The sequence below is a fragment of the Anthonomus grandis genome, chromosome 12 (assembly GCF_022605725.1).
Source record: "Anthonomus grandis grandis chromosome 12, icAntGran1.3, whole genome shotgun sequence".
Classification (NCBI taxonomy): domain Eukaryota; kingdom Metazoa; phylum Arthropoda; class Insecta; order Coleoptera; family Curculionidae; genus Anthonomus; species Anthonomus grandis.
This window is the reverse complement of record NC_065557.1, coordinates 9,686,689-10,754,602: the sequence shown is the minus strand read 5'-3', so window position 1 is coordinate 10,754,602 and position 1,067,914 is coordinate 9,686,689. Positions and strand designations below refer to the sequence as shown.

The window sequence follows — 1,067,914 nt, the reverse complement described above, 5'->3', positions numbered from 1 at the left end:
GCCTCATAACATTTTTTGTTTGATCCTTAAAGGACTTGGCTTAAAGCAGCTAAAAATTAATTTACAGTAAATTTTCTTTTTTTAGAATTAAAGTTAAATTAGAATAAAAGTCAAATAAAATTCAAGTGATTAAAATTGTAAGCTTTGAAATGAAAGATATTACTTGAGACACATAATATTAGAAAAAATAAATAGCAGTTTATTATGGAAAAGTTTAATATGTAAAAATAAACATACTTTGAATAAGAGAGTTTAATTTTAATAACTTAAATGTCTTTTTTTCTTTAGTACTATCATATGCTTATACCATTGCAAGTTCACCTGCAATTATTTCGGACATGCATCTTTTAATGAATTCATACTCGTCTCCTGTTTTCTTTATGAATGCTACCTACAAATCATGGTTATTTAGTAAAAAGACAACAGCACCCTATAAACATTTGATGCAGTAAGTAAAAAATCGCCACTTTCGTATTAATAGTTGGTTCTAGAACTTGAATATTGATATTAAAATCACTCATGATTGATACTTTCTGGTTTTCTATACAGTCAAGAGTAGAGATCTATTCGACTTCTTATTGCCAGCGATTTTATTTTACTTACTTTTCATTAAACTTCCAGATGAGCTTAACGAACTAAAGAATAATGAAAAGAAATAAGAGGAAAATCAAGTATTTTCTGCTAAAAAACCTACTTACTTTCTACATACGATTTACCTGATCTCACTGACGTTTCAGATATTTTTTATTTAAGAGGAAAAATCTAAAAAAAAAGAAAAAAAATTAAAGTAAAATATAAATTTTGCATACAGATTGTTCTTGTATGTTGTGTTTTTGTCTACGTACTCCTGCATTTTCACCAAACGGGAGGATTGGTATTCTTCCTATAATCCTTTTTTATAATTTTTTTTTGTTGAGCGGTTTTATAATTTTTTTATATAAATCCAGTTTGCGGCATCGAATTAAATTTGCGCTATATAATTGTAAATACATATTTGCGTTATATAATTGTATATAACGAATTTCACACATTACGATATTAAGCCTTAAAAGAGTCTTTGGATATTTAGACAGTGCCTTTTCTTTAAGCTGTGAAATTGCGACTATAATTTAAACTGACTTATTAAATTAGGTTATGTATATTAAAAAGGTATAATATTTAGGTATATATTATATTTAAAATATGTCCACAGTTTATAAGAATTATATACAGTGTGGTGACTTTTACTGGAATAAATTGAGTTAAAACTAATGAAAATTTATCTCGCAAAATTCCTGAGACTTTCCTGAGATTCCTGTTTATTTTTTTTTCACATTTCAAGATAGTTTTTGTATTTTTTCACCTACAGGGGGGGGCCAAATTAACCCCAACTTTTTTTTTTCAAATGGAAAGCCACTTTTTTTAAACTTTCATTGAAAAGAGCCCCTTTTCTTGATTATATTGCCCTATTTACTTTTGTGATTATCTAAAGGAGAAATACGAAAGAAAAATAAAAACCATTAAATTATTAAAAGTTGCGTTTAATGTATAAGATGCTCAAAATGAGCACTATTTACTTGTTGGCAAAGCCCAAGACGATAATAAAATTCGTTTCTGACATTTTCTAACATTTCTGGAGATATTTGTCGGATTTCTTGCCTAATACGTTCTTTGAGTTCGTCTAGGTTTCCTGGCTCATATAAATTTGACTTTTCAAATGTCCCCACAGAAAAAAATCAAGTGGGGTGAGATCGGGAGAACGTGCCGGCCACTCGATTGCACCCCTTCTACCAATCCATCTGTTTGGAAAATTGTCATCTAAATACTGGCGTACATTACAGGCATAATGTGGGGGAGCACCATCTTGTTGCATCCAGATTCTTTCATCATACAAATCTGGATCGAACTGACTCGGATATAAGGCACGTAAGACTGGAACTAGTTCATGTTCAAGAAATTCTAGATATCTTTCCCCAGTTAAAGTATCATTGAAGAATATGGGCCCTATAACTTGCCTGCCAATTATGCCAGCCCAAACATTAGTTTTCTGGGGATATTGTGTATTAGTTTCCCTTACCCAGTGTGGGTTCTTGTCAGACCAGTAGCGACAGTTCTGCCTATTAACATGGCAATATAGGGTGAATGTAGCCTCATCAGAAAAAAGGATCCACTCCGAAGATATGCGATTTTCGTCAATGGCGTTCATCATTAATTCACAGAACTGAACTCTGCGATCTGAATCGTCTTCCAATAACTTTTGAACGGGTTGCATTTTATAAGGTTGTTTGTTTGCACTTTTTAAAATTTTTAGCACAGATTTATGATGAATAGAGTTTTCGCGAGCTACTCTTCTGGCTGCAGTTACCGGATTTTCTTCCATCACTAACAATACATTTAATTGGGTGTTTTCATCGATTTTAGAAGACCTTTGTCTTGAAACATCCCTCACGTGCCCAACTTCTCGAAATCTGCTTTCGATTTTACTAACCGTAGCTTGGTTAATAGGTGGCAAATCTGGATATTTCTGCCTGAATATCCAGATTTGTGGATGATGATTTTATGGACAACATCTAGCTGAGTACGACTTCTGTCCCCATAACCAATTATCATTAAGATTTCAATCTTGTGGGATTCGGATAAATAAGGCATTTTTTCTGGTTGAAATTCACTTTAACAGTGACACTACAACAATGTCAGGAAATGTCTCGATACCAATAAAATAAACAAACACGCCAAAAATTTACCAACACAAAATATTTCGAGACTTTTAATAATTTAATGGTTTTTATTTTTTTTTTCGTATTTCTCCTTTAGATAATCACAAAAGTAAATAGGGCAATTTAATCAGGAAAAAGGGCTCTTTTCAATGAGAGTTTAAAAAAAGTAGCTTTCCGTTTGAAAAAAAAAAGTTTGGGTTAATTTTGACTCCCCCTGTAGGTGAAAAAATACAAAAACTATCATGAAATGTGAAAAAAAATAAACAAAAATCGGGGGACTCAGGAATTATGCGAGATAAAATTTGATTAGTTTTAACTGAATTTATTCCAGTTAAAGTCATCACACTGTATAGGTATAGTCCCTGGATTTCTTAAAATTATTTATTCTGTATTTAAACTAGTTAATAAATAAATAAATTGAAAATTTAAAAAAAATCAAGAATCTGTAATCTTTCATTGCAGAACTACATGGTACATAAATAACAAATGTAAAAATAAATTTAGAGCCTACACTAATCTGGCAGCAAACAACATCCACCCTCCGGAATCTGATTCTCCAGATCCATTAGATTAACTTTGGTTGAATATTTTAAGGTTAAGTCTCCAAATTTCTATGCTTTCAACATACAGTATATTCATTGGAGAACATTTTTCAGTCGTAGATACCATACCATCCCGCAACCAAGCTTCAGATATAACAACAACATCATACTCGCCCTCATTGAAAGATTGTCAGATTGAATGGTGTCTGTACGGGATTTTAAATTGAATATTCTTGAAAAAAAAAATAGAACGCCTCCTTTAGTTTGAAGCAGATTTGATTCTCTGCCCTTCGATGCCAGGTTTTCCAGTCAAAAATAAAAAACATGTATGTTCTGGAAGGAAATTCTTCAATTTCTTCAGAGAAAGATAAGGCAACCTCAGCTCTTTACACCTAGTCAAAGATGTGATCAAGATAACTTATTAATTTTTCCAAGTTCTTTGGCCTCTGATAACTCTGGTAGAGGCTCTAAAAATCCATCAGAATCCTTATGTGAACTTCTGATTCCTGTCAGTGCGTCCAATTGACAGAATTCATTCAACGATCAGTCTAACCACATATAACTTAAGTTGGATACTTATAAAGATTATTTGCACATTAAAAATTAATCGACAAAATATAGTATACAATTATCCAACTTGGTAGTATCCTTCTTAAATTTTATTATATTATTCTTTTGTCTAAGAGCAAAAGGTAATCTAGTATAGGTTTTAACAGGGGCAAAAGCTGAAGCCCTTTGAAAGAACGCAGAGAGATGAGTTGGGACCCTTAGTTCAGCTCTCCTCCTAGTAATGATAGGCATACCTTTAGCATAATAGTCAGTATTAAAAAGGTGCAGGTGTTTTTTTTTGCAAAAATAGCTAGCATAAGAATACACAGAGCTGGAACCATGAGGCCCAGTAAAATAAGGCCTACAAGAAGTTGGAGGTGTAATTTTAAGCATGCATCTCTTGATGCGTTTTTATGCAACAAAGACTGACATGGGGTTTGTTGAAGATCCCCAAAACATCACACAATTAGTGATCAGAGATTGGGCAGATGCATAGTAAATTTGTTTTAGGGTATTCAAGGAAAGCTGAGTAAACTGTTAAATTTTAGTGCAAGAGTGTCTATATGTAGGATCCTCGTTAGACAAGAGTAAATATGTACACCAAGCTACTTCTTAAAGACTTTTTGCCACATCTCACAAGCAGGGAACTTTAACAGAGCATGATTATTACACTACTCTTGCATCCTCCTCATCGCTTGAGAACCGCAGACAGAAAGCCTCCTGCTACAGATGCTCCGCCAAAATTATACAAGTGTCATCAGCTTATTAGTTGACAAAACATACTGGAAAACTCTTACGGAGACAATTTACAATAATATAAATAGTACGGGGCCTAGGATTGAACCTTGAGCCACTACTTGTTCTACCAAAGATGATGCTGAGAAAACGCCTGCCTGGCACATTTCACCCTCAGTCCTCAGTTCCCAAGTAATGGCAGCAGCGGGTCATGGTTTATCGTGTCGAATGCTTCCGACAGATCAAAAAAGAGTCTGGCAACTCTTTCATTTCTGTCAACGTTCTCAATCAGAAAGGATTTAAGCATGAAAATCACTAACTGAGTCGAATGAGTGAGTCTTTTTAATAACCAAACTGGTTATTAAAAAAAAAAATTTGCATTTTTAAAAAGTTCACAATGCTGGTATACATGATCTTCGCAAAGATTTCTGCATGGAAATTTTTCATTTCATTAAGAGAAGGATGATGTAAGCTAACATTTTTGCACCTAATCAAAGAGACTAATTGAAATTGCCAAGTTCTTTGATTTCTGATCAAACTCTTGGTGAGGCTCCAGAAATACATCAAGATTCTTAAGTGAACCTCCTACTCGGTCAGTAGTTCGATTTGGCTGAATCCGTTCATTAATCAGTGGTTTTCTAGACTGCCCTTTAGGATCTTATCCCTGCCCACGAATACCAGCTCCAGCTAGAATTTTGTTTAAAAAGTTTAAATATTCTGTCAGAAATTTCTTCATTTGATGCAGGGGATGACACAAGATCTTTAGATCTAGCTCACGGCATAAAACCAAGATGTCTTATTGCCATTTATAAGCCTCTGATAACTCTAGGTGAAGTTCCAGAAAGTCATCAGGATCCTTATGAACATTTCTGAGTTATGACAGTACCTCAAAATCTTTTTACCTTAACGACATGAAATCCAGAGGATAGTAGAACTTCATTGGCTTTTCCTTTTGATCTCTGGGAACTATCAGTAAAATTCCAGTGATCTATAAGTCTTATGTAAGATGTTCCACAGTCCTTAGAGACCTAACCTTTAAATTTCTTTTGCTTACATTTAGCCCTTTGAATAGAAGATTCAAACTTATCTAAGATATCCAGAATTTTCAGAATTCAGCTGGTTTCAGTAAAATTATATTAATAATGATTCAGCTGTTTTTGCTTTGGTGCACTCTTCCAATAGATGGAATTTATCAATGAATCAATCGTTTTTGATAGTGAATTATGAGTTCCTATCTCAGGATCATGGATACTATGCATTTCACCTCTGGTAATATTTTTCTTCATGTAGTGCGAATTTTTTGCAAAAAAACTCTTTATTTCCATGTAAACTGACTTAGAACCTGCAGGATATGGTTTTTTTTTACTCATAAACCTTGCATCGTACGAAAAAAAGGCAAAGAATCAAATTTGCTCCAAACTGAAAGAGTTTTGAGAAATAATTTTTGTTTCTAGAAAAAGCAGTTGAGTACCATTTTTGTACAGGAACATTGAATAAAAAATCAGGTACGGACACCGCCTTATAAAAAAATTTTGTTAGAAGAGAATTAATGTTTATTTTGAATACAGAATGCGATCTTTATGCTTAGACACTGTAATTTGGGATACACTGTATATATTTTTACAATTTTTTTATTTTCATATATTCGTTAAAGAATAATAGTTTATTGAACAGAAAATAATACTAAATAAAAACTTTTTGTCTTTGTGAGTCTGCAACAAAATGTCAAGTCTTTATAATTTCAGAAAGTTTGAAACAAAATGACGCGTTTTATTACATTGTAAACGAAATTTTAACGATTCAAAAAACTTAGTATTTTAGAGCTCTGCTTTTTTTTAGGGTCATTAGGTCAATGCTTGAATTCACCTCCATACGAACTCATATATGTTTCAACTTTAAAACTAATTAAAAAAAAATACCACGGAACAGAAAAAAGAAACTGATATTGCATCCAGAGAAGGAAATTTAATCTTGCTATTAGTCTATCGCTTTAAGACCTTCGAGTAGACCAGCGCGTTCTCGGGACCTCCTTCGAATGTTCCCGGTCCTTAAGAGTCCCAATCTTTTTATTGTGGCTGTTTGCGTATCGGCTTTGAAATCTTTAAGGTAAACCGGGGGGGTCGGAATGAAAAGGGTCTATTTAAAGAGGCAAAGGTATGTTGGCTTAATTTATTATAGGCTCAGGAAGATAGAAAGGGGGGCTTAGACGGTCTTGTTTAAGGTCTAGGTTAGTTACAAGTGGAGCATAAGAAAGAATAACAGTGTTTACTTAGAGTTTGTTATACAAATATTTTTCCATATAAGTTTTTTTAATTGCCAACAAATTATATAGGTGCTCAACAATAATCTATTTTCTTTAATCTGCACAGTCTGATTAGTCCGGGCGCAGACATTTTTATGCCCTGTACACTTAACATGTATACACATACCAATATTTTTTATGCTCCTATGCTTAGAACCACATGCACTAACCAAAACTCTTTTTAATCCCGACGTGTTTCTCTAACGTGTTCAAAAAACCGAAAAATTCAATGAAGGGTTGGTCCTTCATGCTTATTAGGAATGGTTTTTTGATTTTTGAATATAGCTAAGCTTTTGTATGCATTTAATTTTCGATTATTATTAACTAGTTTAAATAATTTTAAGTTTTCAATTCCTACAAGAATGATAAGCATTTGATGTCTAATTATCGGGCAATAGCACTTTTATCATATTTTATTTTGGGATCTTTTTTACACAAAGAATATTAGTTCAATAAATATTAATTTGGATTCAGGACGGGTGGCAGCACTCAGGATGCAGTTTTACCTTATATTGCATAAGAAAATGAGCAAAGAAAATTAAGTTGTTACGTACTTATATTATCGGCGAGCATCTTAGTTGGTCTTAACATGTAGATATAGTCTTGAAGAAACTATCAATTTATACATATGTATGCTATCTGGCAATTATGTAATAAAGTTGATACTGCTCTAATACTTATTTACTATTATGGTTATGTTCAGTTGTCTTTATCATATGTTAGGGGTAACTATTCTAGGAGGAATGAGATTTTTAGAGCTCAGAAAAAAAAGGTTTACTTTCTTGTAGAATACTGTTTTGAGATTTGCAGTATGCATTTTATTAATTTTTAAGTCAATTAGGTATGCAAGATCTAACTTGTCGCATTATTCCGTGTCTTGAGAACCACTCAGTCCTCGCTAAGAGTTAGTCTAAAGTTCGACTTAACATAAACTAACCAAAGTTACAAACAGCCCATTAGTTTTACCAACTATATTATATAATAAACTTCTTATCGAACTAACTGAAAAGAATTGGAAGGGTCAATAATTTTAGATCTTTATTTAAGAAAACTGAAATACGAAATTCCTTTTACACTATACCAGAACAAACAATCGAGTCTCATCTCTACTTCCTAAATTGGATACCTATTTATAAACATTTAATAGTATTATCGCCATTTATTATTTTGCCTTTATTTTCTTTTTATTTTTAGAGGCTGCTGATTTGTGGTATTGCAGCATTTATTTAGTATTATTTGACATTATCTGATACTCGTAAATTCGTGGAAAGTATTGAAATGTATTATATGAAGAGCTCTGGTAAAAAGGGAGACAGCCAATTACCCATGGCTGTACGGTCAAGTTGTTCATAATACGAATTGTTTTATTAAAAAATATTTTGTGATATGCTAAGTCTTGTTAATTTAACTTCTTCTCGTAAATTATCGAAACTATTTCTTTCCAAAAGTTCAATCAGATATTCCAAACTTTCTGGTATTATATACTTGGGAACAAAGAAGATATATCAAAAGAAATAATAATTTCATCTTCACTTGAAATAAAATTATAACAGTTGAAATAAACTGTTGACTGTTGTTTACTTATTGATGATATAAAATACAAGGTGTTCCGTTTAAATTAAGCATCTTATTGCCTTGTAAAAATTGTAATAGTTTAAATCTAATTTTTAAACGTCCTGTATAAACTAGACCTTTTTTAGAAATGAAATGTAAAATTTTATAATTTATTGCTTCTTAGTGCAAATATGGTAAAAGAAGAGAAAACACCTTTTTCATTGAAATTGTCTCAGAATTTAAAAAAAATATATTTCGAAAACTTTAATGTTTAGGCTGAGTAAACCTTAATAAAACCTACCTTTATTCACGATGTAAAATCCAAAAATAAAATAATATTCTGGGTGTTCCGGATAAAAAAAACATAACTTTGTTATATTTCTGCACTTTGAAATACCCTACATAAAAATAATTCTAAAAGATACTTCTGGAATGCCTCTGATATTCCCAATTGTTTTTATTTTTTTACCCTGTAGTTTAGCCAAAATATACCGTGTCGTATGTCGTGAATAACCCTGTATATGCAAGATTTTCAAACGAGCATTTCTAAAAATAAAATAAGTTTGGAGCCATTAACTCATCCCCATGCTATGCGAAATAGCTTGTAGCTTTCAAAATTCATTTTTTAATCCCGTCCATCGAAATTCCAAATAGCATCGATACATCGTGTATATACATCCATATTTACCTTATTCTTATAAATATTTGTGTTACAAGTACAAGATCTATTGAAGGCGGTTTGGTTCTTCATAATCTAAAAAAATAAGTTGGTAAGTAGTATGAATACCTAACCTCATTTGACGTCATGAAAAAGTCTTTTATCCGAAAAATAAAAAATATACCAAGAATAATTGTTGCTATTAGATGATGATACTCTCTTACGTAGTGATGATAGATTTTTTCTAGGGACAATTACCCAAGATGCCCAAGTTTATTGCCATTTGCGCATAAAAGTCCTCAATCGATTTTCAATTTTCTTATTATTTTTACTCTATTTTCATAATTGTCCTGGAGATAAAAATTACAAATATGTATTAGGGTGGATATTTACTATGTTCAGTTGCCAAGCAAACGTCAAAAGATGCTAATGGATTTGCAAAAGATTTAATTGATTGTATACACTAAGAATAACATCAAGTCTTAAACATGTATCGCTAATAAAGATACACATGTTTTGCGCGTACTAGAGTACAATCTTGAGGCCTTAGATCTAAACTTGAAATAAAAATGAAAAAAGTCAAAAAAGCAAAAAAAAATTGGATAAAAATATTCTATATTCATTGGTTTTTAAGGTGTTTCATATCATCTCCAAAATGTAAATATAAAAAAAACAATTCGTAAATTAAAACTACAAGAAAGGATTGAACAGTAAAATTAATTAAAAAAAAACAGGTTTATTAATAAAATCAAACTTAGATTGAAATACACTTAACTCAACCTCTATGAACCTAACTGTTACTTTTTCCCGAATTTTGACGTTATTATTATTATTGTGTTTGTAATTTAAATTTTTGTTATTTGTAGAATAATACCTGATCATAAAGATATTATACAAAATGTCAAAATGTCATTTACAATTAGTTAGCTTTAGTGTAGTACAGTACAATATAGGAAAAAAAAGAAACATCACTAACAAGTTGCCAATAATAACTTCTGTGATTTTTCTCGTTTATTTGTAGGTAGTTATTTATGATGAAGTTTAAATGTTGGGAAATAAACGTATTATTATTATATCCAGTTTCCACATAGATATTTGATCTATGGTTGATTTAAAGCACCACTGAGCGAACACCGCGTACTTGGGGGTAATAATTCTTTTTCCTCCAGTGATATAGTACCTTCCACACTATGTGGGCAGTGCTCAGCACAACTAACTTCTATAAGGCCAACAAATTATGCTTTTCTTTTTTTATGTTTTTTTTCCTATGTTATGCGGGACAGTTAAAAAGTGTGACCAGGAATTTTATTGGTCCATGTTAATATTTTTGGAATTTTTTGTCATTTCTCGTTGGACAAATATCGAGTCTTGTTACGTTTTTTCTTGTGGAAGTTTTATTAGTTTTCTCACATAATAGGCATTAAGTTGCCAAACAGTTAATGAATCTTTTTTCTTTGAAAAAAAAAATGAGAACGGCAGACTGGAAAATTCAATATATATTTCTGTGATTCTAAGATATGCATGGTCATTTTGGACTCATGGCAGATTGTATTATTTCCAAACTTTGTGGGCCTCTTAAATCCCACGCAGTTGTTCTATTTGGGCGACTGCGGACCCCCAGAGCCTTATCAGACCACCCGGGGCGCGGGGCTGAGCCGGTAAGGGCGGCGGCCCACAGTAGTATTCTCGCCCCGTATGATCCCATATATTCTGCTCTAAGACCTTTGCGTTCTTTATTACCATCAGCCTTTTGCCGATAAGGCCGTTACGTAGTGCTCGGCGAATCTCTCCTATATTATTCGGGCAGGTTATTTTTTTTGTCAAAATGCCCTAGAAAAGTAGAAAACGAGAGATGTCGGGGCGGAACGGTTTTAAAAATGACCGGGAATTTTATCGGTCAATGTTCGGTAATATTTTTGGAATTTTTGGGTAATTTTTCGTTGGGCGAATATTGAGTCTCGTTACGTCTTTTCTGGTGGAAGTTTCATACATCTTCGCACATAATAAGCGTTAACATTGTTAATAATTTTTTTATAGTTGTTATCTTTATAGTTAATTAATCTTTTTTTTTTGGAAATGCTAAGAACAACTGCAAAATTTTATAATATTTTTTTTAATTGCAGATTGTGATAAAATGGTGCGGTTACGTAGAGCCAAACTTTACTTAATTACAGTTTTATGATGAAGTGGAAAGTCACAGAGATCAAATATTTATCTCTACCAAAAAGATCACATTTTTTTGAATATTTTCCGATTTTTCGACATGATAACTAATTTCAGAATAAAGGATATATAAATAAATAAATAAACCTTTTATTTCACAAGACTATGGCATGCTTAATGACATGGAAAACGTCAGAACATAAAAAAGAAAGAATTTTAAAACTTTTAGATAGGCAATACGATGAAAATTAGAAAAAAATTTATAAAATGTTTTTAATGCGAATATTAAAGACAAGTGATCAGAGCCAGGATCCATTATTAAGAATTCCTCTTAGTTATATGGTACGAAACCCAGAGGTGAGCCACTATTTCAATTTATATAATTTTATAATGGCAAAAAACTTAGACATTGTAAACAAAGATAATAACCCCACTTTTGTAACAAGACAAAGAATTCAGGTTGTAAACTTAACTGTTTGTACGAATTACATAAATAATTTTATTAAAAACTGGCATGAATCCACGGACTCATTGTTCGGACCATAGATACTTTAGTTTTCAAATGACGGATGTGGACCAGGAAATAACAACTTATCGAAATCCGAAAAGAACCGATTGGGGTAATTTTAAAGTAGAACTTGATCGTGAGCTAGTGGGGGTTGGTGTAAAGATAAGTGACACAACCAAACTAAATGAATACATGAAGAGATTGACACAATTTATTAAGTGCTATGAAAATAACAGTCTGGAAATCAAAAGAGTTACAATCAGAAAAAACGTGTGGTGGAGCAAATTCCTTGAAAAGGTGAGAAGGACTGTTAGAAAAGAATTTAACAATGCCAAATACAGTGGAAGATGGGAAAATGTATAGGACAGCTCTAACTGACTACAATAAGCAGCTAAGGCAGGCAAAAAGGGACTCTTGGAGGAAATACTGTGACGAACTGGACAGTATAGAATGACGTCTATATAAAGCACGTCGAGAGGACTGCCAAAAAAGTAGTGACATATGAGAAAATTAAATGGGCCATTAACTCATTTGAGCCCTACAAATCTGCTGTGATGCAAGAAGGACCAGATGTATTAATAAGCTGACTGAGATATTAAGCGCCAATAAAGATTGTAGATATATCAAGCCCGGAAAAACTGACAATTCTCAAGCCAAATTTCTCAGACCGATAAATCTTATGCCATTTCTTCTGAAGAGACTAGAAAAACTGCTCGATACTCGCATTAGGGACAGAGAATTGGTTGAAATTCGCTGCTGCAAGACCAATGCGCTTACACCGCAGGCAAGCATGGCGCTGCGTAGGCTTGTAACTATAGTAGGGAAGATTCTGAAAGTTAAAGAGCTGTTACTAGCTGCTTTCCTGGATGTCGAAGGAGCTTTTGACAACATACCATTCGAGTCTGTTAAAAGGACCGCAGGAGAACTTGGAATACACGCGAGATCGTGCAAGTAGAAAAATTGCATGTTCAGAAGCACGACAGTAAGATGCGAACTGCTAAATGAAATTGTGGACGCCTCTGTAACTCAGGGTGGTCCAGAGGGAGGTGAATACAAACTTTTCTTAACATCGTGAAAAACTGGACAGAGAAGGAAGATCGTAAGATTAATCCCCTTAAATCCGCAATTCTACGATTTACTAAAAGACGAGAGACTGAGGACCTTGGACCACTATTCTTCCATGGTAAAGAAATTCATATGTTGGTAGAGAAAAAATAAAATATCTCGGAATTATCGTGGACTCTACATGGTCCAGTCTCTATGCGGGAACCAACGTATCGACAAAATAACCAAGCGATCGGAATCACTTTTATTGAGAACCAAACGCATGCATGGTCAAATCTGGGGATTACAGCCCAAAATCGCACACTAGGTCTGTACCAGAGTAGTAGTGCCCACTATAACTTATGCTGCACTAACGTGGTGACGAAAAACCCTGCAAGTAGGAGTAAGGCCAAGGAGTAGTTAAGCAAAATATAAAGGCTCGCGTGTCTAGGCATAATATAAGCCTTAAAATCTACCGCATCCATAGAAGCTCTTCTTAACCTCCCACCATTACACCTGGTGATTCAAGGAGAAGCAAAGCTGGAGCTGAAGTGAATGGGAAATAACAGTCGAGCTAACTTGACAGAACACCAAAGTATATCGAGAGTCTGTGAGGCAATCAAATCAGAAATGATTTCGGATCATATTATTTCAAAGTAGTGCTTGCGCACACCATTTAAAGTTGAATATCCAATAAGAACAAAATGGAATGACCGCAACTGCAGACCAGAGAAAGATTTTTTTGATACACAGATGGACACAAGACCGATGCGCTATAGAAGGGGGATATTTGAATATTGGGAATGCGCTATAGAAGTGAAAATCTTAGGAGACCGCAACTCAGTTAGGCCTATATGGGTTCCGGGACATAGAAGTATTCCAGGAAATGAAAAAGCTGATGAACTTTCAAGAAAAGACTGTACTGCACCTTACATCGGACCGGAATTTGCACTAAGAGTACCAAGAAGCACACTCCGCAGTTAAATCATGGACTGGTTGAAAAAAAAACGTCAAGCTCACTGGACAGAAATGAGGCAGCTGAAGAGAGAAAACACGTTAATGAACTTTAAAATAGACGAAAAAATAACTAGAGACCTCCATACATTTAAAAGGAATAAACTCAGAATACTTATATGTATCAAAACGGGACACATGACCGTTAAAGAACACCTGAACAGAATTGGAGAGTATAATGCAGACCTTAATAACGGGATTTGAAGGAAAGCGCAAATCAATGTTAATAAGCAATCTCAGATTTTTGCAATTATCAATAGCTTTTGAAAAGGTTCCATTAATAAAAATTTGAAAACTTGGATTATTTAATACGACGCATCTACTATCTTCAAAGACTACAAGCTGTGTTTTGGCCTCGAATAAGATTATGATTTTCGGGCATTTTACTTAGAATTTGGAGATCTTGATTTATTAAGGACACCGTATTATCTGCGTTAATAGGGAATGACATACTTACACATCATCAGAAAACTGATGGCAGTTTAAATATCTTACATGCTAGGTATATAGTAAAAAAATTAGCGGTCCTAGGACATTGCCTTGAGGTACATCCCTAGTTACCTCGGCTTACGAGGAATTTAATTTTAAAAGTATCATATCGTGGTCTAAGATATCGAAGGCCTTGATACAATTCTAGCAATATAATGCTGCGTTTGTACTGTGGTTTTTACAAAAGCCTGATTGAGTGGATAGAATAATCACAATATTGCAATAAGTCGTTAACTGTTTTTCAACTATTCTTTGGAGTATATTTAAAAACAAGGCAGAATGATAATAAGGCAAAAGCCCTTCATCGGCTTTGGATTGGAAATTTTCGTCAATGGAATTACTTGTACCAGTTATTAGAAAAATATCCTGTTATTGGAATGTATATGGAATGACATATTAAAACTTTGTAAATTAACCCATCATAACCTGTAGCATTGCAGTTTAATCCAGAAAAGGTTGTTTCTATGACTGTACTTGAAATGGGTTTGCTTTGTGTCATATAAATTTTGCTTAACAAGTACACAAGCTCTTAAATACAGTTTTTCCAAATAGGAAATTCGTATAAAAGGATCCATAGAATGACTGGCAATGTGTACCATATATGCTCACCGCCACTGTATTTTTCACAATGATCACTCTAAGCTTGAAACACTCTGTACATGAAAAAGTCAATTTTCTCCTTCTTTCTGATAATGTAGATCAATGGTAGTAAAATCTGTAAAAAGGCACGAATCTGTTGACTGTAATCTATATCGTTTACCAATAAAACCCTTCGAATTCGGGAACAGAACAAAACTAAAACGGCTCCCATAAAACTTTCAAAACCAACTGTTAACCCGCAAAATAAACATCGAGAAGTCATAACTCAGCCGATGAACAGGGAAACAATTGAAAATATCCCGGTAAAAAAACGGTACCGTGTTTATCATCGGGTAGCGCGAGCGTGCGAATAATAAACTCATCTAAATGAGAGTAAAAACCTGCATGTTGCAGGGGTCCTAATTCGGACAATATATCTTGAATACCTATAAAGTTCCCGGGGTTGCATTGTCTCTGTTCTCCTACCGGGACCGAAACTGGGAAGCGTGGCGATGGCCTACGATATGTAATTTGACCGCATAAAATGGGAAAAAACTAGATGTAGAATAGTCTCAATGGCGTCTCGTACTCCTGTACTGTTGTTTCGTATGGTTCGATTAGGGATTTTGTCAGAAAGTTTCATTCTTAGATTATTTCTTCTTTCATTTTTGTTGCATCACCTGTATTTTGTGAGCATTCTTCCTCGATAATATTGGAGTCGCCATATGTCAGTAAGGAAACGCTATATAAACAGGTAGTCGGACCTGTCTTTGACCTTGTCATTGTCTTTGTTTTCGTACAACACGACGTTTCGGTCGGTAAGTATCTCCGACAGTTACCAAGTATAAACAGTTTACACTATGTTTAACAGTTTACACGAGATACCGACCGAAACGTCGTGTTGTATGAAAACAAAGACAATGTCAGTTCGACTACCTATTTCTACATTACCATTGTCTACCACTTTAAAAAAAAAAAAGAAACGCTATATGTCAGGGATCACACACTGGTTGAAGTTTTCTCTTGAGACATATTCGCAGCTTGGACTTGAACATAAGTTGGAATCTCGTGTGTTTGGTGGTCTTGGCCAATGTTAGTTTCATGTCCTAAATATTTATATGTGTATGTCTAAACTTTCGTTTTTAATTGTGGTGTGATTATTAATTATGATCCTTTGATCTAAAGCCGCAATAAACCGGACAAGTTTGATTATTTAATGTAATATTTGAAGGAGAATTCAAATGCCAACATTTTCTATTAAACACGGTCGACGCACATTTATAAAACCAATTGCCAAAAGGCAAATATTTACTTTTCTGTAAAAAAAATAGATTTTTTTTAATGAAAATTGTATAAATATTACATAATTGATACTCCGCAAATAAATAATAAGCAAATCGACCGCATTTGTTGTTTTTTTTGCATAAATATTTTGACAGTTTCTATAACACACATAAAGTTTAAGTATACTCATTTTTTTATCTCTCTTGTAAGCACACGATTTGATACCTTTTTCATAAATTAAAGCGTTAAGCAATGTTCTGGGGGAGGGGAGGTATATTCAGGGAGAATTTTTAATGGGGGTACTGAGGAATTTTGATCTATTTAAATTTCGAATATAATTCTTTTTGTATATATGACATGTCGTAGAATAAAAATGTTAAATTAGAACTTTTTGTAAATTTTTTAATATAGATCTTTCACCTCTTCTCTCTAACACATTCCTGTTTTTTACCAGTGGAAAAAAAAGTAAATTAGTAAAGAATAGTACATTTTTAGAATAAAAGTTTAGATAATAAAGTTAAGAAATTTTATAGTTTTAATATACAATTTCATATTTAATAGAAATCTTAAGACGAAATAAACATATACATTAAAAATTGACATCACAGATTTTTAATTCCAGACGGACCTAAATATCTCAAATAAATGTCAAAAGTCTAAGTATTAGTCTGGTAAGGATTTTTACAAGTAGAATATTATATTTATTGAATCGTTGTAAAAAGTGCTATTTTTTAAAGAAGAGATAAATGGGATATAGATAACTATAAAAGATACAGTTTTGTTAATTGAAAGAGAGTTGAATTTTTTCAAAGATATCCAAAAAAACTTAAATTTTTTATGTATTTGAGGTATTTATTTAAAGCAATTTATTATTTTATCCCAAAAATTTCAAGTAATTTCTTGTTGCATCCCAAGCGTCGAAGTTTTCTCTTTTCAGTCAATAGAAACCATCCTACATATACTTCAGTCATTTGACATATTTTAAATTTTTTTCCCAACATTTTAACCTATTTTTTTCTATTTTGCAGAAATTTAAAATCATTGTTCATATCTTCCAGGCTTTCGAGTTATGTTTTATGTCTTTCAAGTATTTCAAGTCATTTTAAGCCCCTTTCTACAATTTCTGGTTCTATAAAGGATATTCACCTAATGATCTAAGAGAGGAGCCGCCACTACGTAACCAACCAAACCAAAGTTGACCTAACGTTGATTATAACTATACAAGTTTAAGCTGCATATGCCAACGTTTGGACCAACTAATATAATGAGAGTAACCTGACAACGTTTTTATTGCTACGATGACATGAAATTACTACTATTAATTACTATTTTTAACTTTAATGTCGGCTGATCAGTGTAATACAACGTTGGCTTGGCACCCTGGAATCTAACGTCAATTTCTTGTTGTATTACAGACATCGAAATTTTCTATTTTCAGGCAATAGAAATAATTTTATATATTTTTCAGTGATTTGACATAATTTAATATATAAATATTTTCATATTTGTTGATTAGTATGGAAGAGAACCAAATATGTAAGTTTATATTTGGGATTCATGTAATCGCTGTTAAAACCTTTGAAAGCTTTTGACACCCTACTAGAATCATTTCCTTATTATCTACCAATATGAGCAACTATATATATATATATATATATATATATATATATAGATCAACCGAAAGTTGTACCAATCCCTACGGAATTAAATTTTGTTCTACCGCAAATCCATCAATTTTCAATCAATTTTAAATACTGACCATTTTGTAGAAATAGATAAGTTAAAATTACTTAAACCAGTTCATAACAATCGAAAATTAGATGCATACGAACGTTTAACAATATTCAAAAATCAAAAAACCATTTTTAATAGGGTTTTGTGTAGTTTAGTTAATGTTTAAACTTTGTTCAACCATGCTTCATTGTATTTTTTGTTATTAGTTACATTTTTAGTAAATAAGGCCACTTTTAAATAATTTTAAATTAGTTTTCATCTTTCCTCAAGATGTTATTATTGTTAGCGAAACACGTATTGAAAATATAATGTATTGTGGTAAAACTGTTTGGTGATTTCATTGTTACACCAGAGGTTTTAACAAAGAAAAAAAGGAACAAAACTTATATTTTAGGGTCAGTACTAAAATTAGAATAATTAATGCATGTGTTTGATTTCTGAAATCTTGCAAATGCCTTTCAGTCTTTCCATTGATGTATCTTTTAGAAGTAAATCTCATTTTGTCAAAAAGATTGAAGTTTTTCCTAAGCAAAAATGGCTAGACTTAAAGATCAAACATTTCTATAGTAAATATAGCATTTTAGAGTTAAAGGCATACACACTTTTTAGAGAACTCACTTTTTGACCAACTGATTTAGAGTATCAAGCATCGATTGATTTTCAAAGAAACATGTTTAAGGTTATTAACCACAAATATCTTCGAAATATATTCGCAAGTTTTCTTCACTAAATAAAAAACTATAAAAGTTGGTAAGTTTGAAGAACAAACCAAAAAAGAAACAATTAATATTCATAAATTATTTTTTTTCTCTGATTTTCAATGTAAATCAGAGAAAAAATTAATTCTCTAGTTACGTAAGTCTCTTTAAAATGGACGAGTTCTTTCAGATTGAAAATCAGTCCTCTCAGTCTTTTAATGAGAAAGAACTTGATGCTTTTAGTAAGGGTCATTACACCAGCTTCAAACTGCAAAAATAACTTAGAGGAGATTATCGTAGGTATTGAATAATTATTTCAATACTTCCCAGAATCTTCCAAAGGATTTGCTAGACAAACAATTCGCAGCCAAATCTCAAGAAATCTTACCAAATCGAAAAGCACATCAGGTTCTAATATTATTAGATAACTGTCTTGTTTCTTTCAATGAATCTTCTTTATTCGCCAGCATTCCTAGACCAGAAGCTTCAGAATATCGGCATGTTTCCATAATATCCGAGAAATTACATTAACAAAACTTAGCATGTATCAAAATATTTTTGAATACAACAACTCGTGTTATGAACAACTTGAGGTTACAGCCATGGGTAATTGCCTCCCTCTCTTTCTTGCAGAGCTCTCTCCAATACTTTCCACGAGTTTGGTTAAAATAGCCGTGTTTAACAAAACCAAATGCAATATTGATAATTTTGTAGAACAACTCAATAACTGTTTTCCATCCATTAAATTTACCTTCGAACAAGAAACAAATAACCAACTTCCATTCTTAGATACTCTTATCATTAAAAATAATAATCAGTTAGAAGTTGATCTTTATAGAAAAGAAATAAATACTTTCAGCTACATAACTAGTGACTCTAATCATTATTGTATTTAACACATAAAATAGCTAGCATACATTTCTGGGTGCATTGTTTAGTCTCATTTCCTCTAGGTAGAAACAGATTTAATAAAGAAAAAGAAAGAATTAAAATTGCTAGGGTCAACAGTTATGACGACAGCATTATTAATAAGTTGATTAAAAAACATAAGTTTAAAGTTATTCTTAAAAACTCTACCAGATTTCAAAAAGATGAAAATGAGCAATGCCATAAGACCCCATATTGACAAAAGGCTTTGATAGGGTTTTTAAAGACTTAAGTCTTAGAATGGTCTATCGAAAATTCGCCAAGTTAACAAAACTTTTAGGAAACTCAATAGATGAAATAATGACCAATGAAAAGTCGGGGATCTGTGATATTAATTGTAATGACTATGATACGAAGTACATAGGGCAAACGAGAAGATATAGCTCAAGTAAAATATGGAAGAGTTGAAAAGTTAAATTTGACTGAATATGTTTTAAATACTGGCCACTTTGTAGGAATACACAACTTGAAATGACTTGAATGAAACCAATTATTAACAACCAAAAATTAGATGCATACGAAAGTTTAGCAATATTCAAAAATCAAAAAACCATTGTTATTACGGATGAAAAATCTATTTTCCTTTATATTCCTAATCACCGTTTGGTTCTCTTAATAGTGTTTGGATCATCTCAAAATTGTGTTTTTCTCCTATAATTTATCCAATTATACAAGGAAAAAATCACTTTGTTCTCATACTCCTCTTATTATTAAACTCAGGCAAGAAGACTATATAAATGAGAATTCAACTTTTTCCCCTATTCCTATATCACCGTTTGGTTTTCTTAATAGTGTTTAGATCATCTGGAAATAATGTTTTCGTCAGTGGTAAAACTGTTTTGCGATTTGAGTGTTACACCAAAGGTTATCACGATGTCAAACCAATACGAATGTGAACGTTAGTCGAATGTCATACGTTAACGTTGCCTTGACGTTGGGCATCAATACGTTTGATTACTAAATCCAACTCCTATATAACGTTATATTATGTAAATTGCTAAATATATAGTGGTTTAACATATGCTATTGTTAATATCCTACCCTAAATCCTATGTTTACGGCCTGTATAAAACCATAAAAGGTCCGTTCCAATGTCGACCAAACTTGGGGCAAACTCGGTTCAGGACAGAAAGGGTGTAATTTATATTCTGGGGTGCAGTTCCCCCGAACGCCACCATCAATCATTGTAGCGCTGCGCCCCACCGGAGGGATAAAGGCGCCCGAGGGCCCCAGGCGGGACGAGGGTGCTGCAAGTGCAATATACGACACATAAGGGGGGTCGTCTGTGTGTCGGCGGAGGGCTCCTCATCGCGGTCCATGGGGGATTAAATTATTTTGGAAATCTCAGGTGTTGTCAGGTGGTAAGGGATTATTTGGCGCCAGTTTGGTGGGTTACGTAAGGGCCTATTATCTTAGGCATCTTAGTACAGTTTAGTTTTTTTATTATTTGGGATTTCAAATTCAAGAGTGGTTATTTTGGAATAATTTTCCGGTAACGGCTTAATTTTGCGGGAACTGCATCGAAGGCTTATAAATAGGAATGTATTGAAAATTAGCCAAAGTGCAGATACATTAGGGCACACACGGGAAGTAGAGACCGAATAGCCTAAAATTCAAAAGTAGCTTTATTCCCTTAAATAGATTTTAAACAAGTCAGTAAAATTTAAAAGTTGTAGATATCAGAAACCAAAATACAATTACTATTTTTTTTTCCAAATCACACATACTCGTACATATTTGGTAATAAGGACAAAACATCACCTAAAGTATAATATGAGGCGTTAAGAATGATAGTGGCCTAACCCCAAAATAAAAGAAATCAGTAATTTAAGTATAGAAATTAGTACTTTTTTTAATGGCGGTTTTTGTAAAAAGAGTTTTTATTGAAAGTGTTTTGATTTAAGTTTGTTATTAAAAATGTACAATACATTTCTAATGAAGTCATCAAAAAAGACCTTTTTTTATGACTTATTAGACAATTAGATTATATTATATTTAAGTATTATATTTTAAGTATTAATTATATTATAAGTAGGTATATTTTCATAATATAAGTGATATTTCTATACATAAGGAGCACACAAACGAAATAATTAACTTTATTCAAGGTTTCCTTTATCAAATCCTTGTCATTTTCTAGTTTTTCGTCCTCCAGCTCGTCAGGGCTATAGCAGAGGTCTTTAAATTATTGTAAAAACCATGAAAAATAGATGGAATGTATGGAAAAAGTTTAATAAGATCTGCTTTCTTCTTTTTTTTACTAGGCGTCCTAATGGATAAACCAGATCCAAATTTTCAACTGGTGTACAAGAATTACGTGTTAAATGGGACAATCTTTGAGTTTAAACGTTGATTGAATACTACTATTCAATCAACGGCTTAAAAACTTAGCCAGTCAAGTCAAATTGGTGTTTTGAGTGTCATTCGAAAATTTAATCCATGGCATTTTCATTAGTTCTACCTTAAAAGTTATCCTACAGTTTTTTGGTGAAAAAAAATCATTTTTTAATTTCAACTACTTAAAATGGCTTTCATTTCCGTGCAGAGTTAATTAAAGTCATTACTCCGGTATAAATATATCTTTATCAAACTTCTTTTTTTTCTACAATACCGAAATCCTGATCATAGGAAACATATGACTGGCTTGACACTATAAACTTATGATTTATTTATATCAGAAGTTTATAATTAGTTTATAGAGAATTGCGTTTAACTTGTCATAAAGCCATCTTAATGTTTGGCCGCCACATTGATGCATGATAAGTTTTCTTTCTGACACAAAATTTTTGTAATAGTGAATAAGGCAAGAGCTATATTTAAAGAGGTAGCCACATATTTTCTTTGGCTACTCTTCCCTTCTGCTTTCTCTACTAGCTTTGAAAAAACGTACTTCAAAAACAGCAATTTTTCTGTAAATTCTTTTACTTCTTGAACTACTCTTTGGATCAGGCATTTTCCTAGCACAGGAATGTCTTGAACTCAACTGTCTTGTCTCATTGAACTATTGAAGAAAGAGAAATTCCCTCTGACTTTTAAAGCAGAACCCTTTAAAATCTGCAATCCGAAATTTGCAAAACTTGATTAAAAAACTCTTTGCAGACTTTCACAACATTTGGTAATTTATAACCTCTCGTCAAATTACTTCATCTGATCTATTTATTTTCTGTGTATATCCTAATTTTGAATCCATTTGTCCAAATATATATGACGACTGCCATATAAGTCAAAACTTGCCAAAGAATTCTCAAAAAGTTACTTATGTTGCTCAATTTTTTCACAGCACTTATTAATGCATTTACAAAGAACATTTTGCCCCCTTACATTAATATAATCTTTTCCTGATGCTCTTCTAAATTTCAATTTTTACAATTTTTTATTATTACATTTTTTCCTAGCAAATCTAGATCCATCCTGTCATCTTCAACTTCACTTTGCAGGTCAGAATCTGAATGACTACTTGATGAAGACTGATAACTAGACTCTTCATCTGTAGCATAAGAGTCAGAAATATCCGATAAAGTATCTAAAATTAACAAATATACTTACTATTGTGAATAAGTAAGTATTAAAAACATACAGGGCTCAAGTAAAATATCCTAAACTTTTGCCGTTTCGGTAGTTATTTACCCTATTACCTAAACGTAACCTAACATAAATTGTTACTTTAAGCAGATGGGCATTTAAAAAAATAATAATGTACTTACTGACTTTGCATACTTAAGACACTTATTTTTTGACAGAGAAATACTAGTTTTAATCTCATGATAACAAGCACGTTTTAACCTAAACGAACGTACATAAATGATAATCTTAGCATAACAGGGGCCTAATCCACGAGAGATGTACTTTCCTGCTTATGCTTTTTGAAGACCATAGTTATTGTTTCAAGCATATATAGGCAACAAAGGGTCAAAATTCTATTTTGCACAAAAAGATGCCCATAAGATTCAAGACTCATCACTTCACAAAGGGCTCTTTTTTGCAGAACAAATACTGTATTAAAGAGATAATGGGTACACGAGCCTCAAAAGCAAATCCCAAAGCGAAGATGTGACTCCATAAGGGAATTTTTTGTCACGTAAAAGTCGAAGTTTTTAAATTGCTCTAACGGCATAGCAACCTGATGACACCCTACTGCACACTTTAATTATGTGTTCTCGTAATTTGAATCTGCAATCAATTGTTAACCCTAAAAACTAGTTGATATTGAGTTGAAATCGGCTCTTTATTGATAGTGACAGAATTCATTGAAGATTTGAAAATTAACATAGTTGTTTTCGACGTATTACAAAAAAGTTGATTTGCATTGCACCATTCCTTAATCATAAACAAGTAAGCATCCGGAAATATTTTCGGTTGGTGAATGTGTTCTCCATGCCAAATTATGGTGGTGTCATCTGCAAACATAGTAACCCTATCCTTTATGGGGGGCAAAGGAAGGTCATTAACATAAAGAAGAAACAATAACAGCCCCAGGACAGAACCTTGGGGAACCGCTGTAGTAGTATGTAGTTCTTCAGAGTAATGACTACTAAAATTAACCCTTTGGACACGACCCTATAGCAGATTAAGGCAAATATGATACACATCTCAGGAAACCATATAATAAAAAAAAACTAAAATAATATATAAGGTCAATTTCAAAACTACCCACCAATAATATCTTTCTTGAACTATAAATTAATAATTTTTTTTTCAAATTCAAAATTCATTTATTTACTGAATAAAACTTATGTTAACCATGCATAATATTTCTAGTTCTAGTAATTTTAATAGTTTCTGCAACTTTGAAACGCGATTATTTGGAAACCTCTGGAGAAAAAGCAACAAAGTAAGATACATTGAAAAGAATATTGAACGCCATTTATAAGAAAGATGTGCTACTTGACCCTCATTCACATTTAAGGTTCTAAGCATGACGTCTATTTCTTCTAGGGGGTTAAAACAAGAAGGCTTCAAATATTAATTTAAAGTATCCCCCCTTACAGACAAAATTGACGTGTGTTTCCGATTTTTCATATTTTTAACTCCAAGGAAAGTTTTCAATTTGACACCCGTGTATACATGTCCGGCAAGTTTCTTTAAATTTCTGCACCCAAGATCTTCTTTAGCCGAACCGGTATATATAAATATTTTACCACACGAACATTCTATACGTACATATATTATTACAGATTTAGATATTACGTGAAAATTTAAACACAGTTTATGTATAATGTTAGTTGCCTAAGTCAAATGATTTTTAGGGCATTTCAAATTTTATTTAATAAACGTTTGCCGATGGTTCATTATTTTTTCCTATACGGAGGTTTTTATTAATAGATTTGCGTGTGATTTCTCATAGGAGACAATGGATGCAGTATTATTTCCATATTATTAGACATTGTTTTTTTTTAAAGTGAACCCCACTATTTTTATAATTTCGTACTAAAAATAAATATAATATATGTATTTCAAAAATTCATAGTTTTCGAAATATTGCTACAAATTATTGCTTGCTGAAGTTACAACCTACTCATAATATTTAGAAAGTTCTACTTAATGAATTACGATTCATACCCATATTATTTAGTGAAGACCTACCCTAAAAAGACAGGTATGGATACTTTCACAACAACATAACATTCCACCCTCTAGCCGTTTATTTTTCCTGACCTCAATGGCATAAAATTAGTTTCTATAGACCTCTAACAGCAAACAGGTCAGCCCTTTGTACCCTTTGTACTTGGCCATATACATACACATACACACACATACGTACAACTAATTTATGCGTGTGTGTGCCCTGCTGTTCTCTCCCGCCCTTTACTATGTATTTGTAGGGTTATGGGGGTACATGCTTTAATCGTAAAATGTATGCGGAGCGGAATTAAAATAAATACGTCTCCAGGAGGGAAATGGGGGGGTTGGGGCTGATACATGCGCTACATATATTAATTAAATACGTACGGAAAAAAAAGTATTTACAGGTGCACATAAGGTTTATCCTGCAAAAAACTGCGATATATAAATGGGTAAACAAACTCGTTCTGAACGTATTGGCTTCAAAGCAGGACCCACAAAGGCAGGCTTAAGTACCAAAGCAATATTGTATTGCGGAAACATGAAAGGGACAACAGAGAATAGATAATTGCAATTTCAGACGGCTTTTTACCTGTAAACTTATATTATGTTTACTTTTTCGTTGAGACTTTCAAAATTAAAGTTTCAGAGCCATAACCATACTTTTTCAGACAAAAATTACTTTTATCGTGACCTCTATTAGGAGTTTTTCTTGAGTTTCTTTAACATTAATCACTTTCTTCCCTTTATGTTGCCATTAACGATAATCAATTTTCTTCGATTTAATGCCTCAATAGTACGAGCGCATATGATGATTAATGTAATAAATAATATACAGTGTATCGATATGTGTGACAGTTCAGTAACTGATTTAACATAATGTTTGTCATAAAAAAAGATTATAATTTTATGCGTATAACAAAACTTGGAAAAAAACTTCGTGGGCCAATTAATAACCCATTCCCTAGTTGGCTCCGTGCGATAGACTTTTTATTGGTCGCATTTAGACATTTTACTATAGGATTTGGCACCCATCTTTATCCAAGTACCGTGCCGAATTGTATAGCGGAATGTTTAGGTGCTGCTAAAATCAAGAGTGGAATGTAATAAGGTAGATATTCTCGTTGCACAAAATTGTTATTGTTGAGGTTAGGATGGTTTGTTGTTTTTAATCATCTTATTTTTCACCATTTCGCCTATTTTTATATTCTTTTGTGATTTAAGTGAGTCATTTCATTTATCACGCGCCATTTAAGAACGAAGAAGAAGTTGTTAAATAAGTAAACATTTATGAAAAATACATTTTTTATGAAAAGATTTTTGTAGTAATAGTACATATTCTTACATAGTACAGGGTGTTTTTTTGAAATTTGACTACCTATGCCACCAAAAGAGAAGAATTATTAAGGGTAGTAGAAGAATTCTCTACAGAATAATACAAGAGTCGGCATAATCTTGATAAGCATCAAACAGCAAACTTAAATACCTCTCGAAAAAGAGTAATTAACCAAGGATTAGAAGAAATGGCAGATATAATAACAGGTAAAATAAAAAAACGTAGTAAATAAAATAAAAAGAAATAAAGCTCCGAGTAGAGATGATATAGAAGCTGTAAAGATTGGTGGGGATAGACTTTTAGAGAAAAAAGGAATTGTTCAACTTATATTTGCACCAAGGTGAATCACTTGCAAATTGGCAAAATGCGCTAACTGTTTTAATATATAAAAAGGGCGATCCAACAGGTCTTAAAAACTAACGACCCATAAGTCTACCTTAAACCACCTCTGCAAGACATTCAAAAAAATAGAAGAATAATAGCAAATTAATTACAAAGAAAATTGGACTTTTATCAACCTAGGAAACAAGCAGGTTTTTCGACAAACTTTGGCACTAACGATCATCTCCACTATATAAAAGGCCTTATAGAAAGATCCATCGAATACAACCAAACCCTGGTCTTGGCTTTCCTCGATTTACACAAAACATTCGATACGACCGAAATACATAATGTAATGAAAGCGTTGGGAAAAGCCGCATAGACTATCTTGACACCTTTTTTGTTTCATTTTAAAGAAAAAAAATGTTTAATGTAAACGAGGTTGTAGAGGGTGTTGTTTTTTTAAGTAAATATTTTTTATACAGTATGATTCATAATGCCGCTACGAACAAGTGTATGTATTTTTTTTCTTATAGATCACCCTGTATATAGTTTAATTTTAAGATTTTATTTTTTTAAATTACAAAAAAAAATTTAGTAGCGTATGTTCTTTTTACAAGGCGAAAGAAAAAAAATAGTGAATAGCCAAATTATAAAGAAACACCTTGTTCATATTTGACCTATAGTTATACGAATTGTGTAAAGAGAGTTACAACCTATCATGGGGGAGATGTTGGATCTGACCGTAACCGGCTGGTTACCGACACTAAAGTCAAACTTACTTTAGTATCAAAGTGGCAATAAGCAAAAGGGAAATATTCGCGTAAGACCTAAACAATTGCATAAAGAAAATAAAAACTGACGACACCATAGATTCAATTGGGAAATCATTAAAGGAACTAACAAATACGCTAATAACTGAACATACAGTAAGAAAAGTTGTAAGAAAATAAAAGACCTGAAGAATAAACATGATACTTTCAACATGTATAAAACTAGTAATACGCTAGTAGATACTGAAGGCAAGCATATATTGGATGAAAAAGAAATCCTTGAAGTATGGTACAAGTAGATAGATGACCTTTTTTATGATAATAGACCGAATAAATCAAACTTGACTATGCTGATATAGATGAAGGACCAGAAATTCTCAAGAGCGGGGTTCTATTTGCATTAAAATTTGCAAAAACCAAAAAAGCCACCGCACTTGAAGACATCCCAATTTGATCATTTGCAGCTGCTACAAATGATCAAAAAGGAAAACATTGGAATCTTGATCAAACTGCTTAGTGCGATGTACACGACCAGAGACATATCGGAAGATGGCTGGCTGAAATCTGTATTCATTCCAATTCCAAAGAAAACGAGGAAATGATGCAGTAAGTTTAGACTAATAAGCCTTATAAGCCACACCTTGAAGGCTTTTTTCAAAATTATTTAGAGAAGGATAAGACCCAAATGTGAGGCAGATTTGGATGAAACCAAATTTGGGATTAAAAACTCTTTGGGAACTAGAGAGGCATGGTTTGCTCTGAACATACAACTACAAAAATGTTAGGACCAGCGCATAAAGGCCTTCGACAGAGTACAACATCAGTACAATCAGGCACATCAACAGACAGTCTTACAGCTATCTGTATTTGTTTTATATTACCACATTTGCTCCATGACGTGCAATATTTTGGATGTTATCGGATACATCGAATGTATCTTTTCTTACCGTATGTTCAGTTATTAACGTATTTGTTAGTGCCTTGAATGATTTCTAAATTGCATCCATGGTATCGTCGGTTTTTATTTCCTTTATGCAATTGTTTAGATCTTACGCAAATATATTTTCTTTTTGCTTTGCTGCAGAGAATTATCAAACGTTTATACTGGAGATAGTATGACTGAATGGAAAGTTTCAGAAGAAAGTCAAATTCTATGAGAGCTGCATACTTTCATCATTTTTTTTTAACATATCTTTAGACAAAATCTTTAAACGGGCTACTTAAGTACAAGAAATGAAAATGCAAATCAATAGAGATATATAAATATGATACGATAGGCCGACGACACTGTTATCATAAGTGACAAACTAGAAGACCTGCAACATCTACTAAACTATGTTATCGCAGAAGAACAAGAAATGGGGCTCAACATAAATATTAAGAAGACAAAATGTATAGTATTCAGTCGACAACCACATCTTGATGCTGCACGACAGATTGATAGATAAAATATAAAGGTGTAGAATAGTCTGAATCTAAGATTATGACAGAGAATCTTAAAATCCTCCATATGGTCAGTGTTGGTGTAGAGATCAGGACAATTAAAGCCGCTACAGTTAATCAGCCTTCGAGATGTGGTTACAGCAGCGAATACTGAAAATACCGTGGACAGCTATGCATACTAACGAAATGGTAGTAAACAGGCCACAGAGCCGACGCAACACTCATGGTACTAAATACAGTTAAGTTCAGAAAAATCTCATACCTGGGACATGTCTTTAGAGGAGAGCGATACAGAATCCTTTAACTCATTATAATGGAAAAGTGGAAGGATGTAAAGAAGTGGATGTAGAGACTGGTATACGCAGTAGAGGTGGGTCGAATTCGTTCGATATCGCTTATTAGTCTTACCAACTGTATTTTGATTGAATCGACCATCGGAATTCGTATAAATTATATTTCGTATTGACGTATTTGACGAAACTTTTCAATTATGAACATTCATTTATGTTATGTAGTGATTTATAATGATTTAAAAATATTAATTAGATGTCCATATAGTTATTTTATGGTTACATTAGAAATACTCTGGAGAAGTTCTCACTTTGTGAACAATCTTTGGGGAGTATCTGTAATCTTCAAATATGGTATATATATTCACCAAATAGTCCTATATGTAAAGTCAATAAGCAACTCGCACCCAACATCTGAATTGACGCCCACTCGTATATGATTCTTTAAATTTTTCTTAGAATGAACTGTGGTTCAAATCAACGGTTTTTGATGTTACAGAGTGGCATATCAGAAACTATTTAGCAAATATATAATTATTAAAAAATCAACCAAGGTTCGCCAACAAATTTGATAAGAATTCCTCTTACTCGTCTAAGGATATTCTTTGATTATGATCTCTAATGGACCACATTAAGTATCCGGGCACACCTATAACCAATAACTACTATACATGGTGGCCTATTATCAAAAATAGCCCAGCAAGCTTTACGGCTTGGAGTGTAAAAAATAAAAAAAAAACTTTAGCTCTGTATAATTTTCTTTTGGAGAACATATTTACACATAAATGCCATTCTATATTTACACTTATTTAGGTGAGGGAGGGGTCATAGTACATAAACAAACAGATAATCTATAATTAACAAAAAATCAACCAAAGTCTGCCAAGCAATTTGATGACAAATTATTTCTTGTAATCGTCTCAGGACATTCTTGTCTGAGTGTGATCTCCCCTAGACTAAATATATACGTCAAATACCTGGACACATCTATAAGGAGCAACTACGCACTACTACACTACAAAAAACGATTAGTGAGGACTAGGATCAGGATTATACCAAGCCTACTCAAGACGTGAGTTGAGCAGATCGGTATATGATTTCTTAAAATTTGCTTGGAATATAATGCTGTTCAAATCAACGTTGTCTTATGTACACAGAATGGCCTATGGAGAGGTTTACAGATTTGCATGTCGAAATTAAAAAAACCTTCTTTTAGTTTCTCGAGACCTTATGTATACATAAATTTTGTTTCATGTTTACACTAAGGAGGGGTAAGAGGTGGAAGAGGTTATAGAAAATCTTGAAAATATTATAAATTTCTTCTAAAAACAAATTTGATCGATGACATAGTGATCATAGGCACATCTATGAGTTATATTTAGTTAGTAATAACACGAATCACTAAGTTATAGTACGATAATTCAATAATAATTCGAAATGCCTCACTCTCATACACAACGCAAAGGAAATATTCCGATTGACGTTGAATCGAGAAAGACTTACATACAGACTTACTTACGTTACAGTAAAACTTGTTACTTGACTTAAATTCCTGCATTAAATAATTGCTGGTAAATTTTGAATAAAATTACTTTATCATAATCATTTTTATTAAGAAAATTCGAAATTTCAAAACTATATTTAAAAAAAAAATTGAGAAAAAATATTCTGGATATTCCTGGAATATTCTATAGAAGTCAATGGTTAAGACATATTTCCTGCTCAATATTCTTTGCCTAAACCTTTAATCCTCTTCGAAGAACATTAAAATTCCAATATTCAAGAAATTTTGAACTTGAATTCTGCCTCAAATCTAAAACTTACCCTAAATTTATAATAAAAAGTAGCGCAAAGTACTAAAGTAAACTTCATAAGTATTTTTCCAATTACACGTAATCCAAATTGAGTATTTTTAAGTATGCATGAAAAATATTTAATTTACCTATAATAAAGTAGCCTAATAAATTACCATATTCGTATTAGACTTACTATTATTAGAAGAACCAATTATTATTGTCATAATATTAAATGCAATGAGTGTATTTATTACCGTCCCCTATGCGCTTCTAATTATTCATTCTACGCCCATGTTCCAACCCACATAATATTTACGTTGATTATGGGGTGGGTTTACAATAACATAGACATGCACCTATATATTATAATATTTCATACCGTACCCTGTCTATGCCTGCATTATAAATGGGTGACATAATTTAAAACTAGCTTTTAAAATATATTTGAATATGTATATGATGCTGGCATATTTGCATATACCGGGTGTTTGTCATTATTTCATATAAACTATTAAATGAACCTATTTACTTAACCACAAAAAATATTAAAAATAAATGATATTTTATATTTTTATAACAACAGTAATATTAAAAAATATAGTTTTTTGTATTGATTCGACTCTTTAATATTCCTTTTTCAATAAAATTTCTAATTAGAAAAATGTCTTAAAATCCTCGAAAAGAAAGAAACTCGTAGCTTTATTACTTCGGGGAAAAATAAACAGAACTATAATAAAAAAAAAGAACGAAAAGCACTTTAAAAACTGATGTTTTTGTCGTTCGGGAGAGAAAGAAACTAAAGTAAATAAAACGGCCTTTTAAAAGTTTTGGAGTAAATTAACATTTTTAAAATTAATGCCGCGCAAATGAGAAAACTTGAAAATAACTCTTGATGAATTTTTGCCCGGGTACAAATAGGAGAGAAAACGAGCGGGTGGAGACTTACGTTTTTTTTATTGGAATCTTAAGATTTCCGAAGTTTTTAATTTCGAAATGAACATTTAATATAAAATTAACGATGTTCTACGATTTTTTAGAGTAATGAAAATTTACATGACATATGAAATCTAAAAATTATTAAATTCGTTGACAGGATTAAAAATATAAATATAAATATAAATATTTTTCCAGACAGTAACATACACTGATTTCATTTCAAAACGAACCACATTAATACCTTCTTAAAAAAAAAAACACGTCAATCTAGATATACAGAGGGAGGTTTAATTTTCTATTTGACAATATCTGTAAATCAACTTCTCAGCTCTAGCTAACTGAATCCCCATCGTGTGACACATCACTGTAAGCAGCATTAAGATGTCTATTCAGCAATGTCAAAAAAAAATTATCATTGACATACGAGCAAATAGTGAGCTAAAACGTGTGTTAATAATAAATATTTTATCGACGTGATATTTTGGTACGTCAAGAAGTGCTCAAAATATGCTCTGTTATTCGCGAGATCATAATATAGTCTGTTTTGAAATTCCTCACAAATATTGGCAAGTGTTTGTCCGCTAATATCTCTACATTCGCGAGTAATTCGATCCTTTAAATCATTAATATTTTCAGGTAGGGTTTTTTAAACTTTGGTTTTTAAATACCCCCCAAAGGAAAAAATCTAGTGGTGTTAAGTCTGGCGACCGTGCACGCCTACAAATCTATATTTCTGGAAACTGCTCATTAAGCCACTTTCGAACTGTCTAAGCGTAGTGCGGGGAAGCTCCATCTTGTTGGAACTACAAATCAACATTCAATCATTTTCATCTACTTGGTTTTCCAAAGATTGGACGATTGAAGGATTTATTGTATTTTCAAGGAGGATTTTTTGGATTATTTGGACTCAATAAACTATTTATTATGATTGTTTGTCATTTAAAATAATGTATGACACTATGATGCAATTATTAGACCCACCAAAGTTTAAGTTAAGCCGATTTTTAGCGTGCGAATGGTTCTTAGTTGGTATTTTCCAATGCGTTTCTGCGATTCTGGTTTTAACCAAAAGAGGCGAAAACGTAACTTCACGGATCAGCTGTTTGGTATTTACCAAGTATTACCTGGTTTTGGACTTGGGTTACTCTTTCCGTTATACAGTCCAGAAGAAGGCCATGTTTAGATTGTAAAAAATTAATTGAGGATTGCGATATGGTGTGCGCCCTTTATAAATTAAGAAGATTAAATAGCAATAAGCTTTAAATTATCAAGGGGAATAAGTAGTAGTTAAAGTTGAGGACTTGAAAACGACAAGAAATTTGTTTGATGGTATCTATTTTAGAAATTTTATATTATGTTATATTTGTTATATAAAAGAAAAAAAAATTAAAAAACTTGAAACTTAATCCCGCCAATAAGGTGTTTATGATTTGATCCATGCAAATTTACATGACCATTATCAAGGAGAAATAGTAGTAAAGGTTGAGCACCTGGAAACGGCAAGCAATTTGCCTGATGGTACCTATATGTTAGAAATTTTATATTATGTTGTATTTGTTACGCATAGATATTTGATATTATTTTCAATTATTGCATAGTAAATGTACTTTAATCGTTTTGCAATAAATGATTTTTTTTCTTAAAATCATGTCAAAATTTTTAAAAAAACTTACATATCCAAAATTAATATTAAAATATTTTAAAATTAATTTTTTCTTCTGTCCAAAAAAATTTAAACCTTTAAACAAATTTGTAACAAAGTGAATATTAATTACTTGGACTTATATTAATATTTAACCGAAAACATTTTCATAGAATATCAGCAAAGTACAATATTCAAACCTGTCTAGACATTATCGGTATATTCCAGAATGTACATTGATACAAGATTTATTATGAACTCCATATGCCCGGTCGGTAATGCAGATGTAATTAATTTTGTTCCTTTACGTAAACATTTTTAATTAAAAAAAAAATGAGAATTCTTATTCCGTCCCAAATAAACTCCGAAAAAAAAACCGTTGGTACTTTGTTATATTAGCAGGCGATCCAAACTGTGATATTTTCTTTCATATTTTTCGCAATTTACTGTACAAACATAGACTTTCCTTCGTGCATCCCCCTTTCGGTATACATTATAAATCTAACTTTGCCCGTTTCGCTGTACTTTAACGAGTATTTTGTCTTTTTTTATTACGTGTCTCAGACGATGTGCCCGTCTTTCTCGCTTTTCAACCCTATATACGAACTTTAGTACGAGATCTTACCAGACCAAAATATCGTTTTATATGTTTTAAGTTTTGGAATTCCGAATAACGTTGGTACAACGTTTCGATTTAACTTAAATTAGTTGATGTCGTTAACAATGTAACGTTAACGCTAATATAATGATATTTTTGGTTCATCGTCATAGTAAAGCTTATATTCAACTGGTCAAAAATGCTAGAGTAGATACAGGAACCACAGAAAAATACAAAGTTTGAAATAGGACACCGATGCGATGGTCGGAAGTGCGTGGGTTCGAAAATACAGAGTGTTGAAATTATTCAAAAAAAATATCATTTTTCCCTCTGTATTAAAAACGCTTTTAGCAATTAATTAGGACTTGCAGCACATGTGTGTTCTATTTTTTGAAAAAAAAGGGTACGCCACTATTTTTTTTGAAAAAAATATTTTTTTTCCACAATATTTTACTAATTTTTAGCAAAGAAGAACCCTTGAATTTTTGCGCTTCGATGCGACGGTTTCGCGTAAAAAAAATTAAATCCTTCAAAAACTTCTTTAGTTATAGGCGATTTCATTGAAGGTACAAAAGCTACCAAATTTGAAAATTTTATAACCAAATTTGTAATTTTATGATTTTTCTTTTTTAACGGACATTTTTGCTCATAACTTGAGAATGATTAGAAATATTTTCAAAATTTTTTCACGACAAAAAACTCGAATTCCTGAGGATAAATTTGAGTGTAAAAATAAGTAATAAATCGTATTTAATATTGAGATATACGGCTTATATTACTTATTTATTTCTCAGTAAAAGTTTCAGTTTTTTACACTTTTTCTTTTAGTTTTGTAATGACACAATGGTTTCTCAACTTTGGTGATAAACACTAATGGCACTATGCAGAGTTTTGACATTTCTTAGTCCTCATTAATGAATTTCTTAATCAGTTCTTATTCCGTAAATCATATCGATGGCAGTCTCTAATAAGTTTTCTTCTGTATATAATTGTTTTATAAACCTGCTGACTTGGTGTATTAAATTTCAGTAACTATAATAATAATTTTTATTATAATAATTAATATACTATACTATAATAATTTTTATAGATACATGTCACTGCTTTGTTTTGCAATATTTAAATTTTATTCAGTAAATATTTTGGAGCATTTAGCCAACACATTATAAGATATCTCAAATGAGGTTCAATGAAACTGTTATACAATTTTTTTTTACAGTCTCATTGAACCTTAGTCTTGTTGTTTAACATATGAGAAAGTCTTTTTAGTACCCTCCCAAACATAGGAGATTTATTTATTTTATTACTAATTTTGTGTACATGATTATTCCAACTCAGTTATATATACATTGTTAATGTTTAAACCAAGGTATTTATAGTCTGTCACTTCTTTAAGTTTATTTTTGTTTATTATCACATTAATATCACATTTTGACTCATTTTTATTGCTTATGACTATATATACAGTTTAAGTGGTGCTTATATTAAGCTTATTATAATAAAGCCACTTATAGTAAAGTTCTAAATCACAGTTAAGATTTTTTTTTGGTTGAAAATACTAGTACTGTGTCATCTGCAAACATAAAGTATCTGGCTTTTATCCAAAAACACTACATACATATTTTTGTTTGTCTATTTCATTTAGTACATATTCCAGAGGGTTTGAGACAGCTCCTAAGGTGTTACTCTTTTTTTTAGGGAGCTATTTTAAATAAACTTGATCAATCGTGTTTTAATTATCCTTTCTACCAATTTAGAGCATGTACTCAGAAGCAAGATAGGCCTATAATTATTAAGCTCCTCATATTTACCACTTTTGTATAATGGGATAATAATTTTTTTTTTGATCCACTGGTAAAATGCCTGTTTCCAATATATTGTTAATCATTTTGCCGTCTATAACATTGATAACTTTATTTACTTGGTGGTAATTTTGTCCACACCTGGTGAGTTGTTTTGCTTCAACTCTGCAATTGTGCTTATGAGTAATGAGTTCTTTCCTATTCGTCGGTTCCAAGAAAATACTTCTTATTGTTTCCTCCTCTCTAAACTTAATAGGATTTTTCTGTTGATTAAAATGGTGAACATTGCGTTTTCGAAAAAATGTGAAAAATGTACTTTTTTAGAATCGAATCTCCTATATATTTTTACATAAATAAAAAAATTATAATTTTCCTAATACAAAAGTTTATTTACACTATCCTAAGCCTAAAAATAACAAATTATAGCGATATTAATAATTTAAGCAATTTGGCTTTGAGATATAAGAATAACATCAAGTAAACCTACTTAACTTACAATAAATGAGCAAAAATATCGTCATCTTGTTCACTATATTTCTGAGTACACTTAAGCACGCGTCTTGTAGGTTTAAAAATTGATCTTCCATCTATTGATCCAATTGTTTGCCTAATATATTTTTGAACGTTTATCAACGGTTCGGTATGTAACTCTAAAAATTAAAGTCGAGGGGGGTTAGGTCTGGTGACCTAGGTGGCCTATGAATTGGGCCACGTATCTGAATAATCAGGTAATCTTCCAGCACGATTACTGATCCTAGTCTTCTAGAATCAGTAACGAAAAGATTTTCTTGGGACCGATAGTGTACATTTTTACGGTTAAACATACTTTTGTTTGGAAAAGTAGCTTCGTAGCTCCAAAGTTTAAAGTATGCATTACATAACCAGTTGCAAAAAGCAAGTCTTCATTCGTTATCGCTAAGCAATAATTTTTGTACCTTTTTTTTCTTCTTATGCCCTATCCGTTGCGAATGTCAATCATCATAGCTATTCGAACTTTATTGACAGCACATCTAAACAGCTCAGTGGAGGTAGCACTATACCATTTGCGTAGATTTGCCAACCAGGAAATTCTTCTTCTACCCGGACCTCTCTTTCTTCTACTTTGCCCTGTATGATGTTCTGTAGGAGACGATATTTATTTTAATTTTTTAATAGGTGTCCTAAGTATTCAAGTTTTCGTGTTTTAATTATGAGAAAAAATTTGCAATTGGCACTTCATTCTTTAAGATTCTTCTGTGAACCCACATTTCGAAGGCCTCAATTCGTTTCTCCATAGCCTCAGAAACTGTTCAACTCTCCACTCAGAATAGGAGTACCAGGTAGATATAGCAATTTACTATTCGTTTTTTAAACTCAAAACTGAGATCTTCGTTGGTGAGCATGGTTCTCATTCTAATGAAAATACTTCGTGCTTTTTCTATGTGACATTTGATCTCCACAGAATGATCCCAAGTTTCAGATAGGGTGACTTCTAAATAATTGAATTTGTCAACCCAAACCCCGAAAACCTCATTATTGATTATCAGTTCTATATATGGTGTTGGAGTTTTGCTAATTACCATGCACTTTGTCTTTTTTGGCATTGAGTTCTAGACCATATTGTCTGCTGGTAATATTATGAGAACTTACTAAGTCTCGCAGGTTTACCAAGTTATCGGCTATTAAGAGTGTGTCGCCGGCGTATCGAATGTTGTTTATATTTTCTCCATTGACTTTTATTCCACTATGAACTCCATCCAATTCAACCCCTCCTCCATCCAGTAGATCCAGTAGGATAAGAAATGGCAAGATAGATTCCTGTCGTGGTGTAAGCACGACGAATTTCAACAGGTTCAGAGTTTCCTTCATCCAACCGCACGATTGCCTTTTGTCCCCAATAAAAGTTGCTGATTATATGCTGATCCTTGACGCCGATTTTTACTCGCTCCAATGATTCTATTATTTTATCGTGTTGACATCTATCGAATGCTTTAGTGTAGTCCACGAAACATACGTATACGTTGCAATTAACATCCCTGCATCGCAGTGCAGCAACGTGTTTCAAGGCCATTACGAAAACCGAATTGAGTCTCAGTGATGTTCGACTCACTTTTGCTGTAGATACGTGAATTCAGCACGTGAAACACTTTCAGCACGTGACTCATTAAACGAATTGTTCTAAAATCTTCACATGATTGTGCATTGAGCTTTTTAGATAGACCGACAAAAGTAGACATTAACTATTCATCTGGAATACTTCCAGTGTTGTATATTTTATTAAAAAACTGTGTTAGTGTTCTGAGACAATCTTCTGGCATGACTTTGAGTGTTTTCACAATGTTTATACTATTATATGGCACAAATTTGCGTTTCTTTAAGACCCACCATATTGTTACCAAGCTCACACAGTAAGTTCTTGCTAAATCTTTAGTTGAGTTTTCCATATGAGCTTCAAAATATGCCAAAATAGACATTTCAACATCCTCGCTTACTTAGTATAAATTGGTTCTTTCTTCTAGTTCTTTTAAAAACGTTTTCGTCACTTCTAAATCTTTCTTCTGTAGAGAATTAAAAAGTATCTTCGGTTTGGCAAGTTACGAGTTTGGAATCTCTGGCATAAAAGAATAGGTCTAAAGGCATAAAGATAAGGTCTATACAAGAATTTATAATAGGTAAAACATATCTATCTATAAACGCAGACAAATATTATTTAAGGGTTTGGCTTTAGGGGAATGTAAAAAGCTGTATATCAAACGAGTACACAGAACCCCTGACTAAATTAAAACGCCGTCTCTCTTTAACCCGTTATTTTCGCGAATCAATGCCTCTCTATCCCGCACGTTATTAAAGGGGATGGCGCGAAACCGAATTCCCGTATGGATCCCCCTTTGCGAGTCCGGATCGGCACATCCCCTTGCCTTGTCGGGATATTTTTTCGTTAGAAGATATAAGTGGTGTTTGTTATTCAGGTTTATTTTCATTTTTTCACAGATAGACTTTTTTATTTTGCGTTTTCGGCGAAGCCGGAGCGCCGGAAAGTTTGCCATTTCGAGGAAAAAAAACTTTCGCCCGGAAAGTATGCAAAAAGTGTTTTTATTCGCGGGTTTTTCAGTTTTTAGGGATCGTTTGGGGACTTTTTTATTGCTCGGGTTTTTTCTTCTTTGTAGGTGAACAGGTGAAATGACAGATGGTGGGAAAAAGGGGTCAGGGTATAGCTTTTATACCTGTTGATTTAAATGAAGAGTTTGGGGGTTTGGGTTTCAAGAGATCCACCTTTCGACACTTTGTTACTATTGTTACAGATAGAACAATACAATTTCATAAAAAAATTAATATAGTTTATTCTAATAGACTTGTCAGCAAAACCTTCACTTGGGTTGCTAGAGAATTTCAATAAATGTAAGTATTTTGGTACGGTCAGCGAATAGTCCAGAGACATGCTCACCAGATGAATAAATGCTTCTATTGAAAATTAAACGGATTTAATAAGAAAGTCATGATGACAATATATTACTTCAGATCCTTAATAGAATAGCAATCACACAAGGGTTTCTTTAAATAAATTATTAGGTATTATAGAAATAAATAACTCTAAACCACATTATATTTGACTATGTAAGAAATTTTGGTAAAATGAGTTTTCATTTCAAAATTCTCAAAGACTTGCATGCATTTTTTACGCTTTATTAAAATGTAAAAATTTTTACATTTTAATAAAGCTTTATTAAATGTAATTTTAATAAAATTATTTTTTTAAAGCAAACGTATTATTCCGAGAAATACAATATACAGAAATACGAAATACAATAAGGGTGTCTACGGAAGGTTAAAAAGTCGCGAAACTGAAGATACTACAGACCAAAATACGTGAATTGACCCAAACATACCTTAGTCCAAAAGTTGATAGTTTGCGAGATACAGGGTGTCAACGTTACAATTTTATTTCCTATTGTTTGTCACCGATTGAGAAGTAATTTAAATTTTGGCATAAAATTTGGTATAGGAAGGTTTTCTAGTATGAGAAAAAAGAGTCCGATATTTTTTATGGCGTAACTTCTAGAGGGCACCACTTACAGCACTATTTTGGTAAATCATTTATTATAACTTTGTTATGCTACCCTGTATACAACAACTGCTCGAAAAATCTTATTTTCTCGTATTTCTGCAATAAAAAAGGTCCATTTCTTAGAACTGTCTAAAGTTAATAGTTTCAGAGAAATTTGTTTTTAAAATTTCCTATGCATGATGTGTACCATGATGGTAAAATATTTTTATAATATAATAATTAACTTGCTTTGGATAAAATCTGAGTACTGTTGCTATGGTTTCTAATGTGTGTCATAATTTAGAATAATAATAATATCATAGGTAGTAATATTAACATCATGGAGTATACGTTTGTTGACTATTCTGCTTTAAAAGCACGAATATTGTACGATGACAGATTTCCGAATAGAGACTCCTGATTATAGACATCAATTCAAAGACTTATCCAACATATCGACCAGCTTTTACGAGAAACTGGTAAGAAATGAATATAATCTTATATTGAGTCAAATTTTGTTCTGAATAGTAAAAACGATTAGGATTTTGGGTAGGTTTGCTCCAAATGGGCCGACATAGTGGAGCCCCCAAAACTGTACGTACAGCTGAAGTTGAAGAAAATTATTTAGATGCTGTCGTTGAAAACCCTACAGTGGGGGGTTAGGAATATAGCTCAAGAATTGCAACTTTTTTTTTTCAAGAGCAACTGGTCAATGCACATCACCTACAAAAAGTACATGTGCTCCAAATGCTTTGGAGAGTGCAGCAAGGGTTAATTCATCGAGCTCGAGAGTGTAATAGGTATTAGTTAGTATTTCCTTCTATTAGTTTTGTTGCTATTCTTATTTGTCATTGTTAGAAACCATAGCAACACTACTCAGATATTATTCAAAGCAAGTTGATTATTATGTTATACATAATTATGTTTTATCATCATGGTACAAATAATGCAATGGTACTTTTAAAAACAAATATAACAAACTATAAAAGTTATGATAAATTATGTGCCGAAATAGTGCTGTAAGTGGCGCCCTGTAGAAGTTTGGCTATAAAAAGCAACAGAGCTTTGTTTCTTATACTAGAAAACCTTCCTACACCGAGTTTTAGAAAAAAAAATTGTAACTTTGACACCCTGTATCTCACAAACTACCAACCTTTGGACTGAGGTATGTTTGAGTCATTTCGCATATTTTGGTCTGTAGTACCTCCAGTTTCGAAATTTTCTAACCTTCCCAGACACCCTGTATATAAAATTTAAGAAACAAAAATATTTTGGAAATATTGCTGTAAAATGACTATATTTTATTTTCAGGACTGGATTTGTATAAGATAAACGTTATGGTACTGGCATTTTATTCCTGTATGTTCTTGACTCTTATTAAAATCAGAAAAGCGGCTCTCATGAATACAAACATTTTTACTAACATGACATTGTGCGATTAATAAGATAGTAACGACCCAATCAACTTCCTTTAATAGAATTATCTTTTACGGTTTTTTAGCACTTTACTTTTAATAGGATTCGTAACAGAGATAGTGGTATTTGTTGCAAAAAACTTATAATTTTGCTTACCTGCATCAAAACAATTAAGCTAAAATATTGTAACTCTACTCCACAATATTTTAAGCAGCATACCAATATCAAAAAATATTCCAAAAAAAAAACGACAAAAAATTACAAAAAACGATACAATTCCAAGGTGACGTATTATCAAAAATAACTTCAGGCCACATGTAATAATAGCGGTGAATAATTCATTAATATAGACCTGAATTATCTATTAAATTAAGGGATTTTTACTAATTAGTTTTTAATATATTTTGGGTAAGTTTGGCGCCCATTATGTGAGCAAAGTTTTCCCCTAGACCATCCTGTTGGATTTAATATTAGAAATAAGACTAATACATTTTCAACTAGGTTTCGCTTTAAACCCTTTGAAGGATCGAGTTATAAGTATAATTAAGCATATAAATAAAAAAAAAAACAACGATCAAAAGAAATTCGTATTAAACGTTTACAGATACTGTTAAAACAGGAAAGAACAGTTTGTCAGTCCCATTACTCTCTACTATTTGTGTAGTGAAGAGTATAAATTGATAACAACCACTCTTACACGTTTTTCTTACAATTAAAAAAATGTACTCTATCACTTATGATCTAGTTTGATTCTTAAATTGCAGTTTGTTTCACTAGATGCTAAATTTATTTGAGTTTCTTTAAACGATCTTAAAATCAACTTTTATGAGTTGAAGAGCTCCCTAAACTATCTATAACACCACGGTGTCTGATGAAAACAGTCTATTTTTATTAAATACAATTTGGAGAGATTTTAATTTTATTAGTCAACGAATTTAATATTTTAAGTACATCTTAATAGTTAACAGTAATCTTAATAATTATAATAATAAGATCAAAAGAATGAGGGGACTAAATTTTTTTTGGAGAATTCAACATTTCATTCTTACATCAGGAAAACATGTTTTTGTTCATGTTTCAAACTGTGTTTCTATCTCTCTGAAGTACTGAACTGATCTCAAGAGGAGGCAATCCGCCAGATAATCTTCAAATCATCAGCGAACAATAGGAACTCAGATTCCAATAGATTGTCAAGGCGATTGATAAAGAAGCTGAATAAAATTGTTTCTAAATGGGAACCCTGAGGGACTTCTGAATATGTCGAAAATGGCTTTGACAAAACACTACAAATCTTAACCCGCTGGTCTTTATCGGTCAGATAAGACTTAATCCAAAATAAAAGGACCCGCTGATGACAAGATCTGAAGTATCTTCGTCTTGCAGTGGGGCAATTCTTGCTTTATTAGCGGCTGTGCGGAACAGTCTAGTCGTGGTCATTTTGAACCATTTTCTTAGGTTTTGAAGCCAGGAGATTCGTCTTCGTCTTGGTGGTCTCTTGCCGTACCCTTTTCCTCGTAGAACTAATTGGAGGAGGCCATGTATTTTGTTTGTTCTTCATAATATGGCCTAGGTATTCCAATTTACGTTTTTTAATTGTATTAATAACCTGACATTTCTTTTCTGTTCTGCGTATGACTTCACTATTTGTGAAAGTCATACATAATACTATATAATACTATATACCTAATACTATATCTCGAACGCTTCCAGTTTTTTCGTAGCTGTTTCCGAGAGCGTCCAAGCATCGGCTTCGTATAGCAAAACTGCAAAATTAGAGCACTGAAGTACGAAGATTTTGGTTGTCGACAGATAACGGCTTTTGAAGATGGCGCTCATTTTTAAAATCATGCTTTGGCTTTTGCTATACTTTTTACATACGTGCCAAGAAATGTGTAGCTTTCAACTTTTTCAATTGGCTGTCAGTTGATTGTCAGCTGTGTATCCAAGACTGGACGTTTGCTAATCACCACATATCTTGTCTTCTTTGTGTTTGGGTCTATTCCGTACTATTGGCTAATTTCAGTTATATATGTCATTAGTGTTTGTAAGCGTTCTAGACTGTCTGCGAATATTGCTGTTAATTCGTATGCCTTTATCACATTCCTTCAAGACGTATTTGAAGATATGTTCGGAGTAAACATGAGACAACATGGGGGATAATATTCACCCTTTCTCACTCCACCCTTGAAGTTGCTTCCATCAACTGGTTGTTTATTTTTATGTTAGCATTTTTGTTACAGTAAATATTTTTTATAATCCTTAGATTTTTATCATCTCTGCCAATTGAACGCCTTCTGGTAGTCCACAAAGCATACTTCACATACATCTAAAATATAAGAGATAAGAATATTATGGTGACCTTATCGACCTTACTATTCAAAAGTTTGGAACAAAAAAATACTTTCAAAACCATCAACAGTTTATCAAATGCCTGCAAGAAAATTACTCACTAAACCCTAAAAATCGCAGAAAATTAATTTAAATTCCTAGAAGAATCTATAAGCCTGAAACAACGATTTCCGAAAACCCAAAAAAGAATTACAAATTAGGTTTTCAAGTCTACGAGAAATGACTTGAAGAAAGGGAGAAGAACGAGAATATTCATGAAAAATTAAAAAAATTACTTCAATATGCCTCAAAGATATAACAATATTAATTTTATATTGACATATATGATAATATTGACAAATGTTAACTACATATATAGTTTACCGAAAACAGAAATGTATGTGCATTTTAAGGAAAATCTTATTTTTAATAATTTGGAAAATGTAATAAGAGTAAACGACTTAGAATAAGACAAAAAATATCTGGTATGCATCTAATAATTAAGTACCTTCTAATGACTTTTTTGACACCTATTAAACAAACAACGAGAAGAATCTCAGGCATACATTGTAAAAAAATCAGCCCCAATCTTGCGAAATTTACAATTTCTTTGAATAGCACAATTGTATAACGACCTTCAAATCGGTTTTTATTTTAAACCGAACAATGTTTAGTCCCAAAATTAAAAGTTGCTACATCATATACGCGGGCCTGGACACGCAGCGGTCTGTACACAGGTCACGTAAAGCAACATTTTTTTTGTGCCCCGCAGGCCCCCTGAATAATTCAGCCCGGAATAACATCGATGACGGTTTTGTTATTTTTTTTATAACAATTTTTCATTAATATTAAAAAATAAGAGCCCCAGTCGGTGCAGTCGGCAGTAGTAACGAGAAATACATCGACATGCATGCAGGTGCGTTGCGTGTCTTCGACTTCTTTCTATCCGGCAGTACGTAATAACCCTATGGCCGGAGGTAGTGTTTTTGCGTTGAAATATTTTAACGTTACGACAAATATATAATGCACGGTACTTTCTTGCTTATTAATTTGTCAGTAAAACGTTCTTTTACAATAACACTATTCAAAGAGTTCGATATCAAGCGGCATTTGTAGCGTATATCTTCTTCTTCTAGTAACATGACCATTTAACCATCGTTGTCTATCATGTTGATGGCTGCTCAGAAAATTTGGACAGATTTCCCGTACCATTCTCTCAAAGTCTTTAACCACGATGTTCCCCTTCTTCCTGGACTTTCTTTTTAAAAATTTTCCCTCTATAATAAGATGCAAATCCTAAAGTAAAATTAGATGACTCTTTATCTAAATATATAGAAATACAGCGTCGTAGTCGGCAAAGGTGAATTTTGCCTCTTCTTCTTTTCAAAGTTTCTGGTGAAACAATCTTTGAGGAAGCTCTTGCAGAAGGAGATGAAGGAATAAAAATAAACGGTCAACAATTTAACAGTAGTAACAACAGACTGGTCTGTAAACTCAGCTGCAAATAATACCTGATTCTTGCAGACGATATAGACTCAATATGAATTTAAAGAAAAGAAAGTATATGATTATGATCAAACAATTGATGACATCCAATTGAAAAAGTCCAAAATTACAAATATTTCGGCACAATAATAAACGAAACTACCGAAACAGTTCGTTAGTTAAGTTTTTTGGCAGTAAAGATATAAACTTATAATTAAGGTCGCCGAAGTATGAACACTTAAAACAGCTGAAATAAACAAATTGGTATCATTTGAAAAATAGTGCTATCAAAGACAGAGTGACGTCGAAGTGCTGCATTTATCAAACGCTAAAGAAAATGAAACTAGAAAATTTTGCACGCAATATTAAAGGCTCAAAATATCAATTTCTGCAAAGTATCATTGAGGAAAAAATTCAGGGAAGGCGTTATCTGGATAGAACTTCATCATAGCTAAGAAACCTTAGAGAATGGTTCTCAATGATGTCTAATGAACTGTTCCGCTAGGTCATGGTATAGGAAGAAGAAGAATAAGATGTAAGATCTCATATTTCTCCAGGTGTCTGATATTATACGACCACAATATTCTAATTTGCATCGTCTGATTAGTTTTTATTAGTCGTCTGTTGAGTTTTAAATATTTCTAAATCTTTGACAATGTCATTGAGAATTATGTTTTTACTAGAGAACTTTTACACATCTCCAATGATTCTAGACGTTTGACCATTATTTTGGTAAGTGTCCTTGCTTCCGTGCTGTACAAGATAATTGGAAAGACATAGCAGCGTACCATTTTAATTTGCAACTTCAGCGTCAAGTCGTTACTGGTTAACAATCTTTTCATTTTCAAAAAGGCGGCTCGAACTTTCTTGTTTTGATCTCCACAGTTGGGTTCCACTGAATAATCATTGACCATGGATACCAACATTCCCAATATTAGGTTCTTTGCTAATAATCACATATTTTGTTTTTCTGTTATAGAGTCTTAAGCCAAACCATGTGTAAGTATTGGTTATCTTATTCATTAGGTTTTCGATATCATTAATAATAAGTGTATCATCGGCGTATCTGATATTATTTACGTTGACTCCGTTAATACCAATGCCTTCAGGGCTATCAGTAAGAGCCTCTTTTAAAGTGCCAACAGGGTTCAGAAAAAGGCAAGTAGATTCAACCTAATTTAAAGAACTAAGTAAAGAGTTAACCCTTAAAGAGCAGCCTTTAGCTGAACTATAATGTACTTTAAATGAATCTATATCTTTCCCGAATTTAAAAGCTATTATAGATACATTATTTTATTTTCTTTAATCTATAGAGAACCTCTTTGAACTTAAAGCAAAGTTATCTAATAGTGTCGAGCCTCAATTCGAATTTAATACAACGCAAACTCAAGCTGGAATAAGTTTGGAATAGAGTCCACGAGATGTTCAGATTCAGACAGCTTTGAGTAAAGAATTGGCACAAAAAGAAGCGATTTTCGTCAAAAAAAAATTTGCTGAAGGTGAAGATATCGTCGAAATACAAACAAAAATGGCGGAGCCTATTGTTGAAGAACCCGACTATAATGATTTATTGGTGAAATCCATTTATTCTCATTAAATATCATCAAGCGTAATCAACCACTTGAAACGATATTAGTAGGAGCTGATGACACTTTTATACAGGTTATCGTTGAATATATCTTCCTTAATAGATCTTAAAACTAAAGGGTAGCAGAATGTACTTTTGTCGAATAGTTGCTGTTCCACCCGCACTGTAGCTGTCTGCTTCAAATTAGTAATTACATGAAAATCTATTGCTTGTTCTACTTCGTTTCTAGTAATTGATAGTCCTGATGCAGCATCAATTATATTACATCCAAATCTATCAAAAAGTTCCTCAATAAATTTTCTCCATCTTTCAAGTTGTTGCGCTTTACTAGATAATGGGTTGGAGTCAGTCGGACTTTAATTTTTGCAAATTAAAGTCGTCTTTTGCGTGTAGTTTTCAATATCTTCACATTCCTTAGTCTGCCACTTTGCTTTTGCTCGTCTTACTCTGCGTCTCACTTTACAGTGTATCTTCTTGTATTCCTTCTCCTCTTTAATCTTACATGCCGGTCATCTGTCACCCAGCTTTGTTTTCCTCCTTTTATTTCCTTTATCAGTTCACTCTCCTGTACTCTTTCAATATGTCTCTAGACCTGCTTCAGATTTCCTCCATATCACCTTCTTCAACGGGATTTATTCTGTCATGTATATTTTTCTAAATGTTTACTTTATGGAAATATTGTCATCATCAAAAAAGGAAATCATAATGTACCAGAAAATGAAAGACCAATCTATCTTTTCCCAATAATTTAAAAAATTGTAGAAAAATGTATGGCAAAACCAATATTTCAGTATTTTGAAATTAGTAATTTCTTTAATGAAACGCAATTTGTATGTCGAAAAAATAAAAATACTGTTTCGGGTATCCTTGACTTAATCCTTGACTTAAACCTCCAATAGAACAAATTTATTTAATCACTACAAGTGTAACTTTGTCTTGTTTTGCGACCTTAGCAAGGCTTTTGGTTATGTGGATCATGGAGTTCTGCTAAAAAAACCAAATGCGTATAAATTTGGCCCTAAAAATGATGGAATAATAAAATCATATTTAGAAAATAGATCAATTTCAATGTAGGGGTATGTCGTCGTACCTCAGAGCCCTGTTCTAGGCCCAATATTATTCTTAATATATAAATGACTTGCCAACAGCTGATCCTAATGCTGACTTTACTATTTTTGCCGGTGGCAGTACAATATTTTCAGTGCCGACTCTTTGAGCAACAGAAACCAAAAGGGTAGGTTTTCCAACCAGAGTACTGGAAAATTAAAACCAACTCATTTTTCGATGAAACCATATTTCCAGGAGTTCTTGTTGACCTCTGTCTCTAATGGGATGCTCTCATAAATCTTCCAAACTATCATAGAATTTCTGTTTGCTTTATACTCTAAAGGACAATGTCTCATTTGGTATTCCAAGAGCGGCTTACTTTGCTGTTTTTCAGGCACCATCATGGGGACATGCCTCGGGTATGAAGTGACTGTTTGGTATTCAGCGGAGAGCTGTCAGAATGATGAGTAGTTTGAGATATAGGGAAGCTTATAGGGATGTATTTCCAGAACTGCAAATGTTGACTGCTCCCTCTTTGTTTATATTGGAAAATTTACAATATATAAAGAGAGAAACCTCTAAATTCGTAACACATGAAGAAGTTCACCGGTACCATACACGAAATAGGGGGAATCTTGTTCCAATCTGCTGGCATCTAAAGAGGTGTCAACCTGGTCTAGGCTATTGGGCTATAAAATTTTTTAACTCAGTACCACAGGAACTTAAAGAGATAAATTAGTGCAGTTTTTAAAATAAAATAAAAGACATTTTAATTGTAAATACATTTTATTCGTTTGATGAGTTTTTATAATACTCTAGTTCTTAGTTTGTAATCTTATTGTATTTTTGGAAGTAAAACTTTTTTACGCACGCTTAAGTTAAGGAGTAAGCTGACAAATGCGTTACGAACAGTGTGATCGGGCGAGGCGAACGGTAGTTGAGAAGATATGAGTTAGTGAAGATAGAAAGAGAAAGAGTTATGGTTCGTACATTACTGTAGGAGAGAGCAGTGCGCGCGCACATTTTTCTTTCTCTCTTACTCTCATAGTCAGTGTATGAGATAAAGAAGTTTTACTTCAGTCGTGTGGTCTAAAGCGCGCTAATTTTTTTTATTGACTTGTGTAAGCATTTCAAATGTATAGAGCATTAATAAACAATTTGAGTACAGCTTGGACAGATTTTCACGTTTTGATCGGTTTTCAGTTTGAATTCCATGAAACTATATATTTACCAAGTTCAGAACCTAAACAATATTTTTAAAGAATGCTTTTCCAAACATTATGCTTTTTGTTTGAAACACTTTTACTAGCTTCTGAGATTCTTGACTTCGAAGCGAGTAATATCCTTGAACGTCAAATATGATGCTTAGACTTTATTAGTCAAAAAGTTTTATATCCCCACAAGTACTGTACACCAGAGTTGGTTCCTATAGACAACACTTATAATTTAAATCTAAAAGGAATAGTCATAACGTTAAAGCAAATGTTTAAAATAAACCAAATAGGGCGTTACTAAAACTCACTTATGTCTTTCAGGCGATGCATGTGCCGCCTCCGTGCGGGAATCAACTTGATTGACAGAGTAAAAGGAAGGCCGATACTGGGGCAAAACGTGAACGTCACTCACTCACAAAAAATTTTCGGTGTTAGGTGCCATCGTGGCACTGTTCCAAGAATTTTTACGAGAGACGTCGACGTCAAGGCCTCTGTCGGCTTAATAATTTATTCGCCAAGGATGTGCGGTGGAAATGATGAAAAAAACCTTTCTTATGTGACTTTTTACAGAACTTTATGTTGATTAAACATCTGAGAATGGTCCATTGACATTCGAGAATTAATATTTTCGTGTGACTTAACCCTTAACTGGTGTCCGTCAGATTCCCAGCTCAAAAAAGCTGTTTAAAAAACAATTTCAATATAATGTTCTTATTTAAAAAAATTAGTTATAAAGGTTGAAATACATACATACAAAAAAAATTTTGGTATTCCGAGAGCGGCATGAATTCTATAACAAAAAATAATCTTTAGGTAATTTAAAATAACACTTCGTGAAGTTAAAACTGAAGATATCTTATATAAAAAGTATTAAAAAAACATCAAAATGTAAATTCTATAGTAAATCTGCAAATAACAAAATAATGGTAAAAATAGTTAATCTCGTTCTTTCTTAGTGCAATTTATACATAATTTTCGGGAACTAGTATATAAATATGAAGTCTCTTCTTAATTTTAATGGATATATCATGCATATTTTCATATTTTGTGTATTTCTTCACGGTCAACAATTGTTTCTACGGGTAGATCAAGAATGCTTCCTATTAATTCCTTAATTTGCTTTTGTGCCGTTAGCATTTGAACTCTTCCATGCAAATGTTAATAAAAACCAATTCATCTGCTAAATTTTCCATAAACTGAAATCGGATCCAATTATTTTCCGGTAAAGAAGTAAAATTCTGAAATTTTTAGACAAAAAATACTTTCTTCAACATTTTTCTTTCTTCTTACTCTATATATTTTATGGAAAACGCTGCAACAGATATCCAGTCAAATTAATCCAGTAATATGTGTACCAATTTTTAGGATTTTATTTTGGCTAATTTTTGAATTATGGGCATTTTGTGTGATTTTTCGAAAAAAACATTACTCTCCTCAAAATTTATTTATTTTTTCTCATTACTCTATATATTTTTCGAAAAACACTGGTATCCAGTTAAATTATTCTATATGTACCAATTTTCAAAGTTTTGTTTCGCTAATTTTTGAGTTATAGGAATTTTGTGAAACTTACAGGAAAAAATACCTTTCTTAGGAATATTTTTTTTCTTAACATCCTGTACATTCTTTGAAAAATGCTGAAATAGGTGTCCAATGAAATAAATCTGTATACAAATTTTCAAAATTAAATTCTAACTAGAATTTGAGTTACGAGGATTTTGTTCAATTTTTTAGAAAAAAATAACATTCTTCCAAAATAATTTTTTTGACATCTACAGATTTCGAAAAACGCTAAAACAAGTGTTCATTAATGTATATACAAATTTTTAAATATTCACTTTAACTTTTGGTTTAAGTAATAAGCTTTTTTGAAATTTTTCCAAAAAAAAATCACCTATAATCATAAAAAATAAAACTCATAAAAAACCGGTTAAGTAAACTGTCATACATAAAAATGCGTTAAAGATGATATTGACCATTAAGCAACTAAAAAATAAAAAAACTTCAGAAGTTTTAAAAACTCCAACTAGGAAAAAAGTCAAAGTCAAACAACTTCCTAGAAAAAAGTCAAAAAGCTAGCTTCAACTATCTGGAATTAATACAAAAATGTCTTGGAATTAATAGAAAACGGCTGCAGTTACCTGAAAAATATTAAAACTTACAGCAAGATTTCCTGATTAATATTTTACTTAAAATAATACACTTTTATTAATTAACATATAAAAATAGAAATAAATGTAAAAGGATTTTTTAAAAGATAGAGTAAGCACGTTCTGTCAGACGCATGGTCTCCAGTTAAGGGTTTTAACTGGAGGGAAGGGTTAAGGTTAACAGTTAAGGGTTCATCAAATATTTAAATGCGATATAGAACATGATACAAACTAAAAATTAAGACCTAGTTGCAAAATGCTATTATGAAATAACTGAAATTTTCGTCAGATAGATTTTAGTCAAGAATTTTGCCTTTTTCGTTCTACATCATGCCATTTTACCTAGTTTGTTTATGTCATTGATTTTGGTTCAGGTTTACTTTAAATAGATTTGTACAAATGTTTTTTTGGGTATATTTATTTTCTCTTTTTACGGCTTTGTCAACAAATTTACTTTTTATGACAATAAAGCATAATATGCTTTGAAAAATCAATCAACCAGTATATTATATTCAAAATTTAGAAATAAATTTTTAAGAAATCCAGTATGACGATAGACCGATGGAACAATCAAAAGAACCCACACTTTCAACTAATCCATTCATTACACAAATTGTGTTTGTACATATTAATTATTAAAATTAAGAAAAATGCAAGTCAGACAAAGATTTTACAAAGTCAATCCATTCTAAAATTGTGCTCTTTTGGAAATGGAAGTGAATATATGAATTATCGTCATTAATAACTCTATATTTGATGAAAATAATAAACATAATTCGTCTATAGTCCTATAGACCTGGCAAAAGTTGTCCCTTCTTAGTATTCGACGTTCTTTTACAGATTTCCTCTTTGATTTTATCACGAACGAAGGATCTGTTTAATATGGAAGGGGTTATATCAGTTGATATAATTATTGCCCCAACAAAGACAGAATTGCAAGAGCATGAAACGAGTCTTTCAAGAATTTCCAGGTTTTTAGTGGGTTAATCGTTAGTGTTCTAGGCTCTGCTATTTATGTTGAGAAATTGTCCAAAATTAAGCGACTTCCTTTGATAACAATGATCAATTGCAACTCGTATGTTATCTGTCTAGCTAGCGCTGTCGCACTTTTTTAATATTTCTCTTTTATAGAACTGTTTGGTTAGCAAGACATCATGATGCGAAATACGTTTCTTATTAGTTGATTTCTCTAGCAAATTTCTTCTTCTTTAACTTCTTAGGGAAGGAAGGATTTGTTTAATCTGGAAAGCGGCATCATGATAAATTGTTACCTCAAGAGAGATATTCCAAGGAACGAGACTTCCAGGGTCCTAGTCATTATAGTTTAATTCTCCAGGCAGTCTCGCTGCATGCTCCATAATTATTAATCAGACGAAATAGTTATTGGGTGGAATTTACCCACATAAAATTTCGTGCTTTGACCAATTGCACTCGTTTAGAATTTGCGCGTCGCTGCGAGCGGTTTTTCAATTTGTCTCTTCTATAGCGAAATTCTTCATCAAACTGGCTGGCAGAAAAAAAACTGGCAACGAGAAAAACAACTAGAGCCACTGTAGTGTAAAACAAGCATCGGAAACTACAAGGAAAGATTAAACAATCGGGCGGAAATCCGTTGGCGGCGCTGCGTATATAGCTACGGCGGGCGGCAGCAGTATCGCCATATATATGTATAGCAGGGATATACGGAGCGAGCTATCGCTTTAACTCAGCCATCGTCGACGCTATCCCCTTTAGGATATACAGAACACAAAAAGTTGTCCGCCGGGGCCGGAGGGTGGGGAATAGTTGCCGCCGCCGAGGGGTGGAAACGGGGATAGGCTCTGTTTTTGGGGACGGGGAGGCGCACTTGTCACTGGGCCGCCTGCCGCCAACCATTGGACCAAATAGAGTAAAAAAAAGGGTTTTCTTTTGATGATCTTGACTTTGTGGAATTTTTTGGAAATTGTTTGGTTTCTGTGGGTATTATGGTACATTTGAAGCTAAAGACGAAAGAAGCCATAGTGACAGTGTGGGGGAATCGATTTAGAGTATTACGTCTTGTACGACGTTGTCTTGAAAACTGATGTTCTGGTTATACACACTAAAAAAATGAGTAAAATTTCACCCAGATTTCACTTAGGTATTATTTCTCAATTTCGGTCCTCACCCGACTGAGTGAAACCACTCTACAGTGATGAGTGAATCGTCAATTGTAAGACTGAAAAGATGAGTCCTAAAATGAGTGTTTTAACTCCAATTAGACAAGAGCAAAACGTGCTTATCACTCCTGATTTACTTATTGCAGTAAGCTTTAAATAACATATTGGGTAAAATTCACTTAATAATGAGTGATCTTACTCAGCATTGAGTTATTATTTTCATTTAACTACGATAATTTCTACTCATACTGGAGTAATTTGACTTAAAATTTAGTAGCTTTTAACTCAAATTTAATAAATATATATACTCATATCTGAGTTATTTGAATTAATATTAAGGGATTATAGACGGCATCTTTTTATCGGAGCCCGTAGCAGTTTCTATGTAAAAATTCTTGGTGTAACCATCTTAAATTTCTTGGTGTTAACCACTACGAACTAAATAAAATAAGCCCACAATTTGGTAGGTAGGTACTAGTTCTAAATTAGTCCTCCCGGTGTAAACTAAGCTATTGTTAATCAAAATGATCAAATAAATGGTGCATGAACGCCATAAAATGATATAACTAAAAACTATGTATGTTATGTTTTTTTTTTAATTATTTATTTAAAATTTATATAATATAAATATTTATATAAATTATAAATTATATCGCGACGTAACGAATACCATAGTCCTTAGAGGAAAGCTTTCCAGAACATGGACAATAACCTCCTGCAATGTTCATATTTTCAGGCTATAAATTTAAGGCATTTTAAAATTAAGGCACCTTCGTTAATTTTTGAATTATGATTTTTATATAATATATAATATGATTTCATTATTTATCAGTGAAGATCACGACAATACACAAGTTCATGACAGATCACATGTCAAACGTCAGCGTCGTCAACTCTATTACCTTTTATTTAGTACATATTTTTGTTGGTAACACTTAACACTGAAAATGTTCATAGCGACCAACATCAAAAGAAGAAAACCACTATAAAAATAACGGCCACCAGGCAGCAGTTATTTTTGGTCATATTATAGTGGCCATTTCCATTAGCAATGCAGGTATATTCATTAAGTTCCTGAGGTAGGTACTTACCGACTTTAAATAAGTCCTCCTTATTTTCTAAATTTGCTACTTCACATCACTTCACGATGTATTTAAATTTTAATTTAAATATCATCTTTCATTTACTTGTCTTATATTGGCTTCCCTATATTGATAGATAACTACTGATTGGGAATTTAATAAAAAAATATATGTCGACGTTCATGATGAATGGCGATTGACAAATGGCTTATGCGGGATTAAAGGACAAAAACCGCGGGCGTGTTCTCTCCAATGGAATATTCTACTAAGAATGTGGTTGCATTTTACTCACATAAGATTTTAATTGAACTTTTTTTATTGTATAGCTCCAATATAAGGTTCATACTTCTAATAAGGGACAATTTTCCTGTTATGCATTAAATAGGTGTCAGATTTGAGTAAAATAATAAAACTACTTTATTATAGATACAAAAATGATTTCATTCAAAATATGAACTCACTTCACGTGTTTAATCAGGCTGATTTTTTACAGTATATTATTTATTTCCCTGCCTTAACTTTAAACCTTGGGCTAGTAGTCACAGAGGGTTCCTTAAATGTTCGTAGATCCTCCAGAACAGTCAAAGAATGTTTGTTAAGTTCTACATAACATTCGGCTGGATTAATTGATTAAATCTGGATTATCCCTCCTAACGAAATTTCATCCCACTGGTTTGTGACTCTACGCTCAGCTCTAGAAACTGGATGGCGTGATTCTATATCGCTCCGTCCGCCAAAGCGGACGGGACAAGGAGGATTGTCGTACTCCGCACTCGTATCGTCCTTGCCAGGCACGTAGATGGAGGATGGGTCGCCTGAGGATACTGGTACGATTTCCTTGTGGAATTGGAACGACTTATTTTCCTCCAAGAAATTTCGGATAAGAGAAATATACGATGAGGGATTTTATTAAGATTTTGAGGTAATATCAACTGAATACTGTCCATGAGTAATAGATGCTGTTTTATTAAGCTATGAAATGTTGAGCACTTCTCGAGACGAAATATGTCGACTGAAGTGTTAGGCATAAAGGTCTGAAATGTGACAGAATAACTCTAAAGAATTGCTTGTGAGCTTTCTTATTGTAATTGTTATGGATACTTTTTGGGTTTAAAAGATACGAGATTCAAATCTTCTTAATGCGCTTACATTACATTTTTTTCTTAGTTAAGTGAGAAGAAACGCTCATTTTATATCTTGCTTATTTGAGTCCCCTGTCTCAACAGAAGTAAAGGGTGTCCAGATTTTGATTATAAGAACAACGCGTCCTTATAATCAAAAATTATTATCAAAATGGTGAAATTGTCGAATTTGCGCTCGAAATAAGATTCCTAATTTATCTACTGTGAAAAGAATAATCAAAAAATTCGAAAATTTTGGTGTGGTTATCAGTGATGTGAAATATACGCATAGATAAATACTATTTAGATAGGAAATTCCCATAAGAGCCAATAAAATACGTCGATGAATCTCGCGCCCTCTGAATTTCGAGGATTTATTTTCGTTTTCTGTTAGTACTACTAACAGAAAACGAAAATAAATTTCTGATATCATAATGACGATGAAAAAATTTGATTATGCCGCCAAATTTGAATTTCACTTTATTAGACCGTGTACTTAAAATTAGTGGGAAATGTGTGGTTCTTTCGGAAACTATAATAGGCAGATTGATAAAGTGTCAAATTGGGACTTTTCTTTATCTCCATATTAAACAAACTCCTCCCTTTATCACTTTTTCTATCTGCGTGCTATAATTTCTGAAAGACCTTCTAGGTGTGGGTTTCAGCATTAAAAATATCTAGCAGATGTATTACTATATCATAAAAACAGATTATAGTAATCAATTCACAAGTTATGCAAAAATTATATGAGAATAAAATAAAAAAAACTGCTAAACATTAAATAAAATAAAAAATTCGCCCAAATTTCACAATGTATAAATTCCCAACATAGTTAGGAACTTTGATGTATGAAGAACAAAGTCTATATAGTATAACTTATACAGAGTGTTACAAAAACTTGTGGTAAATGTATAAAGGCCATTAAAAATTTAATGAATTCATCAAGGAATTACTCCCTAATCAATTCAGAAGTAATTCCTATGGTAAATATTATAAAATAAATAACTGTCGATAAATTACAGCACCAGAAAAAAGAGAGCAAAGTGTATGAAGTAGAATTTATAAAGGGCTACAAAGAGTTATGGTAAATGTATAAAGATCAATAATAATGTAATAAATGTACCAAGGAATTACTTCCTACAACAAAAAGTAAATATGTTAAGATTAAAATTTACAGGAGTCACCATTTTGCCTTGAAAATTTCAGACTCCAAGATTTGTATAGGTTGGCTCTCAGGTTTAGCGTCACATTTTGAGTATGCTTTGACACTGAGGACGTCAAAAAGTTTATACCGGAACAAGATAAATTCTGCCCTGTATTGAGCTTCACTGGGAAATTAATTTTGGAATCCAATATCTAGAAATAGAAAGTATTTTTTGAAGCTTTAATTTTAAAAATAATAAAAAAAAATTAAATCTTAATTCATTTTGCCATATTTTCCATGTCCTGGGTGCAGTTTTTAGCTTTCAATCCATCAGCATATATCTGTTGTCGGCTGCTGCTCTATGTGACTAAAAGTGATTAGTTCTTTATATTACTGATCTGAAAAAGGAAATTTTTAAATGGAATGTCCTATCCATCTTGGACTCAAAGAAAGAAAAAGATATTATTTTATTTATTTTTTAAATATACGTATCATACAAAACATCATTCGACCACACAACAGTGGTGTCAGTCTAAAAGAAACATTACTAAGTATAAAATTTTTTAAGGCCTTTCAATGTTTTAAGAGAATAGATCAATTTTGTTAAGATTTTTCGGAAAATTTGATTAATGAAAGTTTTTCGGCAGAAGTAAAAAGAAAGCCTGTGCAGGCTAAAGAACTATGAAAAATGGCCTCATTTTATGACATAATTTAATGCTTGACAGTCCGCACGGACCCTCCATAAAAGCGGTAACTTAAGTAGTTTTGCATTCTTAGCCCCATCTAAATTTCGGCAACGTAAACTGTTGTAACTACCTCGACAGTTTGACGTACCTAAATGGTAAAAAGATGTGGCTAAATTAAGGCGGGAAAATTCAAATTTCATTTAATAAGAAATCTCATAATTTATTATTTAATCGTAATATCTAGAGCAAACGCCTAATCAAAAAAAATTACTGATAGAGAATAGAACCTTTTTGATTAGGTGTTAGCTTCAGATATTGATCGGGATAAAATAAAACTTTACCTTTATTTTACATATCTAAATGAGTTATTGTACTGCATAGTGTAATATATATCACCAATTTCAAATAAAGAAATAAAACAACGTTTTTCTTTAATATATTTCTTATTCAATTTTCCTGAAAAATAATAATTAAATTTATATACTTAATGTACAATATTTGATTATAACAAACATTATTATTAATCTAAACATTATATAATCTAAAAAAGATCATTTTATGGCCATAAGCATCTTGACATAATCTGCAAAAATCAGAAATTATGTGGCACAAATGACAAAAGCTAGTTTTTTATTTTAACTGCTTGTGCTCGACTCTTAAAAAAGCCACCAAACCACCCAAACAGATCATCAACAATTCCCAATGTTAAAAGTTTCCTGACAAGCATATTATACTGAGCAAATAAAATAAAAAAGTTTAAACATGACTTATAAACAAATAAACCAATGTTACACTCTATAGTTAACAATTGGAAGACGTTCTATCGTTTATTTTTTAAATCAAAATAGAAAAAAGTAATTTGTATCTATTTTTAGCCGTTTGAGTTTTATAGCACACAGTCAAAAAAGCAACTTAATCAATTCTCTATGGTCTAAAATTAATAATTCAAGACCGTTTTCTTAAGAATCCTTCCTACACAATCAACCTACTAATAATTTTCATATAATCCGGCAATATTTGTTCCTTATTTGGCCTATATTAACTTCTCTAGCTGGACTAGACTAATAATCCTGCAATTGCATTAAAAAATACATGTAACATAAATACATAAGTACAACCGCTGTAATGTTCAGTTATTCGGACAGTTATATTTGTCTATAAAAAATTTATTGTAATTCTTGGAATGACAGTCAAAACATTTTTGAATAGTCAATCCTGTCTTACGAAACAACAACGTCAAAATACTTCAGGACACCCTTAGATCAAAAAAAAATTATTGGTAATCAGTAAATGAAATTATTATGCGAACAAAATAGAACTTTCAAGATGGACACTAGAATAAAATTAGTCAATTTCAAAAACAACTGGAGGAACTGAACTCTATAAATCGAGAAACTGTCCAATCTATTAGAACCCTGGAGGGAAAAAAGAGTAAAGAAGATTTATGGATTAATAGTAAACTCAATTAAAACAATAACTGAGACAATAACAAAAACATAATAAATATACTCGAAAAATACCTAAAAAAGGATGGATACTGTGATTTTCCAAACAAATCTAAAATCGACACCATTTTTCTCTAAAAAAATAAAATATTTATTCGGTAATACAATGTAAAAAATTTTAATTTTTTTGTTTGCAAAAATTAACAATTTTACCAAAAATTTTTCTTAAACACTCAAAATAATCAGTTTTGAACTTATTACTTTTCTAAAAAGTGCATTTAAAAAATTTACCTTTTTTTGCACAATCCGTGTCATGTCAAAAATTACCCAGATACTTCCATACCAAGAGATACCCAAAAGAACATCTGAAGAAAAAATAAATTAAATTTCCCATTTAATTTCATTTTAATTATTAATAATAAAAAACACAAATTACACAATGATTTCTCCTTTAATATTTATCGATAACGATAGTGTCTTTCCAGATTACCATATTTGACTAAATTCTTGTATATAGTATTTCCTTTTAACGATTCAATAATTTTACAGGCAACGTGGTTGATTTGTCAGGTTTAGGGAATAATAGGTAAACCCTGATGTAAAATTTAAATTTGCGCAAGTTTCGCCAAATATATTCAGGTCACACTTTTTACTATTTAGGGTAAAAAATAAGGGTAATAAATTTGGCATGTGTGATTATTGCTATTTCCGAAACTATAGAGATATGAGGGCAGTTAAATTAGAAAAAAGTTGCCAATTTTGATGCTTATTCTAAATCCTTTTTGGTTGTTATTTAAAAATATTTATAAACGCTAAAATAATATAAAAATGGTAATATTGATAATAATTCCATTTTAGACACAAAATGACTTGGTTTTTTAAATAGCCTTTAGTGTACAATTTGTTTAGCTGTCATCAATTTATTTATTCAATAATCATCCGCTGAATAACATTTTTGCTACTAAATGTTTAACATCAATATCAAAAGGAGATATTTAAAAAAATAAAATATTACAACAATGATCTAACTTTATAATAAATTTATTTTTAATAAAGAATATAATAATGAACAAAAATAAGTCCAGAACTTATTTAAAATAAATAAAGGCTATCAAATAATATGTACATAATTATGAAATAAATTGTGATGTTAATTCTAAATATTCGAACACCATTATTTTGTAAGCATTTTCGCGCATTGGTTACAATTTTCCCTAATTAGTCCCTAACATTTGCGGAGAAATTTTATTGCATGCTTCTCTTATTTTTAAACTTAGGTCCTCTAAATTTTGAGGCGTGGTTTAATAAATCTGGTCCTTAATAACACCCTATATCGAAAAATCCATGGCTGTTATATCAGGCGATCTTGCGGACCAATTTATAGGACCGTTATTACCAATCCAACGATGTAGTTTAAAATTTTAAAACTGGTTTAATAAATTTAAGCTTTTAACTAATTAAATTTTAAATCATGAAGAAAAGAATAAATATTTAAAAGAATTTAATATTTGTAGCAATTAAAAGTCAGATCCGCACTAAAGAAAAATTTTTGATGATAGTTATTAATATGTTGGGAAACATATGAATGCAATACATCATTTTAAAGTGAATAAAAAGTGCCTTTAAAACAAGTTATAAAAAATGCAGGATAAAACTTTGTAATTAAAAGGAAGTTTCTGAAAACAATATTTTTCGAAAAAATAATTAAAATTAAATTTGGCGTTTTTTATAAATCACCTTGTAATTGACGAACTAATAAACATTTTGTAACGAAAGGATTTAGAATAAGCATTAAAATTGCAGACTTTTTTCTAAATAGCAATAGTCACACATAGCAAATAGGACACCTTGTATATTCTAATCAGACTGTACTTTAATGCCAAGTTAATTACATCTGGATTTTTATTTACTGATCCCTAAACGCGACGAATCAACCCCTAAAGCCTAACAGGTAAAGCTATATATACTTAAAAACTTATAGTTATATACCCACAAATTAAAGTAGCCCATCTAATGACACACCAACATAGAAAATTTAAAAAAAAAATGCTTTTTACCCTCATTAAAACTTAAAATTCTGATGCCAGTCTAGTAACAACCACACGGTGCACATCGAACGTTCGTGTGGTAAATCCTTTAATTATATTACAGTTATGCCCCGCTTAATGCCCCGATAATCCACATGATCCGATTTAAACGGGAAAATTACATTTTCTACCTCTACACTGTGCTGGTGGCCTTTCTGCTTTTTTCTCTCCCGTTTTGAATAAAAATTCTGAAACAGTTCTAATTAGCGATAAATAAAACGACAAGGATGGTCATTAAAACTTTAATAAACAATGAACTGAACAATAAAAAAAACAAAATTACTTACAATAAAATAATAAATCAAGTGGAAAATTATAATACAATGGTAACACCTTAAGGAAAAGTGGAGAAAATGTTTCATAAATACTGAAAATTGAATTTTCAAACTATATAATACCCAGACATTTAGGAGCTCTACATTTATATAAAAGACATTAAGGTACTAGATAGAGAACATTAAAACTAATTAAATCTACAGACCTTAAGAACAGTATCACTACAAAATAAATAACTTTATACAATACACACACAAATACACAATTTATTAATTGTCACTTAAACTTATGTTTGAATTTGAATGGGGCAGTGGTTCTATGGAGAGAACTTATTATGGCAGTAATATACGACGAGTACAATCAATTCATAGTAAAAAAACACCAATTTTACTGAGATTTGCTTGTAATGAAATAATCTTAACTAGAACCTTGATTTTTTTACAGAAAAAAAAGCACCAATAATTTTGCCTAGGACATACAAAGTTTACATAAGGGGCCTCTTACTAAGAAAATGCATGGGACGGCCTATAAAAATTAGGTTGATGCTTTATTCAGACTGTCTGAAAGTCAGAATACTTTCCAACCTGAAACAAATTTTAGTTTAAATTTGTGAAATTAATTTTCATTACTTAAATTATGGTTAGTACAAGAATAAGCTATTTAATATTAGGCTACTTTTAATACTACCCTAAGCCAATTGTATATATTTATAAATTAGATTTGGTCAACACAAGATATCTAAGAAAATTAGCTGATATAAAAATAAATTTGTGAAATTTGGATTGTAAATGTATATCTCAATATGCATGTCTACTTGTAAGAGACCCCTTACCAAAATACAGACAATGGTTTTAGATTCTAACCTAAACCCTGAAATGAGAACCTAAATAAGTAAAGCTCAAATAGATTAGGGTGATCACTGGGACATGTTGCTTGAAATCTCATGAGAAAAACAATCTTTTGACATGACTTATTCTAAACACACGCTAAGTCATCTCTTAACTAGATAAGTAAAGGCTTTTAACATTAATATTCATAAATTAAATCTATGGTTTCATTACCATTCATGTTAAAACTATGAAGTGAGGGTAACTGTTTGTTTAAGTGAGAAAATCAATAATTTTTTACTGAGATTACAATGACCTGCACTTGTTGGAGCACTGGAAAGATGATTATTCATTGAGAGAAATATCAAAGCCAATAAAATAGTCAATTTCAGGACTGCTAATAGTCCCGAAAATACTTCTATAAACATTTCAATATTTTTATAAATTAATAAAAAAGTTAAGTTTAGACATAGATATATCCTGGGTAGATAATATAAACTAAGGGATTTTATTGAACAAAAATAATTATTTCTCATCATTTCAAAATCAAGTTCTGCTACCACCTTAAGAGCAAAACAACTTGCTGATATTTTTCTACACAACTGTGTGATATGATTTTCAAATTTAGGTTTATTGTTAATGAATAAACCTAAGAATTTATTTTCATCCAAGTTGTTCAGAGTTTGAATTTCCAAAAAAATCATCATCTAAATTGCATTTAAAATTAATAACACTAGTTTTTGAAATATTTAAACACAGTTTGTTAGAATCACACCATTTCATGATTTCAAAAATATTTCTGTTAACTGTTGTAGGTATTTAGAGTTCGTCATCTATGTCAAGATAGTTATGATGAAATTTTATACAGGATGGTTATAATGGTATGTTGTAACTGGAAGGGGGCATTTTTGAACTGACTGTAACTCAAAAAGTTCATATAAATGTGGGTCCAAACTAAAATCATGACACATTAAAAAAAGAGGAATTTTTTAATGTATAAATTTTATAAGAAAAATTAAATAAAATTATAAATCACTAGAAGTGAAATTAAATACAATATCAAGTATGTAAACTTTTGACTATTTGTGTTACTGCAATATTTGAATGGCTCCGCCGAACAACGTTGTAAGCGACATTAATTGCGATATTGAGATTTTCAGAAAATAACGTTGTAAACGACATTTTCTACCGCATGGCAGTTTTTGGTATCAGTTTTATATGAATGTGGTTTAGATGGCAGCACGTTAAATGACTTCGAAAACAGGTTGACGCGCTCGGAACAACGTTGCAACCGACAAAATGTCCGGCGCGGAGAGTGTTGTTTTTTCGCCTGGTGATCAAAAGCGCTTAAATAATGGTAAAAAGAGGAAAATTAAAGTTAGTGAGTGGAAAGATAAGTGTCGTAAGCGTTCAAGAGATTCTGAAAATCCATACATATCCAAAAGAAAGCGGCCAGTGCCTGGAAAATTACCACCTGAAGAGGTAAGTCACAACATTTTCGATGTGCGTTACAGTTTTACAAGTTAGTTATTTTGCTGTTTTATGGTAGAATATGCAAGTGTCTATACAAGTGTGGATTGGTTGCCCATGAAGAAATGCTAAAATTATTTAGGGACTTCTACAGTATGGACTATAATCAACAAACAAGGTTTTTTGCTTCTTGCATCAAGGTAGGGGATATAAATCGCCGTCGAGTGAATGAAAACATCTCTACTAGACATTGTTCAGTTCAATATTATGTCGCAAAGAAAGATGCTACCCTTCGCGTATGCCAAAAGACACTTTGCCACATAATGAAGGTGACACCTCGACGCCTACAGATTCTCGTTGACAAAATAAAGTTCACCACGCCCTTGACCGATGGCAGAGGCGCGCATGGAAATCATACTAGGATCCCTGATGAAACAAAAGAACAGATCAAAGAGCATATTTCTTCTTCTCCTCGTCAAGAAAACCACTACTCCAGAAATATGAGCAAAAAGGAATGTTTGAATCCTGACCTGAGTATCAAGAAAATGTGGCAGCTTTCCTGCATTAAATACACCGACAGTACTGCAAAACTTCACATGTACCGTGATGTTTTTCAAAGTGAGTTCAACCTAGCTGCCTAGGTCCGATACCTGTACTTCTCAGAGTTTTACTTTGGAGTCTACATTAAAACTGCTTTTCTGTTGCTTTGTGAGATCAAAACTGGAGTTTGGCTGCATTATATGGAACCCGCTCTATCAGAATCATGTTGGTCTCCTTGAATCTGTTCAGCGTAGATTTGCTAAGTTTTTGGCCTTCAGGCAGGATGGCATATATCCGGTAAGAGAGTTTGATCATCGGCAACTATTGGAACGCTTCAATCTACATCCATTACATCTCAGAAGAATAATCTTCTCTGTAAAATTCCTGCATGGGTTACTGAATGGATTCATTGATAGTCCTGTACTTTTTTCTGGTGTACGTTTCATGGTGCCTAGGCTTAATGCTAGACATCCCCTAACATTCTTTCTGCCAAGGCCTCATACTAACATCCTGTTGAAATCGCCACTATATACAATATGCGCTATATTTAATCGGATCTGTCACATGTGCGATATAAATTTCTCTCCGGTTCATGTGATTATCGATATCTTGGTGGATCATTACTCTTGGGATTAGGGCCCATGTGTTTAAGTTATAGTTAGTAGGTATATTGCAGTTAATTTAATTTAATTTTGTTGAATATGTGATTATCTTATGTTAAACTTTTATAATTGGGTTTTTATATCATATTAATAGTTATCTCACTTTAATTATGCAGACATAGTTTATGGCCCGTGCCTCAGACATTGTGACAAGTTTCGAATACAAAAAATCCAAAATATGTGTTGCCGTTTAATATTCAATATTGGAAAATATGATAGCATATCTTATAAAATTAATGAAACTAAATGGTTAAATATGACAAATCGAAGGCTATTACATCTTGGAATCTTTTTTCATGAACTTATAAATAAACGTAAATATATTTCAACGTGCTTCATAGAAAAAATCAAGACCAATGACAGTGTACACTCTAGAAATACTAGAAATAAAACAAAGTTCGTGATTCCTAAACATAAAACAGCCTTTTTTCAAAAAAGTTCTTTGTATACCTCTGTTCATCTTTATAATTCTTTGCCCGATTATATGAAAGTATTTACAACAAAAAAATTTAAATCTGTGTTAAAGTCTATAATAATGAGTAAGCAAGTACAGGACTATGATTTGACCCACCACTAGTCTGTTGCCTGCTGCCCGAAGCGTAAAAGATTTTCTCAGCAAAGTGACTATTTCTTTTTGATGTTTTTGTTTATTTATTTATTTTTTGTTGGGTGTATTACGGAAACATTTTCAGGTTCCTTTATATTTGCTTTTTAGAGCATTTTTTTTTCTTTAATTACTGATAACTATAAGTTAAGATTACATTATTTAAAGTGCGTTTCAAGTGCATAATTATTTGGCACGTGTGTTATTTAGCATTTTTTGAAATCTGTTAGAGGGTTGAGTTTGAATAGCCCTAGGCTAGACTTCGCCAACTGATAGGTTAAGAAACATATTATACAAATATTATGTAATGAATTTTTGCAAATAAAAGTCGTTTATTATTATTATTATTATTTGTTCTAATTTTTTGGATAACTTTTGAGAATGTGACTTTACTTTACTCTTTTTCTTTTGTTTTCATTCTTTTAGGTTTGTTTGTGTGTGTGTTTTTTTTTTAACTATATTTTTCATTGTTTTGCAACTGTTTCCTGTTATTGGGCAAGTTGCCTGTTGGAAATAAAGGCTTATTATTATTATTATTATTATATTATTGTGATCAGCTGCACATTCAACTCATTGCAGCTGCCACTGAAGAGAGAAAAAAAATTATTGAAAATCAAAGCAAACTTCATCATATGAGGGCTGACTCTGCTTACAAGGCTCTTGCTAAAGATAAAGAGAGTGCCATATTAAGCTCTGAAAACATTGTGCTTTGTATATAGACCTACAACAAATTTTAATTTGCCCAAACCTCACGCATAGTAATGTATTTTACTAGAGGCAACTATAGTGCTACAATTTGGCTATACATGACCAGGGGAGAAACATGGCTTATATGTTTTTCTGGGATGAGAAAACTGCCAAGCAAGGTGCTGCAAGTGAGAATTCTTAAACTTTGGTCTGACAGATGCGTAGGTCAGAACAACAACTGGCAGATTATAGCTGTTTTGCAGCACCTGCTCTTGAATGAATATTTCACTACTGTTGAGCAAGAGTTTATGATGATGGGTCATAGTTTTCTACCCTGTGACACGGACTTTGCTCTAATTGAAGGAGCAAAAAAGGGTAAAAAAGTATATGTTCCTCACCAATGGGTGGAAGTCATAGCTAATGCCAAGGAACCACCCAATCGTTTTACTGTCTGTGTTATGGATACAGCAGACTTCAAAAACACCGAAATTTTGTTAGATTCACTGGAAAAAAATAAATTCAGTGTAACTAACCATGTATGGTACCAAATTACAAAGGATGGTCCTATAACATTGCATGGAAGGAAATCACACAACGTCCTTCAAACATGGACTTTGCACTCATTAGCAAAAAAAGTAAAGGGGCCAGGGAAGACAAGTATGCCCCCAGTAAAAGTGCCTCGGTTCCCACCTTTATACAAGGATAGACTACCTGATCAAAGCGGCAAAGAAAAAGGACTTGTTGGATATGTGCAAATACATCCCGCCAGAATGTGTGACTTTTTATGAAAATATTAAGGTTGAACAATAAGAAAACTTAAGTTTTTTGTATTCATTATTATTAAAGATCAGATTTGAAAACTACCTACTTACATTATTGAATCAGCCCCATTTAATTCAGTATTATAGGTCTTGTTCAAAGAACAACGTTGCAAGCGCTGTCGCTTACAACGTTGTACCCGAAAAAATACTTTTAAAATGTCAATATCTCAGTAAGATATGATAGTATAATAATATTTTCTCATATAGGTGATTTTACTCAATAACAAAGCCTCGTTTATAATAAGAAATTGTAAATTAGAAATTAATTTCATTGAAACATTGAGTTTTTGTCACTTGCAACGTTGTTCGGCAGAGCCATTCATTTGTTACATAGTCCCTTGAATGATTTGCTTTAATAGTTTTTGGACCTAAAGTCAATCATCATTTTGTGAGCGTAAATTTAAATAATTATATTAACAGGAAGTCTACTGTTGTAAACTCTGCAAAAAATTTGGGTATTATTTTAGATTCTGATCTAGGGTTTAAAGAACATGTTAAGTTGTTGACACAAAAATCATACTCATCCTTAAAGATATTATACAGCAGTCTTCATTTTTTAAGTTTACCATTGCATAAACTTCTTAGTGAGTCACTTGTGTTGTCTAACCTAAACTACTGTGATTTTATTTTAGTCCATGTTTAGATGTTTCTAATAAATATCGCATTAAAAAAATACAAATTACTTGTTCCCACTTTATTAAGAATCTCAGAAAATATGACCATATATCTCATACATTTAATAACTTGAATTAGTTAACGATTGAGAATTGTAGATTGTTCATCTAGAAACTTTCATTATAAAAATAGTTACTAACCCATCCTTGATGGCTAAAATTAAAAATAAATTTGTTTTTCGAAAATAGCATTTATTCGGAAAATATTCAACAAAATATGATAACAATGTCTTAGAATTGAACTATTATGGTTCAGAGAAATTTTATGTATAACAACATAAAATTGTTCAACTCTTTATCGTTAAATCTAAAAATTTTATGTGAATAACAATTTAAAAACCAATATAAGAAGACCCTAATAAACAAACAAGTGTGAATAATTTTGTATTTATTTTTTATATTTACATGATTTATATGTTTTATATATTTCATGTATCATATATATATGTCATATATTTCATGTCATGATTTATATATTTACATGTTTTAAAAAAGTACATACCTAGGTTTAGTTTCTTTGTTTTTGCATTTAATTTAGTACATAATTTTGTATGTATATTTCTTGTTTTTACTTGACATTTGGATTTATTTGTAATTTGTATTTTAAACATTATTGTAGATTTAAATACTTAAGTAGATTTTGTAAGATTGTATGTTGGTTTTCAGTAAAGTAGCCCTAGGCTAGACTGCACTGTATTACCATGTAACTTTTTTTTGCTAATAAAAAGACCTTCTTCTTAGGTCAAACTCAAATATTTTAAGATAAATGAATATTTTAGCAATCTTAACTTGTATGAAACTTTCATAAGCCCCTAAGAGAATATAATATTAAGATCTGTTGAAACCTGTATCTGCCCTTTTTTTAAACTGTTTTATCCTAACTTTATCAATATTTCATTATATGTAATTGCAAATTGAATCACAGGTAACAGGTAGGTATCCCAAGATGATCACCCTAACTCAAGACCTATACCTATATGCAAATAAAAAAAAACAATTCATTGCAAATCTAATTTTAGAAAACACTATACACTATATCTGGGGCTAAATGCATAAATTAGGGCCTGTCCGGTCCTGGTATCACAGTCATCGTCCACCAAGTCGTTGACATGACGGCTTTTTCACCCCATCATACAAATGGAAAAATTTACCTTGCATCCATGCTGGACTCTGATTGGGATCCGTGGTCAGATGAACTACTACTAGACACAGTTTCTGAGGACTTTATTTTGGGTTTATATTCAGTTATAACTACCGTTACACTATTTACAGTCACCTCTCTCGTCTGGGCAGTGCTCCGGTCTACATTCTTTAACCGGGGCGGATGTCGTCGTTTTTTCAGGGCTTTTTTGTCTTTTCTCTCCTTTTTAATGGTGCTGGCACTGCTGGTCGCGGGCAAAAACTGACTGGCCACCTGCTGGGCCACCAATTGGGGATTTATCCGCGGTTTCCTCGTCGAGGTGCCCTTTCGAACATCACACATCAAACATTTGAACGCTTCCGCGGTGTTTCTGAACGTACACACACTGCAATCCCAGAAATTGTCCTCGATCACTTTGGGGCCGCGTTTCGCGCGTCTAATGGGGCTTTTTTTATTGTCCATTTTGCGAAAAAACGCAGAAAAACTTAAAATATTGTCGCGGAGCAACAGAAACAGGGGGCTCGCGAAGCCATGTTTTTTACGTCACGTACGAGGTTCGGTTATTGGCCGGGAAACGTCAGTGGGGCGCCACCGGCGTAGGGGATTTCGACCGGCGGGATTCCTTGCGACGTTGTCGGCTTGTCGACGATTTATTTAATTAACATGAATTAAATTTCCGAAGAATGTATAATTTAAAAAAAAATACAACAGTTTTAATTTACTTGTTTAATTTTATTATTTATTTATTACTCATATAAACCCCTGAATAGTAATTAAATGTAGGAGTAGGAGAAAACTGCATCAATACAATTAAACTTAGGAAACTAAATAAAAAGATATATAGGATATGTATACAGTGCCTTCATTTCAAAACGAATCACCCTTAATAACTTTCTTAAAAAAAAAAAAAAAAAAAAAAAAAAACACGTCAAATTAGATATACAGGGGGACGTTTAATTATGCATTTACTGAAGTTCTGTCAATCACCTCCTCACCTCCAGCTAACCTCACTTTAATATGTCAAATGGGAACCCCCATCGTGTGATACATCATAGTAAGGAGCGTAAAATTCTCTATTCAACGGTACCAAAAAAAATGAAATCGGTAAATGTGTAAGCAAATAGTTATTAAGGGTGGATCGTTTTGAAATGAAAGCACTGTATATAAAGTCCAGTGCAACGATATATTAGAATGGTCACCCGTCAAAACACCAGCATTTTACTTCTCAAACAATGTAAATAGAAGGTGGATGGCATTGTTTGGCGAAACGGAATCGCACTTCAAATTGAGAATGTGATAGAGCGAGCCGCAGATGCAACAAAATTGAGCACAACAACGATCGCAAATATAAAAAAGAATGGGATAAAATCAGATCAGGATTACGCTGCTCATATATTTTCCAAGCAAAAGACCGCAAAAACCAAATCTACAACATATTTGAAAAGTAGAATTCGGCACGAGCAGTAGACGTAACAAAACCGAGCTTACAAAAATCGTGAATAATGGTATAAAATTATTTTAACTCACTGGGAAAAATTTAAATACTGACAATTTAATTTACTTGTTCATGAAAAAAATGCTACTTGAAGGAATATGTTAACACATTAAAATGAAAAATTCCAAAAAATAAAACATACAAACTCAAAAAAAACACGCCATATTGTATTACCAAGTTAATGAAATTGCAAAGATATGGTTGAATACTTAAACGACGATCATAAAATAAATTTGCTTGAACAAAAAAAGCTTAATCAATCTCGTCAGTATTGTCAGAGTCAGAACTGAAATCAGAGATATTGTCTTCGTCAGTCATAATCACAAGTGGCAGAATGTCATAGGCATCTAAGGCATCACACACTTGTATTGCCTCCCAAGCCTTCTTAATTACCTTTTCTGTATGAAAAACAAATTTTTGCCAATGATCTATAGAAATTTCGTTTATTACCCTTTCCCATGTAGTCAGAACTTAAAAAAATCCTTAAAAAATTGATTCTTTTATGAACAATATTTGGCAAGTCCATAAAATATTTTCTGTTATTTGATTTTTTCCACTTGAAGCCTATACTATTGATCCATCTTCTTAAGGAGTCAATGGAAAACTCAAAATATTCAATTTCTTCCCTGAACTTTTTCTTATTGTTGCCAATATTACATATTCTTTTCTGGCGTACATAGAATAAATTGTGTCCCGAATTCTATGTTTCAAATATGTTGTAATTTTGGTTTTTGCTGCCTTTTGCTTGGAAGATATACGGGCTGCGTAATCCTGATCTGATTTTTTCTATTTTTTCTTCTTTATATTTCTGATCGTTGTTGTGCTTAATTTTGTTGCATCTTCGGCTCGCTGAATTACATTCTCAATTTGAAGTGCAATTCCGTTTCGGACTTGTTCCTTTTCCAGTTGAAAAAAAGTCAATATATTTAAAATCATCAGCTCCGATTGTTCATTATACCTAATATATCTTTTTTTAGGCATTATCTAACACTTTTCGAAATAACTTTCAAGAACAAGTTGACAAACCAATATTTTTGATTGACAGTGGCGGATATTTCTCATAACCTAGTGTATAAAAGATGAATAATCATCAGACACCAATTTTTTTCAAAAGTTTGTTGTCGCCGCTGTTTGGAATATGCTAAACAAAGATAAACAAAAATGACGTCATTACAAATGGGTATAATTTCGACTTTATCTTAATTCGCATTTCGCTAATGCGCATTAACATTTGTGTGTAAACATGGAATATGTCACTGAATTTTGACACTTATAACCCATTATAAAGATGTTTACATTATTTGCAACATTATTGATTGCTATATATAATAACTGTCACGTGACAGCTAAAAAAAATAACAGCATGACCAGTTCATCACAACAGTTTCCAAATATTTATTTATTCATTAAGTCCTTAGAATACAGATCCAAAAATAGTATGCCGATACTACAATAATAATTTAAACTTACCATAAACTAAGCAATAACGATCTTTAAGTAATATAGAACTAAATACTTACTCAAACTTAATTTTAGATAACATTGGGTTACAGTATCGCAAAATATTTACCTATGACTTATCTAGGTCTAGGAATTTAAGTTTCAGTCTATTGTTAATTATAATAAATTTGTCGCAAAGAAATTCAGGTTAAAATCATTACAATGCAGATTAACAGCTTATTTTACGATTCTTAGCAAAGGGGAGTTCTGATAACAATTTGTTCTACAGTATGGAATACAGATCATGAAGCATGAAGTCTAGGTGCAGGTACATTCAACATTATTTTAAAAAGAATATTTGGAAAGTTTGACAAGTTGTTAATAATCCTAAATAATGTTAAAATGAGATCGGGCTAATGTACAGTGGTGGTCCACTATTTGGAAACGAGTTTTCTAACATAAAAACCTTAAAAATATATTCTGGACTTTCTCAAGTGTGTTAATATTGCATTTGTATCTAGGGTTAAAATAAACTAAATATAGTAAGTAAAGTCACTTGTCGAAAATGTCATTTGACATTGTTGTCTCTTCTGATTGTCATGTATAAGATGTCTTATATCTTATATCAATCCATTATTGACAAGAATTTAAAAGAAAATCATACACTAACTGTCGCAAGTCAGTAGTGTATAGACATTTTAGGATCACGAAATACAACTGTCAAAGACACAAAATGATTGTAGAAATTTCTCCGCCGCTGAATGTTGACAGGTATTTAATTTTGTAGACAATGTTTCTTAACAGTAAAAAAATTAGTTATCAAAGCTGTCATTTGATGAAATTTTCATGATGATTGAAATTTTAACACTTGCAAAATATATATACACACAGTGTCAAAAGTCAGTAGTGTGGAAGGTTTAATATCAATAGCTCTTAATTGCTTGCTAAAAATTACTTTAAAAACTTCCATGCCATTGACTTTTGACAAATATCAAATCATGGAATTTTGTATATGTTTCCAAATTAGAGTAAATAATTTTAATTGCCAAAAATATCATTTGGCATTATTGTCACTTGTCATTGTTACAGTTTTACACTTCTGTTTCATAGGAATCCATTGTTGACAAGACTTAAAAAAAATGATACACTAACTGTCAAAAATCAGTGGCGTAGACATTGTGGGACATTTTGGCAAAATAAACTGCATATACCTACCACGAGGCCGACGTGCTTTGCGATCATATTCTACTAACAGCTAGTGTAAAAATTTCTCTGTCAAATGGCATAAAAACGAAGCCCAAATAGCTGCTTACTTTGAAAAGACTCCAAGATATAAACATTAAGCTCATGATTTCTGATCAAATAAATACGAAAATAGAAACAATAACCCCAAGAATAGAAAGCGACAATGTAACTCAATCATAGGATAATATAGTGAATATAATAAAAAACACGGCACGGAATACTTTAGGTTTCGAATCAAAGAGCAAAAAACAGAAATGGATAACTGATGAAATCCTATTGCATATGAGTTAATGCCGAAAATACAAAAGTGATAAAAACAAATATAATGAGTAGTAAAGAACGATAAGGTCAAATATAAGATTTGCTAAAAATGAATGGCTTGAAAACGAGTGTGATGAGCTAAGGAAGTTTAATAGAAGACACCATGATCTTGCACTTCATAAAAAACTAAAGGAGACAGCGGGTATATACAGGAGACGGATTCCTGATATACTGACCGGTTCGATCGGAAAATAGCGACAAAATGAAGATGTGGGAAAGATACATAACAAAACAAACAAGAGATGGTCTATTAGCGGAGCCTTCTATCACCAGAGAGGAAATAGAATACACGATATCTAAGGCAGTGGGCCCAGATAAAATCGCTTCCGAACTGCTTGAACTTATGGAGAAACGAGGTATTGACGCGTTGCATGGACTATTCAATAAGATTTACGGTACTGACACGTATCCTGAATAATGGATGTCTGCAGTTTTCACACTATTACCAATAAATTGAATAAGAACATGTGAAGATAGCATAGGTTTAGATCGAAGTAATAGAAGAAGCATAGGCTTAGAACTCTTATTTCGGAAGATAATCCATTTAGAGAAATCCAACCGAGTCGGTTTCAGGCAAGGACTGCGTACAAGAGCGGCGATAGTTGCAATACAAGTCTGATCCAAAATTGCTATGACTAGCCTAAAGATATATACCCGTGTTTATAGAATATAAAAAATCATTATGGAACGTTCAACATCATAAACTAATAGCACAACTTAGAAAACTGGATCTGAATAGAATAGATAACAGATGCATCAAAAATCTATACAAGCATGAAAATGCAAAAATAGATGTCGGCAATGAAGGAATACAAGCGTTTTAAATTAAAAAATAAGTGAGATAAAATTTTAATAATGCGTTCAAATTTTAGTAATGCGTTCTATTCTTGCTTTTATTTAACTTTTACTCGAAGGCTATTTTTCATGAAGCACTCGAGATTGGGATCAGAGTTAAAGGTGCGCGGATTACTGATATTAGGTATGCTGGTAACACACTTTTTAATTAAAAACTGCGTATAAATGACAACTCCTTAGCATAGTGGGCCAACATAGTAAAGCCGTAGGTTTAAATATAAAGCAAAAAAAACTAAGTTCGTGGTAGTAGCAAGGGATGAAAATGCTTCTACTTACTCTGAGGTGACTTTTGATGGAAAATCATTAGAACGTGTGGAATGTTTTAAATATCTTGGGACATGGCTATCTAAAAACTGGACATCAGACAAGAGAAAAAATTCCGTATAGAATAGGCTCGCGCAGCATTTAAAAAAATTAAAAGGATATTCTTTTTTTCTCTAAGGAAAATTTGATTTAGAAAAAACGTAAGATTTTTGATTTTTTGCCTATTATTAATATGAGTTTTTGAGGCTGTAATTTAGTATATATATATTTTTCCATATACTAAGCTAATCAAATAATCCATAAGCAAATGTCCAATCCGTCAACTATTCCGAATAAAATGTTGACATACTGTAACGTACTGTACATACTAGTAGTATAACAAGTAATAGTTGCCTATTTAAAAAAATACTTGCCAGTGTATATAGCTGTTCAATTCTGATAGTTAAAAAAACACATAGTAATCATTGTTGGACATACTTTTCAAACACAAAACCATTAGCCGCCATTTTGCTTTGAATTCTGTTTACTTTTTTTTCCAAGATAGCGTAGATTCGCCATTTTAAAAGCTAGAATAGTCCTTTCCATATCTGATATAACTTATTTTTCCTTTTATAAATCAAAAAATTAAAATTTTAACTGAGTATAATGATTTGCAAATGGCAACTTATGAATCTACAATTACAACCGACGCATTTCGCTTAAAATTTATAATTTTAATTTTGATCATTCACTGGCACAAATGCTAAAATTTCCATCTGAAATTCCCCAATAAACCTTCGCCTTTATTATCAAAACGTCTTAATCTGCTTAACGCCCCTTCCCTAATATTTTAGCCCTCAATAAAGATAAAGAACGAACCCTCGGTGCCGTCCTGTAGCGCCCCGATAAGACCCCCGTTACGTTTCTCACCCGTAACTTATCAAATTTCATAAGATAAAAAGACGACACTTGTTCACATGTGAACGAACGTCCCCGTTACGTTTTATAGAGAGGACCAAACAACTGCACCGTATATACGTAAATCACCATTTTTGACATTTTTAGGCTCGAAGTCAAGTTAAAATTCGAAAAAACCGCCCCCTCTGAAAACTCGGTGTGCATGGGAGTCATGTTTCGAAATTCTCCGAATTTGGTTCTGTAATTTGATGTCGGACTTGGGACGTGTAGTATTAATGGTTTCCTAGAAAAGTGCCTTTTTAATACCGTCGGTCTGATGATGCTGACTTTAGTTCGGAGAACTAACAGGTTTCAGCGTTCCCCAGGCGATCGATGACCGGCCCAATTCGATCTTTTGGGAATTTTATGTTTTATAATATTATGACTCAGTTTAAAAAATATTAAATGTAAGAGAAGGGAGGTAATAATAACAAATCTTCTATTTCGGATGCAATTAAAATTTTAAAAGAAGATATCCTTAGAGATCTGTAATTCTTTAATAACTAGTAATATCTAGAGATTTAACAATGCTTTACTCATTGGCCGTTAATGTCCAAAGTATTCAAGCTTGTTGAAGGAAATTAAAGGAGTTTAATCCCTCACTTGATCACTGTTTCTTTGGCATTGTTTTTATAACAGAATCCTGGTCAAATGTTACCATATTGGACCAAGAATTTATAGACACACGAAGGTCCTCAATTTTTTGACGAGATCGAATATCCACATGTTCAGAAAAGTGTGATGGTGAAATATATTTCATCGTTGAAATATATAGACTTTGGTATTGGTTTCTTTATAGTAGTCAAAAATAAATTTGATCCAGTCGCTCTTAGCAGTTTTAAGAGTGATGCAGAGGATGCGTGGCTTCTCTAAACTATCTGCAAACTTAAACTACATTTGTGTTTTATTTATTTATTTATCTATCGCATAACAAGGATGTTAACGATATATACTTATTTCTTAACGAAACTAACCTCAAGTCTACAAAAAGTTAGACTGTCTAGTACCAACTGCTCAACAGTCAGTTGGTTTGGCCTTATGCAATTTAATAACTTATGATTAATGCAAATTCCAAGTTGGTGTTGTCTAACAATTTTTTTTATTAATAGATTGTTTTATTGCGATAGCCTGTTACCAATTATATACCAAAAAAGAAACGTATATCAAGATATGCAGAGGGACTTTTATTTGACAAAGTTCTGTCAATCAATTCTGTCAATCTCCTCACCTCTAGCTAACCTCACGAATAGTGAGATTTTAGCTAGAGTCTGGTAATTTTAAAGGGCACACAATATAGTAGCCATCAATTTATAAAAAAAGTTTACAGAATTATACACAGTAAGAGTGTGAAAAGGGTGGTAGTATTCGATCCTTTAAATTATTAATAAAAAAACCCTCAAAGGAAAAAAATTAAAAAGATCTTAGACTTAAAAAGATCTATAGCCGGATATAGAGATTTATTTGTTACAGGACTCACTTTCTCGTTGAAAATTATAATGATTTTGAGATGCGTTCAAATTTTAAAATCTTATAATTGGAAAAGAGACGTACTATTTGAGGTATTTTGACTTTGTACTAGATTGTAGATAATCTCTCTAAACACTCCAGGTCTACTCAGTAAGATCTGTTTTAGTGTACTTATCTGTTCGTCAATTTAGAAACTATAAGTTGTTCTATATTCCTTATTGCAAAACTAATTATTATCAGAATACTCGCTTGAATTGTATTGCCTTGCATTGTATACTTCATAATTTATACTTTTTTGCAAAGATGTTGCAGTTTTTAAAAAATAATCTTAAATAAAGAATTTCTAGGATTGGTTTGAGGTTGTGTTGTTGTCATATTTAATATTTAAATTAGTTTGTATATTAAAGTTAAAGTTGTAATATCAGGATACTATTTTAGAAATTTGTAAGTCTGTTGGCATCTCAAAATCTGAAATAAATAAATTATTTAATATCGACTCATAGCATACACATAATATGTTTAGAATAAACAATGAGTGAGTTTAGTGAGTCATTAACATCGGAAAGATGCATACATTTTTACCACATTGAGGTCAAGAGTTCTATGCCTAAAACATAACTTGCGTTTAATGGCCTTCATATTGGAACATAACGGACCTCATTTTGCTACTTTAGCAGAAAACGCAAACATACGAGTAAGAAACTGACATGTAGATAAAACACACTTTTCATTTACGTATTATCCAAGATGCAGATTTTCTTCACTATTTACTAAGTGAATAATGAAGAGGAATATAGTAATATGTAAGAATATGTAAGAATAGGTGGTGTTCCTACTTTTAATGCATCGACTGGATAATTCTTCCGCAGTATCACCGTGTCACGTGTAAATTTGCTTTTCAGATTCAATGCATATTGCATGCACAGAAATTTATGTTTTAATGTCATAGAGGTAGATTCCTTCTTAAGAGATCCACAACTCCACATTCCAAAGAAAAGTCCAACAAATTTGAATATGCTGGTCTTTTTTTATGTTATTTTGTTATATAACAATATAAAGTATGTAAATAAAAGAAAACAGGTAAAAGGAGAGGGGAAGGGAAATACAACTGCTTACACAATTGATTTTTTTTTGAACTAGGATGATCTAATCTTTTTTTAATGGATAGACTTATCTCTGTTACTAATAAACATATTTTCACAAAATACATGAATACGAAATCTCTTTATACAGGGTGTCTACTATAAAAACCGCCAAACTTTAAGAGGTGATTATACAAGTCATTTGCAACAAAAAAGTCATATAACATTTTTTCGAAAAGTTGTTAGTTCTTGTGGTATTTAACATTTTTTGATTTTATCAAGTTTCTTTGTCTTTTTTCATATAAACAAGAATATCTCCGTTATTCTTACCAGCACATAAAATTTAGATATACCATCTGAAAGAGAATTAAATTTTTTATAAGATGAGTATATTTAAGTTTTTGAGTAATTTTTTATACCGAGTGTTATCAGAAGTTAAATGTAACATTTGGAAAATGTGCAAAATTACTGGTATCTTCTTCGTTGTCGTTTTTCTAAAATTTGGTAAATAGGGACTTGTTTTTTTTTCAGCAAAAACTACTGCATTTAATATGCTTTCCAATGATATACTTACTTTTGTGATAGCTATTTATTTTCACAGTAATATCATGGGCAAAAGAAAGAAAACCACAAAAATTGAAAATTTTCAAATTTTATATTTCTTGTTTGAACAAATTAAAAAATCAAAATTTTATTAAACAAACCTAAAATTATAACAATTGTTCAAAATGTCTTCCCTCTTGTTCAATACATTTGATGCATCTTCTTCTGAGACTATCAACAACCCGTTCAAGTTCAACGCGTTTTTGCCGCATTTCATTGCAACACACACTAATTCGATTAATTAGTTCGTCTCGAGTACTAATTTTAATATGCCCTAGACATAAAAGTCAAGGGGCGTAAGGTCAGGGCTTCTGGGCGGCCATCTTACCAGACCGTATCTTCCGATTTATTTCTCCCCAAAGCATTGATTCAAGGAATTTTGCACAATTCTGCCAAGTTGGAAAAAAAATGAAGGAAATCCGTCTCGGCCAGGTCCCTTTTTAGGATCCATAGATATAAGTGCGGATTTAATGTCATTTATATCAATATTGTTACTACAAAACATTCTTGACATTGAGTGGGCTTAATTAAAGTTGGTGTATGAGAAGGTTCAAATACTCCACTAAACTTGTTAATAAACACAACAAGTTTTTTTAATATTTATTATCTATATAATTTGATTCCTAGATTTAGATTAAGAAATTTGAGATAAACATAAATTTTTTTTTAAATATGCAATAAATAACAGAACAAGTTAGCTAGTTAGCACACAATATCAATATTGTTAACATTTTTAGGAATTGCAGAAAGGCTCAAACAAACCAATTATACAAGAATCTGAGAATTCTTAAGACAAGTAACAACGACGAAATTGTTACTTGTTTTGAATTGAGTTGTTACTTGTGATGAATTGCAACGATCAAATGATGCCAGTTCTTTCGGCGATCAATTTACTCCTATTCCTACTATTAAAAGGGCTAGGAAAAGAAGGTCTTCAAGAAATATGCAATTAATACATGGAACAATGGAGAAGCTAAAAAAAATATCCGATGTTAATAAAATTCCAAAGTCAGAAGTGCATGACTTTGATGTATTTTGAAACAGTCTGGCCATTTAATTAAAGATGATGCCTCTTTAGGAAGGCTTACGATGCCAAAAAAAACACAACTCATTACAACAACGTTTATCTTTTACTTGTATTAATTTTACAAATAATGCTTCATTAATCCGAGCAAACCACATATGCCTATTCGGCTGAACAGCGCTCAAATTTGTACAGTAACTTTTCTGCAGGCAAACATAACGGAGATTTTGCTATTTTAGCCAACGCAATAGCATTTAAGGTAAAGCAACTTCGTTTTTCAATACAAAATAAATATATTTTTGCTTTATATGTCCTTTATCTACTTGCCTGAATAAATTCTGCTAGAACTTTATAGATTGCTTTGTAAACTTCTGTGTGTCATAAGTGATATAGTACAAGACGATATTTCATATAAACCATTTTAAAACAACTTCTAATAACAAGTTAATAAAGTGAATAACTTGAAATTTTAGTTTTGCAAACAGTGCTGCTTTTAAGCATTTGACATTTCTCTGAATAAAAATTAAATTGAGCCTAACTCACTTTTAAATGATTTCCATAGCTTTCTTCTGCAATTTTCTGTTTATAATTCATGGCCTTACCCACAACCCACGACGACGTTTCTGATATTTTCTAATTAATTAATTTCGATATTCTTCCAGTAAGGCTATACTTATTCAACGTCGTTAACTCCACGCCGATACTCACAATCATATTTGCCTTTTTAATCTCAATCTTCACTATGTATGTGTCATCTCCAATGCTCATCTAAAGTGAATAATCTGATTTCGCCTTTGGGCAGACGTTATATATTTAAGGTCCGTACAACGTTGCTTAACATCATAAAACTTCTGCATACTCCTCAAAAAAAGAATAGAGAATATTTTAGCAACATTATCCAGAGCAGAGAACCTGAACGAATTCTGCGTTTTACAAGAATTTATTAATAATAATCACTTTTTACTGACATATGAGCCATTAGATACGAGTATTCAAAAGGTCGGGCGGATGACTGAACGGTGGAACACTTTTCGCAAGTTACGCAAACTAAGGGAAGTAACTGAGCTATTTTTGAGTTAAAGTGTTTGGAAATGATATATTTTTTTATTATTTTAAACTACAATTCCCATACGATTCCTTTACTGTTACACAATCGTTTGAGGAAACTCATTATTAAAACATCCGACATTTCCAAAAACTTCCCCAAAAAAAAGTCTCACATTATTCACCTGACGGGTCCACTTATTAAAAAAGAAAAAGAAAGGATATTCGTCCTTTTTCAAAAATTCTTTTCATAACAAAAGCGTGATTGACATCTGAACGCACCGAGGTACTGAATATACTTTAAGACGCTCTACGCGTAGGGTCGAATGTAAATCTTTTAAGCTCATACGAATTTGACCCTTATAAATATCAAACCGAAAATCGAAGATACCGAATCTGGCCCCCAGAAGGCATTCATTTTCGGCTTTTTGTATTTCAGACAAAGCATCACGGCCCAGGTAGGAATACCGGGCGGCGGCGAGCTCCAATCCACCAAAAGTCCCTTTATAATTTCTTTTGAAAATTTATTTCTAAGAATCGGCCGGACAGGTTTTATTTTGAAAAAGAACCGTGAAAAGGAAGGACCAGATATACGCACGTGAAATAAGTAAGGGGTCCTATACGGTTTTATCCACTACCCTTTATAAATTATATCCATTATATTTGTTAGGAAAGTGAGTCTAATTTATACAAATTGGGTATTATGAGATAAATTTTGTTATCAGAACGAATACCATATGCATAAAATAACAACAACACAAATCTTTGTCAAAAATTCCACTTATTTAGTATTTATCCCTCTAATATAGGTGTTTAAAACGCTCATCAACTACAATCGAACCTCCAAATTAACAACATCCGGAAACTTCATACACGGCAACAGGTTCAACAAAAACTTCTTGTTACCCGTTGGATCATCAGAAATGGCTGCTGTGACCTCTAAGTGAGACGCCAGAAACGAATGTAGTCTGTGATGTTGGTTTAGGTAGTATATGATTTGAGTTGAAGAGCGATTTCAGCTTCTTTGGAAGGACTTATTTCGATTAAGCTTGGTTTGGTAACTTCGGATCAGTCCAATTATCCAAAAGTCCTATATAATTTCATCCGAGCATGTACTTCTAAAAATCAGCTGGCTAGATTTTATTTTGAGCAAGAACCGTGAAAAGGAAGGACCAGATATACATACATTAAATTTGTAAAGGGTCCTATATGGTTTTGTCCACTAACAATTATAAAGTTTGTAGCAAAGATAATCCGCAAAAGAGACCATCTTAGGCAGCCCGTAGAGAAGGGAATTTCTAGAGTTCATAGGGTTCGAAAAATTTCAATCCAGGTTCGGACGAAACGCATATATAAATTATTTTTTCTCAATCGTGTCAACTTAGTCGATTAGGAAATAGACATTTTCTTGACCAATTTTCTAAAAATTTCACACCCAGATGACTAGTTAGAGTTAAATAGAGAAACTTCAGCTTGTAATTAATAGTATTAAAGTTTTCATAATGACTTTTTGTTTCTTGTTTGATCCAGCTATTCTGAGCTTTGCTTACCGCTGTAGTAGAAGCTCTGGTATGTGTTTTGCACTTAAAGTTTATAAACCTTTGAACTAGCTAAACTAGTTTAATGTTTCACTACAGACCCTAGCTCTTTACCCTATGATCCTTAGAACTCCCCTTCTCTACGGGATGCCTAAGGTTTATCAGTCCTTGTTGCGAATTTTCTTCTTGGCCTTCTTGTTTTTCTGTAGCTAGATCATTTCTTCCATATAGCCAGTGGCTTGTCGTACACAGAAGTAGCTGTTGCAAACTTCAAATGGGAGGACGTAAAAGGATAATTGTAATCTATGGCACCAGAAACTTAAAAAAACACTTAAAAAAACGGGGTTATGTAGTTACGTATATAGGGATTCATTGGATTTGACTTTTAGGAATGTTTTAGCTGGTATTTCGATTACGCCTGGTTTGGTGGCTTCTGATTCGTACAATTTCATTCCAAAATTTATTTCTAAAAATCGGGAGGTCAGGTTTAAACCAGCCATGAAGAAAAAAAAGTCAAAAAAAGGTAAAAAGGGAAAAAAAATATAGTAGAATGAAATTTATTGGAAAAGGAAAAGAATATAATAAGAATCAAAGCAACGTTGTAGGTAATGAGAAGATCTACAACTTTTGTATTTACGCTTTTTTTAGATAACTTTAAAATTTATGTAAAAAATTGAAATAACCAAGTTTTTGGTTTTTTATTTTTCAAAACCTTGTTTTTTACTAAACTTGGCGAAAACTTACCTTTTTATGTACCAAACATACCGTAATTTTTTGGCATGGAATTTTGTTTAACCATATTTTAATTATCGAAAGAGCACCTTAATTTTAATAAGTTACTAATATTTGTATTTGATGAGACATCTATAATATCATAAGAAAGTTGAAAATTTTTCTTTTAAATTAAATCTGGACATTTTTGCAGGAAAAATTCTTATCTAACGAGAAAAACAAAGACAAAATTATGAAAATGTTGATGGAAACATTACGCTCACAAGGATTTTCTTAAACAAGCAGAAGCAGATGCTGATGCTGATATAATTCAGACCTTGATAGAAGTTGTCAGAGATATATATAAAACTGTCATTATTGGGCATCAAGATATTGATCTTTTGGTTCTTTTCAATCAATTTAAATTCAATTAATCATGACATTTATTTTCTTAAGGTAAATTCTGGAGCTGTGAAAGATCAATTTTTCACGTCTAAAAGTTTTAAATTCGAATCTTTGAAAAATATCATAGCATTTTTGCATTCTTTTTCAGGTTACGATACAACATCTGGATTTTCCGGAAAAGGAAAAAAAGTATCGTAAATTCATTATTAGACGCTGAAAATTTGTCAAATGTTAAATTTGGCCGATATAATTTATAAAAAAGATGCAAACAACCAAGATATCGGAAAAATGGATTAAAGTTAATCAAATCTATTTATAAGTATAAAAATGATAATCTAACGCTGAATCAATTAACATTTCGAAAATATCAATTAACAAATATTAAATCATCTTTCACATTGGCAAATTCTTCATCCACAGAAGGTGCAGAAGAACATTGTTACAGGGATCAGCTTCAAACTTGGCTGGATAAGGAACTGACAGCAACAGATTGGGGCTGGAAACAACATATGCCTAAATTTACAGAAAAGCAAATGATTCCGGAAATATTGCTCAAACTATTTTTGCTGCAGCTATGAAACTGGATGTAACAGTTTAAAATACGGTTGCTGAAAACATGGTTTAAAATGCACAAATTTATGGTCAAATTCTCACAGTCCGGAAAAATGCTCTAATGTGGAGAAAAAAGCCTACGAAGAAGATAATTATAATGATTCTGATTAAATTGTGGATGAGGAAGTAATCTAAACTGGAAATAATATTGGAGACGAAGACGGTGACGGTTTTGAAGATTCCAAAGATCTGCTACAATCGGAAATGAACGAAGGAATGCCATTAAAGAGACAGAAATAAATGTATTAAAAATTTTATGATGAATATACAGGGTGGCGCATCGAAAACGAATCAGAGGCATTTACTGGCAGTTTAGTTGTTTATTTGAAAAAACGCTCAGACCTCTCGAAGGGCGACATGAGTTTGGTGAAAAGTCACGTGGGAGTGGGTGACACTACCCCTTAAATCTTAAATAGAAAGGGGGGTTGAGTAATACCTTATTTTAAAGGTCTTTCAATTCTCTTTATAATGATGTAGAATTAATCTAATTTAATTTAGTAGTTTTGGAGATTTATATATTTAAAACTTAAATAAAACTAATACATCAGCATTAGCAGAGATCAATACTTTTGGTAAGAAAGTAGCTTAAAGATGAAGAATAAACTGACCCGTCAGGCAAGTAAATGTTAGAAATGACCACCATGACTCTCCGTGCAGTAATAAAGATTGCTGATAACGTTGCCGCACATTTTGCAATATTTGAGAAGTAATTTTAAGGCTCATTCACAATTCTTTTTCGCAAATCTTCTAACGATGTTGGCTGAGTAGCATTGATTTTGTTTTTTAAGTGACCCTACAAATAGAAATCCAAAGGTGATAAATCTGGCGATCTTGGGGGCCATTCATTGGCACCTCTTCTACCAATCCATCGGTCTAAAAATGTCTGATCTAAATATTGTCGAACATGTAATGCGTAATGTGGTGGGGCACCTGATGGAACATCAACCTATTCGGAAGAATGTACCACCGATTATTCTGCTTTTCAATTATGGCAGTTAATGCAGGATCTATGACGTCTTCCAGTAATTCCAAATAAATTTCACCGGTCAAATTTCCAGGTAAGAAAAAGAGACCAGCTAAATAATTGTCAAAACTACCAACCCAAACATTTAATTTTTGTGGCTGCTGTATGTGTACCTCACGATAAATTCTGGTATTAGAATTGGACCAATATCGGCAGTTATGACGATTTACTAGACCATTTAATGAAAAGGAACATTCGTCGGAAAAGCAAGTGTTGAATAGAAAATGTTCATCGTTTATAATTCGTTCACTCATATATTCACAAAATTGTAATCGTCGATCAAAATCATCTTCATTAAGTTCTTGTACATTTTGAATTTTTAACGAATGAAAAATATATATGAACTTGCCTTAAGACCTCTTATATTGCTTCATTTCTTATGGGCTTTTCAATGCTACGTTTTTTATTGGCGACTGACTAATCCAGTTTCCCAAAATTTAATTTTTTAAACGCTTTACTATTCTCATGTCGTTCATTAAATATTTGTGCTATTCTATTAGCGCACTGGTTATTTCCGAAAAATATTTCGATAATTTCAACCCTTTCTGCCGTGCAATATGCCAGGGTTAATTTAGGTATAAAGCGTTAAAAGGTATTTTAGAAACGAAGTTTTGTCAAATCAATCGGAAACTATTTACTTAATTCCTATTTAAAATAAGTACATGACATTTCCTTCTTATCTTTCTTCAATAAACAACTTCTTTTACTATAAAAAATGCTCCAATCGCAGTTTTAATAAGAAAATGATAAACAAACCATGGGCGTAGTGAAGAAAAGCATTTACTCATTAAGTAAATTCTTTTACTAAACTTTTTTCTGAAGTTAGGACAAACTAATCTGAGGTACCTATTAAAATATACTTTAAGACTTAACTCAATAAATCTCCAAAACTGCTGAATTGAATAACATGAATTTACATGCTTATAAAGGGAATTGAGAGACTTTAAAATAAAGTATTAATGGAATCAGATATCACTCGATCAAAAAGCTACACGTGTTAACGTGATTTTCCACCAAACTGTTCCGTTCGAAAACAAAATCGACGGGTCTGAGCGTTTTTCCAAAATGAAGAAAAATCTGAACTTCCAGTAAATCCCTCTGTATTAAGAGATTTTCTATGACAAAAATGTAATTAACAAAGTCACATTTTGTAGATAAAATTCCCGTTAACTCCTATCTTGAGTATTTTGAACAACTATTTTTGCATCTTAATGTTTTATGGATTTGTCATTTTTTTACTTATTGTTAATGTTTATAATAGTTACTTTGCACTAAACTTACAAACCGGAAATGCCACTTATAGCCTGTAATGTTTTATACTTACCTTGTTGCATCGCGTTTATAATTGACATGACTTAATTTAATTTGTTCTTTTTTCTGCTGAACGCCAAGAAGGGAAGGTTGTTGGAAGGACTTTGTTAGTTATTTAATTTTAAAATAAATAGGAGGTATGTAATATTGGATAAGGTTGATTATGTATTGATATGCCTTAAGTATTTTTGTTTGTATAAATCCCTATTCTAGGTACCTCTTGGCTCATTGTTACAACTTAACATAATAGAAAGTTAAGATAGTAACAGGCTGTATAAGGTTGCTTCAATAAACATCATCAGGAGATGTGTTTGTGCGTATTATTCCTGAATTCAAGCCCTTAGAATTGCATTTTACGTAACCTCAACACTTATCAATGCAACATGGAATCTTACACTACATGAGTAAATACAGTGTTAATTTTAATAAATAATTTTCTGGACAAAATTATCGCACCACTTGATTTTTAGAGATTTTTTTTTAATAAAGATAAAAAAATAAGCAAACTTATAAGCATTGTTAACTATGCATTATTAATAAACAAAAACAATTATGTTCTATTTAACAAAACGAGATTTAAGTAACTAAATTCAATACAAGGAAAAGCATCGATTTTCACTAACTTCAATTTTGATACAAAAATAAAACAATAGACCCATAATGAATTCTTAATAACGTGTATTGCCACCTCTAGCTGCAATGACCGCTTGAAGTCTTCGCAGCATTCCTCGTATCAAATTATGAAAACTTTCCTGCGGATGTATTCTCACTCCTTACGAGCAGCATGTTCCATGATAAAGCATAAACATAGTTTTTGTCCAGTTCTGCTTTTTATACGAGAAAAGATATTATAACTGTTTTAACTGATATTTATTTTTATTTAAATTTTTTTGACAAAATAATTAGTGGTGCGATAATTTTGTCCAGGAGTTTAGCTTAAAATTGTACACAATGTTTAAAAAATAATTTTTCGAGTCGAGTGTTTTGAGTTTTCCATAGTAACGTATTTTTTTTACACTATCAGAAAGTACAGATTTCAACAGACAAAGAACCTCCCGACTTTTTTAAAAAAGCTGATATTTTGACGCGTAAATTTACGATTGATATACACTTCCCTTTCCAATAGCTTTCATTCTACTATCAACTTTTTGGTTTCAAAAATTAGCGGCCCTAGTCTAGTTTGATTTTGAGCAAGAACTGTGAAACGGAAGAATCAGATATACACACATGAAATTTATAGACTCCTATATGGTTTAGTTAGATTTATAGACTCCTATATGGTTGTTAGGAAGATGAATTATTTATACACATTGGGAGGTATGAGGTAAGTTTTATTATCAGAACGAATAACATATGCCTAAAATAACAACAACACAAATCTTTGTCAATAATAGAACTTATTTAGTGTTCATCCCTCTAATATAAGTCTCCAAGACGCTCACCAACTGCAATCGAACCTCCAAATTAACATCATCCGGCAACTTCTTCATAAACGGCAACAGGCTCAACAAAAACTTCTTGTTTCCCGTCGGATCATCAGCCGTCTCGTCTTTCTGTAGCTGGATCATTTCTTCCATACAAGCAGCCACCCTTTTCAGTGGCTGGTCGTCCTGAGAATTGGCTGCTGTGAACTTTAAATGGGAGGCCGTAATAGAATTGTAATCTATAGCGCCAGAAACGAATGCAGTCTGCGGAGTTGGTTTAGGTAGTATAGGGATTAATTGGATTTGAGGTTGAGGAGTGGTTTCAGTTGGTTTAATGGGACTCATTTCCATTACGTCAAGTTCGTCGTCATGTGAGGATACGTCTGGTTTGATGTCTTCTGAGCAGTATACGCTTGAGTCGTTGGTGTCTGTTATGCTTGCCTCCTCTTCTGATGTGTTGTTAGTGTACATATACTTGTCCCTGAAATTTTTTTATCAATTAATGAAGTTTTCATCAGAAGAGAGAATTTTGTAATGGTTTACTTCAGTTTTTGTTTTTCTCAAATAATTCTTTTAAATGAATAATTCTGGACTTCTCCTCCTTACCTTTTAGAGACGTAGGGCAAAAGAAACGACAAAGAATCCATAAAAACATATTTCTTTGGTGCCTGGGACTTAACTCCTGCCTTCACCGCTTCTTGGATCCTTAACTGCCTGGTGAAATTGTCCCTTAGCGACCTCCATTTGATTTGCAGCTCTCTAACTGTAAAGAAAAGCCAATTACGTATGACGCTTTGGAGCCAAAATTCATATTTTCCATAAATTAAAATCCCAACACTTTAACTATGGCTTATTGGTGCCTTATGGGGCAGTTCTTCTTCTTGATTTAAGTAGAAAAAGATGACTATCTATTTTCACTAGCCTATCGACGACCGAAGGAAAGAGTCTAGTGGCAACCTAATAGCTGACGCGAAGGAAAGCAATTCCTTCTACAGATGTTGGAGAAATGCTTACACTTGATTCGCTCATTAGTGGGAGGTATTTTATTTATTGGTGATCATAGTAGATCGTAGATCATACAGTAGGTAAAAAAATTTAAAATGGTATCCACAATATAAACTAATACTACAATAAATTAAAATAAACATATACAGGGTGTCTTATTTCTATTTATACGCGATTTTTTTTTCGCTATGATATGAAAAAAAGTTAAGATACAAAGTGTTTGTTTGGAAATACTAATTGACAGTATTGGTAAATGTACAGAGTGTCTCAAAAAGAAAGCTTTCATTGTCAAGTAAGTTTTTTTTTAATGGAACGCCTTGGAACACCAAAATTTTTACTCTTTATCTCTCTCTATTATCTGCACCCTAAAATTCCAATTTTTTTTATCGGCAAAAATAGAGTAGAAACTTATGAATTGATTAGTTTTAATGCTTGTTAAAAAAACTTTATTACTCTTAAGATTTTTTTTTTAAATATAGCGGGTATTTTTTATTACAAATTAAAATTAACCTATTAATAGTTTTTCTTTACAAAGGTCTTGGAAATCTCTTTAATAACAAGTATTTTTACCTCTAGCATTTATGCAAGTCTGGAGGCGCCTGTCCATGCTGCTTATGAGATTGGAGATATCCTGTTGAGGAACATTGTATCCAATATCCAGTTTACGAAACTTTCATAGTAGGCGGAAGTCTACAGTTTCAAGATGTTTGAAAGGAAATGAAATTAAACCGGTTAATCCAAGAAACCAAGATTTTTACACACGTGACAACCAGGTGATGATCAGAGAAGAATGAAGTACTATTTAACCATGCAGGTGGCTAAATTTTACGAAGACCACAGTCTACTTTGCAAAATATGATCTACTGATGACAGAAAATTTTTTACCAACGGGACAGTATCATCTCAGAATATTAGATATTGGAGTAATGACAATCCTCACGGGGTAATTATTGGACCGTCTTTTTCAATTCGACTTTAAACTGTGCGAGATTTTTGGTTTTCTTGCTTAATGAATTCTGGGATGCTGTTCATGGTTTGTTGTTAACTTATAGAGAGAATTTGTATATTAAGTTAGATGGCTCTCCGATCTGTAAATGGCTCAAAGGAAATTTTCAAGATAAATGAATTGGTCACAATAGTCTTTTCATGATGCTCCTACGATGCTTTAAAAATAAAGTTTATGAAATCCGTCCATGCACATTAGAAAAATTGAATAACTCGAATAAGACCAGCATGGGAACAAACTGCTAGACTACGAAGAATTACGAAATTACCCTTAAGAAATGGAAAACATTTTGGAAAATTCATTGGCGTCGTAAGTATGTACCGTGAAACGGGGTTAAATTGATCATTTCGTTTGTAAATTTGCTTGTAACTCTTTTGATAACTGCGTATCGATATTAAAATTAATCATAAATGATTGTGTATGGATGCCGTAAAAGGATTTTGCAATCGTATCTGCTCTAAATTTAAAGTTGTTTAAAAAAATTCCAAAATAAGGTGTGATCAATTTCATACCAAAAGGGGGGGTGACTTTGATCAGTGCCATATAATTGTATTCTTCTTGCAATGCCTTAAAATGCATTATGAACAATTTAACCCCCGCTTAAGTTCATCAATCTGTTTAAAAGTTATAAATAATTCTAGGTTTTGGGGTAAAATTGATCAGTCATAAAATTCCACTAACTGGTTATTTTTTTAGGTAAAATAAAAAAGAAACATTGCAGTTTTTTAATACTTTATTAAAAACACTTGTTTAAAAATACAAAAACTTATAAAAGACATTCAAAAAGTAAAGAAACAAATCTTCAATTAATAGATAGACGCAGTAATGCGTATAGTAAGGATTTACAACTCCTTAATATCTACTGCTTTTTTGAATTGATAAATGATTTGACCTTTGACGCATTCAGCGGCAGGTTCTGGCAAAATAGCAATTATATCTGCCAACTCTATGGAAAACTCATCGCCTTGTGGTTTAAAAATAGTTTTTCTTCCATCGACAGATTTTAGTCCCAGAACTTCGAATTCGTTTTCATTGAAATTTTGAACTGTAGCTATGTAACGATAGCTAACACTTTTTTGCATGCCCCCCAATACTTTAACCAATAAAAATGTCCCAATTTTGATCTCACTTTGACTCACTTCCAAATATTCAATTTCTTCGTTTTCCTGCAACTGGATAAATAGATCGTCGGCGGTCATGTCATCGTCAGAATTATCATCTGTTATAGGCTCTTCAACGTCGCTGTCTGAACTGTTGGAATCATTTTGGGCTGTCACACTTTTCCCTGGCTGAACATCAAGTTTTGTTCTCTTCTTATTTCGTCTTGTTGGAGCATTTGAAAATCTCTGTTCTTGTAAGTAATTTACCAACACGTTATGCGCTTGATCTTGATTAAAATCTTCTCTAGGCAGCTTGTCTTGCTTTGGATTTAAAGGGACTATGCCACTTGCTTCAAAAGAAGAAATAAGATTTCGTTTAACCGCATGAGGTATTTTATCATTAGATAGTTTACTATCCATTGTCACCAAGGTTTTTTGCAACAAATGTGGGAAATCCTTTTTGTCAATTGATTAATGTGTCGGATACGTATTTTTCCATTCTAGCAAGACTTCTCTCCAGGCCGTTTTAAATGGCCTGAAAAGCCCTACGTCCAACGGCTGACATAAATGTGTCGCGTTCTTTGGCAGGCATACAAATCCAATATTGTGTTCTTCACCACAGTCTAATAACTTCTTCTGTGAAATGTGAGACTAAGTTATCGCCTATTAGAATTTTTCGCCCTTGCTGTCTTTTGGCATGTGGAAGTAACGCAGACTTAAACCAGTCATTAAAAGTTTCGGCGTCCATCCACCCATGTGACGTTCGGTTGTATCGTGATCCAGATGCACAGCATCTATCTATGCAACAGGGTTCTAATCTTGGTCCTTGTTCAGTCCACTGCGCCCACATTTTTTCTGCTCGATAAATTACATATGGTGGCAAAAGAACTCCTGCTGCAGAACCACACATCACCACTCATCAACATTTCATCCACAGTTACATATTCCCCACATGAATAGTTTGTATTACAATTATTCACGAAGCGATAAAATATATCGGAAATATGGGCTAGCTTGTCTCCGGCTTCAATGCGCTGACTTCTGGTGTCTGGATCATCAAATCTCAAAGCTGTGAGGAGAAAATTAAATCTTTTTGCAGTCATTACGGAACGAAATATATCACGACCCGTGCCATCAGTTGCGAAAAGGGAATTAATAACTTCGTGGTTCGACTTGAATACGCCTGCCAAGAAGAGGAGACTAAAAAATGCCAACATTTCGGTTTCGTCAACATGATTTAAAAATTGGCAGGATAAGGCATTGTGCTTGCAAGCTCGTTATTTTTTCATTGGTCTTCTCGATAATTTGCTTGATTATTGTATCGTCAACTAACAGCCTAAAAGCTTCTGTGGCTGAATTTGGTTTGTTAAGTCGTGCTGGTCCAGAAAGTCCTGGTAGATGCAAAACAATATTGCTTGCACGAGCACGGCTTGTGGCAGGAGCTGTTGTTGACCATTTTTTTCTATTTTTCCCATAATAGTAGCTTCTTACGCCAATTTCACTCTCATCATCACTACTATCTTCCAAAATATCTGGTTCAATATCCAAATTTATTTCATCTGGCAAATTACCAACACCCGGTTCAGAATCACTATCGCTTGCAGAAATATGTTCACTAACGATAGTCTCGGCATCAGAAATGTCGCTGTCATTATCAAAAAAAGTGTTAGCAAGCTGTTCTAAAAGCCTCGTGTCCACATGCAATTAACTTGCGATAGTTCTTTACCAAGTAACTTGCTGGAGTGTCTACACTTTATTTCAATTATTTTCAAATTTATTTGGGCAAGTTACTCAGCAAGCTTTACTTGCTGTATTTCTTTAAGTGAAACGTGTACACTAGTTTTGTAAATATGTCATCTCGGCAAATAGCTGCTGCGGTTGTGATATATTTAATAAAAAAACGAAAAGAGAAAAAGGAAAAAAATAAAAGAAAAATTTGGGTAAGAAAATGGATTCAGCGTAGAGCTACTCTAGGATTACATGAGAAGTTACTTAATGAGTTAAGAATGGAAGACCCACAACAGTTGAAAAACTTTCTACGAATGTCTGCAAAAGACTTCGATTTTTTGCTTGGTTTGGTGAAGGAAAAGATATATAAGAAAGATACAAAAATGCGACAGGCCATTAGACCAGAAGAACGCCTGTCTTTGACACTTCGCTTTTTAGCCACAGGTAATTACTTAGAAAGCTAAATATATATACTAAAATAAATATTATATTTTACAACAAAATATTTTTATTTTCATGAAAAGTAATTATAATCACAAAGAAAAAAGTACAATTTTAATTATTGCAGGTGATTCCTACCATTCTCTTATGTATTTGTATCGAATCCCTGTATGTACGATCGCAAGGATTGTTCTGAGTGCTGTGCTGCAATTGTGGAAGGTCTAAAAAAGGAATATTTAAAGGTATGTATTTAAATGTCTTTAATTTTAATTGCTGTTGTACCTGTGTAAATTGTCTTGTCAGTATAGGGCTGCACAGTATATTGAGTTGACGATGAGACACTTAAATCATATGTAGGGGATAAAAGAGGGACAGAGGCCGGTGTTGAATGTCCAGAATCATAGTTATCAGCTAATTCTGAAATTGTAAGAATATCTCTTTGTATCATTCTTTTCAACCTTAATTGGAGCTGCTCTGAACGTAGGGATCTAAGCTCGGATGCTACATAATCTCCAAATATTTGCCAGTTATCTGAGGGTCGATTCATCACCTTTACTGCATTTGCCAACATCGCATCTTCTTCAGTCACTTTAATTTTTTTAGGTTTTTTGGACGGTGTACTTTTTGTTTCTGTTTCAATCTTTTGTCCCTCATCTATTGTGGAATTTTGTGTCAGTGTATCCTCATCTTTTTGAGTCTGAAAAAAATATTTTAATTTTAGGTTCCAAATACCCAAGAAGAATGGATTAGGATTGCAAAAGATTTTGAAAATATCTGGAATTTCCCAAACTGCCTAGGAGCTCTGGATGGAAAACATGTCGTTATGCAAGCCCCACCTTGCAGTGGAAGTTATTATTTTAACTACAAAGGCACGCACAGCATAGTTTTAATGGCATTGGCTGATGCAAATTATAAATTTATTTATGTGGATGTTGGTTGTAATGGAAGAATTTCGGATGGTGGCGTGTATAACATGTGTTCTCTGTCTACCGCTTTGGAAAATAATACTGTAAATTTGCTTCCTCCACAACAGCTGCCGGGAATGAAAAACTTTTCACCGTTTGTTTTTGTAGCAGATGACGCATTTGCAATGAAACCAAACTTGCTTAAACCATATCCATTTAAAAATCAGCCAGGGCCAAACCGCGTATTTAATTACCGACTCTCACGTGCAAGAAGAATAATTGAAAATGTATTTGGTATTATAGCAAATCGTTTTCGGGTATTAAGGAAACCTATACAACTTTGCCCTGAAAAAGTAAAAAAAATTGTTTTGTCAATATGCGTTCTTCATAACTTAATTTTTAATAACCAGAAATTCGTCGAAAGCAAATTATGCACCGACAGGAATTTTCGATACAGAAAGCGATGGAGGTATTATAAATGGTCAGTGGCACCAGGAAGGTATGCCAAAACAAAACTTATTGCCACTTAATACCATAAATCTCCATAATTGTTCCCAAAATGCTAAAATGGTTCGAGAAGATTTCAAAAACTACTTTATTTCCCCTCAAGGTGAGGTTCCATGGCAGTACAAATACATCTAAAATGATATATAGGTTAAGGTTTTGACTACTGATTACTTTAAACACCTAATATAAAATACTTTAAATAAAATAAAATTAATTTTCGACTTTTACTTACCAGATTATCTTCTGTACAGCTTTGAACATTTGCAGCTAACATGAATTTTAAAGAATCAAAGAATTCCCATGTGCTCTTATACACTTCATTTGCTCCTTGTCCACTTGTTTTCTTTTAAACTTTTTTCCACTCCTGATTCAGTTGTGTTCTTAAGTTGTGTAACTTGCGTTGAATTTCGTTTTCAGACGTTTCAAATAGTTCTGCTAATTTTTGAAAAGCACCCTGTTTTTTTACTCTGTTTTTAAAGTCTTTGCAATGTACATTCCATAATTCTGGGTATAGTTCAACATTTTCAATCAATAAATTAGTGTCGTCCCTACTCCAAACACGCCGGTCCACCATTTTTTTTAAATACACGTAAATATTTCACTACTTGCTGCAAATATTTCGGAACAGTTTCGATATTGATAATTGCAAATTAACTTGCTGAAACACGCGGTGTACACTACAAGCTCTAGCAAGTCAGCAAGTACTTGCCCGGCAAGTAAACTATCTGCAATATTACTCTACGGTGGCTGTTTACACGCGCTGCAAGTGACTTGTGAGAGTAACTCTAGCAAGTTTATTTGCTAGTGGACACGAGCCATAACTCGTGCTCTGTTAGTGGTGAACATACAGTTATGGTCATATAAATAGCACACTTTTCTAAATTGCGATAAAAAATATTAAATACCATTTTCTATTTTTTTTATAATATATTTAGCTTAGATGTTCTACAAAGAGTTGTATTTAATTAAAATTAAAAGAGTATTTTAAATATATAAGAAACATAACAAAAAAACTAAAGAAATGCTGGCCATTTAAATAGCACACTTAAAAAATATTTACTTTCACCAAAACCAATTTAATATTTTGTTGGGTATCCTTTATTTTTTATAACTTCACTTAATCGCTTGGGTATTGACTCCACCAATTTTGCACACACGCTTGCCGGAATACTGTTCCAAGCCTCTTGGAAGTTTTGCCATAGTTCATCCAGATTTGAAGGATTTAATACCTTAATTTTGGTTTTAACGTGATCCCACAAATTTTCCAGAGGGTTCAGGTCTGGGCTTTGTGGCGGCCATTCCAAAACATCTACCACATTTTTAGTAAACCATCGTTTTATTGATTTTGCAGAATGTTTTGGATCATTATCGTGCATGAACTTACATGTAATTGGCATAAAATGCTCCATGTATGGTTCCATAACATTCTGCAAAATCTCCCTATACTTGTATTGGTCCATTATTCCCTCTATACGATGAATAGGTCCAACACCATGCCATGACATTGCTCCCCATATCATAATTGACCCTCCTCCATGATTAACAGTTTTAATTGTGTACCTAGGGTTTAAGGCACGATTGGGAGGACGTCTAACATAGCATTTTCCATCATTTCCAAATCTACTAATCTTGGTTTCATCGCTCCATAATATGGTTTTCCAAAAATTAATGTCCTTATTTATATGTTGTTTAGCAAATGCCAATCTTTTTTTAATATTTCTTTTTGAAACAAGTGGTTTTTTCCTAGCTACACAACCTTTGAGATCTTTTTCACATAATCTTCTTCTTATTGTTCTTGCAGAAATATTGACGCCATATTGGTCTGCTATTTCACGTTTTATTTGGGCGGAACTTAAAAATGGATTACCCTTGCTTATTCTAATAATAATTTTATCCATGTTATACGTGGTTTTTCGAGGCCCTGTTAATCTTTTCTTGTTCATTGTGCTTTGAGTGGTCTCATAGAGAGCCAGAGCATTATAAACCATTTTCCTAGAGCAATTTAAATCTTTTGCTATAGCAGAAATAGAAAAGCCTTGATTTTTCTTTTCTATAATAAGAGCTCTCCTCTCTGGTCCACAATGTTTCTTTCTACCCACTAAAAACAAAACTACTCTTGACAATATTCAAAAATTTAAAAGTTAAAATAATACTTACTAATTAACACTCGATATATTTAATAAGAATGAAAGGTGTGCTATTTATGTGTCCAGCCTTAAAACGTTAATATTGGAATGAAATTCTCTAACTAAATAAACGAAAACTCAAACGCGACTGCCACGCAGAAATAATATTCTACTCAGTACGGCTGAGGAATACATGGAAGGCAGTGTTGCCACTTGCAATAGTTTTTCTTTAATAAAATTTTTTATTTTGGATGGGGTCAAAATTGACCCACCATACCAGTTAAGGGTTAAGAATAATTGTTTCGAAAATTCGAAAATAGGTTTAATATGAATTAGAATGGAAATATATAAAAAAAACCCAGAACAATCTATAACAATGGCTAAATTGTATTTAAAAATTGCCAGCTAATTTACAGTGGCCCAGAAAAGTCATGGTACAATAGAGAATTACAATACAAATTTTATTTATAATTTTTTTATACAATAAAAATCAATTTTTACTTTTATGTATTTATTTTTTCTAATGCCCTACATCATAACATAAACCTATTTCCATAATATATCTAACATACAATAAATAAAAAAATAAAATAAAATTTCTTACAAAAATTTAATCCACAAAAGTCAAGGTACATTTCAGACTATGGGCTAATAAAGTTCTGTCAATAACGCGTGGGAAAACCCTTCAGTTTAATAACCTCTTTTAAGCGATTTGGCATTGAATGAACTAGTTTTTTCGTCACATCGTTGGATATTTTTGGCCACTCTTCTAAAATTACCTGTTTTAAGTCTGATTTATTATGAATCACATGTTGCCGAATTTTTCTCCCCAAAACATCCCATAAATGTTCTATAGGATTAAGATCGGGACTTTGGGGAGGAGTTTCCAGCAGATGGGGAGTATTAAAAACCAACCACTGACGTACTGTATAAGCTTTGTGCTTAGGGTCGTTATCCTGTTGAAAGTAATAGTTCTCATGCAACCCTAATTTTTCAGCACTGGCACGTAAATTTTCTTTTAAAATATTTAAGTATACTTTTTGATCCATTGTTTCGTCGATAAAAACAATATTTCCTACACCTGAAGTTGCCATGCAACCCCAAACCATTACTCCACCTCCTCCATGTTTCACTGTTTTGATTGTATTTTTCGGATTAAGAGCTTCACCGGGTTTCCTCCACACCTTGACACGACCATCGGACCCAAAAATGTTAAATTTACTTTCATCTGACCAGATAACTTTATCTCAGAAATCAAGTTCAATAGACTTGTACTTTTCAGCGAATTCCAGTCTCTTTTTTCTATTAATATCGCTAACATGGGGCTTCTTACGTGCACTACAGGATTTGTATCCACCCTGGTTAAGTTTCCGGCGAACAGTTTCTTCATGAACAGATACTCCAAACATTTCTCTTAACTCTGATGATATTTGTATGGCACTTTTCTTTGGGTCCTTCTTAATTTCATTTAATATGTACCGGGATTCGCGCTCTGACAGCTTCCGAGGACGTCCTGTTCGCGTTTTATTTTCAATTCTGTTTTCATTTTGAAAACGATTTACTACTTTTTGTATAGTGGACCTGCTTCTTTTAATCACTTCTGCAATTTTGGTGTATGATTTTCCCTCTCTATGCAAATTAATAATAATTTTCCGCTCACTGACACTTAATTCGGTTCTTCCCATGATTATCACTGTATTTACCAGTCAAAGTTAAGAAGAAATATTCTAGTGAATACTGAAAACGAATGCCAGAATAGTATTAGAGGAATGTTCTTATTAGCAAATAACAAAATAACAATAAATTTAAAAGATACTTGCATATTTTGATTTACACAAATTAAGAGTACCTTGACTTTAGTGGATTTAATTTTTATAGAAAATTTTATTTTATTTTTTTGTTTATTGTGTGTTAGATATATTATGCAAATAGGTTTATGTTATGATGTTGGGCATTGGAAAAAATAAGTACATAAAAGTAAAAATTGATTTTTATTTCATATAAAAATTATAAATAAAATTTATATATAAATTGTCTATTGTACCATCACTTTTGTGGTCCACTGTATAAGCACAATTTTAAAACAATTCAAAAGAAAATCAGAATTATAACCTCATTTACAGTCGCCATATTGACAAGATCTTCAAAACGCCATCTACCGGACGTTTTCTTATCCAGAAACATGACGATAAAGCCAAACGAACGCATTTGAAATCCAAGATTAATCAATAGAAATCTATATATAACCTCAAAACGTGTTTAATTTAATACGCATAAACTTATAAACGTAATACGTCAATCGACTTACCGTACTTATCTTTCTCGGCAATAGAGGTCTTATCCCATCCGCTAGTAAACATGGCCGCCCCGATTTCGCCCCACGCTGCGTTCTTTAACTCGTGGTTTTCGTTTCCGCGACCGGCTTTCAGGCTGTAGATGCACGGCCGCTTTTTCACCTCCTCTATCAACCTTTCGGAATCGATACGTGGCCGCGTTACCATAATCATCCTTCTACGGGACATTTTTACTGGTTTTCAGGCGAATTTCCGTTCAAGTACAATCGTACAGAAAACAGAAATAAACGCGCGTAAGTTGCAGCGAAAACGTCGACGACAAACTAGCGTTGCGCCACGATAGCGCTGACGTTCGGCGTTTTACGACAATCAAGCGGTCGTTGGGAAATACGGATCGAGTTGTCGCATGCGTTATTTACGCTGACCGAATGGTTGACGCAGGGCGGTGTTGCCGGGTCGTAATAGCAAGACGGATTTTATTTATCAACCGCACGTAAAATCAGCATTTTTGGAAAAATTATAAGTTTTAAGTATTTGAGGAAACGTTCGGCTTTTTACAAGAATCAAGCGGTCGTTAGGGAAACAAGGCTACGTTTGATATTCTACGATAAGCAAATGGTAGTTTACAGGTGACGTCATGATAGGTCGGCTATACTGGTTTAGTCTGCATTGGTTCGAATCAAAAATTGAAGATGTAAATACTGGCAAGTTGTACAGGATGTCCCATTTTGGGTACTTTTGCGGGTTATCTCCGTTATTTTTAGAGATAGAGAGTTGCTGTTTTCGCGACACTGCTTTTTCGTAAAACTAAAGATGCTGTAAACAAAATTTTCATAGCCCTTTTATTTTTAAAGATACAGGGCATTTTTGAAATTTTTGAATTTTTGGGACCCTTCTCGTATCTCTGTTACTTTTAAAGTGTTTGTAAAAGTAAGAAGTCATTCTTATAGATTTTTTTCCGTAGAATCTAGTGGTGTAGATATATATTTTTTTTGATTAATAGTTTTTGAGTTATAATTCAAACTTATGTTTTTTTTTAAACGGAACACCCTATATATTTATAATTCATAAAATTGGCCTTTTTTACTTTTTCAAAAATATTTAACAGTATGGACTTATTTTCAAAAATACGCAAATAAATAACAATTTTCTAAATTAAATGCATAATTTAATTGTAGGTCATGAATAACACTAATAGACAAATAAAAAGTTACAAATTAATAACGACGAATAGGGAATTGCATTATTCTTATTTTTTTTGTAATAAAAGAAAAAAAAACAAATATACAGTAGTGGCCAAAATTATAGCAACAAATCTGAATTTTACTAATATTTAATAATAACTATTATATGTATGTTTTAATCGTAAAAGTACGCCACTGGTTTAGATGGCCTCTTAATATTTAAACAAAATTTCTCATTCAAATAAAAAAAAGCCTACCTGTTTTTTTGCTGACAATAAATATTTGTAATTGCAAATATTTCACCTGGTCATAATTATAGCAACATTTGAAATTTAGTGCTCTTTCAATCTGTTGAAGTGCAATATTGAAACAATTTATATTGCGATTTTTTGGTAGTTATTAACTTATTTAAATAATAGTATGAGTCGTGGTAAAACCGTGTCTGTTGAAGTGAGGCAACTTATAATTAATCAGTATAAGTCAGGCATCAAACAGTCATCCATTGCAAAAAATTTTGCTCTTCACAGATCAGTTGTATCACGTATAGTGAAAAGATACAATAACACAGGGCTGGTAATACCCAAAAAAAATTCGGGACGTCCCTGGAAAACTTCAAAAAAAAGTGACAAAATGATTGTTCGGATTTCCAGGCAAAACCCATTTTTGTCCTCTTCAAAAATTAAAGGGCTTTTGGATGGCAGTGGGTGTTCCGATCTTAGTGAACGATCCATAAGGCGGCGTCTATTTGAAAATAAGTTGTTTGGACGCAGACCAGCAAAAAAGCCTCTTCTTTCCAAGAAGAACGTGAAGGCCCGACTTGAATTTGCTCGAGAACACCAGGGCTGGACTATTGATCAGTGGCGCAGAGTTATTTTTAGCGATGAATCAAAATTCAATTTATTTAAAAGTGATGGTGCTGCATACGTTCGACGTCCTGTAGGCAAAAGATTTAATCCTCGGTACACTTCTCCTACAGTTAAGCATGGTGGTGGTTCAGTTTTAGTGTGGGGCTGTTTTTCGGGGTATGGTATGGGACCTCTTCACAGAATAGAAGGGATTATGGATCGATTTATGTACAAGGATATATTAAAGAATGTTATGTTACCCTATTCTGAAGAAAATATGCCGCTGTTATATCAATTTCAACATGACAATGATCCAAAACATTCTTCAAGGCTAATAAAAGAGTTTCTCCATGATGAAAAAATTAATGTTATGAAGTGGCCCTCCCAATCTCCGGATTTAAATCCAATAGAAAATCTTTGGGAAATTGTGGATAATAGTTGTAGAACCAGGAATTTCAAAAATGCTGGAGAACTTTTCGAAGCTTTTCAGGATACTTGGTTGTCAATCGATCATGATGTTATAAACAAACTTATTTTATCCATGCCAAAAAGATGCATTGCTGTTATAAGGGCTAAAGGGTACTATACTAAATACTGAAGAATATTATTGTATTGTTTTCTTATTTTGACTTTGGAGAATAAATAAATTGATTTTTCTAAAATGTGTTGCTATAATTTCGTCCAACCCGTTTCCTAAACAAAATTCCCATTTTTTATTTCTTTTATAAAGTAACAAAAAAATAAACATAAATAAAAAGCTTTGTAAAAAATACATCATAATATAGACCAGTTTTTTTTCTAATCTACCACATCATATAATTTGTAGGAAAAATGTACTTGTTGCTATAATTATGGCCACTACTGTATAAATTTAATAAACACCATAAGAAAACAACCATATAACAAAACAACATTTTTACAAGAGATGTTCAAAATGACCACCATCATCTCTGATACAAAATTGGCACATCTTTGTAACCCTTTGAATAGCATTCACAATAATAATTTGTCTCCTTCTTAGCTTTTTGAAATGGTAAATGAATTGCGTCTTGAAGTTCTATTAGATTATTGCATTTTCTTTTATACACTTGATCTTGTATAAACACCCATAAAAAAAATCTAAAATCGAGAGATCGGGGGAACAGGTCCGTTGGTACCTATCCATCTTTGAGCAAAGTTATTTTCAAGAAATGCCCTTACTAGCCCAGAGTTATGACTTGGGGCACCATCCGGTTGTAGGTAGACAATCTTAAATTGGGCTAGAGAAATATTTTCCAGAAGTTCCGGATTAACTTCCTCAAGTATGTCTAGGTACCTACGTGCTATAAGACCCCCTTCAAAAATTAGGTATACTATTTGTTTTTCCAAAATAAAACAAGACACTCCAACCCCAAAGAGTCCTTGTTGTGCCCTTTCAAATATTAAATGCTTATTTTCTGCATGGCAGTTTCGAGTATTATGTCGGTTAAAAATGCCAGCACTTGAAAAAAAGCATTTGTATGGATAATACTTATATTTTTTTAAGAACCGTTGTGCGTCAGGTTTGGCACTCCAATTTCTTTTTCGATTTTTCTGCATGAGCTCGAGGGTGTCGCTTCTATATAACCTAAAACATCTATTTCTTTTTCTTCCCTATTTTCTTTATTGTATACTTTAGGACACGGCTGAACAAAAAAACCGTGCTCAAGTAAATTGTCCTTTAAAGACAAGCCTTCTCTTTGGATATCTAACAAGCATAAAAGTACAACATTAGAAATTGATAGGTAGTCATATAAAGGCTTCTAACTTACATATGGAAATATAGTTCCGAAGCTTCTTCAGCATTTTCATTGCTTTGTATAAAACACAAAAGCATATCATATTTTTATTTATTTATTTGTAATTTTTTTGTTTCTTGTTATAAATAGCCATGGCCTCCCATTAAATTATGAATTTGATCATTTAAATTTCAAAAAATTGTTGTTTATTTACAAATTTTTGAAAATAAGTTCATACTATTATATATTTTTAAAAAGGTAAAAAAGACCAATATTATGAACTATAAATATACAGGGTGTTCCATTTAAAAAAAACATAAGTTTGGGTTATACCTCAAAAACTATTAATCAAAAAAATATATATCTACACCATTAGATTCTACGGAAAAAAATCTATAAGAATGAGTTTTTACTTTTACAAGAACTTTACAGATAACGGAGATACGATGGAGGTCCCAAAATGCAAAATTTTCAAAAATGCCCTGCATCTTAATAACTAAAAGGGCTATAAAAATTTTGTTGACGTCATGTTTAGTTTTACGGAAAAGTACCATTGTATCGCGAAAACCGCAACTCTCTATCTCTAAAAATAACGGAGATATACCGCAAAAGTACCCAAAATAGGACACTTTGTACATGAAATAATAGAAGATGAAACAGTAAAAGACCCTATACATAGGAATATGCAGTGTTCGACTAGTCGTTTAACAAAATTATATTTTATAATAATAGATTTCCCATTAACAACAAAGTGATCTGGAGTTGGCTTGTCGTCAGTGTACTCAATACTTAACTCTTTTATAGTGACGATATTAGTATTACTTTGATCACAAATAGTTGCACATACCTTCTTCATCTCAATTGACTGCAATTCTTTAATGCTGTTAATGATTAGGTTGCTTAAAACCTCTGTCTTAACTGTATGTAAAAAAAAGAACCCTGGTATTTTATAAGTTTTTTAAAATACAAGAGCATGGTTTGCTTGGTTGGAGTTTTTACCAGAGAACCTAAATTTTAAATTTAAGATTTTTCATAAAAAAGTCCAGAGCTTAGAGATATTGCATCAAACATCAAGGCACAACAACGATCTAGATGGCTTGAGGAGCACAAATTTGCATACATTTTAAGAGTTAAAAACAAAAAATCTTGTATAATATACAACCATATTATAATGGAATCTTTTTTTTGTTTTAAATTTTTTTAAATGAGCATACAGGGTGACAGAAAATTCTTCTGTGTTTATCAAGGAAAATAATAAATGAAAACACGTTTTTAAATTTCCTTATTATTTTTTATTTCATTTAGCCTTAAGGACAGCTCAACGTTTTAACGAAAGAGATCCAGTTCAAAATGTAAGCCCCAAGTATATTCGCCAACTAGTAGCCAAATTTGAAAAAACTAGTTCCGTCAAGAATAAAAAGAGAAATCAACCAATTAGTCGACGAAACAGCGCAAATTGCAATTATTTTAGGTCTGCTTGCCATGGATTCAACTGTATCAACTCATCAAATAGCTATAGCAACTGGATTATCTCGTGAATCAATTATTAGAAAGGTACTTACATTTCATAAGTTTTATCCCTACAAACTGTAAATACTGCAAAAACTTGGTGACGACAACCTGGGCAGAAGAATCCAGTTTTGGAAATAATGACAGATAGAATAACCGCAAAATCTCGACTAATTAAAAATATTTGCTTCAGTTATGAGTGTACCTTTTATTATATGAGCATGTTATTACTGGAGTCACGAGAACCCACACTTATTTAGAAAAGAGCACACCCGGTACCCCCAGGAAATTAAATTTTTGGGCTGGTATATTGGGAGATGGTATTATCAGCTCAATATTTAAATCGCGACATGTATGTGGAAATGCTACAGAGAACCGCTAATAATGCAAGAATTAGAAAATTTGAGGAGTTTCTAATTTAAATTTAAATTTGTCCCTGTATTTAATTGAAAATATTATTCCGTTTTTAATTGTTATGTTATTTTCTCTATTATTCACGTTTACCTGCCGGTAATTTTTCTTTAACTTTGAGCCCATATCAATCATTACTGGAAAATGATCCGTTACATAACTATCTAAAACAAAGGCTTTTATCTCCAAATGTGAAATATTTCTAGGTATCAGGCCTAGTGGTCGTATTTATACAGGACGGATAACCCAATTGAGACAATATCGTTAATTGCAATCTGTTGACTATTAATTTTAAATAAGAATTCCTCTAAATCCTAAATAAAAAGTTCTATTTACGCTAACCGAATGGATGGAGGGTTAACGTAATTCGGTGTTGCATTGGCGTAATATTAAATTACGTTTTAGTATATAAATTGTTGCGTTTACACAGGTGTGAAAAATTTTTTTTCTAAAATTATAGAAAGCTTTAAGTTTCTAAGAACATGTTGGAGTTGAGAAAATGGTTCGTGTTGCGTATACATCATTAATGGGGACGCAACGTTTAACCTATGACGGAACGTTTTAATGTATGAACTAAATTTATGCAAGGTGAAAAATTCTTTTTTATATGCTAAGTTTGAAATTTCTCAGAATATGTTCGACGTTCTACGACAATCAAAGATTCGATGGGAAAATTATTTGTGTGTCGCATTTTTTATTTACGCTAACGAAATGGATGGAGGGTTGATGTAATGCGGTGTTGCATTGTCATAATAGCAAGACGGATTATGTTCTAGTATACATATAAATTGCTAAATTTAAACAGCTGTATAAAAAATACACTTTTTCAAAAAATATAGAAAGTTTTAAATTTCTAAGAACATGCCTTCTGAAAATAGTTGGTAGTTAACAAGAATCATTTACGCTGACGCAATTGATGGAACGCTGATATAATGCGCTGTTGCCGTGTCATTATAAAAATACGTTTTAATGTATAAACTAAATTTATACAACGTGTAAGACGCGTATTTTTGGCAGGATATACATAGATTAAAGTCTCTTAGGATAGCTGCGACGTTTTACGGGAATATGGTTTATATTATGACAGGTGTTATTTACACAATCAAAATGGCTTTTATATATTTATTTTAGAATATTTACTTTTGGAAAAATATACACATTCTACGACAATCAGGCAGTCAGCACTAACGGATTGAATGTAAGGTGTAAAGTATGGCAATAGCAAGACGGATTAGGTTTTTTTTTTGACGGAATACAAATAAAACGGCAAACCCAGAAGTATTTTGAGAGCTCTTGGTGTAGTTCTCATCATCTACTTCTACTTGTTTTATCCTATTTATAAGTCATTATTTTGAATGTTGTGTGACTTATATTATTGTATATAGTTTAGTTATAATATACAAGTAGTTCTGTTTGCCAAGATTTCAGCCATCGAATGTTTAATTTTTGTTTATGTTTATTGTCATTTTTTTTTGTTTAATGTAAGTGGTAGTTACTATTACAACTATTAATTTTTAATTATAAATGTTTTAGCCTTTTTTTATGAAGATTTTGTGGTTTTATTTCCTTATTACAAAATACCGTTTACCGTTCAAGCAATAATTACTCCCATTCCAAGAAATGATTCATTAGACTCTAAAACTGTCAGTAGTTAAAAGCAAAAAAAAAAAGAATAAGAAAAATTCTATGTCCGAGCGACTAGAGCAAGTAAATCAGATATATTCTTATCTCGAATCTCAACTGGTGGGTAGTAGTAGCCAGCTCGGTAGCATGTATAGGAGTAAAATATATTATACGGAAAACAGGTTCCGTCGATATATTTTACGTTATATCTACTTTCAAAAACTTTTTGCGTTGGAAATAACAGGTGCCGTAACAACGACGCGGAGAATACCACTTGGTACTGCCTACCAATCGCCATCGGTTGGTGACGACTATAAGACATGGTATGTGTTATTGTCGATGTCGATCGCCGTATGTGTGTATTTGGTACATGTGTTGTGCCATGTCTTTTGCATTTTAAACTGCCATACGTCCGTATCATGGGAATTCTTCGTGAGTTAGGTGACAGCTGGTGCACTGACGGCGGAAGGTTTCGAAATGAAACTCGATATAGTGAGATCGAGTCCAAAATAGATAAGAATCTGATATAGAATTTGAGATCTAAGTAGGGCAAATAATAGAAATTAACCGTCGTAGGTCGAGTCCAGAACTTTTAGTGATATTTATTTTATTTTTTACCGTTGAATTACAAAAGTCCTATTAGGTGATACGTATTGTGCAAAATGTCATACAAATTATACAGAACATACACAAAGATAAATACACATATGTTTGTGCATGTAAAAAATTAAAATTTACAATTTGGCACGCATCATTAGCATCCTAAATGCTACTTTTTGAAAAATTTTTTGATACTGATTTTGAAAAACTTCAAAAATGCGGCGGGCGCCATTTTCAAAAATTAAATTAAATAGAGAGGTGGGATACACGATACGATACAATTGCTTCTAGCGATAGCAAAATCGCAGCCTTTCAAAATCTTATTTTTTGCCTAGTTATTTATTTTTATTTTCTTTACTACACCTGTTCAGGTTTAATTTCTTTGTAGGTGTCTTGTTGTTTGTAGAGTTTGTATTTTCTGTCAATGTCAATCTCACATTATTATCATAAAAGTTAGTTCCATACAAAGCATATTTGGTTTACCAATCTTTTTTAAAGCGAATAATACCGAAAGGAGAAAATATTTTTACTATTTCGTTCAGTGCAATTTTATTGATACTGAGAATGCCTGATCCATTAGCCCTTGCTGAAAAAATTGAAATTATTTTCATTTACGGTACAAATCGTCATGAATGTCCAAAGTATATTCGCGAGCTAATTCAGAAATTTACCGCGACGGGTAGTGTTGCCAACAGGAAGAATCTAGGACGTCCCAGCTATCCAGGGGAAAAACAGGTGGATATTATACCAGCTACGGTAACAGGTTCACAACAGTCTACTTCCATAGTTGGTGAAACGTTTGATGTATCTTCTGCTACTATGAAAATTTCACAGGGGACCTTTACTTAAACATGTGGAAAAATGTAGTAGAATCACTGATACTTAAGATTATTGAAGAGAATCCTCATGAATTTGAGTTGGAAACAGTGAGAATATTTGACTAATACTTACCCTAATCGGTGGATTGGTCTCGACGACCTCCTGGCCACTCGAGCTTACCGAGTGGCCAGCCAGGTCGCCCGATCTTACACCTCTGGATTTTTTTCATTATTTTGAAGACGATAATATTAGAGTAGACGAATAAATAAATGAACGAAATATGTCGAATAAATGACGAATACATGAAAATTTCCATTATTTTCTAACGCACCTCCTATGTAGAAACTATTTCATTCTTAGAGGTGTGCCTTAAAGACATTGAAGATATGATATGATGAGAGAATACCTAAAGTTATCCATGATTTAAATTTTTTATTTGTGTTATTTATTAACTATTTTTATTTCTTTAGCGTTTTTTATAACGTCTAAAATAGTGTAAAAGTTTTTTGTCGCGATTTCTATATTATGAATAGTTATGACATCTTTATTCCAATCTTGAATACTTAATAAATAATTAACTTTATCGATGTTAAACCTCTTGCAGTATATTAAATTATATGTTAAATATCTCCATAAATACTAAGTACAATAGGGAATTGGTATGTAATATCAAAATGCAAAATGTTAGATGTATGTATACATTTATTGTCCTTTTTTCTTTTTATAAAAATATGGTCAATCAACTTTAATCAATCTACTATAATTAATTTTAAATGGAAACCAACATGGCTTTTATCAAGTTGACTCTACTTACACTGATCTATCAAATACTTCGATAAAGTAGGAACTCCTTAAAAAGGTCGAAAAGTAAAGCATGTTTCTATTTATCAGATATCTATGAAACCATTGGAAAGTATAGAAATAATAAAATGTTATTGTATAATAAAATAAAATATGTATTTAATTTAAGTGTCTTTTGTATGCCAACGAGTTAAAAATTTTTGTTTGAATTATTATAAATTTGGAGGACAAATCCTATGCTACAACCTAAATGGAGTAAAATTACATATATTATAACATGTTAATATTTTTTGAATATCAAATAACTGAGTAATAAATACATTTTGACATACAAATGGAATCAAACATTTTATATCGAAATAATTTAAAAATCTTTAAGACATTTTTCGGAAACACAAATATAGATTATCATATTTTGGATTTGTACAGTTTTGGAGGACAAATGTATGGTTTAAATACGGTAAAATTTGGATTTCTGTTTATAATGCAAAAAAAAAGTATTTTATATAAAATACATTTATTTTACATATTTTTGCTTCCTGGAGTTTTGTCGTCCAAAGAACAGGTAAGAAAAAAATGTATTACCAAAATATGTTTAAAAATCCCCGTAAATATAATCATTTCCCTTAGAAGGAATAAAAACAATTTTACTACTTCCTAAAAAAAAATTAAATATGTAATAGGAATGAATATTTTCATTGAAACATTTTATTAAAAAAAAAAATATTGTATTTTTAGAGAAAAAGTACTGGCCTATGTTTAAATGAACTATTTAAAATGTTATAAAAAGTTATTCCCCTGACTCATCGTGCATATTCAAAATTGATTGTTTACATTACTACACAATATATTCAAACAGCATATTATATGGTCAATATAATATTTTATACGCAATCCTAATTAAAATGTTAAGTAACTAGGCTAAATATCAATTAATTAGGGCCACTTTTATTCCGTCAATGGATATTAAGTTAATAAGGCTTGTAATTAAAATCGCTATTCTGGTGACCATCATTGTATGTATATTTCAAATTAGTTAGTTGAATTATTTTTTCTACAACAAGAAATTCAATGATAAAAATTGGACTTTAACTTATACTAATCAGTAAAAGTACTTAGTATTTAGCTCAATTAAGTAGTTTTTTTTTTTAATTTCTAGTAATTTATAGTGAGTCGAATTATTCATAATATTTAGGTAACGTATTAATATAAGGCTTTAATGGAGTATGCAGTTGCTATTTAAATATCATCAGAAAACTTTCATAAATGGCACCTAAAAACGTAAAAATACCGTAATAAGTTTTTGAACCGTTTAGTCCTCCCTCCGTCCATTAAAATGTAAAAGTTCTCTTTGATTATCTTAAGGCATTACGAACTTTTCATTACAAAGTTTCCATACATTCAAGTTAAAATAAACGTTAATTTTTGAATTTTTCAAAACACTAACCATAGGCGTACATAACTAAAAAAATGTAATAGTGGTAAGATATTAAATTTATTTTCTGATTTATTTTTGGATGTTAATAAATTTAGAAATAGAAAAGATAGCGCAATGTTATGATCAGGAAAGAACCAGAAACTTCTATGGAAAAAATAAGGTAAACACGGAGAGGTTTTCAAGCCAGAATAGGTTTAGCAGAAGAGCTGAAAAATCTTGGGTGTTATTTTGATAGTAGCTCGATTTTTAATTTTTATATCCTAAATTTTTCCCTTTTTTTTTCAAGTCAACCAGTCTTCATCTTATGGGTATACCTTCTTCTATGTTATCAGAAAAGTCCTATTGCCCCTGCGAACGATAGAATATCCCGGGAATTGAGAGTGAAAAATAATATGCAATATTAACCAAACCGAATCGATGTAATACCTTATTTTGCATCCCTTATTTTATCCACATACTAATATTCAAATTAAATCTTATGAAAATAACTATACCATTGTTTTATAAATATAGTATAACTATAAATATATTTCGCTCAAAATAATAATGTCACGTGATAAAAAAATTATAAGTTTATAGAAAAACTAACAGTTGGTCTACATTTTTCATTAAACTGCGAATGTTAAAATAAATTATGTTTTAAATATTTATGCCTACATTAAAGTCTTTAGACACAAATTCATACTACGCACTTTGTTTATTTGAAATGTCTAAGATATCCAGATCCTGTAGCAGATCAGCTTCTTGCAATTTATCCCCCATAATAGATTTTACTTATTAACATGTCGATTTGGTATCCAAATGAGGAATATGATTCAAAGCTTTATAAGACTGAAGATAACCAAATTATTTTTTCACTTTTTCTTGATATTTCTGCATTAATTTCAATTAAGAGCATTATTCAATTAGGATAATCTTTTTTAATTGCATATTAGATGGGTAGATATATTAACATTATGTTGTTAAATTTAAAATCCGATATTTAAAATGCTTTATTTTCACAACTTCTTAAATTACGACACTGGAATTTAGTAACATGGGTCAGTCATTAAAAAAAATTGTTTCTCCAAAAAAACCTTAATTAAAATATTAATCTAATTATATGGGTCGTACCCATCTTTCTCTGACCCATAAATTTGTGCATAAATTTATGGTAAAAAAATAATTTAAGCTTTTTAAGTTTAAATTAAAACCCTGTATGTTATCCATAACAGTTTATAGTTTTCCCAAATAACTTTCAACTATGTGACACTCATTCAAGTATTATCTCTGGCTATTAAGGATGTTAATATTATATCATCCAACTAAACTCCTTTACCTCTAACCTTTAATTACATCTTTCATCACTAGTTGAAAATTTATTACCGTTCAAATAATAACAAAACTCCCTCAAAAATAACGAGGTTTCTGATCGATTTCTCGCACCACTCGTAAGGGTCTCGTCTATAAGGTCTATTCGTGCGAATAATGGCCCTTTTGTGAAAAAATTATGTAAATCTAGCCCCATTTATGACGTCCCTTTTCTCTGTTTTTTGCGCTTCAGGTGTCTCGTATTGTGCTTAAATCGATGCCTTTGGTGTTCGTCCGGTGAGGTTCACTAGCTTACGTCAGACAACAAAAAAAAGTGACCCACCCTTACCTTCTTTATAATGCGATCTAAAAGTTGAAAAAGGTACGGACAAGCAACAGGCCATAGGCGGGGAGAAAAAAATTGATTTGACTCTTGACTGAATAAAATACATTGGAAAAAAAAATTTCATACCGTATTTGTACAGAAGACTGATTTCAATAAAATGGTCTGAAAGTTTGATAATTCTTTTTTATTGTATTTTAGCGCCTATAAAAAGATTTATTATTTTATTAAAAAAGTTAATCCTCGCTCTAATATTTTTTTCTGCAAAATGACCATAACATTTTCAAAATTTCAGCTGAAAAAAATTTATAAGATTAATTTTTCTAGTGATCTCAATAAAACTTCAAGGAATTTTATTAAAGTTTTCCTAATATATATAAATAGAAATAATAATTTTTATTAATTTTTTAATAGACTAAATAAAGTTTTTATATTCCGTTTTACTCATACTATTTCAATTTTCCTAAAGTCTGGTCCCAGTATAATTTTATAAATTGTCTCCAAAGAAGCTTAGAAATGTCATGATAAAATAAAATCTTAGTCTTAGAAGATTAATTTCACTAGAATTTCGTGAAATTTCAATAAACCGTTCCCATTTAAGCATGATATGACAATATTTGAAAATAATTCCATATAAGTATTTCTAGGCCTATAGTACATTTCAATAAAATTCCTTAAAAATTTAATAAAGCGTTCTCATTTTTATTAATATCTCCAATAACTTTAAGCATTCCAAATTCCATAAAATCTCTTATAGTCTCCATACTATGTTAATTATGTCTCCATACCATTCTTAGAAAATGTTATAAGAATTCAATGAAATTAACCATTTTATTTCCTGGCGGGAATATTTCAATGAATTTTTAAAAGATCCTACGCACACCGAAACTTCTTCCATTAAAATTTCTCAAAATTCCAGACTTCATTCCGTACTACAATTTCAGAAAATAACACATTTAATTTTTTTGGAATATCATTCTCCCATAAAGTTCCAGTATAGGTTTTAATAATATGTTTTAAAGTATCCTTGAAGTTTTTAAATTTTATTTCTTTTATAAAAGTTTTTTAGTCCCACAAAATTGATTAAAATATATGCAATAAATTTAAAACAAATAATAAAACTTAAATTAAAACTGAATAAAATTCCCATGTAAAAACATTTATTGGAATTCCTAGAAGGTTTTTTCAACTTGCTCTCAATGATTAATTCAATTATAAAAACTCATAAGATCCTGTATCTAGGAAAATGGATTCCAATAAATATTGTACAAAAATTATATTGGGAATCTTACTTAAAGATTTACAAACATTTCAAAAAAATTATATAAAATCCTCATATAAACTGATAATAATAAATGCCTTTCATTTTAAATCCATATACAAAATTACAAAATTACTTAATAGTTGAATTTTTTCTTTTTGAAAGTTTCATAGCAGATTTCAATAAAATTGCTAAAATTATAAATTCTAATTAAATTTCCTTAAAATTATACTGAAGCCTCTTCATGTTAATCCCATATCAAAATCTAATAATTCACTAATTAAAAGAAATCCTATGTAGTCTTACCTCCCAGTTAATTCCAATAGATTTTCTCCAATGAGGCAACTCTTTATAAATTCTAAAATTCCAGTGTATATTCCAATAAAATTTCAAGAAATTCAAAAAAAGTTTTGTTAATATATCTAATTTCTTTTATATATTCTACAATAGAATAAAGTAACATAAGTCCATTAAATTCATATTGTTTTAAATTCAAATTTTAATGTTTTATATTTATCATTCCTAAAATTCTGATTCCAGTATATTCCTATAAATTGTAGCCAAAAAAGCTTAAAAAATTTAAGAAAAAAAAACAAAATAACAGAATAAAGTAACATAAGTCCATTACATTCATATTCTTCTAAATTCAAATTTTAATTTTAATGTTTTATAATTTTAATTCCTAAAAGTCTGATTCCAGTATATTCCTATAAATTGTAGCCAAAAAAGCATAAAAATTTCAAGAAAAAAAAAACAAAATCTTGTAGTCTCAGTCTAATATTTGAAAAAAATTTCATAAAATTTCCCTCTAGTCTTCTTCTTCTTTCAGCAACCCTTCACAGTCCACTCCTGGACATAGGTCTCCCCTATATTCTTTCATTTTTTTTTGTTCTGTGCCAGTTGGTGCCATCTGTTGCCCACTTTGTTTTTGACATCATCGAGCCAGCGTAACTGTGGTCTGCCAACGCTGCATTTATGTATGCGAGGTCTCCATTGAACGATGTGTCTTGACCATCTCAAGTCGTCCCGTCGGGCGACGTGTCCTACCCAGCTCCATTTCAGGTGGGCTATGCGTGTTATGACGTCTTCAACTTTAGTTCTTTGTCTAATACTCTCTTTTGTGATATGGTCTATCAGGCTTATTCCTAGCATCATCCGCTCTATGGCTCTTTGGGTGGTCCCAAGCTTGTTAGCTGATTTAACAATGAGTGTCATGGTTTCCATTCCGTAAGTCATCACGGGCAGTAAGCAGACACGAACACGTCTGTTTATTTCGGCAGTTTGATTTTCTTTGCCCAATTTGATGCAATGTCCCAAATATACATATTCTTCGACGTTGTCAATAATTCGGTCTTCTATATGTACTTGAATATTGTCAGGTGACATAACTTTTGTTTTATTTAAATTCATGGTTAAACCTATACTTTTCGATTCTCTTCTGTGAAGTTCTGCCAACATCTCCTGTAATTCTATTATATTGTGGATAAAGAGTACTATATCATCCGCAAAGCGTAAATGGCTCAGATGTTTGCCGTCGATTTTGATGCCTCTCTCGTTCCAGTCCAGAGTTTTAAACACGTCTTCCAGTGCCAGTGTAAACAGCTTTGGGGAGATGGTGTACCCTTGTCTCACTCCTCTTTTTATTTTAATTTTGTTTGTTTCTATCTCTTCCGAGATTTTAACGGTGATTGTCGCATTTTCGTATATGTGTTTGAGAAGCTGCTCCCTCTAGTGCATTCTAATAAAATTTAATAAAGCTTTCCCATTTTCATTAATATCTCCAATAACTTACTGGCATTCCAAATTCCATGAAATCCAGTCTCCATACATTCTAAATAATCAGTGAAATCAAGTTCATACGCACCCAGAAAATTTCTCCAAATTCCAGACTTCATTACATACTAAAATTTGGAGCATATTAATTTTTTTTGGAATATCGGTTACCCATAAGCATCCTAAAGTTTTCCAATTTTTTATGAAAATCTTGTAGTCCCAGAAAATCGATTTTATTAATAAATATAATAAAAATCATAAAAAAAAAATTAAGGAAATTAAACAGAATTAGCATGTAAATTCTCATACATTTTTTTTGACATTCGAATAAGGCTTTTTCAACTTGATCTCGTTGGAAACTTCGATCATAAGAAGTCATAAAATCCTGTCATAATATCTTAGAGGAATGATTCCAATTAAATTTTGAAAAAATTGTATTGGAATTAAACATGAAGCACATTATTTTTTTTATGAAAAATCCATGAAATCTCCGTGAAGTTTCTGAAATTTCAATTAGTTTCAATAAAAACATCACGTTATTCCATTAAAGTCTCTCTTATTTTTTAATGTCTTAGGTAATAATTTGTTAGAATTTCCATACATTTCATAAAATTCTTATACAAACTGATATTGATAAATATCTCTCTATTTTAAATCTCAATAAATTACTGATTAGTTCTTTAAAATTACAATAAAGTTTCTTTAATTTTAATTATTTTTAATTTTTTTTTTATAAAAGGTAGCTATTTTAATAGATTGCAATGATATTTATCGGATTACAATGTAGTTTTTCCAATTATATCGTGTAACCCTAACTCTTTTTTTTTAGATATTTTAAAGAAATAAGATCAATTTACAAAAATTTTATATTGACTTAATACCATCTCATGAAATTTTTCTAGTTTCATTACTCTTACTACATTAGTGTTACACTACATTAGTAAAATACCTAACCAAATTTAATAAAATACCTATCTAAATTCCAATTAAAGTTACATTAAAACCTCTTAATATTGATTGGATCACAAAACCTAATAATACACAATTAAAAAAGAAATATTTAGTCTTAGTAGAATGTAATAAAAATTGATAGGAATGAAATTTGCCTATACTCCTAATAGATTGATTTTATTGAATCCAATAATACTTTACAAAAATTCTAACATCATTCTTTTCCAATATTTATTTTTACTCCTGTAGATAGTCTCATAAAATCTTCCTGTAATCCTAGAAAATTCTTTAAACTATTAATAAAATTAGCACAGAGAATTTCAATAAAATTTCACCTATTTTCAACATATTTCTTGATAATGTGAGTGAAATTAGCAATAAAATTCGCTCACAATTCCTGAACATATACATAGAACGTAATAAAAGGAGATTTTATTCTTAAGAATGGTTATATTAGACTTATCAATTATAGACAATTGAAAAATAAATAGAATAAATCATTCAATTAAAGAACATTAAAATCGACGTATTTAATTCTCCGCCACTGTTTTCTCTTTTACAAAATTCCCCATTCCAAACAGACCCCAAATATCCCAAAAATAAAACCAACCGTCGAGCCAAACAGAACCCAACCAAACAATAGACGAACGCGGATTCTACCTGCGCGAGGAACCTTGTATAGTACGGCATCGCATTTTTTCCTATGGTTACCTCGAAGACCGAGTTGAAGAAGCGCGGTAGACTTTAATTTTCGAAACGCAACCTGTAATTTTGAATTTAGATGCCTGAAATAATGACGCTTTATTACGACCTTTTAATATGTCTGATACTGTAAAATGAACAGCGAGATTTAATTAATGGGCAAGTCGATACCCGATACCCACGATTTAGACAGACGGCGGCTTAGAAGGATTAGATGGAGAACGCGGTCGAACGCGATAGTTTCGATATTATAGCTCCGAGCTAAATTGCTGGGGAATTTTTTTTTTAATTTGGTACAACGTCTTCTAGGTTAACGGATATTTAAGACTTATCATCTTCGATCATGTTGCTTTTATGTAAAACTGCTAGATTTTCCTGTTTGATACCAGAATGAAGCATCAGAATGCATTATTCTATTGTAACACGCAACTGAACTGTGATAGAAATTATATCATATTCAGTTGATATAGTTCACAGAAAACTACACACGCCTAATGCACCAAGTAGGGTTTATCAAATAACCCATAAAAAACAGAGTATGTAGTGGTGGTACGTGATGGAAGATATTTAGAACTAAGAAACACAGAACAATACACCAATCGAAAATATGGACAGCTATAAATATCTCAGTCTAATGATTAGAAATGATGGTCGGAAAATAAAGAAAATAGCAACTAGAATTGAAGAAGTTTATTTAGCAATACGTCAACTAAATATTATACTCTGAAATAACCACATAGGTATTCGCTCGGTACATAAAAATTAGAATATACAAAAGTATCATAGAAAGTATTTCTACATATGGTTCAGAGTAATAATAAAAATAATGGAAATGAACTGCTGGTGTAGAGGTAACCAAAAAAAGACAAAATAAGGAATATTGAAGTCAAAGAGGGTATTGGCATAGATATCAATAATCTAAAAACTATAGAATGCAAAAGGCTAAAATGATATAGCCATATCAAAAGGATGAAGGATCTACAATGGCCAAAGCGAATGCTACACTGTCTACACCAACAGCAGGAAGGCCAGAGGTAGGTAGACCAAGAAGATCGTGGTGAGAAGAAGTAAACTATGCATTGAATAAGTTGGACCGTTGAAAAACCTTATGGAAATATTCAGGCTTCTCTCTTTGAGATAATAATAATGATAAAAATTACATCTCTTATTATTTCTTCCAGACGATGATAAATTAAGCTTTTCATGAAACATCTCCTCTCTTTTTTGTCTCTTTGGTGAAATATTTTCTTATATATGCTACTGAACTGTACATCGTGCTCTGTAGAAATTATATTACTGATCAACTTACCGTTTGATTACTTCTAAATGAAAAGGAACAGGAGTCAGGAATTTTGATCTTTCTTATAATACTATTGCTTACCTTCTTCATATGCCTACGAACTAATATTCACGCAGTGCAAACATCGGAGTGCATTATTCTATTATAATATACCAATGTATTAAAGTAGAAAATACATGATAGTTTATAGAACACAAATGGTTCAAAATATGACTGACTGTAACTTTTGATGAGAGTAAATCAAGACGTAGGTCATAATGTATTGAGTTATTGAATGAGTTACCGACCTAAAAAAGTCTGGGTACAACCAAGTCAGCATCTATTGCAAATCTGCCAAAGATGCCAATTACATGCTAGTGAATAGGAACCTAAGAATCAAAAGATTAAGAGCATTTATCGCCCTAAAGTACTGTCAAGTAAAGGGATATGTAGGTTTTCTCATCACTGAGGACTTTATCCGTGAAGCCGAAGGTCAGTTATAGTCAGCTAATGTTATCGACGTTAGAAGAATGTCAAGAAGACTAAAAACCTAGAAAGGAGAAGTTAAATGCAGGGATACTTACACAATGTGCTTTATATTCAGTAGCAGGATAGTCCGAAAGAAGCAAGACTCTTTAGCTTAAATGTCCTTCAGAGCTATAAGCGACTGAAATTCGGGCACACTAACAAGGACTGTAAGAATAGAATTTCTAGAGGTGCTAAATATGAGGAAACCTTCCCGAGGCAACGAACGAATGTATTGCACCGGTTAAATACTGATCTGAACAAACAGAACCACTATAACCAACAATTCATATTTTTCATTTAGTCTAATGCGATCTCTGGGGGAGTAAACAGGAGAAATTGCCTAAGAAATATAACATCTGCTCAGCCAAAGTATGGGCTGTTAACAGGGTTATGAAGTTAATAGAAAATTCGACTTTCGACTTTCGACTCAAAGTGCATTACAGAAAATGGCAAAAAGAGAGATTTCCGCAAAAAGCGAGGACATGGCCAGAAGCAGGATCTTAAAGGAGCCTCACACAAAATTTATCTGAATTCCAGGGCATGCAGGATCTATAGAAATCTAAAAGCCGATAAGCTAGCAAATAAAGCCAAGAAATCAACTAATGCCTCAGGAGAAACACAGAATAGAGTTATGTCATGGGCAGCTTGAAGTTATGGAAAAGATATGGAAGGCATGGATCATACAATTAAAACTAGAGTGCCGAACTAAACGGGTAGAATAGCACAAAGCCCTGGATGGTCTACTCAAGGAGTCATGAATCAAATATGCAATACTAAACTGGCAAATAACCACTATGAATCGACTCAGATCTAATCCTAACAAATAATCTAATCTCTTAAGAAGAGAAAACTGAGAAAGGCCAACAGAAGAACCCAAAACCCCTCCCTAGAACAAGGAGATGAAAACGTCTTATTTTCTCTTTTAAATGAGGATAAACAGAACCAGTTACATGAAAGTATGGCATCTATTCTTCTTTTTTCCAGATGATGATGCAATGGATCATTGAGAAATTTAACAATCACGTGGTTCTCTTTTTTTCTTTTCTTTCTCCTTTATCTATTATTTTCTTTTCTATACCACTAAAGTTCTGTTGAGTGTCTAAAGGTCAATTTATCCCAATGGGAATCTATCAGATTCTGGCTCCTAGACAGTAGTGGAGAGTTAACTGAAAATGAATTAACTCTAATTAAACAGATTTATAACATATTCGGATACCATTATACGGAGCAAGATCCCTTCATTTAATTTTTTAAGCTAATTATATTATAAGCATATCCTATGAATACCTCCAAGAATTTTAAACTTTCTTTAGTAATATTTCTTGCGCCTATAAAAAAAACTTTCTTAACGTATCAAAAGATGAACCATGCTACAGCGAAATCTTCCTGTCTGCTACCAAGATGAAGCATCAGAATGCATTCAATTGTAATATGCAACCGCACTAAAAATATGATACAATTCAACTTCTACAATATATCTTAAAAATTATGATAAGCTTATCCCATTTAGCATTTAAATAAAGTAAAGAGATTTAATATTATCGCATATTTGCATAATATTACCGTGTCACCTAATAATCTAAGCACATTCATTGTTCATTTCCTTTATATGCCACGAGATAATATTCCGATTCTTAACATCTCAAAAGGCGAATCATTCTATAGGCAGATCTTTCTGTTTGGTACCAAGATAAAGCATCAGAATGTATTATTCTATTGTATGCAACTGAATTAAGTAAAAAATAAGTCATAGTTTATAAAATAAAAATAGTTGTAAATGTGAATAGAGCTTTTTTTGAAAATAAGCCATGAAATAGGCCATAATCCATCAAACTATTGAATGTTCATGAAAACACGGCATCATTTTTTTTTTCTTTTAAATTATAAAAAGCAGAATCATTAAAAAGTTACATGGAAATGTGGCATTTATTCTTCTATCTTCTATATGATGATTTACTGGTTCATTGAGAAATTTTACAACATGGCATCTCTTCTCATTTCTTTTTTTTTTCTCTAGAGCACTAAAGCTCTGTAAATTTCCTTAAAATCAATGTACTCCAATGGAAATCTGAGAACGTTCTTCTAGTAATATTTCCAATTACACATTCATCGCTCATCTCCCTCATATGCCTATGAGATAATATTCACGTTTTAACACCTAAAAAGACGAATAATTCCATAGGCATATATTTCAATAAAATCAATGCTCCAGTACTACAAGATTCTATTTTTTTTTTAATTCTAGCTTAGGGATTACATTGAAAAAGTTAAATTTAATTCCAAAGCATTTTACTGGAGAAAATTTTTGGCAACTTTAAGCATGTTTTTAAATTTTATTGAATTATTAAGAATATTGGGAATTCATCAAAATAAAGGGGTTTCAATGACATAGAGAAGAACATTTGATAATTTGAAGACATGGTTGATTAACATCCATCTCGAGAGGCAATCACACTGATGCTCTCGCTCATTACTAAGACTTTATGCAAGTTATATAATTAAGAAACAAAGAGTTCATTTATCAGTAGATTATAAAATAAATAATGGCATCAAAAGCCTTAAATAGATCATTTTAAATCGAATCAACTTGACTTATCTGCTTCACTGCGTAAACTATAAAATTCAAGAGGGTAAATTTAACAGAATCCAGGATGAAGAGCATTTAGGATTGAATCAAATAATATACGGATCAATGATTGCGGATAACTTGGGCATCATGTTAAGTGTGTGTTTTCAGTTAAAGATAGATATAAGATGAGAAGAGCTCCATATATTAGGAAACTATTAAAATAAGATTTTGTGAACTATAGATTGCTGCATGCCTCTATTGTGCCATCAGGTCTATGCGCCTTGAAACTATCAAGCATTTCACTTTTATGTGAAATCAGCTTGGACTTCATACACTCCTAATTACGAACTTAAAATCTAATATTTCAGCTTTAATTGAACATTGTGAACTATTAAGTTATTAAATACTTGTCATGATTTCTACATAATTTTTACTATTATAATATTTTTATCACAAGAGTGATTTAAGGCAATATTGTGATAAGTAAATTTTTAAATATTAGCATGGATTCTGTAATATAGTTATCTCAACAGCGATTTTATGTTTGTCAAGCCAATAAAAAATACAAGTTTTCCTCGGAGGTCTTACGTTATATGAATTAAAGCGAGGTTTCCAATTCTAAAGTTAAAAAAAAAACAAAAATATATTAGTTCTTATATAAAGTTACCGCATATTTATTAACCCCATTTTGGTATCTTAAGTACTTATAAAATCTTAAAAGATCGTATTCAGACCTGACAATTTATGAAACTATCTCTAAGAAATTGTCGGTAGATGACTATCTGAAAGAATTGCTAGTCTTTTTTTGTAAACTATTTCCATTAGATAAGGTCGCTGGTTACGTTCCCAACATGCAATGGCCAAGAATGTCTAAAAACTGGCTTTCGTGAATGCCGACTTTAGATTAATTATAGTAAAATTTTTGACACAAATTTCTTGCAAGGCCTGGTTATTTAAATATAAAATTAACAAAAAAACTATAATGTATAAATTGCAGCATAATAAAATAAGTAGAAGATTCTTCAGACTGTTAATTATTAGTTGAATATTACAGGTAGAAAAAGAGAATCGTAAATTAGTCCAGGCAACATCAGGTCATTTAAGTAAAAACTCCCAAACAAAATATGACTTTTAAAGTTGGAAAGTTATAAGGTTGTACAATATCAACTTTTGTAAACTGTATAAAAACACCTTTGCAGATGTTTTATTTGCCAAAATGCTGACAGTTTGTACCCCTTTCTCTCCTTGAATTCCCTCAGGAAGACGATTACGGTATATTAGACAATTTAAATCAGCTTTTGTGCCCTCCTAACACGACAAGACATAACATCAAAATAGTTAATATTAATAAACATTTTTATTGTTCTCCGTAATCGTTTCGTTATAGCCTTGAAACATACAATAATGATTGTTATGCACATTTTTCCTAGACGTGGTAATGGCGATAACGATTATTGTCTGACGAGTATAAACTATGAAAATTGCAGCTCTCTGCAGTCTTGTTTGATTGGAAGATTATTTTAGAAGGCCAACTATTGTTTATTCACTGTAATAATTTAAATTTAGAAATTATTAAATCATTGATTTATTATTTCTTGAAGAAGGTTGAAGATGGTTGATGGAATTTTTGGCAGGATTTACACAAAGTTGGAAGAAAAACGATTGAATCTTTCGTTTTTACCATGTGAATAGTCTAAGGTGCAATAATATGGTAAAAAAGAACACCTCTATTAAATCTGAACAATCCTTGGTCCACGTTTGTTGGGTTTCTCTATTTGCTTCTTTCTGTCGTACCTTCGACCTAATACCAACTAAGAATTTTCAAATTAAAGTGTTATCGTTTCAATGTTTTTAAGCACTTCTCTATCCTATTGTGACGTTATAATATTATACATGTGGAAGCGACTGTGCTAGTGATCTACTGACCCTTTAAGATAAGAACCGGATTTTAAAGCTGTTGACTTTTTAATCAAGAAATTTGGAACATAAATTCTTGTTTTCAAGAAATAAGTTACTTGACTGTTAGTACATTTTTTCTAAAGAATGGCTAAATATAATATATTATGGACTCTTGCAGTTTTTCATACAGGCCAAAGAACTTGGAAATGTTAATGAGTCACCTTTGCTTCACGTTGGACTAGGTATAAAGAGCTTGGACTTTTCCCATCCCATCCTTCTCTGATGGCAATAGCAATAAGTCATCTTGTTTTACATTATAAAAGAGCTTGAGCTAAGAAATTCTAACTAGAGCTGATATTCGTGAGCATGAATGATATCCTGAAGGGGAATCTAGAAAACTCAGAGTTCACTCTCGAAAACGACTGATTAATAAATGAATTTTGTCTACTGAAGGTACTTACAGGAATCAGAAAATCGCATAAATTTTTGATGAATTTCTAGAGCGTCACTCAGAATTATCGTAAGCCAAATACTAGGTGTGAAGTGCTTAAGCCTTTCTTATACGTACCTGTATTATAGGAAGAATTTCCTTGCAGAATATCCGAACTACTCAAAGTAAATTTTAACTCGAGCTTATATTCATAGGCATGGATGACATTCTGAGAAACAATCTTGGAAACTCAGAGTTTGCTTTTAAAAAAACAACTGATCAATGAATGAATTATATCCATTGAAGAAACTGACATCAACCAGAAGTTTACGTATGATTGATTATTGCTGCCTCACCAAAAGTTATCAGAGTCTAAAGAACTTCGAAGTACTAATGAGTTATCTTAATTTTACACTAGGTGTAAAGAGCAGATCATTAACTTGCTTCTCTGAAGAAAATGAAAAATTTCCTTGTAGAACACATATGATTTTTATTTATTTGCTCTAAAACCTCGTATCGTTCGAAGAAGAGGCAAATAATTAAATTTGCTCCAACTGAGGATTATAGAAATAATTTTTGTTTTTGGAAAGAGCAGTGGTATACTTACCACTTCTTCTTTAAAAATATTCGATTAAAAATCTCATAGGTGCCCGTATGAGAATAGACTGAGGAAAAATTTAAAAAAACCTTTCAGATTAAAAAGTACCTTTTGTTGCTCTAAAGCCGTGCAGGAAATTTCATAAACATATTTTAAGTATTATAACAGTTATGGTAAAAAATATTTTATTACTTAACTTTGCGTTTCTCGATATATGTTTATAAAGAAAATTAAGGCTTATTCTAGACATAGAATACCCTGGTAAAGTCTGGACACTGCAATTTGGGATAACCTATATATAACTGGTTAAGTACATTTTTTTCACTTCTTTAATATTGCATCTTTGTGTAGTATGAATAAAGGCCTTGATTTATGATCTTAAATTTTAAAAGCACATTTTTAAAACAAACGTGGAAAAATATTCCAACGAAGCAAAATCACAACGGAAATTTTCAGAATATATTAAATATAAGCTGTTGCAAGAACAAATTACTGACCGATTTTTTTTTCATCTTTTGTTTATTGTTCTATTGAATTAATTAAACATTGCTTAATTAAAAAAAAAACGTAAAGCGAAATATAGTGCGTCATAGTATTTGTATTAGTTTTATGCTTTAGTTTTTATGCTTGGAAGGGAAATTTATGTACTGGATCATTAGATTATACTTCTTTTAATTAATTATTATATTTAATTAAATTTATTATTAAAATTAACAATTTTATTAATAATAATAATAGCTTATACTAATTGTGATGAATACAAATGTATTTAAATTTGAATTTTTAACTTACTCTTTCTTTAAAGACTTCATCGGATTTTTTCAAATTATGTCTACTGAGTTTTCTTTTATATAATTCTTAACTCTATATTATTCTTTTGATTGTTTTTATAAAAAAAATATATACATAAATACATTTTACTAAAAAAACAAATTTAACGACCATACGCCCGCTGATAAACATACATTTCTATATTGTTCATTTGCATATTATTATAGTTCAGTAATTAGATCCACATTCAAACAATATTTTAAATAATAATTTATGTTATACACATGTTATATTAAACCTAATTTAGACCAAAATTTATATGAAATTTTGTTTATTTATTCCCCGGCCAGATACGTTGATTAAATAGAATTTTTGGGTGATGAGCAAAAAACCCGGTGGAGTCCCCGAGTCCAAAATAATTATATTTTAACATATTTGGTATTATGATGTATTAGGGTATAGATACTGTATTAATGTGACAGGAAAATATTTACCTAAAAATCATGTTCATAATGAAAAAAACAAGTCGGTCACGCAAAAATTCACTAATCAAAACGGTACTTTATGATTCCGTTCCAAATTTGCCGGTCTCGCAAATCGTTTTATTTGTTATCGCTCCCTTTTGGATTGAAATTCATATATACACGCACACAATGCAAAAACTGGTCGGCCCGGAGGCTGTTTTTTTAACTTTACCAAATGCAAAACTTAAAAAATGTACCCGACAACAAATCGAGAATTCGGTATAAATATGTGTTTGTCATGCTCTATTTGGTTATGCACTAGAAAAAGTCCTAAAACCAAGAAATAACTTTAAAGCAAAAAAAAGATAGAGGAAAAAATCAGCAGGCGGACTTTAAAGTGCAAAATATTTAATAGATACAAATGGTACCAGCAAATCAACCTCAATTAATTTTGTTAACATATTTGCGTGTGTTTGTTTACTTTACAAGCTCAGAATTATTCCAAGTTTTTCTAATTTTTTCCTGCAAAATTAAAATAAATGTCGTCATAAACATATCCAGAAATCATTCATTCACTATCCAGAAGAAGAAAAAGGTGAAATAATTCTAGGAATGCTGAAATATTAAAAAAAAAATTACCGTGTCTAATATATGCAAAACATGCAATAGGACACTAATTCTTTAGGAACTAACCAAGAACAATGAGATATTTGGACTTAAGAATATCTTACATGACTTAACCACAAGTATCCCTGTTCTAATTCATGTATCAGATTTCAGATCAATCAGATCTAATTCCATGATTAGATCTCTAGCTTCCAACAAGGTGAATTTAATCTATCTAGAAAAAATCTGCCACAATCCTCTTCAGATGTTGAATTGCTTGCCGAACTGCATGATCGATAGAACAGAGCCAACAATCTTTTGCTCTCAATATGCAATTCTGCTCTCTTCAGAATGTTATGGGTACTGTCCCAACAATAACTAGGCTCTCATGCTTTAGAAAACTCAACAGTTGGAATGCTTGCCCTGTCAGAATAATGATGAGCTCTCCATATGAAGTTGAAAAAACATTGTTATTTAACATGTGATTTAACCAAACAAACAGAGATAGAAAAATCTAAGCTGAAGAATATAAAGAAACCCAAGCATGGTGGGGAAAGTTACATCATGATAAAGTAGGTCAGGGGACTACCTCCGATTGTGCGAAAAATCGACCGAATGGATCAAGCTCCTTCAGAGCATCACTAGCAATATCAAAATCATAATTGGATATATATTATCAGAATGTTCGTGGTCTCGGGACTAAGCTGATTTCTCTACTAGCCTTAATGATAGTTTCCATGATGGTAAGCTGGGCTCCCATTATTTCAATGTATATCGCTGTGACAGCTACCACAAGTAATGCTTATCGTTTTAGAAGCGTCTTAATAGCAGTTCACACATCAATAGCAAGCTGTCTGATTTCATCTTAGGACTACATTGAATAAATAAGCAAAAATAGCAGCAGAAGAGCATTAGATAATCTTAGGCTGTATATTATCTATCACCATTAGAAAAATATGAAAGTTTCAGTCATAACCTAGATGAGATTACTCAGCTATTTCTTAATCTAGAGATGAGTAATTCTGGGTGACTTCAATCTTCTCAAATCTCTCTTTCTAGACCTTTATACTTTATATATCATGAGTCACTAAAAACAGGTCACTTTTTTAGAAAAATCATATTTTTGGAAAATAAGTTATATGGTTTAAATCCATAAGTCTGTCATAAGTGATACCTCAGACGTGAAAAATTATATATTTTAAACTCCATCCTTAAAGTTTTTAAAAACTACGTTACAAAGTTCATTATTTCTTCTTTGGGCTCTAAAATGATTTAGGAACAATTTGTTTTTAAACAGAATTCATCAGCAGAATTAAGCTCACGTATGTTGACGTACCGGTAGGTATCTTGGAGAGCGGTAAGGAGATTCATTTCATTTACACCGATTTCTCCAAGGCATTTAACAGGGCGAATCATCAGATCTAACTCAGACGGCCTTAAGTTGCTTAGGGGAGTCGCAGGCCCTGATGACGGCTTTTCATGATAATCCCAATAATCTGGCACTTTGGTGCCTCGCCAATGGCATGGGTCTCAACATCTCCAAATGCAAAGTCATCAAATTTGTTAAGGTAAGATAATCATGTAACTTTATTTATCGAATAACTAATACTCCTTTAGAGTATGCGCATTAAATAAGAGATTTGAGAGTAATACTGGATTTCAACCTAAACTTCACTGCACATATGAATCATTATTAATATATCTCTAATGTACAGACCATAGTACCAGACATTTTAATCACAGAGGTACTTAAATTACAACACTGTACTTTGCCTATATGAGAACTCACTTGGACTATGTCTCCTCTATCTGGAGCCAAAACTATACAATTTATAGTCACTGATTTAAGCGTAAATTTTAAAGGTACATTCACTAGAGGTTTTACAATGATTAAGAATTTCATTATAAGATGCTCTGCTCAACACTTGATCTTGAAACCTTATCAGCTAGAAGAAAGCAGAAAGGCTTAAAAATCCTCTATAGGTTAGGTCATTTATCTATAGATTATGCATATCTCACAAATTATTTTACATGTACTATCTCGCAATACACGTTCCATCCAAACTTTCTATGTGTCTTTTTATTGGACAAACTATGCCAAAAATTCATTCATTACTCGAAAATTAAAACTAAGCAGTGAGCTACATAGCCTTGATTTTTTTTAACCATTGACGCCTTTTCTGGGAACTTTATTTGGCGTTCATTTATAAACAAAATTAAATGTGAATGAATATTAATTTTATACGTTCCCTAAGTAAAAAAAAAACTTGAACATACTCTTGATGGTATTGCTCATGTATTTCCAAAGTCGTTCCAATCAGTTTTGTTTATATTCTGATGAATTTAGGACAGCCTCTGATGAATCCTACGATTTTAAAACTGTAATAGGTCAAAGTACCAGTCCTAATCAATGCAATAGCAAACAGATTTTTGATTTTAGGGTGACAAAATAATCTCATGTTTATAAATCTTTACCGTCAACCTCTACGCGGGGGTGACAGCTACCCTTAAAATTTTAAATGAGAATAGGGGTCGAGTGACACCTCATTTTGAAGGTCATTTTATTCTGATTATAATACCCAATTTTGAAGTTGCTACTATCATCTTCTTTAATATGATAGCATGTCAAAATCTTTAAAAAGCTACTGTAAACTTAAGAAAACATTAACACATTTTTCTGATTAAAATGCTTATTATTTAATTCTGTTATCTGTACTGGTGTTACGTAGTGAAGTAAAGCCTGATTTTCTTATAAAGAAGCCCTTTTAAAGCTCTTCTGAGTTTTTATAAGAAATATAATTGTTGGTATCGGTTAAATTTATTGTATAAGAATTTTAAGTTTTGCCTTTGTTTTGCCAAATATTTAATTTAAAATGACTTATATATACGTTTCAAGAGAAAGTTGAAATTATTTAAATTTTCTTTAGAAATAACGATTGTGCTAGAGCAAATGCATTGTCCTATAATGAATTAGATCCAAATGCACACTTATCGTGAAAGCGAGTAAAATATCAGGTGTTTCACGTAGAAGTGTCCAAAGGATTTAAAAAAAACATAGGTTTCATCCCTACAAAATTAAATTAGTACAGGAACTTAACGAGGATTATAATGACCGCCGTTTACAGTTTTGCGAAACTATGAGTGAATGAATGATTGGCAACCCAGAATTTATTTTTAATGCTTGTTTTTCTGATAAATGCAGCTTTTTCCTTAATGGTATTGTGAACAGACATAATTGTAGATATTGGTCAGATTTCAACCCTAGATTATTTAGGGAAGTACATACCCAATATCCCAGAAAATTAAATATATGGGCTGGAATTTTTGGCAACCGCATTATAGGACCATATTTTTTACATGGAAATTTAACAGGGGATTACGTTGAGTTACTGGAAACTACTATTGAGTTAGCTTTAGTTACTACAAGAGGTAGATAAGCGCCATCGGCCAGAAAATTTAGTTTTTTGGCAAGATGGAGCACCTCCGCATTATACGTTTCTTGTAAGGCAATTATTGGATGAAAATGTTCATGGAAGGTGGACAAAAAGGTCCAACCGGACGGCCTGCCAGATCTCCTGGTTTGTCACCCTTTGACATTTTTTTGTGGGGTCATTTAAAATCCAAAATTTATGCTTTACAGCCCGATTCTTTAGAAGGTTTGCAACAACGAATAGTATACGAGTGCCAACAAATTACACCTTAAATGTTACATGATGTGCGCAAGAAGGACGGCATTTTCAACATTTAATTAATTAGAAATAAATTAAAAATAAATATTAAAACATATATTTTTATTGATAATTTAATTTTTTTATCCGATACTCTTTTAATTTCGTCATTCCTGAAAGAAGATTAAATACTATACAATTTTTTTTCCTTATTCTGTATGTTATTATTTAGTAATGAAAGTGATAATATGAAATCACTATATTTAAACTCATAAAATAAAATCAGGATTAAAAGATATTTAAATTTTTTATCATTTAATCATTTTAAAAAAGTTCAGTTTTCTATCGAGAACTTTCTTAAGTATTCAAAAGTATTCAATTGTTTAATAAAATAAAAATCCTTTTTTAAACATTTTGGCCAGCTGTGATACCATAGAGTTTGAAAACAGCAAGTTAAAACTTTGCCATTATTAATCAGATGGACCTTTAAAATAAGGTATCACCCGAACCCAGTTCTCATTCAAAATTTGAAAGGGTACCCCCGCGTAGAGGTTGAGGGTAAAGGTTTTTAAATGCGAGATTACTTTGTCCCCCTAAAATCAAAAATCGACGGGTGCGAGCGTTTTTCAATTGTTTACAAAATCTCGGAAGAAATTCGACGTGGACAAGTTTTCGGTGCACCACCCTGTAAGTACAAACAATGTACCAACTTATTGTGTGCCCTAGAGCCACAATTTCCTAAATAATTGAAATGATGACAAAATATTGTTTTCTTTTATATAACCCACCAGTTGATCATTAATGAATCTTTTCTTCCGGAGAACGGAGACTGCAGAGCTGGCATAACTTTCCTCTATGATATAAATCTTGAGTCATTTCATTAACCATCAGTCTTGATGACGAGTTAGATGATCGCGGCATTTGATCTGGTAAATTTATAAAAAAAAATATAAATTCCATCAAAAGCTCTAACAGCATAATAAGAGTCAATCAAGTACCGGCACCACATGTGTGCAGTACATTGCCCTTGAACGGCAATAAGTGTAAATATTTCATTAAAAATAGTAGTGGGGAGCTCTCGCGGTATTAAATTTTTTTTAAAGCAAATAAAATAAGGAATTATATGCTCTAACAGGCGGCCTCCATCATACGCAATATGGCTAGTTACATTGTGTTATATGGGCTTTTTATTGACAATTAACCAGTCCGCAACTGGCGTCTTTCCTACGCTTTTAATTTACGATTATGTGAATTCCGTCGAAATTGCGTGCGTGTACATAAAGTATTATCGGCCTAAAGAGTTGAAAAGTAACATTGACATTAAAAACGAACTTTTTGTTTTACTATTTACGATAAAATTTCAAATTAAAAAAAGTACTTTGGACCAACTCAAATATTTTTTCGCAAGTTGAAAAGCAATTTATAAAGTTCGTTAACTGGAAAGTTTCATTTCAAGTTTCGGGAAAATAAGTTCTTTAATATAAAGGACCGAACTTCGTACTTTGCATGCTATTTATATAAATGAACTTCAACTTTTAAATGGCTATCTATAGGGGGGTGGGGTTTCGGGGTACTAAACCTTTAATGGTTATAATAGTAGTATAAATTATATGTTATTTAGAATCAAATAAATTTACAAAATAAATTAGATTTTTAATAAATTATATAATACAATACAAATCTTAATCTTTTGTGAAACCGCTGAGGCTAGAAGACTATCATCGGCTGCTAGTATGAACTGCTAACTAGTCTCTTAGTTACAAGCATGGAATTCAATTCGAGCATACAATAATATTTACTTAGATCATTAGAATGGGCTTCATCTATTCAATTTTACGAAGATTCTTTGGTGATCAAGCAATCTTAGACATCTTAATGTTTCGCGAATTTCTTAATTTTAAGCGAAGCATCATTCATTTAGATTATCAGTCTAATTAATCCTCCATTCATGTTGTTGCAGAGAAACTTTTTGATAGAGCTAGAATAGTAATATATTCCACGTAGATTTAATTGTAATAGGTGCTAAGCGTACAAGGCAAGTTAGAATTCGAAGATTTTCTAAATGATTTTGACTTTTAATTTCAACTATAAAATTTGCATACTTCGTAAATCCGCCTAATCAACTCAGATCACTATCATACACTTGGACATTCCATGATTTTAAGAGCAATATGAAATGAGCAAAATTGATCCTCTATTTAAGTATTAAGCATCATTATTAAAGATTACAAGTAAGAGCTCCTAACCATTCATCCATTTTACTAGCACCTAGATTGATAATCTGTTACATAGTAATTAGTAAGTCCTCATAAAGCATATGCTCTCAATTTCTCCATTTTACAAGTAGAGATGAATCATTAAATTATGAAGCTTTGGAAAAAAATTCAAAATGCTTCATCTAGCAATACTTGTGCCCAGAAACTCCTCTTTCGTCTGCAAACCGAGTCCATTCAGTCATCATAAGCTCATGTTACTATTAGCTGTAGTTCTTTATACAGAATACTAATTAATATATCAAATTTTCCACTAGATTAGAAGCATGGATTCAAGTATTAGGGCATCATTCATATAGATCACGAGTAAGAGCTTCTAAATATTCCTCCATTTAGTAGTATAGTTAGTAGTAAGTATTTAGTATACGCTACAGGATTATTCATTCATTGAGCTTTAAAGAAAATGTCTAAATGCTTCATCCAGTAGTACCTACTTATACCTAGAAACTATTCTTTGGTTTACGGAACATATTGGTTTGGTCGTCATAAGCTCATGTCCCTTGTTTTTTATAAAGAACCTAGATCGCCAATATGTTTTCATCTCTTGTCATCGAGACTATCATATATTTAGATCCCTAGAAATCACTAAATCCTTCATAAAGCATTTAGTATATGCTTCCAATTTCAGTTTTCTAACCATGTTGGTTCAGTCGTCAAAAGCTTATGTTACTATCGATTCTAGTTCTTTATACAGACATACTAATTGTGAAATCAAATTATCCACTGAATTAGGAGCATAGATGCTCTATTCAAGTATTAAGCATTATTCATATAGATGATGGGTAAGAACGTCTAACATTTGCTCTATTTTATTAAACACCTAGATCACTTATATCTTTACGTCACTTGTCGATTAAAAATTCTCAAATTCTTCTTTCAACAGTACTTGTGCCAATAAACTCTTCTTTGGTTTGCAAACCATGTTGGTTCAGTTTTTCATATAGAAATACTAATTGATGTATCAAATTGTTTACTGGATTAGGAACATTGATCTTCGTTTCAAGTATTAAGCATCATTTATGTATATCGTGTGTAAGAGCATTGACAATGCATTTCTCCGTTTTGACTAGCACCTTAATCATTAATATGGTTTTATCTCTTATGAATCTGTTACATTTAAATAACTCTCAAATATTTAGATTACGAGAAATTGCTAAATCGTTCATAAAGCATTTAGTATATGCTCCTAATTTCTCCATTTTACAAGCCAGGATCATAAGCGTAGAAGCTCCAGCAGTACCTATGCTCAGAAACTCTTCTTTGATTTGCAAGCTGTGTTGGTTCAGTTATCATAAGTTTATGTTGCTATCAGTTCTTTATACAGAAATGCTAGTTGATGTAATAAATTGTGCACTGAATCATCTTGGTTTATATTATTATTTTCTAACCTTAAGAGAACTAAATGAACTTTGTTATATGATGGTTGAAGCTTATGATATTTAGTTTGTTTTTGTATTTGAAAAAGGTGGGGATGATCTATTTTAAAATTATATATATTTCATGTCGTTAATAATATATAATATAATTTAAGTTTAGTTTCTATGAAAATGATTTGATAACCCTCCATTGCTTTCTAAATCTTTTACTGATACTTTAATCTTCGATCAGGATCGCAGTATCTTAAGGCAAGAATCCAGATCGATTAACTCATCAAAAATGAGTATTTTTCATTATCCTATCTTTTCTTCAATCTCTGTTATTTACTGTTGCTTTTATGTGTGATCTTAATCAGTTTTCATCATTTTGGTATTTTTATCTTTCAATGTTTGTTTCTAATAATCTTCTTGTCATTCTTTTTCTAACAAGATATTCAAGTTAGATAAGTTTCTCTTGGAATTCATTCGTAATGTTGATATATAACATGATATAATAAAGGAGTTCTCTCATGGCATATATGTTTTATTTATGTAATTTTTTTCCTCAGACGCTATGTGTACTTAGTAAAAAGATAGGGAGGGCGAACATATGTTGGTTTCTGTTTATTGATTCTAGAATTCTTTCCCGTAAACTTATTAATATTCTCATTTTCTCGAGAACATAAATTGCTTATGTAATTAGTTCCAGCCATCTGGGATTTGAAAATTCAATTTTACTATTTTCAATTTTACTGATTTCTATTTGGATGCGGTATCTATACTTTTCCCTTTGCTAAATATTTGCGAAATAGGTATTTAGGTGCAGCTAATTCTATTGATTTTGTTGACATATTAACAAATATTTTTATTGAATTAAGCCTAATAGAGGATTATCATTTAAGAGGACCTTGTGACGTCCAAGATATCGTAAGATAGGCCAGACAGAGATGCGGAGAATGGAGAGAATACATTGCCCAAATGAATAAAAGATTTACAAGAAGCAGAAGAACAAGAAAAAGAAAAAGAGTTTTTATACTTTGTAAACGATTTTAAATTAACCGACCGTATATCCCTTATAAATTTTAAATTTGGGCTACCTTGTATTTCGTTTGCTGTTCGTTTTGCAAGTTATATTAAATTTTTTATTTATATTATACTAATTTCGCCCAAAAAAGTCATATTACTAACTTCAAAAGTAAATATTCCATTAAAACCTTCATTTTAAATATTAATATTATTTCAAATCAAACTCAACCAAAATATCGAAATGTTATTGCCGACTGGATAATCCCAGTCAGTTCCAGTTTTAGGATATATAGAGAGTATTTGGAAATTTTATTTTGTGATTGTTATTCCATCGAGCCTATGTGCCATCATATGGTATTTTTTTTAGTATGCCGAATACTTAACAGTGCATGTATGCATCGGCTTTTCAAATGCAGCAGGAAGTAAATATTTATGTATTCTCTCTGCCTCGGTGGGTTCACAAATGCAACGCACATACTTATACCATCAGACGGGATTTGCCTATAGAGCTTTCCGACAATGCTTTAAGGTCGGCCGGGTAAAGAGAATTCAAATTCTATTGTTATTAAACGGGGTTTATTTGATCTACAGGGGGACCCAATCAGATGTTAATCTTCATAACGGTAGAGATGCGAAGGTTGGTTAATTTTACACGATTTTATCGAATAAAATGATGACATAAAATATTCCAGGTGATTCTGGAAATAGCCAATTTTTTCTGCACTTAAAGATTAATTTCACTAACAAAAAAAATGTAATAACAAGAATAATTAAAGTGAAGTGAATATCAAGAAATTAAGAAAACGCATTAAGAATCCTAATATTTTTTATATAAATGTATTAATAAACATAAAGATAATTTTCGTAAGATGAAATTTTGTACGTTTTAATGTTTTTTCTTCAATTCAATAATTTTCAAATATCTTTAACCTAAAAAAACTGCAAAGAAAAGGCAAATAAAGTGCAGAAACAATAAAGAAAGCAAAGAAATGCATGGAGAAATTTAACAGTTTTAGATGAATGCTTTAATAAAATTCATGATAAATCTTGAATTAAAGCGACACTTTTTATGATTATCGTTTGTTCATATGTACTTTAAAAAGTCTTGTTTAAAAAATAAATGATTTAAATTAATCTTCCATTAAAAAAATACTGCAAGAAAAAAGTAACTAAAGTGTCCAATGAACTCCAAAGTACTCCTCGAAAGATGCCGATATCTTTCTTAATAATTCAATACCATTTCAGGTACCTTCCAATACTATATTTAAGATATTTTAAAATATCAACATCTTAGAAATATCATGTAAAAGTATAAGACCCTCCTGAGTTTTTTCAGGAAAATAAATATCTCAGCTATTAACGGATAATTATAGTTATTTCAAGAGATCGGTATCTATTTAAAAATTAAAAATTTCCAAAAAGTACAAGAGTTCACTTAGTTAAATTTTTGGCAAATTGAGGAACCAGGACCTTCCAAGGAACGCAATATTTCATCTGAGGAGATACAGTGTGAGAAGATATTTGAGGTAGTAACAGTTAGGTTGGATGGTAGATTTATTGTAGTAATACCATTTAAATCAAAAAGGTCGCCTTCAATAGATTCTTATCCCTAGAGAGAAGACTTCTTAGAAATGATATTTCAGCATTCATCAAAAATTCGTGGTATATTTCAGGAATATACTTTCTCGTGTACATACAAGGTTAAACAAATTATTTAGCGAGAAATACTTAATATTTACAAAAAAAATCAGTAATTTTCCAATAGTCTTTGAGCTGAACATTAAATAAAAACTCTATTAAGAAAAAACTGAAGAAACAAATAAATTAAAGAAACGAAGTGCAAGAACTAATATCTTTAAAGGCATGCATTAATAAACTTTAATAAACTAATCTCAATAATCTTTAACATAAAGAAAGTACTGCAAAAAAGCAATTAAAATGAAGAAATAATAAAAAAATTAAAGAAACGCATGCAGAAACCTAACACCTTTAGATGAATGTTTCAATAGAATTGAAAATAATGCTCCACATAAAGCAACCCTTTTTGTTAAAAATTTTTGTCTAAAAAACAATATTTTCCAATAGCCTTTACAGTGAAAATTAAAGAAAAACTGTATAAAAACAAAAAACTTAAAAAACAATAAATAAATTAAAAAAACTATTTGCAGAAACTAATATCTTTAAAGACATGCTTTAAAAAACTTAAAGTTAATTCTCGTAAGGCGACTAAATTAATAATAATAATATAATTTGTTTATTTGGCAAATTTTTTACATATGAATTACTGTGTATTAATAAAATATCAATATAATGGATACAAGATACTTAATATTACGTAAAAAGACAAGAGGAACTACAAACTCAAAATTAACAATGTAAAACCTAAAACTAGTGTGTTAAAAAGTGTAAAAATAAAAGAACTCTTTTAATTATAATTGTCTTTGTTAAACATTTAATAGTTTTTAATAATTTTTTATCCTAATAAAAGACTTTCAGATAAACAGAAAAAGGAGGAAACTTAACAGCATTTTTATTAAGGTAACAATTTTTATGTTTGTTAATACTTTGTATGTAATTTTAATGTCTTTTTTTAATTCAATAGATTGTATTAATATTTAACATAAAGAAAAAACCACAAAAAAGAAGCAAATAAGGTGAAGAAATAATAAAAAAAATAAAGAAACGCTTGGAGAAACCTAACAGCTTTTGATAAATGTTTCAATAAAACTGAAGACATTTTCTACATAAGGTGACGCTTTATATGTACTTTTCTGTGTAAATTTAAAAAATCTTTAATCTAAAAAACTGTCAGCAAAAAGCAAATAAAGCAAAGAAATCATAAGTATTCATTTATTTAATAGCCGCCCAACCTGTAAAGCTCTAGGACATTCTTGGTTTTTTCAAGCAAAATAAGTATCCCAACCAAAAATTAAAATAAATTTTATTTATTTTAAGGGATCGGTGTATATTTAAAAATTAAACATTTTCAGAAAGTACCATGAATTAGTTAGATAAATGTTGGCAAATTTAAGAGCCAGGACTTTCCAAGAACTTTCCAGGCTGCATTTCACCTCAGGAGATACAGAAGATATTTGAGACAGCAACAGTTAGAGTAATAGATGATAGCTTTATTATAGGAATACCACTAACAGAATCAGTGAAAATTGGTGGATTCCAAATTAGAGAGGAGACTAATCAGTAATAAAAAATATATTTCTGGTATAGCAGGGATGTATTTTTTTTTACCGGATATGTATAAGATAAACAAATTTTTGTCATAAGAATAATCGTTTGCTAAAAACTGAATGATTTTTCAATAGTATTTACACTAAAAACTAAAGAAAAAGGACTTTATAAGGACAAAGAAATGAAAGAATAAGTAAGTTAAAGAAACGAATTCTGGTAACTAACATTTTTAAAGCCATCCTTTAATGAACTTGAAAATTATTACTGTAAGACAATTTTTTGAGGCGTATTTTTAGTTTAAATGTACGTTTGAATCTTTTTCTCAAAAAATTTCATAATTTTCAATAATCTTATTAAAAATTACTTATATAAATTATATATAACTTATTAATCTTAAGAAAAATTCGCAAGGAAAAAGCAAATAAAGTGATAAAACAATAAAAAAATTAAAGAAACGCATGAAGAGAAACTTTAAAAGAGTGCTTCAATAAAATTAAAGATAAATTTCGTAAAGCGTTACTTTTTATTTTAAAACTGTAAAAAATAATTAATAAATAAACATTTACTAAAAATGTGATAGTATTCAATAGTAAACTAAAAAAAAAGTAAGTTAATTAAAGAAACGCATTATGATATTCAACAGTTTTATAGCAAAGCTTCAATAAACTTAAAGATAATATTCGAAAAAGCTGCACTGCTCGATGCATACAAGCTGCACTGCAAAGGTAGCACACAATGTTTGATTAAGCCACATTACAAATAGGATCCAACCTTCATTTTCAGGCAATTATACTTCCAAAAATTTGCTCCGATTACCCTAAAATGTTCTTTTCTCGTTAGACTTGCGTTCATATTAAAAACCTATTTTTACCAGACAAGAGATTCCTAACCCTGAAACTAATAGTTTCGGTCGCTCCGGCGACAGTATTTGAATGGATACTGTAGGATCAAATTAAACGTCGTCAATTCACTATTTCTCAATCAGACCTAACACTTCAAAAGTTAGATCGAGTATTTAAATCCAAAATTAATTTTTCTCCCAATGAATAAAAATTTACAAATAGAAACCAAAACTTTAGAATTCAAAACTTTTTTATTTGTCCTTAAAATACAGAAATATAGTTACAACATAATAATAATAGAAATAATATGACAAGTAAGAGTCACCTCGCGATTTAAAACTAATCCACAAGACTCGTTTGAATACAAGCTTGTGTGAACTAGCCCTACTCTCTATAATATAGAAGAAAAAAAACGTATACATCCTAAAGCTAAGACACGCCAAGTGGAGCAAAAAATACAGCAAAAAGTGTGCAAAAGGGGAAAAACGAACACTGAGAACCAAGTTAAAACAAAGTAATGAAATTTAAGTTTCAATTGTTAAACAGCACTGAATATATGCATAAGGCGAACATTAACAACAACCAATAATTTAAATTATAAGGAGCTTTTTTAAACCAATAAGGTATATGCAATACAAATGCATTAAGATGTTTAAAATAAATTATATTAGCTTGCTATGTGGAAGGCTTTTTTACATTTGTATTGAAAAATCACTAAAAGATTTTTGGAAATTGGTTATGTAATCGAATAGCAAAATCATCTTTATTTCTGGTAAAGTGACTGTGGTCACAAGCATTAAGAAGTGCTCTTAGACATGATGGATCTCACTCACTTTTTATTAACAAAGTGGGGTAATGTGATTTATGAAAGCTATATTAAATGTACAACGCATGGATGTATTTTGTAATTTTTGAATAGATTTAGAGATACCTAATGTAAGAGCATTGCCTAGATAATATTTAGTTTTTGATAGCAAATATTTTCTTAAGTAGTTTTTTTTTAACGTATGTATGCTATATCAAGTTTTTCTTTAATGTTATGTTAGTTTAATGAGTTTGAAATGAGAGGGCATTATCAAAAAACATTCGTAAATTTTTCGCTTTAGTAACTACTGGCAAAGAGGTGTTATTTATTTGAATAATAATAGTGTCATATAATTGTGTAGTTTGATTTTTATTTTTACCAAAAAGTATAATTGATGATTTACTTGCATTAAGTTTTAACTTATGATTTTGTGCATACTGATTAATTACATTAATTTCCCTATTAAATGTTTGTTGAAATATGGGAAAATCACTCGGAAAAAAAGAGGCTTGTGTAAGAACACTGTGCATATACACACATACTACTGTGATACTCCTGCATTCATAGGTAAGAAGTTGGATTTAATGCTGTTGCCAAATTCTGTTTTTAAACAAACATATTGCGCTCGGTTTTTAAGATTCTAATATCATTTACAAATTTTACTGAAATTTTTTAGAAAACCAGACTGACAATGACGAATTATGATTATTGATTTAAAAAAAATGGTTAATTAATTATATATGGGTTTTTCTACCATTTTTTATATCAGACAAATTCCATCGAGTTCTCTCTTAGAATCTAAAAAGTTTGAATTATGTAAATAGACCAGTAATAATCCTACGATTCTTCCTGCTGTGTGTAATTTTTATAATAATCAATTTTTAAATACTTTTCTGTTCCCATCATTAAAAAACTGGATCTCCGCGACCCACGCTTCCCCAAAAAAATCGAAATTACTCCCAAAACGCTTACTTTTTAATCTAACCTAGAACAACTGGCAATAATTCAAGTCTCCCCCATGTTTTACAACCCCCCTAAAACCCCATAATGACGTACTTCCATCACAGGCAAGGAGGACCGGCGGCAACAAGAAGAAAACACGAAGGAAGAAAATTATTTTACTTTTAGGGCCCTGACGATTTTAGATGGGGCGGCCGAAACCGATCGTAGTCGTCAGTCGGTAAATTATAAAATTCCAAGCCGGGGTCTTCGCCTTTGCTGGGATTCGTTTGATAAACGGTACACTGGGGATCGTAGTCCTGAGAGTGAGGCCTGTCAAGTGTCAGAGAAATAACGAAAAACAGACGCACACATACAAAACACAGAGCCACGGAGAGAAGGAGAGCAGCGTCAAATTAGATTTAAGTCGAGAGGAATTATTTAAATTATGGTGTTGGTGGTTTTGGGTCAAAATCTATGAACTCATAAAAAGGGCCCTCACGTTCGAACTTCGGGGCGAGAAAAGTTCGGTGTGTGGTAATGAGTTTATTAGTAAAACTGGTATCGAAAAAAATATATAAAATATACAAACTACAAAATACATATGGCTGCAAGGAGAAGAAAATACAAAAACCTTGAGAAGCCCGAAAAACTAAACATTAAAAAGTGATTCCAAAATTAAAATTAAAATTAATTGCTTATATAAAATGGTAAAGATAAAATTGTGAGCTTAGAATGAAAGTTAAAATTTTACATATACAAAATATTACAACAAAACTGACGAAGACAAGAATAAAATAAATTTCACAATATTTTAACATTTATTCAAAACAAATCCTCTCAGGTGCCGCTTGAACTGGTTCAAATTATCACAACTTTTGATGTTATTGAGGAGCTTATTAAACTCAATTAAGCCCCTGAATAAAACAGTATTGAGCATTTGACTGGTTCGACATGTTTCTACCAGAATAAAATCTGTACGATTTCTTGTACTGTATTCATGTACATCTGCGAATACTCTTAATTTTTGACAAATATATTCGGGTAGTAGACGTTTCTTTATTTTAAAGATAAACAAGTACACATTAAACATAATTCTTTGTTTTACAGATAACATATTTAGGACATTTAACATAGATGCAACAGGAGTATAACAATTACATTTCAATACTAATCTCATAGCTTTGTTTTTCATCGAAATATTATTAACCTTATTAATGTTTTGTTACAACCTATTTATAACTTAATAATATTTGCAAAGCACAAATTATAAAAAAAAAACCTCATGAAAAATAATACTATAGAGAGAACCATTAACCAAATTAAAGAAGATAAAACTTTATAAAGGATATTTATTTGACTACTCCATTATCCAAAGAAAATGTCGTTAAAGAAATATCAATAAAAATAAAGAAACAGTAAGAAAATTTAAAAAAACGCATCAAGAACTTTTTACACAAATGCTTTTATAAATCTTCTTAGAATAATTCTCGTAAGATGACATTTTTATGTATATTATTAGTTTGAATGTACGTTTCAATGATTTTTTTTAAATTCAATAAATTTCAATATCATGTGAGTAAATAAAAAAATTAAATAAATGCACGGAGAAGTCTAGCAACTTTAGATAAATAATTCAATAAAATTGAAGATAATTCTCGACATAAAGTGACACTTCTTATATCTATTATTTGTTTATATGTACTTTTAAATATCTTTCTTAAAAAATAAATATTATTGAACAATCTTTAATTTTAAAAATTATAAGAAAAAAAGAAAAAGAAACATTAAGTACAGTCGCCCAATTAACTTCAAAAGACGAAATGATGAAAAATCTATATGAAAAGATTTTTGGACTATTTTTTATTTCTTCCATCCATTAAAAATATTTTTTTTACTTTTAGGCGTTGCAAGTGTTTTCTGATTCTATACTTCAGGCATTTGAGAAAATTATTTATATCTGCCGAGCGATTCTCAATATTATTTGTCTCAGAATCATTTTGTATGTGTTTCAGGATTCTTTTACAAAATATAATTGAATAATATTATTAATATAGTGAGAATCACAAATTAAAACAAAAAGTGTTTTTTCATATTCTTTAATAATTGTTTTTTAAATTTTTTTCATGTTTTTTTGTTTTTTGGACTATATTTCAGATAGGTACTTATATCTTTCCAGAACTTCTCCATGGTCACTTTTCCCACCCTAAATAATTGTGATTTAAAATTAATAATGCAGATTTAAATATTTTTTTAAATTATAAATATTTCTGATACTTTTTAGAAGATCTACATGAAAAGGGAAGAGATAGGTAGGTACTTTTAAATAAATTTAAATTAATATTTACTATCAAAATGTTTTTAATATGCATTTTTGAATTTTCCAAAATCTGTGTGTGTGGCAAAATATTAAACATTTATTTTACTAACCCTTTACCTCAAAAAAAAAATTGTAAAAATAAAAACAACTACAGTGAAGAAACAGTAAGGAAATTAAAAAAACGCATCATGAAACCTAACACTCTTTATACAAGTGCTTTAATAAACCTCAAAGTAATTTTCGTAAGACAACACTTTTATGTTTATTATAATAAATATACGTTTCAATGTTTCTTTTTTTAAATTCAATAATTTTTAATTATATTCTACTAAAAAACCAAAAATGAAAAGCAAATAAATTAAACAAACAATAAAAATATTAAATAAATGCTTTTTAAAGCAGCTTTGTATGAATGATTCAATAAGATTTCAGGTAACTATCGACATAAAGTGAAACAATGATCTGACCAATACATTTGTCAACGATATTAGTAATAGTAATAGTACCACTTTAGACAGTAGGTGCCCAAGGATTAAGATGATTTAAAAATAGAAAAACATTAATAATGGATAATCTACGAAATTTGAGAGTAAATGCATGGAAGGGATCGGTTATACAAAAGAGCTGTCAAGGAATTGGAATCAATATAAGGAATACTATCTATAGGAATACTATATAAGGAATACTAGGAAAGATTAGAGAGTGGAAAAAATTAAATAATGAAATAGTTCTTGAGACAGGGACAATCACACGGGAGGCTGATATTGTACATGGATTTAGTAATTATTTCGTTGGCAGCATAGACAATATTCTAGAAAATATACCAAAACAAACAATTAGGTTAACACCTTATATGAAGATTTCTAAACCTGTCAGTATATTTTCAGCATTTTATAAAATATCTATGGCAGAAATGATAGGAATACCTAGGATCTAAAAAAAAATTTACAACAGATTCTTTGTAATTAAGAGCTCGTCGAAATGTGTATCAAAAAACCGCCTCTTGCTTACTGCAATAAAAATAAAATATTGCTATTTATATCATAACTTAATATTATGGAAGGAGTAAGCCGGAAATTTAGTGTCGTCTTGTTTGCGGACGACACTATGGTTTATATACAATACATACAACAAATGCCAATGTATTTAGATACTGCTATGCAGCTTGTTTAACTGGCTCTATAAGAACAAGCTAAGTGTAAATACTATTAAGTCAAAATGTTGTATTTTTGAGAAAAAATTCCTACAGACGTCGATGGTATGAGGATAGCTGTGAATGGGGCGAGGTTTCCTTATAAGACCGAAAAAAAATACTTCAATACACAATTTTCGGCGCCCACCTAAATTTTAGTTCCCATGCTGATTATGAGATAAGTAAGTAAGTATTTCCAAAGGATGTTGGTGTTTTAACAAGAGTGGGAAAAACGCTTTTAATACATACTAATCTAATACTTTATAATGCGATTGCTTTTTTCCATTTGCAGTATTGTTCCAATTTATTATTTAACCTGCCACAATATAGGATTAATGGACTAGAGCGCAAAATAAAGAAATGCAAAAAATAATTATCGTTATTCTGTAGTTATGTCGATCTTAGGTGTAGTAGGTATGTTTTCTGTCTGTCAAAAGATTATGTTTAAAGTCCATTTATTTATTTTTAAATTAAAACATAAAATGCTTCCTGACTATATCTAAAGTAGCTTGATGGTTTTTGGATATGTACAGGGTGTCCCAAATTCAAGGGTGACCATTGGAATCTCGGAAACCGTAAGAGTTACAGGATCGGTTAAATGGAGGCAAAGTTGTGCAATTTGAAGCTTAATAAAATGACGTATAAAAAATTATAAAATTCCAGATACTTCCGAAAAAAAACGAAATTTGTCAAAATCGTTTTTACCTTCTACCGACTTTATTTAAAGAGATATCAGAAAATTAAAAAATATTTTTTAATTTTCTGATGTTTTTTATGCTCTATAAGATGACGCAAGGATACATTTCCTTTGAATTGGTTTAAAAAAAAACTATATCAAATACAGATTATTTTATAGCTTTAGTTTACATAAAATTAATTTATTTGGAAATCTTATTGATATATCTTTCTCTCTTGCACTCATCGAGTTCTTATGCGAAGTAGTAGAAGGAGTAATCGGATATGCAAGTGCGAAGGCAATTAAAATACTTTTTAAAAATGAGAATATCCAATATAGTGTCCTTAAGAAAAAATAGTTGATGATGGTCGAAAAAAAACGAAACGTCGGATTGTTTTTTTTTGCGTCATGTTGTAATACATAAAAAGTGGCAATGAAAAACTGTTTTAGGTTTTCCGATATCTCTTTAAATAAAGTCAGTAGAAGGTAAAAACTATTTTGACAAATTTCGGTTTTTTTCGGATAACTTCGGTAACCGGCATTTTAAAAATTTTTAAACGTCATTTTATTAAGCTCCAAGTCGTGCAACTTTGCCTCCATTTAACCGACCCTGTAACTTTTACGGTTTTCGAGATTCCAATGGTCACCCTCGAATTTGAAATACCCTGTACATACATAAGGCACTAGAAACCGCAATCATTTCATCTTAACAAATAGATACTATACGTCCCAATTGATAATTTCGATTCTTTATAGAGGCTTATCGGAGTTTAAAAATCTTACAGCTAACATTAAAAACTGTGATAATTCTAATCATGTCAAAAGGCTTCGGATAAAGTTTGTTTTAAGAAAATAGCGAATTTGTCTATTATATTTTCGTGAATTTTATTATTACTATTTTAAAAATATTTTTTTATATTTCAGTTTTATTTTTATATTTTAGACCTAGTTTATATCTTATGCTTGTGATATTTTTTATATTAGTTTTTATTTTTTATGTTCATGTCTATTATGTATTATATTTGGAGCACACTTATTTCTTTCTTCTTGAACAGCATGGTTTCGAGACTTATTTGTCATAATCTTAATGTTTAATTTTTTTTTCAAACTATCTGAAGCGCTTACAGAAGAATACATTTTTAAAGAGTATGTTCAAAATTTGATTTTAAGTATGCAAAAATTGCAGGTCAGGTACAAGATCAAAAGATGGCAATGTTGCATATTTAATTTTAAACACAGAATCTTAGAAAACTAAGAGCCTTAAGCAGCTTGAATTGTACTCGTTACAACTTAAAATTTTATCTTTAATCCAACCGTCTAAATCACACTCTTAATAAAATTAAATCCTATTCTTATCTGAATGTCAACCTGTCATATACGTCCAACCTGTTATCTTTAAAACAGCAATATTCAGATGCAAAATACGATAATTTTTTATGAAAAAAACAGCACCAACGACTAGCCATTCGACCGGTGGGCGGTTGAATTGCATCATCGCCATAAATTTCGTTTCTGTGTCGCCCTGGTCCTACTCGGCTTCTTGATCAAAAGATTTCCAACTTGATCCCTGGCAATGGTACTATCGTAAAATCTAGAATTTATTATTATTTCTTGCATTAATGCGGTAGAAATTACATAAGTCTGACCTCCCAAGTATTTCTTCGTTGCCGGTTTGGTGCGTGTGATATTTTCTACCTGCGGCCTTCAGTCAGCGACTTACCTGAATCTACCGTCTGATAAAAAACGAGTTTTTTTAAGTTAGACGTTTTATTTAAAATATACATTTTTATTAAAAATCTCATAAATGTTATTTTTTAGGCTTATATTTTCTTAATTAATAATGAATAACTGAACATAGAGTTGAGATCCGTAGACCACCAGCAGTCCGACGCACCAGTTCACCATCCGGCAGGTGGCCCTTATACTGAAGACAGACCCTCTTCTATAGTTACGGGTACACCAACCCCATTTTTTCGACAACGACCACGTTACTGGGGAGAAAAATATGCAGGTGCTACTTTGTGTGGGTTTTGTAAAAAAACTACTACTTTTAGTTTTTATGTTCAGGATGTTTGATTTTTTAAGTCTTAGGGATTTTATTGGGCACCTGTCTCGGGATATATAATGAAGAAATTTGGGTGGGTTCCAATGTGTAACACGCTGTGTATATTTTGTATTTTTACAATATGTTGTAGGGACTCTATTTTGGTACATCATTGAACTGCTTGTTTTTTTTATTTACCCTGTTACTAGCATCATGAAAACCTTTTTAAAACTTTATTATAAAGGTGAAAATTATTTTATTTCAAGTTAAGAAAAGGAGATTCTTTTGAGGTTCCCAAATACCACTTTTCCGACGTTACTTTCAAAATCCTAACAATTTTATTAAACTATATCAGGAATCTACCAGTCGGCATCAGCAGGTATTAACTGAAGTCCTAAAATAAATAGAATATTTGAATTTAACTATTTTCACAATTTAATAAAATTGAGAATTAATCGTTATATCCGTTTAAGTTATGCACTAAGTAACTAATAACTATAATAACTTTGAATGTTATTTTACTTCATGTCAAGAGGTGGCGATTTTATGGAAGTACTCAAAATATTACTTTTCGAACTTTTTCTCATACTCCTCTCATATTTTAGTTAAAATATATCAGGAATCTAAAAGTTAATTAAAAAAACGTACACTAGGCATCAGCAGAAGATAAGTATAAACAGAAACACTAATATTATCAGCATGTGTGAATTCAATTGCTTTAATGAGAAATGCTCATCCTATTCGGTTTAACTATGCATCCCGGTGCTTTTTTAGATTTTTTTCTTCATTCCATCTTTAAATTTTGTTAAAAATATCTAAAAATACTCTTTAAAATTTCAGTTCTTAGTAGTAAGTATCAACTTAAGGAGTGTGAAAATTTTGCAGATAAAATATACGTAAACTTAATACCATGCTACAAAACTTTAGTTTTTGATGATTTCCTGGTAAGATTAATTCGTTTACAAACTCTTTTTCAGTTTGATGATTTGCGGCAAACTTAAATGACTCAAAAATTTTATAATAAAATTCGAAAATATAACATTTTTGCAGATTTAACGAGATAATTTAACAATGTGAAGTTGAAAGCCAATATCTCGAGAAGTATTATTCTTAGCGGTTTGGGTAACAAAACTCTTTTTTTGTATAGAAAATTATTTCCTACAACTTAGTCAGTTTCATTTTTACTATGTCTTGTTATTTAGATATTGGCCACGAATTATTTGAAACAAATTAGCTTATTGATACATGGTACCCCGCTGATCTAATGTTACAATTACATCGCAAAAAGTCTTACTTTGGGTAAGATAATACCATAAAATGTCTTTAACTTATTAAACAAAAAAATCAAAGCTTTTGTATCTGTTAAATGGAAATTCTTCCTACAATTTGGGTAAGTTCTTAATATTATTTTTAAGGGCTGAAATACTGAGGGAAGTTTTTTTAGATTTATTGCAAGACTTATTTAAAAATAGTCCCAAAAAAGGTACCCTATTGGGCATTGACGTAATTTAATTGAGATCAAAATTGTTATCTAAGTTATCCCACTAGACTTGTCAGTATAAAGTAGGTAGTGAAATAAACAACGGGTGGGGAATGGGGGAATGGGGGTTAAGTAAAGTTAAAATATGTTTCAAAGCAAAAAAAAGCAACAAAAAATACCTAGTAAATTAAAATTGTTATATAAAGAAAAAAATCCTATATATTTTAAAATTCACTATGTATAAAATAAAATCCATTGCAGATGATATATGATAACCCTATACCTAAATACAAAGATTCCGGAAATAAAATCAAATCTCTGTAAAATTCAAAATATCACTTAATGGAATTATTTATTAAAGGAGTCTAAAATATCATGATTCAAAATGACGTTATGAATATTATATTCTTCATCGACAGTGTGACCAAATAATAGCAAAAACATGCATAAGGTTCAATGAAATATTTTCCGATTGATAACAAACCATTGAGGGAGAGAAAGCTAGTATAATAAATATTTAATAAAAAAGACTGCTGGTAGTAAAAATGGGAGCCAACAAGTACATAAAATAAATGCTTATAAAATTATTTTCTTAAATTTTTTTGGTATGCTGTCGATAAATTTTTCTATTACTAATTTATTACCTAATGCCTCGTCTTAAAAATTATTATTATAATTCTATAAACTTTAGAAACTTCATAAATACCACAGTCAACCATCAAATTTCTAAAATTTGTCTAGCCATATTTAGTTTGACATTTTAATTACTAATTAAATATGATTTTGATAGCTACCAGAAATATTTTCCCAAAACGTGTTGTCTAAATGCAAATCTAATTATTAAGTTAACGAAATAAGGTAAAATGAAAATACTTGAATCATTCTTACTTAAGTAGCTTCAGCTTAATTTTATTTACGTATTATTGCAGAAATGTAATAAATAAAGAAATAAAAATCATGGCCACTTAAGTTATGCATTTGCATATATTGGTATATTTATATGCTAACTAATTATTTATAAAATTAATGCCAAAAGATGCTATTTAAATACAAATTTCATGTAATTCTAGGGTAATATACAGATAGAGTATTTGTTTAATGGATTAGATAAACCTTAATATATTTCGTAGGGGGATAATGTAAATGCTCGTTAGCATTTAGAGGACATTAATTAATTACAACGCTACATATTGTCATTTGCCAACAAGGAAGGCTCAGAATTTATTTTGCAATAGGCCCCATACTCTTAAACAAAAAATCTTATTAAATTAGACAATAAATAACGATAAAATCCTATTATGCCATCTGAATCTAAGTAGTTTATTTAGCCATAGCGAAATCGAAAATAAACCGGACCAACGGAGCCGGTGTTAATCTATGCAAAAAAAATTATAGTTTAAGCATATGCAAGAGCCTTGAGAATATAATATTGTATATAAAATATAAAAGCTGCTTGCTGGCCGATTTCAAAAATGTTTTCCCAACATTGTTGCGTTGTTGCACATTTCTCGTGATTGCGCCAATCTCGATCCACTTTTCTATACAGTTCATGGCCGTGGTTTGTATAGAGAAAATCGTATGTACATACATACGTACATAGGGTTTCGCGTGTCTCGAACAATAAATTAACATAAATTTATGTATAATTTTTTATGAGAGATTAATAATCTTCATTTTATTAAAGTATATATTTTTATATAAGAAAATACTTCATAAAGCTTTTTTCTAAAAAATTTAAAATTCAGATATAGATAATGTTAGGTTTGTTTAGAAATTACTGAGTAAAAATTGAATCCATTCATATATTTTAAATTCGCACTGAAATAAACGTGTATTGAATACAAAAATTGAACGTATATAATAATAATAATAGTAATACTAAATATATAATAATAAATAATAATAATAAAAATAATATAATAATAATCTCAGCAAAGTAGTACCTTGCGATATGAAAAGATTGGTAAGTACATGAATCTAGAACTCCAAATGAGAGTAATGCGGACAATCCCAATTATTGTGTCAACAACAGAAGTAATACCAAAGAGCCTGATCGAAAACATAAAATTGTTTAACCTAATCTATAAGCTAATGCAGAAGTCGACGCTATTATCCACTCGATCCATCTCGAATTGTCAGAAAGTTCGTTGGAAACGCAGATAAAGTCAACTAGTATAAGAAAAATATCATGTTCTTTTCGACAAAGTGTATTATTTGTAAATAGAGGTAAAAAACAGAGTCCAATAACATGGAAGGGACTCCATCAGAGCTTCATCCTTCTGATATCTGAGATAAGTGAATGATCCCTCCAGCCCCAGAGGGGAGATAGATCCTTAAACTCTAGGTTTAAGATATTGATGTCGGATCTATATTTTCTGTTTGGTAAAAATATGGAGGTCTTTCGTTCATAATTAAAGCATGTATCAAGACAACTAAGTGAAGTGTGTTAAGCTATTTTTAAAGTTTTAATTTGCGAATAACTAGCTCGAATATTCTTATACCATATACAAACTTCAAACAAGGTTCTTAATTTTCTGTACTCTATCTTTATCTTGTTTGTTCCAGCAAGGACCATAAACCGCGTTATAATAATTAAAATGGCTCAATAGGGCTGTTAAAGTTACTTTTAGTTTTTGATCTAATGCATGCCCTATGCGGATACCGTAGTTTTAGATTTGCTTATGCCTTTGTACACATGAAGAAATATGGTCGGTGAATCTTAATTCAGTATCTAATATAACTCTTAAGTTACTGGCTTTTTTAACCCAGCTTTATTATTTAATTTTAGTTTTAGTTTTCTTTATCGGTTTTATATTTCCCAAATATTAGGAATTAATTTTTTCCAGGATAAAGCCTTAAATGATATTGTTCTGAGACTTTGACTAGGAGTTCTAAGTCTTCGGTAATGTATAACTGTGCTTGTGCTATATTATTTTGTGTATGTATGTACAATGTTTGCATGTGTGATGTAACAAGTACAGATGCAAAAAAAAACGCTAAAAACCCAGAGCATTAGGGAGCACCACAGTAGAGAGAACCCTTATAATATATCTATAACTATATTCATTCCTATATTACTGCAACATGAGTTTTTTCCTATTTTATTTCGGAAATCATTATAGAGAGCGGTCAGCTGTATGTTAGCTCTAAATACTACCTTGTTAAACAGAAAGAGTGGGCATTAATTCTTAAGTATCTTGTAGCAAAAAACGATGTAATGTTAATCTCTTTACAATGACATATTACGTCATTGCAAAGAAATCTAACACAAAAAAATAAATCTAATACACGCGTTTTGCAATTTTTGTATGTGATTTCTAACCGCGTTATCTAGGCAGGGACCATAAACCGTATCACAGAAATCAAAATGCGATAAAACAAGAGAGTAGTTATCCAAGCAGCCTTTATCGGTTTCCACAAATTAAACTCTATCAAATAAATAACTTTTAATTAGATTAAGAGTATCTTAAGAAAATCCATTATAAAGTAATATTGTAAGTAATTTATGATTTACCTTATCAAAAACCCTTGTAATCTAATGGTATTAGAACACAAGAATTTCCAGCATTTAGACTCGACGTGATTGAATTGAATGCATTTAAGTGTTCTATTAGTCTGACAGCTAAAATTTTTTCGCATATTTTTGAACATGAGGATTGTTATAGGGGGTAATTTATTATAGTCTGTCGGTTTATTTTTAGTTTTTGTTAGTGGAAAAACCTTTTGGAGTTTTGAAAAAGTAATTTTCCAAAACTCTGGAAACGGAAATATAGGTATGCAACAATTATATTAACCAAAAACATTAAGATTAAAGAACATTTTACTATTTAAGGCGTCCAGTTTTTCATTTTAATCTCGTACTGCATTATCGGTGTATATTATACCAAGAAATCAAGTTTGTATGTGATTCTGCTAGCTGTTCGTTTCGTTAGGAGTATTAATGTTACTTGGAATGTTCCATTTACATTTTTTATCCAATATATCCAGTTTTCTAAGCGAATTTCATGAAAGTCTACCGTTTGGTTTATTGTTATTTAGAGTGTGTTCTAAAAAAACTGTCACAGCAGAAACAAGTTGTCTTTTTTCTGTTACCGATCAATTGTAGTTTTAATTTGATCGTAAAAAGTCCAATTTTCATATGTCATATTTCGCTTAAATGCTTAAGCTTGGCCCTATCTAAATAAATAAAAAATTTAGTATTTGCCTGGATTCAATATTATGCCACCTTAAAACAGAGAAACCTTAACCAACATTGCCGAATTTTTCTAGCCTGTACGTACTTAATACATCGAGACAAAAAGCATCCATAAAACTACAATCAGATAATACAACTTTTAGATTATTATTTTCTTAATTGACCGTTTAAAATATGCTCGTTCCCTTTTCCCTTGCCAGTTTCTAAGAGAAAAGTTTTAACTAATTTAAGTATTTGACCTTTAAATCTCAGGCTTAAATAGAACGAAATTCCCAAATTTCTGTATTCAAAAACCAATTAGATTTTTTCATTATTTGGTCACAAATTAATGTTGTTTTTAGCCCAATTCCTGGGATTAAGCTTAAGAACGCCAGAGTAGCTATATATACAGGGTTATGATTTAATAATGGATATATAAAATAACAGAGAGGCATTTTTTTAAATCCTCGGGACACGTCGATTTTATTTTTGGATCGTGCATATTTTAACATTAAAAGTAAATACATAATGTGTCGAAAAAAACATGACAGAATTTTTTTTTCTTAAGTAGAACCTTCAACATGTTTATGTATTTTTGGATTCTTAAAAAAATTTGGACATGTTTCATGTCTAACGTCCTATCTTCAACTGTTCATAAGATAATTACGTTCGAATAATAATTATATCAATTCTATCCTATTAATAATATATTTTATTATTATTAGATGTTCTCTTATTATAAAAGGATAAATTCCATTCCACATTATTAAGAATTTTTTTTTATTAAAGCTGGAAGTGACCACCATCAGGCATGCGTAGCTTAGCTTTGTACACTTCATTTTAAACGTAACCCAAAAGAAAGTAGTCCAATGCAGTAAGGTCGAGTGATCTAGGTGGCCACTTTATTAATCAACGTCTGCGTAACCATCAGTTTGGGAAAACATTATCTAGAAATCTGGGTTATTTTCATCAGGAATCATTACCGCCAGTACTGGTTCAATCAAAATCAAGTCGTTTACTAAAAAAGTGATGATAACGCTTTCCCGTCAAAGTTCCTTTAAAGAACTATGGTTCTTTTATTGTGGTATTAATAATTCCTGCCCAACCATTTATATTTCTATAGTTCTAAGAATGATTCGCCTCCAGTATGGATTTTCAGGTACCCAGTACCTAAAATTTATCTAGGGATATTATAAATTCTTTCGGTCATGCACTTGACAAAACTCATTTCTGCGATCTGGATCATCTTCTAGTAGTTCTTAAAGTAATTTAATTTTATTATTTTTCCTTTCTTAATAATTTTGTCGCTTTTCAAAGCGTGTGTTGATTATTTACTACCAAATTAAAGTTATTACAAGAGTACCACCTATAGATTCCATTTATCAATTCAAATACCCTGGAACCCACCCTTGTTAGAAAAATTGCGTGTCGTCTACATATTGATAAATTTCAGAATTTTATATAGAACTTGGCATGTCCATGATAAATATTAAAAATAAAAGTGATCTCAGGAAGAAGTAAGTCTACCCTCCAAATAAACTGCTCAACAATCGAACTGAATATTTTATAAATTACCGAAATTTGCCTAAAAAAATTAAATTCAAGTTGCCTTTTATGCTATGAATAAATCCTATTGATAGCAAATATTTTTTGTCATTTTTTCCTTTTTTTCATACATTCTTATCTCTTTTAAAGAATTCGGTTTCAAAATCCTAACAATTTAGTCACATATAAGTGCTTGTAGAGACTTTATTATTCTCATTGTTATCAATAAATCTCTTTACTTTCTTAAAAATAATGATTCTACGACGGTTAGAAACAGTACAACTCGAGCAATTAGTACGTTGGCTACAGGAGGGCCTAACTCAAGAAGAAGTTGCTAACCGGCTAAATGTGTCCCAAAGTGTCATGAGTTGTGCATGGAATCGATATGTAGAGACTGGGTCTGCAGCTTACAGGCATGGTGGAGGCCGAGAACGTGCTACAACTCATGCTCAAGACCGCTATATAACAGTAATCGCAAGAAGAAACCGAACATTTACGGCTTCGAGAATTAACAGCTACTTAAGGCCTGCTACTGGGAGGGTAATTTCTAATCAGACTGTTAGAAGAAGATTACATGCGTCCAATTTAAGAGCCAGACGACGTGCCACACATCCACGGTTGACGGGGGAACATCGTGCATGCAGAAATCGGTGGGCAATAGAACACAGTAATTGGAAGTTTCAAAACTGGAGGTTTTGTATGTTTACGGATGAGTCCAGATTTCGGCTACATATGGTAGAATTTTGGTGGAGTGTGAAGGGAAAGGGGACAGCGATACCATGAAAATTTGATGGCGCCCACTACCCTTTTTGGTGGCGGTTCAGTTTGCGTTTGGGGAGGCATATCTTTCGATGGCCGCACCGATTTAGTGGTGTTAAGAAATGAAACAATGAACGCTATATGATATAGAGACATTATTATAGAGAACATAATTGTACCATTTTTTGGTGCAAAAGGTAAAATGAATTCCCGCACCGTGCGAGAATTGTCAATGATCGCATTGAATTTCATGGAATTACCAAAATGGACTGGCCACCACATTCACCCGACATGAATTGCATTGAAAATGTATGGGCCGAAATGTCCTTAACCTTAGAACAACTAGCCAATCAATTACCGGAAATATGGCAAAACATTCCTCAATACTACATTAACAACTTAATAAGAACTATGCCAAACAGGGTGACAGCACTAAGACGAGCCAGGGGTGGACCTACGAGGTATTAATTTTCATAACAGGAGTTTGGGGCACGCTTTACAGGGTGTAATTTTATTTTAACTTTTTTCTTTTGTGTGTTAAAAATTTAAATTTTTTAGGAGATATCTGTTTATTTAATTTTTTTTGGGGCTATTGTGAGTGAACCTAATAGAGATTTATTTAATACATTTAATTTTGTTTTATTGTAAATCATTGGCAAACTAAAATCGCAGATTTTTATAATATCCACTTCGATTGTTGAGCAGTGTATTAACTAAGAAAGTTTATTTTTTGGAAAATTTTTAATATTGGCAATAATTGGTTTAATAGTGGCAATAATTGGGCATAAATATGAAATATCGTTAGGGCTAGAAGTTACGATAGAAATATTTCAGTATGATCATCATTCTATACCAACATTGATTATTATATCATAAGAACACCACATTTTACATCTAGTATTGAGAATCTAAAGGAATACTTTCTATTAGCTAAAACTTGATTAGGCAGCTTAAAGATGGGCCATAAGTACTGTTATGTCACGGTTTATATTTTAGTATTGGTCCCTCATAATAAGATGGAAGGCTTTAAATAGGTCACAAAAAAAAATATTTTATATCAGTATAGTGAAGTTTTTTAAGACTTTTGTTTTTTATCTATAAAATTCTTTTTTTTGTATTAATTTTTCAGAAAATTAAATTTTTCCTGAGTTTTCCTAGTTTTCTAATAACAACGAATAAAACCATTAATTTATTGCTAGTATTTATTAAACTTCAGACTGAGATGGGGATATAAGAACAAAAATTGACATTTCCATTTTTTTTATGTTGCTGTCTAGATCTTCTGGAAATTGTGCTTGTCTTATGTAGTTTATCTAATTGGAATGAAAAAATTGTGTTTATTACTATTCTTTATAATACTTCAGACTGAGATGGGAATTTGGGAATAAAAATTGCTTTTTTCTAAAGGTTTACTATATTTCCATTTCATTTCCATATCACTGTCTAAATTTTCTGGATATTATGTTTTTCTTGCACAGTTTATCCAATTATAAAAAATATATCCTGACTATTTTCTCTTACCCTTATCGATTTCTTGGTAAAAATTTACAAAATATCTTCCAGCCGTTTTTGGCCAAAAACCAAAAAATACTAAATAACTTTTCTCATTAATTTTTCAAAAAAAATTGTAAAAAAACTGTTCGTGTTGTATGTAAAAAAATTATCATTGTTGATATCGATCAATAAAAAAAATTAAATTTACATACATGTCCAATACATACAATTTTTTTTGATCACAGTTTTTTCCGGATTTTCTTGTACAGTTCACATTATTCTAAACAAGTTTTATGTAAATCATATTTTTTTGCTACTCATACATATTTATTTATGAAGAATAATAATGTGATTTTTCTGGAAAAATTAATGGCTTCCAACCTAGAATCCGGCAAATCAAAATGGCGAATAAACGCCATACGATTCCAGCTTTGAACCGTTTGACTCCTAGAACCAACAACAAAATGGCGACTGTTATTCATGAACAGTATTTCCTCAAATAAACACCGGAGGCCGAGTGTCGCCTGTTATCCCATTGTGTAATTACCGCATTAAAAGCCTTTGTCAGATGAATAAAGATATAATCTAAATACGCGCGGTATCTCCGCATCGAGATAATTGATATTTGAAATTGATAGCGTAATTGGGTTTACTTTAGGGCGATCGCCCTTATTGTTATCCGATTGTAATGAACCTTCGTCGGCTATTGTCTAAGCATTAATGAACGAAAAGCTAAAAATAAAACCATAGTTTGCATTTATGTTTGTTTTTAACCAACAGGTTTTTTGTCTCGTTCTAAGTTTCAAGAGGTCTTTTTTTAAAGATGTATCTATTATGTTCAGCTTCAATCTGTTTAGCATTAATTAAAAGGCATTCTTGAGGGTCGATTTAAGGGTAAAAACGTGTTTTTAGGTGAGGAGTTTCTGACATTTGCTAATTCTCTTTGCTAATTTCACTATTCTTAAAAGGGTTTTAGTCAAAGAAAGAGTATTTATTACTCAATCAATTTTTAAATATTCCTGGCATGATCACATCTATATTAGAATATTCGTAGAAAGTCCGTAAGTGATACATGAACATTCGGTAAATGACATTGCACTCTTGTACCAAACCATCTATCAGGGCTTACCACAGAAGAGATAAAATACTTAAAATCCCTTTGCAATGAAGAGTCATTTCTATTGTTTTTTCTTTAGACAATCAAAAATTAGTTAATCCCCTAAGCCAATAAATAAAGCAATTTTACATACACCTGGTAATAAAATTCAATTTAACAATTTAATGTGGTCCACTTAAGGTAGCGAAAGCAGCAATTTATAAAAGAACCGTTTAAGTATACAGTTAAACTGTCCAATAAAAGGCCCATAGAAGTTAACAATAGCCAAGAAATTAGGAAATTATATTTTTTACCACCGTGAAAACAAAATATTGCATTGTATGGAAAAGATGGGAATTTAAAAGAGAAACGTATTTCTCGCAAAAAGTATGGTTAATAGGATACTACTTTCATATATTAAACCATATTTTTGAAGAGTTTTTAATATATTTTTTTAAAAATTAAATTAAATTTGATCAAATTTCTAAGACATTTTTTTATACTATAGACAAGTGCCACTAATGTTTCTAAATAATATTGAGCATATAGAACATGCTGAGATAAAATAGGCACCATCTTCAGTACATGCTGATGATTCTAGCAATGTAAATGATGAGAGGTTCTAGCAATGTAAAAAAATATAAAATTGGAAGATTTAGACCAAAAAACTAAATTTAGACAATTCTATATGTAATTAAGAAGAACGCATGATTTAAAACTTAAGAAAATACAACCAAAATGCTTATTTATAGTAGTAAAAAAAAAATGCTGTTTTTTGCTGTAAAAATTGATAGAAATCAGGAAATGCAAAAAGTATATAAAATACATAATTTTTTTTACATAAGTTTTTTCCAAATATTTCAAAAAATTATTGTGCACTCGGTTGTTCCAATGAAGAACAACACGATACTTAAAAACTATATAAAAAAGAAAATAATAATAATAATAATAATTGAAAGTTTTTTCATCATTTTTATATTTTCTAATTAGGTCTCGTGAGGTTTGTCCTATGTAGGATTTATCACATTCGTCACGCACAAGTCAAACATAATGCGATAAATTATATTTGATTTTAATGAGTTCTGTTTCTGCTTTTAACTATAAGAAATAATTTGTTTTCAAGGTGTTGCAACATTTTTAAGATACTGTTATTTATTTGTTATTAAAAGTTGTCTATTTTTCTATAATCGTTTTTAATTGTTCTGTCAGTCCTTCAAACCTGATTTTTATAATAATAATAAATTCCTTTTGATTAACAAAGAAACACAATAATTATCAATAAAGTTTGCATATACATAATATACCCGATACATACATACAATGTAATTCAAATAATTCTTTCTTGAAGTCAATTTTAGACCTTTAAAGTGATATGTTAAGAATACTTGCTGGCAATTTGTTAATTAGCTTTAAGATATGGTACTATGAATTAGGATTGTTATCATATTTATATATTCTTACTTATATCTTCATAATTTTCGAAATGTTTTTATAGTTTTTAATTTATTATACTAAGAAACAAGGCAGAAAAATAGACAAAGTATTTACAATTCTTCGGCGACTAACTGGAGAAGGGGAAGCTATGATTTATTTTCTATAACTCCCATAGAAGCGCTTATACAAGTTTTAGAAAATTGACCAAAATCTACTTTATACAATTTAATTTCTTTATTTTAAGAAGATTGTAAATTCAGAATTTAAATATACCTAAAATGTTAAAATATAAATCTTGTTTAGTACAGGCATCAAGTGCAGAATTGATGTCAAACTCCTGGAGCTTTTTTATTCAACGTGCAACTTAACTTCACGTTTTTTAATCTGGAGTTCAAAAGTTTCTTTTTCTATATAAAAAACTGCTGTTTTTTTGTTTTAAAAATTGATAAAAATGAAGAATTCCAAAAAGAATAAAAAATACATAATTTGTTTGACAAGCTTTCTCAAAATATTTCAGAAAGAAATAATCGCAGATTATTAAATATAATATAAAATTTATATTAATTATTAAATATGTTTTGATTGCTATTTTTTTTTCATACTTCCTCCTAGGACAACTATTTTATTTCAAGAAGAAGGTAGGCAGTTTTTGGGCAGGTAAATAATTTATGATGTACCTATCAAGAAATCCTATAAACATTCACACAAAGAATATTCAAAATTTGAATATGCTTGAAAGATTCTGTTTAAAAAATAATGGGGTAAAGGGACAATACTCAGAATATAAAGCATCACTTTTTTGGGGCTCTTATAGATGGACATTCTTGAGTTTAACAGGTCAGTGAATAAAGCAAAAAATAAATTTATTGTGTAATTTTTTTTGTTAATTATTTAAATAAAAATCTTCTCATTGGTTGAATGAACAGCAAATTAAGCTTTTTCAAAAGTCAATTTATTTACGCTATTATCTGTGAAACCTATTTCAAAACCAGGTTGAGTAACCGACTTGGCAACTTCTATACATATCTTGTTGACAAATTAAATATCCCTAAGGTTTCAAAACGTTGATTTATCGATTGTCGCTAGTTTTGTCCTCCACATGCATATACATGTATTTTATTATTCATTTATGTGCAAATATCAGAATTATTGCAGTTTCAAACCAGAACACAACATAATAACGATTTTTTGATGTAATTACATTATTATAATGCGTGATAGGATAATTTATGGGTGGAACGGGATCAATTTTATTTTAATGTTGCTCATGCAAATTATTGCAATTTTGATCAGTAATTTTCGTCAGCAGATTTTAAATGCGCACATTTTTTGATGGTAATATGAATTTTTTTTAGCTCGGAAATAACTTATTAGGGTAGTATTTCTAAGATTTTTTGCAATACTCTTATTTAAACTTTTTTTGCTAAAAAGGGCTAAAAAATTGAAAAATTATGGACCAATAAACAAAATTCAAAAACAGTCCTTAAATTTCAAGTAATTTAGTACAAAGATTACTATTTTACTGTAGTAGCTGTGTAATGGCTAATATTTTATATTGTTATAATGCAAAATAAGTTTTTAAAATTAGCCATAAAATAATTTTTCAAGTATTAAATAACTAAAATATAATTTCGCTATATGTTTTAAAACAGTCTCAATATTTGTTATAAAGTAGCAAATTTGGCTTAAAATTTTACCATATTTATTACTTATTGCATTTCAAATGCAATTTGAATGTCATTTTTTTCTAATTATTATTATTGGATTTTTTGAACCAACTTGGCCTTATGAAATAACCTTTTTATGTACAAAAATACGAATATAACAAAGCAGTAAAAAAATCAACAACAGATGGTAGGGCTCTTAAGTTTAAAATTCCTTACACCGATTTTATAAGAGTTATCAAAGAAAAAATATCATTTGACTGGCAATTATTATAGGACCAAACAAATAATTAAATAAAATTTAAAAAAAATTCCAGCAATTAAGAAAATCTGTTTTTTTTAAAGATATAATAAAAAATTCCTTAGTACCATCACTCGTCTTAGGTCTTTCTATTCTTTATATCTGGCTGATATAAACAAAATAGGAATTAAAAATAATGTGGGGAAATAGGACATCTCCAACACCTTTTCTTAAAATGTGTGTTTAATCAGATGTTCAATTTCCAATAAGTTTTAGTAACTTTATACCGCTCAATGATATTGCCATCACTAAAGCTATCATATATAAAAATCTCATCCATTCTTCTTAAAGAGACCAACATACAAAATTGACGAAAACAAAGAAAATACAAAGTCACGGTCTCAAAACATATAATAGCAGGCTGCCACACGTGTTTCGCTCTAGCTAGAGCATCATCAAGCTATCATTTAGATAAATGTCGTCAAACTAGCTTTTTTAGAGGAAATAAAAAGTTCAACACTTTTTACTCAATGCAAAGAGTAACTTTGAAATATGTCTCCAGAATCAAGGATGTAGGTGCCATTTTAGAAGAAAACTTATCTTTTGTTGAATATATTAATACAGTTACAATGATATCATCGAATATTCTAGGCTTTGTAGTTAGAAGCTGCAAGTTTAGGTAGTGCATCGGCAATCTGGGTCTCCGAATCATGCAATACGTATCATATTAGCAAAAACTAACATAATTTCTTGCGACTTTGCTGGATGCGAAACTTGACTTGATCATAGTGGACCACAACTGTAGAGAAATAGAAAATCAACTCAGTTTGCCACCTGGAAGATCGCAGGGCGCAGCTGGATTTAAATTTCTGTATATCTTAGTTAGTCGTAAAATAGAGTGCCGATAGTTACTTAACTTTTTATACATTGTATTTAGTTTTATTTTAATAGGATTGCATTTCGTTTTTTCCACATTTCCACAAAGCCAGCTATGGTTACGATTCTCCTTTAGATAGATATGCCGGATATGCGAGAAAACTATCTGGAAAATTTTGGTATTATATAAGTCAATTAAATAAGAGTACATTTCGGTTATAATATAATATGAGTCTGATGTGAACCACTTTACTTTATTATTACAGACATTTGTAAGCCAACATTATAATAATCCTTGGATAGGGCATCAATGTGTTTTTTAAATGACAACCACCATTTTTTAATGCAGAATGAGAAAGAACGTTTTTTTTTACAAAGGATATGGTACAAATGAATACTGGTTACATAAGCAATTTTGAATGAAAAATGACGATAAAATGTAAAATTAAAGAAATACTTATCTAAATTAAATGTTCGAATTGAGCACCGTTAACAACCTGACAATAACCAAGGCGATTTAAAAATTCTTTTTGAATGTTGTCAATGACATCTGGAGTCATATTTTTAATTTCCTGGCGTATTTGTTCTTTTAAATCTTCTAAACTCGCTGGTTCAGTGACATACACTTCACTTTTTAAGTATACCCATAAAAAATAATCGAGATGAGATAAATCTGGCGATCTGGGTGGCCAATCAATGAACCCTCGTCTACCTATCCAATGATTTGGAAAACCTTCTAGATCATTGCTAACGGGTAAAGCATAGTGTGGCGGGAAATCTTGCTGAAAAAAAAGATCACCTTGGTGCATGTCAGGTTTTTCCAAATCCAGTTATCAGAGTTATCAGAGCGGTGATAAAATTATTTTGAAAAAAGTCCAAATACCTCTCACCAGTGAGAGTATCATCAAAAAAGTAAGGTCCTAAAACTCTTCCTTCCACTATAACGCACCACACATTGACTTTTTGAGGGTGTTGTGTATGACATTCTGTGAACCAATGAGGGTTTTCGATCGCCCAGTATCGACTGTTCTGTCTGTTCACATGGCCGTTTAGAGTTAACGTTGCTTGGTCAGAAAATATTATCCGTTATACAAAATTATTGTTATCATTACATAATTACTGCATTTGCTCATAAAATTCATTTCGGCGATCAAAATCCTCTTCCGATAGCTCTTGAAGTAAGAATATCTTATAAGGGTGGAACTTTGCTTTTTCCAAAATTTTATGCACAGTAGATCGCGACAAGTTAACATTAGATTCCGTGCCTGTGATTGTGGCTTTGGGATTATCTTGGACCGTTAAGCTCATCTTCTTCAGTTATTGAACCCCGACCCGCTTTTTGAGTATCCCGAACATGCACGAATTCACGAAACTTTGCTTCAACTCTGCTTGCCATTCTTTGGCTAATAGGCGACCGATCAAGATGAGTTGCATTGAACAACTGAACCACCTTCTTTTAAGTATGCGACATATCTCCGAAACCAATCATATACAAGATTTCGATTCTTTCACGTTCGGTTAATTTTCTCATATTTCATACAATAACAGTAGGTAATAAAGTGTAGTTACTAATAAAACGCAGGATCACACTGCTTCCGCCTCTCACAAAGAATAAACACCACTTGCAAATGTAAAAATCCTTCAAATAGTTGCACCAAAATACATTCATTTTTTGACACTGACAACAGCAACGACAACAATAACTAAAAAACCAAAATACCAATATTTAATTTAGATAGGTATTTCTTTAATTTTACATTTTATCATCATTTTTCGTTCAAAATTGCTTATGTAACCACTATTCATTTGTTCATTCTTTCTGATTCTGTCATATCTTTTTGTGAGCCGCCCTGTATATTTAATATTCACGTGGCAAAACCCTAAACCCAATATTAAAATCGACGGGTTCGTGCATTTTTTTTCAGAATCGGGTCATTTCATATTTATTGAATTTATCCTCTACTCCACGGAGGCACTGTATAAAATAATTTTGTTTCGTAGTAGAATTTATGCGCTGCGTGGGACTACATCTTATATTATTTTTATCATTTTTTTTGTAATATAGGGTTAAGTCCGGTGATAACTAAATAATTTAAGAGATTTAGTCCGTCCATGTACTAGCCTTAGTTCTAATCTGCGATACTATCAGTGGTTCGGCATCATTTATTGCATAAAAAATCTTTTTAATTCGGTTTCCTGATAGATAATTCACGCGCATAAATTACAAAACGTGGAGAAATCCCCTGCAGTTTACTCCATACGTATGTATTCTGTTGCGACCGGAGAGCGTGCAAACCGTTCTCTCCATTATTCTTCTTCGTCCATGGCACGCAACGCACCGGCTCATGAAAATTTCATGGGTTAATTCCTCGCGGCGGAAAAAATATTGTTGTATATATGCATCACACACGGTGTATTGTTTTTAAGTGAGTCAGGCCGGTTAAAAAGTGAATAATTAAACAGGCCAGTGCGAGGCGTGTTATTGTGGGTTTGGCAACGAAAATGTTTCGTTTTTTTTTCTTTTATCGTTTTACTGAAATCTGTCAAATGTGGCAGTTTATGCGTGGATCTGATGAGACTCCATGAGAGAGAACGTCGTGATTGTTGGCAGCTGTTACTGGGAACGAAGAATTTCATATTTCTGTCTTGTTAAGGCGGTGCCTTTTACTCCTACCTAAATGTAATTTTCTATTTAACAGTGATTATTAAAATTATAAACCGGTGATTTATACCATGAATCGGAAGTCAAAATGATAACTACGGGGACGCCATTTGATATCATGACGATCTTAAAGTAATGGACTAATGTTAAGCAATTAAAAGTTTAAAACATTCGATTGATTTCAAATTACTAGACACTTTTTCCATAATATCCACATCTATGCCCTACAGCCCCATCTCCATCTGCATCTCCATATACCATCCTCAAAATCAGAATACTTTTAACACAAGTAACCACTTTATGTCATAATGTATTTAGCGATTTATTAAGAATGAAAGAATTTTGTTCCAGAACTTTTAGTTTTTTGGAACAAGGATTATCTTGCGGGCCTCTGTAGTCAATAATTTTTTATGCTTCTTCCTTCAGTTCTTTTACTTTATTTTTATTTTTATCGAGTTTTTTTCTAGGCATTGTAAATAATTGCAATATCTTAGTCAATATTTATGTGCATTCCATGTATTGAAAAGTTTGTTATAGTCTAGTGTAATTTTTTAACAATTTTTCATTTTATTCCATATATTTAAAACTATTTTTCACCTATTCCACGCATTTCAATTTATTCCAGTCTTTTAGAGCCATTTTCTTAGTTCCTCGTGTATTGAAAATAATTTTTCATGATTTGCAAGCATTTACATTTTTTATTTTATTCCCGATTCTTAACGTAATTATCCATGCATTTAATTTATTCAAAAAGCAATCACGTTTCAATTTATTCAAGTCCCAATAGTCCACATCTTTAACGTAATTTGGTATGACTCCCTCGGATTTCAAATAACGTTTGATTTTTTTCAAGTTCTTACAGGAATTAAAAATCATTTTCCAGGCATTTAAAATAATTCTAAATTTCATTCCACATCTTTTTTTGTAACATAATTGAAGACGTGATTAGTGTAATTTTTTACGTCTTCCATGCATATGAAATAAGGTCTCAATTAACGTTTCAATATTTTACAGTCTAAAGAAATAATTTTATAGTTTTAAGTTGTCTCTTTTAACCTATTCCATTATTCCTAATTTATAATTGTTGCCTTTGAAATAACCCTTTATTTTATTTAAGTTTTTCCAGAAATGTAATATTATTTTTCATGATTTTTAAAAATATTTCTAAGATACGTAAAATAACGTTTTAATTTATTCCGCTTCATTAGCTGAAATTTTTTCAGTTTAACAGGTATTGGAAATAATTTTTTTAGGGCAATTGAAGTACCTTTTCTGTTTAGTCCAGATACTTGACATCAATATTTACGATTTTTCGAATAATTTTTAAATTTATTCCAGCCTTACTGACCCACTTTTATGGATTTTCAGGTACTGAAAATAAGCACTTGAATTTTTCGTTTTATTCCATGATCAGATTTAATTTATTCTTGTCCTTTGAAGTACATTTTTTCACTTTCTCAGGCATTACAAATAGTTTTTTATAGCATTTATATATATTAAATTTTATTTAATATAATTTTTATTTATTTTTTTAAACATATTTGTCATTTAGGCATTTACGATAATATTTTAATATTTTACTGTCTATTTATAATCCCATTTTTTTACACATTTAACGTAATTATTTACGACGAAAATTATTAAGACCTCCAGGTATTTAAAATAATTTTTAATTTTATTCCAGATCCTTTTTTTACGTCTCTCGGGCATTTCAAATAACGTCATAATTAATGTTTCAATGTTTGATAGTCTAATAGAATATTTTTTTAGTCCTCTAGATATTGGAATCGAACCTTCACTTATTTCAAATATTTGCGGTAATTTTTTACAACTCTCACGCTTTAGGAATTGTCAATTATTTTAATTCTTCTAGAAATTAAGTACACTTTTCCATGATTTGTAGCCTGCTTTACCTTTTCAGTGTATTTAAAATTACGTTTTAATTTATTCTGGTTCTTTTTATGACATTTTTTCAGTTTTCCAGGCATTGGAAATGATTTCCATGCCATTTCATAGAAGGAAGTCATTTTCTATTTAATTCTAAAGATTTTATACCATTTTTATGACTTCCAGGTATTTAAAATCACCTCTCAATTTATCATAGTTCTTTAGAGTCTAATTTGTCACTTAAAGGTATTCGAATATATTTTTTATAGCATTCCAGTCCAGGCATTTGCAATAACATTTTAATGTTTAACAGTCTGTTCTTTATTATTCCACATAATTTAAGATAACTTTTTACTTTGACGATTTGCATATATTTGAAATAAAGCTTTATTTTGTTTAAGCTTTTCCAAAAATTTAATATAGTTTCTAATAATTTCTAGGTCTTTTTTGCGTGTTTATCAAGATGAAATGTTTTCAGTTTTCCAGGCACTGGAATAAAGTTGTATAGCACTCAATGTCATTTATAATTTTTGTAAATATTTGACGTCCAGGCATTTACAATAACCTTTCAATGTTTTATAGTTTGTTCACTATTCCATTATTCCACACATCTGACTGAATTTTTAACCACTTCTATGAATTACAAATATTGTTTAGTTTTTTCAAGTTCTTCCAGGAATTGAAAATCGGTATGATTTCCAGGTATTTAAACTAATTTTTAATTTTATTCCAGATCCTTTTCTTACGTCTTCCAGGTATTTGAAATAACATTATGATTAAGGTTTAAATGTTTTATAGTCTAATGGAATAATTTTTCAAGTTGTCCTGATGTTGGAATAGAATTTTATGAATTATTTCAATCTTTATTATTAAATATTTAACGTAATTTTTATTATTTCCACGCTTTTGAATTAATGCATAATTTTATTTAAATTCTTCTAGAAATTAAATATATATTTCTATAACTTCTACATCATTTTGCGATGTTAGGGTATTTAAAATTACGCTTATTTACTTTAATTAAAAATTACGCTAATAACGAGTTATTCCATAAATCTAATTTTCATTATTCCATACATTTAACTTAATTTTTTACAACTTTCTCGAATTTCAAATAACGTTTAATTTTTTCAAGTGATTTTTAAATTTATTCCAGATTCTTTTCTTAACATAATTGGTAACGTAATTATTTATATCTTCCAGGCATTTAAAATAATATTTTAATGAAAGTTTTAATGCTTTAGTCTAATAGAATATTTTTTTAAATTGTACAAATATTGGAATAGAATTTTCGGTTATTCCATTATTCTAAATATTTTACGTCTTTTTATGACTTTCACGAGGCTTTACAATAATGTTTCAATGTTTTACAGTCTGTTCATTATTCCATTATTTAAATAGTTGACGTAATTTTTTACTTTTTTTATTACTCTGGATATTTAAGGTCACTTTGTACGATTTCCACGCATTTGAAACAACGCTTTATTTTATTCATTTCTTCCAGAAATGTAATATCACTTACGAAGACTTTTTTACCTTTCCAGAATATCTAAAATAACGTTTTAATTTATTCCGCTTCTTAATATAATTTTTTTTTAGTTGTTCAGAAGTAATTTTCAATTTTAGCCCATATACTTGACTCCCAGGCTTGTCAAATAATTTTTAATTTTATTGCAGCAACTCAAATCAATTTTATATCATTTTATGAAAATAATTTTTTAGTACTTCTAGGCATTTAAATTTTTTTATATATTTCAGATATTTTACGTTATTCTTTATGTTTTTCAGGCATCTAAATTAATGTTTTAATTTATTGCAGTCTTTTAGAGTAATATTTTTACTTTTCCAGCATTTACAATAAGGTGTCCGTGCTTTACAGTATGTTCGTTATTCCATTATTCCACATATTTAACATAATTTTTAAGACTTCCTCGGATTTCAAATAACGTTTGATTTTTTCAAGTTCTTTTAGGAATTTAAAATCATTTTCCATGACATCCAGCTATTTAAAGTCTAAAGTCATTAAGTCAACAAGTTGTATTTTTTTTGCAGATGCTTTTTTTAACGTAATTTTTTATGTTTCCTAATAATAATGTTTCAAATAACGTTTTAGGGTTTTATAGTCTAATTGAATATTTTTTTTAGTCCTCCAGATATTGGAATGGAATTTTTAGTTATTCCATTATTCTAGAAATTTGGCTTCTTTTTTACGACTTCTATAGGGTATTTTGAAATAACGCATTATTTTATTCAAATTCTTCTAGAAAATTAATATAATCTTTCTTGGAATTTTCTTTTATTATAATTTTTCTTTACATTTTTAAAATTTATTTTTTGTCCATTATTTCAAATGTCTTAAAGCCCTAAGTTCTTAAATCTACAATTAAGCAGTTCCAAAATATTGCACCATAGATTCGAGAATTAACGCTTTTGCTGGCAATAACTGACATTGATAAAATGGCAGAACTCGTTAGGGATCCATCACTAACCTCCAAGCTCAATCAATATTTAAATATTCTGAATTTTAAAGTAATGGTCTTAGAATATTTATTCAGTACTATTCGGGAATATTTAAAATTTTCGAGTTTATATTTTATGCATATTCACAAGACCTAACGGAGTCAGGCAAGCATGGACCTTATGGAATTAAGCGCAGCCATTGGGAATTTCTGTTTTAATTTTTTCTAATAACTCATTAGAATGTTCTTAAATTGTTTTTGCCATCAACGTTTTGAAAACCGTTTCTTATTTAATAATTTCATAGGAGCTCATTTCCAGTCCAACAGCAAGATTTTTAGGAGTTTTTCCTGAGGATAGATGTGGGAATAGAAACGTGTTTTGGCTTAAGGTAAGAATTTTATGCTCGGACATAAATTACATAGACATTTCATGAAATAATGGGAATATATTTATGATGTTTTAGCTTTAAATTGTGATATTCTTGCTTTCTATTTTGAACTGCGAAGGACAAATATGAATATTCAAGTAGTTGATACACATCATTCCCTAAATGGTTCTGAAATACTTTAACTTGAAAAAAATCTTGAATTAATACTTCAAAAACTGATACAAAAACTTTATTTGTTGTAAAACTGGATGAACCATGTGTTAGATAGCAAACTTGACCTTGCAATAACATTAAATAATAATGTATGCAATTTTATTTCTAACTTTAGAATGTGTTTTCTATGCGAGGTGAGTCACAGGAAATTACATGGTCGCCATGATAACCGCAATATAACATCCTGTGTGGGTTTATTGATAAAATCTGTATTATATGAGTAGTACTCGAGTTGGGTTAAAAGATACATAAGATGAAAATTTTATATGGTATACTGCGACGATCTTTAAATATACAGGGCGTACAATTGAACAGCAACTCTTGTTTATTATAAGAAAAAATTTTTAAACCCAATTTAAAATAAGAAGTTGGTCTTACTTTATATGGCCGCGATTAAAATATCCAATTGTTTTGGGTCTGGTAATTTAATATTCAAGTTAAGTTCCTGAAGAATTTACATTTTGAAAGCACAAAGCTAAGCGGGAAAGGCTTGAATGCATAAAAAAGACGGGACTGTTCGTACATTTAAAGTAGGAAGGTTGTTAAATAAGATTCGTTTTGGATTTTAGTATTCTATGATTGTAAGAAGTTAAAATTGTAACTTATAATTATTTTTAAGATATGCGCTGATGCTCTTTCTTATATATTAAAGAAACATTTGCCCAAATTAAAAATATCATGTTAGCAATTTCGTTTTTTTTTAATGGTAAGTATAAAACATATACACATCATCTTACTAGCCATTAGAAGTAGTAACTGGGCGTCAAAGTTACTTTTTCTCACGAGTAGTTAAGGTTATATACAATATAAAAGAAGATATACAGGGTGGTCCAGTTTAAACGTCATAAATTTTAATATGTGATAGAGAATTTAAAAATAAATAGACTTCATCATTATAAAATTTTTCCCAGAAATTTCTAATAACAAAGATACAGGGTGTTAAAGCTAAGAATAATTATTTGTTTATTTATCATAACTTTTAAACTGCCAGCTCAATTTTAACTAAGTTTCGCATGCAGGTTATTATAGTGAATTGGCAATTACTAATAAAGCCAATTTTTAAAAAGATTGCCAATGGCATAACATACGGAGCGACTTGGTTCTTTTTTGATTCAAATCTGCGTGTTGCAAAATTATGATTTGAGGTACTGTTTTTAAAATATCTTAGTTTAATTGTACAGAAACGCCAGTAAAAATGCCGCAAAAACTTAAAAAAAAAAGAAAATTAGGCTTGAATTTTAAATTAAACCTGTCAAATAAAATAATGACTTAAGATAATTTTTGATTATCTTTTATATTCAACTTTTTACAAATCCAAGCCCGATTTCCTTTCTTTTATAAATTTTTGCATCATTTTAGCAACATTTAAGCAGGTATTTCTCCACACTCAAATAAAGATATTTTAAAAATAGTACCTCAAATCAAAATTTTGCAGGAGTAACTTTTTTTTCCAAATTAAATGGAGAATCTAACAGTTGACTTCTTATAAAAAAATATTTTATCACCTCGCAGATTTGAAAAAAAAGGACCAAGTCCCTCCGTATGTTACGCCACTGGCAATTTTTTTTAAAAATTGGCTACATCACTATTTGACAATTTACTACAATAACCTGCATACGAAATTTTATTAAAATTGAGCTGTTAGGTTAAAAGTTGTGATAAATAAGCAAATAATTATTCTTAACTTTAACACCCTGTATCTTTGTTATTAAACATTTCTGAGAACAATTTTATGATGAAAGTCTATTTCTTTTTAAATTCTCTATTACTTACTAAAATTAATGAGGTTAAAACTGGACCACCCTGTATAAGGTGCTTTTCAACATAATCAAAAGGTGACTTCAAACTTAAGTAAAGCATAAAATGAGTCAAACCTGAAAAAAAATAAACTTTTTTTTTATTCACATTAATGTGGTCAATATTAGTCGGTATCAGTTATTGTGAACATAAGCACCATAAGCATTAATGTGCAATATTTTCAAGCTACTAAATTCTAGAATACGGGTTATCATTACAAAAGTCTTAAACAGCAACGATGATTATGTGTAATGGTATTACATAATACATAACGAAAAAAGGAAACCACCAACCATGATATAATCCAACATGATCCAATATGATTAATACGTAAAATCATCTGCATATAACATGCTAGTTAATAAAAAAAAAGCGAGGATCAAGTTATAGTGTTCAGAGGTCCAGAAGACAAACTTCAGAAGTGGGAACAAACCTTTCTAAAAGAGCTCTTCTCACTCTTACTAAGCCTTTTATTTATACTCCTCAGAGAAGCCACCTGCCATCAACCTGCTTAGAACTAAATTAACCAACCTTATCAATTAGTGTATTTATAAATAATATTTAAATTTCAAATTTTATTTAGTATTATTACTGGTTTTCCAGCTCCATCATCAATATTCAAAGAATCAATATTTTCTAGTACCTGGTGTCGAAAATTTGCTAATAACCATAGGTTCCAAATTATTTAAATTTTATCGCCACTTTTATCACTACTAATAATATCTTTACTTTGTATAGGTTCTAGTAGTCTTTTTATATATTTATAATTTTGTATTAGGCTTTAAAAATTTTAATCCAAGTGACTTTATAGCTTTGAAAAACCTTAGTTTGATTAAGGAGTAATGAAATTCATCTGTTAAAAGTTAATTTTAACAATTTATTTTATTTTATGATTTTATGGAATCGAAGTTTATGGTTGTCAAACGAATAATACCTTTTTTCTCAAGTAAATAATTTTTGCCTGAACTTTCTCCCAAATCCCAACATGTGTTTTTACCTACTTTTTAAGAAATGCCTTTGTTACCAGTTTAGCTTAAGTGCACTTAAAAATCCATTTTTCTCCTCAAGTTCACTTAAGTGTTGGCCCCATGACACACGTGCATCCCACATTTTTACCCAACATTTCACCCCGAGTCCCACGAGAAAAAATCAGTATTCACTCCGTCGCCGCAAAAAGAAGTACCTACTCTCGCGCCCCCGAAACACAAGGTTTCTTTCACCAGTGAAGTAATTCACAAAGCTTAAAGTACCGAGAAAATAAGTTAGTCAAGAGCAAGTTGGCGCAAGCAATTCCTCTCTCTCTCACTCTCTTCCGTTTAAGTATTTGTCTAAAGTTCATATATGTATACCTAATTGTTACGATAAAGTAGTTTAAGTTATGTAAAAAGGTCTATAGTGAATAAGTGTGCGTAAAGGTGGAAAATTGAACTGAAAGTGAGTGCAACGTTGTGAGTGCAACAGTGGTTGTCAATAGCTGCACAAACCAAGGTGACGTTAGTGCTAATGCCGTTCCTGGTTCCTGCTAAGTTCCTGCTATTGGTCTTGTGATTCTGGAAGGCTGGTAACGTCAACTAATATTGTAAACCCTGTTAAATAACTAACTTCAACATTGTAAATCGTTCATTAGTCTATACCTGTAAATTATTACTAACCAAAAGGTACAATAAACCCTTATGTAATCGTAAATCACAACTGTGTAATTTATTGAACTGGACCTATGTCATTGAAGGGCTCGTCAATGCAGTAGCCGTTGCTCGAGCAGGTATAGGTAGGTTTTTTAAGAAACCCTAATCTATATTCATGGTCCTTCGAGCCGGATCTTCCCAAGTTGTGATTTTACGATTCATCTAAGCAAAAACAAAACATACTTCTTGTGTAAAAAGTATATAATTGGTTCCGACATATGTGTCGGTGGTCCTTCGAGTAAACAGTATTTTAGTTAATTACTTACTAACAAACCTTTTAGTTATTTGTCCCTTGTTATTTTGTTATTTTCACTTGTTACTTGTTATAATTGTTATTTGGAAATAAGTAGCAACTCACTTTTTACTTTTTCTTTTAAATTGTTTATTGGTAATTAGTTTATTTTCTCTTAACAATTATTGTTTAAATTTAAAGAAAATCTATTCCCAAAAAATAAGCATCTGGTTGTCTCGTAATTTTTTGTGTTTATTCTGTAAGCCTAAAACTAAAAAATAAAATGGCTGAAGAAATAGAAATATCAGTAGAAGCGTTGGTTAAAAATCGCGGATATTTAAAGGCTAAAGTAACACGAATTGTTAATTGGTTTTTAGAAAATAATGATAGTATACATGACTTTTTAGAAATTCAGGTACGTGAAAGTATGTTAACCCACGCTTTTAAAGATTTTGAAGAGGTAGAAAAACAAATTGTAGTTTTAGATATAAGTAAAGTAGACAAGGATGATGTAGAAGACAAATACTTAACGTGTGTTGCTAAAATGCAACGTAAAATTTTAGAACTTTCCCCGCAAGCGCCAACTCAAGTAAGACATATAGTTCCCCAACACTCTCATTCCCCAAATGTTAGTTTGCCCCAAATTAGCATACCTCCATTTAACGGAGACATCACTAAATGGAATGCCTTTTTTCAACTTTTCTCTACCCTTATTCTAGATAATCAATCTCTCTCTGATATTCAAAGATTAATTTATTTAAAATCTTATTTAAGAGATGAACCCCTAAATTTGGTCGATAATTTACAATTGACCACTGACAACCTCCAAATTGCCCTAAATACCCTTAGACAAAGATATGATAATCAATTATCAATTATTTTTGCCCATATTAAAAATTTAGTTGACATTCCTATCCTAAATAAGGTATCCTCACACACTTAGGGAATTTATAGTTTGCATAAAACAGAACTTTGATTCACTGAAAAATCAAAACATTCCAGTAGACCACTGGGATTTAATTTTAATTTATATTTTTTCTCAAAAATTAGACTTTGGCACAAGAAAGGCATATATATCCGAGAGAGGTTCTCAAATGCGCTCTTCCTCACATGTGGTCCCTAAGCTTGAAGAATTTCTAAGCTTTTTAGAAAAGCGTTGTTCGGTGTTAGAAGATCTCTCTGAAAGCCCTTCAACTAAAAATTATTCCCATGGACGTTCTTCTCAACACAACACTCCCTTTGTTAAAAAAATTTCACACTATGCTCATGGTGGGCAACGCCAAGGCAACCAAGTCATACCTCAAAACTCTCCTCAAAACTCTTGCTCACATTTTGTTGCAGGACAAAGGTGTCCCTTTTGTGAGCACCCTGATCACAAAATTTATACTTGTTTTAAATTTAAAGATCTTAGTTTAAAACAGAAACAGGATTTTGTTATTCATAATAATCTATGTTTTAATTGTCTCGGTTCAAGGCATCAAGTAAAAAACTGTACATCTCAGAGGTGCCAGATTTGTCATATGAAACACCATTCTCTTTTGCATCCAATGGATGATGCAGCACAGCCCTTGCAAAGCAGAAATTCACATTGGAGGCCAAATCCTCAAACCCAAAATGAACGATCTCAAAATTTTAACAGAAATTCGCTTCTCATAAATAGCTCCCATTCTCGGAATCAAGGTTCAAGCCAAAGCTCCTCTCAGACTCAAGAACCACAAATCCCAAGCACAAGCAATGAAATTAACTCGAATCGCCCTCACGCTAATAAACCTGTGACTTTGTCAGTTTTCGCCACTGAAGATAATGAAATTTTATTAGGTACTTCATTGATTCAAATACCCGACAAGAATGGTCATTTTATTATTGCAAAGGCAATATTAGATCCCGGGAGTACTATATCAATAGTAACCCAATCGCTGGTTCAAAGACTTGATCTCTCTCCTAAGACGCAGCCAATACAAATCTCTGGTATTGGCGGCAAAATTAAGCACTCTAATCACGCAATTTCCCTGAGAATTCATTCCTGTCACAATCACGATTACTTCCTGAATGTTAACTGCTGTGTATTAGACAAAATCACAGAAAAATCCCCTCACTTTAAAGTCAACAAATTTATGTTGAACCTTCCCAATAATACACCGCTTGCAGACCCCTACTTTGATACGCCTTCTACAATAGATTTATTGTTGGGAGCAGATGTATACTACCACATTCTTTCAGGCGAATACACCAAGGTTAACAACGACTCTTTAACGTTGGTAGGTACCTACTTTGGCCACATTCTTTCAGGATTAATCCCCTCCCAAGCTCTCGTTCACAAAACCCCTTTGGCAAATTCTAAGAATTGCTTTTTAGTGCAATCATTAAATTCAGATTGCTCACTGGACTCATTAATTGAGAAATTTTGGTTACTAGAAGATGTCTCGCCCACTCACGAAAAACCCCTATCCCCTGAAGATTCTATGGTTGAACAGAATTTTCAAAATACCACGGTATTTAAAGATGGTCATTTTCAAGTCGACTTACCCCTTAAAAGGCCCCAAGAGTCACATCCGCTAGGAGAGTCATATTCATTAGCCAAGAAAAGGTTTCACCACTTAGAAAAGCGTTTTCAAAAATCTCCTGACCTTTTTCTTGAATACAAAAAATTTATCGGTGAATATATCTCACTCAATCATGCACGAATTATTCCCCTTTCCCTTAAAACTGAAAATCACAACAATCGATACTTTCTGCCTCACCACTGTGTAATTCGTGAGGACAGTACAAGCACTAAACTTCGTGTAGTGTTTGACGGATCTATGAAAACGTCTTCTGGGCTATCACTCAATGACGTAATGCATAAAGGATATACAGTTCAACCTGAACTGTTTGATATTTTACTTAGGTTTCGAAGTTTTAAATTCGCTCTCACTTCTGATATCGAAAAAATGTATAGACAGGTGCGCGTTAACCCAAATCAAACTTACCTGCAAAATATTTTATGGCGCGACCATCCCTCTCAGCCAATGCAATGCATTGAATTACTCACCGTCACTTATGGCACGAACTGTGCCCCCTATTTGGCTACACGCACCCTGAATGAACTTGCCATTATTCATAAAGACGATTATCCTCTTGCGTCTCAAGCTATTTTATCTCAATGTTACGTGGACGATGTTCTCTGTGGGCAAGATACATATGAAAATTTGGTAGAATTACATAGGCAGCTGTTGGAACTTTGCAAGATTGGAAATTTTCACTTACATAAATGGTGTTCAAATAGCAATTTATTTTTGTCCAAAACTTGTGATAATGGGTCCCAAGAAAGTTTCACCATAGAAACCGAGGGAATTTCAAATAAAGTCCTTGGTGTAGGCTGGAATCCCGACTCAGATGAGTTTTTTATCTCTTTACCTGATACTAGGTCCGAAAGCATAATTACTAAACGTATAGTTTTATCTAAAATTGCGCAAATGTACGACCCCTTAGGATTCATAGCTCCCATTGTTGTAAATGCTAAATTAATTATGCAAAACATTTGGAAAGAAAAAATTAATTGGGATGAACCCCTGAAAGAACCCATTTTAACCCAATGGACCACCTTTATTAAAGAGCTTCCCCAACTAATGTGTTTAAAAATTCCACGTTTTTTCCTAGCTAATAATAATCCCAGTTCACTTCAAATCCATGGATTTTCAGATGCCAGCAGGAAGGCATATGGTGCGTGTGTGTATATAAGAGCCCTTTATCCTAACAAAAATGTCTCTTGTCAACTTATTACTGCCAAAAGTAGAGTAGCCCCGATAAGAGAAATTACAATTCCCCGCATGGAACTCTGTGGAGCACTTTTACTTTCCAATTTAGTCACTCGTGTGTGTTCCATATTAAAAGAAAGATTTTCAGTTGACAACATTAATCTTTGGACTGACTCTGAGATTGTACTTGCTTGGTTAAATGCCCACCCTTCTCGTTTCAATGTGTTTGTAGCAAACCGCATTTCTCAAATTCAGGTTTTATCTCAAGACTGCAAATGGCGTCATATTCCAACTGCGGATAATCCAGCTGATCATCTTTCTCGCGGATTTACCGCAGACCAGATTCTCACCTCTACGCTTTGGTGGAACGGCCCAAAGTTCTTACTGGACCCGAATTTAAATTTAAAAATGTATGAAAAGGGACCTTGCTCCACTGAAGAAGAAGCAAGAAAAGCAAAAACGGTCTTGCTTGTTAACTCCGAAGATTTCTGGATAACACTTTTTAATCGGTTTTCTAACTTCTCGCGATTGCAACGAACTATTGCATTTATACATAGATTTGTAAATAATTGTAAAGGTAATGGTAAAAAATTTTATGGTGCTTTAGCTGTAACTGAATTAAAGGCTGCAGAAATTTTTATAGTAAAGCAAGTTCAACACCAAACGTTTTCAAAGGAAATCAGTGAACTAAAGTCAGAAGAAAGAAAAATTTCAAACAAGCAAGTCCTTAGGTTAAACCCCTTTATCGATACCTCCAATCTCATAAGGGTTGGAGGCAGATTATCCCAAGCACCCATATCATTTGATCAAAAATTTCCAATTTTATTGCCCTCAAAAAACCATGTTGTTGGACTCTTGCTGAAAAAAGAACACATTAGGTTAGGACATGCTGGTCCTCAAACGATATTGTCAAATATTCGTCTTAAATACTGGCCGCTAAATGGATTAAGAGAAATAAAAAAGATCTCTATAAACTGTTTACAATGCTATAAATTTAAGCTTAAAACAGGAGAACAAATTATGGCAGATCTCCCTAAATCCAGAGTTGTCCCTTCTAGACCGTTTTTAACAACAGGTGTCGATTTTGGAGGACCATTTATTATTAAATCGTCATCTCTTCGACGCGCCAAAATTGAAAAGGCGTATATCGCTTTATTTGTATGCATGGTCACTAAAGCTGTTCATTTGGAGCTAGTATCAAGTCTCTCTTCACAAGCATTTTTAGCATGCTTTAAACGTTTTATTTCAAGACGTGGATGCCCGGCAACAATTTTTAGTGACAATGGTACAAATTTCTCTGGTGCCAGCAATCAAATTAAAGAAGTTTATGACACGCTTAAGTCACAACAGACACAAGAGCAATTGACTGCATTTTTCTCATGCCATGAAATACAGTGGCAATTTATACCTCCTTTCTCTCCTCACTGGGGTGGTCTTTGGGAGGCAGCTATAAAAAGTACTAAACATCACTTACGAAGATTAATTGGAAACCAGAATTTAACCTTTGAAGATTTTTCCACTATTTTAGCACAAATTGAGGCTATTTTAAACTCCAGGCCACTTCTTCCCCTATCAGCTGATCCACTGGACTTAACTTGTCTTACCCCTGGACATTTTTTAGTTGGAAGTCCTCTCGTTTCGTACCCTGAGCCCAATGTCTCGTCAATTCCTGAAAACCGCTTAGATCGTTGGCAAAGGTTAAGTCAGATTCAACAATTCTTTTGGACTAGATGGACCAAAGAGTATCTCAACAATCTTCAGAATAGGCCTAAATGGATGTCCCCAGTCCCCAATATTGAAACAAATGACCTTGTTCTTCTTAAAGATGAGAACACCAAACCTCTTGATTGGCCGTTGGCCAGAGTAGTAGACACTTTACCTAATAAAGATGGTAAAATACGCTTGGTAAAAATTAGGACTAAAAATGGAATATTTACTAGAAATATAACCAAATTATGCCCGTTGCCCAAATCTGATAGTAACTTAGTTTAACCATAGTATTTCTTGATAAGTTTTGTCTATAAGTTATAATGTATAATGTTTGTTGAAGGCAAAGCCTTCAAAAGGGGGGAGTATGTTAAAAGTTAATTTTAACAATTTATTTTATTTTATGATTTTATGGAATCGAAGTTTATGGTTGTCAAACGAATAATACCTTTTTTCTCAAGTAAATAATTTTTGCCTGAACTTTCTCCCAAATCCCAACATGTGTTTTTACCTACTTTTTAAGAAATGCCTTTGTTACCAGTTTAGCTTAAGTGCACTTAAAAATCCATTTTTCTCCTCAAGTTCACTTAAGTGTTGGCCCCATGACACACGTGCATCCCACATTTTTACCCAACATTTCACCCCGAGTCCCACGAGAAAAAATCAGTATTCACTCCGTCGCCGCAAAAAGAAGTACCTACTCTCGCGCCCCCGAAACACAAGGTTTCTTTCACCAGTGAAGTAATTCACAAAGCTTAAAGTACCGAGAAAATAAGTTAGTCAAGAGCAAGTTGGCGCAAGCAATTCCTCTCTCTCTCACTCTCTTCCGTTTAAGTATTTGTCTAAAGTTCATATATGTATACCTAATTGTTACGATAAAGTAGTTTAAGTTATGTAAAAAGGTCTATAGTGAATAAGTGTGCGTAAAGGTGGAAAATTGAACTGAAAGTGAGTGCAACGTTGTGAGTGCAACAGTGGTTGTCAATAGCTGCACAAACCAAGGTGACGTTAGTGCTAATGCCGTTCCTGGTTCCTGCTAAGTTCCTGCTATTGGTCTTGTGATTCTGGAAGGCTGGTAACGTCAACTAATATTGTAAACCCTGTTAAATAACTAACTTCAACATTGTAAATCGTTCATTAGTCTATACCTGTAAATTATTACTAACCAAAAGGTACAATAAACCCTTATGTAATCGTAAATCACAACTGTGTAATTTATTGAACTGGACCTATGTCATTGAAGGGCTCGTCAATGCAGTAGCCGTTGCTCGAGCAGGTATAGGTAGGTTTTTTAAGAAACCCTAATCTATATTCATCATCTGTTCAAACTTGATAATATTGCCATAAAAAAAGGTAATTCAAGAAATTGTTATTAGAAAGTTTATCTGATCAATAACCTTTAGTTTTAGAGTCTTGGAGTTAATTGCTTGATGGTAGAAATTATTATTTTTATCAATAGAAACCTACATTTGCTTTTCCCACATTATTTGATCATGCGTTTAAGAAAAAAAAGTTTAAATTCTACTTGGTTAATCGTCGTCAAAAGGTTTCTATTAGTTCATCTCTGTAATTTTGGAATTTGGAAAGACACGTTATAAAAATACTTTCTCAGGCCATTTTTAAACAGATTTTAAAAATAATTTCTTTTCTTAAATTTGACGTTTTGGTTCTACATCAACTTAATTGTTTCTTATAGCCACCCTATTGAATTTTTACATATTTTAATTGTAATACTACTGCACTTTATGTGTTTCAATTATAACACTTGCATATTGAATGAACCGTTTGGGTATTAAATATTCCCGAACTCCAAAAGAGGGAGAGAGAAGGTAAAGAAATTTATCAGGACAAAATGACATATATGTCTGATATGCAAGTGTGACAAATCATTGAAAAGTAATTTAAAAAAAACCTAATTAACATTAAGTTGATGACCCTGGAAAACCAAAAAGTCGAATTTGAAAAATAAAATTTTCATTTTAAAGTCTGTTTAAAAGTGTAAGTAGTTTTATTGTTTCTATAAAAAATACTATCAAAATAAACGAAAATGATAAAAATTCGAAAAATTCGGTTCGAGGGTTTGAGAAAGACTGAAGCTATATATAACTAATAACGGTGTAAAAGTCGCAAATAGTGCTTCAAAATTGTGCAAAATTGATAAAAAAAGTGACTTAACAAAAGACTGATTTTTTTGTGGCGGGGGAAGCTATCATAAAGTAACCCTCCCCCGCCATGAAAATTCGTCATAACTTTTTACCTATACTGGTGCAAATTTTGAAAATAATAGAGCAAAGTCGTACAAAATCACAAAATAGTGCAAACGTAAAAAATCGCAGTCTAGTTTTCATATAGTCTTAAATTGATACTGGAGAGGGGACTTATCTTAACTTTTTGTTTAATACGTGTTTCTTTGTGTGTGTTTGCTCTTTTTTCTTAAATCTTAATTCTTATTTAAATGATTAATCATCATAACTGCCAATTTTATTTCGATATTAATACCAGAGTATATAGTGAGGATATTAATTACCCAAAAAAATTAAATGTTATCTTTCGCGATAATTTAATTGGTTCATTTTCCTACCTGGAAATCTGACAGGTGAAATGTACTTAAGAGCTACGTCAAGAGATCATTTATCCGACATTTACAGCTATAATTGAAAATCTGTAGGTTGAGGTTTCAGCAGGATGGGTACCTCACCACATTATGCATTATTCGTTCGTTGATATTTAGATCAGACGTTTCCAAGATGATGGATTCGAAAAAGAGGTGCTATTCTAACTTCAAAAAGCATCCTAAGTGTGGTGCAGTTTCTGATAGTAAGTGTGAGGCTATTTACAATGTACTTAGTTATTTTCAGATAAATAGTAATGAGGATTCCGCAACCCTTTTGTCTGATATCTCAAAAGCTTTTGACTAAGTTAGCCATAAGATCTTGCTACGGAATTATGGCATAAGAAGAGTGGTGTTTTCATGATTCTGCCCTTATTTTAAATTGTTGACAGCAGATGTTTATAGGCTCTAACTTGGGGAGAGGGGTCCATCATGTGTCCGTTCTTGGTGTTAATATAAAGAAATAGATTTGGCAAAGCTGCGTTTATATATTTAACTCCGGTAATTTGTACTACCTTTAAGTTAAGTTCCTTTGTCATGTGTCTTTGTCTTTTCAATGCCATATTAGCAGTTAGTGCAGTAGTTTTTGATCTCTCTTTTTTAAAATGATGTCCGTTAATTAAGTTTTGCTTTCTTTAAGTAAATTCAATAAAACTTTTCCTTTAATTTTGTTTTCTTATGCAACCCTTGGGCCTACAGTATTTCGCCTTTATATCAATGACCTGTCAAATTTGGACATCCGGGGAAAATTTACCATGTTTGGCCATGACACAACGATTCTCTGGCATCGTCTTGATACTGACTCAATTCTTACTACTGTCAATACAGACCTTTTGCAGATTAAATCAGTGATTAAAAGAATCAATCTTTGTTCGACTCAAACCTTGTTTCTCTCAATGCGCAAAAGACTAAAAAAAAAGTCTTGTACTTTCGGGGAATACTGGAGGATGTCACTCTTATGGGTTCACAATCACATCACACTACAGGAAGGTTTGTTGGGATCATCATTGACAGCAACCTAAAGTTTGATACTGATATTACGGAGCTCGCAGGGAAGCTCTCATCTAGATGTTATGCAGTTAATGATATGTTGGAAAATCTGTCAAAATTTGACATTTCTAAAAGAAAAAAAAATTGATATCGTATTCAAAAATTTCAAGTAAAATCCGAAAAATTTTGTAATTTTGTTTTCACCTAACCCCTGTATAGGGAGGCTCAATAATTGGGGAAAGACCCTGTACACAGGACACACGTATTGGAGTTCCATTTTTATTATTGTTTTATTGAATGGTTTTATCTGTCTGTTATTTTATTAAATCTAATTTATTTTTGACAATGTATATTTACCTACCTTTATTATTAGCAGTTAAGAATTTAATTACTTATTTTGCCACTTCTAAATGCTTTCGGATATATTATTGTTTTCTGTGTAGTACTTTATTTCTCGTTGCTTTATTAAAAACATTTTATGTGCTGTAAAGAAATAATTTTAACTTTGACTATTAAAAGGCCTCCACAATTGCCAGATTTATCACCCCTTGATTTTTTTTCTTTGCATCCACTTAAAAAGCGAAATCTATGAATTTGAATACACTTTATTAGCAGATGTACAGAACAGATATTTAAATGGGTGCATTCAAACCGCCCCTGAAATATTGCATGTATTTGGTGGAGAATGAAGGTGGCTATTTCCAGCATTTATTAAGGTGACACGTAAGCATTGAAGATTTTAGAGCTGCTGCAACCCCCTCTTAGAGTTTTTAACTGTTATCCTCGTAAATAAATTTGACGAGTCCGAGCATTTTTTAAAAAAGCTAATTGACTGTTCATAATTGCCTTTGTTTCGTTTTTGATGCTTCACCCTGTATAGAAAGTATGGATATTCTTGATGAAGATTCTCGGTAATATATCAATTTTTTTAAGAAAAATAATTACTAATTGCAAATAATCGATTTATTTTCCTTTTACTCTTCTACTGTAACCGACGGTTGTTCCACCACTGCACAGTTCCACTGTTTGCTCAGGTATGGCAACGAAAAACAGAACGAACCAGATGCACATACATATTACAAATACACTGTCAGAATTCCTGAGAGTTAAACTAAACAAGACGCCATGTTGGCCTCCCATGTATATGCCTAGATAACAAATTCAAATATATACATACACAACGCGTTTAGAACGCGCGCGCCAGCAAACCGAATTTGTTTGAAAATGCAATAAACAGTTTGCGGCATTCGAAAATTTGTTTTGGCCGATTCCGGTTTATATACTTGGATTTGTAGAAAATTATTGGCATATATTTAGGCAGAACGAATGTATATAAAACTTACTTCGAAATTGATAGGAATTGTAAACGGTAGATGTGGATAAAGCCGGTGTTGAGTTAATTCTAGTCAGGTTTACAAGTCTCTAAAAAAAGTAGAGTCTAAAGATATAAAAATCGCAGAACTTTTAAACAGAATTGAGCAGTTCTTGTAAGAAAAGTTCTTTCATGTTTTGTATCTTGGTTACACCAGAAAGAAGCTGCAAGGCCAATACAGTTGCTGCAGACTTAGTAAGATAAACATGGAATACCGATTAAAATCAAATAATTTATTACAATTAAAATGTCTTGCAAAAAATTTAATTTTCTTCATTAAAAAAGATGCAGAAGAACCTTAAATTTCCCAAAATCAAATTTATATCTTCTTCTAAAGATGATGCAGATCAGGGAGCTACTCAAGGTAAAATAATCAGAAAACTTCGATAGGCACATTGAGAAAAAAAAGTTGAAAAGAACTTATTGATACAACCTTAGTTAATATTGTTAAATGTCGTGCATATATTTAGCATTTTATCTAAATAATAGTTTATATAACGGGTACACTATATGCCTTTAGGGTAGATAAGGAGCAGGGAACACTAGCAGCTTTAATGCAAAGTATGTCAAATATAGATAAGTAAAATATAACATCATAGTATGTTAGCTATATGTTATAAAATGGAGATAAGAGTTTGAAAAAAGATGAAAAATCTAGTTTTTTTATAATTTTTGCTTTTAAAGGTAGTTTTCTTCTATAAATCACTGAGAAAATAGATGTTAGGATAGTGAAAATGTCGTGCCTAAGAAGGCTTAACTTCAAACCGACAGATCCATTTTTTTACTAAAGCATCGATGACAGTAGAGGCTTTCTGGTTTAGTAGAGGTGAGGTATACACATCGTAGTATTCTTCTAGCCCTACTATATGACTATGAAATTGATTTCTTAAAAATTATCTCACTCTGCAATAGATTTCCTTAGTAGTTTTCTCAACACAGTCAGAATCTGAACCTACTTGGCAAAGAAAACAACAGCAGGTGTATATATGAGTTATAATAACCTTCTCTACCTTAACTTATTCAGATTTACAGTTCTGTTTTAATATTTTTCTAAAAATTTCGTTAATTTGTCTGTGAAATGCTATTTCTACCATCTTAAGCAATTTTTTAGCCAAAGAATTGTTTTTTAATTTTAACTGCCTTTGAGTTCCAATCCTTTAGTCAATATTTTCATGTCTACTTCAATTCTTAATATTTCCTAGTTACTTCAAAATTTCCTAATTAAGTCACCATCAATATGAATTACTGCATTCATTACTCGTAATGTTTGTATCCTTGGAGCGAGTTATTGAACAATTAAATACTGGTCAAACTGTAATAGCGGTGTTCTGTAACTTATCGAAGACTTTCGACTTTGTTAGTCGAAATATTAGATTTTCGGTGGATCGTTCTTCATTTATTGAAATATGTTGGTCTATAATGGTCGTATCTGAGGAATAAGTCTTAGAACTCTTTTTAACGCTGTTTTTAACTTACATCAATGATCTTGCTGCTTAAATATTCAGGGAGAACTTTTGCTGATAACACACTTATTGGCTGAATATTAAAAAAAGTCGTCCATTTCCTTAAAAACACCTAGATTCTAAAATCTAAAGAGGGCCAAACAAAGTCTCAAACAATCTGAATATTGCTAGTATAGCAGGAGTTTTATGAGATCCAGTTGTGGTTTGACTCAAATCACATGTCTCTGAATATTTGTAAGACTATGCTTTGGGTAAGAGAATAAAGAATCTTAAATATCTCATTTACTAGATTCTTGGGACTATAGATTAGGCTTGTAAATGTCTTTTCCATACCCTAGGAATTACCCAGAGACACTCTTTGGCAGTATGATAAAGCTTGAATGGCGGAAATTGGTATCATATGTCAACCATCTTGCTTTGCAAAATTGACAGGGAGCTGACATATGTGACATTGTTAACGTTGATCGAATATCATAGGTAATATATTTATTGATTGACTTTCCGGTAATCTAGCTCGCGGTAAGAAAATAGGTGGAATGCATAAAAAGTAGTAGATGCTAATGCTTCGCTAAAAAGTATTTACTTTGTAGCATTTGCTTTTACATAAAAGTATCTACTTCACCTATGAAGTAAATACTACACTGTATGGCCCAACAGAAGTACCTACACAAAAAAAATTTTTGAAAAAGTTTAATAACATGAAAACAAAAGTTAAGAAAATAGTTGACTTGAAAAAAACTGGAAATAAAAGAATTGTACTGCCGGAATGGCAAAAAAAAATTCTACGACTTATGGAATGTAGGAGAAAACCCAGTTCTACACAGAGGACCAGGTGCATGTCAGGCCGGTGTAAGCAATGAGATTGATGTTTTCTTCCAAAACAGTGAAGATGACTTCCTCAGTTCTAAATCTGGCTCCAAACAAGTTAAAGTCATGACACCAAAGATTCTAAAGCAGCTAATAAGGAGGAGACACTTATTCAACTACAAAAGACCTGTCTACGAAAACAAATTGAAGCATCCAAAGCCCAAATTTCTGCTTCTCGAGCTCTACAGTCTTCAGCCGAAGCTCAGGAACGGGCCGCGATTGCATTGGTAAATTTTGACAAAGCTGGTGGGCAGTTAGTTGACCATTTAATTATGCGGGACATGTTGGATTATTTGGACAACAGGAATATAAAATCTACATATGAACCCATAACTTAAATATAATATGAGGTGTAGTATCCATTTATTTCTTTTATAGTTTGATATTTTGTCACGAACTTAAAATTGAAATAATTAGTTTATTTAGTTGTTACTTTTTTATACTTAGTTTATTATTGAACATTTCATAAGTTACCTATTTAGTATATAATTATCATAATAATAATAATAATAACTTAAATTATTAGGTATGCTAGTTATCATTACGAAATAAAAACTCAGCAACTTCATTTCTGCGCTGTGTACCTTGATTTCGAATTTGTGCTTGATTACCCTCTGGCATTAGCTCATTGGGATGCTGAACTTCGATCTCAATTCGATCAAAATCATGGTATGGATCTTGTAGACATTTAGCTATATTGTGAAGTACAAATGCACTCACAATATGTTCCGGAATGTTTTCAGCTTTTAGGCGAAAAGTATAGTGGAGCATTGGAAAACGCCGTTTTAACTGACCAAAGCAGCGCTCTATGACACATCGTTCCTTTGCATGGATTAAATTATAATTTTCTTACATTGGTGTAGTTGGATTTTTATATGGTGTCAATAATCACGGGGCAACACCATATCCTTCATCACCTAATAAAGCTGCTTCGTGCACATTATTATACATAATTCCATGCACTATGGAGTTTCGCCAAATTCGACTATCGTGAACCTGGCCAAGATGCATCCACACTTGTAAACATTTCTCGGGCATTACAAGTAGCTTGGACATTTATTGAGCATACCCCTTTTCTGTTCACTTATTCATCTCCGTGAATAGATGATTTTGTTATTTTTACATGGGTACAGTCAATAACACCTATAACCCTGGGGAATTCGCTCACCACGTGCTCCCTCATTAATAGCAACTCTAAGCAATTCGTTAGTGCTGGAGAACTTTATCCAATTGTTTCTTTTTGAATAAATTGCTTTAGATACCGTGGCTAAGGTTCTGGAAACAGTGCTTTGATTGACGTCTAGATCAACACCAACTCCTTGCTGAAATCCAGGATCCCCTGTAAGAAAAGTTATTTACGTTTTTCAAATTACAAAGTTAATTTACTAGAAACACCTAAACTTCTCAAAAAAACCTCCATTTTTCGCACCTCTAGCACCTATAGCACCTCTTCTATGTATCGCGTACATAGTAGTATATGCTACAGAGAGTAATAAATGCTTCATTAGTGTAGTATAAACTTTAGAAATGTAGTACATACTTGAAGCATTAGCATATTAATATTCCGTTTTTTTTTCTATAAACCATCCTCCATAGTAAATGTCTAAGAGTCTGTAAGTTTTTAATTTATCTTAATGCTTAAGCCTTATGTAGAAATACCATCATTGTATTATTTAATCGCAATATTTGTAGAAACCCATGAAGATTTCTGGTAAAATTTATTAAATAATACAATTATCGGTTTTTTAAGTAGGTTTTGCTATCAGAATCAGAGAAAAATATCCAGCATTATTTTACATATACATACATATGTATATTAAATTAAACTTTATTTTACTGCCGAAATTTGGCTACGCCCCTCTTGGTGAGAATGGTTTCTGATTGGCCAAACCTAAATGTCAAACTGTCAAATTAGTGTCAGTTAGCTTAGGATAATTTGATATTATTATAATATTTATTTGTCACTTTTTTTTTCTTTTATTTGTGCCTGGCTTTACCATCAAAAGTTAATAAAGCATATTTAAAAAAAAACTTATAATGTATAGGGTGTACCTATAAAAAATATACTTTGTGTTAACAAATTGTTCTTTTATAATGACTTCTTAAAATGATAGAATTTTCATTTGTATAATGTATTTTTAAATTAGTCACAGGGCTCCTAAATTTAGAAAGTTCTTAGTTCACCATACCTTTAAATACAAAAAAAAAGACATATCCCTAGTTTGACTTGGGTGATCTCTCTAGGTAGGTATTATAGCAGCAACTTTTCGCCATTTAATAAATCCTTTTATTAGATAAAATTTTAAATATTTATAGCCCTTAATTTAGGGGACTTACTGAAAGATTAGTACCTTCGATTTATTTTATATATATGAAAATAAGATGCTGTTCACTATAGCCATAAGGTCATAAAAATTTTCTTAAGGTACATAGTTTTTATGACTTATTAGGGATTAGCACCATTATAAATCAAATCAGGGTTTATAGTAAATTTTCCTAGTAAAATCAACTTCAAGGAATTATCAGCGTTAATGGAGTTAGCAAGGGGGTTATAATACTTTAAGCAAACAGGTCAATGAATTTGAGATTATTTGCATTTATCACCACATTTTGGTTACCCGTAGATGTTGATATGGAATTAAAAGGTAATATCTTTTTATTAGAGTATATATATTTATTCAGAAATGTATGGGTTTTTAATAATAATTGTAGATCACCTGATCAGTCCTGAGGATGGTTGATATAAACACCGAAAGAACAACCAAATAAAAATGATAATAATCAATAACCCATTTATTTTTAACCCAAACTGAACAGACACAAAGAAATCACCTAAACCAAAATTATAACAATATTAAATAACTAATATTAAATTCAAATCGTGACGCATTGTATAATAATTTAATTTTATATATGTATAATTTTGTGCGTTTTTGGATTTATGTTATCTCCCATTGCAGCATTTATCTGCTTAATGTTATCTTAGCTCTTAATGAAAGTATACAACTGTCGCATTTATTTAAATATTCATAAGTAGAACTATCAGATTATGTTTCTTTTGATACATTTTTATTTTAATATCCATGCTATATATTTTCATTTACGATAAAGTCTTCGTTTGTATAGTATATTTCTAAATAAGTCTTAGGACTCCTAAATTTTAAAAGTATTTAGGTTACCATACCTTAAAAAAACACGCTCAGAGTTTATATATTTATTTAGAAACATATACATTTTTAGTAATATTTGTAGATCGGCCAATGAGTCCTTAGAATGGTGTGATATAAATAAAGAAACGTCGAAAACCAAACAAAAATGATAATAATCAAAAACTCAGCCTCTTTTTTTAACCTAAATTGAATGACCACAGTCACAGTCAAAAACAACACTCAATCATATATTATAACAAAATTTATCAACTAATATTAAAATAAATGTTTTAAATTTAAATCGTGACTTCTTATATTCGTATAATTCTGTGCGTTTTGGATTTATGTTATCTCCCATTGCAGTATTTATCTGCTTAATGTTATCTCTTAGCTTTCAATAAAAATATACAAATGTCGCCTTTATTATAATATTCGCAAGTGGAACTATCAGTTTATGTAAATTTTGATAAATTTTTATTTTAATATATTTTTTTTTAAACAGGAAACACTTTTTTTGTTGGATAACGAAGAGAGGTTAGAAAATCTTAAATAAAAACGTTAATAATTTTCATTAAACTTGAAGCGCAATAAGAAAAAAATTGATAATTTTCGGTTACAAAATTGATAATGGAGCACAAATTGATTATTTGTTGTTTTTTTAGAAAAAGAAAAGTTTTCTTGGATAAATGGCTTTTTTTGGATAGTTTCCAAAAAACCCAGGCATCGAATTAAGGTTCATATTTTCAAAAAAACAAATATCCATATTCAAATTTTAAATATTATGGAAGAAAAATTAATAAGGTCCTATATAAAAATTTATAATTTGTTGCTTTGTTGTTATATTAAAAAAAATACAGAGAATCGTTTTCTAAATAACTAAGAAAAGACAAGACTGGGAGAGAGTTGACGTACCATGTCCCACTGCTATTGCATACTACAATGAAATCATGGGTGGTGTGGATCTGGCTGATCAGATAAGTGGTGTGTATGACTTCGGCAGAAAATCATGCAAATGGTAGAAAAAAGTATTTTATCGACTCTTGATGATTGCTGTTAATAATAGTTGGGTAATATATAATGACTTACGTCGTACCCAAAAAAAGATATCCTTACTGGAATTTTTATTTACCTTATCAGAGGACCTAATCGAAGGAGGACAACAGCAAGCTTTAGTCAAACTTCGAAGAAACAGTTGTGGAAGGCCATCAAAGAGATCAAAAGTAATGAAAAATGTGGGTGATCACCTTCCAATAGAAACATCGAAACGGCGAAGATGTGCTCGTTGCGCTCTTCAGAAAAAAGAACGTAGAACCACTAATATTTGTGCAATTTGCGATGTAGGGTTGTGCAAGCATTGTTTTGCGCTTTATCATTCGTCCTAAAATACTTACCTTTACGGGTTGTCTTTTTGTGAATAAAAAAAATTAAAATTTTGAAGTACAAAAATGTGATTTTTTTTGGCCGCTAGGGATATTTATAACCCACTTAAGAATCCCGCTGGGATATATTTGTCCCACAATTTTTTGCTCTTCCTGTATATATTTTTTAAAATTTTAACTAGTATATATTGTCAAATGGTCTTTTAAAATACCATAACTCGCAAAAACATCCTTAAAATCATTAAAAATAAAATTGGGTCCCAAAGGGTTAATAATAATTGTAGACCAGCTTATCAGTCCTGTGGATGTTTCGATATAACCACAGAAAGGTCGGCTAAATGAAAATGATAAAAATAAAAAAACATGTTTATTTTTAACCTAAACTAAACAACCACAGTCACAAAAAAAATACTGAAATCAACATTATAACAGTATTTAAATACTGATATTAAACGAATTGATTTTAAATTCAAGTCGTGAGGCATTGTATAAAAATTTAATTCTTTGTGTATATAATTTTGTGCATGTTTTAGATGTACGTTATCTGCCAATGCAATATTTATCTGCTTAATATAATCTCAGTTCTCAATAAAAGTATACAATTTTCGCATTTATTATAATATTCACAAGTAGAACTATCAGTTTATGTTTCTTTATATAAATTTTGATTTCAATTTTTGTTTGTAAAAACAGAAGTTTCTTTTTCTTGTATAACATAGAGAGCTTAGGAAAATTGCACATTTTCAAATAAAAACAACATTCATTCATTGATTCATCAAACTAGACATGCAATATGAACAACTTGAATATTTTCTGTTTAAAATTTGGTAATGGATCATTACATTTTGATTTACGATAAAAACTTCGTTTGTAAAATACATATTTAAATTAAAGCCTTAGGGCTCCTAAATTGTAAAAATTCTTAGGTTTTACCATTTCCTTATAAAAAAAAACACCCAGTTTGACCTGGGTCATTTCTCTAGGTACAAATTTTTCGAAATTTAACAAATATTTTTAATAGATAAAATTTCAAATATTTATGGTCCTCAATCTCTGACTTAGTGAGAGATTAGTACCATCGAATTACTTTATTTATGTTAAAATAAGATGCTTTGCACTACAACCACAATCTTGTACTAAAAACTATGAACCTTAAAAAAATAAATTTTTCTTAAGGTACATAGTTTCTGTCAGGGCTTTTCTAGTAATACCAACTTCAAGAAATTATCAGCTTTAATAGTGTTAGCAAGCAGGTTGAAATACTTTAAGCAAATAGGTCAATGCATTTGAAATTATTTGCATTTATCACCAGGTTTTAGTTACCTGTAGATGTTAATATGAAATTAAAAGATAATATCTTTTTATTATTAGAGTTTATATATTTATTCAGATATATATACATTTTCAATAATAATTGTAGATTAGCCGATCAGTCCTGAGGATGATCTGATACAAACACTGAAACGTCATAAGCCTATTTATTTTTAACCCATTTTTTACCAATGATGTGAAAACGCAACAGTCATATTAATTTTTTTTTATAATATAAACAAAATAAAAAATTAAATATCTAACGTTACTATAGTATTTACTAAGGTTGAATTAAAAAGATTTTTAAAACACTCAATAAATAAGTGTTTTGATTTTTAAATTTTTATTCCAATTCTAGCAAAATTTTAATGTCTAAACATACTTTCGAATATTATTGTTTATTATTGGTTAGCATAATACAGGCGAGATGTGTTTAGCTAAATCCTATTGCTAACACATGTGTGTATTTACCTTTTTTTACTGACAACAAAAAAATTTTACAAATTCCAAAATACTTGATTCCAAATTGTAAATGTTGCGAAAACGCATCACTGGGAAAATACGTTATCTGTAGTTTGGTCGAAATAGCGCTTAAGTTGCCAACGGTATCAGCTAAAGATATTGCGGTTTAGGCTTGTGTGTGTGTGTTTGTGTGTAAGAATGTTGTTAGTAATATTGAATTTTAATCGGTGCCAAGTGTATGTGTATTTTCGAAAAACATGCCTAAATTTCTTACGCAAAAAGAGCTAGAGAGTGCTTTATATGAAGTAGTAGATGAATTGGAAGCAGAACATTCCGTATGGGTGGGCAAGTTGTTGTTGATTTATTGTCTATAGTGAATGACCCAATGAAGCATCAGGTATTTTTTGATAATTATTTTTCTTCGTTTCAATTATTTTCATATCTTCCCGATAAAGGTTATTTTGCGAGCGGAACTATAAGGGAAAACAGAACCCTCCGCTGTCCTTTAGAAGGGACCAAAAGTGTTTCTAAACAAAAATGCGGCTACTACATTTCGGCACATAACACTGTCAATGGGGTCTCATTAGTTAGATGGAACGATAGTTCAGTGGTCACAGTAATAAGTAACCATTACAATGACGAACCATTATACAGAGCTAAAAGGTATGACAGTAAAGCAAAAAAAGACAATCCTATTCAGCAACTTAATGTTATCAAGATGTACAAATTCATTTACAAATTCATGGGGGTAGTAGATCTCCACAATAACGGGATAGCCAATTATAGAGTAGGGATATCTGGAAAAAAGTGGTGGTGGCCTTTGTTCGTTAACTATAGATAGCACTTTAGTCAATTGTTGGAAGGTTTATAACATTATCAGTGACAAAAATATTAGTCAACTAGACTTTAAATCATACATTGCTTTTCGCCTGATAAAAACTGAATCTTCCATTCGTACATCTATTACTACCCCTAGGGCAGTTCTTGAGAAAAGATATGATAATATCGGTCATATTATCACTAAATCGCTCCACTCCAGACGTAGATGCAAAATATGTAGTAGTCAAACGGTATTTTTATGTAAAAAATGCAACGTGCCTCTCTATACCGATTATTTTGAGCGTTACCATAAAAAGTAAAATTACGTTTTTTTTGTTCATATATTTAGCCAATGATGCGAAAACGCAACATGCCCTTTTTTGAATGTAACTTTTTTTTGTGTCATAATCTTCTATTCTAACCTATTTTAATACATAATAAATATTGCTATTCGAAAAATTGTTGTTTTTTTCATGCCCTGGTAAAATATGGGTTAATCTAAATGGAATTATCACAGTTAAAAAAAATCACCTAGACCAACAATATAACTGTATTTAATAACTTATATTAAACTAATTGTTTTAAATTAAAATCGTGACTTCGTATATTTGTATAATTTGTACGTGTTTTGAACTAAAGTTATCTCCCATTGCAGTATTTATCTGCTTACTGTTATCTTAGTTCTGAATAAAAGTATACAAATGTCGCATTTATTACAATATTCACAAGTAGAACAGTTTATGTTTATCTTTTGATAAATTTTTATTTAAATATTTTTTTTGTAAACAGAAAAACTTTTTTTGTTTAACGTAGAAATATTCAAAGAGCTTACGAATCTAGCACATTTTCATGACATAAACGCAATGAAAAATTGATACAAAATTAAAATTTCTGTTATAAAATTGATAAGGGAGCAATAGAGTTCAGATATTTGTTTTTTTTTATAGAAAAAGAAAAGTTTTCTTGAATAATCGTTTTTTTTGAAGTTCTCAAAAAGCTTTAGAAAACCCAGGCATCGACTAAAATTCATATTTTCAAAAAAAAATTATATATAACAAAATAAAAGAAAAGTTAGTAAAGGTCCTTTTCCAAAATCAGTAATTTAATGCTTTATTGTTTGTTAAATATAAAAAAGAGAAATATGCAGAAAAATTAAGAATCTAAAAAAAAAACAACATATTTAAAGTAAAAAAATTGTGGAAAATATTTTTTTTTTCATTGCGTTTTAAAATTATAAACATAATAAAAAAAATTTTTTGCATAATATAATTGATAAACTTTTGCATTTATGCTTTTTAAAAACCAAAACTTATTGGTTTAGAAAGCTTAAAAATCCACAAAGGAACAATTGGGAAATTGATACTGAATGTTTTTGTTAAATAAAATTAAACCACAAAGAAACTTTTTTTAGTTAACTTATTTGATTGATAAAGCGTAGAAATATATTATTTTTTACATTTTTAGCAAAAAACACAGTTCTCTTAGAAATAATACTTCTTCTTAGAAAATTATTTCTTTCCTTCAATGTTTTTCTTTTTTAAAATCGATCAAAAAAGAAACGTAATTTGTTGGGACTAATAAATAAACTCGCTTGGCCAAGAAATCTTTAGATTATTCATAAACTTAATAAAGATCACGTGTCTATTAAATCATGCTTATTTATTAAAAATTTAAGCATGAAAAAGAAAATTTACCATTTTATGATCAAAACATGCTGATTTTTTTTCTCATTTTGACAATTTTTTTTTCTTTCAGAAATTCTACATATTTTAATCATAAACCACATAAGCAATTCATAATTTTCTATTTAAAAAAAAGATAGACTTTTATTGGATTGAAACTCGCTTAGTTAGAAAGCTTAAAAAAGGGTATTCTTAGTAAAAGTATTAAAGGTAAATGTCGGGAAGACAGAAAACGTATTATTTTTTAGGTATTTTTTTCAGCAAGATTTTTCTTGAAATCTCACTTGATTTTACCAAATTTTTAGAAAAAAATATTCAAATTTATAACATAAAAAAAAATTTCCTGTCTAAAAATAATTTTTTTAAAATTTTATTGGCCTTTTTCCCGGAATAAAAAAGGGCATAAAAAAAGAAAAAAAACTGATAATTTAAAAGACTAAAATTAAAATTTCATAAATTATATATGTATGGATAATTTTCTATTCAAAAGTTGATTTTTATTATTTCTTTTAAATTTGATTTGAAACTCATTTTGATTTAGTTCAAAAAATTACACACTTAAGAATCTATAACGAAACAAATATTAAAAAAAAAAATAATTATGAAAAGATATGTCCAACATATTTTAAAATTATTGTCAAAATTAAAATAAGTTGAAAAAACAGATTTATATAAAAAATAATAAACTGTTGCTTTTGTATTTTTTTAACATTGAAATAAATCACAATAACCTTTATGGGGGTTTGAAAGTAAAAAAATCGATATAAAACTACGTTCTTAACAGAAAAACGTACTAAATGATCGAACTATGATAAACAATAGAAGAAAATTTATAATTTGTTACTTAAAAATAGGTAATTATTTTCTTGAAATGATTTTTAAAAAAAGAACTATATTGCGAATACGTAAGTTATTAGCTATGAAATTTAAACGTTAAAAATAAAATTTATCATTTCCTTAATGAAAATATAACTCACTTAAATAACAATTTTTTAGAAAGCTTGGAAAGTTAGAGAAAATTACTTAATGAAAAAAAGCACTAAAAAGCTTAGGAAAAAATTGTAGTTAATTGTCAAAACTGAAAATTTTTGAAATTTTAATCAAAACTTGTTAGTTTCTATTACATTTGCTTCAATGTTTAATTCTTGTAAATAACCTTAAATTAAATAATTCATTAATAATATTTTTTTTATAAATTTTGTGCTTTTTTTGTCTGCAAGTTTTTTCTTGATAGTATTTTTGAAAAATTGTGAATTTATGGTTTCTGTTAGAACCAGAGAACTTCTCGCTTAAAAAGCTTAGGAAAAAATTTTAATTAATTTTCAAAACTTAATCACATTAAAATATTTGAAATTTCAATCGAAAATTGATATTTTTCAAAAACATTTTTTACTTGTAAATAAAAAAGTCTCACGGAATCTTTAATTAAATGGTTCATTAATGATATTTTGTTTCAAAAGTTACTTTTTTTGTGTTTATTTTCCTTGAAAATAACTATAAGTATATAATGAAAAAAAACCGATAATTTTCGATTAAGAAATTGACAATTTTTTGGTCAGTCTCTTTTTTCTAGATGGTTTTTTGTATATATCACTTGGCATAGCTTCAGACATTTCAAGGATCTAAAATTTTCTGAAAAAGAATCATCTATTAATTTATTAAAAACAGTTACTATTCTCTTGATAAACTAATAATTTTTTGTTTCGATGTTTTTCTTAACAAGACCTATAAAAGATTTCCTTTAATAATTGTGTTCTCAGGAATTAGTTAAAAATCGCATTTTTGTAGAAACATTCCCAATAATTCTAAAGGCCTTAGTTAATGATAAAAATTAATAATTTTTTGTTTTAAAATTGATCCTTGGAATTAAAAAAAATATATATATAAATTTTCACACTTAGGTCACAGATCTTGGGAAAGCTGAGAAAAATAAGTGAAGACCAGAAAAAAATTAAAATTTTTTTATTAATTTAATTCGAAATTTTGTAGAGGTAGAGAAAAAATTATAGAACTTTTTTTGGATAACTCAACTTAGTTCAAAAAGCTCAGCAATGTTACATTTTCACAAGTTTTAGAAAAAATACTGAAAGAAATTAATAATTTGTTAATGGAAAATTGATATTTTTTTGCCTCAATATTTTTACTAAATATAGAAAATATATATTTTTTTATTTAAATATACAAAAGCAGAGAAAAATTATTGAGGTATTTTTTTGTACCAAAAGCTAAGGAATCTTAATACATAATAGATTGTCAGAATAGATTGAAAAAAAATATAATTTATTTCTTGAAAACTAACAATTTTTGCTTCAATATTTTTAAAAAAGAAAGTTGATAATTTTTCATTAATATCTGTCTTTGAAAAAAATACAGGAATATAATTAAAACTAACAAAACAAAATTATCATAAAAACTTTAATTAATTTGTTAATTTTCTGTTTTTTTTTTAATTTTCGATTTTTTTTTCTTGGAGCTTCCACCAGAAAGCTCAGGAATCTAAAAATAATACGACAAAGTTCAAATAAAACATCATTTATTATCGTCAAACTTTAAACATAATAAAAAAAATCGTTGGAAACATGGAAACATAATACGATTTAACAAAACAGTAATATCAATGGTCCCAAGACTTTTTTTTAACATAAAAAAACCTCTCTGCATATGACATTTTTTGTTCGAAAAGACAATGAGGAAGATGATCGATACATGTTTTAAAATAGAAACGGTGCTGAAGCCTGAGCGTCAGTACGAAAATGAAAAGAAAAAAATTAAATCTGATATGTAACAAAATAAAAAATTCCTAAGCGTTAGCACCGTCTCCAAAATAAACAAAAAAACAATTAATAATTTGTTTAATATTTTACCCTATTCGTATAATTTTTTTATACTAGTTTAAACAGGTTACGTCATTCGTTTTAAACTATCACAGCTCTCGCGTATATAATTAATGTATACACTTGCTTCAGGATGGGATCACATTGAACGTTCACAAACTATATTAGAAATATATGCACAATATATACGGTAACAAGAAATTCTCACTTTTAAGAGCTTAGCATGTAAACGCCCTATGTCAACTCACCCCTGTTATGGACGTCCGAAAGGTTTCTTGAAGGGTGGGTTTATGCTAGGGAGCATTATATAAGGAATTTTTAAAAAGTTCTTAGCATGAAAACTCCACTTAAAATATGATTTTAAGTTGCATATTTATTTAAAAAATACACATAACCGTTTTCTTGAATGATCTCTGATCAACTTGAAACAATAATTAGACGCTTTAGGCATTTACTTGCGATTACTTAGTATACACAGTATAAAAACCCTTTATTTGATTGCTTAATGTATTTTTATCGCTATGTATTTACAGCCCTAATACTTTGTTAGTGCAGTAAGCGCAAAAAATCCACTAATATTACTGGTCTTATTTTTATTAGTTAAAAAATGTTAAATGGATTGTGTTTGGATGGTGTGTGAATACATGTTTGGATTAGACAAGGTATAAATCTTGTAAAAATACACCTAGTCTGTTTTTTTTAGTACATTAGTCAAGTTCTTTTAGCAAATTTCAGAAATATAATATTGTTTATTTTTTTGAGGGAGGATAATAAAGAATCCTGAAAACTCTTGATATTATAAATCAACTGATTGCCTTAGCATATTTTTCTTAAAAATCTTATATAGAAATTTATTTTACGAGACCATTATATTTCTGAGGTCTATTAGAAATATTCCATCAAAAATTACAAGTACACCAAGTCTTTTAAAGTACAAATAAAACAACACAAATGACTGCATGCTCTTGTCAAATCCCTCAAAACATATATGAAGAAAATTAAATCCTATGCATAAGAACAACAAGAAATTATTATCAATAATAAATGACCAGTTGCATGCTTCTAAAAACAACAAACTTTCCTCGATAATAATAACTCAAAAATATCTTTATGATCAACTCTTGAGAGTCCTTAAGTTTTTCAATTAGCATCATTGTTACGTGAATTCTGTCGCTTTCTTAATAATTATTGCATACGTAATTTGCCATATGTTCTTTAAATATTGTTCTCATAATAGTTAAGTTCATGATATAAAACACTCATATCTCTAACTAAGAATCACCCACCTTTCATTCTGTTAAAGAACCAGTCAAAGTTTCTGCATTCCTTATAAAAAATCTTGAAAGAGAAGTGTTATGAAGGAGAACAATAAAAAAATTAATATAAATAATTAATTTCATGATTCTAAAAGTAATATTCCTTCCTTAATAGTAATGGCATTCAAAACAACTCCTATTCTCGAATTTATTATAGTTATCGGAATTCTTCTTTTTCTAATCTTATATATTTCAGAAAAATTTATCCTTTACCCAAACCACAATTGATGAATTTTCAATAAGCATAAAGATGATATTGATAAATATTTCAGTGTAATAAATTTTACGGAATAAAATTCAGGTAAAAACCTATTTATCCTCAGCCATGAAGACGGACAATCATAGAATTAGTTTCAATGATGGAGATTGTAGTAAAAGATGAATATCAATGAAATTCTAAAAACGTTAAAATTAAATATGGAATTTTGCAGTTAGTACTAAACCAAGCATCGGAAGAACGACTTGCGATGACTCTATTTAAAAAAATCCAAGAATTCCTAAGAACAGAAGAAGAGACTCGAATATAAATTTGATAGTTTAGTTTATGGTCTTTGCCATGTATGTAAGGAGACTCAAAATGCGTTTAATAGTGTAGAACTTTGCCGTTTTTCACAATAAAAAAAATAATAAAAAGTAAAATTAAAAAATAATTAAAAGAAATATTAAAAAATTCGTATTTTATGAAAGACAATAATCAAATTATTTTTAAAACTACACCTGCGTAATCCTCGTCTCCGAAAAACTACTTCTTTTTAAATTTTTTTACTTCTTTACAATCAAAACACACTTTTTCTATTATATTCACAATTAAGGAGGCTATTTAAAAAATAAAAAAAATTGCAGGTAGTTTCTTAGGAGTTTAATAACATAAGGTCCCAAAATGCGTTTAACAGTGTATCACTTTCTTGCATTGCAAAATAAAAAAAATTATAAAATTCAGTTTCCATGAGAGGCGATACTCAAATTATTTTTAAAACTATTCCTGCTTAATTCACTCCCGAGAAACTATCCCTTTTAATTTTTTAAATTTTTTTTACAATTAAAAAACACTTTTCTTTTTACATTAATTGAAGAGGGTATTAAAAATTGAGGGTAGATTCTTGGAGTGAATTAATCGGGATCAGTTTCGAAAATAACGTCAAAAAACGCTTTTTGATTTTTTCTACCAAGTTCTGTGTTGTTAAAAGCATTAAGAGATACGCTGTATAATATTCTTCAATGATTGATTATTATTTTCATATTTTTTCCAGTGGATAAAATATTCTTGGGTCTAAAGTAATTTACCATTTTTTATCGAATTTCTCTAAGAACTAAGAGATAACTGTTATAAAAACAGAATAATGGAATAAAATAGAAAAAAAAACATTAAAATTAGTTAAAAAAATATAACACATCCTGGACAGTTATCTCTTTTTATCCAGGAAATTCAAGTATTGATTTTACTTCTCTAGATTTTTTTTACCAAGCCGTTTTTTTCCAGACACTTGATGTTTTGGGCCAATGTGACAATATTTTTTCTAGGGAATTAAAATATTGATTTAATTTTTTTAGGCAGTTAATACCTGGTTTATTAGATTTGGGCAGCTGACCCCTTTTCTCAGGTACTTAAAGGCAAATAAATTTCAGCTATTAAGAAACTTTCTTAGTATAAAAAAATAACTAATTTAAGTTATGTTAAATAAAGAACCAAAACATGTCCGAAAGAAGAGTTTCGAGAAAATGCGCCACTACCTAGAATAAAATTGTAATAAACCTTTCATTTTACTAAACGTAAAGCAAATGATAACTATACTTTAAATGTCTAGAAATAATAAAAAAAATAATCAAGATTTTAAGTGTCTTATTTTAATTAATTTCTAAAATAAGACAAACCTTGATTACTTCAATATTTTTCCAAATTTCTTATATTTGCAAATAGGCCGACCAGGAATTAAAATACACTAGATTTTGTTTATCCATTTACTCGATTTTTCTATTATTTCAAAAATTGGAAAATCGCTTTGGGATTAAAATCACGGTTTATATGTTTCTTTTTTTATTGAAATGGCATTTAATTGTCATAAAATTAAAAAAAACATTAAATGGTTTATTTTATGAGCAAATATTAAATAACTGATAAATTAATTACTGCGTGCTTTGGGTTGTTTTGTTGACAGTAGGAAATTGCTTTCAATGAACACGCGTAAATTTGTATTTTTTCTTGCAGTAAATCAAAGTAGAAATTGACACGGGTGGCATTTTCCAATTTACAAACTTTTAAGGCAAATAGAAACATAGATAATTAGTTATTTTTTCCAGGCTATTGAGGTATATAATTTTGCTTAAGAAGTGAAAGTTTAAAGTTTTTTTTATTAAGAAAAAAATTCCTATGTGTTCCATACATCTGGAATTAACTTTTGGTGTTCCTGGACTTTGACGTCACTTCTCAGTCTATTCGAGAAATTTTTTGTCTTCCAGGCTTTCGAAGTAATTTTTTAATTTATTCCAGGCATTTAAAGGCATATTTTACGTCTTTCAGGCCTTGGGAATTAATTTCTCTCATATTCCAGGCCTTTAGAGTCACGTTTCATTCTAGTCCAGGCCCTTGGAGACATTTTTAGGCTATTCCACGCTTGGGTTAATTTTTTAGGCACTCCAGGTATTTTTATTAATACTCCTTATGTTTCAGACTTCTAGAGTAATTTTTTATTTTATTCCAGGCATTTGTGGGCAGTTTCATGTATTCAAGATTGTTTTTTTTTGTATGCCAAGCATTTTAAAGTAACTTTTCTGTGTTCCTGCTCTTTAATAAGCATACATAGTCCATAAGTAAGCTTATAAACCTACAAAAATTACTTTTTATTGATAAAAAATTTATATGCAAAAAATGCCATAATTCTTGACTTTTTAAACAGCTAGAAATTTAATACGAAAATTTAAAGAATCTAAAAAAAAAATTAAATCAAGCCGAATTCGTAAGAATGATTTGGCAAATCGCTCATAAGTTGGCAAGTTAGTTGGTCATTCTTGCTTTGAACCTAAAAAAATCGTTCAGAGGACACACAATAAAGTTTAAACCTCAATTTAAAAAAAATTAATTCAAGTCAGAGAAATAAAAAATATTTGGTAGTTGTTTAAAGGAAACTTTTACGAATTTATTGGTAAATCACTTATAGGTTTGCAAGTTAATTGATTATTTTTGTTTTGAACCTGAAAAACTCGTCTAGAGGACACTTTAAGCCTTATTAAAAAAAATAAATTAAGTCGGATTTAAATAAAAAAAATTGACCTATATCTGGCAAATAGAAAATACCCTAAGATAATTGGTAATTTTTCAGAGAAAATGAAATTTAAGTTGAATGTTTAACCACTTATTAAGAAATAACTTAAGTATGCAAGTCAATTGATCATTCTTGGTATCATTTAGTAAAGTTAAAACCTTATTAAAAAAAGGATCAAGTCGAATCAATTTAAATCGAAAATGCCTTAAGACAATTAGTAATTTTCTAGAAAAAACTTAATGAACAAACGTTACAGAATGAAAAAATGCGCATGTTTTTGGGCGAAACTTCCATTATGATTAGAGTCCAGGGAAAATCCAAAAGTGGAAAAACAGAATGCTTATTAATAGCACAGAATTGTCCTAAATTGTTTTATCGAAATACTGTTAAAGTTGACTAAATTGGACTTGAGAAATGTTCGAGAAATATTCACTAAAAGTCAAATTTTGACCATTGAATTTAATGAGCAAGTATACATAACTTCTATATTATACTGAATTAATTGTATTCGCCATTGTGGACTAAGTAGAATTATTAAAAATTTCGTGTTTTCTTACGAAATGTCTTATAAGTTCGCAAGTTAATTGGTCATAATTGTCACCAAGCATTTCATTCTTTGCCTTGAAATATAAATTTTTCTCAAAAACTAGAAAATTAAAAACAAAAATGTTAAATCAAGTTGAATTTAGGCAAAAGAAAATTTCAAAGGAAAACTCCTGAAAGGGTTATAGAACTGCGCATGTTTCAGGGCAAGACCTCTTGCACCATCATCAGTATCAGTCTACATCATTAAAAACAGTTAAGAAAACTGGTTTTACTATGGTAAAACCCATTTTTAAGGTTTTTCAAAGGATCAAAAATATTATTTAAAAAGAATGTTGGAATTCAGTTTTAATCCATTCAACAGTAATCGTAAGAAAAATATTTACTTTGTAACGTTATAATCTTATCGCCATAAGCTTAATAAAATAATAACGTTATTAATTAACACACATCTTTAACATTACTGAGCCAATTAACTTAAAGAATTGCTCCCACAGCATAAAAAACCATCTAGGAATGTTATTAAACCTATAACGTGACATTTTTGGTATCTGGCTAACAACTAGATATACTTAAGCTTAAGACCTTGAGCATTTACGAAATAAGAAACCTTGCGGGCGTCCTTAATAACCGGTTATAAAATATATAATATAAATCCTAGCTAAACAATTATTAGTTTCACCTAACATGCCACAAACCTAAGTTCAGGATACTCAAGTTCGGTAGTTTCATCACATTTCCTAGTCCCACAGTGGTAATCCGCGTACATCCGTATAAGTCTATATATCGTAACCGCGTCAGCGATTTCGCTAACGTAGTTATCCCGTTATCGGTTATCTTGGAACACTGTCCGATATTAAGGGTCTCTAGTTCATGTAGGGTGGACGAAATCTTACCCAGTCCCTCGTCCGATATTTGACACGCACTCAAAGATAAACTTTTTAGATTGTACAATCCTTGGGAAATATGCACCAGAGCTTGATCGCCGATTTTGTCACAAAATGACACGTCCAGGGACGTTATACGGGTACCTCCTTCAGCCAAATACGCCATCCCGATATCCGAAATATTATCACATGATCGAAGGTTTAACTCCCGTAAGTTTGGCATCTTGGCGATATGCTTAAGCCCACTATCGGTAATGCTTATGCAAAAACTCAAGTTTAACGACTTAAGTGACGTTAAACCTGTGGCATGCTTTAAAGCTTCGTCCGAAAGCCTTTGACAATCTTGAAGCCCCAAGTGCTCCAAAGACTGATTGCCCACGGCTAAATGTCCGATCCCTTGGTCACTCACGTGCCAGCAAGATCTTAAGTTTAACCTCTTAAGGTTCTTTAGCCCCCACGCTATTAGCACTAAACCAGTGTTGGTGATATTGCTACAACCTCCCAGCTCTAAAATCTCCAAGTTCTTCAAATACTGCGCTATCCTGCTTAATGAGTTATCCGTGAGCTGTTTGCATAGGGACAAGTTGAGCTCAGTAAGTGAGTTTACTTCACTCACAAGAGCATGCGATATACCTACATCAGCAACGTTATAGCATCCGCTTAAGTTAAGAGATTCTAGGTTCGGAATGCCCTGTATGACGTCACGGAGCGACCTCTTAAGCGAAAGAACTTGAACCCGTTTGATGCCTCGCTTGACCAAGGAAGCGAACAAGGACGGGTTCGCTCGTCTTAAATGTAATTTCGCCTCGACTCCTTGCCAAACTGATTTACGGTAGGCGGCATCTCTCCAAGTGGTACAAACCTGTGCCACCCTACCTTTATCCCTAACATCTAAATAACTAAATATAATAGTTAGGATTTCTGGGTAGAGACAGGAAATGTGTGGTTGGCTCTGGTCTATTGCACTTACTTCCTCTTCTGGTTCCTGAGTGAGTCGCTCTAAACCTCTATGGTGTAACGACAAGTAATCGTGATGGTGCGACCGGATGTTCGGTGCGAAGAATTGCGGCTGGTGCAAACGGTGGTACGGTTGGAACCTCGATTGGTGACTACGTAATAACGCGGTCGTAGAAAGCATCGAGAGCGGAAGCTCCGTGTACACTAACTGAGTGGGATCTTCCATCATGATTCCACTTTTTTTTTTTAATTTATTCAACACTTTTCAAACTTCACAAATCATGGTGTTACGTGCGTAATTGGCGGATAGCGTCGCGGTGACCACTCGGTAAAAGCTAAACGCGAACTGAACCTAAGCGAAGTGAGTGAGCGACTCGCGATGTCGAGTTCTATCGGTCTTCTGCTGTGATTGGTCGATGGGTGGCCCACGTGACCCTCTAGCCTCGTATCGATTCGACGGCCCACGGCGGCATTTTTAAGTTTCACGAGGCTACGGGTGCCCCTTCCAGAGTGAGGGCGGTTGCGGTGCCAACCCCGCATTTTTCACAAATTTTTGGGTCTTGTTTCCCGAACGCGGGTTGCGATGGGTTCAATGTGTTGGAAACATTTTTGGGTTGGCATGTTTTAACAGAAAAAAAATTATTATGGATTTCGTTATTAGAATTTTTGATGGTCACACAACATAAAGAGAAAAAATGAAACAAAAATAACACCGAACGTCCTATTTTTTTTTACTTTCTTTTAATACATACATTTTGGCGCCCAACGGAATTTTTTTGTCCTTTAAATTTATAATATTTATGTTACTTAATTATTAAAATAATTATACTTATACTTTTATTAATCCCTCAAACATTAAATTAATTATTTTTTTACTTAAACGAATAAGGGTGGTGGCAGTCGTGCCACCTCATATTTTTCACAGATTTTTGGGTTTGCATGTTTTAACAGAAAAAAATTATTATGGATTTGGTTATTGAAATTTTTGATGGTAACACAACATAAAGAGAAAAAATGAAACAAAAATAACACTCAACGTCCTATTTTTTTACTTTCTTTTAAAACATGTATTCTGGCGCCCAACGGAATTTTTTTTACCTTTAAATTTATAATATTTATATTATTTAATTATTATAATAATTATACTTATTCCCTCAAATATTAAATTAATTATTTTTTTACTTAAACGAATAAGGGTGGTGGCAGTCGTGCCACCTCATATTTTTCACAGATTTTTGGGTTGGCATGTTTTAACAGAAAAAAAAATTATTATGGATTTGGTTATTGAAAATTTTGATGGTAACACAATATAAAGAGAAAAAATTAAACAAAAATAACACCCAGCATCCTATTTTTTTTTACTTTCTTTTAAAACATACAACTCGGCGCCCAACAGGATTTTTTTTACCTTTAAATTTGTAATAATTATTATAATATTTATATTATTTAATTATTGTAATAATTATACTTATAATATCATTATTCCCTCAAACATTAAATTAATTATTTTTTTACTTAAACGAATAAGGGTGGTTCCGGTCGTGCCACCTCATATTTTTCACAGATTTTTGAGTCTTGTTTTCCGAACGCGGGTTGTGATGGGTATAATGTGTTGGAAACATTTCTGGGTTGGCCTGTTTTAACAGAAAAAAATTAATATATATTTCGTTATTGGAATTTTTGATGGTAACACAACATAAACAGAAAAAAAAAACCAAAAATAACACCCAACGTCCTATTTTTTTTACTTTCTTTTAAAACATACATCTTGGCGCCCAACAGTTTTTATTAATATCAATAAAAAATCTGAAATTCTTATTAATCAGTTATTAAATATAAGGAATAGCAAGCAGAAGCGAACAAGGGATTTGTGTAACCTTTGGTTTTTAAGGAAAAACATTTAGTACTATAGAAACTTTTGCGAACTATTTTTTGAAAATTCAGCACCTTGTTGCGTTAACAAAATTTTCTGTGCCTTATGTGATCTACCTACTTAAGCTTCTTCTATGTCAATTAAATTTTGACTTAGGGAGTTTTTTGAAGGAGTTAGGTGAATTTTTAATTAGGGAAGTAAATTAACGTTTACTAAGTTATGATATACCCTGTTTGTGAAAAAGAGAACTAAAAGAATTATAATACATATAACATCTTAGAGAGATTTAAAAGCCAGATAATTAGTTCGTGCATTTGCAAATTTATTTTATTTTGACAAATTATATTTTATTAATTTTTTTTCATTAAATTTCTCTGTAAGCTGACGTTATTTTTTACTTGTATAGTATTTTAAGTTTAAAATATTGCCAATGCTTTAATGTTTGTTCGAACATTTTTGAACGTTCAGTGAAACTACTAGTGATTATTTAGAATATTAATTGGAAAAAATCTTTTTCCGGTTTGAAGGTTTTATAATTAACTCAGAGTGAAATAAATAATTTCCTAATGCTTCGAGTATGATTTTCGAACTTTTTGCTTATTAAATCAACCTGTGAACCTTGTCAATTTTTTTATTATTAAGATAAATACTAGAATTATTAGAAAAATATTGGTTTGAAGAACAAAAGAAGCAGATATTCTCAAATTAACTTTTAGTGTAATTTCTATACATTTGATTAATAATAAAATGTGATTATTTAAAAGTTTAGAAAAAAAACTTTTTCTAATTCAAGCCATCATAATTGGCTTAGTGTGAAATAAACAAATTTATTAGAATTTTTTAATATTTTATTAAAATTTAGTTTTGATGTCCCTCGTACATTTCTTAAACTGAAAAATTTACCAACTCAGATTCTTCTAGTAATTTTGAAATTAAATAGAAAACGTGTTCTTTACTTCGAAAACTTAAGATAGCAGAACTTTTAGAATGAGCTCAATATGATATTTTTCTATTGAATAATATCATATTGAGCTTCAAATCATATTTCTTTCAAATATTGCAATGTTGCTAATTAAAAAGTTTCAATATTTAAAATATTAATAATCTGCATATGATTTTGGAAAGAAGTCCTACGCTATTTTATATACCCTTATCTAAATCATATTCTTTGGCGCCCAACAACAATTTTTTTTATTTTATTGTTTTTTATTTTCTCCGAAGTATTAAAGAAATAGATAATCTCAAATTAGCTTTTACTGTTATTTTCGTATGTTTATTTAAATAATAGATAAAAATAGTTTAGCAAAGAGATTCCTGTAACATTATCAAAATTAAATAAAATAGGTTTTGCGCTAAAAACTCATGTATTTGAATTAACCTGGTGTGAAATAATTATCTTCATGATTTTAGTGCTTATTTAAATAATTATGGTTTTTTGCGCCCAACATGATCTTCGTTTAAAGCTTCAAAATGCGACTATTTAAAGGTTCAATGCATAGAAAAGAAATGTTTTTCGATTCGAAGAGCCAATAAAGAAATGTTTGATAATTGGCTCAGTGTGAAATAAACTTTAATGGTTTTAGTACGATTTTTAAAAATTTAATTTAAATTCTATTTTTAGCGTTTCTCATCCTATTTTAATACTGCGAAAATTGCCAATTGAGAAAATAAAATATAATACTTCTTTTTCTGTTTATTATTCAAATATGTTCAACGTTAATAAAACGAAACACTAACATTATATAAAACCCCAATTAAAATGAAAATTAGGTTTTTCAAAACTCCTTTCAAATTTTGCAATACTGCTAATTACAGAATTTAAAATATTCTAAATATTAATAATCTGCACATGCTTTTCGAAAGAAGTAAAAATTATAAAAAAATAAGATATTCTCAAATGAACTTTAACAATAATTGATTTCTATAATAATATTTTAACTAAAAAAAAAAAAATCGGTTTTTCGGTTTATAGAGCCCACTCTGTTAGAACTACCTGGTATAAAATCATTAGCTCTATACTCGATATGTCGAATACTTTTTTAAAAGGAAATCTTTAAGCATAATTTATTTTATATGATATATTTATTTTTTATAATATATTTATATTGTTGATTGTTTGTAATCAGCGAAACTATGGATGGAGTCCGATGATGATGAGTTATCTAATCGAAATGCATCACTCTTGAAATAATATTGGAATTTTATTTTGTGAAGTTCTTTCTAAATTTTCTTCATTATAAAGAAAGTATCTTCATTATTAATTATTCACAACACTTTTAAAATGGGCTTTTACAACAAAATAAAATTAACTTTATCACTGTCGTGATCTTTTGCTTATTTGATAAAATGATTAGGCTCTTTGGCGCCCAACGTGATCATCGCTTAAGCGTTCAAAATGTTACTATTTAAAATGTCAATCGAAAAACAACCTTTTTCTATAAAGAATTCTTAATAATTCCCTCAGCATGAAAAAACTAATGTTTTTGAATACTCTTGTAAGAATTATTAAGGTTTATTTATATTTTATTTTTTGTCTTGCAATTTTTTTTAAATCTGTAAAATTCGCCAATCCAGATTTCTATAATTATTTTTAAATTAAAAAACATGTTTTCAATGAACAATTTTTTCAGCAGAACTTTTAGAATTAGCTCAATAATCGATGATGATTAATATCCAACTTAATACTCAATTAAATTATGTTTTTCTTTCTGTTAATTGCTTACATATGTTTGTTTAACCTAAAAAAATTATTAAAATAAGAACTTTTTTCCAAAATTCCTTGCAACACTGCTAACTATTAAGTTTTAGGTTTTGAAAAGAAGACAGTCATTTCTTATTTCTTACGTGATTTTTCATACTTTCGTTAAAATCAGACTTTTCGGTGCCAACATAATTTTTCTTTACTACAAGAGACCAAAAATGCATAGAAACAAGTTAAATTATGTGCTTATTCATTTCTTATGTAAGACATTTATTCAGTTTAATTCTGCTTAACTGAGAAAAAAAAATTAAAATCATATTTTTTAATTGGTAGCTGTGTTTTATAGGATTTTATGTGTAACTTACCATACTTTTCTAAAATTATTTCAAATATAATATTTGGAAGAACTAAAAGGATAAGTTAAAATATTTCTTTCTCAACAATTTTAATATTAACCGATTCGACGGATCAATAAAAAGAGTCTTTAGACTTAACCTGAAATCAAACATTCGTTATTCTAATAAAATTTCTTCAATACCGATTAAGATATATGATTTAAATACCAAACTCTAAATTAGGAATTAATATTATAAAAATGACTGTAAAAGCTGATTTTGCGGATCAAAAATGGTCAATTATAATAAACTAATTTAATTATTTATAACTTGTGAACTATATTAATAAAGTTTTACGTTTATATAGGCGCCCAATATGTAGATAATTAAACCTGTAACAAATGAGTTATTATAATAAATTTTAACTGACTTATATTTTTCTACGTAACAAAAAATGAAAAAAAATCAGTTATTGTCTAATAAATCCATACTATTTAAATTAATAAGAGAAAAAGTGTTCAAAAATTCAACTCAAAGGTAAAAATTCTCAATTACCGTTATAATAAGCGCTTAAGAAAACTATGGAAAATTGTAAGGTAAAAATCAGAATTAAGTATATTATGTCTTCCTGGTTTCACAAATACAAGTTTCTCAAGATAAGGATAATTTTGTATTACTGATGGCCTTTTTAATTTTTATGTCTATATTGCAATTTTTAATGAGCATATCTTAGAAAATACGAAAAATACGACTTTTTAATAGTACTAATATATTCCGTACGATTTATATATTATAGAAACTTTAATAAAGTTTCTAAAATAACTTGTTTTTCAGTATACAAATGTGTCTGTTCTGAATATTTGCATTTATTTATAGAAATTATTCAGAAAGGCGTGGCTCATTGTAAATGTCTTAAAACCCACCCTAACTCTAAAATTGCCTAGAATGTAATAAAGCCTTCATACATCTCATGCCAATAATAAAAATGGAACTTTTTATATAAAAATGGAGTAAACCAAAAAAAAACATCCAAAAAATACAAAAAAAAAATACATCCGAGGAAAGGTTTCTTTCAAAGGTTTTATTTTTCCAACTCTCCGAAGACGGCCTGTCGGAGGAAAGATATTATTTTTTAGTTTATTTTTCGTATACAACTTTTTACAAAGCAAACGGAACGAAAGGCAGAGACGGAGAACCAGCCTCGCCTTTGGCGAAAGAGAGACGAGAAACGGCATGAGACGCGATAGACCGGTCCGCTTTAATGTTAAAGGGGATAGATCCGACGAGAGTTTCGCTCTGTTTAAGCCCATTCTCTGAAGCATGGTGAAACTCGAAAAACTTAAATTATCTTTTAGTTTAATTTTGCACAAATTTTACAAAAGCATTTTGTTACTAACTCTATTTCTTTGCAAAATTCAATTGAAAACTGAATTTTTATTGCAATTCGAAGGACCAAAGAAGCACATTCCTGAGAATAAGCTCAGTGTACGATCTAAGAAACTTAAATTTTTATTTTTTAAACTTACAAATTTTTGGCGCCCAACAACTTTTTTAAATACTTTAATATTCTTTGAGTGTTTGTGTTTTTTGAGTATGAACATATTTTCGAAAATATTAAATAATTTTAAAGTTTAATTTGAAAAGTCTTTAACAAAAGAATTTTTAAATTTGTGTTTAATTGAGGAAATTCTAGTAATAGTTTGGCGCCCAAAAATGTACCTTAAATAAAATTTTATAAAAATATAACACTTTCATTATCCTTAATATTGTCGCCTTTACAACAATAATTCACGATCCTCAAACTATTTTTCATCTAGAATAAAAAAGATATGCTCTTCTGCCTAAGTGGTTCATACAGATCCATTTCGTATTCATTTTATTTGCTATGTTCCTTTATTATTTTTCATTATCCTCATTATTTGATATTTTCTTCTTCCATTTATATTTTCGTCTTCCTGCATGTCCATTTAACCGTTTATTCAATCAGTCGTTCATTATTAAAAATTCAGACAACATTTTGCCTTTCATCTCTAGTCAATTTTATCAAAATTATTATCTTTGAGAATAGTTCTATATTTTGTCTTCCTTTTCTCTATAAAAATGTTGATTGCTGTATTTTTTTATAATGCAATTTAATATATTAAAAAAATAGTTATTTAATATTAGTGAGGTAATTTAATTTTACTGGTAATAGAGTAATTACCATAAACTCTATTTCTTCGAACAATGTCTTATTTTCTTTATGGTCTGTATACCTTTTGATAGTAAAGCTCTTCCTTCATTTATTTCTTTTTAACATTAAAGGGTGTCTCGTAATATTTTTCTTATTTTATATTCTTTCTAAAAATTGTTCAAATGTGTCAATCGTACTCTAGCTGCATTAAATCTCAAATGCATATGATTCTTGATGTCCCAATATAAGGTCAATTTAAAATACTATTTATAAAATTGACCAGATATATAAAAATTTATTAGTAGGTACACTATGCGATAAGCCAATAAAATGCAAAAGAATATGACACGCGAATAACAAATACTTACATTGTCTTACCTTAAAGAGGTAAGAAAAATCATTAATCATTTACAGTTAATCATGCAGGAATCAAGACTATTGAGACTGAGAACAACTTACTAGATCTATTGTAAGTGGATTTTTTGGTCTATTTTTAGTTGAAAACTCTACATGATCTATAACCTAAATACCTTCTCTTCAAAGACTTTGAAATAATTCTGAGGAGAGACTGAAAATTTGCTGCAAGGCATTGAAGAAAACCGACAAGACCGAATTTTTTGCATTAAAATCAGCATTAAAGGTCTCTACGGAATCCTGCTCTTAAATGACGTATTTTGAGAGTAATCCAGCACAAGTGGGTTTTCGCGCCAATTCAATGCCTGGAAAATATAAACAATTACTGTGGAAATCTGGAATTAAATAAAGAATTAGTTAAAGCTTATCTTCAAATGTCTAAAAGATATTGACAAAATATCTTAAAAGTCTGGAAGATATGAAAAGTTATTTGAAATTCCTAGAAAACTTTGAAAATAGCTGGAATAAAGTCAAAATTACCTTCAATGACGGAAAGTGACAAAATGCTTGGAATTATTTGAAGAATAATTTTAAATATCTGCCATAAAGTAAAATATTTTAATAACCTTTAAATCCTATATAATTATTATTGTCAGTTAATGATTTTAAGGCTGTAAGATACATTTTTTTTTGTATAAAATGAACTGTCCCATCTATTTAGATTATGCATAACTATTTCAATATTAAATTATTTCCTGTTCTTAAATTTGAGAATTTATGGAATTGTGCTGCTTTTAATTAAACAAATATAAAAGAAGAACATGGAAAAATGAGATAAAATATTTAAAATAAAATGAAAATTAGTTGAAATCTCTTTAAAACATTATTACTATAAAATAGCATAGTTGCTTTATGGCCTAGAATAAATTAAAAAAAAATTAAAATGCTTAGAAAGTAAAAACTTGGAAAAAATTTAAACAACTATTTAAAATGTTCTTTTTTACCTCAACTCACTAAGGTATTATGTCTTGAGAATGAGTGACTTCATTCTTTAACTCAATAGTTACTTAGATCAGTTTTCTCGTAAATTCACAACTTTGCAATATATTTGCTTTCACAGTTAGAGCCAGATCTGCAAATATTTAAACATTCTAACAGATCATGTCTTAAGATTGTCCAAATCTTAGTTTTTTCTCTAGTTAATCCAATTTCTGTAATTAAGAGCTTCTTCTGAGGACCTCCATGAAAATACTATCAGCTGTGATTCCAGACATCAAATTTTATGCCTTGGATACCATCTTAGTTTTTTTATGATGATAGTCTTTCTAAGGCTTTTATCTCTCCTACTACATATATTAATGGTTTTTTCATCTGTCGAACTATGTTCGTTATGCCTCTATAGAATCCCACGTTGGGCACCACTATACCATTGTTTGGCATTATTTCACATATAAAATTCAGCTCGTTTATCGAAGAATGTCCCAACTCTATACGATATGCAGGCTATGCCTGCAAGAATAAATTTCTATTTCAAAAGTGTAAAATATATTTTTAATAAAATGACAACGGCAGTACAAAAAACTAAGAGGATTAAAATTAGAATTTTTGTGGAAAACTAGGCGGACAACCTGTCAACTTTGGTAAAGATACATATTTAATTATATTTTCTAGGAATTCTGAAAAACCGACATTTTCGTGGTGTTGTTTTGGTTTTGGCGGTTCACGTGGGTGATTAATTAGTTGTAGATATAGGTTATGAAAAAAATTTATTTTAAATGAAAAGTAGAATTTTGAGTATATAGCCAATATTCAGTAAAAATATTAATAGTCTATAGTAATAATAGTATGTAGGTAGCGTATGTAGCCAAATTTTCTTGTAGAGAGGGAAGTATATAACAGTGACTTGTGTTTTATTTTTGTCTCATTTGAATTCATTAAATCAAAATTTAATCTAAGACTGTTATAATGTAAATATTATATTTATTTCACTGTGATCAAATTCCACTTCAGATACTGTATTCTATTCCAGGGTCTTTGCACTTAAGACCTTTTTAAGCTCTATTTATCTCATAAAATAAATGCTTTTATTTAGCGTCTTATTTATAAACATGTTTCTGACGTTTTAAATCAAACACTCTAGAATTATTTTCTGTGTTTATTTATTCCTTAATTTATTTATATAAATTCATTACTATGACATAATATATAATATACTATATAATAAAAATATACTTCGCTTCCCCACATACATAGATCTACAGTTCAGCCAAGGCAATTGCTATACATGTATGTATGTACTTACTATCGATTTTATTGAGTTAAAAATATTATTTTCGCAAGAATTGTTAAAAAATTATATAAATAAAAATAATTATAACTTTATAGCAGCAAAACAAAGCTTCTATAAAAAGCTTTAATTTTCTTTATATTCTTCAATTTATTGTTAGATCTTTAGATTGCCTCCATTATAAAGAATGCAATATGTGGCCTTATTTTTATTTCGATACTTAATGCACTCTCAATTTACCATATATTTCTATTTCAGTTTAGTTTTTTTTCTATTTATATTTACATAAATAAATAAAACTAATTCTATAATGCACAAATCTACTGACAGTCCATTAAACAATAAATAGCAGCTTAATAGTTTCTTTGATGCATTTTAAGGCATTTTATTATAATAGAACCCAAATTCTGAAAACTAAGTATTGTCAAGGGATGAAGTTTGGTTATCAATTAGTTTAGGTAGAAAAATCATAATTTAATTTTTCGATTACTGCCGGAATCATCTTGAAATAATTTTTTCCTAAGCTTCTTCAAAAATAGAAAACATTAAATATTTTCTATATATCAGGTTTTTCTTTTATGTTCTAGATTTTCATAATAATAATAATAATAATAATAATAATAATAATAATAATAATAATAATAATAATAATAATAATAATAATAATAATAATAATAATAATATAATATATTACTGCCTGTACTACGCCATTAGTTAGTATCTTACTACTAAACAGCAATAAAATACTTTTTCACTACATTCATGACTTGGAATTGTCAATACTTCAGGTACATATTCAAGACCCAAAAATAAACATAAAACTCTATATACTCGTAAATATGGGTGTGCAAGACCTTCATTTCCGAAATACAGGGTGTTAAAATTTTTATTTCATTTTTGTATTTTTTAAATTAAATCTATAATAACGTAAATATTGGAGTATTGATATCCGAGGGTTTCTTGGTATGGCAAATTCACATCTTATCTAAGTATGGCTCTTACTTGTGTTATCACCACACGTCTTTTTACTATTTTAAACGATCATAGTTTTTTGTACCGCTCTATGGTATCTTTAGATAAATTGAATAATAATATTGTAATTTTTACGTTAAAAAGGTATACCTGGTAAAAAATTGATATAAAGAACCATTTTAGAGATATTGGGATTTAAAAAAATTACGACACTGATTTTTTATAGCAAAATTAAAAAAAAATAAAATATATAACTAAACAATATATATTTTAATTTTCAATACAATTATTGTTCTTAAATTATGTTCAACAAAACATAAGCTAGGTTTTATAATTTTTAAGAATTCCACCATTTACTTCTAAGTGGACATTTCAGTTCTGTAGTGAATAGCTCGAGTTGCTCTATGGATAGATTCGGCGGTATTTCTTAGAGTTTGTGTTGCGTTTTTTCTCCACTGCTTCTCTTTTATTTACTTCAGTCAAATATACCAGTGATTTGAACCACCCCCAAAGGCAATAATTCAAAGGATAAAGGTCTGGCGATCTAGGTGGCCAATTATTCAGACTACCTCGATAAATTAAGAGGTTTGAAGAGTTTTGGTTTAAAACATCTTTTACACGTAAACTGTAGTGGGCAGGCGCTCTATCATAATGTAAATAAATGTTTCACTTTACATTAGGGCGATTTTCTAACAGATTTTCCAAGTAATCTTCAAGAAAATCTGAATATTTTTTATTTTACTATTGTGGCTAAATTTTAAGTAAAATCTTTACCGTGGTGCTAATTTTAAAAAAGCAATAAACGTATATTGATATTTGAACTAGGTGAATAGAAGATACAAAAAAAGGAATTTTTCATTAACACGATGAGAAAATAATTTTGCATCTTGTTCTAGACATAGATTTCTTATATATTCGAAATATTTAAAATATTTGTTGTTTTCCAAGCACTTGGAGTTAGTTTTGGAGTCCTACAGGCATTAAAATGATTTCTTATTTTATTTCAGGCATTTATTGTAGATTTTATAACTTAATGTAATTTTCCATTATAGGAATCTTTTAAACTTTAAGGATAATTTTTGTGCCTTCCAAGCATCTGACATAATTTTATTTATTTTGTCCAGATATTTAATGTCTGCCAGACATTAATTGTAATAATTTTTTTGTCTTTTCTAGATATGTTAAATATTTTTTTATTTTATTACAAATATATAATATATGTTTTATGTCTTCTAGGCAAATTCTGTATGTTAATCTCATGTTATCATTCGATTTATTTATTACATGTTTTTATTTCGCTTTTATAGTAGTTTTTACGCCTTCTAAACATTTAAGATTTCTTATTTTATTTCAGGTACTTACTCTATGTTTTACATCTTTCACGCATTGGTAGTAATTTTTCTTATTTTTCAGGCATTTAAAATATTTTTTTTTCCAGATTGTTAATGTCTTCCAGATATTGCATTTAATCTTTTCTCGTTTTTAAATATTTTAAATTGTATTCCAGGCATATAATATACGTTTTATGGCTTTCAAGCCAATTTGTTTTTATGTTAATGTTATGTGATTTTTTATCTTATTTATTTTATGATTTTTGATTTACGTTTTTTAAAGACGATATTGGGAAAACTTAATTGAATTACTCTTTCAATTTTATTTCTTAATAAAATGCTTGGCAGACTTAGCAGACTGGGCCTAAAAATTGACTTTATTTTTAAAAAATATATCGAAATTATATTACCTAAGTTAAAAAAAAATACCGTGAAGTTTTCATACTTTAATATAGTATAGATATAATAGATTCTTAAATGGAATTTAATGCTCTATAAAAAGGTCTCCTAAAGTTTTTACATAAAATCATTCTTTCAATTTCTTTCGTTAAGACACTTTTTTTCTAGATCATTAAATTCCCTTTAAAAATTGTTCATATATACAGGGTGGTCCATTTAATTTGAGTCATTGCAATATCTCGAAAACTATACATGTATCCAGAAAATGTTTCATGTAAAGTTTGAACAGTTTCTAGGGGGCCATAAAATCACGTCATTGGTTTGACCTTGAGTGGACGTCTTCAAGGTCGAATGAAGGTCAACTTCACTTTTTTGCATAGAAACCTCAATTTTTTTGATAGTATCTGATTTAGCGTTAAAAAATAAGTAACTTTTATCTGACGCTTTTTTACATGCGTCCTCTCCTTTTCAAGATATTTATAAACAAGATATTTTACGAATTTTCCTTGACAATGACATTTGCCCTTGTAGGTACTATCTGATAATCTATCAAAAGGAGTGAAAGTATCTTATGATAGAATTTTATTATCAACAGAATCGAAAACTTGAAAATAAAACGTACAAAGTTGAAATAAAAGAAATTGAAATAAAAAAAGTCAGAAAGTTATTTCAATCAATGTTCAAAGTGTTGACCTTCCGCTTCTATACATTTTTCGACTCGCTTTCTAAACGATCGATAAACAGAGTGCAGCATCTGTGGAGTTATCTGCCCGCAAACCTCCGTGATTCGTAACTTCATATTTTCGGGAGTCGTTGGTGGATCGCGATATACGATCTCCTTTAAATAACCCCATAGAAAAAAATCTAAGGGCGTCAAATCAGGTGACCGTGGCGGCCAGTGGACTGCTCCACCGCGACCTATCCAACGTTCATTGAAGTCACGATCCAACACTTGGCGCGCAACGCGTGAATTATGTGCAGGACAACCATCATGCTGGTACCACATATTTAGTCTCACTTCATAACATAAATCTTCCAAAAAAAACTGGTAAAAAATCACGGTATTTTTGGCCTGTAAGGACGCAATAAAATAAGGTCCTATGACTTTATTATTGATGATGCCACACCAGACATTCACAGACCATGGCCGCTGATGTTCTATCGCTCTAAACCACCTGGGATAATTTAACTGCCCAATAATGCATGTTATAAGGATTAACTACACTATAGTTTGTAAATGAAGCTTCATCGGTGAATAAGACGCGCAGAAAGAAATTGTTATTTTCATGCAACTGATTTTGGGCCCATTCACAAAACAACATTCGATTTTGGAAATCATTCCCGTGAAGCTATTGATGTAACGACAAGTGATATGAATGAAACTTGTCGCGTTTCAAAATTCTCAGGACATTTGTTTTGGAGATTCCAGAAGCAGAAGAAATTGATCGTGAGCTGACTCCAGAATTATGGGCAACTGCAGCTAAGACAGCAATTTTATTATTTTGACTGGCAATGCTTCTCTTTCGTGATCGATTTATCGTTCTCACACTTCCATTTTCTATAAAGTGGTTCACTAGACGATAAAATGATGCTCGCGATGGAAGTCGCCTTGAAGATGTATGATGCATGGTATACAGTTCAATGGCTCTATTAATATTCCGTTCAGATTCACCATAGATAAGGACCATTTCAACTTTTTCATTTATTGTTAGGCATTCCATAGTCACTCGTTAAATCAGATAGTATTAAAAAAAAATAGAGGTTTTTATGTAAAAAAGTGAAGTTGACCTTCATTTGACCTTGAAGACGTCCACTCAAGGACAAACCAATGACGTCATTTTGTGGCCCCCTGGAAACCATTCAAACTTCCCATGAAACATTTTCTGGATACATGCTTAGTTTTCGAGATATTGCGATGTCTCAAGTTAAATGGACCACCCTGTATATTTATTTGTTCATTAGTTACACGATTCCAAAATAAAAAAGTAAGAAAATTGGAAAGGTTTTTTTATAGATAATTTAATTTGTCACAAATGTATGAACAGATAATTTTTTTACCTTGATAGTATGCCAGCTTCGATGCAAAAATAAAAACATAAATGAAAAATTGAAATTTAAGGAGCCCTTAATTATTAATATTAAGGGCTCAGATATATTTTCAGTAACGTTAATTTTTAAAGATCAAATACATTTATGTTATGCATACAATTTTGGTTAGAGTCTTGATATCTATTTTGTGTTTCTAAATATTTGATTTTATTTTTATTCGTTTTCTTATTTGCGTTGTCTTTCTTTTAATTTAATTTCATTATAAAACAATTGATTGTAGTAATTTTAGGTTTTTAGTTTTTCTAATTTTTTCTGTTAAACTTGATAATAGAAAAAAAAACTTTTGTTAATTATATTTAATTCATTATAGTTCTTATTAAGTTTAATGATTTTTTTCAGAACAGCCTATGTTTCTTTACTAATTTTAATATTACTAACTGATTATTTCTAATCTATTTTCTGCTTATTATTTTTTTTATTAATTATTCAATTTCTAAGAAATGTGTCTTACTTTTTAATATGAATCTTTATTATTAAATTATATTATTATCTAAATAAAACCTTTTACCACCAGTACTTCACATTTAAAAAAAAATAAGTCTCAACATCTAATCCATTGTTTTCATATTTAATCACGCAATCCCACTTGAATCCCTAATAAAGCTTCAAAAGATGACCCAAAACCCTCAAACATTTCCCTATCATATTTTGTGTATATTTTCCCGAAATATCCTCGCATGCTGGTAGAATTATGAAAGATTACAGGGAACTACGGGAACAAATGCCACTTGAGGACGTTAAAGAGGGTATTAACATTTCCAAGCTCGACACACACACACACAGTCTGTGTGATTGATACTTCAAACCGACGACGGTGCACGCGAATAATATTTGCTTGAGAGAGATTTTTTGGATAGAAAAGGGGTAAATGATTATTTATACCATAAGGACTTGGGAGGATAAAATGGATCGTCTGAGGGTGTTTCACTTTGAGTGGGATTATCCTGATTAAGCTCGGCGTAATGATGGGATTCATTAGTTATTGTGGTTGGCTGTTTTTATGAAGAGAGGCTTGTATTTAAAGGATTTTTGTGATTTAGGTTCTTTGGCAATTTTTGACAAGGGTTTGTTCTATTGCGAAACAAGTATGGAATAAAAAAAAGATTTGCTTCATAGTTTAAGTAGCTTTCAGATTTTGTTTGACAGGTGATGTAAAATTTTACACTGTCAGCTCTAAGCTATATAAAATTCACTTGAAATAACTAGCAACCCCAACCAATAGGGCAACAATGTTTGGTAAGAAAGAAATCGGACGGTCTCGGCATTCCTCGTTACTAAGCGCTCTTGCTTTATTGCATAATGCGAAAAGTTTTGTAAACTGAAATTTCTTGCACAATAAGATACAGAATATACATTTTTAAAAATTATTAAAAACTCAGTTTCTTGATTTAATTTATTCACTTCATTAAATGAATAGCGCAATATTTATGATCTTTGGGATGACACATAGCAACACAGATTTTAAAATGTAAGAGGCTCTTCCAATTTATTAAAAAATTACTAAGCAACATCCTTGATATCGCTTTATACACGAAAAACTCAAAATTAATTTACATACCTAAAAATTATTAGCATTCATTAAAATTTTAATAAACTACCTAAATATTATAACTTTTTTCTGTATGGCAACATAGTTTTCGAGCGATGTGTGATTTGCAATGTCAACGATTGCGAATAAGAATATAGAGTATACCACGAACTTATAAATATACCTGGACTGCCAATTCAATGAAAAGTAAATGACCACTACTAGGGGGCCGCCATTTTGCGTGATTGTGTCCTTTCGATGTTGGTCACTCTGACAAATTTTAGTTGTGCCAACTGTAGGGAAACAAAACAATTAAAGTTTTTGAGAGGTTATGTTTACAAAAATACAAAATAGAAAGTTACATATAGGTAAGAATTTAAGATAGTTGCGTTAGATATGTGATTTTTCTGGTACTTCTTTAAGAATGTCGTTAAGATTTATGAAAGAAAGTAATCCTCACCTAAAATGAGACAAAGTATCAATCAACTTGGAATAGATGCATGCACATTAATACCATAAAAATCATGATATTCATTTAAATTTTTGCTTGTATTTACTTAACAAATTCAGTTAAAAACACTTATTTTCTTTCTATTTTTACTATTACGAGTTTTACTTTCCTTCCATGTACAGTGTTTCCACATTAATAGGTACAACCATCTATAAGAATCAAAATATAGATGATTTTATGAGGGTTTGTAATTATAAAGGGTTTATAAAATATAGTAAAAATATATTATTCTGTCAACAACTCAATATATTATTCTATTATAAACAACACAGACGGACAATTCACAATAATTCGGTTTTGAGAAACTGAACCAAATACCTTTAAATAAAGATGGTGATACATTAATCACGTATTAAATAAGGAGAAAGATACATCGCCTGTTCCAGACGATATACCCAAGCGTCGTTTACAAATTGCCAAAAACTAGGCAATCCGATATACTTACACGTCAAACATCAGCGTCGTCAACTTCATTACCGTTATTTAGTATATTTTTTGTTGGCAACACTAAAATTTTTCAGAGTGACCAACATCAAAAGGACACAACCGCTATAAAAATGGCGGTCACCATGCAGTGGTCATTTTTGGGTATCGTGGCCATATGCATTAGCAGTCCAGGTATATTTATAAGTTCGTGAGAGTATACAGAATATGCTAGACCCGAAACGATTCATACTTAACCGTTCTAGCGATGATGCCACACTATGCAAAAAGTAGTATCGATTTTGAAATTTCTTTGTATTTAATGTCATCCAGACATTGCAATTAATTTTTTTTTTTTTAAAGATATTTTATTTTTTTTTATATATAATGTAGATTCTATGGCTTCCAGGCTATTTTTTTAAGTTAATACTATGCAAGTTTTCATTTTATTTATTTGATAATTGTATGTTAGCTTTTAGAGTAATTTTTATGCCTTCTAAGTATTTGAAATAATTTTTCATTTTATTCCATATTTAAAAAATGTCATTTAGACACCTCGTCTTAATATTAATCTGTATTTTTTACGTCTTTTAAGCATTGGAACAAATTTTTCAGGCATTCCAAATAATTTAAATTATTTTTACAAATATTTAATTTCTTCTCTCTTTGTGCTTTTCACTTTATTACAGGTATTTACTGTATGTTTTACGTCAGGCATTGGTACTAATTTTTTTTCTTTTTCAGATATTTAAAATATTTTCTTTTTCATTTCCAGGCATGTCCGTTTTATGGCTCCTAGGCAAATTTTTTAGGTTTATCTTGAGTCATTTTTCATTTTTATTATTTTATGATTTTTTTTTTAATTTTGGGGTAACATTTATGTTCTCCAAGCATTTGGAATAATTTTTAATTTTGTTCCAGACACTTACTGTATGTTTTACCTTTTCCAGGCATTGGTACTAATTTTTATTATTTTTCAGGCATTTGAAATAATATAAATTTTCTTCCAGACATTACAATAAATTTTTTCTCTTTTTTAGATACTTCAAATATTTTTTCATTTTATTCCAGGCATTTATTATAAGTTTTATGTTTTGTAAGGAATGAAACTAATTTTTTTATATCTTTTAGATAATTGAAAAAAATCAAAATTTTATGTATTTCAATTGCTTTTCAAGCCTCTGGAGTAATTTTTATATTTTCCAGGTATTTAACGTCTTTTTATTTTATCTCTTTAAGGGATTTGAAATATTATATAGGTTTTCCAGGCTTTTTTACCTGAATTGAAAATAATTTGTCAGATATTTTAAGTTTATATTTTTATTTTAAGTTTCTTTCTACAGTTTTTAGTTCTATAACATTCTTCTTTATAAAACGAATTCTAAACTTTAATAATTCTTTTAGGGAATCATTGACTTTCCCGAATGATGAGTTTTGGCATTATTGACAATTAATGGAAGTACAAATAAGCTGCTAATTTCCCTAATTTTCGAATAATTTTTTTTCTCTTATTTTTCAATATTTTTCTTTTTTTTTCGTTATTTTCTGCTTCTTTTTGTTGTGTTAATTTTAATAAACTACCTAATTATTACAACATTTTTCTGTATGGCAACAAAGCATTCGAGCAATGTGGATTTGCAATGTCAACGATTGCTAATAAGCATATTGGGTAAACATACAGAATATGCTGCATTCGAAACAATTCATACTTAACGGTTCTAGCGTTGTTGCCACACAATGCAAAAAGTAGTATCGCATTTAAAATTTCTTTGAATTTTCGTTTAATATTTGAATAACTTTCCTGAAAATGAAGACTGCGTTATAAATATTTTAATTTCTTTATATGGCAGCACTCGGCATGGCTCATATCTGTCGATTCTAGCATCGTTACCACATAATGCAAAAAGTATTGACCTCTGTCAAATTCTTGTGATCTACTTAAAATATATATTTTTAAATTTATACCCAGTTCATCGCATCAATTTTCATTCAAAGAAAATAAATGAAAATAATGCTCTCATAAATAAAACAAGCTTATATAGGATTACAGAAAAATTAAATAAAATTCCCTAATAAATAACCAACACCCTTACATTTTCCTATTCTCAAATGGGCGTTTACAGCAACCTACCAAAAGGGTTACATAATTCGTTACGTTTCGGTCATATCAACATCGCTTTATAGGGAGGTTTACAAAATGCCTCAAGGAAGGACCGATATACAGGTTGAGGAATTGAAGATTACCCTTTATCCAAACATTCGCAACACCGCTTCTAAGGAAAGAAAGGGTCCAGGAGCAAGATGGATGACTAAAAGAAATGGTTTGTAGTGCCCTAGAAGTTAGATTCAACACGATAAAGTAGAAGTGTTGGAAAGAAACTGGCTATGGTTCATAAAACTGTTACGAATACTTGTAACAAACATGGTTTCAAATGTTTCAAATATTTTAAACCTCAGGAGTCAACGACCAGTGGCGAAGAATGGAATTTTATGAAACCATGATGGAAAAACCAAATCAAAATGATTTTTTTTACAATATATTCTATTTTTAAATTATTCTTCTTTTCAGTTACATGAGAAACACAATCCTTCCATGATTCTGATATTGGTCTCTTGATACTGAACTGATACAGAACTGCTGAATTGATACAGAACTTTTCAATTCCGTATTCAGTGCCAAAAATCAAATGTTTGGTTGGGCTGATAGTTGAACCAACAATATTATAAGGCAATTTTTTCAATGGTATCTTAAAGTTTTTTAAAATAATGGGATAATAATAATAATAGGACTTTAAAACCCCAAAAATACCTTGAGTTGCTGCAAAACCAAGCAAAAACAAACTGCTGCAAAAACAAAGTTCTTCCAGCCATTCAAATCTTCCCTGACTTAGATCTGGGATCGGTATATTTTCAACAAGATAACTGTGCTCGGCCGTATTAAGTGACCTCCTAGATCTCCCGATTTGTCTCTAAATTACTTTAATTTTTGGAGTTATGTTGTTGGCTTTTATGATCAGAGTTTTTATTTTTATTAAAATAACGGTTTAATTTTTATTATGCAAGTAGCAGACCGCATGCAATACATTCGTTTGCGTTGCCATATTTCGTCTTTAAGCCTTTTTCTATGCTTAATGATCCCCAACGTGTATATGTACACTAGAGAAACTCTATATAAACGTCCCATAAAAAGTATGAGCATCTGAAAGCAAGAAAGAGAGAAAGCAACATCAAACATAATGTAAATTTGGCATTGTATTTTACAGTAGAAAACTCCCTAATGTGCATGAGTGATATGGTGATACCTTATTGACTCATCTTATCGATTTTTCAAGCTTTGACTATTTATCCATAAGAACTTTTTACGCATGCGCAGATCGCTCAATTCGACTGTGAGACTTAATTAGACAAGTTAACTTATTATTAAGCCAAAGAAGGAGATTTGTTTGAGCCTCTTATTTAAAGAATTATTTTTTGGTAGTTTTATTTTTATGAGTTTTAAATTTATTTTTGTATAGTGTTTACATTTCTTTACATAGAGTTATATTCCATTTTGATTTCGGTTTAATTTTCATTATGCAGGCAGCAGAGTGCACAGAAGTGTATACGCGCATCTTTCAATCAATACCTAATGATCGTTCGAATAAATTGAATAATTGTTGATGAAATGAAAATTTCTGGTACTACATTAAATGAATCCCAGCAACTTTAGAGATTTATTAACAACGTGATTTATATGTCCATTGAAGTCTAGTTAGCAATCAAGTAGCAATCCTAAGTCTTTTCTGTTGCACACACTTTGAAGGAGTATTGTTTATATGATAAATAAAGTTACACGATTGTTTTGTCTTATAAAATTTGATGAATTTGCATTTGGAGATGTTGAGATCCTGGCGTAACACCAAAGTGCTAGATTATTGAGGTCACCCTCAAGTGTAAGGAAGTCATCATAAAATTAGTTCATCATATTAGAAAATCTTTAAATATTTGCCTGTAAGTGTCAAAAATTGCAAAAAAAAAATCCCAAATACCAACTCTTTTTTGAAAAATTAAAAAAATTTCGGTATATTTTTAGATTTTATGTCGCAGTCAAATTGGTAATATTGCCTTCATTTAATTCTCAGAGGTTTTCCGAAAAAAATGAGGATCTCTTTAGCTCTAGTTTCAATATGGAACGCACTTCATAAATAAATTTATAAATTTATTTTAGAAACGAAAGCCTTCCCCTAAAGAAGCCAGTAGGCAGAAACACGTGTGGGCAAGTACTACCCTTATTTTTTTTTGCGTCTTTACATGCGCATTGTTCTAACGTACGTATCCTCGTTATATAATGCTATGTATAAAAAACTATTTACAATAAAACGAAAATATGTAGCAACTAAATATTTAATCAAAAATTTAATGATTAAGTTTTTTTAGTCCTTTGAACACCAAGCAATCCGTTTTCCCCATTCCCACAATTTCTCTTCTGTTCAATTCTGTATGGAGAATCGGTTCGATACACTTTGATGAGCCAAATCATTTTTAACTATATTCACTGGCGCTTTTTATATGAGCTGCACCTATTATGTAAATTAAAATTGCATAATTCGGGAAATAATGCAAAAATAGGCAAATGAGGTATCGGCTTTATGGGGAAAATATACGTGCGAGAACACGTATATTTTTGCGTTGCGTATTGACAAATTTAAAATTAAAATTTAATTGAAAAAGCAATTTGATGTGATTAGGATAAATATGGATTTATTCCGAACTCCTTTAAATGCTTAACCATTTAATACTAAATATATAATTTCCAAAAATTTTTTTTCAGTCTTTACCATAACTCATAACATTTTTTTGTTGTTTTTTAATATGCTTGACATAAAATTGAAACAATTTCATTAGAATACATTCGGTCTAGTATCACATTACAAATTTTCCCAAAGTAATCAGTGGTGTCATATAAATTGGATTTATTAAAATATACAAATAATAAATGTGCCATCTAGGTCCTTTATTATTATTCATAGATTCATTCTTCTATGATATAATCGTCCGAACATTAAAAAAAAACTTGAAAAAAAATGGGACATCTCCGGTATTTTTAGAGTTCTATGATTTCTTTGATTTTTCTCTCTCTCTTTCTCATTAAGATTCGTTCAGAAATGTCGGCTTGAAAGCCAAAAAATAAATTGGTTTAATATCCAAATTTAAATTCTACGCCATTATATCATATTAAGTAGCGACATCTATTAGACATTAGAAATAAACGTTAAAATATTGAATACAGAAATCAATTTACAGAGCATTTCAGAAGATGACAATGGCATTTTCTGCATGATATGGCGAATGGAACAAAATATTTCAATATCCTCAATTTTTTTTGACAAAATGGTGAAACGAACCTTTCACTAAATCAATCCAATATAAAGTATATACGGTTTACGTAAAACAGAGTGTTTTCAAAAAATAGACAGCAAATACTGGGTACTCTATTTAACATTATCTATATATTGCCAGGTTTATAGAAAACCGACCACATTGTATAATTATTAACAACGCTAGTAAGTATATATACAATGCTAAATTATTGCCATTCTCCATTAATGTAGGACGTCCGTAAAAAAAAATCGTAGGTTTTGATTCACCCTGTATACTGTATATATTCCCTCCCAGTATATTAAGCCATTGATGCCAGGCCACGTAAATATTTTTTTTGGCTTACCTATGGCTGCTTGGTACATCATTGACTATCATCATCTACCATCAGTCAAAATGATAAAAATAATTTATAATCTGCGGCATTACGGGTAATCCTTACGTAAAAATGGATAGATTCGGTGTTTGTTTAATGGAATTATTTTTAGTAAATGTTTTCTGTTTGTGATAGTATGTACATATTTTAGACTAAAGGTATGTATTTGATATGGTTTCATAGATGTTCTGACTGGGTTCTATCAGCTTTTGAATTTATGGAAGGTTATTGGAATATTCTGGACATGTTTTAAGATATCTAGTTTCATTTATGTTCTTAAATTTTAAACATTTTGATATTTTTTTAAAAATATTTCTAGAAATTTTAGGTACACCTGTAATGTCCGTAAATTTGTGCTAGTTCTTTCAAGGATGTATACATATTCAGTTTTCATCCCTTGAATTTTCCTGTAGTAATATCTTTGTGTCATTAGGAAATGACTTCAGATGGTTTTTACAATTATTTAATTCTTGCATAATTTGTCAGAATTATTTATTATAACCTAAATTTTGTAAATTTTTCATGAACTAAAATAATGTTTTAATTAATTTTTATAACAATATTAATAGTAAAATCAGAAAATTTTCAATAGACACAATATTACCGCGAAGTGATTGCAACGTAATGGAGACATATACTGAAAAATGTTCTTTATTAATAAATCGATTATAACAATCGGTGCCATAATAAGTCGCATAAGCAGTCGCAGTAAATTCATGAATTCTGTAAAAAAAATTGAGCCGTTTTGCACATCGGAGAATCTTGACAAAAATGTCGCCGAAACTGTCTCCTGTATTAGAGTCGCCTGATCTAGAAGAGAATTGTAATAGAGGAAATAAAAAATAACACACACCACGTCAAACACGTGTAATACAGGAAACAGTATTGAAAATATTAACATAAAAAATTTCCTCAAGATTTTCTGCCATGGAAAATAGCTCTAAGGTGGTGTTAAGTTTAGTTGATAATCCTTTACACGGAAACCGTGAGTCGAAAGCACTAAAAACATACGGCGCATGTTTGACAATTGGTCCGATAAACTACAGTAGCGAACATAAACACTTACGCAATTATCGCTCTCAATGCTTATAACCAACCTTATGCAATTGACTGAATTGAACATTTAACTGCAGCATTTCAAACGAAAAATCTGTTGAAAGTTGGAAAAATTGAAGTTGAATAGCCACTATAGAAAGAATCTTACATTTAAATTTAGTCTGTTAATTGCAATTTGCAGTGTATGTTTTAAAATGTGTTTAGTATTTAGTAAGATTTCAGTATTTGTTTTGTATTACTTTTTTACCTTTAAATACTCTAAAAACATGTTTTTAAGTTTTTTGTATTTCTTATCATATTGTTACTTAAAACGTAGCTACAGGTGCTTACACTGTTAGCACAAAGTACAATTCAAGTATAATTTACAAAACTATCAATTAGTTTTATTTCTCATAATTGCTTTCTCTCAGGTATTGTTTTTTTTTTTTTATTTCATGGCTTTCATGTAGCTTTTGTAAGAATGTTTGCAAATATCTACATTTGAATTATTTAAATCAGTAATTCTTTTTGAATATTTAAAACACATATCGCCCCAGACGTCAAACAAATTAATTTACGAGAATATATTTATTATAAAATTGCTTTTTAACCTGTTGGGATTATTATTATTAGGTAAAGATATATAATGGCTTATTAAGTTCCATCAACTACAGATGTCGACTATGGGTATCGTTTGTAAAGTCATATATAAGCTATTACTAAAAACATATTCCATTTCAGTCTCCCTTTTCGATTCAAATGCTAATGATAAAAATTAAAAGAATACTTATTGTAGTTGTCATAACCATCCGAATTCTGGAAATGATAACGATTTTAATCGCAATACTTACGAGTATATACAATTTTTGGGTTTGATAAAGGTCTTCTGCAACAAAATAAAAATCTAATTTTGTTATTTGTAAATATTTGTAAATAAAAAGTTACAAAATGGCGAAACACTTACCAGAGATTGGTTAGTTTGGAGTGTAATGAAACGAGCTTTTCTCTGTATCCCATGTCGTTTATTCAGTAGCAATAAGTCAAGATCTTCTCAGCAATCGGTGTCGGTGCTTTCGGTAATCACAACTGTGGCTTGAAGACCATCTATAGAGCATAAGAAACTCTACGAAAGAATTTCTTTTCATAAAAGTAGCAATATTCTTAAGGCAAATTATGTTAAATAGCGCCAATTAGAAAATAATCTTGGTGCATATCCTTCCATTAATAACTTGTTGGTTAAACAAATAAAGGATCAGAAACAAACTTGGAAAGATTTACTTTCATGTTTTTTAGATGTATCGCTATTTCTGGCAGAACGGGAACTTGCCTTTAGAGGGGACAGTCTTGACATCGGCATGCTAAGAAACGGAAATTTTTTCCGAATATTGGAATTATAAGTAGCAACTATGATCCTCTTCTTGTCGTTAATTAAGAAAAAATAAAATACACACAACAAAAAGCTGTAGATTACAAGTTCATTAATTATTAGCGGATATATAAAAAAAAATTATATCTAGCTGTGTTGAACACGTTCGGAACTACATTTTGAAAAAAAAAGATTGTTAATGATACTTTAGATACAAAGCATAAAAGTGGCTAATAACTGCATCTAACTTAAATCCGAAACAATCCACTTTTACTATTTCTTGTGGCTTTCGCAATCCAAGAAGACCCTAAATGCAGTTACCGGTTATTCCCGTATATAACAGTGACGTTTTCAATGTGGGCCGCAATTTTGATGCTAGTGACGACCTTGTGTGCTCCAATTCTCTCATACAGAGTAAACTTTACCTCGATATTAATAAAAAATAATACGTTTCTGTAAAAGAATAGTGGCATGCAGATTTCCATAACGGATCCATCCATGTAAAAAACTCAATTTTGCCAAAAATGTCACTTAACCACTTTTAATGTTTGGACGAAGGAGATTGTTCTGATGCTGAAAAAACATCTTCTATTTAACAATATGAGTTTTGAAATTTGCAAACTACAATCAAAAGACTGAAGATGTCATAGCCAAGTTAATTCTGGATATTCTGCAGAAACACTCTATTCCTGTCGCAGATTGACAACAGCAGTAATATGAGCCTTTCAGCGGAAAAGTGGTGTAACTCCCTTAAAGTAGAAATTTAGAAAATTGATATTTTGCATCTGGATGAATTAAAAAATCACAGTAACATATTCTTTACTTTTTTGTACATATTTATAATAACCCTGTACTAAAATTTCATATGGTAAACATTTTTACTGATTGCGCCCAATAATTACATTTTCGCCGCTAAATGTCATTCTTCCAGTAAGTTTTTTTCAAAAACATAGCGGAAAAGTGGTATAACTTGGAGAGTTATATCACTTTTCCTCGTAAAAGTTAACCAAATTTCACAAAACTGATGAACCAAAGAAAAATATTAACTGTAGTATGTTTACTATGATATCTATTACTGATAAAAGTGTTCAAAAAATATAGAGCTTGAAGAGCAAAACATTACTACTACTTATCTTACATACGAAACTTACAGTAAGGAGAGCAAGAACAAGTTATTAAACAAATTAATCTTCATCAGAATCGGATAATGGACCACTGTCAACAGCATCTTCTTTTGTCAGTAAGTCCAGGAAGAACTGATGCTGAATCGGGGGAATCCACTGAAGAAGTTCTATCATATCTTTTTTCTTAGCTACAGTAACTGATCTACACACTACGTTCCATAACACTAAAAAAACGTGACTAAACATGAAAAAGCGAGTTTAATAGGACCTGGCGCGACATCGGAACAGCGTGGTGCCTTGACTTATACCACTATTCCAGCGAACGAATCCATTATGTTGAGAGGAATAACGTTAGGAACCTCTTATCTTAGCTAGGTTAAAATTTTGACTTATACCATTTTTCGACTGAATATATTAGACCAGTAGAAACATAATTAATGGTATAACTCAAAAATTAGAAGATACTGACATATACCACTTTTCCTCTGAGCGGCTCATATATCGAATGCCTATAAGAGAGCTCAGGCAACCCTTTCGCAATGTTTTCCCCTTGTGCATGTAATTCCCTGAATTTACGCGAGGTACCTGAGGTTATGTCTCTATATATAATATTTTCTCCGCCAATCCTCAAATATGGGGAATTCAAAAAACATATTAGAGGGTCTCTTCATTCTCTATCTACAACTCGCTGGTCTGCTAGAATAGAAAGCGTGATGCATTAAAAGCCATAGAGTATTTGAATTTAATTGTAGAAATCCAGTCTGATCTTAACGGCCTTTATACTTGGGATCATTTGAATTTTTGGTTCTAGCATCTGTATGGAAAAGGGTTTTGACTGCCATAAACACAGGAGCGTTCTTTTACAGAGGCTAAATATGACAATTGCCTTAGAAGAAATAAATCTAGTTTATTAGATGATATTTTGATGAATTAACGACAAACGACTCTTTTACAAAGTTGACCTTAGCAGACATTTTTAAATGCAAAATTTTTAACGCACTGTTGGATAATATTATTGTTGGATAATTACCCGATGTATGGCTATTATACAGAAGATCAACAATTTATTTACTATTCTCTGGATCTCTCGCGTTTCTATAGTAAAAATTATTCAGGAAAAATTTGTTATTTAGTTCGATAAATTTTACTTGTTTACTTTAAAATTTTATATACTTAACCTACATCAACCAATTTTATACATACAACCTAATATGCGTTCTTTTAAGTTTTTATTATTAAGTTTAATCTCGAATAGTTATTGCAAAGGGTCCAAAAGGTTAAACAGATTTGGTACTAGTAAAATGATGATAAAAGTCAACTGGGGCATAGTAATGGATTCTTAGTTTTTAGCTGTCAGACATCTGATAAGAATATTTTAAGATTTTACTAATAATATTCACTGGAAAACTTAAAATAGCACTTGTAACGTAAATGGAATATTCTCCTCATTTAAAAAAGACTAAAATTATAAAATACAATTTGGTTTTTGGGATATTAATAGGACATTCGTAAAAAATATTTAATGTTTAACCTGCAAACATAGAAAAAGTTACCTTCAAACATTCTATTAAAATAATGATTATAAATTATGAATTTATTAAATGATTATTTTATAGACAATTTGGTATGAGAACGTTTAAAAACCCTAATTTTAATTAAATAATATTAAGAAAATAATTGAAAAACCTATTTTCAATTTTAGTATCAATATGCGACCCCTGATACTGATGCTTGTTTACCTATCAGGAGTTTACTCAGCTAATATACTCATAGCTTACGAGACTGCCCGAAGAAGTCATCAGATATGGATTGGTGAACTAGCTGAAGCTCTAGCTAAAAAAGGACACAATATAACCTTAGGAGGTTCTTTCGCAAAGGCTATTGAAGAAAGTGAATTTTATCATCCTATAACATTTGAAGGTACGGACATGTGAGTGATACATGTAAAAAGTCCCTGCTACTGTCAAAGAAACTAAACCGTTATTATTCATACGTTACCCAAAACGTATATTTAAATTTGAAATCTGAATGCTTCTTCTGATTATGACCAGAAAATTACTACTTAAATATTTTATAAGATTTTTTTAGGTATTTTTAGAACTCACTTGCAAACAAATAGATCTGAACACTTGACCTCTTCGCCATTAAGAAAGTTGTATCTGAACTACGAGTATAACTACGCTATTTGCAACAAAACTTACCACTCAAAAGGATTCAATTCTCTCTGGAATTATCCAGACAATTTCAAATTTGATCTGATTCTAATAGATTTAACTTTCGGACCGTGTCTCTATCCATTGATCCAGAAGTTTGGCTTTCCGCCCACTATCGGATTCACCCCGTCAGCTTTGACGCCTTACTTATCCGAGATGTTTGGAAATGCCGGATACTCTTCGGATTTTGTTTCGCCTTTATTGAAGTAATTCATTGTTTCTGTAATTTGTTGCATTTAATTAAATAATTTTTTTAGACAACCGTTGGATACGAGTTTCTTAGGCCGGACAGAAAGTTTTATTTTCACACAGCTAGAGATCATGTTTAAGAAGACGTGGGAGAGTAAAGCTTTGAAACGTTTGGCAGAAAGGATGCTGAATGATACATTTGATTTTGAAGATATAAAGAGGAAAATATCGTTGCTTTTTGTTAATGAGTTTCCCTTTTTGAATGAAGCAAAGCCTTTAACACCTAATATTATACCTGTCGGTGGGATGCATATTAAGAAAGTAGAAGAATTGCCAGGGGTAGGTACTAAGTAAGATTTATAAGAAGTAGGTTTTATAAAAGTAGGGATCAAAAAGAATGATTTTCATCCAGTCAGGACAACTATGAATCAGATCCTCTTGGAGCTATTACTCCCAGATGTTATTCAAATTATATGGATTAACGTTTTTTTACAACCCTTACAGCAATTTTCAATAAAATCCTCCAATCTTCTCATCCAACTCTTTAATTTATTCAACCAACTCACCTTTTTTCACAAATCTCATCTGTTTTTTCTGTAACACTTTTATCAACCTCAAGCTAACCTTGAAGTGCAATCCTTCAAATTATAACAAGTAACAAGTTACTATTTAATTAAAACATTTTATTAACACGTGCTTCGTTTGTTATGCTAGCATCTTCAAGAACTCTGTGGTTAGTAGTTAATCAAGTAGAATCTCTCAGAGGTCTTTAAAGAGTTAATTCGTCTTAAGAAGTTTTTTACTTTTTCAGGTACAAGAAACCCTTAGAGATGTCTAGAGGGAGATATTGCCTTTTATTTCTCGATAAGAAATAAATGTCTGTTGTTTAAGTTTATATAAGCTTAGAATCCATTTTATGTTCTTCATAATATATACACTCATAGTTTATCTATGGCATTTACAACTACTCTTGGAAATACTGTATTATTTTCGCGCCTTAAATGCTTATCTTAGTTTGCTATATAGAGCTTTATTTGCGATTGTGTAATTCTCCTAATACTTCCTCTATGCAGTTTTCCCATATGTCATTAACGCTTTTAGATCCAGACTGACAATGTAATGAGCTTAATGATTCGATCTCCACGACAATTCCTCTTTTATTATTAAAATTATTATCACTTCCAGGCGTTTGGCCATTTGGTATTCTTCCTGTTTTATTTCTTAATCAATAGAAAGTAATGGATTATTCTTTTATTATCAAAAACGCAATATGTTCTAGATATATCCTCGTGCCCTATCAATGACATACTACATTACTGCAATTATATGTTTTTGGAAAATGGTACTAAGATAGCAGATCCTAAAAATTTTGCCGATAGTTTTAATACTTTTTTATTGATGCAGGCTCTAAAATAGCAGATACAGTAGCAAAGCCCTCAGTCCAATTTAAACTAAAAAATGCATGTCAAACATCTATGTATTTACCACCTGTGACAAAAAGTGATGTAATTAAACATATAAGCTCCCTAAAAAATAACTGCACCCCAGGTAAGGATGGAATAACATCAAAAGTAATAAAGTGTCTTCATTCATACTTATTAGAACCTCTAGTACATATTATAAATCTAATATTTCAGACTGGAAAAGTACCATACTAGTTTAAAGTATTCACCGTAAGTCCCATCTTTAAATCAGGTAAAAAACAACACATGGAAAACTACAGACCTATAAGTACCATTTCTAAATTTGCCAAAATCTCTGAGAAATCCCCTAAGAAAGATTGACGTCTTATCTTAATCATAACAATATTCTATCGAAAAACCAATTTGGGTTTACCTTTGGTATAAACACAGTGGATGCCATGTATGAACTTGTGGGTACCATAACTGAGCATCTAGACAAAAATGTAATTCCTGGACTTATCAAAGGTATTTGATACAGTCTGCCATTCAATCTTATTGGAAGTTCTGGAAAAATATGGTATACGAGGAAACGTTTTGTTACTCTTAAAGAACTACCTATCAAATAGGGTAAAATACACCAAAATTCAAGATACTATTAGCGAGCCAAAGATTGTAAGTACTGGGGTGCCACAGGGCACTGTGCTGGGACCCATACTATTAAATATCTACATGAATGGTATAAATGAGGTAGATTTACGTGGGAAGATAGTTTCCTACGCAGATGATACTTCTGTTGTTTTCTATGAGGACACATGGGAAGATGTTAAATCAAAATTTCAACATGGTCTGGCCTTAATAAAAAAATTTTTAGACACCTTTAAAATCACTCTAAATAGCAAAAAATCAAATTTCATTACATTTTCTATAAAGGACACCGGTAGACCAGATTTCCAAAATAGTAAAGTCAACAATATAGAAAATTCTATTGAACAGGTTGATTCAATTAAATAATTGGGTGTATACATAGATAAAAACTTAAAATGGGATCATTAGGGTTAAAAAATTAAAAAAATTAAAAAAAAATTGGAGCACTAATCCATAATTTTTATATTCTTAGAGAAATTCTTTCAAGAAAAATACTGATTTTGATATACAAGGCTTTAATTGAACCATTACTAAGATATGGAATATTGCTCTGGGGCACAGCTTACGAAAACAGTATTGGTGCACTTAAAATTGTACAGAATTCAATCATAAAATACAAATTCAATCATAAACATCATTCTAAACAAACAACTACCAATCATCACCATCAAACCAGGTGCAATTTAAATAAAAATATACTCCTACCTAAAGTAAACCGAACATTAAGTCAGCAAACAATATTTTTCTTGGGCCCCAAACTTTATAACCTATTGCCAAATGAAATTAAGCAAAATTTTTAAAAAAATTTAATGTCTTAGTTACTAATTATATTAAAATAAAAAAAACAAAATTTGTGAGCTAGCATATACTTTATTTGATATTAATTTTTTCCAGTTAATTTCTTGGTTTTTGTAGGATAGATATAATGATTTACATATAATAAATATTATCTAAAATGTGATCAAGGGCCAATTTCTAGAGCTCATTATATATGCATTATACATTATTAACTTAGTTTTGTGTGATATACCTATACATTCTAAATTCAGTATTATATTATGTAATTATTAGATACCTAAACTAACTAATCCAGCTTTGGTAAAATCAATTTTTATTGTATTTCTTCGTAGAGAGAACATTTTATATACATATATTTACACACAAATACCTCTGCATTTAGGTGTCATTTATGTCTATTGTATTTATATACTGTGCATTATTACCTAATAAATTGAATTGACTTGAATTCTTTGCTGATTTCTTACCTGGACTTAATATATTTACTAAGCTGAAAGGTAAATGAGTAAGCATCCGTCACGTCATATTAGGCTCGAAATTTGCAACTTGATCGCAGTGTTCATTCTTCCTGCTTTTATTGGAGAATGTTAGACGTAATAATTCAACTTTTTCCAAGATATTTCTAATGCTTGGAGGAATTTGAACGAAACAGGACCTCTATCAGTCAGTTTTCGATCTTGTTCTTGATTCAGGGCGATATTCTGTAACCACGATCTTAATGTCCATCTTCTTGTTAAGTAAACTTGTTCAGCAGGCAGCTTCTGCATTGTTCTTTTATTGATAACACATTTGACCTGTTTATCGTACGATCGATATCGATTGTCTCATGAAATGTCTAATTGTGATCTCTTTTCAGATTTTGAGTTTGATTATAGGCAACGCAAACCAAGGAATAGTTTTCTTCACTACCGGAACGGATATTTCTCAAAATATCTTTGATAAAAACGTCAAAATGAATTTTGCACATGCTTTTTTGAGATTGCAGCAAAAAACTGTGGTTTGGAGAGATAGACTTGAGGGAGACGAACACCCTTTTAACGATAGACCTTCGAATATTGTAATCCATAAGTGGTTGCCACAAAACGATTTACTGGGTAAGGTTTATTGATCAGTACAGTGCTAACTTGTTATTTAATTTCTTATCTGAATTTAGGTCATCTGCATACTAAGCTCCTGATAACCACCGGAGGAACCATGACTATTCAAGAAGCTCTATACCATGGTGTACCTGTTATTGGTATCCCAATTTATGATGAACATCATAGAAATATTAAATTTATAACAGATAATAAATTAGGATTAGAGTTGGACTATCATAATTTGACTGAAGATGCTATTTATGAAGCTGCTTATACTTTATTGACTAATCCTGTGTAAGTATTGTAAATTTTCAATGAGCTCTTTTCCTTATAAGTTCTTCATAGATATCTTCACAATATGGAGGAATTTGCAATAAAAATAAGGGATCAACCATATGACCAACTGAAAAAAGCAGTTTATTGGGTAGAGTATGTTATGAGACATAACTCCTCGAACGGAGCAGACTTTCTTATTCCAAAGTCCAGAGATACTTGCCATCTTGTAGCATATAATGTGGATGTTTATATATTTGTATTTGTATTTATTGTGATTTTTATAGTATTTTGTTTATTTGTTATTTTGAAGTTTCTAAAACTGTTTTTGAAAAATTTAAGAGGCAAGCGAAAAGACCAACTTAAGAAGCGAAAACAGCTTTAAAAGTTGGCGAAGGCGCTAGTAAAATGCAGATTGAGGTAAAGAAGACGCGGCACGTAAACTATATATACACTAATATACAGGGTTTTTTGAAATATACTTGGGAATATTTTCCATTTTTTTGTTGCTTATAGTGGGTACGTAGCCGATGAAATAATCAGTTTTTTATGCTGATAATGCTGAAAAACAACAAACAAAAAATTTCCAAAAATAAAATCTAATTTAAAAAAAATTGTTTTAAAATAAAATATTTATTTTTGGACTTAAAATTAATTTTTTTTTATTAGCATATATAATGCTTTTCAATTGTAAAAATGTTTAATAACTATTTTGTAATAATAATTTTGTTAAAATTGGTAAAACGTCGTAATTATTATATGAATAAATTTAAAAAAAGGTTTGGATAATTTTTTATTAAATTTAATTATAACGAATCCCTTACTCTGCCACTAATTTCTATAAGATTTGTTTGATTACCTCAATTTTGCAATTACAAAGTAGCTCTTTACGAATTAATTGACTAAGAACAATTTTGAAAACGATATTTTTTAAAATATTAAAATCCTTCCCAATTATTTACAGATTGGTAAAGGTGCCAACAAATATGATGTTTGTAATTCCACTTTAAAATTTTTTCTTAAAAAAGATGTTTAAAAATGTTAATATCTAAAGAAAACAACACAAATACGTCATCGATTTCATTCTTTCGAAAAGTACCCCATTTGTTTTCTTATTTAAGTATTTGTAACGACATAAATATTGGTGCAAGTGCCAGGAACATAGTTTTTGCCGTAAGTTTCCACTAAGTAAATGTAAGTGACTTTTGAAAAAAAAAATTCATAAATTTTCATATTTTTTCCTCTTTCTTTTTTAATATTAGATTTTTTTGTATTAATAGTACATTTTTATCAAAAATAAAAATATCAAATGACATTAATCGTGTTTCTTTGAAAAATAACTTCGAAATTTCAGTCAAGTTAGCTAAAGTTTGGTGGAGGTGCAAGGAAACATCACTTTTCTAGTTTTTGTGGATTAAAAATTAAAATTGTATATTAAACGACCAATAATAGCCTGTCTCTCAAGGTACACCTAGGTTATGAAATAGAACACCCTATATATTTTTGCACATTTTTTACTTATCTAGTTTTAAAAATATTATGCATTTAATCTTTATTGTTCCAAAAATAGTTTTCTGTCTAGTGGACACTCTCTCTCTATATAAATTATAATAATAAGCACACTAACTTAATAAGCTAATAAATATTAAAATCTATAATATGAAAAATATTATATAACACACATGAATTAAACAAGATAGGCAGAGCCTCTGCTATTCATTAATTGAAGAATAAAGAATAAGATGTAAGGCTTGCTAATATATACGAAAATCATCCGTTAATATACGATCATATAAATCAATGACACCGTTTAAATGAAATCATCAAATCAATTTTGATTTATGATATGTGAGAGGGTCGCCCAAAAAAATATTGGCAAAAACTATCAGTTTAACCAGATGTGTCGGCAGAAGTTCTTATATACACGGCAAAACATTTGAAGTGATTGTAAAAGTCAAAAGAGACAAGAATTGATTTAAACAATTATTATAGAGAAATTAAAATTTTGATATTATTGTCTAGTTTTATCGAATTGAGGTCACAAAAGTCTTGCGGGATAGCACCTATGGTCTAAATATTAATTGGGACTGTTTGAACTTTTTCCATCTTCCACTGCCTCTCTATTTCCAAATATCTGTACTTGACTATCTTATCATTACGTCTCCGAGATTTTTTTGCCTAGTATGTGATATTATTGATATATATATCATCACACGCTGGTCTGTGAGAACACTGCAATTCCAGTAAAACTCATAGTTGTCGCTTTCCAGAACAGACTTAGGGATGTAGTTGTAGTAGGGGAGATTGTCTTCCTGTATGAGTTTTAAGCCCTTTGTCAGCTCTTGATGCAGTATCTTTCCCATTGAATCGTACCTCTCTTTAGATTCTGCCACAGCAAATGCCTGGCAGCCTCTTCGGGATGTCACTCGTTCAGAGGGCTTCCTTTCCAAAGGCGCATCTTTTCTCGATTGGTCTTATGAGGTAGCCCTACTTCCTGTTCACTCAATCGCAGAAATGCTGCATGGTCTACCTCCCACATTGCACGATATAACAAACTGGTCTATGCCTGTTTCTGAAAGTATGATTGCAGACTGTTATTTGACGATGCAGTTATCTGCTGATATTCATAAGTAATCTTCCTCCAAGATACCGAGGTAGCGTTGTTCGCTCCACTTCACAGCGAGGATAATGTTTGTGTGCTTTTGTCAGAAGGGTCCTGATCTTCTGTTGTAAGTTCTCGATATCGATTTTACTCCAGTCGATTATACCGGATTATACCGAGTGCGGAGCAAGCATATATGTTCAATGCTTTGATTATATTTTTGCTGTTAAGATGGATTCATTATAACTGTCTCACTCTTTTAATAAACCTAATGTTTAGCTCTTTCTTCCACTTTTCGCGTCTGCTTCACACCTAGATAATTGTTAAGTTTGTCAGTACTCATTGGCTCAATGTTTTGTTCATTCTCCATATCGTATTTATTCTCTTATTATATTAAGGACACGGCATTTGTGTAGACTATTTAATTAAATGTTCAAAATGCCTTCCTTGTTTCGAATTATTTCTTGTGAATTTGGCCAGCTTGATTTGTTATGCGTTGTTTTAAATCCTCTATATTTTCAGGTCTAGTGACAAATATTCTATTTCTCAAATGGCCCCAAAAAAAGTAATCTAAAGGGGAGAGGTCTGGGGCCGCAGCTGGCCATTCTATGGTATCCTCCCTGCCTATCCATCTATTTGGAAAAGTAAAATGTATAACAGAAGATTGCAAAGTTTTAGTCATCAGGAATCCAATCACCGTTATGATTTAAATACCTCATTAAAATTTGCATAATAATCATCATAATGATTATAATTTACGAATTGAAATATTAAAACGATGAAACATTCCTCTTGGTGATAATTATAAGGGATTACAAAGAAGTCTGTGTTAATAAAATAAATTAATAATCAATGATAATAAAAATTATCAACCGGGAATCAATAAAATTTATTCTGGTTCAAATAAGCATTTATTGTAATAATAAAATATTCATCATAGTGCAGATTATAATACCGAAATAATAAATGAAGAATAATAATGTGGAATATAGATAATTAATATTGCATTGATAAAATAATCATCTTAGTGATAATTACAAATATTTAACAATCGCGAATCGTTATGCTTATGACTAAGTCCTTGTGATTAAAATAAATTAATAATCATAGTAATGATAATAAAAATGATCAACCTGGAACCAGTAAAAATTAATCTGTTGAGTTCTAATAAAAACGCGAGCATCTGGAATTCTTCTATTAGGGTAGCATTTACGATACACTAAGTGTACGACACACTGACAGTAATAATCGTTTGTTTCATGGCCTACTCCAAAATTTGAAAGAAAATTTGGGTCCAATGGTCTAATGAATTGAATTTATTTTAACAAACTACATATTAAATAAAAAACAATTGTAATTTTTGGATGTAAACCAAGCGAGAATTCCCATAATAATTTGTATTTAAAATAAAATTAGAATTAGAAGATGCCTCCGCACTCACGGCACTGGTGGATGTAAAATATTAATTTTTGCGTAAAACGATGTATTTTTATTATTCGCCAAATTTCATTATACAGGGTGTGCCAATAAGGTGTACGGCTAAGATAGCGCCTTAACTATACGAGGTAGAGCAAAATGTTCTACAGCAAAGTTGTAGGGTTGACAAAAACCTACGAACTAAAAATATTTTTATGTATACTGGGTGTGTCACAAAAAAGTTACTATAAAATATGTTTTTTTTTAATGGTACGCCCTGTATATTATGGTACTAAAATGTGAGGCAAAAAGAATACTTTACTTTGGTATAAAGTTTTTAAAATTTCCGTGCGGCGTTGCAACGCAATTAATTTTTTTATGTTATTTTTTGCCTTTTAAAGGGTTCGTTTAGAAAATCATAATTAACTTAAAATTTATTCTGCGCCTATGAAACTTGTATCACAGTAAGTCTAGGATACCTCCTCTAGGCTGACTATGATAATTCGTAATTTTTTAATACAGGGTGTTTTTAAAGAACTTTTAAACTTGCTCAAATTAAATACGCAATATCTCAAATTTCTCAAATGGAAAACCCTCTATATTTTTATCTAATTAAGTTTGTCCCTCAAATACCTTCATTTTTTATTTAATATGTCCTATAGCTAAACCAAGTACTTTTTGAGATATTTTAACTTTTCTGTAAGATACTATGCATAAAACGGGTATTCTTAGTGTTGATCAAGATTGCTTAGAAAAAATTATTGAAGAATTAGAATTATTATTTTTCCTATAATTTTTATTATTATTACATACTTGAAAAATTAACCAACACAATTATTCACCTAAACTGTAAAAAAAAAACAGCAAAATTAAATTACATACTAGGTAGGTACTTACTTACCTTTTTTTTGCATAAATGTACATCGTTACACTAATTTTAAAAATCAATTACAATTATTATAAATTGTGTTCAATATGACCTCCTAAATTTTGTATGCAAGCGTTTATTTTTTTTGAGAATGAGTTATTAACCTTTTTCAACATAATTGGCGTGGCGTGACTGTTTGAAAAATCTCCCGAATTTTATTTTTCATATTTTCACTTGTGGTAAGAGTTGTTTGATAGACTTTTTCCTTCACATATCCCCACAAGAAAAAATCCAGTTTGGTCAAATCTGGGGACCTTGCGGGCCAAGGGACCGGCCCACCTCTCCCTATACACAGGTCATCAAAATGCTCATTTAAAAAATTTCTAACAGCATAGCTATAATGAGCCGGAGCGCCGTCATGCTAAAATCAAATCCTATCTCGAACATGGTCAGGCAACGTTTGTAGAAGGACATTAAAATCGTTTTGTAAAAAGTTTAAATACATTTCACCTGTAAGATGTCCATTAAAAAAGTGCGGTCCAATAACGTAATGTCCTATTATTCCTTCCAAACATTAAGCGACCATCTATGTTAACGATGAATTTCTCGGGTGAAGAATGGATTGCTGGTGTCGTAATAATGAAAATTATGTTTATTAACACTGCCATTATTATGGAATGTAGCTTCATCCGAAAAAAGCACAAAATTAAGAAATTGAGGCTGACGAATCTTATTTTGCGCCCACTGACAGAAAGCCATTTTTCTTTCATAATCCTGCGGAAGTAATTCCTGCAACAATTGAATATGGTAAGGATGGAATTTTTCGCTTCGAAGCATGCGAGATATTGATGTTGCACTAAAGGGTAATTCTTTAGCAAGCTGCCTAACGCTTTTTTGAGGATCTTCAACGACACTTAAAACTACTCTCATTTGTAACTGGCTTCACCCGTTCATGTTTTTCATAAATTAAACTTCCTGTTCTCTTAAATCTTTCTTTTAGTTTTTGAAACACTTGTGCTTGGGGATGTTTCCTTTCAGGATAAAGTTGCGCTTAAATTCTAGATGCCAAAAGGTTATTTCTTTCAGCTGTTCCAAGGGCATATATCATATCAACAAATTCCTCACGAGGAAAATTCATATTGATTACAAAATGAACAATAAAAATTAAAAATTGATGAATGGTTTTTCAAAGAAAAAACATTGATCTTGTCTACTGCTGTCATAAACTAATAATCTAACAATTATTATTTGACGTTTAAGCCAATGTTTCTAAGCAATCTTGATCAAAACTTAAGGAATACCCGTTTTATGCATAGTATTTTACAGAAATGTTAAAATATCTGAAAAAGTACTTAGTTTGAAATAAAGGTATTTGAAAGACAAACTTAATTAGATAGAAATATACAGGGTGTTCCATTTGAAAAATTTGAGATATTGCGTATTTAATTTCAGCAAGTTTGAAAATTCTTTAAAAATACCCTGTATTAAAAAACTACAAATTATCATAGTCAGCCTAGAGGAGGTACCCTAGACTAACTGTGGTACAAGTTTCATAGGCACAGAATAAATTTTAAGTTAATTATGATTTTTTAAACGAACCCTCTAAAAAACAAAAAATAACATAAAAAAAATAATTACGTTGCAACGCCGCACGGAAACTTTAAAAGTGTTATACCAAAGTAAAGTACTCTTTTTGCCTCACATTTTAGTACCATCATATACAGAGGGTACCATTTAAAAAAAAATCATTTTTTATAGTAACTTTTTTGTGACACACCCAGTATACATAAAAATCTTTTTAGTTCGTAGGTTTTTGTCAACCCTACAACTTTGCTATAGAACTTTTTGCTCTACCTCGTATAGTTAAGGCGCTATTTTAGCCGTACACCTTGTTGGCACAGCCTGTAATATCTCTCTCATTGAAGTAGTAAAAACATAATCAAATGTAAATATTTTAATTAAAACTTTGACACCCTGTATCTTTATAATGAAGCATTTTTCGTTTATAGTTTACATTACAAACTTATATTATTTTGAAGTTTCTTATCTGCCATTTATGTTTCCGCTTTCGAAACTGGACCACTCTGTATAATCACCATAGTGATTATAATATACAAATGATAAATAAGGAATATTAATGTGGAGTATAAATAATTAATATTGCATTGATAAAATAATCATCTTAGTGATAATTATTTCTAACGATCACAAATCATTATGGTTATGAATACATTCTTGTAATTAAAGGAAATTAATAATCATAATAATGATAATAAAAATGATCAACCTAGAATTTATAAAAAATTATTCTGGTTCCATTCTGTATTTATTGGATTAATCTCAGCGATAATTGCCAATGTTATTAGCATTTATCAACAATTGCCTAAGTTATTATGTTCATATTCTATAATTCTAGAAATATCGACGATTTTGTCTTACTTAAGGAAGATGTTTAATTTTTCAAAGTCAAAAATATGAAAAACTGGGAAAATGCTAATGAAACAAAAAGTACCGTACCCAGAAAATTTAAAAAAGTCAAACTTTTAATATTATGTTAAACCTATTACCTATAATGCCGGAAATATTGACGTTTTCGTAGAGTATTAAATAAGAAAGATGGTAAATTTTGTAAAGTAACTACCCACTTTAAAGTTCAAAATCTGAAAAACAAATAGGAATATTTCCATGAACCAAAATTCTTTTTCAATAATATTCTTTATAAAATAATGGTTTCAAAGCAAGCTGGATCCAAACCAGTAAAACCTTTAGTTTCGAAGATCTTTTACCACTTATACTTCGAAGTGAAAAATATTTAAGAGTACTGGAAACACTTTTATGAAACAAAATTCCATTCATACATTATAATTAACATTGTGATTACAAAAGAGCCAACAATTGATTTAAATAATATTATTATCAAGTTGCATCTTGAATTTAGGATAAACTTTTATCGGCCAGCAGTAGAATAAAATAAATTAATAATTATTGTAAAGATAACAGAGATGATCAACCTGGAATTAATAAAAAAATTATTCTGGTTCAAATAATTTTTTATTGTATTGATAAAATAATCATCTCAGTGATGATTCCAAAGGTGTAGTAGCTATCAGAAAACAAATCCCTGTTATGATTTAGATATGTCCTTTATATATAAATAGATATTTCCTATTTAGATATCATTCGTATAATATAAATATTATAGTGATTATAAAAGGACCGAAAAGTATTTTAAATATAGTTTTTATCTAGTCTTCTTGAATTTAAGATAAACTTTTGTCGGCCAACAGTAAATTTAATTAATGAAGTTTAACCTAGAATGAATAAAAAAAATCATTTTGGTTTAAAAAAGCTTTTATTGTATTGATATAATAATCATCTCAGTGATGGTTGCAAAGGTTTGGCGATCAGGAATCAAATCTCTGTCATGGTTTTTACGTCTTTATTATTAGTATGTTATTATAATCATTGTGATTGTAAAGAGCTATTACTAGAATTAGTTGATTTAAAAAATATTCAGCATTATGATTAAAATTATTGTTTAAAAAAGCAAATGACATCAAGACATTTATTTGATTATTATTTCTAATAATCATCATATTGATAATAAAGATATTTGTAATGATTTACATATAATTATTTTTCCGAATTAATTCTATAATAATAATCATCCTAATACACTAGTCTGACCATAAATCTGCCCTTGTTTGACTTATTGTTTTATGAAAACTCATAATATAAAAATGTAAATTATATAATATCCAGCTCCGGTTTGTAGAGATTTTAAATTTTCTTAATATTGCAAAAAGCAGTTTCTTTAAAACAATGCGTTAAAAAAGATATTGTTATGGTATTATACAGTGTATTTTAGAGAGAGAGGTAATTAAGTATAATTATTTTGATGAAACCAAAAACAATTAAACCTCATAATCAACATTCAGGTACGTATTCTCAAAAAAATTTCAATGCAGATATAAAACCGAAACGTGGTCTTTAATATTTAACTTTAATATTTAAACGTTAACTTTTAATTGACAAAAACAAAGAAAAGTGACGGTCTCATAACAGAATATATAGCTACACGTGTTTCGCTCCGGCTAGAGCATCATCAACTATTTAATTTGTAAGTTTTTAATCGCTTTGATTCCATATCCTTAGCTGATTATAAAAAAAATAAATAACTGTTAATCATAATAAATTTGCCTATTTTTACGGAAATTCTTATGCTAATGCTCAAAAATGAGACATCAAGTATTAAAAAAGAATAAAAAATAGCTGTCTATTATATCATACTTACTTCAAACTTCCAACAGTGTAAATATAATTATTAATTTATTACATTATGTATAATGTATAAAGTTACAAACTTCCGTCGTATATATCTCTATACGTTCCTCTCTCTTGCGCAAGCATAATTCGGCTCATCTTACCATATCTGCGTCCCACTTCTTTAGGATTTTTATTTTGAATATTTACCAACCAGTAATTAATAAATGAATTATTAATTTTAATTCATGCCCGTAAATCACGCTTTCCCGTTGTCAATTTACTTTATTTAGGATGGCTATGATTCACATAATATCAGCCTAAACCCGACTTTTTAGCTAGCACATATTGAAGTTTTGCAAACAAATATTTAAATTAATCAAACCCAAATAAATTTCCTTTTAAATAATGCGGCAGATATTGAATTTAAAAGGGAACCAAACTGTTTCATCTACTCACCCTTAGGGCTTTATTACGTCACCTACCCTTCAACCCTTTTTTGCATAATGAACGTGTACTTTACAATAGATAATTAGCTAAAAGGTCAGTCTGTCTTTGAAAAGACTGAGTAACTATAAAAAAGGGGGTTGATTTTAATACCCCTGAGGGTTGTAAGAATAATATTTTCTTTTGTATGGGCTATTTTATAATCGATATTTAAGGAAGTTTATTTATGTATGATTTTAAAACAATAAGTTAGGACTTGGTTTGTTGGTTTATATTAGAAACAGGATGTTAAAAGCTTAAAAAAAATAAGGAATTTGGTTTTTATTTCCCAAAACTGAAACATGATTCTTTTATTCCAATTTTATTTTAGTTAGTTATGTATGAATAATTTCCAGGCAATTAAAACATAACGTTTCTTATTCCAGGCAGTTGAGCCATATATTTTTTTATTTGAATTTTACATAATTAAGGCCTTGATCAAATGAAGTATAATATGGATTATCTGGAAACTGCAACGTGTTTTTTTTTTAATTTCAGGCAGTTGAGTTATAATAAATTTTTTATTTGAATTTCAGACATTTAAAACTTTAGTTTTATTTTACTTAGTTATAGATTATTGACTTTCTGGCAACTAAAATATTTTTTTTATTAATTTTAGGCAGATGAGCACTAGATTTTTTAAATTCAATTTTACACAATTTTACTATTTTATTTCAGTATTTTATGGATTATTGACTTCCAGGCAATAAAACATGATTTTTCTTATTCCGGGCAGTTGAGCCCTACATTTTAGTAAATTTTACATAACTAAGGCCTTGATTTACTTTAGTTTTATACGGACTACCTGGAAACTAAAACATAACGTTTTGTTAAATTTATAGGCATTCTTTTTTATTTGGATTTTAAACAATTATGGCCTAGACCTAGTTTAGTTTAATACGGATTATTGAGGTCCAGGCAGCTAATAAATAATTTAGCAATTGAAGCAAAGGAGCATTACATTTTTTTAATCAATTTTACGCAATTGGAACATGATTTTTCTTATTCTAGGCAGTTAAGCCATCGCATTTTTCATTTATATTTTAAACAATTAACACCTAGACTTATTTTAGTTTCAATTTTACATAGTTAAGGCCTTGATTTATTTACTTTACTATTTTATGAATTATTGACTTATAGACAATTGAAACATGATCTTTCTTATTCCAGGCAGTTGGGCCATACATTTTTTTATTGGAATTTTACCAAATTAGGGCCTTAATTTATTTTCCTTTAATTTTAATATGGATTACTCAGTTTCAGGCAGCTGATAAATGATATATTTTAAATTTTAAGCAGATGAGCACTAGATTTTTTATTTCAATTATACACAATTAGGGCCTTGATTTATTTCAGTTTTATATAGACTACCTTGAAACTGAAACATGATTTTTTAAAATTATAGGCGGCTTTTTTTATTTGGATTTTAAACAATTAAGGCCTAGACTTATTTTAATTTATACGGTTATATGGATTATTAAGGTCCAGGCACTAAAGTTTTTAATTCAATTATTCACATTTAAGGTCCTGATTTACTTCAGTTTTGTATAGATCATTATTGACTTCCAGGCAATTGAAAAGTGATTTTTCTTATTCCAGGCAGTTGGGTCATACATTTTTCTATTTGAATTTTACAAAATTAAGGCCTTGTTTTATTATTGTTTTATATGGACTACCTTGAAAGTGAAACATGATTTTTTTAAATTATAGGCAGCTTTTATATGGATTTTAAAGAATTAAGGTCTAGACTTATTTTAGTTTAATATGGATTATTGAGGTCCAGGCAGCTGATAAATGATTTATTTTATACTTCAAGCAAATGAGCATTAGATTTTTTTAATCAATTTCACGCAATTGAAACGTGGTTTTTCTTATTCTAGGCAGTTAGGCCATACCTTTTTTTATTTATATTTTAAACAATTAACACCTAGACTTATTATCAGTATAGTTTAATATCAATTATTGACTTCCACGCAACTGATAAATCACAAATAAATTTCAAGCAGATCAGCACTAGATTTTTTATTTCAATTTTACACAATTAAGGTCTTGATTTATTTACTTCACTATTTTATGGATAATTGACTTACAGAAAATTAAAACATGATCTTTTTTATTCCAGGCAGTTGAGTTATACATTTTTTTATTTGAATTTTACCAAATTATGGCCTTTATTTATTTTCCATTAATTTTAATATGGATTACTGAGTTTCAGGCAGCTGATAAATGATCTATTTTAAATTTTAAGCACATGAGCACTAGATTTTTTATTTTAATTTCACACAATTAAGGCCTTGATTTACTTCAGTATTTTATGGATTACTATTGATTTCCAGGCAATTGAAAGGTGATTTTTTTTATTCCAGGCAGTTGGGTCATTCATTTGTATACTTGAATTTTACAAAATTAAGGCCTCAATTTATTTCAGTTTTATATGGACTACCTTGAAACTAAAACATGATTTTTTTAAAATTATAAGTCAGCTTTTTTTATATAAATTTGAAACAATTAAGGTCTAGACTTATTTTAGTTTAATATAGAATATTGAGGTCCAGACAGCTGATAAATGATTTATTTTAAATTTCATGCAGATCAGCACTAGAGTTTTTATTTTAATTTTACACATTTTAAGCATTTATTTACTTCAGTATGGTATGAATTATTATTGACTTCCAGGCAATTGAAACATGATTTTTTTATTCCACGCAGTTAGGTCATACATTTTTATATTTGAATTTTACAAAATTTAGGCCTTGTTTTATTATAGTTTTATATGGACTACCTGGAAACTAAAATATGATTTTTCCTATTACAGGCAGTTGGGCAATACATTTTTTTATGTAAATTTTATAAGGCCTTGATTTAGTTTAGTCCTATATGCACTACTTTGAAACTAAAACGTGACTTTTTTTAACTATTGGCAGTTTTTTTTTTGAGTTAGATTTCAAGCAATTAGGGCCTAGACTTATTTCTTCTAAATTATTGACTTTCAGGGAGCTGATAAATGATTTTTTTAAATTTTAAGCAGATGAGCACTATATGTTTTTATTTCAATTTTACACTATAAAGGTCTTGATTTATTTCAGTCTTTAATGGATTATTCACTTTCTAGGCAACTTAAACAGGATTTTTCTCATTCCAGGCAGTTGAGCCATAAATTTTTTTTAGTGAATTTTACATAATTAAGGCCTTGATCTATTTAAGATCGATTATTGACTTTAATTCAGCTGATAAATTACTTATTTTAAATTTCCAGCACATCAGCCCTAGATTTTTTTATTTCAATTTTACACAATTAACGCTTTGAATTATTTCAGTTTATTATGAACTTGTTGGAAACTAAAACGTAATTTTCTTTAAAATTGAAACTTTTGAGCTATAGACTTTTATTTTAATTTCACACAAAAGGCCTTGATTTATTTAAGCTACTTGAATTCACTATTAGGGAATTGAACCATATTTTTTTTAATTCCAAGTAGCTGTGTCATATATTTTTTACACTTAAATTTTACATAATTAAGACCTGGACTTATTTCAGTTTAACATGAATTATTAACCTCTAGGCAACTAAAACTTGATTTTTTTTATTTGGGCAATTAGACCATATTTATATTATTGTATGTAAATTTCACTTAATTAAGGCCTTGACTTATTTAAATTTATTATCGATTATTGATTCTCAAGCAATTAAAAGATAATGTCTTCTATTTCAAGCAGGTTAGCTGTAGATTCTTTTTTAACATTTAAAGCCTAGATGTATTTTGCTAAGGTATGAATTTTTGACAACCAGACAACTGCACAATTATTTGTTTTATTTTACTTAGTTATCATAACGTTTAATTCCAGGCAGTTGACTCATACATTCATTTGAATTTTATACAATTAAGGCCTACATTCAATTCAGTTTAATATGGATTATTAACATCCAGGCAACTAAAACATTTTTTTTATATTCCAGGCCGTTGAGCTATATTTTTTTATGTGTATTTCTTACAATTAAGGCCTAATTTTATTTTAGTGAGTTATGGACTATTGACTTCCAGACCAATGAAACATGATTTTTTTTAATTCCAGGCAGTTGGACTATAGAATTTTAATTTGAATTTCAAACAATTAATTTTTTATGGTACACATTTAAGTTTGTATACAGATAAAGAAAGTAGAAAAGAAAAATTACTAAATATCAAATTCTTTTTCGAATTTTTAATTGATGTTTGACACTCAAAAAAAAATATTATTAAGTCCCTAACACCTTGAAAATTTAGGAATTTAGGATATGCGTTTATATAAACTTAAAACCTATTTAAATATTAACATTCAAATATAATATACTTGGTATATTTTTGTCAACTTTTAATGGTTAATTAATAGTTTATTCATTCAATTTAATAGTTTATAAGTTCGGATCAGGAAGCAACGCTATGTAAAAGAAAAAGTAGCGTTTCTCATAATGCCGACAGCAAAAGTACCCGAAAGATCATCAATATTTTAAGAAGTCAAAACAAGCAAGAAACGAAAAGTGACGATAAATCAAAATAGTCATTAGGGACACTTTGATGTTAAGTCCGCGGCCGCCGCGCCGGGTACTATTATGACACTTTGGCGTTCCGGGGCTCTATTTGCAGCCCGTTTATTTTACTTAAGTTTAATTCGGTAGCATGGTAAAGTTGGCATGCGATGGAATTTGTTATCTTCTTATACTAATATGCGGCTATGAAATGGATATTTTAATTTAATTTGTTATATATATATATATATATATATAGAATATATGTTAGACTATATGTCAGAAAAATAAATGTAGAGACACTCATATAATGTCAGCTATATACAGTACACATGAAATGAATCAGCTGCCTGAAATTAATAAAATGAATTGTTTATTTACTTAGCACTTGGCTAGTTACACAAAAAATATACACATAGTAATAACTTAAACTATATGGTACACAGTACTTATTATTTATTAGTTTTTAAAAATATGTTCAACTTAGTACTAAAATCTTTATATTTGGAACGTTACTCTTCCGCAATACAGTTTCTGCTACCCTGTCGATATTAAAATGGTGATTTGATCTTACATTATACAATATATGAAAATGTAATATTCCCTCCAAGTAGCTTTCTATATAGATAGCTTGGCTGTAAGTTGTGATCTATATTTTAAATTAAAACTAAACTTCCTTTTTTAATAAGCTTCTCCACACTTAACCAATATCGTATAAGCAATTTAAGATAATTCGTATAATTTTATTTTACTGTATTTGTAGTCTTTGTATATCTGTTTTATTACAACCACTTAACAGAGAGCATGCATATGATAAAAGAAGAAATATTATTGTTTGATGAAGTAAATGTTTTGCCCATTGCATTGGTACAAATAATAGAAAGGGCGCCGGAAAAAACCCACCTTTTTACCGACATGTTTTTACACAGAAAATCAACATGATTTGTGAAACACAGCTGAAAATATAAAATGACACCTTATCAATTATTTAATTTTCGATACAAAATTAATAACTGCTCCATTAATATCACCAGTTAAGAAAGAGCTAAGGCTTCTACTACAATTTTATTTAGAGCCAATAATCATACCTTTGGTTTTTGATGCACTAAGTTTCAATTTATTTTTACAAAACCATTTATGTAACATTGCTAATTTACTATTTAAAATCATGGTAACTAACTAAAAAATTGAATTCGAAATCGATATTAGAGTGTGATCAGAAAATAAATTTATAAAAAAAATCGCAATTTTAAGTACGAGTAATATAAAATATGATAAAGTATAACAGAGCTAATTGAGTGTCCTGAGGTACCCACATTTTTTTTTTGTTTATTTGACGTAACGTTAGTAATTGTAGTTTGATAAAATCCATCTGTTAAAAAATCCCTTAATAAATTCAATGCATCTTCTTTGACTCCATATAAAAGTAACTTTCTAAGTAAAGTATTCCTAGCAAGGATATAGGATATAGGAAAGAGGACCGATAAGAAATTTCCATATTATTTTTTAATTTTCTACCTGAATCCGAGAGATTTTTCATATTTTATGGGACACCCTGTATACAGGGTTGTTCACGATATACGACACGAAATATGTTGGCTAAATTACAGGGTAAAAAAAATAAAAAAATTGGGAATATCAGAGACATTCCAGAAGTATCTCTTGAAATTATTTTTATGACATACATGGTGTGTTAAAGTGCAGAAACATATTAAAGTTATGTTTTTTTTTAAATAGAACATCCTGTCTAATATTCGACTTTTGGATTCTACATCGTAAATAATAGTAGGTTTTAATTAAGGTTTACCCAGCCCAAATACTAAAGGTTGTGAAATATTTTGTGTTATGTGAAAATACTGAGACAATTTCAATGATAAATTTCTTAATATGTGTTTTTAGCATATTTGCACTGACGGGTACTAAATTAATTAATTTTCCATTTAATTTGTAAAAGAGCTACTATTTTATACAGAATATTCAGAAACTAGGTGTAAATTATTACAGTTTTTACAAGTTCTAGTTTAATAATTAAAGCTTAAACAGTTTTTTCTGTTTAAATTTCTTTATTGAAAATGAAAATTTACCCTAGAGAAGAGCGAATTGACATGGTATTTATTCTTATATCGCATCTACGCTGAAAGGTTTCCCAATAGAAATCATCCAAATAAGGCCGCTCTTGAAAGACTGTTGGCTCAATTTACAGAAACTGGAAGTATAAGACGGATCCTAAAAGAAACCCCATAACGGAAAATAAAGATATTGAGTTGGTCGTTATTGCTGAAGGTGTCGAAGATCCTCATATCAGGCAAAAACAAATTGTAGAAAATCATAACATTAGTCAAGCAAGTGTTTCTAGGGTACTAATTCGATGTCACTTTCGACTTCATGAACTTTCGAAATGATTTTAATAGAAAAGTAGAATTTTTTATATAGGTCTTGAATAAGGCTGCAGATAATATACGATTTTTTAAATAATATTCTATTTACCGATAAATGCACTTTTCACAATAATGGCTCTTTTAATAAACATAATTTTCATCATTATTACGATTCCAATCCGCGTGCGTCTAGCGTAGTCCATAATCAACATAAATGGTCTTTATGGGGAGGAATAATGGGTAACTTTGTAATTGGTCCGCATTTTGTTAATGCAAATTTAAATGTAACAAAATTTTTGAAGTCCCTAAATAATGATTTTCCAGTATTATTAAAGAATATTTTTCATACGCCTTCAAAGAACTATGTAGCTTCAAATGGTTGGAGCACCGCCACAATTCCACCATGTGCTTAGACAATTTTTAAATAATCATTTTTAACGATGGATAGGAAGAGGGATAGTCCAATCGATAGGCCTCCAAGATCCCCGGATTTGACGCCGAATTTTTTCTTTTGAGGAAGGTTTTGTTTTTTGGATATGCGAAAAATCAGATAAGAGAAGCTTTTCAAGGTATTACTGCACAGATGATGTCAAAAGTCACTGTAAATTTTAAAAAGATGGTGCACCAATGTTTGCAATTAGATGGTTTTCATTTTGAGCATATTTTGTAATTGTTATTTTTTATTTTTCTTAAGTATAATGTCTTATAATGGTCACGTACATTGTTAATACCGTCTTAAATTTTACCTATCACTAATCTATTGTGATAATAATAATAATAATAATAGTAACTAAAAAGGTTACCCTTGTTCGTGGAAGATTTAGCATAATCTAAAAAATCAATAAAACAAAACAACGAGAAATAACAAAATCAATAAAGGAGACAATAAAAAAAAGAAAGTATATATGTATTTATAAAAACTAATCATAATACATTTAAATATATTGAAACTAGTTACAATTATAAAAATATAGCACGACAAAAATTGACAGATTGATTACTTGCGTTTTATTTTTCTTTCGCTTTAATTTAATCTGCAGTTAATTTAATTTAAAGCTCTATTTAGATGTTTTACATGTATATAGTCTAAATTGGGTTTCATAAGAATATTACGTTAAGTCAGAATATGGGTTTTAAGTGTCATATTTAGATTTTTGGAGTAAAATCCGGGGTTCTCATTCTCTGATCGAAATATTAATTATTCAAGTTTTTATATCTATAATATAATATTATCTATTCAATTTCGAAAATGTCTAAATATTCATTTTTTAAGTTGAGCCTTTAATAAATAAATTGAATTTATTATTAGGAACTCTGGGGGAAGTGAAGCATGAACTTTTGGGCTTATGTACATATAATAACGTGGAACGTTGTCCTAATGTAGTTTTAATTTTTGGTAAGCAGCCAGTCAACTTTTTAATTCGTGTTGCATGTGTATGCGCTATGGTATTTAATGTATCATGTTTTTTAAACTGCCTCACTATTAGGTTTTGAAAATATATTTGCCTTAAATCCAAAACTTTACATTCTTTAAAAAAAAAATCAGAAGCATAATAGCGATCTCTACCTAAAATTATTTCTAATACCCACTTTTGCATAATTTCAATGGTCTAATATGAGTTCTTACAGTTCCTTCCTAAACGAGAATGCCATATGTTATATGTGGAACGGAACATCAAAATACTTTTTCAATTCTTTAAATTTACCAACGTAAATGATCGTAATTTGTTTATTACATGCTGAATATGATTATCTCATTTTAGATGTGAATCGAGTATTACACTTAAATATTTGATTTTAGACGATGATTGAATACATATATTTGACTGGTAAGGTGATGGTTAATTCAGTAAAATGTGGTAATAAGTCAGCATAACATTCGAATAGCATAAAAAAATGTGTCACAGTTAATAGTAAGCTTTTGATTATTAAACCATTTAAATAGATTACATAAGTCATTTTCAACTTTTAGTTTTAAAGCCTGCCAAGACTTGTCTTTATAGAAAACCACGGAATCATCAGCAAAACAAATGATATCTCCTGAGGAATGGATGTGAAAAATACTATTTATATATAAATTAAACAAAATCTCCCAGATGATTCCGTACTAAAAATATCACCAATTTTTACACTTTGTAGTCTTTCAGATAAATAACTTTCCAAAGGTTTTAAGGTTTAAAGGTATTCCTCTAATACCATATCGTCCCAAAGATGTAAATAGAATTCTATAGCCAATTCCATAAACACACACAATACCTTTTCACCACCATCCACAGAAGAGTAAAGTGTTTGCTTCAAATCTGCCAATGCGTCTTCCGTCGAACCTTTAAAACCATATTACCAATGTGATAAAACTCCCAACCTGTTTGTACTATGCCTAGTTGAATTTCTGTTTAGAAATTCAACTAGGCGACTTTTGATTATTTTTTCAAAGATTTTGCCTATTGTCTTTAGAATTGAAATTGGTCTATAATTTGATATTTCTGTTTCCTTTCCTGCCCTATGTAGTGGTCTGACTACTTCAACCTTCAAAATCTTAGAAAAACAACCCTCTACAAAATTCATCTATTCAGCAAATATACCAAAGGTTAGTTAAACCTTTGTAGTACGTACCTAGAAAAAATCTTGAATATTTCTGGTTTCAAACCATCTTGGCCCGGTGCCTTGAGATTTGTTAAGGTATGTATGATTTTAGCAACTTCCGATTCATCAGTCGGTTGGAGAAATAGCGTATTTTTAATTTGTGGTGTGTACAAATTTATATTTTCCTATAGAACTATATTTTTAGCCATTTCTCCTTTAGCATGGCTAAAACCAGTAGCCAAAACATTTGCAATTTCTTTTTTATTGGTAAAAGTATTTAACCCAGTTTCTATTTTTGTTATGTCGTGCTTCGTTTTGGTTTTAGTTAGTACTTTTTTCCATTTTTTCAGAGTTCGCTAGACTTATTCATATTTACTTCCATCTTAGATTTCTGGTAGTCAATGTACGTCTGATCTAGGGTCTTATTTAAAGTATTTCGGTATTTTTTAAAATGCAAAGCCTAATTTTGATTTTCAGGATACTTAATCATTTTTTTATAAAGACAATGTTTCGTATTGATACAATTTAAGAGCGATGGTGTAATCCATGGGCTTTTACTTGTTTCTTTAAGTTTAATTTTTCTTACGGGAGTGCACAAGGCAGGATATCAAGTTAGTTGTCGCAAGTTCAAGGTCGGTAATACATACAAAAACATAATAAAACAATAAAATAATAGACATATGAATCGCCTGTAATAATTTAAACCTAATTCTTAAATGTCCTGTATAAAATAGTCACTTTTTTACAAATGTAAAATGTAATAGTTAAGTGCTCTTCAGTGTGTACATGCTAAAAAAAGAGAAAACACATGTTAAGGATTTTTTTATTGAAATTGTCTCAGTATTTTTACAAGATACAAAATATTTTGAAAATCTTAATGTTTAGGCTGGGTAAACCTCCTTACCCAAAAATCAAATTATTTGCAGGGTGTTTCATTAAAAAAAAACATAACTTTAATGCACTTTGAACTACCCTGTGTGTCATGAAAATAATTTTAAAAGATACTGAATGGCTGATAATCCATTTTTTTTACCATAAATATAGCTAAGCAACAATATTCCGTGTCGTATGTCGTTAATAACCCTAGCAAAATCAAGCCAACCAACCCATCTGACATAAAATCATTTAAACAAACCCCAACACCAAATCTCATCCAATATAAATCTGACAAGGGAAAATCTCGGCATTGGAATCGAGCCTATCGTATCGTTGGGAGTATACATCGTATAATCATCGTAGGTATGACTGGCTGGCTTCATTCAGTCTTCGGCGGCTGGTCTCATGATAAAGGCCCCCAGTTCGTGTGCGGTTCCTTTGATCTTTTTCCGATCCCGACTTGCTGCTGCTGTTGCTGCTCATTTTTTTTTTGTGAAACCTTTCTTTTGAAGGACCATGTCGGCCGATCGTTCTTCATTTCTCTTATTTGATGGTCCCTTTGGGGATTAAAACCATGTCGAACACTACGTTTAATGTGTTTTTTATTGTGTAATTAACTTTGGATTGTCGTTAGATTGAGGTGTCGTGTGGGGTGATTTTTCTGTGTGGTTTTTATCTATGGATTAAGTATTTAAATTTGGAAAAGTAAGTAATTTTTTTGTTACCAAAAGAATGAAGTAAGGGCGCACGGAATATTTTTTAAGCATAATTTAATAAGACCTAAAGAGCACTTTTGGTGCATTTTAATTAGACATATCATTTTAAATTTCATAGTAAATGTATTATTAATTTATATGAATACATTTCATATCTGATTATATACAAATATTTTTTAATAATATTTATTATTTACCCACAAGCCCATAAAACCTAATATTATTTAGAAGTCTTGGTGCATAACTTAAAATGGGACGAATTACCGATAGTTGTTTTATTGTGGATTTGACAATTTTGAATTTATAATTTAGCAAAAACTTAAATATCATTTCAAATTCAATTCATAACATAAGTGAATGAATCATGAAAACAAAATTGCTCTAATATGATTTTTAAATTACTTTCTAGTAATTTGGTTTATTTTAGCATATTTTTTTTATATCTGAAAAAAAGTCACTGTAAAATTAATTACTAGTTATAAGAAAATATAATAAAAGAATCATATTGAACAAATCATTTTTTAATTAAGGCAAATAATTCTTATTTACTCACAAAACCCGTAAAAATTAATATTATGTAGAAATCTTGATGCATAACTTAATATGATATGAATAACCGTTATTAATTTTATTGTGACCACAACAATTTTAATTTGTTTAATAATAAAAGTGAGGTGGTTTTTACTTACGGATTAAATATAAAATTTGGGAAAAGTAAGTTTTTTTTTGAGTTTTTAGCTTTAAATGTTAGAAAACTATTGAAATTAGTGCAAACTGTTCTAAAGCGCAAAAGAAATGTGCATAATCGAACTGAATAGCATTTTTAACTTACTACCTATTTGTTATAAAATATCCATGCAAAAAAATGCAAATTTTGCAAAAGATTTTGTTGTACATTTTAGAAATTAATGAGGTATGTTAATAATGTCATTCTTGACTATATTATTTTTTTTTTATTTTATGAAAGTTTTTTTTAACGAAGCTTTAACACTTAGAAATTTTATTTGTAAATGAGATGCCTTAGCAAAAAATTTATTATCCTATCAACTCTTGAAAATTAATACCATACAGTGGACCACAAAAGTGATGGTACAATAGACAATTTATATATAAATTTTATATGAAATAAAAATCAATTTTTACTTTTATGTATTTATTTTTTCCAATGCCCAACATAACATAAACCTATTTGCATAATATATCTAACACACAATAAACAAAAAAATAAAATAAAATTTTCTATAAAAATTTAATCCACAAAAGTCAAGGTACTCTTAATTTGTGTAAATCAAAATATGCAAGTATCTTTTAAATTTATTGTTATTTTGTTATTTGCTAATAAGAACATTCCTCTAATACTATTCTGGCATTCGTTTTCAGTATTCACTAGAATATTTCTTCTTAACTTTGACTGGTAAATACAGTGATAATCATGGGAAGAACCGAATTAAGTGTCAGTGAGCGGAAAATTATTATTAATTTAGAGAGGGAAAATCATACACCAAAATTGCAGAAGTGATTAAAAGAAGCAGGTCCACTATACAAAAAGTAGTAAATCGTTTTCAAAATGAAAACAGAATTGAAAATAAAACGCGAACAGGACGTCCTCGGAAGCTGTCAGAGCGCGAATCCCGGTACATATTAAATGAAATTAAGAAGGACCCAAAGAAAAGTGCCATACAAATATCATCAGAGTTAAGAGAAATGTTTGGAGTATCTGTTCATGAAGAAACTGTTCGCCGGAAACTTAACCAGGGTGGATACAAATCCTGTAGTGCACGTAAGAAGCCCCATGTTAGCGATATTAATAGAAAAAAGAGACTGGAATTCGCTGAAAAGTACAAGTCTATTGAACTTGATTTCTGGGATAAAGTTATCTGGTCAGATGAAAGTAAATTTAACATTTTGGGTCCGATGGTCGTGTCAAGGTGTGGAGGAAACCCGGTGAAGCTCTTAATCCGAAAAATACAATCAACAGTGAAACATGGAGGAGGTGGAGTAATGGTTTGGGGTTGCATGGCAACTTCAGGTGTAGGAAATATTGTTTTTATCGACGAAACAATGGATCAAAAAGTATACTTAAATATTTTTAAAAAAAATTTACGTGCCAGTGCTGAAAAATTAGGGTTGCATGAGAACTATTACTTTCAACAGGATAACGACCCTAAGCACAAAGCTTATACAGTACGTCAGTGGTTGGTTTTTAATACTCCCCATCTGCTGGAAACTCCTCCCCAAAGTCCCGATCTTAATCCTATAGAACATTTATGGGATGTTTTGGGGAGAAAAATTCGGCAACATGTGATTCATAATAAATCAGACTTAAAACAGGTAATTTTAGAAGAGTGGCCAAAAATATCCAACGATGTGACGAAAAAACTAGTTCATTCAATGCCAAATCGCTTAAAAGAGGTTATTAAACTGAAGGGTTTTCCCACGCGTTATTGACAGAACTTTATTAGCCCATAGTCTGAAATGTACCTTGACTTTTGTGGATTATTTTTGTAAGAAATTTTATTTTATTTTTTTATTTATTGTATGTTAGATATATTATGGAAATAGGTTTATGTTATGATGTAGGGCATTAGAAAAAATAAATACATAAAAGTAAAAATTGATTTTTATTTCATAAAAAAATTATAAATAAAATTTGTATTGTAATTCTCTATTGTACCATGACTTTTCTGGGCCACTGTATATAATTCATAATATAAATATTTATACAATTAACAAAAATCCAAAACATTTTTAAATTAAAATAAGTAAATCATATTTACTCACAAAGATCATAAAACCTAATAATATCTTGAAATCTTGGTGCACAACTTTAATGTGATATGAATAGCCACTATTAATTTAATTGTAATTGCAAAAATATTATTTTATTTAATAATTAATTTAAATAATAATACTTTTTACCTATAAATTAAATATTAAATTTTACAAAAATAACTTTTTTTGGGAGTTTTTAGCTTTAAATGCTATAAAGATATTGAAACTTAAGTCTAAACTGTAATAAGGCATAAAATAAATGTAAGTGCATAATCGAATGTGACCTAAATAGCACTTTTAACTAATTAACTATTAGTAATAAAGAATCTTTGCAAAACATTTCAAATATTGAAAATTAATGAGGCGTGTAATTAATGACATAAATATTCAAAAAAAATACAAATAAATTGGTTAAATGTTCTATTGGCAGTCAGCAAACTTTAATGCTAATTTCAATAAGAAATTACAATATGTTCCTTTTTTTTTTAATTTTTCGATAGTTTTGTTCATGTTAATTTATTTTTTTCATATTTTATATTTTTTATTGGTCTCTTAAATAAAAGTCGTTGAAGTTATTAATAATTTATAAAAATAAATTTAGTATAAGAAGTGATAGGCAACGATGATAAAACTTAGATTTTATTAAAATATGGATAAATTAATATTATATGATAAATTGTTATTTTTTATTGTAACCTCAAGCATTTCATTTTTTTTTAAATAAATATACAGTGCATTCACGATAAAAAAACAAATTCATTTAAAATTCAGGTGTTTTTTTTTCTTTTATTTTTCGAACAGGTCAATTAACATTGTCATTGTGTGCGTTTTTTTTTTGCAATAAAAATTTTCAATATGGTACCTCAAGTAGAAGCTATAGCGTCAACATTATTTTATTTAAATAGAACACCCTGTATTTCATGACATTTTACAATTTTACGATAATTTCTGAATACTTTTTGTATAGCATACCATATGCCTAAAGCGGTTTGTCAAATTTAACGTAATAGACTTATGAAATATAGGACATTAAAAAATTAAAATTTATACAATATTTATTGGAACTGATGTTTAATTTGTTATCCATTTACTTCAATGCATTTTTGAAGTATGTGAGTAACTTCCAGTTGCACATTTTCAATCACTTGCGGATCGATTAGTCTAATTTCAATTGCATGATTAACACAGCCAGCGATATCAAAAAAAGACACGGGTATCCTAGGGTGTTCTCAAAGCCGTGTTTGTAAGGGAGTATTGTAGAATCATTTTAAAAAAAACACCGAGACATCTAAGGGTTCCAGCTTGTTGGAAGTATGCGGTGGTCAGGTCAAAATGATCACCCCATTTTCCTTTACTAGATTTATTTCTTCTATCGTCAGATAACTGTCGTGATTGTAGAAAATGAAGGAAAGGGTTTAATTTTGTACTGGACTTATGTATGTTTAATGAAGTGCCGGAATCGGAAACCGATCTCAAAGTATCATACAGTACTCCATAAGTCATTCGAGGATTAAACTTTTTTCATGGAAAAACCTTGACTGATGGCATTGTATTCTTGGATGCTGATATAACACAAGGCACTTTATTCAATCCGTCTTCAAAGTCGGGAGTATTTCTTTCTGGAAGAATTCGTATATTTCGCCGATATTTAAGTCTGGTAATACTAGTGATGTAAGTAATTATCGGGGATTTTGTATACAGTCAACCTTGCCTAAGCTTTTGGATGCACTTGTAACCAAGTCATGGTAATGTAAAAGCCTTATTATTAATAATTCACTTGGTTTTCAAAAAGGTCGTTCCAATGTTACAGACTTAATATGTTTTGAAGATTATCTATTTAATGCTTTTGGTAAGAGTTCACAAGTTGATGCTGTTTATACGCATTTTTCGAAGGCGTTCGACAGAGTTTATCATGCGCTTCTACTGGCAAAACTCCAAGCTTTAGCAACAAGCCAAGTATTTGTTGGCTAAGGGACTATCTAGTTGGTAGATCGTAATGTATACGGCTTAAAAACTTCTTATCTAGCAGCTTTTCTGTGCCATCTGGCGTTCCTCAGGGGTCGCATGTGGGTCCGTTGCTTTTTACAATCTTTGTTAATGATAAAGGATCATTTGTAAGAAATTATGAATATCTATTATTTTCTGATGATTTAAAATGGTTTTGTCTATTGATTCAATTGTTCAATGTCAATTAATACATTGGTTTAGATTTAAATGTTCCGAAATGTTATTCAATAACTTTTAGAAGTATTCGCAATCTTACATTGTTTGATTTGACTATAGGTTTCACTATTTTAAAAAGGGTAGCGGAAATTAGGGATCTTGAAGTAATTTTCAATTTTAAGTTGACATTTATGTCTTATACTAAAAAGTCAGTTCAGAAAGCGTATAGAAATTTAAGATTTATAACTAGATGCAGTCAAGACTTCTCATGCTCCTTCTATAAAGTTCTGTACTGTTCGTTAGTCAGTTCTAGTTTGGGGTATGCTACTTCTGTATGGTCTCCATTTTATAAATGGCATATTAAAAATATTGAGAAAGTCCAAAATAAATTCTTAGGAAATTATTCTTTTAAACTTAAATTTCCATTAGCTAATGGTCATACTGATTACAAATCGGTCATGTCAGTTCTCTCTTTGGACCCACTTGAGTTAATCTCTGGCATGACTGATTGTGATTATCTTTTAAACAGGCTGAATTTTCAGGCGCTAAAATTCGCTTAAAAATTTTTTCTATGTAGATTTTGATAATAGTACTTATGGACAGCACAATCCTATAACTAGAATGCAACGTTGTTTCGCTAGGTATAGTCTTGACTTACACGTTTCGTTTAGCAGTTTTAGGAATTCACTCAAATTCATTAGTGACTCGTGACTTTAACATGTTTCTTTAAATTATTTTGTAACATTGATTTATGTCTTGCTATTATCTAGCTGAAGTTGTATTAATATTAATATTAATATATTTTGTATTATTTTATTTTTGTAAAAGTGGTGAATACCGTTAATAAATAAATAAAATAAGTAGTGAGCAGTAAACCTCGTTCGGCACACGTGCTTTTAAAATAAGAATCATTTGAGCAGCAAAACTGGATTTCTGGCCCAAGTTACCTAGAACTCTCTCCCCTCGGACGTGCCTTCCAAAAACTCGAATAAAAAAGCATCTAACGCATGGATTTTCATGATTCTTTCACTGAAAGCTTCAGTTTGGCCTTTTTCTGGGCAACAACCTTTTTCCTCTAGATTATAAATTCCTGTACCGCTACAAAAATTTTCATACTCCCCACTATTTCTAAATTGTTGAAAAAAGTCCAACATTGTCCTTGTTGAATGCTGTCACTCTGGAGAGGTTACATCCTTCTGGCAGACGAAGACTTAATTCTGCATGTCCAAGAAACCATTTACGTCCAGCTTCCTTGTTTGTTTGCCAATTTTCTGAAATTTTACAATTATTAATGATTGCCCATTCATGCATAGCTTAAAGCTATTTTGATCTCCTTGGTAGCATTCTGTTTTTGCCTTTTTACATGTTCATAAACGGTCTGAAATTTTAAATTGTATCTTTCAGCTGCTATTCTTAAAGATATCTTGTTTTCTGTGACTGTTCTCAGCAGCAGCTCTCATGGATTGTTTATCAAATTGGTGTTTAGTGCTTTTTCGCTGAGCCCTATCTTCTGAAACATAATTTAAACTTATATATGAACATACACTTTTTTCAATTTTGATATGAATTCAATTAGACAGCGTCTGGTTGTGAAACACGCATACTGTTTGAAGGTAGAACCTTAGTCGCAATACAAACTGTTGAATTAAATTGAACTGTAAACTTTATACATAGCCTACAAAAGTAAAATCGTCATAAAATGTGAATAAAATAGCCCAAAATCTGATCAACAGATGTACTTTGTACGACTAGTGTTATAAACTTAAACTCTAAACAATGTTATGTTTTAACTACATTTACGTCATGAGGCGATAGTCCTGTATTCTGAAAATCACTGCTAGGTTGTGTCAGCTATCATACAGATGACAGGTCGTGCATAACCTTAGAAAGATCAGCATGGAGGAAACATAAAAAAGGACAGCAGACATGTTTACCGCCGTTTTGTAATTTAAAATTATAATATACAGTTGCAAACAAAGTGAATTGATAGTTTAATTTAATATCGTGTGCTCCCACAGGTATAACAACTAGTTCCAAAAGAAAAATTAAGGCTTATTATACCAAATCAAGGATAGAAAAACTTTCCTGGGAAAACGATTTTTTTGTTGAAAAATACATAAATCCAAAGAAATAGCGTTTCAACTTTGTTTACCAAAACTGCATGTGTAACCCTACTATACAATCGAAAAACATGAACTCGCGGCTGAAATTTCAAAATTACATGATTTAACATTTAATAGTAAATTTATTAAAACTATCGAAAAAAATAAAATAAAATTTTTAGAAAATTAATTAAAAGTCTTATAGCATACTCACCTCGGCAATTACCCTTATTTAGTAAAATTCCTAAGCAATTCTCAATAATTATTTATTTCCCTATCTCGATAAGGTTTGACACACACATTCAACATTCCCGGAGCCATTCATATGACTTTATAAATTAAATGCCTCTGCCTGCATTAAGTCAGTTACATAAATAACCATTAGTGCCACGGTTATACGAAATTATTAATTAAATTTGATCTTATTTACTTTCCAACGTGCAATCACATTTATACGCGGTAATAGCTTCCCACATTACTCGTCCCTTACCGGCGATAAACCAAATTAAAGGAAAGGTTACGGTCAAAAACGAGTATTAAATTATGGCCCCTAAAAAGTTGAAATTGCCGCTAAGGCCTTTTATTACCTCCGTGTGTAATTACATACGCAGTTTTTTGCTCATCATCATTTTAAAGTCTTTTTCTTCTTGTTTCTTTTAAGCTCGAGGGACTACCGCATGTGCTTTCGCATTATTAGCGGTCTTATTGGTTTTAAGTTTCTTATAAGTTGTAAATCATCATCACTGGAGCTCCTAGAATCTATCAAGAATTCTACATGGTGTCTTAAGAATTAAATCTAATAGTGAGCATAGGCATTCATAATAGTCAAATAACGGTCTGGTGTTCATATGACAGCTTGATTTCATAAAAAACTTATTTATAGTTAGTGAAATTATGAACTGGTAAAATAATGGACTGGATTAGTGATGGTCTTATCAAGTCAAAGTCATAATATGCTTTATTATCTGAATAATTCAAAATTCTTGTAGACAAAACTTTTATATAGTGTAATATCTACTACACATAATAAAGAAAATACAATTATAATTAAATATTACCTAATAAATATCATCCACGCTATAATAGAGTCCTTTAAGTAATATTTTTTAACTTCCCTTTTAAATTGTTTAAAATTAAAAATCCTTCTAACGAATATAAGAAGATTTTATTTTTATTTATTTACTTCATATATCCATGTACATAAATATAATGCATAACATAGACATACAAAATTTCTGAATTATGCACCTAGATACTTGTGAAACCGAATATTTGCATGTGCTCCTAATTTTCAAAAAAAATCATTTACATAACTTTTTAAATGTTTTAAACCTATAAACACTAAATTAAAAATTTTTGGGGCAAGATAACTAAAAGATCTCTTGTTCAAATTTGTTTTAATTTTTTAAGTAACTAAGTGTTTGTTTACGCAATTTCTAGTATCATAAGAATGCATAGAATATATGAAGTAATTCCAGTTTTTAAAAAAGGCGATCATTGGGCTTTTGATAACTACAAGCCAATATCAATTCTCAACATAATTTTCAAGATTATGGAAAAAAGTGCTCTACAACAGACTTGTGAGACTTCTTAATAAGTATAGCCTCCTCTGCCGACAGCCAACATGGATTCCGGGCGTCTACCAAATTGGCAGCGGTTGAGCTTGTAAACTTTATAAGGGAAGAACTAGATACTAGATAAATTATTGCTGGAATATTTTTTGACATTTTTAAGACATTTGATGCCCTAAACTGGATATTTATTGAAGCCAAACTACATCACTTGGGAATTAGAGGAAATTGTCTTTAAATATTAATGTCCTTTTTAATTAAAAGGAAAATGCTGGTAAACCCAAATGGAGTTAAATCTGATTTTTACTATGTCAACATAGGTGCTCCACAAGAATCCATACTAGCACCATTATTATTTCTTTTATTCATTAATAACTTAGCATTATCTGGTATCATTATAAAGTTTGCTGATGATACTTCAGTGGGAATAGCTGCTAGTGATAAACAGTATAGTTATAGTCAGAAGAATTCTATTCTGAAGTTTTTAAGCGGTATACTGACGTTAACTTCTATATATATATTTACAAGTGCTCGCTCTGAGTATTTAAAAACCCAGCTAAATTTACTAAGACAAATGAGCTGCACAATTACAGTACCTTTGTTATTTCAAGACATGAAACTTCAAACTATGAAAAGTCTCCCCATTATGCCTGTATGAAAATATACAATCAACTATGATCAGAGAACTTAAACTTTAACCAGTTTAACAGCAAACTTAAAATGTTCCTAACTAAAAATAATTTTATAATCATAAGGAATACTTTGGTAAAATAATATAATGAGTCTCCTTTCTCTTAGTTGTAAGGCCTATCCATGTTTTTATCTATTTCATTCTAAAAATGGTATTATTTATGTTTCAGCATTTAACTTCTTATGTGATTTATGTCAATATTAATAAAAAACGTCTGTTTTAAAATAATTAACGACTACAATGTCCTGATATAGTATTGTAAAAAAAACTTAAATAATTTATCCACATCTTTCTTATTGGTGAACAATTCTTCGATACTAATTTCCACTTTTATAACTGGTCTATTTTGTATACAGGAAGTGGACAAAGAAACATCTACAGAATAAAACAATTAGTACCGTTTAATGATTTTATAATTACAGTATTTTGGTCACCTAAGTACCAACGAATAAGTATAATTTTTATTTTCAAGCCGTAACGACAGACCGCAAAAAAACAATTTCAAGGCGATTAGTGGTTCTGTACCCGATTCGTAACGTGGTACCTACGTTCCGCCGTGTTGTTATGCTTTTTGGACTCGTTTCCCAGGTCACATTTAAAGCCATAAAAATTGAAATTATTAAAATCGTCCCGTTAAATGGTGGAAAGTATTATTTTTAAGGCCTTACCAAGAAATGTCGGAACTCTATTGAATTTATCATATTTTTTTAAAATTTTTAATGCCAAACTGATTACGGATTAAATAACCACGGTTTCACTGTTTATCATGAAAACATGATCAACTATCTGAGAATATGAAATTTAGTAAAAGACTTTTTGAAAAAAAAACGAATCCGTAGCCTAAGATTTAAATAAATTGATCTATGACTTAACAGCAAAAAAGAATAAAAAAGAATATATATAAGTCTAACATCTGGAATAACACACTAAATTACTTGGATAAATAAAACTCCCCGACTGCCTGATATTCAAAGTCTAACTATGATTATGAGAGATATAAACTTACAAATCAAATATCTAAAATAATAAAGCCATTCAATTATTTAATAATAAAACCAAAACTTCTTGAGTCAACTGCATGAAATTTAAAAATAAACTGACGGAGATGACGATAATAGATGTGGAATAAAAAATTACAAGTTCTCAACTGCCTCGAATAAACAGAAACTGATATATATACTAATGTTGCTGAACTGCGCCATAATAAAAACAAAAAATCAAGCAATTTAAAGAAATTGACAGTGAAGAGGATAAAAATGAAACGAATCGTAGAGAGATAAATAAAACTGATGACTCAAATGAAGTTGCGAATAGTCAAATTACTTAAAATTTTAAAATAATATTAACCAACAAATCAAGCGTTAAAGATTTAAAAAAATATTATTCAGTTGTTTGATATTAAAAACAGAAATTCTTCTTAGTGAGTTACGTCTAAAAAACTCATGATGATGCTGATAGAAAATATTGTAAATCAGATTAAAGGTAAGTAAGAGTTATAGATCAACTGCCTAGAATAATAAATTAATAATACGTCTCATATCTGGTAATACATAGTCGAGAATAGAATTCCTTCGGTGCCTGTTAATAAAAATAAAAGCTACTGAGTTGTAGCTGACTAAATTAGAGAAAACTGATAATAAAAATGAGGATGTTTGATATGAAAAAAATAAGTAAAACTTGGTCAATGGAAACACTGCATGAAATAATAATTTAAGAAATTATTACTTCATGCAGTGAAATTTCATAGTGAAAACAGGAACTTTCAATCAACTGCATAAAAATAAAAGAAATTGACGAAGAAGATAATAAATATGAACGAACGGTAAAGAGATAAATAAAACTGATGACTCAATTTCCTCGAATAGTCAAACTACTTAAAATATTAAAATACTTATAGCAAACAAATCATCTGCCTTAGATATAAAAGAAATTATGACTTAGTTGTCCGATATTGAAAACAGAAATTTCTCAGTCATCTGCGTTACGTTTAAAAAACCAATGATGATGATGATAAGGATAAAAATAATGAAGATCAAATTAAAGGTAAAGAAATAATAAATTAAGAATACTTCACAATTACCTGCAAATGTAGAGCCGATGCTAGAATCATTCAACTATCACATAATAAAAATTAGATTTGCTGAGTTGCAACCTAAATTACCAAAAACTGATAAATAAAGTATGTTTAATATAAAATGAAAAATGGAGAAAGAGACAAATCTAGCTCAACTGCCTGGAATATAAAAATAATAAAACAAGTTAATTTTCTGGAAAAATAGAGCGGAGAATAGATCCTCTTAAATGTCTGATAGTGAACTCTAAGTCAGCAACATAAAATTCAAAAGAAATATAGAGAAAAAGAAGATTATGGATATAAGATAATAGGTAAAGAGTTAAATAAAACTTAAAGCTCTACTGCCTACAATAAATAATTAATAATACTATTCAATTTCCTATAAAATGATTAAATATCTGATGTATGCTGCACTCGTAAAAAAGTGATAATGAATAAAATATGAAAGAAAGGAGAAAACATAAATAAAAAAATAATAAATAACAAACTTTGATGTTGTGAGAATAGGGACATTCTTCTCATTTTTTCTTTCCAAAACTAGTTATACCATAAAATTTAAATTGCGACATGTATGCTAAAATGTTACAGAGGTCTACCAAATCACTAATACTGAATTAGAAAATCAGAGGCACATACACGGAAATTTATCTTTAGGAAATTCCAACAGGATGGAGTACCTCCTTATTATGTAGTTCCTGTTAGGCAATGATGATTATCTTAACTAGTGGATTGGAAGAAGAGATCCTATTGAATGGCCACCTAGATCCCCGGACCTAAAACCTCTTGGCTTTTTTTTTGGAGGGGACCTAAAATCTGTGGTTTTTAAAAGCCAACCTGAATCACTAGAGCAACTTCATCATAGAATAAATAGTTCAGAAATGCCGTGCTATATTCAGAGAAACATTTGTCAATGTACCTGAAGAATTTGAAAGTAGGCTTCATTATTGTCTTTAAATTAAGAGAAATAATTTCATTTAATTAAATAGTAACAAAATTTTCAAAATAGTGTTTTTATTTATTGTTCTCATTGATAAACAGAGAAAAGTTTTCTGAAATGTGGCTTTCTATGGTATCATTGAAAAGCATTTTTCAAGAGCTTCAAGATGATGTATCACTTGACCGTCCTTTCTATTAAAGATTTTAGGGGTGTATCTCGCCCTGTTCAAGGGGTTGTAAGTAAGGGTGACATAATATGCTTGTTTTGGTTTCTTCTTCGTTTTATAGAAACTGTTTTCAGCGTTTTTTTACCCAGTTTTTCGTTCCTAATATATGGCCATTTCAAGTTTTCAAATTTTCACCCTGTATAGTCGAGAATAAAATCTCTCAGCTGTCTGTTAATAAAAACAAAAAGCATAAAATAAATGGTGGAAAGATACATATAACTTATTTACAAAATTTAACTATTAGATGCTCAAATGTCTGATAACAAATCACAAAGTCCTAAGTCAGCTGCACTTATAAAAATAGTGATAATGGATTAATTATGAAAAGACAGGAGAAAAAATAAATAAAACTCTTTTTTAGAAGAAGTTTTTCTTTCCAAAACAATGGTCTGCCTGCTATCCTGACCTGTTCCCATTAGCACTCATTATTTCTAACAGTTTCCTAAAAGTTTTTAGATTAAAACGAGTATCACGAAGTGAACCGGCGGCGTATGCTTACTCCACCGTGCAGATTGAACCAGAAAAATTGAACTAACGTTTCTCTGTAAGCTCTTATTGTTTGCAAATGAACTACATGGTTTTTTTTTTCGCGAAATTCATTTACGACTACCGGTTAACCTGGAGCAGAATCATTAGTCACTGGCCATAATATATGTATAAGTTGTTTTGCAATTAAAATTTTAGGTGTCATTGTCTTTAATGTTGCGAGGATGGTTGTTATGGGAATAAAGTAAAGAGGACATCAATGAATTAGCACATGAATATTAAAAATTTGGTGCTAGGCGATATAAATATAGGGGAGTTAGTTGAATATAATCAGTCCAGAGGTTCAACAGAACTTTCTTGAATATTGCTGAAGTAACCCCTGAAGAAGAATGGATCTGACAAATCTGTGGGATTGCTCTATTTGGGGTTGGATAATTTTGCAATATACTGTATTACTGTTAATTCTCTATATATCTGTTGTCAATTCTGAAAATTTACTGTCTTACGGTTTAGTGCTTTTGGTTTTATGGTACGAATGGTTCAAACAGGCGTATAAGAATTGATAATTCCGGTTAGCTACGTCTAAGTTCACATAAAATTATTCTTTACAGTTACTGAAATATATTAATTTAGGTGGTATCTTTGAGACGTTGATGTTGAGGTCAAAAAAAACTAACCGATGATATCCTGTTGATATATACTCTCTCATATAACAGTTTTTTTGATCAGACAGTCTAATAATATGAAGAAGTCTAGCTCTCACTGCTAAATGTTTTTTGAAATTTGTTAAGGACTGACTATTGATTCAAAAAAATAGCTCTGGGCATAGTGAGGGCTAGTTAACCTAATAAAAGTGTATTTATAATTAATTCTAGATGAACAAAATTATTTTTGTCACGCCCTCCATCCAAGTTATACTACTTTCAAAAGTCATGAGTAATAAAGTCAAATTTATACTAATAACAGCTTGATGTCAATGTCAACGTCACATTCTTCATTGAGTTTTTAAATCCAATGACCTGGTTACGATCCATATATGGTAATGACCCATCTATAGATTAACATTTTAAATGAAAAAAATCCGTTTGTGTTTTAGTTTCGAGTAAATTAAATTATTTATATTTTCAATAAGCCTTGGTGAACATGTTATTATGTAGCGGTAAAAAATCTAGCAGCTGTCACTCAATACGAGGAATATGAAGTATGCCAAACGTCAAACCTAAATTAAATCTGTCGTTTACCTTTTGACAGTTTCAAGCATCCACTATGCGAAATTTAGAACTATCAAAATATCAAAAGTGATAAACTGAAACGTTATTCGTGCCAAATAAATCTGTCATAATTGTCAAATAATGTTGACATGTGACAGCCTTCTTGAAAACTGGTTTCTTAATGCAATAATGAGTCTTAAAACCACAATTAGAAAAATACGTCTGATCAGAGAAAAAATATATTACAAGCAGAAAATACTTTCTAATTTTGTAATCAATTATAATCTACTTCTTGACAGATGGAAAAACATGGATTATGATTTACGCGTAAACTGTCTGCAAGGAAATAATGGTAAAATTCTCTATGTATCAATTAGTTTCTATTGCTAGTTCTTATTTTAAGATTTAATTTTTAGCCATTATAGGCATTGATTATTGTTCCTGCAACTGATTTATTGTTTCCACTGGGTCAGCATCACTTGGCATACGACTGTAAATTAAAGAATACTAGTCATATAAAATATTAAAGTAGACCAGAAACTTAAAAGTTGAATATTTTTATGATTTTCGGAATGAAAATTTTATGATTTTCAACTATCTTCTGCACCTACTTAACTGTTAAAGAGGAAATAGGGAATTATTGGAACAGTGAAATAGTGCTAGCAGTACTGAAGAAAAAAACCGTATTTTATTACTGCTAAACCTAAACGTGTATATGGGAAAAGAGTTATTGGTGCATTAGGTTAGTGCCATTGACGTTATTCTCAACCTCAAATTCTAACTACTATTTATTTGCAGCTGTTTATTTTGTTGTTTGCTTTTTTGGTGTTGCTACTTATTGTTTATATCTTCTCAGACACCCACTTTTCTAGCAAATAAAATAACCTCATTGCCTTATTCCTCATTTTGTCAGGTCATGTGTATGATTATTTTTTCAAATTCAAATCTGTCAAAATAAGGAAGCAAAAATACTGGACCATTGTGGCGTAATTAAAGCCTAGCAGTATCGTTAATAAAATTTCCCTTACGTAAAACTACTTCTGCGCTTGCGTAAAGGTCAAAATACAGCTGAATTTATTACTGCTATACCTTATATGAGTTCCAATAATTCCCTGTTATCGGTATTCTATGACATTTTGTATCAGTAAGCGTCCTTGTTGATACCCGTAAAACGCTATAAGAGCACTAATTTTACGAAATACTTTAGTGCCGAACTAAGAAATCTCATTATTGAGAGAAAAGTCACTTATGGATCTTTTGCGTAATATAGATCTCAGGAAGATTCAAAGATTTCTCTAGCTTGCGTGCTATTTGAAAGACTCAGACTAATTGTGGTTATAGGTTATATTTGAATAACATAAAGCAAAATGTTTTTGAAAACCCTCGTAGTGTCTGGAGATTTGTTAATCCATGTCTTATTATAGTAGGCACTTTTTATACTTAGGGTTGTTAAATATATGTTATAAGAATATTACAGGCTGTTGTTTTCTCCTATCTAGTGACCATCATAAGTTAAAACCATCCAGGCTACTTCTATAGGAAATCATGTACGGATATATGTTATTTTTAGCCATATAGAGATAGCGTAGAAAGCTTTTTTGAACTTTTTTCAGGTGGTTAATGTATACAGTCTCGAGAAGTATCTATATCTACCAAGCATATTCTAGATGTGGCCTTACCAAAGCATTATAGAGTCTCACAATAGTTTTGAAGCAGATTGCAATCATTTTGAGTCATGATGAGCCTGTAGAGCTCGAAGTCATCAGCAAAGAGAAGCTCGGTGAGACCGGTACAGTGGTAAGGGGTTAATAAAACAAAGGAAAAGCAAAGGGCCCAAATTAGATCCTTATGGTACACCTGAAATTACCGCAAATGACTCAGAAATTAGCGCAAATAACAACATCTTACTGATGTTTTCCTGAGATAGTTTCAGCAGCATGCTCTGAAATAATTGACAAACTAATTAGTAGTGTTAGATGCATTAGTTTGTTATCATTTTATTTGGTTATGCAAGAGAATTATTGTTAATGACAAAAGTTGCGTTGTCAAATATACGTAGATCTGTCCACGAACCTAGTGGTTTATGAGATCCCTCTGTTGAGCATCTTGAAAAGTGGATATCAGGTTGACGCTATCTACACGGATTTCCCCAAGGCGTTTGATAGAGTAAATCCCCGACTTCTTTTAGTTAAGAAAAAAAGCCATGGGTTCTAGTGAATTGTCTTGGAAATAGTTGAGTAGCATGCTGATGGGTCGTAAACAAAGGATTAACATCAGAGATTTTGTATCGACCATGATCAATGCTTCATATGGTGTCCTCCAAGGTGGACACTGTGGGCCTCTTCTTTTCAGTTTGTTGATTAACTATATCGAGCAGTGGATTACATCTTAAGTATTTGAACTTTACAGGTGACATGAAAATATACAAGGTTATTACTTCTGAATCTGATGCAGTTGTTTTGCAGCAGACCTTGGATAATTTTATATTGGTGTAGTATAAACCTCCCTTTCTTAATGTCAGTAAACTTTATTAGAAAGTTTTTGTTAGAAATCAACGCAGGTTTAACACAGTCTATTCTTTAAATGGCGAGAACTTCAAAATAATTACTCTGGTAAAGATAGAGTTGTTTGAGAACAAAATTACTTTTCAGTATCATTATAATACAATAGTATCAAATGCAACGAAAATTCTGGATCTTATTCTAAGGTTAACGCGTAATTTTTCACATTTATTTTTAATAATTTTATACTGATCTTTGGAAAGATCTTAATTAGAGTATGCATCTGTGGTTTGGTCTCCATTCTATGCTGTACACATTAATAAGTTAGAATAAGTTCCGAGGGAACTCATAAACTTTTGCAATTTCAACTTTGGTAATCAACATCTATATCTTAATATGTTACGGTTTTTATCTCAGAGAAGAAAAGTTAATAATTTCTGTTTTGTATATACAATTATTAATGGTGGTTTAATTGACTGCCCAGCTTTGCTGGAGCTCTTAGTATGCAAGTTTCTATATTAAGAAGAAGTGAAACATTTGAAGTTGGGTACCGTGGAACAAATTACGGAATGCACAGTGTATTGGGTCGATCATTAAGTCTTCTGCATCGACATTTATCTCTTGGAGGCTCACTCAGCAAATTTAAAAGCAATGTTATGCATGTGTTGAAGGAGGATATAGGTTAGATTATAATATTTGTTGTTATATAAATTTTGTATTTTATATTTATTTATTTTATAAATTTTGTATTTTTATTTAACGTATTTGCCATTCTACAAGTATTTAAATTGTTTATATAAAATTTTCAATGAGGTTGTGCTAATTGCATAATTTCACTTTCATCAGAAACCACCACCTTTCATCACTTAAAGTGGTTTAATTTAATTAATTTAGGTCAATTTTATTAGATCACTTTAAGAACTCAATAACAAATATTGCAGCAAGGTTTAATCATGCATGCACTCTTCAAACATACTTGACCATTCTAAACAGTTAAACGATTTACACATACACATCTGATATTTACATTGTTACTTCTCAAATAAATCTTACCTGCTTGTTTATATTTAAAAATTAGTATTGTTTGCTTTTTCTATCATGGCTTAAAGTTGAGTTGACAGGACACTTTTTTTTATTTTTAAGAAGAAATTAGGTGCACGAACATACGCTGGTAATGTCTTTATTATTAAACCAAAGAAAAGTGGTAGCTGCTGAACCTTCATTCCTCTCTCATCGAATAAAATGAACATTCGGGGCACCGAAATTTGAAACGGCCAATTATTTTAATGAAAGAAACCGTGATCTTATCGTGTTTCTTATGTTAATGGTGCTTAAGTGGTCTAATTTTACCTGTCCGTTCGGTTCCTTGGGATGTTTCCGGTGCCGAATAAGGCGTATCCCACCCTCGGGGTATGTTATTTTTTCTTTTAAAAGGTGTTTATTCACTAATTTAAATTAGGATTACAGATGTTCATTTTGCCAAATTTTTATCATGATTTTTTTAGTTAGTCGGGGAGAGTGGGAAGTTTTGAAGCACGCTTTGTTTTGGGGTCAAAACTACTTGAAAAGAAATTTTTTCTCACTTTTTTAAATTGGGTCTCTAGAACAATTCAAGATACACTTCCTAGTTGATCGATTTATATAAAATCCAAAATCATTAACGATTTATGAATGTTTTCCCAAAAAGCTCGGTTTTGCAAATTCGAAAAAATCGGGGAGAGTGGTAAAGCACGAATAAAAATCGCAGACAATTGTATTTTTTGATGATTTTTTTTACTGGAATCGGAAAAAACTACAAATCATTATTTATTAGTTTTTAGTTATTATGGTTATTATTATACCTAGATGATACTAAAATTATTATAATAGTATTAAAGCAAAAGCTAATAAAACGTAAAAAATTACAAGTTGCTCAATTATTCCGATTCGCAATGAACACAAGGATAACCGCCGGCCAATACATAACCACACAGTTCATTTGGACTTAGAATCATTTCTACATTGAATTTCGTTATTTTTGATCAGTTTTTTTGGCATGGGAGCTTTGCAGATGATGTCTAATTCTTCTTCTTTCGAGTCAGATCTTGATTTCACTGGTGCCAATAATGTGCGACGACTACGCTTCGCCACTGATGATTTGACTGCTTTGTCTATCTTTTTCTTTTCCTTTTTAGAAATCTTTGGTTCGCTTTTCTGCTTTTTCTCGTATGACGGCCACATTTTTTAGCGATGTTCAATATGGTGCTTTTCATTAGCTTGCGACCTCGACTAAAATTTTTACCCGAGTAACACGCTTTATCATATGTGCATTGATGATGCACCTGATATGCATCAACTATTATAATTCATTGATCTTCATCTTCAATTGCCTCTTTTTCGACACTCAGTTAGGCAATAACAAAATCTTCGGCAGTGAAAACGTCAGGAATATATTCACAATTTCCTGTGACTTTAAATCCATACTTATTTTTTTGTATCGCACAAGCATCGAGACGTTGTTCAGCAGTGGGGACAATATCATAAAACTCCACAAACAAAAAGTGCGAGTTCATCCAATTTTGACACTGACGGGCAAACATCGCTTTGAAAGAGCTATATATGATTACATCAATTGGCTGCATAATAAATAATGCATAATACGAATATAAAATACAATTGTAAGTTTACATCTGTCATATTTGTTGTGCTTCAAAACTTCCCACACAGTAACATACAGATCTTTTTGCATAAATCCTTTTAAATATCGAAAGCCTAAACATTAATATTCATTTTGTATGTACTCACGTTTTTTGATGTGAAAATGCTGGAACACGAATACTCTAAAAAACTTTTCGAGCAAAATGTCGAAACATACTGTCTGGCGAGATACGTAGAAGCGTGCTGTTGAGACGAGTACTACTACAAAATATGAGAAAATAACAAGATGAAATATTGACAGTAGAAAGAGCTATCAAAATTACCACATAGTGCCATCTATTTTCAAGACTCCCCACTTTTCCCAACAATTTTCAAATTTTGTAAATAAGTGAATTTGAAAGAGAATAGAAAGGTAATAAAAAATGGGATATATGTCTTGTAAGTTTATTTAATCTTAAAGATATATAAAATAATCTTAAGAAAAGGAAGAAGAAAAAGAAAAATACATTTATAAAGATCAGTATGACTAGAGCACAGGTGATAAACCACTACCAATATCAAAAATACAGCTAAGCCGTGTTTTTGAAAGTGGTATACACTTCACTACTTTACCAGTGGTATTGGTAAAGTAGTGAAGTCTAATTTTCGAACTTCGTTTGTCTTTATTTTAAATTTAGCACGACATTTTAATTATCTCTAACCAATAACTATTTTACGCTCATATACTAGAGATGTGTGACGTCTGATCATGCGTGAGGCAGTGTCTTAACAATAGAGGTCTCCAGTTGTCGGGAATATCAATACTGGCCTGACTGAAGATTCCTTGATTTTGCGTAATTTAACTTGCTTCAGGAACCCTCCTTCCTTTCAATATTGCTCCTTGCAAAAAAAATTGCTTATGTCCTGGACTGATTATGAACACAGCTGGTCATTGGACTAAGCGTATTCTGCTATTCCTGATCTAAAAAGCTTCTATTCAGGTCCACTTTCGATGTTCTTTTGTCCTGACTTCCAGTGGTCGCTTTGTCTCAACTATGTATGGCTCTCCACATTCAGAGGGGATTTGGTATAGACAGTTCTTGGTGTCTAGTAAGTATTCTGGCTTGTTCTTTGATACTCAACTTTATATGGTTGTCTTCGAAGTAAAGGCAGTATTGATATTGAATTTTCTGGCAACTGTCAAAAACTTGTAGGATTCTGTAGTTGCTGTGGTTCTTTCCTTGTCATCTCTGCTGTTTTCCTAATAGTTGTCTTTATTAGTTTGTTTAGATGCCCATTCTGCTGTAAGTCTCTGATGTTTTCTATTCCCCTTCTAAAGTCAATATTGTTATTGCATATTATGGCTGCCCTCCTATACAGGTTTTTAGCCATTTCTACGTTTGCTGAACCAGGATGATTGTAGAATAGGGAATTATTTAGTGTGTGTGTAGGTTTGCGATAGATTGATGTCCTTAGACGTTACAAGAATATCTAAAACGAGCACTACTGCTTCTTAATTTCCAACTCTGTTGCTTCGCCCAGTGTTATTATTTTGTTCCAGAAAGTTTGTCAGCTCTATATTGCTTTTGTTCTAAGAAGTCATACCTTGGGTTTGGCTTAAGCTGTCCTTATAGCGTAAAAAAAATTAGGTTTCTTTAATAAGTAGGAATATAATCTTTGCCGTTTTCTTTTTTGTGCTTATATTCACACCTGGTGATTGGCTGCATCATGGAAAAAGTAGTTAAGGCCTCACTCTACTAAACAGAAGTGAGTAGATTAGAATTCGGAAAAGGTACTCCCCGCTCCATACATACATATAGCAAAGACGAGGGTACAGAGAGGAGACATGAATGTAGATAAAGTGGCCAATTGGAAAAAAAATTCAATGAATATACATTTCCTTTAAATGAATATTAAATGAAAACATTTATAATATAATTAAATGAATATATGTTGAAGGTGGAATTTTGTATTGTGGGAGAACAACCACAATATGCAACAACAATGTTGACCTCAATAGGGAAGTAGAATACATCACCAAAGACTTACAGCAGAATGGGTATCCAAGGAAACTGATAAAGATAACTATGAGGAAAGCAGCAGAAATAACAAGGAAAGAGCGACAGCAACAGGAGAATCCTACAGGAATATTAACGATCAAAAATTGCCTTCACTTCGAAAGCAACCATACGAGTTTTAGTATCAAAGACCAATCCAGAATGCCCACTGGACACCAAGAACTGGGTATACTAAATTCCTTGTGAATGTAGAGAGTCATATATAGGCAAGTCAAGCAACTTTTGGGAGTTAGGACAAGAGAACATTAAAAATAGACCTGAACAGGAGAGGCTTACAGATCAGTAATAGCAGAATACACTTGGTCACATACAATGACCACAACATACATTGGACAGAAGCAAAGATTTTATACGAGGAGTAATAAGAAAGAACAGAAAAGAAGATTGGTGGAAGAAATTTATATTACGCAAAACTAAGGAATATTCAGCCAGCCTAGTGTTGATATTCCCAACATCTGGAGAGCTGTACTGTTAGGACATTGCAAAATCTAATGCACTTCATACATGACCGGACGTCAGACACCTCTAGTTTACATATAGGCCTGTAGAACACTTGTTGTTACTTTACACTTGATAATAATGGTTGAAATTGACAATACAGACGTATCAAACAATTATATCACACAAACGATCTTAAAAGCAGCTCACATAATGATGAGACCCATTACTAGGAGACAAGATACATTATCAATTTAGAGACAAAACAAGTATTGGAGTAAAGAGAAGAACTAATTAAAATAAACACAATAGAATACGTCCAAGCAAATAAAACAATAAGGAAAATGATAAAACAAAATATTAACAACTACCAAACAAAACAGGTCCAATAATTTATCGAAAAAAACAAAGATATCAATAACTTTCAGAAAAACAACTTCTCAAAAAAAAAGAATGATACAGTTGCTAAACAAAAAAAAAAATCACCACCGGCAGAAAAGAAATACTGCAAATCACTAAACAATTCTATGCAGATGTGTATAAAAGCGAAAGTCCTAACTAAACAATGATGCTGAAAAACCAAAACACCAAGAAAGCCATCATAAATGTAAACTGCGAATAACTACTTGACATAACTCTAGAAAAATAGATGAAGATAAGATAAAAAAGCAAGACTACGTTTTTCCAGAAATGCTTATTAAAGACTGTGACATAAAAACTAAAAAAAAACTATTTGACAAAACTCTAGAAGAAATAGATGTTGCACTTAATCAGATAAAATATAGGAAAGCAGCAGGGAAAGACCATATTCTGCTAGATATGCTTAAAGAATGTGACCTAAAGCCTAAACAAGAACTACAGGAGCTTTTTAAGAGATGTCTATTAAATGCAGTTATATCAAAAGATGCCTATTTGTCCTCTCTCGAAAATATATAAATCATTCGTAAGAATTCTGACAAACAGACTTGAACTAAAATTTGAATTATATCTAACTAAAGAGGAAGCACGGTTAAGAAAAACTTTTGGCACAATTAAACATCTGTATACATTTATTTTCTTAATAGAAAAAACATACGAGTACAACTTACCCCTCGTCGGCATTTATAGACTTCAGAAAAGCGTTCGGTGCTATAGAATACCGGAGCATCATCAGATTGTTGAGAAGAGCACGAATCTATCAAAGATATATAAATATGATACAACATCCAATACACAGCTACTTTATAAGTCAAATTTTGCGTTACAATTGATAAAATAAATATCAACAGAGAAGTATGTATGACTCTCTATTCTCGCAAGGAGATATCATCTCCTTTTATTTAGTGCTTTATCATAGTGCTTGATGATTAGTGTATTCAGCAATCCTAGCTTATGTGACAAAGGAATTACCATAGAAGGAGAGGGGCTGAATAATTTAAAATTTGCAGATGATATTTTATTATTTGCTCAAAACGAGACAGAACTACAAGAAATTATAAAAGATTTAAAGCTAGAAGCAGAAAAAGTTTACTTAAAAGTAGATACAACTAAAACAAAATGCATGACCAACGAAAGTACGGACCATAACACAGTAACTATCCAGAGACCATCAATAGAATAGAGTCATACATATTCCTCTGAGAATCGAAAAGGTCTAACAAAACAAAAACAGGACGTAGAAATAGAGAGGCAGATTAGAATGGCGGAATAAGAAAAATTAAAACACGTCCTAGGCCAAAATTAACTAAAATAAAAAAACTACAATAAATATATTCTTCCTGTGGTTACCTAAAGTGCAGAAACTTGAGTGAGTAACAAGAAAACTATTTGTAAATTGCATCAAAAGAATCAAGAAAATTACTGAAATTAAGCCTGAAAGATAAAAAAATAAACAAATGGATCAGAGACACGACCCATGTATAAGATATCACCCAAAGAATAATTACCCTTGGAGATGGAGTGGTAAAATAACAATATGGCGACCATGGGGAAAAAAAAGCGCAGGAAGGCCCAAACAGAGATGGTATGATGACCTGAAAAATACGGTAGACTTGAACTGGTACCAGGTATAGCCCAGAATAAAGAAGCATGGCATCCTATCAGACAGACCTATTTACTTAAAGAGTGGAAAATGGCTAAAAGAGAGAGACAGAGAGAGAGAGAATGGTTGGAGATACTTCCCAACCAAAACTTCATGTTTCATCTCAAACATGCTCAAGTTTTTAAATAAAGACTATGGAAGTTCTTTTATGCTCTTCTCTTATCTTCTCTTTTCTACTCTTCTCTTCTCTTCTCTTCTCCTTTCCTTCTACTTAAGTAGTCAATAAATCCAATTAAATCAAATTCTCCTTTCTAACAAATGCATTATTAAAGATCTTTTCTCGGGACACATAACTCAGTAGGCAGGAGACTTTCTGCAAATTAATAACGTACAAAGCACACACCCATTAAAATAAATTATGTTCGTACGGAGCTACGTATTATTGTGCTCGGAACCGTTAATTATTTGTAATGTTTCCGCTGCTCTGATGATGTACCGACGAAAATTAAGGAATCACTTTGTATGTTTTTTTTTTAATAATTTAATTAGCCTGGTATGCCATCATGAAAATTGTAATAGAATAAATTTGGACAGACTAATTAATTTCAAGTTTTATTAATTGGAAAAAAGAAACTTACTTAAACATTGATTTCCTTTTAATCTTATGTAGGTTTTTTTTCACTAAGGTGTTATAATCAACATAGGTTGTTCCCTCCATATAAAATGACCGACAGCACTCTAAATATGGCTTTGTCTAAATTACTACCGAAGAGGATTTTTAAAAGCGAATAAAAATAATTAAAGAGAAACGTTATCAGGCTTCCGATCGTTATAGTTTAAAATGGAATCATCAACTACTCCGAATTTCCTTGTACGTTGCAAAACAGAAAAAATACGGCGATGGTGAGGTTTGGTGTATTACTTTAAATAATTATAAAGATGGTACTAAGAAAGGTGGAAAAACAGTTACTTTTCCTATACTAGGTGCCCTAGCTGGACATCATCAGCAAATAGCAAAACGAACGAACTATGAGATCAAGTAAAATGATATTTAAAGGCTGTATTCAGTGGAATGAATAAAATACATTACACAAGTTTAGACTACCCCAAGTTATATGGAGCATTTTAAGAGTAATTTAGAAAAATCTTAGTACCTAGAAAAAGTTGATTAATAGATTTTGAGAAAAATGGCTTTTTATTCTAGTTGATCGTTAAAGTTTCCTTTATCAAAAGAGTGCCCTGGTCCGAATCATATTATCACCAGTACATTCTATTTAGATAAAAAACATAATTTGCCATAACATAAAATTATTTTACTAAAAACTACCCTGAATTTAACTTATATAATCAAGAAGCTTTAACATGTAATACAAAACAACAACAAACGCAGACAAAAACCTCGTTCGTGATGAACATCTCCGCAGCTCATAGCATTAAAGGCCTCTAGTCATTTGTTTTTTCTACTCCCATATGTTTTACATCATTTTTTTTAAGCTGTCCACGAAACAATTAACTCTACATTTACGGTGTGTATCTTCTGGTTTTCTATTGCCGTTTATGTTCACAGTTATCGTGATAGAGATATAAGAGCTTTATACAAGGCGGATGAATTAAGTCAAGAGAAAAATATAACAAAAACAGAACAACGATATAAGACTGTTAATTAGCTATAAAACTATTGAGCGAGTAGGAGGCTAACTTGCTTCATAGGGAGTTGATACTTTAAAAAGTCAAATTTTTTTTTTAAGAACATAAAATATTTGAATTTTTTTTATTCAAAGTTTTTGAAAAAAAAAGAACAAAGAAAAAAGTCAAGAGTTCAAAAAAGTAAAAGGTTTTCGATATATTTTGATATAGAGTAACACTTAAAAAATACTGCATTTAAATGCCACTTCATAAGTTCTGAATGAAAAAATTTATTAAGGTAATATCATAAAATTTTACTTGCAATATTCTTCTTGTTCTACTTCTTCTTTCTCTTCTTCTTTTTCTTCTTCTTATGTTACGACTCAATCCTGCGTTTTTGCTTTTATTGCCTACTTCTGAAATACTAAAGTCAAGCTTTCGTACCATCGGTGGTCTTCTGGGGAGTCTAGAACTGTTGAGTTTTGGTCTCTCCAAGCTCTTCGTCTTGCTCTAGCCCATCTTGCAACATCCGGGACCCTATAGATATTTCTAATTTTCTTGGTTCTTTTCCTATTTTAAAGTGTGTATCCCTTTATGGATCTTCGCATTTCTGTTCTTAGTATACGTTTGGTTATTGTGTTTTTTGCTCTTGTGTCCACTGCATACATCATCGCTAGCCTTACACATATTTTATAGATTCTAATTTTACTTTCTATGCTCATGTGTCTATTTCTAGAGATAATGTCTCATAGGTTGATGTTTCATGTTTGAGGTCTTACTTCTTTCTTTATATTCCTATTGCTAGTTATGTTTGCTTCAAGATATTTGAAGGTTATCACCTGTTTCACAAATTTTTCCACACCAGTTTGCATCTTCAAGGCTCTCTGGATATTGTGGATGATGTTTTCTAGGTAGACATTTTTATTTTTAGTTTATTGGTGATTTTTTTAAATGTTTATAGGAGCCTGTGTAGATTTTCTTCACCTTCGGAGACTATAACCGCATCATCAACGCAGCACAGTATTTTTATTTCTGCATTTTATTTCCCATTTGATATCCTCTGCCATTTATTTTCTTTCTTGTGTCTCTTTATCGTTTTATTTTCTACCTTTACGAAGGTGTGTTTATCAATATTTAGCCCTTTGATGATAGGAACAATATTTAAGTGAATTTTCTTTTTTTGTAGAAGTTTTATAATGTCTCAGTTTGTCAGTCTCACTTTGTTAAAACCTTGGGTTAGATCTATGATGCACATAAACGCCGGCTCGTTAAATTGAATAGCTTTGTCAATCTACAGTCGATTTATTGGGTCTAAATTCCTGTTGTTCCTTACATTTTCCAGTGCTATTTACTTCTTCTGCCAATATTTTTGTGAACAGCTTTAACACTGAACTTGAGAGACTGATGCCTGTAGTTTATGGGTGTGCTTTATCTCCTTGTTTAAAGATTAGGATTGTTATACTGTCCCTTATTTGAAGCGTACTTTTTGTAGGAATAATACTTTATTGTAAAGATACTTTTGTTCGCCGATGAGTGCATTTCCTTCATACTTGATCTTCTTCTGGCACCTCATCTATGCCAGATGATTTTCTGTTTTTTAGAGCTTGCTGATTGTTTGACTTCCTCTATCCTATCGGTATCTGCCAAGTTGGTAGTGTTTCTTCATTTGTGGGTATTTCCGTGGTCTTCGTGTTTTCCTTTTCATTCCTGTAAAATTGTTTGAACTGTTTTTACCAGTCCTCAGTAGTGGTCTTTGATATCTAAATGTATTCGTTAATTGGACTTTTCTTGTTTCTCAGTTTATTCCAGATACTTTCCTATCCTACATACAGGTCATGTTCGTATCGACCGAGAATTTTTTTCAATACCATCTTTTAACTGACTGGATCTTTGCATTAACCCGGTTTCTGGTCCTAAAGAGCTCGTACGTAATTGTGTTAGATCGGTATTGTAGGTACGATTTTCATTTTTCAGCTATTAAGTCCTTTATATCTGGTTCAAACCACGGTTTAGTATTTCGTTTTCCGATTCTGGTTGTATTTTTCTTCCTATGCTGCACAGATTTATTCGATATTTATTCCATGTCGTCATCATCATTAATCCTGTTATCGGAAATCTTCTGTTTCAGCTTTTGTTAGTATAGATGTTTTGTAGAGTAATTAGATGATGCCCCTTTATTAAGTTTGCTGGTCGGTTCATTCTGCTTTTTCTTTATTTGATAAGTCATGACTCTAGTTTTTCCAATTCCGATATTGCAATTGGTAATAGCATTTGCTGAACTCAGAATTCTTACATCCAGTATTTAAGGGGGGTGAATTAATCTTTTATGGATTTTGGTCCCCATGTGTTGTTAAATGTAAATGTATGTTGCGGATTATGTTGAAAGAATCTGTTGTTAAGTCCTGTTGTAATGTCCGTCGTAATATCCGCATAAACATCTCCCGAGAATTCTCTGCACATTTTGGTAAAACGTGTCAATCTCTACCAGAGGTTTGTTCATGGTGGGCACGTATTGCAGGAATCTGTTGCTGACGTAGTTTATGCCGCTTATATTGTATTCCCACTCTTTATTTATCAATATACCTATTCTCGACGTTGCCCTTTTCTTCTTTCTCGCTGTATACAAGAATGTTGTTATTATATGTCAAGTGTTACGTACCAAAATGTTGCGCAATGAAGATGCCAAATGTCATAATTGTCACATATTCCCTTTCTTCATTAATTACGTCAAACCACTTATCATTGGACAAACCAGCATCCTCTATGTAATTTATCCTTCTCAAAAACGTCATAAGTCATAAACTCGTCATCACTTCTTATTTTTATTACATGATTTGACAGCATTCATTTATTGTTTAACAACTCAATAATTATTTTTTAATGGGCGCCATCTATGAATCAATTTTAATTTGAAAACAATTACTCTATATCACCTATATAAGAACTACTATAACGGTTGGTATAAAGACTTTATTATGACAGATGTCAACTGTCATAATTTTCAAATTACATGATCCGTCACCGCCACCCCTTCAATGTGAAATTTATCAAGAGTCATAAGTGACAAACATGTTTATTATCAAATATATACTAAGTGTCATATGTCAACATCAATCCATTACGTCATATAATTGGTTGAATCTTTTCCAATCCAGTAAGGTGGTATCTGTCAAATTTCACAATTGTCAAGTACTGTTATTAGATGAACAACAGTTCTGTCATCTATGGATTAGAAAAATATTATGCAAATTATTGTAAGGCAACACCACGGAAACCATAAGGTTTACAACAGCAATACTCATATCAAAATCATATTCGGAAAACTGCATTGCCATCATTAAGACTTTAATACGTCTTTTCCTTTAGTGTTTGGCTCTTGATTTATTTCGTGCAAAATACACCTTTGGGTTTTTTTTGATACTTGCTTTAAGTGATAATAAATAAAGATTAAAGCGGTTTAAAAATCCAAAAGACAATATACGTATTATTACGAGACTTTAGAAGCACCGCCCATCGACATGATTTACATTATTTTCCGACGAATTCATTATCCTATTGTCGATAACTCAGCCCTGGTATGAACAGAAATCACCCATAAATCATAATATTCATTAAGTTAAACATAGAAAACTGCACACGGGAGTAATTCATTCCGAAGTGTAGTCTTTGTTTCTCTTTACAATGTTAATTATCGAAATGGGACATAGAAACGAAACTGTAAAATTGGTTTTGAAAGGAGTCACTTTGAATGATTTCCCCTTTTGTTGTATTATTAGTTTTTTTTGTTCTAAGAAATTAATTTTTCAAGGTTAATAATATGAATATTTTAAAGTGTTTTCATTTTAAGAGCCACTATACTGTGCCGTAACAACAAGTTGTCTGAATATTGGACTAGTAGGAGATACAGCACATATGGTTCAAGGACCATATCACCAAAAATGTTTAGAAGATTGAAAGAATGTTCCTTAAATTTTGTTACAGCATGCATAAAAAACATAAAACAGCAAATAATGGTAAACCCTGTAACGAACGAAATTCAGTGAATATTCCAATAAGCTCTTAATTTTAATTTGATCTTTCAATCGAAGTCAAATGTTACATTTGTGAACAAATGTCATTACTGTTAAATTCATATTAATATTCATATTTTCAAAAGATCATGGGGATATAAAAGATGCTCTTACGTAATGAAAGAAATCTGTTAGCTGTCAGATGTAAAGGGTCGCTGTTAAAATTAGGCAACTATGCATTACTTAAATGTATACTTGCATGGTGTTATCTCTATTATTTCAAGTTTAAAATGAGTTGGTTATGTTCTTTTGGGAAGAGAAACACGTGAATGTGTACACGTTTATTTTCGCTATTTTTATTATTTATTAAATATATTTAATATGACCCTGATGTGTTGTGTTATGTGAGCAAATTTTCCAAACCCTAAAAAATTATTGTAACAATATTTTCATATGCCAAAACGTCGAGTTTGATAGATGCCAAATTTCACAATTGTCAGATACTGCCAACCTTTAATGATAGAAGGTACAGCACACATCGTTTAGGGACAATATCACTAAAAATGTTTAGAACATTGAAGGAATATTTAAATATGAAATTTTGTTGAAGCATAGATATGTACAGGAAATATTGGTGAAGCATATAACGAACGAGTGACTATTCGAATAAGTCCTCAATTGAAATAAATTTGAAAACATTTTCCAATCGAAGTCAAATGTCATATTTGCCAACAAACGTCATTACTGTCAAATACATATTAATAACTGTCCTATATCAATGACGAGCTTTTACGTCATTTCAAACTTCTGCATCTAGTGACGTGGCGACCAACTGCTACGCCATCTACAGATTAATATTTTACATTAAAAAAACCATATTTATTTTAATTTCTATTAAAATATTTATATTTTTAGAAGACCAGGGAGATGAAAAATATGCTCTTATGTGTTGAAAGAAATCTGTTAGCTGTCATATGTCAAGAGTCTCATGCCAAAACATCGAGTATGATAGATGCCAAATGTCGTAGTTGTCCGATACTGCCAACCTTTATTAATTGCGTCAAATGTGTCATTTGCTATTTAGTAATTCAACACTCTTGATGTGAAGTCATCAAAACGTTATAAGTGATAAACACAATAGGAATTTAGGAAAAAAATTGAATTTAGGTGAGAAAATGACCAAATGTTGAGGCTTTTCTCACTTTACCATTGATAAGTCCCTTGCTAACTAATTTTCTTTAGAACGAAGATCTGTGATTACCTTCATAACCCTCGAAGCCCTGAATCATGTGGCCTGACATAATGTTGACCCCAAGATCACAAATCTTAGATTTTACATTGAGGTTTATGGTCAATTCTGATATAAATTAAAAGTACCTTTCTGCTTTGTAAATGTGATCTTATGACTCTTCAAGGTCATTCTACACAGTCCTAATTTCCAAAAAATTACATCATTTGCAAAATGCAGGATTTACTGTGTCTCAGTCTTAAAATTAAATCTAACCACAATCAGAGCCCTGGAGCACCCCAAACAAGACTTTAATAGCTTCAAATATAAAACCAATAATTTTCACTCGTTGCGATTTTTCAGTAACAGACTTATGTAACCATGAAAGAAAATAATCCATATTACCAAAGTATCACGTTAATTGACCTTGTCAAAAGCTTTAGGAAAATTCATATAAACCGAGTCAACCTGAAAACCCCTTTCGACGCAATCAAGAATAAAATTTACTTACCAAGCAAAGTTTGACTCAGTCTACTTATTCAAACCATTCAGGGGTGATTATTTATATAATAAGAAATAAAAAAAAATCATTTATGCATACATTACATGAGGCTGATCACGTATACCTTCGACATTCTTAAAATAACTATATATTAAACTAATAATGTCTAGACCAATAAAAATCTATATTATTTGATAAAATTTTCTTGCTGAAATCAACACGTTCTAAATAGGATTGTGCTAAGTATTAAATGCCCCAGTAGGTACCTCATAACTGCTTTTAATATATCTGTATATTTGACAACCAATTTTTCATGTCATTTTAAGGTTTTACAGTGAATTAACAAAACTATTATATAGCTCGTAGTGCCATTTATATAAAATCTGATAAACTAGGCTAACGTTTGAAATTAATAGTTAACGATCATAATCATAATAATTACGATTCATTAAGCGGGACAAAGGTATAATTTATGATATTGTACACATGGCAATTTGTAAATAGCTTATTATTATTATTATAAAATCTATTAAGGATGTGGAAAAGAAAAAGTAAATACCGGTCCATCCTATAAAAAAAATCGATTGCATAAATCCAATAATTTTATATGGCCAATAAATTTCAATTTAATACCTGCCGCCGTGGAATCTCGCTCGCAACGATATTTCGCAAAAACGACATTCAAGAAAAATCGTGAGTAAAATATCAAGTACGATAACCACCTGTAAAATTAAAATTACCATTATATCCAAAAAGGCAATTATTGTTATAAGCGTGCAAAATTCTTGTTTGGTAAATGATTAAACCCGAATATCTCGCGGTAAGGTATCAGAGAAAGAGAGAGCACCTGGTAGCCGACCAATATTATCGAGAAATCTGCTCAATTTATTGAATTGATATGCTAATGCATTTACACGCTCGTGTTTTTTAAAACATGCTGATTTATGCATGAATGAGAGTTTTTATGGTTTATTTACGGTTACATACTAATAATTTGAAATCAATTACTAAGAGAAAAATTAACAATCCTAAAATCTTTTTACGTGTCTTAAAAATTAGATAATATTTCAGTAAAATTTTTAAATCAAATTATTAAAACGTCAATATTAAAAATAATAATAATAATAATGGTAGTTACAGTAAAACCATTAACTTGCAACTAAGTTTAGACTAATAATTAAGGACCTATAGAAAGTTTAAAGCATTAATTATCTTAGTTGTGACCTTCTAAGTCTCATCAGGTTTAAGTCTACTGTTAAATTTACTTATTTCGTGCACATAACAAACTCGTGTGTAGGTGTGACTTTGTGGGTCATCTTTAATGCTGGATCAAATAACGTCGGCTACATATCAGCAATGCTAACACTAAATCCAAACAATCCAACAAAGATACAAAACACCATCGACATAACGAGGAAGACGAGCAGATACCTAGATGCGTTCATTATATCATTTAAATGATAATAATATAATTAGGTCACAGGAGGTTAGCACAGTTAGACCGAAGTGACTCCTCAAATGAGTAAGAGGGTTTTTTAATTAGGTGCTACTTAATATTGGCCTTGAATACAGAAAAGGGCGGATTCTTAATAGAGACACTTTAAAAAATTGTACTCCATAGTAGATCTTATCTTGATACCGCAGTACCAAGAAGCTATTGCTAGTGGTATAGTGTGATAATCATATGTCATAAGTTTTTCAGGATTCTCCCTAACGAATAGGAGACATACATGGAGATAGGAGACATGGATCATCAGAAAAATGTAAACTAGAGTATTCTCTATAATCTAGTTGAGCAATCACTTTTTGTTGTAAGGCAAATATTTTAGACATAAGAGCAAACTAAATCCCATTTAACAAACAGTACGTCATTATAAAGTTGAAGTATCCAAAAAATGCAACCCTGAGCGAGCAAGCCGATACTGAGAAAGACAAATTTCGTATTAGGAATATACATCTTGATAACCTAGATGAGAGTTCGCCAATCTGGAATCGTCTGGTCAATCCCGAATCGAGAGTGACTCCAAATAAAGTTACAACTTCATCCAGAATCTGTAGACCATGACTACAATCTTTAAGGGTAAAAATACTTTTTGGTTTTGTTCTGTTCTAATCTTAATCGATTTGATTTGACCGCTTACTCCCGCAGGTCACTGCTCAGGCATGACTGATCAGCTATAATATCCAGACTGGATATGTTAATATCTGTAATAAGGAATGTTATGTCATCAGATTAAAAATAAAATATATATTCAGAATGACCGCTGGGAAGATCATTGACATGTATCAGAAAGAGAATAAGCCCAAGAAGAGAGCCCTGCGGTAGCCCATGTGTCATCAGTAAACTATGGGAGGTCCCAGAGTTTAGAGTGGTAGGTACAACTTTCAAAATGAACATATTGACTCGTGCCTGTTAAGTAGGAGTGAGCAAGTTAATACTTGAATTGTCAAGTCTATAAACGACGAAGAATACTATAATGAACACAATCAAAAGCTTTTGATAAAACGTAAAATGTTGCCTGAGGGCTGCATTTAGCACCCTCCAAAATCTTATTACACAGCTCTCTAAAAGCTATATCCGTTGTGTTAATCTCTACTATCTAAAACCATGTTGCCTAACATAAAACAATGGTAATTAAAGTAAAATTAAATTAAATTAAAAATAAAATATACTTATCTTTCAAATTTTCAGCTATGTAGGATCATCTAAATTTCTTCCTAATTCGAAAATACTTTATATACTTTTTTTATATGATTTGAAGTTTATTAATAGTTTGACAAACTATTTTTAGTTTGTCAAATGAATGTCAATATTTTTATTTTTTTTTATTACAAAAATAGTTTGTCATAAAACAATGGGTATTGCTCAAAGTAATCTTCTATTTGACTCTTCAGTAAGGTCTCAAAGATTTCACCAAAAATTGGAACTGAAGAAATTGGCCAATAATTCTCAGGGTCTATCTTAGATCCTTTGTTATGTATTGGTGTGACTTTTGAAACTTTAAGACAATCGGAACAAATGCCCTTTATGGGTTTATCAATAACTAATTAAGCTTTTTATTGTTTTAATAAGCCGTGTATTGCAATCAAATGGATCCCTAATTGGACTATTGTTCATAGAATCAATTACTTTACGCATCTGAATATAAACACTGCAAAAACAGCAAAGTTATGCTCACAATTACCAGTCAAATACGTCATAGCATTAACAAATATCTTATTAAAATTACAAGAATTTATTTAGCTCGGTGACTTTTACACATGGTATGTTTCACATTATTATTCAAAGCTTTAATGACTTTCCACATAGCTTGAGACGAATTACTAGCTTCATTTATAATATATCATTTGCCTCTATTTCTTTCCAATACATTTTTCTAGGATACTAATTGCGGTTGTTCTGCACAGTAAAATATTATGTAGAGATATTTCTTGCATATCTGCCTTAAAAAGCAAAATTTACTCCTTGTTTCTCTTAAAGAATCATCGAGCCACTTTAATGCTCTTCTAGCTTTATTAAGTGATTTGCATTTAAACTAAAATGAGCGAAGGTAGACATCCACAAAGAATGTGAAGGGGACATTACTATATCTCCTATATACAATCTGATCCCAATTTATTGTCTCTAATGGTCTGTAGAAATGAAGTAAACCCAAAACTGTTATAGGACAACGTGTAACTGATACGTGCAGCATCACTTATCTCGAAAGGCTGAACCAAATAATGTTCAATATAAACGAAGAAAATAAACAGAAAATAGAAGTAGTCATTAGTACTGTATAGTAGTGGAGGAATGGATGGAAACTTTTACTATTGTTCGTATTACTTATAAATAAGAAAAATTTCCTTGGCCTTTAAACCAGGAGCTGAAACTACTGATGCACTTTCAGAGGAATTTGTGATGGAAATAGTTATGGAAAATATTAATATTTTGAGTTCTAGACGATTTTTTCGGTCTTTATTAGCTTAAACTCTGCTAAACTTCTTTTGGAAGTTTTAGATTACTTAACAACCGACAACTGTTTGAACTGAACATTTACATGAAAAGTTTACAATCTGGCAGGATTCTGTGTGAATTTTAATATTCTGCGATGAAGGTGTCAATAAAGTAAAAAATGCTATTAGCATAGTTTTATGCTAATAGCATTTTATAACTGGATGAATATATTCTACCTATATCGTTAACATCCACTAAAAGTATTACAGGTCCCAAGACTGTTCCTTAAAATATACCCATAGTTATACAGGGTGTTTCAGAACTATGAGATCAAACTTCTAGGGGTAATTCACTGCAACAGTAGAAAACACTTGAGTATACCCATGTCTGGAAAAGTGTCACTACGGCACTACGACCCTAACATGAGCTAAAATTTAGAAAAACATTTATGAATTTCATAGAATTTAAAGAACTTAATTTTGGTTTTTTGTACATGATATCATCACAATAATTGTTCAAAATGTCTTTCTTCAACCTAAATATACCGATTTAAACGTCGCACATGGTTTTGGCAGACTTGACTAAAAATGTGATACTCCGTTTTGAACGATTTCAAATGCTGCTATAATTCGTCCAATTAAGTCTTGTTCTGTTTCTATTGGAGTTTCGTAGGCCAAAGACTTTACATGTCCCCACAGAAAAAAATCTAGTGACTTTAAATCGGGTGACCTAGGAGGCTAAGAAATTGCTCCACTTCTGGCAATCCAACAGTGCCCAAACTGCTGAGTCAAATCCTCATGTACTTGTACAGCAAAGTGAGCCGGCGATCCATCATGCTAAAACCACATTTGCTGTAGAACTTTTATTGGAACATTTTCAAGAAGTTCTGAAAGACCTTCCTCCAAGAAACGCCGGTAAATAGGTCCCATTAACCGTTCTGGTAGAAAGTATGGCTTAAATAAATAATCATCAACAATGCCTGCCCATACGTTGACAAACCAACGTTTCTGATAGTACTATAGAGATTTGATGAAGCCATTGACGAAATTGAACTCCAAGATGATAATCACCAGTAGTCAATCTTTGAACTTTCTGGAAGTGGAGAAACTTTACTCGTATCCTTAGCAATGTGACGTGTGCTACTTGATGATTCGTCGGCAACTCGCTCAAGGACCTCATCTTCAAATTTGACCGTTCTTACAATTTGAGCAACACCAGTATACATGCATGACACTGATGTTTTGTGGAAAGGAATATTGGAAATACTGTGGTAATATAAAATTTGGTGGAAAAGATTAAAGTTAATCTGCCTCAAAAGTTCTGGACAATGAATCCATTATTACTCTATAAGTAAAAACAGCTAAAGTCAGTCAATAGGGATAGTTGATGTTTAATAGCAGAATAATCATGATTTTCTATAGTAGTGCAAGTATGGAATACATAATACTTTAGAAACCTATTTTTGGAAATGGGGTGACCATGCAACTGAACAGTATTCCGAAACCTTTCTAACCAAACAACAATAAACCTTGTGGAATGTATTGAAAAATATTTACAATTCTCTGTAACAAAACCACGAAGGTTGGATGCCTTTATTAAAATAATGTTTATATAGTTACCAAAAGTGAGTTTCTAATCTAAAATGACGCCCAAGTTCAGAATAAAAGTTCTTGGTCTTCTACGCTATCTATAGGTCTCAAAAATTTAAGTCGTCGCTAGCAAGCAGCTTAAAATGTTAATCTTACTTAAACATTTGCTATTTAGCTATTTAGGTAACGTGAAGTGATATCATTCACAAAAATGCTGAAAAGAAGTGGAGAAATATGGCCACTCTGAGGTACTTCAGATAACGCTCTGATACTGTTAGATAATTGTAAACTTGTAAATCAATTTTGACTACGTTCAGATGAAGAGTTTTTAATCAATACAACAAATCTGGCATGAAAACCTACAACATATCCATAAGTAACTGGTGATCGACTCAATCAAAAGCTTTGTAAAAGTCTGTGTATACCGTCTTTACAATCTGCCATTTGATTTAATATGTTCAACTGATAGCAAAGCAAGTTTGTTGCCGTGAATCTTTTGCTATGAAAATCATCTTGTGTTTCAGATTTTACGGCTTTGCAGAGCCAAAACTTGTCTATTTGACCATTTTGAATATGGGGACAATATAACTCTTTTTCCATGCAGAAGGAACATTTTATTATCAGGAAATTTCTAGAGATATTAAACAAAATTAATAACGGATTTACAGTAATACAGACACACTCTTTCAATAGAAAATTAGAAGGAACACTATTGGGGCCAGAGGTAGATTTAAAAATTTATAATATGTAAGATATGCTTTACGATTTTCCAAAAACTTTATTTTATTTTTCATAATCTAAGGGCTTGAAATATTTTTTTTAAAAAGAGTTTAAGCCATAAGTAAAGGTTCTTTCGTTAATGAAAAGTGTTATTAAGATTTTCAAAATTCGATCAAAAATAATCTTTGCTTAGCTATCAAACAAAATCTACTGGTGATAATTTGCAAAAAAAGATCTCGACGCTATACTGGGTAAATTATAAAAATTACTTATTCTCGGTCGAACTATCTCAAACCCAATTAAATAGAAAACCCTTAACAACTTAAATCTAAAGGCACATCAAAGAGAGCCCAGTATTTCTCGACATTATCTCGACAAAGGATCTGAATGGCTGAATGAAATAGATAAGTTTCTTCAGCGGTATGCAACGCCAATCATGCGTGCCGTATAAAAACGCTATAAAATAAATAACAGTGCAAACCCGAGTGAAAAAAGTTTGTCAACTTGACTGTCATTTACTGGAGCGTAGCCGAGAATTCTCAGTTCGCCTCGGATGCAGTGGGAATAAAATATCGATTTATTGTTTCTTTCCAACGATGATTTATTAGTTTTTATTATAAAGCCATCATTCAAGCATGATTAGTTTAAATATAAAATTGATAAGGTCGAGTGATGAACGTTTTTTCGTTTTTCACACAGACGAACATTGATATTGAAGCAAGGTTGAGCAGTTGATCCATGTATAGTTGAGTGTTAAAAAGGGTCATGGTATTGAGCAAAGCAAGATTAAGATTAATATCCAGAAGCTCAATCAAGACCATTAGAGAGGCCAGAAGGTTAAGCTTGATCAGCTCAGCCACCCAATTGAGAGAGCCTCTTGTATTGTCTAAGAATAATGGCAAAGGAGTAGGTTAATCGGGATACTCTGTGACACAAATAATCACAATTCCAAAGGGGTTTTTCGAGTTGTTAACAAGAACGGGAAGTGAGGCTCGGGTAATCCCAACCCAAGCAATCAAGGAAAATCTCTTGGACTATGGTCCAATATTAAGTAATCATCAAAAATAACCCAAGAATAAGCTTGACCAGATGAGTGTTAAGAGAGACTGTTAAAGAGACTCTTTCAAGACATCTTAAAAAGAATTTAGATAACACAGGCAATTAAGCCTTGAGAAATGTCTTCTTTTTCTTCAAGAAATCTTTCTCATCAACAGAATGAAAGTTGTGTTCTAGAAGAGTATCTCTAATGAGTACTTTGGATTTTTTAGGAGATAGCTGGCGAGTAGAACATTGTAATTTATTGTAATTTGTTGACTAAGGGACAGTGAATTGATCTTTCATTTTTGTAGTTTTAAATAAGGGGGACGTATTTGCTGTGCACCTCTTGTGTTATAGGAGTGAAAATCTAATTTTTTTTTATAACTATTTCAACAAGACAGTTGACCTTGAATGTATATACAAGGAAAGGTTAAAATTTTTAATTCTATGAAAAATAGTCTACAGTGCTCAGTAAAGCTACAGTAAAGATTTAAAATTGTCCTCAAAGCTCTCTTCCGGAGTTGAAACACTCTTATTGAGTAAGAAGAGTTACCCCATAAAATTACACTATATGAAATGTGTGAATAAAAAAATGCACTTAAAAGACCACCTATATCCATAAAGCCTCTAAGCTGTCTCAGAAGAATATATAAGGAATATATAATCAAGAACAAGATCAACATTAAAAAACTATTTTATCAGTAGTAACGGAATGATAAGCTTTAGCAGATGAGCCAGTTAGTTGAGTGTTGTGCGTGCCTCTTCTTTTATATCAGAAAGAAAACTCAAGAACGGTGCTATTTAAGAGACTCTTTTTAGTTTTTTAGATCAATACCAGAATCAAGGTCAATATCAAAAAACTCTTTCATGACTATCAACAAAAAAAAGAGGTAAGCATGAGTTGGGAAGTTGAGTGTCCAGAGAACCCTCCAGAGAGCTTCTTAGATCAAAACCAGGATCATGGTTAATGCCAAAAATATATATTTTTATAATATATATATTATATATATATATATATATATATATATTATAGTATATTTATTTTTTAGCTCCTCAATTATTATATTCTTGTTCATAGTTTCAGACAGCTGTACCATGGAAAAGGCTTTAAAAAGGGCAGTTTCTTGATCAAGATTTAAATATAGATAAATAATTAATTTTGCAGTTTCAGTGAAGTATAAGATATCAAGAAACATCAACACATTTAACAAAAACAAGCTTATCTACTTATATTAATTCTTATAACAAGCTTTCTATTCTTAATTATCATAAGCCAATTAACCGCAACAATTATTATGCATCATGATAAAATACATCCAGTGCATGTTCAAGTTTTCTTTAGACATCATCAAGATGCCTTCAACCAATTATTATAAACGCATTTCTCAAATAAAATAATCAGTACAGTTTCCCATCAGGTCAAAATGGTAATAATGATTTTACACGGTGATGACGGGCATTTCTACGTTAACGATTCCGAGAGCGCCATTATGGATAATGTGTGGTTTGTTTTTGTTTATATTAACAATTGCCGAAGAGTTATAATTTAATTAAGCGCCGAGTGCTTCTTGACATGCGAGTCGATGCACCCGCAGAGATAAATCATGGTGGTTTCAGCGAATCGCCACGTCGTAAATTCTCTTCCAGCATGTTATTTTTAATTAAATTGTTAAGTCGGGGTGAACATTTTATTAATATAAGATATAGAGTGTATCATATTGACACTTGTCAATATTTAAGAAATTATTTGAAATAAAGAATGGTAGGATATTTAACGAAAATCTACATAAGCCCTTCTGCATCTACCTAATTTAGAGCATAAGTTGCATAACTTTGTATCTCCTCTAGAAGGCTCAAGCAACGAATCATCTTAATTTCTGGTGGTACAATTTTGGTCTAAAATTTTAAAATCTACAGCCCTCATATTATTTCCTGGAGTGACTATAATAATAATAATAATAATAATAATAGTTTATTCAAAATAATAATTAACAATATTACAAAATGTCTATAATAACGATCAAGAGAATAGTGAATAAACAATGATCACAGAAGTAGCGAGATTACTACTTGTACGTGAATATGAATTTAAAAGTTTTACAGAGTTAATCTTATCTAAAATTTAATGACTACGATATAATGTTCAAAACATAGATCAAGATCGAGTATGTCCAATTCGGTAATTTTTAAGGTCTATATCGAGGTAGTATGTCATGTCCAGGTTTGTGTGATTTTATTTGCTTTCTTTTCAATTTTACATGGATTTGCTAAAGATTATGTTTAAAAGAAAAGCATATTTATATATCATAGTATGTTACATATTATGATTTAATATATTATTAAACGTTTCTCTGTCCGTCCGCTGTATCCAGTCTTTCACATAAAATTTAAAAATTTTTTAATTTATTTTATCTTTTATATGCCTCGGAACCAAATTATAAATCTTAGAGATATAGAATCTAAAATATCGCTGACCAATAGTTTTTTCATTTCGTGGAACTACAGCGCTTTGATTTTGAGCTCGAGTAGCATATGAATGATTCACATGTTCAACTGTGATTTTCCTTTTATGAAGATTTAAAAGTAACTTTTGAACATATAATTGTTTTAAGTCAAATATACCAGCAAGATTGTATAGCTGATCAGATGGAAACAGTTTGTCTTTATCATAGATTATTTTTAAAATCCATTTTTGAACAACTTCAATGGAGGACATATGGCAATTTCTTAATCCACCCCATCCGCTGAGTCCATAATTTAAATGTGATTGTACCAGAGCAAAGTACAATGTTTTTAAGTGTTTAATATCCATAAAATCCTTAAGTCGTTTAAACTTAGATATCAAGCCTCTTCATTTGTTTGTAAGTTCACCTGCATGTATATCCCATTTTAAGTGCCGGTCTAATGTTATACCTAAATACTTTATGGAATTTGCTTCTGGTATCTCAAAATGGGAGTTTATATTAAGAGGACCCATCAGAGGCAAGTTATTAGTGTAAGATGTAAATGTCAAATACTTTGTTTTAGAGGCGTTTAAAGACAGTCTGTTTGATTGAAACCAAGAGGAAATTTTTCTAAAATCAGCTTCAGCGTTCTGTTTTAAAGAATTCCATGAATTTCCTAAATAACATATGGCAGTGTCATCAGCGTAGCTTACTATTTTCCCCAAAATATCAATCTTAAGTAAGTCATTTACATATAATATAAATAATAATGGGCCAAGTACAGTGCCTTGGGGTACCCCACAGGTTATGTCTGCGAAGGAGCTTTGTACTTCATCGATCTTGACAAGTTGTTTTCTATTTTTTAAATAACTTTCAACTAGTTTATGAACTATTCCTCTAATGCCGTAACAATTTAGTTTATCTAACAAGATTTTGTGATTAACAGTATCGAAGGCTTTAGAGAGGTCAACAAAGATACAGAGTGATGGTTTAGATTTATCTAAGTTTTCATATAAATAATTTATTAAATGTATAATTGCATCTTCTGTTGACATTTTTTCTCGAAAACCAAACTGTTTGTTTGAAAGAGTGGAGTTCTTTGTTAGAAATGACACTAACCGATTTTTAAAAATTTTTTCATAAATTTTAGCTATACTGGAAATTAGAGAGATTGGTCTGTAGTTGTTAAGGTCTTCTTCCAGGCCAGTTTTGTGTAGAGGTGTGATCATACCAATTTTTAAAATTTCGGGAAAGATACCTGTATTGAAGGACATATTTATTAAATATGCTAGCACATGTGCTATTTCAATTTTTATTTCTTTTAGGGTTTCGGCCTTAATGCCATCAACACCTGGCGATTTGCCTTTTTTTAACCTGTCAATGATCTCTATGACCTCAGTGGGCGTCGTTTCCCTTAAAAACATCGATTGATGAATATGATGGTTTTCGTTAGACTTATAAACCAGTTTAATAATTATTTCACTAAAATATTTATTAAACTGGTTTGCTATCTTTTGTTTGTCTTCCAGTATTTCACCATTTGTAAGCTTAATTTTACTAATATTTCCCTTGTTCTTATTTTTATTACTACATATGGCATTAACGCAATTCCAGAGGGCTTTAGTTTTATTTTTGTTGTCTCTAATTGTATTTTGTACAAAGTCCCTTTTTGCTCCCTTAATAAGTTTTTTTATCTCATTATTGAATGTTTTATATCTTTCCTTTAGTTCTTCATTATTTGGTTCTCTTTTACACTGTAGATATAAACTATTTTTTTCATTTATTTTTCTTAGTAAACCTTTCGTAATCCATTTACTTTTTCCGTTTTTCCTGTTACTTATTTTAATTAATTCTGTATGTTTTTCAATTTTCCCAACTAAAATATCCATAAACATCCTTGTTGCCACTTCCGTGTCTCTTGTACCATATATCAATTGCCAGTCTTCCATTTCTAAGTCATTTCTTAATGCCTCATAGTTAATATATTTCTTTGTTTTCACTAAATGACTATTATTATTTGTATCCTCATCCTTTAAGCTTAAATTCAAAATAATTGGAAAATGATCTGTAAGATCATATTTCAAAATAAAAGACGTAGGAATTTTTGAAATATCCTCATTACACATTTTAACCAAAAATGATCTAGACAGGTTTTTGACTCCGGTCTCCTTGCAGAATTCTTTCTCCCTCCAACAGTCTTAAAAGTGCAACAAGTTACGAACGTAAAGCCTACACAGATCTTAAAACCAAAAAAATTTGAAGTAAACAAATAATAAAATTTAAAGTTCAAAACCCATATACAAATTACAGTTTCAAAACTAATTTTTTTTATCAAAATCCCTATTTTGAGCACGAGTTTTCCTCTTGGTAGGATTCTCCTTCTCCTGGATTCCAGTGCGGGATGGAGAAGCTCTACGTTTATTTGAGCCTAATGGTGTCTCTTTGTTGCCTTTAGTACCCTCTTGGAAAAGCCCAGCTGTTTCTTTACTTTGTAATTCTTTTACTGAATATGTTTTACCCTCAATAACTAATGTCTTGTTTTTAATTTTTGCAGCTTGTTGATTTTGTCGAGCCTTTTTTAGGTGTTCTCTTAAAATTTTTATATCTTTGTATTCGTCTTGGGTGTATTCAGGAGAAATATAGATTTTTGTACCTTATTTTTAACTTGTAAGCGTTAGTTAATATGTATTTACGTAAAAAGTAACTGTTGCTTTCAACTGAGATAGGACGCACCATTTCGCCTCCCGGCTTTCCCACTCGGTAGACGTTGCGAAAGTCGGAAAATGTACACTTCGACCTTAAATGTTCGTTGAACAGCTGTAAACACACTTCCACGTCGTTTTTCGATTCTTGCTCTTCAAGACCGTAAATCATAAATTTATATTTCTTATGTTCCTGTTCTTGTTTTTCCAATTTTACCTTTAGGGTGCTTATTTCTGTTCTCAACGTTTCGTTTTCTCCTTTTAACTTATTGATTTCGCCTCGAAACTCTTCCTTCAGGTCACGTATTTCGTCAGATAGGGCTTCTTTACTTAGCCTAATTTCTTCTTTAACCTCCTGGTTTGAAGCAATCAAAGATTTTAAAAGACTTCTTATATCTTCATCGGCCATTTCATTTCATTCGACGAAAGATATGAATTAATATATTATTTCTATTTCCGTAAAGTATTTAAGGTGTATGGTACGCTAAAACTATGTTGAAAAATATTTCGCCGAACGTAGATTTATATACAATGCCGGACAGTTAAGAAATTCCTTGTGCACAAACTATTTGTTTATATTCTAGATTGCAGTACTTGTACCGGGATTTTAATACAGATTTATAATATGTTCAATTAAAAATTATGGTAAGAGGTACATACGGTTATAAACTCTTCTGGTATAAAGTTTCAATTTTTAATTTGCACTCTTTCCCACTAATTTTACTAATTTTGTCAGGACACTTAATTCGGGTATTTAACTTTTTAAAGGTGATCACACACTATAGTTATAAACTTCATTCTGGATTATTGTGGTTTCCGTTTGGCGTAAAAATATCAGTCTAGACTCAAATTCAGATCATTTCTATGCCTTTAAGAAGTGGCATGTCATGCCAACTGAGTCTTTTAAAACCGGTTTTAACTAAATTGCAGAGAGTTCAATTTTGTCAGTTTTGTCAATTTTTTCAGTTTGAAGATCTCAGTTTTTCCGTTCCAACTTCCTAGAGTTGTGAGGAATGTGGATATTCAAAATCAAATATTTAATAGTAAAAAATATGCGAAGCATTTGTACAAGTCAAAAGTCATATTAAAAGAAAGCTTAAAAATTATAATTATTTTTTTAACGAACATATAAAACATAATAACCAAGACAGACATACGATGTTACGTGGTGATATTATTAGTACTAATTGTAAAAATTATTAAAGGGTTTAATTTTTTTTTAAAAGAGTTTAATTCTTTCTTTGAAACTGGTGTGGTTCCACACTTAGAGGAAGAGCGTTAAACAATTTTGTCCGATAGTAGTTGGTCCCATTCATAGCACGGAGTGTTATGGGTTGAGTATTAATGCATGGATAAAAAAAAGATTAGGGTCCATCCTTACGTAGAATAGAGTAAACACTCTAGTATTAAAGACAAGGTAATTTCAGCAATCCCAGCTAAACAAAAACAATTCCTCTGTAAGCCAGAGATTTTGTGGGCATGGGCAGAATGTCCCTATTTCAAAATGGCATAGTCATGTCATTTTCAAGGCGAAAAAGCTATGATAGTATAAAAGTAGGGACTTCAAAGAGACGCAAAATGACAAATTCGGAATAACGTAAATTGATTTTAACATTTTTTTACTTACCTCTAAGACGTATTGTCTTACGTATTGTATTGCTTACAACTTGTATTTATGTGTGTGTTTCTGTTAAATGAACCATTCGTGTGATGAGCAGTTAACGAAATTCATCCGACTAACTATGTCACTTCTAACTATTCCTGACAAATAATAATATCTAAGGTCAAGCATCTTAAACCAGAGTGAAGAACACAATTTTATTTATCAATTTTTTTTATTCTCATATCACTAATAAATGTTTTTCCTTACTTTCCCATTATCAAAAACCAAAATGGGAAATAAGTATCCAGTGTGTTGTAACCAATTATTTGCAATAAATCAGAAAACACTTAATATCTCCGAAACAGTTGAAAATTGGTATAGGACATTGTACATAAAATATGTCGAAAAGATTCTGGAAAATCCAAAAATTGAATAATATATAGGGTATCTCATTTAAAATAAGAAAGTTGATATGGGCCACTGCTACATGACTTTTTTTTTATTGAAAAAATAGGCAAGTAAAAATACCTATGGTCGTGTCTGGGAGTTTTTTCGTAAATACCCATATTTATTTATTATGGAATTTATAATACAAAATATTTTAAAAAGCAAACATTTACATAACTCAAAAAAAACGCAAAACTCAATAATTTATTCAAATGCTGAATTTAATGGATGCTAATATCTACTAATTCTTTTTCCAGATGCGTTTTACGGACAAGCTCCGCAAAACAGCATGCGCACTGCTCCAGTTCGTAGTAATAAGCTTTTTCCTCTACATCCATCAGTCACAAGGAGCAAGAAGGCCACTGGTCAATGGAACTTGGATGTAAGTACCAACAATTCAATTATTCACGTATCGAAATTTTCCCAGCTACATTGACATTTAAAACCTTTCATAGCATTATAACCGCAATTAACATAACTATATATAATCTACTTTCACACGTCCTTAAGTGTTACATCCGAACTTCACGAATTGCAACTTTATCTCGATTCGTTAATAAAATATAACCTGATTTCCGAGAAGCAACAGGAAGAAACGGTACCCAGGTAGGTACTTCAATCTGTCTAACGTCGCATTCGTGCTTCTAATTAAAGATTGATTTAAACAAACTGTTCTAAGACTCGCTGGAATAGAAATCGATATACTTGTGTTTACATTCATGAGTGAAAAAAATTCAATGAAGAGTCAATAAATTGTACTTTCTCTATGTGTGATATTATAGGTTTCTGTCATAATAAATCTGAAAAAATCTTTTTTTTTAAGTAAATATTTAACTTTAAGGTAGTTGCGTGGTTATTATCTCGCTAACACAACAATTAAAAATGTATGCAAGAGCTAATGACACAGTTAATAAGCGAACTCATGTGATGATTAGCATTTGAAAGAAAAAATGTAAACAAAACTTGTGTTGGTTTGGGGTAAATATTTTGTATGGCGTAAGATTTAAAAGCTTTTTTGTTTGAAAGGTACACACCGGAGTTCTATCAGAGGGGTTTACATCCTTCCTGGTTTAAATATAGGAAACGATTAAGTTTTTGGAGCACCTTTACGACAGTAAGATATTTAGGATACAAAAATTAATTAATATCATTAAGTGTAGGTGCACATACCTATGGTAACGATAGTAAATACTAATAGTAATAATACACCTGATTGAGTTAAATAAAGAATAATTCTTAATTTTCCGAGTGGTCTGGATATTTATTACTGGATACTGGATCTTGAATGTCATTTTTTGAAAGAAATTTTAAAGAAAATAAATTAATATTTTAATATACAATACACATCTTTGAATGAAAGTCTCGGTTTCATATATACCCACTTGATGGTTTCCATTTTATGACTTCTTGGTTGTCTACGGCTTTTAAAGTGAGAATCTCATCGCCAATCTTTATAACAATTTTGTCAGATGTCTTACATCAATAGGTCTACCAAAGAACATTACAAAGGATTTACTAGAGTTCAAGTGGATGGCATGGTCTTCAAATTGTATACAGTGTGTTTGGATCTTCATTAACAGAATGACACCTATGAGCCAGTAGGGAGAGCAGAAAAAAGTAATAAATTTGAGTTGGGATAAATTGTAATCATCTGCATACGTTTGTATTTAGTAGTATTTTAAAAATGTAGAAAATTTGGAAATATATAGAATTGAAAGAATTTGTCCTAAAATTGACCCTTGACAGACACCTATTTTAACGATAAGATAATATGGTTTAATGCCATTCAAAAATACCTGTTGTGGCGATTCATATGATAATTCTGAATTAATCTGATTGAATTCTGATGAAAACCAAAATATTCCAAGACTACAATAACGTTTTGGAACTGCAAACATGATCTATGATAATGGAATGCAATAGAATGGAATACTTGGAATACCCCAGTAGAACCAGAATAGTATAATTACGCTTACTTTTAGATTCAGAAACAAATACAAAATTTGCTATACCGACACAATGAAAAACATAAATCTTTTAAATTTTGCACCAATACCTTTAACTTTTTTCAGGTTTTTTATTGTATCTATATTTCTTCTGCAGAAATATTCCTTTATTATATGTTATTTATGAAAAAAATTATTAATTAATGTCATTAGGATCACATACCGAAACAAATAAACTACCTTTTTTTGCTTTGAAAAAGTATATTTTTTTAAAGCAAATATATTGTTTTAAGAAGATTTTTTTTCTCCGCGTATAAGCTTGGTATATTTTTTTTTCTTTTATTAATTTAATTTAGTTGCTAAGTTTTTATATTTATTGTAAAATTCTACTGTCTTATTATTTTTAATTGAAATTTTACCTTGTCTCGAAGTTTTATCATGAATTTTATATTCTGCGTTATCCATGAAAAATTTTTCTTTATTAATTTTTTGCTCATTATGAACGCAAACATGCTCATAAGAAAATTAATATTATCATTAAAAAGTAAATATCATTAAAGAATAATATTTTGTATTACGTCCACGTGCAATTTTTATTTTATTATACAAAGATTAAGAAGAGAAGTATGTATTTAGGTAGGTATATTTAGATTTTATATTTTTATATGTGTTCTGTATTGTCTTTTTTGTTTATTTTTTATGGTTTTTCTAATTCCAAAATTTATTAAACCATGTACGAAAAACATAAATTATAAAGTATTTAATGATCAATAGGAAACTGAAATATACTATAGACTATAGAGATAAACAAAATAATTTGAAATTGAAACCAGTTAAAATAAATAAAAGAAAAATATATAAACAAGCTTTAAATATATTATTTTTCCTTCTCCTTTAAATGATTTAAATGTATAACTTAGGAACTAGTCTACCTTATCACGGGCGTCGCTAACTTTTAGAATTTATAAGTATTATGTCAAAAGAAGTTATATAAAAGTTGCATAAGAGAGTTCCTTTATATTATTTAAAAATATTTTTGAAAAGCTTTATAAAGTTAAATGATTACCGTTTTTACAAAAATTATTCAAAATTATCTCCATTTGTTCGATTAACACACAATCTTGCACTGCGACTCTTTACAAGCTTCGAAAATAAAATCCTGGTGTCCACGAATTAAATCACAAGAGTTTTCCATGCCCTGTTGAAGTTTTTCCGGAGTATTTACTGCTGCATCATAATACAGCAACTCTTTCAAATAGCATCACAGAAAAAAAATCGAAAGGCGTTAAATCTGGGGAACGAGGGGGCCAAGAAATGGGTCCATTGCGCCCTATCGAGCTATTCGGAAGCTCATTATTTAGATATTAATGAACTTCTCGTTTTGAAATGTGGTGGAGCCCAATCTTGTGGGAACTACATATTCTGTTTCATATTTAGAGAAATATCTTCTAATAATTGCAGCAAAGAAATTTTTTTTATCAGATTGTGTCAAAGAAAATCTAAATTAATTTCACTGGTCAATCGAGGTGTAAAAAAGTAGGGTCCAATAAGCATGACATTTACCACGCGAGCCTGAACATTTAATTTAAAGTCTATGTTGAAAATTAGATCGTTTTACACCATGCGGATTTTTTACTGCCCAAACATGATTGTTGTGGAAATATTGCACTCTATCTCGTGTAAATGTGGCCTCGTCTGTACACAAAGCTTAATAATCGTAAAATATTCATTTCTGCCAAACTATTCTAAAAGCCATTGGCAACTTTCCTAGGATGATCTTCTTCAGGTTGTAACGCATTTATTCATTGGTAATGATAATATAGGATAACACTGTTCTTGTCATATTGTCTTCCATACTTTACTATGAGTAAACTCAACTTGAGCTGCTATGGCTCTAGTACTCATTGTTAGGCCGTCTTCGACCATTTCTAAAATATCTTCCCCAATTTGTAATATTTCAAGTTAAGCAGCTTTTCCAACATGGCCTCCTCGTTGTTTTTTTAAATATCTTATATCACGAAGTCTAATAATTTGATAACTTAATAGGATGATTTCTTAAAGATAACCTTTCCGCATACAACCTGCATTCTGCGGCTGCATTTTGTTGGCACTCTCCATAGGTGAGTATTATGTCCACTAGGTCATTGTTTTCGTAAACATGGGCCACTTTGCCGCACAAAATAATCAGACCAATGAAATACTGACTATTCAAAAACTGATACAACTTATCGAACCAAAGATACAAAAGTTGACGAAAAGAAAATTGTTTTAAAACCTGGAATAAAAAATAATTTGAATATAATTATTTTTATTCTATATTCTTATTTATTATAACCACGAAATTAGTTTCGTGGTTATTAAATTTCTGTAAGACAGAAAAGAATCAAAACGCGAATAAGTCTTTATTTGGTCCAAAAGTAGGGAATATTGTATATGAAATTAAATTTCTTTAAAACCGCGCAAGTTTAAAGTATAAGTTAAAATTATTTATAAATGCCTCGAAAATCATCAAATATAAAATCAGCTGAATGCTAAATCTCTAGTACACACTCGAGTTAAAAACAGCAATTAGTATATTTTAAGGATTATCAAATAATAAAAAGAAAATACATCTTTATACATATAATAATTAAAACTGTTTCTAAAAACTTTTTTCCTCCCTATCAAAAAAACCATGAGTTTCTTTTACATTGTCCTTTTCTATCCCACTGGCTGGCAGTGAATGCTCTGTATTTGGTTAAAGTATTTCTGCACATCAACTTTATATTCATTACTAACCATTAAATTTTTTATAAAAACCTTTTAAAATTGACAAGGAAAAGTTACTGATAATGCTCACATTATGGCAATATGAGTATCACAAACCAGCAAATTTTTATTTACTGCAAGAGGTGAAGCAACATTTACAGTGAAACATTTTACAGATTAAAGAGAACCTGGGAGAATATAGAAACAATATGCAAGAACTAGAACATAATTAGCATGCTAAAAGATACTTTTAAACATATGTTTATTGTTTAATCAATCATTAATATAAGAATTATAAACTAACGCCATTTAAAATAAACAAAATACACTTATCTCGCATGCATTTCGTAATATTCGATATGAAAAAAAAATGTACTCCATGGTCGATTCATTTCTCGAGCCAGTCCGTGGCTCGGATGTTATAATGGATGTCCCACTGTTAATTTTACATATAAATAAACCCGATTGTGACATGTTATTTAATATTTAAAAGGCCGTGTCTGAAATTGACAAATTAAAAAATATGGTTAATGCACAGGTGGGAATAAGTATCGTTTTAATGGTTTTCATTTGTTATTTATAGTTGGGACTGATTGCTTGATAGAAAGCTTTTTTATTGCGAGTATATATAGCTTGCTGTCCTGAGAAATGTATATTATGAATAATTACTAGGCATTAAAAGGTAAGCATAACTTAGTTATAAAATTGAGCATTTTCCGAAGGAAGACCAAATTCTTTATTACTTTTATTTAAGGCTTAATGTCGTGAGAACTTTGCTAGTATATTTTTTGTTATGTAATATTTTCTTAAATTTCTAGGGCGTAACTTATATACATACTGCTACTGAGAATCCTAGGAAATTGTCCTACTTTAAGCCCCTTCTGTCCGGCATATTTCAACAAATATCATTAAATTCTTAAGGTATAAATAGACTTGTAGATACAAGGAAACGATTAAAATTATAATGACGAGCAACACCAGAGCGGCAAGAAGAGGTGTGTGTGTGTGTGTATGTGTATGTGCACGAAAGAAGACTCTAAAATTAAATTCTGCACGCACGCACTGACTTTTTGATGGCGGACTAATGATGGCACGGAAAATGTCTTAATGAGCATGCTGGAATTGTAATTTAATCATTTTTAAAGTCATAAAAATAAATATGAATTTATGCGAGCTGGTATGCTTCATTAAGTGTTATTTTGATGTTAAATCTTGATGGTTTTAGTTTGAGATGTGAAAACTAGGACAAGTTTATGTATCATCTTCATTCAAGGCCTTAGCTATTACTTTTACCTCTCGAATTATTATAATAGTATGAAATTAAATGAAATGATATATTACTAATATATATTTTTTGGTACAAGTTGGAAGGAAAAACACTTCTATAGTACTGATATAATACTGAATTTATTTATAATACTGAATAAGATTAAAAAGTATGAAATGCCGTAAGAAATAATAAATGACTGTTGAAGAATTGAAGAATTGTGGTTTAAAGACTTGGGCCTAAAATAAGTCAGAAATAATATGTATATTCTATTCCTTCTAAATAAAAGAACATAGATTCGTATTAAAATGTAAAAAGATATGACTTCTAAGCAAAAGGTCTCATTTAAAAATTTGGTAATAAGTTGTATTCAATTATTTCAAGTTTTTTTACTAGTTTCTATTAAATAACTCTAAAATTGTAAGAAAATAAAATTTATAAAAAAAGAAAATGAAAAAAATTGGTTTTTGCATCATTTATATATGTACAATTGGAGCTGAGATATCATTACCTCTAAACTGTTTGAACATAACTTCTTTCTTACAGGTTAACAAACGTGAAGCATTTGCCATTTAATATGAAATAAATGTTCACATTTTTAAGAAAACTACCTGATACACTTTTTGAAGAACTTTCACAATGAGCATTAAAATCAACGAAATTCTGTTGAACTTTTATTACATTAAAATGCATATTTTCACAAAAAAAAAACGATTTAATTTGTGTTCGTATTAAAAAATAAATCGAAAAAAAACTCGAAAAAAAAAAGAAGATGGAAAATTTTAGCCGTGAATGAAAATCTAAAAAATAAATCTTCTCTCTCTTCACGAAGGCTAGTGACCCATATGATTGACATTGTTCTGCTTACAGCAGCTCTAAAAATCAACTCAGTCAAAGTGCACCTAAACCGCCTTCTAATGCTTTTCAATCAGGAATTCTAACGTCTTCCAACAGGTCTTTGATCTCTGAATCTTTTCTTTAATTATCAGCCTCAGTAATTCGTATTTTCCGCCTCCCATGATATGGCCTATGTATCTTGTTCTTCTTTTTTTAATGATGTTTAATAACTCTTTTGCCTTTGTCAACAAACAAAACGTGATGTGTACAAACATGCGATAATATACATACATCTCAACAACCTTGATTTTCCCTTAGTTATCGGATCGAGTGTCAGCCTGCACAACCGTACAGTAATACACTAAGGATATAGCACTTGACGATGCGCATTCTGAGCTTCACGCTCAAATCAAGACTAGTGCTACATTCTTCTGAAAAATTTTCCTGGCTTGCTCTATTCTAGAACGTATCTCCCCCTTTGGATCACAGCAAGTTGATTATGGAGCAAGATATACCTGTTCGATATTTCTGCCATTGATCAAAACTTTTTCGGTAATATGTACCTTGCAGAAAACGATGTGTTGTTGTCTGTGTATCTTATGTTAGTGATGAGAATTCCATTTACTTTAATACCTCTCATATCTTTCAAAAGAGCCTTTCTGCAAATGGCTTCCCAATGTTAAACAGGAGCGGAGACAAAATGAACCTCTGCTGTACTCCCTTCTTTATTGACACCGTATCCAAAGTCCCTCTGTCTACTCTTATCTCCTTAGTTTGGTTCCAGGAGAGCTATGCTGTGATGGTAATGTCTCTGTTCTTAATCCTATTAATATATTTAGCATCTTCTGACCCTTGACTTAATCAAATGCCTTACTATAGTCAATAAGATAAGCATATGTTAATGTCCCTACATATGTGTATTAGCACGTTGAAGAAAAGGAAAGAGAGCTTCTTGAATGGCGACTCCACTTTGAATTCCGAATTAAGTGTTTTAATTCTAATTTTTTTTTGCAATTCCTGTAAATTTGTCTATGAATTATTCTTAGGAATACTTTAAGGATGTGCAACATTAGATAAATTGTGCGGTAGTCATAAAACTAAGAAGCGTTTGGCTTTGTTGGTACCGCCACGAAGATAGACTTAAGCCATTCGAAAGAGATTTTTTCTGCATTGTAATTGGTGTTGAATAATTCAGCTCTAGGCCTTTGCCTTCTTGGTTTGCGATAATTTTGAGCACCTAAGCGTGTACGTTATATAATTTTGTGACTTTTCTATTTTTCTGAATTTTTGTTGCATTGATGACTTTGCTCTTCGTAATAGTAGTTCTCTCTTCTCTGTCATCATCCACCGGTCGGTAATTATCGAACGTTTTCTCTACGTAGTTCTTTCAACTAGTTAATTTTTTTTGATCCCATTTATGATCTTAAACCATTTATGAGTTTTAAGATTTAAAGTATTAAAAAAAATTAATTGCATAATTTTTTTATAAAAAAAAGTTCATACTTACACAAAAAATTGTATAGTCAATTTGTTTACTAGGGGTAGTTGTAAATGGTTGAACCTGCGGGAAATAGCAGTTGTACTGACAATGTTAACCTAAATCATAGTATCATATTAATTTTATTTTTTTAGATGGGATTAATTTGCAAAAACGTATGTGGTAATTGTTACGTCAATTATAACCAGCAGTATAAAGGCATATTTATTTTGCGCTTTACATGTAACTTAGTCGATGAATTTTATAGTGTGACGTTCAGGGCCTTATGTTTAGTGAAAACTCCCCCTTGCAAAACAAAGAAAGCTGTAAGTTCCTTGTTATTACCATTGATGGTCGCCTTCGCTTCGAAGATGATGTCCTAAATCTTGCATCAAAATTATCCTCTGGATGCTTTGCAGTAAGAATGGCGGGGCATGAGCTGGGAGGGGTAGTTGCACGTTCAGTGTACTTTTCTCTTATTGAGTCCCATCTTCGTTATGGCTTGCCTTTTTGGGTATTGCCTTCTTGACTTTTTAAGCAGCAAGGGATTATTAAACACAATTTTTGTGATTCACAAAAAGGCAGTTAGATACCTATGTTCCGCTGAGTTAAGAGATTCTTGTAAACCTCTCTTTATATCTCAAAAAATCCTAACTCTTTTCTCTCTTTTTATCTTAGAAACAGCTACTCTTATTCATAAATGTCCTAAACCTCCCTCTAACACTGGTCATATGACTCGCCAGGTTAACGATTTTCCATTACCAATCCCTACATCCTCCCTCACCAAGAACTCACTTATATACCTTAGAAAAAAAATTTACAACCATGTTCCTCTATGTATCAGACAAATTTTAGAAGTTAAGAAATGCAAAAAGAAATTAAAATCACTTTTATTATCCAGCGCATATTATAGCCTTAACGATTTTTTTAATGATACCATTTGACCTATGCTCTGACATCATTTTAGTGTTTTAGTTTGTTTCCTATTAAATATTTTAATTTACTTCCTCTAAATTCTGTTTTATTTACTTATTTTTTAATCAAATTTATCAAAAAGATGTTTTTTTTTTATTTTTTTCAATTTGTTTTGTTATAATTAATTTTGGTAATGTGTGTAAATTTTATGGTAAAATGATTTAGATGTTATGTTTGTTTGAAATTTAAAGTGAATTTGGAATGTTTTAGTTTTTAGGATGCTTGTAAACAAGATTTTGTTTTGTCTTACGTAATATAGCACATTTTCTTTCTTTCTTTCTTTCTAGTTGTGTGATTATTTGCCTTGGGACTAGATTTCACCTCCAAAATTCGAATTGATGAGTCTTTTTTAAAACGCAATTAAAAAAATATTAAGCAACTTTGTTTTGCCCAATTTATTATAAAACAAAATTAAAGGCCTGTGCGATAGAATTAAAAAGACTTATCCTTAAACTAAATTTATATCCAATACAAAAGTTTTTTCCCAAGTGCTCTAGTTATTGCAAAAGTTAATCTAGAAATAATTTTTTTTGTCTCCACTAATCACCAATAAATAGTCCTAAAGGAAACTTCAAGAACCTTCAACTGAGCCAAAATTTAATTTGCAGAGAACCGCAGATTATTCTGATCTTGAATACTTCTTTAAAAGTTGACAACCTTAAACGAAAATGTTATTTACTTAAAAAATAAGCTGCTGATTTCTTTGGTGATCGGAAATACACTGCTTAACAAATATTAATATGACTTATTATGACTAAGTATAGAATTTTAAAACGGACTAATGGCAAAGTCTTTCTAATGTTGTCCAATAATGTATATCTTTGATCTGTAGGGTGAAGTGGACTTGATTCTAAATTTTTAAAATGACTATAAACATCTGTTCAGATTCATCGAATTCTCGTCATTTAATAATCTTATACCTAACTTGCAGGTCTAGTTATGTGAAATCAAAATTAAAAAGTAAAGAGTGGTGTACAATGTACTCTACAAAATCGTTACTCTTTTACATACTTTAGTTTTTTTAAGAAAGAGCTGCTAGTCGAAAGTTTCCTGCAAAATTTAGAATGAAAGAATCATTAGTTTATCATTAATCAATAGTCAGGGGTTAGAAGAAACTACTCTTTTTTAGGTCAAACCAATATTTATCTTTTGCCTATAAAGCAAATATTCCACCAGTTAGGGACACGAGGCTTAAATCTGAAGAGATTAAACTCGTGTCATCTGCATAAAGCATATATAAAATTTGGCCAATAATAGTAAATGGCTAACCGAAAAAAGAAAAAAAAGTAACTTATTTATTAAGTGGATAGTAACTATGTTTTTGCTCTACCGAGAAATAAACGAGTTTTTTGCGTTGCGAAAGAAATGCTTAACCTTCTTTCAGTAAGTTCTTACAGATTTTTTTATCCCAAAATTTATAATATTAAAAATCAAGCAATAAAATTAAAATTTAATGAAAATAAATAATACAAATTGTTTTTTTTAATTAAATTTAAAATTGCTTTTTTAAGGGTTTTTTATAGTCTATTATAAAAATGTCCATGTAATTTTCATGCGATTTCAATTTCTGCTGAATATTTCTGTAAGGCAACATTTCATTTTCTTTTAAAAACGCTTTTTGCATATACTATAAATTCATCATAAAATCAATAAATTTAATTCTGTAAGGCGATTCTGTTAAACAAATAATTTTTAGAATTAACACCTCTTGCTGCCCTATTTATGCTAAATATTTCAAGAATGAAATGGTACTTTATTCTATATAGAAAAATGATGCTACTGTTGTATTGCATAACTGTAAAGTATATTTCCACTATAAGAAGTAACTTCTTGCATATGTACTTCAAATGTATGTACTTGTGCCGTGCTTTTTTCCCACAGAGCAAACACCATTTTTGTTTCTGCATTAAATTGTGTAAAGATAAAATGTAGCATTTAAAAATAACTTATTTAAACCAAAAACTTATTTAATCTAAAAAAATCTTAGGCAGCTACTGGGCACTAATTAAAAACGTTTTATTTTCTTACAGGCAATTACGATTTTTTATAAGCTCACAGAGGGTTTCAAGCTCTAATTCCAGTGACAAGAAAAAGTGTTCTTTTTTGCCAGACAATTAGCTGCTTTCTGTTAGCCTACAAACAACATCAGTCACCAAATTTAATTTTCGGGGGTAATTGCACGTGATGCACGAGTGTAATTTATTTGAATATTTCCTATGCTGATTAAGAACTTGAATCAAGTAGGTATACAATGAAATTAAAATGGTTAAAAACTACAACAGCTACAGTGAAACGTACAATTTTTGTTATTAATTTATGGAATAAATCTTAAATAATTGAAAAGTCAGTCCTCACCAACCAAAAAGTCAAATTGACGAATTATAGCTTACGAGCAACTGCCTCACCAAAAGTGGCAAAGAATGGTATTGGAGAACAACAGTGGTTCAAACTAAGGTGACACTCAAATACCAAGTCACTGACGCCTTATATACAAATGAATCTACCATTTGAATTTGATTGGAAAAATGCGGAACAATGACCAACAGTCAAGCTCAAGAGAGTTCTCGCTCTTTAACTGCATCAACCACCATATCTACGACCAAAGAGAAATATTGTTAATTACAATTTCGTTGTATACAAAAAAAAATCTATATTGCCACAGGTTAGAGATAGTAATTCCCAATTCTTGAAAGGTAAGGGACTTAAATTAAAAAAAATTGAAAAAATGCTCCTAGTGCCGTGACTACTTTGTTAATTTTGTTACCACTTTGAAGTTTCGGCAACAATATAAATTTGTGATAAAATTTTCGATTTTTGTAGTGCAATTACCGCTAATTTATGTTAATTGCACTCCTCTTATGGGACTTTTTCATATATAAGAAAAATATTCTGAAAAACATTTTCTTCCAGCTAATTTAAACTTTCCATTTGCACTTTTATATTTCCAACATCATCAAATTATAGAAAAATCCTTATCTAGCAAACCTGTATAACTGTAAACCGTAAGAAATAACTTCTTTGCTGATGTACTACAAAATGTACTTTCGTTTTTTTTCTCTCAAAGCAAACACCATCACGTTTGCTTCTCCATTTAATTGTAAAGATAAAGTGCAGTAATCGAAAATAACTTGTATAAACGAAGGTACCCCGTTGGGCCGCTTAAAACACTTTAAAAGTACATAAAAATAGATAAAACATTTTGTTGGGTAAAAGTGTAAATTAATAAGTCGATAGTGGATGCTTATATTCTACCAGTTTTAGATGATAATTCGATTTTATCACGCAATTACGAGTTGAGTTTATGGAGTTTTTAACTTTGCTTTAAAAGGTACGTTATCTGTTATTTTTATGTTCTTTGGTGCCAGTGTAAATGTTGAATTTGTTAAAATTTTACCGTAAGGTGAAACTAATTGTAACCTAAATGGAATGATTATTAACACAATAAAATGTAATTGAAATCTAATAAAAGATAGGAAGTACCTCATTAAGAATATTATTAGAAAAAGATATTTTATTTTAATCATTAGCCTCCATTAAAAAACGTTGCATTCTATTTTAAATTGGAAAGTCTAATAAAATAGTATTGAATAAGCCAAATGTAAAATTTATCGATAATTACAAGCTCAATGACTAATCAGTTTAATTTGCGACGAGAAGTGGAAAATTAATTGGAAACAGGATTAATCTTAGACGCAAATTATGTATCAAGTCAAATGAATTTTACGCTCTATAAAATAAAAAAAAGAATTTTGTAGAAAGTTAAGGCAAGAAAATATACTGTGTGACAATAATAAATTATTAGATTTTCCTTAGAAAAGTTGTATGTTTCTTAGCCATTTAACTTTTAAGTGATCTAAGAAATCCAGAGTTTTAATTTATTTTTTGAAAAATTTTCTTTTGACTTGAACTGTTTTAAAAGAACAAGATTACTGAATTTCGAGCCATTAATACTTTTCCTAATTTAAAAAAAAAATGATTATTTTGTTGTTGCAGTATTCTGTAAGTCTAAACGACGAAGCTTATAATACTCATTCAACCTCAATTCAATTAATTCTTAACTTTAAAATAAGCCGTGCATTAGATGCTTTTTTATCCACTTCATTTTTGAGTATCATGTCAAGAAATCGAGTAACAGCTTAAGCCATTACTTGATTCTAATATTAAGATTGCTGTAAATGGTTTTTCGACATCTTTTTTAGCTATTGTTAAAGCAACGGCAAAAAAGAATTTTTAGGTTTCAACCGCATTTTATGTTTCAGTTATACCCTTGATCAACTTGAAAAGTGATTTTTCTTATGTAGTCAGTATAAGAGAATTAAGTCATACTCCAGTTCTAATATTCAGATTGCTTTGATTTTTGCTTTAAATGTTTCTTCAACATCTTCATGTATTGTCAAAAAAACAAGGAAAATATATGGATTAATTGTTTAGAGGTTTCTTTACTCTGTTAATAGCATTTTATGTCTCGATTATCCCCTGAATCATCTTGAAAAATGATTTTTCTTATATAAACAAAATATGAAAATTATTATTTCATCGTAATCGTAAAGGATTATTGAGTCTGAAATTAAGAACAGGATCAAAAGGTGGGTAGAATTACCTTTTTTTTGAGTTTTTACCGCGTTTCATATATCAGCTAGGGATTTAACCATTTAGAAAAGTGATTAAATATGTAATTGAATCACCTACAAGTAAGAATATTAATTTCATATTGATTTTACCTTTTTTTGAGTTTCTACAGCATCTCAGGTATGATTGGAATCATTTTAAAAATTAATTTTTCCTATATAACTAAATCATTTACAGAGGAGGATAAATAGGTCCAAAAATATAAATTTTGTCCACTTTTTGAATTTCTACGTCATTTTTATTATTTTAATTGGAATTATGTCAAAATATGGATTAAATATCGATATTTTGAGTTTCTCACGCCTTTCTTTTATTTTTCAGTTACAACTACAAATCACAAAAAGTATAATGTAATTTATTTTATTAAATCGCCTACAGATCTAAAAAAGTTGGGCTAAATTATAGAAAACTACCAAAAAGTTATAAAATAACTACGAAAATAAATACATTAAAAGCTTTGTCTAAGAAGAAAAGCACTTTCAGAAAATTTAAGCCATATATTTCAAGTAATCAGATCGGCTTTAGATTTCATTAAAAAATGCATGTATTAGAAGCTTTTTCATCAAGACAAAAGATAATTTCAGGTAAATGTTGTCATAATTTTATTTTTAGCTCACATATTAATTTGAGTTTTATTCTAAAAATTTTTATTCATTGTTTCATTCATTTACATTTTGATAGAATTCAAACAAGAGTTACAATTTATGTCTTAATATTCCTTGGCAATCCAACACTGACAGTCTAGTTCGACATTTTTTCATCATATTCAGCAGTAAGATGCCACCAACTTCAATAATACTTCACTATTGCGTTTTTGCAACTTAAGCAACTGTACTATTGGCTGTTAATTGGATAAACCTAGTTGGATAGCTAGAGTTTCTGATTTTCATGCTAGTAAAGTCATTGTAAAGCTTAACTAAAAATCTACGTTTCTTCCAAAAGTATGCGTTTCCTTGACACCATCAGAAAGCAAACTGACTGCCTAGAATTTTATCTTACCTACTTCAATTCCTACCTTTGATTATATTGGCGTCTAATCAGGCTTGATAAACAATCTCACTATTTTAATTGACTGAATGTGAATTCAATGGAGTGCTGGAAAATGGTAAATGATATCCATAGAAAAGGCAACTGAACTACCTGCTGCAATCTTAGAAATTAATATGAATGACCTCAATACTTTTTTCTATACGGTGGCTCAAAATCATCAACAAAATCTTAATCCATCAACTCAGCCTCTTAGCTATTTTACAAATACAACAGTTCAAGATTCGTTCTTCTTTTTAGCTGTTGTCTTGGCTTTGGTAGACTTAAAAGGCCTTTAAACGACGAAAAACAAAAACTTTTCAGATGAAGATTTATCACGGCCAAGATCTAATGTCTTTTACAGATACGATCAATGTCTCATATACAGTGGGCACTTTTTCGGGTTGTTTAAAGTCAACCAAATCTATTAAAATTTATAAGGATGACCATCTTGGTGATCCTTCAACATTTCGGTTCATATATCTTAAAAACTGGTAAAATGTTGCATGGTGTCTTACCTCCAATCAAATAACATTTTTAGTAACTTTTAAGAGATGATGCCCAAATAAATGACGGTGATATTTCCGTAGCAGTTTTTTGTGACCTATCAAAGGCATTTGATTATTCATTCATAGAAGTCATGACATTCTCATTCGGTAAAAACATATGAATGGAATACATATCAAGAATATCAGATATGCAGGTAATGCTGTTATAATCGCGGATAATGCAAAAGATCTTCAATAATTTATATTGAATAACATAAATGAAACAAGCAAAAGATTAGCCTGAAAATTAATATGAAAAAACGAAGCATATCGTCTTGAGTAAGAACGATATTCTACAAATCAGAATTCAGGTAAATGAGAAGAATATTGACCTTAGATATTGACGTAATTTAAGTATCTGCAATGTAGGTTGAACTAAAATTAAGACCCAGAACAAAAGATTAGCACAAAACAAAAGTAACCTTCCATAAACTCAAAAAATTTGTCACAAATAAAAATCTAAACTTTAAACTAAGGTAGAGAACTCTAAAAATTTAACGTTGGGCCAGTTCTTTTGTACGGTGTATGGGCCTGGACCTTATAAGCAAGTTCCATGAATAAATTGGAAGTATTTGAGATATGGTGTCTAAAAAGACTGCTGAGAATATCATGAGTAGACTACATAAGAAATGAAGAAGTTCTTCGAAGAGCACAAATACTTCCAAAATGCTGCAATTCACAGAAGCATATAACAGACACTTACGCAAAAATTTAGCACTCGAAGAAGAAGAAAATAACCTGAAGAGTACCACAGGGATCACTTTTGGATCCCATTCTTTTTCTCCTGTATATTAATGATCTTACAAATCTAGAAATTCAGAGGAAATTTACCTTATTTGTCGATGATACCACCATTTTTTGGCATGGTCTAAATAGTAAGTCCTTGATCCTGACTCTGTTAATAGACCTCCAGAGTATCCAGGACTGGTTTGATTGCAACCGTTAGTTATTGAATGGACGTAGTCAAGTTCTTGAAAGCTCTAGCAGCAGATTTCTTGGTGTTATCCTTGATAATAACCTTTCAATTGTAGACCATGACACTGCCAGTAAAATATCACTTGGTTGCTTTGGTGTTAAAATTGCAACTGAGCAACTTGGTCCAGAGGTTGATAGAAGTGTGTATTTTGCCATTGTTCAATCTCGTCTTCTTTACCGCATCTGTTTTTGGGAAAATGCTAGCAATAATTGTCTTATATAATTACTTTTTATATTGCAAAAAAGGACCCTCAAGTAAATATGCAATGCAACAAGTTACGAGCATCATATTTAAAAATCAACATAAATTTATGACAGAAAACTGAACTAGGTTTGTGACACGACAATAAAACAATCTACAACTGACCATTGCCACTTCACCTGTCATGCAACATTAAAGAGGTAGCCACACTTAAATACTTTGAACATAGACTTAAAAAGTATTTGATAGTGAAAGCCTACTATTAGCTTGTTGATTTTATACTTAATATTTTCAGCTACACGGTATGTTTTTGTACGTATACTCTTTTGTTCTTGGCTTTGTGACTGAGTGAAATCTAGGTGCAAATGTGTGAACGATTTTCATATATTATTACTTTGAGTTTGACTTTGTCTTTAGATCATAAATTATTGTGGGGTAATGGAGCATAATATTTAAATTTCCTAAATGGGATACTATAAGAGTCCTTACCTGCACAATGATTGGTGGGTAGTCGTTTTTGTTACTTATAAAGTTGTTCTATATATTGCTCTATACAATTCTGAAATGTTGTGTAAGAGCCCTAATCAATGTGATTATAGTATCCGTTTTCTTCATGCAACAAATCTCCCTTTATTCTACAAATTCTGTTGTTTACAAATCTCAAAAGATGAATTAATCATAATGCGAAAGTATTCAGTTTGGTTCATATTACCATTGCTTGTCAATTAAATTTTTTCAAAGGCAATTCACTGGGTATCCACTTAAATACTGCGCATTATGTTTTGTATATGTATATTATTCTGGTTGTATTAAATGATATATTTTACATCCGCTAGTAAAACGAAAAAATTAAGAATGTTTTTGTTTTCGTCTGCAGTTATTCGCATTAATTTTAAGAGTTAAGCATTTGCCATAAAACTTTTTTTTATCTCAAAGTCCGACAGGCGGGCAAATAACAAACAAATAATAAAAGCTTTTTAAGAAGGCCGCTTTGAAGATGCCGCGACGACGAATACAGATGTGATAACAGTATTAATATCAATCTTATTTGCACACTCAATTGTATTTGTGCCTAAGTGCGCGCAATTTCATTCTTAATGGGTTTTTGCGTTGGCTTGTCTTGCAAAATTCCTTTTTTCGGTCTGGAGGCTTGATTACACGTGGGAGAAAAATTCAAATATTATCAGATTGTGGATGAAAGGTTATATCTACAGTTCTGAAGTATAATGATTTTAGTGTCAGTCAGGGTATATCAGGTTTCCTTTTAAGCACTAAGTAATTCAGTTACTAGATTTAATAAATTGGAAAAATAAGAAATTACTTTATTAAATTTTTAACTGACTAAGAAATTTAAAAAAAAACAAAAATTGCCTCAGGTGCGTTGACGAAATGGAAAATAACTTTAACTGCTTTAAAGTAGTAAAAAATTACTGTCAAAAAGAAACTAAATTTCTCCATGTACCCACCTGGAAATGTGCTGCAACGCAGACTAACTGAAATAAATGATTTTTGTTATTTGAATTAGAATCAATGCTGCAGCTTGTTTTGCAAGAATAAATAAAAATATTTACTTCTGCAGTTTTTCATATTGATACATAAAGTCATATTAAAGGGTAACAATTACATAATTAATAAAACATTTGATGGCAATTCACGCAATTGAGAAATAAAATGCAAAAGAAATAATCAAAATAAAAAGATAAAGAATCCTAATAAGTACCTTTAATACGCTTCAAGTAGTAAAGGAGAAATAAAATATAGTGAAAAACCAAAAAATGGCTGAAAAAATGAAACTCTATGAAAATACAGGCATAAAATGTAACTAATAAGTGATTACACTAAGTTCTATACTAAAAAAATAGATTAAATTTTTAAGTTTAATATATTAATATTAATGTCAAAAAATTAATTTATTTATAATGTTCGCCATTTATTCCCTTCCAAAAATTTCCACAAAGATCAACATTTTCCTTAAAAACTCTTTGTTCTCATATTTTTTCCTGTAGCCTCTTTCAAGACCTCAGAATCTTTGGCAGTCATCAGCAGATCGGCCATTAAACCCCCAAGGTATGATTTAAAAGATGTGATAACACTTTTTAAAATTGACCACACAAATCAACAATCAATTCCAACGGCTAATCAATTTTCTTTGACAGACAGCTATGACTCAAATCTCCTGATTAAAAATCATTTAAATCAGTGTCACGAATATCATTTCTAAGGTTTGTTTCTCTGTTAGATACTTTGCTGAGAGGTCTTATGTTACCTGTACAGGGTGTCCCAAATTCGAGGGTGGCCATTGGGATCTCGGAAACTGTAAGAGTTACGGGGTCGGTTAAAAAGAGGCAAAGTTGCGCAATTTGGAGCTTAATAAAATGACGTTTAAAAAAATTTAAAATTCCGGATTCTTCGGGAGATCCAAAAAAAATGAAATTCGTGTTTACTACCGACTTTATTTAAAGAGATATCGGAAATCTAAAAACAGTTTTTATGCTCTACAACGAAAAAAAAAATAATCCAACGTTTCGTTTCTTTTCGATCATCATCGACTTTATTTTTTCTTATGGGCTCCATATTGGCTTTTCTCGTTTTTAAAAAGTGATTTTAATTGCCTTTAAAATGAAGTATCGCACTTGCATGTCCATTTACTCCTTCTAGTACTTCCCATAAGAACTCAATGGGATTATATCAATGGGATTTGTTAACAAGTTTATCTGGGAAATTATCATCAACTCTGTTTTATATATGAACCAAAGTTATGAACTACCCTGTATTTAATTGATACATTTTCACTGAATTGGTTTCAAAAAAACTATATCAAATACAGAATATTTTATAGCTTCAGTTTATATAAAATCAATTTATTCGGAAATCCCATTGATATATCTTCCTCTCTTGCATTCATGGAGTTCTTATGGGAAGTACTGGAAGGAGTAATAGTACATGCATGTGCGATGTCTTATTTTAAAGATAATTAAAAATACTTTTTAAAAATGAGAAAATCCAGTATGACGCCCATAAGAAAAAATAAAGTTGATGATGATCGAAAAAAAACGAAACGTCGGATTATTATTAATTTTTTTTGCCTCATGTTGTAGGCCATAAAAAATGTCAATGAATAACTGTTTTTAGTTTTCCTATGTCTCTTTAAATAAAGTCGGTAGAAGGTAAAAACGATTTTGACAATTTTCGATTTTTTTCGGATAACTCCGGAAGTATCCCGAATTTTAAAATTTTTTAAACGTTATTTTATTAAGATCCAAATTGCGCAACTTTGCCTTCATTTAACCGACCCTGTAACTCCTACGGTTTCCGAGATTTCAATGGTCACCCTCGAATTTGGGACACCCTGTACATGCTGAGTGCTTTATATATAAAATATATATATTTTTTTTATTTGAATATTTATGGCAAAATACTATTATTAATGAATAATTTGTTGGAAAACTGGTAATTATTCTGACTGATAAAAGTTTTCCAGTAATGCAAGTGCATATTTTTTCCTTCTTTTGAATTTTTTTAGAGGCTTGGAAAGCATTTCCTTTGTCTACATGAAGATTTTTTTAATGTATTTTTTTGTATTCACAATTACTTTATTTATTTATTTAGATGGTGATTTTAGTTAATCTATAGTTGCTAGCAATGAACATATGGACCAATCTTGCCTATTTATTAAATAAATTAGTCAAGATACTCTTTGATACTCTATTATTAGTCCCACTGGAACCTCTATAAAAATTGGATTTATGATAAAAATCGAAAAGGTATTTTCATTTACTCATGGTTTCTATTCCTTTTCATTTTCTGTAACTATGTAAATTATTTTTAAATCAGCAGTCCATGATTCTTGGATTTTTTATTTCTTTTTTATGTTCTTAAATTTTTTTATAACTAACCCTTCTATAGACAAGAAACATAATTTCATTAGACTCGTCCATGATTTTTGGGCTTAAAATGGCTTTTAGGTAAAAAAATCGGTAAAAAGGAGTTTTCTTGGACTTCCACTCCATTTCTTTTTGCCACTACGTCCTGGCCTTCCTTGAAACGTTATTTTCCCTATTCAATTAACTGCTCTATAGATAAGAAACATAATTTCATTACTATCCTTCACAACTCTTGCGTGTAAAATGGGTTTTAGATCTAAAAATCAGGCACGCCCACTGAGTTTCTTTGTCTTTTGTTAATTTTGTTATTCAGTCATTTGAAGATAGTAGTCAGTTACAGTATATATACTGACATGTCAAAAGCGTTTGGCTATGTAAATCGTGAAACTTTGTTAAAAAAATTAAATTATGGCGTCTATGGTTCATTGTATAATTTTACAGGTCGCAGACAGGTTGTGTAATTTTCAATCTAATAAAATACCACTTTTATTTAATATCTTTATTGACGATATTGGTACTTGCTTTTTACACAGTGACTATTTTTATTTGCGGACATTCCTTCAGAAAATCTAATCCAAAAGTTTTATTGTAGGATTACAAATGAGGCTGATTGTGTCAACCTTCAACTGGATCTAGATATAATACAAACATAAATATTAAAAAATGCCACTCCATGATATTAAACCGTGCTACAAATCATATAAATTATATCTATTCTACTAATGGCAATTTTCTTGAGGTTGTGCCTGGTGTGAAGGACCTGGGAATTATGTTCAATTTGAAACTCAGTAATTCTTCTCATATTATGGTTACTATTTTACAGTCCCTACAAATGCTGGATTTCATCAGAAGAAGCGAAAGTTTATATGGTGACCTTACTATAACAACGATATTCAACTAATTGAGCAAGTGTCCAACGTATATTGCTTTTAACATATTTTTTCTATAATTTACCATGAATTTGAGTTACCATGAATCTGAAACTACTTTAGAAACTCGTAAGTAAATTTGCAAACCAGTAGTTAGCTCAGTTAGACTGCTTTACTGATCGAAATAAATATTATTTTAGAGTTTTAAGAAATAACATGCTATAGAGTTCTGTGTAACTTCTCAAATGATTTCATACTGAAGAGGTGATAAAACTTTATATAACTTTATTACTCTATTAAATTTTGCAATGATAAATGAATTGTGATAATAAAAAAATATTTTTTTATTTTTTTCTGCCTAATCTGAAATGCTTATTAGAATTCATATTTCTCAAATTTTATCCATAGTTATAATTAAGAAATTATTCACCCTCTCAGAGAAAATTCGTAGATTTATTGATGGTTCTTGGAAGTCCATTTGTGTGTGTACGAGAATCCATTGATAAGACCTATTATGAGTTATATTGGGTTAAACGTCGCTAAGATGTAAATTTCTTAATAATAATTAAAAGCTTGCCATAATAGCATTCTCTTCACAGGTTTTAGATACCATCGAACTTCTAAATATTGACAAACAAAAAATCTGGATATTTTAATTTGTCCAATATTTAAAGCAAAAGAAAGTATAGGCCCTTGCTTATAATTTTTATGCATGCATCTATCTTTTGGTACTTTTATGGTATAATTATAATCGTATCCTATTAAATTATGCATATGAAAAAATAAATTGTGCCAGCAATAAAATAAAATAATGATTAAAGTATTACAGATCTTAAACTTAAAATGTTTATTTATTTGCTGAAAAACTGTACCTACCTAGTATTCCCATCAGACAAATATTTTAAACACAAAGCTAATACACCTTATATTATCGATTGTATTCTGGTTTAACAATCAGCTTAGGATGATGCGTGATTTACTTTAACTTTATAGACAATGGGCAGAAACTAAAATCTCTGAGAGCTACAAATTATTACTAAAAAATCAAATTCAAAAAATATTTATTTGCCAAATAAAAAAACAAAATGCTACTTACTAAATTACAATGCTAGTTTTCTAGTAAATAGACTTTAACATAAATTACACAAAACACTTGCAAGATAAACCTAAAAAAGTAGTCTGGGGTTTCAATGAAAGTTTTCCAACTTAAGGAATAAAACTCAGCCAATAATGGTGGTTTAAAATCAAATAGTACAAATTATTTCGTTGTAAAAATTTAAGGAAAACTGGTTGAGGGTTTACCTAAAAGTGGATCAATATTTGACTATTTTACAAAGTTATACGTGACTGTTAATTTACCTGTGTGTTAAAAATTTAGTGAATAGCTTTAAAAATAAAAACAGTCGGGGTTATTTTGGTTTAAATAGCAAAACTGTAAGAAGTGTTAAAAGTAGTATAGATTTCGTCTTTTAAAATTGTAAACTTATGTGAGATTCGGTGCTTGCATCTATAGTAAATGTCACCAGGAGAGTTCCTATTTATAAAAAGAAACCTATCAAAACAACCAAAACAAACTATAAGAGAATAAGCTACCCAATTTTGCTTTTATGCCAGCAAAAAAATTATTATATTTCTCATACTTTTCTGCCCAATCGGAAATATTTACCAGAATTCTGATCATCAGATTTCATTAACAGTGATAATTATGGAATTATTCATCCTCTCGTAGGAAATTCGTACACTTCTTAATGGTTCTTGAAAGTCCATTTGGGAGTGTCTGAGAATCCATTGATAAAAAATTACTCACCAAAATATTGTTCTCTTCGCAGGCTTTAGACACCATCGAATATCTGTATATTATAAAACAAAAAATCTAAATATTTAAATTTGTCTGATACTTAAAACAAAAGAAAATATATGCCTTTGCTTAAAATTTTTATACATGAATCTATTTTTGGTACTTTTATGATATAATTACAATTGTATCCTATTAAATTATGCATATGAAAAAATAAACTGTGCCGGCAATAAAATAATGATTAAATTATTACAGATGTTAAACTTAAAATGTTTATTTATTTGTTGAAAAACTATGTTCATTTGGCATTCTTATCAGAAAAATAAATAAGTCTAATAAACCGATTGCATTTTGGTTTAATAATCACCTTAGAATAAAGCGTGATTTACTTTATAGGTAATAGGCAGAAACGAATAACTAACAGAATACAAATTATTGCTAGAAAATCAAATTCAAAAAACATTTATTTATCAAATAAACCAAAATGCTACTTACTAAATTACAATATTAGCAAATAGGTATGCATCTCGACTTTAACAGAAATTACACTAAAAACTTGAAAGATAAATTATGAACTTAAGAGATTATATTGTTTTGTTCCTTCTACTGTAGGTTAGGTTAATTTAATTTATATAAATATTATACATTATTTTGTATTGTATTTTCATTATATATTGGGTTTAATGCCCGTTAGAAAATAAATAAATTAAAATTCGTTAAAAGAGGATTTTTTAATTCCCCACCTCATCTACTACCTTTATTTCTACCGCATCTCGTTACTACCTAGTAAGTCCTAGAATGCCCTGAAATATCATTTTTCTTAGGTAATAATGTTCCATGCATACAAAAAACTTAAGTAAATTACAATTCATAAATGCATAAAAATGGGAAAAATTCATTCTGCAAAACTATTCATTCAACTCTACTTCAGTCAATTTTTCTGCTACTATCTAAATAATCATCTTGAAATTGTATTTTTATTATGCAATTTGGGTCAGTACAGATGATAAAGATCATTTTATTACGATCATTTGTTAAATTTTAATCAAGATGTTTCAGTATCATGCATGGAAATAAGAACAATTTAGTTTTTTAAATATTTTAATTTTTTATATACTTTTATATTTCCATCATTCTGTTATTGTCAAATCATCTACTTCTTACGTAAATCGACTGATCACATCTGACAAGCTTCAATTAATTACATTTTTCAATGATATTCGGATCTAAAATAGATGAGAAATTATTCTATTATGAAGAAAAGGAAATTGTATTTTAATATAGCATAGATTTCTCACCTAATTTTAATCAACAGATACGAGAGGAATCATTTCATAAATAATTTCTTATATAAGAATATTAAGGTTTAAAAAAATAATTCTTATGTTTACCGCAATTCATTACAATATTACTGCCTGAATTACCTTAAAAAAGTTGGCTTATCACATACGACAAGAATGATTTCACCATAATTGTCTACGATGATTCTTGGTAACTTTTGACATAAATAATATATGAGCATTATAAAAAATTTGGTATAATTAACAAATTACTACCAAAGCATTTAACCACGTGATTTAGGAAAAACTCTTATCATACGATAATTACCCTTATCTCATACAACGATTTTTAAAACTCGATAAGTTAATAAATAAAATTCCATAAATATAAACAAACAGACCTTTTAATGACAATTAAATTTTCAAATGTTTTACCAACTACATAATTAATACACAAGTTCCCCCACGGTCTTTGAGTTCTTTTACAGTTCGAGTTCTTTAGCTCGCACATAAGCCCACAAGCATATGCTAAATTACGCCAAATTAAGAAAGAAAACTAATTTTGCAGGCAGTTAAGAAAACTGTTAACTCTTGTTGGTAATTAACCAAAATCGTGCCGGTGGGTATTTGTGCAATCAATAGCGAAAATATACAGACTTGTTCTTCAATTAAAGGAAAAATTTATGTTTTCCGTTGTTATCTTAGAGTTTGTGCGCCTTATTGGCTTGAAGAGATTTGCTCTCGCGATACACAAACTGTTCTGCGGTCAATGGAAAACCATACACCATCAGATCGTAAACTATTGGTTTTTATTAGTTCGTGTATGTCATTGAGAATTCGCATACTTAATTAATTGAATTCTAAGTTCAGATCTTCCTATTAATAAATAGCACTATTGTATCTGATATTGATCTCCAATCTCTCAATCTTTCTCTTGGTAATTAATTGCTTTTACTCTTTTAGACTAAACTTCTATTAGACTTTTATTACCAATTTATCGCGGTATACCCCTTTATGCGTTTCACTTAAATAAGCAATTAAATAATGTCTTTACTATACCAAAATGTACAAAGGCGAAATCTAGCCTAGGGCTAATCAACTTAACCTCTAATTACATGAACAAAAAATATATACCAAATTATATAGATAGCAGTTATAAAAAGAAGATAATAGAAAACCCGTGAAATCCATGAAGTCTATTTTGAGTTGGAAAATAAGCAATGACATAAAACTAAAAAAGAAAAATAAAATGTACACATTTTCCCTTTAAATTATAAGGAGATCATCTGTAACGTGAGAAAATGCCACCTTGATTTTACTTTAAAACCAGCAATGGACATGCACTTAAGTGAATTTGGAAGGTCACTATACACCGAAACAGCATTAAAAAGAAAGCATCTATGAAATAAGGCAGAATGAAAACGAGGAACCGATAATTTACTTATACATCTTAGATTGACGTCGTGCACATCTCTGAAAACTGATTTTTTTACGAAGGTAAGCAGGGGAGGATGTACCAAGCAATCGATGCACAAAAACGACCAACTGATGAAGATAAAGATTCTCTACACGCAACCATTCAAGTGTACATATTTTTTCTGAAACTTTGTCATATTTTCTTAAGTTAAAAATAAATCCACAGCACTAATTTTGAAGCTTCTGCAAACGATACAGGGTAACTTTATCTAAACAAGGAACATAAACAATGTTACAGTAGTTGATAATAGGAAGTACTAAGGACTCAACAATGGTTTGAGCGCAAAATAGGATTTTTTAATTACGTCAGAAACGTGCATTTTGAATCTCAAGTCCTCCTCGAAAATCACACCAAGTTCTTAATGCTTTTGAATTATTGGTCGACGAGAAAGTTGAAATACATGACAAATCTTCATTTATTCTACTACAAACCCCCAATACGTCATCAGCCTTAAAAGATACAATTACTGGTACAAACAACCTACGTCGCTCTATAGTACTTGTATCTGACTGACACAAGCTTTTGTATTAATGTTTATGTATTGGTTGGTCTTGATTAATAATTAAACCCCAGCCTATTTATCAGTTTTCCAAGAGTAAAGAAAATTTGTCTGATAATGTGATTTTATAAATTATATTCCAGTGTATGATTACCTAAAAAGGTTCTAACAGGTATGTAGTTTGCCACCTAGGGGGTTTTATATACGTGGTCTCCTATTAAAGCTACCTGAAGAAAGAGCCACCTAGAAAAAAAGCTTAAATTCATTATTGTTTAAACCTTCGAATCCTTGTATGCTAAGAGCATTATTTTCGAGCTCTAATAATTTTACAGCATAAAAGTCAATAAATTTAATAATAAGGTCGATACCGCACGACTTTTAAGCAAGCTTTTAAGCCTATACCGGCATAAGTTGCTTAAAATTCTGAGATTTATATCTTTATTATCCTTGGAACGATAAAAATAGTTATTAATGTTTTTATTACCGGCAATTAAAGGCATATCGTATTGGTAGCATTATGACATTTATTATCCTGCATTTATATGTGTTTGTAATCGGAGATAATATGTAAAAAAAATTAATGTTGGTTTTTGATTTAAATAATAATCAATTTATTTTGTTATAGTTTATGGGCAATAAATAAAATATTACAAATATAAATGTACCTATACCCTATTTCAGAAGTGTGTAGAGCAATAAAACCTCATTAGGTATGCAAAAGTGGTACCTGGTGATCCACCAATATTTTATGCCACTACCTTAGTTGGGTATTAGTTTCAATGTAAAATTCTTTCTTTTCGTTGATTGCAGGTAGTGCCACCCGGTTTTGGGTCAATTTATGAGTTTTGCCCATTGTTACCCACTGATAAACATTGAAAACGGTTCGCCAAAGGCGTGCAACTGGGACTTGTTTTTTACCTTATAACTAATGTACTTAAATGCTATTTTATTTTAGAAAGTTACTTTTGTTTAAATGGAATAATATATTTTTTTCACAAATTTATTGAACATAATATGTAGAGTAAAACAGTTGAAAATGTCACTTTTGGATCTGGCACTTTTTGAACAGTGTATAACAATTTTAAATTATAATAGATTGTAGTCTTCTTCGTCATCTGACGAACTGTCATCACCTCTTGACATTATAATTAAAGGATCGACTGTCTGATCGATGAGGTTGTCAAGATCCCACATTTTGTCCTCTTGCTTAATTACATGCTGGACTGCTTTTCGCCAATTCTCTGGTGTCGCTTCAGTAATGGCTTGATCAAACAGTAGCTTAACATCTTTCATTTTAAAAGTCGTGTTTTGTCTTGCTACAAATCCTTTTACCTGCGCCCATATCAGTTCTATAGGATTTAGTTCGCAATGATATGGCGGTAAGCGCAGTACAGTTATATTATATTTTTCGGCTATATCTTCCACGGCGTATTTCATGAAACGAGTTTTGTGTAAGTTTGCTATTGCCAGCAGTTCTTTTTTTATCAAATTTGCCTTTTGTATTCCAATACCTTTTGCAGTCAGCCAATCGATAATTTCTTGCTTTCTCCAACTTGAAGTTGGCGTCTTCTCTATTCGCCGTGAATGATAGCTTGCGTTATCCATAACCACCACCGAATTAGCCGGAAGAAATTTTATCATTTCACCAAAATAGTCCTCGAAAACGTCTGAGTTCATGTCTTCATGGTAATCTCCTGTGCGAGTCGACTCAAAGGTTAGCAGACCTTCTTTTAAAAATCCCTCTTCGCTTCCAATATGTGTGATTATAAGTCTTTTTCCTTTTCCCGAAGGTACTTTAATACCCGTAAACAGGCCTTCTATGAAAGCTTGGCGAGCACTGGTTATATTTTTGTCTTGTCACATTTTTTGGACTATATAACCTTCGTTAATCCACGTCTCATCAAGATAAAAAACTTTCTTTTGCTCCCTGCGGTACTGCTTGATACTTCTCAAGTATTGTCGTCTCCAACAAACAATTTCGTCGCTCTCCAGTAAAAGTGCTTTGCGGTTATGCTTTTCCCAGGCAAAATCCATATTTTTTAAAGTTTTCCATAAAAGTTTTCTACTTATCAACGGAATACTGTCATCTCGGCCAAGCTCCATTAAAATTTTGTCTAGGGTGGGTATTTCCTTTTTAAAATAAAAAGAGTGAACTTTTCTTCGAACTATACATTTAGCATTTTCATCAAGGACTTTTGTAGGTCGTCCTGGCTTTTGCTTGGGAGATTCCACTTGACCTGCTACTTTTCTTTCCCGCAACAATTTGAAAACGGTGGACTTTCCAATTCCACTCATTCGAGAACATTTTTCAACAATTTCTTGCACAGTAAAACTAGGGTAATCGTGTTTTATGCAATTATGTACATTTAAAATAATAACTTTTTCACTCAGCGATAGTGGAGAATTTTTAGTACATCTTTTCGTTGGACTGAATACCTCCATTTTTTAAATATTGTGATAATAATATTGTGATTACACTACAGCGTAGCAGTGACTACTAACGTTTAAAATATGATTTAAAAGTATTTATAGTCTGTATATATTACCTGACCCCATTTTTGCATGTTACAAAGCGTTAAAAGATAGGTACCTATACAAAAGGATTAAAAGTATTTATTTAGTATTTAATCTCTTTCAAAATAAAGGCATTTAATCCGTGAAAATTAAATTCATAAATATTATAAGTACCTGCGCCTATGAACTACCACGAAATGTAGCCAAACAGAACGGAATTCCCCAGTTTATTGCTCTATACACTTCTGAAATAGAGTATAGAGCTGCAAAAGATCTGCTATACAGCAGGCCGGACATCCAAATTAGGCTATGGATTGAGAATACTATTTGGCACATTCGAAAATTGCATTTTTCCGGTGTAGTTTACACTGCTACATTATACTCAACCTGAGAAGAAGATATAGGATAGAAAATTAAATTTGTTTACATTTCTAGATCTATTTCTCGTTTCTTTAATACTATCTAAGTTATCTGGAAATCGTATTTTTTCCGGTATAGTTTACCGATTACATACTAAAAAATATCATTTTTGTTCACCTTATTTCTTATTAATTACAATCATCGTCATCATCAATAGCCGTTTTGAGTGCACTGCTTAACATAGGCCTCCCGTAAATCATTTCATTGCTTCCTGATGTTGTCCGACCATCTCCCTGGAGAATATCGGGGATTTCTCCTGTTTAATTGCGGTCTAGTTGTCTCTTCCCAATTTAATCTCTAGCCCAAGCATCTATATTCATACACTTACTCTATTAGCATGCGCATACGTAGAAATTTTTAAGCCAACTCGTACACAGGATCCCTGAAGACCCTGAAGAAGTGGACATGCATGATTTACCCCAGTTGCAATAAGAATTACGTTATTTGCAAACCTCAAGTTATTCAGGTACTCGCTATCTTGAAATATTGAAAGGCTAGAATTAGTAAACAACAGCTTTTATGAGTTGAATATGTGTACAGGGGCAAGGGGGGTGTTTTGTTTATAAACATATTCATTGATTCTCTGTTGTCAAGTTTTCACGCATTTTCAAAACAGGACATTTTCAGTTATATATCAACACATATAAAAATGTTAATTTAACTTATTGATGTTAGATTTTGAACTAAAAGTAAAAAGTATAGAAATAGATATATGTTATTCTAAGCGCAAAAATAACATATTTAGAGCAAAAAAAATTATTAACATTCTTATTTTTAAAACCGCTTTTAAAAAATTTGAAATGACAACACCCTAAACAAAAGCTGATGTCATCGTGACAAACGGCATTGTGTTTACATTCGGCATATATGAACTTCTGTGTTGTTTTTTTAGTTTTTGGTTGAAAAAGGAAAAAGGACGCATTTGAGTATTTTTGTGAACTGTTACGATATTAAAAACTTGTGCCTTGATATTGTCATAACATCATATCAAGGGACAACCGTCGTCTTAAACGTAGAATAATAAAAACCTATTAAGAAATCTGTAATATTTATAAAATATTTAATTTCCATAAAAATGCTTTTTATTAGATAAATACCTTTACTCTAATGAAGTACGTTAAAAAAACGCATAAAGAGTTCATAAACGGTAATATTGTTTATAATTTAAAGCATAATGTATTAATAATAAGTATTTATTATGTAAATATTTTTTGACGACGTCACTGGTTTCGGTGGAATTAACAAAGCGATCGACGGCGTTGCAATGTTGTTGCCTTTTTCTCTAATATAGGGGCGTTATCCACATTCATTTAGCTTTGAATGTTGACTTCTTTATTGAGTATCTTATTATATTTTATGAAAAAAAATGCTTTATATTTTATTAAAGAGGAATATTATTATTTTGTGCCTGTCAATATAAGTGATAAATTTTTATGATATTATAAAGTGTGTTTTTTTTGCCATTTCTACATAAGCATTGGGCATCATTGCGTCAGAGATGTTGCAAGCAAACAAACGGCCCATACTTCCACGGCAATGATAATTCTAGCCAATGTTCTAAGCTTCCTATTTATCTTGACTCAAATATTTTCCTAATTGTTGTTCTTCATGGCGCTCTGCAGCAGGGCGGTGAATAGTGTTGGCGAGATAGTGTGTCCTTATGGAATATCTCCAATATACTCCAAAATGATTTTTTTTGTCGACATAATAGATTCTGACTAAAGCTGTTGGGTCATCATATATATTCTGAAAAAGGGTCGTGTATCTATGATCAATACTGCACTCTGTAGACGCTCTCAATATGGAGTATGTTGGACTAAGTCAAATATCTTCGCGATATCCGTTTTATTATCAGTATCAATCGATTGTTGTATTCTATATTCTATAACTTTCACTATCAGGAAGTTTATTACTTATAGGTAATAATTCGTTCGAAAATCTAGCTTAGTAATTATTCTCATGAAGAGCTTATATAAATGAGATAACAAGCTGATCGGAGGTCGGTAGTTTTTAATCTATGTTATACATATATTATTTTTAATATATATTATATTTATATAACACCTAGAGATTCAGATGCTCACGAAATATAAAAAACACCATCTTAATTCTTGTAAGGAAAGAATTACAATAAACAGAAAATATAAAAGAAGAAACGGCGCGATAAATATCGAAGCTCCATAAATGATCCATCTACTTCAGAAAATTTTCCATGGTAAACAAACATTCCTTCACCCGGCAGCCTGCAAAGCTGACAAAAATTACATACCTCTTGATCAATCTTCAGCCAGTGATCCATCAGTATACCCCAACACAAAATATAGAGGAAAGACTTATTACATGGGCAACAAAGCAACTAGATCGATAACATAAGTACATCATACAGCACGACCACATATCAAAAAAATTCAATATCCATCTTGGACAACTTAAGGTCTCACTAAACGCATCCATAAAAACATCTGTTATCCCATATTAAACGTGTAATATAGTACGATTATTCTTCGATTCTGAGACGACTTCACAGCCCGTGATCTCAGAAAAGAAATACCAAATTTCACTTGATAAAAACATGGAAGGAACGGGCGTAGTTATCATAAAAGATCTTTGTCAACATCAAATAGAGAATATGCTGAAATACTGTTACTTAAAGGAAAATCTACTCTCCATGGTACAATCATACGGGCAGACGATAAACTAACTTAACCTTAAACTAAAAAATAAAACTGAAGCACCCTATGCTTCAAATAGACAGGAATCTCTAAACAACTGGAGATTTTGTAGAAGTCTTGCATCTACTAATAAGCAAGCTTTATCTAAATGGGTGACGTAGAGGTGTCTAAGTCAAAAAACTAAAGGAGTACTAATTGCCATACGAACCCAAGTTGTCAAAACAAAAAACTATAGCAAGTGCATAATTAAAGGTAAGGTACAAAATGACAGATGTAGAAAATATAGTGATAAGCCCGAAACCATAGATCATATAACATCAGGGTATAGTAGACTGGCAGAAACAAAATCCATTGAAAGACATGATCAAGTAGCAATCGTACTCTTAGAGTTAGCATTTGGGTTGGACCTAAAAACTTGAAAGATGAACTCTACAATAAAAATACCTCGGAAAAATTACGTGCAAATGCAAGAGGCAATAATCCTCCAGACAACGCGAGTATTGTAAGTTTCTTTTTCCGTGGTAGCTCCAGAAGTTCAATCGTGACTCATCTAGAAAAAAATAGAGAAGAGGATTGATTAACTTGGTACCTATCAAAAACACGTACTTCCACCGAAAATATGATCCGCTACACACTACCCTCTGCACTATTAACGTCAACCTGTCTGTGCTGAAGTTGGCTTCCGACGATACACCTAGAACAGAAAAAACCCTAAAAAGTGAATGGAAAGATGAAGCTTTGCATGGTAAATTTTAGCATATAAAGAAGTCGACCAAAAACTATCAACTACTTAACACAAGAACTAGTGATGTCTAAATCAGAATATTTTTTATAAGCTCTACAAGATCAGGTAATTAAAATTAAAAGCTATATAAAAGATATTTTTATACAGCAACTTACCGACGATCGCGCAGACTTTGTAATAACTCTACCAAAACCTACCACATTTGGCAGTGGCATTTAGTTACCTGGTTCCAAATGATTACTTAAAGAGACATCATTTAAAAAAAACCTAACGAGATCAATTCGCATTTTGTTAGCACAACAAATTCAAACTCTGCTCCTTTAAAGACCTTTTAGAATTTTACAAGAATAATAAAAAAGTCAATCAGGAATTCTGTTTCACTTAGGTAACAGAGGATACAATTTCCAATATTGTGCTTGGGATGAAATCTAAGGCTTCTGGAAGCGATGATATTAACAGTACTATTTTAATATTATGCTGCCCCTTTATCATTCCTTATCTTAAACATTTAATTAATTATTGTTTACGATCATCAATATTTCCGAGTGCTTGGAAGTCGGCCATTGCTATTCCTTTTCCAAAAGTAAGTCAGCCCAATGACTATGGACAGCTAAGATCTATTTTTATCCTACCAGCTATGTCCAAAATTTTAGAGAAAGTTATGGCAATGCAAATTTCTGTCTTTATTTCAAGTAATAATATTTTGCCAGAAAAGCAGTCAGGATTTCGACGTGGATATAGTTGTACAACTGCGTTGGCTGAGATTACAGACCGTATTAAGGGGGAATTGGATAACAGCAAAGCGAGCGTTCTGGTACTTCTAGACTATTCACGAGCTTTTGACTTGTTAAATCATGATGTTTTGTTGAGTATTTTGGTTTATATTGGTTTTCGGTTTAATGCCCAATCTATGATTCAATCTTTTCTAAGGAACAGGACGCAGAGGGTATTAGTTGATGGGAAGTACTCTGAGGTAATGATTTTACACTCAGGGGTCCCACAGGAAAGTGTCTTGGGCCCCCTTCTTTTTACAATTTACACGTCTAATTTTATTAATTCTATTCGCCATTGTGATTATCATTTATATGCCGACGACACTCAACTTTTATACTCTTTTAAGCCAGAAAATGCGACAGAGGTTAACCTTAGAATAAATACGGATCTTCGGGCGCTTTGTGAGGTGTCCGCGGGTCATATGCTGAGGTTGAACCCCTTGAAATCGATGGCTTTATTATTTTGTAATGATAAACTACGTGAAAATATCTTGAGTCAGTTGGATCTAAGTATCGGAAACGCTAATATTTCTTTTAAAAATTCCACTAAAAACCTGGGTTTAATTTGTGACACTAAACTTATATTTACCGAACACATAACAACTTGTGTTAAAAAATCCTACTGCGCCCTTAAATCTCTTTTTCCTCATAGGCATTACTTAGAAAAGAAAACCAAAATTGAACTATGTGACGCACTTGTACTATCATAGTTTAACTTCACGGATAGTGCTTATGGTCCTTTTCTGGATACCATACAGGTTCGGAGAGTGCAAAAGGTTCAAAACTCATGCATACGTTTTATATGTGGCATAAGACGTGGACAACACGTATCACATAAGCTTAAAGAACTCAGCTGGTTGTCAATGTTCAATAGGCGTGTACTGCACTTGGCTTGTCTGTTTTATAACATCATTAAATTTCAGTCTCCTATCCATCTCAGTAGGAAAATTGTTTACAGAACTGATGTTTATATATAAATATACGTAGAAGGCACATCCTTACGATCCCCAAGCACAATAAGGAACCTTTTAAAAGAGGATCGTCTTATAACATAGCATCAACCGTAAATAAATTTCAAGTTTCATTTTAACACATCTTTATCCTGTTTCAAAGGTTCAGACAGCAGCTTCTCAGTGAATGAGTTTTTATGGGCGTTTATATGGATTTCAGAGAAAATAATATATTATATACATACAATTTTTTTTTCTGACCAGAGCTTAATACTTTTACCATGTACTATCTCTGTACCGCTTAACATAATGGACTGAGTCATATAGCTTTTCATTAATGTATTGGGTTTTATTTGTATGTATTAAGTTAGGTAACTAAATGTAAGTACGGCTAAGAATTTTGCTACGGCTTTAACAGCCTCTCCTTTTGGAAAGAAGCAGACTATAAAGGCCATTTGTTTCATTTATATATTTGTTTTGTATTTGCAAAATTGTTATAATTAATTGGAACAATAAAATGATTTATTATTATTATTATTATTATTATTATAACATCGCAGCCATTTTACAGCAGAAGATCTGCTCAAATCATGAAGTGCATAAAAGAATACCCTGCAAAAAAGCTCAAACATCATCAGATATCACTATAAATAACAACCACTTGCTAAAAAGAATACATCAGCTGAAAAAAGTGTCACTCCCATTGTAATAATCACCAACAGACTTGTAAACAAACAAATGGAGAAAAATTTACATAATTTGGGAATTCAGCAGGTCAAATCTGTTATGCCATAATTTCAAAAAGTAATAATGATATTGGTGTGCTCGGAGTCAACCAACACCATGTTGTTAAGGAATAATGAAAAAAATAATAATAGTCACTTACGCAAATTTATAATAAAACAACGCTTACCCAAATAGATAATCGTTAAGTCGTGACATTTCTTTGCCACTATACTCACCTTGCACTGTCCAATCTAAGGTCAATTTTGCATTAAGGATATTAGTAAAAACTTTGACATTTCAGGCAAATAATATATTGTTGAATTTCATTATAAACTTTATAAACAATCTAAAGTTAAACCTTTTAAATGCATATCCTTTTAAGCCTGTAGCGTTTAAAAACCAAACTCAAGATTAGCATATCGATAAGTCAACATATTGAATGGGTCATGTGTAATGCCAAGAACACCGTATCAGTTTCAAGTAATAATCTGTTCAATGTTCAACGTTTCTAGACACGCTTTTTTTAAAGACAAGATTTCGTTACTCGATAATAGTTTCTCGTGAACTTCCTGTATCCTATGTTGTATCTATGTCAGATCAGGTTTATGAAATAAGGCCTTTAGTATCAAATTACCGAGAATCATTTTAGGCAAATTGCACTTGAGAGAGCCTCAATTTATGAACATTTAGGTTAGAAAGGCGATGCGTGAAATAAAAATAAATTGTTAACGGGGCAAGTGTTAAGCGTAACAAAAGTAAATAAGCGCAATAATTGCAGATAATAGCACACAAGAATCAAGAATGCTCAAGAAAAACGATCACCATATTCCAACATGCTCTTATTACAAGAATTCCATCGTAAGATTATTTCCTTACACGGAAATGGCTATTACGATATCTCACATTGTTACGTTTCTTGTAAAGTTCGACCCAAAGAGGTTTAAAAAAGAATTCATTAAACTTTTAATCTAAAATAGGATTTATGGTCTCGGTCAATAAGATCAATCGCTAGATATGCAGTGACGCCTTCGCAAGTAATATTTAATCCTTTAAGGTGATCTGACAATGCGTTGGGTTTAAAAAGAGAATTGGCTTAACGGGATATTGATAAAAATTTAGTTTTTAGTCGGTCTTTTTAAAGGAATAAAACAACATATGGTAACTTGAAAAAATGAAAATGTAAATTTTTATGAATAAAAGCCTAATTTAGTATGTTTCATACACATTATAGTACTTTTTCGTAATAGACTCTGTAGAAAGCTAGATTGTCCATTACTGTTTTAAATTATGGAATATTATTTAACTATATTTTGTAAATTTAAATGTAAGTGTTTAATTGTTAATTCAGATAAGTGGTCAATAAAGAAATTGCCAATTTTTGGCAAGTTCAAAGGGAAGTCAGTAGGAAGTAATGGTATAAAACTCAACATCCTAGACTCGCTATATAATGCTGTGCTCAGATCAGAGAATCACTCGACAACAAACAGATGCTCAATAACTGGCTAAAGTACAAACTGCTCTGTCTGGCATACTAGACGATGTTTTAAAGTATATAGGTTTAAGTGAGTTTAAATTCGCTCAAATATCTTAATTTTTATCAGACAGGAAGCAACGTGTCTATTTTGAAAGCTATTAATCCAATATAATAGTTTGCAATTTGGCCGCATGGCAGTATACTTGGTCCGCCCCGTATATACTCTTTTCATCGTGATAGCCCTAAAAAACTGCCAACACCCAATATGCATCTCATTGTCAAATGTGACTGATTGCATCAATAGTGACTTCTATTTAAATCGGAAAAAATGGACCGTAGATTTCCTGTGCCATTTACACCCATATCTCGACGATGATGATTCTAGACGTTTGAGTATTATTTCGGTGAGTTTCCATACTGGACTGGAAAGACAGCAGCGTTTTATTTTAATTGGCAACTTTAGCAACAAGCCGTGACTCGTTGACACTCTTTTTACCTTCACAAAGGCGACTCCAGTTATCTTTATTATCGTCGTTTTGATTTCTACAGTTGGGTCTCACTGATCATTGATGTTACTACCGAAATACACTAACCTATGAACTCTCTTTATTTTATTTATACAGGTAACTTAAATAAGCTTGCGTCATTTAAAAACAAAATAAATAAAAAAAATAAATTTCAGGTGTGTGAACATTCTCATTTGAAGTTTTAAAAAAATCCATAGATAAAAACGCTCATTCATTGTGGTCAGTAAATTTTTTTTGCTGTGTTTGCCAATTGTTAAATTGAAAAAACATTGGTATATTGGTAAATTAAGTTGATACCATAGGAAGCTAAGAAGTTTTTGTAAGAATTGTTGTGAATGTCATAAATTATTTTATGATAATTAGGTATTTTGGTGGATAAAAATAAATAGCTTTAATTTTTTATAGCTTAAATTTAACTTTTTTTTTTTAAATAATAATAATTACCTTTCGAATTCCGCAAATCTTGCAATTCTGGAGCTGCTAATGGAGGCCTCTTTTATGTAAATACCATATGCTATGAAAGGCTTTCGACTGTGTGTCCTACTAGATCCTGCTTGAGAAGCTGAAAGCTTAAAGAATTAATAAGGCAGGTGCGCAGTTGCTAAGCAGTTACTTAAGTGACCTTAAGCAGTTAACTACCCTTAACAATACTACCTTCGATGAGGCAGAGTTTACGATTGGAGTCCTTCAGAGATCAAAATTAGGTCCCTTGCTCCCGACAGTTACACCTTTTACCTTCAGAGGTAGTATTCAAGAAAATCTTAAGAGTCTAGGTTGTACGAATATCTTAGAAAGTGCATTAAAGTTTGAAAAAAATATTTTAAAATGTATTTGCTGTATGGTCAAATTTTGTTTTCAGCGGTTCGTCTTTTACATCTAAAATTTGCTCATTATGAACACTTTTGCTTAAAAAATACTTTATTAAATGTACTTTTGAAACTTTTACAATTTATCTTTATGTTTTTAGTAGTTTCAAAATTTTAAGCAATATGATTTAATAATAATTTGTGAACCACTTTACGAAATAATTTTAATCAGGGTAAAAAAGCATAAAGCTCTCTTAATTCACTCAAGGTACTAGTAAAGAAGGTCTATCATTCGGTTCAAAAAATATTAAAAAAATAATTGTTTTACTGAAAAATAATAATAATATGTAAATTCCTTAATCTATAGAATTATGAAAATTATTGATTTAAAAAATATTAAAAACAGAAATTTACGAATCCTACTCAACGAAAAATAAATAAATCTAATTGGGCTTAAAATATGTTTCTAAATTAATAGTTGTAATAAAGATTATCTAATCTGGCTTTCGAAGGACCATAAAATTTTTTTCGAAAAATAATACAAATGCTAGCTTTGACCCAGAAAAGACTAATGTAGAATTTTTGAATCCAAATATAAACCATAAATCCAATAATAAACATGATAAATTGATATAAAGAAAATCCTACTCATATTTTTAATTAATAACATACATAAATGATCGCTTAACTGGCTCAAACAGCCATAACCGACTTAAACTAATAACTCAAGTTATTTACAAATTTTTATTATCAGTACTCGTCCATTTTTTTTAAATTTTAATACAAAAGATCCTTCGAGCCGATAATTTGTCCTGCTATAAATTTTATCAAAATGAATTATTGAATAATACCAGAGGATTCTACTTAATGTCAAATACTTATTATTTTCCGGTCATAAATTTCGAATAACCTACCTTAACGGTTCGATCGCATGCACCGGTGCTTTAAGAAGAGTTGCAAATGAGTTAAAAAGTCATCAAGCAAAATCAGTGCGAAAAAACATGAACAGTTGGATTCTGTGTAGTCGCATTTTTTTCCAATTGGACCTTATCTCCGGTCTGCCGATAAATTTCCTTACGAATTTATGGCCTGTCCGGCGTGTGTTTTCGACATTTTTTCTTTAAAATAAGAAATCTACTATCGGACAATGATTTGTTATTTTACAGGTCTACTGTAAATCTTATCGCCGGGGAGCCTATTAATTAACTGTTTATCTGCTCTGAATGAAGTTATGCTATTTTTCTTTTATTAGTACCGATAAGTTACTTGTAAATTCCGCGTTTTTTATTTTACTAAAGTTTTTAAATTTTTGAAGGACTAACTCCGATCTTTAGAAAAGTATCGTTGAAGAATTACATTGATAACCCTCAAAAAGAACAAGATTTTAAGTTTATCAGACATAGACTGACAAATAAAATAAATCATCAGAAAAAAAGATACGCTAACCAAATAGAAAATGATGCTAAGGACACTAAATCTCTATGTAATACAGTTAACAATCTCCGTATAGTGACATATACGGAGATAGAGAACTATCTATAATTAAAATGGATGATGAGGAAGAAATAACGAACGAATTTCAAATTGCAAATATTTTTAACGATTATGACTCCACCGTTTGATCCAAATTGGTTTAAAAGATAGTAAAACCTAAACCTAACGTCAATATAAAAGAGAAACATGTGTGAAATACATACGTTTTTCAAGAAATACAGTGCATTCACAATGAAAGGAATAGATTGATTTATAATTCAGGTGTTTTTTCTTCTTCTATTTTTCAGACACGTCAATTAGCACTTGCGCGTTTTTTGCAATAGAAATTTTCTATACAGTAAAGTAGAAAAAGACGAGACGTCAACATTAATTTTTTTAAATGGAACATCCTGTATATCCTGGCGTTTTACAATTCTACGATATATTCTGACTACTTTTTGTATAGCAAGTCAGCTGTTTATCACATTTGACTTAATAGGCTAATAAAACATACGACATTAAAAAATAAAAAAAATACAATATTTATTGCAATGGATGTTCAATTTGTTGCCATTTACTCCAATGCTTTTTTGAAGTTGGTAAATAACTTCTAATTGCACATTTTAATTTATTATTAAAATGTGCAACATTAGTCTAATTTCTTGTCGAATTCTTTGCTTTAAATCATCAACATTATTTGTCCTATTTACATATACTGTAGATTTAAAATAGCCCCATAAGAAAAAATCTAATGGAGGTCCTCTTCGTCCAATCCATTTCTGTTGCATCAAGAAATTGTCGAATTGTCGAATCTCTAGCTACTAATAAAACGACTAAAAGAGGGAAAAGTTTTTTGGCTATCTGGACGTGAAGCAGGATTAAGGCATTTTTCCGGGAGTTTTTATGAACTTGGATTCCTAAACTAAACGAAGGTGAATAGATTTTTCATTTTCCTTCAACTAGCTGAAGACTGTCATAATTTTGTTTTTCTTCCACATAGTTGAGAATATTGGGAAGAATGGTTTTCACTATCTAAAAGAAGAAACAAAGTTTTGGAGACAGTTCAGTTCTGTTCAGTTTGCAACTGAAAAAAATTATTTCTAAGACTAAAAATAATTTTAAAAAATGCTTATACCTTGAAACAGCATTTCTTTATCTATTAATGAAGTAGGACTTCATTTCGCTGTTCTAATATTGTGGTGTTACCCTTTAATAAATATCCAAAATTGAATTAAAGTAAATTAAAATATTAATTTTTTTGCAGACGTATGGGTATGATAATCGACGAAATGATGCAAAGCGACCAAGGCCCTCCATCTTGTAAAGCTCTGCCAGGCTTAAGCCCTGGCCAAAGCCGGCTTTGCCAGCTTTACATCGACCATATGAACGCTGTAGCTTTGGGAGCAAAACAGTCTCTAACCGAATGCAAACACCAATTCCATAATAGACGGTGGAACTGCTCCGTTTTAGATGACGTTAATGTCTTCGGACCCATGTATACTATAGGTAAGACTTTTTATGCAATTTATAAAACATATTAAAAGAGTTACGTAACTATATACCATTAACTGCGCCCACTCTCATCTGTGAAATCAAGATGCACGCAAGATTTAAATAATAATCCATAAAGCGGCCCATAATAAACGCACGGGACAGTTGAAAACGGTAAATGATCAATTCTATGGAGAAAAATAAACACTCGCAGCGATAGTCCAACAAACAGAGCCTGCCTACCAATCTGAAGAAATATATAATAACACTCTGAAGAGTTGCTTGCCTTTTACTTCTTCTTTTTCTTCGTTTAGCCGTCGGTGATCGAAGATCGTTTGAACTCGCATGTCACAGTAATTGCGAGAAAATCGGATAAGGCACGCAGCCTCCGGTCAGGTTGGTAAGATGCACGGTGATGGTGAATACTGAAATGTGCATCTGCTTTCTATTTTTTAATAGGGGCTTAAGGAAATTGCATAATATGAACTTGGACATCGATTTTGCTTGTGCGTCAACGTTTCTTGTATTCTATTTGAATATTTTCACCATATAACCAAAAATCGGATTATCACAAATATTAGATGAATATACAGGTGGTCCTCTAAATAATGGTAAATAATTTAATTCCAGGTGTCTTTAAAAAAATGGAGTTAAGTTAATTTTTTTTAGTTCGGAAGTCAAAGACAATCAAGATACAGAGTTATAAACTTAGTGTAATTTTTTGAACTTTTGCCATAAATTTAACATTTATTTGTCGTTAACAAAATTTGGAATATGGTTTTTTTAATATGGCAATTCTTTAAAAAAACATTTATTATATTATGTCATAGAGGGCGCCACCAGCAACATTTTGATATTTTTTTTAAATTTCGTAACTTTTTTAGACTTATAGGCATAATTTAATTCTTTATTTAAGATGTGCACGGTGCAAACAGTTTTGCTTAAAGAAGGTATATACTTCAAAAATCTTGTTACGATTTACTATACGATACTTACATATAAAGTTTTCAATGTACTGAAAAATAAAATCGTATTCTATAAACTATTTAAATTATCTTCTGACTCTTCGAATGAATGATAAAATTAAAAAAAAAAATTTAAAATAAAAATTACCAATATTTGCCAGTAAATGTTCGACATCTCCTCCATTTGTCTCAATACATTTTAAGTATTCTTATGTATTCTTGTTTTACTGAAAGACAGCCGAATCTTAAAAAAGAATTGCGCATTTCAAAATAACTCTGCAGCAGTTTGAATCTTTATCATTAATAGCTCTCTTGTGTTTATTGTATTTTCATAAACAATTTATTTTATGTATCCCCATATGCAAAAATCTAATGGGTTACAATCTGGACTTTGTGCGGGCCAAGCTCTTCCACGTCCTATACAGTTGAAATTTCTCCGTTTAGATTTGGAGGTAACTCGTATGGCTCAATTACACTATTACACCACACCAAATTTTATTTAATTTTAAATTCGTCTTGAAAGTATCTTTCAGCAATGAGGTTCGGATTTGGTCTCGGAGAGGTCTCGCATTTCTGAATTACAAAATTGATGCCTGGGCATTTTGAACTAAACTAATAGATAAACAATAGTACAACAGAAGCCTAGATGGTTCAACGATTTTAATTTTTAAAAAAATGTCTATTTGTATTGAACCCCTGAGTAATTTAAAAGTAATTTCATCGAATTCTATTGAGCAGTTTTCAAGATAAAGTGGGAGTAGTTTCATTTTTCGTTAAAAATTCTTAATTTTCCGATAAAAATAATTTTGTATAGATTAAACTATTCACCTGGGAAAAAAATTGTATAAGGTTTTTTTTATGAGCTTTTCCAATATCCGTAAAGAAAATATTGAATATTTGGAAAAATTTTAAAAAATGGACAAATTATACAGTGACACTAAAAGTAACACTAACACAATAACTAACAAAACTAACAATAAGAATGCAATAAAAGGTAAAAAATACGTTGCTAAACTTTTGTAACCACTTATTAAAGTAACTGACAAGAACATAAATCCCGATACTTATATTAATTCCTCAGGCACAGCCTGCTTAAGAAAATCGAAATGTTTCTGGTGGTTTAAAAAAATAGTTTTAAGATTTATCATATAAAAAAACCATATTCCAAATTTTGTTAAAAACGAAGAGAATAAATGTTTAATTTATCGCCAAAATTTAAAAAAAATACCTTAAGCTTATCACTTTGTATCTTGGTTGTCTTTGACTTTCGAACTAGGAAAATTTAACATATGATGTTAAATTATTTACCATTATTTATGGGACACCCTGCATATTTCATATTTTTAATTGTTTATTACTATCTGGATATTCAGAAAAGTGTGCCTTTCTTTCATACTTTTTCCAGTTACAATGGAAAAACATTATTTCATTATAATTTCTCTGCCACTATCAGCGTTAAAATTAAGAGAACATGAAAGCTTAGCAGCAAATATTCCAAAAATCAGGAGATGTTTTTCTATAGGATTTAATAATGAGCAGGCAGTGGTTTGAAGATATTCTAGATATAGTGTGGTGACTTTAACTGGAATAAATTCAGTTAAAACTAATCAAATTTTATCTCGCAAAATTCCTGAGACCCGTCGATTTTTGTTTATTTTTTTTCACATTTCAAGATAGTTTTTGTATTTTTTCACCTACAGGGGGAGTCCAAATTAACCCAAACTTTTTTTTTTCAAATGGAAAGCCACTTTTTTTAAACTCTCATTGAAAAGAGCCCTTTTTCCTGATTAAATTGCCCTATTTACTTTTCTGATTATCTAAAGGAGAAATACGAAAAAAAATAAAAACCATTAAATTATTAAAAGTCTCGAAATATTTTGTATTGGTAAATTTTTGGTGTGTTTGTTTATTTTATTGGTATCGAGACATTTCCTGACATTGTTGTAGTGTCAATGTGAATTTCAACCAGTTGTTAAATAAGTTAACTTATATTGAAAAAATGCCTTATTTATCCGAATCCCACAAGATTGAAATCTTAATGATGATTGGTTATGGGGACAGAAGTCGTACTCAGCTAGAGGTTGTCCACTTATTCAGGCAGAAATATCCAGATTTGCCACCTATTAACCAAGGTAGGGTTAGTAAAATCGAAAGCAGATTTCGAGAAGTTGGGCACGTGAGGGATGTTTCAAGACAAAGGTCTTCGATGAAAACACCCAATTAAATGTATTGTTAGCAATGGAAGAAAATTCGGTAACTGGAGCCAGAAGAGTAGCTCGCGAAAACTCTATTCATCATAAATCTGTGCTAAAAATTTTAAAAAGTGCAAACAAACGACTTTATAAAATGCAACCCGTTCAAGAGTTATTGGAAGACGATCCAGATCGCAGAGTTCATATCTGTGAATTAATGATGAACGCCATTGACGAAAATCGCATATCTTCGGAATGGATTCTTTTTTCTGATGAGGCTACATTCACCCTAAATGGCATGTTAATCAGCAGAACTGTCGCTACTGGTCTGACGAGAACCCACACTGGGTAAGGGAAACTAATACACAATATCCCCAGAAAACTAATGTTTGGGCTGGCATAATTGGCAGGCAAGTTATAGGGCCCATATTCTTCAATGATACTTCAACTGGGGAAAGATATCTAAAATGTCTTGAACATGAACTAGTTTCAGTCTTACGTGCCTTATATCCGAGTCAGTTCGATCCAGATTTGTATGATGAAAGAATCTGGATGCAACAAGATGGTGCTCCCCCACATTGTGCCCGTAATTTACGCCAGTATTTAGATGACAATTTTCCAAACAGATGGATTGGTAGAAGGGGTGCAATCGAGTGGCCGGCACGTTCTCCCGATCTCACCCCACTTGATTTTTTTCTGTGGGGACATTTGAAAAGTCAAATTTATATGAGCAAACCAGGAAACCTAGACGAACTCAAAGAACGTATTAGGCAAGAAATCCGACAAATATCTCCAGAAGTGTTAGAAAATGTCAGAAACGAATTTTATTATCGTCTTGGGCTTTGCCAACAAGTAAATGGTGCTCATTTTGAGCATCTTATACATTAAACGCAACTTTTAATAATTTAATGGTTTTTATTTTTTTTTCGTATTTCTCCTTTAGATAATCACAAAAGTAAATAGGGCAATTTAATCAAGAAAAAGGGCTCTTTTCAATGAGAGTTTAAATAAGTGGCTTTCCATTTGAAAAAAAAAAGTTAAGGTTAATTTGGACCCCCCCTGTAGGTGAAAAAATACAAAAACTATCTTGAAATGTGAAAAAAAAATAAACAAAAATCGACGGGTCTCAGGAATTTTGCGAGATAAATTTTGATTAGTTTTAACTGAATTTATTCCAGTTAAAGTCATCACACTGTATATCATTAACATCTTGGTTCTTGCGAGCTTCCGCTAAATGAGCGTTCTGATATGAAAAACTGTAATAAAGCTTAAAATCTGCTTAAGCTGCATGTTTCAAATAGCCAGAAAAATCAAATGACAGTTTGGTTATTGTTATTCCTCACTCTTTTAATTTTTGTCAAAGGTAATTTTGTCTCACCAACTAAAAAGAAAAAAAAATACTGAATTTCTTGTTTTTTCTTTAATCATCTTTAAACTAATATACAGTGTGTTACGTTGATCATGTTACACTTCTAGGGTATATAGAAAACATAAAAAAAAAGAAAAGTTCAAATGAATATGGGTCCGGAAATACTTTTTCAGGGACCTAGAGCGCTTTGAAGATAACCTTTAAACACTGGTTTTCGTTTTATAGCTTCGGAACTACTCTAGCTACTGTAAACAATTTTGGGATATAAATTATTGTTAGTACGTTTATTCTTTTGAACCTAATAAACAAAAATAATTTTAACCAGAGGCGTGGACACCAGGGGGATATTTGGTAAATTTAACCCCACTTCTCTAAGACTTCAATCTCTGCCCATTTGGGTATCAGATATGTCTGATACCCAACTCCTATGCCTTTTGCATAGCATTGCAAAAGGTGCTTTCAACAAAAATCGTTAAATAACACCGTTTTTGTAAAAATTGACTAAAAGTAAATTAAGATACAGAAGTACCAGAATTAATTATTTAAATAATAATGCTAACGATTTTTACTGAGAGCACCTTTTTTATGCAAAATGCATAAGAACATCATAATCTGATGCCCAAACGGGCAGAAACTGAATGCTTAAAGAAATTTAGCAATAGGATTTACTTTATCCAATACCCTTCCTTGGTTCCTTGGTTCGCAAGTCCCTGGTTAAAATAATTTTTGTTTATTAGGTTAAAAAGGATAAACGTACTAACAATAATTTATCAAAACTGGTTGTGGTAGCTAGAGTAGTTCCGAAGCTATAAAATGAAAACTATAGTTTTTAAAGCTTATCTTATAAGAGAGCATTTCCGGACCCATGTTCATGTGAACTTTTTTTTATACGTTTTCTATCTACCCTAGAAGTTTGTAACATGATCAACGGAACACCCTGTATAATTAACTTTGCTTTATTTAAATTTAACTTTCCCAATCATTTAGGTACGATTTTTAATGGTACCTCGGTGTAAGATGGATTACCAGATTTAGTAATAAGAAAAATATTAAATTTTATCAACTTTCTTTACCTATTTTACTCCATTTGGTTGATCTATTTTCATACAACAGATCTTAAAGGTAAATTTTTAATATATTTTTGCTTTTTTAATTATTTTTTATATCACAAATATGATTAATGTACGTAGATGCTCGTTGATAGTTAAGTGTGAGATGGTTTATCACATCTGATTTTCTTACTTTTCCTCATATCTTCGGCATTTTTCTTACGACTAGACTGCCTAAACATATTCAATTTCTTAGGGGAGTTTTTGGTCTCTACTATATATTTTACTCACTGATACTCCGTTAATATATTAATAAATTGATATTGATAGTCTGCAATAATTGATATTAAAATAACAACAACAAATGCAAAACTATTTACAACATTTGTTCCTTCATTTCCATTTTCTCTTACATTATCTCGGATTTCAACCACATAAAGTAAAAAACGTCGCATTCATCATAACCATATTAAGGCCGCACTGTCATCCTCATAGTCCCGTATAAATGGGAATTTCACAGATTTGCATAACGTCATTCGGTATATACGGACAAAAATAAAACCCCATGTATGGGAGAAGGCAGGACAAGCCCTCCATGGCTGATGCGATTATGCCGCGTCGCTTCTACCGTCCTTTGATGTTCACTTGTTACGTTTTTTGCGCCCATTGCACTCACTGTCTTGCACAACGGTCGGCCAAGATTATGTTGCAGTTTCGCCCTTTTCATTTTTTTTTTTTAATTTTATTTTGTTATTTTTCATTTGCGTTAACCAGTGGCGTGCAAATAGTTGCATCAAGTGATTTGGAGATTTTTCGCTGCAAGAGAGAAGTTAAATTGAATTGTAAGGTTTTGTAGCAAACATGGAAAATATAGACGTAAATTAAAGAAAATGGCCATCCCCTGTCATTATGCAATCATGTTTATATTTTGAATTAACGCATATGAATTAATGATTTATAATCATGAATTAACGACGTGCTAGTAAACTAAACACATTACTCTTCTAACATTTAGGAGTAGTGCCTCAAGAAGTCCTGGAAGTACGTCTTGGAGACAACGAGTGTATGTTTCCCCATTCAATCTCTGTGGTACAAAATATGGGTCAATAAGTTAGTCTTCAATGATTTCAACCCATACGTTTAAAGAAAATTGTTGATGGTGTTGAGCTTCAATTATGGATGTCATGGGGATTCATCTGACCAAATGTGGTTATTATGGTAGTTGATGATTGCCTCTCTGGAAAAATTAGCTTCGTCGGTAAACAGAATCTGCGGTTTTGCTGTTGATGAATGACTTCTAATATCCAACGAGAAAATTCAAGATCCCTAGGAAAATCTTGTGGTAATGGAGCCTGGACTCGTACGTGATTTGGATATTATAACTGATCCTTTAAAATAGACAATACCGTTATATGATTGACATGTAGCTGCAGACCAATTTTTCTAGTACTGGTGTCAGGTTGTTGTGTCATCAATTAAATTAAGTACTGCTTCTTCCAATTCCGGTGTTCTAATATCTCGTTGACAACGATTAATAGGTTAATACATTATTTGAAAGGTTAAGTAAACAGTGGTGTGCCATATTTTTCATCAAAAATCTTTACTTTAAATCTTGCACGAACGAATAAAAAAATTTAGTAAACCTCAGAAAATGCATTTTGATGCTTAGAAAATGCATACCAAATATTACTTAAATATCTACAGGAGTTTCATAGCTATCGTAAAAAATCATATATTTTTCTTCAATCTTTACCACCCGATATCTCAAAAGTTAGGACTTTTAGGACATACGTTCATATAAAGTTTTTTTCTTAAAATTTACCAAAGAATCAGCCCCTGATTTTTTTTGCATCTATTTATTTACACCCTGTATAATGAACGGCAAAAATATGGAACAAAATTAATAAAAAATAAATGAGGGCGTATTCGAAAAAACGCTCGCACACGTCGATTAATATTTTTGGTTGCGCATTTTTGTCAACAAAAAAATTTGCATACATGGTGTCTCATGTAGCCGTGGTCAATACCAACTTTCTTATTTTAAATGGAACACCCTGTATGTGATTACATTTTTGGATTCTACAAAAACATTTTGATGTATCATACTTTTATTCAACTGTTTCTAAGATACGCGGTTTTGAAAATTGCTGTTTTTTATAAATTTAAAAGCCTCTAAGACTTATTTTACTAAAAATAGAAAAAAAAAACAATTTCATTTTTCTATTCTTACTTTTTAATTCCTTTTTTCTGAAAACACAAAAAATATGATACATGTCAAAAAAAACATGTACGTAAAATTATAAATAAAACTCAACAAATTAAATATTTTAATTATCATATTAAATGTTCAACATGCCCACCGATTATCCGTGTCTGAACCCATATATGAACCAGTCTATTTTTGATTTTAGGAATACATTTTTTTTAATACTTTCAACCCCTTGGCGGGGGTTGCAACCACCCTCAAAATCTAAAATAGGAGCGGGGGTCAAGTGATTTTCATTCTAGTTACAACTGCCGAGTTTGAATTTGCTAACTTGAGTTGTCGCAGTATGACAGCTTGTCAAAGATTTTTAAACAATATCATTGTTTAATACTTTCAGCGCTAGTTTTTAGAGGTTGTTGATTTACAAAACAAAAACGCTCGCACTCGTCGATTTTTGATTTTGGAAAAACGATTTTTTGTTTAAATTTTTAACCCCACAACTTCAACCCCTTACCGGTGGGACATTCACCCTTATTTTTTTAAATGGGAAGGGATGTGTTGTGATACATCTTTTGAAAGGGCTTTCAATTTTCTTTATAATAGCGCTTTGTTTTTTAAATTTGAGCTGCGGGTTCCAGAGAAATCTAATTTAATTTTATTGATTAGTACTTACGCATTATCTTACTAAACGTTGAAAATCTTAGCCGTTTACCTCCATACAATAGTGCAGTAACTATTCAAAGTGTTCCCGGACATTGTGAAGAATATCGGGTGTTATTTGTTGGCATTCATGAATAATGCGGCTCCGTAAATCTTTTAACGATTTAGGTTGGGTGGCATACATTTTCGATTTCAGATGTCTCCACAAAAAAAAATCAAGAGGAGATAAATCGGGTGATCTTGTGGGCCTTTGCATAGCACCTCTTCCCCCAATCCATCTACTAGGAAATGTTTCACCTAGAAACTGCCATACTGGTAATACATAATGGGAAGGAATGTTGAAATATCGCATTTTCTTTATGGTCGTTTTCCATAATATCAATCAATTGCCTGGCAATGCGTAGCTCAAATTTAAAAAACAATGCGCTAAAAGTAAAAGAAATTGAATGCCCTTTCACAAGTTTTGTCACAACACACCCCTTCCCATTTAAAAAATAAGGGTGTGTGTGTCGCCCCCTCTAAGGCGTTAAAGGTGTGCGGTTAAAAATTTAAATAAAAAATCGTTTTTCTAAAATCAAAAATCGATGGATGCAAGGTTTTTTGTTTTCATTAGTTGACCTTCACTCCTATTTAAGATTTTAAGGGTGGTTGCAACCCTCGCCAAGGGGGTGATGTTAAGGAGTTGAAAGTATTAAAAAAAAATTGTCCCCTTAAAATCAAAAATCGACGGGTCCAAGCATTTTTTAATTTTTTTTTAAACATAGCACCAAACCTTGCTGGACTGTTTTTAATGGGCCACCTTGTATATTAATATGTTAAATGTATAAATATATTAGGGGTCTATTGCGCAAACTTGCTTCTTTTGAGGTCCTCTACAACCCCTCCAAGTTTGTCAAACTAATTATGAAACACCTTGTATATATTTTAAATAGCAAAGGGGAGACAAAGCAACCTTGCTGTGACCTTTTTGTTATCAAGAATTCTTCTGAGAAATTCTTTCCCACTTTTACTTTTGATTTTGTCTACTTGTACAGTTGTTTTACTGCAGCTATTATCGTGTTATTAACTGGGGATCTTTCGAGAATTTGCCATAGTTTTTTTATTGAGACTGAGCTTTTGTAAGGTCAACAAATAAAAGGTGGATTTCTTGATTCCTTGCGAATATAAAAATATAGATATTTCGGTAACAAGTGGGAAAATTCTTAAAATCATAACAGAAGGAGGACATGAACACCATGAAATAGAAGGACAAGCAGGCTTTCGTGCTGAAAGATCACGTGTCGACGACATTTTTACGCTCACACAACTCAATAAATTGATAATAAGATATAAAGTTTTCATTATTCCTAAAACAAAAACAAAAACGGTTTTCCTTATCCCCTAGAGACACAAAACCCACGCTATAAGTTTAAACCATAAAATTCGTGGTTAACGGTTCCAAGTACTAGAAAATATCTGCGCGATGGGAAAAGCATGCCGCGGCAAAAATTATGGTTCCGACGTTAAAATCAGAGATTAGCGAAAGAACCCTGAGCCAGATAGATATAGATATTCCTTTTGGACGGTAATTTAAGAATTATATCTGCATGATGGCTCCGGGTAGTGTTATGAAGGCTAATTATGGTCCTCCGTGCCGCCTTGCCCCGACTTAATACGGCGTGTAATAAAAGAAGCAGCAGTTTAGAGCTCCAATGGTCTTTAATACCCGATTGTTTATTGCTGAATTTAAAAGCCCATAATACCGAATAATAAATTTACGAATAGGTAGGCTTATACTGTGGTTATGCGATGACTAATCAAGGCTCATTGGCTCAGGCTATGGTGCTGGTACTTGTAAGGTTTTATCTTTTTGTGGCTCGGACTCGATTACAAGAGCTGTATAAAACTGAAGGTAAGCAACCCAAAATATTCCATATTAAAAAAAATAAAAGTAGAACATACATATTAAATGCAAGATTTCTTATTCTCTCAGTGTTTTTGGTATTATACTATAAAAATAACTAACTTGGCTATTAGAAAAGAAAAGCCTTGAGCTTCTTATCCTTGTCCTACTTTTAGCAAACTGCTGAAATTATGATTCTAGTTTGTCTGGATATTTTAAAATATTATTTATTATTAGCCTTTAAATTTTTTTGGCCTTTCTATAGCAGAGAGTAAAATTCTTAATTGTTTCTAAAATTTTGATTGTCATGGCGAGAAAGTCATTGATTTCGGTGTTAATTATAATTTTGTTACTATTTTTTGTCTCTCTCCTAGTTTCTCTATTATTAATACTTTACTTTTATAAGTAAATATAATAAATATATGTTTATATAACAAAAAGTAAGTTTTTTAAGACGTAAAAACAAGAATAAAGTCTTGAGTAAATGGTGAAATATCAAGTTTTTTCAAAATTTTTTTTTTCAAATTTTCCTAAAGCTGCCAATCATTTAAATTTTCTTAATTAAAATCGAAAAATCAAAGGTCTATTACAACTATAACCCTTCTCTCTACAATAAGCTCCGATCTAAAAGAAAATAAAATAGCTGTTTTTAAAGTAGAGTATAAAAAAACATTTTATTTATAACATTAATTTACTAGTAAATACATAACAATTTAAAATACAATAATAGTGTAAATACATATTGTAACGATAAGCCGCGATTATACCATGGATTAATACTTCTTAGATAGAAAACCTCCAAAACGTCAATAAACCCCTGAACCGTCAACTGAATATTGCGCCCTCTGAATGTCGAGGAGTAATACTAACCGGAAGCAAAAACGGACTTATGACGTCATAAAAGCGGGCAATTTAACATTTGGTTATGGCGCCAAGTTTGAATTCCTCTTTATTATACTATGCGTTTAACATTAATGGGAAATGTGTGGTTCTTTCGAAAACTACAGACGGCAGATTGAAAAGGTGTTAAATTCGGACTTTTTTTTGTCTCTATATTAAAGAAAGTCCTCCGTTTATCACTTTTTCTATTTGCTTACTATTATTCCTGAAAGACCCATACATTTCCTATTAGATACATAGGTCTAGGTTTCAGAAATATTCACAAAATGTATTATCATATTATAAAGATTCTCAAGTTATAGAATCAAAATTAACAGTTATACACACTTATTAAAACATTAAATAAAATATAAAAATTCGTTCAAATACCACAATAATTAGGAACTTTGTTGTATGAAAAACAAAGTTTGTAAAGTTACAAAAGGTTATAGTAAATGTATATAAAGTTTAATAAAATCACCAACGAATTACCTACTATTCAATTCACCAGTAATGTTCCTTAGTAAATTTTATAAAATAAATAACTGTCAATAAATTAGCAATGAAAGAGACATTAGGTAAAAATATTAAAAGCAAAATTATAGGTGTAACCATTTTTTTATTCGCCTTTGAAAATTTCATGACTCCAAGATTTGTATAGAATCTCTTTAAAATCGCTTATGCATTAAAACTGCCCTTCTCTTAGGTTTGGTGTCAGCTTTAAAGTAAGTTTTGATATTAAGTCTATCAGAAAGTCTATCCAGAAATAAAATGAGTTCTGCTGTGTATTAAACTTCACTGGATATACACAGTAGTTGCAATAAAATGCGATCTAAAAAAATAGCTGTTTTTAAAGTGATAATATAAAATATATCATAAAATAATAATATAAAAATAGAAATATTATATACGTTTTTTAAAAACTTTATTTATAAGCATAAAATGAAGGTAGAAATTTAATCAGTAATAAAAAGAAGCGAGACTTCCCCAAAAATCTAAACTTTAACTTAACTAACTAAAATTTAACTTACTGGTAAATAAGACATAAAAATTTAAAATACGCGATTATACCATGGATTAATACTTCTTAGATAGGAAACCTCCATAAGCGCCAATAAAGCACTGAATCGTCGACTGAATATTGCGCCCTCTGAATGTCGAGGAGTAATACTAACCGGAAGCGAAGACGGGCTTTTGACGTCATAAAAGCGGGAAGTTTTAAATTTCATTATGCCGCCAAGTTTGAATTTTACTCTACTTACTTCTGTTTTTCTTTTGGAACCTACAGTAGACAAATTGAAAAAGTGTTAAATTGTGAATTTTTTTTAGCTCCATAATAAACAAAGTCCTTCGTTTTTCAGTTTTTCTATTTGCGTACTATAATTTCTGAACAACCTATACATTTCCTATTAGATACATAGGTCTGAGTTTCAAAAATTAAACAAAAAATATTCACAAAATGTATTAACATATTATAAAAATTCCCAAGTTATAGAATAAAAATTAACAGTTATACACGCTTGTTAAAACATTAAATAAAATATAAAAATTCGTTTAAATTCTACAATGTATAAACTTACCACTTAATTTGATTAGGAACTTTATTGTATGAAAAAACAAACAGTTTCTAAAGTATAATTTATAGAGGCTGCTACAAAAAATTATAATAAATGTATCTCAAATGTATGTCAAAAAGTCTATCCAAAAATGAGATGGGTTCTGCTGTGTATTGATAAACCACTGGGTAATTTATTTTGGTATCCGATGTCTCGAAATAGAAAATCATTTTAAGAAGCTTTAGTTTTTAAAATAGATTAAAAAAATAAAATATTACCCCATTTTGCCATATTGCCTATGTAGGACCCTACTGTATTACTAAAAACCTAGGTGCATCTTTTGACCTACATTTTATTTATTTCTAAAGGTATTATGGCAATCCATCAGTTTGTTGCTCAATATGTTGTCGGGTGCTGCTCTATGTGATCAAAAGTGGTTAGTTCTTGATAATTTTGATCTAAAAAAAAAGATATATTAAATATCCTCTACAGCTTTGACTCAAATAAAAAGACATAATTTGTTTGATTTCCAATATACCATATAAGACTTCACTTGGCCACAGATGATTAAGGTAAATTATTCATTAAAGAGCTTAGTTTAACCCAAGTAGTTTATCATTAATAATTAAGCCTAAAGCTTACCACCTCTGGTGAGGCCACTTGTTACGAAGACCATTCTAACTTACCTTGTATTAAGTTTGGGATGTTAACTGAAGGTATGGCATATGGTTTAAGGCCCCTCCTTAAATTGGATATGAATAAATCAGAAGTAAAATGATTTTCACAGAATTTCACAGTTCTATTTAAAACTTACACAGAATTTTAAATAGAACTGTTTAGTACTAAGATTTTCATGGTTTTAGGGCTTAAGAATTTAAACCCAAGTATTAAACCTATTGAGCCTGTTAATAAAACCAGAAAATCTGTGTCTTTTACTATTGGCTGATTTGACACAGCTTCTTCTTTTAAGAATCTATTTCTCACTTTTGTCGTTTAAATTTGCACAAGCTATGTTGTCAACAAAAGTTTATTGCAATACTTAGGCAAATCGAGTGCCGCCAATGTGTATATTCGATATAATGTTTTTACTATTTATTTCTCAGTTCTTATACAATATTTACAAACTAATTCAATGCTTTGTTAAAAAAATTTATATACCCTACATGTTAGCATGCATACCTAAAATAAAAAAAGAAACCACAGAACACGATACTGAACTAATAAACAACTGGAAAAATTTGGTGCAAAATATGAAAACAATTTAATTTTGTTAAGATTTTTTCGTGGAATTGGAATATTCAAAGTTAGTTTGGGTCTAAAAAAACCCAAATTCGGCAGAAGTAAAACAAAGCGTCTGCAAAACTCTGGAAGCTAAAAGGCTAAAAAAAATGGCCGCATTATATGACATATCAGATGCTTGACAGTCCATGCGGTCTCGAGACCATAGTTTCGCTTGCTTACCGCCATCTATATGTCGAGGTGTAGAAGTTTTTTCGGTGTTCTCTCGAATGCCCAAGCTTTCAAGGCCTTGAAATATCTAGCCGGAAACAGGCATTCAGGAATCTTTACTTCGTCTAGACCCGAAGATGTGACAAGGAAGGAGTGACCGGTGGGCACACTTCAAGACAACTCGGAACGCACGTAGAAAGTTGGTAAAACAGCGTTCTACCTGGTATATAAAGAAATGAATATTGGCGCGACTTTTAAATCGAAATAAATAAATGAGTGTAAATAAATGTAGTAGTCTTAATGTGTGTATAATAAATTAATTGAATATTTCAATTCACAACTAAATGAACAGTAAAAAACGATACAATATTCATGGCCTATGTAGGCAATAAATATATTGCATATATTAACGCATTTTTTATTTAGATCTGTCTAATAAATAAACGTAGAATCTAAATAATTTATTAAATTAAAATTATCTTCAAACCTTGAACATGAAAGGAATAAAAGAAAAATATGATTTTTGAAATTTCATTATTTTGTTTAACGTTGTAATCAATTGAAAGAAAATTATAAGAACAGAAATGTTGAATAATTAGTCCATTTTTATATTAAAGCTGTTTATATATATTTACGCCTTCATTTTTTAGGACTAATAAATAACCGTAAAAATAAAATAAAAAATTAAATTAAAATCTTCTTCGAGATTGAATATCAAAAGAAAAAACGGAGAATATGATTTTAGAAATTTCATTATTTTGTTCAAAGTTAAAATCAATTAGATTAGCATCAAAAGAAATAATAAAAATATATTTAAATAAAAGTAAGAAAGAACTAAGAAATTTATAAAAATATATCATTTTCTCATAGGATTTATATAGTCACAAATTAAAGTAATAATGTCAAAGAATTAGTTCATACTTACAATGAAGTTGTACGATATAGGAAATTAAGAATATACGGTTACTTTTTTAGATATACTCACTGGCGTATTTAAAAATGCCCTGATGCTTACGAACTTAAATATATGCATTCTCAGGGGCTCTGAATTAGATGATGTTGATCAACTATACTTATATATTTTTTAAATTTAAATTGTAGTTCTCAGCCTTAAAATGCCATTGAAAGTTAATGACAAATTATAGGGTGAAAAAAAAGAAGTATTGAATTTTAAAAAAAGTTACTTAGAGAGTTGAAAACACCTTTTTTTAATTTTTCCTCATTATTACTAAATTCGAACAATTTGAATTTTGTAATTTTTTTTACTAATTTTTAAATTTTTATAATTCTAACTTTCTGGCCTAAAATTTCAAAAAACGATGTTTATTGTAAGGGCGAAACAAACCCAACCAAAAAGTATCTTTTTTTTTTAAACCTTAAGATCATTTTTCTAGATCCTAGTTATGTAGCAATATCTCTCTAACTTTAATAACAACAAATTTATTAATATATTATTGTGTGGAGGACTTAATTTTTCTCACAAAATAAAATATAAAAATTTATTAAGGTGTTAAGATTGTAATGTACATCTAAACAAAAATCGAAATAAAAATGATAAAAGATTTAAAAATTAAAGAAATATGAAAGTCTCTAGAAAATAACTGAAAAAGTAAAACATGAAAATACATACAAATATTATTTAATGTTTTATGTAAATAATACACACATACAATAAGACACTTTTTTTCCTTAATAATATTACGTACGTATACCCCTTCTGGCCACAGTAATAAAATGCAAGGGCACACAAATCCCTAGTTTGCACAAGGGCTTAGTGAAAATAAAGCTCTGCATGATATATGACCATAATACCAGCTTAAGCCCTCAATGTTTGGAATTTTGAGGATTAAAATGAAATGCCATTTTAAACTATACATTATGACACACCAAATTGCATAAGATCTGAGTAAAGTTATGGTTACATCTGCAAAAAGGGATTTAGGGTTTATTTCGGAGGAATTATATGCTGAAATAGTCGAGACAAAAAAAACATGGACCACTGTAATTTTCCGATTTTATTTTTAAACTTTGACCCTAATTAAAACCCAAGATATAAATAAAACCCCCTGCCTAATCGATAAATGCTATTAGACACGGTCGCTGAGTCAATCTGAACTTTTATGAAATGGAACAAAGATTTTCATAATATTGGCTTAAATTCTGTCTACCCGGTTGATGGATGAGACAAATTATCTTTGATTGATTATAATAACATAATTAAACTATTCGATTTGCTTAAGATTGAGATGTATTATATAATCTTTTAATTACGTGTGGGAACGATGAAAAAACTGTTAGAATATAAAATTTAATATCATTTTTTTTTTGTTTTAGCTAGTAGAGAAATCGCTTTCGCGCATGCACTAGCGGCTGCTGGTGTCTCACATTCAATATCACGAGCCTGTAAAGATGGTCAATTGTCGTCTTGCGGATGTTCCAGGATGGAACGACCAAAAGACTTGAAGAAGGAATGGGTATGGGGTGGATGTGGTGATAATTTGGAATATGGATATAAGTAAGTAGATGTAAAAGGATCTACCGTAGTTCCTAAAGAATTTTATCCTGATAACGGAAGACATTTCTTGATATCTGGATAATATATACATTATTGATGTTCTTCAGTTTAATTTCTTTACATTTATAAAAGATTTATTCTTTAATGTTTGCAGAATCTTGAAGAGCATAAAGACATTCAAAAATTGACTTAAAAAAAGCATTTATTTTATTAATTTATAAAGAAGTATTTCATTAAAATTTAAGAATATTTGAAAATGGATTTTTATAAATATTTCAATCTACTATACTTACTTAAGTTCTTAATGATTTTTGATACAAATTTTTCCAAAAAATATTAAGGAGAATTATAAAAAAAAATTTCGTAAATATAAGTGAAGTAAAATATAAAAATAATTGATATATCACTAATAACACCATAACCTTATAGTGGGCCCATAAATTTTTTCTCCAAAGTTTTTAAAAGTTTTTCATTCTAATCAGTTGAATTTATAACTAAAAGCAATAGTTTCATTTTTAGTACAGTTTCTCCAAATAATATTACACCAATTTATACAGTTTCTTTAACTTGTTCAAAATGTGCTTTTGAGTGCATTTTCTGGAATATCACAAAATGCAAAGTAACTATGGATCTTTTTGGAGAACCTTGTGATGCATGAAGATCCTATGTAGAAATTGCTCTAGAGAAGATTCTTGCAAAATAAATAAAAATTTTAAATAAAATTAAAGTACATATCTGAGTTTAATTTTTTTTTAATTTCACATGTCATGTGATTTTTCACAGATTTAATAAAAAATAATTTAATAAAAACAATTTTTTTAAAAAATAACCGAATATAACATTATTTGAATTTTTTTTTTTCAAATTTCACTTGTTGGGTGATTTTTGATAAAGATATTAAAAATAAATACTTTAAAACATGTTTTTTTTTTATAATTTTAATTGAACCGAAAATAAAGATCTTTAAAAAGAGACCAATTTATAAAAAGGTAAAGAAAATGTCAGAAAGTGATGAAAATATTAATTAGTTATTATGAATATTTTTTAATTTAATTCTCTTTTGAATTTGAAATTTTTAACGAGAATTTATACTTATTACTTATATTTCAGGAATTTTTTTTAAAATAACTAAAAGATTTAAGTACTGAAAATTAATTAATTCAAAGTTGAAGAAAATTTGATAATAAAATGATTGTATTGTATGATGATTGTATGATAATGTATTGATAAATGAACGAAGGGGACATTCAAAATAGACCATTTAAAAAAAATAGTCAAATTAAACAGTTAGACTTTCTACATTAAGAAATTATTAATTGAAAACTATTTTTTTTCAATTAACAATATTTTTCGCAAAATAAATAAAAGCAACAATAGAACATTTAAATCAAGAAAAAATAATTAAAATTTAAAAAATATAAATTATTTATTTAGTTTTTTTTTAATTTCCAATTTTTAGAGATTTTTGCGAAGATCATAATAAAAAAATTTGAATGCTTTTATTGGGTTTACAGTTTTTTAGATAAAATATTTGAATTTAGGTCCGTCTTTAAGTTATTTCATATTATATACCCTAAACTGTGCATTTAAATTTAGGTTTTCAAATTTTAAATAAAAAAATTTAGTACTTCAAAGTATAAAAGTATTTTAAACCTAATTACAAGAACGTTAGATCGTTGATTGAATATTTGGGCAACCAAATATGCACCCAAATATTGAATCAACGGTTAGATGTGAAATATTCTAATTATCCTTACATTATATTAAAAATATCAATCAAGTACATTACTGTAATACTCCTAGAATTTACTATTTACACATTTTTCAGAGAATTATCTAAAATGAACAAAGTTGTTAGGGTAATATATAGGAATATTTAGGTCTCTTTTTTAAAAAAAAATTGTTTTCTCCTCTGAAATATTGGTTTTTTTACTTACAATTAGATTTTACTTTAACTTATTTCTATTTGTGATCCTCTTAATGTAAGATGTTCCTGTAAAGGTTTGAAGTAAATTAAGTTATAGGCATATAACAAACTCCCATATATTTTACTAAGAACTTCTACTTATTTTAGATCCCACTTTTACATCGAAAAAATATTTTAGAAACCGTAACTTATTTTAATGCCAATCCTAAATTTTTCTTCTCAAAATTAGTATTCATTTACAATGTCGAACGATGAAAGGTCAATTTAATTCATGTAAGAATCTCTACTTGGTTTTTTTATTTTTTTTTATACACTTAGTACAAATTAGTAATTTTCCCAGTAATTTTCCTTAGTAATTATCCTAGGAACACCTAAAATGTATCGTATTAAAAATATATATATCTGTAGAAACCCCTAATGTGTTCCTTCATACACTTTAAATTATAGTCAATGTACGACCTACTAGTGATTTTTTTAGAACCCACTAGTATTTTTTTCAGAAACCTCTAAACATTTTGAATTATGTTGAATTTATAACGACCCACTAATATTTTTTTAGAAACCCCTAGTTTATTTTATGATAAACTGTTTACATTTTAACTAAAAAGAATGTATAGAAGATGAATATTATTTCTAGTCTCAGTGCTGTTTCCATTGTTTCCATTAGCTCACACTTTAGCACCAAGATCAATAAAAATTCTTATCCGCTACTTGGAATTGATGGATATCCCATTCTGCTTTAAAGTCACTTTATGGAGGTATTGTATGAAAAAGACTAATATTAAGCCAAGCGACAACTCTTTGTCTTGATTTTTGTTACTACCAGCGTCAAATATGCTTAAAGTGTTTTAAATGTGCCCCTTCATAATAAATCCTGTCTCGAAGGTTTTAAGCCTACAAAACTGACATGTCATTAAGTACTATTTGCTTTGATCATTCAATATCCTTACCTATCATTGTCACGTACAGCTAATATTAAAGAAAATTTGGTTTTGTAAATTATTTCTAAATTATAAACAAATTTGTAATACTTGAACTAATAAGATTTTCCGTAAAATTACACAGCAATGTAACCACAATAAGACCAAGTAATATGGTGGGTGACCTTTACTTTTACTTATTATTATTGCTTATAAAATTATAGGGTTCATAGCTGATCGTTCTTTTCTCTTTTTCGAATTCATTTTACGCAATGACCTTTCAACGACTATAATATACAGTTGGAACTTACGGCCTACTATCGAAATAAATCATGCATTTAATATGACGATTTAAGGCAGATTTCGAAGTAATAAATAAATCGGTCATTTTATTGCTTTTATCGTTTATATTTTATTGCTGATTGATGATTTCTCCGATTTTACTTTTAGATCAAGTGGAAAAAGTTAAGGAAGTAATAAATGCCACGTTATTACGCTTCTTTTATTTGTTTCCTTGCTTTCGTATTTGTCGTATTGAGTTAATTAAAGGCAATTTTAATTTTTTATTTATTGATAAGAAGATTTGTTTTATTTCAGTAATAATAATTTCTACTTAGAATATTTATTATTATCTTTGGTAATTTAATTTAATTGACCATATTTTATTCTTATTTTATCTTTTAGATTCAATTACAATACAAAAATCTCATCATAAAATGAATAACTGAGACTTTTTCAAGTATTTTTATTGTTCTCTTGTTTATAATCCTATAAAGACCATAATAATATCCATCACTTATTCGAAAATACAATAGCACAAGGACTATCATCAAATTTACAAGGATCAATCATTCATCACCAAGGAATGAACCTTTAATATGTATAGTGTAGAAACAGGAAGTACTCAAAGAAAAATGAGATTTTTTTGATTTCTTGATTAGTAATAGGTCAAAATTGAAATTTTTCTAATTTACGAGTAAATCACTAGTTGGTGATATCTAATGTGTGTTCAAATCATGAAGTGCCTTGACAAATTCTAATAAAATCTATAAGCATGGTCTCTTGAGATGATTGTATTGAGATAAAATATTTCTCTTAAAGGACGAACAGTAGAAAATTGATTTATACGAAATAATATATTAAAAAGAGAAATCTTTAAAGGAATTTGATCAACCGCTCTTTCTGAATCACGCTGAATTTCTGATCTAATCTAACTTTAGATTTTTTCGCCAGTACAGGCTTAGTCTTATATCCTTAGAATCACAATTTTTTTCCTTTGTAATATTTGCATTAATTTTTCATGTTAAACTCTGTCAACCTCTTTCTCAAAGTCTACAGAACAAATGTATATATCTTGATTCACGTCCAGACATAAGAACGCTTAATCCAAACAGTGCTTTCCTTGTACCTTTGTTATTCCTATATCTAATTTTGCATAGTTTCTATTGTGAATGATACGCAATAGAATTTAAAGAGATCCACAATGATGTCGTAGAAGTCACTATCAAATAAGTTGAGCAGTTCGATGGGATTTTTTTTGGTACTATTTGCTTTTCTACTTATGGTCTGAATGATCGGTCAGATTTGGTCTTTTGGCTTTGAATGATATGATTCACTTTTTCCTCAAGGTTTTCTGATTCTGTGTTCAAAATCAATCTAACAATAATTTCGGTCTAGTATCGTAAAAAACGGTTTGGAGGTAACCGGTTTATTCTCAAAGTTGTTCGTTGACATCTATTAAAAGCTTCTCTTCTTTATTTTTCAGTACAGACGATAATTTATCCTTTTTTATACCTGGTGTTTTTTAATTTTCTTATGCATGTTGACTATCATACATTTATTATCTATCATACATTTATTCATATTCCGTTAATTTTTTCTCCAGTGTCTTTTTAATCACTCTTCTTTTGCATGTTTGATTTGGGACTGTATAGTTTAACATATTCATTATGGTTCTTCTTGTTTTGTCTTTCTTCATCCATTCTTCATCCATAATTGTTTTGCTTTGCGCTTGTTTGGTAGGGGTGAACATGCCAAGCAAACTGTTTTATTTTTTTTGAATTTAAGCTTAATTTTTGCAATTTTTTGAGGGCTATGATTAGAGTTGATATCTATCTATTCACGAATAAGTTTTTACTGATTAAACAGAGTTCTTATATCGTCCTTTCATCAGAATAAAATCGATTTGATTTCTTACGATACCGCCTGCTGAGGACTTCGTCATGTAGAGTCTTCGATTTTCGACAAAATTCTACTAACCGATCTCTTCATAGTTTACGTTGTGCAAGTCTAGATTTTCCTTTGTAGTTTTTAATTTCGCTCTTTCCCACCTTGGTATTAAAGTCAGCTAGTGATAACTGTGAGGTCATTTTTTTTTGTTCAAAGTGCTAATCTAAATTCTTCGTAAAACGTTTAAATTTCTTTATCACTCTTGTCATCAGCTTCAGTAGACACATGTTAACGCTGTTGGACTTGGAGTTTTAGCATCAGAATTCTATCAAGAAGAAGTGTGAAACCGATTACTGATCTGTCTGTCATTGTGTGAACAATTATTGCTACGCCATATCTGTAATTTGTGTACGTGGTCCCAGAAGTACCCGACCCAAGAAAGAAAACACAAAAATTTTGGAAAAAAAATTATTTATTTTTCAACATAATCTCCTTTCAGCTCTATACACTTTTCCCAGCGATGTTTTATAAGTTTGATACCCTTTTTATAATAAGAACTGTCTTGCGCCTCGAAATAGCCATTAACTGCAGACATCACTTCTTCATCGTTGGAAAATATTTGACCACTGAGCCAGTTTTTTAAGTTTGAAAACAGAAAATAATCTGAGGGGGTTAAATCTGGCAAATAGGGTGCATGAGGTATCAATTCAAACTTTAATTCGTTAAATTTGGCCATTGCAATAACGGATTTGTGAGCTGGTGCATTGTCTTGATGAAACAACACTTTCTTCTTAACCAAATGCGGCCGTTTTTGCTTGATTTCTTCGTTCAAACGTTGCAATAAGTTCGCATAATACTCGCCGTTGATAGTTTTTCCTTTTTTAAGGTAGTCAATAAAAATTATCCCTCGCGCATCCCAAAAAACCGACGCCATGACCTTGCCTGCAGATGAAACGGTTTTCGTCTTCTTTGGAGCCGGTTCTCCCTTTTGAGTCCATTGTTTTGATTGTTCTTTTGTCTCAAGGGTTAAGTGATGGACCCATGTTTCATCCATGGTTATGAAACGATGCAAAAATTCTACTTCGTTGCTATTAAATTTCGCTAAACACTCAATTGAAACATCTTCACGACACTGTTTTTGCTCGAGTGTGAGCAAACGCGGCACCCATCTTGCACACAGCTTTCTCATGTCAAAATTTTCAGTTAATATGCGATGTACCGCACTTTTTGAAATGCCTACTATGGCCGCTAGCTCGCGCACTTTCAGTCGACGATCATCCAGTACCACTTTGTGAATTTTCTTTAAAATTTCTGGAGTCGTCAGCTCATTTGGTCGACCACTGCGATGCTCGTCTTGGCAGCTCGTACGGCCTCGTTTAAACTCTGCTACCCAATATTTTACTGTTGTTATTGAAGGAGCAGACTCACCCAGAGTAGAATTCAGTTCAACTTTTATATTGGTTAGGCTGAGGCCTTTCAAATGAAAGTATTCTATCACATAACGATGGCCAATTTTCTCCATTTTCACAAATTCACTGAAAACGTTCACTATTGATGGCTGCCAAACAAATACTAAAAAACGTGGCGTCTTCAAACTTGAAACATATGCTTTATAGTTTGTATACTTTCAAATACACTGATATTTTTTAAACTACTACCGACATCTCTAGGTCAGGCCGGGTACTTGTGGGACCACCCTCGTATTTTACTACCGTGTTTTATTCTATATCTGAAACAACCCCAACAAATTAACATCTTATAGCCATTTAAAATTATAAAAATAAGAAGTCAGATAATGACTAGAAGGAACAGAACAGCCACTTCTAGACTACAGCATTACTAATAGAAAACGCTTTGAAACTTTCAGGAAAACACTTCAAGAAATGTCTAGTTAGTTCAGAGAGATGAGGATAACTTACTTAGTTGTATTTTCTTAGAACAGAATAAGATATCTAAAACTTTTATTAAGACTAAGTAAATCATATGTATGAATTCTAGCCAGAACTGTGAACAAATATTAAGAAACATTCCTAAATCCTTTCATTAGCATCAGTTGATGTAACCAGTAACATATTTACGACAATGTAAACAGTTATTCTTGTAATACCTTGTAGAATGCTAATTTAACCAAAAATGCTAAACCAAGATGCATGTAGCTTTATTTAAATAACCATAATAAATCGTTTAATGTGCCGTCGCGTGCCCTAGAGCAACTTTTACAGTTAAACCGAGAAAAATCCCGAAAAAAAATGTATTAGCTTAATACAATAGGCGTATAAATCTTACAGTTCTACTTTAGATCGTTCGAGTTTAGTAAACCCGACGTTGCGGCGAAATATTCAAACATAATTAGATTTTAGAACGGTGTCAAATTTATTTATTGCCCATTGTTCGATGGTTTTTCTTGTCGAAGGAAATAAGCTATTTAGGTTGTGATTAAACAATTATCTGTACCGATAGGGTTTTTGTGGAGATCCAAAGCAGTAGCTGCTATAAATTAAATTACGTGTGGTGTGAAGCTGGATTTATATATGATGTTTAGTATGCCGAGTTTCGTCTTGCAGAATACCCCATAAAGTCACCATCATCATCATCGATATTAATTTTTAATTATGTGTCATTGATTTCTTCCACAAGATTCCACTCCATATAGAAGTACTGACCAGGCATAGCATTTTGCATATATTGGGAACACTTCATAAGAACAGAGAATTGTTAAAAGTGTTAAGCAAAGAAAAACAGCTTATCTTGGTCACATCTTCAGACACGACAGAGATCAGTTGTTACAACTGATTCTGGAGCGAAATATAGAGGAAAGAAGGGGAATTGGGAGAAAACAGTTCTCTTGAGCAATGAACATCAGACAGTGGACCGGACTAAGGACGATAGAAAAACTTGTCAGCATGGTAAGAGACAGAAATCAATTCCATCATGTAGTCGCCAACATCTATTGAAGCAAAGGCAAGGAACTAGAAAGACTAGGAAGCGAAGACTAGGATTGGTGGGTCTTTATCGCTAAAAAAATCATACCTGATTTATAAATAAATATAAAGGAAAACCAAAGCAGTAGCTGCTATAAATTAAATTACGTGTAGTTTTCCGTATGAGGTTGGGTTTATATACGGCGTCTAATATACTGAGTTTTGTAGAGCAGCGTTAGCTATAAAATCACTACTATCATCATCTAATGACACAATTTTAATTCTGTTGCTATTGATTTCTTCACTTGTCTCGTCATATGTCAATAAGTTGACGACGAGTGGAGAATAGAGCTCGATTTTCTTCACTGTTTAGAATTAAAGAAAACCCTTGGAATGTATCAATGAACATAAATCGTTAAGTGGTGTTCTTTCACCGGCGCGGCATATACTTTAGTATAACCAGGAACATTAAGCCACAATTATTACGCATGAGGTCAAAATTTAAAGAAAACAAACCAAAAGGCTCTAGCAATATCTCAGCCAAATCACTTAAATATGATTATGATGGTTTGATAAATCTTTTGTGGATTCATCATATTCACTTTTAACCTAAGAAACCTGGAAGATTGTAACGTATATATCAAGGGTACTTATAATGAAAGAAAAATAGAATGTTATAACTTCTAAGGATCCGCTGGCGGAACATTCCTCAAACTCTTCATGGTTACTGAAAAACTCTTCTTTACTGGAACATTTTTTGATAATATACTTTTTGCATGGATAAAATCAGAACCTTGAGCTGGAACTTCATGGTTAATGTATTCTTCTATCAATACCAATTTTATTCGTAATACTCCTATTTTCTTCTTAACTCTTGATTCAACTGCCGCAATACTTATGTTAATATTTCGTAACTAGTTTTGCGTCAAGATTATTGACTTGAAATTGTCAATATTCTTAAATAAAATTAATTACAGTAAAATTACAACGAAATTATTGAAAAATAAGCTGAATGAATTACTAGTACGCAGAAAACCAATCCGACCATTTCTTAAGCTCTAAAGCAAAGACAAGGAACTAGGAAAGAGTAGAAAACAAAGATTAGGATTGGTTGCTCTTTGTCGCTAGATCACACCTAATTTATAAATAAAGTCACCGAATTCATCGTATAAACTACGTAATTTTTTCATTTGAGCTTAGTTGTTCATTATCATTTTTCTGTAAATGATTGAATTGGACAGAAATTTTTTCCAGAAATAGATGGCTTTGCAAAAATTGATTATCTACAAGCCAAGAAATCTTTAAGTAATAATTTCTCGTTTAACTTAAAATGTGACTATTAAAGACACATTTTCTTGTTACTGCTCCTACTGTCTTAGTTTTCTTGTTCTTTTCTCTTCTATAGTTTTCTTCAAATAGCAAAACCTAACTAAGAGAACCTCAGCCAAATCATTCAAATATGGTTGTGATGCTGTAGTCAATCAGTTGAATTACCTTGTGAATACAGAAGGTTCGGCGTCAATTTATTAGAACATAATTTATACATTAATAACCTATATTAAAAGAAGAAGAGAGCTGATGATATCAAAGACTGATAATCAATATCTCTTATCTTTAGACTCATTGGCAGAATATTCTTCAAACTCACTATGGCTATTGGAAAAAATATTTTTTTCAGTAGGTGAAATCAAAATCTTTGTAGTGATCCTTTCACCATATCTTACATTAGGTATAGTCTTTGAATTTTAGATGGTAGACGAGATCCTCTTTAATTCTTATGATTTTAGTTCGCTTAGGATTTGAGCTAGAGCTTCATGGTTAATGTGATCTTCTAGTGGTACCAATTTCTATTTTTCTCATTAAATCCTGATGTAACTTCAGCAGCAGTTATTTCAATATTTTGTAACTAGTTTTTCATCTTAGTTTCTTTCATTATTATATCATGCTTAAGTCAATCTTTGACGTCTTCCAGCAACTTGCAACCTAATTAATTAACGAAGCTAGTGAAACCTAAATACTTAATATATTCTTAGATGCAGTTTTGCTGACTTAACCGGTAAGAGAAACGTCGGAAGAACTGTTTATGTAAAAACATAATATTATACTTTGGTTAATGTAAAGTACATTTAATGCAATGAATGAATATACTGCAACAAAACCAGACACAAAGCGAAGATTTCTGATTTAATTCGTTGTTAGACTGACAAATAGGCTAAAGAGTCGTTCAACATAATGTGTATATTAATAGTGCCTATATTAAAAGAAGAAGAGAACAGAACATATCAGAGACTGAGAATTAATATCTCTTATCTTAAAACTCGTTGGCCGAATATTTCTTCAATTTTTTATGGCTAAGAAGACCCTTGTTTGCTGAAAGAATTTCTTGATCAATTGCATGGATGAAATTAGAACCTTGTAGTGATCTTTTTACCATATCTTAGAATAGCTAGCACCTTTGAATCTACATGAGATCCTCCTCAAGTCTTATTTTAATAATCTTGAGTTAGGATATGAATTAAATAGAGCTTCATGGGTAAAGTGATCTTCTGCTGGTTCCAACTTAATTTTTAATACTTCTATGTTCTCCTTAGATTCTGATTCATCTTCAGCAAAAGTTAGTTTAATATTTGGAACTAGTTTTTTTTTATTTCTTCCTTTCAGTAATCAATACTGCAGTCAGTTTTTTATATTATTCAGCAAGTTACACCTCATTCATGAATGAAATTAACGATATTAGTGTAACGTCAAGACAATATTATAATATTAGAAGATATTTTGGTCACTTCGGTAAGAGAAACGTGCATAAGATCCGGTGGTATTTACTTTGGTTAATGTTAAACTTCATTTAATGCAGTGGAAAGAATATACTACAACAAAGCCAGACACAATGCAAGGATCTCTGATTTGATTCGCTGTCAGAATGACAGATAGGCTGGGGAGTCGTTTAACTTTATTACCGAGGGAGCCGGATGCGTAACAAATTTCTTCGAAATCACGACATTCTGCGTGACGGATTTGAACCGATTAAAAGAGGAAACCGAATAAGCTCTTTATGTGTTTTTAACGTTTTATTATCAACGTTTAGATGGGAAGAAGAAAACATTGCTGAGATTATATTTGAAGAATAACATCGGGTTGTAAAATGTAGGTGATTGATGCAATACGAAACTATCCTTAATTTTTGTTTTAGTGGGGTAAGATGTCGGTCAATATATCCTAAATACATTTCTTAAAATTGTATCTTAATTTATCAAAGAAGTGAAATTAGTTGATTTTCTGATTTTTTCTAGAGACACAACTATGATAATCTGGATACCTAAAGTTTTGGCATTATGGAATTTTATTTTTATTAAAATATATGTCAATATTAATTATCTCTAACTCGTGCAATTTTAGTGCTATCATCTGTATCCATTTTACGACCAATTTGTTATTAAGAAGAAATTTATGTCAAACAACATTTATTTTTAATTTATGTGCACGTTTATAGTCTCTTTCATTACCGTTTCTAGATGGAACAGAGCAAAGATACGCAATCGTAAATGTTTGTGCATATGCCTAATTATATTTACTGCATTGCACGTTTTATGAGACACATTTTTGATAAATATTTTAAAATTTCAAGTTATCCTAACAAGTTAATGCAAATACGATGTAATAACTCAAAAGTCGCTTTAAAACTTCCTGTTTTATTTGGTGAAATAAAGAATGCAATTCCAATATAGAAATTCTTGGAAGCACTATTTTTCGTTACAATATTATTATTTTTACTTTCATTAACGTTTACAACTTTCAATTTCAGAAGGTGTTGTATATACACTAGTATCACTTAAAACTTTAAGACTAACTTAAGATTAACCTAATTGCAGATTTTTTTAAGGAATTTAATGAACAATAGAAGAAATGAAGCTTTTCTGCGTGCTTGTTGATTGCTGTAGAAATTTTGTTGACTGGATTTCGTAGACAGAAAAGGTACATAGAAAAGTAAATGATTTCTAAGTTAAGTAAGGTGGAACATTGATTGAGAAGAGAGCAAGGCAGAACGTCTTTTCATTCCATTGAGAACCTTTGAAGCAAAACATAATTCATAGTAGTCCCTTATTTATAGCGGACTTAGTGATAGATATGACATGGTCTAATCAGTAGAAAGAATTGTATCTGATCTTGAAAGGATAAATCTCATTAGCTTGACAAATTTGTGATGAATGTTTGCAATCATATTGATATTTATTTGATAGTTTAGAGACCATATTACATTAGCAATCTCAAAATTAGATCTGACCTAACAGATACAAAGTTTCAATTTTAGAAATACTACCGAAATCCCTACATGATCTCCTTACAAAGCCCAACAGTCTGTTTGTTTTAGATATTACATAATCAAAGTGACATCTTAGGGTTCAAGTAGAAACCAAGATCCTTTACTAAATCATCACGCTTTAAAGTTCCGTTATTAATTGAGTATTCTACAGGGTACAGACTGCTCTTTCTACTGAATCTCTGAATAAGTAAATGAAGCAACATTCATTAATGTTAAAAAACATTTTTAGAGAAGAGCAGACTTGCCTATATAATTTCAGATCGTCAGCAAATAGGAGACATTTTGACTTCAGGAGAAGAACAAGATCGTTTATAAATATAAGAATAAATAAGAGAGGACTGAGATGCAGATCTTGCGGAACTTCTAAAGAAGCCTTAAAGCATCCAGAGAAGCTACCACTAATTTCAAGTTGCTGCTCAAGATTGCTTAAATATGATTTAGTCCAAGATAAGAAGGTGACAGTGATGCCAAACTTTGATAGTTGATAAATCAAAATGGAATAGTTAGGCTTGTCAAAGGCTTTACTAAAATCGGTATAAATGGCATAACCTACTTGGAATGAACTAAGAATAAAGTTAGTAAATATAAAAAGGTTGGAATCGACTGAACGTTAACTAATCCGTATTATTATCGACCAAAATCCCTTGAAAGACGTTGAACAGCTTTCAGTTTTCAGGAAACAAGCTCTGATTTAATAATTACTAAATATTTTGTGCAAAGAGAGATAAAGAGAATGGCAGTATTATTTCAACTTGAATTTGACCAGAATCTGCACCCTTACTTGCATCAAAGTGCAATATTAAAATCAGTAGAGTTATTACAACCTCAGACACTAAATAAACTTATAATTGATACCATTAGCGGAATCAAATGAGGTATTTTGGCTGCTAGTATTATATAATATAGAAAAGGAATGCTTTGCAGAGAGCTCATCAATAGGAAAACCAGAATCAAGCTTACTACTTACCAAGGAGCATTAAACTAGGAATATTTGAACCACCATTAAAGTGATATGGTGAAAGATGGTTTACATTATCTGATCTAAGTTATTATATTAGGAAAAAATATACTACTAAATTGGACAATTTTTCATGCATTTAGAATAAGAAAGAATTTTTGAAATTACTTGGATTTTATGCATCCAAGACATCCACAGAGTCATTTATTAAAAGATAAATATGGTCTGTGGCATTGTTGTAACATGATACCTATGAAAATGTATTTAGAGATGTCGGAATGAAATGATTCCATTTAGTGCCAAGAAGATTTACACCGTTAAAGTTATATTGCAAAAACTTTTACCTTATAAGGTTCATATATTAGATTAGATGTAACTCAGTTTTTTAGATAAGTTTTCTTTAATTTCAAACTGTCTTTTTTAGGAAAATAACACGTAAGACAGTTTCTTGTTATTAAGGTGCATACTGTAAACTCTTACTCTAAAAAAAAACACTTAAGTATGGTCGTTCTGAAGTATTTTAAGCTTTACACAAGCACAAGATCTGATGAGAGTTTACAAAAAGAGCTTCTCAGTTTTCTCCTTCTTTTCTTCAAAAAACTTCTGTTACTGAAGTGCGAACTGTAGACTCTGTATCCGATAAAATTACCAAATCATTAGTTTAGTCACAGATTTAATGAGAGAATTTTTGGTGGTTTAATATATCAGGGGTAAGATGTACTTAGTATTAAATAGAATATACTATCAAAAAGATGGAACATTGAGCTAATAATGGAGCATTGAAGTTGAAATGAATAGCCTGAAGGATGGAAATGTGCTAAGAAGGTAACTTTGGTACAACTACTAAAGCAAAAGTATGATAATTTTAAACCTATCTAAATTTCTTTCCATAAGATTCTACATCTAATGAGACATAAAAGGTTCGTTAGAAATTTCCTAGTAGCAGAGTTTTTCAGTTTTCTCTTGTTGTAATTTGTTTCACTGAGGTCCAAACTATAGCCTCTGGATATAGAGCCTATAGTCAAACGTGGAATTAAGGCAGCATTATCTTTAGTAACATAGAGCGAGGCAAAATAAAATTAATGGAGTTGTACTTTTTACACATTGATGATAATGGAATTTCAATATTAAATTGATGATTAGCTTTACCAGAAACGAACTATGATTGATGATTACTGGAATTAACATTTTTACTGGAAACCTATAATGTATTCATCAGTGAAGGTTATCACCAATGAATACTGATATCCTCATATAAGTTTAAATGTCCATAACAGGTCTAAGTACCAGGGTGGTCTTCAAATGACGTCCAAATCACCATTCCGCAAACATCACTTTAATAGGCGATTACTTAACACACAATCGCACTAATTAAACTTTAAAATAAAGTAAAAACAACCCATATAGACCCAGGACAGGTTCTGATATAAAATGATCGTAGGCTATTTACGTCTTCGGTTGGTCTGTACACGATGACAAGTCGTTTACACAAGTAATACTTTACAGCAGGAGTAAATTCCAGTTGAGCATTACCGCTACCCACGGTGACTTATTCAATTAAGGTGAAAATTAATTATAGCCACCAGTTTTTAATTGGCCTATAAATAAGTACTTTACAATTGGAATTATTGGACACCTTAGTTGTATGGTGTTAAATATGGGGTGGTTATGAGGTTGAGTTATGGGAGAATATTTATTTTATTGACTACCTTTATTAAATAAATTATTTTACTTTATTATTTTCTTAGTTGTGTTACAGTCTCTTTTATACCATAAGCCTTTTATTATCGTCGATAATTTTAAATTATTGATCCCATAAGAGATTTCCTAGTAGCAAAAACTAAATCAATTTCAATAAAATTACACCTTGGCGCACGATTATATCTTTCAAGTGTGAAGGCTCACACCTGACCAACTTGGTAAGTGGTAAGCGTATCCTGTCTCTAATTAGTTTTGCAACATTTTTCCCCGATATCGAAACCAATTTAAATTGTATCTTTCTTCGATTAATTGGTTTTTCGTATCTAGGGAAATACTTGTCTTGGTTGAAGGTGTTGAACCTCATTATTTTCTTTTTTATTTATTTTTAATTAATTTGTTTTAGATTCACGCAGAATTTTGTCGATGTTCGGGAAAAGGAAAGGAAATATAAAAGAGGAACGCGAGAGCAGGGCAGGGCTTTGATGAATTTGCATAATAATGAGGCTGGAAGAAGGGTAAGTTGTTGTAATCCAATTTAGTAAGTCATAATTAAATATAAATTTATGGTTTAAAAAGAGGCATAGGAAAATTAATTAAAATTTCACATAAAGATGAATTCTAAATGTTCTCTAACTGTGGACAGAATATTTGGATTACATTGAACATCTTGTGAATAATTTTAAAGATATTGGCAATACTTTTTAAAATATGAATTTTCCAGGCATAGCTTTTACACCAGGCATATTTTTTTTGAACATTTACAACTCTAAAAAGAACATCTACTTATCAAAAATTAACGGGATATTTCGGTAATTCTATGAATATTCTAGGAATTCTTTGAAATTAATATATTATCGTGATATATTATATTACTTTCAAAGAAGGATATAAAAAAATTTTTTGAATATTGGTAGAATTTACATTACAAGAATTATAGAATAACCCTGAAAATATTTTTTTTAATATGAATATTTCGAGAATGCCTTATAAATTATTTTTTTGAGGACTAGTCGTTGGTTTTGACATACATGCTTCATGTTTTTCAAAGATTTTAAAAGAACCTTTGAGTATCACCTAAACATCATAAGAATATTCTAATATGGAACATTTTATGACATTGTTTAAAGAATATTCATAACGTTACAAAATATGGATTATTTTTTAGTATTTTTTTTATTACATCGTTTTTCTTATTCCAATTTAATCATTATCACTTTTATTATATATTTTTTAGAATTATCATAAAATATTCTTATTATTTCCAGAATATTTTAGGATTTCCAGATATTCCAGATTTAAAAAAAAAACATATTTTTAAAAAGACTGTTTCTAAGAATATTCCTATCAGTATGTGTTTTAAGCGGCCCTCACACGATCAGTAATACTGACAGTACTTGATATTGTCAGTATTTCATCAATATTTTAAAATTCACCTCACACTATCAATATTTCTATCAGTAACCTATACAATATTTAGTTTTGTTGTGATCGTTCTTTCTCCTATTCCTCTTCTTCAAAAAAATAGGCAATAAACAAAAGCTTGTGTTGCCATTATATTGTACTGTACAAGTTTTAAACGCAAGAAGCAAAAGAGACGTTGTATGAAACAATGGATAGGTCAGCGTCAAAAATACACTCATTTATATTTGTTAAATTTTATAAATAACACGGATCCACATGATTATCGAAACTATTTCCGAATGAGTAGTGATGTGTACAGTGAACTCCTTAATCTCCTAACGCCTTCTATTACCAAACAGGACACAAACATGAGGCAAGCAATGTCAGCAAACGAAAGGCTAGCGTTGACGCTACGATTTTTAGCTACTGGGAGATCGTTTGAGTATCATAAGTGAAATTGTGATGGAGGTTTGCAACGCCATAATTGAATTATTGGCAGACTATATCAAAGTAAGTAAACATTATTTTTACATAAAACAAATATGTTTTTTTATTATTTTATTTTACATTAGAAGCTATTACAATTTATTTAAATGAACTTAAATATGTCTGTATAGTAGGAAGGTCTGTTAGTGATTGTGGTGTGTGTTCTGTTTGAAGGGCTTGTTGATGATTTTGGGATACATTTTGAAGCTCTAAATATTGTTTTGACTAACGTTGTGTGCTTCATCCAATGGCATTGGTGGAGAGAACATGGGCGTTGAAGTGTAACTATAGTTGCAACTTGCGGATGATAAACTTTGAACTGATGGTGCTCTTGAATATACATCAACAAAATTTGCTTCGTCACAATTTGTTTTGACGGAGCTTTTGGTTAAGATGCCCTGTTCCGCCTCGAAAAGAATATCATTTATGTATTTCTCCGCCAACCTTCGTTGTTGTGGGTCAATAAGACTTTTCAACTTTGCTTCCAAAATTTTTACAATGGGATATTCATCGTCTTTAGTTAGATATTCACGCGCCATGGCTAATAGCTGCTGACGATCTTGGTTTCTTTTTGTTGCTTTCTCAGTTCTATCAGTGCCTTCTTTTTGTTGCATGTCTTCAGAACGCTGAAACAATAGGAAACAGATCAATGAATTAAATGCTTTGTTTTTTTAGATACCATTAACCGGAGACGAATGGGAGAAACTAGCAAAGGACTTTGGGACAAAGTGGCAATTTTGGAACTGCCTTGGGGCAATAGACGGAAAACACGTTCACATTATTAAACCAGCGAATTCCGGATCAAGGTACTATAATTACAAGGGCACCCACAGCATCGTTTTGATGGCGATTGTAGATGCTAATTATAATTTTATAATGGTTGATGTTGGCACTAACGGACGGGTATCGGATGGAGGAGTTTTTTACAATACCGATTTTTGGGAAATGTTCCAAAATAATCGGTTGAATATTCCTGATGCCTCAAAACTGCCAAATACCGACGAAAAATTTCCTTACTATTATAGGGGATGATTCCTTTGCGCTGAGCAAACATTTATTGAAGCCATTTAGCCAAGAGGATTTATCAGTGACAAACCGGATTTTTAATTACCGATTGTCACGGGCTCGCCGAGTAGTTAGCGTTTAGCATTTGGCATACTTGTTACTCGATTTGGTGTATTTCAAAAAGCTATAAATTTATCACCTGAAAATGCCACCGTTGTTGTTTTAGCCTGCTGTTATCTACACAATTTTTTAATGAAAACAGCAAATACTTTATTATAATACCATATTAAATGTAGAAAACAAGGAAACAGGGGACGTCGTTATTGGCACAGACAGACCCGAACATACGTTGAATGGGCTTCGTTTAGGATCATATCGAAATGCATCAAAAAACGCTAAGCAAGTTAGGGAACGCTTTAGGAACTACTTAAGTAAAGAGGGGCAAGTGGATTGGCAAAGAAAAATATTAAATTTAACTTAATCGAAATAGGTATTTTGGTTTGTTTAAAAATGTAAAATGTAACTTTCCTGTTCCAATAAAACACTATTTACTTACCTCATTTTGTTTTATTGAGCTTCTTCCTTTCTCCGGAATTTCAACATCTGCTAAAAACTGAAGTTCATAAAATATCCACGAACTGGGTTCATACACACTTTCAGCACTACTATCAGTGCGCTTAGAGTCTTTTATTTTCTTCAATTCCTTCCTGTAATTACTACGTAGTGTATTAATTTGCTTTTTCACATCTTCAATAGTGGCTTGTGCCTTTAAACGTACATACATTTGAAGCAAAGCTTCGTATCCGCGTCTTTTTTGTCTCGATCGGAATACTTTCTCAATGTGATATTCCACAACTCGGGCGTTGACTTATAAGCTGCAATAAGCCTCTTTAATATTGATTTTCTTGTTTCTTCTTCTTCAGAAGAAATGCTGGATGAAGGTGACCCTACTGGAGACTGCATCGATTCCATGATGCATCGATGACTTCACTTAAACGTGAAATACTGAATTACTTTACTTTACTGCGCTCGGACGATCAATATTTTCATCAGTATTTTGGCTCCGCCTAAATACTCTCAGAACCCGAAAGTATTATCAGTATACTGAAAGTCCATCAGTATTTGCCCTCACACGATCAGTACTATTGTCAGTATTTCGAAATACTGTCAGTAATACTGATCGTGTGAGGGCCACTTTATACTTTTAGAATTAAAATTACATTTTAATAGTTTATACATACAGGGTGTTCATTTGAACACTTCCCACCACGGATTTATCGAAAACCACTGTTTAAAAAAAAAACTCCGAAATACGTCAAAAGGTTTGTCAAGGGGGACAACTTTCTAACCTAAAATTACTTCACCCTCTGCCCCCCAGGGTCATCCCCTTAAAAAAACCCGTCGGACGATGAATATTTCAGACGACGAGTTTCCAGATAAATGGATAGGGCGAAGGGGGCCTATAAAATGGCCTGCTACATCTCCTGATATAACGCCGTTAGACTTTTTTCTATGGGGTCATTTGAAATCTATGATATCCCGCAACATGTTTTTGAAAATGTCCGTCAGGAATTTGAACATCGCCTACATCATTGTTTGACCAAAAACGGGCAACATTTTGAACACTTATTGAAATAAAATTTGATATTTTCATGTTTTTGTTTTCTATCTGAACAAATTAAGATAAACAAAGATTTTTCTAATTTTCTCGAAAACGAATCGACCGATTTAAAAAAATCGAACGTCAAAATAAAAGACTTCGAAAAACCTTTAAAACAAGCTATTACTCGAGACCCCTTGCCATTTAAAATTTTTAAGGGAATGACCCTGGGGGGCAGAGGGTGAAAGAGGGTGAAGTAATTTTAGGTTAGAAAGTTGTCCCCTTGAAAAACTTTTGACATATTTCGGCTTTTTTTTTAACAGTGGTTTTCGATAAATTCGTGGTGGGAAGTTTTCAAATGAACACCCTGTATATTTCTTGTTTCTTGGAATTATTGCTATTTTAGAAAAATTGTGGATAATCCAACTTATTTCCATATCATTGCTTAGGAACGTGAAATCGAAAGCTAAATTATATTAGCTTTAGTAGGTGCCAAAGTTTCAGGAAAATCAACCTGAATACTATGAATAAAAAGCTAAAAAATCAGATATATGGACTTCAGATAAAGCAACTGTTATTTATAATAAGCATAAAAAGAAAAAATGTATATTGAACTGGAATAGCAATAACTTAGTTAACTATCATTGATTCAGCAGTATTATTACAAATATCATAAAAAACTAACGTCATTCAGTCTCACTAAAATCATTGAACTTATTTTCATGGACCACAACCTACTGCATTAATAATCAGTCTAAAGAGATATGTTATATAGTGTTAAAAGCAGACTGATGTATGCATTTTCTTCATTCATCATCAAAGAGATAGCTTTTTGAAGCAGCTAAAAATGTCTTTCCACTAACCCCTGAAACCTTGTCGCTATGACTAACTCTCTGACTCTGACCTGAGGAGTATATAATCCTATAAAGGAAAACAAGGTTTATCTGAAGAAATATAACTACTCAGTTGGAGGTAAGACCGAAGGGTGGAAGAGACGACACATCTTTTACGAACTCGTCCACTCGTCCGTTACCCTCCACAAATTGACTCCCTCTCGTTTGTTCTTCCATTATATCCTGTTCCAGACCAATTTTTAACTCCTTTTCTTGTAGGCGCCTCTAGAATGGCAAACGCCTTCACCTGAACGATTGTTCAGGTTCTTTTGGAGCCGTCTTTATACCTTATTTGTAAATCCTTTCCATTTATTCCAATTTGCTATGTCTATACTATAGGAACCACCTAGCCATGCCATGTTCTCTGGCGTAGTGTTTAGGGATAGTAAAATATACAGGTCCTTTAGTACTTCGCTAACTTCTATGACGATTATCAATATATATCAATCTGGAATTCCCTAGAATCTTTAGAATTTGTTTCTCTTACCCCTTTGTCATAATTTGTATGGTTCTGGTGTGATCTTTGCCTATTCTCAGTGATTCTTTTATCTGCTTTGTTGGTTCGAACACGGTTTTAAGGTGCGTCTACCCAGAAATGTTGTTTTACTTTATAGATAGAAGACACGCGATTTTAATTGGTCTCTAAAAGCTTTGATGCGAATAATTTCTTCTTAGGTTTCCCTTGATACGCTATCAGTCTACTATAAGATATTGCCGTTCAAGGAGAATTAAGAGTTCTTCAATTTTTTAATTTCGCCATAGTCAAAATTTCCCTTAATAAAAAATATCAAAATATTCTCAGAAAAAGTTAATAAAAGGATCATTTCGTATAATTTAAACAAAAAATATAACGTGGTTTACAGCGTGTCAAATTTCTATTTTATGTAATTTTTTAACCATTTAATCGAGATCAAATCTTAGATAGTTGGCAGTTTAAGCATGATTTTTCACCTTAAATTACAAATTCTTAGATCAAGACAACATAAATTTATTTATAAAGAATAGGTATTTTTTTCCAACTTAGAGAATCAATAATGAAATAAATATTTTATCATTGTCAAGCCAATAGAGAAATAAATAAAATGATTTATTTTTCTTTGTTTTAGATGAGATTTGAGGTAAATATTTTTGATCATATTTTAGCTGGCGAATTCGCGATGGAGTTTTCATAGTGACTTTGCATACGTAATAAACAAAATAATTGTTTTACTGATTGATGATTAAAAAACTATAAAATATTTTTTATGCAGCAATAAATACAACGTACAGTAATAAATATTACCTACAGTTATTGATGTACGATAGATTTTAAGACGATAAAAGAAAAATTATTACGAAAAATGCTTTGCCATTTCACGCTGACATGGAAACAAACGGTTTTTTAATTAGTGTTAAAGTATTAATCTCAACAAAGATTTTATAGATTTATCAACTCATTACTAATATAAAATCAATTTTGACAAAATTTTTGCCTTGGAAAGTGTTGGTTAATGTTTTACGCAATAAAATTACTTTACAACGTTATAAAACAGTATAAAAAGTGGTTTTAAAGATTGTTGCTTTACAATTAGACAAATCCATAAAATCACTGCCGATAGCCATATTTTATCATTCCATGATGATAAGATAAATATTTTTTATCATAGCAGTGATATTAAAAGTATCTTAATTTGTTAGAGAATTTTACAGCATATTAAGTTTAGCTTAAGCATTACTGGCATGTTTCCAATTTTTAAAACAATATTTAAATTACAAATAAATGTTTACGTTATCTATATTTTATTAACAGTGTATATTTACCTTAACAGTGATTTTTAAGCTCTTCTGCCCAGAAACAGTGAAAAAATTGGGATTTACTAAATAAATATCCTAATTTAATATCCGTGCAACACCAGTGATTTTAATGTTTAGGGACCTGGAAGAAATTTATTTTTATTTTTTGTTTTTACTAATTTGGATATGATCAAATAATTTATCTCAACAGTGATTTTAAAGACTCGTCTATTAAAAACTCGAAAATAATTTAATTGCCGATATATAAATAATGTATCATAGCAGTGATTTGAATGAATCGAATTGAAATTAGTAAATAGTTTATTTCAGTTGAATATCGTAGTCTGATATCACTGACTAATTATCTATTAATCTGACTAGTGATTTTAAAGGCTTGTAGACCTGGATTTAATGTGTGTATCTGTATATTATATTTTAAAGCTTCAGCAGTGATTTTAAGGCTTTATTCACCAAGATGTCTTAGGAATATAATTCTATCTCAACTAAATTAGATAATCTCTATCTTTGATAAATATTTATCTCGGCAGTGATTTTAAAGGTTTATTTACTTCTGGAATCAGTAAAAAGTATTTTTTTCCATATGTATCGGAGAATAAATTATAGAATACTTTATCACGTCAGAAATCTTGAAGCTTCGTCATTCGGAACATTTTTAACTAAATATATATCTTTTATTTATTGGCTTAGAAATAGTAAATAATTTAGCTGATTGATAATGGTAAAAAATCAATTTACTTTCAAATCGAACTGAAAATTCTCATATAATTAATCTCAATTAAGCATAGTACCCTTCATAAGTATGGCTTTATTTAAGCAGTGACTGCATGTTATTCCGAAATAAGTAACAAGTGAAATGGCTTTTTTGTATTATCGAATGTAATAAAACAATTTATCTCAGAAGTGATTTTAAAGATTTGTCAAGTCTTACAAATGATATAACAGTTTGCCGGTCAAACTGACATTCACAAGTCTTTAATAAATTCACGCTTAATATTCGAAGGTACTTGACGTAATTCGCGAAATAAAAATCAGGTCTTATCGGTATAGAAATCTAAGCTGGATTGGCCAATTCCAATCAAATTAATAAACTGGGCGTTAAAGAAAGCGTTAAAAAAACCACCATCGAACCAGAATCTTAAACTAAATGTCATTTCACGATCTTATCTAAAATTTAATTCTGCAAAGCTCAAAAGGTCTACAATAAATATTTTTCGTCAAACATCGCCAGTACTTGGCACGAACATTAGTCGTGCAACAAAAATGGTCCAGTTCACACCTTCCATCGCTTATACCCACAAAAGTTTACCGGTTGTTCGTTTTTTTTTTTGTCCATAAATACCAAACCAAATATTGACTTAACAAATAGGTGATTTATTGTTATTTAAATAAACAAGCGACTTAAATAACCCAATATTTGTATTTGCCATGAGAAAAAGAGAAAGCTTATGTACGCACAAATTCTGCGGCTCGTAAGTCAGTATGTTTTATTATGTAATCGGCCGTTATAGCTTTAAACATACAACCGTGATAATTCTTTAATTATGTTTTGCTTCTATAACAGGTGAAAACGTGGAATGGGTATTGAAAATTTTAGATCATTTGCCGCGCCCTCAATTACAGCCATTGAAAGGCACCAAATCCAATTATACATGTTCTAAATTGTTAATTGCAGTATGGAAAAACGAAAACATTTCGGCACTATCTGTTTCAAAGAATATTACACATAGCCTTTCAATTTTCATATTGATTAGCTTTTTCGGTTTCAGCAACTCAAGATCAGTCTTTAAAATCATAGGCAATTCAAATGATTCAGATGCATAGCAGGCTTGAATTAACTCTCGCTTTGATCTTCCTGTTTATGGATTGGAAATTGGATCTTTTTATGGGACCTCTTTATCGACAAATCGTTATAAGTAATATCCTATCGATCTTGACTTGCTAGTCGCCAAGTTAAAGTTTTGTGGTTGAAATGAATGTTCTTTCTTTTTTTAAGTCCTATCTCTGGAATCGTACTCAACGAGTACGTGTCAATAACAATTACTCCGATTCGAAACACATAATTTCTGGAGTTCCTCAAAGATCGATTCTAGGACCTCTTTTATTCTTGCTATAAACTTCGGATCTTCCTTTAGTCGTAAAGAGCTCTGAGGTGTACCAGTACGCTGACGATACTCAGTTAATTCATTATTTCGATCCAGATGATATAGAACGGCCTTCTGAAAGTATAAATAGAGACCTAAGCTTAATCTTGCGCTACTCGAAAGAACAAAATCTTAATGTTAATGCCAATAAGACTAACGTTTTACTTTTTGCCAATAAAAATCGTCGTGCTAACGTTGAAAAAAATATATACATTCAATATGATGATAACCTCTTGGCTTTTGCTAAGAGCGTCAAGATTCTAGGTTTAACTTTTGATTCTTCTTTAAGCTTCCAAGGACATATTAGCGCTGTCTTGCAGAGGTGCTATTTGCGTATGCGTTTGCTCTATGCTAACAAACATATTTTAAATTTTAAGACAAGAAAAAACTCTCAGTATTGTTAGTGTTATCCATTTTAATTACTGTTTTATCGTTTACTATTCTTGTATTGATAAAATAATCCAGCAGAAACTGCAACATGTACAAAGTACGTGTTGTCGATTTGTGTGTAATTTAAGAAAATTTCATCATGTGTCCATATACATCTATCGATTGCAGTGGCTAAAAATGTCATTTCTTTTCAAGTTTCACTTTCTTACATTTATGTATCGCCTCTATAAAAACCAAAAGCCAAAATATCTGTTAGAGAAATTAATTCCAAGAAATGCGATTCATGATAGAGATATAAGACATAAGACTCTGACATTTCCATACCATAGCACAGCTCTTTTCTCACGTAGTTATACTTACATTGCCGTAACAATTTATAATCAATTTAGACCTAATTTTTCAATTCCAATATCTCGCTTTAAAAATTATTGTAAAACTTTGTTCTTGGAGGAACAATTGCACAATTAATTTTGTTCTCTGCGGATTTACAAATGTATTTAATGAATTTTTTTTCTTAATTTGTTCTTTGGTTAATTTTTATATTACTATTACTGCTTGTTTGTCAAAACATTCGTAATTATTATTATTAGGGTTAAGAGATAAAAGTAGCTTTAGCTAATCTTCGCCTTTTTGGGCAAATGTAATGTAATGTGCATTTGATACCAAATAAAAACATATTTATTTATTTATTTATTATTATCTGCCCAGTTACACTTGCTGATTAACTTGCACTTGTTTTTAGCTTTGAGAATCACTCCTGTTTGTCCAATACTTCTTCCGTATATGAAGAGATGGAGAGATTTGTAAGGTTCCTGCTCCTAAAAGAAGTCTTTTAATTTTTTGACCTATCAACTGTTTGAAAGTCAGTTGTAATTTCTATTAACAAATCTGAAAACAAAAAGGATATATATGCTTAAGCTACAGATCGGTATGCAATCTTAGCACTATTCCTAAGTTATTTGAAAAAAAATTATATTTTCCAACCATCTCTCATTAACACTGTTTACACATAATTGACTCTTCATCGAAAATATTCATTTGACCTTTTTTCACAAATGGCCAATTACTAGACCTGGTCAACCAGCTTTTGCCCATTTGTCTCCTCCAAGGGATTTCAAATGCCTTGATGCAGGTAAAACATTTTTTTTTGTTTTAATGCACTTTCTTAGAAACCAGCAGGGATTCAAGCTAATACAGATTTTTCCATGAGACAGAACTTGCGATCATTCTTGGTTTTAATGTGTTAAGCCCATTTAATGAACACCATCCACCATTAATCCTTGAGATCATATTTTAAATATTTGAGGCGCCATCTAAAGGCATCTTCAGAATGTGAAGTACGGTCACTGGTTCTGAAAAAGAGTACCATTTAAATGTCTGTCTTGTTTTCACGTTATATCGTGGCACCATCTAGCTTCATTCTTCAAGTTATCTGGAGCAGAAAGCTAGACTACTCAAACAAATGAAAAAAAATGAAACGAAACTAAATTGAAAGTATTAAAAAAGCTTGGAATTCACGCTTACTATGGTATATGCTTTTTTCCCACTGCTTTAAGTCTTATTCTCAAAGTCATAGTCTTAAACAAGTTAAGACTATGACTGTTCAGTCTTACTCTGAGATGCTGAATAACCAAAGCATCCAGTAAATATGTAAGTTTGTGATATCCAAAGATATGAAAGTGAAGTTTCTATTGGTTATATTTTATAGCAACAATCAAGGTAAATTAAGCCCTGATCTTACTAACCTTTCCTGTCTTGAAAGATTTAAGAATTTCACGTCCGCCTTTAACAGAAGTGAGTGTACTGCACTTAAATTCAGCTTTTCATTGTTCTTTGTCCTACAGAATATGAAATTCTCATTTTTCGATTCCTGCTTCTAAAAATTTTCTTTGGCAGAATTGTAGTTTTTTTAAACAGCTTATTCTTCAATGAATCATAATGAAACCAAACAGCAATTCTGGAAATTTGTGAAATCAAAATGCTTTAGACCTCATATCTTCCTGGCCTTTTGGGTTAAGAGTTTCAAATCTATCACCGTCAAATAAGCTAGTATATGTAGTTATTGAACTACTTTGCCTCTACCATGTAGAGAAAACATGAATTTCTTAGTTCTTCTCTATAAGAAAATTGGAAAGAAGCTGGACCTAATATATTTCTTCCTATTACAATGGCGCAGTTTTATATGAGTGAACTTGTGACTAGGACAATAAAGATGTCATAGTTATCAAATATTTGTTAATAGTGTTTAATAGTTCGTAGACCTTGACAGAGTTATCATATAAATTATTCGTAGAATCAGGAACTACTGGAATCTAAGGTATTAAATTAATTAAGAAAGTGGCTCAACCCCAGTTATTTAAGGAGTCCATCAAAGATATCATTCCTTAACGAAACATTTAGTAGGTAGTTCCGGAAACTCGTAGTTTCAGACACTCATTTCCTTCAACTTTGAATCTTCCTTCAATTTTCAACCTTCTCTTCTCTACTTTTCATTGATTTATTTGACTAACAAACAAGATGGTTATATAACTTTTGGTTTCAGAAGGTGTACCTCATAAATCTTCTTCCATAGGATAAAGATGTTGCAATTATTGATCTTAATAACCTTCATCTTCTTCTTGTCAGTTCATTTTAATGACTGTTATGGTCAACATTATGCTTGCTAATCATTATTAGGATCATCATTACTTTACTGTAGAGGTTAGAGTTGCTGGATTTAAGGAAACAATACTGAATCCAGAGTTTCATCTAATTTCCTCTGCCCTCAGCAATTGTTTTCTATTTCAGATTTCCTGATTTTACTAATGATCTTAAATATCATTTGTCTCTGTCATCTGCAAATGTTATGTGTCGCTTCCCTTTAACTTGAATGAGATATTCTGTTATTCCCTATTCTGTTTCAGATTTATCTATTTTGCTGATGATTCTAAGTATTATAAATCTCTATTATCAGCATAATAAAAATACGTTCGAGTTGAAAAAATGACACATTTAACGCATAACGCATTAAAGAGATCTCATATCTTCCTGACGCTTTGACTTAAGCATTTCAAATATATCTCCATCAAATAAGCAAGCAACTATACAGTATCTATTGAATTTTGTTTCTACCATGTAGAGAAGAAAACATGAGTTTCACACTATTTCTCTATAAGAAAAACGAAAAATTTTGGTTATAACTGAGTTCTTTCTATTCTTCAATGGTGCAGTTTTTTTAGTTTGAAATATATATGAGTGAACTTATTAGTGGGTCAACAGAAATGTTATAGTTAAAAATCTGATAAGGGTATTTGAGACTATAGGTGAGGTTTATATAGACCTATCTAATACGTTTGATAGAATCATTATGCATTTTATCTGCAAAAGCTAGATTTGTTGGAATTAAGAGTATATAAAGATAGATCCAAAATTATTTAAAATCCCAAGAAAGTGGCTCTGCCTACAAGAATCCCTCAAGGACTTTTTTAACATCCAATAGTTCTAGAAGTCTGTGAGCTCCATAAATATTGGATATTAATTTTCCTGGTCTTGACTATAGTGTAGCTACTGAACCTTCTCGTTACCATACTTTTCTTAAAAAATATACAGTTATCCATGATCTCTTTTCTGATACTGTACCTAATAAATCTTCATTATCAGAATAAAGATGTTCGAACTGTTAGTTTTAATAATATTCACTTTTTCATTTAGTTAAATTTTAACTTCTTTTACCACTTTTTCAGTTTTTAATAATAAACCTTTTTTCATCTGACTGTGCTCCACATATCATATAAATTCAGTGTTTTGGAGAAGTCACTTATGTAACACTTTTTTTTATAAATCAGATTTGACTCAGAACCATTTTTAGGAAAAAGTGCAGTGACTCAAAAAAAATATGTATGTACACACACTATGATTGTTAATGTCATCACATACCATCTACTGTAGAAGTTAAAGATACTGGATTTAAGGAAGTAATATTAAATCCAGAGGTTTATCTAATTTGCTCTACCCTCAGGGGCATATCATATCGGTACCTTTTTTCTATAATGTAGATGATTTTCTATTCCACGTTTTCTTTTTTGACTGATGGTCTTAAATATTATTTGCCTCTATAATATACAGATATTATGTGTCACTTGCCTTTAACTTAAATAAGGCATCCAGTTGTTATATGTTATTTATCATATTATATATCTCCGTTATCCGCAGACTTAAAAATATTTTTCCTTATTAACAATGCTGGTTGTTAATTCCTCATTATGCTGCTATAGGGTTATTTGTCCCAACAAGATCATAGATTTTGTATTTTCTCATTTAAAACGGCTCACACTTCGAGTAGAAAAAATGACCCATTTGACGCATAACTAATTGATCATAAAAGTCAACCGAAGCACATCAGATAAATCTTAAAACTCGTCAAAGAGAAGTCAGCAAGATGATAAACGGCATAACTCGGTGCATCTGAATGCGTGCAACTATAAATAATGACTTTATTAGTGGGCATTTCCGAAAAGGGAACCAGAATCAAAACCAGACACACGATGATCATGTTGGGACGGGTTTTTGCGGGAAAGTCCGCTTTTTAACGAACGCAGGTTTGCCTTAAACGTCGATCTAAAATCACCTATAGAAAAGCCAGCCGAGCCTTCGTCAAGTTGTAGGAGTGAAGACGCGATATGTATGTACGTGGATTGAATGCGTAATAATTGCAGTTTACATGCATTTCGCAAATTTAGGATGTTAAGGTGTTAGGCAGCTGTTTGGTAACGTATAGGCAGGAAACGATTAATCAGTGAGCACTGACAGTTGACCTACTGGATTTTACGGAGGAAAGTAATGAGCTTGAATACTTAATTTGAATTAATTAGTTAGCTTTACGTATTTAGAAAAGTAATAAAATGAAAATGTGTTTTTTTCTATAAGTAGTATTATTTAGCCCCTTTTTTATGTACACGCTATCCCAAATTTGAAGGTGTCTATTGGTATATCGGGAACCGTAACAGATACAAATAAAAATAAAAAGTTGCGTAGTTTGGAGCGTTTTAAAATCCCGCTAAAAATTCCAAATATTGCCAGAGAAATTCGAAAGAGAAAAAATTTTAGAAAATTCATTATATGATTTTCTCCTAACATTATTTCAAACCGTACAAAGATAACTGTTGACATTATGGTAATTTAAAATTGGTAATATGACATTTCGTTTTTTCGTCCAGCATTAATTTTCTTTCTCTTAAAAGCGTCATATACCATACTGAAATGGTCCATTTATTCACCATTTAAACAATTTTATTTTATTAAATGAATACCTTAATACCGTATATATGTTTATAGAAAAAAGAGAGGTTATTTTCGACCAATAAAGGTTGATGTTTCGTTCACTAATTTTGGAACACCACGTATAGACCGCTCGACTTCGGTAACCATCAATAAATAAATCGTCTTAAATGCCATTAATTTAGGTTATGATCGTAGAATAATTTAAAAAAAAAATTTGCAAAATGATTTTTGAATTTTTGGATATTTCCAGGGAACCTGAAACTTCTATTTATATTGTCATATTTCTTTTTTAGGCGGTAATCAAGAAATCCAAAGTCACATGTAAATGCCACGGTGTGTCTGGATCGTGCTCTCTGATCACGTGCTGGCAACAACTTGCCAGTTTTCGGGAAATAGGTGAGTACCATAAATTTTATTCGAAGCATTTAAGGTCCATTTTAAGCTAAAGTACTTACAAAATATGTACGAAAAAATATGGGTGGACCATGCCCATAAATTTCGATATGATTTAAAGGCAAATACAATCCCCGGCGGTAATTGCCGGTTTACTTGGCAGCCATGAATCAGCTTTCACGTAATTTATGTAAAACGTTCAGAATTATATACGATGATTTAATTAATAGTCGTTAATTATTAAAATTACCCTGCTATTTGTGAATGTTTTTATGTAACGCGCTTATCTTTGAGGATAATTCATAAGTGCAGGCCGTAATGTTTGTTTTTTTCAGCCTTTAATTGGCATCAGACTTGTATTTTTTTTTTAATTTTTGAGATTTGGGAATAAAACTTTTTTTGATGTTCGAATGGTTATAAGATTGTGCTTTATGGAGTAACATCTAACACAAAACAAAATAAAAATGTACTACTAATAGTTCTCGAGTTATTGAAAATGTTAAAGTAAACTTGGGTTTAAAAAATTCTGAAGGAAAAAAATTCTCCTTAAAAGTAATCGAAATAAAGATTTTTTGCAAACAAACCGGAAAAAATTAAAAATCTCCAATTGTGGAACCACCAAAGCCTTAATCCTTAAAATTACAACGATTTTTCCTTATGGTTTGCCCTCTGAATCCAATGAGGTCCAAGGAACTAGGTTGGCGTAAAGTGTTTATTTGGCGGTAAAACTTCAAAGGATTTCAAACATGTCACCTGATGTTAACTGTTAGTGCCTGATGGGCTTTGTTTTAATATTTGAAGAGCTTTATGGGCCTTAAACACGTACTGTTTGGGTTTTTTATTTTCTTTAGTTAAACGGGCGTTTGTGTTAGCAATCTGTTAGGGAAATATCAATTCTTTACATTACAAGGTCTTGGACTGTGAAGAGTTTAAGATAACAATATCGTAGATCCACATGACTTAGGTTAAGTATAAAGGCTATTATTCGGTTTTATAGCATTTATTTAACAAAAGTAGGGTTGAACGGAAACCAAAATATTAGCTTAAAATATGGCCATATTGCTGATGGAATAGCATCTGAGATATCAATTTTTGATTGCCCTTCTTACTATGCCTTGATGTCAGATTTAATTTTTCCAAAAATTGTTAAGTCAATATTTAAATTTTTTGAAAATTAGAAAACATGTTCTTTTGTGGTGTTTTGACAAAGCTCATACATTTGAAATGCCAGGCTATTCCAAGAATATTCGTAAAAAAACCAGACCGGGAATATATCTTACTTAATCTCTCCTAGATCTCCTTTAATAGAATGTGGAATATTCCCAGGATATTTGAGCCGTATTGAGGAAACAATCAGAGGTTAAATCAGTCAGTCTTTTTTATTTTTCTTTTAGACGGTTTTGCAAAGAAACGAGAATATAAAGACAATATTCTCAATATATTTTTTTATAGGAAAAACTTGTTACTCAAGCTATGTAATCAGTTTAAACGAGTGTCTTTATATAACCAGATAGATATTCTTTAATGGTTCTATTTGAAATACTTCCAGGTTTTCGGAGTGAATGGGAAAATTAATGAAATATTCCCCGAATATTTTTTTATTCAGATATTTTAAGAATCTCTTATGTGATTGTGAAATAGAATAAATCAGTTGGATTATAACATAGATCGCAGATAAATAACCTTTAATGGTTCAATTTAAAGCACTTCCAGATTTTCGGGGAGGACGTGATATTTGTATTGATTGTGTATTTCGGATATAATTTATTTAGCAAAGTGGCTTCTATTATAAAGTTCTTCTGTTAAAAACAGGCAGCTAGGTCAAGATTAATCCGTGAAATTGGATTGGAGATAAGAAAGATATCCATATAATATTATTACAATCTTAACAGCCGCGAATATACCAGCTATTCTCCGGATTCGGGAATCGAAGTGCGACAAGGATGGAGCGAGCGGTGGGCGCACCTTGCGACATTTCGGGACATAAGTAGCAAGGTGGCGAACATTTTGGAACATTAGGCTACCTAATAGATAAGGAGCTCTCATCATTAGAAGACTAGTTTCTTCTTCTTGTGATGCCTATTCGTTCCGAATGTTGGCGACTAATATGGCAATTCATACATTTATAATGGATGTGCGGAACAGTCCAGGCGTGGTTATTTTGAACCATTTTCTTAGGTTTTGAAGCCAGGAGATTCATTTTCGTTCTGGTCCTGTCTTGCCCTACACTTTTTCTAGTAGAATTAATTGAAGGAAGTCATATCGTCGGTCCCAAGGCAAAACCATGAATGTGCAAAATTGGCAATTTTTACCTATCTACATTTTCAAGCACCTCTAAACCAGTTCTTGACAATGCCAAACCAACGAATCTGCAAGCATCATAATTTTGCTGGGGAGTAGCTGTAGTGCCTTTGACGTATCTTAGTTTGTATTCGACTGTCGCAACGCGCGTATCGTGAATGTGACACTTTCGTGGTTTTGGCCTTGCATTAAAAGTTTCAAGTCAGTGAATGTGGTACATTCGTTGTTTTGACATTGTAAGTGTATGGTATACTTTGTAACATTCGTGTATAGATTTTGAGTAGTAAAAAATAAATTATAAAATGATAAACGTAACATCTAGAACACAAAAAATAATGGATAGCGTTAGGTCTAAACATGAAAGAGATAAGCAATGTATGGACCAAAATGGAACTAAGGTATAACGTGGGTTTTTTTAAGCCAAAGAAGGACCAGTGCAAGATATGTTTGGCACAGAAAAATAAGACTGGAGAAGAAAAAGAAGCGCAAGAACAAACGTTCCAGCAACACTTGAGAAGAAAGGAATTGGCACGCAAGGCTCGCAGTGCTGATAAACTGGAAGCAATAAACAATTCTACTATATCAGCATTCAATTTTGACCTTGAAGCTGTACTTACAACTCCAAAAGGATCTGCAGGACAGATATTTTCCTTGCGCAAGTTAGCTGTTTATAACTTGACAGTTTATAATATTGGAAATCAAGATGGCATTTGCTATCTATGAGATGAAACCCAGGGTAAAAGGGGTTCAAATGAAATCGCTTCTTATATCTATGAATACGTATTATCTAATCCAGAAGTAACAGAAGTTAGAATGATGTCAGATGGCTGTGGTGGCCAGCAAAAGAATTCAAATTTTGCTGCTATGTATATGCAGCTCATTTTTGGTCATCCTAGCTTGAAAATCATAGATCATAAATTTTTCGAAAGCGGACACACTAAAACGGAATGCGATTCCATACATTCCAAAATTGAGCAGAAAGCTAAGCATGTTCCTGTATACATTCCTGAAGGTTGGGCGCAAGTAATACGAGATGCTCGTATAAAACCACGCCCATTTGAAGTGAGGAGCAGAAGCTTTGATGATGTTTATGATTTTAAAGAATTTGCAGCGCAAAAATTTGAGATGAACAAAATACCATGGCGGAAGGTTTGCTGGATTCGTTATCTTAAATCGGACATGATGAAGGTGTTTTACAAAATGGATTTTGAATAAGAATTTCATGACATAAACTGCATGAAAAAATTTCGAGGTCGACCAAAAACAGCGGAGTTAAAAAACTCATATGAATGTGAGTTACCCATTGCGAAGCCAAAATATCAGGATTTACAAAAAATGTGTTCTGATTTAACAATCCCAAAAGTTCATCACAGTTTTTACAAGTCGCTAAAAATTAATAATAATATTAGGGATAGATTACCAGAACCAGATGACAGTAAAAATACTAACTCAGATGAAAATTAAACCATTTCACTTTTTACTCAAGCTCATTTAAGCATATAAATTTAGTTCCTTTTGTATTTTCAGTATTTTTTGAGAAAACCTTTTTCGTTTTTATAGTTTATTTTGCCAATGATTTAGAAGTTTAAGTAGTTTTGTTTTCTTAGATTTATAGATCCCGAGTTTATCCTAGTTTCCCAATGAAAATACACATGTTTATTGATATTTCAAATCAATAAAAATATTGAAAATTATTGTGTCTTTAGGTTTTCTTATTGTACTGTAAGTGATTTGAAAGAAAATTTTGCAATGCCAAATTCACGAATGTGACGTTTTGGAAGGTGGGGGCTAATAAACAGAAAAAATAATAAGCAAGTCATAAACTGTCAAAGTAGATCCTATGTCTCTCAAGAAATGAAATTATTCCGACAAAAATCTGAATTTTCACAGAGTATCAAAACCTTCAAACCCAAATATCTCCAAATCACGATTTTTCACATTCATGGTTTTGGCATTGGGCCGACGATATCGTTTTTCGTTTTGTATCGTTACCAGGGGATTCTTAGGATTCGCCTGAAATACGACATCTCAAACGCTTCTAGTTTTTTGGTAGCTGCTTCCGAGAGCGTCTAAGCCTCACTGTAGTATGAAGATTTTGGTTTTCAGCGGCAGGTAACAGTTTTTGAAGACGGTGCTTATTTGTATAAATGCTGCCCTGGCTTTTGCTATATTTCTTTGTCTTATTTCCAACGAATGTTTGCATTCATGCTATGTATAGCTTTCAACTTTTTCAATTGGCTGTTGGTTGATAGTCAGATGTGTATCTAAGACTGGACGTTTGTTAATGACCATATGGTACTACACGAAGTCAAAGGGTACTTACTTAAAAGGAGAAGAGAAGAAAGTCAGTGAAGAAACCCCAAAACACCTAGTAACTGAATACGGAACCGTTGCCGAAAATTGTGCCATACATCTTGGACCTGTGAAGTTTTAGAACGAATCATCGGATCACTAAAGCAGTTATAATTACTAGAATGTATCAAAGCAAATAGGATGGTAAGAAGTAATTTGAATTGAGACTAACATCAACCGCAGTTAATTATAAATAGGCACACAATGAATCTTATAGGTCACAGTATAACTTCACCCTTATTTTAATCTAATCTAATAACCATAATATTATATTTTGTGTTAAGGTCTAATCCTAGTCTAATTTCAGTTATACGTGTCATCAGTGTTTGTAAGCCTTCTAGACTGTCGTATGTTACTGCATCGTCTGCGTATCTGATGTTGTTCAAACGTTGTTCGTTAATTAGTATGCCTTCATCACATTTCTCCAAGGCTTGTTTGAAGATATGTTCGGAATAAACATTTAACAAGTGTACCTCATCTTTACTTCTCTCCAGGAGGCCAGTTCAAGTCTAAAATTTGACGCAGCTTTTAAATCGAACCAAATACTAGAAAATAAATCTAGGCTATAACTAAATGTTTCCGTTAATCTTATATCATTGTATTTAGTTTATATAATATAAACCTTAATGCATTTTATTTGGACCGTATATGAAAATATGGCGAATAAAAAATTAATAATACATATAAAATGTATGACTGTATAACTGGTTATTTAATAATTTTAATATCTCCTTTGACTGGTTTTCGCCGGGATGTACCATGTATAATTAAAATTACTGTAACTGCCAAACACTGAAAATTTACCGCCCTAAAAAGTACCAAATGAAAAAAATAAATAAATTCGATGATTGTCGTTCTTTATCCGAAGCAGCGCTCAACGATATGTCGTGATTAACAAAGTCACAATAGCGGACCAGACAAATCATAGACCCTGTGCCGTAATGAATAAGCGCCCGTCGGTTTCGGTTGGTTGACTCTATTGATAAACTGTCGTTGTCATCTCTTGTACGGCCCCACACGATGGCTTTTGCTTTTCGCATGTTCGACTCACAATACCCACACTCGAATCGATGATTTATCGAATTTCGGCCCTTCACGGATTTTTTGTCGTTCTTGTATGTCTGACGAGGATTTTTTTGTAAAACATTCAAGTTGAGGTGTTCTACAACTTCGATTACAACTAAAGCCTTAGACCTAAATTTTAATTATGAGACATCTTAAGAAAGTTAATGAGATCAAGTATCTTATTCCAACGCACCACCTTAGATTAATACTTCTTAAATAGGAAACCTACAATGGAGCGCTTAACCGTCGACTGAATGTGCTCTGAATGCGAGAAGTAGTACTAATCGGAAGCGAAAATGGTTTTGCGATTTCATAATAGGGGGAGATTTAAGAGCCAAATTTGAATTTCGCTCAACTATACCGTGGACTTAAAATTGTGGTTTTCTCGAAAACTAGAGTAGGTAGATTCATAATGTGTTAAATTGGGATTTTTTGTCTCCCTATTAAAGTCCTCCGTTTATCACTTATTATATTTGCTATAATTTCTGAAATATTTCCTGTCTATACTGTCTCAATTTCAAAAATTAGCCAGAAAAATATTCGCAGATGTATTACTATATTATAAAAAGATATTATAGTAAAAAATAAAGTTTCGACATTGAGGCTAGTGAAAAGTCTCTGAAGAAATAAGATTAATCAGAACATTCCTAGAATAATCCATAAAACTATTTGATATTCTGAACGACACATACCCAATTACCATTGAAACCCGAACACAATCAAAGAACAAAAAGTAAAAGTAAAAATTATAAATTTCGAGCAGTGCCAGTGCGTTATTGTTCCTTACGGTCCCATTCAATGATAATCTTATAGGAGGTTGTAGGTGCCCGTATAGTCACAAAATTATAGGGTGTGAATATTTATGGATCTGTCCACGTACGATCGTTTAAAAAAATCACCGTTTCTGCAATCGCCCGGTATAATTATGTCATTATTATTAAACCGTGCGGTCGATGGGAGGATCCGTGTATGTAAACACGTGGGTACGGGCATGTGATATGAATATCTTAAGGCGGGATGTATAAACCAACTTGCCAATTTTTTAAATCAATGTACAGTTTACGGAAAGAGTAAATCAGAACATCCAGTATAAAGAGTAAATTAATTATTGTATTGGCTCTAATTTTCTTGAATTGATTTTGTTATCCAAAAATTTTGATTCCATCTGAAGGCTTTGGGCAGGCATAATTCTTCCTGGATTTATGTGAATGATGATTCATTATTTTAAGGAACATTTATAAACTAATTATTTAATATATATTTAAAGATATTAGACATGAAACTAACAAATAGAATATAAAAAACGATTTGTGAAAATTAAGCATGCCACTTCCTGTATGTAGAGATAGATGACAGTATGAATTTTTTACAAACAGTGGACGACAGAAGTCCCCTGGGTTAGCCCTACAGATATAACGTACAGCTTTTGCTGAAGAACAAACAGAATTTAAGATATATATGAGATGTTTTGGTACCTCCACCTCATTCAGGATGATCCATAGGCGTCCCAATTGTATGGTGTCAAAAGCTTTGATGGAGTCAAGGGAACAAAACTTAACTAGTACGTTATACTCGTACGCTTTTTCTATAATTTGTCGTAGGTTCAAAAGTTTATCTGGCTTTCCACGATCTGGCATAACCCTGTTTGTTCTGGGGGAATCTGGCGTAGAAGGTAGTTCTTTAATGGTTCTGTAATTCCTACATTCATCTCTACATACTTTTCCCATATTTTTGAGCAGATCTGTGCACTTATTGCTGCTGCTCTTCAGCATTTCAGCGATGATGTTATGACCAATAGATATGATATGATGACAAAAATAGTATCAGCGACTAGCAAATATTGATTGAAAAAATCAATATTTGTAGTTTTTCCATATATGATAACTGATCTAAGAATGGAATCATAATGGAATGATGCTAAAGCAAAAGAAAAGTAATTTTAAATATTTCCATTATCTGACGTAATAGTTCATCTGAAACCTAATTATCGCAAAGTTGACTCAGGCAATTATAAAAGATGATAATGATTATGACATAACGACATGCTCGTTTCCAGATATGTTAACGCATAAAGATATATATGACTGCAACCCTTAAAAGCCACATGGTAAATGTAAGAAACATTTTTATTGGTTTTCTTATTGGTCCCATATTAAATAAAGAAGCCCACGTGATAATTCCAAGAAACTTTTTTTTTAAAAAGGCATCTTAAAGACATAACTTCGTACACAGGGTCATTCAACCGTTTAATTGTTTGTAGAGTCACACTTCCGACTTATCACCGTAAAATAAAACCATTCGCAGTTCTGTGTGTCTAAGAATTTATAGTTTGTGTCAATTATTTATGGTTAATGGTAGCGTAGGCGTTACCTACAAGTGCAAATGTTTTTAATCGACCCATTGTTTCCTGATACTGATCTTTTAAATTATGATAATGATATCTTGATTGACTAACTTGGTGTAACAATAATATTAATAATAACAATAACTAGTTAGTAGTAGTTAGTTATAGTAACTGATTTAATAAGATACTCAAAACGGTAGGTACGTCAGAAGTGTGGGTATGTAATTGGAAATTTTAGTATATTTTGAATAAATTATTTAGGAATTCTAAAAAAATTTGATCAAGGGAGCTATTAAATGGAAGAGTTAAATAACTAAGAATATTTAACTAATCATAATTATAATGACGAATTCCTACACTGAAAAGAATCAAGGTATCTAATCTGGTAATGAACCGTTTTTGAAATTTTGGAAGAAAATAATTGACTACGTGGAAAGTAATAAGTACTACGTGAGATTCTTACCACGTCGATCAATAAGAAAATGTTGATTTAAAGAAGTAGGGGTAGTGAAGCAAACGATCTTCTGATTTCCTGTCTACGCTTCATCACTATTCTCTGTAATATTTTAATTTAACTACAGATTTTCAGGTCGGATTTGGTGCCATTAATGGTATAAATCCTGCAGGTGTATTAATATATAAGAGTTGATGTTTTAATTTTGCAACAAAATTCAGAGAAGTATTCTTTAAAATCAAGCAGAAGTCTTCCTATGAACATATATCTTAAACGTCTAAGATTTTGAGGTACGGAGTCGTATGCTTGCAAGAAAAAAAACTTTTATTATTTATATTATAATTGTTCTAAGTTTGTCCCTTTTGAATATTGAAACGTCTCTGGCAGATCGCTGGTCTTTCGTTTATGGAAAATTTCAAAATTGGAAATTCTGTTTAAGTTTTTTACAAAAATTCCAGCTTTGACACCTTCATCAGTCTGTATACCAAATCAGATCCCGGCGAGTCATACGATTACTGCCGTTAGCTCTTCACTAATTAGATACGTAAATTCGAATGATTGATCAGAGTTATATCTGGAAATCATGTGATCTGTCAAGTGTTTTATCTTCAATACAAATACTATTATAAATTGGCTGGATTCTTTGAAGTTGTCAGGTCTATAGTCCTGGCATTAATTGACTATTATCGTATTGTAACAGTATAATTATAAATTTGTTTGATAGACATGCTCCAAAAATCTGTATTTTCCAAATCAGCTTCACCCTGGCTAATATAAAATGCATGATTTGAAAAAAAGAAAAAGATCATAAGAAACTAAAAAAATTGAGTCATATGCAGCAAATACTCCGAGTTAAAGAATATGGTGGATACAGTGATTAAACGTGAAAAAACTGCATATTACAACTTGTGGGGTATAAAAAATAAAACTCAGAAGAAACCACTTTTTCTTTAATAGCTCAAAATGTAGTTAAAAAGCACCTCTTAGAATCATCTAACTTTTCTAGCTATCAAAAGTAACGCAGAAGAAATAGGCGGAATATCACTTAACATACTTAAATTAACTTTGTCTTATCTTAAAAAAAAAATAGTTTCCAACATATAAAAAATTGCTGAAAAGTGAAATATGACTTGTTCGAGAGATGAACCAGCGACCATCGGGTTCGTAGGCAAGCGCTAAACTTACGTGCTATCCAGGTCGTGATGAATATTGTTAAAAATTAAATGCGGTTCAAAGGTAAAAACATCATTCACACAAGACAGTACAGGACTCCTTTTTGCCCTTGTGATCTCCATTTTCTCTAATAAGTCAAACTTCTTTCCCTTGGGGCACTCATGAAGGATTTTTACATTTTCCGGGATGGAAGGAAAGTGTTTTGAGGGCAATAAATTACTTGCAAAAGCCGATTTAGTCTCGGTGATTTTGGTATCTTTGTGTTTATTATATTCTCTTAAGTGTTCCCGCACTCTCGTTTTTATTTTCCTTCCAGACTGACCAATGTAAACGGCATTATAGTCCTCGCAGTTAAGTGAGTAAACTACATACATCGACTAAGATCTGTCAAGAGTAACTGAGTGGACAAGACCTAATTTATCAGTAGTAAATCTCCTCAAAACTAAAGCAATTAAAAAAAAATATAATGTTAAAAATGTTGGTCATGCACAAGTCTTAAGTCAGGATACACACTGGGAGGATGAGATTAGAGATTTGGAATTCTTGCTTGATCTACTCTAACTTTTAATGGTCATATAAACTCAATTTGTCAACAAAACAAACTTTTCTCTTAACCAGCAGTAACTACAGGTTTAAGGATCTTTTCAAAAATTTAGAGAGATTCAAGAGACTTTAATAATATGTAACAAGTCCGAAAATAAACCCAAAGTCAAAGTCTCGCAAACTTAGCCCCTATTAGATAGGTTACCCGTTTCGCACAGAATCATTAGAATTCAGAATCTTACACAGATCCCTGTGGACCCTCTGAGATATCCCCTAAGGATATGACTCCTTATGAGTTTTGTTTCTAATTTTACTTCTTGATTCGTATTATAATCATCAATAAAAGAATTTCTGAATAACTAAAATATGTATCTTCTACAAAATACTAAGCATTTACCTTCAGTTAAAGTAATCAATTCAAAACTCTTCCTCTTCAAAGCAGACAAAAAGTTATTTTTAAATCTTCCTTACTGAATAATAGTTAAATGAACAAACGCTGCAAATGAAATCCCATAAAACCGCAGCTAGTAGTCAAAACTTTCCATAGAGTAGCCACCAGCCAGCTATAAAATCCTGAAAAGGCGAACCTTCTTAGAATAAAATGCCCATAGAATAAAACCGCGAAACGATATCAACAATCGATCAAGACGGCAACAAGTTTTAACTATTTCTTAATGGCCGTTTTATAACGCCATTAGGCGGCCGTTCTGTGACTTTACAACATTTTTATTGAAGGAAGATATTTATCGTCGATTTTTATAGTGAGTTACCGGCCAATAAAGTTCACCATGTGATAAATGTACGTTTGTTTTCAGTTTTCACCTGATGCGGTGTCGTGTTTAGTATTTTGTCTTTTAGCTTGATAAAAGTTGTGTGGATAAGAATGTTCGGTATGGTGCTAAAAATTGACTTTTGTATCGGTGTAACTGTTTCCCAAGATGTTTTATGCACGTCATTTATTTAATTTATGTTATGACCAATTTTCTCTTTAATATAACTATTTTTCATAATACAGATATGATGATAGTTAGTTAGTGTAAAAATGGCTACGAACGTAGCTCCTGTTATAGCGCTGTAATTGAAAAAGCAAAAAATATACAAAATTCAAAAATGTGTACAAAGACTCTAATTAATTTTATTATACATATATATTAGGATTTCTAAATTAATGTATAGAATATTGAGAAAGACATTTTTTTCCAAAAATCATCACCAATCACTCAAAAACGGAAGAAGATTCAAAAAGTTGTTCGCAGATTTCTTAATTAATTTAAGTGCATGCACAGATTCCTTAACAAAATTAATTAAAATTATTTTAGGATTTCTCAATTAACATAAAACGTATTGCAAAAAGTAAAAAAAAATTGGTATTCTTCCAAAAATTAGCTGATGATGATTGCCTATAACTGAAAAACCTAAAAAAATGCAAATTTGAAAATTTGTTTACAGATTCATTTAATTTTTAATTCATTTCATTGGATCCCTTACTTCAAGATTTGAAATGGAAAAAATGGAAAAAAAACGCATATTTTGGAAAGATGTTCAAAATTTCATATAATAATAACGGTATGAGGATATGCCTAGCATTATATCCATTAAGCAATATATAAAGCCGGTGCCTAAGGATACATACTCGAAAACCCTCATCAGCCATCTAGCGGACATGGACGACCTAAAACTTTATGAAACTAACGAAGACCAACTCAAAAATCTATTAGAACTTGTATCTACATTCACTTCGGATATTAAAATGACGATTTGGAGCTGAAAAATGTGCCTTTGTGACCATAAAATCGGGTAAAATTGTAAAAAATCGGGCAAAAAAAGCAGTTTTAAAACCCCACAGTGGTTCTATACTGCAATCGACTCATAACGACAAATAGGACAGTTGACTACACTAGACCCGATATCGTCATTATTGACAAAAACGGTTCTTATTATCGACGTAGCAGTACTATTGACTCACAACCTCAGCAAAACTGAAACGAAAATATTCACAAAATATGAAGCAAATCTGATAGTTCAACAAAGTTTTAACTAAGAGGAGATAATATCGACAAAGCTCTTTAAAAACATTCTGGACATGGAATTATCGCTGCACATCATAACACATATGCAGAAGACAGTAATACTCCAAACCGTTCATATAGTCTGAAAATCCCTGAATGGTGCCTGAGTGAGAGGAACTGAAACTATTTTTCACCAGGATACAAGAAAATCACCGGCGGAAGCTGAGTAGTCGCAAAAAAAATAGTTATAGTAATAATATGAATATTAATCTTAGAAATCGAAATATAACTTACATGCTACATTAAACGGAACGTTTTATGGTGGTATAAAACGAGGCATTTAGCTCGCAGGTACGGTTTAATTTGCAATAATAAAACTATAAAATGGATGATAAAAATGAGGGGCCAGTTGAACTGACTATGGCGCGCTTAAAGGAAAATTAAGGCCCCAAACCATAAACAATTCTTTAAAGGAGAAATAGGTATAACTGTAAAGTTTGCTACGAAAATAACGATCTTTATCGTATCTATAGTAGCCCGAAGCCAGTTGGGCCGTTTTCATTGGACAACCAGAACAAAACGCCGGCGAGATGCAACAGTAACGAAAGGTAGAATTATAAGCTTGAAAATGCAAAAAATTAATGGAACAATCTGGGAGAAGTAGGCAATAATTCAATTGAAGTCAACTAACAAATTTATGATTTACTTCCAGATTAAGTCTAATTGTTAATTAACGATTGAACCATAGAAAATCACATTTTTCCTTTGACTTTCTGGTATCTTCTTCTGGGTGTTCTTATAGACTCATTCAATAACACGGGAATTCTCCTAGTTGTCATCAGAAAATGCTTTCACATCATTGTTTCATAGTTAAACTTCCCATGCCTATGGTGCTAGTTTAATTAGCAAATCTATGCTGTTAAAGGCTTTAAATCAGTCCAAGGATACTTCAAATATTTTATTTTTCTATCTTATTAAATATGCCTTTTATAAAGTTAACATTGCTGCATTTATTTATATTAGGAAGCTATGTTGAGATGCCAATGCAGGTGGGTTGGCATCTCAACATACTTTTGTATATATACTTAACGTACTTTTCTGCAGGATTTTATTTGAAGTTTCTTGGTTTCTCGGAGACTTATAGCTACTGCCTTAATTTAGGATATAATGATTTCAGGTATGGTGTTAATTATATTGTCATAATTCGATTTCAGAATATTGAAGGAAATTATATAAATCATCTAATACCTGCACTGGCCTTTATTGAATATGATGACAAATAAAAATTGTACTGACACAACAATTTGCCTCGATGTTCCATTATTTCTAGACTAAATCTTGGTCTTCCTTCTGGTGCTCTGTCCCATATTAAGCAGACCATTCTATCCTCTGGCTGTCTTCATACGTATTCTGCTCATTTCAACCTTTGTGCTTTTATGAGTTTAATCAGTTCTGGCTGATTGTATACTTGTTTTAGATCAGTATTTATTTTAATTCGGTAGCTCCGCATATACTCGACCCGGTCGGTCCGAAAATTTTCCTCTAAACTTTTCTCTCAAATATTCGAAGCAGTTCCTCCTTACGCACTCGTCTTAACATGGTCTGGTACGTTTTTATTTTTGTTCTCCTGGTTACGTATTTGGACTCTATTATATCCTTTAGGGCGTACAAGCACCTGTTGGCTGATTGTGAACCCTAAGTATTTAAATTGTTTTACATTTTCAAAGTTGCATGTGTCCATGGTCACATTTTGTTCGTATCCTAGCTCTGCCTAGTCTTGAGACATGCATATATTTTGTTTTGGCCTCGTTGACTTTAAACCCCAAGTATGTCGCTTCTTTTTCTATTTTGTAAAATAGTTCTTTTACTTTTATGTTTATGACGCCTATGCTTACAGCCTCTATATCGTCAACTTTTGCTAGCTAGCATTTGATTTACTGGCCTCAAATGAATAGGTAATTCGATTTTGGCTTTTCTTACTACTTTCTCCAATGCCATATTAAAAACGTGGGTGATAGTGCGTCTTTCTGTTTTAGATTGAGTTTATTGATTTTGAGATTTTAGATGAGAAGATTGAGAGTGCTCACCTGAAACACATCTGAGAGGTCATAACGAATCTTTACACTGCACCTAGATCCTTCCACACAAGCTTTTGTTACTCTGATCAGCTTAGGGATGCTAGACTCAGCCATTATATTTTGACCCTTTTCATCCTTTTGTTATAGACCTACTAGAAATCTATAAATATCTGGCGGAGGTCTTGATTGAATTTCCAACTCTTCTCTAGCAACTGCCTAATGGTAAACAGCTAGTTTGTTATTGATATGTTTGCTCTGAAACCGCACTGGTACTCTCCCAATATTTTTTTTGCAAAAGAGGCTCGTCTTAAAAGAATTACGTTTGATAGGGTTTTATAGACTACATTGATTAGTGCTATCTCTTGGTAGTTTTTACAGACCTTTCTATCAGCATTTTTGTGAATCAGTATCATAATACTCTCCTTGCAAAGCCTCTATGGCCATCAGTTCAGTTGTGATTAGGTCTTATTCAGAGGCTTTATTATTTTTCAGTTTCTTTATATTTTTTTTACAATTTCCTCTTTAAAAGGGGTCTTATTGAGTTGTTCCGTGGCCAGCAGATCTTGTGCTTCCTTCTCTTCACAAGTTTCTCATCAAGCAGTTGATGAAAGTGGTTTTTCAATGTCTGCAATTTTTCCAGTTTGTTAGTTATTAGATCGCCACTTTCCTTTAAGGTATTGTCGCTACTGTGTCTGAAGTCTACACTTGTAGAGTGGAATTTTTGGTAGAATGTTTTTGTATTGTTCTTTCCCTCCTTTTCTAGCGCAGTTAATTCTTTATCGTGCCTTAACAGTTTCTTTACTAGGATTCTTAGTATCCCTGACTCTTTCCTTGCTCTCGTCTATGGGACTTTTTAGCATTTTTCTCCTCTACCACTTTTCTAGCTGTCTCTATAATTGTTCCAAATATAAACTTCCAATGCGCATCTATATCAGTATTGTATGTGGTGTTAGTAATTTCTCGATACTTTGCTCTAGTCCTTCTTGATACAGTGTTCTTATCTCGCGCTGCTGAAGTTTTTCTGTATTCCACTGAGGAGAAAGACGATTGGTTTACTTGTGTTTTGCTCTAGTCATTCTAACTCTGATTTGGACTTTGACTAGAGAATTATCTAAATTGGCATTTCTCCCTTTCCCCGTCTAGTACATTACGGTCATGCCTTGCATTAATTGTAACGTGTCATTTTGTGTATACCTTTATGTTCAGGCATAGTGGACTTCACTAACATATTATTTGATGCTGTAAAATCTGCCTCTCGTATGTACTCAACGTAGACGGTGTCATTGGAAGCATTTTGCAGGCTCTTGATGAGTGTCTCGTTTAGTGTCTTGTCTCTGCAAAGAGTTGTAAAACAGATCTTTTATACCCTTATCTTTATCTTCCATTGGTGCATGCACCGATAGAAATAAGCAGTTGTAGAAAGTGCCTTTTATCTTAATATAGCACGTGCTCTCGCCAAGTGGTTCAAAGCTGAGTTCAGCAAAGGTTTCTTGCTGTACAAAACCTGTTTCGAAAGTGTGGGCGTTTTGATCTTTGCCACTACAGAAAAATACTGCATTCCTAACGTCAGTATGAACCACTCCAGGCTACCGTATTTCTTGCAGAGCGATGATATCCATATTCATTCCTTCCATTTTTTTATCGCTTTTATTGCTGCACCTGACGGATGTAGGCTGAGCACATATTCCAATATTCATGTCCTTTCCTAATTCGGCTTGGGACCGTCTACGGTAGAGTTATATGAGGCATTACAAGATCTATAATCAGTGAAATCTAAATGATAATTCAAAATTGGATACAATAGAAGGTAATTCTCATAGTGTATCCTCTGAAGCAGCTTTAAATAATCGCTTCATAAAAAATTGCTCAACAACTCATTTGAATTGGTTCTGAGAGCATTTTTTAAATTTAGTTAATTTCTGGTACATTTCATTTCTCTATCACCTAAAAAAAATAACTTATCTCGTATTTGTATGTTCTTCTGCTCTGGTTATTTCCTTTAATCACACAATCATCTTCATTTTAATATGATTGTCACTGATACTTGGATTGATACTTAATTTTTCTCTTGCTCCTTAAATTTACATTTTTCTTGCTTTATTCATTCTAGCATAAATAATGAATCATTTTAATTAATTTTAGCTTGGCAGATATTTGGATTTATTTTGGAAAAGGAGTTTCAATATTCTTTATCGCTTTCTGTCTCTATTGCTTCTTAAATAATCCCTAAATAGTATTTTCCAGGATACTCTTAGATTATAGATGTTCTAAAGGATACTAGGATCAATTAATCAAGACTCTTGATGATGGTCTTCCTAAAACATTTAATTTTTGTTAGTTTTCATATATCCTTATTATTTTCCTTACGGAGAAGGTATTTTAAATATTAAAGAAGTTGACTGTAAAAAAAAAGAAGATCCTGTATTTTTAATTACTGTACAGAGGAAATGCTGATAAAAATGTATAGGATGTAATTGTACAATATGTGACTTAGCCGTATTCCAGGACTTTGTTCTTTAGAGCTATACAAGATGGCTTGCAATTGGATGTGGTGTGTAATGATCTCTTTAAGGCTTTTGATAATGTATCTTAGGAGTCCTTGAGGAACTAGAGAGAACTGGTATTATTGGGGACTGATGGAGAGAACTTCAATATGTAAACTTTTATAGTTTCATTATTATCTATATCATTGAGAATTAAACATGTTCTCATCTCATTTCAATAATAAGCTTAGAATTTTTAACAGCCGTTATGCTAACTCCAATTAAATCCAAAAATTCTTCACTTGATTCACTTAACGACTCAAACTGACAATCAGCACCACTTCTGACTTCCTTTCTCAATCTTTTATGAATAAACCAGTACAGTCCTGACTTTTTTAACTCCTTGGTCATCTCTCAGCATTTCAAATTGGCGTGGGCAGGCTAATAAATATACGGCGTGTTCCTTTGAGCCTAATAAATCTCATAATAGGAGGTACGCATTGTGTGTAAACAACTATTACCACTCGTACGAAATTATAAATTTATGCGAGCTTTTTGAACAAATGTTGGCACTTGAAAAACGATTCGTCGTGCCGCCTTCTTTGTGGACACTCCACGGGGGGTTGGTACTTCTGTAAAGGGTTATTTATCTGAAGAGTTTTCGTTTGCATGATGGGGAGATTAGCTGGGTCATTTGCATTTTGTCCTATAAGTAGAGTACATTTATTCATGTTATGGCCACTTGACTATGCATTAGAGCCATAAACGTATTTTGCAATCAATTATTATAAAAGTATAATTATTTCAGATATATATTTCAAGACTCTAATTAATATTGTGAGTACTGAGCAAAATTCTAAAAATTGGGATTTCTTTTTACGATTTCTCAATAAAGGGATAATGAGAAAAAAAAACGAGTATTTACAAAAATTAGCATCTATTAATAATAATATTTACATAACTCAGCATAGTAATTTCTTGTTGAACAATGTGCCCTATAAAACTAGCTATTTAGTTACTTTTACACAAGAATACTGAATACTGTTTAAGCCCTAACTTAAAAAAAAATATTTTTTTACTTAATGAATCTTTGTTTAATTGTTTCGCCAGTACTAAATAATTTGAGCAAGTTATAGAAGAATGATATTTTCAAGAGTTCTTTGAGATGTTAGATTATGTCTTTATCCTAGATTTAAACTATGGATATCTCTTCTAAGTCGCAAGTTGTCATAAAGATAACAAGTCAATTATTCATATTTAGCCAATCAGATCTTCGAAGATCTAATTGGTGCAGATCTAGATCTTCTATTTAGGTCACAAATAAATCTGATAAACGTGAAATATGCACTTCGTACTCTGTATTGATCAAAACTATTAAGCCATAAGTGGTATAATACTATTATAATATTTGAAATGACTTGCTAGAGCATAGAAATAGTCAAGCATTTGAGGACGAGGTTTCACAGGCAGAAGCTAATTTTTCTTTGCATATTGCAACTTTAAATGGCAACAAAATAATGGGTTAAGGAATAAAAAATGTGAATCTAAAAACTAAAGAGAAAGAAGTACAGCTACAAGTGGATTCATATACTAGGGTAAATGAGGAACTTTCAGAGAAGATAAAGGAGCTAAGTGATCTTAATCAAAATTTGATTAATACCATTACAATGCTTGAAAAGGAAACTGAATATCACAAAAATAAGATTAAGAGTATGCAGACAGAGATTGAAAGCTTAAATTGTATTAATACATGTTAACATCAATTAAAACTCTTGAAGCGGAGAAGGATATCCTGTCTCTAAATAGAAACGCTAGCAATAACTTAAAAGATTTGACGACTACAAATCTTCAATCAAAATCTACAAACTGCTTAGCAAATGCGCATTCAACCCACGAGCAAAATCAAATGTACTAATTTATGGTGATTCTAGTGCTAGAGGTTTGTCTTCTCTTCTCTCAGGTATTCTGAGCTCGTCATACAACACTTGTGGTTATGTGTTTAGTAATGTTACAGCCCAGACCTTATGTAATTATGCGTTTCCTCTAATTGTTAACTATACGAAGAATGATGTTGTTGTAGTTTGTCTTGATTTTTCTTGTACATTGCCATCTTTTTCCCAAATAAAATCCTTACTATCAATGGGCAGGATAACTAATGTAATTGTTTGTATTAAATGCGATTTTAATAAGTGCTGAAAAAGCAGATATTACAATACAATTTATTTTATGAATTCTTTCATCTGTAACCGTAACTTTTCCGTGAGAATAAATACTGATGTCAGACAAAATTTTAGGTACCGTCACTCTGCCAAATCTATGTGCAAACTTTTATCTTTATATGTTAAAAATACTTTTCTGTCTTCCAAATTAGTATTAGCATCTTTAGGTATTAGCAATAGTGGGATAATCAGCGATACACCCTTGATGCGGCAACACCTCCAGCGACACCACCCGAAGGTAGGTCTTCGGTTACGCCTCAACTAGACCAATCTATAGACACCCTTGCTATTGGATCTTCTTTTTTAATAGAAACTCCCACCATAATCAAGTTGCCCTAGCATTTCTTAATGTTCAATCTGTGCGTTCAAAAGTTTGCGAATTGGAACTATTTTTAGAATCGGTTAACTTTCCTAGTGTGTTAATTCTTGTTGAACACTGGTTGAGGTCTGACGAGCCTATTGATATCCCTGGTTATGTACTAATTTTCATATTTTTACGCAAGCAATATTATAGCAATTACTATTGACAGATTTGATTATCTATTGATTGAAAAGGTGTGCGAGTTTTCTATTGTATTTAGCAGTAAGTTATTTGTATATTTTAGGATTGTACCGATCTCCATCTGGTAATTTAGATTTGTTTTTAGAAAAGTTGGAGATCCTCTTAAGTGAAATTTCGGTTAATGCGATGTTGATTCTGATTGGCGATCTTAATGTAAATTTTTTAGACAAATCTAATGGATCAAATCGAATGCTCTGTTAAACTCATTTAATTTTAAGATGCACGTGGATCAGCCAACCCGGATTTCAGCATTTTCTTCCTCACTGATAGATTGCTTCTGTACGAATTTTAACCAACATGAAAATCAGTGTACAACAATCAATGCCGGCAATAATGGGATTAGTAAAGCTTAATAGTGCAGCTAATGAGAATAAGTTTGGACGCGATAGACTTTATACTAGAGCTAATTTCCGCAAATTCTCTTTGCTTTGCAATATATCAAGTTGGAATAATGTATTGAATACTGTTAACCTACTGCATAGCATTCATCAAGTAGTATTAAACAATTTTAACAGTGCTTTTCCTGTTGTCAATATTAAGAAACGAAATAGAAAACCTTGGCATACTAAGGGTTTATGAGTATCTGGGAAAAATATGCGCTCCCTTTTTTACATTAGGAAATACGCTATGAACAATGCAACATTTTTAAATTATTATAACAGATACCGCAAGATTTACAGAAACTCAATCAAAATGGCTAAGTGGACCTACTTTCAAAGGAGGATAAATAATTCCTCCAACAGAGCAAAAGAGTCTTGGAAGATTTTAAGTGAGCTAAGGGGCAAAAATAATGTCTTGGTTATTCCAAGTACCTTAGATTCCAATGTCCTCAATTCCTTCTACTGTGATATTGCTAGTAACCTTGCAGCCAATCTCTCACAAAAAATAGATCCCAGGAGCTATCTCAGCAATGTGGTAGTAGCCGAATCTTTCTTTTTTGCCTCCACAAGTGTAGAAGAGCTTAAACAGTTAATGGTTAATATTAAGAATAAGAGTTCATCAGGTTGGGATGGGCTTTCTTTAAAAATATTTTCTGCTTTACCTCTTGTTGCTTTGCAAGTCTTGGCCGAGTCAATTAACTTTTCATTTATGTCTGGAGTTTTCCCAGAGTGCTTAAAAAGAGCAATGATTGTTCCTCTTTACAAGGGTGGCGATCGCGACTGTCCTTCTAACCTTAGACCTATAGTGTTATTGCCTACTTTAGCCAAGATAGTGGAACGGCTCGTTAGGGTGAGGATGGTTTCATTTTTAAATAGGTTTGGCCTATTGAGTCTTCAGCAGTTTGGCTTTCGTGAGTCACAGAGTGCTGCTGATGAAACTGGAGCTCTATGGTTTCAGAGGAACCGCCATTGAGTGGTTTCATTCCTACTTATCAAATCGTGTCCAGGCTGTTAAATTTAATGGTGGTATCTCTAAGGAGCTTAATATAAATGTGGGTGTTCCGCAAGGATCAGTACTTGGTCCTCTACTTTTTCTCATTTATGTGAACGATCTGCCACAACTGCAGGTAACTGGCAAATTTACATTGTTTGCCGATGATACCACCCTCCTCTGGCACGAGTCTGATGTTTCTCAAATGGAGGCCAATATACGTGCAGATTTGTTAAAAATAAAAGACTGGTGTGATGGAAATTTTTTGACATTTAATGTTTCCAAAACAAATATCCTTAATTTTAAATGTAATACAAATGACATATGTTTAAATAATGAAGCCATCACCATGCCACCGTTCAGTAAGTTTTTGGGTCTTTCCATAGACAAGTTCCTTAAATTTGAAGACCATATTGTAAATGTATGTAGAAAAGTCGCATCAGGCTGCTACGCTCTAAAGGTTATTTCCACCAGTCTTAATTTCTCCATCGCCAGATCTGCATACTTCGCGATTATCGAGTCGCACCTTCGATATGGAATTTGCTTTTGGGGTTCATGTTCAAATTCACTTTTTAGTTCAGTGTTGGTACTCCAGAAAAGGGCCATTAGATATCTATGTGGGGCCAAGCCTCGTGACTCATGTCGCCCGCTTTTTGTAAGTCATAATATTTTAACCCTGTGTTGTATTTTTATTTTGGAAACAGTTTGCTTAGTTTTTAGAAAATATAAACAGGAACTCCACTTAGGAAGCTACTATAATACGCGACAAAATTATCCTCCCACTAGAAATAAGACAACTCAAGACTGAAAAAAGCCTACGTACAAGGACGAAAATATTTCTTGCTAGTAAAGCGTACTATAGTTTAGGTGATTTTTTTAATGACTAGCATTTAAGTATTTTTCAAAGTTTTATATAATTTTATTTTATTTTAAATTAGTTTCTCGTTTTTATTCCTTTAATGTACAGTCTATTGGCTTTGTCTACAACTTCTATGTTTATATTGACAATAAAGCATTTTTGAGTTTGAGTTGGAGAGATTCACACAAAATTTTGCAAGTACAGAGTGGTAAAATAATTATGTTAAAAAAAGCGATCAGTGAGTCAAATAAAACCATAATTAGTAAATTTAATTGTTCTCTGTAGATAAATCCTCAAAGCGAGGCTCCCAATTCACTACAGTTCATCACAGACGCGTTTTAGTTCACTTTACAAGTTGACTGTGTCGCTTTCTGTACTTTACTACTACTACTTGGATCAACAGTTTTATAAAACTTCTTGATTCATAACAACATGCAAACCACATGTATGAAGCTTATGTGGTGAAAATCGGAATCTTATGTCGGTCATCTTGCTTGGCAAAAGTGACAGGGAGCTGACAGACAGTTGTTGATATTGACTGATAGAACATCATTTGTCATCGTCATACCATTTGAGATTGTCTTTCATTTCAATGAATGCTGGAAGCATGAATTGAGTTTGCTATTTATTTTAAGGATGTTATTTTAAATTGATGACTTTGTTTCTAAAAAATTCTTTCAATATTGGGAGTAATGTTTTAATTGATTTGCAGCAAGCACTTTTCACGTATTTAATTTTTCACAAGTTTTACTTTTCAAGTATTTAATTTTTAGCTTGATTATTGTAAATACATATTACAAAATGTCTGGTCTCTCACTTTCTTTTCCACAAGTTCCTTCAGTCCCCATTACGAGAAAAACATGAAGAGAGATATGCAATTTATGCAATGTAAATTTTATTAAGACTTTGAGCTATAGAATTTCTTCTTATCAGTTTTCTCCAACAAATTTTAATAATGCTGATACTACTGATACTGCTGGCTTTACACTACGATGCATATTTATTTAAACATTTATTTTGTCTTTTTTTTTCAAATAAATCATTAAGTGAATTCATTTATAAGGTTTGCACTACCTATTTTTTTTTTTTATATCATGCTTGTATCATACAACTTCCTGTGTTCAGTTAGTCGAGACTTAGGTATAGAGACTAAGAGAGCTGAGCACCCAGAATGGATCAGAATGAATGTTTTTCTTTTAACTTGTGTTTTTTAAAGAGTTTCTTTTTATTTTATGTAGACGTGTCTTTCAATTAAGTTTTTATTAAAATTATAGTTTCATGAAATTTTAGTATTATAAGAGACCAACAAATATATACTATGTAAGTGATATATGTTTATACTAAAATAAGTTGTTTTCATTTTCAAAGAGTTTATTTTGTTTTGTAGAGAGTTTTTGTTAGTTTTTAAAATCTGTTTAATTTTTCTGTAGGAAACAGAAACAAGTAAATATTAAAAAAAGATAATTCATCTTCTATTGAATATATGTTTGTGTTAGTAAAATAGGTATATTATCAACCTAATGGTAATGTCTTTAGATGTATGATAAGAAAATAGCACAAAAATCTTCACAACCTTTTCTAATCTTTTTAAAAATTAGGGTAGTTCAGTGCTAACAAAATACTTTTAAATATTATAAATTCTTATTTATATAAAGTCTCATAATAAATTATTGTAAATTTCTTATAGCATTTTAAGTAATTTTTTTTCAGGAAAATGAAATAATAAATGTATTAAAGCAATACATTGTTGTATTTCCATTTTGTAATTAGTGTTATATAGTAAACTATTGTTAATTGATTATTGCAGTAAATTAACTCATTTAGATATGTAAAATAAAGCTGAAGAATTTAATTTTTATTCTGATCAATATCTGATGCTAACACCAATCAAAAAGGCCCCTTTATCTGTAAGTAATCTTTTTGATTAGGCGTTTACTTTAGATATTACTTAAATAGTAAGATTATCAGATTAAATGAAATTTGATTTCCCGCCTTAATTTGGCCACGCCTTTCTACCATTTTGACTGGTCCAATGAGGCACGTCAAACTGTCAAGTTAGTTTCAACAGTTTCCGTTGCCAAGTGAGAGGACGCGAGCTGATTTGTCAGAGGAATTTCTATCAGTTTGTATGCAACTACCACTTCTCTATATATTTGTGTTCTGTGATGCAAACTTCGTCATATGAGACGTTACTGAGATGCCTCAGAAATGTTCATTATTAAAATATTCTATAAAACGAAATAATTCTGGCATAAAACTAAAATATTTCTTGACATTTTCAGGTGACTACCTTCTAGACAAATACGACGGTGCCACCGAAGTCCGCGTGAATCGTAGAGGGCGTCTGCAGCTGAAAGACCCAAAAATCACCATACCGACAGCTTACGATCTGGTCTACCTGGAAGATTCTCCAGATTACTGCGTCAAAAATGAGGTGACGGGTTCCCTAGGGACTCAGGGTCGACCATGTAACCGAACCAGCTATGACGTGGATGGTTGTAACATTCTTTGCTGCGGGAGGGGCTACAACACCATCAAAACGGTCGTGAAAGAGAGGTGTCAGTGTAAATTTAAATGGTGTTGTGAGGTACAGTGTAAGACTTGTGTAACCTCTTTGGATACTTACACGTGCAAGTGAAGGATTTTAGAGCAGGGGTAGAGCTGTAAGTTTGTAATAAAATAAACATACAAATAATGAGGTTCTTAAAAGTTTAATATTGGAATTTAAACTACAGTGTAAGCGAAAAGAGCATTTTCAAGCGGTACAGGCTACTTCTGATTTTACATGTAGCCAATTATTCTCTTCTTTTTCGCGCCTTTTTTTTTAAATAATAGACGAAACTCAAGCCTGAACCAGTGACGTCAAATAAACTGTATTTAAGTACAGTGAGAAATTATGTATATATTTATTTCAAGTAGGCGTATATGTTGTGACGTTTTATGCAGTTCTCTCAACTCACAAATAATCAACTACTCTGGCATAAATGTTTTAAAATTTGAAATCTTTTGACGCAAAGATGACAATTGACAGGTGGCATTTGTCGTAGACACATTACCAATTTGACAGTTTTTTCAACGAACTTTTTGATAAAAACGTGACAGTTGACAAGAATGACAGGTCTCAAAAATAAACAATATATTTTCTTCTTACCAAAATTTATTAGATGCCTAATTAACATTTTGACCATTAAAAACTGTGAGGCAAAAGTGATAAATGACAGTTGACAAGATTACAGGTTAACAAACAAACAAGAAATTTTCTAATGCAAAATTATCACTTGACATTTGACAATAAAAAAAAAGTGTCACCTTGCGCGATGACACTTTTTTCTCTTGACTATCTATTTTAGTTTTGTTCTAAAATGGCACTCATTTAACATTTTGATAAAAAACACCCTTTTTGTGTAAGAATTCTTTCTTATGTAGGACAATATTGACCTTTCGTATCTTATGAAGCAAAAATGACAGTTGACAGGAGCGACATTTATCGTAGACACTTTACCAGTCTGACAGTTTTGTTAACGAACTTTTGGATCGGAACGTGACAATTGACAAGAATGACAAATCTCACAAATAAACAATCTATTTTAATTTTTTCTTACCAAAATTTATTAGGTGAGTGTTCTTGTGTCAAAAATTTATTTTTCCTTATGAAGGGCAATTTTGGACCCATCGTATCTTTTGTAAGCGAACTTTCTGAGGCAAAAGTGACAATTGACAGAAGTAACAAATGACAATTTAACAGAAGATTGATAGGTTAACAAAGAAACAAACAATCTATTCTATTTCTGCTTTTTTATCAAGATGCCGCTTATTGAGCAATATGACAATTAGAACTGCCATTTTTGTGGGAGAAATGGTAAAAATGGCACATATTTATCAGTCAGACTGGTCGCAAAAATGACAGTTGACTGACGTGACAAATGTCACTGACATGACTCAGACAAACCAATTAAAACAATTTAAATTATGCCTATCCGACATAGTGACAGTTAGAACTGCCATTTTTATTTTAAAAGTTGTTTTTCCTTACTAAGAATATAATTAAGTAGATTATTTATTCTCATGATTCCTTAATCAAGCCTGTTTACCATTTTGATGGTAAGACTTTTTGTAAACGAGCTTCCTTCCGCAAAAGTGTTTATTAGCCAAAAAAAAAACGAATACAATACATGTTTACAAAAACGAAACAGTAGTAGCCGAAAGTATGCAAATTGACAGGAGTGTTATAGAACAACTGTCTATTTCAGTTTTTAATCAAAATGGCAAGTGCTAAGTAATATCAAGAGCAAATTACTTAGCACTTTTTGAAATCGAACCTTTTGATGCAAAAATTACAGCTGAAAAATGATATTTGTCACAGAAAAACTGGCTATTTTGAATGTTTGTTTACCAAGATGGCGCCTGTTTGCCATTTTTGACAGCAATGACCCCTTCTTTTTACTGGTCACTCCCAATTTTGCAAATTATTTTATATGTGAGCAAGGGGATGAGACATTTAAGATAGAGACCGTCTATTGATTAATAAGACGGCGCCATTTTATTAACATTTTGACACGTTCTCAAAATAGGAAGTCTGACGCACAAATATCAGCTGATAAAAGTGAGACTGTCCGAGGCGTTTTTTTAAAGATGGCGCTAATTTACATTTTGACAATTGAATGAACTGTCAATTTTGTGTATAAAAAATCCTTTTTTAATTATCTTACGTTTGTAAAAATGTATCTTAAGTCCATATAATTTACATTATACGTATGGAGAATATAATGCAGTATTATAATAATAGACACTTCTCGGTCATAGATGCGAATTGGTCAATAGCGTGAATGACAAAGCATATATACCATTCTTCAAGTCTTTGACCGATACTAAGAATAAAATGACGTACTTTAATTATTTAGGTTTAGGCATCTTAGATATGTGATCAAAGATCTGGTTTGTTTTGTTAAAATTGTTTTTTATTTATTTATATAAAAAAGACATTATCGTATTTATTTTACGTGTAAGCATATGATTTATTAGTAATAATACAACATAGGTACTAGTTTTGCTATTGTAAATTATGATGCATATAGTTTTAAGATTTTTACGGTGAATTACATTAATAATCAAATAATTGATGTTGTTTTATTGCTTCCCGTAACCCGTTTGACTCAATACCTTGTTTATATTCCTTAAAATAGAGCAAAAATCGCAAAAAAACAGAATGCTGGTTTAAACTTAATAAACAAAACGGCCTGGTAACATCGCATTATTGTCTACTCAAAACTTCTTTCCTAATGTCATTTGTCACTGTCACAATGTTTTTGTTGTATGTCCGATCTGTCAAAATCATCTGTTTTCTTGTCAAATGTTTCCTGGAAAGTTTCCCTAAAAAGTAATGCCCTCGATATTCGATTATTTTACGAATTCATCCATTGTTAATGGTGTATTTCTTTATTTAAATACCCTACAAATATACCTTCTGGACACTGTTGAAATATTACGCGAACCCGACCATCTGACAGCAGGTGTTCACGACTTCCAAGTGAAACTTCTCAAAGTGTTTTCTGGCATTTTGTTATTGAATTTGCTCCTGTTGACCATTGCTTGGAAATATTACGGCAAAGACATTTACGAACGTTTTATTAAACTAGGTAAGATCACATTCTGCGGTAGCAATTTAACTCTCGATTGCCCATCATACCCTTTCACTGTATTGACCCATTTACCTTCAGCAAGCACCAAAGAAATCGAAGAGTTAAAGGCGAGCGTATCAAAGTTAAAACTCCCCAAAGAACACACCCCAAGAATCTAATTATGGCAGAAAAAATCTCTGAAAAAGTGAAAAACTTCTTTGCCAAAAAGAAGGCGGATTCTAAGTTTAAGAAAGCTGGTCCGGGACACAAGTTAACAGAGACATCCTCTACATCAGTAGTGGCACCTCAGAAAAAACCTGGATATGTACCGCCACCAAAAACAGAACCATCAGAGGCTAGAAGAGCAGCAGCGGAGGCTGCTTTAAGTAGACTGTCCAATCAAAAGAAGGACTCTACATTTAATACTTCTCTGGCTGCTATTCAAGCAAAAGTAAGTTTATTTTATTTTATTATTTTTAAAGTGAGATAAGTAATAGTTTAAGTTGAAAACTAATTTTTTTTTATATATCCTAAATCTAAATTAAATTGGTTTTAAAATGAGAATTTTTGTTTTTCATCAAATTAAAATATGTATTAAAAACAACATTTAGGTTAGCAAGTGGGGCACTTTAATCTCAGACTCAATTGTAACTGCTTTTAGAGGTAATTTTGTTTTAAAGACACCTATTAGTATATAAAAGTAGTAGTAGTTGGTCATGATTATTATCATAGTCATTAGACAGTAGTCACTTCCATGTACAACAATGTTTTGAAATACAAAAACCCTTTGTGCCTCTGATACTCCAAATGGCAACATGTGAGCTTAAAAGAGGGTACATTATACCACAGTATATATTTATTTATTTATTTAGCAGTTTATTTCCAACAGGCAAAGCTCAGTTACAGGAAAATCTACAATTAATGTTTTGAAAGTGTAAACAAGTATTAAATTACTATAAATTAAATAACAAAAAGAAAGAAAAATAAGGAAAACTTAAATTACTATAGTAACATCATGTATATATCAAAATTAAAGGAGATGTAAATTAACATTAGAATGAACAAAGAAAGGGATTCATGGGACAAGGGAAAAAAGGAAGAGAAAAGGAATTATGGTAACTGTTGGTTTGTCACAGACAAAACTAGATCCTTTATGGAGCATACAAATATGTCATAGGTTGATGATACTGAATTAAAAATTCTGCACATTTCATATACAGGATCCTGAAACCTAATGTTAGTTCTGGGGCGATCTAAAGCAAAAGTGATATTTGCTCTAGAAGCAAATCATGGTACATGAAATAGAATATCGTTCAACAGAGGAGGAGAATTTATTTGATTATTGACCAACTTCCATAAGAATGTTACAGAATGAATTGTTCTCCTCATGGCCAGAGATGGCAGATTAAATCTACCTAGCATCAGATCATGATCATGTCCCCTAACAGGATATATTCCATCCTCGCGAAACTTAAGAAACTTTAAAACCCTTCTCTGAACACTCTCCATGTAGCCAACATGGCGATCATAGAAAGGACACCACACCAAGGAACCATATTCCAGTCTTGATCTAATTACAATAAAACTATTGTACTTGAAAAGTACAATAGTTTTATTGAGTTTGAGTTGTTAAAGAGTCGGCTATTTCGAATGACAAAACCCAGAAGTTTCAACGAGGAGGTCACTGTCTGTTCAATATGTGGCACAAATGTGAGCCTATCTTCGAATACAACCCCTAGATCTTTAATAAAAGTACTTCTACAGAGGATTTGATTGTCTATATTGTAATTAAACAATACAGGATCCTTGGTTCGGTGAAAGGAGATCACACAGCATTTCGAGATGTTAAGACATAACTGATTTTGACTGCACCACCCCCTAATTAGGTCCAAGTTACTCTGTAAGAACAAGCAGTCCAAGATACTATTGATACAGCAGAATATTTTCAGATCATCAGCATAAGCTAGTCTAAGGCAGGAAATCAATTTTATAAGATCATTAATATAAAAGATAAAAAGAAGATAGATAATAATATTCCTTCCCAGATGTCTTTCAAGGTTAAAAATTGAAACATTGAGACCAGATAATTTGCCACATATCTTGCAAATTTGAGATGCAAAAGATAGATTTTGGTCTATTATGCACCCTAAAAATTTAACTGTTGATTCACAGACAAATTCTAAACACTTAAGATACCTTTTTAAAAATATATGCATTTAGTTTTTTCTAAACTTATTATAAGGTGATTTCCTTCACACCAATCCTTAAATCTCTTTGTAATAGAGGAGGCAGGAGTATGATCTGCATACATAAACAATCTAACATCATCAATGTATTCTGAAAGATGTTTACAACATTGTTAACTTATAATAAGAAATGGCTCAAAAGTGCCACCCTCTGGAGTTCCAAGTTTGCAGTTGTATTCATTTGAGAAATCATCACCCACTTTCACAACCAATGATCTATTGGTCATATATGATATAACACAATTTAATACATTACCTTGTTTGTTTTTTTGCTACAATTTATGCCTAATAAAAATGGAATTAATTGTTTCCAAAGATAGGTGAAACAGAAAAGTCACTGCATTTAACAGCATAACTTTCTCTTCATATTTTCGCAGACATATTGAATTAATTAAAAAAAAGTGGTGTTGATAGATATATTTTATTGAAAAGTATGTTGGGAAAAATGTAGAGTTATATCGTACATAAGTTTTTCAGATATGTTGGAAAAGGTACTTAAAATGCAAATAGACTCCTAATTTTCAATTTTGTAGGTAACACACCTTCTGCCACAGAATTGTTCATTAATATTGCCAAGTTTAAGTTTGTGTTCTGTAAAAGTGAACAACTATTACTTTATGTGGAAAACATAAATCTAGTAGAATTGCTCTATTTGTTACCTGATTGGAAGAATGTGGCTGTCAAATGATAATATAAAGGACAAATTCATAATCAACATTTGCTTTAGCTTATAAAACCTTAAATTTTAAAGTCTTATAGATCTTCTATTTAGGTTCGAAGGGAACTAGAAGCAGAAAAAAAGAACAATGCTGAATCAAATGAAATCCCACTTCATGGACCAAAACAAACAGAGCTGGAAACATCTCCGCATTTAGCAGTAAAAGGTAAATTCTAATTTTTTGCCTTTTATTTCAAGAACAAAACATGATGATGCTGCAAGATGTGATATTTAAGCTTTTTTTTTTAAATACCTCATAGTGAGCAAATTCCTAAGCAAACAAATTTTATTAGGGTGTTTGTCACCATATACTGATAAACATGTTTTCAAAGAAACTGCCTGCATCATAGATACAAATTTGGCAACACCATTTATTAATACAAATATTTACTGAAATAGATTGGTTAAGATGTGCCATAAAAATACTTGTGGCTATTGAGATTTAGATTTTGACTCAAAATAGATTTAAACTAGGTTGTAATATGCTTCAAAGAAATATTTTGTAAAATTTTTGTATTTTGGCATGTTTTTAAATTCCATTTATACCATATTTTATTAGATTCAGTGCTTGGATCTATTTAAATATATTGGTTTAGGCAGCATTAGAAATTTATTTAGACAGTACTAAAGAAAGTTTTTTATAGGATGTAAAATAAACTCTTTAATAATAAAGTCTTTACAATCAATATTATCTGAAAATTTCTTACTTTCATTAATCTTATAAAACTTTTATATTTGTCATTTATGGGAATAAATCACAACTTGTTATTAACAACAGCTTTTTTCTTAAAATGGGCTTTCTTGTTATTATTTGCTGGTTTTTCTCCTTCTTGTCATCTTTAAAATTAATTCAAATCTCAATTTTCTATTATCTAGTAATTTTTTGTCAATATCTTCTATTGGAAAAAAATCATTACATTTCATGAATGTTGGACCAGTGTTGCATGATCTTCCAATTAAAAAAAAAATGATATTCCATTAAAATATAAATCTAATAATTGGATTAAATTTATTCTTCAATTTAAATAGGTAAATTTTGCTTACTATTTAATTATGAGTTAAGATCTGTAATTTCAGTTTAATTATGAATGTTCATAAGACATAGGAAAAATTTAGTTTTTTTTGCATTATTTGCACTATTATATTTTGTTGCATTATAATAGTGCATTGACTTATTGGGTAGTAATTTTGTTCAAAAACTAAAACCATATGTATTTAAAAAATGTATTTAACAATTATCTTTACTTTTTTGGCTAACAACTCTTCTTCTTGTGACTTAGTGGATAAGTCTAAAGCTTTAAAGTTTAATTATTTGACTATCAAGACTGTTGTAAGTTAAACTTTATATACTTTTTAGATAGGACGAGGGCTTTCAAGAATGTTTATGTTTTTTTTTTCAACAAAAATAGGAGAGTATTGTAGAAAAAGAAGAAGATATTATTATAGACGTAGTGATACCACAGATCTTTTGGTGTCTTTTAATTTATTTGTATAAATAAAATGATTTTATAATAACATTTAGGTCTTACATGGACTCCATACTAAAATAAAAGTATAAATCAAATAAAATATGCAATGTATATATAAAATAGTAGTAACATGCTCAGTAAGTCGTATAATATATCAAAAGAATATCAATTTCCTTTTCCTTCCTCGACTCGGAGTTAAGGTTCACTGACTTCAATATTTTCCGTCAGGATCAAAGTTACACAAATACAGGTGCAAAGGGGTGGTGGCACTTTGATTGCTGTTCGTAAATGTTTTAAAGCACAGACCAGGGATTCAACCCTGTGGAACACATCTTTGTGCTTGTATCATGCAGTGACAAGAATATCATTTTTGGTGCTGTCTACATCCCTCCTGCTTCTCCTTGATCAATTTATGAGAAATTTGCCTCTACATCCATGGATCTTGTGAGTGTTCATACTAGTTGTGATATTCTATTGTGTGGTGATTTTAATCTGCCACATGCGGTATGGAGGAACTCTGTGAACGGACTGCATGTTGAGACGGCTGAGTCTATAACATCTGCAAATGTGCCATGTAGTTGTTGTAACTATCATAATCTTAAGCAGGTAAATGGCCAAATTTGTTTGGTACATTTCTTGATCTGTTTTTCTCAAGTTTGTCAAATGTTGTCAAAGTCATATATGCCACTGAAAATTTATCACCGACATCAAACCACCATCCTGCTTATGAAATAAGTATTCCTATTAATTGTGATTTTAGTCTTAAGTATGATGTTTATTATTATGATTTTGTTGCCATAAATAATTAATATTAATAATACCTTGCTTGCATGAATTGGGATACTGCTTTTAATCAGAAGGATATTAATAAATGCATTGATATTTTTTACAGTGCTCTCTATTTTGCTATTGAGATGTCCAATTAAATATTTTAAATCATCTAATTTTCCCGCTTGGTTTAGTACAAAATTACAGAATCTTGTTATTCAAAAAAAGATTGCTGACACAAAATTCAAAAATAGCAAGGATCCCATGGATTATGTTAATTTTTCAAATTTGAGGAATAAAGGTAAAACTTTTCGTGATGAATGTTTTATGTCATACATTGAAAGATTAAATACTGAAATTTCTCATGATCCTTCATTTTGGAAACACATCAATAGATTACGTAGGTCTGATTTATACCCCAAAAGCATGCATATGGAAGCCAAGGTTGCTGGTAATGGTAAAGATATTGTAAACTTATTTGCTAGGTATTTTGAAACTACATACAGGCAACCTGTCCGCAAGGCTCCTGACTATAAATTTGATTAACTGTGTGTGCACTCTGAGTAAGCCTCTGCATCACCTTTTCAATCTTTGCTTGACATCAGGCAAATTTCCTGATTAATGGAAGGTAAGCTTTTTAACACCAATTCATAAAAATGGCGATAGAACTAATATTTGTAACTATAGATGTGTGTGTATTCAGTCTGTAGTTCCTAAGCTGACAGGTTGTTTTCTGTGCGATTTTCGTGGCACTGTAGGCGATTGCTTAGTGATCATCAGCATGGTTTTTGTCAGGGTAGATCTATGGTGACTAACCTGTTGACTTACCAATATGATTTGATTGGTGCTTTTGAGAGGTCTGTACAGGTCGATAGTGTGTACACAGACTTCTCGAAGGCCTTTGATAGGGTTGGTCATGAACATCTGGTTTAGAAGTTTGGGGCTATGGGCCTTGGTAGGACTTTGGTCGAATTTTGTCACAGTTTTTTGACTGGTCGCACACAGTTGGTCAGGATAAGTAATTATATTTCTAATGGTATCTTCAGGCGTGTCTCAAGGTTCGCATATTGGACCGGTCTTTTTTAACTTGTTCATAAGAGATTTGAGTGATGTAATTGTTCATTCAAAACATCTTGCTTTTGCTGATGATTTTAAACTGTATAAAGCCATTGAGTCATATCTTGATGCTGAGCTACTTCAATTGGATTTAAATAGTGTTGCTGAGTGGTGTAATAGCAATAGTCTGGAACTGAATGTAAAGAAGTGTGTTTGTATTTCGTTTGGTCGTTCTAATAAAATTATTAATTATCAATACACAATCAACAATAACGAACTCAAGTCAGTTGATACAGTTAAAGATTTAGGTGTTCTTTTTGATACCAAGCTAACTTTTTTGCCGCACATTTTGGATATTATTAACAGGAGTATGCGTAGTCTTGGTTTTATCACTAGAAATAGTGTACATCTTTCACCTTATTATTTCAAATTACTTCATTACTCTTTGGTACGTTCCGTGCTTGAGTATGGGTCTGTAATTTGGTCCCCTTATTATGATTGTCATATTGAACGCCTTGAGGCTGTACAAAGAAGATTCTTAAGATCCCTTGCTTATAGAGCTGAAGTTAATATTTTTCGTAATTATTACATCGACTATAATGCTATCAGTGTCCAATTTAATATCCCTAATCTTGAAGTCAGAAGGCATTATTCTGATGCTTTAACGTTTTATAAGATCTTAAATGGTTTATATCATTGTTCTACCATCTTGGAAGCAATTCCTTTTAACACCTGTAAAAGAAGGATCAACTCTTCTATGTTTCGTTTACCCTTTCATTCGGCCAACTATGGGTTTTTTTCTCCACTGACTAGGACCTTGCGTTTCTTTAATGAAAATAGTTTGGAACCATTTTCCGGCGGCTTACGGTCATTCAAATCAAAAATAAATAATCTTACACTTTAATCTACGTTCCTTGGATGATGTTAAGTTTTTAGCCCTGTTAATGATTGTTTTTTCAGAGGTTTTATCTTGGTATATTTTTTTTTTGTTATTCTAGTATATTGTATTTATATTGTTATATTGTCTAGTATTTTGTTTTTGTAAACTGGCTCTGACGTATATTGAAATAAATAAATAAATAATTTTTTTAATAAATATTACATTCACAATGAACAAATGTATTAATATTAGAATATTAATATAAATAAGTTATATTATGTAATGAAATTTACATTAAAGTTTTTCATAAATATGCCTTACAGTATACCAAGTCTTACAATATACCATGTTATGAAGATACTTTAAAATTATACTCCCTTTTGATTACTAATTTAAAAGATGCACTGAGAAACTGGCCCCATAAAACTTGTAAATTTAAGCTGACATATTTTAAAATTAAAGACTATTAAGAATTAATCTAGTACCGAATGAATATTATCGTGGTTTTGTAATGCCCATATACGAATTTCTTTTTTATACTTACTGACATAGATAAGTTCTCTTATATGTCTATTTGCCCTATGGATTTAGATGCCCTTTTTGTTGGGTTTGATGCCTTTATGGGGTTATCTCCTAAGTTGGCGTGGATAACAGATAAAGGATTCTTTATACAAAACTGGGGTTGAATATTATTTAAAGAGTTTTTCAAACATGATCTCTATAATTCGCTTTTGTACGACTTCTAATTTAAATTGCACAGTTTTCCAGCAACTAACCCATCCTAAAATGCCACAATCATGAGGACTTCATGAGGCCATAATATATTGCTTTTAATTGGGAAATCTGTAGTACATAAGTTTTTTAAATTTATACATGGCTATTCAGAATGGCTCCCAAATATTTGAAGTGATCAACGCCAAATATTTTTATATCTATGTTATTGTTACCTTAAGTTATCACTTTATATATTTATATAGAAAATACTTTGTTTTTCTTTCATAATTCACTGTTTGTACATTTTGTGCAAACCAACCAAAAAAAAAAATATTCTTAAGGCCTCTTGGTACCTTCAGCCTCAAGAAATCCCAAGAATTTGACTCATACATAATAACATATTACTTGGTAGTTTATATTTAGTAAATTATATATAATTATAATTTATTATTTTTATCTAATAAGTCCCCGTTCAATTGGAGAAGATTCTTAGTTTAATAGCATAATTGTTCTTTTTATGAAAATGGTAAGGAATTTTATTTGGTTCTGTAGCCATAAAATCAAATGCAAATGTTTTTATAATTTTGATATAAAAATCTAAACAGTTATGCTACAAATTCTACTCTACAGTATGCTGTATATAAATAAATTCCAGGTGTTTACTTTAAATGTCCCCTAATAAGCGACGAGGTCCTGACCAAAGAAGAATGGAAAGTAAAAATCAAAGAGTTTCTATTTGCCGCCCTGGAGGAAGAGCGCGGCATAACTGCCTGCCTAATTTTATATTCATGCAATTATAATAGATCTAAGGTGAGACCCAGAAAATTCTTTTTTAAGACGTTCTTAAAAACGAAATCCCATATTTAGGTACAAGAGTGTGTTAATATCCTTTGTCGATACATAGATAACATAATGGCAAACCCGACTGAAACAAAATTCCATAAAATCCGATGTTCCAATCAAACATTTTCGGAAAAGGTGGCTCCTTTATTGGGAGCCACGGAGTTTTTGTTTGCGGCCGGTTTCAGACAGCAAAAACTGGAACATAATGGCACCGAGGAAGATTTTTGGGTGTGGTCAGAGGATAACTTAGAAGGAACAACTTTAGAGGTACGTCAAGGTTACCAAGAGTGGTCTTTTTTTAGCTTACTTAACCTGTTTTCTATTTTAGTTCTTAAGAGATGCTCTCAAGTCGGAAAATCGAATTGAATTAGAGTTAGACAGGAATTTGCAGGTTCTTTCTCCAGCCCAGGCGGCAGTAAGAGTGGAACTACCTCATGACTTTTATGCAATGTCACCGGAAGAGATTAAAAAAGAACAACAAACTAGGTAAGATCATAATCATTAGCCTTTTAATTTATTGGGCATATATGCCCACCCTGTAAGCTTTTTATTAGAGGCGTTTATCTTCTCTCAGAATCTATAGTGTTCAGTTGAAAGTTTTTTTATGAAAGATTTAGCTGGATCACCCTGTACATAGATTTGTCACAATAAGTATATTAAATATTTTGTACTACAAGTCGTAGAAAACATCTATTTCCCCTAAAAGTACCGACTATAAGAATCTTGAAAAAATAAAACTGAAAATCTTCAGTATCATCAATTTTCTATTGGTTACATGTTTCGCGGTTAAAGGGCATCAACAAACAGACAATAATTCATACTTTAAAAAATTAAAAACCAATATAAGAGAAAAAAACTGAGTAGCCAGCTTGTGGCATATTTAACAAGTCAGAATTTGTCACACCCATCTACAATAACCTAAGTAGCCAAGCAGAGGCACCAATGACTGTTTGTTCAAGTTATCCAAAACATATGCACTGTTGCGAGTTCGGTTATGTCAGACCATGAAGCCGTTTTATGTGAAATTAGTGAAGAAGGAAAAAAGCTCCAAGACCGGTGCATTTTCTTATGGTCGAACTTCTTTAGTGCCTTCTTTTCGCGCGGTTCAGGGTTCATTTTTCTTTATACCTACAGACTTGGCTGAGCTAAAGTTCAGCTGGAGAGGACTGCTAGGATATTTCTATACATGGCAGATATCGCTCTAAATGCCCTTGTTGGGGTTATAAATGCATCAGGTTATGGACACATTTCACGCTTGTTTAAAGGCTGCCAAGGTTATTCCTGTTCATAAGACCCATATATTTGATGAACTACTAGATTGTTAAAAATCGTGTAATGTATTCTTTAAAATCCAAGAATATTTTACATACAACGTTCCGAACGTTCTTTATGATCAGAGTGGTGGGGTTTTCGCTGCAGGGTTTTGCGACTTGTCGAAATCATTCAACTGCGTTAGTCATGAGAATCGGCTGAGGAAGTTATGGCTTAGAGGAGTAGCAGTTTCAGAGCTTATGCAGATTGCTTTGCTATTTGAGTGACTTTTCAGCGTACTTTCCCTGATTGAATTTAATCTTAGGTCCGGCATTTTCTTTTAGGTTCGCACGAGTAATTACTTTCTGCAGATTTTGTTTGTTGTTCAGAAGCGCGCTTTGTAATATTTTTTGTGGGCTGTCATCTAGAGAATAGTCTTATAATCTACTGTATCTACATACAGGAAGTTGCATGTCTGATTATATCAACATAAATCTGTTAACATTAAATCCAAGATGTTACACGCCAGCAAAATAATTAACGGCTTCAATCCCAGCATTTGCCTTAATATAAAACTCTTTAATCACCTGCCGAGAAGTATTAGAGAGGCGAGATCACTTAAAAGATTCAAATTACTTTTAAAGAGATTCTTAATTGGTTGAGCTTATTACTCAATGCTTGCATATTTCAATGACTATAATACATTGGTGACCTTATGGGAAGCATGGTTTGTATACCTCTTCTTAGTTGTTGCAAATCTTTTGCCTTTTTATCCCTTGTGCATGTTAAACTTGTCATAGAGGGTACTGTTGTTTGACTTAATATAATTACTTGTTAATGGTTGTAATCATTTATATTTTTAAGTACGCTTCGTATATAACAATCTTATGTTTGAAAAAATAAAGCATATTTGAATTTGAAAGATCTAGGAGTAATTTTTGACCCCACTCTTTCATTGTCTGAACATATTTTATATAAATTAGAAAATGCCCAAAAAAATTCTGGATTTATTACTAGAATCACCAAGTTAGGTGTGAAGTGAATCTTTTTGATAGTTTGCTTTTGCCAATTTTGGTGATTAAAGGAGGTTTCTGAAGTGCTGGTATTTCAGGAAATTCGATATATATCTCTAGAGAGGCTGTGATAATGAACATTTGTTAGGAATTTTTTATAAACTGTTTCTGAGTAAAAGGACAATTTGTGTGCACTCTTTCTTAAAATACTGAAGAACAAAATAGATTGTCCTGATATTCTTAGTCAGTTACCTCTTATTTTAAACAGAATTTTTGAAAGAAGTTTATTTGGAAGTAGAGTGTATAAATATTACCTTCTTAGAAGGAAGTGTTGAATCCTTTACAAATATTCTCCCTTTTATAAACTTAAAAAAAATCCTTTATTAGCACTGGGCTAGAATCAATTTCATACATTGGTTTAACTATATAACAATTAAAGTTTTAATATATTGCTTACATTCCCTTTTAAAGCTATTTATATTATTACAGCTCTTTACATAATCCGGCAACTCATTGTATTGTTTTAAACCTTTAAAATATAAACTATTTTGACCTGCACCAGTATTTACCCTGTCTATGTAAAAATTATCTTTTGATCTTGTATTGTATTGATGAATGTCACTAACAAACTTACAGTTTTCTACTAAATGACTTGGAACTAAGTGGTATAATATTTTATAAATAAATATAATTGTGTTGTGAGTGACGGTCTGTCTTATTAACAAAGTACTGTCTTCACAAAAACACATTGGCACAGTTTAACATTTCTGTCTCTATATGAATAATTTAACCTGAATTCTGCCGATAATGACTTTTTACTACTACTTCAGCTGGTCTGCTGAAATATCGTTTAAAACAATAATGCTAAAATAGCTATTGATACATGCAACAAATAAATAATTAGGACGATAGGGGTATGCTGATGCTACTAATTATCGGCCAATGTGTCAAGTTTTAAAGATCTTCTACTCACTTGTGAATTTCATTATCGCCCAACAACATAGCTTTCCAGTGGTTTTTCTGTTATCACTAAACTATAGCTGTTTTATAGTAGGCTGGTTGACCACTTTGATACTTCCTTTCCATAGGTAAAGATTAAGAGGAAGAAATCAAGAACTGATAAATTTTGGTTTACTAAGGGTCTTCAAATTTCTTCTAGGAACTATTAAGCTGCCTGCATGAAACACGCAAGTTTACAAATAATCAAGTATTTCATTCATATTTTAATTATATCAAAAGAGAACCATTGGTTGCTAGCACAAACGGTGCCACGTACAACTTCCTTCATAACCCCTACTGCCAAATTAATCATGGTAGGGCTTCTGCCGGAGTGTTTTGTGACTTGTCAAAAGCATTTGACTGTGTCAGTTTCGAGATTCTGTTGCGAAAGCTCCACCATTATAATTTTACAGAGGTGTCTGCAGAGTGGTTTTCTTCTGGTTTGTGAGTACTTCTAATATCACTTTCACTCTGAGAACCACAGGAGTCCAGCCATGTTTCTTCTGTACATCAATGATCTAACGAACCTCGATGTAGAGGAAATTTACATTATTTGTCGACTATACTACCCTTCTAGGTCTAGCGCAGCTCAGACCTTGAATCTTTGGGAGCCACATTTCGGACAGAGCGGGCTTTCTCTTATACCAAGAAGGTGTAGATGCCTGTTTAGACAGTTGTGCCCAGTCAGGATTCCCACCAAGTCTTTGATACTATGTCGGGTCTTTGCTAGCAGTCGCCTTACTTTAGAGCCGTCATGGTCTGGTATCATTTCTTTGGCCTGTCTGCATCCTTCTGTTCTTCTCCAATTCTTCCTTGTTTTTTCCCAGTCCGGATTATTTGTTTTTTATTGAGACCGAGACAATGTTCGGGATCTACGAAGGGGTTGGCAGAACCTTGTCTTGCCAGTTTGTCAGCCCCTTCATTGCCCTCGACACCCTTGGGTCCTGGGATCCACTTCAGTCTCACTTCCCCGTGTGCTGCAAGTCTTTCCAATGCGTCTCTGCATTCCTGAACTAGCGCTGAGCTGGCCCTGGGTTTCTGAATCGCCTCGAGGGCAGCTTGACCATCAGAGTAGATGCAAATCCCCCCGTTACTTTCCAATGCTTCTCGTTTATTTGTTTGCTGGGTGTTCTCGACAATATTTTTGTCGGTGATACGGTACTCAGGAACTTGGGGCTGAGTTGGGCAAAACAGTTACTTTGCATTAATAGTAATAGGTTTGTTCTTGCAGGAAATTTGGGATGGTTTGAAACTAGTTTGATGTATATCGTAGTCGCGCATGACCAGACTGGAACCGCGTTGCAAACGGTTTCGGATTTATATGTGCTAGAACATCTTTTTAAGACACGACGTTGATATTTCGCAACTAAAAACCATTATGTAATATGTTTTTTTGTTAGGTTTTGTGTTATTTATTTTGAACATCTAAATATTTTTCAATAAAAGTAATTATTTTATTATAAGTGTAATAAATATTATTTTTTTAAATGCATACTATTGATGTTAATGGTATTAACATCAATAGTATGCATTTAATTTTACTACCATGCTGTAGAAACTTTCTCTAAATAGGCAATATTTTTATTTTTAGGCGTCAAAAATTTTCTTATTTCACCATCAACAACAGTTTCTAACCAAGAAAATACTCAAACAAACGGTAAATAAAATATCTTCATTATATAATAAATATGACACAAATATTTTTCATGGAGTACCTATGCCAAGTTTGCTGATTCACCACCCACATTCTTTTAACGCCAAGGTTGCCTTAAAACTTAGCAACAAAATCTCTGTGGTCAGCAGCATCCCTATTAATATCTTGATTATCGTCATCTTGTCCGGCATCGTTGGGGGGTAAAGGTAGTTCTATGTTTATTTCATCTTTGGCAATGAAATTTTTTCCTATTAGAGATAAATTGTGTCGTACAGAGCAAGCCCGAATAAAGTGCACTATACTATCAATTTTGCTTAATTTGATATGGTACAGTTGTCATCATTTTTGCTTCAGCAAGTCTAAACAATGCCTCAATGACATATCGATTTGTTGATAGCTTTAAATTAAAGTTTCTCTCTATGGCTGAAAAGAAATCTTTATATGGAGTTAAAAGGTTTCTTAAACAGGGATAGCCACCGTCTCCCAGTAAATAAAAATCTTGACACCTTCCTACCAATTCCGCACATAGAGAATTTTTAAAAACTCTATCATGAACAGAGCCAGGATATCCCACAAAAATATCCCTTATCAATAAATCATGATCACAAACCAGTTGCATCTGAAAATAATTTTAAAAGGTTGAGAGAACAAAATAGTCAATCTTCATACTTAACATTCCAAAAATATATTAATGTTGTTCAATAGCTATTTTTTCAAGATCAGATGGCCATTTGGTGACTCTACTTAGGAAATGTATCATCCTGTTAAGAACGTAAAAAATGCAGCTAATTGTGATGTCAAATCTGTCTCCAACATATCTAAATGAAAAAGCTTCATGACCAGCAAACCACAAAAAATTTATGTTTGTTCATAGGGTGATAGCTTGCCATTTCCCTCAGATTGTGACTTAAAAAACTCACTTTCTTCAAATATATGGCCAATATCTTGAGCCACTTGTATGCTAACTCCAAATGCTCAACAAATTCCTGGTTATTGTACAGTGGTACAGTAACTTTGAGGTAGCCTTCGTTTTTTGGTCTCCTGTGGCCTTGGAATAGGATATTCAAATTCAAATATTGCTCTTTTGATAACATAAGTAATATAAGGTTACTAGTTCATCATCACTCGATACATCCATCAAATCAAATCCATGATTTGAATCCGAACTTGAAGAGTCTGATGACATTCTGGATTCTCTTAAAACTCGTAATAATAAAAATTTGGATATATTTATATACCCAATATATAATGTAAAATTACACAGAATTTTATTGATTTTTTATATATCTACCTTTAGATATTTATAAAATACAGTAGTAAATTAACTCTAAAACCAGCCCTATTACTTTGAAAGCAGCAAAAATCAGATTACAATTATCCCAACTCCAAATCCGGATATACATTTCTTAATAATTATTTAAATGATAAACAAAAGAAGAAAACGAACGAGAAAGAGTCTTGACATATACCTTGCGTATGTCCCAAACTGAAATCCCTAGGAAACGAACTACTTTCAGTGGTTTTAAACCAATTTCCAAACTGAACTTTGTTGTTGCTAGAACAGTTAACAGGCAGTCAGAATCCCGGATTAGTTTTGCTAAAACGCGTACTTTCATCTGCGCAGATTCCCGACAGTTTGTATATTGGTCAAACTCCTGCTAAAACAAACCTAATTTCATCTTTGCTATGGGGCCTGCTTTAGAGAAAACGCTAGTAATTTTCGGATGCAGCATTCTTTACTCTTCAAAAACGGGCCGTGTGATATATCTGTGGAGCTAAGAGATACTGGTCGTCCACTATTTATAAAAAATGTGTTTGATTGTATCATTTAATAAACGACCCAAACACTATATTGTTGCCTACTTTATTGACATAATGCTCCAAGTTTTTTTTGCCTTAACAATTATAGCAATTACAGCTGAGTAGGTAAAACTTATTTAAAATTGTTTATAATAGTTACTACTGTTTCTTGTTTTAACCTATTTGATACTCTCGACACTTTCAAATTTTTTTTGACACACGGTCATGGTTCCTTAAAAGAATTTATTGTAGTCTATTTTTTAACACACTAAAGACGCCCTTATCGGCGAAACATGTAACCAATAAAAGATTCACACCCAAAAATCACGATGCTGTAGATTTTCAGTTTAATTTTTTTTTTTTAATTAAATACAGATAAATGTAATAAAAAGATCTTTTGATTTAAAGGAGTGAAATGGCAGAGAAACAACTGCAACTAAGAACAAAAGCAATGAGGGAAAAGGATGAATTAAGGGAAATTCGAAAATATAAATTCTCCTTAATCAGAATAAGATTCCCGGATGGAATCTACTTACAAGTAAGTCGGTGTCTTACATGTTTCAAATGGTTATCTTAACTTTATAATTTTCATTTCGTTTTAAGGGCACATTCTCAGTTTACGAAAAATTCTCGGAAATAATGGACTTCGTAAGAGAAAACTTGGAACATGAAGGTTTGCCCTTCGTCCTCGGCATCCCGACCGGCCAAAAGTTTGATGAAAAAGACTTCGAATCGACGTTACAGGAACTGCGCCTCGTCCCGGCGACAATTCTGATATTCCAGTGGGATCCGGCCTTCGATGAGGAAATTAAAGCCTCCGGAAGCACTACTTACCTGAAGCCAGAAGTCACCGTCCTGATGCAAGAGATGTAGAGAAGGTTAATGTGATAAAAACAATTATTATGGTTTTTCTAATTATATATTTATTGTCGCTGTTTAAACTTTAAGGAAATATTACACATCTTTTATTATAAATTTTAATATATTGTATTAAAAATGAATTTCTAGCTTTGTTGATTGATGTAATAATTTAAAATGAAATTAAATCTCATTAATAAAATATTAATTCGATTCGATTGTTTTTGTTTAGATTAATGGTAGTTAAACCTTTTGAAAATACTCTTGGAATCCAGAGATTGCGGTGTCGATCTATTTCTAAATCATCTTCAGAACTCGTATAGAATCTTAGATGACAATTCCATTTTTAATACATTAGAAACTAATAAATAGTGGGCGAAACTAAAAAAAAAAAAATAAAATGGTGTTTTAATTTAATAAAATAATAATAAAAATATACGGATGTCAGGATGTATACTTGAGACAGTATTATTAGAAAAAGTTTATTTTTCAATTAAAGTACCGCTAAAAGTATTTCATTAATTTTATTTTATACACTGCCATAATAATGGAATACAATTCAGGCTGCTCCACAACCATTTTCTTACTTTTATTATACGTGATAAAATAAATATCTGCTTTCCCTTGGTTAGACTTAAATCCAACAGACGAAAACCATGGATCACCGCGGGACTAAAAATATCTGCCCAAAATTTGCGATGCTTAGCAAGACAATCAATTCACCAGATATTATTTTCAGGATTATCGGAAATTTTATAGGCGTCTGATAAAAGTCAGAAAGGAACTGTATTACAATGAACGTTTAGACTCGTCCGGTAACAGACAGAAGGAAAGTTGGTTAATCATTAACGAATGTAGGCAGTCTTCTCGTCGGCGGTTGGTTGAATCGGACTTGGGGCCCGATGATTTCAATGACTTTTTTTCTAATATTGCTGAGAAGTTACTGGAAGTAGTTCCCAGTGACGGCGATCCATTGCAGTATCTTAATCGGAATGCTATCAACCAATCATTCTTTTTCCACCCTGTAGATGCCACCGAGGTCCTTGAAACAAGTCAGTGCTTAAAGAATCATAGGTCTTCGGGTTCCGATGGTATCTCTTCACGTCGGCTGTCACTTCTGCCTGCGAGCGCTTTAGGTGCTTTGGTTTGGGCAATCAATCAGTCATTTCTTCAGGGCGAGTTCCCATCCTGTCTAAAGGAAGCTATGATTATTCCTCTTCATAAAGGTGGTAGCTTGGACCGACCCTCTAACTTCCGTCCCATATCAATTTGGTCTATCCTCTCCAAGGTTCTTGAGCGGCTTGCAAAAAAGGGAATTGTCTCTTTTTTGATCAAATACAATGTGCTGTCCCCTAATCAGTATGGATTTCAGTCATCTAAGGTTACGCAGGATGCCATTTTCAGATTCTTGGAAAGTGTGTATCTGTGAACTCCAAGAAGGCTGCAGCAGCGGTGTTCTATGATCTGTCCAAGGCCTTTGATTGTGTGGATCATGGAATACTGCTGTTAAAGCTTGATTTTTACGGATTTAGGGAGGTGGTTGAAGTCATACCTGTCTGGTCGCATCTGGATTTTCGTCAGGGATAGCACACCTTAAATGTGGTGTACCTCAAGGGTCAGTGTTAGGTCCTATTTTATTTTTATTATACTTTAATGACTTAAGCTTTCTATCACTGCATGGACTAGTGGGTCAGTTTGCCAATGATACTACAATTCTGTGGCATAACAAAGATCAAAAAGTAGTCAGATCTCTCATAGTAGAGGACCTTCACAAAATTAAAGAGTGGTGCATCTGCAATCAGCTTGTATTCAATGTTGATAAGAATTTTGACTTTTGTTCTGGGCTTCAAGTGTAATGTAGAGGGTTTTTTGCTTGATGAGCAGAGCCTACATGGTGGGGATTATTGTCGATTTCTCGGCGTCTTCATTGATGAGAGTTTAAGGTTTGACAACCACGTTTTGGGCCTCGCTGCTAAACTTTCTTCTGGTTGTTTTGCAGTCAGGGTTGCCAGGTATGAGTTGGGGGGGTTTTTGCTCGTTCAGTTTATTTCGCCTTAATACTCTCATATCCGCTATGGGTTGCCATTTTGGGGTTTGTGCTCCAAGGGACTCCTTAACATAATTTTTACTATTCAAAAAAAAGCTTTAAGGTATCTGTGTGATGTTGGTCTGAGAATCTCTTGTAAACCTCTTTTTGTGGCTGAAAGAATTTTAAAGTTTTCTCACTCATTATATTGGAAACTGCAACACTCATACATAAGTCTGTAAGTCCATCATCCTGCACTAGTCATAATACTCGTCAAGTAAACAACTTATCTCTTCCAATCCCCACCTCCTCATTTACGAGAAACTCTCTTATGTTTATTAGTCGTAAAATATTTATTTAATCATGTTCCTTTTTCGATTAGGACTGTTACAGACCTTAAAAAGTTTAGGAGAGAACTAAAGAAATTAATCTTACCAAAAGCTTACTACAGCATTGAAGAGTATTTTAACGACTCATTTTAATATTTGAAATTATATATCTGTTGATCAGATTTTTTTTTTATGTTGGTTCTTGCCTTTTCTTTTCTTCTTTTTTGGTTTTTGCTTTGATTATATAAAATATGCTTCTATGTACAATCAAAATCGTTTCTGTATTCCCTTTTTATCCTGTATAACCAAATAAATACTAGTATTAGGAAGCTTTAAGCACAGGTTTGTAAACTTAGCAAATAAAGTATATTTTGACTTTGACTTTAAAAATAGAACCGCAGGTCTGCTCCTTTGAATATCTAGTCAGTGTATTGTAGTCATCTGCTTAACTTAATACTAAACAAAGTAAACTTCGAAAAGTTATTTTAATTAAAAAATGGAATGGAATAATGGAAAAACAAATTTTTTCCAATCCCCTGGAATATACTATACATCGGACATTGGGCGAAATACATCGCAATATTCTTGAAAAATACTCACGAATGGTATATTACATAGTATATACCATATATAACAAATATTACATAGGTAATATGCCTAGAATATATTTTAAATACAAAAAAAAATATTGCGATTAGGTATTAGGTTTGAATATTCTTAAGATAAGTCCTGTGATATACCCGTGCTAAGAAAATTGCTGCAATATATTTTATGGTGAATTTAAATATCTTCTAAATATCCCTATGATATGAAGTGAAATATTCTGAGAACATGATAGATATATAATATTATTTTAAGATTGTTGACTATTAATTTTGACAAAGAAAACTTAAATGGGAGTTAATCAATATTAAATCCTTCATGTTATTTAATTGAGCTATTTGCAATTCTGGCAAGTAACTTTTCTTTAAAAATTCTGTATATTTTTCTAGTGCTCTGAGGATGATTTGGTAATAAATCGAAACATCACCACCTGAATCTTGTTCTAAAAAAACATATCACAAATTTTATCAACTGGGTTTCAAAGTTCTGTTAAAAATTTGAATTAGGGTAAGCAACAGAGGGTTTTTACTTAATTATTACTGATTTAAATTTTATTAAAATCTTCCTGATCTTAAAAGGGTTCAAAATTCAAATTTTATATTAAGATCCCAGTACAAAATGTGATATAAATTATCATATTTTTAAATTTATTTAATGAATAAAAAAATTTCAGTTTATGCATTTGAGAAAAAACCCACCCTTGTCTTTTATTTTAAGAAAAAATTAAGCTTGACTAACCTGCATTAAACTTAAAAGTGACACTCTCACCTTTGATTGAACACAACTCACCCTGGATAACCAATTCACTAAACAAACACTACTAGGAACATAAAAAAACACATAATTTTGGGAACTTTCTATTTACCACAACACTACATAATATGCCCTGGTTTTTTTAAAGTCTACCTTGTCCAAGGAATAAACAAAAACACCTAAACCAAAATACATTTTTTAAGTCACTCAGAGCAGCTAAGCACTAAATCACATCGTATGAGTGTTTATCTTTTTGTTTGTTTGCTTTGTTCATCAAGACACACCAGTACACTAACTTAATGAACAGTTCTTTCACATCAAAGTTTAAGTTTATAAAAAAAGAATACATAAATCATTAAAACTACACAAAATTTTCACTAGAGGCAAACTCGACAACTAAATGGGAAAGAACTGCAACTTTTAACAATTTGGTTCACAGCACTTTTAGGCTCAAATCTTCGAAATTCTCTTTACACTACTGTACATTGTTTTAACACAAATTTACCGCTGTTCTCCAATTTCCTGAAATCAAATACAATCATTGGTAATTTTGAAAGTGGGAAATGGTTGGACCCAAAAGAAAGAATTTACTGCACTGATGGGCCTAGAATGTAATATTGTAGTGACTATTTAAATTATGTGTATAGTAGTAGGCATATGTCATATACTAAAGTACTTACATGAGAATGTAAATTTTATAAAATTTTTTGTAGATTTTAAATGCAGATATTTCCATACCAAGGTAACAGTACTAAAGAAGTAAAATTATTTTAAGGGAATATTTTTTATTCTCTCTGAGTCAAGAAATGGGTAGTAAGACCTAAAAATTGTTTAAATAATTAAGTATAAGTCAAAAAGGTTTCCCTTACAACCCATTTTCCAAGTTAGATTGCATTTAAATTAAAGCCTAAACTTATATGATTCCAAAATAATGGCCACTATTACAAACCAACATTTTCATTAGCAACAAGTACCAAGCGAAATATATCAAGTTTTTTAAGTTACAAGGCTTTTTGTGAATTTATATTTTGGCTATCACATATCAATTATTTTGATTAAGAGGGTCCATCCAATCTTTGGTTGGTGCTCAAATAGGTAGTAGGTGGTCACCAGAAGTAGTAAATTAAAAAGAGAAATGAAGCAAAAAATGGAGGAAACTAAAGAAAGAATAACAAGTAATTGAGCAAAAAGAAAAATCTTAATGATAATGAAAAAACTGTGATTGTATTTATGGATATTGCCAAGGTTTTTGGCACAGTGTCTCATACTCGACTTTTGGATGTTCTGGAGTAAGAGGCCCTGTGTTGGAGGTGTTCAAGAGCTACTTGTCAATACGAAAACCATTACACTAAATTCAACAATGTAATAAGCACCAAAAAAAAAAAAATATATGGATATACCCCAGGATACCATACTCGGCCCTAATCTTTTCATTACATATAAAAATTCTTTTCGAAGATGAGCATTGATAATAACTTTTAACAGACCAACTAAACCTTTAATAGAACAAACATTAATAAGATCCACATCAATGAAAATATTATTCACTTTTGTGAAAAAAAAATTATGGGGTCATAATTTACAAGTAATAAAATTAATAAAACTTGTATCTATATTTTACACATGAAGAGAAATTCTACCAGAGAAACCATCTGTTCTGGTATAAGGGATTATATTTATTAATTTGGGATTACAATTTATTTCCAACTGAAATCAGGAAAATAAAGAATAAAACACATTATAATGAGAGTTGTAAAATTTTCGTATCTACTGGTAGATTTATAGCATTAATGTGAAATTTTTGGAGAAATTTAGTTTTTGTTAGTCAATTTATTGGCTGTGAAATAATGAATTTTTAAGTGGTGTTTAATGATTTGCTGTATAGATTGGTTCATAATTTGCAGCTTGACTAGTTTAAGCTTAATGAGGAAATAAATATGTATAATAATAATTGGTATATTATTGTTTTCTTTTTTTCTCTCTTGGATTTAGTTAGTTTTGTTAATATTTAATTCAAATTTGCTTTATTTGAGAGACAAATTACAATTATGTTTGTATTAATTGGGCACATTGAGATATTAAGTTGTCTAAGTGATAATTATAAAGGTTATTCATAAAAATGTATTGTTAATTTCAATATTTCATTATACCTATATTGATTGTGTATAATCTGTTCCTAGAAATTCTAAATTTCTAGGAAGCAGCCAAGAAGAAAAAAAATGTATTAAAATTCTGTATGAATACAAACTACCAAAGACTTACTTTATTGGATTTTATGTTATTTTCTTAATTACTTAAATTTAAGTAAAGTTATGAAATTTTCATGAACTCAAAAAAGTTTAAATGCATGACATACCCAATTGGTTTGCGTATTTAGATGACTCCTAAACTTGTTTTGAAATTCAATGACTGGATAATAGGAGAGATTTCCATTCAGCCCTTTTTATGTATTATGTTCAAAATCACATTAAATATAAAGACTGGCATCTTATTTATGTTCCAAAAATACATTGAAAAATAATGACATTAGACTGTTCTCTACCAATAAGACTAATTATTCCTCTATAAATAAGATGTTAGAAAAATGTACCTACATGTGATAATTAAGTGTAATATAGACTTTTTAAGTTCTTCTGTACAACAAATAAAGGATGCAAAAGCTGCTAAGTCTTTTTTTTTTAAATAATAATGTAAATTTTATTTAGATGTATATTGTTTCTTTTACTCATTTTATTTTGTCTAGGTTTAGTTTTTTATGTAGGTATTATGTAGCGTTAGTTTTTATCAGTATTAAGCACTCTTTTAATGTAATTATTTTGTATTTTACATAAGGATAAATAAATAAAAATAAACTGTACCATTTAATTTTAGAAGAAAATAAAGAAAAATGTTGATACAGTGTGAAATCACAGATACAACAAGACAATAAGTCTTATTATATCTGTGGTTATACATATGGTATATAGATTCCATTTCTCAGATTTGGCTTTGGTTATGTTAAATAGAGATTTTTTAGGTACTTTTTTGTTGGGTTGGGTATGACATCTCAATTTCAAATTTTAAATATCAATTTAGAAAATTACCAAAAATAAATAAAATATTAATTGTTCCCTTAAGACCTATACTTAATAGCATAAATTTATCTACTCACCCTCTTGCAAAATATATGAAGACCACAGGGATGAGGGTCCAAAAAACGAAAAATTGAGATAGACACGCCAAATCGCGGAAAAAAAAACCAGTATTTTACGCCTATTATACCGTACCGAGGAAAACAAATGAGATGACCATATAAAGTGCGTTTTGCTATATGCCATACAGGGGAAAAAAGATGATGGTCTACTCGATTTATATAAAACGGATGAGTCCAAAAATTCCCCACTCTTAAAAAATCTTGTATGCTAGTAAATTCGGGCGTCAACAGGAAGCAGTTTGCTTTTGCTTTTAAGTGCGCTAATGTGACTCGCAAGTTTTTGTCTGCTTCACGTGTTTTTCACGGAATTTTTAAGATGGCTGAGTGTGAATCTTCAAGCGTTACTAAAAAATTAGGTCGCGTTTTTGACTCGTCAAAAAAACTAAGATTGCAAACACATGAAACTGGTAGCAGTTGTAATTGTTCAAGGTTAAAATGTTTTGAAGTAATTGGTGTTCAAGGCCGTTTGGCGATTATTAAAAACTTTAATGAAATAAAATCCTATAATGAGCAGACCTTATACTTGGCAGGTCTCATTTCGCATGAGCCAGTTAAAAGACGGCGCCAAAGAAAAGCTAACGATGAAGATGTAGTTTATCACTCATTCTCCTACAAATATAAGGTAAGTTGTATTATTGTTCTAGCTCATTACTTGTTTTACAGTAGTTAATTTCTTTCAAGGTTCGAGTAATATTAGATCTACCTTCAGGACAATTTGAACTTCCAAATTTCAAATATGAAAACAGGATTTCCATCAATGCTAAGAAATACCAAAACCTGCAGGATTTAAAACGTTTTTGTAGTGTTGAAGCTCAACTTTACTTGGAAAACTTTAAATGTAATTGAATAAAAATTTTTTGGACCTTCATCTTTTTTTTCCTGATTTTATGTACATAACCATAATGAAATTTTTTTCTAGATGCTTATTTTAAAAAAATAGTAGTTTTAAACTCTTTTAGTAAAAACATATACACAAGCCTACCTTTTAAAAAAAAAATCTTCCAAAAAGAGTTAAGCTATAAGAAAATACAAGGTTTTTAAATTTAAAATCTGTTTTGCACAAAACTTTGGATTTGTGACCCTCATCCTTTTTCGCCTGTAGTCTTCATATATTAATAACATTTTATCTCCATACTCTAATCATTCTGATTAATACATAAAAAGCTCACATTTTAAAACTTTTTACAATTTCTTTTAACACACATGATCTTTTGCTAAATCTTGATGTAAGTCTTCTTTACTAATGATGGTTGACCAAATCTTTAAATATTGTTAACAATACATTAAAGAATGATAATAATTTGACACAATGCACAACACTAAATGTTATTACAATAGAACAATTTCCAATATAATAATGAATTTTATCAACAAACCTCTTTCATCAATTTTAAGTAATATATTTATGGAGAATTTTGAATCTGAAATTCTTAATATGTTCAATAAAAAACCTGAAATATGGTGGCTATATATTGATATTTTTTCAATATATCATTATAACAAAATAGGCCTTAACAATTTTTTTAAATTATATTAACTCCAAAGAGTCTACTATAAAATTTACTCTCCAAAAGGAGGCTGATGGTCAACTGCCTTTTCCTGATATTTTAGTAAAAAAATATAAAAATTTGAAACTAGAATTTATCATAAACCAATTCATAGTAAAAGATATCTTAATTTTAATTCTAATCATCCAATAACAGTAAAGAGAGAAGTGGTAAAAAGTTTATAAGATTGTGCAAACATAATTTGTAATAATCAAAATTTAACTGAAAAAGATTTTTATTAAAAATGTCTTGATACAAATATATCAACTACTAAATAAAATAATAAATCAAACACTTTTTGCCACAAATCTTAATTTACCATAAATTACTGTATTAAGTCATTATTGGACTTAAGTCTTATAAGTCTATTTCCTTCTTTTCAATAATTAAGCATATGATATAGTATTTTCTAAATTGATATTTACTGAAATAGTGACATAATACCCAATAAAATAGGTAACTGATTATGAATTCGTCACAACAATATAGATTTTACTTTTCGACAAAACTTTAAATGCCTTACAAGGCATTTTTGAAAAACTTTGCTACTAATATTAACTTGTCAACTAGGACTTAGGTCCTTGTAAAAATGCCAAACTCAATTTACTTTCTTAATAATCAAAAATAAGAAAATTAGTTAAAACCTAAATATTACTAGTACCCTATAGCATATTATGGTAAAAAGTCTACTTCTTTAGTAATGTTTTGGTTGTAAAACATCTGCAAATAAATGTTAAAAACAAAACAATAAATAAAATATGTAAATATGACTATACCTTAAAAAATACAGTAAACAAAATAAAGTGTAGGTATATGATGCTCAACAAAAAAGTGCTGTAAAAAAAACTATAAAGCATAAAATTAAGCTGTACCACCACGTACCACAACGATAATCAGGTGATCTTCCTTAATAGCTTCATCAGACAAGTTGGGACAAGATCTCTTCAGTAATTCTGTTGAAAATGGGCATGGGGGAAAAGAATATAAGACCCCTGTGGCCTCCGTTTCTTTATTAAGCAAAGAAATAACGCCAGCCGCCTCCTTTTGTTTTAAATATGAAACTAAGTTCCTCAATGGTCTGGTTTGAACTGAGGTATCCTCGTTTGTCACCGAGGCGGTAGATCCGGCCAAACCTAAAAATATAGCATGAGAGGTGGCACTTTGGATTCTCTTCTGCACATCTTCTAGTTTTGGCTGGTCTAGTCTCAGCCTCTGGGTTATTCTGAGGTGGTGTTTGTTATCCTCATCCTTCATTAAACTTTCAATTATATCAGAGTCCCCATCCATCAAGTGGAACTTGGCTGGAAAGAGAGAATTTTTTAAAATCAGAGCCCCTTGCCAGATTGTGGTGCATTTTCTGGCAACTTCCGGCAATGTCCTGCTGGAAGCAAGCAAACCTGCTCGGCGGGTGCCACTGTCCGAGTCAGAATCTGGAGATCTCCTGGGAGATCTGGATCTTGACCTGTCAATCCTTGATGCTGATCTGCGGTATTCAGGATCCCTTGTTCTTCCCCACTCATCTACTTCTCCGTCAGCATATCTTGAAGGGCCTCTACTGGTCCCTCTTCTTTCTGGATAAGGCAATGGTCTATCTCTATATCCATAACTGGCTCTATCATAGTCATATTCAGCTCCATACTCTGGACGTCTATAATCATCAGCCCCCACCTCTGGAGGGTAACCTTTAGCTTTATAAGTGGGGATTCCAGCATTCACATCTGAAAAATCAGTTCTCAGTCTTCTATCTGGCCCACCTAGAGGGAAACCCCGCATTTCCTTTACAGCAGCTTGTGCAGCATCAATACTATCATAAAGAATAAATGCCTGAATGTCACCCTTAACGTAATCAATTTTTTTGATTGCACCAAATCTATCAAATTCCCTCTCCAGTTGGGGAATGGAGGTCCACACTCCAAGACCTCCCACCCAGATTTTCGTGGTGGGAGTCGCTTTGCCATAACCAATTTTACATTGGAATTTTCCAATGTACTGACCGGAAAGTTCAACTTTGGCCCTGTGGGCCATGTCAAGTGTGTGAAATCTAACGAAAGCAAAGGCGTTACCAGTACCAGGTGGGGGTCTTTTTATGTCAATATCTTCAACAACACCATACCTGCCAAAAATGCGCCTTAACTCTTCTTCTGTTATGTTAATCTCCAAGTTCCCAGCAAACAATGTTCTAGTGGCCAAGGGGTCATCTTCTGGTTGAACATGATGCAAATAATTCGGAAATTTATCTTTTTTATTTTCATTTTTGTCAAAAGGTTGCCTGGGCATATGTTGCCTTTGTGGCGGGCCATAACCATGAGGATGGCCTGGAGGCATATGATGTGATGGTCCTCCATGATACATTGGGGGCCTCGCCATATAGTCATGATGACTCACTGGCGCTATGTCTCTTCTGTAGGCATCCCTATGAATGGGGGCACCCCCCGGAGGCCCATAAGCTCTATCATACCCTCTGTCAACAGGAATTCTTCTATCTGGAGAGCGGGAGTAGTGATACCTGTCATATTCAGGGGTGATAGAGTGAGGGCGACTACGAGAATAACTCTCTGCAGCTCTGGGAACTTCATAAACTGCCTCCACCACAGCCACTTTATCATAAACTATGATTCTGGGTTTGGCATGTTTTGCATCCCTGGCATCCTCAGAACTGCGAAAGCAAACATAAGCCACCCTCTCATCTACATCATGGGAAATTCTGATGGTGAGATCTCCGAATTTTTTATATTCACGATACAGGGTTTCTTTGATAATTTCGTCGCTGGCCTTAGGGTGTAACGCACTAACACAAAGAACCTTGTATGGGTAGGATGTTCTTTCCACAGGGCGAGCATAGTCGTCACGGTGTGGGGAATATATTGGGGAATATATTGGGGGCCGGGGGCTAGGCGATCTGCCCCGGCTGCTGCGACGTCTCACGCGATCTGGGGTGATTCTTTCGTCGGAACTATCATCATATCGGCCTACACTAGACCGAGATCTTTTGCTTCTCGGCGGGGTGTCCCTATCACTACTTCGTTTCATGCTTGTATTCGGTATTCTTACGGTTATTCGGTCCTTCCCTTTGATCATACGCACTCAACTGAACACATCAATTTTCCACTCGAACGGCACAATGGACGACACCACAGCACTCCACCACTCTACCTAAAAACACAAGTAAAAAAAAAACACCCGGTTTATAAAACATTATGCACTACAAACTAATAACAAACAAACAGTAATAAATACAACATACTTTACACTGTACACAGCACCAACTATTTCGTCTTTTTCGGGTGTTTGTTTAATTTTTATCGGGGAAAATGTTCACTTCGCCAACGCCTTTGCCACTCTTCAAGCACAAATTACAAAATGGCGCTCGCCTTGTCACCTTGACGTAAGGCGCATGCTTATGAAACCAGTCAGTAAATACACTATTTTTAGTTAAATGCCTAACTAATTTTATTTACAATTTTTAAAACGCCATTTAATAATAAATTAAATTAATCATTAATTAATCCCTTGTGTTTAGGCAGCCATTTAACTAATATTTCTTGAAAAGAATGAAGCTGTCAAATAAAAACGACCGGAAATGCAGATGTTTATTTCATTACCAACATAAAAACAAGAAGTCCCCTAATAACTGTTCAGTAATAGCAAACTTTTAGGATTAATTGTTTATTATGACGCCACAATTAAAATATGCTTTTTTTCTTCTCCAAGAGGTTAATTTGTTGCTGATATGACAAAAATTATAGAATTCTTAACGCTTAATTACATAAAGCCCAATACTTTATTTTCGCACAAATGAGGAAATCGGATAAAGAATAGTTTAACTAAGACCAGCGTTGCCAGATGCAAAATTTCATTTTTTCAGATTTTAGGAAAAAACAATTCAATTTTTTATTTTATATTTTCAATAATAATTAAGGTAATTTACATTGAAGGACTTTCGGAGAGTCAGTGCACGGCAATAAATTGTATAAAATATTGTACAATTATTTTAAAATTGTGATGTCAAATCTTGTGTGATCTGTGCGACGTGTGCAGAGATTCTAATGGTAGCAGCAATGCAATATATTTTAAAAAATTTTAAAGTTTTGGAACTAAAGGAAAGTAAGAGTTTTTAAATTTATCTGTAAAAAGTGTGAGAAATTCGAGCATCATACCCTGCTACACAAAATAATACAAGAGAAACATATTATTCAAGCTAAGGAAGAAATAATTACCTTAAAAAATGGAAGACCTAGAAAGGGCTAATGTAGACAGTATAAGAACGAAATGCACATACATATTGATGACATGGTTGGCATGAATTTGAATAATTTCAAATCTGTGCTTTAATAGAATTTGATTGTTAGTTATTTAAGCATTTAATTAATGTACTACTACCTACTAATTAATAGTTTTATATTATACCAGTTAGTGAGGTTAACCTTGTTAGGTTTTTGTTAAGGCGCGTACAGACCTACATACGCATGCGGTGAGCAGCCACGAATACACATACGTGTGCAAGTGTGGACGGCGCTTTCGTAGCTTCTCGCCACATGCGTTCAGATTTATTGAGTTTTATCGATTTATGTGAAAAATGGAGTGCTTGAGCAGTGTTTGCAATTAATAGATTTGTATGAAGAAAACCCTATATTATGGGATCCAAAAAATACGTTTTACTATTCAAAAACAAGAAAAGAAGATGCATGGGAGTTGATTTCAAAAAATCTTAATATGGATGCAACAGTCGTGAAGAAGAAAATGAACAGCTTACTTATGTCTTTTAAGGGTCAAAGGAGCAAATGCAAGAAATCCGTGGTTATTTCGGTTGCTTTGGAAGATAAAGCATTGCGGTTTTAACGAACCCATGCTACTTTTTCGTGAAACTTTTAATGCTGCAAACAAAAATGGGTTACCTTCTTTTATTTTTGAGATAGGGTGAAAATAAAAATTAGTGTATAAATATACAAATGTGATACCTACATCATCAAAGCGGTAAAAAATAAACCCATTTTTTTGAGCCAAGAAAAAATACAGAGTGTTCCATTTAAAAAACATCTTTTGGCTCATAATACTTCCGTCAAAATGAGCTATTTTTCAATTACACTAATGAATTCTGTTCACACAAAGTGTAGTAACCCACAAATTGGAACATCCTGTACACCACACATAGAACATTACTTTTAAAAAAATTAAAATAATAAATAATTTTTGTGTTTTTGTTTTAAGATTTCTTTAAAGTTCTTAAATTAAAACGACGGCTGAACTTTTAGGTTTTATTCATATATTAGATAATAATAATTTTAATACAAATATACATAGCTAATTCTAAGCTTAAAGATAGTTAAAAAATTAAAGATATAAAAATAAAAGTCCCTTAAGCTTATTATGTAATAATGGTAATAATCATTTATTGATTGATTTAAGGTACAACTGAAATGTTTGTTTCCAAATGGTTTGCTTTTGAACGGATGAAATTTCTGCTCGACAGAGACCAACCAAATTGCACCCTAGATACCGAAGCTCGAGAAATGGTGAGTATTTGTACATGACACACATTTTTTAAATCAGGCATAATTATGTTGATAAGGTAAGGTATACGTCCATTTGTTATGAAATATTCCTTAAATTCATTTCTAGCCATTTTTGCGTTTTCGGAAGATCTACGCGGAATATTTTGAAGAGGCAACAAACTACTGGCATTTTCTTGAGCAGTTTTTAATTCTCCTGGTATATTTTTATCTGTGCCATTATCAAAAGTTCCAGGAGGTATATATATATTTCTAGAAAAGGGAGATTTCCGTAGAAAATTGTGAAGATATGCTATAGTCATTACAATGATTTGTACTTTTTCTGATTCTAGTAAAATTGGCTTTCTTAAAATCCGAAAAATAGCAGATGTAATCCCAAAAAAATTTTGAACTATTCGACGGGCCCTACTGAGTCGATAGTTAAAAATCCTCTCAGGTGATCCTTGACGGTGCTGTCCTGAATATGGCTTCATTATATTTTCAGTAAGCGCAAAAGCTTCATCGGCTACAATTACGTAAGGTACAGGTCGATCTCTACCGGGAAGTGCATCATTTTCAGGAGGGTTTGTTTTTCCTTTCTCAATAAAATCATACAATTTCGTATGTTTAAATACTCCACCGTCTGAGATTCTTCCTTGAGATCCGACGTCAACAAATAAAAATGAATAATCTGCGTTAACCAATGCGAAAAAAACAATACTAAAAAAAGATTTATAATTGTAGTATTCACTTCCCGTTTTAATGGGACTTTGTATTATAATATGCTTCCCATCCATTGAACCAACGCAATGTGGGAAATTCCAAATACGTTCAAATTGATTTGATATTGTCTTCCACTCTTGTGGTGTAGTGGAAATCTAAAAAAAAACTGTGTTTATTATTTTAAAAAAATATCAATAGGGAGATCTAAGATTTTAATGTGGGTACCAAAAGCAATATAGGGTGTCCCAATCTTCCCTGTACATAATGTATAGGAAACGAATCTGTGCCTGCGACCACCCTCTTTTCGTGATATCCTTGTTATGGTTAATTAACAGACAACAATCAAAAATACATTGTTTTATGCAGTAAGCTAGGATACCTGCATTCTTTTATAAGGCATAGCAATTTTTCAGACTATAGAAATACCACGTATTTAAAAAAAATAAGTCGATTGAGCCTAAGTTACCTCTATACTAAAGTGCTTTATTTGTCTCTTGCAGCGCATTAAAATTTAAGAAATATCTAAAAAATAACACGTTTTTAAGATATTTCAAGAGCAATATTCTGATTTAAATTAAATTTGATTTTTTTTGGGAGCGTTTACGACGGCTTTTAAAATGGGAATATCCTCGGGAATATCGGTATTTAAAATATCATAAAAAAATGGAAAAATAAAAAATAATATACACATACAAAAATTAAAAAAAAATGTGTTTTTAATTCTGATGCCGACAAACGAACCACTTTTGTATATAGGTGGTAAATTGAGTTCAATCGACTTACTTCAATTTTAAAATTATGTAATATAATTTTATTCTGCCCACGAAATATTGGGACCTGTATCTACAAAATTATCTACCACACACGTGCATACTAAACTCTGTTATTTGTAGGACGGTGGAGAAGTTACTGACCTAAATGAGTCTTTAACCGAAGAAAAAATGTAAGTTAGTCTGATAATAATGTGACACAACCCAATGATCTGAATGCTGAAGAGGCAGTTGACTCACCAAACGGTACTGCAAAAAAACCTGTACATGAAAAAACTTCAAGTCAAATAGTAAAAGAGCCTCAGACTTTTCCAAAAAAACGTAAGGTAAACGAAGATCCAAAAGTAGCAGAAGCTTATTAACTTATAAAGTAGGTACAAGCCCGCTGTTCTAAACAAGAGAAAGCTCAAGATCGGTTTGACATTTATGGGCAACACATCGCGCCAAAATTAAGAACCTATTCTAAACGAGCAGAAATAATGGTTGAACATGCTATCAACAATATACATTTTGACGCAGATCTAGGAAACTATGACGGGCCGTCTTTTGGAAGCTCTATTCAGCAACATAGGCTAGTTAGTCCGCCTCATCCCAGCCCTGCCACAAGTCAGTATACCTCTTATTCCGACCCTCTAACAAATGTATCAGCAACTGAGAGTATAAGTCAACCTTCAAATAATATGGATACATCTGGATACAACATGCCAACTGCACAGAACTTTGTTGCTACTTTTAACCCTATAGACTATATAGAATACCCAACAAATACTTCTGAATAAGTTTTTCCAGGTTTCATTTATAATTTTTTTTTATGTAAATATAGCATTTCCTTTTGTAACTTATTATTTATAAGAATAAATATTTGGTTTCCTCTCAATACTTTACCTTGATGCACTCCCGCAAGTTTTCAATTAGGGCTAAACATACTTCGGGTACTATTTATGAAATAGATTGTTTGGAAACGTTCTTTTACAGGTATTGCCTTTCTTAAGACTGTGTCTTTTTTCTTTATTGCGGGGCCTGTGACATACGTGTAAAATTTTGAAATTGTCCAGTATTGGGTTCTAATGCCAAATCTACTAATAAATCGGACTTCAATTGTAGGGTTCTTCTTTTAAATAAATGCGTCGTCCACCATCGCCTATTTTTTCTTTGTTTTTTCTTTTTTAATGAACTAATAACCACAAACGCGGCACTAACCATAAGCAGCTCCTAAGACATTTTTTCACGAATGGATGGAGCGCCGTGAGCACGCATGCATATGCGGTGAATTTTATTTTCAACGAATGCTTTGAGTACGCACGCATATGCGTGGCTTCTCACCGCATGGTTGTGCTAGTCTGTACGCGCCTTTACATTACTGAATTTATTGTATTATATCTGTCAATATTTCAATAATTGTCTTAATGTTGTAAATGGTAACATTTTATTTTTTTTTGTAAAAGTTTTCTCCCAAAACACAAGAGAAGATTTCCAGACTTGAAAAATTTGCGCAAACTTGGCAACACTGTTAAATACTTAAATACTGAGAGACTGCACTATTTGGCGGCAGAGGCCAATAATGCAATAACGAAAAAAAAAAAGAAGAAGAGAACTCTGCCCTAACCTAAAAAATAAATTAAAAATAATTGTGAGGTCCTGTAATTTTTAATAAATTTCAACTCACATTATGTCCGTTTTGAAACGAGTTCAAGTAAGAATAAACCCTTATAAATAGGATACATTAAAACTTTTTCTTTATTTAAGCAATGGGCAACGTTTGCACGAATATGGCACATATACGATGCTACTTGGCAAAACCCTTTTCATAGTGCAGAAGTCCTCAAGAGATATTTAATGGGGATGCACAAACCTATTTACCACCCTATGAGTAAGTATTTAATAGCATATATTATCTGAGAACTACTTTTAATAAGTTTATTTAAAGTTAAAATATTTATTTATTGATTTATTAGTACACATTGTTTATTATTTTAAAGAATTTGAAATCACTGCAAAAAAGAGTCCTAAGGATTCACAGAGGTATTTAGGAGGGAGATTCATAAATAGTGTAAATAAAAGCAGACCTAAAATTATACCTTGTGGCACCCCTAAGGTGGCAGTATATTTATTTGAAGAAGAAACATTAAAAGAGCCATGCAATATAATTAACTTATACTAACAAACAATTTAAATCTAGTTTAATTTCTATAACTTATTAGAAATCAATAGGCACATTCTTAAGCACAGATTTTCCAATACCAAGACTTAATTTAAAGATGTCGAATTTAGTTTCATTTGTATGTATCTTCATCCTAATAATAGAAGAATAATGACCATACAAAGTGCAATGAAAGTAGGAATAAAATATGTTCATTTTAAGTGTGGTAATAATAGGAGCATGAATTTGAAAACAAAGCATGTTAGAGTTAATAATAATAATAATACTAATAATAGGCCTTAATTTTTAACTCAGGGTAGCTGTTATTAACCATTGACAAATCAATGTTCATTTTATTAAGCTTCTTAATAGATCGCCATAGCAGATTTGTTTCTTTGGACTGTGATTTTTAAAACCAATGTATTGTAAATATTTAGTTTGAATATACTCAATATTATCAGTATATGTCACATGATGGGGAGATCAAACACTGGCACAGTTCTCTAATTGTAGTCTGACTAAGGAGTTGTATAACAGTTTTATAGTAAAGATATTATTAAAATCTTATTAAGTATATCTCTTAAAAAACCAAAGCATTTTATTTATTTATTTATTTATGGACTTGCCATTTTACAATAAATAGAACTAATTATTAGATACAGTATAGATATACATTGCTATACAAAAAAAAAATGAAAGTATATATCACAATATATGTCTTAAAGATTGTCTAAATCTTGCCTCTGAAGTTCCAAAAAAATCTACAGATTGTTGCATAGAGTTTGCATTATTTAACATTCTTGTAATAGGGCTATTTTTGCCAAAATTTGTAGAATGGTAAGGAACATAAAAAACATTAGTATGCCGATTCCTTCTTATAGGTACATTCAGACATACTAGATCTAAAAGATCTGGACAATCAATTACATCATTAATAATCTTGTGAAGTAAACGAATTTCAGGATTTAGTCTCCTCCGTTCCAAAGTATCAATATTAAGTAGCAATCTTAATTCACTATAAGAATAATCATCTCTGATATAATCACACCTGTAACCAATATAACGAAGAAACTTATTCTGCACTCGCTCAATTGCAGTTACATGTGTTACATAACAAGGGTTCCAGATAGGTGAGCAATACTCCAGAACACTTCTAACTAGCGAGCAATATAGCTTCTTTATCGTAAAAATTAAAAAGTCCTTACTAGACTGTATGATGAAACCTAACATTCTATGAGCCCGAGAGATAATACCCAATATATGAATATCAAATGATAATTTGCTGTCCAATACAACACCAAGATCCTTCATTTCATCGGTAACCTTTAAGTTAATATGGTTGATGGAATAATTGTAAGAAATAGGACTTTTTACTCTTGAAAATGATATTTGATAGCATTTTTTTACGTTAAGGTCCATATGATTTGCTTGACACCAGCCATAAAAATTATCAATGTTTTCCTGAAGAAGCTTAACATCAGTCATTGTTCTAATAGGCCGAAATATCTTTACATCAAACATTAGTACTGAGCTATTTTTTATATTTTGAGGTAAATCTAATAGGAACAAATTGAACAGAAGGGGACTGCAGTGTGACCCTTGAGGTACCCTCTGATGAAACAATTATAGGTCTAGACACCGAACTACCATATTTGACTCTGCATTAGAATCAGTTAGAAAACTATTTAACCAATCAGCTACCCTACCGCTAATTCCCAAGGCCCTTAACTTTGCAACGAAGAAATTATGGTCCACTCTATCAAAGGCCTTGGAAAAGTCAGTATAAACACAGTCGACTTGACACCCTTGCTCCATATTGCTTAAAATAAAATTTATGTACATTAAAAGATTTGTATTGGTAGATCTATTTTTTATGAAACCATGTTGCTCACTATTAAGTATACCACGACAATCACTGTACAGTTTTTTAGCAACAAGGGAGTCAAACAGTTTAGGTATTTCACTCTGAATGCAGACTCCCCTATAATTATCAACAGCCGATCTATTCCCTGATTTAAATATGGGTTTTATATTGCTCACCTTCCAGAAATCTGGAAAAATTCCTGATTCCATTGATTTGTTAAAAATCATTGCTAGAGGAATAGCCAAAGTGTAAACACATTTCTTTAAAAAGTAACATGGTATTCCATCTGGCCCAATACTTATTTTAAATGGCATTGAATTTATTCCATCTATTATATCAATTAAACTAAAATGATAATAATTTACATTTATACAATTTTGAAAAACATAATTATTGGAATGATCTTTTACTGGCATTTTATATACACTAGAAAAAAAGTCAGAAAATAGATTTACAAGTTCCTGATTATTATGACTATTAATGCCATTAAATTCAACTGTTTGAGGCAACATAAAATGCTTTCTTTTTTCATTAATGAATGACCAAAAAGATTGAGGATTATCATTAATATTGTGATCTATATTATTTATAAAAGCATCATAGCAATTTTTTGTAAGTTCTTTGCACTTTCTTCTAAGTGTTACAAATGTTTCATAATCATAAATTTTACCTGACTTCATGTACAATTTATGGGTTTTCTTTTTTTCTATGACCATCCTATGTAGTTCAGCAGCTAAACCACTTTCGAAAGGATGAGGTTTTAAATTTTTTAAAAGGTACAAAATGCTGAATACCCTGAAATAAAATGTCATAAATGTCATAAAATAATGACACATAATCATTTACATTTAAGTTTGCAAAATAAGTTTGCCAATCAATCCCTGCAAAAAAATGTCCACCTGATGATACTTCGTTTCTGTTTTAACTATTTGAAACCTGTCAGTCAGGTAAGACTTAATCCATCACAACAGAGTTCTACCCACACCATATAATACTAAATTCTGGGTGAGAAGGTTGGTATCGACCTTGTTGAAATCAGTGTATATTGAATTAGCAACATGCCCACTTGTTGGTTGTAATAGATTTGCCTTTTAAGATCCCATCTTTTTTGTTGGTGATAACAATATGAAAGCCAATCATCCGGAAATTTACCAGAACATAAAAACTTGTATAGTAACCTTCATCTTATTTTTAGATGATTGTGGTGACCATATTATAGTAATAAACAGTGCAGACATAGCATTAAGAGGAGACGAGTGGAAAAAGCGTACTTATTTCCATCACACAGGGTATCCCGGTGGAGCTACGTGGACTTTGGCTTGGGAACTACATAGCAAAGACCCTACTATGGTACCTCTAATAATTTTCCTTGTGAAATGTTTCAATATTTCAAAATCTTTTATTTCAGATCTTAAAAAAGGCAGTTTACAATAGTATGGATGGCAATTTGCAAAGGAGGTACACAATGGAGAGACTGCATATATTTCCTGATGCAAATGTACCAAACAATTTGTTGGTTAATGTGACAAATCAAATCAGACAGCTTAGGCAGAAACCCAAGAGGCTAGACCACTATACTGAGGAGGAAGTGAAAACTTGTCCTAAGATTATTGATTATCCAAATGATTATATTGTTAAATAATTTTTAAAATAAATATAGATTTTAGATTATAATCTGTTTAATAAATTTAGTTTTTATTTCAGTTTCTTTGGGTCAGAGTTTTAAAATGCCAAGTTGAAGCATTGCTTGATACTTTTTAAGTATTATATCAGCTTTGTGTCCCATATTGCAAATTCATCTACTTTATTGGCAGTTGAACTAAAATTCAGTAAGTGTCTTCTAAATATTCTAAATCAGATTTAGATTAAGACATGTTGGGAGTCTATCCATAATGGTTTTGTTCTAACTGGTGTTTACTAAATTTATTAAACATCTTTGGTGTAAATATAAAGTATAAAAAATTACAGGGATTACAACAATAACAGCATTAGTATGAATATCTCGGATACTGCGGATATGTTTGCAGAATACTTTTCATCCGTCTATTCGGATGAGCAAGTCAATGACATACCATCTTTTGATTTTGATAAATCAATTAGTCTGAGCAATTTAACTCTGTCAACGCAGGATGTTTATGAGGTAATTTCTTCCTCTAAGAATAAGCTCTGCGCTGGATCAGATGGGATTCCGGCATTCTTCCTAAAGAAATGTGTTTGTGTTCTTACGAAACCAATACTGTTCTTTTTTAACAAATCTCTAGGTACTGGTTCTTTTCCCACTCTGGAAGAGAAGTTTTCTAAAACCCATTTTTAAATCTGGTAGTAGAAATGAAATTTCCAATTATCGGGCTGTGTGTAACCAATCTGAGTTGCCAAAGCTGCTTGACTGCCTGGTCAGTCATAGGATTGCCTGGAGTTTTAAATCTTTATTTAATCCTGAGCAATTTGGATTTATAAAAGGCAGATCTACTGATGCTAATTTGGTGCTGTATGTCAACTACCTCTACTGCTGCTTGGAGAAGGCACTTCAGGTTGACTTAATATATACAGATTTTTCCAAGGCTTTTGATAGGGTTAACCATGAGGTACTCTTGCAGAAGCTTAGTGCTTTAGGTATTGTGGGGCCTCTTCTTCAGTGGATCTCGGGATTCATCAGAGGTAGAACCCAGATTGTTAATCTTGGAGGTACATGTTCCTCTGAAATTTTGGTGCCACAGGGCTCTCACTCAGGCCCTGTTTTGTTTTGCCTCTTTTTGATTGATTTAGTTTGGAGACTTGAAAATTGTCGTGTGCTAATGTTTGCTGATGATGTGAAGCTATTTAGGCCTATCACATCCCTTTCCGATGCTGTGCTCCTGCAAAAAGACCTTAATTTGTTCTTTGATTGGTGTCACTTGAATAGAATGTCCCTTAATATCAATAAGTGCCATAAGATTACTTTTTCTAAGCAAAGAAACCCTATTGCTTTTCTTTATAAAATAAATAATGTAGCAATTGATGTCAAAACAGAGGTTTCTGACTTAGGAATATTTATTGATTCCAGGTTGTCTTTTAAAAGTCACATCAATCAGGTGACTGGTAGGGCAATGAAAATGCTGGGTTTTATCCAACGGTCTACAACTGATTTGTCTTTGTTTACTTTTAGATTACTTTATTGCTTTCTTGTTAGGCCCATCTTGGAGTATGGCTCAACTGTGTGGTCCCCGTCATATAACTGCTACATTGAGCAGATTGAAAAAACTCAAAATAAATTTTTAAGGGTGGCTGCTTTTAGCGTTTGATAACCTGAACTTACCCACATTAGAGTCACGAAGAACATTACTCGACTTATGTTTTATGCATAAGGTTTTAAATGCTTCTATAGATTGTCCCGAGTTATTGTCTCTTTTTAAACTTAGGGTGCCTTCCAGATTGAATAGACAATCAAAAATATTTTCAGTCCCATTCCACCATACCAATTATGGTATTAATGAGCCAATTACACGAATGGCTCGAAGTGAATGGTCTGTATCAGGACAGATAAGCTTTTTTGACTCTAGGATTACATCTTTTAAGGGACAGTTAAAGAATATTATTTCATAGGGGCTTTAATTAATTAACTCATCTACACCTTCCATTGATTTATAGATAGTTTTGTAGCTGAATATATATTTATTTATTTATACTCTTACAAACACATTTGAAATGTAATTATATGTGGGAGTGCTTACTGGCTTGCAGAAAGAAAAAGGAAAAGCAATAATAATGATGAAACTAAACCTACACTAAAACTAATAACATTTAATAAAATACACCTACTTACAATTAAAAATCAAAAACAAAAAGAACAGATTAACAAGTAAATGATTAATCAGATAAGGATACAAAATCAGTCTTAATTTGGCGAATACTAATATTAAAGAGATCTATATCATATTTTTGTATATAATTATTACATTCTTGCATCATTCTATTAAATGGCGAACAACTTGAGGGTGAACACTGGAAAAGATTGTTATTTCTTATTCTCAAATTGATTTTAGGAACAGCAAAAGATAGATGATTAATTAAAGAACAGTTCTTATATTTTAAGTTGTTAGTTATGTAGTAAATAAATAAGACATCATTCATATTACGCCTAACGCTCAATCGTACCATTTTAAATTCAATTAGCATACTATAATAGGAGATCATATAAGGATATGCATCATGTGTTCTTAAGTACAGGTATCTTAAAAATCTTCAATCATATTAATATGCAAGACCATAATAATAATAATAAGACCCTTAATATATAAGACCCTTTCAATCATGTTAATATGCACCATTGCTTTAGGTGCCCAGATAACTGAGGCATACTCCAAGATCGGTCTGACCAGTGAGTTGTACAGAATTATTATTGATTTTATTTCTTTAAAATGTTTTGTATTTCTTATTACAAAACCAAGAAGCTTATATGCTTTGTTTACAATAGTTTCATAGTGTTGCTTAAATTTGAGATTTGTTTGAAAACAGACTCCAAGATCCCTAAATTTACTTTTCCTAGTTAACGATAAATTATTAATTTTGTAATCAAAATTCATAAATTGCATTTTTCTTGTGAAGGTTAGAATTTGACATTTATCTATGTTTAATGACATTTTATTTTCTCTGAACCACTGGGCAACCAAGTTCAAATCAATTTGCAGCTCAAGACAATCAACAAGAGATGTTATGTGCATAAATAATTTAAAATCATCAGCAAACATGAGACATCTAGCATGCTTTATACAGTTTGGCAAATCCCTGAGGCACCCCAGATGTTACTATATATATTTTTGACAATTTTTTACCAACTTTAACTTGCTGAGGCCTTCCGGTAAGATAAGATACCATAAACCTACATGCTTCCAGCGAGAAACCAAATTTACCCAACTTATTCACCAACAGCCCATGGTTAACCCGATCAAAAGCCTTTGCACAATCTGTCAAGACAATATCTAGCTGCTCTTGGCTATCTACTGCATTGGCAGCTGCCTCAGTCAAAGTGCTGAGGTTGGTGACAGTTGAGGCATCTGGTGGAAATCCATGTTGTTGCTGAGAGAATTTATTCATGAAAGAGCTCAAAATATCTTGGTATAAAATGTTTTCAAAAATTTTTGCGAGAGAATTAAGAACGCTAATTGGTCTGTTGTTGTCAACCAAAGAATTATCTCCTGATTTGAGGATTGGAGTAACCAAAGCATATTTAAGCACTTCTGGAAATGTGTTTGTTTTTAGACACAAATTAAAAATGGTTTTTGAATGGAGTGCACAAGATATCAGAACAACCTTTATAAATGTATGAGGGGATACTATCATTGCCAGTGGCCTTTTTTGATTTTAATCTCTTAATGGCTGCCTGAATTCGCATTTCAGAGATCTTGGAGAATGAAAAGTTGCCACTAGATTTATCAAAGTTAGGTTTTTCAGACCGTTGAAATACAGAGCTAAAATATAATGCAAATGTGTCAGCTATTTCCTGAGCACCGCTAACAGTACACTCCCCATAGCATACCTCAGCCGGAACACCAGGTCTTGAACGCCCAGACCTGACAAAATCCCAAGAGCTATGTGGGTTAGTTTTGACATTTCTCTCGATATTCTCATGATAAGTTCGAAGCTCATCTGCAGTTTGATATTTCACTGTACTTCTAATTTTGCTATATTCATTCCTAATTTGAAAATTGGCAGTGCCTTTTTTAATTTATTTATGCAGATGTGTCTTTAACTTAATATTTTTCTTTAGTTCTTGAGAGAAGTATTTTGGAAAACTGTTGAGTTTTCGAGTGCCTGTTTTAACTTTCTTTCTGGGTATTGCCAGGTCTAAGCATTCATAAACCTTTTGATAGAACACATGAGTGCACATGTCAACATGTGCACATATATGTTTGTATGGGTATGCTATGTAACACTTTTGTAAATGGATTCCGTAAATAAATAAATAAATAAATTAAGAATCAAAGAGTGGTCTAGTGAGAACAGAAAATTTTTATCTTTCTAAGGCCAAGTAGATTTAAAAGAGCTTGTTTTAAGCCTATGGATCTTAGATTTACAATCTGCAGTAAACTCTCAAAGAAATTTTGCTTGTGAAACATAAAACCGAATCCTCCTTACATACTTCTCTTAGTTATTTATATAAAGCCTTATCTTATTATATATAATCTTAGTATTGCATGAGCCAAAATTATAAATCTGATACTATTTTTTAAATTTATTATTTATAGATAAATAAAAAAAAGTAAATTCTCAACCAATGATATTTTTTAATATTGTTAGTTAATAAGTTTAATCCTTAAATTTAGAATTTGTAATTAATTAAATGCATATTGATTGGACGTTCATCAATTAAGTAAATGAATTACGGATCCCATTAATATATAATTTGGCTTATGGTATATTGTCATGTAAGTATTTGTGTCAATTAAGTATTTTTTTATGTTTTGTACATACACAGATTAAATCATTATTGGTATTGCTAAATCTGAAAAAAATATTGCTTGAAGTAAATTGTGATTTGATTTTAAATAGACGTAATGCGAATAAAGGATAGTTTCTCGAACAAGTTTTTCTAATAAAAGATTTAAATTTATTAAAAATTAACACATTTAAACACAGAATTTGACTTGTCGAGACTAACTTATAAACCTATACTTACTTTTTATACTATAGTAAATAACTACTCTATATTGCAATGCATCCTGTATCAACACTATGAAGTTACAACAGATCAACATTACACTATCACCCTATATTTTACGACAACATACAATACTCGAAAGTTCAACGGATTTCACTGCCGTATAAAAATTATTTTGACAAGGATACAAAAATAGCCACTTGAAAGTAAAAGATTTTTAACTATTGTATGTACATTTATAGCATTCTTCATTTTAGGAAAGGGAATTTTAACAAAGTTAATTCACGATTATTTCTGATTCATTAAATTGCACTAATATTGAAAAGTTTCTTTCTATGTATAGTTAGTTTCTATATATAGAAAATTAAATATTCTTTGGTCCCTCCTGTTTTGAAAAATATGTTGATTTTTAACAGACCTTGTGATATGATTTCGCGCAGGGATAATTTTATTTATAAGTGTTACTATTTTTCATGTAATTTAGTATATTTCTTAGGCAAACTTTCTCTTATGATCAGGGACACACTCTTCACAAGTAAACTGAAAATAAGGGAAACATTTTGGTTTTTTATATATAACCTTTAGTACATATTTTTCGGTTATTATTAAGTATGATAAAGTTGTGCTGCAGGCACCACCCAGATTCTTATGCCACAATTCTAGAGAGATTATCTAGGGCATGATTTCTCGTAGTTAATACATTTATAAATAGTTTTTCTTATCTTTTTACTAATATAGTCAACATGCAAATTATATTTCTGTAAAAGTTTGTCAGTATAAGGTACTTTGCTAAAGTATAACAGACGTGATCTTAGAATTACAATTCACCTTATGGTTAACAAGATTAAGTTTATGATTAGGATAGGTTCCTGTTGTGTGAAAAATTTGGGGCTATTTAGCGTTAACAAAAGAAAACTGATAAGTAAAAAGCTAAAAAATTAAACCAAAGTGACCAAACCAAAATGCAAAAAAAACACTGTTGTAAATATTAAAAACAATATATATTATGCTTAGTAATAAAAGACAAATACACAAATTAAATTATGCACATTAGAACGTAAGTTCATATATTAAATCAATATGTAAACATTGTCAAAGAATAATATAATAAAGCTAAGACGTATTGCATAGGTATTTGTTTAAAACAAAATTAAACAGCCTGTAATCAACCTCAGTTTATGCCATAAAAACATACTTGGAATGACGTAAAAAAGTAATGCTAGTTTAATAAAAGGCACATCATGGGTAAAGACAAACCAAAAAGTAAATAAAACTACTCGTCAATGTGTAGATCCTTGGCCAAAGTATAAGCGGAGACGTGCATCATGCCCTGTCTGTTGGCCTTAAAGTTATCGATAGCCCGGGATCTCATCTTTTCCCAACTGTATAAATCCCTGTAAAGTGGCCTGACGAATTTCATTCTTCCCACGATATTGATCCAGCTAAGGACGGTGTCCACCTTTTCTTCCCAGTGGGCTTTCAAGCAAATCCTCAACCAACGGAATTTGATTTCGGAATTTTTCACATTGTCCAAGTCGAACAGAGCGTTAAGGGATTTTAGTTTTTCTATGTTCTGGGCTGGTTTTTCCGAAATTTTTTGAAGGATGTAGATTACCTGAAGGAAAGAAATTTGTTGTTAAAATATGTTAAATAGCAAAAAAGGATTTGAAGAAATAGTTCATTCTTGCAGTGGAGTAAATAGGTCAATGGCAAACGACTGAGAGTCGTTTTAACCTTGTCTGAGGCACTAGATCCATCCTAGAAGATGTATTGAGGGAACCCCTTAATTTGCTATCCCTGATGATAGACATGTTATGTGTCCGAAACATGTCGGATTAACATTTTTCAAGTAAATTTAGCGGAGGATGACCAAAGTATCTTTAGTTACCCATCAAAAAAGAATTTCTCAGTCTCATAGTTAAATTCTTAATATATCAGTTATCGTTTTAAGAATCTTCCATTAAAGCTTTTCAAAATCTTTAGTCTAAATAATAGAGTGGCTAACGTTGCATTAAATTAAAATGAAATAAGGGATATTCACATCAAAAAACTACCTGAAAAGTGGACAACTTTTCCTTATCTTGGTCTCCAACCGGCATTTGACCCTCTCCGCTCCAATTCACGAATTTATCAATAAATTCGTCACAAGCCACGACCAACGTTTTATCGTACTCCGGAATGACGATTGGCATTCCGGGAGTGTAGAGCCAAGTTTGCCAATCAATTTCCTTAATAGCCGGCTTGTCTTTAAAGTACTCTTCAAAGTACTTCTTGAATTCGTCCGTGTCTATTGATTGATACTTGTATTTCCAGAAATAGGTGCGAAGGAACTCTTCCATGTCGGCTAGAACATGAAAGAAAAAGATTTTATCATATCAAAATCAAATTTAGTGTTACAATTTAATGGTTTTATAAATAATATTCTAGGAATTAATAATAGTTTATCTTTATTCAACGAGTAATATTATTACAGTGAAACAACTGGTATTACTACATTTTCCTATTGAGGATGAAGATTGGTTTAAAGCCATTTTTTCACTATTAACCTTCCTAAAAATGTATACAGGGTGTTCCGTTGATCATATTACAAACTTCTAAGATAGATAGAAAACTAGTGATGCGAAGAGTCCGGATGAATCGTCCGTTCAATCCGAATATCAAATTATTCCGAATCAATCCGGATATTTAAATCGTCCGGATACACGCCGCCCGTTAGACCGACAATGAAATAAAAGCTTGTACGAGGCTCGCGAAGTGACACGAAGTTCCACGTTCCATCGGCTAAGAAAATCCGAATTAAATCGTCCGGACAAATAACCCGGCAATCGGCAATATCGTCGCGGGGCCTTGTGTAAATATTGCTTTATCTATCCTTATTGTACTCATTTAGAAACAATACGAGAACGCCCAAACTTTTTAAGGGTCGCCTGACCTTCAGAAGTTTTTTTGTAAACAAAGCATTTTTGTATTGATATTTTGCATCGTTTAAAATACACTTGATTTATTACATACATAATTAGCTATTTTAGTTTTAACATCATGTAGATATCCGTAAAAACGAAATTTCTAATGGGCTGCATAATGCATACCTTATATTCGAAAAACAGCTATAAAAAACGTTTATCGGACGGTCGAGCATCGAGCCCGAACGCCAAAACATGGCATAATTTGCCGAACGGGCGAGACATCGAGCGGATGAAAAAACCGAATTTTCAATTCATCCGAATCAATATTGTCCGGATATTGAATTAATCCGGATTTTTACAACACTATAGAAAACGTCAAAAAAAAAGAAGAAGTTCATATGAACATGGGTCCAGAAATCCTTCCTCAGGCAGCTAGAGCTCTTTGAATAACCTTTAAAAACTAGTTTTCGTTTTTTATCTTCGGAACTACTTTAGCCACCGCAACCAATTTTGGAACATAAATTATTGTTAGTCCGTTTAAACCTACTAAACAAAAATAATTTTATCCAGAGGTGTGGAAACCAGGGGCATATTGGTAAATTTAACCCCATTTTTCTAAGACTTCAATTTCTGCTCATTTTTTTCTTTAGGAGCATATGATGTCTCTTTTATGAAACTCTTGTTTAAGAATTTGTTTACCTTTATAAAATCGTTGATATGTTGTTTTTTATTACATTTAAAAATGCCTTAAGTTAATTTATTACCAAATAATTAATAAGTGCTATCTCAACTTTTTTCAAGACAATTCTTTTTTATTTGCGGCACAGGTTTAATTTTTTAAGTATAATATTGATTTTTGTATTACTTGCTTTTAGCCAATTTTCACAAGAACGGTGATAGTTAGCGATTTTTACTGGGAGCACCTTTTTTTATGTAAAATGCATAAGAACATCATAATCTGATGTTTGACCTGTAAAGACCCGCAAAAAAGGTACAAGAGTACCTTTTTTGTAGCAAAAGGAATGTAGTTTTCGAAAAATCCACGTTGCAAAAAAAAATAACCTCAAATAAGTTATTCACGAAACAACCCCCTACCCTTGCTGATTTTCCAAATAATTTTTTAGTATCACCATTTGATTTAGGGTTAAAATTTATGGCAGAGGATTTTTTTCGAAATCTCTTCTTGTTTTTTAAGCCTACAATTTCAAAAAACTCGTTTTTTAAATTCACCCTTTCGGTGCCCCTAACTTCCTTAATATGCATTATCCAATTTTTTTTATTATTTTTAGGAGTAGTACTATCACCCTTTTTCGTTCATATTCATCATTCATCATTTTCAGTTCCTTTTTCGTATCACCCTTTTTACTTTCACCCTTTCACCGAATTTTTTTACACCAAAAAAGAATCGAAAAGCATTTTTGTATTAGGTTGCGTATGAACAAATTATTATCGGAGTTTTACAAAGTAGGCTTTGCTTAGGATGAACACATCATAACTACAACTTGTCAAGGTGAAGTATTAATAAGTAAGTCTTTAATTTGGCTAAAGCTCGTGTTCTTGTTGTGTTATTTTCGCTTAAAAATGCCGCGTCACAATGACTTTTCTAATGCTCAGATGCGGGATATGGTATGTGTATATGCTCAAGAAAATTTTCGTAGTCGAAGAGCAGCGCAGCGTTATTTAGATCTGCATCCGGATAGAAGACAGCCAAATCATCAAACATTTAAAGCGTTGTACGATAGATTAGGCGAAACGGGCTCATTTCGTTCAAAAAACGTAAATGCGGGAAGACCAAGGATAATGGAGCAGATATGGAAGATGAAATTTTGGTTCGTGTTATCGAAAATCCTGAAACCAGCACAAGACGTATTGAGGCAGCCACTGGTGTAAGGAAATCTTCGGTGTCCAAAATTATACGCCAAGAAAAACTGTATCCGTATCATTTCACTCCAGTTGAAAATCTTCTTCCTCAAGACTTTCCTGCAAGACTCCAATTCAGTAAATTTTTAAGAGAGCGCCAATTGAATGATCCATTTTTTTGTAATAAAATTTTATTTACGGATGAAGCCACGTTCACAAGGAGAGGTGTTTTTAATTAGCGTAACAATCATATCTATTCGATGGAAAATCCTCATGCTTTCCAAGAACATCATTTTCAATATAAGTTTTCAATAAATATTTGGTGTGGTATCTTTGGGGATTGTATTGTGGTACCGTTTAAATTGCCAGCTAAGCTGAATGGAGAACGTTATCTAAATTTAAGACGTGACAGTTGGTATATGCACGATGGTGCACCGGCACATTATTCACTGCAAGTCAGAAATTACCTGGACGAAATTTATCCTCATAAATGGATTGGTAGAGGTAGTGAATATCCGTGGCCTGCGCGTAGTCACGATCTTAATCCCTTAGATTTTTATTTCTGGGGCTACTTGAAATCACTTGTGTATAAAAATAACATAAATAACCGTCAGGAATTGTCGCAAAAGATTGTGGAAGGAGTCAATACCATCAGGGCCCAAGAAGAATCATTGTTTGGAGTCAGGCAAAATTTAAATAAAAGAATTAGACAATGTGTTCTGGTGGATGGTGAACATTTTGAACAATTATTATAATCAACAGCCTTTTCTAATTTTATCGTTGTTAATTAAATTTTAGATTAAGTGTTCATATGCAACCTAATAAAAAAATGCGTTTATTTCGAAAACGGTCTACTTTTTGGAGATCAAAGAAGTATACCTTTTTTGACTAGAATTAAATGCTGTTTTATTATTTTCACTCGCAAATGTACGTACAGGGAGGTCAAAAAAGTTATGACCTTTTTAATCACTCAATGTTGTTGTATGTGGCGCCATCTAGTGGCAATGACAAAATAGATATCATATTCGTGTTCCTCATCCCAAATAATAAGAGTACGCCAAATTTTAGGTTAATCTGTCCAGTGGATTCCAAAATATTTCAATAAATTTTTGGTAAAAAATTAGTTTTAACACCCTGTAGAACGAAAACCAATAACATTTTGCTAAGCGATATTGAGCTCAAACGGTTTATTTTCTTGTCAGGTATTCTACATTAACCTATGTCCAATTAATTACGGGACACCCTGTATATACTATCGTTTTGAGAATCTTGGAAACGGTAGGGATCAAACTTATAGGACGTAAATTTAACAAAAAAATATGGTTTCATGCCAAGCTCTTGGAAAGTATTTCACCCCCAATCAAAGGGAGCAAACATGCTTTTAGAGCTATAGATAATTCAAAAACAAATTCGACGGAAATGTTTGCCATTGCGCGTAATGGCACCTTGCTTCCGCCATATGTGGTTTATAAGGAAAAACACTCCTATCAAGGGTGGAGTGAGCAAAATATAACTATTCAGGAGGTGTCTTTTTGTTTGATACAAATATTTTTGAGAATTTGTTTTTTACTATTCTCCTTTCATGTTTTAGAAAAATGGATGGTGACAAAGTACTCTTAGATAAACAGTTTAAACTCTTACCTTTAAGTATAGTAAGAGAAAGCGAAAGTAACAACATTCATTATATGTTGTTGACCTAATTGTTCAAAATATATGGCAGCACAACATAACTCAGATAAACCCCGAGATTCCAACAGCTAATCTTTACAGATTTTAAAAGAATATCTATGGCCAAGATGAAGGAAATTCTTAAAAATCTACTCGTAAAAAACGTCGGGGGTGGTGAAAGTGGACTGTCATTCCAGTTCCCAAAGTGCAAAACACAAAAAAATATAGTGAATTTCGACCTATTGACACAGTTCCGATCTACGAAAAGCTACTAGGAGTGTGCGTTAAAGACCAATTAGTGCAGTTTTGTGACAAAAACAAAATAATAGTGCCCAACCAATCAGGTTTTCGTGAAAATCACTCTTGCGAGTCTGCAGTTGTAAATATTTGTGATGAATTTCTTAAAGCTATAGATTCTGACAACTACGTTTTGGCTGTGTCTCTGGACTTTAAAAGAGCCTTCGAGACCATAAATAGGGATATTTTGTTAAAAAAATTAAAAAACATAGGTGTAAAACACAATGATCTAAAATGGTTTAAATCTTATTTGTCCAACAGAGTTCAAAAAGTTAAATATAATAATTTTTTATCTGAATATCTAATAGTTAATTACGGCGTACCACAGGGAATAGTGTTGGGCCCATTACTGTTTTTGTTGTACATAAATGACATAGTAAGACTAACAAAAAAATGTTCTATAGTTTTATTTGCAGACGATACCATGTTATTATATATTACTTAAAACAAATTATAGAGGACATAAATGATGAACTTAAAAATCTATTTTGCTGGCTTTGTAAAAACAAATTAAGTTTAAATACCACTAAATCTAAATTCTGCATATTTGCAAAAAAATCTAAAACAAGTTCACTAGATGTCCAAAGCATCGCTATAACAATAAACTGTGAAAGATTGTTGTACGACGAAAATATTAAGTACCTGGGAACAATTCTGAACTCAAATTAAAATTTTCATTCACACGCTGATTACATTATGAGGAAGTTTTCAAAAAAGGTCGGATTTATAAACAGAGTGGGCCAAAATTTATCACTTTATGCTAAACTTTCTTTATACAATGCCATTGCACTTCCTCATTTACAATTTTCTTCAACATTATTATATAATTTGCCTCAGTATAAAATCAACCAAATTGAGGAAATTCAAAATCGAGCCATGAGAATGATTTTAAAATGCAACCGATACACACCTATTAAAATTATGTTAGATGTTTTAAATATCTGTTCAACAAAGGATTGCCTTTAATGTTAATTTTTTTTATATTTAAATTAAAACAAGGTCTTTTGCCAAAATATTTAACTGATAAATTATCAATTTTTCGAGACGTCCATAATTATAACACAAGAAACTGTACTGATTTTATTTTAGTTAATAGATGTAATACCAACCAATTGCTAAATTCTATTCTTTGCAAAGGCTTTAGTGAGTTTAATAAATTACCACATGATATAAAAGTTTGTAATAGTGTTAACCTCTTCAAAAGGCTACTAAGGAAATACGTCTTAACAAAATATTAATGTTAGTATAACCACAAAAATGTAGTTTTTCCCGATTACGACAGATTTTATTTTATTTTTTTAATTTTCTGTAAATAGGTAATATGTAAGTGATTGTTTTGTATTCTTAATTATACTGTAAAATTTTCTTTAATTTTAAATATTTAGTTTGTATGCATCCATATCTAGGTCATGGTCTGACGCACAAGGGTGGTGTGTTTCTAGGTTGTCGGGATGTCGTCATTGTCCTGGTGACCCGGATAAAACGTGCAGCCATGGAAACAGTGTGGGACCGCATTATTTTGGCTGAGTCAACAAGGCCGTAACCCGACCCGAGCGCAACCAAATCAAAACATCAAACATCGATTGTGGAATTATGTGTGTGTGTGTATGGATGTAAATTAAACTAAACAAGCTTTGTATTTTTTATATTTAATTTTGATATGTCATGTAGCATTTTTTTACTAAATAAAGATTATTATTATTATTACTGTTACTATCTGCAATTTCCACTAATCTATACAGTCTTTACATATATGTCGCTTATTTTCGGCCCTTAAAGTCCTCTTGGAAAAGCGAAAAATAAAAAACAGCATGCTACCTAAGACATTCTTTCCAACACTGCTCAAGGATTTGTTGGCTTAAGATCGCAGGCAATTGAAGGTTTTAAAGCACTTTTCCATTTATTCCCGTTTAATCATAAAAAAATAAATAATAATAAAGAAATGTTATGGACAGTGATACTCGTCCGTTTCAGATGAGACAAATCAAAAAAAATTAAGATGTAAGTAAATCTCTTTCACCTTTGCCTGTTGAATTGGGCTTTGATGTTCAATATAAGAACGATTAAATCGAGTTGGGAAATATGTAACACTACGAAACTTGGGAAGCAATCAACAATAATCAGGTCAAACAACCCTAGTACTGAAGAAGGTCTCCAAGAAGATTATTTGGTTAACGATTTTGTCATATCCAAATTCAAAACCTCAATTTTGATCAATTTTTTATAGGATTTTTTTAAATTAATATTTTTTGACATTTCTGTATTAATTAATTGCTTTAGAAAACAAGATAAAAAGATGCCTTATTCCTGGTCTTGCAGAAATTACGATAGATCAAATTGTACAGAAGATAAAATTAAAATCTGTTCTTAGAGGAAAACATTTTTTTTTACCCTACCTGACCAAATTAATTACAAAACTTAAACTTTCTATTAGATAAAGTCTTATTTTCATATATTTTGAGTTTGTTATTGTAGTATATTTTAGTTTTATTTATTCTAATAACAAATAGAAATAACCATTCATGGTATTGTTATGCAATGCAGTGGCATTGTATCAGTGCCTGACTTCAGATTTTAGCTTTGATGAACTTGGTAGGAAATACATTGACTGCAACTATCGCTTTTAATTTTTTAACCTTTTACATAAATAATGCGAATTTATGGAAATTAAAATTGTTACTTGGGCTGGATCTTACTTAGGATATTAGGATTTCAAATAGCATACATCAACACTTATTTATATAAAATAATATGCAGGATCTTTCAGAATAAGATGCTAATCTTCCTTAAAGGTAAAACAGTGACATACATACTATTTTCTAAAAGATATCTATTAAAAATTTATGTCAAAAAATATCTTAAGCGAAAATTGCATAAATATATCTAGATTTTTATTAAAGTTAAAATTAAAAAAAAAAAAAACATATTTTGCTTAACACTTTAAAACATTGTTTAGCTCAGAAGTTAGGAAGGTTATTTGAACCTTCTTAAAATCACTCCCTTAAGGATTAGTATTTTTATACTAAAAACCGTCTATCAAAAAACTTAAAAATAAAGAAGACGGAATTAATTTTTACCTGGTCCTCCAACGACAGTTTCTAAATACCTCAAGAAAGTTTGGCCCTTTTCATAAGGCACAATAGAAAAAGCATCGTCCGGATGTACATCGTCCAGTTTCACGACTAAATTGGTTAAAGGGCTAGTTTTTCCCATCAGATTTATCTGGAAATATTATAATATATAGTGTCCATCCCTTCAAAAATAAATATGAAACGCGAATACTCACTGTCTCAGCTAATTCGGTAACATGAGTATACGCGTCAAAATCTTGACTTTGCGGGGACTCGAGTCGTCCCTTAATTTTCCTTTCGATGAAAACCGTGAAACCTTCGTTGAGCCAGAAATGTTCGAAATTTCTATTAGTTACCAAGTTTCCGGTCCAACTATGAGCTATTTCATGCGCTATCACGTTTGCTAAGCTTCTATCCCCAGCCTATGATAAATTAACTGCATATTTACAGGGCCAATCAAAACACATCTTACCAATAACGTGGGAGTGACAAAAGTCAAACAAGGGTTTTCCATGCCACCATAAGGGAAACTGGGTGGTAAAACTAGTAAATCGTATATGCCCCATACGTAGGGACCGCACAAGTCTTCGGCAGTCTTGAGTTGGTGCTCCGTATTGGCGAATTCGTAGGCGCACTCCTCTATTATTTCTCTCTCACTCCTAAACACCACAAGTTTTTTTAAAAATAAAACAGCCTTTTGTAAACTAGAATAGGTCGGAGTTATGCGAGGAGTTTAAAATGCTTTGATTTTCAGTTATTGGGAGAAACAACGACAAATTTGAGCTTAATTTAGCCACGGCCCTGCCTAAAAGGTGGTGCTTTGGTGCACTCTATTATTTACGGAAACAAAAAAAACATGTTTTAAAAATATTATGATATTTATTATATTATTATATTAATTAATACCATAATTAAATTTAAATAAAAAAATTAAAGCATGTGTAAAAATTATATTTTGTGTAAGACAGTCCTATGTACGGGTTTTTAAATATTTTTGTTTGACATAAAGCCATATTTTCGTAATTAATCACACACAGTTATTTTAATGGATTAAGTGTTGTTTTCGATATCTCAAAGGCCTTCAGGTCTTAAGAAACTTCAATCTTTAAGATATTATATACTTATTATATACAGCATTAATTGTTACACCAACATAACGTAAAATAGCTAATAAAACTATATCACAAACGACTCTCTCACACCCCTTGCAAAAATCTAAAAGAACTAGTAAAGTAAGGTTCCTCCCTTATCCCACTATTCAAAATATCACCTGTCATACTCCTTTATTACTTTTTTTTTAAAGATATTCACTTAATTGATTCTATAGTACCCTCTCTGAAATTCATGACAGCATAGATAAAATGCTGATAGGACGCAGTTAGTAGTGGCATAAGCGCTTTCTTCCACATATTTGCAAATAAATTTTCTGTAAATTATTTGCTATCCTATTTAACAAAATTATTAAGATCACATCTTCATAATTGTGTTAAATAGGGTAGGATAAATATAATGTATTATTTCAAAAACTGAATATTTATACTGTCTACGCCAGTGGTTCTAGTTTTAATCTGCGATACAATCTGAAGTAGTTCAATATCATTTACTGGATAAAAATTAAAACCGGCAGATATATTCTTGAGAATATCCTCTTAATGGACAAGAATTGGTTTGTGCCAAATAGGGAGGTCCTTAATGAAGGTAAAACCAAAATAGAGATTTTTCAAATTTCTGGAGTACCACAGAGTTCTCATCTAGATCCATTACGCTTTAACATTTATGTTAATGATATCTCATCTTGTTTTCTTCATACAAATTTTCTTGGTGGTAGAAATCATATTGAGCATGTTTATAACATACAGTTGTGACCAAAAAAATAAGAGTGCATATCAAATTTCATATCAAACTGAATTAGCTTCGCTATATTTTGGAATTTGCAAATAAAATATTACGCATTTTCTTCCGGCATTTAATCGTCGAAAACCAAGAAGGCTTTCTCTTTTAAAAGCAAGTTTTTTTTCATCATTGTTTAAAAATCCTTTGGACAAAAAAATAAGAGTATTTGTTTATTGTAACTATTTGGTCTCTGTTTATTCAGATAAGAGTTGTTTGTGATATTTTCCATAAATACAAGTCAGTTTCAACAAGATCGTTGCATCGCGTTGGTAAATAAGGGTCAATATGCGTCTAATTTTGCAATTGAGAAGTCAAAATAAATCCTATGCATTTATTGCAAATGTGCTTAAAAAATCACCTTTTGTCATCTCCAGAGTTTTAAAAACACAAAATAAAACGGAAAATGTTCTTGAAAATCGAGACCGTCCAAGAAATACCACACGGAAGACTGATAAGCTTATTGTACGCGAAATCAGTAAACAACCTTTTTCCACATCTACCTCTATAACGCGAAACTGAAGCCTAAGCATTAGCACTAGGACGATAAGAAGACGTTTGCAAGACCAAAAATTATATGGTCGAGAGGCCAGAAAAGTCCCATTTCTAAGCAAAAAGACTTTAAAACAAAGACTGGCATTTATTAGGAATATTTTTTAATGAAAATTTTTAAAGAAATTGGTGCAACAGTCTTTTTAGTGATGAGACGAAGATCAACTTATTCGGATCAGATGAAAGAATATTCGTTAGAAGAAGGAAGAATGAACAATATAATCCTAGGAACACAATAGACATATTTAAGCACAGAGGTGGAAATATCAAACTGTGGGGCTGTTTTTCCTACAATGGAGTAGGTCCCATATTTTGGATTAAAGAGACCGTGACAAAAGAAATTTATTTGGATATCTTGGATAGAGTCATGCTACCATATGCCGAAGAAAATATGTCTAAAAGGTGGGTGCATCAACAAGATAAGGACCTTAAACGTACGGTACGGATGGTTAAACAATGGTTTACACAAAATAGGGTTTCGGTTCTGGAATGACCATCACAATCGACTGACCTTAACCAGTGGCGGTTGCTCCATAAGGTCGCGTGGCCGCGCGCCCTTCCAAGACAATGTGCGACATCAGTTTTTTTTACATTTTACATTGTGTTACTAAGTAAAAATTTAAACTAAAAAAATCCTATCTAACCATCACATTCGCTCTTATCTCTAACTCTTCGTCCTCGTTGGCACGTGCGCACGTGAGAAGATTGAATCATATGGCTGGGCCGCGCGAAAACAGCGCCGCCCGCCTCGACGTGTACCGATGTAGGATTTCGGCGGCGCGAGCATGCACGAGGCCCTGTAATATTCAGGTTGCATAAGGTCAATAAGGGCGCGGATTTTCTGCGGCCTGATGTTTTTATTCTGCAAGGAAAGGCGCGTTTTAATCGGCAATTCGTTGTTAACGAGGTACTTTTTTGTCGATATTATCGATTTTTGTGTTGGTGGTATCGTTATACCTATTTGGCTTTGAGGATTTTTTTACGTTTTATGATGAATACTGTAGATAATATTATTGAAATCAATTTTGATAGACTGCCGTTGGCCGATAAGGTCAAAATTAAAGAACTGGGAAGGCCCTTGCCAAATTTAAATTTAACGCAAACTAGTACGCGAAAAGCCGAGAACAGATCTTTTACCCGACGATTTTCAAAGGATATTTATGAAAAAAATAAGTGGATATGTGGATATGTAAAATAAGAAATTTGTTATTCTGTTTCCCGTGTCTTTTCCCGTTGTTTTTTAAAGCTGACTCTAGAATGGACTTCAAATGGGCAAGGAAAGGAATCAGTGATTTACACCATCTTTCTGAGAAAATGAGAAAACATGAATCGTCTCGTGACCACATCAATTCTTGCACTGAAAAACCAAGTAGCTTGTAAAAAAACAACAAATAAGCAAGACGTATAGAAGGAAGTTCAGGAAGCTTGGTATTCCATCCCAGTTGAAACATGCCAAAAGTTGATCGATTCGATGCCACGAAGATGCGCAGCCGTCCTAAAGAATAAAGGTTATTCTACCAAGTATTAACTCGCTTATCTAATGCTGTTGTTTGTTTTGCGGTACATTGTTAATATAATTTTTTATGGCCATTTTAGAAAAATACTCTTATTTTTTTGTCCACCATAAAACATGTACAAAATAAATAATTTGTTTATAATTACAGATTAAACTGGCAAAGAATAATGTGTATTTATTTTTTTAACACTGATGGCATATGTTGTACAAATACGAAATCGTTATTGTATTTTTCTCTATGTAGCACAATATATTATTAGGAATATTCAAATAAAACCAGGCACTCTTATTTTTTTGGCCACCACTGTAAGTAAATGTCCTTTGGCAGTTGGAGTTTTAGCAGTGAGTTGAAAAGAAGGATTAAGATGAATGCACCATCTTGACATACAAGAGTAGTATGGCTTTAACACATTCACTCCCAGGAGATCTAGACTTGCAAATTAGTATGCTGACAAGCTTGAATGTTTTTCAAATAAAGGTGTATTTAGGCGACAGCTCTCTGACTCTCTGTAATATGTTACTGGAATATTGAGAATGTTGTTTTGTTCATGTGAAATGTAAGATGTCTAGTATGTTATGTCTGTATTATTTTATGAATATTTGTCTTTTTCTTATTGTAAAAGCATATACTAGTGTATTGTTTTTTTGACTGAAAAATTACGTATTTACTACTTAGGTTATATGTCTATTTGGTTTAATTTTAATTCTTAGGTTTATAAAAAATTTATCATGGGCCTGACCCATAAATAAATAAATAAGATTAAAGGCAGGATGGCTGATTCTCGGATCAAGTTCTTGGGTGTTCATATGGATACTAATCTCTTGTGAAGTGATCATATTAATAAATTGTCATCGTGACATCACTGGCGCAGTCGTTCATGTAGGTGTCTCAAAGATTCCTGGTTGTGCAAGCAGTCCAAGAAAACGTTGCTGAAGCCAAGAAATCGTCAGTTTTAACTGTTTGTTGAGGCATTGAAACCAACCCAAGGCAAGAAGACCACAGTTGCGAGAAGTAAAATCGTAAGTGAGTTTTCCTTTCCACTCCCATTTAATTTTATGATAATTGTTGTGTGTATATTTTGAATTTATTTTTTTAATTTTTGCAATTTATTATTAAGTATACTTTAAATTTACTAAAAGTGCGATAAGTTATATTAGTTAAATTTTAATGTCAAATAGTTAAATTGATAATCTTACACAAAACCTTTCAAATATTTCTTTAAGAAACGTAAATTTAACAAATTTAACGTTAGAACCAAATTCATTAAATATGACTACCCTTACAGCAGCAAAAGAGATTGCTCATACTCTTAAAACATTTACAGGCAATAGTGATCATCTAGAATTTTTTATTTCAAGTGTAGACAAATTTTATAATAGATATTATATAGGCACTGTAGATGAATCTCTCAAAGAATTTGTTTTTGCTTCAATATGTTCTAAATTAACTGAAGAAGCAGGCGATTTTTTACTTTGTAGACCGGATCTAACGACCTGGCCCAAAATAAAAGACGCCTTAAGACAAAAATTTGGCGATAGAATAAACCGTCAAGTACTTTCTCAACAGTTAAATTTTTTAACTCGATCTAGAAAAGAGCCCATTTTAGATTTTATAGAAAGATTAAAAATTTTAAAATCTCGCATTTCCTTAAAAATCGCTGTTGATGATTCCCTAACTCAAGGTACAAAAGACGCTTTAATGGAGCAAACTGAATTAACAACTGTTACTGTTTTAATGTCTAACTCTCCTAGCGAGCTTCGAACAATTTTAATGTTACACAATCCCCAAAATATTGATGACGCAAGTTCAATTGTTCTAAACCATTCACTTATCTATTAATTTTCGACGAATAAAGTTGTAGTTAATTGATGGTCAAATTTGTGTAGAATTTATTTTGAATTAAATTTATTCCTTTTTTAAAAAGTAGATGTTCAATAATAATTCCATCACTGGCTTTGTCAGCAGTTGATGTCATAAAGAAAACTTGATTAATTGTTAATGAAGGTACTACTGTGACAAAATACTGTGGTTTACTTGAATAAAAAATAGCAGTATGGCGTAGAGCAAATACAAACATTGAAAACAATTTTAGAATTCAAAAATTCACAATACAACCAATTGTTAATGTTAAATTAATTATCTCTTGTAACCCCTAAAATCATGATATTGTACTCTCTCATTACCTACCTAAAATTCATAATATATTTTGCTTAACATATATTAATCCCACTATATGAGAGAAAAAGAACATGGTGTTAAGCCAACATAGATTACGAACAAATAAAGGAATAAAACTGTCTAATGTTTTACCTCTACATAGGATACAAGGAACTTAGTTAAAAAAAAACAAAGATATATAGCCTCTTTTCTGAGTATACCTTATACTCCTTTGAGGAGTATTATACTCTAATGAGAACTGAGGTGCTTTCCTTTTAACAGCGCTGGTTTTGGGATTTCAACTTCTTTGTATTTGTATTATTTTTAGTGTATTTTAAAATCTATGTAAGTGTAATGTTTTTACTATTTTACCCATAACAATGTATTAGTACTATTTTAAAATTTATTGACTTTATTCTGTAGAACACCAAGAGAAATAAAAAAAATTAATAAAAGATCAAAAAGCTCACTAAATGCATGAATATGCTAAACCGTCAACCTAATCCAGTGATTACTGATAAATAAAATTTCAATAAATGCCAGACATTAAATTACAGTGATAAGCTTAAAAGATTCCAGTCAATCAACCATAAAGAAAAATATAAACAATAAATTTAAAAAAAATGTGTAAAATGCAAGTCATTTCTATTATATATTTAATCATTTACTTACTGATGACTTTTGCCAAAGTTTATATTCAAAATATACAAATAATATCTTTCATTTGACCCTTGACGCTCTAAGTTAAAAGATTTAATATTTTTACTTGGGGTGCAATGACTTACCATACATGAGATCTAGGCCCAATTTCCCTGGACTCTAAATCTCCCACAGCTAAAGCAATCAGGTAGGAAGGCATAGGGACTTTCTGTACAAAATGGGACAGTTTTCCACCATGCATTTGCTTTGTGCCATCTCTTATGGCTGACATAAGAACGGTGAACTCTTGAGGAGCTGAAATCTAAAGGAAAACATGAAAAGTTAAAATTCCTAATAGAAAATGTACAGATTTTTATTGCAACAGTATCAGATATTAAAAAGTTTATATGAAAGTTTTTGCTTTTTAATAAAAATTAAGGGTACTTTAATACAGCAAATTTATTAGAATTGATAAGAAATGATTGATAAGAGATCAATAAAAATCTTCAGATTAGGTGGATTACTTTTACTGGATTAAGCCAAACAATTTCATAATTAATAAAAATATACATACTGTGGCAGTATATGGAGTCTTTACTCCTGGTGTATCTTGGCATGGGATAACTGAGCGAGCATGTGTGGGCTAAAAAATTTAAAAAAAAAAGTTATAAAAACTACCATAAACCACAGAGAGAGAGACTTACTTGAAACTGGCTAAACAGAAAAGGATGCTTTTTACCACATGTAGCTTTTGGCGAAAGCCATTGCAAACCAGTTGCTTCTGGGCTTGTCTCATAATCAATACCTATTTTGTAACTAAAAAATTATATTTGGGAAAAGTGAATTATATAATTTAATCTCACTCACTTGCATCCACACTTATCGGATTCAGGTAATTGCACAGTGAGTTTCGAACCATATTCAGCCAAAGGTTCACCTAACTCATATTTTAATGGCTTCTTAGTTTGGACATCATAAATGGATGCAATATTAAGCTTTAAGGAGTCTAAAATCTAAAAAAAAAAACAAAAAAATATGAAATATTTATAGAAATAATGTCCAAGTTTGCCTTACGATTTCATTAATACTCTTATCAACTCTCTCCACCCCAAGTTCAGCGGTTCCAGAGAGAACTTTCTTATCAAAGTTTACATTTAAATTAAGTCCAATAGAAGTTACTTTGACAAGTTCTAGAAAGTCATAGTTATACAGTTATCATTATTTTTCATATTAGTTAAGTTGGTTTACCTGGTCTGGAAAAAGAACTAGGATCCAAGGGGCTCAAGGCACTTTTTTTCACCATCTTGTCTGCTGATACAGCAGAGGCACCTAAAGTAGAATAAAACGTCGGTAACCGTACAAGCTGCCGACAGTTGGAAGATAGCGCCGAGTGGATCGGGCCACGGGTAAAAAATAACGATATAATTTTGATAAGATAAATTAACACGGGTTTCACAGTTTAGGAGTATTTTTCTGAGATCTTTAATTTGTTTGATTCATAACGTTTACGTGACTTGTTTTTCTTTGAAGTTTGAGGTTAGGGTTATAAAGGTAGGCTCCAAGGATACTAGACGTAAGGAGATGGATCTGTGTGCTGAACGTGTGTACCCAAAAATGAACGAAAACTAGTTACAGAAAGTTGCGACATAGGCGCTGTTGGTAAGACGTATACTTCACTCTGATTGGCTGAAGATACCTATTGATATTGTTATTGTAAAGGCGCGTACAGACTAGCACACGCATGTGGTGAGAAGCCACGCATATGCGTGCGTACTCAAACCATTCGAGCTCAAAGCATTCGTTGAAAATAAAATTCACCGCATATGCATGCGTGCTCAAGGCGCTCCATCCATTCGTGAAAAAATGTCTGAGGAGCTGCCTATGGTTAGTGCCGCGTTTGTGGTTATTAGTTCATTAAAAAAGAAAAAGCAAAGAAAAAATAGGCGATTGTGGACGACGCATTTATTTAAAAGAATAACCCTATAATTGAAGTCCGATTTATTAGTAGATTTGGCTTTAGAACCCAATACTGGACAATTTCAAAATTTTACACGTACGTCAGTAGAAGACTTTGAACGCCTTCTAAATTATATAGGCCCCGCAATAAAGAAAAAAGACACAGTCTTAAGAAAGGCAATACCTGTAAAAGAACGTTTACTCATAAAATTAAGATTTTTGGCAACAGTGGATTCTTACACAAGTCTCCAGTATCTTTTTAAAGTTTCCAAACAATCTATTTCACAAATAGTACCCGAAGTATGTTTAGCTCTAATTGAAAACTTGCGGGAGTGCATAAAGGTAAAGTATTGAGACGAAACCAAATATTTATTCTTATAAATAATAAGTTACAAAAGGAAATGCTATATTTACATAAAAAAAATGTATAAATGAAACATGAAAAAACTTATTGAGAACTATTTGTTGGGTATTGGGTATTCTATTATAAAGTCTATAGGGTTAAAAGTAGCAACAAAGTTCTGTGCAGTTGGCATGTTGTATCCAGATATATCCATATTATTTAAAGGTTGACTTATACTCTCAGTTGCTGATACATTTGTTAGAGGATCGGAATAAGAGGTATACTGACTTGTGGCAGGGCTGGAATGAGGTGGACTAACCAGCCTATGTTGCTGAATAGAGCTTCCAGAAGACGGCCCGTCATAGTTTCCTAGATCTGCGTCAAAAAGTATATTGTTGATAGCATGTTCAACCATTATTTCTGCTCGTTTAGAATAGGTTCTTAATTTTGACGCAATGTGTTGCCCATAAAGGTCAAACCGATTTTGAGCTTTCTCTTGTTTAGAACAGCGGCTTGTGCCTCCTTCATAAGTTTATAAGCTTCTGCTACTTTTAGATCTTCGTTTACCTTACGTTTTTTTGGAAAAGTCTGAGGCTCTTTTACTATTTGACTTGAAGTTTTTTCATGTACAGGTTTTTCTGCAGTACCGTTTGGTGAGTCAACTGCCTCTTCAGAATTCTAGGTCATTGGGTTGTGTCACATTATTATCAGACTTACTTACATTTTCTTCTTCGGTTAAAGACTCATTTAGGTCAGTAACTTCTCCACCGTCTTACAAATAACAGAGTTATATATAGGGTTTTCTTCATACAAATCTATTAATTGCAAACACTGCTCATTTGACCACTTAATTTTTCACATAAATCAATAAAACTCAATAAATCTGAACTTGTCTCGCGAGTCCAGCAAAACCCAACGCTATCCGTCTAAACTAAGCGCGAACGCACAAGTATGTTTCTTTGATGCGCGCCAAAAAACCTACACCACAAAGCATGTGGCGAGAAGCTACGAAAGCGCCGTCCACACTTGCACACGTATGTGTATTCGTGGCTGCTCATGTGTAGGTTTGTATGCGCCTTTATATACATGTAATTATAATGAGGCGGGCGGAAATAATTATAAAATTTGGCAGTAGTTTTTACTCCAAAGATGTTTTATTACATTAAGAAATGTAAAGTGACGCCGACGAAAATTAATATTCTTATTTCTGAGGTCGTCGAGAAATTAAAACCGAAGCTCCAGAAAACCAGAAAAATACAAGTATGTACATATGAAATATTGATAAGAAAATGATTCGTCAGCGATTGATTTTCGTTCCATTGAGAATATTAAGTAGAAAGTGTCTGAAATGAATTATACAAAAGGAATACATTAAATTACTTTAAATAATGACAAATAGGCAATTATTTTACTTAAACACTAATTATGTTTTTTCACTTATTTAATTTATTGTACTACAAGAAATATTTTTGTTTACGAACATAACAATTTTACCTGAATCTCTAAAGGAATCAATTAAAAATCTTTACTCTCTGAAACTAACTTGGCATTTTTCGTTGTTGTTTTTGTGTTGTCGTTGGTTATTGTGCCGTTATCCTTGAATTGCTGACCTCTTTGCAATGGTCTTTGCATCCAACGATTGGCAAGCCTGTGAGATAATTCAATTTTTGCATTACCTCGCCACAAAAATTATAGGTAATATTTTGTTTTCCGACCGTATCTAAAAATATTGACCGTAATGTGAAAAACAATTTAAAAACCGATATATGCGCTTAGTCGCGTTTCAATTTCAGTGACGACCAAACTAGTTCAATCGAAAATTTTGATGTTTTTTTAAAATTTGTAGTTAATTTTTTGAAAAATCTACAGTTTTTGATGAATTGCCAAATTTACAAGAAAATGCACATTTTTTTACTTTTCCCGATATGAACGGGAGTCGATCCTTTAACCGTGAACGAACAACATGCAGAGTAACCAATCACAGCGAGGTACATTTCTGAACAACAGCGCTGAGGTGGCTACTCTGCGAACCCAGTTATTGTTCAAATTTGCGTACGCGTCACCTCATTTGCGAAGCGTGGAGATCACTCTCCTTATATCCAGTCTCCTTGGTTGGCTCTCTCGCAATACCTGAAGTGAAGAAGAAATGCTGTCAATGTCAAACTCAACAGCCGACCAACTGTCAATCTCAAATGTCACTGTCAGCGATGGCAAGAAAATAAACAAAAACGTATTTACATTGTATTTTTTCCTAAAAAGTCCAAATTTTCAAAAAAAGTATGTTAAAGTGATCAAATTTCTATAATAGGATCCTGCTTTATCAAAGACTAAGGATCCAAGCTGGCGCCTACTAGTTTTTTGTAACTCTGGTCGTTACTGAACCAAAAGAAGTTATTCTACAAAAATGAATGATAATCTGGCAGATTTAGAACCAAATATAAGATCTTTAAACAGCAGAGAAAAATGCTATGTCCGCTTTATAAATACTACTGATAGAATAGTCGACATTATGTGGATTGATTTTACTGGATTATATTGCCGATACAGGGTTATATCAAAGGGCGAATACATTGATATAAATACTTATAAAACCCACCCATGGATAGTTAAGGACTTTATGACTAAAGATATGTTACATATTGACGGCTCATTTGTATATCATCCAAAAACAACTAAAGAAGTGATCCTAGAAAGGTACCTATTATAGATAATAGTTTGAAAATTATGCTACATTTTTCTTTTTAATAGATACCCTGACAGGCCACTGCCCCAAAATCATGAAGCCAGAATAAGGGCCTACATAATGCTTCCTATGTATAGCTTAAGGTATGCTTGTGTCTTGTCATTAAGAAATATATTATATCGGGAACAGGATGTTGATCAGCTCTGTTTGCCAAAGCAGCTAAGTGAAGATCTGAAAAAGGCTATTAGTAAAAGAAATAGGGAATGCTCTATGCAGGTGAGCTGTAGAGCCTTGGAATAATAATATTTTGTATATAGATTTTTGTAATTATAGATCTATTTATAAACACTAATTGTAACACTTTAAGATAATATAGTATAAGTATATTATGATAATATATAACTTATATATAAGTAGCAGTATAATCTGCAGTAAATTGCCAATTAGTAAGGATATATTTAAATTACATGTCACTTTATATTGCATTGTTTATTTATATTTGTTATTTTGGTTTTTACAATTTTATGCTATAGAAACAATATTTAAATAAATATGTATATAAAAGTAAGAAAAGTCTAGTTAAAAAAGAATGAAATTTGTACATTTATTCCTGATGAATTAAATAAACTTTTGCAATGCATTGACTTTGGAAATATTTAATTATTCCTGGTCAATCTGAGGGTAACACTGCCTAATTTTTTATTATAGAATAAACACAAATATGTATCATGTTATCTTTTATTTCTTATAATGAATCATTTAAATTAATTTTTTTAACAGCCTCACATTTTGGTGGTAGCATTTTTTATTTTGCACAATCTTATTTATGTTGGTGTTATCATGTTCTTTAATGTTGTATTAAAAATTTGTTGTTAATGTGGGACAAGTTATAAAACCATTCTTTTTTCATAAAAAAAGAAAACATTACACTTTAAAGAAAATATAATAATTTAGTAAGATCTAAATTATGCAGAGTATTTTTAGGTATTTATATTCTTTGCAAATATTTATATAAGAAGGGATTTTTTAAACCTAATAACTTATTTATAAAGTAGTAAGATGGGAAAATCATTCATAATAGTTGAATTATTATAGAACTTTTTATTTTATCAACCAGTGAATATATTGTACTTAATTATCACATTCATAAATGGAGGTAATATTCATAAATGTGATATTGGATATTTCACAAAAAATGATATTCTATCTTCATTAGGAGTTTAGACTTCCTGTAGTTTATATTTTGTAATTAACAGTATTTTGTCAGATTGATTGTTTTAAGTCATTGGTTAATGACTCCTTGATAAATTACTCCAAAAGCTTGTAAAACAGGAAAAATGATTTGTAATGTGTAAAAGACTTAAAAAATAGGATGTTAAATGGCCGTGATACATCAAAAACCTGCATATAAAATGATGAAAACGTGAGGAAAAATAGGACCTATCATTTCAAAAAATGATAAAACAGTGCCGTCAAATACCCAAAACAAAATTGACGAATTATTTCCAATGCCTGAATACCATAAAAATGATAACTTTAAAAGCTAGGAAAAATATAGAAGATATATAGAAGAAAAAAAATTATTTAATAATCAAAGAAATACCAATTAGTTGAAATTGCTGGACAACATAAAAAATTATGTGAAATGCCTTGAATAAAATGAAATATTATTTTAATTATGACAATTAAGAAACTTATTTCCAATGCCTTGAAGGCATGATTTGAGGGAATAAAATACATAATTAAGTGCCTGGAATAAAATTGAAAATTATTTTCTGGCAATATGGAATAACTGGAAAACAGATTCTTAAAATTAACGTTAACACAAGAGTTAGAAGAAAAACTGCAGTTTTTGGAAAATTCTTGAAAATGTTAATTTTTAAAAATCGACTTATACTAGAATTTGTGGTTTTTTGAAGTCATTAAGTTGGTCCTAAAAATGTCTATATTAGAGGATAATTTGTCATAGGCTTTTGTCAAATACACAAATTGTGGCAAAAGCCTTGTTGTCCATTAATGGTTCGATGCTGCTTGTGGTAAAATAATTGTTGTAGGCGTGTGGTTTTTTGAGGCCATCTAAGTAAAACTACTCAGCAATTGCATTCAATTTGCTTGTGAAACAGTTTGTAAACAAAAATAACAAGGGATTCTTCTCTTCGGACTTTAAGAACTCATGTCTGATTATAGTGTCTTTGTACTTAAATTTTCGTTTACATAATAAGAACTTTGAGAACTTATTGTAGACCTGCTCTAAACCGTTAACATAATATATGTATACAATGGACCCCACATCACAAAACAATACTTCAAAACACTTCTGACAAGATAGTTGCATAGTGACTTAATAGCTTGAGAATCACAGATTTATCACATAAGTCAAATAATTATCCTAGTACACAGGCTGAGTTCAAATTCCAGTCAGAAAAATCGGCAACAAAAATAAAGTCCAGATATTTGTTATGTTCGTTGGGAATGTGATTCAATTGTTGTAGTTCATTCAAAAGCATCGCAGTAGGGCGTAATTAATAATGACGGCTGCAGGTATGACCAAATAATCGGAAACCATCAGAGGTCAGCTAATTAACAGCTACCTTCTTGATGCGGATTGGGATAGTTTATTATTCTCATCTGATGTTAACGCTAATATGGATTGTTTGTATAATGCATTGAGCGACGCTCTCACCTATTTTGTACCTATCATAAAAATTAACAATAAATTCAAGTTTCCAATATGGTTCAGCGCAGAATTGAAATCAAATGTCTTGCAAAAAAGATTGGCACATGCAAAGTATAATCAGTCTAAGGCCGTTGAAGACTATGAAATGTTCAGTAATCTTAGAGCAATCTGTAAAAATCAGGCCGATCAGTGCTACTCAAACTATATTGAGCAAACCCAGTCTTCTATTTCCGGTGACCCTAAATATTTCTAGAAATATAATATAAGAGATAAGACACAAAATAACAGTATTCCATCTACTGTGAAATATTTAGATGCAGTGGGTGAAAATGGCCATGAAATGGCATCTTTATTTGCACAATATTTTTCTTCAGTCTACTCTTCTGATGAATTTGATGTTCAGGAATTTACGCAGCCTGATATTGCATGTTCTTTTGATATTAATGAAATGCATGTACAAATATCTGAAGTGTTTGAAAAGTTAACCAATGTCAATGTTAATAAGCGCCCTGGGCCTGATTGTGTTCCAGCTGTCTTCATAAAACACTGTGCTTTTGCTTTGGCACGTCCACTATGGCTGATTTATAATTTGTCTTTCAAGACAGGTAGATTTCCAACCTCATGGAAGTTAAATTATTTGACTCCTATATTTAAGAATACAGGTCAGAGGGATGATGTGAAAAACTATCGTCCTGTTTCTCTGGCTTGTCACTTTGCAAAGGTTCTTGAAAGTTTTGTCACAGATTTTTTATCAGAGAAATTCAAAAATATAATCTCAACTAAGCAACATGGGTTTGTCAGCGGTAGGTCCATTACCACTAATTTGTTGCTTTACCAAACAGCTTTGTCGGGGGCCTTGGAGAGCGGTATGTCGGTTGATTCCATATATACTGACTTTTCCAAGGCCTTTGACAGGGTTAATCATTCTCTCCTGGTTGCGAAGTTGTCACTCTATGGCATTGGTGGTTGTCTTTTGGCCTGGTTGAAGTCACACCTGTCTGGAAGAACACAGATTATAAAGATAAATAAGTTTTATTCTAGTCCTTTTCCAGTGACTTCTGGGGTTCCTCAGGGTGCCCATCTTGCCCCTTTTTTATTTAATCTTTTTATTAATGATGTTGTTCATTGTTTTGATTATTGTAATGTGTTGCTTTTTGCTGATGATGTTAAGATTTTTAGAATTATAGACAGTAACTTGGCACATCATGAAAATTATTTTGATCTTCACAAATTTGAATTGTGGTGCAAGAACAATAGAATGGTCCTACATGCTAAAAAATGCAAATATATTCAATTTGCCAGGAGTTTTAGTCCACCATTTTATCAGTACCATCTAATGAGTTCACTTATTGAGAAGGTATCAGAGATACGTGATCTTGGGGTGCTTTTTGATTGCAGACTAACTCTTTCAAAAAATATTGAAAACCTGTGTAATAGGGCTTACAAAGTGTTGGGTTTTATTAAGAGGCACACTCCTGATTTCAGCAGTATTGATTCCATAAAACTTCTGTATTTTTCATTGGTTCGCAGTGAACTTGAGTCGAATTCATGTATATGGTCACCTTATTATGCTAAATATATAATGTGTCTAGAAAAAGTTCAACGTAAATTCATAAGATACATTGCTTACAAGTTTAATATTCCTTGTATTGATATTAAATAGAGTGAAATGTATAGATTGCTGAATATTGAAAAGTTGGAGACTCGACGTAAAAACTGCGATATTGTCAGAACATACAAGATTCTTAACAATGTAATACATTCTCCTGAGTTGTTGTGTCAGCTTAATTTAAATGTTCCTCCTACTACAGTGCTCAGACAGACTAGATTATTCTACCTTGAACAACATCGTACACTGTATGGTGAAAACTGTCCAATAGGTAGAATGATGATTAACTCAAATAGTGTCAGTATAGATTTGTTTCATTGTTCTCTGAGTTCACTTCAACGAGTTTTAAAATCTGCTTAATAGCAATATAATTTTATATCTTGACTTTGCTTAAAGTGTGTCTTCTTTTCTATTGAAGTTACTCTGTTTTAAACCATTGTTGTCCTTATATTTTATTTCATTTTATTTATGTTACCTGTTATCTGTTATTTATGCTAGATATTTAATGATAGTACTAATACTTCAAGTGCTTTATTGCGATATAAAATCATATTTTGTTGAATATTTTATATACTATATTTATTTTGTAAATTGGTTAATTACCGTAATATATACTGAATCTGAATCTGTTCTTGGACTCCTTGGTCCAGACTCTATTGTCTTTGGGCAGATTAAATTCACCACAAATCAAAAGCTTGGCATTTTTGTATTTGCGTCTTAAAGACTCCAAAGTTTTATAGGCAGTTAAGTTTTTTATAGGCAGCAATAGTTAAGTTAGGGGGAAAATAGACACAACAAACCAATAGAAATCTGCTCCTTACTTTATAAGTGCCCATGAGTCATTAAATGCTGGATTATTGGAGTCAGGGAGACCTCTAGAACTAAGACAATACGACAAATGTCCCCTCACCGCTCTTACAGTTGACTGTCACGTAATTTCTGTCTGCATGATGTATTGGGTATTCTGATGTAAATATTTCAAATATTTCTGATATTTCAAATATTTCAAATATTTCTGTGAATATCGTTGTTTAGCCAGCCACGTTTGAGTCAGAAATATAAAATCCTAGTTTGAAGCCTGTAGAAGCCTGAGGTTTCGTTAACTGTGGAACACCAATAAAATACCTGTTTAGAAGGATGGCAATTCATTCTTGTTTTGTCTTGTAGCCGATAGTCCCATTCTTGTTACTATTTATGAGTGGAGTAAATTGTATATTGTTTTTTCATAACTGTTTACTAATTGTATCGTTTTGGGTTTAAATCAGTTTGTTTAGAATAAGTCTAAAAGAATAGTAAGTAGTGCAGTCAATTACGTGATGATAATGTATTTATTTGTATGTTTGTAGGCATGCATAGAATAATTCATAGATTTCTTCGAATGACTTATTTAACTAGAACAAATCATATAGAGCCTCTATAGGCCAGGTTTTTATATTAATTATTTCATTTAATTTATTTGTGGTAATTTTGTCATAATCAGTGCAGTTCTTTGGAAATCTTAGAATTACATCTTACATCACATGTGGTAGTATGTGTTAAAGCCTTTAGATAAGATACAAGAGAAAAACTTGTTATAGTAAATGTTGCTTGCCAAAGGTGTATAAAAATAATCAATCCTATTTTTTAGCAGTTGCATGCCCAAATAATGGATCTAACAAGATTTGTCAAATAATAATATTTTGATAAGGGAAGAGCTATAGATGTTATTAACTATTCAAATACGCTGTTGTGTATATATAAATTGTATATAGGATACGTAATGCAGATGAAATAAAATAATATAATATGCTTTAATGGTTTTTATTTAAACTAATTTTTATATACAATATACAAAAATTGAATAACTAAAAAGGAAACAATATATATTATACTATATGAATAAAATTGTATAAATAAGTACTATACAAAAAAAAATTAGATACATGCTTTTTATTTGATGATATATAATTTGTATAACTCTAAGGATCTCTACAAAAATGGTGACATGACAAAGAGTGTATATAATAATATATAAAATTACAAAAATGTACAAAAACCTAACCTAGAGAAAATTTGTACATGATATATTGATCCAGAATATCGAAATACGATGGCAGAATATTAGATTACAAACCTGTACTTAAAATATTCCTACTATTGCGTTTATTTAGTTTTAAAACATTTTTTTGACTTCCACAAAAATTTTCTTCCTAAACCATCTGCCTTCAAACCTCCTCCTTCCAGCAATACCTTCACCTTCCTTCCGAACAGACATCAAGAGATTGTACAATTTTTATCTTTATCATCCAATGGCTGCTTAATTCTTCCACTGGGGCTTTTGGGTACCGCTTGCTGCCTCCTCCTCGCAATCGCTAAAGCATCGTTTGGCACATATGATATCCTTACTCCTCCATAGGCCCTCCTTGGAGGTAACTGATAGTCCAAATCGTCCGAGGAAGAACTCGATGAGCACGTTGAACAATAACTATCGCTATCATCGTCACGTTGCGATTTATGTCTAGAACTATTTTAAAAACATTATCAACTTAAGTCCAACTAAATATGGTTTAAGTAAAGTTACCTTGAAGCTGCTTGGACATGACTCTCGGAACTAGTTTTCTTAGATATTCGTCCTTTTCTTTGCAAAGAGTCTATGTGTTTCCTCTCTCTTCCTCCGCCACTGTAGCTTCTGCTTCTTGGAAACCTCTTGGCTGTAGCTTCCATACTGGCATTATCAGTTTCGTCAGCTTCGAATGCTTCGTTGTCACCTTGGAAACGTACGCTGAGAAAACCACGAGATTTTTTGGAGGGAGAACCTGGAGTCGTGGCTGACGCTGTTGTATCACTTGGCGTTGGAAGCTAAAATATTTTCAGTTAAAAATTTCTTTCATTTGAGTATCTCTAAATAATTTCTTATTTTTTATTTTTCATATTGTCTCAATTAAACAATGAATCCATTAGAATGAAACGAAAAATTTTACTAGACAACAAATTAGGCCTATGTTCTAAATTTTTGATTTTCTACATTGATATAAACGAAAAAAAGTTTTTGTTTCTTTTGTAAGTAAATAAACATGTGATTCTACTATAAGGAGCAGAGGAGCGGAGAAGGCACAAGTAGTAACTAGGAGGAAATAAAAAATTCAAACAAAATTGCAAAACAAGTGAATCGACGACATTCAGTGGATTATATTTTATGACAAATGGCAACTATGTAAACTGATAATCAAAAATAATTAACAAATGCACTTTAAATTATTTTATCAACAACTTTTTAAAACTATTATAATTTCGTGTAATAAACTGTGTTCAATATTTAAACTTTTTTGATTTTTGATTGCGAAATTTTGCGGTAAAACTTTAAGAATTTTCGGAAGCAAAAATAATAAATTTCTTTGCAAATGAGATTTGTTAAAAAAATGTGATTGTATTTTATTATTTCCTTTAGAACGGGTGCTATAATGATAATCAAGCTCAGCGAAAATACGTTTTATTTTTTTGTAGAAATAAAGACTTGTACTTTATCTTTATGATTTTGTTTTGGCACACTTTTAAAATCTGCAATGCAGTTTCGCGAAGACCACCCCAAATTGGTAAACAGTATCTTAAAATAGACTCTACAAGGGAATTATAAACTATTTTTCTTGTTTTTCCATTTAGAATGTTTCGAAGCTGGTAAAATTTGTAATATAAGTAGTTTTCGAAGTTTTTTCGCCGTTTCGATAGCGTGCTCATTCCAGCGAAGATGTTGATGTCAGATTGTTCGGGTTGATCGGCAGCCGCTAATGAAAATGCTATAAATTTAGTTTTTACAACGTTTAGGCTTATTTTATTGCTACTTGGGAAATATGCCTATGATGGATCCCTGCCCATGATGGACCACTAGTTAAATATTTAAATTTACCGCGCAAAATACATTTTCGTCGCATTGGTTAGGTTGATTAAAGCTTTTCTTTAGTTGTTTATATGTACTTGTGCAAATATAAAGTGATTTTATGAAAATAAACAGAAAAGTTAAAATTGGTAAGGACTGATATAACAAAGTAGGTAAACCTAATGTTAGATAACTTTTGTTTTATTATTTGCTAGAATCTGTTTTTCTCACTGCTGTTTAGGAAAACTGTTTCGTAATAACTACCGGGAAAAAATTGAGGTTATGGCAAAGAATTATTTTTTTTTATTTTTATGTGATTTGTGCTAAACAGCCTATAATGGACCCCTTGAAATTGTCTTATAATGGACCAGAGGTCCGTCATTGGCAACAATATACAAATTTAATTATTCTATAGATATATTTTTTTCTATTTAGGTTTTAATATGGCATCCAAAAAAAGGCAACAGTGGGATGAGAATGACATGCGGCAGGCTATTAAGAATGTAAAAAATAGCAATATGGGCTTTAAGTTAGCAGCCAAAACCTTCAATGTACCGAAGACAACTTTAAGAAGACGTTTGGCTAAGCGGGACTGTTCTAAAGGATATTTGGGAGGACGAAACGCAACGTTCTCTAAAGCCATCGAAGAGGAGATTGCCGAACATATTATTGAAATGGAAAAACGATTTTTTGGACTAACTTCTAAAGATTTGCGACGGATGGTATTTGAAGTGGCCGAGAGGAATAATATAAAACATGATTTTAATCGGGAAACAAAAATGGCAGGTTGGAAGTGGGTTAGGGGATTTTTAAGACGTAACCCACGAGTATCTTTGCGATGCCCAGAAAGCACGTCATTGGCCAGAGCCCAGGCTTTTAACAAGCCAAATATTCAAGCCTATTTTCAAGCACTATCTAATACTCTAGAGCAGTTTAACTTTCTTCCGGAAAACATATATAATATGGATGAGTCAGGTTTGACCACAGTCCAAAAGAAATGTCAGAAAGTTTACGCTGTAAAAGGACGCAAGCAAGTTGGGGCACTCAGCAGTGCAGAGCGGGGGCAACACGTCACTATAGTGTGCGCACTGAATGCCATAGGTACTTATATTCCACCTGCTCTTATTTATCCTCGTCAAAGAATGAATGATGAGCTTATGAATGGTACTCCCGCTGGTAGCATAGCTTTTGTGCAAGAAAAAGGATGGATGAACACTGAAATTTTTTGTAAATGGCTAAAGCACTTTGTAAGGTATTCAAAGCATCTAATGAGAACAAGGTTCTTTTACTTTTAGATGGTCACAGTAGCCATAAAAGCCTTGTCTCTAGACAGTTTTCTAAAGAAAACGGGGTTGTATTAGATGTCGGATTCTTTGGTCCTCTTCACACCTATTTTGACCAGGAAATCGAATTATGGCTGCGTCAAAACCCAGAAAAGGCAGTCACACAATATAAAATAGTAAGCCTTCTTAATGGAGCCTTTTTGAAGAGTGCTATTCCATCTAACGCAATAAATTCATTTAAAAAGACGGGAATTCATCCTTTTAATCCCGATATTTTTGAAGATTGGGAGTTTGCACCAGCTTTAGCAACGGATAGGCAGATTCCATTGGAGGCTCAACTCAGTACCATCGAGTTAGACATTCAAAATCAACCAAGTACTTCTGGTCTTAACACCTCTTCATCTTCAGTTTTAAATGTGTCACTGAAAGAAATTTTACCTCCACCTCAAGCGGTACCTGAGGGCGTTGAAAAAAGAAAATGCAAAACTCGTGCAAAAACTGGTCATTTAAATTCCACTCCAGAAATTCAAGAACTCAAAGAAAAAGTTATTGAAAAGGAAACAAAACTAAGAAAACAACAAGGTAGGGCAGTAAAACGGCAACTTGTCATTGAAAATGACAGTTCTGACGAAGATGAGTCTATCTTGGAGGAATTCCTTAAAAAGGGTAAAAAAGACAAAGGATGCCAGTTGCATTTACTGCAACGAGTTATTCTCTCACTCACGTAGCAAAGAAGAGTGGATTCGCTGTCAAGTATGTAAATCGTGGTGCCACATTAAGTGTGCGGGTGTTAGTTACCGTTGCAAATCATTTATTTGTGAATTATGTACTTAATTTTTTGAGTTTATATGTATATTTTTATACCCCACAAATTATTTTTTTTATTAAAGCTTAAAAAAGAAGTTAATAAGATAAAATAATATTTATTTACAAGAGGGGCCAACATGGGCATAATGTGCCATTGATGGACCCCTCATATTTTTTTTAAAGGCGTTTATTATTAAAAAAAATATATATTAATACAAAATTCACTCTTTCCTATATTTGACATCCAGTGATAGATTGATTTTTGTATAAAAAAAAAATGGAAACAACAAAACTTAAGAAATGGTAACAATAATTTCTTAAGGTGTCCATCACAGGCACACTTCTCCTATCCATTTTTGTAAAACGCTAAGGCCTTATTCAGCTTTCACAAATACATTTTCCCAATTGTTTTCTGTAAATGTCACTGCAGTGTCATCGGCAAAGCAAATTATCGAATCATTCTTCAGCAATTGTCCCAATTCATTAATATAAACTAAAAATAAAACTGGTCCCAGGACTGTGCCTTGAGTACCAATGACCGTCCCGCTACTTAATGTATCATTACATCGCACTTTTTGGATATGGTTTTCCAAATATGATTTAAAAAGATCTAATACACGGCCTCTCACCCCAATACGGTCCAATTTTCTTAATAGCAAGCAGTGAGAGACGGTGTCGAATGCTTTAGCAAAATCCATATAGGTTGTGATGCATTTTTTATTTTGCTGCATTTTTAGTGGTATATCCCGGTACCAACAAAACACGGCTGCTTTTGTTTTGCCAGAACCCAAACTGTTTACTATAAATGAGATTTTGTGATTCAAAACAATCCACGAGGCGGGCTTTAACACATTTTTTCCCATAATTGGGAAAAGTTACTTAGAAGTGAGTTTGGTCTACAGTTTGTCATTGGACAGTGTAAAATGGAAGGATTCGTGAAAAAGAGTATATAATGAGAAAAGTTCTGCTGGTTTTGTGGTTGAAAAATTTTACTATTTAAGATCACTTATCACAAAGACGGCTGTGACATAGAAATAAAACGCAGACTGGCCATGGCACGTAAGTCAATAATAAAACTGACTCGAATATGGAAAGACTCTGCAAATGCAATGCCTCAACGCAACAAACTGAGACCTGGACTTTAAAAATGGCTAATCAAAGGATAATAGATGCTTTTGAAATGTAAGCCTACAGAAGAATAATGCGAATATCATAGATAGGTCATCGTACTAACGTGTCAATTTTTAAAGAACTAAGAATCACCACAAGGCTATCAACCAGTCATACCTACGGTGTTTTAAACACATTTTAAGATTGTCGAGAGGAAAATCTATGGTAAACGACCAAATGTCTTCGACGCACTGGGTGGATCAAGCCAAAGAAATCATTGGTCACGGTTTGCAGAAAGCTTCTCTTGCACCTCAATACAGAGAAGGATAAGGTCACCATACTGTCACGAGAGTGTGTTTCGCGTTTAGTGTTCTGTCATATTATCATCATTTTCTAATTAATTTTTCACAAAATTTTACACCTGGGACATTAACAAAAAAACTTACGTCAAAACTTACCAAAAGATCATGTAGGTTAAAATAAATTGTAGCAAGTTTTTCTAAAAAGTGTTGTGAGTTTTTGTTGTATGAATCAGAATTATTAGTATATGGAAATAAAATATGTAAAAAATATTTTGCCCGAGGGTGAGCGGATGAATTTATGCTATAGGTCTTAAGGGACCATTAATTTTGGTAAACCGTAAAAATGTGCTGTTTTGCTATTATGTAAAGTTAATTTAAACCTATCAATATCAGTAAATTGGTTTTTACGTTCCCTAAGTAAATTATAAGTTTGCCTTTCAATTTTTCCTGTAGGATCTTTAGGTAATTTAGAATAGTTACTGTGATTAATTAAAAAAAACTTATTTTTATAAGTGTCAATATTTACAAGAACAGTGTCTTTGTAGCTTTTAACTCTACAATGTTTTTTTAATTTTTAATGGTTTTTCAATTGCTCTCTATCTCTAAATTCGTCGTTTTAATCTCTTGGTAATTCTGTCGCTGCATTTTCTATAGCTAAAATTATATTTAATTTACGTAGAACTTTTGGAGTAACTGAGTAATTAAGACGTTTAGAAAGAACAAATTTTTCTGTTTCAGATAAAACTGTATCTGATAAATGAATATAACAGTGTTATTATTTAATTGTTATAAAATCATTACTATTTATATTTATGTTTAATAATTATTATTTATGTTTAAAAATATTTTAATTATAAAATAAATTTATTTTATTTCTATGAATTTGTTTTTGAAAATGATTTAATAAGTATTAATTAAACACATATATAATTTAAATTATTTTGATTAAATAAATTAAATATGATATTTTTTAATTTTTGTATTTCATGATTTAAATGAATTTTATTATTTCTACGAAATTGAATTCTTTTTATTAATAAATAATAAATTATTAATTTTGTATTTATATAAAAATGTTATACTATTTTCAGCAAGAGATTAATATATACTTTCTCTAAATATCTAAAAATATCCCAACAATAAGGCCAATACTTTTGTTTTGAGTTAAATCTTCGAAAAAGATCAATTCATAATTAATTGCTATTTGATGGGTATTACGTTATTATTTAAGTAAATATCAATTAAGAAAATACTATTTTATACGCTCAAATATTGAAAAGAAAAAAATAGACTTATTTACGTATTTTAAAGAAATAGAACGTTATCTTTCCTTATATTTAATTTAATCTAAGTTTAATGATTCATAAAATAATTTACTTCAGATATAATAATTTTTTTTATATACCTGGGAGCTGAGGTTTTACCAATTGACCTCTGAGCTCGTTTCTTATTTTCAATATCCTACCTAACTTTATTTTTTATTCAATTTGAAAGAACGAAAGACCTACCTATTTATTAAATAATGAAACCTAATGTTAACCAACGTTTTGGTAGTTTAAATCTACTACCGTTAATAAAGTTAATGTTATTATCACATTTTGTAGAACTTCTATAGTGACACTTACAGCAAGTTCAGGCATGCTACTTGCATGTCCAGCTGCTTGGTCCAGACCTTTACTACTAGCATCACTCTTCGAGGCATTGCTACTATTCCTCGTCTCATCCTTAGAGCTCATACGTTCTGCCCAGTCGTCCAGACTTAAGTCTGCCAAGTGTAGAGGCTCTCTACTACGATCCCTTGCACTGAGAAGCTTCTCCAAATCGGGAGAGTGATGGGTTGTAGAAGTTCTTTCATGCAAAAGCCTGTAAAAGCCCAATGTATTAAATACGCCAATAGTTTATACCAAGTTCCAACAAACCTATCAAGGTTTCTCTCCAATAAAACCCTATCCAGTCCTTTCTCTTGCAGTCCAACTCTCTCCTCCATCTCCCTGCTACCCTCAAAGTCCCTATCTCCACACTCGGATGGGGTGGGCGTGCTAGCCAAAGACCCACCCGGCTTGGGACTTCGTTGTAATGCCCTTCTGCCCATCTTGGGTGATCTGATTGGCGAAGGGGTGTGACTATGGCTTGGCAAAGGAACGGAGTGGCTACTTGGCAAGGAGTGGCTTAGACCCAGGCTGGAGCTGAGCTGATTAGGTGGGGAGAAGAGTGGACCTAGTGGACTTGACGGCGAACTAGTTGTGGGGGACCGTTGAGGGTGTGGCCGATGGGTGGAAGGGGATGCTGGGGGCGTGCTTCCTTCGCTTGGTGATGGAATTTGGTCGTTAGGGTGTGATCCGGGCGTGGTGCGGTGTTTTCCATGGCGAGGAAGTCTAATTGAAAATTCAAATTTTTAATATTTAAAATTAACACAATATGAGGGTGTCTAGAATTCGTTAATATGCAAAGAAGTTAAAATTACAAACATTATATATCATTGTAATTCTGCACTATTACTAAATCTAGTTCATAGATTAAGAAAATATGATTAAGCATTTTTCAATGTGTTCAATATGCTATTTGGTGTCCTATACAACACAAAAATGTATAAATTTTTATTTAAATTTTATTCAATATTTTTCTCTGAATAAAAGTTGCGAATATAACTTAACAGTTGATATACTCTTTAGCCCATATAGCTACACCACCTTGGGTAAAAATAGTATGACAATAGACTGTGCGTAAAGTATAGCCTTCTATAACTAATGCATTAATTTTCTTTAGATTAGTCCATGTTTTCGTGAAACAATAAAATTTTATAAATTTTCCTGCATAAATGATATGAATAAAATCAGATTTAAAAGTATTAAAATCTCTCATATTTAACAAAAGAATATCATAAATATTTAAAGGATATATTGTTTCTCCAATAGTTTGAAAGCCTTGGGATGAAAAAAAAAAATTTACACCACCATTAGGCCATAAGGTTGGTGTCATTGCGGCTGAAAACCTTCCCTCGTTAACTATAACTCTAAAAGATGAGAGGAAATTTTGTATTCAATTCTTCTATTTGCACTTCAGGAAAAATTGGTCTAAAAAATTAATCATATCATTAGAAGTAGTGTCTGGGTGTAATTTATAAACATGTAAAAATGCTAGCTTGGCAAGCCATTTCAGTCCTGAAAGATCCAAGTGACCATTATCCTACTAAGGGTTTGTTTCTCCCTAAATGATTGCGACGACCAACAACCAACAAATATATTGTTCTTGATATAAAAGTGCTTGTGTAGGTCTTACCTTGTTCCTGGTCCACTACTGTCCGATGGTGTGGGTGGTTCTCCTTTACTGCAAGCGATTGAACAGTAAATCACTCCCCGTCTGGGCAGAAAGGGCCGTCCTAGCAGCGAGGTTCGACAGGTGTGACAACAGAAACAAATTTCAGTGGCATGCCAGTGTTGACCCTCGTGGCTCATTTGACCTTGATCAACCCCTATTGGTTCTCCACAGCTGTCGCAGTACTCGGCAAACATTGCATCGAAACAGTTTAAACAATAGGGTCTACCGTCCCGCATTATGTACCTCTGACCTCCTAGTTGTCTTTCGCATTCGGAGCAAGCAAAATGCTTCATGTGCCATGCCCTCCCTTCGGCTTCAGTACATTCGTCAGCCAAAATGATCTGGAAAAATGTTTTATTTTGTTAGAGGTTTATAATGTAAAAGAGGTGACAGGTTAATCTACCTCATCACATGCGCTACAACGAGGTTTGAGGCTTTCTGCATGGTGTCTGCCGCAATAGAGTCTACCCTCCTTCCAGAAGTAGATGAGGTCTACTAGGAGCTCTTGACATATGCAACAGGTGAAACAGGCGGGATGCCATACTGTGTTAGGACCCGCTCTTGAGGCGAATACTCCGATGTCTCCAGAGGATAGTGATTCGGTGCACTGTAAAAGAATAATGTTTTTTGTTATATTTCCCTTTTAATTATTTGAAAGAAACGCGTTTAATTCCCAAAAGAAAAATACGGGCTGTACTTTCCACAAACAAAATAAACTGGCATGTTGTTCTTTATGTTTCCCTCGAGATGCTCTCCGCGAGTTAATTAGAAAAATGTAAATTAGCTTATTTTGATGGTTTAATTGCGGAACTAAAATTATGTGTTTCTTTTCCGACTATATACACCTCAGGCTTATTTAAAATTCAAAATTCATTAATTAAAAATGTGTCTCATGGGAAGCGAAGAATTAAATTAACACAAAAAGTACATTTTAACTTAAATTAAAATGAATTGGAGCAGAACTTTGGGCCATATTGTGCCAAATAATCCCAATAACATCTTACTTCGTTCGATATTGTGGCAATAATTTCGAAAGTTTTAGTTCAATATTTCACGGAAGTCGCCCTTTGAACGGCAATAAGTTTCGTTACTGGACGAAATCATCCCTTTTGCGCCATTTGGCACCGACAGATTTATTACGGCTGTACGTCTTGCCCTTAAAAGCCTAAAGGGCGCGAAATACGCCCTATGGATTTGCTAAAGACTGGATTAGAACAGGAAATAGAAAAGAATTGATTGGGTTGCTTTCTTATTTCATGAAATATTAATTTATTTACGGTGCCACATTGCCAGTTTATAATAAATAGCCTAATTCTAGTATACATATAAAAATATTAAATAAGAATCACACAATCACTATTAGGTTTAAAATGCCTAGTGTATTTAAATGCATATCAAAATAATTTATATAAATTACATTACAACTCTGAGTAGTATTTGCATGTTTTGACATTCTTGAAATAAGATTAATTTTATCGAAATATTTGACATATGTCCTTTAAATTACAGATTATTATCCAATGCAATTTCAAGGTCTCCAAGTTTACTAACAGCTTTTAAAACAATTTCATTAATAAAATTATTGAAAAATAATGGTTCTGACATCCTGACAAATGATATTTGAGAACATTTACTTAAATTACGGTCCATAAGATTTATTTTCCATTACTAAATGCTTGCATTAAAGACTCCTTGAAGAAGCATAACATCAGTTATTGTTGTCACATCCGAAATATTTTTACACCGTCTGCAAACATAGGAAATGAACTGTGTTTTATAAATTGAGGTAGATCCTGATGATATATTAATCGGTTTTAACAGGAAATTACTAAATTTAACCCTTTGTGTTCTTTTAGGAAGAAAATTATGTAGCTAATCATCTACTACACCATCGACCATTAAGACCTTTAGCTTTGTCATCAAAATATTATGGTCCACTCTGTCGAATGCCTAGGAGAAATCAGTATACACAGCATTGACTTGACCACCTACCTCCATATTCCTTAAAATTAAATAAAAAAAAAAAGTAGAAAGGTTTTAATAAATCCATGACATTCCTCATAAAGTATACCAGGATAATAACCGGTTAATTTTTGGGTTAAAAGATAGTCAAATAGTTTAGGAATTTCACTTTGAATGCATATTCCTCTATCATTTTCTACAGAAGATTTATTTCCAAGTTTCATTATAGCTCTGTTATGGCTTTATTTCCAGAAACTTGGAAACATTCCGAGTGACATAGACCTGTTAATTATTAAATTTAGAGATAGAATAGATAAAATATTCTATGTATTCAATATATACACATTTTTTAGAAAATAACATGAATTCCAAATTCCAGAATTCGATTCACAATGTTTAAAGGCCAATAAATTTACGGCTTCAATTATTTCCGTAACATTACACTGGTAATAAATCACATTAACACATTTTTCGAAAACATAATAATTAGTAGATTAATCCTTTATAGGTTCTTTATATATACTTGAAAAAAACTCTGAAAACGAACTTATCAATTCCTGATTGTTACCGCTACTAAATACAAATACAAATTGTTTATTTGTCAAAATAAGAAAAAAAAAGAATACATTTTATGAAAAAAAAGTATGACAATAAGGACAGTTCATCGATTATAAAGAAACCGCTTCACATGCTCCTTATATTAAGGAAAGCATATGTGAACTATCCTATACATAACAAACAAAACAGCTAAATATTTCTAAATAATTCCATATAAAAACTAAACTAAAAAAAAAGAATCAATGCATGGTAGATGCAAGCATTATCATTAGTATTTAGTCTATAAAAGAATTTAAAACGACTACAAGAAATATAATGTTAAGTTATGAAAAAAAAAACAAAAAATTAGCAATTAGGGAGGCAGAAGCGAGGGGCGACAGTAAGGGCAGCCTGGCCGCGGGAATAGCGAGAAAAAAAAAAGATTATTATAATATAATATGATATGACGCTGAAGTCTGTTGAAGTATGTTGTATTATTAATGACATATTTGATTTCTTAAACTTTAATCTGACATGCTTTGAGAAACCCTTGTTGCTACGTGTTTTGATCTGTTCCCGCAGTTGGTTCCACAAGTGCGCAGCAACAAAAGAGAATGAGCGTTGAAATGATGCCGTATGATGCTGAGGGATTACAAATTTGTGATTAAACCTAGTGTTGCGAATATGACTGGCAGGCCTTAAAATATTTCTTACATAGGTAGGCTTATTATTATTTATAATGCGGTAAATAAAATTATACATATGAAGTTTTCTCCGGTTTTCCATATTTAAAATATTTACTACTACCATAAGCTTGATTTGCGTTAATAAATGTCAGTTAATCGTTAATTAATTCAGTGTCTGTTCAAATTTTGGTAACAAATTTAGCTATTGTCGGTCCAGATTTTTTCTCGTATTAGTAAAATGCCTGGGAAATTGGTTTTTATATGAACGGAAAAGAAGAAATTTTCAGCAAATATAAGATTTTTATTCATTGTTTTATACTCAAATATTACAGCACGATTTTGCCATTGGGTACAGATTGTTTTAACAAGAAAAATGCCTCGAAAATTGTTTATTTTATCTTTTATATTTTTATTAAAAAAATTATTTTCTAGAAGATATGCCTGGAAATTTTTAATAAATGATAAGATTTTGATTCAAGATTTTGTTATCGCAAGTGGAAAATTTTATTTTATATATTTACAATATTTATTTTATATATTAGGGTTTATTTTAAGAAATTATTTTCTCGAAATTTGCAGTAGGTATTTGATTCTTAATAATTGTTCTCTACCCAAATTTTGTGCTACGATTTTGCCATTGCAGTACATTTTTATTTATCTTGAAAAAAGCCTGGAAAATTGTTTTTTTTAATTTTTTCAATTATTATTTTAAAAAAACAATTCTTTGCAAAATATGCTTAGGAGTTTTTAGTAAGTCTTATTTTTCACTATATGTATACTTAACTGTATACTTCCATTGTTCTATACTACAATTTAGACATCGATTTTGACATTAGGTAAACTTTGTTATCTAGGTAAATTGCATGGAAATTTGCTTTTTTTTAAATTTTTATTCTAAAAATAGTTTTCTGGAAAATATATCTGAAAGTACTTAGTAAACTTTTGATGTTTTACTGTATACTTAAATTTTATCCCAATATTTTGCTATTGAGTGCAAATTTTTTTCTTAAGCTTAGGAAATACTTTTCAAGCTTCGATTTTTATTTCAACAATACGTTTCTAGAAAATAGGCCTGTACATTTTTTAAAAACGTTTAATTCTGATTCATAATGTCTCTAAATTTTAGACTGAATAATTTGCCGTTAGGTCCAGATTATTTTACCTTTAAAAATTACCAGAAATATTGTGTTTCTATTTTAAATTTTTCTTCCAAAAAATTAATTTCTAAAAAGTTCTATTAAATGTTAAACTTTAAAAATCGTTTTTGCCTTAAATTTTTATTCTAAAAATATGCCTGGAAAATTATTCGTCGTTTTAATCTTAAATTTTTGTTCTAAAAAATAATTTTTTGGAACAGATGCCGGTAATTCTTTATTAAGTAGAAGTTTGATTTTGGTATATTTGATTAAATTTCAATCAAGAATTTTTCTGTTGGACCTATATTTTTCTATTTTATCATAAACTATTATCACAAAACATGGAAATAAAAAAAAAAGTATCTCTGGTTATTTTAAGTGCTTTCTAGTGATGATCGATGAAATTTAGTGAAAAGAAATCCCAATCTTAATTAGTTGGTTGGATTTAATTAGTTGGATCTTAATTAGAAGGTTTGCCAGTTTTTTAGCCAGGACACTCATACTTCGCCTTCCACAAACCTTTCCCTACACTATCAGTTGAAGAATTGTATATGTCTGTCCTTTTATTATACGACCCAGATACTTAAGCTTTCTTTTTTTTAAGGTGTTAATAATTTCGCACTCCTTCTGCACCTAGTTCAGTATACTTATTAATTTTATGAGTATAGGGAATACGCCACATTCTACGGTAGCACCACATTTCAAAGGCAAGAAGTTTGACTTCAGGTTCACATGGTTCACATGTTGTGGGAATTTTGGAACTACTATTAATATGGTTTTCTTTAAGTTAATTTTTAGTCTATATTCATTACATTCATCATGTAATTTTTCTAACAGGTGTTGTGTACTTTTAAGATTGCTTGTTAATTAAATGGTGTAAAGCATGCCTCATATTCTAATCAGTTCTTCATTTATAACTATTCCCACTCAACTTCTAGGATTTCCCCTAAAATAACTTCGCTATAGAGGTTAAATAGATATTAAAACCTCTATTTCTTCTGTGGGTTGATAGTTGTATTAGCTCTATGTCCCCAAAATAGATTAGTAACTATTCTGGCGTCGTCAGTCAATTTTTAAGATTGATTTTTCAGTGATTTTAACCAAGAAGAGGATTCTGAAAAACCCAATAGAGGTTTTCTAGTCTCAGATATACACAAGAATAAATTTTAGGAATAAAAAAAAATTTAGTAAGGAGTGATTTAACATAAAAAAAATAAATTTGAAAGCAGATTTTCAAACAAGTGTCAATGTCAAAACCTATAAGCATTTAGGACAAACATAAGCTGTCCTAAAAATTATATAAATCAATGAGTTTCTCAGTCCAAATTGATAGACAGATGCTGTTATTAGGAGAAATCTGCTTAATTCTCTGAATCGATGAGAGTCGTCTGCAGAACTCAGAACTCAGACATCTCTATAAAAGGTAGATCAGATATACAAACCATTTCTAATGGCGTGCCTTAAGGCTTTAAAAGTCTGCACGCTCTTCCTCATTTTCATCAATTACTTTGCAAATGTTGATCTTTCAGGTGAAATCGACCATCAGCAAAGGCTATAGCACTGCAAGAAAACCTGCAAAACATTATTGCTATGGATAGTAAATAGATCAAGACTTGGTGTGATGTTTATCGACTTTTCCGTAACCGATCAAGAAGAACTACTTATTGCCCATTAATCGAATCACACTTAAGACATGTATTCTATTCCAGATATTCCGTACTTAGACAGCAAACTGTAGTTGAATCATGTCATAATTGAGACTACGTTGTCTCTGTTTGTTGAATCAACGTCGTATTTTACGGTGATCTTAACCCTTAATTCAACGTTTAATAGATAGATGTGCTATTGATGTTAGATGGTCTACGCATACAGAAAGTTTCCATTTTGACTCAGCACTACTCTATTCTTGGTAACTATGAGATTTACATACAGGGTATTCCTTAAAGACGTGCTAATATTTAACGGGGTGATTCCTGGACCCATTTTAAGAAAAAAAGTTCCTATGAACATAGGTCCTAAACGTCTTAACTTTTGAGCCATAGAGTGTTAAAGTTTCCAAAAAAAAAAAGTTTTTTAATAATAACTTAAACAATATTGTAGACATTTTTATCAAATTTGATACATGTATTCCATACATCAAGACGCATTTTTTGATGTGGAAAAGAAGATATTTTCCTTGCTAGTGGCGTCTCTACATGTCTTCTATTGAATATTTTTAGTGAAAAAAATACTACACCACTGCGTTTTCTTAAAAAAAAAATTAATTTTTACATCCTCATTTACTTTTTAGCAAATATGAATTCTCGGTTTTTTTTCATCCGACGCATGGTTTTTGCTTAAAAAAATAAAAACAATTTTACTTCCCTACAAATCTGATGCGGTGTGAAAATGTTTGTTCGTCGATTGCAAGCAAATTAAAAGATCAGATTTATTACAAGAAGTATGAAAAGTGAAAAAAATTTTAATAATTTAATAAATATGTTTAAAAAGTAAATGGAGTAAAAAATTGCCGTAACGCGTCTTTATTTAATGAAAATGAAGTCGCGGACTCTCCTATGCATGTTTCTTATTACTCTCTTAACACCCTGTATGTCAAAAGTTAAGACGTTTAAGACATACGTTTATAGAAACTTTTTTTCTTAAAATAGGTCCAGGAATCACTTTCTTAAATATTAACATGACTTTAAGGAACACCCTGTATATGGGTTGTCAAATTGAAATATAGTTACGGCTGCTCACAATACGTCTGAGTTTGAGTATAGAAAATTGTGCAAGTAATTAGGCCACTCCACTCCATTTTAACCAATCCTATTAGAATTATGTCTTTAAAATATGATTTGCTATATGAAAATAGATTATTGTTTTTTTAAATTCAAGTCTGCATGCAACATTTATTGATCGCTGTCTAAGCCTCCAAGAAATTACGTTGATTTTCGGTACAGCAACGTCTATGTTGCCAATCAATCTTTCTTCAAGCTTGATTTAACTGGCCGTTACTGCCAAATCTTTGTAATAATGAATAATGATAAACAATTTACAAATAACACTGTTTTTTTTACAACAATGAAATTCCACACCATCCTGTAGCATCTATAGGATAAGTAGATATTTTTTTACCGAAATATATACATCAAAACCTGCCAAGTCATATATAGGAACCAGCTGCTTTTATTTCATGGAAACTTTTTGAAAAGCGAGCAACTTTCCAAGTCACGCGCCTCCCTTGCGACATATGACCAAAATCGTGGGGACGTGCCCAAGTTATGTGTTACTTATATTAAAAAGCGTTCCGCCCCCACACCTTTTTGATATATCGAGCCCTTAAGAGAAAGTTAAAAAGCCCTTTTTTCTTTCTTAAGATTTATGATCTCGCAGGGGATCAAAAATGAAGTTGCACGAGCCCCGATTTCCAAAGAAAAATCCTCGCCAAAAGTTTCACTTATTTCCCGTCAAACGGATCGCGAGGTTACTAATTAAAATTTCTCCATTAATTAAATTTGAGCGGCAGTGATTGCCGTTTGGGTTTTCCATTAAGCTGTGCCTCGGCGTTTTCTTCTTGAAAGATAATTAGAAAATACAATTGTTCTTAAGGAGTGGGAGTGCGGAAATGCCAAATGTCGACATCGCGGAGTTTTATCGTCAATTTCTCAACGGGGCGCGGATGCCTTCGCTACTTTATGACGTCTTACGGTCGCAACCCCCTTTGACAGTTTTGCGGATGGAGATGTAATTAAGTTTGGGGAAAGGGTTTTCCTTTACGGGGTGGTGGTTCCACCTAATTCTTTTCAGGAATTTTTCAGGGACAATTTCTTTTTTTGAAGATAGCATTTTTTATAGGATTCTATTATTAAATTCACCTTTTAAACAAAGCAGTATTATATAGCCCTAAAAAAGCCAATATTAGTTTATGACACGTTGACTAACTAAAAAAGTTACTTTTTATCTACATTCATTCCAAAAACACACACTAACAACCGACTGGTAGAGCCTAAAAGTAAGCTAGAAAGAAGAACACAACGCTTTGGAATTTTGAAACTAATAAAATGTTTAATTCAAGGGATGTGATGCTCATTGAAAAATTAACTATAATTATAATTATGACCAAATTGTGAAAAGTGGATCTATAGAGAAGAAAAATCAAATAGTTACTAAAATAGAGTATGAAAATAATCTACAGAGAGGAATAAATGAAATAAAGATAGAAATTCAGGATATTAATGAATAAGATGAATGTAATAACAATGAAACTGGTTCAACCTCCAAAGATTTTGACGATTGTATTACAAGAGACGAAAGAATCAGTAAAGGACGTAAAATAACAGCATCAAAACATTTAAACGATAATGAAAGATCATCTTCTTATTATTTAATATCTGTAGAAGTAAATGATCCTATAAACTATGGAAACACAACAAAAGATCAGGAATGGATTAAAGCAATAAGAAAAGAGATTCACATGAAAAATTAAATACATGGATAAAAGCAGGTTTTTAAGACAAAAGAAAACAGGACAAAGACTAGACTAGTAGCAAAAGAGTTTTAAAATATGGAAGAGAAGCAATTTGAACTGAATTACTCACAGTAGCTGCTAGAAGTTCAACAATAAAGCTTCTTCCTATGTCTAATGCATTACAGAAAAAAATTGGGAAATAAGACAAATGGACATTCTAAACGCATTTTTATAGCTTTACCTTACAGTGATGTTCACATTTATCTCCCTTCCGGTATTAAATTAAAAAAATTGGAGATTATGAAAAACAGAACACTACCTATATGGACTCAAAGAATCTCCAAAAGTATGGTACAATACTTTTAATGATTTTACTACTAAAAATAATTTTAGTAGATCAATGTATTACTGTTGTTTATACTTTAATAAAAAAAATTGGGTATTGATTTTTGTTGATGATATTTTGTTAATAGGGGATGAACATGGTATTAATCAAACTGTCGATGAATTAAAAAAAAATTTTAGGCTAAAGACTTATGGGCGGTATCTGAGATACTTAGATCTTAGGTAGAAAGCACCGCATGGCACTAGAGACTATTGTATAATAGCGTTGACAACTTACGCATATGCTATTATGATTGAAATTAACAAAGGATTTTACAGAATTTAATATTTAAATTTCCCGCCTATTATGAATTTAATTTGGCAACAGCGACTGGTCTGCTAAGGTTGTCATATATTAATGGTTTTTCGAGGTTATGTCCTCCAGGATAGATGTATCCTATATAGGCTCTAGAGCCTATATATATATCTTAATTATGACTAACTAAAAAATAGCACATTTGACTGCAAATTTTTTAAGTGGCTATCATCTTAAAAACTATGATAGCTTTGACAATTCTCTTAAAAAAGTTTCGGTCTTTGACCACTTGTTGCACCACAACTGTTAATTTATAACTTCATTACAAAGACGCATATAATGACCATTACCTCTTTAAATGATCACAAAACATTAAAATACATCATGTGGGCTCTTATTTTGTTCCATAACGACCATAACCTATCCCTATCTAACAATCGACGTCATAATAAAATATATGACCAACGACCACCCTGCCCACACTTAAATTCTTTAAGACGTGTACACACTCGAGCGAACGCAGCTACTTTACGCTAATTAAAATCGGCTTTAAATCAAATCGGATTGGTCGGTCGGCGCTGTTGCTCTTTAATTATCAATAAAAGTTGCCTTAATAATGACCGGTCGTCTTTTTCGAGTTCGCAAATATGACGGGTAACGATCGCTTTTACGGCGTATTACCCGTATTAGGTTGCCGGGCCCTAGTCTCGGCTTAAGTCCGTTAAAAATGAGGCAGAAAGACCTTTGGAGGAGATAGATTTACGGGGCCATAAAGTATGAAAGGTCATCGCGTATATGTGGCGTTCTTTGTTGCAGCGCACCTGTTCGTAGGAATATTCGTAATTATTACAGGTTTTTATTAAAATTCCGAAGTTCTTTTATTAAAATTCTGGAGTTCGGCATTTGCCATTTTGAAATTTGGATAAGTGGCTCTTACAACATTTCTATTTAAAGGCATCGAAAGGCACGATCAAATGTCACATAACTGACAGTGACAATGTCTCCCAATAGGATCGTAATTTTCACTACCAGAGGCATCATTCATGAATTTTGGATAGTAGGAAATATCCGATATCTCTTCTTTTGCGGACGTAAATAAAACTTGTCTACCAAGGACTAATATTATTTAAAAATAAGAGTCATTTTTTCGTTCTACTTACCAAATCACACCTCATTATTCCAGGTATCTGCCTCACGGTGCCTCTCCCTAATGCCTCGCGTTTCCTTTGTGCACTAAAGAGCCTCAGCTCTTTCCTCTCTTCATCACTGAGGGCGTGGCAGTACCTCACCTCGTTATCATGAGGTGGAAGTTGTTGTAACAGTTGTCGCACTCTGTAGCTCTCTCCTACGCTGTTCACGTAAGGCACTTTGTCTTCTGGGAGGGCGGAGAAGTATAAATGGACCTAGAGGAAGGCACAGGCTTAGCAATTTTAGATTTCGTTAGTTCAAATAGCGTATAAAATTAAATTAGATAGAAGGTGGTGTAGTATTAAGTAATCTATTATAACCTGCTCCATTGTAATTTATGTCAAATGACATGGTAGACAGGATGAGTAGAATAACGCAGATTATGATAAAAAATAAAACGTATAAAGGTAATAATAAATACTTTACTTTATTTGCAACAAAATTAATAATAATCTAAACACAACATTCTGGCGACGAGTATTTTTCGGACATCAGCAATATGGAAACACATGGGGAACAGCAAAGATCTTGGCAAGTGCATGAAGCCAATGCAGGAGTGAGATGGCAAAAATCGAGTGAGAGATTTGATAACAAATGCTCAAAGGAAGGAGGCATTCATTGTATTGAAGACTAGGTATTTGATATTTTTAGTACTTTAATTTATTTAACACCCTAAATTGACATAGCTACAAACACCGCCATTCAAATTTCAACATATCAGGACAACATGATCAGGTAAAACTAAATTTAAACAATCATTTAAAATCTACAATTTTTCACAGTCATTGCAAGATAGAGCAAAAACTATTGATAAATTTCATGCTGGGCTTTTAAAACTTAGGTCAAATTATGGATTTTTGTACTGAAATAGATATTAAATTTCAAATTACTCGGATCATAACTTGTTCGAATAACTAGCATCATAACAGAATAACTAGCAATTACTTTACCAAAAACAGATCATTTTAACAAAACCAACAAATATAATATCAGTTAATTCAAACAAGAATCAATTTGCAGAAACTGTGGTAATGACTGGCATAACAGAGGAAGAGACACATGTCCAGCACTTAATTTTTGCAACAATAAAAGTCATTTTGAACAAGTATACATGACTAAGCAAGCTACGCATAGAAAGAAAAATAGTCTGAACAACAACAATCTGTAAATCTGATCTCTAGGCAGAAATATTTATAAAATCTTGGTCACAAGCAGGAATTAATCTCAGATGATATTAACATTTTTTCTTATGGTCACTCAATAGGGCTACCTACAATTCGAAAGCTAAAAGCTGTACTATATCACACTACGAGAACCTCAGCTTTTGCCCAAATCAAATTATATTCTTTATGTGTTTCTATTATACGAATCCTCCTTACCTGATCAGGTCTAAGTCCCGAAGGAACCCAAGTATATTCCTCCAAAGCACATCCACTATCGTCATCACTCTGCGAGTGTCTTTGAGGATCAATTCCACCTGGAGGACCAAAAGGGGAACCTTTGCCCAAGAACCGATCGCCACCAGGATGTTCGGGGGGTAATTTGCCACCCAGGGGCGACGGTAGGGGTGGAAGACCTTGAGCGGGTGGTGCTGACATGGCGTCCGGTGACGGATGGCTTCTACAAAGGGGTCTGAAAGAACAGAAAAAAAAATTAATTAAATTCGTAATTATAAAATAGATTCTAATTAGGCGATTACGTAAGTACCTTAAAAAAGGTAACATAGGATGCGACAAGAAATTTGCAAATTATCGTTCTAATTAGTTATGCTCTCATACTTCATTAGTTACGTTAATAGACGGATTAATATAAGCAATTAAATAAGATTATTAACGCACCTACTAAAGTACACATAATTCTTAAGATATCTCGCGTCAACCTTCAGGTTTTTTCAATGTATTCCAAACCAGTAGGAATAGTTTAGTTTACCATTACCATTAATTACGTGTCCATTTGCTTACAGTTTATCCAGAGTTGCTTACCTGTAATTGATATATCATCGTTTATCATTTGAGTTTGCTCATGTATATGCGGCTGTGATTTAGTTCTAGTTAATTAATTAATTTAAAGTCGTATATTTGTTATATAATTTTAAAAAAAAAGTAATTAATTAGCGAACATTTTTAATAGTAGAATGTTCATTTCCCCTTTTGCCGTTATTTCACATTTTTTGCAATGGAAATCATTTTTCCATATTTGTATAAAAATTTCGATTTACTTTAATCTGTATTCTAAGTTTTGATTCATTACGGAATTTTCTTTTATAAGAAATTCTTTATAGTTTTAAAACTTATAATTTGTAAGAATTTCATATTTTTACACAATAAATTAGCCAAAATTTTACAGTCTTATTAATAAACAAACGAAATACGTACTAATATTAAGTTACAGATATATTTAAACTACAGTTAATAAAACACAAAAGTAATTGCGTAAAAGACGATTAATATACATTTGTAAAAATCAATAAAAATAATAATAATTAAAATTCGTGGATTGTGATTTAATTTCCTTTAATATGCCGTTTTAAATATAAAAGTTTCTTTGCAATGTAAAAATACATTTATATTTTAAAAAATTACGATAAACATTATAAATTTTACACCTTTTGTATACAATATTTTTCATGCCCTTTTACTGGTATATTAGTTTTTTTCTAATGTTTACTTTTCATGCTTGTATATTTCTATAAATTACATGATATTTATAATGTCCTTAATTAATTCTCTGTAAATTATAATTAAATTACCAGAAAACCTTTACAAGGATTATCTTTTTTAATTAAAACAAACTAAGAATATAATAACACCTTAATAATTTTACAGCCATTTATACGATTATCATCCCATTTAAGCTACGGACGTTTAAATAATTTTTCTAAATTTCCTGAAGCCGCATTTCGAGTTGTAAAAAAATTAATAATTAACCTCCATTAAACTAACGCGGTGTTGCGTCATTATTAATGGTCACAATGAATCATTGAAATTATGAAAATGCTCGTGTTAGAGGCAACGGAGGGCCTTAGTACTTAATTTACGGTTTTACCGTTGAAAAGGTGATTTTTCGGGTAAAATGTCGCTAGTTCAGAGCTGGCGGCGTAAAGTTCAAAATTATTCAAAACGGGAAAAGCTTTTTTTGTTTTTGATAATTGTGTTGAGTATCGTTAGTTTCGCTTTGTTGATACGTGTTTTGGTTAATACAAATGGTAAGGAAGGTCATAACTGCCGTCTAGAGCACAAAAGTGGTTAACTGATATTTTTCATGGATTCATTTTCATCAATGGATTCCTTTTAGAATTCTACATTTCAATATTCCTTTCATTTTACAAAAAATAGAAATGATGCTTTGTGAGGCAGGTAATTGTAATGTTAACATAGAAAATATATTTTATGTATTAAAAAATATTATATTATAATAAAGTAACAGCAAATAGAGAAACAAAATTAGGAATTTAAAAAATTACAACTTTTGATAGCAATTTTGGCGCCCAACATGCGATTTTTGAGTGGATATGCTGATTATAAAAATCTTAGCAATTCCAACCATAACTTTGTTAAATTCGTTTTAGAATGTGAAAAGTTTCTGAAAAAGATAATTATAAGTTTATGATAAAAAAGTCGTTCCACATTTTAAATCGTGTACTTCTACATAAAATATGTCATATTCTTTAAAAAAACTTCAAACTATAACAGGAATTGGAATTTTAATTAAAGCACAAAATAGTATACACTTTTTTAATAAAGGAATTGAAGAGAAAGGGTCTAAATGATCTAAGTAAATAAAAAATCAAAACTAAGAAGTAGCGAAGAAAAATTGCTCCAATCGAGAGCAACCTTGGCGCCCACCATGAGATTTTGACCTGGAATTATGTTTTTGAGCTTCTGATAAAAAGTCGGTTAAATTCGTTTTAAAATTTAAAAATTTTATTAAAAAAATTGACAACTCATATTTCTATATTTCTGTCTTAAATCGTATAGCTTCTAAATACAAATTTGAAATTTATTCGAGAAAATTTTAAAATAAAACAAAAATTGGCTTTTTAATGGTGTCGAAAAATAATTTGTTTATTAAAGGAATTAGAGAGAAAAGGTTTGAATCATTTAAATGAATAATCAATCAAAATTAGGAAAGAAAGATAAAAATAATTTATTCAAAAGCAACTTTGGCGCCCAACATTAGTTAATTACATACAAACACAAGTTTCTGATATTCCTTTATAAAATTTTAAACTAAAACAAAAAGTTGGAATTTCAATTAAAGCAAAAAATAGTACAATTTTTTTATTAAGAAAAAAAAAGAGAAAGAAAAAAATAATTATAATATTCGAGAGTAATTTTGGTGCCCAACATGAGATTTTAGCCTGAGCCATGAATTGAAAAACCTCAATCTAGATTTCAACCCAAATTTCATTAAATAATTTTTTTTTATTATAGAAATTGAACAGGAATAAACTAAATCATCTTAAAGTAAATAAAAAATAAGAATGAAACAAAAAGTTAATTACAATATTCGCATGTTTGGCGCCCAACATCAGATTTTTCCCTACAACTGCTGAAATTTCAATTAAAATTTTGAATTTTAAGAGAAAATAGAACTTTCGCGTATCGATATTGTAATGTATGAAAATATGGATTCTAAATTTCAAATAGCATTATCGAAGTTCGTTGTAGGCATTCTAAAATTTTTCTAAGGAATATTGAAAACTGAATCATAAAATTTACATTTTTTTATAAATTATAAACATAATTTTTCAGAATTTAAGACAATGTGGCTTCCAAGAACAATTTTCGTAAACCTGTTTTTAAAATGGTTAAAAATTTTGAATTTTGAATTTTTCAAAATCTTGTAGTTTAATAAAGAGAAATTACAGTACACCTACAGAATTCCGTCAAAATCAATATTAATGATGATTTAAAATTTATTTAGAAATATAATCCACTCGTTATAAAAAACTATTTGTAACAACTGATTTTAAATCAGGTAACGAGTCTTTAAAGTAAAATTCAATAAATTTGTTTTTTTTTTAATTCTATGATAAAATAATTTTTGAAAGTATATAGCTTCTATACAGATATTTGTTCTATTGCTTTAAAATAAAATTCAAATTTTGAAATGAAAATTTATGAATTTCTAAATATTAACTATGTTTTAAATAGAATTTGTCGTATTGATTTTATTTTTTTTGAGCAAATTTAAAATCTCAGGATATAAAAACTATTTCTAAATTTATCACTACTTTGGTTCTAAATACAAAATCGTTAAATATGTTTTTAAAATTTTGATTTTTTCTAGATAATTAAAATTATTAAGGAAAACTTTAAATTTCAAATTAACCTAACCTAACCCTCGAATTAACAGAAACGCGTTGTATGTTTTTTTGTGCATTAAAAGAAAATTAAAATCACTTAATATAAAAAATTATTTCCAAATATACAACCGCAACCATCTTTTAAATAGAAATTGATTATTTTAATTTTTTTTAATTGTAAGATCGTTAAAAATATATCTAAATTTTAAATAATATAGTTTTCAAGCACAAATTTATGTTCAAAATTTTAAAAAAGGTTCGAAAATTCCAATGTTTAAAAAATATATATTAGCATGTTTCTTTATTATTTATTTTATTATTTAGCCAGAATCTTTATATAATTTTCAAAAAACTTGTTTTTTTTAATTTTTTTGTTAATACAAAACCGTGTAGTATTCAAACACATAAATTAGGTAAGTTCATTTTCAGCATTTCAAGCATTTCCACATTTTCAAATATAAATTGGTCAAAAAATCTCAGTTTATGAAAAAACTATTTTTAAAATTTGCGTATAAAGCTTCTTAACTCACCAAGAAGTGATTTTTTAGACCCCAACACCTGCTTAACCAAAGAATGCATAACAGCAGCTCATCACGTAATATCAATGGTAGACGAAACCGTCGATCCATGTGAGAACTTCTACAACTTCACATGCGGAAACTTCTTAAAAACCGCCATAGGCAAAGACCAAATCAGTCCTCTTCTGGTTTTACACGATGCAAAGAATAATGGTCTTAAGCAAATGATCGTGGAAGATCGAAATGATGAGACGAACTTGACAAAGAGCTTTAGATATCAACGAAAAGTAATTATTGTAGCTATATTAATTATAAGTATATTATAATTTTTTGTGAAATAGTTTTATAGGGCTTGTATGAATACGACGGCAATAGATGAAAATAAAGACGAAAGCTTTCTTGAGGATCTTAGGCATGTCGTTGGGGGATGGCCTTTATCTCAGGGTTATGTTTTGGATTTATTTTGGCCGGACGTTATGTTACGAGCAAGAGAAAGGGGGATGCTTTATAATTGGTTTTTTACCATCGATACTGACGTAGATTACAAACGGAGAAAAGTGCTTTTAGAGGTAAGGAAGGAAAAAAAGAAAATTGCTTGCCAACTGCTTATTTTTTTAAAATTATATGTATCTTTTTTTCTCAATAATTTTTTTATTGTTAATTATTCACCCAATTCATTGTTTTTGTACTGCATATTATATTTCTTCATTTTTGTATATAACTTTCTAAAAAATGGAATTTTGCAGAAATTTCTTCTTAAAATTTTAGTTTTTTCGCGTTTTTTCTTTTTATTGTTTTTAATTTCTTATATAATTTCTGATGTTTCTTCCCAAATTTCAAATATTTTCCGCGAGCGATGTTTATTTTTGACCATAAATAATTCAAATTACAATTGTGGTTTGCCGGATGCTAAATTTTAAATTATAATATGAATTAAAAAATATATTTAACTGACAAAAAACACAAATTCAAACTGTCAGTTGCTTGCCAAAATAAAAGGTACTAAGTCAAATGCTATACAACTTCGTTGCTAATAAAATTGGCAACAATGGCTGAATTATATAAAATAAAAAATTTCATTCTTGTTACGCAGTTGTTGAGGTTAGGAAAACTAATTTTTTTCCAGTGGTGCCAGGTTAGGAATTTTTGGCTCAAGCTTTGGAGATTTACTTTTTTTACATGGTCGTTGTTTGCGAAGACAAGTCGTCTAATAAAAATACCGTAAAGCTTTTAAAAATGTATATATTAGATTGGTTACCTTGCGATGGTTTGATTATATATTATAATATAGTGTATTGTAATTAAGAAAAGTTATATATTACAGGGTTGCTTGCAGAAAGGTTTTTTTTTCTCAAATTCTGGGTATTTTTTGTAAGCTGCTGATATTGAGCTTTAAAAACATCCTTAGACTTTTAAAGTCTCATCGTTTCTATTAAACGAAAAAGAAACTAGAAACCCTGCAAAGGCGTGGTTATGTCTTATAGAATCTAAGTACTATTATTTAACTATATTATAACTTGCAAGGTTACCGAGTTTAATCTTTTCCCGAATCTTAGGTATTTTTGGAAAACTTAAATCATTAAACTTGAAAGAAAAGAAGAGTGAATTAAATTTGAAATTTTTTTCATTAATTTACTTTTTTTAAATGTATCAGCTTTTAAGTTTTTTGAATTATCAAACAGGCTACTTTGGTAATTCAAAAAACATGTTGCCAAGTTTAATTTTTTTCTAATTTTCGCATATAACAAGCATACAGAGAACAAGAAATGGAATGGTTCTACGACGACGTCAATACTTTAGTCAATTCTACAGCAAATGTGCACACAGCCTAAAAATATCAGGCATATGTTACAACAATATGTTCCCAACGCTGCATCTTCATCGAGTCTAAGGTTAGCGGAGATGTATTTAGGTTTTCTGGTGACTTCTGTAAAAAAGTCATGTGTTGTAGCTACTGAAATCCGGGCCCTTATGTTGTTTACCCGAATCCTGCATTACATATGTAATAATTGTGTTCCTAAGAATAAAAAGGAATTAAATTTATCTATTTGTGTTAGTGCCCTTGAGGATGCCCTTAGTGAAATAAGAGCTGCAAGCAATAAAAGCTTCAAGATTTTGAAAAGAAAATCCATGAAATCAATGACGAACATATGAACTTGTTTTGTCACTAGTCTAAATGATATAAACAAGATTTAACAGTTAATAAGGCAAACTCATCGGTATGTAATAACAAGGTTTTGCCTGGTACTACTCTGCAATCACATCCTGATATAAATGAACGAAAGATAAAAAAGTAATAAAAAAATCAAGTAACCTCATGATGTTTAACTTTCGAGAAGGCAGTGAACAAGATGACCTGACTAAAGCTAAAGACTTGTGGGATTACCTATTAACATCACGACTGCATTAAGAATTAGAACACTTCGTGTTACTCTGCCATCTTGTAATGATATTCTCTTGGTCCTTAGGGATAAAAGGAAATTGGATTGAAGCCAAGCAGTGTATCTTCTAAATAATCTTAACTCAAAGGAAAGAGTCATAATCCAAACTCAATAATCCAAAGACTGAGTTAAAATAAAGACAATACGACATTGAAGAAAACTTATTGTTGAAATGCATAAATGCCATCTCTAGTTTCAACTAGTTTCAAAAAACTAACTGCTTTTCCTTAACTAAGTACCATCGATAACATACTTCGGGTTTATTTTATATACCGCAAAGACAGGTCATCTGAGACTAGTTTTTCTCAAGGAGAGGGGCGTGTTAATAGCGATACATAAGTCCCTTACTAGCAAATCATTATCGGCTTGTAACAACATTCGACATTTGTTATTTCAGGTTGATTTCCTAGGTAACCAGTTTGTTTTAACATCAATTTTTAAGAATCTCGAAATTGGATGTCTATAAAGGACTGGGCCTTATGGCCTTCCTTTAGTTTTGCTTAGGCACTATAGCTTTATTTAGGCATGTTCACTTTTTGTTATCTTTAACCACTCATTTAAACTTGGCATATTTTCCCAGAAGTCCAGTTTTATTACACCTGCTTTTAAGTCTACGGATAATTTAGATGTCTCCAATTACATCCATTACCAATTAGTATTTTAAGCTATATTCCTAAGGTCTTTGAGAGCTTGATCTGTGACTGGATGTTTTCTAATTTAAAGGGCTTTGTATACCAGCAATTTGAGTTTATTCAATTGCAGATTTTTAATATTTAGAGATTTTTTCATTGTAGCTATGGAGGAGGGCTTTCAGGTACATGCCCTATATACTGATTTTTTAAAGGCCTTTGACCGTGTCAATCATGAGATTTTATTACATAATTTAGAGAGATTAGGTGTGTTCTTAACAGAATAGAATTGAACATAGGCAAGTATCATTTGATATTGTTTGGTCGTGATAGAAGCCCAATCCAATATATCTACAACATCAGGCTTTCCTTTGAATTCTGTGTCCCAAGTTAGGGAAAGGTAATTTTGGAGTTGTTCTTGATGACCAATTATCCTATAAATGTAGAGTCTAAAACTAAACTAAAACTAAACGTTCCTCCAGGAAGATTTATAATATGTCTACCTTCAAATTACTTTAAAGCATTTTAGTAGATCCTCACCTTGATTATTGCTCAAGTGTATGGAATCCCTTCCATATGTCTATATGCATGTTATTGAAAGTGTCCAGCATAAATTTGTACGCTATATTTTCTTCAGGAGCAATCAGAAAGCGGAGAATATAAATTATTACAACATTCAAAGATCACTTTTAATCACTCGAGTCCAAACTCGTGGCACACATAGAGATCTGAAAACTTCTTATCTTCTTATCTTGAATAAGAGGGGTAGAACTCTTATAGAATCTCTTTTTTAACAACCCTTAAAGATAGAGTTCCAAATCATATACATAGGGAAAGAACTGGTAAAGCAATCCATTCAAAATAACGTTTCGCAAGGTTGCCGAGTTTTTTTTTCTAAAATTTTAGATATTTTTAATATACTGTTGATTTTCAACATTTTTATATCTTATAGTTAAACATTTAAGATGCGATTAAGTGTTAATGAAAAAAATAATTATATTAAAAGACAATTTACACTTACAATTAAATAAATGCTAACTATAGTAATTATTATGACCCTTTAATGAATAAAAACACATTTTTTAGTTAAGCCCCCCACCAAAACTTTATTACGATAAAAACGTCTGGAACGAGAAAAACATTCAAAAATTCGTGGAAATTGCTGATTACTGGGGTAAGCAGCCAATTGGAGCAACAGCATGGGAAGTCAAAAATACCCTGGACTTTGCTAAAAATTTAAGCATAGTAAGTTATGAAATTTTCGATTTTATGTTTATTATAAAACTTACATATAAATTCTAACAGATCGTTGAAAACGCCCATAAATATTCCTCAAACGAAACTGATAATAAAAAATTCACTATGAAAATATCAAAGTTACGTGAGTTGCATTTTCCTAGACTGCAGTGGCTGCAATATTTGCAAAATTTCACTGGGGTACAGAGTCTTAGTGAAAATGACGAAATTATATTCAAAATGAAGGGAGATGAGTATTTTAAGGATTTGTATTACTTACTGCAAAAGACCGATACAAAGTAAGTCATTGTTAACTGTTATGAGTACCACGACAAACAATTTTAAAATTATTTCCAGGTTTTGGGCAAACTATATTTCCATTATTTTTTTAATAGAAGACTGTCGATATTTGTCAACTAAAGTAAAAAAAATATGTAAAGATTTGATAAGTTCAAGCATGCAGAATCAAAGGGCAGATTTCTGTTTTCATCGAGCTTTATCGAAGTACGTCTAGCATAAATTTAGTAATAACATTATAATATTAAAAAAAAAACATTTAGGTTTGAAGGTGTTGTCGAAGCCCAATACATTCGTAAAACAGTAACAAAAGACAAAGTAAAAGATATAACAGCAATGATAGAATCAATAAAAAAAGAGATGGAAGTGACCCTTAAACGAACCAAATGGATGGACGAAAGGACCAAGGAAAAAGCCGTTAAGCATTTAAAAAATATCACTTCGGCCATCGGATGGACTAAAACTGTTTTTGATGAGGCACTTTTTGAAAAGCTTTTCGGATATGTTCAGGTTAGAGTTAAAAGAATATTTTCAAAGAAACATCAACTAAATAATTTTTTTAGGGCGAGATTTCTTCGACAAATGTAACCAGAATGAATCACGAATTAAATCGATTTTATTGCGATTATCATTTTAAGAAAATTAAGCAACCATTTAATGATTTAAGGGAAAATCATTTGTCTTTACCTATGGTCGAAGTAAATGCTTTTTATATCAAGTATTGGGAAATTTTGAGTAAGTTTCTATATTAGTCTTGGACAAAGAGTATATTTTAGGATCATCTCTTATATCTTTTTTATCGTTATCACCCTGCCAACTTTCTCAAATACAACTTAAAAAAAATTGTTTTTGATAGCCATTAAGTCAGTTTTAGGATCTTGAAGTTAATATTCCAATCCTAACTTAAGGCTTGGCACAAAAATTTATTTAGAAGCTGATTCTATTAAATTCTATCTATGAAGTTGATAGATCATAGTGAAAAATCACTATATTCAATGAGAAATTGGTCAATCCAAACCTGATCCCGGAATTCTAATGTTAAGCCTTTGCTCATATTCACTTTTACATCCATTTATAGAAATTAAGTGAATTTTTAGATTATAATGTAGTTCTTCAAAAGATCCGATCTCAATACTCCCCAATGAACTTTTTGGAGCTTGATGAACTTAGATTGGTCTAGATTATCAATGGCTCTAAGAGTCTTTTAATTTTGTCACACTCTGATACCAATATTTGAATAATAATTTTTCTTTTACGAAAAATACTGCAGGAACATGATCAACAAGGTTAGCCTAATCACATTATATAAACTTATATCATAATTATCAAAGTTTTAGTCTTTTTTTTATGAAAATTAGTAAAACCTTTTGTAGTTCGTAAAGATAGATCTTTAATTTTACTTAACAGCTCTTCTGTAGCATGAAATAAGGTACAGCATCAAAGGATTCAAATCATTTTCTCTATCAGACACTTCATCAGATCAGAGATATTTGCTCACGAGTTAATACACACGTGAAATTCTTCGAATAAAATGTTCCCTATGGTATGGAACTTTAACTGAAATAAAATTTTAAGCAAATTATGCAAGACATCTTCTCATCGTGGATGTACAATTTAATTTCCCCACTGTTCAACTTAGAATTAACTAAAATGTCCATGAAAAACTAAAATATATTAAAAACTTATAAGATGAAAAGTGGATGGCTCTAAAACTGACTCTGGAATTTTATAAGCTCTTTGCCACTTATTTTTCTCTCATCTATAGTAATCTATACAGAATCCATTAAATAGGATGAAATTTTAGATGATCCTGCAATTCTGCAATATTGAAGTTGATGTAAAAAAATAAAAGCCGATTTTAATGCATGTCGCTTCTTGCTAACAAATTCTACGTAGCTGTTAGAATTATCTAGTGGTGTTAGATCTGAATAGCAATCACACCAGTGTCAATAACAAATTTCGCAAATCTGTGATTTTCGGTGCCTTACTGTTGACACTTCCTGTAACTGCTATGAATGCAATGTGATCTTCTTCCTTATAAGAGCTACAATTCTTTCTGCAAATAAATCTCACTTTCTGTTCGTCTGTCACGTGCTGTCTGTATTTCTCATTTTCTCTGTGTACTGTATGCTTAGGTGTTTCTAGGATGATTTTCTTCTATTTGTGAATTTGTAGGTAATTCCTTTCTCCATTTCATATCCAAATAATTTCAATTTAACAAAATCAAATGTTTTTAAATCAATCTCATCTTGCCCTAAGGTCTCCAGGACTATCACAATGGTCTCATAGCTATCAAGTCAATAATAAATGATATACAATATGTATCTCTTTCTTCTAGAGTAGCTCTATATTTAAATTCCCTTACAGTGTCTTCAAATTCTACGAAGTGACTCTCTAGAGTTCTGCCCTTTTCAAGTATTAAAATCGATAATTTTCTTTGCAGTTATAGCTGGTCATTCCTTTCCTTCAGAAAACCTTCTTTATTTACAACTCGCTGTTCTAATTGCTGCATATGTCACCAGAAACCGAATAAACCAATTTATTTCAATAACACCAAAAAGAAATAGTTTAGCGGCTTTAAATCAGGCGAATGAGGTGGCCATAAAATAGCTCCACCCTAGTCATCGGTCTGGATCAGTTGGGTTTAAATAATTGTTATTACTTACTTACACCAAAACTCAAATTATTTATTAATAAATTAAATCTTCTGTAGTTTTTTAGAAGTTTCATAAGAAGTTTCACCCAATCAATAAAAAAATGTCCAGTTATTCTTTGAAACCCAATTTCTCTCTGTTTGCTGATGATCTGACGCTTTATGAACTGATCCAAGGTTCTAATCAATTTTTTAATCCTTTTCTACTATCAAAGGAAATAATATTCTATTCAACGTTAAAAAATCATAGAATGCAGAAATCTTCTGTGCTTTAGTCAAATATACTTACGATATTCTATCATACTTGAGTATGATAAATAGAAAAAAAAATTACTTCGTTTATCTCTATCCTATTTAAATCCCATATTATATATTAACCTGAATCATCTTGAAATTGAAAATCCAGAGATGTAGAGGTTTAGAAAAAAAAGAAAATGTCTCTCGCTCTTTATCTCTACTGAAATATTCCCCCTATAAGTTATATTTGCATCGAAGCAATAATAACCAACATTTTGATGTTTTGAGTTTTGGCTGCTCCAATTCTCCAACCGCTGATCTACGACATAAAATGGCCGAAATATTTAACCTACGGCTCGTTGGGAAGTATAATAGGCCACGAACTAACCCACGCATTTGCTCCAATGGACGAGGATAATTTTAAAATGCAAAAATATTATGGTTATAATATAACGGATTATTGGACCAATCAGACGCATAAGAATTACGATGCTGCTACGGGCTGTATGGTGGAAGAATACGTTCGATACACCAAGGAAATTGACATAAAACTGGTACAAAAGTTTTGCAATTTTACGGTTATTTCAAGTATAATTTTTGTTTTTAGGAAAACAAGACAAAAACCCTTAATGAAAACATTGCAGACTTCACTGGCGTAAATCTGGCATACAGGGCATATCAAACGTGGGCATATTTCAAGGGTGAAGATAAAAAGTTACCCGGTAAGACTTTTCGAAATTAAAAGAAACTAAAAGAAGTCTAATAAAATTAAATTTCAGGCTTAAAATTTACTTCGAATCAACTATTCTGGATCCTTTCGAGTATGTATCAGTGCATAGAGCCTAAACTGGAATCCGGAGCCTACGTGCATCCAGAAATTGAGCCCAGTTTAAGTCACGCCATCGCCAGTTTTAGGGTTAACGGGCCTATTAGGAACTCTCCCTATTTTGCTTATGATTTTGGGTGCCCCGAGGGTACGAAAATGAATCCAAAGGAAAAGTGCGGAATATTTGTTTAAGTTTCAAATAAACGTTAAATAAGATCAAGAAAGGGGTTTTTACTAGATGCACCATAAAAATACGTAAAGCACGCAATATATCAACCGTGTTAATTAAAAAAATAAGGACGAAATATGTATTGTATGGAGAAATTTAGCAGCTTTAACTAGATTAGCAAATCAATTCTGATTTCTTAAAAATCAGAATTTTTCAGGGAACGAATTATCAATTTTCAATAGTGGACAGACAAGAACTTTTTGTGTTAATGCGTGAGCTGGAATAAATAATAAAACTTTAATTGTTCCTCATTTTTGCTCAAAATATAAAACAAAAGAATTTCCAGTTACTACCAAAAAACCAATAATATGATCGCATATGATATTTCGACTGCATATTGTATTTGATTATTTTGATATTTTGATGATAGACCAGATATGTCTATTTATAAGACGATCGGATCTGCAGAGATAGACCCATTGGCAGACACCCGTTTTTAAATTTGACTATCCATTCTATATGTGATTACAATAATACAATGGGACAACTAGGAGAGAACCCAATTTGAAAAATTAAAGGTTTTCATGTATTGAGGCAGAAGATACAACTCAAAATGACAACGACTTTGTGAACAAAAGTGGTGTGTGAAGTGACAAAAGGGTTGTATCCAGATTTAAATTTCGAATTAAAAACTATTTTATGTAAAATTTGGTTTTATTTGTCCATTCAAAAATACAAATACAATTTAATATTCTTAACAGCCTCTAGTAGTAAATTAACTGTCCTCCAACATTCGAAAATCATCTCGTCCGACTCGAAGGTGCGACAAGGTTGGAGTGAGCAGCGAGCACACCTTGCGACACCTCGAGACATGCGTAGAAAGTTGGCGAATGTTCCGGAAGACTCATTACATAATTAATAAGGAGTTCTCGCCACTAGCAGTGTATCTTAAATAGAAATAAACAGTCGGGATCAGTTGCCTGTTTTTGTATATTGAGTGTTTTAATTTACACCTAAACGAACAGTAAAAATTCCACAATATTTTCCTTAATTTAAGTAGCGTTTTATTTATTAAACTGGAAATGTGTTTTTACAAAATTTCATACTCTACTGGTACTCTAAAGGATCATCAGAGAGATCTTGGGTAAACATTCCCAAGATCTCTTGTTTTTGAATCAGATGTTAGGAATATATAATTTAATGATACATGCTTTATCCAGAATAATCCAGAAATGTACTTTGATGTACCAGAAATGAGTTAAGAAAAAAATATACCACAGATTTTTCGTTAATTATTTGTAACATAAAGAGAAACTTAGCAGCCTAAACTTTAGATTTAGCCTGTGATGTATTTAAAGCTGCAAATATCTTGTAATCTTCTTTGTATATAACTAATCTAAACTTCCTTAGATCAGCAAATCAATTCTAATTTTTTCAAAATCTTTCAGGGAAGGAATCATCAACAATTTTTATAAATGGGCAGACAAGAAGAGCCGTACTGGAAAATTAAATTTTCTATTAAGATGTGTGCTGAAATAAATAGTGAGATAGATAGACCAAAAATATAGCCGTATAGTGCATTTTATTTTGATAGTGATAGAATATTCTAGGGATCAGATATGCCAGTTAAGACATTTGGATCTGCAGAGGCATTTATTGGGATGCATCTATCTATGGATTTCACCTCTTGGAAGTATCGCTATTGATTTTATATGTGAAGTAATTATAACAGAAGAATTGAGAGAGGACCTAATTTGAGAAATTGAAGAAGACTTTGATATAATGAAATAGCAGATACAGATGAAAAATAGAACGAAAGAAGTGAGACGAGGGGTCTGTATTCATATTTACATTCCGAAAATTAAAATGATTTTATGAAATTTTTGTTATTTATTTTTCCATCGAAATATACAAATATAGTGTAACGATCTTAAAATCGGTGAATATGCCAGCTGTTCTTCGGCATTCGGGAATAATCTCGGACCATACGTAGAAAGTTGGCGAATATTCTGGAAGAGTGGTTAAGGAGCTAATGCCCATATAATAATTTACCAAATGAAATAAATGTGGAAAGGAAGAAATAAGCTTTAATACATTTACAAAGAAACATATTTTAAAATATACTCACTAGAAACTTATGTACCATTACTAAAGTAGTAAGTGCACATTAAGAATTTCAAACATTTTATATTTAATTAAGCATTTGATTTAAATTTTGATTAAAATTGAATAGTTATTCTTTTAAATTTTAGCCTTATAAGTATAATAACCTTTATTTAATATTTTAATTTTTTAATGTACGTAACTTTATTACATTTTGTTTATTATATAAACTATTTTTGAATTATTTCAGTTTTCAGAATAATAAGTCAATGGTTGTAGAGCGGGGCTAGCCAAAGTATTTGAAAATCCCGCCTAAAATAAAAAGTTCTTGCGTGGCGCACCAAGTATCTAGTAATAAAAGACATAAGGCATTACTTTATTCCAGAGCGATAGATGGCTCTACGTGCGACAAAATAATGCTGATAAATGCATTGACAAGGAAGAGTTCATTCTATTTATTGTGTTATCTTCATGCTCTTAATTTTATTAAAAGTGTTCTCTTTCTGCTTTCGACGCTAAATATTGGCGCAACTTTTAGTCAAAATGGTGTAATATAGTGTAAGTAAATGTTTTTAGTAATTGTGTTTAGTGTGTATGTAAGTAATAACTATGGTAATGTAATGTAATAAATCAGTTTACGATTTTCGTGTATCAATTCACATTAAACGAACAGTAAAAATGCTACAATATTTTTTCTCATTATTAACCTGATAAAGAATTTTCACAAGATTTTATACTCTGAATATATTCTAGAGTCATCAGAGAGATTTTAGTGACTACAGACTAAATTCTCATGAGCCAAGCTCTAAAGTTTTTCTTAGAGTCATACATGCTCTCAATAACGTTAAATATTCTTCTAAATGGATCACCAGCAAATGATTGATAGGAGAGAGGCCATGGGTAAACGTTTTGGTCTTAAAATCAACGCTATCAAAACCAAACTTATGGTTGTAGGTCGCCAGCCCATAATAAATACCGAATTAAAAGTCAATGGAAAACAAATATGGGAAACAAGATGAAAAAGTAAAACTTGGAACGAATTCAAAAACAAATTCTAGTTTTGAAACAAATATATTTCAATCAGACCAAGGTTTTCAATATATTTTAAGTATTTTGATTTTGATGTATTTTTTTAAAGTATATCAGTATTTAGTTAGAATGGACCTGAAATTATTATTTTATTATATTCCTTGTTAAAGGCTTCCGATTTTTATTTCTTCAGCATTTTAAAGTTATTTGTTGTATATTCCAGATTTCAACTAAACAACGTCAATTTTTTCAATTGATTTAATTATTGACAAAATTTTTTCGCATTTTTCAGGCTCTTGGAGTAGGTTTTTTAAATATACCAGGCATATGACGTCAATTTTACATCAGCCAGAAATTGCAAATATTTTTTTATTATCTAGATATTTAAAGGAATTTTCCATTTTATTTTAGCCACTTAGTTCTAAAGATTGATACAAGAAAAAGATTGATGACGTTTTTAAAGGTTTCTAATATAAGTTCTTGGCAAACATTTAAACTAAATGGCTGTTTGTTTTTTTTTAACAAACATAATGGTGTGATCAGTGGTTTGGGTTAGCTGGACTACAATTGAGCGCTGGATCTTAACTCACTGGACTATTTCCTTTGCGGCCATTTGTGTTTATTAAGTTCTTCGTGAGGTAGGAAATAAGGAACCAGGAAGACTAATGATAGTTTTATAGCTTGATAGCATTTAATAACTGTAGAACTAAAAGACAATATGCTGTATATGTCAGAAAATGATTTAGGAATTTCTGCTCAAAAAATTACAAATACTGAAAGTAAATAGGCAAATGTGAGTAATGGAAGTCTTTGGAAACATGAGTTCTAGTTAAACACTTGAACTGAATAGCTCACTATTTGCATAGATCAAAATAACTATGGTGTTATCAGGTATTTGGTTTAGATGGACCGCACTTATGGCCTGCTGGATTACCAGACTTAACTCACAGGATTATTTCCCTGGCAGTAACTGGTTTCATCAAAGTCCATGTGAGGCAGGAAGTACAGAACCAAGAAGGGTAATAATGATTATATAGATTAATAGCACTGAAGAACAGTAAACCTAAGAGGATGTGCTTTATATGTTAGAAGATGATTTAGGAATTCCTACTCGAAAAACTATAAAAATTGAATGTGAGTAATGGAAGCCCTTGGAGTAGTCTTGAGGACTTCCAACATGAGTTCTTGGTAAACATTTGCACTGAATGGCACACTATTTGTATATATTAAAAATTAAATATGATGGTGTGGACAGTGTTTTGTTTAGATGGATCAAATTTAGGACCTGCTTGAACGCTAGACCTAAACTTACTGTATTAATTCCTTTGAAGTCACTTGAAGGCAGTAGCTTGTGTTCAGCAAGGTCTTTGTGAAGCAGGAAGGAAAGAACCCAGAAGACTATTGATACTTCTATAGATTGATAAGATTATAAAACTGTAGAATTAGAAGAGAATGCTGTATCTATCAGATGATTCAGTCCTAAAAGTGAATAGTCAAATGTAAGTAACATTTCAAAAGAAGTCTTTGGTACATTGTTGGAGATTTTCAATGACTCACTATTTCAATATATTTAAGGAAAAATTAATTATTTTCTCTATATTTATCTTATTTTAATATTTTATATTTGGATATATTTATTATAAACTGGTATTTTCAATGGTTTGATCTAGATGGACTACACTTAAGAGCTGCTCGATCGCCAGACCTAAGTTCTCTGGATTATTTCTTTTTGGGTCATCTAAAGGCAGTAGTTCACGCATCTGCAGTAAAAGATGTTGAATATTTAAGTAATCAAATAGTTGCTTGGTATAACCTTTTTGTTATTGGAATTAAAATTTTAGTAAATTTTCTTGAACTTAGCAGAAAAATATTAAATCGACATTTATTGAGGAAAATGCTTGATTGACCGTTCTTTAATATCTAAATGTTGAAAATCGATCATTTTTAAACTTCATAATTTGACAAAGAAAAATGCCAAACATTGAATTGAGTCAATTAGGGTGACAAATTATAGTTGGTATTGACAGCATACAGTCTTTTTGAAATAAATTATTTGAAAATGCCTGCTAGCGTAAACAAGTTTGGTGACACTTGCTTTATTCCTCTATTTTTTCTATGATATATTACATTATGACTAAATTATATATAATATTAAGAAATTCTATTCTTTCATTTAAAAACATATACTAAGTTACCAAAATACCAAAGCTACATTCACTCTTCCCCTATAAGCTAAAAACCAGTTCAGCTCCATACCAAGCAACATCGTTAATTAACTTAAAACTGTTTTAACACTTTAACTAATGAGTCTAAATGACCACCAGTCGTTTTTTCGTCTTTGGTCTAAGATAGTTAAACCTTTTTTCTATAAGAATTTTTCCCTTGTTTAAGGTAGTGCCGGAAGGTTGCGTAATCCGTTTCTATTGTCAGCAGTTTAATTAATGGCCGCCATGTGTGGTTCGTCATTTTTTTCTCTAACCGAGTTCATGGGTTTTCAAGCCTTAAAAAGTCAACTGGACATTTAAAAAAAAGTAATACATAAAATCTATATGACTATACACAATAGCCATTGTACGATATTATCGAAAGATTTTATTGTTAAAAGAAATGCAAAAGGCAATAATTAATAATAGGCTTAAAGAAAACGATCCTATAAGTTGATATCTCAATAACGGTCCCGAGAGATGAAAGCAACTGTAAAGCTGAGATAGTGTTAATGTCCCGGCGAAGTCACTGAACATTAATATTGTTGCAATGAAATGGTGTATTTTAATTGCAGATTAATTGATGATTGTTGCGGATTTATTATGTGAATGGTGAGTTTTTGTTATTGTTTTATTAATAGTTGCCTGAGAAAAATTCTAGTTTTGATTAACAATAAAATTATTTTAAATATCTTATTGGCGCTACTGGATTTATTGGATTATTATCATTATATATGCCTTATCATCAGGTTTAATTATTACTTAGACTTATATAACAACTTAGAGCAAAGCATTTAGTTATTTATTTATTTATTATCAACAAGAAAATAATCTCACCGTATATATCGTGAGCAACAGTAAAAACTGATTTTACAATAACTATAATTACTCTGAGGCTTCACTTGCAATCACCCATCTAAGACCCTTAAAAAAATTAAAATTTCTATTAAAAAAATCTCACATCTTAGTCATTATTTTTCCATCCTAATGGTAACTATTGTGTACTGTAAGGATCTGAACAGTGGGGAATATACCAGCCGTTCTCGTTGCCTAGACCTAAAGGATGGAGTAAGCAGCGGGCATAGCTCATGACATCTTGAGACACGCGTACAAAATTGGCGAATGTTCCGGAACAATGGTCTAGCTAATATACGAGTATAAGAAGCCCTTGCCGCTAGGAGTCAGTTCAACTTTGAATATTGGCGCGACTTTAAAATTGAAATAAATAGTAGAAAATAAAGACAGTGTAAATGAATGTTTCTAGTTTCTAGTCTTAAGATATTGTACTTAGTGTGGTCACTATTTTTGTGTATCGAGTATTTCAATTCACACCGAAACGAACAGTACCAAAGTTATGGTACATTTCTGTATTTAGGAAGAAAAAATGTTTTATATAGTGGTACATGCAAATTAACCTATTCAAGCAACTTAAGATATGAAACGAATTATACCATTAAATATTTTTATATCTGTTGCGTTGTTTAAATGATAATAATATATAAGACAAGGACAATTATACTCTAGACATGGTCCAACAAGAAAACAATAGAACAACCTGATTGCCTCAACACTCTGAAAGTCTTGAGAGCATCTCTTTAGAAACCCAAGCAAGTTACTAAAGTGATACGTCAATCAATTACTAGTGGTCTAGAGCAATCTCCAAATTTCTTATATTCTTAATCCAAACAAGTGAGCCTATACTATCATTATATTCCAGTGAGTCTTCGATGAGATAGTAGGGCACTTAAATGAGTTCAGTTCCACCTACATTATTTAGTTAGTCACTTAAGATCATGATCAAAAATAACACATTTATGGTATTAATCATTGTTCAGAATTTTAGGTCGTCCGTGTTGTCGTACTTTGTTGAAAGCAGTGATAGATTTCATTGATGAATATGTTCAATAGCAAGGACTCTAAGTGAGACCCTAAGGTACCCATGAATCTCCCGAGAGATGAAATTTTTTCTAATAGAAAGAAAGTCCTTTCTATTACAAATATCTTTAGACAATTTAAAAGTGGGCCAGCAATATCTACCGCTCTAACCTTATAAAAATTTATGGTTCATTGGGTCAAATGCCGTAAAGAAATCTTGAAAGATGCCCCCGACTAGGAATCTTCAATTCCGAAAATCAAACTGCTCATCAACTCTCTGCCCCTTACGTAAAGGGGGTATATTTTAGAAAAACACCAAGAATACTAATAGGAGAAGAAAGCTGCTTTTACTGTATTTTGGAAAATAATCGCTGGATAGCGATAAATTAAAATATAAAAAATAGATCTTGTCATTATAAAACTGCAGTTTAAGGAAAGTCAGGAGGAAATCCACGTAGACCAGGACCTTTGGTGACATCTAACTCTGATTATCGAGTATAAATATGTAATATAATAATAAGAATAATAATAATAGACAGTTTATATTTCCTCATAAGATATTACATATGCTCACTCATAGATATACGTTAGCAACGTTAGTTTGAATAAGATACAGAGAGCCTTCAAAATATAGTAAACCGTGTTAACAATTACCAAATCATTGCTGGATTTAACCCTACAACATCTAAGTACAATAGTCAAGAAAGACCTTCCTCTTTTAAGTTATTACAAATTGATAATTCTATTTATGTGATATAATCCTTATGACCTTTGCATTTTTTTATTCTCAGATCTTTTAATTATGATAAAAACCAGGTAGAAAACTTACGCATAGAGTACTTTATTATTAAAACAAAATTATTAGAAAAATAATGTGATTAAGGATATTGAGCATTTGATTCAATGGCCTTGGCAAATGTAGATTACTCCAATGGAATTGTGGAAGAAGTCCTTAGATGATAAAAAAAAATCTTGATAAACCCTCAGACACTAATCCAAACTCATTTAAACAGTATTCATTTTCCAATGGAGGATGATGATCACCCTCCTTACAAGAGCTTTATCAACCTCACGTTTTAGGTGCTGATAAATACTAGGTATTTATCGAGGTGAAGATACAATTGCATTGAGTTCAATTATGTGATATGAGCACATGCCGGAGATAACCTGTTGTGGTTATTTTTCGAGCTAGTCCTTCCAGAGAATCGCAAAACATAACGTATTTATCCATTGAGGACTTTGGTAGAAAATACGCTATTCCTATAATATATTGATTGGTGCAATTAGTAAAACAAAAAGTGATCCACGGTGAAACCATCATGCTTCACTGTGAAAGCGTGTATGGGTAGCAAGAAGAACTACGCCACCTCTGGAATAAATACTAAGTTCCTTGGAGCGATTTTTTCTATCTCCAGTCCAACATACGAAACTGAAATACAAAATATTATCAGACTTCTACTAATCAGTTTTTTCGAAATTTTTCGTGCGTAAAACCTCTTTCGATTTTAGGCTAAAAAAATATTTTTTTTTCAGTTTTTTCAGTAAGTATTACCAATTCGTTAATACAATTGAAGTTTGTGAGAAACCAAGTAAAAAAACATTAATACGTGTTTTCTTTTGTTTTTTTTGTACACTTTTTCTATTATCTTGGCGTCTAAGGCTTCGAGTTAATACATTGATAATAAGACAATAAGGAAAATTTAATTTATTTGGGAAACAGTAAAATACTATTAACATTAAAAAAAAACAGTTTTTTTTAAATCAGTATTTGGCATCCAAAAGCGGCAAACTTTAAATCAAGTGAATTAACTTAATAGTTTTAGCCTTCGCTATTAATCTGACTGGTATTTTATTAATTAATAAGGGATTTAAAAGGTGACATCCACCAAGTACTTATTCAATGATCGCAGTTCATGAAAATAAATAAGCCAATACGAAATGTAAATTCACTAAACGCACGTAACACACCGAAACGTCAATACAATGTCAACTAAACTCTATATTCCCAGTATTTGTCCGATAAACAAGAAGCTCTAAACACACACAGTTAATGTTTTAACAAAAGGTCCTTAAACGCGCCATTCGCCGCTGTACATGCACACAATTTGTTGAACAAATATTGACACTCGGTTCTCGGGAGACAAACTCTTTTTCGAAATGTCGAATTTTTATGTTAATCAGATGTACTTTAAGATACAAGATGAGATACTCGCTGATGGGAGTATGCTTTTTTTTCCTTATAGTGGTTAAACTCTTTGTAAACGACTGATCACATTTAACCCCTGCAGCAAATTAATCTTAATACCATTTCTTACATCTCAGAGAGGCCATAAAAATGTTGATAATAATAACAGTTGTAGAATACCAGAGCGGAAGCCCTGCAAGAACCAAAACAAAATAAGTACCTCTCCATTATACGGTACTACCATTATGTTATCAAGAGTTATCTTGATATGAAAATAATATAAGGTTTCGATCCTCCAGCGGGTCATTAAGATACAGAGGCGTTAACTAAAAGTCTCTCAAGTGACTTGACTTGAGTTTTTATTGGCCTATTACACAAACTGCGAGCACAATATACAGCAAGTTGATGTTTCTTTTTTTACACTTCTGTTTTCTTTTTGTGAGGAGAAGAAGAAGACTTTGCTGAACTCAAGCTACGGTTTTTAAATGGTCCCAAAGGAAATAATTCAGTGAGTTTAAGTCTGGTTAAGTAAGCAGGCTATAAGTGTGGTTCATCTAAACCAAACGACTGATAAAACCACCATCAAATAGCGAGCTAGTCAGTTCGAATGGTTAACAAAAAATTATTTGGAAATTTTCAAAAATCATCGAAAGGCTTACAATCAACTATTCACATTCAGTATTTATCATTTTCAAATAAAATTCCTGAATCATCTTCTGATATATACAGGATATTCTTTTTTAGTTCTACAAATTATAAATCTAATAAAGAACTTTTCTGAAGAAAACGAGAATTTTAAAGTAAAATAAATAGTACTTAATATAGCTTAGCTTAGCTAGTCTTGGCGACTTAAGCCTCTAAATAACACGTATTTTGCTAACCGTCCCGCTATCCTGAGGAAAGGTTAAAACTAAACTGGTTTAGTCTTGAAGTTTTCTTATTCTTTTCTTAAAGATGCTAACATAGTTAGTGAAACACGTGTAAATTTTAATTTAAGTGTTTTGGTGAAATGGTAAAACGGCTTTTATATTCGGTAAAAATCCCTGCAGACATGCAAAGACAAGAAATTAATATTAATTTAGATAAAACGAAATAATATTATCTTGTTTGTTTTATTATTCTCAAAATTAATTGCCCTTTCGCTATTTCCTGACAGCAATCATTAATTCCACACGAAAATGCGAAAATTATTATATTACCGGCATTCGTAAAGATAAATGATCAGTCTACGCTTGATTATCTTCAGAAAAACTTCACAATACCTCATCATTCTTACAACTGTGGCTGTTAACTTAATCGAGCAGCGTACATTTTCTTTTCCCGGTGACTATTTTACATTTTAATCCCACCTAGCCAGTCACGAATTTACTCTATAGATAATAAAAAATATCTCGATTTAAAGCAAAACATACGGTTTAAATATCAATTCAGCAAAAGCCTCGTTAGAGCGATTTGCATTTTTATGGTTCCGGCACTTGTTACCGAGGCAAATTAAAACACATTTAGGATGTAAAGCTTGCGAAAACACGACTGAATAAATCTTAGATTAATCGATTGGTATAATAAATTCGTTAGATTAAATGTTCAGATAATCCAGATATAGACGTACAACTGAAGAAATAGATGTTAGGATGGTGGATGTGATACTGTATAGGAGCTCGTGCCTTGATTAGAAAATCAGAGCTGACGAAAATTCCGTACCTGATTTTGTTAAACATGATGGAAATAATACTGAGATTTTTACTACTGGATTTTGTCCAACTTATTTATCATTTACGATTAAGCTAAGAGAACCATTTCTAAGATGAAATCGGTCTGACAGAATATCTAGTAAATGCATTGAGGATACAATAAAAATAATTTTCTTTAGAAAATAGACCATAAATAACCTTATCATAAACATAGGAAATACTGGTAAAGCTATAACCATTCGACTAGCAAATACTATAATTGGGATTTCATAAAGAAAATTTACGGATGCAGCTATCATAAAATTTATCTGATATAACCGACATATGGCATTTTATTACTTGTAATAAAATTACATTTTAATGGCTAAAATCAAACAGTAACTTTATTAAGCCTCTAATAATTAATATATTTAAATAATCTGTTACCATTACAGCTAACAGCATTAACGATAATCCCATAATTGACAACATTAAACCAGAGAAAAAAAACAGCTTTTTTCCCCGATAAAACTGGTAGCATAGATAAGGCCTACTTAAATCGACATTTTGAGCATGTCAAAAGAGATTTTCTTCCAATCGATTGACAGCCAGCGATCAAGAATAATAAATTCGATCATAGATATGGCTTTTAAAGTGTCTATTAGTCGAATAGCGGACGCCATGGGAAGATACTTTTAAATTCCAAAACGGTCAAAACGTATGGGCTAATGGAGATCATTATGGTGCTGGTATAATTAGGTATAAAAAATCTTGAAAATTGGACCGAAAAAAGAGTTTTTGATCCTTAGCGACTGGTGATTATAGTTCAATTTTCTGGTTGCGTGACACTCTTTTTATACTAGCAAATTAAGATATTATTATTAGGTTTAAATGAAAAAACCTTAAGATGGATATTTTTAGTTTACAGTATGACAACCTTAAAAAGCATATATTATTAATGCTGGCCTTATTTTCAAAATATTTGCATAAATAATAAACCATAAAATCATCCTATGTAATATTAACATAAATAATAATCTGTAATAAATGTTGTACTTTAGCCAATAGAAACGAATCACCAAGAATAATACTTACACTGTCATCCGGACATAATTTATGAGGCATTATAAACTTTTTAGGCTTGTATAAATCAAAATGAGTTTTTAAATAAATTTCGGTATGCGATATTTGAGAGCGGAGAACGGTTTTGCAATAATTGCCGTAAATTAATAAATGTCAATGAAAGGTTGGTTGTTAAACGTAGCTGTTTCAATATTTTGCCGTTATGTGTCTTGGAATATTTGCATTTGTGGTTTGTTCTCGGGATTAAGTGAATCGGTTTTTCGAAATTAGTTTTTCAAATTTTTCTCGTCTCTTTTGAAATTGCTATTTGGCTTATTATATACGAGAAACAATATATCATTATGATGGTCGTTCAATAACTGCTTCAAAAATCCAAGAGATGTGCTCGTAGCCTCAAGAAATAATGTTTCTTAGTTAGCATGATTAACTAGAAAACTCCTGAAAGTTTCAGCTTCATCCATTACGTAGTGCCATGTCTAACATCAATTAAAGTTAAGAACTTTTGTTTGTTTATAACAATGGAGAAAAGTGAGTTTCGAGTGATAATTAAACATTTTCATTTCAAAAGCCTTACACCGAAAGAAAGCAAAGATGAGTTGGGCGCAGTCCATGTGATTTCTGCTCCTGTGCTTTCTAATGTTTACAATTGGATAAATGAGTTGAAACGTGACCGTTTATCCAAAAAAGATTAACAGTATTGCCCTTAATTTTCTTCTCGATATTCAAAATTATCGCTCTACTATTCTTAATGGTCATGAAAGAGCTTTTCAATATTATCCTAATATTGATCTAAAACGCTTTTTTAAGACTCAATTGTCTGGGTCTACTGCAATTTTTTTATTTTTAATATGTTTTGAAAGAGTCTCTTTAATAGTATTGATTCTATTTTTGTTCCTAAAATCTAGAGACAAAAAAAATTCCAGTAATTATCGGCCAGTAGAACTAGCCAGCAATCTTTCTACATTAATGGAGAACTATATAAAAACTAGAGTAAACAAGTTTTTTCAGAAAAACAAAATAATCTCAAATCAATAATATGGATTTAGCAACAAAGCAGGATATTGGACTTTAAAGGAGAGAAATCTGTACACGGGCATATTGTTGGATTCAAGTAAAGCATTTGACACTGTAACACATTGTATTCTGGTTGACAAATTGGTACAAACTAGGAATTAGGGGTACTACCAATAAGCTGTTTTAGTCCTATATAAGCAGAAAAATCTAAATAGTAAAACATGATACATTGACTGAATCTTGTCCGGTAGAGTTTGATGTACCTCTGGGTACAGTGTTATCGCGCATGTTATCCTCATATATGCAAATAGGAATTTGTTGTTGGACGTGTCAAAAAAAGTAATTAGGAAAGTATACGACATAAAGCAGAAATTGTTAAAAGAATCAATAATAGATTTTAATTATTTAACAAAAAATACGAGCAAATCCAACTTTGTCTGGTTTTCAGCCACAAGACGCTAATTTAGTTTTCTGGAAAACCTGACTATACATAAATGTTAATGTTTGGACTATGCTCGTTGTAAATGCAACTTAAAAATAACAAAAATAAATTAAATCAGATATCTTGAAGTTATAATCGCCTAAAGTCTTAATTGAAACTCACACATACAACATGTATCTACTAAAATTAGAAAATTATTAACAAATTTTACCATGTAAAATTGTTCATGAACTCTAAATTATTAAAACTTATATATAATAGAATCCACGTTAAACTACTGCATTACAGTATGGGCAGCAACAAATAAATCAAATATGGATCCTTTTATTATTACTAAAAAGTATAACTTATAAATTATCTTAAGAAAACCATAGTTTTACTCTTCTAAAGCACTGTCACTATGTCCTAATGCTTAACCAAATATACAGTGCATCCCAAAAGTTAGGTCTAAATTCATTTAAAATTCAGGGGTGTGTTCGAAAAAAAAATGCTTGGACCCGTCGATTTTTATTTCAAGTTGCGCATTTTTGTACGTAAAGCTTGTATATACAGGGTTGCTCAAAAATAAATTACGACCATCAACTTCATTTTTTCAAATGGAAGCACCTTTTTTTATTTCATCTTTGAATTTCGCGTGGAAATCTACGTATGCTTCATGCATCATGTCCTATACCTAAAGTCAACAGTTATCGAAAAAAAGACGATTCATGTAACAAATAAAAAAAGAACAAAAATTAAGTTAAATGTTCAAATTGGTTACCATTTACGACTTGACAATATCGAAGGCGATCAATAAAGTCTCGTTGCACATTTTCAATCATTTCCGGAGTTATGGCGCGCACTTCTCTGCGAATTCTCTCTTTCAAGTCGTCTAGATTATTTGGCCTATTAACAAATACCTTCGACTTGAGGTATCCCCACAAAAAAAAGTCCCTTGGTGTTAGGTCAGGCGACCTAGCAGGCCATTCGATGCGTCCTCTCCTTACTATCCACCGATTGGGAAAGGTTCCATCCAAAAATGTACGCACAGTGGCAGCATAGTGCGGAGGAGCGCAATCTTGCCGGAAAATTAGTTCTTCGTCAGGATAGTCTGGGTCCAATGGATTTGGAAATAAAGAATGCTGGGAAAAATTCAAATTGGAGAAAATCGAGATACACTTGTCCCGTTAAAGTCTGTTCAAAAAAAGGGACCTATTACTCTTCCGCGCACTATTCCACACCACACATTTAGTTTTTGAGGGTACTGGGTGTTTACCTCCATTATCCAATGCAGAGTTTCTGTTGCCTAATATCGACAATCTTGTCTGTTCACACTACCATTCAAACAGAACGTGGCTTCATCGAAAAAAATAATTTTTGTTACTAAATTATTATTTAGATTGCACATGTTTTGTAAGCGTTCAAAAAACTCATTTCGCCCATCGAAATCGTCATCAAATAACTCTTGCACAGGAATAACTTTGTAGGGATGATATTTGTGCTTTTTAACTATTCGGTGAACTCTAGATTTCGCCATGTGTAAATTTGCCCCAATCTGCGACAGAGGAGTGCATGGATTTTCTTCCAAAGAAAGCAAAACGTCAAGTTGTTTATTTTCATCTCGAGCAGGACGACCAATTTCCGCAGATCTCTAACATGACCGAATTCTCTAAATTTAGCCTCTATTCTACTCACCACCTTTTGACCTATCGGAGGACGATCAGGATGGATTTCATTAAATATTTGAGCAGCTTCTCTTTGAGTACGTGTTCTATCACCAGACCCAACCATGCACAGAATTTTTATTTTTTCTCATCCCGTTAACTTTACCATTGTAAAAACCGCAACTATGCTCGTACACTTCACACTTGACAATATCTGTTTGGCGTACAACTGTCATACAGTTTCTATGAAAATACACGGTCACCAGCCAACAATAAAAAAACACGAATGAATGGAATTTTGCTCTGTATAAAAATTCTCAGAGATAAGGTGACTCGTAAGGTGAACTTCAATAATAATGTTAATGTAATTTTATTCATACATTTGACCACATTCAATTATTGATTTGTATAAGTTAGTATATTTGTTTTATTAGTTTTATTTTATTTTTGCTTGTTTTTGTTTTAGTTTTGTTTGATTTTGTGTTTTACTTTAGTTATCAGTTTTGTCTACAAATTGTAAAATTTTTTTAAAAATAAAGCGATGATTTATTTATTCATTCATTTATTCATGTTTGGTCGTCTTTTTTTCGATAACTGTTGTCTTTAGGTATAGGACATGTTGCATGAAACATACGTAGAATTCCACGCGAAATTCAAAAATGAAATAAAAAAAGGTGCTTTCATTTAAAAAATTAAGTTGATGGTCGTAATTTATTTTTGAGCAACGCTGTATATACAAACTTCACGTACAAAAATGCGCAACTTGAAATAAAAATCGACGGGTCCGAGCGTTTTTTTTTTCGAACACACCCCTGAATTTTAAATGAATTTAAACATAACTTCTGGGATGCACTGTATATTAAATCAGTTATAAAATATATGTCAAAAAACTCTTCCTTCTTAAGTTTTACTACACATAATGTAAATACCAGAGCAAACTCTAATAAATTGGCTGCCACTATAAATCCAATGCTTTCTAAATATTTTTCACCTACTTTCTACTATTTTTCCACCACAATTTAAACAATCTAACATTAGCAAAGATATTAAAAGATTAAGTTGATTACATTCATAGATACACAGATTACATTCATAGCGCGTATATCACATGTTTGAGTCTAAATTTAAATTTCATTTTCTTTCTAATATATAACAAGAGACTATCTTGACACTAAACTGCCTAGTTCCACTGCTTAAGCTTATCATTATGTTATTCATAATAGTCATGAAACAGGATTCACTACTACACTAAAGAGAGAGTCACAACAATGGTAATGGCCACAATCTTTTGAGATGGTCTTACTTGGAAAAAGAAAAGATGATAGCAACAACATATTATGCGTCATTAATGGACCGGTTGAGCGAGAAAATCAAAGAAAAATCATTTAACAGATTTGCAGGGAATATTCAGTTTCCTTATCTGTCCGAAAAGTTATTTTAAAATAAATATAACTTGTTTTTTTTTCTATTCTAACTATAATACTCTACCCATAAATCAATAGGGATTTAGAGCTCTACATAGCTACTCAACTGCTTTGCCATCAAGACACAGGTTACATAATCTTTGTTATTAAAAGGGAAATCTAACGGTACTTGGTATTCCTTGAGTTCACAAAAGCGTTCGACAGAATAAATTATAACGTATTAATTGCAACTTTAATATACAATGGATTCTGTGAAAGTATCTTAAGACTAATAAATAGCTACTTGAACAATAGATACCAGTATATTCGATGCGATCAAAATGAAAACTTAGCCCAACTTTTATTGGAGAACTAATTAGATAGAAAAAAATTATTTATTCTCAGGAACTCTTACTTGGTCTTCTGATGTTCTCTCTCTCTCTATATCACGTCATTCGGTAGTTCTTTGAATTGTAAAGGATATTTTTGTCCTGATGACCCTTAGCAAATGCTCTAAAAAAACTGACTGAATAGTGACCTTCAAAACTTATTTTTAATATATGAAAAATGCCTTGCAGGCAAAAACAAGTAAGTGACGGGTTAAAACTTAAAGCATTAGTTTTGTCTTATATGAATTTTGCATGTTTTCTCCGACCCTTGCCTGACACTGCTGCAAATTAATTGTTAACAAAGCAATTATCTGAGTAAGAAAAGTTTTATATCGAACTGATGTACATTATTTAATTACTTCAGCATAAAACTGCCATGCTTCGGAGATCTTTCTCATATATGACCAGCAAATGCATAAATGTCTTAACCTGCTACTTGCTAACTTATACTTTAAATCACTTCCAGTATTCGCTCACACAATAATGGTTATTGCAAATTAAAATAAATCTTACAAACATTATTGCATAGATCACTTCTCATTATATATTAATTACATAGATTGTATAGTGATAAACTTTTAAGACAAATATTAGGCATGAATTGTATTTTTAATTTTTCTTAAATATTGATGGTGTTCACTTTAATTATTTAGATATATTTAGAAGGAGCCATATGATAAACTAAAAATGCTAAATGAATGTCTGTATTTTTAAATAAAAAGTATCTGTTTCATGAAATAATGAAATAAAAGAAAAATTGAACCAAATAATTTATAGCTATAAGCTTGTAGATAATCCCACCTTCTACAGTTTGATTGTACGTTAATGCCGTTAATTATTTTAAAATTTAGTCCTAATTTCATTGTGCTATACAACAATTACCTTTTATTAGATGTTTCGTATAATAGTATTTTTTTCCGTGAACTAGATACTTTTTCAAATTCCTCATCTAAGTTTAAGATTAAAAAAAAATTGATATATAAAATCAATGGACATTAACCTCAGTTAAGCGCTTATTTAATGAAGTTAATCACCTAATAAGATCAGCAATTAATAAATGTGAAGAAATATAGCAAACGTGAGTAATGGCAAAAAGAAGCGTGTACACCATTTTAACGAGGCGTCATATAAATTCATCTAACACTACCTGACTGGCGACATTTTACTTTTATAATTACACCAATAATTTATAGGTCTCTTATATTATAGACCGATAGATAAGAATTAAGAGCCATTTTAATGTCGCTAAAAGGCTTTAATTGCTTTGTAACAGGTGTAAGATTATTGAGAGCGAGAGAGAGAGAGGTATATAAATATAATTAGTTTAAAACAATGCTTTAGCAATAAGATGCTTTTTAAAATTTTTATTAAGATTTTTCATTAAAAGCTTGGATTTAGGATAAAAAAAAATTATGCTTCCTAAAAAAGCAAGGAAGATTTTTCTTTAAATTTATATAGAAGTAATAAACGTCCGACGAGCCAAACGACCGTAAGACGAGTTCCTTTCTTTATGATTTTAATTAAAGAAAAATGCCCTTCGTTTGGTCTTTTTGAAGGGTACTTAAACCAAATGGGGTAAATGTTATTAAGTTTATGACTTTGAGCCGTAGAAATACTTAATAAGTTGCTTTTTAAGCACTTTTTCTTAATGTATAATAATATTTAATAATCGTCTTAAAGTGGAAACAAAATGTTTATATGTTTGCGTCGATAAATAAGTTTACGACCATCGTGAAAAAGCAACACCGCCAGCATCCTTGAGAAGAAAAATGGTTTCTTCCATCCTGCTTCCAATCTTCAAATTGCCGCGGGCGTTGCGATCCGTATATGCTAATTCTCGTCTGCCGTTCGTTAAATGACCGCTTGATAGAGGCCATTTTTCCACGGAGGCAATTTACCTGACGCAAATTGGACAACGAACTGGCAACTGCGCTTTTGGGAGCTTTACTTCTGTCACAAACATGTCCATCACATCGTATACTCTCATATTTTATAACAAAAATATCAAAGACACTAGCGATTGAACCGGAAGATATTTTACAAACCCCAGACCTAACAAACAAAAATATTTTAAGAGTTGAGCTCTTATTATTAGCGTTTCAAAAATAAAAAATCTAACCTAAAAGAAAAATGATATGTTTCGGATATTAGCAATTCTGTTGCCAATTTTAACTATTTTTGTAACAACTCAAAACAGTTCTAATGAGCTTTTCCCAAACAAAGTCTGTAGGTTTCACAACTATGATGTCCTTCTTCTTCCGGATCCTCTTTTACCTTAATACCTTTCCTTGAAGTAAGGTGTATCGATCTCTATTTCTTATAACAGGCCCCAGATATTCTAGTTTTCATCTTTAAATGTGAGTTCTAGAGCATTTTTCATTATTCTCAGCACTTCTACAGGGTGTTCCATTAATAATGGGAAATATTTTAATAGCAGATTCCTCTCATAAAAATAATGAGGTTAGGTTAAATTTTCCTAGTCCGAAAATGAAATGCAACCAAGATACAGGGTGATAAACATTAAGTATTTTTTTTGAATTTTGTCTATAACTTTAGCAGTTGTTTTTTGTTTTTAACTAAATTTGGCATTTGGAAGTTTTTTTATATGCCAAATGTAATTTTATTAGGTTTTTTTAATTATCTCATAGAGGGAGCCCCCAGCCACATTTTAGTGTGTTTTCTCCATAGCTTTTTTACGCCCTCTATACATTTATTGTTTATTTTAAATATGCATTTTTGCTTACAAAAGGTATACCTTAAAAATGTCTCTAGGATTACTCGTTTTCTAGATACTTACATTTAAAGATTTTAAAGACATCCATGAAAACCATATTTAAAACTATTTAAATTGCTATATTACATTTTAAATGATTGATAAATAAAAATATAAAACCTAAATAATTACTTAAAAATAAAAATTATCAATATTTGCCAGTAAATGTTCTACATGGCCTCCATTTGTCTCAAGACATTTTAAAATTCTTTTATTAAAAGACCTCCGAATCTTAAAAAATAATTGCTCATTTCGAAATGACTCAGCAGCGGCTTGAATTTTTTCTAATATTTGTTCCCTTGTGTTTATTTAATTTTCGTGAACAATGGATTTCATGTATCCCCATACGCAAAAATCCAATGGGTTGAAATCAGGACTTCGTGCGGGCCAAGGTCTCTGACTTCCACGTCCTATCCAGTTGAAATTAGCATTAAGATATTCTCTCACGGGTCTAGCAAAATGCGCAGGAGCGCCATCTTGTATAAAAATCATATCTTATCAATGAGTTTTGTTTCTAAAAAGTTTAAATATAATTCACCGTTTAGAATTGGAGGTAACTCGTAAGGTCCTAAAAAAAAATTGTCTATAACACCACACCAAATATTAACTTTAAATTCATGTTGAAAGTGTCTTTCAGTAATGAGGTTTGGATTTGCAATATCCCATTAATGCTTGTTTCTAAAATTAAAAATTTCCCGTCGGGTAAAAGTCGCTTCATCCGTAAACATAATTTTATTAATAAATAGGGGATCTTGATTTTGTTGTTCCTGGATATAGCAAGCGAAATCTAATCTCGCTGGAAGATCTGTCTCTAAAAGATTTTGTACTGACGTAAAATGGTATGGATAAAGACGCTCACTATAAAAAATTCTTAAAACTGAGGACTTACTAATTCCAGTTGTTGCCGCGATACGCCTTACACTTATTTCTGGATCTTCAGCAACCTGGACTAACACTTCTTCTTCTTCTTGATCCACATTACGTCTATTTGGAGGCCCAACATCTCGGTTTCGCCTGATTGAACCCGTTTCCCCGAGTCTCTGGTAAACGTTTTTAAAGAGTTCTCTCTTTAAGAGAAAAATCTAGCTGCCTCCTATTTGGATACAATTGCGCATAACGTCGACAAGCTCTTAGACCGCTGTAATTTGCTTGGGCATAAACACAAACCATATCTCGCATTTCCAAATTAGAAAAATATTGATGTGTAGGCATCTTAACCTAAAGTGATAAATAAAGACTACTGGAACTAACACTAACGCAACAAGTAACAATTAATAACTAACAAAAATAACGCAATAAAGGGTAATAAAGTAACTAATCGTGTGAGCTATAACGCGCCACAGCAACTAAAAAAACATAAATCGTGACAGTGACTTTGTTTGTTTTCATTTTTTTGTTAGACACAGACTACTTATTTTTTTTTCAACTTAAAGTAGAAAAATTTTCATTTTTTCTTGAGCGCATTGCAAGTTTTAAGTCCAAATATCTCGAGAACCGTAAATCCTAGCGACATTTTTAAGGTATACCTTTTTTAAGCAAAAACACTTGCAGAATAGAATTTTATAGTAAAACATTACAATATACAAAATGTAAAAAAGTTATGGAGTTTAAAAAAGACTAAAATAAAGCTGGTGGCGCCCTCTATGAGATGATTTAAAAAAACTTATAGTTTTATATTTGGCATATAAAGAAATCCAACAGACCAAATTTCATTAAAAACAAAGAACAAATGCTCAAGTTATGAGCAAAATTAAAAAAAAACTTAATGTTTATCACCCTGTATCTTGGTTGCATTTCATTTTCGGACTAGGAAACTTTAACCTAACCTCATTATTTTTATGAAAGGAATCTGCTGTTAAAATATTTACCATTATTAATGGGACACTTTGTATATTTCTAATGAGCTGTACTGGTATTCTGAACATTCTTCCAAACAGCCACATCTCAAATTCTTCCAGATTTTTAGTGCTGGATTCTGCGAGTGTCCAGGACTCCACGCCAAAGCAGAAAAGACATAACAACCTAAGTGCCTTACTTTCGTTTAAAGAGATATGTTGTCACTTTTAAAGATAAAACACTTATTTCTGTGAAATATCGTCCTTGCTCTTCCTATAAGACATTTTATTTCTTATGCACTATCCAATTGTTTATTTATGAGAAGATTTCAAGGTAGCAAAACTATTAAACACGTTCAATTCAAATTCCGTGATATGGTCCATTAACATATGCAGTGCTTACAAACTATCACCATGGTATCCTCGGCGTATCGAATATTATGCAGTCTGACTGCGTTCAAAAGAATGCCTTGTTCTACTCAGTTAAGGACTTCGTTGAAAATTTTTTTAGAATATAGAGTGAATAGGAAAGGAAGTGAATATCAAAGGAAGGCACACCTCTGTCTGACTCCATGGTGTATTGTATTGTCCAAGCCAGCCTTTCCAGGATATTGATCATTTTATGATGTTGAACGCAATTAAATGCTTTTTCATAATTAATTAGGTATGTGTATACATAACAGTCTCTGCATCTCTGAATTCCAAAGAGGCACTCTTGCTTCCGACTGCATTTATAAAATCAAATTGGTTAATGGATATCTGTTCTTCGCATTTGTTGTAAATTCCTCTATAAGTGAATTTAAGAAGCAATTTTGGCATATGACTCATCACACTGATGGTCCGATATTTCTTCTTAATTCTTTGCTCCATTTTTTTTGGGCAATTCTATAAATTTTGACAGCTCTAGATTCTGTTTAGAATGTCGTTAATTCAAGCTATTCTATCATCATTTATTGGCTTCACAAAATTAGCTTCAATGTTATCTGCTCCTACTGCTTTTTTGTTTTTAATTTGTTTTATTGCTATTTCTACCTCGTAGACGGACTTTAGCTTTTTCCGACAGTGAGTACGTGATCTTTAGCATTTAATCCTCACAAACCTTTTCTACGTATGACCTCTACCTATTATTCAGATCATGTTTGTAAATAATAATTTTTCCATTTGTGTCTCTGATCTACAAAACTTTTGTCGTTTTTAAAGCTTCCAGTTACTTTTTTATTTTTTTGGGTTGATTTAGGATATCGTCTCTGGCTAGCAGTATTTCCATTCCTTCTTTGTTCCATTAGTCCTAACATCTTACTGATCATCTAAGAATTTCATTTGGGTAACTTTTTTTGATTTTAGAAATTCTTTTTTTTTAATTTCATAACCTCCGCTTGCATGTCATTTGTAATCATGCTAATCCTGTACATTTAAATTCTCCCAAAAAAAAGTTAATTGATAATGGCTTATTCGCTATCAAATCAGCTAAGGATTCTTGTCTAGTGATAATCAGAAGATGTAATTATATAGCTTAAGTTGAGACTTTTTTGAGGTTTAAAAGAACCCAACTAATTCCTTACAACATTTTTAACAATTTTTTTTACACACGTTAAAAAGACATTGGATGAGTGTGTCACAATAGAATTTTTTCACTTGGAAAACTAAACTTTATCCTATGAAGCCTAGAACTCCTATCATGTTTAATTTACCGACGAAAACAAAACTATTAGACCAGTTGTCTCTTTTATGATCACACTATTTTGTGCTGATTCTCCGGTATACAATTTGTCTTCAGGGCTTATTCACATTTTTAGAGAATCACTGAATTATCAGAAATTCTATATGACAGATATATGGTACTTATTGTGGGTATTAAATAAGCCAAATTATATAAGAAAGAATATAATGTCAAATTAAAATCTACAATGGTTGTGAGATTTCAGTTGTAAAACCTTTAAAAGTACTTAATCTCAAACAGAAAAAATGCAACTTTTAGCAATTTCTATATTTTGTTTTTGGCAAATCTAAAGGATTATTTTGTCGTATCTAATCATTGATATTTTAAATGCTTTTGGACATGATAATGCATTTAAAGACCTATGTGATACTGTTGGAATATCCTACATATTTGTAACCTAACTTTAAATATTTAGTGCCATGACAGTATATTCTAGAAATGTCTCAGTTAGTACATGTCTGGAATATGTATTAAGTAAAACAGGAATCAAAGTAGAGAGTAAAAATTGCAACATATATGTGTTTACACTAAAGGAATAAAAAATTTAGATTGTTTTGACATTTTTATTTTAATTTTAACCCATCTTTCATTTTTGTTTTATTTTTGAATTTCTAAGCTTTTTAAGTTTTAAATAATATATTACATTATAATTTTGCTACTAAAGTAGAAAAAAAAATGTTTTAAAAGGCTTAATAAAAAATCCTTCAGGTAAAAGGTCCCAGGAATTAAATTATGTTGGTAATATATTAAAAATATAAAGTTACAATGATTTTCGATATATGAAAATTTTAAGGTTATTATATATAGGTGTTAAATATAATTAACATAATAGAAAAATGAGAAGCAGCAGAGATTAATAATTAATATCCTATGCAAGTTAACATTTGATGAAAAATTACATTACGTTTTCGTTCGTACCCTTGTCCTTTTGATATTGATTTGTTAGTTTTTTTAATTTTTATTTTATTTGAACTATTATTAGTTTTAATTTGGTGCATTTATTCCACTTTTAAATTATTTGCTTTTAAAAATTGCAAAGCAGAAAAATATTTTATTATTAAACTAAAATTATTTTTATACTCATCATTTGTTTTAGTGATTTAGTAGTTTTTAACTGTTTTGACTTAGTGACGTATCATTCCTTCCTACTATCTTCTTTATTTTTTAGTTTCAACTGATAAGGTCCATTACTTTAGCATTTTAATTTTGAAAATGTACTTAAACATTTTCAAACTTTTCATTAAATTTAGATTTTCTCACAAATATTTCAAAAAGTTTTAAATTAAAAAAATTCGAACCATGAACTATTTCACTATCAAAATTAAAAAAAAAAACCCTAATTCCCTAATTACTGGATACATGTCCAACCAATTCAAAATCAATTTAAAAACCTCAATCCAACCTACTCTTGATATAAACGACTAAATAGCTATCGATGTATTTTAAATAGGAAATTCCAAATCAGGTTTTGAACTCGGCACAGCATGACTTTTTTTTGACTTTCACTCTGCACGACGCCGCCGATCTTGTGCTGTTGATCCTGCTAGTTTTAATTTAACTACGTTTTAACGCCTTTAGTTACGGTCCGTTATTTAGAGTGTTTTTTTGTTTTAAAACGGTGGGAATTATGTAATAGATGTTGTTTCAGAACGGTTCGATTGCCTTATTGCATTGTTTATGGGCCGCAATTTATTTGTTATATATATATATAAATATGGTGTTGAAATTTAATTTAAATTTTAAGTGGTGTAAATAATTGGTTATTGGAAAAATCTAGGGAGTAAAAAATCGATTAGCAAAAAATTTTTGTTTAGATTGAATTTTTTAATGTGTCAGTAAACCGATCTTAAACGAAATAAATAAAGGTTAAAATGTTAATGAATATTAGCAAAAGAAAAGGGAAACTTAAAATAAGAATGATAACAAAAACTAATACCAACGAGGCAATAAAACTTTTAAAGACCTTTAGGTTAGAGAAGGAAGAAGTATCAAACTGCACTGGATTAAAAACCTTGTTGATTTTTAAATGTAAAATAAAAATGAAATAAAAAAAAATAACGGAAAAATCCGTTATATTGTATATTGATCATAAAAAATACTTGGTTACTGTCCTGGTTTTATAGTTTTGTGTCTGAAAAATGCTCTTCTCATGGGTAAGATAACAAAGCCCTCATTTTGTCGTATTCTAAAAGGAGTAGAAATCAAAAATAAAGTATTAAAAAAATAAATATTTATTAAGAATAAGGTGAAGGTCAAATAAAAAAATCGAAAAACAATAATGATTTACTATAAAAATGATCATAAAACTGTAAATATTGATCGTAAAAAGAAACTTTTTAATGATTTTTATGGTTGGAAAATGCTAGTTTGGTGATCGAGATTATCAAGATGACGCCTAGATATTTAAGATTAATACACAGAAAAATAGATAATTATCAACAATAAATTAAAGTTAAAAAATAAAAAAAATAACAAATAATAATGATTTAACATATGAGTAACGATAATAAAAAAAATGCTTTTTGCGGTATTTATGTATTAAAAATTATGTTTCTTTCCAGTAATTATTTGAATGAATAAATAAAATAATCGTTTTTGCATAAATTTTTTTTAAAAGAAGAAGGATTTTAAATGAAACGACAAAAAAAATATCGTTCAATTAAATAAAAGTTAATAAAAAATAGATAAGTAATAAAATTTACTATAAATAATATTTACTATTTTACTATACTTAATATATTAAGTAATACCTATTACAATAAATGATACCTTAGGCACCTAACTTAGCTTGTAACTTTTGACCTGTGCGTGCGGTTAATTAATAAACTAAGCTTGTGTAAACTTATCTAAACTTTCGACTCCAGTGTCCAAAAAAAGTATTATATAAATAAATAAACAAAAAACAAAAATTCAAAAGTTCTCTAAATAAAGACAAATCAGAACTTAAAAAACGAATTTACATATTACATATATAAATATCAAAAAACTAAACTCAAATATCAAAAAAAAGTGAGAGAGGGGGTGGTGTAAATGCATTAGGTCCTAATAGGCACGCTCATTTATTATTATAAAAGAACTAAGGAACTTACATTAGTTAAAACGAACATTGTCATATATACTATGGCTAAGAGAAAATCAACACACATTTGTTCAAAATTTCTTTAAAACAAAATTAAAACAATTTAAGAAATCATAATAATTGTAACAGGTAGCTCTAGCAGTTGGAAAGAAAGGAAAATTAAACAAATTTGACACAATTTTAAGTTTGACGAATTTTAAGCAAGCAAATTTTAACATAAGGCAAAAATTACTTAAATTTAATATTATAAAGGACAATTATTAGTCAATTAATAATTTAATCAGATTATTTTTTAGGAAATAAATTTGGACGTTGAGTGATTTTTCTTTTGCCTTTTTAAAAAATCCTTAAATTTCTAAAAGCTCTAGTTTATTTAGAAGAAACAAAATACAAAACAGACAAAATATGAACATATTATCTACAAAATATACATATTACATTTATACTTAAGTTAAAATGCAAGATTTAAATTTATTAAAGGTATTCCTTAACTATTTAATTAAATTTTGAAAAAATCTAATTGATTTAGTTTCGTTTGGTAATAATATATAATATTTTGAACACAAATAGTCAACAAACTTCAAATTAATTTTCCTAATGCTTAGAGGAGAGAAAGACAATATTTACACTATTCCTGCTACCTTGTGACTGACTTATGCATCTTTTAGCTATGTCAGAATTGTGTAAAAAAAGACAATCAACTTATTCTGTATATTCAACTTTTTTTAAATGTAACTTTTAATATGTAGTTGTGAACTATATATAAGGGTTGCAAGGTACTTCTATAGCTCTACTTCATTTTACTATACAGTAAGTGAGTCAAGATTTAACTAAGAACTTATAATGATGCATAGTTTAGTCCTTAGAATTTCTTAATATTTTTAAATTAAATACCCCATTCTGCCTGTAAGATGATTAAAATGTTCTTCCCATTTACTCTTCATCCAAATAGTTAATTCTTCTTATCTTACAGATTACTTCTTCTTCTGACTTAGCTTTTGTGTATAAATATTTATTTATATGCCTAGAGTCATTGCACAATCCCTTTCTTTTCTCTTGCCATGTTTTCCATTGTGTCATCAGCAAATGAAATTTTTATATACTTCAAAAAGAGTACATACACTTTAGAAAGAAAAGGGCCCAAAATTGTACCTTAAAGTACTATTGACACCACTAAGGGGTCAATATAGGTGTTATTACAAAACTACTGCGTGTTTTATTAAAGCGATGTTGAAGCAAAACTATTAAAAACTCTGTCTTAGTGTTATGCGAATGTACATTTTCATGAGTAATAGATTTAGATAAATTGTTTTTAGCGAGTTAAATTCAGATATCGACGAACGGACTTTTAAAAAAACATTTATTGATACAAAAGGGCCTTAAAACTAGGTGAACAGAAATATGAACAGCAACGGTATTAGCCGAGGCTTTGACACAATATTAATGCTAACGATAAATTACAAGCGATTTCTTAAATATAAAAATAGTCCTAAGCTAAGCATTTTATAATGTAATATAAACAATTAATTGTGGTTTGAGGATATGTCTCCTCCACCCTCAGTTCTGTCAACGTCCTCGTTGACAAGTCTCTGCAGGATTCTCAAAGGGATGGCCTTCTTTCTTCCTTGTTTTTGCCAATGGTAGATGATCAATGCTAAGCAGCATAAAAGAATGATTGATATTGTCGTAAGAACATAATTGTGCATTGGAACATGTTGTGCTAGGTCATGGAAATGTATTGGTTTGATGATATCTTCTTGGATTTTCTTAGGGTCTTGAAGATGTCTAATTTCTAGATTGATTGAATTATTGGTGTTTGGGACTTTTATAATTTTTGGAATTATGACTGAAATATTGTTGATGGCTAATGAGTATTTGTGTTGATTAATTATTACGTCACATTGACTTTGAATAAGGTTGCAGTCTTGGAGTATAATCTTCTGAAACTGGAAGCAATCTTCATAAATTGTTTCAGGGCTTTTTGTACAAAATAGGAGTGCATTTCTATAAGTTAAGGTATGTACCTTAAAATTGTTTAGAACAGTGGCATACTGACAATTTTTGGGTAAAATACATCCATTGGCAATTGGTCCAGAGCAGATCCATTGTGAGTTGACTTCTTCGCATTGGCTATACCATAGTTCGTTGCAATAGTATTTACTAGGACTTATAATTAATTTTGATTCATTATTTGGCACAGGATAAACTAATTCTAAATTACATACATTTTGTTCAAATATGGGTATCTTAATTGCTAGAATTGCCATTTCATTTAAAATTAAAAGGCCGGTTTTACAGATTAAGGTTAATTCCGATAAATGCTTAATTGGCCATAGTGCATTTTTAGGATAGTGAACTTTCAAGTATTGCCATATTTCATTGATTTGTTTTAATGTTAAAATTTCGAGATCTAAAGTTTCTAGGTGTCCAAAAGATAAAATACGTAATATTTTTTCTAAAAATTGATTTAAGTTGGTAATCTGAATATATTGACTTTGCAGATTTAACATTAAATTAGACTGGGTATTTGATTTAGAAATTTCATTACGTATGTTTTTCGAGTTCTCGTTAATCGTGTGAATATTATTTTTAAACTCTTGCATTATATTTCCTGCGAATGAACTAAGGTCGTTGATTTTGTGCATAGACTCAAGCTGATTAAATTTCAATATTTGCAAATTCTGGGTAATAACCTCTAGGTCATTGTTATCTAAGTTTCCTGTAATGAACTTGATACCACTTCCTAGGTAGTTTATTAAACCTCGTTTTTTTCGATTCTGCATAATATTTAAGTTATTTTCGTCAAATACATTTAACTTTGCGAAAGTGTCATATGTATCATTTAATGCTTTAGAAGTCAAATAAAATTGTGATTTAATTAAAATACTATTTTGATTATTTACAGAGGGTTGCATAATTAATAAATTGGTAAATAATTGGGATAACGAATACTTAAGGCTACTTATATTAAAGGGTATATATGTAGTATGATATTGACTTATTACTAAAGAGGGAGCAACTTCTTCTATATAATATCCATTATTGTGGAGTTTGTGCACCTGAAGTGCTTGGCAAGGGCTCGTTTGATTGAGTAGGGCCAGGATCAGGGTCGGGATCAGGTGGCTGAAAAGGTATAGATTTTTTTCTAAGTCTTTTGATTTTTCTAAGATGAGTAGATATTGGTTTTTTCTTAGCGGTACCTGTTATTTTATTTTTGTCTATTTGAGATACTTTTAGGGGTACGTACTGTGGGTTCATTTTATTTCTAAGGGTAGTTTTCTTATATACCGTATCATCTGGGAGTATTTCTGGAGGTTTTTCTGTGTTTTTATTTTGTTTTTGAGTATTTGTAGCTTGCTTGTTGTAAGCTGTTTTATAAATTTGTTCGTGGAATGGTAGTAACTCCTTTTTTCGTCTGTCATTATATTGCTCAAATAAGGTTAGGTCGTTATCGATGTTCGGTTCGTTTACGTAAGGGCCATATAATATGGAAAAGGGCGAGTGACCTGTTGTCGAGTGAATACTTTGATTGTAGATTAAGACTGCGGAAGTCATGAGATTTTGAGGGGTTTCATCGGGATTTTGCATCTTCAGAATTCTTAGTTTTTCTAAAAGTGTGGAATGCAATCTTTCTACAGGACTGTTGGAGGAAGAATTTCCTGGAGTAGTGTAATGAACTTCTATACAGAAAAGTTGACAGAATTCTTTGAATAAATTATTTTGAAATTCCTTACCCTGGTCTGTGACGATTTTTAAGGGGGTGTTATGATGTGAAAAGTAATGACGTAGTTTGCTTAAAATAGTAAGGGCGTTTTTATCAGTTATAAAATAGGCTTGGGCATATTTCGAGAATGAATCTATTATTGTTAGAAACTGACAATTTAAAAACTGAAAAATGTCTAAGTGAAGTGTCTTAAATGGTTTTTCAGAGAGCAAGGGTCCTTCGTAAGCGATTTTGTAAGGGTGTCTTTCATATTTATTTTGAAGGCATATTTCACATGAATTAATAAAATTAGTTATCGAATCTCGTAGTTTAGGCCAATAATATTTTTGTTTAATATGGTTATATGTTTCTGTTATACCGTTATGGTTACTTTTGTGATAATTGGCTAAAATTTCCTTTTGTTGAGTCTGGTCAGTCACGTCAAGGACGTAAGTGCTGGCAAAAACTAGTTTAACGGTTGTATTTAGATTAGAAAATACTTGTCTTCGAAACTCGAGTTTTAATTCGTCATTTTTAATAAATATAGTAAAGGTAACATCTGGTTTAATTATGTCCTTGATAATTTTTAAAATGTGTTGTTCCTGATTTTCTTTTGAAATTTTTACAAAATGATGGTTTTTATTAAAAGGTTTAGTGTAGGTGTGTTTAAATTCATCGCCGTAGTCGATGACAAGACGATTTGATGCATAATTGAGGGGTAATTCTGATATTGGGATATTCTTTCCTTCTGTATCATTATTGGAGTGTGCAGTGACGTCAGAATCGTCGTCGTTTACGACAGGGTTAACAGGGTTTGAGATGTTTTGGGCTGGAGCGTCTTCTTTGTATCTTTCATTAAAGACAAAGTCGGCTAAGTCAAAATCGGATAAGTTGGCAACTGTATTGTCAACATTTGGGACATTAGACTGTGAATCGGTATCATTTGTTTCAAGAGTGTTAAGATTAATGCGGGAGAGAGCATCTGCTACTAGATTCTCTTTTCCTTTTTTATAGTGAATTTCGAAATTGTATTCCTCTAGTTTTATTTTCCAACGAATTAATCGGGAGTTGGGTTCTCTGATTTTTGAAAGCCAAACTAGGGGATTATGGTCAGTTTCAATTAGGAATTTTTGGCCATATAAGTATGGACGAAAATGTTTAGTCGAGTCCACTATTGCGAGAAGTTCTTTCTCTATAGTTGAGTAGTTTTTTTCTGCCGAATTTAGGGTTCTGGAAAAGAATGCTATTGGGTGGTCATTTTGCGATAGCACACTGCCTATGGCTATGTTGGAGGCGTCGGTGGTGAGCTTAAAGGGTTTTGTGAAATCAGGGTATTGCAAGATAGGGGAATTGGATATGAGTTCTTTGCATTTTAAAAAGGCATTTTTATACTCTAAATTTTCTATATCAATTTGAGTATTTTTTCGTAGACATCTCGTTAAAGGAAAGGTAATTTTGGCGAAATTTTTGATAAATCGGCGATAGTAGCCTACAAGCCCTAAAAAGGCTTTAATTTCTTTCTGATTTCTTGGTATCGGGTAACGTTGGATTACTTCAATTTTTAAAGGATTGGGTTTTATTCCCTCGGAGGTAATGATGTGTCCTAGGAAAGCTACCTCTTTACTCAGGAATTCTGACTTATCAGGCTGTATTTTGAGATTAACTTCCCTTACTTTTTTAAATATCTGACGTATATGGTCTATGTGTTCAGATAGGGATTTAGAAAAAATAACTATGTCATCCATGTAGACAAAGCAAAATTTGTATAAGTAATCACGGAAAACTTCATCCATCATACGTTGGAACGTAGCGGGTGCATTTTTGAGGCCGAAGGGCATTCTGAGGTATTCATAGTGACCATTGTTGACAGTAAAGGCCGTTTTTTCAATAGAATCGGGATCCATTTCTATTTGATGGAATCCTTGGGCTAGATCTAGGGTCGTGAAGTACGTGCATTTTCCGAGATTATCTAAAATTTCATCTATTCGGGGAAGAGGCCATTTTTCTTCTATTGTCTCGTTGTTAAGAGATGTATAGTTTATCACCATCCTATGTTTCTGGATGCCTGAAGCATCGGGCTTTTTTGGGACTATCCACACGGGTGCGGAATACGGAGATATTGAAGGACGAATTATTTTATTCTCTAGTAATTTCTGAATTTGGGATTGTATCTCAATATTCATTAGAGGGGGATGTCGAAAAGATTTTACATAAATAGGTCTGTCTGTTTTAGTTCGAATTTTATGTTTGGTTTGACTGGTAAAACTGAGGTCACATCCTTCGTGATACATTATGTCTTTGTACTCATGACATAAAGGTAAAATTTTTGATTTTTCGAGAGGGGTTAAGTGATCGAAACGTAAGATGTTTTCAGGGTTGAATTTTTCTAAAATTGGGTATGATGGGTCTAGTATATCAAATTGATCTTGGGGTATCACTTTCATCCTTTGATGAAAATTTACGTGGACGGTAGGCGTGGGGTTGGGAATAGTGCAAAAGCCATTTTCAACTTTTACTAAACTGTCAGGTATAATATGATTTTTTATGTCAAACGAGGGCAAAATAGCGACACCATTTTCGAAATTTACTGGTATTTTTAAAAAGTTATTATTAAAGTTGTGTATCGGATGCAAGAGGGGTTTATTGTAAGCCAAAGAAAAGGGTATTATTGTATTTTCCAACTTAAGGGTTTTGCTTTCATAATCTAGCAAGGCTTTTAAGTTTTTAAGATCTTTTGATCCTATTAAGGCATCGAAATCGTTATGCCAATTCAGTACTCTCATTTTAAATTCGTTTTTTATGCCTAGTTCTTCTAGCAAGGAAATTTTTAAATTTTTGGTTTCTTTATAAGTGTTCTTGCATGCAGTTACTTCGAAAGGTTCGATAAATATTTTGTCGGAATATTTGTTTGCAATTTTAGGAGATATGATAGAGTCAGAGGCACCGGAGTCAATTAAAATTGTCAAGTGCTTTTGTGGTAAATAAAAGTATGGGAGTTCAATTTGTTGTGCTACGTTATTTAAGTTGATGGTAGATCTGGGCCTGATTTCGGAAAATTTGCGAAATTATCAATTTCGAAATTTTGTTCGGAAGTGGGGTAGTGATTTTGGTCATTAGGATTCGTTAAGGTGGGATCGAAAGAGGTTTCTTCATATTGAAGGTTTGGCTCGTAATATTCAGAATAATGTTGGGGTGAATAATCGGTATAATGTTCAGACTGGTTATCTTCGACATAAGGCACATCGGGATAAGAGTTAGCGTTGGTCTCAATGTTAGTTAACTCTTGGGACACAAAATTTCGGGGGCCTGATGATTGGAAAAAGTTTGGTTGTCGAAAAGGCATTCTTTGTTGATACTGCCTAGAGGGTCCAGTTATGGAGATTGACATTGGAGTAGGGGGGTCTAATTTAGGTTTATTATGATTTTGGGGAGCGAAGACGTTTCTTGGTTTTCCAAAAACTTGAGCATTTGTCGGATAATGTCTTTGAACTGGTCTAGGTCGAATTTGTATGGGTTGACTGGGAAATTGTTGCTGGGGGAAGGTCATGGGGGGTTGATTCTGGGGTAGTAATCTTACGGGACTTTGGAAGCTATTTTGTTTTACATAGGAATTATGGTTATTATTATTAGTAAATTGGTTATTATGAACATTAGACAGATTTGAAAAATTTACCTGTGATTCAATCATATTATAGTTAATTACATGCGTATATGCATCATCAAGTGTATTAGGGCGTTGTAACATTAACATCGTTTTTAATGTCTGAGGCGAATTGGCTGTCAGAATTAAAACCGAAGTTTTTTCTATTTGATTAATTAAAATTAATTTCGCATTTACATCTGAGACTTCGCAATGTAATTTAGAAAAAATTCTTTGTACAAAGGATTTGAGTCTATCTACAAATTGTAATATGCTTTCATTTTTATTGATCTTAAAGTATTGTAATTGTTGGTGTAAAATTTGATAAGTGATAGGATCACCGAACTTTATCCTTAGGGCCTCTTTAATTGAAGGCCATGAATCTAAATCTGGTCTAGAAAGTAAAAAGTCTCGAGCATTGTCAATTAACTTTGACTTAATGGCTGCTAAAACAACTTTATTTTGATCAATACCATCAATTGTAAAATATAATTGGTAAAATTCATCTATAGATATTATAAAACTTTCCAAATGGTTTTGAATTCCAGCGAAGGTTGGTAAGAGAGAAGTGTGGAATCTTATGTTTTCCATTTTAATATTTAAATTAGGTTTAGATAAATTAGAATCTAAAGTTAAGTTATCTAATAGGTTACTTATGCTATCTAAATTATTTTGATCGGAAATATTTTGACTATTTAAATTAGAAATATTTGAATTTTCGTTTTCAACTACTAATCCTAAAGATGCCCTATTTCGTATTAATAGGTTTTTTAATTTTTGCGACGGATATGGACTAGACATTAAATAATGGCAATTCAAACAAAAACTTACAGTACAATCAAGGGATGACCCATAGAGCTTGCACAGTAGAGGTTCACAACCAAAGGAGTCCCTATAAAGGTGTGGCTTGAATCGTTCTGGTCCAGATGAGATGCTTGGGAAGGCAGCACTTGGATCAGCTAGGTCCCTGACAACACGGTAGGCGGCTTAGCAGTTTCTCGGCTTGGTCTTCTCCAAAAGGGTCGCAGTACCAAGGGTTGCGGTACTTGGGGTTGGTCGATGTCTTCAGATTCTTGATGGATAGTGCACTAAGATTTGACAATCACTTTTACACAACGGTAAACCGATAAAGGGTAAAATTGCACTATCCTGTTCGCAGCGCCAGTTAAATTCAGATATCGACGAACGGACTTTTAAAAAAACATTTATTGATACAAAAGGGCCTTAAAACTAGGTGAACAGAAATATGAACAGCAACGGTATTAGCCGAGGCTTTGACACAATATTAATGCTAACGATAAATTACAAGCGATTTCTTAAATATAAAAATAGTCCTAAGCTAAGCATTTTATAATGTAATATAAACAATTAATTGTGGTTTGAGGATATGTCTAGCGTATAAAAAACATTGAAAAATAAAAAAGGCAGACTGTTAATATTTAGAATTTTTTAAAGTGAATTCTACATGACTTATTGTATCTCTTAATGTTTAAAAACTATTCGTAGAGTTTCCCTAAAATAGAATCCCAAATAGTAATTGGCTCTAAAAGATCCATTATTATAATAATGTTTTGACTAGAATATATTGATAATTTTGTGATTCAAAAAGTTATGCATGTAAGCTTTGAAGATTTTTTTCTATGTGTGCTAAAATTTAAATAAATATTAATAATTTGAAATTTAAAAAAATATTTATGTATTTAACTTTTTACTTTTTAGATTTCAGTCTGTATTTATATTTATAATTACAGGCATAATTTTAACAGTAATTTAATCAGTAGAAATTTAACCTAAAATTATATTAAAAGTGGTAATTAAAATAATTGGAACATAGTGGGACTCGTAGTCATTAAAGTTATGCATTTTATTTTATTTAATGATCATATCTTTTTTTAAATTTTAACATTTAAAATGTAACTTTAAAAGCCATACTTGATTAATTCTACTTTATGAAATAGTCTACGATTTGGCCTAATTTTTGTATAAAATAAAGAACTCCAAGTCTCGGTCTCAAAACATTTTTTCTCTAGTTACTTAGATCTCTTTGAGATAATGGACGAGTTCTTTCAATTTAATTTTTGTATGCTTTTAGTTTAATTAATTTTTTAAAAGTGTAAAGAAATCTAAAGCTTAAATACAACTAATAAATAAAATATTTTTAACAGGGTAACCATTAAAGTTATGCATTTCATTTGATTTAATTAGGATTTCATAATTTATAAATTCTTGAATTTAATATTCATTTTTTATATCTGTAGATTAAATGATTTCTTCTTTTTCTGATTTTTTAAATAATTTTAGTCAGTGTTTATGCTCATAATTATAGAAAAAAAATGTTATTTCGCAAAAGAATAATTTCCCAAAACAGAATTTCAAATAGTAATTGGGTCTGAAACACCCTTATTTTAATTATTTTTTGAGGAGAATATAATGATAATTTTGTGATTTAAGGTAGATACTAAGAGATTTATTAGCATTCTGAGAAATGTTATTATCAGGTTTTAATTGAATATTAAAGGTTTTTTATATTTAATAATAAAGAATCTGCACTAAGCTACTTTTTTACTAGAAGATCTCAGAGTTCACATGGGAATTATAAAATGTGGTATCATCTGCACATTGAAAAGTCGTTTTCAATTAAAGAGACAGATGAATCGAATAAAGCAGGAACAATAAGAGCCTATAATCAGTTGCAATAGTTAAAGTTGCTCATCCAGAAAGCTCTAGTGATAATCCATTTTTAAAAATTTCAAAATTTCATTTCTATTTATAGTATCTCAAGAGTTTCTAAAGAAACTGCTACTTAACCAGGGATGGAGTTGCAGTTTTGGAATTATCAACATTGGGAATATACAATTTTTGTTACAGGTTCTTTCAGTTCCAGTATAATTTTTATTTGTAATTAAAAAGTATAAATTAACTATTTTAAAATAAATAAAACCATTTTAAGATAAACACAGTAGATACGGAAATAAAATGCAAATTTAAATAAATAACGGAAATTAATTTATTTTTTTTTATTTGAACTTTGAAAAAATGTCAAATTTTCGATAATTTAGAAAAAAACATACATTTAAATATAAAATATTTTTAGTTTAACGAGTTAATATAATACCAATTTTTATAATTTCTTTATTCCTCACTTCAGTCTCATCAGGAACTTTTTGTGTCTTTGATTTCTTTATAATTTTTATATTTTTGTTGTAGTCCTAATGGATAATTTTACTATTTTTTTAATAAACTAATATTATTTATTTGTAGGCATATAAGAAAATATACAAATTAGGAACCCTTAGAAAAATATGTTAATAAAACAGATAAAAATATATAGAAAAAAACATCTATATCCTAACTGAATTACACTTTCATCTATAAAATAATACTAAAGTACAAACGTAAAATACAAACAATTAAAGCAACATAATAAAAACTAATAATTATCGAGGCATGTAAGCAAATATACTAACTATAGTTAACTACTAACAAATGCCGCTTATTTTATACGAAATTCCTTAAGCTCATTTTAAAGCTTGTCCCGTTTTATGTGACTAAAAGAATCTCTCCAAAAATGTATCCACTCATCATGACTACCCAACAAACAAAAAAAATGTTCTGCTCATTTCACTGATACGAATCTTTATTAGGTTACGGTCATTTAATTTTTTAAGACAACGCATTTGTTTCCATGTTATAGTTTATCGTTGTGAGAAAATCTGTGCGTGTAGAAAACCATAGCTTCTAGTTATGTGAATAAAACGGTTATAGCATAAAATAGCAAAAATTGAGATGAATTTCAGTTCCTTAAAAGACGCCAATGATAAAGAAAAACCTCAAATCGATTAGATAGCGATGGCGTTACTCGATAACGTCTCGTAGCTAATGGATGTGCAAATTGAAATCTAATCTTTGTGACGGGGAAGAGACTTCGCAAATTCGTTTTAGCGATGCCATCTCGCACGACGTAATTGCCTCTCGATAGTGTTAACAATTTGGATTTTTTTTTAACCATAAGGTATATACTATAATTTTAAGCAACTGCTAAAACTGTTAATGGAGATGGTAATTTAATATTTTTAAGCTTAGACGTCGTATAAGGAGGCATCAGACTCGATAATTCCAGCTTTTTTATGGTTTCAGTCACTAAGTAATTTCCTTCATATAAAGTTAAAATCCAGTTCCGGCAATAGGAAACCGAAACTACGTCCGCAACTTATAAACTGCTATTAAAACGCTCTTAAAAAGTAATTAGAATTTTTAATGATGTATATAAAATATTCTCGGAGCTCTATTACATAGCTTTTACGTCTTTTTCTGCCATTATTTTATATAATTATGTATACGATTCATGTTTGTATCACGCAAAGATATTTCTCATACGTGGTCTCATAAGTAGCGAAAGATTTATTTTTTAAATTATGTGGTAAAATGCGGTAAGAAAAAGATTATTTATGTTGTTCGAATACGAACTGATAATTAATAAAGTAGTAAATGCAATGAGACTATTAAAATTGCAATGAATATCGCCTTAGCTAATATGTTTAAGAGGTCGTGAAAGTATTCAATTAAGTTATGCCTTTTAACACATATATTAATAGTTACTTACCTAATTTTTAAATGCTAACGTAGTACTTTGTAAACTTAGTATCACAAGAGTGGTGGTAGTAAGTAGTTTTATATTTAAAATTTATTTTCTTTTTATAAGGTGCATAATTAATTATAATTTTAAGAAGTCTAACAATACTTATTAATTAATTAGCTTTTAAAAGTTTATTTACCATTAACCGTGAAGAAAATATTGGCCACTTAAGTTTTGAGTTTTCTTTTTTTTAATCAACTTTTTTATTTCTCCTTAAAATATAGAGTTATAGGTATTATTACAGTACACTTACTTATAGTACAGCTCAATATTAATGGAAAAAGATGATAAATAAGGACCACATTGCGATTATATAACCGATTCACAAGATTTGTGTGAATTTAAGCTTGTATAAAGCGGCCCTTTAACTTATTAAATTTATTAATTATTTTTTACATTAATAGATTAAATTATAATTTTTATTTTTTTTTATTTTAGCAAACATTTATTAAAATTTATTTGTTTTATATATAAGAGAGGAATTTTATAATTGCAAATTTATTAATTCGTTTATTTCACTTTTTTCTTTTTAGATTTCTATCTGTATTTTAGGTTATTCCGGTGTAACAACCTAAAATTATACTAACTATAAGTTCTTACTAAAATAAGTGAAACAAAGTGAGAATTGTAGCCATCAAATTATACATTTCGTTTTATTTAATGATAATAGCTTTTATAAAATTTAAAATTTGAACTTTTAAAGCCGTCCTTGACTAATTTTACTTTATGATAAAGTCTTCGATTTGGCTAAGTTTTTCTATTGTTTTAGTTTATTTTTTAAGTAAGTACCTACTCTAAAGTTTAAATAAAACTAATAATTAATTAATATTTACTAACATAGCCACTTAAGTTATGCATTTCATTTGTTTTTATTATGACTTTATATTTAAAATTATAAATTCTTGAATTTAATATTTATTTTTTATATCTGTGGATTAAATGATTTTTTTTCTGATTTTTTGAATTTATTTTATAATTTTAATCAGTATTTATGCTTACAATTATAGTTAAAAAATCTTGTTATTTCGCAAAAAAAAAATATTTAGATATTTCAAGAAATAAACACTGAAATCGGAAATACTTATGTTATGTATTTTATTTTATCATTCAATTACTAAAATAATTTACCACTAATAAATATTTATTTTTGTAACATAAGATAGCTTTAAATTAAATAAAATTAAACGTTTTATTTGATATAACTATAACTATCTCTAAAATTAAAACCTTTTTTATAATCCATAAATTAAATAATTATAGATAATTTATTTGAGTTTTTTTTAAATATTTTTATTTACTATTTTTACTTACAATTATGACATACAATTATTATTATAAGATAAACTAAAATTGAAATATTTTTTGAAAGAATGATAAAAATCGTAGACATTTAAGTTATGCATTTTAGTATAACATCATAAGAGAGGAATATTTTTAATTTCAAATTAACTAGTTGATTTATTTCACTTTTTTCTTTATTATTTTTCTTTCTAGATTTTAATCTATATTTATATTCATAATTACAGGCCTAACAAACTAAAACTATAATATAACAACTAAATAAAATATTTGAAACAAAATAAAAATCGTAGCTGTGCTAGTAGTTATGCGTTTCATTAGACTTTCGTATAATTATCTATAAATTGAAAACTTGTAAAACCATACTTGATTAATTTCATCTCATAAAATAGTCTACGATTTGACTTAAGATTAAGTTTTTGGTCTAAATTTATTTTTTTAATTACACATAAAACATCAAAAAAATTTAATACACAATATTATACATTACACTGGATTTAATTATAATAACTGTTTTCAAATTTAAAATTTTAGCACAAATTACAATGCATATTTTTTTTTCAAAAAGGTTATTATAACTACATTTTTAAAATAAGCATTTTATTAAAAAATTGTCATTCAGTAAAGTTGGAATGTTTAGGCTCATAAGGAAAAAAATATTAATTTTCACATTTATATATAGCTTGGGAAAATAGTCTTAGTTTTTAATATTTTTAGTCTGTATTTATATATATAGTTTTGTACATTTATAGACTTTAAATATAACATAACTGGTAAGCGAAATATTTTTTATAAAATGGGAATCATGACCACTTAATTTATGCATTTTATAAGCGCAACTCTTCATTAATTAAAAAATAAAGAACATAGTAGAGTTATCCTAGTAAAAGGGTTAAAAAATATACCAAAACTAAAATAAAATCGAAAGATCTACTTACTACTTAGAGTATAGTTCCTTCCACCCAAAGGCATCTCAAAAAACTTACCTGCAAAAAAATAAAAAAAAATTAGTAAAATTTAATACAGCATTTTCCAGTTAAATAATCCTAAACGTTAATGCTGCCATACACTTTTGTTTCAATTTCAATGACTTCAAACAGAAATTAACTGTAACGTTTTTTTTTTCTCTAGAAAATTTACATATCTGTGCACGTTATTCTTATGACCCGAAGGCTTTTGGGCAGCAAAAGCAAAATGGCGCAGGCATAATTATAGATAATCACTTCTTGAAATCTGAAATCGGGCATAAACATGATTATTGTCTGCTGAGTTGATTTAAATAAGAGGTGGATACCCAGACAGTATAATAAATGTTTTTCTGCTATAAGAGCATAGTTACATAGTCTTATGTAAGTCATATAGTATATGAATAAAACAAAAGTTTAAAAATATTGGAATACATATTATTTATTTCAAAAAAATTGTTTCAGCTTTTCATAAGGCCCTATTATACTCCTCGACTACCGTTGGTTATTCTTTTAAGCGAAATCATTTACATTCAATATAGCGTACTTGCTACAGCCTGGGTATTTTGCCTACGGTTTTTTAATAATTTATAAGTCGGAATGTATAGTATGTATTCTCGTACACGTAGATTTGACCGGTATTAATTTGTAATGCCCTGGGTAAAGCAGCAAATTTATTTCTGTTATTCCTGAAATACATAAATAACGTTTTTTTGCTTTAAGATGGATAAAACAAGGTTATAAGCCAATATATAATAGCGGATGGCATCTGTTGTTTAATATTGGCTTATAATATGAAGGGGTTATGTATTAAAAATACTATTTAAAATTATAAATATGAATAAAATTAGGTTACTCGTTAATATTCATGCAATAACATGAGATTTTTCACTTCTTACTTTACACAAAGTCGCTAGTAACATCTAGTCTTTTTAATGTTAATTTTATATTTATATTACCTACCTTTAGAAAATTTTATTTTAATTAAATGTCACTGTTCGCTCTATGAGTGATCTATTTATTTTTTTCATATTTGTTTTATTAAATTCCTATTAAATAAAAAAATTCAAGAGCGCTGAAGATGTTATCATAGGGATAGAAACATTGAGACAAAATATTGTCTATAAACGTTTCATTTTTGGCCCGAATATAACAATCATTTGTGCAAAATTTGCTTAGTACCCCAGTTACTATTTTTATAATTAAATATAAAAAAATATATCTTTTTAAATTAAGCAATTTCAATCACAGAAATCAGTAAAATACATTTAAAATAAATATATTTTTTTTTAAATTTAAAATTTGTTAAAAATTAAATGGAAAAAAAAACAAGAAAAATCCTTTTTTGTCATAGAAAATATAATAGTAATAATATTTTATAATAAACAACATACAATTAAAATAGGCTTTATTCTCAAATTATTTCTTGAAATTATGTTTTTTCTTCAGTATTTTAATTAGTAGTCAAGTATTATATAATTTAAATTTTTTTAAATATTTTAATTGATTCAACATATGTATGATTAAATCAACATACTTCACTTTAGTATTTTTTTTTTAATTTAGGCAATTTTACTAATGTAATTGCACTTTTTATATATATATATTTATTAATTTTAGTTTCCATACTTACCTAGGGTTATTTAACAAAAATATATATTGATAACCTTTTAACCAAAAATTTTCTTCTGAGAAATTGATTCAGTAACTGTTTATTCTCAAATTTATTTATTAAACTTCAGTTTTATGTAATTCTCTCAATCTTAATCAATCAATAATCAATCTTAATTTTTTCTAATGATATATGTTTTGAAAAATAATTTTTTGTATTTAATTATTTAAATTGATACTTCAATAATAACTCGTAAAATGTATTTGTAGCTTAATAGATTTTTTAAATATAATTACAAAATCATTGATGGTATATAAAAAATTTAATATAATATTTCATACAAAATGTAATGCAATTGTTTAAAATTTGTAGATTCATTCGTAATACTTTTGTTTTATTTTATTTATGATTTATTAATTTCTCAAACATTTTAGTTTTATTATACCTTTGAAAAAAAAAGTTATATAATAAAATAACTAGTCATTAAAGTTTAATTAAATTTAATCCTTATAAAACAACAGTATCCTTCTAGATATAAAAGGATACTCATTTAAAATAGTTATTTAGTTAGCTCTTATTATCTAAAGCTTTACTAAAATTTTACTAATCCTAAATTATTCATAAAAACAAACTACTTCTGATGTTTCGTTAATAATTCAGTTATAAAATTGACAATCTCATGATAACTTTAAAATCGTATTTTTCATAAATTTTTTTATAATGACATTTTATTCTCTTTCATTGGTATGGTTTTTTATATTTTAGTTTATTAAGTTTATATTTTAAAATAGTTTAATTTTGAAAAATATTTCTTTATATACTCCTTTGTAGAGTTTTTTTTTTATATTTGTTCCTTCGTGGATATAATATTTTTAAATTAACAAAAAATACAGAAAAATGTATGTATAAAAAAACTTAAAATTATTAAAATAAATAAGTAATAAAAATTATTATAATATTTAATACAAAATTAAAAACATATGCACTTAAGTTATGCATTTAATTCTAGTATTATAAGAGAGGAATATTTTTAATTTAAAATGTATCAATTAATTTATTTCACTTTCTTCTATTTTTTTTTTTTTTAGAATTAAGTCTATACGTATATATTCTAATTTCACTCACTTAGTTAATTGTATTTATAAAATTTTACTTTTTTGTAAACATATCTTTGGTAATTATTAATCTTATCCTTCTTGTTGTTAAGAAAAAAAAATGTATTGAATAACTTTTATTACTTAGTTATATTTTTTAATTGATTCATTATATATTATTTATTGTATATTCTTATAAAATTATTAAACTAGAATTTTCCTACTTATATTTTTATTATGTTTACGAATTTATTGATAAAATTAAAAAAGTAATGATAAATTATAATTAAATTATATTCTTAGAATGTTTTTGTGTTATAAGTATATAATTTTTAATTCCCTTTCTTCTGAAGATTTTTAATTGGCCATGACTTATTTCTCAAACATTGAAACTTTTTTAAATATTTTTTTTTGAAACTAGTTATTAATTACATTTAGCTACAAAGGAACATTCATTTAAAAGAGTTCTCATTTTTAGATATTAAATTTCTTACTTAAATATTGATGATAATATATTTTAAGTTTTATTCAAATTTTATATTTTATAATTTTCTTCACGATAACATAAAAATTATATTTTGTCATAGATTTGTTTATAAATACATTTTATTCTCTTTCATTGTTAAGGTTTTTGAAGTTTTTATTTTAAAATAGTTTAGTTTTGTTTATTTTTTATTAAATTAGAAGAAAATCCATATATTTATATATATGTTTTAATTTCCATATATTTTTTTTGCGGATATATTATTATTACATTAAAAATATATACAAAATAAAATATGCCAGAAATAAAAAACTAATGAATTAACATAGTAATAGAAAAATAGTTTTTTTTGTGTTATTTTATTCGTTAATAGCCCATTTTGATACACTATATTCTTAGTAAACATTTTTAATTTATATAAAGAATATTAATTTTCTAAAATATATATACTTAATTTTAATAAAATACTATACTTCTGTATTTATGAATATAACACAAATTAAATATCAAATTTAATCGACAAAACTTATATTTCTCTTATTTAAATATATGTTTTTTTCTGCAGATTTATTCATTAAGTTTTCAATTTCAGCAAAATTGATTTTTCGCAAATTTCCATCGGAAAATGAATTTTATTTGACAGGAAAATAAAATGCTGTGTCACAGGAAAATTGGAAAAACAGTTTTATTGGGGGAAGCTAAATTTGCTTGAAATTTGTATTTTATAAAGTTCACTCCTATAAATATTCACTTAAACAAATGTGGAAATTATATGCAAGTTATTTCCTTAATCCTATTTATTAATTACTTTATTGAGCATTATAAATCAATTAACATATAATTTTAACATCTAGAAGTTAAGATATTTAGAAATCCGGAAACTCTTGGAAGAATACTCTCCATACTCTTATCTATTTTAGGACAAACTTTTTACCATTTCTGCATTTTTTCAATTAAAAGATACCTTAAATATTTCATTTTAGTAAATTTATTGCATTTTTATGGATTTATTCATCCAATTAATTAATATGCAAAATTAAATCCAGAATTTTATATACGAGTATAATTTTTCTCAAATACGCAAGCAACAAGAAATTGAGCCATATATTCGTATTATCGACATTTCTCTTCGATATACATGAGAAAGAGATAAATTAGCATATTATCGACCATAAACAACCAAAATGATAATAAACAACCATTTTCTAGGTTAATCGCTTGACAAATTCTCACATGTGTATTATTCGAAAGTGGAAACCAGGTAAGTGATTACCCGCTGCGATATTTTACGATAAATCGCCGAGTTGGAGCATAGAGTGTGTGTGTGTGACGAGAAATTTGCCATGTAAATGCAAAATATTTGCATTAGTACCAAAGATTTGTCATTTAGTTTAATGGGTGTGGATTTGTTGTAGTGAGAAATTAATGTGGAACTCACTGAAGAATATTAGCGGAATGTATAAAGAAAATCCTATAAACCTTTGTCTTATTATGTACTTATCTTGTTTTGTCTTAAGAAATGCATAAATTATCTCTTTTAATAAGATTCTATCTAAATTTCTTCAAAAAGCAATTACACAGTTAAAGAGAAAAATCAACAAAAACGTACGTGCAAAAAAGTAGCATTTTAAGTTTCTCATTAAAAATTATTTCAAAGAAAATATTTAAATACCAGATTTGAAGGCTATTTTTTGCCAATTTACAATCTTAGAAATCACCTAAAAGCTGAATTGGTTACGTGAAAACCAATGAGCGGTACCGTTATAGTACGGTAGAAATAATTAATAAGTAATAAGTCGGAACCAGGCATACTGGACTATAATAGGCATAATAATTTTAGACTGTGTAAAAATGAGTAAATTTATCTCAAGAGATTCCATTGGGCGACAACGGTATGCTGTAAGTGGGTATACAGATGTCAGATTTTTTAAATAATTAAATTGTTCGAAAGGAAAATTTAGCATGCAACAGTTAAAGTGGAAAATTGCATTGCGATTGCTGGAAGATATTTTAAGTAACGTTCTTGTGTCAAATTATATTTTTTTCTTTAATTCTTCCTTTTTTGAATAATTTTATTGGCTAAGCTTACATGGCTGTTTTTGTGATTTGGACTGTAAGATTGTTTTTTTTCCACAATGTATTTTAAAAAATAATAGTAATTTTTAAATTTGTAAATTTTATGTTAGGAGAAAGGAGCAACTTCGACTTGATTCTATAAAAAAAAATCATAAATTAGGATTGAAAATAAATGACTTGAATAAAACGTAGCACGTAGCATTTAAGAATTACGTCATTTTTTTCATTAATTTCATAAAAATTAATGAAAAATTAAAAATAATTTCCAAAATCATAAAGGAAGAGTAGAGCTAAAAGAATATAAAATCAATTATTTTATTAAATTTCTTATTTTTGATCATTTTCTCAATTGCGATTGGAGAAACATTTAAGGAATCTTAGAAATTACTACTTATGATATTGACATTTGGAAGCAAATATATTAACTTCATAAAAAATACATGCCCTTCAGTAAGAAAACTTTTAATTATTATCTTTTTGGCAAACAATTCCACAAATATAGCACAAAATATCTCCTAAAGGAGAATTTTTATTATAATTATTTTTTTCGATAAATATTTTTACTTTTTATTAACCATAATAAAAAACCTTACTTTTCACTAAATTTATTCAACTAATTAACTTATATGCCAAATAAACATTGTTAACTACAAAGGTGGAAGAAAAACAAACATATCTTACTTATAACAAATATTTAAATAAAGCTTAATTCTATTAATTAATTCACTAATCTTATTAAATTCGTTAAGAAAACCCTAAATATTTCATCTACTTTAGCGAAAATTTTCACCATTTTTTCAATTGTAGGTAAAAAAATATTTAAGGAATCCTTGGATGATTTCTAAGATTAGAATCATAGATTTTTGTGATTTTCACATTTTGAAGCAAATGTAATAATTTCTTAAAAAACACCTGTAAGAAAACCTTCCATTAGAGTCTTTCAAACATTTTTACACTTTTATCAATAATAGCACGAAAACCTTTTACAAATTTATTGATTTGGTTTATCCATTTTCACGGTAGGAAAAGATGAAATACGTAAAAATTTATATCGTCCTCGCTTGGGTCTGAAAGTATCTCAAAATATTTATAACTCAAAATCTTAACCAGATGCTATTTTGAATATTTCTACAAATAAATAAATAAAGTCTTTATTATACCAAAATGTACAAAGGCAAAGTAAATATTCTCTGGACAGTTTAATTGGATACGTATTTCAGTGTTTTTCAAAATATATGCAGGATTTTTTGAAGTTATTTGCAGATAGTTGCAATCACTTTTCTAGGAATTCAATGCTTTTTTCTTCCAAGAATTTTAATTCACTTTTTTTTTTAGGCGTATAAGAAATTTTTATTTTTTTCCAAGAACTTTAAGTCACTTTGTCAGACAGTTTAAAAATAAATGCGTTCCTAAAATACAAATTGTATTTCAATTGTAGGTGTATATTAGGAGGATATTTCTCTTAGTATTAAAAATAGAACGTTGTTTTTTTATTAAGGACACAGGATGAAGGTGAAAAATCTTACTTTTAAAGTTGACGTCATATTTTTGACCCTCTATATGATTAGAAAACCGTGAAAATCATTACAATTACATATTTTTACGTAGAGTTCAAAATTAGGTAATTTTCTCGAAGTTTTGACCCAAATTTAAAGGTATCTTTTTCTACCTCTTTTTACTGATTAAAATAATATATGTTAATAGGAACTTTTGAAATTGGATGATAAATGGTCCAAAATATTAACTGCATTTTGTACTGTTTAAAAATTTTGTACTTAGAACTGAGCACAAATCAAGCCTCTTTAATTTAACTTTAATACATCAATTGGATGACTAATAGTACAAAATATTGATTTGTAAACATATTGAAAACATTGTTAGAAAAATATGAAATAAAATTTAAAACACTACTGCAAATTTTTAAATACTATTAAAAAATAGACAAATAATTATCTAAATTGCCTTAAAAATGTAAAAGAATATTTTTAACCTCTGGAATAGAGTTAAAATGTATTTTAAATACCTGGGAATTATTAAGTCATTCAAAAAACTATTTTAATTTCTTTTAAGTATTAAAAATTAAGTAAAATTTTTAACATTTACTCAAAAATTTCTTTAAAAAAAACTTATTTAAATTTTCTCCTTAACTATACTATTACTATTACTATTACTCCTATACTATTTAAATTTTCTCCTTAACTACTTGAAAGAAAATAAGATATACATTTAATAAAATTCTAAAAAGTAGTCTTTGCTTCATTCTAGTCATGGACGTTACTGTTTTTTGTTTTTTATAGACAATAAATGCATAATCTTTCAATATATTTCGGTTAAGACACTTCATTATCTAGAAGAATTATAAACCGTTTAATTACCCTGGAAAAAATTGTTAAACTAATTAAAAAGGTATTAAGATATTTTTTGCTGTAACACTTAATATAGATATACTAAAAAAATAAATTATAAGCTTTATAGGAGAGGATGCTTAGTTTCCTAATCTAAATTTAGAAAATACATTTAGTTTTTAAAAATATATATTTATTACCTTAGTTTCTCAGGCAACGAATTACTTCATTGTATCTTTAATAAAGTAATTTATATTTTCTATGGACTGTTGGCATTTTTTTAAGGCCTCCTAATTATTCTAAACCAAGTTTACACTGAATTAACACTGAAGAGCGAGCTTTGGATCGCACACGTAAAAAAGTGATCAATAGTTAATTCTAAGAAACAAAATTCTATTTTTACTATGTAGAATAACTATTGGCAAAATATAACTATTTTGGACGTACATAAAATGAAACCTATTCTAATATAGAGGGCATAATTTCATAAACAAGCATTAACCATACAATTTCTACCTTTAATTGATTTTTACTCTTATTTCTTAGATACATAGATTTTTAACATTTTATACAGATAAAGTATTTGACTAAATATATCAATAAATTTTATAATTAAATATGTTTAGTTCAAATAACAGAAAGGTTTTAACAGTCCTATGGTGGGAACCTTTGCTGTGACGCTAAATTAAAAAAAAAAAAGACACAAAAAAAAACTAAGACACTAAATAACATAAAAACGAAGAGTTTTTATCTTCTCCCGAAGATGCTAACATCGTTAGCGTAAAGAGTCGTCGAGAGTAAAATAAAGAATTTTAGTTAGTGGTAAAACTGTCTTTTGATTTGGGGTAATTAACCCACATGTTTCTTGTACCGCTCAACTATCTAAACCATAATGTAATTGGATTACCGAAAATACAAAGTTATTAGTGAATAAGAACTAAACTGCAACCCGATTTTCAGGTTTATAAGAGCTTATGAAACAGCATCTTAATATCGGTAAGGAATGATAAAATACAATTTTTGTCTGAAGTCTGTGAAAATAAAAATGCAAAGTTCATATGAAAAACTCGTTGAAAAAAAAATACCTGAGAATAATAAAACGTGTCTTGGAATAACTAATTTTTCATATTCTGTTTTAAGAAGGGACCAAACTTAATATGTTTTTTGATAATAATCAATATAACACTACCTGCTCTTTATTTAACTTTAATATAGTAGATATTACTGATATATCTAGATTGATAAAGGAATTTGAAACTAATTCAAGTGTACAGTATTTTTGTAGCAGTTATCTTATTGATAAATACGTCGTGCATATAATTTTTGCATTGAACAAACGTTTTCCACAACAGTTGAAAATTAGTAAAATTACTCCGTTGTTTAAAGATAAAAATTCACAAATTGTATTTGACTTAAGACCTATAAGCATGCTTTTAGAACTTCCAATATATTTAAAAAATTTTATAAAGGTAACTTTCTAATTATGCTAGTTCATAAAATATCCACCTTACCATTAATCCGGATTTAGAGCTAGTCATCGTACTATAACAGTACTGACTAGTCTGGTGTATGATAACTGCGAGTAAAAATAACTGCCCTAATTCTTCTTGACTTTTCACGCATTCGACACGATAAGTCATAACGTAAGATTGTAGTTACAGACAAAAATTTAAGGATGACATATTTCCTTTAGCGTCAGTAATTTTGGGAGTATAAGGTTCTGTATTAGACCCCTTGTTTTTCTCCATATACGCTGCATTAATTGTTATATACCTGGACATCATATGCTGATGATATGCAGGTAAATATTAATTTCTTACCAACTGATGCCTCAACAGCAACAGAAAATTTAAATGTCGATATACAGTTGATACATACTATCCCTCTTCAGCATAACTTAATGCTGAATTCATATAAGTGTGTCCTTATGCGTTTTGGAAAGGACCGCATAATAGAAGAGTATTATGTTCAGAACCTTAAAATTAATGGTAAGTTTTTAGGATTAACAGCTTCTTGTAAAAATTTAGGTGAAATAGTAGATACTGAGATGAAGTTTACTGAACATATTAATACAATATTATCTAACTTGCTGCTGCTGCAAAGCTGCTCTATTCCTTTAGGTATGCGTTTGATAATGGGACAAACAAAAATGGTTTTTCCTCTCAGTATTTAGTTACAGAGCTACAGTCTACTCCAATTATTTAGAATTTTAAGATAAAAGACACATAAAAAGTATACAAGGTGTTTCAAGGTGAACTATGGGATCAAACTTCTAGGAGTTGTTCAGTGCAACAGTAGAATCCATTTGAGTATAGGAATCCATGTCCGGAATTGTGTCACTATGCCACTACGGCCCTAAGACGCGTTTAAATTTAGAAAAAATGTTAATTACCTAAATCGGATCTGATGCATTTATTTTTACCTTTTGTATATGATACCATCACAACAATTATTCAAAATATCTTCCTCCAACCTCAATACACTGATTTAAACACTGCATATGATTTCGGCGGACTACACTAAAAATTTGATCCTCGTTTTGAATGATTTCAAATGCTGCTATTATTCGTCCAATTAAGTCTAGCTCTGATTCTACTGGAGTTTCGTAGACTAAAGACTTTACATGTCCCCACAAGAAAAAAACCGTTAAATCGGGTGACCTAGGAGGCCAAGAAACTGCTCCACCTCTGGTAATCCAACGGTGCCCAAACCGCTGAGCCAAAAACTCGCGTACTTGTACAGCAAAGTGAGCCGGCGCTCCATCATGCTGAAACCACATTTGCTGTTTAACGTTTAGTGCAACATTTGCAAGGAGGTCTGGGAGAACCTCCTCCAAGAAACGCAGATAAATAGGTCCTGTTAACCGTTCCGGTAGAAGGTATGGCCCAATTAAATAATCATCAACAATGCCTGCCCATACGGTGATAGACCAACGATTCTGATGTTTTCTTGGAAACATTGCATTAGGATTTTCTTCGTCCCAAACATGGCTATTTCTACTATTAAAAATACCGTCTCTTGTGAAAGAGGCTTCATCGGTCCACAAAACATATCGTAAAAAATTTGGTTGTGTAATGATGTGATCCAGAAGCCATCGACAAAATTGAACTCTAGAATAATAATCGGCTGCAGTCATACCTTGAACTTTCTGGAAGTGGTAAGGATGGAGTGGTTGCTCGTGTAGTACCCGCCAGACAAAAGCGTCACTCGTATTTATATTCTTAGCGACGTCACGTGTGCTATTTGATGGTTCATCGGCAACTCGCTGAAGCACCTCTTTTTCAAATTCGACCGTTCTTACGTTTTCCAGCAACACTAGTATCATGCCTCTTGGTCTTAAACATGCCTGTCTCAGCGAGCCGCCGATGAACCGCAATAAACTTTTTGTATCCAGGATGCTGTCGTTCGGAATAACGTTCATGATACAACCGCGATGCTGCTCGAGCATTGCAGTTTGTTGCTCCGTATGCCAAATGCATATCCGCCAATTCTTGATTGGTAAAGTTTCCATTAGCAATAAATGTTTAAAAATTGTAAGTTATAAAATTTTTAAATATGACATTGAGAATTGACATTGATAAGCGTTGATTTTAAACAATTGTTGTCGTGGTATCATGTACAAAAGGTAAAAATAAATGCAGCAGATCCTATTTAGGTAATTAATGTTTTTTATAAATTTTAACTCGTCTTAGGGCCGTAGTGGCGTAGTAACGCATTTCCGGACATGGGTTCCTATACTCAAATGGATTCTTCTGTTGCACCGAACAACCCCCAGAAGTTTGATCCCATAGTTCTGAAACACCCTGTAGAAAATTCTTGTTGTAGATTTTTATATAGATTGAAGAAGTATGATCATATCTTCACCTGTATTTCACAGCTTGATTACCTTTTAATACAGTAATTTCAAGTGTCAATTTCGGCAAAAATAGGCCCATTCTTGATACTTTGCTAAAAATTAGGGTTTTTTATAAAAAGCTCAGAAACAAAAAAGTTGAGATCCCTACCCCCGTACTTTTTTGAAAAATTCTAAATTTTTTTGTAATCGATTTTTTGCGAAAACTGTGGGTTTTAAGGAAAAGTGACCGAAAGAAAAAACTTTGTATAACTAAATTGCCTTCAATTTTAATTCAGGATCTTTTTTGTAAAATCAAATGCGCAGAAGATAAAGATCACCAAAGTCACCTAAAATTACTTTTTCCAAAATTTCGTCCTGAAATAATTTCATCTTGTGTGTTATTGCATGTACATCGATTTACATGGGTAGTCATTGTGTCCAATTATATTGTAAACTTTCTTTTTATCTTTTTATCTTAGAAATTTATAAAAATAAACCAAAAATTATTCAAGGAGGTAATAACATAATTTTTTTTGGTAAATTACATGCTCCGGGAACATTAAGTGAAATAGAGCAGCTCCAGTAAATTATTACGTGCAATTCATATTGATATAATAAGATTTTTGGAAAATAAACGCGCTGTATCTCGATAACGAGATAATGAAAAAAGAATGTATACATCATTTTCGTAGGCATGCATACATAATTTTTCCAAAAAAGTGCGGGGAAAGGGATTGCAACTTTTTGTTTTTAGGCTTTTTTCAGAAAAAAATGTCGTATATCGTTGTTTTTAAATTCCGTACATCCAATTATAACTAAAAAAGTTCCCACGTACCTCTTTAATAAATTTTCATTTGTATCTGATCAACACAATTTACCTCCAAAATTTTAACAAATTACATATTTCAATACCGCCTTCTTTCAGAAATCCTTTTTCTATAAAGCAGTTAATCAATATAATAACCTTAAAACTAATATTAAGCCTCTCTGTCCAACTTTATTGAAAATAAGAAAGAAAAATGTTCTTAGAACTAATAATTCAGTAGATTCTTAACAATTAAAGTTTCTCTTCTTGTATTATCCTCGTATAATTTTTGTATTTTTTTATTGCGTTTTTTTTGAAAACATCTTAAGTACTATGGAATAATTTAGCAGAAACGTTTTTTAATCCATTAAAATATTTTCTCTTAAACACACTAAAAAGTCTTCGTTTATTAACTTTAATCGACATTTTATTTAGTGTTAAATAAATTTGACTTTTCAAGGTACTTCAAGACGTAATTTAAATAAAATGGTTGAAATTATTTGAATTTGTCCCACAACTGCTTAAAAGATCAATTTTTTAGAAGCATTTAGTGCATAATCTTTTAATATATTTTTTTAAACATTTAATTGCCCTGAAAAAGAGTCTAATAATTATCAGGTATTTAAAGGAAAAAACTTATTTTAGCTAGACTTAATCCAAGAATTTGAAATAGTTGCTGCTAACTCTTTTTGAATTTTTTTGTTTTATTTTTGATACTTTATTAGCAAAAAACTACCTTTGAGGCTACAGGAGAAGCTTTCAGTGGTACATACTACTACATTACCTACTGGCAAAATATAACCATTTACGACCACATTATTCTCTACTATTATGTAGGCCATAATTCCATAAATAAGCAATAACCATATAATTTATATCTTTAATTGACCTTTACACTTATTGTTTAGATACATACATTTTCAACAACTAATTTTTATTTAATAATATTTCATATTCCGCTATCAGCTAATCGACATGACCAGTTTAATTGGCCGGACACAGTGCTACAATAAATTACAGTAGACCAACCTTGCTTCCGCCCCCGTATTGTGCAGATTTAGTTCTCATAGAAATCTAGTAAAACATTCTATGTTATTATCGTTATTTCAGGTCGTACCTTACATTTAATATAATTGCTATCGTTTGTACTGTTTTCAGTTCTCTTTTAGTTCTAACAGTTTTTTTATCATCAATATTTTACTGATTAAGAGTAATATCTTAATTCTAAATTACACCATTAATCACCTCGCTTTATTAATAGAAATATGATAATTAATGATAAAATTATGTAGATGTTAAATGTGTTTCCTATCTGAAAATATTTCGTTAGTCAATAAGTCTTGGCCGGCTGTGACAGCCTTCAGGCCATTAAAATTCTCAATTGGTTTCACTGGTTAGTAGAAATATACCATTCGAATGATGTTATTTTATGGCGAAGTACTTGAAACAATGTTCTACGAATAACAATATTTTATACATGGCATTGAGAGAAACAAAGAGAATATTAATGAAAAAACGTTGGGAATATTAAATCTCACAAGAAATGAAATGTTTTAGTGAGTACAGTAAAATAAGTTTACAATATAGCATAATACTTATGTTTTTTGTTAAATAGTGGGTTCATAATATTCTTCTTCCAAGGAAGGTATCGTTTGAATAAATACGATAAAATATAATATTATATATAAAAAATATCGGTTGTACTGTACCAGTTATTTAATTACAATAAATAATAAGCAGATAATTCGATTTTGCTCTATAAGATCCCAATCAAAAAATTACCACCGCTGTTATTTACCATTTACCTTTAATAGATCTAAGATAGTGTGATTTAATCTAGATCTTCTGATAAAACAATGGAACGTTTAATAGGCTTCGAGTTTTTGTTCTTTGACTCTGATTTATTTTTTGCTTTGCGTCAAATTGCTTTAGGAGAGAAGATTAATGGTTTAAGCAAAGATTGTAAATTGCCCAGTTTATATCGGGATTATTTGAAATTGCTTGGGCACATTCTTACATGATAGGAATGACATATGAAACGTGTTTTGTATAATAGTTCAATTAGAGAAATGATTATGATTGTAGAAGTCAATAGAGGTTTGGGATTTAGAGTTTCACCTTTATTTACATGTTTAAAAGCAGGTTTATATCTGATGATCACAATGCTTTTTGTATTAAATAAATTTAATTTGTCATATTTTTTAAGCTAAATGGCGACAAGGTTATACATATTAATTGGCTTATTTTTATTTGCTAAGCAGATGAGTCTATGATTTATTTAGTCTAGCTATAATAGCTTTAACTATGATCATCAGAATTATAATTATTGATTGAAATTCTCAATCTGGCTTATCTTGGAATTAACCGCAAGAGTTGATCAAGAGTTCATATGAATAATGTTTTTTTAATTCCACTTGGTTATTCCTCTCACATTCAACAACTGTAGAACAGCTTTTCATATACCAAAAATATTACCAAAAAATTTTTTATTTTAAGCAGAATAAACATTACGCTGAAAGAAAAGTATTCTTTTTAACTCCCTGATGAAACAATTGTTAAAACCAATAAAAAACAAGTTTTTCATTGCTTTTAACAGTTTTTAAATGATTTTTCCAGGTTCCGTTGTCTAGGAGAATTCCTTTTTCCCAGTTTAAACTACTTTTATAGAAAAATGTGGAAAAAGAATCATATTTTATTAGGAAAAGAAAAAGAACTAAACTGACTGGAAAAGTAATTTTAATTCAGTTTAAAGGTAAATTTTAAGCTGCGTGAAAAAATATTATTTGATGTGTCCAATGGTTTTAAAAGAAATTTTTTCGTTTAAAATGTTTAAAAGAATTTCTTTATTCCAGTTTAAAAAATATATAAAAATTTGGACCTCTGATCTTACCTTGAAGGATAAGGCGCTATAATTAATAGCCTTCTCCTCTCATTATATGTTCTAAGTATGATATTTTTCTACGTTTTATTACTTCGAAAGATTCATAATTTTCTATTTGGGGTTTTCGATAACATTCTTCTTTTTTTATGCGCTGTACCCATTATATTCTCAGCATTTTTCTCAGACACCACATCTTAAATGCTTCAAATTTTTTTATGGAACTTGATTTTAATATCTAGGCCTCTGTACCCTATAAAAGAACTGACCTAAAATTTTAGAGTTCTGTATCTTAGTTTTAAGTTTAGGCTTTTTGAGTGAGGAATTTTTTGAGCTTAAGGAATGCTGCTCTCAATTATCCTATTTTACATCTAATTTCTTTTTCTGGTTCCTAATGTTGGTTCAACATATATCGCAGATACTTAATTTGCTTAATATTCTTCTCATTTACCTTAATTCTGATTTGTGGAATATCAGTTTAACCACGACCATAAACTTCTTTTTTTATATTTCTTTTCAGGCTTAATCTTACGCTTATCTTATTTACATGATTCAATAATTCCTAAAGATTGTTTCCATTATCCGCGATTATTACAGTATCATCTAGTAAAGTATATTAATTATTCGAATGTCTTTACCATTTAGACCCAGGTCCGACAACATTAGGTGGTAACTTTTTACATTATCGAAAGCCTTTTCATTATTGATGAAACACATGACAAAATCCTTTCTTTGGTCCTGACAATTTTCTACTAATGTCTATGTACTGAGTATTGCTTTTCTTGTTCCAAAAACACTTTTAAACATCATTCTTCACATTTTTTATGACTCACTAGACTTATAAACCAGTAATATCTTTACGTTCTATTCATTAATAAAGTAGGACGTGTTAGAAAACATATTATCAGGGTCTGAAGTTTTGTTATTATAAGCTTCACCGCATATACGGTGGCATAAATAATATTGCACATACTACCCCAAAGATAATAATTCAGAGGATTAAGGTCAGGCGATCGTGCAGGCCAGTTTATTGGAGCACCTTGGCCTATCCATCTGCCTGTAAAATTATTGTCCAGCCAGTTTCTCACCTGTCGGTTGTAGTGAGCTGGTGCCCCATCGTGCTGAAAAATCATTTCCAGCCGAGTTTCTATGGGAACATCGTCCAGTAAATCTCTGAGATTGTTTTGAAGAAAATTTAAATAACTTTATAACTTTATAAATTCTAACAAAAACTTTCCAATGTGGAAGCCTTCTTGCAGGAAACCTCCGCCGATACTCTCGTGCAGCGGCATGTGCGTTTCCATTGCAAAACCCATACATAAAATTAATATCTACTTTTTCACGGGTCGAAAAGTCTTCCATAGTTAAAAAGATATTAACAATTTGAATGCAAAATGACAAATGATCAATTACAACAAATGTTAATGTCATTATGCAGTGTGTCAATTTTTTCATAAAAATTGGTAGTGATAATAATACTATGCAGCGTTATTTTTAAATGCGTTTTTCTCGAAAATAGTAACTCGTAGAGTTATTAACCAAGAGGTACTTTCTTACATAAAAAGCTTCAAATTTTTAAAATTTAAAGAAAAAAAAACAAAAACTTTGCACACAATTTTTTTTTAGGAATTTTTTTAGGCTCACCTTCTAAATGATACGCACCTGACTAAATAATGAAAATTATGAAATGACAACTAAATTCAGCATATCAAAATTGGAAGAATACCAAAATTTAAAATATTTATATTTACCCGTTTCGAAAATAAGTGGAAAAAACCATCTTCAGGTGCCCCCTTTCAAAGGGGCGTAGCTCCCTTGGGGGGCGTTTGCCGATATATGTTTATAGGAAAAAGTGAGATTATTTTTGACCAAAGAATACAGGGTTCGCGTTTCGTCCACTAATTTTGGGACACCCTGTATAATTTCTCTTATTATATATTCTCTAATATAATTGGTCCTGTCAGCTCTTTGAATCGTTGGGTTATTTGTTCGGTTGTCATTGAAAAGCTTAATTGCATATTTCTTCCAGGTTTCTGATATTCTGTTTGCATCCACTACCATTTCATTATTTTCATCTTTAATAATCTGTGCTGTTTCTTGTTTATATATTCCAGCTACATATTTCACTTTTTTGTGTTAGATAATTTAGATGAAAAAGATGTTCAGTTTCTTTACATCATTCAAATAGCAATTTTTTATTTGCTCCTCTAATCTTATTTCTGATTCTTCTTTATAGGTCTCTGTACTTGTTATTGTCGTTCCATTTTGCATAACCTTCGTTCTTCCATTTGTTCTAATATTTCTCGTATTATCCATTAATTTTTTTTGTTGTAAATTTGTTATTAAGAAAAAACTTTTCGTTTGAGATTTAAAAAGTTTTTTTTATGTTATACCAACATCCTTCAACATCACTGACTAAACTTATGGTGTCGAGTTGATTCTTTGTGAAGTTTCTTGAAATATTGTGTTTACTCATTTCGAAATATCTGTTCTTAAACAGTGTTATGTGCAAACTTTTCTTCTTATTTTTCCTTTTAGATTTAGATCTAACTAAGTTATGATCTGATTCGATATCAATACCTGGCATTGTAGTAACACTGGTTATTAGGCTCCTGAACCTATGATTATTTATGATATAATCTATTTGGTTGGCTATTTGGTCTTTATCTTGAGCTGACTTCGTTTTTGTCACCTAGTCTTTAATCACAGTTTCTGCTGTGCCGCTACCTACTTTGCCATTAAATTATTCCATTAGTATAATAAAACAAAAATATCATCCATTCTTCTTAAAGAGACCAACATACAAAGTTAACGAAAAATAAAGAAAACACAAAATCACGGTATAGATTATCACGGATAACTCACAACATAGAATAACAGGCTACATATGTTTCGCCCTAGCTAGAGCATCATCAGGCCTTTAAATTGTATTATTCTAGTTAGAATATTTATATTTCATGTTATACATGTAACCTTCTTTTTACTAGCGATATACTCACTGTTAGGTTCAGCCTAATCATTCTTCACAAACATTGTTTGCTAAAACGTCAATGATTTTAGATTTCATTTGTAAATATTTTTGTATAGATTGATGGTCAGCTTGCTTTCAATTAATTTAATATAGTTCTAGTAAATAAATTAAAATGTTTGTTAAAAGTTTATTAAATCAATTAAAAAATCTAAGAGTCAGTACGTCAGTATAGAAAATCATAGTCGTTCTATCAAATAGATACATATAGACAAAGTTGTTTATAAGAACAACTTTAAATAACAAATTTATTAAGTGAATACTTAACCAAAATTAAATATATAATAAAAATAAATTATTCAAATATTAAAACAAAATTGTTGTAAATTAGAAGACAGCAAAAAGGAAATAAGGAAAGTATCGTTTTCTATTAGTTAAAAACTATAATTTTTCAAATTTTTACGGAATTTTTATTATCGAATAGTAGTGGTTAGATGCTTGTGTATTGCAATGCAAAATAGATTTTGTTTATGAAAGTAGTTGTTTAAATTAATTTTTTTTAAATGTGCTTTCTCTGCATCTCTTATTAATTGATTTCCTATTTCGTCTAAGGCAATATTTCTACTATTAACTTTCTAACCCTAAGATACTTCTTATATTTAAGATCAGATTCTGATTAAAAGATATTGTTGTCTTATTGGAAGTAGAATGTTATAAATTTTCGTTCATATTCATACAATTTCAAGATAAAAACGATTGTCTACTTGCTAGAACGACAATGGGTCGTCATTATTTTTGGATGAAAGTTGCTTTTAACTATCGACGTACTAACTTTTTTATTAATTTCAATAAAATATTTTTCCAATAATATTATATTTTTTAAATGTCATCGTTGTCGACGTTGATACTTCGACATCTTAGATTTTTAAAACGTTCTACTTTCGACGTAAATACTAAAAGTCGAAAAAAAAAATTTAGTAAAACGACTATATTTTCTTATACCAATGTTACTAGTTTTTGATTAAAATATAGTTCCAATTTAATTTATAAAGCTTCCCACTTTTTCAAGTTTTGAACCACGAAACCTTGGATTTACGGTTTAACGATGTATACAATTGCGGTAAAAAACATTAATTTTTGCTTACATTTAAAAACTTAAAAACGGTTATATTATGGTGAAATTTTGCACCCACAAAATACCGATAACTTGGAAATAAATTTGATTGTAAGTCAATAAGTGAAAAATAGAAAGAAAAGCAGTCCGTTAGTCTTGGAGTGTGAAAGTTATAAAACTACTGCTGTGATAAATATATTATTATTTTATTATAAGTATTTTTGATGAATACCTACCTAGGCCACTATAACAAAAGGTTAAAAATTTCAAAGAAAAAATGGTTTGACCTAAAACAGCTAAAAACAGTTATTTAAAAAGATGCACATTATTACAAAGTAATATACAAGAATACAGCCATCCGCTAATAAAAATACCGCCCATATGTCAAAACTAAAAAAAAGAAAATTATAAGACCACAAAAAAATGGCACAACAAAAACTGATACAAGTAAGACTATCAAAAGTAAAACAAAAATAAATAATAAAAAAAACGAATAAGTACTTAATTTTGTTAAGGTTTAGATTAGTTTTAATATTCAACATATATAAATAAGTTTTGTGTTTATCAAATATGAATTAAATAAGTAATTTCATGAAAAATTATTTTAATTTTAATGATTGTGTAATTTGTCCTATCTAATAATGTTAAATAATTATCATAATTTTACAATTATTGCCGTCATTTAGTGAACTAAATTACAAAAGAATAATTTTTTACTTATTTTATTGGATATTACGTCACTATTATTGGTAAAATAGGTAAACAATTATAAATTTATCATAATAATATATTTATTTAGAAAAAATATTTTTTAGAGAAATATACACTTAAAAAACCCAACCTCACTTAAATATTTACGTTTATATTAACAATATAGTTTTTTTTAATCTCCTGTAAAATTTTTAATTTGTGCGATAAATTCTTTTAGAATAATGGTATCGCTTAAATATCGATAATTTCCGACCATAACTTGAAAATAAATTTCATTATAAGCCAATAAGGGAAAAAAATAGAAAAAAAAAGAATGTATCACTTTTTACAAAAAAATACTTTATTACTTCCCAGTTGCTAGGGTACAATGACATTTTTAATGCTTCTGGATAAGAAAGCTTTAAAATTACGACTGAGATAAATTAAGTTTACTTATTTGCGATATCAATTTTTGATACTCGATACAAAAATTGCTTATGAAATTATTCCAAGACAATTTCAACAATTAAAAAAACACCATTTTTTGAAGGTTTTAACCAGGGAACATTTACACCTTAATGTTCTCTTCGATAACCCCACAGACAACCTAAAATGACCTTTATCATAAAACTAACATTTACGAATCAATAATTACAAAACAAGTAAAAATGTGAAATAATGACTTTCTTATCTGGTTCTGCGAATACTCCTCAATAAAAATGTCGGTATTTCAACAAAGACAACTGAACCCTTCCCATCAAGATGGGTCAGGCATGGTTGCACATCTGATACTTTTACAACGTTTTGCCATTCTTGTTTTCTCCTTTTTTTTAACGTTATTCGTAACGACCTTAATCGATTATGTTATTGCTTGTCAAGATATCTGGTTTAGGGCCTATAAGACCGCATTAGCTTTCTTAACAATAAAACCGTTTGGCGTTTATAAACACAGCTCAACTAACTCTATTTAAAACAAAGAACCGAATAGATTTAGTCTCCTACTTTCTCTGGTATGTCGGCGCATTTACACATACCTAAAGAACTTCCTATTGGTTTAGAACAAGGGGGGTCACGGGGTCAGTTATTGTTTTAGCTCGCCGAGTCTCGTCCACGATAAATTAATATCTGACTAGAACAGGTTCAAGCATTGTTTGTTTTGTGCTGATCTCACGTTTTTAATAGGGAAACTTAGAACGATCTTAAACCATGCCGCGACCCTATTTGTAACAGAATTAAAATTGATTATTAAAAGCGGTTCTTAGAGAAGCATTTGTTATGGTTTTATTGTTTAACAAGATTAAGTCAAGAGTGTAAAAATTGATGATGATGATGATAGACTTTTCAAAATAAAACGGTTTACTCTGCAATAAATGTCAGATTAGAAAATCGAAAATTGATTCATTTATGCATATGCAATCATGGCTGTACATATTGATGAATTGATAAACACAAACAAGGCTAAGGCTCGTCAAGAAATTAGACCGATGATGTTAGAATATAAAAATTCTTAAAAATACAAGTGTTCAAAGTGTGACTCAAAGATATAGATGATTGAATAAAATCAATTATGCAAATACGACTAAAGATAACAATAGATATATTAAAATATTTAATGATAATGATAATAGTGTTAATGTAGAGAAAACAAGATTCTTCAAAAAATTTATTTTCTGAAGCAACTTGATAATTATAATGACACTAATGAATTTTTGTGTTTTGTGATTTAAGAGCCACACCAACGATTCTTACCATAGGACTATTCACTCTGATCGAATTTCTTGAAAATAGAAAATTTGTATTCATATGCAAATATGACTATATTTAATGATAAAAATATATAGAAGATTTACTAAATTAATTTATGCACAATTTCCGCATAAAAAGGTGACTTAAGATGACGATAGAGCCATTGAAATTTGAACTAATAATTATAATGTTTATAATATAGAGAAGCAAAATTAAGACTCTTTAAGAGAGAACTCTTAGAAAATTGATGAGACTCTTTTATCTAGATGCAACCAAGAAGAGAATGATGATTTGATAAATGCAAATAAGATCCTTAAGGAATCAGACTCTTAATGCTAAAATATAAAAAATCTTTAAAATACAAGAGTTGATTCAACGAAATAGAATATCTGTATCTATATAGAGCCACTGATATTTTAATAATGATAATATAGAGAAGCAATATTAAGGCTCTTTAAAAAATTAGACTTAGGATGCAAGATCAATAAAGCTCTTTAGTCTAATACAAATTCTTCAAAATGCAACTTTTAGTTTCAAGGTGAAATTGATGAGATTCCTTTATGCATATGTAATTACGACTGTAAATAATGATGATATAATAAATATAAATATGGCTATGACGTACTAAGGAATCAGACTGATAATACTAGAATTTAAGGGTCTTTATTGAAAATACAAGAGTTGATTTCAAAGTATAAAGGATTGATTAAATTCACTTATGCAAATCCAACTTGGGATGGCGGTAGAGGTGACAGTGCCATTTTTATCGATGATTATATTGAAGATAATATATAAAAGCACATTTAGGAATCTTCAAGAAAAATTATATTTGGATTGCAAATAAAACTTGATATGTCAATAAAAACATTGCTATTTTAAATAATTATATCAATAAACCTATTCATTCTAGTAAAAATTTAAAAAAATAATATTTGATTCCTAAATGAAATTGATAAGATTCATGCATGTATATGAAATAGCTACTATAAGTAATGATGGTGTGACAAGTACAAGCAAAACTAAGGCTCATCAAGGAAATAGACTAGTGATTCTTGAACATAAGAACCTTTGAAAATACAAGAGAAAAAATAATGTAATATAAAGAAATTACGTGACTATAATTAAGGATATTCTGATAAGAACAATCAAGATTAAAGCTCGTCAGTAATGCTAGAATACAAGAAATCTTAACAAAATTAGACTTAATTCCAGGATATAAAAGATTAATTAAATTCATTTATGCAAACAATACTTAAGATGAAAAGGATGATCAAGAAATAAAACTTCCTAGAGACATTTTTATTCCTTGGTAAAATTGATAATATTCGTTTATGCATATACAACTATTATTTCAATTAAAACATAAATAAAACTAGCCAAGGAATCAGATTAACGATGTCAGAATACAAGAAGTCTTGAAAATATAAGAGTTGATTCCAGGATGTAAATGATGATAAAATTAATTTACGCCCAATTTATGCATACAAATATAACTTGAGATATTGATAGTGACATTGCAATTTTAATTCATAATTATTACGGTGATAATATAAAAAAACCAAGTCTGAGACTCTTCTTCAAAAAATTAGAGTTGAGAAGCAGACTTGCATCATCGATAAAGCTATTGATTATGGTAATTTTAATCTTCTCCTGAAGATGATAACATAGTTAGTGGAACACGTGTCGAGAAAAACATTTATAGTTTTGGTTAGTGGCTGATCTATTTTATGATTTGAGTATCATGAAAGGTTTCATTTACTCTTATATAATTTCTGGAACATTGATAATTTTTGTATTTCAAATTGATGAGATTTTTATGCATATGAAATAATTACAATAGATATATGACTATAATTAATGATATAGAAGAATAATTAAATTAATTTATGCACAATTTAGGCATAAAAATATAACTTGAGATGGCGATAGAGACATTGAAATTTGAAAGGATAATTGTAAAGATGATAATATTGAGAAGCAGTGCTAAGACTCAGCTTCAAAAAATAAAACTTAAAATGCAACTGGTATAAACGCTTAAAAATCATTATTTGATTCCAAAGTAAAATTGATAAGATTCATTGATGCATGTGCAATCATAACTGTAATTATTGATGATGTGACAAACATAATCAAGAAAGAGGCTCGTCAAGGAAACTGGTAATGCTAGAATATAAGAATCCTTGAAAATACAAGAGTTAATTCCAAGATATAAAAAATCTATTCATTTCATTTATGCAAGTACAACTTGAGATGACGGCAAAGGTAACAGTGCTATTTTTATTGATAAATATAAGGAAGATAGGCTAAGACTCATTAAGAAATTAGACTTAAAATGCAATATCAATAAAGCTATTTACTCTGGTATAAATTTTTTAAAGTACAACATTTGATTAGAAGGTGACAAAGATGAGAATCATTCACACTTAGGATGCAACATCAATAAAGCTATTGATCCGGGTACAAATTCCAAAAAATGCAATGTTTGATTCCAACGTGAATGATGAGATTCAGTTATGTATGTGCAATAATGACTATAATTAATGATGATGTTATAAACACAAGCAAGATTAAGGCTCGTCAAGGAATCAAATTGATGATGCTAGTATATAAGAAACCTAGAAAAGGCAATGGTTGATTTAAAGATATAAAACATTAATTAAATACACTTATGCAGTTACAACTTAAGCTGACGATAGATGGGATATTGCCTTTTTTATCGATAATTAGACAGAAATGAAAAACTGAGATTTTTTAATATTGCAAACTTGCAATGCAACATCAATGAAGCTTTTGATACTTATGCAACATCAATAAAGCTATTAAAAGTGATAATTTTTATTTATTTATATATAATTATTAATGATGTGATAAAAACGAATAAGATCAAGGCTTATCAAGAGATCAGACTGGTAATACTAGAATATACGATTACCTGAAAATATGAGTTGATTCTAAGATATAAAAGATGCATAAAATTAAATTATGCAAATAAAAGTTGAGATGATTATAGAGATGAGTGATGCAATTCAATGCAATGCAAGATCAATAAAACCATTGCCTCTGGTACAAATTCTTCAAAATACAACGTTTGTTTTCAAAAAGAAAGACATTCAATTATGCATCTGCATCTATAACTGTTATTATTAATGTAATAAACACAAACAACAAGACTAAGGAATTATACTAAATAATAGAATATAAGAATTTCTGAAAATATAAAAGTTGATTCTAAGATATAGAAGATTTATAATATAAATTTATCTCTGCAAATACAATTTAGGATGACTATAGACACTGAAATTTAAAAAAATTGTAATAATGATAATTTTGAAAAAGCAAGACTGAAAGAAGCACAGTCATTATCTTAACTGAAAATAAAAGGTGTTTTTAGAATTTTATTTTGCAATAGTTGCTGATAAGCTAATACTTTTTTTATAATTGAAATCTTTTAAAATTGCTTTTGAAAGTTAAAAAATATTTCTTACAGACTCAACATGCAAAGGATAGTGCCATAATAACTGATCCTTCCTGCATCCTTAAAATTAGTGATGTAAAGATAAAAAATTTTTCATTGATTACAAAATTGATAACATGTGAATAGAACGGTGTAAAAAATAGTGAATTTTTGGGAACCAGCTTAAAGAGACTAATTTAAAGAAAAAAGACATTTACTAGCCAATCGGTTCTATGGATAAACCAACCATTTTACCGCTGGCACAAAACCTATTAAATCATACTTCCGCACAACAATAGTCACAATAATGCATTACAAATTTCCGTAGCAGTAACCACCAAAACCGAAGTATCTTAGCAATTTCTCAATCCCGGTGCAAAAACTGAAAAAAAAAACACCAGAGAATGTCCACATCGAAACGGACCATAAAACCAGAGACAAGCAGACAACGATCTCTTCGAACCGATGCAACGCGTTCACTCATCTAGATAGATAACTGACATTTATTTGACAGATAATGCAAGACCGATCGTGTAACGTACTGTGACCGTCGTCATGTCGGTCGTGCGGAACATTTTGTCTTTCCCTGATGGAATTGTAACATGAAAAACCTCGTGATTTGTCTCTCGGACGGCTTTTATCTTATTTTTTAAGTTAGGTGATTCAATGAAAGAATATTTCACAACGCAATGTCAAAATAAAAGAGATGAAGTACCATAACGTTAAAACCCAATTGGTCACCCTAGAATGAGATTGAGTTTTTCTTCGGTTAAAAGATGTGCTAAAATGTTTCTGTTATGAGATTTGAATCGATAAATTAACTCTATTGCTCAGAATTCAGCCTTCTAGGTCAACCTTGCTATGACATTAGAAGAAACCTGCGAAAAGCAAAAACAACTTAAGAAGGGAAAGTTTCAGGAGTAAAAATGCATCTCAATTATTCATAAAGTTAAGCCTTTTAGCTTGAAAGAAACTTTAAGGATAGAAGAGCTCAAAGGAAAGAATTAATTATGATAAGAGTAATGGTGCTCGCACTTTTTGGATGTTCTGATTATAAATTATAAATCAAATTGCATTTTCTCTCTATAATTCCTTAATTTAGACCATAATACTCAACCACTAATGTAATTTCTTCTTCGTGTTTCTCCTACCGTGTCGATCTTTCTGCCATAAGGGAACATCAAATATAACTTTAAGACAAGTCGAAGTTTAATGATCACAGCATGATACAGTTTAGATTTTTGCTTTAGACGTAGAATGACCAGCTGATATTTGATTAAGTATGTTGACAGTTTCATTTTATGGCTTTTGATCTATTTGCTGGACATGGGCCTTTGCAATCAATCAATAATTTATAAAGTTAAGATCAGAGGACTAGTAATGATGAACTTGTGAAGGTAATGGATGCAATAGTTTATAGATCTTTGAAACAACTTGTAAGTAAATCAACTTCAATTAATCTGATCTTAAATTTAAATATAGTTGATGATTAACAACAGTTTAGAATATTTCAGTTAATCCCTTTTTAGGAATTTTGCTCCTTTTTAGTTAAGTTCTTCTAAAGCAGACTCATTATTTCATATTATGTTTTAACTAAATTATAAATTATTTATTAGATACAAAAAAATAACCTTGGTTAAATGAAATCACGTACTTCCACCTTCTAATTGAACCTCCCAGGAAGTAGTTAAACCCAAGACTAATTTGCCAACATTTATCTCCCTTAATGTGATTTAATTTAACCAACATTTCCAAGGTACTTCTCACCTCCGCCATATTGGAAAACGTGACCAGACCCGTTGTTATTTGGACGAGTTTATCTAAGAGGCCGTTTTGGTATGCGGTAAGTTGCTCGCCACAGCTCTTCCTATATGTTTAAAGATTATAGTATAAATTGTTTGCTGCCTTATTTCTTAGATATTAACAGCAAATTATATGGGTTTTAGTATAAGAAAATAACATAGGAGGTTGATTAAATCGAGGTGCTTCGCTAATTTAAATTGAATACCCTTAGTGATGCCGTGTAGTCTGGGCATTATGGCTTGCGTACCGATGTAAAGATGAATACTTCTTACCGCTCTTATAAATGAACAAAAGAACACTTTATAAGTTTATAGAGTAAAGTGTATACGGAAATTTTTTATTGTTATCTCTATAACTATTTATTTTAAATACATCAAATTATGTATAAAGAAAATGAGTTTATGTAATGCATAACTAATATACAATATAAAAGGTATGTAATACTGACTATTTTATTGAATTTACAGAACATGGACAAAATTACTATTATTACAATATTTAAATTGAATTTTCTTTAAAAAAATACATCAGTAATGACGTAAGATCAAAACCAATTTATTCGATGCATAACTTAATTAGATAGGATGTCATGTTTATAAAATAGAAATTAAATGAAAGTTAGTGCAAGTTTTATATAAATAAATTTTTTGTTTAAGTGCATACTTCAACTAAGATCTTTATATATAGTCCCATTAATACAACAAATTCAATAAATTTGACTCATTATATCAGTGATATTATTCAATATAAAATGTATAAAATATTTTAACAAATAGTAGTCTAAAAAGGACTATTCTATTAAATACCTTGAACACAAGAACATTAAAAGTTGTATTTTACATTTAAGGTTGTATTTTCTTAAGCAAAAATACGTAATTATTAACATAATTGAAACTAATTTGTTTGATGCGTAAATTATTTAGATATTAGGAGTTATATATTAGGAATTAATTAAAACCTAGCGAATTATTTTAATGAATAAATATTATTTTTATGTGCATATTTCAATTAGGATTTACGTACATAATATAAAATTCCACTTGTTCTGGTCGAATTCCGTTATAACCCGGTGTTTTCGTAATGTAGGTGATGGGAATAAGTTGCTGATAGGGGTTTCTATAGCTATTTTCGGGTTTAAAGAAAATCGATTTTTCGCATTTTCAAAGTGCTATAATTCCCTTAGTTTTTCTCGAAACTCATTATAACCCGGTGTTTTCGTATTGTAGGTGATGGGAACAAGCCGCTGGTATAGTTAGTTCAAATTCGAAAAAAATCAATTTTTGGTGAAAAATTCGATACGGGGGAGTATACCCTGAAAATGAAAAATCTCAAACTTTGGAGGTCCATATCTCGGCTTCTATGGGCCCTATCGGAAAAATTCCAACGGTTTTGACTTAGTTTCGTCCTCTTAAATCCAACGAGACCATCTGCAAAGTCGTAGCTCCCATATTAGCTGAGATCTCGCATTTTTGTGGCCCATTTTTGGGCTCAAAAACGGGGTCGAAAATTGACTTTTTTCCCAATTTTCAAAGTGCTATAATTATAAGATAATACGTATCATATACAATGTATATAATATCTCAAAGAATACGATTTTTTTAATACATAAAACACCTGAAAATTTAGTATTTCCACATATGGAAATGTTTTTTCTTTATTAAAATAAAAAAATAAAAAAACACAAATAATAATGAATAAAAAAATGCTTTACACAATGCATAACTTAATTAAATATTATGTCATTTTTATATGATACTAATTATTCTAAAATTATTGCAATTAAAAAAAAGTAAATTATGTTTTTAGGTCAATACCTCAATAGGATCTATCTATCTAATATACAATATAAAAAGTATAAATTAATTATAAGCAAATATTAGCATAAAAAGGACAATTCATAGAACACAGAAAACTTAAATTTAAATAAAAAGATATAAATAATGACATCAGACCAAAATTAACTTGTTTGAACTCGAGAACAACAAAAACCATTATTGTTACATTTAAAAATAATTTTTTTAAAATGAAAATATATACATTTTGACAAATGTATAACTAAAACTAATTTGTTTGATATTTAACTAAGTTAAGTATGATTATATATCATGAGTTTTATACTAAAACTATTAAATATACCTTTTATACTATACTATTAAAATCTAGTAAAATTTTTATTTGTTAAATCATATTTTCTTTGCATATCTAAGTTAGGAATTGTGTATAGGATAATGTTTACTCAATGCATAATTTAATTGGATATTTATCATTCGTACCATACGAATTATTTGAAAATTAGTGCAATTAAAAAAATTAGTGGCTATACCTCAACTAGGATTTTTGTGTCACAATATAAAACGTTTATTATATATACAAAATACAAATCAATAATAGTTCAAAAAGCAACACAAGAACTCTACTACGATGACAATTATAAATCGTGTGTAACAAATAAAAATTTATAACTTATGACATAAGACTAAAACCAATGTATTCGATGCATAACTTAATTGGATATGTCTTATATAATTCAATTGGATATAACTCAAATTGAAAATTAGTGCACTTTTTATTAAATAAATAATGCTTTAAAGTACAACCTCATTACGTACGATCCTTGTATTTAAGATTGCAGATATATTGAGATACATTTTTCATAATTATTTTTTAATTATATCTATAATAATATATAAAATATAAAATTTAAATTATACAGAAAAATCTTAAAAAATATCAGCTCGAAAGGGACTATTTTATTAAATACCTCGAACACAAAAGAAAATTATTGCGACATTTAAAGTAGTAATTTCTTAATTGAATATACTCAAATATAGACATATAGCCAAACCTAGTGAAATTTTGTAATAAGTAAATACAATTTTTTATGTGAATATCCCCATTAAAAATTATGTGAATAATATGTAATATAATACGTGTATAAAATTCAACAATTGCTCAAAAAAGACGATATTCTGAACTATATAAAACAGAAAAATTAAGAGTTGCTGAATTATTAAATGTATTTTTTCAATAAAATAAAAAAACGAGATAAACAAATAATGATAAATAAAGGAAAAGAAAAATAAGTTTATTTAATGCATAACTTAATTAGATGTAATGTCATGTTTATATCATACCAATTAACTAAAAAATAGTATGAGAAATAAATACATATTTTTAAATGCAAGTGAGTATTTTTAAGTGTAAAATGAGTTTTTACACAATATATAAAATATAAAAATACATAAAATATATAAATAACTAATTATTCATTTAGTCTCACTATTTTGTTAATTAAAACATGTGCTTATTTCCCATTTAAATAATTAATCAATGGCATTTGTCAACTATGTAAAACCTATCACGCTAAAAAAATAAATTATACTAAATAGCGACCACGGTTGATAAGTAATTATGTAGATTTTGTGTCAATTGCGTTGATCTAGAGTATGCTGATAAACTGTAATTGCAATTTGCCTAATGAGGTTATGTAGGTGAGGCCAAAAGAGTTTTTAATAGGTTTAGCATGAAAAAAATCGAATTCTTTAGTTGTTATTGCCATTATAAAAAAAAATAATAAAAATGCTTAATAAGAAATCAAATATGCGAATAACTTTCTTTGGCATGGAACATTTAAATGCTTGTTTTAATTCGCATAAGATTAAATAAATTAAAAATATTGTTTTACGTGTTAAATGATAAATAAATGGCTTGTTATTATACACCCATTTAAGACTATTTTAGGCACTAAATCATGTATGATTTAAACATAAAAACAAGTAAATTTTGTAACCAAATGGTTATTTAAAACGACTCATTGTATGGGATTCATGAGGTGTAAACTCTAAAGATAAACAGTCGGTAAAACACAAATGAAATGAAAGTAATGAGTCAGCTACCATCTGTGGCCGTGTAAACATGAATGGGAAGTATTGAGTTGTACATTTAGATTGTTTAATTGTCCGCTCGCAGGTGTAAAAAAACACATTAATTTTGTGATTTTGTTATAAATTAAAAAAAAGTTGTAGTTCGTGTCTAACCTTCATCAAAAGCGTTTGGAAACTACGTCAATTTAGTTTCTATGTTTGTTAAAGATTGCAGACTTGAGACGCGAATGTATCTTTTTTAGCTCGGGTTTTACTGACTTGTTATTAGTCAATGTCAGTCTCGTGGGCAGACGTTTTTAATCAATCATTTGATAGAGTGTGTAAATAATGCTGTTAAATAACATTTATACGTGTGTTAATTATCTCTTGAATTATATTTGGTTTGTTTATAACCTTTATAATTTTTATTCTTAAAAATTAACAAAAAAAAATATTGAGAATCCGTACTCGAATATTACAAGATTCTTAAAAATTCCAACCTTCCTTTTACTTTTTTTTTTGGTTAATACAAAATTTAGTAAATATATTTAATTCCTTAAATAAAATAAAATGGATAACGCTTATTTAAATTTTTTTTAAATATGTACTACAAAATTATAATTCAAATACAATGAAACAAACATATAAAATACTGAAGCAATAAAAAATGACGCTTGTTAGTGCTTTAGTAGTCGAATACAACTATAATATAGTATGAGATTAATTTAATTTTATCATTAGAGTTTATGAGTTGAGCTTAAGATTTAGATTCTCAAAACATATTCTGCGTTATTATTTACATCAAATACAATATTCGTTTATGTTTTTAAAATGTTATAAAATCTTAGATAAAACATACAAAAATGCTCAAAACAATAATTTTTTACCCTTAGTTGTCTCTTTTATTCCAGGCAGTTGATATAATTTTTTATTTCATAGAAGCGCTTTTTAAATTTTTTTTTGGCATTTTAATTCGATGGAAGGTCTAAATTAGTATATTATAGTAAATAAGAAATACTAAAAAAATTAAAAACTTAAAACAAATAAATTTTTTTAGGGAAACTGGATATTTGTTACAAGAGTATGGAAAAATAAAAAAATTGCTATGCGCCTTTTTCGTTTTTGTCTAGGCAGTTGACAATTTTAATATTTTTTATCGTTCCTAGCCTTGTTTAAGTGATATTTTTTTAAATTCAAATAAGCTTCCAGTATTAAATAAAACGTTTTTTTATCACACAGTTAAAACTTAATTACTTTTTTCTCTTCCAGCTAAAAGAAGTAGTTTTTAAATAAAAGTGTTTTCAAGAAATCGAGTTTTTTTAATGTTAAAGGAATTCAAGTGCCTGGAATAAAAAAAATATTTTTCCAGGCATTTTATTATATTTTTATCTTTTAGGTCGTTTAAAAATGATTTTTTTACCTTTAAATTAAACTTTTCTTGTTTTAAATACGATTTTAATTGTCTAAAATAAATTGATTTTTAGAGAGCTGAAATTATATATTATTTTCCATATACTTGAAGTAATTATGACAGTTGAAGCATACAGAGCAGTAAACTTTTTAAATTCTATTAGTTTTTGTGTTATTAAATCGCTCTAGTCGATCTGTATTTAGGACTGAATATTTTAAAATTTTATATTGTAAAATACTTCTATTTTAATTAATATATTTATGTATACACTTAAATATGTTTATTTATTTATGGATATATTGGTAGGTAAATTAGTAGATTTGCTGAGTCAGTTTTAAAATTGTTTATTTTTTCTTGATATATACAATATATTGTATGCTGTGTTTTGATACTTGACATATTGTATTTTTATGTGTGTATAGTAATTTTTAGAGTTGTAAATTATAAAATATAATATATGGTTATTTGTTTTGTCTTTTTATAATTAGGTGTTATGGAAGAACGCACCCTGCGAATAACACCTTTTATAAATATTTTTCTAACTTACTTTTTACTAACAATAGTGTTTTTAAGAAATTTTTTAATTTAAAATCGGAGTTTAACCGCCTGGAAGAAGACCTAAGTTAGCACAAAATATACATAAGAAAATGAAAATTTCAAGATTTCAGAAAGGAAAACCGGATTTCTTTTAGAACTTCTGGAATATTTAAAAAAAACATGAGACGCCTTATTACTTCCAGGCTAGTTAACATTATTTTCCAGGTAGTTTAAAAATTTGTTACTGGCCTAGAAGCAGCTTTTTTATAAACTAATATTTTTTTATTTCAAATTGAACCTCAACTGCCTGGAATATTAAATAACATATTTTTTTCCAGGCAATTGAAATAATCTTTTTTCTTTTTCAGGAAGATCAAAAAATTCATTAACAGCAGTGTTTTCAAGAAATTGGATGTTTTTAAATTTAAATATTAATATTTTTTCTAGGCAGTTTACTATACACAATACTGTTTTTGAGTGACTAAATTCTTTAAATTTTAAATTGGAAGGTAGTTAAACCTGGAAGAAATAAATTAGCATAGAATATAAATAAGAAAAAGAAAACTTTAAAATTTCAGAAAGAGAAACTGGATTTCTGTTAGGACTTTCTGGAATCATTAAAAAAAAACTCTAGATACCTCGTCGATTCTTCCAAGCTCGTTAATATTATTTTTTATCCTTTCCAAGTAGTTTAAAACATTTTTATTGCATAGAAGCATTTTCTCCATAAACAAACATTTTCTCATTTTAAATAGGACTTGAATTGCCTGGAATATTAATTAATTTTTTGTTCTGGCAGCTGACATTATCTTCTTACTCTTTCATATAAATAAAATATTTCTTTCAATAATTATATTTTTAAGAAATTATACTTTTTAAATTGTAAATTAAACTGTAAATGTCTGGAAAAAGACCTAAGTTAGCATCAAATATAAATAAGAAAAAGAACATTTTTAAATTTCTGGATAAACAAATTTCTATCTGTAAAAAAATCTAATCTGAAAAATCTATTAATTGCCTGGAATAAATAAAGAAAAAATCCGTGCGTATTAAATACGTTCATACCATTATGCGTCCATACGTATTAATAATTCTATTTCTTCTTAGCAGTTTTTTAAAAAGTGGCGGTTTCGAGAAATTTGATTTTTAACATTTGAAATAGTGTGTTAACTATCTAAAATAAAATATTTATTTTAGTCATTTAATTTTTTTTTCTCTCTCAGGTCGTTAAAATACCTTTTTAACAGTAATGTTTTTAAGAAATTAGATTTTTTAAATTTCAAATTAATTGCATGGAAAATGAAACTTCTTTTGAAATTTCCGGATAAAAAAATGTACTTTCATCAGATATTTTTTTATTTTTTAGAAGCAGCTTTTATTAGAAATTTATATTTTCTTATTTCAACTCAATATCAACAGCTTCTAAAATGTACATTCTTAAAAATAGCAACTTTAAGACGTGCACACTACGGATAAATTATGAATATTCTTAATATGAGTTCCAGACTTTTAACTAAACTTGTAAACTTTAGAGCCTTTAATTGCCTGGAATAAATTTTAAAAAATTCCAAGTTTAAACTTTTTCCAAACATTTTAATGAACAAAAATGTTTTCAGAAAAATTGGACTTTTAAAATTTTAAATTCGACATAGATTTTATTCCAGACAAATCCCTGAAATAAAATCTAAGTTACTATAAATTAAAAATAAGTAGAATAAAACTTTAAAATTTCAAAAAGAAAAATTAAATTTTTGTTAGGACTTGGAGTTAATAAAAAAAAGACCACTTATAATTTCTTCTAGGCCAGTAGTTATTATTGTCTCTACATTTTAGGTAGCTTAAAATATATATTTTTTTAATTTCTCGGGAGTAGTTTAATTGAGAAACTAATATTATCTTATTTCAAATAGAACCTCAACTACCTGGAATATGAAATTAAATATTTTTTGCAGGCAGGTGAAATTTATATCTTTTCTCTTCCAGATAGTTGAAGTAATTTGTTTAACAGTAATGTTTCTGAGAAATAAGCTTTTTTAAATTTTAATTTGAACATAAACTTTCTAGTCAGTTTTACTGCCTGTTTTTTAAGATTTTTTTTTCAAATGAGACATTTGCCTAAAATATTATATTCTTTAATAATTAATATTCTTTTTTTATTTAAAAGAACTTAATTAATATAAAATAGATATAGCAAAGAGGAAAATTTAACATTTTGGAGAAAACTACATTTCTTTTTTTTTCAGGTACTTAACACACTTTAATATAGTTTAGGCATTTCATGTAATCTTGGACATGGCCTTGAATTTTAATGAAAATATTTTTTCAAAACCATTGAAAATTTTTTCTTTCTCAGACAGTTTCATTTTGTATTGTAAAAGTCATTCTCTGAGAAGTCTTTTTTTTCAGGGGATATTTTAATTTTAAGTTAGACTTCAACTGCCTAGCAAACAACCTGAATTAATAGTCATTGCTCCCAGAAATAATGCTTACAATATTCCAAAGTAAATGTTTTTAGAATATCGTTGCATAAACATAAAAAATCCCAAATTTTCAGAAACAACCCCAAAACTTTTTCCATATTCCTGTTCTAAAGTTAAAATTATTTTTTAAGCCTTATGTGCCATAGACTTTTAGGCTAAAGGTCTACATACCATTTGATCAAATCTCAATTAACTATATTTTGTTTGCCTTTAAGTGATAAAGAGATAACATTTGTGTTCTCAAAAAGGGACAGTATTTTGTCAAACTAAACAAAACTTACTCATCAATTCCTCTGGTTAAATCCAAGCTGTTAAGCTCCGGCGATCCATTCCTCGAACTCACTCTCATCTCCTCAAAACTAAAACTCTTGTCCAAAGCATTTCCTTTAGCACTAACACTATTTAAAACACTATTAGTGTTCTCACTAGTCGGCACACCAACGGTAAAAGGCGGCGTATCATTCAAAATACGCGTATTTTGATAATACTGTACCGCCCAGTCCGAAGATTTCGTATTGTAAGTGGTCTTAGGAAAAATCGTAGGATTTTGACTGATAAAGGAGGAATTATTATTGGGGCTGGGGGTATTAGGAACTTTGGTGTTTGAAGAATTAGCTGGGGCAAAGAGGCTTTTGTTGACGTCCAAACCGTTTTTGGGTTTCCCGTAAAGTTGGCGATAGTACTTTTCCTGATCGCCATACATCCAACATACCTTCCACCACTGTTTGCACATAAGAACATTTGCGGTGGAGGCATTTTCCCTTTTGTGGGAGGGATTAATGGTTGTTGGCGGCATATTGAGACCGCTCTATCCTAAAAAAGAAATAGTAAGTAAATGGGTTCTTTAGATTGTGTTTGTAGCAGGTGCTGTAGAAAACAATTTTATGAATTATCACAAAAAAAAATGACCATAGTTCTACTAAAGTGCCTAAGAAGGCATTCTACTGTCACTCTCAGTACTAAAATGGGCATTCAAATAAAATATACGAAATCAAGCAAGATACCGGAATCGAGATTGCTCGATTTCCAGTTAAGTACCAAAACGGTTTTTATTGCGCCAGATCGGCGATAGGAAAGTGCGCGTTACGAATTAAGTCAAACATGCGGTTTTATTTCTTTTTAGACCGAACGCGCTACCTTTCCGGGCGTCGAAGATTTTTAATTGATCTACGCACGTACTGGCGCATCAGTGCCTTATGGCATTCCGCGTATTTTTATATTTATGGATTATAGTTGGCTTGTTGCGCGATAAATTCGTTTAGTCTCACGTAATCGCCATTCATATTGACATCTTTGCAGAAAAAAAACTTTTCAATAAACCGCCAATTTTATTACATTAATTAATATGACAGTTTGCTGTGTATATTAAGATAAGTTAAAAGCATCGTAGTGATTATTTTTATCTTCTTTACCAGGCTTATATCCTGATTTTTAAGCTTAAGCTTTTTGGTTATACTTAAGCTCAATTGGGTGGGCCTGAGAATAATTTTAAGTTATTCATATTAAATTATACCGAATTAATGCGGGCATTTTATCAACCAGGTAATTTTCTTGTTTAAAGCAGGCATAACTTAAGTGCATACGGAGGTTTTTCTTTTATAAGTTTGACTATTTTCTTATAGATTTTTTTCTCATAATAGCAAAACAAATTCTACAGATATTCTGAAATACTGGTGAAAATTCCAAAAACCTTTAAGAGATTATCTGCGTCAACAAGTTAAATATTTATAGATAATATAATATTTTAATTCTATTCTATATTAAGATGCATCCATATTATAAATTTTCCATAGTTTCTTAAAATTAGGTTAGGTGCTCTACAAGATTCTACATTTTTAAATCAATCAATCAAGGATTTTTTCTGTATTAAAATTTTCCGAAATTTGGTCGAACATTTGATCTTATCTCTATTTTTATAGTTTCATAAACTCCTAAAATTCCGCTTTCCTACAGTCAAACAATGGGCTATTTTGTATCAGCCATTTTATTTTTATTTATATTTTTTAACATAAAAACGTAAGTCCGTTTGCGTTTCAAGAGTTTTTACTATTGACGACAACATATTTTAGGCTATTTTTAGTCAATATTGAATTAGCCTTGGAACTTAATATTTCAGGCTAAAAATATTGCATTTGCTTAAAAAAATTAAAAACTTTAAATATTTTTAAACTAATAATTAATGGAATAAAGGATTTTTTAAAAACAAATAAAATCTCATGTTCATGTTATCTGAGTATTTGAATATTTATGAAATAAAATCAAATCTATTACAAAAAAAATGTTGTTTTACAATACCTGGAATGTAGTTCTACACATAGATGTATAATATTTGTATGTGTACAATATATATTATATGTTATTATCCTATTTACTGTAGCACATTTATTAACTTAGGCACTATCTTCTTTTACTACAAAACAGAAAAACAAAAACTATAAATTCGCTGCAAAACCAATAGATAACATTCCTGTTTATAGATTAAGCAATTATTATTTTTTTAATTTACAAAAAAAAAACAAAAAATAATATTATAGGCACAAAAGGCAATAATTTAACCTACACAAGACAATCATAGATACATTAAAATTGTGTTTAAAAAAATCATAATTTTTTGACGAAAAAGCTTTTTATTATTTAAGTACCTTTAATGTTGAATAGAAGAGTTAAAAAATTTAGAACTTTGTGTAACATTGAGAATATTTTGTGTAGTGTTATATGCTTCTTCCTATATAGATATACCACAACTCATAACAAATTCTGCACGAGAAATGAACAGCAGTTTTAGAACATTAATAGGTATGCAATTACTAATCTGGTAAAATATGCAGACTAGTTTACGGAGTTTAACGTTTGTGCCTTTTATATGCTTATTTCGATTAATATTTTAATCTATAGTAATACCCAAGTATTTTGCTTGATAGCAATTGAAATTCAGGGAATACTCCCTAAATATCGATTGCCACCTATTTGACCAGCGTTGCATGTTAAGAATAATATATTTGTGATTAGTTGATAGAGAAAATTATAGATAAACCCTTTATTTTAATACTATTTTCACATTCTGTTAGAGGATGTATACATTTAAATTACTAAGACACATATTCATTTATTTCTCGTAGCTGAACTTAGAAAAAAACTTTGTTACATAACTAACGTAAACCATATTAAGTCACATCAATACTTTATTCTTGATCATGTTTTTACTTTCAAGACAAACTTTAACTAATAAAATTGCGTCTAGGTCTGAAAATTTTTGAGGTTGAAAAATAAGGCTTAAAAATAAATTAATATGATATTTCACTAAATAAATTGCGATAATTAAAAACTATCTTAATTATCGCAAACTTAACTTAATTTTTAAACCCAAATAAAAGCTTATATTGGAGTCATTTCTATTTATCTTTATTAGGCATAACTTAAATGGAAAAAGTTTCCATGTTCATTTAAGTTTTCCAATAAGTTTATATTTTTTTATTATATTTACATGCTTTAACTATATTTTACACGAATAATTTTTGCCCTTAGCAGGCATAACTTAAAATGATACGAAGGCTTTTCCCTTATGTTCTACTATTTTGTTATCATAACAGCATAAATTCCACGACTTAAGTTAGACGTAATAAATGTTCTATGATTGTTCTCAGATATCGATGAATAATTCAGGAACATTTAGGGAATGACTATTTGGCATTAGTTTTAATATTCTGCAACATTTATTGTTCTATGTTAAAAAGTGTAAAATTAAGGATTATTTCAAAGCTTTATATTTGATGGACACTACTGAATCACTATACCATCTGGTTTGTAGAGGATGTGTAATTTAAATTTTAAGACATATTATTTATTTATTTTTCACTGGTATTTTTCACTTCAACTTAGAAAGAAACACCCCCAAAATATATCATTTTAAACAAAAAATATTTAACTCACGACCACGTTTATGGCTTGAAATCCATTCTTAGAAAATTGGTACTTCTTGTACTTTGATTAGAAGGTTTTTTAAGAAATGAGAATCGCACTTAATAAATAATTTAATATGACAATTGGCCGAATAAACTTCTATAATTAAAACTCATTACAGTGATTTTTTATCCATTTTTAAGCCTTTAGCCTCTTTGGCTTGAATCTTTTGGTTGTGTTTAATTCCCATTGAAGATTTGATAATATTTTACAATTGCTTATGTTAAATTAGATTAAATTAAAAAGTATTTAATTAGTATATTAAGATCCAAGTAGTTTTCTTGTCCAAAGCAAGCATAACTTAAAGGGTCATGGAGCCTTCTGTTTTATATTTTAATTTTGTTCAAATGTCTCAGCAATATTTTCTACGAATATTCATGGAATATTGATATAAGAAATTATCTGTGTATGCGAATATTTATGCAATACTCCGTGGATATCAATTGCCACTTGTTTGACCAGCATTGAATGTTAAGAATAATAAATTTGGTATTTATGAATATAAATATTAGTATATAAATTTTTTGTTAAAATAAAAAATTCGTATTCTAGTAGAAGATGTATAAATTTGCATTATTAGCACACATTTTCGGATATTCATTTGTTTTTCGCTGTTAAACTTCTCTAACGTAAACCATATTAAGTAATGTAAATTTTTAATTCTCAACCACGTTTTTACCTTTAAGGAAATCTTTAGGAATATTATGGTTCTTGAATATAGATTTACAAAACTCAGAAAGTTTTTGAGGTAGAAAAATAGCTTTTATAAATAAATTGATATTATATTTTGCTGAATATATTACGATAGCTAAAAACCATCAGTGATTATTTTCACTTTTTTAAGCAAGTTTGTAACATGGATTTTAAATCTTATGATAATCTTTAAATCAATTAAAAGGTTATTTTACTAAATAAAAAATTTAAAAAAAATTGTCTTCGGAGTGGTTTTTATTTCTCTTTAGTAGGCATAATTTAAATGGACACGGTAACTCTTTTTTCATATTTTGATTTTATTCACATACTTCAACCATATTTATAATAAATAATTTTCGCTTTTAGCAGGCATAACATAAAAGGATATGGCGGCTTTTCAATTATGTCTTTATATTTTCCTATCATAACAGCCCAATATATATTTCACAAGTATTCAAGTTAGATGTAAGAAACATTTTATGATTATTCTGAAGTATCAGTTAATATTTCAGGAACATCTAGGGCATGATTTGTGCTAACAATTTGAATACCTTGGAATATTTACTGAGCATTAATAATTATTTGTTTCTTCATTGTTGTCTGTTCTGTGAGCTTTGTTTGTGTTTGAAGTTATGTTCTAAGAGCTATAAATTCATGAATTATTTCAAAGTTTTATATTTGGTGCTACATGGACCTGAGTCACAAAATTGCTTCTAGCTCAAAGTTTTTAAATATAAGAACTATTGTTATATAAGAATATTTAAATCAATATAAAAGAAATCCTTTAAGTGGTACCATACTAGTCTCGCCTCATTGGGGCGAGACGATCAATAAAACTATCAAAAATCTCTTAAGACATCTCTATCTATCTTAAACAATAAAGACCTTTTAGGTATCCGAAGAATCCCCATTTAAAATGACAGCTCTCCGGCCGTTATTTATTCGTATAAATATATCTCGATTAACATTTTTGAGGCCATGTTACGTCGGCAAGGTACCGCGCTTTGGTACAAGCGGGGAACCGCCGACTTTCTCGTAAATTTTCGACCAGAAAGACAGGTGCGAGCAAAAAAGCGACCAAAGGAATCTTTTAAGTACATGGGCACCACTGGGCAATGGAACCCGGGGAGTACCACCAATGCGAAATCTGATATTGACTTAATTAGGATGGACAGTTTATAAATAGTGATGTCGTGTGAGTTTAGGTCATTAATCATACAGTGTGCCTAAAATTAGTGATGCATGTAATACGTCACGAAAACTCTTTTAGGTAATTTGGCAATGGTTTTTTCTCTTTAATAAAACTAAGTTGGAAATTGGGAAACTAATGATTTGGTTGAACTAGGTTAGGCAAATATCTAAAGAAAATAAATACTCTATTTATGCGATCTACAACTCTTCATAGTCCAAAGTAAGACTCATCAAAAGGGCCTCCGGCAAGTCACCAACTGCTCCAAGAGTGTACATCAGGAAATGTTTCTCTAAATAGAAAACGGCCTGTTTATCGATTGTTATGGGGCTCAGCTTCCCGATTTATGGTTATTGCTCTAGGGACCATCCCATCACCGTTTCTTTAATGAATCTTACCGGCCAGGAATGGCGTTTCAAAAAAAAAAAAACAGCCGATTCGAATAAGTGCTGTGGAATTTAAAATGGTGCAGATCATTTAATAATTGATGGAAACGGGTATTAAAATTTATTCATTTTCCCAATGATATCTTGTTTCCTTTGCCTAATGATTTTCTAATATGTTAAGTGGAGTAAGCTGACATGATCCGTCTATACGGTGTAGATAACACATCCTCTATTTTAAAACTATTTTGTATGCGTTAAAACCACAGCTACTGGTTTCCAATTCACTTCCGACAAAGTATCTTATTACGAGCAATCTGATACTTTTTCAATTTCGACGAAACTTTATCTGCCTCTTTGTATAATGGTATGTTTGTTTTTTTGTCGCTCTATATATTCTATCGCGAGTCTGTATGTATTACAAATAAATTATTTGGCGATATAAAAGGAATTAAAGATTAGTATAATAGGATATGGATTTTCCACATCGCACACTCTCGACATTGTTAATTTTGCCATTTTTTTTATTTGGAATTTTTGTCAGCTTTCTGCAGTTGCAGGTAGGTATTTCTTACACTCCCAGTATATGCAAACTTCCTTACAACATTTTATTAAAGTTTTACATTTTTGATCTTATCTGTCTGATCTTCTCTAGCTTTATCTTGCCTTAATTCAGGAATCTAACTTTTCTTGTCATATTTAATAGATCAAACTTCTACAGCTGTATGTAGGTATTGTTCTATATTCTGATTATCATGATTACTTTATAGAAGTTTTACATTTTTGCTCTACTCTGCCTAGTTTGCCTTAGCCTAATCTTATTTCAGAAATCTTCTAACTGTTCCTGTTATAATTAGGAAATCAAGCTTCTGCAGGAGCAGGTAGGTATTCTTATGTATCCCTAGAATCTTCTGTAACTCCTGTATATTAATAAAATAAGATCAGTTGGGAAAATCTCTATTAGTGAGATCGTTACTTGATAAAAGCTCTATAGTTTCTTAATCTTGTCTGCCTGATTCTATACCTATTTTTTTCTTATAAATAACTCTTGATACTTTTATGTGCCTAATCCTTTTTAAATTTATAAATTTTGTTACTATTTTTCTCATACTGAGGACAACAGACTTCTACATAGCCATAACGTGTTCTATAATCCCATGGTATAACATCAGGTGGGAAAATCACCATTGCTAGGATAGGTTATTGAACTTTCATATTTTCTTGATCTCATTTTTTGTTCTTCTCCTATCTAGCTTTTCTTATTTGAGAAATTGCTTGATCATTCGTGTCATAATAAACTTTCCAGTAGCATCTAGGTGTCCTTCTGATCCTGTATATGTTCCTTTGGTATTAGTTACTAAAATCAATATTGTCTTTATTTACTTGTGCTGATTAAGCTTCCAAACCTGCATATTCATATTGCCATAAGAAAATAAATGATATATTATTTATTTTAAAATTCTATTGATTATCTCTAACTGTAATATTGTTACAGTCAGTTAGGACATATCATAGTAGGTTGGAATTTATCATAATAAATGATTACCTAGTATTCAATTATTGATATATGTTTGTACTATTTTTTGAAAATTGTATTGACTTAGGCCAAGGTTGCACAGGTACCTTATGCTTTCTTAGTATAAATACTACATTTTCCTCTACCAGAACTGATTACAAAAATTGATTGTTTGCTTCTGTCGTGTTCTATTCTATCTTTGGTTTATTAGTTGCCTTGCCTTGACGAAGACAATAAGCAGAAAAATGCATCGGCAAGTGCTAACTTTCTCTTTTCTGCTTTCTGACTCATAAAACATGCCGACTAACCCAGCGTTTTGTACTTAGTTAGGTATCTGATAAACAACTCTTGAAAGCAAACCTCTTACTAACTTCATATGTTGAGTTATCTTCTGGTTTATTATGTGTGTTTTTTCTAAATTCACTCATTTACACTTATTTCTAATCATTGTTTTCAAGGTCAGGAGTACAGCTTCATCTGCATCCCTAGCTTTTTCAAAATTCTCTAAAACCATTCATGAAACACCAATTCTGCCTGACATTTATATGTCATTGTGAGTCCTCTGCTATGGTATTTATTGGTTTACATCTGCAATGGTTTTTGATATAACAATTTCTGATAATTTTATTAGATAACAGATCCCTTATTTGCAATTAGTCTTCTGAATTCATAATTCTAGTAAGTACATCTTTCTCAATATGATGAATCGACTCGTGCTTTTCTGTATCTTATTTCACATAATGCTTGAGATAGTTTTGGGTGCATGCTAACCACTTAATGAATGACTTTGCAAAAATAATTTACTCTTCATGGCTAGTCTGCTTATTTTTTTTTGTTATTTTTCAGGTAGTTAATGATGAAACAAAAAGCGAAACATTAGAAAGATGAACAAGAAAATGCCTGGATTACAACAAAAATTAATACTCTTACTTGGAAAAACCTGAAAATTGCCTTGAAGAACTCAAATTAAGTTCTCTTTTTAAGGAGTCGCAAGCATTTCTTATCTTTTCTATGCAGTTGAATCCTCTGATATCTCTAAGGAAGTTGCAACTTCTTATATCCTTCATATTAATGCAAGCAATTGAAGTTTTCTTATTAAAACCGATAGGACATCTCAACTGTTTATGTTGATTATTTTTTTGCATTTAAACGCATGATGCATGATTTAACATTCACAATATATAAGAAAGCCCTATTTTTAGGAAATGATTCATCGATATTATAAGATCTAACAATTCTTTATCTTTCCAGGTAAATGTGTAACACCACATTAAACATCAGGGTCACAATTAAATTAGACGTGATGAGTTTTATGATCAATGATGATTTTTTAGGGCTTTGTGTTGATTTATACATCCTTATTTGTCTTGGTTGTTACACAACGTGTTTTAAAGAATTTGGGAAATGTCACATAGACTTCCTTTAATGCATAGAAGGTATAACTGTAAGAGTACATAAGGAATTTGTATTTTAGTTATTTTTGTTTTTTTTCTATACACCATATCTTATTTGTTTTATTTTAAGCAGCTTAAAAAATATTTCTTCCAGGCATTTGTAGAACATTTTTGTTTTTTTTTCAGGTAATCAAAGCAATTTTTTTTCTTTGATTAATTTTATTATTGGCAGTCCCAGATTAAATTTTTTTAAGAAGTGCGTATCTGCAACAAACGTTAGATGACTTCAATTATCTGGAAGAAATATTTAACGACTTCCAGGCAGTTGAAAAAATTTCTTTTTTTTAAAACATCCATCTTTTTTCTCTTCCAAGCAGTTCTATGTCTGTATTAAAAAAAATGTTTTTAGAAGCAACAATTTCCTTCCCTGGCAACAATTAAAATAAAACAAATTCTTTCATTTCTTGAGAATATTGATTTCAACTGCCTGGAAAAATACCTTAAATTGTCTGGAAAATATTTATAATTTACATTAACTGCTTGGAATAAATACGCGATGGATCAAAGCAGACTTAAAAATGTGTTCAGACTGTTTTACATTTTTTCCAGGCAGGTGAGGTAATTTTTTCGGTATTTTTACAGTAAGCTAAAATACTACTTTTTCTCTATTTCAGGCAGTTTAACTTATGAAAGAAATTTTGCATTATTAAAAGACACATAAAATATCTTTAATTTTTTCACTTTTCTTTGGAAAAAAATGCAAATGTCAACATTTTGGCGCCCAACAATGTTTCAATAAGGAGGATCTTCATACTATGAATGAAAAAGCGGACAGATTAGCTCTTTAGTTTTTTTTTAAAGTTTCTATTAATTGTAAAAGGGTTTATTTTTATTTCAGTCTTCTATAGATACAATATACACAATATACTCTGATTACATATTATCGGTGGAGAAAGGCCATATTTTCTAAAATAAAGGCCCTCTAAAAATTTATTTTGAGCTTTTTCAGTTACAGTAATCCAATGTATTGACCATATAAGAGATACATACTACAATATTGGTACTACTGATAATCAAAGCGAGGAAAAATAAAGTTATATTAAAAGTTCTTGAATAAAACCTGCAACTTTTTGAGCCTTCTTAGTCATTAAACCTGTATCACTCGTTTCACCATTATATGTCAATATTTCATTCTGAAGGGTTATACAACATTTAGCCTAGTCAATTAAATGAAAACAAATAAATCCGCCACCAAAATAATTTTCTTAAAGGCTACCCGAGAAAAGCCTCATCGAAAACGTTTTCATAAAAAGTAAATTTTAAAGATCATCTTGTGTTTAAAAAAGAACTATTTACTTATTTGACATTACTTGGTTAGTGAGGCTATAGCCCTCTTTCCCAAGCGCTTCCCAAGACAAAATCAAATAAGCAAGATTTCGTGTGAAATTAAACTAGAAGGAAACCGTTAAACTCAACGTACAGATTATATTACATGAATAACGCTTTAACTCATAAACTCTCATCTAAGCTCCTCCGCTTCAAAACAGTCCATAACACCGACCATTTTAATAGCTTCTTACCATCCACAGTACATTTTCCATACTTATTGTTTACTTCCTCCTTTTCAAATTTCAATAAATCTATCACAATCTTCTTATTTGAATGCACGCATGTAGGCTCCGGCTTAGTCTATAGGTTCTTCTAGGCACAACTTAAAATATAGCCAATTATAAGTGAAGTTTAAGAAGCTGTACGTAGTACCGGGAAAGGACTATCTGCTTGAGTAATGACGGTGGAGGGTATTCAATTGATTTAGCTAATAATGACAGTTTTAAAACGACCCGTATGTTTAAATTAGATTTCTACAAGCGAGATTGGTTCTCATCAGATTATGTAATGTAAATCGGGATTAATCGATTCGGTATTGCTTGCTCAATGGGTACCGCTACAAGATGTAACAATTTTACAAGATAACTGGTCTTTATCACGCAACAAAGGTATTGAAATGATCGTTTTCGCTTGGTACACTCTCTTTAATTGGAAGTTATTGTATCAGGGTTATGAAAATAACTTTAGAGCATACGATGTGCTGGGTACTATAAGGCATATTCCTTTATCTGCTTAATAATTTCATTTAAGGAAGTTATGAATTTATTGATTCTTCTATGGCATAATATCGAAATGATTGGCTTTGAGATCTAGACCGCCTGCATGGTCGCCAATAAGTCGGCATATCATATCTGTACTTTAGTTATTATAATAATGGTTATTCCACGAACTCAACCTGCGGTCGCTTTGCTATAATATTAAAACAAACCATTATATCTTAATTATTAAATACCGCGGATGAGTATGCTATAAACAAGATGTTCGGTTCATTAAATGTAAGAAATACATGTCCGCCATAACTTGGCGACGAGGACTGAAAGGAGGATCGATAAGAAGTTGTCAATTATGACATTACAAAGAGGAATTTATGGGAACTATATTAATAACATCTGCTGTAAATGTATTTAAAGTTATCAATGAAAGGAAACCTCGCTATGGCTTTTGTTAGTCTTTGAAAGTGGTAGATTTTGCTAAAGTAGTAAAACCTAATTTTTTTGGTAAACCAGGAAGATTGGAGTTGTAGTGCAGATCTTGTACTGTGTGTAATAAAGATCAAACCTTCTCATTAAAAATATTATTTTTTATGGTAAATACACATTGGCTCTCACTTTATTCAGTATCCACAAAAATTGAGTGCCTTGTATTCATCCTCAATGGTTTGATCAAAATATACTTATTAGTAATGCAAAATTTTAAAAAAATATTTAGTATAAGGCATTATTTGATAACAGTCAAAAAAAATTCATCTCTACAAAATTAAAATGTATAAATGCAATAAAGATGAACTTTTCACAAACATAGTTTTGTCTCCAATGAATTAATAATTGTTACTTTAACTAAATAATTAAAAGAACATACTCAATATAATAAAAAAATGAATGTTTGAGGATTGTTTGTTTACTTTACCCAATATTTACAAAAATTATACGGTCCATGTAATACACTTCCTGCATCTTTCCTTCTATTTAAGTTGTGTTTCCTTCTGGTAAAATAATTAAACGTCTTGTAATATATAAAATATTATCCGATAATAATTTAGAAAAAATACGAGTCTATAAAAAATTTGATTCTGTGACGAGCCCATATTTGTTTTCAATTTTAAGACAAATGGTTATAGTTATCAACAATAAGTTCAAGGAAACTGTAGATAAGTAAAATAAAACAAATATTCATAGTATCCACAAAAGTTGGATGCTAAATAATTTTCCGAAATCACGATAATTTAAATCGAGTATTATATTTAGATTTTCTACGATAAAATTGTTATTTCTAACCAATATTAGTGCGCTTATATTTTAACGTAAAATGAGGCAGCTATCTCTACATCTTTCAAGTAAGAAGACATTTGAAATAAGGTGGACTGTAGTCAGAAGGGAATATTCAGGAGTATATCATATATAAAAGTAAACCGATTAGCTTTAATCATACTCTTTTAAGTGATGAGTTTAATATTTATTTATTGATATGATAAAATGTACTTAATCAGTTAAATAATTAGGTCAAAATCATTTCCATCTCGTTTTAACTATAAATAATTGCATTGTTTGTACCGAATGTTTCTTGTTTTGACTCTTTCTATAATAATTGATACGAATACCTTATAAAAGATTGAGGCATTTGAAACTTGCGGCCCTTTCACTTTTAAGTTGTTAAGAATATTTCATTAAAAAATATTTTAAAATTTGGCTTCAAGTTCTTAAGAAAAGATTGCGAAATTTACTTCACTGCCATATAATCTTGTTAAAGAATTAGACTTGAGAGCCTTAAACAATGTCAATAATTATTTTTCATTTTTTATGGTCACCGTAGCTCTCTCTTTATATAGAAAACATCATCCAATACCAAACCAACGTGGGCTGTGTACTTGAAAAAAAATATGTACGACCGATTTAAGTGAACCAAACAATTTATATCTTTCACCTTGCGCCATGGTACTCACTCCGGCTGACGCATCGATTTCAGCTCGTATATACATTCCAAGAACAAAAAGCTAAAAGGTTCACGCCTACAGAGTGTTGTGTAATTGAATGGTACCATAAAACAGACGAGACACGTGAAAAAAAAATAAATAGAAAATTCTATTCCTTATTAGTAAACCAGGATAAGAAAAAGCATTAAATGTACTGAAAACTAAATATCGTACTCCTGGTATCGATAAAATCCTTCTCCCGCAGCGATTTACTATGAAAACGAAAACGGTTTGATACTTGCTAAAAACCACGTCCGTCCATGTTCTAAGTAAGGAAAAGTAATCTTTCAGTCGGTACAAAAACCAGATTTATCGATTTAAAATTGAAATTTTCAACTTGAGTTTCTTGCTTTGAATTAATACAGTAGCTGGATTAAGTTCCTTCATCTAATGGGTCTATTTTGATGCCGGTAATTGATCTTGTTGCATTGTTGCTTAAATTGTTTCTATTATGTTTCAAATTGGATCAATTCTTTACATAAGTTTCCTGCTGAATTGCTGCTTTTTGCACTTCAGTTCATATTGGATTATTAAGAATGGAAATGAAGTATTTATGGTTGTCTCAAGATTAAATAAATGGTATGATTGATAACGTGCATACACTAACATGTTTGCATGTATCATAGACGCATGTATTTGAATCTACCGTAAAGAAAAAATGTTTCTTTTTCAGTAATTTATCAGGTGCAAATTTTGTAATGAAGATATAGGAAATTTTTTTTTCACAATTTTTTGAATTCATATAATATATGATGATGTAGAATTGAAAATTTGAAAACTTGGTCAAATCTAAGGATCATCGATGAGAAAAACCTCCCAGCAGCTTCCTACCAAGTACCAATTTAGAGCAAACGAAGTTTTCCCACATGATCAAGAATCACCACAGAGAGCAAAAAATGCTAAAAATCTTTAAAGAAAACCATTTTTCCTGATGGAGCTCCTTTTAATTAGATTCTTATATAAGCAAATAAAATTGTGATTTTTGGAATTAAGATAACTCATATGAAATCCTTGAAAAGCGCTTAAATCTACAAGCACTTACTGGTCAAAGTGGCTTATGGCATGTTGGTATCATTGGTAGAAGATATTAATTTGTAATCAATCTATAATATGATTGTAATAAAAATGAATAACGAATGTAATAAAATTTATATTTTGTAATCAAACTATGAATAACAAACAAACCCAATAGAGGTTATGATTATGACTATTTTGGCTGAATCTCTGATTTTTTTTAATGAGTTTAAAAAACTTCCCGATCAAGCCAACCGTATAATAAATGCCTTTAAACTGAAGGAAAATATAAAATTTTTAATTGATATAAATTCATAAGGTAGGTAAATTTTGAAAGAAGTCATAAGATTTTCTGAACTATTTCGTTAGTATGTAGATCCCATTCTGTTAAATTGTTTTTTTTCTAGTTTCAAGGTATTTTATAGATAAAGTTACAGGAATTTCATGATTTTTCACTTTTAACATTCTAAATTTTTGAAAAAACTCTTATGGGTTAAAAATGGCATATTTTTGTTTTTTTCTACGTTAATTTATTGCATTGAAACCACTTGCTCAATTCGAAAAATAATTTTCAATAGCTGTCAAGACTTTGTCTTAGATAATATTGTCTTGTCATCTGCAAAGCTAATAAATGTCCATTTTAATCGAAGTTAAAGAATATTATTTTCTTATGAGGTAAAAAGTGGAGCTAAAATGGTAGCATGTCAAATTTTTTTGAATGAACGCTTTGGAAAGATCTAAAAATATGCATAGCCAGCTTTAATATTGTCTAATACTTGCATCATATATAGATCTTCCCTCTATAAATTCAAAATGTTGATCCGAATTTTAATATTTCATGAAAATATTAACAATTGTTTTTTTTTTAATGAGTGCTTTATACTTTCTGAAAAAAAAATATAATAGAGAAATGGGTCTACAACTAGACACTGTTTGCCTGTCACAGCTTTCATATACTGGTTTAACACTACCAACTTTAAGGCATTCTGGAAAGCAACCTGTATCAAATGATTTATTAATTATTGAAGTCAAGTAGGGATAAATTTCTTTCGATATTTGTTTAAACATTTGCTCCATATATTGTTTCATCCAGAATTGAAAGATTTCCTGAAATATGGACTAATAATAGATAAATAAGGACTTGGTTTCTTGGTTGAATACGACTTGATATATTCTGGAAAGAGTCTTGAGCTCAGACCCTTGATTGTACTGAATAAAGAAATAAACAGACTTGGCATGTACTCAAAAGAATTTAAAAATGATTCCGATTCTTTAAAGAACACAATTGTTGATTTAGTTAAGCCTTCGTTAGGTGGTTATGTAAACAAGCTTAATTATAATTTTTGGAGTGGAGATGATTTTTTTTTGTTCATAGTTGAAATGAATTTGCTTAGATGTACTAATATTTCTCAGTGATTAGTTTATTGCTCCATTTTTACTAGTGAAGGTTAAGTGATCAATGTATGTAAATAAACCTCATTGTACATTTTATTTTTGTGCCAAACATTTTAATGAATGTATAAAATTCTAGTGTTGATTTCACTTTAGTCAGTGTTTCTTTAAAAATTCTGAAAAATACCGTTAAAACTAGAATGATATCATTTGTAGAGCAATATATTAAATTCGATCCTTATCAATATGGATATCTAAAAAAATAGTAGCACTTTAATTATACACATAGACTTAATTAATCTAATTGCAAAGAACCTTGATTCGGGAAATGTTGGAGTTTTTATTGACCTGCGTAAAGCTTTTGATGTAGCCAGGACTTGCAGGGTTCCATGAAACTATTAATAGATTAATAAAATAATACTTCACAAATCGAAAGCAATATATTTAATTGGATAATATAAGTTGAATTTTAACTAAAAATAGTGAGGTTCCACAGGGACCCTCATTCATTTTTTGAGTCTTGAAGATTGGAAGTCTTGGGGGTATTTTACTTGTACTGATAATAAGGTGTTGGCTTATAATAGAAAAAATACTGATTTATAATAATGATATAACCAGGTACTTTATATGGCTTCTCCAAAATGCATTAAAAATAAATGAAGACCAAATATATAACTTAGAAAAAAAATAAAATGAAATGTAAAGCGATTTAAATATTTCTAAAAACGCCTGTAAATTGGAAAAAATGGAAACAATCAAGTATTCAGGTCTAATTTCTATTTAACTTTTTAAAAAGTTAAATATTAAAACTGGGAGCATCATATGAGTGTTAAAAGCAGAATTATACCTGTTACATGAGCTATTGTTAAATGTAAGGATTTTCTCAGTTATAAAGCTAAAATGCAAATGTATAATTCAACTTTTTATCAAATATAAGATGTTTAATTTTGTGTGGGGTACAACAAATTTGAGCAAAATTCAAACCTCCCAAAACTATGTAAAAAAAAACATTATTTAATTTGCATTATCAAAATAATTCAAATTTCTCGTTTTTCACATTTCCACGTTTCTGTTTGCTAATATTGTGCATGAAATTAATACTCAACAAAATAACAGCATTTACTTAAAGCATGTTAGAACAAATGTTGCTCTGCTTAATCTAGTATTAAAAGCGTCTACTACTTTTAGTTATTTACCTGTAGAAAATAATTTTTAAATCTATATTACTTGTACCTTGCGATGTCATGAGAATTGTTGTCTTCGATACAAATGCTTTATGTTTTGTTTAGGTTAAGTGAATTTCCTTTTCATTGCATTGTAAGAGATCACTATTTTTTATAATAGGTAATAACTACTAACTCAAAGAGCGTAAAAAAAAAACACTTAAATAATCATTGAATTAAAAGTCATAATAATAATATTTTAATATTAATTTTTCAAATGGTTCACAAATAATAATCAAAAGATATAGATTTTCTTTTTTTTTGGAAATATCTACATAGTATCTAATAAAGTCTGATTGAATAGTAAAAACCAAAAAATTACCTCATATTTACTAGAAATTTCTAGATACCACGTGGTTATGTCCAAATGAAATTTAGAAAATAACAAGTCTATTAGCATTATATATATTTTACTCATGTCTCTAAAATTAACTACACATAGAAATAGGTGAATAATTTATCAAAGTATTTGGATATTACCAATTACCATTTTGTTACAGTCTATTAGGCCTTTAACACAGTTTTTAAAAATTTTCGTTAAATTTTTGATATAGAATAACTATTTAGCGCTACTTGCTGAAATCTTTTTAATTTTAATTTCATCAAATTCCTATAATATTAAACAAAGAAATTATAAAAGTCAACAATTTTCTTTAAAACGTCAATAACTCAGGCACTTCAGTACTGAACTATGGTCAACATTTATTTAGTAACTCATCAGGTCACCCTCAAGCCCTCATAAATTTTAACGCACGCTTCATTGAACACCTGCTACGAAACACATTTGTACCACCTTTAAAATTAAAGAAAAGTCCAGTACTACCCACCTGTCATCCCACTGTTCTGGTGAAGAAGCTCCAAGTTTGTATCCTTTGTTTGGGTTTTTAGGCACTATTTTATTTCGGTATTTATTGTGTTATTTGTAGCACTTATAATGGTTTCTGTGAGGTTAAGAAGGATTAATTTGGTGGTACCATTTAGTATGAAAGAGTTTTGATATATGATTAGACATTGTACAATAAGAAGATATTAAAATAATAACCTTAATAATTTTAATGTGGTTTAAGGGTTAATTTTGTTTTCAAAATTATTACAAAATATTTTTAGTTTTATTGTAGCCCCGAGGATGGCATAAATTATTACTAAAACGTTGGTTTTGTAGCCAAAAAGTTCAATAACTTTTTGACGACTTATTCGTCAAAAAGTTATTTTTTATTATAATTATTAGGGCGAAAAATCTTAATCAATTATTCCTGTTTTATTGTCTACATTTCGCTCTTTACCTACTATCATCACCTGCTTTTCATTATATGTCACATTAAACATTTTCTATTTTTAAATTTTTATTTTAAATATGTTCTTTCGCTATTTTTCAAGAAATATATGCTTTTCTTTCTTTTTCTTACGGAATTCTTTTAAAAAAAGTTGAAATACTTATATAGGAGGCAAATATGATACATCATTCAAAAGGTAATTAATACGAATATTTAAATTCAATATAGTAGCTCTGAGTAAATACAAAGTTAGACAGATAGCTTTTTCTCTGTACAATTTCTATCTTAAAATGGTAAATTTTCAAATTATTCTTGTTTTGCTTTAATGGTTTCTTAGTAGCTCCATCAATGGGATTTCACGTAATTATTAATTAAAAGCAAATTGTCTATTCTTTAATTTAATTTCTGTACTAACTATTGCTATTCATCAAAAAATAATTTAAATAAAAAAACTAATTATAGAGAAGAATAAAACTAATTATTAAGACCTTGATTTTTTTTATTCTTTTTTATCAAGCAAAGGTCATCCCTATAGAAAGCATTGAAACTAAGGTCATTTTTTTATTTTTCTTCTTTTTCATTGAAATTTTAATAATATCAATAAAAAACATTAGGTTATATCAATATACCTGCGCTGATATGACAATACCTGTTTGTAATAAGACTTTTAAAGTGAAGTGGTTGTCAAAAAACGTTAAGTAAAGTATTTTAAATATCAAATAAGACTACTTATAGATAACTAAGCAAAACTAAAAAAAAGCAAACAAAAATGCACAAAAAAGGAATCCAAATGTAATGAAGTAGCTATTGCAATAACATTAGCATTTAGCAGGTTCTATATCTTTGATACCATAGATTTTATTATTATAAATAAAAAAGCCTTATATTTAAACTCAACCTAAACTAAAAGAATTAAAAAATAATGAATAACATGCAATTATATTGATGATAAAAAACGAGTTGTTAGAACGGGCATAAAAAAATTGATTAGTAAAATGCAGCTTAATTGAAAGCAAAATATTTGTTCTTTAAAACAAAAATCGAGGGCTGAGAATATTTCCTAAATTATGTTTTTAACTGGCCTTTAATTGTGTAAGATAATTTTAGTTAAAAAAGTTTGCACAAGCAGTCAAAATATACGTTTATTGTTATTGTGTAATTAAAACAGGATGATTTTATTCCTTTCAAAAGGTATCAACATCAGTAGATCAGGTAGAGTTACCTAAATTGAATAGTTCTAGTAATAACCAAATAGGACAAAATGCAATATTAAAGCCGAGCAATAAATTAGTCTCAGTTAGAAATACAATATTAAAGACTGCTTGTGCAAACCAAATATTGAAACATCTAATGTGATACTATGATACAGAAAACATGCCTGTAATATTAATAAATATTGATGACACGAATAATCTAAAAGATGATATTGATTTTAATGTTCCTTTATTTACTGAACAAGAAATTGATTGCGATATGGATCTGCAATCTACTATGAACCTAACTCTTTATTAAATGGTTGGAATATCTTTGATGTAGTAACGTTGCTCACTAAGTATTAAATTTCTGCTAGTATAATAATCTTCAACGTACAACATCCCAGTAATCAACTTACAAAGAAGACAATAAATAAATAGAATTAGAATCATAAAAAAGTTAACACAAATATGTTCAGAATATAGAGAAGTTCAATGTTTTCAATGAGATTGAGAATACTAAGGATCATTATTAGATTTGCAGTAATAAGTTTTTACCATTTAATTTATATGGACAAATAAAAGGTTTTTTTATCTTAAGATTTAATGATGCTTTCAAGTAGCTCTCAAATCACGTGTTTGTGATTTTGATGCTAATTATATTGCTAGCGGGGATGACAGAGATTGATATGAGTATGTTGCTATGCTCTGAAGTCAATAGAGAAGGTGACGATTTTAAAAATAGTGCTGAAATGCAGAAATTAGAAAGCAGCAAGAAAGCTAGGAGAACCATGTTTATAATAAATATGCTTAAAATCTAAAAAAAATGTTCTGCATTATTAATTATGATTTTTTTAGCGATTACAGTAAATCAGAAAGCTTACGTTACTCTACTATAAAGCCAAACAGAGAAAATTTTGTATAAGGTATAAAAGTATAGTACTATGTTACAAACGGAGAAACAAAAGTAAAGCCTGATTTTGCAGATAATTTTAAAAGTCTTTTAAGTAGACTAAAGTAATCAAATACCATTTTAAAATACCCTAAACTTTACAGCAGTTCTTTATCTATTAAAGAACAAAAATGGAAACACCTACAAGATTAAAAATCAGTAATTCTCTCAATATTTCAAGAGAGCCACTTGTTTTATGATATCCTGCTGTACACCCGTGAAGGAGAAAACGATAAGAAAAATACAGACAAAAATAGCGAGGGCACAAAAAAAACAAAAGCTCAGAAATCACTTAAGAAAAATCAAAAATAATATTTATATTTTGCAGTAAATGTTATTAAGCAGTTTTAATTTTTTTGTACTGTTCTATATCTCATTAATCATTATCATACTGGCTCAAATTAAACAGTAATAAATCAGACTCTAAAATTATTTCTGCTTCTTTCTTACAGAATATCTGATGATGCCTAGTATAGGCGAAACACGTCAGCTTTTGACTTTGTATTTAACATACAGGCTGTCAGTTTAAAAATTTTCAATGCAAATATCTCTAGAACTAAAAAAGTTGGAAAAGCGCAATTTGATACAAATGTTATATAGGTAGGAGGAACTACAACCGCCATATTTTTGGTTATAGGATGAGTCACCTTTTGGGCCACATGCAACCTAACCCTAAAATTTTAAATGGCATCTCCTCTTTTGTGATATCTTAAATTAAAGGTCTTTTGAAGTAGTTAGTAAGGGAAATACATACTCGATATTCCGAAAAAATCAACATGTGTGCGGGGTGATACTATTGTCGAGCCTCTATTTAATAATGGTAGCCTTAATGGCGAAACTTACTTGGAAATGTTGGAAAAGACTGAAAGGTAATTTTTACATGATGCGTTTCCAGATCAGTGACTTGGGAGAGGAGCTTTAATAGAATGGCCGGCGAGATCACCAGATCTAACATCCCTCGACTTTTTTTTAAGGTCAGTTAAAAACTGTTGTGTTTCAAATGCAACCAGCTTCACTCAATGATCTTCCGTAACGGATTATTACAGAATATGCATCTATTCAAAGAAAAGTGTGTCAAAATATGAGAAATGAGTTTGAAAATAGGTTATACTTTTATTTAGCCCAAAATGGAATACATTTTAAGCATCTAATTAAATAAAGTAATACTTCATAAAAACAGATTTATTATATTCAACTTATACCTTTATTTGACCCTATTTAAAATTTAGGAAAAATTCTTATGTGGGTAAATACTACTCCAAAAGACCTTTAAGTTAAAGTAATGCCATTTAAAATTTTGGGGTTGGGGTGCATTGGGCCTAAGGGGTGACTCACCCTATAACCAAAATATGGTAGTTGTAGTTCCCCGTGCCTGTACAATATTTGTATGGATATTTGCATTGAAATTTTTCAAATTGACACCCTGGATGTGAACCCTGTGATTGAGAGTTCCCCACTTGTGAAATTTTACGTTCTAACTTTTTTATGTTTGTTTTTATTTACGGGGAATATTGTTAACCTAACTTAGGTTTCGATTTGTTGTTAATTGTAATCTTACCTGTGTAGGTGTAAGTCTAAGTAAAAAGTCTTTTATCATGTTTTATAAGCGACTTTTTTGTAAAATTTGTAATTTAATATTAGACCTGATGATGCTCCGTTAGGAGGGAAATACGTGTAGCGTTTAATAAATGTATAGATTTAATAAATGTTTAATAAATGTTTAGGTTTATTATACTCGCAGCTAATATATTTTTAAAAAAAAAAATTTATATTTAGGGAAGATAATTCCATAAATTTTATAAAATATTCTTTCTCTCCTAAAAAAGGCATGATTGTACTTAGCAGGTATTGTCATATAGTCAACGACTTTTGCGAGGGTCAAGCCTTTAAAAAACTTTAAAACTAAAGTAATTTTTTAATTTCTCTTCTCTCTTATTGAAATTTAATTAAAATAAAGAAAACACATTAATTGGCATAAATATAGACCTTCCAGGTACCACCAAACCAACCTATCAACAAAAAAAAACAACTGCCTCGTATACCCTTCCAATATAATCTGAAACTAATCCACAACCACCAACAGTACTTCACACCACTCAGTACCACTTGACAGTCCTTATCTAACACACAAAAACAAACAAAGAACTCCGCATTTTCACGCGAACTTTTACACGAATTTTCGCGGATCTCGTGAGACCTTTGAAGTACCGGGGGGACCAGGCGCACGGCAGTACCTACGAAACGGACTGGCTGCCGACTGACAAGCGCGAAGCATGGCACACTGCGATGGCGATAGCCACCTAAGAGACGCCTTCTTTGACTTGGCTGCCGGTGCCGAAGCCGCGATTCTAGAGACCGTGGCCAATATAATACCCTTCGATGGTATATATGGATGATGGGTTTAAACAAAAGAGGCTTTATACAGTTTTCAACGGTTTAGTTGTATAGTAGGCTCAAGTTTGTTAACGTAGGTGGTAAGGTGTCAACAGGGTGATACAGTTTATGGCGTTATTTATTATAAAAGGACTAAAAATGGTGTTCTTGTAAAACATACTAGTAGCAGCCTTATTATTGTTTTTTTTTATGAAGTCATTGCCTATGAGTTATCTCCATAAGGTTCAAGAGATTATTTAGATTTTTTAAACTTTCTAGTTTTATAGCTCATAAAGTTCGCACTCGTTTTCATCAATTATAGAAAATACTCATATTTTTTACGTTTTTTTCTTGTATGTATACCTCTGTTCCTGATAACTGTGTCTTCTTTTTTTTACCGAATGCACTACCACAAAAGGGTAAACCCAATGGTAATCGAGTATATCGATTACAGCCAATGATACAATGCAAACAAACTACATTGATATTTTTCTACATCTTGTCATTTTCGGGAAAGAGGTGCTTGAGTAGCTGATTCCACAAACTTGCACTTCTCCATAAAAAGAAGTCCCGATATAGGAGTTCTAACGTTTTAGGCTTGTCCAAGCTTTTAGTTATCTCTGGATTTCTTATAAGACGTAAGCCGTCTTCTGGATGAAGTGCCAAAGTGTGTTTGGGTGCAGAACTCCATATGTGAGAGCAATACTCAAGAGATGGACAAATGTGAGCTCTATTTTATTATTAGAGCCCTAAGTTCTTGAGAAGCTTCTTAAGCTTAACTCGCTACAAAACCATGCAAAGACATTTTGCTTTTTCCTTCATAACGAACAAGCGAACTGATGAAGACAATAATAAAGTAAGCCCTGCCTAATATAGGCAGGGCAGGCCTAATAAATACAACAGACTGATTCTTAGCTGCATTATCCTTAATCAGATTACACTCCAGAATGACGTTAAGGTTAGCAATAATAGTTGTTACTTGGCGACGCTTATAATACTGGGTGTCGACTAATGTCGTCTAGTTAGGCGACTTGAAGAAAGACACCAATGTACTGTCATCAGCAAAGATCTAAATTGAATAAGAAGTCTTGTCGAGAAGACCGTTGATATATAACAGAAAGAGGGTAGACAAGATCCATTCCTGATAATTTGAAACCTCAGTGAGGTGTGTGCAGGTTTTCGAAGACACCTTCAAACCAAGCAACGTTTGGTTGCTATGTGTTGCTATGTTTTGGTTCTATTTTATGAAAAAACCCTATCGAATGCCTTGGGAATAGGATTACTGCACAGGATTCACCCAATTTCTGAGTAGTCTCAGTCCAAACATGCGTGATATAGGGTAATAGATCACCAGTAGATGAGGAGCAGCTAATGATCCAGGGTGCTTTAAAATTTGCTGGTTAACAAGTTATTTCATAAAAAGTTTCCATACAAGTCTCCAATCTTCAGGAAAGCGACCTCTATTGTATGAAAGAGAAAACAGTTTGCTCAACAGTAGTTCCAGCACGACCACACACTTTATTCTTATTATTGTGATGTTTTTAAATAAATAGATACTGCAACTTAAAGTATACTGTTCGTATTTGATGCTTCTTGTAATTGTACCATGATGTAACGACCAGATGTAAAATTTCGTTGTGTTTTGTTACTTAACGTAGAATTTTCAGTGACCACTGAATCATTTTTTACTTTTAAACTGATTTATTTTCCATTAAGCGTTTTAGATATTGTATAGCTCATGGAAGAGGATCTTTAAAATGATTTTTCAATCATAGGTCTAATAATCTGCTTGTTACGAGAAGATCCAATTGGTTTTGACATTTATTAAGAATTGCCATTTTTAATAAAGCAGCCAGAAAATCGTAACTGCTTATTTGCTTCCTTCCTTTATCTTCTATTTTTCTTTTTTCTGCATATTTTTTGAAAAGCTTCAGTCTCTCCTTGATGATTAATTATTGAATCAATGCTAAATAGCCTAACCCTAAGCTAGATAACTCTTGTCAACAGCTTTCATTATTTATTTAATTAATATATGTATTTTTCTTTTAATCGTTTTTCTAGCCTATTTATAATATTCTTTTGCTGTTTTATTATTTCTTTCATCAAAAAAGTTAATCATATATCAAATATTTTTTATTAGGTATTTATGATAGTTCAGGTATTTCCTCTTGAAAAATCGCTCTAAAAAAAGTACAGTTTCCAAATTCAAATGATGAGTCTTCAAAAATTTAATTTTGTTACTATTTTATAATTTTCTATTTTGTTCCTAATTTTCTATTTCCTTTTTTAACTATTTAGCTTGTTTTGATGTTGACTTTTAAATCTTGATGTGTTGTTCTTGTAACTTTTGGTGTTTTTATTATTGTACAGTATTTACTCATTGACACTTTTTTAAGTCTTTATTTCACTTTATTTCTGATTCTTTATTTATTTATGTTTTTGATTGGGAAGTAAAACCTTAATATAAGTCTGTGCTAACTCTTTATTTTTTTCTATATTCAATCAGTTATCTCTTTTCTGTCGCTTCTTTCAATTTTTTTTCTTTGAAAAATTTCATATACACAAATTATTTTTATTCTCTAATCAACATCATTGTTCTTAATTTTTTATTTTTTTTTGTTGGCTTTGATTTGCTTTATTTCGATTTTTTTTTGATGATAATTATTAAAATAAAGTTATTGAGATTTTTCTGAAATTTTTTCTTCAAATGTTTTTTTTCTTTAATTATTTTTTACATTAAAAAATTGACTAGATAAGGAGGGTGAATTATTTAATCAACTACTAATTACATTTAGTACTTTTCATAATCTTTGCATCTTTATCATCCTCACCTGTTTTAGACTTTTTCATTATTTCCATAGTTCTCATCACCTTCAGTAGCATTTTTACTTCTATTATAGTATCTTATTATTTCTTTCAATTTTATTGAAGACATAAGATACCAACATGAGGAAATGTCTAGCACAACGAGGATAGTGAAGATAAAGAAGATGCTGAAAACAAGAATAATGAAGCCGCAGAAGATGATTGTGAAGATGAAAAGCACGATGTTGATGACACTTTATTTTCATCATTCCTGTCATCTCTGTGGCCATCAATCTTCTGATTGTTATAATTTCAAAGTTTAATCTAATTGAAATTTAATGTAAGGCTACATGGGTATTTTAAGAAGATTTATTAGGCTTAACTTACCATACAGTTTTAGAAGAACCATTAGTATACAAGTTCCACATACCTGGAAATAAAAAAAAATATCAATATTTTACAAATATCAAAATCTTTTAAGTTATCTGCAATATTATTTAAAAATGACATGGCAAATTTACTATTTCTTAAGAGATAGAGCTAGAAAGAGTGAAGAATTGGTAACTATTAAAAGTGAATCACCTCCAAAATGTGAAACATAATCAATAGTGATGAATGATGCGAGGAAATGCAAAGGACAAATAAAGCGAAGAAAAAATATATTTACAATAAAAAATCATGGATAGAAAAATAGAGATGAGTAAAAAATGCAATAAAGCACACTGAAATATTACTCAAAAGCGATTTTAGTGAACTGATGAGTCAACTTCTTCACTAGTAGGGCACTTCGCATTGGATGGTGCAACCAAAATGTATAAGTAATATTTAGTAGACATGTGCATTTACGATTTGTTTTTGTTTAAATTTTTTTTATCTGTTTGTAATTATGTTGTTTTAGCTTTGAACGATTATTTATTTGAAATTGAAGATTTGATATTTTAAGATAGGATTTTCAAAACGGGTTTGCTAGATAAGAAAATGTATCTACAAAACATACAAGATTATATATGTCTAAAACACCAGCTTTATTTGCCAAAAAAATTATTAATATTAAGTATTTGTTAACTATATTTTTTTGGTAAAGTATAAAATAACACAATATTGATGTGTTATTATATTTATAGCATAATTAACTCTATATGAAATTATAGATTTTTCGAACGAATTTCTCGCGACTTATGGGGTTTTCTTCAAGACATTTGACGTTATTGGCAGAATTGAACTTGATTTTTTTGATACAGAAGATGCAGCATTCAAAAAATTCCCTATATTATAGAAGGCTTTATCAGTCAGCGTAATCTCTTTAATTTTCTCTTGAAAGTCCCAAGACCCTCCAAGTTTTTGATATATCAAATATTTGATTTATCAAAAAATTGATATATAAAAATTTGTTATAGAGGAAATAGTAATCGAGGATGGATATATCCCCCTAATAGATATATTTTCTGGGTGACATTGGTTAAGCAAGGCGATTTGATTCTTGTTTTGCAACTTTGATTTTCAACTGCCTGGAAGAAATTATTTTATTCTTTCCGGCAACTAAACTGGAAACTTTTATTATTTTTTATTTCTATCTAAGAATTTCTCTACAAAAAAAAATAGCCAAAGAGTTGAGTTGCACCCTGATTCTCTCTTTGTAAAATAATTGAATGATCAATGTGAGATAATTCAATTCAGTTGACTGCCTGGAAGTAATTAAAATATTCTTCTAGCTAGTTGAGTATATTTCTCTCTTTGAGAAATTGTTGAATTGACTCGACTCCCTGAAAAAAATTTAATTATTCTTCCAGGCATTACTTGAACTGGAAACTGTGTTTTGTTTATGTATGAGTTTAGCGCATTGAAGTTCATCAACAAAACAAAAAGAATATTTATGTTAATGTCATATGAATTATACAGGGTGTTTCGGGAGGAAAGGGAAATATTTTGGGAACATATTCAGATGGTCAAAATAAGATAAATTAATCCATATGTTTTAATCCGATTCTTAACCGTTTCTAAAATAACTGGCTCTTAAGTTTTTTTTGTACATTTTTGGAATAATTAAGTTTTCTGTATTTGTAACTCACGTTGCAGGTATTTCATCATTGTTTGTTAATACCTATTTTAATTGAGTGGTAGTTTTAACAAGCATGGTTGTCAGTTCGATTGATTCTGAGCATTTCAATTTCAAAAGAGCAAAGTTTCCATTACGTAATGCCTCACACATTCGCCCATAGGGAGTATGCTGACATGATATTCGTGTATGGTTTCTGTAATGGCAGCGCATTACATGCTGTTGAAGGAATACCGACGTCGTTTTCCAAATCGAAGAATTCCTAAGCGAAAAGTTTTTCAGACAGTTTTGCAAATGCTCAGAAAACAGGAATGTTTGCAAGCGTAACAATTAATTCTAAACGAGAGGCGGGACTAAATGTGGAAAATGTTCTGGATATGGCTGAAGAGAGCCCGGGTGTTAGTACGAGGCGGATTACAAAAGAACTTCGATTAGCATCACATGTGGACGTTTGGAAGACATGTATGGCTTAAGGGTTCAATTTTGCGAATGGATTTAACAAAATCAATGCCTACATAAATACGTTTTATTTAGCGATGAAGCTCATTTTACCCGTAATGGAATTAATGACCGACACAATGAACATCGGTGGTCGGTTAAAAATTCTCATGCCACGTTTGAACGAAACCTTCAACATCGATTCAGTGTTAACGTGTGGTGTGGAATGCTGAATGACCAGTTGGTTGGTCCTTTTGTATTAGATGAGCATCTTACTGGAGAAGGACATTTACGCTTTTTAGAAGACCATTTATTACACATGTTGAATGATGTTCCGCTAATTCTTCGACACCAAATGTATTTTCAACATGATAGAGCCTCGCCTCATTTTAGTTGCCGAGTGGGTAATTTCTTAGACAATCCTGATCGTTGGATTGGCAAAGGAGGATCTTAAGTTTGGCCACCGAGGTCACCAGACTTAAATCTACTGGATTATTGCCTCTGGGGGTGGATGAAAGCTCTAATGTACGAAACACCAGTAGAAACCGTAGAAGGATTCCACAATCAAATTTTAAATGCTTCAAATATTATTAAAAACAATCCCCAAGCAATTAAACATTTAAGATAGAGAGTTAGTTGGCTTTCTAAGAAACAATCCGTTTAAAACAGCAATAAAGGCGAAGGAAGACACGCATTTTCCTGGTTCTGCTAATACAGCTCGTAGTAGGATAAGAAATTTGAAAATTTAAAGTTGTTGTGCAACAAATAAAATATTTTTGACTGAAGCAAACAAACAAAGAAGATAAGAATTTACCTATCAATATGCACACCAAAACAACATATGGGAAACGGTAATATTTTCAAATGAAAAAACCTTTCAATCGTGCAATAATGGCAAAATCCGCATTTACAGGCCTTTACCAGATATGATAAAGGTATATACATTAGTCTAATCAAATTGGTTTTAGTATAAGAGTTTTAGAAGACCAGGCGTTTGTCAAATAGTGGAGGGAAGGCCTAATGCCTTAGGATATTGTAATATCCTAAACAATATTATGATGCCATCGGTTGGTGTAGTCTATGGGCAAGATGTTATCTTCCAACATGATAATGCTCCTATATATTTAGTCCGTATAATTCAAAACTATTTAGACGAAAGACGAATCAAAGTTTTACCGTAGCCCTCGAAAAGCCTTGATAACAACCCAATTGAGAACGTTTGGGGTAAAATGGCAAATTCATATGTATAAAGATAACTTTAGGCCTAAAAATCAGAATGAATAGTTAACGCATGGGACCGAATAACCGAAGAATATACCAGAAACCTAATTTTAAGTATGCCATGACGTTTGCAAGCTGTAATTGATAACAACGGTGCGCTTACTAAGTATTAATAATTTTTTATTGCATATTATTAAAAAAGATAATATTAGTTACTTTTGGTTTATTTATAAAATATGTTCCAAATAAAAATAAATATCGAAAAATAAAAATGTTTTGTATCAATATTTAAATATGTAATTATTAAGAATCCAAAAATTCATAATGTGCAAATACGCATACCATACCCAAGGAATGCTATTTACTATAATAGTCTCAGTTTTTTTTCAGCACGATGGTACTTGAACTTGTGAAAACTTGAACTGAAATAAAATAAAATTAGATTATACATGTCAAAAATGACAAATGACATTTTGCATTCAGAAACTTCAGGTAATATTTACGAAGGTCACCATTACCATCTCGTTTGTGAACGCACCTCGGGTGGATAGTTTTTGCAATCCTCTCTCCACATAAAAAATTCTTGGGATGAATTCCTTTGATACTGATCAATACCATATTCAATATATTGAGAACCATATTCCTCTTCCTTCTCATCATGCTGGTTGCATGACAATGCTTCTTGCTGATTTCTTCTGTTGCTGATTTCAGATTCACCCTATATATTACCACGTGACTGGTCATAAATCATTGCGATTGGCCGAGAACAAATTCGTCCTGACGAAGAAGCGCCTCTCACAAATTACCATTGTCACGAAAGCGGGCGTCGCGGGCTGACTTCCAGGAAACGATCTTCTTCTACGATACCGTTGGACGTGCTGTTAGCGATTGTTAACAAGCCAGTCACGATCCCCTAAGTAGGTGGGTTTGGCTGAAATTTTTCGCTAAAAAAAACTGGCTTCTTTACTGCTTCTCTAGATGAGCGCTCAAAGATCACGAAGGCCTATGAGACCTATTATAAACTAGGAGAGGCCGGTTTTTTACCTTTTCATCAGCTATTAGATGATGATTTTGCATATTTTAAGTTTTATATTTATGCATTGTATAGGATACTACTTTCTCTTTAGTTAATTAAACATAAGGGGATCTACAGAACCTGTTTTTTTTTTTAAATAAATTGCACCTATTATATTTTATCTTAGGCTTTAAAGTTGTACAGATTAAAAATGAATAATTTTAAGATTATTCATCCCTTCGTGTTCTTACCGTATCTGTCCATGTTCCTAAGTCAACATTCAATATTTGGTCACGCCGAGTCGACTGTTCGACCATAAAGTACACTTTGTTATACTGTCAAAGAAAAATGTTATTGGTCATATATTTAAAATTAAGAAATGTTTGTTTTTGGTTCAGTGAACGCGGCTATAATTTCAGTTTTAAATGTCAACATGCCGCTTTTTATGAAATATCGTTTTGGCCTCCCATAGAGAAAATAATAATATTATAAACATGGTATATACTTATATAAGATTTACCATAAAATGTCCGAAACAAATGCCGATATATGCCTCTCTTTTCCTTTCATAAACAAATCAAATTTAATTGAAAATATACTTTTATTTTACAAGGTATCCAGAATCAAAAAAATTCTTTGTAGATAAAAAAATAATTTAACAAGTGATACAAACTTGATGATTTCGTTGAAACCGTAAAAAGCTATTTGTCAATTCTCTTAGCGGCTAAAATATTTAAAACCTCAACAATTATGCCAAAAACTTAACGACTATGCTGGAACTGTCAAAAAAAGCCTTTGTTTTAAAAACAATTAAATACCATCTTCACATTTATTTCAGCGGGGATTTCAAAGCTTTCATAACCCATAAATGATAAAATATTTACATGTTCTCTTATAAGGTCGGATGAATACTTATTTTAAAAAATCAAAAGCATTGAACTAAAATAACTTGGTTTTCATTTTAAAGTTCTATATAAAGAAATTTAATGAGAATTTTATATTTTAGTAGTAATTTAAAAAGTAAAATAATTTTTTATCCGATTTAAAGTCGTAGATCTACTGATCGTCCACCCAAAACTTGAAAGCCAAAAAGCCATGAAATAAGTAGTACTGTAAGTATGTATCAGCCACAATAAAACTTAAAGAGGTGTTGAGAAGAAAATTAATATTTGGGTTTGATAGTTACTTTGTTTAAAATGTTATTGAAGTGAAAATTCACTACACTTTTCCTACAATAAAATTATGTTAAAAGAAAGAGCAACAAATTTTGCTCAACTGACTATTGCAGATATCACACATAATAAAGTCTCATTCTAATTTTCAGATCGACATTGGCCAAAGGCAACTAAAAGAAATGACACCTGTACATCCTCACAATGCAAGATCAATGTACCAACAATATCAACCTAGTCAAGATTATGCTTTAATATGAATTTTATTCTTAATAAGTAGTTACTGTTATGAAACAAAATATCCTATCCATTAATGTTTATACTCTGTTCTGATATATTTATACATATATTTACCATTTAAATACATTTGCAATAAATATGGTTATTTTCTAAACTGACCAAAATTTTATAATTATTGAAACCTATACAGTTATGGTTGATTTTTCTATGAAGATTATCCTTTCTTATAAGCCCAAACCCTGTTTGCTTTCTATTTTTATGACTACTAATCTAAGACTTTGATAATTGAAAGAAGCTTTATTAAATTATATTAAAATATTTCAAATTTGAATACATTAAGTTAAAGTGTTATGCTCACAAAAAAAACTGTAACAAACCGTTGGTGAGTAATAAGTCTTTTAGTTTTACTTAAGGTCAGTGAGATCTTAGGACGTCTACCTGGAATTTCAGATCCGATTTCTCTGGACCTGCTTCTGATACGCTTATAAAATAAATTGTATTGCGAAGACCAGAGAGTATCCAATAATACTCATATAAATTTTAAGGGTCTAAGGTTTATTCCGGTAAAGATATCCGGTTTTTCAGTTCAGTGGTACCCATGGGACTGGTTCTGAACCGAACTGCTCTTATATCTCCTTTGGTAGTCCTTCTACGAACATAATTAATGAAATAAAAATTGTAAATCTACCGATGGCCCACCCAAAACTTTTTAAATTTTTAAAATCAGATTAACCGTCGATAAGTTATAAGTCTTTTAATTTTGCTTAATGTCAGAGAGGTTTTGGGACGTCCACCAGGAACTCCAGAACCAATTTCTCTGGACTTACTTATGATACGTTTATAAAATAAACTGTATTGAAAAAAACGGAAAGTATTTATCAATATTCATGTAAATTTTTAGGGTCTAAAGATCATCCTAGCAAAGACATCTAGACTTTAAACTCCAGAATGCCCATAGAACTGATTTAGATTAAAAAAACACTCATATCTCTCTAAGTAGTTTATCTAGGAGCATCATTATAAAAACAATTTTGGAAATCAATTGATGGCCCATCCAATACTTTTTAATTTTTTTAAATCTCATTAACGGTTGATGAGTTGTAATTCTTTTAGTTTTGCTTGAAGTCAGGGGGACCTTGGGATGTCCACCTGGAACTTCTGAACCGATTTCTCTGGACCTACTGATGATACGTTCATAAAATAAACTGTATTGAAAAGAACGGAAAGTATTTATCAATATTCATAAAAATTTTTAGGGTCTAAAGTTTATCCGAGCAAAGATATCTAGCCTTTAAAGTCCAGAATGCCTATAAAACGGGTTCAGACTAGAAAACCACTCATACCTCTATTGGTGGTTTGTCTAGAAGTATCATTAATAAAATAAAAGTTGTAAATCTATTGATAGCCCACCCAAAACATTTCCAATTTTTAAAATCAGATTAACGGTCGATAAGTTATAAGTCTTTGAATTTTGCTTGAGGTCAGAGGGATCTTGGGACGTCCACCAGGAACTCCAGATCCGATTTATCTGGACTTACAAGAGCTACGCTCATAAAATAAACTGCATTGGAAAAAACAGAAAGTATTCTTTAGCCTCATATAAACCTCCAGGGCTTAGATTTTATTCCAGCAAAGATATTTAGCTTTAAAGCTTTGAGTCTCCACAGGTGTCCACTCCTTTTATATCTTTCTTAGTAGCCCTTCCAGGAGCATCAATAATAAAAAGAAGTCGTAGATCTACTGATTGCCTACCAAATATTTTTTAAATTTTCAATATCGGATTAACGGTTGATGAGTTATAAGTCTTTGAATTTTGCTTGAGGTTAGTGGGGCTATGGGACGTCCACCTGGAACTTTAGATCCGATTTCTCTGTACCTGTTTGTGCTATGCTCATAAATAAAACTGTCTCGGAAAGAAGAGAAAGTATTCTTTAATATTCAGATAAATTCCCTGGATTTAAAATTTATCCCAGCAAAAATATTTAGCTTTTAATTTCTGTGTCTTCAAGGGACTAGTTCCGAGCCGAATTATTTATTGAAAAAGTCGTTATATCTTTTTCAATTGGTCTAAAATTATTAAAAAAAGTTATATATTCCCTTATCATCTTGGGAGTGACAATAGATTTATCTCTGTGGCAATTTAAAAAAAAATTTTAATTTTTGGATTTAAACTCAACTCAAAAAGTCAATATAAAAAGTTTAATTCAAATTAAGTCTAAATAAAACTAAATCAAAGTTGGAATATAGAAAAAAAAACTAAAAAAGGGTTATATTTAATAACATATAAGCATATAACTAATCAAATATAAAAGCTTCCTATTATCACTATTTTTAACTTAAACTTTATACTAGATAATACAACATTACCTTGATTTATTTTGACCACAAATATATTCCTTTACATTATAACACGCTTTGCTGACTAAAAGCTTCATACATTTGCATTGAAATTTTTTAAAGTCTTTTAAGTTAAGGGGTCACTTAATATTCAAATGTGTAACTATAATATTCTAGGGGACTTAATATTCTAAGACCACTGTCCTTTCACACTAAGTTTTGCAAAATGACCTAGGGATGAAAAAATAGCATTTACGTTTGTGCTAAATTTCAAATTTTTATATAAACGCATTTTCAAGATAAGAGGGAGAGGGACAATTAAGAGCCACACTGTATACTAGTAAATATTCATACATTAGTACAGAAGTAGGGATCAAATATTTTTAAGACCATGAGCAGCTAAGTACCATACTGTTTAACTGTTTACTGTTACTTAGTTTTTAATATCTTCTACATATTAAAAACCTATGCATTCAAAGAAATTTAAGGAAGAAAAGAATAGAAATTATATCTTGATGCCATAGAGCTAAAGATTGCAGATCATGTTATAGGAAAGACAACAGTAATAATTCATTCCAATTCTTTACTATAAAAGTAATAAACTTGAGAAGTGTGAAAAATTAAACAGTTAAAGGTATTGGGGGAAACCTGATAATTCAGAATTTAAATAAAAAAATTAAAATGCTTCGAAATAACTATTATAGCTTCATATTATATAATAGAGCTTCACATTTTAAAATCGAAGATTTCATATTCCTGCTATTTCAAAGTTAACCACATCAACTTAACAATAGTCTTTCATAGTCCTTAAGCCTTCTAATTTACAAAGTAGCACATCCAATTTTATACTGATCAAGACAAATGACTCGATAATAATCAAACCAATACTTAACCATATTACTAAGCAACTCACGCCAACTACACTCAACTGCCGATCACTTACATTAAAAGACATCTTTCAGTTCAACCAATTACCACAGAAAACCCAAGAATGCCAACAAAACAACCCGATGCTCTTTCAATATTAATTATTATTATTTAAAACCGATCTCGATCTGTGATCCCTATCCCGATAGGTTTTTTCCATGATGGTAAACTGCGTTTGATGTATATCGCAGGTTGAGCCGAAGGCATTCCTGCTATAATAGAAAAAAAAAGATCGAATAAAAGCCAAGTCAAGCCTAAGTTATGGCTTCGGTGAAGGCTCCGCATAATTTTATGACTTCATACGATAAACGTAATATGTTTCGCAGTCGTAAAAGAATTGACAAGTGAACGATTGGCAACTCTGGTTTGTGAAACTTAAGAGGAAAATAATGTTTTTTTATGTGTTAAAACTATAGAGGAATAGAAGGTATGGTACCTACTTAATGCAAACTTTTTGAAAGCAGTTAAGTTTTGACATATTATATTTTGGAACTAACTGTACAATGGATACTAAAATAATTTATATCTCTCTCATTTAAAAATAAAGTCAGAAAAATTGGTTTTTATATTTTACTTATATAAATAATAGAAATGTACTACAAGAAACAACCATGGGTATAATAGTAATTTATTTTTCATGTAAGATATGCTTACTTTAAATTCGTAGATAAGTAGAATTGATAATCGTCGGCATATAGATAATAAGAGATTGAAAGATTTTTAGGCAACTCAGCTATAAACAATCTAAATAGCAAATGTGCCAAAATTGACCCCTATTGTATCCTATTAGCTATGTTGAGAGTTTTAGATACCAACTGTACACCATTGAAATCAACTCAGACTTAAACCTCTGCATTTTAAAAAAGTCTTTAAAATTTAAGTTTGACCAGCTAAACTTTGTCATTAAGAGAGTCAAACGTCTATAAAAATTAAGTTGTTTGTGTACTATTTTTTTTATTGCTTTGGAAACAACATTTAAAATGCTTATGGGCATTAACTCCATAAGCTCCGTTATATAGGGTTTTTCGGGATAGGGATTACAAAGCTTGTATTCAATGATCAGAAACTTTAAAAGTCAGAAATGATTATAATACGCAAATATAATAATAAAATTGATTAAACTTTTTAAGACGTAGTTCATTTTGATACATGATTAACTGTACAATGGATAATTTATATTTCTCTCAAGGCAGAAAGATTGGCTGTATATTTTCCTTATATAAAGAGTAGAAATATACTTCTTAAAAAAACTATTACTATAAAGGTTTACTTCATGCAATGTATGCAATTAAGTTCTAGTCAAGATGAATACCTGAATACAGAAGATATTTTCATTAATGCTAATCTGGCAGAAAAATTGGGTAAAGTTGCGTTATTTTGATATTGAAACAACTTATAAAAATCATTTTTACAAAATTTCTTGAGAATCATAAAACCAGTATAGCAAAATAGGTTTGACATACAAATTAAAATAATAAAAAACCAAAACAGGATGTGAAATGAAAATAAATGAAAGGTTTTTCTATAGTCAAGCTTGCTTTTTTACCATCACCCAAGCTTTATTGTACCTACTCAAGTTCTACTGGTTATATGGACAATATCACCTATAATCTATCTTAAATACATTTAAAATATATATGGATATTTTTACATAGTTTGCTTATATATATTAGGAGCGTTTAAGATTTTATCATGAAAAATTAATATATACTAGTAAGGAATCTAATAACAAATAAATTGATATAGAGAATGTTTGAGTCGAATAATCTTGTCGAAATATTAAGTACTTTATCCCAATGAAAAAATCAATTTATAATGGAATAGTTTATATATTTAAGTCTCTAAAGACAGACGTGTGGTAATTAGAATACTTAACTACTATTAGATAACTTTTAAACGAATAAGGGTACTTAACCTAAATTTTCAATTCAACTCAAAACATTCCTTAATATTTATTAGAAGATCAAATAAATCTCATTGACAAAGCTGTGATTAAAATTAAGTCAACATAATTTCACAACATTTCGCTATTAACTTAAAGTTTATATCAGTTAATACTGCATTATATTGATGTAAGTTGATCACTAAAATATTTCTCCACATTAGAGGAATATTTTGTGAATTTTGAGTAAAATGTCGTTCCTTGCCCAATTAAAAGTTACTTTCTTAAAACCAAACATACACTGTCAAGAATAAATAAACAAGGTAGTATCATAATTTTCTGTTTAAAAAAATGGGCTTGCATGAATCCCTTAATCCAACATTGTACTGGATTAATATTGCTTTTTTTTTGTAAAATGAAGATAGTTTGAAACAAGTAGCCACTGCAACTATCCCAAAAGAGACGATATCTCAAGTTATTAAATCAGAGCAAAATCATTGCCTGAATGATCAAAGCCATTCTCATTGTTTCACTCTGATTTAAATCCCTAGAAGTAGCTTGCAAGGCAAAATAACTGGAGGATACTCTCCAGGACAAGGAAACTAATCATTATTTAAATTATTAAATCATTAATTAAATTAGCAAAAACTAAAATCATTAATTTATTTCAATTACTCCATATCAGAATTGATGCAATAATATTGTGTAGAATGAAAAGTGTCTTTGATATAAATTTAAGATTTCGATAAGGCTTTATTAACTTGAAATTGATTTTGTTTGCATACTAGTGATTAAAGCGGCCACTGATTGAGAACCTTTGACATATTTTTTGTGTGATATTTATAAAAGAATATAAAATTTATTTAGTAACTATCACGTATATTTAAAGGAGTTCGCAACGGGTTGAATAAATTGAAATAATAATTTTTTTATGAGTGTTTAATAAAACATTTGAACTAATTGAGTATTCACAATAGTGATTATAGAAAAAGTCTAATCATAATTTTATTAAAATTATCTTGTTTAATCCATATCGGAAATAATGCAATAATATCGTATTAATTAAAAAGTACCCTTGACACACAATCAACAAGTATTCGATGAGGCTTTATTATTTTTTTTGGAATTGATTATATTCGCATTATAGTCATTATAGTGGTCACTGATCCAGAATTGTTGAAATATTTGTTTGTGATTATAATAAATCTATATCGCCCTGAAATTTATTCAATATTTATCATATTGATTTATAAGTTGACAATCGGTTAAATTCAATTTAATCAAATATTCAAACTGATTTAATACTCATAACAGTGATTATAGAAAAACCAAAATCATAATTTGTTTAATGGTTTTAATTAGTTTGTGTCAAAATGGATGCAATAATATCATATTATTTAAAAAGTATCATTGACACAAAATCAACAAGATTTCGATAAGGTTTTGTGAACCTTAAATTGATTAAATACGCATGAAAAAGATTATAATGACTACTTATCCAGAATCATTGAAATATTTTTTTTATGATTAACGTAAATCCATATCGACCTGGAATTGATTCAGTAATCATCTTATTGATTAAGATAAGTTGGCGATAGAATAAATTATATTCAATCAAATATTTGTATATGAGTTTTAATTCAAATATTTAAACTAATTCAATACTCAAAATAGTGATAATAGAAAAACTTAAATTATCATTTTTATTTAAAGTAATTTTAATCAATCCATATATGAATTAATACAATATTATAGTATTATTTAAAAACTATAGGCTTTTTTAACTTGAATTTGGTTTTATTCTTAGAATGGTGATTATAGTGACTGCTGATCTAGAATCAATGAAATCTTTTTTTGTGTGATTATCGTAAATTTATATCGACCTAGAATTGAGTCAATATTCATCATGATGATTTAAAAGAATTGGCGATCGGTTAAATTATATTTATTCGTAAGCGTTTAATCAAATATTTAAATTGACTAAGTACTTATAACAGTGACTATAGAAAAACCAAAATTCATTTTGGAATTGATGCGATATTATCGTATTGTTTAAAAAGTATCATTGACACAAAATCTACGATAAGGCTTTATAAACTTGGAATTGATTTTATTAGCATAATAGTGATTATAGTGTCCATTGATCAAGAGTTGTTGAAATATTTTTTTTATGAGTATTGAATTCAGTATTTAGGCTGATTCAGTACTCGCAATTATACTAGAAATTATAGAAAAATTAAAATCATAATTTTTTTATGACTTTGATTAATCCATATCGGAATTGGTGCATTATTACCATATAGGTTAAAAAGTGTTCTTAAGAGAAAATTAACAAGATTTATATCAGGTTTTATTAACTTCAAATTGATTATATTTTATATTTTTTTATTGTATGAACTTTAGTTTAGGTTCATACTAAAAATTATTGAGTAAAAAATAGTTTGAAAACATATTTTTAATTTTTGTGTTTGAAAAATATATACCTTGTAGCTTGTAGCTAGGCATTCTCTATGAAAAATACAAAAAATATGCTTAGATTCATATTACACTATTGATGAATTTTATAGGAAATATTTAATTAGGATTAACAAAAATATTTAAAAAACCAAAGAAAAAAAGAACAAGAAACCTATATAAGATTTTCCGCAATCCTGAAAATCTCTTTTGGAATATGTATTTAATACCTTATTAAGAACAAATTAAATGCATTTAGCTTCCTGCATGAATATATTCAATGAAATCATTAAATTTGGTTTCAAAAGAAAAGGGTAAAATTTACGTATACGTACATAAATTATTTACAAAAGTATGTTAAGTAACTTTTTCATGAACTAAATTAATAAAATACAAAAATTGCAAAAAAAATAAGTTCAGATTTTCTAAAATCTATAATTTTCCTACTTTTAACTTTCATAGTATTTCCCTTAAAAATCCTAAGATTATAAAAAGAAATCAAATTTTTAATCAATATTTAATACCCAGGACTTGAGATATTTAATATATTACTTAATTTTTAAGTTAATAATCAATACCTTCTTTCATCAAAACTTAAACTAAACCAAAAAAAGTTAAAATGGTAAAGCACTAGGTTTAAATTCTAATTTTTTAACATCTTGAACAATCTAGAAATAAAGAATCTTCGAAATTCTTTTCTTGTCATACTAGTTTTCAAACAGACATTAAAGTTTCGGTCCTCACCTTGTATACTAAATTATTATAAAAATAAACATACAAAATTAAGACAAGAGCTAAATGGAAAAAAAAAACAAAAAATATTAAGATTTTTATAATGAACTGGGACAAATCCAGATTCGACTGCATTAAGACAAAAATATTATATGAAAAAAAGAATAGTCTTATTGAATTTAATATTAATTTTTAGCCTTAAATTAAATTCAGTCTCTTTGAATATCTTTAAGGTTATTATATTGAGTAACTGCTTGATATAAAAAAGATTTCTAAACGAAGGTTGTATTTTACTTGGGAAATTTTGGAAACGAAATTTAAAAATTCCAATATATGGCGCTCTTTCATACAAAGCCAATCTTTGAAATACAGATGGAGATATAATCATACTTTCTCAATCCATATATTTACTTTATATACAACTTATGGTTCATTAAAATGTTTAATAATTGAACAAGAACCATAAATCAATGTGAAAATTATAATACATGCTCATACTGCTACTTAACAGATATAATTACTGTATCTCTGAGTTTATACAATCACCTAGTGTGGAAACGTCGACTAATCACTTGCTTTTTTAATGTTTAAAAAGTTGATAAGCTTCAATTCTCATGCAGTGAATTTCAATAAGGTAATAAAATTGCTGACCCTGAACGAAATTACACCCAGCATTCACGCCATTCATAGCGCCGAATTAGTAATACGAGAATAATATATGTTTTTGCTTAGGCAGTAGCGTTTCCTAATAAACTAAGTTATTAAATTAAGAAAAACGTGAAATTAAATATAATTAAAAAAAAAGTATGTAGAAAACGTAAATTTAATTATAAAACTTAGTAAAATAAGTGGTCACTTTGCACTCTTGTGACCTAAATAAGCCTTGATTTATTCTATCTCAAGGACGACACTGGTACTGTTAAATATCCTTTAACAGCAGCGGAGGCAAAGCGATTTTTAAAAGCCAAGCTGATTAATCTCGTTCAAAGAAACCAAGCTGCGTAGTTAATTTTGTAGAGCTTTATCTTTTTTAGGCCGCCGGCCTTAGTCCGCTTAATGACGATATGATTTTTATATTTTTAACAGCCGATTAAACGGCCCCGTGAAAGAATCGACAATAAATTGGTTTCGTTGATGGGAAAAGTCGGGATTTATTAGACTCTTTTAGGATAGTTTTAACACCAAATGAAATATGGTTATTGAGCAAAGAGTCGAACCAACGAACGTGAAAAATACGCGGAAATTATCTTTAAATGGGCTGTCAAATGTGATAATATTAATCAGTTTTAAGTTTTGAAAGTTCCTTTCTTATTTGCTTGTTGAATTTCGTTAAATCTTTAAAAAGACATCAACAGGCAAGTACATAAGTAATAAATTGGATCCGTTTATCTCTGTTCGTATATATATTGGAAAATGTAAGAACTGCTGATTGAAAGACATTAGCAGATAGTTCTGTCCACTTTGACGGAGATTCTTAGACTTGCTGTATTCTGGATTAGAATATGGACACAAATCTTTGTGACGAGAATGCGTGATAAGAAGAAGAATATAATCATGCAAAGTGTAGGTAACGAATGTTGTTGAATAATAATCAGTTTTAAGCAATAAAGGTTCCTTTCTTACTAGCTTGTTAAATTTCGTTGCATCTTTAAGAAGGATATCAACAGTCAAGTACATAAGTAATAAATTGGTTCCGTTTGTCTCTGCTCGTATAAATTTGTATGTTTTTTTTATATAATATTATTTATCTTATTGCAGTTGCATCTACATTTGTCTTTGTTTATCATTCAGTTTTCAATGAGAGAAACTACTGATGTTTAACTTTACTACCCATATTTAGTATATTGTCGGATAATGTAGGAAAAATTCTGATGATGCAGGGAAGAAGATCTATTAGAAAATGTCAGAACTCTTAATTGAAATACATAAGCAGATAGTTCTGGTTCATTTTGACGAAGATTTTTAGACCTGCTGTATGCTGGATAAGGATATGGACACCAATCTTTGTGACGAGAATAGGAAGAAGAATATAATCATGCAAAGTACAGATAATGAATGTTGTTTCATTAATATTGTTAATAATGCTTAGGTATTAGACTGACAAATAGTCAACTTCTTTTAAGGTTACTGCCGCATTTGTCTTCAGTCGTGACCTTAACCTCCTTAAGTTGCAATTTATTCTTTCGTCTTCGACTAAAAATATATTTTTTTTACAGTTTAATTCCAAATGCCTATGAAAAAAATTATTTTATTATAATTACAGATTTTTTGAGTTGAATGGATTTACATATCGAAATTCAACTCTCCACATTCTACTCCATTTATTTCCTTAGGAATAGTTTGAATTGCCTTAAATATTATTTTACTTGCCTAATTAAATCAACTACCAATAAGAGACACGATTTTGTTACCATTATCAATAACAATTTGATCTTAGATGAGATTGAAATTGATAAAATTGTTTTTCTTGTATACTGTTCTTCAGTCTTGCATTTAAAGTTCAGACAATAAACACTACTTCATTAAGATCTTCAATGATACTTTATTTTAGGAGAAGATTAAAAGGGAATTTTATACATTTAAGGACTCATAAATTTATTATTACGTTTACCAATATCAGTAATAAAAGTTCCAAGTTTTAAGCATTTTTATGATTATATGTCTTTTATTATGCTTTTCACTGGTGGTGAGATATAGGTAATTAAATTGAATTAAAAATGTTATTTGAATTTCTATCGCATTTCAATTTTTAGTAGTCATGGAATGTTTTTTTTGGTAGAAATTCTTATTATATGAAAAAATAACTGCATAAATTATAAAGTAAATGATTTCTATACTTTGCTGCCGTAATGCCAGGAAATTCGCAATTAATATCCTTGACTGAATTTTTTATAGCGATCTTACACTTTTTTTGAACTTTTTAATTAAAGAGGTTGTTTATTTCAGCTTATATTGTGCTTCCATTATACATTTTCTTTGCTTAGTTTCTTACTTCTTTTACTAATACTTTTTAAAGGGTAAAGTTTAAGAGGCTAGTGCTTAAAAAATTAACTGTTTTATGCCCTACCACTGGATGCCATATATTTTAGCCCTACCACTGATACTAAATAAGTACAAAATACACAAACAGCAGATTCTTAAACAAAAATTCATATGAATTATAACGTCTTTTGACAAGTATTAATAATTAACCAATTTTAGTAGAAAATTTTCCTTCGGTTTAAATGCAAATTAGCTCTTAAGTGCTTGTAAAACTGGTTAAAAAGTGTTACCTATTTAGCATAAGTAAAGAACTAGTATGTAAAGGAAAAAACGAGACATCCGTATGCTAATAATCGATTAATGGGTACATGTATATACATATATATATATATAAATATCTAGTTTAAAAAGTAATAATTTACTAATAAATAAATTAACAGTTTCTCAATAAGGCTAGTAAAGACAAATATGGCATATTAAATTAATGACGTTTTGCAATAAGATTTGTTTTAAAAAGGTGTAACCTTTCAGTAATGTACGTTTTAGAATTTTATTAAATGATTCGATTTATTTATGGATATGTAATTGTAATTTTTCTTATGTAATATATGTCCTGTAACATGAGGTAAATTATACTTTGTTTAACTCTAATTATTTATGGGCATTGTTTAAAATTAACATGTAATCATAGATTGTTAAAAAAATGTTTGCTATGGTTAACTGAAAGGAAATTCTGACTTAAAGTTTTCCTAAAACTTAAATATATAAAAAATTACAAGTTTATTCCATATTAAATTTCTAATTTTAATAATTTTTTTAAATATTTTTTTTAATATAATTTATAATCAAATTTTCTAAATGAAATTTTTGAAATATCATTCTCAGAAATTCACCTCTTCCTAGAGGTCGCATTAAGATTATATGGAAAACCATCAGTTGTATCATTACACCGGAAGCCCGCATATTATAGGAATGAAATATAATGAATTTTTTAGTGTCACAAATATTTATAGAAACCTTAAGCCAATGTTTGATTCGTATCCATTTTAATTATGCTGAAATTTAATAAACAAGAAAGTTTCTCCCTTTTTCATGCAGGCCATTTTTCGTATAAACGATGCATCTTTTTAATAATTTTAATGAATAAAGAAATATGTATTTGTAAAATTTTAATATAAAAAATTCTGAAGAAAACTAATACCACTGAATTTACTTTAGCTCAGTAGTCCTTATTTTTTTTATTCTATATCCATTAATAATAAGAAACAATAAATATTTAACATTCCTGTATTCCAAATGGAAGCTTATCCACTATAGATATTACCAATTAATAATAAAGCTGTTAATAGCCCAAATGCACAGTAACTTTTTTTTTAAATATCCAGCATAAATCTAAAGTAAAGACTTTACGTTCAAAATGACTACGGTTTGAAGTTAATATTATTTTTCGTGGTAGTAGTAAATCGGAAGTTAAATTAAACTAAGTTAACTATGCGTTTAACCACGTTGCCAACAGTTAAGTTTAATTGGCACGTGATAAATTGTTAAAACTATTAAAATTTCCTTAAAATAACTGTTCATTTATAGTGAGAAAAATGATCATTTTCATAGAACATTAACTTTTGGGTTAACCAGAGATATTTGCCTTTAGGTTCTGTGAAATTAACCGCAGTAAAATATTAACTTACTGAACTGGAAAATCGACTTTAAATGTTTTCTGTAAAAAGAAAAAATCAAATAGTAACTGTTTATCTAAAGCCTAAGTTCCATAAAATTAGATATAATAAATCACTTTGGCCAAATACCTTTACACCAATATTCCTCCATACAATTTTCCCTACCTATTACCATTTTATGACCAAAGGGGAGCATTTATTAGGCAAACCCCCAACAGGGTGTTAATCAAAAGAGCATATTGACTCCGGACGGGGCCAATCGCTAAAGCCAACGTAATAAAATGAAGTGACGTCCTGATGTCGTCGCATAAACATCAATGGAACGTTAATGCAATAAAGGGGCGACGAAAATCGGATATTGACGAAAACGAAATAAACGATGCTGTTATTTTTAATGGATTAATTAAGAAATTAATAGTTTTGTCAAAATATTTATTAAAAAAACTAATTGTTATTCATATAAAACTGCATTAACAACATTAACTAATTAGAACATTCATTTACCAAAGAAAGAGTTCAAGCAGACAACTATAATTACAAAACGAAATGTACCCGTTGCCGAAGAGAAATACTAGTTAAGCCAATCCCCATTAATCCTGACTAATTAAGGGCGTGTAATCAAATCACATGATCAGCCCGAGCCGTTAATACTGTCATCGTACGTCTGGGTAACGTTATCTAACAGTTTCCGATCGAGATTTAACTTTTTGAATGAAATAACCAGCAGTTAGGGCTGGAATTTATATAAGTTCGATTAGATATTTGTGTTTTTAAAGTATCAATGTTTTTGATAATTTCTTATTTATATATAATTATTTATTAAAAACTCTAGTTGTTAGGACTTGGCAAGAACCATCTTTAATTTAAGAGATATTTTTTGTTTGCTATTTCACTTCGAAATGTCCTTCTGAGGATGATATTTAACTCTAAGAATTTAAATGTGAAAAGAGACGAAGTGATGTTGTATTTTAAACGCACTTTTATTAAAATTAAAGCTACAGAGTTTAAAGTTATTACTACCTATTCAGTAAATAAGGTTCAAGAGGTAATTCCTAAAAGTTGTTGGCAATTTCATACCAAATAAAAAAAAAATTAAGTTTGTCTAAAATTTATTATTATTTTATCTTAAAAGCTAATTATTGTGTATTATCCTGTATCTGTTATATATCCTATACCTATTATCCTGTATCCTTTATCAACATAGTCATATTTATATATTTTTTTTTATAGATTTTGGATACTATATATTCTATAAAACATAAAATCATTTTTCATTTTGGAAGGGTTTTTAAAACATAATTAAAAATTGACTATATAAATTTATTGAAATTCTAAATTAAAAAATGATTCGTATCTGCTTAAGTTATGCATAAATTACATAAATATAATTAATATTAAAATAATTCAAATTTATGTCTTTCTTATTTTATTTTCTACTTAATTAAAGCCTCTATATATACTTTGACTGGATAATTTTTATGAATAAAATAAACAAATAGTTATTTTATGGCTGAAACAGTAATTAAAAAAGTATTTAAATAATTAAAGAAATATATTTTTTTAAGTAACTTTATAAACTATACCAGAAGAAAATTATTTTTAGATGATTCAGATAGTAAAACAAAAATAGTGATCTAAGAAATCTAATCTATTCTAAGGAAAATCTAAGGAATCTTAATTAATCTAAGGAAAAAAAGTTCAATTTTCGTACTTAAATCCTCTTCTGAGTATAAAGTATTTGAGTTAAAAAACAGTAATAAAATGACAATTTTTTGATGAAAATCTCATGGTCAAACATCTTAGAGCACAAAATAGTTTAAGGTCGTGAATCTCTAGATAGATTCTGTAAACAGAACGGAGGATATTGCAGGATTGTAAGATGTGTGCAAAAATTCCAATTGTTACACCTGAACTATTTGTTTTTATCAAAGTTATATACGTAAACTTCTCCACAAATAGATTTCTAGAACATCTGAAAATATAAAATCTCAAGATTCATAAGCTAAAATTAAGGATATTAATGCAGGCAGTTATTTAGTCAGAAGCTTTAGACGGATCAAAGAGTATATCAACTTGCATTGTTTATTTTCATAATGGCGAATCCTACATAAATTTAACAGATTTTTTCCTAATTTCTACTAATTCCCTTACCACTATCTAATATATAAACATGCAAAAAGTTTTCGCTATATATAATAAATTGAGGATTTTTTTGTTTAAAGAAGCGTTTACCAATCTGGCTGAATAAGCAAGTTCATCAATTTTAAGGGTAAATACAAAACAATTAGTGGTTAGAACAAATGTTCACAAAATTTAAATTCATCAGTGGTTTTAACAGCCATCGTCTGTGTTGATTTTTCAAATACTTTCTTAAAAATGTGATTTAACTTTTATTATTTAAAATAAAAATAGGTTGCTTGCCTGTAAAAATAATGATAAACCTAACTTTTCTCAGATACATCATTGCCATTATAAGTTTATAATGGCAATATACTCGTAAAAACACTTTTTTTATTTTGAGTATTGAGCAATATTTTTTTAGTAATATTTATAAAAAAATTTCGAATAATTTAGGTTTTAAGGCAAAATTTTATTAAACATTAAAATGTGCATATTTTGTTTTCTAATGAATAAGGCCATATAGTATGTCAGTCTCAGGTATTGCTAAAAATATTACTTAATAATAGTAGTTTTCATACGTTATTGGATAAATAACTTTAAAAAAATACAAAGAAAACGTATTAGAAGTTTTAAATAAAATTAGAGATATGCAAAAAAAAAATTAAGATAAATCAGTATTTGAACTATTCTTTATATAAGTATATTTCTTTAAACCTACATTCTTCTATACGTATTTGAATAATTTACATAGAAAAAACAAAATTAAATAAAACAAGAAGTGATTACAAAATAGGTGACTTATTATATATAAAATAATTGTAAATAAATAAACTTAATTTTTATTCCCAAAAAATGATTTAATAAAATCTCAAAATGAAAATAAGGGATGTATAATTTCACCAGCGATAAAAATATTTTTTAACGCGAAAATTGCAAATGAAAAACGAAAATATAAAAAAAAATTGGATTTTCTCTAAAATTAATGAAGAAAAACCAAAAATATGTAAAATTGTACAAGTATTACTGGTAAAACCTAGCCTATTATAATTTTGAAAGCAATTTCGAATAAAAAAAAATATTTATATAGAAAATATATTTTTTGCCTTTAAACCTAAAAAAATTATCAATTAATGACTAAAAAATTAAACAATTACTTACTATTTTACATACTAGTACCTACACCATATTTATTTCATATATTATTTATTTACATCAAAAGAAAACATAGAAAAACGATTTTTAGTTCCAAAGTTATTGTTAAAATTGCATAAACAGTCATAATAGCATTTTCCAGATTTGCATAATAACAATATAATAACATTCTTTAGATATCTAATGCAAGCAACATTTAGTTGTAAGTAACCAAGTATATTTGTTACACTAAATGATATTATTGAAGTCACCTCTTTTCAGAAATAACATGTGGGAAAAATAATCACGGCGTACATTTCCTCTATATATGGACAGTTTTTCTTTTATATATAAAGCAGGCACTTAATTATAATAATTTTAAATTAAGGTGCGAGTTGTATCCATTTAAGTTATGCATAAATTAAGCAAATAAAGACAAAAATAAAAAAACAAGTCTCGTTCTTTTTCTTAACGGTTTAATTACACTTAATTAAGACGTTTGCATATAATAAATAGTTCTTTTCAATAAATTAAACGAATTAATAAACGGATGGATTGCTTTAAAGCGTTTTGATGTAAATACTTTGTTACCCAATAAACAGAAAATTATTATGGCCAAACGGAGGTCTGTTAGTGAATAGGCTGTAGTGACAGAAACTAAAAATTGACAATCATATTGAAGTTTTTTTCGACAAGTGCTCCTTTTTATAAAATAGTGTGAGGCAGGTAAAGCCTTGGCCAGTTTTTTTGGTTCAATTATTTGATGATCCGTAGCTATGTTGGTGACAGATACGGCTCATTAGGATCCGGATAAAGATTGTGGTTGAGATTTTTGAGGTTTTAGTTTAATCTTTATTCCCTGCGTTATAAATACTTATAAGTAATAGTATTTTTTTGAGGGCTTAATAATAATTGTGGATGCTATAGTCTTTTTAATTTTTCAATGTATTTTCATAACTATGGAAAATTGAGGTTTTATGCGAAAAACTCATTATGGTGCTAGACATTTATTTGTAGATATTCAAAATATTTCTTAATAAAAGCCAAATCTACACTAAGACTTTTATTCTGATTACAGTCTAGAAGTTGCTCTTGGAAGTTTGAAAATGAAACGCGATTTGTGTATTTAGAATAATTGATATATTGTTCATTGAAGAAAAAGCGTTTTCGGCCTATAGATCATCTCCAGTGCCAAATGTTTTTGAAAATTCAACTGAACTTCTGATCTTTGTGTTTTAATTGTTTTTTATTTTTTATTTTTTATTTCTCTTGGTTTAATTAAGAACCTGAATGAATTTTACTGATTTTCAAAAATGAATAAATATCTTCTCTTCAATTAACTCAAACTTAAAAAAAGGGTAATAAAAGTTACTCTCCTTTAATTTGAGTATAATTTATTTAGAATTACTCATTAATCATTACTGATAATATTACAAGTCTCTATATTCCTACAATCCCTACAATAAAATATTAATGTACATATTCCTTCATTACTGCCAGTTGGCTTTTGAAACTTCAAATTATCATTGTCATATAATTCTAAGTCTTAAACTATGTGACTTTAACTGATATTGGCGCAGGAATTTAATATTTTAATAATTTTAAAAACATTTACTCAGTACAAACAATTATCTTTTATTTATATATTTTAAATTAAAATCAGCTTAAAGTTAATAAAAAAGATAAAAATTAGCATAAAGTGAGAAAAACTCTTTTGAACATTTAATTAATTTTAATTAATTCTTGAACATTTTGAATCTTTTTGTCGCTAGATATTTATTAATTTACATACATATTGAATATAGATCAGGTGAACTCATTTTATATTATTATTATAGTCTGCTTAAAATAAATGGATATGTTTAATATTGTTATATCAGAGTATATTAAGCTAGGAGAAAATTTAAAAAAAAATTGTTTTCATTAATTCAAGTTATGCTTAAGTGGTGTTTAAATTTTTAATAATTTGATCGATGCATTTATTTATTTTTTTTAGTAGACTGGTAATATATACCTGAAACATTTTGTGTAGAATTTTATAAAATTTTATAGGAAACAGATATGATTCAAATTAAAATTAAATTTCATAAATGAAACCATGCCAAACTGGTCTAATAATCGGATAACTTAAAAATTATAAAAAAAATTAGTTATTATAAATAAAAAAAATAATTCATAATTAGGTTGAAAATATTTAAATACAATTAAAGTAGAAGAAAGATGACTCTTCACTTTTAATTAAATTGTTACCTAATGACTACCTGAAATTTTAGAATTTTATGTAGTTTCTAAAAGTCTTTTTAAATGCCATCAGAAACCATATCCAACATATCCAAATATGTTTTCTTAAGTAATTTGAGTATGCTAAATTTAAAAAGCATGTGCTCGATTTTGCCCTATCAAGTTAAATTTTTTTCATGTTGTAAAAAAATAATTTTTGGATGTTTGTAGGGTTTTGCAAGGAGAATAATGTTAAAAGTTATTAGGAATATGATTTTATTTGTTATATATCACAATTACATTCAATTCACGTAGTTCTAAAACTAACATGTCATGTTGGATCACGGCAATATTTATAAAATTTACTCGTTAATTAATCTAGTTAAATCGGTCCAAGTTGAATGAATGACTACATTTCTTAAAGGGTGTAAATTGTACATATAATATAAGATATACATATGACCAGAAATACATAAAAAATCAGTAATACTTTTACCAAATACCTTTTTTTTTAACTAATTATTTTCACATTAAACCCGAAGATCATTAGATTCAAAAACCAGACAAAGAGATGACTAACAAAGGCGTAAACGTTCTGCTTCAACATATTGCAGTCGGTGCCAGTAAATCTGCTACCGGCTAAAATCGTGAAAATACCAGCCCAGAAATCGTTTCACGTGCACCTCAATAAATATTATTGTGAAAATATAAATCGTAATGGTATAAACCGCGTGAACTCTTAAACGAACTTTTATAGACAAACCAAAGAAATCAGACTTTCGAATTGATTTTTATCCGCGCACTAAAATTACACGCGATCATTACGGATTTCTCCAAGTCTTACTTTAAATAAGGTTGAAAAATAACGGGTGTTAATTGAGGATTTTAACTGGCAATTTGGTTTGGAGAAATAACCATGTGGTTAGTTTAAAAAATGCAGATATACATTATAAAACCTGATTTCTTGCATAAAACTTCCTGTAAGAGGCATTAAGTAGGTATATCTAATCGACCAACATAAAAATTAACTACCCTTCACAAATGGATGCTTATTTTCCACTTGAGTGTAACTAGTTGTGTCATTACTAACGTAAAGATTAGTACTTTATGGGAACTTGTATAATAAACGTAATTATTAAAAGACTAGTAGGTAGTATGAAGATCTGCTATAGAGACCACCCAGGATTTTACAACACTTAAAAGGTTATGTAAATTAGTTATATATTTATTCACTTTCGCACATTGAGAAGATAAGCCTTAGAAACTCATTACTGAATTTACTATAATTCTAGAATATATGATATTTAGAATTAGACTGGATATAAAATAGATGAATTAAAGAAAGGAACGAGCAACTATAGATTGCTAGCCAAGTGCACTTAAATACAGCAATAAAAAAGAATTTAATATGTACTCAAGCTTCTTCATTATTAGACTGTCTATTTCACGCAAATCCCCCACGTTAAAGTAGTAACATATAGCTTTGATTATAACAAGTTTTCATTCAGGAATACCATGTTAAGAAACTATTATAAAAAAATGGTGGAATAATCAGCTTAAAAAGGAAAAGTTTAATATTTTATGGTTATCTTCTACTTCTATTTTTACTACAGATAAAAGCTAATAAAAAAAGCTGCGAAAGGAAAGCGACAATAAATATTTAGTCAAAATGTAAACTTAATTAATTAAAAAAGAATAAAATCAGCCAGTATCAAATTAATAATTAAAAAAACAAGGCAAAAATTAAACAAAATGTATTCTCGTGTTTCTGCTATAGTAAACTATAAAATATACGGCGTGGCGTTCAATTTTACGCTTATCTAACGAGTTATAAAAGCCTGTTCTTAAAAATCCATAAATATCAATTTTCTTGTTAAAAATTACTCATATAGCGTTAAAGGAAACACTAGAAAATTGGCGATAAATGCCCAGTAATTGCAATGAGTCTAAAAAATCGAATTGCTGCACGATCTAAATTTATCGTTAAAATATTTAAAAATCGCGCTTATAAACTGGGTATCGGGGATTTAATAACAGTTTTTATATGCGGGGTTATTGTTTATTATTATTTTAAGCGGAAACTAATCAAGAAAAATATGGAAAATTAAAATTTAGTACCTTTAATTGAATACCTAGTAAATATTTACTATTTTACATTAGCTTATAATTATAAATAGTAGTTAAGTAGTATAAAATAATGAAAGCCGGATTCATTTGAGTTATACGAAGTTAACTTTATCCACTATCTCGTAAAATAAAAAATGAATATTAGTATTTAGTTACTCACTATCTATTAATGTAAACCTAAATACTTATATGAAGAATTGAACAATGCAAATCAAATTCCTTAAGTAATGCCAACTGTATGAGACATAATTTACATATTAATAATAAAATAATAATGAAGACCATATTCAATAAAGTTATGCCAAGTGAGCTCTAGTCACTATCCGCTAATTTAACTCAAATCAATTAGGAATAAAATTCTGAAAATTGCTTCCATTTAAATTATGCAAAATTAGTTCTGATTTTTAAAGCATAAATAATTAAATTTATAATAAAAAAATTATCATATGCATTTCAGTTATGCTATATAAACTAAAATCACTATCCACTCTCATAGGTTATAATAAATATTTCCTTTGATAATAAAATAGTAAAGACTGTATCAGTTTAGGTTATGCCAACATAATCTTATCCACTAACTAGTGACTTAAATTAAAATATTAACATGAAAAAAAAAAAAACAAGGATGGTATGCATTTTAGTTATGCTGAAAGCATTCTAGCTACTATAACTTAAATATTAATCTTAATATATTAAAACTTAGATCATGTCCATTTAAGTTATACCAAGTGGCCTCTAAGAACTGTCTGCTTATTTAAATCAAAATACTTGAATTAGGAATATTATTATATATCACATCCTTTTGAGGCACGCTAAGTAATTTTCACTAATTAAGTCTACTCATATAAGTAAACTGTACCCATTATCCTTTAATATGAACCTAAATATTTATATGAAAAATAGAATAATGCGAATTATATTCCTTTATGTTATGCCAACTAAATGAGACATAATTAATATATTAAAAATGATGACTGTTTCCATTTAAGTCATGCCAAGTGATAGGCATCCGCTAACTTTTCCGACATTGAATTTGTAACAAAAGAATAATAAAGTGAATAAATATGTAGTTACTGCTAGTTATGTGCGGAAATGACCTCAGAATGTAAAATTATGGCTTGCGTGTGTTCAAGTTGGGTCAGTGCAAAGTTAATGGTGTATATAGATATAGGCACTTCTTCAGGTAATAGAAAATAATAATTATTATCAATCTTTGACGTTACGCCTCACAGGTCGCCGGGTTTAAGGAATCCAGGAACCTGTTAGGAGATGTATGTAATATGTTAGCGCAGGTGTGGAAATTTTTAGTTTACTAAAGTAGGGATTTTCAATCCTTTTACAATATTTAGACTCTCTCTTGCCTAATAAACTGCATTCGTATGCATTGCTGTTATAGCCAAAATGTTTATTTTTTCTTTACATATGCATTAGAAATACAAAAGTTCTTCCTAGAAATTTTAAGAAGAATTTGAGTTTTAGCTTTATGGTATTAGAACTATTGAAATGTTGATAATATTATAAGTAGAACAATGCTTTTAATTTAGAAATATATATTGAATGTAGGTTTTTAATTCAGTGTAAAAAGAAATATACTATCTATATATTAAAATAAAAAATAAATAATATCTCGGAAAAGTATGTTGTTGAATTAAGTCTAAAAATGAAGACAAATTGATTTTGACATTTATTATAGTCACTGTTTGCTGTATTTAGAAATCTCAAAATGCATATTTTCTTCGAAATTTATTTGCAATGTTAATTGTTAATTAAATCAAAAGTTAATAAAATTAAACTGATTTTTCTATATTTTTTAAGCGTAAAAAGAATTAAAAATTTTTCTAACAAGAGTTGTTGGGAACAGGAGAGTGTAAAAATTAACGTTTATCCTCGGGGTTATTTTGATATTTTTGATGCATAGTCCCTTATATCATGGGAATCTACGTGAAATTCATAAAGACGTTAGCGTTTTTAAATAATATAAATCTAAGTATTCCTTAAATTCTTATTTTTTTACTTTATTCGTTCGGTAGCAAAATTTCAGAATTCTATTTGTATTGTAACACTTATAAATTTGATAATAATAACGGATTCAAATGATGCATTCTCCTTTATCCATTTTAGTATCCCGTCTTTTTGTTCACATTTTCATGAATTTTAGGACTTTGTTGCAGAGGAGAAATTTTAGGTAGTAGGTTTGTCAGAGACATGACATGACATAATGTTACTAATCCTAGTAAGAGTTGAAATGTCGAAATATTTCTGATTACAGCCTTATTAAGCTAATTACAGAGATAGTCGTGGGGGTCGCGTGGCATTGTACATAATTCATAATTATATTTACATAATTTACTTTAAAAAAAAACCACATCAGCAAAGTCAATTTAAGCACTTTTGATTAAGTGTTAAAGTTAAGGGCAAAGTAAAAAATTTCGGTTCACTGTATCGTTCACCTATAATGAGCCTTTGGAGGATCTGGAATAAACACTGAAGTTGATCAGTGTATATCAGGTAATACCAACTTGCAGTCATATTTTTTTGGTACCAATTTTAATATAGATGTTTTGAAACCAGATAATCTTACCTGTAAAAATCTTTTTTATTTACTAAAAATATATAATTTTAGACAACTTCTTCAATCGCTTACTCTAATTTCTATAAATAGTAACTCGACTATTATCAATTCATTAGAATTGTCTGCTAAAATAGATGTTAATAATATTTATAAGATAACGTGTAGAAAAGTGTCGCAAGCCTGTTTTATTTCAAATATACAGTGACTACTCCAAATTTGTTTCAGAGACATTTTAAATTTAAAATCCATTAATCAGAATCTTCCATAAAAAAGGCCAGGATTACAAAAGCATTTGCTTCTTGGATAATCCTTAATATTGAATTTATAATGCAACTGAGGACAAAACAGTATTTAAATATAAAAAAATACAAAAACAGATGCGGCATTTAAATAATATTAACATAAGTCGACCCCAAGTCTTTTAAAACATTTAAAGATTAGAAGTAGCTTGAGCACTTTTCACTCTAATATCCATAAAAAGCAACAATCAAAATTTAATGCTTTTTTTTATTAATAGTTGTGCTGAAACAAAGTCTAATACCAACAATGACATTTTTGGACAATACGCAAATATTATAACTCCCCAGTAAATTAATTTAATTTTAAACAAGTAACAGATGAACAAATAAATAAAGCTACACGAAAAATGAAGAGCACTGCTGAAAGCACTAATTCAATAATTATTAAAATTGTTACTATTGCATCTCCTTTAATTATTCCATACACAACCTTCAATTATATAATCAATCATTGTATACATTTAAGTATTTCTCCAGAAGCCTGGAAACAAGCGGACATAACTTTCCTTCCTAAGGTCAGTAATGGAATTAATAAAACTTAACAACTTTCTACTGCCTAAGATCTTTGAACGAATTATTATATAGAACAACCAACTAAACCATTTCAGTTTTAATATTAAATTGCCACCATGTACTCTCTACAGTACATCTCTACTTCATGTCTGCGATGACATATATAAAACTCTTGATCAGAATAATTTAACAGTATTGCTAGATTTTAGTAGGGTATTTGAGTCCTTAAATTATCCAATTTTTTGAACTTAACTCAATACTTTGTACAACACTCCTCTGGAATAAATCTTTTAAATAATTATATTTTGAATAGTTATCAACAGGTAAAAATATTTTTTTCTTTATTAGATATTACAAAACTGCCATTCTAGACTTTCAGAAATACCTTCAACTTGCTTAAACTTGTCCCAACGATACACAGATTTATTATTCGTTTAAACATGATGATCTCCTAGAATCTTTCAAAGCTCTCAATACAAATATGACTATAATATCTGATTTATGTACAAACCATAAACTGGTTCTTAAGGCTACCAAACTAGTATTTGAGGAACCTCTTCGTAATATTGTGGACATGAGTATGAATGGCTTATTTTTAATCTCTACTAATAATGAGAAAAATTTGAGGATTATTATGGATATTGACTTTAGATTCGTCAATCATATATCGAATTAATTACAGACTTATTTTATAAATTAAAAGTTTTATATATAAATAAGGCATTTTTTACAACTAATGTTAGGCTGCAACATTGCAATTACTTAATATTATCCACCGAAAATTATGCAAACATACTAATTTTGCTAAAATTGTATCAATGAGAAAAAAACTGCGTTTAAAAAGTGCAAAACGCCGACAATCTTAGTCCATTGTTAATAGAATTAAAGTGGCTATTAAAAAATTGTTGTCAGACTTATTTACGAAATACGTATTTTAGTTATGCCAGAAGAACAAATTAAAACATTTTATTATTTTATTCAAATTAAAACAATAAGAACCGTATCCATTTAAGTTATGCCAAGTAAACTTTACTCACTATTTTTTAATATAGACCTAAATATTTATATGTAGGATAAAATAATTCGAACCGTATTTTTAAGGTTAATCATATTATCTAGTTTTTAGTTTTAGTTATATCTTGAAGCTAAGGAAAATTTTGGTAATGTCTTTTTTTAAACCTCTTCTCTTAAATCATTATTTTTATAAGACTAACCTTAAGGAGTTAATATTTCTTAGATGTTAGTTCTTAATTATAGATTTTATTATAATTTATTGCATTTAGTATTGGCATTAGGATTTTTTAAGTACTCTAAATATTGTTAGCTATAATTCAATAGTTTAGTTTTAAATAAGATGATTAGAGTAGTCCCAGGCCAGACCTCGCCGTCCTTTTATTTATGATTTATGTAAATAATATATTGAGATAAATAAAAAATATTTATTATTATTATTATAAAAAATTTAAGAAAAAAAAGAGTACCGTTCATATTTATTTAAAATATTTATTTTTTTGTGTATCTTATATATAAATTTTCTAAAAATTTTTTAAATTGATCCTTTGGTAAAAAAAATAAAATAGACGAGCACATTTCTTAAAAAAAGATGCTCACATCTTAAGCTGATAGACATGAAAGTAATGGGTTGAACTTTTTTATAAAATTTCTTTTAATGGATTCGATATGCTTATGCGATTATAGTCTTTATATTTGGGCCCTGATAATTCCCATTCACTCTTGATTTCTCCCCGTAATTAAATAATTTTAACTAATTTTTTGAATACAAAACACTTTACCTAAACAGATCCTTAAATAAAGATAGCTTTATGTCTGTTCCAAGAATCCATGAATCCCATCAACAACCACGCAAGAGTTCACGTAGCTAATATAATAACTGAGGCATTCTTCGATCGTCACGTCCGAAAAAAATACGGCAATCTGAAATTCGATTAGTTTCGTAATTTACTTTTAGAATGATCTGCGCGGTGGGACTCTGTAATTTTGAAATAATACTCTCAGTTTCTTCGAACGGTGCCTTGGCAAGGCGCCTTGTGGTTCTCGATCGTTTCTTCGGTTACTTTTTTTTGTATGACTTTATTTTTTCATGAAATTTTTATTAAACCATATGGGGTCCAATGATTTATTACTTAAAAGCTTGTAAACTAATACAAGTTCAATCTGTTCACTGTTCTACTTTTAGCTAATTTGCCTTCAAAGCACGAAGAATCGGTCACTGTAAACATGCAAAATCACCTGTAAAAGGCATGTCGTAGCTAACGACCAGTTCTTAGAATCATTACATATATATATATGGGCAAAATGTAACTTGTGGTATTATGTAGAACACTTGCAATAAGACAGTATTATTATATAGTTAAAGGAATGTTTCCGTTATACAAACTTTATATAGTCGGCTTTTTTTAAATCTTTTTCAGTGGACCTTATCTAATTACCGAATAATGTGATGGGGTGCTTTTAAGAAAAAGGTAGCCCATAACAGGAAATCTGAAATATTCTTCTTGAAGATTGCGGGTCTCCCATGGTCATAATCAAAGACCACCGAAGTCGGATCCCATGAATTATCTAATTGTGATGACAGGTCCGGTTCTACTACCTGCTGGTGCCTTATTCTCTGTGATTGGAGTTGATGAGTGAATAAAAATGGGAATTGGATGGAATTAAGAAAGCGAATTAAAACTTGACGATCAGTAGTGGAATGGCAAGTAAACAAAAACGAAATAAATATAGATGATACCTTTTAAAAGTAGGAAAGAGTTGAGTACTCCTTACTCCATTGTTTAAAAATTTGAATATTAATATTTAAAAAACGTAATTGAAAAAAATAAAAAATTAAACGTTTTTTAAGTATCTTATGACTGCGTGTGTTGTTAATTTCTTACTTTGATTTATTGGTTATAATAAAAATAAAATTGGAAAAGTAGCTGATAGAAGTAAGGGAGGAGGCTTGAAACTTTTTGTGAAAAAATCCTTATTGGATTCAAAATTAAAATCCTAATATAGCCTTTTCGTTTTTCCATTTTGATCTTAATAATTCCCATTCATTTTTATTTCTCCTTTTAATTAAATATTTTTAAACCAAAAGCATCTTTCATAAATAAGATATTAAATAAATAAAGCGTTATTTGTTATTTTTTAACATTAAACCTATAAGATAAAGCCTTCAACCCTACATGGTATAGATTTTGTCATTCATATATTGGCTCTTAGACCTAAATTAACAAAATTTTCATAAGAGACTAACTTTAGACTAACACAGTCAACAGAATAAGTCATTAATCAATAATTTTTAAATTTTGACTACTAGAACCCAAGATAATCACTTGCTAATAAGAGAAAAGTTATTTTGTTCCTTAGAGACACTCCTAGAATAAGAATTCAGTTATCTTGACTTTTTGTCAATTGATTTTAGTCATTTCCTTAAAAAAACTAAAACAGTCTACAGAATAGCTTACAAATTAATAATTTTTAAATTTCGACTACCTGAACCCAAGCTAATAACAGATTAATTATTTTATTCTTTATAGACACTCCTGGAATTAGAAATCCATTATCTTGAATTTTTATAAATTGATTTAGGTTATTTCTTCAAAATAGACTAAAAAAGTCTTGTAAATGGTCAATAAATCAGTAAAATATAATTTTTTACTACTAGAACTTAAGATACTGAGTTACATGTCAGCAAGAGACAAATAGTTTTTTTCTTACACCTGGAAAAGGATTTTCATTATCTTTACTTTTTGTGAAATGATTTCAGTAATATGTTAAAATTCAGTAATACGAAAAAGACTAAAAAAGTCTTCAGAATAGTCAAGAAATCAATATTAGCTAAGTTTTGATGCCAGAATCCAAGGTATTTACTTGAGAGTTTTCCTTTAACTTTTTATTTCTTTTTTCTATATGAGATACTGAATATACTTCTAGGATTCTTGGTTTTCCTCACCTTTTCATTCAATTATTATACTAAAAATAAACAGTGATATTTATTTATTGCTTTGAGGTTTTTGTCATCCAGGTTTTATAAGTGGCAATACTCTGGCATTGTTCGGTATTTCTGTTTTCGAGAGAGTGTGCCTTAGGTACAGGAAATAATATACTATCAACAAAAATTCTGTAGCTTATGAGAGTAAAAAGTGGTTTAACGTTTACCTCGCAAAATTAGATTTATTAATAGTTATAAAAGATTTAGGCTGAATATCAGGAAAATGCTAAATCTATTTAATATTATTATATAATAATAATTAATAATATTTAATTAAGTGTAATTTTATTACTATTTTTAAATTATGTACTATTACTTGTAATTAGTACTAACTAAATTCTTTACACTATTCACTACATATGTGATTAGTTCCTTACTTTTTATTTTATCGACAACACTTATTTTGCTAATTTTTTTTAAAATTTCAATTGCATAACTTTAATAAATTTAAACTGAAAACACTTTTTTTTTAATACAAATCAAATACCGATGAGTATGTGATCTGATGAATACTGGTCCAATAATAATAACTAATACCTTTTTTTGTATTTTTTATTTTTCTAAAGGTAACCGGTAAAAATTTAATAATATTTTTATATTGGCGGTATATATTTAATCATATTATTTTGTTTTTTGTTACGTTTTAAACATATTTTGATTTTTGTTTTATTTTGTTTAACAATATAGGCACATGTATATTTAAAATTATAAGGAAAAAAGGATTAAAAGAAAAAACGGTAGCTTAAGTTATAGAGCAAAATTAACCATTGTGCTATTTATTTAGATGAAAAATGTATATTAAATATTAGGCAACTTCGGTTAACATTTAAAGCAAAAGATACATAAAATTGAATACATTTTCATAGATCTCAAGGAAAGTTATACTTAAAAACTATTAAGATAGATAAAATCTTTTATTATATACTAAAAGTAAAATAGTGACATTAGCATCCATTTAAGTTATGCCAAATAAACGAATATAATTAGCCAATATATTCTAAATAAATTTCTCTATTTTAAAATAATTTAATAATTTATTTATAAATATTGTTTTCAATAAGATAATATTAGGCTTAAGTCATTAACTTTAAGTGTATATGATTAAGGAAATATATAGTAAGAAGAATAATATTTATATAGATTTATATCGTATAAAGAAAGTGTAAGTAGAAGATGTAAAAATAAAGAATTATAGTCCTAATAGTTAAAAATTGTGTGACTTTTGTAAAAACCAGGAGCAAAAATGAATTCTAAATATTCCACTAATAAATAAAAACATTTGGCTATCAATTAGTTAGAAATATTTTATAAAATACTAGTGAGTTTTCTTTAGCAAAAACTTGCAATACAAAATCTTCTATTTCTTTAATCCAAATTAAAACTTATAACCCCAATATGAATCCAACAGTCAGCAGAAAATGTACTTAAAATCAATCAAGATAAAGAAAGTCTCTTGAACATGAGAAATTACTGTCAAATATTTATTTATTTAAAAGTACATTTTTTAACTTGAACTTATACCAAAATATAATTTAGTCAAATTTTCTAGAATTAAATTTTATACAATCCTGTATATAGCTAACCATATTAAATGTAACATAGTCTTATTAGGAGCATTTTGCTAAAATAAATTATTATTTTTTGCTCAGGAATTACTAAAATTACCGAGTTTTTCCAAAAAATAATACCCAAGTAATATTATGCAGATCTTCTATAGAACTTTATAAGACATTTATATTTAATAATTCTAGATGAAGGCAGAAAGAGAAATCAGTTATGACATTGCAGTGATTTACTAAGAACTAAGCAAGTATAGACTAATTTAGAAGCTACTTGTGGTAAATAAAGAAACACTTTTTCTATAAACTGTCCAAAGTTCTTTTGATAAAAGAATATATTGATGTTTTTGATTTTAGATTCTCTAACTTATTATTTATTACTTTAAAATAAGCTACAAATAGACCAGACATCTCTGGATCCCTAATAAGCCTTGGACTTTATTAGGATCAGTAAAAAACAGTTTGTAGTGACTGGGGTATAAGAGCCATGTAAGTTATACATGACTAAACATTTTAGTCCTCTAAACATCTAATTTGGTATATTCTTACTTTTAAATGTCTTTATGAATAAAGTAATAATTATACTTTTCATAAAAAACTATATTGAAAAAAAAACAAACAACGAAAAGTAATATCCAAGTATAGGCTTTAAAAGTTTTCACTTGGTGAACCAGAAACTTTCTACTTTCACTTTATTCGCTTTTACCATTTACTTCTCTTTGAAAATAAAGTCTAAAGCATCGAAAACATTAACTACTTCTCAGTTTCTCCCTTAACAAATTAATTAATAATTTTCTTTTAAAGCAAATCAATATCCAGTATTTAAAAAAAGATTAATTAAACTTAAGATATATTATAACAGCCCTTTTATTTATGCGTAACAGATAATTAAAAAGAAGTATCTAGAAACGTATTTCCTTATTAAATTTATCATTTAAAAATATAAGTTTAATATTGATACATTTTTAAGTCACCAGAGAACTTCAGGTAGAACCTTTCACTATATTTTTTTAGTATGATAAATACAAATTTATTATTTTCTTTAAAAATTCTTTATACAAACACTCCCGCTATATTTCTGCTTTAAATATGTAAATTGAATGCCTTTAATGCTCAACATTACCATATGTTAAATATTTTAACATAAATCAGCTCAAGCTAATGTAATTCTATGGGATTTTCTTGTATTTATCCCTTTGAAGGCTATCGCCTCTGATATGCTTTGGTGTAACAATTAGCTTTAAAACCTAATTTAAATTTAATTTAAAAAAAACGCTTAATATGTAAAGAATCTTTTGATGGGCAATGAATTACCATTAGTGTTGTAATATTGACATTATTAGAGCGCACGTATTGACTAGCAGACCTCAAGCAATAATAATTCCATATTTTCACATAAATATTCCTAGAGCAACATGTCTCTTCCTTTAAAAGACATATGGTTTATAAAAAATAAATACGTATAACGGTGAATTTTAACTGTAACTCACTGAGAAGATGTAGAACTTCAAATGGCAATTTTATTTAAAAAAATTCTGAAAGTTTGCACGATTATAAGAAGCATTAGCATTTTCTTTTATTTTCTATAAATGTATGCCTTAAAAGTATAAATGGTTTTATGTAGCGTTCAGGAAAGGAAATATGCATAACGAACCATAAGGTTTTCAATTACTTACGAGCTTTTTACGTTCGGCTTTTTTCTGCGTCTAGTTAAGTTTTTTCATTTTGCGCTGACGAGATTTTAAAGCGCATAAATAAGCGGCCGGGCAGTTGTTACAGTTCATTTAAAGTGTGAAATTAATTTTTATTTAAGCGATGCAATTATACTTGATTTTAGTTAACCAATATATACCGAAAAGTCTAATTGACTTGCCACGCTATAATTAAATCCTTAATTTTTAAACTTAGTATAAAGATTCTTTTTTTCAGTTTCTGATACAAATATCGCCATAGGGCAATCGCATAAAAATCGTAAAATTACGGCCTAAAAGCTCGCTGTAAACAGAATTTTGGTCCCCGTAGCAGGTAGCGACATCTGCGAAAGATAAATGGTTCTCATTAAATCACAGTGGACCCCGCTTTATCAACGCATGAATCAAAAACTTTGCAACTAATTAAATGAAATACTGGGGACCAGGTCGTACACATCACAGTTGCCCACTGGCCATAAATTATGCAAAATTCGGTTTGAATTAAGGCTACTTTTACTATTGTTTATGTGTCTAAACAAAAATGAATTAATACCGGTGTTTAATTAAATGAAAACAAAAATAAAATTTAGTTAAATTTAATCCAAATAGCCAAAAAAAAACATTTTTTCTCAAAAAGACCCGATTAAATTAAATAGTATTAAATTAAACTCCAAGTCATAGAAATCATCACAAATATATTGGAATATAAGGTTAAAGGCATCATCAGATCTACTGTGAGAAAGAAACATAAATAATAACCTTTATGATAACTTAATAGTTATAATTTATATTAAAATTACAAACTAACAACTTCAGACCCTATATATTTATTAATAAAAAAAAAGCAAACCAACAATATTACATGTTACATTTACCTTTATTAATTTTAAATTTGAATTTCTATTATTGACTTGTATTATGTAGTATTGTATTTTTTTGCTTTTTTCTTTTTTATTAGTAAATACACAATGGATGAAGTTATAAGTTTGTAATTTTAGTGTAACTTAAGTTTAATTAACAAAGTGGTTATTCTTGTTTCTTTCCTACAGTAGATCGGATATTGCCTAGTACAGGCAAAATATGTGTAATCCTTTTACCTTATATTGCAATATATTTAAGACCTGTGACTTGGAGTTTAATTTATTTTTAATGATTCCAAATATATTAATATTATTGCATAAGTTAAATGGAAATAATACACCAGTTGCTTTTGTAATTTAATTTAAATCTAAGGGCTACTATGCTTTGTTCGATATGTGTAGGTTTTCTATAACCTTAGCAGTTTAATGACTGAAGAAAAATTAACAAGTTTATTGAAATTAAAGTAATTTGTGAAAATTATTAAAAATTTCATGACAAGGAAATGACTAATGACAATCTTATAAACGATAAGCTCGTCAGGTTTATTTCTACTAATTTTAATGGTATGAAATATTGGTCTTTCTGTACATATTTTAATAAATTGGAATGACCGAACTAAGATTATAATTTAATGTTTAGTTATGCACAACTTAAATGACTTTGATTCATCTGTTATTGCTGAGTTTCTTTGGTCTACAGTATTTTCCGACATTGGTAAAACAAAGTTTTTATTGAATAATAAATAGCTTTAAATATTTTTGGATGCGCTTTAATGAAACTGATTAAAGGAGATTATAGTATAGTAAAGTTTATTTAGGATTATATTTGTTAATTATGCATAGCTTTAATGACTATTATACACTTCTAATTAAAATATTATTTGTGTGTTGCTTAAAAAAATAATTTATATATTCTGTATGATTTTTTCCCATTTAATAAATTAACTAAATTTGTAAAAATAACTAAGAATTTTATAACAACAAATTATGTTTTTATTTAATTTTTGGTTTAACCCAAATAGATTTGCTGTGCGTTAAAATTAATAATTTAGCCTAACTTAAATTATTTTTTTTCCTACTAAAAAACACATTAAAATAGATTTGACCCAAGTAAGATTTGTTAAAGAATGAAAATTGCTATTATAATATAATTTAAATAAAAACAACAATTAAATCAATTTATATTTAATCCAAGTATAATCTTATTGCATAATTTAAATGGTAGTTATATACTGCTTGCTTTTGTAATATTTTTTAACTTTAAGGGCCGTTATGCTTTGCTTATTACTAAATTTGTGTATGGGCTTAAAAATATTTAAAAGTCGATAATTAGGATAATAAGATATACGATAAATTTTTGGGGTTTATTTCTATAAGGGTTTTCTAGATTAAGAGTAATTAATTATTCAAAAAAACATTAATATTAAGTTATTCGTCTCTCTATACATATTTTATTAAATTAAAGTGAGCGTAATACAATTTTCTTTAAATTGTGCATATCTTTTAATTTAATTAAGGTTTTTAATTTTTTTTTTGATAAAAACGAAAAACCAGACTTTTTTAAATAAAGTCTGTTAAATTTTATATTACATACTAAGCATCTTTAAAAAATTTTATATTCATGTTAACGACACTGATTAAAGAAGCTGATAAAAATTTTTGGTAAAGCATAAATTTAGTGGCTATTATACGCCTTTTTTATTATAATTTGCATATTGTCTTTATTAATTATAAATTTTTAAGTATTAAAATAATTTTTACTTGCGAGAGACAAAATATTTTTGTAAATAAAATTTGGTTTTAATTTTATTGCATTTATCAGTTTTATACTAGCTTCAAATAATTGATTTTAACAAAAGATTTTTGAAAAATCCAATTTTTAGTTAAATATAAATAGGTCTACTTATCCCACTAAGCCTAAATAGATTTGTTATCCTTTAAGATTAATAATTTATTATTAATTAAATTAAATGAATTATATTAGCATTATAAAAATACGTTTTAATGAATAAGTTAAAATTATTAAGGTACACAATTATGCATTAAAACCTAAATTATGATAAGTAGCTTATTAATTATTTAGACCTAAATAAGATCTTTTGAAGACTATAATTGTTTACTATGCATAACTTTAAGGGGCTAATTAAGTTAAGGGCTCTGTTAAGTACTTAAATTTGTGAGTTGGTTTAAAATTAACAATTCCATATGAATTTTTAAAATTTATTACATTTATTGTAAAAAACTGTATAAGGACCTTTAATAGAGTTTTTATTGTAATTTCTATATGCTTAGCAGTTTATAATAAATTATAATACGCTTATTTATAATTAAATAGTTACTTATGCATAACGTTAATTTAAAATTAAATAAATTTGTAAAAATAATTAAAAATCTTATAACATCAAAGTACTTTGAAGGAAAATCAATATTTACGATAATTAAGTAAAGGATAAACCTGTGATGTTTATTTCTTTAATTTTGTTGGATTTTCTAGATGAGATGTAGTAAATTCTTTAAAAAATATATAATATTATAAAATATGGGTTTTTTATACTTTCTTAAAAAAATTAGTCACCGAAAGAAAACTTTTATTTAAAGGAATAATATGTTTAGTTATGCATAACTAAAATGGCTATTATGTACCTCTGATTGCAAATTTTCTTTAATCTTGATTTAGGGTTTAAAAAAAATGTTTTTTTTTACAGAAATAAAAAAAAAACAGAATTTGGAGTATTATCAGGCCTTAATAAAATAAATGTATTGTTTTAAAATAAGTTTCTTTAAATATAATTTATCTTTAAAACTATAGGATCAAGTAAAATGTTTGGTTAAGCATAATTTTAATGCAAACATACGCCTTGTGTCATTATAATTTACATATACGTCTTTTTTTGCGAGAAATATAACATTTTTTTCAAAAAATTTCTCATATCAACTTTTTTATTTTTTATTTTTATACTCGCTTAAAGTAATTCAACTGAAATTGATAAATAACAAAAATTTAATAAATTATGTATATAAATTTAATATGGTGAAATAATGACCAATAAATTAGTTAAGATTTGTTTAAGGATAACATTATGCATACCTTTAATGATTATCACACTTTATTATAAAAAAAATGCCTATTATTTTAAAAATAAACTAGTTAATAAAATATAGTTTTTTTAATAAATAAAAATATATTTCAACAAACGTAATATAACAAAATATTACTTACTTTTAAGTGGTTTTCATAATTAGTTTTTTTTATTCAATTTAAATACCTTAAGCTCTTTATCTCATTTTATCAGTTACATGGAATTACTTACTTTTTAGGCTGATTAGCTAAAATTAATCTGTTAACAAATATTTATCTTTAATGAACCTAAACAAAATATGGTAAAAATGATTAATTAAGCATAACTTAAATAGCCATTATACTCATATAAATTCTACTGCGAATGTAATGATAGCATACAATAAACCTTTATTAAACCCTAAGCTTTAATTAATGTAAATTTTAAAGCAACTTCAAAGAATGAAAACGCATCTCATGCAAATAAACCACAAACATTCAATTCCATTTGGCCTCCTCGTTCTTTGCCGAGGCACATTCACTTACCAAGAAAGAAATAATATCGCTATTCAAAACGTAATCAAGGCTTCTTGATTGTTTCCTTAGTATCAAATAATTACGTTAATTTTAAATTCAATCAGCGCAAATGAATAGAAAAGACGTTATTAACTTCTCATCGCGTACAATTGTCACTCTTTAGGAATAGATGTTAAAAACAAGAAGCTGTCTGCATGACATTTAAGAAATGCTTAATAACCTGATTAATGAAGGGTTGCCGCTCCTTCTGGGAAACTTCAAAACTAGACCGCAACATCCCGAAACTTAAAGTTAGTAGTCCAATAATCTTTGTCTCTCGCTTCGGGCCCTTTATGACGGCCCTTTGATTACCCTTTCCGCACTATTAAATTGTTAATATCTCTGGCCATAAACCTGGAATAGATTGCCCAGGAACGGTTTACGACCGCTTCAACGTATAACTTTTAGGTTTATGGATAGTTTCCTTGGAAATTATTTTAGTATGAGGTAAGTTTAATATCAAGCGTATCAGCACTTTATAGTCGAGTTGCATTGTTCAATTTTTTGTGATTCTTTGTACCTACTTCTTTTATAATTTTTTTATTTGCTTGCCTATTTTGAATATAAATAATTATTTTTGTTCCTTAAATTTATTGTTTAGATATTTCATAGCTTAGTTTTAGTACTTGCATTTTGGTGTACTAGCTTACTGTTGGTTTTTCTTTTGCAAATGTAACTATGTTATATTACCTAAATATTTAAGGTTTTATAACCTAAAAAAAATCAAATTATAAAAAATAATTTTTTTATTGTTTGAACATTTTAATGTTACTATGTAGACTGCCTTATAATTAAATTGAACAGCCGTAATCGAAACAAGCTTTAAGAGTATTTTAAGGGTTTCTATAGCGTCAATATAGTTTCTATAGAGTTAATTCATATTCAAATATTTGGAATAAAACCAATAAAACGTCGAATATCATAAACATTACTTTGAGTGCCTGAGATGCCTCACTTCTTTTGATTTTGAGTTCCTAATATGCTTATCTATAGAAAACCCTTTTTAACATTAAGATAAAGTGGCTGAAGTACCTGAAAAAGGCTTAATTTAAAAATTTTCGTGAGATTTTGGAAAGATCTTTAAATGTAGATGAGTTCTTTTGAGAAATTTAAGGAATTTAAAATAAATTGATGGCGAATATAAAACAGTTGGGCGCCAATAGTGCATTGGATAGAATCTGCAACTTTTTAAAAAAAAAATTTGATAAAAAACTTAAAATTAATATATTTAAGTCAAATGCTTTAGAGTATTTTAATTTTTTAAAAAACCTTTTTTTATATAATTTTATAATAATAAATGAAATTATATATTTTGTATATGTTAGCGTCAAGCGATATTTTTGTTAATAATCTTGTAGTTCTATGTTATTATTTGATTTATTATAATATTGAGATAAGTATACAAGCTTATTATTATATTAATAATAATATGGGCAACGCGACGCGATGCCACTGTCTAAAAAATGCAAGTCCAGGTAGTGATTCTAAGTAATGCGATGCGTTGGTAAAATAACAGAAATATTTACCAGCGATCGGTAGAGAATGACTACGTGCCTTATTTGAAACGGTTGTTGTGCGTCTCCTATAAAAATAATATTTATATCTAACATCAGAAGTGTGATAAAGAATCCCAAATATATGTGCCGTTTTGCTGTTTATATTGTGCATTGTGCAGTTATCCCTAACATAATTTATTTATATGTCATTTAATTTTTGTGTGGCGTCTCAAACGTTAAAATTATAGTGTGTACTAAAATGGGGGAAGAAAATTCGGTTGCGTCCACTTTAGAGACTTTATTACGTGGCCTATTGGACCGAGTGGATTCGCGAGCAAATAATAGCGTTCCTGGTAATGTGCCCTCTGTCTCTTATGCTAGTGACTCTATAAAGTTACCTACTTTTGTGCCTGGAAGAGACGAACCGCAAAGATGGATTGATGATATTTCTGAGTTGGCTACTGATTTATGTTGGAACGATGGTATTCTGATGAGCAGAATTGCAAACTATTTTGAAGGGGAGGCAGGTGAGTGGTTTTCTAATTGGCCTCCTATAGATCGCCGTTCTTGGGTTAACCTAAAGCGATATTTATGTGAAAGTTTTGCGGGTTGTACTAATTTTGGAAAATTAGCACATGACGCAATAATGTTTACTTCTGATGGATGTCCATCTTATGGATTTTATGGTCGTATGAAACTACAGAAAATAATTTTTTTTGCGTGTAACTTTTTCTCAAGAACAGCTGATATATTTAATTTGTTTTGGGGTAAAAGATTCTGTTTTGCAGGCACAGTTAACACAGTCAGGTCATGAAAATACGACTTCTTTGATTGCTCATTTATCACGTATTCAGTCTAAACCAAATAATCGACGTAGTAACCAAAACAAAGGTGTTATTTGAATATTGCTCATAATAACAATAATGTCTTATCTGGTAATATAAATAATATCAAATGCTTTAAATATGGAAAACTAGGCCACCGAAAAATATCTTGTCCAGGGTGGCATTTCATTACCCCATACGTACATCAAGCTAAGGGTCAAGCTGATCGCTACATGAGTTTCATTGCAAATTTATTGCGTGCTCAAGCAGACATTTTATCTCAATGGAGTGCACTTGTTTCGCGTATTCAGCTGATTATCAATTCTACTGTTCATAAAACCACAAAAAGGACACCCCTTCAAACGTTATTTGGATGTGATAACAGGATAATCGAAATTAAGCGTATCATTGACAATGCGTCGGAAGATAAACTGCCTTCTTCGCCTATTCAGATGGAGAAATGGAAGCAGTTTGTAAAGAAGCGTCTTGATGAAAATGCAATTATTCAAGATACGTACGTGAATAAACGTGCAAAAGTACAAAAAACCTTTAAAGTTGGTGATTATGTACTTATTAATAGAGAGGTTATTAAGCCAAAGAAACTTGAGTCTGGATGGTTGGGCCATATAAGGTAACAAAAATCCTATCTGCGAATAGATATGAATTAAGGAAAGTGGGAGATGTTGCTGAATCTACTAGACTTACAGCAGCAGCGTCTTACCAGATGCGTTTGTGGCCAAATGAATGGACTCCTGAGGACTGCTCAGAGTTGCTTGAGTCATACGTATTTACTGACAATGATGATTGCCAGGTAACTAATATTATTATAATTGTATGACCGTGTTAGCGGTAATTGTTGGTATAATGCTGTCTGGCAGATATTTCACTGGTTAAAATATTTTTAGTGTAGATGCTTGGGCATGGTATAATGCTGTCTGGCTGATATCTCACTGGCTTAAATTATTTTTAGTGAAGATGCTTGGGCATGGTTTAATGCTTTCTGGCGGATATCTTCACTATCTAAAAAATGCATGTCCAGGTAGTGATTCTAAGTAATGCGATGCGATGGTAAAAATAACAGAAATATTTACCAGCGATCGGTAGAGAATGACTACGTCTACATAAACTGCGATAGTACCAGGCTATCACCAAGAGTTTACCTCAATTGAGTATTTAATACTTGTTTTTGATTTTTAAGATTAAGTTTCTATGTTTTGCAGGTGAAAAAATTAATTGATTGTCAATAATAATGTTGATATTAACCTAGGAATGGTCATACTTCCTTTTGTAGCTTCCGCGAGAAATTTAGGTTAACCTATGAACAAGGATCTACATTTTAGTACACATTTCAAAAATGCCTTTTTGTTCCTCAAATTTATTTTTTATTTAGAGACACTTACTAAATTTAAAATAAAAAAAAAGCTACTCTGTAAGTCCTTAGTTGTTCGTAGTCATAATGCTTACTGCGATTTTATATAAATGCATTTTTTGCGGTGTTAGAATATATGGCATTAAAAAGGTAGACCATATATTTCATAAAATATCAAAAACAAATTGGCTAATATGTCAATGTTAAACAGATGAAAATTTAATCCTGTCAATTTTGTTTAAAAAATTGTCACCTCTACTTCTAAAACCTCTTCTATAAAAAAAAACTTAAGAGTAAATTTATTCCCAGAAACAAAGTTCATCACTTAAATGTAAGAAGCAAAGAATCAATAAATTTAAATAAATTTAAATTTAAGAATCAATAAACAAAAAATAAATTTAAAACCTCTTTATATAAAATATCGTTTACGTTTAACGCTAATTAACTATACAACCATATTTCGAATCACTTTAAAATTGTAAATATTATTAAATTCAAATGTAAATTTCGTTCTTTCTCCTTTTAAGCGCAAACATAACTAAATGTTATGTTAATAAAGCTTTTCTAAATTTGTTAACTTGATGAAAAATCCCAAATTTTGGAGGTCTATATCTCGGCTTCTATAGGCACTATCGGAATTCCAACGGTTTTAACTTAGTTTCGACCTTCTAAATCCAACGAGACCATCCGCAAGGTCGTAGCTCCCATATTAGCTGAGATCTCGCATTTTTTCGTAATGTAAGTGATGGGAATAAGCCGCTGATGGGGGTTTCGATAGCTATTTTCGGGTTTAAAAAAAATCGATTTTTCGCATTTTCAAAGTGCTATAATTCCCTTAGTTTTTCTCGAAACTCATTATAACCCGGTGTTTTCGTATTGTAGGTGATGGGAACAAGCCGCTATCATAGTTAGTTCGAATTCGAAAAAAATCAATTTTTGGTGAAAAATTCGATACGGGGGGGTATACCCTGAAAATGAAAAATCTCAAACTTTGGAGGTCCATATCTCGGCTTCTATGGGCCCTATCGGAAAAATTCCAACGGTCTTGACTTAGTTTCGTCCTCTTGAATCCAACGAGACCATCTGCAAGGTCGTAGCTCCCATATTAGCTGAAATCTCGCATTTTTGTGGCTCATTTTTGGGCTCAAAAACAGGGTCGAAAATTTACTTTTTTCCGAATTTTCAAAGTGCTATAATTCCACTTGTTCTGGTCAAATTCCGTTATAACCCGGCGTTTTCGTAATATAGGTGATGGAAGTAAGCCGCTGATACGGGTTTCTATAGCTATTTTCGGGTTTAAAGAAAATCGATTTTTCGCATTTTCAAAGTGCTATAACTCCCATAGTTTTTCTCGAAACTCATTATAACCCGGTATTTTCGTATTGTAGGTGATGGGAATAAGCCGCTGGTATAGTTAGTTCAAATTCTAAAAAAATCAATTTTTGGTGAAAAATTTGATACGGGGGGGTATACCCTGAAAATAAAAAATCTCAAATTTTGGAGGTCCATATCTCGGCTTCTATGGGCCCTATCGGAAAAATTCCAACGGTTTTGACTTAGTTTCGTCCTCTTAAATCCAAGAAGACCATCTGCAAGGTCGTAGCTCCCATATTACCTGAAATCTCGCATTTTTGTGGCCCATTTTTGGGCTCAAAAACGGGGTCGAAAATTGACTTTTTTCCCAATTCCCAAAACGTGCTATAATTCCACTTGTTCTGGTCGAATTCCGTTATAACCCAGTGTTTTCGTAATGTAGGTGATGGGAATAAGCCGCTGATAGGAGTTTCTATCGATATTTTCGGGTTTAAAGAAAATCGATTTTTCGCATTTTCAAAGTGCTATAACTCCCATAGTTTGTCTCGAAACTCATTATAACCCGGTATTTTCGTATTGTAGGTGATGGGAATAAGCCGCTGGTATAGTTAGTTCAAATTCTAAAAAAATCAATTTTTGGTGAAAAATTTGATACGGGGGGGGGTTTACCCTGAAAATAAAAAATGTCAAACTTTGGAGGTCCATATCTCGGCTTCTATGGGCCCTATCGGAAAAATTCCAACAGTTTTAACTTAGTTTCGTCCTCTTGAATCCAAGAAGACCATCTGCAAGGTCGTAGCTCCCATATTAGCTAAGATCTCGCATTTTTGTGGCCCATTTTTGGGCTCAAAAACGGGGTCGAAAATTGACTTTTTTCCGAATTTTCAAAGTGCAATAATTCCACTTGTTCTGGTCAAATTCCGTTATAACCCGGTGTTTTCGTAATATAGGTGATGGGAATAAGCCGCTGATGCGGGTTTCTATAGCTATTTTCGGGTTTAAAGAAAATCGATTTTTCGCATTTTCAAAGTGCTATAATTCCCTTAGTTTTTCTCGAAACTCATTATAACCCGGTATTTTCGTATTGTAGGTGATGGGAACAAGCCGCTGGTATAGTTAGTTCAAATTCGAAAAAAATCAATTTTTGGTGAAAAATTAGATACGGGGGGGTATACCCTGAAAATGAAAAATTTCAAACTTTGGAGGTCCATATCTCGGCTTCTATGGGCCCTATCGGAAAAATTCCAACGGTTTTGACTTAGTTTCGTCCTTTTGAATCCAACGAGACCACCCGCAAGGTCGTAGCTCCCATATTAGCTGAGATCTCGCATTTTTGTAGCCCATTTTTGGGCTCAAAAACGGGGTCGAAAATTGACTTTTTTCCGAATTTTCAAAGTGCTATAATTCCACTTGTTCTAGTCGAATTTCGTTATAATCCGGTGTTTTCGTGATGTAGGTGATGGGAATAAGCCGCTGATAGGGATTTCTATAGCGATTTTCGAGTTTAAAGAAAATCGATTTTTCGCATTTTCGAAGTGCCATAACTCCCTTAGTTTTTCTCGAAACTCATTATAACCCGGTGTTTTCGTGTTGTAGGTGATGGGATCAAGCTGCTGGTATAGTTATTTCAAATTCGAAAAAAATAAATTTTTGGTGAAAAATTCGATACGGGGGGGTATACCCTAAAAATGAAAAATCCCGAACTTTGGAGGTCCATATCTCGGCTTCTATGGGCACTATCGGGATAATTCCAACGGTTTTGACTTAGTTTCGTCCTTCTGAATCTAACGAGACCACCCGCAAGGTCGTAGCTCCCATATTAGCTGAGATCTCGCATTTTTGTAGCCCATTTTTGGGCTCAAAAACGGGGTCGAAAATTGACTTTTTTCCGAATTTTCAAAGTGCTATAATTCCACTTGTTCTAGTCGAATTTCGTTATAATCCGGTGTTTTCGTGATGTAGGTGATGGGAATAAGCCGCTGATAGGGATTTCTATAGCGATTTTCGAGTTTAAAGAAAATCGATTTTTCGCATTTTCAAAGTGCCATAACTCCCTTAGTTTTTCTCGAAACTCATTATAACCCGGTGTTTTCGTGTTGTAGGTGATGGGATCAAGCCGCTGGTATAGTTAGTTGAAATTCGATAAAAATCAATTTTTGGTGAAAAATTCGATACGGGGGGGTATACCCTAAAAATGAAAAATCCCGAACTTTGGAGGTCCATATCTCGGCTTCTATGGGCACTATCGGGATAATTCCAACGGTTTTGACTTAGTTTCGTCCTTCTGAATCCAACGAGACCACCCGCAAGGTCGTAGCTCCCATATTAGCTGAGATCTCGCATTTTTGTGGCCCATTTTTGGGCTCAAAAACGGGGTCGAAAATTGACTTTTTTCCGAATTTTCAAAGTGCTATAATTCCACTAGTTCTAGTCGAATTCAGTTATAATCCGGTGTTTTCGTAATGTAGGTGATGGGAATAAGCCGCTGATAGGGATTTCTATAGCGATTTTCGAGTTTAAAGAAAATCGATTTTTCGCATTTTCAAAGTGCCATAACTCCCTTAGTTTTTTTCGAAACTCATTATAACCCGGTGTTTTCGTGTTGTAGGTGATGGGATCAAGCCGCTGGTATAGTTAGTTGAAATTCGAAAAAAATCAATTTTTGGTGAAAAATTCGATACGGGAGGGTATACCCTAAATATGAAAAATCCCGAACTTTGGAGGTCCATATCTCGGCTTCTATGGGCACTATCGGGATAATTCCAACGGTTTTGACTTAGTTTCGTCCTTCTGAATCCAACGAGACCATCCGCAAGGTCGTAGCTCCCATATTAGCTGAGATCTCGCATTTTTGTGGCCCATTTTTGGGCTCAAAAACGGGGTCGAAAATTGATTTTTTTCCGAATTTTCAAAGTGCTATAATTCCACTTGTTCTAGTCGAATTTCGTTATAATCCGGTGTTTTCGTGATGTAGGTGATGGGAATAAGCCGCTGATAGGGATTTCTATAGCGATTTTCGAGTTTAAAGAAAATCGATTTTTCGCATTTTCAAAGTGCAATAACTCCCTTAGTTTTTCTCGAAACTCATTATAACCCGGTGTTTTCGTGTTGTAGGTGATGGGATCAAGCCGCTGGTAGAGTTATTTCAAATTCGAAAAAAATCAATTTTTGGTGAAAAATTCGATACGGGAGGGTATACCCTAAAAATGAAAAATCCCGAACTTTGGAGGTCCATATCTCGGCTTCTATGGGCACTATCGGGATAATTCCAACGGTTTTGACTTAGTTTCGTCCTTCTGAATCCAACGAGACCACCCGCAAGGTCGTAGCTCCCATATTAGCTGAGATCTCGCATTTTTGTAGCCCATTTTTGGGCTCAAAAACGGGGTCGAAAATTGACTTTTTTCCGAATTTTCAAAGTGCTATAATTCCACTTGTTCTAGTCGAATTTCGTTATAATCCGGTGTTTTCGTGATGTAGGTGATGGGAATAAGCCGCTGATAGGGATTTCTATAGCGATTTTCGAGTTTAAAGAAAATCGATTTTTCGCATTTTCGAAGTGCCATAACTCCCTTAGTTTTTCTCGAAACTCATTATAACCCGGTGTTTTCGTGTTGTAGGTGATGGGATCAAGCTGCTGGTATAGTTATTTCAAATTCGAAAAAAATAAATTTTTGGTGAAAAATTCGATACGGGGGGGTATACCCTAAAAATGAAAAATCCCGAACTTTGGAGGTCCATATCTCGGCTTCTATGGGCACTATCGGGATAATTCCAACGGTTTTGACTTAGTTTCGTCCTTCTGAATCTAACGAGACCACCCGCAAGGTCGTAGCTCCCATATTAGCTGAGATCTCGCATTTTTGTAGCCCATTTTTGGGCTCAAAAACGGGGTCGAAAATTGACTTTTTTCCGAATTTTCAAAGTGCTATAATTCCACTTGTTCTAGTCGAATTTCGTTATAATCCGGTGTTTTCGTGATGTAGGTGATGGGAATAAGCCGCTGATAGGGATTTCTATAGCGATTTTCGAGTTTAAAGAAAATCGATTTTTCGCATTTTCAAAGTGCCATAACTCCCTTAGTTTTTCTCGAAACTCATTATAACCCGGTGTTTTCGTGTTGTAGGTGATGGGATCAAGCCGCTGGTATAGTTAGTTGAAATTCGATAAAAATCAATTTTTGGTGAAAAATTCGATACGGGGGGGTATACCCTAAAAATGAAAAATCCCGAACTTTGGAGGTCCATATCTCGGCTTCTATGGGCACTATCGGGATAGTTCCAACGGTTTTGACTTAGTTTCGTCCTTCTGAATCCAACAAGACCATCTGCAAGGTCGTAGCTCTCATATTAGCTGAGATCTCCCATTTTTGTGGCCCATTTTTGGGCTCAAAAACGGGGTCGAAAATTGACTTTTTTCCGAATTTTCAAAGTGCTATAATTCCACTTGTTCTAGTCGAATTTCGTTATAATCCGGTGTTTTCGTGATGTAGGTGATGGGAATAAGCCGCTGATAGGGATTTCTATAGCGATTTTCGAGTTTAAAGAAAATCGATTTTTCGCATTTTCAAAGTGCCATAACTCCCTTAGTTTTTCTCGAAACTCATTATAACCCGGTGTTTTCGTGTTGTAGGTGATGGGATCAAGCCGCTGGTAGAGTTATTTCAAATTCGAAAAAAATCAATTTTTGGTGAAAAATTCGATACGGGGGGGTATACCCTAAAAATGAAAAATCCCGAACTTTGGAGGTCCATATCTCGGCTTCTATGGGCACTATCGGGATAATTCCAACGGTTTTGACTTAGTTTCGTCCTTCTGAATCCAACGAGACCACCCGCAAGGTCGTAGCTCCCATATTAGCTGAGATCTCGCATTTTTGTAGCCCATTTTTGGGCTCAAAAACGGGGTCGAAAATTGACTTTTTTCCGAATTTTCAAAGTGCTATAATTCCACTTGTTCTAGTCGAATTTCGTTATAATCCGGTGTTTTCGTGATGTAGGTGATGGGAATAAGCCGCTGATAGGGATTTCTATAGCGATTTTCGAGTTTAAAGAAAATCGATTTTTCGCATTTTCAAAGTGCCTTAACTCCCTTAGTTTTTCTCGAAACTCATTATAACCCGGTGTTTTCGTGTTGTAGGTGATGGGATCAAGCCGCTGGTATAGTTAGTTGAAATTCGAAAAAAATCAATTTTTGGTGAAAAATTCGATACGGGGGGGTATACCCTAAAAATGAAAAATCCCGAACTTTGGAGGTCCATATCTCGGCTTCTATGGGCACTATCGGGATAATTCCAACGGTTTTGACTTAGTTTCGTCCTTCTGAATCCAACGAGACCATCTGCAAGGTCGTACCTCTCATATTAGCTGAGATCTCCCATTTTTGTGGCCCATTTTTGGGCTCAAAAACGGGGTCGAAAATTGACTTTTTTCCGAATTTTCAAAGTGCTATAATTCCACTTGTTCTAGTCGAATTTCGTTATAATCCGGTGTTTTCGTGATGTAGGTGATGGGAATAAGCCGCTGATAGGGATTTCTATAGCGATTTTCGAGTTTAAAGAAAATCGATTTTTCGCATTTTCAAAGTGCCATAACTCCCTTAGTTTTTCTCGAAACTCATTATAACACGGTGTTTTCGTGTTGTAGGTGATGGGATCAAGCTGCTGGTATAGTTATTTCAAATTCGAAAAAAATAAATTTTTGGTGAAAAATTCGATACGGGGGGGTATACCCTAAAAATAAAAAATCCCGAACTTTGGAGGTCCATATCTCGGCTTCTATGGGCACTATCGGGATAATTCCAACGGTTTTGACTTAGTTTCGTCCTTCTGAATCCAACGAGACCATCTGCAAGGTCGTAGCTCTCATATTAGCTGAGATCTCGCATTTTTGTGGCCCATTTTTGGGCTCAAAAACGGGGTCGAAAATTGACATTTTTCCGAATTTTCAAAGTGCTATAATTCCACTTGTTCTAGTCGAATTTCGTTATAATCCGGTGTTTTCGTGATGTAGGTGATGGGAATAAGCCGCTGATAGGGATTTCTATAGCGATTTTCGAGTTTAAAGAAAATCGATTTTTCGCATTTTCAAAGTGCCGTAACTCCCTTAGTTTTTCTCGAAACTCATTATAACCCGGTGTTTTCGTGTTGTAGGTGATGGGATCAAGCCGCTGGTATAGTTAGTTGAAATTCGAAAAAAATCAATTTTTGGTGAAAAATTCGATACGGGGGGGTATACCCTAAAAATGAAAAATCCCGAACTTTGGACGTCCATATCTCGGCTTCTATGGGCACTATCGGGATAATTCCAACGGTTTTGACTTAGTTTCGTCCTTCTGAATCCAACGAGACCACCCGCAAGGTCGTAGCTCCCATATTAGCTGAGATCTCGCATTTTTGTGGCCCATTTTTGGGCTCAAAAACGGGGTCGAAAATTGACTTTTTTCCGAATTTTCAAAGTGCTATAATTCCACTTGTTCTAGTCGAATTTCGTTATAATCCGGTGTTCTCGTGATGTAGGTGATGGGAATAAGCCGCTGATAGGGATTTCTATAGCGATTTTCGAGTTTAAAGAAAATCGATTTTTCGCATTTTCAAAGTGCCATAACTCCCTTAGTTTTTCTCGAAACTCATTATAACCCTGTGTTTTCGTGTTGTAGGTGATATGATCAAGCCGCTGGTATAGTTAGTTGAAATTCGAAAAAAATCAATTTTTGGTGAAAAATTCGATACGGGGGGGTATACCCTAAAAATGAAAAATCCCGAACTTTGGAGGTCCATATCTCGGCTTCTATGGGCACTATCGGGATAATTCCAACGGTTTTGACTTAGTTTCGTCCTTCTGAATCCAACGAGACCACCCGCAAGGTCGTAGCTCCCATATTAGCTGAGATCTCGCATTTTTGTAGCCCATTTTTGGGCTCAAAAACGGGGTCGAAAATTGACTTTTTTCCGAATTTTCAAAGTGCTATAATTCCACTTGTTCTAGTCGAATTTCGTTATAATCCGGTGTTTTCGTGATGTAGGTGATGGGAATAAGCCGCTGATAGGGATTTCTATAGCGATTTTCGAGTTTAAAGAAAATCGATTTTTCGCATTTTCAAAGTGCCATAACTCCCTTAGTTTTTCTCGAAACTCATTATAACCCGGTGTTTTCGTGTTGTAGGTGATGGGATCAAGCCGCTGGTATAGTTAGTTGAAATTCGAAAAAAATCAATTTTTGGTGAAAAATTCGATACGGGGGGGTATACCCTAAAAATGAAAAATCCCGAACTTTGGAGGTCCATATCTCGGCTTCTATGGGCACTATCGGGATAATTCCAACGGTTTTGACTTAGTTTCGTCCTTCTGAATCCAACGAGACCATCTGCAAGGTCGTAGCTCCCATATTAGCTGAGATCTCGCATTTTTGTAGCCCATTTTTGGGCTCAAAAACGGGGTCGAAAATTGACATTTTTCCGAATTTTCAAAGTGCTATAATTCCACTTGTTCTAGTCGAATTTCGTTATAATCCGGTGTTTTCGTGATGTAGGTGATGGGAATAAGCCGCTGATAGGGATTTCTATAGCGATTTTCGAGTTTAAAGAAAATCGATTTTTCGCATTTTCAAAGTGCCATAACTCCCTTAGTTTTTCTCGAAACTCATTATAACCCGGTGTTTTCGTGTTGTAGGTGATGGGATCAAGCCGCTGGTATAGTTAGTTGAAATTCGAAAAAAATCAATTTTTGGTGAAAAATTCGATACGGGGGGGTATACCCTAAAAATGAAAAATCCCGAACTTTGGAGGTCCATATCTCGGCTTCTATGGGCACTATCGGGATAATTCCAACGGTTTTGACTTAGTTTCGTCCTTCTGAATCCAACGAGACCACCCGCAAGGTCGTAGCTCCCATATTAGCTGAGATCTCGCATTTTTGTAGCCCATTTTTGGGCTCAAAAACGGGGTCGAAAATTGACTTTTTTCCGAATTTTCAAAGTGCTATAATTCCACTAGTTCTAGTCGAATTCAGTTATAATCCGGTGTTTTCGTGATGTAGGTGATGGGAATAAGCCGCTGATAGGGATTTCTATAGCGATTTTCGAGTTTAAAGAAAATCGATTTTTCGCATTTTCAAAGTGCCATAACTCCCTTAGTTTTTCTCGAAACTCATTATAACCCGGTGTTTTCGTGTTGTAGGTGATGGGATCAAGCCGCTGGTATAGTTAGTTGAAATTCGAAAAAAATCAATTTTTGGTGAAAAATTCGATACGGGGGGGTACACCCTAAAAATGAAAAATCCCGAACTTTGGAGGTCCATATCTCGGCTTCTATGGGCACTATCGGGATAATTCCAACGGTTTTGACTTAGTTTCGTCCTTCTGAATCCAACGAGACCATCCGCAAGGTCGTAGCTCTCACATTAGCTGAGATCTCGCATTTTTGTGGCCCATTTTTGGGCTCAAAAACGGGGTCGAAAATTGACTTTTTTCCGAATATTTAAAGTGCTATAATTCCACTTGTTCTAGTCGAATTTCGTTATAATCCGGTGTTTTCGTGATGTAGGTGATGGGAATAAGCCGCTGATAGGGATTTCTATAGCGATTTTCGAGTTTAAAGAAAATCGATTTTTCGCATTTTCAAAGTGCCATAACTCCCTTAGTTTTTCTCGAAACTCATTATAACCCGGTGTTTTCGTGTTGTAGGTGATGGGATCAAGCTGCTGGTATAGTTATTTCAAATTCGAAAAAAATCAATTTTTGGTGAAAAATTCGATACGGGGGGGTATACCCTAAAAATGAAAAATCCCGAACTTTGGAGGTCCATATCTCGGCTTCTATGGGCACTATCGGGATAATTCCAACGGTTTTGACTTAGTTTCGTCCTTCTGAATCCAACGAGACCATCCGCAAGGTCGTAGCTCTCATATTAGCTGAGATCTCGCATTTTTGTGGCCCATTTTTGGGCTCAAAAACGGGGTCGAAAATTGACTTTTTTCCGAATATTTAAAGTGCTATAATTCCACTTGTTCTAGTCGAATTTCGTTATAATCCGGTGTTTTCGTGATGTAGGTGATGGGAATAAGCCGCTGATAGGGATTTCTATAGCGATTTTCGAGTTTAAAGAAAATCGATTTTTCGCATTTTCAAAGTGCCATAACTCCCTTAGTTTTTCTCGAAACTCATTATAACCCGGTGTTTTCGTGTTGTAGGTGATGGGATCAAGCTGCTGGTATAGTTATTTCAAATTCGAAAAAAATAAATTTTTGGTGAAAAATTCGATACGGGGGGGTATACCCTAAAAATGAAAAATCCCGAACTTTGGAGGTCCATATCTCGGCTTCTATGGGCACTATCGGGATAATTCCAACGGTTTTGACTTAGTTTCGTCCTTCTGAATCCAACGAGACCATCCGCAAGGTCGTAGCTCCCATATTAGCTAAGATCTCGCATTTTTGTGGCCTATTTTTGGGCTCAAAAACGGGGTCGAAAATTGACTTTTTTCCGAATTTTCAAAGTGCTATAATTCCACTAGTTCTAGTCGAATTCAGTTATAATCCGGTGTTTTCGTAATGTAGGTGATGGGAATAAGCCGCTGATAGGGATTTCGATAGCGATTTTCGAGTTTAAAGAAAATCGATTTTTCGCATTTTCAAAGTGCCATAACTCCCTTAGTTTTTCTCGAAACTCATTATAACCCGGTGTTTTCGTGTTGTAGGTGATGGGATCAAGCTGCTGGTATAGTTATTTCAAATTCGAAAAAAATCAATTTTTGGTGAAAAATTCGATACGGAGGGTATACCCTAAAAATGAAAAATCCCGAACTTTGGAGGTCCATGTCTCGGCTTCTATGGGCACTATCGGGATAATTCCAACGGTTTTGACTTAGTTTCGTCCTTCTGAATCCAACGAGACCACCCGCAAGGTCGTAGCTCCCATATTAGCTGAGATCTCGCATTTTTGTAGCCCATTTTTGGGCTCAAAAACGGGGTCGAAAATTGACTTTTTTCCGAATTTTCAAAGTGCTATAATTCCACTAGTTCTAGTCGAATTCAGTTATAATCCGGTGTTTTCGTAATGTAGGTGATGGGAATAAGCCGCTGATAGGGATTTCTATAGCGATTTTCGAGTTTAAAGAAAATCGATTTTTCGCATTTTCAAAGTGCAAAACCCTTAGTTTTTCTCGAAACTCATTATAACCCGGTGTTTTCGTGTTGTAGGTGATGGGATCAAGCCGCTGGTAGAGTTATTTCAAATTCGAAAAAAATAAATTTTTGGTGAAAAATTCGATACGGGGGGGTATACCCTAAAAATAAAAAATCCCGAATTTTGGAGGTCCATATCTCGGCTTCTATGGGCACTATCGGGATTATTCCAACGGTTTTGACTTAGTTTCGTCCTTCTGAATCCAACGAGACCATCCGCAAGGTCGTAGCTCCCATATTAGCTGAGATCTCGCATTTTTGTGGCCCATTTTTGGGCTCAAAAACGGGGTCGAAAATTGACTTTTTTCCGAATTTTCAAAGTGCTATAATTCCACTTGTTCTAGTCGAATTTCGTTATAATCCGGTGTTTTTGTGATGTAGGTGATGGGAATAAGCCGCTGATAGGGATTTCTATAGCGATTTTCGAGTTTAAAGAAAATCGATTTTTCGCATTTTCAAAGTGCCATAACTCCCTTAGTTTTTCTCGAAACTCATTATAACCCGGTGTTTTCGTGTTGTAGGTGATGGGATCAAGCCGCTGGTATAGTTAGTTGAAATTCGAAAAAAATCAATTTTTGGTGAAAAATTCGATACGGGGGGGTATACCCTAAAAATGAAAAATCCCGAACTTTGGAGGTCCATATCTCGGCTTCTATGGGCACTATCGGGATAATTCCAACGGTTTTGACTTAGTTTCGTCCTTCTGAATCCAACGAGACCATCCGCAAGGTCGTAGCTCCCATATTAGCTGAGATCTCGCATTTTTGTGGCCCATTTTTGGGCTCAAAAACGGGGTCGAAAATTGACTTTTTTCCGAATTTTCAAAGTGCTATAATTCCACTTGTTCTAGTCGAATTTCGTTATAATCCGGTGTTTTTGTGATGTAGGTGATGGGAATAAGCCGCTGATAGGGATTTCTATAGCGATTTTCGAGTTTAAAGAAAATCGATTTTTCGCATTTTCAAAGTGCCATAACTCCCTTAGTTTTTCTCGAAACTCATTATAACCCGGTGTTTTCGTGTTGTAGGTGATGGGATCAAGCCGCTGGTATAGTTAGTTGAAATTCGAAAAAAATCAATTTTTGGTGAAAAATTCGATACGGGGGGGTATACCCTAAAAATGAAAAATCCCGAACTTTGGAGGTCCATATCTCGGCTTCTATGGGCACTATCGGGATAATTCCAACGGTTTTGACTTAGTTTCGTCCTTCTGAATCCAACGAGACCATCCGCAAGGTCGTAGCTCCCATATTAGCTGAGATCTCGCATTTTTGTGGCCCATTTTTGGGCTCAAAAACGGGGTCGAAAATTGACTTTTTTCCGAATTTTCAAAGTGCTATAATTCCACTAGTTCTAGTCGAATTCAGTTATAATCCAGTGTTTTCGTAATGTAGGTGATGGGAATAAGCCGCTGATAGGGATTTCGATAGCGATTTTCGAGTTTAAAGAAAATCGATTTTTCGCATTTTTAAAGTGCCATAACTCCCTTAGTTTTTCTCGAAACTCATTATAACCCGGTGTTTTCGTGTTGTAGGTGATGGGATCAAGCCGCTGGTAGAGTTATTTCAAATTCGAAAAAAATCAATTTTTGGTGAAAAATTCGATACGGGGGGGTATACCCTAAAAATGAAAAATCCCGAACTTTGGAGGTCCATATCTCGGCTTCTATGGGCACTATCGGGATAATTCCAACGGTTTTGACTTAGTTTCGTCCTTCTGAATCCAACGAGACGATCCGCAAGGTCGTAGCTCCCATATTAGCTAAGATCTCGCATTTTTGTGGCCCATTTTTGGGCTCAAAAACGGGGTCGAAAATTGACTTTTTTCCGAATTTTCAAAGTGCTATAATTCCACTTGTTCTAGTCGAATTTCGTTATAATCCGGTGTTTTCGTGATGTAGGTGATGGGAATAAGCCGCTGATAGGGATTTCTATAGCGATTTTCGAGTTTAAAGAAAATCGATTTTTCGCATTTTCAAAGTGCCATAACCCCCTTAGTTTTTCTCGAAACTCATTATAACCCGGTGTTTTCGTGTTGTAGGTGATGGGATCAAGCCGCTGGTATAGTTAGTTGAAATTCGAAAAAAATCAATTTTTGGTGAAAAATTCGATACGGGGGGGTATACCCTAAAAATGAAAAATCCCGAACTTTGGAGGTTTATATCTCGGCTTCTATGGGCACTATCGGGATAATTCCAACGGTTTTGACTTAGTTTCGTCCTTCTGAATCCAACGAGACCATCCGCAAGGTCGTAGCTCTCATATTAGCTGAGATCTCGCATTTTTGTGGCCCATTTTTGGGCTCAAAAACGGGGTCGAAAATTGACTTTTTTCCGAATATTTAAAGTGCTATAATTCCACTTGTTCTAGTCGAATTTCGTTATAATCCGGTGTTTTCGTGATGTAGGTGATGGGAATAAGCCGCTGATAGGGATTTCTATAGCGATTTTCGAGTTTAAAGAAAATCGATTTTTCGCATTTTCAAAGTGCCATAACTCCCTTAGTTTTTCTCGAAACTCATTATAACCCGGTGTTTTCGTGTTGTAGGTGATGGGATCAAGCCGCTGGTATAGTTAGTTGAAATTCGAAAAAATCAATTTTTGGTGAAAAATTCGATACGGGGGGGTACTACCCTAAAAATGAAAAATCCCGAACTTTGGAGGTCCATATCTCGGCTTCTATGGGCACTATCGGGATAATTCCAACGGTTTTTGACTTAGTTTCGTCCTTCTGAATCCAACGAGACCACCCGCAAGGTCGTAGCTCCCATATTAGCTGAGATCTCGCATTTTTGTAGCCCATATTTGGGCTCAAAAACGGGGTCGAAAATTGACTTTTTTCCGAATTTTCAAAGTGCTATAATTCCACTTGTTCTAGTCGAATTTCGTTATATCCGGTGTTTTCGTGATGTAGGTGATGGGAATAAGCGCTGATAGGGATTTCTATAGCGATTTTCGAGTTTAAAGAAAATCGATTTTTCGCATTTTCAAAGTGCCATAACTCCCTTAGTTTTTCTCGAAACTCATTATAACCCGGTGTTTTCGTGTTGTAGGTGATGGGATCAAGCTGCTGGTATAGTTAGTTGAAATTCGAAAAAAATCAATTTTTGGTGAAAAATTCGATACGGGGGGGTATACCCTAAAAATGAAAAATCCCGAACTTTGGAGGTCCATATCTCGGCTTCTATGGGCACTATCGGGATAATTCCAACGGTTTTGACTTAGTTTCGTCCTTCTGAATCCAACGAGACCACCCGCAAGGTCGTAGCTCCCATATTAGCTGAGATCTCGCATTTTTGTAGCCCATTTTTGGGCTCAAAAACGGGGTCGAAAATTGACTTTTTTCCGAATTTTCAAAGTGCTATAATTCCACTAGTTCTAGTCGAATTCAGTTATAATCCGGTGTTTTCGTAATGTAGGTGATGGGAATAAGCCGCTGATAGGGATTTCTATAGCGATTTTCGAGTTTAAAGAAAATCGATTTTTCGCATTTTCAAAGTGCAATAACTCCCTTAGTTTTTCTCGAAACTCATTATAACCCGGTGTTTTCGTGTTGTAGGTGATGGGATCAAGCTGCTGGTATAGTTATTTCAAATTCGAAAAAAATAAATTTTTGGTGAAAAATTCGATACGGGGGGGTATACCCTAAAAATGAAAAATCTCGAACTTTGGAGGTCCATATCTCGGCTTCTATGGGCACTATCGGGATAATTCCAACGGTTTTGACTTAGTTTCGTCCTTCTGAATCCAACGAGACCATCTGCAAGGTCGTAGCTCTCATATTAGCTGAGATCTCGCATTTTTGTGGCCCATTTTTGGGCTCAAAAACGGGGTCAAAAATTGACTTTTTTCCGAATATTTAAAGTGCTATAATTCCACTTGTTCTAGTCGAATTTCGTTATAATCCGGTGTTTTCGTGATATAGGTGATGGGAATAAGCCGCTGATAGGGATTTCTATAGCGATTTTCGAGTTTAAAGAAAATCGATTTTTCGCATTTTCAAAGTGCAATAACTCCCTTAGTTTTTCTCGAAACTCATTATAACCCGGTGTTTTCGTGTTGTAGGTGATGGGATCAAGCTGCTGGTATAGTTATTTCAAATTCGAAAAAAATAAATTTTTGGTGAAAAATTCGATACGGGGGGGTATACCCTAAAAATGAAAAATCCCGAACTTTGGAGGTCCATATCTCGGCTTCTATGGGCACTATCGGGATAATTCCAACGGTTTTGACTTAGTTTCGTCCTTCTGAATCCAACGAGACCACCCGCAAGGTCGTAGCTCCCATATTAGCTGAGATCTCGCATTTTTGTGGCCCATTTTTGGGCTCAAAAACGGGGTCGAAAATTGACTTTTTTCCGAATTTTCAAAGTGCTATAATTCCACTAGTTCTAGTCGAATTCAGTTATAATCCGGTGTTTTCGTAATGTAGGTGATGGGAATAAGCCGCTGATAGGGATTTCTATAGCGATTTTCGAGTTTAAAGAAAATCGATTTTTCGCATTTTCAAAGTGCAATAACTCCCTTAGTTTTTCTCGAAACTCATTATAACCCGGTGTTTTCGTGTTGTAGGTGATGGGATCAAGCTGCTGGTATAGTTATTTCAAATTCGAAAAAAATAAATTTTTGGTGAAAAATTCGATACGGGGGGGTATACCCTAAAAATGAAAAATCTCGAACTTTGGAGGTCCATATCTCGGCTTCTATGGGCACTATCGGGATAATTCCAACGGTTTTGACTTAGTTTCGTCCTTCTGAATCCAACGAGACCATCTGCAAGGTCGTAGCTCTCATATTAGCTGAGATCTCGCATTTTTGTGGCCCATTTTTGGGCTCAAAAACGGGGTCAAAAATTGACTTTTTTCCGAATATTTAAAGTGCTATAATTCCACTTGTTCTAGTCGAATTTCGTTATAATCCGGTGTTTTCGTGATATAGGTGATGGGAATAAGCCGCTGATAGGGATTTCTATAGCGATTTTCGAGTTTAAAGAAAATCGATTTTTCGCATTTTCAAAGTGCAATAACTCCCTTAGTTTTTCTCGAAACTCATTATAACCCGGTGTTTTCGTGTTGTAGGTGATGGGATCAAGCTGCTGGTATAGTTATTTCAAATTCGAAAAAAATAAATTTTTGGTGAAAAATTCGATACGGGGGGGGTATACCCTAAAAATGAAAAATCCCGAACTTTGGAGGTCCATATCTCGGCTTCTATGGGCACTATCGGGATAATTCCAACGGTTTTGACTTAGTTTCGTCCTTCTGAATCCAACGAGACCACCCGCAAGGTCGTAGCTCCCATATTAGCTGAGATCTCGCATTTTTGTAGCCCATTTTTGGGCTCAAAAACGGGGTCGAAAATTGACTTTTTTCCGAATTTTCAAAGTGCTATAATTCCACTTGTTCTAGTCGAATTTCGTTATAATCCGGTGTTTTCGTGATGTAGGTGATGGGAATAAGCCGCTGATAGGGATTTCTATAGCGATTTTCGAGTTTAAAGAAAATCGATTTTTCGCATTTTCAAAGTGCCATAACTCCCTTAGTTTTTCTCGAAACTCATTATAACCCGGTGTTTTCGTGTTGTAGGTGATGGGATCAAGCCGCTGGTATAGTTAGTTGAAATTCGAAAAAAATCAATTTTTGGTGAAAAATTCGATACGGGGGGGTATACCCTAAAAATGAAAAATCCCGAAATTTGGAGGTCCATATCTCGGCTTCTATGGGCACTATCGGGATAATTCCAACGGTTTTGACTTAGTTTCGTCCTTCTGAATCCAACGAGACCACCCGCAAGGTCGTAGCTCCCATATTAGCTGAGATCTCGCATTTTTGTAGCCCATTTTTGGGCTCAAAAACGGGGTCGAAAATTGACATTTTTCCGAATTTTCAAAGTGCTATAATTCCACTTGTTCTAGTCGAATTTCGTTATAATCCGGTGTTTTCGTGATGTAGGTGATGGGAATAAGCCGCTGATAGGGATTTCTATAGCGATTTTCGAGTTTAAAGAAAATCGATTTTTCGCATTTTCAAAGTGCCATAACTCCCTTAGTTTTTCTCGAAACTCATTATAACCCGGTGTTTTCGTGTTGTAGGTGATGGGATCAAGCCGCTGGTATAGTTAGTTGAAATTCGAAAAAAATCAATTTTTGGTGAAAAATTCGATACGGGGGGGTATACCCTAAAAATGAAAAATCCCGAACTTTGGAGGTCCATATCTCGGCTTCTATGGGCACTATCGGGATAATTCCAACGGTTTTGACTTAGTTTCGTCCTTCTGAATCCAACGAGACCACCCGCAAGGTCGTAGCTCCCATATTAGCTGAGATCTCGCATTTTTGTAGCCCATTTTTGGGCTCAAAAACGGGGTCGAAAATTGACTTTTTTCCGAATTTTCAAAGTGCTATAATTCCACTTGTTCTAGTCGAATTTCGTTATAATCCGGTGTTTTCGTGATGTAGGTGATGGGAATAAGCCGCTGATAGGGATTTCTATAGCGATTTTCGAGTTTAAAGAAAATCGATTTTTCGCATTTTCAAAGTGCCATAACTCCCTTAGTTTTTCTCGAAACTCATTATAACCCGGTGTTTTCGTGTTGTAGGTGATGGGATCAAGCCGCTGGTATAGTTAGTTGAAATTCGAAAAAAATCAATTTTTGGTGAAAAATTCGATACGGGGGGGTATACCCTAAAAATGAAAAATCCCGAAATTTGGAGGTCCATATCTCGGCTTCTATGGGCACTATCGGGATAATTCCAACGGTTTTGACTTAGTTTCGTCCTTCTGAATCCAACGAGACCACCCGCAAGGTCGTAGCTCCCATATTAGCTGAGATCTCGCATTTTTGTAGCCCATTTTTGGGCTCAAAAACGGGGTCGAAAATTGACATTTTTCCGAATTTTCAAAGTGCTATAATTCCACTTGTTCTAGTCGAATTTCGTTATAATCCGGTGTTTTCGTGATGTAGGTGATGGGAATAAGCCGCTGATAGGGATTTCTATAGCGATTTTCGAGTTTAAAGAAAATCGATTTTTCGCATTTTCAAAGTGCCATAACTCCCTTAGTTTTTCTCGAAACTCATTATAACCCGGTGTTTTCGTGTTGTAGGTGATGGGATCAAGCCGCTGGTATAGTTAGTTGAAATTCGAAAAAAATCAATTTTTGGTGAAAAATTCGATACGGGGGGGTATACCCTAAAAATGAAAAATCCCGAACTTTGGAGGTCCATATCTCGGCTTCTATGGGCACTATCGGGATAATTCCAACGGTTTTGACTTAGTTTCGTCCTTCTGAATCCAACGAGACCATCCGCAAGGTCGTAGCTCCCATATTAGCTGAGATCTCGCATTTTTGTGGCCCATTTTTGGGCTCAAAAACGGGGTCGAAAATTGACTTTTTTCCGAATTTTCAAAGTGCTATAATTCCACTTGTTCTAGTCGAATTTCGTTATAATCCGGTGTTTTCGTGATGTAGGTGATGGGAATAAGCCGCTGATAGGGATTTCTATAGCGATTTTCGAGTTTAAAGAAAATCGATTTTTTGCATTTTCAAAGTGCCATAACTCCCTTAGTTTTTCTCGAAACTCATTATAACCCGGTGTTTTCGTGTTGTAGGTGATGGGATCAAGCCGCTGGTAGAGTTATTTCAAATTCGAAAAAAATAAATTTTTGGTGAAAAATTCGATACGGGGGGGTATACCCTAAAAATGAAAAATCCCGAACTTTGGAGGTCCATATCTCGGCTTCTATGGGCACTATCGGGATAATTCCAACGGTTTTGACTTAGTTTCGTCCTTCTGAATCCAACGAGACGATCCGCAAGGTCGTAGCTCCCATATTAGCTAAGATCTCGCATTTTTGTGGCCCATTTTTGGGCTCAAAAACGGGGTCGAAAATTGACTTTTTTCCGAATTTTCAAAGTGCTATAATTCCACTTGTTCTAGTCGAATTTCGTTATAATCCGGTGTTTTCGTGATGTAGGTGATGGGAATAAGCCGCTGATAGGGATTTCTATAGCGATTTTCGAGTTTAAAGAAAATCGATTTTTCGCATTTTCAAAGTGCCATAACTCCCTTAGTTTTTCTCGAAACTCATTATAACCCGGTGTTTTCGTGTTGTAGGTGATGGGATCAAGCCGCTGGTAGAGTTATTTCAAATTCGAAAAAAATAAATTTTTGGTGAAAAATTCGATACGGGGGGTATACCCTAAAAATAAAAAATCCCGAATTTTGGAGGTCCATATCTCGGCTTCTATGGGCACTATCGGGATAATTCCAACGGTTTTGACTTAGTTTCGTCCTTCTGAATCCAACGAGACCATCCGCAAGGTCGTAGCTCCCATATTAGCTGAGATCTCGCATTTTTGTGGCCTATTTTTGGGGTCAAAAACGGGGTCGAAAATTGACTTTTTTCCGAATTTTCAAAGTGCTATAATTCCACTAGTTCTAGTCGAATTCAGTTATAATCCAGTGTTTTCGTAATGTAGGTGATGGGAATAAGCCGCTGATAGGGATTTCGATAGCGATTTTCGAGTTTAAAGAAAATCGATTTTTCGCATTTTCAAAGTGCCATAACTCCCTTAGTTTTTCTCGAAACTCTTTATAACCCGGTGTTTTCGTGTTGTAGGTGATGGGATCAAGCCGCTGGTAGAGTTATTTCAAATTCGAAAAAAATCAATTTTTGGTGAAAAATTCGATACGGGGGGGTATACCCTAAAAATGAAAAATCCCGAACTTTGGAGGTCCATATCTCGGCTTCTATGGGCACTATCGGGATAATTCCAACGGTTTTGACTTAGTTTCGTCCTTCTGAATCCAACGAGACCATTCGCAAGGTCGTAGCTCCCATATTAGCTGAGATCTCGCACTTTTGTGGCCCATTTTTGGGCTCAAAAACGGGGTCGAAAATTGACTTTTTTCCGAATTTTCAAAGTGCTATAATTCCACTTGTTCTAGTCGAATTTCGTTATAATCCGGTGTTTTCGTGATGTAGGTGATGGGAATAAGCCGCTGATAGGGATTTCTATAGCGATTTTCGAGTTTAAAGAAAATCGATTTTTCGCATTTTCAAAGTGCCATAACTCCCTTAGTTTTTCTCGAAACTCATTATAACCCGGTGTTTTCGTGTTGTAGGTGATGGGATCAAGCCGCTGGTATAGTTAGTTGAAATTCGAAAAAAATCAATTTTTGGTGAAAAATTCGATACGGGGGGGTATACCCTAAAAATGAAAAATCCCGAACTTTGGAGGTCCATATCTCGGCTTCTATGGGCACTATCGGGATAATTCCAACGGTTTTGACTTAGTTTCGTCCTTCTGAATCCAACGAGACCACCCGCAAGGTCGTAGCTCCCATATTAGCTGAGATCTCGCATTTTTGTAGCCCATTTTTGGGCTCAAAAACGGGGTCGAAAATTGACTTTTTTCCGAATTTTCAAAGTGCTATAATTCCACTAGTTCTAGTCGAATTCAGTTATAATCCGGTGTTTTCGTAATGTAGGTGATGGGAATAAGCCGCTGATAGGGATTTCGATAGCGATTTTCGAGTTTAAAGAAAATCGATCTTTCGCATTTTCAAAGTGCCATAACTCCCTTAGTTTTTCTCGAAACTCATTATAACCCGGTGTTTTCGTGTTGTAGGTGATGGGATCAAGCCGCTGGTATAGTTAGTTGAAATTCGAAAAAAATCAATTTTTGGTGAAAAATTCGATACGGGGGGGTATACCCTAAAAATGAAAAATCCCGAACTTTGGAGGTCCATATCTCGGCTTCTATGGGCACTATCGGGATAATTCCAACGGTTTTGACTAATTTTCGTCCTTCTGAATCCAACGAGACCACCCGCAAGGTCGTAGCTCCCATATTAGCTGAGATCTCGCATTTTTGTAGCCCATTTTTGGGCTCAAAAACGGGGTCGAAAATTGACTTTTTTCCGAATTTTCAAAGTGCTATAATTCCACTTGTTCTAGTCGAATTTCGTTATAATCCGGTGTTTTCGTGATGTAGGTGATGGGAATAAGCCGCTGATAGGGATTTCTATAGCGATTTTCGAGTTTAAAGAAAATCGATTTTTCGCATTTTCAAAGTGCCATAACTCCCTTAGTTTTTCTCGAAACTCATTATAACCCGGTGTTTTCGTGTTGTAGGTGATGGGATCAAGCCGCTGGTATAGTTAGTTGAAATTCGAAAAAAATCAATTTTTGGTGAAAAATTCGATACGGGGGGGTATACCCTAAAAATGAAAAATCCCGAACTTTGGAGGTCCATATCTCGGCTTCTATGGGCACTATCGAGATAATTCCAACGGTTTTGACTTAGTTTCGTCCTTCTGAATCCAACGAGACCACCCGCAAGGTCATAGCTCCCATATTAGCTGAGATCTCGCATTTTTGTAGCCCATTTTTGGGCTCAAAAACGGGGTCGAAAATTGACTTTTTTCCGAATTTTCAAAGTGCTATAATTCCACTAGTTCTAGTCGAATTCAGTTATAATCCGGTGTTTTCGTAATGTAGGTGATGGGAATAAGCCGCTGATAGGGATTTCTATAGCGATTTTCGAGTTTAAAGAAAATCGATTTTTCGCATTTTCAAAGTGCAATAACTCCCTTAGTTTTTCTCGAAACTCATTATAACCCGGTGTTTTCGTGTTGTAGGTGATGGGATCAAGCCGCTGGTAGAGTTATTTCAAATTCGAAAAAAATAAATTTTTGGTGAAAAATTCGATACGGGGGGGTATACCCTAAAAATAAAAAATCCCGAATTTTGGAGGTCCATATCTCGGCTTCTATGGGCACTATCGGGATAATTCCAACGGTTTTGACTTAGTTTCGTCCTTCTGAATCCAACGAGACCATCCGCAAGGTCGTAGCTCCCATATTAGCTGAGATCTCGCATTTTTGTGGCCTATTTTTGGGCTCAAAAACGGGGTCGAAAATTGACTTTTTTCCGAATTTTCAAAGTGCTATAATTCCACTAGTTCTAGTCGAATTCAGTTATAATCCAGTGTTTTCGTAATGTAGGTGATGGGAATAAGCCGCTGATAGGGATTTCGATAGCGATTTTCGAGTTTAAAGAAAATCGATTTTTCGCATTTTCAAAGTGCCATAACTCCCTTAGTTTTTCTCGAAACTCATTATAACCCGGTGTTTTCGTGTTGTAGGTGATGGGATCAAGCCGCTGGTAGAGTTATTTCAAATTCGAAAAAAATCAATTTTTGGTGAAAAATTCGATACGGGGGGGTATACCCTAAAAATGAAAAATCCCGAACTTTGGAGGTCCATATCTCGGCTTCTATGGGCACTATCGGGATAATTCCAACGGTTTTGACTTAGTTTCGTCCTTCTTAATCCAACGAGACCACCCGCAAGGTCGTAGCTCCCATATTAGCTGAGATCTCGCATTTTTGTAGCCCATTTTTGGGCTCAAAAACGGGGTCGAAAATTGACTTTTTTCCGAATTTTCAAAGTGCTATAATTCCACTTGTTCTAGTCGAATTTCGTTATAATCCGGTGTTTTCGTGATGTAGGTGATGGGAATAAGCCGCTGATAGGGATTTCTATAGCGATTTTCGAGTTTAAAGAAAATCGATTTTTCGCATTTTCAAAGTGCCATAACTCCCTTAGTTTTTCTCGAAACACATTATAACCCGGTGTTTTCGTGTTGTAGGTGATGGGATCAAGCCGCTGGTATAGTTAGTTGAAATTCAAAAAAAATCAATTTTTGGTGAAAAATTCGATACGGGGGGGTATACCCTAAAAATGAAAAATCCCGAACTTTGGAGGTCCATATCTCGGCTTCTATGGGCACTATCGGGATAATTCCAACGGTTTTGACTTAGTTTCGTCCTTCTGAATCCAACGAGACCACCCGCAAGGTCGTAGCTCCCATATTAGCTGAGATCTCGCATTTTTGTAGCCCATTTTTGGGCTCAAAAACGGGGTCGAAAATTGACTTTTTTCCGAATTTTCAAAGTGCTATAATTCCACTAGTTCTAGTCGAATTCAGTTATAATCCGGTGTTTTCGTAATGTAGGTGATGGGAATAAGCCGCTGATAGGGATTTCGATAGCGATTTTCGAGTTTAAAGAAAATCGATTTTTCGCATTTTCAAAGTGCCATAACTCCCTTAGTTTTTCTCGAAACTCATTATAACCCGGTGTTTTCGTGTTGTAGGTGATGGGATCAAGCCGCTGGTAGAGTTATTTCAAATTCGAAAAAAATCAATTTTTGGTGAAAAATTCGATACGGGGGGGTATACCCTAAAAATAAGAAATCCCGAATTTTGGAGGTCCATATCTCGGCTTCTATGGGCACTATCGGGATAATTCCAACGGTTTTGACTTAGTTTCGTCCTTCTGAATCCAACGAGACCATTCGCAAGGTCGTAGCTCCCATATAAGCTGAGATCTCGCACTTTTGTGGCCCATTTTTGGGCTCAAAAACGGGGTCGAAAATTGACTTTTTTCCGAATTTTCAAAGTGCTATAATTCCACTTGTTCTAGTCGAATTTCGTTATAATCCGGTGTTTTCGTGATGTAGGTGATGGGAATAAGCCGCTGATAGGGATTTCTATAGCGATTTTCGAGTTTAAAGAAAATCGATTTTTCGCATTTTCAAAGTGCCATAACTCCCTTAGTTTTTCTCGAAACTCATTATAACCCGGTGTTTTCGTGTTGTAGGTGATGGGATCAAGCCGCTGGTATAGTTAGTTGAAATTCGAAAAAAATCAATTTTTGGTGAAAAATTCGATACGGGGGGGTATACCCTAAAAATGAAAAATCCCGAACTTTGGAGGTCCATATCTCGGCTTCTATGGGCACTATCGGGATAATTCCAACGGTTTTGACTTAGTTTCGTCCTTCTGAATCCAACGAGACCATCCGCAAGGTCGTAGCTCTCATATTAGCTGAGATCTCGCATTTTTGTGGCCCATTTTTGGGCTCAAAAACGGGGTCGAAAATTGACTTTTTTCCGAATATTTAAAGTGCTATAATTCCACTTGTTCTAGTCGAATTTCGTTATAATCCGGTGTTTTCGTGATGTAGGTGATGGGAATAAGCCGCTGATAGGGATTTCTATAGCGATTTTCGAGTTTAAAGAAAATCGATTTTTCGCATTTTCAAAGTGCCATAACTCCCTTAGTTTTTCTCGAAACTCATTATAACTCGGTGTTTTCGTGTTGTAGGTGATGGGATCAAGCCGCTGGTAGAGTTATTTCAAATTCGAAAAAAATCAATTTTTGGTGAAAAATTCGATACGGGGGGGTATACCCTAAAAATGAAAAATCCCGAACTTTGGAGGTCCATATCTCAGCTTCTATGGGCACTATCGGGATAATTCCAACGGTTTTGACTTAGTTTCGTCCTTCTGAATCCAACGAGACGATCCGCAAGGTCGTAGCTCCCATATTAGCTGAGATCTCGCATTTTTGTGGCCCATTTTTGGGCTCAAAAACGGGGTCGAAAATTGACTTTTTTCCGAATTTTCAAAGTGCTATAATTCCACTTGTTCTAGTCGAATTTCGTTATAATCCGGTGTTTTCGTGATGTAGGTGATGGGAATAAGCCGCTGATAGGGATTTCTATAGCGATTTTCGAGTTTAAAGAAAATCGATTTTTCGCATTTTCAAAGTGCCATAACTCCCTTAGTTTTTCTCGAAACTCATTATAACCCGGTGTTTTCGTGTTGTAGGTGATGGGATCAAGCCGCTGGTATAGTTAGTTGAAATTCGAAAAAAATCAATTTTTGGTGAAAAATTCGATACGGGGGGGTATACCCTAAAAATGAAAAATCCCGAACTGTGGAGGTCCATATCTCGGCTTCTATGGGCACTATCGGGATAGTTCCAACGGTTTTGACTTAGTTTCGTCCTTCTGAATCCAACGAGACCACCCGCAAGGTCGTAGCTCCCATATTAGCTGAGATCTCGCATTTTTGTAGCCCATTTTTGGGCTCAAAAACGGGGTCGAAAATTGACTTTTTTCCGAATTTTCAAAGTGCTATAATTCCACTAGTTCTAGTCGAATTCAGTTATAATCCGGTGTTTTCGTAATGTAGGTGATGGGAATAAGCCGCTGAGAGGGATTTCTATAGCGATTTTCGAGTTTAAAGAAAATCGATTTTTCGCATTTTCAAAGTGCAAACTCCCTTAGTTTTTCTCGAAACTCATTATAACCCGGTGTTTTCGTGTTGTAGGTGATAGGATCAAGCCGCTGGTAGAGTTATTTCAAATTCGAAAAAAATAAATTTTTGGTGAAAAATTCGATACGGGGGGGTATACCCTAAAAATAAAAAATCCCGAATTTTGGAGGTCCATATCTCGGCTTCTATGGGCACTATCGGAATAATTCCAACGGTTTTGACTTAGTTTCGTCCTTCTGAATCCAACGAGACCATCCGCAAGGTCGTAGCTTTCATATTAGCTGAGATCTCGCATTTTTGTGGCCTATTTTTGGGCTCAAAAACGGGGTCGAAAATTGACTTTTTTCCGAATTTTCAAAGTGCTATAATTCCACTAGTTCTAGTCGAATTCAGTTATAATCCAGTGTTTACGTAATGTAGGTGATGGGAATAAGCCGCTGATAGGGATTTCGATAGCGATTTTCGAGTTTAAAGAAAATCGATTTTTCGCATTTTCAAAGTGCCATAACTCCCTTAGTTTTTCTCGAAACTCATTATAACCCGGTGTTTTCGTGTTGTAGGTGATGGGATCAAGCCGCTGGTATAGTTAGTTGAAATTCGAAAAAAATCAATTTTTGGTGAAAAATTCGATACGGGGGGGTATACCCTAAAAATGAAAAATCCCGAACTTTGGAGGTCCATATCTCGGCTTCTATGGGCACTATCGGGATAATTCCAACGGTTTTGACTTAGTTTCGTCCTTCTGAATCCAACGAGACCACCCGCAAGGTCGTAGCTCCCATATTAGCTGAGATCTCGCATTTTTGTAGCCCATTTTTGGGCTCAAAAACGGGGTCGAAAATTGACTTTTTTCCGAATTTTCAAAGTGCTATAATTCCACTTGTTCTAGTCGAATTTCGTTATAATCCGGTGTTTTCGTGATGTAGGTGATGGGAATAAGCCGCTGATAGGGATTTCTATAGCGATTTTCGAGTTTAAAGAAAATCGATTTTTCGCATTTTCAAAGTGCCATAACTCCCTTAGTTTTTCTCGAAACTCATTATAACCCGGTGTTTTCGTGTTGTAGGTGATGGGATCAAGCCGCTGGTATAGTTAGTTAAAATTCGAAAAAAATCAATTTTTGGTGAAAAATTCGATACGGGGGGGTATACCCTAAAAATGAAAAATCCCGAACTTTGGAGGTCCATATCTCGGCTTCTATGGGCACTATCGGGATAATTCCAACGGTTTTGACTTAGTTTCGTCCTTCTGAATCCAACGAGACCATCCGCAAGGTCGTAGCTCCCATATTAGCTGAGATCTCGCATTTTTGTGGCCTATTTTTGGGCTCAAAAACGGGGTCGAAAATTGACTTTTTTCCGAATTTTCAAAGTGCTATAATTCCACTAGTTCTAGTCGAATTCAGTTATAATCCAGTGTTTTCGTAATGTAGGTGATGGGAATAAGCCGCTGATAGGGATTTCTATAGCGATTTTCGAGTTTAAAGAAAATCGATTTTTCGCATTTTCAAAGTGCCATAACTCCCTTAGTTTTTCTCGAAACTCATTATAACCCGGTGTTTTCGTGTTGTAGGTGATGGGATCAAGCCGCTGGTATAGTTAGTTAAAATTCGAAAAAAATCAATTTTTGGTGAAAAATTCGATACGGGGGGGTATACCCTAAAAATGAAAAATCCCGAACTTTGGAGGTCCATATCTCGGCTTCTATGGGCACTATCGGGATAATTCCAACGGTTTTGACTTAGTTTCGTCCTTCTGAATCCAACGAGACCATCCGCAAGGTCGTAGCTCTCATATTAGCTGAGATCTCGCATTTTTGTGGCCCATTTTTGGGCTCAAAAACGGGGTCGAAAATTGACTTTTTTCCGAATATTTAAAGTGCTATAATTCCACTTGTTCTAGTCGAATTTCGTTATAATCCGGTGTTTTCGTGATGTAGGTGATGGGAATAAGCCGCTGATAGGGATTTCTATAGCGATTTTCGAGTTTAAAGAAAATCGATTTTTCGCATTTTCAAAGTGCCATAACTCCCTTAGTTTTTCTCGAAACTCATTATAACCCGGTGTTTTCGTGTTGTAGGTGATGGGATCAAGCTGCTGGTATAGTTAGTTGAAATTCGAAAAAAATCAATTTTTGGTGAATAATTCGATACGGGGGGGTATACCCTAAAAATAAAAAATCCCGAACTTTGGAGGTCCATATCTCGGCTTCTATGGGCACTATCGGGATAATTCCAACGGTTTTGACTTAGTTTCGTCCTTCTGAATCCAACGAGACCACCCGCAAGGTCGTAGCTCCCATATTAGCTGAGATCTCGCATTTTTGTGGCCCATTTTTGGGCTCAAAAACGGGGTCGAAAATTGACTTTTTTCCGAATTTTCAAAGTGCTATAATTCCACTAGTTCTAGTCGAATTCAGTTATAATCCGGTGTTTTCGTAATGTAGGTGATGGGAATAAGCCGCTGATAGGGATTTCGATAGCGATTTTCGAGTTTAAAGAAAATCGATTTTTCGCATTTTCAAAGTGCCATAACTCCCTTAGTTTTTCTCGAAACTCATTATAACCCGGTGTTTTCGTGTTGTAGGTGATGGGATCAAGCCGCTGGTAGAGTTATTTCAAATTCGAAAAAAATCAATTTTTGGTGAAAAATTCGATACGGGGGGGTATACCCTAAAAATGAAAAATCCCGAACTTTGGAGGTCCATATCTCGGCTTCTATGGGCACTATCGGGATAATTCCAACGGTTTTGACTTAGTTTCGTCCTTCTGAATCCAACGAGACCACCCGCAAGGTCGTAGCTCCCATATTAGCTGAGATCTTGCATTTTTGTAGCCCATTTTTGGGCTCAAAAACGGGGTCGAAAATTGACTTTTTTCCGAATTTTCAAAGTGCTATAATTCCACTTGTTCTAGTCGAATTTCGTTATAATCCGGTGTTTTCGTGATGTAGGTGATGGGAATAAGCCGCTGATAGGGATTTCTATAGCGATTTTCGAGTTTAAAGAAAATCGATTTTTTGCATTTTCAAAGTGCCATAACTCCCTTAGTTTTTCTCGAAACTCATTATAACCCGGTGTTTTCGTGTTGTAGGTGATGGGATCAAGCCGCTGGTATAGTTAGTTGAAATTCGAAAAAAATCAATTTTTGGTGAAAAATTCGATACGGGGGGGTATACCCTAAAAATGAAAAATCCCGAACTTTGGAGGTCCATATCTCGGCTTCTATGGGCACTATCGGGATAATTCCAACGGTTTTGACTTAGTTTCGTCCTTCTGAATACAACGAGACCATCCGCAAGGTCGTAGCTCCCATATTAGCTGAGATCTCGCATTTTTGTGGCCCATTTTTGAGCTCAAAAACGGGGTCGAAAATTGACTTTTTTCCGACTTTTCAAAGTGCTATAATTCCACTTGTTCTAGTCGAATTTCGTTATAATCCGGTGTTTTCGTGATGTAGGTGATGGGAATAAGCCGCTGATAGGGATTTCTATAGCGATTTTCGAGTTTAAAGAAAATCGATTTTTCGCATTTTCAAAGTGCCATAACTCCCTTAGTTTTTCTCGAAACTCATTATAATTCGGTGTTTTCGTGTTGTAGGTGATGGGATCAAGCCGCTGGTATAGTTAGTTGAAATTCGAAAAAAAAACAATTTTTGGTGAAAAATTCGATACGGGGGGGTATACCCTAAAAATAAAAAATCCCGAATTTTGGAGGTCCATATCTCGGCTTCTATGGGCACTATCGGGATAATTCCAACGGTTTTGACTTAGTTTCGTCCTTCTGAATCCAACGAGACCATCCGCAAGGTCGTAGCTCCCATATTAGCTGAGATCTCGCATTTTTGTGGCCTATTTTTGGGCTCAAAAACGGGGTCGAAAATTGACTTTTTTCCGAATTTTCAAAGTGCTATAATTCCACTAGTTCTAGTCGAATTCAGTTATAATCCAGTGTTTACGTAATGTAGGTGATGGGAATAAGCCGCTGATAGGGATTTCGATAGCGATTTTCGAGTTTAAAGAAAATCGATTTTTCGCATTTTCAAAGTGCCATAACTCCCTTAGTTTTTCTCGAAACTCATTATAACCCGGTGTTTTCGTGTTGTAGGTGATGGGATCAAGCCGCTGGTAGAGTTATTTCAAATTCGAAAAAAATCAATTTTTGGTGAAAAATTCGATACGGGGGGGTATACCCTAAAAATGAAAAATCCCGAACTTTGGAGGTCCATATCTCGGCTTCTATGGGCACTATCGGGATAATTCCAACGGTTTTGACTTAGTTTCGTCCTTCTGAATCCAACGAGACCACCCGCAAGGTCGTAGCTCCCATATTAGCTGAGATCTCGCATTTTTGTAGCCCATTTTTGGGCTCAAAAACGGGGTCGAAAATTGACTTTTTTCCGAATTTTCAAAGTGCTATAATTCCACTTGTTCTAGTCGAATTTCGTTATAATCCGGTGTTTTCGTGATGTAGGTGATGGGAATAAGCCGCTGATAGGGATTTCTATAGCGATTTTCGAGTTTAAAGAAAATCGATTTTTCGCATTTTCAAAGTGCCATAACTCCCTTAGTTTTTCTCGAAACTCATTATAACCCGGTGTTTTCGTGTTGTAGGTGATGGGATCAAGCCGCTGGTAGAGTTATTTCAAATTCAAAAAAAATAAATTTTTGGTGAAAAATTCGATACGGGGGGGTATACCCTAAAAATAAAAAATCCCGAATTTTGGAGGTCCATATCTCGGCTTCTATGGGCACTATCGGGATAATTCCAACGGTTTTGACTTAGTTTCATCCTTCTGAATCCAACGAGACCATCCGCAAGGTCGTAGCTCCCATATTAGCTGAGATCTCGCATTTTTGTGGCCTATTTTTGGGCTCAAAAACGGGGTCGAAAATTGACTTTTTTCCGAATTTTCAAAGTGCTATAATTCCACTAGTTCTAGTCGAATTCAGTTATAATCCAGTGTTTTCGTAATGTAGGTGATGGGAATAAGCCGCTGATAGGGATTTCGATAGCGATTTTCGAGTTTAAAGAAAATCGATTTTTCGCATCTTCAAAGTGCCATAACTCCCTTAGTTTTTCTCGAAACTCATTATAACCCGGTGTTTTCGTGTTGTAGGTGATGGGATCAAGCCGCTGGTAGAGTTATTTCAAATTCGAAAAAAATCAATTTTTGGTGAAAAATTCGATACGGGGGGGTATACCCTAAAAATGAAAAATCCCGAACTTTGGAGGTCCATATCTCGGCTTCTATGGGCACTATCGGGATAATTCCAACGGTTTTGACTTAGTTTCGTCCTTCTGAATCCAACGAGACGATCCGCAAGGTCGTAGCTCCCATATTAGCTGAGATCTCGCATTTTTGTGGCCCATTTTTGGGCTCAAAAACGGGGTCGAAAATTGACTTTTTTCCGAATTTTCAAAGTGCTATAATTCCACTTGTTCTAGTCGAATTTCGTTATAATCCGGTGTTTTCGTGATGTAGGTGATGGGAATAGGCCGCTGATAGGGATTTCTATAGCGATTTTCGAGTTTAAAGAAAATCGATTTTTCGCATTTTCAAAGTGCCATAACTCCCTTAGTTTTTCTCGAAACTCATTATAACCCGGTGTTTTCGTGTTGTAGGTGATGGGATCAAGCCGCTGGTATAGTTAGTTGAAATTCGAAAAAAATCAATTTTTGGTGAAAAATTCGATACGGGGGGGTATACCCTAAAAATGAAAAATCCCGAACTTTGGAGGTCCATATCTCGGCTTCTATGGGCACTATCGGGATAATTCCAACGGTTTTGACTTAGTTTCGTCCTTCTGAATCCAACGAGACCATCCGCAAGGTCGTAGCTCTCATATTAGCTGAGATCTCGCATTTTTGTGGCCCATTTTTGGGCTCAAAAACGGGGTCGAAAATTGACTTTTTTCCGAATATTTAAAGTGCTATAATTCCACTTGTTCTAGTCGAATTTCGTTATAATCCGGTGTTTTCGTGATGTAGGTGATGGGAATAAGCCGCTGATAGGGATTTCTATAGCGATTTTCGAGTTTAAAGAAAATCGATTTTTCGCATTTTCAAAGTGCCATAACTCCCTTAGTTTTTCTCGAAACTCATTATAACCCGGTGTTTTCGTGTTGTAGGTGATGGGATCAAGCCGCTGGTAGAGTTATTTCAAATTCGAAAAAAATCAATTTTTGGTGAAAAATTCGATACGGGGGGGTATACCCTAAAAATGAAAAATCCCGAACTTTGGAGGTCCATATCTCGGCTTCTATGGGCACTATCGGGATAATTCCAACGGTTTTGACTTAGTTTCGTCCTTCTGAATCCAACGAGACCACCCGCAAGGTCGTAGCTCCCATATTAGCTGAGATCTTGCATTTTTGTAGCCCATTTTTGGGCTCAAAAACGGGGTCGAAAATTGACTTTTTTCCGAATTTTCAAAGTGCTATAATTCCACTTGTTCTAGTCGAATTTCGTTATAATCCGGTGTTTTCGTGATGTAGGTGATGGGAATAAGCCGCTGATAGGGATTTCTATAGCGATTTTCGAGTTTAAAGAAAATCGATTTTTTGCATTTTCAAAGTGCCATAACTCCCTTAGTTTTTCTCGAAACTCATTATAACCCGGTGTTTTCGTGTTGTAGGTGATGGGATCAAGCCGCTGGTATAGTTAGTTGAAATTCGAAAAAAATCAATTTTTGGTGAAAAATTCGATACGGCGGGGTATACCCTAAAAATGAAAAATCCCGAACTTTGGAGGTCCATATCTCGGCTTCTATGGGCACTATCGGGATAATTCCAACGGTTTTGACTTAGTTTCGTCCTTCTGAATCCAACGAGACCATCCGCAAGGTCGTAGCTCTCATATTAGCTGAGATCTCGCATTTTTGTGGCCCATTTTTGGGCTCAAAAACGGGGTCGAAAATTGACTTTTTTCCGAATATTTAAAGTGCTATAATTCCACTTGTTCTAGTCGAATTTCGTTATAATCAGGTGTTTTCGTGATGTAGGTGATGGGAATAAGCCGCTGATAGGGATTTCTATAGCGATTTTCGAGTTTAAAGAAAATCGATTTTTCGCATTTTCAAAGTGCCATAACTCCCTTAGTTTTTCTCGAAACTCATTATAAACCGGTGTTTTCGTGTTGTAGGTGATGGGATCAAGCCGCTGGTAGAGTTATTTCAAATTCGAAAAAAATCAATTTTTGGTGAAAAATTCGATACGGGGGGGTATACCCTAAAAATGAAAAATCCCGAACTTTGGAGGTCCATATCTCGGCTTCTATGGGCACTATCGGGATAATTCCAACGGTTTTGACTTAGTTTCGTCCTTCTGAATCCAACGAGACGATCCGCAAGGTCGTAGCTCCCATATTAGCTGAGATCTCGCATTTTTGTGGCCCATTTTTGGGCTTAAAAACGGGGTCGAAAATTGACTTTTTTCCGAATTTTCAAAGTGCTATAATTCCACTTGTTCTAGTCGAATTTCGTTATAATCCGGTGTTTTCGTGATGTAGGTGATGGGAATAGGCCGCTGATAGGGATTTCTATAGCGATTTTCGAGTTTAAAGAAAATCGATTTTTCGCATTTTCAAAGTGCCATAACTCCCTTAGTTTTTCTCGAAACTCATTATAACCCGGTGTTTTCGTGTTGTAGGTGATGGGATCAAGCCGCTGGTATAGTTAGTTGAAATTCGAAAAAAATCAATTTTTGGTGAAAAATTCGATACGGGGGGGTATACCCTAAAAATGAAAAATCCCGAACTTTGGAGGTCCATATCTCGGCTTCTATGGGCACTATCGGGATAATTCCAACGGTTTTGACTTAGTTTCGTCCTTCTGAATCCAACGAGACCATCCGCAAGGTCGTAGCTCTCATATTAGCTGAGATCTCGCATTTTTGTGGCCCATTTTTGGGCTCAAAAACGGGGTCGAAAATTGACTTTTTTCCGAATATTTAAAGTGCTATAATTCCACTTGTTCTAGTCGAATTTCGTTATAATCCGGTGTTTTCGTGATGTAGGTGATGGGAATAAGCCGCTGATAGGGATTTCTATAGCGATTTTCGAGTTTAAAGAAAATCGATTTTTCGCATTTTCAAAGTGCCATAACTCCCTTAGTTTTTCTCGAAACTCATTATAACCCGGTGTTTTCGTGTTGTAGGTGATGGGATCAAGCTGCTGGTATAGTTAGTTGAAATTCGAAAAAAATCAATTTTTGGTGAATAATTCGATACGGGGGGGTATACCCTAAAAATAAAAAATCCCGAACTTTGGAGGTCCATATCTCGGCTTCTATGGGCACTATCGGGATAATTCCAACGGTTTTGACTTAGTTTCGTCCTTCTGAATCCAACGAGACCACCCGCAAGGTCGTAGCTCCCATATTAGCTGAGATCTCGCATTTTTGTGGCCCATTTTTGGGCTCAAAAACGGGGTCGAAAATTGACTTTTTTCCGAATTTTCAAAGTGCTATAATTCCACTAGTTCTAGTCGAATTCAGTTATAATCCGGTGTTTTCGTAATGTAGGTGATGGGAATAAGCCGCTGATAGGGATTTCGATAGCGATTTTCGAGTTTAAAGAAAATCGATTTTTCGCATTTTCAAAGTGCCATAACTCCCTTAGTTTTTCTCGAAACTCATTATAACCCGGTGTTTTCGTGTTGTAGGTGATGGGATCAAGCCGCTGGTAGAGTTATTTCAAATTCGAAAAAAATCAATTTTTGGTGAAAAATTCGATACGGGGGGGTATACCCTAAAAATGAAAAATCCCGAACTTTGGAGGTCCATATCTCGGCTTCTATGGGCACTATCGGGATAATTCCAACGGTTTTGACTTAGTTTCGTCCTTCTGAATCCAACGAGACCACCCGCAAGGTCGTAGCTCCCATATTAGCTGAGATCTTGCATTTTTGTAGCCCATTTTTGGGCTCAAAAACGGGGTCGAAAATTGACTTTTTTCCGAATTTTCAAAGTGCTATAATTCCACTTGTTCTAGTCGAATTTCGTTATAATCCGGTGTTTTCGTGATGTAGGTGATGGGAATAAGCCGCTGATAGGGATTTCTATAGCGATTTTCGAGTTTAAAGAAAATCGATTTTTTGCATTTTCAAAGTGCCATAACTCCCTTAGTTTTTCTCGAAACTCATTATAACCCGGTGTTTTCGTGTTGTAGGTGATGGGATCAAGCCGCTGGTATAGTTAGTTGAAATTCGAAAAAAATCAATTTTTGGTGAAAAATTCGATACGGGGGGGTATACCCTAAAAATGAAAAATCCCGAACTTTGGAGGTCCATATCTCGGCTTCTATGGGCACTATCGGGATAATTCCAACGGTTTTGACTTAGTTTCGTCCTTCTGAATACAACGAGACCATCCGCAAGGTCGTAGCTCCCATATTAGCTGAGATCTCGCATTTTTGTGGCCCATTTTTGAGCTCAAAAACGGGGTCGAAAATTGACTTTTTTCCGACTTTTCAAAGTGCTATAATTCCACTTGTTCTAGTCGAATTTCGTTATAATCCGGTGTTTTCGTGATGTAGGTGATGGGAATAAGCCGCTGATAGGGATTTCTATAGCGATTTTCGAGTTTAAAGAAAATCGATTTTTCGCATTTTCAAAGTGCCATAACTCCCTTAGTTTTTCTCGAAACTCATTATAATTCGGTGTTTTCGTGTTGTAGGTGATGGGATCAAGCCGCTGGTATAGTTAGTTGAAATTCGAAAAAAAAACAATTTTTGGTGAAAAATTCGATACGGGGGGGTATACCCTAAAAATAAAAAATCCCGAATTTTGGAGGTCCATATCTCGGCTTCTATGGGCACTATCGGGATAATTCCAACGGTTTTGACTTAGTTTCGTCCTTCTGAATCCAACGAGACCATCCGCAAGGTCGTAGCTCCCATATTAGCTGAGATCTCGCATTTTTGTGGCCTATTTTTGGGCTCAAAAACGGGGTCGAAAATTGACTTTTTTCCGAATTTTCAAAGTGCTATAATTCCACTAGTTCTAGTCGAATTCAGTTATAATCCAGTGTTTACGTAATGTAGGTGATGGGAATAAGCCGCTGATAGGGATTTCGATAGCGATTTTCGAGTTTAAAGAAAATCGATTTTTCGCATTTTCAAAGTGCCATAACTCCCTTAGTTTTTCTCGAAACTCATTATAACCCGGTGTTTTCGTGTTGTAGGTGATGGGATCAAGCCGCTGGTAGAGTTATTTCAAATTCGAAAAAAATCAATTTTTGGTGAAAAATTCGATACGGGGGGGTATACCCTAAAAATGAAAAATCCCGAACTTTGGAGGTCCATATCTCGGCTTCTATGGGCACTATCGGGATAATTCCAACGGTTTTGACTTAGTTTCGTCCTTCTGAATCCAACGAGACCACCCGCAAGGTCGTAGCTCCCATATTAGCTGAGATCTCGCATTTTTGTAGCCCATTTTTGGGCTCAAAAACGGGGTCGAAAATTGACTTTTTTCCGAATTTTCAAAGTGCTATAATTCCACTTGTTCTAGTCGAATTTCGTTATAATCCGGTGTTTTCGTGATGTAGGTGATGGGAATAAGCCGCTGATAGGGATTTCTATAGCGATTTTCGAGTTTAAAGAAAATCGATTTTTCGCATTTTCAAAGTGCCATAACTCCCTTAGTTTTTCTCGAAACTCATTATAACCCGGTGTTTTCGTGTTGTAGGTGATGGGATCAAGCCGCTGGTAGAGTTATTTCAAATTCAAAAAAAATAAATTTTTGGTGAAAAATTCGATACGGGGGGGTATACCCTAAAAATAAAAAATCCCGAATTTTGGAGGTCCATATCTCGGCTTCTATGGGCACTATCGGGATAATTCCAACGGTTTTGACTTAGTTTCATCCTTCTGAATCCAACGAGACCATCCGCAAGGTCGTAGCTCCCATATTAGCTGAGATCTCGCATTTTTGTGGCCTATTTTTGGGCTCAAAAACGGGGTCGAAAATTGACTTTTTTCCGAATTTTCAAAGTGCTATAATTCCACTAGTTCTAGTCGAATTCAGTTATAATCCAGTGTTTTCGTAATGTAGGTGATGGGAATAAGCCGCTGATAGGGATTTCGATAGCGATTTTCGAGTTTAAAGAAAATCGATTTTTCGCATCTTCAAAGTGCCATAACTCCCTTAGTTTTTCTCGAAACTCATTATAACCCGGTGTTTTCGTGTTGTAGGTGATGGGATCAAGCCGCTGGTAGAGTTATTTCAAATTCGAAAAAAATCAATTTTTGGTGAAAAATTCGATACGGGGGGGTATACCCTAAAAATGAAAAATCCCGAACTTTGGAGGTCCATATCTCGGCTTCTATGGGCACTATCGGGATAATTCCAACGGTTTTGACTTAGTTTCGTCCTTCTGAATCCAACGAGACGATCCGCAAGGTCGTAGCTCCCATATTAGCTGAGATCTCGCATTTTTGTGGCCCATTTTTGGGCTCAAAAACGGGGTCGAAAATTGACTTTTTTCCGAATTTTCAAAGTGCTATAATTCCACTTGTTCTAGTCGAATTTCGTTATAATCCGGTGTTTTCGTGATGTAGGTGATGGGAATAGGCCGCTGATAGGGATTTCTATAGCGATTTTCGAGTTTAAAGAAAATCGATTTTTCGCATTTTCAAAGTGCCATAACTCCCTTAGTTTTTCTCGAAACTCATTATAACCCGGTGTTTTCGTGTTGTAGGTGATGGGATCAAGCCGCTGGTATAGTTAGTTGAAATTCGAAAAAAATCAATTTTTGGTGAAAAATTCGATACGGGGGGGTATACCCTAAAAATGAAAAATCCCGAACTTTGGAGGTCCATATCTCGGCTTCTATGGGCACTATCGGGATAATTCCAACGGTTTTGACTTAGTTTCGTCCTTCTGAATCCAACGAGACCATCCGCAAGGTCGTAGCTCTCATATTAGCTGAGATCTCGCATTTTTGTGGCCCATTTTTGGGCTCAAAAACGGGGTCGAAAATTGACTTTTTTCCGAATATTTAAAGTGCTATAATTCCACTTGTTCTAGTCGAATTTCGTTATAATCCGGTGTTTTCGTGATGTAGGTGATGGGAATAAGCCGCTGATAGGGATTTCTATAGCGATTTTCGAGTTTAAAGAAAATCGATTTTTCGCATTTTCAAAGTGCCATAACTCCCTTAGTTTTTCTCGAAACTCATTATAACCCGGTGTTTTCGTGTTGTAGGTGATGGGATCAAGCCGCTGGTAGAGTTATTTCAAATTCGAAAAAAATCAATTTTTGGTGAAAAATTCGATACGGGGGGGTATACCCTAAAAATGAAAAATCCCGAACTTTGGAGGTCCATATCTCGGCTTCTATGGGCACTATCGGGATAATTCCAACGGTTTTGACTTAGTTTCGTCCTTCTGAATCCAACGAGACCACCCGCAAGGTCGTAGCTCCCATATTAGCTGAGATCTTGCATTTTTGTAGCCCATTTTTGGGCTCAAAAACGGGGTCGAAAATTGACTTTTTTCCGAATTTTCAAAGTGCTATAATTCCACTTGTTCTAGTCGAATTTCGTTATAATCCGGTGTTTTCGTGATGTAGGTGATGGGAATAAGCCGCTGATAGGGATTTCTATAGCGATTTTCGAGTTTAAAGAAAATCGATTTTTTGCATTTTCAAAGTGCCATAACTCCCTTAGTTTTTCTCGAAACTCATTATAACCCGGTGTTTTCGTGTTGTAGGTGATGGGATCAAGCCGCTGGTATAGTTAGTTGAAATTCGAAAAAAATCAATTTTTGGTGAAAAATTCGATACGGCGGGGTATACCCTAAAAATGAAAAATCCCGAACTTTGGAGGTCCATATCTCGGCTTCTATGGGCACTATCGGGATAATTCCAACGGTTTTGACTTAGTTTCGTCCTTCTGAATCCAACGAGACCATCCGCAAGGTCGTAGCTCTCATATTAGCTGAGATCTCGCATTTTTGTGGCCCATTTTTGGGCTCAAAAACGGGGTCGAAAATTGACTTTTTTCCGAATATTTAAAGTGCTATAATTCCACTTGTTCTAGTCGAATTTCGTTATAATCCGGTGTTTTCGTGATGTAGGTGATGGGAATAAGCCGCTGATAGGGATTTCTATAGCGATTTTCGAGTTTAAAGAAAATCGATTTTTCGCATTTTCAAAGTGCCATAACTCCCTTAGTTTTTCTCGAAACTCATTATAAACCGGTGTTTTCGTGTTGTAGGTGATGGGATCAAGCCGCTGGTAGAGTTATTTCAAATTCGAAAAAAATCAATTTTTGGTGAAAAATTCGATACGGGGGGGTATACCCTAAAAATGAAAAATCCCGAACTTTGGAGGTCCATATCTCGGCTTCTATGGGCACTATCGGGATAATTCCAACGGTTTTGACTTAGTTTCGTCCTTCTGAATCCAACGAGACCACCCGCAAGGTCGTAGCTCCCATATTAGCTGAGATCTTGCATTTTTGTAGCCCATTTTTGGGCTCAAAAACGGGGTCGAAAATTGACTTTTTTCCGAATTTTCAAAGTGCTATAATTCCACTTGTTCTAGTCGAATTTCGTTATAATCCGGTGTTTTCGTGATGTAGGTGATGGGAATAAGCCGCTGATAGGGATTTCTGCGATTTTCGAGTTTAAAGAAAATCGATTTTTCGCATTTTCAAAGTGCCATAACTCCCTTAGTTTTTCTCGAAACTCATTATAACCCGGTGTTTTCGTGTTGTAGGTGATGGGATCAAGCCGCTGGTAGAGTTATTTCAAATTCGAAAAAAATCAATTTTTGGTGAAAAATTCGATACGGGGGGGTATACCCTAAAAATGAAAAATCCCGAACTTTGGAGGTCCATATCTCGGCTTCTATGGGCACTATCGGGATAATTCCAACGGTTTTGACTTAGTTTCGTCCTTCTGAATCCAACGAGACCATCCGCAAGGTCGTAGCTCCCATATTAGCTGAGATCTCGCATTTTTGTGGCCCACTTTTGGGCTCAAAAACGGGGTCGAAAATTGACTTTTTTCCGAATTTTCAAAGTGCTATAATTCCACTTGTTCTAGTCGAATTTCGTTATAATCCGGTGTTTTCGTGATGTAGGTGATGGGAATAAGCCGCTGATAGGGATTTCTATAGCGATTTTCGAGTTTAAAGAAAATCGATTTTTCGCATTTTCAAAGTGCCATAACTCCCTTAGTTTTTCTCGAAACTCATTATAACCCGGTGTTTTCGTGTTGTAGGTGATGGGATCAAGCCGCTGGTAGAGTTATTTCAAATTCGAAAAAAATCAATTTTTGGTGAAAAATTCGATACGGGGGGGTATACCCTAAAAATGAAAAATCCCGAACTTTGGAGGTCCATATCTCGGCTTCTATGGGCACTATCGGGATAATTCCAACGGTTTTGACTTAGTTTCGTCCTTCTGAATCCAACGAGACTACCCGCAAGGTCGTAGCTCCCATATTAGCTGAGATCTCGCATTTTTGTGGCCCATTTTTGGGCTCAAAAACGGGGTCGAAAATTGACTTTTTTCCGAATTTTTAAAGTGCTATAATTCCACTAGTTCTAGTCGAATTCAGTTATAATCCGGTGTTTTCGTAATGTAGGTGATGGGAATAAGCCGCTGATAGGGATTTCTATAGCGATTTTCAAGTTTAAAGAAAATCGATTTTTCGCATTTTCAAAGTGCCATAACTCCCTTAGTTTTTCTCGAAACTCATTATAACCCGGTGTTTTCGTGTTGTAGGTGATGGGATCAAGCCGCTGGTAGAGTTATTTCAAATTCGAAAAAAATCAATTTTTGGTGAAAAATTCGATACGGGGGGGTATACCCTAAAAATGAAAAATCCCGAACTTTGGAGGTCCATATCTCGGCTTCTATGGGCACTATCGGGATAATTCCAACGGTTTTGACTTAGTTTCGTCCTTCTGAATCCAACGAGACCAACCGCAAGGTCGTAGCTCCCATATTAGCTGAGATCTCGCATTTTTGTAGCCCATTTTTGGGCTCAAAAACGGGGTCGAAAATTGACTTTTTTCCGAATTTTCAAAGTGCTATAATTCCACTTGTTTTAGTCGAATTTCGTTATAATCCGGTGTTTTCGTGATGTAGGTGATGGGAATAAGCCGCTGATAGGGATTTCTATAGCGATTTTCGAGTTTAAAGAAAATCGATTTTTCGCATTTTCAAAGTGCCATAACTCCCTTAGTTTTTCTCGAAACTCATTATAACCCGGTGTTTTCGTGTTGTAGGTGATGGGATCAAGCCGCTGGTATAGTTAGTTGAAATTCGAAAAAAATCAATTTTTGGTGAAAAATTCGATACGGGGGGGTATACCCTAAAAATGAAAAATCCCGAACTTTGGAGGTCCATATCTCGGCTTCTATGGGCACTATCGGGATAATTCCAACGGTTTTGACTTAGTTTCGTCCTTCTGAATCCAACGAGACCATCCGCAAGGTTGTAGCTCCCATATTAGCTGAGATCTCGCATTTTTGTGGCCCATTTTTGGGCTCAAAAACGGGGTCGAAAATTGACTTTTTTCCGAATTTTCAAAGTGCTATAATTCCACTTGTTCTAGTCGAATTTCGTTATAATCCGGTGTTTTCGTGATGTAGGTGATGGGAATAAGCTGCTGATAGGGATTTCTATAGCGATTTTCGAGTTTAAAGAAAATCGATTTTTCGCATTTTCAAAGTGCCATAACTCCCTTAGTTTTTCTCGAAACTCATTATAACCCGGTGTTTTCGTGTTGTAGGTGATGGGATCAAGCCGCTGGTATAGTTAGTTGAAATTCGAAAAAAATCAATTTTTGGTGAAAAATTCGATACGGGGGGGTATACCCTAAAAATGAAAAATCTCAAACTTTGGAGGTCAATATCTCGGCTTCTATGGGCCCTATCGGAAAAATTCCAACGGTTTTGATTTAGTTTCGTCCTCTTGAGTTCAACGAGATCATCTGCAAGGTCGAAGCTCCCGTATTAGCTGAGATCTCGCATTTTTGTGGCCCAATTTTGGGCTCAAAAACAGGGTCGAAAATTGACTTTTTTCCCAATTTTCAAAGTGCTATAATTCTACTTGTTCTGGTCGAATTCCGTTATAACCCGGTGTTTTCGTAATGTAGGTGATGGGAATAAGCCGCTGATAGGGGTTTCTATAGCTATTTTCGGGTTTAAAGAAAATCGATTTTTCGCATTTTCAAAGTGCTATAATTCCCTTAGTTTTTCTTGAAACTCATTATAACCCGGTATTTTCGTATTGTAGGTGTTGGGAACAAGCCGCTGGTATAGTTAATTTAAATCCTAAAAAAATCAATTTTTGGTGAAAAATTCGATACGAGGGGGTATACCCTGAAAATGAAAAATCTCAAACTTTGGAGATCAATATCTCGGCTTCTGTGGGCCCTATCGGAAAAATTCCAACGGTTTTGACTTAGTTTCGTCCTCTTGAATCCAACGAGACTATCTGCAAGGTCGTAGCTCCCATATTATCTGAGATCTCGCATTTTTGTGGCTCATTTTTGGGCTCAAAAACGGGGTCGAAAATTGACTTTTTTCCGAATTTTCAAAGTGCTATAATTCCACTTGTTCTGGTCGAATTCCATTATAACCCGGTGTTTTCGTAATGTATTTGATGGGAATAAGCCACTGATAGGGGTTTCTATAGCTATTTTCGGGTTTAAAGAAAATCGATTTTTCACATTTTCAAAGTGTTATAATTCCCTTAGTTTTTCTCGAAACTCATTATAACCCGGTGTTTTCGTATTGTAGGTGATGGGAAGAAGCTGCTGGTATAGTTAGTTCAAATTCGAAAAAAATCAATTTTTGGTGAAAAATTCGATACGGGGGGGTATACCCTGAAAATGAAAAATCTCAAACAAACAAGGTTTTGACTTAGTTAGTTCTGAGTTTGTTACACGTCCTCTTCCGTTTATCATTGCAAGGAACTTGAGCACTTAACTTTGGCATTATACCTCTTTTTTTATCAAAATACTAATCCATGTTTCTAAAAATAAGTGTTTTTCTTTTTCCTTGTAGGTTAGCAGGATCAGTCAGTATGTAAAATTATATTTATGTATATGCTATATATTTTTAATGGTTAAATAAGAGTAGTCTTAAGGCTAGATTTTGCCTTTATTTTCTACATACTCATTAGTAATGTATGCATTTTTTTATTGGATTAAGAAAGAAAAAGTAAGGGTCCCAAACAAACTATTTCTGCTAGAAAAGGAAAAGTGTATCACAGCCATTTAAGTTATGCAATAAATATTTAATTTAACAAATATAATAATTATGTGTTTGTTATAAGATCTTTATGTTTTGGTACGGGAAAATTAATGCGAAGCAAATTCAACGTTTTCCGTAATTTTACAGATTTTTTATTTAGAACTGATTTTAGAATTCTTATTTTATATCTCTCCGGTTTAATTTGTTTAATTGGTTTATTGTCACGCATTTTTTTTTTAATTATGACCAACCAAATTTATACATAAATGAAATTAGTTAAGTTAGGATTAAATTTTGCTAGAAAAGTTAAAAGTGTATAATACCCATTTAAATTATGCAGTATATATCAAATATAATCAAGATAATTTATGTGTGTAAGTTCTGGAATCCACATGCTTAAGTAATGAAGAAACTTATGCTAAAAAATTGAATCTTTTCTATATTTAAGAATCAGGTTTTATCTTTAATGATATTAAGTATTATCTATATTATTGTGACAAGACGACCTCTTTTGCTGGATATTACATCTTTATTTCAGTAAACATCAATTTAGAAAATACTATCTTATAACCTTAATTATTAAAAAATAGATGTATTCATCTATGAAGCAGAAATATGAACTTAACAGATTCCTGAACGACTCCAGCTGAAAACGCAAGCCCTTCAGATCCACATAATTAAGCTTAAATAATTGTGATCTACCTATCTAGCTAATAATCGGCTGAAACGCATTGGCTCTCAAACCAAGAAGAGCCTAGAGAAAACCATGATTAACTTTATCAAAGGCCTTTGAGTATTCCAAAAACCAATGCCATAAGCTCACTTAGTCTCTATGTACATAGACAATATATAGGATCATATACGAACAACTGTGTGGCTTCCGTTTTTATTTAAAAAAAAGAGCAAAAAACTCTAGTACGTCAATATCCTATTTTCTGTTTTGCAGATAGAGATCTCCTATCTCTGGATCCGAAGCTTAGCTAACTAACGTAGTATTTGTGTGATTTATATCATCGACAGTACCCAAGCTTTCCGGGATAAAAGCAGACCTTTTTGAAAAGACAATAAGCTCCCGCAATAGTTTACAGTTATTCTTAGGATTATTAATGCATATTAATATCTCTTAATCTCCTTAAATTGTAACAAAAAAATATGCAAAAAATTCTGTCTTTATAAAAAACTATATCAGGTGCATTTAGTTGATACATTAATAAAATATATCTTTTCCTCTTAAATTAGTTTTGTTGCACAGCATGAGTTTATACTGCATTTACTGAAGTAGTTTATATTATCCTTTCTAAAATCAATAACAAAATTTTTACTATATTCAATCTCTTTCCAGATCCCGATATCATATAAACCCCAACTCTGTATATGAACTTTTTTTAATAAAAAATTCTTCTGTCTAACCTAAAACATCATTACTCTTTACCCTGTCATAAATTCCAGACATCGTTGTGCTCGTAAACAGCTCCTATGAGGGGCTAAAGCCTCCCCCTAGAGGCGACTGTCTACCCTTAGGTCCAACGGTTTATATACGGTCAAGTGGCGACCATATACTGAGACTTTATGACTGTTTTCAATAAAACGCCGTGATAAATCTGACGTGAATTCACTGCGGATAATGTAAGGTGAGTGTCGTTCATGTTTTATGTATTTTGAGGAAGACGGTGTTAAAGTGAAAAATCTTCTATAAAACTAAAGTGGTACTTAAAAAAAGTTTCAAATTAGTATATAAAAGGTCATATAAAACATGGGATAAAGGAATATCTCGGCATGGTCTACTTAAATGGAATTTACCGCTCATTATACTTAATTAAAAGTTACCTCTTGGATCGTAAAATAACTTTTTTTTTAACTAAATATCCCCATCTTATTGAAGCTTTTTTTATGATTCAGAAAAATGCCATTAACAAACTATAAGGAAATAAGGGGCTTAAGAGGCCGCTGAGTAAAAAACCTAAGAAAAAGCAGAAAATTTTCACTTAAGCCACTTACACAACAAATTTAATTGTTTGGTAATTGCTAATCGTCGCAATTAAACGAAATAAAAAGTGTTCTTATACTTGTTTCTGCGGAAAAATACTGAGGCGCGACCTGGATATTTATGGTATTTTTACAAACTACTCGTTTGTAGCCATTTTACTTTCTCGTTCTTAGAAGTAATTGTTAAATTACGATCTCTTAAACCTCCCACAAAAACGTTATCTTAAATTTTATCTATAAGGTAAATTAAAGATTACGAACTGCAGGCCTTAGAAGTGTATTTCAGCGTTTAGATGACTAATTGCCGATGCTGCATCAGTAATTTTAACGGTATAAGATGGCGGTAGATCTTATGCCTCTTGGGCTGTTGAAATAGATCAGAAATTAATGATAGACTTGGTAGTTTAAAAGCCCGGATGGTTTGTGTTATATTTACAGTACGGGCATCAGCTATAAAAGAAGTTATTAAAAAAATATACATTTTTAGTTTTAGTTGTAACTAGTATTAAAAATAAATAATCTAGTACTTTAACAAAATTTCAATCAAATGCATATAAGTTATGCATAACATAATTATAGAAGTTCTTATATTAGAAAAAATAGATAGACATGAATTATTATGCTTACAACTTTGAAGGAAAGGAACTATGCATTTTGTGTGCTTTAAGTTAAGATAAATCAGTGCTTGGGGTTGGAATAAATAAGAATAGTTAACATTTGTATGAGTGCTCTTACTAACTATACTGGTGTGGAATCGGTAAAAACAGAACTGCTGTCGACCAGATATTACAATAAGGCAAGTATTAGAAAAATGCTGTGAATTTAATAGGGTGATTCATCAAATACTTAACGAATTTAGAAAAGTATATAAGAGTATTCTTAGTAGGATAGGACAAAACGGTAGAATAGAAGAGGGCTTGCGGTAATGTACCTATAGATGCATACATACAAACAAAGCACATAATAATAGATAACATAAGACATAAAATAGAGCAATTCCATCCAAAAACTAACAAGAAAGTGACTGAGCTCTAACCATACCGTCAAGTGATCAAAATATTTTGAGAATAAAATCCGGAAGGGTGAACATCTATAACCAGACTGCGTATGAGATAGAAAGTTAACATCGTTGGTCTGAGAGAGTTTGGAATATAATATTATCCTAAAATGATGCACGATAGAGAAGGATGAAGAATGAGCGTGCAGTTAGTTAAGATCCACTAAAGAATATACAGCTACAAATGACTATGATGAATTTACAAAAAAATAGTATTTAACCTTTATTAAAAAAAAAACATCGGGTCCATTTAGATTATGCATAACATAAGTACCAAAAATATATTTCTATGTATAATATAAAATCAAGAAATCCGTGTAATATTTTAAAGCCAATATTTAATAAAATATACACTCTTCGGTACTTAAGTTAAATTAATTTAGTTCAAATAGGGTTCATGAAATTATACAATGGCTATTTGTCTAAGAAACCTGAATATTATTGTTCAGATTATCAATTTAATTTTTTAACCTCTATTAAAAAACGCATATCTTATCCATTAAAATTACGCCCAAAATGTGAAATTTTAAATGAATGCACGTCGTACCCATTTGAGTTATGCCCAATTTAAAACTTCTCATGTGAACAAAATACGAAAAATTCAAATATTAAACAGCAGGGGTTGGCTCCATCCAAAGTGCACAATTTCAAAGGTAACATGCCGACAAATCCGCACGTCGCTTCGCCTAAATTGGGATAAATTATTTCCGTAAATATTTGCTTTAGTAATTTACGTTGAACGTGTGTCTGTTCTGACACCATATGTTACACTCCCTTTCAATTCCCTTTCATGCTCTCTATTGCATGGGACCCTTGTACAGGTGGATGTTGAACGGTGTTTTATTCACTCAGTTTTTTTGTCATTAGTTGTCTGAGTAGTTTTTTGCTCTATAGTATAATTTAATTCGTATTGTATATTCAAGTTATCTAGTTTGGTCTTTAAAATTAAGAATATATTATATTTTAAACACTTTGTATTTTATAAAAAAATAAAAAATTATTGTTTTTATTTTTTTGGATTTAGTTGGTGGTTTAAAAAATATGTTTTAATCTTGTAAAAAATTTAAGATAAATTTTTTATTTGATAAATAGTTTTAACCGAAAAAATTATTAATCTAAACGAGTATTATTATTACAAACGATAATTACGAGTTTTCTTTTGGCGGAATAAGCCATTGACGCCTTATTTTGTAATAAAAAATATATTTCCTTTTAAAATTTTATTACGCAAATGCCTAAAAAATAAGCAAATATTTCACCGCTGCCTAATTTTTTCTTTTCTTTTTTAATTTCACATGATTTTGAACAAATTTGTATAATCTGAAAAACCAGTTCCTTATACAACTCGTTTAAAAAAACTTTAATAAAAACTTAAAAATTTAATTTAGTAATAAAATTTAGAAAAGTATTTAGAACATTAAAAAATTGGTATTAGACACTTTGTATTATTATTTTAAATATTATTTAAATTATAAGACTTGTAGAGGCAGTGTGTATTAAAAATAAAACAAAGCAAATATATTGGCTACCTTAGCCTGACGAAGACAATTAGCTAAACCACGTTTGACAAGTAGCATCTTTTATAATATTTATCTTTTTATTTTTTTTTAAGATTTTTTAATATATTTTGTTATTTTATAAATACATTTTATAAATAATAAATTATTAGTATGTGTTGCAAATAAATAAAAATCTCTGACCTCGAACTAAAAAAAAACTATACAGTGTTCTTTAATAAACCAAAATATATACTTTTATATAAATTAGGCATTAAACTTTTTATATTTATATACACATTTTTACAAAATTCTAAGACTTTATGAAACATTAACAATTATAAAATATATATTTATTAACAAAAAAAAATATAAAAAAAGGCCTGGAAGTTAATTTAAGAAAAAAATAAAAATATTTATTAAATTAAAATAAATGCAAAAAACCGTATACAGTATCAGTTTAATTCTATATAGATATAACTGATTTTAAGATAAATTAAAAAAAAAATTAGAACTCTTATGTTGGATTTATTTCTTTTATCTCTGTCAAATCTACTTATTCTCCTTACAAAAATGAAATAAAAAAATTAAAAGCAATTATCTGATCGTACGTATAAAGTAAATAATAAAAAAAGTAGACTTTAGATTTAATTTAAAAACTAATTAAATTGTCTGAAATTAATTATGACATAAAAAAGAAATAGCTTTTTCTCTCTCCAATACTATTTAAAAAATATGATACCAATTACTCAGTATATATAGACACTTACAAACCAAACCACGCCTTACAAAAACAACATTTATATTATAATTCTAATGCATCGAACAATAGTGACTGGGCATTTTTATGTTAATTGGGTACTTTGTTTTTTAAACGAACGTGAATAGTACTTTCGACATAGGTTAACAGTTATACCATCCATTTGTTATGTTTTGTTTATTAGTAGAACTAGTGAGAACCTATTACCAGTTAGAAAGGTTAAGTAAATAATTTGGGGTGAGGAATGATAGGATATAGGGGTTTATTCATAAAAGAGGTTCAGGTTATATACCTGCAATTCACCTCAGGAGAAGGCGGATTATGTAACTGCAAACCCAATCGACTTCATACTTATGAACAAAAGATAGCGAAATAGCAGTAAGTAAATGCCTATCTAGGAGGTCAAATATACTCAGATTATAATTCGCTTATTAGCGGTGTATTAAGATAAAAATGAAGAGACTAACGAAGAGTATCTATCTATCTATCTAGATTTATCACAAAAAGAATGCCTAAATTGTATATATCGTGAAAATAGACAGGTCAAATTAGGTTTTGCTTCAATCATTGGTAGCCTAATTTCAATATCTCTGTAATAAGCTTTGAGTGGCTTGACCTCAAGCCCCCCTTTAGGCTATATCAATAAATACAGTCAATATCTCTTTTGTAATAGAAGTAAAATCAAAATGATGTTGCTCCACTTTACTGGTACTATAGCGTATTGGAGTTATGCTGAACACTAGGCAACCCACTATACATTGCTACAGGTTAATATGACAAAACAAATAAGTCGTAAGATTTGGGAGGTCTTTTTTTTAAATTTAAATGCAAATAAAGTCAATAAATACTATTTTCCATAGTAAACATATAGACGCCTCAGTTCTAACCAAAACCGGTACCCGGCACCTCGAAGATCCCGTCTTAAGCTGAAATCGTATAATTTTTTTCCTACGACAAGCACCATCGTTACCTGTGAATTGAATTAATAACGAAAAATTTTATTAGTATGAATAATTCTGTCACATTGTAACGTTAACGAAACTGGTTTTGCGGCTCTTTAAAAAGTTCATAACTTGAGCAAGGTCAGTCACTCGACTTGAGGGGCCTATGTGGTGTGTGTATGTGTGTGCGTGTGCTTGTGTATTTGATGAGGCTACAAGAAATTCTTGACATGGGCGGCGCTATTGGGTATTGATTAATTTAAAAAAAAAATGTTCTTTTTTAGATTATTAATTTTTGGTTAAGTATTTCGAGCTTGTTTCCCTGAGGCTTCTAAACAAAATATTCCAATGCAATTCCCTTATATGATGTGTTTTGTTACTTTATCATCCTTCTGTCTTATTATTTATTTATAAACTTGCATTTTAAGAATTTAATTATGGATACTTTGCAATTCAAGGGACTTTAAAATAAATATTGTTTTTTAAATCTTCAACATATTTTGTATAGTTTGAAAAGTTTTTCACCTTTTTTTTAATTTAAATGTTTAATCCTTTCTTTAAAATTTTCTGTTTTTTTTTTAAATTTATATAAATAAACAAAAATAATAACAACATATTTACAAAAACTTAAATATTTATAATATAAATCAAAAACAAATAATTGACTACTTTTAATGGACTTTTGAAAGCACTAAATAGGATTATACTGATCTCCTTAATAGATAATCTTTCAGATTTATTGTTTAACTTATTAAAAACCAGCATTAAACTTTATAAACAATATACTTTAGCAAAATATAAGTTCTATATGAGAATGTTGATTGTATGGCTTAATTTTTAACAGACAGGATTACCTATATTTTTGATATGCATGTTGCTCTTAAAATTAGCTTTATAACTAAGTCCATTACCCCCAGGATTACATCTCATATAAAGTGAATGATGTATCTTAGGTTAAGGCTATTTCCAAATACAGGAAAAATCAAACCAATATTAACTGGGACTTTATTCTATTGAGGATTAGACGAGGCTAAGGAATTTGATAATATTATAAATTTATAACAAAAGAAGGGATTTTTTATATTATTAGGTAAAAATTGACTCTAGAAACTAATACTTGGAAAACTTTAAAATACGTTAATTTTAACTCGAAACCAGTGCTTTTAATGAAATAGTATTGCAACCAATCTTATGTATTTTATTGCTTAATATACACTGACTTCTCTAAGGCATATGGTGTTAAATGATGTATGTTACAATGGATAAAATCCTATTTAGATAATAGGATAAAATTTGTTAAGATTAAGTCTTATCAGTCATCACCTTTTAATGTGTCATCTGGATTTCCAGAAGGTGTAAATGTATATAAATATTTTGCAATATTTTCATCAATGACATACAACAATGTTTTCCTCTGAAGACCTTAAGATCTTTATTGCCGTAAATAGATCTGAGGCAGTAGAAAATTTTCAAAATGACATTAACAGATTTAATTAATAGTGCAATGCAAATAATATATTTCCTAACTTTTAAAATTGTCAGTATCTCCAATTTTCAAGAAAAAAAACCCAGTGTTAAACTCCTACAAGATTGATCAATATATTCTAAAGAACACCAATATGAGTCAGAGACTTTAAAGTCTATTTTGATTCAAAGATATGTTTTAATTGTGACATTGTGTATTGCTCTAACAAAGCATATAAAATACTTAACCTCTTAAAAAGACATAATAGAGACTTTACTAACATCTATACTTTAAAACTTTTATACAACAGTTTAGTAAGATCACTATTAGAAAACTGCACTTTTGTTTGGTCCCCTTATTATTTGACCTACATAGAAAAAGATGAGTGTATTCAAAAAGTTTTTGCTTTTTAATGTCTTTATCCCTAAGGGACATATTAGTTACAGAGACTTGTCAGTTTTGCTTGAAACATTGAAAAAACAACAGTTTAACTTTCATGTAATTTTTATATACACACATATTAACAACACTGTTGTATCACCAGATATGTTATATGTGTATAAACATTTATGCTTCAGTGGTTAATCTTATATAAAATAAAACTTAGAATAGAATGTCACATACAAATCGATCAAAACTTGATATATTTAGTGTGTCCCTCAGCAAATTAAAATCCAAGTTGCAATGAGTACCTATTAATAAAAATTTATTATTTTAGGTTTAGGTAACTATATTTGTCTAAAAGTGTAATTCATTTTTTTATTTTTTTATCTTAGTATCTAAGCTTCATATTTGGTCCTATAATTTAATAGTGCTATATGTATATTTTTTTTAAAGTAGCCTGAAAATTGTAATTTTAATTCAAATTGTTAATTCAATAAATAAGTACATGAATCGTCACAATAGTTTTAGCAACTATTTTGCAGATAGTGCATTTTTTGTCGTAGCATTTCCTAAATGATCCAGTTGTGAAGAATTATAAAAATAACTTATTTGGCAATGTGGATAGGCATCTTGAGTTTTACCATAAATTTAAAAGAAATTCTGACGCTGATGTTCTTAGACGTAAATATATAGACTTGCTCCTATCACATTTATTACTTCAAATAACTTTTATCATTAATAATTGTCTTTCTACTCATAAGTTTGCAAAACAGTGGAAAATTGCGAGCGTTGTGTTTGTTAAGAAAATAAATTTTCCCATGGAAATTTTTGTATTTAGACCTATTAGTCCATTTCATTTCTTTATAAGTTCAATCAGGCTTTAAATTTCTGTATAGTACTACTACGGCCCTCGTCATCGACTGATGATATAACATTCTGAGATTAAAATAAACAGACGTGCCCGCTGCTTTTTGATTGCAGCAACGCGTTTGATACTGTAGAACATGAACTGTTATACCTAAAACTAATACTTTGGTTTTGTACAGCATGATTTAAAATTATTAAGGGGCTATTTATTTAATAGATAACAGAAGGTGGGTTCTATTCATATCCTAGGAAAGTATGCTTTGACCTCTCTAGCTTATATAACTGATCATCAATATGCTTTATCCGGAGATCATTGCTTTATTATTGTTTTGACTATCAAAAAGTCCACATAGCTGAATCACGTATATCTAATGATGATTTTTAAGTAATATAGGATGTTATTGTCGTACTATTTGATATTTTAGGTCCGAATAAATAATTTTTTTTGTATTTCGAATTTTTTCAAAGAACCTATCAAATTCTCTTAACTTTATTATAAATACTGCCAGGATTATTTTTCGAGTTCTTACAAAAGCTTAAGTTTTTATTTTGATAAGGATATTAAGGTTTAAAAAACATGTATTTCTAAAAGAATTTCATAAAATTAAGAACACTTTTTCTTCTTATCAACTAGAATTAAATTAATATTATGTGATTGTTTCATTTTTATTTTTGTTTTATTGTAATATACTCTTTTGGTAGAGGATAGAGTTAGTCTAGAGACTGTAGAAAAACTGCTTAATATTTTGTTATGGTCTACGTAAATTTGGTCTCTGAATTCTATAATGACTCTGAATGGATAAAATAAAAAAATGTAAGCAACGTGTAAATACTGTTGTTTATATATTAATTAAAAATGAACAAACAAGATATATTTTAAAAAAGCTTATTAGGGGCTTTGATGTGCATGATTGATATACTCGCCATTGTGCTAAGTTTATGATAACAAAGTATAAACTTTTCTTTATGCATTCAGCTATAGTGCATCAAATTATTTCAATGCTCTTTTAACTAATCTTGGCCTGTGTTCAGAAGAATAGTTTGATAAGAGTGTTGATAGAAATCAACAGCTCCAAAGTTATTTACTTGTACAATATTTTTGTTTTGTTCTTTTCTTTTTTAATATTTTCTTTCTTTTCATACCACATATTCTTTCTTATTAAATTAAATTAAAAGAGTCTCGCACTATTAATGCCTGTATTTCTGATATTAATAATTCGTTATGAGGTTAAGTTTAATTCTTTTCTCTTCGTAATTTTATTTTTGTTTCTTTATTTTCAATAGATGGTCATAGTGTTAGATTTAATCTAGACCTTCCTACCAAATTTAATTTATCTTTATCTATAGTGTTTTAAATATGTAAATAGGATCCGTTTACTATTATAATTAATACTATTATTGTTATTACTATTATTTTTTAACTAATTCTTAATTATTTGATTAATTTTCAGCAATTTTGTATATTTTTTTATAAATATTATAGTTATAACAACAATTAAAAATTTCACTTAATCATTCATTTATTAATCTTATCTTTACTGCATGCTGATTCTTAAAAAAAATTGTACCTCTTCGTCAATTTTTTTATTTTATCGCCTAATTTAGTTATATTAAATTTATTTTTCTGAAATTTTCCGTAATTGTATGTATTGTTATTTTTTTATATAAAATTTATCATACTTTTTTGACCAAAATTTGAGCGAAAAGACTTAATAATAAATATTAAGAATTAAAATGCATTCATTAAATCAATATTTGTATAAGAATCATGTTCCATAAAAATTATGTTATAAAATAGAAAATTACAAATAAGTAGAAGAATATATAAGCAAAATTATAACAAATAAGAAATAGACTTCTTTAAGTATTAATGAGTATTAATTATTATTAGTTTCTTTCATTGAGGTTGCCTAAACAAAATATACCGTGTATGATGTGTCTTATTACTAAAAAAATATATCATTCTTCTATATATATTTATATATGGCTTTTGACTTTTATTCCAGAAACTTAATTTTACATACTTTGCAATTCTAGGAGTTTTAGGCAACTATTTTTATTTATTATCAACACACTCTTTTTATGATTTAAAAACTATTTTTTACTTGTTAGTTGCATTGGGACTCAAATTTTTCTCTTTTTTTGAAATTTAAACGTGTCAGAATTTGTTATAATTTTTACTAATATAAAAAATCAATAACAAAAAGTTAAATATTTACGATATAGAGCAAAACCAAATTATTTTTAATGGACTTTTGAAGTTTATATAGCTTTTGTTCATTTTGTCTTTTCTGCCTTTTGTATTTTTTTGTTTTTACCTCTGCTTATCAACTATTTTACTTTTTTATTTAACTATCTAATTAATTAATATAATTTTCAGTAATTGTACGTATTTTGCTTGCTTCATCACTAAAATGTATTAAAACTATTTGAACCATCTTTAATTCAAATCTTTTTTTAGAATATGCATAATTTAATATCCCTAATAGTGCATAACTCAATAATCTTCGGTGCACTTTTGTATATTACTAAAATTGGCTATTGAGATTTAGCAAGAATATTAAGAACACGTGTACACAAGCCTTTAGTATTTCAGGTTAAGCAATTTTTGATTGGTTCTTAAAATTTTAAGCCTTCAAAAAGAAACATTGAGTTTTAAGAAAACAGTGTGCTACAAAATCTCAAGAAAGAAGTGAACAAATGGTTTCAGATTTGTAGTCTTTAAAGTGATCCGTGTTTGTATACTTTTTGTTTAATATCTGAGTGTGTAATTTTTTTGATCTCTTAAGAGTGCTTTCTGAAGAATAGGCTCTATGTTGTATAAAAATGAGCCAGAGAGAAAAAATACTCTTTGGATGGAAAAGTCAATCAATCCTAAGATATTTCTTACGAAATTCCAATAAACTGAGGAAGCGGAATATTTTTCTTAATATCTTTATTTAATTAAGGGATTGCATTATAGTGAAAGAAAAAAATTTAAATAGGTGTCAAAACTCAAAAAAAACATTAATTTGTCTGGATATATCCTCGGTTTGTTCTTCTATTACTTCTACTAAAAAAAAGTATGATACAGAGTAAGGGATTTAAGGGCGACTGATAAACTAATTCAATGGAACTTTGGAATTTATAGGTTTTATTAATTTTATCCTGACTTTTCAAAAATTGTAATAATTTTTATTTCTTACTACCCTTATTGAGGGAATTATGCCATTAGCCTATACCTATTAATAGTTTAGAAAGAAAATATGATAAAATAAATTAGTTATTTAGTAAGAAATCTAGGAGAAACCACTTAATATTTAATTCAAATTAGCTTGTCTATTCATAATTTTTAGTCTGCAAGCCTTAATATATTCTATTTGAGCTAGTACGCATTTGTAAAGTGCTTTCGAAGTAATAAATAAAGATATAAGTTAAGTAGATTTAGGCACCATAAAAAAAATTAAAAAAGAACCTTTAAAGATAAGAAATTGTAAATTTTATAAATAGAACTTAATTTATTTATATATTTTTTAAAATTATAAAAATGCAAATACTGTGTATTAAAATAAATATTCTTCGATCTTTTTGGCCACCTGGTTCCTCCGCCCATGTAAGTTTCCGAAGATATTTCAACCTGTTCTTCGCGCCGCAAGACACGGCACCTCGATGATGACGCGATTCCGCTGTCAGGTCGATACAAGATCGCAAGCGCGGTCGATACACTTGAATGAAGAATGTAGGTACTACTTTCCGACCAACCAGATATCACATCGGTTAAGGAAGTACCACTGGTAACATACAAGGGAGATGCGAGAAGATATCAATAGGAGAAAAATTGATTTCCTTCTTTCTTTCTTTCTCGGTTTGATACTTGACTTATTGTTCGATACTTAACATACATATAGTATGTTCATGTGTGTATAGTATCTTCTTGTAGAATCTTCTGTTTTTTGTAAATAGATTTTAATTGTTATAATATAAAATTTACGCCTTAAATTACCATCAAGGGATTTTTACCCAAAAGTGGTATGCCTACAGAATTGGTTTTTGGTTAATAATTATTTTTACCTTCAAATGAAATGGAATTACTTTCGAATATTTTAGCTTTTGTCTTTATTTGTAGGCTTTGTTACTTCGGTAAAAAATTATTGTTTTTTGACGTAAAATTAATTTAGGTATATTACAAATATAAATTTTTTTTTAGACTGGTCAGACTCGTTTTACACACAGATCAAGCAACAGAATTTTCAAATAAATATTTGTTACTTGTAATATCCTAGATGATAAAGGCCGAGAGTTTTCTTCAATTTTCTAAAAAGATATTTATATCACCCTTTTAATGTGATAAAATATTAGTGCATCTAAGCACATTTTAATATGCTTATGCTTTATTTTAAAACTTTTTATTTTTTAAGTTATACTTACAATTATCTGCTAAAATACTGCTCTTAATCTACTTCTCACATGTCTCCTAATTTTAATCTATATAATTAAAATTGAGTAATCCCTTTTGCACATACCTGAAACAAAACAATAAAATTAATATTTTTATAAATAAATAATTAAAATCTATTCAATAAACCAGAAATAATAATTTCATATGTGCAGATTTTATAAGCAGTAATAAAGCCCTTTTAGGATTAAATTGAATATTTTAAAAGCTTTCAAATAAATTAATATTGATTTAGAGGCCAGCATAACGTATAACATATTAGTATTATTATTTTTAAATTTGAACTAGCGATGGAATGAACACATAAATGATTTAATTAAATTTATTAGTTAAACAGTTACTAGGAATTCTAAAATAAAAATGGGCAAATAATAAACACAAAGCTGTACAGTTTGATAATTGAATTTATGAGCTTTATTGTGTTATATTCTTGTCTATACTGCAGATGGATGCGGAATATGAGTTTTCAAATAATAATATTAATATGAATCAAAATTAAATGTCTTTTTTAAACTTAGGGTTGTTATAATAGCTATAGACCTGCTGACTAAATGATCTTTCATATAATCGTGTTTTATGCTGCGACGATGAAATTAACTGTTTGTGCCTAAAATCTAAATTATAAGCATCATACCTGAATTTAGTTTGACTTTTCTTTATATTTAGCTCTAAGCAATGTTTCTCAGAAGCAAGTTCTAGGGTCTTTAATATGATTGGAAAAATGCTTATTGGCCGAAGATTCTTAAGTTCATTAGGATTTGATAATCTTGAAATCGGGACTAGAAATGACTCTTTCTATAGATTAATTATTGGCAATATATGAGGATAACAGAGCTTTTCAATTCCATCAGTATCAATAGTCTCAAATTTTATGAGCTAAAATAAAATTAACGTTACTTACAATATATTTCTAATTTTGCCGTTGAAAAATGAAGGTATCTGAATGAGGGCTTTTGGAAGGAGCTGCATAAATAAAATACTTATTATTATTCTCCGCGTTGTCCAGCATAATAGAAACTGTATTTTGGGAATAATACGGTTCATAAAAATATATTTTTAAGTACTTTTAATTTCTAAGTTACAGTTCCTTCATTTGCTATTTTTTATCTTTATAAAGTGCCTTTTTTCTAAGGTACACTAAGTTCCTAATAATTCCTTGGGAATACTTCGGAGAGGGATATGAGTTGTTTTTGATGGTGCGTGTGTATCAAAGAGATTAAGTAAGGTAGGTGTTGAGTAATTTAAGTTTATGGTTAAGAGTTTTTGTTTAAATATTTATAGTTTTAGTTCATATTTTATTGAGGGCTCCGGAGTCTAATCTATAGACAAGGTTTCAAAAAAAAAAAGAGATTTATTTGGATGAGAGTCGTTTAAAAATATATAGTCAGTTCTTGGTTCTCCAATTTAGGACTTGTTAAAGACTGCAGTATTGCAAAATTGAAAGAAATCTTTGGGTATGCATCGACTCCAAATACAAAATATTGACATAAAATCCTCGAAACAAATAAAAAAATCAGATGCAGTAGTTCTAGAGTAATCTAGAGAAATATTTAATTCAAAATCATGTGAACAATCTAAAAATTTGGCAAATTCTAGAGATCTGCAGACTACACCTAAAAGTATTGATAATTTATTGTATTTCACACATACAGTAAATACTTACTTAAAAACCAATTATTAATTTAGTTAGCCACGTCTCAGTTTGCTAGAATATCAAAATTATTTTGTTCCGGTTAGTTTAGTTATTAATTTTGGAAAATAAAGATCTAGAGTTAATATGACAACTTATTAGTTAGGTTTTCTGTGTATTATTCATTATAAGGAAAATTAGGTGATTTAAGAATATATTTATTAAGTAAGGTAAATGAAATAAGTAAATCAAGTATTTCATTTAATTATTTTTCATTTTTGATAATGATATGATCATATACCTATCCTTTTTACGTACCATAATCTTTCCATTTGCAAGATTATAAGTGGCTTTTGTAAGTTCTTCTGAGCCACAGATCACTGCATGACAATCATCAAAACCTACATTGCTCTTTCTTGCTCTAGTCTTCAGAATATTTTTTTTGGTCTGAGTCGGTAACTTTAACTACTGATCTACATTGGTTTCGAAATAACTAATAACTTCAAAGTTGCTTATTAGCGAAGGTACATTTAGAAAGCTACACAATGTAACAAGTTTCTTAGGAGTACCATTATTTTCCGAGTCATTGCAAATCAAACCACTGATGCACATATTATTCTTTATATTGTTTCTTGCATGCTTACTGTTTCTTTCAATCTGAAAACATCTCTACCATAATATTATTAGGTTTTCTCTCTTCCTCATACTTTTCCTTAAAAAACTACAAGGACTGGCTCATTTCTTTCATATAATTTTGCAAATTCTTTGGAATTACTTTTACTTCATTCCTTTTGCATGCCACAATTCGGAAAGAAAAATATATTTTTGCAAGTTTTGCAGCTTCATTTTTATTTTACCGATATTGCGTTGACAAAATTTGTAAACTTTTGATTTTGTCATTGTATTATTAAAAACTTAGATTTTAAATCACAAAACAGCCTAAACTAACTAAGCCAAACTCTTTGTGTTATTCTAGACACGTGTTTCGCTAACGATGTTAGCACCTTTAAGAGAAGATTAAAGCTCATTAAAACACAAAAACCTTTTTAAACTATTATGTGACTTGAAACCTGTGTTCTTCTCCTGAAGATGCTAACCGCTTTATAGCAAAACACGTGTTGAGAATAAAATAAAGAGTATTGGTTAGTGACAACACTGTTTTGTGATTTGAGTTTTACACCAAAGGGTCCAGCCATAGGACTAGCTGAGATTTATTTCACTACGTAAAAATAGCGTAAATCTTCTATGTATAAAATTATTAAAATTCGGTGGATCCAAAACAACGAATTTTAGTTTCATTAGATAAGGGCTTAGAATGAATTTTTTAAAATTTTATCCATATATACTGGCTACCACACCAATCAATATACCACTACACTAAGCCATTTAGTTTTTTTTTTATTGTAGAATTTACCTTAAAAATTACAATCTATTTACTAAAGATCAAATTTTACAAATGTAAATATTGATGCCAACTTTGCCTTAAATATCCTATTCTCAACTATTTTAAACTTAATGATCTTTTTTAAGTTTCATCATCTTTTTTCAAATTTTATGTGGTAGAAGAGGAAATACTATATATTACTACTATTTTATCAGATTTACCACAGAATATTAAATTTTGGTAGCAAAAGCACTAATCTTGTAATTTATCATTACTTTATTGCAGCCTTATATAATTGGTATCGTATTATATATGTATTATGTCGGGAGTCAAAATTTAATTTTATGCAACGTTTGATTCAAAATGGTAAGTAATGTATTTAAAAATTTAATTTCAATTTTTAAATAGCCGCTAATTTATAATAAATGTCAATAATCATCACATATTTGACAGGGCTTTAAGAAAGGTGTGTAATTTTCCTTATTCCTATTTCCGTTTGTGTTTCATTATCAAGATCGCATCTATATACACATATCTGTAACCAAGCTTTTACAGAATATGTTAAGTTGATCGGAGAAAATACCACATCTTTTATTTCACCATATATATTAAACCTAATTTTATTTTCTTTTATTTATAATTAACTAATAATATTTACTGAACAAGGTTTATTCAAAATTTATTTATTATAATTAAATTAATATAGACCTAAGCTTTAGTATTCTGATGATGATCAAATAAATAGTTGAAATGTCAAAATTAATTACTGGTTATTGTGGTTTATTTCTGGCTTAAAAGTGCAACAACTCTTTTACTCAAAAATATTTATAATAAAAACATTATAATGCGCAATAAATTCTGTTTACTATTTATTTTAAATAATAAAAACACTTTAATGTTAAATTCTGTAAGTTGACAAAGCTCTCTTATAAAAATGAAAAAAATGTCTACAAAAACAACCCTGTCACATCTTAATAAAAAAAAAATCACCTTAAGGACCTTTTTAAGCATCCTCTTTTTGTTTCAACCCCACTGACATGATAAAACAAAATAACAAGGGAGAAGGACGTTTCCTTTTAAAACTTGTTTTAATTTTTAATTAAAGTGCATTGAGTATATAATTCTAAAAGCTTCAGTATAAAGAGAATAACTCTTAAAATAAAAAAAACTCTACATCTGAAAGTTCGTTGTGCCATCCTCTTTACTTATACGGTACTTGGCATACAAGAGATTAATTGACCAGGAAGAAGGACAAAATAGCGACGGGACGACTTCATTAAAATGCATGGGCCGCACTGCATATTTGACTTTAAACTGGCCTAATTTTTTATTTATGCAAATAATACTTTATAAGTGGGATGATTAAGGATTGGCACGAAATTAATAAAGGATTAAGAAACTAGCTGCCAACCTTGAAGATAAATATAAACACATATTTTGCTTTTTATTATTATAGATGAGTAATCAGACAATTTTAAAAAATAACAATTTTTTATTCTTATAAATTTTTAGAAGATCCAAATAGTATTGGAGAAACCCTTATTTTAAACTTTTTGAAAACATAAAAACAAAAATAAAAATTGCGACTTTATCATAAAACTAAATATTCTGATAATAACCCTCCGGACCCATTTAAAATAACTTAAAACAAACATAAACGAGTCCAAATGGGGCGCGCAATTATCGACATTCGGCGCTATCCGAAACGAGCAAAAACGTATGTTAAATACGCCATATTGTTTTAATATTCATATTTGACCCTTTTTCATGAATTTGAGGGCCTGTTTTAACTCCGAATTAGCATAGTAAAACGCCCCCGCGGGATCGTAAGGGTAGTTAAACAATATTTTGAGTGCGTCGCGGGAATGGGAGCGGGTTAGATTAAGTTTTAATTTTTTATGTTTAAAGAAGTAGAAGCGGTTTTGCAATGCAATTTTCATTTTACGTCTGGCGGTAAAATGAGTAAAAATTAAATTAAGGTATGAAAATGGTTCTTTAGATAATATCAGCAGTTTACAATTACTGTAATAATTGTCTAATAATTTGCATGAAATCGGGAATTTATTGTAGGCGCTCAGAGGGTTTTTTTGTCATGAAAATCAAAAGTTCGGAATAATTCTCTTTTAAAATTAATAAAATGCATTAATATAGAAGTTAGAAAAGGTAGAAGGAATGTGTGGAAGAAATATTTAATAAGGAACAATGGAGCGAAAATTATTTATGCAACAAAGAGTACTAAAGAACAAAAAACCAAACGGGGAAGATGATAGACCAGCCGCGGTTGTAAAACTATATAAGACATATTTAAAACTATATACAATACAAGTGTAATACCACAGAACTGGTTGATATAAATTGTTATTCTATTGCTAAAAAAGCCAGGATCAAAAAAACGTGAAACATAGAACTATTAGTTTAATGAGTCAAGTAATGCAGAGATGTCATTACAAATGTCTACCTATGTTTCATAGACTTTAACAAAGCGTTTGACCTTGTGAATCATGACAATCTTATTGAGGCATAGGAGTCTAGTGGTATAGCGGTTGATGATCTTCGTTTCATTTCAAATTTTTATTAGAATCAAACTGTTAAAGTAAGACTTAAAAACAATACAACTGACAAGGTCAATATTAAAAAAGAAGTAAATAGAGATACATTCTGTTATCCTCTACTGTTTAATGTATGTTCGGAGAAAAGATTTAAAAAAGCACTGGACAACTCTACAGATGGCGTTATCATCAATGGCGAATATCTGAATAATTTGCGATATGTGGATGATACGGTGATCATGGCTTATGGATCAAGTAGTTGCCATCTGCAAAGAATATGAAGAAACTTAAAGTAATTAAAACTAAAACAATTATAGTCACTAAAATTTAAAATGTAAGCGCTGAAATAGCCATTACAAGAAAACCGTATTTTGAGATATTTTGCTTTTAGCACATTGGTTTATAGTGTGAAAACGTGGACGTTAACAAAAATAATACAAAGGAGAGTTCAGGTCTTTGAAATGTGGTGTTACCGCAGGATACTAAGAATGCCTTAGGCAAGCGATATTATCAACATCGAGGTCCTAAACCGTATAGAGAAATAAGCAGAAATAATGGATACTATTTAAAAAAAAAGGAGGTTGATTTGGACACATAATGAGAAGCGAAAAATACAAAACACTACAACTCAAAATTGAAGGAAAAATGGATGAAAAAAGGGAACCAGACAAAGGAAAAAATTTATTGCTGAAAAACTTGTGACAGTGGACAAGTATAACCTCGATTGAATTTTTCCGACCTGCAGCAGAGGATAAAGCACACCGAGATGAAGAAAATGTTTTGTTAATCAATTCCTGCATTACAACTTTTTTTAATTGAAACAATTACTGATTCATTGATATTGAATCTCTAGGAAATATTTAAAATTTATATTTCTATGATAAGGAGAAGTTAAATTTAAAAAATAATTATTGTGACTAAAAAACCACAGTAAATTATTAATCTGAAAGAAAATCATTATTCTAAAAATTTGTCAATTTAAACTTAATCACTTATTATTTAGACTGAAATATTCTGAATCAACTATTTGTTAGTAATTTCTTTTAAATTTCATCAAACAATTTCTAGCTGACTTCAAACATTTACTTTATAATTCAATGATTATTTAGTTAATTGATACGATGACAACATTTTTTATTTAATGACGATACTTTACTTAGGTCTAATAAATGTTTATTTTAATTTAGTTAATATTTGGATCATGATACAAATTAATGATATTTCGTTGATGAGCGAACATTGGCCACGATTAAATTCATTAAACCAGTTTTTTATAGTGCTGTAGGATGGTGCTTTCTCGCTGTTTAAATATTTAAGTTCGTCCATACACTTTTTACCCTAGTTTTTATCAACACTTATTTTATTTCTTTAAGCTCTCATTTTAATTTTGCTTGGATTCGAAATAATTTCCTACATTAATAATCAATAAAGAGGAAAACAAACTTTTCGAGTTTTAGGAATAATATATGCTATGTCTACTATTGGACTTCTTAAATTTATCATATGAGCCAACCACATCTTTACTATTGACACAGATGTTGGTTGACCAACGAGCATATTTTACATCAGCAACTATGGTAATTGCTATTTTAACATTAATTAAAATGTTTAATTGACTAGCAATTTTCTATGGGACATTCAAAAAAGTAGTCCAAATTTTTTGAAAGAGACTTCTTAGTAATATTTCCGAGGGTGAAAGGACCTACAGTCAATGGTCTCAGTGTATGTTTATTTTATAAACTATGATACGTGTTTTGCCCTAAGGCATCATCAGATCAGTAAAACTACTAAACATAGGGCATTATCTTAATTATATACTTAGTCGTAAATATTTACGTACGTTTAAGCTAAAAAGTTTTAAGATACTACAAATATTTAAGTTAAAGAAAGAAATAAAATGTTACTGACGTTGGCATGATGTCACGTAAATATTACGTGTTATATAACTTTTTAACTTAAATATATGTGAACGACTAGAATTTAAGATCACTAAGGTAAATCTTACATTTTTGCCTCAAGATTTAGGCTTAGGAGGAATGCCTACTATATATGAAATATTATTTCCTTAATACATTCACGGGCTAATTCCCTAGAGATTAATTTTTAAAACTACTGTAAACGAGACAAATCTTACTCAAATGACAATTGAAAATATTTTGAGGAAGGTTATGTTCCACAATGTCAAGTGTCCCATGAAAACGTTAGGTGGCGTTTGACAATATTCACTGTTATCAAGGCCATATATATAAATACCAAGAATTATTTTTTTGCACTTAAATATAATTGTGATATTTAATTTAATGTTATATATTTATTAGATTTGTTTTCGGAAAAGTGTGCTTCTAAAATCATTAGAATAAAAAAATTATTTTATAATACAGTGCTTTCATTTCAAAACGAACTACTCTTAATACCTTCTTAAAAAAACAAAACGTCAATTTAATAATGAATGTTTGGTAATAATGAATATTTTAAAGATGTCATTCTTTGGTACGTCAAATAACTATGCTATAGTGTGATCCGTCATTTTAAAAGGCTACCACCAAACGGTGCTTAAAAAATGTAAATTTATCGACTTATATGTTTAAAAAATAAATAATTTAATCAGTTCAAATTAAGTGCTCAAAATGTGCTCCGTTATTCGCGAGACAATAATAAAGTCTGTTTTGAAATTCTTTACGAACCAAGTGTTTGTCTGCTAATATCTCTACATTCGCGAGTAATTCAATCCTTTAAATCACTAATATTTTCAGGTCGGGTTTTATAAAATTTGCTTCTAAAATACCCCCAAAGGAAAATTTCTAGTGGTGTTAAATCTGGCGACCATGCGGACCAATCAATTGCACCACGCGTCAGAATGACAATTTTAACAATAATAATCTACTGGTTTTTAAACGTATTATAAATGCTAGTTATCGCAGTGTTATTTTTGTACCTATTAAGTACTGCAAAAAATACTAGTAAAATAAATATCCCAAATATTATACTGCAAATAATTGTGGGAAAATTTTTAAATAGCATTAGTTATTTTGTATGGACTCAATGAACTATTTAATACCATAGATTTTTACTGGTAAATCGCTTCAATCTGCATCAATTTTTTTGGCGAAAATTGTTTGCCATTTAAAATAATGTGTGATACTATGAAGCAACTGGTCAAAATTTAAATTGAAAACATGTCTGACTTTGTTGACTGAATTTTAGGAATCTATGCGCTGGTACGTCAACAAATTTAATTTTTTTTGGCACTGTAAAAAAGACATTTTTACTGCTTACAATGATGTATCGCACGATGAGGGTTCCTAATTAATAATAATAATAATAATACTAATAATAATAATAATAATAATAATAATAATAATAATAATAATAATAATAATAATAATAATAATAATAATAATAATAATAATAATAATAATAATAATAATAATAATAATAATAATAATAATAATAATAATAATAATAATAATAATAATAATAATAATAAAAATATTTAATTTATTATTAATAAGTTTGTATGATAATAAAAAGACGTTTTATTATCATAAAAATTTATAAAAACTATTATTTAAGTATGGGGAGATCTAGCATAGCTATTCAGCCTAAAAACTAATAAAAAAATCAAGTATAATATTATAATACAATAAGTAAAAATTACATACGACCTTCCAAAAGTATATTACACAATATGATTCACAGTAAGCTCAAATGTAAAGAACTTTTTCCGGTTTAGAATTTTAAAATAAGAAAAAAAAAGACGACAGCGATGAGTTAGTCCCTCTGCAAAATAACTATTTCTTTAAACTAATTTAAAATTATTTAAAGATGAAGCCGATTTGATCTCAGGAGGTATAGAATTAAAAAGTTTGACAGCATTACAGCTTTATTATGTTCTTAAATATAAGACAACCTTCAGCACTTTTAGTTAGTAGTAACGGATGCTGACGTTACATGGGCCATTTCTGCCTTAAAATCAATCAGATGCAGGTTCAGATCTGCTGAGTGAGAGAAATATGCTTTCCAATTGTAGTACTTTTTAAAAATGTTGTAATTTTTTAAAACTTTGTTACTAAGGATCGTTAAAACATGGCATTCCTATGCTTTGGAGCCGTATAAAACTCCCTGGTTCGGATAACACGCTCATGTCTTTCACTTGCATTGACTAATTTATAATGTAGATAACTTGGACACCCCGTGCTATTAATTTTAAAAACGATTGCAGCCATATACAGCTTAAACCAATCTTTTAAATTAAGCCAACCTGAAGGGTAATATGTGAACAAACTTTTGGCGAGAGTAGCAATACCGTAGGCTAGTGTTCTGTAGCCTTTACAAAGTAACTTTACAGATTTCAGTAAGTGGAGGCCAATAAACAATATTGCCATAGGTAAAGTGAGAAAGTACTAAGGAGTTAGTTGATGGCTGTAAAAGATGTGACATATGACACTCAAAACGAAGATCATTATCAAGGTATATTCCTAAATTTTTTGCATACATTGAGTGGGCAAAAGAGTTCCCATTTAATTCAATATTAAAATTGTGGTTAGTCTCAATGGCTTCCTTATTTTCTCCAAAAATAAGTAATGTAGTTTTTGAATATGACATATGAAAGTGAGGTTTAGCTAAGGTGAAGAGTTGATTGCCAGAACTTTTTCAAATATAAAATAACTCCCCCTGTATATCTAAATTACCGTACTTTTTTTTTGTTTTAAGAATTATTTAGGGTGGTTCGTTTTAAAATGAAAGCAGTGTATAATAATCGTATTGATCTAAGGTGGATAAAAATATGTAATAAAAATAAAAAATCTGTGATTCTGAAAAGATCAATTCCTTTTTTATTGACTCAATAAGTCAATTATGTTCCTCTGTAAATCCCCAAAATGGTAAATTGTTCTTGAATGTAAAACAACTTTCAGCACTTTTAGTCAGTAGTAACGGATGTTGACGTTACATGGGCCATTTCTTAAAATCGGTGCAGGCTCAGATCAGCTGAGTGGTAAAATGGTGAAAATTTGCTTTCCAATTGAAGTACTTTTCAAAAATGCTGTAACTTTTTTAACTTTGTTATTACTAATAATAAAGTGGAAGCCCGCCTTGGTGGTGACAGTCCCAAAACTTGTCATTTAAGTATTTTTTTTGCATTTTTATTTATTTAATTCTACATCGTAATAGAGAGCGCAAATATTCTAGAAGCTAAAATTTACATATTTTAGAGAAATGAAAATTCTTAAGATGAAAAAAAAGAAGAAAACAAAGTGGGCACATCAACCCACTTCTGGGAAATTTTTCATTTTTCCGCTCGTAGGGACACCGAAATAAGGAAATCTGTCCGGAGCCCTTACCGCCTTGAAATATGTGGGACCTCAGCTGTGAAATTAAAAGCGAAAAACTTTCTGCGACTTTGCGGATGACTTTTCCAGTAATCCCCCAGTGTTTGATTATGGAAATGATACTTAAAATCGCCGCGAATTTATGAGTTTGCCCTGCGGAATGAGCTTCATAATTCTCGCGGTTTATCGTAAAAGTTTTATGCGTCGAGTTAAAGGGGTATAATTCTCTTTAAAATCCAAAATTTAAAAAAAAAATCTTATACGCCCGTTAGCACTTACGCCACCCTTTATTCAATGTCTATAAAGCTTAACAAAAGCTCCTGTTTACTTCCAAAACTCCCTCCATAAGTTCCGAAGCTTAAATTACTGAAAATTGGTTAATGTAAAGTTAAATATTGCCTAAATACGTGCGGTATGCTTATTGGCGGAATTACGGCGCCATGAACAGATAATAAGGATTTGAGATAAGAGCTTGAAAGTTTTGGATGTCGCTTCTGGCATTCCCGTGTTAGCTTAGATTATTTGCTTAATTGATCATGGTATATAGTATGTGCTTTAATTTAACTTTCTTAGAATATTCGCAACAGCCATTATCATCTAAAACACCTATAAAGAAAATAATCGAGAATATTCCTATATCAAAACCTTGCAAGTGTAGTCGTCGCTCAAGAGAAACTTTACGATCAAACTCGTAAAAAGTTTACTGCTATACATTAGAACCGTGAAACAGGCCCTTTGGTAAAATGGGAATATTATCAGATTGTTGCTTGATGATGATACCCTGATTCAAAGTATTATGCACCTTTTATAGAAAATCGTAAAATTTTTTTAAAGGTTATTGAAAGCGGGTTTTGCGGCCTGAATGTTAAAACGTGAAATAGATTTAATAAGATAATAAAACCGCTTGCATCAAATAAAATGTCCAATTAATAAAATGCATTACTAATCAAATATGCTTAAGGCTATCGAGCCGCTTGTAAAATACATTTGTAAATGCTAAATGAGATGATAAAATATTGAATTACCATGACTGAAGTTGTTGTTTATATCCAAGGACCTAAGAGATACTGTGATACATAAATTGATTTACAGAAAGAAAAATTACTGACAGTAATTTTGTAATTTTTTATTTCGATGTCATTAGATAAAATTAATTACAATTTACCACCTATTAATATTCCAATTATGACTTTAAATAAGTGTATGCCATTTAATATTAAATAATGTATCTGAATGTTAGTTGCCAAATTAGTTAATAAAGTAGTGACTGTATTATAGTAAAAGCAAGCGACATAAATATTACTTCTTTGAATAATTTCTTCAAGGATAATAATTAATTCCAATTACATAGAATATCAACAGATATAGAAGGAACATTTATCAAGAGTGAGGCAACATTATATCAGTTGCTCAGCTGCAATGTAACAAGGCCAATTTAATTCTCTCTGCAAATTGCTTAAGTCTTGCTTTAATTTTGAAAAGCCTTATATCATCCATAGGAGAAGATCAACAAAGAGATAATTTACAAGTCTCTGTCTATCCAAATCTCGAACTTAATAAATATACCTGGACTGCCAATTCAATGAAAAGTAGATGACCCTTACTAGGAGGCCGCCATTTTGCGTGATTGTGTCCTTTCGATATTGGTTACTCTGAAAAATTTCAGTTGTGCCAATCGTCGGGAAACAAAACAATTAAAGTTTTTGAGAGGTTATGTTTACAAATACAAAATAGAAAGTTACATTTAGTATGTATTTGTGTTCTGTTCATTTAATTAAGAATTTAAGATAGTTGCGTTAGATCTGTGATTTTTCTTGTACTGTAAGAATTTCCTTAAAATTTATGAAAGAAAGTGATCCTCACCTAAAATGATATAGTTTCAATTAACTTGTGATAGGTGCATGCACTTTAAAAAATTTGTTTTATTATTCTGATAAACTTGAATCTCATAAATCCTAATACCATGAAAATGATGATCTTCATTTAAATTTTAGTTCGTGTTTACTTAACAAATTTAGTTAAAAACACATTTATTTTCTTTCTATTCTTACTTTACGACTTTTACTTTCCTTCTATGTACAGTATTTCCACATTAATCGGTACAACCACCTATAAAAATCAAAATATAGATGATTTTATGAGGATTTGTAATTAGCAACGGTTTATATAGCAAAAATAAAACTCTATATTCTATCACAAACACAGACAATTCACAATAATTCGATTTTGAGAAACAGTGAACCAAATACGTTTAAACAAGGATGGTGATACATTATCCACGTATTAAATAAGGAGGAAGCTATATCGCCAATTGCAGACAATTTATCCAAGCGTCGTTTACAAATCGCCAATAACTAGGTAATCCGCTATACTCACACGTGAAACGTCAACGTTCTCAACTTCATTACCGTTATTTAATATATTTTTTGTTGGCAACACTAAAAATGTTCAGAGTGACCAACATCAAAAGGACACAACCACTATAAAAATGGCGGCCACCAGGCAGTGGTCATTTTTGGGAATCGTGCCCATATGCATTAGCAGTCCAGATATATTTATTAAGTTCGTGATCCAAATGCTACCCTAGGAATGGGAAACACAGCAACAGAATAATCTTTTATTTTAATATAATAATTTCAATTTATTTTGCAAATACCTCCTCATTCTGCCTTCAAGGACTGTCTATATTTTTTTTTCAGACTTTTCTTAACGTTTAAAGACAAGACATACCAAAATGTATAAGGGACTACTTTTATAGTAGCAGCAGATGATAGGGTGTTCCTTTAAGAATCCAATCAAAGACAAACCATCTTCAACTCTTTAACGAAACACGCCCGGTATCTTAAATCTCTTAAATTGGTCTGATTAGAACATAGGAATCAGTAGATAGTAAAGAAAGAATCCTTTAGGAGTAGTTAAATGACATATGCATTGCTACTTTAATTCGCGAGAGTCACACAATATTTGCATTTCTACTTAGATCAGTGATAAAATTGGATTTCAATATTTTGTGCAAATAGCTTATTAACTTTTGGAGGCCCTAATCTCATCAATTCTTTCCTTAATAATCATCTAAAGAAGTTGACAATGAATAAAAGCCACTAATTACCGTCAGTCTGGAATCATTCATATCAAGAAGGAGCAAAAAAAAATTTTTATGAGCAGGTAAGTGCATCAATGTTTAAATTAGCGATGCAAGTTATTTCAACCTCTTCTATTTGTAGAAGATATAGATAGATGGATTTCTAGCTTTATAAGCCTTCTTAAAATCATACTGCCTAAAAAAGATAATACGAATTTGATGATAAGCAACGAAAAGCATCACAAAGGCGTTAGTAATCTGAGTCTCACTAAAATCTATCAATAAAAAGAAAAAGGAGAATTTCTACTCTTCATGCAAGCAATTTGAGAAGTTTCAAGCCCTATAATATTTGCCAAGGATTTAATCAATCAAGTTTAGCTCGAATATGAAAATTAATAGAAGATGGAAAATTAGATGGTAGTAATTAAAAGCGTGCTTCTTGAATAAGTAACGATAATAGATATTTCACCTTTTCTATAAGTAATTTGAAGACTTAAATTATCTTTATCAATAATCATCTTATCATCATTTAAATCATCTTATCAAACATTGCCTTGGAATGGGGAAATTAGGAAACATGAAAATTATCAGTGAAAATAGATTTTTACTTAGATCACCAGTTCTATGATTCAACTTCTGCAAATATTTTACTGATCTGTAAAACCGTCTTAAGAGTCGTGACTAAATAAAAGTATAATCCTTATTATCAACGAATTCTACTCACTCCTGAATCATGGAAATCAATATACAACAAAACATTTTTTTTTATTTGGAAATTATTTGCAATCAATTATTACTCAATCAGCATCGTAAGCTACTTCAATACCTTCTGCAAATAGTTAATGTATTAATTTAGTTTATTCGTATAAATCTCTTTCTAATAATACGATCTAAAGAAAATAATGATTCAAGCATAACATATAACTAATCGAGTCTAGTTGGAATATGAAAGTCAATAAAAACAAAAAGGAGAATGTTATAGTAGTACTTGAATTGGCATCGTAAGACATTTTTACCTCCTTAAGGATTTTCAGGCCTTACAAGCCTTCCTCTCACCAAATATTGGCCTGGGAATAAAATAATTAAGAAACAGTAACACAACAATACTTAATTAGTAGCCCAATAGCACATGCATTTCTTCTTAGATCAGTAATACAATGATGTAACTTCTGCAAATATTTTACTGATCTTTATAACGTACCTGCCTTTATTATCGTCTAAAGAATATGCTCATCATGTAAAAATATGACAAGAATATTATCTGATATTATGCTGACTATATAAAATCAGGATAAGGAATATGTCAACCAATTCCAGTCACTCTTGGATCATAAAATTTAATAGATAGCAAAAAGGAATTCTTTTTTTGCTGTTAGGAGTAGTCATACTTAAGCTAATAATGTAAGTTATTTCATTGATCTTTAAAATGTACCTGCCTTGATTATCGTCTAAAGAAGTTACTGACCAAGCAAAAGCATGATAAGATTTTATTAACTATTTCTAGTAACTCTTGAAAGATGGAGATCATTAGACATCATACTTGAACCAACAATGCAAGCCATTTCAATCTTTTCTGCAACCAATGTATGAATTTTCCAGCATTACAAGCTTCCTTCTTATCGTAAAGAAGACATTGTCAGAACCAGACGTGAGTTTATTATGAAGAAGATCAAATTTATATATATCAATAAATGATATGATATAAATCAATGATGAAAATTTGTAGTTTAGATCCATATTTTACAGGAAGATTATGTTTAGTAATAAAGCCATATTTTATTTTGAGTTGAATAGAAAATATATCTACTGTAGAAATTAGACTAGAAATAAAATGCCAGTAAATAAAAAAGTTCCTTTTTCCTTTTCTAAAAAGTATCACTTGCATTATTACTTAAACCATCTCGCTAATAAACTTGGTGAACTGTAGCCATATCAGTTAAAATATAAATGGTAATCATTAAACGAAAATGCAATTTTACCAAGAAGCTGATCTCTTCATCGTTAAAATAAATAAAAATTTTTTTTATAACTATTCATTTCTCCTTATAACATTAACAAAATGAATCAATTTCTGCAAATATCTTATTGATCTTGAAAATGGACCTGCAATGAATATCTTCTAAAGAAGTTGCTGACAAAACAAAACATAATAAGGATATTGTCAACCAACTGAAGTTGAATCATAAAAATCAATAGACAGGAAAAGAAAAATTCTTTATTTTTAGTTAAGTACCTTTACACTTGAACCAGCAATGCAAGCAATTTCAATGTCTTCTGCAAATAACTTTTATGACTAACAATTTCTCTTATATTATTTGAAGAAGATTTAAAAAGATCCCTAAAGAAAAAGTACCAATAAGCTTCTTAATAGAGCTGCTTCGGTACTAATCGTTTATTTCTTCCTTGTACTTGTACGTAAAGTAGAATAAGTATTTTGTATTTAAATTCTCAAATTTTAGAAATAAACGTTTTATTATTAATATTAGATGATAACCAAAGAAAAGTACTATAAGAATAATTTTAATCAATTCTAGTTACTTTCGTAACATAAAAATCAACAAGAAGAATCATTTATCAGTTTGAGTCGTTAAACTAAGCAATATAACTATTTCGATTTCCTTTGTAAGTGACTTAAGAATCTTTAAACCTTATTTCGTCATAAAATTAACTTCTTCAGATCAATAATCTTTTATTCTAAAATATTGTTTATATCTGCAAAAGCCTTAAACTTAATCCTAGAAAAAATATTTTTTTTAAAGAGGGGGTGACAAAATGATCGCTTATATCTTCTACAGTGAAGAGTATCATAACAAAAGTTAAAGACTTATTTATTATCTACCAAATTCCGGTAAAACTATTTTTATTGCACTTACTATTTATGAGATAGGACCATTTAAATTTTGCCTTACTCAGCAAGACCTTACTGAGTCTAACTCGGAATTGTTGGTTGATCACTTTTCATCTACTAAATATAGAAGCATAACATTACATTTTTAGAACAATAATGTTTTTTTTTAAAAAACTGATTTTTACTGCACAACCTTTCGAATCAATACTCATAATATATATCCCGAATATATATGCATTTTTATCAATTAATTTCACTCACTTTTGGATTATGGAAATCAACAGACAAAAATTTAAACAGAAATCACTTTCCACAAACTCCAATGGCTAGATTTTATTTCGATACATGATGCAATTCTTACCACGAAAAAAATATTCTTTTAAAAGCCCCGCATTATACCTTTTAAGCAAGAATTTTAACAAGATGTTTTATACCATCCCGCCGCAAGGTGGTCCGCCGCTCAAATCATTTCCATGAACAGATACTTCTCTTACCCGATAAATAATTTTATATACGGTTCCCATAATTAAAAATCCATTGGATTTAAGCTTTACAGAGCCGAAAGTAGTTTTTATTGACCGTAAACATTCTCTAAGATATGGCGGCTCGTCAAACGATGATCCTAAATTATTTTTAAATTACTTAAATACCTTTGATTAAATTCCAAAAATAAAATAAAACAATTTAGCCGGTACAGCGCACACAATAATAAAGAAAAATTGCCTAAATGGTGATGATAGAGAACACATGTCGCTTCTTACAATTTTTCCAGACAACACCTGAGCTCCACACGGGGTTTTGGGGTATATATCATCCCCCCATTGTCGTATGTCTCCCTCCGGAACATCAATCAGAACGTTGCTTGATCGTATTAAGGATTATGGGAAGCGGTTGGGGTTATATGTACATGTAGGCCCGGATACTGGATTATATTTGTTAAAATTTGTTTTAAGTCTCTCTAACTGATCACGATTACTGTAAATATTACTGGTTAGTCATTACTAAAGTGTCTGTGTCTTTTTTAATGAATATAACCTTTTTGGTGTTTTTTTATTGTTTTTTTTCCCTTTTATTATTTTCCAAATTTTTCCTTTGATATTACTATTTTCCAAATTTTATTAACAAAATTAAATCTATTTTATGTAAAAAAGTGTATATTTTGTGCTAGTAAGTGTTGACAAGTTGTTTGTATCTTGAAAAACGCCTTACTTCTTGTTGGTTCTTGAATCTACTGTGTGACCTATGTTTATTGGTATTAATACCCAGTAGCATAAAAATCGATATGGTTTTATCAGAAAATGATATTGAAAAAATCAAAGGAATCTTTAACGATCGATTTCTACAAAATATTGCGGAAAAGGTAGCTCAAATGATGAAGTAAAATTTAATGAGCAGGAGCAGTGCATATCGGATCTTCAGCTTGAGATAACTAAATTAAAATTTGATAATCAAAAAATGGCAAATGCACTGGACGATCAGGAACAAACGTCAAGGAATTACAACGTTAGAATTTTTTGAATACCGACTGAAAATAATAAAAATCTACGATCAAAGTACATAAGTACATAATATCTTGATTGTAATTTTAAAATATTTAGGCTTTAAGGAGGCTTCGTCTTTAATTAATTTAATTTTGTCAGACAGAAAACAGCGAGTTTGCCTAGAGGGAAAAAAATCAAAATTTTTAAGTGTCAAATCAGGAGTATCTCAGGGTAGTATACTCGGTCCACTTCTATATAGCATATATACCTTTAACATTGCAAATTCCTTCAAATATTGTAAATATCATCTATATGCAGACGAGACTCAAATTTATTCGTCATTTATACCTAGTTTAGCTGCAATGAAACTTATAAAAACCACTTACAGAATAGTATAAAACTTAAACTCGACAATATAATAGAATCTAAGAACTCAGTTAAAAATCTAGGCTTAATATTGGATTTAAAATTAAAATTTTAAGAACAAAAAGTAATGTTTAAAAAAAGCATATTCGATGTTAAAACTAATTTATTGACATAGATATTATTTATCGCAAAAAACTAAGGCTATGCTCTGTGAAACACTCGTTTTATAATTTTTCAACTTTGCTGATCACGTATATGGGCCTTTTTTGGATAGTCTAAACATAAAAAGGGTTCAAAAAGTGCAAACTTGCTGGCTTGATTTGGCATAAGGCGTAGACAAAGAATATCTCACAAATTGTCCGAATTAGGACGACTTAATATGAGTGGACGGCGCAATTTACATTCAGCAGTATTTTTTTATAAAATTATTAAATTTCAGTGTCCTTCATATTTCCACCGCAAAATTCAATATCGCACCGATGTTCATAATATTAATATTCGAAAATTAAACCTTTTAACTATACCACCTTATAAAACTGCAACATTTAAGAAGTCATTTACCTATCAAATTGCTTCTGTAATTAATAAATACAAAATAATGGAATTTTATTTTTCGATACCAGTCTTCAAAAGAAAGTTTAAAACCAAACTGCTTCAAGAGCATTAATTTGCACATCATCTCACCATGCTATTTCATTTCTATCTGATTTTACTTATCTTCTGTTTTATTTTAATTAATCTTTCTCCTTTCTCTTTCTCTCTTTTTTTCTTTTCTCTTTAATTTCTCTTGTAATTTGTAAACTAAAAATTATATAGTTTTTCTTTTGTTGCGCACTGCTTTGCGGCCATGTATTTTTTTATATAATTTTTCCTTTGCTCTTGCAGCTGCTTTTTTTTGGAGGTAAGCTGATGTAGCTTTTTATACCGAATAGTTCATAGTTTTATTATGTATTATTTTATTTATAAGCATGTATATTTGGAAATAAGTAAACCATAATTATTCCTATTATTATTATATAGTTGGACCCTCACCCCTCCAACTTATAAGTAATAATTTTATTGTACTAATAAAGAAAAAGATGAAGAAAATAAGCCTATTTGCATTTTAATGAAAATGCATTATTTCAAGGAAAAAATCAAGATAAGAAAAATAATGGAAAACTTATTCTTTGTAATTATGCAACAGCTGCTTTCATTTACCTGGAAGAAATTTTGCCAGTATAATCATACAGATCGGTGTAACTTATACAAAATATATCAAATATTATTAAAAAAATAATTAAAACTAATAAGTTTTTTAATAAAATATCATGTGTTGTATCAGAGTCAATATGAATTTCATGAAAAAAAGACTACAGAAGATGGTTTACAATAAAAACTAACTTCAAGCCTGTATGAATCCCTTGACAAAAATCAACCAACGCTTTGTATTTTTTTAGACTTGTCGAAAGTATTTGACACTGTGGATCACAACATTTTGTTTAAGAAACTGGAAATGTATGGCATTCGCAGTATTGCTAAAAAACTGATTTAAAGTTATCTTTTAAATAGATCGCAAACAATAAAAATAAATCGCACTCAAAGAGATATCAGAAAAGTGACATTCTGCAAGAAACATTTTTTTACATTTATCCTTCATAGAAAAAATTATACATTACGCAGATGACTATACTGTAATACTACATAAAGGAAAAACTTGGAACAATCTAAAAATTGAAGCAGAAAGAGAGTTTTTTAAAATAGGAAAATAGTTTGAGGTAAACAAATTATCACTCAATATTGACTAAGCAAAATACGTAAAACTCTTTTCATATAAAAAAAACTAACCAGAATTAGATCCTTCACAAGTAAATCATTCAAAAAAAATTCCCGAGGCAAGCACCATGTAATATTTACGTATTCATATTGATCAGCATCTAAAATGGAATATACAAATAAATGAACTTACTAAAAAGATCAGAGGATTGGGTTCGAAGTTTCAGTATTTAAAACAGAACCTAAGCATTAACAAGCATTTAAATATTGTACTATTCTCCAGTTTAGTTGCATGGCCCTGTAGAGTGGGGTGGGGTAAGGGACTGTCACCAAAATAGGTTATTTTCAACTTATATTCAACTTATTTCATGAGGAAATAAAAATGATGGACATGCGATAGCCATACTCATTTATTCTTTTAATAAATGTAAAAGAGAATAAAATTTAAATTAGTCCTCTAGCACATCCTTACAAAGGAAAATAAACATGCTAAAATTTCGAAAAACAAAAAAACTATTAAGGCATTTTAATTATATCGCACCGAAACTGTTCAACATAATTATTACTGAGAACCCTACAAAATAATATGAAAAATAAGTCTTTTTTTTATTAAAAAGTCAATGCAAAAAACAGAAAGATTAATATTGTTACTAGTAGATAGTCAAAAAAAATTAAAAATTTGACAAAAACTTTTAAGTGTGACTACAATATTGAAAATTATCCAAAAGTGACTTTTTTTACCAAATGTTACTTTTACTACCCGAGTGTGACTTTATAGTTGAGTACAAATTATGGCAATTTATGTGATTATCCGTTTTATTATCCTCTTTATGTTGATGTAATTTCTAGATATCTTTATATTTTACATTGACAAACAAACGTAAATTTATTTATTTATAAGTATTTTCATCCAGTTATTTAAAATCGTTCCCTATATTTTAAAATCTGAACTAGAAAAATTAATTCTAATTTAATTGTTATTTATATTGGTAATGTTAAAAAACTTAAATTATTCTCCATTAACGCCAAATGAATTAAATATACTATTTGTGCATTTAGTTTACAAATCGTATACAGATTTATGCTGATGATTATCATTTTAGAAAATTATTGACAGAAAATCTCAAATATTATTAAAATGCAATATTTGAAAGATAGACAGCTGAAAAATTTTTAATATTAAAACAAAAAGCCCGTGCCTGAAGTCAAAATTATATAATAACATTGCTTACAAGTGCAATTTTTATTCTTGTTGAGATAAAATTTTTGTCAAAATATTTTTAAGTTTTCGCATTAAAAAAATTCTTATCTTGAGTAATTTCCTATGCAACTATCTTGCAAAGCTGATTTGATATTGATTAGATATAGATAAAGACATCAATATATTCACCACGTCATAAAACAATATTTAATTTCAAGAAATCAAGCGGATTTTTTAAAAATATTCCTCATCTGCTCGTCTAAGTTTAGAATAATTTTAAATATTTTGATTCTTAAAATTTTTGATCCTCTGATTTTTTTTTGCAAACCATTTTCATATGGAAGGGTATTTATGAACTTTCTTGTAAATCAAAAAACTCTTCCAAAAAGTAGAGCGATGTCTTTTTCTTGTAACATTGTTCGCATGATTTTCGAACATCATTTATAATGTTATAGCCCTGGTAATTAGGCTCAGGAAGGTGCAAAAGTAATTATGCACCTTCAATGTATCGTGTATGTTTCTTTAGGTTTATTAGAAAAGCAAAAAAAAATTACCTCGAAGAATCAGAAAAACTCATTTGTGGTGACTTTGTCGCCTTCTAGTTTTTTTTTCTAGTTTGGTTTTACAACATTGCGTCTATGAAGTGAGTTCTCTCGATTTTCTGTTGAACATTTTATGTAGGACTTATCATTTATCCGCAAAATCAAATCCAAAAATATTTTGAGTTTCCAAAAAACAACAGGGGTAGGAATCTCCCCTTTTTCATTTTAGGCTTTTGACACGCACCCCGCATGAAAGTCAAAATATGAAAACTTCGGGAATTTTTTGAGAATTCAAGTGCCAGATTCACTGTACTAATTGACCTAAATTAGTTAAATGTTGCTGCTATGCAGAATCCTCTATTCAGCTGTAATCATAAGCTGTAATGTACACAGCTGTTGATGGTGGTACTTGAGTTTGCTTTTGAGTTGTTCTTCTATGCGGAATGAATGATAAAGAGAGAACTATTGACTGAAAAGAGATTATCAGTTAATTTCTTAAAGCTTATAAACTTATTTTAACTTATTAGCAGAAATTAGGAGCATGATTAACTTATACATTTCAAGTATCTCACCTACTTATCCTTAATGGTGATTTTGATACCGAAGGACTTAATTAAAATACTTTGGCCACGAATTGTTTAAAAATTGTTGATCATTATTAAACGGAACTGCTGGCTCATTTGATTTACTATAATTTTTCTGAATTCATTTAAATATGAATCAGAGAATAGCGACTTTGATATTCTTCATTAATTTTACAGTATTAACTTGATGTTTTTTCAAAGAAGTCTAATTTTTTCCTATTAGGTAGTAGATATATAAGAATAAATGAAGTAAATAAGTATTTAATACAAATATTAAAATCATTTATATAAGCAGATATCTATATTAAAGAGAGTTGAATATAAATTTTGAGATAATTAAATGAGTTTTCTTTGATGAGTTTTTAATACTACAATAAGTTTTTCTAATTTGTTTGAGATACAGGTGTATAGGTAGCTGTGAGATAAAAGCCATTATAAAACATAAATACCGTTGTTCCGCTAGGAACTTGTGGTTTAAAGTTCTCGACACAAAGCCATTAAAAAAAAACTTTAATGTCACTCGGTTAAAATGTAATTAGCATAGGTGAATACAATAGTACTGAGTATACTTTTAAGTTATGCTTCTCTTCACGAGTAATTGAATTTAATAATAATAGCAAAGCTAATGAAACCATTTAAATTCCCTTAAAGCTGGAGTAAATGGGCAGTTCAATACTAAAATAAAATCTTAATATCTTTTTGATTATCTTTTTCTCGGCTTTTCTCTATAGTTCCACAGTTTCTCTTGATATGTAGGTAAGTACCTAACTACGTCATTCGTTGAAGAAGGTTAAACTGATTGGGTCGAAAGTTCTCAACTAGTTTAAGCTAAAATGTTCGTGAACTTAGCTAAAGAAAGTATGTATAGGCGGAAAGACTTAATCAGGGCAACATGAGACCTCTAAGGGTTTAGAGATCCTTAAGTTATTTGTAGAGAAGGTTGAAATGCTGGTTTAAGTAGGAGAAACTAACTGTTTTTTTCTCTAAAAGAGATGAAAGCATCATCCAAAAAAATTCCCTTTTATAGTTTAAGCCTTTATGAAACATCAAAAAGCACTCATTTTTTAATAAAATCAACAAAACTGAAGCACCTTTCGTCTACCTAATATTTTAACGTCGCTCGTAACTCAAAGTGTAGAAAGTAAATCCAAAGTAAAACCGGCCTGACGACAGGCCGAACGATCGAAGAAGAGCGGGCACAAAGTGAAAATTGAGAAGAATGACAGTTATCGGAATATAGAGAGCATCGGATTTCAGCTTTTACGGGCCTTTTTATGGACCGGTTTAAAAAGACAATTGGAAATAGGTTAAAATGACGATACTTGGGGAAAAGAGAGCGCATCAATTTAATATAAAAGCGGCAAGAGCCTTTTTTAGACGTTTCCTGTCCCGTAACGCGGCTTCTCTCATATTAAATATTCATAAAATGTATTGAGTTCTAAACATTCTGTTTGCTAATTATTATAGTAAAGTCAAACATGGGAGGTAATAAATTTTATTAGCAATTAAAATGCAGCTGCTAATTTATTAAGGAATAATAAATTAGTCGTTTAGCAAAAAATATTGTTGTAGTAATTCTGTTTGCACACCGTTTGTTCCAAATTCTTTACATTGTTTGCGCATAAATTTAACTTGATTAATATTAAGACATATTTTAGACTTGCATAACATTAAAGGCTACGATTCTTTTTTTAATGCTGATATTCTAAGCGTAATTTTTTAACCCATTAATTTATTAGCCATTTTTTGCACATTTTACGTCTCGTAATGTAACATATAAAATATCTAACAGTTGGTAGACTCTACAAAATAATTATTGATATAAAAAATATAATAAAAATGAGATGTAAAAAAATATTTTGCAATAAACATAAACATATATATAAATAAATAAAAGAAAGCTCAAAATTAATTTAATTTAATTTAAAGCTTGTACTTCTACACAAGATCCGTTGAAGTTCTATAATTATCGAACAATTGCTTGACAAAATATATGGTACAAGGTGCCTAAATGTTAAAACAAAAAAATATTTTATGTTGTAAGACGGTCACGGTATTTATTTAAATTAGTTTTAAAACCATCGGATAAACCACGAAGCTCCTATAAAATTAAGCAAAAACCACGCATGACCGTTAAGTTAAGTTCGCAAGATCGTAAAATAAACCTTAAAATCGTTTACTCACATAAACTTTGATAAGTAATGCGGTCGTGAATAGCTTTAAAGCACGCCACAGAGCTTTGAGGTTTCTGTTTTTTTTTACAACACCTTTATTTAGACCGTTCTTTTTGCCCTAAAATATAATTTTCCCATCCTACCTTTCTACCCCCTTTTCTCTCATTAATTAAGCCCTAAAATGCCGGTGCTATCTTTAATCATTAATTAATAGCATCCAGAGCGTATATACAGAGGACAAAGAACTGCGGGTATGTCATATTTGTTCATGTATAACATCCTTTTGATCTATTTATAAAGCCAGACGTACCGGTTTTATATCAGCAGGAGTCTACGAAAGGTTTACACCGGTGGTTTTTAATTGTACTTGAATTTTTTAAATCGGAAATTCACTTTTAACTTGAAATACAAAAAGAAAATTAAATTACTATGGCTCGAGTTCTGCTTGTAATATATTTTTGTCTTTATTTTAACGGTTTGAAGTTATAGCCATCATTTTATTAGATATGATAAATGTTAAGCTTATTTGATCGAATGAGTGAAACCTATATATGGTACTTTTTCTTACAAAATAATATTTTTTTTTACGAATGTAAAAAATAATAAAAAAAATAATTTTTGTGAATAGCTTTATTAAATATAACGGACTTAAAGCTAATTTAAACCAAAAATAGAAACATATTTATAGAAGCACTTTAGCATTACATTTAAATAGTTACGGAAAAATATGCCATAAGGGCCTTAAAGATGTACTTCGAAATTTTTGGAAGTTTTAATTACAATTTATAAAAAACTCTTTTTTTTAAAGAGATGGTTTACTATATTGAGACATAAAGTACAAACTTATATATGGCACTCGTTCTATGGAAATAAGAAAATTTTTTTAATTTTTATAATTTAAATATTAATTTCTTAGTCCGACCCTGTCGCATGCAAAACGTCACTCGCTTGACAAGTGATCGACAAGCGACGCATTAAGTGTTACTTGTCATTAAGTCAACGTATGAATGACTGTTGGGGACAGGATCGTATTAAGAACTTTTTTAAAATTATTTTAATTTTTTCATATAGGTAGTGATAAAAGTTTATTTCTTTACAAAATCTAATTAATTTTTTAAATCAATTGCCTGTCAATATATTTTGTCAAAATTTACATGAATCATCTTAAAATCGTGTCTTTTTGACATATTTTAACTCACTTTGTAGAAAAAGCGCAATTTATTTACAATCGTTAATGATTTTGGGGTTTAAATGCGTAATAGTGGAAAAAACTATTAAATTTTTCGTCGTCTCTATTGCTTTTTACGTATTCTTTATGACCCAAATTATTTTAAAATTATGTTTTTCTGACGTAGTCTAATTTGCTTTAAATAAGAAGCATCATTATATTACAGTAGTTATTGATTTTTGAGATTTAAGTCAGTTTAAAAGATTGAAAGTGAAAAAAGAGTTGAACTCTTCCACTTTCTTCTCTACCGCATTTTACTTCATCATTATGCATTAGCATGAATCGTTAATTATTATTTTGAAAAAAGAATATGCATAACTTTATTGGATATTATATTATAGATTTATAGCTAATTCTATGCTAGTCTACTCTACTCAACCATAAAATAAACCAAAACTATCATAAGCATTATCCACATAATCAATAAATAAGTAGCCAAGAACAAATATTTAAACTAAACATTGACGGTTTAGACTTATACAAAGTTTTAAATTGAGCTGCACTTAGAGACACGAATTCCATAGGAATAAAATTATACATTTCTACAGCATTATACATAGACAATATATGTTCTGCGTTGCGGTAGTGTTTACTTAAGTGACGTTAGTTTCTTGAATGAGTTTCTTTTCGATAATCTAGTTTATTTTTAATTGCTATCGGAGCTTATGGATTCATCAAAATGTTTACAACAAATGTAGAAGACGTGGTCAAATTCCCTTAAGCCTTAAATAAATCCAACATAATAGTTCTGTACAAGCTGCATCCGAGTCAAATGAGTTTAAAAAAAAAAAAAAGACTCTAAATGTTCCTAAATCTAGAGTCACAATTGAATATAATACATACATTATGAGGATGACTAAAAAAAGGTAACTTAATATTATTATCAAAAATACTCATGGTTTACTTAATAAAAATTTTAATTGGTTACAATTTCTAAAAAATATAGCAGTCGACTTGGTTGGACTTAAAACAAGATTATAGAGGAGTTTTGATAACTTTTGTAGTATTTTTAGATCATCGTTCATGAATAAGGCAATATTAAAGTTGTGCGTCGTCTGCATATGCTTTTACTTGGCAAAATTTAGGAGCATTCAAAATATCCGCAGTATATAGTAAAAAAGTAATGGTTCGAGAATAGACCTTTGTGGATTTAATATTCACTACAGATAAACAAATAATATAACAAATATATATAATTCACTACAAAATAGATACCGTTTAAAAATATTTTTTGACAATAAGCAGCACAATTTCTAAGCTATATTTATTTTAAAAAAAATATATTAAATTTTGTTCTTTAAGCAAACCTTTTATATCATTGAACCAAGTAAAAATCGACCTTACATTAAGGTAACCTACCCTCATCAAGGCTGAATGAGAACTGTAGCAAAAACTAATTAAAAAACTACTTATAGTACTAAATATTACAGTTATATAAGAAAAAAAAAATTACTTTTGCTTTTGATGCGACGCAATTGATAGTTATAATAAACGCACATAAATTTACTATCTTTAATATGACTGTTATTGTTACAAAAAAAATGGCAAACCGCTCAAAAACAAACAAGATCAATTGTCATAAAAATATAGATTGTGCATATGTATAAATTGTGCATTCTGTTAATTGTTTTTGAAAAAGTGCATACTAGTAATAGGAGAAATATATAAGAATTGCCCCTCACTTCTAAAGCAATTTTCTTAGTTCAATCGCATTTTGTAACAGTTTAACTCGAGATTTAGTTAAATTTTCTTGCACTTAAATAAAATGAATTTATTACGATCTTTAATCCCAAAAGACCTATGCATATCGTCGTTGAACCAAACCAGCATGAGGTTTTTCGGTATTGGGATTATTTGCAGTAATGCAATAGCAATTTTGAATATTTAGGTCAGGTATATTGATTAAATTTATTTTTAAACAAATTTGATATGACCTTCGAATAGTTTAATCTTTGGTTGTCTATCGCCATCTTAAGTTTTTGATTTTTACTTTAAAGAGTGTTGATTTTTTTCTTTTCCAGGGACTTGACATATGGCTGTAAGGCTCTGATTTTTTCATTATATTTTCATCAATAGCTCTTATGACTTCAGAAATCGCCTCGTCTAACTTAACAATATTACGTCTGAGCTTGTCAAAACCTTGGTGGTCAGCTGGTAAGGATGTTAATGCAGAATATACACTACTTACATAGCTTCACATATAAATACAACTTTTAACCACATTTAAAAGCACAAAACTGAAAGAGCAAAGCATCAATAAATCTCTCACTCGAAGGCCATCCTTCAAAAACAAAAATGAAGCTCTGAAATATATACACAAAAATCTTGTCTTTAGGTTTACTTTATTTTAGGTATTTTAAATAAATATATATGCATAACTTTATTGAATATGGTAAACGTTTAACTAAATTGAGCTAAAAAGCAAAAATTTATATATGGTACTATTTGTAGGTAAAAAAGGTTCCTTATTACATTAACTTCTGTTTATTAAAATCTGGTATATTTTCTTATTTTAATTAAGGGTTTGAATTTAGGAATTAGCATAACTTTATTGGATATGATGCATATGACAAGCTATTTTGAGCCAAAATGTGGAAACCAATAAAATGATTGATGTTTATTATATATTACGCTTACATTTAGTTTGTTCTTTTTATGCTTAATAGAACTAATTTTTATAATAAAAGGCACTATTAATCTTTTCATAATAAAAAGATTAAAAAAAAAAAGAATATATGTGCAATGTATAGGAAAAAATAAAACAACAAGGCAAAAAAAAAAGAATGTAACACTTTCTTTAGCGCTTTAATTGACATCATTTGAAGGTCTAAAGAACGTAATTAGAACGTGAAAACACATGACCAAATTTTCATGTTTTTAGGACATTATTTTATTGCCTGAGAGTTAAAGCAGAAACTCTATTATGAAAACCACTAGAGAAAATAAAAAGTCAATATTTTCCCACTTTCAGACATCTCAAATGTTATTTCCTTGGGTTTATAAAACAGCCATAATATAAGCTATATCTGTAGAAACCACAACATAACACCCCAGAGGAATATTTCCCATTATATATCGTCCCCAAAAAGTATCTGGTCGACAGCCTGCGGCCAACACACCCCAAAAAATAATGGAAAAAGAAGCGAAAAGTGGAAAAAACTGCCAAGCAAACTGAATTTGTGTCCTACAGTGCTTTCGCGAAATCGAGTTAGGCATTTTCGATGGGCTACCCACTACGCTATGAGAAAGGAAGTATCTTATTACCAAGTTGTAACAAAATAAGGGACATGCCAAGAAAATTGGGTTATACTTCGGTAAGTCTTGAATAGGGTTGAGGAGGCAACAGTACAACAGTAAGAAATAAATTTAATTAAGCGAACCATCGTAAAAATATTGACGGGTTCATTTTGTCGATACTTAAATAGATACCAGCAGTCACGCACCACATTCTATATGGTTAAGTCAAGATAGTCAGTATAAAAAGCGAATAGTACCGTTTGCTCTTTTGAAATTATCTGAAAAGACTCATCAAATTTAACGGGCAGCTCTCCAACCATATATCGGTGCTGCAGTTTTATATAGGTATTTTAACGAATTTACCTTGTGAGCTTTAGAGGTCAACTGTGCTGCTTTTATAAAGCTAATTATGTTTTACGAGCTTTACCTTAGTCGATAAAGGATTATAGGGCATGATAAAGATTTTGTTAATTTCTTTTTTATAAAACCACTTTGTTTATATAACCTGAACTGAAATTAAGTTAGTTTAACACGTCTTGTATCTACTTTGCGCACATAATAAATCACTACTGCCTTTGAACATTAACTAACCTATAAAAACATAAACTAAACATCATATTGCCCAACGGGAAACTTAAAACATAAACAGCTAATTCCTAAACCGTTTATAAAGTCATAACAAGACTGAAAGGTATGGCCTATGTTTTGAGTGCGTCTGTTTGGAATTTTTTAAACCTAATGTACTATGTATTTTTTTTAAATGTATAAGCGGATATTTTAACAATTTATTTTATTAATTTGAAAAATGTTAATTTTTCTATTACTTTTTTATATTTATATGTAAATGCCTATAATCTTATTAGAGAAGACACTTTTTAGTCCTAATAAAAGGTTTTTATTGTTTATATATTTCTTGCTCTTAAAATGATTATTTATTTAATATTCTAAGATAATTCATAATATTCTTATTATAATAGAAGATCTATCAATGTTTAAATGTGAAGATAATATCTGGAAATGTTTTTTGAACAGCATAGAAATGTTATTATTGAAGAAATGTGGGTCAGGATTTAAAAGTTTGGGAGCAGCTTATATTTAAAAATAATTATGTGTAAAACATATTTAAATGTAATTTATTGCACAAAAATAAAATAATATAAAATACGAAGTCTAATGTCAAAAAGAATTCTTAAAATATTGAAAAAATATTAATAATCCGAATTTATAGTCGTTGAAATTATTCGCAACTTGAAAAAAATTAAAAATATAACAAATAGGGAATAGTTGTTACAAAAAGACAATAAAGGCAAGAAGGAAGTAAAAAATAACACTTTTGGCCTAAATATAAAGATTTATCTAAAAAAACTTTTTTTAAGCAAAGGTTTTAAAAATTGATATTTTTTAATTAATTTCTTTTTTAAGACTAAAATATAATAAATTATTATTTTGCAAAAATCATTAATTTTTAATTTTTTGATATCTGACTAAAAATTAAATTTAAAGATTTTATTTAAATTTTCTGAATAAAAATTTTCATATAATACGCATAGAAAATAATACAAAAACTTAAAGCAAATTCGCATTATTTATAAAAATATTTTTACTAAAAAATAAAAATAGTTTTGGGATAAATAAAAATTATATGATTTCATCTAAGAATAATCTTGTTCCATTTTAACAATTAAAGTAGTCATAGTTCTATTCATTGAAACATTTTGATAATATTTATATTACCAGACTTAATTTTCAGAATATTTATAGGAAATATTTGGAAAATAAGTAAGGAAGTAGCATCTCCTATTCAACAATTTCACTAAAACCTGAACGTGAAATGCGGTAGGAATTAGGAAAAAAATTTTGAGAGACTTTTGACCACTAAATTTGTTTAAATGTCCATCTGAAATCCAGAAATTGGTTAAAGGAAATATTAAAGGCTGCTTTATTAATCATGATTCAGCAGCATTCAGGTGAAAATTTTAAAACGTTAATTACTAAGGTTTTTATTTATGTGTAGATATAATTAGACCTTACTTACCACTAATCACCTATTTTCATTTCTTTTACACCAAAGCAGATATATTCCTGACACCATTCCCATTCTAGGGTAAAAATGTGGTTATATGTTAATGATTTATAAAATTTTTATTAAATTATTTTATGAAATTCGGGTTGACGTTTCTTTCAGTTTAAGTATTGAAATACTCGGATCAATATATATTTTTCTGCCTATGAATGATTCAGCATATTTAATGTGTGTAAACTTCTACCTGAATATTTGGTTAGTATTCCTAGACTATATTGTTTTATTAAGGACTAACTAAATTCGCATGTAAACTAATGAAATTCTCTTTGCAATCCAGGTCTCTTTAGAAAAGTTTGCTGATTTGGTTAGAGTTTCTTCACGTTCGTTTAGTAATGAATCCATGATTGCATAAAAGTCAATTACTAATTCTGGATACTTATGGATTACTTTTCTAAAATTTGTGTTTTTAGAAATTTGATAATTGAACAGTTTTTAGCATAATGCTAAGTCTTTTGTCCACTGGATAAAATTTAAATAAGTAGTGTGCTTTAGTTCTTGAGAAATTAATTTAACCCACCCTTTGGCAATAAAAAAATTACTACATACATTGATAACAATTGCTTTCTTATTTTTAAACCTGGCATCTAGACGATGATTTGTATTTTGACTCATAAACTGGATTGGAGCTTATATATCAACATCAAAATAATAATATGATTAAATCTAATGAATCAATCGTTTAATTAGCCAAAGTGCAATATAAAAAAATGATAATGTAAAGACAAGATAACATAAAATTTCTACAATAATTTAAAAAACTATGTGAAGATAAAACGCGAAACAATACAAAAAAAAATTATATAATGCCCTTATAATATACAAAATTATCGTTCGACTAGAATTGCATCTGTTTAAAGGAATAATATATGAACAATTTCTGGTATAGTAAATTTATTTTAGGTAAGTGGTTGAATACAAATATTGGAATATTTAAAAATATTAATTATTAAAATGTTAATTTTAAATATTAGTATTTATTATATTACAAAAAATTACATAGGTGAACACAGTATATAGAATAAATTTTACATTATAAGTATAGAAATTTATATTGATACCAAATAACAATTAAATAGTAAAAGGTAGCACCTGGAAGTAATAACGCATGTGTGTGCCACCAAGTAACTATTTTAATAATTTTTACTAATTTATCTAAAAGTTGCTATAAACAGTAGAATTTAATATGAAATCCCAAGTTTACCCTAAAATATTTTGAAAAAATATTTTAATTATATTTAAATAATCACTATCACATTTATATTCACATATAAAAGTTATAAGATTTAAATTTGTTATTATTTATATATTAAGTTATTAGTTAGTCTAATTTTCTAAGCATTTTATTTCTTTTATTTTATGAGGTAATAAGTTGTTGTACTTAACGTAACGGTAAAAAGAGAACAGAATAATAGCTTAGATTTTAATTAAACTTTGACTGCTTATTCAGTTGAATCAGTTGGAATTTATTTATGTTTGCTTTTTATAATTTTTATGAATATATGTAGAGTAGGTAGTAATTTAGAAATTTAAGAATTATTTTATTATTAAAGTTTTATTTTAGTTTGCTAATCGCTACCCCACAACAGAAAACCATCATTCAATAATAGGTCTATAAGCTATATAAAAATTATATTTATATTTCAATATAAATGTCTGGCATTTAAAGAAACAAGGTATTAAAAAAGTATTTTTGTAAAAAAAAAATCTTTAAATTTTATTTACCATTAAAAATTTAACCATAAATTTGACAAATGAAGAATTGCCTTGATCAAGACAATTATTCTTTAAATACTTTTTTACCAAAGTACCGTATAGTTAATATTATTATTTGCAGAATTTATATAATCCAAATAAAAAAATTAGTAAAAACAAAAAAAAAAATTATGAAACAAGAAAATTACGAAATAAAACGTTTTTCATTAATTTTAATAGTTGATTTCATTTAAATTTTATTTCTGTTTTTTTATTTAATATAATCGTTCAAATTCTTTTTATTTTTTCTCTAGTTAGGCCATCCACAATTTCATTTTGTGTCTTGTTTTTATAAATAACAGTTTATTTAATAGTTTTATTTGTTTTAACTTATTGCTAATAGTACTTAGGTTTCTTCTTTCAGAAGTAACATGCCAAATAAAGATGAATCTTGATATAGATTTAGCACGTCAGAGATGAAGTTCTTTACGTGGTTTAATAAAACTGGGTAATATTTAAACTATTTGCATATATAAAATGTCGTAAAAATTTAATAATAAATTTGAAAAATTAGCAATTGCTCTAATCAAGGTACTACCTCACATTTTGGATAAGTTTTCTTTTAAATAAAAAAAAATATATATTTACTTACAAGTTATGGTAAGCAGAATTTGTTGAATTTCCAAAATGTTCTACTTCAAGTTGTTTTTTTAGTTTCAGCAGTTTTTGTTTATTCAACCCTCTCCCAGTTTAGCCTTGTTTCTATAAATATTTTTTTGAATTTTTATTTTTTTCATTTGATTTCTTGCTAATTTTTTGGTAGTTACGTTTAGGATACTCAAAATAGACAAATTTAAGGTCATAGTTGGCTATTTAATATGTAAAAAAACAGCGGTAAGAGGAACTAAAATAATAATGAATTTTTTATTTTCCTATTTTATTTATTAAATGAGTATAGTAAATTCATAAATATATTTTTGTGGTTATAATCGACTTACACATTTCGGTTTGTTTAGTTTTACTCAAAAACTGCGCATTTTTTAAGTATACATTTCAATAAAACAGTTAAAGATAATGATATTTCCTATCGAAATATCATCTAAGATTATTTAAAAATCCAAATGTTAAATAAGATACAATCGAAAAACAAAAACAAAAAAAAATTAAATCGCAAAAAAATTGCTCTTTTTTTGCGACTAACCAAGTAACCTTACATATTGAATTAGACTATCTTATGCAAAAGGCGCTGATATTTTTTTCGTTAAAACAACAACAAACATACCGGGTGGTGCGTCGCCGAGCGGAACATAGGAAATCCCATGTAAATTTTAAGGGCGTCAATTATTGGCATCCATGTACAGTACTTTTACAGAAAAAATGCAAGATAACTTTTTCAAGAGACCAATCTGGCAAACCCTCATGCAAAGTTTTAAAAAAATTTAATAAGCGAATCTTGAATTATTCAATTAAATGTAATTGCAAAATTACCAATTTTTCGGTTCGGGTAAAACCAGACACCAGCCACCAGCAAACAATTTATTATAAGGCTTTGTCAAATCTGACGTACAGCCGAATACAAGAAATGTTTTTTTTTTGTTTTATCAATCTCACAACTATACATTCAAAGTAAGACACGTTAACATTACTTTTTTACCTAAACTTTTATTTAATATAACGATGAAGTTAAACCAATAAAAATTATTATTATCGATTATTAAAAAAATAATTTTATCTTACTTAGAATTTAATTAAACCAATAGCAGTATCTGAAATATTTTCAATTTATTTTCCCATCAAGCCTATCTGGTCCATTTCAGCCATTAAACCTATTGTTAGTAAAATCAAGTCCAAAGACATTGCAATAAATAATTGTAAATGTTTTAACTCAGAAGATCGAAAATAGATCCGAAAAAAGAGAGAACAGAACACTTAATATTTTACTAAGTGTGGAAAAATAAAATAAAATACAAAAACTTTTTTTAAAATAATAGAGAATTACATAAAAACATCAATTAATCAAATGTTCAAACAACCCCCCAATAACAGCTAAACAATATCCTACCCAATCATAAAATATATTTCTAACGTTACTAAGTTGATATTGGGAAATTTTATTACATTCTAACGAAATAGCGTTTCGTAACTGGTATAGATTCTAAAATTTTACACTTTTATAAATGACACTTTTTAAATGACCCCACAAAAAGAAGTCATTCGGTAAAAGATCAGGTGACCTAGCTAGCCAAAGTACCCGGTACCGTAGACCAATAACATTGCCGTTAAAAGCATTTTCCTGAACAACTTCTTTCAAGGCGGGTCCAATTTGATTTTGAAATAAGTCCAAATAGGTTTCAGCTGTTAGATTATAGTCCATAAAAAAGGGTCCAATGATACGGTGTCCGATAATTCCCACGAATACATTTGTTTTTTGGGAATATTGTGTCCGAGTATGAACAAAGCGATGTTCATTTTCTTGGCTCCAATACCGGCAATTATGAACATATGGTTCATTGTTGAGGGTAAATGTACATTCATCGGTAAAACAAAAATTTCTTAAAAAATTCCTATCATTATTTGCTTTTTCTATCATTTCAAAACAAAATGCCATTCGTCGCTCTTCATCTCCTTCCTGCAGCTTTTGATGTTTTTCGAATTTATACGAATAACATTTGTGTTTTTTTAAAGTGCGCAATACCGTTGTATGATGTTTATTTACCTCTTGCCCAAGAACCCTCGTACTAACCATCTTGTTTTCCTCCACACTCAGTAGAATATTAAGATCTCTGTTCTCTCTTTCTTCGGCTCTATTTTCGATATCCTGAGTTGAACATTTACGATTATTTATTACGATACCTTTGGACTCGAACTTATTGACAATACGTTTAATAGTTGAAATGGACGGAATGGGCTTGGTGGAGAAATAAACTGAAAACATTTTAGATACTGCTCTGAAACTGTTTCTCGCATAATGCCACTTAATTATGGCTATTTTTTCGTCGATTGAATAATTCACACTTGTTTTCAAATATCGACTGTCATGGATTTACTGACACTTTTCCTCACCTCAGTGACAATATTTATTTTACTGATGCCCGTTTGGTTTTACCTGAACCGAAAATTTGCTAATTTTGCAATTACATTTAATTGAATAATTCAATATTCGCTTATCAAAATTTTTTTAAATGTTGCACAAGGGTTTGCCAGATTGGTCTCTTCAAAAAGTTATCTTACATTTCTTCTATAAAATGTACAGGAAAGCCAATAATTGACCCCCTTAAAATATACATGGGTTTTCTTATGATCCGCTCGGCGACGCACCACCCGGTATACAAATTGACAGTGATATGATCTTTCAAACTAATTTTTGCATGAACATTTTTTTTTATTCTATAAATAAATTTAACATCCTATTTTTATTTTTCATCCCATTATTGGTAAAAGTTAAGTTTATACCAGGGTAATCGAGGGAGAATTATAGAAGAGGTAAGAGACAAAAGAAAAACTAATGTAAAATTAAAATATTAAAAAAAAAGCTTGATGTTAATTTAAACCAGAAATCAGCTAAACAGATTTATGGCAGGTCACTAAACATCAAATCACTGCAGAAAGTTAAGCATTTAAAACATCATTTTTCATATTTATTAAAAAAACTTTCAGATGAATATAGTTTTATGTAAATAGACAGATCACATGCAAATATTTGTATATTCATATGACTTTTTAAGTTTTGTGCATAGGGATTATTAGAATTACGGGTTGCATTTTTATTCATGTACTCATATGAGCAAATAAAGAAACATTTTTAAATATTAAAAATTGATTTTGCATTTAAATTACGAGTAATGTAATTTGTTAATGGTATATTAAATAAATGTCTTCATCAGCAGTGAATTTTTAATTTTTATAGATAAATGGACTGTTAAAGAATCGCTCGCTCCTATTTAATAACCGAATGTTGAAGAGTCCGTAATTAAATAGCCAATATTTAAATTTTGGTGGTAATATATTTTTCTACTAATACAAACTTTAATCGAGCCTTAGTCTTATTATATTAATAAGTATTTTAAAACTTAATCAGTCTTATACTTATTATGATTTTTGTTGTTGGTTACACAGGACTTCAAAGCGTTCAATTTAAAATTGCTTCCAAGAGGGCAACCGTATTTAAAATTGTGTTTTTGTAGGATCCCATATTTTTGGAAGCTAATAATTTTTTGACTTGAACTGACTTGTCTTAAAAGATCCATATTTAAATCCCCAAAAAAACTCTTTCATAAAACAGTACTGAAAAACTCAAGAAAATTATATAATATTAGTGTTAAGAAGAAGCTAACATAACTTATATTAGTATTATAATTATATTCCTTTTTTATATTTATGACACCTGCACGCATCTTTATTTCTACCCATTAAACCGGATTCTTTCAATTAAAAGCAAATTTACCAAACGATTAACTGACAATTTGTTTAAAAAATGTATCAAAACTTAATTACCCTGATAGGTCATAAATCCACTATAAAATCGCGTGCCCGCCTGCCAAAAAAAAAACCAAACATACAATCTCGTCGGGTAATTAACAGCTCTTTTTTCTGCGAGTACCCCCTGTAGGTACCCAAGTTTCACCGCCAAATGCCTTCGAGGCGTAATATTTTTAGGAAATGATCAACCTTCCTATAATTTAACTTCATGATTTATTAATTTTCTTATTGCTGGTGGGTAGGGTATTGTAAAAAAAAACGAGGCTACATGAATAAATTGAACGTCGATAAGTGTCAAGTCTGGCGTGCGGTAAGGCCATACGAAATAAGTAGATTTTTATTTCGAACTCCATATATTTAAAAAATAGTTTTATGTTTCCTCTTTATTTGGTAGTATCCAGGCCTACATGTGTAAAACGTCTCATCAGAATTTAGATTAACATCATTACAGTGCGAGAATCTAGGCTGAATTTTCGGTAATCCCCGCGCTCGTGATAATGGGGAAGATAACGGGGGTTAGTGGGGAAAGACACCTCCCCATTAGTAACTTATTAACGAAACATTAGGTAGGCTTCCAGAATTGACAATAATTAAGAAAGTAATGATTTATTCATGAATAGAATGTCATAATTATTTGCCTTATTGCGATATAAGATTATAAATTAATTAATGGTACAATATGAATTATTACATGCTTCTCGAGAACTACTATTACTAGTCCATAAACTAAGGTAATTTGGAGCTCCATTTATTTCAATTCTACTCTATAAATTGAAATTCATTATCCAGTAATACATATTCATAGAGGCAATACGGTAGATGATCTATGCAGATCTTTAATTAAGTCTGATCTTAAACGGCTCTATTAGATGATGTATATATTGTTCAGGGGTCATAAATCAAGATTGATGAGTTGAAAATGAGTGGTGGCTTGAGGAGTGGATTTTTTACTTTGTTGCTTGACAAAGGGTGATTTACAGGCTTTATTACTTTGTAAAATTAATATTGGTTTAAGGGATTATTTTATGGTGCTATATGGGTCATAAAATATATTTACTATGAAGTTTTTATTAGGGATAGTTTCTTAATGATACAATGCACTTATAGAAATATATTGAAATATATGTATATATAAATTTTAATAAAGTAGCATGAATAATTTATTAATCAAAATAAAATAATTTTTTTACATTGTGTTCATGGAAAAACTAAAAGCGTTACGGTTATTTAAAAAAGATTATGAGTAGATATCATAAAACAGAAGTTTCAAAATATTTTTTTCATAATTTAGAGAATATCATTGTTTAGTGTAGGGATCTATAACTATAGCAATATTATTAAGATTATTGCTTTCACATAAGTTAATCGTTATCGACCTGGAATTGACTAAATAGTTTTGGTAGTAACTCAGTTAATTATTGAATAATTAATTTTTTTATTAATGTAATTTTTAAAAGTTATAGAAATAACTTATATATGGTTTATGTCGTTTCTCTTGATTTGGAAACAATTATATAATTTTTAGAGCCACTGCGTTAATTATTAAAAACTTAGTTTTGATTATATAATTAACTTAATAAATTAATAATTAGCTTAATAACAAATACTCAGATTTTTTAAGGTAAAGGAGACAATTTATAAATAACCCTTTTATTGATTTAAAATAATTTTTATTTTATTTTATTATAGTAATACAAGAACATAATTATTGAGATATGATAGTGACCAGACTGGATAATTATATGTGTAGTTTTCAGTGTTTTGGTTAAAAATCCATTCCTCCTCAGGACATTGTAAAGATCTGAAAGTTATTAGTATAAAGGCTTATGTATAATGACAATCTGGATATAATCCAATTTATGACATACATAGTTTCCTTTTTTCATTATATTATAGAAACATAATAGCAATAATTGCATTATCTTGATTTTTGATCAAAACACTAACAATAATATTCTATAAATAAAATAATAATCTTTATCATAATAAACCTTTATTTTGACCTATATGCCTTTTATTGTATGAAATTAAAAATTATTTAAATTAAAAAATATTAAAATATTAATTTAAAAAAAATCATCCCTATTTCTTTAAATAACTTATATAGACTTTACATTTCTTTAAATTTTTGTAAAAAATATATTTAACATCTTCTAGCTTTATACATTATTATTTTTTTTTTCATTGGATTATGGTTATATGCTTTATGAGAATCATATATCATATGACCATTATCATAGCAGCTTTTAAAAGTTGGATTTACTTTATTATTTCAAATTAAACCAAATTAAATATAACTTATCGTTATATAACACTTTATATTTTAAATAAAGCTCATAAGAATCATGCACCTGGGCGGTCTTGGAAATAGGAAGTCTTACCTTAAATGTTTGTCTTATAGAATAGTAGAACAATCTTCCCTGAGGCCATAACCATATTTTTTATTAATTAAAGTGATGATTTCAAGTATGTATAAGGAAGGTTAGAATTGTTAGAATTTTATTTCTAATATAAAGTAACTTACATAAGCCCCTCACTTTGGTTTTATTCGTGTATTCTATTTAGCACAAGAATAGCAAAAACACATAGCGTAACGTAAATGAGATTCTATTAATTCTATTATTCATTTAAATTATGCTTGTGTTGTTACGTTTTTATTCAATTTGTTGGCAATTATTCTTAAAGCAAAATAGTTGGATAACAGTTTTTTATTAAGAGGTTCAATATAATATTCAAATTTAAATTTATTATCAGCTTATTTAGCTAAAAATTTACTTTCAATAGTACTGACTAAAATTTAATTTTCTATATAAACTAGAGCTAGAGTGCATTGGACAATGCAAAGACAATATTTATTTTGGAAATATTGAAATCAAATTTATTAACTTACATCAATTTTTCATTAAAACCACGTCATCTCTGTTATTCCAGAAGACAGTAGCATCATCTGCAAACATAGCAAACTGTCCAGAAATATTCAGATCCGTAATGCCATTTCGTACAATAAAAATAAAATATGTCCCAGAACTGAACCTTGAAGTACACCAATATTTAAGGTCCTCTGATTAGAGATTGTCCATTATATGAGACAGACTCAATTACTAAAATAACCCGTTCACTCCTCTATCTTTGAACTCACAAATCTCCAACTTGCGCAGTAATATCCTGCGACTCACATAATTAAAAGCTTTTTTTAATTAAAATTTTAAATCTAAAGCTGATGCTTCGATAGCATCGCTCTCAACCTCAGGCTAGAATAATAAAAAGGGATATACGTTTTCCAATTTAAATCAAACTATTAAAAAATAATATAAAAAGATGGATTTTATTATGGTAAAAATTAAAAATGAAAAATTTATACAATAAAATATAAAGTATAAATTATTATAATACTAAAATAAAAATTAGGAGAAAATATATTTATGTTTAAATAATTATCTGCATATAATGATTTAAACAATATTGAAATATTGATTTTCTCAATTTAACTGATAATGAATTTTTTTCATGTATAAGATACCTTTTTTAAATTTTTTAGTCCCTTTTTATTTTTGTGGCTTTAAAGATGACTAACTGATGAATCTAACTATAAAAACAGATTATATAGGAACGGATTTTATTAAATTATAACTAAAATATAATAAAGAATGATGAAGATTTCAATCCCTCACAGTTAATCACGTTCTTTTTGTTGCCCATTCTGCTGAGAATCTCGATATTTGTTACGTGGTCTGTCAAATGTATTTTTAATATTCGACGATATTATATTCATAATTTGTATGCTTTACCATTTCTCGCTATGGCTTCAGTAAGTATCCATACTTCTACTCCGTAAAACAGGACAAAGAACAGTGCAGGAGTCTTATCTTGTTGTGCAATTTAATTTAGTAGCTTATCAGCAGATTTCTCATCTTTCTAAATGCAGTCCTGGCCTTTGCACTTCTGCTTTGTATTTCTTGCAAATTATCTCATTGCTCATTTACCGAGTTCCGAGATGAGTAATATTGCTCACTCGTTCTATCAATTTTATTCTATTCGTGAGATTTTGTAACCTCTCTATGCTGTCAAACGACCGCATCATCTGCATAAAAAATATTGTTAACTCTTTTCCTGTTCTGAATTTGTGTATTCTAAGGCTTTTCTTAATATAAATTCTGAATAAATATTGAAATATAATGAGCAGATAATGCAGCTTTGCCTTATACCCCTCAGTATCTTCATTTCCTCTACTGAATAAAGCTGATTAATTCCAGTTCAGGTTGACTATTATGCCGGTATTTTAGTGTATCAATAGCCTTCTGGTAGTCAAAACAATATACAAACATGCTACATGTCATATCTCTGCATCGCTAAATTAAAACTTGGCATAAATAGCAAATGGTCTCTTATGTTCCCCTCAGCATCTCTGCAATCAAACTATGTAGATGCTGTGTGCTCTTTATAGATCTTGTAGATTTATCTGTGTATGATTTTTAGAAATAATATCAGTATATGGCTCAATAGACTTTTTGGTGTAAAGTCTTCACAATGTTTACCTCCCGATTTAAGGCAATGTGATAAACTCCAATTTGAGCCACTTATGCGAAATATTACCAGAACTGTATATCTTATTTAACACATTTGTTAACCTCATGCTGTCTTATTTAAAAAAAATATTGAAGAATTCTATATATATCCGATTCAGAGGATTCTCTTTCCTTCATGAATTTTATTGCTGCTCTAACCTCGCCAATAAGAATATCGGAAACTATATCATGATCTATTTTAAGAAATTCGGGTTTTGTATCATAAAGGAGTCGTTTTATGTATGTTTTCCATGTGTTTCTCAAGACTACAACATTAATTATAAATTTTTTCTCGTTCTTGGTTAAGGTGGTCACATCTTTAAGTTTAGGCACCTCAGTAAACTCTTTAAAATGTCGGTGTACGTTAAAACTATCGCGCCTTACCTGCTGTGTTTTTAGTTCAGTACCTTTTCTTCAATCTCTCTTTTCTTAGTGTCCTTTATTTTACTCACAATGTTTATGCTCTTGTATGCGCCATGATCGTCTTTCTTTTATTTGATAAAAATAAAAAAAAATAATTAAACGTATATATTGTAGCGTTTTTATCATTTATTGGGTATAAATTAAAATAATCGATGCAGGAAAATAGTCAATGCCAGTGTTCCGAACTGCACAGCACTGATCTGATTCTGAAATGACAGAGAACAGTTGGTATTGGCAGCATTGTCAATATTGTTACAATATGCATGGTAAATCACAGAATATTACTGGCTATATTAGAATATATGGGTTTTGCTGAGTCTGCGTTGGCATTTGAGTCTTCTTGTTTAACCGAAAACAAAGAGTAGTACTTAATAACAATAAATCAAATGCACTGGATGTTACCTCTGGGGTGCCCCAAGGTAGCATTCTTGGTCCTTTGTTTTATACTCTTTATACTTCACAAATTACTAAAAAAATTTTACACTGTAAGCACCATTGCTCTGCAGATGACACCCAGCTATTTTATTCATTTCATCACACTAATGTTGTCCAAGCTAATCAATATATAAATGAGGATTTAAATACCTTAAATATAGAAACTCAAAAATTACTTCTAAAGATTAACCCCACTAAATCAGCAGCTATTCTTATTTGTAGTGACAATCATCGAACTAATATTTTAAATAATTTAAATGTACACCTTAATAACAATATAATAAGTTTTAAAAACTCTGCAAAAAATCTTGGACTAGTAATGGACTATAAACTTAGATTCAAAGAACATGTTACCCTTAAACTAAAAAATGGATATTCTGCCTTGAAAACAATATATCGTCAAAGACATTTTTTAAGCTCAAGTATCAAAAAACTGCTCTGTGATGCTTTAGTACTATCACCGTTAAATTTTTGCGACACAATTTATGGACCATGTCTCGATAACTCCGACTCAGGTAGAATTCAAAAACTTAAAAACTCTTGCTTAAGACTTACATTTAGTATAAGAAGACGGCAACATATTTCTTATAAATTAAAAGAAGCATGTTGGCTAAATATGCACAATAGACGAATATTACATATTTTATGTTTTTCTTACAAAATTCTTAAATCAAAAACTCCGTCTTACTTACTTGAAAAGCTTACCTATCGTACTGATGTGCATAATCTTAATATAAGACGTAAAAATCTTTTAACAATTCCTTGCCAAAGCAAAGAACTCTTTAAGCGATGCTTTTCTTATGTCGTACCGAATTTGATTAATAAATTCAAAGTAGTTAATTTTACTGTCACTGAAAACACTTTTAAATTAAAAATCAAGCTTCTTCTTTTAAATCAAACTTAATTTTTCTTGAATGCATTTCTTTATTAAAATACTACGCATATGCTAACTAACTGAATGCAACGTAAAATATTCTATTAATATTTATTATTCAATAATTAACTGTTATGCATGGCTTATTAGTTGCCTTACTTGTGTTAACTAAATTCTTTATATAACCTATTGTTTTTAATATGCTCTTTTCGTTTAATATTCTAATATTCAGTTCCATGTATATAATCATATTACCTTCTGTAATTATGCTTTTTTTGTATTGGTGGCTAATAAACGTCTTATTATTATTATTATTATATAATGATTTAACTCCTAACCATGCAGGTAAGAAACAAACCACATATATACACAACAATTTTTTTTTTATTTGTTTAATGTAATTGATTGATTCTTGTAGCGTTTTTTATATACAGAGTAAAGTTTCAAATCAAATGCACATAATACTTTAATGAATCTTGATCTTGTTAGTATGAGGCTCAGAGACTCAAATATGTCCATACTTGAAAACCTGATAAACATTTTTTCCTAAATATATCACTCTAATTTTTAGAAAAAATTAAGCCCTTTGGAGATAATAATGAAAATTGTCGAAACGTCGATGTAGATACAAAAAATAGACTTATACATTTTATTTCCTACTAGTCTTGATCCAACTACTTCCTAACTGAAAAGTTACTTATTTCGCTCAATGTTCTTCTGATTTAATCAGATAATTAAAGAATAATATACCAAAAACTGACATGTACTTAAAAACTAGTCAGAAAATGCTTCTTAAACCTATTATAAGGCTTTCTTAGCTTGAATAGTTAGTAAGAATTTATTAAAGATAATCACAAAATATTCGGTCTGATTGGTTGAAGAGAGGTTTTTTTAATGTTTTGCGACATCACTATCGTAGGCTTCAATAACTTTGGTTCTATGTAGACTAAAAGAAAATTTTACATTTATATATTTATTATAAAAATATTCTGAAATATACTCCAAATGATTCAGAATATTTTTTAACCTTTTTCTTACGAGGTTGACGTGTAAGATGTTGTTCGACTAGGTTTTTATATGTGGCATTTGGACAGGTCGCGACAATGGTTCAAATTTTGTACAACTTAACAAGACCATTGGTGTTCAAGCACCGAAATAGTAAAAAAAATGCATTTTTCCCCCTTAAAAACTCCAATTATCTCTTTGTAGAAATAGTGACCCATAGAAGATGTGTTATTCACCTCATCGAAAACTTCTACCTTTATTAAGACTATTTGTAAATTTTTTTCGTTGGGAAAAGCTAAAAATTTTTCCAGCATTTTTCCAGTTTTATTTGTTTAAACTTTAATAGTAAAAATATTTAAAAAGTCAATGGGGTTAAATATAGTGAACAGTATAAGAAACTTGTGCAAAAATGCGTACAGAGTGAAAATAAATGGTTTGAAAATACCGTTCTTCTAAGTGGCTCCAATTTTAGAAGTTGCGTTAGTTGCGCATCCTCTATCACATATAAACCAAAACCCATTACTACGAGTGTGTTAATATTTTTCCCAATAAGCTGTTCTCCTGTATGTTTTGTACTGTTTAGATACAAAATTTTCTTAGGAAATATTTAAAAATTCCGGTGTCCAACAATATCCTTTTCTTCTGGCCTTAATTTAATACAATATTTTAAGAATCCTTACATTTATTGCTCCCGAAACTCTTTTTTCTTATAAACCCCCCTAGAGGCATATATTCCTTTTCCGATGATAGATAAAATGAAAAATAAAACCGAAATCAGAATCGAATAAAATGGCGTCGTTATGGAAACGACGCCCAAGACGCCGGACCTCTTATTCGAGGCTTTCATGATTCTCGACACGTCCTGCAGAGAAATGGAACGAGGGAGGCCCAAAATACAAAAAGAAACTTGTTAAATTGAACGGGACTGTATTGAAAAGAGAGAATAGAGACTATGTGTGTTCTTTTTTGACTAAAATTCAATAAAACCGAAGTATCTATGCCATAAATCAGCTAAATCTTGAAAGATTCGCTACCGGTATCCCCAGCAGCGTCATTAATACAGATTAAGCCGTGCAGACTGATAGCTTTTGCTACGGTCATGACAGAAATTATCTAAAGGAGGGTACATATCTGTTCTGCCGTGATCGCTGAACTGTTAAAAATTAATATTAAAGCATAAAACATGATTAGGTTTGACGTTACCTTAATTATTTTGCTTTAATTGGCGCTGTCTTACTTAGAAGGGACATATTTATTGAGCTGCGGTGAGCATTTGTAACAAAATATTTTTAGCCATTGTATTATGTAATTCAGGTATGGCTTAATTATACTGTATCTATATTGACTAATGAAAAAGGATTGACTAATATCTTATATTGTAATAAAATCCTTATTTGTGTATGAAAATTAATTTTACTTTTCATTTATTTCATAATTTATTTTATGTTTTATACCTATTACTGATTTTAATTTTAATTCTGTATAGTCTAAAATAGTTTGTAATGGATTAATAATAAAACTGGGAGATGACACAATGAATAAGTAACCTATCTGACTACAGTCTCTGGAACCATAACCGTCAAGAACATCCGAATTAGACATGGCATTTATAAAGGAATTGCCACTGCTCTTGGTACTAACATTGGTCCCACTCTTATTTTGATTACACATAACAGATCAGCAAAAAAAACCGAAATTAGCGGTCTACTGTACATCGATAACTTATGAAACCGAATTGGAATTTAGCAATTGGCAATGACATATGTATGGTGCTTGGAACTGAAAAATGTGCCAAAATAAAAATCGAAAATGATAAGACATTGAAAAGAACAAATGTAAAAATTGACAAAAGAACAAATAGCAGATCTCCCAAAAAACACGAAATATATAAATACCTGGAAACGGAAGAAAATGTCAACATTAAGTACAAGGAGATGTAAAAGAAGCTTACCCAGGAGTATCCAAGAAGAATCATAGGAAGCCTCAATACTGAGCTCATGGCCAAAAATCGGAAATCAGTCATCACTACGCTAGCAGTTCATGTGTTGCAATACAGGTTTGGAGTAATAAATTGGCTTACGCAGAAATCCAAGAAAGCAAAAAATCCTGACCATCCAAGGCACGCTATACCCAAGATCCAATGTAGACAAACTCTATGTTTTAAGAAGGGATGAAAGTAGAGGACTTAAATATGTGAAAGTCAGCCTCGAGGTTTTATGAAATAATATAAGCACGACATACCACGGAATATTAACTTGGAATGGTTTGTACGCAAAAAGCGAGGAAATTACATGAACAAACTCTAATCGCCTTACAACCAGTACAAATACAGATAAAAAAGGGAAAAAGACCATGCCTGAAATAAGAGGAAAAAAGAAGTAAGGAACAATTAACAGATAAAAATGAAAAAATTGCATGACAGATTCTAAAAGAATTAGATAAAAAAACTATTATCAAAGCAGGTATCTGGATGTGGCTTAAATATATAGAGCTGAAAGTGGAGAGAAGAAAAAGGATCGCAACTAACAATCTCAAGGCAAGAATCCTAAAAACCGACACAGACCTAAAATGTTGACTCTACCAAACAGAATATGAGACTATTCATCTAACCCTCTAGTAGATACCAAGAGAATCACACTCATATGAGACCAGAATTTATATTATGATCTATAAAGGCCATAAAACCAGATTTTGTTGCTGATCTATGCTTGATTATATTATATGCTTAATTAGAAGGTTAAAATATAAGAACCTAGAGATTGAAGTAAAAAGAATGTGCAGCATGTTACACACTCAATTATCACAAAAATCTAAAAAGCACTTATTTTTAATTTTTAATAAGCAAATGTTAGATTTAAATTATGTAAACTCCTGTAACTAAAAAAAATCAACTCGGAAAGTAATTTTCATCAATGTCTCTCTGGAATTAATAATTTTTTATTTATTTTTTAAATAAAATTGATTCACTGCCTCTTTGGCGTCTTCAGGCAAACTATTAAAAACTGAAGATGCATTATATAAAAGAGATCTTAGTCAGCACTATGTTGGGGTATACATAAATGAAGGTTCTGATGCTTCACATATTTGTCAGATAAATATATAGGTAGACCAACTTCATACTGTAGTACTCTTTTGTAAGCAAATCAAAATAAGAAATGTGAATTTCTTGTAAGAAATCTATATCTTTTTAAATCAAAGCAGGCCAGAATACAACACTTGTACAAGAAATATGATATAATACAAGAGTAATACTAGTTGCATTAGCCATCATATGTGGAACCAATCTTATGTTCAAACTTTTATATGCACCTATAGGAGCTTTAGTATAGCAAAGGTCTTTGAGTAAATAAGGAAAAAGCAGAATTATAAGTCAGTATCTACAAGATCACACACCAAGGTTTTTATATTCTTTGCTAAGCGTTAGTAAATTATTTTTTGAATTAACTGGGTTTTAGTCTCATTTCGAGTAAGACCATGCACCTTAGACAGAATTGATTTATATTGATTGTCTTATTATTTAATAAAAGGCGGAAAATCTAAAGTGTATAATGAATAAATTAGGGAACTCAGGATACTACCCTAAGCAACGGTTTTCTCCAACTATATAAAATTAGCCAAAGCTCATTAAGAACAACTCTTTGAGAGCAAGAGTTAATTTTTTAAAAACGACAACGCTATTTGATCAAAACCCAAGAATTTAAATCATAATCAGATTCTTTTTTATCAAGGATTTTTGCACATTTGTTGCTGATAAAATTACTATCAATACCAGAATAGGTAACAAAATATTCATTTAAATTATTGGAAGAACCAACGTTTGACTAACTCACTAGAACATGAACTCAAATAATACGTCAAAAGTTTTTACAGTCTGGATTATGAGGTTTGTGCTATGTTTTTTTATGCTTAAAAAAATTGATATTGTCTACTAGTTATTAAACTGATAAAGCTTTATTATTGTAATTTTGCTTATATGTCTTGAACTTTCTGGGTTAATGTCAAGTGCATTCAATGACAGCAAAAATTCTCCAAACTGCGAACTTCTTTATACAGGGTGTTAGTACATAAGTGCGACAAACTTCAGGGGGTGATTCGGCATGGAAAAATAATGACAGTTTGCTATATAAACGTATGTCCGCAAATGCTTCGTTTTCCGAGATACGGGGTGTTTTAAAAGTTTTTCTTAAAAATTGACGATTTATTTATTGCTCTGAAACTGGTCAAGATATGCAAATAAAATTTATTATGTAAAATTTAATAATTATGCAAAAAAAATCTTGACGCGTATTCGTCATTTCATTTCTTTTATACATTATCAAGAACTATCTAATACAACAACATTAAGCCAGAACAATAATAGAAAATAACAATACTAAATTTTTAAATAGGCGCAAAGCTACAACAACTGTTCAAAATGACCTTTAAAATGAGTTTTAATATTTTTAATAATTTTTTTCAGCAGTCTTAGTAATGGAAAATTCAACTTATTAAAATAAGGTAAGTTTTATATAGAAATATTGCATCATAAAGACTTAACTAGTAAGCGATTAAAAAAGTAAATAAGTAAATAGCATTGGACTATCTATATTTTCTAAAATTCAAATCAGGAGACACTTAATATATTGTCCTTTAAAGATCTTTATCTAGTCTGTAGCTCATTAAAGATCTTAAGTCTTATAATGAGATGATTTAGCTGCAAAAGCTAATATAAATGATAACAATTATAAAAAAAAGAAAATGGCAAATTAAAAGTCTTTAAGAAATATTGAATCTCTCTTTCTATAATCCACAAAAAATAAAAATTTGTGACTGTTAATACTAAAAATAAAAGACAATCGATATAAAAAATAAATGAAAATTCATGTTCTTTAAAGATATCTAAATATAGACAAGATAAGGCTTGAGATACAGTTTTCTATATCTATTAATCGTTTTTGACATACATCTCCTAGCACATTTCGATGATATTATTAACTTTTTTATTATCCTTTAAAACTGTTAATGCAAAAGACTAAAAAAGTAACCTAGAAGACTCTTTATACCACCATCGTAAGAAAATTCAGCAGCTTTGACTTTACCAAAAAAGTTTACCAAAAGAGTTCATCCAAATAATATATTTACCATTAATATATGAGCAAAAATAATGAAAGGATCGGAATCCTTTTTTAAATTTAAATGGGCAATTTTTAGAATAATTAAATTTGGTAATACTTTATTCATTAAATATTCTTATTCAATTGTCTGTAAATATCATATATTTGAGCTGTGCATAATATTTTTGTTGAAATTAGGATTACGTACGTGATCTTCTCTTATTCACTCACTTTGTAAATGGTAGTAATAAAAAGACATCAACTGATAACGATTACATGAATTTTTCTTTGAAATGGGTTTTTTTAATCGATTGTGTAGAAACCGTTCAAAATAGAGTTGACAAAAGTCAATTTTAAAAATAATTGTACTAATCTCCGTCTTCAGAGGGCTCAAGTTCAGAAATCTGAAGATAGAAAACTGATTGAATAAGCATTTAGCTGCAAGCTAGATATACTAGATTTTTATAAGTTGATCTTAGTAAAGTATGATCTCAATTTTTTTATAACATTTAAAGAAAAAAATGTTTGCTTGCACAATTATTTAACTAAATTGGTTTTAGCTTAATAAAAGCCTCTACATTAATAATTCTGTTATGCAATTTATCTTAAATTCTGAACATTAGACACATATCCTAGATTTTCGTGTGAATATTATTTATTCCGCAGAAAATTCAATAGGCTGGATATTCAATAAATCAAAAACCAGACAGAATTCATGTTTCTTTCAAAATACACACAAAAGGCAATTTATATAGTTGCGTGGTTCGCGTTACATGCCGTTCAAATAGATTTCTGTGTTTTACGACTTCCAGTCCCAACATACCGTATATTATACTGCATGCAGATATGTGTGTGTTCTATGTATACTATTACTATAATTAGGGCATTTGTTACGTTCCGCTTTTGCTTTTGTTATGGTAATTTCATTAATAATTTATGGCCGTAAATTTTTGCCATTTTACAGGCTTAATTTAGTTTTATTTTCGAGGTTTACTGTATTATCCAGAAAGCCCAAGCTTTAGGCTGTCAAACATTTTCTTTTACTTCAAAACCCTTCTTAAACCGTGAAAAGGGGTTCATCAGTATCCAGGACGTCCCTTTTCGAAAGTTCGAAGTTGCAGACAGGCCACAAAATTTAATTTGAAAGGACGTGACAGGATTGTTGACTAGACGTGACTCCAGGGCTGATTGCTCTCATTTCACAGCGTCCAAATTAGTTTTGCCGTAGCAGCTCCTGGCTTTTTCAGTTTTCAAACTAGAAATTGCGACGAGCGGAAACAATAAATATAGAGTTTAAATTACCACGGGGGTACATCTCTTTATCTAAATAAAGCTCTGGCATATTAAAGGTAACATATATTTATCACTGAACAAACAGCAAGAACAGGCAAAGTGCAAACATAACCTAAGCAGTTGGAATGTTTCTTTTCATGGTGCACTTGTTGAACTATCAGGGAGTGTGCTGTAAATGTTACAATTTCTACACGATGGGCTTGACTTATTTTACATCGCCGACGATTATGTGTTTTCTGCTGTTATGTGTAGGCGTACAGGTATTTAGTATGGTTAGAGGTGACGATTATTAAGGAACATAAGCTTTTGATTTAATTTAGGTTATTGATGTTTGTTGCACCTTAGATATACACATATTTATACATATTTTTTTCTTGAATTATAAATAAAAATATATTTGTAATAAAGTAATATATTGGGTGGCCTTGGATAAAAGAAGCGCTCAATAATTTCATTGATTTTTAAGGAAAACAAATGAAATTTAATACGTAGTAAATAATGTCAGTTTTTAATTTTAAAGATGGTTATAATGAGGCAAAACAAAGCACCTGGTTTCAAATACGAAATACTTTAATGTTTAACTTAAATGTTACTCATATTTGGCATGCTTACAAAAAAGCGACAAAGACAAACTAAGAATTAACCTAAAAATTACGGACCCCACATATAGGGTTTAGTGACACATGTCACAGTGGCCTTATATGTTAGATTATGTTAAGGTGTGTATAATATATGACTATAAATACGCAACATTTAAAGTATTCACTTGTGTAAAATATTCCTATTCCTTCTAGTTTCCAGTGTTCTATCATTTAAGTTTTGAAGTAAAATTAATTGAAATTTTTTGTCAAAAACATTGTTGCTATTTCAAAGCATCATAGTTTTTAAAAGAAGATCAGTTTTCTAATATTAAGCAGCAATAGAGAATTAAGAGTCCTTTTTTAAGGAGTATTACTTGATCTTCATTATCATTTCAGAAAAATTAAATATTGGTTTATATCACTCTCTCATAAAGTACTAAAGGTTTTGCTATGTCTTCTTAAGTCAAACATTGTCTGGCATAAAAGCAAACTTCACCTGTTATATAGCAATTAGTATAACGTAAAATACGAAAAATTAACCAATAAATACATTGACTTACTCTTTAATAAAATTAGAATATTTGATTTTTTTTAATAAATTTTCAGATTAAATATTGCACAAATATAATAACAATAATAATGTTTTAATAAGACTAAAGAAACCAGTCAAAAAGCCCAAATGACTATCGATAAATAATTCCAGATTTTTGCAACAATCATTCAAGATTTATAAAGATTCCATTAATAAAAAATCTGGGAGTTAGGATTAGTTAATACATCACACCTATAATTTCCAAAGACCACAGATTGAGTTTTGGACTTATTAAGAACATGATTATGATTTTAGTAAAACTTACAGATGTTGATTTATTAAGGATACTGCATTATTTATATTAATAGGAGAGTTCGACTTATACGTGCGTATCATAAGCAAACTGATAACACTTTAAATATTTTAGGCGCTCGGATAGACCAGGAATATACATATTAAAAAAGAAGCGGTCCTACTACGCTGCCCTAAGTTACAGTCCTATTAATCTCGGCAATTAATGACAGGAAAGAAATGTAAAATACGCACTGCTTTCTATTATCGAGATATGACTTTAAGTATCGTGTCGTGGTTTATGGTATCGAATGTCTTTTTTTTAGCAAAATAAGACAAGTATAATTATTTTTTATCTCAAACTATAGTTATGTCATCAGTAATATGTAGCAATGTTGTCGTATGGAAGGAATAATTTAAACAGCTTTTTAATATAAATTTGTCTGGTCTTTAACTATTCTTTTACAATTCTAAAACAAGAACAAGGTTAAGTCAACAAATTAATCCCGTTATGAACTGTAGCATTGACACTAAAAACTGGAGAGAAAGAAAATACATTAGATCTTATATTTTTGTGCTTTTTATTTAAATAATGATTTGTTATAAATAAATTATTATTTAGAGTATTCCATGTCAACGTGACGGTTTCCTTTGTGTTTGAACTTAATTTTAAATATGTGTTGTAATATGTGTGTAAATCAGCTTTCTTGTCATATGCTGTATGATAGAAAATGTTATAAATAAAAACAGTTTATATAAATAAGACATTTTTATAATCAAAGACCAAAAAGGCGAAAGTAGAAATTGTTAAAATATAATAATCTATGATTATTTTCTAAAGTAACTCTATTTAAATACTTACATAAATAATGTTTATTTTGGGATAGTCCACATTATCATATTATGCTTCTTTGGCTTACCTGAAACAAAATAAGGAGTATTATTATCTGCTTTAAAAGTACTAAATAGTTTTTTATATGACAAGTGTGTGCAATAGTGTATGGTAAAGTTCCCGTGAATAAAAAATGGGATTTTACACCCGTTTAACATAAAAAAAAAATCTATAACCAAAGAAAACATTAAGAAAAATTAAAATACGCACTGGTGTACAGCAAAATATCTTAACCTTAAATTGTCAGCGACGATTCTTAACACTATAAGTTTCCTATGCATTTGTATATGAGTCCAATATGATTTCTAATGAAAACATATACATAAGTGAGATAATCATAGACTTATAACTAAGAAAGAAAATCAAAAGCGATTTTAAATTTAAGTTTCGAATAGTAAGTCGATTGGTTTCGACATATGATAACTTCTTGATTTAGTTGGTGGCAACCGATCGGACGCTAGCTCACAACACAGATTGAAAAAAAAACGATTTTTTTAAAATTGATTATTTGAATAAAATCTTAGAACTATGTATTGTTGTAACTCTAATTCGAGTTCATATTTTGTCAATAATAATAATAATGACTATAATATTAACTTGCAAATGACAACCAGAACTTACTAACAAAAGCAAAAACCATCAACTCTGAAGCACATTTTAGAAAACTATATTGCTGAGAGACTTAGAAGAAGAAAAGAGGCAGATAAAATAAATAGATCAGTAAATTTCCAACAAGTTATTATTTTTTTTTATTGATCTGGAAGCAGCCTTTCGCTGAAACTGTAGGATCGTCATTCCAACGAGGAACTATCTCAAATTTGTTTTGACCAACTAATATAACCTAACACATGTAGATACAGATGTAAATCTTATTATGGGAGATAATAAGGAGATGATGGGAGGATGTGAGACATTTACACCAACAGAAAATACTAGCGACAAGATCTAGTAGCGAGCATACTTTATTAAGAGCTACAGGAAAACTAAATTTTTTATTTGTAAAACTTATAAGGAACCATATTATAAGGATGCCCCGAAATCGGTACTTAAATATGACAAATAAAAATTGTCATAGATTAGCAGGAAAGGAAAAATACACATTAGTTAATTTTAATAGATGAAGTTTTTAGGAAAATAATTTTTATACATACTGCTATTTTAAATAACAACAACTTAAGAGCGAACCATAGCCGATTTAAAGACAATGGGAAATGAGAAAAGTGCAGATTGTTCCATAAATTTTATTAGCAACAGGAGTAATTCTCCACTACTGTAGATTTTTACAAGGCTTGGTCGCTTTGATATCACTGGTTCTACCAAGTGCTCCCCCTTACAGATAAGAGTGATGGTATTAATAATAATAATAATAATAATAATAATAATAAATTTACTTTTAACAGATAAAAATCCTATTACAGGCAACTCAGAACAATACATACTGTGCAGCTAATGGGAACTAAAAACGAATAAAAATTAAAATATTATAGTAATACCAAAAAAACTAAATAAAATACATAATTATTCATGATTTTTACTATGCATCAGTTTCACATTTTTGGACTACTATCTATGTATGTAAATAATATGTATAATGTATATATAATTATGTATCTATATATGTAAATCACACGAGTGTGATACGTCTAAACTTTAACTCTTACACTTTCTTGTTAAAAAAATATTGGTTAATTTCGGTTAGGCAACCATATAAAATTTTTATTCATATTACACAGATTTTTTATATATTCTCTACATGGTTTTCCAAAATAAGTAATTGGTACCGTAATGGAAAAAATAAATTTTTAAACCTAATCTCTTTGCTAAATATTTTGGTGTAATCCGCCCAATAAATAACTTAAGAACTAACTAAAAAAAAGAAAATATCTAAATCAGGTATAAGCAGATTATCATTAAATCAGTAAAATGCAAACGAAAATTAAACTACTAAGAAGATTATACAAAAATATCATCCATTATTCTCCAAGAGACCAACATACAAAATTGACGGAAGACAAAGTACTATCTCTTTCTTCTTCGATGGTTAATGAAATGTATGATGGAAATTACAAAAGCTAAAAAGAGTACCGTTCTCGTGTGTGCGAATGACGTTTTTACTTTTGAACCAAATTTAATTTTTTACAATTTAATTTAGCTAAGTATTTTCCTTTTAGTCATTTTCTTCAGCTTACACTGGTTAACGTGTTAAGTAATTTAGGATTAGGTCTATAGGTTTTACACCCATACTTCTAATCTTGTGGTACCAGGTTCGATTCTCGATGAATCTATGTTTTTGCGTTCTAATTTTCAATTTTTAATTTTTTGTTTTCTACAATTATAACCTAAAAACTATTGTTTATTTATGTAATGTGAAGTATGTGGATGGCTTTTAAAGAATTTCTAGTGTTTATATTTAAGTTTCTAGTTTTGTTTCAGTAATGTTTTTGATTTTAGGCCTGATGATGCTCTAGCTAGAGCGAAACACATGTAGCCCATGATTATATGTTATATGTTGTGAGACCGTGATTTTCTGATTTTGTGTGTTTTGTTGTATTATATATATTTGAGACTTTTGTCTTGGAGTTTGATACATGATTATTTAGCTTTATGAGCATGTTAATCAAGGTATAAAGAAGGCCTTTATCAACCTGAAGTTACTTATACTTCAATTATGTAGTAGCAGCTTCTTAATCAAAAATCAAGGAAAGTTTTTTATGTGATGACTGAAAGGAGGGTACTTAAACTGTGTACTAAACTACATAGTCTGGTCATCTTCAACAAAATTATCTTTAAAAAATGCCTCAATTATCTTTATCAGATTAAGTCTGGGTATGATATTTATGCTTACTATTCTCTATTCGCCAGATTAACCCAAGGCAGGCTTTATGCAAATTAACAGGTTTATATTATTACAAACTAGATGAAAATATTATATTATATTTTATTATAAACATGTTAAAATTTTGTATACAAATAAGCACATAAGTAATATTAGTGTTACCTTTTAAAGCAAATAAATTTTTATTAGTAACTATATAAACTTTTAACATAATTTCTAATCACAACTTAATTTTTTGAAAAATGTTTTTTCATATTTTTTAGCAAATAAGTTCCTTATTTTATTTAACTAATAATTGACTTAAATATGAGCTCCTGTAATTTGTCTTGGTAACTCTTAATATTAAAATATATTGACAAAGGAGAATTCTATGCAGATTTGGAACTTATACTAAAATTATAAAGAACGAAAAAAAGAGTAAGAAAAATGACAAATTTTTATTTTAAATAGAAACGGTTCTTTAAATATTATAAGAAAATTCCGATTAGAATCAGCGTATTGTGTGAATTAGATCGAATAAAATTTTCTATGATTTCTATGAATTCTATACATTTTGAATTCTTCTTTTTCCAAAAAATGTAATGCTTTTGTAGATTTTTTTTATATAATATGTATTGAATTTTAATTATTTTTTATTTAAATAAAAATAAAATTAATAATATTGATAATAAAAGATTGTTAACATAATCAGATTTTTATGCATATAAGATATCTACGAAAATGGTTTTATTTTTTATGCGAAAACTGCGCACCGAGTGACAAAGGATCAAGAGGTCGGGGTTACTATAAAAGAAATAAAAAAATTAAAAATATCTTATATTACAAGAAAAACCAGTGGCATAACATTTACTATATCAAACATATTTCATTCAATGAATGCACATGGCGAACATATACATTTAAATTATGCATGCAAAAGTGGCTGAAGATGCTGCTGGTAGAAAGTGCACAGTATTTTAACAAAATTATCATACACTACCAAAATTGTTTAATAAAAAAATTAACTATACTATCATGTAGTTTGAAACCTGAGAAATTTGGGATAGATTATACTCTGTCTTTCTTTATCTCTCTAAAATAATCTAAAATATCTAATTAAATACCCTATGTAAGGAAGGTTGGCAATCAGCTTGCAAATGTTGACTTTGGAAGCAGCTACTGTAAACAAAATTTGTAGAAGGGCATAACTGTTTTCTCAAGTTTCTGTTCGTATATCCTGTCTCATACGAATATTTCTCTTGCCTTATATTTTTCCTTGCATAAATATGACATAATAATACGTTCTGTCTAGGATATCTTTAGTATTCTTTTATATATCCATAATTTAAAAGTCATGGTCTTCTTGGATATTTCTACATTTCACGTTTAGGATTCAACAGTGTTCAAGAAGATGAAAATTACTTGGTGCAAACATAATCCTTAACTAAGTTCTCTTCTACACAATTTTTGTTTTATCTTAAGCTAGACCTAGCATTTTCTATCCTTAGTAATTGTACAAGGTGTTGTATTTAAGTTCTTCGTATTTTTTAAAAAATTAAAAAAAACCAATCAATGTATTTTAGTTCAGAAAAGTCAGGAACCGAAATAAAAAAAATCTGAATTACTTGGCGATTCATCTTTATGTTTTCACTTCTTATTCAATATTTTTGGTATTGTGTGCTCGGTTCCTAATTATTTTCATAAACACAGTTTTCTTCGTGCTTAGGGTGAGATTATACTTTGCAAGTTTGCCGACGTTTCAGCTATGATTGCGGTGTCGTCGGCATATTAGATGGTAAGGACTAATATTCCATTCACCTTTTTTCAATCTGTTTAGCCTTTTAGATATTATTTTAAAAGTATATTTTAGATAATAGTAGTAACAGTACACACCCATGTCTTATTACACGTTTTATTTCCACCAACTTTTTAATTGCGGTTGCTCTACTAAGCCTCTGGGTATTTAATTCTAATATCTCGGTAATAGCACTTTTTTAAATATTGTAGTTAATTAGGCATATATATATATATTGATTTACATTTAATTCTCCCTACTATGACTCATTGACAAAATTCCTATAAACAAAAAAATCTCGAAATATACATGCCAATTGGGCACGAACTAGACACATAGGACACCCGGAATTAACATACGTAACAGATTTAAACATCCCCCGTCGATGATAATTAACGCCCCTCGGTGACATCCTAAAATCCACAAATGAAATTACATTTTAGCCGGGGATAATGTGATTCAGGACCGATACCGAGGCAATTCGGTGCGTGACGCCCGAAATGTTCGAACGCCAATTTCAATACGGACCTTTATATTACTCGGTAAACAAGATAAGGGCGTGAAAAGGGAATTAAATCACGCGGGATTTATTACAGTCAAGACAGGGGCGGAGACGACCATAAAAATGCCAAAGAACTCGTCCTGCGACCTTTCGTTATGTAGTAAAGGTATGATAAATAAATATTAAAGGAATTTTCTTTTGAGAGCGTGGTATTTATTTGGAGATCTGTATTTCATCTATATGTCATGTTATTAAGACCATTCTTTAATATAAGACTCATTTTAATAGAATTTGTATAAAAGTATTAACTTAGACAGCATTTTTCTTCTTTATAGAAATATAAAGGCCATAGGATGATACAAAAGTCACAAAAGTAGACCGCCATAGGACCATTGTATAAAATTGTTCTTTGGACGAATAATTTGTGAATGCAAAGGGATGTTTAAAATGGCATGTCCAATGGCCTTTCAGATGAAGTCGGGTAATGGATAAGGCAAACTTTATTTTATCCATAATACAGGTTGTTCGAAAAATGTATTTTGTATATTCAAATATTTATGAAACAAAAATGGATCAAGGGTCCTCTTAAATAGCAAAGAGTGTACCTTTAAAAAGCCTTAAAAATATTTTATTTACCACACGAATATCTTAAAAGGCTTTTTTGCAATAAAATATATTATTAAAATACATTTTTTTTAATATTGTAATTTTTACTATTTCTATAAGAAAACAAATAATAAAAGTGAACTTCGTCACTTAGAAAAGTGACTTCTTATAATTATTTTCACTTACCAATATGCAAACTTGTAAATCCTACAAAACTGCTTCCTAATAGTTTTGCCCCAACTAGCTTTATTTTAAAGTTTATTTATTAAAATTAGTTAATTTGCACTCTGCACTCTTGCACAAGAAGCGTAAACCCCATTTTAATAACTCTGAAACCGAAAAATTTATCAGATTATACGTATTTTTTAAATTGAATCATGGTCTATTTGGGGAAATCTTTTGATATGGAAAAGAACATTCTATTAAAAAAAAACTTTTAATTTCTATAATATTTTTTATCGTCTTTTCTACAGGTATAGTAATAATCTTCCACTTTCTTTTCTTTATGCAGTTTAAAACTTAGATGTTCTAGTATTTTCTATTCTATATTTTTTATACTCCAACATAACATATTTGGTTTTGTAATTTCATACCAAAAGTAGTCTATTCTTTAAATTCTAAATAGTTTCCTTATAATCTCAGCAGCTTTCTTGATAGATATTCTAAATTCTTTCTTTCTTCTTTTCATAACAACATGATTATTTAGAAAAATATTTTTTATTTATCTTTTATCTCTATACTATCAAACTATATAAACTATCAAAAATACTGAAGAAAAAGAAATAACAAATCTTCCTTAAGATACAGAACGCTTCTAGAGTTCTTTGAAAAATGTCTGCTTACAGTCCGAAGGTACTTGCTGTCAATCCATGTCTGGACGACCACAAATTTAAATTTAAGAATTTTGTTTTAGAGGTTTAAAGATCCAACTCTAAGAGTTTTTATATCTATACCATTAGAGGCAGTAAGCAGTAGAGAAGATTAATAGGCCGTACATTATCTAACACTGTTTTCTTTTAATATATAAGATATACTAAAATATATAGGAGCTCATAGGAAAATATATAGGGGATCCTAGAAACACTACCAAATTTCTAAATGTAGGATGAAGGTATCTGTAAAGAATGCGAGTTAAATTACCTTTATTGTTTTTAGTCCAATGTGATTTTTTTCAGTTTTCATTAGGACTTTTCTTCCGAGTTTCGATTTCTTCTGTAGTCTTGTAAATCATACTCTAAGGGTTTAATAAATATTTGTATCAATAAAATATTATCGGACTTATAAACCATTTTTGTCCGATAAAACATAAGCACATTTAAATTTATTTTGTCATAAAGAAAGATCCAAGTGTCAGGCTGATACACATTGTGGCCCTTTCATCAAACTTATTTTTCATGAAATCTCATCCTAAATAAATATCCCAGTAGATTTTAGTTGTTTTTAAGGATTTTTTCAGTGCCCTTGCCTCTCTTAGATTATTATTTCTATGTTACTTATATTTTCTTATATATATTATCCAGATAAAGAAACGTGGCATTCAGTTACAGCTGTATTAAAAAGTATTGAAAAATTGCCTACTGTATTAACAATATTAATATTGGATAATTAATAGTCTATCTAGCATTTAGTTTTCTATGAACTAATTGCTTATTATATTTTCATTGAACCAATTTTTCTTCTTGCATTTTAAAGCTACTTAAGCACTTTCAGAAAAACTATAGAACAGCTCTGGAAAGATTCAGAGTATGACCAAGACTAGTAAGTAAGTCTAGATCTTTATCAATTATATTTCAATTTGTACTTACTGCTTTATTGGAATCTATTGGATCTTCTTAGTACCAGATAATTCCTTAATATCTTTAAATATGATGGTAAACTGTAGTATAATTTTTTTACCAGTTCTTGCCTCAATGTTTTAGTTTGACTTTTCTTTCCGCCACCAACTACCATAATATTATATGAACGACATGGCTAATATATTGTTGTATGAGAGTTTTTACATATTTATGTACAAAAAAATAGAAAGGAAATCCGATAATATTTCCAAGTATTTACCATGTGGATTGTGAATATTAGAGGTTGAATCAGCGGAGCATACCGAAACCACGCATTACGTTGTTAATTCTGCAGTAGATGATTTCAAGGAACAATTTTAGCATAGGACTCATCATCAGACTGATGATGGTCCAATATTCCTCGCACTTCTTTGCTCTAGCATTTTTAGGGTATATTTCCAGAGTTATAAAGTTGGTTGAAGATTTCCATGTTTCAGGCTAATTCTTGATTATTCAACATTTTTAGAAATTCGGCCTCTATATTGCCTGCTCCCACTGCTTTTTTGTTTCATTTATTTTATTGCTATTTCTACCTCGTGAATTAGTATAGGTGGTCCTAAAGCTTCTTCCGACTTCTACCTGTTTTTCAGATCGTGTTTGTCAACGATAATTTTTCTATTGGCTTCTAAGATCTTCTTAATTATCGACTTAATGTGGACCAACACTAGACATCCATTGAAGGATGTGGGCTGAATGTAGTATTTGTAAATAGATACAGCTTTTGGAAATCTTAGGAGATCAAGATTTTATTTACATAGAGTGGGCTAAGGAATCACTGGAGAGATGATATGGATTTTGAAAGATTAAGTTTTTAAAGTTATCATCCAGATAAAGTAGAGTAAAAATCCTTAATCTAGTATGCGAGTTTCTCAATATTATCTAGGATATAGCAAGAAGGTCATATTTTAAACTTAAATAAGCTACTATTGAAAGGGGTGCAACAGGGGTGTGTTTTCTTAGACCTACTTTAAGAAATATAAATGAAAATATAAAAATATAACGGCAGTACTGCAGGAAACTAATAATTTGCTCGACATCCAATAATTTAAACAACATTTATAAAATTAGGATGACTTGGTTTTTTTTCCTGAATTTTGCTTGTGGCGCCTCTGGTGTTACTCTTAATAAATTCGTAAATTTCGGAAGTTCTTCGATCGAGGCTAATCTTAAAATCTTTTACTTTACGAGGTCATTTCATTTGAATTTACGCGTTCGGGCACTTTCTTAAATGAAAGATTTATCGCTTGCGATCAGATTGCGGACCCCATTTACCTAAATTTTAGCCAAATTAAATCAGCAGGGAGGGTGCGGAACAGGACGGAATTAGATTATTAACTTACTTGCGAAGATTAATAATTCCAAATACGTTTGTATGTACGTCTGCGGTTCATTATTATTTAAAGAAATTATTTACTATGTTTTTATGACCAAAACTCATGTCAAATATTAGACATAGAAAGACTTGAGCTAATTTAAGATTTGATCACTCCTTAGTCGTGTGTAAGTTGAAAATACACATATAAAAAAAGAAAGTTAGCAGATAACATAACTAAAGGAAAACTAAATATAGAAGCCATTGGAGACCCAACAAAAAAAGCACTATACCAAACTCGCTTAAATAAAAAAATCGAGACGAACTCTAATACGGGACAAGACGATCCACAAGGGTGCTGAGAAAAAATAGAAACGAATATCAGCAATGCTCTAGATTTAAGGAAAGTGAGAGTTAATAAAGCTTCCCGTAATAATCAATGGTATACACTGGAAGTGAAAGCTCTAGGAGAAAGGTGAAGCGTACCTAAGATGTAGGAGTATTTAAACACTGGAAAGAAAGAATCAATACATCAACACAGGAAACAACGTTGACACAAAAATCAAAATCATAAATTCTGGAAAAGGTTTACCTCCGAAATGGAGCTTAAACTTTATGGAGCACAAGTATGGGGAACGCTAAGAAGAAGGAAATTTGAAATCGTGGAATATACCAATACTACAAATTAATTAACTTCAATGGAAAACCTACTTTGAACAACTATACACAGACATACCCGAAGAGGAACGAGATTAAACAAGACGGCGAAGAAGCTCAAGAATCGCTTGAAATGATTAAAAAATAATGATGGAATTGACAAAGCGGATTAAAAACAGGAAAGCATCCGTACTTAAAAATGACAGAACGTGCCAAGCTGTTTTACCAAATATAAACAATTAGAAAAGTCGCAAAAATTCAAAAAAGAGCATGACAATTCCTAGTGATGGAAGACCATGAACAAGACACATCCCTAAAAGACCTCCAAAGAGATGAATCGAGTCAAAGACCCCAATATCTAAAGAGGCTTAATTTAAAAAATACAGGCCTAAGGCCTACAATCTAAAGAAGAAGAAGAAGAAAAGAGATAGTGGTACTTTTAGAACAAATTTTTTGTTATGAAGTCTAGCTTTTCTTTGTATTCTTATTTAAATTCAATATTATGTTTATACTTTTTTATTTATACACCATATCTTTAATTTCATAATAAAAAAATTTTGTTAAAAGGAATATCCAAGAAATGCCTACTCGTAGTAATTATAAAAATGGTTTTTCAATTTTGTGCATAAAATGTATACTTCTACCTATTAAACTCCTCATTATTCATTGATTGTGGTCATGAGATAATCATGGATAAAATATTTAAAAGTTATTACCAGTAATTTGGAATCCTGATTTTAATATCCCTTTTTTAAGTATATCAACCATTGGGATACCATTTTCATAACTGACTTTTCTAGTTATCATAAAAATTTTTTTTTTCTACTGCTTCATGATGCTGTTTTATTACTGAAGTAACTTTGTGGTCAGTTTAATGCTGCGCTATGTCAATATTGGAATTTCTTTTATGTACAGGCTAAGTTATAGTTTCTTATAATTCCTAAAAGTTCTTTCTTTATTACTTTATTCACTAGGTTTTTCTTCTAATTGTCGTGTTTATTATTATTGGTTATTATAACTTGATTATGTTTTCTACTTCAATTTAGGGAAAGCTGATTTAACTTACTCAGTAAATGTAAATTATATTGTAAAAATTTACCATACTTAGGCGCCAACATTCCCTTATTTTTCTTGATATTCCCAAAAAATTCAATATCTATCATCATGTTTGTAGGCTTTTAGAACATAGATTTGAGTCAACAGATGACAGTAGATTTTAGTTATTTTTCAACAAAATAAAATTGAAAAATGTTGCATTTTTAGGCTATTAACTATTAGGCTATTAACTTTTATTTGACTTGCAAATTATATCCAAATATCCCACAATTTGGCACCAAAATTACAAAATTGAATAAAATTGGCTTAGATTTCTCAAGAAATAATTAGATGTAACCACAAGGGTAAGGCTTTATGCATATTAGTGAAGAAAAACACTTTATGTACAGGATCGATTTTAAAGTTAGTGATGACCCTTCAAAATACATAAGTGTGTTACTATTAGTCGCCAATATTTTCTTAATTTATTTAATTTTTTCCCAAAAATTCTGATCGTAAATTTAGGTTTAAGGTGCTTTCCAGCCGTAAACAGCCGTAATTACCCTAAAAGTGCATTTTTTATTTATATTGGTTCACTTTATGATTTTCGGTGACATTTTGAATTAGACAATACTTATATCACTATCTAAATGGCCAAAAAAAAACTTTTCACTAAATTGGCTTTAATTTTTACAAAAACGACAATTTTATTAAAAAATTTTATATTACGTGAGTCTGAAGTCATTTGGGCTCAAGGCGATGAAGAAAATCTAATAGAATTCAAACAAAATAAAATGGACAGAAACTCTTCTATAAATGAAATGCAGAACAATAAATTGACAAAGTAAAAGTACTGATCACTAAAACCGGATAATATGATACATTAATTATAAATAAAAATAAACAAAAGGTATATGTGTTTAATATGTGTACGCTTTTACTACAGGCTATAAACAAGAAGAAATAAAAACATTCATATCATCAAAGCGCTAAATGAAAATAAGACAAAATAAAGAAATTATTATTAACGAAAAAGTACGAAAACTCACGTTTGAATTTTTTTAAGCAAATTTTATTACAATCTTTTTCTAAATTTTAAATTTTATTAGACAAAATTAATTGTTTTATTTATGTGCTAATTATTTTCCTATTACTATTCAAATTACCTTTAAATTATATTTTGCTCGAAAAGTTTATAGACCTTTTTAACACAATCGTGATTTAATTTAAAAATTTGGGTGTAAAACGTCTAAGAATAAAAAATCACATTTTTTTATAAAAATATCAATCATGCAATATTCTCTTCTCTAATCTATATAGTTTAGCTCTTACTGTCTCGATCACCTTGGAATTGACGCATAATTTAAATCACTACTTACCGTAGGTATAATTTTCTCACGATATTCGTTATTTCATAATAATAAAATTAATAATATAATGAAATAATATCCCTAACAAACTACAGAAAATTACTTATATTGATAATAACAACTTTTTACACACATTTCTTTGCAAATAGCAAGGCTACATATAAGAACTACAAAACCATTTAAACGGTTTCATGCGTTGTTACACACAACATTGCGTGCTAAGTTCTAACGATACCATAACAGACATACCCATAAATCATAAATTTTAATTATGAAAATTAGCCCCGATATTCTTACTACACACTACTTTTATTTAATTAATGCCATCAATCAGGAAACAAGGCCGGCATTTAGGATTAGCATTTTCTTACCTTTTTATAAATATAATCGTCAAATTGTCAACAGAAAAAAAAAAAAACAAATGAGGTATTAGTAGCCACACCCAAAAGGTAAAACCCATTATACCGAAAAAAGGCATAAAATAGTCGGTGTGACCGCAAATCTATTTTTAATTATCGGCCGACAGGTAGCCATTGAAACGAATCGAAAAATTAATTTTACAATTGAGTGAATCTCAATAGTCTTCAGTCAAGCTGATTCGGAGGATTGTTTCTTGTTCTTTTATAAAATCTGACTGGAAATTTTGTCAATACGAATTCGTCGAGTCATCTTCGAGAAAAAAAGAAATAAGAATCACGTTTTAATTGAGCCATGTTGTCAGACTTAATAAATTATTTAAGACCAGAAGCCTTAAATTTATATTATTTTCTATAAATGTAAAGAATTAAAAAATATTATAATATTAAGACCCTTAAAGCTGAAACAAATTTATATTTACAAATAAATTAGGTTTAGAAAGAACTCAGTGCATGGCTGTAAACAGCGAATGTAGTGAAGATATGTCTGCGTGTATAGGAGGCTCACAAGGTAATGATGGAGGCTCAATTTTGTTTACACTGCATATTATTAAGTTATTTTATATTAAATAGATGGCTAAAGCAATATGATTTTGGATTTCACTGGAATAATTTAAAAACGATGGCAAAGATAGAGCTGACTAAAGTGGTTTCCTGGTATAACAATCAAAAGCTAATAATACCTTCAGAAAATACCCTTTTTATGCGTTTTGGCAGAAAAGAAGTTTCGTTGCCATACTTTTAATAACTTAATGTTAGGATAAATAATTTAAGCTTAGCAATTTTAAAAACAGATAAAAGTAAATACTTGGGAGTGATGTTAGATCCAATTATTAATAATAACCATATACAGTATACAATCAATAAAGTAAAAGTCTTTATTGGTTAAAATAAAGTACTAACAAAATTTTTGTCGAAATGCCATTTTTATTAACATTGTATACAGTGTTAATTCAACCACAAATTATGTTATTTATGGATTTCGTACTTACCTTTATTTATGTACAACATTTTATAACTCGTTTATAGTTTTATGTTCTGTTATAATTATACCAATAACAAGAATTTTCTTTTGGGGTTTTTATGTTTATTTTTTGGTACTGACATTGCGTTTTTGTACTTTAAAATCTTTTTAATGTAAATAAGCTTATTAAAATTATTATTAATATTATTATTGTAGACAAATTCCGGTAACAGGCAAATAATATTAATATTAAAGTATTTTCTCAGGAAATTTTATTAAACTGCTATATCTATTAAAGCTATGCCTCGTTCACTTCAGGCATAACTTAAATGGATATGAAAAACCAGTCTTACTATTTTAGATTTTGTAAGTTTTTATAAAAAAGTCTGCTGTTTTAGAACTTATTTTAATATTTCATTGAATTGTTTCTTAAATATCGAAAAAATATAAGAAGTAGACCTAGAAAACTGAACTTGAACTGAACAGAACAGAAAACTGAAGTACATATATTATATGAGTCAAAATATTTGCTAAAAGTACCTAAAGTTTTTAGAGCTTACCCTAATACGTAGATAAGCTTCAAAGGGCTTTCTTTCCGCTAATATTCCTTCATTTAATTTCTTAACTAAATTCTATGACTTATAAATAAATATTTGTATAATATCCTTGGAATTTTAAATAAAAATTTTTATGCTAAGGAAAAATATTGTACACGAAATAAGGTTATTATCTAAATATATGTTTTTATTTAATGCATAACTTAATTGGATCTAATACCCATATCTGTACCTATAATAATAGTTATTAATTTGAGTAAATTAAGATAGCTTAAGATAGCTAGGTCAAATTAAGTGAAGGTTTATTTTAGATTCTTTCTGAAGATATAGCAATATAATAAATATTTAAAAAAATATTTATGGAAGATATATTAGGAAAAAACAATACGTTTAAATGATAGTTAAAGTAGGGTGTTATGAAATGACTTATTAAATTTTAGTTTACTTACTATAAACGGCTGTAAGTTTTTCTCAATTCATGTTTCTTTATGACTTTAAATACAAATAAGCTGCATGCTTTTTAAGCTTAATATCTAATTATTTATTTTTAACATAATTCTAAATTAATAATGCTAGATGATATTGTTTAAAGTTAAAAAAATCAAAATTTGTATTAAAATTCTCTAAGAGCTTTAAAATTATAATAGATTTTTCATAGCATATATTCTCCAAAGATTAGTAAATAAAAATAAATAGAAAAATATTATTTTTTAATAAAGCATTTAAATGAATAAACAATTATTTTAACTATGATTTTTAAAAGTAATTATATTTTATATACATAGGCTTTGAAATGATATACAATTTGTATCCCCAGTAATTTTATTATACAGTGTGGTGACTTTAACTGGAATAAATTCAGTTAAAACTAATCAAAATTTATCTCGCAAAATTCCTGAGACCCGTCGATTTTTGTTTATTTCTTTTCACATTTCAAGATAGTTTTTGTATTTTTTCACCTACAGGGGGGGTCCAAATTAACCCTAACTTTCTTTTTTCAAATGGAAAGCCACTTTTTTTAAACTCCAGTTAAAGTCACCACACTGTATAAGAAGAAATAAATAATTGCATCAAAAATATTAAAAATTATCACAAGATTTTTTTTTTAGTTTATTAAACTGGATTTTGAAAAAAAAATGTTTTTTTTAAGATAAATTTATATTTGCTTTAAAATTAAAAAAATAAATAACTTAGTAAAGATTTTCTTTAATTTATCAACTTAAAAATAGTTTAGGTTTTTTTTGTTTAGGATAAGCTTTGAACCAATGAATTTATCTTTATTTGAAATATATCTTTATATATTCATTTATTAAATTGATGGGATTACTTCATAATAGTAACATATTTTTTTTTAGATCTACCTATTTATCCTATTCATTACATTCTAAAATAAGGTACATTATAAGAACATTAAGGAAACAATTCTAAAGTTTTCTATAAATCATGGTTTTAAATTGACTTAAACTTAAATTAAAGGATCTATATCACAGTGTGTATTTAAAAATCTTAAGGGTCAATCAAATGGATTATTGCAGACATAATTTGTAGCCTATAAATTCATATAAAAAAGTTCAAAAGATCTTAGTATACTCTGTGGATTATTGGATAATAAGGTTAAAACAAAAATAATTCCAGGCCGTTGAAGTCGTAACAAAAAATTACGTTTTAACTTAATATTAAAAATTTAGCAGAAACTATCTGAAATAAATTTGTTGTTTTTTTTTTTGGGTGAAGTAATTTCTTATGCAGGCTTCAAGTACTTAGAAAAAAAGAAAAATACCAGCGTAATTTTTCGAAGAAATTTACAAAGGAGCTATTTGAACAGTCTAAAAGAAATTAATTATTGTGCTTCCTAGCAGTTAAAATCAGTTCTTATTTTATTAACTTCATATTAAAAATAACTTAAGTAATGATATGGTTACATCAATATTGATTTAATATTTCAAGAGTCTTTATTGTCGAAAAAAAACAAAAACTAACTTAAATTGCTTAAAAAAAATACTATAACCGGTGTACTTAAAAATTCAATCACGTTCAAACTAAATTCATCTGTAATAAAGTTTTGTTAGATTTAATCTATCAATAATTATTTTGTTGTTTATGTTTGCAGCTGGAATTCTCATTTTGTAGCCACCATATCTAAGAAACCTATTCTGAACTTTCTCGGTGTACTCATACATAGATGACCAGAGCAGCATTTCATATTCGAGTTGAGAACTTTACACTTTTAAGAGCAGAATACACAACTCTCGTTACATCAATTGGAAACTTAATTCAATTTCTTAGTGTAAAACGAAAAAGTTTAGTTTACCTTCAATCTCTTTATTTTTGTATTTTATGTTATAATGTTATTTATAAAAAAGTTTGAGTTGTATATGTAAAATTGTGTGTTTCTTTTTTGCACAATAGGCTTTTAGGCTGAGGTGTATTCGGGCATAATGCACGAATCTTAAAAAAATAACTTTATAACCTTAGGTATTTTGCAAAAAGTAAAACCAAGGATTCAAGATCATTACAAATATCATTTATAAGTAGAATAAATAGTAGTGGTAAATAAGGAACCCGAATGAAAATAAAGCAGTTTCCATCTTTGTTTTTGATTCTTTAAAAAGCACGTTATATATTCTATAGTTTTCTAAGTGAATAATTTGTAAGGCCATTTGTTAACATAATTTGTAAACATTTTGCAAGTAAAATGTCAAAGGCTTTAGAGAAGTCAGTGTAGATTGATTTCGCTTGTACCTGCCTCTCCAAAGCCTTCAACAGATCCATGTCACGTACTGCCAAGTTAGTAATCTTGGATCTTCCAGCCTCAAACCCTTGGTATACTGCAGACAATACTCCTTTACATTGCTAATATAGTTGATCATGTATTAACTTATCGATAAAATAATAAAAAAAATTGCTGACCTTCCTTTTGACTCTCACCAAAAAATTTATGTAAGTTGACGCAATAATAATGTACTATAAACATTAATTTGGTAGAAATATGGCAACATAGTAAAATAATTATATGAATACCGATGGCCGCTGATTGTGAGTAAATATTCTGACAAGACCTTTCAATCTGCCCGAGGAGCAACTCGCCATATAATGAGGGGTCTACCGATAATTAAATTTGATGTGAACCTTTATTCCTTTCGGTCAGATAACATCTTTTAAATGCCGAAAATAAATATTTGTCTTTTTCCTGTTTGGTTTGTATTTGACGTCTTTTTTAGCTGTGCAGTGTGGGATTGTTATTCACAAAAAAAAAAGACTTTTTAATTAAGTAATCTATTCAAGTAACTAATTTTTTCTTCATAAACCTCCCACAGAGATCTATCAACAAAAAAATAACCCACTACCTGGTTCCATCTATGTTTAATTGACCAGAACTAACGAATTTAGCACCTCTCGCAAGGTAACAGCTTAATTTTCAGCTTAGGACCCTTATTAATTCATAGTCCTTTATACAATTTAAAGTTAATTTGACCCCAAAAAACTAAAAAAAGGCCACAATAACCACTTTGTCAAATTTTAAATTGATTTAATGAAGCCTTTGGAATGTCAAGGGAAATTATAGATAATTATTTTATTATAGTCATTATTTTTTGGGCTTGTAGCAATTATGGTATTAAGGTGTTGGTACAGAGGATTTAACAAATAATTCATCTTTGACTTAGAGAAGAGGTAGTAACACTTTTAATATTTTATTAGTAACGTAAGCTGACTCATGAATTGAGAAAAATATTAGAAGCAGCTGGATTTAGGTAACTGGATTAAGGTGATTTGAGCTTTGATGATAAATTAATCAAAATTTGAGTTGCAACAATAGGATTTTTTTCTTTGATGATTGTATACTCTTCAATGTGGATCATAAAGTGGATAACGATTTTCTATATTTTACTAATGGATTTTATAAATGATGCTAAAAACGAAATTAATGATGCAATACTTTAACGTCTAACCATTATGCAGAACATTAAAAAGTCAATATGTCTTACGTGCATCCCTACTCAGAAAAAAACAATTATTCTTAAGTAGATAAAAGGCGTGGTGAAAAATGGCCTCGGATATTTCAAGAGAATTGAAAAAACGAGCTGACGAAGCGCTGACAGCGTATTTTAAATATTCAGCATACGAAATGCGTACAGTGGAGAAACGAAGAACTGGAAAATGGATAGACGGGAAATTGGAAAATGTCTCGAGAGCTGGAGAGGTTAAATGGAGAACTTTTAATATGGTAGCGATGACTAGAGGGTTTTAGTTAAATTACATATTTTTTGTTCTGCTTAAATGGAGATTTTGCTTAAGACCAGGGAGGAAATCTGAACAAGAATTTAAATTCAGTAACCCTTTAAATTTTCTTGAAAATTCATTTAAAATTCTAAATATTTTATCATGTTAGGGTCGAACTGACTAGTAGGCACAATTTAATATATAAAACCTACAATGTCAAAATAAATCAATATAGATGTTTCCTGACTTTACAGCCTTAAGGCGCGGTTCCACCGGAATCGGCAAAGCCGATCGGGGCCGATTGCCAAAGCCGATCTGCAAAGCCTACCACCCTCTTTACTGTTTTCACCAAATTGACATTATTTAGCCATTCGACATAAAAATGTTCGCTGACGACGACGCGATTCTTGCCTCTGCAGCATTCATAATTATTGCAGCTCAAAAAAAGCGTCGTCGATGACCAAGATTTTGGGTTAGACCAAGTCTTCAAAGCAGAAAAAAATACAGTGCAAGTAATTTAATGAAGGACTTAATACTTGACGATACAAATGTGTTAAATTTAGAATACAGAAGTAACGGTGGTTTCAAAAACTTTTTCCAAATGTCTAGCAGTGCCTTTGAACAACTACTTCAAATCATAGGACCTATGATTAGTAAGCAGGACACAAATTATCGAAAAGCCATCTCTGCTTAAGATCGTCTAGCTATAATTTTGCAAATAGCAAATTTTTTTCTCAATCTCGGTCTTATCTGCATTCAACTCCTGAGCAATTTCCATGAAGGCGTCATGTCTTTTATTTTTTTCTTTGTAAAATGGGCTTTTGGAATCCCACAGTACATTTCGAGAACGATAGAGGTCTATCAAGGCCAAAACTTGTTCGTTACTCCAGTTCATTATTCAAAAATTACCTATTTTCGCAGCGCAGTACATAGATCCGTGACTTCCGCCAGAGAACTGGAAAATAATAATTTGACAACGCACCAAAATCTCTGTGCCGGTGGGCTTCGCGTTTCTACCACTTCGATTTGGCTCGGCTTCCTTCGATCCGGACCGACTTTTGGTAGTTCGCCGTTCAGCAAGCCGATCGCCTTTTTATGATGATCGGCAACACGTTTCCACAGATTCAACTTTGCGGATCGGCTCTGCCGATCAGCTATGCCGATTCCGGCGGAAACGCGCCTTTAGATGTAGTAAGACGTTGGTTTAACGTTAAGGATGCTTTTAATAACGACTAAAATAATTTAACATTATAAAGGTACAACGTTGACTTATTGCTGGTATGATGGTGGCAAATTATTAAATTTCTTTGCTAAAATGGGTGGATTAGATACATATTCTGGTCATTTGAAGGTCGCCATTAACCCTTTCACCATTTTGTGAATTAATTTATTTTTTATTTTGTTGGTTTTAATTAATTTAAACTGTAAAGTGATTTATATTTTTTTTCATATCAATTGGAATTAGTGATAGCAATCAACCCATTCACCATTTTTTAAATTCTAATTCAATAAAGCTGTAAAGTCATGTTAAATTTTTGTATTTTTTTCTGCTTTCTTAAATCTAATTAATTTGAACTGCTTAGTTATTTATAATTTTTCTTTCATATTAGTTGGCACTAGTGGTCAAAATTAACCCTTTTACCATTTTATCACTCAACTTTTCAGTTTTGTAAGTTTCAATTTAATAAGACTGTAAAGTAATGTATAACTTTTCTTTATTTTCAAAGTCAAGAAGTGAAGAATTCAAATGAAATTGCTAAAGGGCTTTAGTTAAATTCCATATTTTTTGTACTGGTTAAATGGAGATTTTGCTTAAAACCAGGAAGGAAAATTTAAATTTAGTAAGCCTTTCAATTTTCTTGAAAGTTCATATTAAATTCTAAATATTTTAATATGTTAGGGTCGAACTGACTAGTGGACACAATTTAATATGTAAAACCTACAATGTCAAAATAAGTCAATATACAAGATGATTTCTGACTTTATACCTTAAGGTGTAATACGAAATTGATCCATTAAATGATATGGTTTTGGTAAAATTTAGAAGGAATTATTGATCAATGGTAAAAAAATTGCATTATTTGTGGATATAATCCAGATCTCGTACAAGTATAGTTTATTTCAAAATTTCTCTTATTACCGAAAAAAAAGCCTTAGGCAGTATATTGAATAATGTTTTTAATATATTTTGATCATGTATCGTTCAACAATCAAAGTCAAATCGACTTCATTTGACGGTCGCCATCAGCCCTTTCATCATTTTGTCACTTCATTTTTTTCCGGTATGTTATAGAATGAATAGATGGAGAATCGGAAAAAAGAGTGTAAATGCAAAACTTTTAATATGGTCCAATATGGTTGTTCATCAGAGTCCATTCCGCGTAAAGGCGCTGAATGGACTCTAATGGACGCTCTATTAACAACCGATGAAATATGAGAGAAAGCACAGGCATGAAATGCATGGCAGCAAAATTTGTTCCAAAATTGTTGAATATTGAAAAAAAAACGGCGGTGAATAGAAGTTGGTCAGGAGTCATTTAATAAAGTCAGCGATGAGGTAAATTTCCTGGTGACCAAATCTAGGTTTATGAATACGACATAAAAATTAGGCTCAATCGTTCCAGTAGAGGTTTTCTGGATGACCCAGACCGAAAAAGGCTTAACAAGTTCAGTCGAACGTGAGGTTATAATCACTATGTTCTTTGATATGATCACTAGGTTCTTGCGCATAGTATATCATTAATTTTTGCTACGAGGTCAAACCATCAATAAGGAGTACTACCTCTATGTTAAAGACCATTTACGTAAAGCTATCCACAAAACGCACCACGATAATGCATATGCTACTTTATTGCTTGTTTGTGAATTTTTAAACAAAAATGATACTGCTACGATGCTCTAGGATCTATATTTACTAGACATTAGTGAATATGGAGTGTGACTTTTTTCTGTTTTCAAAAACAAAAAGAACCTTAAATGGCCGTTGTTTTATAAGCATCTATGACATTAAAAGCGCATCGCTAAAAGAACCGAAGGCTATCGCAAAGATAGGGTTTAAGTAGTGTATCGAGGATTGGAAGAAGCGCTGGCACAGGTGCATTGTATCTAATGGTATTTATTTTGAAGGCGAATGGGTACTTTTTTCAAAAAACAAAAATTGCCGTTATTCAAATGATTTTTCAAAAGCTGAAAGTTCTATGCATATAGGCTCGGGGGAGTAGCCAAGGGTTTCTAGTAATACATGAAACTTGTCGAGTAAAAAATAGGTCTTTTACAAAAAAATCTTCTTATCTTCTATTGCTTAGAATTAAACTTTTATTTACATGTAAATAAGGATGTTAAATAAGTACCTCGAGAGCCATTTTATAATTTTTGAATTTTTTTAGATAAATAAACCATTTAAGAATTACCGTAATCAGGTAATCAGGTTAAAACAAGCACATCACACAGTTAACTAAAAGTTAAGTTATTTTTGGTAGTAGGATATTTTTGTACAAATATAGATGTTTTAATCGGGCATAAGCGGCCTTAGTCTTATTATTAACATGTGTTATAAAAGGTAAATTTAAGTCAAGTACCACTCCTAAACTGTCACAATAGTAATGGATATAGCTTCACTATAGTTATTTTCAAGGTATGCATAACTTTAATTAATAACTTTTTTATTAACAGTTAATTATTTTTATTATTTTTTACAAACATCACACAAGACTTCAAAGCCTTCAGTTTAAAATTATTGATTTTCAGCTAACTAAGCCAAATTTTCTAAATCTTTGTTAAGTTTATTTTGAGCTATACGCAAGCCTGGTATGTCAAAGACACTTTAGAGTCATCTGCGTATTCTAACTAGTACTTTGTTTTATTTTGGTAATTTATTTTAGACTTATGTTTTATTTATACTTTTTCTGTAAGTTTTATTTGTACATACTTTGTTTTATCATTCGTTTTACCTTTATTTATGTAGTTGTAGTTTGTATGCTTATTTATTTTATTTTTGTTTTACTATCTTAACTCATATTTTGTTTTATATTTGCTATTTTATTTTAGGCTTAAATTTTATTTATACCTTTTCTGTTTATGAGACTTTTTATGTTTTTGTATATGTATGCCATTTTGTCCAAGCACATACTTTTTTCAATTTATTTGCATTTTTTTGTTTGTTTTGTATGTTTTTATTGATTTAAGTTTTTAGGTTTTTTTTTTAATATATATTATATTTTTTATATTATGTATTACTTTTCTAGCTCAAGGCAAATAAACACAATATTATTATAATTATTGTAGTAATTTAGAATAATGTAGGCAGTCCTCCATATTAGCCACATGAATAGAAAAAAGTAGTATTTCAGTAAAGATCCCAGAGTAAGACCTGTACTTAACGGCAAGAAATTTAAGTAGCTAGATCTAAGGCCTTAAATCCTCCAGCACAGTGACAGCAATCTTCAAGATAAGATTTTAAAAATGTATTAATATTTTTCGAAAATGCAGAGTAGTATATGTAAATTAAATGTAATAACTGCAATTTATGATTCAAAAGCTTCAAAAGCTTTACTAAAATCCAGCAGGGTTAAACACGTTATTTCCTTAATATTGTTTTTGGCTCTAATATCAATAATCATACTCAAAAGACTTGTGTTAAATGATTTTCGGAAACCTGATTGACAATCTGGGATTATTTTTAAGCTACAGACAAACTGTGCAATTTTATTATAAATATGGCGTTTACAAATTTGTGAGTTTACTGGTAAAATGCTAATAGGTCTAATATTTTTTAATCTTGAGGGATAATAAAAGCTTTCTTTCATCTACTATTAAATGCAAAATGCAACAATTAATAATATTTACCAATAGTTTTCAAGTAGTAAGGAAGGCATATCCTAAGATCTTTAATTAGAAATTCCATTAATTCCTACAGCATTAGTTTCAATATTTATAATAATTTGTATAGCTTTCGTTTCATTGATTAAGTTACTTCTGACTTTTTTTTAATTTTATATTTACTCATGGATCCATAAGATATCCAATTTAAATGAAAGCATCTATATTACTCATTGCTGAGATATGTTACCACGCCACCCTTAATCTAATAACTTGTACGTTAATTAGTAATTACTCTAATTAAAGTTGCCAAAGTAGCTCTAACCAAATTACTAAATTAACTGAAATGAATAAAAGATCGATAAAAGATAAACACATACATCATCAAATATCCCGTACCAAAACACCTTAATAAAAAAAAGTACCAGTTTAACGGTACCATTTGAGCCTAAAAGAACCTCCGTATACCTACACGACCAACGACAACAACAAAGCGTGGCTACGGGCGAGTAAAGCAGCCGCATTGTTCGGCCATTTTTCGATATTTCTTTTTAAGGCGAGCCTTGTATTTTGCGATTCGTATATACCTGGCTAATTTACCGATACCCTGAAACAATGCACTTTGCGGGATAGTCAGTTTTCTCGTAGATAAGGAAATGAGAAATGAGAAATCACCATTTAATTTTGGTTTATAGTGGCTCGATCGTGTTTATTCGTGTATGATAGAGCTCGACATTTAATACTCGAATAAATTAAGAAACGTTATAATAAATAATATTTTTATTTTTCTTAAGTTGCCAGACGTGAAAACTTGTCGAAGTATAAAAGCTCTTGCTTTATTGCTTCGTAAAACGAGAGAAACCAGTTACAGACTTTAAAAATATTTCTTTTCTATATAAAAGTAATTAAAATATATGAGGCAAGGCGGCATAACTCTTTATATATAAGATATTTATAGATTCAGATACTTTAAGGTAAAAAAAAAATCTTAAACGTAGATATGGGCTAATTTATCGATGAAAATATTATATGACATTTATTTTTACTTTGAGGTAGTATTTGTATAATATATCTTAATATAAAAAAGTGAGAGCAGAGGAAAATCTGGAATATTGTGTCAGTGACTAGTTGTAGTAGTTTTTGAGGTGAAAAGACTATTTAGATAAAATATCAGGCAAAAACATCAACTTTAATTATTATTCTATAGCAACTAACGTCTCTAGGAATACTATATCCAACACCTCAAATGTGTAGACTTTTGCCTTTCATAATTATTATAGTTAATGAGTTACTATCAGTTTGTCTAGGAATTAGAAAGAATAAAAACTCTTTTGAAATGACAAGAATTTCCATAAAGATTTTTATATGTATACCTCTTGCAGTTGACTAAATTTATTATATTGCCTATATAATTCAGTCAGACTTCCATAACCTTTCAGTTCAATCTGAGCAGAAGTTTTTTTGTGATATGAGTCAGGCGTTTGATTGTGTTCACCTTGAGATCTTACTGAGTAAGCTTTACAGGTATGGCTAGATTGGTTCAACGCTTCCTTTACTTTCGATAGAACGTCGAGTATTTCTTGGTGTTCCTTAGGGTTCTGTTCTGGGACAGCTGCTGCTCCATATATATATATATATATATATATATATATATATATATATATATATATATATATATATATATATATATATATATATATATGGAGCAGCAGCTGTCCCAGAACAGAACCCTAAGGAACACCAAGAAATACTCGACGTTATTATTATATATATATATAGTATATATAGTATATATTATAGTATATATATATATATATATATATATATATATTAATGATCTTTATGTTATTGTCTCAAGTGGACACATTTCGTAATTTTCTTCTTTTGGTTTTTTTGATAGATCCGAATTCTTTCAAGGTGTAGTGTCAATATATCAAGTTTGAAGATCTTCAAGTTTTAGGCTAAATAACAGTCGACAGTGCGACAGTCCGAATACTCCAACAAGTTTTTAGGACTAAATTTGGATTTTGGTTTAAAATTTGATTGGTACATCTAAGCTCTCTTTGTGAGCAAATTTGTATTTCTTCAAAATTATACTTAATCTAACAAATTATTTGGTTTAATTATTGTTTCATACACGTTAATGCGTTTCTTTTTTTTTTATTTCTTTGTATATGATGTTCCATTATTACACTATAAGAAGTATACGTGTATGAAAAATATATCGTATGCTACACAGTGGCATATATGTGTTAGTGGGGTCATTTTAACCTATGTTTAAGGTGTAGTGATCGAGGATAAAGACTAGCTAAGTAAATCCTTTGTCAATTTTTTTAAATACTGACATTTTCTCCCTTGTGTAAACAGATCTTATATGACATACGTATATTTCACAGTTTAATAAATATACTTTTATCTCATACAGTTAATAAATATACCAATAATTTTAATTAAGAAACTGTATTTTTGACCTATATAATGAAAAGTTGCCTAGAACCAAAAAAAAAACTTAAATTTTTTTAAAACCTAATGATTTCTCTCAAAAAAACTGAATTTTCACTTATTTACGATAAAAAATGGTACAACTACTGCAATTTTCATAGCAATGCACCTTATTTTCAAGAAACGAAATGGAGTTTTTTCATGTTTTTGCTCGAAAACCTTAAGGTTATATGAGAAAAATATAGATATAAAAACTATAATGTTTTTTATCCTTTATAAATTTCTTAAAAATAATTTTTTTTTCAAGCAATTATTTTCTGCCAAAAAAAGCCATTTTCATGAACCCTTCCCTTACCCCCCACCCACCCCACACAACTTACCAGTAAGAAATTGGTTTCATAAATCATTGTTTTCCAAAAAAATACCCATGAATAACAGCTGATTTCGTCGTTAATATCTAATTTAATTAAACAGTTTATTTATTTAAGTTTGATATAATAATATAAATATGTACATAATAAATATTTTATATAAAAACAGTGCTAGTAGATTATAGACTAAAAACGGTGACTTTTTAAAAGAATTTCTTACTGGGCAAATGTTTGGGGTAAGTGGAGGGGTAAGGATCGTGCTGATTAAAAACAATGTTTTTGCAGAAAATATATATTTAATATATAATTTGATAACATGGTTTATTTCAATTTGACATAAATTTATATATAAATATTTAGTATAAAAACAGCGTTATTAGATTGGATAATATGGACCAAAAACAGGGATTTTTCAGATAACATTCATCAAATATTTGAGATAATGGAGGTTAAAAGCTAGACATGTAAGTCCCGTGTTAACTTTTTCAAATACCGAAATTTTCTTCCTTTTGTAAACATAATCGTATATGACATACGTATATTCTAGAGTTTAATAAATATACCTTGACCATATACCGTTGATAAATATACCAAAAAATCAATAAATAAATATATATTTAACGATAATAATATATGATGTGTTTCTTGAAAAAAGAATTTTTCAAGATGACTAGTTAAGCCCATTGGGGCTTTGTTTGGCCATGATTTTCCACAATTTTTAATAATACAGAATACTGTATTATTAACTCATAACGGAACAAAGTAAAGCTATGGGGGTATGTACTACCAAATGGAGATATAGTTCAAGCTATAAACAAAGAAGAACTTACAAATATATAGAATATCAACAAGCTAAATGGTTCCAAGACAAACAAGGCAAAAAGAGAACCAAGGATCAGTAACGCCAAGGCGTAACAGCTCTATTGAGAACAAAGTTAAACGTAGGCAATCTCGTGACATCAATAAACATTTACGCTCTGCCTGTATTGACTTATAGTTTTAAGGTTCTAAAGTAGACCAACACTGACTGCAATAAACTACTCGCACCAACCTAGAGCCTTAACTAAACAAAGAAAAAGAACTTTAGTTAGAACACAAGGTGGATGGTCACTGGCTTACCTAATAGATCTGCCCTCTTGACAGCTAATAAAATAAAGTTGATTTATTCAACGCAAACTTCAAATGTTCAAACGATCACTCTCATAAGTGACAAATTGTATATCCCTCGCAATCTCTCCAATAATAAAATAGACAAAGAAGAATCTACCAGGTGGTTAAAGGATAGGGTAATTTTTCCTAAAACAGAAAAATTTGTAATCGCCATATAAGTACAGAAAGTGCAGCAAAAATCTTAGACCATCCAACTTATAACAGCTAGCTATACTTACTTGTTGACTACATGTAGTAGAACAGCCAGGTGTGCGATATCATATACCAAAGTTGGTTAATAAATACGGGTTGCTTAACAGCTATGTACCCTATTATAAATACCAGCCTAACGCAGTGCTTAAAAATAATTTCTTTGAACTTTACTACGATCCGATTTAAAGTTATAATTATTATTACCGAATATTAATCAAATAATCGACGTGATGTAGTACTGGTAAACAAGAGAACGAAAACAGCATATTCGATAGATTTTGGTGTATCTAATAACAACATACTAGACAAATACCAAGAAGAAAAGACCAAATACTAAGAGCAGGCCATCGAGACCTACCAAATGAAACCTGGATAAGGTTTAGGTAATACTGATCGTCATGTCATTAACTAGATTGCTACTGAACTCCTTGAAACAGAGCCTTAAAGCACTAGGCCTGAACTACAACACCTTTATCGACATTTAGAAGGCAGTTCTGCATAGCACCTGCCACATAGGCCACAGTTAGAAAATTTCTACAGAACAATGTATGACATCGACGATAACTAGGCTGCTTTCTTTGATGCATGCATGACAAAACTAGTAAAATAATATAATAGATTCTGTAAGTCGCATCATAAACATTTGCTTATATAAAGCTCATTTTCCTGATCAGTGGAAAGAACCAAATTATTATTCCTCTACCTAAAACTGGAAGCCCTACATAACTAAATTACATTCGATCTACATCCATAATTTCTGTGCTTTTAAAAATATTTAAAATGATTGAGAATTAAACTTTGAAATATTTAAATAAGAACCCTAGATTTCTAAATATCAATTAGGATTTCGTAAATATTATGGTTGTCAAACTGCATTAACTCAGGCAACAGATGTATTGGTCCTTTTGGATTTCATCAAGGCTTTTGACATTATAAAACATAAGTTACTTTTTACTTTATTACAATATGTGGGTTTTAGTGAATCTACTATAGTCATCGGCATATTGATGACAACAATTGCAAGTTACTAAATAACTATGAAAGTCACATGAATATAAGAGAAATAAAAATGGTTTCAAAAATGACCCCTTCTTCTCTTTTAAAAATCACCTAATAATCAAATCTAGTAAAAATAGTTAAAACTTCAACAATTTAAAAATTGTACCAAAAATTGTAGGCAAAAAAAAGAATATTTTAAGTAAAATATAGTGAATATAGTTAAATAGTTTAAAACCTATTAAGTAATAACTAGTGTTATATGCTACAAGGTTCTTTGTTAAATATCCTTACCTACTACTGGCATTATAATTTATATTGATCTTTATCGCTACAAGTGATGAAGTTTATAATTGAAAAATTCAAGAAAAAAAAACATAAAGAATCATGCAATCTCAGCGTATACTTACATGAAAATTAACTTAAAGCAATCTTAAGAAGATTGCGTGTAAAAGGCGTTATTAATATTATAAAAATCTGTATTAGGAATGGGGAGTAAAATCTATATTTAGTTTCATAAAAATACATTTTTCACGTTCAAAGGAAAATTATAAAAGTTTATCATTATTGCAAATCTTATATACGTTAACCATATTTCTGCTAATAAATGTTATTATTAACCTAAATACTTAAGAAGACTTATAGTACACACCTATACCGGTAGCTGAAGGCGAGATAAGCTATTAAAGATAACACTTAATACGCCATTTAGCTAAACTAGGTATTAACTAACATTATAAAAATACAATATCTTTAGAAAACATCTTTTAAAAAACATTTTCCGCCGACCAGTAAGCCTTTTTGCTAGTAATTTACAAAGACATGAAAATTCCCTTTTGTATATTTTTGTCGTTAGGTAGGTGTTGTGGAAGAACTTACGTTGAACGGTAAAAACTACATAATTTAACGACAACACGTGTTTCAGTTGAATTCTAAATTATAAATAGGTGATTTCTCTGAAACCTGCAAAAGTTGCATTTTTGGTTTAAATATTTTCTCAGGAGCAAGTTTCAAACCGTTAAATATCGTGTTTGTTTAAAAATTTCAAAATGTGCATCTATGCATTGTTAAGTTGCTTAAAAAGATAAATATTTCTCATGGTTACTTTTAAAATAATTTTCTCAAGTAGCAACAGGACGACAAATGTTTATTCTAAAATTTTCGAGATCTGTAGGCACTGCTTTGTTGATACAGACTTTATTTTATTATCATCATTTATAATAGCTCAGACTAAGATAGGGATAAGAAAATGAAAACTAAACTGCATGGAAGATGCTTATGAACTAGATCAACCTTTTGTCAATCAAATTGCTTTAAAGGCGTGGTTGAAGAAAAGAGGGCTATTTTCTAAACAGAGGGCTTTACTATAGCCATTTAAAAATAGATAATCAACACGAGAAGCTACTCAAAGCATAAAGTGAAAAACCCTACGATAGGATGTAATAGGTGTAGTTGAAAAATCAGAGTCAATTGAACATACTTGCTCAAACTCAATATCCACATCGGCGTAACTAGGTCGTTGTTCCAGCATCTATCCTGACTGATCCTGACCACCAGCATCTATGCTACATGAAGCGGATACTATAAGTACCCTACTACAAGTACTAGTACATTGACAGTTTATAATCTACTCTGACAGGTCAATCATTACCGATCGTTCAGTACCTTTTAACAGAACTGACATCATTTATTTAAAATGTACGCTACAGTTGAACCAAATAGTACGAAAAAAACAATCAATCAATAGTTACTGAAATTAGAAGGAATGAACTCAGAGCACAGTGATTCTACAATACATAATTTACAACGAGTTTAAACTTGGCCCACATCAATAAACAGCAATTGTCTTTTGAGACTGTTCATTCTAGAACATATTGAGGTGAGTGAAGTGCTTTATATATACTGTCATAGTTCTTTGCATATATGCAGTTTGACCATTTTGCCCGACAAGTTACTGGTTAAAATAGATCCAAAAGCTGAGTTCTCCTTGAAGGGATACTAAATCAGAGGTAAGTAACGAAGTAGTCACAAGATATTAGATTATTAATAAGCTTGTAGATATAAGAAAAATAGCATACGAATTCATATAGCGCTGTTCTAAAGGCTGTATGTCAGATCATAACAGTCTTGTTTCATATATAATAGCTTGTGTTGAGGAAGAATAATTAAAAAGCATATATTTTGTAAATTTTCTCTCTCAATCTTTTATATATTACAGGTATGAGCTGAAGACTATATAACCCTGCCATAAGAAGCCTACAATACTACAATATAACCCTACAATCAAGAGCTTCTTTATTTTAAAGCCATGCTCTCGTATCAGTTATTAGACTTGAACTTAAAACTCTAGATGCCTTACATAAAATATTATCCAAGTGCACGTAAAGGTTAAGATCTTTGTCAACGATGACTCAACCAACCCAACTCAACCCAAGCCATTAATTCGATGTTACAGATTAGATTTTTATCAAGAGTGACTTAGAAAATCATTATACTTGAAGAATCCTATAGGCTAACACTTGGAAATATTCAGTGTGAGACAGCTCTTTTCACGCTATATGATAAAACGGCCAAGTCTCTCTGTGAGCTCATGACTGAAGTAACTGCACTGAAGAATTTCAGGCTATCGGTATACAGCTAGCAAAAACTGTCTTCAAAACAGTTAACAGCATAATCGATGAACAGTGAAAAGAGTACAGGACCAATGTGCAAAGCCTGAGGAACACCAGAAGTGACTCTCCCCACACTTCTCCAATAGGAATAAATCGGATGTAATCGCACAAATATCACTTTATTCATTCGTAAAAAGAACCAACAATGCCACTTGATGACAGTTTTCTTAAGAGAAGAGCTTGGTTGACACTATCAAATGCCTTTGATAAGTCTGAGTAAAGAGATTCTATCTTATAGCCCTCCAATTAATCAATGAGAACAATGAGTTTTATTAAACAGATTTCATACGTGTTGTCTCTTTCTCCTTCTGTTTCTCTATAATGTGATAACTGAAGAGGCTGCTAACATAGAGCATATATGACATGTCATTCATAGCAGAAGTAGCATGCGTGAAAATGCTTTGCAAATGCTTTAACAATTTACTAAGAATCATACAATTGAATGACATTTTGATGGATTAAGGCAGGAATATCAGCGTTCTTCTTGAGGGAGCTTATGTATATCCAAAATTGCTTGATATTTGTTGGAGTTGTGTATTCATCAGCTAAACCAGATCTTTTGTATTTACGATAGGCTACATTTTTCTGTGTTTAAAGCGTTTGTGTCCAAGGGTTGTACCATTTTGGATATTTGTCATGTTTTATGAGCTTCTTCTATTCTACATACTGTTCAATTTCTTTAGTCAATATCATAAAATGTCTGTACTCGTAAGTCCCAAGACTGCTTACTGTTATTCAGAAATGACCAATCGGTACTTAAGAAATTAACATTACCTAGTTTACAAGACCCTAATAGGAAGCATGGTTATAATTTTGTAGACTAGTGTTTTATTACTATTTTTTATGGGTGGAATAGCTTGTTGAACAAAAGTTAATAGAAGTAAAGGATGATGTATATCGCGTTTGGTAAAAAATGCATCAAACTCTTTGACGCAATAAGATTCAAGTGGGTAACAAATATATAACCCAGAGTTCTCTGCGAGGAATTGAATATGAAGTTAATCTAGTGGGATTCTAAGTAGAAGGATATATTGCGCAGCTAGAGGGACTGGTTTGAGTCTGAAGGGTCTGGGTATTGTGAGGTACAAAGAAAAAAATAAGCTATCGTCACTATAATACCTGAAAAGAAAAAAAAGTACATCCAACTATTTAACGAGATGAAGAAGTTGTGGAACCTGGACAAAGTGACTACCATATCAATTGTCATCTAAATCAGAGAAGTCATCCCAAGAGAGCTGGGACGTTGGGACTGCACAAGAATATTTATCTTCTTCAAGTAAAGCAGTCAAAATTAATACGACCAGTATTCTTAAAAGATTTTTAAGTTACGAATAGAAGCTTATGAAAAATTTCTAGATTTACTTTTTGTCCATAATTTTAATAATTTAAACAACAATAATTTAAACATTTATGAAGATAAGATAAGAACAGATTTACATATTTTTGGTTGATCTACACAAATAAGCAAATCGTTTTATTGAACATAGAGCCACTCATATAAAGAGTAGAATGACATCTGGAATGCGGACCTATTCAAGACAAGTCAAAGGCGTAAGATAAAGTTGTACTCCTTGAAAAATCTGGCAAAGTAAAATCTAGTAAGAAAATTAAAATTTATCTGTCGTTTGAGTCAGAAAACATTAAAGAAGATATTAGTCTTAATGTCCTCGTTAAAGCATTCAAAGCCCACTGCTTGCATTCATACTTAGAAATGTAAGGTTTTACTATTTGGTTATTAAGTAAGAGAGAGTTAAGGATGCAAAATATCAAAATAATAATAGAACAACAAGCAATGGATTGTAGTTCCAGTGCCAAAAATCTCGGTATAATGCTCGATGAGATAATAAAGTTTTCTGAACATAATAATACCTGTATTAAAAAGCATGACAAGAAAGTCATCATTTGTATGTTTACTTTCTTTCAAGTTACAAAATTAAAATATTTAGACAGAATCGGTACGGGAAATCTCATAACCATTTTCTATTCGCCACCAATTCCCACCCTTTTTATTTAATTTAAGACCATAGCGTAAATATTTGACATCCCTGAAAGAAAAATAAAAATATTTCCATATTTTCTTCTTAAAGATATGCATAAACTAAATTTAACTAAAAACTTTACATGTTACGTTTTATAAGAACAGAAAAACAATTATTAACAAATGATGCTTTAAATTGCACATTTTTAATTATAATTTACTAGGGCGAAATTCAAACTACTGACTTTTTTCGGTTTTTCGATACTGTATCTAAAATTCATATATAGTTAAAAGTTTAACGCAATATGACGTAATTATTCTTCAAAAATTACAAAATTGGTATACTTGAATTACTTAGTTACCTGGAAACCCTTGAAAAAAGTTACAACGTCAAAGTGTCAAACTGACTATAGAACAATTTTGACTTTACTGTAAAATTTAGTGACCAACAGACTGAACCTTATGTGACAATACCTCTCTAACCAATAATTCTCTTAACGTACGTTAAATGACCAGCTATAGTAATACAGGTTTTACCACGTTTAGCCCATTAGTTGCCTTTATTTCCTCTTAAGACCAATTAGAACTGATATAGGTAGGTACAACACTGTTTTTTGCGCGACCTTAATTGTTGACAACGCTGGGCTTACATTTTATGCGGCGTACGTAACTTTTTTTTTCACTTATGGGGTGCAAAAAGTTTTACCGTAAAAGAAAGTACTATTGAAAACGACTGTATGGGCTTGTTTGCGACTGCAAAGGGGCTTTAATTATGCGATAAGCCTTCCAGGAGGTTTTCTGGAGAAATTAGTATATTCATAGTTATATATTATATTGAAAAACTGGTCAAAATTATGCATTTTATGAGAAATTCAGAGTAAAAAATTGCCTTTTTAGGTAAACAATGTAATAACTTATATTTTTAAAAAAAATTGCGTAAATAATAAATAAATTATTTTTTAATGTTTTTGTTACAAGATTTTTGAAAATTCAAAAAACTCAACGTTATTTTAATGCAACCTATTTAAAAAGAAAACACTAACTAGAAATTTGTTAAAATGCAGCTTTTGTGTAAAAAATTAAAAAACCGCAATGCTTTAATCAGAAATACATTTTGTCACTCAAAAAAGTGGAAGCAGACTATCATTATTCAACTGCTTTAAAGCAATTTAGAAATAGTTGAACTGCTAAGGACTGAGTAATTTAACTTCGGCTTTAACTGCTTGAAATTCTTTGAGTAAAAAACTTTAATAAGCACTAAAAAGAGCTTTACTTTAAATATTAAAAATTTTATCTTAACTGCTTTGAATAACAAAAAAAACTGACTAAGCAGTACTTTGTTCTACAAGCAAAAATACCAACCGACTAGTATAATGCTGAGGTTGTGATATTGTTTAAAAAGAGCGATACTTGTAATACCTTGACAGTTTGACTTAAATAAGACTGAGGTCACGATATTCATGACGGGTTTGAAGGGTTGTAGAAAATGGAAAGAAGAACTATTCTTTTGAAGGCAATGTATCTTAAAAATGTGTGCTGAACCTTATAAGCTTTAGGGTTATAATCCACATAAAAATACCTTCAAGATAAGATATCACTCGACCCCCCGTTGGGGCGAAACTAGCAAAAAAATGTTTTTCCCTTGAATCAAAAATTGACGGGTCCGAGGATTTTTTCGCAAATGTTCTGAGGGACCCAAAATAGGCTCTGTTTCGTTTTCAAATGGCCACCCTGTATAAAGAAAACCAGTACTTGCCTAATTTGTTAAGAAAATTGCATGATTGATATGGTCAAAAGCTTTACTGAAGTTCGCATATACTGCGTATAGGGAACAACTCTTCTTAAAAGATAATGAATAATAAAATCAGTTAAAACGCACTGACAAATCGTGAACAAAGGTTACTCATTAGTCTATTTTTAAACTAATTCTTAACCTAAGTGTTGTCACCAAACTTTTTTAGCGGCATATTTCTTTAAAGGAACGAAGCCTTTAATTTATTAATACATCATTTAGTAACATATTTTTAAGATGATCGGTTAGAGCTAAATTCGTTAACAGTGTATCCCAGTCAAACTGTGATAGGAAATCCAAAATATCCTCTCAGTCGACCGAATGAAATTCTCTACAGAAACAAAAACCTGGGCAATTTATAAGTTCTATACTTTGACCTAACTTGTAGTTCTTTGTAAAAAGAAAGACTTTTAAAAAAAATAGACGACTACTTTCAATTTTATATTTCTAGTTATAATTTAAAAAATTAAACTGCTTTGAAAAAATAAAAGATAAATTTTATGACCAAAAACTGCCTAATAAAGATAACTTTATAAAAAATACAAAACATAGTTTATTGACTATTGAAGTTAACTACTTAAAAAATACAGTCAAAAACCAAGAAGAAAATAAGGTTTAACTGCTTAGCAAAAAATTTGTTCTAAACCTTAAACCTAAAATTTCTTAACAAAAATCTTTAACCTGAGTACCTTAATTTCCTTAAAGACATTAAGGAAATTTCTCCTCTAAGCTTATTGATCAAGAAAACAAAAAAAATAAATAAATTACATTTAACTGTATAACAAAAATTAATTCTCTGTTTTATAGGGAAAAATAGAAAGAAGATAAATGTAGATTTTCCAAAAAAAAATTACAGAATATTAAATTTAGTTTATAACTGCTTAGCAAAAATTCATTTACCACGTAACCCCCTTGTAGATATAAAAACAGCCAAAGATAATTTCTAAGCAACCAAACCTTTGGTTGCTTATTTACCTAAATTTTAAGTTTTAAATTAGAAAAAACTTTCCTAATAAACATAATCTAATATTTAATTTTAAAACTTATACAACGTACTTAATAAGACGTTTTATAGCAAATTTCACATGGAAATTTTCTCCGCATTGCTAATAGCATTAAGAAGCAGCTGGGTGGGTATTTAAAATAATATCCCCCTTTTTATACCCTCGTTAGGCTAAAATTAAGCTCAGATCATAAAACCGTTTATGCGTTTCTAGAAAATAAGCTAGTTCGCATTTAAATTTCAATTTGAACAAAGTTTTTATTATTCTAAAAATATTAAAAGTGTAATGAACGTTTCAAAAATAAGGCATATATCCCAGGACATATTGGACTTTATAACCTTGGAAAACCCGAGATATATGCAAATAAATACGAAGTCCACCTTTTTTATTGCTTTTATTGGTACGAAATTCTTTGGTAGCAAACTATTAAAAAAAACTTTAATTTTATAGAACTACTTTTGACCATTCAATAATGAGAATCAATAGCACCTTAAGAATCTTGTTCAGTTTTAGTTTAACTTAAATAAAACTTTTAATTAGGCATTAAGTTCATGACTTTGCCCCAAGTTTTAAACCGTTAAACCACCGTTAACTTTCAATCTTAAATCCCATTTTAATTAACGAATTTCCTTCTAGCTTAAGCCCGTTTGCTTCGGTCTTATAAATGTCAACTTTACAAAACAAGTTTTTATCAGTCCCTTATGATATAACTGAAGTTTGCTTTTAACTGGCAACTGCTGGTCGATGCTCATCAAGATCCGAGACTAGAAAAAGTAGGCTACAAACGAGATAATTTGTTCTTTCTGTCACTATTAATGAAGATGTGATATTTAAGTTATAACGTGGTTGATTTATTGTTTGATTTATTACGTATGTATTCATGCTAATGTTTATGTTTCAGATGCATAAGATAAGTTTTATAAAAAATTGCTCTGGGGAATGCTGCAAAATGCCTACATATTTAAGTCTCTACTCATTAAGATATAAAGAATATGGTAATTAGTAGAAATTCTTTAAGGTATAATTTTTCATGCATAATCAAATTGGATAAGATAATATGTTTTTTTTAAACATTTATTTGATATATTATTTTTATTTAATCCTAATATATAAAGATGCAGCAAGAAAAGAGATGGTTTCTGAAGTATGTTTTGTATGATAAAAACATTTTTTTTTCAGCAAATATATTTATTTATACGTAGTTTTTAATTAACTGGATTATGGATTCTAGTCAGCTAAAATAAACAAATAATTCTTCTGCCTAAGAAAAGCTTCATTTATTATAATTGATGATTAATAAAAATGAATATAATCCCCACTTCCTTAAAGAAATAATTAAAATTGTAAGTTTGGGCACTATAGTTTCCATTTTTATATAATTTTTCTGATTTATATGCAAAATGGAAGCGGGAAATACTGTTTCCGCAAAACTAGCAATTAAAAATTAATTAATTTCTTTCTTTTTATTTAAAATGGAAAACTATATGATGCCCTTTGACCGCCAATGAAAGTATTAGAAAATTAATTTTTGATTGATATGTTAAACAAATCTTCATTATAATCAAAATAAATCGGTTAATTTCTAAAAAATATAAAGGAATAATGTGTTGCTTTGCTCGTCAAGTCTCAAGAGAACTTTATCGGTACAGTGTCAAAATATGGAAATTTTCAAGAAAACTGCCGGAATAATTTACATAACATCTTTTGAGGTGTGTATGATATAGACCATAAATTTTCCTCAGATAATGTAAATTTTTTTAAATCTGTTTTTTTAGGTCTGCTTTTTGGCCTTAGGCTGTATTTTTTAGTATAAATGCAAAATGGACAAAAATAAATAAAATTTATTTGTTTTGTAATTTTAAATTTCTATGCATAATAAAAGTGGATATTGCCTCTATCTTCAAAAATATTGTTAAAAAATGTAAATTTTTGCTTTTATTTCTGTTTCTTTATTCTAGTTTCCTTTGTTAGATTATTTTTTTGATTGAAACATAAAATGAAGGCTTGAGTTCATTTCTGTAAAAAGTAAAATAGCAGAAAAATATGTAAATTTTAGTTTTAATTTGATTTTTAAATATATGTTATGCTCATATTTTAAAAATACAATATTATTAAAATAACTGCAAGATAAAATTAATTTTTTGTTGATATTTTATTTATGTCAAAAGTATATAAAATTATTTTTTTCTAAATTTTATTTTTTAATCTATAGGTAGAACGCATACAATGGTTACTTCTTAAAAAGATTTTGTTAGTTATATACCTATAAAATAAAAGTATCTTTTTTTTTAAATAATTAAATTGCGATAGTATAGATTTTTATTTTTAAAGTAGTAGGCATAACTAAAATGGGTACGATGCTTTTTTCTTGAAAAAATATTTTTAACCTAAGCATTTGCATTAAATTATATTAGAAAATTTAAAAAATAAAAAAAAAATACTTAGAATTAAAAGTCTTATTATTTCTGTTATCGTTCAGGTCACTTTTTTTAATTAAAATACAAAATTGATCCTTGCGATATCATTTCTATGGAACAGTATTTAAACCCAATGAAATATGAAAAAATATATCTTTTCGCTTCAAAAAATCTCGAGAGAACTCTATCTAGTGCCAAAATATGGAAATTCCTAAGAAAACTCGGGGATAATTTACATAACGTCTTTTAAGGTGTGTGTGATATAGACCATAAATTTTTCCCAGATAAGGATTTCTGCTTTTTAGGTCTTTTGTGAAGCTAAACTCAGAATTTCAAGCTCCTATGCATAACCAAAATGGACCATATATCTATTTTTTATTATTTTAATTATAATAAATTGCAAAGCCCTCCTAGTAACTCTCTATTGCTATTCCAATACAGCATTTTTAGGCCCCTATACACCAACATACAAATTGTCAACTCCAACTAACCATTGTATTCAAATAATGTTTTAACTGTAAAACAGAATATATAGAAAGTTCCCATTAATTGTATTTATTACACGTGTTCATAAACATTATTGATGCCTGGCAGGTATTTTCACATAATTAAATTACAAAATGATTTTATTACCCCAGTTAGACAAATATGTCTTAATGGCAAATTTAATCACTAGACCAATGAGGCTTTAATAGGAAATATAGGGAAATAAATGTTCTTTTATTGAGTGTGCTTTTGGATTTATAGTATATTTTACTGCCATATGGTTTTGCTATTAAAACGAGAAACATAGAGAAAGTTGGTCTGCGCCATAAGTTTGATCGATTGTTATATATGTATATATATTAAAAAAAAAGTAGATCAGAGAATATTTATAGCAGCTCTCCTATATCTTTTAACTCAACTATATTTTTAGTTTAATCTTTATAAGAAATCAGTTGCACGTACACCTATGAGTTGTATTATAATACATACAGCAGCCACATAAAAACATGGTGAGAAATGGTATTTCTTCTTGATTGTCTGCCCGAGATAAGTAAAAAATCAGAATAAATGACAAAAAAAGGTTCATTTCAGGAGATTAAATCTAAAGCCTCTTATCACTCATTTCCTTAAAACCTTATATATTTCACTTCAAAACATAATAAGCCCCTTATTTCCAATAAAATCGTAAATATACATCCATCACTTTCAAGTGGGATAGTGCAAGTAACACCCTCGGACAATAAAAGGAATCCTGTAGGTCACAGACAATTGCGTTTGGCGGAAACGAGGGTATTTTTAGTTGGGGGTTGAATCCATTGAATAGAATTTCATGGCGAGGGGGTGAAAGTATGTTTATTTATTGCATTATCAGTTTTTGGTCAACAAAGTGTGGTCAAACTTGGGTTAAGAGATTGTTTATTTAGGGGTCAGTAATTAAAAAAAATTGATGTTAGTTTCTTGTTTTTATTGTGTATTTTCTTTAAATAATTTTCTTGGACTTTAAATGCTTTGAATTCTATATACTTTTATGTTTTAAAAGGGGATAGATGCGTATTTTCCGCAAGAAAAGTCCTATTATTCTAACTAATAAATGCCCAAGATACTAAAATATTTATGCATAATTTAAATGGATATGCTACCGATTTATTATTTTTTTATTAAAAAATTGAGAGTAAAGCTTTAATGCATGAGTAGAAATATAACCTATTATTACTAATCAAATAAAGGTCACTTTATGATGTGTAAGTACATTAAAAGTTATTGGCCAAACATTTGAAGCTTAATATAGGAATCTGATGACGTCAAGTAAATAAAAGTATATCTAAGAAACTTAGGAATATTGAGTTTTTGTATTTATTGGTTTATTTTTTTTTTAATTTGGTCATTTTATCGTTAACTCGAAATCAAGTGCAAAAGAAAATATATCTGATTTTTAAATCAAATCTTCTTTTGAGTGGTCATTTCTCTTAAGAACTAAATTATTTTAAGTAATATTGATTTAATAGATTTAGTGTATATAATAATATAACTGTAGAGCTTAGCATAGGTAATATCATAGAGCTTAATTGCATAGTTTTATATTAAGCAGAATAAAAGTTATTGACTAAAATTGCAGAAGGATCATGCAGAAAGGAGCTGCCAAAAAAAAACCATGATTTACAATGGGTTTTAGGCCATGTAAAATTTAAAAAAAAATCACACATAATACAAGACAACTATAAGTAAAATTATGGCAAACGCAGTAAAACCGAACTGAACTATGCAACAGAACATAGCATTTTGTAATTTTTTTAATCAAGTTGAAGAAATAGAAGTTGAAAATTAATAAAATCTTTTAAAACTGATTTAGCTCCAGATATTGATAATTTAAAAAATGAAAGAATAAAAAAGAGTTTTTGTCTATTCTTGAACCACCAATATGTCTAATAAGTCTAATATTTAAAAAGAAGTACGCCCTAATTACTTTAAAACTGCCATTGTTAAACCCATATTCAAAAAAAGAGCTAATTTTGTGTGAAAAATTATTGTTCTATTAGCTTGATATATAAAATAAAGCTAAGATATTTAAAAAAGCACTTAAAATAGAATAATAAATTTCTTGAATAGGAATAATGGCTTTTCTAAGTTTTAATTTAGATTTTTTTAAAATTCTACTTCCAATGCAATGGCTTTTCTATCCAGTAAAATATGTAACAGTTTAGACTCAGGTCAACCTTATGCCGCATTTTTTCTTGAATTTATCGAACTTATTTCTGGAGTCATAATTTACTTGTGAATAGATTGAAAAATGCAGGATTTCGTGGTCTAGCTCTATCACTTTTAAAAAGCTATCTGCAAAATAAAGTACAAAAGGTAGTCAAAGTGTAAGTCGAAGGTCTATATGATAAAAGAGAAAACAATTAACGGTCTTTCGTCACTAGACTTTGGAACCAATAAATAAAGTATTTATTTATAATCAATATAGACAAGGTAATTAATCAATTACTAATCTACAATAATTAAAGAGTATAGAAAAATTTATGGTTTATTTGTTAAGTTATTTCTTTAATTAGTATTTTTTTTTAATTGGTTGCTAATGGTGCCAAGAATAACTGGAAAAAAGACGTGAAACTATCATAAAAGAAAACCAATAAAAAAGTGATAAATAAAAAAAGAGCAAATAATTTAGTGCATTTAATTTTTGTCCAGAGTATCCCAGTCCAACTGGCTTAAATAAATTATTAATTTTTTAAAAATTAGGCAAATCATGTTTATTTAAATATGTAAAAATTAATTAAGATATTGAGGTTGGTTTGAGCTTTAAATTAGGAAATTTTAAAAAATAATTTTTTTAAGGACTTTATGATATACCCTGTTCTACTTACATGTTTTAAAAGCAAGTGGACGCGTATTTTTAATTAATGAAACTCCCAAGAAATGTTAAATTATTTCAACTAAGAGAAACAAATCCAATTAAAAATGTAATTTATAATTTCATCTAAAATTTGCTGAGAAATTGAGGTTTTGCTACCATAATTTTATATTCCACTTTATAATTTAAGTTATGGTTTAAAATTATTTTTAATTTTTTATATTGTTTTGGATTACGTCGACCAAAAATTATTTATTGCAAAAAACTGTTAGGCATTAAAAATGCAGCATGGTAAGAAACTGCTGACTGTAGTAAGACTACAAATTCTCAACAAAAGTAAGATGGTTGTGAAAAAATAAGAAAATTCTTATAAATTCACGTATCTTGTATAGCATTAGTTAAATATTTAATATTATAGTATAAAAGTGATAATTTTAAAGATAAATTTCTTCATGCAGCTATGTTTCAAGAAAATTTGCAAAAAGATATTTAAAGCAAACTAGCATTTAAAAAAATTTAGTTGTTAACCAGCACAAGACACAAAAATATTTATGCATAATTTAAATGGATATGATACCGATTTATTATTTTTTATTTAAAAATTCAACGTAAGGCTTAAGTGCATGTAGTAGGTATCGTTACTAATTAAATCAAGGTTATTTTATGATGCTTAAGTTAGTCAGAAGTTATTGGCCAAAAACGTCAAGCTTAATGCAGGAAGCATCTGATGACTTCAAGGAAATTTCAAATAATCGATAATGAGAATTCTAATCAAGTGCAAAAGAAAATATAAGTGACTTTTAAAGACTTCTCTTTTTTTAATGGCCATTTCTCTTGGAAACTAAACTATTTTAAGTAACATTTAGCTAAGATATTTAACAAAAACAATACAGCTTAGCATAATTAATATCATAGAGCTTAATTGGATGCTTTTATATTATGCAGAATAAAAGTCATCAACTAAAAATTCCGAACTTGATGCAGGAAGGACCTGCTGATGTGAGCAGACGTCAAATGGTCATATCACAGAAACGAATAATCCAATTTAATTAAAAATACCTTATCTTTGTGAATGATTCTAACTTAAAAGACTAGCTAGTTTTTGAGCTGTGGTAACTTTAAAAATTATGTGATAATATTTATTGAGTTCTTGCTTTTCAAAGTATAAAAATGGCGCTTTTAAAAGCTTTTAAGCATAAATTTCAATATTTTTACTAAATAAGAAATTTGTTCAAGTTTTTTCGTTAAACCTAATTAATCTAGATTTAGCTTAATGCGATACTCAGGTAAAATTCCATTTTCAAATGAATCACCCTTAAAATGACTTAATGCACAAACATGTTCAACTCATTCTTTTAATTTTACGTGAACTCCTAATTTACGAGGCATACCTTATTACCCCCTAAACATATAACTGCGACATAACAAATGTCAAAACCCTCATTTGAAAATGTAATAATGAGTTTCGCGCAGTTTTCGCTGACACGTTAACAGCATGACTAATTGGCACAATTTATTTTGGCAGTCGGGGGAGGCAGTTCAACTCCCTCGACCATTCAAAAGTTTTACAGTGTCAGGTGCGAGGCTAAATTAAATTATTTTTTTAGGAATTAGTATCTGTCTGAATGTGGTTTTTAAATATATGAAAGGCGGGATGGTACTAAACCTATATAGATTGCACCTACTTATGTCATAATGAAAGTAGTTATCGTTTAGCGCTGTAGCTGGTTGTTGTGTACATTATATTCAGGTAAAAGATGCTGATTTCATGATTTTTTGTCAAAAACAGTATTGTTGGCAAATTGTGAGCTAGTGCCTATTGAGGTTAGCGCTGTTATAGTAATAAAACTACGAGTATTTGTTCAAAATGTAAATCTAGCATAAATAATTTCATCTTCTTTACATTTCAGGATGATAAACAAGACTTCTAGTTGCTTCTGGAGACAAACAAGCACCTGGAACTCTTTTAAGTTTAATTTTTTTTATAATGAACTTCTTCAGGGTCAAATTTTTTAGGAGTTGAATACTCATAATTAGTCAAAATTAAAAGCATTTTTATTAACATAACTAAGAACGGCTAACAAAAATCTATTGAGGAAATGCACAAACTTAATCAAATTAATGTTTTTCTTTCTTATATAATTTTGTAATATTAGTAAAGCTTTTTTTGATATTTTAACAAAAAGAATCATGGAGCATATTATTTTAAGATTAGATGTGTCAAAAAGCTTACAGAAGTCCAATAATAATAGGACACTAAATTTGTATCAATAATATAGAACCAGTAGAGCTAGACCCCACCCATATCTGCTTTTAAAACCAGACTAAGAATCTCATAAAATTTTATTAAATATAATTGTATATATTAGATACTTATATGGGAAGAACTTTCGCTGTATAATTAAACACTCGAAATATCATACCCGTAAATCGTTATATCATGGGATAATGCGGTTTATTATTGCTAAAGTGTCTGCGAAATCCTTTTTATAATTCACCTCTTGATTTAACATTCTTACAATGTCAGAACGTCCCCTTAAAAGAGCGCGGTCATCCATTTTTCATGCGGTTTTTTATCAAATTCGTTCCACGTTCGTGATTGAACTTTATCGTGGATCAATCCGTTTCGGATTTCGAATCTTTGGGCCTTTTGAACGCTGAATCGTCTTTTGACTTTTTTGATTCAATTATGGTTTTTTTCGTGAAAAAACATCAAAGTATTTAAATTAAATTTTAAATTAGTATTTTGTTCGTAGCCTTTTAAATTTACGTAAGCATTTTGAAAACTCCTAGCGCTGTCACAATTGTGAATAAAAGGACGCAGACACAGTTCAACTTTTAAATAGAATAATTTAATATTAAAAGGCAACTTGACTGGGAACATCCAGTTATCCCTTTATCCAGTTTAATTAGTTATATTCTTGTTGCTCTTATGTCGTTTTATTTACATAGAATATTAGATTAACGGATGTCTGTTCCTTCATTTAAATTACTTGCCTATATGCAAATATGCTATGTCAAAAGAACATTTTGCTTTCTAGTAATGATTTAATTAATATAGAAGCGAGTATCATATACTATTAAGTTATGCTATATAAATAACATTTTATATTGGATCTGAACAGCTTTGACTCTCTTTCAGTTTTTATAGTATTCAGGTATAGTTGCAATATTTTTTCTTTTTTGCTATATTTCTTTAATAGAAATTGGCAGGTTAAGCGAAAACTAAAAAAAAAAAGCATACTTTTATTACTTAGATTTGTAATCCAGACTTTTTGATAGCTTATGCTTTTTTGGCAAGAGATTTTTGTAAATATACAGGCCCTCCCCCTCCTCTTGTAACACAGTCAGACATTGACAGACCTCTCCATCTGAGTCCTCACATGATCGCTAATTTTTGACCTTATCCCCATTCCTCTCTATTTCTTTTAAATTATCATTAGCTAAGCAATATGATTTCTGAATATTATTGAAATAATTAGGAGAAAACAAAAATAGGTCATGAAGTAAAATTTTCTGAAATTGCGCCAATTTTTTTAGAATTAAGTAAATATTTAGAATGAATATATAAAAAATATTTAAGAGAGATTACTTTCAAATATTCCGAAGTTATTTAGAATTTTCTAATACAATTTTATAATTGTTATTGTGACACAGAAATTATATTTTCAGTTAGATCACCTGAAATTGAAAAATTTTAAAAATGTGTATTTTTACGTGTTTTATTTTTTTATATGTAGCTTAGTAAAATATAAACCTTATATTAGTAAAGGTTTTCTACACCATTTAGGAAATAAAGTGTTAAATAAACAACCCCATTATCTTAAAGTTATCGACAAGTTTCACTTATTCAAGCAAAAGCTTCGATTGCATCTAATGAGCATAAAAATATATAACCTAAATGAGTTTTTTAATTATTATGTTTGTTTGTTATCACTGTTTACTGTCGAAATATTTTTTCTTTTCTAAAGCTATTTGTATTAAGTTTTATATATGTATTAATTTATATTGTTTAATTAAAATAATTGACAAATCCCTATTCAAGATAATTTTTTTTTAAATTGTTTCCAACTGATGCCATTGACATATTACTTACATGCTAAATATATCTATTGGAAATAAAGGATTTTAAAACTAAAACTAAATTAAACTATTTTCTAAAGCTTCAAATAACAAGAGAAATAGAAGTGCCTGGTCGAAAACTTTCAATTTCCTGGACGAGAGGTGAAATTTTTTTTAAGTCTGGATACTTCTCAGCACCTTTCGCAAAATGTGAATATTCCAATAATAAGGATTTTAAGTAATATTGTTTAAGCTTTTAGATGAATTTTCTATCATCTATCCAGGACTTAAGCTGCCTTATTTTTTGGATGCATTTGATATAATTTCAATTTTATATCAAGTATTCGATATCATATGTTATGTTATCCAGGAATTTAACTTTATTTTTCATATTTTCCAGGCCTTTGACATAATTCATCCGGGAAAAAAAATATATAATTTTTATGCATTTGGATTGTCAATTTGCCAGGAATTTGACATGGTTTCTTTCGATTTTTAGGCGTTAAAAATGATATTTTACATTTTATTTAATTTTCGGTTTTATTCCAGGTATTTTATTCTAGAGCTTCAAATATCAAGAGGAAAACCAGTGCCTTGAAGAAAAATCCCATTTGTCTGGATGAAAACTGATATTTTATTTCTCGCCTGGATACATACATGTCACATGATTTTTTATTTTATTCCAGGTATTTAAAGTATTTTTTTAATATTTTCTAGGAGTTAAGAATCATTTGTTCAAGTGTTTCTACTCATTCTGTATCCCTTCCAAATATTTAGAAAATTATTGTTAAACGACATATTAAATAACAATCAAAATATCATCAAAATATCAAATTAATATTAAAACTTAAAGATTTGACAAATATATCTCGCGCCATTTTTAAATCAGAAATTGCAATGAATTGAAACTAGAACACTTGAAATTTAACAACGTTTGCTTTCAAAAATGTGTATCTTGTTCGAAAACACCCTGTAAATAAAATGTTTAAAAAAAATTATTTATATTTTTATTTATATTATATTTTTATTTAATTTATATTCAAAAAATTATGCAACCTAATGCTATTATAAACGAATAATGCGACTAAGGTCGTTTGCTACTATGCGTTCCTTCCTCTTTTTAGATTGCCTTTCTCACTCCCCATGCACTTTGCTAAAGAGCCTTCCGTATCCTTGAAGCGTCAAATAGTTAATGGATGATCTCTAAGAGAAATAGCGGCTTTGTACCCGAACTATATGGAAATTATTTAGAGTTATACTCTATTTTAACCTAACAAAATTGTGATTGCATTGATTCTACATTTAAAAGATTTTATCTCATAAACTCTAAGACTCAATAATTATTTGGAAAAAATATGATTTCCAAAGGAAAGCTCTGGGTAAATCCATTTGTTTTATATAGATGATCTGAAGTATGTAGAACTGTTACGAATAGAGAGAGATGTGTTTCATGGATTACCAAACACTATTTGATAGAGTGCAACGTCATAAACTTGCTCAAATGCTGAGGCGACTTAACATAAATCAAATAAACATGTGCTGTAATAATAACTTATACTGGAATCAATCAGCTACAGTAGATTTGATAACGAAGTTCAAGGCACAATCTTCGAGACGCAAAAAAGAGACCTGTTTTATTAAAGGACAACAATTAGGCAGCAAAGTAAATGGCACATGAACAATATACGGTATGCAGATGTCATACTCCTAATAGCGGATAATATAAACGACCTTCAAAGGTTTCTGTCCAAATTACAAGTAATCACTTAAAAATTAGATGAGTGAAGACATAGAACAAGTAAGAATGTTTAACTATCTAAAGACTTGATTTTGTAAAGACTAGTGTTCAGATTTAAGAATCAAATGCCGGATAGAAAAAGCAATTAGCTTATTCATGGAATTCAAAAACGTCTTTATGAAGATTGGCTTTAATCTCAATCTCAGAATAAGACTCAGAAATGGTACTTTTGCACGGTATGGAAGGCTGGACATTGAAGGTTAGCATAATGAATAGGCAGGCAGCATTTGGAATGTGTATTTATCGACAGCAAGAAAAATCTTCAACGAGAAAATTTAGAGAATGATAAAAAAGTACGCGAATTGCTGTATTGAAGTATTAAGCATTTTTTTAGTTGCTGCTTCACCTTGGCTATTTTCTTCTTGCTTCTCAGAGCTCTCTGGTAATCTTCGTTTTGGTGGTATTTCATCCTTGTTATATTTTTTCTTTGTCGTCCTTAATGTCTTGCAGCCGAGTTTCATCATTGTTAGTTCATCCTCAGTACGGTCTTGGTCAGTTTTTTTTTCTAGTTTTTCCCAAATTTCTTTTTTGATATTGTGTCTCTTGTAGTAGATATATGTAAATTTTTCATTTTAGAAAAAGCTGTCCTCAGGTCAAGCAGTAGTTCAGATCAAGTAGAAAATTGCTAATTCAGTTATTTGCCTTGATTTGTCAAGCCCCTTTCCGTGTGTTACGCAACTAAAAGTACCATTTGATGAAACTGTTAATAAAAGGAAAAATAAAGGTAAGAATGGGCTTAGGTAGAAAGAGGATGTCGTGAGTTCAAATTATCAAACATTGGACAGAAATAGAACCCACAGGAGAATTGGTTAAAACAGAAAACGGGTAGAAGTGATCACAGACATCCATTAATTGATAGTGGGGAAAGAAAAATAAGAAAGAATATAATAGTTGTCGATATCACAATACATACATTATTAATCCTGAAGAAGATCAGGATTTGGTTGCCTTCTTTAAAAATAACTGCTATAGCCAGAGAGCCTCTTTCAGCTTTAAAATGAAAAATATAGAAGAACTATCTGCCCTAATTAAGTAGTTTAAATCAAATGCAACTGGTCATGATGTAGTTCCAATACTGCTGCAATACAGTATTGCCTTTTATAGATAAGTATTAAGAGAGCCTTTTTATAGATAAGTATTATAAATTCTTATATAGAATGTAGTAATTTTCCAAGCAAATGGGAAATTAGTAATATCACACCGATAGCAAAGAATAATGATCCGACAGTACTTTCTGATCCATACATCCTTTCTGCGTTATTAAAAAAAAGTATGATAATTTACAGAGCATTAAGGCTACAATTCCTAAAGATTGTTGGAGTTTTTATGAACAGTTGCCTTACAAGTAAAAATATTTTGCCAAGAAAAGTTTTGTCAGCTTTTATTTTAAATTTTTTTAATTTAATTTTATTTGTATGAGGTTGCTACATAAAAAATACTTTTATAAAAAGATGTTGTTTTTAAATTTAGAAAAAGACCAGATCACAAACTTTTTGAAGTACCTGATAATGTGATGATATTATTAGAATGTTATTAGGTATTTAATTAGGTGTTAGGAAATAGGTATTAGTACACAAATTTTTATAATGTTTAATACTCCTTTGCAGAAAATATTGAATATTCTCTTATTTTATTTTCTGTAATAAATACACAAAATTTATTTGTGTTTTTTTCGTAGTTTTTTAAAAATGCAATTCCTCGTATCTGTATTATTTAGACACAGTACCTCGTAAATGTAGTTTATTTTATAAAAAAAAGAAAATTATTATTTTTTTCTAGACTGATGTCATTATGTTCCTGCTAAATAAATAAATGTATGAAAAAAATCATTACTTGTCGCTTACAAAAATTAAACAGTTTTATTGCTCTCCTGAAAAATTTCCAAAATATTACTTACAAGGTCCTGCTTTTTGAGCCTCGATAAGCAACTTATTAGTAATTTTAATTTTAGTTAAAATTATAAATGTTAATAGCCGAGTTAACCACATCACCACCACAGTCTTAGCTAATCTCATTGATGATATAGTGATTAATATTGATAAAATAGGTATTTCAGCCTTTGATACCGTAAGCCATGATATCTTAAGAGCTGAATTAAAATATTGTGGTTTATATATTTGTCTTCGTTATCAAAGGGTTAAATTTACTAGTAAAACTTCTCCTTATACATTGGTTATTTTAGTAGTACCGCATGGATCTGTACTAGATTTATTATTTTTCTTTATATATACTGCATCAATTGTCAATTATCCTACTCATGCCTAATTACATGCATTTGCTATTGACATAAAAGTATATAATAGTGCTTTGGCAGCAGCAAGTCTCCTAAATAGAGAGAAAATAATTTAAATTTCTTACCAACACAATTTGGCCTTTAATGCAAATAAATGCTCTTTAGGAATAATAAATCCATAAAGAATAAGTTTTAATAAATTTTCGAGAAAATTTCATATTCAGATAAATGGAAAAGTTTTAATAGAAGAAAAATTATGTAAAAATCTTCGCATTAACAAAAGTATTACTAAGTCCTATCTTTTTCTGAAACTAGTTTATACATCTCGATATGCACTTGATATTGTTATAAAAAAATTGTCAGCCACTCTCTGGTTCTTTCCTTAATTAATTATGATGCTGAAGTTTACACAAATTACTTAAGATTTTAAGATAAAAGGCAAATTAAAATATTTCAAAACTTATGTTGCAGATTCATATTTGGCTTAAGAAAATATGAACATATCTCCAATTACGTGTTGCAACTATATTGGCTAAATATGGACCAACGACGTAAATTTTAAAATTTGTTCATAGAATTATCTATCGAAAAATGCCAAAGTATCTTTATGATAAACTATTATTTGGGTCAACCAACCATAAGTTTCATATAATAAATATTACTAGTCTACTAGATATACTAAAACACCAAAGAGCTTTTTTCAGTGATCATTTTCATACTAATCAGTTAACCACTATTAACAGCTTCCAAATAGCGTCAAATTTCTTAGTTTAAATTTCAAGAACCTATTAATGGAAATTTACAGTTTTATTGAGATTTTAAAAATTTGCCATTTATTAAAAATATAAATAGTTAGTTTTTTTAATGATATTTAAAGTAACTAAATTTTATTTATATTTACTTTGTAAAAAAATATAAATTTGTAGTATATCGTTCGTATAGATGCTTTAAGATTTTTTTTTATATATTTATTAAAAAAAAATAACTTTATAGTTTTGGGGTCTTAGGCAGGCGTTTGTTAATCTATTCAATGAATATAAGCTAACTACATCTTTTAAAATGTCACTATTTAGTTATATCGCCCATAAAACTGTAAAACGGATGTATAAAAAACCTTTTGACAAACATATGTAGTCTAATGAAACTAACTACAATTTTACTACGCACTTATCAAGAAAACATTAAACTCCAGTTCCCGCTGATATACCGTAGGTTAAAGACCCAGGCAACTTATCATAATGAAATATGGTCTATTAAATCTAACTCTACCTATACATAGCGATAAAGCAGCTTCTAGTGTTGAACCTGATGAAATGTGAGTATGTTCAGACCTAACGTGAGATTTTATACTAAAATACGTATATATACGCGACGGATTTAATATTATTCAAAGAAACTCGTAAGCGGGTAGATGCCGTATTTACATATTTAATTTTGTGATAAAATGCGACTAGTTGGACTGTAAAAGTAATATTATGGAGTTTTAGCAGAATAGTTTTGCACCCACCTGATTTTCGCCAGTTTTACCACGGTTCTCTGGGGACTTTTGATCACTTTGCCAGTTGAATCACCGCTGAATTCCACTTTTTTAGCACTAGATGTCACCACAGGCATAAAGGTATAATAGTCACTAGATTTCATAGAAGAAACGCTACCGCTGTAGCGTGAATGAACACCAGAAGTCGGTAAAGTTGCACTGGCTATCGTAAACGCGGCGGTCACTAGTGACTTTGATTCATTTAGGTTTGATATGGAAGTATTTTTTAGAATTTTCTTCGGCTGTGATACTAGCAGATCTTCACTGGTAGCTCTGGATAGCTTCGGGCTTTTTGTTGATTTTAGAACACTTTTAGAACTGGTGTTTGATGTGACAGGACCTTTATTTGCTTTTTTAGAACACTTTTTTGGCTTTTTAAAGCTCGAAGGTAGCGTAGCTGGTTGATACGTGTAGAAGCTAAAGGTTGATGCACTTTTCTGCAGATGGCGGTCTGTTTGATCCGAATACCTAAAAGAAACACAATTGCATTAATAAAATAAAAAAAAATCATTAACAACACCAACCTTCTTTCTGGAGGAGTCTTGTAGCCACAAGCAAACTCCTTAATCTCCTCATTCTCATCAATATCGCTTATATAGTGTTCATTCATAAAAACGTTATAATATTCTGGACTAGTCTCACTGTTACTTCCACCTAAGATTCTGCTAATGTTTTGTTCAGCATTATCTAGCACATATTTCCTCTCTAGTTCCTTATTAAGAGTTCTGACCTCTTCAAGCTCAGAAGACAGCAGAGAGTCTCTGGATAAATACTTGCTCTTATGCTCCTGAGTTATTTTGGGGTCAGGAGATTTGATGTTATAGAGGTGAGGGTATATAGGATAATCACTAAAATCTTCAAGGCGCTTATTGAGGATTTCAAAGTTTCGATGCCTCGGAAGAGGTGACAGACCCAGCTGATCAGTGAGCATAGCTAAAACAAAACATTTATCAAACTTATCGATTATCTAAAGATCGCCTCTTACCTTGATGTCCCACAGCTTCCAGCCTCCTATCTCGTCCAAGCTTCTCACGTTCACTTAAGTAGGCTCTAGCCATCATAGGCGAAGCAAACTCTACGGTACTGGCCCTTTTTTCCCTAAAAACTTGTCTTCTACTATCCAAAGTCTGACTTCTAACCTGAGCTTCAACATTTTTTGCCTTCGCCTCAATCGAATCTCTAGAAGCATAATAATCTTGCCTCATACTATCCAGAATAGGAGGGTTAGGCAAATTTCCATAAAAACTAGGACTTCTGCTGCCAAACTCCATACTGTGGCTTCTATGGCCTAAAATAGGCGATCTGTATTCTGGCCCTCTATTACCCAAGATCCGTCTGTAGCCTATTCTGGAGGTCATCATTATATTAGCCATCGGAGGTGGTGTTGGCAATGGCAGGTCAGGCATACGTAACGGAGAAATCGGTGTTGATCCCCTGCTTTCTTCTTTTTGAAGTTTGCCAGGGGAATCTAATAGGGAAGAGCTAAAAAGAGGATTTTAAACTTCGATTAAACGCCACCCTCTTTATTTAATTCCTGTTGCATCTACATACCTTTTGTTCGACATCCCTTTTCGTTCATGTCCTTTTTCACGGTCATATGACTCATTGTCCTCCATTTTGATTAAACGGCATCGTAGCGCGCTGATGCGCTTTTGTTTTCTCCTTTGTTTTGTTCGTCTTTTGTTTTATACGGTGCGATTGAAAGATCTGGAGAACTAGTCGGGGTATATTGACAACATTGCTTTTTGAACGTTTTTTTTTGAATAAGTTAAAGTTTTTTTTAAAAAGGTCTTTTTTAATTACTTTTTTAAGAATTGTTGGTAGTTTTTTAGTTAAAGGGTGTATTTTGATTAAGGGTTGGATTTAGGATTTTTACTGTGCATAGATATTTGGCTTTTTTACTGGGTATAGAAATTTCAGTTTTAATATAGATTAAGCATTGAGGGAGTTGGTATTAGGGGGTTTCATTTTCTTCACATGATGATTTAGCAAATTAATATACTTAATACCTCTTTTTTTTGAAATTTTTTTAACTGAATAACTTTGGGTATGGTTTTACGTTATTTTTCGATTGAGATCTAATGAGATTCTTCAGTTTGATATGTTTTATGAAAAATAAACTGGATTAAATGCAAAACTATACTCCTAATATGCTAGGTTTTTTATTACAAGAATATCGTTGAAATTCTTTTAAAATTAAAGTTTATCTAGTAAGTTCATTTTCTTTTTCGTAACTGTTCCTTCCATTTCTCAACATTTTAAGCTGGAGCCACGTGCTGAGCTCTAACATATATTCCTATAAGTAGCGCTAATATTTTTTTAAATCTTTCACAATAACATTGATCTGATATACCTGGTATAACCGATCCTCATCTTACTAACAGAATGAATAAATGAATTAAAGTTATCTCGCAAACTGGACCGAAAATTTCAATATTAATATCAACGGAATAGTCGTGCCAATTGTTGAAGAGCATAATTTTAGAGTTATATTTGATTCAAATGTCAGTTTTGCCTCGTATGTTAGGACCAAAATTAAAATTGCTTATTCACATTCAAACAATTTATTTCAGAGCAAAAATGATTATTTGCTTTGCAATTATTTTGTACTGCCACTGCTTCATTATGGAAATATTGTTAATAATGACTTGAATTGTTTATCCAATAGGCATCTAAAATTAGTCCAAATGATATCCAGTAATCCTTATAAGTACAAGTGATGAATAGTCCTTGGGCCGCTAATTTTGAACATCCAAGGGAATACCGATTTAGAATATCTATAACTAAGATTACTAAAAGAAACTTAAAAATTGCTTTGGCAACGGTTGATCTATTTTAAATTATTTTTAAATAGCAATTAAGGCTGTGTAACACGATTATAGTTTGGTAAGGATTTTTGAATAGAAAAATTAAATAAATTCATATTTTGACAAAAGGTCTATAATTTTTAGTTCATCTAGCTGCTAGTTTATGTTGTTTTCGTTATGTATTAGATCTAAAAGTACAAGCAGAGTTTTTAACATGTTTAAAATAAACGCGGATAATGAACTCTTTTATAATAGATGATGAATAGTGAATCACATCCTGAATGGCGGATGTCAATGATAAATATAAAAAAGCGCCTTTAGTAATTGGTGAAGTTCTATTAAGACTATAGTAAATTTTTAACCAAAGATAAAATAATAGTTACTTATCATGCCAAAGATGCATTCTCAAAGATCTAAGAATGTGAAAACGTGTGAAAAAAAATCGTAAAACTGAGTCAATTTATTTATTAACGGTATAAGACTTAAGTTATACATAAAGATATAATATGAATTAAGTCATTAATCTCATAAGATGGCTTAAAAAGAATTATAAAAAAGTGTTAGAAAAATCTAATGTTAAACCCATAAAGCAAATTATATACAGGGTGTTCCAGAACTATAGGATCAAACTTCTAGGGGTTATTCAGTGCAACAGTAGAATCCATTTGAGTATAGGAACCCATGTCCGGAAATGTGCCACTACGCCACTACGGCCCTAAGACGAGTTTAAATTTAGAAAAAATATTAAATACCTAAATAGGATCTGATGCATTTATTTTTACCTTTTTTATATGATACCATCACAACAATTGTTGAAAATATCTTCCTCCAACCTTAATACACCGATTTAAACGCCGCACATGATTTCGGCGGACTACACTAAAAATTTGATCCTCGTTTTGAATGATTTCATATGCTGCTGTTATTCATCCAATTAAGTCTAGCTCTGATTCTACTGGAGTTTCGTACACTAAAGACTTTACATGTCCCCACAAGAAAAAATCGAGCGACGTTAAATCGGGTGATCTAGGAGGCCAAGAAACTGCTTCACCTCTGGCAAGTGGAACAAGGTTTAGTGGAACATTTTCAAGGAGTTCTGGGAGAACTTCCTCCAAGAAACGCAGATATAGCCCAATTAAATAATCATCAACAATGCCTGCCCATACATTAACAGACCAACGATTCTGATGTTTTCTTGGAAAAATTGCATAAGGATTTTCTTCGTCCCAAACATGGCTATTCCTACTATTAAAAATACCGTCTCTTGTGAAAGAGGGTTCATCGGTCCACAAAACATATCGTAAAAAATTTGGTTGTGCAATGATGTGATCCAGAAGCCATCAACAAAATTGAACTCTAGGATGATAATCGGCTGCAGTCATTAACCTTGAACTTTTTGAAAGTGGATGTGGATCTTGAAGAAGATGGAGTTGTTGCTCGTGTAGTACCCACCAGACAGAAGCGTTACTCGTATTCATATTTTTAGCGACGTCACGTGTGCTATTTGATGGTTTATCGGCAACTCGCTGAAGCACCTCTTCTTCAAATTCGACCGGTTCGAGCAACATCAGTATCATGCATCTTGGTCTTAAACATGCCTGTCTCAGCGAGCCGCCGATGAACCGCAATAAACTTTTTGTATCCAGGATGCTGTCGTTCGGGATAACGTTCATGATACAACCGCGATGCTTCTCGTGCATTGCAGTTTGTTGCTCCGTATGCTAAATGCATATCCGCCAATTCTTGATTGGTATAGTTTTCCATTAGCAATAAATGATTAAAAATTGTAAGCTATAAAATTTTTAAACATGACATTGAGAATTGACATTGATAAGCGTTGATTTTAAACAATTATTGTTATGGTATCATGTACAAAAGGTAAAAATTATTGCAGCAGATCCTATTTAGGTAATTAATGTTTTTTATAAATTTTAACGCGTCTTAGGGCCGTAGTGCCGTAGTAACGCATTTCCGGACATGAGTTCCTGTACTCAAATGGATTCTTCTGTTGCACTGAACAACCCCCAGAAGTTTGATCCCATAGTTCTGAAACACCCTGTATAAATGTTGAAAATCAATGGTGAACCAAATTTGAAAATATTGTAACGAAATTCGGGAACACACTTTTATTGTCAACGTCAAAAACACTAACCTAACTCGCTTTCACTGTCGTTTAATTGTTTCCAAGGTAAAAACTGACTAAACAATTAAACTGAATGATTTGTCACGAAGCGCGTCCTTTTTAAAACCCGATGGAACAGTTTCGAAATATTTAGAATTATCTTCATTGTTTTTGCCCAAAGAGACCAATAATTTTAGGAGAATACTGACAGTCAAAGCAAGCAAGTATACAAATTCTAGAAAATTAGAACTACAGGGATTTACAATAATATAACCTAAATAACCTAAATTGGGGCCAAAATGGGGCTCTCAAACAAGATGAACTACCTAAAAACTAAACACTATAGATGAAAATAATAAACCAAACGTAAGTAGAACCCTAAAGAAACCCTACGAATCAACTTTAACTATACAATACTAATAAAATTGTACAAAAACTAGCAGAATAATTAACGTATTTACATTTTCATAATACTGCTCCCCTCTCAAGTTTGATCGTCCCGATCAAACATGGGACCACTTGAGTCATGATAGGGCGCTAGCCGGACGATGTTTACAATTTTCATCTTCGCTGTCGGATGTCGCTGGATACGGTACACCACGTCGTTGATTCTGGTGACCACATTGAATGGACCTTCCCAATCCTTCTGGAGCTTTGGTGACTTGCCCTTCGTCCTCCGTGGATTGTATAACCAGACTTTATCCCCAGGATTAAAACCGGTAGAATTTGCCTTTATGTCATAACGTGATTTCATTCTGTTACTTTCTAGATGAAGTTTATCCCGTGCTTGTTCGTGAACAATTTGTAAACGCTCTTGTAAATGGTCGACGTACTCCTCCAGGGTTTCAGACTTATGGGGTCTTCCAGTAATAATGTCCAAAGGTAAACGAAGTTCATCACCGTAGACAACTTTTGCCGGGCTTTTTCCAGTTGACTTGTGGATAGAAGAACGATATGCCAATAGGAATGGTTGTATACAGGTATCCCAGTCGGTTTGCTTAGAGTTTACTACCATCCTTAAATAGGTTTCAAATGTGCGGTTAAATCTTTCAACCATTCCATCCTTTTTCTTCACTAGCACAACTGGAGATGTCCAAGGACTCTGAGAAGGCTCTATCACTCCTTGTGTCCTCATTTCTTGAAGCATTGAGGAAACTTCTCCTTGTTTAGCTATCGGAATTCTTCGAGGTGCTTGTTTAATCGGAGTATTGTCTCCAGTGTTAATTCGATGCTGCACCAAATCAGTTCTTCCCAGGTCTTTATCGTGCAAGGACAACACATCTTGATTTTCTTCAAGAAGACGTCGCAATTTACTACACTGGTCCATGGTTAAATTGGCAGAAGATTCTTCAAATAGGTTTTGTAAACATACAGGAAAAGGTCTGTTTAAATAACGACTTCTATCAGCATTTTTCATGACTGCCACTACTTCAGAGCATACGCCAATGTTCTCTCCTTGTTTCAGGTGTTGATCATATCCTTTTAAATTTACCATTCGAACCAAAATAGTAGATTTCTTCTGCGTAGTTAACGTCTTGGCTGGAAAAATTCCTTGACCATATAGTTTGCATTTTTCCATGGGCTCAATCAAAACAGTTTCTCCCTCTTTTCCTCCAGTTGTAGCATAAACCACCACCTCTGAATTTCCTGGTATAGTAACATCCTTGAATAACTTAACGACTCTGGTATTTACTTTATCTTCATATAGGTGGTGCATAAAAATCTCTTCATTTCTCGTCGTCAATATCCGGTTATATACATCCATTTTAAACTGCTGAGCATTCATAACATCTAATCCTAATATGACATCATCCATGATTTCTGCCACTAGTACTGGCTGTTGGAATGTTGTTAAGCCAATGGTGACTGTAGCTTCGTGCAATCCAAGAATCGGGATCCTTTTTCCATTTGCAGACTCCAGAATTAAATTGGGTGGTGCTGAGAGCCTACAGTGTGCTACGATGTTCGGCTTCACGATAGTATGACTTGATCCTGTATCCACTACCATCTCACATTCACGGCCGCATATTTTTCCCGGTACTACCAAGCTCTCTCCAGGATGTGGCAGCCGGTTTAGTCTTATACGTGGGGCTTGGTAGCACCCAGCCAGCTTGCGCCCCATAAAGCTGACTAGTTGAAGTTTTCCTGGTTCCTTGGATCTCTTAAAGGCTTGGGGCATTGACGTTTAAGGTGCCCCTCCTCATTGCAATTCCAGCATTGCAATGGTCTTTTAGGTTTCCTCGCTAATAATGATTCAAGCTTCTTTAGGCGGTCTTCGAGATCACTTTCCGAAGTTCTGATTTGTCTTATTCGTGTCTGCCTTCTAGTTGCTTGAAAAGCTGCCTCATACTCTAGTCCATGGGCCAAAGCTTCTGATATACTTTTATGATGAGCCATCCTTAGAGCGTGGTTAGTATCTGGATCTCGAACTCCGTCAATAAAACAATTTATAGAAATTTGTTCTCGGAACTCTGTTGGGGCTGAAGGGTAAGCCAGATTTACTAATCGAGCAACATCGGCCTCAAACTGTTGGAGTCCTTCCTCGGGTTGTTGTCTTCTAGATTTCAATTGAGCCTGGTACACTTGTTGTAGATGGGCTTCACCGTATCTCATCTCTAAGGTACGCACCAGTACGTCGAAATTGAGCTGATCCTCAGATGGCACCATTCTTAATATTTCTGTAGCTTCTCCTCTAAGGCTTAGCTTAAGATTGATTGCCTTTTCTTCGTTATCCCAGCGATTTCCCCTAGCAGCGGCCTCAAATTGATTCAAATAGGTACTCCATGCTTCTTTGCCGTCGAATTTTGGTGGCTTTACTTTCATCATTGTTTGCATTCCAGGATCGGGATGAAGAGGAGTCCGTTTTACTTTCATCTCTAGTTCTTGGATCTTTTTTTGTACTTGCCCCAATTCTTCTTCTACTGTTGCTTCAAAGTTAGTCATTAATTGTTTCTGATTCTTCTCCAGATCTTCTTTAAGTTGTAAAACTCGTTCCTCTTGTTTTCTGTCTCGTTCCTCCTGCTCCTTTTTAAGATTATTTTTTAAATTAAGTAAGTCATCTTTCATGGTTCGAATCAGGTCTTCATTTTCTTTCTTTAGGTCATCTTTCATGGTCCTTATCAGGTCTTCATTTTCCTTCTTCAGGTCAGATTTAATTGTCTTTAGTAAATCTTCCTGTTTTTTGTCTCGCTCTTCTTGTTTGCGGTCTCGTTCTTCTTGTTCTTCCTTCAGTTTACGGTCTCGTTCTTCTTGTTCTACCTTCTGTTTACGGTCTCGTTCTTCTTGTTCTTTCTTCTGTTTACGGTCTCGTTCTTCTTGTTTGCGGTCTCGTTCTTCTTGTTCTTCCTTCTGTTTACGGTCTCGTTGTTCTTGTTCTTCCTTCTGTTTACGGTCTCGTTGTTCTTGTTCTTCCTTCTGTTTACGGTCTCGTTCTTCTTGTTCTACTTTTTGCTCGTCAAACTTCCTTAATAGCAGTTCCATCAATTTCTCGGTCTCCATCTTGGCCTGACTTCTTGTTAAAGGCATCCACTAAAATGAGCTTCCAAATATCCTTTACTTCTGACACCAATTGTAACGAAATTCGGGAACACACTTTTATTGTCAACGTCAAAAACACTAACCTAACTCGCTTTCACTGTCGTTTAATTGTTTCCAAGGTAAAAACTGACTAAACAATTAAACTGAATGATTTGTCACGAAGCGCGTCCTTTTTAAAACCCGATGGAACAGTTTCGAAATATTTAGAATTATCTTCATTGTTTTTGCCCAAAGAGACCAATAATTTTAGGAGAATACTGACAGTCAAAGCAAGCAAGTATACAAATTCTAGAAAATTAGAACTACAGGGATTTACAATAATATAACCTAAATAACCTAAATTGGGGCCAAAATGGGGCTCTCAAACAAGATGAACTACCTAAAAACTAAACACTATAGATGAAAATAATAAACCAAACGTAAGTAGAACCCTAAAGAAACCCTACGAATCAACTTTAACTATACAATACTAATAAAATTGTACAAAAACTAGCAGAATAATTAACGTATTTACATTTTCATAATAATATGATTAACTAAAGCAGTACCTTACATTACATTTTATACTAAACCTATTGAATAAATTTGACTATTATAGATATCTTATTATAACGCCCTTATACTACAGAAATTGGATTGTATCCATTCTTGTATCCATAATTTGTACGATGAAAGGTTACTTTAAATAAATTGGAATTGGAACTTCGAACATGAAAATTAAGAAGACTCAGAAGTTTAGTAGAATGAATCTGCCCATTAACAAGTTTTTATAAGAAAAACATCTAGCTGCAATATTGTCTAGATTCTATTGTTTAAAGGCCAACAATTTTACACCCTTTAATAAAATTTATATGTGAAGTACAATCAGTTAATCTAAAGGCTAGTAACCTGATAAACTTACGCTGGATAGCCTCTAACAAATCAATATGGTACTGGTAGCCAGGTGGCCACATGATGCTGGCATATTCTAAACATGGTCTTAATAAGAAAAATATAAATGTTTAAAAATTACAGGCAAAAAATTTTTGGTATGATGCGAAATTAGACCAAGTTGCTGGTAAGCCTTTCCACCATTGATAAAAAGTGATCACTGAAAGACAGCTGAGAATCCAAAACTACACCCAGATCCTTTACTTTTTTTACCATATTGATATTATTCCCATAGACAATATAGGAAACATCAAGAAAACTCATACTACGAGTAAAAGAAGTTGGGCAAAAGAGTCTTCTTTAGATAAAATTGTGTTAAACAGTTTAGTATCATCTGCAAATAAAGGATGATTAGAATGAATTATATAGCTGATGTCATTAGTAATAAACTGTAGAAGCCCAGAAATGACCACAATCTCAGACGATTAAGATCCATCGACTCACACATTGTAACCTCCCAGGCACAAAGCTGTAAATCCATGCAAGGAGAGACTTTCTAATACCCGTTAACTCCAATTTACCAATTAAAGTTTGTGTTGACCTGGTCAAAGGCCTTACTATAATCGATATATCTTTTTTCCAATTTATTAAAAACTGTATGTATTCTTTCACAGTTAATTTACCTACGCAATAAGCATCTTGATTCTGACTAAGAGATTTAAGACAGGTCTTTACCTAACTGTGCAGTGACAAGCATGAAAGACTTTAGCCATAGTGCATGGAATATTTACGATCCTGTAGTGATCGATATTATCCATTGCATCAGATTGATTTATGAATTGGCTAAATGTAGTTTTTTCAAAAAGTTGGAAGATGTCTTTTTCAAAGAGACATATTGCAAAATTTAAATAAAGGCAGGAGAGAGTGCAAGCATAGTTCTTAATGATAAAAGCTAAAATACCATCCGGGCCAGAGGACATTGAGTTATTTAAGTGTGTCAACTCTGTAAATATATTTCCTAGGGTTAGCAAGATAGCGTTGATATCCAAATATTTTAGAATGGAATAGTCTGGCATTGGTAAATTATTATTAGTGTACACCATTTAAAAAAAAACAGACAGATTAGCGGTTTTAACCAAGGAGCTCATGTTTTCCCTATAGTTTTTTAACACGAGTAAGTCATGTTTTTAAGGACCTTATTCAAGTACTTCTAGAAAACTCAAGGATGAGCCTCAAAATCGATCTCTATTCTTGCATCATAGTTTTGATAGAAAACTTTATGGAGTCCCTTACACCTAGCTCGGAGATTCGAAAACGTAAGATAGTTCATATATTTGTCAATCACAAGTGTTGATTATACCAGGTAGGAAAATTGTTATGTTTATATGACTAAATAAGGATGAAAGTATTAAGCCCAGCAGAAACTAAAAATACGTCAAGAATTTCATTTTAATTCTAAGATGCAAAAGAGTCATTTAACCATACATAGTTGGTATTTCTAAAGTCAATGCACATTAACCTTTACATTAATTCTGTACGAAACATGATGATGTCTCTTTGCAATAACTATAGGTATATTACAGAACACTAAGTTTTAAAAATGTATTTTGTCTATAAAAAGTTCTAATCATTTCCCCAAGATTTAAATAAGAAAAATTAATATAAATCAAATGTGCTGGAAAATTGTGCAGACAATCGATTAGTCCTCCTTGATGTGATCAAACTGCTTCTGGCGTATTATAATCACCTGCCAAATAAAATCTGGGACCAGTATAACTTTCGACTAATTGCTTCACAAATTTAGAATAAATATCGTAAATAAATTCAAAAGTCATATCTAAGATAAATATAATAGATGCAAAAATAAATTTTATATCGTTTATCTCAGCACTTAAAAATAAATGTTCAATAATTTCAAAATTAACTTTCCCTCAATGGGACTTAAACCCTTTTCTATTGATATCACGACATCCCACTTCTCAGTTTTTAAATGGCTTTGGTGCTTCTATAGTACTTATAAATACTGAAACCCTCTGTGCCAAATTTACAGTATTTAATACTACAATGTAACTAAGTCTAAACTAAAAAGAATATTTCATACGGACAAAGATTGACTGCTGAACCAATATCAGAAAGCTTAGAACTTATGCCCCCTACATTATGAAAATAGCAATTTATCAGTTTTTTGACCGATCAGTAGCATTAAAAGGCCTATTGAAAGACTTGGTGATCTATGGCTTATCCATTTTGTAACGAATAATATAATTAGACTCCTTAGCTAATTTCCATTCTTTCAGTTTAACGCGTAATTTATTATCAACATTTCTTTGAGACTAGTTAAGTCTGCCAATATTCTAATATTAAAGTCCTTATGTTTATAATCTGATTTTTAAGACAATTATAAATAGTAGAACTATCAGACAAAAAAACATTGAGTGGTCCTGGTCTATCGGTTTTCTTACTAAGTTTTATAGCTTTTAAATCATCCGAATTTACATACAGATCTTCACAAGCTGAGGAAAGCTTTATCTTGTCTTGACAAATTTAAGTACGAGTATCTAAGCTACTTAATATATTGGACCAAAATATTTTTCATCCTAACTGCTCTATCCTCCAACTCACCTAGAATGGAGGAATTTTCGCTATTAGTTTCGTCACAAATGCCTTCAGCAAATTTCCTAAAGCTCCTGAACGTCGGCCTATGGATTAGAATTAACTTTATCTTGGCCTGCTTTTAATTCACAAAGCATCGATCTAGAGGCATGAATGCATTTCTCCAAACAACAAAGGTTTTTCATTTTGTAATTTAAATTACTGAAATATTAAACTTTCTTATTTTTAAAAGTAACCAATTATTTGGTCACATAATTTATAAACATCTTTACGTTGATTTAATATTTGCGAGATGCAAAATTTCAAAAAACCTGGAAGAAAGAATTATAAAGAAAAAAATATTCTAAATAATATGCTAAAAGCCATCATATTACTATTTTAGGAAGAAATAGACTATTTCTCTACTTTTACTCCTTTTTCTTGCTTTTACTCCTTTTTCTTGCTTTTACTCTACTGTAACTCTACCTTTTTCTTCTTTAAAAATTGCAAAAAAATATTGTGACTTCGTTATAGAATTTATTTGCTGCTGCTTATTCGACCGCGGGTCATATTCACCATCTTACAGGAGATTGAAAGAATTTTTCATGTTTTCTGGATTCGTGAGTGTACTTTTCTTAAGTCTTGCGTGCATTTAAAGTAATTCTTAATATCTTACAGACAGTTGAAGTAATTTGTCATGTCTTCTGGGCTCTTGTGGGTTAACTACATGCAAGTTATTAAAAATAACTTTAAATATATGGAAAACAGACCAAAAAAAAAAGCCTTAACAGTTTAGAAGCTCGTAAGTATTAAGGTCTTAAATACTACTTTAAATGCCTAAAAGACACAAAAAAAATCCACTTCCAAGACCCCAAAGGATTAGAAAAATTACTTCAACTGCTTGTAAAATGTTGAAAATGTATTAAAATGCCTGAAAGACCTAAAAATAGGACTCCTAAAAACTCTGAAAAATAACTTCAACTGCATAATTCTACTGCAACTGCATTTCATAGTCAATGGACTAAGTATAAAGAAGATCTCAAGAAAACCACTGCTTTAAAAATAATTCAAGTCTCAATACTTATTTGTGAGTCCACATTTTATACTAAATTTGTATATGTCACCAACTTTCCAACGAAATGTTGCTTATTCCCTAGAGCAACAATTACAATTCAAATTAACTTTTTCAAAGAGAATTGTATTTTCAAATTATTACGACGACCATTAACTTAACATTAAACTAAAAATTTATTCATCATATTCATCAACAGTATTCTTAGTTAGCTATGAATAAAATACATTAATGTGGAAATTAGTTAGTTTTTATTAGCAGTCATCCAAGTCTCTTCCCATCAAGAAACCCATAAAATCATCAGTTTTTAATCTTAATTAATTATGAGCTTTATTAAATTCGTTTTAAAGAAAACCCATTAAATATACTAGATAAGCGGTCAAAACGTCTTAAAATTGATTAAAAAATTCCTTCAGCCGTATAAAACTTTTAGTTTATTACTCTTAATGTCGATGTGTGAAAAGGATCCCATTTTTATTAGCTATAATAAAAGGCAATAATTTATTTAAATACTCACAAATTATATTTAATATTATGACAGAAATGTTAGTTGAAAGGCATTTTTTTAAGACTACCACCATAAAAATAAAACTTAGCCAGTCGTTACCATCCAGATATTTTTGCCGGTATCACTAAAACCTTCGGCAACGACATTGAATTTAATGCAAGTTAAGAGCTAATTTGGAGATAATTTGGTGGCATACCTACCTGGGCATGTCGTAAGCTTAGGGTAATATAGGCCATTAGTTGGTAAATTTAATGGTTTTAAATATGGGTGGGACAGTGTGGTATCCCGTTGAGTTGTTTAGGGTTTTTTTTTAGTGTCTTGCAATTAAATTGACAGGGAATATTCTTTTAAAGGAATAATAAAGCGTTTGTTTTATTAAAGTTTAGGTTTGTGTTTAAATGGTTTTAATTTTGCACATATATTGTGACTTTAAATATTTTTAATATGCATTATAATTAATTAGTTAAATTCTTCAAATTAATGTGAAAATATGAAATGTATAAGTCTCGACTTATAAATGGACCCTTTATTATCTCTAATTATTTACAATATATGTTTTATGTCATAGCCAGCCCAGGAGGTCATTAAGCCCCCTGAATCATACAATTCATTAAAAATACAAAATCTTTGTATGCTTAATGATGTACGACGTTTATAGGAGGAGGTAAAAATCCGCAATTTAGTTCAAATTAGTCTTATTAGCATAAATTTATTACTCGTGCATAAATGTATGACTAATAAGAAGCTTAGTCATGTGTCAATTTTGACAGTTATGGCATACTAATTGGGCTGTTAAGGTAATTCTTTAAGGTTAGTTTTGACGGTTAATTTCTAAAAAGAAGAAAATTTAATTTTTTAAATGATTAAATTATGACATACAAATTGGGTTTCTAAGGTTAACTTTCTCCTTCGTATTCCGTGAATTCCCTTAGGTGGTTATGCTCTTACCTAGCAATTTTCAAAAGAGGTAATATTAAACAAAACTTGACAGGTCTTATAAATTTTTTGCTCCTATAAAACAAGCGGTTTATCAAGATTTAAATATTGATGAAAAAGAATAAAATGAGTTGCAAATAAGGATATAAAAATTAATTAAAATTTTTAATGAGTGTGATGAAGTAGGGTCTTCAATTCAATTGAGTTGTTTACAAGAAAGTTTAACAGTTTAGTATGATGAAGGGGAAGATTTTACATCACTTCACATAAATACAAAAATTACAAAAAAGAAAGAGGTTCTTATTCTAAATTTACAGACAGTAAGGCTACCTACTAATATAATTAAAAATTTACAGATCTAGTATTCCTAATATTAATTTACCTGCAATTAAATTACCTAATTTTAATAGTGAATCTGATAAATAGCTTGAGTTTAAAAAAAACAAATGAATCATGAAGGGAGTACATTGAGGGAAATTCAGTAATTTTACTATTTAAGAGCACCGTAATAATAATCAAGTGTATAAAATAGATATAAATAAAAATAGTAGTAAAATAAAATATAAATAGTAGTAAAAAAAAAGTGTATAGTAATCTGATTGACAATCTGAATAAACATTTAAGAGCATTAAAAAATGTGTGGAGGGTTGATGCAAATAGGCCACTGTCTTTTTTGTCTTAAATACTGTGACTTATGAAATCGTCAGTTTACCTTTTTAGCTGTAAGGTCTATTAAGCAACTTGCTTTTGAAAATCACGATAATTTTCCTAAAGCTTTAGAAATTATTTTGAAGAATTTTTAGGTGGATTACATTTAAGTAAGATCACCTTTCTTAATTCGAAAATTTGGAGAGCAATTAATTTCTTAATAAATAATAATTTCTTATAGCAACAATCTCGATTAAATATTATTAAAGCAATATCGCAATATACTCATACTACCAACAAGATCCCAATCCTTCCTTAATTCGAAACAACCATTTATTGCACTACATCTCACAAGAATATCACCTTAGCAACGTATCGCGCAGACCGAACCGCGGGAAAACGACCACGCAACGACCTTGCATAACACAACACGACTTGACACCCGCAATCCCGCTAATTTTCCATAGTTTTTTCGCACGTTTCTTGGCGATTTTCGACAGAGGAAATCCTAAAAAACCACACTTTTAACCCGGTTTATTCTACACTAGCGGTACACAAGTCATTATACTTTGCCAATAAGGGACAAAACAGCACCCCTCTGTCTGCCGCCCCTTTTTGATTCAAGGGCGGACGTTCGGGTGAGCGCGGACCGGGGGGTAGGACGAGCGAGGGTGACTCATGTTTGGGCCTCGGCGATCGCAAGTGTTGTGCGTGTGGTGTCGGTCTGATTATAAAATCTATAGGGTGTTCAAGGGTAAGACGTGAAGTTGGCTCCTATTTTGATACATAAGATTGAGTCTTTGTTGTGTAGTAACAAACATATTTTAGCACTTTTAAATAAAACTATATTTTTTACATAAAAAACACAGAATGATTGGTTTTTGCCGCATGATAAATACCTAAATTAAGTGTAAAATGTGCATAACTTAAAAGGATATGATGCCACACTATGTATAATGTAACGTAATTTAAGAAACACACTCCTTTTTGGTACACACTTACACTCATCTACTCTAGGAATACTCTTTTACGTCAGTAACTTACTCCTTTTATTCGTCGAAACTTCCACCTGACTCGAGTTGAGTTCGTTTAATTGCTTCCAGGATAAACAACAAAACTGATTAAAATGTCACAAAGTATGGTGCCTTTTAAGAACTCATGGAACAATTTGGAAATCCTTAGAATTTTTTCTATTGCTTTTGCCGATGGGGACCGAAAATTGAAAAAGAACACTGACAGTTAAAACAGGTAAGTATACAAGTTTTATCCTAATAAAATTTAACCTACCACGATTTACGATTAAATAACCTAGATTGGAGTCCAAATAGGGCCCTTAAATAATAATCTAATAATACATAATATTAATAATAATAATAATAAGCTTTATTTCCAACAGGTTCCAAATACCCAGTTACAGGAAAATCAATTAAATATATAAATGTACAAGTACGAATGCATGAACTGTATTAGATCCATGCAACTAAACTATAAAAGAATTGCTATATAATATAAAAAGTAGTGAGTTTGAGAAAATAAATAATTAAAAATCAACAGTAAATTAGGATAAGAATCAAGAATTAATTTAAATCAAAGGAGCAGAAAAAAAATTAGTACATTTTTACTCAACACTTAAGACACTCTGGGTGAAAATGACAAACTAAGCGTAAGTAGAACCCACCTGTTTTAAAATAAAACGACGAATAATTATATAAACATTTTGTCAAAAAATGGGTTTTTAAATGGACCAACAAGAATATTAGCAGACTCTAAATCTTGCATTGACCACTTATTTCTTCATACTCTGCAAAGGAATAAGAATACATGTAGTTTTAGGTCTTACATTATAATGTCAGATACGAGATATGACAGATCAATTTCCAATTATGTTCAAAATTCAGTCCCTTTTTAAAATAATAAAATTCACTAATAACCACCAAACTTTCTATATGCGCCTTAATTGTAATAAATTAAATGGAAATTTTAAAGAGATTTAATGGGATGATGCTTATGACAAGACTCATTGTGAATCTGCTTATGGATGCTTTATGAAAAACTAAAAGGCGCTTTTAAATTTGTAAATGAGAAAATTAAAGCTTTGGATAGTGTTGGAATTAATTAAATCAATTAGGTATAGAGATACTTTAAAAAGAAAAAAATACAAAACAAAGAACACACAGTGTTTTAAATCAATATAAAAATTATCAAAATACTTTGAATCGGCTAATGAAGGAAACTAAAGCAAAGTACTTTAAAATAAAATTTAACAAAACCAAAAAAAACCTAAAGAAAATGTGGGGAGTTTTACAGGAGGAACTTCACTATGACAAAAGTAATAAAATCATTAAGAATATTCTACTAAAGGATAAAAAAATACTTTACAACAAGATAAAATTAGACAGTTTAATTGATTATTTTAAAAACATTGGTAAATCAATGGCGGACAAATTACCTTACTGTGAAAAAACTGTCCTAAAAATGTTTCCTAGTTTATTTATTACACCTGTAACAGAGGAAGAAATAATCCAAAATATAAATGGGTTTGAAAATAATTCAGCTCCAGGACTTATTGGAATCACTAGCAAGACCCTAAAGGATATAAAATACTCAATTGCAAAACCTCTTGTATTCTTAATTGCTCTATTATAACTGGAAAGGTTCCATGTGAATTGAAAAAGTCGGTGGTAATACCTATATACACAAGAAAAGAAATATATTTGCCCGTATCTGTGATTAATAACATAGGTAAATTACTGTAAACTTGCACAAGAAAAACAAAAAAAGATGAAAGACAAAATTACCAGTATCTTAGAAAAATTTAATATTCTTTCACCCAAGCAGTTTGGTTTTGGCCAAGGAATATTTACGGATGACGCATTTAATGAGGTAACAACTTTTATTTGCAGTACTATTAATAAAAATAAAAACTCTTAGTAATATTTTTAGATCTGGCAAAAGCTTTTAATAGTGTTTCATCTAATATTCTTTAAAACAAATTAAGCCACTATAGGATAAGGGGAGTTTGCTAAGATTTAATAAAAAGCGGTCTTTAAAACCGCGTGAAAATTGAAAATAAGCAACGTGGGTTTAAAACAATTTAATGTGGTGTTCCTTAAGAAACAGTAATTGGGTCGTTCACTCTTTTCACTGTATATCAATGATTTGCTAAATGTAAATACTTCAAGCAAACTTTTATCATATGCTGATGACACTGCGCTTCTCCTATAAGGACAATATGAGTAAATGGTTAAGTGAAAATTGTTTAGCGGCTAACATAGGAAAAACAAAGTTTATGTGTTTTTGTATACTTGACTCACATAACTATCAGACTAATAGTATAGACATACAAACTCTTAAATGTCAGTGTACTAAAGTGATTATAAAAATTAAACCTATAAAATATTTGTTTGATGGTGTTACCATTGATCAGAATATTAAATGGGATTAGCAGATACCTCCTTAAAATTATTTACAACAAAACGGCCAGACACTCGATCAGTCTTTTATTTCAAGACGCTCAGGTAATGAATCTATAACAATATGTGCTACCGATAGTTTATAAATATCCTGAATTAAGACAATTTATTATCTTAAATTACGAAAGAAGAAGTAGTTTGGCAGAGACACTGAGTATTTCTTTTCTGGTGAAAACAAAAACCCAAAAAGGTATCTTAAGTATTATGTTCCTAAATTTTTTAACCTAATTCCATTGAACATCAGGAACAGATATTATCCATCTAGGTGTAGAACTGCATTTAAACATTGTAAAATCATATTTATTTTTCTGGAATATATATATTTGATTTGATTTAAAAATGTATTTACATATTATTCGAACAATTTCGAACTTTCTGAAGCTTTGGTGACTTGCCATTTGTCTTCAGTGGATTATTATAACCAGACTCCTGTTTCCAAGATTAAGAATTTAGAATTTTCCTTTATTCCATAACGTGATTTGATTCTGTTACTTTCTAGGAAAAGTATAACTCGTGCTTGATCATGGATAAACGTTGGTGGGTAAACATGGATGGCCATTTGTAAACGCTTTTGTAGATGGTCAACGAACTCTTCAAGGGTTGAATGAAAAACAAGTTTTGCCGGGCCTTTTCCAGTAGGCTCTTTGATAGAAGAACGATATGTTAATAAGAATGATTATACAGGATGTCTGCCAAAGGTTGGGAAATTTCAAAATTGGAGGTACTACGGACCAAAATATGTGAGTTGACCCAAACATACCTTAGTCCAAAAGTTCTAAGTTTGCAAGATACAGGGTCTCAAAGTTACAATTTTATTTTCTATTTTTCCTTATTGCTTAAGAAGCAATTCAGATTCTGATGTAAAACTTAGGATAGAAGGGTTTTCTAGTATGAGAAATAAAAATTGCATTTAATGCACGAATTGGCAATATTTAATGCTTTAAATGCATGAAGATTGTACGCTACCAGATTTCAACATATCGATTAGCGGTTACAAGAAACTCGTAAGAAATGATTACAGCCTTATTTTGAGTCAAGTTTTAAGTAGTGAAAACGGTTTGAATTTTAGGTAGTTTTGCTTCAAATATGGACCAACATAGAGGAGCTCTTAGAACTGTCACTGAAAATCCTACAGTTGGGTTAAGAAATGTAGCACGAGAATTTTAAATTACTAAATGTACAGTAATTACATTTTTTTAATAATAACTGCTTCATCCATTTCACCTGCAAAAAGTACATGGTTTAAGTGCGAATGATACTCAGCAAAGGTAAAATTTTGTACATAGGTCTTAAGAATAATTAACCACGACAGTGGATATTCATAATTAATATTATTTTTGGATTAAGTATGATTTTAAAGGGATGACCCAATTAAGTCGCATAATCTTCATATGTATGCAGATAAAAATCCTTATGCATTGAGACAAACCCACCACCAAGTAGAATTTAAAATTAATTTATGGCCAGGAATATTTTACTTAGAGTGCCAATTATTATTAAAGACAATTTTCTCATTCTGCTAGATACGAAAATGGATACTGAAGAAGGTAATCCTCTACAAAGAATTTGCCACCATAGTCAGGAATTGAAAAATAACATACAAATGCTTTGGAGAGAACAGCAAGGATTAATTCGTAGAATTGGAGAGTGTAACAGGCAATATGGTAAGCAATTCTTGTAACTGAGATTAATTAATTATTTTTTCTTAATCTGCTAAATTGTAAAACTAAAATATGTTTTTTTTTTATTCAAAGAAACAGGTATATTAATATATATAAGTACAAAACTTAGCTTTTTAAAGATATTACAAAAATAGTTTGTTAAAACTGATTAAAAGAACTTACTAGAAATTAAAAAAAAAATACCAAAAAATTTTAAAAAATATATGATTAATTTAAAAGACATATTATTAGAAAATATTAAAGAAAGTTTAAGCTTCGCAAAACTTTTCTTGCAAATAGAAATTACTCACCACAATATAATGAATAATGAATGAATAATCTTTTTCTCATTTAATATGCACACTAGAAATCAAATAAAATATTTATTATTATATATGGCATTAAATTAATTTATTTTAAGAATTTATTTACTAAAAAAATAATTCATTACAAATTGAAACGAACATTAGAACAAAAAAAAATTATTATATTTTCATTTATTTATGTATAATAATCCAAAATCTATTTTTAAACATAAAATTGCTAAAATCTGAAATAGGTAAATAAGTTTACGTTTATAGCGACATTAATATTAAACATAGTTATAAAAGTAATAATAAAAAAGAAGTGAAAAGGACTTTTAATAAATTACAAAAAAAATTAAAATAATAATGTAATAATATAGAACATACTAAAAAGGCAATAAGAGACGACGAAATGCAATAATGGCGACTTAAAGATGCAGGAACTTAATAGCTGTAATTAACATTTAATACTGTAATTGAAATATACCTATTACCGTAAGTCTATTATATATGGCAAATTATGGTTTTTATGGTTGATTAAATGCAAAATATGCATAATTTAAATGGATGATATATCCCATTATTTATTAGCATGGTAATATAAACATAAAAATGTTAAAATCTAAAGTAGGTTTACTTGTTTATTGAAGAGTGTTATGTAAATTTGATCAACGGTGGACCTAATAAACTTTTAAGAAAGTACTAATGGCCCTTTATTTCTTTTCTAAAAATAAAAAAAAATCCATCTGCAAACACCCCGTATTCTTAAAATTTAAAAATTATATTCTTATACATGGTTTACGTTATTCCGTGAGTATCTTTATTCAATTTATGCCACTTGAGTTGATTTTCTCACCCCTTAAAGCATTTGTGTTTCGCTTCGTTATCTGCTGGAGGGTGGGTGGCATAAAATTAATTTTCTTCAAGCATTAAATCGATAGATGCAAGGGCCTTGGGTCGTTAATTTTCCTGGTTATTCAGGCAAAAATTTATAAAAAGAAGATGCGCATTGTATCATATTATGTTATGCATCTCAGAATAACAAAACTCTTTCTTAAAGCTATTAAATATAAGGAATTTATTTAGGCTTTCAGTATATTTTAGGTCCTGTTTAATGTTACAGGGGGAAAATAACATGGCGGCTTTAATCTTCTCCGATAAAGATTTTCCAGCTTTGTGCGTTTTCAATAATGTTTGTGTAAAGAAGAGAACATAATAAAAAGAAAGGCAGTCCCGGTTTTGTACGAAGGGTTTGGAATATAGAGGTTTCTGGTTGAAACAGTATTGTCTGGCTTTTATTTGCTCGGTAAACATACAGATTCCAAAGCGAAATTAAACAGTGAACCTCTGGATTTTTATGAAATTCCGCAATGAAAATTTGGAGAATTCAACAATTTTTTGAGTTATATTAAAACATAAATTAAATTAAAAATAAGTATTTTTTTTGCTAAAAAATTTTAATTTTAAACTGGTATTTCCAGGTTGGTTGTTTTAATGAATAGGCTCTCCCTACTTCGGATCCTCTCACTGGCGCTGGATTAAAAATATATGAGCTATTCGGTTTGTGTTTGCCAGTGGATATATAGCAACACTTTATACAGTTTGCTAGTAAGAAATTTTATCTTTAAGGCTATTAGGTATTTCAGAGTTTATTTTGCCTTATTTGGTTTAAAAATTATTTACAAAAAAAGGAAAAGTAACATTGTAAGGCTGTTGGACCCTTATTATTCGCCTAATTTTTTTTCAAAAAGTCATATAAATATAAGGCTTATTATATGAAGAATAAAAAAATATTTAAAAAACTTTATATATAAAAACTGATTTAAATATTGATTAAAAAATAAAATGACAATTAAAATAATTTTCTTATAAAATAAACTTTAGGCATGATTATCCATCTTAGATCCAACAATTATAGAGAATTGTAATAAAATAGTATTCTATGTCTATTGAAAAAATAAATACTAAATTTTTATAAATAATTAGTTATGACAAATCTAGTTTGTAAAGAACTTAGAAAAACGAAAGATGAAACCATTAAATTTGAAATAATAGGTATTTTACCCATTTTCAGACATGAATATCCATGCCAGATTTGAGAGTAAAAGAGATTCGTAATAAGAAGAGATTCGTAATTTCCCAATAATAATAAATACGTTATATTTAAGATGACTTAAGTCATAATTGAAAAACCTATAAAGGTTCTTAACAAGACACAGAAAAATGACTATTTTACCGATTTCGGTGATGAGTATCCATCTCAGATTAAACAGTTAAAGAAAATCGTAATAAAATTATATTCGTCACATAAAGTTATAAGAAATACGCAACAAAAACGACATACAAGATAGTTTAATCGAGCATTGTAAAATCAATGCAGTTATACAGTATACACTAAAAAATAGGAAAAAATTACATTTTACCAATTAGCAGTTGCAAAAATATATTTCAAATTTAACTTCACAAAAATCATAATAAAATTATATTCGTCATCGGAAAGAAAAAATTAAAAAGGCATAAATCCAAAAATGGGAAAATTTTATATTGTTTGTCTCAAATACTTTTCCACTTCAAAAATATCGTCATCTATAAGCATAAATAGAAAAAGTTCCAAAAATAATGTTTTAGTGATCCAGTTAACTATTTTTAGTTTTTTAAGTTTAGTTCGATATCTAGTAGCTAAATAAAAGTCCAAGACCTAAAATTTTCTTTACTTCCACGTTTCAGCCTATAGTAGACCTTCCTTAGGGTGACAAAAATAATTTAGGGCCTTTCATTATAAATCATAGAACGGAACATTGATACAACTTTTAAAATGCCCAATAAATATATTATGTTTATTTTGTACAATTATGTATATTTTTGAAGAACATATAATAAATTGTTAGATATGTATACGCAAACAATTTCAAAACTGCATGAAATATTATCTATTTATTATAGATAGCTATTTATATACGAATAATTTGGTTGTTACATGTTCTTCAAATATATAACCATAATGGATATGTTAAAAGTTGTATCAATGCACCGTTTCATGATTGAAAGGTCTTGACTTATTTCTCTTGCCCTGAAGAAGGCCTAATATTGGCCGAAATATTGGCATAAACATATTTTAAAGGCTTGTAGACCTATATCTAACTAAACCTAAAAAACTCAAAAGAAAAATAAAGTCTTAGTTAAATATTAAAATTTAAAAAATCAACAATTTTTTTATTCGTCTATTATAGTAATAACCACTACGTAAAAAAAATATATTTGGATTTATATTATAATAGATTTTTTTAAAATTTTAATTTTTTCAGACGCTAGATATGGAAATTAAAGTCCAGAAACCACATTATTTGATAACATTATTTGAAAATTCCTTTAGTGTTACGACATAGTAAATACACAAAGATTTTATTGCTCAAATATGTCTAAAGTTAGCAGTCGTTATTTTCTCCTGACAAATCCAAATATCCTATTTACCAATTACTTTTTCATAATGCTTATAAAACGTAAATATGTTGTCAAAATAGATACCTAGATGTTTAGTAACAGGTAATTCGCTCAAAAGCAGATCATTCGATCTTAGTCTACGGAATCGCATTATAGAGAATTTAAAAGAGTCAAGGAAGATCTTGGGTTGCTACTAAACTATTTAATAACTATTTATATAATTTTGTATGATATTCTGATCTGTATTATTAGTAAATGTTTTAGAAAATATATCATCGGCAAATAGCATGCACTCTGTTGCCTGATTAATAAATTAAAAAAAAAGGCTTAGAATGTGGAATACCAGATGCCGCACACAAGAAGGAAAAAAGTACTCTGCTGTAACTTATTAACATCTTACGTCAGTGGGATATGATTTTATCCGTGATGGTTTTTTAGGTATCTATATCAAATCCAGGAATATTTATCAAAATAAGTGGAAATAAAATATTAATTAGAAGCAAAGTTTGCTCTATTTGTCTAAATTTTTTAATGGAATATAATAATAACGCATTGTTATTGGCAATTTCACCTTTTAATATCCGAAGGTATCAAACAGAAAATCTATCCCGTATTAAATACCTAATGTGGTAATAAACAACCGACCATTAGGTTCACCTTTGAATATTATAATGTAAAATTTACAATAGAATAGAGATATTTGCTACCAATTACAACAAGACTTTAGTATCTGTAAGATCCATAAGAACCATCCATAATTATTCTAATTTTTTGTTTTTTTTTTGGGTTATCCTTTTTTTGTACTTTGTAATTGGATTAATAATAAAAAAACAAATTATTTACGTGGAATATCCCGTTTAAAATAAATAGCTTAACGAATTATATCTAGATATAACAATCAATCAACGATAAAACTAAAAATTAAGTGAGCATTAAATGCATCATTGTTAAGAGTCAGATTTTTTTAAGCAATTTCAAAAATTAAAAAAAAATCGCAAGTTCACAGTTGTATAAAAAACAAGTATTTTGCATAAATTCTTTAGAAATGTTTGCTTTAATGTTAGTTAGAAAAGAAATCAACTTAATGTAATAGGTTATTCCCAGTTAATAGAGCTATTTAAACTATAATCTCTTTATTTTCAAAGGTGTTAAAACCACTTATCGAAAACCCATTAATTTCCCGGTTTAGATACATTATAATACACCAGCCAATTTAACGCCCATTTACTCTTCCTTATATTTTCTATCACAACTTTTTCCCCTCTAGAGCAAAAACCTCAAACATTTTTGCTAAATCACTTTGAGAAAATACCACGGTGATTTTCATATTTTCATTTTTTCGCTCCTGAAATAATTTCATTGTGGTCATAGATCGATTTTTAACTTACCGTTCTATATTAGTTTGCGGGAGTTGTGGTTTACCTGGAACAAAACATAATGGATTACTGTGTGTAAAAGTTAAAAAAATAAAAATAAACAAATAAAAACCTACGCAAATGCCTTTTATAATCGGACAAATCGATCCCGATAAATCGCAATAAACGGGCGTACAGTTTCATTCATTACATCCCTGGTCATTTTTCAATGGTAAACGTAGCCCAGGGCCGGCTTTTAATCATAATTAATGTTTATCATCGCTAAAAGATCCACGGTGGAATCGAGAATTAGCGGGTACGAACGGCTGCAATCGAATGTTTGATAACCATATTAAATCATAGTCAGCGATGGGAATTAAGGCTTTGGTTACGATTGGATGTAATTGATGTTTTTTTATTGTTTGGTTTATTGGACTAGAGTTATTGGGTATAAATTGTCATGTTTTGAGTAGATTTATAGTATGTAGTTTACTAATGATAAGACTTTAGAAATTTAAATGAAAAAAACTGTAATTTGAAGAAATGTTTTTACTAGTCAATGGCGATATTTTATGGTATAAGGAACTGTTAGAAGGAACTTTATCGAAAAAAAGTTACAACTTTTTTTCGATAAAGAATTTTGTGATTTTTTTACTACTCTGAATTTTTTTTACCCTGGGACCCGTACATTTTTATGTTGCACAACTTTTCCACTTATCAAATATAAACTATGAGCCCACAGTAGATTAAAAGTAAACTCTGTAATATGGAAAAATAGGTTCTACAATGTAATCTTTTTACCATAATCAATAATGTAATAAAATATCAGCAGCTCAACATTCTTTAAAAGTATTCTGATTTGGTACATTACGTTGCTACTCCTAGTTACATTTGAAAAATTCAAAACTACGATATTTCACGATATAGAGCACTCCTAACTTTTTCCTCACAAATAGTGAAATTGAAATTTCTTTTAGTACTTCTACGTGATTTTTAATTCTTCAAATGCTTTTTTCTCCTAATACCCACAGCATTATGTGATGCATAAATATAGTATAAGGGTATAAAAGAGTAAACTAATCCAGATTAGTGAATTTTCCAGTGCTATTCGATAAGATTTTGTTATTAATTACTCTTCAGAATACCTTTTTACAATTGAACAATTTTTATGGGAACTTTAATGTACCTTGTTTTGGCAGTTCTTAAATGGAGTAGCAAATTCTTCAAAATGGGAATCTTGTTCAAACTACTATATACTTTATACACTACACTTTGTCACTGATTAAATTTAAATATGGGAATGAGATATAAAAATCTCATCCATTATTCATAAGATCAGCAAAAAAAATTGACAAAAATAAAGTAAACAATCACGGTCTCACAATATATACTCGTAATACCTACATATGGTTATATGTGTTTCGCTGTAGTGCATTATCGGGTCTAGAAATTACAAATACTAAAAAATAAAAAAAAAAAAGATATAACTTTAGTAATTTTTTGTATAATTATCATTAATATTAGTCTGAATTTTTTAAGTTTAGGCCTCAGTGAAACATGTGTAGTCATGTATTATATGTTGTAAGACCGTGGCTGTATCGTTTCATTAGTGGAACAGAGAAATGGGGATTACAAGTAAATATAAAAAAAATTACATTTATATGCATCGGAGAAACTTAATTTGATTATAACAAAATATAAAATTTCGCAAAGATATATTATTTGAATTTGGAAATAAAAATAAAATAAATAGTAAGGAAAGATGTAAAAATTGATAGGAGACCGAATATCAATAGGCAGAAAAGCAACCGAGTGCTGTAATGTAAACCAAATGTATTACATATATCATAAAATCATTTATGTTTAATGCTATAGTAGAAAGTATTTTGTTATAACGATGCGAAGTTTCACAACTTAAGCTTCAAAAGCAACAACACCTTGTTACTGAAATTTCATGATTTCTTTTACTTTCTTGACTGATCTGCAATTTTCAAGGTGTTTTTTTATTCTGAAATCCAGAAAATTTTTTGTGATTCCTAGATACAAGTTTTACACAAAAAAATAGGAAATAGATACTAGAAGTGTACAGAAAGCCGAGGCTTCAGTACAGTACATCAAGAGTACACTCAATAATACGAAGAAATAGGTTCTACAGTGAAAACTCTTTACTCTAATAAATCATGGTATTTAGTTGTATAAAGCCCAAAAGCTCAATATTCTCATAAACAATTTGAATTTCGTGATTTATTTTGCTTTTTCTGATCTGCAATTACTTGAACGCTTTTTTATTCTAAGATATGTGGTCCATTAATGTCTACATGATTTCTATATAACTTTTGATCCACATGAACATACTATACACTAGTACCAAAAATAGACTAAGTGATCTAGAAAAATAGGTTCTACAGTAAAAATTCATCACGAGTCAATCACGGTATTCCATAGTCCAAAACAGCTGTTCGTAAAAATATGCACCTGACAGTAGATCTGTTGAGTCTTTAACTAAGCATATTCTTTAACATTCTGTACTGATTCTTTATCATCCATAATTTTTTTTTAATTTTCATAATTAACTCAGTACTGAAATGTTGAATAGTGTACTTATCAAGTTAATATTAAACAGATATTATATTTGATAAAAGTCTACCATTATTGGGCTTATTATTATTTAACTCAGTGAGTTGTCCATTACGACACCAGTTTGTTAATAATTTGTTCCTTCAATAATGTTTTCTTACATGTGCCAATGCAAGTTTGATAATATTTGTTAATTTTTCCATGGCATATAGCAAATGCCAAATAGTGATGAAACTTTAAATTTGCCCAAAAATCCTCGGATTTCTTGTAAATATCTTACATTACCTTGCTTACAAAATTCATTAAGAACTAAACTGATCATAAAGATTGACTGATCGCAAATAATCTTTAATCTATCATGTTGGTGTAGAATTTATTTTAATGTTGTATCTGGTTGTTGGTCCAAGAAATGATCCAGCTTCTTTCTATAATGCTTTTAAGCTACAAATATTTAAATCATAAAAAATATCATTGAACTAAGATGTCAACTATTTATATGCTTTCTTTCTTAATTTTGCTTATAAAAACCATTAAACGATTCACTTAAGAGTGACAGTGGATTAATGCCATCTTTAATTATTATGATTGAAATTTTTTAAGTTTCTTTATTGGATTGAAAATAATCTTACTGCAAATTATTTAGTATTTACTTATGCCAAAAAATATATTATATTCAACTAAGTACTGGCTGATCGTTTTATACTGCTAAATTATAAATGCTGCGTTAAAAATTGCAATTACTTAAATTGTTAAAAAAAAAGTTTGCTATTATTAAGTTTTGTATATTTTCTTGATGTGGCACTTGATGTGACTAATATAAATTATTTTCCATTTACTTGTTTTGGGTGGTAAAGAATTTTGAAACTAGATTAAGGGATTGAATACGGAAAGTCAACAATAATACATCATGATAACTCACTAAGATATCTGTAGGTTTTATGAATTATTGTTTTTTGAACTGTGGTTGTAGTTTTTATTATTAAAAATAGAAACTTATCCTCATTCCCAGGTAAAAGAATCCGGACTTATTGGTTATCCGAAGTTTATTTTCGTTCATTTTTTTTTAAAGTTAAAGGTTTAGTAAGAAATTTGCTGTATAAATTCAGATTTTTACAACGTTATGCTTAAAAAATATCCTAAAGGGTCTTTTAAGCGTTTACTATAATACATTTTATATCAGTTTCCAGTGCTAGTTTTATTTGCTCAGAATTTTTTCTTCAGCTAGAAACTTTTTATTTCCTAGAATTTTAAACATGCAGAAAAGGACATTTTAGTTCTTACATAGGTATTGGTAGAGCGACCTTATTGTTACATTATGGAATTTTCCTGAAACCTCAAAGATTATCCTTATTATTAATAATAACAAATATTTTTAAAAAAATGTTAAAGGAGCTATAAATAAATATACGAATGATTGTGTATAGATTTTTATTGTAAAAAAAATTGCTACAACTCTGAACATTATTGTGTACTTGAAAAATATTAGGCTATATTATCAATAAAGGAGCTATCTCATCATTTGTGTTCTAATTTTTTTCTTTTTCTTCCTTACATGTTTTCTAATTTTTTCTCTTTTATATTTAAGCTTTAAGGCTAAGCTATAAAAATGTTTATCTTATTTACAGATCTTACAAAGACATTTATACACAACATAATATTTGAACATTTTTTCACCGACTAAAGAAGCTGAGGAAAATTTTATAAATAGAAAGGACTTTTAAAAAGCTTTCAACTACGTTGACAGAATAAGGTTATCCTTTTTATAACTTTTTGGAAAATATCAAGTCGTGGCTTCCATCTAAAATACCTATGGGCTTAATTCCATATAGGTATTATTTCAGAAATTAAATTAAGTTATTCCCTATGAGTATTTAAATATTATATTTGATTTTATTTACATACTTTATTTCGTACAAGCCTAATTTTTTTATGTTTATTTGTTTTTCGTTTCTCTAGTTCAAGTGGAGTATTTTCCGTTGGTTTTACTGTTTCCAATTTCGAAAATCCTTGCAAAATCTCTTATTTATGCATATTAGACATAAAAATTCCTAAAATAAATATAAAGTAGGTAAGCCGGAACTGTCTAAAACTGGGCTAAGCCATGAAAAAGTGTCGCCCATTAAAAGTAACGACTTTTATGTAACATTTACTTTTCTGCCTTTTATCTGTCACGAAATCGAAATTTCGATAATCTCAAATGTGCGTTCGTTTAAATATTCAAATAAGCTCATGTGTGTTGGATTTTTATTTCTTTCAGTAACATAGTTGTGAATATATTAAATGCGTTAAGCTTTTATACAGGGAGTTCCAAAAATGCACAATCAACTTTTATTTGATTGGGTTCAGTTGAGTTAAGTCATTACAAAAATATGACAAAAAGTTCTAGGAAATAAAAATTCTTGCATTTAGGTACTGTTTGTTAAACTTGAAAATACTGTTTTTATCGTCATCTTACATATTCTATAGCAAATTTTCTTAAAATTTCTCCTAGTACAAAGTTTCTAGTAAAAAATTTCTATTTTTGAATAAGCTTAAAATAATAATTCAGAAAAAAAATTAATGCAATTGATTTTCTTTTAAAATTCTGAACATTTGTCAGGATTTGCTAATTAAAAATAACTAGTATTCTTTTTGAAAAAAAGGGTATTAAGTACTATATAGTTTACTTTAGTTGCAATTTGCAGTTTATTTAAAAAATCACAAAAAAATTAAATGCTTAGGTTTTATTTCCAATTATTTTTGATAATATATATGTATATGTATAAAAAATATAAAACAATCAAAAAATATCTTCCTAAAAAAATATTATAATGGTGTATACATTAGTATCATGAAAGTGTATACACTAGTAATAAAAATGCTAAAATAGTAAAATAAGGCCATTAATATTTTATTCAGAGATAATAGCCCAATTAGTAGAAGTGTGTTTTGGCATAATCATTAGAAAAAAATAAACTTGTATAAAATTGGATTCTCTACTAAATGAAATAAGTACATTTCCCAAAGAACCAATATATACCATTAATTTTTATAAACTTATACACAAATGGTGTACATGCAATTTATTATTAAATATATTTTATTAAAATAATAGTAATAATAATCCATTTTAATACAAACTGGTCATATTTTATATCCAATAATTATATCGTATAATAAGTTACCATAATATAAGAGTCAACAATGGGGACAATCTTTACCTGTATGAGCACAAAAATCTAAATGAATATTTTTTATATTTATATTAATTTTACATATGTATGTTATAATAAACTTAGTATTTTTGTTTAAAGCACTTAATGTACATTTTGGCTTTAGTTAGTAATAAAATATTCCCGTAGAGGGTTGTATTTTAATATTTAATTATACCGATCATGAGCTAAGTTTAAAATAAATATTATTATATTCTATTATTAGTAATACATATATTATCTTTTGAGTTATTACTAAAAATATTCCTGCACATTTTTTAATATGCTGTAGGCTATAGGTTATTACATTACATTTTTTTAAAATTCTTACACCCTCGTTCTTAAAAAATTAGCTTTTTAAGCCTACGTTTATAGAAACTATCTTTAAATATTTTTTAATAAATAACAACTCCCTGAAACGTAGCCATGAATTTTTAAAACACCATGTTTATGAATAAAATCTTTTAATATTTAAAAAATTTTTAGAAATAACCAATTTAAAAAAAATATTTTAGTATTGATTTGCAGACTCCGTTGGAAAATCAATGCTTGTGTTCAATAGTTACATTAAAAATCCATTTTAATTTTAAAATGGTTTTTAATCAAATAGGGCAAACTGCAACCATTTGCTTATTTTTTTTTTAAGTTTCGGCAACACTTTTAATTTTTCAATAGTTCTTGTCTTGAATTTGATATACTCGTACGAAAATACTCCACTTGAACTAAAGGAACCAAAAACAAATAAATATAAAAAAATTAGGCTCACTAACCAACTAATTATGTGAGCAAGGATAATAACCATTCATAATAAGACTAATGGCTAATTGTCGGTCTTACTTAAGAAAAATAATAATTAATGACTGCTACTTAGCAGGTACAAATTAGCCACCTGACTGTATTCCATTCATAGTCATTTGAATTTTTAATTTTTTTTCTTAACGGCTTGGATCGGATTTACTTTATTTATTTGTTAATTTTTAAATAATCATCAGTACATGTATACAATAAATTACTGACAACAAATCTTCCTTTTAACTGTTCCTTTAAAGCAACTAAAAATATTATCATTATGCTTAAATAACTATAAACTTTCGATTCTAATCCAAATCCTTTTTACACGTATATCTCCACCCTAACTATAAAAAAAACGATGCATGTTTCACAATTTATGGTATCAACGTGACTATAAAAATACTTTTAATTGCCGTTACACGATCCTACGTTGCCCGTAACTTTTTTGTTCCATATTATCGCTAAATGTGCTCTAGACACGAAAAGCAAGAGAGCTTCCACTTTTTTTTTTCAAATTACCGGCTATAACATGCCTTAAGTACATGCCTATCGTAAAATGGATAAAACACGTTATTACCTTATGTGCAAATCTAATGCCCTTGTAACATAAATAACCATAATTTTTCTCATTATAAAGCTATAAACTTGGCAAAACGCTACATCACCTGTTAAATCTACAAAACTATCAATGAACTTCCTTCCATAAATCTTTGACCTTTAAGCCCTAACACCGTACAACTAAAATGGCGTCCGATAATCCATGAAGTTCCGATTATTCAAGGTGACTAACAGTTTGCTTATTATCGCCATCTTTGTGTGTGGTATAACGCTACATACTCTTCCTTCGGGATTTTTTTTTCTAACTTTAAATGGAATTATAGTTACTTCATCTCATACATAACTAGTTTTAGTTTTTTACAATTAGTTGTCTAGTTACGGTTTGTTAGGTGAAACCAATCAGACGTAATAAATTGCAAACAAGTTTTGGCTGGGGCTATAGCAGCACAGGATAAACGTTTACTTAATATTATGTGTATCTATTATATGTTCCTATATCCTATTACAAATAAAAAAGGTTCTTTATGCTGGATAAATAGGTTTTAAATTTTAAACATAGTTATGATAATGTGTCACTAATTAACGTACTTAATTATGCATAGCATGCATAACTTAAATGAATACCAAATGCCAAGAATTATGTGGAGCAAGGACGGTTCATTATATGAACAGCCTTTTAGATTTATTGAAAGGTAATTATTTGAAATATACATAAATATGCATAAGTGTATTCTTTAAGTAGAATATTTATATACTAATATCGAGAAAATATATAAGAGATCTAATGCGAATCCAATTATTTTACTTTCCCTATTAAAACAACTGGCCCTAAAACATTCTACTAAAGAAGCCTTTTTTAAAATAATCCCTTATACGTATATAAAAGCCCTTAATTATATCCTTTTTAAGACAAAAAAAAAAGACGAATTTGTGAGAAATTCGTTAAAATTCCCCGTTTTCTCACGCCACCACACGTCGTCGGTAGGTTTTCATCGTCACGGTCTTGAATTACGTCAGTGAACCGCTGAAGGAGTTCTTCTCTTTACTTCTTCATTTGCCTGAGTTGTTTGATCGCTTCTTTGCAATCTTTTACATGACTTCTTGCTTACTATGAAGATGGCCTTAATGGGTTTAAATGAAAAGCAAATATTTGTAAATGAATAAAAAAATGTCGGTCTATTTGTGTTGTCTTGATGCTCGTCCTTATTTGTCCGTTTGTATGCAAATTGATTTATCAATTTGAATCATCTTATGAATTTTCATTATCTTAAGGTAACTTAAAGCTTCTATTGCATCTATTAATCAAACTGACAAATATCATTTGTCCAAGAAGTAGTTCGTAACGAGTGTGGTAAGTATCGCCATAAGCAATTATTTGTAAGGCTATTATATTGAGTAATGAGATCATTAAAACTTAAATGAAACACGTTCATTTGCAATTTCAAAGAACTCCTTGATATGAAGCAATGAAATTACTTGAACCTGAGCAACTAATTATAGACTCTTTATTTAGAGTTCTTATAACTATAATTTTTGCCCCTTCTGCTATTAACTATAATATATTTTTATACCACTAGACCAATTAACTAGTAAATAACAATTTGTAAAGTTTGACTCTGAAGAGTTAGCTCTACAAACTCTTTCGTAAATACATAGCCATATTCTAATCTGAAAAAGAAAAAAATATTTTTTAAAACTTCTCTATAAATAAACAGAAGAACATAGTATAATATGAGAATAGAAAAAACAGATAAATGTTGAAAAATAATAAGAAAAATGCTTAAGAAGTAAATTTTTAGGTTAACAACTATATTTAGAAGAAAATTATGATACATTGAAAAAAGGATTATCGTACCACGGACTGCAATACATTAAAATTTATTACAATTTGCCAGCCAGACTCACAAATTAACTGAACATAAGTTAAATTAGGTCTATTCAGATGATGTTCTGGCTCCACCTGTCTCTCTCTTTTCTGGAAAAAGATGGAAAAATATATGTACGTGCATCTAGTCCTTGATTTGAAATGATACCAGATCATGATATTTTAAATATTGTGGTGTATTTGATGTGGCATTTTTAATAAATCTTTGGTAAAATTTAAAAAAGACTATGCTTTAGCTTTTTTATTAAACAAACTATCTGGTTATATATCTGTTTTACCACCAAAGAAAATGACATCAGCTGTTAATTGAATATGTTACGACAATTTTTTATTCCTCCTCTTCGCATATATGTGAACTTGTACTAACGCATGTGATTTTTTATTGTGAGACTATCTAAAAAGAAAAGTTTTCGAAGAACCCCGGACTCGTATCCTTGAAGAACTTAAGGCGAGAAACCTTCAGGAAATTGAAATAATTCATTAGCAGATGATCCATGATGTAATGAGCAATTTAAGAGATTGCCTTCAAGAATATATTGTTTGAAATAAACGACATCTAAATAATTAAGATACAATATTGCTTCTCAAATGCTTTTTAACGTAAATTAACCTTGTATCAATGAAATTTTAAAAAAAGCAACTGTGTTTTTTCTACAGTTATTTCAGGTACTTCAGTTCAGGAGCTATCGGGAAAATTTCAACGGTTTTGTCTTAGTTTCGTCCTTCTGAATCCAACGAGACCATCCGCAAGGTCGTAGCTCTTATAGTAGCTGAGATATGGCATTTTTGATGCCCATTTTTGGCCTCAAAAACGGACGTCGAAAACGACTTTTTCAGGATTTTCAAAGTGCTCTCATTCCCTTAGTTCTGCTTGGATCCTGTTATAACCCGGTGTTTTCGTAATGTAGGTGATGGGAACAAGCTGCTGGTATAGTTATTTCAAATTCGAAAAAAATTAGTTTTTGGTGAAAAATTCGATACGGGGGGGTATACCCGAAAAATGAAAAAACCCAAACTTTGAAGGCCTATATCTCGGCTTCTATGGGAGCTATCGGGAAAATTCCAATGGTTTTGTATTAGTTTCGTCCTTCTGAATCCAACGAGACCATCCGCAAGGTCGTAGCTTCCATATTAGCTGAGATCTCGCATTTTTGTGGCCCATTTTTGGGCTCAAAAACGGGGTAAAAAATTGACTTTTTTCCGAATATTCAAAGAGCTATAATTCCACTTGTTCTGGTCGAATTCCGTTATAACCCGGTGTTTTCGTAATGTAGGTGATGTGAATAAGCCGCTGATAGGGGTTTCTAAAGCAATTTTTGGGTTTAAAGAAAATCGATTTTTCGCATTTTCAAAGTGCTATAATTCCCTTAGTTTTTATCGAAACGCATTATAACCCGGTGTTTTCGTGTTGTAGGTGATGGGAACAAGCCGCTGGTATAGTTAATTCAAATTCGAAAAAAATCAATTTTTGGTGAAAAATTCGATACGGGGGGGTATACCCGAAAAATGAAAAAACCCAAACTTTGAAGGCCTATATCTTGGCTTCTAGGGGAGCTATCGGGAAAATTCCAACGGTTTTGTCTTAGTTTCGTCCTTCTGAATCCAATGAGACCATCCGCAAGGTCGTAGCTTTTACGATAGCCGAGATATGGCATTTTTGATGCCCATTTTTGGCCTCAAAAACGGGGTAAAATATTGACTTTTTTCCGAATTTTCAAAGAGCTATAATTCCACTTGTTCTGATCAAATTCCTTTATAACCTGGTGTTTTCGTAATGTAGATGATGGGAATAAGCCGCTGATAGAGGTTTCTGTAGCTATTTTTGGGTGTAAAGAAAATCGATTTATCGCATTTTCAAAGTGCTATAATTCCCTTAGTTTTTATCGAAACGCATTATAACCCGGTGTTTTCATGTTGTAGGTGATGGGAACAAGCCGCTGGTATAGTTAATTCAAATTCGAAAAAAATCAATTTTTGGTGAAAAATTCGATACGGGGGGGTATACCCGAAAAATGAAAAAACCCAAATTTTGAAGGCCTATATCTCGGCTTCTATGGGAGCTATCGGGAAAATTCCAACGGTCTTGTCTTAGATTCGCCGTTCTGAATCCAACGAGACCATCCGCAAGGTCGTAGCTTTTACGATAGCCGAGATATGGCATTTTTGATGCCCATTTTTGGCCTCAAAAACGGGGTAAAATACTGACTTTTTTCCGGATTTTCAAAGAGCTATAATTCCACTTGTTCTGATCGAATTCCGTTATAACCCGGTGTTTTCGTAATGTAGGTGATGTGAACAAGCCGCTGATAGGGGTTTCTAAAGCAATTTTTGGGTTTAAAGAAAATCGATTTTTCGCATTTTCAAAGTGCTATAATTCCCTTAGTTTTTATCGAAACGCATTATAACCCGGTGATTTCGTGTTGTAGGTGATGGGAACAACCGGTGGTATAGTTAATTCAAATTCGAAAAAAATCAATTTTTGGTGAAAAATTCGATACGGGGGGGTATACCCGAAAAATGAAAAAACCCAAACTTTGAAGGCTTATATCTTGGCTTCTACAGGAGCTATCGGGAAAATTCTAAGGGTTTTGTCTTAGTTTTGTCCTTCTGAATCCAACGAGACTATCCGCAAGGTCGTAGCTTTTACGATAGTCGAGATATGGCATTTTTGATGCCCATTTTTGGCCTCAAAAACGGGGTAAAAAATTGACTTTTTTCCGAATTTTCAAAGAGCTATAATTCCACTTGTTCTGGTCGAATTTCGTTATACCCGGCGTTTTCGTAATGTAGGTGATGGGAATAAGCCGCTGATAGAGGTTTCTGTAGCTATTTTTGGGTTTAAAGAAAATCGATTTATCGCATTTTCAAAGTGCTATAATTCCCTTAGTTTTTATCGAAACTCATTATAACCCGGTGTTTTCGTGTTGTAGGTGATGGGAACAAGCCGCTGGTATAGTTGATTCAAATTCGAAAAATATCAATTTTTGGTGAAAAATTCGATACGGGGGGGTATACCCGAAAAATGAAAAAACCCAAACTTTGAAGGCCTATATCTCGGCTTCTATGGGAGCTATCGGGAAAATTCCAATGGTTTTGTCTTAGTTTCGTCCTTCTGAATCCAACGTAACCATCCGCAAGGTCGTAGCTTCCATATTAGCTGAGATCTCGCATTTATGTTGCCCATTTTTGGGCTCAAAAACGGGGTAAAAAGTTGACTTTTTTCCGAATTTTCAAAGAGCTATAATTCCACTTGTTCTGGTCGAATTCCGTTATAACCCGGTGTTTTCGTAATGTAGGTGATAAAAGTAAGCCGCTGGTATAGTTAATTCAAATTCGAAAAAAATCAATTTTTGGTGAAAAATTCGATACGGGGGGGGTATACCCGAAAAATGAAAAAACCCAAACTTTGAAGGCCTATATCTCGGCTTCTATGGGAGCTATCGGGAAAATTCCAATGGTTTTGTCTTAGTTTCGTCCTTCTGAATCCAACGTAACCATCCGCAAGGTCGTAGCTTCCATATTAGCTGAGATCTCGCATTTTTGTGGCCCATTTTTGGGCTCAAAAACGGGGTAAAAAATTGACTTTTTTCCGAATTTTCAAAGAGCTATAATTCCACTTGTTCTGGTCGAATTTCGTTATACCCGGCGTTTTCGTAATGTAGGTGATGGGAATAAGCCGCTGATAGGGGTTTCTGTAGCTATTTTTGGGTTTAAAGAAAATCGATTTATCGCATTTTCAAAGTGCTATAATTCCCTTAGTTTTTATCGAAACTCATTATAACCCGGTGTTTTCGTGTTGTAGGTGATGGGAACAAGCCGCTGGTATAGTTGATTCAAATTCGAAAAATATCAATTTTTGGTGAAAAATTCGATACGGGGGGGTATACCCGAAAAATGAAAAAACCCAAACTTTGAAGGCCTATATCTCGGCTTCTATGGGAGCTATCGGGAAAATTCCAATGGTTTTGTCTTAGTTTCGTCCTTCTGAATCCAACGTAACCATCCGCAAGGTCGTAGCTTCCATATTAGCTGAGATCTCGCATTTATGTGGCCCATTTTTGGGCTCAAAAACGGGGTAAAAAGTTGACTTTTTTCCGAATTTTCAAAGAGCTATAATTCCACTTGTTCTGGTCGAATTCCGTTATAACCCGGTGTTTTCGTAATGTAGGTGATAAAAATAAGCCGCTGGTATAGGTAATTCAAATTCGAAAAAAATCAATTTTTGGTGAAAAATTCGATACGGGGGGGTATACCCGAAAAATGAAAAAACCCAAACTTTGAAGGCTTATATCTTGGCTTCTACGGGAGCTATCGGGAAAATTCTGACGGTTTTGTCTTAGTTTCGTCTTTCTGAATCCAACGAGACCATCCGCAAGGTCGTAGCTTTTACGATAGTCGAGATATGGCATTTTTGATGACCATTTTTGGCCTCAAAAACGGGGTAAAAAATTGACTTTTTTCCGAATTTTCAAAGAGCTATAATTCCACTTGTTCTGGTCGAATTCCGTTATAACCCGGTGTTTTCGTAATGTAGGTGATGGGAATAAGCCGCTGGTATAGTTAATTCAAATTCGAAAAAAATCAATTTTTGGTGAAAAATTCGATACGGGGGGGTATACCCGAAAAATGAAAAAACCCAAACTTTGAAGGTCGTAGCTTTTATGATGCCCATTTTTGGCCTCAAAAACGGGGTAAAAAATTGACTTTTTTCCGAATTTTCAAAGAGCTATAATTCCACTTGTTCTGATTGAATTCCGTTATAACCCGGTGTTTTCGTAATGTAGGTGATGGGAATAAGCCGCTGATAGGGGTTTGTGTAGCTATTTTTGGGTTTAAAGAAAATCGATTTATCGCATTTTCAAAGTGCTATAATTCCCTTAGTTTTTATCGAAACTCATTATAACCCGGTGTTTTCATGTTGTAGGTGATGGGAACAAGCCGCTGGTATAGTTAATTCAAATTCGAAAAAAAAAAATTTTTGGTGAAAAATTCGATACGGGGGGGTATACCCGAAAAATGAAAAAACCCAAACTTTGAAGGCCTATATCTCGGCTTCTATGGGAGCTATTGGGAAAATTCCAATGGTTTTATCTTAGTTTCGTCCTTCTGAATCCAACGAGACCATCCGCAAGGTCGTAGCTTCCATATTAGCTGAGATCTCGCATTTTTGTGGCCCATTTTTGGGCTCAAAAACGGGGTAAAAAATTAACTTTTTTCCGAATATTCAAAGAGCTATAATTCCACTTGTTTTGGTCGAATTCCGTTATAACCCGGTGTTTTCGTAATGTAGGTGATGTGAATAAGCCGCTGATAGGGGTTTCTAAAGCAATTTTTGGGTTTAAAGAAAATCGATTTTTCGCATTTTCAAAGTGCTATAATTCCCTTAGTTTTTATCGAAACGCATTATAACCCGGTGTTTTCGTGTTGTAGGTGATGGGAACAAGCCGCTGGTATAGTTAATTCAAATTCGAAAAAAATCAATTTTTGGTGAAAAATTCGATACGGGGGGGTATACCCGAAAAATTAAAAAACCCAAACTTTGAAGGCTTATATCTTGGCTTCTACGGGAGCTATCGGGAAAATTCCAACGGTTTTGTCTTAGTTTCGTCCTTCTGAATCCAACGTAACCATCCGCAAGGTCGTAGCTTTTACGATAGCCGAGATATGGCTTTTTTGATGCCCATTTTTGGCCTCAAAAGAGGGTAAAATATTGACTTTTTTCCGAATTTTCAAAGAGCTATAATTCCACTTGTTCTGATCGAATTCCATTATAACCCGGTGTTTTCGTAATGTAGGTGATGGGAATAAGCCGCTGATAGAGGTTTCTGTAGCTATTTTTGGGTTTAAAGAAAATCGATTTATCGCATTTTCAAAGTGCTATAATTCCCTTAGTTTTTATCGAAACTCATTATAACCCGGTGTTTTCATGTTGTAGGTGATGGGAACAAGCCGCTGGTATAGTTAATTCAAATTCGAAAAAAATCAATTTTTGGTGAAAAATTCGATACGGGGGGGTATACCCGAAAAATGAAAAAACCCAAACTTTGAAGGCCTATATCTCGGCTTCTATGGGAGCTATCGGAAAAATTCCAACGGTCTTGTCTTAGTTTCACCGTTCTGAATCCAACGAGACCATCCGCAAAGTCGTAGCTTTTATGATAGCCAAAATATGGCATTTGAGATGCCCATTTTTGGCCTCAAAAACGGACGTCGAAAATGACTTTTTCAGGATTTTCAAAGTGCTCTCTTTCCCTTAGTTCTGCTCGGATCCTGTTATAACCCGGTGTTTTCGTAATCTAGGTGACCCAAATAGGACGCTGGTATACTTAGTTTGATTTCGAAAAAAAAAAATTTTAGTGAAAAAATTTGATACGGGGGGGTATACCCCGAAAAATGAAAAATTCCAAACTTTGAAGGTCGATATCTCGGCTTCTATGGGAGCTATCGGGAAAATTTCAACGGTTTGGTCTTAGTTTCGTCGTTGTGAATCCAACGAGACCATCCGCAAGGTCGTAGATTTTACGATAGCCGAGATATGGCATTTTTGATGCCCATTTTTGGCCTCAAAAACGGACGTTGAAAACGACTTTTTCAGGATTTTCAAAGTGCTCTCATTCCCTTAGTTCTGCTTGGATCCTGTTATAACCCGGTATTTTCGTAATCTAGGTGACCCAAATAAGACGCTGGTATACTTAGTTTGATTTCGAAAAAAATCAATTTTTAGTGAAAAAATTCGATACGGGGGGGTATACCCGAAAAATGAAAAATTCCAAACTTTGAAGGTCGATATCTCGGCTTCTATGGGAGCTATCGGGAAAATTCCAACGGTTTTGTCTTAGTTTTGTCGTTTTGAATCGAACGAGCCTCAAAAAAGGACGTCGAAAACGAAATAACTTTAAAACTTCAGTTTAACTTTATTACAGTAACTTCAGTTTAACTTTAACATTGCAGGCCTCAAAAAAGTAGTAGGAAGCAAATCTTTAGGTAATTAGCTATTCTAAAAAATTTCTTTAAAGAAACTTGTAACCAGAATAAAATAGGAAAAAGTGAAAAAAGAAAGTAGATAATGAATAGGGATTATAGTATCAGAAACTGGAATATACATGGATTCAATAAAATTTGGCAAAGATATGAGTTTAGCTCAAAAAATAGAAGGTATAGGTATACATTTAAACGTTGATTTCTTAGCCAAGGAAATAATATCGGATCCAGATTTTTCAAATATCGTTTTGTCTTTACCCACATGAACATCCTCGGAATCATTAAATTACTATTAAATTACAGACAGCTATAATCTAAAATGAATAGCCTCTTTTTTGACAGACTATTTTTAACGCCATTTGTTGATCATCTCTCTCAATTAGGATTAATTCATTTATTTTAAAGCAAGAAGTAAAAGATTGCCACGATATCAAGAGCTTGAGGTAGTGATAATTATTTGGAAAGATTTGGCTGAAAATTTGAATAGAGTATTGGATGATGTCTCTAAAGTTGACTCCCATAAATGTCCAAATGTAGATTAGAAACCAGTTTTACCCTTTTCTTACTCTGAATACACCCGATCGCCTCTCCTTGCTTAACCCTGCTCTGAACCTAATACTTCTAATCAAAAAAGGGAAAAACAAATTAGTATATATTAAAATAATGTAAGAGAGAATATAGTAGGAAGTAAATAACTGGTACTAAAACAAAATTAGGAAATACTGAAAAATAATTAGGGTATCAAGGGCAGGAATTCAAAGGAATCAATTAAATTTAGCAGGCAGCGATAAAATTAACTTAACAAAAACTTAATCAGATCTATTAGATCTCTCTAGAAAGTTGGAGAAAAATACATATATATATATATATTTCTAATTTTTGGCTCATTAGCTAAAAAAAATTATACCAGATCGTAATTTTGATTATTACGATGTATTTAAGTTACCCTTAATAAATTCAAAAAATGTTTTTTTTTTTTATTTTTTACTGATTAAACTATCTCGTGTCTCATAATACTCAATAAATTTACTTGGGTGGATGAATTATTATTCATTTCTCTTAATTGCAAAAATGATATCAGCTATTATTATCTTAAAGCAAGAAGTAAAAAGGTTAATATAGCATTAAGAACTTGAAATAGTGATAATTATCTTAGAAGATTCAGGTAAAAATTTGAATAGGGCATTGGGTAATCATTAATAATTAAGTAATAATAAATAAATATTTATAGTTGGCTCCCTTAGACATGCAGAAGCCGAATGTAATGAAACAAGTGTTACCCTTTTTAACTATAAAATTAAATTTAATAATAGGAATTCAATAAATGGAACTAAAAGAAAATTAGAAAATACTTAAAAAACAACTATGATACTAAAGACTGAAATTTAATTGATTGAATTATCCAATATTTCAATAAAAATCAAACAATGATTATAAGAAATTAAATCAGGAATATTAGATACTAACGCTGCTCCATCTTGAAATTAGAGGAAAATAGAGAAAAACATTATGTGTGCATCTAACCCTTGGTTTTACAGCCAAAAAATATTCAAATCGCGATATATTCAATGTTGTTATATCTTTGAAGTGGTATCCTTAGTAGGTAAACTTGAAAAATATACTATAAATTTGTTTTTTTTACTAATCAAACTCCTTCATATCGATCTCTTATCTTATAATACTAGTCATCAATGGCTTGCTTCAGGGAAAGAGTTGTTGGTCATCTCTTTCTATTACCTGTAGTGTCTTTTTGCCAAAGCAGATCCAATGTCGAAACCCATGTCTTAATGGATTTCAAAATGTTATTTTATTTTTGGAGTCTTAATCGAGAAATAAATCCTGGGTCGACAAAACAAAACTTGTCGTTGATATTTCAAAGCAAGAAGTGAAAAGGTTGACATTGTATCAAGAGCTTGAAGTAGTAATCAGATTTTAATACAAATCTGGATGAGGCATCGGATGATGTCTTTAAAGTTGACTCCCATAAATATCCAAATGTAGCTTTACTCTTTGTTAAATCTGATTACCCCCGATCCTCTCTCGTTACTTAAACCTGCTGAAAATTGGATGAAGATAATAATTATGTGCATCTATCGCTTGATTTCGCAGCCAAGAAAGTGATACTAGTAAGTAATATTCTAAATGTTGTAATGTCCTTGGAGAATTTGAATGAAGAATTTTTGTTTTGCTTATATACAATGCTATGAAACTATCTTGTGTCTCACGGTATTCATCAAACGTGCTTCAGTCAAGAAGTTGTTGGTCACCTCTTTCAATTACGTTTATTTGTAACTTTCTTTCTTTTTTTCTTAGGAAACTTGGAAAAAAACTATATTCTTGCCTTTTTCCTGATCAAATTTTTTCTTTTCTCGTATTACTCATTAGATTTGCTTCGGTAAAAGAGTTAGACATAACGTTTGTTCCTTTCTCTCAACCTGAATAAAAACTAACACAACATTTGGAAACAATTGGAGAAAGACACATGTATATGTCTAGTCGTTGATTTGCCAGCCAAAAAAAATGAAATCAGATAGTGATATTTTAAAACAAGAAAACTGAAAAATTTAACATGGTATGAAGAGCTTGCAGTAATGATAATTATTTAAAAAGATTCGATAAAAATATAAATGAGGATTTAGTTGATGTCCTTAAAGTTGGCACCCATAAATATCGAATTAAAATAGTAAAGAATTTGAGTAGGTAAGTTGCAGAAATTGACATTAAAACTTCCTGCAACTATTAATTTTAACTTACACGAAATTAAAAAAGCATGGCCAACCTTTTAAAAAACAAATCAATATCTTCGTCGAACATCTATAAATAACTATTAAAGTATTCCGACACTAACTAGTTACACTATAACACCCAAATTTATGTACTTGACTTCATCCTCTCGTGACCAGGATTCTGTAGTACATACGCAGTCTACGGTTTTTAATGCATGGTCCTTTAGGTACATCTCCAGTTTATTAATCCCTATTTATTTATCTCTAACTATCTTCCTAGACGACTTTTATTTTTATGTTCGCTTCAAAAAAGAATATTTTCCTGTATTTTATAACGATTTGTGGAAAAGTCCTAATAGTAACATTATCTGGCCAAATTTTGTTAGTATGGCAGATTTTTGCTGTTGTTCCACCGATACTTCAAATGATGCTACTGCTAGTTTATTGCGTGAACTGAGCTTTTCACAGTGCAATACTTTGATACCTTTATCTTTCATTTTTTATTAAGATTATACATTATAATAAAATTGTTCCACTGCAGCAATTAAACTAACACAGTTTTTATTGGTGCTCTTACCCGAACCCTTCTTAGTAGCATTATGTGACTTTCTACTGTCTACTGTTTTTAATGGATTCTGCATGATTTCTGTGGTCAGTTCATTTACAACAGGTACCTTACAGGTAGGCTGATTAATAACAGGTTTCTATTTCATAGTCCAGGTGTGGTTTGAGTGAGTAAGCCATTTTACCATGTTCTTGTTAGATTCTTCTAATAAGATGTTGTCGCAAGATGTTTTTAAACTTGAAGTGATGAAATCTGTTTGTGACCTTAAGGTATCCATAATCTTCATGTTTTAGACACTATTCGAATAGGGTTCTTATTATATAGACTTGTAATATTTCTGCCAACTTATTAAATCATTGTCTTTCGTGGCTTGTCAAGGTTTTTTTCAAGACTAAGCTTCTGGTATTGTAGATACTCTTTTCAAAGCTCCTTGTATGTATCTAATTCTTGGTTTGTCAAGAAAGTTGGCCAAGAGAAGATTGACATAGTATCAAGAAATTAAAGTGGTAATAATTACTTGGTAAAATTTGGACACAAAATCTGGATGAGGTCCAGGAACATGTGTTTGAAGATAGCCAGCATACACGTCCTTTGAATAAATCATAATTAATACAACATTTTTATAGAGAAACATCTCTTACGTTTACACTGACCTAAACTAATAAACCCAGTAATTTTAAAACTGGAGAGAAGACTTTGTGTAATAGTAATAGAACCTTTTTTCATAATACTTATCAGGTTTGAGTGGTTGATTATCTCTTTCCATCTTTATTCTCCTAATATTAGCTGTGAGTGCAAAAGATTCGCGATACTGATAAGATTGATTGAACATACATTTTAATGAGTAATACGAAAATAGGATAAGTATACAGCCTACGTACATTTTCTTAAATAAAAAAATTAAAATATTTACTTAATAAAAGTACCACCTACCTACCTCCTGTCTAGAATTAAAAATAATCGCTCAAAGAATTGCCCAGTCGAGTGAGAACTGCTCTGATTACACCCGATCGTCTCTCGTTACTTAAACCTGCTCTGAACCTGACACTTTTAGCGTCTATGGCCTTAAGCACACCTTCGATCAAGAGTAAATTGTTGTATTTAAAACACGCATTAGAACAGAATTGCATGTTATAACTAAGCATTATGTAGTTATTCAGATTGTCCATATGTTTTTCATAAGATAATGTAAAAAATGCGCCACTATTATTCTTCCTGGTTTGAAATACGTACTTTCTACCCCTACAATAATGCGAAGAATGTCTTAAGGACTGCGTGGCGAATATCTCGAGGTAAATCTGAAATTCAATGGACAGATACCACATACTTTTATTGGACGGTATTTTATTACTTTTATTAGGAAAAAAGCGGTGAAATAGTGGGTTTCCAGTCGGCCGCGGTCGTAAAGATAAAAGAAATGAACGGCTCCCGTTTTCACAGCGATAAAGGAGGCTTTTAAATGTACTTTTCAGTGTATACGGGTTTTAAATTCTTCAGAGTTGTGGGCAGGAAGTTGGTGGGGATTTTTAATGCAATCGTAGAGTAATTGTTTGAGTCGTAGGATTTTTAAAGTAGTTTTGTAAAAAAAGCTTAGTTAAATTATTTATAATTTTTATAAAAATTTATTTTATTATGCAAATTATCCCAAATTTTTACAAAATAAGCATCTCTTTATTTCCAACAGTCCCAACTTATAGAAAACTGCTCTACCCAACTTATACCTCTAACTTTATTATTAGTCTTCAGTTTTGTATTTATCATTTATACGCTGATGACACTCAACTGTATTATTCCTTTAATATCAGTGAAGTCGACATTGCTAACGAGCGTATAAAACTTGCCCTTGAAGTAATTTGTCAAGCCTCCCCGAGTCACACTTAAAAATTAATCCTTCTAAATCGAACTTTTATCATTTTTAAAAATAAATTATCGAAAAAAGTGGCACAGGAAAGACTTAATCTGACAATATGATTGTGATACATGCAAGGGGTTTGGAATTGAAAATTGATGGTAATTTGAGGTTTCGGGCACACATAACTTCAAAGTTAAAGTTAAAGTATTGGAATTAGAATGTGCAGGTCTAAATTTGTTTTGATGGTAGATGTTTTTCTTATTTTGAATTAATGAAATTAATGAAAGTAGAATTGATGAATTATTAATTTTTTAGTACTGGGACGCGTGGATTATAAGATAAGTATGAAGTCTAGCGTTTTTTTTATTATATTATTTTTTCTTTGGTACTGGCACACATTGACTATAACCTTAAATTTTGTCTAATTTTAAAGGTGAACTCATAAAAATTATTATTACTTTTATTAATGTCACATCTGGACTATTGATGTGGGATGAGTTATTACTAGTTAAATTTTTTAAATATTTAGCTTTAATAATTTTGTTTTTTAATTATTTAAAGTTTTTTCCATTAATGAATTTTCTTATTTAATTTAATTAATAGGATAGCTAGACTTTTATCATAAATAGTCCAAGAGCGTAGGATAACCAATGTTTGACATCAGTCTTAGAGATAGGAGAAGGAACGAAAAGCTAGGACAACGAACCAAAGTTTCTTGTTCTTTTACTTCTGTTTTTCTTTTTTAATAGTTCAACTCCTAAAATAGAAACGAAAAATAAGATAACAAAAAATATAAAAGAACTATTTTAATTGCCTGGAAAGATAGTTCACGTACAAGCTATTAGGATATCTATATTTAATAATGTATGTAATTATTCATATTATGTATAGAATTCAGCTTAAATAATTAAAAAAGTACATAATTATAGCTTAATAGTTATTTATAGAAATATATTACTTTTTTGACAAAGTAAATAAGCTTAATTATGACTATTATGAGCAAAATGTATTTAATCTAATTTTAGCCATAATTTTATTTGTGGAAAATTTTAGAATATTTATTTTAAAATAAAAATTACGAATAAAAAGTATAAACATCTTTCATTATCCAAAAGTCAAAATATATCAACATTATTTTTCCATACCTATAGCCATCTATCAGTCTAAAATAAAGTAGTGGCTTACACGTTTAATTAGTAGGTGGCGCGCTACGCAAAAGCTCCCTATTTTGGGTGGGAATTTTAATTATTTTGACTAGTTTTACTACTAATGATTTAATTTTTAAAGACTAAAATAATCCCTGAAAAAATACTTCAAATGTTAAACAAAATGTATTAAAGCTACATACATTTAAAATAGTAAATATGTAATTAAAATAGTGATTCAAAATGTTTTAAATTTCTAATATGCAATCTAACTTTTCTACTATTTTAGTACTGGTACATAAGTTTCTGGTAAGTCCATTTAAAATTAGGTTTCTTTTGCAAATTTAATAAAGCTTAATAATTTTTTTCCACTTGGTTTATCTGATTTAATTTTAAACTATCGTAAATTTTGTAAAGTAAATTATAAACTGGTTTGATTTTTCAAAATAATTTACCTACTTAAAAAATATATCAGTTAATTTATTTTTTATATTTTGTAGGCATACATTGAAAATAAGGTTAGAAATATTATTGAAGGCTATAAATCGTGAGACTTATTAAAGTCCTTTTTTTGTAATATTTTTAATTTTTTTGGAGACAAAAACATTTTGCAGTATTTTTTAAAACAGGCCCTACATTCAATTATTTTATTATTTTATTCACTTGATTTGTGTAAATAAATAGTTTAGGTTTAATGAAATCTTGAAATATTACTGTTTTTGTTTGCTCACCATGGAACCATTTTGTTAATTTAACAATGCTTATGTCCCTAATTTTCATTTTAACATTTTTTTTTTATTTTACTGAACGCTTCTACAGCAGTAAAATCAAGATTAATACGAGTCAATATTGGTAATTAAATATCGCAAGGCATGCTTAATAACGTCATACTGAAAAATAAACAACGACATAGCAAACGAGTAGCAGAATGCACAAAATGCATGCGTGAGCTTTGCAATGTTTTGCCTTCAAGCACCTCTATATGCATAATGATCGATTCTCCAGCCTGTATAGTACAACCTCATAACTACATAGTATCACTATTATTGTAGCTAATATATTTCAACAAAAATTATAGTTTTGATAGCTTCTATATCTATAATAAAATTTAATTGTATAAGCTTAGACGAAATTAATTTAGTTAGTCACTGGACAATCATATTTAGCCATTTTTACGTCAAAATTTAACTTCATAATTATAAAATAATATTTACATTTCTTTTATTTTATATGACCCAATATTTTATGGGAAAATGGGACTGCAATGTAACAAATAATATTCATGCTTACGTAGGCCCTATAGAGTATTTAATTTATGATCTATATATATCGTTATTTATAAATTAAATCTAAAATTTGTCGTCATTTGCTAAATAAAATTATATATTTATTCGGCCATGTTTCAGTCATATGAATGGTTATTAAACAAAAAATATGGTGTGGAATATTGCTGACTGATAATTACTATACGTGACTAGCGTAACCGAGTTTGATCAAATTAATCAAACGTGTAGACGTTTGTACTGAGTTTTTCCCTTATAATTTGGTCTTATATTTAAGCAAACCATTGCAGCTGCAACAGTTTATTATTATTTCTATAGTCATAAAGTAATAGAAAAATTAATTTTAATCTGATTGGTTTGCAAATATTGCTTATCACTTGATATCTGATCACTTGGCCGTTGACCAATCTTCTTTTATATTTATTATTTTTGTAGAAACCGGTTAACTAAACCGAAGAATTGATTATCTTCTTGCACCTGCACGAACTTTTTTGACATTTTTCTGTATGACTATCTAATTACAAGGATTGAACCTCTTCTAATATCAAATCAGCTCCCTGAGGGGTCGGTCGACGACAACTAACTGGACTTATTTAACACATTTTCTTGCTGATGTTTTGGATAAAAGGGGTCAGATGGATGTGGTGTTCACCAACCTTTCGTTTATAAGGCCTTCGATAAAGTTAACTATGATAAACTATTTAAAAACTCAATGTTTTTGGCATCTTATTTATTTGGTCGTAGACTGCTTGTTCAGTACAATGGATTTAAATGCGCACAATTTCTAATACCATCAGGGATCCCACAGGAACAGCAATCTTGGCCTTCTGCTATTCTTGGTCTGTATAAATGACGGCGCCAATGTAATAGTTGTTCAATTTCAGTTATATGCAGACGATTTAAAATTGTACTGGACACGAAGTTTATGGGAGATTCCAATGTAACAATATTTTGTTGTTGAATATCGACAAGTGTTCGATGATACCTGTTAGTAGGAGGAGATCTCCCGTAAAATATAGTTATCACGTTGGTGATTTCATTCTAGAGAGAAAATACAGTGCACAAGATTAAGAGTATTAATTGGTGATCAACTTTCATTCGCCTAGCACATCGAGATGGTAGTCTCTGGTGTATTTTTTAAGTGTAATTTTTTAACAATATCAACGCCCTTAAAGCTCTGTTTAACTCTTTATTTAGGAGTAGACTAAAATGTAACCCTATTATTTGGTCTGAAATAAGAAGGTTAACGTAAAATAAATTGGAAAATGTGCAGAGGAAATTTTTGCATTATTCAAAAGACCAGGCAGTAAAGAACTACTATAAAGATTCCATTTTTTAAATTAAGCGCAGACAGTAACACTTGATCTTTTCGAATAAGTTAAAAGGTGGTGCTACTGCGTGTCCCTCTTTATTAAGCAGAATTAATTTTAATATTCCAAGAATTTCTGCTGGGTAGAGCATTTGTTTCTACCTATCACAACCCAAACAGCGTATACGTACGAGACAGCAGATACGTACTAAAGATCTATTTTGTACGTGCTTCACGTTATAATGTACGTAAACAGTACGGATCCCAAAAGACTATGGACTACGTACTATGGACGTATATAGGACATCCACTTTCTGGCGAAATCTACGTCATATTTACGTACTTTTAGGATATTTTACGTCATGTATTCGATATAATATGATGTATCTAGGATGTTTACAAGACTCTTTCTTTTGTAAAAACTGAAAATATATTAATTATAAAAAATTATATAAAAATATAAAACAAAATATGTATATTTTAAGACAAAAATAAACGTTAAAAAAAATACAAAAAAACATCATTTGTTCTTCGCAACTATTGTGAAATACAAACTTCAATTTTCTTAGTGGTTCCAATCCCTGCTTGTAGTATGACATCTTAAAGTTATGTTTTAAGATAAGCAAATTATAAAATAAGTAATTCATTACAACTAAAAGAAATAAATATGCTCTTACCCCGAATAAGGCTAGGTCGTAGTGGATCCTTTTTATCACTGAGTCTAAATCCTAAATTCACAGGAGTGTTAAATTTTCTAAAGGCGCAACCCACGCCATGACGTCAATATTGACAAGCCGACTGAGCCTGAATCCACATTGATACGTAATTACGGATCCGTTGGGATCACGTGAGTGCCATCGCTATCTATTCTATATCTATCTATCTATTGCTACGTGAAAGAAAACACGGAAAGAAGTTGGTTAATTCGAACTTCATTCCGTATTTTGGTCCGTTGTACTATTTGTTTTTGATTGTTATTTTTTAATTTTTACCAGTTGTTATTTTGTAATATTCCTTTTAGAATGTCGAGTTTGGGTTCGACCCCGGGTTACATATTTTAAATGTGACCATTGAGGCTTTTTAATTAATAGTTAGTGCCAAAATTCTTTGATACATTAAGGCTTTCTAGTATATATGGACGAGAACCAGGGTTTTACCTTCGAGCTTTGCGCCAATGAGGACAATATTTTTAAGTTTAGTGGCCTCTATGAGATCCGAGAACCTCTTTAAAATCAAGGCATAAAAATAGGTTGAAGCAGTTGTGGGAGGTCAAAACTGTAAACACCAAAAGCTCGAGTAAAAATATAACGTAATTTTACGGATACGCTTGTCTCTCTTGGATGGGATAAAGGTCACGGATAGGCTTCAGAGCCTTACGTATCCGTAATTACGTACCAAAGTGGATTTAGGGTGAGAGAAGTGCATTCGTTCTCGCATCTGTCGCTTGTCTAAAACATCGTCAACCGTGTCAACTTTGTCATGTTGCCAATTACTTATTTGACACTTAGTGACGGCAACAAAAACACTGGGTTGATTTTGCAACCGATCTTGATAATTTTGATATATTATTATGACAAGTACTTCTTTATCTATAGTTTTCTAAATATTTTAAAAATTTTATACCCAATTACTTTTCGACCCGATTAACATGTAAATTAACTAAATTTATAGAGTCTCTTATTCCTTTAGAACGAGGCAATCTCGATTTGAGTTTTTGTCTAATATATACCGAATTCGTTAACGTTTTTTATCAACACAAAGAAGCATGCAAATAGTGTTGTTCTGATTTTAGAAATATTGAAAAATAAACTTAGAAATAATTAAAAATCTGTATGTTTGAAAAAAATTATTTCCTGGCATATAGTTTTCTGTATTAATAAAAATTTATACGTTTTTTTTTTTTAATTCTTGTATAATTTGTATAATTTATATGTACATGTATGTACGTCCGCGAGACGTAACTAATGTACGTACGAACTACATATCCATATACTAAGTACGTTTTCAATACGTAATTTTTATAACAATGGACATTAAAATTACGTACCCAGGACGTATGATACTGTTTGAGAAGCTCGTACTAACTTGATTCAAGATCTAAGTTTGCTTTACTGGAGATTCATTCGAAAAGTTTAAAATTTGTTATAAATTTTTGTCATTATGCGTTATACAATTTAGTTTATGTAATTTAATTAATATTAATAGTACAGTACGATAGATAAGTTATTACTCTTTATTGATTTATGTAAGTTGTACCAGCCCTACTAATCGTTTAATGTTGGGCTGATTTCTAAATGAATAACTGAAACTACCTGAAAATTAATCGTACGAATTATTCGACATTAAAAAAACCTGTACATCCTAAATCACCACTCATGCTTTTTGTCTTTTATAACAGACAAAATCGATATATCCTTTGAACGCAGCCACATCTGGCATAAAAAGCCTCATCAAGCGTAAAATAAAACGCAGGAAAAAAAACAGAACCCAAAAATATTAGCGCCCACGCAAACAAACGAATCCGACACGTGTAAACGTGCTACGTGTCAAGCACGTGCTTCCCGAAACAACTGAAACGACAGGGGACATGTAAAAGCGACTGTAAATCTGTTGTAAAGCCCTGTTGTAACGGCCGTAACGAGCAAAAGGCATCTCGAAACGTAAAAATAGAGGATGTAACTGACTCCTGAATGTTTATATACATTTTGTTTTTGTTAAAGGAGGAAACGGCCAGTATCCGTATCTGCGTTTGAATCTTACGATAGACCCATTTTATCTTATGGTTTTTATATACAAAAACGAGAAACTTTCTTGCAGGTTTTATTCCTATTCTCGTAACGTAATTAGAATTATTCCTATTTTGTAATTATTTTGCCTTTTATGGCAATTATAGCAGAAGAGAAGGTCAGAAAAAGCACACAATAAAGCACTAAACGTGTTTAATTGCATTAACACTTTTAGTATTGAGATGCTTCTTTGACGTTTTTACTGCATATGACTAGCCTTCTGCATAAGCCTATTCGGATTCTTTATTGTCTTTCTAAAATATCTAGAGACAGGTAGACTCAAAAGCTTAAAAAAGCTCATAATTTAACATCAAAGGCTAATTATATTTGATACTTTAAATATTGAAACATTTGGGATCCTCCTTTGATTTATTAAAAGATATTCAAATAACCCAATAATACCTTTTTCTACCGAATGTATATATTCTTATTTGATTTATGTTCATAATTTTAAGTCCACCAGTAATCCCTAAAAAGTTCCCACAGATCATAAAACAATCATTTTTAAGTAGTAACTCTTAAAAGCTAATACCATAAGTACAACCTATAAATTGCTTTGAAACTGTCAGGTTCTTATGTCTTAGCTCCTTTCTCACATCCCTTTTTGATTAAATATGCACTTACAGTAAACAAGGTAGTAAAAAGTCATACGGACAAAATTTGGTAAGAAAATCACATTTCTTACAAGTTTTAACATGGAATATTTAGATATGTCTTTAGCCTTTTAAAGTATCTTCCAAATCTCTAAAAAAAAGCTTCCAAGTAAGCACTTAATCTATTTTATTGTATCAAAATATATCTTACATTTTATTTAAAAAAGTTACAAAAGGGCACGAAATTAAGCACCACAGGTATTTTTTTAATGTCTTTAAAATATCTAAGAATTGCACATTATATGTGAAGAATGTTTACTATGCCACTCCCAAAAATCGACAAATATTATCTAACGTTTCGAAATGGGGAACAGAATGTCCATTAAAGTAACATAAATTCCGTGAAAGGCTTGGTCCAATTTTTCAGCAGGGTGTCCACGTTCTCGGGACTGAATATTATTGGCTTCTATCACGCTAATACTGACAAGAGTTCTAGTTTTTATTTTTACGACCTTATTTATTACACGGAAAGTGATTTGGATAGAATAATGGGTCGTTATAGAAAAAAAGAATTTATTAGCTCTTGTCAGTTTATCAAAATTCCCTTGTTTATTTATCGGAATTGACGAAATTCCTATTCATAAAAAGATATACCAAGTACACACTGCTTGGTATTCGAATTACTGTTTTCTACTATCGTTTCATCCTTAAGATTTTATATAGTTTGTCTTTTTAATACAGTGCGTAAAATAATCATGAAGTAACTTACGTGGTTTCCTAGTTATTTGCAAAATTGTCATCTAATAAAGAAAAAATTTAATATTCCAATATTTGTCTCAATAAATTTTTTCTTTTATCTTAACCTTGGATGATAAAATTGTGTTTAGCTCGGCGAGTTTTTGAATTATAAGGAACATTTATAATTGTAATTATTGGCAAAAAAGTGTCAAAATGTTTTAAAAAAATATTGTATTCGAGTAATTAATTATAAATTTTTGTTATTAAAATATTCTACTCAAATACAGTAGCCCGACCATTCTCTACAATAAATAATTACAATTCACATAAGTACAATAATATGGATATCACATAAACCCTTAACTTTAAAAGCATCATTGAATTTATTGCTTATAAAGTAAACACAATAAATTAAAATAAGGGGTAGCGAAATACGTTTACTGGTCCAAACTTCTTTTGAAAAAATATATTTTATTCAAATTAGGATACAAAGAACGAACCTACTATTAACAAAACAAAATTATCTACTTATATTAATGAATTCACAAATATTTCAAAGTTTGATAATCAACGTATTATCTGCTGATTTCATGGTTTCTGTAGGAACAGTAAAACTAGACTTCTGAAAAATAATAATGCCGAATAGACAATAATCATTGGAATATAGCTACAAAATTTCTCCTTTCTTTTGGAATGAGATTTTTTTAAATTGGAATAGGCTGGAAGTAAGGTAGGAAGGAACTAAATTAAGAAAATTTCGACAACATAAATTAATTTGAAACAAATCATAAATTCCCAAATAAATACTTTTGAACATTGGTTATTATTTTTTAAATTAAAATCTTTATAGTATACTAAATTATAAAATATATTGGATAACTTAAAAGACATATATATAGTAAAGACCAAGAGCCAACATTTACCAATCTGATCAATTATTATCGATTTTTGGAAACTCAAGATACTTTTGCCGCAAAAAGAATAATATTTGCTTTTTATGTATCAAAGTTAAAGTTTCCAGATAATTATTCCTAAATACCCTTAGCAACAAGGACGTCCATTTCTACTGCAAAGAATTTTTTTTTTCATTTGATTATTAGTTTCTTCGAATTTTCGATGGTATCAAGTCCAATAACTACCCAATCGTCAAATGTTATATTAAAGAACCAATCGCCGAATAAATGAAACCACTGAAGAAATCCTGATTCTATCCCAGCAAAAGCTACTTATCATACTGACTGCGCCAAATACGTTACTGACCGATACAACTCACTCCTCTTAAATCTTACTTATTATTATTATTCCGCTTCTATCTATTCTTTAACTATTTTAGATTACAGTGAACCTTACCAAGTGCTTGGTATTTGGTTAATCCATTTTAAGAACTACAAGCTTACAACTCAACGTCTGATTAAACTACTGTTAGGCATGGGATTCCACAGGGTAGCATATAAAGACCTCTTTTATTTATTTTTTACTACTGATTTACTCAGTCAGTTTTAATATTGTTCCATTTATATCTTGATAACATTCATTTCTTTGCATCATATTTTTTTTTTTAATTGAATGTCAAACATTTTTTTTTGATTATAGGCATAAAGGACGTAAGATGAGCGTAAATGATGCGTTATTTATTGATGAATGTCAATGAAATTAATGCATTAGCCGATAAAATATAAATTTAAAAAGGAGTCCCCTTTGAGAGCTACATGAATTTAAAGGGACATATTGTTAATATTTTAAAGTCTGTATGAATCATTGGTGTAAGCTTACAGATTGTCCGGTTTTTCGACGGTATGTCAACTTCTATAATTTTTTGTATTATCTTTTTAGGATTTCAACCATTTTTATCCTCTTGGGAAAACTGCAAGTAAAACCAGAGAAAATCTATAAAAATCTCCTTCTCCGATCTTTTTGCTTAAATGCAGCATCCAACAGTACACGCCTCTTTGTTCTTTTTTCAACTTGGCTAAACTGAAGGCTGTAATATTTCCAATAAAAAACATAGTTTATCAGATGAAGATCTTTGTGTTCTAAATGTTTCAAAACTGACCGAAAAGTTCTTGTTTGGTTTTGGAATATTATTAATTTTTCTTAGATTGCTGATGACTTTTCATCAAGCCGAAACTCTGCTAAGGTCATTCCAATTGAGAAAACGGGAAAACTTAATGATCCCTACATTTTAAGGTCAATATCTCTACCACCTATCTTAACAAAAATTATTGGAAAGCCGGTAAAAGATAAACGAGTTGTGTCTTTTATGGAATATAGCATTATCCTTGGCAAATCCCACTTTGAGCATCAATATGAGCACTGATACCATACTGGTGCTATTTAAAATTTTTGTCCATTAATTGTATAGCCAGATAAATGGTGATGATCTTCTGCGGCAGTATTTTATGACTTATCTAAGGCTTTTGATTGAGTTAGTCGCCCGGATACTATTTCAGAAACTCCATCACTATGGATTTAGGCTCTTGGCTCAGGTCTTTCTTTGAGGGTCATCACCAGCAAGTGAACTACGGTTCAGCAAACTTGATATCTCTTAATGCCCAGAAGATCAAACTAAGGTGCTAAAAAGGTTTGGTTGAATATGATAGTGCTGATAGTACTAGATTGATAAGTGCTCTGTGAAATCACTTTCTAACAAAAAGTCTAATTATTGATGAAGATGTTACGTTTGATGAACGTATACTGGGTATTGGCAAGAGCCTGTAATATAAATTTATGGATCCTAATTTTTGTCATTTAAGAGCTTGCAGTACATGTTTGTGAAGTTAAAACTAGGGATCCTGCCATTTGTTTTTGCAAAAACAGTTATACTAATCGTTTTTGTATTTTGTATTCTAAAAGCGCCTTGTTTGAGTTTTTCTTATATAGATAAATTTAGTAGCAAGAATCTGAGATATTCAACAGGACAACAACATCTTCTATATAGAGCGATCTCAATATCTGTTTTGACCAGGAAATTTTACTGTTTTCGTAATTTTATGCGGTATTTATAAATATTACAAATAGTGACCTACCTTTTACATATGCTTTATTTTACCGTTAACTTATAAGACCTTTTATATTTAAATATTTTGTCATTTTTACATATACATGATTTTGTAACTAGTTGATAGTTTAGCTTCATTTATAGTAATTATTTTAATATGTAACAATAAGTTAATCGTTAACGAGCATTGAGAAAATAATAAGGCGCCAGTAAAGCCAATATTTGATAGTTGATGTATCAAAATGAAATGGCTAAGCTTGTCAAAGGCTTTACTAAAATCGGAATAACTAGCATATAACTAGCATGGCCTTTATGTAATGGACTAAAAATGAAATAAGTAAATATGACAAAGTTTGTATTAACTGAACGATCCCTGATAAATCTGTGTTGTTGATCAACCAAAGCCTCTCAAAAAACTTTCTTCAGAACAACCGCGACTCATTACTTAAGAAGTTTAGGAGTAGACGATAAGATGCTTATATGGTTGTGGTTAGACACATCGTCTTTATTTTTAGATTTAAATATTTGACAAACCTTGCAGATATTCCAATTTTCTGGCGACAGGGCCTGTCGCAAAAAACTACAAGTATTCTTTTAACCTCCTGGGAATTTGATAACGACCTATTGCATGAACTTTAGAAAGTGCACTATCAGCATCATCAGTAGGACTTAGATACTAAATTTAACCTATAATTATTGATATCGTAATCGGAATTAAGTGAGACATTTTGGTTGCTAGTATTATATGCACAATAGGAGTGCTTAACAAATAGCTCTTAAAATTAAATATATTTTTACTGGCATATCAAATAGTAAGCATGAAAGAACGTTATTGCAAATGTTAACTTTTGTGCATATATTACTGTTTTTTTTGTAGTTTTTATTTCATATTATTTGTTGTTTTCTTTTATGAAATCTTCTTGTATTAAATTCTCGTCTATCCTGTTACGACACGAAACATCAATACGTAACAAACACGTATTCCGGTGGTTGTAAAGAACAAAATGCGGTGGTACCTCGAAAGCGGTGCCGGTGCCGGTGGTACTCAGTCTGCAGGTCGAAGAACCTGCCTCAGCCTCATGATATCTATCCGTCGTCGGTCGGTCGTCGGTTTGGCGACCTTGGACATTCGGACGTGATCGTGGTACCGCATGTAATCGGACAGGATTAAATCCCAACTATAAATAAAAAGGCGTTCTGCTACCCGCCATTCGATATAGATACGTTTTTTGCCATATTCCTGTCGATCGAATATTAATACATTTTTCTTCGATTTCTTTCAAATGAAGTGCTTGTTCACTGTCGATGTGGTTGGATTTTTTATAATTTTTTTGGTTTTTGAGGTATTTAATTCATTGGAATGGCATTATTAAAGGTGGAAAGTTGCTAGAATAACTTTTTTTTATGAAAAATTTATTTTTCTTCCAAAACTTGGGGTTTTAAAAAGTGTTTTTTCTATATATAGGGTTTTTTGCTATTTGTTGCACACTTGAATGTAGGATACCGTATACACCACGGAGGGAATAGTTAATAATAATATTCAAATTTTTCAAAAATGTCTGATTTATGGCGAGTTGCCACTATTACTCCATTGATAATACAGTTTTACTTCATTGCATAAATTGCCAAAAGAAGTACAAAACAGTGCGGCTAAATAAATCTGACATAATTTAAAATGAAGCCGGTTTTGTCTTTTATCCTCGTTTTTTATTTCTTTATATACAGATTTAATATTGGTTTATTTTTTTTAATTGAAATTATATTTTCATGACTTAACAGGACATTATTTTCTACAACTTTTTTATTTGTTTTTGGAATTATGTATCCTCAGATCATATCTTGTCCAAGTTTCTTTATGCATAGGTTTCATTTTTTTTGGAAGTATTTTTTTTATATAAAATATGTAGCGCTGTTATCCCAAATAAAAACATTATTGTTTCATATGATTTTCAAAAACCAAATAATTAAAAGACATTTTTAGACGTGATTTTACTTTTTTTATAACAGATTTTGAGATAAATTGTAACCAAATATTTATTTTATTTTCAAAAAATTTTAATTTGACGACTTTAACTTTTACTTAAAAAAAGTTAAATTAAATGGTTTTTCAAATGCCTCCCTTAAATTTTCACCCTCAAATTACCAATTTTGGTGCAACTAATTTCGCTAAAAGAACACTTGTGATTTCTAGTGGTCCGTTTAACGAGCCAGTGAAAATACCTATTTTGCCAAATTTGAAAGCTCTGTATAAAATTTTACGCTCCTTAGAAACGTCAGTTAAACATCAAAAGAAGAAGTCACAAAAAGCATCACTAAAATTTCGTCAGTAAAATCGTTTTTAAATGATCAGTACAGTAGATTTTTAAATGGTAATATGAATCAGTAATTACGTACCTATTCATGTGATTTTAATCGTCATTATGACGTCATGTAGAAACGTTATTATAGTTATTTGCTGACGTTTTCGTCACGGTTTTGAAACGTAATTTTTTCCTGGGTTGTAAAATTTGGGATAAATACAACTACGGGTTTAGAATAAAGATCATCTACCTAAACTAAAAAATTACATTGTTGTCATCTTTTAATTTCTTTAAAGAAATTAAGGATTTTCTTGTGTGTTCTTCGACTGCCTACAAACAATTTTAAAAAACAACAATTTAGTTGTTTAAAGTTTTCCAGATAATTAATTAGTTTCAATTTACTTAAGGCAACTAAGCGATTTCCAGATTTCTTCATTAATTGCCTGGAAAGAATTAAAATACTTTTTTATTGAAATTTTTTTTGTCTGGAATAAATTAATAAGTCCAAACAAGTGTTACAAGTACTACATTTACCCTCCCTCCTTACGGACTATCCTCATAAAAACCATTTATTCTTTTTAAACTGATGCTAAAATGTATTTAATATTACAGGATGCTCTACATATTTATTTACCCCTTTAACCGCTATTTTCAGACTTCACAATATCTGATATCTTAATTAGAGAATCTATCTTATACGTTTTTATGAGTATAGAAGAATTTATATTGCGCAAAATAATTTCCGAAATTCAAAAAAAATATATTATTCTTTTCTGTTTTGACAAAATTAATTTTTTACTCTGTTTTTGAAGCTTGACCCTAATAAAATCAAAAATCTTATTAAATTTTTTGATTTATTTTTAAGCTAAAAAAAAATTTTTTTTTTGGAAATAGCTAAAATCCGCTTTTCTTTCATCTATCATAATTTTTTTATTTAAACTTTTTTATCTATTCAAGTGGGTTTCGTATAAGAGTTTAATAACTTAAGTTTGCCTATTGTAAATTTGTTTGTAGTTTAATTACAAGACAATGTTTTTTCTTTTTAATTATGTATAGCACTAGATAAAAATACAATTTCAGAAGGTGCAGACAATACCACATATATTAAAAGGTATTCTAGGAAAAAAATTTTTTTATATGAGGCCTTGCAGATTAACAAATGGTATAAAAATATTGTTTTTGGACAACTATTACCACATAAAGCCCTTAAGGTATATTTTTAAATAAAAAAAATTTAATTTCGTGCGAGAAAATATATTCTCATCCTTGTTTCGTAATGAGTACCTATGGCGACATCTAAGAATCATGCTTGAAAGCATGAATTCAGCTCACTGGATCTAGAAAGTACCTAGTTTTCTCTATCAATCCTTCCAGTTCCTGGTAAGTCGACTGAGTAACATATTTGGCACCCGAAGCGAGCTGTCTAAATACCTTCACACTTTTATACAGTAGTGCCATCAAACCTTCATGCTTTAATATATTAATTAAGGTATCTGGAGCTGAGAAGGTAACTATTTAAGCAAATACAAAATGAAAATATAAAAGACTTAATTGATAGCTGCATAGAAATGTGCGAAATTTAAAAATCTGAATGTAGAGGAATAAAATGGTACTCGCTTCACACTTGGTGTGTCAGTAGTGTCCAAGCAGTGGTATCAAAATAAATAGGTGACTTAGTAAAAAAAGAAAAGGCCAATTTTTATTTTTAACATATCATTTTATACGTAAGAAACTTTAGAGAAAATATTGTTCCTATTTAATGCTTGTCTCTACTACCAGGACGCGAAATTTATTTCAATTTGGTAACTTTTTTGCAAAACAACTGTAAAATAAAAATTATACTTAGTCAAAAATACAAGATTTTTTTAGTTGACCAATCAAGGCATCTAACAAATAAATTACTTTTATCATTAGAAGATTAAGACTAGAACTAAACTGAACCGATTTTTTTATAGTGAATAGTGAGAGACCAGTAGTAGTGTTGATACTGGGTCTGAATTTCTCTTCTGAAGTCCTTCAATGAATATAACGATAGGAAATAGTATGAAAAATTACGATACGAATAAACATTACAACTACCTTCAATTATAACAGTCCAGAATGAACAATAGAATAAATGATTTATATTTATGAGTTGAGCCCTGCATGATTTTCTAATATTACAAAACTAATGATCTTTCAAACCTTTAAATGATATAAAGTCTTTTATATAAAAAATAACCAAGAATAGCGTAATAAATGCTTAAAAAAATATTCTAGTATAAAAATCTGTTAATTCCTGAAAACATACGAAAAAAAAGGTGTTATGACATTAATTATTTCTTCCGGCTCATTTTACTTAATCAATTTAAAAATGAATAGCAATGACTTAAAATTTTTTCTTCTTTTTAATGACCACCATCATTTTGTTTGTGATCCGACGTTTTATTTCTTATATCTATGCTTTTCCTCTTTAGATCAGCTATTAATTAAAAAAATCAGTTAGCTACCTTAAATGACTTGAAAAATTAGTCCCTTAATATACTTGCGCTAAAGTGTTTTTTTTTCCGATTTTTAATCGCGAATTTTTTTATTTTTTTTTTGTATATGCATAAAACGCCATAACTCTTTTTTATTATATCGAAATAGTCCAGGTGTCCGGTCGGCGGGACCGCAAAGAGATAACGCCTGCATCCCGCACGTTCCCGTAAGTCGTAAATCGCCGTAATATCCCTAATATCCGTGTTGGCCGCAAAACGACGTTTAGCCGCCGTAATTTTCGGATAAATATGTGATGGTTATGGTTTAACGAATGGCCACATGAGCGGAACACTATAGATTTCACTTTAAGAGCCCATACATATTGTAAAGAGTTTATACTCATAAAACATTTGAGATAAAGTACAATTTCATTTTATCGGGAATTCATTGAATTTTCATTGGATTTGTCTGAAGTTCTACTGAGCAGAAACAAGTTTTATAACCCTGTTGCTTACTTAACTCATGACAAAAAGTAGCTCCTAAGCATAGCATGCTTAATTTCTAATACAAGAAATAAACTTGTTTTACAAAAATTATAATTTTTAAATGAGAAGTAAAAGAAAAGTATTATATATGTATGTATTATTTTCAATGCAAGTTGCATATACACCAGATGGCATGAAACATAATTTGATTATAAAAAATTGACGAATAAAACTCGATAAACTAGATTATTGTACCTTAAAAAATATATCCAAAAATATTAATCTAATATACTGTACTGAGCAATAAATTGATTTTTTTATTTAGTAAAATCAAAAGAAAGTCATTAATCAAGCATTTTTCCAAAGAACCATTCAAGTTTGGCTTTAATTTTATTGTTTATCTTTTGCTTGCTATTGTTATTTTCTTTGCCCTTTCCAATTACTGATTTTTGTCCTAAATGCACATTTTCTCTTCTATGTTTTGAAGAGAAAGAGATTTGTGAGAGAGGAAATTGGTTTTTTTTCTATTTTATTTTTAAATTTTTTTTCCAGAACAGAATTATGTTCTACTTTCAGATAGAATTAATCACTAAAATTTTACAAGCCCAAAAGACATGTAATTCTATTTTTAATTTCTTAGTGTGACTATCAATAAATACTAAATAGGACGTAATAATACTGTTCTTTGATTTCTCTAAGGCATTCAGGGTTGAATAGATAAAACTTAAATAGATACAGCATTAGAGGAGTATTATTTACAATTTCTGATGTCATGTAATCCAAACCGTCCTCGGAAAGTCGTTTTTTTAAAGATGGATCTTAAAAATCTTAAGGTATGAAGAATGAACTTGTTTAATATCTCGTCTATGGGCTGTAGGCAGGTATTGGAGGTAATATATAAGCCGGCCAGTTTTTGAAAAATCTAGGGAAAATAGAGTTGTCTATAATTTCCATGTAAATGGAAAATAAAAGTTAGAAATTTCCTGAATCATTGAAAAGCTAGAATTAGTAACCAACAACTTTGTTTGAGTTCAACATGTACACAGGGGCAATGGGGTTGTTTTGTTTACAAACATATTCATTGATTCTTTGTTGCCAAGTTTACACTAATTTTCAAAAAAGGAAGTTTTTAGCTGTATATCAACGCATATAATAATATTAATTTAATTTATTAATGTTAGAATTTAAATAAAAAATAAAAAAGAGAAATATATAAAATAACTTGAATACAAAAAAAAAATTATTAGCATTCTTATTCCTAAAACCGCTTCTAAAAAATTTAAAATGGCAACACCGCAGCCAAAAGCTGATCTCATGTTGACAAACGGCTTTGTGTTTACATTCGGCATTTGTGAAGTCTATGTCTTTTTTCTTTAGTTTTTGGTTGAGAAAGGAAAAAAGTGTCATTTCAGTATTTTTGTGAATTGTTACGATAGTAAAAACTATTGCCATTTGTGCCGCAAAATGCTTCAAATTTTATTTAAGAGGAATAGTATTGTTTTGCGGCTGTCATAATAAGTGACAAATTTGTATAATATGTGTTTTTTTGCCATTTCTACATAAGCATTTGGCATCATTGCATCAGAGATATTGCAAGGAAACAAACTGCCCATAGTTCCACAACAATACGAATTCTAGCCTTTCAATATTCTAAGGAAGTTTCTTGAAAAAAATGTCAAGGATTTTGGTTAAGCACTTGTGGTTCAGGAGGAGGTAGGAGACATACATTGAAAAAAATTAAATATTTTCTTCAAGCAATATCTTGAAAAATAATAGATTATTTGGAATACTAACTAAAGTAATGCATTAAATTTCTTGAAAATTTTGAAAAAAGTCTTAGTTTGTTTAGGTTCCCTTGACATTTTTCTTCCCAAAAATGGCCAACACTCAGATTTAGAAGAGATTACCCTTACAATGGTATAAATCTTATTTTACCGATAAGAATTTTGAAATTAGAGAAGAATTTTACACCAAATTTTATAACACTTTTTATACTGTATGACGAGGCGTTTTTATTATTACAGCCTGTGCCTAATTAAAATTTAGGATTTCTTAGGTAATTTACCTCAGTAGCTACAAGAACATTCAGTTAATTATTTAAAGAAATCTAGGTATGACTCTGATTTAGGGTGTAGTCCAACCAGGGTATAGTTCGTCTAATGATCTACTTACAAATTGACATCCAAAAATTCCCACTAATGGCCATTAACCAGTAATTTCCCAATCGGTTTTTTAACCAGTGATTTATTAACCATATTATCGAGAAAAATATTTTTTTTTCAGATATTTTACTAGGTTTGGATCAAATAATTTAACCATTCTTTCAATTGCAAAATCAATAAGTATAAGTAGTATTCACACTTACTAGTATGCACATTAAGATCCTAAATGGTGGCTTTTTAAGTAGAATTAGGATCCAGCTCAATTAGTGTTATTAAATGTCAGCAAGTACAATTTTAAAAGTTTAGGTGACAAATGTTAATTTTAATCAGAAATGTTGATCCTATGATAAGAAAAAACTAAAGAAATAAGGGAACAAAAAATGAATACAAAGAAAACGAAAAGCAAAGATAAGTAACATTAAGTATCAAATATAAGTTTGCATAGCAATATAAAATATATACTGTAATTTTGTAGTTGATTCAATTTTTTTAAGCTTAATCTAAAAGTCTATGAAATAAGACTCTAAAATAATAAAATTCTAGATGAATGAAGGTCCAACTTTTTAACAGTTTGTCAATAAAGTGAAGTTAATCAGCTGATTTTTTCAATTTTATCTTCCATCAATCGAATTTGATTTTCATGTGGTATATTAAAATATATTCATTAAAACTTAGAGGTTTAATCCCATCAATATCAATATAATTATTCAAATTCCTTATCTCTAATAGACTTTTGTCTTCACAAAGTGTATTTTAAGACAAACCACGCTGTTCTTCGTTTTCTTAAGGGATTTTGCCGAAGTTTATTGAAAGTTCTTGATTTTTAAGAATGTAATTTTTAGAAGCTGTTGATTAGGTCTGATAGTGCCTTTAAGAGTAAACCTATTCCTAAACTAAATATAAGTTCCAGATTTTTGTCCAAACTTGAAGTTTCTTTGTATCTAATACAAGCTTAAAAGATTCTAAAATGCATAATGTTAAAACAATAAGATAATAATATTATTAGGTTTAATATAATTATATTATTATTATGGTCCTCTAAAATGATTGGGTCTAAGGCTAAAATAATATTTAATGTGCAATTATTTAATATATATATTTTCCATATCTTATAATCTTATATGCCTTAGTTATTCTAAAATTCATACGGCTGTATGGTTTAGTTCATTAGATACAAGAACTATCATTTAATTATTCTTGTCAAAGATACATGGGTCTGAGATCCGCCTTTATTTACTAAGTTTAAAAAAAAGGAAAAGTGTGTACTTTCCTAATTTTCTCTTAAGTAACTTAAATAATGTCTTAATTATGCATCTTTAAACGACATAAATATCTTATGTCTGTTCTTTAGATTCAATTAGTGCTTTTCTAAATTTTACTTAAATTCTACATATATGTGTTTAATGATTTTGAAACTAAATAGCGTCTCATAATAATATTTGTTTTTTACCCGATTATTATATTTTTATTGTTTTGCCCTATTTTAAAGATTTTTTTGTATTATATTTTCATAGTATTTATGTTCTCCATTCTGAATAATTTAATTTCTTTATCAAACCTTTGAAGATTTTTTTTTGTGACTCTTATCAAAATACTCTTACGTTATCTTAAGTTTTTTTATATGTCATTATTATCTTTTCTAATATTCCTAATATAAACTTAATTATTTTATTGAAAGGCTGATAAATAGTGTTCAGTATAAGCCTTTAGAGCCAAAACTTGTCATTTTAACATTCCTTGTTTTGACCTAAAAATTATAAAAAATTATAGAACAGTTATTAAATATTGTTTCGTACTAAACTTCCTTTACTACTATGATTCAGCATCAGTAGGATCACTGAATCTAATCTCTTAAGTAAATGAATCAAGTCTATTGGCAAAGTGTGAATTTCTTGTCTACTCATCACGGTTTTTAATCATGTATATCAAAAGGGCTTTGCCTTCATTATCAAATTAATAGTTTCTACACCGCAGTCGAAATGTATCTTAAGAAAGAGAATTTTTGACCAAATCGTTATCATGATGTTTATCGATATCATTTGCACATAAGGCTTTTAGAGAAAATTATTTACAATTTAGAAAAATATCAATAGCACATTTTTATAAGTAGGAAAATTCTTATATTTGTAGCTCCTTTGTGGAAACCCAAAATCCCAAAGGGATAATCTATGCATAACAAGGTAAAAACAAAAGCTGCCACATTCAGAAGCCGTCAGTTCCAGCAGACAGCCATGACCATTTCAATTAGAACCCTTGTTTCAAATTAACTAAATACATTCACTGCTCAATATTTGTGCATAACTTAAAAAGGTATGATACGCCTCTGCCACAATAGATATAGATAATTTGCGGTCAGGAAATGTATAGGGCATCGGCAGGCCTCGATAACAACGTACCGCTCCGAACACCGCAAAAATAATTAATTTCGGGGGGGTTTAGGGGTTTTAGTTAAAGGGCCAACGGTCATTCTCGATTAGTTACTGCCCAGTAAAAGCCCGAACCTAAAGGGAGATTATAGAGACATAGATTAGAATTGTAGATAGTCATATTCGTTATCAAAAACTTTACTAAATAATGTGAACGTCATAATGTTAACGAAACTGTAACTGACGTGCTCTAAGAGATCAATGAGGCTTATGCATTGCCGTTGTCAGTTCATTATATCAATCCGATCGATCATAGAAGTAAATTGGACTCGTCGTTGAAATCAATTATGGTGTTAATTAGTAAAGCAATGTCCTGAATATGGTAAAGGTATTCCATGGGTGACGCCTCTTTAAAAGGAACTGACTGTGATTTATTAACGGATTAAAGGAATAATAAGCCTACACAACATATGCGGTAATTTTTGCCTCGTTACTCTTTGGTCACGGCTAATTTTTGTTTTGTGTAATCAAAGTAATTTGGTTGGTTCATACTAAGAAAGAATCTACTATATGATCAAATTGGTTTTTTGATATTAAGATAATGATTCATAATAATTGAAATAAACTCATTAGTTGCTTAAAAAGTATTTTAGTGGTGACTTGAAGAAATGAATGCACAATTGTAAAGAAATAACAGAAGAACTTAATAAGCTAATATAACGTTCTCAGGCAGGTGTTTTTTGGGTTCCTTTAAGTTTCTGGAAGGAATATTAGTTAATCAGGTCAGTCAATACAGCCATAAATGACTTGACTGTGAGGAATGAAATTATTAAACAATTTTCACCTAAAATCCAGACTAACTAAGGTTGAAGCAAAGTTTAAAAAAATTTTTAACTGAACCAATCTTATGAATGTTTATCCACAGCAACCAGAAATATTAAATGTCCGGAATCAACAGGGACTTATCTGATTTATATTTTACCAATTGAAATACCATTTCAAACATAATTATTCAGTGTAAATAGCCAGATCGTCCTACTTAAATATTTTTATATTCCTGAGTATTGAGTATTATATTCATATCTATGAACAACTATTAAGATCTTTTTAAGAAAGTATCTCAGAATCTCTGTTCCCCACAAGAATCATTGATGAATAAGTTAGACAACAGTGCAGCAAGATGTATACCCTAAGGAACTCTAGAAGTGACTATAAAAGATCTGGTAGACTTTATTTATCTTATTCTACTGTAAGACTATCTATTTAAAAGAATTATAAGATCCAAATCGTTTGCTACTAACTTATTGTCTACTTTATCGAATGTTTTCGGGAAATCTGTTTATACAGATATTTCTATAATGCTCAACTATATAATTAGGATAAAGAACCAAATTGCTTATTGTACCCTTAATGAACCCTTGAGTCTTGCTTGCATAATAAAGTATTTCTGGATTTAATCTCTAAAAGGTCAGAAATGATTAAGTCAAAAAATTGTCTGAGAGTTATTATTTAAATGTGGGCTTTGCATCACAATTATTGTAAATGGGTTTGATATATGAATCTCTCTAGGTATTTGAAATTTTTTAACTAATCCAAAATGTTTGCTTTATTGGAACTTAAAGTTTTATTGTATTAGGAATTTCCTATGGTTTGTTCTAAGCATGGGTATAGTTCCAAATACATTTGGTGTTATATGGAATTCTACTTTGGCTTAGCTACTACCATAACTGATTTGTAGACAAACTTCTCAATTGAATTGAAGGTCTCAAATTTTAGATCTAAGCATTAACACCCTAAAAAAATATACTTCTTTCACCATAAACTAAACTAAACTAATGTATTAAAAATGTATTAAAACTACGTTAAACTTTAACTTCAATAGAGTGAAAATTTCGAATTTTAGTCAAATCCGTTAATTATTAACTAAAAATTAATTACAGATTTAGAAATAACAGTTTAATGCCCGAGTTTTATAGACACGAAAATAGATTTCAAATTCCATGAATAGTTTATGTGTTCCAATCCTCTGCGTAAAACGAAATCTTTAATCTTCTAAATCTGAAAAAAGGTGTATTATAGCGATTTAAATTGTGCACGACCATGGAAAAAACGATGCACATTATATTCTTTTAAATTTGTTATTCAAAATAAATTCACCTAATATTTATTGTGTTAATACATTTATTTGAGGGCGTAATATATTTAATAAAATAAAGCAAATTATAATAAAATAAAATAATATTAATAAATGTTAATGTAAATAGTCGTTAAATGTTTCCGAAAAGAATCAAAAGCATTTAAGAGATATACGAGAATTACGATTTCTGTGCCATATCCAGAGTATTTCACAAATTTTTATTTTTGTTACTTTGAATTTTGCACTTTGTTTTTTTTTTAACATTTGGTTTGGTAAATTGACAAGAAGGGAAAGAATGTTTTAAATTAAGTACTTTATAAAAATTAATTTAACTTTTCACAGATTTAAATAGCTTTAAATAGAAAAAATAAAATGCAAAATTACTTTTTGCACCTTAAACCCAAAAGCTTAAAAAAAGATCCTAAAATGTATATAAGAAAATAAAAAGACTTTATATGTTTGGAAAGAAATTAACTATAGGTTAACTTCTTTGAATAAATGCTAAGTTCCTGGAATTAGCAAAAAAAAAAATTCTATATGATATTTGAAAAGTAGCAAATAAAATATTTTAAAAGTCCAATGACATAAGTGCACTAAAAATCCAAAAGATTTGCCTTCGAATAAGAAATAAATAATCAAGTTCCATTTTTAGATTTTTAGATACCTCTGTCATCAAAAATAATAATCAGTAAAGTTAGAGTTTAATATTTATAAAAAAGAACGAAATATAATACCATTTGTAACATAATTATTTGCTGTAAAAGAATAGTCAGATCGCCTAAAAAAAATAAATGTATACTTCTTAGAATTGCGTTATATTTTAATTATTTTACACCTTAAGGAACAACGATCAAAATTATTTTATAAAACTATCTTAAAACCTACGTTCTTTATAAGCATTAATAATGAATAAATTCATCATTAAAGAGCAGTGGAGCAAGATGTGCACCCTCAGAAACTCTAGGAGTGACATTACAAGCTCTGAAAGTGGTAGTTAGATGTAATTTTATATTTTGAGGTCTATTAAAAAAGTAAGACTTTATTCATTTAAGAAAACCAGGAAATTCAAACAGTTCAAACATTGACACTGCCTTGAATTGTAAAATTAGTAAAATATAGATGTAAATAAACAATAAAGAAAAAAGAACTCTAAAGATCCTAAACATTTATGTCACAATAATTCAAAATGTCTGCTTCATTGGAACTTAAAATTTCAATCTATTATGAATTTCCTATGATGTGTTTTAAGCATGAATATAGCTTCAAATATATTTGGTGTTATATGGAATTCCAGTTTGGCTTAGCTACTACTATGGTTGACTCGTACACAAACTTCTCAAAGAAGACACCTTAAAAATTTGTTTCTTTTAACATCAATTTTTATCAATTTTAACATCTTCTTGGCCATCATTACTATTTAGCTTTTATTACCTTTTTTCCTTATGCGACTGAAGAAAAGTATAATTAATAGTGATAGGAATCATCACAGACCTTACGTTGAATAAACTTTACAAGGACTCAAGGTCAGTAATACTCAAAATCAAAAATAGTTGATCTTAATAAGAGTATTTCTGTAAAGAAAAAAAAGACCGGTGCAAGATACTAAAAGTCCCGGTCTCTTCTAATACTCTTATTAAAGACAAACTATTTTTGATTTTGAGTAGGGTAAATATAATCATGGGGCAAATGTAATCAAGGCCTATGATTTTTTTTATAATGTTTTGAAACATATTTTCTTCGAAATTCGAAAATATGACCCTTTTCATACCCATATTACTTTTTATTCTTAGTTCCAGTTTTAAAGATTTCCCTTTTTCTTTTTTGTACTTTGACATTTATAATAATTTTGCGAGTGCCTTTTAGGAATTTGAATTCCCTATTACTACTGCTAATATTAGTATTTAGTTGTAATATTTTGCTCCCTTAGGTAATTTTCGACAAAGATGTTGATTCTGCTATCAGATTTGATTTTCGGACCTTAACAAAAAATGTATGCCAGCGATTACATTTACCCCACCGAAATACGCATATGGGCTAAGCGTAATCACTGAGACTGAGGTAAATGTAATCACACATTTGCCCCAGCCTCCTCCTTCTTGAGTTTTTAGGCTATAACCTATCATTTTCTCTATTGTTACAAGCCAAGACTAATACTGAAGAAATAGTGTAAATACTTACCAAAGACTTTAATTAATTGTAAAGATAGTATGGAAATCTTTAAAATAGAACCCATCAAAGACTAGTTTATACAGTTCCTAGTGAGTTCCTTCAAAATGGTGAGAGTGTATAAAAAAAAAGAAACAAGACCCTACTTATAGTGCTGAACTTTTATAAGATGCGATCAGAAACATTCAAGAAAATCGTATCAGTATTCGTGGTGCTGCCCAGAGGCATCAAATCCCATTTTCCGCTCTTCAAAAACACCTACGAGGAACCCGAGGATCAACAAGCACGTTCAAAGGAAGACCCACCGCAATACCTGCAGCTGATGAAGAAAAATTAGTGAATGCCATAAAAATCATGGAGAAGTGGGGTTGGGGGCTCAGCAGAAAGGAAATCTTAGAATTGGTGGGAAAGTATGTCACAAAAAAATAATATAAAAATGCCGTTTAAAGATGGAATACCTGGCGAGGATTGGTTCTTATCCTTTAAAAAAACCACAAGGGACTGGAGTAATACAGAAAAAAGCCAATGATCCATTTGTGATTGAAAAATATTTTAACATGTTAAAAGCAACCTTAGAAAATAACGACCTGCAAAATAAGCCTTCCCAGATTTATAACATCGACGAAACTAGTTTTACGCTCGATCCAAGTAAAGCTAAAATTGTGGGTCAGAAAAATGCCCCTGCTTCAAGAATAACCACCGGGCCTGGAAGAGAGAGTACGACAGTTCTCATGGGTAGCAACGCAAATGGGGATAAACTACCTCCATTAATTGTTTTTAAGGGAAAAAATCTATGGAGTACCTGGCTGGCTCCCAAGGAATTTACCTTTCCAGGTACTTCTTATGCTGCATCATCAAATGGTTGGATGGAAACCGAAATCTTTGAAAACTATTTTACAAAAACTTTTATTCGCAACGTTATACCTAAAAGACCAATCCTGCTTTTGTATGATGGACATTCATTGCACTTAGACCCAAAACTTATCCAGGCGCCTGTCGAAAATGATATAATTGTACTTAAATTACCTCCACACTCCAGCCACCTATTGCAACTAATGGACCTAGCGGTCTTTAAGAGCCTTAAGTCACGGTGGGATTCCAAATTAGCGGAGTACCAAAGAAAACATGTGGGTGTTAAAATACCAAAGAAAGATTCTTCGGTACTTGTGAGCACAATTTGGACAGAGACAGATCCAGCTTTACTGACATCGGGCTTTCGTAGAGGAGAAATATGCCCATTTAATAGATCTGTCTCATCGACCGCTCTAAATATGATTCAGAAGCTCTACGAAGATATGAAGAACGTTTGAGAAATCCCCAACCTGCCACAGAACAACCTCTTAATGAACCCAGCACAAGCAGCCATGAAGAGCCATCGAGTAGACCAATGCCAATAGCAGCACCAAGTAGCGGTTCTGTGTCATTTGAAGAATTATTGCTGGAAACAGTGAGGCAATTGCCCCGCCCTAACGAAAAAGAAAGAAGAAAAAGGGTAGCTCCGGGAGCTAAAATTATAACAGCAAAAGAAAACACAGAAAAAAAGAAAAGGGCTGAGCAAGAAAAATAAGATGAAAGAATAGCGAAAGATAAAACAAAGAAGGAATCAAAAAAAATAACAGCAAAACATATTAATGAGAGCTCTTCAGATGAAGACGAACCGCAAATTTTAAGTGACAGTGAATCCGCCGACGTTACCTTTGAGAGTTATGCAAAAAGGTTAGAGGAAGATAAAGAAGCATTAAAACAAGACGAATTGTTTCTCAAAGGGGTAAAAAACCTTAACATTGGAAACTGGGTTTTGGTTTCTTTTAAAGGAGAGAAAAGTATACTTTTCTATGCTGGTCAAATAACAACGCTCGATGAAGAATCGCAACCTACCATTAAGTAAAAAAAAAATCAAACCGAAACGCGCATAGTTCAGTGTTTTACTGGCCTGAACAAGAGGACCATCACTTAGTGGCTGCATCAGATATAGAACGAGTTGTACCAGAACCCACTTTAGGGCGAAGAGGAGAACTAACTTTTCCAGTTTCCTTTACCTCATATAACGTTAAATAAATAAAAAAAAAATATGTCACAGCCTGTTTTGCTCAACTTACTTACGTAATATACTTTTCAGAAAATCTTTGAATTTTATTTTCTATCATTGCTCTACGAAAAAAGTTCATAACTTCCTTATAAATTAAGATAGGTATCAAGCTATTTTTTTAACCTAGAATTTTTCATACTATAGTACACTTGCCCCAGAGAATGGGGCAAGTGTAATCAGCCGACATGTTTTTTTTAATTTTGGTTTATAAAAAAAGAAAAGCAGACAAAAAATAAATAAATATGACATTGATTTAACAAAGAAATGAGCTCTGTGCCTACTAAAAATGAACCCGATTTCTTTTTTGGTTTTTTTGTTATGAAATTTTAAAGTGCCACTATCATTTTTTTGATTACACTTATAACACTTCACCCTATTATTGACCTTAAGTCCTTTTGGTGTCTATTTAATGTTAGGTCTCCTTTAGTCTTTGATGATTCTTATCAATATAATTTATACTTTTGTTTTTTTCTAAATGTATTTTACTCTGGTTTTTATTCGTAGGTTATATTTAATGGTCCTTCTCACATTGGTTTGTCATTCAAAAATTGCAAAAATACTGGTTTAACAAAATATAGTTAATTTGCAAACTTATAAGTCATAATATTGACCACTGAAGATTAACCTCTTCAATTTTTAATACTCTTTCTTCAATTGATTTTATGAAAAGTTTAAATATGCCTACTATAACTCCTTTTTGAAAAGTTATTTTTAAAAAGTATATTTCCAAATTTTTGGTAATACTTTTGTAATTATAAACCCACATATAACAACTTAATAAACAACATTTTAATTATTCAAGCAAATTCGTAAATATACTGTTAGCAACTTGAGTTCATTGAGGATAGATGCACAGTGAGCACTTTTATTATTTATCCTGATTTCTTAATTCAGCCTTACAGTAGAATTTGTGTATATAGATTTCCTGAAAGCCTTTGATAATGTAGACCATAAGATACTATTACAGTTAAAATTAAAATCTAAAATTAAGAGCTTGTGGTTCTTTCTTTTAAATGTATAAAGTTTTACATTTAACATAGGATTTAACCTGGGCAATTACATTCAACACGTTTTCTTAAGGAATTATACAAGAATACAAAATGACATTTAGTATCATGAATTTATGTGTAACAACCTCAATGTAATCTACAATCCGCGTAAAGAATCCAGTCAGTTTTTCATCGCATTATCTAAAAAGACAGTGATAATGATTAGAATCCTAATGATTTCATAAAAGTTACTATGAAAGACAACAATTGTGTCGTGTTTTATTAAAATAAGTAAAATTTTTATATTTGATTCTCGTTGCAAAAAAATTGACAATACTAAAAGACTATACAGGAAATTCTTTTTTTGTAAAGACACTTCGATACAAACCGCAGCCATATAAACGCAACCACCTTCCTTCAACACCTCGGGCCTTATCTTGTCCCTATTCAAGATACACTTTTCTTCTGTCACAGTACAGTTACCACAAACGTCCACCGTCGTTTTCCAACTATTCGGCAATGGAGTAATAAATCCCTCACGTCTTCAACCTGAGCCGAACTGTTGGTCTTTCAGGTTTCAAGATCAAGAAACGACGAAGAATAAGAAGAAAGAAGAATTCGCCTGTTGGTAAAATGATAATTTTGCAGCCGGTTGTATTGTCTTCCTCTTCGTCTTCTTGTGATGGTGTATAAAGTATGGTAAGAAGTAGTTTGTTGTATATTATGCAGGAGTGTCGGATTTAAGTCCCTTATTGGGTTTAACAATGGAATGCCGTCAAGATGGGAGGTGTTTAATTTTTCATATCGAACTGCTTATAGTTAGACTTTTAACTAGAAATCAATTAGATCATTCTTCTAGAAATACAATTTTGCTGTACCTGACTTAAAGGCATGCACTGACTTGCAAGGCCGAAAATTGTTTCGTAGCGAGCTTAAGGCATTAGTAACAACTTTCTCCTTTATACCAATTAGGTCCAATGCTAAATTATCAATTTTTCTTTATTGTACGTAAATTGATAGTAATCATGTGTACCTTAATATCAGCTTATAGACAAAAGATTTAATGTATTCACAGTTAAGTTAATTTAAATCAACTTCTTAGACATGTCTAAAGCTTTCGATAATATTTGATATTAATAAAGTTTTCGTATACCGCCTGAAAGCTCATCTTTAGCTGTATTACTAAAACTACATAAGATAACAGGTATTTTATCAGGTTAAGGTACAAATACTCCTTTATAAGGTAAATATATATCCTAAGTCAGAATAAACCCATTTTATTGGTAAAGGATCGTAGGCAATTCATCAATGTCAGCCACTATTTGCAAGAACCTCCTTTACAGAGTCCGTAAGTCGTTCGGAAAGCAAACTGATACACCAGCTTAAAGAAAAATATAAGAAAGACGCCTTAGAACGTCTCCAGAGTCTTGATGGGACGTTCATAGAATTTGTTCGGTACAGAATAAGATAAATTGATATATTAGTGGTTATTCAGTTGGTGGTGCTTATAAAATAAAAAAGTTCGTTATTTTAAATATAATATTTTATATGTTAATACATTATTAGATTTTTTATAAGACCTTGGAGAAAAATTTTAAAATCGTGACGTAAAGTAATAAAATTTGTCTCTTAAAAATATTTTTTTTAATTCTTATCTCTTAAGCTTTTAAAGCTGTTATATGACTTGACTAAAATATTATTCTCATTAGTGGCTTTACATTTTTTAATTGGGGTATAGCTATTAAAAATTTACCATAGAATATAGAAGCGTTATCTTTATTACGTTTCTGTAGAAAAATACTTTTATTAAATTAAGATAATTAAAAAAAACCTTGAAAGTGTTTATCTATATTCATCCATTTAAATAAGATTAATTTCGTGATTACTAGATATTTGAATAATTAAAGCATAACGAATAGCTAATTATTCATTAAAATTTATTGACGTTGGCGAGTGGCTTTTAATATATTCAAAATTGTTTCGTATATTATTATAACAAATTTCCATAATTTTAAAGATTTTTATAAATTTTTTTTGGTCACAACAATGTTGCGAGATTTTTTTTAGTTATATTTTATTACTAAAAAGAAATTATTTCAATATAGTTAATAGTATTAATAATAATAATACACAATTGTGTTTACACAGCTCAAGTATAAAATAAAAATCAAAGAAGAAATTAACTTAAACAATACAATCATTCTGCAAATATAGATATACAAATTCTAAAAATTTATAACAAAATATTTTTTAAAATAATGGCTGTTTGGTAGCTCCCTCACTCAAATGGCAGGGGCATGAAAAAAAGTTTAGCCTGTAAGAACTTTGATCATCCCGTCACCTTTTGAAACTGGTATCACATTGATGAAGATCCTCATGAAACTCATAAGAATTCATGCTTTTTTTCACATGTATCAGATTTTCTAAAAGGTACATATTGGGCACAGTTAAAATCCGCAAATTCATATATTAATGCATTGACACAGTCCCTTGTAGTCCCGTCCAGAGACTTTAATGTGTTGGAAGAGGTCTCGGGTTTGGTTAGTTTTGATCTCTTGGCATATTTTTTTTACGAGTCCGTTTTTATTGTGTTTATATGTATTTCTTTATATAGTCTTCTATATTTAGTTGTATATTCTTGTGCATTTGTGCCGGATTGTCTTAGACACTACCTTTTTTTCTATTAAATTGCAAGTTTCGATAGACAGTCAGTATTTCTTCTGTACTTTCTTTAAGCTTTGTTGTATCATTTCGTCTTTGATGGTTACCAGAGTTGTTATGACACTTAGCCACAGTTCTTGTGGATTTGACTGTCTTGAGGTATCCTAATCTGTTTTTACGTTTTGCTTTAATTTATGTATAAATTATTGCATGTTTCCTGGTTCTAGAGAAGAAGTAATTTTTTTCTAATTTCTCTGTTGTTATATAAATTCCAATTTTAATCAGCAGGAGTTTGTGGTCACTTCTGCATCCTTTTACAGAGAGGGTTTTCACGTTATTGACGCTTGTATTGGCGTCTAAGGTGTTTAAGAACATATTTTCCAATTAATTTTTCTGTAAATTTTAAATCTTCACTTTACACATTTAAAGATTTTCATATCTACTATAATTTCCAAATATCACTTCTACTACTAAATGAAATTAATTTAAATTAATATCATGTTTACCATTTAAATTGAAATTAATGCCATTAGCATAATTTAAATTGGCTTACGGTATCAGCATAAACCAAATTGGCCCTAAAATTAATAAAATAATCCACATTTGTTGGACATTAAAACAACTAGCCTATAACCAGTTAAATAGTGGAGCATTATAGAGCCAGGGAAACTGGGGCCTATACGAGCCTTAATCCTGAATAATACCGGGTAGCGTTGTCATTAAAAGACCTATTAATTGGTCAGTGGCCATTTTAGAGCGGCCAATGCCAGACTACTTTATTGGCAGGATGGAATTACGAGTAGATATTTCTAGGGATTATGACGGAGTAATGAGAACTGATGGGTTTTAGTGTTGCTTTTGATAGAAATGCCTTTTTGGACGATAAGAGTGGTGGCTATTTTTTGATAATTGATGCCGCTTTAGTTTTGTCTTAAGATGTCTAAGGCAAATAATTGTGTGCTTTAGGTTGATGCTGTAAATAGAATTTATTTTCTTGATGCTAAATTTAATACAATTTTATTATTCTATATTTTTTTATATACCTTGAAATTTTCTAGTAAATTGATACCAAATATGAGTAAGAATTGCCGTACTTTTGGAAAATTGTGATTTTTTAAAAACTACAAAAGGTAAAATTATGCTATATATTCTATAAATAACAACTAATGAAGAAATATTTTAAAATATTTGTGATTGCTTTATGCTATAAATCAGGAGCGAAACTAATGTAATTGGAAAAAAATTAGGTGTACTTTAAAAAACTTAAAATTGAATTAGATGGATAATTGCCAATGTAAATGGATAAAATCTTATGCAATTTTTCTAATTTTTATGCTATGGTTTAGGACCCAGTTTAATGTAATTAAAAAAAATCTATAAATTGCCCTTTAAAAAATAAAATGTAATTTGAATGTGGTGCATAATTGCAAATGTAAATGCATATAATTTTTTGATACTCTTTGATGATTGAATTTTTTTATGCTGTGGTACTCGCCCTTAGAGTATAATATAAATTAAAAAAAAATAAAATGAAATTTGTTTCATGTTTTAAATGTGAAAGAGGTGTAGACCCCAGAGCCCAAGTAAATTTCTTAGCTCACATAATTTGGGTTTCTGGATTAATATTCGAAAGTTGTTGAGAATGTATTTTGAAAATAATGAAATGCCTAAATAAAGACAAATTAAATGAAAGTGTGAACTGTTTTTATAGTTTTAACAAACATAATATTTTCAGCTTTTATTGCCTTAAATTTTTTACTTTTATGACCTAAAAGCTTAGAGCCAAGTATTTTTTTTTAATTTCGTAAATATCATTTTGACAAAAACAAAATCTAGCTTCTAAATGAAACAAATTAGTGAAAATTAGAAAATTATACCTTCTTCAAGTTTTATTATTGTTGATATCTTCCAAATTTTTCTTCAAAATTTAAGCATATTCTGATTTTCTTAAGTTCAGGGGATCATAAAATTTATTTAAAAAATCTGAAAAAAGCGGTTTCGTTTTTAATAATTAGAAAAAATTTTCAACTTTTTATATTTAAGAACAAAAACAGAAATTATTTAAAATATGTTAAAAACATTAAAAAATCGAATTTAAGAAATATGACAATTTTTTATTTTTTTATGGCTCAAAGATGAGCAAATAAATCTTTATTTAAATTTTCAATAATTTTATTTGAAATAACTGACCAGCCAAATTATAATTAATAATTCTTTTAATTTATGTGCCTAATATTTTGACTTATTAAGTAAGACTAGTTACTTAGTTAAGACTACTTTAGTTAAACATTAGCTTAATCCCTATATAATTTGATCGTTCGTGGGTTTTTGGGCAAATGTGAATTATCTATAAACATTTGTAAAAAGCTTTTTTCTTAATAGTATTATTTGTAAATGACTTTTAATTCTAGAAAGTTTTAATTCTTTAATTCTATAGTTTTAATTCTAAAAAGTTATTATTGTAGTATCAGTACCTGATATCATCTAAAAAAGATATAAGCTTTAAAAAATCTATAAAATGTCTAAAAAAGGTAAACCTTTTTTGGATATCGTTAACTTATTTTAATCCTATATAATTACCATATAAACAAAATTATCATTATTGAATTAACGCTATTATTAATATTATTAAATGTGAAAAAAGTGAAGATGACAAGAATTTTTTTTTCTTTTATCATAATTAAGATTTTCGGATTATCTTTTGAAGTGTCTAGAAATAATAAAAGCCCTAAAAGAAAATTATAAGAAAATGATTTTTCCTAGTTTTGCCAAAATTATTGCTTTTAGACATTTTTTGCGATAATTTTAGGTGTTTTCAATAATTTTTTTCTTTAATTTGGAATTGTTATATAAAAAAATCTAGTTTAGACATAAAATAAATTATTAATAATAGTTGCATCTTTTTTTTTAAGTTTTGGTTTTTGTTAATATCTTGTAAATTTCAACTATTTAAAAAATTATTTATTTAAAATTTAAACACATTTTGATTTTTTACGTTTAGGAATGAAAAATAAAACTTTATTCAAATTTCTCAAAAACATTAAAAAAGTCTAATTTTGAAAAAAAATTATTACCACAATTTTAAGATTTTTTTATAATCCAAGGACAAATAAATAAATATAAGATGAGTTATCATTTTTTAAATTTATGTGCATATTATTTTGACTTCAGACGTTAGTTTAATCCTTATATAATTGATCTTTTATGTATTCTTCATACAGAATAGTGTTCAGATTCTATCATCTAAAGAAAATATTATTACTGAAACTTAACTAAGACTACCTTCTTACTGGCTGTGAAAAAATTGTATCTTACGATTTTGTTCACTAATAATTTTGGATTATGGTAATCCGAGTAAATTGCACTATTGTAACTAAAGTCACCTTTAAAATAGAAGGTCTAAAAACTATAAATCATGGTTATTAAATTTTTATTCTGGCAGTAGTGGATTTTTTCCTAGATTTCTTTTAATGATTTGTTAAAAAATAGTGTTAAATTTTCGTTTTAGTCCTTTAGCAGTTATCTAAAAAAAGTCTTATTTAAAGAGACTAGAGGAAAATTGACAAAAATCAAATTAATTCTCTTTAAAATCGTTTATATTTTATACAAAAAATGTAATTTCCTTTTTATACAAGATCAATTCCATTTCACTAAGTAAACTTCTATATTTCTTTTAAGCATCATCGAAGTATTTCATAACAAGGTTGAATATATTAACTCGATGCCTTGTTCAGGGCTTGATTATCAAACTACTGGGGGAGCATCAGTTTCTGGTTTTGATTTCTATTTATTCCATTATTTTTTTGTTATTTTTTTATTCAGAGAAGTCTTTTATTAGGCAGATATGTTAATATTTGCCATCTCGCTCTTTTCTGTAGTTATAATGCTTTTTATTTTAGTTTTAGTAAGTATTTATATCATGACATTTCTTTATGATTGTGTTGCTGTAGAGGAGTCTTCTTTGTTGGAGTTTACCAGTGCCTTAGAGTCAGTTGATGTAAGCTTACGCAATTTTTTTTTTGAAAATTGCCATTACCAAAATTACCATCTTTTTGGTACCAGCTAAAAAATGGGGGTGAAAAAATTACGTCTTTACATTTTGATAGTTAAATATATTGTCAACGGTGAAATTACAAATCCTGTGTATACTCGTAGAAGCTCGGCAAACGAAGGTTTTGAGTGCGAAAACCGATGCATTAAGAAGTCTACACTTAAAATTAAAAAACGCACTATATTGTTTTTCCTATTTCTTTTCTACTAACTACATTCACCTAAATATTGCTTAGGGATGGCTAAGACGTGTACCAAACTTATGTGAGAAATCAGTGAAGCTGACGATGCTTTACCAGTTATTCTCTTTAATATTTTGTCCATGAATTTTTGTTGCGTGGGTATTTCAAAACTTAAACAGTAAATTTCCAAGCAATAAATTATCCGTCGAACTCATATCTGACCGCACTATAGCTTTGTTTGTGAGATTGCCTCGTAATTATAAAATTTACTAATTTTTCGTATTTAGAGAACTTTGTTGGCCAGTTGCTTTTTTTTATTGAATATTTTCTAATCGCTTTAAAAAGGTAAAATTTACAAAAAAATTATTTGAACTAGAAGACTACCAACAAATGCATTACATCAAAAACTATAAATATTCAATACAAAATTTATGTTTTTGATTACATTTTAACAAAAACTTTAAAATTTAAGAGAAAAAATAAAAACCCTAAGTCTCCGTCTCAAAATATTTTTTATATGTTCCGAAGGTTACATGTTTTGTTTAAAAAAAAAAGCATCAGACCTTACAAACTAGTAATAACTCTCACAAGAGGACCTGCTTAGTACACAGTTTTTCAATTTAAAATGCAATTTTAACCAAATATTGACTCAATAAATATCTTTTTTCACTGCAAAAAAATTAAAATAAAGATATAATTTTACCCGCAAACGATTAAAAAAACATAAATTTTACGTTTAAGAGAGTTTAAGGATATATTTTTGCAATAGTTACTAAGAATGCTGCCCAACAGTGTGCAGAATTTTTGTTGACTAATTTTTACTTTGAAAGTTATAAGTTTGAAAAAGTTAATTCAGCGGAATTTGAAACACTGCTCCGAAAACTATTTTTTCAAATTCATAAATTAGTCTTAAAATCTAAAAAAGTAATAATTCTAAGGAGAAAATGTTGGTATTTCTAAAACCGAGAAAGTTAGAGATTTAAAACACAAGTTTCTCTAATAAAATCTTGGAACATCTATTTTAGCATTTTCTTCAAAAATGTAAACTGGACAAATAGGATTTGAAATTTGACAAAGAATGTATAGTTTTCAGGTAGAAAATTGTCAGATCTCTCAAATCTCTGATATTTTTTGACTTTAAGGCACTATCAGCTTTAATCGTAAAAAATAATGGTATTCCTGATATTTAAATTAAAAAAAAATCATTTTGACAGCCGTCAGTGTGGATTTTTAAAATTTTTTCACACTAATAAAAATGAACTTTTGACATTTCACACTTATTTCAATTAGTTATTTCAAAAAATCCAATTTTTTTTGTAAACAATTTAAGTGGTGTCCGACAATGTAAAATAAAATTTACAAAATGCGAACAAAATAACTGTTTAAGTCTATTTAAAAAAAAATTGTTCAAAGTACTTTTGACATACAAAAAGTGTAAATCCTAAATAACTGAAATGACCGATTTTTTTCTTTTATTTTTAAAGCAACATCAAGTTCGATCATTAAAATTCCACACTGTTGGGCGCCAAAAGTTCACTTTCCCTCAAAAATATAAATTCTCCTTATAACATTTTAACAACTTAACGTTTATGTTCTACAATACGTACATCGCTATATTCATACCAGGAAGAGTAAATGTATCTCTCAGCAAAGTAGCAAACACTACTTGATTAAATTTCCTTTTATCTTTAAACAGAACGGAAACTAATGGGCGCCATCTGTAAAACATACGAACCCAAGCTGGGCAACAAGACAGTTACATTGAGTGTTTCAATTTGTCGGGGCAGTTAGAAAAAATCGCCTGGTACAAGCGGAACGACGTAAGCATTTTATTGCATTGAAATGAAATGTTATGACCGACGTAAAGTTACGTTATATACACGTGTGCCTTATCTAAACTGCAGCTTTAGTTACGGACTGTAGTAACCGTACTTATATTTCAGTAAGATTTTGATTTGAGTTAAGAAAAACATTATAAGTTAGAGACAAGATCTAAAACTTAAATAGATTCTAAAGCAATCCGATAATTTCGAATTAATCTTCATATGTGTTTTTTATAAGGAAACCTAATTTTTGCAACACCGTGGTAGTTTAATTCAGCTAAGGATTAAAGGTTACGTTTCAATGTCCAAACCTATATACAATAAATCATGAAATTTTACCTTTTCTCTACATTTCCTTAACAAAAAAACTTGATTTGCACAACACTGACATGAGGCCATAAAACCTGGTCAATTATTTCGAAAAAACTTGTAAAGTACTTTTGCTTTATGGCCTGTAATGGCGAAATTATTTTATTTTTGACGCGGTTGGGTACAACATGAGAATTTTAAGGTCAGCAAAGGTTAATGTTAAGTGTAGGGAACTTGAAATACCAAAAGTGTACTTTTAAAAAAAAACCAACTAAGTAAAGAGGTATTTTTCAACAGAACATTTAAATTTAAATGACCAGTTTATACAGAGGCCACATCTGAAATAAAGCCGTAACTTAAATATTTATCAATGTATAAGATATCCTACCCACATTGGTCTTTTGTAGGCACTTAATAGAGTTATAAAATCGCGCTTACAGTAAAAGCATTCTTATTTAAATTTTAAGAAACCTATTAACTGGAAGCTATAGAAGGTGACTGGGTCATCTTTCATTTTCGATTCTTATCTTTGACGGTTTTATTTTTTTGGAGTTCGAAATATCTGATTTTGTTGGTTTTAAGTGATATTTAATATCACTTTAAGAAAAATAAATATTTCTGTGAGTGGCCATATAAATGAGAAAAAAAGGAAATGTGTCTATGTGAAGGAGATAGACCAAATCTCCAGGCAAGTTCAACATATATTGCACCAAAAAATTTGGAAATTTTAAATGGATAATTACACAAAAACCATTTCTTAAAAATTCTAACAATCGGATAGTAGTAATAGGAGGACCAGAGGTTCTTACTTGACTTAAAAAATAATTTAGTAAAGAGATAATATTTTAATGAATTCAAATCACCTAAATCCAAAAAAGAATACTTACTAGAGCAAAATTAAAAAGCATGTTAACCGCAAAGAAGAATACTGCTCAGTTTTTAAAATATAGAGTGAGATGAGAAATCTTCTAATGTCTGTCTAATAAAGAACTTTTAACCCAAGTGGTGGTTTTAAAAGAAATACTCCGCGAGAACAAAATACGATTAAAAATTTAAATTCAATTAAAATAATTTATGAACTGTTTTTGGTAAAAAATTTATAACCTTAAAAATAAGAGACCAATTTACTTAAAGCCTTGAATTGAACTTGAATTGAAATAATGTTCGGACTGTTTTTGCAGAAGAATTTCTTACTAAGAAATTGGTTTGGGGTGGGTAGGGGGCTAAGGGTTGTGTTAATGAAAAACATAATTGTTGCAAAAAATAATTAACCGGTTAACCTATAGTCTTCTTCTATAAATCTAAAAAGCAAAATCCAACCCAAATTAATAAAAGAAATGGAGATGAGAAGCGAATAACGACTCTAAAAACTCTAAAGTTAATCTATCTTAGTAGTTTGGTTATCAAACCTTGATTGAATATTTCATTAGAAGTAATACAAATAACTAATATTGTATATAACTAGATATGAGTTTTATATATTGAACCATTTTGCGAAATATTTTCTCTAAGACGAGAAAAGATAGAAATAAAAGTCTTGAAATATAAAAATGACCAGAAAAATAGATAAAGGTTTTAGAAGTTTATTCTGTACAAATAAATTAAGGATTTTTTAATGAAAGGAGAAATTTAAATTTGTGCATAAAGTGTGAATGTTATAATGAAAAATTAACTCAATTTTTTTCTTATTTCACTCCAGTTTCCACTAGTTTTTCAAAAAAAATAGATTACTTGCTTATTTATGCCTAAAAATTTTAATTATAATTAAGTTTTTTTAAACGTTATTTATTTAAGTGACTAAGATTACAGCGGAAAATTATGCAATAACAATTCAAAAAATACAAAAAAACTAGAATTTGATTACCAAGACTTTTGTAATTTGCATACACAATGTAAAACTTCAGACATAAAATCCACGGAAATTATGATCTTCAACTAAAAATAATTCTTTACAGAGTTCTAAAAAGCTCTCATCTATTTTTTTTTTTAAATTACAGAAAGAATTTTTTTTTTTTAATTTATTTATTGACCTTGTGCTGAGCACATTTATCTTTTTAGCATATTTATCTTAGATGTTTACACAGAGCTTGAAAGTCTTGACGCTTATAAGGGATCTAGGTATAAGAACATACAAGCCATCTTAAGTAATTATATGATCGTAAATTTGGTAATACCTCAGATGTGAAGAATTAACGGACAATATGTATTTTAAACACCATTCCTAAAGTTTTTAAACTTTTAGTTACAAATTTCAATACTTCCTCTTTGGGTTTTAAAATTATTTAAGAATATTTAGTTTTAACCAGAATTCATCAGCAGAACTGACTTTACTCAGGTATGTTGACATACTGGCAGGTGCCCTCGAAGGCGGTAAGGAGATTTATTCCATTTAGACTTTTCCTAGGCACGTGACGGAGTAAATCATGAGATCTTACTCAGCAAACTTTTTGATTTGATTGAGGAGTTACCGTACTGGTAGAACTCAAATTGTGTAATTTAACCACTTTACATCTTCCCCATTGCTAGTTTCCTCAGGTATCTCACCTGGGTCCTCTTCTGTTCAGTTTCTTCATCAATGATATCAAATATTCTTTTGACCATAGCCATTACATGACCTTAAGTAGTCTAGAGGAGTGGCATGATGACTACCCTGATGACTGCCTTTCACCTCAAAGTGCAAAGGAAGTTCAGGGTGACCTCAAAAATATGGCACTTTGGTGCAAGTGTAATTTCAAATGCTTAATCCTCAAATTTTCTAAGACGCGAGAATTAAGTAACTTTAGTTATCATATAAACAATTACTTTCTAGAGTGTGTGCAACAAATAGGAGATTTGGGACTGCTACTTTATTCCAACCTAGACTTCAGTGCATATATGAATCATATTAATAAATCTTATTATTTATTATTCATTAAAAGAAGTACGAGAAATTTTGATCACAGTACCTTAATTAAAACGGTGTCCTTTGGCTTTGTCAGAACCCACTTGGACTATCTTTGCTCTATTTTATATTTACAGACTGTAAAGAGTTCATCTTTTAACTAATATTAATTAATTATTAGAAACTATTTACATTTTGATATAATTGATATCTCAAAAAATGAAGTACTAAGAGCATAAAATCAATTAAGCCCAAAACGATTTCTTATGTCAGATTGTGCATATGCTTTTTGTAAACCGCTGTGAATATTGTTTAATCTTGCACTAAGAACTGGAGAATTTTTTGTGCTCTGGAAAAAATCTAAAATTTTTTATCATAAAAAAATAATCATAATCTTGTCGATAATTACCAACAACTTTTCTTAAGTTTTTGAGCAATTTCTTTATTCAGCAAAATATTTTCTATCCATAAACATCTTATAGACATAGGACACACATGGCATTATGAAGGGCAGATTCACTACATTTAATCTTATTATGATCGCGGAATTTATATCAGAATCTATGAATGATGATTCTCAAGTTGATAGACTTCATCAAAACATACAGATGACAGTCTTTAACATTCCATTCTTACATCAAATTTTCCTGACGAATTTGTGTTTTTATCTCGTTAAACTGCTCTTATGTCTTCTTATACTATAAGGCGTCTTTGATATATTGAATACTTTGGACACCGGTCAAGTGAAATTTCAGGCATAGCACAAGGCTCCATATTAGGAACTCTACTTTTCAACTCATTAACTGCACCATTTCTAAGGACCTAGAAGTGAACAGCTTATATGGAAGGGATAAAAATTATAGTTCGAATTGATACTATTGAGAACTGTATTACTACTCCAAGCAGCCATTAACTTAGTTAATTAATGGTGCAAGAATAACAACTTACCCCTAAATGGTGTGTGGTTTCCTACTTTTTAAAAAAGCACTGTGTTACTTACAAGAAGAAAATTAATAATATGATACTACCAAGATCAACTCACTTTAAAGACTTGGCAGTCATTTTTGATGGCTCAATTTCATTTAATTTGCATATCGAAGATATCATAAAAATAGGTTAAGAAATTTCGTGTTTTGTAGGCAGGAACTTTCCATTCTTTGAGAATATCTGTAACATTAAACTCCTGTTCTTTGCCTAAATTCGTTTAATTGTGGAATATTGTATCCATGACTTCATACTATTAGAGCCATATTCAAGAGCTTGAAAATACATAGCGAAGACTTCGTAAATGTCTTTGGTTCAAATACGAAAGAATGTACCCGGAAATCGGCTTCTCACATGATCAATTGCTTGAAAGATTTCAGGTAAAATCTTCACGGGAAAGAAGGGATTCGGTAAGTCTACAATTCTTATATATATTAATTAATGGTTTTATTGATTGGCCAGAGATCTTGTAACTTAAATAATCTCGTTTTTTTAAAGCATTTATTAATAATTTTTTATATCTATAATATTAATTTTATTTTGATAAGATGATTGCAGTTTCTTTGTTAAGTGATGTAAATAAAATAAAATATTGCTTCCTTGAATCATCATAAATAAACAATTGAATAGTGCACAAGAAATACAATATCATATAGGCAAAACACGGAAAAATTTTACAAAATGAGTGTCATATTCAAAAGTCACAACATATCTCCTGAAACGAAAGTAAGACACTTCAGATCCTATGTCTTTTCTGTTTTATTGTATCTTGTAGAATCCTAGATGTAGAGTGCTCAGAATACCACAGACATCTCACATTACAAACATAGAAGTGCCTAAAAGAATGAAAAAGATCTATAAGTCATATACACTATTAAAAAAAGAAAACTAAAATACCTGGCGCATGTTATAAGAAATAAAAATCGATACTTCCTATTTAAAAACATAATACAAGGAAAGGTAATGTGGTGAAAGAGGATCGGGAAGAAGAAAAACATTATGTTTGCGCAACCTACGGACTTAATGAATAAGGAATAAGCATAAAATAAGAAATATACATTAAGGAAAAAAATGTTAAGATGGTGCTACCTGGTCAGACAAAGATATAGAATAAGAAAATTCAAATTCAAAACGTTTATTTACCAATATCAAAAATTACAAAGCAGTTGTACTTATGATGTACGTGAAATTAGCAAATAGGAATGCATCTCGATTATAAAAACCGTTTCTCAAAAGTACCTCTGCAAGAGGCACTTTTAAGTGATACATCCTTAAGGAAAAGCAGTAAAAAATGAAACAAAATAAAATAAAAAAAAACCTTATGTAAGAATATTTTTTCGATACATTATATGATACAGGTATGTATATCTTGCTAAATGCGAAACGAAAATCTAAGTGTAGACTTGACCCAATACAGCAAACATGAATATGACACAACCTGAACGAAAAGAGACTGGAAAAAATTCAATTGACATTCATCTTAATACATATTTAATTATTTGGCATCATACTGTGACTGCATAAGCATATTTCTTATGTATTTCTTATACTTATAAAAAGAATAATCTTTAACAAAATGAGGCTAATTATTCCACAAATAAACTACAACGTAACTAAATAATTTTTAAAAAGCTGCTATTGTATGTTGAGGAACCCTAAAAATATTAGACCATAATAGTATTATGGTTGTGTTCATGCACATTGAAAAGTTTCTTTAGATATGGTGGGTTTCCAGACTTTAAAATTCTGTATAGGAAAGAGTACATGTGATATTTGCATCTATTTGACATTGAAAGAATAAAATGATTATTAAGATATAGGAGGAAATATGAATGGAAAAACGCAAACAGGAATTTTGCACTTTTTGAATAGAAGATGAAAATGCCGATCTAATTGCGTTATTGCAGATTACATCACCATAATCAAACAATGATAATATTAAAGAGTTGCACAAAAATTCTTGGTTTTACTTGGTAAATGACGCTTTAGATTATTTAAATATTTTAAGCGCATATAAGCAGTGGCAATTTTTTTGTTTATCTGGGCTAAAAAAGACAAAGTATTATCAAAAATAATACCCAAATTCTTTGCTTCATTAACTACCGGTACTACTGTATTGTCTATTTTAACCACAAAGTCTTAAGAAACATGTTCTATTTTATTACTATTAGATCCTAGAACTAAGAAACACGATTTTGAAGGGTTTAGTTTCAAATTATGAGTCTTAGCATATATATGTAAAAGTCGAAATTAAATTGTGTTTGTGAGTATCGTAGGGAGTTTAATGAGAACGATGTATAAATCCGAGAATCATCTGCGTAGTGTTGTAGTTTTGAACAAAATATAATATTTTTCATATTAGCAACGTATAATGAAAATAGTAAGGGTCATAATAGAGATCCCTGAGATATCCCAGTGGTAACAGGAATAAATTCAAATTTTAAGTATAAGGGGTGAGAATCAATCTCCACGCATTAAAACCTGCTGGTCAGGTAGGATCTTAGTAAGGCAATAGAAGTATTAGAAAAACCAAAGGAATTTAATTTAGCTAGCAGCATATCATGATTTAGAGTGTCAAATGCCTTACTAAAATCCAGCAAACATACGGTTGTTAATTGTTTTTGTTCTTCATAGTGCCTGATATCATTCATAAGATTTACCAGACAAGTAGTTGTACTAAAATGTTTCCTAAGCCCGGATTAACATTCAGGTATAATTTTATAGGAATTTGAAAATGCAATAATTTGATTATACATGTGTCTCTCTAGAACCTTAGACAAAACAGGTAAAATACTAATAGGGCGTAGATCTTTAGCTTCTTTAGGGTTAGAGACTTTTGCAAATGGTTTAATAATAGCCTTTTTCCACAAGTCTGGAAATTGATTTTCTAAGATACAGGAATTAATAATAATGAGGAGCGGTTTGCTACAGAATGAAAAACAAGTAATAACATCTCTTATTGCTAATCCATCATGGCCTACTGAATTAGTACCAATTGATGCTATAATATCTTTTAAAGTAGTCTCATCCATAAAATTAAATTTTTGTGAATTGGGGAAATTTAAAGCTTTGTTATTTTGATAAAAGGAAATTTTTCCAAAGTCATTGAGTACATTTGCTTCAGATAACGCGGCAGGTATGTTGTATTAATTTTTTCTTTGTATAATATTTAACTTTTTCACTGTATCCCAAAAGGGCTTTCCAGAAGTTTTAGATAAGTTGCGAAAATAAGCATTTTTCTCGCGTATGATAGCGTGTTTAGTAAAATTTTTTAAATTACGATAGTACTCGAGACAGTTACCACTTTTAGTTTTCAGATGTTTTCTATGTGCTTTGTCTCTTAGTTTAGTGTTAGTTAAGTAGTTTAATGTTATCGGTTATCAATGGAGTAAAAGGTTTACTTTTATTATTTTTCTTTAGTTTTAATATTTAAATTAAAAATGTTTAACTGTTCAATTATTTTAGGAGAATAATAAATTTCGTCCCATGGTAAGAGGCTAGCAGCATAATCATAGGCATCTCGATTATTGGAAATATTATTGTAGTCTCGATATTTAAAATATTTGGCTTTAGTTTTTTCTGTACTAAAATGAAAAACAGCATAAATAAGACAATGATCAGAAATCACAGTTGAGTCGCAGCGTTTAACGGAGTGCAATCTACTGGTTATTATCACATCCAATAGGATACAAGAATTATTCCGCAAGCAAAATCGGGCAGGTTCTGTAATTATTTGATTTTAGTCAAATCTATTTATAAGACAACTTAACCTAGACAAATAGTTTAAGGGTTTAAGAAAGTCCTTATTAAAATCACCGGTATAAACAATTTTATCATAAAAAGGCACCGTTAGGGATGATAAATTTTCAAAAAAATCCAGAAACAAATTGACGTCATTAGAAGGCGATTAGGGGCGATATAGGGATACAACAAGAACACTTTGCTTTTTTAATTTAAGTTTTATATTCATAAATTCACAGGTATGTGAGACAATATCTAAGTCTATAGGTTCATATTGCAACTGTGACTTGATATACATTCCCACGCCGCCCCCTCTTCCAATAACCCTGTCCTTCGCATTTAGCTTATAACCATTTATTTTATACCTCTGAAGATCTTGATTATAGGAAAGCCATGTTTCCCTAAGGGCAAAAATGTCAAATTTATAATCATATAAATAATTTTGAAGTTCATCAAATCTAGTATTTAACAAACGGACTTTGAGGTGTCCAATTGTAAACAATTGTGTGTCATAAATACCGCTGTACCGGGTCACCGAAATGACATTATTATCAGCCATGATCTAAGAAAGTGTTTTGAGAAAACTTGAAAAGAAAGTAAGCTTAAAAGAAAAGACCATTGGAATGACGGAAATTAGCTATTAGACTTTTTGCAACGACCAATTAATTATTTGAAATATTTTATCACAACTTCTAATATATATATTTATGTCACAACATCTAATAACACTTTTTTGTATAAACTAATTACAATTCTTGTTTAACTTAATCATTAATAAAACCCCGGTCGCGCCAACTATAGCAGCAAGAAACAAGAAGGCACTCCAGATCTTATCTCCGTTCCGCAAATCTGCTGCATGATCAAAAAGCAATTTTCTCCATTACCGCCCAAATAATAAAATATTGTTTTAATCTTTTGCAAAAATCTGATTGGTATTTGCAAGTAATAAACTGCACCTGCAACCTGCCGCACCGGTCTGGCGGGGGGGATTTCTAAAGAATTTTTAATTACCTACGGATGCTGGGACATGTTTACTTAACTCTGTGTGAATTCAAGTAGGAAAATCAACTATAAGATAAATATTTGCATTAATCAGGTATATGTTAGAAGTCTGAGCAGTAGAGAGAGATTTTTTGTGTCGCTGCTATTGTTAGGATAAATGCCAGAGTAATTTGGAATGAGTTTGACATGTCTATCTAGTTTAAGTCTCAGCCATCAACACATAGTGACGCGGGCTATAATTACCTTTCACGATAATCCTAAATTTTATACTCTAGAGGTTTTAATAATCATATGGTGCTTATTCTGAGCAGGAAAAGATGAAATATAAAAGATAAAGATCTCGAATTAAACATTATAACCGGACACATACAGGTTGTACGCGTTCTGTTAGGCCGGATAAAGAAAAATGACAGGTGATACATTTGGCTGATTTAATAAGCCGCCCGTACTAAGAACGTATTAATTTTGGTTGTCAAAGATGTTTTGTCTTGTCATGTGAGATTTGTTAGATCAGATTTCTCTTTAGGTATTAAGTATCAGATTCTTTAGTAGGGCTAATGATTTATTAATGCCTAAAAATTAGTATTTTTAAGCTCTTAGGACTCTTGAAGAAGCTGTGGAGGATGTAGTTTAGTGTCTTTATCAGTGTAAATACAAAAAAAGTCTTAGAAAAGCTCGAAAGTGGATTTGTCTTTACATATTTGGAAAAATCAAGTATAGAGCTTAGGCCGAAAATTATATATAAAGCACCTTAATGTCAGGCAGCTGCAAAAGATGCAAATAATTTGATGTACGAAATTCTAATAAAGTTTTTAAATATCTCTATAAAAATGTATTGTGTAGAAAATAAGTGTCTTCAACTATCATACGTACTCTTATACTCTCCAACAAAAAAATACCAGATAGTATCAAAACTATGTGCTCCAAAGATCATAGATCCAGCTGATTGATCGTGTAAATCTGAGGTTGCTGAGGTTAAAACAAATCTTCATTCAGTTGCTGACTTAATAAGTCAGTTTAAGAGTTTGAATGCTAATATGCCCGAGATCAAGACTGGCTTAAACTCTGCCTTATCATCTGAAATATTATCTTTAAAGGCATATTCTTTTACTTCTAATAACATAAATATTGCTGCGCAGTCTCCTGTAAGTGAACAGCAGTGATATGTTATTGATAGAGATGGCTGAATGACAAAAAAGGTCATGTAACCTAATGGTCTTTAACGTTTCAGAAAAAGAGGAACAGGAGGACAAAACTGAAACTCATTTGTTCAGGCAAGAGCCCTTTGGAAATCAATGGTCATTTCTGTAATCAAATCTCGGCAATGTTTCGAATAGCAAACCCTTAGGAACCATATGAATTATATAGGTCTTCTATCTGAACACATATTATTGAAAAATAAAAACTGTACCCTATCAGAGCCTCTAGTCGTTGATAGGCCTTTATAACTTTACTGGCAAAGTTAACGAAAAAGTCATTGAAGATCCTTGCATTAAAATGTTTGACCCCTTGGACAGGAACAGAAATAGATTGAAATGTTAAGATCCACATAGCTCATGACATATTAAGTGCACTGTTAATAAGGTTATTATGTGGAGCTTTCTTTTTGTCAGTCTCTTTTAATTGAGTTAAGAAAATGCAGTTAAGAAAGAATATTTTTTAAACTGAGTTTCATGCTGTGGTTGCATTAAGATTAAATGTTAAAAACCATCCTTGGATTTCTGTTGTAGAGTTCAAAAAAGGTAACTACTGGCAAAGTTTAGCTACGTCATCCGCAAGCAAGATAGGCATATGATTAATCATAGTGAGAAATGCAATCAAATGCATTTAGTATCTAATGCATTTGACAATACAGTAGTAATTTTTATTGGATTTAATATGTCTAATTTTTTTTTTTTAACTTATAATGCTTGAAAGCCTACAAGAAACTACATAAAAATATAATTTCAGGCAGTTTATGGTAAAAATTACCTGACATTTAAAGACCAAGGTTTTCTGAAAGGAACTCTAACTACCAAAATAAGATTTTTCATTATTTTAGTTGCCTGGAATACAAACATAGTTTTATTAATGCTAGGCACTTGCGAACTAACAAAACCTCTAGAAAGGCTTAAATTTTATAGATTAGGTGACTATTAAATATTTAAAGATTAAGGTGACTTGAAAGGGACTTTAACTACCTTAAATAAGAAATTTTTTATTTCCTTAACTAAAAAATTTCAGGCAAAGCCGCCTTAACAAAAGTTAGACTACTTTAAAGGCAATAAAAATGGTTAACCATCTGCCTGAACTTTTTTTTGATCCTACAATGCCTGATTCTTTTTAGCCCTGAGCCTAAAAACCTACATATAAAATATAATATTAGGTAATTTAAGGTCAAAAGTTGCTTGATATTTAAAGATTAATATTGCCTGAAAAGAGCTTTAACTACCTAAAATATTTTTTTTATTGCCTCAATTGCCTGGAATAGAAACATAGTTTTATTTGTTTCTGGCATTTGAGGACTAAGAGAAAATTAACTATTAAAAAAGCAATATTCAAACTTGCTTGAAAGGGACTGAAAGTACCCAAAATACGACATTTTTTATTTCCTTAACTGCCTGAAAAAAAATATTCCAGAAATTGCTACTTTACCCAGGTTAAGCTATTTTTAAGGCAATACAAAATTATTAGCCATCTGCCTGAGTTTTTCTATGATCTTATGATTCCTAACAACCTTAAACAAGCTTCATTATAAATAATATAATTTCAAACAGTTTAGGGTCAAAAATTGCCTGACATTTAAAGAATGAAGTTGCCTGAAAGAATTTTAACTTTTTAAAGTAATATTTTTTATTGCTTCCATTGCCTGAAATAAAAACGTAGTTTTAACTATTACTGGCATTTGAAGACTAAAAAATTTAAGAAAGGCAATATTTAAACTTGCTTGGGACTGAAAGTACCTAGAATAAGACATTTTTTATTTCTTTACATTCCGCAAAAAATTATTCCAGGCAGTGGAACCTTACCAAAAGTCAAATTACTTTATTCCGTAATTTAGGGTGAAAAATTGCTTGATATTTAAAGATTTTACGACTTGTTGGATAAATCTTGATCCCCTTTAATTCAATAGTTAAGTTGTTATGCCATGTCCGAACTTTTCCTGCTTTTTTAAATATTTCATGAAATATTTTACGTGGTGTTTGCGCTCTATTTGTTTCACTTAGTTTCTAGTTACCTTTGGTGTCATCAATTTAAATATATGTTCTTCCTTCTTGTACAGATTCGTAAGGTGCTGGGTCCGCATCCCCTTTTTTATCATGTTTTATTTCTTTATTCCTTAAATTTCATTTCGTTGATTCCTGATAAACATAATAATTTTCAATACAAAATAACTCTCCATACGGTTCGAAAATATCTCCTAGTATTCGTCTTTTAATTTTCTATGTAGTTTTCAATGACAGGGGCATGGTTTTAAAAAATTGCGGTAATTTGGTAGCTTCATTGTATAGCAACAAAAGTTTTTTTTATTGAATTTTTAAATCATTCCTTTACGATATAATCAAAATTTTAAATATGTGGCTTTGGCAGATCATGAATGACAGCTGGTCAAAGTTCAGCCTTTTTATATTCTTAATGACTGAGATATTCTTTTCCAAACTTGTCATCTTGTAACTTTATTCTATAGCAACAAAAAGTTTCTTTTATTGCAATTTTAAATTATTATTTTACGATAAAATCCAAATTTGAAATACATGGTTTGGGTAGATCATGAATGGCAACTTGGCAAAGTTGATCATACTTATACTTTTAATGAAGCAAGACGTGCTTTTTAGAAATTGGTGTAATTTGGTTGTTTTAAGATTTAGCAATAAAAATTTGTATTATTATAATTTTAAATCATTCTTTTATAATGAATTCGAAACTAGATATGTGGTTTTAACAGGTCATGAATGAAAGCCTGTCAAAGTTGAGCCTTTTTTACACTCTTGATGACCCAGACATGTTTTTCAAAAATTGATGAAATTCATTCGTTTTAATATGTAGCAACCTTTGATTGCATTCTTAAATCACTATTATAGAATAAAATCTATATTTAAAAAATATAGCGTCGGCAGATCATGAATGACAACTGGTCAAAGTTTAAACTTTATACACTTTTAACGTAAATTACATGTTTTTCAAAAATAGCTGTAGTTTTGTTGCTTTAATGTAAAGCAAGAAAAATGTTCCTTCATTGCAATTCTAAATCATTATTTTACAATAGAATCCAAATTTGAAATAGGTGCTTTTGGCAAATCATGAATGAGAGCTTGGCAAAGTTCATACTCTCAAAATCATAATTATACTTCTAATGAAGCAAGACATGCTTTTCAAAAATCGCTGTAATTCGATTGCTTTAAGGTTTAGCAATCAAAAGTTTCTTTTATAGCCATTTTAAACTATTCTTTGAATAAAAGAAAAAATTAACTAATAAAAAAGCAATATTTAAAGTTGCTTAAAAGGGACTGAAAACACCTAAAATAAGAAACTTTTTATTTCTTTAAATTCCTGAAAAAAAAATATTCCAGGCAGTGGAACCTTAACAAAAGTTAAATTACTTTAAAGGCAGTAAAAAATATTAACCATCTTCTTAATTTGTTTCCTAATCATATAATACTTGATAGCCTAAAAGAAATTACATAAAAATTATAATTTCAGGCAGTTAGGGGTCAAAAATTGCCTGACATTTAAAGATTAAGTTTGCCTTAAACAAACTTTAAGTTCCTAAAATATTATTTTTCTGTTGCTTCAATTGCCTGAAATATAAACAATTTTATTTATTTCAGGCACATGAGAACTAACAAATAGTTAACTACTTGAAAGGCAATAGCTAAAAATTAAAGCTGCTTGAAAGAGACTTTAACTACCTAAAATAAGATTTTTTTATTTTTTTAATTTTCTAAAAAAATATTCCAGGTAGTGGAACCTTAACAAAAGTTTAAAAGCAATAAAAATTATTAACCATCTGGCGGATTTTTTTTTTGTGATCTTATGATGTCGTCAGATCGTTAATAATTTGTATTGCTTTTAAACTAGTTGAACTTTTGTTTAGGTGCCACTGCCTGAAATATTTTTTTCAGGCAATTAAAGAAATATCAAATGTCTTATTTTAGACAGTTAAAGTGTCTTTCAAGCACCTTTAATCTTTATAATAGGTAAAAATTGCCTGATAACTAAAGATTAAGTTTGCCGAAAAGGAGCTTTAATTACTTAAAATAATATTTTTTATTGCTTTAATTGCCTGGAATATAAAAATAGTTTTATTTATTCCAGGCACTTAAGGGTAACAAAAATATACCTATTATAAAGATTAAAGGTGCTTGAAAGACACTTTAACTGTCTAAAATAAGATATTTTATATTTCTTTAACTGCCTTAAAAAAAATATTTCAGGCAGTGGCACCTTAACAAAAGTTAAACTACTTTAAAAGCAATAAAAATTATTAACCATCTGCCTGAATTTTTGTTTGATTTTATGTCGCCTGACAGCATAAAAGTAGCTGAACGAAAAGTATAATTTTAGGAACTTCATGGTTAAAAATTGCCTGATATCTAGAGATTAAGGTTGCCAGAATAGAACTTAAACTATCTAAAATAAGATTTTTTATTGACCCAATTGCTTGACATTTAAACATAATTTTATTTATTCCAGGCACTTGAGGACAAAGGCAGTTGAAGTTTGACAAAAATTGAAGATTAAGAAGTAAGATGAAAAGAGAAAGTTTGCGTAACGAGCTTTTTCTCAAAGCACATAGCAGACTCTGTGAACTTATTACTAGCCAAGGTGGTAGATTTATGATTAGGAAATCGAAATTGAGTAAAATTTAGTAAAATTGGAGAAATTGGCTTATAGTTATATCCGATTTTAGGATTACCTTTAATTTTAAAATTTAATATTTGTAACACATTAAAATTTCATGTGTAACCTCTACTCTGAGAGACAACAATATCTGAAGATTATCACTTATTTTCTTAAGGTCAACCTAAAAGCACACAATTTTTTTCCAGAATACCAATTTTAGACCAATCAAACTTTTGGTATTATTTAAGAGAGAATTCATATATGAACTTCCACGTGAATCTACACATACCAATTATTGAAAAATTACGACTCCAATGGAGATTTTAATGATATGTGAACATCCTCGTGCAAAAAAAAACGTTGAGGAAATTAAATCCAAGGGCCAGCAGTAGGATTCTTCGGCAGACTGCGTAACAAAATGTAACGAAAATTGACTAAGAAAGAACCAGTTTTGATCAGAAGACTCTATAAACCACCGGCTCATACCGTTCCCATAATTATCTCGGCGTTGGTTATGTAAATTGTCGGCAAACTCGAGAGATTCGCCCAAATTATACCTTTTGCGGTGGTACGAATCAGTACTTTCAGAAGAGTTTTGCCACCGCTAAAATATAATATCAAGTGCTACTTTAAAAAGCAGAATATGAGATGTTATTAAGAATTCTCACTATAGTCTTTAATATATTCTATCTTTAAGCTTGCTTTAATTTAATTCTAATAAAATCATTCAATAATTAATTTATAAAATGCATTATAGTTGTTTTAAGGTAAAACATGGTAAAACTCGCTGGTTCTTGCAAGTGGTTCAAAACGTAGTCAAAAGGAAAATAAAGAAAGCATTGTGTCTGATATAAAACGTGATGTCTGGAATACGCCTTCAATCGAAAATCTTGTTTTATCTCTTCATGGTTGCCAATAGTTTTTGAATGTCGGTAATCTGTGATTAATTTAAGGCCTCCAAGTATTTAGTGTTTAAGTAGTAAGAAGTTGTTTTTTTCTCACTGATTTAAAACCGAGTGCTTTTTAAATGATTGATTCGAAGCTTACGAGTGACAAAATTGTGATTTAAAGTTTTATAGATTAAAACCGAATTAAAAATCTGTTTTTCTTTATTGGCTATATGTGTAATTAGTTGGCATTTTTAGAAACTTTCTGTATTTGTATGAAATTGTTCTTTAATTATATATATTTATCTTAACAAAGACATCTGTTTAGAGAAACTTCTATAGTTCTACAATAAAAAAAAGGTTTTTATATGCAATTATAATGAAACTAAATATTTATTTTAGCAAAGATTTTAAAGATTTTTTGTGTACTGATTTGCATATAAATACAAAAAATATAAATCACATATTTAAGGTAAAAAATGCCAAATAAATGTCTTGGCATTTTAATTTTTCTTTTTGAAATATAAAAGCATTTCCAAAATTATTAAATAGTTGTTCTAACTGCATTTGCAAAAGTTTTAACCAAAATATTCTTAGAATTTACGAATAATTGACTAACCTTGAGCAATAAGTTGGCGCCCAACAAAAGTCTTTCTCTATCTGATCTATTCTTAAGAGCCATCTATATTCGGATTTAATTTTTTATCATCTTACATTTTTGAATTTCGTTTTGTATTATAATTAAATTTTGTAACAATTCAGAGAAACTACAGTTCTAGAACAAAAAAGGGTTCTCAAATGCAATTATAATAAAACTACCTATTTATCTTAGCGATGGCTTTAAAGGTTTTTTATGTATTGATATGCATTTAAGTACAGAAAATATAAATCACAAATTTAAGACCAAAAATGCCAAATAAATATCATCGCATTTTAGAGGTTTGTTTTCAAATACAAAATTATTTCCAATAATTTTTCTCACTTCATTTGCAAAACTTTTAAATAAAATAATTTTGGAATTTACGATTAAAGAAATTCGAGCAATAGGTTGGCGCCCAACAAGAGTTTCTCAACAAGAACTTTTTTGAGTGAAACCTTTAGAGGTTTAAGTTATTAAGTTATTAAGTTAATTACATATACTTATGTATGTTTATATCCACAATGATTTTATAGGTTTTTATGCAATTATTAGGCATCTTTATTTTCTGTATTTTTAGTGAGTTTTCTATTACTTGAGCAGACTTGCTGTAATTTTAGAGCAAAGATTACCGATGAATTTAAAGTTTCTTCTTTATGCACTTATTTGCATTTTTGGAATATTTTTTGTATTTTTATACATTCTGTGATTTTAGGGTAAAAATGAGCAATACTTGTAAAGATAGATTTTAATGGAGTTATTTGATATTTTTGTGAAACTGGCTATATCTTTAGTGAATGATGTATCATTTTAGTGGATTTTTGAGTAAAACTCTTAGATTTTTAAATTCAATCACATATAGGTTTATTTATACTTGCAGTGATTTGATGGGTGATTTGATGGGCTAAAAAAATTATTTTTAGAAATTTAGTATTTTTAGTCAAATCTCATTTTTTATGACTTTCCTGAACCATACTACAAAAACTTACGCTTTAGGCCCTGAGGGATTAGTTTAGTATCCTACTATAATGCTTTAAAAAATTATGTAAATTATACATTATTATTCGGAAAGTTATACAAAAGAGCATTATAGTAAGTGATATATTTTGTTTTTATTAATAAAAAAATTATATTTTTGAATTTTGCAATTATTCATTATTTTCACCGTCAAAAAATTACAAATTTTCTATTTAGTCGATATATGTTGCAAATATACTGCTGATCTGGCAAAATACCTGCATTTTTTATTTGTATAGTTGCTGAATTTGTCTAGCAGCGAATTCGTGAATTGCGGCATTGCTGTTAAAATAAATTCTTATAAATACTTGGAAATATAAGTTCTTGTGACAAGTTTTGTAAAAAAATCCTTTGCGTACTTTAGACCTTTTTTAATCGGGAAACCTTTTGTGCAGCTATATCAGTGATTCCAAGTGGTCATTTCCTACTTGAACGATTACATGTATATTCTCTGGTCATTTTACCTTCGGTCTCAACTAGCCCTTTTGGTTTTGTTATAGTGTAAAGTAATTTTAGTCTTAGTATGTAGTTTTTCAGCAGATTAAATTTCGCCGCTGTAAAACTGTGTCGATAAAAGAATTATTACTTTCTTTCTTGTAGGTAGGACCAATATGAAATCATTAGAAAATCCAAAAATAATACTTCAAATTCAACACCAAACAAAATTCTTCGGTCAGAAAAATTAGGCTAAAAAAGTGTCCAAAATAGACTCTAACCATATATAAAACCTTGATTAATTTCTCATTGATTATCTACAATTCTAGTGTATATTTAATTAATTAAAATATAAGGAGTATTACAGTCCGAAAAAACCCAAATACTAATTCCCAATTTTCATTTTTTTTTATAAATTCTAAATTAACATTTTATGAATGTAGCTACTCTTTCATTAACTTTGATAATTTAACTTGATTAATTATTGTCGATATAATGTTCTACAAATTTTACGATAGGACTATGTTCGCAGGAATTTAATGCGCTGCAGTCCATGTGTATCTCAAGTAATTTATTTTAATGTTAGTATATAAGTGAAATTAATAATTTAAAAAGTTATTAAAACAAAATCGTATAATATGTAAATCAAGGTACCTAAAATACCCCGCACTGTCACGGAAAGGTTAATGTAATTTTTGATTTGGAAATAATTTTAGTTTCTTTTGTTTATTAAGTTTCTACACAATAAATTTTTACATCAATTTATTTTTAATTTAGTTGTAGTTCTTCACAAAAATTACTTAAAAAATAATATACCAAAAGCATAAAGAGTTTAGTAATTGCTTTGTTTTATTTTAAATAAAATTTTAGATATTTTCTTCAACTATCTAAGCAAAGAATATACATACAGATTTATATTAAATTTTTATTCACTTAAGAAAAATTCCTGAAAAAATTGAAAGTTTTCCCCTTTTACTATAAAAGATATATTTGGAAAAAGTGTAGTAAAATTATATGTAACTCTATGCAAAAAAAAATTAGTGTTATTTAACAGATTACAATATAAAATGGATATAGATCAAAACAGATGCATAAACTTTTAGGCAAAATCAACAAGTAAAGTTTTGTTGGAATTCTATTTATCCAAATCAAGATTTAAATAAAACTTTCGACCATAAACCTTACAGATCTTAATATGTCCAACAAATTAACAAATATTTTAAAACCCCTTATAAATGTGTTATAAATGTAACCTAATTGTAAATTATAAAGAATTCATAGGCAAAATGGAAAGAAGTAAATTTAAAAATTAGAATAAAAAAAAATTGAAGAAATCGTAATAAATATAACAATAATTAGATACAGTTTACTGACCACTTGATATATTGTAATCACAATTAAGATCCTAACAGTTACTTTAAAATTTTACATTTTGGCAAAAAAAGGACACAGCTCTTATATAAAAACGTAAAAAAAAATAAAAATTTTAATATTATTAATACTCTATATATTTATAAACAATAGCATTTATATAGGTACAATACAATAGACCTAATAAACAAATAAAATTTTGTACTATCTGATTATTGTGGATTGCTACTTACGCTCTCTTTAATTTTTGTTTTAAATTTAATAACGGTCGTCACCACATGATATTAAAAACCTAATAAAAGTTATGTTATATTAAGCAACATGTAATATAGTCTAAGTTATTGTGTTTGAATTTTAATTGGTCCCTATTTATAAATGTATAGTTTTGAGTTGTTACATTTCATTAACCAGTTTAGTTTTATTCAAGTTTATTCTGGAAATTTTGTATGTAAGTACCAACAACTTTTGAAATCTGGTCTTATGCCTCAAACTGTCTGGTATATCACGATGTAACTGTTAGACCCCGAATAGCTATTGAAAAAATTATGAGTTTGTGAGTATTTGTCAGAAAACACCATTTCGCGATGAAAATTTGCCTTACATTTATTCACCATTTAACAATTGATATCTATAAAGAATATAGAAAAAAACAGTAAAAATTAAATTTATCTTAAAATAACATTGCAATTAATTCGCTTAAAACGTTCCATTATTATGCCAGAATAACTTGTTTTTTTTTATTTGTTAGATACTTTAGATAGTTCATTGCAATCACTCACCTTAAATCGGCTGAAACTCTAAAAAAAGCTCCGTTGAAAACCCCAGGCTCGTCATCCGGGTCCGCAGTAATCCAAAAATAAAATAATCCAAACAAAACAAACAAAAAAAAACACCCAAACAAAAACAAAATCGGTACACCAAAAACACAAATTAGGCACAAAAAAAAGTCAAAAAATTAAGAAAAAAAGTTAAATTTGCACAAAAGTTCACGTTGAAACTCGTTTAACTGTAACGTAAGTAATAAAAAGCAACTCGAAGAGCCTTTAACTTGTTGACATCGAGACACCTGTCAAAATCGAGGTACCCGTTCCTCGAATTCTTGTTCAACCGTGGAACCGTAAAAGACACGGAAGAATAACCTCACGCGACTTCTATTTTATATCTTACATGTTGCACTTGTCGTACGAGTTCATGTAATTTTTCTCGTTTAAAAAAATTGTATTTTTTTTCAGTTGAAACTTTGAAGCGTCATAAAAACCTCGCGAAAAGTTTCCGTATAGGAAGAAGCTTTGACCGCGCCGCAACGGATTCGTGGTAGACACTGAAAGCGCTCGCCGAAGAAGTTTCTGGTCCAAAAGCTGCTGAACGCGCGCCCCGAAAGCTTCTCGTTGTTCGCGCACCACGTGAATTTACATTCTGTTTTCATAGTTTCTCGCGGAATTTTTAACCGTGGAACGCGTTAGTTAAGGGTTGATTTAATGGGCGGATGGGTCACAGAGGTTTTAGTTAATTAAATAAGTTGGGTATTATGGTCTATTAAGTTATGCTTCATTGGAACTTTGGGAAATTTGGAATATCTTTTCTTACTTTAATACAGAAATAGTTTTCTGAGGTCTTTTCGATTGTGTCAAGTTAGGTGGATTTTTGAAAATAATTTTAACTTAATATATATTGTTCATATAGCTAGTATATTTATAATTTTTCTTTGTTAAATATTTATTTTGTGATCACCACTACATACATTCTTTGCTTATATTTTATGCATTTTTTTTAATTAAATAATTTCTTTCTTTTCTGAAACCATCTGTAACAATTTATCTCCTTTTTAAAAAAAAATAATATTTTTAAATTTAGTTCTAAAATTGTATATCATAATAACACTTTATTAATTTACATAAAAAAAAGAATTAATAAATATACTAAAAATACTAAGAATATATTTAAATTGTGATATTCCTTCTTTACACTCTTTTTTATCTTTTTTTTTTTAATGCAGCCAATAGAGACACTTATATCATAATTTTAAGCATAACTTGAATGGGTTGGACGACCTTTTTTATTTCTTTAGCAAAAGAAAATATTGTGATTTCCTATATATTAATTAAAAATGAAACTCAAATAGTAAAGAGACTACAAATTAGCCAACCAATATAATCGTTTGTAATGTAATTTTGTATTGAAAAATAATTTCATACTCAATTAGGTTATAATATATACAATCTTTGAATTATGTGGAATATTAATAATAATTTCCCAAAAGTAGAAAAGATAAAAAACGAAATACAACGTAAAACTAATTTAACGATTATTTAGAAGATTTCTACTTAATAAAATAGAATTTATTTAGTAAAGACTTGTCATTCACGCAAGATTTTAAACGACCGTACTTAGGCCATAAGAATCTTCAATAATATGGGTTTAAGCTATATCCAAATACTTAAATGTTGTTAGTTTTATATCATTTTTTTATTTTAACGTAACTTTATATTTTTTATAGAAAGTATTCTTCTTTCTTATAACTAATATTGAATCACTTTGTACAACTCTTATCGAAAATAAAACTTTAGATATAAGAAAAAAATAGCTTCTCGTTGTTCGCGTACCACGTGAATTTACATTCTGTTTTCATGGTTTCTCGCGGAATTTTTAACCGTGGAACGCGTTGGTTAAGGGTTGATTTAATGGGCGGATAGGTCACAGAGGTTTTAGTTAATTAAATAAGTTGGGTATCATGGTCTATTAAGTTATGCTTTATTGGAATTTTGGGAAATTTGGAATATATTTTCTTATTTTAATACAAAAATGGTTTTGTGAGGTCTTTTCGATTAAAGGTCTTTGATGTGTACTGTAGCTACTCTACTGAACCAAGCTATAAGATCCATTAAACAAAAACTACGAGTAAGAAATGTCAAAGTTTAAAAATTTAAACTAAAATAGATCATTGAAACAGGTACCTATACGGGTTGGCACTGTTCCATATATTAAACAAAAAAAAATTAGACAAAAATAAATAAGAAAGCAGAAAAATATAATAATTTACTAAAAACCATTCTGCTTAAGTATTAAATATTCTTTAAATTTAGCTTTAAATTTTGTTGCGTTAAGGTTGAAGAGCTCCGAAAGGATTTAGTAATAAAAATATAGAGCATCTTACGAAAATTAGCGTAAAATAGGGCACTCTAATAATGTGGCTTCATTAATTTGCTTAGTGTCCTGATGTTATGTCTTTCCCTAATTATCATAGACATTGGATTAGTAATGATTTTTATAAGAAAAGTAAATAAATAAGGTGTATAACGCTCATCCATTTTAAGCTAGTATATCTCCCTATAAAAAGGTACAATATAATCATATTATCTTTTACCCCATTAAAAGCGCTTATCTAAATAAAACTCATACAAAAAATTACAAATAATTAACTTAATAATACCAAACTCTCGCATAGACGTTTAAGTGACTAGATTATTCCTAATAGATGAGATTTTTTTAATATTTAATTTAATTTAAATAGATTTTAAAAAAATAATTGGAGCGATATATGGCATCTCACTGTACGCTATCTTAGAATTTAGACAGCCAATATGGTGTGAGAAAGAGAGATAAAAAAGCAGTTTTTCTTAAAATTGAAGCAACAAATATTAAAAAAAAGATATAATGAAGTCATAGAAATCAAAACAGGAAACGAGTTCTTTTTTTGTAAAGACTATTGATTAAACTAGAAATAATCCAGAAGATTTATAGAAACATCTAAAGAAAAAAACTGAAACTATGCCTAATAAAATTTCTTTTGATTTAGCAATAGTATCCGTTGAGGCAAGTATAGCATAAATATTTAATAATTATTTTACATATAGTGTTGATGCTGTTATTCAAAATATACCACAGCCAAGTATTATTGATAATTCTAAAATTCCAGTTGCCAATCATTTCTTGTCGTGAATTTACATTCTGTTATCATGGCTTCTCGCGGAATTTTTAACCGTGGAACGCGTTAGTTAAGGGTTGATTTAATGGGCGGATGGATCACGGAGGTTTTAGTTAAGTAAATAAGTTGGGTATCATGGCCTATTAAGTTATGCTTCATTGGAACTTTGGGAATTTTGGAATATGTTTTCTAATTTGACAGAAATGGATTTATGAGGTCTTTTTGATTATGTCAAGTTTTGGAAAATAATTTTAACTTAATATATATTTTTCATATAGTTAGTATATTTCTAATTTTTCTTTGTTAAATATTTATTTCGTAATCACCACTACATATATTTTTTGCTTATATTATATGATTTTACAGGGTTTTAAAATAAGGTATTCTTTTCAGATTTTCCAAGCAGTCTTATATTACTCCAGGCATTTGAAATAAATATGCCGTCTTAATTTTCGCTTTTGATGATTTTTATTTTTTTGTATATTTTTTTTTTAATTTAAATAATTTTTATTATTTTAAGTATCTGGCATATGGCTTTTTTATTAGGATTTCGGAGTCATTTTTTACATCTTCCAGTTTCAAATAATTTTTCATCTAATTTCAGGTTTTTAGGGTGAATTACTGGCATTTTTATTTTTTTTTTTAATTTGAGAAATTTCTACGTTTTTAGACTTTTTTAATAAGGTTTCTGTATTTAACAAGTAGTTTTTTAATTATTCCAGGCTTTTAGAATCAGTTTTTCTATTTTTAAATGCGATTTAGAGTAATTTTTTATGACTTCCAGACATTTAACGTAATTCTGTAAGTCTTACAGAAAACTGAATTATATTTGGATTCTATTTCAGACATCTGATGGAAATTTCTACTCCTTCCAGAGATGTCAATAATTTTTTTATAATTTCTAGGAATTTGCATAATCTTCCAGGCGTTTATCGTAATTTTCTAAACTAAAATAGAAAACAAATTTGATGTTATTACAAAAAATTTTAGAAAACATAAAAAATTACTCCAAATGCCTTAAAAAAATTAAAAACATTTGATGTTCTAGGAAGACAAAAAAAAAGGCAAAAAAACTTTGATGGTCTGGAAAAACTAAAAAATTACATCAAATGCTCCTAAACGATGAAAAATGATTCCAGAAGTTTCTAAAACTTCAATAAAATTCCGCATTCATGGAAAATTAATAAAAATGACCAAAAGAATCAATAAAATTCGGGCACAAGTGCGATTTAGCCTAAATGTTTTGGCAGGTAATTATAAAAATCGAATTTTGGATTAATGGAACTCTTAACGGAGATTCTTATTACCAGTTTTTAATATCGGATTTTGAAGACTATTTGGATAATTGAAGATGGTTTTTTTTTGAGTAAATAGGTTGAATTAGTCTCTTTTGAAATATTTACCGGTATTTCGAAAACAATAATGGTGTAATCCTGAAGTAATATGTGTATATTACTACAGTATTGCAATGCTAGTATTTCTGTCTATTTTGTATTTATAAGTATAACATGTATTGATAGTTTAAATTTTGCTTTTCTCAAAAATTTAGGTTTTTAAAAATAAAAAAAAAATTAATTTTAATACATTATTAAAAGAGGTTTTAAAAATGCAAAAACCAAATGCGGCCCCTATAAGAAAAATCAAAGTTGATGATGGTTGTGGCCAAAAGACCAATCGTTATAAGCACAAAAAAAAATGATAAAGCAAACGTTCAAATTATTTTTATAAATTGGATAAGAAATAGGCTCAGAAAAAAAATAAAATCGTATTTTTTCAAATATCTTCGGAACCATTGGTAATCTTTATTTTTTTAAATGGCATATTGTTAAGCTTAAAAATTCTCAACTTTGCCTCAATTTAATCATCTTCGTATCTCTTATAAATTCCAAGATCCCCATGTTAAGGGTCAAATTTAAAACACTCTGTATACTTCTTCAAACAACAGATACTGAACATTACTGATAATTTAGGAGCTATGATTTCAAAAAAAAGCCAACAAAAAATACTTTTAAAAACACATAAATCTGTTTTATCGTAGTTTATTAAGCTCTAATACAAATATTCGGCCAAATCCAAACACGACAAAAACTTTCGGTCCGTAATCCCGCAAAACCCGAAAGCTTCGCCTCAAGCGAAAAGATAACAGAAATGTCGGAACTGGCTAATCCTGGATAGCGGTGCCATTTCCTTGGAACGAGAATTTCCTGTGAGGACAAAGGACGATCGCCGGGAAGCCCATACCGATAACCGGACAAATTTGTCCCTTCTGGATTATTAATTGTCATTTCTGGACTTAAAACGTTTAATTTCCAGCGAAGAACTTACAATGGGAGTGATGCCTAGAAGCTCAATCAATTTCAGTAATAAATCAGTATTAGTACTTAATTAGAAAAAAGTATATGGGTATCGAGTAATAAAAAGTGCCGTCTTTTAATAACCCTGTATGGGTATAGCACATGAATCGGGTGACATATTTACGAGTTAAAGAGATAAAGGGGTCTCAAAAAGCGATAAAATATCTACGGGATCGAAATAATAATTGAGCAATAAAAGAAATAAATATATTTCTCATTGTAAGGCGGAATGCCCGCCGTGAAAAACAAAACAGGGGTAAAATGAAAAGAAATAAAAGAGGACACGTAAACTGAATACAAATTGACGTAGAAAAAGTCAAACAAGAAAACTTGTATTGTGGTTGTCTGCCGAGATATAACATCTAGAAGAATATTGAGAATTTATATTTTTTTTATTTGATAAAATTAGAACATTAAAACATATTTATATCAGAACAAACTCTAAAGGAAACAGGATATACCTCGATGTTCATATTTGTTACATGAAAAAGAGTTAAGTGCAACTGATGGTATACTTAGATAATTGGTTGCCAGACTAACGAGCTTCAACTTAAACTCACAATTTGGTCAAAAGTTTATCGTCACTTGCAACTTCATCCAATTTCACTTAAACATGATTTTTTGCAAACAGGTTTAAGACATATCTAAATACCAATTTCTCTAATAAACTTATTCAGCGGCTTGGAGTTTTATTCAGAACTTTTAGATATTAGTTAAATATCTTTTATTAAACCTCCTATAATATAAAGCTTATTAAGAGTGACCCAGGTAATACACAAACATAATTTTACCGTTATCAGGGTTATTCACATCCAACAAAGGATCATCCCCGCGGCCTCGCAGTAAATCCTCAAGTTAGTATTCGAGCCACGTGGCCGTTGTGGATTACAGATGTCGCCTCGTATCTCGGAATATTCGTCCGGAATTTCGATGAAACCGGATTGAAATTTGAAGGCGAAGGCGTTCGATTAAGAAGTTTTACGGAAATAGAAGGGAAGCGAGTTAATAGCCTCCGTTAACTCTCCCTCGGCCCCTACCCTGTTTTCTTGTTATCTCTCGATCATTGATGGAATTTTAAAGAGTGCTGGATATATTTTTTTTTGTGGAAGTTGAATGGAAATATGCAAAAAGTTGAAAAATTAAATTTTTGAACCTGGAAGTGGTTTTTTCAAAAACTTCTATTATCGAAGCCCAACTTTTTGATATATTATTAATTAAATGAAACATTTTTCAGAATTTATTAATTATGGTCTATTATCTGCAAATGATACATTTATAGAATAAATTTAGGGATAACTTAAATGGATATGAATACCTTTTTTGATTTAGAGAAAGATATATTGTAATTAGAGGGAAGATATAGTCCCAAAATCATCCAAGTATATGTACCAACTAGTACACACACGGACGAGGAAAAAAACCTCTTTTATGAGGATGTGAGCCTAACTTCGGAGGATCGGAAAACTCATTTTACAATTCTCTATGGTGACTTTAATGCTAAAGGGCGTCTAAAGGCTGATGTTTGTAAGACCTCGCTTGGATGCTTTGGTTCAAAACCAGAAGCGATCGCGGTCAGACGTTAAGGTTTTCGCTATAAAATAACATATTTCCTATAAGCAGTTCTTTCACAAAAAACACAAGAGTCTGAAAGAAAAAGGTAATTAAATAAATATAAGACCCTGACAACAACATAAGATAAACATTTCCCAGCAACCAAAAAGGAAAGAAGTAAAAAAGTAACCCCAGAGAGGAAAATAAATAGACAAATCTACAAAGCAATAGGAAGAGATACAGAGTGAGAGAAAATAAACTATAGCGAATAACAAAAATAAAAAAGCTTGATAATACTCCAATCAAAACTTACGAATGTAAGAAAAGAAATATTATCACCAATAGAACAGAAATTCTAAATTTATTGGAGTGATTCTATAAACTCCTTTATAAAATTCAATATGATGATAGTGACGAAGAAAATAGTGACGAACGAAGAAAGAACGCGAAATTCTGACATCGAAAAGGAATATTGTCAACCAAGGATCAGAAAAGCTTTCTGATATTACCACACAGGAAATAAAATTAGCATTAAACAACCTTAAATATAATAAGCCGCTAGGAGAAGACAACAAAGATACAGACATAATAAAAATTACTGGCTAACATATATTGCGAAAAATAAAATTGCTTTATTTATTAAATAGTTAAAAGTCGAAAAAAGTGGAATTTTTCCATGGTAATCCTGCTTCACCAAAAAAGAGATCTTGCAGAACTAGAGATCTACCGACCAACAAGCCATTTGTTAAGTCACCTTTATAAACTGTTTATTCGAATTATAAATTGGACTGAAAAATAAATTAGATTTCTATCAACGTGTGAAACAGAAGCATCGTCGTGGATTTAAAACGAGTAACCACCTGCAAAGCATCAAAACACTTTGTAACACAGTAATGACATTTGGAGACTTCCACAATGCTTTTAATTTAATGGAGCAAAATGCACTTCAGGAGAGTCGACGACCAATATAGTAAAGTCATCCACAATATCGACAAATATGCGACATTGATGGTAAAGCTAAATAAAAATACCAATCTTATAGTTGTTGAACGTTGGGTTCGGTCCAAAACTGTTTATTACAACCTTGAAGAGTGTATTCAAATAATTTAACTGGATTCAGGGAGGTGTAAACATAGATACCAAGAAACTAACTAACGCCTGTAAGAGGTGTATGGAAAAGTCAATCTTAATATCAATATATCAAAAACAAAATTCATTCTAAAGCTTGTTCCCAGCTGTGGCTTAAAGATTGGTGGAGCTGACATTCAAATGGTAGATAGCTAAGTGTACCTTGGCCATAAAGTCAGTATCTCAAGGGATAAATAAATTTGTAAACTTAAGAAAAGACTCACTCTTTCATAGACAGCTTTTGGAAGACTTTAAGATGTTTTCAGGAGTGACATTCGCGTCAATCTAAGAGGAAGAGTCTCCGATCAATGCATGCTACATATAGCTCATAAACACTAACAGGAACAGTTAAGAAAGTTGGAGGTACACAGAGAAAAATGGAGAGATCTATGCTTGATGTGACCTTAAGGGACCACATAAGGAACGAGGATAGGCACAGAAGAACCGGTAGTAATGTCGTTGGAGCTATTGGGATGCTTAATTGAAATTGGGCGAGTAGAAGAAGATCGCCTACGAAGTGGTCGAACGATATTAAGAAGATTCACAGCAACTGGATACAAACAGCACAAAAATAATTGGCCAAAGACTGAATAATGACGATGACGATATTGTGATTTGCTACACATTTATTACAAACGAAACGCGCATAGTATGGAGACTACGTAAAACTAGGTTTAAATTATTAAAATTCATAATAATACACCTTATTAATTTGTAATGTATTTTCGTATCGATAAAGGTCTTCATACCCATTTAGGTTATGCCTATAATTATGTTAAAATTTAAGTATTTTGCTAAAAACTAAAATTAAATTTGAATCAAAATTGAACAAATTGTAATCTAAGATAGCTGAATTGCTTATTGACAAAATCTGCTTCTGTACAAGTTTTATCATTATTATTAATTTATGCACGAGAAACAGTTTAAGCGTTCTTTAACCAAAGCTAATGTAATAACTGTGTTTCTATCTCTCCCAAAGCAAGGATCAATTTTTGCATTATTACCTGTTTTATTACACTTGTGGTGTTTGTCTAATATCGACTTAGTCTGCTTTTATTGCTCTAACTCTTTCCAATGATAGCTGACATACTTGCCCTTACTGACCTTTTTTAAGCTTAAAGTATAAAATAGGATTAATTCACAAGTATTTTATTCAAAAATTCTGTTTAAATTCAATGCGCAAACTCTTGCGTATCAAGATCATATGTAAGAATCTTCGATATTTATGAAACTAAGTGGTATGTTTTGATAACAACCTGCATTATTAACAAAGAGTAACACTAGTAATAATAAAACTTGTACCACATGCATATTTAACACAAAACAGCGAAATATAACGGAATATTTAGTACAGTACAAGATTTAAGTAGTATTTACGCAGTTTTAATCAACATTAAGCAACTGGTAATTTAACATAAATCTAACCCATAGCAAACCTCAACCCAGCTATCAAGATCTTTTATTATCTTTTTGAGATTATCTTTTTCTCCTTCTTTTACAAAGTAAGGATTAAATTTTTCAATATTGTTCAGTTCATCACACTTATGGTTTGTGTATTTAATTAATTATTGCTTTTATTATTTTCTGCTATCGCCACCTACCTATAAGATCCAGAGTCTTGGCAGTTCTTGCTTATTCAAAGATGGCTAAGAGTTTTTTTAGTGTTGCTGTTGTTTTTGATGCTGTTGTTGTTTTTGCCAGTTTTAGTATCAGTTTTAATCGAAGTAACTTTCGATTATAACTTTTATTCTAGATATTGGCTCTTAAGGTGTTTTTCTAAATTCTTTCTTTTTTTTCATTATAGGTAGAGTAGAAAATTGCTCATAAACCTAAGATACTGTAACTCCTACGTCTCGTAATTTCAATTGTCCCGCTTTTTTTACATTAGGCAAATAAATCTTTTGGTTGGTTTTTGGTATTTTTTGTTAAAGAATTATTCGTGTTTATTAAAAATAAAGTATACAGATCTGAAGATTTCTTAAGGTTGTCATAAATGCTGATTTTACTTTGCCACTTTTTAGAGGTCAGAATATTTCATTATAGTTAAACATCTCATCCTCCTAAAATTAACTCTTGGTTACTTTAAATACAAATAGAGGCTCTTTTGGGGGCATTAATATCAGAGCAACTGCTCTTTATTCGCTAGCTTGTGGTTAGCTAGTAGACTTCTTAATGTTTTTATAGCTTATTGCAAAGGTGCTTTTAATTTCTCTTCTTGCTTGCTCTTTTAATATTCTTTATTCTCTTTGTTAGTTTTTTAAACTTATGTATCATTTTTGTATCAGATATAAACAATTATCTTTTTAAAATCTTACATTTTATATTTCACGTTTGTTTGTTTTTTAATTTTACTGCAATTATGTTAACTTTCATGTCTTTTCATTATGTTGACTTAACCAGATTCTTTGGGTCCATTAGTGGTTTGTTCAAGTATCCGCTTTATAAATGATAAAAGTTCAAATTAGGTCTTTCAATATTAAACATTAGCTTCATTTTTTTTCCGTTAATACCAATTTTGAACGATAAATATTCATTTACCCTCAATTAGCTAAACATGTTCTTATATAGTAAATTACAATCTTTCTTCTTTATCTTGCACCGGGAACATGCTTCTTATAAAGGTTCTTCTTTTAATCTTTACTGGAACTTGTTCTTTTTTTGCCTCTTTCTTTTCTTTTGTTACCTTATATAGTACCTTTTCAGTAATAATTTCGCATCCTTTGCTTCGCACTATTGCAACAGTCTATAGCATGCTTTGTCCTAATTTTACTACTTCCACTTTCATCTCTTTTTAATATTTTGGTTAAACTAGATTCCTTGTGTGCGTCTTCCATTAGTGGCTTGGCTTATGTTTGAACTCCATTAATGAAAATAATTTAAATAAAGTTTTTTAATTGATTAATTAAAACTCTATTTTTTTTTTATCAATAGCTACTTTAAGAAATCAAACTCATCAAACTTTACTTAGCCAAACTTCAGTCAGCTGTTTATATAGGAAATTTTTATCAGTTAATTAAAATCTTGTATCCTTCTTTCATCACTACTGCATCAAAATACAGCATGCTTCCTATAAAGGATCTTATTATATATTTACTGATACTACTTTTGCTAATTTTTTACAATCAAGTTCAATCAGATTGTTCTATATCTTTTTTTTCCAATAATTGTTTTGCTTAGATAGCAACGTAACTAAAGGCAAAATTAAAAATTGATATATTATAATCCAATAAATCAAACAATTTTTTTTTATAAAAAGCCAATTTAATAGATATAAACTAATTCTAAAGGTAATTGGCAAATCTTGCGCTTACATTCTAGATACATTTTAGCTATAGTTTTGCATCCTTCTGTTTTAAAAGAATAATTTACACCAGTACTATTGCACCAGTATTCATTATTTCTTCAAGTGCTTCTTATAAAATTCACTTGAAATTTTTTCGTTGCACTACTACTACTTTCATCTTTTTCCGATATGTTGGTTTAACCATACCCCTGATCTATCGCCTCTAACAGTGATTTTACTAAAATCTATCAAACCATTAATTATAACCCCAATAGTTTTTCCCATCAAGTCTACTATGATAGATATAAACTATCTCCGTTCACCACTAACCATGTTTCCGTGCAAACTATCGTCCCTCGATATCTCGACACCGTCAAAACGTTGTCAATTTTACGTAATTTAACGTCTAAAGCGCGTGGTGACGTACAGTTATTGGAAATAGTAAATACAAGTCGCAACGCTTATCTGATTAATTTGTGAGAGTCTTCGGCTATAAAGTCTGCCTGCGACTTGTTTAGAAATAAACGAGACAGTACCCGAAGACAGGCCCATTGTTTGAGAAAAAAGATTTTTTCGCGCTATTAAGTTATTGAAAAAAAATCACAGTAATCCACCTACGCAATGATTTGATCGCAACAAAGAAAATGAAAATTGAATTTACTGGCAGGGTCATCTATAAATTTATTCCCAACCATTTACGATGATTTGTATGCGGCCCTATATTTCTGGACCGGACAGAAATTAAAAATACCCCCATTGTAGCTAAAAAAATAATACATCATTTGTCCCTATAAGTCAGCATCATTTTTCTTTCTAACGTCTTAGGGAAAAATACGATTTTTTAATTTAACATACACGCTCCACAAGAGAGAATGCCCTTGGAATGTCTGTTCCGGAAGGGACAGCCAAGGCCCATATAAAACAGCATCCGAGATGCATTTTGAATATTAAATTTTTATTTTTATTTAATAGACAGAGGAATTTGTAAATAGAGAATAGAACAAGAAGTCCGAATGGGGGCAATTTAAATGGTTGGCCAGTGGGCTTAAGTTTTACGACGTCTTTGTTACTTTTATGGAATTGAAAGTGGTACAAATAGTTACAAGATTCATGCAAATTAAATACAAGAAAATACTGGGTAAATAAATTGCGTATATTGTCTGATGTGTGGGTGGGTATACATACAGTCATGCCGCAGAAAGGCTATGGAAAAGACAATATAGGTTTAGGAATCTAGCATAATCAGGTAATATTATCTTATTTAACTAATTTAATTATTTTTAAATTTAAATTTTACGTGTGAAAAAGGAATCAATAATTAAAATTTAACTTTCGTATATAGAATAGGGAATTAGGTAAGAAAAACAGAATTTTTAGATATTTTGTAGAGCAATGAAAATATAGAACTGAGTTCAAGCTATATTAAAATTCAAATATATTACATTACAATAGATTCCTACTATGAAATTTCAACTTAATTAAATTTTACAACTAAATAAAATTAAAGAAACAAAAACATTTCTATGTTAATAATTTTAAATAATAAAAGATGTAAAAATAAATAAATACATATCATCAAATATATTTCATATTTTTGTAATATCTCTAGAGTTATTTGGTGGAAGTTAAAAGATGAGGGCTATATCAGAGTACCTATATTATATGATGTAAGAAACATCTAAAAGATGCATTTCGTCATTGTTTTATTTTACGTCAACTATTTTTCAGCAATATTATAGTAACGTGGTTTTTTTTATACAAAAAGATACAAAAATTCTGTGCTTATCCATTTCAAAAAAACAGAGCCAGTATACAACATCTTAATGGTTAGTCCAGGGGCAATATTATCTATTTAGTTAGACTTAGTGTATGTATTATAAGGTTAGTTTATACATAAAAATTGGTCATTATCATAACATAAACGTAGGGATTTAATTACATGACCTTTAAATATTAAATCTCCAGATGCCTCTTGGTACATAGGATGTTGCCTTTTGGTGGTAATATTTTTTTTTCCTTGCTTTTCTGAACCTAAAAGCAGAGCAACCGTTTTTCTTGGCACATATACTTAGTTTTTCTAAACTCTTGTCACAAGTGATAAAGGACTATTAAGTAGGATATAGCAATTATCGGTATAGAGATGATAAGAAATTGAAAGATTCTTAGGTATGTTGGCTCAAAATAATGTAAATAATAAAGGTCTTAAAATTGACTCCTGTATTACCTTATAACTATATTGATTGTTTTGGACAAAAAATGAACACCATGGATATTTATTTACTATTACCAACTAGTACCATTAGACATTAAAAAAAGTCAAATGCCTTTGAGTAATCATATCTCCTCAATAATATTTAAGTAAAAAGGAAAAAAAACTTTAGTTCTGTTATGATTAGTTTTTTTTTAATGAGGTTTACAACAGTTTTACTACATAAGGAGAATAAAATTTAAAGATGATTTATGCAATTTTTTTAAAATATTAATTTATATAAGACTATATTATGGATTTTATTGATGGATAATAAGGCTACAGTCAAAGAAATAATTATATCATTGATTAATAAAATTTATCATTAGTAGAGGTTAGTGTCATTAGTTAGTAGAGAGGTATTCAAGGCATGGAATTATCGAAGCCTACTGATAGTACCTTTAAATTGTTAGCCTGTAAACATGAAGAAATATTAAGAAAAGTTCATAAGAACAAAAAATAGTTAAATTAATAAAATATAAAGAAAAAAATGTTTATCTTGGTCACATTGGAAAACGAGACAGATTTCAGTTGCTACAACTGTAGCTGGAGGAAAAGATACAAGGAAGAATAGGAATTGGGAGAAAACAGTTGTTGTTGTGAACAAGGAACATCAGAAAGTAGACTAGACTAAGAATGATTGAAGCATAGCAAGAGGCAGAAATCAATTGCAACATAATAAAGTTGTCAGCATCCATTAAGTTCCAAGGCAGCTTTATTGATTGATCATCTCAGAATAGTGATTTGACAAGATTTTGTAAAAAAAAAATAAAATTTTAAGTTTTGAATATAAAACTAAATTCTAATATTAACTAATTATCAATAATAAAATCCATATAATTCTCGATGAACTTAATTAAACTTTTTTTAAGTAACAAAAGTGATAAAACCATTAAAAGCTTCACCTATTTTCTTAGTCTAATAATCATTAAATTTATGATTTCTTACTCCATTCATCTATTTTTAAAATTCCTTGCATTCCCAACCATTAGAAAGTAAAATTTAGGCAATAAACGTTAACACTCTGGCTCCAATTAACACCTAGGCGCTAATGCATATATTAGAGCTGACAAATGTTTAATGTACCTAATTAGTACGTGAGAGAATTTCAACAAAATTTATTAAAAAAAAAATAGTTACAGAGTCAATATTTATTCTTTTAACTTTTGAGTAACCGGTTTCGATATTCTAGTCCGTCCCTATTAGCCCACGGGTTACGATTAAAACCGATTTGGGCCATTTTAAAAACACGATTTTCTCATTAGTTGCGTTAAGCCATTTCTCGATTTCGACTATCGAAGGGGTGATTTTGAAAAAGGTAAAAAAGAAATAAAGAGTAAAAGGCACCCTTTTAGGATGTCGAACCGGCCCCTATATGCAGGGATGTCTCCACTTAGGTTGATTAATGTTGTTTGCCGATAAATTTAGTCATTATTTTTACATCGGATATTAATGAGAGCGGATTTTGTCTGTGTAATTTTTGTAATTAACAGGGATCAAGCCAAATAAAGAGATCGTATTATGTAAAGGTTTTAGATCATGCTTACAATCAATGTTTGTATTTTTTAGCATAGTTCTCATTGTATATATTAAAAACTGGTACACTTGGTTCTTAGATATATACTAAGTGAGCAAAAAAAAATACTGTAATGCAATTTAAACCTCTTGTTTTAAACCTCCGTTTCGTTAACAGCCTCACAAATCTTTTAAAATTTAGGCATATTGGACTTTCAGGCCAAATACCTAAGAAATCGTCCTTCCACCTTTAGCACCTTTTCCAGTCTTTATAAATGCCAAGCATAGTTCTAGACTAATAAACAGATAAACAGTATTCAAGCAATGGTCTTACTAAATTACAGCACAGTAATGTACTATCAGAAATACTCGTAAAATCACATATACATCTTTTTGTAAACCCAAACATACTGTGTGCTCTGGAAACAATTATGTCAAGATGATTGGAAAATAATAGTGTAGACTTCAGGGTTACTTTTTAAATTCCTTTAAAATATAATCAAAAAAAGGTTGTATTTTGTTTCTTATTAAAGTATATTAAGTGGGTTATTATTTATTCTCCTCACATCATTTATCTAGTCTTTTTATTTTAGGCCTGATGATGCTCTAACTAGAGCAAAACACGTGTAGCCTGTTTACTACATATTGTGAAACCGTGACCGTATTTTTCTTTGTTTTCGTCAATTTTGTATGTTGGTCTCATAATGGATGAGATTTTTGGATTTTATTATGTCTGATTGAAGTTTTAAATATTCCTTGAATAAAAAAACAGTGGTATAACATTTAACGTCATCAGCAAATAAAAATTTAATAAATTGAAAACAACTGAATATATATTTGATAAATATAAGGAATAATAAGAGTCCCAGATAGGGGACCTTTAAAAGACTCCAGAGGGATTTAAAATAATATATATCTATAATAATTTATTTTCATAACTTGAAATCAAAGATAATTATATTCAGTTCTAAAGAATTTTTAAAAAGGAAAGCAAATTGGTCGTCAATTACTGCTATACCAATTATGGATCTAATGTATAAAGCAAAAATCTTTTTAAGTAATTTTGGGATAGACCTAAGATAACAAGCTGACCTATAATTGCTGATATTAGACTTATTGCCAGATCTAAAGATTGATGTAAGATGGTGATTGGTTTTTAAGATTCTGAAATAACACTCGAAGAGATTGGCTCGCTAAACATAATGTAAAATGGATAAAAAAGAACAAAACTATATGTCTTAAAGACAGGTGTCTAAGGTGGGACACCGTCTGAACCAGGACCCATATTTGTGAGGTTTATATAAATTGTAGATATCGGAATAATTAAAATATTTAGAAACACAAATATACTTAAATCAAATTTTTTTTTGAGGTATAACATTTTTAGTTAAATAAACTGGCGGAAAATATTTAGCAGAGGTCAGGTAGATCAAGGATCAGTTGGCATTAATTGCTACTAAAAAATATAAAGGAAGCAAGTCATTTCCTTTTTTCTTATTTTTGACAAAATTCCAGAATTTTTTTTACTTATTATGTTCAGTTAAAAAATATTGTAAACTCAATAAACTCCTGAAAGCATAATCTAGATACATTGTAAACTAAAATTATTAAATAAACCGTATTCTTAAACCAGTACTTTTACATTTTTTGTAAGCCTGGTTTTTCTCTATTGTCAGGTGCCTTCACTTTGCTTAAAATCAAGCTGGAAATTTGTTTTATGATACTTTTTTTTCTAGAACAGTAGCATGAATAAAAAAATTTAATTTATCGTCAAAATATTCACATATCTCATTAACCGAGTAAGGTAATAATATCTCATTCCAATTTAACTGACACAACCAATCATTTAACAGAGACGAATTAGCTGACTGGAAATGATAATACATCATACGATACTAAGAATTCTCTGAATTACTTTGATTTGCCAAATTCTGAATTTCATCACCAGAGTGCTCAATTCTGTAAATAATTGTTTGTAACATTTTTTGACCTGGTACAAGTTATTGAATGTACAAAAAACAGCCACCAATTTAATGTCGTTTTCAATATTCTCTGGTTGACCCTATACAATGACGTATGTTAAAGTCTCCACACAACAATATAGAACTGAATTCTTTGGAGAACGGCAAAATAGATAAACAGCTGCTAATATTATTACATTAGATCCAGTACTAATTAATAAATAGCTTCCTAATGATGCTAGCTATAAATTGTTTAGCATCATTAGGAAAGACTGCTACTGAACTAGTGATAGTTTTTAGTACTATTGTCAGCACACGTCCACCCTGTAGTGCAAGGCTTGAATGTGGATTCCTGTTGTAGGGATGAAGGTTGCAATCAGACAACCCCATTTTATTATCACCAATATCATTTGTCAGCTACGTTTTAGTTAGGATAATAACAGGGTAAACGGTAGCAGAAAGATTTTGGTAAAAAATTTGTAATTCTTGGATTTGCATGTACTAGGAGAAGGTCCTAGTTGCGTTTTTTCTAATACACGCAACACATGAAAATCGATTCTGGTATGTAACGACTACGTTTGCACCATCCCTTTCCGTTTTTATAACTCGATTTTTTGAACTGCCTTGTATATTTCTAACTATTTAGATGTTAAATCAAAGTTACTAATTATGTTTTTTTCCTTGAATTTTATGCCTTTTTTATCAGCCGATCTCAGTTGAAGAGCATAAGGTCAATTTTGAGTTGTTGAATCTTTTTTGTTGGAGGCCATCTTGGTGGTCATCTCAATCTGTAAGAATAAATAAAATGACGTTAATTTTTGGCGTTGTTGCTCCTATAAAATATCCGTTTTACCCAGAGGTTCACTGGCTGGTGCCAAGCTAATGTAATATTTGTTATAAGTTTAGATGCTACTTTTTCAAGCTTTCAATTTCCAACCTAAAGTCGTCCACTGCTTTTATTAATTGCGGTACGTTCTTAAATCCATTCTCATAGTCTTGTCAAAAAATTTTCAATTGACGAGAACAGTTATTATTTAATTCTATAACCTTAATCTCAAAAATATTTCATCAGAAGCAAGGTTTTTTTATGTAAAAGTCGGGTACAACCATCGCAAGCCACATAATCGTTTATTGGGATGCTATTTAAATATATCCAACAAGCTAATAAATTTAAGCACACCAAAAATAGAGCTAATTAAGTATAATACAAAAACATGTTTTTACAATAAAAGACACCTTAATACTGATTTTAATTTTAAACTGTTTTAATTTTAATAATTAAAATATGTGTTTTTGTTTTGAGGTTATCTTCTTTTTTGTCTGTGGTAATGCTTAACAGTATTTTAAAATTTTCAGTCATATGCTATTACCACTTTCCAAAACACGATCAGACAGAATGCATTCTATTGAAAGTGGTCCATCTAATAGCCGCCATTCATTAGAAATAAATTTCATAGCTGACTTCTTGTCAAATCTATTATTTCACTTAACTTAAACAAAAAGAGAACGATACATTAATTCCCACTTTACTTTAAAGTACCTCTAATAACTAACAAAAAAAAAAAATTCAAAAAATCTGAAAAACTCATAACGCACACCAGGATGAAACTGATACCAAAACATGACCTGCCAGTATCAAAACTCAAAAATTCAGTCACGTTTTCGTCAGTCAATTTACTGGTTCCGATGTTATCGGCCCCGGACGGACAGTACCGAGAAGGGGCCACCACAAAAAGTGGACCACTGCACCGGCCGAAAGGGGTTCCTTAATTGATATGCGATTTTAATGACGACTGCAGTACCTTTGCCTCGGAATTTTGGTGGATGTGAAAAAATTTTAGTTACAGGGACGGATCTGAAAGTCTGAAAATATAAAGGAGCTTTCTATATACAAGTAAAAATGGCAGTTTGCAGTATCTCTACTGCTATTGCCTCCATTTGCATAGGTGTCGCTTGGTTGTGGTTTTACGCCCAGTATAGATCGGTCCAAGGTACTTCTTTGGGATCCTGATAAAGGATAGCCTTAATTCAGGGATCTAGATTTATTTTTGACTCTGCCTGTGAGAGCTACTGGTTCTTCCTCTATTCTATAAATTGAGGAAACCAGTTTCACACCCGAAATAATTCTACCTATAACCTACCCGCAAAGACCAGCTCCTTTGGTCAGGTCCTTTGACCAGGTCAGGTTATTGGCCATCTGATTCTCTAATTGAGTTTTTAAGACAGATAAGTAATCTTTTAGTCTCTAGGCAGTTCGGAAAGCCCCGGTTATCTTAATAGCAACTGGAAAAGGCCAAGAATGTAGGGTGCTAAGAATCTTCATATGGTGCCAGGCTTCCAAAGACCACGACCATTCCATATATTAATAACTAGGACTATATTAGCAGAAGAAAAAATTAAAGCTACAAGAACAACTTCAACCTATAAAATAGAATATGATTGATATAAGCAAAGTAAGAAAAAAAAGCAAAGGTCATATAATATTGAAATTGAAACATCTATTTTACTATGTGAGTGCTGACGGCAATGCAGTAGTTGGAGTCGACTTTCTTATACTTGAAAAATATATTAACAGCATTGTGGTAGCAAGCAAGTAGAAAACAGAAACCCTACAGTAGCCAGTGATATTGCAAAACTGAAAGGTATAACCTTAAAATATTACAGGCCTATGCTCCAAATAATTGTTCACATAGTAATGAGGAAGTTGGCATATACTATGAACATATTGCAAGTGAATTAAATAACCCATTTACTATGAGGTAATGATAGATGATTTTAAGCAAAAATAGGAGTGAAAGAAGATGAGGAAGAAATAGCCATAGGCTAACGACTGCTGAAGATCTGACTGGAACATTACATCAACATCTCTTGTCCTTTTACTCAAGAGAGTGTAGTAACATCATGTCTTAATTGCTCGGATCGTAGTTCTCCTTTCTTAGTCTTGAGCTTAAGGAGAGGCTTCCTGCATATCATGATCAATGATTTGAAACGTTCATGAATTAAATAATTATTTTTTGTCGACGAATACCAATAATCAAAACATATATAATGAAACATTATTATCCTATCTAAATAACAAGCTCAATATTACAAATTCATTTTCTTATATTTCTGTGGCAGATAGCAATATAATATATAACCTAAGATCAAATGCCATTGGCCAAGATAAGTTAAATTTAAATATTATTTTATATTGTTGCCCATTTTTAATTCCTCATATTAGACATCATGAAAGCAAGCCAAAGTCAGTCCATTGTGCAAACGTAACAACCCTAAGGAATTTAGCGACCTTTGATCAATCTCTATCCTTGAGGAGATTTACATTGGCACTTTTGTAAATTCTAACAATATTTTACCCGTTAAACAATCCGATTTTAGACAGGGACATAGTTGTGAGATAATTCTTGCTGAGGTAACTGATCCAGTATTTAAATCATTAGATTTTAAAAATGTATCTGTTCTTATTATGCTACACTACTCTAAGGCATTTGACACTTTAAACAATGTCGGTAGTACTGCAGTATATTGGGTTATCTGACATCGCTAATTAATCATAAATAAGGCACCGATGACTCTGTTTCAAGTAGTGTAAAAATAACAGCTGATATTCCTCAAGGAAGCATTCTGGTCCCTCTCTTACATTCTATTTACACTTATAACATCTACAAATGTCTTTAATACCCTGATCACCATATGTATACCGATGATACTCAATTAATCTACAGCTTTACTGTTCGTGGTACTGAGGAAGCCAATTTAAAAATAAATAGTGACCTTCAGTATTTATACGAAAAATCAAAAAATATGCAGATTAAACTTATGTCAGCCAAATCCGTAGTAATTGTCTTTGCCAGTGACATCCACCGAACAAATATAGTTGATGATCTACACTTAAAAATAGGAAATGAAAAGATAATAATTAAAGATAAATGCAAAAAACTTGGGTCTAATTATAGATCATAAATTACGATTTAAAGAACACATCACTACAAAACTTAAAATAGCTTATTCCACCCTAAAAATGCTTTGTCCGCACAGACATTATTTAAATCAAACAACAAAAAAAAGATTATGCGAATCCTTGATAATGAAACAAAACGTCGGATTCAAGTTGTTCAAAACTCCTGTCTAAGACTTATTTTTGGTATATTAAGACGCAACAGCATTACTTATAAGCTTAAAGATATAAAATGGTTAAATATGGCAACACGTAGAGAGCTACAATCAGTTTTTTTTTATTATAAAATTTTAAAAGATTGCACCCCTCACTACCTCCATAATAAAATTAAACTAAGAACTTCAGCACATCATATAAACCTAAGACAAAGATGACATTCCAAGACATCATAAGGAAATTTTTAAATCATCTTTTTCCTATAATGCTGCCAAGCTGATAAATAAGTATAAAATTAGTAATTTAACATTGTCAGTCCACTCATTTAGAAATTCAATTTGGAAAAAAATGTTTGTTTAATATGTAACCTATTTAATTATACAATGTGTGACGTAGCGTTGCATTTATAATGTCATCTCTTCTTTACGCCTTCTTTTCTTTCGATCTCTCTTGCTATTCTCTCTCTCTTTCTCCCTCTTTATTTTGTAAATATATTCCTATATATATAATTATAAAAAAATAATGAATAAATAAACAGTATACTTCGTGGCTTCAACAGCCCCTACGTAATTGTTAGGGTGCTGAAAATTAGGCCATTTAATCCCGCACAATTATATTATAATTATTATTTCTTTTACAGCAATGTAAATATTGAATTATTAATTGTATTGGGAATTAATAAACGTTATTATTATTATTATTATTATTACTATTATTATTATTATTATTATTATTATTATTATTATTATTATTATTATTTATTTAGTTTGATCCACGCAGCTCGTCGAAAACCTTCCTGTTAATCATTTACCATTGATTTTTCCCCCCACAATAAAATTTTTCAGCATATTCATTTTTCTTGAAATGTGTCCAAAATGCCCTAGGTATGATTGGTTGATCCTGGTTGATAGCCTTATGGAGATTTTTAGATTCTTAAAGAAATTTTTTTTGAAGCATTTTTTTATCTTAAGAGATAAAAAAATGCTTCAAATAGTAGCAGATTTCTACAGCGTATTATACAAAAAGTATAAAATTGACAATGACCTAACAAATGGTTTGCAATCAAGGCTCAGAAGACATATTAGAAATTTCATCATTGAAGTGGCCTTAGAAGTAATGAAGACGATTAATTCCTAAATTAGATTTTTACTATCCTAGAGATCTTGTAATGGTGTAAACAACCAATTACGAATTATGAAAACACTCATAAAAAAAATAGTGAAATACAACAATTAATTCGTTTTATTATTGGTGAACTACAAGAAAACATTTGATTGAATGGAGCAAAACAAAATATTCGATGTACTAGTTGATTGTAGAATTGCCATGGATATGCTGCTTTAATTAAGAACATATATAATACCTCAACAGCAACTGTTAAAGTCCATTTCAAAATATGACGCTGATTGTAGACAAAGAGTATATTAAAGAGACTTGGATGAAGTATAGGTATAGGACAATTGTATTTTGCTAACAAAGGAAACTTTCCATTCAGGCTATCTTGGGACCTGATATCAAGAAGGGGAAAGCTAAATCAGCCATTAATACTCTAAGGGAAGAAAAAGCTCAAGGAATTCCAGAATTCCTTCAAGCTTCTGGACGATGAGTTCATCACATTACTGACTGGCATTTTTAATAACATCAATATTACTGGAAACATTCCAAAAGAATCTCTTATATCCTAAGATATAATGTTACCAAAGAAACAGGGAGCCAACAAATCTTGTGGTGATTACAGAACAATTACTCTCATGAGTCACATGCTATGCACACGCGCACAAAATCAGTGATCGAAAAATCTATAAGATCTGCGAGGAAAGAGTGCCACATACACAATTTTGGAAATGTTATTTATAGAATTATCCTGAAAAATCTTTAGGGATTTCGACTAATAAGGCAGTGATGAAGAGAATAAAGAAGGATTAAAATGTAATGAAGACTATCAAGAGAAGAAAGGTTGAGTATTTGGGACACATTATGAGAAACGAAAGCAAATATCATCTTTAAACTTTTAAAGCTTGTTCTCCAAAGGAAAGTTTATGGTAAAAGACTATCAGGAAAATGTAGAATAATATAGCTTAAGAACTTAAGAATGACGTTTTTAAAAACTACTACTAAACTACTTAAAGCAGCCTTAATCAAAGTCATCATATCCAGGATGATCCGTCAAAATTCGGAACAAATAGTCACCTGAATAAGAAGATCTAGGAAGAAGAATTGATCTTTTAGCTTTGACTGTCGAATGAACTGATTTACTAAACTCTAAACATGTAAGTATAGACCAAATAATGATTTAAAGACAACAAAATGAAACGAATCGATTTACTGAAATCAATTCTATAAACTCTGGACTTGCAATAAAGTTAAGTTGAAAAAGAACTATTGATCCGGTCCTGACTCCCTAAAGCCCAATTTGCTTTCATAAATTTCATATCCAATATAAAACATCCTCCGAAAGTTTAAATTGGCCCATTCTTGTTTTATATCGCTAAACCGTCTTGAAAACCGATTATAATAAAGCCCACATTAACATGAAGTGAGTGAGAAAAACTCGATATTAATCTTGTCATTAGCTTATTCTCCGAATCGATCGATAATGATTGGAACCGAAGAATGTTCAATTAAGACATTAATATATATTTTATATGTAATAAGATCATTAATAAATTCCAAAATAATTTATGAAATTTTTAATATATTTAGGAAGGACGTACCAATATAACTTAATAGATCGAGATGTAAAGTGGTGATTTCAGCTTCCCACGACTTAAAAAATATTGCCTCCGTTGATTTTGTGTTGGTCTTTATCTCTAACCAAAGCCATATAAGTTGCCCTTGGAATACCTTTTAAATTGGCGGGTATTTTCATTTAAATCTTCCTTTTTTGAGTGAATTAAGATGTCTTTAAAATAACTTCAAAGCGACCGCGCATTATATCAGTATCTTATTTAATACGATAAATTAATTTAGACTACTTAAATAATTTTTTATTGGAAGTTTACATGACTTTAACATTATTGGTAAGTGTTTGTGCTTAAGGATAGAAGATGGTCATTATCTTGGTAAAGGAGCAGGTAGCAAAACCAGTGCAGAATAAAAAAGAAAAAAAGAGGTGAAAATTCAATTTTAAAATCAGGTGAGTAAAATATGGATTTAAGAAGCAAACAGGCCAGATTCCATATTCAGAAGTAAAGGGTTGGATTTAAGAGTCCATCAAGTTCTGTATACCCAGAATTTTGAAAAGTTTTTAATATAAAAATTCGATAAATGTGGAGAAAAAATTTCCTAACAAGACATTGATTATGGAGTTTATGAATAATTTAAATAAACGTAATTTCTATAAATGTAAAATAAACTATAAGTTTCCATGTTGAAAAGATTATCTTACTCTCAACTTGCCAAGCAATTAATGGACGGTTTTAAGATATATAATGAAAAAATTTTGCCTTTATTCAAGCGGAAGTTAATAAAGAATTAGAAAGATCTTAAAAGAAACTAAAGAATGACTTTTAACTATCCATATAAGAATAATTTAGTTAAACTATTTTGGAATTATTGACCAGATCCTTTCTGGGATCTCAGGAGTATTTCTAAGATTTACGAATAATATTTGATGAAACCTTTATTAAAACTCGCCAACAAATAACTTTCTAAAAAAAAACAATCATTTTAAATTTATGTTATAAACTGGTGTTAAACCAAAATGTTCTAAATAAAAAAAATTAAAATCTAAAAGTTGGTTATTCTCATAATGGAGTCTTAAAAAAAAATGTTAAATTACTATTTTGTCCCTAATTGCTTCATACAAATTTGATCAATTTTTGACTGATTTATAGCACTTAATTTTAAGAATAAAAATATATTTTATGTGTCAATATTTATTAGAGTACTAGTTGAAGAAATTAATATTTCTTGGGTAATAGGCAATTTTCCACCTCATTCTCGTAATCCATAAGGCACCATTGGATAATACTTTCAGTTTTCATTCAAAAGTTGATTATAACTAAACAATAAAATAATATTAATAACAAAATACTATTATTTTGAAATTAATTTAGCAGCAGTAATAAAAGTAATTGGATAAACCATTAATTTGTAAAAGTGTGTGTATTTTAATTCAAAAAAATATGCATATATTATCTAGCTCGGACAAAATAAAATTAAAGTATTTAAATAGTGTTTTACTTACAAGCCAATAATAGTACCTAATTTCATCTAATTACATAAATATAAAGGCGAAAAACAATAAATATAAAAGAGTAAGAAAGCAAACAAAAAAGGAAAGCGAAAGGAGAATTACAGCTGTTTAATTTAGGAAAGCAATTGCTCAAGACTTACTAAGAGGATTCAAAACTTAATTTTATACTTGATTTTAAAATAAGGATTTCTTTTATTTAAGAGGTAATTTATCGTATATTTTTGGTGCTGTACACTGCATGTCCAGAACTGACTATATCATTCACTTTTACATGTTGTGCTTTACCTTCCAGAAACGGTTTTAATAACCGATTTGTTAGTGTAATTATACTCATATCTTCCAGACCTTTCAGCAGAACACCGTGAGGCACAGTATCAAATGCCTTTGCTAAATCAATAAAAATAATCATACATTTAATGTTTTCTTTTAAACCAAAGACAAAGCAGTTAGTTACTTTTATAAAAGCGTTCTTCGTGATGCAATTTTCTCTAAATCAGTATTGTTTATTAGATATTAAGTTTTAGATTAAAATTTTTGTGATTTGTCAAAAGCATTTGACTGCATCTGTCATATAATCATATTGTGAAAACTTGATCACTCTGGTCTTTGGAGACTTGTATCTTTCTGATTTGCATTCTCGAAGATCTATAGTAGCATGTAATTGTAGAGGTTTCAGTATTTTGTGTGCCATTACATCAGTTTTGAGGTACCATATGGTTCTGTTTTTGGACTATTACTTTTTCTACAGTACGTGCAGTAATATTACCACTCTTAATGTTTAAAAATATCAATCCTTGCTATCTCATCTTAATCCTCAAAGAACTATGATGGCACTATTCTGAATAAATTCTTAAAAATTGTACATGATCATGTGCCAATATTTAAATCTTTACTGCAGCAGTTTGATAACATAAATTATTTGGATATAGTCATTGAACAGGAGCTTAGATTTAAGGCGCGTATACTGGGCGTTATTATCTACAATGGTTACTCGAGAGTTTGGTAAGTTAATTAAGTTGATTGAATCTTACCCTATTTATTGCATTTGTTTCTACGGTAAATTTGCTGTACAATTTCTATAGATGCTGCTTCCTTCCCTTACGTTGAGGTCTTTAAAAAGTCATTATATACAGTATACATTGATCAAAAATTTTATCCTAAAATGCCTATGTACCTCTTTTCCTTGTACCAAAAGGTTTTGGTTAGAAACCAGGGTCATCATAAATTCGCTTTTTGTTTTGTTGATTTTGAGATCAACTTTTTGTGAGGCAAATCTTAGTTTTTATAGCATTTTTTCTGTTTTCCTAGGTAATCTAATACCAATACAATATATTTGGCTAATAGGGGCTGTTGCTTCTATAAGACGTTTATTAAATAAGACTGTTATTGCCTTAAGTAAAATATGTAAGTATTATTCCTTTATGATTCTTCATCTCTGATGGTGATTTCTTAATTTCGCATGTAGTTATTTACGCTAGCTCATTCAATCACCTATTAAGGATATGAGAGATTGTCTAGAGATCCTTTTCTTCTGATCTTTCGCTGTATAGGTTTAAATGGAAGCCTTTTATGATTTGCAGGATTCCTTTTTTATCTGTGGTAGGTTGCCTCCTAATTCTCTAGTTTATTCATCTTTGTTTTTCCCTTTGGGGATTTTTTTATTGAGTACTTTCATGCATTTATTCAATTCAGTATTCCTTGCTATTTATTTGTTTATCTAATCCCTTACATCTTTTTGAACTTCTTCTTTTTCTCCTGTTTATCTCTCTCAACTGGTTTTTAATTATGAGGTGTTTCTGTAATTTTCTGAAGCAGAGGTGTTTTATAAGAAGTTTTATCTTGAGGGTTTTTCGCCTTTGTTATTTACTCTTGAATGGTCTTCTTACCGTGCTACTTCTATCAAATATCTTATGGAGGATTATAGTATGTACTATTTTTGACTGTGATCAACTTATTACTTTTCGTCATATTAAGTGTTTCTTTTCCTCTTCTTACGTTCATATACGTATCTTGTTGTTGCTCTGACTATTCTATGGTTACTACCTATCGATAGCGATTAAGTACTGTAACATCTTAGACAAGTCGCTTTTTGTCGGGTTGAAATTTCTGATCTCGTTTTTTGTGTTTACATCAGGGCTGTTTTATGTCGGAGTATTCATTACCTACAGACCATGTTCCATAATTTTCCGGTTAACTTAAGGTTATAAAAAACGAACAGCTATAAATGTACCAAACCCATATATCAAGTTTCATTTATTTAACTCAAAGAGCAATAAAGGTATAGATTGTTCCTATTATCCTGATATACATTTGCTATACATAAATTATAACAGCAAAAAATTGCAATAATTACAATAATAATTCAATTTTGATTAATCAGTTACCAATATACCTTTTCTTGTACGTTTTGAGTGCATTTTAAGTGCTTTTATTACCATTATATGCTTTTAAATCCAAAATATACAAATTATACTCAAAATCTTCGTCACCTAAAAGTACATTATTAATATTTCTAATAATTTAAAAGTATTACTTAATGAAAATGGCATTCTGATCCAATATAAATTCAAAGCCTGCTGTCAAAGCTTTAAATACAAATCGAACAGCATTTGGCTTGCATATTAACCAAAACCATTAGAGATGGGATTGAATCGATATTTTTATAAAAGAAATATATTTAAATTTTTATGAAAAACATCCATTAAAAACAATTTAACGCTTTAAACCATTAAAGATTGCATCTCCTCCCTAAACACCTTATGGCATTCTAATTACGAAAATGATCGTGGCACCACCTTTGAAAGTCGTGAGTCTAAGTTGTGTTGCCCACAGCTAAAACACGATGAGGTTACCGTACTAGTTAAACCACCTTTTGTAATGCTTTTGCCATTCTCTAGCAAAAACTTTATGATTATATTCAGGCAAAAACCATTTTACTTAATTTATAATTTAGCAGGTTCTTTTACTGTTAAGAAGTAATGTCGTTTAGTACAAAGAACCCATAAAATCTATTTGAATTCAATGAGAGACTTAAACTAGATTAGAAATTAACGATTCAAGTAGCAAGTTCTGCTTAGGCATTGTATCCGTTCTTGAAAGACATCACAATGTACTAATTATTTGCGTTAGTTATTGGGCTTATTACCAATTAACGTAATGAGTTCAATTGTGTAAGTAATTATCGAAAAATTGTTTGCGGTTAATTAATGAATTATTGTGGGAAAATTTTAAAAAGTTTGTTAGAAAATAGAAGTTTTAAGGAGGGAACCTAATGGTTTTTTATATGTAAATGTTCTTAGCAGCATACTTTTTGAAAATGGATTTTTAGGGTAAGATTGTTTTTCTTGGTGGGATTTTAATAGCTACATTATATAAATACGTAAACACAGTATTAGAAGCTGTTTTATTTTTCTACTAAATTGTTATTATTATTACTATTATTATTATTCTGGTTTAGCTCGCTGATAGCGGTGTTGGCAATTTTATCGGCCTGAAGGCAAGATGAATTTTGCTAAGGTAGATTTAGGAACTTTCGAACAATGTTGCATTTATTCAGTATAATAGATTTCTGTATAGTGACAATCGTCCAGGAGGAAAGACCCAATGCGTTAAGGTTTTTGGACAGTATTAAAGGGACAATTCCAGTGGATGAAGTAACTAGAGGGAGTATATATACATTATCTGGTCTCCATTGTTGTTTTTTCTCGTGAGCTAGATCTGCGTATTTAGCAAGTTTAGTGTGTGTCATTTCTAGGACATTATAAGTATTTGGCACTGCTATATCAATTTTATTAGAAAGGTTTTCTTTTGGGCTTTGTTTATTAAGATTATTTTTGGTCTGTTTGAAGTCAGCGTCCTATCGGTCAAAACAGTTCTGTCCCAGTAGAGGCGAAAGTTGTCATTTTCAAGTACAGTTTCTGGTTTGTACTGGTAATAGGGGCAAGTTTCGCCAATTAGATGATAAAATTTTGCCAGTTCATGATGAATCATTTTTGCCACACAGCTATGTTGGTGCAGATATTCGGCAGCTGATATAGATGTGCATCCTGATGTTATATGTTGAATTGTCTCCGGTACGCGCAGGCATTTTCTACATCGATCGTCGATTACTTTCTCATCTTTAGTAATGTACTTAGGGTAATTTCTTGTAGCAATCACTTGGTCTTGTATAGCCATCATAAAGCCTTCAGTTTTAGGAAATAGATCTCCACGAGTCAACCAGTAGTTCGACATTTCATATTCGACATAAAGTTCGTGAGGATGCTTTCCGTGTATTGCCTTCTGCTTCCGAGTGTTAACTTTAATGGCTCTGCGCTCTGATCTTGTTACAGTAATGTGTTCTGCTATACCTGCACGGAGATTCAAGGGTGTGTATCCGTTATCCGCTAGCACCAATGCTTTTTGAAGAGAAGAGGTTTCCCTCATAGTAAGGAAGTATTTCTGAAGATCTGCTGCTTGTTTTTTGAAGAGAAAAGAAATATCAGTTAGTCTTCTGCCACCCTTGGATCTGGGAAGAGTAAGTCTTTCGATGGCTGACTGAGGGTGGTGTGCTCAAAACGTCGTGAGGGTTGTTCTGGTCTTCCTCTCAATCTCCTCTATATTAGTCTTTTTCCACCTAATGACTCCAAAAGAATACGTTAAGACAGGGATAGCGTAGGTATTAACCGCTTTAATCATGTTCTTACCATTCAGTTTAGTTTTTAAAATTTGCTTAAGACGATTGATATATTCCTGTTTGAGGTTCTGCTTCATTTTCTTGTGCTCTGCATGGGCTGACTGATGTACGCCCATATACTTATAAATTTCCCCTTCTTCCATAGCCCGAATGAGACTACCCTCTTGTAATTCAAAGTTGTTGGTGTTGTGTTTACCTTTGATAACTGTTTGAGTTTTGCATTTATCGATACTAAAGCTCATTTTAATGTCGTGGGAAAATATTTCAATTATTCGCAGCAATGAGTTGACATACGTTGAGGTCCCAGCATAGACTTTGATATCATCCATGTACATTAGATGTGTAATATTATATAGGTTTTCCCTGTTATCTTTAATGGTAAATCCATGTTGACTTTGATTAAGCATATGGGAGAGGGGATTCAGAGCTAGACAAAACCAGAGGGGACTCAGGGAATCTCCCTGGAAAAGGTCTTGTTGTATTTTAATAGGCTCAATCGCTAAACTTTCATTTCTGCAGTTAAGATTCAACTGTGTGGTCCAGAAACCCATCATATGCTTTAATAAATTGATAAGCGGTGGAGCGACTTTATAAATCTCAAGGACCTTAAGCAGCCAAGTGTATGGAACGGTATCGAAAGCCTTACGGTAATCTATAAAGGTGTTTCTCTGCTTCTGTATTGCTTGTTTCATAGTAACAGTGTCTATAAGTAACTGTTTGAGATCCCTTAATGCAGCCCTTTTATTCTAGAGCAAGAATTCCGTGGTCTTCGCAGTACTTATAAATTATTTTTGCAATGCATGCTGTAAGCAATTTATAGATTGTATTATTATTATTATTATTATTATTATTATTATTATTATTATTATTATTATTATTATTATTATTATTATTATTATTATTATTATTATTATTATTATTATTATTATTATTATTATTATTATTATTATTATTATTATTATTATTATTATTATTATTATTATTATTATTATTATTAGATTAAGATTTAATGCTAAAAGTTTCTGACGATTTGAAATGTGGATAATAGCGTCGACTTCTGCATTAGCGTATAGATGTTTTCCTTAACGTTGAGCAATTTTATGTTTTCAATTAGGCTCATCTTATAGAAATATTTTCTTAAGTTTTGTAAATACTTTTCCAATTAAAATCTAAGATCCACTATTTTGCTTAAACCTTCACATTGTGGCAACTTTATTCTCTCTATCGCACGTTTAGGATGATGTGTTTGGTTAGTCGTCAAGCATGCTTTAATTTTCTGATGTATTTTCATAATATCTGTTGAGCTTCAGTTGATGATATTAAAAGGGCAGCTAAGCCCAGTACAAGCATATATAATAATTTTATAATATTAGTTATGCAATTGTGGTGTTATATTCTTTGATCTTTCTTAATCCGGAGGAGTCTCCTCTTCATTGCTCTAATATCATTACCATCTTATAGTTCGTACCTGCCTTATCTCATTTTTCCAGCGAGGATATCTTCTCCCTTCATTATCATTTATTCAAAAATTGTAAAAGACTAGGAATCTATAACATTTGGTTTTTCTAGTATTACATTTTTTAATTAAAAAATTAATTTTTTTTTCGGCATATACAAAAAATTTTACAAACCATTACACTTTTAAAACCAATGAAATATCTCTCACCTATCTGAAGCACACTTTAGTATATCCCAAGAACATTTTTCTAAGAGAGACCTTTGATCAGAATATATTTTATATATAAATTAATTTATTTGGAATAAAATAAAACTAGTAATAATATTTCTATTATTCTTAGAGTATGTAAGTATCTATACTAGGAGATAAGAGGCTCTATAAAATATTCGTATCTCTAAGAAATACTAGTTTCTAGTCTTTACCGCGCTGATTCAAAAATCACAAAATTCGCAGATTGAACAGCAAATTTTATGATTAGAATAAATGGTAATTTTATTTATAAACCTGTAATGAGAAATGCTTCGTTTACAAAATAAAGAGTGTTAAAATTCTAAAGAAAAAAAGTTTTTTAATCATAACTTTTTTATTACTTAAAATGCTTTTATGAAATTTGGTGCACGGCTTTGTAGTGACAAAAGAAATTTTTTCAGATTTTTTTAAATTTTTGTATGCACCACGTAAACACCACGGGTTTCTATGGGATTTTTAATTGGATATTCTTAATTATAAATAGTACTGGACCTCTTTTTCTAAAAACAAAAATCATTTTTAAAATTTTCATTCAGTTTGGAACAAATTAGATTTTTTTCCTTTTTTTCGGTAAATGCAACGTTTCGAGTAAAAACATAAAAACTATCATCTTTAAGTTTTATGTCAGCTTACATGAAAATAAAGAAACTATGACATCGCCATGTATTACAAACATTTGTACCAAAAGGATGAAGGACTGAAGAATACACATAGCAAAAAAACAATGTCTACCTAAATTTCCGGTATTAAATCCACTTCAAGAACTTTTTCTAAAAAAGCAATGGTACCTTTAGAGTTGTTAACTAATGGGCGAACGGCTTCAATACTAATGCTCCACCTAGTTATTAATATTGCATGAAGAGACAGATTCGCAGTTTCATTTAGAATTTTCCACCTTGTTAGGCTAAAAGCGAATATCTTCTGGTAAAACTGATTTCAAGCAGCACTGTTCTTAATATTGCGCAACATGCATTACATATTAATCGACATTGTTATGAGTATTAAGTCTATTGAAATGTTGTATATTTAGTACGTTTTAGCCCAGTTTCAAAATAGCAAACTATGTTATTTTCAAATGTTTGACCTTGAATTTTTGTTAAATTTTCAGAAAAAGTGATTATTCATAATTTATATTAAATATTTTTATGTAAAAGACTTCAAAATCATATAATATTCGAAGCACGATTGTAAAAATGTCGTCAAGCATCTTCAAGTTTATTTGGTTTAGAAAAATGCATCTCCGCAGTAAAAAATTGTCTCAAGTTTTCAAAAACGTTTGCTAAAATACATATTTGTTTTCTTGTAGATACGTCAGTTTACATAGAAATTAAAAGTTTTCTGGTAAAAGATCCGCACTCCCCAAAGATACCAATTTAGGACCAGTCAAAGACTGTGAAGAAGAAGCCAATTAAGTATCCTTGTTTCAAGGATGTTATGTTTTTATGCAAGCTGTAAAGCGTAAATGGATTTTGTGACATAAATCATGATAAGAGATATGAAGAAGTGATAAATAATAAATGTGAAGGAGATGTGGATAAGTTACTTCGATCAATTACTAAACGCACAGCAGGACCAAGAAAGAGATAAGTTCACCTAATATGCCGCAGGTTAATAATTGGTGAAAGAGACAAGTTTTGCAAAGGCGAATGCAGGCTAAAAGTTAACAATGCACCCGATTATGACACAATATCAGCAGAGTATCTTAAATATGGAAGAGAAGTTTTTTTCAAATACTTCAAAAATCCTCATGCTCCAGATTTGGAGGAAAGAAAAAATACCAAGTAGTTGAAAAGAGTGTTATCGTGCCTCTACTTAAAAAACGACAAATTGCAATTCTACAACTATCGAGAAATATCAATTTCAAATACTAAATATAACCTGACTTCCTACATAGAGTATCAGTTAGATGAGTACTAATGTGGGTTCAGAAAAAAGCGATCAACCGTAGATCAGTTCTTCACAATCCGCCAATTAATACGAAAAAGCTTTACATCAACTTATTATCGACTTTAAACAAGCGTATAACAACGTCCTGAGGATGGAGCTATGAAATGCTATGGTAGAACTAGGAATCCCGAATAAATTTCAACAAAGATCATGAAAGGCTTCGTAAGTACAGTACGGATCGGATGGAAGCTTCCAGCCTTTTTTACTATAAATAATGGCTTAAAACAGGTAGACCTCATCTCTCCACTCCATTTTAACATAGTTTAAAAGAAGGTAGTAAGGTAGGCACAAAAGGAGATTCTTTTATTCAAAATTCGAAGCTCCTATTATATATTAATCTTTGCGGATAACACAGACTTTGTTGGAAACTCAACTCTGGCCGTTAAAAATAAATTTCAAAAAAATAGATCTGTAGGGGAAAATATCGGCCTAAAAATGAATAAGAGTAAAACCAAGGATGTGACTATATCAAAAACTGAGAGTAAGGATTGAATAGGATAAAATGTGATGATAGACCAATATAACTTTGAAAAAGTATAAGAATTTAAATAACTAGGTGCCACAATCACTGCTGTTTTGTATAACAGAAAATAACAAGATCCAAAAAAATATCTTAGATGACTAGAATAAAAAAAGAGATGGATTGTGACAGAAAAGAACGAGAATTGTAGAGAGGAAGATCCTACGGAGTCTATACAAACCTACACGGGATAAAACTATAATACCGTAGTAAAAAAAACAGGAAATAAGAAGAATCATATGACTGACATTGCAAAGATAATTATTAAAGCCAAAAGACTTGAGATGCTATGTCAAAAAAAGGAAGATGAAAAGAGTTGTTAAAGTAGTATGGAAGCAGACCCCGATCGGTAGAAGACCATTGAAAAGTCCAGGACTATAGTGAGAGGGACAACATAGCATCAGATCTTTGAACTCTGAATATCGCAGAAGCTGAAGAGCTAAGAATAGACAGAGTCCAGTGGGGGAAAATTGTTGAGTAAGCCAAAACCCACCATGAATCGTAAAAGTGGGAGAGAGAGATTTGATGTTCAAATCTTACTTTTGCGTCTTGAACTAGGTCTAAAGAGCTTGAGCTCGTCTCATCCTTCTCTTAGTTAAATGCAGAATTGTCTTACAGAATATTTAAACTTCTTAAAGGAAATTCTCACTGGAGCTGATATTTGTGGGCATGAATGAGATCCTGGAATTTGAGGCAATTTAGGATTTGACCTCGAAAAAAACGACTGACTAATGAATGTATTCTAGCGATTGCAACTACTGACAGGACCTTAAGAATCTTGATAGATTTCGGGAGCCTTACCAAGAGTTGTTAGAAGGCAAAGAATTTGGAAACGTCAATGAGCCATCTTGATTCCAAGTCTGTAGAATAGGTATACAGGTATTAGCTTATGTCATTCTTCTCTTAATAAAATGAAGAATTTCCTTGCAAAATATTCAAACTTTTTGAGAGAAATTGTAACTGAAACTCATACTCGTAAACATTGATGACAATCCGGGCAACTCAGAGTTTGCGGTCAAAAACACTAATAATAATAAAATTTACGTAAGAATCCTAAAGGCTTTCTGGAGCGTTACAAAGAGTTAACAAAGACCAAACAACTTGGAAATGATAATGAGTTACCTTGGTTTTACGTTGGAGTAGGTCTAAGGAGCTTCTCTAAAGAAAATAAAGAATTTTTTTTTTAGAACACATAGGTTTCTTATTTTTTTTACTTGAAAACCTTGCATCATATAAAAAAAGAGAAAAAATCACATTTACTCCAAATTAGAGGAGCTTAGAAAAAACCTTTTGAAACCGTGCACCAAACTTTAAAAAATTCAAAATAAAAAAAGTATGGATTTTTCTAATCATTTTTATGTATTTTTTCACTTTTTGTAATTAATTTTTCTTACTTTAGTCGAAAGTTTATCCAACGTTATTTAATTTCAAAATAATTTTATTTAGTATTTTTCGTAATTTTCTTCATAAACTATAATTAAAATAAGAACCCATTGGTTACAAAACAACAAAGGGTATTTTACCGTCTGCATACGACCTCACAAGAACACCAGGATTCCTTATTTTGCCACTTCCATAATTATGGAGATAATTACGGCGGTCGAGCCATGGGAGGCATGTGGAAATGGCAACATGTCAGATTTTTCTGGGTAACAACTGCCGTTCCGTACGCGGTAAAGTACACTTACGCACCCATTAATTAAGGAGAATTTCGCCTTTGAGTTTTAAACAAGACTTATTTATTAGTTTTAATTTCTTATAATAAAAGATTCTTCATCTGATTTATTTAATTGCTTTGTGGAAGTGTGTCGCTTACATGAGGCTAATCGTAATAAGAACTTATCTTTGCAGATTCTTTTATAGAAAGGTGAAAAAAACGTGTAGAATTTTGTGACAATAAATGCGCTATATAGTTCAGGATATTTAAAATATTCACGGTTTAGTCAGGTTCGAATTTTCCCAAAGTACACATTAGCAATTTTAATTTATATATCTCTGAACTGATCCTATGTTAATTTGAACTCCTTTTACCTTCCGTCGACCGGTTTTCCTCAGTTACGTACCGAGAGCCGATCCGCTGCATAATTTAAAACTTTGTTAAAACGCTTATATCTGGGCTTAATCAGGCAATTTACATATAAGGCCTTTATTGGCTTTTTATTGGCCAATTTTCAAAGGTGGGAAAAGACATTAAGTGTTAAAGTTTGTAGCACAATAAGGCGCACAACGTCCTCGCCATGGATCAGATTTCTTTTGCCGATAATGGTGGAGCTGTTTATGTTCAATTTAACGCTTGATTTGGTTTTTAAAAAATGGGTATTTAATGATGAAGCGCTTTGTCGTACAGTAGCCTTAACTCCGGTAGTCTCTATTAGTTAATCTGTTTTGGGTTTTTCTTAAATAATTAAAATTCTGTACAAAGAACTAAAGAAGAATATGCCAGTAGTTAAGGTATAAAATGTCTATTTATTTTAATTAATAATATTAAATATTACTAAAAAAAGGAAATTTAACTGCAATGATTTCTTCTATTAAAAAAGTAAAAACTAAAAAAAAAAATACTGTAAAGCATCGTACATACATATAACATTGGTCGCATATTTTGCATGCAAATCGGATATCATAATAACTACGCCGGAGTAAGATGGACACATATCGCCCTGTATTACTTCCATTTTGCTAGAACAGCTTTTATAAAACTATAAATATATGTAATCTCAGTTTTAATTTCTTCTAGTCTAGTTACTATATCACTCTGTATTTTTAAATTAAATATAATTGTTCAAAAACGTTAGTTTCATCACAAAATATATAATTGGCGCAGTCAGTAGGATTGTGTCTGTTGAATAGTGCCTTGCATCGTGGAGAAGAGACCCTTCAATGTGGTATTTCAACCCCTTTAGACATCTTGTTAAGTTTTACAGTTTATAGTATTTTTAAAGCACAAATTACTATTTTGCTGCGAATTGATCATATTATTTGAGAATTTTATATCAGATACTGCTTCAGAATAAGAAATGAAAGACTTTTATATTATTATAATTTATTAAAAAATTGCATTATGACAACCCAAGTAGCCTTCGATAAACCCAAACTAAAGTGGGATTTACTTAAATTAAAATTAATTAATTATTATTACCCTAAACAAATTTACTTTTAGATGTGATAATGTTTATAGTAGTTATTATCCTTTATCTCCGAATCGTTTCTGCAAAAGTTAGAAGAAAAATATTGATATGATATGATTTAAAAACCCTCTCATACAACGATTCTCAGTCAGACTCGATCTTGACTTTTAAAGATGAAAATCTAATAAATTTTGTTAATCGACTTTACAACTTAGAAGCAGAGATGCTTAGAAAATTAGTAATGATTCAGCAATATCTGCTTAGGAAGAACCTATCAAATTAAACACCATGAAAAGAGTATTGAATACTTTTATTGTTGGTTATACTGGAACACTTAGAAATATGCATTTAAAAAAACTGATTCATTAAAAGATGCAGTAGCATACGTAATTAAATATGAGAATTTTGAAAAATTATACGTTATTAGTCAATCCAAAAATCTTATTGTTGATATTGATGAATTATTGAAATATTAGAACAATCAGATCAATTATTGAAATATTAGTAATAAATTTGCTAACAATAATTTTGATCCAAATATTCAACATAAACAATTTTTAACAGTGGCCCAATTAATCTGTTGATATTAGACCCAGAAGTCTACCTACCAACGAACAAGTTTTTGGTAAACCAAAAAATATATTCAGATCTTACCAAATTCCAACTCAACAATTATCAAAACCTTAAGGTCCAAATATAATTTTAGAACTTCCAGTGAATTCAAAAATCAGTTTCCTTAATATATAAGTCAATAAAAACCTCATTTAACTGTAGAAGTTTTTAATCAGAATAAGGATAAAAATGACACTTTACCTGAATATTCTTAAAACTTTCAAGAAGGAAAATATTATAATAATTATGATTACTATGCTGATAATGATCACGCCAATAACTAAAATAATCAGAGTTTTTAAAACATGAATGCAGATGTCTTTAAGCTTAGAAAATCCTCCTCAAGATTAACTAAGTTGATTAAAATTAACATTTAATCAAGTAATGCTCTTCCATATGTCAAAACTAATTGTTTAAACATAAAACTTCTCATTGACATATGCACTAATAGACAGAAACCATCAACTGCTGAAACTTTCTTTCCTCAAGAAAAATAAATGAATTCTTTATCCCATATATTATGCTTATATGTATTATATGGTTTTGCTCACTTGAAATTAAAAACGCAACATTCATTTTGTTTACGAAACCATTGACAATGCATCCATTTAATAATAGTTACTGTGAAATGTTTTTATTGGAACATGCAAGTAATAACATCATCAATTCTAAATTTATCAATGAAAATAAAAAATGGATAACGCTTTTTAAATTGTGTCAGGAATTCTCAGATGTTTTTTATAAACCAAAAGGTAAAGTAACATTTACATCTCATGTTAAACATCACAATAACACGCTATAAAGAATTTGTTAAACTCGTCACAGTAACTCTACAAAATTACTTTATTATTATAGCTTATAAATGTATACAATATTCAACAATATTGCAACATATTGAATCAGTAGAGGAACAGCAAATGAAACTCGGATTATACCATACTACTAACTTTTTATAAAAGCATAACTAAAATGCAAAAAGATTTATGCCATGTGTGAAACTGGTCAACAATATAAGTATGATTAAAATTCTTGTGGAATAAAATTTAATTTAGCACCAACTAAATCTACACCATTTCAATAAATTCGTATTGACACTTTTAGGATTGATAACCATAGTTTTCCTATTTGTATATAATTTTGTATAACTATATATATATATATATATATATATAATTGATGCCTTTTCTCGATACGCCGTATCTTTTTACCAGTGTTACCGGAACAGCAATAATTAAAAACTTATTAAGTTGAAAGTAACTTGTGATATAGGCACTGAACTTAAAAATAAAGACCTTGAAGATTTTTATCTACTTTACAAAATAGAACTTGATTATTTTAATAATTATTGCTGCCCTGTTAAGCATAAGAGTATCTCCATATTTGAATATTTTGAGGAAATGAGAAAAAACATTTTGCCTTTCTGCCCTCGTAAGTACTAATATCCTTGAAATTGAATTAACCTTAATGTATAAATTTTGTGACGTAGAATTTAAATATAAGCTTGTTTTCAAGAAATTAAGAGTATAAAACATGTTTTTGTTAGTTACGACAAATTTGCCTAACAATCAGCAACTAAAATAGTAATGAAGATTAGTTTAACAAATCATAAGTGACCATGTCTATAGAAAAACTACACTTAACAAAGGTTAAAATATATATTATAACTTCAAGTTTTTCATATAAATGATTCTACAAAACGATATATTTAATGCTTATGAGACGCTGAGCTGTAACTTAATAGTAAACCTAACTGTTTAACTTAAACAACGTTTGACGTAACTAAAAAAAATATTATTTGTATTTATAACTAAAACGGACACTTTAACTTATCCAATAAATACACAGCAATATTATGTCAACTGAAATTTTGATTATGATTAATAATTTATTCATCTTCATTCACAGGATATTCGGATACTGGTAAATTATTCCAAAAGTTTATTCTGGTAGTGGGTCCTTCCTATTTTGACTTATGCCACGAAAGTCGTTCTTGTATTTAGGCTTTTCCAAACCATTATTTTGGTGTTTTACTACTAATTTAATGCTATAGCCTCTTGTTCATTAAATTTGTATTTGTACGACAATTACCGATTTCCTCTTTCAAAATCAACCTGCTCCATATTGTTTAATTATGGCCGAGGATTTATTCTGCTTAATTTATACTGAGAACTTTTGCCTTTCTAATTGGAAAAATTAATTAATTAAAAAATTAATAAATTAAAGTTAATTTTCATTTCAATTAATTTTACTTTGGACGAGTTAGCTTTTTAATTAGCATCTTTATAATCTTCGAAATCAAACACCTTTTTCCAGTGTTAAATCAATTTGATGTATCTACTTCATTCTTAAGTAAATATGTCGCATGTACGCTATGTTAGGTTTATTTGTCTCATTTGAACTGCAAATACGACATACATACCTAAAAATATGCAGTTTGGACAATTTTGCTTAATAAAGTGAGCATAATTTTACATACGACAAAGAAATAATATAGTTTGCTGGCCTGTAATGAATGTTTTACGATATTTTGATCTAACAAATAGATGTAAAATTTTGATATGATGTGAAATACCAGAAAATCTTAAAATTGCCGAAAGATGCAGATACGACTCTTATTCTTAACACGTATACTACAGCAAAAATAGTAAAAGTAATTTAAATTCCCTTAAGGTACATTTTTATTTAACATTAATAGAACATTATGGTTGCCTTAAAGATGTAAATAACTTTACCCAGAACAATTAATAAAAGGAGCATTCTTGGAATATAACAATTCCATTAATAATGTTACAAAATTTACCCTATTTTAAATAATTAAAGGACATATAAATTATACTATACCTTTTGATCTTAATGATCATGTTATTATCTCAGACTAATAAAATCATAAAGAAGCTTGCAAAAAGATCTATGCTTAAATCTCTGATCTAAGTCAAGAAATCAGAGAAAATATTGTTAACAAAAAAAAATTAAAAACCTGAAGATTCTCTTGAATACAAAAATATTACATTATCCTATAATAAAGCTAAATTTAAAAGTAAAGCATTACTTAAATTTGACAAAACAAAAATAAATGATCAAACCTCTAAAAAAATTATTACCAAAAAAAGTGTATACCATAAAACATCTGCAAGGAATCTAAAGGAAATATTCCTTGACAGGAAAATGATGATCTCAATAAATATAATTCCGATGTTGGCCCTTCTACTTCCAGTAATCAATACGGAGAATGTCCCACTCACAACTTATTAAAAATCCTATAGTTCCAATTGAATTAGGAAATGCTAGGATTATAAATAATAAACATATATTCTTACATTACATAGACTTAGATACTATACAAGTACGAATATTATTAGAGAAACTAGTTAAATTATTTAACATTTTATACTCTAACATTTTAATAAATAATGCTGCTAACAATCATATACTTATCAAGATCTAGCGGAAGATTTACTTTCCAGATCGGAATGTTTAATTAATATAATTGAAAATAAACTAAAGAATCTTAGTCCACATAATGAATTTGCAATAAAATAAGAAAAATATCCTTTAAATACATAAATTTCTTACTATTTAAACATCTTATTGATATTTCCATAATCGAGTATAAACAACAATGATTCCAAAGAGTATTTCAATATATTTTGAAATTTATTAAAAATTCCATAAATGAAATATTTGAATATCTAATGCTTGACGGGTTGCTTTTAAAAATTAATTTAGATTGTCACAATTTAATCACTTTTGTTGATAATTTAGAAGAGGCTATATTATTTGCCAAAATAAACATGCTACATAATTCCATTATTTTAGTAGCTTAGATAAATAAACCTTTAAATTATTTAAAAATAATTTATGCTGATTATATTATATCAAGATTTAAAAATATTCCATCTTACTATCAATTTAGTTTTAAATATTAGGATAACATTTGTAATTTAAATACATTTGTGAAAGCCTAAAGACGTATTAATTTGTTTTATCATATACCTATATCCGACTCCTCAAAACCATACCCTTATTATTAAAAATATACTTATTCCGAAGTTGAAGGAACATATTATTGCCACGAAGTTTTCACAAAGAAGATGATTGTACCACTCAGCTATTAAAAAATCTACGTGCAACATCTTGCCAAATAAATTGCACCTTAAAGAACCTTTGATTGAACAAGTAACTCAAGCCGAAATTCTGGTCGTTCCAGAATAAGCAGTCCATAGCTTTAAAAATTTGACTCAAAAAAAAATCAATATAGTCATCAACCCTTATATCAATTCCACATTTACACAAGGAAATTTATCAACGATATGAAAGTAAAACAGGGAAAAACATTGATTCTTTCAGAACTTCGAAAAACTTCTATAGTCCTATCAACGTATCTACCAACAACCAGAATTAGTACTACAGACTTTAGTAAGGTCAACCGATTAAAGGATCTGGTTAACCATGTAAATGAAGTTTACCAAGATTCACCAATATCTTTTATGAAAATTGTTACAATAGGTATAATTTGCACAATTATCACAATTTTGCTCATATTTTTCAATACCAAGTCACTCTGTTATGTTTGCTTTTTAAGGAGGGATGGGTTAGATGGACACATATTGTCCTATATTACTTACTCAGCGCCAACCTTTATAAAACTATAAATATATGTATTCTTATTGTTAAGTTCTTTTTCTGTTACCTGTGGTATAGTTACTATATCATACTTTATATTTTTTTGCATGTAATATCACTGTAGTTTATGACAAGCTTTTTCCTAAATGCAAATCATTACAACTTCCACTAACGTCTTCACAAATAAAAAGTCGTTTAAACAGTGGGGTGATGAAATATTCATGAAACAGCCTGAAAATTCCTGCTTAGCGTTATGAATGTAATATCCTGCATCAAAGCGCCTTTTTATGATAATAGACCGAGGCATTTCTCTTAAAAGGTATGGCTGATCCCTCTTTCTTATTACTTTAACAAAAATAAATTTTTAAAAGCGTTTTTGAGCATAACTTAACTGTATCTGGTACTCGTTATATTAAATTTTTATTCGCGAAATAACAGAATTTTCATAAATCAGTAGAAAGTACAATTCGTACGAACCCCACAAAGTTTTCACAAGAAATTACCTTAATAATCTTTAAGGGTCTGCTCATAATAGATTTTCTGTCTTTAAGGGTTAATACCCGGTCTTAACGTTGTACTTAATTTAGGGCAGTTTGTTGGGGTGAAAGATAAGGGCTGAGGGTGAGTTTGTATAAACGACTTTAGCAGTTTTATTAAAACAATACCTAGCGTTACTGTAATAAAATTACATATGCATTAAACGTATTGTAACCACCCAATTTAAATTTTCTTTTATGAACCTCACGTTTTTTTTTAAAGTGCCTGAGATTCCATTTAAAAGAGCTAATCCTATATAAGCCTGACATATTCGGGACTTTTCTTGTTTCAGCCCGGATTTTTGCTACTTAACGACCTTTTTTCGGTTAAAGGAAACCCATTCAGATTGGGGCATTCTTGTCGTTAAGATCTTATCGCTTTAGAAGCTTTTTCGTGGATTTTTAGGTCGGGAAAGGAAGGAAGTTTTTGCCGCGGAGGCATAAAGTTTCCGTCGGCTTTAACAAAGTGACTATACTGCTAATGACTTTCTTAATATTGAGTTTTCTATATGGAAATATACACTTTTACGTTCCATTGTATATTTCTTTAACTGGCAAGGCTAATTGGTCAGTAGGATTAGAACTTCCGCGTATTCATTTTCATCTTTTGCTATTGATTTGGGACATAGTGAATATATCTAACCCATATTGAAGGAGCCATGGATATACCGCACCTGTGACCGCAAATAGTAATAAACCATAATTTTATCCAATCATTACTTAATCTACTATAATATTTTATCTTGTATAAACAAACTTGTCAACTTGTCAGCTGCTCCTGCTATAATATGTAAGCCGGCAATGAGCAAACCTCGAATTAACGCCGATTGAACCTCAATTAACGTTAAGCCAAGATGCCTTCAAACAAGGAAGTACCCATACAACATTTGCATTGAATGCCTTTTAATTTTCTCACGATGTGTGATTACCGTGCATTATTTGATAGTTAAGACCGCGTATGACGACTAATCCCCTTCGCTTTGTATTATATAGGCCAGGATAATTTGACAAAAATCTTTGACACAGGTAAGATCTTAAATTTACATTTTTTCGGAAATCGGTAAAGAGATGTGAGTTTGAGAAAATTATTACCATATTTTATAATTCATGTTTGGTTCTACTGAGCTTCGAAATATTAGCATAAGGATATTTAAAATAGGCTAAAAAATATAAAATATTTACTTTCAAAAAATGCTCAAGAATGAAGGTGAAAAAATCAAGGATAATTAAAAAAGGCCTTAGTATTTAGCCAACGGGTTCGCCGTATAATTGAAAAGTAATAAAGGACTTCTTTTTCATGTTCCAAATACTAAAGATCACAGCTCAATTTTTATTTAAATTTCTAGATTTTAATAAGATTATTATTCTGGATATCTTTATCTTATTAGAAAGTAGCTAGTTCAAATAAAAACCTAAATATACCGGCATATAAAGGGATTTTGGACCCGTGTTAAATATTCATTGGTATACTCGAAGAGATAAATCTCATAAGCCCCTAAATCGCTTTATGTATTGAAATATTTACATGGTGAGTATTAATATTCAATTTAAATGCAAACATTTACACACGTATGAGAACGAAATCAAAATCCTTGAGGTCTCAGGTGCATTCCGAACAAAACGGATTTCAATTCCCAATCTATGTGCTTGCATTTCATTGAATTTCCTATTTTAAGCTCCATGAAGGAAATATACCGACGAGGTTTGTTTCTAGAGTAAATAATTTAGAGTTTGCTTGTAAGAAAATATTTCTAATCGATTGAAGGAGTTATAAAATGGCCTGATTTTTGTTGTGCTGTTTGTTATAAAGTCGAGAGTCCCAAATGAGCAAAAAATTTACTAAAAGTAAAATAATACCTATATATTTTTAATTTTTTAAATTATTTGCTTAGTTTTTATTCCTTAATTTATTATTTTTAAGTTATAAACATATATTTTTTAGGTCAAAGCTAAAATTTGACTGTTTTTTTAAATTTTGTTCAAGTTGCAATGTGGCGCCCAACATAACGTAATTATTATCTACCTTCTAGAAATACGGAAAATAAATAAATTACTGTTCTAAGTAGTTAAGTGTTCTAAACTAGATTAATCCGTAAATGATACATAAGTGCCTAAATTTTATAACATTAAATAATAAGAATATTTAAAATTTTGTATCAGCAGATAAGGAACTTTTTAGTTACCATGGGATAATTTTTATCACACAAATAACGTTAATATTTAAATATTAATTTTTAATACTATTATCAAAAATCTAATTATGATATATGCACTATTGAAATTCAAAAAATTACCCAATAGGTCTTATAGTTCATGGACCACCAGTAACATTAAATTACTTTAAGGAATTAATTAAGGGATAACGCTCATCAAAGATATTTAAAGTATAAAACAAAAAACTACATGAATTACTACAGTAATTAATTGAATCTTACTAAACATGCAATTATCCGTGAAAAGAATGCTTACTTCAAAAGTTTATTAGAAACGCAGGATAAATGATTTTGGAATACTGGAAAAAAATTAAATATTGTACACAACATTTATTCTAAAATTATTTCCAATTTAAATAATGCTAATATACTTAATGACTACTTTGTTCATTGCAATAATTTCCATATATAATTACTTTTAAGCACATTCAAAATTAAATTTATTTAATATTAAATAAATTATTTCACACAAGACTCATGATTATCCATTATTATCTTAATTTATAATTTATTAATATCCTTACTAAACTTTAATCAAATTGGCTTTCAAATAGGATACATGTTGTTTTTTTTTCTTCGATATACTGTAAGCTAGTATAAATCGAGAAGAGTTTTCTAAAGCGGTGTTTTGTGACTCGATGAAAGCTTTCGACTTTGTCGGACATGGGACCCAATGATAGTCATTGGATGCTAGATTTACGGAGGATAGTCTAATTTACCACAGCCAAATGATGTAATAAGCACTTGAATATGATTTTCTGTGTGGTACCGAGCACAAACAGAAAGTAAATGACTCTCTTACTTAGTAACCATCATTTCGCAAATAAAAAATTATAAACACTTTGGATCTAACATTTAGTGATTACTTGAAGATGTATTTGGCCACACACATGACGATGAAGTCATAAAGATTGTGCTGCAGCGGTTTTTTAATGAGATGGAAAGATTCATTGAGGATGGATTACAAATTATGTTAAAAAGTAAATTAAGTTAGTTAGTTAATGCTTTATTGTCAGAAAATTTACATTTTATCGACAAAGCTATAGGAAAAAAAATACAAATATAAACAAATAAACATAAAAAAATACTCAGATAAAATACACACAAAGTAAATAGGTACATAACAAAAATACTGTACAAATTATCAAATTGTACAATTTGGTCGAAATACATAAATAAAATAAAACATACAATAAAAAGCAGGCAAACATTTTGCAAATAATAGGTAGCTAATAACGCCAGTGTGTGTGCTTTAAAAGGAAATATTAAAAAAGTCTTCTACTGTATATAGGGCTTTTTGCAGTAGATTTTAGGGCAAAACAACTAAAAGTAGTCATCGATTTTATTACGGAAGACAGATGGTTGTGCATTTTTATTGCTGCATAAAGTATAGAGTTCTTTACTAATTCCGACCGTGAAATTCGCAGATGAAGATTATGATCAAGGTTCCTTAGTGAATAGCTGTGGGATGGTCTTTCTGGAATCTGCGACACATGTTTGCGTATAAGGCAGATAGATTCAAATATAAATAACGAGGGAAGAGTAAGAATCTTATATTTTATAAAATTTACTTGGCAGTGAGCTCTACTATCAAGTCCTAATAAGTAGCGAAGCGCTCTCTTTTGAAGTTTAAATATACGCTTAAATTGGGTCTTGCAGCATGTACCCCAGAATGGAAGGGCGTAACGAAGATGTGACTCAAAAAGAGCATAATAAACTGTTTTGGCCGTGAAAAAGCCTAATTCTCTTGAGATTGATCTTATGGCAAAACATGCCGAGCTTAGTTTTTTAGATAACGTATCTATGTGCAAATCCCATTTCAAAGAGCCGTCCACAACAAGACCCAAGAACTTGACAGACTCAACAACTTCCAAACTGGTATTGTTTAGAATAAATGGAGGAATGGTCATTTTATATGATAAGACTTTAGTTTTTGAGAGATTTAGGCATAAAAGATTGGAATCGCACCACGATTTAATGAAGACCAAGTCGTTGGAAATTGTTGTATGTAGTGCCATTGCATTCGGATTGCTCCAAGTAAAGCTAGTATCATCAGCAAAAAGACAGATTTTTCCGCTTATGTTCAGGCTGGCCAGGTCATTTATAAACAGCAGAAAGAGCATAGGACCCAAAACGGAACCTTGAGGTACCCCACATTCAATTGGTTTACAAGAAGATCTTGACGTATCGACCTTTACAAGTTGACTTCTGTTGCACAAATATGACTTAAACCATTAAAGGGATATACCTCTGAATCCATAGTGCTGCAATTTGTTAATTAAAATAATGTGGTTTACGCAATCGAAAGCCTTTGAAAGGTCACAGAAAATTGTTGCTGTTAAGTAATTTTTGTTGATATTTAAATAAACGCTGTTAAATAGTGAGAACATAGTTGGTGCATTTTTTGCTCAGAATTTAGATAAAAATTACAAAAACCTTTTTTTATCCAGGCGTTCTATGATCTTTGAGAGGGTTAGAAGAAGTGCAATTGGACGATAGTTTGAGGCTTAATCTTTATCTCCTCCTTTATGTAATGGAATGATTATTGCAGTTTTAAGGCAGTTTTGAAATGACATGTTGATTAGGTCTACTAAATGGATTAGAGTACATTCAGGCATATTTGAAAACATTTTAAGAGTAAGCCCGTCTGTACCAGCTGATGATTTGTTTTTTATTTCGTTAATTGTACTTTGAAGTTCTAAATGATACTGGCGTAAAAAAGGAATTGTGCAAATTTTCATTACAAAGATATGACAGAGGATCATCAGAAGGTGTTATGGTGGCCATTAGATTTTTTGCCACGTTTACAAAGTAATTTTTTAGGTCCTCGGGTGATGTAGAGATAGTGCTAGTTGAGGTAGACTTAGTTCTTAGCTCGTCAACAATAGACCCTGTTTCTTTAGCTACATTGTCAGATTTTGCCAGCCTCCCACTGTAATAGATTTCTTTTGCAGCTTTAATTGTTTTAAGATAAGTTTTCCTATACTGCTTGACGTAATTATGAAAAGCAATAGATTCTGAGAACTTTCTTAGGTAGGAAAGTGAGCGCATGTTTTTGCCGATACACAAAGACCTTTGGAGAACCAGGGCTTTTGTTTTTTAGTTTTAATTGGCCTTAGAGGAAAAGATTTATTTGCAATATCTGATAGCGAATTTAAGAATCTGGAGAACTCATTATCGACATCATTTGAAAGAAAGTTCCAGTTTTCCGTTAGACAATGATTCTTAAAATTTAGAAAATTATTTTTGTTATAAACACGGCCTAATTTACGCAAAGTGCTATTGTTAATTAAATCCAAAGAGAAGCGGGTTAATATAGCTTCATGATCTGAAAAGCCCGAACTGAAAACAGTACAATTTAAAAGTTCTGGAGCAAAGGATGATACTACGTAAGCGATGGTGGTGGAGCTATTTTTAGTTATTCTGCTGGGTGAATCTATGTGCATTATCAAGCCCATTGACTCGAATATAGACTGGAGTGATTCTTGGGCAGTGGGCTTGTAAAATGTGGGCTTTTTTATAAATATGTTTTTTTTTATAAATATCTACTTGTTTTATGTATATTTAAAAACTGTACCTAGTTTAAAGCACTCATGTAAACAAAGTATCGAAAATTTAACCATTATAAAAGCAGATGTAGGTCAAGAACCTTACAACAAATGTTATGTATTTAAGTTATTTGCGGATCGAAAACTATACACAAAACTACGGTCTAAATTCAATTATCCTTTTTTATTTTCAGAATATTGATAAATTGTTGCTCTCACCTATTTAAATTTTAGTGGTCTTTCAAACTCAAAAGATTTTACTTCTTTATTCCATATATTTTAGTGCATTTACCTTATATTCATGCCAATATATCTCGAAACAAAATCAAAAACTTCCTATAGCCTCGACTGTTATAGTATCTGGCTTATTCAGATTACTGCCAAACCAAGATTGGAGCCATTTTACATTCTTTCGGCTTATCAGGCGAGGCATACGTTTCCCGCAAATCCCTCGGGAGAGAGGAACTTATAAAAGTGGGATTTCGCGTCTCTCCAGGCCCTTCGAGCAACATATAACTTTAAAACGTTTAAGAAAAGCGCTTTTTTCCCAGATTGAAGGGATGGCATAATTTCGCCGCAGAATAAAATTGCGATTTTCATGATAGGATGAATTTTATTGGTAAAGTTCGTTAAAAAAGGGATTGTTTACGTTCATATTTGATTAAATAAATATATCTGAACCAAAAGAAATTTGACCTTTAATATATCCATACAAATAACTCTGAATTTGCTTTATATAGCCCTTCTCAATTAATCATTATATTTTTCATCGCTTTATCCATTCGAGTTTAATGGAGTTACGCCTGTCGAAGCTTTTCCAATATTCTCCTGGTGACGAATTCTCCATTCAGCATGGAAATGGAGAAAACAGGCGGTTTCCTTGAAATAATGACTACTGTATATGCATTGAGTTTTCCAGCCACAATGGCAATCGCACAAAAGACGACTCTCTGGGGGACGAACTCATTATTTTTTCTTGGGTAAGTTTACATCGGTTATATCAGAAATGTTGAGAGAAATACTTGTTCGAATTTGACGTTCTCAATTAATATGACCGTAAAAATATTTCTTAAGAAGTTTTTGTGTAACTTATTATAGTGTTTAGGAAGTAGAGCAAATGATTTTTTTGCCAAAAATTTTATAATTTTATCTCCCTAGAAAACTACATTTTCACATTCTTTAATTTATTTTTCCTTGTAAAGGAATTTGACTTAGGAAGTTAGCTAAATATAGCAATTTTACAATGCGAAAAAATGTTTCCTATATAAACCCAGCCAATATAAAGTATTCTCTTAAGTTTGACAGCCCCAAGCTCAATCTTGGAGCTTTTGAATTCGGAGGCCATTATTTTTGTTCTCTTGTGTTAAATAGAGCTTCTGAGAAGTGTGGGGGAATATGGGGGTAAAAAAGTTTGCTGTGTTTGATTGCCTTTAAAATCTTATATTTTTGAAAGTCTTATATAAATTGTTTATTATAAACAGCTTAATTTAATTTAATCTATGTTATATGTACATACAGCAATACATTTGTAATGAACTTGCTTATGTTAATCGTGTATAGGTTATTAAAAAAAAATTCCTATTTATTCTTTAAACTTTAAGTGATGCTTTAATTAAAATTAATTTTTTTGGAGCTACAGCTGTTGCAAACTGTGAGAAAAAAATATTTTGAGTTTTGGCCTCTTCATTTTTTAAATTTTTTTTTAGTTTGCCAAAAATACAAAACACTGTTAGATTGAACATTTAGTAATGTCAAATTGAAAGATTCAGGAGGAGAGCTGGTGATTGCTAAATTTAATATTAAGTACTTAATTCGAAATCAAATATTTAATTTCTAGGCGTTTAATAAGTTTATTATTAAACACCTCAATGATATCACCACTTAACAAATTTTATGTATAAAAATAATTTTTAATAGAACTTTTAAAGCCCAATAAATATAGGCCTAATAAAATATATTTAATATTCTTTTTTCAGATTTTCAGAAAAAAAATATTAATTTTTTTTTGGCTTTTATCTTTCAAATTACAAATAAATGTTATTTAGTTTAAGCACGTTATAAAGGCCAGTTAATATCCCTATGTATTTGTTTTATTTTAAGAAAGAAAACTGTGCATGAGTTTTCTTAAAAAAAGATCTAAGAATAGGTGTATTGTCTATTCAATAGCTGTAATGTATAGGACTGTTTATTAAAATATGAAACATTACTGTGCGTTTGGCAACATTAAGTTATTATTTTTACACAAGCTATTTATTAAGCTAAGATAATTTTGAAGTGAAAGACAAACAGATATCTTGTTTATTTTAAGATATATTATCATCGGCAAATAATAAACATTTTACTTAAAGGTATTTAGAAATATTATTTTTAAATGAATTAAAGAATAGTGTTCCCGAAATTGAGCCCTGGGGCACAACAGATGTGGTCAATATTTTGACCGAGCTTTGACCATAGCACCAAATTGAACTTTCTTAAAATTGTTTGTTCAAATATATAGATTTTGAGAGCACTCTACATGCTGTATTCGTTAAGTTAAATAGGAAGTGAAAAAATTGTTTAATCCTGGGCAAAAGCCATAATATTGATCCTCCATGGTCAAGTTTGTCGAAAGCACTACTTCAGAAATACTCTTTAATGTCAGGATTACACCTTTTATTGACAACGTCAACATTTTAATCTAACTCGCATTAGCTACGTTTATAACGCGTGTACCAAATATCTAATAATTGGATCAAATAACGTTATGAGGACTATTTTTTCAGTGTAAATAACAGCGCACTAAAATTTGATACTCGAATTTAATGCGTCTTAAACAGGGTAGATTAAATTTAGTTTATTTTGGTGTAAACAGCTAGGACCTATTTTGAAGTACCAAAATGACAAGTTTCACATTTTATTGGATGTTAGGTTAGGAGGTTTTTATTTTTGTACATAAAAATAAAAAAGAAGATAATAGAAATTATATAGTAGTAGGTATTGGCTCCCAATTTTTTCAAAAAAGTATTAGTTTTGGGAATAGGAAAATAATGCATAAGTAGCAAAACATGTTTTAAAAAAGTTTAAATTTTATTGAAAAAAATTGTGTTACCATATCTGGTCGATATTGACTATATGCGTTCGGTAAAATCGACCGTGCAATATAAAACGAGAAAAACAGTATAAACACCTTTCTTTGCTTATAACGTTTAATAGGTATAAAATAAACATGATTCTGGAAACCAAATTACCTTATAAACTAAATAAACTTAAATATAATATACCTAAATAAACACTGAAAAATTACCACTTTAGGGTTGGCAAAAATGACATATATACATCTGTGTGATTTTCACCCCGGCACATTCAGCGTGCGAAGATTTTTCACAAGGACAGATCACCCACCATTCCTTATCTTTTCCAAATTCCGTACATGTGATGCATGGTCAGTCGCTTCTTCCAGTTTTTGTACTTTCTTTGTATTCTTTTTTTCTTCGTTCTGATTACCACTGCTTATTATTTTTCTTTTTGTTCTTTTAGCTTCTACTTTTTTCTTTCTTGCTTTCATTTTGTCCTGAACTTCCAATTCTTCTTTGTTGGGAGTTGAAGTAAAAAATTGAGAGTGCGCTTTCTTTCCGATCTTAAAAAGCGTGGCATTGGTTGAATATCTTCAAATGAGATAGTTGTACCAATGGTCCTGTCTGGTTCATTATCGGTGCCCTCATCGGTGAAAGAGATTAGAATTGCTTCCGAATCGCTGGAATCACTATCACTTTTATTTTGCTGTGGCTTCTTGAACTGACACAATCCAGATGGCCCTGGTTGAGATTCGTTCATATCAGTAGTTGATATGCATATGTTTTTTTTTCTTTGTCGATATTGTTATGTTTCTTGCCTAATTTTTTGTTTTTTACTTCTTCTTGTGTTTCGTTTCCTTCCTCTTCTTCAATGATACGAAGGCGGGTCAATAAGTCCGTGACTTTTTGGATAAAGACAGGTTTTTATATAAAAAGTTATTTTATTTTTCAACATAGTCTCCTTTGAGTTCTATAGACTAAGTCCAACGTTTCTCCCATTTTTTTATCCGTTCGAAAAAATATGATTTGTCGAGGTCATCAAAATAGGCATTTGTTTGAGAGGTGATTTCGTTGTTGGATTCAAATCTCTTTCCGCCGAGCCATTTCTTTAAGTTTGGGTATAGGAAATAGTCACTGGGGGCTAAATCTGGAGAATAGCGGATGAGGAAGTCATTCGTAACCTAATTCATGGATTTTTGCCATGGAAACTGCACATGTGTGGACCCTTGCATTGTCCTGGTGGAAAAGAACTTTTTTTTGGCCAAATGTGGTCTTTTTTTCTTTCAGTTCCTCATTGAATCTATCCAATAAGTTGGTATAATATTCTCCATTGATTGTTTTCCCGTTTTGAAGATAGTCAATGTAGATTATACTGCATGCATCCCAAAAAACGGTCGCCATCACTTTATTGGCTGACAAACCCACCTTTGCCTTCTTGGGCGCCGATTCACCCCGAGAAATCCACTGTTTTAACCGCTGTTTGGTCTCCGGCGTGTTGTGGTGGATCCACGTTTCGTCCACGGTAACGAAACGACGTAAGAATTCGTCCATATTGCGGTTGAATAACGCCAAACACTCCTGGGAAATTGTCACACTGTTGAATTTGTGGTCGATTGTGAGCAAACGCGGCACCCATGTTGCGAAAAACTTTCTCATACCCAAATGATCATTCAAAATTGAGACTACTGAATCATGTGAGATGCCTATGGCTTCCACAATCTCTCTCACTTTCAATCTCCGATCGGCTAAAACCATATCGTGAATTTTTTCGATTGTTTTGGATGTAAAGACCTCCACTGGGCGCCTAGAACGTTCGGCATCTTCCGTGTTTGTACGGCCACATCGAAATTCAGTTAACCACTTTTTTACCATGGAAATGGATGGTGCAGAGTCCCTATAATATTTATCAAGCTTAGCCTTGGTTTGAGTGATGGTTTTTTTCCGTAAAAAATAATGCTTAATGTGCACATGAAATTCACTTTTTTCCATTTTCTTCTCAAAACGAGTGGTAGTCTGTTATCAACAGCTGTTAAACACAAACTAAATGACGCAGCCTGTTCAAATTTTTACAGGCGTCAACTGACAGTTCTCTTTTGACAGGAGCAGAGTTGCCATTTCCATTAAAGGGTGGGAAATTCAAAAAGTCACGGACTTATTGATTCGCCCTCGTAACACATTCTTCTTCATTTATTACCTCTCGATTCATTGGGAATATTCCTGTGGTCTCAAATCCTTTTACACTTTTTTCTATTATAGCTGTTTTATTGTATGCTTTTTTAAATAATTCAGCAATATCTGTCTGATCAATTTTTTAATAATTTCGAGCCTTTAAACAATAATCACATTCACTATTATACGCGGTTTTTAAGGGCACAAAAAAGCAAACATTTAATGGCTGAAACCTGTATGATGTGTGAGGAGATAGGGTTGCTATGTCTATTCCATTTTCTCTACAAAAGTTGTAGACATTTAATGTGCAATGGCTGTAATGGTTGTCGATAATAAGTAAGACTCTATCATTAATTGAGCACTTAGCATGTGTAGCAAAATGTTAAAGCCATTCCAAAAAGAGATCTTCATTGATCCACCCATTTTTAGAATTTTTGTAAATTGCATTTACTGGGCCATTTTTCCTAACCTCATACTTCATTCTGGCTCTGCCAAATATATACATAGGGGTAATATAGTCCACCGCAGCACTCATGGCACAAAGCACAGTAACTAGTTTGCCACACTCCCCACTAGTAATGGCGCAAACTTGACATTGTCCTTTGACAACTAGGATTTTTGGGAGGAATATGAACAGGAGTTATTCCAGTTTCATCTGCATTGTAAATGCGGTCAGCTCTGAATTTATGCTTTTCATACGCTTGAGAGAGATTCGTAAAAAATAAATCAACTTCTTTCTTGTTAAATCCCTTAACTCGATTTAGCGATGTATTTTCAGGTCTTCTAAGGGAGATCTGAGGATGACGTTTCAAGAAACCATAATACCAATCATTACCACATACTCCTTTTTCCTTATTGAAGTTATTAGGTATATTTTTAGATTGTGCAAATTGAAACGCAATTTTCTTGACTTCCAAGACAACTCATAAAACATTTTAGACATTTTAATTATATAGTTTGCTAGGTCTTCCTCTTGAACAGGACTGTCTGCCGTCCAAGGCGCTTTTTTACATTATCAACTTTTCCCCTAAGACGGTCTTGTAGAGTTCCATAGGGCACATTATAGGTTCTGGCGGCCTTCCTTATGCCTAAAGTATTATTTTAAACGGCATTAATGGCTGACGTCATGTCTTCAATATTCCAGGATTATTTTAATTAATTAATTTAATTAATTAATTAAAATAATTAATTTAATTTTAAATAAAAATGATTATTTAATTAAAATAATATAATCCGGAAGCTCGATTAGTTTTCCTATGGTATTTAAAAAGCATGTTGAAACAAATCTATTAAGAGAAAAAAAACTTTGTTAATAATCGGGTAAAACCAACCAACTTCAGGTAAAACCGATCAGTATGGTCGATTTTACCCGACATTATAGTCTGATTACATTAACCTAACCTACAAAAAAACAAAAAGATTTACATGGAAAAATTTATAAAATCTATACTTCAAAAGGTGTTATCTAAAATATAGTATCAAAAAACTGCCCTATTTTACAAAGATTTGAACATATTTACCTATTTTGTGTACAAAAATAATACATCAACTCGCTGGAAAAACAACTTTAATTTACCACAGAACCTAAACATTAGATAAAGTGGTGGCCACAATACTGGCTTCTAGATTACGCAAGCGGTCATAGGTGTCGCTGTAGTAAAATTGTTTTAAAAGTTTTTTTAAATCAAAAATGGCCTGGTCGGTATTGCCCGTCTGGTCGGTTTTTCCCATATTACCCCTAGTCGGTATACAAGGACAGAAATGTTAAACTGTGCCAATGTGTTGAGTGTAAGACAGATCGTCACTTACAATACAATGATATTAATTTATAAAATGTTACACCACTTAGTTCCAAGTCATTTAGACGAAAACTGTAAGTTTGTTAGTGTGGTGACATTCATCAATACAAGATCAAAAGATAATTTTTACATAGGCAGGATAAATACTGGTGCAGGTCAAAATAGTTTACATTTTAAAGGTTTAAAACAATACAATGAGTTGCTAAGTTATGTATTAAGAGCTGTAGTAATATAAATAGCTTTAAAAGGGAATGTAAGCAATATATTAAAACTTTAATATTTATATAGTTAAACCAATGTATGAAATTGATTCTAGACTAGTGCTATTAATAAAGGATTTTTTAAACAACAATAACACTTTTAAAAATTTATAAATTAGGTCCTAGAATTCTTAGTCTAAACTGATGAACATCATTCAATTGATATTTTGTTCCTAGAGATAATCCTGCACTAATTTAACCCTCAAAATCAATCCTTGTATACGGGGATGTACTAAATAAAAATAGTCTATCGTTTGATTCTCGAACCTAATACTAACCTAATATTGTTGGATTGTTTTTAAGATAAACAACAAAATTGAACAAAATATCAGGAAACGCGGTCCCTTTTAAAAATTTATGTAATAGTTAACAAATGCTTAGAATTGTTTATATTGATTTAGCCGATGGAGACTAATAATTTCAAGAGAATACTAACAACTAAAGAAAGTAGGTAAAAACGAGAACTTAGCGTTAGCAGATTCCCGAATAAACTTAACTAATCAACATATACTACAAAATATGAGCAAAACAGTACAGAAAAAATTAGAATAATTTACGTATTTACATTTTAATAATAACATATGTAATATCATAATCGTGTATTTAAAACATATTAAAATTCTTTCAAGAAATAAAGTTACATTATTTATTTTAAATGTGCACAATATATATTCCACAATCCCGTTTAACTTATTTATTTACCCTGAGGCCCTTAAACCAATCAAATACTTGCAGAGCATAATTTTTCCACTTCTTCATCATTACGCAAGATTTCACTATTTAAATCAATAGGCGTTTGAATATTTGCATCTAGATCTATTAGTTGGCTGTCTAATAAGCGGCATTATATAGAAATACCCAATAATTGACTGTTTTAATTAGCAAGGAATTCCTTAAGTTAGATCTATAGATTATAGGTACGGTCAGCAGCTATTTTATTACGTTTATCTTCACTTCCTGTTTGTTTACTTAATTCAATTGGTCGCTTATTAATTACTTATATTTTATTATTAAACTATATATTACTGGTTTAAATACAGTTGGAAAAAAGGCTTTTTTTACCTCAAAACTGGACATTTGGGATCCCTCGCGTGAGTTATTAAAACAAAAGCAGTGACAGAAACTAATGGTTCATATGCGGTGGTTATCGCAAACATGCTGAAAAATTTCGTGCGCCCGTGGAAAACGAACTTTGAATAATTCAACAGCAAAAAAAAATAAACTACCGAATGAAAACTATAAGTTCCGTTTAAATTTTCAGGACTTGTGGGTTTAACAACCGAACCGGAGCAATTTTCATAAATTTATTAAATTTTTAATTTTTTTTTCGTACCCATATAGGCTGTTTAAATTTTGTCATGCAGAGTGTCTAGTCTTTATGCTATTTTTAAAAATTTTAATAATTTTTTTAATACAAAATAGTTTTAATAAATAGTTACAAATTTAAAATAATAAATTTATTATGGTCCTTTATTTCAACAAAATGCAAAAAGAAATTAAATGAAATTTAATTGAAAACAGTAAAAGAATTTATAATTTCTTTATAATAATAATTTCACGAATAAAAAAAAAATTAAAAGTATCAGATTATAAACGCAGGGTGTCTCATGAGGAACTGCGGCTATCAATTTAAAAAAAAGGGTAATCATCTTTTTGAAAAATTTGGCAAAATAAGGGTAAAAATAGATCAATAACAAATCTTTTTATTAATAAGGTGTTGCTACTTTTAAAATGGGCATCACCTTATATATTTTTATTCTTTTAAATTCTACTCCGAATTTTATATATAGAGTATCTTAGAACATTAAAAAGCTAGAATTACCATTGCCGTAGAACTATGGGCAGTTTGTTTGCTAGCAACATCTCTGATTCAATGATACTAAACGCTTGTGTAGAAATAGCAAAAAAATGTTCATCAATATTCTAAGTACAGTATAGAAATAGTCACAAAAAAGTAAAAACTTATAATAATATTTGTATGAATAAACATTAAATTTTTTCAGGAACCTTTTAAACAGTGCTAAAATTTGTAAGAATGCTACTGACCTATATATTATTGCATTGGAGAATTTAACAGATAATATTAATTTTTTTATGAGATAAGGATAGTGTGGTTAGTAATAAATATGGAAGCTACTTATATAGATACATATATAGTCCTAAAGAGCAAATATCAAGTAAACTAATTAATTTATTCAGTTTATCATATTAAGACACCGTTATTTCTCATGTGATTTATAAAGAAAGTTTTTGATTTAATTAAAATGGAAAGCAACAAGTCGTTAATTGCAAAATCTCTAAACGTTTCTAAAAGTGCGGTTACGAAAATATAACAAAAAAATAATGTAGGCATAGTTGTGGTGATGTAAGGAATGTACCAAAGTCCAAAAGACCGCGTAAAACTTCTTCTCGAATAGACAAAATTATTTTAAGGATCTCAAAACTTGATCCCAGAAAAACTTCCAGGTAAATTACAAGTGAAGTCATAGGTAAATTACAAATGAAGAGTAATTTGGTGTTAAGGTGACCTGTAAAACCATAAGGAACCGTCCACTTGATGGAGGTGTTTATAGAAGAGTCGCTGCTAAAAAGCCGTTTTTATCTAAGGAAAATAAAAAGGCCCGAATTCAGTTTGCTAAAGAAAATCTTGCCCATTCTAATAATAAAAAACAACAGCCATTGTTTAATATCATTAAAATAGAGTAAATTGTAAATTCTCCTAGAAACTCTTCAAAAATTGGTTGTGTCTGTGATGCGAAAAGATGCCAGGCAGTCTAGTTTCTAAAGGATATTCCACAAATTACTAAAAAAAGTGTTTATCATTATGTTTATTCAGTCTTTGCTTTGTCTTATATTTAAACATGATTGGGTTTTTATTTATTTATGTTTTTTTTATTAATTATAAAAATGCTTATAATTTAATAATATTGAGCCTCTAGGTACATAGGAAACTAATTTAATTTTTTTATAGGGCTAAAATTTACGCGTCTTAGAAACCAGTTCATTATTTAAAGAGTTTGTTGTGCACAGGTGCACTTATACTAGATATTTAAAACTATTGGTTCAAGCAAGGAGTAGTGCCAGTTGTAGTACAGTACAGACGATGACATATGATATCTATAATAAATACCATGTGCTTCTAAAATTGATAAAACCGCTTTTGTAATGAAATGTATTGAATTGGGGCCCCGCTTTAAAGATCTATCTACAAGAAACAAGTAAGTGCACTTATTATAGTTTTATTTGATTCGCTGGTCACTTTTTTTAACAAAACTTATTTAACATTCTTTTTACTACAATTTATTATATACTTCACTTGCTACCCAAATATTCTGAGCTTTTGAAGCTGAATCAATGTTTATAGCTCATTTTTTATTAAATAATAAAAGTTCAATACTGCCAACATTTACTTATTATAATACAATTATTATTTAAAGAAAAAAAATTTTTAGGAAATAAATAATTAAAACTTTTATTCATATTTTAAATCTATGTAGCCTGCATAATAGGCGGGAATCAATTATACTTATCATCTTAAACTCTTTACGTATTTTTTTCCATTACTGCATTTTTTATATAATGTCCCAGATATAGCTGTTTTTGAGTAAATTTTAATTTTATTTCTATTCATACCCTTTTACATAAAATCAAATAAGAAATTATATTAAAAGCAATAACTTCATTAATATTTTTATAATTAATTTATTAATATGCTGAGAAAACATTAATAACATGGACAAAAATTATTTTTTTTTTAAACGAACACTGACTCTCTTTTTTGAATTATCTTGTCTTAAATAGTTATCTTCAAAATGTAAAAGTAATTTCAGGCTTCTATTTTAGTTTTTAAAAATTTGTTCTGAACCAATCTCAGAGTTATAAAAAATTTGTCAAAAAGTTGTATTTTTATTTTAGCATGTACTTGCTATCATGTATGATTTTAAAATAACAAAAACGTCAGTTTACGATAGGCCATAACTCAAGAAGGGTCTTTAATATAGTTTTCTGATAAATATTTGGTTTTTAGCGCATCGCCTTGCTTATAGATATTTTTTTTGGAAAGTGCCAAATCTGACAATAAAAATTGTAAAAGTTTCTATTTTTGTTTTCTCGTGCAAGTGTATTAATTTTTCCTTTTTTTTTGGAAAAAAATAATTAGCAGAAACACGTGCCTGCAAGTATTATTTTTATTTTTTTCTTTACTTACTTAATTAATTTATTTATTTACATAACATTGTCTAACTCAAAATTCCTAATAATAGGACAACCAATGCTTGACAGAATGATCAAGAAGTAATAAAGCAGATAAACTAAAGAAAAGACTAAAAACTATATACTTTAGGTACATTAAGTTAACAGCATATAAAAACAACTTACAGGTCTATAAAAATTGAAATGATTCTAAAACAACCGAAATGCCACTTTAGGTTAAAAAAAAATTAAATGTCGGGCTTATATATAAATAGAAATTTGATGGTTATAATGTCGAAATCGTTAAAATAATTTTATATTTAAATATAGCTATAGTACCATTAAACAGGTCAATCATTACTGCTATGTAAAATATGAAATCATAATTTACAAGCTCGATATAAAGGTGCAGTTCTTGCTAAGTTAGTAGGTCTATTTTTTAAATAAAAACAAAGGTGTTTTCTAGTGTAGATAGGGGGAATAAAAAAAGTTTAGCTTTCTTAAGATATGAGGTGTATCAGTTTTATAGTTGCATAGTTTAAATAAAGAAAACTGACTGTTAACAAAAGTACAATGCCCTAAAAAATAAAAATAAAATTTTTCTAGAAGTACCTAAAGAACATACGTTAGATACGAGCGTATATGTTATTAAATTTTGATATGCGCTCCATATTCAAGTCTGTCTATATTGACATTATAGTGGTGAAACCATATTATTGCTGGATTACGTAATTTAGACTAATTGAATTAGGCTATTATATAAGGTAATAAGACTGTCCAACCCTTTTAAGTTCTTTTGACGTAACTATAAAACCAAGGAAAATTTTACAATTTTTGTAGAATAAAAAGCATAATTAGAAAAAAACGGAGATTTATGTTATATTTCCAGTACGCTTGTTATCATTCTAAGTTACCTTATCGGTATAGCTTTTGAGTTAATTATCCGAGATTGAACGCTATATTTATATAATTTGGAATCTTGCATAATATCCAAGATCATTAGTTAACCACTAAAGAAAGACGACATGGGGTACAGAAATGTTTTTTTTTCTTTACTCACTTGATACATACTGGTTTTTCTACTTATGGACGTTCCATCACCAATACGTAAAGCACCAACATATTTAACTTTGTGAATATAGGATTTATCAGAATTATCAGTTTTACTTTTTGTAATTCTTCTTTTGTTAGAGAATGTTTTTCTTTATTTTACAAATTAAATTAAATTAAATATCTCGAAAAATAATAGACATATATATGCGGGCATAGTAAAATCATTTTATCCCGGAATAAATTCCCTAAAAACAATCTCGAGCGTTATATAAAGCTTTTAAAGCTCTGTGCCAAAGCAAAAACGAATAATAGAACGGGAGTTGCAGTTGCACTCGCATTGCATCGCTCATTGTCCCGTAAAGAAATATGATGTTTTTGCAGAAACTATCCAGAAACGAGAATTTAATTCCAGATATGCGCTGCATTTAATCCGGGAAATTTATCTGGATCGGGTCTAGACGGCGACGAATCTAGGATCATTTCCTGGCGACGATTTTCTTCAGTAATGTTGTTTTTCCGGACTTTGTAAAAATAAAAGTTATTGTTCGGATTTTCAAAACAAAGAAAAAAAACATGTAACGCTAAATCCTTAATAAAAAAACTCCTAATGACGTGAAATGTATAACAACCTAAATATGTATTTTTTTCGACAAACAAATTGCATTACCGAACGCAATTAGTGAAAATTGGGGTGATTTTCCGTGGAAAATTTCACTAAAAAAAGCATTAAGGATAATCAATCACTCCGCCAGTGACAGACGAGCCCCAGAAACAAATATCTTAATGGCGTGATTGTGGCAGAAACAAAAAACGAAAGTAGACGAATTAATTTGGGGAAGTTTGCTTTTGCGATAAGGGCGAGAGGGATTTTATTAGTATGGTTTTTATTTAAATTGTATAATTAGGGGTCGTATTATTAAATAACTTAAAAGTGAGGGTTGTATTACGCTGTAAAGTCATCTATTTTGGCTTAAGATTTCAATAATGAAAAAAAAATTAAAATTTTTGATATTTTTCAAATTTCCATGAGATATTGAGCTTTTTAAACTGGAGATGTTGCTATAGTTCGGAATTTGAAAAATAAATAGTTTCTACATTAAATGGCTTCATTGTTGTGAGATGTGCTGTCATATATAAAATCGAACATACATGAGTTACCTAGTAGCTTTTTCAATAAAAAATAATTAGAGAATAATTCAATATTATATGGGAGTTTTTACCACTTTCTAAAAATGAGTCAAATATCACATTTTTCTTGTTTGTTATGTTACTACTACATTTTGTTTTTCACTTATCATCTAAATGGTCCTAAAATATAATTTTTCCTAATTATGCTCATTGCAGAAGAAGAGTGAGGGGTGTAGAAGCAAAATTAACATTATCAATTTTTGTGAGAAATAGCTGCTTTTATAGTCATCTTTACTACTAATTACAAAATATTGTTCAGCAAAACTCCCGTTAATACCCCATTTAGATTTAACATTATTAAATGGATCAGTTACAAAACCACCACTCTCTATAGGATCAGTACCAACAGTAGAAATGTTTGTTAAGTAATAATTTATTGCACGATGAGTGCAGACAAGTTCCCTTACTTAGTTATGATAGTATTTTATAATAGCCATGCACATATAAGGATATAATTAGCTAATTTTACCCCTTACACAAAAGAGAAATTTTAGTTATTATATTCCTAGCAAATAGCATTAGCAAAAACGTTGTATTATACTAGTTTTCTATGTATTTAAATTGGAAACATTCTTTTAGGAATTCAGCATTTTTAGAGAACAATTTTAGACTCAAAATATTTATCAAAAATGGCATTTCTATTACAAAGTGCTCTAGTTCCTTCAGACCTGCTTATATTCTGTTATAATGTGATGTTTTTAGGATGTATGGGATGAGAACAAAACGATAGTATAGTTAAATAAAAAAAATCGGTGAAAAAATCCATGATAGATAAATAATTTATTGGTATAATATATATTGTAACAAATTCACTACTTACATAAGTCGCACAGAATAATTTTAATTAAAGATATTAAACGACACAAAAACAAAATTATGCAACATTTAAAATAAAATGTTTAAAACTACAATAAAAAAACCTTGTGAAAAAATGGTACTACAAGTAGCTAAAATTAGGTACGAGATTATCCAGTTTGATGTGGGTAGGTGTGAAAATCTTCATGAAAATTGTATAATTTAGGATTTTTTTAAATGTGCAACAAATACTGCATGATATTTATCGTAAGGTTAAAATTAATAAAAGAATTTCCACTGTTCTCTGTATAGCTATGACTGAACTTATTGTTAAGAAACTATGATTATTTGAATTTTGCTTCATGACAGTACAGCTTCAGCATGTCAGGTGCGCAGTTTTTCGTTGGGAACTTTTGATCTGCTGAAGGTAAAATTATAAAATAAACTTTATTGGATTTGCAATGATTAGATATAAAATTGTGCTTTTATCTAGTAAGGCTCTAAACCCAATAGTACTGGCGATATTTAAACTTTGGGTAAACATATTTTTTTTTAACGAAGTCACAACTGAAAAATTGCCTTCTCTGGATCTTCTTTGGTAGTAGATTCACATTTATTAGCATTATCAACAAACTGGATAACCATCTTATTAGCACCAATATATTTTTTTTAATTTTTCAAATAGATTGAACGCATAGTTAGTTATGATTATATTAATTTTGCTTCACGTCAGTAGAGCTTCGATATGTCAGGCTCGAAGTTTTTTATTGATACCTTCGAATATGCTAGACTCATAAAACATACTTTTTTTGATTGGCAAAGATCACTTCTAAAATATTAATAATATCTTTTAAGACCCTAAATTTAATAGCATTGGAGATATTCTATCTATAATACTTAATATTTTTTTTACAGTAGTAGTCGTAGCACAAAAATCGCTTGTATCTTATTTGGAAGCTGATCTACACTGAGAAAAAAAAGGCTGCCATAATTAAAAACTTAGTAATAGTAGCCCGAAAGTGTGGATAGCATAGAGAATAGGTCAATAAATTAGTTATAAGAGCAGGTATAAAATAGTACGAGGAACAGGACGTTTCTATTGTTACGGCAACTAAAGCTCTGGTAGCTTTTTTAGAACTCCTCCTATGGTTTAGGTAACTAAATTTTTTTGGTATTTGAAATGAAGAACATTGTTGCAGTACTTACAAATTTTATTTAACATTTTAAGTTTGTTGTTAATAGAACTAAGTGTTTAAGGTATCATAAAGCAAAAAATGATTACACAAACTGTAGTTCTTCTTCAGTGAATTTAATAAGCTCAGTTTTTAAAACTAGCTTTTCTGGTTTGTTTCAATCTTATTCTTCGCATCAGCAACCAATAATTTTTGTTATGACAACTAATAACTTTTGTATGACAACCAATAAATTTGTGTCATGATAACGAACTGTTTTTGTTCTAGCAAAACAATTTTAGTCAAAAAAATAGTTTTTGTTATGATAATCAATTATTTTGAGTAATGCCAACTAATCATCTTCGTTGAAGTCCAGTGGAAATTACGAGCCAAGCAAAATATCTTTAAGCCTTTGTAAATATTTTGTGCACTTCATGATGAACAGATTTAAATTCGTGAGCGTCTTTCCTCCATATCACGCAGGTCACAAAATGTATGCACACGTTAGAAGACGTTTTGCTTGCTTAGTTTAGACTCGTCTTAAACCAAAATACTATATTTTTACATTCATATAATAACAAAAAGTATTAATTGTTATACAAAAAAAGAAAGATGGAAAAGTACTGGCCTAAAATGATTATTAAAAAAACATTTATTCGAAAATTAAATATACAAAAATGCCCTTTTAACTAAAAATCAATAAAAAAACATTTACAAAGAAAAAAACCAATATTTCACCTACTAAATTTAAATATAGATAAAATTCTATTCAACTAAAAAGTAACTAAAATCATAGGTAATACCTCACTCTTGCCTCCTCTCTGTTGAGATGACAATCGCCAGTCACCCTACATAAACACTATTTAAAACTGAAATGCTATATTTGAAAAATCAGAGGTACTTACCTTCAAAGGCATCTAAATAAGTTTCTAGGCACCAACTTATTAGCTGGACTTTGTACCTATTATTGTCCATTTTACTAAAGGTGATTTCTTATATTCACTATAAACGAAGGGTAAACGTATATGCGCAGAATACGAGATCATAAATGGTGACAAACGAGCGCACCAAATAGCATTAGAGACTAATGATGTAATGACCATGATGAGACTGAAAGTGATCCGACAAACTTCCGGGCCGAGGCACTACGTGCAATAATATTATTTCCTAAAATCTTGGGTCCGAAAGCTTCCGAAGGATGAACTAACACTACGTAATTAGCTAACATTAGGGAAACTAGGAACTAACATTAGTTGTTGAACCGGGTTATCACAACTAAATTTGTAGTAATAGATAGAGACATAAAAAATGAAGCAACAAATTTTATAGTAATTGCAACTAAAAAATGTCAACTAACATGTTTAGCTAACCTGTTTTTCTCAGTCTACAGTCATAACGAACATTAAGGAATATCTGATTAGCTACAAAAATTTTCTTAACTTTGTTTAATAAAGCTAATAAAGAAAAATTCAAATCACCATAACTCCTATAGAAACGTATCATCCATTTTTCTCTAAGAGACCAAACGAAAACAAAAACAAAGGTAAGGACACAAAGTCACGGTCTCATCCAATCTATATAATTTCTGAAAAAAGCTACACGTGTTTCGCTCCTGTCGGAGCATCATCAGGCCTAGACCTACACAGACAACTAACAACAACAAAAAAAAAAAAAAAAAAAAAAAAAAAAAAAGCTATATACCATAACTCCTAATATGGTGATTTGAATTTTTCTTCACGTCAATAGAGCTTTAGCACATCAGGCTCAAAGTCTCTCGACTTTGTTATCGACGAAAAATTTGATCAAAATCAGTCTAAAATATTTATAATACCTACTAAGGCCTCAAACCCAATATCTTTGGATATATCCATTGACTTATAATTAAAGGCTATCCATCAACTTTCGCGTAACCTCAAATCCAGTGCGAGCATGAAAATATTATTCAAAATCATTTCCGCGTTAATAAAGTTATAATAAGAAGTATTAAAAATATAATTAGAAGTACCCATATACTCATAGCACATATGCTTTGACTAGAAGTCAATAAATCCGAAGAAGAGAAAGTCTTGAATGGCCCTCACGTTCTCCCGATCTAACCTCGTGAGTTTTTTTTTCCAAGGGTACTTAAAATATGATATTTATATCTCCCATCTAACACCACTGTGAATGATTTCGGAACACCGGATGCTTGATGAGTATCATCAACTTCAAAATATCCAAAAAGTTTTGAATAAAAGCTCTTCTTTTCTACGAAGCCTCAGAGCCATTAGTTCGAGCATCGGCTCGACTAACTGGTAACCATTTAATAAAAATAAATTCTTAATTAACCCTTTTGCGTCAACTTTATTTTGTAAATTAATAGCCTGAAATTACTGTTGGGTCATATTATATGTCCCATCCAACTTTCAAAAAATACTGATGGTACATTATGCAATGATTTTTATATAGCCCGATGTCCCATCCGCATTCAGCAATGCTTGTTAACAAAATATTCAAGCAGCGCAGTCAATTGTTTTAGAATAGGTAGTAGTACAGTAATTTAACCGACAGCGTGCTATTGTTTTTGCTTCAAATTTAGCAAACATCGTGTTATACAGCTTAAAATAATTACGGGTATTTTTTCGAATATGTCTAGGTAAGTTTTTAAAATTATTTGTTAAAGTTAAGTGGTTTATTATCGTTCCATCAGCATTTTTTATATAAAACTCTTTTTTAGGAAACGTTTAACACAAAGAGAACTAGAGGCTTTAGCAGAAGCAGGTTTATCATCAGATGAAGAGAAAGACCCCTTTAAGAGCAGTGGATCTGAATACGAGCAGGAAGAAACGGATTCCAGTGATAATTCAGATTTTCTTGAGGTTAGTAAAAAACGCAAGAACAAAAAAATTGCAATAAATAAAAACAAAAAATGTAAATTGATTCTAATGAACCATCAACGTCATCTTTCAATCCAGATGGTGCCTATGAATCTTCTGATTCATCTAACCGTTTGGACGAAAATATCGAACTTGGCCTCTTCTCCTGCTGACAGTTCAATTGTGATCTGGAAAGAAATTGATAATTTTTTACCCCGGTATAAGGTCCCAGAAAAGGCCAACTGTATAATAATAGCTCAGGTCAATCGTGGAAGTACAGAGCTGGATATTTTTCTCAAACTAATGCCACCTTCTTTATTTATTTTTATTGCCCAGTGTACCAATGAGCGCCTAAAAATTCTCGAAATAAGAAACAAATTCTAACTGATTCACACGAAATAATGATTAAAACAGGGTGTTTTTTTATAATGGCTTATAATAAATTGCCCCAAATGCAGCATTATTGGGCTTCCCATAAGTCTTTATCTCTAGAGATAGATTTAGACTTCTGGCTAGTAAACTGTATTTTAACGATCCACAAAAGCCAAATAACGGCAGTAAAACTTATTATATTGAAGATATTGTTGCGTGCCTCAAATCGACGTTCCCAAAAGCAAGAACCGAAAGCAAATTTCAATCCATAGATGAGTCTATGACAAAGTTTAAAGGTCGTTCATCATTAAAACAATACTTACCATTAAAACCAATCAAAAGAGGCATAAAAATTTGGGAATGCTGCGACTCTAATACGGGTTATGTTTATGATTTTAATATTTATTCTGGAAGAGAACCAGGGTCAGAAGAGAACTAGGGTGCCATCAAGGGTAGATGGCACCCTAGGTGAACGAGTAGTAAAAAAATTGACAGACTTTAAGAGATAACCAGTTACTTCTGTTAATTTAATGAACACTTTACCTTTCCCTCAAGTTGGAACTTGCATAGCCACTCGAAAGAATATGCCGAAATTTGAGCAATTTGATAAAAAGACAGTGAAAAGAGGAGACATGCAGTGTCTTTGCAATAATTATGGTACAATAGCGTTCAATTGGATGGATACTAAAGAAGAAATGGTCCTAAGTAACTGTCATACTGATCATGTAGTTGAGGTTGCAAGGACTGGTAAAGATGGTAAAAAAATGACACTAAGTTATCCCAAAGCATTACACACATATAATTCCTTTATGGGGGGCGTAGACCTGTCCGATCAACTTACAGGCCTATATGAAATTGACCGCAAGTCATTAAAATGGTGGAAAAACGTTTATTACAAGCTATTGTTAACCACAGCAGTTAATGCTTGGATAAACTTCAAGGAACTTCGTAACAGAGATACTCCGTTTCTGACATACTTGGTAAATCTGGCAGAACAACTGATAGGAATTGGACGTGAAAATGCTGCTTTAATTCGCAAGAGATCATTTGGTAGGACCACACTATCCTCTAAAAATGTGATTAATGTTGGAGACCAGCTACCTATCCTCGGTCATGTTATGCTCCGCCTGTGACGTACCACTATGTAAAGAATGTTTCTCATCTTATCACTCCTAATGTTGTATTTCTTTGAAAAAAAATAAATAATATGATTTTCTTGATCTTGGTTTATTTTACTATTGGGACATATATAGCCCACACTATACTTACGTTAAAAAAATAAGTTAATAAAATAATAAAGTTAATCTATTTTTGTCATTGCGGTAGGTACTAATAAAGAAATGAATTAAGAGATACTAAAGTTTAGCAAATAAAAAAGTCGCCTTTTTAAAACCAAATTTTTGATGGGACAAGTATGTCCCAATCGACGCGAAAGGGTTAAAGATAGTAGCGACCAAAAACTAGCGGGATATATTGTTTTTCTATAATCTAGACCGAAATATCTTTAAAATAAGATATTACTCGAGCCCTATTTTGATTTAAATTTTTAGGGGTTAATCTTACCACCGCAAAGGGATGAAATTTAAATAACTTGTGATAAATATTTGGTTTATACACGTTTTCTTTTTTTATAAATAGTACAATAGGCGACATCTATTTGTACAGTCTTAAACTTTAATGGCTCGTTCTTTCACCAATCTATACTTAATATTTACAGCTTTTCATAACTTCTTTTAATATGTTTATGGTGTATTAAAAAAATTTAATAAAAGGTGAAACTGCCTTTTAATGATTAAAAAAACAATTTATTTTATAATATCCAGTGATTAAAATTTTCATTATTTAATTTTTATTCAATACACTCCTCTACCAGACATCTTTTTTCTATAACACCTTGATACCATTTGAAAGAATCTTTTGGGGTCCTTGTACGGTTTTCGCTTTGAAAGTCCACTTGAACTAGACCCAATTTTTGCCTAAAATTAGTAAATATTGTTAATCTATTAAACCAAAATAATATAGCAAATAATATATTACGTATAGCCATTGGTCCACTCAAAATTATCCAGCAAACTCCACACTGTATAGCCAGTAACATTAACACCATCTTCGTAGTGAGCATCAAGCAATGCACTGAGATACTCCTATAAGAGAACAAATAGATCAGATAATATGTAGTGTCAAAAGTAGCTTTTGTACGAGTAAAAGAAACGTCCTTCCACTTATGTGAATTTAAATTACAGAGATAAACAACAGAGGATGCTCGCTCTTACACACCACCTGGTTTACATACACACGTTTTCTTATATTGAAGAAAAACAGCTTTTTCTATAAAACCATAGGGTGAAAATTTTTAATTTTTAGGTAAATAAAGGTAAAATTATAGATTCTTACACTAATATAAGTAATCCTATTAGTATCATTCAGTTGGCCTGTTAAGTCCGCCCATCCATTTTCAGTTACAAATATTTCAGGATGATTGAAGTGTTCATAAACGTATTTTAGTAATTTACGGAAACCCCATGGCACTAAGTGGACCCACTGGACATCTGAGGGCCAGGAAGGATCCACAAAAGAGGACGTACCTTTAAGAAAGTTATTTTCAATATACTGATATTATTATGGAACCTCTTACCTTTGTCAAGGTAGTAACTTGGATCTCCAATGCTTTCATTTACTTTGTTACCCGAAGTAATATAATTTGTTGAATACCTAAAAAATTTCACTAAATCATAGTTTTTAACTTAATTTTTATCGAATTACGTATTAAGACAAAAGAAATCTGATGTTCCATTAATAAAATCAATTTCTTCTTGCGTTAATTGAGGCAACCTCGATTTTGGAAATCCTTCCAAATAACTCCTTTGAGCTACATTATCTATGACAGCTTGTGGCCAGTCACCATTGTATATAGGATTTGCATAAATACCCAACTGAAAAGCTTATATAAATAATAATTTTACATATTTTTTTAAATAATTTTACCACAAAATCCCTCTCCACCTGAGCGGCTGAAACATCAGAATCACTATCCGAAGCTGGTTCAGCCCATCCTGAGTCAATTACTATTGAAATTCTTCCTAAAATTTACGATATTATTAGTAAGTTTTTTTAACGAATACGTATTCTTATGTTACCTTGTTGAGCTTCTCTAAATTCTTTATCATAAATATGGTAAGCACTTGCGTGAGCTAGCAAGTGGACATATGCACATTGATAAAGGCCTTCGCCCATATGGATATACCCTGGAGCCTTTGTGCCTTCAGCATAACTTAATATAGAAAAATTAATATGTGGTTCCACCATATATAGCAAAAGTCTTACCCTCCCAAACAGGTTGATTGTGGTTCGTTTATAGTAATCCATGTCTTAACATATTCCCCAAAATATTTATAACAAACTCTGGCATACTCGCCAAAATATTTTGCTAATAGAGGGTTGTACCAGCCACCCATTTCGTGAAAATAAATGGGCAAGTCCCAGTGGTACAGTGTTACCATTGGTTCAATGTTAGCCTCCTTTAGTGCCTATATATTATCTCTAATATTATCTAAAATAAGAAGGTACTGCCCTTGCTTACCTTAAATATATTGAGGTAATACTCAACTCCTTTTAGGTTTATATTGTTGGCAGTCCCATTAGGTAATATCCTGCTCCACGATATAGACATCCTATAATGGCTTACCCCTAAGTTCTTAAGTAATTTAACATCCTCTTCCCATTTGTGGTAGCTATCGCAAGCCACATCTGCTGTATAGTTGAACTTTATTTTTTCTGGAAAGGTATGGGTGTACCAGTCCCACATATGAACCTTACAAATATGCAAAGATTATATATTTAAATATTTTATTATTCACTTACTTACCCCTTTTCCATCTTCATTCCAGCCACCTTCTATTTGGTAAGCTGCAGTAGCTGCACCTAATTTAAAGTTTTTGGGAAAGTGGTGATTGTTTAAGGTAGAGCTGTCGCAGTAGGTGCTGGGGTGGGTGATAATTTGAAAATATTTAAAAAAAATAAAATTGTCGAAAAATGTGTTACCTGCTTATAAGAAGAAAAAGTACGAAAGTTCGGTACATTTTGGAATGCTTAATATGTAAAGGTATTTTATTTTTTATAATACATAACGTTATCAAAGTGATAAGTGATTTATCAAAAATAGAGTGTTTTCGTTTTTTTTTTAATTACTAGATAATACGCACTAGACCAGTATTTTTATTAGAGTTTTTATTTTCTGTTTTTATTTTGCTTGATGAAGTAAGGAATTAAATAATTTAAAGCTTTTAAGGTCTTTCTTAAGGAATTTATTTATAGTTCTTTCTCGTTCTTATTACAAAGCACACACGGTAGTTACAATTGTAGAAGATATGTTTAAAATTTTGAATTTCCTGCCAACTGTCGTATGTATGACAGATGTCGTGACGTAAAAGAGATGATGTAAAAAAGGGAAATTGAGGTTACGGTTTTTAGATCAAGATGGTGAAAAAATTAAAGTAAAGAAAAGTAAATCTTGTTTTATTTAAATCAATCTGGAGGATCCTTCACAAGTAAAAGGCAATAAAGAATTAAATAAGAAAGAGAAAAAAATTATTAAAGTAAAATAAAAAAATAGGAAAATTAAATCTAATCTAAGCTATCATAAAAATTGCTACACACCACTAATTAATTTATTCTTGATTGAATTAACGATATTATTGAATAATTATATATTTGATTGCAAATTTTTAACAATCTGTTTATTGATATACTGCGTGGATCTACTATGAAAATGTCTCGTATATTCGAATATCTAATTAAATCACAGTCTTTATATTTTATATAATCAAGAATTTGATAAACAACAACTTAGTCTATTGATTTTTTGGATCTGCGATTGACTTTTAAGATTAAATTTGTCTAGAATGCTTCTATATGAGACCGTAACTTAGTGTTTATATTATATTGCCTGCAGTTAAGATATCTTTTTTGTACTTTATCAATATGATCTATAAAGATTAAGGTATCCAGATGTAGAAAAAAGATTTTTAGTGTGGTCTAAGTGTATAAATATAAAATGTAATAATTATGTTTAATTCACCAGTTCTTACTATACCTAGTAATATAGTAGTAAAAAAGCCTAAGGAATTCTAGAGATAATATTTATAATTTTTTCTCACATTATCAAATTTTAAATACTCATTTGTTGTTGCAGAGTACAATATTTAATTGATTTTATTGAGATTATATTTAATAAACTGACGTGAATATAGATTTGTAATTTTTTGACAATTTTTAATTCATTTTTTTTTTGAAAGCATATTCCAAATGTAGGCTCAATATAGTAATATAAAGACTAATAATTGTGTTAAATTGATCAGAATCAGCGCTATTCCTAATGAGGAATCTTAGTTGTTTATATGCTCTCTGGCTGAAGATATATAGAGTTGAATTTCATACGTATTAATTAAACTGGTATTATCAGAATCTTGTGATTTCAAAATTTTTTAACTCAATTTCTTTTTTTAATCTAGTAGACAAATTATAATAAAGTATATTATTTTAAGCTCTATGTCGGAGAGTTTATTCTAAATTTTTACTTACATCATATTTTTAAAAAAAAGCTAATCAACAAAAAAATTTACTAATTTAGTTAAAAGGTTGATTTTATTATTATTTTTGACAAATTTCCAATTTTCCTATTTGTTTCTTATTTGAACTAACACTGCACTCCATTTTGCTTGCAGACAATATATGGTAGTTTAAGGAATTAAATAATCGAAGGCTCTTTTATAGAAAATTTATTTTATCACTTTTTCTCTCATGATCAAAATGAAAAAAGTCACTTTTTAAATTTTATTTCAAGAAAAAAATTACTAATTTACTTCAAGGAATTATATCAATCATTAAATTGATTTTTTGGAGAATGTATTTATCATGTTGACGTAATCACATTTTTGTAATCAATATTTAATTTATTCGTTGTTTATTTGATCCAGTTTGTTATCAGTACGAAAAGTATAATAAAATAATAATAATATATTAACAAATTTTATATAATCAATTTCGTCGGACAGAAAAAAATTAGGGAAACAAATAATTAAAGTTTTTTTTTGGGAACTTATTCTTTCAACTTCTCATACATCATTATAATTAAAAAAGTTACGTTACAAAAATGTTATTTACTTGCTTTAGAAAATTAAGTCACTAAATTAATTTTTTATAAATATGGTATTTATTAAACTCACATAATTACACCTATAATTTTTTAATTTTATAATTTTTTATTAATTTATTAATAAGTAAGGTACATACTAGTCATACAATATTATTATACTTATTTTCTTTAAGAAAATGCCACATAAATTAACAAACAAAACTAAGAAACCCTTTTAAATATCTTATAGGTTTATTATTTAAACTACAAAAAGGCCAAAGGTAAAAGAGCCGAGCAGAATGAAAGCCGTATCCATTTAAGTTATGCACTTAAAACAAGGTTTTTTTAATGTTGATGCTTAAATATATTATTTATCATTGGGAAAAAAATCTATTTAAGACTATGCTTGATCGTTCTGTATAAAAATAGAAGTTTAGTATTATTTTCTGTGTTTTATGATTATTTAATAAAATAATAATACTAAAATACAAATATTTTAAATAATTGAGGGCTTATTATACATAATATATTTTAATTGAATGTAATATAATAATTAGTGGTGTATATTACTATCTATTACTATCTGGAATAATATATAATGAATATGAAGATCCCATCTTTGACTATCAACATGATAATCTTAGTATTTTGCTTTATCTTAAATTGACCTTTTTTCGTTCAAACAATAAACATAATTCTATTCCATTTATTAAATATTAAGCACATAAAGCTAGGTTTATCTTGGCTTAATATTAAGAATAAACTTTTGTTTTGCATACACTTTTTCCCCACAAGTATCATAAGTGATAAAACCTTTAGACTTAAGAAAAAAGGTCATTTTCATAATTAAAATCTGCCTTAAACTACCTGAAGGAAACCCAAATTAAGGCCAACTGCCTAAAATAAATAAAAAAATTACCAGAGGTATCTGGAGAAAAAAAAAACTTCATTAATAGGTACCTAAAAAGGCCAATAAATGACCTAAACTACATAAATGAGATAAAACATAAACTACATAATAAATCTTTACTGTTTAAAAAAAGGTAAATTGCACAGTCATTTAACACAAATATTAACAATTACCTTCACCCTTGAAAAAGGTCAAACATTTTTAAAAGTGCAAAAAAATAGACAATTCTCCTATAAGTTTCAACCACCAATTCTAACTTTTTGCCGTAAGATCATATTATAGGTAGAATACGCTACAGTATCAAACGCCTTCGTCAGGTCTAAAAATATCAACAAACATGTATTCTTCTAATTCAGAATTAAAAAATAAGATATGGAATTTACGAATGTGTATAGTTACAGTATTTTTAACTAGTTTGGGATATATACCAGTGGTAATCATTAGATTGATGAAAAGAATAAGAGGTTTAATTATTAATGTCTGGGTTATTTAAAAAAAATTAATATAAAATTATCATCCCCAATGCTAGCAATATTCTTAAATAATGTGTTTATTCCTAATATTTAATTTTTAGTCTCAGGAGGCAAAAATTAAAAGTTAGTTTGTTGCTTTTTTTAATTAATTCATTTATTTTGTTTACACACATTTTATATTAATAATTTATAAGCAGACAATCTAATCCACAATCGCTCTGGCAGCCACCACTCTCTTGTACCATTCAGCTGAACTCTTATATGTCCTGGTCCTGTTTGGACTATCAAAGTCCACTTGAACAATACCGAACCTTTGACTAAAAAGGAAATATTATATTTCTTTAAATTAACAATAATCCAAATTCACATACGTATATCCTTCAGCCCATTCAAAGTTATCCAACAAACTCCACAAAGTATACCCAGTTACATTAACTCCATCTTCTAAAATAGCATCTAAAATATTACTCAAATAACCCTAGAAGAGAAGTTATTATTATTTTAATTATGAAATCAGAAGCTTTCTACCTTAAAATAAGTAATTCTGCCTTGGTCATCTAGATCTCCCAAGTCAGACCAACCATTTTCGGTAATTACAAACTCTCCTGGATTGTATTTGTCGTTTATGTAATTCAAAATATGTCTGATGCCAGGAGGGTCAGAGTTGAGCCATGAGGATGCAGATTGAGGCCATGAGGGATCTACTGAACCAATAGTTCCTAACAAAAAAAAATAGAATTAAAAAATAAGCATAATTGTTCTTAGAGAATTTACCAATATCAAGCCAGTAAGTTGGCTTCTGGATGTCCCATTCATCAGCATATTCAATTATAGAGCTAGTATACCTAAAAGTTTAAATATGTTAGAAAAACACATTAGAGCCATCTGCAAGTAGATTTACATGTTAAGGGCAAAGTAATCGTAGGTCCCTTTAAAGTAATCGATTTCTTCCTTAGTGAATTCTGGAAGTCTGGAAAAGGAGTAGCCTTCTAACTTGCTCCTGTTGGCAATGCGATCGATTACTACTTGTGGCCAGTTTTCCTTGTAGATGGCGTTAGCATACAAACCAACCTATATAAAAACTTCTATAAATTTGAATAGTTACAATGTATTTTAACTCACATTGAATTCAAAAGACCTTTCAGCTGCTTCAATATCTTTGCTGCTATTGGTTTTTGGATAGTACATGGCACTAGGGATGTTTAAAGTTACCTTACCTAAAAAATATTGTGAAATATTGTTGAAAATACTAATTTAAATCAGACTTGCCTCCTTGTTCTGCTCTAAATTCATCATCATAAATATGGTAAGCCTTGGCATGGGCTCTGATACTGTTGGCAGCACATTGGTAAATACCATCACCGATAAGATACTTTCCTGGAGCATGAATACCCTGGATACATGAACATTTTAATTATTAAGAACAATTTAAATCACTTTTCTTTTTTTCCATACCTGTCCATAGCCAGTGGCACAAGTGGTTCCCGGTTCGTTAATGGTTACCCAATATTTGACATAGGGACCCAAATATTTGTAAACTACTCTTGCATAGTCCCCAAAGTAGTCCGCAATTTGAGGATTAAGCCAGCCCCCAAGATCCTCTAAGTTTTGAGGGAGGTCCCAGTGGTATAAAGTAACTAGAGGTTCAATACCGTTGGCTTGGAGTTCCTAGTAAGGTACATAAATTTGAGCAACATAGATAATGTGAAATTATTCCCTAGGGTTTAATGTATATCAATAAGGGTACTAGAATTTGTATGAGATTTAATAAGTGATTGTCAGTTAAAAGCTAAATTAATGCAGGTAAGCTTGAGTCATGACATATCGCTAAGAGTAGAATCGCAGTACTGCCTAAAGATTATCCAGGGGCAACTCTAAGCTTTGAATAACTTACGGATGTTGAGGAAGCTATTCACATAAGAAATGATTAATAGTTTATCTAAGGGTGTGCAGTTCTTAGGTATCCACTTTCGCATGGAAATAATACTTGTGAATTGCGAATTGACTTAGCACCCAAGTTAAAGTAATGGAAAGAGGCAGCAAAAAGAGGAGATGACATCCGAAAAGCCCATAACATTAGCATGTTTCATCTAAGGACCAAAGGGCAAGGCATCATGGCTCTTTCGATACTAATCAAGGTTAAGAATTTAGAAATGTCTACGAAAACCAGGAAATTATTAAGTTCCAAAGGAAATGGCTCTGGCCAGGTGCTCACTATTGGGATTGACACCATGTTTGCAGAGAGCATCAAAGCAAAGGGATACATTGTTCACTACAAATTTGTGCAGGGTCAGTATATCAGGATATAGTACTATTTCAGTAGTATCAGGCTAAATATAGTTACAATTGCTGACGTTTTACCGATTGTCCTGCCTTTTTCTTTAAGTTTATGTTTGAAACTGCACCCAGAAGTATTTTGTCAATAACTTTAGTTTCTTGTAGAAGTTTTATTTAACTTCAAACTATTTTGGAGATAGACTAGTAGAAACCTTATATGGATCCCATCAAAAGAAGCGTTAGGAGCCTTGGCAAATTCAGTATCAAATGATTATTTTTGTCTAGAGATGAAACCAAAAGCTCTCTTGAAATTAATAGAGGTAATTAGTAACGGAAATAATACTTGTGAATTGTGAATTGACTTAGCACCCAAGTTAAAAGAATGAAAAGAGGCAGCAAAAAGAGGAGATGACATTCGAAAAGCCCATAACATCAACATGTTTCATCCAAGGACCAAAGGGCAAGGCATCATGGCTCTTTCTAATCAAGGTTAAGAATTTAGAAACCTCTACGAAAACCTGGAAAGTATTAAGTTCCAAAAGAAAAGGCTTTGGCCAGGTGCTTACTATTGGGATTGACACCAAATCTACGGAGAGCATCAAGGCAAAGAGATACATTATTCACTACAGATTTGAATGGAACTTGATCTATTTACTTTATAGGCCTGGACCGATCTCAATGTCAACACAGTCACCTCTGTTGATGAAAATGTCATCAGCAGTAAAGAAGAAAATAGGCTTTTGGGACCCAGTGGAGATTAGTAAAGTGGCTTAAAAAAACCTAGAAGGGACTTCTGTCAGATCCAAGTCTTCCAATTTAGCAAATCAACGTGCAACATAAACGGACATCCTGCGATGTGATTGTGCGGATGTTTGCTAAGCAAGATCTAGGACTATTTTTATTAAAAAACTTGGATTAATCGAGGGAAAATCAAGGGTTTGTCATATAAAATATCAAAAGTAATATACCAACCCATGTAAATTTTAAGAGGGTCAATTATTGGCTTCCCTGTACATTTTATAGAAAAAAAGGAAGATAACTTTTTAAAGAGACCAATCGGCAAACCCTTGTGCAAAGTTTCAAAAACTTTTATTAGGCGTATCTTGAATTATTCAATTAAATGTAATTGCAAAATTAGCAAATTTTCGATTCAAAACATGAATCAAAAACATGAATCACCCAGATCCTGCATTCTCATAAGAAACATTAATTATGTATATACTGATTCATGATACGGAACTTGTTCCAACAGCTATTATCGTAAATCTCGACATTGGGGTCACCAATAAGTAATTATAGTAATTGCGACAGGATATTTTGCTAAAGGGCCCTTAACACCATGAGCAGAAGTGCAAGAGCTGAGTCAATATTGGAGCAGATTGTGTCTACCACTGCTTCAATACTTAATGACAACCGACCTTGAGGCTCTAATGAGGTCTAATAAATAAGACCTTTGACTGAAGCTACCCAGTGACCAGTGAGAGACCTGTTAAAGTTGCACCATAGTGAAATTCACACCCGGAAAATCCCAATTTTTCAATTCAGCAAAAAGAGACGGCAACTGGCAGGTATGCACCGAAGTGCTTACTCTATAAAACAAAATAATAAAGAACATCAAAAGACTGCACTTCTGTAAGAAAATCGTTAACACTTCAACTGCTGCTAGACTTCACAAAGCAACAATGGCTAAGGGAGGAGCATACTTTATAATAGCCCTTAAAAAACCAGATGGTACCTACATAAAGGAAGAAGAGGAGCAAGCCATCCTACTACTTGAAATACACTTTTTATGGTGCAAATCTATAGAAATGGGTCCCATAAATTATACCAATTCCAAAAAAGTGAATTTTTCCTCTGCTTTTACAAAACGGACAAAATAATTTTTTTTTTCATCTGGGTAGCATACTAAGAACGAATTTAGCGTCGGGATACATTATTTACTGCTGGCGAAAAGCAAGAGCCACCTTTATATCATAAATAATAGAAAACGATGGGAAAGGAAAAAGGATGCTTCAAATCTTTTAGACTTCAGTCTTACATCTTTCATTATAAAAACAATGGAAAAATTCTAGACAACCATATCAGGAATGGCATTCTGGAGAGAGAATCTCTACATTCGTGTCAACATTCTTATAGAGTGGGCAGATCAACAGAAACCGTACTATGTCAACTAACATAAATTATCCAGAAAAGCCAGAATAAGAATTCGAAAGCCCATTCGCGCTTTTCTAAATATATCTGGAGCATGTCTCATGCAGGGGTTCAAAAATGCCCGAAAGAAGAGAAATTTGAATAAAACCTTGATTCTATGGATTTGTCGACTGCTTGCCACCCGTACAGCTGAGACAACTGTGGGTTAAGAGACCAGCATTAGAATTACTCATGACAAACCTCAAGGAGAAGTAACCTTATCCTGTAAAGAAGCCTAAGCTTACAAAAGAATGGTGTACATGAGTAGGACTGAGCATCAAATCTATCTAGTCTAATCTAATGTAATTTAATCTAATCTTAATTAAAGTTAAATTTATTCTACATCTGATATTTAAGCCCATTACTCACAACAGCCCTTCACAAGTTATCAAAAGACTAACAAAAAACTATAAGGCTTCTTCAACCAGATAAAAGAAAGTTACCGTGCAGATAGTGATGCATCAAGACCACTGATTTTTATTTCAAGTTTTAATTCAAGCATATAAAACTCTTAGGCTTTCTCAGTAATACTACAAAGAGAAAATGGAGCAAGAAGTTTAGAAAAAAAAAAGAAAGACTATTAACCAAGCCTTATTTTATCCTCATATTAATTGATGAACCCTTAGTTGATCTATGATACTCATAAGAAGAAATTTAACATTAAGAGATCAATAAAAACTATAAGACTTTTATGACCTGATAAAAAAAGAACAATAAGTTACCACACAGATAGTCGCTTACTAAGAACGTTAATCTCCAGTAGAAAATTTTATGAATGCATTTAAAAGTTTCTCAGATAAAGTGCCACTAAGATATAAATAATTCTAGGGCTTTCTCAGTGGCACAACAAAAGGCAGAAGCAAAGAAAATACATTATTAATCAAGTTGTAATTTACCTTCATATTGATTTATGCACCCTAATTTGAAATATAATACTTATAGGTGGAAAATGACTGTTGTAGGCGAATGAAATTATTTCCCAACTAGTTCTGCCGATATTGGACAGAATATATATAAGCTAAATAAAGGGAAAAACCTTAACTACCTAACTGGAGCTACCAAATACTCAATTTGCTTCATCCAAGTAATATCTTTAAGCAGACTTGAGCTTAATTACTGCTGCCAGAAATTACTCTGAGCTTATCACCATCAAAAACCTGGGGAACGTGATAAACTTTCCTTTTCGGCCTTAAATAGCTATAAGCAAGGTTTTTATAATATATAGGTATGGTGCTACCTAGTCCTCCAAGATTACCTTTCAATAAGACCAAAAAAGAACTGTGATTTTGCTTTCTCCATGACATAATAAACAGAAAATAGAAGAAGAAACTTGAAAAAAAAGGATAATTATAAGACAAATCCTTTTTTACCCTCATGTTGATTATTGATCCCTCAAATGAAGTTTGTAGACAGTAAACAATTCAGGCCTAAATACCTAACCTAAATACCTACCTAAATAAAGTGGGAGAATCATAGCGATCAGAGTTCTGGAGCAATCAAATACTCAATATACTTTATCTAGATAATATCTTTAACCAACTTGAGCTTTTAGAAATTACTTTGAGGTCATCACCATTAAAAACATAGGATAAATTGAAAAGTTTTTCTTCTTAGCCTTAATTAGTTAAACAATATTTTAATAAAACATAGTTAAAATTGCTAACGTTAGTTGAATGTCCTGCCTACTGCTTTAAGCTTAGGTTTGAAACTGCACCCAGAAGTATTTTGTCAATAACTTTAGTTTTTTGTCAAAGTTTTATGTTTCTTCAAACTATTTTTAAGATAGACTAGTAGAAACCGTATAGATTCCGTCAAAAGAAGCGTTAAGAGCCTTGGCAAATTCAGTATTAAATGACCATTTCTGTTTAGAGATGAAACCAAACTTATTTAAATCAGTTTTAATGACACGAGGTCAGCCTGCTTATAAATACCTGATCTAGGGGTATAGACAAACATGACTCGTATCGCAGATCTAGAATTTAAATGAAACTGGTAGCGTATTTTAAATAATGGTCAGCAACTTAACAGAACTAAGTCCACGATGGCTTGGCTAGCTTACTAGGGATATTATTACTATTACTTATTACTAAAATCCCTAGCCTGACGAGGGATTTTAGTAATAAGATAATAAATTATCCATATGGCATTAATTGGGTAAAAGCTTTAAATGAGTAAAAACGGCTTCATAGATCTTGTTTGCAATAAATTATCAGAAGACTACATTACATAGTTAATCTTCATTTAAAACCAAATCCAATTAAATAAAATAAATCTAATTCATACCTTAATAAGATTTAAATAATAGTTGATACCAGCTTGATTAATTTGATATGGGGTACCATCTGGCATAATTCTGGACCAAGAAATGGAGAATCTGTACACCTGAACACCCAGATCTTTTAAAATGGCCACATCTTCCTTGTATTTGTGGTACGAGTCACAAGCTATATCGCCAGTAGCATTATTCTTGACATGACCTATATTTTTATTGCAATTTTTTATTTTCAGTAAAAATACAACTAGAGTGAATAATATACCTGGTGTATGCACAAAAGTGTCCCAGATACTTGGTCCTCTTCCATCTTCATTCCAGGCACCCTCAATTTGATAAGAGGCACCAGCTGAACCGAATTTAAAATTATCTGGGAACTTTTTGACGTCTTCAGCTCTAAATTAAAAAAAAAATATTTTGATTAAAAAATAAATAAAAATATTGAAATTTTACCTGGAAAGAGCGGCCAATGCAAAGAGGATGATCCCTACAGTTCTCATTTCTGCAAATTTCTGATTTTCAAGTGCAAATGTCAAAATATTTATTCAGTTTTTTTAAATCTCTTTTCCCACTTATCACGCAATTTTTTGAGTGTTTGTGTAATAAGCTGTTGTAATCTAAAGTGGGAATTAAAAATGTTATTGATGTTACTACGTAACGTGAAATATATATTTTTTATTTAAAAAACGAAGAGACTTAAGTACTTGAATCTAAATAATAATTTTTTTTGCCAAAGGTTTTCAAATAAAATAAAAATTCACTGATTTTTATCTCTTTAGTAAACACGAAATTATACTAAATTAGAATTTTAGATTTTCTGCATTTAAATACTTTTTTAACCGGTTTAGAGGCGCTTTTAGGGCTTCATAGCGTTTTGCAGGAAAATTTTCATATATTGAATTTATGTTAATTTTTAGGAGAAGGTAAAAAATTCTTTATTGAATTTTCAGCTTTAAAACAACATGTTCATTAAACCATAAATTATTTTTATTAAGCTTAGTGATACATAATCAATGAGTTACAAAAAAATAATTTTACTAAATTTTTAATTTGTACATGAATCAACTAAACACCTTGTCTTAACAACTTGCTGATAATACTTTCCAGATGACTTCCAGGTTCTGGTTCTATTTGGACTATCATGATCCACATGGATTAACCCTAACCTTTGCCTAAAAATATATTACAACCATTATTCAATGATCTAAAAATATCCTAATAACCTTACGTATATCCTGATGCCCACTCAAAGTTATCCATAAGACTCCATGCAGTATAACCAACGACATTGACGCCATCTTCTAGTATAGCATCCAAAAGGTTGCTCAAGTATCCCTTAAAGAATTTATTTTAACAGTTTTTTTTTAAACTTTAATTAGGTAAACTTACCCTGTGATATCTAACCCTATCCTGATCATCTATTACTCCAGTATCAGCCCACCCATTTTCAGTAATAAAAATCTCACCAGGGTTGTATTTGTCGTTGACATAATTGACAAGTTTTCTTATTGCTTCTGGATAGTACCTTAGCCAATCTGTTGAAGACTGAGGCCAAGAGGGGTCGCTGAAAGTTCACATGTCATATTGTGTTAATTGAAGTTTATCAAGTGGTTACCTATACACATTATTTCCTTTGTCTGACCAGTAGCTAGGAGTGCCTACTGGATAATCGTCAATGTAGTTTACTAAGTACCCGGTGTAGCTAAAATTAGGAAATTAGAAATTGAAAAAGAATTATAAAAAATTCTTACATGTTAAGGCCAAAGTAGTCAAAAGTGCCATTGATGTAGTTGATTTCTTCTGCGGTAAATTCTGGCAATCTGGAGAAGGCTAAGCCTTCTCGTGTACTTCTATCGGCGATTCTAGTTTTCATCATTTCGGGCCAATCGCCCACGTATACTGGGTTTGCATACCAACCAAACTGAAAATGTTATAAGCTGTTAAAATTTTATTTTAAGAATATCAGATAATGAGCAAATTTAAAAATAACATCCTTCAATGCATTCATTTTCATTAAGATTTTCATGGAATTTGATATTCATTGAGAAAACAAATTTAGTTCCTCATCGGCTATTATCATCAAATTGGTAGTGAATCCTTTACTAGACACTACAGATGCCCTGACTACTTTGCTGCTAATTAATTGATGCTCCTTAATTGATATTTTCTGTTCATTGCTCTACTGTAGATTTAATTTAAGTTTCGTTTAAAACTATCAGAAGGACATTTAATTTCAGTATTATCTAAGTATTTTTTTAGAATCGCACTAAAACATTTTAAGTCTATGATAGATGAATGCTTTCTTTCAAAAATAATGGTTTCCTTGTCGATTTTTGAACTATTTCATCAGTAATTCATATTTAACTTTACCTGGAGCTAATATAAGCCATTTTTAATTTCTTTTAGCCAGTGTTAAGCTATTTCTAGATTCTTCAATGCATATGGTAACTGTTAATTTTTTCCTGTTAAGGCAATTTCTGAACTAGTAAGTAATTCCTGTATATTTCCAAGCAATTGGTTTACTTCCAGGTATTATAAACAATTGGATATTTCTTCAAATCTATTCTTACAACCCAGATCCGTTGTTTTCTAGGCGGTAGTATTAATTTTTCATTTCTTTTAGGCTGTAGCAAAAACTGTTGACTTAAAATCATTATATCGGCTTCAACTGACTAGAATAATTAAGAATCGAGCTTAAACGCGACTGTCGCACATTAATTTCACAGAAGTTTAATTTTACAGAAGGTTCATAATTTTTGACATCTCTCCCTTAATGGGTTGTAGCGCAACGATTTTAAAGGTTTCGTAAGTACTTTACATACTGAGGACAAAGTATTCAAATTAATGTAATTGATCATTTCGATGATCGTATACTTTTACTAATGATTCAAGTCTTATTTTTTTATAATACTTGGAGATTCTACTTTTTATTATTTCTCGGCCACGCATACTAAATGTGCATAACCTCCAAACTCAATAAATCGCATCCAAGAATTTAAGGAACTTAACCTTAAGCTTTCTTAACTATATATTCACCTTCATTATGATTTTCTTAGATATAGATTTTGGTCTTTTGGTTTAAACACGCAAACGTCAATGAAGCCCTAAAAAATACATCCCTTATTTAAAACTAGATATGAAAAGAATATATGATCAAACACTTTCAATTAATATTCGTTCTCTATGTGTTGCTCTCGTATGGCTTTGATTTAAATTTTATACAATACAATACACATAAATTGCAATTCAGAATACTTATTTTCGACATTTGAATGATTTTCTCCAATGCATTTACTTAACAATCATGGATCCTCGTTGGTTATTATCATCAAGTCAATGATTAAAGCTATTCAATTTATGCTCTAATAAAGGTTTATTGTTGGATGATGTCTGATATTAATGATGATTGATGTTTTCTGAGAATATGAAGAATTCCAAGTCTTCTCGTATACTTTTAGCAGTAATTTTATTATTTATTATTTTTGGCCGGTTGTCTACGTATACCGGGTTTACATCGACACCAAACTGAAAAGTTTCAATTTTTATTAAAAAAAATCTAAGTTTCTTTAAGGTATTTACTTTACTGAGATCTTCTTATATAAAATTGCTTGAAAATTAAAAATGTCTTGGAGAACCATTTTAGTTCCTGGTCAGTTATTACCATCAAATGGACAATTTTCTCTCTAAAGTTTCAAATCAATCTTTTATAGAAGTACCACCAAAAATCTTCAATAAAGAAATTGTTAATCATTGACGCTCTTATGGACTCCGAATGGTTTAAATAATTAATTTATTGACTTAAAAAAAATAATTTTATACTTCTAGGTAGTTGAGGTCCAGAAACAGAGTAACTGTTACACTTTAGTATGCAATGCTTGCTTCAGACAGTTAATGTCAAGACTTTAATTTCCTGAAAGAAAAAAATTATATTCCTTTAGGCAGGTGAGGTTCAGAAACAAATTTGCTGCTTAAATTTTCAACTGCTTGGAAGCAATATCATATTTCTCTTCGAGGCTCGTAAAAGCTTAGCACGAGATGCTTTCTTTAGACAATAATCAAGCTTTGATTAAAAAATTGTTTGGTACTATAGATATAAATATATATTTAATTTACAATATTTACTCAGGAATATTACACTATTTATTGGTGAGTTGAATATGCCGTAATTTCTTGGTGATTTTTAAAAATTTTTATTGGCGTTATATAACCTTAACTTTTTGAAACACCTTAAATAAATTCTACTTTGCAAAGTTTGTTCTTCATACAACAAAGCTCCTAATTAAATTAAGTTGTATGTTGACATTTTGTGACTATTTCTTGATTCATTTACGAAACTCAGACCTATGTATCTAGTAGTAAATGTATGGGAAATTCTAGTATGCAAATAGAAAAAGTGATGAATCAAGGACTTTATTTAATATGTAGACGAAGGAAAGTCCCAATGTATCACTTTTTTAATTTGACAACTATAATTTCTAAAAGAACCACACATGTCTCACTATATTTAAATGCACGGTATAATAGAGCAAAATTCAAATTTGGCGCCATAATCAAATTTTAAATTTCCCGCTACTATAACGTTATAAACCCGTTTTGGTTTTCGGTTAGTACTACTCCTCAACATTCAGAGGGCGTGGCATTGATCAACGGTTCAGTGCTCTATCGACTCTTATGGGAGTTTCCTGTCTAAAAAGTGTTAACCTATTTTATTGTTGACCTATATGTAGTACAAATTTGCGTATAAAATGAACATTGGTTTTAATTATAGTGACCCTTAGAACAGCTATTTAGCATGACTGAATATACAGGTTAACATTGTTCACTTCTGCAGGGACTGTATACATCAAGAGTTTATATGCCAGGCAATTAAATTGTCTTCATGTACATAACGCGTTATAATTCTCAATTTTTTTTTTTAGATTTGGACGAGCTTTGGCTTAAAATGTAGGTGACAGAATTATTTTTAGACCCACATAATTTATGTTGCAATTGAAACATAAGTTTTTATAGAAAAAAGTCGATAAACGTTGATGATTTGAAAAAAAAAGTCAAAACTGACTTTTTTTTTAACTTTTAATAACGTGACTTAAATTGACACAAATCATATATTGCCTTAAAAATTTATGCACTTTAAAAAAATAACGCTCATTTTTTTTTGATATTTCAGGTAATAACTGCACTATGGCACAAAAAACAGGACATTTCTTGCAAAAATCTCGAAAACGATTCTTTGAAAACAAACATTTTGGTTTTAGCTAAAGATACATTTATAAAACTAAAAAATTTGTAAGTAAACTAGGGTCATCTTTTGATTGCTATAATATACCTTTCATTAAATTTTTTCACAAAACTAAGTCATTCTAGCTTTCAATATCTTTCAGTCGACCACATATAATGGTTTTGCATAATAACCAGAAGATTTTTTTTTAAATAATAAATATCAAGGAAACTTGTTCCAGATCTAGAAAATATTTAGGAAATTTAGAAGTTTCTCAAGTAAATTCACCTGCATTAATATTTTCTTAGATATATGTCTTTTATGCTGAAAACGTATTCAATTTATAAAGATCAAAGAAGTATGTACATCCCTTACTAGAAATTAGAGTTGACAATTAAAAACAATAGATTACACAGTAAAAAAAAATAGCGTGTATTTGTACACGACAGAGTGGTAAGTGGTTGCGTGCGCCGTGTCTGGTCTGCCATGTGTTTCGCGTTTGTGCCCTGAGATTTTTATTTTGTGTAAATGGCTCACCTATTTGCGTTTAAATTGAAGCATATCAACAACATAAATAATGGAGAAGATTCATACCAGGATATTATCAATAAGGCTAAGTAATAATATGCATTAGTATAACGTAATAAAAGTGAAAGCATCTTGAAGAGGATTATCTCTCCTTATTTATCAAATTAAATCCGGGATGTTTAGTAATTATCTAGAGAACAGATGCAGCGCCCCCGGGTGATTAAATAGTTCCCAAACACATTAATATAATGATAGTACCCACATTTATGAGTTATTGCCAAATGGAGATTTTGGTAAATATAAAATTTAAAAATTTTGGCTTCTATGTTTTTTGTTTTGCTTTTGTTTCTTAATATAATAAAATATTATATACCTATAACAGTTTTTTATTTTCAGTTTACACATAACTGTGTACAATATCCCAAACTTTAAAAATAATTTTACACCATATGGTGTATGCTCTAAGTACGGCTTAGTATAAATTTAACACGATCGAGTGTGATTAATATAAATAAAATCTACACGGAAGGGTGTATATTATACATTACTAGGTGTAAAAGTTACACTATATAGTGTATTATAAGTAACACAACTTGGTGTAAATTTTATACACGATGCTTTTCGTATAAATTACGAATATAATTTGTGTAAAATATACACGCAGAAGTGGTGGACTTTTCTGGACCAGAATTGGTGTAAAAATTAACACGGAATTTTTTACTGTGTATATGGCTGCTTTCAGTTGATATTTTTTTTGTGTGTAATGCTCTAGTATGGCTTTGATACAAATTTTATACAATATAACACAGTACATTACTTTCAATTCAAAACATTGAGAATTCATGACAATATAAGAACTTTTGCTGAAAAGTGAACTGATGGCACCTCTCATTATTAACTCGCTGATGATTTGACCAATATAAAATCAATTTTTTATCAAATTCTCCTATAAAACACTTTTTCATACTTACTCCAAACTGGAATTCCCTTTCAGCAGCTTCTTTATCTAAATCACTATCACTAGCAGGCTCATGCCAAGGGGTATCAAGAACCAAACTGATTTTGCCTAAAATATACATAATTTTTTATAAACATGAGAGTTACAAAAAAAGAAATAATGAGTAACCTCCTTGTACTGCAGCAAAGTTATCATGATAAATATGATAAGCTTTAGCATGTGCCAACAGTTGAATTTTGGCACATTGATAAACACCATCACCAATCAAAGCCACACCGGGTGCATTCATGGTATTACCATAACCCAAGAGACAAGTTGATTTTGGTTCGTTTACTAAAATTTGAAAATTTTTAATAATGTTTTTGTTTCTAGGACATTCTACTTCACCTGTAGCCCACATTTTAACATAATCACCAAATAACCTAAAAACCGTTCTGGCATATTCGCCAAAATAGTCTGCTATTTGGGGATTAAGCCAACCCCCTAGTTCGCTAAGGTGTTGAGGTAAGTCCCAATGATACAAGGTTACAAGTGGTTCGATATTGTTTGCTTTAAGCTCCTAAAATTTGTATTCAAAGTTTTCTTATATTAAAATATTTGAAAAAAAAATACTTTTAGGATATTTAGATAATAATCAACGCCAGCCTGGTTAATCTTGTTGGTGGTGCCATCTGGAAGGATCCTTGCCCAGGAAATAGAGAACCTGCCGCAATAATATAAATATGAATAAATAATAATATATTAGATAATAGTTACATACCTGTATACGCTTACTCCAAACTCCTTAAGAAGTTCAATATCTTCCCTCCACTTATGGTAAGAGTCGCATGCTACGTCAGCGTTTTTTCCATCAGTGGTTCTACCTATATAATACAATATATAAAATGTAGTTTCTTTTAAGTCTTAAGAAATAGAACTTACTGGAATTATCATGAAGGAACCTATCCCACATATTTTCACCTTTTCCATCTTCGTCCCACGCGCCTTCTATTTGGTAAGCTGCAGTTGCTACTCCAAATTTAAAAGATTCAGGAAAATATTTGGCCGTTATATTTTCATCTGCTTTGGAACTTAAATAAGTTATAATCAATTTAGTTTAATAAAAAATAAATTTTAAAAATTACCTGATAATCCCTAAGAGGCAGAGGAAAATAAAATTTGGAAACTTCATTATTTAAGTGCAATACATTAAAGACAATGTTATAAAACCGATTAATGGTGTAATGTAAAATAATTACGTAAATTAAAATAACAACCTTGAGTGCTATTATAAGATGACAGGCAGAAGGGGACTTTAAGTAAATTAGTTTTTGAGATTGAAAGGACATCCAGTTTATAAAATCCTTCATGGAAAGTCTCTTAAAATCGGCATTGACAAATTATAGGAACAACATTTGAATTATTGGTAATAGATCATTTTATAGCATCAATGGGAACAGATCTAGAAGTCCTGACCTGTTAATTTCATTTTCCAGTTAAAAATACCTCTTTATTTAGAGTGTTTTTGTTTCATTATTTTTTTAAATATTTTACTTAAGTAGGTACTTACAATTGCTTTTAGTATCAAGATAGTCCAGTTGGATTTGTAGATTTTGGACTTTAAAATAAATGGATAGCCTGTGTAACACACTATTCTTAGATATCATCATTTCAAAAACGCTTTTCTGGACTGGAATATTCCTAGCATATTTATTGCATCAAATACTCCTTAATTAAAAAAATGAGACAAGAATTATAATATATATATAATAATCAAAAATTATAGACCTATTAACTCAATATTAACCTTTAAGAACTCAAGACTATAGTCTATGATTTTAAACTAATATTTAGCATTCTTCTAGATTCGTTTCTTTCATATTAATACCTTTATTATATTCTAAACTTTAAAGAAATCAATATTGCTCTTAGACTCCACTACTTAAAAATACTTATATTCTTGAACAATTTTTTTATAATAGTTTGACTTAGAAAATGATTCAAGAAATAAGAAATATTTTAACAGAATATTCTTCTAAATATTATGACATTTCATTAAAGGATTAATATTCTCAGCGCTAACCACAAGTAAGGTATTAACGCATGAGTATTTCAGCACTCACAAAAGAAATTTTTCAAATGTGTATATGTAAGTAATTAAGGATATTTACCAATAATTAACACAATTTAATAATAATTTAACAGTGGAATTCTTAAGCTTTTCTCGTATTTATTTTTATATAGATATTCTTGTAAAATTACTAAATTTTTTTAAATTATGCTGCCTGTGTTTTGAGGTTTGTCGCTTACTTTTTCTAGCAAGTTGAACACAACATTGGTATTAATAGACAATAGTTATTATTTTATTATTCTCTTTAAAGAGTTTTTTTCTTTTATTTTATCCAGACCTTTTCCGAATATAATTTAACCTTTTTTTTCATGATACTTAGTCAAAAAGGAGAATAGATTTTTTTGGTACTTTAAATTTTATATGCTAAACCTACTTGCATTTATGTAAGATAGATTTAACACAAAGACTATTTATTGCAAAAATTATCCAAAATTCTTGAGAATAGTAGTTTAACGCTTTTCTGAGCTAGATTTATAGTATATTGAACTTTTGTTAGATAGAAAAAAATTGGTTAAATTTTTTTATATCATCAGTGTTTTCAGTGCAATTATTAAAAATACTGGAAAAAATAAAGGTAAATGTTTATATTGATATCATGTTCATCAATTATTAAATACGATTAAATCAGCACATCAAGGTAATTAAGACTATATTATAGGACTGCTATGCTAATATTTCGAGAGATCAGAATGTTATCACTTATTCCAAGACGAAAGTGGAAATGAATATTTCTCTAACAACAGCCAGACTTAAAGGCAAATACAATAACGAATAAATATATTTTCAAAATTTTGCATTTTTATATAAATGCCATGCCTATAAGCTTTGATTCAATTCCAAATTCTTGCTTTGTAAATAAAATATAATTCACATCACTGCGCTTTACAACGTATTCTAATTAGTGTATGTTCAAGGTAACAATATAAATAAGCACACATAAAAAAAACCCCGTATTTACCTACTTGTTGTTAAAAAATATGAATAACTGCTTTCGGTAAATTGTGTATCTATAATCCATTTTTCGAGTGTTTTTGATAAGATCTTAGTATAAAAATCACATTCCTTGGAGTAAACTTAAGACTATTATTGAAATCGTATAATAGTCATTGGCAAAATGAATGCGGTTTTGTTCATCGCGTTTGGTTTACTTTCAGGGTAAGTTGACTATCATTTAAAATTTATTTTTTTTTACGATTAAAGCTCGAGTAAATATTTTGGGTAATAAATATTTAGTAACGTCACTCAAACTTTGCAAATTCTATAGGAGTAATCAAAGGCTCTATTCATAAAGGAAATATGCTTTAAAATTCCGTTTCTATAATTAAAATAAATAATAATAATGAATACAATCTTTCATAGGGCTCTAGGTGCAAGTCTACCTGCCAAGCAACAAACCCAGATTACAAACAAAAAATTCCCATCTTCTTTCTTATGGGGTACAGCCACCGCTTCCGCTCAAATCGAAGGAGCGTGGAATGAAGATGGAAAGGGCGAAAGTATTTGGGACCATTGGCTACACGAAGACCCAAGTAACTTACTGTATTTTGTATTTTATTGTTATTTAATTATTATATTTATAGGTAGAAGTGATGATCATAAAAACGCTGATGTTGCATGTGATTCTTACCACAAATGGAGGGAGGACATTCAACTCCTCAAGGAGCTCGGTGTCAAGTTGTACAGGTATAATCACTAGCATAAAAGCAAAACTAATTATAACCAAATGAATATTTATAGATTTTCTATTGCTTGGCCAAGAATTCTTCCCACAGGATACCTGGATAGCTACAATCAAGCAGGTGTCGATTATTATGTAAATTTTGTAAAAGTAAGGTTTAGTAGCCTTTATATGAACCTCTTAGTTAATAAAGGTTTCATAGGAGCTTCTGGCAAATGACATTACACCATTAGTAACTCTATATCATTGGGATCTACCTCAAACCCTCCAGGAACAAGGTGGTTGGCTAAATGATTCCACTGCTGATAGATTCGGTGAATACGCCAGAATAGTGTTTCAGAATTTGGGGCCTTATGTTAAACTTTGGACTACTGTTAATGAACCTCATACAACTTGCACTGAAGGATATGGTAATGGAGTAAGTATGAAGTTATAATAATATCAAATTTTTTAACACATTTTTTCAGGAAATGGCACCTGGAATTAAAATGATTGGCGATGGGATCTACCAATGTGCCAGAACTCAAATCTTAGCTCACGCCATTGGTTACCATATTTACCATGACGAATTTGCTGCCACTCAAGGAGGTAAGATAAACAATAATTAAAAAAATATATAACACTTTCATAAATATTTAATCATTTTAGGAAAAGTAAGCTTAGTTCTTGATGCTACTTATAACATGCCTGCCACTGACTCCGAAGATGATAAAACAGCCACTGAGTGGGAATACGAATTTAATGTAAGTACTATTGAGAAGTCTGTGGTTACTTACTAATTTAAAAATAACTTTGTAGCTTGGATGGTTTGCACACCCGATTTATATCGGTAATTGGCCACAAATTATGATTGACAGAGTGGCCAAACGTAGCGCAATGGAAGGATTATCAGGCTCCAGACTACCAGCTTGGTCTGATGACGAGATCGAGTTTGTTAAAGGCACTTTTGACTTCTTTGGACTCAACCAGTAAGCAGTCCATTAAACTTCTAACAAAAATTCTAATATCTTCTATTATAGTTATACCTCTACCATAGTATCTGCCATAGATGAGCCAGCAGCCGGTGAGCCAAATTTCTATCTGGATACTGGAGTTTCTACTACACATGGTGATGATTGGGTTAATTCTACTGCTAGCTGGCTTTGGTCTTACCCATATGGTAAGAATTTTAATAGAAACATAAACACATAACACAAAATATCCCTTTAGGTATGAGAGGGCTTTTGAACTATGTCTGGAAAAATTACAACCCTGGCGAAATATATGTGACTGAAAACGGTTGGTCTAGTGACCCTACTTTAAATGATCAAACAAGAATTGATTATCTACAGGTATTAAAAGCTAAATTACTAAAAATAATTATTTTATAAACATATGATTTTAGGGTTATCTAAGTAATATGCTCGATGCCATCCTAGAAGATGGAGTTAATGTAGCTGGATACACCACCTGGAGTTTTATGGATAATTTCGAATGGGCCAAAGGATATACGTAAGAAACAATAAGGGAAATGGAAAAAAATATTTTTTTATCTGAATTTTTTTTTTAGTCAAAGGTATGGTATCATAAATGTTGACTTCGATAGCGACAATCGTACCAGAACATTTAAGGATTCAGCTAAATGGTACCAACGGACTGTCAGTACGTATTGCTTGGTCGAACAATGCGAAGAATAATTTGTAAAAAGTGTTTTGCCTTATTTGTTGAATAAAATGATTTCTCAGATTTTTTGTTTTTTTTTTGGTTGTACAATATACTAATATGTACAGCCTAAAATATTTGACTTATAGCATGGAGACAATATGGTGATGAATAATTTTGACATACAGGATTTTGGTGGGCTGAAGCCGAAAGCTTTAAATAATACACTTTACCAGGCCCGGGGTTTAGTCGGTCCCAGAAGAAATTGCATACAAAGATAATTAAATTTGGCAACATTATTACTGTACCTGTCAGTGATGACCTTTTCATTAATGTGAATTAATTTTACTCAATTTGAAAAACAATAGCAGTTTTTATAGAGTATATTTTGTCCAATGTCTACCTGAAAATTCTCATTTAAAATTCCCTCGTAAGCGTATTGCAAAATTTAATTATACATAGTATAACTGCAATGCCTCCCATAATATCTTACTAGAAAATTACGTTTTTATACGTTAACAGCTTTAATGTATTAAGTCAAATCTTAAGAACTCTAAATATTAAAATGGGGATCGTCAGCAATCAAATCAAAGAATTTTAATATACTGGAACAGTCTTCCACTCACCACCAGAGCTCTTAATTTTTTTTGTGAGGATATGAATGTTACTCGGTCAACTGCTTTACTAAAATATGTATTAACTTGAGCTCCATATTTAAAAGTTCTAACTAAATCATGCTGTTAGTTTACTAAATTTGTTACTGTAGATCTCCCCTCTAGAAATTCATGTCGGAAAAGAGTATTTTTAAGCAATGGTGTTAATTTGTTTAAGACTAAAAAATTTAAAAATTTTTGCCTAAAGAAAGATGCTTTACTAATCAGACTGTAATCTGATATATCCTGTCGGTCACCTAATTTTATTATTGGAAAGTTAAAGTGGATAATTCTGTTGTTTTATTATAAAAAAAATATAAATTCTTATCACAGTGGTTTATATATGCAAATGCAGAGCGTTGAGCGATTGTATTAGGAATCTAAGATAATCCGTATTTGTATCACCATAAAAAAAAACTACTTGGCAACTCATTAATTTTTTAAAAATAGACTATAAAATTTAATAAAATGAGCAGAATAAACAAGAAACAAATAAAGCATTACGCAAATGGATTCTAAAATGAAACAAAAAAAAATTAATAAAGCAACAATATAAGCATATAATAATTCGAGCAAAAGTTATTTATATATAAGTTATTTATTTATGCGAAAGTAGTTCAACATAAATACAAGTAAAAATTGCGTCACTTCACATTTTCAACATTTGGAAAACTTGAATGATGAATCACATCCTATCACTATAAAACTCAGTGATATTATGTTTTACCTAACAACAGTTTGTAACTGCCTATCCGTGTGACCACTACTGGCTTAATTTCTAATTTCCATAGGCAAATGTCTATACATTTTTATCCCTACATAAATAATTAAATTGGTTCTCGTGATAAGCCCTCCTAAGCTAATACTGTTAGATCTTGTCACTTTGGCTTGACCATGTCCACCATCACAAAAATAAATGCACTCAAAATAAGAATCCTCTCACGGACAAATAGAGGCCTGCAGCGCTAGAACGAACTCCACACAAGTAACGCACAGCACGCTTATTTATTATAAAGACAGGATGAATAAGTTGTTCAAAATTAAATTTTATATCACAAATGTGATTCTATTGAAGCAAAATAATTTTTTGGTAAGATGCTGCCCTAAATTAATCCTAGCCACACTTTTACAGTATTGCAAGCTAATACCAATCATTTCTTTATATTTTGACCATGTTCCTCAAGCCTTTTAATGTTTATTATTTAAAGTCACATTGTTTAAAATTATATTAATTACCATGCATTTAAAAGATACATCAACAATGGTTCCCTTTAATATTATTATCCGTTCCTAGCCACAGTATCGATGTATAGACAGCAAATAGTGTAAACGATTCTCCAATGCTAATGGTCGCTAGGTCATTAATATATGTAGGAAATAAAAGAGAACCAAGAATTGAACCTTGGGAAATTTTATACTTAATACTATAACCAGCTAACAAATTATGTAGGTCCATAACTAATTACTTCCTACCTATACTACCACTACCTACTTACTAGTAGGATTGAAGCCAGTTTAAACTTGTACCTCTAAAGCCATAGCAGGAAAGATTCTACAGCAGTAGTTCCAGATCGAAGCATGCATCTAAATGTATTAATTTATTGTAACGATACCGAGGATAAGATCCCCGTATTCAAACCCAAAAAAACTGAATAAAACAAACTTAAAAAAAAGTAATTCTATATAAATTGGGACCTAAAAATAAAATTACACAAATAGTTTTTATAAATAAGATATTGAACACTTAATCCTAAAACTAACTTACATTCACCCTCAGCAAAATTAAAAAGAGATCGATTAGTTTCAGCTAATTAAGAAACTACCCACATTATTCTTAAAGGAAAAAGCGAAAGTGGGAACCAGAAATTTTTTTAGGACTTAAAAAAGCTAGTAAATCAAATCTCCCAGTTAAAATTAAAAAAGATATAAAAATCAAAACTAATCTCACTTCATAAAAAATAGTTTGACCTACTGCCCGTGTTCTTCCTAATATAGAATAATTAGTGTTTCTTGACCAACCAGCCAATATTACAGTATAAACTCTTAAGCTTAAAACTCTTAAGAAAAATAATATAGACAAACAAAATCCTAAATTAAAAGAAAAAAAGGGCATACATATTTATAAAAATAATGCCAAAAATAAGTTTATAATAGGAGATATATTAAATAAATACAAATTAGCTAAAGAAGGAAATTTTTGTTTTTTTAGAAAATAATTTAATCGCATCACTAAAAGGCTGTAATAATCCACCAAGACTAATTTTATTGGAACCTTTCCGAATATGGATATACCCTATAACTTTTCGTTCTATTAACGTAAAAAAAGCTACACTAACTAAAACACAAATAACTAAAATTAAGTTACATATGAAGATTCTAAATCTATTGCACTAATCTGCCAAAATAATATTTAATTTTAATGTAATTGAAAAAATCATAAAACTCTTAGCTAAACAATCTCAATCCTTTCGTACTAAAATATTTTTAATTTATAGAGATATACATTTATACAACCTGGCTCATATCGGTTTAAACTCAGATCATGCAAAGGTCGAACAGACTGCTACATCAAAATTTAATTTTAATTCAACATCGAGGTCGCAATCTTTTTTTTCGATTTGAACTCTTAAAAAAAGTACGCTGTTTTCCCTAACGTAATTTTATCTTATAATCCTAAATATAGGATTAATTATTCATAAATTTATGATTTTATTAAGAAAAAGATTATTTACTCCTTCAATCACCCCAATTATATATTAAATACATTAAAATCCTTAAATCCTAAAAGAATAAAACAATTTTAATATGAAACTCTATAGGTTCTTCTCGTCTTCAATAAAAATTTAAGCTTTTTAACTTAAACATAAAATTTTAGCTAAATTAAATAGAGACAGGTATTTTCTCATTTAACCCTTCACACAAACTTCTAATTAAGAAACTAATGATTATGCTACCTTTGCACGGTTAAGGTACCGCTGCCATTGAATGACTCATTGGGCAGGTTAGACTATAAATTATCTCCAAAAAGACATGTTTTTAATAAACAGGTGGAAAATTTTAAGTATAAAAGATGTATTCTACTAACTTTGCCATTATTAGTAAACTTTAATAATCTTTATTTAAATAAATTATGTAAATTAAATTAAAAAAATTATCATTATCCTATTTATTAAGAATTTTTTTTATAAATTTGATAAATCTATTTGTAAGCTTAACCCTATAAATATAAAGTTTTGCTATTATAAAACTAAAAATTGAGTTTTATAATAAATTAAAAAAAATCTGCGTTTTTCTTAAAGAACTAGATATATTTAAAATCGAATAACGTCTAATTTTTATTTTAATATTAACAATATTTATTCTACAATAAAAAATATACTAAATGCTTTTGAAAAATCGCAAAAGGCTGCCGCAGCCACCTCCCCATGATTTAACCAATATAGATACAGTTTTTTAAGAAATTTAAATAGTGCATCACATGTACTTTTGTTCTTTTGAAGTGTGCAATCCTAAACAAGTTATTTTTTTGAAAAATGTTCATTACCTTAGACTTATATATCCCTTCGACTATTTTTGATAATGTGGGGAATAGGGAACTAAAGCAATAGTAAGACGAACTTTCTTAGAAAAAATTCTATAATACCCTATACAAAAAAGACTTCACTAAAACAGCCTTAAGAAAATTTAAAAAAATAGCTTTTTCAAAAGAGAAACTCAATAATAATACACCGCAATGACCTTCCTTTATGCGACACATTATCAAAATGTGCCCTTTTTACAGATGTTACAGCTGAGAAAATTCCAGACGTAGTCGAAATCCTGTGCGTGGTTTACCTCAAATAAACTATCAGTAAACCCTAAAAAAAAAAACACAGAAAAAGCTATTTACTTTAAGAGATATTCCTTATGGTAATATTCAAACAATCGTTAAGTTTTTTACTGTGCAGCTTGACTTTAAGCTGACTGTATATCCCATACAGACAAAATGCGTCTGTAGAAAATTGAGGTCTATAGTATTTGTGATAAGAATCTTGGAGGGTTTATCATTATCATATAGGAGTTTACCTTATCCAGGTCTTGGGCACATTGGATCTTGAAGTTGCACATTGGATTTGAGTTTAAAAATATCTCCTTTAATCCATCCATCAAGTCGGCGGTCGTCCTCTTCTTCTGTGTGCTTTATCTCTGGGACGCCATTCTGTTATTCTCTTCGATCATCTGTTATTAGATATTCTTGCCACGTAGCTGGCCCAGTTCCACTTTAAGTGTGTGATTCTTTCAATGACATTTATAATTTTTCTGCTTTTAAGTAGTTCTCTGTCTCAGATTTTATCTCGTTGGATTTCTCTTTTATTTAAAACACATCGGTACATCTGATCTTAATATGTCTCAACCTATTAAAGGCAGCCTTATCCTAAGTAGTTAAGTCAGTTTTATCCTTTTAGTTAGTTCGCAGGACTGATTGTTCCTCCGATCGCAGATGTCGTGGTTTAGTTATTTGTAAGATGTGGGGTATTCAAATTCTTTTTTATTTAGCATTAGGTTACAACTGTAGGTAAGTTTGTTTTAACTTTGGTCTTAGCATTGTTGATTTTTAAGCCTTCTTTTTGGAAAGCTGCGTTACTTCCGAGACCATTTTGTTTTAGTACAGTAAGTACAGCATGATATCGTCGGCAAAACGTAGATGGTTTAGCTTTTCTCCATTCAGGTCAATGCAAACATCAAAAATTGTGTCGCCTTGTCAGGTGCTCTTTTTGATCCTCAACCGATTTGTTTCCGCTTCGGTTTTTACTTTTGCTGTTGCCTTCTTATATATGTAGTAACATGGAAGTGTATGTATTCGAGTTTGTGAGTGCTTTAAACAGGTCATGGTACTTTATGGAATCGAATACCTTTTGGTAGTCGACGAATGCTTGTACAACTAAGCCTTGTTGTATTCTGTGTTTTTTCTATTAGTGATTTTATCACCTGGAGTTTACCGGAAACTTGCTTGTTCTCTTGGCTGCTACAGTTTAAAATAAGAAATTATTTTTGTGCATAATTTGTATAGGTGCGTCAACATACTTATCGGCCTATTATTCTGTGATGCTGCCTTTCTTGTACATAATAACAACAGTAGCATTATTCTGTATTTCTGGGGTTATTTCTTCATCTAGGCATTTGGAATATAATGTCTCCTAAAATACTTTAAAGGCTGTTTACTATGCAATTTTCCCTTTTGCTATATTCTATAGAATTTTTGTATGGTGCATAGCGAGCTTGGTCACCCCTTGGTTCTTTATTTTTAAATGTTTCAAGCGCACCACTATGTTCATGATTACCCCACACACCGTGGAAGTCACGTATATGAGGTTTCTGTAACTTAGGGAAGAGCTAGTTATTTTAAATAATCAGATAAGTTTTAATATCGTAGGTTTTCCACTAAGGATATTTAAAAATACTAATAAACGTTTTTTTGGAGAAAACATTTCTTATACTAATCCTGTGGTATGAGCAAGATTGCATTCGCGGTGTGTTCGGGGTATAATTAGTGTTACACCTATGTTATTTATTTTTAAGTGTTTTTATTAATATTTTTGCTTGATTTTACCTGTTTTCATCAGCAAATATTTTAATATCTTTTATATGGATCTTTTTGTGACGTGTGTGAAAGTGTAAATTCTTATTGACATAAATAAACTATTTATATTTCTACTTTGAGATATGATATAGTCTTGCTCAATTTTAGCTTTATAGGTTAATTTGTTTGTCTATAGCTGCTGATTTTCTTCAAGTACGTGTTTCAGTTTTTATAATGGATTGTTTGGTTGATCAGCGAGTTTGCGATAAGTTTTTTGTTTCTAACGTAAGTTCTTATGCGGAATCGTTAAAAGCTCCTGTAAGTCAGTTCTACCGAAAACTCAGGTGTATGAATACAAAGAATTAGAAAGTCCTCATAAAGACGTTAATAGTGTGCCTCGCACGACAGGTCCAATAATAGCGTTGACTGAGGAAAACATCACTTAAGTGAAGAAGTTTGTGCTTGAAAATCAACACTTTAGCTTGAAAGAGCTATAGCACCAAAGCTGAACAGTAAAACATAAATATCACGTCTTATATCTTATCTCCGTAGATAAAACGTAAATCTTGTTCTACAAGAGTATGCATTAGGATATTGTACACGTAATCAAATTCTTTAAATTTCAAGTATTTTGTTTTTATGTATTTTTTTAAGTAGCTTATTTATAACAACACTAATCTTTTGCTCTTGCCGCTTAGATAATATATTTTCAAAATTATCTTAAAATTAAATTTTTTTAGAGATAAAATAAACACTTTAAAATGTATATTTCACAACGAATTTTTATATAATATCTGCTAAATTAATATGAATTGGTTAAAGAAACTTTTCTGGTATTGTTTACTGATTGAAGGGTAAGTGCACTAAATCATCAAAATAATAAATAATTAATTTCAAATACCTATTTAGGTTCATAATCGTAAACGGTTCCAAAAAGTTTCCAGGTACCTTTAAAATAGGAGTTGGTACCTCCGCCTACCAAGTGGAAGGAGGATGGAATGCCGATGGAAAAGGTGAAAGTTGGTGGGATTACGCCCTAAATACACAATGTGAGTGACGAAAATAGTCATATGTTATGATATCGATAATAAGTCTATTTTAGGTAATACGGCGGATTGTGGAAATGGCAATGTTGCTGGGGATAACTATCATAAGTATAAGGAAGACATTGCTATTATGAAAGATCTAAATGCGGGATTTTATAGGTAAGGAATTCGTCGTTCTTATAACATAATAAAAAAATATTTTCTTGTGTAAATGTATAAGTATACAATTATTTAAAAGTATAAGCATTTACTTTTAATTTTTCAAAAATCTTTAATAAATTTAAATATAAAATAGTTAATTTTCCCTTCTTTTATAAGATAAAATAAAAAAAAAATTATTAGTTATTTACTAATGTAAAATTGAAATAATTATATCAAAAAAGTAAAAGCAAGAAACTTTATGTTTTATGCTTATACAGCTTATATAAAATTATAAGTACACAATTAATTAAAAAAGGCATTTGTTTTTATTTTTCAAAAACAACTTGATAAATTTAAATCTCCTTTATTTTTCTATTATTTTTTTATGCAATAAAATAAAATATTAAAAAAATTATATTAATTATTTACCAATGCCATAATTATTATTTTTCAATTTAAAATGCTATTTCTGTGTAAAGGTATTTTAATTTTTTCATATTTTTTATGTAATTCTTATAGAGTAATTGCTTTTTACTTTATTAAAAATATTAAATAAAAGTTATTCAATGAAATTAATAATAAAAAAATTAAAATTTGCCATTAATTTTTAAACTCGTCCTTAAATATCATTTTTTTATAAGTTTTTGAAGCAGAAAATATTTATATATAGATAAATATAAAAAATTGTTTTTTTTTTGTTTCAAAAGTATTTTAAATTTTAATATTTTTTATTTTTTTCTTATATAATAATTGCTCTTAATTTTATATAGATTATCCAATAAAGAAATTATTATTTATGTTTTTTTTGTATATTACATGTCTCTTTTTTTTATTGTTCAATAAATTTGACCACTGAATGCTTGTTTTCTTTTTATTTTGTTTTTTTTAAATGTGTATACTTATACTCTTATATATACTTTATATTAGAGTATAAGATAAAATATCTTAAAATAAATAAAATATATTATGTTATTCACCAATAAAAAATTAAATATAAATTTACAAATAATTTTTTACTTCCTTCCTTAAAATTAATTCTTGTATAATTCGTTGACGTAAAAAATAAATAAAAAAATAAAAGTGAATTGAAACATTAAATCATAATTTTATTTAGTTCTTGTCTTTCAAATAATGTTAGTCTCATATAAAAAGTATAAGTATACAATAATTAAATAAAAATAAGCCTTTGCTTTTTTTTAAATATTTTATAAATTTAAATATTAAAATATTAATTATCGCTTCTTCCTGTACCCTCTGATTTATAAAATAAATTAAAATCAAATATAAAAAAAAAAATAATATGACTTACCAATAATTTCTAAATTCCTTTCTTAAATCGCATTCCTATAATTCGTTGACAAAAAACATAAATAAATATTATATGATTTTTTTTTGCTTTTAGGGTATTTTGTCTTTATTTCTATTAATTTTTAACCAGTAATTTTTGCAATTTTTATATTCTGTTTTTTAATGGCAATTTTTTTATATTCATTACCTATAAACTTAAAAGCATTTTTATTACCCTATTTCATCCAATAATATTATTCTTATTATTTATATTTATTTTTTTATGTCTGCCTTACCTTAAATAGACTCAAATATTCATATTCTTTTGTATAAATAAATTATTAATAAAATAAAAGCAGATCAGATCGTAAATTTAATAACTGTGCAACTATATTAGTGTCAATTATTGTTTTACATTGCTATAAGTTTTAAATAGTATTTTTATTTACAGAGAGTATTTTACTTAATTTAAAAATAGAAATTTAATTAACTAAAATCTATATTAAGTAAATGAAAAAATTAACCAATATAAGGAAAACATCTCACTTGAGAAAAATTAAATTGACGTTATAATAACTTTTTGTTTATTATTATTTTATTGTTACGTGGTAATACATATAAAAATATCTAAAATTAACATTTTTTATACTGTATTTATTTATTTCTGTGTACCTTAGATGCATACTTGTATTTTTTAATTTTTATATACAACAATTTTATTTTTTTAATCAATTTTTAATATTCCTACAACCATGGGGCCCCTTTTATTTATAAAACAATAATAATTTTTAATTAACAAAAATTTGCATATCAATAAAATTAAATTTTTATTCATAGATTTTCTATTTCTTGGTCCCGAATTCTTCCAACTGGTTTCGCTAATGAGACAAACCAAGCAGGAATCGATTACTATCTTGATCTCTTAAAGGTAAGCAAATAACTTTAACCATAAATGAATAAAAGAAATAAACTTACATCATAGAAAAATACAAATATTTTTTAAAAACAAATTTATATAAAACAGACCCTAAAAGAAAACAACATTGACGCCGCAGTAACTCTATATCACTGGGACCTACCACAAAATCTGGCGCAATATGGCGGATGGCTCAACGAACAAACAGCCGAATGGTTTGGCGAGTATGCTCGAGTAGCCTTCGAATTATTTGGAGATTACGTGAAATACTGGCTTACTATTAATGAGCCTCATGTATTTTGTCTGGGAGGGTAAGACATTACCAGTCAAAAGATAAATATCAAGGAGATTCTTGCTAGTATATGTCAACACCCCTTGCTCTACTCGTATAACGTCCCGTAACCGTATTGGACACATACAGCTCAAAAGTTGAGTAGACTAATCGCTGATCGTGCTAGCGTTGTTGCCATATGTTGCAAGAAGTAGTGAAAAAAATATTTAAGCGACTAATATTAAATGTTTTAGTTACGGTTCTTACCATGGTATGGGCTTTATGTGTCCAGGTGAAACAGACGAGAATGCCACAAAAATTTATCAGTGCAGTAAAGTGGCTCTTTTGGCACACGCTACAGCTTACCATATATATGATACAGAGTTTAGGGCTAAGCAAGGAGGTGAGAAGTTTTAAAATCTCTACTAATTTTTTTTTTAATTAAGACAATGGTTTTAGGTAAAGTTACCTTAGTAACTGACAGCTCATGGTACGAACCGATTTCCAATGATACCAAGGATTTGGAAGCATGGGATAGGGAGCTTCAATTCCAATTAGGTAAGAATTGTGTTTAAAAAATTGCGCAAATATTGTAGTTGAATTTGTACTTAGGTTGGTTTGCTCATCCTGTATACTTGGGTAACTGGCCTCAAGTTATGATTGAGAGGATCGCTGAAAGAAGTAAGGGAGAGGGATTTGCTCAAAGTAGATTGCCGGAGCTTAGCCAGGAAGAAATTGATTTTATTAATGGGACTTTTGACTTTTTTGCTTTAAATACGTAAGTTTTTGACATTAAATTAGAACTTCTTTAAGCATTATGATTAAAATCTTGAAGTAAATAGCAGACCAAATTTCTCTTAAGATTCGTTATAATAACTGCTATTTTCACATTTTAAAAAATAGTTTGATTGCTTTACAAGTTTATTTACTTTAAATAAATGTTAAAGGTACTCGAGCACTCTTATCGGTTGGGCTGATGACTCTCCAATAAGTCAACCCAGCTATGATCTGGACACGAACGTATATGCTACTTCTGACCCCTCTTGGACCTTTGCTGAGGTAAATTATAATTATTTATAATAATAATAATAATAATAATAATAATATTATTATTTCTCACAAAGCAACGTAAGATGGTGCACCAATATAGTGCTCTGAGTGTTACACTTTAAAAACATAAAAAAAATTAAAATATATATATAATATTTACTTTCATTTTTAACATTTTTAATTTAACATTATTTATCTATAAAATTAAAAGAAAAACTACAACTAATAATACTAATACCAATGCATTCAGGTATTGTAATATCTACCACATATATAAACTATAGAGACATTTTTCTTGAACGAATTTTATTATTTCCTCCCTAAATATTTTGAACTTGTGGCCTTCTTTCAAAAAAAGCTGAATGATGTAGAGAAATGCGTACTTACCCCTCGTAATCATTATTTACTCTGAATAGTGTTGATCATTTCTCTGAAAAAGTTCTGCCTGCTTTTTGACAAATATGACCAATGCCAAAAAATACAAAGATGGAGCAGTTAAAACCCCCAGTTTTTAAAAAAATTACTTACCCTATACCCTAAAAACACCCAATGCCTCAACATACGACTTCCAAAATAAAATTCCATAATTTATTATTGACTGAATGCAAGACACGAAGTACAATTTAATGATATCTGTGAATAAATTGTATCTGAGTCTGCGGACCAGAGCATAGTTACTGTTTAGTCTGAAAATTAGTATCTTGCAATGCTGACTCCACATACATCCCCAGAAACTCAAAGGATCTATCGGACTATCAGAATTCTTTTATAAATTCCCTTGACATATAAGGATTCATTAGATTTGCACTTGCATTTATTTTAAATATTAATTTTAGGTTGGATATGTGGTTTCTTGGCCTTTGGGCATCAGGAAACTGGTAAAGTGGATTAACGACCAATATAATCCGGGGGAAATTTTCATTACTGAAAACGGATGGACGAGCGGTGATTATCTGAACGATACTGATAGGATTACTTATCAAACTGTAAGAAGTTCTATAGAGAACCTATTTTTAAACGCTTTTCCTTACTACTGCGTAATTAACGTTAAACCTTGTTTTGTAATTTGAACTAATTTTATTAATTTACTGAAAACTATTTCTGTCCAACTCTATAAAAGGAGTATCTGGAATTGAACATGCAAAGAAATCTCAAAGATGTTATACACGTTTGGCAAATTTCTTTCTTGTATGCTTGCAAGTAACATGGAAAGTTCTGTTTTTACTTATGAATTGTTTTTGCAAGTAAATATAATGGTTCTTGCAGTCAAGTTCTTTGTTTGCCAGGCCGGTATATTGTCAGCAGTTTTTATAGATTCTTTCTTGTCATGTATGCATACAATGTGACTTCGCTAAATTATTTTAATTAAATCTTTCAATTTTAGAGTTATCTAGAAAATGTCTTGGATGCCGTTTTAATAGATAACGTGCCTGTTACCCATTATACTGTATGGAGCTTAATCGATACCTTTGAATGGGGTAGCGGATATACGTAAGCTTATTTGTTTCCTATTTATTATTTTTATTAACATTTAATTTTCTTATTTTAGAGTTAAATTTGGCATGGTGCAGATAGATTTTGAGAGTGATAATAAGACAAGGACATACAAGGACTCAGCAAATTGGTTTAAGAAGGTTGCGACAGAAAGATGTGTTGGATGCTAAGAAATCATAAGATTGTTCTAATTATTTACTTTAATTTCATGTCTTTCTTCTTTTGATAGACTTTTATTATACAAAATTTAATTATATGTGATTTTTCAAATATAAGAAATAGCTAATTTATTTGGTGTTTAAGAAAGGAAAAATGCCTGACCTTTAGTGGTTTTTATAAGAATGAGAATATTTAGGTCTAAGAAAACCTTATTAAATTCGAATAACATTTCATTCTTACATTTATTGGGATTTAAAATACAGGCTGTTGTAATGTTGCAATGAAATGTAAAATTTAATAGTTCAGTGCTTCTCAGTGCAAATATCGTAAAAAAAAGAGAAAACACATGTTAAGGAACTTTTTTTATGGGCATTGTCTCCATACCTCCGAAACAAAAATCTGTGAGTGTTAGAAGGTTTAGTTCTATTGGTCTCTATCTGATAAATCCAAATTGCTGATCTATAGCCGCTCCTTAAAAAAGGAAACATTCAGTCACAGACCAAGCTCCCAGAAACCTTTGGATCATAACTTAAAATTCTAATTGGAGACATTTGAATTATCCTTAAATTTATAAACAGGTGTAGTAAAACTGGACTTCTAGTATTGCAAGCATACACCAAGTTTAAGAAGGTGGTTAAGGATAACAAAAGGTCGACGTGCCAGAATTGACATTCATACATACAAGATCCTGTATTGACATCCAGTTTCAAAAGTTTATCAAAAATAAATGATATAGTTATTACAAAGTTCGATAAGTTTACATCAACAAAAGAAGCGATGTCAAGCAGTATAGGATACATCTTATTAGTAAAGACTTGGGTAAAATACCTTACAAAAAGATCAACAATTTTACTACTAGAAGAATCCTTTGAATATTGTATGATGGAATATTGGAACTCTTTCTTCTGTCAATAACAAACTTCCAAAAGTTATTAATATTTGTCCTTAAAGATGACTCAGTAGAGGTTACGTACTTTTGATAGCAATGTTTCTTTAGAGCTTTACAACTTGATCTTCATGTAGAAAACTGATTACAATGCATAAAGGAACTTAAGACCAAGTAAGTCCAACATTGTTTAAATAAAAAAAATCCATTATCTTATCATTTTTACTTCTAACCAAGTTAAACTGATATAGATTAAAGTAGGAGCACATAAGTGAAATTACCTAGTAACGGCTTTCATCTTATCAGTAGATGGCAATGGAGATGGAAGGATTACTAAAAATTCTCTGAACCGCTAAGCATGAGAAGGATTAAAATCTCCCAGAATATACTTTGTTGTTAAAAAACTTCTCAAAGAATGTTTCCAGGTCATCACAAAACTCAGTATACTCATACGCCCCCTCCTCTTAAGAAAACACTAGTCTCAGATGACACTGTAATCAACCACCGGAATTAACCATCCAACAACTCATTAGACAACTATGTTTTATTAAAAACGAACATGTCATAAATTGAATATGAGATGTTTTTAAGCAGCAAATATAATTTTGTTCCTAGACCTGAAATATTCAGAAAATAAACCTGAAGCATAATATCTGTGGAATAAATAAAAGTAAATACTTAGTTTAGGAAAATCTGTTAGTGTTTTGAAACTAGTTTAGGAATTCCTTTGATATATTTCAATAATAGGTACTTTTCACCATCACATTGTCTTCTTTTTAACTCTTTAGATTAATAAATCCGACTCTAATCAAAAGTTAGAACAGATCCAAAGAATACTGCTCGGCTTAGAACTAAGAGAACACCATCACAAGGTGGAGAAGTAACACGAAGTGAGCGATGGTCATTTTAATTGCGCCTTCTAGTTCTTAGTAGATTGATTCATGATGATAATGGGAGATCCCACAAATTATTGACCTCAGACACCGTTGCCAAGTTGCTGGTTTGAGGCGTTTTCCATTTGCACGCGTAGTGTAGTATCTGGCGGGGTCGACAAAAAAGTATCTACTTTATGCACCTTTTATTGGCAAATAACTAAGGTGCTCCCAGTGTGATAAGAGCAATAAAGGTAATTCCCACTGTAGTTCATGTCGTAGATGGTTCTATAAGGGTTGCTTTGGCCTTACTACTCTTGAACTTGATAAACACGCTTACATGTGGACGTCCAAATATTATAGATAAAATAGTATAAATTGATTTATAAAAAAGACGACTCGAAGTTGGCTAAGAACTATAGTAGGATTTCCATATTATACAATTTTTTCAGCGTCAATCAGTTCACCCACATGGATTCTATCCCAAAGGATAATTTGTGACTAATCTTTATAATTTCTCCTATTTAGTCTACGAAGATCTCTACGATAGGGTGTCAATCTGTGCACAGATTTTTCAAATAATAAATCTTTAGGAAAGCAGGTGTTTTTGAACGTGGTACTAACCATAAGATTATATTTAATTCATTTATTGAAGTTTCTTTAACTCTACTTCGGGGCTCTCAGCTAATAATATTTCTATAGAAACTTCTACAGGCTAAAATTGATTCCCCTTGTTTGATGCAACAAATATATTTCGATGTTTCCCATACATGCACCCAATATACTTACCTTTTCTTACGCTTGTGGAAGATTGAAAATACTTAGTCAAAATCCTATTCACAAAATGTGCTACATTTTTAATAAAATTTTTTTATTTTATGATAGTCTCCCAATCATAATTAGGGATCTACCTGAGGAGTATCGTAGTAATAAATTATTTAAATTGTGTCTATATTATCGCTTCTATGTTTAAATATTATTGGATATTGAGTATTATTAAAATGTAGTTTTTAACTCGTGATTTAATATTGACTGGGAAATTCAATTTTTTTAAACGCAATTTTTGACAATTTGTGAAATATGCTAAATGTCAAACATCATAAAAACATCATAAATGCTACATGTCAAATCAATTGTCACTTTTAGCTATGACGTACACTCTTGGTAGTCTTGCTTTGACATTTTAAATAAAACAAAAAATTTAACGTAATATACACAATTTACATTCAGTAAATTAAACAATGCAACAAGTAAATCAATTATCCAAAGATCTTGTAGCAATAACTTGCTGGTACCACTTGGCAGATTCTTTCCACGTTCTAGTCTTGTTTGGGCTGTCAAAATCTACACGTATCAGACCAAACCTTCGCCTATAAAACAATATTTTGTTTTTAAATTTTAACATAATAATATACTTACTCGAATGATCCCCATTCAAAATTATCCATAAGCGACCACACTGTATATCCAAAAATATTAATCTTATCTTCTTCAATAGCTTCTAGGGCACTATTCATATAATCCTAAGAAATTGATTAAGAATGTACTTAAAGAAACCGCTATAAAAAGTTACCTTTAAATAAGTAATTCTGTCTGTATCATTTAAATAATCTGTAGTTTCCAGACCATTTTCAGTAACAATAACAGATCCAGGATTATACCTTAAATAATCAAATCACTAATTTTCATGATAAACACAATAAAAAAACCTACCTATCATTAATAAAATTCAACAATTTTCTAAATCCTTCTGGATAGAAGTACTTATTTTCATAAGTGACTCCCATGTCAAAGTAAAAATCTGGATAACTGATTCCATGCTCTGTATTTCGAGCCTTGTAAACCTTATATCTTTAATCCAATAACATGTTATAAAATACAATCATAAAAAAACATTATTTCTTACGTATTTATGGCAAAAAAGTCATAAGTTCCATTAATATAGTCGATTTCCTCTTGAGTAAATTCAGGCAAACGTGATCTAGCCAAACCCTCCAATTTGCTTCTATTGGCAATACGATCAATCATTACTTGAGGCCAATTACCAATAAATACCGGATTTGCAAACCAACCGAGCTATTCAGAAAAAAACCTTTCCATACAAATTCTATACAAATTATCATATGTTTATATTAACATACGTAAAACTGAAGAATTCTTTCCTGAGCATCCAGATCCTCAGTTGATGTAGAGTTAGGCTCAAACCAATTTGTATTAAGTACAATTGAAACCTTACCTAAAAATATTTTAAATAGCTTTAAGGAGCAATTTTTCCATTTATTTACCATTATATTGATCTTTAAATTCTGTGTCGTAGACCCTATAGGCTCTTGCATGAGCCTTTAGGAGAACATAAGCACATTGGTATATACCATCACCGTTTAGAGATAAGCCAGGTGCTGTCATACCAGATCCATAACCCCCACTGCATATTGAAAAGGGTTCGTTAAAGGTAAACCTAGAAAGGAAAGTTAAAATTAAGTTTGGAATTTTTAGGTTTCTACATGATCTTGTGAAACTTCTAACTTTAAGATAGCGCTACTGTATAAAAGTAAAAGTAAGACACTATTTGATTGAATGGTATTGCAATAGTAACAACTAACTTAGTTGATGTTTTAATGGTATATATATTGATATATAAAGGTATATTTTATTGATGATTTTAAGATGGCGCCATAGGCATTTATTCGGAAACAAGTGCTTAAATGAATATTCTCGCCAAATTTTTAATCTGTCGGGACCAGGTCTGGGATTCTAAAATCGCGACTTAGTCGTGACGAGAAGAATTTTAATCATCGGCTAAACTCGTTTTATCCGGTTTGATTTAGGTTTCTTGGTATATATTTGACATTTTCCCTAATATTTGGCAGATGGAAAGGTCAATTGTCTTTTCTATTGATAAACACTAAGAATTTTCATTTATATTGTTAATTTTTTTCGCCTTTGTATTTTTTTATTTAAATATATGTCTATATTATTTATTTTAAATATGGAAATTAATTTTACCATTGGAAAATAATAATTGAATTAATGGAAAATCACAAAAACTTCTGTGTTAATCCACTTGTGGTTTTAATATTATGGCAACATGGGTGCAATCAATAGGACCTATAACACCAGGGAAATTGGATCTCTCTATAAATGTTAATTTATTAATTTCTCCAATCTCTTATATTTGAAAAGTTAATGAATCGGTCAGCAAAGTGATAATTTCAGTAATTTTATAGATCCAACGACTTAATAGGGTCGAATTAAATCTATTAGTTGTTGTGTTTAAGAAATACTAATTGAAATCAGAATTTGAAACGAGTATGACCATTGGTTACCAATAAATAAAACAAATACGTTTAAAAAAGGATGCTGACACATTATGCACGTATTAAATAAGGAAAAAGCTATATCGTCTGGTGCATACAATATACCCAAGCGTGTCGTCGACAAATCGTTAAAAACTAGGCAATCTGCCAGACACACAAGATTAAAAATTTTATTTAGAATCAGTCATATCGAGTAATCGTGTCGAATCGTAATTTTAGAATCCCAGTACAGAAGTCTCAAGTTTTAAAATTTAACAAAAGAGGTTTCGTCCCGTCAAATTAAAAATATAGAAAGTATCAGGCTTTTTTAAGAATAAGGGTAAGAATGAGACAGATATCTGCTGTGTAAAGTGACTACTCAATTCAAAGTTGAAAATCTAAAAAACTAGTAGACCCGTTTAGATATGACGATAAGAATGATATTTAGAAAAGTATTTTCTATCAATGGTATTTAAGATATAATAGAGGCCAGATAATATTTTGAGAAATATCGCGGGTAGCTAGTGAGGAAAGGGGCAATAAACGGATAATAAATACCCAATAAATAAAACACCTGTCTGAATATTAGCCTCCTCCAAATAGGAATTCCATACATGAATACATGTCCCTCATTCGGATCTCCGGAAGGTAATGTTTTGAATTATAGTAAAACTGGATGATACAAAAAGAAAAAGGTAGAAACCAAGATATTCGGTACATGCAATGTGCAAACACTGGCATAGTCTGGAAAGCTGCAAAAGATAATTCAAGAGATAAAACGACTTAAGGCGATTCTATTGACTTAACGATTCTAGGCATTAGCGGGATAGCCGGGTACATATAATAGCTAATAACAACGGGGAAAACTATTCTCTATATTACTCTGGAACAATAATGTTGTAGGATTGCTCGTCTACAAATTATTGTCGGGCTCGGAAATATTATTCTCATCCAAATTTATGCTCCTGAGGAACAAGGACGTACACCAGTTAAATAAGCAAATTTCAAATAACATAAAAACCTTGCCATAGGACGATATAAACATTATTATAGATAATTTTAATGCCAAGCTTGGAAAATGAAAAAACAGAAATCACATTGGGGACTGCACTGGGCAAGAAAAATGAGGGTGTTGATACTCTGAGTACATTCGCAGCGAAATATTATCTAATTGTAAATAATCAATTCTTTTAACACTCTCCTAGAAGATTGTACACGTGGAAGTCCAATGATGGGATAACTATGGATCAAACAGACTTCGTACTCACTAATAAGAGATATAAAAACTTATCCAGGAGTACACCTACAGTAGGGTCATAATCCACTGACAGAAGGAATAAAAATCAGGCTGAAGAAAGTAGAGAAAAAACATGTACAATCACAAATACAACAAATCACAATTTTAGAAGACTGGAAAACAGAGACTGAAGTGCAGAAAAATGATGGAGATGCAGAAAAAGACGTCAAAATACTTTAGGAAAGTATAAATAATATAAAAAACCATTACTTAGAGCATAACAAACAAATGAAAAAATGTTGGATGACGGAAGAAATTTTTGATCTGAAAAGAAGAAGATTCTCTAATAATAACACAAGAGAATGCATGAACATAGAGAGAGACAAAAGCGAAAATAAGAACAGCCAAAAAAAAGGAGAAACTGGAAAAATGTATGGAAATCAAAAAAAAGGTCATGCCAAATTTAGTAACTTTAATTTGCACATGAATTTAAACGAAAAAACAAAAAACAGTTTAAAAAAGAACAATTAATTATTATGATTAAAAATAGTAAGAGCCGAGTTATAGTTAAGACGACAGAAATTAAGCAAGCCTGGAAAGAGTATAATAAACAATTGTTTAATGACGTGAGAACAGTACCACCCAATATTGACAAATCTGATGGTCCCTCAATTATAAAGGTAGAATTGCAGGTAGCTTTGAAAAATGCTGAAGATGCAAAAACCTTAGGCCTTGATAAAGTTGCTGCTAAAATATTAAAGTTGATCAAAAGAAAGAATCTAAAGTGGCCTACAAAAGTGTTTAATGGCTAAAATGAATTTGTTATCCTCCCAGAAAAGCTTAATGCTAGTTAATGTAGCAAGTTTCAAGCAATAAGCTTGATGAGCCATTTACTAAAAATTTATTTAAAGATAATTCAGAGTAGAATATTCAATCTATGTGAGAAACAGTTAATATCTAAGACACAATTTGGGTTTAGAAGTGTTGTGAAGACTGGAGAGGTTTTATTTTAGATCTAGGTATTGTTCCAGCAATATAGAGATGTCGAGTGCAATGTAATGGCATATTTCGGAGATTATAAGAACGCGTTTAATCAAGTATGGTTCTCTACTTGAATCAAATGGGTTGTATCAAATTGGAAAGGGAATTAACAGAAGAAATGCAAATATTGTCTGGTGTAAGAAAGGATTTAAAATCTATCCTCGGAACAGATCTCAGAAAAACGCTGCAAGATACTGAAGCTAGAATCCTGAGAAAATGGAGAATGATTTAATAACACAAATGATGTAAAAACCAAAAGACGCGCGGTATTTTATTGCTAGACGGAGCTTCTTTAGAAAAAGTCAACAAATCCCACTACTTTGGTATGAATAGAAATGATAACTGAGACTATCCTGTGGATATTAGAACGCGTATTGAAAAATGTCTTAACCATATACGACTTACAGATGTCAACAAAAATTCGCCTATTGTGATGCTAGATGTTTTTGATTTTTTTTTATAGGGTCGAAATGCATAGACACTCTAAGAAGAACAATCTGAAGACAATGAGCAAATTTAAAATTTAATTCAACGTCCACCATTTTAAAAAATACTAGGATTATTGTTGTAAAACAAAAAGTGTAATACTTGGACAGTATGACAGAGAGAAAGGAGAGTATCACAATTTTAGGATATCACAGTTATTAACTTATATTAGTAAACAATTAATAAGCAAGTATTATCTATTTTGGATGGTGGTGCCTGAGGACAACTCGCTTCCATGAATGGATATCTTCAAAGTAAATAGATGATGAGATTCAGAAGAATATTCTGCCTTTTTTGGTATTTCCTAAATATTATAAAGGGTCTAAAGTAATCCAAGTAAATCTTAAAGAAATATAGGTAGTTACTATCTACTATTATTATATCTTACCAGTATTTGACATAAGATCCATACAACTGATATAGTAACCTGGCATAATCCTCAAAATAATCAACAAATTGTGGATTTAAAAATCCTCCAAGGTCGCTCAAATACTGTGGCATATCAAAGTGATAAATGGTCACCAGAGGTTCTATGCCCTCACTTTTAAGTCCCTAAAATCATCCAACATATGTGATAAAAATTAGGACATATTATAAAAATTTGATGACTACCTTAATTAAATTCAAATAATATTCAACACCTTTTTGATTTATAAAGTTTAAGGTGCCATTAGGGAGGATTCTGGTCCAGGCAATAGAAAATCTAAAAAAATCATTATTTTAGCTATAAAATCTATCACTTTTTACACTCTTAGAACCTGTAAGAAGATAAACCTAGGGCCTTAGCATTGTCAATATCCTCCTGCCATTTGTGATAAGAATCACATGTGACGTCACCATTTTCACGACCTATGGAATAAACGCTTAAAATATCGTTAAAATATACTTAACCTAATTAATTTACCACTGGCATGTAAAAATCTATCCCAAATACTTTCACCCTTTCCATCTTCGTTCCAGGCTCCTTCAATTTGGAATGCTGCAGTGGCAGTTCCAAATAAGAATTCCTCTGGAAATTTGGAGCAGAATGCCCTTAAAAGTCAATCAAAAATTGTAATCTATATTTATTTATTTATAGTGCGACTTACCCAGCAAATAAGGAGCTTAAAATCAATAATTTTATTTCCATGTTACTTAAATAAAATATTGGTGTTTTTGAGAACAATCTGGTTATAAAAGCCACGATGATGACGTTGTTAATTGTCAAGATCATTCTTATTAATTACACTTGAGATTGTGGAATTTTTATTGATTGTTTTAACAAATACTTATCTAGAAACAATCTAAAAATTAAATGAAATATTTAAGATTTTGAAAATTATAAAAAAACAAACATATTGCCAAATTGCATCTTATCCACAAGATTACAAATAAATTGTATGATTCCTTAGCGGACTTTGAACTAAATGGAGAAGTGTTAACAATTTAGAGTATTTGTTATGGTGTTTTGCGTTTTTGCCATTTTTTCTTTATTAATTTTTTTCAGTCTCCGATCTTGCAGTTTTTCTTTTTTCTCTGTCTTGTTTCTTTTGTCTTTTTCCTGCTCATGATGATAATAGGTGATCCCACAAGTCCACTTAGGAAGCTTTAGACAGGTCATCCTGTTCACTACTTTCTGTCTCTTTTGTTTTCCATTTCATTAAGGATGTTATTCCTGTGAACTGGTGCAGTACCAGGCATAACCTTGTTATTGCATACCGATGAGTTTGCCTTAATAACTTTTAGGCCTTGTATAAAATAAAATACACTTATTAAAAACATGTCTATTTGAAAAGGTTATAAAAAAAATATATGTAAAAAAAATACAATAAAATATTATTAAAAAATATATATGTGGACATAGGTCAAAGCCGTCTATTAGTTTACCTGTACCCTTTAAGAAAATTTCTTTTTTTCTTATAGACTTATCGTGTTAATTGTAGTATCGTGTATGGTACATTCGAGAAAAACAATTTACAATACAAACTTAAATCAGTGTATATCATTAACAGAGTTTAAAATTCTGTAATTGTTTGCTACTTCAGGGCTTACTCTAAAAAGTTTCATCTAAATTATTTTGATTTTTGGGCCTTATCCGTTCTTTATCAGATCTTTTAAATTTGTGTCTGAATTAGAAAATTGTGATTCTCATTTCAAAAATTTCAAAACAAATAAATATTAGGGATTATACAAAACGACAAAACACAAACAACTATTATGTTCATATTCAGAAGATGGCCGTTGACTGACTGCACGAATTATCTGACACTTTTGAATTGATGACGATCAGAAGTTTTTGGGCGAACGCATTTTACTCTATTGCGCATATTTATTTGCTAAAACTTGTTTCCTACTGCTGCGAGGACAAACCTATAATCACATCTGTTTATTATAAATACTTATTTCCCGCCAATAAGATAATCGATATACATTGATTTTATTGTCAATTATTGACCTCAGACACCGTTGCCAAATTGCAGGTTTGGGGCGTTTTCCATTTGCACGCGCAGTGTAATATCTGACGGGGTCGACAAAAAAGTATCTTCTTTATGTATCTTCTATTGGCAAATAACTAAGGTGCTCCCAGTGTAATAAGAACAATACAGGTAATTCCCAATGTAGTTTATGTCGTAGATGGTTCTTTAAGGATTTACTACTCTTGAATTTGATGAAAACACTCTACCATGTGGAAGTCCAAAGAAATGTCTTGGACTAACAATGCATGATTGGACATAAATAGCTCCTAAATAGGCAGTAAACAGAGTTTAAAATCAAGCCCCTCCGTTTTTGCCTGGCAACTCGGGAGGTACAGAAGCTACTAACGCTAGACGCTGTAAACAAATTTCATTGGAAAATATTTAATTTATAAAAAAAACGACTCAAAGTTGGTTGAGAACTATAGTGGGATTTTCATTATGGATTTAATTATATATTTTTTTCGGTATCAGAGTGTATCTTAGAAAGATTCCTATTCTCAAAAGTTCAAAACAAATTTTCAATTCACCCACATGGATTCTTAAAGAATAATGTGTCACTAATCTTTACAATTTCTCCTTTTTAGTCTGCTGAGTTCTTAACGGAAGGGCGCATTCCAATCTAAGCAAAGAACGTTTTTCAAAAATTAATTCTTTAAAGAAGAAGGTGTGTGTGAAAGTGATACTAACGATAAGATTATGTTTAATTAATTTAAAGAAGTTTCTATAACTATTCTTCGGAGCTCTCAGCTAATAATTTCTTTAGAAACTTTTACAGGCTAAAATTGATTCCCCTTGTTTGATACAATAAATATATTTGGATGTTTCTCATACAAGCACCAGATGATACCTTTTTTACGCTCGTGAAAGATTGAAAATGCTTAGTCAAAATCCTATTCATAAAATGTGCTACAATTTCAATAAAATTTCCTTATTTTATGATAGTCTCCCAATCATAATTAAGCATCCACCTGAGGAGTATCCTTATTTTTATTATATTTCATTTAAATTGTGTCTATATTATCGCTTCTATGTTTAAATGTTATTGAATATTGATTATTATTAAAATGTAGTTTTTAACTCTTGATTTAATATTTACTAGGAAATTCAATTTTTTTAAACGCAATTTTTGCCAATTTGTGTAATATGCTAAATGTCAAACATCATAAAAATCAATTGTCACTTTTAGCTATGACGTACACTCTTGGTAGTCTTGCTTTGCCATTTTAAATAAAACAAAAAATTTAACGTAATATACACAATTTACATTCAGTAAATTAAACAATGCAACAAATAAATCAATTATCCAAAGATCTTGTAGCAATAACTTGCTGGTACCACTTGGCAGATTCTTTCCACCTTCTGGTCTTGTTTGGGCTGTCAAAATCTACACGTATCAGACCAAACCTTGGCCTATAAAACAATTATTTTTCTTTTAAATTTTAAAATAATAATATACTTACTCGTATGATCCCCATTCAAAGTTGTCCATAAGCGACCACACTGTATATCCAAAAATGTTAATATTGTCTTCTTCAATAGCTTCTAGGGCACTATTCATATAACCCTAAGAAATTGATTAAAAATGTACTCAACGAAATCGTTATAAAAAGTTACCTTTAAATAAGTAATTCGGTCTGTATCATTTAAATAATTTGTAGTTTGCAGGCCATTTTCAGTAACAATAATAGATCCTGGATTATACCTTAAATAACGAAATCACTAATTTTTATGATAAACACTATAAAAAACGCCTACCTATTGTTAATAAAATTCAATAATTTTCTAAATCCTTCTGGATAGAAGTACTGATTTTCATAAGTGACTCCCATGTCAAAGTTAAAATCTGGATAACTTATTGGATTCTCTGTATTTCGAGCCTTGTAAACCTTATATCTTTAATACAATAATAAGTTATAAAATAAAATCATAAAAATGCATTATTTCTTACGTATTTATGGCAAAAAAGTCATGAGTTCCATTAATATAGTCGATTTCCTCTTGAGTAAATTCAGGCAAACGTGATCTAGCCAAACCCTCCAATTTGCTTCTATTGGCAATACGATCAATCATAACTTGAGGCCAATTACCAATAAATACCGGATTTGCAAACCAACCGAGCTATTTAGAAAAAACCTTTCCATACAACTTATATGCAAATTATTAATTATATTTGACATACGTCAAACTGAAGAACTCTTTCCTGAGCATCCAGATCCTCAGTTGATGTAGAGTTAGGCTCAAACCAATTTGTATTAAGTACGATTGAAACCTTACCTAAAATATTTTAAATAGCTTAAAAGGGCAATTTTTTTCCATTTATTTACCATTATATTGATCTTTAAATTCTGCGTCGTAGACCCTATAAGCCCTTGCATGAGCCTTTAACAGAACATAAGCACATTGGTATATACCATCACCCCTTAGGGATAAGCCAGGTGCTGTCATACCAGATCCATAACCTCCACTGCATATTGAAAGGGGTTCGTTTATGGTAAACCTAAAAACGTGAATTATTATCAAATGTTAAAATAATATATTCTAAAAAAAGTTTCAAATAGATCCAGAATTCCACATGAGCAAAAAGGTTTGGAGACATTTTGAACTTTAGTTTACCTTTTCGTCTCTAAAGACCTTAATTCATGTTTTATAGCATAACTCTTAGATGGTGCCACCGATGAAGTATTAATTTTCAGATACAAAGAACCAAAGTAATAATTATTATTACTTTGGCTCATGTTTCAAAGTCTGACAGTTACATAGCGCCATAGGTGCTTATCCCGAAACAATGCTAGAATGATTACTCTGGCCATATCAGCCTAATAATGAAAGAATGACCTTTTAGGGTGCTCAGATTAGCCCAGCCATACTGGAGAATAAAATCCAGGAGTCTTATGTTTTAAAGTACCGTAAAATGGGGCTATTTGAGATTTTTTTTGAGGTTTTTGAGCGATATCTATAAGACAAAAGTAAGCTTGATCAATTTTGTAATGGCGTTGGAAAGACCTATGATAGAGGTATCTATTTCTTATATTTGACTAACGGCTTCCTCTTCTGGAAGCCGTAAAAAAAATTTTTTAGGGCCTTCTCAAATTGCCCCATAGGGTTTTTGAGAATATGGCTTAAAATTGCATAAATCATCATTTATCCACTGAAGGGGATATTTGGAAAATAAAAAATATTTCTTGCAACATTGCAAATTACAATTAAAATATGTAAACAAAAAAACATAAAGTAGATAACTCTAAAAAATGATCAAACAAAAAAAAACAACTTAAAAATAACTCTGGTTTGAAGGTAACAAAGGTTTCTTGAAGGTTACAAACAGTGGTAACTATATGTTTATTTTATGTTTAGTTCTGAAAGATTATCCGAAAAGGTAAAAAATTGCCTGGTCCCTGAACCTTCAATCTTAGGCTAAGTATCATGATAATCATTTCGGTTGTTACCTCGTCTTGATCTAACTTAGGAGGAGATAAAAATCTTTCGGTTTTGGAGGATTTTTTTAAAAACGATGTTTTGAAAACCCATTCCCCGTTTAGCAGGGTAACGGACTTTATTTGTCCTATATAACATTGGCTTGAAATTGTTGCCGTGTATCGAACAACTACCCAATAATTGACCTTAAGATTACTAAAGTTTATAAGAGGATGGTCATCATCGTCACTTATTTCTTGCTGATTTTCATCATCATGTTCTTCTGGTTGGATTTCTTTATCAGGTTTTTTCAAATTAAAACAGGGAAGGTCTTCATCGTCAATATTTTGTAGCTGGTCTTCTTCATCATCTGATGATTCGCATGAACTTATTTCAGAAACATTTCTACTAGTAGACGGGTACAAATCAGATGTAGAAACACTGTTTCCTGCTTTTACAGTAAGCTTCTTGCGACGCGGTGCTTTACGCTGCTCAAAACTACCCATACGCATTTCTTTTAGGACATCCAAAACTGAGCTTGAAATGCTTGAATCTAAAATATTAGAATCTGTACCTGTGGTGGACGATACAGGTAATCTTTCCTTTGCTTGCGCAGGATTCAGAGGGTGCAATCCAGTTTTGGCAAATCCGGAGATTAAATTTTGCCTTCCTTTGCCATTCTCTTCAATCTTGTTATGGAGCTGTGCAAGCAATCTAGGGAATACATCTTTTGAGAGTGTAGTCATTTTCCGCCCTTGGCCTTTCTTCCACGTTGTCAGAATTTCGCACCAATATTTCTTAAGTGGAGAATAAAATGCGACGTCTAATGGCTGCATGACATGGGTCGCATTGCTTGGCAAACAAATAAATGCAATATTCATTTTCTCGCACGTTTTAAGGACGTCTTCGGAAAAGTGAGAAGATAAGTTGTCCCCAATGAGAGCCTAAAATGAAAATTAAATATGGGTAAAATGACTTAAACCTCTCTGTTATACCTACTCACCTTTTTTCCAGGTTTATTTTAAAAAAATGGAACTACCACAGTAAAAAACCAATTTCGAAAACAAGCGGAATCGAACCACCCGCTTTTAGACCTATTATATCTGGCACCTTTAGGGCCTCCCTCAGTCCATGAGTCCCAAAGATGCTCACCTTTATACACTACATAAACTGGTAATATCTCGCCATCCGCAGTACCAGCATACATTAAGCTTATGGCTGTTTTTGTCGAATTTATCACTCTTTCTAGGTACCTTGATCCTCTTTTATAAATATATTTCTTAGTGCCTGGGTTGTCGGTAAGGTTTGTTTCATCATAATTTACCATTAAACTAGGATTTACCGCTAATAAAGTATCTTGGGCATTATCAAAAAAATTATCGATAACTTCTGGTGAAAGTGAAGCTCTTTTAGTTGAAATATTGGATGATAGACGGTTTGATATGAGCTTTTCGTGTCGTTTAGGAAAGCTAATGCCCAATCTCTACCAAGAAAGTTATCCTTCAAACGAACTTCCTGTACACCTTTTTTATCCAGGTAATTCTTCGCAAAAAGTCTTAGATCCAATATGTCAAAGGGAAATCCCCAAGCTGCCACAATATTTAGGTATTTCACAAACTGTTCCTCTTCTTCCTTGGAAAATATTGAAGGTCTTCCCGGTTTTTCAAATATATTGGTCCCCCTAGCCGTCTGCTTATGGTGGCGATGGGCACTTTGAAATGCTCGGAGGCCTTAGCCAAAGTTAACCGCCCTTTTTTTACTTCTTCTATTGCTCTGGCTAAGGCTTTCCCTGAGTAATGCCTATATGGCCCGTAATTTTTGCCATTTCTGACATGGCTAAATGTTTTTTTATAAGTGCGCACCATTATCTCATACCATTCTAAAAAGGCCAATTTGATTTGAAAGCAATTTCTAACAATTTTCAAATAGCCCCCAGTCACTTCTCAAATTTCCCCACTCCAGAAAATACTGAATAAAAAAAACAAAAGAGTCCTAAAATGTTTATGTTACCAATACACCTTCCTAAAACCCCATACTTTTATTTGGATTAAGTGTCAATATTATACAATTAATCGGTTTAGATTTACAGAGTAAAGTTAACCACTTACCGTTCTTTCACCAAAAAACACGTGTTTTTCCTAATATTTTTACGCGCCAAAATAAAATCGAGTACGCGGTTGCATGTGTACTAATGGCCTTGCGCGGCGTTTGCGTAATGTTATTAACTCTGTGGGCGTTGTTGCCGCTTTTAACATTTTTCGGATGAACTCTCAAATTACCCGTGATTTCCAGAATAGCCCCATTCTACAGTAATTATTGTTTTAATGTATACAGGGTGTTTCAAATTCCACCCACAACATAGAGATCTCGGAATTTATAAGAGATACGAAGATGGTTAAATCGGGGCAAAATTGAGAATTTTTGCGTTTAACAATATGCCGTTTAACAATTCCGTATAGTTCCGAAGATATTCGAAAAAATCTTAAATTTTTTAAAATCGATTTATCGATTTATGTTTTGTCTGAGCTTATTTCTCATCCTGTTTTAAAGTAATTTGCACTTTGCTTTTAGATTTTTATTACGAGGTTTCATACTTTGCCAACCATCATCAACTCTGTTTTTTCTTATGCGGCGCTATATTGGATTTTTACATTTTTAAAATATCTGCAAAATAACCGAATCGTGAATTTCGAAAAGGACTCAACTCGGATTTTGATCAAATTTGACTTTTCCGCAAATTTTTCAGGTTCAATAGTAGGCCAACATTTTATGAAGGAAAAGGGCTCATATCTGATTTTGTTCTTACAAATACGAACTCCTGGTTTTAAAACAAAATTTCGAAAAGGACTCATCTCGCTGAGATGGGTCCTTTTCGTAATGCATTGTGACGCGTTTAGTAAATGAAGCCAAAGTTTACTGAATAAAATACTCTATTTTATTCAGTAAACTTTGATGAAGCGAACCAAAAAGGGGATTTTTTATTTTTATAAGACGTGATTTTTATTGGAGTATAGGCATCGTAAAGTTTGCTTGTTTCAGTCGCTTTACGATAGTTGCTTGGTGTATGTCAAGTTTGTCATTTGAATTAGTAAACAATCACATATTTTGGGTACTGTTTTGTTCAACGTTACTAGTTTTTTTCTAAACAATGAGTGAGTCTAGTAGTTCGGACGAGGCAGATACAGGAGTAGAGAAAAAGAAGCGAGGAGTAAGAAATAGTGAAATGTATAAAAATGTAATTATCAAAAAAGCCAAAGTTAAGGGACTTGCACACACAAACCACGTGGGTAAAAATATTCCTTGTAGGAAATCTGGGCCTAGTTGTAGGTAAGTGTATACCTATGTTCTATTACATAAATAAAAAATAATAGGAGATGTGGATAGAGGTAGATAAATAATGTTATTTATTTAGTAGGTAGATAATATATTCAATATATAATATATACAAAAATGGTTTTGTGAAAAAATAGTTTTATCTTTGTAGGTGCATTCGAAAATGTTTCGATCTTTCCGATGATGCCAAAAAAGCAGTATTGAATCGCATAAATGGTTTTAATACCAAAGATGAACAGGACATATATATTCAAGGATTGATGGAGGCGTTCCCTGTGAAGGATACTTCTAAACGTCAAGAAGATAAAATTAGTAAGCCAAAGAGTTACTCTTATAAGTATTTTATCGAAGCAGATGTAAATAGAAAAGAAGTATGTAAAGTAGTCTTTCTAAACTTGCATGGTGCTACCGACAAGAGAATAAAGAGAATTCGACTACTAAAAATTGCAAATAAAAGCTCCAACGATATGCGAGGAAAATCTGCCGAGTCTAGAAGCAATGTAAATGTTGCCCGCGGAAACATATGCTTTAATTCACAACTTTATCGAGTCAATTCCTGTTAAAGAAATTCACTATTCAAATAACATTGTAAAAAATACTTATCATCTGTTTTGAATGTGACAATATTGCATGAGAGATTTTCAGCAAAATATCCAGAAAGCGAAGTAAATTATCAGTTTTTTAGAAATTATTTCAATGTAAATTTTGACTTGGCATTTGGTAGGCCACAAATTGATGTGTGCTCAAAATGTGAAGAAATTAGCGTTAGGCCAAGCGTTGAAGGGACCAAACGAAGTAGCTTCGTTTTTAAATGACTTTATATGTAAAAATGTTCCTGAAAATATTACAGAATTACATTTATTCTGCGACGGATGTCCTGGGCAAAATAAAAATAATACCATAATAAAATATCTTATCGCTTTGTCACTTACTCGAAATTTAAAAAGGAAGAATGAAGTTTTTCTTTATTTTCCCCAAAGAGGTCATTCCTTTAATGACTGTGATAGAGATTTTGCAACCATAAAGCGTAAGATTAGAAGGGAAGGTCGTTTATTTACTCACGAGCAGTATACGAATTTAATACTCAGTAACACTAAATCAGACAAATTTTGTGTAAAACTTATACCGATATCATTGATTTCAAGGCATGGTGCAAACTACACTTTAAAGCAAAACCGTTATCAGAAAGATGCTATGGAAAAAAGTTGCTAAAGAAAACAAAGTATCTTTTCAAGTTTCAACTTTTTACGAATTTGACTTTAATCCAGAAAAGCCTGGAGAAGTTTTATGCCCCCCCTTCATTGACAGCGAAATTAATACTGAAACTTTTAGCCTTTTAAAAACTAAAGGTATTTGTGCTAATCTTTTTACTGTTGAAGACTTTCCATGCTACTCCTCAAAACTGCCAATAAATAACTTAAAAATGACTGACTTGAAAAAGTTGAGGCAGTATATACTTGCAGAATATGAAGACTTTTACGACAGTATTTTGAGCTGGCCGACTACTGACAGAGAAGCAGGAGCTGACATCGAACAAGACTTTTAGCAGAGTTACTTTTTATTTGTTAATATTTTCCAAATAAATTAACAAACAAGTCCATTTTCTCCATGTAGACTTATTTGAAAAGAAAAAAAATTGGCAAGGTTAAGATGTCAAACAAAGGTTGCGAATATTAGGAAAATTCATATTTTCGTAGTTCAAATCTGTCAGAAGCAATTAAGTTTTTAGCTTTTCCTGGAAAATTACGTTTTGCAGGATAAGCCCTTTTCGAAATTCACGATTCAACCTTTTTCACGCTAAATCACAAGAAAAATTATAATTTTTTATAAAAAACCCGAATTTTTGGAAAAAACTAAATTTGTTTACAGTTGGCTAGTATTTTATTATAAACGGACAGTAGTTTTACTAATAATTTAAGAAAGTTTGGTTTTTATGAATGAGGAAAAGTGAGATATGATTAAAATTTATTATAAATACGATAGAAATGCCATTAAAACATCAGAAATCCATCTTTAAAACTTTGGATAAAAATATTGAGAAGTTTGGTATTTTAATAAACCTAAAAGTAAATATGGAGATAGAATGGATGAGAAAACTAAAGAAAACTTTACTTCTTGAGGTACAGATTAGCGATTTTCGTATTTATTAGGTTATATAAAAAATTTTTGATGGATAAATTTAAAGACATTTAATAGTTATTTACGGAAAAATTACATCCTGGTGATACTGAAAGACTGCTGTTTTATTGTAAACTAGCACAAAAAATTACTAATTACCCCAATTATTCTTGAGAATATGATATGAACCGATAAAATTACAAAGCGTGACATTTTTATATAATAAAACCATTTAGAACCAAAATAATCCCCGACAATTTAGGTGAATTATTATTAATTAAAAAAAAATTATCTTTTAATTGTAATGTTTTAAAATCAAGGTTTTCCAAGCATTCTTATATTATTCCAGGCATACGAAATAAAATCTCGTTTTATTCCTGAACATTAGGGTAATTTTCCACGTTTTTCAAATATTTCAAATAATTTTTCTTTTAACCTCTTCAGTCCACACGTCCAGCCCGCTGTAAATTTTTCAAAATATATTAGTATGGGCTCACGACGACTTAACGTGATTTGGAGCCCGCCGTGCAGCGGACTGGACGTGCATACATACGCCAAAAAATATTTGGTTAAAAATATTTGGCAACGTTGGATTTTTTTCAGTTTTGTTTTGATAAAATGCTGATTAAAATCAAATAAATTGACTGCTATTTAGTAAATCAACAAATATACGTACAGAAAATGTAACGTCGCTCTACAGAGTGTTCGGCTTTTGATTTTGTTCAGTATTTTGGACGTCAGGGCCCTATTTGGTTCAAGTTTTTACTTTTTACCCAAACATTTTAAATTTTATTGTTGTTATTATTTCGTCTTTTTTTTTAAGGTGGTATGCAACCACTGACGGATAATGATCTTGAAGAGATTCTAAATGACAGTGACTTCTACTTGAGCGATGATGAAGAGGAAATCACCGCCGAAAACAGTGAATCAATTAAGGCAAATGATAACGAAGACGACGAGCCGGCGCCGGCAGACGCAGATTCGGTTTCTGATACCATTGAAGAGGAGTCTGATGACGATAATGTTCCCTTATCCAGAATAAGAGAGCAGGTTCTCCAGGAGCAAACAAAAAATAAAACCCCAGAAGTAAAATGGAAAAGAAATGTTTTTGAAAGTCGAGAAGATGTCTACCTTGATCCGGAATGGCACTTACAAGATGATCATGAGTATTGGACACCCCTGAACTATTTTTATGAATACTTTCCAGATTATTTTTGGGAAAATTTATCAGAACAAAGTAATATTCACACTCAAAAAATCACTAAAGTCAACAGCCAAAGAATATCGAATATTGACTGGAATTTTACTGGGTATTTTTGGACTTCCACGGCTGCGGTTGTATTTTATGAAGGGAATTAACATATCTTGCATTACTCAGCTACCTAGAGACCGTATTTTTAAATTAAGAAATTTTCTACATGTTGTTAACAATCTAAGTGTTTCAAATGAGGTAAAGCAGTCAAATCGGCTATGGAAAGTTCAACCTATCATTGATGCGATTCATAAAAAGTGTATAACTTTATATTAAGAAGAATCCTGTCCATATTCTGGAAGTTCTTTAGGGCACAAGAACGGGTCAAAAAAAGTCTTAATTATCGAGAAAATTCCTATTTATTGGCTACCAGTTTCGTGACTTCCACATGTCACATCATCAGGCCAAGGACTAAAGTAAAAAGAAGACATTACAACTTTAAAATATAATAGAAAATACAACGTTTTTCTAGCGATATAAATTATGTTAGGTACTTACAATTATAAAACGAGATTTGTCAACATCATAAAATTAAAACACATAGAAACACAATGGACATTTATATTAGTGTACGTGGACAACACAAATATAATAAAAACTTTAAAAAAAATTACGTTCACTTTAATATAAACAAATAAAAAACCCAAGATCAACACTGTACTATACGTGTATGTAGGTGTATATAATTTTCAATGTTAAATCGTAAAAAAAAAAAAAAAAAAAAAAAAAATTGTAATGTCTTCTTTTTACTTTAGTTCTTTGCCTGATGATGTAACATGTGGAAGTCAAGAAACTGGTAGCCAATAAATAGGAATTTTCTGGATAATTAAGACTTTTTTTGACCCCTTGAGCATCGACGAGCAGATGATCCCCTTCACAGGCACTACTGCTCTCCGACAGTACATTAAAAACAAGCCAAATCCAGTAGGACTCAAGAACAGGGACAATTATGAACAGAATTCTGCGAGATCTTAGGAGCAAAATAAAAAATGATAAAGAGCTCCTCTCGAATGGTCGTGGTTCCTTTGATGAGTTTGTGCGAGAAGACAAAAAAATGATCATTCTGAAATGGATGGACAATAGATCAGTAACAATGGCATCAACATCTTCAGGCTCTGCGCCAGTAACAGAAGTACGCCGATGGGACAAGAAAAATAATAAGTACCTTCTTGTTTCATGTCCAAACTCTGTCACTAGTTACAACCATTCTATGGGAGGAGTGGACATGTGTGATAGACTAATATCTTACTATCGCATTTGTATGCGAACAAAAAAATGGCTGGTAAGAGTTTTCTGGCATTTTGTGGACTTGGCAATTACAAATTCGTGGGATGAATACTGCCAAGACTGCTTCGCTCGTGGAGATAGAAAAAACTCTATCATGGATTTACTTGAATTTAAACTGTATATCGGGAAATCTCTTGCCCTTGGAGCACAAGCAAAAGGTTTTCAAAATCCAACTTCTTTATTAGATGAAGAAACAAGTCAACCTGCTAAAAAATGCAAGAAGTCGGAGATGCCACCAAGATATGTCAGAACCACTGGTAATGAACATCTAATAATATGCAGTGTTATTAACAAAAATTCCTATATGCGCTGCCGTAATCAAGGCTGTACAAAGAAAACAAGATTTTTTTGTGTGAAATGTAAGCTTTATTTATGCATTTCTCCAGAAAGGCAATGTTTTTTTGAGTTTCATAATTAGAGACTTAAGTCCAATTGTCCAAAATACTGGACATGTCATATTTTTTTCTGTAGTAATTTTTTTCTTGTAAAAATTTTTTTTTTTTGCTTTTTTAAAATCCTAATAAACCTATTTTATTAAAAGTTTCACAAAAAAAAAGTAAAACAATTCCTTGGGACTAAAGAGGTTAAGTTTTGGGATAAGTTTTTGTTTTAATTTTAAATTTCAGAATTATTAAAATTCTTATAATGTTCTAAGCTTCAGAATAAAATCTCATTTTATTCCTAGAACTAGGAGTCATTTTCCATATTTTTCCACGTTGTCAAGTTTTTTTTTTGAATAAATAGACTAATTTAGTATCTTAAAATACTTACAGGTGTTTCGAAAATAATAATGGTGCAACCCTGAAGTAATGTGTGTGCACTACTACAGTATTGCATTGCTAGGATTTCTGTCTATCTTGTATTTATTATATCGTATGACCTTTATTGAGAGTTTAAATATTGTTCTTGTCAGTTTAGGTACAGCCTACTGCGGCAAATTTAATTTTTTTCAAAAATTCAGGTTTTTAAAAATACAAAATCTTACTTGTGATACATCATTGAAAAGGCAAATTTGCAAAGATTTTAAAAATCAAATATAGCGCCTATGAGAAAAAATAAATTTGATGATGATTGGCAAAAGGCAAAACGTCATATTAAAAATCGAAAAACACCATCATGTAGCAAGAGAAAAGTGGCAATGCAAATGAGCAAATTATTTTAAAATTGGATAAGAAATAAACTGACAAAAAATGAAATCGATTATTTAAACCTTCGTATTTTTTTAAAAATCTTTAATACGATTTGGAATTTTTAATTTATTTAAACGGCATATTGTTAAGCTCAAAAATTCTCAACTTGCCCCATTTAAAACATCTTCGCATCTCTTATAGATTCTGAGATCGCCATGTTTCGAATTTGAAACACCCTGTAGAAAATCTTTACAAATATTATGAAAGGTTTCGTCCAGTCCAATTAAAAACATGAATAATATTATTGGGTTTTTTAAGGAATGAAGTCCAAGGATTATATCTACTGTATACTACTCAATAAAACCTAAAAAGCTAGTAGAACTATTTGCATGTAACAATAAGCATGATATTAAGAAGAGAATTCTTGTCAATATTACTTAACGTTTAAAAGGATCCTGACAATATTTTCAGAAATATCGCAGTCAATTTGAATGGTATATTTGGGAACAATGTCTGATTTTGAAGCTGACCACTTTGTTTAAGTCTCAAAGAATCAACTATTTTCACGAGTGGATATCTTCAAGGTAAAAGTTCTCTAAATGTTATTTAGGGTCCAAAGTAAACCAAGCAAGACTTAAAATATAAGTAAAATATTTATTCTTGCCTCAATTATCAAATGAAGCTATTCTTCATATATTTCGTAAAAGTCGTATATTTTATGAACCTCATCCTAATTGAAATAGATTAATAGGTCCTGGAAATCTAGAGAAATATTATGGTTTTTTTTTTAAATATATTCTTACCAATATTTAACATAAGATCCATACAACTGATAAAGTAACCTGGCATAATCTTCAAAATAATCAACAAATTGTGGATTTAAAAATCCTCCAAGGTCGCTCAAATGCTGTGGCATATCCCAGTGATAAATGGTCACCAGAGGTTCTATACCCACACTTTTAAGTCCCTAAAACCATCGAACTTCTGTAAAAAAATTACGACATATAATACAAGTTTTATAACTACCTTAATTAAATTCAAATAATATTCAACACCTTTTTGGTTTATAGAGTTTAGGGTGCCATTTGGAAAGATTCTGGTCCAGCCAATAGAAAATCTAAAAAATTTATTATTTTAGCTATAAAATTTATCACTTTTCACACTCTTAGAACCTGTAGGAAGATAAACCTAGATCTTTAGCATTGTCAATATCCTCCTGCCATTTGTGATAAGAATCACATGTGACATCACCATTTTCACGACCTATGGAATAAATGCCCAAAATATCGTAAAAGTATACTTAACCTAATCAATTTACCACTGGCATGTAAAAATCTATCCCAAATACTTTCACCCTTTCCATCTTCGTTCCAGGCTCCTTCAATTTGGAATGCTGCAGTGGCAGTTCCGAATAAGAATTCCTCTGGAAATTTCGAGCAGAATGCCCTTGAAAGTTAATGAAAAATGGTAATCTATATTTATTTATGATGCAACTTACCCGGCAAATAAGGAGCTTAAAATCAATAATTTTATTTCCATGTTACTTAAATAAAATATTGATATTTATAAGAACAATCTGGTTATAAAAAAACACGATGATGACGATGTTAGTTGTCAAGATCATTCTTATCAGTTACACTTGAGATTTTGGAATTTTTATCGATTGTTTTAATAAATACTTATCTAGAAACAATCTAAAAATTAAATGAAATATTTAAGATTTTGAAAATTATAAAAAACAAACATATTGCCAAATTGCATCTTATCCAAAAGACTATAAATAAATTGTATGATTCCTTAGCGGACTTTAAACTAAATTGAGAAGTGTTAACAATTTAGTGTATTTGTTATGGTGTTTTGCGTCTTTGTTCTTTTTTTCTTTGTTAATTTTTTTCAGTCTCCGATCTTGCACTTTCTCTTTTTTATCTGTCTTATTTCTTTTATCTTTTTCCTGCTTTTATTGGCACTCCCGGTTATTTTTTTTTGTTTCACCTCCTAATTTTTTCCAATTTTGATTTTGATTGTAATTTTCTACCCTACACTCTACCAAGGTGTCATATATATAAACATTAATAATTTAGTGTTACACTGTTTTTTTTTAAACGGTTTTCTTTAAACTTTCATAGTCATCCTTGTTTTAGTTTTATTTATTGATTTTTCAATTTTTTTAACACTTGTATTATCAAATATGTCTACAAGATTGCCTATATACAGGGTGTTCCATTGATCATGTTACAAACTTCTAGGGCAGAGAGAAAACGTCAAAAGAAAAACAAAAGTTCATATATATAAACATGGGTCCGGAAAAGCGTCCTCAGGGAGCTAGAGCTTTTTGAAAATAACCTTTAAAAACTAGTTTTTTTTTTAATAGCTCCGGAACTACTTTAGCTACCGCAACCAATTTTGAGAGGTAAATTATTGTTAGTATTTTTATTCTTTTGAACCTACTAAATAAAAAAAAATTTACCAGAGGCTTCAGAATCAGGGGGGTATTTGGTAAATTTAGGCCCATTTCTTTAAGACTTTAATTTCTGCCCGTTTGGGCATTAGATTATGATGTTCCTATGCTTTTTACATAAAAAAGTTGCTCTTAGTAAAAGTCGGTAAATACCACCGTTTTTGTGGAAATTGACTAAAACCAAACTAAGATACAGCACCTGAATTAATTATTTTAATAATAATAATAATGCTAATTCATTGCCACTGTCAGTATTTTTTAAATGTGTCACTGTCAGTATTTTTTACATGATATTAATTCCCTTTTTATTACGGTTAAGTGATGGTAGAGCTGCTTCTCGACTATATGAAGAGCGGTTTCCCAAAAGGCTAATCCCAGCTCACACACTTTTTGAAAGGGTCAATCAACGGCTCAGGAAGACTGGCTCCGTTAAAATAAAACACCAAGATAATGGCGCGCAAAGGAACATCCGAATCCCGGATTTTGAGGAAAAAGTGCTTTAGCCATTTGAAGATAACCCATCAGTAAGTACTCGAGCAGTAGCTGATGCGATGCATGTAAATCATGTTAGGGTATGGAACGTTATTAATGAACAGCTTCTTCGGCCCTACCACCTGCAAAAGGTGCAATCATTAGGACGCAATGATTTTATGCCCCGCGTGAATTTTTGCCAGTGGTTTCTTGACCGGTGTACAGAAGAACCTCAATTTCCAAAATATGTTCTTTTTACTGACGAGGCTTTGTTTACAAAAGAAGGCATTTTTAATTCTAAGAATAATCATGTGTGGAGTGAGGAACACCCTTATGGTATTCATTTTAGGAGCTATCAACATAAGTTTTCGGTCAATATGTGGGTCGGCATTGTTGGAGAACGCTTAATTGGTCCAATTATATTGCCTCCTCGTTTAACGGGAAATACTTATTTAAATTTTTTAAGAAATATACTGCCAGAACCATTAGATGATCTGCCCCTTAATATACGACAGAACTTATGGCTACAACACGATGGAGCGCCAGCTCATTTTTCACTTATTGTCAGCAAGTTTATAAATGAAAATTTTGGAAGGCGCTGGATTGGCCGCAGAGGCCCTGTCAACTGGCCAGCGCGCTCACCAGATTTGACACCCTTAGATTTTTTTCTTTGGGGGCATATGAAAAGTCCTGTTCAATGTTCCTTGAAAATCACAAACGTAATAAATATTCCCCTTATCCGATACTGAGCTAAATACTTTATAAGATGTTGAAAAAAGAAACACCTTTATCACTCACTAGTTTATATCGTAGAACCTTTAAGATCATATTTTATAAGAAAACTATTTTATTATCATATAGAACCTTCTAAGTAGAATTAAAATCTCAATTGAAATTGAAAAAAATAAGTAAATACATAAAATTAAATCATTACTGATTTTAGGTAAATGTTCGCTTAAAATAGTAACAAAGATTTCGTATAAGTAGAAGTCATTTAATTTCTTATTATACAAATTATTAAAATCATTTAATCATAAAATCATGTCTAACAAATTATTTCTAAAACGTGCATCGCATAATAAGGAAAATAACTGGCGCAGTCAGTAGGATCGAGGCAGTTGATCGAAAAGAAAGAGATGAACAAGCAATAAATGAGAATAAACTTTCTCAAAATTCTTATAAAAGAGAGCATAGTTGGCATCATCGTTCTATCGCACAAAAGACCTAATATCATTCGCACAAAAGACCTAATCACAAATTACAATAGCAATATCAGTATTCTACATATATAAAAATCAAAAATCTTTGAAAATACGTGTTGGATTATTTAAAAATGACATGAAAAAACCGTTAACTTGTTTCCAGTTTTATTAAAACATACAAAATACCATAAATTCAATACTTTATGATAAAGAAAAAGTTATAACGTCTAAAGATTTCAATTTATATTATAAAATCAAGGATTACAGGTTAATTTTTTAAGACAAAATTAATTGTTCCATACATTTTTCCTTATTTGCAACAGAATTTAATTATTTTTTCTGAAGAAGATATATTTTTAACATAGATATTCAATAGCAAGCGTCCAAGATGAGGCACGCTGGATGGTACATACATGGATCTCAATGGACCGATACCCTAAAATACGCACTATCTGAACTTTTTCAGAGAAGTAGGATTTTAACCAATTTAAAGACTGCCATGAACACCCAATCTCTCTAAATTATGTATTAAATTCTTATGGTTAACTTGGTCAAAGGCCTTTGACAAATTGGTATATAGGGCATGTACTTGATAGCTCTCCTTCATAGCCTCATTAAAAAAAATTGTAAATATTAGAAGGTTTAGTTCTGTGATAAACCCAAACTGCTGGTCTCTAAAGTAGCCAGCAGATCTGTAACTGGAGATATCTGAATTATCCCCAGACTCTCTTACCATGTTTACCTAAGAGATCTAAGAGAGTAGTTAAAGATAATAAAAAGTGGACCTGTGAGAATGAAGCAACCTTATGCTTGGGTCTTACTCTCATCAATGTCAAGAAGAAGCCTGTTCAACCGTCCAAAACTGATATATTTGCCAAAAAGTTTAGAACCATCAAAAATTGATTGATCGACAGCTTTTGAAAGCTGAGAATTCACCCTGCAAGCTCCTCAAAGTCAATGTTAAGCCCCTATTGTGCAAACCATTACCAGTAAGTTCGTATTGGTAATTCCAACTACCGTATATGAAACTCCAGTCGAGTCAGAAGAAGACCTGGTGGCCAGAATTTCCGCAGCTGCTGAAGTAATCCAAACCACGTCTGATATTTTTAACCACGTCAACCTTAATATGGTGCGTAGATACAATAAATGTATCGATCGTGGCGGCCGGCATTTTGAGCATTTAATATTTTAAGTTTATTTTTGTAATACCAATCTTTAATAAAATTTGTTTACGTTTCTAAAATTCTTAATTTGTTGGTTTTTTATTACACTTAAAATCATTTATACATTTTATGCCTCAAGGTAATTAAAGTAACAGTTAACTAATTTGAGTACCAATTTAATAAAGTGGCTACCTTAACTTTTTTTAAACATTTATTTTTTATTTACGCCAGATTTTTTTTATTGTTTATTAATAATAATAGGTAATTCATTTTTGTATCTCATAACTTGCTTTTCGTCAATTTTCACAAAAACGGTGATATTTACTATTTACCGACTTTTACTAAGAGCACCTTTTTTATGTAAAAAGCATAGGAACATCATAATCTAATGCCCAAACGAGCAGAAATTAAAGTCTTAAAGAAATGGGCCTAAATTTACTAAATACCCCCTGATGCTGAAGCCCCTGGTAAATTTTTTTTTTTATTTAGTAGGTTCAAAAGAATAAACGTACTAACAATAATTTACCTCCCAAAATTGGTTGCGGTAGCTAAAGTAGTTCCGGAGCTATTAAAAAAAAAACTAGTTTTTAAAGGTTATTTTCAAAGAGCTCTAGCTCCCTGAGGAAGCATTTCCGAACCCATGTTTATATGAACTTTTGTTTTTCTTTTGACGTTTTCCATCTGCCCTAAAAGTTTGTAACATGATCAACGGAACACCCTGTATAACAAAAAATGCCTAAGTTTCATTAACTGGACACAAATTGGATTTATTTAGTTAATATCCAGTGCCTTTAGTATCTAGTCATTATTATTCATCCTTTTGTTTTTTTAAAAATGCTGTTAACTACCAGAAATAAATTTAATATCCTGAATTAAATCTATGCCTAAAAAATCCTTATAAGGCCTAAAAATCCTTATATTGAACATTGAATACATAACATAACATTGAATAGATGTTGTATATAAATAGGTTCTTCCTGTTAAACAAAACACAGCAAAATTTGTTTTTATATGGAAACTGCCCTTGCATCTCAAGATAA

At 30.7% G+C, this 1,067,914-nt stretch overlaps 21 protein-coding genes and 4 long non-coding RNA genes across 31 annotated transcripts; 13 read left to right on the top strand and 12 right to left on the bottom strand.

Annotated features, from left to right (window-relative positions):
- Window positions 1–61,158: 61,158 nt before the first annotated feature.
- Window positions 61,159–69,192, bottom strand: LOC126743043 (YY1-associated factor 2). The gene is made up of 2 exons (XM_050449968.1): window positions 68,643–69,192; window positions 61,159–61,790 (listed from the first exon to the last, which is right to left on the bottom strand). Exons 1-2 carry the CDS (start codon window positions 69,092–69,094, stop codon window positions 61,754–61,756), a joined length of 489 nt encoding a protein of 162 aa, XP_050305925.1. The 5' UTR covers window positions 69,095–69,192; the 3' UTR covers window positions 61,159–61,753.
- Window positions 69,193–87,319: 18,127 nt separating this feature from the next.
- LOC126743058 (uncharacterized) lies at window positions 87,320–98,928 on the bottom strand. Its single transcript, XM_050449989.1, has 3 exons — window positions 98,560–98,928; window positions 88,040–88,196; window positions 87,320–87,914 (listed from the first exon to the last, which is right to left on the bottom strand). The coding sequence occupies exons 1-3, from the start codon at window positions 98,771–98,773 to the stop codon at window positions 87,407–87,409; spliced, it is 879 nt and encodes a 292-aa protein (XP_050305946.1). The 5' UTR covers window positions 98,774–98,928; the 3' UTR covers window positions 87,320–87,406.
- Window positions 98,929–153,544: 54,616 nt separating this feature from the next.
- LOC126743312 (uncharacterized) lies at window positions 153,545–184,848 on the top strand. Its single transcript, XM_050450342.1, has 5 exons — window positions 153,545–153,741; window positions 172,884–176,038; window positions 176,156–177,037; window positions 184,092–184,383; window positions 184,683–184,848. Exons 1-5 carry the CDS (start codon window positions 153,545–153,547, stop codon window positions 184,846–184,848), a joined length of 4,692 nt encoding a protein of 1,563 aa, XP_050306299.1.
- A 10,626-nt stretch (window positions 184,849–195,474) lies between these two features.
- Window positions 195,475–203,109, bottom strand: LOC126743008 (F-box/LRR-repeat protein 14). The gene has a single exon (XM_050449925.1). It carries the CDS (start codon window positions 202,982–202,984, stop codon window positions 201,590–201,592), a length of 1,395 nt encoding a protein of 464 aa, XP_050305882.1. The 5' UTR covers window positions 202,985–203,109; the 3' UTR covers window positions 195,475–201,589.
- A 22,392-nt stretch (window positions 203,110–225,501) lies between these two features.
- On the top strand, window positions 225,502–236,824 carry LOC126742913 (UDP-glycosyltransferase UGT5). Its single transcript, XM_050449775.1, has 7 exons — window positions 225,502–225,643; window positions 230,713–230,930; window positions 231,099–231,429; window positions 231,481–231,751; window positions 235,115–235,352; window positions 235,412–235,631; window positions 235,683–236,824. Exons 2-7 carry the CDS (start codon window positions 230,720–230,722, stop codon window positions 235,993–235,995), a joined length of 1,584 nt encoding a protein of 527 aa, XP_050305732.1. The 5' UTR covers window positions 225,502–225,643; window positions 230,713–230,719; the 3' UTR covers window positions 235,996–236,824.
- A 19,142-nt stretch (window positions 236,825–255,966) lies between these two features.
- Window positions 255,967–416,969, top strand: LOC126742943 (protein Wnt-5b-like). The gene is made up of 7 exons (XM_050449831.1): window positions 255,967–256,294; window positions 302,295–302,419; window positions 342,819–343,060; window positions 359,587–359,767; window positions 375,088–375,199; window positions 389,947–390,049; window positions 414,142–416,969. Exons 2-7 carry the CDS (start codon window positions 302,295–302,297, stop codon window positions 414,495–414,497), a joined length of 1,119 nt encoding a protein of 372 aa, XP_050305788.1. The 5' UTR covers window positions 255,967–256,294; the 3' UTR covers window positions 414,498–416,969.
- Window positions 416,970–417,344: 375 nt separating this feature from the next.
- LOC126742854 (UBX domain-containing protein 6) lies at window positions 417,345–433,959 on the top strand. Its single transcript, XM_050449668.1, has 8 exons — window positions 417,345–417,495; window positions 417,577–417,928; window positions 420,496–420,607; window positions 425,984–426,138; window positions 426,196–426,438; window positions 426,500–426,657; window positions 433,297–433,426; window positions 433,492–433,959. Exons 2-8 carry the CDS (start codon window positions 417,659–417,661, stop codon window positions 433,759–433,761), a joined length of 1,338 nt encoding a protein of 445 aa, XP_050305625.1. The 5' UTR covers window positions 417,345–417,495; window positions 417,577–417,658; the 3' UTR covers window positions 433,762–433,959.
- A 3,588-nt stretch (window positions 433,960–437,547) lies between these two features.
- LOC126742853 (RNA-binding protein spenito) lies at window positions 437,548–445,613 on the bottom strand. 2 transcript variants are annotated; one of them, XM_050449667.1, is made up of 3 exons: window positions 445,442–445,613; window positions 443,080–445,350; window positions 437,548–437,979 (listed from the first exon to the last, which is right to left on the bottom strand). In XM_050449667.1, the coding sequence occupies exons 2-3, from the start codon at window positions 445,273–445,275 to the stop codon at window positions 437,959–437,961; spliced, it is 2,217 nt and encodes a 738-aa protein (XP_050305624.1). In that variant the 5' UTR covers window positions 445,276–445,350; window positions 445,442–445,613; the 3' UTR covers window positions 437,548–437,958. The 2 variants fall into 2 exon arrangements, with proteins under 2 accessions (XP_050305624.1, XP_050305623.1); XM_050449666.1 differs by having other exon boundaries at window positions 437,548–445,350; window positions 445,442–445,612.
- A 1,989-nt stretch (window positions 445,614–447,602) lies between these two features.
- Window positions 447,603–450,052, top strand: LOC126743184 (uncharacterized). The gene is made up of 2 exons (XR_007662807.1): window positions 447,603–447,710; window positions 449,303–450,052. It is a non-coding gene; the product is annotated as an uncharacterized LOC126743184 (long non-coding RNA).
- A 654-nt stretch (window positions 450,053–450,706) lies between these two features.
- Window positions 450,707–454,857, top strand: LOC126742957 (39S ribosomal protein L13, mitochondrial). The gene is made up of 4 exons (XM_050449845.1): window positions 450,707–450,872; window positions 450,926–451,049; window positions 454,379–454,533; window positions 454,592–454,857. The coding sequence occupies exons 1-4, from the start codon at window positions 450,849–450,851 to the stop codon at window positions 454,823–454,825; spliced, it is 537 nt and encodes a 178-aa protein (XP_050305802.1). The 5' UTR covers window positions 450,707–450,848; the 3' UTR covers window positions 454,826–454,857.
- A 5,942-nt stretch (window positions 454,858–460,799) lies between these two features.
- LOC126743038 (leukotriene A-4 hydrolase) lies at window positions 460,800–477,913 on the bottom strand. The gene is made up of 11 exons (XM_050449962.1): window positions 477,626–477,913; window positions 477,452–477,567; window positions 477,245–477,390; window positions 477,082–477,193; window positions 476,952–477,020; window positions 476,524–476,699; window positions 470,095–470,281; window positions 469,838–470,044; window positions 469,629–469,773; window positions 461,875–462,164; window positions 460,800–461,435 (listed from the first exon to the last, which is right to left on the bottom strand). The coding sequence occupies exons 1-11, from the start codon at window positions 477,678–477,680 to the stop codon at window positions 461,094–461,096; spliced, it is 1,845 nt and encodes a 614-aa protein (XP_050305919.1). The 5' UTR covers window positions 477,681–477,913; the 3' UTR covers window positions 460,800–461,093.
- Window positions 477,914–480,862: 2,949 nt separating this feature from the next.
- LOC126743438 (von Hippel-Lindau disease tumor suppressor) lies at window positions 480,863–482,004 on the top strand. The gene is made up of 2 exons (XM_050450542.1): window positions 480,863–481,370; window positions 481,425–482,004. Exons 1-2 carry the CDS (start codon window positions 481,081–481,083, stop codon window positions 481,657–481,659), a joined length of 525 nt encoding a protein of 174 aa, XP_050306499.1. The 5' UTR covers window positions 480,863–481,080; the 3' UTR covers window positions 481,660–482,004.
- A 5,425-nt stretch (window positions 482,005–487,429) lies between these two features.
- Window positions 487,430–932,354, bottom strand: LOC126743436 (protein prickle-like). Of its 5 annotated transcripts, none has more exons than XM_050450536.1 (11): window positions 619,387–619,676; window positions 614,786–614,899; window positions 597,398–597,929; window positions 508,297–508,549; window positions 506,890–507,132; window positions 496,722–496,925; window positions 496,280–496,659; window positions 494,920–495,375; window positions 494,626–494,863; window positions 488,206–488,483; window positions 487,430–488,148 (listed from the first exon to the last, which is right to left on the bottom strand). In XM_050450536.1, exons 3-11 carry the CDS (start codon window positions 597,910–597,912, stop codon window positions 487,899–487,901), a joined length of 2,817 nt encoding a protein of 938 aa, XP_050306493.1. In that variant the 5' UTR covers window positions 597,913–597,929; window positions 614,786–614,899; window positions 619,387–619,676; the 3' UTR covers window positions 487,430–487,898. The 5 variants fall into 5 exon arrangements, with proteins under 5 accessions (XP_050306493.1, XP_050306494.1, XP_050306496.1 ...); XM_050450537.1 differs by having other exon boundaries at window positions 619,420–619,676; XM_050450539.1 differs by lacking the exons at window positions 597,398–597,929; window positions 614,786–614,899; window positions 619,387–619,676 and adding exons at window positions 854,211–854,244; window positions 931,893–932,354.
- Window positions 509,925–521,286, top strand: LOC126743437 (neprilysin-2-like). Its single transcript, XM_050450541.1, has 11 exons — window positions 509,925–510,122; window positions 512,774–513,030; window positions 513,085–513,312; window positions 516,900–517,058; window positions 517,119–517,348; window positions 517,407–517,553; window positions 517,610–517,856; window positions 517,910–518,081; window positions 520,525–520,790; window positions 520,844–520,958; window positions 521,016–521,286. Exons 1-11 carry the CDS (start codon window positions 509,990–509,992, stop codon window positions 521,252–521,254), a joined length of 2,193 nt encoding a protein of 730 aa, XP_050306498.1. The 5' UTR covers window positions 509,925–509,989; the 3' UTR covers window positions 521,255–521,286.
- On the top strand, window positions 680,676–709,092 carry LOC126743442 (uncharacterized). The gene is made up of 4 exons (XR_007662874.1): window positions 680,676–680,828; window positions 692,972–693,129; window positions 708,307–708,446; window positions 708,953–709,092. It is a non-coding gene; the product is annotated as an uncharacterized LOC126743442 (long non-coding RNA).
- LOC126743441 (uncharacterized) lies at window positions 693,853–702,659 on the top strand. The gene is made up of 3 exons (XR_007662873.1): window positions 693,853–693,888; window positions 694,901–695,499; window positions 702,079–702,659. It is a non-coding gene; the product is annotated as an uncharacterized LOC126743441 (long non-coding RNA).
- On the top strand, window positions 760,821–777,625 carry LOC126743439 (uncharacterized). The gene is made up of 2 exons (XR_007662872.1): window positions 760,821–760,966; window positions 777,191–777,625. It is a non-coding gene; the product is annotated as an uncharacterized LOC126743439 (long non-coding RNA).
- Window positions 828,836–830,456, bottom strand: LOC126743306 (uncharacterized). The gene is made up of 3 exons (XM_050450336.1): window positions 830,402–830,456; window positions 829,836–830,318; window positions 828,836–829,783 (listed from the first exon to the last, which is right to left on the bottom strand). The coding sequence occupies exons 1-3, from the start codon at window positions 830,454–830,456 to the stop codon at window positions 829,152–829,154; spliced, it is 1,170 nt and encodes a 389-aa protein (XP_050306293.1). The 3' UTR covers window positions 828,836–829,151.
- Window positions 932,355–1,001,586: 69,232 nt separating the features above from the next.
- LOC126742912 (myrosinase 1-like) lies at window positions 1,001,587–1,003,986 on the bottom strand. 2 transcript variants are annotated; one of them, XM_050449774.1, is made up of 12 exons: window positions 1,003,849–1,003,986; window positions 1,003,673–1,003,787; window positions 1,003,388–1,003,618; window positions 1,003,132–1,003,334; window positions 1,002,945–1,003,078; window positions 1,002,793–1,002,887; window positions 1,002,571–1,002,740; window positions 1,002,443–1,002,519; window positions 1,002,202–1,002,392; window positions 1,001,845–1,001,951; window positions 1,001,729–1,001,783; window positions 1,001,587–1,001,698 (listed from the first exon to the last, which is right to left on the bottom strand). In XM_050449774.1, exons 1-12 carry the CDS (start codon window positions 1,003,884–1,003,886, stop codon window positions 1,001,657–1,001,659), a joined length of 1,458 nt encoding a protein of 485 aa, XP_050305731.1. In that variant the 5' UTR covers window positions 1,003,887–1,003,986; the 3' UTR covers window positions 1,001,587–1,001,656. The 2 variants fall into 2 exon arrangements, with proteins under 2 accessions (XP_050305731.1, XP_050305730.1); XM_050449773.1 differs by having other exon boundaries at window positions 1,001,587–1,001,783.
- A 3,465-nt stretch (window positions 1,003,987–1,007,451) lies between these two features.
- Window positions 1,007,452–1,022,035, bottom strand: LOC126743305 (lactase/phlorizin hydrolase-like). The gene is made up of 23 exons (XM_050450335.1): window positions 1,021,891–1,022,035; window positions 1,021,688–1,021,836; window positions 1,021,527–1,021,629; window positions 1,021,379–1,021,469; window positions 1,021,154–1,021,325; window positions 1,020,935–1,021,099; window positions 1,020,780–1,020,874; window positions 1,015,814–1,015,983; window positions 1,015,678–1,015,764; window positions 1,015,452–1,015,626; window positions 1,015,291–1,015,397; window positions 1,015,119–1,015,234; window positions 1,014,516–1,014,549; window positions 1,014,328–1,014,458; window positions 1,014,074–1,014,267; window positions 1,008,779–1,008,991; window positions 1,008,593–1,008,716; window positions 1,008,446–1,008,540; window positions 1,008,225–1,008,394; window positions 1,008,098–1,008,168; window positions 1,007,852–1,008,042; window positions 1,007,695–1,007,801; window positions 1,007,452–1,007,640 (listed from the first exon to the last, which is right to left on the bottom strand). Exons 1-23 carry the CDS (start codon window positions 1,021,935–1,021,937, stop codon window positions 1,007,526–1,007,528), a joined length of 2,922 nt encoding a protein of 973 aa, XP_050306292.1. The 5' UTR covers window positions 1,021,938–1,022,035; the 3' UTR covers window positions 1,007,452–1,007,525.
- Window positions 1,022,036–1,023,865: 1,830 nt separating this feature from the next.
- Window positions 1,023,866–1,026,279, top strand: LOC126742906 (myrosinase 1-like). The gene is made up of 12 exons (XM_050449766.1): window positions 1,023,866–1,024,031; window positions 1,024,236–1,024,405; window positions 1,024,457–1,024,559; window positions 1,024,614–1,024,704; window positions 1,024,757–1,024,972; window positions 1,025,022–1,025,142; window positions 1,025,203–1,025,297; window positions 1,025,353–1,025,522; window positions 1,025,574–1,025,713; window positions 1,025,764–1,025,885; window positions 1,025,939–1,026,045; window positions 1,026,104–1,026,279. The coding sequence occupies exons 1-12, from the start codon at window positions 1,023,991–1,023,993 to the stop codon at window positions 1,026,228–1,026,230; spliced, it is 1,503 nt and encodes a 500-aa protein (XP_050305723.1). The 5' UTR covers window positions 1,023,866–1,023,990; the 3' UTR covers window positions 1,026,231–1,026,279.
- A 6,818-nt stretch (window positions 1,026,280–1,033,097) lies between these two features.
- Window positions 1,033,098–1,038,903, top strand: LOC126743241 (myrosinase 1-like). The gene is made up of 12 exons (XM_050450238.1): window positions 1,033,098–1,033,262; window positions 1,033,318–1,033,457; window positions 1,033,511–1,033,613; window positions 1,035,720–1,035,810; window positions 1,035,907–1,036,109; window positions 1,036,324–1,036,472; window positions 1,036,529–1,036,627; window positions 1,036,682–1,036,847; window positions 1,037,017–1,037,128; window positions 1,037,956–1,038,105; window positions 1,038,504–1,038,610; window positions 1,038,669–1,038,903. The coding sequence occupies exons 1-12, from the start codon at window positions 1,033,216–1,033,218 to the stop codon at window positions 1,038,781–1,038,783; spliced, it is 1,482 nt and encodes a 493-aa protein (XP_050306195.1). The 5' UTR covers window positions 1,033,098–1,033,215; the 3' UTR covers window positions 1,038,784–1,038,903.
- Window positions 1,038,904–1,041,730: 2,827 nt separating this feature from the next.
- LOC126742898 (myrosinase 1-like) lies at window positions 1,041,731–1,047,841 on the bottom strand. The gene is made up of 12 exons (XM_050449754.1): window positions 1,047,679–1,047,841; window positions 1,047,495–1,047,622; window positions 1,047,349–1,047,439; window positions 1,047,203–1,047,293; window positions 1,046,979–1,047,142; window positions 1,042,816–1,042,988; window positions 1,042,672–1,042,766; window positions 1,042,437–1,042,606; window positions 1,042,244–1,042,381; window positions 1,042,104–1,042,191; window positions 1,041,950–1,042,053; window positions 1,041,731–1,041,900 (listed from the first exon to the last, which is right to left on the bottom strand). Exons 1-12 carry the CDS (start codon window positions 1,047,801–1,047,803, stop codon window positions 1,041,786–1,041,788), a joined length of 1,482 nt encoding a protein of 493 aa, XP_050305711.1. The 5' UTR covers window positions 1,047,804–1,047,841; the 3' UTR covers window positions 1,041,731–1,041,785.
- Window positions 1,047,842–1,050,286: 2,445 nt separating this feature from the next.
- LOC126742900 (myrosinase 1-like) lies at window positions 1,050,287–1,063,224 on the bottom strand. Its single transcript, XM_050449757.1, has 12 exons — window positions 1,063,079–1,063,224; window positions 1,062,899–1,063,026; window positions 1,062,753–1,062,843; window positions 1,062,607–1,062,697; window positions 1,062,384–1,062,547; window positions 1,051,371–1,051,543; window positions 1,051,226–1,051,320; window positions 1,050,995–1,051,164; window positions 1,050,802–1,050,939; window positions 1,050,661–1,050,748; window positions 1,050,507–1,050,610; window positions 1,050,287–1,050,456 (listed from the first exon to the last, which is right to left on the bottom strand). The coding sequence occupies exons 1-12, from the start codon at window positions 1,063,117–1,063,119 to the stop codon at window positions 1,050,342–1,050,344; spliced, it is 1,398 nt and encodes a 465-aa protein (XP_050305714.1). The 5' UTR covers window positions 1,063,120–1,063,224; the 3' UTR covers window positions 1,050,287–1,050,341.
- LOC126742901 (uncharacterized) lies at window positions 1,051,611–1,059,831 on the bottom strand. The gene is made up of 2 exons (XM_050449758.1): window positions 1,053,464–1,059,831; window positions 1,051,611–1,053,404 (listed from the first exon to the last, which is right to left on the bottom strand). The coding sequence occupies exon 2, from the start codon at window positions 1,053,339–1,053,341 to the stop codon at window positions 1,052,397–1,052,399; it is 945 nt and encodes a 314-aa protein (XP_050305715.1). The 5' UTR covers window positions 1,053,342–1,053,404; window positions 1,053,464–1,059,831; the 3' UTR covers window positions 1,051,611–1,052,396.
- Window positions 1,063,225–1,067,914: the final 4,690 nt, after the last annotated feature.

Bases quoted from the DNA above. Each gene is read 5' to 3' on its own strand.
- LOC126742900 (XM_050449757.1), bottom strand. From the start codon at position 1,063,119: ATGGAAATAAAATTATTGATTTTAAGCTCCTTATTTGCCGG. The intron at 1,062,844-1,062,898 runs GTAAATTGATTA...TTTATTCCATAG, and splicing joins TAGATTTTTACATGCCAGTG to GTCGTGAAAATGGTGATGTC. The intron at 1,062,548-1,062,606 runs GTAGTTATAAAA...CGATGGTTTTAG, and splicing joins ATTATTTGAATTTAATTAAG to GGACTTAAAAGTGTGGGTAT.
- LOC126742854 (XM_050449668.1), top strand. From the start codon at position 417,659: ATGGCAGAAAAAATCTCTGAAAAAGTGAAAAACTTCTTTGCCAAAAAG. The intron at 426,439-426,499 runs GTACGTCAAGGT...TTTCTATTTTAG, and splicing joins TAGAAGGAACAACTTTAGAG to TTCTTAAGAGATGCTCTCAA. The intron at 433,427-433,491 runs GTAAGTCGGTGT...TTTCGTTTTAAG, and splicing joins CGGATGGAATCTACTTACAA to GGCACATTCTCAGTTTACGA.
- LOC126743312 (XM_050450342.1), top strand. From the start codon at position 153,545: ATGGACTGGCCACCACATTCACCCGACATGAATTGCATTGAAAATGTA. The intron at 176,039-176,155 runs GTCCTCAAACGA...AGCTTAAAACAG, and splicing joins CATTAGGTTAGGACATGCTG to GAGAACAAATTATGGCAGAT. The intron at 177,038-184,091 runs GTAAAATACGCT...TATGGAATGTAG, and splicing joins CACTTTACCTAATAAAGATG to GAGAAAACCCAGTTCTACAC.
- LOC126742906 (XM_050449766.1), top strand. From the start codon at position 1,023,991: ATGAATGCGGTTTTGTTCATCGCGTTTGGTTTACTTTCAGG. The intron at 1,024,973-1,025,021 runs GTAAGTATGAAG...ACATTTTTTCAG, and splicing joins CTGAAGGATATGGTAATGGA to GAAATGGCACCTGGAATTAA. The intron at 1,025,143-1,025,202 runs GTAAGATAAACA...TAATCATTTTAG, and splicing joins ATTTGCTGCCACTCAAGGAG to GAAAAGTAAGCTTAGTTCTT.
- LOC126742901 (XM_050449758.1), bottom strand. From the start codon at position 1,053,341: ATGAATATTGCATTTATTTGTTTGCCAAGCAATGCGACCCATGTCATG.
- LOC126743438 (XM_050450542.1), top strand. From the start codon at position 481,081: ATGAATGATAATCTGGCAGATTTAGAACCAAATATAAGATCTTTAAAC. The intron at 481,371-481,424 runs GTACCTATTATA...TCTTTTTAATAG, and splicing joins AAAGAAGTGATCCTAGAAAG to ATACCCTGACAGGCCACTGC.
- LOC126743306 (XM_050450336.1), bottom strand. From the start codon at position 830,456: ATGAGTCATATGACCGTGAAAAAGGACATGAACGAAAAGGGATGTCGA. The intron at 830,319-830,401 runs GTATGTAGATGC...CTTCCCTATTAG, and splicing joins AAAGGGATGTCGAACAAAAG to ATTCCCCTGGCAAACTTCAA. The intron at 829,784-829,835 runs GTAAGAGGCGAT...GTTTTGTTTTAG, and splicing joins GGAAGCTGTGGGACATCAAG to CTATGCTCACTGATCAGCTG.
- LOC126742853 (XM_050449667.1), bottom strand. From the start codon at position 445,275: ATGATCAAAGGGAAGGACCGAATAACCGTAAGAATACCGAATACAAGC. The intron at 437,980-443,079 runs GTACGTGGTGGT...ATTTGATTTCAG, and splicing joins ATCACCTGATTATCGTTGTG to GAAATTGGAGAACAGCGGTA.
- LOC126743305 (XM_050450335.1), bottom strand. From the start codon at position 1,021,937: ATGAAGTTTCCAAATTTTATTTTCCTCTGCCTCTTAGGGATTATCAG. The intron at 1,021,100-1,021,153 runs GTGAAGTAGAAT...TTCAAATTTTAG, and splicing joins TGTTAAAATGTGGGCTACAG to TAAACGAACCAAAATCAACT. The intron at 1,008,169-1,008,224 runs GTAAATCTACTT...TTAAACTTTTAG, and splicing joins GATTACTTTGCCCTTAACAT to GTATACTAGCTCTATAATTG.
- LOC126743038 (XM_050449962.1), bottom strand. From the start codon at position 477,680: ATGGTGAAAAAAAGTGCCTTGAGCCCCTTGGATCCTAGTTCTTTTTCC. The intron at 477,194-477,244 runs GTGAGTGAGATT...ATAATTTTTTAG, and splicing joins TCCGATAAGTGTGGATGCAA to TTACAAAATAGGTATTGATT. The intron at 476,700-476,951 runs GTATGTATATTT...GTTTTCCTTTAG, and splicing joins AGACTCCATATACTGCCACA to ATTTCAGCTCCTCAAGAGTT.
- LOC126743241 (XM_050450238.1), top strand. From the start codon at position 1,033,216: ATGAATTGGTTAAAGAAACTTTTCTGGTATTGTTTACTGATTGAAGG. The intron at 1,035,811-1,035,906 runs GTAAGCAAATAA...TATATAAAACAG, and splicing joins ACTATCTTGATCTCTTAAAG to ACCCTAAAAGAAAACAACAT. The intron at 1,038,611-1,038,668 runs GTAAGCTTATTT...TTCTTATTTTAG, and splicing joins GAATGGGGTAGCGGATATAC to AGTTAAATTTGGCATGGTGC.
- LOC126742957 (XM_050449845.1), top strand. From the start codon at position 450,849: ATGTCCGTTTTGAAACGAGTTCAA. The intron at 451,050-454,378 runs GTAAGTATTTAA...TCTTATTTTTAG, and splicing joins ACCTATTTACCACCCTATGA to ATGATTGTGGTGACCATATT. The intron at 454,534-454,591 runs GTACCTCTAATA...CTTTTATTTCAG, and splicing joins ATAGCAAAGACCCTACTATG to ATCTTAAAAAAGGCAGTTTA.
- LOC126743043 (XM_050449968.1), bottom strand. From the start codon at position 69,094: ATGGACAATAAAAAAAGCCCCATTAGACGCGCGAAACGCGGCCCCAAA. The intron at 61,791-68,642 runs GTAAATTTTTCC...AATTTGTTTCAG, and splicing joins GAGTCCAGCATGGATGCAAG to GTTGGAAAGTATTCTGACTT.
- LOC126742898 (XM_050449754.1), bottom strand. From the start codon at position 1,047,803: ATGATCTTGACAATTAACAACGTCATCATCGTGGCTTTTATAACCAGA. The intron at 1,047,623-1,047,678 runs GTAAGTCGCACT...TTGACTTTTAAG, and splicing joins TTAAGCTCCTTATTTGCTGG to GGCATTCTGCTCCAAATTTC. The intron at 1,042,989-1,046,978 runs GTAAGATATAAT...TTTCCTTTCTAG, and splicing joins GGATCTTATGTCAAATACTG to GTTTACCTTTAACGAACCCT.
- LOC126742913 (XM_050449775.1), top strand. From the start codon at position 230,720: ATGCGACCCCTGATACTGATGCTTGTTTACCTATCAGGAGTTTACTCA. The intron at 230,931-231,098 runs GTACGGACATGT...AGATTTTTTTAG, and splicing joins TCATCCTATAACATTTGAAG to GTATTTTTAGAACTCACTTG. The intron at 231,430-231,480 runs GTAATTCATTGT...TAATTTTTTTAG, and splicing joins TTTGTTTCGCCTTTATTGAA to ACAACCGTTGGATACGAGTT.
- LOC126743058 (XM_050449989.1), bottom strand. From the start codon at position 98,773: ATGTCCCGTAGAAGGATGATTATGGTAACGCGGCCACGTATCGATTCC. The intron at 88,197-98,559 runs GTAAGTCGATTG...TTTTCTTTACAG, and splicing joins TGCCGAGAAAGATAAGTACG to TTAGAGAGCTGCAAATCAAA. The intron at 87,915-88,039 runs GTAAGGAGGAGA...AAAAAATTTCAG, and splicing joins TTGCCCTACGTCTCTAAAAG to GGACAAGTATATGTACACTA.
- LOC126743437 (XM_050450541.1), top strand. From the start codon at position 509,990: ATGTCGCTAGTTCAGAGCTGGCGGCGTAAAGTTCAAAATTATTCAAAA. The intron at 517,059-517,118 runs GTAAGTTATGAA...AAATTCTAACAG, and splicing joins TTGCTAAAAATTTAAGCATA to ATCGTTGAAAACGCCCATAA. The intron at 520,791-520,843 runs GTACAAAAGTTT...TTTTGTTTTTAG, and splicing joins AGGAAATTGACATAAAACTG to GAAAACAAGACAAAAACCCT.
- LOC126743436 (XM_050450536.1), bottom strand. From the start codon at position 597,912: ATGCCGCCAACAACCATTAATCCCTCCCACAAAAGGGAAAATGCCTCC. The intron at 508,550-597,397 runs GTAAGTTTTGTT...CTGTTCTTTCAG, and splicing joins TTAACCAGAGGAATTGATGA to ACCCCTTTGTAGAAGCCATC. The intron at 488,484-494,625 runs GTAAGTGTCACT...AAAATATTTTAG, and splicing joins GTAGCATGCCTGAACTTGCT to CTTCCAACGCCAAGTGATAC.
- LOC126742943 (XM_050449831.1), top strand. From the start codon at position 302,295: ATGCGTTTTACGGACAAGCTCCGCAAAACAGCATGCGCACTGCTCCAG. The intron at 375,200-389,946 runs GTAAGTTGTTGT...TTTCTTTTTTAG, and splicing joins ATAATGAGGCTGGAAGAAGG to GCGGTAATCAAGAAATCCAA. The intron at 390,050-414,141 runs GTGAGTACCATA...TGACATTTTCAG, and splicing joins TGCCAGTTTTCGGGAAATAG to GTGACTACCTTCTAGACAAA.
- LOC126742912 (XM_050449773.1), bottom strand. From the start codon at position 1,003,886: ATGTACCGAACTTTCGTACTTTTTCTTCTTATAAGCAG. The intron at 1,003,079-1,003,131 runs GTAAGACTTTTG...TTCTATATTAAG, and splicing joins CAATCAACCTGTTTGGGAGG to TTATGCTGAAGGCACAAAGG. The intron at 1,002,741-1,002,792 runs GTAAAATTATTT...TAAGCTTTTCAG, and splicing joins AGGTGGAGAGGGATTTTGTG to TTGGGTATTTATGCAAATCC.
- LOC126743008 (XM_050449925.1), bottom strand. From the start codon at position 202,984: ATGATGGAAGATCCCACTCAGTTAGTGTACACGGAGCTTCCGCTCTCG.